We start from the raw sequence: 1,153,433 nt of genomic DNA, 5'->3' as shown, positions 1-1,153,433 counted from the left end.
TTTGGAATCAAGATAATGTTGGCCTCATAGAATGAGTTTAGAAGATTTCTGTCCATTTCTATCTTTTGGAACAGCCTCAAAAGAATAGGTGTTAAATCTTCTTTAAATGTTTGATCAAATTCCCCTGGAAAGCTATCCAGCACTGGACTCTTGTTTTTTGGAGATTTTTGATTACTAATTCAATTTCTTTACAGATTATGGGTCTGTTCAAATTTTCTATTTCTTCCTGTTTAAGTTTTGGTAGTTTATATGTTTCTATGGATTTGTGTATTTCCTCCAGATTGCTCAATTTATTGGCATATAATTTCTCATAATGTTCTCTTCTTATTATGACCCCAACTGTATTTCTGCAGCATTGATTGTGATGTCTTCTCTTTCATTCTTGATTTTATTTATTCAGTTCCTTTTTTATGTTAGTTCTTTCAAAGAACCAGCACCTGGTTTCATTGATCTGTTCTACTGTGGGGTTTTTTTTGTTTGTTTTTATTTTGTTTATTTGTTTGTGTGTCTTCAATAATATTGATTTATGCTCTAATCTTTATTATTTCCCCGGCTTCTGCTGGTTTGCAGTTTTATTTGCTGTTCTTTTTCCAGCTTTTTAAGGTGTAACATTAGATTGTGTATCTGAGACCTTTTCTTCCTTCTTTAGGAAGGCCTGGATTGCTATATACTTCCCACTTATGACTGCCTTTGCTGCATCCCAGAGGTTTTGGGCTGTGGTGTTATCATTTTCATTGGTTTCCACGTAATTTTTAATTCCTTCTTTAATTTCTTGGTTAACCCATTCATTCTTTAGTAGGATGTTCTTTAATCTCCAAGTATTCATTGTTTTTCCAAATTTTTTCTTGTGATTGATTTTGAGTTTCATACCATTGTGATCTGAAAATATGAATAGTATGATCAAGATCATTGTGTACTTGTTGAGGGATGACTTGTGTCCTAGTTTGTGATCTATTGTGGAGAATGTTCCACCTGCACTGGAGAAGGATGTGTGTTCCGTTTCTTTAGGATGAAATATTCTGAATGTATCTGTTAAGTCCATCTGGTCCAGTGTGTCATTCAAAGTCATTGTTTCCTTGTTAATTTTCTGTTTAGATGATCTGCCCATTCCTTTTTAGTGAGTCACTAAGTTCTTTAATTCTTATATCATGCTCTTTTGCCTTAGTTTCCCTCCTTTTCTTCTGCTTCATTATTCTCCATAATTTTGTCTTCTATATCACTGTTCACTGCTCTGCTTCATCCATACTTTCCACTGTGGCATCCCTTTCAGATCACATCTCAGTTATAATGTTTTTAATTTCATTCTGATTAAATTTTACTTCTTTTATCTCCGCAGACAGGGATTCTATGCTTTTTTTCAAACCCAGCTAGTATTCTTATTTTCATGATTCTAAATTCTAGTTCAAACATCTTGCTTATATATGTGTTGATTAAGTCTCTGACTGTCATTTCTTCCTGCTCTTTCTTTTGGGGGTGAATTTCTTCATTTTGTCATTTTGGAGGCAGAAAAAGAATAAAACAACTAAAAATTAAAAACAACACAAAAAAGTTGAATAAAGGAAGTTAGGTCCTAGGTATATTTTGGTGTGGTTGTTGGAAAAAGCTTGATAGAACAGAGAAAAAAGGGAAAGAAAATAAAAGAAAAAGGTAAGAAAATGTTTAAAAATTTTAAAAATGTATACAATAAAATAGAAAAAATGAAATGAAGCTAAAATAGAATAAAAATAAATTTACAATGAAATAAAAAATATAGTAAAAATTGTAAAACAATTTTATGTAATAACAGAAAATAAAAATATTTTCTTTCTGTACCTAAGAATAAGGAAAAGAAAAAGAAAAAGAAACAAATTGATGGACTACTGAACAGAATGAAAACTGAATGAGATTATATCCAGTTTCCCCTAGAAGTCAAATTATGAAGCACTTTATATCCCATACACTAAGAGGCAGACAGACTCCTGGTGTCGCCACTAAGTGGAGCTGTTTAGTTTACTCTGGTGTATTGGTGTGCCATGAGTGTGCGTGTATTCGCATGCACAGGAGAGGTGAAAATATTGTCACCCAACTTCCCTGTCTCTAGAACTCTACCCTCTTACCAGCCAGGAGTCAAGCATCCCTCCTTTGTCTCTGGCTTCCCACTCCCTGCTTCTACACTGTCTGCACACAAGCCATCAGCCTGTCAGATGGTGCTTCCCTCCCAAATTTTATCTCAGATGGGGCTGTGTTTCCAAACTCCTCACTTCTGAGAGCCCAGTGTCTTGGACCACTCCAACCCTCTGGAAGAGGGTCTTCCTGAACAATGGCTGTGTGCCAGCTTGCCTCTGATAATGTTTGTGAAAGTACACTGCCACAGAGGCTCAGAGATTGTAGCTGAGTGCTAGCTTGCCCCAAAATAAATTCATGCGATCAAGTAGTGGCAGTGGTTCAGGGATTATTGGTAAATCACAACACGCAACCTGCACCAGGTTTCTCCACACCTTGGCGTCTTTGTTCCAATGCCAGCAAATGTGACTATTCTCTAGAGTCTGCTAGGACCTTTGCCTGCAGAGAGGCCTCACAGCCTATATCAAATACCCTCCTAGCAGGGGAACCACTTCTCCCTCGTGTGTCCCCACAGACCCCTCGGACCCCCTGGACCCTTCAAATCCCTTGGAGGGATTCACACTTCCCACCAGAGCCCCACCAGGTATTGAGTTCTGAAATTTCTGACACTGCTCTCTCCTGTTTATAAAACTCTAATGGCAATGAAACTCTCTTCTTTCTCCTTTCTCCCTTTCGTGTTCCATCACTTGTGGGTGTTGCCACTCTCTTTCTTTTCAGCTACTTTTGGGGGGAGTATTTTTCCTGTACTCTCCCCCCTTTCTCTGTCCTCTCTCCACAAAAACAGTTCCTTACCCTCCGTGGCTTCTGTCTCCCCTAGTTCACCTCTCTGCACAGAATACCTGCTGAGTTCTGTGGCTCAAGTTATGCAAATTGTTGTGTTAATCTTCAGATCAATTTTCTAGGTGTGCAAAATGGTTTGGTTGCTGATCTAGCTGCATTTCAGGGACAAGAGAAGCAGAGAACTTTCGTGCTTCTCTGCCCACCATCTTGGCCCCTCACTCTTTAAATATTCTTTTGGTAATTTATTTCAGTAATTTATTTTTTATTTATTTAGTATTTATTTCAGTAATTTTCTTCTCATTTATCTTGGTTTGGGTTTAATTGAACTTCTTAGGTATGTGGGTTTATATTTTCTCATTAAATTTGTAAATCTTTTTTTTTAGTTTATTTTTTCTTCTTGTTTACCTCTGTCCCCCCGAGAAGACATTGATCATACCTAAACTAGACTCTTTGAACTTACCCCACTGTTGACTGATGCTTTATTCATTTTTATTTTAATTATTTTTTTTCTCTGTTTTACTTGTTATGTGTTGAAGTTCACTAAGCTTTCATCTGCTAACATCTAAACCTCTATCAAGAGCAGGTAGTTCATGCTTTGTCTCAAACCTTACAGATTTCTCTAATGAGTTTAATCTGTTTTATATCACTCTGACTCTATGTAAACATTTGAAAGTATGGAAAACACTTATAATAACATTTAACATCCTTGTCTGATAATTTTAACAGCTGTGTCAAGTGTGGGTCAGATTCCATTGATTAGTTTTCTCTACATTTCTCTGTAGTTTATATTTCATGTTTCTTTGAATGCCGGTAAATTTTGGAGGAATCTGACTATTTTTTTTTAATTTTGCCTTGTTAGGTGCTAGATGTTTTTGTGTCTCTATAAATATACGTCAGATATTTTTTTTTCCAAGTAGGTACTTAAGTTACTAGGAAACAGTTTGATCCTTTCATGCTTTGCTCTTAGGATTTATTAGATGTTTTAGATCCTTTTTTTAGTCACTATTGGAACTTTACTCAGTCTAGGGCTAATTATATCCATCCTTGAAGCAAGACCATTCTGTTTATTCTATACAGTGTCCTATAAATCATAGGGCATTCCTGGTAGAAACAGTAATTATTCCTGGCTTTGTGAGCTCTGTGCACCATTACTTCTAATTTTTTTTTTCTTTAGGTAGTTTCTTTTTCAAAGGCACATGCAGATCAGTTGTCTGCTGAATATTCAAGGAGGACTCTATACATCTCTCTAATTCCTCCATTGTGCAACTTGCTCTTGGTGGCCCTCCGTCTTGATAACTCTAGCTGCCATGGGTTCCCCAGGCTCTGAGCTCTCTAGCCAGTGAGTGTTCCCCCTGCAGTTGCCTGCAGACCTTCTTAAGGCAGCACTAAATTGGGTCAAACCAAGGAGTCACCTCCTGTATTTCCCATTTATCCAATACCACTGGCCTTTGTTGTCTATGTCCAGTGTTATTATATATACAGTTATAGTTATATAGTCAGACATTCCGTTTTTGGTTGTTTCATCGGGGAGTGTGGATCCAATATCTGTTGCTTTATCTTCACAAAAATTGACACTCAGTGAGCTTTTTTCCTATGTTTGGTCATCACAACATTCTTATTACATGAGATCATCACCTGCATTTTACAAATGAGGGAACCTAAAGAGCAGACAGAGCAAGGTATGTGTCAATAGTTGGAAAGTGCAAAAGTAAGAGAGCAGAGACTTAAAATTTTAAGTGCATATACTGTGAAATACTATGCTCTTTCTTTATGATATAAGAAGATTAAAAAGATTTTAATGGTTAAAACAAAACACATGGTATCTGTCTCCTTATGTAAACACTATTTTTCTTTACCTGGCACCCTTATTTTTTTGACTCAATTCGGATGTCATCACCCTTAACCAGACTAAAAGATTCTCTGTGTGATCATATAGTGCCCTGTTCTAACTCCTGTCACTTACAAAGGAAAAGTGCACTAAATTTTTTTATTCCTATGGCTCTTTTGCTTGTATGTGACAATTTGGATGGGTTTTGTGTATTTTATCTTTTGGTTCTTAGCATCTTCACAATGCCTGGCACATGCAGGCACGATCTATGTTTGTAGAATGGAACTGACTGCTTGAGGCTTTCTCAAAGCAAACTCATCTGAATAATGACCTACAGGATATACAGCAGAAGAACTTTACAAGTAAATTTGCAAATGTACTTCCAAAGCTAAAGAGAATTCTGTTTAATTATGTGGGTTTATCTTTCGGACTGTTCCATCAGTTGAAACAATTAAGTGGTGTGAATAATGCAAGTTAGGTTTTCAAAGTGAAAGGCTAAGCTTTCAGGGAGCCTATCTTTAAAGAGAGAGAAAACATGCTAAATGAACAGGACTTATCCAGATTTGTATTACTGCAAAAAAGACAATCACATGGAGAAACCCACGTCCATATCTTTCAAGAGGGTCAACAGTGATACACACTTTTGCAAGGTGGTGTCATACAGTAGAAACAACTCTGGTGTTTGAATTCATAAAGCCCCTGGTTTGACATTTTTCTCTATCCCACAGAGTGCCTCACCTTTGACAGGTGACCTAACCTCCAAACCTCGAAAGCCTAGATTTCTTCTTTTTTTTTTTTTTGATAAAAATAATTATGGAGTGAAAAGGCTAAATTGGAGTGTGGCAGAGAACAGACTAAAACAGATCCTTGCTCTCCTTCCTATGTAGATTTGTTGTCAGAAGCAGATGCCTTATCAAGGGCTGCATACAACCAGCCCCCATATATTCAGGTGGGTCTACACAACACGCTCTTACTAGTAGATTGCAGGTGGACATAATATAGAGGTGGAAATGCACATGCTTCAGGCTTGGGATTCTCTATATTCTTCTATTTCTCCTCTGCCATGTGAATGGTCATGGCAAGAGACGCCTGCGTTGGGAATGTTTGAGGGAGAAATAGCTTTGTTTTAAGTTATTGAAGTTAGATTAATCTCAGCTGTTACTCTTCCATGACTAGTTTAGAGAAAATACTCATAGAAAACGTAGTAAGGTAGCTCAATATATGCTACATGTTGGCACACAGGCACAATGATAATTCAGTTATATTTCCTGTGTCTGTAGAAAGCAGTGAGATTTAAGGTACACCGCTTTGCTGTTGTGGGCATTATTTCCATCATCCTTAAAATGTTGGATTGGATGATCTCTGTGGTCTCTCTCAGCTGCAACAGTATTTTTTTTCCTTAAAACTATTTGCTTATTACAACATATAAACTGCTCCAAACCAAACCCACAAACTATAAAAAGTGAAATCTCTGTCTGCTATAAGTACATGAAAAATAAGAATATAAGGGTATTATATCTGATCAAAGGTTTTCAATCTGCGGTCACTCACATTGGAAAGAGCTAAATTGGAACATGTAGACAGATGGCTGGGCCATGTTGGATGCCACTTATGTTGGTCATGAGGCACTTAATACTCAGGAGATTTTAATCAAAAATTTCCCTTGATCTAAAAGAGAACTAGAGATGTGAGATTTTTAGGAGTGACACAGGATTATATGTCATAGGCCAAATGGCAAAAGTCCAAATAACAAGAGTGTTAATAATTCTGGTAAGAGAGTCATTCCTGAATTGGATCAATCCTGAGGTTGAGGCTGGTTAGCAAAATAAATGAGTACAGAATAGCAATAAAAACCAGGCAATGATCAGTTTCTAGATATCAATGCTTTAATGAGAAATGAGTTGGTCATGAATGCCTGAGAGAGATGAATTAGTGTTTAAACTCCCAAGTTGTAGTAATTTTTGACAGTGGCTAGATCCACCATATGCTCTAAGGGTGAGTGGTTAAACTGGTGTAGAGGTGAAGGTTAGAAGGACACTGTGTTTGGGGTGCTTGGGTGGCTGAGTTGGTTGAGTGTCCGACTCTTGGCTTCTGCTCAGGTCATGATCTCACAGTTCTTGAGTTGGAGCCCTCCACTGGGCTCTGTGCTCACAGAGAAAGTCTACTCAGGATTCCTTCTCTCTCTCTTTCTAAATAAATAAACAAACAAATAATTTTTTAAAAAATGTACACTGTGTTAGAATGAGCTGACCACAGGATATATGGGCATTTCCAATGGCAGGTATTTCAGTGGAGAAGAAAACCATGGTCCTTTACTTCTCGTGTTAATAAAAGTGAAATAGTGAAGTGCAAGTCAGTGTATGGCAAGAGGAGGATTGGAGAGTGGCAATGCCTTATGGCTTACATTTCAAAAAAGTGAGAATCTTTGAAAGAGAAGAGAATAAGGGTTTTCAAATTGAAATGGGGGAGACTGTGGAGTTGGGCTCTAGCTCCCAGCTTTGTGGTATTTAAGTCTTAAGAAAATGAGCACTTACCACTGGAGTAGACTGCAGGGCAAGCTGTTCAGTATAGGCAAGAAGGGTGAAAAAGTATCTGCACAAAACTCTGACGCAGGCATATGTGTCTATAATGGGGCTCAACTTTGCTACATGAACTGGTTCTCTAGGTCTTGGTTTCCCCATTATTATGATAAAATGAGAAGTTGAGACTTGACCACAGTTTCTCCTAGTTCTAAACTTTTCGATTTTTTAATCTGTAAGGACGGACTTTATACCCCTATGTTTTCTGAGGTGACATAAGGCACAGACTGTCAAAGTAAAACTTGAACTCTCATGAACTTCAAATGCCCTCAGTGGTAGTTGAGTAGAAGAAAGGGCACTCATAATGTACTTATTAGATGTAAACACAGCAAAATAATGCAATCTGTTTTGTCAATAATCCACTGATAAGAACACACAATAGATTATGGACAAGGAAGTGAATTGTTTAGGTTAATTAAATGCAAAAAAAAATTCTACTCCCCTAAGAATACTTGCTCACCTAATCTGATCATCTTTTGATTTTCATTACTTGTGATGGTATCGCTCAATATATTTTCTTGTTGTAATGAATTCTTAGGAACATGAGCCCTCACTAAAGCCTTCTTATATTAAATCTTTGATGACAAGGAAAAAAGAGCTTTCAAAATTTCGGTATGTGGGTTCGAATTTGGGGTGCAAATCAAAGAGTAGCTTGTGAGATTGAAAGCTGCAAAGTAATTTAATGTCAAAACCATCCTTGGCTTCAAGTGCCAATCAAATCAATAAATATTTTTGAACATCAGCTCAAGGATTAGGACTTTGTTGTAAAACAATCTGTATGAATTAACCATGTGCCATTTATGCTATGGAATAAAATATTACAAATGGAAACAATGAAGCAGTTCTATAATTATGTAATTGTCAGCTTATAATGTTCTCCAAGACATATTTTTATTTGAAAATACTGAAAGTTTCTACTAATGAATGAAACATAACATTTTGGTAAAAACAAATGAAGTGAATCTATATTTGTCTTTACTAAAAGGATACACACCCAAACTAATACTGCTCCTCTAAGGACCAAAACAGGACTGTAAGCCGTCAACAGTGGCTTCACTTTTAATTCATCCTGTTTGAAACAGTTTTTACAATGGTTGTGAATTAATATTATTTGCTTTGTAATAATTATGCTAAAATTAAAAATGAAATAGACATAAATGTGCTAATATTTGGAAAGTAATAGTTACCACTTTGATTAATAAGATATATGTTTCACATATATATCAAAATAAATGTATTATTTTATTTATAAAAGCAGTGAGGAAACAGTCATTTACACACTCACACACAGGTGTACGTCCTGATACCTACGGTTCCAATTTTCTCACTTTGCCTTTCACAAGTTACCATGGAAAAGTAATATCTCACAATGTCCTCAGATAACGTTTCTTCAGGGTCCGCGACATTTTGTTTTTTCTCATTCTCAGGTAAACTGGAGTGCGATTCCAGCTTCTGCAGAGTCTAGGCTGCCCAGTGTACAACTCTAATAAGAACTTTGAGTTTGTAAGGGCACCTGGGTGGCTCAGTCGCTTAAACTTCAGCCCAGGTCATGATCTCATGTTTCATGAGTTTGAGCCCCATGTTGGGCTATGGACTGCCAGCGAAGAGCCCACTTCTGATCCTCTGTGCCCCGCCCCTCTGCCCCTCACCCAATTGCACTCTCTCTCTGACTCTCTCAAAAATAAATAAGCATTAAAAAAAAAAAAAAACAAGGCAAAAAAACTTTGCATTTGTAAATGTCAGCAAAACCCGACTACCACCATCACACAAGGTCTAGAGGCTGGCTGGCAGTTTTCTCCAGGTGGGCTGTGAGAAAGGAGGAAAATTGAAGTTCCTCCTTGAACTGGTAGCATAGTAACCCAGATTCATGCTCTTTGGACATGGGAAAAAAATGTAAGTGCTTTTCTATCAGTGGTTTCCATGAAAAGTTTCACAGCTGGGATTCTGTCCTGTGTGCTGGTGCACATATGTCTCTTGAAGGGGGTTGTATTTGCTTTCTGCCTCTGTTAACAACGTAGCTTTCAACTGTTGCTGTTCCTCTGCCTTTCTAAGTAGCCATATTTGTACATTCTCTGTTTCTGCTTTGGATCTGTTTCTCATGGCACACTCCTGGGTAACTGGAAAGACTCCTCTATCTTTAGCCCAAAAGAAATCCTTGGAATGCAACTGGATTCTAATTCTGAGGGTCTCTCCTGGATCCATCACTAATGCTGAGAGTACTCCATGGGCTTCTCATCTTCTATATTTCTCTAGAAAATAATGAGACCAAGGATACCATGTCACAAAACTGCACAGAAACACATAATAGGTTCTCCAAGGAGTCTTGTTGAAGTCCCAAGTCTCTGGGCCTAAAGTTAGAAGATATAATCAACCCCAGATGTTCTCTTCTTGGGAGATCAAGATTGCAGCTTTCCCCAAAGAAATCCTTCATTGGTCCTGTCCACACAGTAGGGTTCATAACCCTCATCTGGTTCAGGAGGCAAAAGTTGATGATCTGTTTCTAGGAGATATTTCTTTTGTAAATTCTGCTTTGGCTATGTGTATTTCACACATATTTTATCCTATTATTATTTTTTTTTTTTATCTTTCACCCCCCATTCTCCAAACAGAGAGACTGAAACAAGCTAAGGTGTAAGTATTAGATTGACAAGGGTCCCAGGGAGCTGGTTTGAGAAACAGGAGGAGAAACGGAAGAAAGAAGAATGAGCACAAGGAAGCACAATGGACCTTGCCACCACTACATGCTAATTGTTACTCTATCCCATGGCAACAGATGACAAATCATGTGATATGCTTTTCAGGACTTTTAGTGCCCAGCTGGTCAAAATTTTCAAAACTTTCAATTAACTCAAGTGTACCAATTAAAGTTCCCAAGCAATGTCCCCACCCCCCCAAACAAAAAAACAAAACAAAACAAAAAAACGTCAAAGGGCATGAAGCAAGAGAATGCAGTCATGGCCTAAGAAAGAAACTAAACGTCAGTTATGCCAACACTGAAATAGCTGAAAAAAGATAAATGAGATCAAAGGCAACTCAGGTTGAGCACCGAAGCTGCCCAATATGCTGGTCAAACTTCCATTCTGGTGTCTATTATATATATGTGTGTATATAGACATAGATTAGAAAGGATACCCAAGCAATTATTAAAATGATACCCAAGCAATTATTTAAATTATTAAAAGGATACCCAAGCAATTATTAAATGATTTGGGTTACGAGACTGGCTTCTAAGATGGGAAACAGATTTACTCTTTTTTTTCCTCTGTAAAATTTAAATCTGGTGTTAAAAAAAAAAACATAAAAAACAATCTAGAGTTGACTGACACCACGCAAATGCCTCCTGAAGGCCACTTATCTTTCAATGTCTTCAGAGAAACTATATACCAAATAGGTGACTATTATTCCTATGCACCACAAAAAATACTTTACTAAACTTCTATTTTCTAAACAATATACTGTTTTGAAGGTTTTATACTTCAGAATAAATTGGGGAACCTCTGAATTAGGAAAATCTATGTGATTTCTTTAAATATGAGGAATTATTATTGGTTGTCTTAATCATGATTCTGTAGCACAGCACGTCCCATGTCATTACTATCATTATGAATTCATAAAAAGCATTTCAAGGGAGAAAATCAAAATAAATCACATCATCTTCTATTAGCAATTAACTTGTTTTCATTTACTTGAAATTATATTTTGAAAGATTAGCCACGTTGAGGCACAATGCCCTATTTCATTCATCATAATTACCCTGCAGTAGCCCACATTTGGAAACATACCATACTGTATTTACTAAAAGTATTTACTATTATCTCTTACTGTTTTTATAAGCGCAGAAACTTTCTCAGCCTTTTTTGAGGATGCCTAAGTTGCTAGGAATAGTCTCTATATTTTTCTGGGCATGTACACAAGAAAGTCTCTATGGTTTATGGCTAAAGAAAAAACAATGTTGGTTCAAAGGGGATGTATTTATTTAATTTGACTTTATATTGACTGATTGCTCTACAAAGTGGTTGCATACATCTATATTCCCACAATTATACTTGCTACTCTATATTCTCATCGCTGGTGTCAGACTTCTTACACCTCACCAATATAATGGATATCGAATGTCATCTCATTATGGTTTTATTAGGTATCTATCTGATTACTACTGAGGTTAAGCGTCTTTTAAAATGCCTGTTGACTATTTTGGCTTCCTCCTTTCTGAACTGCATTGTCATTGTTTCTCTCTTACGTTGGTTGTGTCTCCTGATTTTTATGAGTTTTTTTTATGTATTTTGATTACTGAACTTTTAAGAATAATATGCATTGCAACTATCCTCTCTCAGGCTTTGGCTTGTCATTTAACTTTTCTTTTATCGTGACTTTTATTGATCCAAAGTTTTAAGTTTTTTTATTTTTATTTTTTTATTTTTTATAGATTTTTTTTTAATTTTTTTTTTAATGTTTACTTATTTTTGAGACAGAGAGAGACAGAGCATGAATGGGGGAGGGGCAGAGAGAGAGGGAGACACAGAATCGGAAGCAGGCTCCAGGCTCTGAGCCATCAGCCCAGAGCCTGACGCGGGGCTCGAACTCAGGAACCGCAAGATTGTGACCTGAGCCGAAGTCGGATGCTCAACCGACTGAGCCACCCAGGCGCCCCAAAGTTTTAAGTTTTAATGCAGTTACACATCAGGTTATTTGTGCTTTTTAAAGAAATATTCCCTATACCAGATCATAAAAATGTATTTTCATTAAATACAATTTTTTCTTTATTTAGCTGGAAATACAATTTTTTAAAAATTGTAAATTTAAATACAATTTTTTCTTTATTCAGCTGGAATTAGGGTGTGTGTGTGTGTGTGTGTGTGTGTGTATACACGCACAGGCTCGGATATGGAGTGGAAGGTGGATAGAATTACTTAAAAAATTTTTTTTAATCTTTGTGCATTGCCTCTTGTTTAACAATAATTTATTGAATTATGTTTGTCTTGATTACTTTTGCCACTTAATTCACATATAAGGATTCCATATAAAAGCACTTCTTCTATTTTTTCTATTTTACTGGATTATTCATCCATGTATATTACTCTGATATCATGCTGTTTTAATTTAGAGAAGTTTATACATTGTGAAGTCTGGAAAGGCATCCTTTAAGTTCTTTAAATTTTCTCTAGTTACTTACAGCTTCAGTTCTTTCACATAAATTTCAGGATCAACTTGCCAATTTCAAAACTAAAATACTCTCTTAGGTTCTCATTGGGAATTCTTTTCATTTATGTATTAATTTGGTTAGGATGGGTGTCTTTATGCTCTTGAGAAAAAGGCGCATTTCATTACATTTTCTTTTAAATGGTTTAACATTACACAGATCTTCCTCTGCTTACAGTGGGGTTACCTCCCCATAAAACTATCAAAAGTTGAAAATATCATAAGTCAAAAATACATTCAATACACATAACCTCCCAAACATCGTAGCACAGCCTAGCCCACTTTATAGGTTGTTAGAAGGTGGAGGAGAGACGGTCAAGTATCCTTCAAACTGCAAAAGCACTTTGAGACCAAAAAATGAAGCAAGACACTCCATGCCATCTACACAGTTTTATTCAAGATAAGTTACTGACAGGGGACATTGAGGTGGGTGGACTGAGGACCCAGACACTAATTAGCTATTCTCTGCTTCAGTCCGGATCTTAATCCACAGCTTTTATAGAGTGAGTGGCATTGTGATGAGGTCACAGGGTAGTTCTCTAAAACGGTGCATTCCGTGCTGTGTGTCAGGGGACTCTACTGCTTAAGAAAGATCCCACATGAGTCAGGACATCCATCAACCTCCAAGGGCCCCTGGAATATTAGCCCTGAGGAAAGTCACTGCCCAGGTGTGAACAAGGTGGAGGGCCAAAAGCGGAGTCAGTGTTTTTAGCACTCCTCCGTATGTGCTCACAACACTCACATTTGGGCAAAGTCATCTAACACGAGCTTATTTATTATAATGTGTTGAACGTCTCACGTCTGTTATTGACTATTTTACTGAATGTGAAAAACGGAATGGTTGTATGGGTACAGAATGGGTCTGACTGTTCTGTATGGGTACAGAACACGGTCTGTACCCATACAACACGGTCTGTACCCACACAACACGGTATGGGTTTTTGCAACACGGTAAAGCCAAAGAATTGTGAGTTGAAGTACCATCGTCGGCGATTATCTGTTCTATGTTATTCTGCCTGTATGTTCCTGCTGTAAGCCAACATCCAAGCAATATTTTAGGGAAAAGCATTGGCAATCTTGAGATTTCATCGTGTAAGGTGTCCTACCATTTTTGAAAGAAAACCTAAACAAGGAAGAAGACCACTTTCAGCTGAGAAACCAAGGAGCTTGGTGTTCCCTGGAACTGGGGGCATCCAAGCAATACTAGTCCGTGACAGGGACCTACACCTACGCAATTCTCAGCTTTTATATGTTCTAGTTTCAGGCTTTATGTTTTTTTTATTTCTAATTATTGGTGGGATGTAAGTGCTTTTAAATGATATCCAATTTACCCACTAGCCCAAAGAACTAATAGCTTCTCTGATTTCTGCAAAAAACAGATACGTCCTCATGACATGCTGTATTGAGTACTCTTCAGTTTAGGCTTTCAGTACTCACGTGTGTTTATCAAGAGTTGGTTTGGCTTGTTCCCAAAACATTCTAATTGTATATGTTAATTCCATAATACAATTTAATTATCCTGTAAACCAATTAACGTAAGTGTAAAAATGATATCTATTCCGTAATATATAAACAATATCTTTTAGAAAACAATTAGTAAAGATGAGTATACAAAACATAAGTCAATCACTTGAGGTACGGATGACATAAGATTAATAAGGAGAATTATTTTGGGGCCCCTTGGTGGCTCAGTCAGTTAAGCATCTGACTCTTGGTTTCGGCTCAGATCATGATCTCAGTTCCTGGGTTCGAGCCCCATGTCAGGCTTCACGCTAACAGTGCAGAGCCTGCTTGGGATGCTCTGTCTTTCCCTCTCTCTCTGCCCCTCCCCTGCTTATGGTCTCTCTCTTTCTCTTTCTCTCTCTCTCTCAAAATAAATAAATTTTTAAAAAAAAGGAACTATTTTGAAATAAGGGCAATTGTGTATCTTTTGCTTCTGGTTTATGCTTTTACTTTAATGACATAAAACTGGAAATAGCAAGGGGTGCCAGGGTGGCTCAGTTGGTTAAGTAGCAGAATCTTGACTTTGGGTCAGGTCAAGATCTCATGGTTCATGAGTTCAAGTCCGGCATCTGGCTCTTCACTGAAAGTGTGGAACCTGCTTAGGATTCTGTCTCCCTCTCTCTCTGCCCCTCCCCACCTGTGCTGCCTCTCTCTCTCTTTCTCTCTCTCTCTCAAAATGTAAACAACAAAGAGCAAAGTAACTGGAAATAGCAAAAGCCTCATCGTGGACTCCTTTTATGAAAAAAAGAAATTTGCAGCACCCATCAAGGACTTATATTAAAGAAAAAGGCTTGGCCTTATGATCCAGATTTAACACATTAATTATCCTTTACATGTTTTTGGTAAAATATTTAAAGCACATATAGTTTTTATATATGTGATTTTAACCACTGATCCCTCTTGTGTTCCACTAAATTTGTTTACTTACTCCCTGTACCAATGTGAAACCTAAAAGTATCAGCCGATTTCTACAAAGGCTAGCCTTCCCTTTGCCACTTTATCAAATGCTATCTGTGGCTCTAAGACTCTCTCCATCTAATGTGAAAACCTTATACCTCTCTTCTCCACAAGTCAGATTCTCCACCTGCTGCGGCAATCACGGGGATTTCTAAAGGAATGCTTTGAAAGGAAGAGTCTCTGCCTTCTTGCAGCTGAAATTGAAAATAACTTACCCATTGAGCAAAATACAGATAACCTGAAAGTTTCTGAGAAACTCCATCAAACGGCCCTCCTGAAGCAATGCCTCTAGGCAATACTGTTTTATTTCTTTAATTCCGACACAGGTAAGCTGCAAAAACACTTGGCATGTTATTGGTCATTGAAAGGACTATCCATTGATACCTTCCAAATTAAAAAAAAAAAGATATTTACTGTCTTAATGTACAGTTGCTACCTGTTTTTATTTCTTTTTAACTTTACAAAACTGGCCACTCTGAGAAGTTGGGCCTTCAATATTTCTAAAAGGGATACTAATAGTTTAAAGGTATATTTAGCTTTCTGGTTCCCGGATGAAGAAGCATCTATTTCACTTTAGAATATATAATTGCTATTATCATTATTAATTATTATTTGTTAGTGTTTGTGTGTTGCTTTGTTTGCTGAAATAGATTTCAGGTTTATAGATATTGAGCAAGAAATTCCCACCAATGTTCTGGGAGAAAAATTAAGACTCAGCCTAAATGTGGATATAAAAATGCAAACCAGGGGCGCCTGGGTGGCTCAGTCGGTTAAGCGTCCGACTTCGGCTCAGGTCATGATTTCACAGTCTGTGAGTTCGAGCCCCACATCGGCTCTGTGCTGATGGCCTGGAGCCTGCTTCCTATTCTGTGTCCCCCTCTCTCTCTGCCCCTTCCCTGCTCATGCTCTGTCTCTCTCTGTCTCAAAAATAAATAAAAACATTAAGAAAAAAAATTTTTAAATGCAAACCAATAGGCGCCTGGGGGGCGCAGTTTAGCATCCACCTTCAGCTCAGGTCATGATCTCACAGTCTGTGAGTTCGAGCCCCGCTTTGGGGTCTGTGCCGACAGCATGGAGCTTGGAGCCTGCTTCAGATTCTATGTCTCCTCTCTCTCTCTTTCTCTCTCTCTGCTCCTCTGCCTTTCAAGTTTTGTCTCTCTCTGTCTCTCAAAAATGAATAAACATTAAGGAAAAAAAGGAAACACGGCCCAAGATCCTGTATTTACAGATATGTACATATTTATTTAGATTTATAAATTTGTGTTATATATTTGTGTTCTGTTTATATTCTATTTATATGCTGATATCACATTTGTATTCATATTATATATATATACATTATATGTATAATTTATACATTTGTATATTATATTATAATTGTATTGTATTTTATATTTATAATATATATATTACATTTCTATTTATATGTAATAAAAATTCTGTGTCCTTAACTTTATCTTTAGTGTAAAGAATCAAGTGAGCAAAACCTAACAAAATATTTTATTTTATTTTTTTTTGTAATTTTTTTAATGTTTATTTTTGAGAGAGAGAAAGAGAGAGAGAGAGAATGCGAGCAGGGGAGGGGCAGAGAGAGAGGGAGACATAGAATCCAAAGCAGGCTCCAGGCTGAGCTGTCAGCACACAGCCTGATGCAGGGCTCGAACTCACAGGCCACAAGATCATGACCTGAACCGAAGTCAGCCGCTCAACCGACTGAGCCACCCAGGCACCCCATTTCTCCAATCATTCTTAGGATACGTATTCACTTACTCCTGTATTCTTCTCAGTATCTCTGACACAGTACAATTATTGCACTTTATAATAAAAATCAAATGAAATTAAAACAACCATCAAGTGAAAATTAAATAATAGTATTTAATATGCCTTCTTTATATTGTATATACTTTGTTAAGTATGGCTGGACAATGCGTAATATTTAAAGAAAGATCTATATCAAATGTTCAGTTTAAGATATCATAAAAACATATTTTTTAAAAGAAAAATTTAAATCAACTGTTGAAAGAGTTAAACTCAATTGTTCTTGAAATTTCACACATCACATATAAAAGAATTTAGTGAAGACATATTTTATATGAACACCAAAGACTTTCAGTTAATATTTGACAGATTCCAAAGTGGAAAGAAAGTAATAAGTTTTGTTTTTTTTTTTTTTTTGATTAAGGACTGGGTTTTAAGAATAAATACATTTTAGGCAGTAATTACTATTTTATCTCTTTATCATTATAAATTTAGTCATCACATTTCCAAAGTTTTCATTTGTGTCCAGGCACACTACTTCAACAACCCTGTGTAGCTTCTGCCGTCGATAACAACAAAGTTTCACTTGAGGTTCACAGAAAGACATTTTGTGGAAACTACATTAATTTCTATTATATTTTATTTCTTTCTGATTTGTGTATATATATATATATATGTGTATATATATATATATATATATATATATATATATTATTTAAGGTGTTTAATCATGGATATTGGTCTACCTAAATTTTTTATTCACATGAAATATTTAGATGCCTAAGTTGACAGATTTATTTTTCTTATATATAATATGTAGATAGCCATATATCTCTGTGATCTATGAGAAATTTTCATATGGAAATATTCACGTGAAAGATTCAGTGCCTGCACAGAGTTAAATCAGTACCAATTGAACATATTTTACCATTTTTTTCTTAATGTCATTCATATTAGGTGACACACAGTTCAATTCTACAAGAAATACAAGTGTACTGTAATCAAAATATTGATTTTTCTGCCTTGGATGTTATTTAAATTTTAAATATTTTTCTCAAATATCATATGATGTGTAGAGCAATGTCAATTAAATAATGCACACTGTTGTAATATTTAAATTAATTTACCTACACATGCACCTTTCCTAGTGTTCTTTACTTCATGTCATGTTAAGTTCTGTGCACTGTCCCTCACTTTTTCCTTGAAGGACTCCCTTTAGTATTCCCTGTAAGGAAGATTTTCTAGTAAGACATTTTCTTCCTCTCCTCTTCCCCCTCCCCTTCTTCTTCTCCCTCTCCTTCCTCCTACCCCTCCTCCATCTTTTTCTGGAACTGTTACATATGCTTACAGCTGGGTAAGCTGCCAGCTCCATTTCCTGCCTGCACAATATGGAGAATCTTTCATTATGTCTATTCATTGTCCCTATCAGTCCCAGCTGGCAGTGTTTTTGCTGATATTCTTGGAAATCTTGGGTCTTCTTATATGTCAAATGTTCTATGCCATTAGACAGCGGGTTCTCCACAGATTCTTCCTAGATAACCCTATCTCCGATCCTAGTTTCTGCTGAGATGGATTGATCATCACCTATCTAATTTTTGTGGCAAATTGTCATCCAGCCTCAACCTTGACCCTTTCTTTCTGGATAGGCTAAGAAATTTCCAAAAGATCAATGTCTGTTTTCTTTTTAGCTTAATAGCTTCTTCTTCAATTTATCTGTTTCTCCACATTTTACAATAAGCAACAAGAAACCAGACTGTTAATTCAACACATTTCTGAAAAATCTTTACAGCTAAATATTCAAGTTCATCACTGACCAGTTCTACTTTCCACACAAAAGTAGAAGACAAGTCAACTACACTTTCCAGTTTAGAACAAAGATCATTTTTCTTACAGTAATCAATAAACACGTTCCTTATTTCCTTCTGCCAACTCAACAGAAACACTTCTAATGTTCATGTTTCTTTTTTTTTTTATAATTTTTTTTTAAGTTTATTTATTTTTGAGACAGAGAGAGACAGAGCATGAACGGGAGAGGGTCAGAGAAAGAGGGAGACACAGAATCGGAAGCAGGCTCCAGGCTCTGAGCCATCTACCCAGATCCCGACGCGGGGCTCGAACTCACGGACTGCCAGATCGTGACCTGAGCTGAAGTCGGACGCTTAACCGACTGAGCCACCCAGGCGCTCCTAATGTTCATGTTTCAATCAATGTTCTGTTCATGATAATATATGTATTCTCTAAGATGATAGAAGTTCCCTCTATTATCATCTCCTCTTCTTTCTGAAATCTTTCCAGAACCACCTTTGACATCAAATTTTCTATAAACGGTTTCTTCAAGACAACCTCGGCTTTTTTTTATCATGCTCTCAAAATTCCTCCAGTCTCCCCCTACTACCTAATTCCAAAGCCCTGTCCTCATTTATAGGTGTTTATTAAAGTAACGCCCCACTTTCCAATACCAAACTCTGCATTTGTTAGGATTCTCTAGAGAAACTAAATGAACAGAACCAATAGGTTGCCACCTGTAACCTGGAGAACCAGGAAAGCTAGTGGTGCAGCTAAGTCTGTGTTTGAAGTTCTGGGAATCAGAGAGCATGGAGGTGGGAGCTAGGGCAATGTTAGAAATCCAGGTCTGAGTTTGAAATCCTGAGGACCAGAAGCACCAGTGTTTGGGAGGGAAGAGGGATGTCTCAGCTCAAGCAGAGAAAGTAAATCTCCCCTTATGCCTTTTTTTCTATTCAGTCCCTCAAAGGATTGGCTAACATCTACCCACATTGGTAAATAGATCCTACTCAGTTGACTGGTTCAAATGCTAATCTCTTCTAGAGACATCCTTACAGACACACCCAGCAGTAACATTTTTCCAGTTATCCAGGCATCATTTAGCCCAGTCAAGTTAATACATAAAATTAATCCACGCGATTGTCACAACAAATTATTACAAATTCAGTGGCTTAAAAAATTTGTTTCCTCACTCTTCTGGAGACCAGAGGTCCAAAACCAAGCACTGGCAGAGCTGACACTCTCTGGAGAGTCTAGAGGAGAAACTTCACACAGCCTCTCTCCTACTTTCTATTTGTTGTCAGCAATCCTTGCATTCCTGGCTGGCAGACACATCACTCCAATGCCTGCCTCTATGCTTACATCATTGTATTCTGTGTATTGCTGTTGTTTGTTTGTTTGTTGTTGTTGTTTATTTAATATGGACACTCACTGAATTTAAGACTGACTCTAACCTGGTATAATTTAATTTTATTTTCATCTTAGTTATACCTGCAAAAACCCACTTCCAAATAATGTCACATTTGGAAATTCTGGGTGAATGTGACTTCTGGTGGGTCACTGATTAACTTTCTACACAATATTAAGTGTGTTAATAACTTTCTGTGTGTGAAATTAGCAGCTTTCACAACAATAAATTATTACATTGGATTATACTCTCAAAATTATATGTACGTATAATTTTTTTCAAAATATTTTTTCAAAATGATATGTGATAGTTCAATGAATGATATAATGCCAATGGGTAAAAGAGAAATGGCAATTTTTATTTGAGTCCTGTTTAGAATGTTTCCCTGTATTTGGAGGTGAATATTTAGGTATTACAAATTGCATATAAATGACAAACCTTGAGGGTATTGCTGATAACACTGATTAAACATGTTGGCAACTTCCGTAATTGAAAAGACATCACCAGTGAGAGTTTGGCAATTGAGTTAGCCTTCCAAATGTGTGAAGTCAAAGGAAAAACCAAGTAGTAAATATTAGTCAATAAAACCTCAGAGTGCTGATACACATAGGGATTAGACATTCTCTAATTGCATTACAATTTCTGCATTTCACTTAATGGCAGGAAAACATATTCTTTTCTTTCTTTTTAACTCACTATTCAGACCCTCATTAAGGAGTTAAATTTTCCAAAAGTTTTATGAGTTCTCTATAAGGAGGCAAATACTTTCTTTTAGTTCTTTTTTTTTTCCTTTGATGAATCCTTCATTGAAAATGTATCAGCAATGAAACAGGACCACAGTTAGCACCTCAGATAAAGCCTCCAATTTGAGGGGCGCCTGGGTGGCTCAGTCGGTTAAGCGTCCCACTTCGGCTCAGGTCATGACCTCGTGGTTTGTGAGTTCGAGCCCCGCATCGGGCTCTGTGCTGACAGCTCAGAGCTTGGAGCCTGCTTCAGATTCCGTGTCTCCATTGTCTCTCTCTGCCCCTCTGCCACTTGTGTTCTGTCTATCAAAAGTAAATACAGTGTAAAAAAAAAATTAAAACAAAACAAGAAAAAAAACCCTCCAATTTGATATTATTCTCCCCAAACATAAGTGTATCCACTGGTAAAATATGCAATGTGAATTTTGGCTTTTGCCTTAAAACATCAATTATTTATAAGAATGTAAGGTACAAGATTACAAGATATTTATAAGAATATCAGAAGACATGTTCTTTCACAAAGACAGTTTAATTTGAGGTCAATTTGAATTAGTGATTTTTCTAGAAAGCACTGAACAATATGGTAGTCAATAGCCACATGTGGCTCTTTAAATTAAAATTAATTAAATTAGATGAACTTAAAACTGCAGTTTCTGGGGTGCCTGGGTGGCTCAGTTGCTTAAGTCTTCAACTTTGGCTCAGGTCATGGTCTTATGGGTTGTGAGTTCCAGGCCCTCACCAGGCTCTGTGCTGATAGCTCGGAGCCCGGAGCCTGCTTCAGATTCTGTGTCTCCCTCTCTCTCTCTCTCAAAAATAAATAAACATTTTTTTAAACTGCAGTTCCTTAGTTACATGGGCACATTTCAATGTTGTATAGTCACATATGGCTAGTAGCTACCATATTGAACAGTGCAGATATAGAACATTTCTATCACAGCAGAAAGTTCTATTGGAAAACACTGCACTGGAGTATCAAACATTAGATACTGTTTAAATATGCATATGTATGTTCATAGGTATGTATTCACATGCATTTATGCATCAACATAGTTTGTATGCTAATAAATAGTTGCTTGATTCTAACAATGAAATGTTTAAATATCTATTCCACTGTGGTGTTATGCTCAGTTACTTTTGGCTACGATAGAATTGTGTTACTGAATTGGAAACCTTACCTCTTCTAGAATACATGAATAACAATGCAGTTCCCCGAAACTTGATTACAAAAAAACAAGAACTTTACTTAGGTTGAAGCATTGGTTATAAGGCTGAGAAGAGAGAGAGACAGGCTACTCTATCACTGGAAATTTACACACAGATAAAGTGAAACAGCCATCAGAGTGATGAATGGGGTTTCTTGTTATCTTACTGTCTATATCATTTCCAACTCCGATCCCCAAACAACGCCCAGATGATATGGGGAAAGCAAAAGGAGAATTGCCCCACATATTTTATTTCCACTCCAGGAATCCAAGAAGATTTTCAGCTATATTTATAAATAGGATTGACCTCATTTTTCCTTCATTAATCTTAGAGTTTAATTTTTGCCACACATAATCCAAAACCTGTTTCTGTAGGTCAGGGCAGGATATCTTTTTACCCCACATTTATGTTTGCATTTTGTTTTTCAGATTAATGTGGTATCTTCTCTCTGTAAGACTGAAGAAAATTTATTTTGAAACGTCCATTTGGGTTTTAGAGCCAGGTGAAGTGAAACAAGAAGTCCCAAGATGTTTTGACACAGCAAAATAAGCAATACTGACCAATTGGTGGGTCCGCGGGATAAGTTGTGGCATTTATCATGAAAATGTGCATGTTCCTTCTAGTAGCACATTTGCTATATTAAGGAGGCATCCTACCGGAAGCAGGTGTTTCTGTCTCTCCCACTGCCTGGGTATAACAGGTACAGCCCTAGATGTAGAATCAAAACAATGGTTTCCGGTCTTAGCGCTGTCATACAATGTTGAATAAATGATTTGGCCTTTCTGCGTTTCAATTCACTCATCTCAAACATGTCTTAATAAAAAAACATGCTTGATATTTGATAATTCAAAAACATGAAACTAATGATGGTAGCAATGCCATCTATATTTATTGCTTACCATGTAGACCCTGAATCTTGGGTTATACATTGCAGGTAACTATCTAATTTGGTCCTCCCAAGTCTACAAGGGAAGAAGTTTCATTGTATTTATTGTGCAGGTGACACAACTGTTTCCTTGGGCTGAGAGGAGCAATCCGGTTCATTGAGGATCACGCACCATTTTAGTGGCCTCTAGGGAATGGTCAGGATATGGTGGAGGTTGTCTAATTTCGGAAACTGTCATGTCAATTAATCCATATACCTATGTAAAGATGCTTGAAAATGAGTGCAGATTGTTACTTTAGGATTAGAAATAGTGTACTTGAGAACTTGGACTTTCCTGTTCTTTTTTAGCTTTCTTGATCATTATGTACCAATACACTTCAAAGCACATATAAACACCTCGATATTTTGCTCCAAGAAGGCAACAGCAAAACTTTTAGGTGATTCATGTGTGTGTGTGTGTGTGTGCACGCGCACGCACAACAGTAATAACTCCTTGTATTTACTCACTGCCATTTGAAATGATTAGAATTCTTTTCATATCTTTTATCGCTTTTCCTCTTTTAGGTAAGGGTGGGGATTGGTGTTTTGTACAAGTAGGTGGAATATGATTATCATTCCTATTTGAATACAATAGTGACTTCCCCAAGTGTATTAGTAGGATATGAGACAAGATCACATATCTCCTAATTCTTATTTCCTGTCTCTTTCCATTACATGTAAATACTACATTATGGGACCTGGAGAAGGAAAAATGCTCCCATGGTCACAATAAGAAAAACATTTCATAAAATGACCCATTGTATGATTTTCAGAATTTGTTCTGTATTCTATACATTATGGTTCCCATTCTCCTCATTCTCTCCTGTCCCAAATGCTTTTCTAATCGTTAGTATAACTCCTCTGATGTTTTTTTCAAAATTAGCTAGGAGAGTCTTACTTGTTTGTTGTATACTGCAACTTTCCCCATATCTGCACACTGCTAATATTTTTCAGATTCTCTTTTTTGCCTTTATTATAAATGTAGAACTCCTTAATTTGGTATGAGAGGCTCTTGAGGACCTCACCCATTTACAATACGCCCCACCCAACACTAAGAGTCCACCATGAATCTAGGCAGCATAGGCTTTCAGCTCTCCTTGATTCCTCCCATAATGTTGTCTCCTCGTTTTTCTTCCTTGGGTATTCTTCTAGCTTAATTAAACTCATTAAATGATAAGTTAGCATTATTTCCTCTCACACGATCTTTCCAGTGTTCCCTTTGTTGGCAAAAAAAAAATCTTGCACTTGCTCTTGTTATTGCAATATTGTAGTATGTCGTTACCATTTTTGATGAGAGCTCAACATTTAAGGCAGGGTGCTGTCTTACTTGCCTTTGTTGTGGTCAAGGTGAACAGCAGGATATCTGATGCTTAGTGAATTTAATTGACCCATTTTATAACTCCTCCTTAAATAATGAGAGAAAGGTTAGATTTCTATGTGTAATACACACTAAATAGGTGTAGGTACCAAAGAATATCCTGAACCCATGGCTATTTTGATTAGTTACCTTCAGTTAAGTTACAAGTCATGTTCAACTTACAGACCTAAGGTTTTATGAGTGCAAGCCCTTTACAGAAACATCCGGGTCTTCACTGTGAAGAGCTGTCCATCTTTTCTTAGGTCATATGTCTCCTTGTAATCATGTTCGTTATTGTTCTGGCTTTACAAGATAACAAGCAGTCAGTTAACATGTGGAGCCCTTTGTTCCAAACACATGCTAAAAAATTACAAACTGTATGTCGTTGAAACCAGACAAGAAATTAGGATGCAGCTTTCTAATTTTTCTGTTTATAAATGAGGAAACAGAAGGTCAGGGAGGTTAAAAAACCTGTCCAAAATCATACAGTTAACAAATTCTAGATCTATAATTCAAATTAATGTCTAGTTGATCAGGGCAAATATGCTTAACCACTATGTGACTATGCTTTGTTATTAAAAGCATAGTCAAGGGGAGCCTGGGTGGCTCAGTCAGTTAAGTGTGCAACTTCAGCTCAGGTCATGATCTCGCAGTTCATGAGTTCAAGCCCCACGTCTGGCTTTGCACTGACAGCTCAGAACCTGGAATCTGCTTCGGATTCTGTCTCCCTCTGTCTCTGCCTCTTTTCCACTCACGCTCTCTCTGTCTGTCTCTCTCAAAAATAAAGAAGCATAAAAAAAAAAGTTTAAAGCATAGTCAAAGCATATCTATTTGTCAGCACTAAAGATGAAAATTCCAGGCTCAGAAAAATACCAAATTACTATGCATTGCAGATCATTGGGATAGACTGTATGTAATCAACACACTGCAGGAATTACCAGATGACCAATTATTTTTTGTATTCTAATTTTCCTGGCAAAACTAAAGGCATTAAAATGCCTTTAAAAACATGAGATATTTCAGTAAGAGTCTTTTTTAATTTTACTTTACCTAGCATCTTTACATTATTTCGTTTCCTAAGTAGTCTTTCAATAGAATAAAAATTTCTGGTAAACTTGACACAAGATTCTGGCTCTGTTTAGTTATGTTACTCAGAGTAAATGAGTTGACTGGCATGTACATTCATAGTTTATTCTCTTGTGAGTACTCTAAGTATGTTTTTATTTTTTTTGTAAGTAGAAGTTACTACCTAAACTTAAAGATAATTGATGATGACATCAATCATCATCATAAAATGTTAAGCTGATCTTGAAAGCCAGTTGACTAGATGTGGCCTTGTTTAAACTACATCACAGCGTGTGAGTCTTGGTGGCTAGGGTGGTCATGAGTACTACTTTTTATTTGAATTCATATTCCTATTAATTCTTAGGCTGCCATTAATGTTTGTTTATTGCATTTAACTACATTGAATTAAATTATGCTAAATTGAATGAATTGAATCGATCCATATAATAAATCTGTATTATGTTTATGTACTAATAACCTTTATTTTAGAAGTTTTGTTTCAGAAAAGTTCTAAATGAATTATGCTTGATTATAGAATCAGCAGTAGGAGACCCAGGTCTCTCAATTCGAAAATCACTGTTAAGTCCTCATTTACATGTTACTCAGTTCAGCAAGGCATCTAAAAAACATAGTTCACTTAAGAAGAGAAGGAATAGGGGCGCCTGGGTGGCGCAGTCGGTTAAGCGTCCGATTTCAGCCAGGTCACGATCTCGCGGTCCGTGAGTTCGAGCCCCGCGTCAGGCTCTGGGCTGATGGCTCGGAGCCTGGAGCCTGTTTCCGATTCTGTGTCTCCCTCTCTCTCTGCCCCTCCCCCATTCATGCTCTGTCTCTGTCTGTCCCAAAAATAAATAAAAAACATTAAAAAAAATTTAAAAAAAAAAAAAAAAAGAAGAGAAGGAATAAATACTTCGGAAAATAAAATTCAAATCGCTCAGAGTCTGTTTAGGGCTTGTAAAAATGAAAAAGAAAGTCTTAACTTAACCACGTTTCTTCCTTTATGTCAATGTGCTTTTCATCCCAGCGTGTGAGGTTGCAAAAATGCATAATAAATTAAGTGAATGTGTTTCTTTCAGTTACCATTTCCTAAATAATGTATTAGTCAAAAAGGAGTAAAATTCCATGTTTTCTTTGGCCTTTTTTTCCATAGAACACGGAACCTTCTTATTATGGGAATTCAGTGAATAAATAAGCAATGCAACGTGTGTTAAAATTAGGTTAGAATTTTACTGTTCCATGGGAACTTTTCTTTTTTTAATTTTTAGACGAAAATCCACAAAGCCGTGCTTTCATAATGACTTGATTCTTCAAAAATATTATTTCTCTCCATCTTTGCATCACTTGATCTTTTTTTATCTGCCTTTGTGCTTCTAGGTGTTTGCTCCTCCACACCACCACCAGATTGTTCTTCCTACATTTTCCCATGACCATGCTCCCTAATGAAAAAACACCCAATGCTTTCTAGGATCACTAGAAAAATCTAGAACATTTTGGTTCAGAATTCAAAGGTTTTTAGGTTTTTCTCCACCCCATGGATCACTCACCTTTTTTTGTAATGAGATATAATTGAAATATAGCACAATCTCAATTTCAGATATATAACATAATGATTCGACGTTTGTGTGTATTGTGGAATGATTACCACAATAGGCCTAGTTAACATTCATTACCGAACATAAAGGTTTTTTTCTCTTGATGAGAACTTTTAAGATCTACTCTCTTAGCAAGTTTCCAGCCTACAGTATTACAGTATACATGATAGCCATACTTACCATGCTACGTAGGACATCACTAGAACTTATAGATAACTAGAAGTTTGTACCGTTTGACTAACTTCACCCATTTTGCCCCAGCTCCCCTTCTGGAAACCACCAGTTTATTCTCCTTATCTATGAGTTCAGTGTCATTTTGTTTTATATATTCCACATATCAATGAAATTCCCTGGTATTTGTCTTTGTCTGGCTCATTTAGCATAATGCTTTCAAGGCCCATCCATATTGTCATAAATGGCAAATTTCCTTTTTTGTGGCTGAGTAACATATATAAAATAATCCTATATGAAAATATAATTATATATAATATGATATCTTGATGTTATATTATATATAAAAACATATATTGATATTATATTAGTATTATATATTATAAGTATGATACATATATATCATATTTCCTTTATTTTTTCAACCATTGATGGACACTTACTTTGTTTCCATATCTTGGTTATTGTACATAATGCTGCAATGAACATGAGGCTGTGTATATCTTTTTGTGATAAGGATTTTGTCTCCTTCAGATAAATTCCAAAAAGTGGAATTGTTGGATGCTATAGTTCTATTTTTAATCTTTTGGAAGAAACTCCATATCATTCTTCACTGTGGCTGCACCAATTTACATTCCCACCAATAGTTCACCAAAGTTCCCTTTCTTCATATCTTAGTCAATATTTATTATTTCTTATCTTGATAATAGTCATTCTAACAAGTGTGAAGTGAAATCTCATTGTGGTTCTGATTTACATTTGTCTAATGATTAGTGATATTGAGCACCTTTTCATGCACCTGTTGACCATTTGTATGGCTTCTTTGAAAAAAATGTCTATTCAGATCATCTGTGCTTTTTTAATTCCAATTGCTTTTTTTTTCTATTGTAACATATGAGTTCTTTGTATATTTTGGACATTAATATGCAAATATATGATTTGCAAATAATTTCTTCCATTCTGTAGATTGCCTTTCCATTTTTACTGATAGTTGGCTCTGCAGAAGGTTTTTTTTAGTTTGATGTCAACTCACTTGTGTATATTTGCTTTTGTTTCCTTTGACTTTTGGTGTCAAATCCAAAAAAAAAAAAGTCATTGTCAAGACTAGTATCAAGGAGCTTATCACTTATGTTTTCTTCTAGGAATTTTATATTTTCATAGCTTCAGTTCAAGTCTTCATCTATTTTGAATTAATTTTTGTGTATGGTATAAGATAGTGGTCCAGTTTCATTTTTTTCATTGGTTTTTCATTTTTTCCACCACCATTTATTGAGTAGACTGTACTTTATCCATTGTATATTCTTGGCTCCTGTGTTGTAAATTAATTTATATGTGCTTGTGCTTATTTCTGGGATCTTTATTGTTCCATTGATCTATATGTCTGTTTTCATGTCAATGTCATATTGTGTTTTTTTTAATTTTTTAATGTTTATTTATTTTTGACAGAGAGAGTGAGACAGAGCATGAACGGGGAGGGGCAGAAAGAGAGGGAGACACAGAATCCCAAGCAGGCTCCAGGCTCTGAGCTGTCAGCACAGAGACTGATGCGGGGCTCAAACTCACAGACTGTGGGAACATGACCTCAGCCGAAGTCAGACGTTCAACCGTCTGAGCCACCCAGAGGCCCCAATGTCATACTGTTTTGAATATTCCAGCTTTGAAATCAAAAACTGTCATGCCTCCTACTCTGTTTCTCTTTCTCAAGAGCACTTTGGCTACTTGGTATCTTTATGGCTCCATACAAAACTTAGGATTATTTATTTCTGTAAAAATTACCATGTGAATTTTAATTTGCAATGAATATGTAGATTGTTTTGGGGACTATGAACATTTTAACAATATTAATTCTTCCAATCCATGGACATAGAATATCTTTCCATTTATTTGTGTCTTCTTTTTTAAAAATCAATGTCTTATAGTTTTCAGTGTATAGGTCTTTCACTTTCCTGGTTAAGTTTATTTCTAGATATTTTATTCTTTTTGAAGCAGTGGTAAATGGTATTGTTTTCTTATTTTTTGATAGTTTTTATTAATATTTAGAAATGCAACAGATTTTTATATATTGATTTTGTATCCTGAAACTTTACTGAATTCATTTATTAGTTCTAACCAATTTGGGTGGAACCTGTAGGGTTTCTATATAATATCATGTTATCAGCAAATAGTGACATTTTACTGTTTCCTTTTTGATTTGAATATATTTTATTTCATTTTCTTGCCTCAATGCTTTTGCTACAAGTTGTAATACTATGTTGAATGGCAAGAGTGAGAATATTTGTCTTTTACGTACCTTAGAAGAAAAAGTTTCATCTTTTCACCATTGAATGTAATGTTAGCTATGGCCTTATATATGGTTTTTGTTATGTTGAGGTACATTCTATCTATATACAGTTTGTTGACAGTTTTTATCAAAATGCTGAGTTTTGTCAAATGGTTTTCCTACATTTATTAAGAAGATTATATGATTTCTATCCTTCATTTTGTTAATGCAATACATCACCTTTTTTTGACTTACAGATGTTGAACCATCCTTGCATCCCTAGAATAAGTTTAACTTGATCATGGAGTATGGTACTTTCAATGTGTTATTGAATTGGGTTTCCCAACACTTCATTGATATTTTTTCTATCTGTGTTCATCAGGGATATTGTCCTGTAGTTTCCTTTTCTTGTAGTGTCTTTGTCTGGTTTTAGTATCATAGTGATGATGACGGCCATATATATATATATATATATATATATATAGTTTACTTGTTTATTTTGAGAAAGGAAGAGCCAGCATGAGTGGGGGGCAGAGAAAGAGAGGGAGAGAGAGAATTCCAAGCAGGCTTCACACACTGTCAGCATGGAGTCCAATGTGGGGCTCGAACTCATGAAACCATGAGATCATGATCAGAGCCGAAATCAAGAATTGGACATTTAACTGACTGAGCCACCTAGGAGCCCGAGTTTGGAAATGTTCTAGCCTCTTCTATTTTTTTGTAAGAGTTTGGGAAGGAATTTGATATTAATTCTTCTTTGAATATCTGGAAGAATTCAACAATGAATCCATCTGGTCCTGGACTGGTTGTTGGAAGTTTTTTGAATGTTGATTAAATCTACTTACTAGTAATCATGTTCACATTTTCTGTTTCTTCATAATTCAGTCTTGGTTAACTGTATGTTTCTATGAATTTCTTCATCCTTTTAAATTGTGCAGGATGTTGACATGTAATTGTTCGTAGTATTCTCAGGATCCTTTGTGTTTCTGTGGTTGTTATATCTTCTTCTTCACTTCTAATTTTAGTTATTTGAGTACTCTCTTTTTGCTTAGCAATTCTAGCTAAGGGTTTTTCTATTTTATCTTTTAAAAAACTTTAACTTTTAGTTTTATTGGTATGTTCTGTTGTCTTTTTAGTGTCTATTTCATTCATTTCCATTCTGATCTCTGATATTTTCTTCCTTCTACTAATTTTGGACTTTGTTCTTCTTTTTCTAGTCTCTTGAAGTGTAAAGTTGGGTTGTGTATTTGAGATCTTTCTTTTTTTTAAGTAGGCATTTATCATTTATGAACTTCCCTCTTAGAACTGCTTTTGCCGCATTCCGTAAGTTTTGGTATTTTGTATTTCCATTTCATTTGCCTCAAGATATTTTTTATTTTTATTTTTTTCTTTGACTCATTGGTTGTCCACTAGCAAGTTTTTTAATCTCTACATACTTGTGAATTTTCCAATTTTCTTCTCGTGATTTATTTTTAGTTTTATACCATTGTGGTCAGAAAAGATCCTTGGTATATAATTTCCATCTTCTTAAATTTATTAAGACTTGTTCTGTGGCCTAACATATGACTTATCCTGAAGAATGTTCTATATGTACTTGAGAAGAATGTGGTAGAATCTGTTTATTACTTTTTCTTTCATAGCTTCCAATACACAAATTTTAACACTTATTTATTTTTTTTTCAACGTTTTTTATTTATTTTTGGGACAGAGAGAGACAGAGCATGAACGGGGGAGGGGCAGAGAGAGAGGGAGACACAGAATCGGAAACAGGCTCCAGGCTCCGAGCCATCAGCCCAGAGCCTGACGCGGGGCTCGAACTCACGGACCGCGAGATCGTGACCTGGCTGAAGTCGGACGCTTAACCGACTGCGCCACCCAGGCGCCCCAACACTTATTTATTTTTGAGACATAGAGAGACAGAGCATGAACGGGGAAGGGTCAGAGAGAGAGGGAGACACAGAATCTGAAACAGGCTCCAGGCTCTGAGCAGTCAGCACAGAGCCCGACACGGGACTCTAACTCACATACCGCGAGATCGTGACCTGAGCCGAAGTCGGACGCTTAACCGACTGAGCCACCCAGGCGCCCCCCAATACACAAATTTTAGTTCATTCAAGCTGTCCGTGTTTCAAGTCAATGATTTATATATTTATATTTTGAAATATAATCCCTAATTCAGTGTAAAGAATGGCTTAAATGGTGGCAATAAAGAAGGCAGGAAGATATATGTACAATCTTTAAATGAATAGCTCCAGAAGAAAAGATAATACAGATGCAAGAACAGATAGTCAAATATGTAATGAAAACACCTTATTTAAATAGATGAAAAATATACATCAAGAAGTAGAAAGGGAGTACAGGGTTATAGGAGGAAAATTGCTGAAGATCAACAGAAATTTAGGTATATTTTGATGATGTTGCCAGGATCCTTGAAGGAAAAATAATGAGAAAGCATATATTAGATAAATGCTAACAGAATGCAAGAGTGCAATAATTCGCAATGACCTTCAACTTGCATATTTAGGAAAAATTATATAAAAGAAAAAATGCCCTTATTAAAAAACAGTGAATATAATATAATAATATTCCAATAAATTAGAAGTCTATTAAATTACAGTGTTGATTGGATGATCAAAGGAAATCTATATTGTGTTGGAGTCTTTGCTAGCAATGATAATTAAAACACATAAACAGGGAAATGTTAATAAATTAGGACAGAGGGACACCTGGGTGGCTCAGTCTGTTAAAGTCTGATTCTTGATTTCAGCTCAGGTCATGATCTTAAGATTTGTGAGATCAGGCCCTGTGCATCAGGCTTTGCACTGGTGGCACGGATCCTGCTTGGGCTTCTCTATCTCCGTCACTGTCTCTAATCCTCTCTCTCTCAAAATAAATAAATAAACATTTAAAAATAAATTAAGAAAGAGTATACAGGATGAAAATACATCAAGATAGAATAATAGGGAATTGTACAATATTTATATTCTTTCACTTTCAGAAATGAGAGAGTCCATCTTAAAGAATTATCTTTAAAAATAAATTTTATATTTAAATTATGGCTAAATTGTGCAGGCTTTCCTCCCCATTGCAGGAGTAATAGGGCCCTCACCTTATGATAATCATTGTGTAATAAGAAAATAAACCTGAAAATTAACTACATATTGACTTGAAACACAGCAAGATGTGATCTAGCTAGTGCTGTATTGGAGGGAAGTTTGGGGAGGAGTTTGAGAAGGATTTGTAACAATTGCAAAGGATTAGATCATGAAGGGAAAAACTAGAATTATATAAAAAGATTGAGTGCATAGCAAGTACCACATGTAACGTGTTATTATCATGGATTTAGATGTGACAAATGGAAATAAATCTGTATCTGCAGATTCATATCACAATACTTGTCTTACCAATTTGTAGTGCTGCTTGAAAACAATTTGACTGAAAACAGTGACACTATCTCTTACATGTGTAGTAACTTTAGCTATGGTGAAAATCTGCTGGTTAGATTTATCCCTGCCCTTTACTGCAGGCTATTAAGATTGAGCTATAAGATAATTCACCATCCATCTACTTACAAAATCTATTCTGATAACATACTTAGATACAAATAAAAGCAACCATGAATTATAGTAAAAAGTTCCATTTCAAAACAATAATATATGAAAACTATTGAAAAGTTCAAATAAATCTTGACTATAAAAATGGTATACTGTCTTGGCTAGAGAGACTTAATCTTATAAAGATCACAATTGCTAAAAAATTATTTGGGGAATTCTGTGGGTTTTGAATAAACATCAGATTCATAGGAAAGGGGAGAGGAATATGGAAACACTCATTTAAAAGTCTGTATGAAAAATAAATGTGTGGTAATAGCCAGGGTATTTCTGAAAAAAAAAATTAAAGCACTCAACGTATCAGACAATATTGTAAAAAATGGGATTATATGCTCTCTTCTCACAATAAAATAAATTAGATGGATCAATGGTTTAAATTTTTTTTGTTGTTGTTTTAATTTTTTTTTCAACGTTTTTTATTTATTTTTGGGACAGAGAGAGACAGAGCATGAACGGGGGAGGGGCAGAGAGAGAGGGAGACACAGAATCGGAAACAGGCTCCAGGCTCCGAGCCATCAGCCCCGAGCCTGACGCGGGGCTCTAACTCACGGACCGCGAGATCGTGACCTGGCTGAAGTCGGACGCTTAACCGGCTGTGCCACCCAGGCGCCCCAATGGTTTAAATTTTGAAACAATTACTCTAAAACATTAATATAAAACAGACATTTTATATTAAAATTAATTTGAGTAGAGAAGGACTTTTTAACATGCAAAATATGGAGGCCAAAAGAAGGAAAGATAGATAAATATGACAACATAAAAATGTACAATTTCTACATAAAAAATTACCCTAAGCTGACAGACAACTTACAAACTAGTGGAAAATTGAAGTGCATGTGACCAAAAAAGTACAGATTCATTTAAGATACAAAAAAATTTGATTAATAAGAAATCAATAGCTCATGAAAAGTTCACAAATCTAGGACAGGATGCACAACCATAAGCATAATAAAAAATGCAAAATAATTTTTAAACATAAAAAATGTCATATTTCCTACCCTCTTGATTGGTGAAAATATTTTTAAATACCAAATTTGGACATGTTGGGAAAATAAACACTTCATGTACTGCAGTAAAATAAATTATTGCAATATATTTAGACAGTTTAGGAATGCTTACCAAAATTTTTACTGTATATACCCTTTGACACTAAAGTGCTATTTATAGAAAATTATAAGGATCCTTTCAGCCATGATAAATATTTTATGAAAGGATATTCAGTGACATATTCATTTACAAAAGCAAAAGAGTGAAACAATCTAATTGCCCACTGTAGAGATGGGCTAAGGAAATGTGCAATTCAATACAAGGATGTACTCCAGAGACGTAGGAAGAATGATGGACCCAGTACTTGTAAATGTACTTGTAGGAACAAAAGTCGTTATTATAACACAAATATGTCTTGCTTTGTGTAAAAACAAAAAAATGCTGATGGGTGTGTGTGTGTGTATGTGTGTGTGAGACAACCCATAAACAATATTCACAGAGTTGGTTGCGTGGGAATCTGGACAGTGGGACTGGAGATCTGGGATGGGAAACACATTTTTTCACTTTTGTATCAGATTTTTTTTAACACATGTGCATATTAAATTTTTAATTTAAAAAGATATTTAGAAACACATCTGCAATGTGACCCGAACTTAAGAGACAGGAGTCATGATGGAGACATTAAACATTTGAAAATATTGAGTAAGAATATTTATCAAGTACATTTGGCCCCGCTCTGTGGCTGGTAGCACAGAAGTGGGGTTCAGTGGGAATGAACGCTGATGATGAACTACAAATGCTCCAAGAAACCAAGAAGGTGGCAGATATCAACATCGGGCTAAGGGAACGCAGGAGAAAAAATTTGAGCATACATGGAATGAGTTCAACTCTGGATATCATAATAAAAGCTAAAATGTATTCACTCCTCAAAATGTGTCAGTCATGGGACATCTGGATGGCTCAGCTGATTAAGTGTCCAACTTTTGGTTTTTGGCTCAGGTCATGATCTCACTGCTTGTGAGTTCAAGCCTACATCGGGCCCTGTGCTGACAGCATGGAGCCTGCTTCGGATTATCTTTCTCTGCCTCTCTCTGCACCTCCCCTGCTCATTTGTCTGCTCTCTCTCTCTCAAAATAAATAAACAAACTTAAAAATATATGCATTACATGAATTAATTCTAATCCCCATAACAACCTAATAAAAAGCTATTAAGTTCACAATGCCTTTTCAAAATTCTTGTCGCAGTTGTTCATATGGCAAACCTGTCATTTATTACAGCACCCCCATCTGTGTCTGGGATGGCACCCCATTCACAGGAATATTAACATTTTTGTAGAAGCACATACGCATATTTACACTAAGTGTGGTAAAAAGACTCTTGGCCTCTAGATTATATTAATCTAAAAGGTTTAAAGTCCTTTGGGGTCATTCAAGGAAAGGCATCCAAAGAGAAATGAAATACACAGTAGTAACATTCAGAAACGAAAGTGAGCGCCGTGACCAGAAGGATGATCACTGTAGGCATGAGATGGACGAAATTATCCAAGGTCAGTGTGCATATTGAGAGATGTAAGGGACCTGTGGCATGAACATGAAGTGTGTCAGCGTTTAAAGGTCAGGTGTAAAAACTATACTCATAATAGTTAATATGTGTGGAGCATTCTTGGTGTCAGAAAACTTACATATATTATTCCATTTCATCTTTTCATTAACTCTATCTTACAGAGTTTATAATCTCCATTTGGCTGATTAGGAAAGACACTTTTAGTTACACAGTATAGTTAAAGTCACAGTGCTGGTGAATGCCAATGACTCTGTTGTTCTGAAGACACTACCGTTTCCACCACTCTAAACTAAACAAAACAAGAGACTTACCGTTATCCTCCGTTTTATTATCTTTGCCGTTAGTTACATAGCAGCAGGTAACCTAACTTTTATTTATTCCAAAAATCCTTTCTTAATGTTTATTTATTTATTTTGAGAAAGAGAGAGCACACGAGCAGGGAAGGAAGGGGCAGAGAGAGAGAGGGAGACAGAATCCCAAGTAGACTCTGCACTGTCAACACCGAAAAACACAGAGCTGAATCTCACTGACCCCGAGATCACGACCTGAGCCAAAATCAAGAGTCAGACACTTAACTCACTGAAGCCACCCAGGTGCCCCTTATTCCAAAACTTTTTGTTTCATATTCATAGGCACTAGAGAATCTACGAGATGCCTGGGATTAAACGAGAAAGCTTTTATTCATTTATTCACTCATGCATGTAACAGATGCTGTAGTAGAAGTGTATGTGAGAACATTGATAGGATGAAGAATATGCTACATCTGTTAGACATTTTTTTAGTTCTATTTAAGGGAAATAGTATTTTTGATTATGTGTTATAGCCACGGTGTGGATCCTGAGTAATGATTGAATGTGATGGCTGGGATTCCCACACTCAATTGTCATTAAGTAGCCCACACAGCAATGGTGTTTATTCAACTCTATCAAATAGGAGTGAGATACTGGAAGTGCCTGCTGGTCTCCAGGTCAAGAAGGTGTCAAGTTACATGTCAATTACATGTCCACAAAAACCCTGGTGGGTGGGTGGGTATAAAAGTCTTGGGTTTCAGTTTTACCCTTTCCACTTCCAACCTGTGTTACTTGGGGGACTTTTTTTCACTTCTTGAGCTTCGCTTCCATTGGCCAAGTTCTGTTCAGCAGGAGAAATGATGAAGTTGGGCTCTTGTTCCTTCTCTTATTGTTTTAAAAACTAAGATAAAAATTTTTCTTGTTTTCCCGCCGAAGCTTTTGTGTCCTTACCTCCCAGAGTGGGGTGGGGAGGGGGACGTTTGCTTATTCTATTGACATTTGAGTTTGCAAAGTAGAAAAGTGAGTGCAGCATACATCATGATTAATATTAATAATGAGAATGAAAGCTCCTACAAAGGTTTCCCACTAATCTTATATTATTCAGGCTCTGGTGCAAAATGAACATCCTGAATATTTAATAACCAAAGGAAAGAAAATCCAACTGAAAGAACATCTCAAGCTGTCATATATATGCATGAAAAAGCCCCTTATCCCATGACAAGAGAGAACAGACTGGATCTGTCAATGGTAAAATATGACATTTTTACACCTCTAGTCAAATGTCACTACAGATTGCAAGTGACATCTTATAACAAAGAACAACTTCCTATAGAATATGAAAAGTATAAATCCTTCTTTCCTGGCTAAAAATTCATGTTGAAAGGTCATTATGGTGCATATAAAATCCCACTGAAGCTGCTTAATGCACTTTCTAGTTTCACTCCCAATATCATCAGGTGTTGAGTGGGCCCCCATATAATTAAAAGCAGGTTGTAATTTGCATAGGCAGAGGCACAACAAAAGTAGATAAGTGAGAATTTGCTTAGGGAAAAATGCTTGATCAACCAAGAAATAATGGGGAAATGATGGAATTAAAATGTCTAGGCCTTTGCACTTTGTCGAAAAGCTGTTTTCTTTATTCTTTTTGTCCTTTCTCTCTCGATGCCTCGACAGCAAGACACAGGCATCTCCTTAGGGCAAGGCATGTTCCTCCAAAGCACATAAAGACTTTACGAGACACAAAGTTTTCTTAAGAAAATGAGATTTTTTCCAATTCAGTTCACCCTCCAAATGAAATTAGTTTGGTGTATTATGTGAATTGTGGCTTTTTTCTTCTTCTTTTTTTACATCCAGTGTTTTGAGTATAACAACAGAAACCAAGAGAATATTTGGGAGAAGGGAATAGAGCCCAGAGCAATTGATTTTTATTTGGAGAATGAAAAAAGTGCTAGCAAAAGAAAACCTTAGCCTGTCTTTTCGCAAGCAGCTGTTACACTGGATTTTTCCTCTTTGTTTATACAATGTCACATTTCAAATTAGGTCTCATTGTTATGGCCTCCACACTTCCAGTACACTCCTACTCCTGCCCCAGCAAACAGTACAATGGTGTTCGACATTTCCTCTCAGTTTTCGTCTTCATTAATGTTAATCCGTTCATATTAGGCATAATGCAGTGTTCAGTGGAAGGTTGCCAAGCCCTGAAACCCAAATTAGGAATCCTCTAAAAATTTGCCGCCAGCCCGAATTTCCCAAATGTGTCTAAGATCACGTTCCCATTGGGTGTTGAGGATTTCTATTTATCAATGTGTTGTGACCATGTCCAGCTGCCCTGGGCATTGTAAAATCTGCAGGCTGTTGAGACCTTATGAGTTAATCAGTCCATTCCCCTGATCCAAAAAAGGAATGAAACAAAGGCAGAGAAAATAGATGGGAATCCATTCTATTAGAAATGCTCAAAACTTATTAGGTGTATAAAAAGTGCACTATATCTCTCTATACCAAATTCTTTAAACCCAGGTACATTTTACTATGTCTGGAAGTACTCTCTTCATTTAACAGAAAATATGCTTTCTATGAAGGCATGGGCATATTGACACTAAAGAATAAAATAATGCTTATATATTATCTTGATAACTATGAGATCACAATATGCATGTAAGACAAGGAAAATACTTTCAACAGTAACAGAGATTGTTTCTAGGTATTGGAATGCTTTTTTTTTCCTGCTTTCAGTTTCAATTCATGTGCTGTATTTTAAATAACTAGAGTTTGCAAAATAGAAAAATTTACTGTAAAAGCTGTATACTGTAAAATATACTTTAGATTCTATTCTTTACCACTTTGTATTATACAATTTCTATATTCATATGTAAAATTAACGAAACATCCTCAGTTGAACTAAGCTAAGACATTTCAATGACAGATGTTGGCCGCTTGGTATATCAAAGGTCCGTTCACTCATTTAATTATTCAGTAAGATATCTGACTGCCTGCCAGGTGCCTGACATGTGGCCGGGAATACAGTAGGTACTTGACAGATGTGTATTACATAAAGAAAATAAAATAACAGGATGCCAGATGCTTTCCTAGGGAGTGAGATTATTGAGCTGACCAATTAGGTTCTGCCAGTTCAAGGGATTACAAAACCAGATATTATTAATTTTGGAAACAGCAAAACAACACATCTTTTGGGGCACTGGGTGGCTCAGTCGGTTGTCAGACTTCAGCTCAGGTCATGATCTCACTGTCTGTCCCTGAGTCTCGTTCTGTGCTTACAGCTCAAAGCCTGGAGCCTGCTTCAGATTCTGTGTCTCCCTTTCTCTCAGCCCCTCCCCTGGTTACGCTCGTCTCTCTCTCTCTGTCTCTCTCTCTGTCTCTCTCTCTCTCTCTCAAAAATAAATAAACATTAAAAAAACACATCTCTTAAAAAAAAAAAAAAAGGAGGGGCACCTGGCTGGCTCAGTTGATGGAGCCTGCAAATCTTGATCTCCAGGTTGTGAGTTCGAGCCCCATGTTGGGTGTAAAAAGTACACAAATAAACAAGTAAATCTTTAAAAAATAAATAAAAAGATTTGTAAAAGGAAGGAAACTCCACTTTTACTTTACTTTCTTTGCCATTTTTAGCTATCACTTCTAACCAACCCTTCATCATGTTGGCTGGTGGAATGACAGTACAAAGTAGCTGGTAACAGGACATTTTTAATGCAATAATGATTATCAACTTTTTCAGCGTATGTGCAAAGGCGTACACACATTTTGTCCTCCCAGTCAGTAGGGATCATTATCTTCATTTTACAATTAAAGAGGCTGTAGTAAAGAGAAATTATGTTCTGTCCCAGGTCACACTGCGTGCCACAAAAGGTGGGTACTACTGAATCTCGTTAAAATGGGTTGTAAATGTAGCTTATGTATAATATATGCTGAAGGATGTATGTAGTGCATATCTGAGATAAGAAGTATAAAGACAAAATAAACCCCTGAATCCACCACACATATTAAGATCTAGATAGAATAGCATCGAAAGTTTTAAAGTATGATTTACTTGTGTGCCATTTTTGCAGGAGAAAGTTAGTCTCCCTCCTCTTTTTTGAATGGATGGCAGCCTAAAGAACATACGGTTCAGTATTCTTCATTGCAATAGCGACTTATGCTTCCGAGAGTCAAATTACAATCTGTTGCTTGTACATTGTGCAGCCACACCCCACCAGACTCTAAACTGAAGGTGGGTGATAACACAGAGATACCAAAGAAATGACCTGGAAAGTGACTGAGACCCAGGGTTATTAGGGGAACCTAAGTACAGGGAGTCAAGGAGCAGCTGGTTACAAAGTATCTACTGCTGGAACTTGCCTTCAGGAAGCTTTTATAGAGTAACAACTAGCCTAGAAGCTATCTGAAACCTCTCCCACCTTGCACTGACCAGTGTTCCAAGATCAAAGCCAGCTGTTTGGACATTCTTCATTACAAAAGAGAGGGTGCAGGTAGGGAACCCCAGGAGCCTCTGACCTTGAATACTCTGCATGGTTTTTCTACATATCCTGCTTGATGGGCGTGTGGAGAGAGGACTGGATCTCTACATTCTCAAGGCAGTGATTAAGAGGGATATTCAGTGTGTGCTTGCTAAAGCAGTCTTCCAGCACATACCATGCATACCTGTAGTTTATTTTATTTCTATATAGTACTTCCTGAATGAATATACTATACTTCATCTATTCTTTTGGCAAGGATCATTTTCCATTTTTTTTGTTTGTTTTTAAACAAATAGCACATGTGCACACTCACGTTGAAAGTTGCTGTGGACCTTCTTGTTCCTGCATCCAGGCACACAAACACTCCAACAGATATAATTAGGAGTGAAAATGTTAAGACAACACATATGTGATTATGCAATGTTGCAAGAAAAGGCCAAACATTTTCCAAAATGGTTGTACCAACTCATGACTTCTAGCAGTTCATGTAAATTCATTTTGACAGCTATGCTTTTCAATACTTGGTGCTGCCAGACTTTATAATTGTTAGCAATCTGGTGGATATTAAATTATGTCTAATTATAATCTCAATTCCAGTTATCTGATTATTAATCAGGATAAACACATTTTCTTATGTCTATGAGCCTCTTCTTTGAAATACTTGCTTAAGCGTTGCTTATTTTTTAATTGGACAATTTGCATATTTTGTATTGAGCTATTCAAATGTCAGAGACAAAAACACATTATTGTACATGTCTTTTGCCAATTCAGTATTTGCATTTCAAATTCTGTTATGGTGATTTATCTAACTGATATCCTGAATCTCAATCTTTACATTTGTGCCCATAGTTTCTATATCTTGCATAAGATACATTACTCTGCAAAGATAGATATTTTTCTATATTGACTTTCAAAACGTCCCAGTTTGGCCTTTAAATTTTTTTAACATTTATTTTTGAGAGACAGAGACAGAGCATAAGCAGGGAGGAGCAGAGAGAGAAGGAGATACAGAATCTGAAGCAGGCTGCAGGCTCTGAGCTGTCAGCACAGAGCCCGACATCGGGCTCAAACCCACGAACTGTGAGATCACTGGGCCAAAGTCAAATGCTTGACCAACTGAGTCACCCAGCTGCTCCAAGTTTGGCCTTTAAAATTTAAGTTTTAACACACCAGAATTAATCTTACGTGTAGTATAAAATTTGATCCAATTCAGGGCGCCTGGGTGGCTCAGTCCGTTGGGCGTCCGCCTTCGGCTCAGGTCATGAGCTCACGGTCTGTGAGTTCGAGCCCCATATCAGGCTCTCTGCTGACAGCTCAAGAGCCTAGAGCTTGCTTCAGATTCTGTGTCTCCCTCTCTCTCTGCCCCTCCCCTGCTCATGCTCTGTCTCTCTCTGTCTCAAAAATAAATAAAAACATTAAATTTTTTTTTAAATTATGATCCAGTTAATGTTTTCATGTGAATAACTAGACCATTCTCCTTACTGATCTATACAGCCATGTCCATCATTTGATATTTTTGTATCATTTGTGAGTCTGAGTCTGATTTCTCTTTCTGTTCCTTTTATCAATCTCTGTGCCTGTATTAAGTATCTTAATTGTTACAACATTATATGTCTTAATGTATGGTAGGTGAGTTCAAATACCCTATTCTTGGACACAAATTGTAGAATCAGTCTGTCAATTCACTTGCAAAAATAATACTTGTGTTGATTATAATACAAAAAATTATGGGTAAATTTGAAGGGAATTAACATATTTATGGTATGGATTGTTTTATCTAAGAACCCAGTGTGCTTTCCCAGTTTTTTAGGGTTTCAGTATTAAAGAAATTGTTTGTTGTTCAATAAAGTAATATGTTTATCTGTTTCTGTGGCATACCTTTGTTGCTATTGTAAATAATATCTTACAAATCATCTTTCCCAAATCTTAACTGTTGGTAACGAGAAATATAGGTTATTACTATTATTTTTATATATAGTCACCTTTCTGGAGTTTGAATAATTTGTCAGTAAATTATTTCATCTTTTCCATGTTAACAAATTTATCAGCTACCAAAGATTAAAACCTTTAGGATTTTGCATGTTTCTTTTATTTTATTTTTTTTATTAAGCTGTGTCTAAGTTTCTATTTAGCCCATTTATTGTATTTGGGGCTGTATATTTTTTTTAATTTTTTTAATCTTCATTACTATTTGCAGCAGCCATTACTTACTACCATGTTAATTTTATAAACGTGTTTTAAAAATGTGCCTAAAAATCTTAATATCTGAAGACTTTTGGATTCTATGACACTGACTTTGGTTTTTACTGCTGACTCCTATTTATGGTGCTTTATTCCCTTTAGATCTGATTATTTCATTTTCCAGCTATATTTGCTTAATATTAATCTGCAGGAATCCTGGGTAGCTAAAATCGATGATGCTACACCCTCTCAGGCACTTGGAAATCAGTAAATGAAACTGACCTGAGGTCACTGTTGTCTCTTTCCTTGGGTCCCAGAGTTCCAGACTTAATCGCCTTATGTCTGGCCCAGTGCTTACTTACCAGCTCCTGGTGCTGAAGTAAACATTTTCTCTGCATCTTGCAGTTTGCATCAAGATACACTATTCCAATGTCATATTTTCATAATTTGTTCTAATCTGCTTGTTCTGAGGGTCTAGAGAGATTTCCCTCACCTCAATCCCTTTAAAAAATATCTGTGACATAGGACCTGGGATTTTTTATGTTTGCTTAATTTTTTTAATGTTTTTAGGTTGGGAATCCCACATTACTGTCAATGTGTCAGAAATGGAACTTAAAGATGAACTATTTTAACGTTGAGAATATACAATTTGCAGTATCAGCATTGAGGAAAATCAATAAAAACTGGGCCTATGATCACAACTGAGTTTGAAATTTTTTAATCGCAAAGCGAGCCATTGTTTTACAGGGGAAAAAAAAGCAAATGCCCACAAAATATGTCATACTTTATGAGAGAAATCCATAAAGACATGCATTGCTGTGGTTGTTTTCTCAGGTGCATTTCCCCCATCTATTCAAGATGTGAGGGATTCTCATAAATGTTGGACATCCTAAATGTCTGCCGTCTCAGGTTTTGGTGAATATTAGCTAGGTTATGGGTGAAGCTGTTGTGACTGAGACTCGAAGTAGAGATTTAAAGATTAGGCTGGCGTGCTGGCCCTGCCAGCTACAAGGTGTTGATGAGCCAGGCTCCTACTCTCACGTCTCTTCAGCATCCCTACAGCCATTCCATTACCTACATGATCAAGAACAAATCACCATTGCTTCCATATCCCTCTAGGAGAGAAAGGAAGAGGAAAAGGGAAGGCACAACTCTTTCCATTCAAGAAGACAAGAAGCTACATACCAATGGCCCACCTATCTCAGTAATCATATGACACATGTCACTGAGGTAAAGCTGGGAAATGTAGTACCTATATTCAGCAGCTATGTCTCCAGCAACATTTGGGGGATCTATTACCGTAGAAGAAGTAGGAATGGATATTTGAGGTGCATAGGATGCCTTCCTTTCTTGGTTTATTGCTAAATTCTCTGAGTTTCAGGACAATGTGGTGCTAAGAATGGTTATATAGCCTCTATGTTTAGCAAATAGAGCAGCATTTTATGTCCCACAGAAATTATATAATATTGAATTACAAAAAAAAAAAAATATATATATATATATATATATATATATATATAGTCTTAGTTTGAGTTACCCCCCAAAAAGTCTTTGTGTAAAGATATGGGTACAAACGCTTCATTTGACAAATGATCCCAGAATCCATTATGAGGATATGGGGAAATGAGACAGGGAGGAAATAAAAGCCAATAATTTGCCACTGTGGTCGATCTGGGCCGGATTCATGGGGAACCCTCTGAGAAACTGTGCCCTTTTCTTGCAATCTGTCCAGTAAAGAGCAAGGAAGGCCGTGTAATTATTCACCATGTTCACCACCTTGCCTCCCTTATTGGTAAGGTTTGCTCCTGGAGAATTAAGTCTTCTACACTACTGCCTTCCTGTGTACATGGGCCAAGCACACTCCCCAGGCCAAAGAATGCCACCCAAAGACACTGAGGACACCATGGACATGCACAGGAAATGCAAGCCATGTGAAGTAGACCAAGGGAATATGTGCAAGGCATTGCCAATGACTGCTATAATATGAGGTAATATTACCTCCATTTTCCAAATAAGGACATAGAAGCTCTTAGTAATTTTGAAACTTGCCTGGTAAGGGGGGCTGTAAGACTTCTAATCTTTTCCATATCCTACACTTTATTTCTCTGCACAAGAATTAAAAACAAAAAACAAAAAAAGTTTTAGAGTAAAAACTTTCCCATTTATCCAGAATTTTGATACTCCATGAAGGTTGTGAGGGATCTCTGCTTTAAACACTAAAAATAAATAAATAATAATAATAATAAATAAGTAGATAGATAAATAAAATAAAAATAAATGAACAATGGCTTAAGAAAGGTGTCTGTTTCTGTCTCTTCCCCTTCACATGCCTCCTCAGCTTTGTATTTAAATCTTCAGAATCGCCAAAGACCAAATTCCCCAAAATGTATAAAACAAGTAAAAATATTCATCAGTCATCTATTTACTAGGTACTTACTGTGCACGAAGATGTTAGAAACCAGAAATACAACAGTAAGTAGTCTATCTTGAGAGGGGCTTACAGACTAATGGGACCTCACAGTTAATTTAAGAGAGGGGTGCCTGGGTGGCTCAGTTGGTTGAGCATCTGACTTTGGCTCAGGTCGTGATCTCGCGGTCAGTGAGTTTGAGCCCCGCATCGGGTTCTGTGCTGACAGCTCAGACCCTGGACCCTGCTTCGGATTCTGTGTCTCTGTCTCTCTGCCCTTCTCCTACTCACTGTTCTCTCTGTCTCTCAAAAATTAATAAATGTTAAAATTTTTTTAAATAAATAAATAAAATAACAGCTAACTATTTTGTATTTCATAGTATGAATTCACCAAATTTATTCTTCTCTTAATAGGTATTCAAGGTTGTTTCCAAGGTGTTTGTTTTGTTGTTTTGTTTTGTTTTGTTTTGTCAACACAAAAAATGCTGTATTGTACATTTTTGTACATAAAACTACTTACCAATGCTTTCACTTCTAAACTCTCTAAAAAGAAATCCATGTGAGCAAGATTACTAGGTCAAAGTTTATGGGCACTTAAATTTTAATAGATTTTGACAGATTTCTTTCCAAAAAATACTATAGAAATCTACCATCCTGCTATATGCAATATGTATAAAAACAACCAACTCTCTGGCTCCTTGCCAGGGCGAATTGGGGGTTAGTTTTTGGATTTTCTCTTTTATGCAAAGCCTGCCCCCAAACTTTGCCAATTTTTCCATGTGTAATCTTTTTCTCATAATTTTTAGAAACTACTTTTGTAATGAATATATATATATATGTGTGTGTGTGTGTGTGTGTATCTATACCTTCACACGCACCTTTTTGTCTGTCATATAGATTGCAAATAATTAAATCCAATATGCTATATATACTTTTTTTCTTTTCTTTTTTTTAATTTTAAATTTTTTTAATGTTTATTTATTTTTTAGAGACAGAGCACAAGCGGCGGGGGGGGGGGGGGGGGAGGGGAGGGCAGAGAGAGAGGGAGACACAGAATCTGAAGCAGGCTCCAGGCTCTGAGCTGTCAGCACACAGCCTGACGCAGGGCTCAAACTCACAAACTGAGAGATCATGACCTGAGCTGAAGTGGATGCTTAACCGGCTAAGCCACACACAGGCGCCCCTCAACTTTGAATAACATATGTTCATAACCATATGGAAAACCAGTTTAAAATTTAGAAATTCTTCCCCTGGACATGGTGACACACAGATAACTGACCCGTGGACCACCACCGAGAAATGATAGTCATGTCTGTCTGCTGGACTCCTACCAGTAATCTTCTGCCTCTTTCATTATGTGTTCTTGATTTTTTTGTGTATGTGTGGACAATCATACTGTCTGCCAAGAATTGCCAACGGTCGATAAATTATTATAGTGTTTATAGCTTTGATTTTCTTTTTCCTCTCTTTCTCTGCCTCTTCCTCACTGTCTCTGACCGCTCTGTCCCTCTCTCTCTGTTTGTTCCTTTATTTTTATTTTTCCTTTACATTCCATTAGTCAGTTCCCTTTGAACAATGGTTAATAGAAGCCAAAATATTAGTGATTCTAGTCATTTTCCTTATTATATTAAATTCTCATTGCTAAGTATGATGGTTGTTATAAATTTCTGGGAGATATATATGATAAAGTTAAGAAGATAATATTTGTTCATTATCTGCTAAAAATTTCCATGTTGGATGATTGTTTATTTTATCAAAATACTTTTCCACACCCATTGAGATGATGGCAGTCTTGTCTTTTCAATCTGTTAATGTGGTGTATAACACTAGTTTCTGATTTTCTTCATTTCGTTCACTCTTTATTCCTAAAATAATCATCTCTTTATATTTATATACATGTTCATATTTTGATAAATTTCTATGAATACATTTTAACTCACTTTTGGTGTTACTTGACTAAATATTTCTTTTTTGAAAATTTTTTTACTTTTTATTTATTTTGAGAGAGAGGGAGAGACAGAGCAGGAGCAGGGGAAGGGCAGAGAGAGACAGACACAGAATCCAAAGCAGGCTCCAGGCTCTAAGCTGTCAGCACAGAGCCCAACGCCAGGCTTAAACTCACAGTGAGATCATGACCTGAGTCGAAGTCAGATGCTTAACCAACTGAGCCACCCAGGCGCCCCATACTTCACTAAATATTTCTAAACCTGGCACCTTTTGTGGTTTTTGATTCTGGTTTTTAAAATTTTTTTTTTATTGTCCCTTTCCTGGATTTGTAGGTCTGTCTTCAGTAGCCATTAACTCATTTCTTATGTTGCTTTCATTGTGTGCAATATCCCTGAATACAAGCAGGGGTCATTACCTTTTGGAGAGCACCAGGGAAATACTCTTAAGTATGTGTACATTCCATTTTATTTGCCATTTGGTCATTCTGGCTTACACAGGTAAGGTGTGAGTAATAACCTTATGCATTAAATTACCCCATGCTTTTCCTTGTTAACTTCAGGAGGGACTGTGACCCGGGATTGAAAGCAGAAAGTGGAGATTCATCTTAAATTTCCACTTAACCTTGGCCCATGTTTCTACATGCATACACCATCTGAACCTGCAGGGAGTTATTTATTTAGTTGACTCTTTCAGCTCTTGTTTTGTCAGTTTCTTTTTCAGTCTTTCCTACTTCATTCAAGATGAGTTTTGCTTTATAACTTGACATTGCTGCTCTGCCTTAATAGCCATCATTCTTCATAAATCTAATTTATTAATGCCATGAGGCAATAATAAATACTTCAGTTCTATGAAGCAGTTCAAGGATTTTCTTAGGAATCAAATACAGAAGGTTGGGAATCTGGGCTGTAAGAGACTTTTTCTGCATCTTCAGAAATTTTTCTTGCCTCCTTCTCTTTTCCAAATTTTGTTCTACAAGTTTACAGATAAAGGAATTGTTTCCTTGATGGATGCATCAATTATTTCCTGCCAAATAAATACTATCCCCAGACTTCAGAGTAATTATTTAAAAAAAATAAATGGAAAGAAATAGTCATGAAACATTCTCTTTGAAGTGGAAATTTCTTAGTATTTAATTATATACAATAATAGGAATGAAAAGTGAATATCTAGGAAAATACAGTGAACTGGGAGGTAGGAGATGTGGACTTCTTTTGCATCCAATTTGAATACACATTCGGCATAAGTTTGCAAATCCATTATTTTTTAATTATCTTTAAATAAAATAAATCAACCTTTTTATAGAAATTCCAAACACAGAGTCATATAAAAATTTTGAACAATCTTACTCTTCTTCAAACTAACAATGAACAATTTGGAGTATATCCACAGACATCTTCTCACCTCATGCAAACATATAAACACAAAAAAGGCTTTTGTTACTGTTTGTTTTTCTTTTCTTCTTTTTAATTTTTTTTAATGTTTATTTATTTTTGAGACAGAGAGAGACAGAGACAGAGTGTGAGTAGGGGAGGGGCAGAGAGAGAGAGGGAGACAGAATCCAAAGCAGGCTCCAGGCTCCCAGCTGTCAGCACAGAGCCCGATGAGGGACTTGAATTCACAAACTGTGAGATCATGACCTGAGCCGAAGTCGGATGCTTAACCAACTGAGCCACCCAGGCGCCCATGTTTTTATTTTCTAATACAGGGTTGTTACTAAATATTCGCACTGCCTAATTGTTTTATTTAATGATACACCAGGGAGAATTCTACAAGGTAATAGCCATAGATATATCTCAATTTCATTATGTAAAAGATATTAGATACTTGGATATTCAGAATTTTTTTACGTTTTTGTTGTTTGGTACTCAAGCAATTCTGCAATAAAAACTATACGTATATTCTTATGTTTCCCACATGGCCTTTATTTACCTAAACTTGATTTACACATTTAGGATTCTTAGATCAAAGCTTATTATTATTATTATTATTTTACTTCAGGTATTATGAAATAATCCCCAACACATTGTGGCAATTGTTATTTCCACATGTAATGGATGAGAACAACAATATTATCAACAGCCCCATAAACTTTCTAAACTTTCATCAATTTGATGGACTAAAAATGTTTAATTTTTATTAAAAAGTTTTATTAAAAAGTTTTAATTTTATTTTTAAAAATTTTTTAATGTTTATTATTTTTGAGAGAGAGAGAGAGAGCATGAGCAGGGGAGGGGTAGAGAGAGAAGAAAACAAAGAATTTGAAGCAGGCTCCAGGCTCTGAGCACAGAGCCCAACGCGGGGCTTGAACTCATGGACCGTGAGATCATGACCTGAGCTGAAGTTGGACACCTAACCAACTGAGCCACCCAGACACCCCAGTTTTAATTTGATTTCTAATGACTACTATTGAGATTCAGTATCTCTATTGGTCATTTTGATATCCTTTGTAATCTTACACTTGTTATATACTTGTGGACAAAACTGTGAGAGAAACATAATGGACTTGATCCTAAGGCAAGACAAACAGTGTGCTGTCATCTTTCACGCTTAAATGCAAACTGCTGTTGATACACTTCAAGGATACAGATTGGAAATAAAATACATTTACCATATCAATAGTTATATTCCAAAGGCCAGAGGATGTGCAGATATATTCCTGATAGAGACACATGTTATGCTACTGGTATTACAACTTGTAACTTACAAACCAGTTGGAGTTTCCCACGAATAGATTTTTGAAGGCAATAAAAGCAAATTGACTACAATTTTGATAGAGATCAGTACTCTTGTAATTTAAGTCACTGATGGTGGTGCTAATTTTTGAATTTCTCCTGGGATAAAACATTGCTTTTGATTTGTTATATGATCCTTTCTTGTATAATAACTCTTAAATTTTACAAATAATTACAAAATGAAATGATAAAGCCCAAAGTTTCTGCATTTCTTTGAAAGGCTTAGCAAAGTAGCAAACTTCTGACATAACTGTTAAAAAATAATAGAGTGAGAGACAAAGGAACAACGTACAAACACACACAAATAATCTTATGTATAAAAAGGAAACATATGTTTAACTTTGCTAAATATTAAAAATAATAATGAGACATGTCTAATCCCCAAAATAGAATGATACATTTGAAAACTCCAAAAAGGAACAATGTCCTAAAACCTTGTAGCCACTGAAATATGCTCAATAGGAAGTAAATAATACGAAAAGTCCTATAAATGTTAAAGATAATAGAATTCTCCCCCAATAGGTCCATAGCATTTTAAAGAGAGCTTCAAATATCAGGTAATGGCAATATTATTAGATCCTTAGTGCCATACAATAACTAAAAAAAGAAAGAATTCTCCCAAAATCTTCTGGAGTTACTGTAATCTTTACAACAAACCAACCAAGTACTATATTTGCATGCTATTTTCATTCATAAATATAAATGCAACAATTCTAAACTGTTCAGCAAACCAAATCCAGTAATGTATAAGACAATATCACATGACAAAGTCAAGTTTCTAGGAATGCAATAATTAGGTAGCATACAGTCTGTTGCTGTTCTTTACCACATAATTAATTAAACTGGGAAATTTAAGTGAATAGATGTAGAAATTGCTATATTGTCTAATTCAACTCACATTTGTTTTACAACCCTGAGGAAACTAGAAATAGTAAAAACGTATTTTGCACTATAAAGATTATCAGCATATCACACATCATGCCTAATGGTACAACATTAGAAGGTTTTTTTTATTATTTTATTTTATTTTTTGAAGTTTATTTATTATGAGAGACACAGAGAGAAAGAACACAATTTGGGGAGAATCTCAAACAGGCTCCGTGCTGTCAGAGCACAGCCCAATAGGAGACTCAATCCTACGAACTGTGAAATCATAAGCTGAGCCGAAATCAAGAGCCAGATGCTTAACTGACTGAGCCACCCAGGCACCCCTAGAAGTTGTTATTTAAAATTCAAATAAGAGGGGCACCTGGGTGGCTTGGTCGGTTAAGCGTCCGACTTCGGCTCAGGTCATGATCTCACGGTCCATGAGTTCGAGCCCCGCGTCGGGCTCTGTCCTGCCGGCTCAGAGCCTGGAGCCTGCTCCCGAATCTGTGTCTCCCTCTCTCTCTGACCCTCCCCCATTCATGCTCTGTCTCTCTCTGTCTCAAAAATAAATAAACGTTAAAAAAAATTAAAAAAAAATAAAAAAATAAAATTCAAATAAGAAATATAGGTTAGAAAAATACATTACTTCTTATATCTTCTATCAGTATATAAATGGAATCTCTGACCAGACCAGAGGACTAACAAATAAATGACAGGAAAAAATTTTCAAAAAAAGAAACAATTCTGTCATTAACTGAATGCAATATGATTCCCCATATGTAAACACAGGTGTTTTAAAGGCAGATATACAGGGGTGCCTGGGTGGCTCAGTGGGTTAAGCATCCGACTTCGGCTCAGGTCATGATTTCATGGTTTGTGCGTTTGAGACTGCATGGGGCTCTGTGCTGACACCTCTGTGCTGGAGCCTGCTTGGGATTCTGTGTCTCCCTCTCTCTGCCCCTCCCCTGCATCTGCTCTGTCTCCTCTCTCTCAAAAACAAATAAAAATTTTTAAAAAATTAAAAAAAAAATAAAGGCAGATATATAGTATAAAGTTCAGCAGGTCTAGATTATATGATCAATATATACATATTAATTATCATTTTATCAACTCATAGAACATATACCTTCATGTATAGTAACGTTAAAATAAAAGTTCCTAAGGATAAATCTAATAAGATCTGAACATGACCCTAATTAAAGAGGAAATTATAATGTGTACATATGTATTCTATATGTATTCTATATGTATATGTATTTATACTTATTTTAATAAAACATCCAACATTTTAGATATATTAATTATCCTCACATTAAAATTAGATTTAATTACAAAATACTAAATAGTATTTTATAGAATTTTACATATAATTTCAAAATTGTATGTAAAAAAAGGAAGGATCAAGATTAGCCACTTGGGTGGCTCAGTTGTTTCAGCATCTGACTCTGGATTTCGGCTCAGGTCGTGATCTCATGGTTCATGAATTCAAACCCCATGTCAATGATTCTCTCTCTCTCCTTCCTCTACCCCTCCCCTGCTTGCTCTCCCTCCCTCAAAATAAATAAATAAACTTAAAAAAAAAAGGTGAAAATAACTCACATGTCCATCGACCCATGAATAGCTAAACAATATGTAATACATCCATGTAATTGAAGATTATTTGTTAGTAAAAATCATGAAATATTAATATGTGTTACAACACGGATGAACCTTGAAATAACTATGTTAAGTAAAAGAAACCAGACACAAAAAAATACGTATTGTATGAGTTCACTGAAATTATCCATTACAGGAAAGTCTAGAGAGAAAGAAAGATCACTGTTTGCCTATGGCTTGGTGGGTGGCAGAGAATGGAACGTGACTGAGTACAGGGTTTCTTTATGGGATGACGAAAGTGTTCTAAACTTATATTACAGTGACGGTGGCACAACTCTGTTTATATACTAAAAATATCAAATTTACATTTTAAACGGGTGAATTTTATAGTAGGTAAATTTTATCTTATAAAGATGTGCCAAAAAATTAGCTACAACAATTTTGTGGAGAAACAAGTTAAAGTTATGATAATATGCCTTTGATACCAGGATTGACAAATTTCTGAATGAAAAACAATTGTTAGGCCAGAAAGGGACAGATGTATTCATGAAAATTTGTTAAATGATTTAAATGGCTTTGTAAACCAATGGGAAAAAAGGTGGAATGCTCAAGTTATTTTTTATAAAATAGAAATGAATCTTTCACGTAATGTAGAAAAATAAATTAAAGATTAACTAAAACTCAAAATGGGAAGTAAAACTTAAAATTTTTTGTAAGAAATATATAAAAATATGTCTATTATCTTACTGTAAACAAGGAATTATCAAATTAACCGAAAGCACTAACCATGGAAGAAACATTGTTAAAAGTACCTAATTAATATGTATAAATTTCTGTTCATCCCCAATACTAAAAGTGATATAAACCATAGACTGTAAGAAATCATTTGCAAGTGGGGCACCTGGGTGACTCAGTAAGTTCAACTTCCGACTTCAGCTCAGGTCATGATATCAAGGTCTGTGAGTTTGAGCCCCGCATCCAGCTCTGTGCTGACAGCTCAGAGCCTGGAGCCTGTTTCAGATTCTGTGTCTTCCTCTCTCTCTGCCCCTCCCTACTCACACTCTGTCTCTCTCTCTCTCAAAAACAAATAAATATTAAAAAAAAATCAAAGGGGTGCCTGGATGGCTCAGTTGGTTAAGCGTCCGACTTTGGTTCAGGTCATGATCTCATGGTTCTTGAGTTCCAGCCCCGAGTCAGGCTCTGTGCTGACAGCTCAGAGCCTGGAGCCTGCTTCGGATTCTGTGTCTCCCTCTCTCCCTGACCCTCCCCCGTTCATGCTCTGTCTCTCTCTGTCTCAAAAATAAATAAACATCAAAAAAAAAATTAAAAAAAGAAATCATTTGCAACAAATATATTACTTGAAGGATAAGTACCCAAAATTAATTAAAGAGCTTCAAATAAAGAGAAACAAACTGTCTAAAAGAGGAAGATTGTGAATAGATGATTAACAGAGATGAGATTCTCATGACAAATTTATGAAAATAGGAGAAGAGAGAAAACAAGTTAAAACTACAGTAAACCACCCTTTCAGATTCCTATTCTGTTTTTGAATGGGGGGTTGGAGAATAGTCACCAGGTCTAGATGAGGAATGTAGATTAATAGGACTCTTAGTATAATCCCCTTCTTAATGTGATTACAGATGTTAATGTGTTACAAGTACTTTGAATAGCAGTTTCATTTTTCATATTGAAGTTTGTAATGCACATATCCTGGTACCTAGCAATTTTACTCCTAAATATATACCATAGAGAATTTCTCACGTATTTACAAAGAGACACATTTCTTGATTTGTATAATTCCATAACAGTGCTTTGTCTGTGTGTGTATATACAGAAACATATGTATGTGTACATGTACACACATACATGCATACTAACACAACTGTATGCTCATCAGCAGAAGAATGGCTGTATTAATTGTGGTTTACGTGTACAATAGAACACTATGAATTAATGAAGCTAGAAACACTGGGGTAACAAATGTTATGATGGGGAATTTTACAAATCTATTGATTGTAAAAAACAAGAGGTAAAAATACATATAGTAATTAACCACTTAGATAAACATGCAAAACAAGTCATATAACACATAACTTCCACATATATATTATTATATGCATGCACATCTATACATATTTATGATAAAATACATATATACATATAGTTGAGAATAATAAAATCAAATTCAGGATCCATCGAAGAATGGAAAGGCAAAGTATGGAATAGGAGAAAATATTTGCAAGTCGTATACCTGATTAGAGTTAATATCTAAAATATATAAAGAACTCATATTCAATAACAAGAAATCTGAATAAAAATGAGCAGCGGGGTACCTGGGTGGCTCACTCGATTGAGTGTCAGACTTCAGCTCAGGTCATGATCTCATGGTTCGTGGGTTAGAGCCTAACGTTGGTCTCTGTGCTGACAGCTCGGAGCCCGGAGCCTGCTTCTGATTCTGTGTCTCCCTCTCTCTCTGCCTCTCCACCACTCATGCTCTGTCTTTCTCTCTCTCATAAATAAAACAAAAAAATTTTAAAAATGAGCATAATATCTGAATACACATTTTCCAAAGAAGACATACAAATGGCCAACAGACATACAAAAAGGTGTTCAACAACATCACTAATTACCAGGAAAATTAAAATCAAAACTACAAAGATATAATAAAACATCATCTCACACTTATTAGAATTACCAAAAAGATAAGAAATAATAGGGTTGGCAAGAATGTGAAGAAAAATGGTGGCTACCATGGAAAACAGTATGAATTTTCCTCAAAAAATTAAACCTACACCTATCATTTGATCCAGCAACCCCACTTCTGCGTATTGAAAGAAAATGAAAACAGGATATCAAAAGGATATCTGCACACCATGTTTAATGCAGTATTATTCACAATAGCCAAGATATGGAAACAACCTAAGTGTCCATCATCAGATGAATAGATAAAGAAATGTAACTTTTTGTTTGGTTTGGTTTGCTTTGTTTTTGTTGTTGTTTTTTAATCTGTGGGGAAAGGAACCAAGGTTGAGAGACACAGATGTGAGAGGGAAATTTTTTACTCAATAATACTCTTGTATAATTTTTTATTTTGAACCCCGTGAATGTATTGCCTATCCAAAAATTAAATTAAAGGATGTTAACACTGAGAAAAATATGAGAGGAAATCAAACCCCAGTTATTTATAAAATTTAAGTTCCCAAGCCCTAAAATACAGGGATCTTTAATTTCATACATAATTAAATAAAATACACTATGAGAAATAAAAACAAACAAAAAACTAAGTTCAAGATTAATGGTATTCCCTTAATCATTAAGTACTATTTTTTAATTTTATTCTTTCCTGTCATGATTATAAGAGTTATACATGAAGCAGTGAGTTTTGAGAAAATACTTAGGTATTTAAGACTGGAAGGTAATTCTGTAAGTTACAATGCATTTAGACATCTTATTTACTCATTCATTCGTGGTCACCTTTTATGGGTTAATGACAAAAACGATTAGTTGTTCTTTATGGGTCTCACAATCCAGCAGGGTATACAGACAAATGGTAACACACACACACACACACACACACACACACACACACACTGTGGGGTTCAAAATAAACAATATCTAGTCTAGGGATGTGTGCATATATGGCAATTAGTGGCTTCACAAAGTGATATTTGGAATACATAATTCCTGAAATAAAAAAAATACACTAGTAGTTTTCAAAGGTCTATAAAGAGATGAGTAATATTGTTTCTTATAATACTGGCAAGGATTTATTTGAAAAAGACTGTGGTCTCCATGGTCTACTTACCTTCATTCTATAAAGGTGAATAGAGATGGCATGGTGGTGGACGGTCCTTACAAAAAAAGGAAATGAACAAAAAGTGTCCTTTCCGTTGTGTTTTAGCCCAATTCTTCATCATTGTGCAGAAATTACTGTCACTGGAGTCTCTGAAGGAGCTCACCCACGGTGCTTGAGTTCAGAAGAAAGAAAACTTAAGAGTGCCTGAGGTAGACAAGAAAGACTTTGATGAAGATTTTGGAAATGGGCAGGAATTTTACAGGGCAATAGCATAGGAAGGATGACAGAAGGCATTTTTGTGATTAACAATATTTTTCCCTTTAGGTAGAAGCTGTTGATCTTAACCAACCTCAAGTAATTTAGCTATTTAATTTTCAAGAAGTCACGCTCTCCGTGCAGGTGCTAGAAGTCAAGCAAGCAAATACATTTAATATTCAGTAAGGAGGCTGTTTTGCCTTTCCTGCAGTGTTACATAATTAAGATAGGAGTTAAGATAAGAATAAAAGATAAGCAAACATATTGCTTTTGTTATTGTCCATTTAGCTGACAAACCGTTGTCTGAGCGAGTCTTCAAAATTAATCTGCATTGAGTTGCAATATTGTTTGAATAATAATGACTGGGTTTTATATAAAAAATCTCCAAAGAGCTAAAGGAGTTTTGTGAACATATCTAATTGGTCTTCATAACAGCTCTACGTAAAAGAAGGCTGCGGTCAGGACTCCATTATCACAAATGAGAGATGCAGATATGAAATTCTAAGTAGCATCACTTAGCAAAGCAGTAGTCATGGCTACATACTCTACCAAAGGGCCCCTCATCTCTACCAAAGGTCTTTCTTTCATGCCAGGTGTTATCACCTTGTTAGGTAACTGTATCAACACAAGCCTTGGAAAGAGAGACCTAGTTTGAAATCCCAGCTCTTCTAAATTGTGATCTTGGAAATGTCAGAACATCTACGTACAACCTGATTTCCTCACTTGTAAAATAAGAACATACAGCGTCATTGTGAAGATTTAAAAAAAAATAATGCACATTAAGCACCCAGCACGGCAGCTTAGAGAATTAACGAATGCTATCCCCCTAACTGCGTAGTATTAACCCTCAAAGACCACATCCAATACCAAGATCAGAACCAACTATTATGTAACATATTATGTTGATTTGAAGGTGCTATCCTGCGTCCTATTCCTTCAACAACACCTTGACTGACTCCTCACCCCTCCCCAGTCTCCAGCACACTGGGACCCTAAGGCTTCCAGCATCCCTCCATAGGTATACAACAGATTCCTACCCTTCCCCACTCCTAAGCCTGCACCTTTCTCGATTTTTTCTGCCGTGCCTACAACTCGTTCTTCATTCTGTACCCCGTTTCTACGACTGATCATTTTTTATGTTTAAATTCAAACTAGTCAACATATAGTGTAGTATCGGTTTCAGGAGTATGATTTAGTGATTCATCATTTACATGCAACACCCAGTTTTCATCACAACAAATGCCCTCCTTAATGCCCATCACCCATTTAGCCCATTCCCCCACCCAACACCCCACCAGCTACCCTCAGGTTGTTCTCTGTATTTAAGAGCCTCTTATAGTTTGCCTCCACTCTGTTTTTATCTTATTTTTCCTTCCCTGCCCTTGTGCATTCATAGTTAGTTATTATTGGTTTCCACAGACTTTGAAACTTTTTCCCAGTGTTTTTTGCATACCCAAGCAATTGCCCAAGAAATGAATCCTGTACTTTCCCCTCCTGCAAATATGTAAGGGAAGGACTATGCTTCACTGTCTGTGCTGTTTCCTGTCACATGAGTGGATGGAACAGGGGTTTGAATACTTGTTCAAGTGCCAGGCACTTTCAATCATCTTCTCTAATTAGGATCACTAATACTGCCAAGTATACCAGTGTGTTTTATAATGGTACTTGTTTTCATTCTCAAAAGTATGCAGTTTGAGTCAATTAATTATATGGTAAATTAATCTTTATGTGCATTTACACACGGGCACAACAAGCAAACAGATTTTTTAAATGACAAGAATTCCACGAAATTCAACAATTTTATCCTAACTCACACACATATTAAATGCTAAAGCCAGCACGCAAAATCTAAAGCACAGCACTTAGCATATGGCAAGTACTACAATTTGGATGCGTTTTTAAATAAATTCACTGACAAGATCTACAGTCCTTTCCCATACATAATGATACCACAGGGTATCAGCAGGACGGATCAAGTTTCCTGCAATAGCAAATAATATGTCTCATTTTTATATACTCTTACCATATAGATAAATCTCCTCTTGGTTCCTGATTTTCTGAGTAATTTTTAAGTCCTGAATAGGTGTTGAATTTTATCAAAAAGCTTTCTGCATCTATTCTAATGCTCATTAAAATATCTCCTTAATATATTCATACAGAAAAATCGATCAATTGTAGTTCAAACAATTTTTTAATTCCTAATATAAAATCAACTTGGTGAGGATATCTTTGATTAACTTTTATATATTAATGTATTTACTTGACTAATATCTTTTAAGAATTTTTAAATGTTTTCAAGAATGAGATTGACCTATAATTTTCTCTTTTTCATGCTGACTGTCATATTTGAGGATTATTAGTGTCATAAAATGATCTTGAAGGATGCTTTTCTTTTTCTTTTCTAGAAGAATTAATTTAAAATTAAGCTATCACTTTACAATTTGATAGTTTCACTAGTAAAGTCACCTAGTCTTGAAAAATCTTTATGGAAAGGTTTTCATGAATAAATCAATAACTTTAATCATTATATGACCATTCAGGATTCCTTTATCTTTTTGTATCAATTTCGATATGTGATATGATTCTAGCAATTTGTACCTTTCATAAGCATCTGTATAGTTTGTTATAGATTTGTTTATAATATCCTCCTATGATAATTTTAATAGTGCAGAAACTAGAGTGGTATTGCATTTTTAATTCTTGATGGTGATTAATTTACTTGTTTTTCTCTCTCTTTCCATCTCTCTCTCTCTATGTTTCTCTATCCCCATCCCTCCTTTCATTTTGGTCAATTAGGTTTTAGATCTATCAGTTGTGTTAAACTCTTAAAAAATTAACTTTCATATTTTTGGATTTCCTCTAAATATCATGTTTGATGTTACTTTCATAATATCTTCCTTTTTATGTCATTTTGGTTCATTTAGCTAATTTTTGTAATTTATTGAGATAAATATTTTTCTTATTACTATTTTCATTGTATTCTATGTTTTTAACATATGCCCTTAAGGGTATATATTTTCTTTTAAATATATCATTAGTTATACTCTTGATATGCAGTTTTTCAATATTAGTCATTCAGTTTATTAATCATTGAGTATTTTCCAATTTTCAATATAATTCTGTTTGGCACATGATTTATTTATAAGGTACACACACACACACACACACACACACATATATACTGATTTGTAAGGTATGTCTGAACATAACCTCGAGTTAATGCTTACACTTTTGCTATTGATTTACATTATTTATAGCATTATTGCATTACTGCCAGAAAAACTGAGGTAATTTTAATCCAATTTTTGAGTTATAAATTCCATATATTCATATTTTCTATTTGTGTCAATTCTCTACTTTTATTGTTTTCCTACTTTTATTGAGAGTATTCCCTGCTTGCCCTACTAATTACCTAGAGAGTTACTGTGAGTTAATGTAGACCTATTTATTTATCATTGTTTATCTGTGAGTTTTTGCTTTCTACTTCTGAAGCCATATAATTCGATCTACACTCATTTTAAATTATCAACCTGCTACCATTATAATCACCATTTGTATTATTGCTTTTTGAAAGGCTACTTCATCTGATATTAGTATAGGTATACTCTCATGCTTCTATTCAATATGTTTATAGTGTTACTTATCGCAATAGCCTATTGTATAGTCAAAGGTTATTATGGTTTGATTTTAACCTCATCTGCCAAGATTTACTTTATCACCAGCGAAGTTTCTCCATTTGTACTTTATTTAATTACTGATATGTTCGGAGTTTTCTTTGTCCTGCTTATTCTTTGGGCCTCTCTTACTTCTCTTTTGTCATTTTTGGACTTAACTTAATTATTTTGCACTTGTTTTGTTTTTGTCTCTCTCTTAACATGAATGTAACATACTCATTTTATAACATATTTACTTATATGTTTGAATGGATACCTTAGAAATCTAAAAATACAGAGTTGACTTAAGAAAGTTTGTTAACGGACATATCTACCTTTCTTACTGAAAATGCAGGACTGTAGAGTAATCTGAGTATTACTCCTTTAGGATGTACTGCCGTAGTGTAGCTGAATTCCATTTCAATGCTTTTTTAAGGCCAATACAAAGTTCATGTAAATATAAACACAAATTTTATTTTCATTCTCTCTTATAACTCTGACCTCCATTCTGGATTCATTATCTTTTTGCCTGTGTTGCTCTGCGGGCAGCAAACTATCTAAGTTTCAGTTGCTTGATAAAGTCTTTATTTTGTTTTCATTTTTGATTTTTTTCTTTCATTTATGATACAGTTCTAATTTTGGAATGTTTTACCTCTCCCATATTAGTGACATCATTTTACTGTCTTATGACTTCCATTACTGCTGTTGAGAAGTTAGTTTAAGTCTATATTCCCTTTGATTAATATCGTACATTTGTTACAGTTGAAAATGCTTTAGTTATTTTTCTGTGTCTGTAATATTTGGTTTTTTTTAATACTTTCACAATTACATGTTTAAACATGAATTTTAAAAAATATACCCTTCTCATTTTTCTGGCCTTCTTGAATCTGTAAATTAATGTCATTAATGTCTGTAATCAGTTCCTTACATTTCTCAGCTATTTTTTCTGAAAATGTTCCCTGTGCCCCTCTCTTCTCCTTTGTCTCCTCTGAAAATCCAATTAACTATTTGTTACACTCTATTTTCTACACTGCTTACATTTATTTCTACACTTTTCATCAATTTGTTTGTATGGTTCACTCCAAATAGCATCTCCTGACCTGTCTTCTGGTCCACAATAGTCTTCAGTTTGCCATTTCTGCTGTTATATAATATGAGATTAAAAACTTAAAAGATATGTTTATATGTTTTAAAAAATCAGTATCAAATTTGTATATTTTCTATTCCTTCCCCAAATTATCAAGTTTAACTTTATAATCACGAATCAAGTGTAAAAAACATAAACTGAGGCTTATTAAAAAATTTTAAGAGTTTATTTGAACAGAGATTGCAAATCGAGCAGCCTTCAATCTAGAAGTGGAAAAGGCTCCAAGGAGTTATACAAAATGAAAGACCCTTATAGGCAGAAAGAAGTGGCAACAAAATTTTACTAAATAAAAATCTGATTGATTACTGTAAGATCACATTCCTTTAGGGGGACATCATGGATCTATCAGACAGATTACAGACCTAATGCTGATGAGGTGATTTCTGATTGACTGGTTTAAGATTCTATTTCCGGGAGAGCCCAAACTGTAATTATGTTAGGTGTGTTATAGTTTTGTGACATAGAGCTTACCATAAATGACTCCATTTTGTGTTTGTTGTCTTGCTTTTTAATAGGAGTTAAGTGTGGTTTTATAGCATTAGTTCTAATAACTGGAGTTCCAGTGGATCTACTTCGGTTGTCCAGTATTCCTTCTGGCTTTTGCTCATAAAGTCCAAGACACTTATTGTATGTATGTAAGTGTGTGTGTGTGAGTGTGTGTATGTGTGTGTACACCTCTGTGTTGTGTGTGTGTGTGTGTGCATCTGTATATTGGACATTATATATGAAAAACCAAAGCCTCATGTCGAGGATCATCTTAAAACATGCCCCAGTCTTGAGATTCTCTGAACAAAACAGAAAAGACAAAGCTTAGCCAAGCTATAGTCTATAGGCGGATTTAATTCCAATGCACTTTTAGAGTCATAGCCCAAAACAAGTGATGGTTGTTGATTCGCTGTCTACTTTTGGTAGGCCCGAAATGACTTGTGGTCTGAATACCTATGAGCTGAATTGCATATTTAAACACCATTAATGGTTTTTATAGACAATTTTTGTAAAAATGGAGTGAAAAAATTACTTGTTGATGTATGTTTATAACATTTGACACCAGTTTATCGGTTCCGCATTGCTTTTCATAAAGTCCAAGATAAAGATTTATTTTAAAAATGCATATATATGTATATATACATACATATATGCACAGTAAAACCTTGGATTGTGACTAACTTGTTCTTCATGTGTTCTGCAAGATGAGCAAATATTTCTAATAAATTTCAACTTGATGTATGTGATGCTGAACATCACATGATCACAACGGAGCCAATGGTTCTTGAAATTTGCTTCGATATACAAGTATTTTGGATTACAAGTATGTTTCCAGAATGAATTATGCTCACAAACTAAGGTTCTACTGTATATATAATATATACATATATATTATATATACACACACAAATCTGTAAATTTACATGAAGATAAAGGTCTATTTATCAGTTATTTTACCACTATTCATTTTATGTTACTCTTGTCCCCAACCAGTATCTCTACTGGATGGGATTTTTTACCTAGTAAAAATCAAAGTTAAACAAACTTTCATTTATTAAATTTTATTTTATGTGTCCTTTATTTATTAAATTACTTTTCTCTGAGCTTTGCTTGCTATTTGACCTTCCTTTACTTGTAGCAGCAAACCACTTTTCAACTGATAATTGATATCATCTTCCATGCCATCAGGATAATCCTTTTGGTTCTATGTCATGAGAAGATCAAATCAAGAAGGAGTGCAGTTTTCCACAGAGAGTAGCTGGTCAGAACAGAAAGACAAGAACCAACTCCTCACCAGTTGGTCCCGGAATCATGTGTAACTTTTTTTTTTTTGAAATGAACATTCCTAGACTTTCTTTGGTTCTCTTTCTTTAGTATTTCTCAACCCAAGGGCCAGAAAACATTTGTAAAACAAGTATATAATTATAAAAACAGTTTTGAAGTACTAAAACAATTTAAAATCTGTGGCTATTTCTGCAACTTCATAAAAAAACCTTGAAAGTATGGTAAAAGTAATGAATACATAGATATGACTTACTATAGAAATGTATTCTGGAAATTCAATGATCTCATAATAGAAACAGTTACTTTTTGAGGGAGTATACCCATTGTCAAGTATTTTAACTTAGAATGGATGTCATCTTTTGACAGATATTGTGATGAGAATCCACCTCAGAGGGTGGATCGGAGTTTGTACATAATAGGTAATTTATTTCTTGCTTGTCAGATTATCTCATTTTACGCTTAAATACCTCAGATTAGTTCAAATCTAGACAGAAGAAGTACTTTTGTCAACAAATATCCTTTTATGTTCTTATGCTGATAGCATGAACTTTGATTACAACAAATCATGTTTCCTCTGATAGATTTTAAGCCCAGGAGGAATGTCTTTAATACCAGATGCTCCTGGCCCAGGGAATTTCCAATGAGTGAAAGTAGACATTTTTTTCCTTAAGACTTCTTCAAAATCAGGAACTCTCCAGGTATATTCTCCTTCGTACAGCCCATGGCTTCTTTGTTTGCATGATCATGTCTTTAAATTGCCTCTTTGATTAAGTGTCCTGCTTGCACTCTGTCTTCAACCATGACTTGCTTGTTTCTACTGGTCACCTGTCTTCTAACATCTATATTTGCAGTGTTACCAAGTCTAGATTTTGAACTAAAAATCATTGAAATCACCTAAAGTTGCTATCTATGTGTTTATAACATTAGGAGAATAGTTTCTACCTGGGTAGTGAGGCCACTGTCAACAGTAGCCTTGAGGTGAGACAAACCTGGATTTGTTCCCTCACTAGATCTCTATCTTCTCTTCAAGGAGATAATATTTTCTTCTCACCCAAGAGACAGTATGAGTGAATTAAATGGTACAACCTGTGTAAAATAACAAGCAAACATTAGGAACTCAATAAATTCTATATATTTTGTTTTGGTACTGCACCAGGCCAAGATACCAAATTTCCCAGAAAAGGCATCTGAATCCCAAACCTATTTTTCTCCAGAGTTTTAAAACAACTCAATTACTTTATTAGAAAAATAAGATCCAGGGTTGTTGTTATTGTTGTTGTTATTATTGTTGTTGTTATTACTGTTGTTGTTATTGTTATTATATTTTATACTCACTGGGCAAATGAGTGTAATGAACTTTATCTACAGCAACTGCAAACACGTTAGCGCCTCAGGGAAGTATGATATTTGAAGGTATTTTTTTTTATCAGTGAGAAGTCTCTTTTTTTCCTTATAGTTCCTGGGAAGAAGACATTTAAATGAGAGAAATGTTAAGCTAAGTAAATATAATTCAACAAATCTGCAAAAGGAAGGCAAATAAATAGCACCTGACTGTTTCGGCATCCTCCTGCCCCTCCTTTGGTGTTCTTATGTTACGGAACCTGGTCTGGATCACCCAGTGGAAGAACCAAGAGGCACTCAGAAATCTTGGAAGGCAGGAGGTTTATTTTACACCAATGGGCTCAGAAGAGATCACTCTCCAGAGGTCTGAGTTCCAAGCTTAAGAAGAGGGAAAATTTATAGTCTGTTACTTCCTTATTCCGCATTAGGAGTAATTTCCTGCGTGGGCAAGCTGGGTGGGAAGAAAAACCTGGAAGGGGAGTGTTCTGGCAGGGACTGGAATTCTCCTTTCAGTCCTGTTGGCCATCTTATCACAGATTTTTCCCTATCACTTAGACCTTTCTTTGCTGTTTTTCCTCTCTTCTCTTGGACCATGAACCTGCTTCTAACTGTCGTTATGAGGATCAGGCTGGGAGGCATTAAGATTCACTGAAAACAGGAATAAAATACATGAATAGGCCAGGAAGAGAGCAGAGCTGATCTCTCTGAAAATACATAGTTACTAGGTAAGCGAAGGCTTCAAATAGAAGGAAAAAAAATAGCTTAGACCCCAGGCTGGAAATGTTATCTTCTTTAAATCCAATTTATTATGTTTTGTGCCTAAGTGCTCTGGGAAAGAAAGGCAAAGAAAACTCATGAGTGTGCATTGTAGCAGAAAAGTGAAATATAGGAATTTTGTGCATGCTTAGTTTGAAACACCTGCAGTACACTGACATGGAAATGTCAAATTCAGAGCTGAGTTTACAGTTCTGGAACGTATACAGAGGCTCTGGAGTTATCGATTCTGTAGACACTAGTATATAGACGATGTCTAAGACTATTCCCTTAGGCTTACAATCAAACAATCCCATGTTCATTCTCCATAATAGTTTGCTGTATATGTGGTTTCAGAAGATTATAAAGTTCTTAACAAAACTTCTGAGGAACCCAGAGCACCAACACTACTTACTAACACTAAACTAAACATATAGCAATTATCCCTAAATATACATTAAGTTAATTTGCTTTAACACTTTTAAGTTGTGTGACCTTATCTCATTCAACTTCTATGGGCTTCAAGTTTTATTTTCTGTAAAATGGGGGACTGAACTAGACACTGTTTCCAGTTACTGTCAAGTCTAAAGCTCTGATTTTATGTATTGTTGAATTGTACTGTAGAATTCTTGTTGACTGTTTATTAAATGCTTGTAGATGGATCTTCAAAAGCCCATGATTAAGTGAGATATTCTAGTTGTCATTCTGGATGAGCCAAGAAAGGCTTGAATTATGCCCTAAAAATAATTCTATTGTCCAAAAGTCTGTGTGGTCAGGAAACATATTTGGTTCAAGTGGTTGGTTTTCTTATTGAAAAATAGCACTAAATGTTTCATCCTGTTTTATCTATATGACACAAATTCTTTGAGGCAACTTTTATGAATGTGTGACTTTTCACCTGTTATGTCTCACAGAATAGAATACAATTGAAAAATACTTCTTTTGGTAGCAAACATTTGAAAGGGTTGCACTCAAAGGGTTTTTTTGAGGGGGAAAAAAGGTGATTTTTCCAAATAGAAGGTAGTGATGAAGATTGGCATTTATTTTCCATTTTGTATTGCACAGATTTCAAAAGACCCTCTTTTTTCTTTCATTTCTTCCTCAAAGGGTATTTACTACCCGTGGGGTCTTACCAAGTAGCTTAGGTTTGATGAACCTCTGTTTTGTCATATCAAATACTGCCAAGAACTAATACAAAAGTACAAATTATACGGTATTACATGAAATTGAATATATATGTGTATGAATACGCTTATATTAGTCAATATAATTTTACCAAACACAGTGCAAGATTTTAGCAAGCCTTTAATATATATATATATATATATATATATATATATATATATAAATGCATAATTGGGGGAGGGGCAGAGAGAAGAACAGGCAGAAACGCAAGCAGGCTCTGCACCATCAACACAGAGCCCAATGCGGGGCTCGAACTCATGACCTGAGCTGAGATTAAGCTGAGATTGAGCGGAGCGCTTAACCAAGTGCTCTACCCAGGCTCCCCTGAATGAGACATTTTAAAGTTGAACTAACATTTCCCAAGAATCAAAGTTATGGCAGACATAAAGGTAAGAATTCCTCAAAGCAGTATCTCACGTTACTTTCTTAATTCTCCTATATGGTAAGTAATGTCCTCATATTAGATTATTGAGTTTTAGAGTCTTTCCAAAGTCTTACTGTGTTTTTTTTAATGTTTAGATTTGCTAGATAAAATGCAGGACATCCATTTAAATCTTTATCAGATAAACAACAATTTTTTTTTCTTTTATTGTAAGTAAGTGCCAAATGTTACATGGGACCTACTCCTATTGAAAAAATATACTTTTTGTTTATCTGAAAGTCAAATTTAATTGTACGCCTGTATTTGCATTTGCCAAGTCAGGCAATCCTATTTACAATTATACCCAGAACTTTTCACTAGAATTTCCCTGTATTTCGATTATTGGCTATATAATTGAGGAAAATAGAAATAGATATTTAGTATAGACATGGCAAAGGGTGGAGTGTGCACATAAATTAGAAACAGAAGGCGGAGCTATAAGCCTCTTTCGCTACTAGCTGGCTGGATAGCCTTAGGAAATAGCGAGGCACTTTAACACCTAATTTGTTTACTATACATGGGAATTGTCTGGGCAATCGACCAAAAACAAACTACCTAAAACTGAGTTACTTAAAAAATAATTTATTAGTATTTTTATATCTCATGATTCTACTGATATGAGTAGGGCTCAGGTGGGAGATTCTTCTACACATGGTACCAGCAGAACAAATTTAGTGGTTGTCAGCTGGCAGCTGGACCAGTCCAGAGCACGGAAAACAGCTTCTCTCTAGCACCTATTGTGTCGGCATTTATAGCTAGAAGGCTGGACTCCTCATCAATGTGGTATCTCCCCAGTGTTGCAATCAGCCTTCTCACTTGGTGCTTAGAACTCAGAGAGCAATGTAGAAGCAGTAGGTTTGTTATGACTAAGCCCAGAAATATCTGAGCATCACTTCTGCTGCACCCTATGATTCAAAATATTCCCGTGCTGGCCCAGAGTAAAGAGATGAAGAACTAGACAAGGTAAGTAAGTGATGAGGGAGCATAAGGCAGGCTGAGGGCAAAGTACAAGCTAGCACAGCCCCCCACCCCGGGTGGGAGATGTGTGATATTCCTCAGGCACTCCTGGCTGCCCCAGGACAAAGGAAAGGAAAGAAAACAAATAGTAACTGATAGAGGTCACCATCGTACAGGATGTGGGTCTCCTTCAGCTTGCAAATATCTTAGTAAATTACAAGGAAAAGACAATCTTATCAATAGCCTAATCCCTTTAACTTATGCAGTTTCCTAGAGCCCCAACATGACCCCTTCATCCCGATATGGGGAACAAAGGCAAGAAGGAAATAGCAGGTAAAATTAAATTTCCTTATAACCTGCAGCCCATTGGCAGATACTCGAGGCAGGTAGTGTAAAATTTTCTCCAGGAACTCCCTCCTGTCTTAATGTTAATACTTTGCCAGAGGGAAAAACAAGTTTAGCTTGACAATAGCAAGGCCTCAGGTATCTTAGGAGTCCTCTTTAGCACATCAAAGTCCCTCCAGAAGCCTCACTTTTGACTTACCTCTCCAACTCCTTAATATAAAACTAGCCTTTCTTCACAACCCCAGTGAAGCTCTTTCTGCCCACCAGTTCTGTCCCCATGCTTTAATAAAATCACTTTTTTGCACCAAAGACATCTTCAAAAATTCTTTCTTGACTATCAGCTCCAGACCACCCCAACATCACCCCATACCCTCATCATAAGGAAAGTGCAAAAATTCAAAGATTAAAGACTGGATGAGGAAAATATAATGATAATCTGTGAAACAGTACTTACAAATTATAAATAAAAGTTCATTTCAATTGTTCTTTTATATTTTTCATGTTCAACATGTGTATTTATCATCTTCCCTGTTTATATTTCAGTGACTGATACAGTGTGTGCTCAGTGATTTTATATGTATGTATATATTCTTTAAGTAACAAGAGGAAAACAAATTTAGAAATACTGTTACATGCTCAACATAACTTTAAATCTTCTAGAAGGGAATTCATAAGATAGGTAAGACTCCATGAAGAAAGCCGTACAAGGTATGTAAAATGCTCTGGGAGTTCACAAAAGGGAGTGGATATATCCATTGGCAGAGAATCAAGAATTCTTAGGGTGTCCTGGCTTTGGGGGTCTCTAAAGTGAGGGAACCTCCCTTATCTCTGTTTATTAAATGGGTTTCCTCTCATTTGTTGCAAGAAAATATTTAGTTTTCAAAAGAATACTTTCAATAGTTTTAAAAAAAACAAAACAATACAAAAAAAATGGAGGGAGTGGTTAAGTCTAAGTGAAAAATTAGGAAAAGTTCCTGAAAGCTTATTATGTTGGAACTGGGTCAGCCTCCACCAGAGGGAATGGTGTCACCAAACCAGAATGTGTAAAGGGACTGAGGAGTGACATCGGCAATGAGGGTTGTGTGCCATACACTGGGCACACTGTGTGCGGAAGCAGAGCAGGAAATTAACCAGAAATGAGGATGGGGAACTTAAGAATATGGCTTTACATGCCACAGAGGTGCTATGCTTGTGTTAGCCTAAAGAAGGTACAGGTTGCCTCTTTGATAAGAAAGAAAGAAAGAAAGAAAGAAAGAAAGAAAGAAAGAAAGAAAGAAAGAAAGACAACAACAAAAAAAAAAAACCACTGCAGGTACATAATTATTGGCGTGTTGTAGAAGAGATGCTGCTTATAGTGTGAGGGCTACAATGAAAAAAGTTCTCTTTCTCGCAGGCAATGCATTAAGAGGACTTAAACCCAAAAGAAAAAAATAATACATAAGGAAGCCAACATGGTATGGGCAAAAAAAGGATGGAGCAGGATGGTTAACATCCTGGCTTTTCTACAAATGCAAATAAATCACTAAGATCACTGATCAAATGTGAGGTGCCAGTGAGTCATGAGGTCAGGTTGCTGAGTACTACCTGCAAGAGAAGGATGGGATTTAGAGGGTGGGAAGTCCTCTGGGTAACACTGTGAAAAACTCATGGGGCACTAGGGTCGCTCAGTTGGTCCAACTCTTGATTTCAGCTCAGGTCATGATCTCACTTTGTGGGATCACGCCCTGTGTGGGGCTCTGTTCTAAGCAGCACAGATCCTGCTTGGGATTCTCACCCTCCCTCTCTCTCTCTCTCTCTGCCCCTCTCCAGCTTGTGCTTTCTCTCTCTCTCTCTCAAAATAAATAAACTTAAAAAAAAGACTGAAAACCCCAAGAAAGGGTAAAATGTTCAAGAGATATAGTTTCTTCGTCTATTAAAGAGAAAAAGAAATTGTTGTATTTAACCTAAAAGGTCTTCCCTCTATGACCAAATTGATTCAAATGCCAGGCACTGTTACAGGGAGGCATTGTCAAAGGCCTTGCCCTAATGGAACTCAAAGTCATGTGGGGAGAAATGAAAAGTTAGTAAGGACATAAATCGATGTATAGCCAAATAGGGTAATTTTACATATCAGTAATGGCTAAAATTAGAGGTGGTGATGGGCACCTGTGTAATTCAGTTGGTTGACGTCCAACTCTTGATTTCAGCTCAGGTCACGATCTCACAGTTCTTGAATTCAAGCCCCGTGTCGGGCTCTGCGCTGACAGTGCAGACCCTGCTTGGGATTCTCTCTCTCACTCTCTTTCTGTCCCTGTCTCTGTCTCTCTCCCTCAGAATAGATAAATAAACTTAAAAAAAAAAGTGGTGGGACAGGAAATGGTGGCTGTAGGCAGTGGTAAAGGCAGGTCACCCTGATAGAGATATTAGCATTCTCTCCCTGAAGAGGGAGCATTAGAACTGAGAGCTTAAATGATGAAATGGAATATGGAAGAAAACTTTCTGGCAAGGGCTGCCACATGCAGAGGAATCAGGAAGTGCAAAGATTCCAAGAGAGAGGAGCCTTGCATATTTCAGAAACAGAAAGAAAGTGTCTGGGACATGCAGGTAAGCCACAGAGTAGGGGGGGAAGTAACTTAGTGGTGAAGGCTGACAGGGCTGGAGGCAGGGATTTTCAACATTCCTCGTGGTCTGAAGAGGTGAATTCTGTATAAAAACCCATATCACCAGTTTGCTAGGGCATCAGGCTTTACAATATTCCCCAGAGCAAACAAATATAATGTCTACAGTTGGTAACTCAAAGGATATATCTCCCAGAACTCGAAATGGCTATCAATGGCTTTCTTGACTCTTGAGCTTTTTTTTTTAAATCTTCTCCACTTCCTGCTTACATTCATATGTGTACACAGGTGCAGAAGTTAAAGACAAAATTCATTTAGTCACTAAGATGCAAACCTCCCCACTGCTGACATTGGCTATCCTAGTTCTGCCATCCAACCCCTGACTGGATCTAGGTTAAGGTTAATAGAGCCACAGTGTGCTCAAAGAAAAAAAATACACTCCACTCATGCAGAGTCTGGAATGCAGAACACAACCATTCCCCTCAAAGCCTGGTTTGGAGTGCTTTCTGTCAGAGGTTTTATTTCTCTGGCTTACACCACAGGACAGATAATCATTTGATGATGCCAGCAGACCAGCAGAATCTTGTTGCAGCCTTGACATCAACACTGACCAATATCACCAACGTAGGACGAAGAGAAAAGATCAAAAACAGCCTTATCCAAATGCAAAGATCACTTGGGACTATGAACTGCTGGTTACCAGCAGGGAGGAAAGAGGATGATTGATATGGGTGACGGGGATTAAGGAGGACACTTTCGATAAGCAGTGGGGGGTAGGAAGTATTGAATCACCAAATCCTACACCTGAAACTAATATAATATGTATGTTAACTAACTGGAATTTAAATAAAATCTTATAACAATAATAAAAGAAAGTAAAAAAAAAAAGTCTTGAGTCAACACAGTGAACATTGACAATCACCAAAATTTCCTTCACTATAACTATTTCACCGTGTCTAGCCTTTCTTATCAGCCATGGCCACGGTGTATTAATTTCTGGATTCCCCTGCCCGTATCCTTCTGGGATCCCACCGTCTCTTCTAGTGACCGGCCCTGGGCAGACACTCAACAATTTTATGACTTTAAGGCACAGAGGGAGCACAATACACAGTAACAAAGAAAACACTGAAGTACCAAGTATAATTGCTTATATTAATAAAACCCTTGTTGGACCTAAATTTCCTTTTAACATTATACATCTGAAACATATAATTTGCCTAAGTAGCAGCTTTTCAGATATGTAATTTGTTCCCAGTTTTCCTTAATAAATACTGATTAAGGAAGGCACTTGTTGGGATGAGCACTGGGTGTTATGTGTAGGTGAGGAATCACTAAATTCACACCTGAAACCATTACTGCACTATTATTACACATTATTACATTATTAACTACTTGCATTTAAATAAAATTTTTTAAAAAGGGCATCTGTATCGCTGTAACACCATCCATCCATCCAAGTTTTGGTGTGAACAGAAAACTGTTCCAAATTAATTGTCTTAATTTTAAATGTAAACAATAAAAAAATAGGGTGCAAACCTTTTTGGTGAAGGGCCAGAGAGTAAATTTTTTAGGTTTTGTTGTCTATATTATCTCGGATCCAACAGTTCAATTCCGCCCTTGTACCACAAGAATTGCCACAGAAAACACCTGATTGATGGTGTGGCTGTCTTTCCATAAACATTTATTTGAAAATAAAAAGGCAGCGGATCAGAATTGGCTTGTAGGGGGCCAAACATAAGTTTCCTGACCCTTGGTTTAAAGCAATTACAAGTAGCCATATCTTGGATTATTGCTTAAGCATCTCAATGGTTTAATTAATGAAAGAAAGTAATATGTTTGAAACTCCTTGATATATATATATTGTCAAATTGCTTTCAAGATCTGTAATATTAAAAAAATCAATGTGTACATATGGCTCTCTTCTTACTTTCATTAGTACATCAGTATGTATATAAATATATACAGACATACACATATATAAGTATTCCTAAGTTGTTTAAAAAAAACTTTGTACAATTTCTCTCAGCTGTCACATTTTTTTCTAAAAATAATATCCCATTTTATAATGTTTATTACTATTATTGCTATTATTACTTTTTACAAATTTGCTATAAGATACTCTGGTTCATGTTATTGAATTAAAAAAAAAAATGTGGGCACCTAGTGGCTCAGTTGGTTGAGCATCCAACCGGCTAGGTTCACGATCTCATGGTTGGTGAGTTCAAGCCCCACATTGGTCTCTTGCTGTCAGTACAGAGCCCACTTGATCCTCTGTCCCCACACTCTCTGCCCCTCCCCTGCTTGCACTATCTCTTGCTCTCAAAAATAAATAAACATTTTAAAAATGCAAACTTCTATTTATTTTGTGTGGCCTATTGTTCTTGCTAGAACATTCAATGCTATTGAACAGAAATGACAAGTGGTCTTGTTTCTGATTTTAGGAAAAATATTTCATTCTCTCACCATTAAGTATGAAGTTAGCTCTGTGTGTGTGTGTGTGTGTGTGTGTGTGCTTGTGGGTGTGTTGTTTTGTTTGGTTGCTTTATCTATGACATTTATCAAATTGGGGATTTTTTTAATGCTTACTTCTTTTGGGGAGACAAGGAGAATGGGGAGGGGAGGGAGAGAGGGATATAGAGGATTCGAAGCTAGCTTTGCACTGACAGCATCCAGCTCAATGTGGGGCTGAAACTCAGGAACCCTGAGACAATGACCTGAGCAGAAGTTGGATGCTTAACCTGCTGAGCACCTACCCAGGTGCTCTGAGGACATTTTCTTTTATTCCTAGTTTATTGAGTGTTCTTTTTTATAAGTTTACTTATTTATTTTGAGAGACAGAAAGAGAGAGACAGAGAGAGCAGAGGAGAGGCAGAGAAAGAGGGAGAGCAAGAGAATCCCAAGCAGGCTGTGCACTGTTAGTGCACAGCCCGACTTGACTTGGGGCTTGAAGTCACTAACCATGACCTGAACCCAAATCAAGAATCAGACACTTAACCAATTAAGTCACCTAGGTACCTCTTGAGGTTTTTTGTTTTGTTTTGTTTTTGTTTTTGTTTTTTTTATCCAGGAATAAATAAATCCCAGTTGATTATGGTGTATAACCCTTCTAATATGCTGCTGCAATCGGTTTGCTAGCATTTTGTTGAGAATGTGGACTTCTATCTTCATATGGAGTATTGGTCTATAGTTTTCATTTCCTGTATTAAATCTTTATGTCTTTGGTTTGGTGTCAGGGTAATGCTGACCTTCTAGAATGAATTTGGAAGTGCTCCTTCCTCTTCAATATTTTGGGACAGTTTCAGAAGAAGTGGTGTTAATTCTTCTTTAAATGTTTGGTAGAATTCACCAGCAAAATCAAGTTCAGGTTCTGAACTTCTCTTTATTTACAGGTTTATGATTGTATATGGATTCCATGTTCTCACTAGTATAGGCTGATTTAGGCTTTCTATTTCTTCTTGAGTCAGTTTTGGTAGATGGTGTGTTTATAGGAATTTGCTCATTTTATCTAAGATATCCATTTTGCCAGCATACAGTTGTTTATGGTATTCTCTTATCTTTTTTATTTCTGTAAAATTTTAGTAATATACCTACTCTCTGGTTTTAGTAATTTGAGTCCACTTTCCTTCCCTTAACTTTGGAAGCCAGAGATTTGTCAATTTTGTCAATCCTCTGAGAAAAAAAAAACAATTTTGTGTTCTGTTGAAATTCCCTCTTATTTTATTATTCTCTATTTATTTGCTTTTAAATCTTTAGTATTCTCTCCTTTTTTGCTAGCTTTTGATTTTGTTTGCTCTTCTTCCTTTTGTTGCTTAAATTATAAAGTAGGTTACAGATTTCAGATATTTCTTTTTAAATGTATGCATTTACATCTCTTTCTTTGCACTACTTTGGCTATATCTCATAAGTTTTGGTATATTGTGTTTTCATCTTTCTTTCTGTCAAGGTATTCTCTAATTTCTCTTGTGATTTATTCTTTGACTCATTGATGTATGCTGTTTAATTTTCACATATTTGTGAATTTCCTAGTATTCCTATTATTGATTTCTAGTCTCATTCAATTGTGATAAGAAAGGAAAATATACAGAATTTCAATTTTTTATAGTAATACTCTTGTTGGAAGGACTTTTATATATATGTCTGGTAGATCCAGTTGGTCTATAATGTTGTTCAAGGGTTCTATTTTCTTACGGACCTGCTCTCCGATTATTCTTTCCAGTATTAAAAGTGGGATATTCAATCTTTCATCTATTATTGTAAAACTATCTATTCTGTCTTCAATTCTATCTGTTGCTTCATACATACATCATGTCTACTCTATTAAAGACTATTTTCATCTTTTTTTTAAAGAAATGTTTGAGAGGGAAGGAATTACTTCTATATTTTTTCTATTTGTTTTCTGTATGTCTTATAATGTTTTAATCCCTCATTTCATGTTGTTGTTTTTAAGATTTTACTTTTAAGTAATTTCTACACCCAACATGGGGCTCAAACTTACATCCCCAACGATCAAGAGTCACATACTCTGTTGACTGAGACTGAAAGGTGCCCCCCCTTGTCCCAAATTTCTTAATCAATGTTTTCTTTTGTGTTCAGTTGATTTTTCTAGTGGTACATTTTGATTCATTTCTCATTTCCTTTTCTGTATATTCCATTTAGTTTGTGTGTGTTTTGTGTGTGGGTGTGTGATTACCAGGAGGGTTACACATAACATCCTAAAGATACAGCAATCTAATATGAATTGATACAAAATTAGAATCAATCATACAAACATTTGACTCCTATATTGTTCCTTCCCCTTTATGTTAGTCACAACACAAATGACAACTTTAGGCATTGTGTGCCTAATAACATAAATTTATACTTATTTTTGAATTTGTCTTTTAAATTCCATAGAATATTTTTTAAAAGGGAGCTACAAAGTAAAATTACAAAAGTACTGGCTTTTTATTTGCTCATGTGTTTACTTTTATCAGAAATCTTTATAACTTCATATGGCTTCGAGTTATCAGCTAGTGCCCTTTTTCTTACCTGAAGGACTCTGATTTTCAGTGTTTCTTAAGCCAGGTGAGTGGTTATGGACTCTCTCAGATGTTGCTTATCTAGAAATGTCTTCATTTCTCCCTTATTTTATTTTATTTTATTTTATTTTGTTATTTTATTTTCTCCCTCATTTTTTAAAGGAGCATTTTGCTGGCTAAAATATTTTAAGTTGCCTTTCCTCTTCTTTCAACACTTTAAATATGTCATCCCACTGCCTTCTTGCAGCACCTGGGTAGCTCAGTTGGTTAAGCGTCAGACTTCAGCTCAGGTCATGATCTCACAGTTCCTGGACCCAAGCCCTGCATCAGGCTCTGTGCTGACAGCTTAGAACCTGAAGCCTGCTTTGGATTCTGTGTCTCCTTTTCTCTCGCTGCCCATCACCCACTCATGCTCTCTCTCTCTCTCTCTCTCTCTCTCTCTCCTCTCAAAAAATGAACAAACATTTAAAAAATTTAAATATGTCATCTCACTGCCTTCTGGACTCTAAGCTTTCTGATAAGAAATTAGCTGATAATCTCATTAAAAATCCCCTGTATGTGGTAAGTCACTTCTCTTTTATTGTTCTTAAGCTTTCCTCTCTCTCTTTGCCCTTAACATGGTTATACTGTGTTTCATTGTGAGTCTCTTTGGGTTTATCCTGATTATAATTCATTGAACTTCATCAAATTAGGGAGTTTCTGATCATAATTTCTTATAATAGTGTCTCTGTTTCATTTTCTCTCTCTTATCATTTGGGGAGCTCCATAATGTATATTCGTCTGCTTGACAATGTTTCATGGGTCCATCGTGCTGTACTCACTTTATTTCATTCTTTTTTCTTCTGGTCCTTAAACTCAATAATTTTAGTCGTCTTATCTTCAATTCATTCACTGCATCTTCCTTCTGCTTAAATCTGCTGTTTACCTGCTCTAGTAAATTTTTTTATTTAATTTCTTGGGCTTTTCAGCCCCAGAATGTTTAGTTTTTTATAAAGTCTATTTCTTTATTGACATATTTTTTTATTTCTATATTCTTTCCCCAATCCATTTAGTTTTTTGTCCATATTTTCCCTTACTCTTTCAGCATATTTAAAGCAGATGACTTAAAGTCAGATTAGGGGCACCTAGGTGGCTCAGTCAGTTAAGTTCCAACTTCAGCTCAGGTCATGATCTCATGGATTGTGGGTTCAAGCCCCATGTTGAGCTCTGTGCTGGCAGCTCAGAGTCTGGAGCCTGCTTCAGATTCTGGATTCCATGTCTTCCTTGCTCTATGCCCCTCCCCCACTCATGCTCTGTCTCTCTCTCTCTAAAAAATAAATGGATATTAAAAAAAAAAATTTAAGTCATATTAGATAATTTAGGATATCAACATAAAATTTCTCTACCTCGACTACCTACTATAGTTATTTAAGGAAGTGGTCTTGTTCTTAGAATATATGCAGTGAAATATTTAAGAATAAAAAAATGAAGGTACTAATTTTCACAAATTCAAAATTTATCAGTTTTCATTTATTAAAATGTATCTTTGGAATATTGACAAAGAGGAATATTTAGGTAGGGGAACAAAATCCACATGAATACAGGTTTTAGATTTAATTTTACTAAAGTTGGAGAAAGTGTGTGACTAATGATAGGACATATTTCAAGAACTGAATATGTAAGCATTCAGACTTTTACATATACACACACACACACACACACACACACACACATATTAGCCTGGGTAATTATCTGACAATAGCAGTATTAAAGTTAAGTACCTTATTCAGTAATCTGGATGGCTCAGTCATTTAAGCTGACTCTTGATTTCACCTCAGCTCATGATCTCATGGTTTGTGAGTTCCAGCCCCACATGTGGCTCTGCACTGACAGTGCTGAGTTGGCTTGGGATTCTCTCTCTCTGTCTCTCTGTCTCTGCCTTTTCTCCACTCATGTACACACTCTCTCTTAAAAATAAATAACATTTTAAAAAATCAATAAAGTTAAGTTACCAAATCAACATTCACACTCTCAGCACTTAGCAAAATATAGACAAATATTCTGGAAAATGGGTTTTAGAAACATCATCAATCTAGTTTACTTAAGGAAAAAATTCCAAATGATTGGCTATCACCAATGAAGTTAGTGAAAATGGATGGGAAAAAATGATGATATGATTCTAGGTATATATTTTATTTTTGTTTTTGTTTTTTATTTTAAAGAGAGAAGAGAGTACACACGAGCAGGGGGGAAAATGGTAGAGGGAGAGAGAGAGACAGAAAGAGAATCTTAGCCAGGCTCCAGGCTCAGCACAGAGCCAGAAGTGGGGCTCCATCTAACAACCCTGGGATCATGATGCAAGCTGAAATCAAGAGTTGGACACTCAATCGACTGAGCCATCAGGTGCCCCTATGGATGTATCTTCATGAAAAATATTTTCTTGACATAGTAAAACTTTCTTAATAATTAATTAAAATGGAACAACAGATGAATTTAATGATTCCCCACAAATTTTTTTTGAATTATTATCTGTTAGTGAGTGAAAGCATAGCATTATGGTTAGGAGCATTTGATTCTAACTCAACTCTTTACTACCTACATGAGCTTGGGCAAGGTGTTTTACTCTCAAGGCCACTGATTCCTGACGTATATAACAAAAATAATAAAGATACATCCTTCCTAGAGATGTTGTGTGAGCTGTGTGAGTTAATGCAGCCAAGGATTTCATTATACAGATGCACTAAGTTCTCACTAAATATAAAGCATTTCCTCACCAAATCCATGGACTAATTTGCACAGAGTTGAAATAAGTTTATTGATCATACATTGCTAGATCCACAGCTTTGTTAATTAAAAACTACCAAGTACTGGGGACCCTAGGTGGCCCAGTCAGTTAAGGATCTGACCTTGGCTCAGGTCATGATTTCACCGTTTGTGGGTTCCAGCCCCGCGTTGAGCCCTGTGCTGACAGCTCAGAGCCTTTGTCTCCCTCTCTCTCTCTGCCCTCTCCCACTTGTGCTCTGTCTCTCTTTCAAGAATAAATAAACATTAAAAAAATAAATTATATAAACTACCAAGTACATGATACACACGTCAAATACCAACACATACGTAACATTCCACAGTGAAAAGACAAACCAAAAAGAAAAAATACATATATTTATATGTGTGTGTATAAGTGTATGTATGCATTTCTATAAACATATGAAGATAAAATTCATTTCTGTGAGAAATCCACACAAACAGATAAAAAATGTCATCTCTATAAGGGAAATAATGGCAAGTTTAATTTTTTCTTTCTAATTTAATACATATATGTATTATGTATGATATGATTTGATATATATGCTTACACATGATAAGTATGAAAGTTGTGAGTCTTTTCTCATCAGAAAAAATAATAATAATAATGACCTAACATTAGTGAAAACTTATAAACAAACACGGAGATCAAACATCACCACCCAAACACCGCACCCGGAATGCTTGTCCTGGGAAGAGACAGCTGTGGAAGTGGAAAAGCTGCCAGACATTTTCCATATTTTTTTCCTCTTCTATTAGGTGAAAAAGAGTTGAAGGGATTTAGAAAGGTTAAAATGTCCTTGACCTTTGATTAGCTAGTGGACGCTCAGGGAACTCACTCTCACTGGAAAAGAATAAAGGTTAAGGGGAAGTTAATGCTGAAGGAAGTTATGTAACCCAGACCTAAGCACATTGCTCTGGTCAAGATTTGGGTATCCACTTTAAGACAAAGAGAAACACATGTTCTATTTCAATGACTAGTACATATCAGCATTATTTTGTATTAATCTGAACAGGAAGAAGACAGGAAACTCCTACTATCTCTACGTTAGAGATGAGGGAAGTCAGCGTCTAATTAACTTTCCCCAAAGTGCAAAGCTGGGAACAAACAAAATCAGAATTTATATGCAACTTTTTCATGTGCCAGAGTTTTTCCCTTTCTTCCTTTTTTCTTATATTTTTGGTTATTATAAAAGTTATCACTTAAAGTTTAGAATATTTCAAAAATACTTTAAAACCTATGAAGAAGAAAACTGAAATCACAAAAGTGTATTCAAATATACATGATAACATTTTATATTAACCAAATTAGAATGAAGTAATGTTATAAATGCATGTTTTTCTGTATTACTTCGATTGATATCATATTATATTATATTATATTATACTATATATTATATTGTTACATTGCATGTATGTGAATATTTTACCTTATTGTTATAAATAAAGGCTTCTTGATATTTTTTAAGTTTATTTATTTTGAGAGAGACAGAGAGAGAGAGAGAGAGACAGAGAGAGAGAATGAGTATGGCAGAGAGAAAGAATCCTAAGCAGTCTCTGCACAGTCAGCACAGAGCCTACACGGGGCTTGATCTCACAAACCTTGAGATCACGACTTCAACCAAAATGAAGGGTCACGAGTCTGATGTTTAACAGACTGAGCCACCCAGGCACCCTGCTTTCTTGGTATTTTTTCAATGGATTGTTTTTTTAAGAAACCTTCCATATATTCTGGATATTAATTCTTTGTCACTTATATGTGTTTGTAGTAAGTTTGCACAATCTATCTATTGTCTTTTTGAATACAATGTTTGAATTTTAATATGGTAATTTTAGCCAATTGTGGCTCTTCATTTTATGTTGTGTTAAAAATGTCATCTCATTCCCAAACTTACAAATATATTCTCCTAAAGTTTCTTTAAATATCTTTTTTTAGTTTGTTAGGGCTAGGGGTTGGGGTGGGTTTTTTGTTTTGTTTTGTTTTGTTTTTTGTACACTTAAATCTCACCATAACAACTTTCTTTTTATTAATAGAGTAATTGAATGTCTTATCAACTATATATAATCAATGATCCCAAATTTATTGAAAAGGACATATTGTCCCCAACATATTTGAGATGGTTTATTTATTATATCAATGTCAATTTATTGGCTATGCTAATGCCACATTGCTTTCGGTTGATTAACTTCTAATGTGCCTTCTTCTGGTCATGCAAATTCTATGACAAGCCATCTTCAAAATTGTCATAACTACACGTGCATGTTTTTCCCTTCTGTATGATATTTAGGATCAACTTTTAAAGTTGCATAGGGCACCTGGGTGGCTCAGTCAGTTGAGCGTCCGACTTCCACTTAGGTCGTGATCCCACAGCTTGCGGGTTTGAGCCCCACATCAGGCTCTGTGTTGACAGCTCAGAGTTTGGAGCCCACTTTGAATTCTGTGTCTACCTGTCTCTCTGCCTCTGTTCCGATCACACTCTGTCTCTCTCTCAAAACTAAATAAACATTAAAAAAATTAAAGTTGCATGAAAAACCATGTTCGGTTACTGATTGGGGTTATTAAATTTAGGAATTACAAATTTGTCATTATATAAAAGTTATAGATTAATTTGAAGGGGAATTGCTTATAAAATACAAAGGCTTTTTTTTTTAAATATACTACACAATTCTGTCAATAGTTAGGTTTCTAGAAAATATCGATAGCAGGAATGGCAAATACCAATACCTTCAATGAGAAGGGTATAATGTCAAACATTATACCAAACTCCTGACCAGGAGTAAAAGAATAGGAAGTGATAGATTGTAGGAATTGTAGTACATGTGCTATGTGTATTTGTATTAGTCGTATAATCTGTTGCTTTTTTTTTTTTAAAAACATTCTACTGTTCAAAAAACTTTTTTAACTGATGGGCCGGCAACTTTGTGATCCCTAATTGTTAGTATTTGTTTACATGTTTGTTTCCATTTCATGTAGATCTTTATTATTGCTGGTCACGAGTGGGTATTTTCTAGACTTTGATTTTGATTTAAAATAGATTTGCTTTCCACTTACATTTGCTACTGATTTTTTTTATTAAAATACAGGGAAAAAGTTATGTTTTCTATGATGACTGTTATCTATAGAAAAATATCTCATTATTGTATGTATGGTAAACTAATAAATTTTTTTGTAGTTTTATGATAATATACTGGGATGACAGTTTCACCTTCTTTCCTCATGTTTACACATCTGATTTTTAAATGTAATTACATTAGCATTTCCAATCCAATATTGATTGATAAGATTTAACAGGATTTAACAACATTTTGGAACTAATGTTTATAAGTGAGCTTCTTCTATGAGAGATGAGTAGATTGTGTGTGAATATGTATTATGTCTACATTCGTAGATACCTATGGTAGAGTTGTCTGATTTGGAAATAAGAATTAAAATGAGTGGGAAAGGTTCCATCTCACCTGGAAGAGTTTATATTATATGAAAATTATCTAGCAATAGAAATTTGATAGTCATCACTTGTAAAACCATCAAAAGTTGTCTCATTTATATGGATAGAGTGACAGCTTAGTATCTTTTATACTCATTGGAGTATACTCATTGCCATACCTGACCACCATTACTTACCCAAAGTAATAATGTCTTTTCTAAAATTACCTCTGTACTGTACAAATGTATTTATTCTTAGAAATCATCCATTTATGTAGATTTTCAAATTTTGCTAAGAAGCTGTAAGTAGTAGTTTAATACCCTACACATCTGTAGATGTTAAACTCTCTCATACTGATTTCATTAAATTGTGTCTCCTTTCTATTTATTCTTGGTCATACTTCTCAAAAGGTATGTTTATATTGGTATGTTTAAGGTCACATTTTTCGTGAGCTTTAAAAAACATCATTACTGGAGACTTTCGGTTTTAACCCTGCTCTGTAAAGAACATGGAAGGTCCGTCTCCGTCGTTACAACACAAATGTGGTGAAAAACTTAAAGCGAAGGAGTTTCTTTTGACTGATCAGAAAACTGTGGTCACAGGACAAACTGCCTTCCCGACCGTTGGAGACGAATGAACCCAGAGACTCACACATGAGGTCTATTTACCTGTAGCAGAAGTTGCTAGAGCTCTCAAGTAGTAGGAAGAGTGAAATAGTAATTTTGACGAATTGCTGGAGTTTCAGCGTGGACTCATTTGAAAATGAGAAACTCCTGGTGTGGCAGCCTTACAGACTTCTCTCACCTTCATGGGTTTTACCTCCATGAAACCTACCAGGTTCTCACAGTAAGGACCCTGGAAAGATTTCCTCATGTCTCAGGCTAAGGGAAGAAAGGAGTAACCATTTTGTAATATACCTAAAGTGTTTTCCATAGCAAATGCCTACTCTCCAGGAGAAAATACTGTACCAGAACCTTATCCCAGATGGAAGAAGGGCATGTATCCCACTGTAGCCCTATATCATTAGAGAAGTCTTTGTGAAGGCTATAGCCCAGAGACACAGGCCCAGTAAAAGACTGAGATTTAATCACAAGATCAAAGAAGATTTCCCCTTGCCATACCTGACCACCATTCCAACAGAGCTCCAATTAAGTAGGAGGGATTACACCTGAAATTGCTGTAAAGCACAGATGTTATTTAAGAAGTAGTTCTTAGGGGGTGCCTGGGTTTTCGGTCAGGTAAGCATCTGACTCTCGATTTTGGCTCAGGTCATAATCTCCAGGTATGTGAGTTCAAGCTCCACATCAGGCTCTATGCTGACAGTGTGGAGCCTGCTTGAAATTCTCTCTCTGCCCCTCTACTACTTGCATGCACTCTCTCTCCCTCTCTCAAAATAAATAAACATTAAAAAAAAAAAAGAAGTAGTCCTTAGGAAAATGCAAATCAGGATTTGGATCATGTCAATACAAGGACATGATAAATTTGAAGTCTTTGGAACCTAAAGAAAACATTAAATATGGCCCAATTCTTACCCAAATAACATAAGATCTAACACACTATTTACCTTTGATACTATCCTCATAAAAGATGGCCAATATTAAACAAACAAACATGTGGGGCATGCCAGATGGAGGAATATGGGATTGTGGAGAGAAAAAGCAAAGAGCAAAATAAGACTCAGATATGACACAGATGTGGGAATTATCAGGCAGGAACTATAAAATAACTATGATTAATACGTTAAGAGCTCTTATGAAGAAAGTAGACAACACACAACAGTGAATGAAAAATGTAATAAGATAGATGCAATTTACATCCAAGAAAGAATCCAAACCAAATTCTACAAATGAGAAACACTGTAACAGAAATGAAAAATGCATTCAAGAGTTTAACTAGAATGCACCCAGCCCAGAAAAGAAAATGTTAGAATATAGACCACTAGAAAATCCTCAAACCTAATAAGGCTGTAACAATTAAGACAGTGTGGTATTAACAAATGAAAAGACATATAGATGTCTTCCACTCAGTGGAACAGAGTGGAGAACCCAGGAATGGAAGCACACCAGTAGAGTCAACTGATCTTTCATGAAGAAACAAAGACAATTCAATGGAGAAAGGACAATCTCTTCAAAAAATGTAATATCTGGACATATGCAAAAAGAAAAAAAAAAGGTGAATCTAGCCACAAACCTTTCACAAAAAATTACCTAAAAATATGTCAGATCTCATTGTGAAGTGCAAAACTATGAAACTTATAAAAGGAAATGTAGGAGGAAATTCTTTTGACCTTAGAGTTGGTGGTAGCTTTTAGACACAACATCAAAACATGATTCGTGAAAGTAAAAATGGGGTTGGGCTTTATTAAAATTAAAACTGCTGCTGCTATATCAACAATAGCCAAATTATGGAAAGAGCCCAAATGTCCAGCAAGTGATGAATGGATAAAGAAGGTGCGGTATAGAGAGATAGTTGAACAGTACTCCACGATCAAAAAGAATGAACTCTAGGGGCGCCTTGGTGGCTCAGTTGGTTAAGCATCTGAATTCAGTTCAGGTCATGATCTCGTGGCTCATGGGTTTGAGCCCCGCATCAGGCTCTGTGCTGACAGCTCAGAACCTGGAGCCTGCTTCGGATTTTGTGTCCCCCTCTCTCTCTCTACTTCTCCCCCACTTGTACTCTGTCTCTCTATATATATCTCAAAGATAAATAAACATTAAAACATTTTTTTAAAGAAAAAATGAACTCTTGCCATTTGCAACAATGTGGATGGAACTAGAGGTTAGTATGCTAAGTGAATATGTCAGTCAGAGAAAGACAAGTATCATATGATTTCACGCATATGTGGAATTTAGGAAACCAAACAGATGAACATAGGGGGAGGGAAGGAAAAATAAGTTAAAAACAGGGTGTGGGGGAGCAAACCATAAAGGACTCTTAAATACAGAGAATAAACTGAGTGTTGCTGGAGGGGAGGTAGGTGGGGGATGGGCTAGATGGGTGATGGGCATTAAGAAGGTCACTTGTTGGGATGAGCACTGGGTGTTATAATAAGTGATGAATCACTGGGTTCTACTCCTGAAATAATACTACACTGTATGTTTACTAACTTGAATTTAAATAAATAAATTTAAAAAATAATAAAAATAAAATAAATAAAAACTGTTCTATGAAAGTCTTGGTTAAGAAAATCAAAAGACAAGCTACAGACTGGGAGAAAACATTTTCAAAACACATGACTGATGAAGAACTTCTACCCAAAATGCATTAAAAAATCACTTAGTATGAAACATGAGAAAAGAAACAGCACAATTTTAAAAGGAGCAAGTCAGGGGTGGCTCAGTTGGTTAAGCGTCTAACTTCAGCTCAGGTCATGATGTCACAGTTTGGAGGTTCAAACTCTGCATCAGGCTCTGTGTTGACAGCTCAGAGCCTGGAGCCTGCTTAGGATTCTGTGTCTCCCTCTTTCTTTGATGCTCCCACACTTGCACTCTGTCTCTGTCTCTCAAAAATGAATAAAATGTTTAAAAAAAAAAAGAGCAAATGATCCGAACAGACTTCATTAAAATATATATACAGATGCCAAATAAACATATGAAAAGAAGTTCAACATGATTTTTTTATTCAGGAAATGTATATTAGAACAACAATGATATGCTAACACACACCAGCGAGAAAGGCTACAATCCGAATCTGACATTCCAAATTGCTGATGAGAATGTGAAGGACCTCTCCTTCCTTATGAGAGGCTATTCAAAATGGTACAGCCACTTTGGAAGACAATTTGGCAATTAATCACAAAGCTAAACATTGTCTCACCATATCATGTGGCCATAGTGCTTGTCTGTATTTATCCAACTGGCTCGAAAAATTGTTTACGCGAAGAGCTGCATGGGAAGGTTTACGGCAGCTTTCTTCTTGATCACTCAATACCGGAAGCCACCACATAGGGGCGCCTGGGTGGCTCAGTCAGTTAAGCATCAGACTCTTGATTTCAGCTCAGGTCATGATCTTAAGATTGTGAGATGGAGCCTCCTGTCCGGCTCTGCCCTGACAGTGCAGAACCTGCCTGGGATTCTTTCTCTCTCTCTCTTTGCACACACTCCCCTGCCTCAAAATAAATAAATAAGCTTTTTAAAAAAGACAGGAAGCCACCAAAATGCCCTTACATTGGTGAATGAATAAATACAGTGCAGCATATCTACATCATAGAGTATTATTAAGCATAAAAAGAAGTAAACTATCAACTCATGAAAACAGGTGGATGAATTTTCAATGCACGTTGCTAAATGAAATAAGCTAGCCTGAAAATGCTACATACTACATGATTCCAATTATAGGACGTTCAGGAAAATCAAAGGTCAGCAGCTGTTAGTGGTTCAGTTGGAGGAAGGGAACTTTATAGCATAAAGTATGGACTTTAAAGTGAGCAAACTTCCAAAGACTCAGTTAAGGGGATTGGGAGATACCAGGAGAGGATGTAGACTATGACATGACAACCTAGCGGTCTTGCAAATGCATGCAGCCTGCTAACTGAAGGGAGTGGGGGGAAGGTGCTGACCTAAGTTTCCCTGGAAAGGAGCAGAGTCTATAGAACTAAAAGAAACAATGTGTAAGCACTATAATCTACCCAATACAGTTGTATCCCATGGGGTATAGTCTAACATTTCTGACACTTCTATACAATGTTGCTGCACTTGAGAGATTAGATGAATGGATGGCGGATAGTGCAAGACAGGCTTCTCCTCACAGGAGAGGAAAGTTGTAGAGAAGCAAGGCGGGAGGCTAGAATGATTCATGTGGTTATGAATTTGACTTGCATACATCACTACGAATGCATGGTTAGTGAATAAAGACATAGATGATTCGGCATAAAAGTATTGGTGGATGTGTTTATGGTTAGTGTACACAGGTGTATTTCCTTACTCTGTCAGGTGAGAAAGTCTAGAAGTGATGACATCCCAGCAGCACTGAACATACTCAATGCCCAGATCTTGGTTTGCATGGCCATTCTCCAATTAAAGGAAATAGACCTCTTTTCAGAAATTACTGATTTGGGGACTGAGGCGGGAAATACTCCAGAGGATCTTGGAAGATCATGTAATCCCAGAAAGCAGGCCGAAAGAAAGAAAGAAAGAAAGAAAGAAAGAAAGAAAGAAGAGATGGTGCTATGTCAAGGGAGCACAGGAACCAACCAAAACTACTCCAAAGGCAAAAGAATTAAATATGGCCCTTTGTAGCAACGTGGATGGAACTGGAGAGTGTGATGCTAAGTGAAATAAGCCATACAGAGAAAGACAGATACCATATGTTTTCACTCTTATGTGGATCCTGAGAAACTTAACAGAAACCCATGGGGGAGGGGAAGGAAAAAAAAGAGGTTAGAGTGGGAGAGAGCCAAAGCATAAGAGACTCTTAAAAAGTGAGAACAAACTGAGGGTTGATGGGGGGTGGGGAGGGAGGGGAGGGTGGGGGATGGGTATTGAGGAGGGCACCTTTGGGGATGAGCACTGGGTGTTGTATGGAAACCAATTTGACAATAAATTTCATATATTGAAAAAAAATTTAAAAAAATAAATTGGTTGCAAAAATTAAAAAATAACTACTCCAAAGGCCAAGCTAGAATACTTTGAGCCTCAAAATAAATAACATAGATTTGGATTGTAGTCTAAAGTATGTTTATCAAGTATATTATATATCTCTGCACTGATAATACTTTAAATAAACGAATGATGAAATACATAAATATTTAGGAAAACAAGCCTGTGCAGAAGAATTTCAAATAACTTTCTTAAAGATCCTGCCCTGAAAAAGATAGAGCATGCCTCCCCACACCATAAATGTCAGCAATGCACATTAGCTTCCTTTCAAAGGATACAGTACAGAAGGGGAGAAAAAGGGTAAGTGCATGTTGAAGAAATGTAACGAACAATGTCTCAGCATTGTGATCAAGACGAATGTGGTGATGTTAGATGCCTTTGATATGATATCATGAAAATGGCACCTTCCCTCTGTGGCCTTCCTCCCCAAAACCCATAACTCCAGTCTAAAGATGAGAAAAACATCAAACACCTCAAATCCCAATTGAAAAACATTCTACAAAATACTTAAGCTGAACCCCTCAAAATCCAGATCGACAAGGAAAAGTCCGAGAAAACAAGGAAAGTCTGAGAAACTTTCACAGACCACAGGTTCCTAAAGAAACTCAACTGCTATGTTTATCCTGGATGGGATCCTGGAATAGAAAAAAAGACATCATTACATAAAAACTGAGGATATTTGAGTAGAGTGTGGACTTTAGTTAATTATAGTGTACCATTTAGTTTATGAATTTTATCAAATGTATCATGTAAGATATCAGTGATATAGGCAACTGGGTGTGGGGTCTATGGAAGTCCTGTGGTGACCTCTTAGCAACTACTCTATAATCTAAACAGAAGCATCTAAGTGCCTCTGTTCCAGGAGGTAGGTCAAGTGATGAACAAAATAAATTAAATGCTTCCTTCATTAAACTCATATTCTAGGGGAAAGATAGGCAATAAGAAGGTAAAGTAATCAAAATGGTAAGTTTATATGACATGAAATGATAAGAAGGGAATGAGTCAGATGTTAAAATAGAGTGACTTTGTGAGGCACCATAGGTGATTCAGGAGGTAAGTATTAATCAGTTATCAGCCGTGCTAGTTTCAAACTAATTACCACAAATCCTCTGGACCATCCTCTGGACCATTCACTCATATATTATTCAAAATAAAATATTTCTAAAATATGTTTAAAAATCAGATTTTTTTTTCTTCTGGCAACAGTTAAATTATTTTTTTTTTAATGTTTATTTATTTTTGAGACAGAGAGAGACAGAGCATGAATGGGGGAGGGGCAGAGAGAGAGGGAGACACAGAATCGGAAGTAGGCTCCAGGCTCTGAGCCATCAGCCCAGGGCCAGACGCGGGGCTCAAACTCACGGACCGTGAGATCGTGACCTGAGCTGAAGTCGGACGCTCAACCGACTGAGCCACCCAGGCGCCCCAAGTTAAATTATTTTTTAACATTCACCCAAAACCCTGCTTGCCACAGCGTTAGCAATAATACATTTATTCTGAGCATCAGAAAACTACATCTGAGGTCAGATCTGGAAGGTAGGAAAGATCAGCTATTTAGAAAGCAAGAAAGAGCCGAAATAGCAAGCTATATTAATGCTAACACTATAAACTGAAATACACTGAATGCTTACTATAGTTTGTTGCATTATTCTTAATATTTTATATGCACCATCTGATTTGGTCCTACCAGCCCTACGTGGCAGGTACTGTTATGTGCCCTGATATTATAGGTAAGAAAATTGAGGTCCAGAGACATTGACTTACTTGCCACAAGGATAGCGTTAGAGCTCAGGCCATCTGGATCCAGAATCTGTACTCTTAACTGGGCTACCAAAGTGCTAGTACTGTCTTAGCTGATATTTGTTGAGTGTTCAAAGTACGCCAAGAAATACTGCAGATACTCACTCTGCATTAACTATTTTCATCCTCATTCTATTACAGAAGTTTTGTACTATAAATACCTCGATTTTAGAGATGAATAATTAAAACTCACTTTCCAGTCAAAGCAATTTGGCTCCAGGGTTCATGATCTTAGTCATATAGACACGGAGTCAGGGATGTGTTTGGAGAATTTTTAGAGAAGTGAGCCCAGGATAACTGACACCAGAGTGATATAGGGAATTTGACTGTTAGTGTTTTTCTTAATGTTCTCTTCTATTGCTTTCTTTGTCTGTATAATTATTTTTCCATCATATTTAAGTTGGGTTTCTGAGAGTGTTTTTTAATCTCTTGAATAGAAAGCTTATTTGAAATCCTTTATTTTCTACAATTAATAAATATCTTAAAACATTTACAACTGATTTTTCCCTTTGCTTTTGGACCATGAAGTGATCCAAGGATTTCAGAGAGCAATGAGGTTGAATGTCTGTACATCTCACGACCCAGCAATTCCACTCTTAGGTATATACCCTAGACTCAACCCTCTTGCTGTTGTAACAGGACGTTTCTTCCATTTCTCTAAAACATGTATCTGTTAATGTTTTTCTCCTTCTCAGTTTTATAACTTATTTAAAGAAGATACAAACTCTTATTTATTCATTATCTTCAGTGCCCAGAATAGTATTGGATATAATACATTTTGCAATGTATGCAAAAATTTTATTTATTTTTTAATATTTATTTTTGAGAGAGGCAGACAGAGTGTGAGTGGGGTAGGGGCAGAGTGAGAGAGAGGGGAACAGATAATCCAAAGTGGGCTCTGTGCTGACAGCAGAAAGCCCAACGCGGGGCTCGATCTCATGAACTGTGAGATCATGAGCTGAGCAGAAGTTGGACACTTCACTGACTGAACCACCCAGACACTCTATACTCAAAAAATTAAAAAACAGAAGTGATATGTGAAAGAGGAATATATATTCAGTGATATCTATTCCTTTAGGAAGTGTCCTATGATTTTTCAGATCATTTCCTTTCTAGGCAGTTTGTGAGAAGGAGTTGAATACTTGAAAAAAAAATCACAAGAAACAACTTTCTTATTGGCAACTAGCACATCAAGTATCCAGAAGTTTTACTTCCAGAAAGAACTAATGAAAGATAAAGAAAGTCTCAGGATTATAGCATCCAATAATCTCTTGTTGTGTTGTGTACTTTGGTGTATTTTTCAGAATCCCAAGAGATTAAGGGGTATGTTGGATTTACCATTACGTAAGCATCAAATCCCAGAAGATTTTAACAATTCTCCACCTCACATAACCCCAAGGGTACTTCAGTGCTTACATGACGACTATGGAATTCAAGTTTCCTGCTCTCAAAATTACTCAAACATTGAACAACATCATGGTATTAATAATATTCAAATTTTACATTCCATAGGAGAGTGGAGTTTGACTGTAATAAATTTATTGCCTAAAAAGACTATTTTTAGATGCTAACAAGAGGATCTGTATCGATGTCACATTTGAAAAGAGTTATCTGCAATTGCACAACATTTAAATTTTGAATCAAAATTCACCTGCCAACTCATGGATTTTTAAGAATTTCAGGATCAGCAAATATCTAAAAACTCACCCAGCACTCTAAAGTTTGATTAACTACTATTCTAAATTTACGTTGTGTGTTTAAGCAAGAACAGAAATAAAGGCATTCAAATTATAGGTAAGGAGATAATAATGAGACATTATCATGAGTACAGTGGATGTTGTGGTTAAGCCACATGAAATAGCAAGCAATGCCATTGGGGAAACTGCTCAGAAGGGAGCCTGATTAGTCTCACAATAATTTTATTAACAGCGAATAGTTCAGGGCTAAGCATGTAACTGCATGCTAGCAGATAACATACAAGGAAGGTTGCTGTAAGATAGGAGGAAATGTTTCTCTTACAGTAAAGAAAGATTAAGTGAACACAAGCTTTACTTCCATCAGGATATCAACAAAGTAATATACAACAACATGCTTAATGTAAGTTATGCACAAAGGAAAAACATACAGCCAATAATGCAGATTACAGAGCAGAGAGGACCAAAAACGTAGATTTTCAGTGAGTCTTAAAGCTATGTTACCTCTAGGCTTCCTATTACATACATTAATGAATTCATAATTGTCTAAAGCATTTTGGAACAAGTTATCTGACATTTAAAACTAAACATTTTCACCGTTAGGAAGAAGAGTTCTAGAAATAGACACGTTAAAGCTGCTTTCTGAGATCCAACCTGCAAGCCTTCTATCAGGAGCTCTGCTCACAGGGCAACCTTTCAAAAGGGCAAGTGATAAAAATCGACTTGCCATCTTCACGTGTGCTCTTGCCTTTCCCCCCACCAAACACCTAAATGCTCCTGTGTACTTTTATCACTTCCCAACAGTGAAAGGGTATAGGAATTAGAAGTCGGATCATATCTTTTTTTAATTACTTAGTGAAAAGAGATCATGAACAAGGGGGCAAGATGGAAAAGGGGAAAGGTAGGTGTTTAAAGAAGAACCTGTCAAGAAGCAGCGAGAAGCAGCTTTTCTCATCTGGTTCTGTCATCTCTGGAATGCTGGGAATTCAGCACATACAGCCTCTTTCTAGAACTCTTGCTTTCTACATAATGTACTTACTCAACTAGGCCTTTTTAAGGGTATGTCCTACATTGAGTGTTACAGAGCGGACAATGTAAGGCAGTGATGACTGCCTCCCAGAATTACAGACCGATCTGTAGTGGATTATGCATGTACGTATGCAAAACAGGGAGAAATCACAGTGGGAAACTGACATCTGTTGAGGGTTGAGATTAGGTCAGGTCACTAGGTATTTTCAGGGGTCATTCTTTTTTTTTTTTTTAATTTTTTTTCAACGTTTTTTTTTTTTTTTTTTTTTTTTTTTTATTTATTTTTGGGACAGAGAGAGACAGAGCATGAACGGGGAAGGGGCAGAGAGAGAGGGAGACACACAGAATTGGAAACAGGCTCCAGGCTCCGAGCCATCAGCCCAGAGCCTGACGCGGGGCTCGAACTCACAGACCGTGAGATCGTGACCTGGCTGAAGTCGGACGCTTAACCGACTGCGCCACCCAGGCGCCCCTCAGGGGTCATTCTTAACCTAAAATTCCTCCCAAGGCTCTAAAGTGTGGGGAATTATTCCCACTTTGCAAGTGTGGAAGTAAAAGCTTCAAAAGGTATGTGATTTGTGGAATTAACACAGATAGTAAAAGAGCCAATATTTGAAGCAATTGCTAGAAGAATAAATAGATGATACATAGATAGATAGATAGATAACAAAATGCCTTTAATAAGCACATAAAAGACTTAAGGAAACATTTACAATTGAACAAAGAATGTAAGTTGAATGCCTAAGTCTATAATTGTTTTTCTGTAAAAAAAAAATCCTTTCAACACGTGAAAACATGATACATAATATTCTGGAAGACGATGAAGGATGTTATTAGCAAACCAAAATGTTGAGGTATTTCTGAATGACAAAAGCCTTTGAAAGCGAAACAGAAAAATATGACTGTTAGAAGAGATGTTTTTCTTCTTGTGGAGGGCAAGATCACAGCCAGTGGATGTGAGAGGAGAAAAGACCCCAGGAGCAATAGTCAAAGTGGTGATGTGGGACACTTCGAGGGCGTACTTATTCTCCCCAGAGACATATCTCCTTGGAGACCATGACTCATGAGGGATGTAGTGATCATGCAATGAGCTGACGAGCCTCTAGCACTCCCCCAACTTTTAGTATAGCTCTTATTCCCTACTCCTAACCATCACTAGAGGCAGTCATGTATAATCAAAGCTTGTCCTTACAGTTGTGATTAAATAGGAATTCTAGGACACAAAAGACAGCAAATATAGCCCAAATGGCCAACATTTGAGGGAATTAGAACCAAGGCCAAAAGAAAATTAGTAAAGGGACTAGTAAGAAAATGAACCAGAAGTTCAAATAAGGAAATTTAAAAATAAGGATAATGCCTATCCTCAGAATTTAAATAGAATACTGTGTCATACAAGACAGCAATGCAAAAAGATCAGTGTGACACCTGAAACATAATCACATACACAAATATATGTGGGTGCACACATGCACACACACTCACAAAGCAGATGAATAAAAGGGAGTCGGACAGTGATTAATTTTAGATAGTCCTAAAACATGGCAGAAAAGGGAAAATGGTATCATCTGGGAAAGAAAAGTCAAAAGATAAGGATAGAATAAAAAATATTAACCTAAAAAATATTTTAATTGGAAAGTATACTTTCTTCACAGATTATCAAGTTATCACTTCATAGTACAAAACAGTGTTAATACAGTAAAGATCAATATCTAGATACACTGTGGTGAAATTCTGAAAAATTGAGGATAAAGAAAACAAACTTCTGAAATGATAAAAAGATCTGTTATCTATTGTAAAAATACAATTGAACAATACGTCAAAGTATATGTGGAACTTACTGTATGAATTAGAATCTCATACCCAGAAATACTAGCATTAAATTAAAAAATTATTTACACAAAAAAGTATGCATACAAGAAATCAGAAAACATCATGATTGCATTCTCTATAAAAAACTCAAAAGTTTAAGGCAGCAAAATAAAAAGTAGAAATGTAGGAAATATGAAATATCACTAAGAATAAAAACAAAAAATAGATGTACCAATATTAATATGACACAAAATGCAATTCAAGTTGAAGATATTAATAGGACCAGAGGGATTTCTTATTTATAAATTATTCAATTAACCATAAATACACAGCAGTCATGTTCATTTCTACATCTATATAAAAACATTTTCTCTACCCATCAAACTTAAAGTATAAGTTGATAAAAAATGAAAGTACATGTTTAAAACATCTATAATCATAATACTCTATATGGAAAACCCAAAAGATTCCACCAAAAAACTGCTAGAACTGATCCATGAATTCAGCAAAGTTGCAGGATATAAAATCAATGCACAGAAATCGGTTGCATTCCTATACACCAATAATGAAGCAACAGAAAGAGAAATCAAGGAATCAATCCCTTTTACAAGTGCAACAAAACCCATAAAATAGGAATAAATCTAACTAAAGAGGTGAAAAATCTATATACTGAAAACTATAGAAAGCTTATGAAAGAAATTGAAGAAGACACAGAAAAATGGAAAAATATTCCATGCTCCTGGATAGGGAGAACAAATATTGTTAAAATGTCAATAATACCCAAAGCAATCTACGGAGTCAATGCAACAATCCCTATCAAAATAACACCAGCATTCTTCACAGAGCTAGGACAAACAATCCTAAAATTTGTATGGAACCAGAAAAGACCCCTAATAGCCAAAGCAATATTGAAAAAGAAAACCAAAGCATGAGGCATCACAATCCCAGACATCAAGCTGTATTACAAAGCTGTAATCATCAAGACAGGATGGTACTGGCACAAAAACAGACACTCAGATCAATGGAAGAGAATAGAGAACCCAGAAATGGACCCACGAATGTAGGGAAAACTAATCTTTGACAAAGCGGGAAAGAATATCCAATGAAGACAGTCTCTTCAGCAAGTGGTGATGGGAAAACTGGACAGCAACATGCAGAAAAATGAACCTGGACCACTTGCTTACACCATACACAAAAATAAACTCAAAATCGATGAAAGACCTAAATGTAAGACGGGAAGCCATTAAAATCCTCGAGGAGAAAGCAGGCAAAAACCTCTTTGATCTTGGCTGCAGCAACTTCTTACTCAACACGTCTCCAGAGGCAAGGGAAACAAAAGCAAAAATGAACTATTGGGACCTCATGAAAATAAAAAGCTTCTGCACAGCGAAGGAAACAATCAGCAAAACTAAAAGGCAACAGACAGAATGGGAGAAAATATTTGCAGACAACATATCAGATAAAGGGGTAGTATCCAAAATCTATAAAGAACTTATCAAACTTCACACCCAAAAAACAAATAATCCAGTGAAGAAATGGGCAAAAGACACGGATAGACACTTCTCCAAAGAAGACATCTAGATGGCCAACCGACACATGAAAAAATGCTTGACATCACTCATCATCAGGGAAATACAAATCAAAATTGCAATGAGGAACCACCTCACACTTGTCAGTATGGCTAACATTAACAACTCAGGCAACAACAGATGTTGTCGAGGATGCAGAGAAAGAGGATCTCTTTTGTACTGCTGGTGGGAATGAAAACTGGTGCAGCCACTCTGGAAAACAGTATGGAGGTTCCTCAAAAAATTAAAAATAGAACTACCCCATGACCCAGCAATTGCACTACTAGGTATTTATCCAAGGGGTACAGGTGTGCTGTTTCAAAGAGGCACATGGGGGGCGCCTGGGGGGCGCAGTCGGTTAAGCGTCGGACTTCAGCCAGGTCACGATCTCGCGGTCCGTGAGTTCGAGCCCCGCGTCAGGCTCTGGGCTGATGGCTCGGAGCCTGGAGCCTGTTTCCGATTCTGTGTCTCCCTCTCTCTGCCCCTCCCCTGTTCATGCTCTGTCTCTCTCTGTCCCAAAAATAAATTTAAAAAGTTGAAAAAAAAAGATTTAAAAAAACAAAGAGGCACATGGACCCCAATGTTTATAGCAGCACTATCAACAATAGCCAAAGTATGGAAAGAGCCCAAATGTCCATCGATGGATGAATGGATAAAGAAGATGTGGTATATATATATACAATGGAGTATTTCTTGGCAATCAAAAAAGAATGAAGTCTTGCCATGTGGATGGAACTAAAGGGTATTATGCTAAGTGAAATTAGTCAGAGAAAGACAAATATCATATGACTTCACTCATATGAGGACTTTAAGAGACAAAACAGATGAACATAAGGCAAGGGAAGCAAAAATAATATAAAAACAGGGAGGGGGACAAAACATAAAAGAGTCTTAAATATGGAGAACAGAGGGTTACTGGAGGGGTTATGGGAAGGGGGATGAGCTAAATGGGTAAGGGGCATTAAGGAATCTACTCCTGAAATCATTGTTGCACTATATGCTAACTAACTTGGATGTAAATTAAAAAAATAAATTAAATTTAAAAAATTTTAAAGTAAAAAAAAAAACAAATACAAATTTAAAAACACTTAAAAAAACCTATAATCATTCTGTGACATTCAATCATGAACATTAAAACTACAATAAAATAAAAACAGGTGAAGTTTTTAATTATAATGAAAAACACAAATATCTAATTTTGTACCCAGCAAACAGAATGTTCACTTTTTCCAAACAAATTTAGACCAATTAAGCCATTAATTCATTTATTGGGGTGCCTAGATGGCTCAGTCAGTTAAGCATCAGACTCTTGGTTTCAGCTCAGGTCATGATTTCATGGTTTGTGAGTTCCAGCCCCACCTTGCACTCGGCGCTGACGGTGCAGAAACTGCTTGGGATTCTCTCTCTCTCTCTCTCTCTCTCTCTCTCTCTCTCTCTCTCTCTGTCTCTTTCTCTCTCTCTTGCTCTCTAACTGCCCCTCCCCTGCTCACATGCTCTGTCTCTGTTTCTCTCTCAAAATAAATAAATGAATTTAAAAAATAAAAAAAATAAAAAGTAAAAGCATACATGCATTTATTAAAAACAAACAGACTGATGGTGGTAACATCAATGAACAGGAACTGAAGATGGAGATTTCACAGAGGGGAGACTGAGTGGGCGGTGATCTGGAAAGTTTTAGCAGACATAATGGGCTGCCTGCTTCTATGGTCCCAAGCTTAGCAGGGTCAACCACGGTTCTATTTTCATGAACTGTCACACTGTTATTGAAGGACACAAGGACTTTTGATTCTACTGATGAAATTACAAAATGTGGTCTTCGGTCCAGCAAGTGAGACTGGGGGGGAGGATGGTTGGAGAAGCAGCCACCTTTGAGGGTCAGCGTGGGGTATATCAGTGCTTGACCAAATTTTTCACATCATGCCCTCTTTAGAAAGTAATACTTGCATGGTACACTGGTTTAGAAGAGAATGTGTCCCAGTTTCTCTCACCCTTTTCTGGGGAGCTTCCATGATGAGGTGAACAGCTTGGCATCTACAACAAATTCACAGAACACAGCTTGTCATCTCACATTGCTATAGGATTCAGGTTTGGACTATTCAGAAGAGAAGGGCTTAAGAACAGATTTCTAACTAAGAGAACTCAGGCGTACCAGAAAGAAAATAACATGCTAAATATGTAGATGTAGGGTATTTTAAAATTCTAGAATACTGTGTGTGTGTGTGTGTGTGTGTGTGTGTGTGAGTGAAAGAGAGAAAAAGAGATGTCTACCTAGTATATTTGCCCTTTTGGTGTCCATTTACAAAGCATGTATTAGCAAATTACTAATTCCCCTAAGGTAAGCTAAAAGCTCAAAGTGTTCTTACATTTTTATAGTAATGTGCTATGTTGAAAGCTTGTTAGAATTGCTCTGTTTGCTTAAATTATAGTAGAATGCTTGGAATATTAACACCGAAGCCCTTCAGATTTCCTTTTGCAGGAACACTATCCATAGTACTAAATAATTTTCTTCACTAGTTATTTATTTAAAATTTTGGGGTATATTACTTAGGCTTAATTGAATTTTGTTTTACAGGTATTTCCACTATCATTCTGTGAAGTCAATTCTGAACTGATGAATGCTTTTGCTCATTATAATTATAATATATGAACTGTTTGGCAGAAGTGTAGCAGGGCATGAAAATCATTCTTTGAATGTAGAACACTGGGTAGCAATTTTATAATGTTTATAGAGGCATATAGACTGTTTCTTACATGGTCGTGCGTGCGCGCGCGCACACACACACACACACACACACACCCCTTTAGCTTACCTTATCTACAAGCTTACCAGATTGCAGAAGCAATCTGGTACTAGAAGGTCATGGATTTAGAGTCAGCTCATCCTTCAGATTCTTTCCCCACATGATCTTAGCACTTGCTTTTTCTATTATGGAATATATTCATGGAATTTACCTTATAGGGGCATTGTGGGTGATATAACATGTGTATAAACATTTGTAGGACAAATTTTATACTTGATGCTCAAAATTAGATGCCTGACACCATGATATAATGTATATTCAATATTAACACATAATACGGACTCTTTCTTTACTATACTATAGGCATTATTAAGGTTTTAACCCATAACCTCTAGCAATTCTAGTTGGGGGTTATTAAAATTATTTCCATCTTATAGAAGAGATCACTGAGGCATAGAGGTTAAATGACTTGTTTAGAGTTATATGGTATGACAAAGAATGCTAGGTGATCACTAATAGTGTCCCAAGCATCCTTAAGTTGGTCTTAGTGTGATTGATGCTTCCCAATTTAGATGCCCCATACAGAATAACTAACCAAGTATGATGGCAAGAGCCTTTTCTACTATGCCTTCAAAACCAATTTGGTAAATAAACACCTCCTCCTTCTTTTTACAAACCACTCTGCAACTCTTGTTCTGTTTCCACTTCTAGGAAACCATATTAAAATGGTTACTTGTTGTTCTCCTTTGTCCCAGGGTCCTTGAAAAATATTGAATGTTTTTAATTCACTTCATTCTATGGGATATGGCCTGTCTTTCATGGACTATTTTGAAAAGTCACTCTCTGTTCATGAAAGCATTGTGTTCACCATTACATGCACCAATCTCTCATTTACGTAACTTTTCAATTTCAGTGACCTGAACTGCTCCACTAATTAAATATCAGATTCAAACATCCCACTTTCCCCTACTACCTCATATCATTCCAGGTACTTTATTCCATCACCTCCACTCTTTTCTAAGCCTCGTTAACATGTCAAATTTCATGAACTTTACATCACAATGATTCTCAATCCTGACACATATTACAGTTATCAGTAAAAATGTTCCCTTTTAATGCATTTGCCTCAGTCCAGTCTTCAGGGATTCTGATTCAGTTGATTTGGTAAGAGTTTTGAGTATCCACGTGTCGTAAAAATCTCCTCCTGTGTTTCTAATGTGCAGCCATTGTTATGCCCCACTGCTCCAACATTGTCTCAATTAATCTCTTTCTTAATTTATTGGAAGAATTCCATTCAGTATAGGTTCATCTCTTCACCATCTTTTGTCAATAGTCTTAACCTCCTGCCTTTTTCTTTTGACCATAAGATTATCCAACCATAATTAGGCCTTCGCTTCTGCATTTCATTTCTTCTATGTTACTGTCCCATTTCTGATTTCCCCAGGGGCTTCTCCATTCTCTCTTTTGTCTCCTGGTCTCTCCTTCTCAACACCAAAAAATTCCTCTTCCCTCTTGATGGGGCTACATCCTGTGAAGAGAAATTTTGATATGAATTCACTGCTATCTAGATATAGAAACCTTCAAATAGTTTAAGCTTTGTAGCATTTGCTTTTTAACCCAGGATATCACAAAGTCCATTACGCTCAAATGGGTTTTATGAATTATCAAATGTGAAATACACTATTTAGCATTTCTAAAACTGATTGGTCTGTGCAATTCTTTCGACCTATTTTTTTCCTTTGAGAATTAAAGAAGGAGGAAAAAGGAAGAAGGAAGAAGAAGAAGAAGAAGAAGAAAGAGAAGGAGGAGGAGGAGGTGGGGAAGGAGAAGGGGGAGGAAGAGTAACAGAGGGGGAGGAGGAGAGGGGAGCGTAGGGGAAGGGCGAGAGGGAGAAGGAGGGGATGGGGGAAGAGGAGAAAAAGAAAGAAAGAAAGAGAGCAATTGCTAGAACACTGAATAAAAGTATGATTATAAAATGCTCTCCCAATTCATTCAGGATCATGGTTGCTAGTCTTTAGGTCTGAGTGTTTCATCAGATGCCCTATCCTAATGTCTGGCATCCAAAATTCTAAACTGTAGACACCATAAATGTTAGGTGAGAACATTAAAAGTCTGTAAGTATCACATCAGAGTTGTAAAGTGAATGCCTCCAAGCAGGTATCTCTGTGGTAAAAGGGCATGGTAGCCTCCACCTTGAAGACCTTCATTAGAAAAACAAGGGAACTGAGAATGGGCCATTAGGCTTTATAGAGTGTACTTCAGAATTTAAAAGAAAGTTCGGGAAGACTTAAGATCACTTTCCCCACCCCCACCCCCACCCCCACCTAAGAATTCTGTATAGTCCACTCTGACTGTATCTGAACAGCTAGATAAATCTGCCTAGTATTTTAATGTGTCCAAGATGATTTCTGTGTAGATATGTAGGGTGCTTTGGGAGAGTATGACAGAGCTTTGAGACTGATGATTTGCTCCAGAGAATCAGATCCACCAGCAAGGGCTTATATTCCCCACAGCATAGGAAAATGTGGATCACTGTTTAACATGGTAGCTACATTAAAGTTTCATGAAGAAGAAGATTAAAAAGATTAAAAAAAATTTTTTTAACATTTATTTATTTTTGAGACAGAGAGAGACAGAGCATGAATGGGGGAGGGTCAGAGAGAGGGAGACACAGGATCCGAAACAGGCTCCAGGCTCCGAGCAGTCAGCACAGAGCCCGACGCGGGGCTCGAACTCACGGACCGCGAGATCCTGACCTGAGCTGAAGTCGGCCGCTTAACCGACTGACCCACCCAGGCACCCCTAAAAAGATTTTTTTAATGTCCAAAGGCAGAGAAAAGGAGGTGTCTGTCTAGCAGGAGACCAAAATATTTCAGGTGTGTTTCAAGGGTGATGGACAGATGGTGAGAGCGTAGGACTGGTATTAGGGAATAATGGATGATACAATTGCGAGGGTACCTTCAAACCAAATTCAGAGGGCATGTATATTAGATTAAAGGAAGGTTTCTCAACTTTGATAGTTGTGACATTTTGCATCAGATAATTATTTGTTTCGGGGTTGTCCTGTGCATTGTGGGATGGTTAGCAGCATCCTTGACTTCCACCCACTAGATGTCAGTAGCACCTCTGCCCTCAGCTGTAATAACTAAAAATGCTTCCAGACATTGTCAAAGGTCCCAGGGAGAGGGGTGAGGGGCCACATCTCCCTGGCTGAGAACCACTGGACTAAGGAAGGCTTTTGATTAAGGAAAATTGTGTTTTATGAGGGTTATTCTGGTGACATGCAAAATATATTGCAAACGAGAGAGACCAGTTTGGGTACTGAGCTGCAATAAAGCAGAGCACCAGAATGAGTGGTGGCAGTGGAAAAATCACAAAAAGATGTTAGTGAGAAGAAAGGAATTAAGTTAAGCCAGGGCCAACAGAATGATGACTGAGCTTGAGGAAAAGGAAGAAAAAAATGTCAATCGTTTCAATGACCTGAGTGGTAGAGTGAATACTATTTTATTCTCATTCCTTTCACTCTTGGAGCCAGAGTTTGTTGTCATCTCTTCCCCTCCATCTCCATGCAAAGACACATTGAATGTTTGTTCTTGATATGATGGAGAGAAGAAATTGGCAATAAGCTGACGGTGTTTTGGAAATCACCAAGCCATAGGTGAAAGACAGAAAACCACTTTGGTACAATTACATGTATAGAGCGCTTGATGAAATGATGTGATCTTCTGCAAAGAGAATGCAGGTGGAAAAATTAAGGAAGATTATAAAATGTCATAAGTAAAGCCTTCCATGTAGAGCAGAGGAAGAAGGCAAGGGGCAGTGGGAAGAAAATGTCAGGAGTATAAACAGATTCCAGGTCAAGGGCAAAAGAAAAAAAAAAAACTTTCAACAAGGGTTAAATCAACTCTAATGTTTTGACGAGTTAAAGATCAGATCTAGCAGGAGACCAACAGATTTGTGTGAATAAAATATATGGGTCATTCACGGCATGGTGGTTCAGGCAAGAATCAGGTGGGTGTGAGTGATGGAATGATGGGTGATTATAGAGAGCCAGGGAATGAGTACCACCAACATTTTGCTAGAATAAGAAAAATGAAGACAATGAATGCTATCCTGGGAAGACATGAAGATTTGTTGAACAAATCATGAAATTAAGAGATATCTATGTCCATAGGAGGATGAATAAAGGGAAGGAAAAAGAACAATTGAAAATTTAAAACATGAACTCTAAATATTTTAGATGTTGGTTGGAAAATTGACTGGTCTCTGTGTTTGTGTAGATATTCATAAATGAACTGCTTTCTACATGAGAGTCTTTGAGCTCTGCTCTGTTAAAATAATTAAACAAAAATTGACATAATTGGGTATTGCACCTGTTTATGCCAAAAAGAAAGCTAAAATCCTCTAAAGCCTGTCATTTTTCAGGAATTAAAAAATATATACTTACAAAAGGGAAAAGAAATAAACCATGTTCTCTAAATGTCAAAATCATGAACAGAAGCATATCCACAAGAATCAATAGCACTGTTGTATTTATAGCCTGTGCTCTCATATGAAGAAACAGGTGGCAGGTTTATAGTGAACTTCATGCTTAGGCCATTTGTTACTTATCAGACTTTTGCTGTATTTTTGCAAGAGGCCCCAAATTGTCTCAGCCAAGATTGTTAAACATAGAGGCTAAGACATTAAAGGTGTGTGGGCCGTGTCTTCAATTTGTTTCAGAAACGCAAAATAACAGGAATAACCTATTTACTGGCTTGAGAACAAAATGCTCTAGTCATTTCTACTTTATTTTTACTTTGGTTTAGACATCAAAATAAGAACTGACATTAGGAATGCAAAGCCTCAACCCTGCCTGTCTCTACGTTGCTGAATTGCATGCTGCCTGTCCCAAATTCCCAGTTTTGATTTAAGCTGGGGAAGGCATAATATTTAAATAAATACTGGGATTTGCTTTTGGGGTGAATTTCAGACACTATGCATACCATTCATTTAATGTCCTACTTCATGTCTAGGGTGCAAACCTAAAGCAGTTACCTGATAATGCGGAATAATACAGTGTTGTTTTTGCATGTAGGGTCACAATTCTTTCTATTATTATTTAAAGTTAAACTTGCATACTTGATTATTCAACAAGTGTACCATTGTCTTAAAAATGTTGTATGTCATCAACATTTCATACTATAGGTATTGATGAATTTCATCTCTGCCCCCACTTGATACAAGTTAAAAGCAGACCATGGACCCTGTTAACTAATTGCGAACTCACGTGCCATTCCTACCTGGTTGTCTTCACTATTGACATTGAAGAAAGTCTTTGGAATGCTGTCGCTGTGCAGGGCTTGTACTAGAGACTGGGGACAAACACAGGAATGAGAAATACTTCCTCCTCTCTATGGCTCACGACAGGGACAGTCACTGTAGAAGATGAAGTGGAGAGGAATGCAGAAAGCCTTCAAGAGGGAAGGAGAGCCATGAATGGTACTTTGAAATATGCTAGCTCGTCAGGCAGGTTAAGATGATTGCACATCCAGGAAGTTAAAACAGCATGCACGTAAGTCCAGACTCTGACAGTTCATGATGTGTCAAGGAGACTGAAAGCCTTCAGAATAGCCAAAGCTTAAAGAACACAGCTCCCTGATTAGGAGTAGCAATATGGGGAAGGTGTAATGAGAAGAATGTTTTGGAAATTGAATTTGCCCACAAATAGACTACTAATAATTCTTTCTTCTTTCTTTCTTTTCTTTCTTTCTTTCTTTCTTTCTTTCTTTCTTTCTTTCTTTCTTTCTTTCTTTCTTTCTTTCTTTCTTTCCTTTCATTTTTTTGCATACTTTAATCTCAGAAGAAAATAAATAACAACACCAAAAACAAACAGAAACCCCACAATACACATCCAAACCCAATGTCAAATGAGGGAAGGGATAGGGCTTGGAGCTCTTATATCCTGCCTTAGGCAGAAAGACAGGAGAAAAAAACAGCCACTAGACATCAGCAGAGGGAACCAGCTGGGCCAGAGCCACTCATGGCTGCTGGGAAAACCAAGGAAACACGAGGGCACCAGGTCTGCAGGTGTAACTCCTCATCGACTTCTTCCATATGAGAGGCGTCCTCCTCAGCCTCAGGGGACATCAGAGGAACCGGACACTGCGGGGTTCCCTCATCTTTATCGGTGCCCAAGCCTAGCAGAGTTGTGTGATAGATATGGTTGGAGGGAGTCTGGGGATCCTCAAGTGAGAAGCCAGAAGAGAGCAGTGCAGTTTCAAACAGCAGTACTTCCAGATCCCTCACAGTTCTGTCATCCTTGCCCACTTCTGCCTTCTGTCACGAGCCTCCATGATGGGGCCATCAGGGTGGATCTCCAGGTGCTTTGGGCCATCATGTAGCCCATTCCGCACTAGTAAAAATTACTGAGAATGGCACTGGTTCTGACAGACAATATGAGAGAGAGAACAAAGGTTCACAGGCCTCTCCAGAGTCAGCCCCTGTGGCCGCCCCTAAAAACAGAATTTTACAAAAAACAAAACAAACAAACGAACAAAACAACATGCAAGAACTGAACGAGCTAGATCCAAAAGATCCACGCACCTGCAATTGTTTCCTGAGGTGGTGGTAGTCAGGCAAGTGTGCTTAGCCAAGAAGAGACATTGGCTTTGCAATCCAGTAGGAGCCTCTGGGGACTCAGCCCAAGTCAAGCTTGGAGTGGTCCAGGGTTAGAGCAGGGACCCTTTGTTGAGTACTTTTTTTAGAATTGATGGATACAAAGATATTACTAAAATGAGGGCATGGAAGTCCTGGCTGTATAACAAGTTGGCATTTAATCTGTCTGCCATTGATCATGGTTTAATCATTTCTGTTTTCAGGCAGCATCTTGTAATGAAGTCAGACAGGTCAGATTCAGATTACACTGCAGCCCTGTCACCAGCCACTTGACATGGGGCAAATTCTAGGACCTGCTTCCCTCCCTTCCTCTTTCCCTCTCTTCCTTTCCCCCATATTGAAAATTCTATTTTTAGACATCTTTGATATCATTTGGTTTATTTTTCCAGCTATGCATGCAGATAGATTAAAGGGATCAATTCTATTAAAATTGCTATTAGAACCAAAAGACCCCCCCCCACTTTGCTCGTGCCAATTCCCATTTCTCCAAGCAAAAAAATTAACATTATTTTAGCTGACTCTTCTGGTTTTTATTTCTAAATACCTTGCTGAAATGTATCATTCTTAATTTTCATTTAAAATTGTTTTTTAGTGGCATCCCTCCATAAAACATGAGGATTTAGTCTTCTGCCACCTGGCGCTCTGCCTCTACGACATGCACACACACACACAAACACACACACCTACCCTTCTTCCACCTCCTCCATTTTGCCAAAACAGTTGGATCGTAATTAAATAAAAAAATCAGTATTTGAGCTTTTTGATACTGTGGCATATCTCAAAGCACATATTTGCACATGTTATGACATGTTTACTTGTCTTTTCCTGTATCGTTTCTCACTTTCCTGGATTTGAGGTTTGATTATTGTTGCTCTCTAGTTTCCATTTGCCTAGATTTTTGTAAACTTTATAGGCAGTTCAACCTTAAAACACCTCTCTTATGTAATTCTCCTGTCCATTTGTTTAATCATATTTGATGCTATGCTGCTTTTATCTTTTTGAATGAATGACTCCTGAGTCCTCCAGTAGACTTTGGTCTAGACTGGAAGCCTTAAGCATAACACAGAGCCATCCTCCTAGGCAGCACTGTCCAACTGAAATGGAATGCGAGCTACACACACAAGTTCAAAGTTCTAGTGGCCACATATATAAACGTAAAACAGGAAAATTTAATTTTCCTAATATATCCTACGTAACCTACAATATCCAAAATGAACACTTCAGTATATAATCAGTATAAAAATTTGAGACATGATATATTTCATTTAAATGTGTACTACATTTTGAAACCCATAGCATAGTTTATACTAAGAGGAGGGGTCAACACACCTGTTGGCCAAATTTTGTTTCTGCCTGAGTTTGTAAATAAAGTCTTATTGGAACAAGGTCTCCACCATTTGTTATTTACCATCAGTGGCTGTTTCTTATTACTATGGCAGAATTGCTTGGCCTGCAAAGCCTAAAATACTGACGATCTGACCTTTACAGAAAAAGTTTGCTAACCCCTGTCTTAGGGCACATCTCATTTTGGCCCAACCATATTTCAAGTGCTCAGTCCCCATATGTGGTATGTTAAAAATCCCTTCAACATAAAGGCGGTGATTTCACTTTTCTCTCTTGCCTTATAGTCCTCTGTTCTACTCTCTCCTTGCCTCAACCCACATTTTTCTCCCATATTTTGGCAAATAGAGAACATCTTCTGGTATATTTCTGAAAAAAGCTACATGGAAAGTGAACACTTACGGACTTTCACCTGCTTACTGTGCCTTCAAAATAAATTGGTACACTGGTTAGTTAACAATTCTAGGTTAATTCTCTTTTTCTCTCTCCCTTTTGTCTGCCCCTCCCCTGATCTCTCTCTCTCTCTCTCTCTCTCTCTCTCTCTCTCCCTCTCTCTTTCAAAATAAATAAATAAACTTTTTTTTTAAAAAGGAGGGAGGTGCTGGGTGGCTCAGCTGGTTAAGAGTCCAACTCTGGCTTTTGGCTCAGGTCATAATTTCACAGTGTGTGAGTCAAGCCTTGCGTCTGACAGTGCAGAGCCTACTTAGGATTCTCTCTCTCTCTCTCTCTCTGCCCCTCCCCTGCTTTCTCTCTCTCAAAATAAATGAGTTAAAAAAACTTAAAAAATAAAACAATAATAAAAAAGGAATTTTAAATTGGGCAGTATTTGTCCTAAGCTTCAAATGTAGCTTCTTCCTTTCTTTCTTTCTTTCTTTCTTTCTTTCTTTCTTTCTTTCTTTCTTTCTTCCTTTCTTTTTCTTTCTTTCTTTCTTTCTTTCTTTCTTTCTTTCTTTCTTTCTTTCTTCATTCATTCATTTATTAATTAATTAATTTATTTTAGAAACAGCAGTGAAAGAGAGTGGCAGAGGGAGAAGGAAAAAGATCTCAAGCAGACTCCACACTCAATCCAGAGCCCAACATAGGGCTAAATCCCACAACCCTGGGATCATGACTCAAGCCAAAATCAGGAGTCATATGCTCAACCAACTGAGCCACCCAGATGCTCCATAGTTTCTTGATTTTTTATCATTCAGAGCTGATGTTGAAAATCTGGCATCCCTTTTTATTTCCTGATTTTTTTATATGAAACTCTGTGTGTGCACGTGTGTGTATGTGTGTGTGTGTGTGTGTGTGTGTGTGTCTGTCTGTCTGTCTGTCTGGAAGCTTATATTGAGGGTTTTTATAATGTTTCATTTGATTTCCTATTTGCAAGTATCCATTTAAATTTCTCCCTTTAGCATCACTACCTTTACCTATGCCTGACGTCCTCAAGGCCAGAAACTCTCTCTTTTGTCTTCTCTAGAGGGTGAATATTTCCTCTTTCTCTTATGAAGCAATTGTCCAACTTGGAAGACTGAGAGAGATGGAATAATGCCTTCAGTTATAAGAAGTTATACTGTTCCTAGACCTGCCTTCATCCCTGTTATGAGTACCAGCTAGTACTAGATTATGGATATTTTGGATTTCATTACCTTCTTTCCTTCATTTCTTTCTTCCTTCTTTCCTCCCTCCCTCCCTTTTAATATAATTATCATGAGATTTGGGGATAGAATATGCTTAATCTACCTATTTTATTTTATTTTTTAATGTTTATTTATTTTTGAGAGAGAGAGAGAGAGAGAGCAGGGGAGGGGCAGAGAGAGAGAGGGAGACACAGAATCTGAAGCAGGCTCCTGGCTGTGAGCTGTCAGCACAGAGCCTGACTTGGGGCTTGAACCCATGAACTGTGCATTCATGACCTGAGCTGAAGTTGTACACTTAACCCACTGAGCCACCCAGGCTCCCCTAATTTACCAATTTAACTAAGAAATCTTCCAATTGTTTTTAAACCCTAATATTCTCATCTTTTAAGTAGAAATAATAGTATCTACCTTACACAGTTGTTATGAAGATTAGATATGGTATTTTCCTGGAACGATATCTGACATCTACAAACTACATAAAAAAAATCATAAAAATAAATTGAACAACTGTGTTGAACATCTTAAGGACAAGACACAGTAGAAACAGAACCAGATAATGTCAAACAGAAAGAAGTATTATAATTTTTGTTAACGTTTATTTATTTTTGAGACAGAGAGAGACAGAGCATGAACGGGGGAGGGTCAGAGAGAGAGAGAGACACAGAATCTGAAACAGTCTCCAGGCTCTGAGCTGTCAGCACAGAGCCTGATGCGGGGCTTGAACTCACGGACCATGAGATCATGACCTGAGCCGAAGTCGGACACTTAACCGACTGAGCCACCCAGCCGCCCCAGAAAGAAGTATTCTAGATTGTAATACTCAACTTTCTCTTTCACAACTGAACTACAGATTCAATTGTAATATGCTTGTACTTTCTAATCTCAGTACTTTATAAAACTGTTTGTTTTCTGCTATTAATAGTTTATACTATGATGTATCGACTGATAGAACTCAAGAAAGGAAAGCAAAAAGTTTCATGAAGCTAGGAAATTTTTAAATAACTCTTGATTCTTTCAATTAGCCTGTAATCTTATGTTCGCACAAAATTTCAATGTTGATTCCTTCTCAAGATGTTTAGTATCAAACATATTCACTCTTTTCCAGTTCTCTGTCTCAGGTGCCAGAATGGGGAAAGAGACTGAGCAGACATGCAAGGCTATGCCACTACAAGCAGGCCTGTTAAGGCCGTTCTGCAGTGAACAGTCCAAAACAAGTATGGATTAAAAAACCAGAACATGTGGTATGATTGAAAAATGCACTAGAAAGATGAAGAAACTGTTGATCCCTTGGAAAAGCCAACCAGCAGTGCTGAGCAGTCAAGTAGTCAAGGAGAAGTGGAGGTTCAAACAAAGATGGCAGAAACAGAATTGACATTGATAACTAGCAGCTAGATTCAAGACAAGTTCCACTCATCCTGCCGTGGACTGTCCTGCTTTACTGATACACAGCAGAACCATAATTTACCCTCACATTCCCCCACTGTCCACTGAACAAAATCTAAAAGATATTGCATTGATTCTTCTGTTCAAAGTCTTGTTGGGGCTCCTGGGTGGCTCAGTCAGTTAAATGTTCAACTCTTGATTTTGGCTCAGGTCATGATTTCCTAGTTCATGAGACTGGGCCCCACACTGGGCTCTGCACTGTCAGAGCCCTGCTTGGAACTCTCTCCTTCTCTCTCTGCCCCTCCCCTTCTCTCTCTCTCTCTCTTTCAAAATAAATAAATGAACAATTTTTAAAAATTTCGCTAAAAATTCTTAAAGTTTTATTCTCCGTTCTTTTACTTTAGACCAGCTCCATAAAAAAAAAAATTATAATGTTTATTTGTTTTTAAAAGACAGAGGGAGACAGAGCATGAATGGGGAAGGAACAGAGAGAGAGGGAGACACAGAATCCAAAGCAGGCTGCAGGCTCTGAGGTGTCAGCACAGAGCCCAACGTGGGGCTTGAACTCACAAACCAGGAGATCATGACCTGATCCGAAGTCAGCGCTTAACCAACTGAGCCCCCTGGGCACCCCAGACCAGCTCCATTTTAGGGGAGATGCTACTAAGTCTTTCTGACTGGCCTCTTTTCACTATAAACCATCAGGTTAATTTTGTAAACACTGCTTTACTATGACATATAGTAAATAAACTCCCAGGGATAACTTACTATCAGAAAAAGTTTAAACTCAATCTCACATAGAGTTTCTTGGTATTTTTAGGTAATCAAGAGCCTGTTTCAATATTTTAAACAAACAAGCAAAACTTCACAGATGTTAATAGATGATTTTTGGATTATACTGAAAGTCAGTTCAATTTAATAGTTAAGAATACGTTTCCAGAAATTGATGTCCTATATTTGGATCTCTTTCCACCATTCACTAGCTATATATCCATCGACCAGTCACTTAACTCTGTTATACTGTGATCTCTTAATCTCTAAAACAGAAATCTTAATCTCTAAAAGTTCTCAAAACAGAACTTACTTCGTAGGATCGTTTTAAGAATTTAAATGAAACATAAAAAAAAGACATCTAAATGCTGCTAACTCATTTCAAATGATCAACATATATTAACAATTACTATTAATTGAGAAAACATGCACTAACATGAAGACAGACTATACACTTGTATTTTATTTACCATAGATGTATCTGCATAAAATTAAAAGAAGGAAACAATAGTTAATGAGCATATGAGATATTTGAACAGCCTGCAAATCATGTTTGTTGCACATCTGGATGCGGAGATTGATTTCAATATTTTTTTGGTCCCTTGGGCTTTAGAACACACATATCTAGCATGATTATATTCACAAACTTTTAATTTGTTGATCAGATTACTTTTGGAATCACTATTTTAAAATCATTTAGGACTTATCATAAAAGCTTGTAGTGCTCTCTCACCATGAAAATGCAGAAACATGAAGATATACAAAATTAGGTGCTCTGGGACTTTCACTTAAATGAGTTAGTAGAGAGGTAGCATTTGAAGCAATGTCTGGAACACAGTAAAGGCATTAAATCTTACACATTAATTACCATTTCATGTTTAACAGACCATGTAAAGACATTTCTGCTACACCCTGCTCATTAAAAAAAAATTCCAAAACAGTTAGAAAAATAAAACAAAGGTTGAAACTTCGATGAAACTAGAAATTACACATAAAGTCTTGATAATTTTCCAGAAGGAGCTAGCTACCAAATGCACTGACAGTTACATAAAAGAGGGGAATGGGGTGGAGGGGACGGACAAAAAGGGGTGAAGAGGAGTGGACGGTACAGGACGGAATAAGTCATGGGGATGAAAGGCACAGCTTAGGGAGTATAGTCAATGGAATCGTGACGGCATTGCATGGGGACAGATGGCAGCGACACTTGTGGTGAGCACAGCATAATGCATAGAGTTGTTGGATCCCTATTTTGTACACTTGACACTAATGGAACATTGTGTGTGTGAATAAATAATTCCATCCTAAGCTAGAAAATATTTTGAACTCAATGGAAACTGAAATCGGACATCACAACGTTCATAGATTGCAGGCCAAGCGCTACTTAGAGGAACATTTATATTTCAAATGTTTATAGAGGAAAAAAGAAAGGATTTAAAACTAAGCTGTCACCAGAAGAAAGTAGAGAAACACGAGAATACTGAAATCAGAGCAAGCAAAAGAAAGAAAATAACAAAAATTAGAGCAGGAATAAATGGAAAAAAAAGTAGAGAAAGTCAACAAAACTGTAAATTGTGTTTTTGCAAATATCAACAGCGTTATAAACCTATAGCTAGTTGAGGGGTCAGCCAACTCTGGCCCATCTGGTTTATAGACTTTTTCTACACTAGTGTTTTATTGGAAACAGCAGTTCCTATTTATGTATCTATGGCTGCTTTCATTCTAAAATAACAAGGTTAACTGGTTGCAATTGAGACTATATGGTTGGTCTGTAAGTCCTAAAACATTTATTACCTATTTATTTACAGAAAGAGTATGCTAACTCCTGATTTGGACTGAACCAGAAAAAAAAAAAAGGCACAAGTTATAAAAATGAAGAATGAAAAAGTTAATGTAATTACCAGCAGTTCGGAATATGGAATACGGGGAAAATATGCCAACAAATCAGACAATTTAGATGAAGTGATAAGTCATAGGGAAAAAAATTGCCAAAACTGACTCAAGACTATAGGAAAAATAGAAAAACAAAACAAAACAAAACAACAACAAAAAAAAAACCAAGAAGAAAAACAAAGAAAACAAATTGAGTGAATGATTATATTAAAAACATTTCCCCAAAGAGAAAATCTAGACCCAGATTTCTTTAATGATAAATTCTGCCAGTTATTTAAAGAATAAATACCAGTCACTCTCATAAACATGTTCAATGAACTGAGAATGAGAGAACATTTCCCAACTTACTGGTGAGCCCAGTGTTACCCAGATATCAAAGCCAGACAAAGAGATCACAGCAAATGGACACTACAGACTAACATCCCTCATGAGCACATATATAACAATCCTTAACAGAACAGTAGAAAACTGAATATAGCAACACACACAAAAAAAGTTTACACCATGACCAAGAAAGTTTAAGATTTATCCGAGGAATGAGAAGTTAGCTTAACAATTGAAAATCAATTAATGTAATACATAAAGTTAATATAATGAAGGAAACACACACACACACACATACACACACATCAGTGTCTCAACTGATGCAGAAAAAAACTGACAGTAGTTCATACAAATTGATGATAAAAGTCTTAAACTAGGAATGTAAAGAAACTTCTACCTGCCAAAGTGTTATGTTATTATAACATCATATGTACTGATAAAAGACTGCTCTTATTACTTTTAATTAACACTGTACTGGAAGTTCTAGGCACCAAAATAACATATAAGGGAACAGAAGTGGAGTGGAGGGGAGGGGAAGGAAGGCAAGGGAAGGCAAGGGAAGGCAAGGGAAGACAAGGGAGGAGGAAAAAAGGAAATGTATCAATATGGGAAAAGAAAAAAGAATACTAAAAAATGCTACAAAAAATTTTTTAAAAAGTTTATTTAGTGGCAGGATATAGGATCAATATATAAAAAATAAAATAAACTGTATTTCTATACACTATCAATGAACAATCTAAAAATAAATTTAAGGGGCGCCTGGGTGGCGCAGTCGGTTAAGCGTCCGACTTCAGCCAGGTCACGATCTCACGGTCTGTGAGTTCGAGCCCCGCGTCAGGCTCTGGGCTGATGGCTCAGAGCCTGGAGCCTGCTTCCGATTCTGTGTCTCCCTCTCTCTCTGTCCCTCCCCCGTTCATGCTCTGTCTCTCTCTGTCCCAAAAATAAATAAACGTTGAAAAAAAAAATTTAAAAAAAAAAAAAAATAAAAATAAATTTAAGAAAACAATTACATTCACAATATACTCCAAGAAGAATAAAATTCTTGGGAATAAATTTAACAAAAGAAACGTTAAAATTTATAAATTGAAAACTACAAAACGTTGCTGAGAGAAATTTAAAATAATTTCTGAGCAAATGAAACATATTTCACATTCATAGGTCAGGAGGCTAAAAATTCCCAAATCAGCAATTCTGTGCAAAACGGTCTACAAATTCAATGCACTACACATCAAAATGATATTTTTTTGTAAAAATTGACAAAATGCTCCTAAAATACATGAAACAATAATGTCACTAAAAAGAGCTGAACAGTTTTGAAAAAGTAAAGCAAATTTGGAGTTACACTAAATTATTTTAAGTAATTAAAAACACATTGTATTCAGGACAATGTGATCTTGGTTAATAGGTTTAGACAGGTCAATGGGACAGAATTGAGACTCTGGAATTGAACTCTTATGTTTATCATTTAATTTTGGACACAGGTGCCAAGACAATTCAATAGGAAAAGAATAGTATACGTAGCAGATGGTGTTGGGATAATTACATACACATGTAAAAACATCCCCTTAGATTTTGATGCCACCAATTAACCCAACATGTAAAATAGGCCAACAAAAATATAAAATTTGTAGAGAGATAATGTTCTGACCTTGGGTTTGACAAAGATTTCATAGATAAAACACTAAGCGCATGATTTATAAATGGAAAAAAAATCAGTCGATTGGACTACATAATAATGAAAAAAAATATGTGATTCAAAAGACACCATGAAGAAAATGAAAAGACAAACCATGGTCTCCTAGGACTGGAGGAATAATTTTGTTTTCAAATTATATATTTGCCTTGTATCCAGAATATATAAAAACATACAATTCAATAATAATAAAATAGCCCAGTTAAAAAATGAACACAAATTTTGAATAGACATTTCACCAATGGAGATACATAGATACCCCATAAGCGCATAGAATTATGTCCCAAATCAATATTAATTAGAGAAGTGTTAATTAAAACCGCAATAAGTGACCACTGTATGTCAATGATAATGACTATAATCAGACAGATGGAAAGTACAAAGTGTTGATAAGAATGTGGGGAAATTGGGCCCCTCATTCATTGCTGGTAGGAATGTAAAATGGTATAGCCACACTGGAAAACATTTGATGAGTTTTAAAAAGCCCAAATATGAATTTTCCAAATGGCCCATCAGTTCTATTTTAGGAATTTATTCGAGGGGGAAAGGGAATATATATGTCCACACAAAGGCACATTGATGTATATCATAACAACATTATTTATAGTAATCAATAACTAGAAAACATTACAGCAGCTGTCAGAGCATAAACGGATAACTAAAATGTGTATTCATACAATGGAATATTATTCAGCAATAAAAATGAACCAAGTTCTTACATATGCCATACATAGATGCATTTCAAAAATATCATAAATGCAAAAATCTAGGCACAAAATAGGTGACAGGAAGCTTTAAGTGATATGGAATCATTACTTATATGCATCATGGGAGTTTATCATTGTCCAATGTATTTTTCAATACATTATTTTGTTTTTAAGTACTTTAAAACATTTTAAATAATACAAACAATTTTTAAATTTAGGAATAAATTTAATGAGAAATATATTAGAGTTATATGAATGAACCCTTAAAATTCTAATCTGAGGACCAAAAGAAAGAAAAAAAAAAAAAGGACAATAAAGCCATACTATTTCTTTACATAAGAAAATAATACCCTATTCTCCAATATTCCCTAAATTCATCCATAAATGTAATAAATTCCTAGTTAAATTTACAAGTGGAACTTGAAAGAACTAAACTATTCTTAATTAATACAAATTTTTAAAAAAAGCTCAGCACCTTAATAGCCATAAACATTCTGAATTAAAGAGTTGTGAGCAGAAATTAGCCGTAGCTAATACCAAAACCAATTACACAGCTACAACAATTAAAAGTAGGATGCTAATGTAGAAATAAATAAAACATCAGAGTAACAAAATGGAAAGTCCAGAAATATAACTTAATAAATATAGAAATTTAGTGTATGAAAAGGGTAATGAAATGTTAGTGACTTAAAAATGCTTTATTAAATAAACTATTTTGAAACACTGAGCAGACATCCAGAAAATAAACATATAGCAAAATTAATTCCAGATGGAACAAACATTTAAATGTGAAAAATAAAGTCATAAAATATTTTAGGTAAAAATATTTTTATGAGTTTGCATGAAGCCCTTTCAAACTATGACAGATTTACAAAATTAATGAAGTTTTATCAGTTCAAAACTTAAAAAGGATTCCACATATTTAAGAAACTCAGAGCCAAAAGACAAATTAAAAGTTGAAGAATACCTTTCCAATACATGTATAGACAGCAGATAACATTTTTATTTTTTTAATGTTGTTTTAAAGGTTATTTATTTATTTATTTATTTATTTTTGAGAGAGAGGACGTGTGAGGGGGGAAAGGGGCAGAAAGAGAACGAGAGAGAAAGAATCCCAAGCAGGCTCCGTGCTGTCAGCACAGAACCCAATGCCAGAATTGAACTCACAAATCATGAGATCCTGACCTAAGCCCAAATCAAGAGTCGGACTTTTAACCAACCGAGCCCCCGACACACCCCAGATAACATTTTTAATAAGTAAACAGCCCTAAGAGTTATTAGAGCAATTTAATGAATCCCCTCAGAAAATGGTAAAGGATGTGAACAAACAGCTCAGGGAATCAAACACAAACCGCTCTTGGTGGATGAAAAGATGTAGAACTTATCTCAAAATCAGAAATGTTCAAATTCAAATTGTAATGGGATTCAGGATCACTTAGAGTGGTGACTTTCAAACAAGTTCATGACACACTTCATGGTTTGATGAACAGAAATTCTCCTACTTTTCTGGGTGAAGTATAAAACAATAATTCTTGGGACAATTTAGCAACCTTTCTCAACCTTTAAAATGCACATCAGCTTTGGCATGCACTTCAATTTCTATGTATGGTTACTGCAAATACATGCAAATTGATGAAGGGACAGGTCGCATGTGGAGTCTGCGTGTACATTACCAAAAATGAAAACAGTCTAAATGTTCATCAGTAGAGTACTGGTTAAAGATGTTATGGTGAGGGACACCTGGGTGGCTCAGTAGGTTAAGTATCTGACTCTGGCTTTTGGCTCAGGTCACGATCTCATGGTTTGTGACTTCAAGCCCTGTATCAGACTCTACACCGACAGCATGGAGCCTGCCTGGGATTCTCTCTCCACTCTCTGCCCCTCTTCTGCTCTCTCTGTCTCTCAAAATACATAAACTTAAAAAATTTTTAAGGAAAAAAATGGTATGGTAAATGCATGTAACTAAAAGTCATGCTACTGTGGAAAGGAATGAGGTTCCTCTACTGATGTGGGAGAATTTCTAAGGTATACAATACAAACTAAAAATAAAACAAGGGATGGAATAATTTGTATAATATGTTGCATTGATTAAAAAACCACAAAAATAAATTTATATTCAATGCATAGAAATTCCTGCATGGATGCAAGAAACCAATAGGAAACATTATCTTGGTAGGAGGGAAGGTTGGGCTGGTGCAGGGAAGGATAACTTTCTACTATGTATCTTTTCGAATGTACCAATTTTATAATATGTTCATGTATGACTTAAGAAATAAACTTGGGGTGCCTGGGTGGCTCAGTCAGTCAAGTTTCTGACTCTTGATTTCAGCTCAGGTCATGATCTCAAGGTTATGAGATTGAGCCCCTCATCGGGCTCTGCAGTGAGTGTGGAGCCTGGTTGGGATTCTCTCTCTCTCCCTCTCCATCTCTCTCTCTCTGTCTTTCTCTCTCTCTCACCTGCTCTCAAAATAAATAAACTTAAATAAAATAAATTAACTTAAAAATATGAAGGATGGATAATAGAATAAGAGTCTTAGTCCCTTGTTTTAGATGATAACGAAAGGTCTAAGACCAAGAATTTCCAAATATGCCCACATGCCAAAGCAATGTGTTAGACCACTGATGAAGTGACATTAATTTATATGGCTGTTTGTTAAAGATGTTGCTACTTATCTCTACTTCATTCTGATGTTCTTCCCAATTTTTCAGTTGTCTTTGATTTTTTTTTTTCAGAAGACTGGCAGATAGGAGGTGTTAGCTTTGTTTCCATGTCCGTTTTTCCCAAGAATTGTTGGTATTTTGTAGTATTTTGTAACTTCTCACCCTGCACAACCCCTCCTGAGGAACAGGAGAGGTGGTTTCCCTTCACCTTAATGCACCTGTGGAGAGTTTCACAACAAACCTCACAAAGCTTCACCTTTGCCCCTTGAAATTTGGAGTGTGTAGTAATGCCACCTTGATCCCTGAAGACTTTTATTTTTGAGAGGATGGTACAAGAGTCTGAAGGGGACTGACAGGGAGCAAGCAGCTCTTGGAATTATTTTGGGCAAAGGTAAATGTTTGAAAGAGGGCTGGCTTTGGATTCCACAGATGGAAGCTTGACTGGGTCATTTTGAGGAAAACTTCCAATTTGAAAAGAGCGTTTGCTGACAGTTAACCTGAGCAGAAATTGTCAGTCTGAACAGGGTAGGCTTTCAGGTGTGGGAACTTAGGGGGTACGTTGGTAGCCATCAAAGAGGCAGCAAAGCTATATCCTTCATGGAGCTCCAGCAGCCACGAAGCAAAGCATCCTCACTCAGAATCCAGTCTGCACAGCAGATTATATCTGTCCTAAATGTGTTCCCAGGAGCCAACTGGGAAACAGAGACCAAGGGAGAATTAGAGATCTGAGAAGCTATGTGGGCCATCGTAATAACAATAACTGGAAGCCACTGACACTGCCAGGGGTAGTGGGAGGAGGTGGGGGCTTTGAGCCCAAGCTCCTGGATCACTAGGCAGACTCTGTAAGCTCAGTGGTCTTGTTGGAAGGAGATGGGACTACAGAAGCAATGTCACCTGAGCCATAAATAAGGGAAAGAAACACTATGGGTTTCCCCCATCTCTTGTCCTCAATATCATCTCAGTGCCTTCTGATGGTCAAGCCCCACCAGAAGTCAAACCCTCACTGGTTATACAGTCAACAGTCTCTAGTACCCTGAATTTCAGTGCACAGAAGGCTGAAGAATGTGACTGAGGCAAAGTGTCCAGAACAACCACAGCAGTAAGATGAAATCTGTGTTCGTATATCTTCCCTGTGGTACCCAATATGGAAGGGAGGAAGAAGAACCTCAGAGAGGGAACACAAGAAGCCAGCTATTCTCATCCTCTCCCCTCTCACCCCAACCCCTCTCCCCACACAAACATAAATACACAGAGCTCCCCCAACCTACATGGAGGGAGCCTTATCTGTGTAATATTAGGCAGACTGCTAAGAATCGTCCAAGTGCACCTGACCAAGGCAGTCAGACCAAGTGCAGATTCTACCACACAGGTTGGTTCTATCCACTAGACAGCTCATAGGTAATAATAGCATTTTTATTAATGAACAATGATAGAATTAGAAGTTGGGTGTATTCTAATGCAAATCTGGCTGTCTCTTCAATATTCACAATTTTTTCAAGTTATTTAACCTCTCAGAAATGAAATGACTTCTTTGTTAATTCAGGATAGCAATAACAGTCATTTAGGCTTTCACAAGGTTAATGCTCCCCCCTGGGACCAGGTAGATGCTTGATAGCTATTGTTTTCTTTCCATAATTAAATTTATTGGAATATTCTGAATCTCCCCTCCATCTAGGAGAAGCTCATCTGTTGGACAAAACCCACCTTAAATCTCTTTTTCAAGATTAAATCTGTGTCAAAGAGAATTTCTGTTTATCCATACATCTCTTTTTACCATGCTCATTCCTTAGCGGTCACATGATAGTTATTCAGAATATTAAACATGGAGGCTACGGAGGGTGAACAGTGGGGAGGAGGCATCATTTACATGATGGGCTCCAATTTTCTCTGCACCCTTCTGTATTATAATCACCATTCCTTGAGCATTCACTGTGCACATCCTTCCAGAGCTCAGGACCAGAGACTAAATTGCTTTGCTTCAAAGCCTGGCTCCACAGCTTGACAACCAAGGGGCTTTGGGAAGATCATTTAACCTCTTACATTCACAGTTGTGAGAAGTGAATTCACATAAGATGCTTGGAACCAAGTCTTGCATATGGCAAGCACTAGAGACTGAATTATTTTACCCTTCGGTTTCACAGAGAAACTTTTAGATTTCCCATCAAGTAAATTAATATTCATGCGGATCCCTTACTGGGATAATTTTCCGCCATTCATTCACTCATTCATTCATTGATTCTTTCACTCACTTTTAGAGATTATTTTGCATCACATTTATTGCCACGGAAGAATTCACATGCACGTACAGTTACCCAGATGCAGGCCACAAATAGTTCCAGTAGGTCTTATCTATTTTATAGATGGCTTTCCTACAATAAATGGTAGACACCTGTATAAAAATAAACCCAGACTTGATTGAATCCCACGGGAAAATAGAAATCTTATCTATCACTGTGTATCTTTATGTATTTTAAAATACATACACTATAGGGCGCCTGGGTGGCGCAGTCGGTTAAGCGTCCGACTTCAGCCAGGTCACGATCTCGCGGTCCGTGAGTTCGAGCCCCGCGTCAGGCTCTGGGCTGATGGCTCGGAGCCTGGAGCCTGTTTCCGATTCTGTGTCTCCCTCTCTCTCTGCCCCTCCCCCGTTCATGCTCTGTCTCTCTCTGTCCAAAAATAAATAAAAAACGTTGAAAAAAAAATTTTAAAAAATAAAAAAATAAAATACATACACTATCTTTGTGTGAATTCTTTCCTAATGTAATAAATGTTAGGAAATTTAAGTCTTTTTTAATTTAACATATGCCTTTTATTTTTTGCAGAAAATGGAAACTTAAATTTATATTTTAATATGTTTTTGATATGTTTTCTTTACTGTCTCTTCTTGTAAAGAACTTTGGTCCCTCACTGTTGCCTTGAGTAAAGTCTATGCAGTCCTGCCACTGTCATTCCATGCAATTGGTAGATTGCAAAGGAGAGAAATAAATTGTAAATGAGTCTACCCTGGGAGAGTCCCCCATCACAGTGAGCAATCAGTCCTGAGCTGATAGGTCCACAGCCTCACCTCCCTTAGATTTTGCTTCCTATTATTTCACCAATGGTATGTTTTTCAAACTAAACCTTTATACACTCACCTTACAATGAAGCTGTGAGTTTGATTGTCTTGGCCAGTGTCCCTCAGGTATTCTCATAAGCACCTGTCATTTTTAGACCAATATACTTTAAAGCCTTATTTGCTTATTTTCCTTCTCCTCTTCCCCTTTTTTTAATAAAAAGTGATATCACTACCTACTACCCAATACTCCCCCTCCCCATACACAAAGGCACCAACAAAGGCACATCCAGCCAGGCTGTTGTATGTCCAATTTGTTTATCATGATGAGAAATGTGGAAATCTTTGGCAGAGATCATTAATTTTATAGCTTGTGTTTCGAAAAGTAGTTCCTGGGCTATTTACATCTCTTCATATTAACACCTGAGAAAATGAGTGTGCTGAAGAAAGCACACTTGAACTTGAAAGCAAATTGTGTTTACCGTCTCCCTCTAAATATAATTTATGGCTCAGAACAGATCTTTATGACTCATGATCAAATATTTTCCTGGGGTGGCATTTGATGTTTGCTGCAGTGACACTGAATGTCTTTGGGTCTTTTGATTTCAAGACATTTAGCTTCCTGTTGGATTTTGATACTCAAGGTGAAATTATTACAATCCATCTTGGCAGGGACAATTACTCTCTGAATTAACAGATACAAGTATCATGAGTTGCAAAAGACTTCCAATTTAAGAAAACATTTTTTTTTATTTCCTTTGAAAGGAGGAGCTGAAAAGAATCCCAGAAATTATATATTGCCGTCTTATGTATCTTAACTTTTAAATATCAGCATTATTGAGGTATAATTGACATATAAAATAGCAAGAAATTTAAAGTGTAAATCATGGTGATTTTATATATGTGTGCATTGTGATAGGATTCCCCACATCTACTTAATTAATACATGCATCACCTCACATATTTATCTCTTGTATATATGTGAGAACATTTAAGTTCTACTCTCCTAGAAAACTTCAGTTATACAATACAGTGTTATCAACTCAAGTCACTACATTTTACATTGGGCCCCCAGGATATATTCATCTTATAGCTAAAAGTTTGCACCCCTTTACCAACCTCTCCTTATTTTCCCCGCCTCTCAGTCCTTGTCACTGTCTCATCTATTTTTCTACTTTGTTTCTATGAGTTTGACTTTTTTTTTTAAGATTTTTGCAAACAAATGAGCTCATACACTATTTGTCTTTCTCTGGCTCATTTCATTTAGTATAACAGCTCAAGTTCCAACTATGGTGTTGCAAAAGACAAGATTTCCTTTTTTCTCATGGTTGAATGATATTCCATTGTAAGTTTATGCCATATTTTCCCTATCCATTCAGCGGTTGATGGACAGTGAGGTAACCTGGGAGTGCAAATATCTTCTCAATATCCTGCTTTCATTTCCTTTGAATATACACCCAGAAGTGAGGTTACTGGATCATATGGCAGTTCCCTATTTAACTCCTTAAGGTATTTCATACTGTTTTCCATAGTGGCTGTACCATTTACATTCCCATCAAGAATATACAGGGTTCCATTTACTCCACATCCTAGCTGACATTTGCCATCTCTTATCTTTTTGATAGTATACATCCTAATAGGTGTGAAGTCATATTAATTTGCATTTCCCATATGATTAATGATGTGAGCACCTTTTCATGCATGAATCGGCTATTTCTAAATCTTCTTTGGAAAAATTATATTCAGTTCCTCTGCCCACTTATAGATTGTGTGGATTTTTCTGCCAATGAGCTATATGAGCTCATTATATACTTTGGGTTCTTAACCCCTTATCAGATATATGGTTTCTGAAAATTTTCTCCCATTCCATAGACTGCCTTTTTGCTTGCTGATGATTTTCCTTTGTTGTGTGAAAGATTTCTAGTTTAATGTAGTCCCACTTGTTTATTTTTACTTTTGTAGCATTTGCTTTTGCTGTCATATCCAAAAAATCATTGTCAAGACCAATATCAGGTAGTTGACCCCATGTGTTTTCTTCTAAGGATTTTGTAGTTTCAGGTCTCCCATTCAAGTCTTTGATCCATTTTGAATTTATTTTTGTGAATGGTATAAGAAAGGAGTCTAGTTTTATTACAATACATGTAAATATCCAGTTTTCCCAATAACCATTTGAGGGAAAGAATATCCTTCCCTTGTTGTATATTCTTGATTCCATTATAACGAATAAACTAAATATGTATGAATGGGTTTATTTTTGGGCTCTCTATTCTATCCCACTGATATATATGTCTGTATTTATGTGACCTTATTGTTTTCATTAAGGTAACTTTGTAATAAAGCTTGATATCAGGAAGCACGATGCCTCCAGCTAGCTTCTTCTCAAGAGCAGAGGAAGTTCATGGCATCTTCTGACCACTGAGCATTGCTTTTAATCCATAACTATGAATGAAATCCAGAGATTCCACACACACTTGAGAAAAACGAATGCAACAATAGCAACAAGTAAATGAAAAAATTAAAAAAAAATAAGATGTGTATACCCAAATTGGGGAGGGGAGGCAGATAAAAGATATTTGAAGGAAAAGGAGAACTATAAAAAAAACCTAGTAGAGAAAAAAAATACTATGTTTATTTATTAATTTATTACTAAATAATAAATGCTTCCCAGGCAGAAATATTTACCCTAGAAATGACTGCAGCTGTGGCTTTGGGACAGTCAGTGGAATTGCTCACTCCATCAAAGAAACTAGGGAGCCTTATTTTAATCCTATCACTAGTTTCCAACTTAAAGTCTAAGGTGGGTGCATCTGATCCTGGGCCCCTGACCTTCCTAGCATCCAGGAAGGCATTGAAAGTATGTGGAATTTTCAGTTCTGGAGTATGAGGCAAACTCCAAACTGACTTTTTTTTTTTTTTGAAGTTTATTTATTTATTTTGAGAGAGACAGAGAGAGCATGCGTGGGGGAGGGGCAGAGAGAGGGAGAGAGAGAATCCCAAGCAGGCTCCGCACCGTCTGCATAAGGCCCCATGCTGGGCTCGAACTCGTGAACTGTGAGATCACAACCTGAGCCGAAACCAAGAGTGGGATGCTCAACAGACTGAGCCACCCAGGTACCCCACACTCTGACTTTGAAAGGTGGGATTTCGGATACACAGACAAGCGTTTCACATGGTGGCCAGCAGAACAAACCATACACAGCCACTGTGGTGGGTCCAGCTGCAATTCTAGGGCATGTTTCCATCTTCTTCCGCCTTCAGTGTTTAACTTCCCTCATCTCAAAATGAAAGATTAGGACTCAATTATTGGTGATGTTACTTTTATCTTTTACATTTTGAGATTCACTGATTCAGAGAAATGACAAGATGAGAACAGTTCAGATATGATGTTCAGAAAGCAGACAGATGAAACAAAATGAGAAAAGAATTTTCTGAGTCAAACAAGAAATTCAGTGCCATCTTGTCATGGCAGAATGACAACAAGAAGGTAGATGAGAGAGAGAGAGTGGGGGTAGGAGAGGGAAGAGAGAGACAGAGAGATTGAGAAAAAATAGTATTCAGAGAAGCTGACTCATGCATTCATGAGGCAGGTGAACTCTGCTTGGAAACTTAATCAGCCAAACTGACGGATAAAAAGAAGGTAACTATAAACATCCCTTACCTTCACATTCAGAGTGGAATGCATCAGACAAAACTTAGATTGCTGAATGCTTTACCTGAGGGGAATAAAGTCTAAGAATGTAGGAAAGGAATTTCATTCATTCACCTACTCATTCAGCAAACACTTTGCCCCACCTTCTACAGTACTAAGAACGGAACACATGTTCCCAGCTGGCAAGGACTCCGTAGCCTAGAAATTAATGATCACAACAGTATGGCGAGTGTAAAAAAAATCAGTGACACATTAGGACATCAGAGAACAGAGGAAGTGTACATAACAGCCTGCAAGGCACAAAAAATGTTCTCAAGGGGCAATTAAGCTACATCTTGAAGGAAGACTAGAAACCACTGACAGGAGAATAAAGAGAGGATGGTTGTTTCAAAACCACAAACAACAACAAAGAACACATGATCTCAGGGAAAAAAACTTGAAAAATTGTTTGACTTAATTTGAGAACTCAAGGTTATTGCAGTTGAGATGGTGGCTATACACATAGAAAAGAAACAAGGCCTAGGACATGAACCACATCATACTGGGCTTCATGTTTCTTGTTAAGTAATTGGTGCTACATTCTGGAAATAATAAGTGACAACAAGATTTGGGGCCAGGATGTAACAAGGACAGGGTTGAGGAGGAGTTTAGAGGTTGGAAGAAACATGGAAAATTAGAAGTTGGTTTTAATAGTATAGGAAAGAGGCACTGATAGTTAGATCCAAGGCAAAGGGATCAAGAGGGAAAAAAAAAACCTGATGGATTTAAGAGAAAATACGGAAGATCAGTTAAGAGCATGCAGAGAAGTATAATCCTGACCATGGTTTCCTCAAATCCTAACCTCAAATGGCTTTCATTCTCAAAGCAGGAAAATAAAATATGTGTGTGTGTGTGTGTGTGTGTGTGTGTGTGTCCGTGAGCACATATACGTGACTACATATACAGTACATGTGCACAAAAGTATGGAAAAATCTAAGAGAGTATATTATTACATGAGAGTTGTTTTGCGATCAATACTCTGCCACATTTTATAAGTGTTACCATTTTTATAAGGCTAATATATTCAAGACACACTTGTTTTATGGAAAAGGTGGAATTTTTATTGCATCTTTAAGAACAAGTAATATTTAGCTTCCCAGAAAGGAGAAAGGTGGGCTTTCAGCTATGGGGAACAAATCGATCAGGATAATGGGGTTGGAATGAATCTGGTTTGGGCTCAGGATGTAGACAAGATGATACCCGCTAAATAAACAGAGCACATAAGCAGGAAACGGGTGTGGAATGCTAACACCCTCTTGAAGAATTTCTTGTTTGGGTATATGAGTGGTACTGTAGTAGAAGGCATTGAAAGAAGGTTGGTTGAAGAAATAATCTGAAGGCAGAATGGGGTTAAATGAGATAATTGGGCCAGCTGTGTCACAGAAGAAGTGGGCTGAGTGGCTGGGAGGAAATGGGAATCAGGACTTGGGAGGGTCGAAAGGGTTTGTAAGAGCAGGAGAGATATGTAAGAAAGATATGTATTTAGATAGTTGAGCTGAGGTCCAACAGAGAGACAAAAAGAAGACGTCATTTCAGACAGCAGGGTTATCTTGTGTGAAGATGAGCGGACACAAAATGGCACATCATATTCATGGCACTCTAAGTAATCAGGGCGGGTTGGAATGATGGGACAGGTGTGTGTGCAAGCACATGCACATGTCTATTTGGGCTGGACATGCTGGGAAGATGATACCACTCATGTGTTGGGGGAACTTAACAGGACACAAAGTTAGAGACAGGTAGGAGCCAAATCTTAGATGATCTTATACAGAATAAAACCACAGGGTCTAGGCTGTATCTAATAATTCCGTGTCGTTAGAAGATCTGTGATACAATTTGCAAGTTTGAAAGATCTCTCCCTACAGTGGCCAGGGTAGAAAGAGGAGAGAGAGACAGAACCAAGCCATTCTATTTATCCCAGTGGTTCTCACAATTTATTGTGTGTGTGAATCCCCTGAAGATCTTGTTAAGATTCTGATTCAATGGGTCCGAGTGGAGCCTGCATTTCTACATTCATAACATTTCTCACAGTCAGATAATACCAGCCTGCTGGCCCATGGGCAGCACTTTGAACAGAGATGGTGAACAGATCATTTCTCTGGCCCTGGTGACATGATGATGGCCTGACCTATATTCCGTAGCTGTTGCTATATGTCTATTGAGGGCTCCTTACTAGGTGATCTCCTGATCAGTTATATTCTTGAGATGCAGCACACATGAATTTCAGTTATTAACTGCTACAAACATCTAAGAATGTTCACACAGGCCAGTAGACCATATGTTTTCTCTTCTGTATGAATCAAGGATATGTTCTACTCAAAGCGTCTCTTCATATAAATACCTATTTCATGACATTGTGCCTCCAACTGTTTTTCTCTAATAGAAATGTGAAAACAGATAAAGGAGTAACAACACATTTTTTTTTCCCGGTACTCACAGAACTGTTTTTACTCCAACCTGAAAAGATTGTGCAAATTAAACGCGTCCCTTTCCAACCTGTTTAACTGTTGGAAACGGTTATGTTTAAACACGGATGTGAGGAGGCTTCTTTTTCCTCTCTTGTCAAGACATATCAGTAAGAGGGGTATTCTTACGTGCCCATCTTCTTCCGGTGACACGTGCATATTGTGGAATTCAGTCATTAGGTTTAGGTTACAGAGTTAGTGGATATTTATTTTCTAGAATGAATTCATTCTTGCAAGAACAAAAGGAAAATTGAAACCCTTGGAAATTTTATGTTTGTCAATTGGGTCAAGCTATTCCCTAAAGTCACTCTTTCCTTCATTATCTGACACAAAGTCTGTGTATTATTTGCAAGAATAGTGGATGTATAGAGATTTAATTTGGTTGTAAAATATGTTTTCATGGTCACTTGCGGCCTTTATTTTTTTCCTACCTCATGTTTATTCCTTTTTATCTTCCGGACCTATTTCTTGCCTTCCATGGAATCCGCTTACTCAAAATACCCTTCACATTTTTCTTAAAAACTTAGATGCCTATAAAAGAAAGAAAATTAGTGAAATATTCCTTTCCCAATGGAAAACATCCATTAGATCTGTTGTCAAAAACCTGTGAAGGGTCCATGATTTTGCTATACTTGGAAGCTAACAAACTTGCCTGCCATAGTCTCAGTGTCCTGAGAGAAGATACAAGATTCCTAGATCAGAAACAAAGCACATTTACTCCTGGCATAAGGAGACAGCATGAGCTTCCTATCCGTTTTGGTTTTCTGTGTTGCTCCCACCATAGATCCTCATCAAGAGATAGTCTATTTCCCTCCCTTTGGGCGGGCCTATGTCTACCCTGACCAACAAAAAATGACAAAACCATGCTATATGACCTCCAAAGCTAGAGCATAAAAGGAACATAGCTTTTCCTGGCTCTCTGTGTTGGCTGTTTTCCCTTTGAGCCCAGCCACCGTACTGTAAAGAAGACAGACCACAATTCAAGGCTGTGTATGGTGTTCCAGACTACAAGCCCAAGTAATGTCCCAGCTGACAGCCCCATTCCACTGCCAGATACAAGTAAATAGACTTCAGGTGATTCTAGCTTTTAGTTTCTAAGTTCCTCCAGGCTTTGCTTCTTCCCAGTGGAGGTTGCAAACATCATGGAGCAAAGAGGATCTAACCCCACTATGCCTTGTATTAATTTCTGACCCATGAATTCTATAAACTCAATCAATGCTTTACATGACTAACTTTTGAGGCGTTTATAACACAGACCTGGTAACAGGACCATACTCCTTACCAATCTTTGCTTCTGAAAATTGTCTCACTTTCACCCCTACGCCTTCTAGGGTTTCAATTCTCTTCTGCTCTGGCTCTTTCTCCACTCTGCATTGACCCCAAGATTTTCTCCCTAGATCTTTCCTCTCACCTGTACCCTGTTCATCTTGTAGAGTCTATGTCCATGCTAAATATCTTCAAGCCTTTGTCTCAGGACCACAATTCTTTGGGAGCAAGTCTCCTAAGGATTAAATTTTAAGGAGACTCTTTCTCTCAGGATCATGCACATGTCTCCATAAATTTGGACCATAGGAATCTCACTTGCCCTCAGCCCTGACTCTTAATCTGTCTCTGTTAGTTCCCCATTTAAATCCTAGCCTTGAAGTGCCTGGGTGGCTCAGTCAGCTAAGTGTGTGACTCTCTTGGTTTCAGCTCAGGTCATGATCTCATGGTTTCTTGAGTCCAAGTTTTGTGTTGAGCTCTGTGCTAATAACACAGAGTCTGCTTGGGATTCTCTGTCTCCCTCTCTCTCTGCCCCGCCCCCTTTCCATACTGTCTCTGTCTCTCTCAAAATAATAAAAAAAATGAATTAAAAAATAAATCCTAGCCTTGTATATGTAATTCAGGGATAAAAATGTGCAGGCTCACAAGTTTGACTATCTAGTTTGAATCTCAAGTTTGCCATTAACAGGCTGTGTCATAGAGATTATTTTAACTCTAAGTACTTTAGTTTTGTCATCTATTAATGGAGATAGTGGTATTATTTATTTCTTAGGACTAATGGAGAGATTAATGAATTAATGAAAACAAAGACATTACAACAGTATCTGTAATAGAAACAGTTAGTGTTGGTTATAATTGTCCTTTATTATAGTTGCTTTCATATCATATGTACCTCCTCATTATAATAATTTCCACAAATGTAAAATTGAACTTTTGGTCAAAACCTAAAAGTAACACTTCCTCTGAGTCTCTCTACTTGTCCTAACATTATTTAACTCATATAGGCCCAAATTTAAAATCATCTTTGAACTACAGTCTTCCTTCAACCAAACAAATGTGGTAATTTTTTGTGCTAAGATCACCTTACCCTTTTCTCTTTTTGTCTGGTGTTTTCGTCTTCATATATTTGATGAAGACTTGATTTAGTCTGGATGAAGTCTTGATGAAGTCTTGAAGATTTTGATCCCAAAGTCTCAGTGGGATCACCAACCCTACCCAAACAATTAAAATTTAAAAGATGTTACAAAAACATCTCCGTGACTACTGGTCACTCCCTCAGGCTGTCATACATCACTCTCCCAAGCTGATTTATTATTCTATACTCTTTTTTTTCTGGGTCTCTCATCAAAAATCATCCAGGTTTCCCTATTTCCTTCTATAACAATCTCTACATCTCAGCCTTCGTATCAATGTTATCTAGTAAGTAAACTTGATTAAGTTATCAGACCTCATTTTTCATTAACATATAAAATGCTTTCTCCAAGTAGATAGTCTTGAATGTGCCATAAGGTAAAATTTCTAATTTAAACATATGTCTTTGTATGTTGTGCTTTGTTGTAGCTTCTGATATACATAACTCCTTTTCATTTTTGACCTTTCAGATTTGCTATGTTTTGTACATAAGTATTATTATTATAGAGCACTTTTTAATATCACATAATATTTCAGAGAAATATAAGCATAGGGCTCTGCAGGAAACTAAAAGGATCATCATTATTTTTTTAAAGTTTTGTTTACATGGAAAACTTAGCTGACCAGAATTATTGCCTTTGCACTCCAGGATTCCAGATAGCATGGAAGTTATTGATAGTCTTAGATGGAATTGGACTATTTTCTTATTTCCCCGTGCAAAGTTACATATTTCTGATATTCTATGAGAGTAAGCAAATCAGACACAAATTGATATGACTAGACCACATAATCATAGAATCATTGAAAAATTCATAGATGTTATGATCTGATGTTCTGGACAGTTTTACATAAAATATAAAACATGTGATTTACAATTATCTTTTAACTGTCATGAAATTTATTCTGATATTTCATAAAATTCAAACAAGGTCCCCCTTTAACACCCAGTTGAGAGCTTAAGTTATGAACAAGTGATGTTGAATTTATTACTGTTTTATTTAGATGTTCTGGGCATCTCGAAGCTTTACAAAAGTCTGTATCATCAGCTATATAATATTGTGATTATAATTTTGGTATTATAATCAAAGGCAATAACCAAATAAGATCATCCCTCAAATCAATTACAATTTTGTCTGAGAACAGAGAAATACCAGCTGGAAAAATAGTTTGCTAAGCAAATTGGTGGATTGTTGGAAGTTTTTTAAAAGAGGTTGAAAAGAGAAAAATCGGTCATGGAAGCCTACCATTTTGATTTATCAAACTGAAGAGAAAATAAAGAACAATCTTGCAGGGAGATATCTCAATAAGACTATATTTTGCAAAAAACAAAAAACAAAAAACAAAAAAAAACCTTTCTCCCATAAGGCTTGGATAGTTTATAAATAATTAATATTCTTTGACCAAATACATTGATACATTACAGATGAAACTTCCCTAAGAGTTAGAGAAGGGACAAGAAACTAAGTGTCTTAAAAGGCTGTGACTGATGCATGTCGCAAGCCTCTGTTATTTGCATCAGGAATTTCTCTAATTCAAGAAGCAATTAAAAAACTTGCATGAGAAGCCTATTGGGACACCTGCTTTCAAATTGTAGAAATAATATCTGATCCTCACCCTCATCATCTGTAATATTTAATATCCACCATTGGACCTGTTAAGAGAAATGCATGAAATCAAATATGTTTGCTCCAAGGACATAATGCATTTGTGATGAAGAAAATGCAAATTGGTACAGAGCCAACTGCCTCATTCCTGATTTCTTATAATAATTAACATTAACAATGAACAAAAAAAGATCCAAAACGTCTGGGTTCTATTAGATAATTGGAAATCGTGAATTCAGTCTGGCTTATATTTGAAGCACTGTCTAATGGATTGAAGAATGCCAACAGTCTAGATCTAAAGTTATATGATAAATAGAAGCTTATTCAGCCAGGAGGCTTCCCTGCGTGGTGCCATGGGGATGAGAGTTGGTTGCATTTTATTTGTCATTATTATTAATGATGTGGAACAGAGGATAAGCAGCAGAAAAATTAAATAAGCAGGCAATAGAATATTGAAAATAGTTGCATGTCAGTGCAATACAATGATGGGGCCCAAAGCAAGTTGAAAATCTATAATGCACCCAAGAGATGACTAAACAATATTTAATCTAGAAAATAAGAAAATGCACATAAAAACAAACACTTAAATTCAGGAAACACAAAACTAAATCAATCTAAAAAGAATCCAGTTGAAATAATTAAAACTTGACGGGTGTAGAGTAAATCATATATGAGCTTTAATATTTTCAAGCATCAAGGGGTCTCTTAATACTATACGTACTTCCCCTTTGTTTTAATTAATCACAGGTGTAATGTCAGATTAATATATTAATATTTACTGTAGATGTGTACGTAACTGACAACATATGGGTTGTTATAGATTTTCCCGGAAATATGCTATGAACCAAAGTAAGAAGGACAGGGATTTAGAAAGAATTCAGCTTCTTTTCGGATGTTTTTTCAGGACTCTACCAGTGTGGAAAGTGTGGTAGTGTCATGCCTCTTTTGGACAGGAGAGGTGAGTAAAGTGCCTAGTGAATTATGCCGTCTGCTCTTGCTCTGTAGAGTCTCATTTAGTTATGTATTCTTGACTAAATAAATTAAGATTTATTGTAGGCATGTGTGGTCACTTCCCACAAACTCAGAACCTTTCAACACTAGAGGCCCATTTCAGAATTGCCTTCTATGTGATTCTAATTATCTTTCAGCTGTTCCGTCTATGCAACAATTTTTATGATTTAATACATTTTGAATGGCAAATGAGAAAATAAGGGGGAAAAGTCAGGACTGTGTGCAAGAAAATAAGACTCTTGAGGATAATGATTGGCCCTCACCTCGATACACATTATGGCTGATTGCTCTCTCTCTCTCTCTCGCTCTCTCTCTCTCTCTCGCTCTCTCTGTGGGAAGATGGAGCTAAGCCAGGACTAGAGCCACTGATCAACACGAGAGAGTCAATTTATTGACTCCAACTGTAATAAACTTCAAAAAGGTATATAACAAATAACAAAATACAAAAAAGAAAATCAAGATGCTGCTGAGTTGGTCATAGATCCACCAAATTGTATTGGCTCAGGCTATAGTAATCACATTAAAACATTCTTGGAACAGACACAGCCAAATATCGAATCATGGGCTCCCAGAATGGAAAATGAGATTAGGTCATCTGTATTAACCCTCTAACTAGATGCATAAATTCCAAATAAGTGGTCGTGTATCTTCTTATTGCACACTTCCAATACCGGAGAATTCACTGCCTCACTAGGCAGTTCATTCCATTCCAGGGCATCTTAAATTATTTGAAAGTCCTGTCTTCCATTAAGCCCAAATCTACCTCCTAATAATTTCCAATTGTAGGTCTTAGTTTTTCACTCGGTGGCTATGAAATAGAAAGGAGCCCAACAATTTCTCTTTCACCCAGGCCAGTAAATACTTGAAGACAGCAATCGTGTTGACCTAAGTCTTAGTCACAGGCTAAATACCATGTTTTTTTTCCTCAGCTCTTCTCTTGATATGTCCTCAGTTGCATACCCACCATTTTCTTGGCCTCCGTCTATCTCTTCATATCCAGTTTATCTTCGTCATTCCAAAAGGTATTTTCTAGGATTTAGTCTGCCACTACTCTAAACTGTCCCTCAATTCTCATGAAGCAGAGTGGTACCATTACCATCTGGTGCTGAACACTGAGTTTGTTCTACTGCCGAAAACAACAACAGCTCTTCTAGAACCTCTCTTGTCTCATGATAGTTACCTACGTAGGATAACATTTGGTCCCTTCTCCTCTCAAATCTCTTTTTTCTCATTGAGAGATCACTGGTGCCTCAATAATATTTAAGCAAAACCAAAAACATAAAACTTTATTGTTTTTTCATCTGACTAAAAATTGAAATTGTACTTCTTTATTGCATATATTGCAAAAATCAAAAACTTTATCATTCTTAGGAAAATACTTTTCAGGCTATAAATATGGCCTCCTGACCATCACTAGCCATGCTCTGAATCTATAACCAAACAAAAACCATACTTTGGAGGATTATTGACAGACCCATCTTCTTGTCACAGAAAATCAGACAGTTGATGGTTAATATGCACATTTTGATTCTTCAGGTGTATACAATTGCCCTACTGAATTTCTGATCACTCTAGAAATTGGTATTATTTTTTTAATATAATTTATTGTCAAATTGGCTAACATATAGGGTGGAAAGTGAGCTCTTTGTTTTGGGGTAGATTCCTGTGGTTCATCGCTTACATGCAAGACCCAGTGCTCATCCCAACAAGTGCCCTCCTCAATGCCCGTCACCCATTTTTCCCTCTCCCCCACTACCCGATTTACCCTCAGTTTGTTCTCTGTGTTTAAGAGTCTCTTATGGCTTACCTCCCTCCCCCTCTGTTTGTAACTATTTTTTTCCCCTTCCCTTCTCCTGTGGTCTTCTGTTAAGTTCCTGAAGATCCACATATGAGTGAAAACATATGATATCTGTACTTCTCTGACTGTCTTATTTCACTCAGCATAATACCTTCCAGATACATCCACGTTGCTGCAAATGGCATGATTTCATTCTTTCTCATTGTCAAGTAGTATTCCATTGTGTATATGAACCACATCTTCTTTATGCATTCATCAGTTGATGGACATTTAGGCTCTTTCCATAATTTGGCTATTGTTGAAAGCATTGCTATAAACATTGGGGTACACGTGCTTCTATTATTCAGTGTTCCTGTATCCCTTGGATAAATTCCTAGTAGTGCTATTGATGAGTCATAGGGTAGTTCTATTTTTGATTTTTTGAGGAACCTCCACACTGATTTCCAGAGCAGCTGCACCAGTTTGCATTCCCACCAACAGTGCAAGAGGGTTCCCGTTTCTCCACATTCTCACCGGCATCTGTAGTTTCATGATTTGTTCATTTTAGCCACTCTGACTGGTGGGAGGTGACATGTTAGTGTGGTTTTGATTTGTATTTCTCTGATAAAGAGTGACGTTGAGCATCTTTTCATGTGTCTGTTGGTGATCTGGGTGTCTTCTTTGGAAATATGTCTATTCATGTCTTCTGCCCATTTCTTCACTGGATTATTTGTTTTTCAAGTGTTGAGTTGGTAAATTCTTTATAGGTTTTGGATACTAACCCTTAATCTGATATGTCATTTGCAAAAATCTTTTCCCATTTAATTTCTTATCCCACAGTCTCTTAGTGGAGAGCATATGATGATTTAAAATCAATTGAAGATACAGATAGTTATTAGATTATTGATGGGTGAATGGGGAACCTAATAAATGGTAATTCTGTGTAAAAAAGGAAAGAGGGCTAGGAGAATATACATGTGTAACAAAAAACGCACTTTGTTAACTTACACACTTTCTCCTAAAATCGTTTTCCTGAGAAATGTGTGATGAGATAGGTGTGTCATCTTCGAAGACAAGTAAACCAGGCCATGAATCCTTGCTCACTCACCTACTTGTTATGTGAACTTAAAGCAATTACAATTTTTTTCCAATACTAATTCCCTTCTTTATAAAATAGAGATAATTCCAGCAATTACTTTCAAAGAATTAAAAAGATAATTAAATAAAATAATGTACTAAATTGATGAACACGATTTGTGGTATGGAGCTCTACATATAGGCACTGTAACTTCCTCTTCCTCCTAATACCTAAAATATGATTCATGAAAAATTTTAAGTTTACAGATAAATCTATAATAACTCTGATTACTTTTAATTCAGACCTTACCCTAGGACTAGATGAATGCCAATGAATTGTAATTTGAGGGGAAATGGAAGTGGTTTTGCCTGAAAGCATCTCTTCCACCTCACTGCCATTTTGTCATGTTCCCTTGTGAGTAATTTTTCAAATCTCTCTGTGAGAGCTGAATCACCAGGAAGTGTAGGGGAAAGTGTAAGAAGGTAGATAAGGCAGAGATGCAGGTATGAGTCACTGATCATCCAGAGAAGGTCAGCTCAGGAAAGATGCTTCTGCATGCCTGGTAAATGGGAAAGCTACAGAATGGGTGATAATGGGGAAAAGAGACTACTTGGTCCTCTTTGGAAAGTCCCCAGAAAAAAACCTGAAGTATTTATCTACTAGCATGGACCAGACCCATACCTAATTGGCATCAGATGGGCATTCCAAAGGTAACAGAAGAAAGGGGAAGAAAGACTCATGTTTGAGAAAGACTTCAAACTTAACCAGAAGAATAATACCAAGTGTCAGGGCACAAGACTCATGGCAAAGCATTGGCTAGAATAAGACAATCAGAAGAGAGTCATGGGGATTAAGAAATGTGCCGGGAAACAGGAGTTAATATGAAATGAAGGATTCAAAGCAGGGGTGCTAGACTTGCATTACTAATGGTCAGTGGTCTCTGGGTATGGGGAGTGGGATTCTACAAGGGTCCAGACAGAGAGAAAACAACAAAACAAATACTCTTTTAACCATACCCCATGTTGGCCATGACCAAAGCAACATGGTAGTTCAATTTCTTCTATCTTTTCATTAAGACACTCTTTTTTTTCATGACCTAGAAATACTAGGAATGTAATAATATGCATGGTTGGGCTAAATGCCTCCACTGTAATTATCCCAGGCATGTTAACCATAAATAATGAAGTTATTGGTTGGAGCTGAGTCCATAAAACAGAAGGGTAGTGATTAGTGCATCAGTGCCTGAAGCAGCCACAATTGTGTGTGGTCTTTTGTTCTGCTTTGTTTTATTTCTGACTATAGATAATGGTGGTCTCTGATTACTTTCCTTGCTTTAAATAAACTCAGTTCCACTTATTTGTTTCATTGTGGGATTTTTTTTAACCAAAAAATAGACTTGATTGCTATCTTTTTGGCTGCTGAATTCTGGTTCATATTTCCCATACATGAAATAGGTAAGAAAAACATACTTTCCTTGAATAAAAATTTTAAAAAATGTATTTGTAAGCACAAATCACATATATCACTTTAATCACGGTGTGACTAAATCAGATGTAGTTTTTAAGGATTCTTTTTGCTACAAATAATGTGTAATTTTAGTTCTTAAAAGGCTGTCTTAAAAAGGTCAGCTGTGAGTTGTGGGTCTTTTGTCAAGAGCCTTTATTTCAGATGTGTATGTTAGCATAAAATGTGTAACTTCGTTGTGCTAATAAGCACACATACATTGTGGCAGAGTAGGACAAGACCATGCTATAGGCTCAGACTAACCCTGATTCGGTTCAAAGCCCCTGAACTTACCAGCTGACCTTGGATAATGTATTTAATGTCGCTGAACCTCAGTCTCCTTACCTGTAAAACTTTACACACATAAAACTGGTGGCTTCTCTAGCAAACAGAAAGTGTTTATCATACAGTGGCCAATATTATTATCATCCATATGTATATATCATGTAGTGGTCAATATTATCATCATCAATATGCATAAACATTTAACATAATGCCTGTACATAGATACTATTTAACAAAGAGTGCAGAATATTTTTGTCTTTGTATATTTGGGGTAGACCATTAGATACAACACTATATATATATTTATATAGTGTCATATATATTCTATACGACAGGTACAGAATAAGTGATAGCATGCACAGCATGATATGAATAAACTAAAGACTATTCTTCCACAAGAAGAGGTGAGGGTCATCTAGGTTAGGAGCACATGCATAGGAGGCTCTTCATAACCACCCGATAACAGGGATGATTTAGAATCCATGTAAAGCTACTGGTACAAAGTTAAACTCACAATAGTGGCTTAATAAATGTTAGCTATTATTGTGTTCTCCATAAGCAGTATCAGACCTAATAACTTTATTCGTTGCTTCAATTGATCCCCATATCAATACTGAATATTTATGCTTCTTAAGTGGATTACCTTTACTTTAAGAGGCCAGCTTTCATTTTCAATAAACCCCCTGCTATTTTGTTTTGTTTTCCTTTTTTCAAAGTGTGTAGGCCCTTATTGATACAGGGCTTATCTAAAACAAACAACATGAGTCTGTACAAAGGAGAGAGTCAAGTGAAAGGAAAGAGATGTCTGTGTCAGAAGCACAGTAAATGCGGGCAGATTGGGTGTTTGCTGCAGATGCTACTTTGCTGACACAGGGAAGCACATACATCATTCTGTCAGTGCGTGGTGTTTCTGAGCTCGACAATCACCAGGCAAGCTCACGGTGAGGTACAAATGCCTGGAGATAAATATGAAGGGGATATTTCTGTTAAGGAATTTCCTCCACTGAGCACAATTCCAAGAATAAGGACCATAACGCCTTCAACCTAAGAATTCACCTTAGCCAGATTTCAATATCGTATTTTTCAGCAATAATAATAAAGAAGAAAACAAGTTATTTTAAAAGTATCTTGTTATTGTTTTACTTGTTTGGTTTTGTAATTGGCCAGTGTTCATGCCTGGGTAAAACTGGTATGAGATTTGGATTCTGAAACTAGAGCAGATTCACCCAAGACTCACTCCAAAAACATACATATACGCTCCAAACAGAAGAACAAATAGAAATTTTCAAGTACTATTTGACACAAGCTTAAGAATAAATCTATTCCATGTACCACAGATTTAAAGTCCTCAGGCATATGTGCCTACTGGAAATCAAGCATTATGTCTGAAATAAACCAAATCCTTCTACCTTTCTTTCCTGAATTCTTTTGTTGATTTAAGTTTGCCAGCTATATGCAGGAGAGCTCTATATTATGGTTGGCAATTGAACATATCCTTGTGAGATATTTTGTGACAAGGGTGTAGGCCACCATTATGATTAAGCAGAAAAATTATGGTCCTCTGTATGGACGTTCGGAGGCACTGGCCCTCTAACTTTCCCACCATTGTTTTGTTTTGTTGTGTTATGTTGTGTTTTTTAATTTTTTTAACGTTTATTTATTATTGAGAGACAGAGCATGAGCAGGGGAGGGGCAGAGAAAGGAGGAGGCACAGAATCTGAAGGAGGCTCCAGGCTCTGAGCTGTCAGCACAGAGCCCGAGGCGGGACTCAAACTCACAAACCACGAGATCATGACCTGAGCTGAAGTTGGACGCTTAACCGACTGAGCCACCCAGGTGTCCTTTCCCACCACTGTTTTGACAAAGTCTGAGACCCTACAACTACAAACTCCAGTCCCCTTGGAGAGTGAGCACAATGACTTAATCACTAGAAGTGACTCTTGACCAATTTTCCTGATAATGGATTTGAGCCCGAATAAAGAAGAGAGAACAAAATGATGGCAAATAAAGAAGGAAGGCCATTGAGAAAGTCAAAGTTATGAAAAGGATTAAAGGAAAACTTTGCTATTGTCTCACATAAAGAAATGGTCCGTAACTAGATATTAGGAGCCAATATATGTGTGCAGAAACACAAAGAAATGTAAGCATAGTTATTGTAAATTCATGGGTGAAGGTCTTTTTTCCAGTCTATTAGTAAAAAGGAAAAAAAAGGAATTTCCCAGGCTGATTAGACTTTATTAAAGGAATGATGACACTCCAAAAAAGCTCATATTTTGACCAGAAGTCCTTGAATTCTAAGAGACAAATCAGACTCAGTATGTGGAAAACAGGGTCACTTGAGGCATATTATTTTCCTTTAAAGTTTTCTGTTTGACTTTTACACTTGGTTGTCTCTGATGGTGCTGCTAGGCTTGAGAGTATGAAATGTATGGCTCTAGGGAAAAACCATGGTAGAAGAGAAGCTTAACAAAATAGCTAATTCAGGAATGATGTGTGGTACTAGAGACTCAACGGCCACCAAAGCGGCACTTGTTTCTGTCCTTATCCTGAAAAGCTACCTTGAAACACACTTTAGAATTTACTCTAGGTATCTATAAGGATCCTGAAATTGCCCAATGATATGGAGGAGCACAATGAGAAGTTTTTAAAGCTAAATGAAGTAGACTATTCCTAGACCTGCTCATAAGAAGAGCCTGAAGATCAAGTCTTTACCATAATTTTGTGTTTCGAATGAATTTGAAGCTCTTTGTATATGTCAGTGGTCATCAGCTATTCTTTGGTAGAACACACTCTTTGCTCCCGGAGTAAGACATTTTGTGGAGATATGAAAGAGTATTGATAATCAATATCCAGTAAGTCGCTGAGATTCAACCAAGCCTGAATATAGCTAAAAACCTCTTTGGCCCCTGCATCATAGGATCATGGTGACAAAGGGTGTTATCTTGCTCCTTCTGCTCAGATGCAGCTGACATTTGCAGTGGAAGAGTGACTGGCCAACAGCCTTGTAAAGCAGAAGCATAGCTGTTAAATTGTGATATTTGTGGCATCAGAGGTACCGTGGTCAGGCCTTGAGCACCATCCCCCTGGCAGCAGTGTACCCAAAGGAGAAGGAGAATTTCTCACCCCAATCCAGAGTCAAATCTCATTTTTGTGTCTATGAAGATAAGATAAGATAAGATAACATTTAGACTATATTACTCCTCTGCATGATCCTTCTATGATCTGCTAGAGCCATCACACCTCTTTACATTGCTTAGTGGTCATAAGCAGAGTTAGCCTGACTTTTGACTGACAATCCTTTCCTGGTGCATCATCTCATGAGTAACTTTGCTCAAAATGTCTTGGTGTTGAAAATATGATTTGCACTCCCCAACATCATCCTTTGAAGCATTCCTCCACTTGCTCTCTTCTTTTCTTGAATTTTTCTGGGGTACATGCCTAGAAATGGAATCATTAAGTCATATGGTAACTACGTTCCATAACCTTTCAAGGGGCAGCCAGACAGTTTCCCAAAGGACTGTAACATTTACATTCCCACAAGTAGTGAATAAGGGTCCCAGGTTCTCCACATGCTTTTCAATACCTGTTATTAGTTGTATTCTTGATTATAGGCACATTAATTGGATATAGAGTCGTATCTCAGTTATGACTTACATTTCCTTAATGGTTAATGATGTAGCATATATTTTCAGGTGCTTATTGACCATTTCTATATCTTCTTTGCAAAATATCTACTCAAATCCTTTGCACACTTTAATTGAGTTATGTATCTTTATTTTTGCATTAAATAATTATTTGTGTATCCTGGATACTTGTTTCTTGTCACATACATGAGTTTCAAATATTTTCTTCTATTCTGGTGGTTGTTGTTTCACTTTCTTGATGATAGCATTTGCAAAACAGAAATTTAATTTTGACTAAGTCCAAATTATCTATTTTTTCTACTTGTCGTTTGCATTTCTGAGGTCCTATCTAAGAAATTATTACCCAATCCAAGATCATGACTATTCATTCATATTGTCTCCTAAGAGTTGTATAATTTTAGCTGTTATATTTATGTCTATAATCCATTTTAATTAATTTCTGTGTAAGATATGATGTTGGGATCCAACTTCATTCTTTTCTTTGTGGCTATTCAGTTAACATCAGCATTATTTGTTGAAAAGACTATTCTTTCCCTATTTAACTGTCTTGGCACCTTTGTTGAAAATTGGTTGACTATATACGCCAGGATTTATTTCTGAACTTCAATTGTATTTCATTGAACTATATGTAGTTTCATTAACCTCGTAATACATTGCTTTGATTACTGCCACTGTATATGTTTTCAAGTCAAAAGAGTGAGGAGTGACTTTTAATAGATACAGGATTTCTTTTTAATAATTTTTTAATGTATTTATTTATTTTTGAGAGAAAGAGAGACAGCTCATGAGCAGGGGAGAGGCAGAGAGAAAGAGACACAAAATCTGAATCAGGTTCCAGGCTCTGAGCGTTCAGCACAGAGTTCAACACAGGGCTCTAACCCAGGAGCCATGAGATCATGACCTGAGCCGAAGTCAGTCGCTTAACTAATTTAGCCACCCAGGAGCCCCTGGGATTTCTTTTCAGAGTGATGAAAATGTTCTTGAATTATGTAGTAGTAATGAGGGTACAGCTCTGTAAATGTACTAAAACCATTGAATTCTACACTTTGTATGTGTAGATTTTATGGTATTTAAATTATATTTCAATAAAGATGTTTAAGAAGACAGGGAATACTTCACAGAGAAGCTGAGGTCTGATACAGTTCTGATATGAGAATTTGGCAGATGAGAAGAAAATGGGATTGCAGGAGAAGGATCTAAGGGCACAAATGCAGAGTGATACGAGGTCATACCAAGTGTTCCAGCAACCCCAAACAGTTTTGTACTAAGTGTAAAGTAGAATAAAATATGGGTGATGGCATTGAAGAAAGAATAAAGAGTCTGTTAGGAATCCCATTCTATTCAAATAAAAGGAGTTCAGATTTTAATTTGTTAACTGATATAAATATTTGACCACGTTCCATCTATATATGTACTTATATAGTTATTAATTATAAAATATAATATATATTGTTATTGGATTAATAGCACATTTATGCATTTTACAATATTCTATTTATTTTATTTTCTAATGTGCATTTATAAATTTATTTAATTTTGAGAGAATGGGAGTGTGAGCAGGATAGGAGCAGAGAGAGAGAGAAAGTCAGACAGAGGATCTGAAGTGGGATCCACACTCTCAGCACAGAGCCTGATGTGGAGCTCGATCTCATGAACTGTGAGACCATGATCCAAGTTGAAGTCAGACGCTTAACTGACTGAACTACCCAGGCACCCCATTTCACAATATTTTAAAATTATTTATAAACCATAAAATATAAGCAAGAAAAGGTAAAAATAAACACAATTTCTAATATTCATTTATCTCATTCCAAATAATAAAGGTTACTCCTGGGTTATTGGGTGTAGCCAAATAAATATGAAATACTTGGTTATAAGGCAGGGGAGAGTATATTTCAATTTAATTTGCAATATTAAACCCAGGAAACATATCAAACTCCAAAGCGGATCCATTTTTAATAATAGAGCTTAGTCAACCTGAGATGCTTTTTGAGAAATATTTGAGGGCTTGGAGACTTATCTGGCACACTTTCAATAAAAGTCACACATTTCTTAATCTGAATCCACATGCTTTAATCCTGCTATTTCTTTAGTTATCTTCTTCATTTTTAAGGGCCAACCAATGGAGAAACAGAACAGGATACACTCTGCCTACTTTTCTGGCTTCAGTAGAAAATGATTTGCATCATGATGCTACTTAAACTTTGCCCTTTACGATTACCTAGTTAAAAACAAACAAACAGCAAGGTAAATTCCTGTTTCTCCTTGATTATTGGAAGAAAGGACAGTTTGCTAAAAGACTGGAAGGAAATGGTCTCCAGTCTTCTTTTACCTTTCCTGTGTGTGTGTGTGTGTGTGTGTGTGTGTGTGCTGGAGGAAGGTCTCATATTTCATGAACCAGCATACAAAACTCTTATTATTTTATTTGGTCCTATTTTCAATTTGTATTACAGTAGAGGGAAAAAGAGTTTCCAACTTCCATGTTATAAATGAAGAGATTAAAGGTAAGAACTGGAGGCAGACAGTGTGCTTACAGACAGAATAAATGCTCCTCACCTTAGAAATCAATCAATCAAACTGGAGGCAGAAGCACACGGTGGCCTCTCAGCCCAAGCCTCGTCTGAGGTTTCCTGAGAGCCTTGTGGCTGGGCTGATGCTTGGTGTGCCTGCTCCCGAAGCCACTAGAGGCAGGGCACCCCAGGTGGAGGGGCCACCATCCTTAGTCACGACACACAACGGGACGCGGACCTCTGCCACTCCTGGCAGGGACCTCACCTGGTGCTTGAAGCCTGCTTTGGCAGAGAAAAAAATGGCAGCAAGTAGGTGGGCTGCTCTAGAGGACACCAGTGACCAGGTGGAGGCCTAGGTCACCAAACTGAACGTTATGAAAAACAAGACAGAAGAGGCTCTGCTAATTTTGCATGGTGTTCACCTTGCCTTTCGCAGCAATAACAAGAAGGCCATCACTTACACATAAATAAAGGTAAATAAAAACTAACATTTGTTAGTCATTCTGCACAATACGTACTTACTTAACATCAACAATCTGTTGTAATTCTTACCTAAACTTTGCCATTTAGGTTTTCTCTCCCCTTACCACGTGGGGAAACAAAGTTTAAAAGATCATAAAGTGGAAAGCAACTTGCCAAAATGTAGACCCAAGTTCTTTTTATACTAAAGAAGTATTTCTATATCTATTAAATAAGCACCTATTGAGCAAATATTAATTTAGAACAGACACTAATTTAGAAGTTATATACATGGGCATGTGGGGAAGCGACACCAGAAAAATGTCAGAAGAAGAGTTTCTGATGTCTTCCCCCAAATACCACCAACTTTGACAATAGCCCATTGATAAGAGTATCTTTGTGGAAGTCAGTGAGCCCACCATTTAAGTTCCAGAACCCCACTGTAGAGAAAGAATGCCAACTAGTATGTTTTCAAAACTGTAAGAACAGTTTCACTGCACCAGGGGCATCCCTCCTCTAAACCAGCTCAGCTCAGAGCAGAATCTTTCTCACTCTGTGACTGTACCACGGTGTGTGACATGAGCATGTGACTTCCCCAGCTGTGCTGCCACTTCATTCTTGTCCTGTTCATGATGCTGAGGTGTCTGTATGACTTGGGGAAGGGAGAGTGGGCAGTGTAGAAGTGCAGGAAGAACAACAGCCATGGTTCTCCAAGGGCATGAAAGGAATAGGAATCCCACTAACCACTATGCAGACTCCCTTGAAAAGCTCACCATGAGCTTCTTGGGATGCCTTGGCTTAAACTCCCTCCCGCTCAGTGGCCCATAGACACCCCATATGCTCCACATGCCTCATTCACACACACACCCACCCTGTGACTGACTCCATGTGCCGTGTCCCCAGGGGCATGACTGCAAACCTTTGCAGACCGCTAATGAGCACACACAGAAGGCTGGCTGCTGAGGGAGAAAGAACACAGACCTGAGAACTTAGTGCTGCTCTAGGGAAAGCATACAGAAGGCTGTCAGCACCCAGGCTGACTTTGCAGAACTGAGGGGAAGCATTCAATCTTAATATATTGTTTCCCTTATTAGGGAACATATGTGGAGTAGGCACACCATAGAAAAGGTTTTAGAAAACCTCAGATTTTCCAGTAAGGGTGACAGAGGTTATTTCTCTCCCGACACAGGCCCACAAAGATTAGAAGGGGTCACTACTTCCTTAAATGCAAAGAAAGCAAGGCAAGACTTCAGCAAACATGAAAAATTAAGTGAATATAACACCACCAGAGGAAAACAATAATTTTCTAGAGAACGAGAAAGGGATGGAAATCTGCAATTTGCCCCATCATAGTTGCCCAATTTGCCCAAAATAGTTATTTCAAGGAAGTTCAGTGAGGTACAAGAAAACACAGAAAAACAATTCAGTAAAATCAGGAAAACAACACATGAGCAAAACAAGAAATTTAACAAACAGATAGAAATCATAACAAAGATCCAACCAGAAATCCTGGAACCGAAGAATACAATTAATAAAATAAAAAGTACAATAGAGCATTGACATCACTCTTGATCAAACAGAAGAAAGAAACTGTGAAGTCAAAGATAGCTCATCCAAATAGAGGAGAACAAAGGGGAAAAAATAATGTCAAAGTGTGAAGAAAGCATGTGGATTACAAGATACCATATAAGAAAGCTACATATATAATGGAGTCCCAGAAGAAGAAGGGAGCAAGAAAGAACACATAAAACTCATTTAAAGATAATGCTTGGGGTGCCTGGGTGTCTTAGTTGGTTAAGTATCTGACTCTTGATTTCAGCTCAGGTCTTGATCTCATGGTTTATGAGATTGAGTCCCTACCCCACCCTCACGTAAGACTGTGTTGAGCCTACTTGGGATCCTCTCTCCCTCTCTCTGTCTCTCTCTCTGTCTCTCTCTCTCTCTCTTCCTCTCTCTCTGTCCCTTGACCACTCATGCGTGCTCTTTCTCCCTCTCAAAAAAAAATGGCTAAGGGGTGCCTGGCTGGCTCAGTCAGTAGAACATGTGATCCTTGATCTCAGGTTGTAAGTTCAAGCCCCATGTTGGGCATAGAGCTTACTTTAAATTAAAAATAATAAAATAATAAAATAAAATAAGTGGACAGGGATGTCTGGGAGGCTCAGGTGATTAAGCATCCGACTGTTGATTTCTGCTCAGGTCATGATCTCACAGTTTGTGGGACTGAGCTCTGTTTTGGGCTCCACGCTGACAGAGCACAGCCTGCCTGGGGTTCTCTCTTTCCCTCTCTCTCTGCCACTTTCCCACTTGCTTTCTCTCTCTCTCTGTCTCTTTCAAAACAAAAACATAAGTTAAAAACAATAAAATAAGTGAAAATAATGGCTACAACTCTCGAGTTCTGGGTAGAGTTTTGGAGATCCAAGCTCATGAAGCTTGTAATTCTCAAAAAAGATTCAACAAAAAGATAATCTCCCTCAAAACATAATAAAACTGTCAAAAAATATTAAAAGCAGGAAGATGAAAATAATTCCTCACACGTAGGGAATTTCCATAAGGCTGTCACTGGATTCCTCTGCAGAAACCTTATTAGCCAGCACAGAATGGGATAATATGTTCAGAGGAAAACAACCGGCAACCAAGAATACTTTACCTGGCATAGCTGTCTTTCAGAAACTGTGGAGAGATATAGAAATTTCACAGACAAATGGAAAAAGAAACTCCATCAGTTCTAGACCTGATTTATAGAAATACTAAAAGGAGTTCTTCATGCTGAAATGATAGGACACTAATCAGTAACATTAAACACTTGAAAATATAAATCACTATGGTAAAGGTAAGTATAGAATAAAATTAGATTATTTGATTCTAATTACTAATTAGATATACTGCTAAGAGAGAGGGAATCAAACCATGAGACTCTTAATGTTAGAGAAAAAACAGAGTTGATGGAAGGAGGTGGGGGGGTGAGCTAAATGGGTGATGGATATTAAGGAGGACAATTATTCAGAGGAGCACTGAGTGTTATACGTAAGTGACGAGTGACTAAATTCTACTACTGAAATCAATATTACTCTATATGTTAACTAACTATAATTTAAATTAAAAAATTGAAAAAGAAAAAAAATACTCTAATACTGAAATATGGTGGTGTGTTCATTATTAAACTGTGATATAAAGATTAAAGGACAAAAGCATTAAAAATAACTACAGCTACAAAATTTATTAATGGATACACAATATAAAATATGTAAATTGTGATATCAGAAACATAGAAGGTGGGGGATGTATAAGAGTGTAATTTTTCTATGTGATTAAAATTAAGTTGTTTTCAGCATAAAATAACTTTTACAACTATAAAATAATTTGTGTAAGCCTCATGGTAACCACAAATCAAAAACTTACAGTAGATACACAAAAGATAAAAGGAAGGGAATGAAACCATACCACTATGGAATGTCATCAATTCATAAGGAAGACATAAAGACAATTCATAAGGAAGACATAAGGAAGGAATTCATAAGAAAGGAATAAAAGGACCACAAAACAGCCAGAAAACAGTAAGTTGGCATCAGTAAGTCCAAAACTATCAATAATCACTTTAAAAGTAAATGGACAACGTTTTCCAATGTAAAGCAATAAAGTAGCTAAATTGTTAAAAAAAAAAAAAAAAGACCTAACTATATGCTGTCTGCAAGAAACACACTTGAAGTACACACATACAATGAAAGTGAAGGGATAGAAAAAGGTATTCCTTGTAAGTGGAAATCAAAGGAAGCAGTTATAGCTATATTTATAGCAGAGAAAATAGACTTTAAGCCAAAAATTGTAACAAGAGACAAAGAAGGTCATAACATGATGAAAAGGGAGTCAATTCGTCAACATGATGTAACAATTGTAAATGTGTGTGCTCCCAACACACACACCTAAATATATTAAGCAAATATTAACAGATATGAAGGAAGAAACAGACAACAATATACTAATGGCAGGGGATTTCAATACCCCCTTTCAATAATGGATAGATAATTCAGACAGAAAAGCAGTAAGAAAATAATAGATTTCAATGACATTTTAGTTCAAATGAACATACCAGACATATACAGAACATTCCATCCAACATCAAGATAATACACATTCTTCTCAAGCACACATGAGAACATTGTCTAGGATTTATCACATGTTAGATCACAAAACAAGTCTCAGCAAATTTAAGAAAATTGAAATTATACTAAATATCTTCTCCAACCACAATGGCATGAAACTACAAATAAATAACAAGGGGAAAACTGAAAAAAGAATTTTAATGGGGAAAATAAACAAGATACTACTAAACAACCAAAGTGCCAAATAATATATCAAAATAAAAATTGAAAAAAAAATCCCAAAACAAATGACTATGAAAACACAACATTCCAAAACTTATGGGATGTAACAGAAGCAGTCCTAAGAGGGAGTTTATAGAGATAAATGCTTACATTAATAAAAAAATAAAAACCTCAAATAAAAAACCTACTTTTACAACTTTACCTCAAACTCTATAGTTTCTCAAAGAACTATAAAAAGAACAAACTAATCCCAAAGTTATCAAAATGAAAGAAATAATAAAGATCAGAGCAGAAATAAATATAATAGAAATCAGCAAAACAATAGGAAAGGTCAACAAAACCAAGAACTAGCTTTATTAAAAGGTTAAAAAATTGACAAATTTTTAGCTAGACTAGCTAAAATATAGAAAGATTTAAATAAATAAAATAAGAAATGACAGAGGAATGTTACAACTGATACTCAGAAATGCAAAGAATCATGAGATTATTATGAACCGTTTTATGCCAACAAATTGGATAACCTAGAAGAAATAGATACAATCCTAGAAACTTAACAATCTTCCAAGACTGAATCAGTAATAAATTTAAAATCTAAACAAACTAATAATATGCAAGGAATTTGAATCAATAAACAAAAACCTCCTGACAAAATAGGAACTGATAGCTTTACTGGTGAATTGTATCAAATATTTAATGAAGAATTAATACCAATATTTCTCAAACTCTTCCAAAAAAATTTGAAAAAGAAAAACACTTCCTAACTCATTTTGGAAGATCAGCATTACCCTGAAATCTGAGTCAGGCAAGGAAGGCATAAGAAAAAAAATTACAGCCCAGTATCTCAGATACATATAGATGCAACAGTCATCAACAGAATACTAGGAAACCAGATTCAACATCATGTTAAAAGGATCATAACAGCATAACCAATTGGCTTTCTTTTTTCGCTTGGATGCAATGATGGTTCAACATCCACAAATCAATAGGTGTGATCACCACCAACAAAATGAAGGGAAAAAATCATCTGATGATATCAATACATTAAAAAAAAAGCATTCAGAAAAAAAAAGCATTTGACAAAATTAAACTTCATTTTATCATTAAAACTCTCAACAAATTAAGCATAGAAGGAATGTATTTTCACATAATAAAGGCAATATGCAACAAGCCCACAGTTAACTTCATACTCATTGTGAAGAGCTGAAAACTTGTCTTCTAAGATCATGAACAAGACAAGACAAATCTGTTCACTCCTACCACTCTATTTACATAGTACTGAAATTCCTAGCCAGAAACATTAAGGGGAAAAAATCCAAATCAGAAAAGAAGTTTTAAAATTGTTTCTGAAAATTATACATATCCTTAGAACTTATAAACAATTCTATAAAGTATACAAAACCAATATGCAAAAAAGACTTACACTGCTATACACCAGCAACAAATTATCAGAAGGAGAAATTGAGAAAACACTCCCATTGATAATAGTTTCAAAAACAATTAAATGCCTAAGAATGAGTCCAACCAATGGGATGAGGGGCCTGTACACTGTGAGTTGTAAGAATTTGATAAAATTTATTGAAGGAGACACAAATAAATGGAAAGATATCTCATATTCATGGACTGGAAGAATTAATATTGTTAAAATAGCCATACTACCCAAAACAATATATAGATTCAATGAAATCCCTATCAAGATTGCATTGACATTTTTCAAAGAAATAGAAAAATCTATCCTACAATTCATATGAAAGCACAAAAGACCCTACAAAGCAACCCTGAGGAAGCACAGCAAAGCTGGAAGGTATCACACTTCACACTATATTACAAAGCTATAGTAAACAACAAAATATGGTGCAGGCATAAAAACAGACACATAGATCAATGGAACAGAATAGTAAACCCAGATAGAAACCCATGTATGTAGAGTCAACTAATTTTTGACAAGGGTGTCAAGAACATGAAATAAGAACAGGATAGTCTCTCTAATAAGTATACGGGAAAACTGGATATACACAGGCAAAAGAATGAAATTGGGCTTTTACCTTTCACCACTCACATAAATTAATTTGAAATGGATTAAAAACTTAAAGAGAAGACTTGAAACCATAAAACTACTGGAAAAAAATATAAGCTTGACATTGTCTTGGAATACAGTTTTTAGATATGACACCAAAAGTACAAGCAACAAAAGCAAAAATCAAGTGGAATTATATCAAGCTAAAAAGATTATGCACAACAAGAAAACAATCAACAAGGTGATTGTTGTACCTCATGAGAGATTGCTATCAAAAATATAGAAGAAGCTCATGTAACTCAATAGCAAATATATATATATCTATATATATTAATAGAATTCTATATATTATAGAATTATTAATTATTATTAATATTATATATTATATATATTAATTGCATATATTAATTTAATGTGTATTAATAATGTGTGATTAATAATATATGTAATTATTATAATTATGTAATTAATTATATAATTAATTATACAATTTTATATAATTAATTATATAATTATTATAATTATATTATTATATTATTAATAATATATAATTAATATATTATATAATTAATATAGTATTAATATTAATATTATATTATAATATATTAATATAAACATTAATAAAATTAATTAATATTATTGGTATCTATTGTATTGTATTGTATTGTATTATATATATATTAATTGCATATATTAATATAATGTGTATTATGTAATGATATACATTATATAATCTATATTATATATTAATATATATATTGTATAATATATACTATACAATATGTATATTATTGGATATACATATACATATTATATTTATTATACACATATACATATTATATGTATATGTATAATTATATTATATTATAAATACATATAATATACTTATATAATATATATATTAATATATAGTATATACACATTATATTATATATTATATATTATATATTATATATTATTAATATATATTAATATGTAATACACATTATATTAATATATGTAATTAATATAATATATTATCCCATCTATAATATAATGTATATTAATATATAATTATATTATATATTGATATATAATACAAATATATATATAATTTAAAAACATGAACAGGACTTGAATAAGGATTTTCTCAAAGAATACATGTAAACAAGTACATGGAAAGTCGCTCAACATCACTAACCATCAGGAAATTTCATATCATCTCATGCCTGTTGGAATGGCTTTTATCAAGAAGAGGCAACAAACGTTGATGAAGATGTGAAGAAAATAGAACCCTTTCACTAGTGGTGGGAATGCAAATCGGTACAGTTGTTATGGAATACAGTAGAAAAAATAAAAATAGAATGACCATATGGTCCAGTAACCCCCCTTCTGGGTATACATCCCAATTAAGTGAAATCAGCATCTAGAAAAGATAGCTGTGCTTCCATTATCATTGCAGCATTATTCACAATAGCTAACACATGGAAACAACCTAAGTGTTTATGAATGGATGAATTGATACAGAAGATGTGGTATATATATTCAATAAACATTATTCAGCCATCAGAAAGAAAGAAATTCTGCCATTTGCAGCTATGAACCTAGATGCCATTATGCTAAGTGAAATTAGACAGTCACAAAAAGACAAATACTGAAATACTGTATTATCTTACTTATGTGTGAAATGTAAAAAAAAAAAAAAAGAAAGAAAGAAAGAAAAGGAAAGAAAAAGAAAAAGAAAAAGAAAAAGAAAAAGAAAAAGAAAAAGGAAAAGAAAAAGAAAAAGAAAAAAAGTTGACCTCATAGAAACAAAGTAGAATGGTATGTTAACCAAGGTTTGATGTATGGGGCGGGAGGGGGAAATGCTGGCAAAAGAAATGAGCCTTTGGGGACGCCTGGGTAGCTCAGTGGGTTAAACATCCGACTTGCAGTTGGTGAGTTCAAGCCCCATGTTCGGCTCTGTGCTGACAGCTCAGAGCCTGTAGCCTCTTCAGATTCTGTGTGTGTGTCTCTCTCTCCCCCTCTCTCTGTCTCTCTCTGTCCCTCCCCCACTTGCACTCTGTCTTTATCTCTCTCAAAAATAAATAAACATTTTAAAAAATTTAATTGTATGGAACCACTAAGGACCCCGAATAGCCAAAGTAATATTGAAGAAGACCAAAGTGGGAGGCATCACAAACCCAGACTTTAGCCTCTACTACAAAGCTGTAATCATAAAGACAGCATGGTATTGGCACAAAAACAGACACATAGACCAATGGAGTAGAATAGAAACCCCAGAACTAGACCCACAAACGTATGGCCAACTAATCTTTGACAAAGCAGGAAAGAATATCCAATGGAAAAAAGACAGTCTCTTTAACAAATGGTGCTGGGAGAACTGAACAGCAACATGCAGAAGAATGAAACTAGACTACTTTCTTACACTATTCACAAAAGTAAACTCAAAATGGATCAAGGACCTGAATGTGAGACAGGAAACCATCAAAGCCCTAGAGGAAAAAGCAAGAAAAAATTTCTCTGAGCTCAGCCGCAGCAATTTCTTACTTGACACATCTCCAAAGACAAGGGAATTAAAAGCAAAAATAAACTTTTGGGACCTCATGAAGATAAAAAACTTCTGCACTGCAAAGGAAACAATCAACAAAACTAAAAGGCAACTGACGGAATGGGAAAAGATATTTGCAAATGACCTATCAGGCAAAGGGTTAGTATCCAAAATCTATAAAGAATTCACCAAACTCCATACCTGAAAAACAAATAATCCAGTAAAGAAATAGGCAGAAGACACGAATAGACACTTTTCTAAAGAAGACATCCAAATGGTCAAGAGGCACATGAAAAGATGCTCAACCTCACTCCTCATCAGGGCAATACAAATCAAAACCACACTGAGATATCACCTCACCCAAGAGTGGCTAAAATGAACAAATCAGGAGACTATAGATGCTAGTGAGGATGTGGAGAAACGGGAACCCTCTTGCACTGTTGGTGGGAATGCAAACTGGTGCAGCCACTCTGGAAAACAGTGTGGAGTTTCCTCAAAAAATTAAATATAGATCTACCCTATGACCCAGCAAGAGCACTGCTAGGAATTTACCCAAGGGATACAGGAGTGTTGATGCATAGGGGTACTTGTACGCCAATGTTTATAGCAATGCTTTCAAGAATAGACTAATTATGGAAAGAGCCTAAATGTCCATCAACTGATGAATGGATAAAGAAATTGTGGTTTATATGCATAACGGAATACTATGTGGCAATGAGAAAGAATGAAATCTGGCCTTTTGTAGCAACGTGGATGGAACTGGAGAGTGTTATGCTAAGTGAAATCAGTCATACAGAGAAACACAGATACCATATATTTTCACTGTTATGTGGATCCTGAGAAAGTTAACAGAAGACCATGGGGAGGGGAAGGAAAAAAATAAAGTTACAGAGGGAGGGAGGCAAACCATAAGAGACTCTTAAATACTGAGAATAAACTGAGGGTTGATGGGGGGTGGGAGGGAGTGGAAAGTGGGTGATGGGCATTGAGGAGGGCACCAGTTGGGATGAGCACTGGGTGTTGTATGGAAACCAATTTGACAATGAATTTCATATTAAAAAAATTTAAATTAAAAAAAAAAAGAAATGAGCCTTTGGTTATAAGATGAATGAGCTCTGGAGATATAAGTTGCATCATGATGATTACAGTCAATAATACTATGTTGGGTACTTGACATTTGCTGAGCGAGTAGACCTTAAGTGCTCTTGTAACTAGGTGAGATGATGGATGTGTTAATTAACCTGATTGTGGTAATCATTTCACAGAATACATGTATGTCAAATCATCATGTTTTACATTTCATATATATATATATATATACATACATACACACACTAATTCAATATATTTATATTAATTCAATATATTAAGTTAATTAAAATTATTATTAATAAGTATCAAATAAATTAATTATTGAATCAATAAATAATTACATTTAATAATTAATCACTATGCATATAATATAATATATAATTTATTTAATATAATTTAAATATTAAAGTTATTGAATTAAATTAAATGTATTAAATACAATTTTGAAATATATAATGATACATATAATTTCTTATCAATTCTACTTCAATAAAGCTGATTTTTTAAAATTGATAAAACTAGACATATGGGTATGAACAAGACAGACTACATCCATCACTTGTGTAGCTTACATTCTTGGAGCATAATAAACAAATAAAAGCAGAAGTATGTAATAGAACTTCAAGTGAAAATAGCCATTATGCTGGAAAATAAAACATGGAAAGGAGTCAGAAACTGATTGAGTGATGAGGACACTATTTTATGTAATGGTGATGAGGTTTTATGGGGTGATTATGGGGTTCGTGGGGTCTGGAGCCAACAGCAAAGAATTATTGAAGACGTCTTTGGTGCAAAAAGGTGATTGCATTAAAGCACGGGGACAGGACCTGCAGGCGGGAAGAGCTGCCCTGGGACCATGAGGAGAGACTGGTTTTATACTTTGGGGTTGTGGGGAGGAAAGTCCAGGGGAAGTTTCCAGTGAGATTTTCATATGCTAAACACCCAGGATAGTGGAGGCCTGGCTAGTGTCAAACTAGGGTTGTTTACCCTCTAGCAGAGCGTTAGCATTAAGATATAGGGAGTTACTCTGCCTGCCTCAAGTATTTGTCAATGGGCTGCAGTTTATAAGGAAATTTAGTTCTATCTGCCATTTCCTTCTGCCTTTGTTTCCCACATCCCTATGGAGGGGTGATGGAGACTTAGGTCCTGCAGGATCATGATCTCTATTAGTTAACCATTTTTTCCTCCTTTTCCTTTGTTGTTCAGCAGCCAGGAGTGCCCTAGGAATATCCCACATATCCCACCTGGGAGTGGGGGGGGTGAGGGGGTGTTGGAGACCTGTCAGCTTGCCTTATGTTCCCTCATCAATATGATCAATAAAAAAAAATGTGACCAAGAAGGTATTTTTGCAAAAATTAGAATAAAACCAATAGAGACTTGCCTAAGGGGTGTTTTTGTAGAGGTAGCAGTAAGTGCAAAGACCCTAGACCCTGAAGAAGCAATTAGACCGTCACATTTGAGAAAGAGCAAGAAAGTTGGTTTAGCTGTGGTAGAACAAGAAGGGAGATGGGGAGATTGGCAGATCTAGACCACATAGGATTTGACAATCAAGGTAAGAACTCAAACTTTAATTTTAACTGTGGGGTAAACCAGTGGAGGGTTATGATCTCATTTGAAATTTAAAATTATCATTCAGAAGTAGAAACAGAGAGAACCATGGGGAGGGGCTCTCTAGATAAGAGATCATGCTGTCAAAAACAGGAAAGCAACGAAGGTAGTGGGAAGTAGCACATTCAGATACCTAGTAAAGGAAGAACTGACCACATCCATTGATTAGTTTAATTTGTGGTGAGGAAGACATGGGGGAACCAAGAATAGCTCGTTTCTACTTATTTTTTTTTGCTTGCCTGAGCAACTGGGTAAATGGATGTGATAAATGATCTGGAGAAAATGGGGGAAGGAGCAGATGTGTGGATTTGGTAGATTAAGAATTCTATTTTGGGGGCAGCCAGGTGGCTCAGTCAGTTGGCGCCCAACTCTTGATTTAGGCTCAGGTCATGACTTCTCAGTTCGGTTCCTGAATTCAAGCCCCGCATCCAGTTCTGTGCTGATAGTGCAGGGCCTGCTTGGAATTCTCTCTCTCCCTCTCTTTCTGTCCCTGCCCTCAAAATAAATAAATAAACAAAACAAAATAAAAAATGTATTTTATTTTGGGCATGCTAAATCTGAATTGTCTTTTAGCCATACAAGTAAGGATGTACAACAGGCAGAGGAATATGCCTTATTTCAACTGATCCCAGTGTTCATTGTTCTTTCATACTTTAACATCCTTGTAAAATAAAAATGTCTCACACAATTGATGTTCTTTTCAGTGACTGGAAGTCAGGTGGTGGTGGTGATGGCATTGACATTATCTGATCATGGACAAACTTACCTCCAGCTCTTCATATTGTCATGACTTCAATTAGATGCTTGCTGCGCAATGTTAGTCCTTTACTACAGAAATGCCTTTCTTATTGTTATCAGAAATAGCTGAGTCTCCTCTACATGTAAATAGCACATTCAGCCATAGTACTGGAAGTGATGCGCCAAGACATCAATATAGATAAGAAGACATTGCAATTAAAGCTTACCCCTGCGGCATGCCAACATTTAGGAGTCACAAAGACAAGGTGAGGTCAGCAAAGGAAACCAAGAGTCCTCAATGGAGTAGAATGGAAAATGGAAGAAAGAGGAATCAGAATAAGAGAAATGTGTTTATGGAAGGATGAAATAATCATCCAGGTTAAATGTTGCTGAAAGATCAAATAACATAAAAACTGAGGACTGACCACTGAACTTGGTAAACTGTGAGCCTTTAGTGATCCTGACAAAAGCAGAAACACTTTTTGGGAGAGGCAGAGACACAGTGTAATTGGAGTGACTTTAGAGAAGATAGGAGATGAGGAAGTAGAGGTTATCTTTTGTGACTTTGAGGAGTTTTACAAAATAAAGGATAATACACACACACACACACACACACACACACACACACACATTCACAAATAAGGGATGAGTTAAGGAAGAAATTTTGTTTTAAAGTGGAGGATCTGTTCAGAAGCTGATTATAATGTCCTAAAGAAAAGAGAAAACCATAATATTTAAAAGAAGGGAGTAATTGTGGGAACAAAATCATTAAGTAGACAAGGGGATGAGTTTCACCCTATAGGTTTGGCCTTGAAAAGAAACAGGAACAATGCTAGGTTTACATATCAAAGAACTTTCTTCACAATGTGTAGAAGGGAGATCATCTGCCTGTGCTAGGGGTAGGCAAACTAATATAAAGGACAATGGCATGGATTAAACACTACAGTGTTCCAGGCTTCCAACTCCCTCTTCTGTCAACTGCTTGCTACACTACGTGCCTTTATATAAGCTTGTGACACTACAGGGACCCAAGGAAAGTGTAGTTTGAACAGTTCAAAATTGTCTACCACATGCAAGATGCTATGATTGCTTTCCATCAGACTGCTGTCAGCAGGATTTTCTCATTCCTGTGCCAATGTATCTCTGTACACCACCCCCACCAGCACCCCAATTTATTTTACTGGCAACAGTAAAAAAGTCTTGCTGGAGGAGAAAACCATGTGCTTCACTTCACATGGCTTGCTACTTGCCAGTAGCTCATATATCAGGACAATTTGGAACACAGTTGGTGCCCTGGATTTCCTGGTGTGACTTTCTTCAGGGTGTGATGGCTGTCCCAGCACCACCTGGCACCCCTTGAAGCCACCAACTGTTGTGCTTAGTAGAAATCCATGAAGCCCTAGGACTCAGGAGGCGATGTCGATACCAAAAGTCTGCAGAAAATTAGAAAATGTAAAAATATTACTGGGAACAGATAAGTAAAGTATTTGAGATTTCATTCTTTAGTAACTTCGGCTTGTAGTTCGGTCAATTGCTATCCATTATGTCCAATAGATACCTGTGCAATACTTACATTTAAGGCACGACCTCAACCTTGTGTGTGTGGGGGGGCTTACAGGCAAGTGACAACATTGATAGACAAACAACTAAATGTCTCAGACAAGCCAAATTAAGAGGGAGCTGTTTCAGAGTTCCACAGTGGAAGGTATCAACCACCATCGCAACCTCAAACAGGTATCCTGGGAACCTCAATTCTCTACTGGTTTTTAAAGAGATGGTGAAGGTACATTTTAGAAATTCCAAAAAGATCGGTTGAGCATCCAACTCTTGATTTTGGCTCAGGTCATGATCTCACAGTTTCATCAATTTGAGCCCTGCATCAGGTTCTGTGCACTGACCTGCACAGAGCCTGCTTGGGATTCTCCCTCTCTCTCTACCTCTCTGTCCCTCCTCTGCTCATTCTCTTTCTGTCTCTCTCAAAATAAATAAATAAACTTTAAAAAAGAGAGAAGAAATTCCAGAATGAGAAAACAAGCATTCTAAACTCTCAGAGTTGTATAATGGCAACATTTGTGGAGATTTATAAATTTTTAAATTATTACTCTTCTGAAGATGGATTGGATCACAATGGACTAAATTTTCTGTCATCTTGGGGAAGGGTCAGAGAGAGAAAAAGAGAGGAGGATCTGAAGTGGGCTCTGTGCCGTTAGCACGGAGCCTTATGCAGGGCTTGAACTCACGAACCATGAGATCACAACCTGAGCCAAAATCTGATGCTTAACCAACTAAGCCACCCAGCGACCCTCATTTTTCTATCATCCAACCAAGGAAATTGTCAGTAAAAGATGTATATGAGGTGTGATCAACATGGGGATACATGGCCTGATTCCTGTTTAAGGACGGGCATCTGACCAGCTTCGCAGGTGCCATCAGGAGACAGCTGTCCACCGTTCTGGGTGTGCTTCAGCCACGGGAGTAGCCTCACCTGAGTACATGCTTTTCCTGGAGTGGCCCACACGTGTTGATTGAGCAAGTTAGGGATACCCAGGTCCTGCCCTTTTACCCAAAGTGAAAGATTCCATCAGCCAATATTCTCTCCAGTGCTTGCACCAGTTGGCTAGAACTTTGTGAGCCTGCATTACAATTTGATGTTTCCTTTCATAAGTATTGATCCCCATGAACACCTTACACTTCAAACTCTGTCAGTGGATGCCTCTGGAAAACCCAAACTATAGCAAGAAGGTGGGCATTTAGCTGCCTTTTGGCTATGTGATATCCTGTTGGAAAATATCTATTGTTTTATTACCTTATTTTTGTTTTTAGTTTTAGTCGATCTTACTTGGTGCATAAAAACTCCTCTTATAACAATTTAAACTGTCTTTTACAGCATTTTTTCCATTAGTATGTCAGGTAGGTTTTTTGGTTTTTTGTTTTTGTTTTTTAAGTGAAAGGCAGCTGAGATTAGGGCATAGAAGGACTGGGGCAAGGTGGGGAGGTTGTTTGAGGGACTCGAAAGCTATGAAGCAGGAAAGGCCTGAAATCAGTAGCAAGGGCAGGAATGTGGTCATTCCCTGAGTGGGGTGGGCTCAAGGGACTTAACTGGTAGAGATCAAGGTGGGGATAGAGTGTACTGCCTGGCAGGGTGAGAAAGATCCCCCCTCTCTCTCTTACTGCCATGGGACAGTGCCTTACACATAGTAAGAAATCAAAAACTGATGGCTATTGCTTTTTGTCGTTTTCATTAACATTGTTATCAGAAATAAAAGAATGAGTGGGAGAAGTGAAGATCAGCTTCATACACTCTATAACTCTGCCTAGGGCCAGTCTTCCTGCCTGAACAAACCATGAAGAAATTGCTTAGCATTAGTGGTTAAACAAAAATAAGGAATAAATGACCAAAATTTCTTCCACATCTTTACACCAGTGCAAACATGGGGACGTAAGAAAAAGAAATTAGGAATGATAATAAAAACTGAGATAATTAGCATTTGAGAATAAGTGATGATTTGTTGTTTTAATTGAAGCACAGATCAGAATTGATTCGGGCCATCTGCAGAGCGGGGAACACAAACACTAGAAGAGGGGTGTGAATACCAAAGTGCTTTCAAAGGCATCAAGATAAACAGATAAGAGGCTGGTGAAATATTGAACTTGAAATAAATATTCAAAGGATTAAAAGCCATGGCAGGGGGGACTCCTCCTGCCATATGGATAACTAGGTATGCTTAAAGAGAATATGCTTGTATCAATATAGGCCAATATCTGTTCTTTTGAGACATTAACCAGTCTTTTTTCTACTAAATAATTTTATATATGTTATCAAGCAAGGGGACTCCAGAATATATTTTTTTTCTAAGCCCAAAGTCATGATAAATAAAACTGGAAGCTTCTAGGACACCATTTAGTCCAATCAGGTAATTTTAAAACTGGCGGCTGGGTGGCTCAGTCGTTAAATGTCCAACTCTTGATTTAAGCTCAGGTCATGATCTCATGGTTTGTGAGCTCGAGCCCTGCTTTCTCTCTCTGCAGCCCCTCACCCCCTGCTCATGCTCACTCTCTCAAAATAAATAAACTTTAGAAAAAATAAATAAATAAAACTGATGATAGATAGTCCAAAGGAAATAAAATGGTTCATATTAGGTGACAGATACAGCAGAATCAGAATAAGAACTCAGGTCTGAAATCCTAGGCCAGCATACTTTGTAATATCCCAGGATACGATGTTTCATTTGATTGCAATTAAGAAGTACTTCCATTTATTTATCATAGATACCAAAATTCTCTTTGTACCATATAGTTGTATAAGAAACTAGGGGTGGGGGGCAGTGAAACAACAGATCTGTAGCTTTGTTGATTTCTGTGTTGTAACTATTCATAAATGTGTTCACCATGAACAATTTCAAGCTACCAAAATGATATCACTGGACACTAGAGAAGAGATGTGCATAAACAGCTGTAATGAAAATCATCCAGTGTTTAATTTAGTCTGTGACAATCATCTATAACCCCTCTTGCTTTCTCAGATTCCTTGTGTGCACAAAGAAAGCCTTCCTATAAGTCTACAAATAAAGTTGGCTGGAAAGACACAAAGGTTAGCTGCTGCAAAGAATCTGTAGAACTGATCCTGCAATTTTAATTACTTGCTTTTGAAGTCCTTAGTAGGGGCACCTGGGTGGCTCAGTCAGCTAAGCGTCCGACTTCAGCTCAGGTCACGATCTCGCAGTTCGTGGATTCAAGCCCCGTGTCAGGCTCTGTGCTGACAGCTCAGAGCCTGGAGTCTGTTTCAGATTCTGTGTCTCCCTCTCTCTCTGACCCACCCCGTTCATGCTGTATCTCTCTCTGTCTCAAAAATAAATAAACGTTAAAAAAAAAAAGTCCTTAGTAAATAGGTGGGAAGGACAAAATTGCCTCCCTAGCTTTAGGAATTAGGTTGGATACAAGGTAATATGCTAGCGAGTCATGTCTCAATGTATACTTTAGAGTATCAAATCTATAAAAGTTGTATAAGTGAATATTTTAAGCTAATCACAATGTTTATCACATAATATAGCCTTCTTATTCTTCCCCTCAATGGGTGAGAACCAGAAGTCTGTGTCTAAAGCATACTGGTCAGAAAAGAACTAGAATCTTGTCTCTTGACTTCCAAAAACATTCAAATCTACTCCTTGCTACTGACCTGAATAGATCTTTGTTACCAACCAAGAATAGCACTAAGTTTCTCTGGAACCATTTGTGCCAGAAATCAGGGGTTCTGCGATGTTTCTCACTATGGGAGAATCTTAATACCAACTGTGCTCTAGATCAGTAGCTCACACCTGTCTCCAACGTTTCCCTCTTGAAATCTATTCTGTCCATGTGTTATTCTTTCCTTCATGTCTTCACCCCTTGATTCACTCATAAAACATGTATTGCATACTAATAGAATCTCAAAACTAGCACTCACAGTGTCCATAACCCAAAATAGAAAGCAGACAAGTCAAAATAATGACAAAAATAATATCGAATAATACAAAAGAATAAATATAACAACGAATATAAACACACATGAGGGGACCTGAAAGAAATGATCTGATTTTCTGTGGCAGGCATTATGTTTTACGGGGTTTGGGATCCTATAGGGTGATTATAAGTTTGCCAATAGACTGGGAAATGCATTCCAGGAAGAAGAAATAAAAACATGTATGACTATCCAAATGTTTTTGTTTTTGTTTTTTTTAATCAATGGGCATATTCACTCCTGAAATATACACCCTTTTTATCTTTTCTTCTCACAGTCCAGGCTGCTAAAACCAAGTAGTATCATTACTAAGACATCAGGGAACAGAGACCTCAAACACTTAGCTTTTACATTATAAATAAATAAATAAATAAATAAATAAATAAATAAATAAATAAACAAACAAATGCCTAACACTTGAAAGATTCTGAAAACGAAAAACCTCCAGATGTAATGTTAACACCTCAGAAAGGATTTGAAATCACTGGGACAGGGGACCGAATAAGAGTTAAAAAGAAGGTGAAATAGAGCAATTGTTAGGATCTCCAACAGAATCATGTGCCTGTCCCCTCTTCTCCTTAGGGAGAACTCCAAGGAGGAAGTTTGGAGATATGAGAACAGTGGTCACTTCTACCTTGTTTTGGGATACAATCCTGAGATATATCAGCCTTTGGGAGGTTTCTCTCTCCATTGTGGTTTGGAAACAGAAAAAGCAAGATATCTGCTGGGGAAGAAAGGACCCAAAGTGGTAGCTCCGTGTCTCCTATTGTCCCAGAAAAGGATGAGGGAACGGATGTGTTTCCTAGTTTCTTAGTAGAATTCTCATTATTTATGAAGGAGAATGTTGAACACTCCTATGACACCATCAGGACATTGGGTTGCTGGAGGGATGAACAGAGTGGACAGAGTAGAATCAGAAGAAGTCAGGGTGGGGAGATGGGCTATAGATCAGACAAGACTTGTCGGAGAGCAGACAAAACTAAACACCTCAGAGAATGGGGTCTTTTAGTTAAAATAACTGAGAAGCTCTGAAGTAATTGAGTTTGCTAGAACTCACTAGAGTAGATTTTCTGCTTTCTAAAAGAATAAAAGATTCAGATGAAAATGTAGTTCAAATAGAGATCAACAGGTACTTTGAGTGATGTCTCTGTTTGCATGCGAAGAGGTTGAAGATAGGGATGGATCACACAAATATTAAAGGTGTTGAGATTCATCAGGAGATCAGCTTTAGGCATGAGAACATGGGGAACTCTGGTTACTCCAAGTAAACTTGGTTAAAATTACTTAAAAACAAAACAAAACAAAAACAAGGGTGCCTGGGTGGCTCAGTCAGTTAAACATCCAACTCTTGTTTTCAGCTCAGGTCGTGATCTCACAGTTTTGTGAGTTCAAGCCCTGCATCGGTCTCTGCATTGAGAGCATGAAGCCTGCTTGAGATTCTCTATCTCCCTCTCTCTCTATTCCTCTTCCATTCATACTGCCTCTGTCTCTCTCAAAATAAATAAAATAAACTTGAAAAATGTAAAACAAAAACAAAAATCAAACAAATAAAAAAATATTTAAAGACTCTAGAAATGGTCTTAAGGGCAACAGCAAATGGAGAAAGATATTTTCAAACAAGTATATGAAAGTTTGTTAAGAGAGGTAAGAGTATGTAGTATTTAAAGCAATACCGCTACATCCCTCCAGGCTCTTGGCTCAGAAAGAGGAGACTCCTCTCCAGGATACTGCAGCCAAGAACACATGGCTGCCTCCCGACTCAGGACCTGGCCACAGGGATTTCTTACTGGAAGAAACAAGACCTCAACATTTCTTATCCTACTGCCAGCTGACTGTTGCTGAGATTGTCTTGGGTGATGTTAGAAATGAGACCGCTGACCCAATCAAAGGAGGGACACGGAGACTCAGAGCACAGTGACGTGAAGCTTTAATCAACGTTCTTGCAAGAGCAGGTGTCTGATGCACAGGCAAACTCCAGGCAGTTACAGCAGGCAATTGACCTCCTAGTGTGAAGTCCCTCCCCTGAGACCTCTTTGGCTGACACTACAGAGGTTACCCAGAAGTCACCTATGCCCATGTAAGGCAAAAAGTAGTCTGATTGGAACAAAGGTACATTTCCTGAGGTGACACAGAGACTTCAGTTCTTTGGCGCATGCTCATTGCAAAACCTATGAAAAATAAGCCCGTGAAACGGACAGGGGAAGAACCAGCAAGTGAAGTGTCTACAGGTTTGGGACTCCATTGTCAGACGGAGACATTCGCACACATTCTCAATGGTTGTAAACCTATTGTTAACTAGACAGCACAGCTTGTATTTGGTATTTCTGAAAATGAATCATCTCACTTACTTCTCACAGATGAGTGCAACTGAGAAGTGTGGAGGTCCCTATTTTGCCCAGTCCACACTGCTGGAACAGTAGTTCTGCCTGAGGCATGATATGCTGAGGATACTGAGCCCATGAGAGCCCTTCCTCTAGCTTGTGGGACAGTACTTACAGGTCAGGAAAATGCAAGCCAGGAAGTTGACTTTTCCCCTCCCCCAGAGGACTCAGATCAGACAGTAGGGGTGTCACTCAGAGAAGATTTCCATTGTCCCTACCTCCAGCTCCAGAGCCTTTGGTCCCAGACTTTGCCTTGAGGTAAAAGAGAAGCATAAATCATATACCTCCTAATGTCCTCCTAAAGGAACTTACTTCATTCATAACACAGTGTGGAGAGTTTTAACCCAAGGGCATTCTCAAGAATGCAGAGCTTGTGGTGAGGGCATTTGGGAAGAGACCTATGGATCTAATGAGGATATGGCCTAGGTTGTAAGCCAGCTAGTTTGCAGGAAAGAACCAGAGAATAGGAGAGCTTGAAGCAGACAAAAAGCATGATGCAACTATATTGTGTTTATAGAAGACAGACTTGAACTCACAGACAAATAGGTTGAGAAGAAAAGGGTGGAAAAGCATACATCATGCAAGCAGCAACAACAGAAAATCTGCAGTGACTCCACTAATATGAAACACAATAGAGTTTAAAACTAAAAACAGAATTTAAAACAGAGTTTTAAAATATGTATTATAACATGAGACCGCTTGGGGCACCTAGGTGGCTCAGTCGATTAAGTGTCGAACTCTGGCTCAGGTCATGATCTTGCAGTTCATGAGTTCGAGCCCCACATTGAGTTCTGTGCTGACAGCTCAGAGCCTGGAGCCTAGTTCAAATTCTGTATGTGTGTCTCTCTCTCTCTGCCCCCCCCCCCTGCTCTCTCTCTCTCTCTTTCTCTCTCAAAAATAAACAAAAACATTAAAAAATAATTTTAAAAAGAGACCTCTTATAATGACAAAAAACTCCAAATACATTAGGAAGAAATACTAATTGTAAGCATATATACACCTAAAACAGAGCACCAAAGTACACATAGTAAACCTAACATAAATGAAGGCAGAAATAGACAATTCAACAATAATAATTGGAGCATTCGACATCCTACTTTTAAAAATGGCTAGAAAAACTAGAAATAAGATTAACAAGTAATAGAAAACTTGAATAAGACTATAAACCCCCTAGTCCTAACAGACATCTATAGAACATTCCATCCAAAACAACAGAAAATATATACTTCTCAATTGCACATGAAACATTTTCAAGAATAAGTCATGCCCTAGGTCATAAAACAAACCTCTATAAATTTAAAAGCATGGGAATAACACAAAGTATGCTCTCACACATGGAATGTAACTAGAAAATTCATTAGTTATTTACCCTGAAAGAAGATACAATCAGAAGAAATATTTTAAGCACTAATCAGTTTTTCCATAATTGGGAAGATAGATCAGAGTGGATTAGATAAGAAAAGGGAGATCACATAGATGACTTTGGCCAGTCTCTTTGACAAAGAAGTCTGAACCAAGGCAGTAGAGGTGGGAAATCAGAAGGAACTCACAGAACATAACTTTATCACACTGCCTCCCTCTGTATTTTGAACCATAGTTTTTCATCCAGTTTCATTTATTTTTTTAAGTTCATTTATTTTGAGGGTGGGGGGGGGGCAGTGAGAGAGAGGGAGAGAGAGAATCCCAAGCAGGCTCTGTGCTGTCAGGGCAGAACCTGTTGTGGGGCTCGATCCCATGAACCATGAGATCATGACCTGAACTGAAATCAAGAGTTGGACAGTTAACCAACTGAGCCACCCAGGCGCCCCTCAGCCAGTCCCATTTAAACTGTGATCTTCACAAATGGGATGTAATACTTGATAGTCAAGTGCTTTTTGAGAGAGGCAATACTATTAACAAGAATTTCAGCCTCCGTGAAGTGTGACCTGCCCAATTAGAAGAATACTGCTACGAACAACAAAAATGCACAATAACTTTGATTAGCAGTGATGGCAATAATGCCCATGGCAAGTACCATCAGCAAAAAAATAAGAGAGAGGAGAAAGCTTGTCATATCAACAATGCTGGGAAATATGCAGGCCTATTGGTTCTTCATTTAATAAAAGGTGAGGAAGTAAAGTGTACATTGGAATGAGACTTACTGGGGAAAAAAAACAGTATGTCTTTTGCAAGAGAATTTCTGTGCCTGACTTTGTTCCTGTAAATTGAGGAAAAAGACACAAATTGGGTAAAGTGCTTTTGACTATGCTTTTTTCTTGGTTTAGAGCAGTAGATTCTAACCCCTATGGAAACATGCATGGAGGTGAAAGACAAAATAGCACTGGATGAAAGGTGACACACACTCATAGCTGACCCTACCTGTGTGGGCAAAAGAACAGGAGAAGAAAATATGGGGCTGGGCAGGCATGACTCTGGAGCGATATTCAGGGTGCAGATCCAGAAAAAAATAAAGAGTCAAGGGTGAGTGGAAAATCATGACATAAAAGGATTATGTAAAGGGAAGGTCAAGCAAACTTGGCATTGAGTGGCAGATTGAGTGGCCCCATGAGTTATAGGGGGTCAACAACTGTCCTGAAACAACTGTCCTGCAACAACTGTCCTATTTCCTATTGGATGGATCAGAATCTCTGAGGAAGGACTGAATTAAATTATTGTGCCAGCCGCAGTCATCAAAGGGAAATAAGTTATATGAGCAGGCAATAGACTCTGTTCCATTGCATGTGATGAAGACTTATCTTAGGGGAAGTCTCCATTCATAGCAGAGCAAAGAGAATAAATATGAGACTAATTAAAGTTACATCTCCAGATGTGTGACAAAAACCCATATTGACTGAGAAATTGCTCAAAAGTGCATAAAGAGGTGATAATTGTGACATAGCTAAGGGAATTGGCTTTTAGCACCAAACGGTGGTGAAACCTAAATAGTATAAAATTTAAAAAGAAAAATCCGTAATGAGATCATGAACCCAAATGGACTATTTAAAATAGTCCTTAAACATTACCTCTTCGTTTCTCTGTTCTATACCTTGGCTCATACATCTACACGGTCAAGACACCACATAGGACCTTCACTTCTTGAGAAGTCTTCCAATGATTCCTATTTTCAAAACGTGCACATACCCACTTCTGAATTAAATGAGAAAAATTTTAAGCTCCTAAGAGCAGAGAGTCATCCTTAATAGGTGTTTTTTTTGTTGTTGTTGTTGTTTTTTGTTTTTTGTTTTTTACATAGAAATAGCCCCCTAGTCAGCCTGTCTCTTGGGAAGGTGTTAGACGTGTGGTTTCGACTACTAAAAACTGCTGGTTCCTTGCCATGCCTTAAAAGGTGAATGCACATAGGAAGGGTTTCATAAATCAACAGAACACAACTAAATCCAGTCTCCTAAATGCCTATTCCTCCAGCGTCTGCAGGATGTTGGTTATCAAGGATGTTGCAGAGGTGGGAGAGGAAGATAGAACTGAAGCCAATAAAAAGACACAAAGCTTTCTGGTTGTTTGTTTGTTTCTTTGTTTTTAGAGAGGTCAGGGGGCAGAGGGAAAGGGAGAGAGAGAATCTTAGGCAGAGTCCACGCTGAGGGCTTGATCTCATGAACTGTGACATCATGACCTGAGCCAAAATCAAGCATTGGATGCTTAACTGACTGAGCCACCCAGGTGTCCCAAAGCTTCTTTTTCTTACCAAGATTCAGTGATTTTTTTTGAAACAAATAGTCCTCATATTGTTGCAAGACTTTAATTAATTGATTAATATCCTCAATGACTTGATTTTGACTTTTTTTTTTGGCTAGGTTTTATCCCCCTCTGTGGAGGAGGTTCCTATTGCCTGTTATGGACTGAATAACTGTGTCCCCCAAAAAAGTGATATGCTGAATTCCTAATGTGATGGTATTTGGAGGTGGAGGCTTTGGGATGTGAGTAGGTCATGAAAGTGGAGCCCTCATGATGGAATTCTGATCCTTAGAAAAAGAGACACAAGACCTCCCTCTCTCTCTCTATCTCTCCCTCCCTCTCCCTCCCTCCCTCTCTCTCTCTTTCTGTGTGTGTGTGTGTGTGTGTGTGTGTGTGTGTGTGTCATGTGAAGACACAGTGAGAAGTTGACCATCTGCAAGCCAGAAAGTTAGTTCCCACCAGGAACCAAATCAGTCTTAGTCTTGGACTTCTCAGACTCCAGAGCTATGAGAAAGAAATTTCTGTTGTTTAAGTCGGCCAGTCTGTGGTATTTTGTCATCGTAGCCCAAACAGTCTGAGATAGTTCCCCATTCCAGATTTTATCTACAATATTTAGTCTGATCTTTATTTTCTAGTCAGATAAGACTGGTATAATGATCCTCACACTTGATTTTGGACACAGAAGTAAAGAGTAGACAAAGGAAAAGGTTGAAGAGGAGGAAGTGAAGGAGAAAAGGAGGTGAGGAGGGGTAGAAGAGAAGAGAAAGTGGGAGCAATCAACTGATACTGAAGTGTGTGGCTTGCCAAAAATCAGACACCTAGCAAGTGGGTAGTGCTCACATCTGGATTTGCATCTTTTAACTTACAGAACTCTTGCAGTGTATCCAAAGAGGAAAAAAATGCAAATTTTTTTTATTGAAAACTAAAACAGTTTAGTTGGAAAGATATATAGAATAGAAATAATTGCCAGTAGTTGGTGATGTTTAAGATGTGACTTAGCCCAGGGAGCCTGGGTGGCCCAGTCGGTTGAGCGTCTGACTTTGGCTCAGGTCAAGATCTCGCAGTCTGTGAGTTCGAGCCCTGCATTGGGCTCTGTGCTGACAGCTCAGAGCCTGAAGCTTGCTTCAGACTCTGTGTCTCCCTCTCTCTCTGCTTCTCGCCTCCTCACGATCTGTCTCTCTCTCAAAATAATAAACATTAAAATAAAAGATGTGACTTGGCCCAAAACATGGTGAATCTGATCAAAATGACGGAGACAATGAGCAGATTTAAGAATTACGAACATCTCTCTGGCTCTTCAATTGGGCTTGGGCCCCAAAGTCACACAACTTGCTTATGGCATCTGCCATAACACCATAAACACCTGGGTGTTAAGCTTTGCCTCTTCTTCGCCTGGATTGATATAGAATATGAGATCACTATGATAATGTTTTGTTTTTCCTTCCGGACACACTCCTGATTTTTGGAAAGACCTGACTTCATGCAGGAGAATCCCTTCCCCACAAACTCCTTCCTAACTTGTCCCAGAGAGAAACAGAGGATATTCTCTCAGTATTCATAAAGACTCAGGTCTCCTATTTCCAGGTCCAATACCGTACATATTATCCTATCCTCTTAAGTAACCCCTGTTGTTTTAGGCTATCATGGGTCCAGAGTTAAACACTAACATTTCTCTGGGTAAAGAGAGCTCTGATCCAAATTCCTAGTGATCTAGAAGGGCCAAAGTCTGTTCAATGAAGCAGTAATGAGATTGCCATTTTGGATTATTTTAGGTAATTATGGTATGGGACAACAAAGTTTTAGCTATCTTTGGCAGCTTCCAACCCTGAAATTGAAGGTGTCTTTAAAAGATAATGTCTCAAGAATTTAAACAGCATAAATTCAGAGATTTAAAATATCACTGAGAAAGTGCATTTTAAAGTCACACGTTTCTTATGAAATTTACTAGGCTTACCTTCCAGTATTCATTGTTATTAAGCTTCTCACTCAATCGGGTCACAATAAAGTCATAATTTAGTCAAACACGAATCGTTTTAGTCTATTCGGGTTTCCTGCTAGAAGGAAATTCAGTACTTATTAGTCCCAGGTGTTTAGTGTCTAACCCTAAAAACCACCATGAAGTGACAGCCCAGGTTCCCTGGAGACAAATATCCAGTGTACCTGAGACTCCACAATTGAAAGTCATTTGTCATCAGGAAAGAGGTTTTGAAACAAAACTGCAAATATTATTTCTTTATACAATCACGGCGCACATTAACCTGGAGTAGTGTGCATGGATGTGGTTATTCATTTTTTCCCCAGTTATTTACTTTGTCCCTTGACAAGGTGCTCTTCTAGAGTTGGGGACCCAGAATGGGTTATATACATTTCCTGTCCACTAAGAACATACAGATTCCTTTTCCTATGTTGCTGCCATGCTAAATAGGTACTAATTTTCACCACTGTGTACTCTGTGCAAATTCCTGAGTTTGGTCTGGAGGAAAATAGGGATAATGTTGGTTTAATGATCAGCATTTGTTTGGTTCCTGTTTTATGTCAGTCACTCAGCAAAGTTGATAGCTAGCAAAGTTGTGTTCATTTTTCTTTTTTCATGTGTTATATTTTGGAATCCCCAAAGCAAATTTCCAGTGACAAGCAGAGAGTGGTATAGAGGGAAAAGCATAAACTCGGAGGTTAGATGGTTGTGGGTTCAAATCTTACTCTACTGAATAATATTTCTGTGATCTGGGCAACTTGCTAAAATCTTTTGAGACTGTTTTCTTGATTGTAAGATAATTGAGAAGATTGTGTCAAATACTATATTTGAAGCCTTTAACAACATTCCCAGAATATAGAAAGTTTTTTTAAGAAGATTAGTTATTTCTCTTAGTTATTATGATATCCATTTATTTTTTATTTTTTTTTAGCGTTTATTTATTTTTGAGACAGAGAGAGACAGAGCATGAACGGGGGAGGGGCAGAGAGAGAGGGAGACACAGAACTGGAAGCAGGCTCCAGGCTCTGAGCCATCAGCCTAGAGCCTGACGCGGGGCTCGAACTCACGGTCCGTGAGATCATGACCTGAGCTGAAGTCAGACGCTCAACCGACTGAGCCACCCAGGCGCCCCTATGGTATCCATTTTATAGTTAGAAACATGAAGCTCAGAAAAATTCAACAATATGTCAATAGTGACATAACTAGTAAGTGAAGGGGAGGGTTAAAACCCACATGGTCCAGTTCCAAAGTCCTCCTCCAGTTTCCAAGATGCCATGTTTCTTCTGCACTTAGCTTCCAATTCCTTTCCCATTTTGTTTCTTCCACCATTCTGTTAAATCAACCTTCCCTAAACTCTTTGCATATCAGCATGACCCCTCAATATCTCTTGGTTTCTAAAGTATCTGATATTATAAACTTGTTCAAACTATAGTAATTACTGCTTTTATACCTGTCTGTCCAGGTATATGTTCAGATAGACTTATTTCCCAGAGGGAAAAGTACTCATGTCCCTATTTCCATGGCTAGCTAGAATTATTAGAAGTTGTTTATTGAATAAATTGTATTCACATTGTAAAAGAAAACTTAATTGAAAACATAATTGAAGAAATGATTAATAAATTCCATTATATACTTACACATCTTCCAGTTAATTTTTTTCTCTACAGATAAAGTATTGTGATTGAATTCACAGACTACCTTCATCTGAGTGTGCACCTTCAACAAGTTATTTAATCTCTATTTCACTCTTCCTTCTTCTTCTTTTTTCTTTTTAATTAGGAATAGTGATTTCCAATTCATAAGGTTGTTTGACTATTGACATATGACGGCATTTAGCGCAATGTCTTGTACAGATTTTCTAATAACATCCTCCTCATTATCTTTTCATCTAAAATTCCAACAGCATCTAATTACTAACCCAGAACTTGTGATTGATAGATAGGCTTTAAAACTTTATTTTCTTAAATCTCTTTTTACCTGATTTTTAATAGCATCTGTGAATTTAAAAACAAAAGTAAAAACAAAAAAAAACAGAGCTAGGCTAGGTATTGTATTTTTCTTGTAGGTGCTTCATTATAATACTGCCAGAGTATTTATTATATTCTTAATCACAATGCTGTGATGATTCTCCTAGATAAAAATCTTCCTTCATTTGCTGTGGCTGCCCAGATGATGGTGGGAAGAATGATCTGGAAGCCACATCTAAACACTTCAAAAGGGTGTCATGGCTGATTATTGAAGTCTACCTTGGAAGGAGAAAAAGAGAATAGCATCGTATATACTGAGAGCTGCTCATCCCTGAATATCATAACTCATCAGGAAGTCATGAAAATGGAGGTCTTGGTAGCTAAGGATGATGTTTGATTCTTTCAGACACTAACCCCTACATTTTTTCACTAGCAGAGCTCTGGCCTCTTGCCATTATTTTTAAGATGTTTATCTGTTTATTTTGAGAGAGAACGTGTGCACACATAAGTGAGGGAGGAGCAGAGAGAGAGAGAGAGAGAGGATCCCAAGATGGTTCCCCACTATCAGCACAGAGCTCAATGTGGGGCTTGATTCGAACTGTGGAATCATGACCTGAGCCAAAATCACGAGTCGGACACTTAACTGCCTGAGCCACCCAGGCACCCAGGTGTCTTCCCATGAAGGAGGCAAATGCTGATGGAGAGTTCAATAGGCTTCCAACCTGGGTTAGCCCAAAGTCTTAAGTACCCACTGTACCTACTCTTACTTCCTGCAACCTGCTTTATTGTCAGACAACACTGTTCTTCAAACCATTCCCTATACTACTCCACATGATAATTTGCTCTTGAATTCTTAAACTTGGTCTCAACCAAACCTGATTAAGGCTCTATCAGCAGTACAGCAAGGTATGTCTTCAGTTTATTCCTCAACACAAGTACATAAGCAGTCAGAATACTGCGACCACCACCACTACTATAATAAATGATAATGATGATAATAATAACAACAACAACAACAACAACAGTAATTGCTACCCTACTCATCAGATCATTTTCAACATTATATCATCAGCATATTGGATTAGCAAGATGTTCTAGAGATCATCAAAATGATCAAAATCCCTTAGGACTAGATTGTGAAAGAGTAGATTTAACCATGTCCAGGGAGAGTTAACATTGATGTCCTTCCCACATAAATTATAACTTCTTTTTGTCCTTTGTATTTACCTTTTTAAAGAACTAACTCTTCCTTTTTTTTCTTGTTTTCTTTGGTTTTTCCCTGTCTTTATTTAATTTATTAATTAATTTATTTCTGCTTTGATCTTTGATCTGTTATCTCCTTCCTTCTACTCACTTTGGACTTAATTTGTTCTTCTTTTTCTAGTTCCTCGAGGTACTAGAAACTCCTACTTCTAGTGTACTGTTAAGTTGTTTATTTGAGATCTTCTTTTTTTTCCAACGTAGGAATTTATCACTATAAAGTTTTCTCTTAGCATGGCTTATGCTGCATCCCATAAGTTTTAGAATCCTGTATTTCCATCTTTGTTTTGAGATTTTTTTATTACTCTTTTGATTTCATTTTTTACCCATTGTTTTTTCAGAAGTGTATTGTTTAATTTCCACATATTTTTCATTTTTCTCAGTTTTCCTCCTGTTTTTACTTTATAGATTCATACCATTGTGGTCAAAAAAGGTATTTTGTATTATTTCATTTTTTTTTTTTTTTAGTTTCCTAAGACTTTTTTTTGGTGATCTAACCTATGATCTCTCCTAGATAATGTTCCATAGGCAGGGTGAGAATGTTTTATTCAATTGCTGTTGGATTGAGTGTTCTGTATCTGTCTATTAGGTGCATTGGCTTAAAATATAATTCAAGTGAGACATTTCTTTATTGATTTTCTGTCTGGAGGATCTATTCAGTTTTGCAATTGGGGTATTGAAGTTTTCTACTATTATTGTATTATTGTCTATTACTTCCTCCAGTTCTGTTAGTATTTGCTTAATGCCCCTCCAAAGAGACTGAGACTCAAAATAGATAAAATTATAAAGAAAATGTATTACAACTGATACCACACAGAGGATCATAAGAGGCAGCTATGAACCACTATACACTAACACATTGAACAATCTATAAAACAAAATTGTTACATTCTTAGAAGTACAACCTACCAAGTGTGAATCACGATGACATTGGAATCCAAACAAACCGAAAACAGGTAAGATTGATTCAGTAATCAAAAAACTCCCAACAAAGAAAAGCCCAGGACCAGATGACTTCATGGGTGAATCCTACAAACATTTAAAGAATTAATGCCAATTCTTCTCAAACTCTTTCAAAAAGTTGAAGAGGAGGAGACACTTCTAAATCTACTTTATGATCAGCATTATCTTGATTCCAAAACCAGGTAAGGGTACAACAACAAAAAAAGAAAACTAAAATACAATATCCTCAATGAACATAGATGCGAAAATTCTCAAAATAAATGCTAGTAAAGAGAATTCAACAGCATTTTGAAAAGATCATACACCATGATCAAGTGGACTTTATCCTTGGCATTAAAGGATGCTTCAATATAAGTATATCAATAAATGTGATATGTCACATTAATAGAATGGCAGGAAAAATCAAGTGATCACCTCAATAGATGTAGAAATAGCATTTTACAAAATTCAGCATTCTCTCCTGATAATAACTCACAACAATAGAACATAGAAGGAATATACCTGAACATAAAAAAGTCATATACAACAAGCCTACAGTTAACATACTCAATAGTGAAAATTTTAAGGTTTTTCCCTCTAAGTTTGGAAACAAGACAAGGGCACTCAATTTCACCATTCCTTTTGAACACAATAATGGAATTCTTAGCCAGAGCAAGTAGGCATGATAAAGAAACAAAAGACATACAATTCTAGGAGGAAGTAGTTAAATTATCTTTTTTTGCTGATGGCATGATCTTGTATAGTAAAACTCTTACTAAAGACTCCCCCCAAAACAGAGCTATAAGCAAATTCCATAAAGTTGTTGGCTACAAAATTAACATTCTAAATTAACTGCATTTCTATATTATAGAAAAGAACTATCTGCAAAAGAAATAAAGAAAACAATCACCTTTACAATGGACATCAAAATCAATAAAATACCCAAGAATAAATTTAACCAAGGAAGTAAAAGATATGTATACTGAAAACCATAAGACACTGATGAAAGAAATTAATGAAGACAGAAGCAAACAAAAGATACTATGTTTTCATGAATTGGGACAGTTAATATTGTTAAAATGTCTTTACTATCCAAAATTATCTATATATAAATGCAATCTCTATCAAAATTCCAACAACATTTTTTATAGAAATAGGAAAAGCAATATGAAAATTTATAAGGAACTACAAAATACCCCAAGTATTTCCCATCTTACACAAGAATTAAATTGAAATGGATTAATGAATTAAACATAAGACATAAAATTATAAAAATCCTAGAAGAAAATATAGGTAAAATTCTTGGCATTTGTTTTGGTAATGACTCTTTTTGACCTAACACCAAAACACAAGCAATGAAAGCATAAGTAAAAATGTGGGACTAAATCAAACTAAAAAGCTTCTGTACCATAGAAGAAACAATCAACAAAATGAAAATTCAACCTACTGAATGGAGAAAATACTTGAACACCATATATCTGCTGCTGAGTTAATATCCAAAATATGTAAGGATTTTATGCAACTCAATAGCAAAAACCCATAATCTTATTTAAAAATGGACAGAGGAATTAAATAGACATTTTTTTTCACAGAAGACATACAAATGACAAACACATTTATTAAAGTGCTCAGTATCACTAGGTAAACACAAATCAGGGAAACACAAGTCAAAACTACAATAAAATATCACCTTACACTGTTAGAATGTATCATCAAAGAAAAGATAAAATGAATATTGGTGAAGATATGAAGAAAAGGAAAGCCTGGTACACTCGTTGAGGGAAAGTCAATTAGTATATCCACTATTGAAAATAGTATGTAGGTTCCTCAAAAATTAAATATAGATCTACCATACAATGTGGCAATTTACTTCCAGGTATACATCCAAAGAAAATGAAATCATAACCTCAAAGAGTTAACGGCATTCCCACGTTTGTGGTCTATTATTCACAATAACCCAGACATGGAAACTATTAAGTATCTATCAATGGATGAATGGGTAAAGAAAATGTGCTATATATACACAATAGAATATTATTCAGCCATAAAAAGGAAATCCTGCCATTTGTGACAAATGAATGGACCTTGAGGGCATTATATTAAATGAAATAAGTCACAGAGAAAGACAAATACTGCCCATTCTCACTTACATGTGGGATACAAAATCATTGAACTCATAGAGTGTAGAATGGAGGTTGCCAAAAGCTGAGGGGTGGGAAAATGGGGAGTTGTCAAAGGATACAAACTTTCAGCAACAAGATGAATTTAAATTCCGAGAATGTAAAGTATAGCATGGTCGCTATAGTTAACAATGCTGTACTTTATACTCAAAAATTGCTATGAGACTAGAGCCTTAATGTTCTCACTATAGCAACAACAAAGAGATGGTAACCATGTGAGGTGAAGTATGTGTTAATTAACTTTATTGTGGCAAACCTTTGGCAATATATACATGTATCAAATCATCGCATTGTACTTCTGAAACTCACACAGTGCTATACGTCAATTATCCTTCAATAAAGCTGACAGAAAAGCTTCTTCAGCTCCTCCTTACTAATGTGTTTTGAGGAGAGTCTGTTCACTAGATTAATAGCCACATACTATGTACCAGAGGCTGTGTTAATATGTCTGAGTAGAAATATCACATCATACATGCAGCTGAAATTGTGGCTATCATTTGGCTAAGTTTATGGTAGACCACTGTCATTTTCCAAGACTGATCTTTGTTTGCAGAAGCCATACAAACTAATTGAATGTGATTATAATGGACAGAACCACTGCAGCGTCCCTTAAAGCCTTAAATCTTTAATGGTGGCTTTAATCTCTGCAATTCCTATAGTATACATTATTACTTCTGATTTACCACCATTGTTGAGGGAGGAGGGTGTCACAAAGGACCATTTCAGGAACTTGACCCTTACTATCTTCATGGCTCTTATTCCATATTATCATGGAACCAAAATGAGGTTCTGCCAGCTACTAAATATATTTTCTCACTTATACACTTGGAGGGTAGGGAAACGATAGCAGGGAGGGTATGAAGAAACAATGAATCCATTGGGAGTTGACTTGGCCTAGAATACCATTTATCAGTGGCCTCAGTAGGGGTCTTACTAGTCGGAGCATTCTGATGGAATTTTGGTCCCCTGGTATCAATCATATATCAAAACCTACATCAAAATTCCAAAAAAGTCTTGACATTCTTTTTTCTCTGGTACAACTTAGCCAGATATATTACCACAGGTTTCTGTCAGAAGGAATTTGGGTAACATTTGGCATAAAGACTTGTGAGGGCATTGCAAAATCCTTCCAAAATTCTGGTCCCATTTCAATGGATGACTCCCAGGCCTGTCTTCCATTGAGGGCTATCACATGCCTTCTGGGAAGCAGCTTCCTCTCAAAGGGGTGTTGACCTGTTGTCTCATTGCCCACCAAAATCTATTAATCACCACGACAGATCCCAGGGGACAAGACATTCTCAGTGTCACTTTACCCTCTCCGTATATTTTGGTGATTCCATGTTGCTTTTGATGATTGAATGTCATTACCTTGCTCCTGCCGTTACAGAGTGCTCTCATTGGTACTATCTGCTTATCATCTGCATTGTTACTGGGGAGCCCAGTTCCGTGGTAACATCCCCTGCTGTCAGCTCCAGACTCCAGAGGAGAGCCAGCTCAGGTCTCCTCTCCAGTATATACTTCTCTTAGTTAAAGGTCTACTCTATTGGCCTATCTAGAAAACAGTCAAGTGATGGTTTCTCTAGTTTTGCCTAATAAACTTATTCCACATTCCCACTTCCTTAAGCCTTCTGGCCTTTACTTCAATACCCTGCTCCGCAGTCCTTCCATCTCTATGGCATTTAGCTGCTAACTATCATTATTATCAGGGGCGCCTGGGTGGCTCAGTCATTTAAGCATCCGACTTCAGCTCAGGTCATGATCTCATGGTCCATAGGTTTGAGCCCTGCATCAGGCTCCGTGCTGATAGCTTGGAGCCTGGAGCCTACTTGGATTCTATGTCTCCCTCTCTCTCTGCCCCTCCTCCACTCACCCTTTGTCTCTCTTTTTCTCTCCCTCTCTCTCTCTCTTAAAAATAAGTAAACATTAAAAAAAAATGTTTTTAAAGAACTTCAAGGAACCATTCCCATAGCACATTAGGTTACTTTTAGCTGACTTGCCAGGCTGCTAACCCACAGCAGAGGTCACTAATCTTATATCAATAAATTCTTGCCTATTCACACTTACGGTCCTGTTCTTCACTCTACCTCCTGCTCCAACCCCTTCGAACCCACTTCTACTCATCTTCCCAGATTCCTACTGGCATCTCATTATGTGGATCCTGATTTTTTTTTTCCTTTTAGAGTTATATCCTTCTGGATCTTGGACTATATGTCCTAATGTGCACTGTGCTGAGACCTGATGCTGCTAACCAGCCTGAAGACAATAAGGGATGGTAGAGGAGAACCTTCAGAAGGACAAGAATCATCTTGAAAGACACTAGCTTTGGGTGAGGTCCTTAAGGGCCTCAATGAAAAAGATGATCCTTGAATAAACACATGAAACAAGTTGGCTAAACATGCCATAATGAAATTTAGAGTAAGAGTGAAAGGTAGAGACTACCTGAAGGGCAAACCACCAGAACAGAGATGTAATGTAGCTGTTGGAATCAGATGGGCTTGAGGGACTGGGCAGCGTGCATGGAGACATTTGTGAGAAAGAGTGGCAGGGAGTGAGATCAGGGAATCACTAATCTTCACAAAAACCTTATGAGACATGGTCTACCATGTTTTTCAACTTACAACTTAAGGATACTTATAGCAAGTTTAAATAGCTTACTTAAGGGGAGTCCTCTAAAGATAGTATTCAAACCAAGGAAGGCTATTTCTAAAATGTGTTCACAACAACTATGTTGTAGTAATGAATAGTGAAAGCAATACAGCAGCCTGATTCCGCGTGAGCCCACAGAATGTCTGTGATGACATCATGCACCTCCTCTCCTGCTCTTGACCCCAGCTGCTCATTTTGGTGTCTGCTGTAGTGATGGGCATCAACTAGGTTTACATAAGTGCAACCTGACAGTGCTTCATCTAGGCATAAATGAATGAACTACCAAAATGAATGAGCATTCTACTCACTTTCTAGGGATCGCCTCCATCCATGTTTTTCTTATTTTTTACATTTTTTTTCATGTTTTGAGAGAGAGAGCAAATGGGGAAGGGGCAGAGAGAAAGGGAGATAGAAACCCAAGCAGGCCACAGCACAGAGCCCCATGTGGGGCTTAAACTCACAAACCGTGAGATCATGACCCGAGCTGAAGTCGAGAGTCGGAAGCTCAACCAACTGAGCCACCCAGGTGCCCCATCCTTCATCCTATTTTGATTCCCAACCCACCAGCCCTGGTTTCCACTCTCCTGAGGTACTACTCTCCATGTATTAATATATTATAATGTTATGTCATAAATGATAGTCATTTGTTTACCGTCTCCCCCACCACACATTAGAACATGAGCTCCAGGACGGCTTTATGTTTTGCACCCTGGTATATCCCTAGGGCTTAGAAAAGTTCCTGGTACATAGTAGGCATGCCATAAATATATATTTAACAACCTGATGATGAATAATACCTAAACCCCACTTTTCAAAAACATTTTAATGTTCATTTATTTTTGAGAGAGAGAGAGACAGGGGAGGGGCAGAGAGAGAGGGAGACACAGAATCCGAAGCAGGCTCCAGGCTCCGAGCTGTCAGCACACAGCCCGACGCAGGGTTCAAACTCGAACTGCAAGAGCATGACCTGAGCTGAACTTAGATGCTTTACTGAGCCACCCAGGGGCCCCAATACCTAAAACCCACTTAAAACAGAATCAGACATGCGCTTAATGCTCAAAAAAATGGTAGTCTTTGTTACCATTACTTGTTCTATGGCTTTGTTTAATTAGTGTAATTTTTTTTTTAATTTGACATCTGCAAAATGAATTATCTGTCCTATATGTTTGTTGTAGAGGACCTGTGAGATATTATGTAGGAGGTGATTAATGGTAGGACACCAGCACATGGTAGTTTCTACCTTTTTTATTATAACTTTGTCTATGTGATAAGTCTTAAATTTTGTATGATGAGTACACTTAAATACAGAGAGACTCGGCTGTACATATGAATTCACGGATTTTTTTTCCCTGTCAACTTTTCCCTCCAGGTTTATTATCCATTACTCACTAAATGCAACCATCATGGCTTAGCCTAGGGTCCTGTTTACAGATGACACCACATGAAAACCATGCACATTTCTCACACATACACACAAGCATTTTAGCACAAATAAAGATCATTTTTAAACATAGGAGGTGGATGGGATCTTTAAATAATGTGAATTATTCTAGGCAAATACTCAAGCCAACAATTCTCCTGACTAAGGAGTACTCCCCTTGGATATGGGGCACCAACTTGGTCTCTTTGTCAGTCTTAGGACCTGGTCAAAGTGCTGACTCATGTGAATATGGCTTCCTTCCATTGTCCATATCATGTTTAACCCATGTAAAGGAAGTTTTCCCAACAGCAGCTAACAGTTTTATTTACTTTTTATTACTGCAAGTGGAATTGTATGGAGCGATTCCAGTCAGGGTTCAAAATAGAACACAACCTCAGATGCCAATTCCAGGTAAATTCTGTCTCAGTCACTCACTGAGTGATACTGAGTAACTGGATTCCACTAAGCTTCAGCCTCAGTTTTGGCATCTATGAAATGAATGCTATTACTTCACAAGGCCATTGTGAAAATAAAATATTAATGGAAAATAACCAATGTAAAGTGTATGACCTATACTAGTAGGTCAAGAAATTTAGTAAGTGTACTAATACAACATTAAAAAAAATCCCACTTATTTAATGCATGTGATATACGTTAACACATCCAATTGCCACAATCCTTTGAAATAAGTACTATTACTATTTCATTTTACAGCTATTAGTCTAAATAGACAGCTGACAGAACTTGCTTCAAGGCCACAGCTCATTGCACCTTAGGCGGGAGATGAAGTATGGCTAACATCTCACCAAGGTGGTGATGACATTTCAGAGAAGCCAAGTGATATGGCCATGGCCCCTTTGTTCATGATACTGAAGCAATCTGAGATTGGGGACAGACAGCTGCCATTCCCCTGCCCTGTTTGATAGTCATCAAAGGAAGCAAAAGAAAATGGCTGATTCCTGGAAATCACTTTCTGATGAAACACCATTGTTTTTCAGCATAAAGCAGTTCCCTGACTCCTGGGAACACTGGCAACTCTGCTGGGGGCAGGAAGTGAAACATACTGCCCCTCCATACTGTGATGGGGGTAACCCCTCACACTATGTTTCTCAGCCTCATGCTGAGAAGTCTGTACTCAGGGGCTAAGCAGAAATAAATAGAGACTTAACTGGTTTTCTACATCTCAATTGAGATATTTATTCATGTGGAAAAAAGTCACTGAGGGGGGAAAAAAAAACCTCGCTGCATTTAAAAGTAATTTGATTTAGAAATATTTTTATTTGAAAGGGTTCTGAATAATGCCCCTATAGTCTGTGTAATGAAGGCAGAAGGGGAGATCTTTCCAATTAAACACTTGAAAACATCTTACTCATAAATTATTTTGCTGAATTTCCAGTAATAAATTCAATAGAAGTTAAATGTGTAGGTTGAGAACAAAGTGCTTGTTTCCAGCAAAAGAGGGACAAAGAAGCCAGATAAACATAATCTCCTTGTGAGATAATATCTGAGGACAGGTGGTCTTTACCAATACCTATTTGCTCAAGTAATTGTTCTACTGAATACTTGTCAAGGTATTTTATCAGCTTTTTATGTATCTGTTTAACTGAAGCCTGGGTTTTCTTATACCACCTCCCCCCTCCCCCTTCCCCCAACACCCTGTGATGAAGCCTGGCTACTTGGTTTCAACTGTCTGTATATTTAACTGTTTTCTTCACTAGAGTGTGAACATCCTGAGGCCAGAGGCTTTGCAGTAGCTACCGTTGTCCCATCTAGAGCCTGGGAAGGAAGCAATGCAGAGCCTACGTTTAATAAATCACAACTACAGAGGGTTTACTGTGCAGGGACCATGAAAGAAGAATGAAGAAAAGAGGTAAAAATGACTAGGAGACATGGTTTCAGCATGCAAGAAACCATCAGCCTATTTCAGTGCTTCTCCACCACACTTATCCCTTGTTTTGCCAATCAAGATTTTAAGGGACAGAATCTCTGCAGTTTGTATTATGAGACCACAAATATTGATTGTCTAAATACGAAATCATAGGACAATATTGACTATGTTATTTGACACCACCTGACATGTTGCCTCTGAAATGCTGATCTCCCTTGAGGAGGGGGGTTTCTTCTCCACTGGTCGAGAATAACTGGTATCAAGTGAGTCAAATCATACATCCTTATAAACATCTATGCCTAGGTGTATTAAGCCACCAGTAAGGAATGGATGTCTGATTCTGCATTGTTTAGTGTGTACTACATATGAGTATGCATGTTTTACAGATCCAATTGATAGTCATCTCTGAAGCAAACATCTTGTGTGTACTATTGTCACAGATTAAAATTAACATGTTTAGGGGCGCCTGGGTGGCGCAGTCGGTTAAGCGTCCGACTTCAGCCAGGTCACGATCTCGCGGTCCGTGAGTTCGAGCCCCGCGTCGGGCTCTGGGCTGATGGCTCGGAGCCTGGAGCCTGTTTCCGATTCTGTGTCTCCCTCTCTCTCTGCCCCTGCCCCGTTCATGCTTTGTCTCTCTCTGTCCCAAAAATAAATAAAAAACGTTGAAAAAAAAAAATTAAAATTAACATGTTTAATCAACAAAAACATACAAATTCACGATATTGCAGAAGCTGGGACGAAGCTGGCAAATCTCTCCTTCTTTTTGCTGCTCTGATTTTTGTCCCCATAAAGGAGTGGCTCCACTTGAAAACAAGGATGCTTCCATTGCAATCACTCTGCTTATCAAGTATCTGAAGCCAATGTCAATGCCTTTACCTTTATCCCAGTTTCATTTTGATTTTACGGAATAAGAAGTCAAACAGATCACTCTCCAGTTTCATGTCTCTTCCCCATTCTTCCTTGGATGTCTATTTTCCTACTCGTCTTTCAAAGACTTATTTCTTTATGGTATAGTTCTTGGCCATTAAAAAACAAAACAAAATAAAAACAAGGCGGAGTCTTTTCTAATATGGAGCTGTGTTATCTGTGCCTTTCCAGCTAGAAAAGCTCTCCATCTGTTAGTTGATTCATAGTAATAACAATTTTCACCAACGGGTTAGTTATATCAGGCCTGCATATATTTTAGTAGAAGTTGCGGAATTTGGAAATTACTCCTGAAATAGGTGGAAAACTAAATGAAATATCCTAGAACTGTAGTAGCTTCTGGCAAATGCTTTCATTCATGCTTCACTCATTTCCTGAGCACATGTGCCAGAAACTGAACTGGACTCCATGGGTGAGGAAATCAAGGCTAAGGTTGAGCTCTGCCTTCCAGAAGGTTACAGCCAATTGAAAGGAGACTTTTGCTCAGATTGCTGCATTTTGGCGTATGTTAAGTGACAGATTCAGAGTCCAGGCAATAAATACTGTACCAGTTTAAAAATGAGAAAGTGTAATAAACTGTTAATTGAAAAACAATGATATCACCTGCAGCCTCAGTGCCCAGAACTTAATGACTCTTTATGAATTGGGGACCAGTCAATTGGCTTTCAATGGTCTCCCTTTGTCCCCATAGAACATATTCCCACTTTGGTTGCTCACGGAATGGGAGCTCCCTTTATTCTCTTAGACTATATCTGGGCAACATCAATTTTAATGTTTATTTTGCCCTTGGAGCATATATTCACATGGAAAGAGAGTTTGTAGAGCACTAACAAAACCTAAAATAAATGAGAAGAAATTGGTATCTCTGCCATGAGGGCTGGGAACTGACCCATGATTGCCAGACGTGGACAGATTTCCAATTGGAGAAGTTTTCCAAGACTTCCCTCAACGGAGACAGGGTCTACATTTGACACTCAGAACACATCTGCTCATAGAAGCAATATATAAATCAGGGTTAGCTTTCAGAACTGGCTAACAAAACACAAACAGTAACTCATACGGTACCAAAAGCATAGTGTCACACTATTTTAAAATTTTTATTCAATGTTTATCTATTTTTGAGAAAGAGAGAGAGAGAGACAGAGTGTGTGGGGGGGGGGAGGGACAGAGAGAGAGAGAGAGAGAGAGAGAGAGAGAAAGAGACAGAGACACAGAATCTGAAATAGGCTCCAGGCTCTGAGCTGTCATCACACAGCCGGATGCGGGGCTTGAACTCACTCACAAACCATGAGATCATGACCTGAGCTGAAGTCAGAGGCTTAACTGACTGAGCCACCCATGTTCCCCAGGGTCACACTATTTTAAAAGCAAAGTTTATTATAAAACAATTCATCCAAAGAGAAATGCAGATGAAGCTCTAATTGGAAATACCAGAAAATGTGATATGGAATTCAGGGGAAAAGGTAAAATAAAGAACCAAGGATATTCATGACTAGCCAAGTATGTTCTCCTCCCCCTCATTTCCAGGGACCCTTTTTTGTTTTGGATATTCCTGGTCATCTATATATTTATTTCTCAAAGCACAGTAGATAGGTTTATCGCTTTATTTTTCCAAACTGTGCTGTCTTTCCTTAAACTCTAGACTCCTATTACCTCAAAATTTATCTCCTACCTTCCAGAAAGTAGTTTAACAAAAAAAAGAAGAAAGAAAGAAAGAAAGAAAGAAAGAAAGAAAGAAAGAAAGAAAGAAAGAAAGAAAGAAAGAAAGAAAGAAAATCAGGACCAGGGGTGCCTGGATGACTCAGTTGTTTAAGCCCCCAACTCTTGATTTCTGCTTGGGTCACGATCTCATAATTTGTGGGATCCAGCTCCACTGTCAGTGTAGAGCCTGCTTGGGATTCTCTCTCCCCCTCTATCTCTGCCCTTCCCCTGCTCACTCTCATTCTCTCTCTCAAAAATAAATAAACATTTATAAAATTTTTCAGGGCTAGAAAAAAAAGGGACATAAAAAAGGGTCATGAGAGCTATCCCTGGCATTCCACATTGCCCTCTCTTTATTCCTCACCTATAAACTTTTGGTGAGTGTTGGCTTTGGTTGATATTTGCATCACCATGGGTTCCCAAGGGTTTTAGCACACAGCCGATGCTGTAGGCAATTCCTACAACATCGTAGGTGTTACATAAATATTTCTCAAATGAATAATTTCCTGCGGTTAAAAAAATGTTAATGGTCTTTAGGAAATTGTAAGCATGCAATTTTATAATGCTAACTTAATTTCCTTCTAGCCCATCTTTTGGTTAGATAGATAGAGCACTAGGTCATCATGCTTGTTCAGTGTCCTCTTGCCCTTCTATCACAGCTGTTTTGACATTGGATCCACATTTGACTGGGGCTGGTTCAATCAAATGGCCAAAAGTCTTGGTCAGGAAACATTCATCCGTGCCTCTTGTCCACAAGAGAGGAATATGGTGACTTGTCAGCTCTCCTGGGAGAAGGGGCTAATCACTGCTATACTTAGAATCTCTTCAGAGTATTAATATAACATTTTAAATAGAACTGATTTTTTTTTGGGGGGGGCGACGCACTAGAGTTCTCCATCCTTTGCTTAGGAAGCTAGGTGAAATCTAATGATGTGAGTTCTGCCTAAGACCAAAGTCAAGGTAATAACTTTTGCCAAATGTAAGGAACTCAATATTTATCAGATAGGGTAAATTAAATTATCTTCTTTTTTTTTTATTTTATTTATTTTTAAGACAGAGAGAGACAGAGCATGAGTGCGGATGGGGCAGAGAGAGAGGGAAACACAGAATCTGAAGCAGGCTCCAGGCTCCGAGCTGTCAGCCCAGAGTCCGACACAGGGTCGAACTCACGAACTGTGAGATCATGACCTGAGCCGAAGTCGGACGCTTAACCAACTGAGCTACCCAGGCACCCCAAATGAAATTATCTTCTTAATGGAAGAGGGGCTCAAATTCAAGAGAGTCAATAGCTATAGGACCTCAAGTGTGAATAGGAAAAGAGGAATGAAACCATAATTTATAGCATCAAAGAGTGTTCTTGCTTCACAGATGTTCAGATGTTCTGACAGCTAGCTCTAGTCTTTTGCTACCTTTCATGGTTGGGCAGCTCAAGGTCAGGGTAGCAGAAAGGCATTGAATCTCTTAATTTATGCTGTTTTCAAGTGAAAACATATAACCTTCAGAACTTGCTGTTATACTTGGAAAAATGAAGATAATGATATTAGTCATTTATATCTCACTCATTGTGGTGGAACTAAATGAATGGTATATTGAAAATTATATTGTAAAGTGCACCACTGAAATATTAGTCACCATGATAACCATCAGTGGCCTCTTGATCCCACTTGCTATCTCACCTGCTACGTTTTTGCATAAGGAATGACTTCCAATTGCTACCTTCAGTTGAATTCCAGATCCAAATAAGACCATCTGTAGACCATTTTCACCGGTATGGCATACATAAGCTCTTTGAGTCAAGATGACCTCAAGAGAATTGCTTATTTTTTTCCCATAAAGTCTCACCTTCTTCCAGTGTTATGATCGACACTTCCAGTTGCTAAACCAGACAACAAGGGGTAACCTTTGTCAAAAATAATAATCCAATTGATCTTTCTTATAAGTTGTTACATCTGTACTCTTTTAAAAAAAATTTTTAACATTTATTCATTTTTGAGAGAGACAGAGTGTGAGTGGGAGAGGGGCAGAGAGAGAGGGAGACACAGAATCTGAAGCAGGCTCCAGGCTCTGAGCTGTCAGCACAAAGCCTATCGGGGGGCTTGAACTCACAAACTGTGTGATCATGACCTGAGCTGAAGTCAGATGCTTAACAGAATAAGTCACCCAGGCGACCCTACATCTATCTGTATTCTTGCTACTACCACTGTCATTAACTTATTTAGATCCCTAAATTGTTGCACTAACCTTTTAATTTGTCCCCTTTCTCTCTCTCTCTCTTTTTTTCTTTTTTTTCCTCTCTCTCTTTTTTTCCCCTGGTTTACAAATTCTCTGGCACCTCTGACAATGTGATTTTCTGTCATTAATGGAATTAAAATTTTATTTAACTCCCAGAGTCCTTCATAATCTAAGACTATATGATGTCTGCAGACTCATCTTCTCAACTGTTGCCTCCCTGCCACTGACATTTGTGCCCACCAGACCCTGAGTTTAGTCCTCAAACTCGATGTTACACAGCAAATGAGGGGTAGAGCGACGGCACTAACCCAGTTCTGATAACTTCAGAGCTCCTTATTGCTTCCCTTACCTGCTTGTGAATTCCTGGAAATTTTGTTCTTGCTGTTGTCTCCTTTCCTAGGAATTATATTCCAAGACCTTCTCTTTGCCTTTCTAACCTGTGTCCCAATCTCTTACTCACAGAAGTTTCCCGGGAGTGTCTTTTCTAAGTCACTCCCTCAAGGCCAGCCTATTTGATCTTGTTCACTGAAGTAGAAACTGCTACTCCCCACCATTCACCCCACGTCCTCTTCTAGTGAGAGCACTTGTCATTACAATCACCTTAATATCATTAAAAACCAGTCAGGCCATCACATTCTTTGAAGGAGTGAAATTTATGCTGTAGCTAAAATAAAAATTAACAAAGTCAATTATCTTAATGAGTGGCAGTAGGGGGGAAGAAAGGCATTTGAAAGGGCGCACCAAGATGCTGTGGATGATGGAAACCGGACAAGTACTGCTCAGCCAAGTTACCAGAGAGACCACTGTGTGTGACTATCTGGAGTGGAACAAACAGCGGCCCTACCAGCTACTGCCTGAATGAATTGTCAGTGAAAGGAGGATGGGGGAGTGTGGGGTGGCATATTGGGAAATGGAACATAGCGTTAAAAGCTGCATCCTCAGAGGAAGAAGAATTGTTTGAAGGAGAAAAAAGTAGTGGAGATAAAGATGTTGATATGAGGAAGAATGTCGTGGTGCATACATGGCTGGTGGTGTCAGTCAGCATTCAACAGCTAAGGGTGCATCCTCTACCCAAATCCAGGTTCAGAAGGAGACTCAGAAGTCGTCTTAGCCACACTCCATCCGGTACTGAGCGCCTCTCTCAGAGATGTAATCTACCTTCTGCTTAAACACCCGAGGCGCAGGAATTTATTCTTTTAATATATTTTTAATTATTTTTTTTATCTTTTTATATTATAGTTTTATATTCTTTATTTGTTTCAAGTTCTTTAATTTCTAAAGAGAACTTTTTTTGGTTATTTTATCTCCTTATCCTGACCTGAAATGTTCCTATGGTTCTTATAAACCAGCTGACAAGTTCTGTTCTCTAGTGTTAGGGAAAACTATGAAATGCCAGAAATTAAAATAAAAATATGTTCACTCTTCTATATGCCATCTTTCAAAACTGGACTCCAAAAGTGACTTGGTTCCTCAAAAAGGGGCATGTGTCCCTACACCAGGGCACATCCCAAGATGGCAAAGGGCACCCAAAGCCACAGGATTAACATGAGTAATCTTTGTAGATTAATACTTTTGTTTGAATAAAACATTGGGTGAAGACTTTTAACTTTTAATTTAAAAAGTTAATAGATGCTATTAGATCCAAAGCTAATGTTTTCTAAAGCATCTAAAGATGCTAAAGTTAATAGATGCTATTCATGCACCATCTAATTGGATACAAATTTCACATTGGCGAAACTCATGGATTTTGTGAAAGCTGGGAGAACAGAAAACTTGCGTGCGCAATAAATGGGAAATTTGGGTTGTGGTCTTTTCTGTTGTAATTATTTTCTTGATGGTAACTAATTTGATTTTTTAATTAAAAGCAGCATAAATATATTACTGAATAAGAGGAAATATTTTACACATATAAGAGAATAAAAAAATCTTAATATAGTGTTTCAAGTATTTCCAGAGACTCCTGGTGTTGTAATGCATAGAAAAGTTGGAGAGGCACAAAAATGATCCATCCCTGGTTCCCCAAGCTCACTATAACTCTACAATGTTAAATCTCTTACAATAATAAAGTTGACTTATTTTATTACAAAAATAGACATTCTAGTTACTTATCATTTAGAAAATGCATTGAAGTAAAACTCAGAGCCATATTGCTGATAAAATTTGGCACTCTACTTTTTCTACTTAATACTCTATCATGGGCATTTTCATATGTATCTAAAATTTTTCAATAAAGAGTATTAAAAATGACTATTATTCTGTTAGAAATTTATACCATAATATATTTTATAATCCCTTTGTTGTTGGGAATTTAAATTGTTTCAAGGTATTCTCTGTTATAAACAGTTTTATAACCATCTTTTAAACAAATATTTGTTATTTCATTTTACATGCTTATATATTATTACATGTTCAGGTATTACATGGTTAGATCCATGGAACAGGAAACAGAAACAGAAAGAAAATGCAAATGAACAAAATTCCTCTGAAAGGGTATATAAATCATTTCCATGGGTGTCTCTTTGATACAAATGGGCATTCATATGTAAAGACTCTTGGAGAGCAATGAGGTCAATTATTAGTTCCCTGTGGTGGGTAGTATTTAGACAATGGCTTAGCATCACGATTGCTTTGTCAGAAGTGACAGCAGTCTTCTGGGGCACTCTGTGCCCTCTAACCTTGGTAACTGGAAGCTCTGAAGACAAAAACAACCTTCATGTTTGATGATTGACTAAAAGAACCCATAGAACTTACTGAAAGCGATTACCCTCACAGTTACTATTTCGTACCATGAAAGGGTACAGATCAAAATTAGTCAAAGGAAGAGTCACGTGGGGCAGAGTCTAGGAGAAATGTGTGACTCTGACCAGTGGAAACAAGTCAGTGTTAATTCTGTTACCAGAAGAGTCACACATGCTGCTTTGCATATGTTCAAAATAATTAGAATATTCCCTCTTCAACCTCCAGGACCTCCTAGAAACAGAAAAAGTGTGAAGGAAAATATCTGAGGAAAAGGAGATAAATACAGCAAAAGGATTAGCACTAAAGGTGCTAATGGGAAGTGAGAGCCACGGATGAAGGCCAACTACCTAGTTAGCAGGTAAGGGGACTAGAAGGTTTTCAGTAGGAAGTGCACAGTCATAAAGAATTAGTCAGGATTAGATAGATAAAAGTTGAAACAAAAGATTCTGAAAAAGCGCATCTCATGCCTACACACACACACACACACACTCCATAAAGAAAATGATGTATGTTAAAAATAATCACAGATAATAGCTAACATTTACTGAACATACAGTTATGTGTCAGGTACCATCATAAGCTTATAGTCTTTTTTAGCTTAGTGCTTCTCAGACAATCTGTCACAAAGAACCATTTTTTATTGTCTAATTTTTAATCAACCCCAATTGGATAATCACCACACTGGGCAGGACTCATGCACAGTGCGTAACACATGCAACTCAGTACTTAAGTCGGACAATATCCAAACCAGTATCTGCCACAGTCGACAAGACATTCCCACCGATCACACTCTGAAGTGTGGTATCAAATTACTATAAAAATGTTTACATGCTTCCTTCTCATTTCTGCATCTTTTCTAGAGCAGTAACTTAACAATATTGCACAAAGCCCTTTCATGGACATGTGACTTGTGCTGTTGCATAGGACACGTGCTCCAGAGAGCCACAGGCTTGCAGTAATGCTCTGTTCTCACCATCTTGAAATTCTTAACAATTGGTGAACAAGGACCCCTCATTTTCATTTGCACTGAGCCCTGCAAACAGTGTAACTGGTCCTCTCCACGGACCATACTTTGAGTAGCCCTGTATTAACACATTGGATTCTTAGAAATACCTATGAGACAGTTACTATCATTACCTTCATTTTTAGGAGAAAAATGTGAAGCACAAACAAGATGGTTGAGGTGAATACAGCTGGTGAGTGAATAGATAGATCTGAAGCCAGGCAATCTGGCTTTAAAACCCAGATTCTTTTTTTTTTTTTTAAGTTTATTTACTTATTTTGAGAGAGAGAGAGAGAGCAAGCAGGGGAGGACTAAAGACAGAGAGAGAAGGAAAGAGATCCCAACCTGGCTCTGCACTGTCATCTTAGAGCCCATCGTGGGGCCTGAACTCACGAACCTCGAGATCATGACCTGAGCTGAAACCAAAAGTTGGACACAACCGACTGAGCCACCCAAGCAGCCCGTCAAGCCCAAATTCTTAACCACATACAGTGAAAGGGAAATTTTGGAAAATTGCTAAATACCCAGTGTTGCCCAAGTAGAGGAGGAAAAAGGGAAAAAATATCTTAACAAAGAAAAAGAGGGGCACCTGGGTGGCTCAGTCATTTATGCATCCAACTTCGACTCAGGTCATGATCTCAATGGCTCATGAGTTTGAGCCCCGTGTTGGGCTCTGTGCTGACAGCTCAGAGCAGGCAGCCCACTTCAGGTTTTCTGTCTTCCTCTCTCTTAGCTCCTCCCCTGTTCACCCTCTGTCTCTCTCTCCTTTATAATAAGTAAAGATTAAAGAAAATTTAAAAAAATTAAAAAAAAAAACAGAGAAAAAGAATTTTCCCTTTACAAGGAATCATGGGAGTAATTTTGAAAACATGCAGCGCCGGTAGTGGGGCTGCACTATTTCACCACTTGGTAAAGAAGACAAGGATGGAGCCTGCACTGAGCATATTTGTCTGATTTGGAGACCCCACAGAGGAAACTCCTGCCTATTTGGAGTGCAGTCATGCCAGAGATGTAAGTGCTCGCAAAGTTCTTCCAGCCTCTCTTGCATCAGAGCATGGACAGGTGACCAAGGTTCAGTAAGATAGATGCATGTGCCATTGTATCAGATTGGGAGTTTGTGACACAGAGGAGCAGCTACTGTAGAGGAGCCTCTCTGGTGACTGAGGATGGTGTCAAGGTCATCAGTGGGGTCTGGGCCCATGTCTAGTGCAGACGTCTTGGCGGTGCCTTTGGTGGTGGCCTGTATCCAGTGGATGAGGGCAGTGGTGTCCCTCACTCACACAGTGCTGGGATGGGGGTGGTGGTCTGACCTGTGACCTCACTTTGCTCTCGCCCATTTATGAGCCAGGTTTTCCACCTTCACTATTCTGACATCCATTCACCAATTTCCAGTTTTGCTCATACCAGTCCTAATGTGTGTCTTTGACTCGCTTTCTGGGAGCCCTCATGAAGATAAAACCTGAATGCAAAGAGGATAGAGATCTTGGCATTTCAAAGCCAATGACAGCCTCAGAATAGTGAGGACCTCTGGGTCGGACATGAAAGAAAGTAAGAGTTTCAGAAACGCCATAAAAAGGTGGAATTAGAATGAGGTTAATTATTCATTTTAAAATTAAATATTAATAATCAAGATTAATAACAATCTTACATTTATGGAATGCATTTCCCACTTGAAGAATCTCCAAGAGCCCATTTGAATTTATAAGCCAAGGTAATATATAGAACATAAAATCATTAATTAAAACATGAAATTCATGAAATATATACATCTTTAACTAGCAAGAAAAAAGATCATGGAAGCCTAATTAGCATCTAGCATTAACACAGCTTCAGGGAGGCACAGGTCACGGGGATGGTCAGTTCTCTCTACAGATGCCTTTGTGGTGTTCAATGCTTTGCCTTTTTGTCCTGGGTCCCCAGAAACCTCTGTCACATGGTTTTCTCTCTTCTGACATTTGTTCAAGACCCAGTGTGATCACTGCCAGCCACTGACTCAGTAACTGGGGCTTTGAGAGTACAGGGTTCAGGAAGGAAATATGTCTCTGGTTCTATAATGATGACCTATAAATCCTGAGGTGACAAAGTTTGAGTAAGGGAAAACATGGTGTCACACATGTGGTTTTCCTGTGCAGGTGTGGGCAGGGGTAGCTATCTGGGACGCTAAACCTCTGGAAGCAGTGTGGACATTCTAACACACATGACTTCTAGCACAGGGTCTCCTGGTAACCTTTCCATACCCAGAAGTAAATGAAGAGTAACATATTCGATGCTTGTTAAGTGCACACATGTGTGCTCATAGCCTCGGCCATCCACCCCTTTTAAGGATTGAAATTATATTAGTCATGGTGGGGCAGGAAAGTAATGGCTCTGGACCTGTGGAACTTACTAGAGCTTTACGAATGGCAATGTGCAGATGGTGAAGTTAAGGGAACCCCTGAGTGAGGGTGAAGGAAGCAGCCTCTGGGACTGGCTGCAGGGGAAGCCCTCATCCCCATCATCACGGGGCAAAGAGGAAACAGTGTTTCTGGACCCAGCCAGGGCTTATACCTCCAATGTCCCTCTTCTCCTTCTCTGAGCTGCTCTGTCATGGCCTTCCCAGCTTGCAGTCTATAGGGGCAGCCTTCCAGAACCCAGAGCAGGGCAGAGAAGCTATGACAAAGAAGGCAGACAGAGCAAACAGAACTGCCAGTACAATGGTCCTTTTCACATGTGGGAAGCTCAAGTCAAAGTGACTTCTGGAAATCATGTGGCTCTCTGGTCAAAGAACTGGAATTTGAACTAACATGACACATTATCTTTCTGTGCCCACCAGGCCTCCACCTCTATATACCTCTCCCAAAGCTTCTCATATTTTCCTACCTAAGCCCTCTTGAAGTCCAAAATGATTGAATATAAACTCAGGTTGAGCATGGCGTCCTAATCATAAATAACCCATTCCAAATGGCAAATATATTTGAAGTCTCATTTTATCTTAAATATTAATGAAATTCTGTGAGTGTATTTGTGCATATGTCTGTGGGGGGATATAGGTGTGTGAGTTTATTTTAAATAATAATAACACTATTAACTTCCCATTAAAATTTGAGTATATGAAGACAGGCCATGTTTGCCTTGTTGCCTTATACCTTTCAAGGCACAGGGACAGATAGATACCCCAGGGACAAGGTGTCCTCGATTTATGAAGCATGGTGGCCTCTTCCACCCTTCCACAGCATACAAGATTTTGAAGTATCAAAATGACAGTTACAGAGATTTTACATTGAAGCTCTGCTCTTGACCGTGGGTGTGAATCCCCAGAGTGTTCATTCAGGACAGATTATTCTTTAAAACCAATTCTTACAGACTTAATAACCCAGTTTTATGAACGAGGTAGGAAATGGTGAAGGTGGCCCAGGAGAAGGAAGCAGGAAGAAGCCAGGTCAGAGCAGCCACGGTGGTAAACGTGAGAAATGACATAGGGCTGGGCTGGCCTCACTGAGCGGAGCAAGTACTGTGGGGACTAGTCCCTTGTTTGGACAAGGACTAAGGTGTGTACATACTTCCGTTCTGTCCCCATGGAAGGCAATGTCCCAAAGCATCACAGAAGCAGATCAGAGAGTTCCGTGTCCGGAGGGTCTTGGGTGTATGGCATCTCAGAATTACAAACTATCCACTCCCTCATCCCCCACCTATTAGGAATATGTATTTTAATTTTGCATTTTAATAGTCATTTTATGTGTTTTCTCCTTTAGTCTTCATTATCAGCACTTTTCCTTAAAAAAAAAAAAAGATTCTCACTGCAGCGGCATCTGGGTGGCTCAGTTGGTTGAGTATCTGCCTCTTGATTTCAGCTTAGGTCATTATCTCACGGTTCATGAGTTCAAGCCCCGCATCGGGCTCTGTGTTGACAGCAAGGAGCCTGCTTGGGCTTCTTTCTCTCTCTCTCTCTCTCTCTCTCTCTCTCTCTCTCTGCTGCTGCTCCCCTGCTCATGCTCTCTCTCTCTCTCTTTCTCAAAATAAAATAATAAATAAAAATTAAAATCAATTCTCATTGTATAGATGAGCACTAACTCTCAAAGAGATAAAGAAGTAAGTCACAAGGTCACAAGTTTCAAATGGATGACTCTGAGTCCCAAGCCCACACTGCTTTATGCCAAAGGAAAATAATGAAGAGCGATGGCCAGTATCACACTCTATGACATTGCCATACAGCTGTGTCATCCTGTAGTAAGGTGATGGTCTTCAATCACACAGACCTGGGTTCATGCTCATGCTCAGTCTTTACCATAGACATGCCAAAGGATCTTTGCCAAGTTACTCAACTTTTTGAATCTTCTGTTTTCCCATCTGTAAGAAGGAACCAATGGTTTTCTTTTCTTTTCTTTTCTTTTTTTTTATGTGATGGTTGTGAGGAGTCAGCAAAGTCATGCACAGGAAGCATTTTTTTTTACAGCACCTGGAACTGGGTTCCCAGATCCTAAAGCCTGGTAGCATATGCACACTTGTTAATTTGCCATCAGGAATCACTGTTTGTCCTCTATGTGTGTACCATTAAGAAGAGTTGATGGGCTTGTATTTAGGAGAAGCAAAGAAGAATTCAGGTTTAGAAGAGATTAGGGATTCCCAAGTTAGAGTGGGCAGAAACACTTTCTGGAGGGGAGGAAATCTGGCCAGTTTCTCCGGACTGGGGGCTAGAACAGAAGAAAACAGGCTAACCTGATGCTGGACAGTATCCTGTGTGGGGTTGGTCCACCATTTCCAACCCTTTCCTTTGTAGGTTCTCAGCCCTGGCTGCTCCTTGTAATCAGTGGGAACGTTCAGCATGCTGGGGCCCCAGCCCAGAGGTTCTGGTTTAATTGCTCTTGGTGCAGCTCAAGTGTCAGGAGTTGTTGAAATTGCTAATGGTGATTCAGCTGTGCAGCAACATCTGCCTAGGTGTCACATGAGCATATCTGCCTCATCCCTCCCAGCCACTCCAGTGTCTGTTCTGAAATCACTGACTGAACGTGCCCCCTTTTCTTCCAGTGTTGCACTCCTACTCACATTTCCGGGTTCTCCACACTATCAGACCTTTTCGTTCACTTCCTTCTTACCATTGCTTTTTAGTTTGTAGCAGAACGTGACTGTCCCAGCTTAGGAACTCATGTGGGTCACATTCACTTTGACTCCTGGACTCTATATGCTCTGGGCAGCTAGGTAATCATCAAGCAGGAATAGACCACATGTTCTATATCCCATGCAGACGTGTTCTGTTCATTAGTGGATATGGTGAGTCCCTAAAGGCAGAAAGAGGGTCCTGGTTATTTTGCTGTCCAAACCCAGAACTAAGACAGTGGGAGAGGTCTGAAGACATATGGGGACAGAAGATGATTTAGAAAGTGAAACTGGAAAACACTTAATTGATCGTGAACACTCAAAATGCCAAAACCATGGAATTTTTCCCGGAAAAAAACAACAAAATAAAATGAGGGCCATGTGCATTGAACAATTATTTGTGATTCCCTCTTTTCCCCTTCACCACCTTGGCTGGATTTGACTTTGTCTTGGAGGAGATGTTCTTCAGCACAAATGAGTTGAGATAATACCTTCACTTTCTTGTATCTATATGTCACCCCCAACCTTAGCAATCCATAATATTAGGGTAAGAGTGAATGTTCCTTCAACAAGTACAGTGCTCTTGGGGCACCTGGGTGGCTCAGTCAGTTAAGCGTCCAACTTCAGCTCAGGTCATGATCTCACAGTTTGTGAGTTTGAGCCTGGCATCTGGCTCTGTGCTGACAGCTTGAAGCCTGGAGCCTGCTTCGGATTCTGTGTCTTCTTCTCTCTCTGCCCCTCCCCCACTCTCACTGTGAGTCTCTCTCTCTCAAAAATAAATAAATGTTAAAAACTTTAAAATAAATAAGTACAGTGCTTTTTTAAAAGTTAATTTATTTATTTTGAGGGACAGAGAGAAGGGTGTTGGGGGAAGGCAGAGAGAGAGAATTCCAAGCAGGCTCCGTGCTACCAGTGTAGAGACCAATGCAGGACTCAAACTCACAAACCATGAGATCATGAGCTGAACCGAAGCCAAGAGTCAGACCATTAACCCACTGAGTCACCCAGATGCCCCTAGAAGCACAGTGCCTTTTATGTACTGAGTACTCAGTAAATGTGTCACTGTTACTGGTTACTGAGTTACCCAGTCCTTTGGGTGGCTGGCGGGTGGGGAATTTCTAATATTGTTGTGTAAGTCATATATTGTGTGCATGACCTTCTGAACAGGGAAATTGTGTTGAAATAGAAATAAAAACAAAACACTACTGTCCAGTGCAACAACATAAACTCTCCCTCAGGACACCATCCACTTTTTTAGACCTGGAAAAATATGACTCCCCTGGGGGTAAATGTTACCTGAAATACTCTGGGTTCTGTTGCCCTAAACACCAGCACATATTTTTTAGCCATCACCCTCCTGCAAAGGCAGTGATAGTAGAGATTAGGGGAGGAGGAAGGAGCAGATCATTTCATCAAAATTAAATATATATCCTCTATGCTTTCTTTTTAATGTGATTTACCAATACCTATGCTTACCAGGGGAGCAAGGTCTCAGATGGTTTTGCATTTGTCTTCCTTCTTGTCATCAACTGCACAGACTCGACTGGAGGAGTAGCAGAAAAGGTGATGATTTTCCCATAATAAACCCTCAACCACTATAAGCCTTCCAAGTGCGCAGAGAGTTTTGAATGTGACCTTACGGGAAATGAAGAAAAGTCAGCTTAACGTCAACTGAAATGCCTTGTTCTTTTCCTCCAGCCCTTATGTTTATTTCTTTTCCCCTTTGGAACTTTCTGCAAGTCACTGTGGCAATTCCTTGTGTAGTTTCATGACTTTTGTTTAGAATCTATGCAATGAAAGGCCACTTCTGTAATTTAAAAACAAAACCAAATTGCTTTGTGGGTTACAGAGATCCCTCAGGGACAGAGGGCCTGAACTCATTTGGGCATGCAGGACTGACCTTTGCCCAGCAAAGAGAAGACAGCCCCCTTTCAGGGGTGATGAATGCCACTGTGACTCCCAGATGGGATTTCCACCCTTCTGCTGGTCCAAGGCACTGGCTTCCTTCTCGCCCAAGCCATAGCAGCTCTCATCAGTGACAAATGGACAAGAGAGGAAACTCGCCATGCTCTGGGAACTTGCCTTGACCGTGCCAGCTTCCTCCTGTGTCCCAGGGCCATTGTGCTGCTCTTCCTTTCCACAGAATTCTGTCCTCCAGGCTGTATTCTGTCTGTTGCTTTCTAGCATAAGGACCTCCTTTTAAATAGATTCTCTTCAAGATGCTCAATGTCACTCATCATCAGGGAAATACAAATCAAAGCCACACTGAGATACCACCTTATACTGGTCAGAGTGGCTAAAATGAACAACTCAGGAAAAAACAAATGTTGGCGAGGATGTGGAGAAACAGGAACCCTTTTGCACTATTGGTGGGAATGCAAACTGGTGCAGCCACTCTCGTAAACAGTGTGGAAGTTCCTCAAAAAATTAAAAATAGATCTACCCTATGACCCAGGAATAGTGCTTCTAGGAATTTACCCAAGGGATACAGGAGTGCTGATACATAGAGGCACATGTACCCCAATGTTTATAGCAGTGCTTTCAACAGTAGCCAAATTTTGGAAAGAGCCTAAATGTCCATCAACTGGTGAATGGATAAAGAAGATGTGGTTTGTATACACAATGAAATACTACTTGGCAATGGGAAAGAATGAAATCATGCCATTTGCTGCAATGTGGATGGAATTGGAAGGTATTATTCTGAGTGAAATAAGTCAGTCAGAGAAATGTGGATATCATGTTTTCACTCATATGTGGATCTTGAGAAACTTAACAGACAACCATGGGGGAAGGGAAGAGGGAAAAAAATAGTTACAAACAGAGATGGAGGGCAAGAGACTCTTAAATACAGAGAACAAACTGATGGGGGGTGGGGGGTGGGGAAAAGGAAAATGGGTGATTGGGCATTGAAGAGGGCACTTGATGGGATGAGTACTGGGTGTTGTATGTAAGCCAATTTGACAATAAATTGTATTCAAAAAAAAAAAATAAATACCTTTTCTTTAACCTAATCTAAATTGCTCACTCTAAGACCTGTTACTCTTTCACGCACAAATGTTACACAAAGTTGCCTTTCATTATATATTAGTTTCCTTGTTGATTGTCAATTACTTCCCACTCAAATATCAGATTACAGAGTAGAGACAGGTTTTTTCTCAGCTCTATTTCTAGCACCAAGGACAGGGCCTGACACAGAGTAAATACCTTCCAAGAGTGAACTAGACCAGGGGGTTGGGAAGAGTAGAGACAGTGTGGTTAGTTTGGGGCTGGAAAAAAACTCGGTTTGAATCCAGACTCACAGAATAGCTATTTGATCTTGAATAGAATGCTTAAATTCTCTGGACTTCAGTGCCCCATCTGGGAAAAGAGCACTTGTCCTGGGGGCTGGAGCTCCCTGTGGATGGGAACAGTCACCAAAACTATCTTTGCCACTTCCCTTCCCTTCTGGTTTCTGCTTAAGATTGTTGCTGCATTCAGAAGACGCATTATCACAAAGCCAGCTGGTGCCTTTGGTGTTGCAAATTAGGTGAGATTATATACAAAAGCATTCTGACAGAATACCTGATGAGTTGGCACTTAATGAGTATTATTTTCTTTACTTCTTAAGATGCTACATAAAATGTCATACTTCTCTGACTTGTTCTAGACAATACAGACACCCCACCAACAGCTAAGTGAGATCTTCTGTTTTTATACTCATGAGGTAAAGGGGAGAGGGAATTCATGTGAAAAAGGTAGAGAATAAACTTTAATGTAATAGACAGTGGCAGGAAGACAATGGACAAGGGAGAGAAGCTGGACATACTACATCCGTGAAGTCAAATTTCTTAAAGAAAACAGTGGTAATAAAAATAGATGGTTCCCATTGCAAACTGTTACCAAGCACGTGACAAAAATCAACCCTCTTTGCTGTACCAGCATCGCGCTGGAGGATTATAGATGCTATGACTAGAAAGAACTTCCTGAGATCATTTAGCACAAGCTCTATAAAGACAGCAGTGAATGCTAAAGAATACATTTTTGAATCCACAAACTACATCTGAATCCTTGATATGCTATTCACTGCCTTGTTCACTTTGGACAAGCTACTCAACTTATTTGAATCCCAGGTTTATCATCTTCAAATTTCTGATAATGGCACATAACCCAGGGATTAATGTCAAGATTAAATGAGATATTTTGGGTAAATTGAATAGCACAGGTCCTTCTATAGTAAACCTTGATATAGGTAGCTATAATGACTCTTTAATACATAAGTTACTATATTTTATCATGTTTCATTGTGGTCTTTCCTTAAAACTTACTTATTTAAATTCAAGTTAGTTAACATACAGTGTAGTATTGGTTTCAGTAGAACCCAGTGATTCATCGCTTACATATAACACCCAGTGCTCATCCCAACAAGTGACCTTCTTAATGTCCATCATCCACCTCCCCTCCAACAACCCTCAGTTTCGGTCTAAGAGTCTTTTATGGTTTGTTTCCCTCTCTGTTTTTATCTTATTTTTCCTACTCTTCCCTTATGTTTGTGTGTGTGGTGTTTCTTAAATTGTACAAGTGGCTGAAATCATATGATGTTTGCCTTTCTCTGTCTGACTTATTTTGCTTAGCATAATGCAGTCTAGTTCCAGCTATGTTGTTGCAAATGGCAAAATTTCATTCATTTTCATAGCTGAGTAATAATCCACTGTGTATATATACCACATCTTCTTTATCCATTCATCAATCAACGACATTTGAGCTCTTTCCATAATTTGGCTATTGTTATAGTGTTGTTATAAACATTGGGATGCATGTGTCCCTTTGAATCAGCATTTTAGTATCATTTGGATAAGTACCTAGTAGTGCAATTGCTGGGTCATAGGGCAGTACAATTTTTAGTTTTTTGAGGAACCTCCATACTGTTTTCCAGAGTAGATGCACCAGTTTGCATTCCCACCGGCAGTGCAAACGTGGTTCCCTTTCTCCACATTGTCGCCAACATCTGGTTTTTCCCGAAGTGTTAATTTTAACTATTCTGACAGGTGTGAGGTGGTGTTCTATTGTGGAATGTTTTTCAAAAAGAAGCTCAGGTCAAGTTGTTAATTGTTTTGCTCCAGGTCACATGGTCCAGTAGAAAAGGAACTGGAACTACTTCCTGTGTTGTTTCCATGTATTCAGTGTTGCCTTTGGCACTCCTCAGAGCAAGAATTTGGAGATATTCAATGCCTCGATCAAGTTCCTCATGTTTAATGACTTATAGGGCCTTCTATTCCTTGTATGTAAGTCAGAAAGTCAATGAAAGCTTACTAAGTTCTCAGGGTTGGACCAGATGCAGAAAGACACTGAGAAGACAAATAGTCTAGTTGGGGATTTATTTTTTAAAAAAGATCATTATTGCAAAAGAACAAAGCATCATCAAATTGTGCTGCAAATACCAATACAGATTAAGGATACAGGTATCAGACAGAGGAATGGGCCCCAGAAGCAAAGTTGGCTCTGCTGAGGTTTTCCTATAATTGTCTGTCTGATTTTTCAAATTTAGGTAGATGGAGAACTAGCCAGGGGATTCAAGCCAAAATGGCTGGGGACCACCTAGTATTAGATATGCCATCATGCTTGTGACCATAAGAATACTGTGTCTCACTATGGAGGGTAGATGTTTTTCCCCTGCTCTCTGTCATCAGGACAGTCTATGAACAGTGGCATATCCAAGTGGAGAATATTAAATACTGAAAGAAAAATCTGCGAGGTGGAGGGCATTTCTGCCCAGTACACCACCATCTGATTAAATTCTATTCTGTCAGAGAAAATTTATTGCAGCTTCTTAGATGCTTTTAGACTATAGATTCACCATTTCATAACCTCTGAGAAGATCCTCCCAAGCTTATCTTATTTTCGTGATCTTTAATATCCAGGATCTAGTAGTTCTACTTTATATTCTTGGCCTCAAGCAGAAACTAACCACGATTTTTTCATTATCCTCTAATGCCTTCCTCTCTATCTTAGTACAGTGATGTGAATGAACATGTCTGAGAGTCATTTACTTCTACAACATATGAGGAGCCTTGTGTGAGGCCCTTCAAAACAAAATGTCCAGATTCAAGGAAGAGAAATTTCATAAACTATATCATTAAACTGGACTGGATAATGTTCTCCCCAAAATCCACATCCACTGGGAACATCAGAATGTAACTTTATTTGGAGTCTTTGCAGATGTATTTAAGTTAAAATGAGGTCATAGTAGATTAGGGTTGGCTCTAATACAATGATTTAGATGAAGAAAAAGCAGACGCATACAAAAACTTAGAGGAGTACACTCTGTGAAGATGGAGACAGAGATTGGATTAATGTGTTTACAAGTTAAGTAAAGGCAAGGATTGCAGCAACCACCAGAGAAGCAAACAGAGGCAAGGAAGGATTCTTTCTGAGAGCCTACAGAGGGAGCACAGCTCCATCAACATTATGATTTTGGATTTTTAGGCTCCAGAATTGTGAAAGAACAAATTACTGTGCCGGTAAGCCACGATGTTTCTGGTACTTTGTTCGAGTAGCCACAGAAAACTAACACTCATCTGTAGGATGAGAGGGAGTAACATATAGACAATGAGGTATTGAGGGATAATGCTTTTATTAATATTTTTAATTACAGAGTGCCACTGAAACATAGAAGAAGATGACTGAAAAGTAACAGTACACAACCTTATGGATACCAATAAAATAAGTAAAATATCATATACAGTAAAACCTTGGTTTGCAAGCATAATTCATTCCAGAAACTTGAGTGTATTCCAAAGCACTTGTATATCAAAGCGAATTTCCCCATAAGAAATAATGGAAACTCAGATGATTTGTTACACGACCCAAAAATATTCATATAAAATGATTACAATACTGAAATATAATACAAAATAATGAAGAAAATACAAAATATATACAAAAATACACAAATTTACCTGCACTTGCCTTTGAAAACTTTCGTGGCTGGTATGAGGGAGACAAGAGAGAGGAGGGTGATTGGATGCCTGGGACCTAGCATCCAAGCAAAGGAGATGATCACCCACAATCCTGCAGCAAGAGAGAGAGAAGGGGGCGGAGGGGGAAGAACCATTGACTCAGTTGTGATCATGTGACATTCAGGGTCACATACTACTCCTATTGCAAGACATCGCTCGTTTTTCATGTTAAAAGGTATTACAAATGTTCTCTCATCTTGCGGAACACTCACAGAACACGTTACTCGCCATCCAAGGTTTTACTGTAACGAAAAGTCAGGGACCTACACCACCCTGCCCCCATCATTCATGGGAGTGCATTGCATTGTGTATCTGCTTCCCTCTGCACAGTGACTTTACTCCAGCACTCTTCTCTGTAGACCAGCTTTCTCTGCTTACATACTCTTGTAGTGACGTCAGTAGGGTCTGCCTCTTGCCTTCTAGGGCCACTGACTCTAGCAAAACATAAAAATAAAAACAAACACACACAAAATATCTGTTTGGTCATCAGCTGTCTTCTCAGTTATACTTAAGTCACCCTGTCAGTTCCAGATTCTTAAATTGTGGTCTGATTAGTTCTTCTCCAGTCAGCTGACCATCGAAGCCCACTATGCTATGCTGATGGTCCGTGAGCATGCCTTTAGGACGACTGTGAGAAAAAAAGAAGAAATAAAAAATAAAAAGGAAGGTTGTAGGGAAGAGTCCCTAAGAAGTCATGTGAACAAGTAGGTGATAATTGATATGTCTACCATAGTTAAAACTGACAATATTTATTCTGACAGCCCAAGAGCAAGAGATAAACCAGCTGTCATCAGCAATTTAGACCTGATAAAGGACTTTGTTGTAGCACTAGATTATTGAGGCCCACCTTCTCTTAGAAGAAAGTTCTTAGAAAACTATCTCCCCCTCTCTTGTATAATTTCACGTTCACCAATCCCTGCACAGGAGCCACATATATCCTCATCAATAAAAAGAGCCATTGACACACTGATGCTATATTGATAACTTGACATTTCTGTCCTGTTTTCTGTAGATACACAAGAAGCCCAGTTTCCAGTCAACAAGGACAAGAGCAAGATTCTAAATTGTAAAGAATTTAACAATGTGCTAGCTCCTGTCAAAGTGGGGATATTGGCTTTATTCTAAATGAAGTAAAAACTTGTTGAAATATTGAGTTCAACTCCTTCAGCAAATTTCTTATGTCCCTCACAATACATCCACATGTAACCACAAATGCCTGAAATTCCTCAACACAAAATGTCTCAAAATGCCTGCTGGATAGAATCACTTAGCTTTAAAAATATTTATGCCAAGATTTCATCCTTAGAGATTCTGATATAATTGCCAGGCACTGGGGTTTCTAAAAGTTTCAGTGTGTGTGTGTGGGGGGGGGGGGTGGCTGGCAGAGGAAAAGGAGAGCAGACAAATTGCTCTGACTATGGAACTTTTCCAGAAGTGAGCACTTCATCTGCCCAGGCAGAAATATACTTAAACTGAAATTTGGGTTCTTGCACCAATGAATCACTGAACAAGAGATGGCTCACTGTGCAGTCAAGTTTGTTGTTATCAGTGGAGACAGCCTGACCCAAAATCCAGTATGGAGTCCATTTATGATTCTAGAACTTTCTCCTTCCCATCCCATCCTAGGTCTTTCAGTCTCTGAAGACTCCTTGGATGTAGATAGAGTGGAGCTGAGAGAAAGAATCGGAAATGGTACAAGGAAATGCACGCACGGGATTCGTGTGAAAGGAGTTCCTGCAGGGACAGAAGAGAGCAGATAAGCACCTCATTTCACCCAAAAGCTGAGCAGCAGGCTTGGCTGGCAAGCTGAGAATAGACTGGCTTTATTCATGTCCAAACTCATTTAGTAGAGGCAGTCCCATACAGCTGGAATCAGAAGGTAATGGCAGCATTTGTAACCCCCGTCTCTGGAATTCTGCAGGCCATGTAAAGCTTGCCTTATGCAGTGCACAGAACGCAAGACTCATCCTGCTCCCCAGGACTACTTAAATGCTGCATTCATTGCCTGTGGATCGCCCCTTAAAACACTAAGATACAATTTGCCACAGACCAACCACTAAAAAGAAATGAAGCTTTTTATCTTCTGCCTACAGATGAGTGTGGATAGGAGGGCAGAGTGTTCTGTGGGGAAGCTAGGGTTGGGTAGTGATTTCCTGAAGCACATTATTTCAGATCTGTCTCCATAGAATGCCAGCTTTTTGGTAATTCAAGTCTAGGGAGAACTGACATTTCTAAAGCTTTCTGTAGAATACAATGAAGATTTCTTAAGATAAAAGACAGAAAAACAAAAGCACTGCAATTCCATTTTCCCTACAGGGTCTTAAATCTTTATACTCATTTGCTCTTACATGATCTAACTTTCCTTTCCACTGGGATCCCGAGAAAAGTAGCAGCCCTTTTCTCTCAGAAGGGTTAACAGCTACTACATTCTATAACAAGGAGAGGAAACAATGCTGGTGTCCTCCAATTAAAGACTCTGCTCCGTATCTTTGCATATACAAAGTGACTGTCTGAATAGTTTACTTCAGATGTTTGGAGGGGAGAAAGGGAGAGTCTGGGAATGGGTAGCAGGTCTCATTTGTTGTCCGTGTGTTATCTCCATGCATGTATTTCGGGAAGGAGGGGAGAAGAAAGGAAGTAGAGAAAGAAGGGGAAAAGGGAAGGAAAGTGAGGGGGAAAGAAAGCCAACAAGGAACTTGAGCAACCTGACATGATACAGGGAAAATCTGAGTTCAAACCCAGTCACAAGTTTAGTCCAGGGTTTGAGTAACTGAAGGACAGCACTCTGTCCTACCCCAGGGGCCCCCAGGTACTCCCTCTTCATGTAGACACTGATCTCAAGCATGACTTTTCTTGGAACAAGTTGCCAGAGGTAAGAAGTGAGGACCCCTGCTGAGTGCTGAGTCAGGAGGGAAGTTACTTCCTGTAGTCTCCAAACAGAAAGCCCAGAACCTCCGTATCTGATAAAATAAGAACATAAAATTCCCAAGGGGGGAAAAATTCAATGCACTGAGTTGACACATTCCACTTCCGCTTTCACTGCCATAACCAGTTCTGACTGGACTGATGACCAAATTTCTTCAAGTTCCTCAACATGAAAATCCAAGCCAAATTGGAATATCATATAAAATTTATATACTTACAACTCATCATGTCCTTGAGGAATTTAAAATTGCTTACATAGGTCCACATAAGATCCACATATTTGAAAATAAGACCACGGATGAAACATTGTCAGAAGAAAAGAAGACACTTCCATCTATTTTTATACATGCATACAGTTCATCATATTACACATGTATAAATGATTGCATGTATATGGCCTTAAAAATAGACTTAGAGTTTCGATCTTGAAATATGAGAGAACTGAAATTCTACTCCAAGACAGTGTTTGATCAGAGGATAAAAAGTTGAATCTTAAAACTTTGCTTTTTAGTAACACGAGACACTTAACAAGTTGGGAAGTTAAGTATTTTAACTGATTTAGGAACCTGTATCACTTTTGTTATAAAAACAAAGAAGAACTGTAAGCAGATAATTAACACCAAGGGGATTTGAGAGAAAAAAAAAGGAAATATTTTCAGCTCCCAAGAGAAACCATATATCTATAAATGGGTACATGAAAAATACATATTTTCCTCAAAACACATCTGTTTTATGCAAAGAAAATTGCCAGCACACTTATATTCCCATAAATAAAATGTAAACTGCAATATTTTACACTTAGGATGTATCTAAGAGCTATCTTAGATTACTCTATGGATGGGGGATAAATTGCTACTTTTTCAAGGCTTATCTCTTCCCAATTCCAGAGCAATTAGAAGTCTGATTCAGTGAACTTACAAGAGAGGCAGAGTTGAAATATAGTGATTTCAACACTACATTCTATAAAAATCTTAGCATCATGATGTAGCGTACGATTCTGCCACCCCAGGGTGGTGATCCCACCCCTGTGTGTATCAAGCAGAGACTATACCCTATGTCAGACCTGAGACTATTTCCTCTTTTGAGTTCAGAACTAAGAGTGAAACCTTTGAGCCCCACTTAATTATTTAATGTATTTGATTTCAAGCCATAACAAAATTTTGGTGACTGACGAGCTTTACTTGGAATTGTCATTTCACTGCAATGGATTCTGATTGAAGTGGGAATGTTGCTTACAGAGTTTCTGTCAAAAGTGTGAGGCTGCAGGGACGTGTGATGATAAGAATCTCTCTTGAGAGAGAGAGAGAGAGAGAGAGAGAGAGGCAAGGAGCGAGGAATTGCTGTGGTCTCCACGTGCCCTCCCATACCAGGGTTTGCTTCTAGAACTGACCTGAGTAGGAAGGGCTTGCACATGAAGAGTATAAAAATCCCTCCCACTTTTACTACAACCGGCCAGAAAAGCCATCATCACACAAAAGAGATGCTCACGTTGGGCTAAGTTACGCGTTCTGCCAGACTCTCATCGACAGAAACAAGTTTCTGTGGAAGTTACCACAAAACCCGAGAATGATCAGTCAAGTAATCATAATAAGAGGCTTAATACAAGAGTGAAGATTTATCGCCATCCATTCTGAGACCAAAGTGAAACCAAATAAATATACGACAAATTAGAAAAGAGGCTTTAAAAAGACTGTAACACAGAACACTTAAATGGGATTATTTGCTGCTGTTTCTTAAGGAGGAGGCACTAAAAGTTTGTGTCAGAACTATGTGCCTATCATTATTCATGTTTACTAATAAACTATATTTACTGATGTTCCTATGTTTATTGATGCCTAATAATAAACTAGGTTTATTGTTGACATCTGTGAATAATTTATTCTAAGATGTGAAGTCAGACACTCGCGTTAAAATCTACTGTCTTTTCAAGGTACTGAGTTTTCTAACATTGCTAGAGATTGGTGCTTGGACTTGGTAGGTCGCCTTTGGCTACCAGAGTAAATTTTCTGCTCCCCAGAGTGAATAGAACAAATAATCAGTCTCAATTACTGACTCCTGCTTTAGCAAGTTTTATTTCTTTTTTTTTTTTTTTTTTTTTTTTTACATTTATTTATTTTTGAGAGACAGAGTGAGACAAAGTGAGAGCTGGGGAGGGTCAGAGAGAGAGGGAGACACAGAATCTGAAGCAGGCTCCAGGCTCTGAGCCATCAGCACAGAGCCCGATGCGGGGCTTAAACTCACGGACCGCGAGATCATGACCTGAGCCAAAGTCGGCCGCTCAACGGACTGAGCCACCCAGGCGCCCCAGCAAGTTTTATTTCTATCATAGTATATGAAATATTTCCATGCTTCTCTGTATTGGATTTTCTAATTCCTGTGCTATCCCTACTTAAAAAATCAATCAATCAATCAATCAATCAAACTCCGACAAAAACATCTCCTACCTGGTTAGTGCCCTTAGACCAAGACAGATAATTGACCACAGTGTACTGGAAGTGTGGTGTAGATTTGCGTTCACGCTTCACTTTGGGATCCTGGGAAAGCTATTTAAACAGTAAGCCTCTGTTTCTCTGCCTAGAAAGAAGCACCGCTACCGACCTGGTGGAGTTGCTGGAAGGATTAAAGGATTAAAGGTACCATCTACCTCACTGTTAATTTTGTCTTGATACCATTCCCCAAGAGTCATGGTACCTCGGAAACGGAAAGGAAACTCAAATGTTGAAACACCAGTGCCTTGAGTTTGACGCTGTTTCTTCTATTTCTGATCTTGGAAGTCTTACCTATTAACTGGAAATCTGATTCATCACACAGAACTAGCTACCTGTTGGATGTTGGTTTTTCCTTTGATGACGCTATTGAACGTATAACACTTTCCTAGAGAGTCCTCCTGCAACACCTCCTGATGTGACTCCTCCATTCACCCCACCTTTTCTGCTGGTCAGCAGATTTGGGGGACCTCATGTCTTCTCTGGCTGCAGTCCCCTCACATGCCATACAAGGAGATTTTAGGGTCCATGTCTGTTTTGAAGAATTGAGGATAAAGCATTATACAATGACTCACAGGTTTAGAGGGAAATGTTCTACGCAGATTAATGTTATTCATCAAAACTATAATGTGGTCACTTTCTTTTTATCCAGTGAAATAAAAGAAAACATCCTCTTGTTCTAATGTCGGTAGAAAAAAATCTCTAATTTTTCACCCCGGCTATGATTATTGATGATTACCAGCTAATTATTGTATAGTAATTCTTTGCTGCAACATGTATTTATAATGTAAATTAGTATACTAAAAAGAGTTAATGCCTCATCTAATATAATCTGCACAGTATCTTGAGTATATGATTACCCGTTCCAGAATTGTTGAAATAAAGCTCAAAGATTTGATGTCATGACCTTGATATTAACATTACCCTATTTACCTTCAAGCTTTATGAACTGCTGGTAGGTTTTAAGAAAATTTTAAGGACCTGTATCACTTTGAAAACACGGGAAGAACAAGATCTCCAAATTGACTAGTTTTCTTTTACTTTTAAAAAATACACAACTGCCGGGGAGCCTGGGGGGCTCGGTCGGTTAAGCATCCAACTCTTGACTTGGGCTCAGGTCATGATCTCATGTTTGTGAGTTTGACACCTGCATCGGACTCTGTGCTGCTGGCGTGGAGCCTGCTTGGGATTCTGTCTCCCTCTTTGTCTACCTCTCCTCCACTTGCTCTCTATCTTTCTCTCAAAGTAAATAAAAATAAAGTTTAAAAAAATACAAAATACACAACTGCAAATGAGTCCTAATTGAGCTTTGGGTGAACATGCAAACAGAACAACAACAACAAATTGCAAGGGAATGAAAAAAAGTCTATTGTTGGAAATCTAGGTGCACATAGTTTTTTAAAAATGTCAAGCAGCAAATGTGAATTTCCTTTTTTTAAATATGAAATTTATTGTCAAATTGGTTTCCATACAACACCCAGTGCTCACCCCAAAAGGTGCTCTCCTCAATACCCATCATCCACACTCCCCTGTGAATTTCCAAGATAACTAGTCATAAAGCAGCGTCCATCAGCCAAAAATTGCCATTAAATATTTTGCAATGGCTATTCCCTGTTAACATTGTGTTAATGATGTGGCAAAAAGCTTTGCTGACAGGTGAGAACATACTATTCAGCAGTCTCTCGCATTTTGTTAATTAATATCCTTGGACGCAAGTCAAAGCTAACCAATCTTTTATTGTAGTCCTGATGTTGTTTTGAGGTGACTCCAGTTTCCAATGCACTATGCTGATGAGGCATGTGCTAGAGCCAGGCATGCTATTCAGTGAGGACGTGGGTTTTCATAATCAGGGGACAGGGATGTCGCATCATTTTGGGGCAAGACACACGGTCTATATGAAAAGAACTTTGGGACTAGGGACCCTAAACAAAAGAAACTTTGGAGTAACTGCCTTTTCCTGAGAGAGGAACCAAATCACATCATGTACGGGCTGGAGGAAATTGTCAAGTAAAAATTAATACCTCTTGTGAGATAGGAAGACACAAATCTATGCACCTGTGAATAGAGAAGCAGAATTTGCATGCCACACACGGAATGTATCTCCAAACTAGGAATTTAACACAAAAACTGATGTGTGAACACTGCCCCTAGCTCACTAAAGACACCTACATAAACCCAGGGTAAAGTAATATTTCAGAAAAAGTAATCCTCAGGTTTATTGGGCCAGTAAAGAAAGCCTGAAACCCACTTCCTTTTTTGTGTGTGAGGGAAAACCAAACAAAAGAGTCAGAAGGATTAACAGTCCCAAGAACCTAAGATAATAAGACAATTTGAAAGACAATATAAATATCTTTGAAATTATTAAGGGCTAAAAATAGGAATGCAAGTCAATAGCAAAATGAAAGAAAAAGAGACTATAAAAATAAAATAGAGCAACTTTTAACGTGCACCAACCGGGATTGCTAAGAAAGGAAAATGTAATCATTTCCATTAAAAACTTAATAGGTAAGTTTCAAGAGTAGACACAGCTGATCGATATGAGAAAACACTTTGAAATGGAGTGCTGAGGGATGGAGGTGATATAGTAATATATAAATGACCAGCAAGGATATAAGGATGATAAAATAAAATAATTCATCAAATGCCCACAAAGAGATAGAGAAGTGCCTTGAGAAAATGAAGAGAATACAGTATAAGAAATAATGGTTGAGAATTCTTGAGATTCCGTGAACGACTTGAAGCCTTGGATTGTACAAGCGTGCCAAGTACTGAGCAAGATAAATAAAATGAAATTCATACTCACAGATTCTTAGTGAAATAATACAATATTACATGTTGGGATAACAGTTAAAAAAACAACAGAAAAATGATAATGTTATTCTCACTGTACTGATGGAAAGTAACTGTCAATCTAGAATTCCCTGCACTGCAAAGTGTCATTCCAGAATGATGAATTCAAGCTATTTGCAGTCAAAGGGAGTTTACAGTTCACAGATCTTCATGGAAACAAGTTCAGCAGAAAAGGGATATTGGAACAAAGAGAAAGGACTACAAGATGTATTCATGAGCAAATAGATAAATAGACATAAGTGGAAAACTAATTAGGTCTCTACTGAAAAACAAAAATAATGACTAATTTTGGATTTTAAAGCAGGCAGAACTGAAGTTTGAGAACACAGTGTACAAATAAAACACTGTGTTTTCTCTGTTGTTGGTAAGGAGGGTGATACTAACTCTTAACTTTCTGTGATACATGTTATGTTGGAAGGAAAACCATAAAAATAAGGCAAATACCAGAAAGTCTTCCAAAACCAAGGGAAAAGAGACAGAACAAAGGAATAAAATAAATCTGATAAATTTAATGGACAGATTGAAAGAATAATGTTTACAATTTTAATTTTTGTTTAAAATTTAAACTTTTTAAATGTTTAAAATTCAAATTTTATTTTAAATGTTTAAAATAAAATAAAATTGAAAGAATAATGTTTCAAGTTCATAGTATAATAAAGAATTATATGAGGAACAAGTGTCATTTACCAATATTTACAAAAAATTACAAATAGCTTATACGTGCCTTTTCAGTGATAACAATCCACAATCTATGTAAAACATCCTATTTAATTTAGTTGTTCAGTTTTTTAGTTGCCTACCAAATAAACATCTGAAACATAATGACCCATAAAGTGAAGTGGAATTAATGCTCTCTATCACTCCATTTATTATAATTTCTATAGTTCTGAGGTCCTCATTTAAATACATTTTCTCTTTATGACCTGTGTTCTATTATGAAGTATTCATAGATTTGGTACTCTTTTCCTTTTGATTATATTTTTAAGGAAACTGCAGATCTACACACAGTTGTAAGATGTAATACAGTAAGATCCTCTACATCATTTACCAGTTTCACCATACAGTAACATCAAAACGATGGTATAATTTCATGCCCAGGACGTTGATATGGATACAGTTACCACACTGAACTGTTCGTCACCGTAAGGATACCTTATGCTGCCCTTTTAAATCTATGCTTGCTTCCTTCTCCCATCACCACTTACGTAACCCTTGACAACTGCTAACCTGTTGTCCAGATCTACAATTTTGATATTGAGAGAATGCTACATAGATGAACTCATATAACATGCGATCTTTTGGATTATTTTTTTCCCAATCAGCATAATTCTCTGAAAATCCACCTAAGTTGCTACTTAGGTCAATCATCCATTTCTTATTGCTGAGGAGTATTCCACGGTATGGAGGTACCACAATATGTTTCACTGTTCAATCATTGAAGGGCATCTGGATTTTTCCAGTGTTCGGACTTCACAAATAAAGCTGTTAGAACATTTGTGTACAGATTTTCATGTGACCATAAACCTATTTATCTGTGGTCAAAGCCCAGGTTGTTTTAGGGGGGTTGTTTTGGCTTGTTGTTAAGAGACTTCCTATGTGTTTTCCACAGAGCCTGCACCATTTCACATTTCCCCCACAGTGTGTAAGAGACCAGTGTCTCATCGCACAGTACTTTATTCTTCTCCCTACTTTTCACTTCCACCACTTTGAGAGGTGTGTAGTGAGAGCTCATCATGGTTGTAATTGGCAGTTCCCTAAAGACTAATGCCAAACATCTTATTTTGTGCTTATTTCGCCATTCTGAGTACATCTTGTATGGAGAAATGTCTATATAAGCCTGAGGTCCACTTTTAGTCAGGTTGCATGCATTATTGAGGAATTGTGGGAATTTCTTTCTATATTATGGGTATTAAGCCTTTAGGACATATATAATTTGCAAATATTTTCTCTCATTCTGTAGAGTCTTTTAACTTCTTTGATGTCTTTTGATGCACAAAAGATTTTAAATTGAATGAAGTCCAATTTATCTTTTTTTGTTATTGCTCATGTTTAGTGTCATATTTAAGAATCCATTACCAGCACCCAAATCGTAAGTATTTACCCTTATGTTTTCTTCTAGGAACTTTATGATTTTAGCTCTTATATTTAGATTGTTAATCTATTTTGAGATAATTTTTGTATATGGTGTGAGGTAGGGGTTAACTTCATTTCTTTCCATGTGGAAATCCAATTGTCCCAGGACCATTTATTGAAAAGACTTCTCTTTCCCCCATGGAATATATTTAGTGGCCTTGTCAAATATCATTTAGCTATAAACAAAACACAACAAAACAAAACAAAACAAAACAAACAAAACAAAACAAAAACATTGGTGAGGATGTAGAGAAATCGGCAAACTTGTGCACTGTTGTGGGAATATAAAATGGTGTAGCTACTATAGAAACAGTCTTGAGGGGCGCCTGGGTGGCTCAGTCGGTTAAACGTCCAACCTCGGCTCAGGTCATGATCTCACGTCCGTGAGTTCCAGCCCTGCATCGGGCTCTGTGCTGACCACTCAGAGCCTGGAGCCTGCTTCAGATTCTGTGTCTCCCTCTCTCTCCACCCCTCCCCTGTTCGTGCTCTGTCTCTCTCTGTCTCAACAATAAATAAACGATAAAAAAAAAAATTGAAAAAAAAAAGAAAACAGACTTGAGGTTATTCCAAGAAAAACTGAAAACAGAATTTCCATATAATCAAGAAATTCCACTTCTGGATATATTCCTCAAGAACTGAAAGCGGGCACCCAAACATTTATTTGCACATCCATGTTTATAACAGCATTATTGACAATAGTCAAAAGGTAGAGGATATTCAAGGGATGAATGAATAAACAAAACATGGCATATACACAAAATGGAAATTATTAAGCCTTATAAAGGAAAAATCATATATTTATTTTATTGAGGTATGATTGACATAATATTATATTAGTTTCAGGTGTACAACATAAAGATATTCATATATATTACAAAATGATCACCACAGTAAGTCTGGTTAAAATCCATCATCTTAAATAACTACAAATTTTGTTTCTCATGATGAGAGCTTTTAAGATCCACTCTCCCACTACACTCCAATATGCAAAACAGTATTATTAACTGCAGTCACTATGCTATACGTTACAGCCCCATGACTTATTTATTTTGTAACTGGGAATTTGTACCTTTTTACTCCTTTCATCCATTTTATTCACCCCCATCCTCTGCCTCGGGCAACCATCAGTCTGTTCTCTATACCCATGAGTTCAGTATTTATCACAGTGTTGGTTGTTGCTATTTTAGATTCCATATATAAGTGAGAACATATAGCATTTATCATTTGTTATCTGACTTATTTCACATAACATAATGCCTTCAAGTTTCATTTTTGTTGTCATAAATGCTAAGATTTAATTTCCTTTTGTGAGTGAGTAATCTTCCATTATATATATCTCACATTTTCATTATTTATTCATCTATGGGTGGGCATTAGGTTCTGTCCATATTTTGGCTGTCACAAATAATGCTGCAATAATCATGGGGGCACATGTACCTTTTCAAGTTGGTGTTTTCATTTTATTCAGATAAATCATCAGAAGTGGAATTGCTGGATGATATGGAAGTTCTTATTTTAATTTCTTGAGGTACCTCCACCCTGTTTTCCATAGTGGCTGCGTCAATTGACATTCTCACCACACGCACAAGGGTTCAAAAAAGAAGAAATCTGGCACACACTACAACATGGATGAACCTTGAAGACAGTATGTGAAGTGAAATAAACTAGGTAAAAAGGACAGATACGTTATGATTCTACTTGCTGTGGTAACTGGTGTGCTCACTGTGTGAATGTACCAGTTTATTTATCCATCACCTAGTGAAGTTCATCTTGGTTGCTTCTAAGTGCAGTTAGCCAGTTATGAATAAAGCTACTGTAAATATCCAGGTGCAAGTTTTTGTGGAGACATAAGTTTTCAGCTCATTTGGGTAAATATTAAGGAATGTGATTACTATATAATATGCTAAGAGTATGCTTAGTTTTGTAAGAAACTGTCAAAATGTCTTTCAGAATGGCTATACCATTTTGTATTTAATGAAAGTTTCCGTTTCTCCACATCCTCACCAGCATTAAGTATTATCAATGTTCGCAATTTTTGCCATTCTAGTAGGTATGTAGTGGTACATCTTAGTTACTTTATTTTTAAATCCCTTAGTAACATATGTTAAGCACCTTTCCATACTTTTATTTGCCATCTGTCTATCTTCTTTTGTGAGGTGTTTATTCAGATCTTTAACCTATTTTTAAAATCTGGTTGTTACTTTTTTTATTGTTGAGTTTTAAAATCTTTTGTATATTTTGGATCTAGGTTCTTTTTCAGGTATGTCTTTTGAAAACATTTTCTCCTAGTCTATGGAATTTTTTGTTTTTAATTCCCTTGAAAGTGCTTTTTGCAAGGCAGAAAGTTTTAATTTTAATGAGGTCCAAGTTACAAATACTTTTTTTTTTCCATAAAGCATGCCTTTGATGCTGCATCCCAAAAGTCATCATCAAACCAAGGGCCATCTAGATTTTCTGCAATTACCTGCTAGGAATTTTAAGCTTTGTGTTTTACATTTAGATCTATGACCCATTTTGATTTAATTTTTTAAATTTATTTTTATTTATTTCGAGAGAAAAGGAGCAGGAGAGAGAGAGAGGGAGACAGAATCCCAAGTAGTCTCTACCATGTCAACGCTGGACCCCAGGTGGGGCTCAAAGTCACAAACCTTGAGATCATGACCTGAGCCAAAATCAAGAGTCTGAAGCTCAGCTGATTGAGCCTCCCAGGCACCTCTTGATTTAGTTTTTGTTAAGGCGGTAAGGTATGTGTCTAAATCCCAGTTTTTGGCCTGTGAACACCCAGTTTTCCTAGCACCATTTGCTGAAAAGACTATCTTTTCTCCATTATATTGTCTTTGCTCTTTGTCTTGTGTAAGTGTATTTCTGAGCTTTCTATTTGGTGCCATTAATCTATTATTTTGTTGCTGTTTTTGCTCTTTCTCTAATACCACACTGTCTCAGTTACTGTAGCTTTACAGTAAGTCTTGAAATCAGGCGATGTCACTCCTCCAATCTTGTTCTTCTTCAATATCATGTTGGCCATTCTGTTTTTTTCCATCTCCATATAAATTTTAGAATCAGTTTGTCAATAGCCACAAAACAACTTGCTAGGATATTGACTGGGATTGCCTTGAATCCATACATCATTTTGGGAAGTATTGGTATTTCGACAATATTGAGACTTTCTATTCATTAATGTGGAATATCTATCCATTTATTTAATTTTCTTAAATTTATTTCATCAGAGGTTTGCAGTTTTCCTCATATAGATCTTTTACCCATTTTATTAGATGTAGGTATAAGTATTTAATTATGTGGAAACACTGATGTAAATTTTTAAACATTTAAAAAAATAATTAAAAATTTTTTTAAATTAATTCTAATTTTTCATTTTTTGCATGTAGAAAAGATTGACTTTTGTATATAAACCTGTTCTCTGCATCTTTGTTATAATCACTTACTAGTTTCAGGAGATTTTATTGCTGGTGCTGATTCTTTCTAATTTTCTACATAGACAATCATATCATCTCCATATATATACACTTTTGTTTTTTCTTTATAATCTGTATAACTATCATTTCTATTTTTTCTTCATCTTAGTTGCATTAGCTAGGACTTCCAATATAATGTTAAAAATGAATAGTGAGAAGGCATATCTTTGCTTTGTTCCTGAACATAGTGGGGAAGCTTCTAGTTTTCTCATTATTACTTGCATTATATGTAGGTGTTCTGTTGGTGATGTTAATCAAGTTGGAAAATGCCCCTTTTATTTCTAGTTTCCTCTGAGCTTTTATCATGAATAGGTGTTGAATTTTGTCAAATTATTTTTCCACATCTGTCGATGTGACCATGTGATGTTTCTTCTTTAGCTTGTTGATGTGATAGATTACAATGATTTTCAAATGTTGAATCAGCCCTGTATAAAATAAATCCCACTTCATTATAATACACAATTGTTTTCATGCATGACTGAATTTGATTTGCTAATATTTTGTCGAGGATTTTGGTATCTATGTTCATAAGAGTCATTGGTCTATAGTTTTCTTTTGTGTAATGTCTTTGTCTGGTTTTGGTATTAGGATACTGCTGGCCTCCCACAATAAATTAGAAATATTTCCTCTGCTTCTATCTTCTGAGATTGTAAAGAATAAGCACAATTTCAAGTGTTTAATAGAATTCACCAGTGAACCCATCTGGGCCTGGTGTTTTCTGTTTTGGAAGATTATTGATTATTGACTCAATTTCTTTAGTAGATATAGATCTATCCAGATCATTTATTTTTTCTTGTGTGAACTATGACAGATTGTACGTAATCCCTTTAATATGCTGTTGAATTTTCTTTGTTAGTATTGTGCTGAGAATTTTTATATCTATAGTCATAAGATATATTCCTTTGTAATTGTCTTATAATGTGTTTATCTGACTTTGGTAACAGGGTGATACTGGCCTCATAGAATGTACTATGAATTGTTTCTTCCTCTATTTTTTGGAAGACTTTAACAAAGATCAGCGTTAATTTTTTTTCTTTTTTATGTTCGATAGAATTCTACACTGAAGCCATCTGGTCCTGGGCTTTTCCTTGCTAAGGGAGTTTTAATTACTGATTCAATCTCTTTACTTATTATAGGTCTGTTGAGATTTTCAATTTCATTTTTAGTCTGTTTAGGCAATTTGCATTTTTCAAGGTTATGTAGGCTATCTAATTTGTTGGTGTACAATTGTTCACAGTATTCTTTCATAATCTTTTTATATTTTTCAACTGCCCTCACTTTTATTTACTATTTTAGTTATTGTCTTCTTTCTACTTTTATTTTTAAGTCTAACTAAAAGGAAATGAATTTTCTGATCTTTTTCAAAAATTAACTTTTGGTTTCATTGTTTCTATTGATTTTCTACTCTCTATTTTATCTCTGCTCTAATCTAATCTATTCTAATTTATTTATTTTCAGCTGCCTGAGGGCTTTGTTCTCTCATCTTTTTCCAGTTTTTCAATGTGCAATGTTAGGTTATTATTTTAGACTTCTCTTCTCTTCTTTCTTTTTCTTTCTTTCTTTCTTTCTTTCTTTCTTTCTTTCTCTCTTTCTTCCTTTCTTCCTTCTTTCTTTTTTTCTCTTTCTTTCTTTCCTTTATTTAAATTTTATTTAGTTATACAGTGCAATATTGATTTCAGGAGTGGAATTCAGTGATTCATCACTTACATACAACATCTGGTGTTCATCACAAGTGCCCTCCTCAATACCCATCATCCATCTGGCCCATCCCCCACCCACCTCCCTCCACCAACCTATAGTTTGTTCTCTATCATTAAGAGTCTCTTGGGGTTTGTTTCCCTCTTTTCTCTTCTCCCCCTTCCCAAGTGTTCATCAGTTTTGTTTCTTTTTTGGTTTGTTTGTTTGTTTATTTGTTTGTTTGTTTTGAGACAGAGACAGAGAGAGAGAGAGAGTGAGAGAGAGCAGGAGAGAGGTACAGAAAGAGGGAGAGAGAGAGAATCCCAAGCAGGTTCCAAGGAACCTGAAGTGGGCCTTGATCTCACAAATCATGGGATCATGACCTCAGATGAAATCAAGAGTCAGTTGCTTACTGACTAAGCCACCCAGATGCCCCTCATCTCTTTTGTTTCTTAAATTCCACATATTAGTGAAATCATGTGGTATTTCTCTTTCTCTGACTGACTTATTTCGCTTAGCACAATATGTTATATAGCTCCATCCTCATCATTGCAAATGGCAAGATTTCATCCTTTTTGATGGCTAAGAATATTCCAATATAGTGTGTGTGTGTGTAGATAGATAGATAGATAGATAGATAGATAGATATAGATATATATATAGCTATAGATAGATAGATAGATAGATATTTAAAATATATTTATATATATATGTACATATTGGCTATTGTTGATAATGCTCCTATAAACATTGGGGTGCATGTAATCTTCCAAATCTGTATTTTTGTATCCTTTGGGTAAATACCTAACAACGCCAGATCTTAGTGTAGTTCTATTTTCAGTTTTTTGAGGAACCTCCATACTGTTCTCCAGAGTGGCTGCACAAATTGTATTTCCACAAACAGTGCAAGACGGTTCTCCTTTCTCCACATCCTTGCCAACTTGTTTCTTGTGTTATTCATTTTAGCTAGCCTTTCTGACAGGTGTGAGATGATACCTCATTGTGGTCTTTCTTGATTTGTAGTTCTCTTCTTAATCTAGGCATTGCAGCTATAAATGTCACCTTGAGCCTACCTTAACTGTATCTCATAGTTTTATTTTCATTTATTTCTAAATATTTGCTATTTTCCTTGTGACTTTTCTTTGACCACTGGTTGTTTAAGAGCATTTATTTAATTTTACATATTTGTGAATTTTCCAGGTTTTCTTCTGTTTTTGGTTTCTAGACTTTATCTCATTGTGGTAAGAAAAGATACTCTAATTTCAATATTTTAAAAATTAATTGAGAATGGTTTTGTGGCCTAACATATGTTCTGGGAAATGTTTCATGTGCACTTAAGACAAATGTGCTTTCTCCTGTTATTGGGTAAACTGTTCTATGTACGTGTTAGATCTAGTTTTGTTTTGTTTATTTTTTCTATTATTTAAATTTTTTCTAGTGTTTATTTATTTTGAGAGAGAGAGACAGATTGTAAATGGGGGAGGGGTGGAGAGAGAGGGAGACACAAGATCTGATCAGGCTCCAGGCTCTGAGCTGTCAGCACAGAACCCAACACTGGGCTCAAATTCACAAACTGTGAGATCATGACCTGAGCCAAAGTTGGGTGCTTAAACGACTGAGCCATCCCAGTGCACCTTGTTTTGTTTCTTAATAGTGTTGTTGAAGTCCTCAACTTCTTTATTGATCTTCTAAGTGTTGTGAATGTAATAGTAATAAATTATTTGGGGTATGAAACACAAACAAATATCTTATTCTATCTCTTGGATTTTGTTTTTGTAATAATGGAGTCTTTTGGCTTTTGCATGCTATAATTTCCCTCTTTCTTTTTTTATTATAATGTCTTCTGCATTTGTCTATCCAACATGTGCTGTGATTCACTTCCTCTCTTCTTAGTCAAATTTACTATGAGAAACTTTGTTCTGACACTATTTACTTTGAGAGATTCTAGGCATTTTCTTCTAAATTCCTTTTTTATTTTTATTGCACGTGTCTGCATCCCCCTCTCAAAAATGGTTGAGGACACATTGTGTTTGATAAACTGTGCTGTAATGGAAGAAAGAGAAGTCAAAAATTCAGCTGTAGCTGTGTTTAGAACTTTGTGAAACAATCATACTCTGCCCTACATTTACTCTATTGGTAAGGAGGGTATTTATTTCCTTGGGAAGATACTCATGTAGTTTTCTTGTTCTCTGGTCCATTTGGAGTCAGTGCCCCTAAGTGAGAAAGTCATGTTCACTTCCTCCAGTGCTGCTTGCTAATCTAGCTTTTGTTTCTATTCTTTCTGCTGGTCTCATTCTCATTGCAGTCAAAAGAGGGAAGGTATCCCTTCGTTCACTTTTCTGCAAAATTAGGACTCTTCATTAGAATAACGGGGACTTTTGGAATCTCCAATATCTTTCCCCGGGGTTAGGAAGAAATCATTTTCTTCAGCCAGGTTCCTTCTTTGAAGTTATCTTGATTTTTGCCTTATTAGTATTTCAGGACACCAAAGGACCATGTGGCCTGAAAAGAAGAATGGGACAAATTAACCTGGGCATCTAATAAAAGCCATATCCCAGATCAGACATGTTTCCAAACCCCTAAACCCATGCTTTTGTCTCTTAATATATGTTTGCATTATAAAATGTAATTCCTGCCCATAATATTTCCTGTTTGGTGTGCATGAAAAAACACTTTGTTAACATTTGGCCATAGATACATTGGAATTCTGACAAGTATACTGTGTATACAATAACACAAAGGAATGAGAAACTCAGTAGGCCTGGATAATAATAGCAAGGGATTCAGTGTGGTTAGAGGAGAGAAAGTGTGGGAGGGGTAGAAGATGTGAGGCTGAGATATACAAATAAATCAGAAATCAGGATATACTTGTTAAAAGACGTTGGAGTTTGCTCTGAGTACAACGGGTAGACACTGAAGGAGGAATTTAAACACTAGGGAGGAACATCATCATATTAGGGTTTCAGAAGTCTTTCTGATGGCAATGTGGAAGCTGGATTTAACATTGGAAAAATTGGGGAACACAAGAAACTGTTTAGGAGATTATTACTGTGTTCTAATCAATATATGGATGCTGTTGTGCTTCCCTACAGGACCAGGAAAAGATACCAAATGTAACTGGAAGGTGAAAGAGGGCCTTCCAAAGAGGGTTATAATGCACCCCATTCTGGGAACAAGGTGTTGAGGTCAAATCTATCCTTCAGTACCTCAGGTGAGATCATTAAACGGTGCCCGAATGTTTTCAAATGGACTGAAGTAAAATGGGTGTTTCGCCAGGTTCTTGTATGGAATTTCTTGGAGGTTGATCATTTACATTTCTGCTCATGTCCAGCATTCAGTAGCAATCCCTGTCTTCTGAAGACCAGTCACAAAGGCTATAGCTGCCAAATGGGAAAAGGAATGGTAATGCCCATCTGTACAATAAGTGGTGTTTTTATGAGATCCCCCACGTAAAAAGGAAACAGATGGAGGGGAAAAAAGCAATTGCAGGAAGAAGTTCATATGTAAGGAAGATCAATAATAACCCAAGTGGCAGAGCCTGGTCGAATCAGTTGGAGGAACATGTGACTCTTGATCATGGGGTCGTGAGTTCAAGCCTCATGTTGACTGCAGAGATGACTACAAATATAGAAATCAGTAAACTTAGAAAAAAAAACAACCAAAGTGTTAAAATCCGAGTGTGCCTCTGGCAGATATATAATAAACAACTATCAGAAAACCTTGACGCTATAGCCACTGAACTCTTGAGACCATTTGTAGAATAAAGAGTTAAAAATTTTGAGAGATTGCTTGGGAAAGCAGATTGGCACCAGGTTCATTTTTGTTTATTTATTTTAAACGTTTACTTTACTCAATATTTTAATGCAGTAAAGACTCAAGGTGTTCTTTATAATTTGTTGCCAAAAAAATGGCATTATACTCTCCTTTTGTCTCCTCCTCCTGCCTATGCCAACTCACTCAACTTCTTTGTCAGACTCTTCTCCTATTTGCCTCAATATCTCCACACAACATGCTATTATTTTTACTTTAGGTTTTCACTTTTAAGTATTACCTATTGATTTTCCACAGCAATCTGTTGTTGACTCGCCTTCCTCTCCTCCATGCCACAACACCTCTTCCCTTCACATCTCTTCTTTCCTGTCACCTCGCCAACAAAACAGTATTGTAATTGGGGTCGATTGAGTACTCGGTATCTACATTGTTTTGTTTTTTTTTTAATGTTTATTTATTTTTGAGAGAGAAAAAGACAGAGCAAGAGCAGGGGCGAGGCAGAGAGAGTGAGGGAGACACAGAACCTGAAGCAGGCTCCAGGCTCTGAGCTGTCAGCACACAGCCCAACACGGGGCTCGAGCCCAGGAGCTGTGAGATCGTGACCTGAGCCGAAGTCAGTTGCTTAACCGACTGAGCCACCCAGGCACCCCTACATCGTTTTTACAATTCAAGTGCTATTCACAGCCACATAGTAAACTGATTTCTATTAGTTTCCACCACAACTTGTTTTGGAAGGAATAATTATTATGCTCTTGTGGAGATATTGTATCTTATTAATAAAAAGTATTATATGTTGTCATTTGGTTAGTAATTTAGCTTAGAAGAGAATTGTAAATCACAAATAATTGTTTTTCTTAAGAATGGAAAGTCTTGTTCCTTGTTTTTGGTGTAGGGAAGTCTCAAGCCGTTCTGACTCTTGATTTAAAAAAAAAAATGATCTCTGGGGATTTTTTTTCTCTTTGTTCTTTGTTCTCAACGCTCAGATGTTTTCTAATGATATACCTTGTCATGGATCTATTTTCATCTATTGAGCTAATAACACTCTTTATTGAGCTCTTTTATTCTGGACACTCGTGTCCTGCATATTCAAAGATTTCAATAATTTTGTTGATGATTCTTTTCTCAACTATTGTGAAATACATCTTAGGCACATATTATAACTCTTGGATGTTTTCTCTGTTATTTTTGGTCTTTATTTTCTGTAATGCGTTTCATTTTTATTCTGCCTTACCTTCGGAAAGATGTCTGTATCCACTAGGCATCCAATTATATGTTTCAAACTTGCATTGAGTTTTTTCATGAATAATTTCTAAGTGTTCTTTTGTCCCATGAATATTCCTTTTCCTCCTAATTTCCTTTTCTTGCTTCATAGTTGCAAAGACGTTTCTTATTTCTCTAAGGACATTTATTGATATTTATTTGAAGCCTTGCTCTTCTTGAAAAGGTTGTTCAAAATTTGCTTTTTTTGTATCTTATCTCTCTCTTTCATGCTGGAGGCTTTCTTCAGATGCCTAATGATCTCAGACTGCCTATTTATATGAAGTGCAGAGGAGTAAGACTTTTTTGTAAACACAGAGTATAGGTGCTATGGATTTCCCTGATGGGAGTCGGACTGATCCATTCAGTTGGGCCGCTCAGAGTCCTCAAGAAATCACTTGTATTCTCCAGTCAAGGGGATAAAGGCTTGTCTGCCAGCATTCTGGAAGCAGAGTGCACTTGAAATTCAGACTGTCTTCATACAATAGGTGTGCATTTCTTTAATGGCTGTGGTTCCAAAGTAGCGTCCCTGCCCTCAAATATCTTAGCTTCCTCTTGTGTAGAGATATTTTATTTTACCTTCCTCAGGGAAAAAGTTTGAATGTTCTCCTGCAATTGGGGTTGGGGGAGAAGAGGACACCAGTCCAGGGAAACAATGTCAGAGATCAGATCTGGGGATCTAACTAATTCCCAACTATTTCTGACCAGTCATCTTTCATTTTACTCACCCTCTCACCCGTTACCTCAATTTCAAGGGATACCAGCCTATTGGAGATACTGCCATATAAATCATACTGCTTTTCTGTCCACATTCCTCACATCCAGCCACAAACCCATCCACCCATGGAACTCACATCTCAGCTTTCTCAGGACTCAGTGAATAGCCCGTTGGGGCTAGCACTTTACAAGGCTTCAAAATACCTACCATCACTGCATTTATCTACCATTCTCACCCTCTTTGTAGGTTTATTAACATCAGCAACAAAAAGTCTTGTGTTACTGTTTAATGAGTTTTAGGGAGGGATGTGTTAGACGTGGTGTGGACAATCAGCTACATTTATCCAGAAACCACAGAATAGTTTTTGGTTGAGTGTTTATTTCAAATGCTGCTTAGTTTAAGTCATAGTCAATAACCTTGAGCAACAGGTCACTTAAGCAAATTCGATCTGTCCATTTTCAGACATGCACATGAATATGCCAATGATCGGGTTTTCTCATATACAGAGAGGGCTCTGCACACATAGACACGTACGTATACATATTGTGTTAATCATGGCTATTCAGAGTCCATATGTGTGTGTATGTCTTCATTTATATCTACGCGTGCATCTGTAGAGAGAGAGAAAAGGATTTATTTTACAGAATTGGTTCATGTAATTATGGAACATGGCAAGTCCAAAATCTGCAGGGTAGGCCTGCAGGCTAGAGACCCAAGGAAAAGCCAGTGTTACAATTCAAGTCCGAAGGCTGCCTGCTGGCAGAATTCTTTGTTGCTCAGGGAGGTCAGTTTTTGTTCTAGCAAAGCCTTCAAATAATTGGATCAGGCGTATCCACATTACGGAAGATAGTCTGCTTTACTCAAAGTCTATCAATTTTAAATGTTACTTTCATTTAAAAACCACCTTCACGGGGACATCCCCAGATACACAGAAAGAGAAAATTTGGTTCGACCACATAAATATTTGAGCATTGAGACCCAGCCAAACTGACCCATAAAATTAACCAGGACACACAGACGTAATATGTGCATGTATATAATATGTCGATGTATATATATGCATTTCTAATAATTTCTAATTATTAGAAGAAAGTAATTTCTAATTATATGTATATATATACATATATGTGTGTGTGTAGATTTGCATATATATATATATTGGTCCTTAGTCTCAGGTAGACCAAGATACAGTTGATTTAAACTTCATACTCACTTCCCCTCCTCCTCTTCCTCCTCCTCCTCCTTCTTCTACTTCTTCTTCTTCTTCTGTCTTCATTTTCTTTTAATAAAGAGGATAACAGCATTGCTCACTTCTAAGGATGGTGAGTTGATGAGTGTTTTGTAGAGTAGTGTAAAGAATGATACAGTAAAGCATGTGAAGCCAGACTGCCTGTCTGGCTCATAGAAAAGACACCACAATGTGCTCTAGCACTTTGGTTATTATGATAGTCTTTATTAATTCATCAGAGAAGTATTTCCTAACCATTTTATCTAAAATAGCCTCCCTCATCACTCACTAACTGCCTTCCTGTCTATACTTGCCTCATCCCAGTGCTTGATGAAGGCAGACATCTTGTTTTGTTTATCACTGTAATCCTGCAAAGTAACTGGTATCTGCATTTCACTTTTGAAAAAACAAAGTGAATAAGTGACTTATCGCTCTCATAGCAGATATCTACTTGCACCAGTTTATCTTACGTTTGACTGTGCTTCAAAGGGATTAAGGCAGTTTCAAAGCTAACCACAATGTAAGCAACTATTAATAAAAAAAAAAAGCAGAATCATGAACAAAGTTAGACTTTTGTCAAACTAGAGACTTTCACTAAGAAAATAAATGGATAAAACACAAACAGTGAAAATATGTATTTTTTAAAAGCCTGTATTACATTTCAATAATAAAAAGACAACCAATCCTATAAAAAATGAGCAAAACATTTTAACAGGCATCTCATAAAAAAGGTATAAAAAAGCCAATAAGCATGGGAAAACTGTTCACAATTATTATACCACAGATATAAAACTATGAAATTATGGCGAGATACAACTATCCGCCACTAGGACAGCAAAATTAATGATGAATAAAAACAAAGGTTAACAGGTATATGGAATAGTAATTCTATTACAGTGTTCGTATGAATAAAAAATGGCACTAACAATATACCTTCCAAGCAATTCTAACACCATGTATTTATCCAAGAGAAATGAAAATACATATGCACAAAAGTGCTTAAATAATACATTCATAAAACTGTATGGCTGAGGAGGCAAAATATGGAAATAGCCTGTGTCAGGAATAGATAAGTGGTGGTATATTTAGACAAAAAAAAAAAATATATATATATATACATACATATATAATGCGATAAAAAGAAAAGAACTCTGTACAACATGAATGAATCTCAAAAATATTTTGCCAAGTAAAAGAAACTTTACACGCAAGACGCCACACTGTAGGATTCCATTTATATGAATTCCTAAAATACACAAATCTATCTATGGTTAAAAAAAAAAAAGAAATCATGATTGTGATTGCCTGAAGTGATGGTGGTAACAAATGACTGGAAGGATCATGAGGGAATGTTCGGTGGTAAGTTTAGTGTATTGGTAGAGGTTTGATTACTCAAGTGTATGCATTTGCCAAACCCTAGAGAAATGAAATAAAATATCTGCAGTTGATCATTGTAACTGTTGCCTCCAAAGGGAGATCACCGTGAGCAAAACTGTCCTCTAACCGAGGATGTACATGGGTTGGGATTTGGCAGGCAAATTTATTTACTTTACTTTGAAACATATTGAAAAGGATGAATTAATAGATGGAGAAAGAGGTGGATAGAACAATGTGATAAAGTGAGCACAGTAAAATCAGAATGGCAGAATGTAGAAGGCGTTCACTGTTAAATTCCCTCCATTTTTCTGCATGTTTGGGACTTTTCATAACAACATGTTGTAACAAATAAAATGAGAATAAGAAAGAAATAAAAGATTCAAAGAGTGTACATCTTTAGGCACCCTTAAGGTGTGATTGTTGTTCTAGTTGAACTTCCAAACTTTGAGTCCTTAAGAAGCCAACACAAAAGGGCAGGTGTGGGGGGCTATAGAGTCCTCATTGCTTAGATTTAAATGGCTCCTGGTCATGCCACAGTCGAGTATGAATTTCCATAGACTGACCTTGCTTTGAAAATATCACTTCAACTCAGGGATAATCTCACCAAAAACAGGCACATTACTCTTTCCCTTGTCTTTGAGAGACACAAAGAAATACGTTTTCCAAGAAAATTCCATTTAAATGTCAATGATGTGAGCCTCTTTTGGAGACCGCAGAGCACCTGCTGGTGACCTCCAGTGAAGCTGGCCCAATTCTGGGCTTGTGAAATTGTTCAGCAACAATCACACTCCCTGTGGTTAAATCAATACCTTGAACTTGATACCTGGAGTTTTGGTGTTTTATTACTACCAAGGGTTTCCAAGCATGCTGTTTCACTGAAGTTTGTTCAAACACTATTGTTCTGAAGAGGGCTTGGGAAGAAAAATACAACTAAATGTGTCAAAAAGAAATTCTTCATGATGCAAATATTGCAGAGTAGGGAGTAAGGATTACATAATGGACAAGCATTTTAATCAACTTTTCCCATCGAAAGTTTTCCTTGTTTTGCAAATCAGATCGAGATGATACAAGTCTAAGTAACATTTGTCTTAACATTTTTGTTCATTATAACATTGATCACACTGTATTGTAACCATTTGCATAAAGAACTTCCTACTAGACTATGAATCCTTTGAGGCAAAACCGATAACATTTTAATCTCTATATTTCAGCTAGGGGCTACACAAAGACATTCAATAAATTTTGAGCTAATATCCCCAGTTGCTATCATTTGCTTTGGGAGATTTATGCAGTGGAAATTTTCAAGCATGTGATATTATATTCTGGTAGAGAAGTATCTTTTTAGTAAAATATTTGTCCCTTTTTTTCTGATAGATCTCATCTTTTCTGAAGTTGTTTTGTCCCCAATGTATTTTTCAAGGGCCCTTGTTCATAGAAGTCTATCCAGGCAGTCTGTAGCTTACTGGGCTATTTCTTTCCCTTTTTTATCCTGTTGAGATAAAACTCTGACAGTAAAATGATTCACCATATTGCTCTTCATAGTGATTATTTTAGGGTGGACACATTCTCTTTGCTAAGAACATTCTTAGAAACAGAATTCCAGCTAAATTATTTGCCTTCATTGTGCATGTAGTTGATAGTTCTAAACTTTTTTTTAAGGTATTTTGTAAAATGAGTAGCTTAAGTAAAAATATGTTTGTTTTGATAGGTGATCATGATTTTGTACTGCAATGGTTTAAAAAAATTGCAAATTATTTGATGATCTTGCTATCAACAGAGTCTACATTCTGTCTCCTTGAGCCTGAGTGGATCTGTGAGACTGTCTCAGTGAATAGCAAATGGCAAAAAAAAAAAAAAAATGGCATTGAGTGACTTCCATAGCTAGTTTAAAAAGGGATATACAGCTTATTCTAGTTTCTATTGGGACAGTCTCTTCAGAAGCCCTGAGCCAACATGTAAGATGTACTGCTACTTTAAGACAGACATCTGGAAAAACAAAGTGGAGAGCGCTCCTAGAAATGGAGAAGCCCAGGGAGCCCCAGCTGTTCCAACCTCCAGATGATTGAGTCTCCAGCCCGGGAGCCAGGCATGCAAGAGAAGGAGCCTCCAAGATGGCTCCAGCCTCGGCCACCATGTGACTGCAATGGAATGGGGAAACCTCAAGTCAGAGTTGCTTAGCTGAGTCCAGTCAGCTCCCAAATTAGTGAGCCAAAGAGATTGCTGCTAATGTTTAAGCTACTCTTTTGGAGTGGTTTGATACATAGCAATAGGTAGCTGGAACAATTGTGCATCCACAAATAAAAACAATGTTCTTCACAGGTAACCTAAGACTAGAATCCCAAAGTATCAAGACCAGCTGAAGTCATGAGACAATATTTTTCACATCTAAGTATGTGGTTTCATCTGGTGTGGAAGCAATTGACTAGGCAGAGAAACCTCTCTCAATCATTCCAGGTGGATGATAACAAGTGGTGTATCTGATTAAGTCTTTCTTTCCCTAAGTTTTGATTAGTATATTTCACGTTTTGTGACTGTAAAAGTGGCACAATGTACTTCTGAGGTCTTGTGTGCTTACTAATTTACTTATGTATTGTTGATATTGCTTATCTTTTGTCTCCCCTTCCCCCACCAGATATCAGCTTCACCGGGCAAGATCCTTCTTTAATTTGTTCACTGAGGCATCCCAGGAGGTAAGAACAGTGATAGACACGTAGCAGATGTTCAATGCAATAAATTAACTTTACCAGGAATTAGAGAGTCAAATCAAATTAAGATACCAAGATTTCATTTCACATTCATCAAGTCACAGGTGTTTACAAAAACACAGTTTCTTAAAGTTGGCACAAATGTAGAGAAGCAGGCACTCTCATGCTTTGAAGATGTGAGAAGAGATTGGTTTTAGATATTTCCATCACTACACAAATAGGTAAGTTGTGACATATATAACAGAATATTTTATACAACAGCTTTCAGTAATAAATCTGATCCAAATGGATAAAGCTTAAAGGCTTAATGGTGAGTGGAAATAAAGAAGTAGTAGAAAGATATGAGCACTATGATACCATTTATTTTAATTAAAAAATAAAAAATAAAAAAATTACCAATTTTTATAAATGTTATACATTTACCTAATATATATATATATATATATATATATATATATATATATACACACACATATATTAATATGGGCATATAAATAATGTATGTTATGGTCACACACATGTATAGCAAATGTATAGAAGATCATCCAGAAAAGTGTACATCAACTTTAGAATATTATTTACCTTAATTAATGAATAGATGGAAATGGGCATTAGAAGAAAAATGGCCTTCAATGATTTATATGTTATGTATTTAATAATATTACTATTATTAAATGATAATAACTAAAAGATCTAACCCGAATGACAAAGTGTTACCATTTATTAAATCTGGTTGGTTGGCACTTAAGAATTTGACACTTTTCTGTACTTCTATCTATATTGAAATATTTCACAAAAAGAATATCATAAATGTGATCTCAGGATATATTTGAAGTATTTCACCAAAAAATGTGCAAATTATATAGGAGTCAGTAGAGAATTATTTGTTATGCAGTGAGGCTCAGATAAGGGACTGAACAGTACTCTTAGAGTAATAACAAAAAATGATTTCATGAAGAAGATAGAACTACCTCTAATCTTTAATGCCTTGTAAAGATTCATGAGGGATGCACATTGGGAACAGAAACTCTAGTTAGAAGAAATTGCATGAGCAATGGTATGTCTGTGTAGATTCGCTGCTGTGGAAATGTCATGGCTAGAGGAGGGCAAGGCTGGTGCTTGAAGCAAACAGAGGACAGAATGCCTTCATGAGCTCCTCTGGCATAGACATCTCTGGGTCCCCTGCTAGGTCAGGGACAATTCTATATTTACCCCCAGTGGCATAACCAGCTTAGTTTATAACCATGACAAGTCCTTTTTTTTTTAATTAATCCCGTCCTTTATTAGACACAATTATTTTCAGTATTAATATTTCACTAAAGTTAATAATATCAAGACAAAATGGAAATATGGACAACAAAAATGTCTTTTCTTTTTTTTTTTTTTAATTTTTTTTTCAACGTTTTTTATTTATTTTTGGGACAGAGAGAGACAGAGCATGAACAGGGGAGGGGCAGAGAGAGAGGGAGACACAGAATCGGAAACAGGCTCCAGGCTCCGAGCCATCAGCCCAGAGCCTGACGCGGGGCTCGAACTCACAGACCGCGAGATCGTGACCTGGCTGAAGTCGGACGCTTAACCGACTGCGCCACCCAGGCGCCCCCAAAAATGTCTTTTCAATGAACTTTGTGTAATCATATCAATAAAAACCAAAAAAAAAAAAAAAAAAGAAGATAAAATAAAGTGAATATTGCAGTACCAAAAAAAAAAAAAAAAAAGGCAGATCAATTACAGGGATGAATTTCTATTTTAAAGCTAATGTTTGTATAGGTATAACATTTCATGGATGAATTAAATCATATTCTTAGGAAACACAGTTCCCACTTTTTGATGGATATGTTAATTAGTTTGATTGTGGTAATCATTTCATAATTTATGTATATTAAATTATCATGCTGTGCACCTTAAATATGTATACAAGTTTTATTTGTCGATTTTATCTCAATAAAGTTGAAGAAAAATTTAATCCAAAAAGGATTCCAGTTGGTCACATTGAAATAGCTGAAGTTCTATGTCTTCATGTTTTTATCACTATGTGATCATTGTTTATTTTCTATAGGAATCTGTGTGGTACCTCAAGCATTGGAGACACAACACCAGGAGAAAGCATGAACAATTTCAACCCATTCCAAACTTATTCTGTTCAAGTGAATGTGTGTAGTGAGTCCATTTAGGATTCATGTTGGCTGCTTACCTCTTCTGTCTTCCCCTAGTGGAGTGGGAAACTCCAGCTTGTGGATCTTTAAATGCTGGGATATTTGGAAACAAACAAACAAACAAGAAAATCACCATCATCCCCTCAAATTAAGCAGCTTGTAAAGGAGAGGAATTTTAAGGTAAATTTAGTAAAGTTTTGATTAATAACGGATTCTGAAAATTTTAAATTACTGAAATGAGACGATTTGGGATCTAAAGTAACTCTAGAATTTCAGTTAAGACCATGAGAAAGTCAGAGAGACAAGTTTTTGCACCAGGAATAGAGAATGGGTGTTCTCACTTTCGTTCCAAGCTGATAATTCCTAGAAATTAGTGGTTGGATTCACCCCCATTCCACAGACCCAGTATAGAACAGTCATAAAGTAGTTTGTGAAAGTTTGATTTGATTATCAAATGACTTTGTTAGTGTGTTAGGGTTGCTGAAAAAATACCACGGACTGGGTAGCTTAAATGACAGACATTTATTTTCTTATTGTTCTAGAGGCTAGAAATCCAAGATGGAGGTGAAGTCAGGGCTGGTGTCTGGTGAGTGCTCTCTTACTGGTTTGCAGATGGCAGGGGCACATCACCCCTCCTGAGTGCTCACAGGAAGAGTGAGAGAGCTCTCTGGTGTCTCTTCATTTGCTAATAAGGACCACAGTCCTATTGGATTAGGGACCTACCCTTATGACCTCATTTAAACCTTAATTATCTCTTTGAAGGTCCTAACTCCAGAAACAGTCACACTGAAGGATAGTGCTTTAACATATGAATTTGTGGAAGCGGTGACAAAATTCAGTCCAGAAAATAATTCTAGTAAAGACAACTGGTAAGTACTCTTGAGAACTGCATTTATTTCGAGAGTATGTGACAGCAACGTGTCAGCTAATGAGATCGGGTGAATTGTGGTTGGTTAACAGCTCTCGGGGAGGATAAGGCAGTGAGACAGGCCCAGGGACAGCAGGGTCTGGTTAGCCCACTCTCCCCACGGTCCTACCGTTTTCTCAGTAATACCTTTGGAGAAGAACATTTCCTCACACATACATGTTTCAGCAAATCTAGTGTAAACAGAGCAGTCTATCTGAAAGCAAGTTCCACTCATGAGTCTTTCTCAAAACGACATTACAACATCAAACTGAACAAAACTGTTGCATTCATTCAAACTTTCAATGTAGACTTACTCAAACCCATATTTGTAATGTAGTTGTTTTGATGAATGGAGGTAGAAAATGAAGAAATAAAGGAACAGGATGCTGTAATATTAGGAAACATTAAGATAATATAAGAGGACTCTTGGAAAGCAAAGTTATGATGGTAGAAATTCGAAGCTCAAAAAACAGGGCTGATAACTGAGGAAAATAACTCAGAAAGAAGAGTGAGATGATGGAAAAATTGAGAATCAGACCCAGATGTCCCAAATCATTTTGTTTCACAAAGAGAAGTCAGAAAGGAGGAATTTATCAAAGAATACTTGAGCTTTTCAAGCTTCAGCCTAGAAGGACTTGCTGTGGGCAAAGCACAATGAATGGAAAAGCACTCACACCCAGAAATATCATGGATGGATTTCAGAACAGCAACAAAGGGAAAATCTTGAAAGGTTTTAGAAAGTGTAAATAAGCAGTCATCCTATAATGAATGAGGAATTTATATGGTATAAGACTTGAGTCCCTACATCAAAGCTAAAATTGCCTTGGAGTAACATCTTCAAATTTTTCAGGGAAAATATTCTCAAGCTAAAAAACCTGTCCCTCACCTAGCTAGTTATCAAGCATGAAGTTAAGACTTTATATATAAGCAAGGAGTAATTTGTTTTCATCTTTGTCACATTTTTTTTTCTCAGTATCCACTTTTCCCAATTGAGAGAGAGAACCAAAAAAGCAGGGAGGTCATGGTATTCAGGCAAAGGGAATATAATGCAAAATAAAGTGCAGTACATTGTATTTCCTACATGAGGGTGAAGGGAAACCCCAGGAGAATAGCTCAGCAACAGGCCTGAGAGCAAAAGTCTTGACTAGAGCAGGCAGATCAAAGGCTTCAGAAGGGAAGGATGAAATGAAACTGCATACCTGATGGGCTTTAGCATATTGAAAGGAAATTCACTCTCCAGGCAGTTGAATGGTAAACTTTTGATAGGCATATAGCCAATCGAGCAAGTGAAAACATGAGGAAATAAAGATTTATAAGAGAATAAATGCAATTATTACACAGTAATTGCCTTAGGCTGGCTAATATTTATGTAGTCACAACTATACGAACACTGAATATTGATGTAACCAACAATTGTGCATTAATTTTTCTGGGTGGATGGTAGAGAGTGTATGAAGAAGAGCTAAATCCTTCTCTTCTGTAGCAGGGAAAGCACAGCGATATCTTAAACTAAAGAGTCAAAATTAGCAGCATAAGCATGTGGTTTAGAAAAATGGGGTGTGGTACCAGAAGAAATAACTGAAATAGATTCAAGTCTTCTCTTTGAGGGTATTAAAATCAGGTAAGGAGGTGGGTAGAGCAGAGAATGATTATTTTAATTATAAGACTTATCAAACAACTTTACTTCTAAAAATAGCTGTGGCTTTTAAATTGATTAGTTGATTTTAAAAGTTAATTATTCAGTTAAGAGTTAGCTGTGGGTATTTACTAGGACCTAAACATTGAAGTTGGCCCTGTGGGGACATGGGGGTTACTAGAGGCATTTCAGTACACATTCTTCAATGACTCGGGAATTAAGAGCCGAAGGCCCATATATAAATATACTACTTACTAACTTATAATTAAGTGGTAAGTTTTCTGGAGTGATATGTAGCTAGAGAAGGCAATCCCATATGGACTTTAGTCATGGATGCTTCACAAAGAGATGCCAACTTCAACAGACTTTGGAAGGAGATATTTGATGTGAACTGAAATTTACCAGCATTTACTGACCTCTGTCCCAGGTACTATCCTTGATGATATCTATTCGTTCATTCATTTTGTATTGTTTTTTTAACGTTTATTTATTATTGAGAGACAGAGAGACACAGAGCGTGAGCAGGGAAAGGGTAGAGAAGGGGGGAGACACAGAATCTGAAATAGGCTCCAGGCTCTGAGCTGTCAGCACAGAGCCCGATGTAGGGCTCGAACTGACGAACCACGAGATCATGACATGAGCTGAAGTCGGACGCTCAGCCGACTGAGCCACGCAGGTGCCCCTCGTTCATTTAATTCTTGACTCAACCCCATGCTGTAGGCTTGATTATTATTATCCCTCCGTTATAAATGAAATGCCTGAGCATCTAGACAAATTGAGTAGTCTTCCTCAAACCCACATAAATTGTAAATAACAATTTTGGGATGAATGAACAAGTTGCATGAGAGTTCTGTTTTTTCCTTTGAAAATACATATATTAGGTTATATGAACCCTAAGATTATTTGATCCTATGATACCTGAATTGTGACTTTATTTGGAGCTTGACTGGGGATGGGGTAGGCAGAGCAGCAAGCACCCAGCATAGTTATGTCTTGTTTTTACAACTTGGGTAATAGTAACCATTTTGCTCCATGTTTAAAAGAGGGGGCGGGCACCTGGGTGGCTCAGTCGGTTGAGTGCCTGACTTTGGCTCGGGTCACAATCTCACAGTTCTTGGGTTCAAGTCCTGCATCAGGCTCTCTGCTGTCAGCACTGGAGCCCACTTTGGATCCTCTGCCTGTCCCCCCCCCCCACTTTCCCACTTGCATTCTCTCTCTCAAAAATGAATAAATATTTTTTAAAAAGGAAGGAAGAAAAAGAAAAGTCGGTGGTGGTTAAGCCCCCAATGTTCAAAAATTCAATAATGCACCAGCTAGTTTGCTCTTGTGACTACAGGTCTTCTCCATCACTGTTGGAAGGTGGCTATTGCCTGGCTTCTAGGTCAGTGACTTCTGCATTTGGAAAACAGCCCAGTTTACAGGTCCAAGTGTTTTTAACCTGGATTCTGAGATGGGCATATTGTCTGGATGCTTGACCCAGAGCAAAGCGTTTACTCTCTTTATGAATTACCAGTCTCACATCTCATACACTGAGGGTATTTGAGTCTGCGTGTGCTTACTCAGTATTAAGAGCTAAACCTGATATTACCAGGCTCAGCTCAGGCTTTCTCCTTGCATATATTTTCATCCTGGTTGTTGAATGGAATAAAATGCAGTGGTTGAAATCATGGGATTTGGATTCAAGACCTGTCCTGGTGTCCTTGCTCTAAGACCTCAGTTCTTAAATTCTTTAAGACTCTCTTCCTTATCTACAAAATAGGAAAGAAAAAAATAATGCCTATTCTACAGAGCTGATGATCAAAGGGACAATAAACATAAAGGTTTTAGCACAATATTTGACATTTTAAGCCTTCAACAAATATCAAATATTGTTTTTGATTCAGTTTGATTTGAATTTATTTTAAACTTTGTTTCCATTCAAACCCCAGTTAACTCACTGGTTATGTTGGGATCACTCCTGAGTGTACTAACTTCAGAACTAACCATCAAGTTCATGTTAACCAGTCACTTTGTCCCATCCCTGGATTTTGTCTTTTTCTACTATTGGGACCCTCCTTTTAAGATGGGACCAAGAGGTGAATATAGTGGTGTTGATGACTCTGAAGAACATTTGGAATCAAATCACCTCATATTGGATTTCTTCCTCTTCCGACAATGGCTAGAAGAGCAGAAATTGGAGCGGTTATGTAATCTTTTTGAAGACTCGCTTTTCTCATCAGCAAACTGGGAATGGCAGGCCTTACCTTGCAGGGATGTCAAGTAATGTCAAGTAATCCCTGAGGATTAGTGATAATGCATGATATTCTGCGCTTAGAACCTTACGCTCCATAGATGTTGTCACTGTTATGGCTGCTAGCTAGAAGAAAATATTAACTGATCATTATTTTCACTTCAGAATTTGCTCACGAGAGGCACGAAATTTTATTTTAATGTGTTTGGGGTTTTTTTATTTTTTATTTTTCATGGGAGGTGATTCTATTTGCATCATGTGATTCTTCCCCAGCTATTCTGAAAATATTTCTCAAGTCTCAATGGAGTTCTGAGGACAGACTCATAAATTGCGGGGAGAGAACCCCAGAACACATCCTGTCTATTCCCTTCATTTCAAGGGGGAAGAAACTGAAGCCCAGAATGGTACAAGCCTGGCCGGGACCTGCACGGCTCCTGAGGAGAATTCTGCCCAGAGGGCTTCTTGCCTCAGGAGCAGTGTTCATTGTCTATTTTTTGTTTGTTTGTTTTGTTTTGTTGTTTTTTAATGCTTTTTTTTTTTTTTTAGAGAGAGAGCAAGTGCGAGTGGTGGGGAGGGGCAGAGGGAGAGAGGGAGAGAATTCCAAGCAGGCGCCATGTTTAGCACAGAGCCTAAAGCAGGGCTCAATCCCACAACCCTGGGATCATGACCTGAGCCGAAATCAAGAGTCAGAGGCTCAACTGACTGAGCCAACCAGGCGCTCCCATTATCTATTCTTTGATGAGGTTTAATACTATCTTCTGCTTCCTGACATCTCTTTAGCATTTGTGATCACTGAAATCTGTGAAGTAAACTCTAACAATTACGTCACAGCCCTGTCATCACTCCAGCCTCAAGAAATCATCTTCTCTGTGAAGAAACGCACCTTCATCTTCCCAGTTAATGTCTCTGATCTGTTTCAAACCAAGTTACAGGGACAGTGATCTTATCCAACAGCTCATTCCGGCTTTCACAGAGCTACTCATTCAGAAGAGTGTCCCTTAAAATGAAGTCTCATCAAGTTGACAAATTTCCGAGTATTCAGATTTTTGAAACTGGAAAACAGCACCACATTGACTAAGCCTTTCTCTATTTTCATCTGAATGCTGCTACCTCTCTTAATTCCTTCTTTTGGGTCCATTTCCCTGGTCCATTATCTCCTCAGTGTCCTGTCTTTTCCCCTGCCAGAGGGAGGTTCCCAGGGTGGAAAGGCATGTTATTCACTTGAATGGGCTCAGTGGGGAAGTTCTCTAGGACAAAAGGATGTGAAGATGGGCTGCAACATTTAAGACAATTACGTGTCTTGCATAATTAGATGTCTTGTGCTTCCATTTGTGAGGAATGAAAGAGACAAAGGAGTCATTCTGTGGTTCATACAGGTATTTTGTAACTAAGATCATTCCCTGCCTGGAGGTGTAACAAACAAGGAAGGCAGAGCTTGGGAAGGCTTGGTGATGCCAAGCCTCAACTTCTCCACACATTACCCTCTCTCAGATTTCTGTGCTCACCCCTGCAAGCTTAATAAAATTTTGGGGTGATGGTGGGGTTCATGGGGTGCGAAGCCAACGACCCAGAAAGAATTCTCGAACACATCTTTGGTGCAAAAAGGTGATTTTATTAAAGCATGGGGACAGGGCCACAGGGGACAGGGCCACAGGGGACATGGCCCATAAAGATGGGCACGGGGTGCAGGAGCACGTGGCTGTAGGGGTCCCAAACAGACCAGATTCAGCCACGCGGAGCTGACAAAATCCAAAGTCAGAGAAATGAGTGGTGGTGATAAAAGAAGGGGATTTATTTCAGAGAGGCCAACACTGGGAAGACAGCAGACTATAGTCTCTCAAAGACTATCTGCAAAGTGCCCCAAATACTTCCAGCTTTATATAAGTAAAATATCGGTGGGCACCTCCAGGTAAGCAGTGAAGGTTAAATTGATCACTGTCTTGGATCATGGGGCAGGGTCCTGGGGGCTCTGGGCTGTCGTTACTTCCCAGTTCTTAGGAGGGGATGCTGTGCCTACAGGGTCTTTGGCCTGAATTCAGAGATAACCTGGAAAGAAGAACTTAATATATTAGAAAGTTTGAGGTCACAATGGAGGTGGTTGAAGTCCTCTTTCAGATGTAATTGAAGAAGGGTTAACTAATCCACAGATAATAGATGGCGATTAGGAGATTACCAATAGTGGTACTGGTAGACTAGGACTGGAGGAGGTTATTTCCCCTTGTGGAGGACATCTTGTCTTGCACAAAGCATTTCTTGGTGTCTTCTGCCAAAACGTTACAATCCTGAGGCTTGCATTCTTATCCATATGCCTTTCTTGAGTTTCGCTGGTCATCCCTTCAGACTGAGCTGGGTTCAAATTCTTTATCACATTCAGGACACGAGTTTAAAACGCTTCAGATTTTTCATCTACGCTATTTTTTAAAATTTATTTTAAACAATTTTTTTAACATTTATTTGTTTTTGAGAGCCAGAGAGAGACAACATGAGCGGGGAAGACGCATAGAGAGGGAGACACAGAAACTGAAGCAGGTTCCAGGCTCTGAGAGACTTGAACTCACAGACCATAAGATCATGACCTGAGCCGAAGTCTGACACTTAACCAACTGAGCCACCCAGGTGCCCCTGTGCTATTTTTTTTAAGGTAACTAATTTTGTCAGTCCTTACTCTCATTTTCCATTAATATTATCCCTCTGTGTTCTTAGGGTTGACTTAGACTAATGGTGAGAAATCAATATGGAGGAAACAGTGTCCTCTATGTCAAGACCTTTGTTAGTATCATCAGGCTTGAGAGCTGCGAAGGCTCTGAGGTACATGTGGACCAGCTCTCTTACTTTACCTTGGACTGTGTCGCTGAGAGTACAAGTGTCGTGTTCAAGGCCAAATAATATGTCAGGAATAGATTTGACTGTAGGATCCAGCTGAGATTTTGGCTCCTGTGCCAGTGTACTGTCCACTTTCATAAATAAGAACTACTGAGGGAGTTTGAGAATAAAATATTCCATGCCCCAAAACATTGGTGTATATGGGGTAAACAAAGTTCATCGTATTTCTTCTCGGCAAAGATTCTACAGTCTGTGCATATGCACTGAAGTACCAGATTTGGAGAATATACTTTTCCCCTCAACTATTATTTACTCATGTAATTCTTTCAATTGTTTTTATAGTGTTTTAATCAGCTATAGAATATAATGTGCACAGCTATTGGAAGTCTTTTGAAAACTACAGTTCAGATGGTATTGCGTTAACTACCCATAACCATAAGTCAACCTCATTTTAATGCCCTCAGACCCAGGACCACCCTCAGTCATCCTGTATCCTCAAGACTATTGAAGACCTGGCAGGCATGGTTATTATGTGAGTTTTTAATATTAGTGCTTATTTTTACCATCAGCAAAAAAAAAAAAAAAAAATTATACCAATGAGCAGTTAGCCCAATAACTAATGTTTCTGTGACAGCCTGCCATGTTACTATTAGAATGTATTTAAAAAATTGGATGCGAGTCTTGTCTCTTCATCAATTATTAATAATCAACTGAAACTTTTTAAAATGCTTTCCTTACCATGAAGTCACATTTTTTTTAATGTTTATTTATTTACTTTGAGAGAGAGAGAGCGTGTGAGAAGGAGGGACAGAGAGAGAGGGAGAGAGATACTCCCAAGCAGCCTCTTCACTGTCAGTGCAGAGCCCAATGCGGGGCTTGATGTCACAAATTGTGAGATCATGACCTAAACTGAAATCAATAGCTGGACGTCTAACTGACTGAGCCACCCAGGTGCCCCTACCATGAGGTTACATTTAAAGTACATTTATGAAACTTAATGTAAGTGCTGGAAGCCCAGCTATCCAGCCAGCTTGATGACAGGGCCCTGGCGGTGGACAGATCGGGACTGCAGGGCGGCTCACCAACAGTGAAGCTCCTTGTACTCCTGCTTTTATGTAATTTGGCCTATAAAAGTACCTGGGGAATTGTCTGTTGGGGAATTGCCCTTGACAGGCCCCCTGGGAAAAGAACCATTGGGGAAAGAAAATAAGGTTCTGCAAAGAAATTGTGCGGCCCTACATTTAGCCCTTGCCACCCCCTATAAAGACTCCTCTACCGAAAGGAAGGATAGCCTCATATATTTCCCAGCCAAGGAGGGACAAATGGATTTGAAAGCCCCACTCCGGTAACAAAGGAGTGTATCTATGGGCGCACGTTACTCCAAACCCTAGGCCCACTTGGCCCCCAGGAAGCATTCCAGATGATGATTGAACCTAGTCGGTTAAAGTACAGAATGGTTCATTAGTTCCTAGGTGCCTTGTCTGTCTGAGAATGCATAAGGCATGGGTTCCTAAGGCCCTCTTGGCCCCTTCCTGGCACCTCGGACCAAGGTGAATACTTTTGTATTGAACCACGAATGGTTCAGGGAAACAACTAAGAGGTCATGTCCCTGTAACTGTTCCACTTGAGATGTTGAGAAATAGATGACCTTTCATGAAAGCAACAAAGCAAATGTTCTATAGATTATAGATAAACATAGAAACATAATGAAAATAATGTAAGAAATTAATCAATAAGCAAAAGGCAGGAGGGAACGTTATGAGAAAATAACCATGTTATTGCTTAAAGGGTGATTACACATAAGAACATTTTTAGAATTAGGTAATGCCAGAAAACATAGATGACGTGCGCTATAAAGAAATTGCTAATATATAAAGCCACGTTTGCCACAATAAAGCGGCCAGTCCAACACACTGCTGTTGTCTGTGTCCATTCTATTTTTGTTTTATTTTATTTTCACTTTTTCACTGACACCGTTCATCCTTTAGGAACCTCTGGACCTGCTGGAGCTGGACTCCGGAATGTAAGGAAACTCAATACATGTTTGATAACAAGAAAGTAGAGATGATAGCTAAGTTTTCTAGGATAAATTACTCTCTTTTCTTCAAGGTTTTTGGAGATTTATGCTCTACTGTATTTTTGTTTTCTTCAAACCCCAAATATTTTGTGGGATATATTTTTAAATACCTTCTATTATTTTCTGAGTACTCATCATAAACTTCTCTGTCCGACATTTCTCCATAAAGTTGTCATGGTATTTTAGTCTGACATTTAACCATCAATCCATTCAATAATATGAGTGGAGTGGCTCAAAACCTTTTGTGCTTTCTACACTTTCCCTCGTGTGTATAGGGGAGGGTAGTGGGGGTTGGTCACTGCCTTCAAAAGGCTCAGAAACTGACAGGTAAGGATGGAAACAGATCATCCGTAGGCAAAATCCTAATCAGAGAGGCATACCTATGTTACAATAGAAGAGCCGAGGGACCAACACTTATGTCATACACGAATAATACACAATGGAGAAAGAGTCCTTCGTTTTGATTTTTATTTACATTAAAAGTATGGTCTTCTTTGACCTCAGTTTATTTTCCCCCATACAAATCCTTCCCCTTTCTGGATATAAGTGTGTTGGCTGTATTCCCTCAGGTTCGTCAAATTGTGTCACCTTTTGTTTTTTTCAGCAGTAGACTTTGGCTAGTGTGTAATATCATCTTGAAATATATTTATTTGTTTTTTATTAATAATTCTGCTTAGAGAGATTTATCTATATATTTGGTAAGCTTCCTCTCAATTCTTGAAAGGAGTTATCTCAAGTTGTAAAATGCAACATATTCTAGGACTAATTATTGTGAAATAATATTTATGGCCCTGGTTGAAATTGAGTTATAAATAATTACTCTTAAAGTCAGTTATTTTTGTATCAAAATATTATAATCGGGTCTGCACTGTCATCACTTATTGGAAGAATGTCTTTTGAGATAGAATTGATCAAAGCCTTCTTGAAAAGAAGATAGCTGTATGTTATTGTTTCCATCTTATTCCCACATTCTTGTAACTTTTTTGCTGAAATAAATTAAATTCATCTAAAAAGATTTGTTTTTTTCCAGACTCTTGTTTTCTAATACCATAATATCTCAGATGGGTTATTTGATGGTTCGCTAGGATCTTCCTTTCTTTCTTTCTTTCTTTCTTTCTTTCTTTCTTTCTTTCTTTCTTTCTTCTTTCTTTCTTTCTCTTTCTTTTCTGAATGTTTCCTTCTTTAGAACAGGTAGTTAAGGTCAATGCCAGGGACCATGGCCAAGCCCATTGAAAGCCTGAAGGGCATGGCATTCAATTCTTCTGATTTAAATATGACAGTGTTCCTGGTTCTTCTTTATCTTTCAACACTTCGATTTGACCTTGCAACAGAACTGACAGTTATTCAACTCAAAAATTCACATCCAGTTTTGCTAAAAGTGAGAAGTGAAAAAGTCATAGAAACCCTCAAGATTTTTATGGCTTTCTGTTAAGAGCTCTTCTTTTCTAGAAGAACACAAAACTTTCTGAACAATTATGTAAATTTTCATCTTTTTTTTCCCCTTCCATTCCCTTTGCTTAGTATTGTCTTGCTAGCTATAGCCTTCCTAAATTTAATCTTTAAATAGCTTTTCTTTATGCTTTCTGCTTAGCTATTTAGTCTGTATTGTCTGTCCCAACACAAAAATGGAGATATGGGATTATAGAATTTGATCCACCATCTCTACAATGCCATCCTAAACAGGCCATCATTTTAGGAGTTTTGCATAAGGTCACCAGCTGGAGTGTCCAGCCACCCAAAGCCCTGCCATTCCTCACCAAGGGAGGCAGGAATTACCCACAAACAATACATAGGTTTGGAAGCTTAACATTGTCCTATTGATCTTATTATACTTTAACATCATCCATGCTGAGCAAACAAGACTCCCTTTCTCCACAATAATGTTTATTTCTCTTTAAAGTGGCTCGGCCTATTCAACTTGATCACAAGTAAAATGTGTAATTTGGTCATATCCTGTGACTTCTGCAAAAGTTGCTAACTTCCTTTGGGTCTCTCAAACTGAACAAACAAGATGACAACAAAGGAAAGACATCATCGTTATCATAACTGACATTTTTATTTGTTTTATAGATTATAGGTGTTTTCTTATTCATAGCTTCTTTTGTTTCTTGTTTCTATGTCAACTGGTAAGCAGGAAACTGAGGTCATCCAGTCCATTCCTGTCCAAGCTGTGGCCCAAGGAACCTCTGTTTTACAACCCTTTCCCATTCAACCAACTCAAGAGCAGTATTGATCCCTTAAATCCCACACCTGGAGTTGAATCTCTTGAATCTCTCTAAGCTCTCCACATCCTCAGCCTTATTTTCTAAAATGTGTGTACATTTTCATGATACTGGTCTCCAAAAGAAAATAAGCATATATTTTATATCTCCATTTTCCACACTAAGAGAGGAGAGACTTCAAATGCAGTGAATGTTTGTCTAATTAAGGGGTTTACAGGGTATGACCTCTGGGTCAAATCTGACCAACTGCCTGTTTCTGCGTAGATTGTGAGTTAAGCATGATTTCTTGTATTTATACATGGTTGAGTACAATAAAAAGAGAAATAACATTTCATGTTATGTGAAAGTTACATGAAACTTAAATTTAAACTAAAGTTATGAAGTTGCAGTTTCCATATATAAAGTCCTATGGAAACCCAGCCATACTACTCATTTACACAGTGTCCATGGCTGTTTTAGTACCAAACAGCCGAGCTGAGTGTTGACGGCAGACACTGGTCCTTAAAGCCTAAAATATTTCCTCCCTGGCCCTGCTGTAATTGATGGATATTTTCTCCCACTCTGGGTTTGGAGGTGCAATAATAATAACTAATATTTGTATTCTTTTGTAGTTTTAAAAGATACTTTCATAGTTCTTTTGTTAATTACTCATAACAACTCAAATGATAAGTTAGATGCCCAAGGCTCAAAATAGTGGTGTCCACAGTCAGAAAAGAGAGGGTTGGGACCCAATGGAAATCTTCTGGCATCAAATCCCATCTAATGCTTGCTTCAAACATGAGGTAACCAAAATATAATTCTATTTTACTTCTGCACATCCCCTATGTTTCATTTTTGCTTTGCTCATCCCAATGAGGAGACTTTGATCTAAAAGGCCATTCCACATATTTACTGAGTTTCCTGTCATTTCTGAATAAGAACTTTCTAGCCCTTGTTCTAAGCCATATTTAGCTATGTACGGTTTCCTGAATTGGCACACACATCTTGCCTCAATGCCTGTTTCCTTTCTCTTACTTGCCATTTTCAACTTAACTTGTGATCATCCTCTAAACCTTTGAGACACAACTGAAACAACACCTTCTTTAGTCAAATCCCTGCTCCCTGCTCATGTGTGTTAATTGGGGCCTGAGCCCTTCTCTGTGGCACCTGTTGTACAGGATTGTCATTTATGTACTAGCCTCCCTAAGTAAACCCTGTACAGCCCTTTGTGAGCAATTGTTATATCTTATTATGTGATTATTCCCAACATCTCAAAATCCACATCAAAATTGCTGATCAATATTTGTTGAATGAATGAATTAGGAAATTAATGGTTAGTCTCAGAATATACAACAGTTGATATTACACACTATAATATTAATACTATAAAGTTATCTTACAAAATGTAAAGGGTGATAAATTAAGATATCTTTTTGTATAAGATAAAATGCTAAAGAACCTATATACACGTCACATGACATTGATCCCCTTTTATTTGATTTCTGGCCGCTTGATATTGATGTTTTTTTCTGGCAGTTTGATTTTTAACTTTGCGTTTCCTTATAATTTCAATAACTACAGGCAAAAACAGGAAGGTCAGCATCTAGCACACTGCAGGCTCTCTATTAATGTCACATCATCAGGTTTCCTTAAGACACTCACCGGCTCCCTCAGAGACACCCAAAGGGAAGAGCCACAGGAATCGGAATATTTCACAACATGAATGTCCCACCAAAATTCCAAAGTGGTGTCATGGATGGTGGAAGATCTCTGCCTGTTTATTGGGAAGGGGCACTTGATTTTACTTGGTTGTAAGTTTATGTGCTGAAAAATGTTTTCTGTGGGCTCAGCTTTAAGTGAGCATTTGAATAATGTTATTCTCTTCTAGAAGAGGCTCTGCCTCGGGGCGCCTGGGTGGCTCAGTCGGTTGAGCGGCCGACTTCGGCTCAGGTCATGATCTCGAGGTCCGTGAGTTCGAGCCCCGCGTCGGGCTCTGTGCTGACAGCTCAGAGACTGGAGCCTGTTTCAGATTCTGTGTCTCCCTCTCTCTGACCCTCCCCCGTTTATGCTCTGTCTCTCTCTGTCTCAAAAATAAATAAACGTTAAAAAAAAATTAAAAAAAAAAAAAAAAAGAAGAGGCTCTGCCTCTTTAGACCTCTGGAGAGTAAAGATCAGCTACACTCCCTAAGCACAGGGGATTGGCCCTGAGACAGGTACATCACAGAGGTTTTTCTGCAGACACAAAATGATTCCTACATATTCTACTGGTAGCGCAGTTTTGGTGTTTTGAAGCGTAACCATGTATAGCCAGAGAACCCTTTGATTTTCTCTTTATGGCCTTTTGGTTTATCTTGTTTAGTTGGAGATTTTCCTCTAGTTTCATTGAGCCATAGAGGCCAGGGACAGAGTAGCTGTACAATGGCAAAATTAACATTATTTGAATTTGTTTTAGCTGTAGTTCGGTACAGCTAGATGTGGTTTAAGGCTGATATTGGTTAAATCTTCACTCTTCCACTAGCTATATTAATCTGGGAAACAGGTGTTACCATTCCTATTTTCCAGATGAGAAGCTGAGTCACAGGTAGGGTAAGACCATGGCCTGAAGCGACACAGATAACAGAGTGGGAACTGACTCCAAGCATCTGTGACCTCAAACACTGTGCAGTTCTTTTAGCAAATTAATTTACTCATGCTAGGTATAGTTTTCTGCAAAATGAGAAAGACAGTCCTCCTCTGATGGTTTCATTGGGACAAAAAGGGGTAGCACGTATAAGTACTTGATATACACCAGGTGTTCAACAATTGTTAACTATTTTATTATTACATTTCTATTTAGGAGAATATTTGACTCATACCATTTCTCTTCATAAAGCCAGTATCTTTTAAATGAGAGCTGTGCACACAACAAAGGGCCCTGTGAGACGTGGACAAGTTGTCACACTCTCCAAACCACAGTGTGTGTGTGTGTGGGGGGGGGTCGTGAGGACGACCACCTGCCCTTTTCAGGGAGCACCGTCCTGCGCTCTCCCTTGCTGGCATTTCTCCTCCGTTCGGTGAAAGTTATGCTGTAAGACAGCCTTTAATTCTCTAAGGCCTATTTGAACAGTTGGAGTGTCTCAGAGCGAGCGGCTAAAGTGGATTTGCTTTTCTTCCGCTGCTCAACACTGTCATCGGCTGGCGCTGGTGTCTCCTCCCCAAGGATGGATCCCACATTCCAGACGGGGCTTTCAGCAGCTGGCTCGCTGGTGTCAGATCCTGTTGGCCGGTCTCAGATGTGCAGACGCTGTGAGCTCATCGACCCCATCAAATGTAGGCCCACGGAAATTTGTTCATTTTGAACCGTCATGAACAATGAAATCAATTCACATACAGTTTAAAAATTGTATTAGGAAAAAAATACCATGAGGTTAGTCCTCCCCACAACACAGTATATGTCTGTTTGAACTCAAAGTCATTTGTTTTCTCTTTTCTTCCTTTCTTTCAATTTTATTTGCTTATTGTGAGAGAGAGAGGGGGAGAACGTACGAATAGGGGAGGGGCAGACAGAGAGGGAGAGAATCCCAAGCAGCCTCCTCACTGTCAATGCAGAGTGTGAAATGGGGCTCGAACCCATGAACTGTGAGATCATGAACCAAAATCCAGAGACTGACAACCGACTGAACCACCTAGGCACCCCTTCTCTTTTATTTTATAGGCTTAAACCAATACAAATATGGCAAAGTGGATAAGATTAACACAGTCCTTCATTAACTCTGAATGGTACTCTCTGGTATTATTATGTGACTAGAAAGCAGCTCAGGAAAAAGACGTAGGGAAACGAACATATTTTTAGTACATGAATATTGTTTTAAAATCCATTGAACCTCAGAGATGAGAAAGGATTTATGTATTTACTGTCCCTCAGCTACTAATTAGAAGAGTTGGGATTTGAAGCCATGAGTGTCTGGCCAAAAGCCCATAGGTCAATTTCTCTGCTATCCAGAATTATTGTAAATGTTTAAGATAGTGGATTTGTTTCATTATTTAGAATCAGTCCCCACTTTTGCAGGGACAGGGCATTTCAAAATCTCATTTATGGCAGAGCCACAGCTAGAACTCAAGACTTCTTCCTAGTCCAATCCGCTTACAAGCCATTACTGAGCCTCCTTGCAGAGCAAAGCATGACTAACTTTTCTATGGCTAGCTTTAGTAAATTATGTGTGATATGTGTCACTTGTTTTCAATACATTTGGAAAGGATAAAGAGATAAATAATGGCAGGAAGCATTTACGAAGGGCCCCACTGCTCATGTACTTGGCTAAGTGGTTTGCATGTATTATTTCATTTGATACTCAGGGTCTCTAAAGGTCTTTGTGTTTAATTTTCCAATTTATATCTTCAAAACCCAAGGATTATGGTGGTTAATCTATTTCAAGTCACAAAAGTAGAGAATGGGATTTTGTGGGATTTGAGCCCCAGTGGCTTGCCTGGCTCCAATGTCCATGTTTGTACCATAAAATTATTGCTCTGAGTCTTATCCCATGCTTCCCCCTAGCTTCTCCATCCCTTCAGCTGACTCGAAATCACATGGACTTGCCACTTCTTCATTAAGTGGTTCTAAGGGTCGTCAGGGCTTTGATCTTGCTAGAGTCCGTGATCATTATCTATTCTCATCTGACTTGGTTTCTCAGTAGCATTTAAGAGCTGTTCACTTCCTCTTCATTACACACTTTGTTTTCTGGGTTCCAACTTACTCACCCTGTCTTCCTCCTTCCTCGATGTCTGCCTCCTTCTCCTCTAACAGACCATCGTTCCAGGCTCTATTCCCTAGTTGCATTCATTGTCTGGATGATCTCAATCAGACGCTCACACACACATACACACAGATGTGTACATCTGTAAATGCATATACAGATTCAAATATCTCCCAAGTATCTCTCTAGAGCAGACCACACTCCTGAACTGCAGACGTATACCCAGATACCTGCTTGACACCTACACTTATTGCCCAATGGGAATCCTAAACTTAACAAAATCCCAAATTGAGCTCAGGATCCACTCTTCCTACTTCTCAGCCACCGTTCTCCAAGACAAAGCTATTTATTTTCTCCTGTCCATTCAGTGGCTTAAGCCCCAAGTTCTAATCTTTCTTGGTTCTTTGTTCTGCTCATAATCTCCTTCAAGTCCATAAGCAAACCCTCTTGGTTCTCTCTGGACCCAGCTCTACTATTATATTCTCTTCTATAACAGCTGTAGTCCAAACAACCTCCCTCTGGGCAATGGGTCCTAACTGTTCTCTCCCCCTCCCCTCTTGTTTCTCCATGGCCCATTCTTCATTGAGAAGTTAGATGAGATTTTTGTAAAAGGTAAATCTGATAGTGTCAGTCTCCTGTTTAAAACCTTTGCCAGTTTTTTGACTGTTTGTTGACTGACTACCCCATACATAGAAGTCTTAATCAGCATATGAAGTGATTTCTAATTCATCACTATGGATTGTTTAATATCCTAAACACATAAAAGTCCAGTTGGGGTTGGGGTTTTCTCTGGGAAGAAAGGGAAGGCAAGATAAGCAACATGGCTGCTGTTAAGCTGGCAGGGATGAAGGTTTAGGAGAGGCCTAGGGTTTCATACAGGTAGATGAAACCTGGATGATTCCAGAGCCCTGAACGTGCCTTTTGACCAAGTCACTGAGCTTGCTGTCATAGGCATTTGAGCCAGGCAAGCAGGCAAGTATAATTCAGCCTGGTGATGAAACAGCCCATGACAGCACTTTCAGGCCCGCTGAAATCAATAAACCCAGGGAGTGGGAGTTTCATGTTTCTCCAGCAACACCACAGGTCATGTTGTCTTGGAGTTAATGGTCTAAGGGATGAGAATGAGAGCTAAGGGATTAATTGTTAGACTCTTCATTAACCCAAGAAAACACAGCAAGACACATTTGGCTTCCACACAAAATCATACAAAATTCTCTCTTTATTAAATATACATTATTTACAGTTTAAGTCTTTCTTCTGTACAACAGTAACCATAGAAAACAAAGAAATCTAAGGCTAACGTTTTATTTTTCCCCATACAGTGTATTATTAAGACATGTTACGTGGTCTACAAAACTGACTTGGAACGAGGCAACATCACTTGAGATTCTGTTTTGGGAACAAAAATGAGAAGATCCAAAGGAAAAAGCAAGACTCTGGCAAATCTACAAAGAGAGGTGACCTGTTTTGTGCTTTTGCCATAATAGAAAGTCTACATATAGTTTTTTTGGGGGGGAAGTTATTTTGCATTTTATTATTTACTTGTTAAAAATAATCCCCCCACTCTTTCTCATTCTTCAAAAAGGAGGACCACTGCGTGCCAGAGAGAGATTTCCCATCTGAAATGGACATGGCAATGGGCTATCATAGAGATCAGCAAGCTGCAGTCCATGGGCCAAATCTGACATGTGGCCTGTTCTGTGAATAAAGTTTTATTGGAACACAGCCATGCCTCTTTGTCCGTGTATGGCCCACTTCCTGCCACAGCAGGAGAAGGGAGTATTTGCAACTTTCAGACTGTCTGGCTTGCAGAGCCTAAATTAAACCATCCAGCCCTTTACAGAAAAAGTTTGCTGACTCTTTCCCTATCAAATCCTGGAGGCAGACTCCTGGTTCCCCCTCAGCCTGTCCTTCTATTCCCAGTGACAACCCTGCACCCCTTTTGCCTCTTCCAGTTGACTGAAGGAAGGGACAGCTTAAGATAGCACATGGTATCAGGAGGCATGTTAACTACCAGCTTCAGAAGGAGAAAAGTCTTTGTGTTGGACCTCCCTAAATAAGACCCTCTCACACTATAACTATGCTGCTTTAAAGCAAGGTTTGGTATTTTTTGCATGAGTATTTAAGGCAGGGCAAGGTTACACAGGTTGACACTGCCATTCGGATAGAAGAGACTATGTTAATATTTCATGTAAAGCCTTGGGGATGGGGTTGACTATAATGGAAAAGTATGACTAGGCAGAAGCCTGTTAAGTATTATCCCTTAAAGTTGCACTGAAAGTTTCTACTTATGGGCCTTCCAAAGAATCTACAGGGTAATACAATGTTCCTCTTGAATGCCCAGCACCTTTTTCATGTCCTCTGAGGCTACCGCTGGCATCTGAGGCATGGAAGAACATGATGTGAATGAAAATAAGACCAACATTTAATTGTTAAAACAATTAGATTCACCTTTGGTCATGGCTTAGGACTGCTCTCCTAATTTTGTTCTGGTATTCTGCCTCAGTGGTCAGGATTGAGAAAACCAGTGTTCCTAAATAGTGTTAGATGGTGGGTCCCTGGCAGTATCTGTTGTTGGGGATGGACAGTATCACATCGTCTTATAATGTGGCATGCCACATGGATGGCAGGACCAATGAAGGGGAAAGAAGGACCACTAGACTGATTTCAGGACCTCAAGCATCCCACCCATGGGGCTTTTGATTTGGGATAGTGGATTCGAAGAGTTGTTTTGACACCTTCTTGCCCTTAAAATTGTATCTGGGTGTTCAACCTGGGCAGGTTGGGTCACTGTGGTGATAGCACACAATGAAAATCTTGTTGAAATAAAAATATTGGGGACAGGAGGGAGACGTGGTTGGAGTAGGGCTGAGAAGGGTAAAAAAATGTCATGCCAAGGTTGGTAAGGGCTTCGTCATGTGAAGCCCATGATATTGCCTCTTTCCCTAATGTGTAAGACAGTGATCCAAATGCACTGAAGGGACTCCTGATTTAGGAGCCAAGAAAGAGGGAAGAGTTGCTGCCCCTGCTCCATGGTGGGAGCAATGACCCTCCACACCTGAGATGGCCACCGACTGTTGCCGCAGATCCCCCCTTCCTCCTCAACGTGTTCTCAGCAGGTGTGGTGGAAACACCCACACCAAGCTTTGCCTTCATCCTTGCTCACGTCTACTCAGCCACTTTGTAGTCTATAAACATTACAAAAGACAGACAACTAGCTGACAAAGTACAATATTTCACTAAAAAAACTAAAATGTGCTTTTCTGTTCTTTCTCAGAGCTCTATAGTGCAAAATAAGAGAAAATCACTCAAAAATAGCAAGAGTTCAGTATCAAAACCTTATATGAAGGTTTCAAACAACCGTCAACTCAAGAGGAGATGTGTCTATCCCTACTGATGAGCCGTGTATGTAGGATGTCCTGGAGAAAGTCTGACTATCAGCCCTATTTACAAAATCTTTGTGTATGTGTCTGCTTACGCTGCTTTTTCCCCCTTTAAGAGGTTTAACTGTTTGGGATTTGTGGAAGCAACGATGCACACCAGGGACCCAAATCTGCAAACTGGATGGGCTCAACAACAGTGGGGGTGGGAGCATGGGAGGAAGGGCGGAGAAAAGAACCAAGAACAGTGTGTGGAAGTAATTCAATTACACTGTGTGTCTTTTAAAGAAAACATTTTCCAACTGCATGACAGACATGAAGTAGCACTCAGCTTCCATGTTTTCTGAAAGTGTGGGGTTTGCTTTTGCCTTTTCCCACGAACCATTTTTGCATCTGCGGGAACAAGGAAACCTCTTTATTCCTTTGGTCCGCTTGTGACCCGTAGGACAACAGGAGCCTAAGTATGCCAAAGCCTTTAGGCTAAGGAAAAATGAAGAGGAGAGCTACACACTGTCTCAAATTCCTCTTGGCAGGCCGGGGTTGCAATGTGGACTTGATGGATTGCAGCTGTGGGGGAATTCAAAGGAAGCCAGGGCAAGTTGGTGGACAAACTGTCAAGGCTTTTTGTAAGAAAGATTTCAACAGCCTGATTCCTATTTCCCTGAATATCTTGGAGGAGACACTGTTCGTAGCCTCCCGGTGCGGCTCCTCTAAGTGAATGAGCTTCCTGCAGAGAAGAGACAGGTGTGACTTTCAGGATTGGAAAAAAACTCACCCGGGGCACAGAAGTGAGACCTCACTTAGATGGACAACAATTTTTAGTCAGTTATTTACTCGAAGCTACTTCATCTCGTTCTCAGAGACGTTTCTAAGTAGAGTCAAATGGTTCGTGGGGACAAAGAAGGGTTTTAGGAGGGGCAAGAGGACAGCAGACACGTTAAGGGGCATTTGGAAGAGCAAATGGTTATAACCACATGACCTTGAAGGAATTGATACGAGAGGAGGAGGGGAGTGGAAGTGGAGGTTGCTGTCCCTCCCCCACAGAGGGCCCCCAAGCCATCGCTTAGGTCTGACTGATGAGAAGGGGCTTCAGAATCCCTCAACCAGAAAAGAAGCAAGAATGGAAAGAATCAGGCCTTCCCCAAAGTACTTTAGAGACAAGGACCATCTTTTCTTGCCGTTCCTAAAGAGTTAGTCCATTTCCCTCTACAGAAATATATCTGCATAGACAGATATTTGGTTCGAGGAAGAGAAAAACGACGGCATATTGAAAGTGGAATATACAAGAAAAATTATGAACATTTTCCAGAAAATTATCTGCTTCAGTCCCTAGCCAAGGCTTTGCAAAAATAATCATGCAGGACCTCTGCTCTGTATCCCATAACACTCTCTGCCTAGCCCTTTTACAACAATTATACCTTGTTCTTGCCCCGATAGACTTGGAGCTCCTCTAAGGGCAAGAACAAGGTATAATTTATATTTGTGCAGCCAATGTCTAGTTAAACCCTTGGGGTACTGGGCATTCAGTATGTACTTCATGATGAATAAGGAAAGGGAACAATCTATTTCTTTTGTTCTGATCCTGCTCCTGTTACCCTGCAATGGTCATGGAGCTAACAAAAGGTAGAAGTCAGGTTTAGTGCCATGTCTGTGATTACAAGAGGGAACAGAAACTGTTTGAAAAAATCAGTCCCGGATCCTTAAAATAAATCTCCCATATGCAGCTGAGACTGAACAGAAGAGGCTAAGTTATCCATAAACCCTTATCCAGAGAAGCGACAAATGTCTATTTCTCTAGGTGAATTCTCATAGAGACCATGGCAGTCTAACCTATACACCCAGTGAATGTTGCAGTGGCTGTGAAGTATTTTTTAGGGTAAGCATACATACTGTTGCTTATGTAAATAGGTTTGCTTGGTAGAAATTATATCAATTAAGTATCCCCCTTAGAATGTGAAATTGCACAGGTGCTTTCGGTTGTGCTATAAAGCGACCACATTCCATGAAATATTTTTGTAATCCACAGCTATCAAGGACCGAGGGTTACAGTGGGGGATTATGGTGGTCCAGCTCTCAGAGCATGCAGTCAGGAAACCTGACTACCGAAGCAGAAAACAGGGGTTAAGGAGGGGGCAGAGTGCTTTCAATGACGATTTGTTTTAGATTATAATCGCTCAAAGGTCAGAACACTCACGCGATTCAACAGTTGCACAAAACTACCTGGGTTTGGTACCACTGAGGAAAGACAGGCAGAGTTAGCACTTATTTCTAAGTGAAAATTGTGTTTTGCTTTGGAGGGAGCTGCTTGCTTGTTTCCATATACATCTAGTGAAAGTCAGTGTTCTCTGGGGTTACGAAACAATCCAACCCTGTAAAAATAATTCTGGTTTAGCCCTGAGACTTTACTTACAAGAGTGATGTGCTGATTGCACGGTCTTGGCATTGGTTTCTCGGCCTGTGATACGGAGCGCGTATGTATAGACAGTCTACGTGTGTGGGGAGGCATGCTGGTGGATTCTGCAGTGTGGGAGGGGCAAGAAGAGAGCTTCATGGAATCTTCACCCTATAGAACTACCTACAAGCATTTATAAGTGGATGAGGAAAGCAAATACTCGGAGTTGGCCTTTGCTAGTTCTCCGTTTCTTCTGTCAGCGCTATGCCAGCAAAATATAGTCCTTGCTTCTCAGAGACTTGAATAATGAGGGGTTCCAGTTTTATTCCTCACACCTTCCTTTGCCTTTCCATTTCATTATTGGAGATGCTTCAGGCTAAACCTACTGTGCTTCGTGGTGACTTTTATTTGAGGGGAGAAAGGACTATGTCCCCGTAGTCCAAATCAGCAAGAGGCTGATTTATACAGCCTTTTTTATGGAAATCAACAATTCAAAAGTGAACATTGGAAACAGGGGTGGAAGGGGCAGGAGAAAATAATATTTAATGATCTTTCCTCTTATTGATGATTCATTCATCTTATTAAAAATGCTAGAAGAAAAAAAAACAACAATAAAAAACAAACAAACAAAAAAAAAAACAAAGATGCCAGCATTGGAATCCTTTAAATACATTTACTAGCAAAATGATACCATGATGAAGTGATTAAGAATCTGCAGATAGTTTTAAGAAGAGAATGTATATTTAGAACAACATCTTCAAGTTGATAAATATGATTACAAGCTGATCCTTGCCCACGTGCTCAGACCCTGAAAGGAAAGCCTGAAACGGATTTGAGATGAGACGGAGCTAATGAGTTCTTCATCGTGAGCCTGGCCACGCCAGGGGAGATAGACACACTAAGAAGAAAATGGAATGTCTGCTCACTGTTGAGGCTGGCAAACTGCAACATGGTAATTGTTTCCCAAACCGAATCTGTCTCATAAAGAGAATCAGCAAGGACTTTCCACATTTGTGGATCATTATATTGGTATTTTCAGCATACCGGAGACTTTATATTGTTTTCCCCTTCTCTTTTTCTCCAAGATGGCCCAGAGGCAGAGTGAGACCCATCGCCACAGTAAAATCGTTAGGATTCTTACTACCACCTCGTGGATGAGCTAGGGATGCCTTCTTGAAGGAATAACTATGTTTCTTCGATGCTTTGTTTTCGGGAGGGACAGATACCCTGAAACTTCACATCACCTCATGTGAGAGTCTATGCCTGCAAAAAGATGTGTGTGGGGGCCTTTATATACATGGAATATAGATGACTTTAAAATGTGATTCACTGTAGAACCTAAAAGGGCCTCTCAAACTAAGCAGTGAGGGTTCAACAGGGAAACCATAATGCCCCAGTCAGCACGCCCTGAACCTCCCAGAGAATGTCTCTATGGACAGAGGTGGGTCATTGTGTCTGCTAGAAAACATGACACCTGCATTCATTCACTTTAGTCACTAGATCGTTGGTGAATAGATAGAAGGGAAGAATCCTGCTTGATATTTCTTTTCTTTCGTGCATTTTTGGTTTTTTTAAAATTTTTTGTTTTCATTTTTATTTTTAAAGCTCTTCATGGAACCAGGTACTATTTTAGACCTTTATTTGAATTTCTTTATGTTGCAGCAACTTATATATATATTTATATATATATATATATATATATATATATATATATATATATACCTTAGTATAATAATCCCAGGAATAACCTAGCTAACATTTCTTACAAAATTGGAAGAGGCATTTTTGAAGTTATAGAACATCTACTTCCTAGCAGCTTTCCTTTTTACCTCCTAGTTTCAAGATACTATTTTCCATGCTTCCCCTAGGTTTATGCTATTGTGTGCAGTTCTAAAGTGTCGGCCCCAGGAGAGAGTGGCATGAAAGGAGCAAAGGAATGGCTCACTACTATAAGGAATTTTATATTTGAAATACTCAGGGGAGAAGAGTCAAAGTGAAAAAGGGTGATGGGTTAGGGCAATGGGCGTCCTGTGGTAAGGAAAAGCAACACAAAACAAACCTCTCTTAATCCTTTGAAAGTGCCACTGAAGCAAACCAGGCTTTTAGCATCTTCTTTCTCTACCCTGAGTTCCTTGGTAGGAATGAACTTGAGATGGGGGAGGATGTCAAGGGTGACTGTCATATGCCTAAGTCACAGAGCTCAGGTTCAACATAAGCCTGAGGTTTAATGCAAGACTGGACGGCTGTGAAACTAAAGAGTGCATCTTACTTAGAAACTGGAAGTATAGAACTAAATATGCACATGTACACCCATGTGTCTCTTCTTTGTCTAGAGTAAAGTCAGTCTGTTGAGTGGTCACTATCATATCACCACCATAACTCTGTCGGAAAGGAAGGCAGTGGACATAGCTGCCTGGTCTTCTGGGCTGGGTCAAGAGGATAGATGCTGTGGTTGATACAGGGGTGTGCCAAACATAATTGGCAAACAAATGAGAAAAGGAGGATGACCAAAATGAAAAGATAGGAGAAAGGAGAAAAAATTTAACAACAACCCAAAGAATATTAGGTGACCCTGCAGTTTCTCAGATGAAATATTCCCGCTTACACTCGCTCACTGTGTTTTGCAAGTCAATGTCATTTCTAAAGGAGCTGTCCAAATTTTCTGGGTATTCCTTCTCCTTCATCTGGTTAGTGCGGTGTGACTGCTTATGCTGGTAAAGGAAGCGGGTCATGATGCCGATGATAGAGAAGATGATGAATATCACCACTGCTATCACTCCTGTTGAGAAAGAGGAAAGAAAGAGAGAAGGAAATCATCATGGACCATCTACTCGGAAGAGATGATTCAGTCGAGGCAGGCAAGGCACTCAGTAGAACTAAACAAAACTAACCCAACAAGGAACAACAGATTCTTGCCCAGAAATGAAGACCAGCTGAAATGCCTTCAGTCTTCAGTTTCTAAGAAGCCAGAAAGAAAGCCATTCTAAATCAGAGAATGCCATCATATAAATATGGACTCATCCTGGACAAGGATTTCTTAGTTATTTCTTCAAGACCTGATTTAGGCCTAAAGATGCAACAGAATCTTTTAATTAGCACATGTGCCATTTGTAATCGCTTGTAATTTCTTTGTCCCCTTGCAACGAAATATTTTAGAACTACTTCAGCACCCTAGAGAACCATCCCAAAGCATCACACACCTCAATACACCCTCTCCTGATGTAAATTCTTTTAGGGTGTATGTTTGCTTTGCTAAAAATGATTTGCTATGTAATGGGACGCTTCCCAAACATACAGGGCACTCCTCCACTGCTCCGTGCTCTGCTAGGCATGGGCCGGTGCAGAGATGGTATGTTCTGTTTTCCGGAGACGCCGAGTCAGCTGAAATGGCAGACCTCTTCCAGTTACGTCAGGTTCCCGCCTGCTCTCATTGCATGTGATTTTACTGCATCTACTCGGCAAGTTGCCCTCGCTGACTCGAAGGTCTCGTCCCTACCCTTTGCCAGGAAGCCTCTCGGGATGCAAAGAGCAAAGTCAGCAAAAAGAGGGTGAAAATGTAGAATCTGGTGACTTTTAAACGGGAGAATGCATCTATACATGAATGTAGGTTTTTCCAACATTCAAATATTTGAGAAGTATGTATGACATTCACATATAAGCTTATTCCCAAGAAAGTGTGTATTCTGCTGTTTTGTTTCTCTTTCTGAGTAGAATGGAGAGTGACAAAATGTGTTTATTTTAGAACATTAGTTTTGGACATCCTACGCCGTGATTTACATAAGCATGGATATTTGAGAGTTAAAAATATTGAGTGCACATCTTCTACCGATTTGTATCAGAGCTGGGGCCATCATTAAGATTGCTTACTTTAAAAAAAATATATTCCTAAACCCTTAAACAGCATTTTCCCTGACTATTTTAGAATCAGGCAGAGTAAAGCCACGCAAGTTAACAAACCTATGAATAAACTGGGTGGCAGTGAGGGACTCCCAAGAACGGGCTGCAGCTTTATGAGATGAAATACAGAACTAGTTTCTACTTCTTTTACACAGACTGTTAGAGGGATTTTCCCAAGGGGCTAGGATGCCTTTCCTGCTCTTAGAGACTCACGGAAGCATATAACTGGGTGGGAAATGTCAGCAGTCACAAAAGTCTCTTCTCCACATGTCAAATGAGAAATTGTTGGAAGAGAAACAGACAATACATTCTTCCTTGATGCCAAACAAAAATCAAACTGGACTCTCTTCCCTGAAGCAGAAACTCAGGTCAGACATTTTAAGAACTTCCTTAAAGAGGAAAGGTCACAGTGTCCGTTCCTCACAGTCATATTGTAATGGGGCACCTCTGTGCTTCCACAGCCATTTGTACATACTCCCTCAAAACACTACTCGCTAGTCCCTTGTTTTCTGCTTACCAGTCCCCTCCCGCACCAGGCTGTGAGTTCTTTGAGGGAAGCATCCACGTATCCCTATACTTAGCACAGGGCTTGACCCATAGCTGAGGCTCATTAAATAGAAGTTAAATGAATGGATAGTGCCGACTTTTAACAGAACTCCATCTGGTGTGGATCAGTTCATCTGGCTTGCCAGAAGGCAGCGATGGGGCACCGGCTAGGGCTATGGCTCCTGGATGACAAAGAATTTAGTCTCTCACAAGTGTCTAACATTAAACAAGGTTTGGGGATCATTCTGTGTTGCAAGGCCAAGGCGGAAAGAAACAAGCCACCGGAGGAAGCAGCCAGGCTGAGGCAGGATAAAAAGGGGTGAGACCAACAGGCAGGAAGAAAATGGAAAGGCTGGGGAGGGGGGAGGGAGAGGGACGCTCACAGCAGAGTAGACAAGATCTGTATCTGTAACCATATGTGCTGCTGGATTTGAAACTCCAGTCCTGTGGGCTTCACCCTGCTCATTAGATCCAACCCAAATCACTTGCTGGAGAAAGCTGACAGGTCTGGGGCTTTCACCCATCTGTCTGCCCCAACATGGCTTCTTCCCATATGTTTTATTGGTGTGCTGTGTTTGTGCTTTAGGAAAACTGACAACTGCATGAGATGAACAGGGTGCACACTGCCTGTCACTAAGTAAATGTCCCAGCTGTTGACTCAGTAGTCGGCTGCCTGATGGATCGGGAGCAGGATGCATCCATGGGACTGTAGATGCTGGGGGAAGAGGGAGCCTTTGATCAAACAGCACCCATGACTATTCTTGAAAAGGCTCCCTCCCAGTCTCACAGATCATGCGGGGCTCTGGATGCTAGATGGCCATAATTAAGGAAGGAATCAAATAAATCTCTCCCAAGCACAGAATCATTTATGTCCTCTCTGCTTTCAGCAACAAGGAATGATTTACCTCCAATGATGGCTGAGTCACTTCGAACTGCATTGGTGAGCGGTTCCCGCTCATCTGTCTTCCCAAAGGGATCTGCAAGGAGTAAAACACATGGCACTTCATTCCTCACTCAGAGTCCTGGAAGGCAGTCAACAATACGGACTTGAGAAGACACATCTGTGGGTTAGACCAAGTGCTCTCAAACAGTTGAGAGCTCCCAAAAGCTTGCAGTTTTTTGGGTTTTTTTTAGGAACCCAAACAAACATACATACAAAAAAGCATCCGAGGTACACAACTTCCACCCCATAGCTCCATGACTATTGGCTTTTATGTCAGCTGTAGGGGCTAAAACAGAAGATGGTGGAACCCACCCATATCTGCGTTTGCCTACAGTTTACCTCCCAGATTAACCTTGATGTCCCTCTCTGCTTTGCTGGACCATCGCTATTCATGACAATGGCCTCTTACTTCAAGCATGCATATTCTGTCTGCTTCAGAGATTTCTTTAGCTGCCTAAGGATTCTGGGCCCATTGACAGAAAAGACAAGGGTGCTGGAGGATTAACACCCCCATGGAACCCTCACTGTCGGGGAGGGGGACTTCACTATATGTATGTTTACATATATAGTAAAAGAAAAACGAACATCAATCAAGTTTGAAGGCACGTAGATCTGGGTTTGAATCTTACTCTGCCACTTGTTGGCCTGGTGACATTGAGCTGGAAAGCAAGCAATTTTTAAAAATGTTATGTATTTTGAGAGAGAGAATGAATGAGTGGGGGAGGGGCAGAGAGAGGGAGATAGAGAATCCCAATCAGGTTCCATGCTGTCGCACAGCCTGATGTGGGGTTCGATTTCACAAACTGTGAGGTCATGACCTGAGCTGAAAATAAGAGTTGGACATTCAACCGACTGAGCTACCCAGGCACCCCCAGAAAACATTTTTTAAATAACAAATCTGCAAATGTATTAAAAGGGGATAATGGTACCGATATGTATGCATATGGTGCATGTGACATTTTCAGACCTATAACAGCTGTCAACATTATCACTGCATCCTTAGGAAATACCTACAACATGAGTATTATTTTTCCCGTTTCACAGATAAGGAGATTAGATCATAGTCATTTAGTAACTTGTCTGGAGTTCTATAGTTCATCCATGGCAGACTCAGAATTCAAATCAAGGCTAGTCACCTATCACATTGTGCTTCTTTCCATTATGCCTCACTGCTGCCAGGAAGACACCAAGCTTGGTGACGAGTGGGCAACAGCAAAACTCAACCCGCTTTCTTTGTTCATAATTAATAACTAATTTGGCAACTGATTACCACACTTGATTAAATTAAAACAAATCCCAGGGATGCTTTAAGTTCCCCACGATGATGGTGACTAAGGAAAGACAAAAGAGGTGTTTTAGGGAGTGGTAAAGTGACAGAAGATATATGGGTGATACTGCTGTGGGACTTTCCTATTGTTAAGGAAGGCTGATTATATCACATGAATTATATTAGTTCAACAACAAATCTGCCTCTCTGACCCTAAACTCTTCAATCCTCAGAGTGGTAGGTGGTAGTCATTTAAACTGTAGTGTGTATATACACACACACACACACACACACACACACACACACACACATAGTGTGTATATATACATATGTGTATATATACATAGTGTGTGTGTGTGTGTGTATACACACGTATATGCACAAATATGCATGTAGTTCTAACTACTCATCATATTAAAAGTGGGATTATATTCAATATATATAAAGTTCAACCATGAGAAATCAGTCATAATTCTTAACTACCTGTGATCATATAAAATAAGGACTTGAGTAATACTACCCTTTAACCTAGAAAATTCTTGAAGATATCAAAAGTAGTACTATCAGGGGGCGCCTGGGTGGCTCAGTCTGTTGAGTGCCCGACTTTGGCTCAGGTCGTGATCTCACGGTCATGGGTTCAAGCCCCGCATTGGGCTCTGTGCTGACAGTTCGGAGTCTGGAGCCTGCTTCGTTTTCTGTCTCTCTGACCCTCCCCCACTTGTGCTCTGTCTCTCCGTTTCTCTCTCTCTCTCTCTCTATCTCTCTCTCTCTCTGTCAAAAATAAATAAATATTAAAAATATTTTTCATTCCTTTAAAAAAAAGTAGCACTATCAAAGGAGGGCAGTTGCACTGTACCTGATGAAGAGTCCACTGTGGTCACTGCATTCACATCCACATCCACCACAGAGCCACAGCTGGATTCTGTCAGGGTCCCTTGGACAGTCACAGGTGCGATAGTGGCATGACGCAGGGCTGCCTTCAGGGGTGCTACCTGGTTGTATTGGACTGAAGACAGGCATCCGACAAAACCCATGATGTTTGCTTTGGCGACTTCAGAATCCAATCCAAGATGCTCTGCAAGATGGGAAACAAGCTGGTGTGTGTGTGTGTGTGTGTGTGTGTGTGTGCGTGTGTTCTCTTTTTCAAACTATGCCTCATAACCTCTTTAAATAATGTCTAAAATTCCAGAAATTGCCTTGTAATTCTTTGTATTAAGGGAAACCATTCCAGGTCTTTCTTTGTCTCCTCTTCCCAAACCTTATCCCCATGATTATCATCGATATATCAACCACCTCTCATAGGAAACTGTTAGGGCTATCTTTGCTTTGAGATAACATTTCAAACTTCCAAAGTCTCATTCGTGTATTTTATGCACTGTGACAAAGACTTAATAAATCTGTTCTACACTCTAAATGTTTTATAAAATTTATTTCATTATCCCCATCACCATTAATCTATGGATGCCAGGGATTAGTTCAAGCACACTACAATGCTCATTACAACATCACACTCAAAAGTGTCACAAGGGAAAAAAAATGAAAAGAGGTAGAGGGAATAGAAGTCAAAGTGGCACTTCCAGAAGTTTCTCACGTTCAGTGTTTTAAGCAGTCTGTATAAACTGACCAGATTCGAGATTTTCACCTACTTAGTTCTGTTCATGGTACTGATTGGGGAGCACGGATTTTCTGACCGCAGTCTTCCAAAGTATCTTTGACTCTTTGTGAAAGGTGAAGAGGCAATCATTGATTCACAGCAAGATCAAATGCCTTATTCTCTTCAAGATTTGCAGTAAGATTACTCAGCCACTTTCTCTCTTCTAGCTAAGATCATTTAAACAAATTGCTATGATACAATTACATACAAATACAATACACATGAGCTGTTTCTTCTATTTAAGGTGCAATAGTTTAATCCTACCTAGATGATTCAAATCATTATTTTATTATGATACTCGGTTTATTTTCTGGAAGAGGGCAGGTGCTTCCCTCTCTACCCATTGGAGATTAAATTTATTTGAAATCCATGTATGGTCAAAGAGTGCCTCCATGTATCTCCAGGTGATAATTTTTTGGGCAGCATGCAGAAAGAGATGTGATGAGAATATGGAAGAAAAAGAGAAATTAATATCCCTTAACAATACTTTTTCCAGTATTGCCCTTATATTCTCCGCCTTTGACACCCATGTACACATCACCAGTCTATCGTCCCTCCCTTCTTACCAAAAAAAGGAAAGAAACCATGCATATTAATTTTATGTAGCCACTAAAACAAATTACCACAAACCTAGACAGTTGAAATTAAACAACCTAACATAACACCAATTTGTTGTCTTATAATTCTGTAAAAGTCTGACATGGATCTTGCCAGGCTAAAATCAAGGTGCCTGCAAGGCTGCAGTTCTTACAGAGGTCCTAGGGGGGTAATCTGTCATCTTTTCCTGTCCCCTCTGAGATACCCAGTCCTTAGATTATTGTCCTTCCCCCCATCTTCAAAGCCAGGTATGGTGCACGTCTTTCCTCCACAGCTACATCTGCTTCTAATTCGCTTCTGTTGCCTTCTTCTTTCACTTTAAGGACCCCTGTGATTGCAGTGGGCTCACCCAAATGCTCCAGAATAATCTCCCTGTTTTAAGCTAGGTGATTAGCAACATTAATTGCATTTGCAACCTTACTTCCTCTTTGCCACTTAACCTAACACATTCACAGGTTCTGAGGATTAGGGTTTGGATATCTCCGTGGGCCATTCTTCCTACCCCTGCATGTCGGAGATTTCATGAGAATTGTCCAGGCAATGATAATGAAAATTCAATAGCGATGTGAAGTGACACTTCTGTGAATGTAACAGAACATTGGGGCAGGGGAGGAAACTGCTGATTTCCAAAGATTCCAATAAATATCCTATAGATTCTAAAAAACATCCTATAGTAGCTGTATGTATTTGTTACTCATTAAAGGATCATACGTATGTTTATTTCTTAATAATACGGGCTTTAAAAGACTTTGTCTCAGAAGAGACTTTTTAAACATTGTTATTTACTAGTCTCCCAGGCCAAAAAGCTTTCTCTAATGAAGACCAGTTGCTCCTGCCCAAATGTCACTAGAATGCGATCTACGCAGCTATAATTCCAAATGCACATTCACTATTAAGTGGAAATTATCAAGGGGTTCAATTAGAGATCAGAACATTTAACAAAAGAGGCAGAAGACAAGAGCAGAAAAGCATAAACTGGCATGAAGTTTCTGCCTTGTAGGATTTCAAAGCAGCTGAAAGTGACATGTCAATGTCACTATGTCTTAAGGGTCTAAGTCAAAAGTGCCAGATCTCATTTCCAGAACTCAGTTAGAAAGAAGTTTATATCAGGCCCAAGGTCTTTAGAGGACATCACTATAGTGACTGCTAGGAATACATGCTCCAGGTACAAGAATCAGCACGTGGAGAGATTGGGGATAATGCCAGAAAATGACATTCTCTCCTTAGGAAGAGATGTTTTGGACAAAGTGTTATGTCGAGGAAAGTGCATTTATTCTAGATGGATAATAAAGATGGAAACCTGGGGATGCTTATGAAAATAAATGAAAGGGACAAGAATCCCTTATAGGAGAAAATACTCCCAGTGTGAGGCCTGATATAACGATTTCTCATATCTTTACATATATGGAGACAGAAAAAAAAAGTTAGGATTATTTTTCCTTCTTATAACCTTGTTAAGTAATATGCAGTAAGGAAAAATCATTTGCTAAAACAAACAAACAAACAACCCAAAGAAAAACAAAAACAAAAACAAAAAAAACCTCAAAAGCCACAAGGACTCGATATTCACCATGTATTAACTACCTATTAAGTAACTATGCAATAATTCTTTGTAAAGTATTATTTCTTTTCCCCTCAAAGTTTCTTCCAGATATTTGTTACTCTCTTCCAAAATTTACAGGTGAAGAAACTGACACACCGAAAAGTTAAAAGATATAAAAACGATTGTGTGGCAAAGTTGAGGCCCCACCAAAGTTGAGGTTATAACTTGAAATGCCAAACTATATATTTTTTTAACTCTTCCCATTCAGTTAACCTCCCCCTGCTGGTTTAAGTTCCATCCCCACCACTTTCTGCAGATCTTTGGGTAAATTAGCCTTTCTGAGATTTAGTTTCTCCAACCAGAAAATGGAGACAACAGTACGAACTTCCTGTGTTGTCATTTCCTTTTATTTGTAGCTGAAATTTAGTTGACGTACAATAGTATAATAATTTCAGGTATATGACATAGTGATGACAATTACACACATTACAAAATACTCACCATAAGTGTAGGAACCATCTGTCACCATATGCTATTTCCATATAATTGACTGCATTCCCTATGCTGTACTGTTATTCCCCATGACTATTTGACAAATGGGATTTTGTACCTCTTGATGCCCTTCACCTATTTCATCCATCCCCCCACCCCCTCCTCTCTGGCAACTACCAATTTGTTTTCTGTATTTATGAGTCTGATTTTTTTTTGTCTTTTCATTAGTTTTGTGTTTTTTAGATTCCATATGTAAGTAAAGTCACATGTTGTCTTTCTCTGACTTATTTTGCTTAGCAGAATACCCTCTAAGTCCATCCACCTTGTTGGAAACGGCAAGATCTCATTCTTTTTACGGTTGAGTAATATTCTATTGTATACACCACATCTTCTTTATCCATTCATCTGTCCATGGACATCTGGGTTGCTTCCATATCTTGGTTATTGTAAATAATGTTGCAATAAACACTGGGGTGCATATATCTTTTGAATTAGCATTTTTGTTTTCTTTGGGTAAATACTCAGCAGGGCAATTACTGGATCATACGGTAGTTTTATTTTTTTAATTTTTTGAGGAACCTCCTTAACTGTTTTCTACATTGGTTGCACCAAATTACATTCCCACCAACAGTTCATGAGGGTCCCCTTTCGCCAAATCTTCGCCAATTCTTGCTACTTGCTTTTTTTAATTTTTGACATTCTGAATGGTACGAGGTGTATTGTGCTTTGGATTTCCATTTGAAATGCCAAATTCTTTACCTAAGCTATGCTGCCTCTCCCAAAACTCCCCAAACATATCCTGGGTAGAAAAAGTATTTTTTTACATTATTAAGAAGAAATAAGTTGCAAAAACTAAGGAAAACGCAAGTCGTTTTGATTGAATTTGCTTGTTAGAATTTGCTGAACTCTGTGTTATATTAAATACATAATGCGTTTCATAATTCATTTTATTATTTTTAGGTTACAGTTGCATTAGAATCATAAGGAACTAGAGCATGTGTGGGCTACAGAATGAAAAACAGAAGACGAACTCAACCATGAATGTGGCTCCTCCGAAATGACAGAACAAGAATACAAAGGCCCCACCAGTGAAGAATGCTGCTGGTCTCTTTCTCACTCTTTTCACAATTTTCTGCTCCCACTTAAGAGTGCCATCCACTCAAGGAGAATGACATGGTGTCTCCTTATACTACATACCACCACCTGAAGGAACCGCAGGTATTTTACAAAGAAAAAAACCTACAGAACGTCTTGTTTGAAATTGACTTAGTTTCTCCCTCTCAGTACGCTTCGAACATCATTGAAATATGGTTTCTGATTCTCATTACAGTCTATCCCCACTGCCCTCAAATACTGAGGTAGAAGCAGCATGGTGTGTTGAAATAAAGCACAGGGGCGCCTGGGTGGCTCAGTCGGTTAAGCGTCCGACTTCGGCTCAGGTCATGATCTCACGGTCCGTGAGTTTGAGCCCTGCGTCGGGCTCTGTGCTGACAGCTCAGAGCCTGGAGCCTGTTTCAGATTCTGTGTCTCCCTCTCTCAGACCCTCCCCCGTTCATGCTCTGTCTCTTTCTGTCTCAAAAATAAATAAACGTTAAAAAAATTAAAAAAAAAAAAGAAATAAAGCACAGATTGGAAATGAGATGTGCCTGTTGGTGGATTGTGCACTTGCACATATGACTTGTGTTTCTTATCTCTGAGTTTTAATTCTGTCCACTGTAAAACAGTGACAAGGAGAACTCGGCACGTGGATTGTGCTGGAAATAAATATAAAAAGTCTGATTCTTAGTTCGGTGCCCTTAAATGCATTTATTGTTATTGTTATTAATGCTATTATTAATTATTATATTTATTCTTCCTACTACTCATCCATTCCAGACTCCTTTGCCTAGATTCAATGGCCCTCAGCATGCTCAAATAAACTGCATTTTTTATGAGAGAACGAAGATGTAAATGTTGATGTGTTTGCTGTAAAGTCTTTGCATTAAATTTCCACTTCACACAGACAAACTGAATGCATGTTGTACCAAAACTCTGAATGACTTGATTGGTTAAGTTATTATAGACTAACTTCTTCAAGCATTTTTAAACTGGACTTTCTACAGTAATTTAGAAACACTCATCTCTTCAAATCAAAGTTACGCCCCTCTATTAAAGCAAGTGGCTTCTTCTAGCCACAGAAAGCACAATACTTCACATGGTCAAAATTGTTTGACACTAAGATCATGGTTGAGCCAATCCAGGCTAATTTTATGTAGGAAGTTTATTCTGGATATTAAAAGAAGAAGGAGAAGAAGAAGAAGAAGAAGAAGAAGAAGAAGAAGAAGAAGAAGAAGGAGGAGGAAGAGGAGAAGAAAAGATTAGCCATTTGCTAAAAATAGACATGGCTCTAGGATGTAACATGACATTTGCTATATGTCAAAAGCCATTATGACTTTTGAATCCTAAAGTGTCAAAGTACAAGCCATGCAGACCCATCTAACCTGGGCTTAGAAGAGTAAAATGTTGTACCAATATAAAATATAAATAAAGGAAGCTGATGTTAATGGAAGTTATGAACAGTATACAAGTGAAAAGTTTTTGCCTCCAGAGTCCTTTGTGGCTTTCAGGCAAGAGAGAAGTAGCCTGAAAATTTAACTACCGTGACTATTCCAAGGCCGAGAACTGTATCCCTCAGATAAAGCTTTTAATCCTTAAAGTGGAATGTTAAACTGTATTTAAAAACAAAAAAAAAAAAAACAAAAACAAAAACAAAAAAACAACTTGACATTTACTTAATACTTTTATGTTTTCCATGGTATGTTCCTTTGTATATTCTGTGTAAATATTCATCCTTGTGAACTGAGAAAGGGGGAAATAGTTCTATTCAATTACCAGTTATGCAAACTAAGACATAAGATCAAGGACAAGTCCTAAGAAAATTAACCAGTCCATGGCCTCAGACCTAGGTCTCTTGGACCTTATCCTCCTGTTTTGCCCCCTACTTCATCATACATAACACCTGTAGGTATTGACTGTTGATAACATGAAGAGAAACCCCCCTCTGTAGCGTGCCTTACAGCCATTCATGAGCTAACTTACACCCACCCACCCAGCCCCATCTGTGCTGCACACAACCTGAACCGCTTTGTCTTGCTTGAACAGGCATACACTCTGCCTAGAAGGCCTTTCTGTCCCTTAACTACTGGGTAACATCTGCTTCATCACTGTAAAACATTCATCTATTTATGGGCCACCTCTGGCAACCATGCTCTGTGTGAGACCATGGATTTCACAACTGCTAGTAAGCAGACATTTCCTTATCTCTGAGTTTTCAGTCATTTTGGAGGATTAAGTTATCAGACAACCAATGGTTTCAGGCCATAAGACTTAATGGTAGGGGCAGATCATTGTGGCTATGGGGGCACAGAAAAATCCTGGACACAATCTAGGACAGTGGTGAGCAAACCGAAGGTGCAAAAGAATTTCCAGTGAAATGCACGAAAATGCCTTTTTTGTAGATCTCTAATCATTCCGTAGGTCGGTCTGGTGTGGAGGTACCCAAGAATTTTCATTTTTAAAGTACATTCTTAGACACTTGTGATAGGGAGGTGTGGAGGTACCCAAGAATTTTCATTTTTAAAGTACATTCTTAGACACTTGTACTACTCTTTGAGAAACACTGATTTAGGAAAGATAGCTTAGAATAAATGTATTTAAATCAAAGCTTAAGTGGTGAATAGACAATAACGACACATGAGTGGGTGGGCAGAGTGTTACAGACACAAAGCCTATATAAGGCCTACAATGAGAAAGTCCATGACATTTAAAACACAGAAAACTCAAGTCAACTCTGCCTTAAAATAAAGCAAAAGATAGTTAGAAAGATAGGGAGGAGCCAGGGACAGGTATTTTGCTTACCTTCTGTGACATTTATTTATTTCATGATCATGTTTATAAGTCTGTCCCCCAACAATATTGGAAGCTTCTTACTTTCAGGAGACCTGTCTTTTACAGATTTCCACCCTCATTAACCAGACCCAGACACTGTGCCCAACACATAGAGTGTGTGTTTAGTAAACACTAAAAGGCATTAATGAATGAAAAAAAAAAATGTATGTTTCCTACTATGAGCAGTAATGCAGCCTAATCATCGATATTTACATAAATTTCAAACTGCATCACTCTGGCCATTGATCAGCATATAGTTTCTTGCCTTTTACATTCACACTCAGGACACGTTATGTGGAACTCTCTTTGATGAGGCAGGCCAAGTTCATTTACATTCCGTACATCTCTGCCAGGAGTGCACATGGAATTGCCCCTATTATTTCAGCACATTGTTACCTGGAGCTTTATAAATGTACTACTATTTGTATGGAGTCAGAATGGCCATGTAAGATTGGCTGCTGTATGTCACAGGGTCTGTCCTGTTCATAATGACCCGCAGGCTTTAAGAGGCAGGGCCTGTGAATTTGCTTTTCACGTGGCCGAGGAAGCATGTCCCAAATATTGCATGACAGCCTCCTTTTCTTGTCTCAGCCGGAAAGTCCCTTCATCAGTGGACACTTCCTTAGACACCTTACCAAGGAACACATGCCCTCTTCTCCCTCTCTAATTCCCCAGCACTGAAACCAGATGATTTCCCTTGTAACTCATTTCTCAAACTTTGCAATTGTATGGGTGTGTTTATGCATGTGTGATTATTGGTTTACCTTTTATGCACCACTCCAGACCCAGTTTTATGAAGAAACAGTACTTACTTGCTTACTATTAACTACCTATTTTCTGATATAGTATTTGACATTGAAATCGTTAAATGAATATTTTGGGTGATTGAATGAGTCTGCATTGCAAAGGGTTTGTCCCATAAAATCTCCCATGACTCTTTAAATAAAAATACATACATACATAAAAACATATGCTAATGATACAAAAAGACTAAAATATAACAAGGCCAGTTCAATAAACAAAAGTTGTATCATTTAAAAAAATTGACATTTATTTATATTTGACAGAGACAGAGAATGAGCAGGGGAGGAACAGAGAGAGAGGAAGACACAGAATCTGAAGCAGGCTCCAGGCTGGAAGCTGTCAGCACAGAGCCCAACGCAGGGCTCGAACCCACGAACAGTCAGATCATGACCTGAGCCAAAGTCAGCCACCCAGGCACCCCCAAAGTTTTACCATTTAAAAATTTATTATTTGGGGTACCTGGGTGGTTCAGTAGTTGAGCATCTGACTTTGGCTCAGGTCATGATCTTGCGGTTTGTGAATTCAAGCCCCATGTCAGCCCATGTCAGCTCTGTGCAGACAGCTCAGAGCCCAGAGCCTGCTTCAGATTCTGTGTCTCCCTCTCTCTCTGCCCTCCCCTGCTCATGCTCTGTCTCTCTCTCAAAGTAAATCAACATTAAAAAAATAATAAAATAAAAATTTATTATTTGAACTGAATTAGTAGCTGAACTATATTCTTCATTTCTAAATTGATTTGTTTAGTTATGTGCATTATGCAAAGGCACCTCTATGGATATAGAAGGGTGACTTCCGTAAAACCTCAGCAACATAACCAAATTTAAAAATTCTAGACATCATACCCCCAATGCCAATTGTGCTGGTTTTTCTTAGAAAACTCACTTTTCTGACTTTAAGACTGGGATAAGCTGATGTATAAATCCATTCTTTGGGATTCAAAGAAACAAAAATAATTCCTCCTCGGGTACTGATTATTTGATGTGGGGTCAGAACCAAACTTATGTGTATTAATTTATATCTATATTGCTTATTCTGTTAAAGGAAATAAGCAAAACTGGGGTCCTGCCTGTCCTAACAGAAAGTCTTTTAACAGGGTCCCAAAATAACCTATAGAAATATATTCTACTCTGATATGGAAATGCTAATTGTGGAGTTACAAGCGTCCAGAAAAGTAAAAGCCATCCTGAGCAACTTCAGTGCTTTGATGGCTATTTCTTTTTTTGTTGTTTATAGATTTAAATGGTGCAGGGAGTAATTATGTCAAATAACAAGGTGTTTAGAGGCAAGGTAAGCCCCCCCCCCCCCATTGCTGTCTCAACTTCTAGCTGGAGCAAAGTGGCTGAGGTCCAAGGTCATCAGACATATCCAGATCCAACAACATCCAGAAGAGAGAAAGAAAGAAAGAAAGAAAGAAAGAAAGAAAGAAAGAAAGAAAGAAAGAAAGAAAGAAAGAAAGAAGAGAAAGAAAAAGAGAAAGGAAGAGGGAGGGAGGGAAGGAAGGAAGGGAGAAATGAAGGAAGAAAAGGCTGCCTCTTGCTGTTTTTCTTTTTAAGAATGAAGAATCCTTTCTCAGAAACACATCAGCTACTCAGCTACCCTGCAGAATTCCTCTAATTGGCCAGATTGTGTCATGTGTTTATGCCTACTCAAATTTCTGGCAATGAAAATGGACCATAGTCATTTGCTTGGACCATAAGTTCTTAAGACTTGTTTTTGGTCTCAAGACCCATTTCCACTCTTAAAAATTCTGAGGAGATTTTTGGATATCTCTATCCGTCTTATATCCATCCATATCCACTGTATTCAAAATGAAAGCTGAGGAAACTTTAAAACAAGAACTCACAGCACACATTCTCCTTGCTGTCTGAGTGGAGGTGTCATCACACATCTTGTAGCCCCTGAAAAACACCTTTCTACATGTGTAAAGGAATATAACAAAGACAGTAATATCTAGTACAAAAATGAGGATTGTTTCAATGTTGCGGATTCCCTGAAATGGTCCCAGGATCCCCCAAACCCCACTCCCAGTGACCCCTGTACCGAACTTTGAAAACCACTGCTTCAGATCAGTTAGGAGGCATCCTCTGGGGTTGCAAATGGAGGAAAACTTCCAGGAGCACGTGATGTCATGAGGGAACATGAAAGCTTGAATAAAACTGGAATTTTTTTTAGGAAGTGGGAAAGAAGTCAGAGTGAGTGGTGGGTAGGCAACCAATACTGTTAGTTGCATACATACAAACCAATCTCTGGAAGCCAAGTTGTATCTGTCTATATCTATACACACAACACACACACACACACACACACACACACACACTTATACGAAACCATAATGTATAATATAATACATATATATTTGCACATACACAAACATATATACATATACATATATTCATATGCAACCATTTATTAAGTAATCTCTATGCCCAAAGTGGGGCTTGAACTCACAACTCCAAGATCGAGAGTTGCATGCTCTATAGACTGAGCCAGCCAGGTGCCCCTATAAGAAGCCATTTAAGTAACATTAAAGAACAAAGTCATTTCAGTAAACAAAAGTTTTACCTTTTAAAAATCCTACCCCCTCCACACACACATTCAATTTAAAAGGCAGTTATTTTTGATGTGCTATATATTCACCTTTTATAAAGATATTGATGTCTAGGTTGAATGACCTAAATTTGGCTGCTCTAAATAAGGAAAAACAGAGCTATTCTTTAGGGATTGAATAGAGATCAGCCATAGGCAAAGTTGCCCCATTGGTGATGATGATATTTGTTGCTGCCTTTTTTCTTTCTTTCTTTCTTTCTTTCTTTCTTTCTTTCTTTCTTTCTTTCTTTCTTTCTTTCTTTCTTTCTTTCTTTCTCTTTTTTGTGCCAATTATCTTCTATTCTGGTGCTAACCTGTAACAGATACCTCATAACACTAGACGCTATTATATGTCACTCAGGACGACCTTTGAAATGCTGTCGCATAATAACAGTAGGGGATACTAATTATTGAGCATCTATCAGATTAAGTGGTAAAGCATCATATAGACAAATGGCACACATTAGCTTTAAGAGTTGGAAAAGACAGAGTAGTATGGAATTATAGTTTCTCTGCAATGAGGAAAATAAATTTATAGGGATTCAAAGTATCTGTAGCATGAATATCTAGCTCTTCAATTACATTTTTCCTCTCAGGCATCATACTAGTCTTTTGAACACACATACCAGAGCTTAAGAGCTAAGCCCTGCAGCATAGCTTGCTTAGTGTACTAAATGGTTTATTTTGTAATTTTAGACAGTTAGTAGACTATAGATACATTGAGGTATGGTGGGGCTACAGAAAACCTCCAGAAGGAGGGGACATTTTCAGGTCTACTAGGGCAAGGCCTGGGTTTGGGGTTGGGAAGAGAGCACCTTAGAGACAGGGTCCAGAACAGGCTTGAACTCTGTGTCCTGTGGCCGTGTGTCCATAGGAGTGACTGGATCAGCACAGCCCAAGGGCCTGGCACCTGAAATTTTTGGGAAACTAACAACACCATCTATGCTGCTCTCATGACCTGGGGGAGAGAGGGAGGACATATTCATCATTGTATCTCTAGATTATCCCCCGATATGTGATTGATGAATTTTATATTCAATAAATAGGATTCATTAAAACATATGTGACATGTTAACCATGAAGAACACACTCCGTTTCTTTAGGCCTCACTTTCCTGACAGGAAAAATTGAGCTGATCATGCTGTATGCTTTGAAGTTCACTTTTTGAGACAAATGGTGGTGCAGAAAATAATAGTCTCCCAAAGATATCCATCTTCTAATCTCTGGAACCATGAATAGGTCATTTTATGTGGAAAAAGGGCTTCCTGATATGGTTAAGATAAGGTCTTGAGATGCAAAGATTATCTTTGGTTATCCAGGTAAACCCAATGTAATCACAAAGGTCCATATAAGAGTGATACAAGAAGGTCAAGGGCAGCAGCAGGGGATGTGATAAGAGAAGCAGGAAGTTCCAACAATTTGAGGCAAGTGCTATAAGTCACAGAATGCCAGTGGCCACTAGAAGGAAAAGGAAAGGAAACAGATTCTCCCCTTCAGCCCCCAAGAGAAACACAGCTCTGCTCAATTTCAGCCTCATAAGGCTTATTTAACACTCTTAACCTTTCGAACTATATGACAAACTTACTTTGCTGTAAGCCACCAAGTTCGTGATAATTTCTTACAGCAGCGACAGGAAAGCAACACACATAGGAACATTTCTTTGTGAATGTTAAAGTGCTTCTATGTTTCTACTTTTAAAACAGGCCTACCTATTAATATTTTAGTGGCTATATAACAGTGGTAATTTTCTCATTTAAATATTTCTATTCAATAAAGCTGGTAATTGCAAAGTCTCCACTTTGTAAGGCTCCGATAGGCATGAATTTCAGTTACCACAATTTAAATAATACCAGTCCCCAAGCAACACGGTTCAAGTTTCAGTGGCCCCAGTGTATTAATTGGGAATAATTGCATAAAGTACAAACTCTCCTGCCAGCTCTTCAGTCCACAAACAGACATGTAACTAACAGAGCCTCATCATAATTCATGATCAGTCCCATCATTTCTTTCAAAGTCTACAGGTGATTTGTCATGGGGCCACCTACTACTCAGTCCCCACACAGACAGCAAAGCACAGGGCCATGTTGCTTCATCATCTCTCAATAAGCCCATGTATCATTTGACAAAAAAATAGATGACCAAAAGAGGGAACTGCTCAACAAAGATGAAAGTGCAGCAAAGACACAAGAAATCACACTAAAGTCAAGTTCAATGCAAATAGATTTATAAAAAAAGCCAGCTGACCACGGAAACGCGGACACACACTGTTTGACAGAGTCTAGGTACACAGCCACATGAGATTAGCGAAGGTGATATAAATCGATACAAATAAGGAAGTGGTTCACGGCAAAAAGAACGACAATGTCCCAGAGGCAGCGGGACCAGTGGAAACTTTCACATGAGAGGAACTCTCCAAGACATTTCATGACATTGAAAGCATAAAGGATGAAATGTTAGAAGCTGATCCAAACTTAGGGACAGGTCACCATGACATAGAAAAGATACTCCCTCCCTATTTTGCCGCACAAGAAGGCAAGCATGGTGAAAACAACTCCTGCTGTTTTTCATAAGCAAACACACTAATTCTCAATGCTTCTAATATTTTAAGTTACAGTATACTAAATAAATATTAGTTTTACTATTCTTTTTATTTCCCTATGAGCACTTTTAATGCTGTGAAAAAAAAATTAAAGTTTATAGGACTATCAAAAATTTTCTCAGGGAGCCTGGGTGGCTCAGTCGGTTAGGCGTCTGACTTGAACTCAGGTCATGATCTTGAGGCTTGTGTGTTCGAGCCCTGCGTCCGGCTCTGTGCTGACAGCTTAGGGCCTGGAGTCTGCTTTTTATTCTGTGTCTCCCTCTCCCCCAGCTCACACTCTGCCTGTCTGTCTATCTCTCTCAAAAATAGATGCACATTAAAAATTTTTTTTTTAATTTCTCATGAATCATTAAGAACTTTTGACCATGTGTGGTCACTTTTACTGTTCTGCTATATTGTGTGAAGTGAGGGCTGCCCATATCATATTCATCATGAAAAGATTACTTAATAAGTACCAAATGCTATTTTAAGTGCCTTATGACAACCATATATCATTTGTGTTATTACACCCATTTTAAAGCTTGGGAAACAGAGATTAAAAACTAGTTAAACAATATGCCCAAAGTGAACATGCCATGTGGCACATGATGTTGCCTTCCTCTTGTAATCGCTAACACTCCTAGGGCTTCAGGCATGTACCAGGCATTGTAGGGCTCCTTCCCATGAGCCATGAGATCATGACCTGAGCCCAAAGCAAGAGTCAACCTCTTAACCGACTGAGCCACCCAGGTGCCCCAAAAGCATATTTGTATCTTCTAATGAATCTTGTGGTGCCTGGGTGGCTCAGTCAGTAAGCGTCCAACTTCAGCTTAGGTCATGATCTTGCAGTTTGTGAGTTCGAGGCCCCCATCACGCTCTGTGCTGACAGCCCAGAGCCTGGAGCCTGCTTCGGATTCTGTGTCTCCCTCTCTCTTGGCCCCTCCCCTGCTCGTGCTCTGTCTCTCTCTCAAAAACAAATAAACATAAAAATAATAAATAAATAAATAAATAAATAAATAAATAAATAAATAAAATGAATCTTCATGAAAGACTTCATGAAAAGAAGAAGCATATTTCTGAGATTTCATTACATGAGGAATCCCAGAACTAGTGTGTTTTGTAGCATGCTACAAACCATACCACAAATTTAATTCAGTAAATACTAATTGTGGGCAAAGTGTATACAAAGTATGGGTTATAGGTTGAGTCTGCTTAACTCTTAGAGCAGTTAGACCACAATTACAGTGCAGCATCCACCAGTAGGGTAACGGCCCCAGTCCAGAAGCCTCATCCTACAGGCAGTCTCCTGTCCATGCCAGTTTACAGAATGTGTTTCCTACTCCACAACCTACAGAATTCACCATGCGGTGACCTCCAAAATAATGGAGATCAAACTGGTGTCATGACCCAGATGTGAACAAAGATTTCATCCACAGACTTCTCTGTAAGGCAAGGAACCCACTAAGGATCATCCCAGCCCTCAGTCATCAGTTCTTGGTAATTTATATCATTGTTCTTCTACCACAGCTTTTGGGTTTGGCTAAAATAGTGGCATTTCCTTTCCTCTTTCTCCTTCTGACTCACAGAATACAAATCACAAATTATCAGTGTCAGCTATTTGTATTTAACTGCATGTATCAGGAAAGAAAGAAAGAAAGAAAGAAAGAAAGAAAGAAAGAAAGAAAGAAAGAAAAGGAAAGAAGGAAAGAAGCAAGGAAGGAAGAAAGAAAAAGAAAAAGTAGCTCAAAAAATAGCTTATTTTATTCCCAGTTAGTAAGAAATCTGATGTCAACCAGTCCAGGGTTAGTATTTTGGCTCCAGATATTACCAGAATTTTAATTTTTTGTTTTTTTACACATTTGTACTTCCTGCTCCATAGATTAAAACCTTTGTCTTCTTCCTCATAACATAAGTAGAGGGTCTCCAGCTAACAGTCTCTTCCAGGCAGAACAAAGTAGGGAGACTGAAGGGCAAAAGTGTAAAAACTTGCTATGTTAGGCCTTTTGGAAAACTCAAGTAATGCCCATCATCTAGGATGATCTCCATGGACATTTTTAAAAAAATTTTTTTTTCAACGTTTTTTTAATTTATTTTTGGGACAGAGAGAGACAGAGCATGAATGGGGGAGGGGCAGAGAGACAGGGAGACACAGAATCGGAAACAGGCTCCAGGCTCCGAGCCATCAGCCCAGAGCCTGACGCGGGGCTCGAACTCACGGACCGCGAGATCATGACCTGGCTGAAGTCGGACGCTTAACCGACTGCGCCACCCAGGCGCCCCTTTTTTTTTTTTTTTTTTTTAATTTTTTTTTTTCAACGTTTTTTTATTTATTTTTCATGGACATTTTTAAGTCAAGAAGGCTGGGAACGTACTGAATAATTGGGAACACTGTTCCCTCAAACTAAAACAAAAACAGAAAACACTATTATTTTCTATTAAAAAGAGAAGAATAAATATTGAATATTATGAAGGCTTTTTACAGTCTCTGACTTGACTCCCTTCAGACGAACTTTCTTCTTTATACTTTCATCCAGTTAAACAGGTTTTCATAACTACCTGGGTTCAACATTCAACTGTCCCACTTATTAACATTGTGCCCTTAAGGATACTTACATGATATCTTTGGGGCTCTTTATTCATTTATAAAATAGGAATGAAGAGTAGAGTGTTTTCGCGTGATAGACTACAAGGGGCCACAATCGTTGACACTCTTTCACTGAGACATAGGCTCTCTCCCCTCCCTCTGAACATGAGTTGACCTGTGACTGCTTTGATCCATGGAACACATTGCAAATGACCCTCTTCCAGTCCCAGGACTAACCTTCAAGAGGACTGGCACCTTCTGCCTTGGGGGATTGGAGCCCCAATCTACCATATAAGAAGCCCTACTGCCCTGTTAGGGAGATCATGTGGACAGACCTTGAGACTAAGTGGAGGAAGAGAAGGGCTCGGTTGAGCTCAGTCTTCTAGATGTCCCTTACAAACTACCACACTTGGGAATAAATACATCTCAGATCCTGCAGACTGGCCCAGCTGTTAGCCAGATATCACCACAGACTCTAGTTAACTCTGTAAGAAGCTAAGAAATCCACCAGGCAAGCTCTGCCCAAACTCCTGACCCACAGAATCATGAGATATTTTAAAGTAGTTGTTGGATTGGGGTGCATGGGTGGTTCAGTCGGTTAAGCATCTGACTTTGACTCAGGTCATGATCTTGTGGTCTATGAGTTCAAGCCTTGCATCAGGCTCTGTGATGACAGCCCAGAGCCTGGAGCCTGGTTCAGATTCGGTCTGTCTGTCTGTCTCTCTCTCTCTCTCTCTGCCCCTCCCCTGCTCACGCTCTATCTTCCTATCTCAAAAATAAACATTATAAAATGTAAAAACATAAAATAGTTATTGGATTAAACTACTGAATTATGGGATAGTTTCATACCCAGAAATAGATGCTTAAGATTCTACCTCCTCCTTGGTATCAGAATTAAATATAATAATGAAGATAAAGCTCGTAGCTTATGGTCTGGCACACAGCAAATGCCCAACATGTTTACCTTCTATATTATCCTCTAAGATCCCATACACCTGTCTGCAGAAGGACATTCCCCATCCAATGCAGATCTCTATCATGTGCCCACCACCTCAGAACTAAGTTTTCTAATTAGCCTCTTTAAGCTGATATTTTACTTTGATTCCACTATTTCATTACTCCTTCACTCTTCATGTGCTAATTTTTTAAATAAGATCTCAAGCTCTGTAAAATGGGGTTTATATTTTATTTGCTGTGTGTTAAAAACTGTATGGCATCGTGGAATAAATATGATCCCTGGAGCCAGGCAAATCTGGCTTGCATAACACCTTAGCCAATTAATGAATGGGAGGTTGAGCTTTCTAGTTTGAATTTTCCCAAAAGGAGACTCCAAAGAAAGCATTGGAGTGTCAGTACTTTATTTGGGAAGTGAAGAAAAACAGTGGCAGGCTGGGGGAGAAGATAAAAGCAGGAAGGAAACTGGGAATGTGTGCATTATCATCCGGACCAGAGGCCAGCTAGAACTTGATCCTCCTGGGAAAACTCTAATAGAAAAAGGGGAACACACACCCTCACATCAGATTTATCCCAACTGGTGGCAAAGAGCTGGAATATTTATACACTAGCTCATGTTATCATTGACTGAGACTTTACCGCAGCAGGCATTAAACCCCCAGCCTGCCTGACCTGCTTAGTATAGGGGCAAAACATGAGTTAGTAGCCAGAGAAAATGCTCAGCAAAATGATTTCAGGTGATAGAAACTGTAAATGAGCTGGCATTAAAACGGACCAGGCAACTTACTGAACCTTAATTTCCCCATCTCTCAAATTAGGATAAAAATAACTCATCCGAAAAAGGATTATACTTGAGGAATATTATTCTTACACTCTGCGAGTATTAGGAGTAATGCTCCCAAAGTCCTGTCCTTGTGAAATTCACAGATACCACAAAATAAAGTTGGGTAAATAGCTAATATCAATAGATGATAGTTGCCTGGAACTCATTCAATTAAAAATAACAACACATAACTCTCTTTAAAGTAGTTACTCCAGTCATCCTGGAAACAGTGAAGATAACAGTGGAGATACTACTGTCTTAGTTTAAACCACTCAAATACTTTGATAAAAGCAAAACGCATATGCCTAGTCAATGGAAAAAACCTTGTGTGAAATAATGATAATAGAAAGCACCTGCTGCCATTTTTATCCCAGCAATTATTGGCATTAGCAGTAACAGATAAGAGTATTTGCATTTTAATTTGATCAATAAACACCAGCCATATCATACAAGGGGCACTTCAGTCTATGACTGCAAAAATACCTCACACTACGATAAATATAATACCATGGCTTAGAAAAGAGCTCTCTAGATAGAGAAGACAAAATGGTATATTTAAGAATTTCATCTCCTTCCTGATTAAAACCATCTCTGGCGTTGTATCACATTATAGAAAATCAAACAAACAAATAGTCCTGACTTTTCAGGATCTGGACCTGCCTACATCTCATCCCATTATCACCGACTTTGCTCGTGGTGTCGCAGAACTACATCTTTGCGAGGGGACACCTCCGCCAGAGAGTCAAGATATGTAAAAAAGAGAGCTACAAGGCATGGGGTTTCCCATCTGCAGAGTTTTCTTGTCAGCATGAATTTTACAGGACTTCTTCCTAGTGTTTCCATTTCAGATTCCCCTCCTGCAACGGTGCCTCCCTCTAGCATCGGAATATCAGCTAGTCACTGTGTGCTAAGCGCTGTGGATGCAGATACATTGTGCACACATACTCTCACGCATACAATTATTTTGTCATCAAAACAATTCTGATAGTAATGGTTATTCCTACTTTCCAGATAGGTAACCCGAGGTCTAGATAAAATAAGGAAATGGCGAGGGTCTCAAGCAACCAGTATTTGAGCCAAGCTGGAGCCAAGCTTCAGGCTCGGTCTGTCCGATGTCAGAATTCATGTTCTCGTGTTGGTACAATTTGTGCAAGCTTCACTGTACGCGGCTCCTCGGACAAGTCCCTGCCTGATGATTAATAAACAGCTCACTCCCGAATGAGAGGTACAGACCTAGAAATACTATCTGTCAGTGTCTGTGGAAGCCCTGAACAGAGTGCTCATGACCACTGAGCTGTCCAAGGACAAGAGGTGAAAATCTGAATTCAGTGCTTTTCAATGTTGCTGGCATGTTAAAATGCAAGCTGCAATTGCTAATCACCTAGATGTGACTCGTAGAATTCTAGAGGTTTCGGCGTCAGAGCCCAGGGAAAGACATATGCGCTTACTTTAATTATTTGATATTTGAGGCTTAGGAGGATAAGATATGGTACTATGTTTGCCTGCTCCAAAATACACACAGGTAGGGTCCTCAGAAAAGCAAACAGCAGTGATCTTTATTTTTTTTTAATTAAAAAAATACGTTTATTAGGTTAATCCTATGTCTAATACAGAATTTGGATATCAATTTCTCTTTTCAGGGTTATTTAAGGCTTTAAAATCAGAGGCAAATCTTTTTTTTTTTTTTAATCTTCCTTTGCCCCATATAAAAATTTTCACTTTTTCCTTTGTTGGTTTCTTTTTTTTTTTTAATATTTATTTATTTTTGACAGAGAGAGAGACAGAGCGTGAGCAGGGGAGGGGCAGAGAGGGAAGGAGACACAGAATCTGAAGCAGGTTCCAGGCTCTGAGCAAGCAGTCAGCACAGAGCCCAATGCAGGGCTCAAACCCACAAACTGTGAGATCATGACCTGAGCCGAAGTCGGACGCTCAACCGACTGGGCCACCCAGGCGCCCCTACTTTCATGGTTTCTATCTATGTTCACATTGCAGGAGTCCTCTTTAAAGGCCTGGTTACAATTCAGGATTGCCTCAATTTCCCTTGTTTGCCTAACCCTTGGGTATGATGGCTTTCCAAAGACAGCAATTCCACTCCTAAATATCTATCAAAGAAAACTGAAAACAGGTATTCCGTAGATACATGTACATGCATGTTCCCAGCAGCACTATTTGCAGCGGCCAAAATGTGAAAACGGCTGAATATCCATCAGCAGATAAAGAGACAAACAAAAGCAGTATATCCATACAATGGAATACTATTAAATCACGAAAAGGAATTCATATTATAATGTTGCTGAGCCTCAAAAGCTATGCTAGGTGAAAACAAGCAAAGCAAGAAAGACACCAAAGGTCGTAAATTGTATGATTCTACTGTGTGAAATATCCTGAATAGGTAAATCAATAGATACAGAAAGCAGATTAGGGCTTGCCTAGAGCAGGGGGGGAGGGGGCAATGAGGAGTGACTGCTAATTGGTTTAGGGTCCCCTTTATGTTGATTTTTGAGAACTGTATATCAGTAATGGTTGCACAACATTGTGAATATACTAAATATTACTGAATTGTACCCTTTAAAATGGCTAATTATATATTATAGAATTTTATTTATTTAAAAAAAATTAACGTTTATTCATTTTTGAGAGACAGACAATGCAAGCAGGGGAGGGGAAGACAGAGAGGGAGACACAGCATCCAAAGCAGGCTCCAGCCTCCGAGCTGTCAGCCCAGAGCCCAATGCAGAGCTCGAACTCGTGAACCTTGAGATCATGACCTGAGCCAAAGTTGGCCACTTAACCCACTGAGCCATCCAGGCCCCCAGGAAGAATTTTATTTTGGTTAAAAAATACAAATAAAGAGAGGGTGCTACCATGGTCTATTGATATGTTTACTTGGCCAGGCTACAATCTACTGTTTCAAACACTAATCCAGGTGTTACTGTGAAGGTATTTCTTAGCTGTGAATGAAATCCATAATCAGTTGACTGGTTACCTTAGATAATCTGCGTGGGTCTGATTCAATCAGCTGCAAGGATTTAAGAGCACAGTGGCAATTTAAGCTTTGCTGAAGAAGAAATTCCACTGTGCACAACCAATGCCTGAGCGTTTCAGCCTGCACCTCCCAGGGGCCCGCCCTGCAGACTTCCAAGCTCGTGCCCAGTGTCCATGCTCCTGTAAACCCACTCTATGCGAGAAGTCTCAATATAGTACCTCCTACAGTTAGGCTTACTGGCTGAACCCTGACTGATAGGAGTGGGTTCTAAATTTGGAATATTTGGTATCCAAAAGCCTTCTGTTCTCTCTCAGCCAACTCTGTGGCAATCCCCTCAGAAAGACAGAAATCCTAAAGAAAGAGAAAATAGCTCAAAACAGTGTACTTTAGAACTTTAACTGCCCATAGTTTTTGGAGAAAAGGAAGGGCTACAATCCCGTGGGATTATGACAGGTAGGTGAGGGCAATGCCCACAACTGAGGTCATGGGTGCTCAATAGAAAAATGAAGGAAATACGAGGATTTTCCCCAGAGATAATGAGCCCCACCAGCATTCTTTGCCATCATGACTTTCAGAACCTCCCTCCTTCCCAGCAGGAGACTGGAAAAGTCTTGCCTGGGAAATACAGCTATCCCAGGAAGAGTGACCAGAAGACACAGTTGAGTTTCTCTAATTAAAGGCCCGGCTATATCCTTCAGTGTGGTTCCCAATCAACACATGCTCACCATCCATTCTTAAATATGGGCAGAAAGGCCGGGATCATTAGAACTCTGAGGAAATCCTCTACTAGCAATGAAGGAGATCAAGTGACATAACAGAGAGAAAACAACTTGGGACAAAGTAACTATGCAGAGATAAGCACAACACAGGGACACACACATACACACATACACACACAGACTAATATACTCAGAGTAATAAGAAAAAACTCCATGTTGAAACCCCATATTAGTCTGCAAGAGCTAAGCTTCCCATGTATAAAAATTTCCATTCAGTGGCACGGGGGAGGCTCAGTTGATTGAGCCTCTGACTTCGGCTCAGGTCATGATCTCATGGTTCGTGGGTATGAGCCCCACATCAGGTTCTGTGCTGACAGCTCAGAGCCTGGAGCCTGCTTTGGATCCTGTGTCTCCCTCTCTCTCTCTGCAACTCCTCCGCCCATGCTATGTCTCTCTCTCAAAAAAATAAACAAGTATTAAAAAAAAAAAACATACCACTCAGACCTCAGGAGAACCGCTCTAGCAATAACCAAGGCCCCCACACCTTCTACTACATGGCAAAGTAACGTCCACAGGCCCCAAGATAAGGTGAGCCCCTATTGGAATGTCAGATGCACACAAGCTTTCCCATCCGGAGACTAAAAGCAGCTCATGCTATGTGCATTTGACACCGATGTGTTTGCAAGGTGCCTCTAATGGAAAGACCCCACTGCTCGGCATAGCTAGAAATGATATGCTCATAAACAAGGGCCTGACCCTCCACCCAGGACAGGAGGGGAACAGTATCCTGGCTACAGATGGTTTACTTTGGATTCCTCCTTTCTCTGGGCTCCTAATGCCCTTAGAGTCCAATTTCCATGAGTTAGAGATTAATCGTTGTGCAATTACTGCTTGTGTGCACTTTTACGTCCCCACTCAGGCCACTGGATTTTCAAGGGCAGAAGCGACCTCACACCTTCTCCAGGCCTCTCTGCACACAGAGCTGCCGTGATCAGCACCACAGCAGGGGCTGGTAAAGTGCTAGTCAGGAGGCTGATTGGTTCATTGTCACTTCTTCTCCAGCCTTACTTGGGTCAGCCTATAATACACCTGCTGGGATGGTGACCTTTGGGCTTGGCTGGGACTGCAAAAAACGGGAGACCTGATTGCTCATGTGGCATCCAAACCCTGGAATCTAGTTCCACCAAACTATTCAAAACCCCTCAACTAAGCATGGCTCAGAGTGACTGACTGTCCAGGGTTGTCCAGGATCGTTTCAGTTTTAGCACTGATAATCCCTCGTCCCTAGCAATCCCCCAGTCTCCCGCAGACGAGAGTGGTTGTTCACCCTAGCACAGATTATAAAATCAGGAAGACGAACACAGGCGTTTTCCTCCTGCATTGAAAGCAGGCACTCTATCTGCCATATACTGATCAAAAGAACTGTATTGTAAAGTACATATGGAGAGCCAACATGGCACAAAGACATGTGCTGTGACATGGGTGTGATAAGAATATGGATAGCAAAAGTCCCTGCTTTCAAAGACCACAGGCTTCCCCAGGGAAACTGTACATACACAGATAAGAAATACAAGCCTGTGAATGGCGAGCTAACTCAGGATGGGGAGAGATGTCTCGTGCAGAAGTGGACTGATGTGGATATCGCCACACTGAGAAGGGTCCAGGCTGGACTTTTCCACCATAATCCAGTCTGTGGCTCTTTGCCCTGTCCTTGAGGATCGGGATTTCACAAATGCAGAAGCAGCTGAGCAGGCCTGGAGTGCTGGCTTAAAAGGAGCATGTAATGTATCAGCTTTATAATCCATTGTGAGGGGTGCCTCAAGTTAGTAAGCCTGAGCTCAGGCCTCACCAGAATGGACTGATTTCCCTCTGCAATGACTGGCCAATGCCACAACTGTGCTCCCCCACCTCTCGTGCTCCTTTCCAGTCCACCTTATACTTCTACCCATCTACCCAGTGAATTACCCAAATGCCCCAATTCCTACTTCATGAAGGTCACCTGCGCCTGCTCCCCTGTCTTATTGCTGTCCCCTGGTCCAGACTCTTGTCCTTTCCTGCTTGGAGGGCGGACATCTACTTCCTGTTGCTACCACTCCATCTTTGCCTTCTTCCCGCTGCCTTATTTGGTTTTACACCGCACCGCTCCTTCCCAGAATGCATCCCATCTGTTGAGACCACCTCTGTGCTTCAAGGGTAGAGTCAGGGTGATGTCTTCCATGACACTGCTCTGAATCAGGCCAGCTGGAAATGGTCTCTCCCTGAAGAATCCTCGAGACACTTATCAAAATTACTCATATTGTAATCATTAAAAAAAAACAAAAACAAAAAACTATCTTACCTACATAGATTTGTGTTTGTAGGAGCAATTTTTAGGAGCATTTTAGGAGCAATGATCCCTAGGCTACCCCTCTTTAAAATATTCTTAGTTTCACTTAAAATCTTGCCTTGTACAGATTAAGTGCTCAAAAGCTGTGCATTGAATTAATTACCCGGGAATAATGCTAGGGAGTAATCTTTAGAATTCTAAACATTTATATAACATTAATATTTTAAGAGTAGAATGCCCTGTGCAAAGCTTATATTCTATAGAAGTATTTTGGAAAAGGCAAGGAAATAGATAGGAAAGCTAACGCATACATCCAAGTCTTGGGTAGATTCCAACGGGTAGTGATTCGTTTTAAGGGATCAACTTAAGACATTTTTTAGGTGGAAAATTGACTTATTTATCCTTCCCCCTGGGAAGCAGGCAATGTGACTCTTCCTCAAACCTAAGGTAGACAACACTGGCGTATTAGCTACGGGTGTCAAGTCCTGACACTGATCAGTTGGGAATAATCCCTGTGAAAGTGAAATGGAAAAAAATGCAGGGATTCAGAGCAAATCTCTCCTAGAGGTGGATAGCCCATAATCACTCCTAAGTGTAAATGAACTTCATGCTATTTTAACCTGTTTTAATACTCCATTTATTATCCTTAATGGCATCTTCCAAAAATAAAACCCATGGAGACTACATGAGTAACCAGGGCCACACGACCCTCCCTGTGGCCCGACTTTCTCTCCTCTCCATGAGGCAACATCTAGAATTCTAATGCATGTCTGTTGCCCTTTTCTCTTTCAGCTTCTAACCAGGTGCGTGCTTCTGTCCCCAGCAGCGTGGGAGAGGTAGCTGAGCGGCTGCTGCAGAGTTCATTACTCCATTACCCTGTCAACACTGACACTTATAACATTGTCCCAGATCCCCCAGGCCAAGGGTAAACAAGTCGATAGCAGTGCCATTGGCAAGGAAAAGTGATACCAGCTGAAGAAAATCAATAGGCAGGATGGTTGTATGATCTTATTAACAATAGCTGCTGTTTTCAAATACCACCATATGCCAGACCCTTTACACACATTCCCTCTTATCTTCATCACAAGTCAGTACAGCAAGCATTACTACTACTTTACAGATGAGGAAACCGGGCTCAGAGAGGTGCAGTTAGTAGCGACACAGCTAATAAGTGACTGTTACAGGACTTAAGCCCCATGCTGTCTGACTCCAAACCTATTAATTTTCCACCTCACGGCCAGGCACCACCCTAAGGAAGAAACGGAGTGTACAGGGAGGCTGGAGATCCCCCTCCAAGATCAAGCTACGACAAATTGAGCAGTAAGGCACTGAGCCCATACAACGCTAATACATACCATCCATTGTTTGTCCTTCAAGGAACTTAATATGTGCCTCCTGATAGAGTAGCAAGGAAGTAAAGCCATCAAGTCCCGTCTTGGGAACTTCATGAGTCCCCCCATACTGCGGATGGGAGAGGGATGGAGATGGCAACAACCTTTTGAACGATCAGACGGGATCCCAAACTTTTAAGCATAGTTGATCCACTAATTCAGCTCGACTGCTGAGAATGTAAATGTGAATACTATCCGGTAGGTTTGGCTGGGTTTAACTCTTAATTCTTTTAAGGTGAATTCATCAGAAACTAAGAACTGGCTATTTACCAAGCACCAACGAGAGTCAAGGTTATAGAATACCATATTCATTGATCCCCCCACCCCACCCCGCCCGCCGGCCGGAAGACTGAAATGCAAGCCTTGTTACACTTCCCTCTTCCCTGGAAGATCTCTTTTATGTCTCTGGATGACATTAGAGTCTGGAGCCATTTTTCAAGAGAAAAGGTGTCGGTTTGGATAACACGGCCTCTTATTATCATCATCGTCGTCATCATTACTATTATTGCAAACATTTATTGACCTTTTTTATGTCAGCATCACGCTAGTCACTTTATCTTCATTATAACCTAATCTTTCAAATAGGAACAGGCAGTATAATCATAATACATGCCTATCTCTAATTGAGAAAAGTAAAGCTGAGAAAGTTAAGTAATTTGCTCAGGTCAGTGAGTCAGCACTGAATCATGCCTGGAACCCAGGGCTGATCCCAAAGTCTGACTTATGATAAATATGCTACTCCGCCGCCATGATTAAAACCTGCCCCTACATTCTGCTTTTAAGCCCACAACACCTAAAGATGTGAGGCTTGAATTCAAGAGTCCTTAACAGAAAGAAAAAAAAAAAAAAAGAAGAAGAAGACATGTACACTGTCTGGAATATCTCATGTCATTCCTTAAAACCCAAAATATGGAAGGACCGATTGGGAGCGTGAAATCTGGACTCACAGGGTCTGACTTTAAATACCAGGTCTGCCACTTGTTAAGTTTGTGATATGGGGCAAGTCGCTTAACCTCTGTGACTTAGTCTCATCTGTAAAACAGCAAACTCAACCTTCTTGAGTTGCTGTGAGGAAAAAAAAATGAGTTAACATAAGAACTGAGATCGAGCACAGAGAAGTATATTATTAATGAGTGTATTATTAATTATAAAAATAATTATTAATTAGTATATTATTAATTAGTATATTATTGATTAGTGAGGAAAATGTAGTATTTACCATAGTCTAAAAGAGACACTCTGAACCCTTGAAAACTTTAATAAAACCAAAATCACTCTGAGGACTTTCCTTTGCAAGAGGAAGAATTTCTTTTAAGTTTTTTAATGTTTATTTATTTTTGAGAGAGAGACAGAGAGCAGGTAGGGGAGGAACACAGAGAGAGGGAGACACAGAATCTGAAGCAGGCTCCAGGCTCTAAGCTGTCAGCACAGAGCCTGATGCGGGACTCAAACCTATGAACCACGAGATCATGACCTAAGCCAAAGTCGGATGCTTAACCGACTGAACCACCCAGTCGCCCCGCAAGAGGAAGAGTTTTAAAGTAAGAGGGAACTTTATAACAGGGAGAGTCTGTTAATTTGATTGGGGTATCTATATGGCCTAGTAAACTGCATGGTCCATAACAACGCTCAGTTTTGTATGATAAAAATTGGTTGAACTTTTATCAATAACAGTCATGTCAGGAGGCTTCTGGTAGACTCCACGAAACATGCTTTGCTAACAAAGCTAGGCAAAGGTACTTCCTTGAAAGGGCCACCCCTCTTTCAAATAGATTAGAAACAGCTCCTTGGAGCTGAGGAAGGTCTACTTTTGGAAACAATGTGTCTTAAATACCTTCCTTTCATTCATTTATTACCTACTAGTTTAGACAGAGCAAGCGATCGCATTGAACGAGTAACAAAGGGGCATGTGGTTCAAAGTGAATTTTTGCTCTTACAAGAAAGACTTGACTTTTTGCAGAGCAGCACAGAGCACGGAGTATGTCTGGGTTCTTATCATGGATTCATTTCAAACACAAAAAAAATTGCATTTCAAATCAGAAGATAACACACATTCCTTTTGCATGAGGTAAAATGAAATCATCTGTGGAAATTCTCTATGGGGAATAAAGGCCATCCATTGTTTTTAAAAGAAACAGTAGCCAATTCTATATAGCCAAGTTGCAATTCAATATTGGCTATCTTGAAAATACAAAAGATACGGTGTGCATATTTAAGAAATTGGTATGATTACTGCCATCTGATGTTTCAGGATGCTTGAAAGCACATCAGTCACTTCGTGAAGAGATCAGATTAGTTAATGAATCTGAAATATCTTATGACTCAAAGAAACACTATCACTTAAAGAAATTTCTGGATGCAGTCTGAGACAATGACACACATTCTCAGAAGTCAGAAAAGGATTGTGGTTTGCAATCTTTCTATTCACTGAGGAACTAGGAATGGACAGACACTAAGTAAACATTTAAGAAACCTATGCTTTCAGAATGAATGAATGAATGAATGAATGAATGGAATGAATACTTTCTTCAAAGAGAATACTTCCTCAAAGGAGTCTCTTGGGAAGCTATAAACTTGTCCTAAGGAAGGTAACATGCATGCATTTCCTTTTTAAATGTTTTTATGTATGTATGCACGTATGTATGTATGTATGTATTTGAGAGAGGAGAGAGAACCAGTAGGGAGGCACAAAGAAAGATGGGGACAGAGGATTCAAAGCAGGCAGAGCTCAACACGGGGCTTGAAGTCACAAACCGCGAGATCATGACCTGCGCCTAAGTGGGACACAGAACCTACTGAGCCCCCCCCCACCTCCTGGTAACATGCATGTCTTAAAAGAGCATCTCTCTCAATTAATACCTTTTCTGTTGTGACGCATTAGGACTGTCAATGCCCACAAGCACCATACAGTTACCCAAATCGTGTGCAACTTCTAGCCTTTCCTGTGTAACTGAATCTCCTCTCTCCTGCTTCCACAAAGCAGAAAGCACCTATGAAAAAGGCAGGGGCATTATTCAATTATTGTTGATTTTTCCTCCTCACATTCCATCGCGTGTTCTGGGAAGAGTGCCTTGGCTTCCTTTTGAGAAGATACCATTTCCCTATTCTCAGCAAATGTGGTTAATACCGTGTTGACCCCTTCACCCCCTCTAGGGCCATAGCGGACTGCTTTGTATTCAGGAAGGGCCACTCGGTGTATTCTAGTGACTTGGACATTATAGTCATCTGGGATGGTCACCTGACACAAATTGATCCTTTGAGATTCAATCCAGGACTTTCTTTGGAAATTGTAGAAATCAAAGGCTTTCTTTCTACCAGAGGGGCTGAAATGGTAGTATTTGAGCCCAGGGTTGCTGAGTCTACCTTTGTTCCTCTTGAAATTATGCCTGAGAATGAAGCCCCGGAGAAATGTAACCAGAGTCAAAAGTGGAGCCAGAAACAGATAGACAAAGACTGAATCACGGTCACATCTGAGCTTCTGAATCCAGCTGTGCCTGAAGCAAAGCCTACACTCAGAACCCTCTATTTTTACCAACTATTATATTCTCCACTGTCACCGCCGCTTAGGCTGGTATGAACTCAACTTGCCCTTGAACGGCCCTAACCGATAGTGAGTGACACTCATATCTTCAGCCAACACCATGGTTTAGAACTGCTCACTCAGAACATGTCTGTGTGCCTTTTCGGAAGTTACCTTTATAGCTGCCTTTCCAGAGTCTTAAAACAGAACAAAACATCAGTTCTTAATGTTGCCACAATCTTAAACTGCTTAAACCAACATTTATTGAGTGTGTGCTAAATGCCAAATGCTTTGTATACAGGGTCTCGCATAATCCGTACACAGCTCTGTGAATTCAATGAATCAAGTATCATCAGCCTCATTTTACGGATGAGGCACAGGAGGCAGATTGGAAAACTCCCCCACGGTCACATGACAGCAATTGCAGGACCACACATGTCACTTTGTCCCTAAAAAGCTGAGCTTCTTACTTTGTTAATTTGGATTCTCACTTTAATATCAACTGTACCAGATGAGTCATAAGGAGCCCCAACTGTACGAAATCAAAACAAAATGAAGGTGTATGCAGTCTTCCAAAATGAGTTCTTTGAAGCACCCACCTTTCATTTATATGCATAAATTCTGCTTTGCTTTCTAAAAATGGTAGCCATAATGCACTTCCACAATATGCTTGAGAGAAATTTACTGTAACACCAAGCAGGGCATTCATTCAACAATGGTCTGATGTTGCAGAAGACACACAGTAGGCTTAAAGTTCAAAAGTGAGGGATTTGGATGACATCAAGAACCCTGCTCTATAGACACAATCAAAACCCACTTCTTTTTAATAGACTAAAAGCATCTGTAGGTGCTCACAGCTAACCCTGCAATTTCCAGATTAGCTCAGTTTTATGCAGATTAAGAAGGAATTCTTTCAATTTCTATATGGCTTCTTAGGACCCAGTGAACTTTGAAGCTAGGTGGGCAAACAGGCATTAGAGCACAAGAATAATGTCTCTGCCAGGTGTGAGCTTTGCGCTTCGAAATCCGCAAATAGGCAGGGTATTAGCAAACGCTGTCTGCATAAACAAACAATCCTATAAGCGTGCCCTGAGTGCAAGTCTGTTATTATCTATGCAGAATCTGGTGGCTACAGTTTAAAGGCAGTGCTTTGATTTCTTTCCACTTAAACTTTCACATTTTTCCATATCTTAAAAAGGAGCTACTTCCTAAATCTGGAGTACAGTGAAGAAGGCTCTTCTCAGGAGGCACCCGGGTGGTTCAGGCAGTTGAGCATCTCACTCTTGATTTCAGCTCAGGTCATTATCCCAGGGTTGTAGGATTGAGCCCTGTGCCAGGCTCTGCACTGAGCATAGAGCCTGCTTAGGATTCTTCCTCTCCCTCTTTCCCTAGTCCCTGCTCACTCTCTCTCTAAAATAAAATACAATAAGATGAGATAAAACAAAATAAAATAAAATAAAATAAAATAAAATAAAATAAAATAAAACAAAATAAAAAAGACTTTTTAAAAAGATAAATAATAATTACAGTTCCTTAATTATTACTTGTACCCAAAATAGTTTTTTTAAATGTTACGATCAAATTTAATGACATATCCTGGTACAGCAAATTTGGGGAAACCTGGACCAGAAAAAAAAAAATAATTAAAACAAAACCAAAACCAAAACAGACAGTTTCTCTTAGAAGTGTAAAGATATTTTTAAAAAAATAATGTTTCTTTATTTTTGAGAGACAGAGAGAGACAGAGCACAAGCAGGGGAGGGGCAGAGAGAGGGAGACAGAATCTGAAGCAGGGTCCAGGCTCCGAGCTGTCAGCACAGAGCCTGATGTGGGGCTTGAACCCAGGAACCACAAGATCATAAGCTGAGCTGAAGTTGGATGCTTAATCAAGTGAATCACCCAGATGCCCCGAGAAGTGTAAAGGTTTTTGAATTCCTAAATCTGTCTGAATGTCCACACTCTCATGCCCAGGCCAAGTTGGAGAGAGACTTAGAAGTACAGAGATAAGTCACACTATTTGAACCTCAAGAAAGCATTTCTATATTTTCTAAAGAATGAAGCTATTTTCCAGAATGAGATGATACTGTCCAAAAGGATGAGGTGTTTAAATACACACTTGTTTTTCCTTTTTTAATGTTAATTTCTCTTAAACCCATTGATGCAATAGTACCCAAGCTAAAAAAAGGTCTCCCTTAAAAGTCCAACGGTGTCAGTAAACGGAGGCATAAACCTAGTAACATTCCATGACTTCCCAGAGGTGAGCGCCTGCGATGCAGGTTTTAATGTCAACAATTATATCTGTTATTTTCATGGACTAGTTCTTGCATCACAGGAATTCTCAGGAAAGTGTTTTACTCATCATGGTATAAATATACCACATACCATGGAGCACCACGGTCAGTACAGATTATGTACTAAATCATTATCCTCTAAAATGGTCAATTGGTCCTTCCTCTTACAGAAAGAAAATGAAAACAACAACAACAATAACAACAACAACAAACAAACTTGTTCTTGTATCACAATGGAATGCTATTAGTGGCACTAAAGAAAACTGAGGCAATAGATTTATTACCTTGTTTGCTCTGGGTATCTACTCTGAAAAATGCTTGCATATCTTTGCTTTAGGGTTGAAAATGTCCAACAGAGTGCCAGGCTCTTCTAAAACTGTGGAGTAGGGTTTCATTTGTCATCAATGTCACTTACCCATTTCCACACCATCTCTACCCATACCCTCTATCCCTGCACCATGCTCTTTCTGATGCATTAGGCTTAATTCCAAAGAGTAGCCACAATTAGTGTCCTTAATGATGAAGCTTATGTTCACATCCTCTCCCTCACCACCAGCTAGAGACTTGTCATAGGCCAGAAGCATTGAGGTTAAATGGGAGTCCTGTCTGTCATAGCAATTTGGATGGGGAGAGAGACCAGAAGGCAGGAGTGTCCAACACTTAGCACAATGAAGAAACTTTACTGAGTATTATTTTTCAACCGTAACCAAGCTCTTTCCAATCTTTCCTCACAAAGTATCCAAAACAAAATGAGAAAGTATCCCTCAATGATTTAGTACCTTTATTTGAAGTTTCACCTTTTTAGTCTTATGTATTACAGATTTAATTCAAAAGACAGGAAGACCACAGGAACATCCTACATGGTGACAAGATTAATGAGGGGATGCTGTTTAAACACGTGGATGTTTCTAGAGTTTCCACTGCACAAATCAGGTGCTATGAAAAACAACTTGAGTTTTCTCATCATTCAGCTCTAATTCTCTTTCCTCCCAAGGTTCTTCTCATTTGTTTGCAGTGAGGATTATATGACTCTAGATACATTTATGGAGCATAGAACATGTAGCATACTAGATATTCTAAAAAGTAATTCTGCTTCATTAATACCAACAAACATACCTTTACTATGTCACTGAGCTTGGGGAACAAAGAAGAATCCTAAGTTTTGGGGGGATGGGAGGACACAACCAAGTTGGTGAGCTATAAACTAACACTTGGGTTGTATCATGGGAAAATACCTGCACCATCCTGGAGAAGAACAGAAATCTAAGCTTTGAGCCTTTGCCACGTGAAGACATTGAACCTGAGACTCTCACATGAAGCTTTAGTGACAAGTAGACTAGAAAAGAATATCACCTCACAGCAAAGGGAATACACATAAAACCTTCCCATTTCTACTGTGGCTCTCAGCTGAAAAATAAGCAACAAAATTAACAGTAGCATGACCTACTATGATATTAACAGGAACAGCATTTCTGCTGATACTTCAGTCATAGGCTTGCTCCCATTCAAGCCTGCAGCTCAAATTTATAGTCACTCTCTTTTTGGAAAAAAAAAAGTGAGAACTTGAAATAATCCTAAATTGGTAGCACCTTCTGGCACGTGGCAGAAGAAAATACAAATCTTGCCTGGACGAAAGCTTCCCAATTTTTGATCAAGGTTCCAGCACATTAATTTCAACAAAATATGCATGCATGTGCACACACACATGAGAGAATAAGAATCATATGAAAAATGAAAAGGGAAAACAATTACAGATTTAGACCCCTACATACTTCAGATATTGGGATTGCCAGAGGCAAAAAAAAAAATATATATATATGTATATATGTGTATATATATATATATATATATATATATATATATGTATATATGTTGGCTATTGAACAGAGCTATGTTCAATAGTTATTAACATAATAATTAAAGACATAAAAATATAGGAACAAAAAAAGAGTAAGAACAACAGACTAAATAAACAGATACGTTTGAAAAAGAACAAAACATTATTTTTTGAAATAAAGACATAATTTATGAAAAATATTTCATTGAATGGGTTTAATGAGATATTAGGGAGAGATGAAGAAAGAATTAGTGAATTTAAAGATAAAATTGAATACACTGCCCAGAATTCAAGATAGACAAAAAATAATACTTATTACAAAAGTATAGTAAGAACCATGAAGATAGAAAATCAAAGACTTATCTAGTGCAGGTCTAAAATAATTGAAGAGAGAGAATAAGAACGAAGCCCAATTTCACATGCTGAGAATTTTCGAGAACTAACCCATAGATATATGGGTAAATAGGACATATGAACCAGATACACAGATAACACGAGAACCTAATAGATACAAACAGGAAACAAACACATCGAATGAGATACTTAACAATAATAAATCTACACCCAGATGCAAGGTAATCAAACTACAAAACACCAAAATAAAAGAGATCACCTTAAAAGTAGCTTGTGGGTGTTGGGGTTCAGGGTGGTCAGAGCACTTTCAAAGGTGGGACAGACTGACAGCCACCTTTTCAACAGTAACAGTAAAAGACAGAAGACTACAGGGATGTGCTGGTAAGGGTTTAAAACTTGCTCCCCAGCAGCAGAGAAGCCCTGTAGCATTTCTGATTTCCATGAACAGTCTGAGTTTAGCCAATTTCAGCCTGAACTGTAACATCACTGAATGCAAAATTGGGCACAAGATGTATCTAACAGGCTCTTAGGAGCTTGTGTGAGCTGGCTCCATCACATACCTAAATAATTCTTTCAATAACAGAGGGGAAATGCCCTTCATTATTGACTTGTATGTCTAGCAAAATTATCTTCCCAGAAAAAAAGGTGAAATAAAGTCCTTTATCAGATGAGGGACACTTCTACAACGTAAATTCATAAGGATGTACTTCAGAAAGAAGGAAATCAAACCTGTTAATACGTAGAAAGTTGGAGGAGTGAAGAACAAGTCAAATAGTGACTGCGTCGGTAAATCAAAAAAGTATCTACATAAAATAATTATTATTACAGGAGGTAGGATGAAAATGAGAAAACAAACAACCAACAAAATTCAATCTAGAAGTCGGTCAGTGTTGACTGCCTCCTTTGACTGCCATTTTGCAGACTAAAATTGACATTTCTCAGACCCAACTGCATTTGGGTTTCTGGACACATATTATGCTCTGGAAATTAAATAAGTTTATGGATTTGGAAGGCTGCAGTGAGAAAGGCATCATTTTTATGCTTTTTCAGCTGTTTCTATTGGCAAGCAAACTCATGGTTACATGCTGTGTCTTCTGCCATCACTTTTCAGAGATCTTTTCCTGCCTTCTGGGGAGGACTACTCCAGGACTGGGGCCTCAGTGGCCTCTGGACTCTAGCATCTCATCAGTGATGGCATGTGATGAAGTTAGCAGCTTCCCATAAGTGGCATGTGATGGCAGTGATGAAGTTAGCAGCTTCCCATAAATCCACTTGGGATGGCTGATGAGACATTCCAAAAGACTGCAACAAGAATCTACCAACAATGGAAGGGGTCCCGCCATTATGCAAGCAACTCATTTCGGGCGTTAAATGCATTCCTGTTTGAAATGCCTTAAAAGTTGAATGAACAGAAAATAAGGAAGCAGAAACAAATCCAACCATACGAAAATGTAGAGAAGCTTACATTTGCCAATTTATAACACAAAGCTGGCCATATTGGATAAAGTACAAAATTCAGCCTTGTGTTCTGCACAAGATCATACAGAGGCTTAAAGTAAAAGGAAAATTAAGAGTATGCTTATCGTGATGAGCACGGAGAAAGGTACAGAATTGCTGAATGTACACCTGTAAAGGATATAATACTATATGTTCACCATACTTGAGTTTAATAAAAAAAGGAGAAAGGAAAAAAAAAGAAAGAAAAATTGAAAGGAAATACACGAGAAGGGACAGGCCATGCAAATACTAACTAAAGGAAAAGTGAATCAGGTATATTAATAATAGACAAAGTAGATTTAAGCACAGAGATACTTAATGTTAAAAAGACCACTTCAGTATGAAAAAAAATGTTCATCAAGTTATAAAAATTCCAATCTTACATGCACCTCATAAAGACACTCAAGGCATAGAAGATGAAATTTCACAGAATTTCTGGTAGAAAACAAAAGAAAATCCACCATTATGAGAGGAGATTTCAATCCTCTTTCAGTTGGTGGTAAATTAATAAAGGGACTGAGCATCTGAGCAATCCACTAATTGGGTAGGTCAAATCCTTAATTCTGGTAAGTAAACATTAAGAAAATATAAGTAAAAAACAAACATTGAGAATTAATTAATTAGAACATAAGTAAACATTATCTTATTTAATTTCTATGTTACTTTGCCTTACCCAGTATTCCATAAAATAGATATAAATGCCAGCTCCCAACCCTGCCACATATGCCTGAGCAACTCCCCTACCAGAAATCTCGGTTCTAGATCTTACCTATGGTGAGCCAGAGGCTCCAGATTTGAATCACTAACCTGCCTGATGGAAATTATTTGTTTCTTCATTTATTTCAACGAAGCCCACTGGAAAAGAAAGGATGAGAAAACAAACCTGTGACTTTGCCCAAGGTGAGTGACCGTATGGCCCTGAATTCAACTTCTGGGGAAAAGTTGTAACTGAGTCGCAGGTGCTGATCTACCTGCAGGAAAACAGAAGACAAACGTGCATCAGCAGAGGTCTGCACAGAAAGGGCAGAACACTTTCCCATCTGAAAAAGTTTGGAAACACACACTGAGCAGACCCCTCTTTGGGATTTTTGTCTCTGGAGAGATGAGAAACGTCTCGCTAATTCTCCCACAATGCACGTAAAATACCTTTTTCTTCCCTCTTGGTTAAATAAAGGCCTTCACACAAGTCTTCTCCCTGGGAAATTCTGTACAGCTTTTGACAGGTATTTATCTTCCCACTGAAATTTTCTCACCAAGTTCTTTGTTGCAAACAAGGAAACAAACGAAGCCTTCTTGGGAACGTGCTGTGCACGCCTGCCATTACACAGAAAGCCCACACTCATTCCCCGATTCCCCCTTTCTCCTTATTTGGTCTTTAGGGCCACCACTGCTCCCTTTGCTACAATAATTCTGACTTGGTCTCACTCAGGTGTGGACTGCAGGATTTTGCCCAGCAAATCTTTCAGGGTGACAGAAAGTTAGACCATGGGGAGGAGAGACTTACTGAATGGTCGCCACCAACAGGAAGACCTCATAACCCCGCTTCATAGGGGTGAACAAAAGCCACCACTGGGATTTCCAGGACTTTTTTTGCACCATAATCCTTTAGGGGACTCTGCTTTTCTAATCCAGTTCCATCTCCTTCCCTGCCCCTCATTCTGAGGCAGTGTTACCCATCCATTCTTACATTCTCAGCCTTTCTGGTCTAGTTTTCCCAGGATCTATGCTGCACATTCACATGATGCTGTGCCTACAAAGGATCCTCTTTATCTTACAGTTTCATGTGGAAGGAAAAGGAGACTAAGACCCCTTCAAGCTGTGTGCCCAGCCCCGCTCTTCCCTTGGGGAGCAGCTGACCCAGGGGTGGTACTCGATTCTCCCAGATTCCATGGCCACGACTGTCCCTCCGCAAATGAACCCTCCTCCAGGAACCTCTAGGTCCTGCGGTGGTTTCCACTGTGAGAGAAGTCACCGGCTGTGACTGTGGCTCATGGTTACATGCTTTATTACTAATTTCATTTGTGAAATTAGACTGGAATCATATTTGCTATTTATTGAACTCTTGGTATGTATGAGACATCATATTGAAGCAGCTTTCAAAATACATGCCTCCCTAGAATACCATGAGATAGGCATTATTACCCATGTTATACAGACTGAGGAGATGATGTCCTAGAGATCCATAACTTGGGCAGGGCCAGACAGTGTCACAAAGCAGTGTCCCACTGTCATGTGGCCCACCTGTCACTCTCTATGGGGTTTGCTTTCCTTGTCCATCCCTCTCTAGATAGGGATTGTAGACAATCACTGTTTGTTTAATTTCTGGCTTTCTACAAAACTCATTCAACAAATGTTTGAGTATCTACTATATGCCAAACACTGTTCTAAGTGCTCCCAGAGGCTACCTCCTCCAGGAAGGTTTCCTTGATGCCTTTGCTGGATCGGTTGACACTCTTTTCTGTCCTCATGGTATCTTTTTTTTTCTGCCTCTAACTTTGCATTTAAAGTGCTGCATTATATTGGGGCGCCTGGGTGGCTCAGTCGGTTAAGCATCCGACTTCGGCTCAGGTCATGATTTCACGGCTGGTGAGTTCGAGCCCCACAATGGGCTCTGAGCTGACAGCGCAGAGCCTGGAGCCTGCTTCAGATGCTGTGTCTCCCTGTCTCTCTGCCCGACCCCTGCTTGCACTCTGTCTATCTCTGTCTCTCAAAAATGAATAAACATTAAAAAAAAATAAGTGCTGCATTATAATGATCTGCTTCTCTCTCCCTCCCTGTCTCCCTAAACTGTTGCCTCTTTGAGAATTCATACATCTTACTGATATATGTTTTCTGTAGGACCTACTAGAGAAACTGGCAAAGTATCTCCTAACACAGGTTTGCTGAGTGAATGAATAAACATCCTGTATTGATCCCTTTTCTATCTTGAAGTAATGAGGACAGAGTCGGTCACAGCACCAGGATGTCTCTCACTGCCTGGCAGCTCCTTCACCTCTAGGTACGACATAGGGTTTTAGTCCCCACGGTCCCCATCCGTAGTCTGATTAATACCCATGGATTCAGATTCAGTCCTTGCCTCTAGGAATGTTTTCTTCCTGCCCCACTTCAGAGCTCTCCCCTGCCTCTTCCACTGGCTAAAACTGCCCCCTCCAGCAGGTGCAGGGGGCCTCCCCTCATGTGCTCTTGTCCTGGTTGGAGAGGAGGTTAAAGTGGGTGGAATTTCCAGCTGAGTGGAGAAGGGTGAAAAGATTCGTAGCACTGAAGGTGGAGCTGAGATTGCCCTTGCTTCTGCCCCTCACCTCCTCCCCGGGCTCCCCAGGGTCAGCTTCCCATGCAAGTTGTCCCTAAACCTTGACAGGCCCATGCCCAGATGTCACACATGGAAGAGCTCACTGGTCAAGTACGTGAGTCCTCCCTATCCTGCTGTTCTGTTTTGGGGAACTGACCTGGTGGTTAGCACTTAAACCAGATGACTAATGAAGGAGAGGCGGTGAATGACAATCAAAGGGGTTTTTCGGAAAAGATGAGTATTTGTAAAGGTTCAGAGAGGAAGGAAGATGGCTCACAGGATACCTGGGGCTCCTGGTGGACTATGGAGAGCTGGGGACGGGCTCCAGCCCTGACATGGGATGTGGGCACCTGAGCAGTAGTACTGGTTCAGCTGCTGGTTCACCAATTGGAAAAACAGCCAACTCACAGGACAGAAGCACATACGTAAAAAAGAGGGGTGCCCCACAGATACTTACTTTAGGGCTTCAGCAGTTATAACATGGGCTATTGCAATCATTGAGGGATTCAGTGGGAAATACATTATTTCATCAGGCTTCCTTTTGTGCATTTTACGGTTTAGCATTGTGTTTGTGTTTCATTATAATTGGTGAGGTCGTAAGGGGTGAAGCATTGTAGTCCTTTAAAACAGCGGGATGTCTAAAGTTTGTCATCTGGACTACAGAGCCTTGTTGATCTCAGAATTGAGGATAACCAGTGGTCTTGTCAAGTTTTAAGTGAGATGGAAAAAGATGAAAATGGAGCCAACCTTTTCTGAGTACGTCCTACATGCCAGGCTTCATGCTTGGTCATTCAGCTATGTTCTTTCATCTAATCTTTATGAAAACTGAGCTCGGTTGCATTTGAACCCCACCCCCGCCTGTTTTTATTTTTCTTTTTTAATACAGCAGTAGACTGAAGCTCAGAAAGGTGAGTTATAGTCTAAGATCACATAATGCACGTGGTGGAACAGGAATTCACACTCAAGTTTGTCTCCCTGTAGCGACACCTTGACCTTGAGATTTTCATCTCTCTGAGGAAGGAACTAACTACTGGGTTTCAAAAGCACCTGGCACCTCCTTCTTTACAGCTTGTTGAGCTGGCATTTTGGTAAGCTGCCTTAATCCGTTTAATGTCATGGATGCATTTTAAATAGGAACACTGAAGTTCACCTCCACTGCCAGGACGTGCTGGTGGGCACCTATACTTTAAAAAAACACTAGCCAAATTATAATTCTCAAATCATCACCAGGAGCACTTGCTCCTCATTTCAGGCCCAGCCCCCATGACCTCCTTCTTGGCATCACAAAGAAAGAGAAGAGGAGGAATAGCCACTCAGGGCCTGGAAGGGCATGGAAGAATCTGTTTTTAGGTACAGGATGCCTCTGCTTGGTGGAGTATGGTGATGTCCGCCTGCCCTCTCTCTCAAACAGGTTCTGAGTAAGGCCTACACCCTGCTCCACACAGCCTAAGGGCAGGACTGGTGATGAGTAGGAGCCTACCTTTTTCTGTTTTCACTGAAGAGTTCCACACAAGGAGGAAGAAGAGATCTAGATAGGGCAAGAGGGGTGGGGGTGACTGAGAGGCAGGTGTGTTGTGTTCCTGTGTCAAGCAACTGAGTCCAAGTTCAAAAAAAGTCTAGCTCTAGTTTTTTCTGCTTCCTCAGTGTCTTGGGAACCATATGTTATCAACCAATACATGCTTATTGTTGATTGTTAAACTGATTGGTAGAGATCCTCTTGATGGAGAAGAGAAGGAAATACCTTCTATTGTCCTCCCACTGACCTATCTGCATCTTTCATTTGTGGAAAGAAATACAGGAAATATAAAAAAGAAAGGAAAAAGGAATCATATATACACATGCCCACCAGAATGTGCCCGTATGTTCCATCAGGACCCCAGTCAAGATATTCACACAAGAAATCTTTATTCCCATCCATTTGATCCTCCAATCTTGCCCCAGCCTGAACTTTCTCCAAAGATGTGTCCCCCTATTTCAAGAATAAATTCTAAAGGTAAACTCATTAAATTATAATCACTCAAGGATTGTTTTCATACCATATATTTGACAATTATTCCTGAACTTCTACTCAATCAAGCAAACTAATAGTCAACCTTGACTTCTCCCATAGCCCACACCCAAAAGGGCACACAATGCTACTGATGTTATTTTTCACATCTTTATCTCTGTGGTTCTGCCCACTGCACTAATTGAGGCTCTCATAATCTCTTTCTGGCTGGTCTCTATCTCATAATCAAACGCATATTTCCATGCAGTGACCACAGTGAACCCCTGAAAATGAAAATCTAACCATGCTATATTCCATGACTAAAATCCTATGGGAAACCTTCTTCACAGGGTCAATTTGATCTCCCCCACATAGTACATTAAACCCTATGGAATTCATTCATTTCATTTATAAATATTTATTGAGCACCTGCTTGACAAAGTGGGAGTTCTATGGTAATGAAAACAGAGAAAAATCCCTGTCCTCTAGGGGAGAGAGAGAGGACAAAAAATTAGATAAATAAATTATACTGAATGTTAGATAGTGTTCAAGCACTGCAGGGTAGAAGTCAAGGGGCTAGGTTGTCCATATTAAATAAGGTGATCAAAAATGGCATCATTAAGAATAGCTTAAAAAATTTTTTTAATGTTTATTTATTTTTGACAGAGAGAGAGACAGAGCATGAGCAGGGGAGGGGCAGAGAGAGAGGGAGACACAGAATCCGAAGCAGGCTCCATCCAAGCTCTGAGCTGTCAGCACAGAGTCTGACGCGGGGCTTGAACTCACGTATTGCAAGATCATGACCTGAGCCGAAGTCAGGTGTTCAACTGACTGAGCCACCCAGGCGCCTAAGACTAAAGTTTTAATACAAACTCTCTGGCCGCTGTGTTGAGAAAAGCTTGCAGGGGAACAAAAAGTGAAGCAAGGGCCTATCTGTCAATTAAGATGCAACTGTAAACTCTAATAATCCAAGGAAGAGATGAGAGTGGCTGGGGCAGGGTAGAAGCTGTTGATCAACATGATGTTGCATGTGAGAGAAGAGATATCTGAGATGACACCATAATGTTTACACTGGGAAACTGCAAGCATGGAGCTACCACGGACTGAGATGTGGAAGATTATGGGGGTGGTGAGTGTTTGGGGTAAGATTCTCAGAAACTTAGTGTGAAATATGTAATGTTCAAGATGCACAATAGACACTCAAATAGATAGCCAAGCAGGCAGTGCTAGATCTGGAATTCAGGGAAAGGTTTAGAGCTAGATACACCTTTGGAATTAATTCATCAGCATCCCAGCACATTTGAAGTTGTCAGTCTGAATGAAATTAGACATGAAATGAGCGTAGACAGAAAAGGAGTATGAAAATGAGTCCTGTGATGTTCCAGTTTGAATGATGATGGGAGGGCAAACAAAGAGAAAAGAAGGAGCAACCAGCAGATGCAGTAGAAACAGCAGGTGAAAGCCGTGTCCTACAAGCCAAATAAGAATGCGTGTCAAGATCAGAGGCAACTGCCGTGTCAAATGCCAATGAGAAGCCAAGTCAGGAAAAGATCGCTGGATTCTGTACGCCCATTGGTGTCTTGAGAAGTATAATTTGACTCCAGCACAGGGAAAAATCCTTCTGTGATGTAGGTTTAAGAAAAAGGAAGGGAAACACAGAAGACCAAGGAGGTAGACATTTCCAAGGACATGGGCAATAGACTGAAAGAGGAAACGGAGCAGTATATGAAGTCAGAGAAGACAGAGAGGACAGAGGTCTCCCTCGACCTCAAGAGCGTTTTTTCTTATCATGTTGTATGCAAATTATTATTTTATTTATTATTGTAATTATGTTCTTAATGCAAGCAATCTTTGCATGTTTATGTTTTGGGGGGCCATCCAACAGAACAGGGAAATGTTGACAAGGGCGGGGAAGATACGAAGGCTGGAGTGATGTTCTTGAGTGGGGTCTGACACCTGGCCCACAGGTGGTGAGTCTGGCATGAGCTAGAATCACTGCTTGCTCATATTCACCCACATGAGGGAGATAGAGTGCCTGGACACCTATGCAGGAGGTGGGTAAATAGGGTGGAGAGAGTGTACGGGGGTATTCTCTTCTGGATGCTACATTTCTCACAAGAAAGAAGAAAAGAAAGTCACCTTGCACAAGGGAAGATGGGGTTGTAACTGTTGGGGTATAAGGAGAAAGAAGGAAGTTTTAAAATTGTCATCTAGGAGATCAAGAGAATGATGGACTAAAACAATAAAGGGGGATTGCTGGGCAGATGGAAAGGCTCACCTGAGGACACGATTCTGAACAGGATGACCTGGACTCTGCATCTTCTCTGTTGTGATGTGCCCTCCCCTTCCTGCTGCCCTTTATAATGAGACCCCAGGAATTCCAGAGTGCCTGCCACATGCTGTGCTCTTCTGGACGTCTCTGCCGATGCTCATGTGGACCCACCACCTGACCACCTCCTTCTCTCTTCTCCACTTAGCCAACTCCTCCTCGCCTTCTAAACTAACTAGAGTTAGGAGTAACTTTCTCTAAGAAACAGGTACTTATACCCAGAAGAGATCAGTGTTCTCTTCCATGCTCCCAAAGCACCTGTACACACTTCTATCCCAGCCCTTGTCAGTCTCTTGTGATTCCTCTTCAGCTGTGCATCTTCCTCTTATACTCAAGTTCAGGGTTATCAAACCTGATTAGGCTTCAGAATCACCTGCTACCTCCCTTGCAAAAACATTTCTGATTAAGTAGATCTGATGTAATGCCCAAGAATTTGCATTTGTAGCAAGAACTCAGGTGATGTGGATGCTGGTAGGAGGTGGGGAGCTCACCGTAGTTCACTTTTGTCTAGTTTGTCCAAGACTGAGCCAAGTGTGGTTGATATCTATCCCCAGGACTTGGCTTCACACTTAGCTCAGGGTAAAAGCACAGAATATTTTATTGAACAGCCAAAACATATTTGGCTGAATGAGAAGAGAAGTAAGGTACCTGAATGGCAAGCTCTCTTCCCTCCCGGTTAATCTTCAAGTGGTGCAACCTTCGGTTGGCAAAATTCTCTGCATCCATATTGAAAACATGGGTCTCTTCCTTGCTTAGCTGATAGCGAACCTGTAAGCTTCCTTGAAAAAAAATTAGAAATTATAATTAAAAATAGGACCCATAAAATGAAAAAGTATGATCAGATTATCTTTTAGTTGATCGTTACTGTTTTCTAGGGAGCTATGTCTCAATCTTTTCATTATTAAAATTTTTAAAAGGCATTACATATGCTATTACTATAACATCTGGGTCCACATGGAAAATCCAGAGTATAGGTGCAAAATTTGTGTGCATTCGTGTGTGTGTGTGCGTGTGTGTGTGTGTGTGTACAGAAACCACAATGCCAGGTTGGAAAATAAAACAGTCACAAGTCTATTCTGTAATTGGGCTGTGAAAACTTTAATAGCAGGGATTCCTTTTCTATTCTCTCTTCAGCTCCTACTACTTCCTATAATTCATTTTCTTCATAATTGCTTTCATGAAATTTCAGAATACATGATATGAAATCAGACGGTAAAATAATCTAAGCCAGAATAGAAGAAAAAGTTTGGCCTATGAAAGCATTACCCAACAGAGTCCACCAATATCACAAAGTGTACAAGCTAATGCTGGATTTCCTGGTTTGCTCTCTCCTTTTAGCTCTGACCATTGGATATTTCCAAATATTACTGCTCAACTATTACTGTTTACTTTTTTATCCCTTAAACATGAATAATAGCTCTCTAACAGTAGCATATTTGGTGCTGAGAGGAGTTGAGCAGGAGTAGTAGTGCAGTGTAGACACAGGGCCACAGCCAGGCTCTGGTAGGGAAGTGCCCACCTTGTGCACCTGCGGGCTGTTGGGTGGCATGTCTTTCCAGACTCCTGGTGTTTTCATCTTGAATTCAACCCCATAAACTAAATCAGCATGTGACAGATAATTCTGTGTCAGGTATGATGGGGAATACCACATTCCTTGAGGGCATTTGGACTCTTACCATCCCACTGTTTGGGTAATACATACGCAAGTACAGATTCTGCATACATATTCTGGATGCATTTGTCCATTTTAAACATAGCTTCTATTTTATACATCTTTTCCAACACCTGCCTTACAACCATCCACCTTAGATGTCAATAATCTCATAGTGACTCTGTCTATCAAAGTATTCTGAAGCTTCCCCAACATTCCAGTTTATATCTAAAATACCTCAACAAGTTCTTCCAGAGCCATGCAAATATTGATCTCATCCTCTTAGGAGTTTTGATGGAATCAATGCCTTCTTCTGCTCCTATAGGCCGTGTGTTCATCTCTATTCTAATAGGTACTGAGTTGTGTTATCTATCTCTCTTACAAATCTATAAACCCCTTGATGATCTGCACATATCTTACTTTCCCAGTGCCTGGCATATGGTAAATACTCAGTAAATTTTGAAAGAAGGAAAGAAGGAAGGAAGAAAGGAAGGAAGCAAGGAAGGAAGGAACGAACGAACGAATGAACAAACGAAGGAACGAAGGGAGGGAGGGAGGAAGGTCAAAAAATTCAGTGGGATCTTGAAACTTTTTACATCTAAAGGAATAACTTCCCTGAAATAGTACAAATTTAGGTTGTACTTATTCTCAGTAAGTCCAGAGACCAATGCATTTTTCTTAGAAATTGTTTTGCCCTGGTATTTCTTGACTTGGAGTTGGGAGAACATCTGGAGAATAGAAGAGTTGCATGCCTAAGGAATTAGATAATTCCTGAAGGCCTCCTCTAGAATGTAGTAATGTCTGCACTAGTTTATCCTTCTGCATCGGAGTCTCTGATGTTTTAGGGAATTCATTCAGGTTTGAATTCCCACCATCTGTCTTGAATCTTCTGTCTCTTGTTAGTATTTAGGGTTCTATTTCTTTCCCACTCATCTGGATTTGCTTTATATGCCTAGTCCAGTCGTTTTCAAATTGGTTTCAAATTAGAACACTGCATTCAAATGATAGTGAAGGCTATTATAGAAAACAAAAAAATACAGAGCTTCTTGAGCTGAAGTAGGAATGGGAAGCTGTCTCTAGGCTGCTGCTGCCACTGTCCTCTCCCACTCCACCCACCTTCAACCCACAACCTCATGTTGGTCAGCAGAACTCTTTGGTTTTCCAGGAGCGTAGTGGAAAACCTCTACAAAGTGACAACTTGGCGTACCAGGGTTTGGTCACATCTATTCTGGACAGCTTTGTATCAGTCCTCTGCATCCCATAGGACACAGCCCATAGAACACTCTTTCTCTGCAGTCCTGACCATTGGGATCCCACACTTCAAATACCCATAGACCCATAGGTTTGATAAGCTTACTGTTGGATTTGTATAGACATTAAGTTGACCAATGCCAGATGCTCTGGACATATCTATGTGGATGTAATTGGCTGAGGAGAGAGAAGCCATGTGCTCCTTGGGAGATGTTGGACCTATTTTCTTTCTTTTTTTCTTTCTTTCCTTTTTATTTTTTATTTGAGACAGAGAGAGAGAGAGAGAGAGAGAGAGAGAGAGAGGCAGAGGGTGAGAGAAAATCTTAAGCAGGCTCCATGCTCAGTGTGGAGTCCAATGCAGGCTTCAATGCCACCATCCTGGGACCACGACCTGGGCTGAAATCAAGAGTTGGATGCTCAAACAGCTGAGCTACCCAGGTGCCCCCTCTTTCTTTTTTATTGAGCGACATACATTTTATTCTCTCTCGACAATAGTTCTGGAGGCTAGAAGTTAAAAATATTTTTTCAAAGGCTCGAGGCTAGGATACTCCCATGCCTCTTCTTAGTTTCTGTGAATCCTGGCAATCCTTGGCCTGTAGATGCGTCACTCTGATGTCCTTTATCTTCACATGACCTTCTCCCTGTGTCTCTCTGTTGGGCCTATTTTCAAAGCTGCTCTAATACTCAACAAAAGATACCATATACCATTTAGCAAGACATTTTATTATTCATATCCTGCTTGACAATTTCCTTCTCATAAAAATAGAAAAAATATGAAGTAGAAACTCAAACCTGTAAAATCCAAAAAAAATTTCTAGTTGAATGCCTTGAGCCAAGCCTTTGGGTTATGATGCTTGCATCTCAGTTATTCAAAAACATCATTTCTTTTTCTTTTATTTTACTGGTTCCCACTTTCCCATTCTTCCTTCTCTGTCTTCCACACAGCCATGAGTGGAAATAGTACATATTTTGCTATGTGACTCTAGAACTCAAAAAAAAAAAAAAAAAAATCCAAGCGAAATAAACTAAGGGTTGTCAGAGGGAGGTGGGTGGGGGGTGGGCTAAATAGATGATGAGTATTAAGGAGGGCACTTGTTATGATGAGTACTGGGTGTTATATGGAAGTGATGAATAATTAAAAAAAATCCAAGCCTCCTTAATTGTATATGATGTATTTCAACTTCTTGGCCTGACATACAAAGCCTTTTATTTTTACCTTCCAACTTTATCACCTACATATTACCCATATCTGAATCATACCTGAACACTCAGCATCTCCCCAAATAATGCTCCTTCTTACCTTTGTGTGTTTTTCTTTTCCTGTAGTTGGAATCATACCCCTGACTCCTTATCTGCCTGGTAAGCTCCTCCTAATTCATCAAAACCCATCTCAGGTGACCCAGGTCTCTACTCACTCCTAAGACTGATAAAATATTTTACTATATTGCCACTGTGCTCACTTTTAATAAAACAAACAAACAAACTCAATCTATCATGATTATTTTGCCTTTCTCCTTGAATTTATTAAGGTCCTGTAGGAGAGATAGTTGCTTGTTCATCCCTGTGTCTACAAAGTATAAAGCAGGGTTTGCTGTCTTAAGTCTCCGGAAGGCATTTGTTGAACAAAGTATCCCCTCTGGAGAATTTTATTACCACTCCAACAAAATTATAAACTAATAATTTTTCAATGCCTACTGTGTGTCAGAATTTAAATAAACAACAGTTACAATGCTACAGTTCTATCATTAAGAAGGTTTTGATCCAGTTTAAAGCAAAAACAAGATCATGCTTGCTTGCTCTTAAGCACCTCTATGTTTTAGACATTTAATCCGGTAGTAACGATATTGATATTTTTAAATCAAATCCTCAGATTAGGAAATAGATTTTCAGGGAGGTAAACAGCTACATAGATTAATAATAATAATAATAAGGAGAAGGAGAAGGAGAAGAAGATTCAAATTCAGGAGTATAGAACTTTAAAGTGTATGTTCCTTCCACTATACCACCCTGACTCCTAAGGCATGTGATCAGGTAGATGGATGAGTGGATGGACAGAAAGTGGATGGTGGCACAAAGGGAAAAGTGAATGATATGGCAGACAATACAGAATGCATATTTTGTGAATTCAAAACGATGAACGGTTAAAAGAGTTGAGGTAATAAGAAAGCTTTTCAGAGAAAGAGGCTTGTTGATGGAACATGGAAATTAGCTAGGGAAAAAAAATAAGGTGATATGCTCAGGCAGTTGTAGAAATTAAGCAGAGCACTGTGGCTAAATTTTACCATGCTTGGAACAGTAAAGCTGTAGACCAGCATCGCTGATGAAAATCTTAGCAGATCTGCACCCAACCAAGCTTTCTCATTCTGAAAGATGGAAAAACTAATATCCTGTACCTTGAGTGGGAACTTGGAACAGAGCAGTAAAGAGACAGTCCAGGCAAAGAACCTGGACTTGTTCTTCTAAAAAGGGGTCCCATAAAGGGCTTTAGACACATATGTGACTGGGCTGATGTACAAAAAGTGGTATCTTCAACATCAAAAGAGAAACTCATGAAGGCACTGGACCCCTGCAGTGGAGTCCATTCTTATATTTCTGTCCACAGAGCATTGTTAGTTTCTTGCTTTATCATTTCACTTTGCAAGCAGGAGCTCTTTTACATGTTGAATCTTTTCCATTCCCTATCAATCCCGAATTATGTGGCTTCCTCTGCACCCTTTAGTCTCTACTAACCAGACCATTCTCACCAATTAGTTTCTCTTCCGTTTTCACTGCCCCACTCAGTGGCACCACCCACCCACTGGGGGCTCACTTCAAAGCTTTAGGAGTCATCTTTGTTTTGTTGGGTTACTTCACCAGCACCCCTGCGTACATGATGCACACCCTAGTTATCAGCAGCCATCAGGTCTCTACAAAGTAAACTGTGCATCTCCATACCTGTTTCCAGCTCAGCTAAAACACCCTCCTTCAATCCATCACCAACTGTCACCCACGCATCCTACTTTCTGAATACAACCTTCTCCCTTTCTGGCTCCCTTTTTCTAATGCCTGGATTCCCATAATCCCTAGAAAGACTAATTTCACCAACTACTTATTATTCCTCAACCTCTTCATGTCCTCTCTTCTCTCCTTACCCAGCTGAAACTACATGGCCCATCACTGTAAATCATCCTCTCCTATAGGGTCTTACTTACCTTGGTCACTCTTTACTGAATGGACATATTTGCTTGGCAGAACTTTAACTACTAAAATGCAACCGACTTTTTCTCTACTCCTGCCTGGTTTAGCTGGCAGAAGACAATACAAACAATGCAGACTGCTGGTAGGCCACTTCAGATTCAACCCCACCAACTTCAAGTGGGTCTTTCTTGTGTCCTCTCTGTCTTGGTGCATTTACTAAGTTGGTGCATCTGCAGCTCAGACAGCTCTTTAATGTCTTCTCTTCTGTCCTCTGGCCTCCACCTCTGCCTTCTTCCCTACTCTAAGGGGATATCCCTGCTCTGCCAAGAAAACCAAAGTAACCAGAAAACAAGTACCACAACCTCCTGCCATCATATACACTAACCCATCAATTTCTGAACCCATATGTTTTACCTTCTTCTCTTTAACTTAGACGAACTATCTATGATCTCACCTAGTATCATTTTATGCATTCCTTCTCATCCTTCTCATGTACTTGAACACATCACTCAGGCAACCCCTCCTTCCTTTACAGTTTTTCTCTAATTCTCTGTACTACTTCATTCGTATTAGAATTTTTCCTGAAAGAAAGAAAGAAAGAAAGAAAGAAAGAAAGAAAGAAAGAAGGAGGGAGGAAGGGAGGCTGAGGAAGGGAGGAAATGGAAGGAAGGAAGGAAGGAAGGAAGGAAGGAAGGAAGGAAGGGGGAGGGAGATAGGAAGGAAGGGAGGGAGAGAGGGAGGGAGGGAGGGAGGGAGGGAGGGAGGGAGGGAGGAAGGAAGGAAGGAAGGAAGGAAGGAAGGAAGGAAGGAAGGAAATAAAAGAAATATCTTCAACTTTCTTAATTTTAGCCATTGCCATATTTCTCTGTTCTCTTCTGGTCTACAAAAAATCTCCTGAGGCTTTATCTATATTTCCTATCTCCAGCTCCTCTCTCTCATTTACTCTTAAACTCCCTCTAGTCAGATTTCAACCCTGTATCTTCACCAAAGCTTCTATTTCTAAGGTCATCAATGATTTTCATGTTAAATCCAATTTTCCACTCAAAATCCCCATTTTAACTCCCATTAATATTGTCTACAGTCACTTTCTTCTCTGTAAAACTCTTAGATTCCAAAACATTCCCTATCCTAGTTTCCTTCCTTCTTTACTGGCCATCTTCCCTTTCGCTGATTCCTCTATTTCTCCTTGCCCTCTTAATGTTGAAGTCCCAGGACTCAGTCTATGAACTTTTCTCTACCAATGCTCACTGCTTTGACAATCTCATCCAGTGTTATGGTTCCAATATTATCTTTTTGGTTTCCTAGAATTGTTGTTACACATAGTTCTGGAGGCTAAAATTTAAAATCAAAGCATCAGCATTTCTGTATTTCCTCTAAAGGCTCTAAGGGTAAGTAACTCTTTGCTGTCTCTTCCTAGTTTCTGTTGGGGCCTAACAACTTTTGGCACCCCTTGGTTTGCAGCTGCATAATTTTAATCTCTGCCTCTACTGTCATGTCACATGTCCTTCTTTTCTCTATGTGTCATCATGCATCTCTGAGTATCCATATCCCTCCTTCTTATAAATACACTGGTCATTGGATATAGGATGCACTCTAACCCAGCAAGACTTGATCTTAACTAATTATATGTGCTACAACCCTAATTCTATATAAGATCATATTCTGGGGTGAATTTGGGGGACATTATGAGCCCAGTATACTGTCTAAATGTAGAACAATTCTAAATTTCTATCTCCAAATTGGTCTTCTACCCTTACCTGCAGTCTCCTCTCTACAATTGCCTTCTCAACATCTGTACTTGGATGCCTAATAACCTAAAACTTTAATATGCCCAAGCCTGAATTCATGATCCTCTTTACTAAATATGTTTCCACCTCAAGTATCGGCAAGCCTATACTCCTATGTGCTCGGCCAAAAAATCTGGGAACCACTCCTGATATCTCTCCTTGTCTCATTTCCAGTAGGGTGTGACATAGTTTTACACACCCCCTTCAAAATATATCCTGAATCAGTTTCTTTACTTGCCACCGATTCCATTATTACTACTCTCATCCAAACAGCCAACATTTCTCACCCAGATTGTTTCTTTTTTTGAAATATGAAATTTATTGTCAAATTGGTTTCCATACAACATCCAGTGCTCATCCCAACAGGTGCCTACCTCAATACCCATCACCCACCCTCCCCTCCCTCCCATCCCCCATCAACCCTCAGTTTATTCTCAGTTTTTAAGAGTCTATTATGGTTTGGCTCTCTCCGTTATCCATTTTATTTCAATAGAGTCATAACTACTCCTCTTCTAGCTTTCCCATATAGACTACTCTTACTAGAGTATTTAGAACAATCCTGTGATAAATAAAGCATATATCAGTGTAAATCAGATCAGTTGCTCTAAATCAGTATTAAAAAGAGCAATCACTCCCCTGCTCGAAGCCCTTAAATGCCCCCCCCCCATCTTACCCAGTGTAGAAGGCAATATCTTTGTTGTGGTTATAGGGTCCTAAGGCTTTCATTACCTCTCTTTCCTCATCACCTACTCCATTATCACTTCTCACTGGGGTCCAGTCACAATGCTTCCCTTCCAAGTTCTCAAGCAAGCATATGTCTGTCTTGGACTTCGCTTTCCTTATTCTCTCTGCGTGGAATGTTCTTCTCTGGATATACACATGGCTCCCCTGCCTCCTGCCCCCCCAAATCCTATAATTTTTTTGCTTAAATACCACCTGTTTAAAGAATTCTTCTCTGATTGCCATGTTAAAAAATGTGAGACCCTCACCTGACTTACACATATTCCTGACTTCCTGATATTAACCTGCTCTTCTCCACACAGAGCTTATTACCTTGCAGCATTTTGCTTATTGTTATATCTATTACTTATTGCCTATTTCCCTGCACTGGAATGCAAGTTCCATAAAGGCATAGATTTAATAAAATAGAAGGGTCTAGAACAGAAAATCTGAACATGATTCACTATACTAAGGAGACATATTGTTCCAGTCATACAAACCCATTCTGAGTCACTATGTAAAAATATCTCCTATATAGATTTTGGTCAGACATTGTGGAAAGGCCTGGTTTTCCACATAACTAAGTTTTCAGAGTACTTGTCACTATCCTGCTCATTTCTTAAGTCATGCGTTTTTTAATTTGCCTAGTGATTTTTCACTGTCTGTTTAATTATAAACTTCATGATAACAGAGTTTTACCTGTATCTTTTCCTGGGGTATTCCCAGGGCTGAGAAAAAAAAAATGTCTAGCATATAGTGGGGGCTCGATGAATATTTATTGAATTTTTTTTATAGACTGAATGAGTGAATGGTTTGGTGGTGAGTGAAAAATATTCCTTTTATCTCACCCATCTTACACACATAAAATGCAAACAATTATTTCAGAGTTTATCATGATTGTTTCAATAATTATCACCCTTATAGCTACAGATGTTAGTTATTGTTATAGGTATAATCAGTACTATTAAACTATCATCAGTTGCCTATTTTGCTCTAGGGTTGTCTAAACTGATTTTTCTCATATTTCATCTTTGTACCTCAAAAATTATGACATGTTCACTATTCGTCTATACAAATTTTACATATAAGGAAAGTGTAGCTTGTCTAATGCGGTTGGTACATTTAGATATTAGTCATTACACACAGATCTTCCCTCTGACCTGTGATCTGAATTTCTCCTCAAGGTACCAGCCATGCTTTGCACTTCTGCCTTGGAGCCCAGCATATAAAAATAATGACCTTGGGATGAAGGCCTATCTGTATGTTAATCCTACTTAGCCAGACTTCTTAGAGAAAACCTAAACACCAATCTGTGGCCAATCTGAAGCCAAACTCAGTTGTCCAGAGTTTGTCCTCAAATCACTGCATGCACAACCGAATGCTAAATTTAATGTCTTTAAATTAAAAAAAAAATCTTGTATTTTTAAGCTACTTGGAAAAAAGGAGACATTTATACTGAAAGAATTGCAAACCCCGTGAAAGATAAAGTGAATTTTCATGGCAAAGTTAAACCTTAAGGCTCTTCTTCCTAGTTCTATCTTGGGCAAGGTGAGGAGAGATTAGCACTGAAAAGAATCAGCTATTCTAAAAAATATATATATATATTCTCTGCTATTTGAGAATTTCTCATGAGTCAGTAACTGCAATGCTCTGAGCATTTCCAGATCCACTCAGCTATGATGGTTTTCTAGGGCTCAATTCATTTCTTATTCAAAAACAACCTTGAAAACCCTCAGAGGAAGTAATAAACAGGTACCAAATCCTCCAGCTTGTTCAGTGATGGGTTCTGGTTTACTTCATTCAGTCCTATTCTCAGCACCTTAAGAAGTAACAATTATCTTCTATTTCAGTGCTTCTGTTTACGTTTGCACAAAATATTCCACAACCTGTCTCACTTTTAACTCAAAAGTCATTTGCATGGCAACAGAGTCCCATTACTGGGAATCAATGCAGACCAGTTACCCCTCTTCCGTGGCACTCTGTCCAGACACTTTGTTTCCCTATGGCCTGCATCACAGGATGTCAGCCTTTTTTTGTTTTTGTTTTTGTTTTTTTTTTGACAAAAGAAAGACACACCGAATGATGAAATGAGGAATTTACTTACTTTTTTTTTATTTTTACTTTTCTATTTTTCAGTTGATACAGATGACTGGAACCAAACAGGTTCCTCTGGCTCAGGCTTGTTCTCCGAATTCACTCTACAGCATGTGTAAAAGGCACAGTCCACAAAACTCCATGGGAAACACTGGCTATGTTTTATGTGCTTAGAGATTTCATTGAGCTACTAAAGATCTATTTTCCTTGTGCTGAGACCCAATTAGAGTTCACTTACATTTAAAACTCTCTCCTCTTATTTGTATATGATTTATGGGGTTTGAAGGCAATAGTCATTAGAACTCAACATAGTAATTAGTCTTTAAAGAATTCAGGATGAGGCGGCTTTTGTAAATTTTATGTTCACTTTTTATGAGCCAATGCTTTTGGATATAGATGCTTTTGATCATGGCACTAAAAACTTTACAATATTTGGAACCGTTAGTTGTACATGTAGTTTTGAACATTTAAAAAAAATTGATGACAACAGGTAGTGACGATGCAGATTCACAGAAATATGAGGTCACGATTTGTGACTTATCTGGTTGGCTAAAATGCCACTGAGAGCCACTATTTGCCTCCAATGAGGAAGTTATGCTCCTGTGTTTGCATGTCCCACAGTGCCCAGGGCAGAGCTCTGTCAGAGCTGGCCCTCCATCAGCATACAGTGGACAGAACGGTCACACTGTGTTGTTCCAGGAACGGTGTTATGAACACTGGCTTAGACAAGAGACATACAGCCTTTCTCCCAAGACGTGCACAGCCTAGCGAGTGACGCAGGACCGTAGAAGATGAATATGAAAGAGGGAAGACAAATTCTGGAAATGCATACGTCCAGGTAAAAAACTGGAAAATCAGGGACGGCTTGTCAGTGGTGATAACACCTGAATTGGAATCATAAAGAACACGCAAACCTTGGGAAAAGAAAGAGAGGAAGATGCACATGTCTGTGATCGGATGGAAGGCAGGAATGCACATGGAAAATGAGCAGATTAAAAAAATTGGGGATGTGAACCCTGTGTGCCTACAGGAAACCATTCACTATTTCTTCAACTCATAATTCTGCTTTTTCTAAACGGTATTTATAAAGTCAAAAGCACTGCTCTGGATGACAGCTCTGATATATCTTCTAAGGATGTCAGTCCAGGGACTGGGGGGCCAGTGGTGATTTGACCCAGCAGCACAAATACATCCATATGACAAGGTGCTGAGCCAACCTGTTTTTAATAATCAGGTCAGAAAGTATCTTCACCATCTAATACTGTGTGCACCACTTAGAAAGGGTGAAGAGGGAACATTTAAAAAAGTGTTGAGCATAGAATGATGATTTTTTCCAAAGTTGAAATATGTGAAAGGTGTAGCATGGTCCACATGGCACCCGCATGCCTGGGCCTTTGTGTTTTCCTGATGCACCCACCAGCCCCATGCAGCCTGCCAAATGCAGAAACTGAAGCAGTCAGTGCTGGCTTCAGGCACTTCCATAAATGAAAATATAAATGATGGTCAATTAGAGATGATTTCCTAGACCATTTTCTAAAATCATTAACAAACAGCGTAACTAGCTCATGAATAACTTCAGGCACTTTTTACAATGCAAAGTCATCAAGACATAACCACAGGATCCTGTTTAATGGCGCAGATACACTCTGATGGCGGTCTTTCCTGACGGGGGGGGGGGGCGGCGGGGTGGTTTCCTCCAACGGGGGAGTCCCATCTGCTCAGAAGTGAGGGCCCTATCCAGGATGGGGTCCCTCCTGGATCCCGACTCTTTCTTATTCCAACATGGGCCTTAGCCGTGGTGACAGTGACCTGCATCCGAGGGATGTGCACAAAGAGGATAAAAGTGGAGTTTAAGGAGTGCCCATCCCGTGCCTCCCCTTGTGAAAGTTCTTGTTTATTTATGTGTGACGTTGCACTTGATGAGCGAACAGAGGAGCACTTGGGGATGTCCCAGGATGTGGGCTCAAAGAGACTCCTCTGGCTCCTTCCCAAGACCCGTTCCAAGATTCCTGTCCCACCCCTAAGAGGAACCAGCCACTCCCTTGGTTGTGATACGACAACAATTTTGAAGTTACCGTTTTTGTTACAAATGGGGAGTGAAGCTCAGGGAAGTTAAAAATGAAGTCTCAGTGGCAATATGGGGCTTTGAACCCAAGGCTTATACTATGCCCTTTGCACGCCGCCATGGATTTGAGGTAGATAAGAAGCTGGAGGAGGGTCTCCGCCTCCTGAGCTGAGACACAAAGAGAGAAGGAACTACAGTAGCAGCCCAGAATACTTTCTGCTTTTCTTCTCAACCCCTCCTTTCTGAAAATGAGGTCCAATAGAAATGAAATAATAATAAAGAACATAATTCCCCACACCCGCATACCCACAACATACTAACGCACTCAAACCCTCTCACTCATGCACTTGCATACATGCACGCTTACACATAACGTGTCTTTCCTATTTGCTTTAACCTCTCAAAAAAGATGTACGCGTTACATATGAACTGGGGAGAAAAGACAAGAGACTGCACTCTCCTGGGATGATAAACATTATGTAGTATACCTATGGGAGAAAAGAAAAAAAAAAAAAGAAGAGGAAACATTAATAATAGTCCTTTGAGGAAAAAAAAAAACAAACAATCAGAGGCCATGTACTTAATAGTGAATCCTCTACATTTCTGCCTAATCAATGTCTACTGTGTGCCTTTTTTAATTATTTATTTATTTATTTATTTTTTGCTGGGTACTGGGACTGCTCAGCCAAAGGATTCTGCTTTCATGGAGCTCACACCTCCTCGGGAGGATGGAAAGTAAACCTAAATTTATAAACAAAACAAATGTCATGACCTAGAGGAAATGTCCCAACTTCGACAGGAGCATATTAACAGGTAGAAAGGTGGCCACCTTATTCAAGGATATCCTCCCGACATTCTACAATGCCTGAGCCATGCATGGCCTTCCCACTGATTGCCTTTTCTCTAGTCCTTTCTCCTGTATCAACACCAAATTTACCTTCCTTCACCATGCCTGACAGTGTGACTTCACTGTGAAGAATACTCCCTACCTATCAACATAGTCAAGTCCAAAGACTTGTATTCTCTAACCTTATCTCAATCTGGTAGCCATGTCTACCCAACCCTTCCTGTAGTCCTATACTCTGGCCAAAAGAGGTTTACATCCTTGCAACCTTTCTTGTTTTTCCTCCACTGTTCTTACATATAGTAAGGGCTGCCTAGATACTTGCCAAGTGAAAGGATGAATATGTTTCAGAAGACCTATGCTTACAAAGAAGACTAATGTTACTTTTTTCACTACATCAAACATATTTGTTCACTTATGGAAATATTGAAAAAGAGACAAGTGTGCATTGCTTGGAGGAAAAATAAAGTAACTACATTTGTGTCTCCAAATATTTAGCAAAGATCTCTAGAGTTGCCCAAGCACTTCTTCATGGTTGACAATACATTCTAGTTCTGAGAAGGGAATGTTAAAGCAGGAAATTCAGTTCCCCATGTAAATCCAGGCTATGCCACATGCTAATAAGGGGCTGTGTACACTGCCTCATGAATCCGGGTTTACACTGCAGGGGGTTGGGGAGTCAGTGAAGTTTCTAACGGAAAGAATATGGTAGGATATACTTGAGAAGAATTCCAGAGAACTCCAGGCCTCAGTGACTTAGGGCAGTGAGGGATGGGAGCCCTGCAAACCATCTAAAGGCCTTTAGGTACCATCAAGGCAAGACTGAATAAGAGAAATGATAATTATGAGAGAGTAACACCAAGATCAGCAGGATTTGGTGAAAGGTTGGGTGTATTCAGGCAAAGAGAAGAGCCATGACTGTAGGGTTCCAGGTCTGGGGTGCTCTGTGCCAGCTGACCCCTCTCACATCACTCACCCCGTTCTCTGTGGCCAACTGGACGTCCACACACCGTCCTCCCTCCCAAGAATCTGTTGGAGCCATCTCTTCTACTGGAATCCACCCCACCCAACCAGCCGGCCCCACCCACCCTTGCTACTTGAGGAGAACCCTCTCTCCTTCAGGGAATCCCTCTTTGCAGCCCTCCCCCAGTTTTGGTAGGAGCTCTCATACTACCCTGTATTTTCTCACAGGAAACTTCATGGTTTGTAATTCTATTTCTCGCAGTGTATTCACATCTTCCAACAAAATGCAAGATCCAGGAGGACAGAGGTTCCTGTCTATCTCATTTACTTCTGTGTCTTCAGCATGTATCAAACGCATCTGGCATATGGTAGTTAACATGAATGCATGAAGGAAGGAATTAGTTAATAGCTTTAGATAATACAGGCAATATGGAAAGAAAAGAAAGACAAGTTTTAAAATGGAACAAAAGTAGGTTTAATACTATAATTTATGTGGGATATTAAGGTTATAATATAAAGTTAAAGATGGCAGGGGCTCCTGGGTGGCTCAGTCGGTTAAGCGTCCCACTTTGGCTCAGGTCTGACCTCACCGTTCATGGGTTCGAGCCCCATGTCAGGCTCTGTGCTGACAGCTCAGAGCCTGGAGCCCGCTTCAGATTCTGTGTCTCCCTCCCTTTCTGACCCTCCCCCATTCACATTCTGTGTGTGTGTGTCTCTCTCTCTCAAAAACAAATAAACGTTAAAAAAAATAAAGTTAAAGATGGCAAACAAACAGCAAGAGATGTGGGGACTGAATTTTGGAGAAAAGTGGTGGCTGGAAACAGCGATCTGAGAGCCACTGACGGGGGGTTGTGTTGGCTGCAACCCAATTACATTCACAGTCAACCATGTGTAATAAGATACTGCTTTATAGTAAGTTAGGGATATTGCTTCCCAGCTCAAAGACTTGTTAGAATCTGTGAGAATAAAAAACACTCTTTCAAAGAAGTTCCATACCCTTTCCAATGACAGAATCATTGTAGAATTCCATGCTGTGGGGGCTCAGTTCAAAGCTTCATCCTGTGTGCCTATTGACATGTCTTCTGAGAGGCAGGACAGAGTAATAGTCACAATTAGCCGGTGTTCCAGAGTTCAGACCCCAGTGCCTCTCTTCATATTACCAGTGAGGCCCCAGGTCAGTTAAATGGACTCCCAGTACCTCACTTCCTGTGTGTACAAACTGGGTATATTGATAGCATGTACTTCATGAAATTCTGGGAATTGAAGCCATATTAAGTACTTTTAGAGTATCTGCAGCATGCCGTTCATAAATGTTCGCTCGTGTCCTAATTATTATTTTGATTATTATGCAATCCCTGAAGCTATTTTGCAAGAATTCCATATGGGATCAAGATAAATAATGCCGCATCATTATCACCATCATCACCATCACCATCATCATCATCATCATCATCATCATCTTCTTAGTTGGCTTGGGCTTAATACTCCATCATTTTTGTGGTTGCAGAATGATTCTGCAAAAAGCTGATTTAATGCAGCACCATATTTAAGAGCTCCATTTACGCAATAGGGAATTGGAAAGAAGCAAGAATGGTGGCGAGCACTGAAACAAGCCACCTGGAGAGCTGGTCTCATTACCAATTGATATCGATTGGATGTGTACAATTTGCTGGGTAGGCAGCAGGCTTGAAGAATTCTGAAAGACCTGACCCTCATCTCAAGTTCAAATTTCTGCCAAGTGAATGGGAAATTTCAGAACAGATGATTTCCTAGGAGAAGCAGGTTTATATAGAAAGCAACCAGTGGTTCTCATTTATTTACTGTTTTGCAAACAAAACTGTGCCTAAAATATCACACTTGCTACATACTAATTCCACTGCAGTTGGATTCTGTGTTAAACCAAAACATGGCCCAAATAATTCTTCTGTTGTTTTCCCTGGGTGAGGGACTCAAAATAGAGCAAACTATGAAATAAATAGGTCCATCCTATGTGCACACATTTCATTTGGATAACTCCCTTCAGTAGGACAAGAAACGAGTTCTTTTAGCCAACAGTGAGATTTAGCCATTCAGGTGCTTCAGAGCCAATACTCAACATGGGATTGTCAAATTGTAGCCCATGCTTTGTCCACACCCCCTCTCCTTATGCTCACCGTTGATTAGCATATGGAATTCTTGCAAAATAGCTTCAGGGATTGCATAATAATCAAAATAATAATTAGGACACAAGCGAACATTTATGAACGGCATGCTGCAGATACTCTAAAAGTACTTAATATGGCTTCAATTCCCAGAATTTCATGAAGTACATGCTATCAATATACCCAGTTTGTACACACAGGAAGTGAGGTACTGGGAGTCCATTTAACTGACCTGGGGCCTCACTGATAATATGAAGAGAGGCACTGGGGTCTGAACTCTGGAACACCGGCTAATTGTGACTATTACTCTGTCCTGCCTCTCAGAAAACATGTCAACAGGTACACAGGATCAAGATTTGGTCTCATATTAGCATAAAGCCACATTGGCTTCCAAAAGCCGCTTAGTGTCCCCTATCTGTCTTGCAAAACATCATTGCAAAGTCATTCCCTCACATATCCTCGTGCCACTTTGGTAAAACTGGGTCTGTTCAGCCACCATTCTCTTACTGGAGAAGAGCGGAAGTGATCGTTCTTGCCCTAGGGAAGGGAGGGCTTCGCTCCTGTAAGAATGCTCAGGGAGGCATCAACTTAAGCCCTCAGAGACAGGTTTCTTAGAAGTCAAAGGCATTATTTATTGTTTGCAATTCATATTTGCAAAGTGCTTTGAGCTCCCTGGGGAAAGCTGGAATACAAACACTAGGTACGTGTATAATTAATAACTCTTCAGTAGGGATTATGGCCTCTTTGAGTAAGAGTGTATTTATACACTGACACTCATGGAAGAGAGTTAAACAATTTCAAAACAGCCCAAGGCATAGTCCCTCTGGATGCAGGGAGAATTCATCTGCACAGCACTCAAAAGTGTGGATAGAGGCTACCAAGGACACAGTGTATTTCAGTCAGCCCCTACCTCAGGAAGTTACAGCATACCCTCTCACAGGAAATGACCCCACTAGCCTGACTTGAGGACTGGAAGGCAGGAGCAGTGATTGTCATTATGACTAAATGTGCTAAGAATTCTCTCTGAAGAATCGTCCTTTGGAAACCGCTCTATTTTTTTTTTTCTGTTTCTTCATTCTCCTTTCTACCCTTTCTACCCTCCCTATCCTTAAATCTTTCTTGGGCTCACCAGAGAACAAAGTTGAAGGTTCCTACCATGGGCTACCCACCTGTGTTCCAACTCCCCTTCCTCTCTCTCATGCTGTCAGTTAGATCAGTGGAAGGAGGGAGGTGTCCCTCTTGTAACTGAGAGAGTGGAAGCATCAATGTGCCTGCCATGATGTTAGTGTCCTCCTTATCGATGCCGGCAGGTGTGATCTGGAAAGAGATGTAGCTCCCTGGTACATCTGCGCTAGGTCAGTCACACAGAAGGAATTAGGTAGCCATGCTTTACTGTGTGAGCTTTAACAAGTCACCTAACCTCTCTGTTCCCCAAAGCAAAATAAGAATAGTAACATCTATTTTGCAGATGTCATGTTAGATTTTGAAAACAAACAAACAAAAAAACAGAAACTAATGTAGGCTCTGGCTTTGCACCACGCATAACAGACTTTCAGCAAATACTAATTTTTCCAGAAGCCAGACCCCTGGCTCCATGCCCGGGGACAGAGGAGTGCTAAATGCCATACAGGGTAGAACTTAGACTCATTAGTTCTATGTGTGGAGCCGGATGTTGCCACCCTGGAGGACACTCGCTCCTAGGCAAGCCCCTCTGCATTCTGGGAGCTCAGTCAGAGTTGCTACGTGGGACCTTTACCAAGTTCTGCAGCACCCTTGACAATTTGGCCCTGTATGTCTAAGACCTTAAAATATATGCATACATATAGATTGAGCAATTTCACATGTAGGAATTACCCAGGGCAACAGGTGAGGCCCCAAGATTCAGTGGTAAGTAATTCATCCTAACATTGAAAAAACCAAAACAGTAAAGCATGAAAAATCAACCTAAATATTCAACCACAGGAAAAATGTGAACAAGTTATAATCTAACACAATTTATCTGCTAGTATATAACTGTATGGAAAGACCCTGCAACATAATATTAGAGGAGAATATTTCTAAAACCGTATGCCTCGTCTGGTTATATTTGTACTAAATAGGAATAGATAGATAAAAGTCACCTTCATTACGTTCTCTGTTGTGTGCACGTTACTTAATCCTCGCAATAACCCTTCGGAGGAGGTATTAATCGGAAGTCGTTTTAAAGATATCTTGAAAGCAAGTACAATAAAGGAAGGTATTGAGGAGATATCCAAGTGGCACCTTCAATGCCATAGTGCATGAGAATCCATGGTTATGGTTTCGCCCAGAGCTTCCTTGACGTGATTTAGGGGAGCCCGCTGTCCTGTTACTTACAGATTGCACCCTGTCAGTCCCTGCTTCCAGTGCCATTCAACAAGAAATATCTCTTGGCAGCTTGCAGAGGCCTTCTGCTGCCTCACCTCCCCTTTACAGCCTGGATATTTAAACATGAACTACCTCTCTCTGTGTGAAACAGCTGGCTAGGAAGCCTGTGCCTTAATTAGCCGTTTCTCCCTGGGGATTTGTGCTCAGTAAATTCACTCTTCAGAGAAAGTACAGCTGGCAAGATGAAACAACACAGTCAATTGTCTTAAAATTCGTTTTTAAGGGAAACATCGTTTGTGAATGTGGTGTGTGTGTGTGTGTGTGTGTGTGTGTGTGTGTGTGAGAGAGTGTGTGGGTGTGTGTGTGGAGAGGGCTTTGAATAAAAACACCAGACTTCAGGCTTTAGGTGGAGAGCCTCTCAAAGCTAAAGTCTGGGTCATCAATAGTCAATGAGAGATTTCAGGGGCCCCTGGGTGGCTCAGTCGGTTAAGTGTCCGACTTCAGCCCAGGTCATGATCCTGTGCTTCATGGGTTCAAGCCCCACATTGGGCTATGTGCTGATGGCTCACAGCCTGGAGCCCGCTTCGGATTCTGTGTCTTCCTCTCTCTCTGCCCATCCCCCATTCTATCTGTCTCCCCAAAATAAACATTAATTTTTTTTTAATGTTTACCTATTTTTGAGACAGAAAGAGACAGACTGTGAGCAAGGGAGGGGCAGAGAGAGAGGGAGACACAGAATCTGAAGCAGGCTCCAGGCTCTGAGCTGTCAGCACAGAGCCTGTTGCAGGGCTTGAACCCACAGACCATGAGATCATGACCTGAGCCAGAGTCAGATGCTCAACTGACTGCGCCACCCAGGCACCTCTCCAAAAAATTTTTTTAAATAAAAAAATAAACAAGAATAGAGATTTCAGAGCAGAGTATGTTATGTAAATCTTGGATCTTGCTTACTTTATAAGCAATTCATTTATACTGCTCTGTCCCAGCTCCATCATTTGGGATTTGGGATGACACTAAATACTATGTGCTACATAGGACTGCACTTGGTGCCACATCTGAAATGTAGTGCAAGGCACATAGTGGGTCCCTGGTAAACATCTGGTAAGCAAATACTTCTATTATACTTGTAGAGAAGCCATTTCTCAGGAAAATCAGCTATGCAAACAGCCGAGGAATAGCTAAGAGAAGAAGGGAGTCTGCATTTGTTGAAAATACGGCAGGTATGTTTTTAGGTGTTGTATAGATTCTTCCTTTTTCGCAACACAATATTAAAAGAAATTAAAAGGTCTCTGAGAAATGAAATAGTTCTCTTTTTTTTTAAAGTTTATTTATTTAGGGGCACCTGGGTGGCCCAGTCAGTTGAGAGTCCGACTTCAGCTCAGGTTACGATCTCATGGTTCCCGGGTTCGAGCCCTGCACTGGGGTCTGTGCTGATGGCTCAGAGCCTGGAGCCTGCTTCAGATTCTGTGTCTCCCTCTCTCTCTGCCTCTCCCCTGCTCATGCGCTGTCTGTCTCTGTCTCAAAAAAATAAACATTAACATTTTCTTTAAGTTTATTTATTTATTTCTGAGAGGGGGAGAGAGAGAATCCCAAGCAGGCTCTGCGTGTGCAGAGCTGGATGCAGGATTCGAACTCACAGACCGCGAGATCATGACCTGAGCCAAATTCAAGAGTCTGACACTTAACTGACTGAGTCACCCAAGTGCCCCTGAAATAGTTCTTCTACGGTCACTGCTATGTGGCATCAGGACTCCCGACATGATGTGTCGAGTACACCGTTCCTTGTTCCATCCAAGTTGGCGTGCCCAGCTGTGGCCCGCTGTGAGTGCACCTCAGAGGTAGGGCAATAGAAGGTGGAGCTGACTTGGAGACTGTCTTCCTTGGACTTCTCGTCCACCCCTGACATACAGTGTGCAGTTCACCAAGACCAGAACCAACCACAGACAGTAAGCTAAAGGGCTCCCCGGACACAGACAGCCTTGATCTGAGACAGCTCACAGCAAGGAGGACAGCTACAGACCCAGACAAGAGAATGCAGCAGCTGCCTTAGAACCCCTCTATTACAGCAGGCAGTGAGCATTAGTGTTTATTATCCTGACACGGAGCTCCTTACAAAGGGATGCATCACATTTAGCTATGAATTGCAATAAAGCAACAAAATGCATTACACAAAACAAACACTGAAAGCGTGATGTTTTATGTAAAAATCAAATAAGGATATAAGTGGGCTATGGTCTCCCTGACTTCCTCCCTTTGTCTTCAGATACTGCTTCATCCATGAGAAGCCCGGGGGCCGGGCTGAAGAGATGCTGTCTGGGTGGCTTGAGTCTCTCGCAGGTCCTCAGTGATGGGAGAAGAAGGGCTTGGTTACTGTGGGTTATTCCGGGGGCCTGGGGTGATGTCTGGAAGGTGTCACGACCTTCTCATAACATCCATAGACATGCCACAGCGTACGAACTTGGGTGTTCAGAGATGGCCGGTCCAAAGATGTCATCTGCCTCAGGCCTGCCTGGACACTGAGAGTTGAGGGGACAGGCTGCCGGAAATCTCCGTGGCCCATGGGCAGCAGGCAATGTGCCGTGGGATATGGGAAGGAAGCCAGCTGGGTGGAGCCAAAGCTTCCTAATGATGAGAATCCGTGTACATACTCATTAACAATCATTATTTCTGGGGCTTCATCACAGACCCACTGAATCAAATCTCCAAGAAAAGACCTGAGAAGGTGTATGTTGATCCACTGCCCAGGTGAGTCCTCTCACATGGAAGTTCTGGAGCTATTATCTGGTTAAGGTAATGTTTCTCAAATGAGAACCTACATGAGAATCACCTACCTTGTGTAAAGCACAAAGTATGGGCCCTACGGCCACATTTCCAATTCTGTAGGTCTGGGTGGGACATCAGAGTTCACATTTCCAGTCAATTCCCATGTGACGCTGATGCTGATGATCCAGAGACTCCACACTTTGAGATCCTCTGGGTTAAAATAACATCTCTGGTCCCGAGGATGGGGAGGAGAGGGAATTCTGGGTTGTGTTCCACAGTTAAAAAGCAGTCTGGGTCTGCGGAGGGGCTGGAAATTGGGCCCCGAAATTCTGCTCACCATCTCCCCTCCTTCTCTTTACTTCTCTCTGTACATATCTTTTTCTTTTTTGGGGGGGGGGGCGTGGGGGGGCATCCTGCTCCCAATTCTAAGTCACTCCATCAACAGATCTGAACATCAGTGGGGCATGAACGGATTCTGCAAAGCCATGCAACTAACTTAAAATATTTAACTTCACTAGTAACTCAGGGAATGAAATTAAACAAGATTAATTACCTTAAAAAGGTTTTAAACAGGGTGAGAATATGATCATAAAGTTTCTTAAACTAAGGTACCTCTTTCAGCTTTTAATATTTAGCACAGTCATAAATCTCTGGGTGTGGTCTCAAAATACAGATAATACAGATTTTTTAAAAATACCATTTGCAAATACTATGTTAACTAAATTAATATGCAAGTATTTTGGTGATATAAACACCAAAGTATATTAAAATACAAGAATAACCAGAAGAAAGATTTAAATCCCTAAATTCACTATTTTTTATTAAATAAGCCAATGTGATTTATAAGGACTCTTTCTTGTTTTTCTACAGTTAAAGACACATTTTTTTAAGTTTATTTATTTATTTTGAGAGGAGGCTGCAGAAAGAGAGGGAGAGAGAGAGAATCCCAAGCAGGATCCACGCTGTCAGTGCAAAGCCCAATATAGGACTCAAACTCACAAAATGTAAGATCATGACCTGAGCCAAAATCAAGAGTCGGACGCTTACTGACTGAGCTACCCAGGCTTCCCAAGATGCTTTTGAGGTTCTAATGAAAGCTATGCATCCTTTCCACAGAAGAATCTTGCACACAACACATAACATTTGATTCCAGATGTTCCTGGATGTGACATGTGCTGGAGAGGGTGGTCTGATGACCCCATTCCAAGAAGTGTAGATATGACAGCAAGTCTTCTGCAGAAAGCATATTGCCTTTCTTCTTCCCCAGATTCCAGAATAAAAGGAGACCTCTGATGGGTAGCAACCCTCAGGCCCTAACGTATAACCCTCCCCCCCAGGTATTTCCATCTCAAAAGCTGTTCTGGTTGGGAAGGGTTCATATTTGAAGAAGAAAGAAGCTTCCTGATGCATTCATTTCTCCCCCTGATGTTCTGCTCTGAGTCCTATAATCTCCTTATTCTGTGTGTTCTACACACATACCAGGAACTGTTCTATAGTCACTATCAAATTTCTGTAGTGGCTCCTCATAGCTTTGCTCTGTTACCTGTAAGAGCCCTTCTTGAGCGAGAGTTGGCTTAAGTGGGATTTTAGAGTGACAAAAAACTTGGAAACATTCCCAATGCTGACATACCCATCTCTGAATACCAACAGGTATCTGTTGGAGATGAACAAATATGGTAAATAACTCCTATCAAAGGCAAATGAATCACTATTTTCTAATTACTTTAAGAATATAAATTTGTTATCCCAACTGTGACACAGGAGAAGAGATGACATATACCCTGTGCTCTGTATGAGAAAAAATAGATGGTAGGTAGACCATAGCTGAAAACAGTATTTTTATCAAGAACTCTAAATATATTATACATGGTTTAAATAATTATTATCTTCATTTATCTAATAATTTCCAGCTTTTGTTATTATCTTCTTTATTGGCCATTCTCCCATTTTACAATGGTTATGAATATATAAGTAGCTGTAATATTTGCATGAATAGAAGTCTATTGTTTTCAAGGAAGGAAAAAACGGAGTGGGTAGGGAAGAACAACATGAATTAAACAAGTCTTTGTTTGATCACTGAGCTATTATAAAAACATGCTAAATCCGGGAATACAAAAGTTATTAAAGATGGAGAAATTAGCGACTGAAGTATGAGACTATTTGCTCACATGACAGTCCTGCAGACAAACAATTCAGGTACTAGGGCGGTGCAGCCACAAGAGAGCGCATGTGCTCTTTTACCTTCCATCCCAGGCAGACACCACTAATCATGCCCTCCTTCAAGCCAGGGCCAAGTAACTTCCCAATGGTTCCCAGGGCACCACTACTAATCAATGGGAGTTGCCATGAGAATCACCATCTCTGGACAAGATGATCTTTTAAATAATTGACACGACACAGGTTTTCTCATGCCAATGTTTACCAGATGCCAATACTGACTGATGCCTCTTCTGACTGTTCCGCCTTGGGCACCCTTCAGAGTGAGCTTCTCGCTAACGAACCCCCTTCCCCTGCACACAATGGAGAAAACATTCGAGCAAACTGTGTCATCACAGCTTTTTGTTTATTCCTTTCAGTCAAACAGCCAACACCTGCCAGCAAGCATGCTACTTCCTGCTTAGGAATGCAGCAGGGGAATGAGCAGCAAACTGTTTCTGGAATTTTAGCAAGTGAATTGAAAATATCAAACAAAGATGAAAAAAAAAAAAAAAAGAATGATGACTCCTCCCAGATGGTTCTGGGAAAGGGTATGGTCCCTTGTCTGAAAGAACATTAGAAGCTTCACTCTTTGCCACCCCCATGGTTCAGTCAACAACTACATCAGTAATAGTTGATGACAACTCATCATTGGTTAATGAATTCTTACTCTGCACTAGCCACTCTGTCTGGGACTTCACATACTGTACCCATCATTGCCATTGGCATATAGACTGCCTTCTAGGGTTGTGTTACTACAAATGGAGATGCTGTGATTCAGATGTGTTCAGAGACTTGTCCCAGGTCACCCAGCTAGGGAGTGTCAGTGCTGAGACTGATCCCTATGTCCACCTGTTTTGATATACTATACCACTTTTTAGTCTGATGGGGGCACCAAAGAACAATGTGAGCAGGAACTCTTGTTTTCCTTCTCTAGACTAGAGTTCACGGATTTGCAAAAAGTAGCACGGCTAGTTTGCTGTAAAGCCAGAGTTAAACCCAGATTCTTGGAAACCTTATTCTGCAACTCTTTCTGCATTTAATCTGAGGGCACAGGGTTAGGGTGGTGACGGTCTTTGCCAAGGTGGGATGTGCGAAGGTGGCAAGGACAATGATAGTGCTAGGGACTGCTGGTGAGTAGGGGGACACAAAGCATTTGATGCTGGTCAGTTTTAGAAGGTGACCCCCACACCAAACACAACAGCTCATCAATAGATGAGTGGTCTCTAAAGATCAATACGACAATGAAGCATACCAGTAGCTTTTAGCACTTGATCTGGTGTCTGGGTAACTCATCCAGAGTCATCCCCCAAGAAGAGGTTGGTTCCAAGCCTACACTAGACCTGTGCTTATCAATTGTAGATAGGGTGACCATATAACTGGTGTACCGGTGTACTGGGAACAACCCCAGACTACCCCAGTTATGAGGGTAAAATTATATAATTAACTCCCCGTTTTACTGTCCGAAGTTTCCTTACATTGGTGACAAATCATTGGTTGCACCAATTACAGGATTTATGATAAAATATTGCATTTTCTTTTTTGAGTTACTTTTATTCTGCAAGATCATAAGCCCCCTGAGGATAGAAAGAAGGTTTTATGCACCTCTCTGTCCCTACAGTTCAGTACAATGCTGGGCACACATAGGTGTAGTTGGGGCTGAGTTTATACTGACTTGTTATTTAACATCATCCTCCTTAAGTTTCTGCTTAAGATGCACCTACTACAATTTCTGCCAAAGATCTACTTGTTTTTTTTTTTCATTTTTGTTTTTGTTTTAATTTAAAATTTCTCTCAGCAGGCAAAATACGCACAGTTTAACAGAATATCTCAGGAAAGTTTCCCATATAAGCCAAGTCTTTTAGCAAATGCTCTAGAAGTAAGTGAACACAACATCTGCATTTGCTATATAAACACCACACATTCAAAGTGAAATGACTCAGAGTTTGCCTAGAAATCACTGGAGATGTTGATCTGTGTCTCTGATTTCATTGTCTTCAGCCTGTGACTTTTTCTTTGTTTGTTTGTTTGTTTGTTTTTTAACTTGAAGCAAAGACTAAATAACTTTTGGATACAGAAATGCTTTTCAAAAATGGCAATAATGCATCCAGTTCAAAGGAACTACTGATCATATAATGTTTCTCCGTGAACAAATCATGAGAAGGCCGCCACGTTGGTTCTTTAGATGATTTGTGTTCCATGAATACACAAGAGTATGGCTATAATTGTTTGTTTAATAGATTGGGTAAAATTGCTCATAATGCTAGTCTCAAAAGATGAAGAAAAGAGTTAAAGAGATAATGTTGTAATGAAGGGAGGTGAAGGATTTTAATGGAAAAATAGAAATCAGGAGGATCAGAGGCTCTCACTCCAAGATGGCTCTGCCTAAACTTCCCACACCAACCTGGCAGAGAAGAGGACTGGAGGCTGCAGGCAAATAAAGTTCTGAGAACCCATATTAGGAGGATGGGAGGCCTTATGAAATCCCAGTGCTACAGAGTATGAAACCAAGGACCATCCAGGAATAAAATCATAATCAAAAGTCAAGTAAATAATCACTTATAACAGATGAAATGGCTGGATGATAAAACAGAAGCCAGGTCCTCTGCAGGCAGAGGAAACCCCAGAACATGAAGAGAAATCAGTAGGTCTAGAATGGGGCCTGAAAGCCTGCATTTCTCTCACAAGGTTCCTGGTGATAAGGAGAATGCTGGTCTGTGATCCCTACTTTTTGTGGTTGTTGTTGTTTGTTTTTGAATGTTTATTTTTGAGAGACAGGGTGCAAGCAGGGGAGGGGCAGAGAGAGAGACACACACAGAATCTGAAGCAGGCTCCAGTCTCCGAGCTATCATCACAGAGCCCAACGGGGGGCTCGGACTGTGAACTGTGAGATCTTGACCTGAGTCAAAGTCAGACGCTTAACCACCCAGGCGCCCCATGTGATCCACACTTTGAAGAGCAGGAGCCGGAAGACCTTACTCAGGGTGCTACAGTGTAGCCCCAGAAGTAGGGCCAAACCATGGTTCTCAAAGGTGAGTGTATGTCAAAATCACCTGGATCACTTGTTGAAATGCAGGAGCCTCAGCCCTGTACTCAGAAGTTAGGAGTCACTACCTCTAAGGCAGAGCCAATAATCTGCCTTTTCTGTTTTTCTTTTTTTAATTTAATTTTTACTGTAATTGTTTTCATGTTTATTTATTTTTGAGAGAGAGTGTGTGTGAACAGGGGAGGGGCAGAGGGAGAGGAAGACACAGAATCAGAAGCAGGCTCTAGGCTCTGAGCTGTCAGCACAGAGCCCAATGTGAGGCTCGAACCCATGAGCCGCAATATCATGACCTGAGCTTAAGTTGGACGCTTAACCGACTGAGCCACCCAGGTGTCCCAATAAGCTGCATTTTCAAGAAGTTCCCAGGCAATGCTGGTGCTGCTGGGCCAGGGACCACACCTTGAGAAATACTACTATAAAGACCCTCAGACTCTCCTAAGTTTTAAGGAGGCACTGTTAAATATAAAACCAATCCATTTCTTACTTTTTGAAAATAAAGCACACACACACACACACACACACACACACACACACAAATCTAACGTGGGAGTTGTACATTGCACCATGTCCTGGAGATGGTACCTTAAGGCAGTGGTTTTCAAAGTGTGGTCCCTAGACCAATACCCTCATCATCACCTGGGAATCTGCTAAAAATAGAATTCTGTAGGCCCCATTGTAGACATAACAAACCAGAGATTCGCAGAATGGGGCCCATCAGTGCGTGCTTTAAGGAGGCCCACGGGTGGTTCTGATACCCACTGAAGTTGGACAGGCATTACCATAGGATGAAAGAAAATGCTGGTGGGAGAAAGAGATGTAGATAGGTGTCCAAATCACTGGGCTGGAGATCAGATAACCTGAGGTCTACACCAAGCTCTGTTGCTCAGTCTCATGCATCTACACATACCACTTCAGCTTTCTGTGCCTCTATTTGCTTACCTATAAATGGAGTGGACCCACAGCCTTTCTGACTTATTCAGGTATTAAGGTAGGTTGTATGAGTGTCCCCAAATACAGATTGTATTTCCTGTAAAGAACTTACACACCCTTGACTGTGGCCATGAGACTGGTGTTGCCCTGGTTCGTATTGGGCTCGACTATCTGACTTGCTTTGGCCAAAGTGCCTATGAGCAGAAGCTTTAGGAAGCAGTGCATGTTTCCACAAGGATGCTTGCTTTGCCCCTCTATATAGAAGAGAGAGTCCCAAATAGAACTATGGATTCAACCTGGGCCTCCCAATGAGATGGCACATGGAGGAAAATCACAGAAGCTGAGCCACAGCCAGAGAGAAATCATGTGGACATTTGTCCTTGTGAGTCACTAAGATTTGGGTTGTGTCCGTTGTGACAGTAAGATTAACGTGGGTATCGTGGACAGATGAGAAGACATAATGCACATAAAAACCTACTGAACAAATTTGAGGGGCCACCATATTTCTGGAGAGGATTTCAAAGACTGAAAACAAGAAGCCAGGCAATTTAGGGGCAGCCCTGATGGGATTTTCCTAACTGTGCCTCTTTAATGAGATTGCCTACCTTTGGTTTTCTCTCTCTCTCCTTTGTCTCTTGTTCACTCTCCCTCTTCCCCCTCCTATCTCTCCTACCTTCCCTGCATTTTCACTTTGGTTTTCTCCTTACTTCTCTAGCTGATGTGAAGAGTAGGGCTGGGGATGAAACAGAGAGAGAGGGCAGACATTCCCCTCCTGGTTCCTAATCAGGTCTTGATTTAGATATCATTCCAGAGAAGAAAATCATTATTCTCCCAAAGAATGATAAGATCAGCCCAAAGCACTGGAATATTGATTCTAAATGGATACAATTACCCAATTATTAGGACGGTGAGATCTCTAATTCTCAATTTTTAAAAATGCCTCAAACACTTGAAATCACGTTTACCTTCTGGGTAAGCAAACAAATGGACTAAGGTCTTAATAGAAGTTATAGTAGCAACAGCTTGACTCTAGGTGTGTAACAGGACAGAGGCATGTGAATGATGTGTGATGTGCACTAACGGAGGTTCTAGGACTTTGTCTAGACCCTGCCCATTTCTACACTGGGGAGAACCTTCTCCCTTCTGGGTAATTCTATCAGTTTACAAATCAACAGTCATGTTGTTCTAAGGCCCTAAGTTGATATGTGATTACACCTCCCAAGCTAACATCCCTACAGGAGAGGCCTAATAAATAAGATAGAGCCTATATAGGAAAAGCATGGGGACCAGGAAAAGAAACATCAAGAAAAGGACACTTGATAAGTATGCAGCTTTATGGGGGTGAATTAACACGGGTAGAAAAGCTTGTGGAACATGTAGACTGGTGGTGTGGATTTTTCCTTGCTATTCTTCTTTTGTCCATCATTCTGATTCTGAATTGTTTTTTTTTTTTACTTTCTCTTTTTAAAATTAATTTAATTTATTTTTTTATTTTATTATAATAATAATTATTATTAATTATTATTTACTCTTTTGCTCTTATGGCTTCCTGTGCTTGCTTCATTTCTGCTTTTATTTATTTCCTTTAATTCGGTAGTGTCTAGTCTGGTTTTTCAATTTAGCCTTGAAGCTGGAGGATTAAATCATTCATACAAACCTCGATTCATCAGATCGTACTGACGAACTATTACTTTAAAGTCAACTTTAACTGTATCCTTGGTCAAATGCCGATTTAAGTGAGTGTTCCATTAACAGCATCATCAACTGTGTACTGATTTTTTTTTAAAAAGACAAGTGTGATGAAACTCTGGTGACAGACGATTAAAATCTCCAACAAATCTCAGGTCACTGGGCTCTAACAGGCCCGTACTGCCATTTTATTAATTAGGAATTTTACCAATAGAAAACAGGAACCCCCAGTGGTGATGTTGGGGAGCTAATGTGGCTAATGTAAAAGCTTAACTAAGCTTTCAATCATTCAATCAACTAATAATTTAGTGACTGTGTACAACGGGCTGAGCTTCATTCTGGATGCCGGAGATAAAAAAGACAAACTTTGTGATCGCCAGAGCTTACGTTCTGGTTTTGATGACAGGCAACAAACAAATGTATAATATGTATAATAAGATGATGAAGGAATACTTAGCAGTGTAGAAGGCAGAGAGAGAGAAGTAGGGCCTGACTTGCAGACAGGGTGGGCCTTCTACTGCAGCCTGTCATCTAGGAAGGACTCTAAGGTCAGATGCCACTCACAGGGCCTAAATGAAACTGAGCCATTCATCAACAATGCCGTCAGTTCAGGAGACTGACTATTCCATCACTGCAGAGTGCCCTCAGTTCCCCTGATGATCACTATTCCCACCCCAAAGTTAACCATTATTATGATTTCTCCTAGCAGAGATTACTTCTTCATGTTTTTAAAATTCATAAACATTGAAATCATAGAGATACACTTTTTATATTTGGTTTCTTTCAAAACTAAATTTTTGAGATTCACCAGTTGTGTTTGATGCACATTTGTCATTCTTTCTTATTGCTTTGAGTGAATATATAAAAGTACCTAGTTTTTAATGCCCCCCCAAAAGACTAGAAATGTGGTAGGCAGACCCCAAGATGGGCCACATGTCCAACCCTTGAGTGTAGGTGAGGACCCGTGATTTGCTTTTAGCAAATAGCTGGCAAAGGTGATGAGATATCTTTTCTGGGATTCTATGTTGCGATACATCCATTTATGTAACTGCTGGTGTTCCCTTACTGGCTTGCAGAAGTAAGCTATGAAGGGCTATAGAGAGTTCCATGTGGCCAGGACCTGTCAGTGCCTTTAGGAGCTGAGAGCAAGGTGCGGTGAACAGCCAGCAAGAAACTGGGATCTTCATCCTAAAACCTCAAGGAACTGAGCCCTGCCAACAGCCTGAGGAAGCTTGAAGCAGTTCTTTCCCTGGTGGAGAACCTGGTAAGACCACAGCCCACCTACGAGACTCTGAGCAGAAGACCAGATACACTGTGCTGCACTCCTGGCCCAAGGAAATTGTGGGATAAGAAATGTGCGCTCTTCTGAGCCACTAACTTGGAAATAGAACTGAAAACTAATATAAGAACCCAGATCTCTGGCTTTCTCACACAGCGACTTTTATTCCTTTGTGTTGCTTCAGGTAAAAGAAAAATCCTATAAACAACTCAACATTCTTTCTCCGTAATCCATTTTCAACAATAACCAAATGTGGCAAATGCAAATCATGAAGCACATTAGTCGTGGTTCAATCATTTTCAATCTACAGTGGTCCGTCCCTTACCTTTAAAAAGCCATTTATTAATTGGTCAGACACAAATGAGAAAACGAGTGGAAGCAGCTAAGGTTGGCCATCTCGGGGCATTTCCTGGGAAGAATGATCTTAGAGGAGGAAAAGAAGAAAAGAAAACGGGGGTTGTATATTTTCAAGATGCTATTTTCAGCGTGTATTTCCCACAGATGCATCTTAAGTACTTTGGAGCAATGCCAACCAGGGTGCAATGCAGATATAAGTCAATATCATTACAACACAGGCACTTAACAGGAAGACATAACTGATGAAATTCACCTGCTCGCACGAGAAGAAAGCTCACCCGTTCTGGGGGAATAAGTTTCCGATACCCCGTTTCTATTTCTTCTCACTTTCGTCCTTGATTTATTGCCTTTGCCCAGCTTCAGCATGACAAAGGCTCCAGCTTTCAGCACAGAATGATATTCCAGACTCCACTAAATATATTTGTAAGACAAGGGCAGCCAACAAAATTAAACTGCCGGCACAAAGACTGGCTGTTATTTAAAGCTAGAGAGAGATTACGGGGGATTATTACTTTATCAAAAAATATTTCAGCTACGAACCCAGTGTTATTTCTCCAGTACTTTGGCTGTGTGCTAATTCATCTCCCACCTTGCACGGATTTAGTCTTTCATTGCCAATTTATTGGAAAGCTTGACAAATGTCGGTGGCCTATGGTACAGGACACCCAGGCTTACTTAGTTATTGCTACAGAGAGCTGGAAATCGGGACCTTCAAAGGGGATTTACGTGTGCTGTGTCTTTGATTTTTATTGTCTCGCTTTCATTTCTTTGAACCATCAGGCATTTCATCCTTAATCTCGTTTGTCTTTTAGGGGCCCCACCTAAGGATGGCGACACAAACAATCAAAATCCAGCAGCAGCAGTACCATTATGGAGCTGATGACTTGGTCCTGGTTTTTCATCTACGGTTTTTAAATGCAGTATTTTATCTGTTTCAAATTGTCTCTCTTTTACGATACCTTTCCTTGGCCCCTTCGTATACCTTGAGAAGAAAAATACGTATCAAAATTAGAGATAAGAGGCTAAGAGAAATCCATTTTTATTATCTGCTATTTCTTAAGGTTTTTCGCTCATTTTAGCTTCATGCTTTTAAGTAAAGTCGTTATCCAATTTAATTTATTCTCCTTGATCCTTAGCTGCACTTTAGTGCACCATAAAGATATGACAGTGAACTTTTTTGAAGATGAACCATTAGAATATGCCTCTAAAAAGGCTCTTTTGCTTGAAAAAAAATGTGCCCTGTTTTCATGAAAAGCTCTCAAGATTTCACACGGAAAATCTTATCTATAGCGGCAAAGTATGTAGCGGCCCCCGAATGGTGCTAGGCCTGTGCTGAGTCCTTGAATGACTGTGATAGCTGTGGATCCAACAAGTTAACAGAGACTGTGACAGTTTCTGTAACAGACTGCTGCAGAAACCCATTAGAAGGGCACTTAACATAGTCTTTGGGAGGTAACCAGAATGCTTCCCAGAAGTGACATTACACTTAGCCTCGAAGAAATGAGAATTTGCCAACAAAGAGGAGAAGATGGGGAAGGAAAGAATGATTCAAGTAAAGGTACAAGATGTATAAAGACCCAGAGGTGAAACAGCGTGATGCATTCAACCATGGGGACATAATTCAATATGGGGAAAGGGGACAGTGGGGTGTGAGAATAAGAATTAGACCTTCACAGGAAAGCAAGACCTAGGGTTGAACAGAGTTTGGAACTTAGCCCAAGGGTAGTCGGAGAGATCAGAAATGAGTGACATGAATATATTTGAATTTTAAAAAAGATCAGCCTGGTCAGAATAGAGAAGGAATTAAATGGACACAGGCCTGGAGGCTGGGAGAAGTATTTGGATACTGTTGCAGTAATTTGATTCTGAGATTAGGGTGGCCAGAGGTTAGATGACCATAGTGTGAGCGTACAAAGTTGACAGATATAAGAGACCAGGGAACTAAATACAATGTGGTACAAGAGGGTTGAGTAAAGCTTGGTGATTGATGCAGGGGGGTAAGCGGGGTAGGAAAGAGGAAGTCATGGGTGAAGCATGTCTCTGGTTGGGTGAATACAGAGCACTTCTTTGAGAAAGGGAAGACTCATGCAAGGGAAGATCTACCTGTGTGCATGTGTATGTACATGCAGGCATGTGCGTGTCTTTATGTGTGTGCGTGTGCGTATGTGTGTACACATGTCAGTGTGTGTGTGCATATGTGTCTATATGTGTGCGGTATGTGTCTGTGTGTATTGCATGTGTGTTGGGAGGTGGGGTTAATGTGGAGCTTCAGGTGTCTACGGGATAGCCAATTAAAGATGCCCCCCTCAAGCAGCTGGGACAATTTTTGTAAAGCCGCAAAGATCTACATAATCCCTAAAGTCATGAAAATGGATGACATCTCAGTGCAAGTGTATCCTTCATCCAAGAAAAAGCTGGAACTGCCACAGGAAAGCCAACGTGTAAAGGGCAGGTTGAGGATGAAGTATCCACACAGAAGGCTGAGAAGAGGTAGCCAACACCATAACATGTTGTAGCAAACCCTCAGAAGGTAAGGCCTGAAAGAGATCTGGCGATGAGGCCGCCTCTTAGTGGTCTTGGCATGGGCCATTTCTTTTTTTTTTTTTTTTTTTTTTTATTTTTTTTATTTTTTAACGTTTTTTATTTATTTTTGGGACAGAGAGAGACAGAGCATGAACGGGGGAGGGGCAGAGAGAGAGGGAGACACAGAATCGGAAACAGGCTCCAGGCTCCGAGCCATCAGCCCAGAGCCTGACGCGGGGCTCGAACTCACGGACCGCGAGATCGTGACCTGGCTGAAGTCGGACGCTTAACCGACTGCGCCACCCAGGCGCCCCGGCATGGGCCATTTCAATAAAGTGTGCTTAACTGTTAAGAAAAGTAAAACCATTTGTTATATGAATATTTCCAATTAAATTATGTCACTCATTTATTCTTCCATCCACTCATTATAGGACTTAATTCACTAATTGAAAACATGGGAATGGGGCATGGACTCAACTGTGTAGATAATCATCTAAGGAGCCTTCAACCAATATCCTTTACATATTTATATGTGCTTATATGTATTTACTAGAGGGGGGAGAACTAGTTTTCTATTAACAAAACATTCAAGCAATGGATTTATTCATGCATTTAATTACTGTTTATGAAAATAATACTTTTTAAAAGTCAAATAGTATAGAAAGACTTAACAAGAGACAGCAACTCCTGGCCCACACTTTCCTACTCTGGGCCCTCCTCCTCCTGTGTAGTGACTTTTAGTTCTATTGGTTTTCTTGTTATTTTATTTCAACTTTATTTTATTAAATATATTGCTATTTTTTTATTTATTAATTTAAATATTATATGTTGCCTTCCCACAATGACAGATGAGTAATTACCATATGGCTCCGATTTTGGATAATTTACAATTTTGCTTAGGTTGTTTTTCAAAGTCCACATCTTTGTGTCTGATGTCAGTATCACCCTTTGCTGGTATCTTTCACTTGCATATTTTCTCTAAGAGCCACTCTCCAAAAGCCCTCTGTCAGTATACCTTATTCAAGACCAGGTTTTCTCAACCTCAAAGGTATGGATATTCTGGTCCAGATAATTCTTTGTGTGCAGTGATGGGGGGGGGGGGCGACGGGGGGAAGGGAGGCTGTCCTCGGTCTTTAAAATATTTAGCAGCATCCTTCACTTCTATCCACTACATACCAGTAGCACTTCTCATCTTGACAACGAAGAATGTCTCCAGATATCACCAAATGTCCCCTGGGGGGATGCAAATATGCCCAGTTGAGAACCATGGGTCTAGACTGGCTGGTCACTAGGACTTCTGCATAGTTGTTATCCTGAAATTACCTTGCTTGTTCCGTGGTGGGTGATGTTTCCTGGAGCCCATACCATTCTTTTTTAAATATGTCTTTCTTTGGGTGAAGTACATTGTAGCAGGAAGCCTCTATCATGGTCCCATGGATTCCTGCCTCCTAGTCGTCACACCTTCATGTGACCTCCTCTCACATCATCAACAGGGGTCCCTGCTGAATTCAGGTTCTGAAAAGAGTCCATTCTCTGTCTTAGGTACTCTCTCTTTTATGTATTTCTCTCTCCCTTTCTCTCTGTCTTTATCTCTTTTTCTCAACTTCTTGTCATCCCTTATCACTTTCTCTTGACTGACATGCTGTCTGTGAAGCCTTATGGAAAAGTCAAGAACAAATAACTGAAAGCCCCTGTCAACAGTGACAAGACGGAGCTAGGAAGCAGATTATCCAGTCCCTTTGGACTACTGCAGGCCAAGGGGTGTGACCTCATGAGAGACCATGAGCCAGGAACATCCAACTAAGCCAATTCCAGATTCCTTGACCTCTCACAGAAGTGTATAAAGGGGTACATTTTTGCTGTTATAAGGTGTTAAATTTGGGGGTGTTTTATTTATACAGCATTAGATAACTAACACATGCATATCAAGTAGCATTTTTTAATGTATATTTATTTTTGAAGGAGAGAGAGACAGAGTGTGAGCAGGGGAGGGGCAGAGAGAGAGAGGATGACACAGAATCTGAAGCAGGCTCCAGGCTCTGAGCTGTCAGCACAGAGCCCGATGAGGGGCTCGAACTCACGGGCCATGAGATGATGGCCTGAGCCAAAGTCGGACACTTAACCGACTGAGCTACCCAGGTGCCCCGTATCTTAAGGTGTTTAGGGAGTCTTAAACAATGACTTGGAATACCTCTTCTCTTTTATGTATGAAATTGTTTGCATTGCTCCCTCACACATGACTAATAATTTGACTAAGTATAGCATTCCAGTTTGAACACCATTTTCCCTTAGGCTTGTGAAGATGCTTTTCCATCATCTTCAAACTTCCAGTGGTTTTGTTAAGAGATTCTTTGCTAGCTCGAGTCTGATCCTGTCTTTAGCAAAGTTAGGGTTGCCTTTGCTTTGGTGTGTGTCTTCTGGGCTGGAGAGGGAAGCAAACTTTTAAGCCAATTTCTTTCATTCTATAAAGTATTTTTCACTACATCTTTGCTAATGTTCTCTCCTCCTCTATTCTTCCTTTCTGTAACTCCTTTTACGTAGTGAACATTATGTTTTGCTCTCTAATTTCCTCTTTTGTCTTCATATTGTCCACATTTCTGTATTTTTGTCCAACTCTCTGGGAGATTTCCCAAATGTTATCTTCCAATTTCTAGAATGTTCACAATTTGCTACATTTCCGAGAGTTCTTTCTTATTGTTTTACAGTTTCATTTTAAGGCATCATGTTCTTGTTTCATGGATTTATATATTCTCCTATCTCTCTGAAATACTAGATTTTGAATGCTTCTTCCCCCTCTTGCATTATCCCTGTTTTCTCCACTTATCTGTGTTTATTTACCTGATCCTTCTCTTTCATCTTGGAGGTTTTATGGAAATGTCTGATGGTTGTGGTAAGTCATGGCCATCTGTTCACAATTGTGACTCAGAACTGCATACCGGATTGAAGATTCCATGTGCACGGGCTGAGTGTGTCAACAGGTGGGATTCTCTGATAAGTGACCATATCGGTAAATCATTCCTTTCAATGAGGACATCCCTAAAATTCTAGTTATCCACATATTTTTATTAGTTTTATTTATTTATTATGAGAGAGAGAGAGAGAGAGAGAGAGAGAGAGAGAGAGAGAGAGAACATGTGTGAGTAGGGAGAGGGACAGAGAGAGACAGAGAGAAAATCCCAAGCAAGCTCTGCATGCTGTCAGCACAAAGCCCGATGTGGGGTTCAAAGCCATGAATCATTATATCATGAACTGAGCCCAAATCAAGATTCAGATGTTTAATCAATGGAGCCACTCAGGTGCCCCATCACATATATTTTTCATGGGTCTGTTCAGTTCCTCGGTAGGGAAACCCTCTCATATCCTGCATGAAGAGAGAAAGGCTTCACTGTAAGAGCTCTTGGAAAAAGGGACAAATGAGGCCCCAAGTGTACAGAAGGCCATGTCATTTCTCTCTTTAACCCTGTCTCTTGATCTCACCCTCAGCTTTAGAAACTCTTGTTCAATTTCTATATGCTACCAAATGTCTGGTCTTCCCAAGGAACTTATCTTCCCAGATAAGGAAACTGGATTTAAGGTCAACAGTTCTCTGTAAAAACTTCTTGTTTTCTCCTGACTTCACGCCTCATGCCAGAATCCATGGTGTGCAGAACGGCCAGGCCTCAGCCTGTCCCATGACCCCTTCCCATTACCCATGCCTTCGTAGTGACCTGGACCAAGCCAGCTTTCCTCCTCCATTGCTGTTCAGCTTTTAAAAATGTATTCATATCTCTTACCCATCCTAAGCTCTATTCTGTTCTCTTTGTCTTTTTAAGTTCCTCTCTTTTTTTTTTAATTTTTAAATTTGCTTATGTAATTGTAGAGGAGTCTAAGAAGAGAACAACGATAAACTTGTGTATCTATCCTCATGTTTACATAAAAGCATGCATTTATTATACAGGATTTTCCTGAACCAGAAAAATTCTGTTGAGCCCTATTAATTACATTAAGATCACTTATTCCGAGAAACACACACTTACCCATGTGCTCTTTATATCACATGACTATGACTGCCAAATTTAGCTGGCTGGTCTTACTGCAGGAGCTCTAGCTGTACTGGGCAACTCACATCACAGAATTTGGCATCAATAAAGAATGTGGTTTGTTTGTTTGCTTGTTTGTTTGTTTCCACTGGAGAGTCCTGTGGAAGTCAGGTGCATCAAAGTACAATTTGCCAAACAGAAGGAGCTATCTGGCACCCCTTCCACCAGCAGTGTATTTCCAAATATCCCACGGGGCTGTCCTCCGTCTCTACTGTGCCATCCTTTCTGTCTGGCCCATCATTCAAACAGTTTTGGAAGCACCACAGGGAGTGAATATGGCATTCCTGACACAGCACGCTCCCTCCACGAAAGTGAAAGCAAACACCAGAGAGAAAACAGCAGGTTCCATTTTGAGTCGTGCCCAGAACAATGAGAGGTCACAGAACAGAGTGGAACAGTTCACAGGCTAAAAAGAGACCAGCGGGGTTTGATTTTCAGCCTCGCTGGTTCAATGCTGTGTCTTCTCGGACAAGTTACTTAATGTTTCCGTGCCTAAGTTTCTTCATCTGTAAAATGGGTAATGTTAGTACTAACTCCACAGCCGTCATGAAACGGATTAAACGAACTAATTGTAAGACTAAAATCACTAAAACTACATCTTCGCACACATGAAGCACTTGGCAAGATTTAGCTGCTATCAGTTGCTTTTGGGCCGGGAGATCATGGAAGGTCTCCAATGGGTGGTGTTAGAAATTGACTGGACTCCTCATAAGGCTGAAACCCTGCTCACCATGTCTCCAGTGCAGCTTTATAATAGGGGATTGGATTTTCAGGACCCTTATTTCTAAACTTTGAGAGGATAAGTTACTTATTAAAGTGGAAACACATCTCCAATAACTCTGAATGAAGAGAAATAATGATAATCCAAGGCCTACTTGCTTCACAAAAGGTAATTAACTGCACAGAGAACTGAATAAACCCAGAGCTTGGGCTTTCTGCTGACTGTTTCACATCTCAAGATGTAAGTATTTACAGATCAAGTGCTCTAAGAAGAATAAAAACATGTCTTTTCTCTGAGAAAAGCTTTCTTCACACAGACTTCAACTACTTTCTTAATCCTTAAGCCCCTAATTAGAGTTCTAGTCCAAAAGCTAACCATCCAGTTCCCCGGTCTCTCCAGCCCTGGCTTTAAAAAAATCAAGGTGGCTCAATCACCAGCCAGCGCTTTGCTCTGTTTTATAATAACCCTTCTTTGTATTTATCCCCAGACCTTTAATCTGAGTTCCTTCCAACCTTTTACTACAGGATTTTACTAATCCTCAACAACACTGCTGTGCAACCCTTGACCAATGCAATTATCCCAAATTTACAGATGAAGAAACTAAGGCACCAAGCGCACGCCTTTTCTCTTTTTACAAACAATGAAGCACAAGACCAGACAATAATTCTCTTGATTCTCACAGTACAGTCGTAAGCAACCAGCCTTGCTGGAAAAAAATAAAGTTGCTCAATTCTTGGGAAATTTCTAAAAAAGTTTTTAAACTGGGAAAGTACAGAGATCTCAAAGGGCCGCAGAAAATAAAATAAAAGAATGCCAGCTCCCCAGAACCCTACTGCCCAAACAACCCTGCCTCTCAAAAGTATGTCACAGGTGACAGAATGGAATCTCAGGAAGAACAGAATTAAGCATGCTAATAATTTATATTCATGCCCATATTTACTTGGATCATGATGGACTGAGAAGAAGTGTCCTCTGTCCCCCAATAGCCCCACTGTCATCTCATGGACTCTGGGGGACGTCCCCGACACTTGCAAGACGTAATTCAATCCAAGAATACCAAGGCCAACTCTTTGCTGAGTACTCTGTTGGATGCTGACCTTACAAAGATTAATTGTACCTGGAACCCAATGTCAAGAATCTCCCCAATTCAATGACACCATATTTGTTCTTCTATTATGAGCACCTTGGACAGCATCTAGCACATGGGAGCTGTTGTGAACTGAATGTATGTGTCCCCCTCAATTCCATAGTTGAAGTCCTAATCCCCAGTGGGACTGTATTTGGAAAGAGAGCCTGTAGGAATGTCATTGCAGTTAAATGAGCTTCTAACGGTGGGACTTTGATCCAATAGGATGAGTGTCCTTTTCAGAGCACACTCCCTTTCTCTCTCAGGCACATAATACTAAGGAAAGGCCATGTGAACTCACAGTAAGAAAGGAGCCACCTACAACTCAATGAGGCAGCTCTCGCCAGACACCAACCCGGCTGGTGCATTGATCTCAGACTTCCAGTCTTCAGAACAGTGAAAAAATAAATTTCTGTAGATTAAACCACGTAGTCTGTGGTATTTTGTTATGGCAGCCCTGGCAGATAAATGGAGGAGGTATTAAATAAATGTTTGCAGAGTTAATTGCATTTTGTATTTTTGGTTACCCTTAATTCCATACTAGTCTTTGATTATTGCTCTTCATGCAGGGGATTAGAGCATTGACTCAGTAGCTCTGTTCTTCTTGTTTTGGCTTCCTCGATGCTGGCACTTGCCGTCCAGCCAGCTCTACAGCCAAGGTGTGAGGTGGGCGTTTCCAAGAGTTTGACTATGTCCCTCAGTTGTATCTTGCTGGGCCTGGTCATACAGTGAGTCCTGTGAATATGTCCTGCTTTTCAGTTATTTTATGTCTGTCTGCCTGTCTGTTTATCTTTATTTCAGAAACATCAGACAAGTTCCCCAAAGATCTAGTTCAGAGGGTATCTGAGAAAGCCATTCTTAAAGTTTTCTTTTTCTTTTTTTTTTTTTTTTATTTTTGGTTTTCATACTTGTGTATATCAAAAGCAAATGCCTGTACCTAATGACAGCAGCTAAGGTGCAGGCTGGAGACCCTCTGCCTCATCTTTCTCCTTCCTCAGGGTAATGTCACCCTCCTCCACCATTAGACGCTCTGCCTCTAAGCAATGGGCGATTTTCATGTCCTTTTTGGATGAAATTTTAATCTGTTTATCCGAATCCCACCTTTAACATTCATGTTCTGCCCACCCAAGCACGCAGATAACTCATATTATGATTATCAATATGAAAATACAATGTGTTTTGTACTTTACAGTCTATGAAGCACATCTTCTTACATTTTCTCATTTGATCTTTTTCTTAGCCTGATCGAACTGCTATAACAAAATACTGTAGACCAGGTAGACCAACCAGCAGGAATGTATTTTCTCACAGTTCCGGATGGCAGCAAGATCAAGGTGACAGCCAGTTTAGTCGCTGGTGAAGACTTTCCTCCTGGTTCGCAGATGGCCACCTTCTCACTGTGTCCTCACATGGCAGAGAGAGACAGAGACAGACAGAAAACTCTGCTGCCTCGTCTTTTAAGGACACTAACCATAGCAGATTGGGGCTCTCCCCTTCTAACCTAAATTAACCTTAACTTCCTTCTCACTCAAAATACAAGGAATTGGGGCTTCAACATATGGATTTTAGAAGCACACAATGTGTTTTTTTCCTAATTTTTTTAATGTTTATTTTTGAAAGAGAGAGACAGAGCATGAGTGGGAGAGGGGCAGAGAGAGAGGGAGACACAGAATCCAAAGCAGGCTCCAGGCTCTGAGCTGTCAGCACAGAGCCCGATGTAGGGCTCAAACGCATGAGTCATGAGATCGTGACCTGAGCTGAAGTCAGACGCTTCACCCACCGAGCCACTCAGGCTCTCTGAAGGACACAATCTTCATGGACTTATGAGCATACCACAAAATAAGAAATCTACAACATTGGGCTGCCTGGGTGGCTCAGTCAGCTAAGCCCCTGACTCTTGATTTTGGTTCAGGTCATGGGATCAAGCCCTCATCGGGCTCCATGCTGAGCATAGAACCTGACTGAGATTCTTTCCCTGTCTGTCCGTCTCCCCTGCTTGCATACTATCTCACTCTCAAAATAATTAATAAACATTTAAAAAAGAGGGAGAGAGAGAAATCCACAACAAGAGAGAGAAGAAAAATAAGAAAGATGACCTAGATCCAGTTTTATTCATCATACCTCTATTTCTCCTCTCAGACCCACCCCTTGGTCAGTGGATTAACTGTCTGATACTAGAGATGCCATTTGTGCCTGCCCATATCTTTGACTTTCCTCTAAGAGGACACGAGGAGGAGGGATTCTTGACTGCCCTCTCAAGGTCATGGTGTGGCATAACCACATTAGTCTGAAATGGAGGAGAGCTGCCCAGCAGGACCCGGCTGGTATGTCCTCCCAGCAAGAGATTATTGGAAAGCCCAGAAATGATGGAAACGCACCAACCAAAACAGTCCTGCAGATATCAAAAGACTTTTGGGAATTTGAAGTTCAAAAGCAGCAAAGTGTTGCTTAACATAAGCCAGAGACTGAAGTGGTCACGGTTACGCTTTCGGAGGTATGCTTTTCTCAGGCTGTTTATTGGGGTTCCTGCTACTCTGAGGTACTCAGGTATATGCTGGTGTCACAAAGGGAGTGGTAGGAGGCAGAACTAAACTTTGAAAGTCTTCCACAAGAAAGCAGTGAGAAGCTGAGAGTAGTCTAGGGTCAAGCCAGCCCTGGCCAGCAGCTGTTGAAGTCTGTACTTTGAAGATGCTCCCTCTCTGGATTCCTCCTTATCCCTGTCTCTCTTGAGTCAGTCTGTTCAAAATGTAAAGTGTCCAGGTTCATCATTATTCCCTCCAAGGTGTGTGCAATCACAAATGCAGACAGTGAATCCTTATGAATGTATATGTTTAAAAAAAAAAAGTTGATAAAAAGGAAATGCTGAGGCAAAGTCAGACAAACCATTTGGTGCCGGAGGGCAGCAGAACAGCCACCAGGGGAAGGTGACCTGGGGCCCTGTTCGGATGTTGTACTCAAATGATTTCACCATAGATTGATGGCCTTAGACTTAGCACATATTCTCAATTTGATTTTTTTACTTTTACTATCAAGGGGCCAAGAAGGAAACACAATGAAAGAGTAGAAAGGGGAAATGATTGGGGGGAAAATATATATATATATATATATATATATATATATATATATATATATATGTTTCACATGCAATGGAAATAAAATGGAGACATTGAGAAACAGTCAAAGAAACCTCTCATTTTATTAAACAATGATCTAATGTCTGCCTAGAAAACACTTCTCTTTCATGGCCCAACTCAAGGCTCACTATCTCCAAGAAGCCTTTTGTTACCCTCCTTCCCTCATTCTATCTGGAACAGACTCTACCCCACATCTGTGGCACATTGTTTTCTTTGTTTGTTGTGCCTCTGTCCCCAGACTAGATCCTGAAAGGCAGAACAGGATCCTGTCTGAATCTGTCTCTCCTGTACATAAAATAGTGCCTGCTCCCTGATAGATGCTCTGTGAATATTTATCAAATGACAAGTTTGAAGAACTCCATAGAACTGTACAGGAGGTACAGCCATCCTTCAGTGAAATGCTGTGGAATTGAAATGTACACTCCCATTACCTTCTCTGGACCCTTTCCTCCTTCATCCGCTCCTTCTCTCCCAGCTGCCATTTCTCTGAGAAGTGGCCTTCCGCCCAAAGCTCCAGCCCATCAGACCACAAACACCCTCACTCTCCTAAGGTCTCCCTAAACCCAAATGCCTCCTTTTCTTTCTCTAATCTTCCATCCAAGAAATGAAAATTCTTTTCTTCCTTTAGGAAAAAGGACGTGTTTTCATTTGAAAAGACAGCAGCGGCTTAACCTGAATAAGTCTCTGGTTGGCGAAACTTCAAGAAAAATGATGAAGGGCATAGGAAGGATTCCAAAAGTGCCAACCAAACCCCCGCCAGGGGGAGACTCAGAAGCATGACTTGGGAGTCCCACTGCTCTTCTCTCCTCCGGCCCGAACACCCATATTAAATAGATTTGCAAGCCAAGGATTTTGTTCAGTATTTACACAGTTTATCCACCTGTCTCCACTCCCTGGCTTCCTAACTCACAGTACTGAAACGGGGGCCATTTTGTACGACACGGCCATGGGCATTTTCTTCCTCCTGGGAAGAACAAAAAGGACTCCTTTTAACAATGATCTTCTCATCATGATTTCCACCAGATTCCCAGAGGTGTCTTAAATCAAAGAAAGGTGAAGAAACCTGTACTAACAGAAAACGCTTAACTTCATCACAGAGAGGTGTGAGTCAGTCTTATAAAACCTTTCCACAGACAGACTTTCCCTAGTTAACCCTTTACTGTCTTTGTTCACTTAATTCTTTTTTTTTATAAGCTGTAGGTATTCTTACCATTAGTATTTTCAGAGGTTATATCTCTCACTGAAGTCTATCAAAGTCTTAGTATAAGTATGCCTAGCTCCTCACTAAGCAGGGTCCGCATTTGACTCCCTGAAAGTTAGGTCAGCGGCCTGATACCGTGAGCATACTGGGAACAAGTTGTACCAATACCAAGTTTTAATTCCTCATAGAAGTATTTCAAAGGCTGCAAACACGGCCCCAGGAGAAAGAAATATAAATGTAAGACTACACAGGAAGGGAACAGAGAACAACAAAATCTCAGACTTGGAAAGGAACTCAGAGGTTCTTTTTCTCCCTCATCCACTGCCAGAATTCTTCTTATGGTTTCTCCAACAAATTGCCATTTAATTACTGTCTGAAGACCTCTGATGGCAAGGGATTCACTCTTGCTCAAGGCATTTGCCCTATTATATAACCCCTGAATTCCTAGGAGATTCATCCTCAAAGTTAGACAATATCTAACTTGTAGTTAGGTTGCCTGAGAAATCTGGACAACTTCATTCCCTCATGTACCTGGACTGTCCATCAAAAACTGTAAGGCAGTTTCGAGTCTCTCTTTTTCCTTATGGTGTTTAGACAGCACTGCATCCTGTTTATTTTTCTTGCTCTCCACAGTTCCTGATACTGTGCAGTGGGGAATCGGTGGAAGAATTAATGAATGGGGACATATCTCAGCTGTGTCTCTGTAGGACAAGGAGATGGCAGGAAGTGCCCAGGGTCCTAAATCATGGACTGTGCAGTGTGACAAGAGTTCCTACAACAATGGGGGAGGTAGTTCTGAGGCAGTGAGGAGAGTGGGGGCATTCCATGACTAGTCCCTGCCTGGCCACTCATCTCTCTTGAAGCCTGAACTTTTAGTCTCTCCCTGAGACCTAAGCTTAAAACAAACAAACAAACAAACAAACAAACAAACAAGGCATAAGTATCTCCTTGCTTTCTGCACTTAGCCAGGGCTTAAAGAACATAAATGCCCATAAGGTCAAGTAGAGCTTTCACGGAAGTGAGGCTTTAGAGTTTAAGAAAATAAGTGATCAGACAGAATTCAAGCATGCCCGCCTAATGAAATAAATTCAATTTATTTAAAGCACATTGTTTCAAAAAATAAATTAACACTCTTCATTTAGAGCTTATGGTTAAGGACATAAAGTATGCTACCAGACTCCAGGAGGGAAGACTGAATTATAGCTCTTTTACTTACTTGCTGTGAGATTTTAAGCAAGTTATTTAAGCTCTGTATGCCTTAGTTTCTGGAATTATGAGATTAATACCGCCAATCATGTTGGATTATCGTAAGAATTAAGAGCTGTGTACATTAATTAGAATGGTGTCCAGAATGTGTGTGTGTGTGTGTGTGTGTGTGTGTGTGTGTGTGGAGAGAGAGAAGGAGAGTATGTGGGGTAGTATTTATGCAGTCAGATATACTTATTCCTGTTATGCACTGTCTATATCCACAGATACAACCTGGCAGGTACAAATGGGACATGGAACCACACATAAGAGATGCTTTGCAGAAAACTTGCATCTCACTGCTCTGTAACTTACTGTAGTCTAGCCACATCACAGCAGGATCGTCTAGCTTAGAGGAAAGATGGTGGGGCTGATTATCAGGAGATCTGGCCTCTGGTCTCAGCCGTGTCCTGAGTTATCTGCCTGGCCTAACTTAATCAGTTAATCTATGCCTCAGCATCCTCAGCCAGCCTTATTCACCTCACAGAGACATTATGGGGGCAAAGTTTAAGAACTGACATGTTAATATAATGGTTCTAATCATACAAAGGTCTGCTGACTAATAAGAGGTCTAATAACCCATAATGGTTCCTTTCTCTCTTATAGGCTCTTCAAGATCAGATAGTCTTGGAGTGGTCAGTCACCACCCAGGCTCTCTCTCTCTCTTTTTTTCTTCCCTTGCATTTGCTCTTAGAATAAAATTGTCAGTGGGACGCTGTCATTCTTAATGTACTTCAGGCCTGATTCAACTCGCTCGCCCACCAGGTTTGATCTTTGTGTGAGGCTCACACATCATTCTTTACTTTCAGTGTCATAAATCGACAGAAAGCAAGATGAAGCAAAGAAGAAGACCTCCTACCACTCCCCCACTTCCAAAAAAAAAAAAAAATAGAGCAAGAGAAATCGGTCTAAGGTCGAGAGAGGTCAGAGTATGGCTGCATATTCCAATGGCCTTCTATGGCCTCAGCACAGTCCATCCCAGGGATGGTTCTAAAGCCCAGCCTCCTCTCGTTACATTGGCAAATTACAAGAGGAGAAAGAACATTTTTTTAATCATGGGAATGTGTTCTTTGAGATCAGATGACTGGGATGGCCACATCTTTGCCCTCATGACCAGTTCTAATACTTGTTCCATCCCCTAGGATTCCGATCTCACATGCTCTTGACCAGGACCAAAAGTCCTGCTCATTGCTGGCTGGAATTACATAGTGAGAAAACCTGACTTCTCCTAAGCACTGTCAGACTTGGTGTCCTTCAACATCCCTTGCATCAAGTGAGTTCCAGCCCCTATACCCTTCTAACCTTTGCAGATTCCATTTTGTGTACATTCTCTTCAAAGTCTGATCCTCAGCACCAAGCCCCGTATTCCACAAGGTTTTGACTCACATCTACAACTTCTCTCCAAGACCTAGGCAATCGACTTCTAGGCATATGGCCTGCATTTACGCCAGTTGTTTTAACGGCCCCCAGTAAAGGAGACTGCAGCAAAGATGACACGATATATGTGATGAGTGTCCTTCCGAAATTCAGATATGCTTATGATCTTCTCCTTTGCACTTAATGGACTCCAGCACAGAATAAATAATAAAGAATTACTGTGACACAGTTGAGGCAAATTAAAGTCAACGCATTTGAGACTTCAGCAATGAATTGACACTGGCCCTGAATACCAATTGCAAGTCATAAAGGTAAAGTACAATCAAGGCTTTGGCTGGAGCTCTGGCATTAAGCTGCCCAGGTGGGACCAAATTTAAGTTGAAATTCTGCAGCGTTCTGGAGGGCATGCACTGTCCCTCAGCCCAACATGACACTTCGTCAGGCTTCATGCTGTCAGTACTCACCATTCCTGCAGAGCAGGACGGCCAGGGAATCCTGAGAAGATGAATTGATGTAGAGCAAGAGGCTGGGCGCCTGAGCTGTCACAAAGCTAAAGGCAATATTTTCCTTGGATGGAGCTGCATCTGTGTAAATCGCCGAGGATGAGAGGCTTATATTTTTGGTCACCGGGTAGGGTTCTTGAAACATATAAGTAACTGAAGCGCCAGCCTCAAAAACAGCAGAAACCTCTGAAACATAGAAGAGGGGAACGCACACATTGCCACATTTAGTCGATTATTCAGGCTAGCAATAACTGTTTATTGTTTGCTAAGCAACAAGCACTATGTGAGGGTTTTTTTTTTTTACCTGAATTATACAATACGCTTCCCACAATAAGTTCGAAGTGGCAGAAGTCATTACTCTTATTTACAAATGAGAAACACGAGGCTGCAGAGGTTAAGCACCTTGAACAAGGTTGCATAGCTTTAAAAAAGAGAGCTGAGATTTGCAACCTGGAGTTTAGTTCCAGCTTAACATACATTTGCGGTATAACTACCATGTGCCAGGCGGATTTCTCGAGAAGCAAAGATAAACCATCCTTGCCGCCAGCACCATAGTGATAAATTTCACTGCGACCTTCCTCGTTTCAAAACTGAGGTTCTAACTGTTCCAGCTAGTGCTTTTCTGGTGTGTTAGGAGGATTGTGAGTGGGTTCTAAGTTACTGAGAATAGGACACTGGAGGAGGCTCTGCAGTAACCCTCTACGGTTTTGGATAAAACGTGAGGATCCATGGAAACAGAAGAGAGAGAATCCATGGAACTAGTAGAAAAGGCATGGGTATTCAACCCCTGGACTCCATTTTTTGGGATGTCTAGGAATTGACATTCGAGTCCAAAAAGAGCCAAGACTTGAGCAAACAGGGCTTCCTATGGGAAACAATTCCTATAGCATCGCATGTTGGATGGAGTTCTGCCGCCACCATGGAGAAAGGCAGCATCTACAAATTTATGACATTCAATTAGCAGGAATGTGCAAATCACCCACATTCCCTCTATAATATGCTTACTCCAACTGTTATCACTTTAGTTTGGTGAAACTGGCACAGGATTTGGCTTCAGCCCTAGGTCTGGGCTGGATCAATTTCATACTAGCTGTGTGGTCCCAGGCAAGCTAGTGAATCCTGTGGAGACTGTTTTGGCATCTGGTGGATGGGAAGTGTAACACTTACGTCAACTATATTTCTCAGTGGATAAATGAGATACTGTGTGTAGAGCGCTTCTAACAGTTAGCCACTACAGTGTGAACTTCCAGACTTTCCATATTAGAAGAGACTTCAACCTGAACCCATCCCAATTTCCTTCACAAACTATCTGTTTATTGACTGCATACCCAACCCAATGCCGGAATATTTTCTTTCTTTTTTTAAATTTTCATGTGTATTTGTTTATTTTTGAGAGAGAGACAAAGCACAAGCAGGGGAAGGGCAGAGAGACAGGGAGAGAGAGAGAATCCCAAGCAGTCTCAGCCTTGTCAGCATAGAGCCCCATGCGGGGCTCAAACTCACTCAGATAATGACCTGAGCCAAAATCAAGGGTCAGATGCCACACTGACTGAGACACCCAGGTGCCCTGAGATATTCTTTTCTTTCAATCAAGGCTGCTCGTAAGTTCTCTTTCAATGTTACTGCTATAGAGTAATATGCTATCAGGGCACAGAGGAAAGGTTCCTTTTAGAACAACATAGCTCAGATCTTGCAGCAAACCTTTACCATAAAGATAGCACAATAAACATGAACCCATATTGGCGTGATTGGTTTCTTTTTTTCCTGAATGATATGTGGAATTCACCTAATTCTCCATGAAATTTCTTGATTGAGTTGGTGGCACCTAGAACATAATCAAACCTGGCTTTCCCTTCCTAATTTCATTGCAAATTTGTTCTACCTTTGTGAAAATTCTGTAACAGTCTGTAACAGTGCCAAAAAACTAAAGTTGCATATTTATGCATATTGGTGGCAGATTGGGAATACCAGTTCATTTTGACTAAAGGTTCGGAGAAAGTGTTCTGCATTTATCATTCAGGTTACAACATCCGTACTCCTGATTACAAAGATATGCAGCAGAGACTTGTGACAGGATTCCGGTTAATCATTAGCTTGATTCAAGCACTTTCCTTGAGTGAATTTCCTTGGGGACGCTTGGCCTGCATTTTGAGCTACTATCTCCTCGTTAACAGAATAATGGCTTTTATTTGATGTTGTGTGTGTGTTCAAATATAACTATAATTCAGAGCATTCTGTTATGAATAGCATATTAGATGTGGGCATATACAGATTTCATTTTTTTCCTTATACTTAGGACAGGAAATTACAATGTAAAGCATTTTTAAACTAGAAGTATCCTACCAAATTTCTGTCTTCCCTTCTCCCCTAACCCCAGATCTAATTATTCTTAATGTTTAATTATTTTAATGTTTAATATTTAGATACTGTCACTTTCAACATAAAACTTCCTTCAGCAAAACACTGGATTCTATTATTCTCTAAGTTTCTTGTATTTTATAGTCTAAGATTTTAAGCTCCCTGATCATATTTAAGCTCCCTGAGTGATTTATCTGAACACACAAAACCACTGGTCTAATTGGAAGAAACATTTTAACTAGATGTGATCATCTAAAACTACACTGATTACATTCTGAGAAGAAAGCTCATGCATCAAACAAAACAAAACAAACCACAATGAGAGGTAGCCTAGAGTCTGATGTGTGTGTGACAGAGATGGTGATTCCCAGAGCTGCATGTCTCTATGGTCACAGTAGCCTAATCAGACCAGAAAGAGGAGCTCCACACTGACCAGGAGTAAAGTGTTGAGTGAATTATAAGAAACAGCCGGGAAACAGGGTGGCACTGCAGAGAATGTATCTCTGAGCCAGCTGTGGAGTCTGATGGACTGGGAGCTTGGAACCTGGCTGTGCCCCTTCTCCAACAATCTCACGGGATTCCCCCTCAACCTCAGCTCAAAATGTCACCTACAAAGAGGGGTGGATTTAATCTTGTGGTGGGTAGAACAACTGAAAGACATTGTGTAAAAGCAGGACGCATGGTAGGAACTCAATGGACAATAGTTGGTCTCAATAATAGGGACACAACTTAGAATGAGTATAAAGGTAATGAGTAGGCCAGTGATTACCTAGAAATTAATCAAGCTGTCATTAATTTGGCAAAACATCCAACTAAAAATAAATGGTAAAATTGGCAATTTGAATGGTGAGTTTATGTTTCGTAATATTAGACATGTTTAATTTTTCTTATTGCAATGATCCTGTGGATCTGTGTTTTTAATAAGCTCTTATCTTTTAGCAATACATATTGTAATATTTATAGACAAAATGATGTGATATTTGAAGTTTGCTTTGAAATAATAAAGGAGGAGGAGGAGGAGAGGATGTGAGTGTATAGATGAAATAAAAATGGCCATGAGTTGGTCATTTTTGAAGCTAGATAATGGATGCATGAGGGTTCTGAAACTCTTCTCCCTATTATCATATAGAATTGGGTTTTTTTGTAACAAAAAGCAAAAAAAAGAAAGATATGTTGGCAGGAAGGTAAATAATAAATAATTTTTCAACAGGTTTTTGGCAATTGGTAAAGAGTACCTAAATATGCATACTATTTTTTCACTGAAATTCCATTACAGAGAAAAAATCAATACATGTGTTTATCACAGCATTATTTTTGTGCAAAAATTGGAGCAATCTAAAATTCCAAGACAATAATAAGAGCAAGCGCTCTGTAGGACTTTATTTGCCAGGCATTATCTCAAGTGCTTTGTGAAGTGCTCGTTAAAATGTTCACCACAGGCGCGCCTGGGTGGCTCAGTCAGTTGGGCATCCGACTTCAGCTCAGGTCATGATCTCGCGGTCTGTGAGTTCGAGCCCCGCGTCGGGCTCTGTGCTGACAGCTCAGAGCCTGGAGCCTGTTTCAGATTCTGTGTCTCCCTCTTTCTCTCTCGTCTCCCGCTCATGCTCTGTCTCTCTCTTCTCAAAAATAAATAAACGTTAAAAAAAAAAATGTTCACCACAATCCTTCGTAAAGGATTTTTGAATTTTCTAATTTTTTGGATGAGAAAACCAAGGAATCGGGAGGCGAGTTACACAACCAATGCCACACACTGTAGACTGTAGAGGAGCTAGAAGCTGAATTTAGGCAGATCAAGTGCCAGATTGCAGAATGGCACCACTGTTGCTAAGCTAAATTGCCTGGGGATAGAATGGGTGACAAGAGCAGAGGCAACCCCACCAAATGAAATATACTGCAGTCATTAAAACTGATTAATTATATAGAAATGTGTATAAAACGAAATAAAGAAAATTTAGGCATAAAATGTAGATATGAAATGCAGAATTACAGCAGCTAGGTTAAATGCAAAGAAAAGAGCTAGAAGAAAATCAGATTTTCTTTTTAATGCTTGTCTTTGAGGAATTAGATTTTTTTATTTTTCTAGATTTCCAAATATATTTCCAGGTAAATTTCCAAATATATTGTCTAACTTTTTAATTGGAAAAAAAAAATGACAACAGTATGACAGTTATACCTAGATTCTTCATACAATAGTGGGGGTTGAGGGGGGCTAAAGACAAGCACACATCAATAAATGGTGTTAGAATAGTTGGATATCCATGGGCAAAAGAATTAAATTGAACCCCTGCCTTACACTAGCTACAAAAATTAATTCAAACTGGATCAAGCTATAAAAACCCTTAGAGGAAACCATAGACATAAATCTTCATGAGATTCAGTTAGGCAATGATTTGTTAGACATAATACCAAACACAATCAACTAAAATAAAACAATAAGAAGAACTGGATGGTATGAAAATGAAAAACTTTTGTGTTTCACAAGGTATAATGGAGAAAATGAAAATGGGGGAAATATTTACAAAGCATATATCTAATGTGAGAATTATAATCAGAATATGCAAACAATTCCTGCAACTAAAAAAGAAAAGAAAAATAGCTCAATCAAAAAACAAGCAAAAATTTAAATTAATGTATCACCAAAAAAGGTATACAGTCAATAAGAACATGAAAGATGTCCAGTGTTATTTGTCATCAGTGAAATGAAAGTCAAAACCACAATGGGATACCATTTCACACATTCACAGTAACATGTCTGTTATTAAAAAGGCAGATAATAACAAGTGTTGGTGAGGATGTGGAGAGATTGGAATCCTTGTACTTTGCTGGTGAGAATGTAAAATGGAGCAGCCACTTTGAAAACAGTTTGCCAGTTTCCTCAAAAAATTAAACATACATTTACCGTATGACACAGTAATTCTACTTCTAGGTATATGCCCAAGAGAACAGAAAATATAAGTCCACACAAAAACATATATATGAATGTTAATAGCATTATTTATAATAACCAAATAAATGGAAACATCCCAATGGCCACCAAGTGATGAACAGATACATATGTGTGTGTGTGTGTGTGTGTGTGTGGGTGTGTGTGTGTTGGATCCATATAATGGAATAAAATACTCTTTGGAAACAAAAAAGGAACAAAGTACTAAAAAATGCTACAGCATGGATGAATCTTAGAAACATGCTAAGTGAAAGAATCTAGACACAAAAAGGCTAGTGGTTCCATTTATCTAAAATGTCCAGATAGATAAGTAAATCAGTTGTTTTTTAGGGACAGTGGGGAAAGGTGAATGAGAGGTAGCTACTAATGGATATAATATTTATTTTTAGGGTGATAAACATATTCTGAAATTAAATAATGGTGATGGCTATGCAACTTTGTGAATATGCTAAAAATCACTTCATTATACAATTTAAAACGGTGGACTTTAGGGTATAAAAATTACATCTCAATTAAAAAGAGAGAGAGGGGCGCCTGGGTGGCTCAGTTGGCTAAGTGTTGACTTCAGCTCAGGTCATGATCTTGCGGTTTGTGTGTTAGAGCCCCACATTGGGCTCTGTGCAGACAGCTCAGAGCCTGGAGCCTGCTTCAGATTCTATGTCTCCCTCTCTCTGCCCCTTCCCCAGCTCACACTCTGTCTCTCTGTCTCTGTCTCTGTCTCTCAAAAAATAAATAAACATTAAAAAAAAGACACACACACACAAAGCAGAAAATAATATTTGAATCCTAATACTATATTCCTATACAGAATGAAATTAGGGTTTTTAAAGAGAAAAAAGAAACCAAAAAGTGCTGGATGGATCTTCAGCTCTGACCTTTATTAGCAAGTCATTAAAACTCCATGAACTTCAATGTTCTCAATATGTTAAATGTGGATGTTAATATCCTCCCCACTAGGCTGGCCATAAGAAATGTATGTTGCAGTCAATAACTACTAACTAATCTCAAGATTATTGTTACTTTGTACTATCATAAGAAACAGGAAGTGGATCAATGGATTATGGTTCTGGCCCAGGCATTGGTAACTCCACCCCACATATTTCCAGTATCTGCACCCCCTAAGTTACACATGCCCTACTAGTTAATAACATAGAAAAGCACCCTTGTTCAGGACCATCACATAGCTAATGGCTCCCATGGTACACTTCCCTAGGCAATTGGTGTGGCTACAAGACTAGGTTAAAAGGTTTCTTCTACATACTATGCAGGTACTGAATATAAAGGGAATCATTTCCTTAGATTTATGAGAAAGGGGTGAAAGTCTGGGGCTGTGAAATATGAAGCAAGCTGAAAAGGCTAAGCACATATTTGTCTATTTTGCTTATAGATCAAAGTAAAAAATGGGGAGAGAACACAGGCTATTTCAATATATGCAGCAAAAAGATATGGGGGTAGGGACAGAAGATACTTAATCAGAGTTGTTTCAGGGGAAAGAAAAAGCCAACGAAAAATTAGGCTAAATTTAGAACAATATGATCTATGAGATGTCTGACCAATGTCTCTAGAGAAATATAGAACAACACTGTTCTTTTTTTTTTTTTTTCTTTCAAACATACAACTTGGATATAGATCCTGGAAAACAATGCCAGTATACCTTTGTAACTAGGGCTGGTGGTGTTTATTCTGTATTTGCTTCTTCTGGGACTAGACTAAGGGTGGCATTTAAGGTTTTTTTTTAGGGGAAGTTAATCAGAGACCTCACTCAGGGTGAAAATCCAGTGGTGTCTTTGTGTCTCTTAGCACATTTAATACCTACTGGGATGGGACCACTTTATGTTAAGCTGATGAAGGAAGGGCCCAACACACTGTTGGCCCTAAAGTTTGTACCATTATTTTTTACCCCAACAAATACAATGGTTCTCAACAATAATAAGCAAGTAATTCAATCTGACTGGGGAGAAGGCCAGCGTGAACGATGAAGAGCTTAAATTACAGAGTCCTTCAAAGAGAACACTGAGTGCTCCTCTCTTCTCCATTGTTTTTAAGTTCCAACAGGAAATTGGACTAAATAAAGCACTGTTTGGTAGAGGTGTATGAGAAATGTGTTTTAATGAATTGACAAGAATTGTGTATAATTGCCATCATTGTTTATATGTAAATGGTGTTTCAAAGTAATTGAAACATTTTAATAGCTTAAATGCTGCTCTTGAAATATTGTGTACATTATTTGTTCAACAAACTTTTTTCTTTCCATCAATAAAATAAACTTTACAATCTTGCGAAGATAGGAGACCTAATCTTTTGCCTTTGTGTTTGAAAAAATACTAAGTGTTTATACTGAATAATCCCATTTTATAGTTTGTAGAGTTATCTTGAATTTTTCTAGAGAATTTACACCATGATCATCACTCCTCGTTCAAGATATACATCCATCATGGTTAGTTTTGCCAATGCAATGAAATAATAAGATTAGGAGGGGATATAGAAAGACACCGGGGCAGGGATTTTGATCTCTGTGTTTCATTCCCAGACCCTTGATGAACTAAATGTGAGTTTCCAGGCAAGGCTTTTAAAGCTTCAGACCGTACTCACATCATCTGCAGAATAGGGAGATTTTACTAGATGTATGCTATTGATTTTACTAGATGTATGCTAGATGTCTACTCACTTACCTATAAGCTCTTTATTTGTAAAAAATGCTTTAAAATGACTTTAAGCCTCCTTGAGACGCTTCCAGGGGTAGATTCTATAATTCTGTGATTACACGTGTGGGCTAAGGAACTGGAACTGGGAGGATAGTGCACCCCTGGCAATCTGGCTGATACAACAGAAATGAGAGTCCACTTCTCCCAGGCCTCAGCTGGCCCCTGGGCCAAGGAGACATGGTACGCTGTTACTATCTATCCAGTTCAACTGTACTGCCAATGTCAACACACAGTGAGATGGGTATATGTAATTATGCTGAGGAGTTACACAGAGTCTTTAAACAGAGTGAAACTGAAGAAGATAAATGATCGCTTGGGAACTGACTGAGGGCATGAATTGACCGTGGCTTGGAGGCACTAGAATACAACACGGGAAAAACAGAGGTGCCTGTTGTACCTTTTTTGCAAAAGGGCCCTTCATATGGTGAGTTGGTGCAATCGCATGAGTACCCACTGTACTTCTCCACGCACTTGCCCCCGTTGTGGCAGATGCCACCATAAGTGCTACAATGGCCCGGGCATCCCGGCCGGACTCCAGACGTGACCTTGGCCCTCTCCTCCAGGTCCAACTTCTGCCCATTCAAGTGTAATGAGCGTATGCATCCTAGGAAGCCTTTCTGTCTTGATGATGTTCCCCCTAAGCAGTAAAAAATAAAAGAAAAAAAAAAGTAAGGTATCATACCATTCAATGTTTTAGGTTTAATAGCAAGATACTCATAACAGTTATGTGTCGTTCTGTGGTCCTGCTGTGTTGAACTTTTCAATTATAGCTTCAGGTGAGAATTAGGAATTCAAACAGCATGTGCAAAATGCATTGCATGTCTCTCCAGGCCGGGAAGAAGCTCACCCCAACTCAAAAAAAAAAAAAAAAAAAAAAAGAAAAGAAAAGAAAAGAAAGAAAGAAAGAGAAAAAATAATATGCTTCACATGGAATCCTGTACGTTACATATTTCAGACAGAAACTTTCAATCACCATGTTCCTTGCAAATGAAATAAAATGTGTTCTGATGTCGTCTCCAGCAGACTTTTGTCTGAAGTAGAATGCACAAGGGAGATTGTCCCTTGGGACAAAGTGAGAAGCAAGCTGTTAGGCACATGAAGTTAGAACATGGGAACAAGTCTTGCATGGCTCCTGTAGTGCGATGCGAGCCCTGGAAGGAGGGCTGGCTTTGGGACACAGACATGGAGTCATACTCCAGGTCACTAGCTGATTAGCCACACTGACCACTGGATGACCTCATCTTAGCTACTTGATCTGTAAAATAATAATAAGTCTGTTTAGTGTATTTTCATAAAGCTTAGTTAAGAGCATGGAATGCAGTATGTGCTCAATCATTACTCTTTTCTATGCCTTCTCCTGAGCCCTTACAATGACTGGAACCAGTAGGTCATTTATATGTATGTGTATATATAAAGAGAGACAGAGAGCACTATCTTAGCACTTACCTCCAAATTATTATTTGGAAGAGAAATTTCTCCTTCTGGAATACAGAACCGGATTATAACCCAACTTTTCTGCTGTGGGTACATCCTGAAGTTATCAGAGAGATTCACAATGCTCTTTGCAAATTATTTAAGAATGGAGTAGATTCCAAGTGACAGAGGATTTTGTTACCATTGGGAACCCAGGACTCTACTATCCCAAACCTCAGATATCAGAAAAATGTGAACAGAGAGACAATAAGCCAAGAAATTAAACTAAATCTCATCAGGAGATATTTATTTTTAATTTTTTAATGTTTATTTGTTTTTGAGAGAGAGAAAGACAGAGCATGAGCAGGGGGAGGCGGATGGGCAGAGACAGAGGCAGAGGGGGGTGGGAGACACAGAAACTGAAGCAGGCTCTGGGCTCTGAGTGGTCAGCACAGAGCCTGATGCAGGGCTTGAACTCATGAACTGCAAGATCATGACCTGAGTGGAAGTCAAACGCTCAACTGACTGAGCCACACAGGTACCCCCACACCCCAAATCAGGATATATTTATTTATTTGGTGCTTGGAATCATGGGAGATCCCGGAGAAGACACAGGCCCAGACTGCCTTTAAAAACAAAAGTTCTAGTCCAAATTCAACACTGTGGCCTCAAGTCCACACACATGAATAAAGGGAGGATACACTTAGGTCTTCAAGGTCTATAAAGTGTACTAACAGAGAGAAAAAAATAATAATAAGAGCAGGACCAACTTATCATTTATTTTCTGTATCCATCAACTCTCCTTTCTGAGCCCCATTCATTTCTAGTCCTACAATCCTATTAAATCTTGGTCTAGCAAATGCCCACATAAAAATATATTCCCACCAGGGTGGATACAGATGAGAATTCCAAATGTGTCATCTCAGAAGAGGAATATAGATGCTAAAGCAAGAAACAAAGCGGTAAGTTGAAGAAATAAGTCAGGTAACCTAAAATTTCCTGGCATCCGTCAGCCTGGCAGCCTGGACAAGGAAATAATTGGAAATGGGGATGATGGGAAGGTACCGTGGGGTTAAGGGGGTTTTGTGCCTTCCCTGAATCACACCAGGCCTACAGACACATCAATATGTGTACGGACTGGCTGCATCCACAGGCAGACATAACGTTGCTAAAGGATTAATCGAGTCTTTTATTCTGAAATAATGGTGAAACTCTACTGTATTTTCAGTTCTGATAAGCGATACCCAAAGAGGGCCAGGAGGTCAAACCCAAATTGCATTCTCCTGCCTGTCTCAATTTGAGGGAGTAAATCTCCTTTCAACCGCAAGATAAATCAATTATAAATACAAGCAGATCATAAAGGAAGGCTCATTATTTCTTTCCCAGAGATTGTACAGAATAAAGAGGGGAGGATTGATGTAGTCAACCACTTTGCCTCTCCCCTCCCACCCCTTATTTTGTAGTTACTCTTTGCAGTAGATTTGAATAACTCTTCATACATCTTGTTAGGGGCATTTTGCTTCTAGCAGAGGTGGAAATGCAAGACCTATTGCACATTTTCTCGTGTGTGACTTAGTCAACAAGTTTATAAATGGAGACAAGAGTGGCTGGGGTGGTTTCTCTGGCAGAAATGTGCTCCTTGAGGGTTGAGACATACGGAACATAGAGAGAATGACCTAAAACAAGAGGAGCATTTCATTCCCAGATGCTGACAAAACAAATGACACAATGAACTATGAACTAAGTTACACAACGAACTAACTTTCAGGGTTCACCTGACTGCTTTTCATTCTTTACGAACGGTAAAAAACCAGAGGTCGGGCTTCTCTTTTGTCTTCCTGGAGAGGTAATAGGTAGACTGAGAATAGAATAATTCCAGAAAGATGCCCCTCACCCACACACTCACACCCAGTCAGGTTGCTAGATCTCTCCATTTTCTTAAATTTTTTTTTTAACGTTTATTTATTTTTGAGACAGAGAGAGACAGAGCATGAATGGGGGAGGGTCAGAGAGAGAGGGAGACACAGAATCTGAAACGGGCTCCAGGCTCTGAGCTGTCAGCACAGAGACCGACGCGGGGCTCAAACTCACAGACCGTGAGATCATGACCTGAGCCGAAGTCGGCCGCTTAACCGACTGAGCCACCCAGGCGCCCCAATCTCTCCATTTTCTGTTGTTGCCTGCTACCTGTAGAGTATTGGTGTAGATGTTAACCTTCTGTGAAACTTGAATAGGATACAGAAATGTAGCCACAATCTTCCCACCCCCTCCTTCCACACAGTCCTCCCCCTGCCCCCTCCCAACCTAGCCCTGCGGATTTGCTCTCCCAGCTATCTCTGGCTCCATCTACTTTTTTTTTTTTTTTAATTTTAGTGTAGTTAACGTAAAGTGCCATCTGCTTCTTTATACACCTAGAGCCATAGTCCTAGTACAATGCTCTTCACTCCAACTTGACTCCCTTTGACAACCTTCCAACTGATCTTTGTACCCTCAGCCCCGATTCTTCCCATCCATTCATTACTTTGGACTCGGCTATTTCTATTTAATGCTCTTCAGAGACTACTGATTGTCCTCAGGATCAAGTTCAGATTCCTTAGCACAGATGGTACAGTATGAAAGATCTAGCCTTCATTTACCTCTCTAGCTCTCCCCCTCCCCCCGGCCCATATTCCCTTCTCTGACTTCAGTGCACCGGGCCTTCTGAACTACTAGAGGCTCCCCAATGCCCTATGGTCTTGACTTTGGATCTCTTCATGTACTTGCCATAATGTGGTATGTTATCATCTCCATGTATTCCACAATCCCATTACTCCACCCTTGTCTTTATACACACACACCTGCATTCATATACACACATCCCTTCCTCACATAGTTTCTGCAACCCAGTATTTAGTTATTTTATTTAGTTGTCCCTTTTTAAAAAAATGAGAAAAAATTTTTAAATTCAAATAAATCTTTGAAAAATCAGAAGAGATGTTAACAATGAACCTGCTTTCCTGCATGGCAAATGTCAGCTGTAGCCACGCTGTGGTCAGTTCCTTTAAGACAGGGACTCCCATCCCCACTTGGCCACATTCTTCTCCGGGACAACTTCACTCATTCATATGGCCTTCCCTGCCCTTGCAGATATTTGATTTTTAAGCTGCTGCTCTAAGCTCTAAGATAATTTTCTCTTTACTCACCTGAATCTTGTCTACAGTTCACTAAAAGGTTGGAACAACAAGAAAAAACAACAACAACAACAACAAAACTGTAGCGTCATACTTAAAGCAACTGAAAGTCATGATTTCGAGGTTTGTAGTTAATCTGCAAGCTGACCAAGAATCAGAACAATGCTTCTAATTTAAAATAAAAATTACATTTCAAACATACATGTCTGCTAGAAACTTTAAAAATAACTCATTGAGAGGTGCCTGGGTAGCTCAGTTGGTTAAGCATCCAACTTCAGCTCAGGTCATAATCTCGCAGTTCATGAGATGGAGCCCTGCGTTGGGCTCTGTGCTGACATCTCAGAGCCTGGAGCCTGCTTCACATTTTGTGTCTTCCTCTCTCTCTGCCCCTCCCCAACTCATGCTCTGTTTCTTCCTGTCTCAAAAATAAATAAACGTAAATTAAAAAAATTAAAACATTAAGATAAAATTAACTCATTGAATACCCCAAGGAAAAGAAGGCATTCTTCAAATTATTCACATTGTATAGCTGAGGAAACTTAGTGTCAGAGAGATTGTTTTGGCCAGAGTCAAGAATCAAACAGATTTTCTTTTTTTTTTATTAAAAAAATTTTTTTTAACATTCATTTATTTTGAGAGAGAGAGAGACAGAGCACAAGCACTGGAGGAGCAGAGAGAGAGAGAGGAAGACACAGAATCCAAAGCAGGCTCCAGGCTCTGAGCTGTCAGCACAGAGCCCAACCTGGGGCTTGAACTCATGAGCTGTGAGATCATGACCTGAGCTGAAGTTGGACACTCAACCGACTGAGCCACCCAGGTGCCCCTCAAACAGATTTTCTGTGGCAGAGCCAGGTGTCGGACTGGGGTCTCTTGACCTTCAAAGCCTGCATACCTTGAAAGCTCTAAAATCCTAAAATGAATGAAATGATTAGACAACTTGAGTCATTCCTATAACCAAGGGATCCTTCTACCTTCTTACCTTTATCTCTACCATGTCCCCCCCCCCCCCCCATTCAAGTAATATACACATAAGCATTTATTCTTTTGACCTCCACCTCACCCTTCTGGATAACTATCACTATTGGTTAGCTTGTTGGCCTAGCGAGAAGCAATTATGCCTGAGACTCTTCAGCTGGCCCTTGGTATCAAGCATGTTCATTGTGATGATATTTCCTTGAACTACATACAAAGGTCACTATCATCATTCTAAGCCTGTCTTAGAAAACCTCCATGTGTCAGCTCCATACATGCTCATCGCTTCCAGAGGAACATCTCAATTTTGTTCTGGTCTTTGGCACCAAGTTCAAAAGCCTCTGTTTCTCTCGTGGGTGCCTGTTCTCTTTCCTCCTCATGCTCAAGCAAAACTCCTTCGTTGAGGTCTCCTCTTCAGGTAAAACACTGAATGTGCCAGGTTGGGCTCTGGATTCACAAAGATAGTAACTCTTTCTGTTTTTCTACCTTTCCTCCTTTCTTTCTTACTTTTTTGACGTTGAACTTGGAGTAGCTTTTTTTTATATGAATCACAATAGCTAAATTAAGTACAGGTACATGTACCACCTAGATTCCAAATTCTAAAGTGACAGAGGATTTAGCATATACCTAATGGATAAAAGCAAATACACTAACCATCATTTGTCTTCTGCTTTTATCCTGCCCGTCCAACACTCAGTTTTGGTACCAGAAGGAAATCCTAGGAGAAACTTTCATTCCAAAATATGATTTTCTTAAAAACAAGGCATGTGTCTGGTTGAGTTTGGCCAGATATAGTGATTTCTTGCTCAAAAATCAATCAAGACACTTTATGTAACAATACAGGTGGCACTAACTCGATGTTTAAAAGGTCAAATAACGATGCAATAGTCAAGTTGAACTAAAAGCTTACTTCTTATACAGCACCTTCTATGCACTGTGCTTCACAGACATATTCTGATTTAATCCTCACTACAAACTGGGACCTCAAATAAAATACGGATCCTCCTCAAAAAATTGGGAAAGGGATTGTTAACTTAGAATCACATAACAACAGATTGAAAGTATTTCCTATTTGTTTGGTGGAAATGAATGTTGTGAAAAACTTACCAAGAATAATTCAGCAATGTGTATCAAGAGCCATGAAAACATTATTATCATTGGCCTTATTCTACCTTTTTAAACAAATATCCCAACATGGAGCTAGTGGTGATGATTACACCCCAAAATAATTAATTTAGCTTCATACATAGTCATTACAAATAGTGTATTATGTGCACAAATAGTATAATTATCTACCTAGAAAATCCCCTCGAAACAATAATGACAAATTATTACAATTAAAAATATAAGAATGTGGATGGATATAAACATCAACCTGCAAAATCAATCATGGTTCTATACAGCAATGATAACCAACTGGAAGACGGAATAGCTAGGGAAAAATCCTATTTAACAACAAAAGCAGCAAAGCACCTTGAAATTAACAAGACGTGTACATATAAAGGAAATGATACAATTTTACCTTCACTCCTAAGGATACCTGAAGAAACAAAACATGCTTCAGTATGAGTCAGTAATGCATAGCTAGTTTCTTTAACACAATACAATCTAATCAATAGCCCTCAAAATTATTTTCATAGAACATGAAAAGCGAAATCTAAAACCCCACAAGAAGAGATACAGGATTAAAAACAGGAGTGAAGTAGGTGTGTGTGTGTGTGTGTGTGTGTACGCACGCACGTGTAAGGGGAAACCTTTCCTATTCAGTATCAAAATATGCCCTGTAAGTGTGTGCCCTGTAAGTGGTGCAGTACTTAGGGGAAAAAATCTATGTAAATAAAACAGAAACCAGAAATTTCTGGATTTTGTTTTTGGTTTTGTTTTTGTGTTCGGTTTTAGTAAGCTCTAGAGCCAACGTGGGGCTGGAACTCTTGACCCTGAAATCAAGAGTTGAATGCTTTCATGACTGAACCAGCCAGGCACCCCAAGAAACTAGAAACTTCTAAGAATTCCAGAAACAGACTCTTTATATAGAAAGATGGCTTTTACATTATAACATACATTAGAGTTCTAAGTAACTAGGAAAAAGAGGAACCATGAAATAAATGGAGATGGGAAATTATTTTGGAAAATAAATAAAATTACAATCCTACCTCAAAACCTTAAACAAATTCCAGATGCATTAAGGATATAAAATAAACATGGCAACAAAACAAGCAAAAACTGAAAATATTAGGTAAAACACTAGACAGCAGTTTAATATGCTATTTATATTGACATGCTATGGTCTCCGAGGCATATTTGAAGCCAAAAAGCAAACGAAAACAAACAAACAAAAAACAGTGAGAAAGCTGTGGTATAATACCTACAAATATATCGTTTATGTAAATATAGCCACAAATAATAATATTGTACAGTGCTTCCTCAGGGTACTTAAATGTATGTAAGAACATTGAACACTGTCTAGAAAGTCTCATACTGGGCTAATATCGGTTGCCTCTAATAAGAGTATTTGGAGGTATTATTGACTAATTCTCAGTGAACATGTATTTGCATATTGATTGTACCCTTTAAAATAAATCTTTTCATTTATTATGTACATTATGTATAATGCTGTTGCTCTCCTTTTTCTAAAAGTCATTTTGGAAGTAATCTTCTATCAGTTTCAAATATAACTCCTTGCTACAGAATTGTGTATATCTCTGAAGCCATTTATTAATCCACGTGGTATTTGGGCATTAAGAAAAACCTGTCTCAGCATCAGCATGTTTTTGTCTGGAGTGTGGGTCAGGGTGTGTCAGAGGTATTTATCTTGCTACTTGGGTTTTCTGTAAAGTAAAGAGGCTTGCTTTTTTGTTGTTTTTTTCTTCAAGATTACCAGCTAAAAAACAAATATTTGCTTTCTTTTTAACAGAATGGTGGCAGGGCCCAACATTTTGCCCAGGCAGAGCGCTAAATATGCATTCTGTGGAAACACTCTTTTGGTTATTATTTACATCCAGGAGGAGGGGGAAAGACAAGCAAGCACTTGAATGGTGCTTCTGTTTCTGTTGCTAATGTAGAGCCATAGGGAACAAATCCCACTGCAGTTCAAGGTGGCTGATTAGGGTTTTGCATATCATCTGGAGGAACCCCTGAAGGAATATCAAGATGATGAGGCAGCAAAATTCCCATAATCCTAACGACGGGTCTAGAGTAGCCACGGGAGCCATTTTGACGAACAGGAACACGTCCCATCTTGCCAAGATGAGTGCCAAGCCATGCCTCACCGTACTCCCCTCTGCCAGTTTTTGAAGATGAAAAATCACTATCAAAAATAGCTTTAAAGAAAAGATACAAAGGTTCCTGTGAAAGAGGAGCCTTCCTGCAAGGGCAATGGAATGAAAAATACCGTATGAGCTTCCGGTCTTTTCTAGAATCAGCTGGAACATCTACATTCTTCCCAGCTGGCTGCCCGGCGACATCATTGTCCTATTAGCACCAATGTCTGGATTTTCTGTATGCTAGGGCCCCTGGCAGTCACTGGCTAGTTTTCTCCAGCATGGCCTTACTGAGAACAAATACGGTCCCAGGAGCTAAAGCACACACCCATTTAAAGAAATCAGCAGATAAAGAAAAAGCTCTATAATTATGAGCTTTCAGAATTTTCCCCAATCTTTCACCTGACCCAGAGCAATTTTATGAGTGACACCAGGAGATCCTAAAGTATTAAAAAAAAAAAAGCCTGAAATTCACTAAATAGGAGAGTAGCAATGGCAGGTCAGGGCCAAGCAGTTCTCAAGTCCAATCTATTAACGCTGTCATGACATTTTGATGCATTTGTGCAGTAATCACTCTGGGTCTTTTTCTTATCCCAAGCTTTCTTTGGGGAAGTGATGACTAGGGACGTACCATCAAACGTGTGTGTTCTTTTGCCAGAAAAAAAAATTAGCTGTAACTTGGAAATTAAGCAAAAAACATGGATGATGTTTATCTAGTAGAGATGCAAATAATTTCTTTCCAGTAGAACAGATAACTCCAAAGATGGCCTGATTTGAGCAACACTTGTATATTTAACACCAAAACCTTATCCTAACTTTTTTTGTTGTTGTTAAATTGCCTATACATATCCTAGATTTTCAGATGCTCTCTGAACCGGCCATCACATCTTACTGGCTTCCTTGCTAACGAATGAGTTAAATAAAGTCTCTGACACAAGTTTATTTTCTATTTGCCCATGACTCATGATTTTATATATTTGAAGACTATTTGTATATATTTAATGATTATTTATTTTGATACAGAGCAAGAGAAAGAGAGAGAGAGAACGTGAATGGAAGAGGGGCAGACAAAGAGAGAAACCCAAGGTTCCTGAGATCATGACCTGAGCTGAAATCAAATGTCAGATGCTTAACTGATGGGAGTCACTCTGGCGCCCCTTGAAGATTATATTTTAACACATATTACAAGCATCAGTTAAAATGTTGTTCTTATTATGAGAACTTAAAAACTGTGATGGACAAGTCTTCATCCCCAATGTATAGTAAGTAGAATAATAATAATAATAATAATAATAATAATAATAATAATAATAATATAAATATAGGGAGCTTTTAGTCTTTGTAAACATGAGGCAAGCTGAATGTATATCATCCACATTTCCCTCTTGGAATGCAGGTATCCAGAGAGGCTAAATGGCCTTCAGGAATAAAAGGAAGGAAACAAGGTAGCTTTGCTGAAAAGAAAGTAGCAAAGAAAAAGAGGGTGAATAGACCCAGAGGCAAAAAGTGATGGGACCAGACCAAAACCATTATGCAGCTTGCTCTGGAGGGAAGGAAAAGCTATGGATATCAGGGACCCCAGAATATTGGCGGTATTGTAAAAAGAAATGGAAACTCACATAAATATAATCCATCCATTGGCCTGCACTATAACTTCTAGAAAGGGGCTCCTCTAGGGCAAGAGCTTTTTCTTACTCAGGATTGTGTAGGTGAGCACCCAGTGAGTAGACAGCCAAATCTGGCCTTCAGGGCAACAACTTCACCCTACCAGTAGTGTCAACTCCCACCTGTTTGATAACTTAATTTCCCCAGGGAGGGATATGAAGATGAAAGGCAGGGAAGGGAGGGTCTCTGAGGACAAAGGTTTTGGGAGATGGCAAGTGGAATGGGAAGCAGAATGGCACTGGACCCCATTGCTTTAAGATACTTTAAGATGCTTCAGGGCTCAAAGTAGGGCTCTGGTGCATTGCAGATGGCAGCGGGGAATGTGCTGTCCTGAGGCTCCCCTAGGAAGAGGCCACTCACGGGTACCCAAATAAACAACAGGACAGGAAAGCACTGCCTGCTTTGAGGGTTTGGACATTTGGGCTCCAGTCGTACTCCTGGAAACCTGAATAAGCAAGTGACTGGCCAATCTGAGAGAGGTGTTCCCTGCACACCGAGTTGTGCACACGATTCCCAGGCTGCCTTCTAAGCACCGATTCCTTTAGAGACTGTACGAAGACTCCTACTAACCGCATTCCCCAGTGTAAGGAGGAGAGAGGCAGGGAGTCAGCACACACATGTATGAGAGATACAGTCTGGAAGCTGCCTCCAGATCAGACTTGAGAGCCACACCCCCTTAGCTCTGCTCACCAACCCCCCCTGCCCTCACCCTTGAATATCAACCCTATACTGCACCCTATGGGAACCTTAATGGTTCCCTAATGGGAACCTCTGCTCCCCATTCAAAGCCTGTACTTTTATTAAAAATTATATTTATTTATTTATTTATTTATATGCTTATTTATTCTTGAGAGAGAGAGAGGAGAGAGAGAGAGAGAGACAGAGTATGAGTGGGAGAGGGGCCAGAAAGAGAGAGAGGAGGGAATACACAGAATCTGAAGCAGGATCCAGGCTCTGAGCTGTCAGCGCACAGCCCAACATGGGGCTCAAACTCACGAATAGCAAGATCATGACCTAAGCCAAAGTCAGACGCCCATCCAACTGAGGGACCCAGGTGCCCCTAAAGCCCGTACTTCTTAAATAGCAAATGAATCTTATTTTCATGCTCCTGTTGTCCAGCCCAGGGCTGAGAGCAGAATGTACATTCAGAAAAAAAAAAAAATAATAAAAATAATAATAATGAATTGTGACCAAAAGAAAAAGAAATAGTGAGAGAAAAGAGTAAGGACACAGTGGCAGATGGAATGGGGCATCAGACATCTTGCAGTGAGCATTTTCTCCCCAAACCAGCAAAAATGGTGCATAACCTGCTATAAAGAATGTCTTGGTCCTCAGGCACCTGGGTGGCTCAGTTGGTTAAGTGTCCGACTTTGGCTCAGGTCATGATCTCATAGCTCATGGGTTCAAGCCCCGTGTAGGGCTCTGTGCTGACAGCTCAGAGCCTGCAGCCCGCTTTGGATACTGTATCTGCCTCTCACTCTACCTCTCCCCAGCTCATATTCTCTCTCTCTCTCTCTCTCTCTCTCTCTCTCTCTCTCTATCAAAAATAAATAAACATTAAAAAAAAAAGAAAAAGAAGAATGTATTAGTCCTTCAGGTGTTTTGGACAAGGAAGGAAGAGAGGATAAGGCTGATACATGACAGAACAAAAAATAAACTTGCCTTAAAATACTACTTCAATTAAAACAAAAACTGAAAATTACTTCGATTGAAAACAAAACAAAATAAAACAAAACTGGGTTGGCTTTTTGCTGCTGCCTCACTGGCAACAAGGGCTCAGAGAAGGACAGTCTCTGAAGGTCATGCCGGCTCAGATGTCTCCACAAATGGGTGTCGGATGTGGTCGGCTTTTAGTTTATTTCATGAAACTTATAGTATCATTGAATCACAAATGGAGGGACTTGTCTGGGCACATTCTCTGATCTGATAAATGAGCCCATCTTTGCCCACCAGAGCACAGGGAAAACAATAGCAACCGCCATGTGAATCCAGTGAAAACCCCTCAGAGCAAGCTTGTGGATACCATGTAACAATTTGAAAGCCGGGTTTTGAAAATTCCTTTACCTTTGAAAGCTGGTTGCTAAGACAACGGCAGTTGTAACTTTCCCTTTTACAAAGGCCCTACCCCAGCTTTTGGGGCATTCACATATCAGATACACTACCATGTGGGGACACTTTTGCTGATTTGCGCAAAGGAAGGATAAAACCCAGTGTGGGGCAAGATCCCTCCCCTGGGAGCTTTTACACTAATTGAATGTGTCCTTTAAATGTCAAACCTCATAAATTTCCAGGCCAAGCAGTGCCTCATTATCCCACTGGGGTGGGGCCACAAATAATTTCCCATTTAAAATGGTTTTTGCTTGCAACTCCCAATTAATAAACCTTGATAGAGAATTCCAAGTAGGAGAAAAATTTAATCTTTGCAATTGATTTGTGGAGTATTGATTATAAAGCCCGGTGGCAGATGGAATAACTGAGGCTCTGTAAAGGTAACTGACTTAAAATAAAGCTAGTAGCTGTGGTGTCTGGGTGGCTCAGTTGGTTAAGCATCTGACTTCGGCTCAGGTCATGATCTCACAGTTTGGGAGTTCAAGCCCCGTGTGGGGCTCTGTGCTGACAGCCTAGAGCCTGCTTTCAGTTCTGTGTCTCCTGCTCTCTCTGCCCCTCCCCTGCTTACACTTTGTCTCTGTCTTTCAGAAATAAACATTTAAAAAATTAAAAAAAAAGGTATGAATGAAAACAATGCAAACTTGACTCCAAGGATTCCATCAGCTTTAAAGAGTGTTTCAGAGAAGAAGGGGGAAGAAGGCATTATATTATGGTTAATTTTGGGGAGACATGAGGAATACATTTTGCTTAAGAAGATTACTATGATTAAAAAAAAGTGTGTGTGTGTGGTTGTGTGTGGTTGTGTGTCTTGTGCAAGAAATCTCTATGATTCTGGCTCAGGTTGGGCTTTCCAGCAAGCAGGCTACGGATGGATGTAAAGGGGAGAGTGGTATGTTAAAGATGCCCTTGGGAACCACACCTGTGGATGGGAGGGGAGGGAAGCAGAGGTGGGCAGAGAGGGCGAGAGTGGCAGTGCAGGCCTGACATTAGACTAGAGCAGCCCACAGAGAACACTAGAGCTAGAAAAGCCCATCAGAGATGTGCCCCCTTGGGTCAAAATGGCCAAACCTTTATACCCTGGACTCAGATGGTTGTTGCATGTGGGCTTCCTTGCAAGGATGTGGCTTTGCCCCGGTGTTTCTCTGCAACCGAGGCAGTGCCTGAAGGGGCAGACATGAGAAAAATGTGTGCCAACAGCATTCCTGTGACAGGCAACAAGTAATCCTTGAAAGGGGACTTTAGCAGCACATTCCTGGGTCTACCACGAGTTCCTAAGCCTCTCTCTGCACCATAAATAGGTCCTGAGATGACCCTCACCATGTAGCCTGACACATGGTTGATGGAGGAGAAAACTGAATCCAAATGTGGCCCTTCTCATCTCTTCTGCAAAACCACCTTCCTCTACACAAGTGGTTTTGAAGCCAAATCCCTTCCTCCCCGGATCAGAAGGAACTTGGTAACAACATGAGAACTGAGTGTAACACTTTGCTGAGGATTGTAGTTACATTTCTTCCCCTCTATCACTCTGTTCAGGGCTTCTCACCTCCTTCCTTGAATCCTCAGCTTTGTCACCAAAGCCTTGGAGAAACCAAAACAGGATCACTAGGTGGTAGGTGGGGTCCCAGTATCCACATGCCTTGTTGGGTCTGCTTTGTTCCAACCTGGACTTTCTCTGATTGCTAACTCAATGGCGTCTTGGCTTAGGGAAAGGTACAAACAACTTCTCACCTCCCTCTGTCCCTCAGACTGGGCCCTTGAATGTCTGGGAGTACTGACTTTATTTTCCAGAAAGATCTGGATTTACTTTCTTTTTATGATTATCACCCCAGCGCTACAGAAATGACACTGCCCCAATTTTTTTCTTTAGTCATAAACTTTGATGATGGCATTGCTAGAGGAATGCTTCTAGCATAGGGTTTTTGTGTAGTCTTAACCTCCAGGCTTCTCTCCCTGGGTTGCATGAGAAAATGATGCCGCTTGCCACACTGTACCCTCCTTTAAAAAAGACAATAAGACTTGTGATAACATTTTACCAAAGGCAATCAATCAATCAATCAATCAAACCAAATAAGAAAACACTTTACTGGCCATTGTCAACCCAATGGTCTGTACCAGCATATGATGAAAACAGTTTCAGTTAAAACAGAACAGGTTGTAGGTAAACATTTCAAGTAAGTGTCTGGACCCTTGAGGGGGTGGGTAAAAAACACTAAAATGGGCTATTGGTATAGGTTAAATGGATTCAACTGTGAATACCTTAAAGAAGAGACAAAATTCTGCAGAAGGGGTCATTTAACCATCCACTCCTCTGAATATAAAAACAGAGCCAATGTTCTTTCAAAACACTTTCAAGCTATAAGAGTGTGATTTTGTGGAGCAGGGGTATTGGAGAAGGAAAATGCATGAGGAGCCTGGTAGTTCATCACTGTTTTGTGCGTACTGGCTGTTCCTCTAGGTACTTCATATGTAGCAACGAAGCAAAGCAATGCTTGGACTCACCCTGCCAGCCTTCTGCGGTCTCTTACCCACGTCTTAAACTCACCAATAACCATTTGTGGTATTGCTTGTATTAATGGGGAATGTCAGAAATCACGTATTGTTTTCCTAAGAAAAACAATTTAGGTATACCTGATGGACTCCTTACCTTTGAAAAACTAAACTTGTTTGGTAAATGAGATGTTATAATCAGAAATGTATAGGACGTTGAGAAGACAATGATTTCTTTTAATGACAGACGTAATGGTAAGTGACATCCTCCAGGCACAGTGGCTTATATAATAAGTAGGCTAAAAAGTGATTTTTCAGTGACTTTTTAATGTGAAAGGGATATCTACCTCCTCCTGTGCTTTGCAACACATTATATCCTCTTAAATAGAAAACTCTACTGGCCTGCATCAGGAAAGCCATCCCCTTAAGGCACTCACGAGGATAAACGTAAGTGACTTCTCATATACTCTGGCAGCTCGTGTGTGTGTGTGTGTGTGTGTGTGTGTGTGTGCTTGCATTTTGCCACAGAGAACCCACTTACATGGTGCCAGAGCTGAGTGTTACTGTTCTCTTTCCTGACTGGCTTCACCACTGACCCCTCCAAGTCAGTCATGCTTCACCTGAAAATAGGATGAAACAGTTCTCCACCAGCATCGAGGTAGGAACAGAAGTTTTAGGGATCATTTTAGACTTTATGATGTATCAAGAATCATTTTGTTTTCTTTCACAGTCTAGTATTTTCCCCAAGGAGCTAGAAATTGGGAACTGCAGTTTCCTTTGACATACATACACAACTGAGCGCAAAACAACAACAACAACAACAACAAACAACTCCAAAACAAAAGTCCATGAAAGGGAGCAATCAACAAAAACTAAAAGGCAACCGACGGAATGGGGAAAGATATTTGCAAATGGCATATCAGACAAAGGGCTAGTATCCAAAATCTATAAAGAACTCACCAAACTCCACACCCAAAAACCAAATAATCCAGTGAAGAAATGGGCAGAAAACATGAATAGACAATTCTCTAAAGAAGACATCTGGATGGTCATCAGGCACATGAAACGATGCTCAATGTCGCTCCTCATCAGGGAAATACAAATCAAAACCACACTCAGATATCACCTCACACCAGTCAGAGTCGCCAAAATGAACAAATCAGGAGACTGTAGATGCTGGAGAGGATGTGGAGAAATGGGAACTCTCTTGCACTGTTGGTGGGAATGAAAACTGGTGCAGCTGCTCTGGAAAACACTGTGGAGGTTCCTCAAAACTTAAAAATAGATCTACCCTATGACCCAGCAATAGCACTACTAGGAATTTACCCAAGGGATACAGGAGTGCTGATGCATAGGGGAACTTATACCCCAATGTTTATAGCAGCACTTTGAACAATAGCCAAATTATGGAAAGAACCTAAATGTCCATCAATTGATGAATAGATAAAGAAATTGTGGTTTACATACACAATGGAATACTACCTGGTATTGAGAAAAAATGAAATATGGCGTTTTGTAGCAACGTGGATAGAATTGGAGACTGTTATGCTAAGTGAAATAAGTCATACAGAGAAAGACAGATACCATATATTTTCACTCTTATGTGGATCCTGAGAACATAACAGAAGACCTGGGGGAGGGGAAGGGAAAAAAGGTTAGAGAAGGAGGGAAGCAAACCATAAGAGACTCTTAAAAACTGAGAATAAACTGAGGGTTGATGGGGGGTGGGAGGGAGGGGAAAGTGGGTGATGGGCATTGAGGAGAGCACCAGTTGGGATGAGCACTGGGTGTTGTATGGAAACCAATTTGGCAATAAATTTCATATTAAAAACAACAACAACAACAAACAACTCCAAAACAAAAGTCCATGAAAGACAAAAAACAAAACAAAACAAAACAAAAAAAAAACCGGCAGTAAAATCACATGAAAATGAGCCTCACAGGCCCATATCTTTACAAAATGTCTATTCTATAATTGCAGCAAATTTGGAAAGACACAATATCTGATTTGGGGAGAATGAGGATAAGGATGATTACATTTTTAATATAAATAATGGAAATCACATATCCTCTCGAATCCTGAGGGATCAGTTACCAGATCCTTTGTTTCCATTCTGGAGATAAAGACAAACGGGCGTAACGAGGCTAGTGTTTTTCTACCCAGGCCCTGTGGCCTATTGGCAATTGACCTGGGGTACACACCCATATGTGTCCATTTGACTTTCCACAGCAGGTACTAGTTCTTGGAGTCCTCTTGTGTCATCTGCACACTGACTGGCACATTCGTAGAGAACAGCAAGCAGAGGGGTGAAACCTCCGGGAGTTTCCACAATGTGACAATGACATGCTCACAGCATACATTTCAGAATCCATGTGCTATGAAGTTTCTCCTGCTCTGTCACAAAAAATGTGACTGGTCGGATGACATGACTGCCAGTGTCCTTAACCATCATGGTGATTAAAGTCTGAAGATAAAATTACTGATTCCAGGAATTGAGCATGCATTGACTCATGTATGAGCACTTTAAGTTGTCCCATTCCAATGACAGGGGCAGTGCGAAGAGGTACATCCTATTCTATAAAATTCAAGCTGTTTCTGGTACTCAGTAAGCACTCGGGAGCACAGCTCAATACCAGGGATTACAATGCTGACTGATGCTCTGTTTTGATTGAAAGATCCTTTCATGGCCAAAGGTATGCAGACAGCCATGTCCAAATGAATACTTAAGTACGGCTACCTTCAATCTATCCCTATGAAGAAGTACCCACCAATGATGTCTTTTTTCTGCCTAGCAAATATAAATATCTGGTGTCTCTAGGTTTCTGAATGATAGGGAATGCAACTCTTCATTTTGATGGCTAGAGCTAAGCAGGGGGGGGTTGTTTTTGTTTTTGAACCACTGAATTACACAAAATAGAAACACTGGGACTTCAGCATTTTTGGCCATCGGACACATTTCTTTTTTAAAAATTTTTTTTTTCCAATGTTTTTTATTTATTTTTTGGGACAGAGAGAGACAGAGCATGAACGGGGGAGGGGCACAGAGAGAGAGGGAGACACAGAATCGGAAACAGGCTCCAGGCTCCGAGCCGTCAGCCCAGAGCCTGACGCGGGGCTCGAACTCACGGACCGCGAGATCGTGACCTGGCTGAAGTCGGACCCTTAACCGACTGCGCCACCCAGGCGCCCCTGGACACATTTCTAAATGGGCACACTGCTGTATACTAAACAACTGAATTCAAACCAACAGACTAAAGTGACCTCCAACAGTGTGCATTTTTTTTTTCTTCTTCAAGTACATTAAGACAAATTCAATAAAGCAGAGTAACATCTGAGATGGAACTTATTGAAGAGAAACATAACAGAAACAGGCGCTCTCACCACAGCTGACCTTGGCTTCAGCTGGAGCAAGGAATGTCCTCCAGAGCCATCGACATGCTCCTACAACTCCCTGCCCTTGTGATCAATTCAACTGAAACGTCTTGAGATAAACACCTGCCAGGAAACACAGCTGCGTCTTTTCCCTTTTTGACTTGCACAAAGTTTATCACATATGCAGGTCATATGATAATTTCATAATGACATGAAATTTGCATGAAAGGGTAAAAAATATTGTTCCATCTTTATATACACCTTTCCTCCAGAAAGATTCATAAATACTGCCTGAAGATAAATTAAACTTTGGCATGGAATATAATTTATGAAAATTACAAACTACTTGAATTGATTTCACCAAAAAAGACATTAAATCTTGATGACTAGCAAACTTCTTCAGAGAAATGAAATGTGATGTTTAAATAGAATTAAAGCAGCAATATAAATTTTCAAAAATATTTTAAGAGTAAAGCATATCACTCATGTAGGTTATTAATTACGTAAATGCCTTATAATCATAAAAATGCTTTTAATCACTTATATCATAGCTTCTGCTAGAGCAGTAAAACATGACAGATGAAGAAAGAAATATGATTTGTCTTGAGAAGAGAAAATATGACATATTTTGTTACTTTTTTTTCTTTTAGCTGGTGTGCTTTTAGTGACTGCTTTTGTCAGAGTGAAAAGTTGCAAAAACCCAATGTAAGGAAAGAGGTAAGAAATACCCATTGACTGCTGATGACATTTCATTACTAGTAGTAAAGCTATGTAGTGTGAGCGTTGGCTAAAAAATGAATAAGGAAAGAAAATTAAATCTGGGTTGACTAGCACATTTTGGGACTTATTTATATCAGTGTTCTAAGCATCTGAACTTCAAGTTTTATACAAGAGCGGCTTCTTAGCTTTGATAATATTACAATAACCCTAATATTTACAGCTACATTTTGTACTTTAAAGCTTTACAAGCCCTGTTCCACCTACTTTCAAAAAGTCATTTCTAAATTATAGCAAAGAGGCTGAAGTTTCCTACCTGGATTCATGTGGCTAAATTCTCTTCCTGTCTTTGTCTCTCGGTCTCTCTCTTTCTTACACATACACAGAGGCACACACACATAGCTCTTTGCAAAGTAATGTCATCCCACAATTTATTTTTCAATTCCCATCATCTAACAAGGTACCTGACCTGTTTTCAGTGCTCAGTGACTATTTATGGAATGAATGAAGGAATGAATGAATGAGTGGATTCAATAAGTGACATTTGAGGCTTTCCAGTCCTTGATGTCAGCAGTGGCGATCAGTTTGGATGAACAACCTGTCTAGAGGCTGATTGTGAGTCTCAGGAGGGACTGACCAGTGGTGAGATGTCAGCTAGGGAACCAGGCCTGCTTTCCTGTGCAAGTGTAAGGCAACCACCTTCATGATGTTGTTTCAGGGAGTATCAAAGAAGCCCGTGGTAAACCACAGTCCCTTCCCCCACCATAAGACTGATGACACACCCCTCTGAGATGCTGTAACATGTTTCACTGCATAGTTATCAACAGTAATCAGGAGTCACGTATCACTAGCAAGGGTGAAGGGTGGCTCACAGACATAGAGACATCTACTGAAGTGTAAATAGCTGATATATTATTTTCCTCTGAGTAGATTTTGACCATAAGAATTAAAAACAATAGGATTCCTCAGAAACCTGAAGATAACATGCACAAGGAAGAAAGATACAAAGAGTCTGAGACCACCTCAAAATTTGCTAAGGGGTGGCATAATCTCTTATTTCTGTGGCTCATGAAGCTAGAAAAGGAGGATTTATAAAATCACATTTACAATTACGAGTGCTTTAGGATATATTCTAATCATTCCTTAGGTCTGAAGTGAAATCGTAATTTTCCTGGGGCCTGGTCATGCAGAGATCTTGGAGGGTTTTAGCACAGAGGGGCCTCAAAATGTCTCTTACCTACAAAGAGCTGGCTGTTCAGCTGCAATCGGAAGTGGCCCTCCTCCGAAGTCTCCCTGGTCATCCTTGGGAGGCTGTCCACCTGGAGTGAAGTCTCCTTGAGGTTCCTTTCAGCCCGGACGTAATGCCATTGGTTGTCATTCAGAAGAGAAGGAGAGTGAACTATGAGCTCTACAGGGCCATTCCCAACGTCAATGGCAAAAGTGATCTCAGACGGAGCTGAAGCCAACAAGAGAAATAGGTAGAAAGTTGAGGGGAGTCGTCAGTGAATGGACGGCACACAAGCTGAATGAATGGTATAAATGACTATACGTCAGTATGAGGTGAAGAGGCCTCCAGCTGAAATCTCTACGACATCGAACTTAGTGTTAATAGTAAAAACTTCCAAATACTAAGTCCCAAGCTCTTTCTTTGGCCCAGTTGGTACTCACTGTGAGAATTCAGCCAATAGGATAGGGGCTAGGGACAGAAATGCCAATCTGATAAACATTCATTGGCACCAAGGCTTTGGGTTTTCTGGGTCTATTTTGGCTTCAACTATGCCCTTCATGGATATCTGTAAATACTGGATTCGTGAGCCAGCTACATTCCCGCTGGGAGAAGGTTGACACCCTTGGAGGTCTGGTATTCTCTATGTTATTTCATTCATACATGTGATTATAATCATTCAGGCTAATCTTATGACTTTTTTTTAAGGAGACTCAGAAAGTTTGAGTGCTTTTTTCAAGGACGTGTCACTGCAAGCAGTGGTGCCTGGGATCGAACACAGGCCCCCATCCACCTCCCATGACCCCTTCTGCCCTTTGATAAAGTTCTGCATCTCACACATGCCAGGGGTCAGTCAGTCAGGGGTAATAACACCTATGATAATGATGATGACGGTGGGGATGATGGTGGTGGTTTGGCCACATAGCCATTGAGCAAGAGAGAAAAAAAAGAGAAGTAGCAGGAGTACAACAGGTACAATGAACTCTGCTGAGTGCCATGCTAAGCACTACCCAAAGATTCTGTCATTTGAATCTTTCAAAGGAATCCCTGTGAGAAAGGCATCATTTTTATTCCCATTTTACAAATGAGAAAACTGAAGTTCAGAGAAGTACAACACAGTACAAAGAAGCTGACTCCAAAAGTAGAATTCTTCTCCATTTTTCTCTAGTGGGTAGGTCTTTTCATATTTTCCACTACTACATAGGAATTTTCTAAATTTGAAGGATGTGGAGAGGCAAATTATAAATTGATGTCAATAAGAAGACCGTCCCCTTTTTTTTTTTTTTTTTTTTTTTTTTTTTGAAGACCGTCCCCTTTAAGTCACTGAAGCCTTCCTAGGCAGGACCTTTCCTTCCTTCTCAGCACCTTGGTTGGCCTCTTCTACGTTACACTTAAAGCAGGACATGGGTATATATTTGACAAAGTCATCAACTTCCACATCTGAGTAATCAGGTAATCCCAAAGGTCCAATAACCATCCCAGACTACTTCCTCCTCAGCCTTTAAACCCAGAGAATGAGCCTCATTATAAGAAGCCCCCGGTAGGTAGAATTTGCAAGTAACCGAGGATTGAACTGTTTTGCATTCTGGTCAGTGTGGACCTTGACCTAAAGGGGAGGCAGTAAGGTAGAGGACTTAAAATGGGATTTGACAGCATGGACTCTGGAACCACCATGACTTAAGGCACGTTTTCGATCTTGTCACACCTCAATTTTCCCATTTGAAAAATGGGAATAAAAACAGTACCTCATTGTCAGGTTGTTTACGAATTAACCTTGACGAAGTTCATAGGACCTCGCAGGGCACACGAGACATACTCAAAGTGATAGCTATGGCTATTATAGCAGTGACGTGGCTCAACAACTCAGCTAAATGCCTCGGCTCATAAACCCATGCCTTAAAGTAGACAGAATTGAAGAGAACAAATTGGGTTCAGCAATTAAAAGATTAAGTAAGAGTCAAGTTGGCCTTTTGAGCCATTTCCTGTTTCTTATTCAGGCCGCAGATACTACCTCACAGCCCTGTATATCTTGAGATCAAATAAACACTAACTGAGAGATAACTGGGTCCTCAATTTATTTCTCTTTACAGAAAACAGGTAAAGATTGGTGAGAATTGGAGAGGAAAAATGTTAAAGATTTTTCTAAAAGCCTTCCTGCAAAGCTGGTCTTGTGGATATTAAGTTCTACGTGGACAGCACATCTTTGCAGAGCTCCTGTTCTACTGCTGTGTTTGCCGTCACCCCGTGACCCCCCCCCCTTCCTTGTTAGGCTTCCTGTCTGGGCTTATCCCTGCTCCAACATTTGTCCTTCTGTTGTATAATGATCTGTTTATGGTCTGTCTCCCCAATTAGTCCACAAACTGTAGATTAACACCTGGTTTATTGGACACCTACCACCAGGGGTTGTATATAGGGAGCTCTCATCCAACTAAAGGTTCATTCATTAAAATGTTACACCATATATATTCAATGCAGTTTTGTAAGTTTCTTTTTATCTTTTTTTTTTTTTTTTTTTTTTTGGTTTATACCCAGGTATTAACTTCCTTGGAATTTTTAAAAATTATTATTATTTAATTTTATTTAGGTCAGTATTTAGGACCTACTTGGTTCACCCATTCCCCCTAGAACTGGGGTCCGGGTGGGGGGGGAATCAGTAATGCGATAATCACAGCTAATTGTTTATTGAGTGCTTACCATGAGCCAGACACTCTGCTAAGCATTTTCCATGAATGAACTCCTTAATATTTTAAGCCTCACTCTAGTCTTATGAGACAGGTAACATATTACCCCTGAGGGAACTGAGCTGACAAGTTGTCCTAACCCAGATGGGGCAGAGTCAAGAATTAAATCCAGATGATATGTCCCTGGAGTTCATTTTTTAACCTACTCTTCCTATGGAAAAAAAAATTTATTTGTCTTCCAAACCTATTCAGTGGGGGGAGGAGGGGTCAAAACCTAGAATATATAACATAAGTGCCTGGATACATCTGAACAAGAATAATCTAAGTAAATGAGTGATACTTCCAACACTGACTAGTGACTCTGAGGAGGGCACCAGAAGCAAACGTAAGCCCGCTCTTATTTGCTCGAAGGATGGACGTCACCCGATGGTCCTAGACAGGAAAATCAGAAGCCCTGTGTCAGCCTTATCTCCCGCATGAATTTACCCCCTGGACTTCCCTTCTCTTTCCTGTCTCACCAATATCTTCCCTCATCATTTGCTCACCTTTTGGTTGAAGATAAAGCCAAAGTAGCACTCAGCATTCAATGAGTTTTTACCAAGTCAGGCCTTGTGCTAGGCCTTGAGAATGTACAGATGAATGAAATCCAATGAGCTCACAAAGTACTTTCTTTTTATTTTAATTTTTATTTATTTATTTTGAGAGAGAGAAAGAGTTCATGCATGAGTGGGGGAGGGGCAGAGAGAGACAGAGAGGAAGAGAGAGAGAATCAAAGAAGGGACATGTTAAGTGGAGGAAAGTGCATAAGTGCAAGAGAGTATCTACCTAGTATTTCTAGAAGATGAGAAGAAAACTTTTAAGGAGAGTCTCCTGTATAAAGTTCTTCCTTCCTTGAACCTCATGTTGGTGTACTCAGCTCCCACCCCATGTGGGGCATGAAAGAGATCCCAGGGACCATTTATGGACAAAGAAGAAGTCACCTCTCCAACCTTCCACGCATACATTGATAAAATGAAAAACATGAACTAGATGAAATATCATTAAACATTTTTGGAGACATGATCTGATGGAAACTGTAGGAAAACACCACATACCCTTTGCATAAAATTTCAAGGAATTCCTGAATGTCTTCTGTCTCAAATCACAAAGAAAATTCTATTTTCTCTGGAGTCTTAACATTCTTGGGCATTGAGGAAGTGTTGCAAAGCAGAATAAGGAACAGAGAGGTACATTGACTCTGGATTCTGACTCTTAGCAGCAGTGTGACTCGGGTTACTAACCAGGGTCACCTTCCTCATCTGCATATTGGAGTAAGAGTTGAACAATGAAAATCATAGCGCAGTATCTTGATCATCAACAGGAGCGTTTGAGAGCAAAATAAGTAATAAATGTGAAATTTTTAGTACAGTGTCTATTCAGAGAAGACACTCAATAATTTAGTCTGATTATATTATATTATATTATATTATATCATATAAATGTATAAATCTAATTACTATTAATATTAATTTTACCATTCTCTGAAGATCTGAGGATTCCATCTTCAAATTCTCATCCTATTTGGTAATCTCTTTGGTAATATTCTTGATATGATACAACTAAACATCACAACTTAAGTCTCTTTCTCTCTTCCCCCCGATATACATACATATAGATATATATCTATATATGCATATATATAGATATATATATACACATATATATATTACATATCTATATGGATGAATGTCATGTATACATATTTTATCCACATATATCACATATATATCTCCATATACACACACACACACACACACACACACACACACATATATATATATATATATATATATATATATATATTTCCATACAGATAACATATATGAAATATGTGTATCTCACTCACTTTTTCCATGGGCTTGAAGGCCAGCAGAATACGCCACCCCAAAATATGCTACTTTAAAATCAGGTTGATTTTTTTTTTTTTTTTTTTTTTTTTTTTTAAATCAGGTTGATTTTGAGTGAAGGCAACTGAGAAGAAGCAGAGACAAGGAAAAACTCCTTGCTCTCCTCCTGTGTACGTAAGGCAGGTCATAAATTGACAAAGATGTCCTTCCTTTCCTCTCTACCAGGACAAAAGTTAATTGCTTGGAGACAACTGTAGACTCTATCAGCCTACCAAACATCTCTGCATAACAAACTTTACTAACTAGTCTTAATCTCTGCTGTTCGAAACCTAAAACTGCCTTCTTTTGTCTGATTATCTCTCCATAAATTTATTATTCCCTGTTGAACATGCTATATAATAAGGTAGTTCTTTTTTTCTATAATTTTTTGATTTTATTTATTTATATGAGAGAGACAGAGACGGTGCAAGTGGGGGCAGGGACAGAGAGAGAGGGAGAGAGAATCCCAAGCAACTCTGCACTGCTAGTGTAGAGCCGAATGCAGGGCTTGAACTCATGAAACTGCAAGATCATGACTTGAACTGAAACCAAGAGTTGGAAGGTTAAATGACTGAGCCCCTCAGGCACCCCAGTAAGCTGCAGTTCTAAGCAACCGCTTTGATTTACTCATTTTTCTCTATACAACTCCCATGAACACACGATGTGCGCTTGTCAATAAACTTTCGTTTGTTTTCTCTTGTCACTCTTTTATTACAGGGGTCTCAACCAAGAACTGAAAAGTTAAGAAGGACATTATTTTTCCTCCTTTATAGTCTTTAGGGAAAGCTAGTCCCCCTTCCAGGTGTAAAGGTGGGCCCTAGAAAAACCACTCAGCAATCTTTACTTTCATGGCCAGAGGCATTGGTCATAGGGGGTCAAGTGAGTTGCCTATCAGCAGGATTGTGTGGATAGCTGGCAAAGAAGTGATTTCCCACCAGTTGAAATGTAGCCCTCCTGTGAGGGTGCAGTAGCTTTAGACTGAGGGAGATATTCACAAGTCAGTGCAAGAAGAGAAATAAATTAAACCGCAGATAGCATTATTAAACTGATGAATCCAACCAGAAATATAGTGCCCCACCAATTCTGGACTTAGTTGCATGTTTCAGTACCAGTGAATTCCCATCCTTGTATCTGCCAGTTCAGATCAAGTTTTCTTTTTTCTTTTTCTTTTTTTTTTTAAGTTTATTTATTTATTTTGAGAGAGAGAACATGAATGGGGGAGGTGCAGAGAGAGGGAGAAACAGAATCCCAAGCAGGCTCTGCACCTTCAACACAGAGCCTGGCATGGAACTTGAACTCACAAACCGTGAGATCATGACCCAAGCTGAGATCAAGAGTCTGATGCTTAACCAACTGAACCACCCAGGCGCCCCTGAGTTTTCTTTTAATAGCAGCCAAATATGTCTGATTCGCTTATGGGTGTCATAAACCCCATTTTGCACAAGTAACCCCTAAAGGGGTGACAGACATGCTCACAATTAAACGGAGTAATGGCAGTTTGAATCCACATGGGGTTCCAAGCAATATGGCCCCCTCGACTCTCAACAGCCATTTCTGCTCTTCCTCACCTACTCCAAAATATTGATTTCCACGGGCACAGCCATTGTGAGATAATGGCCAAAACAGCTGATTTTTTTTTTCTTAGTCTCATTTGAAATAGATGCACTAATAAGACTTGAGGACATTGTAAAATGTCTTGCTTCTTTTAGAATACGGACTAATGTCAACACTACAAAATTCACAGGTGTTAGCTGGAAGTGCCCCAGAAAGAAATGGATTGAAAATTTCACAGACATTTCTTGTTCCCTGTCGAACAACATGGATTTATCAACTTTGGAAGCTTCTGTTCAGATAGTTATAGAGGAACACTCCTTGGGGATGGAAGAGAAATCTATTCTGAGCCACTTCATGTGTTTAAAGACCATTTCCTTTATAAGTAGCTGATCTGTAGAAGTATCTTGTCATGAACCCCTTAGGGTGAACATTCTATTTGCAGAAAAGGTATAGGATGAGTGTAGCTATTAATAAGAAATGAAAGATTCCTTTCAATTTTTTTCATTTAAAATTTTTTTTTAACATTTATTCATTTTTAAGAGAGAGAGACAGAGCATGAACGGGGGAGGGACAGAGAGAGAGACACACACACAGAATCCAAAACAGGCTCCAGGCTCTGAGCTGTCAGCACAGAGCCCAACGCGGGGCTTGAACTCACGGACTGTGAAATCATGACCTGAGCTGAAGTTAGATGCTTAACCAACAGAGCCACCCAGGCGCCCCTAATTTTTTCCTTTTAAATAATAACAATAAAATAAAATGAAATATTCTGAAAATCATGAAGTCTTGTACTTTAAAATTTTTATAGAAAATCTTGTTTCCAAAACATATATGCTCTTCAACCTGGTGAAAAAGTGTACAGCAAACAATCATGTCAATAGATTTTAAAATTTTCACAAAATTTAATACCACCTGCATTTCAACATTTCTATACAACCAAAAGGACAAAATACAGTACCAGAAAGTACAAACAAATTGGACACTGAAATGTAATTAACACTAAATCATTGCTCATTACCTTGTGATAATATGCCATGACATTTGCTGCTGCTTTAATGAATCAAAAGGCCTCGGGGTCTGATTTTTATTAAATTTACATTGAGGTTATTATATCCATATTATGTAATGGTTGGCACTCAACTCCACATTTTCAGAGCCTGGCCAAGTTAGATATGAGAGATCTTCTTTCACATTAAAGCCACAAGAGCTTCCTCCCATTAATAGTCTAAATTGTTGGAGTAAAAGGAGGTTAAAACTACCAATTAAGAAGATCTCTTTTCTTGTATGTATTGTGCTCTAGCTGCAAAAGAAACACTTAGCTGCTTGGTGATTTGAAAGGACTGGTGCAAACACCTCAGTCATCTCCTCCAGCTAGCGTTTGTGCTCTTTTCCTAAAGCTCTCAAATTTCCAAGCTTCTGTTGCTAAGACATTACTTTCAAGGGTATTTCATGCAGTCAGATCATTATTCGAATATGGGTCAGTTGCCTTAATCAAATACAGAAAGCATCCATTTAGACACAGATAAATGAGGGGCGCCTGGGTAGCTCAGTCGGTTAAATGTCCAACTTCAGCTCAGGTTATGATCTTGCGGTTCGTGAGTTTGAGCCCCATGTGGGGCTTTGTGCTGCCAGCTCAGAGCCTGGAGTCTGCATCAGATTCTGTGTCTCCCTCTCTCTCTGCCCCTCCCCCGCTTGTGCTCTCTCTCCCTCTCTCTCTCAAAAATAAATAAACATTAAAATAAATTCAGACACAGAAAAATGAGACATCTAATGACAAGTGTAAGTTACAGTCATGGGCATAACAAGAGCAAGATGATGGGAACAGTCCATTCTTTTAGAAGAAGTAAGTTGGGGGGGCAGTCACTGAGTATAGAAAATTGGAAAACCAGTGAAAGCAAGCAAAAGCAGCAATTCTAAACAATCTCAGGCAAAAAAAAAAAAAAACAACATTCCTCCTCCAAAAAAAAAACCTTTTCTTGGTCTAAGTTCTAACAAATGCTGATGTTAGTATGAATTTTTAATAATGTATATGTAAGCTTCAAATAGCACATTTTATTACTTACCACTTAATAAATATTATATTCAAGAGGGAAGTTAATGCAGAGAACTCCAGATATACCTTTGGCTCCTGAACATGCAGACTTAAACACATGTGCTTAGTTTTAAAAGTAAGAATTCAGCTTCTCATTTCTCATTTTTATAATTATCGTGCTATCATTGTTTAACTCAAAACTACTGTTAGAAGACACAAATACACATTATCACAGGCCTTGTGGACACAAACTGCACCCAGGAGAGCTTGAGCAACAACAAACCTTTAGGAACTCTATGAGATTTTACCAAATAGAATAGTGATCTGTGATGGATTTTCCAGGCAAAATTTTTAGTGGATTTTTTTAATGATTGCAGAGATATCTAAAAGCTGTTAGAATTGATTCTGAAGAAAACACGTAGAAAGAATTGCAATTCCTGGAATTTATGGTAAATATAATATTTTTTTAATATCTACCAAACTTAATTTTTTTTAAGTTTATTTTCAGAGAGAGGGGGAGAGAGAGAGTGGGGGAAGGGCAGAGGGAGAGGGAGAGGGAGGGAGAGAGAGAGAGAGAGAGAGAGAGAGAGAGAGAGAGAGAATCCCAAGTAGGTTCCGCACCTACAGCGCTGAGCCCGACGCGGGGCTGGAAACCACGAACCATGAGATCATGACCTAAGCCGAAACCAAGAGTCAGACGCCCAGCCAACTAAGTGACAGAGGTGCCCCTCTATGAAGCTTATCTTTATGTTTAAAACCTTTCCTAAAATTTACATGTCTGTTGCTTGATGAGAAAAAAATTTTTTTTTCATTTAAAATTAGTAAAAGTATCCTTTGATCAGTATAAGAGAAGATAGATGGACAAATCTGATTATACTGTTTTGAACATGCACATGTGAAGATAACCAGTTTTGATGAAGTCATCCACAAATTTGCAGAAATAAAGTCAAATGAACAGACATTTGAATATGACTATTACCGGAACAAAGCAATACACAGGGATGTTTTCCCCCTTTTTACTTTAAAATTAGAAAATTTTCATGTACTACATTGTCTTTTCTTTTTGGTATTGGAAATTTTGATTGGCATGATAACATACAGGAGTTCAATATTAGCACATTTTGCCATTTGCATTTCTATTAGTTTTCATTTATCTTTATGATCATTAATGAATACAACTTGTATATAGGAGATGGGATGTTAGAAAATGAGCCACGTCCTGGGGTAAAATTTAGGAGGTACAAGTGGTAGAGAAACAATGGGGATTCTGATTGGATAGTCACACACTCCTAATGGTGGGAAATAAATCAGGAAATCACTTTCAGAGCAAAAGTACAGTAAAAAAAAAGTAGACCCCAAATGTGAATAGAATGCACAATAAGAACACATTCAGCTTCCCATGGAAATTGTATTGAAAAAGTTTTGGGGTGTGGAAGGTTAAAGTCAAAGGTAAGAAGTACCTCTGGACAGATAAAGGACACTGTAATAGGTACCTATGGAAATTTGAGGACGACCCTATTTTGAAAATTTTTTAATGTTTATTTATTTTTGAGAGAGAGAGAGAGAGAGAGAGAGGCAGAGTGTGAGTGGGCAAGGGGTAGAGAGAGAGGGAGACACAGAATCCAAAGCAGGCTCAAGACTCTGAGCTGTCAGCACAAAGCCAGGGGTGGGGCTTGAACTTGGTGAATCCCGAGACCATGACCTGAGTGGAAGTAGGACGCTTAACCGACTGAGCCACCCAGGCGCCCCAAAGAATGCCCTATTTTGAAGACAGAACAACTAAATACCGATAGGTAATAATGAAACAAAGAGCATTAGAAGGAACCAGAAATTATCATGGCTATTTTTACAAATGTCCAGAGTTATTAATCTGATAGTATCCACATATACCAGTTGTTAGTGGTGAAGATAACACACGAACTTCTGTTGGCATTACATTAAATTCATAAATGAGGGCACTTACAGCTTATTTCAAGTCGGATGAAGTCTTTAATGCCAAGGTTTTCTAGGAAAACTCCCGATAAAGCCGTGGTTTTGAAAAAGAAGGAAATATCAGCACTGAACTCCGCATGGAAGGTGGGAAAGTGGAGGTAAGAGGCTTCTGTGTAAAATGATACTGCATTCCAGAAGTGCCCTGCAAATGAAAAAAATCCTTAAGCGTGATTCATTGTTTTGGAATGGGATAGAGAAAAGCAATGGGCATGTGAATAATTTTCAAGACTGAGGGACACTGCAGGGAAAAGCGATAAGGGAATAAAAACATCTTGTGCTTATGTAATGAAGAGAGAAAGCTTCTTTCCATTTAGTACTCACGGTCACCATAGCAACGCAAGGGACCAATTCTCCAAGCAGCTTCTGAGTTTGATCTGTTGGTATCAGTGATAACTATCTGAGTGACAGGCAAGTGGTCTTTGAAGGAAAGAAAGCCAGTATCATTTGTCCTGCAAAACATAAATTTAAGAAAAAAAGAGGAGAAAATGTGGATTATGTAGGGACTCTTTTTCCAAGACTCTTCTTTTCAGAGGTGATTTGGGTAGTTGTAGCAGCAGGGTGGGGGCAGGGATGGGGGAGACAGAAGGCTCTTCATCTCATAAGCATATGCAAAAGACTGGAATGCTAATTACAAAATCCTTGGCCAGCTTCCAAAAACCAGTGGCATTTACATTTTCCCTAAGTCTTTCCAGAAACACAGGTAATTTACAGAGCTTGCTGTGGCTTGCTGTAGCTAACAGCACCCCACCTGCCCGATGCAGTGCTGATGTAACATCAAACATCAGCTCTCTTGCCACAAAGAGATTGGGTAGCTCAGTAACTGACTTGAAATAGGGGCCACAAATCCCACTTGAAATCACTCCAAGGACTTGTTTCAGCCTCCTGCCTCCAGATTCTGATCAGCTTGGGATGTTTCTTATCACCTTTTTAACTCTAGGTAAAAACAAGTCTCTAGAGTTACTGGTTTATTGCTTTTCATTGTGCTCTATGTTTTAAAGATGTTGGTAGTTAAGGGCTTGGGCTTTGTCTTTGTTAATTATGCAGCTGGAGAACTAACTAGTCACCCTGTGGCAAAAAAAAAGTTAAAAATAAATGGATGAAGCTATTGTTTTTCCCTTTTTTAAAGGTGTGTTTTTTGACTCATGGTAAGGACAAACCATTTAATAACAGAGAATAAAAGTGTAGGTAAGAAACTGGCATTGAATGAATATTTGGAGCCAGAAACATACCAGCGGATATTTTTTCCCAGACAGCACCCTTATGCAGTGGGTACCATTATTTTCCCTCACAGATGAGGAAACTGAGGCTCAGAGACATCAGATAACTTGCCTAAGTTCACAGGACACAAGGGGCAGAGGCTCAGTCACATGCTCGGTATCTACCCTGCATCTAAATTTAACAAGCATGCCATAAATAGCCTGGTGTAAATTTAACATATATGTATACACATATATTTTAAGACTTTGAAGATGCCTGTATATTGTGTATTTCATCCTGACATGATAATTTGAAACTCATGACTAACAAAAGACTGAAATTTCTGAAACACAGGGGGCAAAAAAAATACAAAATGTTTTATACCACAGCGAGTCTTGAGATAGTAACCAACATTCTTCAATAGCCTTTTTAAGCGTGCAAGGCAAACTCTGCGTTATGGTCTTGTTCCATTTTACTGATCTGAGCATCAGGTTCCCTGCTAGAAAAGATGATGGGGCATTTTTCATGTCCATGCTTCATCCATCAGGCATGCTACCAACTTTAAATGGCAAGCCAAACTCAATCCTATGGGGGCAGTCTGAGAACCCCACAGAGTGGGCTGGACTCTCCACCTATACAACCTCAGTTAAGCACTGGATGGATCATCTTGCCTGTGCCTGGGAATTGGGAGACCCAGCACCACGCACCAACATTCAAGGCAAAGTAACAACAACACAAAGAAGCAGATTCATACTGGTTGTCTCTCTGTAGTCACAAAGAAGTCAACAAAACACTCAAAACCAATGTTATATTTCATTAGCATTATATAGAATGTACATCTCTGAGTTTAGAGACCAAGAAAACAGTATCCCAAATTCTTAACTGGGAAGCCTGGCAGCAGTAATGTGATGTAATGCTTCAAGGACATAGTTTTAGAAGCACACAGATTGGTTCTGGAACCCCAAGTCCCCAGTTCCTAGCTGTTTTAACTTGGGCAAATCATTTTATTTCTGAGATTCCATGCAGTCCTCAATTTTAACATGGAGATAAAGTCTATACCACAGAGTTATTGAACAAATTAAATGAGATCATATAGTCACTTAGCATGGTGCCTGAGCTATGGTAACTGTTCAGAAATGGTGGTGGTAATACTCATTTTAGTTCTTATCTTTGTCCCTGAACCCTCTGCAGCCTCAGACAAGTCAATCCATTTTTTCACACCTCCAGCTATGATTCTGTATTGAATATCGCCTACTATACAAGACACTACAGAAAATTAAATGTTAAGTTTTGGCATCCAACTCATGAGATTTGGAGAAAAACCTACCAATCCATCTTGGTTATAAATAAATGAAATATTCACCTGCACACATACCCTTCAGGTCAAGTAGCCAAAAAGGTAAAGAAATGCACTAATCCATTTTCTACTATTTGAGTACCATATTTAGAGGCCATTCAAAGGGCCGGGCATAAGACTTTAGTTTATGTTTCAAAGGATTTCTATGAATGTTACAAAGACACAGAATAAAATTTTAGTCTTCATACTCCAATATCTTTTCAAGCAGAGAATTCAAAGCAAATTCCACATAGTCAAAGTAGAATACAGACAAACACATATGCAACCCTGAAGAAACCATTTTGCTTTAGGATTTTCTCTCCACTTTCATTTTCAGGGTGAAAATGTTTGATTCTGAAGCCTGTCCATCAATGCTAACTACTGCCTCCCTTACACACTTGACAATTTGTCTGCCTCAATTTGATGTCCTGGGTTAAAGTGCTGTAATATACAAAAAGCACTCTGAGGATAAAAATCTCTTCCAAATAACAGAGAAAAAAGTTTGATGATGCAAGACACAATACCAAAAATGGGTTTTTTTTTTAGATCTGACAACTAAAAAAAAAAAAAAAAAAAAAAAAGGAAGTTGCTTTCCAAAGTTGTTGAATTATGATAGACACAGGGGCCAAATGAGTAATTCCCTACAAGGGCCAAATAAGTAATAAAAATGAGTGAAGCCAGTTTTGTGTTAGATAATAAATGGAACCTGACACATACGTTCGAGAGAGAGAGAGGAAAACTGGTCAAAAACAGTTGTTCTGGCTAAAGGAGACAGTGGATCCATTAGTAACAAGTAATAATGATATTCATGAATGTAAAACAAGTGGGTCAGACTGGAATATTAATGCAAAACTTCTCAATTTTCAAACCTTGACAAAGGATTTAAAATTCTATAAGAAAGAGAAAGAAAGGAAAGAAAGAAAAAGAAAAAGAAAGAAAGAAAGAAAGAAAGAAAGAAAGAAAGAAAGAAAGAAAGAAAGTAAGTGATTGGGAGGGAGGAAGGAAGGAAGGATATGGTGGGAGCCAACATTGCACTGGCCAATAAAATGCAGGTGAGGGTTGTGTGCAGTCTATGAGCAATCTAGGTATCAACAATATTTTGCGTATTTATTCATGCTCTTAATGTCACAGGGAGAAGAAAAGTGGATTTAATTCAATTTGTGAGTGACAGTATGATTTCAAAGCATCAATGGGTAGGATACCTGGGGGCTTTGGTGGTGGATTTTAACCATACGATGATGCCCAGTGATACAAATTAGGGTGGTGCCTAGTGATAAGTAGGGAGTCTAGAGCTATACATTTCTTTCCACACATTGACTTGTTTTCCTTTCTCTTTTGTTTGAACTTACCTTCTTAAGGGCACACATTTTATAGACTTTGTCTTCCTTTGGAACAATATGCGAGCCTATTCCTAAGGGTACAGGGCACTTAAGTACTTTATAAGTGCAGAAGCCATTGTGTTGTAGTGGAAAAGAACTGCCATTTTGACCAGACAGTTATGGGTTGAATCCATGTGTCTCAAGACACTAGTTATAAAATGTCAGTGAGGTCACTCTGGGCCTCAGTTTCCTTACCTCTAAAATGGGGATAATAATATCAATTTTTTTTTTCAACGTTTTTTATTTATTTTTGGGACAGAGAGAGACAGAGCATGAACGGGGGAGGGGCAGAGAGAGAGGGAGACACAGAATCGGAAACAGGCTCCAGGCTCCGAGCCATCAGCCCAGAGCTGACGCGGGGCTCGAACTCACGGACCGCGAGATCGTGACCTGGCTGAAGTCGGACGCTTAACCGACTGCGCCACCCAGGCGCCCCTCAATTTGTTTTTTTTAATAATATCAATTTGATACTATATAAATGGAAGGAGATAACGTATATAAAACCACACACTAACACAAGGTGGGGATTCAATAATTATTAGAATTCCCTGTAAGCTTTGAAATTTTAAAAAAGTGAAATAAAAAGAATTTTTTAAAGAAAAATAACAAAGGGAGCTTCACGGTTGGCATGAATGAGCAGAAGGCAGTCAGTGACTCCAGCTTCTGGAGGCTGCAAGGGTACAAGGGACAGACATGTGGTCCTCAGGGAACACACAAGGGTCAATGAAAGGACATGTAAGAGGAAATGTGGTCTCCCCTTCCTTTTATTATCTGCATCTTGGGATTTTACCAAATTCAGAATTGCAGAGGCAAAAAGGGGCCACTGATTTCTTTAGTGAATCACGGGTAAAATATGGTGAAAAGTCACATGCTGTCATTTATTTTTTCATCAGCCAATTTTAGTTCACTTCTGCTCGGTAAGCTGCTTTTAGTAGAGTCATTTGGGTAACTCAACCTATCAAGAGAGATTTTTGTTTCCTTTTTACATTCTTATTGCTTTCAGTCACTCCAAAGTAAATAAATAAATAAATAAATAAATAAATAAATAAATAAATAAATATCATTATGCATAAGGTAGAGAAATCTAGAAAATTATGCAAAACCTTAAGGCCCCAGCTAACTTTGAAGCCCTTGTGCGTGAATCTGAGTGCATCAGTCTCAAGACCCTCAGCACACCCTTCCCTTGAGCTGGTGACATAATGCCCTTCACCTTCCATGGCTGGGTGGGAAGAATGGCCAACTAAATGCCCATGAGCAAGTTTGCAAGTCTGAAGAACTGTATTGATGCTTGCCAGTAATTCCATCCTAACTTTGGTTAAGGCAATTATCTCCCTTTGGTCTTCGTTCTTAAGACTTCCTAATAAAAATGACATAGGGGATTAGACTGAAGGTTGGCTCTCAGTTGGTTGTCAAAAAAGCGAATGCAAGCATCGACTGTGGCCACATAGGCAAGTCCACACCAGGAGGCCATATCTATTCCTCTGTTCCCTATACTGACCAGAACATGTCTGGAGGCTTGTTTTCTATTCCCAGCATAAGAAACATGAGGGGCAAAACAAGACAATTTTGCAAATATTTAAACATGTCAGAAACTATAGTTCTTCTAAAACATTCTAGAAACTTGAAACCAGAGTGCTCTTCTCAAATAGATGGGAGAAAACAAAACCAGGACTGGGTATTATGAATACAGCCAAAGTCCACCCAATATTACCTTATTATTAGGAAATTTTCATGACCCTCAAGATTTTATGAGTATAAAATTAATTAAGAAAACACTGCCACAGATGGAGATTTTTGGAGGCCTGGTTTGACTGATCTGCTCTGGATATGAACAGAAGTAGCATTCACTAGTGCCAGGAAAGTTCTTCACAGAACTGTCTGCATTCTCCCTCTTTATCTCATGGCCCTCTTCTCCCCCAACCAGCCTTCTCTCCTTTCATACCATGGCAGCCCCACTCACTGAATTGCTAACTTCCATGAATATGTCAGCCCCTAACTCATTCCACTCTGTGGCAGCATTTCACAGCGTTGCCTTCCTTCCCGTCACAGACACAATGAACACATAGTCTTTCAGCTGCCTACCGAACACCTTCCTTGGATGTCAACTGTCATCTCTAACGAATATGCCCCAGCCCCCTCCACTTGTCGCTGCTCCAGGGATCTGTTCCTCTACTTGTCTGTGTTACTCAGTCCTGTGAAGGACACGGCCCCATTCTCCCAGTGACTGAGGCCATACACACACAGGTCTTCTCTCTTTGTCTCACTCCTCCCTCATTCTTCATCAACCACTTCCACCAAGCTCACCTGCTTTATGTCTCTCCATCCAACTGCCTTATCCTCACCCTCCAGGCCTCAGTTTTATTTAGAGGGAGCTCATGGGTCTTCGCCCAGGCCTTGGTGATGGTTACCTACATTGGCTTTCTGGTGTCAAGCTCACTACTGTCTTCCTGCTCTCATTCTCCACCATAAGACTCCCAGAAACATACTCAGCAATGTGAACCATGATTCATACTCTTATTTAAAAGTTGGTTGGTTATGATAAGAGGTCTCTGTCTCTTAGAGGTATGGTCCAACTTCCAAAATATTTAACAGGGTTAAGTGTACAATAAAATTCTTATTAAAACCATAATTACCTTTTACAGAGTGTTATTTCTAAAAATTTTTTTAATGTTTATTTATGTTTGAGAGAGAGAGAGAGCGAGAGAGAGAGAGAGCATGAGCAGGGGAGGGGCAGAAAGAGAGGGAGTGAGAGAATCTCAAGCAGGCTCCATACTGCCAACACAGAGCCTGACATGAGGCTTGAACTCACAAGCCATCGGGATCATGACCTGAGCCAAAGTCGGACGCTTAACTGACTGAGCCACCCAGGCGTCCCCGTGGAGGGTGAGTTCTGAAGAAAATGACCCAGGGGTCAGAGGCATTACTCCAGTTTAGGGCTGCTATTCTTAGAACCTATTGCTGGCTCTGAGGCTCAGCTGAGTGCTTCCTATCACTGAATGTGAACGTGGGAGCTGCCTCTTGCCTTTCCCTGGCCATGTGAGCATAAAAGTAGATTTTCACACATGCTGTCATTTAGTCCACAGAACATCCTTATGACAATGCTGTAATCATCACCTGCCTTGTGCAGGAGAGGAAGTGGAGCTTCACAGAGGTGACTGAACTTCCTAGGGTGCATCATTTTCAAGTGGAGAGGCCAGGATTTGAACAGCACACCTTTGCTGTCATCACCTTGCTCCTCTGGTCTCCTTGTCTCCCTCCTTTGCATGGGGACACTGCTCCTTCCCACAGTTAGCCTACATCTTCTCTGAACCGTGCTGGAATAATAGCACTGACCCTGAGTCCTTGAGCTGTCCTCGTGGGTCTCTGGCTGACCATCCCCATTCGGTTCACACAGGCTTTCTCCACACCAGATACAATTCAATTGACTAGGTTTCAGTTTACTAATTTTCAATCATTTTCCAGCCCTGCATTCCCTGAGATTACACGGGGGTCACCTTGACAGGAGTTCTGGGAGCCCACAAACTCTTCGGTTACACATTTACAAGCAATCTCTTGGTTTATTTCTGTTGCGGGAAGACCCATCCATTACAGGATGATTTTAACTAGTGAACTTTCAGAGGGCAGCCCTGTCTTTGGGGAGAGGGGCCTTCATTGTTCTTTCCTCATTTCACCTATGAGTGTTCCAGTGTGCTACTTAATTCTATTTATTTTATGACATAGATGTAGGTATTTTTTTCTTAGAAATTAACTTCAATAAATCAATATTGCTTCCTCCCATTTATTTAAGACACTGAAAACTAGGGAAAATAATAAATATGATGACTAACAAATTTTTGAGAAATAAATACATGGCACATCAGCTAGATGCAGAAGTTACTGCTAACTCAGCCAGGACTCAACAGAGATACCAGAGATATGCTTCTTCTTTTTTCTCTTCTCTTCTCTCTCTTCTCTTCTCTTCTCTTCTCTTCTCTTCTCTTCTCTTCTCTTCTCTTCTCTTCTCTTCTCTTCTCTCTCTCTTCCCTTCCCTTCCCTTCGCTTCCCTTCCCTTCCTTTCCCTTCTCCCCTCCCCTCCCCTTTTCTTTCTTTCTTTCTTTCTTTCTTTCTTTCTTTCTTTCTTTCTTTCTTTCTTTCTTTCTTTCTTTCTTTCTTTCTCTTTCTTTCTTTCTTTCTTTCTTTCTTTCTTTCTTTCTTTTCTTTCTTTCTTTTTCTTTCTTTCTTTTTTTCTTTCTTTCTTTCTTTCTTTCTTTCTTTCTTTCTTTCTTTCTTTCTTTCTCTTTCTTTCTTTCTTTCTTTCTTTCTTTCTTTCTTTCTTTCTTTCTTTCTTTCTTTCTTTCTTTCTTTCTTTCTTTCCTTTAAATAAAATTGGAACCTGAAGCTCAGAGAGGCTAAATGATTTAGGCTGTATAGTTACTTAAATGACAAATCCAGGATTTGATCATCTCATTACATAATAAAATGATACTTAGAGATAAATTACATTTTATATCCAGAAAATGAGGGTGCTGCCAGCAAAGGTAGCTACAATTGTGTGTTCTTTTTTTTAAGGTATATTTATTTATTTTGAGACAGAGAGAGAGTGAGAGAGAGAGAGTGTGTGAAAAGGGTAGGGACAAAGAGAGAGGAAGACAGAGAACCCCAAAGCAGGCACCACATTGTCAGCACAGAGCTCGGTGTGGGGCTCAATCTTACGAATCACAAGATCACAACCTGAGCCAAAATCAATAGCCGGCTGCTTAACCAGCTGAACCACCCAGGCACCCCAGTTGTGTGCTCCAGGTGTATTATGGGTATTAGTTCATCCTATTTTTACTGCAAATCTATAAGGCAGATTTACAAAGGAGATAGAACTATTTTCTCTCTTCCTCCTTCCCTCTCCTACTGTTTTTCTCCTCCTCCTCCTGTTCTTAATGAAGAAGACTGTACAGTTTGAGAAAAATGCAGAAAACACTAGGATTTATCTGTAGTTAGCCTAGAGGGTCCCCATAGACCTCAGAAGCAATACCAGTCATGGCAGAAATGACCAAGGCAGAGAGAAGGAAGTGGAGAGGAACTCATTATCACCTGGGGCCCATCACAGCTGTCCACACTTGGCTAAGGTGTCCAGCAAGTTCTGAGCAAAAAGAAGTTGTATCTGATGTCTCTCTCTGTGGCCATGTTTGCCTCTACTGAGTTCTGCATATTTCTCCTCAGGTAGAGGAGCATGTCCCCCAGAGTCAGGGCGTCCAGATCTGAACTGATCCCCTTTGTGGTCTGGGTAACATCCTAAGTTCCTTTGGCAATTTGGCCACACCTACCAAAATAGAAAAGTGGATAATTTGACAATTTTAAGTTAAGGGTCTATGCAGTAGAAATAATAATTTTCAAAGAGTCTTGCAAATCAAGACTCAAAAATGTTCACTGCAGCGTTTTTCCCCCTAAGACTGAAAAGTCACTGACAAGGAAAAGGTTTATCATAAAGGAACGGTAAAATAACTTATGATACAGACATACTATGGATACTTTGCAGCTATTAAAATGGACAGGATATACTTGTTTTCATGCTTATTTAATGATGCCAAGTAAAAGCTCTCCAAGACATATTTTATGTGAGAAAAGTGAGCTGCAGAATAATATGTTTAATATGATCTCACATTTTTTTAATGTTTTATGTTGATTTATTTTTGAGTGGGGGGAGGGACAGAGAGAGAGGGAGACAGAATCTGACGCAGGCTCCAGGCTCTGCGTGGTCATCAGAGAGCCCCATGCAGGACTCGAACTCGTGAACTGCGAGATCATGACCTGAGCTGAAGTCAGACGCCTAACTGACTGAGCCACCCAAGCACCCCAATATGATCTCACATTTAGTGAATATGACATACACATAGGAAGATATTTATATGTAGAAGTACCTTATGTGCCCAACTATTATCTTTAGGTGTCAGATTATATATACAGAGCACAAGTATGGATTCCAAGTGGTGGTGAGGAAGGAGATTCTACTTTTTTGCTTAAATATTTCTGAAATATTTGAGCTTTTATAGTAAGTATATAATAGAATGGATTTATTTTATGAAAATGAGCTCCTAAAATTTAAAAAAAAATCAAGAGAAATATTGCCCTTATGCTTTGTTAAATATAGAAACCTAAATTGGGTGAGTCAGAACTGACAATTGTGAGCAAATTTGCAGAGCAGATAAAAGAGGTAAGCAGCTCATGTAATTTGGATCTGAGTAAGAGCTACTGTTAGGTGAGTAATGCTGTACACTTAGTGATAAGTATGCAAATGAAAATAGAAGCCAAAGTCCCACTGCATTTTTCAGTATAATTATAATATATTGTTATACAGTAACAATCCGAATCAAAATGTTATATAAAATATACTATATAAATGCAAACTCTTAACCTTCATATTGACTTCGAGTTCTATTTCTGATACTCACAATTTTGCAATTACCCAAGTAATGCGATTCCACAGACAATTTAGAGACTGTATTTGTACAGCCTGACAGAGAACTGATGTAATAAAAGTCTGAGTCTAAAACACTAACAAGTATTTTATAACTGAGCGTTGTTTTCTAGAAACAACAGGTCTTAAATTCCTTATATTGAATATTTTCCCAAGAAATGATAGATGGTGGCAGCACTAAACTAAAACAAACAAATAAACAAACAGAAAACAATCCCTAATGCTGTCTTTGGTAAGATATCAACTATTTCACTCCATTTAGAATTCTATAAAATAATGATGTGATATACTTTTGAATTATCACCCTCTGGATATAGGTTCTTTTCCCCCATTTTTGTGCTGTTCCTTCTTTTCTTGAGTATGTGATGCTTTTTCTATTGAGAGAATAGATGCACCACGACACATTCTGTCTAAAAACGATCTGAAATCTAGTCATGGGATAGTTTAAACAAGCCAAAGCAAGTTGCCCCAAGATATACATTTTAAGTGGAAATGTAATGAATTAAACAGCAGACAATAGCTAGTAAGTGCAGGGCATATTTGGCCAGGGAGAGAGGATGGGGAGAAAGGAAACCCCATGGATTCATTATTTCATTCCTTGTTTCAGCAGTCAATGCATGAAGGACCTACCATGTGCCATGCATACTTCTCTCTAACATGAGGTGCAGGCCCTGATTATAGTACTGATTACAGTACTAGATGCATGTGGGAATTCATAGAGTGCAAGTAAAAATACAGATAAAGCTTTCATAATTTCTGCCTGCTAGGAACAAACGCACTTTCAAAACTCAATAGGCAGTAGAACAGCTCATAAACAGTTTCATGAATAATAAAATTTAACCAGCAAAGAACATAGAATCTTAGTGTTTTCTGAGGTGATCCTTTCCTTTCTCTCAGGATTCAGGACTCCTGCGCCATCTTAGGACACTACCAAGAATGAGGCACCATTCCTGTCCCAAGTCTGGGAATCTCAGGGGTGGAAGGTTGAAGAAAGGAGGTCTGCGAGACCACAGAACAGCCTATGTGAGGGAACAGCAGAATCCTAAACCCCTTGGGTGTATCCAGCATCCTCCTCCTGAAGGCAACGGTCTCAGTAAATCTTGCGGGAAAAGCAGGAAGGGTCTTTGTGAAGGTCAAAGTCCTGGGACTGGATTAGATGTGAAGTTACCAAAGAGAAAAGTTGAAGGCAAATGTATAAAAAGATAACTTTTGGAGCACAGTGGCCACTTCCAACTACTCTTTGAGAGCCAGAAGGGAAATGAATGTGTGGCGGAAAGTTTAGGCTAAACTTTGGGTGAATGTTTCTTGTGAGGTTATAAAAGCTGGATAACAGCTAACAATGAAATAAAGATCAGTTAATCCTACAATGACCATGGCCTGACCTACGGAAAGTAAAAATATGCCCAACGGAACACATTCAATTGTTCATTCATGGATTTGACACCATTTATTAAATAATTTCTCTGTGGTAGAGAAGTGGAATCAATGGCAAAAGAATGGTTTGAAGCTTTAGGATTCCATATACTGAAAAAAAATCTAAAAATATCCTGTATATATATTTTTTTAAGAAACAGAATAATAGGTTCCCTTTTTTTGGATGACCAGATGACCAGAATTTAAACCTTATACCATTTTCTCTTCCTATCTTGTACCATATCGCTTTATGTAAGGGTACATCAAGGACAAAAGGCAAAGAACAGAGTTACTGAAAATCATATAAAAATGTCTATACTTTCTTATGAATAAATTTTTAAAAATGTTCTACTGTTAAGCAACAGAGCTTCATTTCAATTCCACCTGGTTGTTTGGTTGAACAAAGTCCTCATTAGGGCCATGGGCCCCCACCAACAGGGACCCTTAGGAGGCTCTCCCTGCCTCCTCCAATTGGATCCCTCCTCCCATTGGATCCCTCTACTTGGCTGACAGCTTCCCACCCACACAGCTCCACTGTCCCTGTGCTGTCTCCAGCCTGGAACTGCCCCCAGTGTCCTCCGTTATTCCCCACAGTCCATCAGTCTGAAGTAATGGGATCAGAAAACACCCGACTGGCAAGATTTCTATACGTCAAACCACTAAGTTGGAAACAAGTTCCTTTACAATCATTGACTATAAAACTGTTACTCATTTCTCTTCCTTTTTTTTTTCCTTCTGTTTAGTTCTCTGGCTGAGACAGAAACCCCTGGAGATAGAACACCTGACCGTGATGCCTACCTGACGCTTCCCTTTACTCTAAGAAAGAGTTGTGCTTTTGGTGTTTGTCAAGTTCTTCTTTCCCCTCCATCCACCTCCGTCTTCTGGGCTGACTCACCTCCCCTCCCACCCACCACATGCTCCTTTTCCCCCTTTACTTGGTCTGGCAGCAATGTATTCAGTTCCAGAGGTTGATTAAAACAGAATAAACTATTATCAACTACCAGAGGCCTGGAAGATGGCTGAGCCTCCCAGAGCAGCCTGTTTTAGCAAAAGGAAACCCACAGGCTGCCACGGTGTGATTGGAGAAGCCCTGGGAGAGGTCTCTGGCATCCCCACCTGCTGTCACAACTGAAAATCTCAAATTGGTGGCTCCTTTTATGTAGTCACCAAGAGTATCCTTGGATTCAGCAGGAATCCCACTCTGCCCCCTTAGGCACGTGATCTGAACTGAGGTTACCATCTCAGAGCCTCAGTTTCCTTTTCTGGGCAAAAAAGATGATAAAACCCACCTCAAGCGTTGTGGGGATGACGCTATGAAATAGAGCACATAAAATGCCAAGAACACTTCAGTGCATGATAGGTAACATTTTTAAGCGACAATATTACCCAGAAGTTGTAATACATCAAAATGCTATCAGCTAGATGTTCCACCAGCCCAAATCAGTTTTCTGACCAATTTTACCAAAAGCAGAAACTTGAGGGAACTGTACAAGATAAATATATTTGAGGTTTCTTAGGAGCATTTTGAAACACCAGTGATACTAATAGGGGCACTCTCTTCTGAAACAAAAATTTGAGATGTGTGGAAAGCCAGCTTGACCACATGGAAGCTAAGAATGTGGTTGGAAGAATGTTAAAAAAAAGAAAAACAAAAACATGACTATTTCACAATCCTGTGTGCTTTTATCCTTTTCTCTTCTGCATTAAATAATAGACTTGAATAGATAAGTGATGAATGCATTTCCACAAGGCTCTGGCAGGGTTCATATTGGAAAGGATATTCTGTGTCCACAATCTTGGTATAGACAAAGGGATCTCATTACTATTTCAAATACAAGAAGCTTCTTGATCTGGATTTAGTCTTCTTTCCTGTCTTCCTCTCTTATAAATCCCCCACATGAAAACGGGGCAACAAACACACCAAAATATTTGTGTGTAGGAGAAGTAGTGATTCTTATATTATTTCACATTTCCCTGTCTGAGCATATGAAGGTTCTACCTACCCATACTATACTAACTTTAGCTAACTTCTTTCGGTCCTTCAAAACCTAATTGCCACTTGTCTCAGCCCATATCCACCACAGGTCTGGGCACATCTATACTTATCTCTATTACCAAATTCATCACAAAGATCCATATATTGCTAACTAACTATTTTTCCCCCTCACTGTTCCGTGAGTTCCTCAAGGGCAGAGATTACAATGCCTTTGGCTTTCTCTGCAAAGCAGACTGCTTGACTGGCATAGACTAGGCACTCAATAAACAGGTGATATGTGAGTAAATGTCAAATGGAATAGTACATGCAGTTGCTTCTATAACAGGGTATTTTCCAGACTCAATATATTAGAGTGTGTGACTGTCCGAAGACAAAGGAATGAAATCCAGAAGAGTTAAATCAGAATCTCAGCCTCTGCTCCTTCATAAGAATGACAGAAGGAACTCCCTGATCTCACCTGGATTTTGCCCTGAGACACTCAATGTGTTATTCTAGTCTTGGTGAAGTAGGCATCTTTACAAAAGAAAGGTCTGGTCAGTTCTCTTGATCTTTGCTATGTGGGTTGTTGAACAAAATTTATATCTAAAATAAAACGCTGCTGCCTCTAATAAAGGTTGTTTGCCACAGAAAGTGGCAGGTAATGGCGGTTTTTCCCTGGCTTTAAAGGAACTGGAAAAGGATATGAAAAATGCAGTAACTTCTATGTTGATAGAGGTATGATGACACCAGAGTTGACAGAAAGGACATTTTGAAGTGTTCCTCTGGGTACAGCCTAGATGATGAAGTTGAGTCAACACTTTATAAAGGGCTCAAAGCTTAGTCAACTAGTGAGCAGGTCAAACAAGGAAGAGGGTGTAATCTGAGTAAAAGAGAGAGTCAGTGGAAAATCCTAGAGAAGAGAGTGTGGAAACATATCAACATGGTGGCCTATTTTTAAGTAATACGATGTCATTCTCTCCCACTGCCCCTCATTGCTTAATAAATTAAGCCCAGTCCTGGTCAGTTGTTCCCTAGGAAGGAAAGGCACTCAGGCAGTGTCCTGTATGCAAAGGGCCATACCACAGGAAATAAAACAGTGAGCAAAGATCAAAGAGTTCAGCCACTAGGGAGTGAATTGAAGGTAATTAGGAGAAACACTTCACCTTCTCTTTATATTCTACTGCCCCATATCAACTTCTCTGACTATACATAATGAAAGAAAGGTGTTTCCATTTAGGTGTATACATCTATAATTTCTGATGTCAAGCATAGAGAAGGGGAATTAATGAATCATGCAAAAGTGAGTGATTCTAAGCTGCTGATTGCAGATCATTTTGACTATGTTTTCCTGGCAACAAAACCATTTAACTTTTCCACAAAAATCTCTCAAGCTTTGGAGGAGCCATTTTGTGGTCATCCCTCATCCTCAGAGGTCTTCTAAATTCATTTATTCAGTTAACTACCACTGAGTTTCTACTGCACAAGGGATAGATCCTGAGGGATATAATATTAAAAGACATAGTCTCCATCCAAAATATGAGTTATAATTGATTGCAGGTCTTCATGACATTATGATAGAAGGCACCGTGGGGTAAAGTGGGGGCCCAAAGAATGGAGAAGTCCATCCTACCTCCAGTCAACTTTGTTTGATTTTACCCATGTGAAGATTTTGAGGTAACTTGCCTCAGGGCCCAGGCAGCCCTACAGCGTTCTGAAAGGGTGGCCCATCTAGAAGAACTTGGTGGAGGTGTTTGGTCCTTTCCTCATTGAATTTAAATTTTGACTCTACCTTAAGTTTTATTCAAAACAGTCTCTGCTGTTATCAATTTAAACACCAGAGAAAAAGTACTTAAAAATTTTTAAGTGGGTTAAAAGCAGTTGGACTTAGGAATTCTTAATTGAGCAGAATTTCATGAAGCAAGCAAAATTACAAAGCCAAAACTAAAGAATGCCTGAAATTCAGTGACAACAAAATGGTCTTGGAAATGTTCTGTATTTTCATAATACAGTGAAAAACAGGTAGTTCACTTGAAGGACAAAGGGCCTTAACCTTACAAAAGTAATAAGGTAGGGGAGAGGAAGAGAGACCCTGGCCCCAGCCATAACTGAGTTCAAATTCTGCATCCGTCACTTAATACATGTGGGTCAGTGACCTTACTCAACTTCTCTGTAAACCACATTCCTCAACCTCAAGATGCAAAAGTGAGACAATTATAAGGAATTAGTATGGGTTTTTTTTGTGTGAAGATTAAGTAGATGTTCAATAAATATAAATTTCCTTTGTTATCATTGTATTGGCCAGGAGAGGGTGGGCCGGTGACTGAAACATCAGTGGGAAAATGGGAGAATGAAGACACAGTTTGTATGATTACACATCTCTACCTCCCCCACTCTCTCCCAGAAGCTATATTCCACACATTATAGAAACACCAACTACATGGCAAAGCTTAATGTTACAGTTCATTCTGTTGTGAAAAAAACGAACGTTCAGAATAGAAGGTGGTGATGAGGTGACGTGTTTTATGTTACAAACCTCAGTGATAGCCCTAAAAGTACTAGAGCTGGCAATTTTCCAAGTTACAAACAATCACAATCATTAGGGGGACCTAGTTTATATTGAATTTCTCAACCATGTCTTTTTCTCTTGGGGGAAATTTTATGCATCAATTAATGTGTTTCCTCCACAACTGCAGAAAGATCATGATCCCCATTACCATTCATCCTTGTCAGCATCGCAATTGCAGAAGTGTCGAATGTCCAGGCAACTCTCATCCAGGCCACATTCACACTGCTGGACCCCGGGAGGGGCACCTCCCCAGTAAGGGTGCCTTTCATTAGACCGCCCAATCCACCAGGTAAATGGTGTTCCATCTGAAAGACAAGATAGTTTGCAGAGGGTGTCAGAAGCTGAGACGAAAGTGTCTTGAAGAATATACATATATATATATATATATATATATAGATATATATATAGATAGATATAGATATAGATATACATATATACTTATATATATGTAATATGTATCTATACATATATACATACACATACTATATATATTCTGTCTCTCACTTCCTCTCTTCTCTTCTTTCCTTTTCTCTCCCTTTGTTTCTTTTTTCTTTTTTCTTTTTCTTTTTTCCTTTCCTCTTTCTTTCTTTCTTTCTTTCTTTCTTTCTTTCTTTCTTTCTTTCTTTCTTTCTTTCTTTCCTTCCTTCTTTTCTTTCTTCTTTCTTTCTTTCTTTCTTTCTTTCTTTCTTTCTTTCTTTCTTTCTTTCTTTCTCTCCCTGTATATCTATCTATCTATCTATCTATCTATCTACATACATACAAATCTATGTATCCATATACACACATCTGTATCTATATATCTATATCCATACCCATATCTATATACATATAAAGATATAGATAAAAACAACACTGTCATGAAAAGTATTTATGTAGTGGGACACGAGTTAATCACAATGGTCAGAGACAGGGTCACAAACTCAAATCAGGCAGGTATCACAATTAATTAAATTGGGCTAGATTTCAGACCAAAATTTTTTAAGTTACAGATACAATAATTAATTTCCTTATAAAATTACCAAAGGTAAAATAACAGCATGAGGGCCAAGATTGGTCTCAGTTTCTCATAGACTCTGAGGGCAGGGGGACACTAAGGTGAAGAAAGAATGGTGGTACCCTGGATTACCATAGCTTCTAATTTGTTTAAACAGAGGTCATATATTCCAAGTTCAAAGACTAGAAGGAAAACAATAAAACCTTCTGAAGATCAATTGTGCGGGTGGGCCGAATAATTCCTTCTGAATGTCATATTTAACCTATACATCTGGTATATAAACTCTGATTTCAGGTTTATATAATAAACAGAAAACTATTTTGGAGTCTTGTTTTTGGCAATTTATTTTTTTTTAAGTTCAGTAAAATCTGTTGGAATTTTCCTTTATAACTGGGAATATGTCAGAAGATTAAAATTATTACTCAAAAAATGATAATTATCATAAGAATCCAAGTGATGGGTTGTAGGCAGACATGGATTATGCATTTTTGTCTTCATGGAGTTACATCCAGGTTCCTTTGGAAATTGCTGTTTTGTTTCTGTTTATCATACAACAAGCACTTAATATGTGATTATTTAAAAAATGAAAGAAATGCTTACGAGGGGCCATTTTTTAATGGCGTACCATTTTAAAGTAGAATAATACTTGTCTGATAATGTTACTAGGTGGGAATTTCGCCAAGTCAAGATTTAATTGCATATGCAACTTCTGATTTACAAACACATAATTTACACACCATTCGTGTATGCACAGATAGCAACAACTTTCCAAGAATTGCTCTCAGTGCTAATACCCTTATGAAAGTCACTGAGGCAAGCAGGGAGAGAAGTGACAATCTGGAACTTCCAAGAATCAGTAGGTCATTGGAAAGACATAAGGAAGATGCTGTGAAGAGCAGAAGAGTCTTAGCATTACCGAGTTAGAGGGAGGTCAGCCTGAAGGACCAAACTCATGCCAAAATACCACTCCTGACTCTGCCTATAATGTCCCAAGCCCCCTTATTATCTTTTAAGCTAGAATTCCAGTTAGAGATGTTTGTTAGCGAGTACCTTCTTTTTAAAGACTAATTCTCAATGGTATAAATCCATTTTCCCTACTTTCAAACAGCTGTAAATCATTAAACACTAATTCAAATGAATTGCTTTGCTTCTAAATCCTAGCTTAGATAAGCCACGTTCAAGTGGCCTAGAGAGATTTTTCCAGTGGGTGAGTTCCGGCAACACGAGGGTAAAATATTGTGTATGTGATATGTTTACCAATGGTGGCTTTGGGTCCAAGAAATGGGAAGAAATCTCTTCATCTCTAGCTCCTTCTGACACTGCTCAGTCCTCTCCTCCATAATCTAGAATCCAGACTAGAATCCAGATCCCATAGTAGTAACGTTCAATGTCATCATGGACCATTTTTGTTTGTGAGCTAAACAAAAGTTGTAATCATATATATATATATATATATATATATATATATATATATATTAATGTTTATTTTTGACAGAGAGCGAGAGAGAGCGAGAGAGAGTGAGAGAGAGCATGAACATGAGTGGGGGAGGGGCAGAGAGAGACGGAGACACAGAATCCGAAGCAGGCTCCAGGCTCTGAGCTGTCAGCACACAGCCCGACGCGGGTCTCAAACTCACAGACCGTGAGATCATGACCTGTGCCCACGTCGGACGCTCAACCGACTGAGCCACCCAGGCGCCCCAAGTTGTAATCATATTAATAGCATCATTACTAATGGTATGAGTTCTGGACAACCAATCTGTGCATAGCTTCTGGTGTCTATGTTGCTTCCTAGGAGTTTCACCAATGCTCACTTGTTATCTTAAGCCCCTGGAAGTTCCACAGCAGCTCAAGGCTTTGCTGTGTTGTAAATCCATCAGTGTCTTGTAGAACTGAGGCTTAGGGTCCCCTCTTCATGCCTGGAAATTAGTATTAAGGTTTTAAATTGTTTTAACTGAATGACTGTAAATGAGCAAGAAGAAAGGAAGCGACAGAGAGGAGAAACACACACACACTCACACACTCATACGCAGAAATCTGAAAGCAGAACCATCATTGCTCAGTTTTCCTCCTGGATATTCCACTTTTGTGTTTGTTTTCCTGAGGAGTACTAAATGGAGCATAAGCAACAAGGAAACAGGATCAAAAAGGTGGGATTGCCTTGATTCATGACACTAATGATGTGGTCAGGAAGGGTAGTCTACACCCTAGCTGCACATTTTGACCACTGGGGAAGTCCGATTTATTTTCACCTGCCCAGGTGTTTTAAAAAGTGAAAGAACAAAGCACAATTATAAATATGTAGATATATCTCAACATTCATCCAACAAATATTTACTGAAGATCTATAATATCCCAGGAACTATTCTAGGCACTTGGGATAAATCACTTCAAGAGGAACCAAACCGACCAACCAAAGAAAACAAGCCCCCCTCCCCCAATCTTACATTGTAATTACAGTAAACAAATAATAATAATAATAATAATAATAATACATTTCATATTTAGAAAGGAACAAGAGGTATGGAAACAATACAATAGGCTAGAAAAAGTGGGCTGCAAAAAAAGTGTGGGTTGAAGTTTGAGAGTGGTCAGGATAGAACTTGATAAAAAAAAATACTCTCTGAGCAAAACTTCAAGGAAGGAGCAAGTGACATGTGGTTGGTCATCTAGAGAAGAACCCAGCAAACAATGCAAACATTCAATGTAAAGGATCAGGGAGTGTGGGATCAATGTAAAATAAGGGGATTTCCTAAAATCTATCGCCAGGTTTTCAAACTACGATTTTCCAAATTTTGCGGAAACTCTAATTGGAACATTTAACAAGAAAAAAATATCAGGAAAGAGGCAAAATAGAACATTTATTAATCAGGTTCTTGCCTACAAACTAAGAATTCACTCTGATAGTTCCAAGTCCAATTTTTTTAAGTTTATTTATTTATCTTAGAGAGAGAGAGAGAGATTGAGAGAGAGAGAGAGAGAGAGAGAGAGAGAGAGAGATTGAGAGAGGGAGGGAGAGAGAGGATCCCAAGCAGGATGATCCCAAGCAGGCTCCACACCAGCTGCGTGGACCCAGATGCGGGGCTTGAACTCACGAACTCTGAGATCATGACCTGAGCCAAAACCAAGAGTCAGACGCTCCAGTGACAGAGCCACCCAGGCACCCCAACAAGGAGTATTTATTAAGAAGATACCAGACTGCCACAGAACCGTGACCAAGGAAGTAATGGGCTTTTGGCCAATGGGCTCACCACCTTGCACACTGGCCTGCTCAGGGAGCTCTGTCTGGCTCACTGTCCCCGAAAGTTAAAAGTTGGAGACCTATGCATCTGAATATGTTACACTGCCAGTGCCAGGACCACTCCTCCCTAAGCATCTCAGGTTAACAGGCCCCATCCCTCCAAAGAGAGATGTTTCTGTGGTCCTCAACCCCTACCAGCAGAACAGAAGCTCCATGTAGAGCCTGCTTCCCAGTCAGAGCTGCACACAGGGGCCTGATCTGGGAAGCACAAGGACACCCCTGCAACCCAGCTGGAAGGGAGACTGGGGATGCGAATTCTGACTCCTTACAGAGGCAGGACTCACGGTGTGAATTTTCCCTAACACAGAAATGTCACTCCAAAGATATTGGACAGGTATAAATAAGATAAATGGCTCCTCTGGAGCTAAGTACACACTTAGTATTACTTAATGGATCAGAACTCTAAACTGGGGGCACCTGGGTGGCTCAGTTGGTTAAGCATACAACTTCAGCTCAGGTCATGATCTCATAGTTCGTGAGTTCAAGCCTCACACTGGACTCTATGCTGACGTCTCAGAGCCTGGAACCTGCTTCAGATTCTGTGTCTCCCTCTCTTAGAAACTCAGCAGTAAGCACTGAGGCTGGGAGAGGTGGTGAGGTCCTCAGTGTGCAGCATACAGAACAAAAATCACTACAGAATTTAATTTATTTGCATTACTTCTGTGCATTTGGGATTATTATCGTTACGTAACCTCTTATTATTGTTATGTAACCTCGTGTATATAACAAGGTCTGGGAAAATTCATCTATATATATATATATATATATATATATATATATATGATCAAAAACCCTCCTGAGAAAGTTTATGGTATAGAGTGAATGACCTTAGTGTATGGCAGTAAGTGAACACAGAAGGTGATTCCTTGCCCTTTGTTAATATCAAGCAGACTATCACCAAACCCAAGATGAGTCATTTATCATGGGGCTTATAAAAATGACAATAAGAAACATTACTGAGCATATACTCGGTTACAGGCAGTTTTTTAACATGCTGTACATGTATTAACCCATTTAATCATGACTGTTATCCTAGGAGGTACATATTATCCTTCACTGTACAGGCAAAGGGACGGAGGCAAAGAAGGTTTGAATGACTGTCTTGAGGCCATACAACGAGGACTTGAACCCGAGCATTCTTGTCCAAGAGTCTACAAGTTATTATAATCCCTATGTTATGCCACTGTGCTCTGACATGTGGGGAAATAATGTATGGTTAAAAAACTTAGGACCTTAGGGGCGCCTGGGTGGCGCAGTCGGTTAAGCGTCCGACTTCAGCCAGGTCACGATCTCGCGGTCCGTGAGTTCGAGCCCCGCGTCAGGCTCTGGGCTGATGGCTCGGAGCCTGGAGCCTGTTTCCGATTCTGTGTCTCCCTCTCTCTCTGCCCCTCCCCTGTTCATGCTCTGTCTCTCTCTGTCCCAAAAATAAATAAAAAACATTGAAAAAAAAATTAAAAAAAAACAAAAAAAAAAACTTAGGACCTTACAGCAAAACCCATATGGGTGGATTTAAGTGAGAGATAACTAAGAAAATTACAGGTGATTGGATAATCTCTTACATAACCTAAAATAAAGACAACACAATACATAAATATATCTAACTATTACACATTTATACGCACTAATAATACCACAAGAATTTAATACTAGCATTGCTTGCTGGAGCCTTTTAAGGACTTCCCTGCCAGGAATTTCAAGAACATCATCACGAGTGCATTTGGTTTTGCTAGAGACGGCACACAAACTGAAAGCACAGTTTATGCCCTGAAGCTAGACTTCCTTTCATTTTTTTAAAAAATATAATTTATTGTCAAATTGGTTTCCATACAACACCCAGTGCTCATCCCAACAGGTGCCCTCCTCCCTGCCCATCAGCCACTCTCCCCTATCCCCCACCCCCCATCTACCCTTATTTTGTTATCAGTCCTTAAGAGTCTCTTATGGTTTGCCTCCCTCCCTCTCTGTAATTTTTCCCCCCTTTCCTTCCCTCATGGTCTTCTGTTAAGTTTCTCAAGATCCACATATGAGTGAAAACATATGGAATCTGTATTTTTCTGCCTGGTTTGTTTCACTTAGCATAATACCCTCCTTTCAAATGCTCTATATCTTTCTGGGTTTTTACTCATAGTTTGTTTGTTTTGTTTTGTTTTTATGTCCATTTCCTGGGAACTCAAATGTTCTCCGTTTCAATGTGGCTAGGGTATTTGACAAACAAGTTAAAATAGGTAATTGTATAAAACCACCATGTAACCCCATTGGCACAGCAGACCACTCGGGGTATGTAGTCTTAGGTTTGCCCATAATAACCCTTAACTGTCAAGCTCCCCTTCCGTTATTTCAGTAGAACAAGACTCTTTCTTAATCAGGCCAGGGGTGAAGTCCAAGACCTGGCAGCCTTTCTCCATCCTTGGGCTCATGTAGAAATTTCTAGGTGTATTCTGACTCGCATTTACATTGTAAAACACTAAGTTCTTATTATTCTAATTATCCTCAAGAAGACAATTCAAAATAAACTTGGAAAATACTTCTCACAATTGGGTCAAAGAAATATGGACACAAACCTTATATCGTAGAATATCTTATAACAAGAATTTGAGTTTAGGGAGGCAGTGAATGTGTGTGTGTGTGTGTGTGTGTGTGTGTGTGTGTGTGTGATAAAGACAGAGACAGAGAGCAAGTGAGAGACAGAGAGATATGAGGAGGTAGACAAGGAGCAATATTGTTATCCTCACTTTTAAACTCAGAAATTTGAGCCCGTATTACCTACTTTATGAACAGCATCAGAAAAGTATTAAGCTTTGCTAATAAGTGCATAAGCACATCATTCTGCTGCTAAGTTTTCTTCCAACGTGAACTTTATATGATATACACAGAGACAGAGTTCAAGGAGAAATAAAAATCAAAAGGAGTTTGATAGGATTCCTAAGCAGAAACCCAACCTGTACCTGCTTAGTTTAATTTATGATTTTCTTAATGTAGGAAATTTAAAAGAAATCATGATGCAGGTTCACTGCACACTTCTATGACTTAATCACTACGAGCTGCTGAACGGAATTTAAACTGGAGAGCCGTCTTTAAGCCTGCAATTGTTTAAAACCAAAGTCTTGACATCTGGGAAAATAATGAGCTTCTCAGTGGTAACTGGAGCTACAGCCAAGAGAATTTGGCTCTTCCCACTACTACGAACAGTCTAAACATAATGCCAAACTAACCAGAAAGGAGGTGGAAAGTTCTGTAAATATATACAGACAGTGATAACATTTTGAGCCATTGTCATTGTTTTTATTGTTTTTCTTTATTTTATTTCTCAGTTTACAGGTAGGATGCTCATGGCCTTAAATTCTGGTAACCTCACTGTGCCAACAGAAAGACTTAGCTGTCTCTTCTTTTACGGTTTCAACAATGTCCACACCGATCAGTACATATATGGTATAGTGGGTTCATGGGAGTTGTCAACATCCCTATCCAGGGATGATGTTAGACTTGGGTCTTTTTAGTCACTTTGGCCCACTGAATACGAACAGAAATGGCTGTGTGTCCATTCAGAGTCTAGACCTTAAAAGAGTCATGCAAATGTTTTCACTTTCCCCTGGGGATCTTCTCTGACAGGACCACGAGAACATGCTGCAGACTGCTACCACCTCTCCAGTGTGGGCCTCAGAATGTGGCACACGGAGTACATTTATCCCACCAGATGCACAGATGTGTGAGCTGAGAATAAGTACTGAATTCTGTACGCCACTGAGTTTTGGCAACTGGCTAGATAACACTATTGTGACAATAACTGATAATACTGATAATACAAATTAGATATCAACCATGTCAAAAAATTCTGTAGGGATCATAAGGAAGTAAATAGAATGATCGAAGGCTCTATTTTCAAAGGATTTGCAATTTGGTTGGAAACACATAAAGGGAAATATAGGTGGTTAAGGAAAATAAAGAGAAACATCAATTCTATTTTGGCCCAACTAATTATCTATCTTCTGGCCCATATATGTAAGTAGCTGTAGGAGGCACTTGAGCGGTTGCTCAGGAAGTCACTCTTCATCCCCTTCTGCAGTTGCCCTTCTTCCCCTCCCATATTCCTTACTCAAGACCAGTCTGTCCCAACTCAATGTCAATTATTGTCAATGGAACCCTGACTCTCATGCTTACTTTTGCCCTCTTCAAATATGGTGCTTGGGTCTTCCTACAATTTAGGTAAGTTTTCCCCAATGTGATAGTCCCAGTTCACCTCTTCTAGGTTCAATGTCTCTCACCCAGGCATCTGGTTAGAAATTGTGCAAAGACCTTTGGAGAATTTATTCCAATGTCCAGTCACTAGACTGTCATCTGTCCCAGCTTTCACTCATAGGGCAATACAAGATTTTAAACTTACACACACACACACACACGCACACACACACACACACACACACACACATATATGCACATATATAATTCCATTTAATTATTTCTTAATTCTATGCTGTACGAAGATTTGAAGGGCATGGTATGTATCCCAGTGATATAAATTTTAATAGATTGTCACTGCCTCAAAGGAGCTCATAACATTTAGGGGAAGAAGGACATGTACACAGCTGCGAGAAATGAAAGTTACAATGAGATTAGGACCAAAATAGGGCAGTTAATAAATTCCTAGGCAGGTCCAGAATAAGAAACTATAAACCTTGTCCAGGAGTCCTGAGAAAGGTTTCATGGAAATGGTTTCATTTCATGAAAATCGTGCCATTTGAGTAGAGGCTTGATGTTGAAAGGGGTGGTATCACTGGAGAAGAGTCTGTGTAGTTACGAGACACAAAGAAAAGGGGACTCAAAATTCACTACAGCATCCTTAGAAAGCAACGGTTTGAAATAAGAAGGTTTCTGCACATACCAAAGATATCTTATTTCATTGACTGTGGTTGAACATTGTGGGCTCAACAAATAAGAGAGGGAGAAAAGACATCACCTACCCTGAAAGGGCAAATAATTAATTACAAGTGATTGCATCAAAATGTTTCATTCTATGATAACAATACGAATCATCGAAACACCAACACCAATTTAGGAAAGATGATTCTGGCCACCAAGGAAAGCATTTTATGTGCTCTTTCTAAGTAAAATATCATTTCTGAGGAAACATTTAGTTAGAAAGAAAACAACCTCATCCATATCAGAAAATAATGGTAGACATTCATCAAAGTCAAACTTGGTCTTACTGCTTGCTGGTCAGGATCATTAAATCAGAACATATGTCTAATAGTGTGATTAAGAGCTACTCGGTGACATTAGGAATTAACATTTTTATAATGTTGCTCAATGCTCTCTTCTCCCTGCCTATTTAAATTGAAGTGAGCACAAAAGGCTGGGGGAGGGGGTGGGCAGGAAAGATTAATGATACAGTCCTCTCAAAACAAATGATAAAAGTCACTTTGATGGGGTTATTTAAAGCAGGACTAGACAAATCTCTCTATAATTGAGCACACGGATTCTTCCCGGTTTGGCAAACAGATAGACAAAATGATTAACTTAAGTTATATTTATATTGTTTAAGATTTGTGAAAGAATATAATAATACTTTGCAATAAGTAGTGTATTTTATCTTTAGGGCTACAATGAAGTGTCCTCACAAGGTTTAATGACTTGTTCCAAGTCATATGGTAACTGGGGGCAAAGCTGGGCTCACAGCTCTGGGTCCCTAAGGCCCACCATTCCATGGCTCAGGTTTTGAACATTCACCTTCACAAATAGTCATGGAACTTTATACTTTTCAATGTACAAAAAAACGTGTGGAGATATGCGCCTTGCAGGAGAAAATGACCAGTTAGGATACGTGTGTGGGAACCAATAAGAAAATAACCACTGTAGCACGAATATAAGATCTTTGGTTTAACACACAATTTCTCTGATAGGACAAAATTGAAAGTAGTAGTTTCCAGTAGTAGCTTCTGGGTGAGAAGGACGGAGGAGGATTTCCCTGCCCACATCAAACTGTAATGTGAGAAGAAACAAACCATCACTGTGTGAAGCCCCAGAGACTTAGGGTGTGGTATATTTATCACCATAGCATAGCTTAAGCGATACTGATGAATATGGTAAAAACATTAATGCAGGAGAAACAGAGTTAGAGAAGTAAATCACCTAATGTCCACAGACGGTCATAGAAAATAGAGAATTGCAAAAACCTGGGGACGAAAGCAAATGTACCTATTTAATACTAGTAATCCTAATTTCACTTACTTTTTATTTTTTAATGTTTATTGTTGATAGAGATACAGACAGAGCATGAGTCGGGGACGGGGAGAGAGAGACAGAGAGGGAGACACAGATTCTGAAGCAGGCTCCAGGCTCTGAGCTGTCAGCACAGAGCTCGACACAGGGCTTGAACCCACAAACTGTGAGATCATGACCTGAGACGAAGTTGGACGCTTAACCAACTGAGCCACCCAGGCGCTCCAAGTAATCTTAATTTAAAACATCCAGCATTTATTGAGCATTTAAAATATTTCAGGCAGTTTTACACACTTTTTATATCCTATCTTATTCAATCTCCACAATAACCCTATGAGGTAAATTCTTCTATCCCATTTTACAAATGAGGAAACAAAGGCTTTAGACCAAGGATAAATTACCTCCCCCAGGTCACTCAGTTAGCAAATGACAGCTTCTGGCCAAAGCCACAGAGAGCTCTTGTAGCTGATTGCAACAGACTCAAAAGTAAAATCCTTAACTCTGCTACTATTCTATCTCCTGAAAGTTATTCTTAACACAAAAAACAAGGGCTTTTAAAGTCCATATTAGATGACTTATCTGTCTGGTTAAAATCCTTCTGTATTACACTATTGTGAGAACAAAATCCGAACTCCTTACCATGGCCCCCAAGAGCACACACATCTGGTTCCCTCAGACTTCTCAGTCTCATTGTGTTAGACGCTCCAGCCCATTCCAACTTCACCGACCTTATCATGGGCCCTTACACATGCTGTCTTTGGTTTGCTCTCCCCTGCCCAGATCTGTCTTCTCATGGTTTCACAGTGGCTGTTTGTGTTGTATCACTAGATCCTGAAATGAAATCTCGCCTCTTCCCCACTGACACTAAAGTGCTCCAAAATCACTCCATTATTTTTTTAGAAGTACTTACCACTTCCTGAAACCATACTTCTGTTTTGTTTGTTTGTTTGTTTGTTTGTTTGTTTAACATGTTCTCCATATGTCAACCCTCATTTGAATTAAAGCAAGGGCTTTTCATTCTTGTTTATGACTGTATCCTCAGAATGTAGAATATGCCTGATTTGGGCCAAGAACCAAATGCGTATTTGCTGAATAAATAAATGAGTAAATGCCAAGAAAAAGAAACATTAGCACAGAAGGATTTCCCACAGATTCCATTAAAAATAGATTTTACAAAAATATATTGTTATAGAAATACATATGGTTGTGACGCCTTTAGTCTTTATATAGGTATATTCATCTTTGGCATTTTATGCCATCATTGAAGACATTAAGTATTTTTGTAATTTTAGCAATAGAGCCTATCAAGCCTTGAAGTAAGTGCTAACTATAAATGTGGCATAGAATGAAGTCACCATACACAAAGGTGTCAACACACCAGTTTATTTGTGCATTTCACAAAATGGCATAAAACACTTACGGTGGACAAGCCACTTGTCTGGTTGGAGCACAAAAACACAAAACAGGAGCCCTGCCAATAGGGACCTCACAGCATAGTAGATGGGCTGGGGGGGGGGGTGGGGAGTTGAAAATTATCTTTTTTTTTTAATGTTTACTTATTTTTGAGAGACACAGTGACAGAATGCAAGTGGGTTAGGGGCAGAGAGAGAGGAAGACAGAGAAGCAGAAGCAGGCTTCAGGCTCTGAGCTGTCAGCACAGAGCCCGACACGGGGCTGGAACTCACGAGCTGTGACATCATGACCTGAGCTGAAGTTGGACGCTCAACCGACTGAGCCACCCAGCCTCCCCAAAAATTATCTTTAATGCAACTCAGAATGAAATACATTTGAAGTAGAATTTTAAGTAACATGTGGAGAGTCAAGAGGAAAAAAAGCAGGGTAATGTTTAGTGGAAAGCACAGTTCTTGGGTAAAATTCTTAAGTCATTCTTCTTGTGAAGACATCTGCTATTTCTGTTTTCCAACTAGTGAAATAAAATTGGATTTCCATACCATTAGCCTTCCAAACAAGGTTCACATAATATGTCATTCAACGCCCACATCCCAACAACTCTGTGAAGATTTTTTATTCTCATTTCACAAATAAATTGAAGGTAATAAAAAATTAAGGTATTTCCCAAGATCGCAAGGTAAGGAAGACTTGAATTTAAGCCTTAAGGCTCCAAATTCTAATTCTACTTTTACTTTAATAAACAAAACCTAGTCCTATAATAGCTAGAAATGAAAAGGTATTATAGATCTTCATAGCAATTGGTCTTGAGTCAAAATTATAAGAGTACACATCAAGTAAGTATTTTACTGGTTAAACTGGAGGGCTTTATTGGGTTTGTATCCCCAACTCTCTTGGGGATATTCCAAACTGTATTGTCTTCCCAGCTATACTGGTATACCTTTGATTTATCTAACAATCAATCAAACAAACAATACCTGCAAAAATAAATGCTCTAATAATTACCATTGTTTCTGAGAAAGCCAATTTGCCTGAGTTTTTATAACTGCTCAACAGCCACCTAAGGAGTGACAGGGTAATAATGTAAATAGGCACTGACTAGAATTTCTAGAAATCTTTGATCGGTTGTTTCTCAAAGTGTAGTTTCTGTCTGACTTTAATCCGAATGAATGACTTGGTGTGCTCCTAAGAACCAGGCCTCATAGTCTTTTCCCAAACACTCTGAGAGCAGAGTCCAAGACTCTCCATTTCTATCACACTCACCAAGCGACAGCACTGAAATTTTACACACTAAAATTTTGGAATCACGGTCAGATGGGTTGAAACTCATTCGAAAAGGTTCAGATACCACCCTCCTGTTATTTGTCAGGAATTCTTGTTTGATGACACTGCAGACTGCTAGGTACTAATGAGTCACTTAGCTTTAGATTTAATTCCACATGCATTACGTTTTACAGTTCCATCTAAAGAGAGATATAATGATAGGAGGGGATGAATAAAATACCTATTAAGAATTACGTTTAACTTGCAACTGAGAATAAGGCCACTGAAATAAACATGAACTAATTTTTTTCTCTTTTGTTTTGGATTAATATAAATCCAGTTAGTATATATTTGCTCTGCTCATCTTTTCATGAATTCCTAGAAGGCTCACCAGAGAATTATGTCCCGTAGTGATCCAGCTTCCTCTAGCTCCCATGCCCATTCCACTTCAGTTCCTTTTCTTTATCAAACTCTGTTCCAAGCTTGGAAAGATTAGAAAGGACCAGTTCAAGTTCTCTTAATTTTTGGCTACTCTGGCTCAAAAAGCAAAACAAAACAAAACAAAGTTACTACCTTCCCGCTCCAGGTCAAATGACTCTCCCAGGCTCACTTTTCATTTGTTTTGATGGAAAATGATGAAGGTGTTCATCTATCCATTCTGTTACTCCATCTGTCTACTCATTAGCCCATCCATTCATCCATCCACTTAGCTGTTTTTACCCATAATTTTCTCACCCACAACCCTTCGATGGGCCTAGCTCTTGGAGATACAGAGTATTTTTCTTGTCCTTCTTCATAGATATTTCTTCTATTACTTACACACAACTATGTAAAAAGCCTAGATTCCCAACTGTGCATTCTTTCCTAAGTTGTTTGGTGGGCATGACTGTCCCATCAGTATTTTCCAATACTTCCTCACAAAGCCTGAAACACATTTATTACTCATGATCCTATAGGAATGTATATAAAATATACACACAGATATTCACACGTACGTATTCCCCAAATATCTACTAGTCTTTGACTAAATAAGGCATTCGATACATCAGGAATTGTGTGCTGATGTGGGAAAGGAGTAAATGTCACATTGTTAATCAAAATGTGGTTGTGACCATTCATGTTAATAGATGACCTCTAAGTGACTGTTACCATTTATCAAGACACTAACTAACCCACTGTTGTTTACAGCACGAGTTTTTCCAGCCATACTGTAAATTCCTTTTGCTGGTGGCATCTTTTGTGGGTTGTGTGTGTGTGTGTGTGTGTGTGTGTGTGTGTTGAAAACCTTGTAACAGAGGGTAAGGATGTTTATGTAAGGCACTCAGTATTTCCTGTCCCTTTGATCAACTACTACAGATTCAACTGTAAATTACAGACCTTTAGAAATAAACACCCATACACACACCCATGCCCTTTCTTGCCCAGGTGCTCTGTTTAATTTTTTCTTTCCTCCTGATTCTCCTTTTCTTTTTCATTCTCTTTCCCCTTCATTCTTTCCCTTTCACCCTCCATTTCTCCCCTTTACTTTCTCTCATTTCGTCTTCTCCCCTCCTTCTCGCCTCTCCATTATATACCTCCCTCCAGAATTGTTTTTCCTTCTTTAGTTCCTTCTCTCTTCCATCCCTTCTTTTTGACCAACTACCAACAATAATTTTCAATGTCTTCTATCTTAAATACATAAACACAATCTCAAATACAAGAAGAATTGATCACAAGTCTATTTGTAATATTCTGTCACTGATGTTTACGAGACATTACCTGATTATGGTAAAAAAAAAAAAAAAAAAAAGAGCTAGCTGGGACCCATTGTGTAAATACCTACATGAATCAAGTTTCTCTTCAAATTATAATAGGTGAGCAAATTCATGAAAGAGAGCATGAAGGAGACAAAGTGAGTTTGCTTTTTCATAGTGCTAATGAACAAACAAAAATCCCCTCTTCATTCATTTCTGTACTCGAAACATAACTGATGGCTGCAAGTCTCATATTCATTAGAGGCCCGAACAAGGCACAGGCAGAAAGTTGATGGAGCCCACAGATCACGCCCACCAGGCAAGTGCTGGAAACAGTGCAAGGCAGCAACGTAAGAAGAATGGACACAGAGCAGCTCTTCTAATGAATAAAATATGAAGAGCTCTGCAATTACGCAGACCAGAGAGAAGTGGCCAGAGGATCATCAGCATAATGATAGTAATAAAAATAGGATTTCATGCCTGTATCTCCTAGTTCACATCCCCAAATCTGAATAATATTTATTAACCACTCTCCTGTTTATGGTTATTTGCAGGGTATGTAACAAAAAATAAAACAAGGCTATGAGTTTCCTGCCTTCAAGGATTTTCTCTTCCATGATAGACCACAAAGGTCATTTAATTATTCTGAAAGATATTCTACAATCAGAAAATACATGAAAGTGGTAATTTTGGTTTCTGAGCAGGAATAGGTCATTGAAAAGAGAACTTTATCTTTGAAAAAATTAGATCAAATGACCAGTTGAACAAACTGATTAACTATATATGTTGATTCAAAGTAATTTCCTAAATAAGAAAGTGAGAACATTGGCAAGAGTTCACTCAGGAGTTACAATGTACTAGTTGCTATGTTTCTACATCACAAAAGGTACAGAGCAAGAGATGAGGCCACAGAGGTCTGCATTAATCTGCCTCAGGGCAAGGATGATTAGTCATTATCATATGCCCAGTATATATTACACACTCAATAGTTCTTTAAACGATTACAAACATACTTGTAGATATACATCTGTGTGCACACATACGCTGTCTAGTGCACCACACAAAACACTATCTTATTTGAAAGGTATAGTAGTATCAACAACATTAATGATAACTTCAATAAAATTTCCCCCAAAATGAATAGTTGATCTAAGATTTGAGGCCGGATCATTATCAAGAAATTTGTACCAACATTGCTCACAGGCAGCTATGAATTTTTTCATATCACATGATGCAGGGCTTCATTCTCCAAGAAGTCATTTTGTTGCTATCGTAAGGAAAAGCTAAGTGATGGGGATATAACATGATACACTATAGATCTAGCACTCAGCCCCAGTGCTGGCAAACCCAGTCCTTGTCTCCATCAGGATACACCATTAACAGAGACTGCCTTCTTGGGTCTCAGTCAATAGAAACAAGTCAATTAAGGGACCTTTCAGTTCAGAGAGACAGCTAATGCATTGTCGGCTGCTCTTAGAAGTCTAGAATCGAATTAGAAAAATGAGCACATTAATAAAGGGGAAAAATACCTCTGAGGGTTAACAGGTCTCTAGGACAGTACAATTCAAGCAAGATCTAAGGTCTAGGACTTGTTCTGGTTACATAAAAAACTATCCCCAAATGGAGGGTATTACTAGGAGCTAAACGTCTTTGGTCATTCTGGAATTGTGAATAACAGCTATCATATTTCATCAAATGTTAGTTGCCATAGATAGTAAGTTGTGGCATTATTTTATGCACTGCTAAGAAAGAAAAAATACTACCAGTTTAACTAAAATATGCCACTGATTGTAAGATTTATTTCAACTTGAGAGATACTAAAAATGTAAAAAGGAACTTGGTTTCTCCTACATTTATATACATAGTCAAACTTCTTGTGACTCATTCCATCTGCAATTAATGCTCTTTTTTTTTTTTTTTTACCTAATCAGGAAAGTTGCAGAGTATTTTTTGTTGAAGATATAACAAGGATAGAAACTAATGTCCACAACAGAAAACAATCACAGAACATCCAACAGGATTCAAATAGTTTTCTTATGAACAATAACCACTGTCTAGCTTAAATTAGATGTTCAATATAAGTATTTTATAAAAATATTTGAAGACAAGGGTTTTGAGATGCGAAATGGGTGTACATGTTTTATTAAAATAATTGAAGACAAGGGTTTTAAGATAAGAAATGGGTGTACATGTGGTGGTTTCCAAAGATGGTCTGAAAATTCTCTGACACTCCCCTGCCTTTAAATCCGAGTGGATTTGGGAGCTTCGACCAAGAAAGCAGGGGCAGAAGTGACACTAGGTGACTGGGCAGGTGATGTCCTCAGAGGCCACGTCTGGTAGTTTCTGGACTGTGATTTCATGAGAGCCTTGCTGACTATGTCCAGGAACCTGAAACATTCCCTCTTGTATACCAAAGAGGTGAGAAGTCCTATCTAGTGGTCTAAGAATGCCTTTCATTTGGAATTTGACAGAAGATAATAGAAAATAGCTTAGATTATGTTAGATTAAGTTAGATTATGAATTATCATCTAGTTTCATTTATATTATAAAAAACAGTCAAGTCTCTTTTTGTGGACTTAGCAGATTTCCAAAGAGATCATTCAGAAGATTCTAAACGGACTTAGAATCATCTTAAAGTTTTTAATACCCCATGCCTAATTTTGCTACAAACGTTACCTCTTCCATGAAGCTTTCTTTGATCAATTCCAGCTGTAGATGGCTACCACTCATTTAGAACTTTTATTTTTTAAACAGTGTGTATGTAAATTTCTTCTGTAGTCTAGGGATATTTTAAGTTCTTTGAGACAAAGAGCAATATTATCTGCCTCTATTCAATTCTTTGATTTCAGATGGCTTTCAAAAAGAATATGACCAATACATTCATGATGAAATATATATTAGGGTTGTCCTCATAAGAACAAATAGTGAAATTATAGAAATAAAGTATTTGGTAACATTCTATTTGTCAGTAAAAGAGACAAGAAACACACCATCAGTTACATATTTCTTACTCATAAAAAGAAAGGTTACCAATTCTCAATGGAGGTAAAGGATTTTTTTTTTTTTGGACATTGAAGTTAGAAAGTGAGTTTTCATGTAAGATCTTCTTAGGAGGACACAAAGAAATATACTGGAAAAAATGCCCTCAATAGCATGCCTACCACAAAGCGCATATATTGAATTTCACTTGGAGGAATTTTTTGGAGGTCATTTGGGAAAAGGGAAAAAACTAAGGGACTATTGTGGATAAGACAATGTACTATAGTTAAGAATTAACCTTCAAATTACTGGCTTCACCTAAAGAGTGAAATTAAGGAACAGATCGACTACATGGCCTTCCCATGACCCACTCCTCTCCCAGTACTACTTTTCTGAGCTGGGCTCTGGGTGAGTGTTTGATAGAAGACACTCTGAGAATAGAGTCTCTGACAAGAGTCTGTCATATGTGATGCTGCTTTGAATTAGGTCCAACAGCTTTAGAGAATAGAAGAGACAATGAAGCCATCATCCACCCTGTACAGTCAAGCTGGAAAAGGGAGGGGAGTGGGGAGTTGGACCCTTCACCTACATCCCATAGATTACCATCCGGTTGGTCTGAGGTGATTTTTGAGGCTCTCAGAAAAGCTTGGTAACTGATTGATGGCATCTGTAATTATTTTTAACTCTTTATACTTGGTATGGGCTGAATTGTCCCCCACCCATACACATACCTGTTCATACTTGAAGGGTCAACTCCAAGCACCTCAAGATTTTTAAGGATATGATTAAGTTAAAATGAAGTGTTAGTGTGAGACTCTAATCTAATATGACTGATGCCCTTATAAAGTCTCTTCTGAAAAGACATAAGTGGACGCATGTGCACAGTGGAAAGACCATGTGAGGACGCAGCAAGAAGGTGGCCATCTGCAGGCCAAAAAGGGAGGCCTCCAAATAAGAAGCCAACCCTGCCTATACTTTAATCTTGGGCTTTTAGTCTTAAGAACTATAAGAGAATATATTTCTGTTTTTAAACCACCCAAATTGTGGGATTTTGTCATAACAGCTCTAGCAAATGAAACCAGTACCATTTAGGATTCCTCTTGATTTTTGAGAGATTTGAATTCTAAAATCCCTGACACATGGACGGTAACTCAAATGGACCTTAAGTATTAAAGGAGGTGGTGGCATTCATGAAAGGGCAAGACAAATTTAGTTTGCCCATTTGATTTTATAAGCTACTAACTTTGAGGTCTTCTGTGATTTTTGCTTTTGCTTTTGTTTGGTTTGTCTGTTTTCAGCACGCTTCATTAGATTCTTACAGATAAATAAATTGGAGATCCGCCTGGCATTTCTGAGTACTGAGATCTGTCTACCACCCAGTGTGGAGAGGGAGCTGGGCAGAGGCAAAGGTGAGTATTGGAATATATTCTCCTCTTCTATGTGTTTAACAGGATTTGCTAGCTAAACTCCTCAGGAGGTATGTGAGTGTTACGAAAAGATGGAAATGATACAGACAAATGTTTCACAGTCTGTGAAACAGTATTATTTAGTTTGATAGGAAAGAAAACGTTATCTGTCACCTTAAAATCTATCAAAGAAGAAAAAAAAAAAAATAAGGGTCCAAAAATTGTATTCTCAATGTGATCTAGTAAACTAGTATCATTAGCCTTCAAAAAAATTAGCATTCTATTTTCATACCTAAAGGGGTAGAGACACAAAAATGATATATTTTGTCATTTGGGGTAAAAATGCAATGAATGTATTTTGCTATATGGCAAGGTGATCTAAAGTTGACATTGCAATTTTTGAATATAGTTGTGTTTTGTTCTTGCAAGTCTCCCAGCAAAGCTTGTTCAGGGACAATGACCCTCCTGGCTCTACATTTTCTCTGTTCATGTCCCGTGATCTGGTTTCTACTAAAACTAGTTCTAAAAGTAGTAGAGTGACCTGATAATTAAAAAATAAATAAATAAATAAATAAATAAATAAATAAATAAAAACTTTTCATTTTCTGAGTCCTTTAAAAAATTGGGATTGGGGAAAAAAATGTTTCCTGAAATACCATCAGCTGCTAAGTTATTTCTGGTTTCATCAGTTGTATACTCTAAACTCATCAGAGTGGAACAGGAATTGGGAGCAACAACCAGATGTGACTGAATTCAGCTTCAAGAGGGGAAATGGGAACACATGTTTTCAGAAAATATTCAAAGGAGGAAACCACTGGGTTTTTCAACAGCTTTGGTGACAATATTTAGCAGTTAAAATGCTTCAGATACAAACTCTGAAAACAACCAATAAATTAGTCAACATGAGACATCCAGGCAGCCAACACTCTCTTCTCAAAGATGAAGGAACGGAAGCCCAGCCTTGGAGACTAGTCTCCACATGTGGAGTCAACATGAGAACCCAGACACCTTGGGATCAGGGGACAGAGGCAACACTGGATTCACAAATAATCTAGAACTGTAGTTGAGCTAAGAGGCTCATTTTCATCTCATGCCCACTGGGTGGGCTACTCAAAATCCTGAATTCATCCCTGAGAGAATCTCGCCAACTTAACAATCCACCATTTTTTTCCTTCTCCATGACTCCTCAAATAAATCGTGTTTCAGGGAAAGAAATCTATAAACCGTCCTTCACCGAAATTCTGACCATCGAGACCTTGGGTTCCAAACACTAACCTTATTTTTTCACATGAAAATCTTAGCCATTCATTCTCCTAAATATTAGACAAACTTTCTAGAGGAACATTTTTTAAAGTTTACAATATTTTTTAATATTCTTAAAGTTTTACAAATCTACTTCTAAAGACCTTTAAAAAATTCTTAATAAGAATGTTCATCATGGTATTATTCAGAATAAAAAAAATTGGGATATAATCTAACTCCCTTCAATAGAGTAATGATTAAAGAAATTGCCACACAATCACATAAGGAACTATTATGCAGCCATTTAAAATCACTTTATGCAAGAAGTTTTCCAAACTTCGATTGTGCAACTGTGATTCAGAAAGGAAATTAAAATTAAATGTCATTTAAAAATCCCTTTTTAATAACCAGCTATCAGAACAAATGATATCCCCTCCATTTCCAATCCCATGATAAGCTTACTACTTGGTAAGGCCATTCTTTATGTCTGTCCCTCATATTTCCTTATAGATTGCACTCTCTCAAAGATGGGAACTTGGGTTTCATTCATTTGTAAAACATTTCTTTGTGTGAAGCACAGTATTAAAAATCTTTGTATCCCCCTAATTTGCACACACTTCACAGGAGACAGTGAGAAAATAAAGGTGTTATTTGCTAGTAACTGTAGATTTAGATATGCCATTCTATTTAATCCTTTTAATATCCTATAAAGGGAGTTATAGTAGGCCCATTTGATAGCTAGAGACACGAGACTCAGAGAGGTTAAACAATTTACCCAAAGTATAGGAGAAGAACTGGACCGTGTCAGGATCTACCCACTCTCTTATCCACAGCAGGACTCTATCTCTTCCCTGAGGGGCACTCGGTCACTTGGTTCAGTAAAGTCACTGGTTTGCTGTTTAATGAGTCCATGCCTTTTGCTAAAATCACTGACCTCATGTGACTGCTGTCACATATGCTGGGTGTAGCAAAATGTACATATTTGGTCCCAAAGGAAACAGAATATGAAAACCCATCACATCCAATGGGATGACCTTCAACACACATAATTACCAACACTGTCTGGGCAACAGCAGGAGTGACATTTATAAAGACAATAGTTGGGTTTTTGTTTGTTTGTTTTTCAATGAATGGACAGTTTGTGCTCTCTCCTTTTTTTTCTTTCCCCCACCATTTATATCCTGACACATTATGGAACAGTTGGAGAAAGCAAAAAAAAAAAAAAAAAAAAAAAAAAAAAGACAAACAGGAAAAACAAAGGTCACAGAAGTTCACTGATATTAGAGTCTACTAAAAAACAGAGTTTGTTGGGCTTATTTTTACACCTTTTTTCCTACATGGAAGGGTGCGCTTATAAAGTGAAACTAGAAAAAAATCATCTTCCCTTATTACCAAATCTGAAAAGGATAGTTTTCTTAGGCACAGAGGAGATGTTTACTAAATAATAATCATTTAGAACTACTCTGTCTTTTTATATTTTTTCTAATTTGAAGTGTTCATGTTCTGATCTCATTTAGTCATAAATGAGGCAGGAGTGGAAATGTGGGCATTTAGGTGAGATCAATCAAACTACTGCCTTCTTTGCATCTGTTCATCTTCTAATTTATTCGGTGCAGAGGTTTGAAACAACTTCCGTGGACAGACGACGATGTCACCACATTTTCAGGGCTGTCACATCTATGTGGATAAACCTATGTCCACTCTTCAAGACTGTCTTCCAGGAGCAGGCAAAGCAATTTGGAATTCTGAGTATCTACAGCCATAAAGAATGTCTAACGTTTACTGTGGAACAGTCCATCCTTATTTACTTTTGTAAAACCCTGTATGAACATATTTGCATTTGAATCCAGCAGTCTAACAAACATGAAGTTAAAGAGGAACTAGTCCAGTACCTCTTGAAAGCGAGCATGTCCTATGAAAACTCCACCCTCCTTTCCCTACATTTTACAGTTCACTGCAACCTGTGTGGCTTATATTATTGATGTCAGATTTCCCAATATTGTGTAAAAGTTGCAATCTATGTCTGAGCTGTAACTGAGTCATGCACAGTGTCTTTCAGTCATTTACATTGCAGATTCCAGAGCCTTATGTCGCATTGACTGATCAGAATTTCTGGAGAGCAGGCCTAAAAATTAACATTTAAAATTTTTTTAATGTTTATTTATTTTGAGACAGAGAGAGACAGAGCATGAGCAGGGGAGGGGCAAAGAGAGAGGGAGACACAGAATATGAAGCAGGCTCCAGGCTCTGAGCTGTCAGCACAGAGCCTGATGCAGGTCTCGAACTCATCAACTACAAGATCATGACCTGAGCTGAAGTCAGATCCTCAAGCTCAACCGTCTGAGCCACCCAGGTGCCCCTAAAATTTAGCATTTTAGCAGCCCCCCAGATGATCTTATGCACACTGGGCTTTGGGGGACACTGTGTAAAGTCAATGGCTTATTTTACAACTGTGTTGTCATCTATTTAAATTTTTTTAATATTTATTATTTTGAGAGAGAGACAGAGAGAGAGAGAGAGAGAGAGAGAGAGAGGCAGAGAGAGAGGTAGACACAGAATCTGAAGCAGGCTCCAGACTATGAGCTGTCAGCACAGAGCCCGACATGGGAGTCGAACTCACAGACAGTGAGATCACGACCTGAGAGAAAGTTGGATGCTCAACCGATTGGACCACCCAGGTGCCCCCTGTGTTATCATCTATTTAAACCAAATATTGAGTGTCTCTAGGCAGGAGCTATTATTCTACACACCAATGTACAATATTCAGCACTACTCAAGTACCCCTTACATGTTTCAATAACAGAAATTCCAGAATTCCATTCTGAAATTAAAAAAAAACCTTTCATAGGTAGAAATTATGCCAATCTGGCAGCATGCAGCGTCTGAACTTCATTGTGGCAAACACAGCATACACTCCTCTCCTCCACCCCCTCTGAATCACCATCACACAGCAAATCAAATTGGATTCTAACCATTTTAATTTCCACCGTGCTCTGGAAATGGCATCACTTGCTATCATGGTTAAAGGAGAGGTGCTCTTGATTAAAATAATTATATAGTGGGAGCTTGGCCAAATGAAAACAAAGTGTGGGGGATGATCATCTAGATATTTAGAATCATGCTGAGGGGATAAGTACCCAGGGTATTTAAGCAGGGCGTGATTATGAGGAACAGGAAGAAATTAGGCAAAGGAACACTTAAACTGAAACCACAGAAGTTTTGCCAGACCAGCCCTATTTTAGAGCAGAATGATTTCCCAAGAGATGAATATTTATCCACAGGTTGTTGGAAATTGCAAAGAGACCAACAGCCTAATTTTATTTCCTCTCATCCTAACCAGGTACTATGCCAGAAAAATCTATCAGCTAATCAATACCTATTTACTCTTCATCTAGTAGTTGCCTATTCTAAGTAATGTGTGTATGTTTGTATTTTCCATCCGCCGAGGCATCCCTGATATCTAGCACGGGTCTATCCACACAGCATGTGTTCGATCACTGTTTACATATGGACAGAATACAGACAAATAAAACATTTTTCATTTCTCTTAAGTTGTTTACAGTCTATGTAATTTAAAAAAAAATGTGCATTGGTAAGACAATGGCCTATTAAAGATGTTTAGAGTTTACAGGTAACGTGTGAGGGCTTTTGTTTCTACCAATACCATTACTGCTACACCTGATATGTCCAGCAGTTTCAGACAGCGAAGAAATTCCGTAAGTTATAGATGTAGATTTTTTTATCATGCAATTTTAAGACAAATAATTATAGTAATATTTTATATCAATGTTTCACCTGTCCAAGTTTTTTTAAGTAGAATATAGTTACAATCATTCAGCATCATTACCATGAGCAAGAACTATATATACCAGGGTTTTTTTATTATTGTAATTTAAAAAAAATAACGTTTATTTATTTTTGAGAGAGAGAGAGAGAGAGAGAGAGAGAGAGAGAGAGAGAGCAATTGGGGAGGGGCAGGGAGAGGGAGACACAGAATGCGAAGCAGGCTCCAGGCTCCGAGGCACCAGCACAGAGCCTGATGTGGGGCTTGAACTTACGAACTGCAAGATCATGACTGAGCCTAAGTCGGATGATTAACAAACTGAGCCACCCAGGTGCCCCTATTACTGTAATTTTTTTAATGTTTATTTATTTTTGAGAGAAAGAGAGAGCATGAATGAAGGAGGGGCAGAGACGGGGGGCGGGGCACAGAATCTGAAGCAGGCTCCAGGCTCTGAGCTGTCAGCACTGAGCCTGATGTGGGGCTGTAACTCAGGAGCCCATGAGATCATGACCTGAGCAGAAGTCGGATGCTTAACCAACTGAGCCACCCAACTGTTTTTAAATATTTAGAGCTATTTTAATTTTCTTCACCTTTTTTTTTTTTTTTAATCATTTCCCTTTTGCTGGTGGCTGTATACAGGGCTGGACAGGAATATGAGAAGAATTAAAAAAAATAAAGAAATGTCCATTGGCAAGAGAAAGACATAGAGAATAAATGGAAGACTACAGATGACTTTTCTTTTTCAATGCAACCATAAAGGTAAGAAACAAAAGAAGAGCTAAGTCAAAGTACAACTGAGTTTGAAAATGTAACTGCTCACAGGACTTATGTAAACATACATCTCAGAAGGACTGATTCTGGATGAGTCATAAACTTGTAGTTTTGATTGGTTCTGGTATATTACAACGGGAGGTCACGTTGAGTATAATTAAGCTTGTAAAATTTACACATTGAGAAGGGAACTTGGAAGTCATGATATATGTCTGTCTATTTATTCACATGCCCATCTTCCTCTATTAGACAAAGTAATGGAGATTGGTAGTTGTTCCCCCATATCCATTCTTCCTTTTCTTATAACAATGGCATTTTCAGGGAAGTATGTCACCCAGATAAAGGATGAATATACAGTGTTTCTTTGCAGTGAGGTAAAACCATGTGACTAAGCTCTGATTAGTGGTATATGAGTAGAAATGACTTATGTCCTTTCAAGAAAAGAACTATGCTCTTGCTTCTGTACTACAGCTTTCATGGGAGATGGTGGTGAGATACCCAAGATGATGCAGAGAAGTTCAGACTCTTGGGAATGGCCAAGCAATGAGAAAGAAGAAGCCTGAATATAACCAAGTATCATTATGTGAGAGACATAAATGTGTCTTGTGTTCAAGACGTTGCTATTTTGATTCTCTATTTCAACAGTCAAATGTGTTTTCTAAGTAACAGGTTCCAAATATCAGAAGAGCCATGTGGAACATCTTACTCATTTTTTTGGATCCTTCATGCTATCCCAATGCCTGACACACAGTAATTGCTTAAAAAGTTGAGGCAGAAGGCTTGGAACTCAGTTGGCATCCTGCTCAGTGAAATACCCACTAAGTTCAGCTGCCATGTGTATATGACCAAATATTGAACATAACTCTGAATTTCTGTGGCCAATAAAAAGAACATGTTTTGTCTCTTATTACAATTTTCTACTCTCTTGTCTTCTTGTTCTAATATTCCTGTCTTTCTACATCTCTTCTGTGAGCTTGTATTTTCTAATGTGTCTTAAGAGTTCCTAACAAAATGTGCTGGAGTTAAAACTGTCAGTGAGGTATTTTCTATAAGTCAAGAACATGCCTTTGCGAATCTTTACAGAGTGAAGTGTTTCCAGATTGTCTGTTTTTCAGATTGGATTCTTAGATGTGTTTTGAGAGTCAAAAATCTATGTATATGTGGTTCTAGTAAAATATAATTTTATATTTAATATATAAATGGCCCCATAGAGATATAACCATATACTTAAGCACATATCCTATAGTCTATAATATATTAGACATGTTATATATATAGTATATATAACACATATAATGTACATATCATACATGATAGTTACATCTATATATCTTAATATAGTATGCAGTATAATATACAGTATACTATATAATATACCTATTACACATTATGATATATCTATATCTATATAATTTAAATTCACAAGCAATATTGTGTCTATAATTACCTAAATGAATGACTACTTTGGACTTACTTCAAAGAAAAAAAATAATAGTAAATTTTAGATACCAACCTGAAGGTAGTATCTTTGTCTTTGAAATAACACATCTGAAACTTGATCTCACCTAAAACTTACAATCCTGAAAACTGAAGTTGTGGTTTTCACTATAGTCATCTGAGCTTCCTTTAAATTATATTTTCCCAGAAGATTTATTTTCTACTCAAAATCTAGTCAGTCCTCATATGTGGTCAGGTTGCTATGAAGTAAAGAAAAGAACCAGAGGTGATGTCCAAGCACAGAAAAAAAAAAATCCTTTTCCTTTGCGTTGCCCTTGAGGGCAGGAGGGGGGAGGGGGGCAGTCAATAAAATCGATCGCTTTATTTGTGACAACCATTCTTATTCCTTCCCAGTATTTGAGAACTGGGGGCCAGGCTGAGAAAAGGTGCCAATTAAGAATGGTTTCACATCAAAACTTGTATTGTTACCAGACTTCACTCTAGTTAACAAGGAAATTAGGTTGAATAGATTCATAATTGCATACTGAAACATTTCTAGGTGTTTAACAAGATTTGTAAATGGAACCAATTTTCATTCAAAGTTCTTTTAGGTATGATTGTTAAAATCTTTTAGGTTTACAAATGGAATAAGATTTTAATCTAAACTTAAAAGCATTAAAAATTGTTCTTAAAGTCTATTTAAACTGTAAGATACCAAATATCAATTGTTTAAACTAAAATAAATTTGAATAGTTGTTTTTAAGTATAAATACAATGTCCTAAAGTATCAAAAAAATGTCATGACATCGCCATCATTTTCATGCCAAAATTGCAGGTAATTTAGAGACCATGAAAAGTGTATGCCTGCCCTGCCCCTAATGGATAATAAATAATGCCATAAGCCCAGTGATGACTCAATCTCAGGTGCTAAAAAGAAATGGGTGAACTTCATCAACCTACTCATTGAGCCCTAGCATTTTCTTCCCAACGGTGCTCCCCCTAACCTCCACATAATTGGAGTAGCCAACTCTCGGCTTGGTGTAGTTCGTGAGTATAAATTCTATATTGTCAGTGATTAGCATGATCACTCCAGTATGTTTTGGACCTCCTGGAACTGGTCACTGCAGGTATCAAGGCTCAAGTATCTCACAACACTTTTTGAAATATCCTCAATGAAACATTAAGGGCTGCAATCAGAAAACCACTCAGTGTGAAATCTGTATGGGTTGTAAATTTAATGCAGCAGCTGCCAGTTGTCAAAGGGCACATGAACCTCTTGAGGTGACAGTAGTTAAAAACTAAGGCTGAGTTGTTTCTTAGCAGAGGGCTAAGGCCATCAATGGGGACACGGGAGACACAGATGGTGATGCACCGGGAGGCATGCTGATACACACGCTTCTCCTCCACCCAGAATGCCCTTCTTGACAGTTAACTCACAGACACATTTGATCATTGAGCTGGACTTCTCTGGTAAGTGTCACAGCCTTCCTTCATTCCCCAGGTGGTTAGAGACACTTCCTTGGGCCTCTCTACCACCCAAGGTTGATGTTATCGACAGAAGGGAACACACCCTACTTTTACTACTTATTTGCTTGTTTCGCTTTACCCCCAGTGAATTGCAAGAACAATCTCAATACTTATGATTTTGGTTTTGTTGTGTTTTCTTTCTTTTTGTTTCATTTTGGTTTACTTCTTTAATTTTCATATCTCAGGCACATAGCCCATGATCTGGAGTCAATTGAGGGTCACTGTGTAAAATAATAAACAAATCTCTCTTCTCCCATTCCATGGTGAACCCTTGCATTTTACCAAGGGTGTATAACAACTCATCAAGGAAATTAACATGTGTTATTAAAGATGAGTTACATTAAGTAACTGTACTCAGATGCTATGGGGTTCTGTTTTTAAGAAAATGGTCTATTGCAATATTTCTCTTACTGTATAAATGCCTAATTCAAATTTCTACCTTAACTCAAGACATTCTGAGCCCCTTCAGGGTAGCTCTGTGCACTTATTTAGTGGGATTTCTCTGTGCCTCCTAGATCTAGATATCTGTTTCCTTCCTCAAAGTTGAGAAATTTTCAGCTATTATTTCCTCAAACCAATTTTCTGCCCCCCCTTTTTCTCTCTCCTCCTCCTTCTTCTTCTTCTCAAAAAGTTAAAACTGAACTACCCTATGATCCACCAATTGCACTAATATTTATCCAAAAGATTAAAAAATATAGGTTTGAAGGGGTATGTGTACCCTGATGTTTATAGCAGCACTATCAATAATAACCAAATTATGGAAAGAGCCCAAATGTGCATTGACTGATGAATGGATAAAGATGTGGTGCGTGTGTGTGTGTGTGTGTGTGTGTGTGTGTGTTTGTGTGTGTGTGGCATATACATACATACGTACATACAATAGAATATTACTCAGTCATAAAAATGAATGAAATCTTGTCATTTGCAACAACATGGATGGGGCTAGAAAGTATTATGCTAAGTGAAATAAGTCAGTCAGAGAAAGATAATTAGATTCCACTCATATGTGGAATTTAAGAAACAAAACAAATGAACACAGGGGAAAAGAAGAGAGGAAAACCAAGAAACAGACTCTTAACTATAGAAAACAAACCAATGGTTACCAGAGGAGAAACTGGATAGGGGGATGGGTGAAACAGATAATGGGGATTAAGAAGGGCACTTGCTGTGATGAGCATTGAGCATTGTATGGAAGTGATGAATCACTAAATTCTGCACCTGAAACTAATATCACCATGCATGTTAACTAAATAGAATTTAAATAAAAACTTGGAAAAATAAAGAAAATATATTAAAAATATTTACTGTACACCAGGATGCACTGTGGATATAAAGATGTGTAAGGCATGGTAACTGCTCTCCAAGAACCTACCCTTCCCTGGAAGATACAAATGGGAGGACAAATAAAATATGTCATAATACATGGAGTGTTATGGGAACAAAAAATGAGGCTCATCAAACTGAGAATGGAAATGATATCAGGGGAAAAAAAGCCTAAGGAGGTGACATATTAATCTTGGAAAAGAGTCGCCCAAGGATATTCCCAGCAGGCAGGCAGTCAGGCAGGCAGGAAGGACGGAGGAGAGAGAGAATATGTGAAAAGTCAAGGGGATGTAATAGAACATGGTGTGAACATGGCATGAGCTGTAATTAGTAAACGTTAAAGCACAAATTTCAAGGAGAAAAGTTTTTTCAAAACTAAAAGGAAGAGATAGGGAGTCAGACAGCGGTGGGCCGTATGTACCCTCATTAAGAAGTTGGGATTCTCCTAAAGGCAATGGTGAGACACTGAGAAATTAGTACATCAGCAGAGCAACATGACCAAATCTGTGTTTCAGAAGACACGATGATAACAGGACAGAAGCTGGTTTGAGATGGAGTCAAGGAGGTAAATAATACTGGAAATAAGATACCTAACTAGCAGGTCACTGAGGCAGAAATACAGCAAATACTGTTGGCAGCCAATGCACCAACTTTTCCTCCTGTAGATCCTCTGCTCACTGCTGATAAAACCTATATTAGGTGGGATATATGGGGATACAGAGCAAAACTCTGGATCATTCAGCTTGGGTATAAATCCTGATAGCTATGCAAATGTGCTCCAACCCTTAAACTTTCTAAGATTTAGTTTTTGATTCTGAAAAATGGAGAAGATACTACCTACCAAATATGGTTGTGTGAGGACTGAATGAAGTAATGCAAGAAAACACTTAGAAGAACATCTGGCATGTTCAAGTTTAGCTATTGGTATTGTTCTTGCTGTTATTTGTATCCATCCTACACAAGCCTCCAAGAAGGTGGGTCCCAGATGAAAAGTAAACTGCAACTGGCTTAAACTGATCGATGCAATTCAATTTCTTTCCCGTAATTGTTTTAGACAGAGAAGTATTATACAATTCTGGCCAATAAAATGTAAAAGGATATCAGGCCAGGGGCTTAAAATGGGTCGCGAGGAGGGCCTTGTTCTGCTTAATGGATGCTATTCTTTCTGGTGAAAGGCTGGAACTTCTACATGCATCAGGGGATCACGAAGATGAGGCTGGAGGTAAACATTGAAAAATTATAAGAAACATGTCTGTGATGAGATGCTGGATCACACAATCCTGGAACTGTCAAAATATAAAATTTTCTTTGTAAATGAGTTAAGAAATCTTTTTGTGTAAACCATTTGACACTGTGTTTTCTGTTACTCGTGCCCACAGTCATCTTGAAGGTTATAATTAATACAAAATGAGACGAGCCTGAATGAAAGCAGATAGAGATGGGGGGAAGAAGGTGGTTTTGAGAATATTCAGGGTATGATTTATCAAAGAGCCAGTGATCATTTGGATGTTGAGGGCAAGGTGATAGGGAACAGTTCTGTTAGTGCCACTCAAATGAGTCTTATAGGAGAAAGGGGAATTGCAATATGAAGGGATGATAACTCAGAGGACTTGGGAAAGGAAGAAGGATTTATCCTCTAGGAGACCAATTGCAGTAGCATCAAGAAGAAAATCAGTATAGAACATTTTCCTGGATACCAAAAGGAAGATTTTCAAACAAATTAGAATAGGCTCAGATGCCACAGAAAACTCAGGTTAAATAGCGACTAAGAAATGTTTGCTCTCTTTAACAAGGGCCTGGTCCCAAATTTACCTGAAAAGCATAGTTCCAGAGAAGTGCGAAAAAGAGGAGGCCTTCTGAAATAGATGAAGGAGGCAGCTGAGGGTCAAAAGTGGACAAGTGGGAAATCTGGCTGCAAAGGTTCAAAGAGAAATGGAATAATATTCATCTTCATGTTTCAGCACAGCAATTGGCCTATCTATATATAGTAGATGTTTGATGGATGAATGGCTGGCTGGAAGGATGAATAGATGAATGGTGAGTGGATGGATGGATGGGATGGATGGATGAGTGGGTGGATGGATGGATGGATGGGTGGATGGATGGATGATATGATGGGATGGGATGGATAGATAGATGGATGGATGGGATAGGATGGGATGGGATGGGATGGGATGGATGGATGGATGGATGAATGGGATGGATGGATGGGTGGATGAACAGATAATGGATGTTAAGTCTTCTTGTTAAACTGAGAAGACTTAAGTATTCTAGGCTGAAAGATGTAAATTTAAATTGGTTAAACTCACTGGTTTTCTATCATATCTCATGTACGAAGGTATCAAATAAACTAAAATCTCCCTACCAAAGCTCTAACATGGAAGCTCCCTGAGCAGAGGTAGCCTGCAATTGTTGACCTCTGCCATGTTTTTAACTTTTCAAATTAATTTGCCAACACTTAAAAATTAAGAGATATAACCCAGAAAAGTTCAGATTTCTGGGCCCACTTGGAAAAATCAGAAGACCTGGCATCACTAGGCTCGCATTCCCACAAACCAGTTTCTCCATTAAGGATAGACTTGGACTTCTGATTCCTGTTCCCATCAGCTCCAACACATCACATCCTCTTCAGGAACTGAGGGAACCCTTCAGCAACCATCTATTCATTCACCATGGATGGTAAAACAGTGATAGCTGGACCTACTTTCTGTTACTTTTATAATTTTATAGAATAATTAAAAGGAAAGTAACTATTTCTTTTACATCTATCAAAATTGGGAAACCAAAGAATACCAGGGTGGTTTTGTGGTTTTAAGAAAAATAGAAGACAGCAAGCTCCTTTGTTAAGAAAAGTTATTTGAAACTTGGAAATAAGGCGGAAGGATGGCTAATACCCTTTCAAGGTCATGTTGAAGCATTGTTTAACAGGCCCATCCAATACTTAATTTAATTCTCTAAAAGATTATTTAATTATCTAGGGGATTAATTATTTCTTTAAGGGATTTATCTTTGTTTGACTTGTTCTTTACTATTGATTAAGACCACAATACATGTTAACTTGTGGATTTTTGTCCAGTAGAGATAAAAATGATTTCTACCTCCAAAATTTATAGTTTTGTTGACATATAAACTTTGACCACTTTTGTGTCTAACAAGCTAACTTGTTTTAGCATGTTTTCCTGACTAACTATGTAAATCTGTGTTCTCAAGTGATCTTTGACCTGACTTTACTACCCTGCCAATTTCCTTATTAATGATTTATAACAACCTTCCACATGCATTCACTCTATATTTTTATGCACGTCATGTTTTTAACTTGATGACAATTATAATTTCACATTTTTTAGAAAGAGACAGCTTTTCCTTAGTATTTTTGTTTATACAAAATGAGTCTTTGTAGAAGTAACGTTTTCATTTGTGTTAGCTGCTTGACCTCCACAGACACTTACATTGGTGATCTCTACTAAAATGAACACACACACACACACCCATGAAGCTGGTAATACTTCTTTAAGCTGTTAACTCTACTCAGATCTCAGTGTGAATCACTGCAATAGGACTTTTCCAAGGAAGCAGCACCTTTACAAAAGCCTGGGGGCAGAAGAGATATCAAATAAAAGTGGTACTAGAGATGCCCACTTCACAGTTCTGCCCAAGAGAAACTGTGCTGCACACTCCGTCAAACTGAACACAGTGCGTGGTGAGGAACTTATCATTACAATTTAATGTTCAGAGAAGGATGTCATAAGCTGGGCTCTCTGCCCAGGGTGCGGAACAGAAAGAACTCATTTCTGCAGCTTCTCTGCAGTCAGGTAAGACCACATTAAAGAGAAACTGTACATAAGTAATTGCTGATTCACCACAATTGTCAACTGCTGAGCAATTCTGGCCTGGAGAACACAGCAATTAACGCCAATTTTAACGATCACTGAGCGACGGTGTGGGAATCCGCTGCCGCCATAAACACAGAGCCACACTCATTCTTAGGAATCAGGTAGTCGCAAGAACACTTTGAAACATCCTTAGTCTATGGAATCCCAGAAAGCTACTTTCCAACTGCTGGTTCCAGGAAAGACACATACATGCCAGTGTCTGACATGACAATAAACTGCAATACGACTTACATCCTTCTCAGTCTAGTTATTCCCCATGGACCTCCAACACCCAGGGTACATTCTCTGTCTTTGTTTGTCCTTCTTTGTGGCCTTGGGAGCTGCTTCTTCAGACTGTGCTACCCAGGTGTCCATGGCTGCTGGCAGTGAAAGCAGCAGCAGGAAGTTGAGAGGAGAGGGAGGTCAGAGTATTTGTTTCTGGTTTCTTCTCTGTATTGTGAGAACTACCAGTGGTTGAGCTTCTTAACGGAATCCAGCCTTTATCTGGTAGCCCTCTTACACTACTCTGGCTCGATTTCCTTTTCAGCTCCAGGAGCAATGACGACTCCTGCTTTTGTTAGTGTCTAGGTAGTTTCACTTTGCAACTGTGTCCCCATTCCTGCTGTTGCCACAGTTACCAGTGCCATCATTAAAGTTGTTCATTTTGAATTAAAAATAGCACTACCATAGGATCTAGTAATTCCTACTACTGGGTATTTACCCAAAGTATACAAAAACACTAATTCAAAAAGATATATGCACCCCTATGTTTATTGCAGCATTATTTACAATACCTAAAATATGAAAGCAACCTAAGTGTCCACAAATAGATGAATGGATAAAGAAGATGTGGTATGGGGCGCCTGGGTGGCGCAGTCGGTTAAGCGGCCGACTTCAGCCAGGTCACGATCTCGCGGTCCGTGAGTTCGAGCCCCGCGTCAGGCTCTGTGCTGACAGCTCGGAGCCTGGAGCCTGTTTCGGATTCTGTGTCTCCCTCTCTCTCTGCCCCTCCCCCGTTCATGCTTTGTCTCTCTCTGTCCCAAAAATAAATAAAAAACGTTGAAAAAAAAATTAAAAAAAAAAAAAAGAAGATGTGGTATACACACACACACACACACACACACACACACACACACACTGGAATATTACTCAGCCATAAAAAAGATAAGGACTTTTGCAATTTGTAATAGCACTTTGGATCCAGAGGGTGTAATGCTAAGTGAAGTTAAGTCAGAGGAAGGCAAATATCATATGATTTCACTCATATGTGGAATTTAAGAAACAAAACAAATGAACAAGTTAAAGAAAGAGACAAACACAAGACCAGAATACAGAGAACTGACGGTTACCAGAGAGGAGGTGAATGGGGAGGTGGGTGAAATAGGCGATAGGGATTAAGAAGTGCACTTGTCATCATGAGCACTAAGAAATGTACAGAATGGCTGAATTATTATATTATACGCTTGAAACTAATATAACACTATATATTAAGTATACTGGGTTAAAAATAAAAGAAAGAAAAAGAAAATGCGACTTCTTCATTTTGACTGAGTTGATCACACATTAACAGATGTGAAGAAGAAAGTCCATTTGATTTTCAATTTATTAATTATAAACCCAAAGAACGTTATAAGCTCAACTGTAAATACCCAGATCATTTACCAAACAATAACAACCACTACCAAAATACCATATGGGTCCAACTAGTTCCTTAACATATGAATTTCCTTTACAAAAATGAGTAGTTTCTATTTACATCATTATGGATATAATTTTTATTTTGAATTTCATCCTACCAACATTGATTAGTAAATGAAAAGTCATTTACCCTCACTTATACTTTAAGATATCCAAATTGGGATAATAATCTTTGATCATCTTTCTTGCATGGAAAGGAAACATAGAATGCTTGAGGCTGATGAGAGAGATTTCTCTTTTACAATTAAATTGTTTTTAGGTCAATATTTTACCTAAATATATATCTTTTTGGAAATATAAAGGAAGAGATGCTCATTTTTATAAAACAGAAAATGAAATGTTAGGCATCTTTGATGTCACGGGCAGAGCCGCTGCAGAATAGAGGATAAAATCCACTGCTTCTATATCTACTCCCTTCTCCCATCCCTGAATGTGCTAGCAATTCCTGGCCATGATCTAAAAGTATTTTAGAGTTTTATTTTAGTATTTAGATAGTATTTTAGTATTTTATTTCATTTGGATTATCTGTATCCTACGTGGCTGAGAGATAGGAATGATGGGGTAGGTGATTTTCTTCTTCATACTTTATTTATATTTATTGCACCCTGAGTTTATTTAGATAATATGCAGTGTGCGGTGCAGCTCAATAACTGAGCAATTCTTTTTAAAAGTATGTTTATTCCCACTTATTTGAAAAAAAACGGACATTTGTCCATATCAAAAATGAAACTTTACTTCAGATTGTTTTAAAAAAAAAGTTTATTTATTTTGAGGGGGGGGGGGCTTGGTGCTATCAGCACAGAACAGTGAGATCATGGCCTGAGCTAAAATCAAGAGTTGGATGCTTCACTCACTGAGCCACCCAAGTGTCCCCAAATTTTTTTCATATTTTGATGGAGATTTTTGGAGGGATCAAATCCCCTTCCCTCACACCTCTGTACTCGTGTGCCCATCACCAGGTCACCTCTTGGGATCACCACTGGGTAGAGACTACCCACCTCTCTCCTCAGTGTAGCTAGATGGCTATAAGTTTCTTCTTCAACTCTAGGATACTTTAAAGGCCATAATAAGCATGACAGATGAGCAGTGGATAAATAATACTCTGGGAAGAAAGACACCTATTATCAGATTTTCACATAAATGTACATTCTCCCCAAATAAAATTATCAAGAAATTAGTAATTAGCATTGAGTTTCAGTTGTGGCTAAGAGGAGCAAAAGAGTTGAACCCACATGAAACTTTAATCTTTTCCTTTCTTTCTAAACTGATCGACATTGGCCCCAAGTCACCAAAAAACAATTACTTCTAACATCTGGAAAGGGAATACTTGATGTTTGTCAAGTCTGTTTATTACCAGTGATGAAATCTCATATGATGTAGAGAAGTAACCCAGCACTGGAACTACCATGTTTCACTATTCTCAACTTTCAAGGCCAAACCTACAAAGATCTGATTTTCAATTTATTAATTATAAACCCAAAGAACGTTATAAGCTCAACTGTAAATACTTATTGTCTTCTGGGCCCAGTACCTGTTATGCAGATGGGAGGGACAACATCTGGCCAGAATGACCTGTTAGGTTTTCCCTTCACCTGGGAAAGCCAGCCATCTGGAGAGGAAGAGCCAAAACTGAAAGTCCATTTCAAACTAAAGATGTTATGAAAGATGACAGGGCGGTAAGAGCATGTTTTGTTAATAGTTACTTTACTCATTACAAAGTCTGTCTGTTTCTAGGCTTTTGAACAGCTTGAAACTTAACTTAGCTTTTTATGCTATTCATTTTGTTATGCAGTACATCTTCATTTTTAAAGAATCATCATTTTATCAAATTATATTATTCTATTCTTATTACATTATATATAATGCCACCCCCCATTCATTTATTCTCTCAAATATTTAGAGAGTGCCTCCTATATGGCAGACACTGTCCTAACTACATGTGATATATCCCTAGATTTAAATAGAACAAACATAACCTTTTCTAATGAAATTTAGCTTCTGGAAAGGGGAGTTCCCCTCCCTCCCGACACATGTCATTCTATGATGTATATATATGTGTGCGTATGTATATGTATATATACATATATATATACACACATATATATATACGTGCATATATACATATACATACACACACGTGTGAGTAATGTATAAAATGTATAATCACATATTATATGATATAATTACATAGCATACAATTCAGTGGAAAGTACAAAAAAATCAAAAGTAGAAGACACGTAGGGGAGTTGGATATGGAGAGAAGCAGCAGAGGAAGTTCTAAATACAAGGGTATCCATTTTAGAAGAAAGTATGTTGATGTTCATGCTGCTATAACAAAAGTACTATGTAGTGGGTGGCTGAAACACACACACATTTCTCACCATCCTGAAGGCTGGAATCCAAGATCGGGAAGCCAGCAGACGGGTATGTAGCTGTGTCCTCACATGGCCAGGAGAGAGGTAGTCTGTCTCCTGTTTCTTCTTGTAAGGGCACTAATCTCTATCCATGAGAGCTGCTGCATCCTTATGACCTAATCACCTCCAGAAGGCCCCACCTCCAAATGCCATCACATCAGAGAGTTAGGGTTCAGTAAGAATTTTGGAGGCACATAAATATTCATTCCACAGCAAAAGCAGCATTTGATTCAACCTTGAAGGACGTGAATGAACCACTAAGCAGTTGCATGCAGGGAGGAGAAGGTTCTAGGCAGTGGGATCAACTGGCACAAAGATGTCAAGCCCAGAGAAGGTGGAATAACAAGCATGCTGGTTTAACTGGGGAGCAAGAGCAAGCAAGGAGGGGATAGTAGGTGTTGAGAGGGGGATGGGGAGGGAGACAGCTAGATTATGTAGGTATTTGTAGCCACTTCAGAAGACAACTGGAAACATTCTGGTATTTTTCCTCTGGTATTTTTGCTGTTTACACTCAGACAAACGTTTAAAATGTTTGAGGAAACATTAAACATATAAGAAGTACTCTGTGCTACCAATTAAGCACATACTTCCTGGTCACATAAAAAAACCAAAAACATTCTGTGTAAAAATATTTAAGGATTGTATAACATTCTATTTATCTTTCCAACGGACAGGCTTAAAACAGATACAGCCCCTGGCATACTCCTGGAATACTATAATGAGTTTCACACTTGATAACCCTAACATTCCCTTGTTAGGTTTTGTTTAATGCTTTGAGAAAATCAGGGGGAAAAAAACAACAAAAAACCAACCAATAAACAAAAAACCCGAAAACTTTCACTTGTAACCACTGAATTAGATTCAGGCCATCTCTTCTGTGTCTATGAATCATGTTATCTCCAGCGCATTTCTTAGAAAGCAAACTGAAATCTTTCATTTTATATAGAATACAGAACTACAACACAATGCAACAGGGATAATCCCTGTTCTTCTGGCTTGTGTATCACAAGCAGGGGGAAAAAAAAAAAAAAAAAAAAAGCAAACCTGATGGGCAAGACTGTTTATTTATTTATTTATTTATTTTTTCAATGTTTTTTTATTTATTTTTGGGACAGAGAGACACAGAGCATGAACGGGGGAGGGGCAGAGAGAGAGGGAGACACAGAATTGGAAACAGGCTCCAGGCTCCGAGCTGTCAGCACAGAGCCCGACGCGGGGCTCGAACTCACAGACGTGAGATCGTGACCTGGCTGAAGTCGGCCGCTTAACCGACTGCGCCACCCAGGCGCCCCAGCAAGACTGTTTAAATGGTGACAGCTATCAAAGTGCATGGACATTTGCCTACAGCGATGTAACCAGACTTTCACAGCTGTGGATGAAGCCTTAAAAACTCAAGCCTAAATATCTGGGACAATTTTTTTTAAACTTGGTTTTTACCCCGTGAATGTTGAAAGCATGGCATTGACCGGCTGATACCATCGGGCACGCATCTGTGATACCTCCAGAAATGGCACATGTTCCAAGAAACATTTTTTGTTGTTGTTGTTCAAAAGAGAAGCGAAACGAAGAAAAGAAGGAAAGTGTCACTTATTTCGATGTTTGAGAGGAAAGAGGTTTAGAAACTTTGTTTCACTTTTAAGTAAAATGCATAGATGCTTACTCTGACATAGAACAGCTGGCACATTTAACATTATAATGTAAACATCTGTTCATGTTCATATGTCGAAATAAGCACGTCAGATGGTAATGCTCAAAAACTCAGATGGGTTTCAAAATAGTGCTTTTTGATAGCCTCTGAAATAAATGGCAGGATCCGAAAGAGAGACTGGGGGAAGGGGCAAATCAATCTTTTAACCGTGCCCCCAACTCTCCTTAATGTTGCATCCCATTCCTTTGCCAATCATCTTAACTTTGCTTGCATCTTCTTAGTAGCTGATTTTACATAATGGGAAATTTCATCGCAGTTCTCTTTCCCTGGTGCAGTGCAAAATTGATATAGGACAGGCACTGCTTGACATGCAATTCTCCAGCCCCTTCTGAAATTCTGCTGAAGTTTCTCTTTAGAGCAAATAAAGCAGGTAAACTCAACAGCCATGGAATTGGCACTATTAAATTCGGGGACATAAAATAAGGCACTGGAGGAGATAGCTTCCCACTCACAAAGACTTAAAAAAAAAAAAACCCCACATCCCTAAGCGATCACCTTAGTGTTTAGAGTACACACAGAGTTGCGGGCGGCATTATCAGTCCTCTCTAGCTGGGAAGTCCTTCACTGGCAAAGGGGAAGGAAGGGCTAATAGGCTCTCATCGTTAGGTCTTATGATGCGGGAAGGAAATGATCTGAAGGATGGGAGTGCTCCTGCTAAATGGAATTCTTATGACAACTGACAGGATCTTTAAAGTAAATTCAGATTTTTAAAGTAAATGTCCTTATTTTGGAGCAGAACAATTAGATTTCATTGTTGATGTCATGGCTCTTTTGCCCCTGGTCTTGAATGGTCTAATGCCTGGGTAGATGTTGAAAAAAAGAAGTATTAAAGTTTACAAAGGAAGAGCAGGGTTGCACCAGGAATGTCCAGAGAGGCTGAAGGGAAATGAAGGTAACATCACTGACGTATGATTAAGCAAAAGGAGCAAATTATTAACTGTATTTCCCTGAGGAGGAGTGACACTGAGCAAATTTTCATGTGCCTGTTGGCCATCTGGATGTCTTCTTTAGAGAAGTGTCTATTCATGTTTTCTGCCCATTTCTTCCCTGGATTATTTGTTTTCTGGGTGTGGAGTTTGGTGAATTCTTTATAGATTTTGGATACTAGCCCTTTGTCTGATATGTCATTTGCAAATATCTTTTCCCATTCCGTTAGTTGCCTTTTAGTTTTGTTGACTGTGTCCTTTGCAGTGCAGAAGCTTTTTATCTTCATGAGGTCCCAATAGTTCATTTTTGCTTTTAATTCCCTTGCCTTGGAAGATGTGTCATGTAAGAAATCGCCATGGTTGAGGTCAGAGAGGTTTTCCCTGCTTTCTCCTCTAGGGTTTTGATGGCTTCCTGTCTCACATTCAGGTCCTTTATCCATTCATCAGGGAAATACAAATCAAATCAACACTGAGATACCACCTCATGCCAGTCAGAGTGGCTAAAATGAACAAATCAGGAGACTATAAATGCTGGAGAGGATGTGGAGAAACGGGAACCCTCTTGCACTGTTGGTGGGAATGCAAACTGGTGCAGTCGCTCTGGAAAACACTGTGGAGTTTCCTCAAAAAATTAAAAATGGATCTACCCTATGACCCAGCAAGAGCACTGCTAAGAATTTACCCAAGGGATACAGGACTGCTGATGCATAGGGGCACTTGTACCCCGATGTTTACAGCAGCACTTTCAATAATAGCCAAATTATGGAAAGAACTTAAATGCCCATCAACTGATGAATGGATAAAGAAATTGTGGTTTACAGGGGTGCCTGGTTGGCTCAGTCGGTTGAGCGGCCGACTTCAGCTCAGGTCACGATCTCATGGTCCGTGAGTTTGAGCCCTGCGTCAGGCTCTGTGCTGACAGCTCAGAGCCTGGAGCCTGTTTCAGATTCTGTGTCTCGCTCTCTCTGACCCTCCCCTGTTCATTCTCTCTGACCCTCCCCTGTTCATGCTCTGTCTCTCTCTGTCTCAAAAATAAATAAACGTTAAAAAAAATAAAAAAAAAAAAGAAATTGTGGTTTACATACACAATGGAATACTACTTGGCAATGAGAAAGAATGAAATATGGCGTTTTGTAGCAATGTGGATGGAACTGGAGAGTGTTATGCTAAGTGAAATAAGTCATACAGAGAAAGACAGAAACCATATATTTTTACTCTTATGTGGATCCTGAGAAACTTAACAGAAGACCTGGGGGAGGGGAAGGGAAAAAAGGTTAGAGAGGGAGGGAGGCAAACCATAAGAGACTCTTAAAGATTGAGAATAACCTGAGGGTTGATGGGGGGTGGGAGGGAGGGGAAAGTGGGTGATGGGCATTGAGGAGGGCACCTGTTAGGATGAGCACTGGGTGTTGTATGGAAACCAATTTGACAATAAATTTCATATTTAAAAAATGAGTAAGCACTAAAAATATTAATTGTAGAATCAAAGTAATACATATGAATGTGCCCTATACAATTTTTAAATTTTTATATGTATGTATATTTGCAAAGTTCACAATAAGATGTTGGAAAGGATAGGATAGAAACTCTTTTTGAATTAATCATACAAGAAAATGAAGACAACTCATAAAGCAGGAAGAAATACTTTCAGATCATATATCTGACAATGGTCTGTGAGCAGAATATAAAAAGAACTCTTATCACTAACTCAACAAAGAAAAATACAAAAAAAAATAACCCAATTAAACAAATGTATCACATGCTTTCCCATGAAAAGATGCTGAATATCACGGGTCATTAAGAAAATGCAAATCAAAACCACAATGAGATATCAGTTCACTGAGTGGGATGATATGATAAAATAAGATAAATACTACCAACTGTTGGCAGGAATGTGGAGAAATTGGATTCAAATCCAATTGAAATGTGGATTCAAACATTGCTGATTAAACATAAAATGGTGCAGCACCTATGGATAATAGTCTGGTAATTCCTTAAAAAGGATTACCGTATATCCAGCCATTTCACTTCTAGGTATACACCCAAGAGAAATGAAAACTTACATTCACATAAAATCTATTCATCGCAGCATTATTCGTAATAGTGCCAAAGTGGAAATAATCCAAATGCTCATTAACTGATGAATGGATACATGAATGTGGCATGTCCATACAGTAGAATATTATTTGGCAATAAACAGGAATGAAGTATCGATATATCTACAATGTGGATGAACCATGAAAACATTACAAAAAGTTAAAGAAGCCATAAACAAAAGGCAGTATATCCCACATTATTATTTATATGAAATATCCAGTAGGATGAATACATACAGATGGGGGATTAATGGTTGAGAGGGACTGGAAAGAAAGAGGAATGGAGAGAACCTAATGAGTAGGGGGTGTCATTATTAAGTTGCCCTGGTATTAAAGAATAGTGATAGGGGTGCCTAGGTGTCTCAGTCAGTTGAGTGTCCGACTTCAGCTCACGTCATGATCTCACGATCTGTGGGTTCAAGCCCCATGTCGGGCTCTGGGCTGACAGCTCAGAGACTGGAGCTGCTTGGATTCTGTGTCTCCCTGTCTCTCTGCCACTCCCCTGCTCACGCTCTGTCTCTCTCTCTTTCTCTCTCAAAAATAAACATTAAAAAATTTTTAAAAAGTGGTGGTGGTTATGCCACCTCTAGAAAATTCTAAGCTTGTACAATTTAAAATAGTGAGCTTGATGGTATGAAGCTATATCCCAATAATAAAAAGAAAGAAAAGGAGAATGAAAAATTAAACATAGGAATTGAGAAGGATGTCTAAAGAGCCTGGAAGTGACTTAAATGTTTATTTTTGAGAGAGAGACAGAGACAGAGCCTGAGTGGAGGAGGTGCAGAGAGAGAGGAAGACTCTGAGGCAGGCTCTAGGCTCTGTCTGAGTTGTCAGCCTAGAGCCCAACGCGAGCCTTGAACTCATGAACCACAGGATCATGACCTGAGCAAAAGTTGGACGCTTAACTGAATGAGCCAACCAGGCATCCTTGGAAATGACTTTATTGGCATGATCACAATGATGGCTACCCTACCTTGGCCATCTCAACCAGCTATTCTTATAGGCCTGAAAAGGATGGTGTCTGTGCTTTGTAAGCAAGTGTCTCGAGGCACAGAGAGAGATGCTACAGAGAGGGGTTGGTGTGTGAGCGAGGGAGGCTGGGAGGTGGGCACATCTGGCACAGGCCATGGGAATCTGAGAAATTTCATTTCATTGCACAATCTGCTCATTTGATTCTGTGGACTGAAGTGATGCTAAAGCTGACCCGGCCCACCTCCTTTGAATGTCCTTACGCTCTATGTCATTCCAGCAAGGCTTTCAGTGGGTGGGCTGAGGGTGCAGCACAGGGCCTGAAGAGAGTCTTCCAATGGTGTTTCAGTCATTAATCTGAACTCCCAACCTGTAGATAGGCACTGCAGCCAAACCACATGAGAATGGAAGAGATGCTTTATGGAGACAGCAAGCTGTGTATCTATCTTTCTCTGTTCAAAGAAGGTGACTATGCATCTGTGTTCTCTGTCTTGGGGGTGATTTGCATCTCAAGGCAGAAAGCACAAGCTCCTTAAAACAACTGCCATACTGCCTTTTCTCTTTCTTAAGTTGTCAATATTGTAGCTAACAGCCATGGGAGACTATTTAAACTTCAACTTAAATTAATTAAAATTAAATATTCAGTTCCTCATTGGCACTAGCCACATTTCAAGTGATCAATAGCCATATGCAGCCAGTGTTGGACAGTGCAGAGTGGAATAATTTCCACCATCACAGAGTGTTCCACAGGACACATGCTGTAGATACTTGGGAGGGACAGAGGCAGAAACAGTGAGAGAAAGAGAGATGTTTGTCCATGGGAAAAAGGCAGAGTGGGCCTCTCAGGCAAGCTAAATGATGGGCCAGGGCCAGGAAGTGCTCAGAGAGAAAGCACTTGGTTTTTCAAGGATGACTAGACTCTAGGCCTCAGCACTTCTAGCAAAGACAAAAATTTTGGCCCATATTGCCAAAGAGTTAGCAATGGAAACTCTCACCTGCACAATGGGAATATTAGCGTTGACCATGATAAATAGAAGTGTAGACATCCTTCCTCCATTATGGAATACTCTGTGAGCTTTCCTAGTCCCTTATGCCTAGGGAGGATTACCCCAAAATCATGAAGACTGCACTTCTTGTTACATCTGCTCAGATTCAGATTCACTTTGAAATGAAGAAAATACAAAAAGGTTCTATTTTTGTTTGGCAAAGTGTATGAAAAAAATATTAATATTTGCTATCGATCAAATACCCCTGTACATCAACCTATGTGCATCTACAACATTTTAAGGAATATTAAATCCATGAGTTTTCCAGTTGCAACTCCAAAGAGTATCTGCAAAACGAGGGTGAGTGAGGACTTCCTGAAGCAAAATTTCCAAGAACAGAAATCAGAAGAAGGGGTGGAGGATGGTAATGTCTGTATTTTGAGACTTTAATTTCTGTGTGAGACCAAAAGAAAAGAGATGTAGCTTGTTCAAAATTAAATTTTTCTGTGGCACACTATCTGATGTGACCTGTCTGGTCAGTTTGTCTGGACAACCCAACTCAGCTTTATTTGACGTGGAACCTAGCACAGAAATACGATCTTAGTATTCTGTACAACTTGATGTAATGCCCTGATGCATTTCAGGGGATTCTGGGCATAAAACGGAAGAGATATTTGCAAAGGCTCTTGAGGGGCTGGGGAAGAAAAGGAAGGCTGTCTACATTGGGCCCTAAACTGCACAGGGAATAAATATTTTTGAAGTTCATAAGTTGTCCTGCTACAAGTTCATTTGAGTAGCAGACCTGACAAGTATTTGAGGTCAAACCCTTACCATGTGTAATAAAAAGAAAAAAAAAAGACCTTATTAATAAAAGTATTCATTTCCTTGAAAAGAAAAAGAAAAAGGATCCCTGCCTTCATGCAGACCACCATCTCTCTCTCCTGTGTTACGTAACAGCCTCCCTACTCTAGTCTGGTCCATCTCAAACTCATTCCGCACACTGCAGGAAAAGACATTACCTGACAAAATAAACCTGAGCATGCCATGCTCCTTTTTAGAAACCTTTCATTATTACCTATTTCCTGGGGGAAATTCGACAGCCTTGGCATGTCCAGAAAGTGTCCTTAGTATGCAGTCCCTGCTTATACTGCTAGCCCCACTATTTACCACTCACTTCTCTCCAGGCTTCAAGCACACTGAAAGGCTGTCTTCTTTTCCAAGAGTCCACTCTCTGGCTCCCCTTGGGGGTCCCAGTGCATGCAGTATCTTTTGGTTTCCTTATACAGAAGGAGGATGTTAATTGGACCTTCTGCATTGGTGCTGCATTGGCTTGTTGTAATGATTAACACAAGTACATAGAACAGTATCAGGTATGTAGTAGGGAGAGCTAAAAAAACAACAAAGCAATCGTGCTAGTTTGTTAACAGATGACAGAGGGCTAATGTGCTACCTCAGCTTGGAAGGTTATGCATCCTCCAGACAACACTCCAGGTGAAGGAATCTCTGTTGGAGGAAGTGCACACCTCACACCCGGCTTCTGGAAGGAGATGACATTTTTTTCTTCCTCTCCTCCTCTTCCTTCTTCTTCTTCTCCTTACTTTCTTCCTCTTCTACTCCCTCTTCCTACTCTTCTTCTCCTCTTTCCTCTTCCCCTCAACCTCCTATTCTCCTTCTTCTTCTTCTCCTCCTTCTTCTTCTTTCCCTTCCCCTTCTCTTCTTCCTCTTCCTCCTCCTTCTCCTCTTTCTCCTCCTCCTTTTCCTTCTCCTCCTTCTTCTACATAAGGGAGGGCTGTTTCACCAAATCATTTAATAGCATTGTTCAGTTAAGGTAAGCCTTGATGTTGCCATTAAAAAAAAAAAAGTCAGTATGGAATAAATGGAGACCTAACATTGGTTTCAAAATCAGGGCATCATCCTACAAAATGCCTGACCAATACTCCTGAAAACTGTCAAGGTCATCAAATCTAAGGAAAGTTTGAGAAATTGTCACAGACAAGTGTTGTCTAAGGAGATATGACAAGTAAATGTAATATGGTATGCAGGATGGGATCCTGAAATAGAAAGACGTTAGGGAAAAACTAAGGGAATCTAAATAAACTATGGACTTATGTTAATACTAAAAATCAATATGGATTTATCAATTAAAACAAATTATCACACTAATGTTATATATTCATACATAGTAAAAATTAGGTACAGGGTATACGGAAGCTCTGTTTTACTCTTCTCAATTTGTCTAAGAATCTATAATGATTCTAAAAAGTAAGACTATTAAAAAATCAGGCATACATTGCCAAAACTTGGAAGCAATCAAGATGTCCTTCAATAGGTGAATGGACAAATAAGCGGTGTTGCATCCAGACAATGGAATATTATTCAGCATTAAAAAGAGATGTGCTATCAAGCTGTGAAAAGAAAAAAAAATGGAGGAACCTCAAATACATATCACTAAGTGAAAGAAGCCAATATGAAAAGACTACATACTATATGATTCCAATTATATAGCATTATGGAAAATACAAAACTACGGTGATCTTAAAAAGACCAGTGGTTGCCAGGGGTTAGGGGCTGGGGAGGGATGAATAGAGCAGTGGAAATATTCTGAATGACACTATAATGAACGATACATGTCATTTTTATACATTTGTCCAAATCCATAGAATTAACAACACCAAGAGTGAACCCTAATTTATAGTTTGGACTTTTAGTAATTATCATGCGTCAGTGTAGGCTCATCAATTTTAAAAAATGTTCCGCAGTGGTGGGGGATGTTCATAATAAGGGAGGCTATGCATGTGTCAAGGCAAGAGGTATATGGGAAATTTTTGTACCTTCTTCCCAATTTTCCTGTGAATCTAAAACTGTTCTAAAAAAATAGTCTTTAAAAAATGGGGTATCTGAGATGTATAAACAGACCCACCATTGAGTAGATGCAGAACTGTGGCTTAAATTCATTAGCCATTCTGAGATATTTCCTCATGATATGAGATGGTTAAAAGGAACAAAATTTATTTTTTCACAAAGTTCTAAAATGCCATGAATTTCCAATAGAAAAGACTCTGTTCATAAATGATGAACTAGCTGTATCAAGTAACATTTTGTTGAAGTAAATTGTAATATGGAAATTTAAAAAAATGCAATTGTAACTATGAGTGTGTGTGTGTGTGTGTGTGTGTGTGTGTGTGTGTGTGTTTAATGATGTGATGCTGTCAGAGAGAGGGGTAGGTTTAAGAACTGAAGAATGTTTATAACAGCATTATCAATAACAGCCAAGTTATGAAAACAGTCCCATGGGTCCATCAACTGATGAATGGATAAAGAAGATGTAGCATATATGCACAATGGAATATTACTCAACCATCAAAAAATAATGAAATCTGGCCATTTCCAACAATGTGGATGGTGTGCAAGAATCTTATGCTAAGCAAAATAAACCAGAGGAAAAAAAATACCATATAATTTCACTCATGTAGAATTTAAGAAACAAAACAAATGATCATAGGGGGAAAAAAGAGAGAGGAAAACCACGAAACAGACACTTGGCTATAGAGAGAACAAACTGATGGTGACCAGAGGGGAGGCGGGTAGGGGGGTGGATCAAATAGATTATGGGGATTAAGGAGTGCACTTGTTGTAATGAGAACCAGATGTTGCATGGAACTGTTGAATCACTATATTGTATACCTGAAACTAACATTACACTGTAGATTAACTAACTGGAACGTAAATAAAAACTGAAAAAAAAAAAGAATTGAAGAATGTCACTTATTCATTTAGGATACTTCAAAAGTCAGCAAGTTGGCCTGAGCTATGGTTGTCTTCATGAGTTCATTAATTTATGGATGAAGGAAATATTTTAGGAAATTTGTAAATGAACTCAACGTCCTTGCTCCCCTTCAGGAACATACAACTCAACAATTTAGACCAGGACAGAGTACCTCAAAAGCGGTTAGCAGGGATGCCTGCAAGAAAGGAATTAGCTTTTTGCTGGTCATTTAACAGATTTTTTTTTTAATTTTTTTTTTAATGTTTATTAATTTTGAGACAGAGAGAGACAGAGCATGAACAGGGGAGGGGCAGAGAGAGAGGGAGACACAGAATCAGAAGCAGGCTCCAGGCTCTGAGCTGTCAGCACAGAGCCCGATGCGGGGCTCGAACTCATGGACCGTGAGATCATGACCTGAGCCGAAGTCGGACGCTTAACCGACCAAGCCACCCAGGCGCCCCTTTGCTGGTCATTTAAAGACCACTTTTTACTGAGAGGCAGAAGGAAAAAGTAAAATAAGTGCACTTGAGGTGGGATGGGAAGTCAAAGGAGTTATTGCTCTAGGACAGAAAAGATTCCAAGCATTTTTAAATTTGAATTGCAACTCCAGTTGCAAGAAGAAGAGACAAGATCAGGGGCATTAAACCATAACAATTTCCTGCTTCTCTGATTTATTTTCAAAGGAACCACTGTTTTTAAACAAATGCACAAGAACGCTTTGAAAAGCTTTCTTCCTCAACCAGAACCTCAAAAGCAAATACTCCCACACACAACAAACTTTCTACTGGTAACATTTCCTCATTTTATTTGTTTGTTTGTTTATTTATTTATTTATTTATTTATTGAGAAAGAGGGAGAGAGAGAGAGAAAGCACGCACAAGCGGGGGAGGGGCAGAGAGAAGGAGAAACAGAATCCCAAGCAGGGTCCACATCATCAGCACAGAGACTCATGTGGGGCTTGAACTCAGGAACCGTGAGATCATGACCTGAGCTAAGCTCAAGAGTCACAAGCTTAACCGACTGTGCCACCCAGGTGCCCCTCCTCACTTTTAATAGGAATCATGCTGGTCATTTAAAGCCTACATTTTCGTGGGAGGCAGGCCCTGATGGTACCAAGAAATGCATTTACTACCAGAGGTAAATCACTTTTTTGTTGTTTTCCTCTAGCTGAATCTTCAGGATAAAAGAATGAAAGCTTTGGAGTCATTCTCCAGGTTCACATTCTGGCTCTACCTCTTAACAGATAAGTGATTTTGGACAAATTACTTTTCTTCAACCTCAGCTTCATTACATGAAGAATGGGAGCAATATTTTTACCTAGGAGATTTGTTTTAACAAAAGCAAAAGCACATACAAAGAACCTCCAAGAGTACAGAGCGTTCTCGACTCTCCTTCAGTGACATTCTTCACTTCCCAGAAAACAGTTGACAATGTGAGCTCCCATCCATCCTGTCTCTAAGGACAGTCCTCCGGTGGGGACTTCAGCATTAGCATTTTGAGCCAGGCTTACGCTGTCTGGACCAAATGTGAATTTCTGCTTCCTAGGCTACCAGCTCATGTTTGACGAACACATTCTTTCTTTAGATATTTTTATACCCTACTTGGCTTAGGAGGTATTTGGCCTCTTTTGGATAATTTGAAAATTCCTGATAGTTTAGGTGCATATGTTAAAGTCTAAGTCACAATCGAGATGGTATTTTTCCTGTATCCAAATCCTTCAGGTATACACAGAGGTGTTCTGCAGTCAGCCTACGCTGACTCAGTAGAGTGCACTGGCAAATATTCAGAAATTTTATGAGCTGCTTGGGAAACTTGCTCATGATTAGAAAATAAAGTATGTAACCTTATAATTAATGATTAAATTTAAAACAAAGGGAATAATCGAAGCTATTTATTTTTCAATTGTTAGGTTGCACTTTACAACTATCTATGTTCTTGGGGCTATTTTTGTCTACTGTGACTGAAACCTAGAATGATGCACTGCTGGGCATGTCTTCCCAGCTCCACTTCCGTTGACTCCATGTTGGTAGCATGAAATCAGCCATGGTGAGTGTTCACACCACAGAAACTGACAATCGCTATAAATCAGGGCTTGATTTATTGTTTAATTGATTGTTTAGACTGCAGAAAGTGTGGGAAAAGGCACAATAATACAGATTAAACTTAAAAGTGTGTTATCTTGCATCCATGACATTTAGACGACACAAAAATTTGAGGAAATATTCTCCTAGTATTTGGAAACTATTATCTTATTCACCAGAGTAGTTGCCTACATCATTAACAAGGGAAGTTTCAACATCTGCCTCCATTATTTCACTTTTGTCTTACTCATTAATACATATGAAAGTATTAACAATATTCATGTTGGAGCCTCACTCTTTTCATCAACTGTACCCATAGGGTGGCTATAAATACCAATATCTGTCAAAAATCGACATAGACATTCTGTGAGAATCAAATGTCTACATGGAATTTATAATTAGAGTAATACTTATTTTTATTATTTATAAATTTTACACTAGGCAGCCTTTACATAAGTAAATTTATGACAAAGTTATATATACATATATGTATAAATACATATGTATACATACATATACATATATATGTATATAGGCATATGTATATGTATATATGTATATATATGGGCACTGTTTTGGAGAGTTTGTTGTTAAATACTTACCATGGACACACACATACACAAAAATGTGCCTATGTGTTATTGTTCCATATGCATTATGGTGAATGAGTCATATCTTTTCATATATTAATGTCTTTACCAATGCTTCTGCCAAATCATATCATTAACAGATCATTACAAACCTGTGCTCAAGTGCTTGGCATTTTCCTATGAAAAAGAACTTGGTTTAATGTTTGACCACATGTAGACAACCATACTGAGGTACCAGGAATGTGCATTCAAGAGCCAGACTGCTTGGGTTCAAATCCCAGCCTGTACTAACAAGCTAATGAATGTCTACCCAAAAGTTACTTATTCATCTAAGGTCTCACCAAAGAATCAAACAAAAACTACCGGACTGTAAAAAGAAAACAAAAGTTTTTAAAAAATTACAGTGCTAACTCTATTTGTCAGGCCAAGGATTACTCTTTTGGAAACAAATTCACTGAGTAGTTCACTGAGGAGGGGAAAGTCAGGGTTTCTTGAAGGCTCAAAGGGGTAGGTTATAGAGTGTACCATTTCAGCAATGAAACCAGTGTTCAGACATAACAGAATGAGCAAATAAGTTTGTACACAGGTAATTATAAAAAATTCCGTTTGCTCCTGGGTCAGGCAAGTAACTTCAGCTAGATCCAGTAATGGTCAAAATTCACAGTCCTTTATCAGCCACAGCAGGTTAGAGACAGTTGAAATGAAATACAGTAGTTACATTTCTTGGCTTTGTTTTCTTGTGTTTGTTTTGTTTTGTTTGCCATCTAACATCATTTAAAATAGGTTGAACTCAAATCTTTAAAAATATCTAGAAGAAAAAAGTGGTTTCATTCTGTTGAAAACAGACTGCCCTAAGGCACTGATACGACAGTAGGGACATGATTCACAGAAGCAGAAGTATAGCCCACTGTGGCATACTTATGTCACAATCATGGACTCCATAGGAAACTCAGAAATAAACTAATGTATGTAAAGTGCTTAAAATTAGGCATTCAGTCAACACTTGATGGGTGTCAGTTGTTTACAGTCTTATTTCAGTAAATACTGAATAAAATGTAGTCTAACCATGTCTCCCAGGAGATGGGACAGTTTAATACCTCTGATTCCTTTGTATTAAAGAGGATTTTATCACTTATTCATCTTTGTAATTTCAGAACTTGGCACAATATTTTAGCATTATGTTCTCAACAAATGGTTATCACTGTTAAAGTGTTCTGGGGAAGCAGCAATATTCCTGGGATTTTTATTTTGAACACTGAATGAGATCATCTCTGAACAGAAAAAAATCATATGTTTCCACTATAAAAAGAAAAAAAAAATGCATGTATTCTGTGCCAACTGTGTTTCTGCTTTTTGTCCATGCTTTATAGAGAAGTCATGCCCAGAAAGGTTAAAATTTGCTGTCCAGGTACTCACAGAAAGTAATTGATGAAGCCAGGATTTGAACCTGGAACCACGAATGTCCAAAACTCAGGCTCTTGCCACTACAGCATACTGCCTTCTTTGCATACTCTAGATCTGTCTCTGAAGAATTTCAGAATTCACCAGAAAAGATTCATGTGTTATGGAAAAAAAAAAAAATCTCTATCTGACTTCAAAAGAACAGATGGATTACCCCACTGGGGAATCACAAGGGAAAGCTGAGAGCTGGTAAAAGAAGCTAAACCAAGAAAGGCCCTATTCATCAGCCAGAACATTCCCCAGAGACCATTACAGCTCCTGTGCTGGCTTCTCAACAGTTAATTCTTGGATTCCATTTGGTGATACCAGAAAACAATACTTTAAGCAACTTAAATCCCATCACTTTCACATAATTAGGGGATATATTTACTTAATTTCTCTTACTCTGTGTTAATATTTTCTTTTCCAGTGTTGCTAAGGAAGGGAAAAAGAAAAGAATCTGGAACAAAAAAGGTATTGATTTCTCTTTGTACCAAGTCTCATGTACTAGGCTCTCATCAATAATTACACATCACAGCCTTCCCTCTAACTTGTTATCACCTGTGACATGTTTTTACCCCTTCCCCCTCCAGAGATCAGTTGATATCTGACAGCACTCATTCTGGTGATCTGTTACTTCTTATAAACTATGCCAAATGGTTATCACTGTTAAACTGTGGAAGCAGGAAAATTCCTGGGATTTTTATTTGGAATACTAAATGAGATCATATCCAAACACAGTAAAAATGACATTTTTATTATAAGAAGAACAAAAATGCATTTATTATGTATATTTATTATTGATTATATTTCTGCTTTTAGTGTCTTAAAAGAGGGATCCCCTCTAGCTTCAGTTAAGCCTTCAGATGATGCCACCCTGGCTGATATTTGTTTGCAACCTCATGAGAAACCCTGAACTAGAATCAGCCAGCTGGGTCACTCTTGATTCATAACTCTCAGAAACTGAGAATCTGATAAATATTTGTTGTTTGTAGATACCAAAATTATATATATATATATATATATATATATATATATATATATATATACACACACACACACACATATATGAAGGATCCCCATATTTTCCTGTAAAGGGCCAGATAAAACATATTTTAAACTTTGAAAGGCATACTAAAATTATATACATATAAATATATATTAATTATATAAATATAATTATTATATATAATATATAAAATATAATGTATATTATATATAATAATATATATTATTAACATATATAAATATATATAAATAAATAAAAGATACTAAAATTATATATATATATGTGTGTGTACATACACACACACACACACACACACACACACACATATATATGAAGGATCCCCATATTTTCCTGTAAAAGGCCAGATAATACATATTTTAAACTTTGAAAAGCATAAGGTTGGTCTCTGTCACAACCTCTCAACTCTGTCCTGGTAGCAAAAGCAGCCAACAGTCAATATAGAAACCAATATGCATGTCTGTGCTCCAATAAATCTTTATCAGAAGAAAACAAGCAGTAGGCCAAATGGGCTACAGTTTGTTGACTCTTTGTGAAAAACAAAAATTTGTTATTTATCACAATTTTCTGGGCTGTTATTTTCTACATGTGACATTGGTTGTGGCCACATTAATTAGGGAGCTTAGCTTGGGCTGGAACATGCCAGAAAACTTCACTAACATGTCTGGCGCCTCAACTGGAGTGGTTGGAACAGCTGGGGACTTTCTGTCCCTTTCTTTTCTCATATCACCTCTTTCATTCAATACTCCAGCTCCAACCTCTATACATGGAAGTTAGACTGATTTCCAGAGGCACAAAAGTAAAAACTGTTAGGCCTCCTGATGCCTAGACAGGGAACTGGCACAGAACTAATCACATAGTCAAAGCAAGTCATAATGACGAGGCAGCCTAGACCCATGGGGAAGGGAAATAGATTCTGTCTCTTTGTGGGAAGAGCATGTACAGGAATGAAAGGGATTGTCAGAAGCCACCTTTACAAAAAACCTACCACAGGACTTAGCACACTTATCACATAATGTATCCTATGATAATGGTGTGCGCAGAGGTACAGGTCACAGAAGTTCACGGTGTACCTGAAGAAAGTAGGACCCCTGACTGTATGGAAAGAAATAATCCATCCCTCAAATACTGACTCAGTTTTCAGTAAGTGCCAGTCACTGTGCTAGAATTCTAGAGACACAAATATAGACAGACATATCTCCCTTTTCAAGTTCACATGATGTGAGAAAGATGGTGCCGAAAGAAAACAATTTCAGCAACAGACTACATCCTAGACTAGAAAAGTGAATGCTCAAAGAACCATGGGAGCACAGTGAGGGGGGGTTCTGCCTGGAGATGCTAAGGAAGGCTTTGAGGAAGAGATAATATTAGGACAAAATCTGAACGAATAAGGAGAAGTTGACACAATGGACCAGGTGTTGGGTGTCCTAGTAAGAAAGGACAGTGTGGAAATGGGAGGAGGCAGGAAGGGCATGGCTGCCCAGGGGGTCTGCTCACCAACAGGAGGGAAGAGGCTGGAGGGTCCAGCCTGGCACAGTTACAGAGGCCTTTGAGTGACACACAGAGACACCCCATGTTCACCCTGCAGGCAAAAGTGATCTGAGGCAAGATTTCAGGATGGTAAGAGTTTTAAGCAACAGTGTACAACAGAAATTGGTGAAACAAGAAACAAGACACAGATATCTGTTTGAAGGCAATTAAAGTACTGCAGGCAAGAACTGATGACCGCTCGGGAAAAAACCACATTTCAACACTTTTGTTTATTTATGCTGCTCAGTGAGGGGGAAATCTGCTTTGGGAGACTTCGGTGCAGAGGAAGACCACTGCGTGAATAAGAGTATGTGAAAAAATAACAAACACAAAGCATGTTGCCTTGTGGTAAGAGTGCTGGAATAAAGCCTCATTCTGAACAAACCCAAAGAATTAATTTGACCTTCAAGAATTAAAGCATTTTTAACTTCAATAAGGAACCCTGTATGGACACTTGATATATTCGAAGCAGGTAGTGTGTTTTTTTAAAACTCCAAGCAAGAATTCATATGAGTGCTGAAGGTAAGGTTTTTAAACATTTTTTTAAGAGTTTATTATTTTGAGAGTAAAAGAGAGAGAGAGAGAGAGAGAGAGAGAGAGAGAGAGAGAGAGAGCGCACACATGAGTGGGGAAGGGGCAGAGGGAAAGAAAGAGAATCCCAGGCAGGCTCTGTGCTGTCAGCACAGAGCACGGCATGGGGCTCAAACCCAAGAACCTTGGGATCATGACCTGAGCTGAATCAAGAGTTGGATGCTTAACCCACTGAGCCACACCCAGGCGCCCCAGGTTTTTAAACATGTTTTAAAAGCATGTTACTTCTTATCACACACGTTAATTTTTCTTATTATATAAGTAACGTGTATTCATTCATGTAGATAATTTTTCCAAAAGGGAAGACTAATAAAAGGGAGAGACAGGAGACATTCCCCTTCTAGCATGTTCTGCATGTGCATTCTTCACTCCCCACAGGTGTGAGGCACAAGCAGGCCCAATGGAAGAGAAAAGAAACAGCACTGTTAATTTTACTTCCTATAGGAACTTCTGGTCCTGCATTCAGAGCAAACCCAATTGAAATGAGAATAGAAACATCATGGAGATTAGACATCAAGACCGAAAACCTTTGGACCTATACAAACTCTAGAAAGAACGAGCTACCTCTGGTCCCACCATCCTCCCCCAGTCATACAAACACTACACACACACACAAGCACACGCACATGCCACACATAAACACACATGCATGTACACACCCACACATACACACACACATATGCATGCACACATGTCTGGGCACCATGCTGTTTCATCTTGCAGAGCTCATGCTGTTGACTCAGCCTCGCTCTCCAGCCACAGCATCCTCTGTGTTCACCTTAGCTTGGCTAATTCCCACTAGTCCTTCAAGACTTGCTTGGATCTAATCTCACTCAGGAATCTGTTTCCAGGACCAGGCCTCACTACCTCCATCTCAACAATGATTATTTTGTTTAAAATTCTTTGGTTACCAATGTATCTCCTCCATCAGACTGAACTCCCAAAGGAACACAGCTCTTATGTTACTTACCATTATATCCTTGGGAGTTCACATTAAGCCGGGCAAAGAGTAAATGCTTGATAAATGGTGACTGTGCTGGGTGTGGTAAAATGCAAAATGAAAACAGTGGTGGTACTAAGAGTAATAACATCACAATTCTCAGGAGCAGGATAGTGGCAAGGGTTGAATATCTTCATTCTAATGAATAATTCTTTATCCCCTAAGTATGAACATTACCTACGTATAATTATCTACCTGTTATTATCAGAATGCATTACCACTGATTCAATGTTTTCCCCACCTTTTATTTTTTAACATGTTTGACCGCCAACTTTTTTACCTGTAAATTATTCATAATACATTTTAGGTAGGTATAAGATAATTGACCTTGTCTGCATGAGGTGCCCATACACTCACCCTGTAATAATTAACTTTCAGATGTGGGCCATTATTGAAGTCTAATGACTTTTCATCAGTTTGGCAATACATTATTGCTTAGCATGTCCATCTGATGTTATATTTCACACCTTTGCTTTTTAATTCCTTCACACACCCCAAGACATAATGCTTGCTGGCTAACTCCGTGTCCCCAAATGATCTCAGAGTGTTTCCAGTTACCCCAGGGAGTCTCCCCCCTTCTCTGAATGAACTGTATTATCATTTACCTCTATCGTGAAGCCAAAATTCTACCAGTTATTCTCGAACCCCAGACCATTCTGTCTGCTTCACGTTCCTGCACTCTCCATTTTCTTACTTAGTCAACAAGGCTGACAGACCTTTCCTGAAATTTGCCGCATTCTCTATCCCAGCTACTGACAGTGCCCCGGGTTGGGTCTCAGTATCCCTAAGTCAGCAACACCAGGTTCCTAATCTGTTTTTCTCCTTGTCTCTCCCCTCACATCCACTCTGCTGAGAATTCCAAGCAAGGAACCACACCATGCCACATGACTGCTTAACCCGCTCCAGACTCCCCACCCCTCACCAAATATCTTCCACCAGTTCCAAAAATATCATCAAAGGCTTAATCTTGATTTCATTTCAACAAACAAAGGCCGATTTGAGGTTTTGTTGTTACAAACACTATAGAGATTATTGCTTATAGAACAGGATTTGGGGTAGAGAGTCATAGAACTCAGCAAGGAGTATCTTTTAGATAGCAATGTTTCCTCCAATATAAACAAGAAAAAAACTAAGGTCTGGAGGGCATGTGATACTGGAAACCTAGCACACTTTTCTTGAACATACAGTTTTATGTATTTGGGCACCAATAGCTCAGAATTAGTGCTAGTAAAATTTATGTGAACAAATGCCTCAATTTTTAAATAAATATTTTAATAAGTCAATGTCTAACTCAGTATAAACAAATAGGGCAAAATTGCCTTACTGAGGTGCCATAGTATTTCCTTTAATATTTCAATACTCTAATTATATGCACATGGTTACTAACAATTACAAATGTGTCTCTGTATTCACCAAAACCACGAGTACATTTACAGAAGAGAATACACGCTCTAAAGAAAAATAGCTATTTTTCATGACAGACGTTTTGTAATTCAGTCGGATCTTCCTGTCTGCCACTTACAGGTTTCTCTGTAGTTTCCATGCACAGGAAGTTCCATCCTTTCTGAATATAGAAATTGCTTCCTATGATTACCAACCACCCTTCACATCAATATTCTCTAAGCACTCAAGGGAGGAACTTAAGAAAAATGTAATTCTGGTTGAAAAGGAAAACCATGAACCTTGAAACTTCCAGAGCAAAGCATTTCAGACAAAAAAAAAAAAAAGAAAGAAAGAAAGAAAAAAACAAAAAATTAAAAGGTCTGAAGAGAGTTAAACATATCTAAGGAAATGCATAATAACTGTTTAAGGAGGCCCAACTGTTATACCACACACAGACATCTAGGTAAATTGATCATTAAAAGAAGAGCTGTGGTCAGGAACTGGACTTGTAGCTCTGTCGGCCAGGAGCCTTTTTATAATACAGTGCTCAAGACCTTCACACAGAACAGTTGGGGTGGACCATTGTTAATGAGCACCCCAATATTTTGTATCACAATTTGAGATATACTGGTGTCAATAACTATACCACTTCTTTCCCATATTGCCCTGGCCCTAGTCATCTAGCTGGTCAGATGCCAAACCTAGAAGGAGCACAGCCACCAAGTTAGCTAATTCCTCTCCCACCCACCCAACTACTGATGGCAGAAGCCAGCCGGGGATTAACATTATCTACCCATCGAATGTATCCACTTCCAAAGCTTTAGAGCTCTATTATCCAATATTGTAGCTGCATGTAGGTATTTAAATTTAAAGTGAAATCAATTAAAATTGAAATTCCAGTTCCTCATTCACAATCACTACGTTGCAAGTGCTCCATAGTCACATGTGGCAGTGGCGACCATATAAGAGAATGTAAGTAGAGAACATTTCCACCAGTGCAGTGAGTGCTATTGGACAGGGCTGAGTTAGAGAATTCATTTAGAATCTTAACTAATTCTATAAAGACATAGTAAGAAATCAATAAATACCAAACCATTTCTCATAACTTCTGCTGCTTGTAGTTCCCATCTATTTATTCAAGTTATCCAAGCTTCAAAGCTCCACTGTTTCACTTATCCATTGCTGCATCATCAGTCACCCTAACATTTTGTGGCTCTAAATAATTAGTTAATTATTTTTCACAATTCTGTGGGTTGACGAGGTTTCAGGTGGACAATTCTTTTTCCAGTCTCACATAGAGTTTCTCATATTTGTGATGAGATGTCACCTAAAGTTGGAGGGTCCGAGATGACTTCGTCTCCATGAGTACCATGTTGGAAGGGACTGTTGACTTTACTTCTATGACTGGCATATTAGCATGCTGGAAAGGCTGAGCTTGTCTGGAATACAAGTAAGCTGGGCCTCTCTCTCTCTCTCTCTCTCTCTCTCTCTCCTCTCATTCCCTCTACTGCCATGTTGTCCAAGTTTCTCACCCTCTGCTGATGAATCCTATCTGGAGAACTTTTAATACATCCATAAATCACAGTCTTCCATGAAGGATTCTACCACTTCAGTTCATAGTTCTATGAATTTGCACAGGACTATTTTGCTTGGAGGCTTCATATGAGTTCACATAAGTGTCACGCCACCCTTCAAATCTTTCTTGAGGTCATGCCTCCTTCTCTATCCCACTCTCCCAAAATATATGTTAAGTTTCTTAAAGGAATCGAGTCCTAAATGCCTACTATCTGTGTACCTCTCCCAGCCTTCCAGTACTTAGCTGAATGCTGTACACAAATTACCCATTTATAAAGAAAATATTGGATTGAATCTGCACCACCCCCCTAACCATCCCAGACACCACTGTCTCTGTTCCAAAGCAGGAAACTATCCACTGATGTCTTTTTAGGGTAGTATGACAATAAACTTTGGAATTAGATGGACTAAGGTCTAAATCTCAGATCAAATGCCCCACTATATCATGTTACTTTCAAAAACAATTGTAGGAGCTTCATGCTGTAATTGCAGAGATGACTTAAATCTAAGAAAAGTTAACTACAGAATAAGAAATAAAAAAATACAAGGAAACAATAGCAAAAATGGCAACTCTTAAAGAAATTACAACCTGAACCTTATATTGCTTATCATTTCAGGATTTTCACTTATGGCATTCCTTCCTTCTCACAGGAATAGCCAATGACACACACACACACACACACACACACACACACACACATTTTAGGTGTTGGGTGTCTCTCAACCCTTTAGAGGCATTAACCATATAGACAAACTTGCCAATGAACACTGCCTAGATAATAAATAGCACTCATTTTAAAAAACCTCTGTTGTAAGCAGTGCAATTTGCTCCACTGAAAATCCAGATTTTAGTGATTCAGGATTGAACACCATAAAACTGCTTTTGTTGGCAGTAAAAATATTTTCACTACCTCAAATCATCACAAACACCAAATGTAACTATTTTTCTTTCAATGCAGAGATGCTGGGATACTCAGACTCATAACCTACAAGCAAAAAATTTTATCAGCTGCCTTAGCCTTTGACACAAATATTTCTATAGGTGATTGAGATGATCTATGTGGGTACTAAGAAATAAAGTGTAAGCAGAAATGAGCCATTTTACGGTATTTATTCTGCACAGCCTCCAAAATAGTGAAGAAGACGAGATCTGAGACAGGAAAATGGAAATAATGTGTCTTCTTTAATTTCTATGAGAGGCAAAAAGGAAATGAACCCCCGGCACTTTGGCAGTTGGAATTAAAAGAAGAGTCCAGGGGGGATTTTCCTCCAGCTGCACCTAAGCACTCAAGTAATTTACATTTTGAAGATCAAGAGGCTTTATTAACCAATTTGAAGATCGTGTACCTCAGAGGTTAGCTAGAAAAGTACTCAAATAGAGTTTTAATCCCTATGGCAGATATGAGAGGTCGAAGTGGTAATAAGAGCAAAAGAAGGAACTTGGCATTGGTTGAGAGCTACTATTTACAAACACAATCATGTCTGATGATGAACAGTCAAGGCTGATCAAGGCCCTGGAGCCAGACATTGTACAGTTGAAATCTACCTCCATCACTCACTTGCTGAGTGAACTTGGCCAAGTCATTTGATGTCTCCAGTCTTAGTCTCTACAAATGTAAGATGTGCATATATTAGTTCCCACCTTATAAGTTTTGTTGTGAGACTTACATGATATAGTGCACGTAAAGTTCTTAACATACTATGTGGCACATGTTAAGGATTCAATAAGAGTTGCCTACGGTTATTATTGGCACAGACCTTTTTATTTAATTACTGCAATTAAAACCACCCCACAAAGTGATATTATCCTCACTTTACATGTAATGAAAGTAGGCCTCAAAAAGAGGCCAAAAAAATTACCAAAGTCACACAGCAGTCTATTTGATTGCAAAATTCATGATTTTAGCGGTATCATCTTTTAGTCTGGAGGGCGGTAGTTTCGAGTCTGCATAAGAGAGTAAGCTCTCCAAGTAGACAACAGTGGCCATATGTAAGCCCTGGTATATACTAAGGGCTATTAAAATTTCAATACTGCAAGTATTCAATAGATACTTTTTGAAAAAAAAAAGAAGAAATGGTTAGTAAAGTAGGCGCTGGCACTTTTATGGCAATATAATGCTTTCAACACACAATTTAAGATTGCTAGCTATGGTCTTAAAGCCCAACAGCTTGCCCCTGGTGCACGTGTAGTGAGGCCCTGAGGGGACCACATGTTAATAGCAGTTTGTGGGCTCCATTTGAGTGGCCACAACTCTCCGCACAGACAGACAGTTCCTGTCATTTCAGGGAACTTCTGTTTACACATTCAGCTTTTGCTTCCTTTCCCCAGCCCAGATTCTAAACTATGACAGTGGGTCTAATGGGCTGTTACACTTTGCTAATTTACCTATTAATTTTGCAAATGGTCTGTTTCACGGAAGATAAAGCTTATCCTTTGGAAACATGACGTTCTTCAGTACAATCTGGCTAGAAGAATCCCCAAGCCTTGTGCAGAGAAAGAAAATGAGTTGTCCAAGGTGGCATTTCACAATTTACTACCTCCCCAGTGGCACCATGTAGATAAAATGATTACTCACTGAATAAAGTAAGGTGATTAGTCACTAAATGTTAGTTGCCTAACATATTGGAGGATTGACTAGAGCACTATTTTCTCTTTGGTATCAGGAAAATGATAGAAAAACTAATGTAGTACATATATAAACTAGTATTACAGAACTTGAGCTCAGCAAAGCCACAAATATTCCCTTCTGGTGGTCAGTGGAACAACAAAAACAAAAAATCAGTGAAATTATTGGAAGATGCTTCATGGACTCCCCCGTTTGAAGAGCCCATAATGGATCAACCAAACAATCTACAGTGCTCAGCTACACAGTGTTTGGGAAAGAGTAAGGCACAAAAGCAGATATTCACATTCAGTCACACTGTGCTTACAGAGACTCCTGAATAATTTATATTAATTGGAGGAAACACCCAGATTATCGCCTTTCAGTTCTGAAAATGTTGATCTTACCCTCAATAAAGCATTCTCAAGTGAAAACGAACACCCCAAACATCCGCAATACATCCACACGCATGCCATCACTACCACTACCATCAAGTGCAACAACAAAAATCCATAAAATTATTTTAAATAGATGAAGAAGTTCATGCTTGCTATAGTTGTTTGCCTATAAGTTATTTATAGAATGATTGAAACAATTTGTTTCGTTAAGTATCTAAAGGACTTATCTCCTATTTTTGCATCACTAGTTAGCCAACATCCTTTTCTGTAGTTGGTAACAAGGTACAATCCATTCCAAACCCAGCCTATACTCTCTCGTAAGATCAAAATTATAAAATCATCATGTCTTCCAAAATGGCAGAGTGAGGACCTTGCTGAATTCACTCTCTCTCTAAAACAACAAAACTGCAGGCAGAACAACTAAAATCAACCATTTCAGAATTCTAGTAATTAACCTAAGTAACAGAACCAACTGAAAATTGCCTATCCAAGTGAAACTACTGAACGTCAGGAAGACATTGGGTATATATATGATGTTCCATTTTCTCTCCTGTCTCAGCTCGGGGCTTGGTAGCCAATAACTTGCAATCTTGCAGACAATGGAGAGATCTGCAGTTCCATTAAAAGCATCATCATCACCAGACCATGGTCAACATTTTGTCCAAAATGTTTTGTCTGAAATGCATTTCCCCTGGAAGTCTCTGTTTTCACACTGGGTTGACTATTGAACGGAGAGCTAGATGGCTGGGGAGAAGAAGGTCAATGTTAGTCATTTGGAAAATGCTTATGGCACCCTATCATGTGTCAGGCTTTGTGTTAGGCACAGGAATAAGGCTGGGAATAAGTCATTCTTAGCTTTTCTAGACATCCTACCCTTGCAGCGAACTCAGATCACTAAAGGGAAGCAGTCAATCCAATATTACAAGAAGTGACAGCAGAGAATAATATTATTAATGTTTCCCCAGAGAAAAGTATGGGATGCTGTGAAGGCTGAGGAAAGAAGAATCTATCCTAATCTGGGGAGTCCAAAACAAGTTTCTAGAGGATATGACATCTAAGCTGAATCTTGAAGGACAGAGTTGGCCCGACCCTCACCTAAATGAGAAATTTGACAAAGAAACTTGAGGGCACCTGGATAGAAATGAGATTTCTTTATCTAGATGCCCTTCTGAGGATCAGATATAACTTCCACTCCTTCAAAACTTCAAAGGTAAAGACTATGGCAACTAGTGTGTGCATTGACTAAAGACACGATGGAGAGAGGGAGAGCTATTTACAGAGTTGATGGTAATCACTTGAGAATGTGAATAGCCATGTGTCCAAAGGAATTAGCAAGGAAATACATTTTTCTTTGAGTTCAAAAGAAACAGTAAAAGAAATGGGACCACTGACCAGAAACCTATGTTCTAGGCTCAGCTCTTTCACTTACTTTGACTAATGATTTGGGGCAAGATCCTTAGTTTCAGTTTTCTTAGCTATAAATGGAGATTGACAAGTATCTGATCTCTGCCCCTCATAATGGCAATACCATAAGGATCACTGTAGGTGAGAGTTCTGTAAACCTTGAAGTGTCTTAGAATTAAAAGGGATGAGGCGATAACCGTGATAGGGATTGTTTTCATTAGCCACAGAAAACTGAGGCAGCATGGCAACCTTGTCCTATTAGGAAAGGATAAGACTCCTGGGTCTTTGACACTGCATTTCCCAGGTGTGCATCAGCAGGTAGGTCCAGTTGTTAGCTCAGCTCAGCTCCTTGAGGAGACCGGGTATTTAACAGGGTCTTTTGTCTTGCTTACCACAGAAATGCCCCTGAGACCAGAAAGAGGTGCATCCTGCTGTGACTTACCAATGCCTGCCTCTTTTTTGGTGGCTTTGCCTCAGGCCACTCATCCTTCTAATAAGGAGAATGGGGGAGGGGTTGGAGGCATATCTCCCTTCTTAGCTTTCCTGCTGGAAATGAGTTTGTAGCAGAGATTTCAAATGTTCCTTCATGACATATGTTTGGGATTCTGAAATTAAAGGTCTACGCAGCTCACTTTACTTCCTGAAAGTTTACTGAGCTCCTGTCATGTACCAAGCCTGATCTAAGCCATGGGGATGCAAAGTGACAATCACCAGACATTGTTCCTGTCCTTGAGGAAGCTCCTTTTCTGGCAAAGGGCTATGGAAGCAACGGGTAAGGAACTGAGTGGACAGAACTGGGGTAAAATAAGCATGAGCATCAAAGGCACCCAGAGAAGCCAAATATCAAGCAGAGAGCAATCAGAAGAGCAGATCATGACAAAATCAGATACATTCCCTTCCTAGTCTCTCCATTGTGTAGAAGAGGGTAAATTTTGTTATAATGTATACTTTTTTACCCTCATATTGGGGGTACTTGTTGAACCAGGAAGCTCCCATCATAGGAAATGCCTATATATTAAAAAGAAAAAAAGAGAAAAAGAAAGGAAGAAAGAAAAATTTCAAATGAACAAACTTACTTTTTACCTTAAGATACTAGAAAAAGAACTAAGCCAAAATCAAGTAGAAAGAAAGAAACATTAAATATTAGAGAATAAATAAGTGAAATAAACATTAGCAAAGTGATAGAGAAAAATCAAGGAAACCAATAGATTCATTAAAAAAGGTTAAGAGATTTGACAGTACTTTAGCTATACTGAGCACAAAAAAGACAGAAGACTATAATAACTACGATTGGGAATATAAGAAGATACATCATTACTGACTTTACAGTAATACATAGGACAATAATAGAATACTTTGAACAATTATGTAAAAACAGACTAGATAACCTAGATGAGATGGAAAACATCTTAGGAACAAAAAAGTTATTGAACCTGATTCATGAAGAAATATAAAATTTGAATACTTGTAATAAAGAGACTGAATTACTTAACAAAACAAAACAAAAAAAAAACACAATCCTTCCCTCCCTCCCCAACCACATACACACATAAGTCTAGGTCCTGATGACTTTATCCATGAGTTTTACCTGGATATGTTTAAAGAAAAATTAACTCCTTCCCTTCCCAAACTTCTCACAAAAATACAGAAAAGAGGACAATTCCCAATCCATTCTATGAGACCAGCATTACTCTGATATTGAAACCAAACAAGGACATCACAAGAAAAGATATGTATAGACCAATATCATTGATGAATACTGATGCAAAAATATCCAGCAAAATACAAGCAAAGCAAATTCAACAACATATAAAAAGATTATAAAACATGATAAGTTCATGAAAATTGATAGTATTACAGACAATAATAATAACATAAAAAAGAACTATATAGTCATCTCAGGAAACTCACACAAAGCATTTTGCAAAATTCAATGCTTTTACAATAATAATTTTAAAAAGATGAAAAAAAAGCCAGACACCAGGTTTAGAAGGAAACTTTCTGAACCTGATAAAGGGTACCTATGAAATACCTATAGCTACATTATACCTAATGGAAAAGATTGAATACTCTCCTTCTATGATCAGGAACAAGTCAAGGATGTCTTTCCACTTTGGCTACTTCTTGTCAATGTTGTACTGGAGGTTCCAGGTAGGGCAATTAGGCAAGGAGAAAAAGACAGTCAAGTAAATTAGAAAGAAAAAAAGTAACACTCTGTTTTCAGATGACACAATCTTATGTCTAGAAAATCCTAAGGAAGCCAATACAAAGTTATGCAATGAATAAATTAAGATTGTGGCAAGATACAAGATCAATATATGGAATCACAGGTAGTTTTATATACTGGCAATGAAGAATATAAAAATAAATTAAGGAAACACTATATAATAAAATAAATAGGTATATAAAAAGAAAAAGAAAATAAGAAAACTAGGATTAAATTAACAAAAGAATTGCACAATTTGTACATGAGAAAATACTGTTTAAGTAATTTAAAGAAAATCTAAATAAACAGAAAGACACTCCAAGTTTATGGATCCAAAGACATTTTTAAGGTAACAGTAATTCTCAAATTAATCAACAGATCAACATCATCCTTATCAAAATCATAGCTTTTTCATTGCAGAAACTGACACAACACATGAATTTGAAAATCCACTTAGAAATTCAGAGGACCTAAAATTGCCACACTGATTTTGAAAAGAATTCAGTAGGCTAAGAGGGCTAATATTTCTCAATTTTACCACCTAATACAGCACTATAGTAATTGAAACAGTGTAATACTAGAGTAAGGACAGAAAAATAGATCAATGGTATATAATTGAGAGTGCAGAGTTATACCTTCATATTTATGATCAAATAATTTTTGACAAGGACACAAAGACCATGCAATGGGAAATATTAATGGGAAAACCTGAAATGGCGCCAGTTCAATTGACATGGTACAAGTAGAACAATGAAGTCAACTCCCTACCTCACACCATAAACAAAAGTTAACTAAAAATGGGTCATATCTCTAAATTTAAAAACTGAAACCATAAAAATCCTAGAAGAAAACATAGAAATAAATCTTTGTGACCTTGGACTAAGTAATTGTTTCCTACACATGACATCAAAAACATGAGTGACAAAAGAAACATGTAGATAAACTGGACTTCATCAAAATGAGGAAAATAAATAAATAAACAAACATCAAAGGACACCTTCAAGAAGTAAAAAGGCATCCCACAGAGGGGAGAACTAGTTTCAAATCCTATTATCTCATAACAGACTATGATCCAGAATATGTGAATAACTCTTACAAGCCAACAATGAAAAGACAAATTATCCAATGTAAAGGTAGGTAAATAATTTAAATAGAAATTTCTCTAAAGAAGATCTAAAGGTTTCCACTAAGCATATGACAAGGTGGTCAACAACATTAGTTATTAGGAAACATGACAATCAAAGCTGCAATGACATATTACTTCACACCCACTCAAATAACTAAAATAAGCAAGACAGACTATAACAAATGTTGGCAAAGATGTGTTGAAATCAGAACTCCCCTACACAGCTGATGGATACATAAAATGGTTCAGTGGTTTGGAAAATGGTTGGGTGGTTCCTCAAGGGGCTAACCATACAATTTCTACATGACCCACTTGTTCTACTCCCATATGTATAATCCAAGAGGAAGGAAAACCTATTTTGGTCTTCACGTATATAATGGCATTATTCATAATAGCCCAAAATGTGGGAACAGGTTAAGATGCTCATAAACTGATGAATGAATAAATAAAATGCGTTATATCCATATATTAACAAAACATTAGTAACCAGCATATGGAATATTAATTGAAATAAAAAATAATTAAATACTGACACATTCTATAACATAGACTAATTTTAGAGACATTATGCTAAGTAAAATTATCCAGTTACAAAAAAGCCACATAGTGCATGATTACATTTACATGAAACATCTAGATGAGGTTGATACGTGAGTATAGAAAGTAGATTAGTATTTGCCTGGGGTTGGGGCATTGTGGGCAAAGAGGCATTGGGGAATGACCATAAATTTCCAGGGGGTGTTATTTTGGAGATGTTAAAATATGTTCTAAAGTTAGACTATGGTGATGTGTACAACTCTGTGAATATACTTAAACCACAAATTACAGACTTTAAATGAGCACATTTTATGACAGGTTAAATATATTTTAATAAAGCTGTAAAAAAATAGCACCTTATCACTGCGAAAATATTTTAGGGCTTTGAAGTCAGAAAAAAAATGAGTTGAAGTTTCCACTTTCCCTTTATAGTTGTATTGACTGCAGGAATTTCTCACTTTTTCTGTGCCCCAGATGCTTCTCTATAAAATCAGAAAAATAGTACATGTGATGATGAAGTTAGCCTGGATCTCTAGCACAGAGTAGGTATTCAACAAATGGATTCTGCTTTTATTACACTGGTAGATGTTTTATTTTGTACACAAGCGGGTCCCAACAAATAAAGCCTACTAGGAACATTGACATGTTGAGGCCTTCAAAAAAACTTAAGTTAGCTGAAATGTTTAGGAACTCAGGCAAAGAGGCAGGAAAAAAAAAAGCGTAACTCACAAATACCTTGACATTGTTTATGACACTGCATTTCTACTACCCTATCAGGAATTGTGAATTCTTAATTCACTATTTATCATTTTAATGAACATCATCAGTGCCATCACCACTACTGCAATCACTAACTAAAATTCATTACGAAAGCACATTCTGAGTGTAAGTTAATTTTTTAAGATAATGTAGTGCCTTGAGACTGAGTACTCCAATTCTTCAACTGAGTTATTATCACAGTTATTATTACTAATAAGCTTAATACTTCTTATAATGGCTACCATTTTAAGTATTCTATGCCCAGTTTCCCAGTGAATGAAATTGAGCACATGATTCCCACTGTGAGCAATGGTTTTCCTTATTCCTCACAATAGCCTCCTTTTACAGATGGGGAAACTGTGGCTCAGAAAAGCTGTGACATTGATGTAAGGTCATAAACTCAGCTCATCAGTGGTGGTGCAGAATTGCTGTTTCTTATGCCTGCTTTTTTTTTTGAGGGAAAACTGGGTTACATTGTCTAATAAACTTATTTTTATATCGAGATTGTCATGGAAAATCCCAGATGCATGCTTCCATAGCTATACTTAGTTTAGCACCATGAGGAGGTGGAACCCTTCTAAATATGGCTGGATAGTGATGATTATGCTGATAATTACATCAATGATGAAGTAACAGTTGAAGTCAAAGGTAGGTGAGTGAAGAGACATAAAATTGCTTACGCACAGGAAGAAGCAGCTCTCTGGTGACAGGCTGTACTCCCTCACCAGTCAGTATAGTGAGTCCCTCCTCTGTAGCGGACTCTGCTACAGGCGTGAGGGTTGTGGCACAACAGTATCAGCCACTAATCCCTGCCTTATCTAGCATAAGTCCAGAAGCATTCGTGCATAAATAAGTAAATCATATTGTGTGGAAATGGCTGATGAAGAAAAAAATAAAGCAGGAAAATGGGGTAGGCAGTGCTGGGGCCACAAAGGGTGACAATTTTAAATAGGGTCAATAGTTGAAGGTCCAGCTAAGAAGTTGTATTTATGCCAAGTTCTGAAAGAGGTAAAGTAGTAAGGCATGTAGTAAGTTAGAAAAGGACTTTGCAGGCAGAGGAACAAGTGACTGGACACCAAAAGTACAAATAATAAGAGAAAAAAGAACAGATAAATTGGATTTCATTAGAAACTTTACATTAAAGGACACTATGACGAAAATGGACTAGCAAATAGGAGAAAATATTTGCAATCATACCTCTCATAAGAGTTTAGTATCCAGAACATGTAAGTAACTCTTAATAACTCAACGCCAAAAAGACAAAACAAAAACAAAAACAAAATAAAACAAAAACATTAAAAAATGGACAAAGGGAGTTCCGGAAGATGGCGGCGTAGGAGGACGCTGGGCTCACCGCGCGTCCTGCTAAACACTTAGATTCCACCTACACCTGCCTAAAGAACCCAGAAAACCGCCAGAGGATTAGCAGAACGGAGTCTCCGGAGCCAAGCGCAGACGAGAGGCCCACGGAAGAGGGTAGGAAGGGCGGCGAGGCGGTGCGCGCTCCACGGACTGGCGGGAGGGAGCCGGGGCGGAGGGGCGGCTCGCCGGCCAAGCAGAGCCCCCGAGTCGGGCTGGCAAAAGCGGAGGGGCCGGACGGACTGTGTTCCGACAGCAAGCGCGACTTCGCGTCTGGGAGGTCAGAAGTTAACAGCTCTGCTCAGAAAGCGGGAAGGCTGGAGGACAAAGGGAGGGAGAGCTGCTGAGCCCCCGGACGGACGGCAGAGCTCAGCTTGGCGGGGAACAAAGGCGCTCGCCAGCTCCATCTCCCCCGCGCATCCCCAAGCCAAAATCCCAAAGGGAACCAGTTCCTGCCAGGGAACTTGCTCGCTCCGCGCAAACACCCAACTCTGTGCTTCTGTGGAGCCAAACCTCCGCAGTGGATCTGACTCCCTCCCGCTGCCACAGGGCCCCTCCTGAAGTGGATCACCTAAGGAGAAGCGAGCTAAGCCTGCCCCTCCCGCCCCCGTGCACCTTGCCTACCCACCCCAGCTAATACGCCAGCTCCCCAGCACCACAAGCCTGGCAGTGTGCAAGTAGCCCAGACGGGCCACACCAACCCACAGTGAATCCCGCCCCTAGGAGAGGGCAAGAGAAGGCACTCACCAGTCTGACTGTGGCCCCAGCGGTGGGCTGGGGGCAGACATCAGGTCGGACTGCGGCCCCGCCCACCAACTCCAGTTATACACCACAGCACGGGGGAAGTGCCCTGCAGGTCCTCACCGCTCCAGGGACTATCCAAAATGACCAAACGGAAGAATTCCCCTCAGAAGAATCTCCAGGAAATAACAACAGCTAATGAACTGATCAAAAAGGATTTAAATAATATAACAGAAAGTGAATTTAGAATAATAGTCATAAAATTAATCGCTGGGCTTGAAAACAGTATACAGGACAGCAGAGAATCTCTTGCTACAGAGATCAAGGGACTAAGGAACAGTCACGAGGAGCTGAAAAACGCTTTAAACGAAATGCAAAACAAAATGGAAACCACCACGGCTCGGATTGAAGAGGCAGAGGAGAGAATAGGTGAACTAGAAGATAAAGTTATGGAGAAAGAGGAAGCTGAAAGAAAGAGAGATAAAAAAATCCAGGAGTATGAGGGGAAAATTAGAGAACTAAGTGATACACTAAAAAGAAATAATATACGCATAATTGGTATCCCAGAGGAGGAAGAGAGAGGGAAAGGTGCTGAAGGGGTACTTGAAGAAATTATAGCTGAGAACTTCCCTGAACTGGGGAAGGAAAAAGGCATTGAAATCCAAGAGGCACAGAGAACTCCCTTCAGACGTAACTTGAATCGATCTTCTGCACGACATATCATAGTGAAACTGGCAAAATACAAGGATAAAGAGAAAATTCTGAAAGCAGCAAGGGATAAACGTGCCCTCACATATAAAGGGAGACCTATAAGACTCGTGACTGATCTCTCCTTTGAAACTTGGCAGGCCAGAAAGGCTTGGCACGATATCTTCAGTGTGCTAAACAGAAAAAATATGCAGCCGAGAATCCTTTATCCAGCAAGTCTGTCATTTAGAATAGAAGGAGAGATAAAGGTCTTCCCAAACAAACAAAAACTGAAGGAATTCGTCACCACGAAACCAGCCCTACAAGAGATCCTAAGGGGGATCCTGTGAGACAAAGTACCAGAGACATCACTACAAGCATAAAACATACAGACATCACAATGACTCTAAACCCGTATCTTTCTATAATAACACTGAATGTAAATGGATTAAATGCGCCAACCAAAAGACATAGGGTATCAGAATGGATAAAAAAACAAGACCCATCTATTTGCTGTCTACAAGAGACTCATTTGAGATCTGAGGACACCTTTAGATTGAGAGTGAGGGGATGGAGAACTATTTATCATGCTACTGGAAGCCAAAAGAAAGCTGGAGTAGCCATACTTATATCAGACAAACTAGACTTTAAATTAAAGGCTGTAACAAGAGATGAAGAAGGGCATTATATAATAATTACAGGGTCTATCCATCAGGAAGAGCTAACAATTATAAATGTCTATGCGCCAAATACCGGAGCCCCCAGATATATAAAACAGTTACTCATAAACATAAGCAACCTTATTGATAAGAATGTGGTCATTGCAGGGGACTTTAACACCCCACTTACAGAAATGGATAGATCATCTAGACACACAGTCAATAAAGAAACAAGGGCCCTGAATGATACATTGGATCAGATGGACTTGACAGATCTATTTAGAACTCTGCATCCCAAAGCAACAGAATATACTTTCTTCTCGAGTGCACATGGAACATTCTCCAAGATAGATCATATACTGGGTCACAAAACAGCCCTTCATAAGTTTACAAGAATTGAAATTATACCATGCATACTTTCAGACCACAATGCTATGAAGCTTGAAATCAACCACAGGAAAAAGTCTGGAAAACCTCCAAAAGCATGGAGGTTAAAGAACACCCTACTAACGAATGAGTGGGTCAACCAGGCAATTAGAGAAGAAATTAAAAAATATATGGAAACAAACGAAAATGAAAATACAACAATCCAAACTCTTTGGGACGCAGCGAAGGCAGTCCTGAGAGGAAAATACATTGCAATTCAGGCCTATCTCAAGAAACAAGAAAAATCCCAAATACAAAATCTAACAGCACACCTAAAGGAAATAGAAGCAGAACAGCAAAGGCAGCCTAAACCCAGCAGAAGAAGAGAAATCATAAAGATCAGAGCAGAAATAAACAATATAGAATCTAAAAAAACTGTAGAGCAGATCAACGAAACCAAGAGTTGGTTTTTTGAAAAAATAAACAAAATTGACAAACCTCTAGCCAGGCTTCTCAAAAAGAAAAGGGAGATGACCCAAATAGATAAAATCATGAATGAAAATGGAATTATTACAACCAATCCCTCAGAGATACAAACAATTATCAGGGAATACTATGAAAAATTATATGCCAACAAATTGGACAACCTGGAAGAAATGGACAAATTCCTAAACACCCACACTCTTCCAAAACTCAATCAGGAGGAAATAGAAAGCTTGAACAGACCCATAACCAGTGAAGAAATTGAATCGGTTATCAAAAATCTCCCAACAAATAAGAGTCCAGGACCAGATGGCTTCCCAGGGGAGTTCTACCAGACGTTTAAAGCAGAGATAATACCTATCCTTCTCAAGCTATTCCAAGAAATAGAAAGGGAAGGAAAACTTCCAGACTCATTCTATGAAGCCAGTATTACTTTGATTCCTAAACCAAACAGAGACCCAGTAAAAAAAGAGAACTACAGGCCAATATCCCTGATGAATATGGATGCAAAAATTCTCAATAAGATACTAGCAAATCGAATTCAACAGCATATAAAAAGAATTATTCACCATGATCAAGTGGGATTCATTCCTGGGATGCAGGGCTGGTTCAACATTCGCAAATCGATCAACGTGATACATCACATTAACAAAAAAAAAGAGAAGAACCATATGATCCTGTCAATCGATGCAGAAAAGGCCTTTGACAAAATCCAGCACCCTTTCTTAATAAAAACCCTTGAGAAAGTCGGGATAGAAGGAACATACTTAAAGATCATAAAAGCCATTTATGAAAAGCCCACAGCTAACAACATCCTCAATGGGGAAAAACTGAGAGCTTTTTCCCTGAGATCAGGAACACGACAGGGATGCCCACTCTCACCGCTGTTGTTTAATATAGTGCTGGAAGTTCTAGCATCAGCAATCAGACAACAAAAGGAAATCAAAGGCATCCAAATTGGCAAAGATGAAGTCAAGCTTTCGCTTTTTGCAGATGACATGATATTATACATGGAAAATCCGATAGACTCCACCAAAAGTCTGCTAGAACTGATACATGAATTCAGCAAAGTTGCAGGATACAAAATCAATGTACAGAAATCAGTTGCATTCTTATACACTAACAATGAAGCAACAGAAAGACAAATAAAGAAACTGATCCCATTCACAATTGCACGAAGAAGCATAAAATACCTAGGAATAAATCTAACCAAAGATGTAAAAGATCTGTATGCTGAAAACTATAGAAAGCTTATGCAGGTAATTGAAGAAGATATAAAGAAATGGAAAGACATTCCCTGCTCATGGATTGGAAGAATAAATATTGTCAAAATGTCAATACTACCCAAAGCTATCTACACATTCAATGCAATCCCAATCAAAATTGCACCAGCATTCTTCTTGAAACTAGAACAAGCAATCCTAAAATTCATATGGAACCACAAAAGGCCCCGAATAGCCAAAGTAATTTTGAAGAAGAAGACCAAAGCAGGAGGCATCACAATCCCAGACTTTAGCCTCTACTACAAAGCTGTCATCATCAAGACAGCATGGTATTGGCATAAAAACAGACACATAGACCAGTGGAATCGAATAGAAACCCCAGAACTAGACCCACAAACGTATGGCCAACTCATTTTTGACAAAGCAGGAAAGAACATCCAATGGAAAAAAGACAGTCTCTTTAACAAATGGTGCTGGGAGAACTGGACAGCAACATGCAGAAGGTTGAAACTAGACCACTTTCTCACACCATTCACAAAAATAAACTCAAAATGGATAAAGGACCTGAATGTGAGACAGGAAACCATCAAAACCTTAGAGGAGAAAGCAGGAAAAGACCTCTCTGACCTCAGCCGTAGCAATCTCTTACTCGGCACATCCCCAAAGGCAAGGGAATTAAAAGCAAAAGTGAATTACTGGGACCTTATGAAGATAAAAAGCTTCTGCACAGCAAAGGAAACAACCAACAAAACTAAAAGGCAACCAACGGAACGGGAAAAGATATTTGCAAATGACACATCGGACAAAGGGCTAGTATCCAAAATCTATAAAGAGCTCATCAAACTCCACACCCGAAAAACAAATAACCCAGTGAAGAAATGGGCAGAAAACATGAATAGACACTTCTCTAAAGAAGACATCCGGATGGCCAACAGGCACATGAAAAGATGTTCAACGTCACTCCTCATCAGGGAAATACAAATCAAAACCACACTCAGATACCACCTCACGCCAGTCAGAGTGGCCAAAATGAAGAAATCAGGAGACTATAGATGCTGGAGAGGATGTGGAGAGACGGGAACCCTCTTGCACTGTTGGTGGGAATGCAAATTGGTGCAGCCGCTCTGGAAAGCAGTGTGGAGGTTCCTCAGAAAATTAAAAATAGACCTACCCTATGACCCAGCAATAGCACTGCTAGGAATTTATCCAAGGGATACAGGAGTACTGATGCATAGGGGCACTTGTACCCCAATGTTTATAGCAGCACTCTCAACAATAGCCAAATTATGGAAAGAGCCTAAATGTCCATCAACTGATGAATGGATAAAGAAATTGTGGTTTATATACACAATGGAATACTACGTGGCAATGAGAAAAAATGAAATATGGCCTTTTGTAGCAACGTGGATGGAACTGGAGAGTGTGATGCTAAGTGAAATAAGCCATACAGAGAAAGACAGATACCATATGGTTTCACTCTTATGTGGATCCTGAGAAACGTAACAGAAACCCATGGGGGAGGGGAAGGGAAAAAAAAAAAAAAAGAGGTTAGAGTGGGAGAGAGCCAAAGCATAAGAGACTGTTAAAAACTGAGAACAAACTGAGGGTTGATGGGGGGTGGGAGGGAGGGCAGGGTGGGTGATGGGTATTGAGGAGGGCACCTTTTGGGATGAGCACTGGGTGTTGTATGGAAACCAATTTGACAGTAAATTTCATATATTAAAAAATAAATAAATAAATAAATAAATAAATAAATAAATAAATAAATAAAAATAAAAAAAAAATAAAAAATGGACAAAGGATTTGAGTGAGCATTTTTTCAAAGCAGATATACAGATGACTAATGGGTGTATGAAAAGATGATTGGCATTATTAATTATTAAGGAAATGCAAATCTAAAACCATAATGAGATATCACTATACCTCTGCTACGATGGCTACAATTGAAACGAGAAAGCAACAAGTTGCTTACAATGTAAAGGAATCAAGTAAGTCCAAAATATGGAAGACCTGAGCGGTCACTGGTCTTACTTGTAGTAAGACAGGAAGACACTGGTTGCTGTGTCAGGAAGAAATGCACACTGACTTCTATGTTGAGAACAAATTGAAGTGTGTGATAAGAAGAAGCAAGTAAATCCATTTAGGAAGCAATCATAAGAAAGCCAATGAGAGATGATGATGATGCATCTTGGACTGGAGAAGTGACCAGGGTGGTGGTGATAGTGGCTACATTCCCAGTACATTTTTTAAGCATATTTATTTTTTGAGAGAGACAGAGAAAGCGATCAGGGGAGGGGCAGAGAGAAAGAGGGAGAGAGAGAATCCCAAGCAGGCTCTGCACTGTCAGCATGGAGCCCAATGCCGGGCTAGAACTCACAAACCATGAGATCATGACCTGAGCAAAAACCAAGAGTCGGATTCTTAACAGACTGAGCCATCCAGGTACCCCACATTCCCAATACATTTAAATCATAATAGGCAGGATTGAGGTATGGGAAAAAGAGGAATCATGGTATAATTCCAGGATTTCTTGGTGGAGCACCTGACAGAGCTGGGCAAGAATGCTGGAGAGCAGATGTGGAGGAAGATCAGAAAATTATTTCTGGACACTGCATAACCATTCAGCATGTGGGTATGTGCACCATACATTCAGAAAAGGAATCTTGGTTGGAAATCTAAATTTGAGAGTCTCTATTGTGTGAATGGATTGTAACCCCAAAGGAGAATGAAGAAGAGAGCCAGGGACTGGGCCCAAGGATGACCCCTCATTTTAGAAAAAAAAAAAAAAAAAAAAAGGAGCAGCAAAGAATAGTGAAATCACAGGCAGGTAGGAACGTGTAAACACGGGGCTGTTGCATCTTCAAGGTCAATGAAGCATGTATTCCAAAGAAATGGAAGGTGCCAAATGCTGCCACATCAAGGGAAGAACTTCCAGGATCCCCATAGAATTGGGCAACTGTGAAGCTCATTGGTGACTTTCCTAAGAGAGGTTCTAGAGGAACCAATTGCGTCTTCAAAACAAATTATGCAGGATCTTCTAAATGCAGGTCTATGTACTGAGCATATAAAAGTGACTACCGTTTGTATACCAGCTGTAGGTATGCAACCCCTTACAACAAAAGTGGATACTTAATACAGTGACTAGATGAAACAGGTAAAAAGGTCAAGAATAGCAGATGCTAACTTGGCCCACATGACCGGAGTGGGCTTCACAGGGGAGCAGACGTGGGAAAGAAGAAATGTCACCAGCAGCACTGCATAGGGCAGGTGCATCTGGAAGTAAGACCAGGCATATGAGTAAGACAAGGTGATATAACAGAATCGAACTGTCTGGGGAAGGAAAGGCGTCCTAATACTTCCCACCTTCTGTCATAGCAGAATCAGCTTTGAGTTTGTTATCTGCACTATTATTTCATATCTTTTTTTTTAATGTTTATTTTTGAGAGAGAGAGAGAAAGAGGGGGGGCACAGAGAGAGGGGGACAGAGAATCTAAAGCAAGCTCCATGCTGTCAGTGCAAAGCTCTCCATGGGGCTCAAACTCATGAACTGTGAGATCATGACCTGAGCCAAAGTCAGACACTCAACCAACTGAGCCACCCAGACACCCCTTATTTCATATCTTTTCAAAAAATCTAATTGACCTTAAATTTACTAACTTCTTTTCAACTTATACTACTCTCCTTGAAATCATGTGGTTGGTATGTTAATTGCATATATTTTTTCTAGCACACATCAAATTAAAAATACAAATAATGCTTTTGAAAAGTGCACTCATATACCACACAAAACCTTCTTGTGTTTCATGTTCTGTGAATCCCTGAGCTCAAGCATTGAGCTTGAGTATCAGAAAGGACCCACGGAGGGAAATATTTAAATATTTAGAATATTTAGAATTCTATTTAGAAAGAATATTTAAATAATGATAGATTAGATAGATAGATAGATAGATAATACATGAGGAAATAAGGACAAGAAGGGACCTCTAGAGGGAAGATAAGCTACAGCCTGCCAAGTCTTGGTAAATAACATATTTTTGAAGGCTCACTCCACATCATCCAGTTTCCTGGGCAATTACTTTCCTTCTAGCGATGATTTAACATATGTTCAATTTGTTATCTTCCCCTCAAAACCTCTGGAACACACGCCATGCTAAAGAGTTGTTCCTGAACCTTTCAATTAGTGGCAAAAGATCTCAGACCCCAGCTCCTCCCTCAGGGGAGTCCTGAGGTAAGTCTTAAGGGAAACCCACAGCAGAGTGGGACTTCTACACTCACTCCCTGTGGAAGCTCCTGACACCAGAGGATTGTCTGGACAGACGTGTGACTGAAGCACACTCTCACTGTTGGCTCAGAGGCCCTAACGGTTGTGTATCCATTGAACCAGGGCAGGAGTGTCTGATGCAGGCAGTGTTACAAGGCCAGGGGGATTCCAGGATACATCACCATCCATCACTTACTTTTAACCTTTATAAAACTGACTCTCTATTATAATGACCTTTCACTTCCAGGATTCAAGAAAAGTTCACATTTTATCATTTGATGATTTCATTTGATGAACGAGTCCCATCATATTTGTCTGTGGTGGAGTTTTCTTGACAACCCCACATCCTTTGGGTTTCTTCTCCCATGGAGTGCCTTTGATTAGTAAAGTAAACCTGTCTCTAGGACACTGCCCTTAGCAGTGAGGGAATGAGAAAGAGACAGGCGGGAACAATTACCACCTTTTCTCTTTGGTCAAGGTAGGCACCATTGCCACCATTAGATTTTCATTAAGTGGAGCAGGAAGAAAAAACAGGAAAGAGCGAAGCGACATGGAAATGGTTACAGCTTAAAAAATGAAGCCATGGGGAGTGCTTTCCATGCACTATTCATGTTAATGTAGTGGAATTGGTCCAGCCTCTTAATTAGACTCATAATTCTTAACCTTTAGGTAAACTGTGTATTCAGGCACGATGGAGGATGAGAAATGAAATTACACTTGCCCTGAGGCAGGAAAGAACATATCTCCCAAAGACTCAAGGGCACTGGTGAGTAACTGGAGGGGGAGTTATACTTACTTTGACCAAAAAAGTACCAGATGGGATTGAACAGGCTTAGGTACAAAGACACCCTCATCGTGCAACTGCGAGAAGCTTGGTATCACTAAGAAGCCAAGGACTTAAGTTATCAAAAGCAGGACACATACTTCTGTGGCACCCAGAGCACCCTTGTGTAGTATAAAGAATACTCAGAGTAGGCACAGACACTTCATCCTTCAATCCTTCATGTAGCAGGGTGTAGAATTGCTTTTCTGGTACTAATCAATCAGCACTATAATGGTCTTGGTAGACCCTACAGAGACCCATTCAAATTGCAGCAGGAACCACCCCAGGACATCTTTTCTTCTAGCTCTCTTCATTCATTTATTGGCTAATCTTCTCCAGCTGCTACAAAGTCTAAAGTCCTTCATGGTATTAGAGGATTTCTACCAATCCCCAACTGCCTGGTCATTTTAGTGTTCCCCTCATCTTTTTCAGAAAGCACTTCTAGCTGTCACAAAATGTTGATCTTATAACATCCAGAGTAATAACCTCCCTTTGGTTCTTTGCTGCAGTCCATGCACCATCACCTGAACGCATTTGAAAGTGTTGAAATATCAAAACAACTCCCCCAAATATAAAATATGGAACAGCAGAAGCAGCCCTGCGGGAAAGTAACCCAAGCTACCGGGATGCACTCAGTGCAAGATGGCACAGCGGTGTGCTTGTCGCCTTGGGGCGTTTGCAGGATGGGGCACCAGCCCTGTTGGCCAAGAGCGTCCGGTACCATCTGCTTTGTCGGCTCTCCAGATGCCAGACTGAGTATGCTGGCATTCAGAGCATGAGGGAAAATATATCGACAGGACACGGTGATGTTCTGTTTTATACATTTGTGCAGATACATACACATAAGAATGTTATTTCAGGGGCAAATGGATTCATAGAAGTAACATTTTTGTGTGATGTTTTTGTGAGTCAAAACATTTGTGTGAGTCAAAAATATATAATGTTTTCATCTATACATCAACACATGCATATAGACACATTTTTATCCACACGTGTGTTAGGGCTTTGTGACTAATTACAGAATTGATTTTGAAAGTTTGCTTTGATTTTCAAAAAGAAAGGAATATAATAATACTTTCCAAATATTAGCCCTACAAGTTATGTTGACATTAGCATGAACTAACACTGAAATTGTAATATTAATTAAATAGTAAAGCTGATTTTGATATTAATCAAATACTCTATCTTAGCTAAAACTAAAATTCATGCTATATATATACGTAAGTGAGGGCCTAAAAATAGACTTGTTAAGTTTAAAAATAGCTTTTAGCATTTTAGAAATCTGATACACTTTTCTTTCTGGTATGTCCTACATTATAAAAAAAAAAATAATACATCTTGTAGTAGACGACAAGAAGAAAGCAATATTGCAAGCATGCCCTTTTATTTCAACTCTAATTAGGGTATGACTTTGTTTTCAGTTCTTTTCGTCCCTGTTCTTCCCTCCCCACCCCACCCCCACCCCCCCGAACTCTGTGATGGGCACTGAGGCTATGCACCAATTATTTCTGCTTCTTCATCTTGCAGGCATATGGTGGCATTATAGTTTCTGGTCCCCTTGGGGTTATAGGTATTTGAAGGCTAGCACAATGTGACACTTCAAAATATGCCACTTGCCCTAAGGATTATTTTGAGCTGAAGGTAACTGAGAAGTAGAGACAAACAAACCTCCTCGTCTTCCCTAAATTTGCCTGAAAGCAGGACACACATTTATGAAGTTATTCCTCCTCTCTCTGTTTAGGAGGACAAACGTTAACCAATTGCCAACAACTTTAGACCCTATCAGCCTAGAGATGGCACCAGAGGAATCTACATAACAATTTTACTCACTGGCCTTTACCTCTGCTCTTGGAAACCTAAAACTGTTTTCCTTTGTCTTATCATGTCTCCACAGATGTACTGTTCTTTGCTGCACTGTCATATAAGCTAGAGTTCTAAGCCACTTCTTTGAATTGTTCATTTCTCCCTGGGCATCTCTTGTGTATACATGAGATATACATGTTAATAAACTTCTGTTTGTTTTTCTCTTGTTCATCTGTCTTTTCTCACAGGGGTCTTAGCCAAGAAACTCAAAAGTTTTGAGGAAAAATTACTTTTCCTCCCCTATGTCTTTCATTTTGGGCAATGAATTGTAAGCTGAAGTGACATATGTCACTCCAGGCTAGAGCAGAGTTGAGGCGCTCCAGAGCCCTCTCTTCCTCTTCCAAGGTGACCAGCAACCCCCAAGGAGGAGCTACTCCATGACTCTGGGTCATGGAGTGAGAAGACTGAAGGCAGGGCCCCAAACCACTCCCTGATGAGTATCTGGTCTACATGACAAATGAAACCTTGTTATCTTAAGCCATAGAGAAATTCTGGTTTTTATTTTGTTATGACCACTGCAGCATAATTTAGCCAATCCTGTCTGATACAGGAATGCCATTATTGTTTTCCAAGTACTTTGTTAAAACCATATTCTCATATGATTTTCACATACAAGGAAGAATTTTGAGCACCTGCTTTGTGCCAGGTACAGGCAAGACTCTAGAAGAGGTGTTCAGAAATGAGTAAGACCAAGTAGTTATTCTTAAACACTCAGAGGTAGAAAAGTCTCACTTGGCAAATACTTTTTATTTCATTTCTGCTGCTGAGGAAATGTAGGTTTTCTGTGCCTCTCAGCTACCAACAGATTGTCATCCTAGGGTTCCTATTGCCACCATAACCATTTCTCCCTTTAAGAAGCTCATTGTAGGGGGACCTGGTTAGAAGAGTTGTCATGTCTATGTCTGTTGTCATGGACTCCTCTTTTCAACTTCATAACTTGAGGCCCTTGGGAAGATCACACAGGGCTATCTGCCCTAGGATCATATCTCCAAGTTGAGAATCTGTTCAACTTTATTCAAGATACACAGTAAACAGAACACAGGATTCTAATTCAGAGACAATTTCCTCAAAGGGGTTATTTTTCTTCTCCCTCCCTCCCTCCCTCTCTCTCTCCATGACACTCACCCCCACCCCCTGTCCCTCTATTTCTCTCCCCTCTCTCATTCCCTCTCTTCCTTCTTTCCTTTGTCTCTGTCTTAAACTTCCCAAGTGGGTTTCTGCAACCTACTCCAATATTGTGACGTCTTATCCTCTCTAAACTCAATCCAAAAACTCTGCTGAATATACAGATGGTCTGTTAGGGTGTCAGCAACTTCATTTCTGATTTTCTTCTTATCTGACTTCTTTTCCCTGTCAGCGATGTGTTCACAGAGAGAATTAGTTTTCTATTCTTGGGGACATCTTATGAAATGATTGCCCAGAGAGATTTTGTAGTGACTTGGCTGTATATATAATACTAGTTTACTGGGCAAAATCCAGCCTTGTCCTGATTCAGTTCAAGAGAATATTGTATAACTGGCTTCTGAGGAGCTGGTGACCTGGCAGACTAAAACAAGGATTGTTTTCATTTGTCCACCAAACTGAAGTTAATCACCACAGGTTTTATTAGAGTCACTTGTGTTTGTTCAGATATGGATAGGGTCATGTGGTTCTTCCTTCACTTAGCTTCATTGACCCTCAGTTTGTTTATCAGTAAAAACATGGCTCATGACATTATAAAGATTAAATGAGATGGGTGTACAATCCATCTATACTAGGAACTGAAAAATACATATTGAAAATCCTGGCACATTAAAGCTATTAGATTCGAAAGCTAGGCTTCATGCTAATATTGTTTCTTTTCTTTTTTTCTCTATTTTAAGTGTCCCCTACATGGGGATCATTAGGAGCCTGAAAAGAAAAACTGAATAAAATGCATATATACATATCATATACAGGTATTTGTGTATGTATACATATGTATACATGGATTTGTTTTATATATGTATATACACATGACATGTTATAATTAGCTACATGTACCCTATATTGATATGTTCTCTTCAGTAAACACATCTCTCTTCATTTGGCAGAATCAGCCCACAGAATAAGTTATCTGGACTCAGGATCTTGATTCTGCTTTTTCCTTCATCTTCTCTTGATATCTGTCTCTGACTTTTAGGAGTATGACCTTTGAAGTTAGAGCTACTTGAATTTGGATGGTCCATGTACGACCTACAGCAAGTTACTTTACTTTGAAGTCTCCATTTCCTCATTTATGTATCTGGAATAATAACACCTTATTAATTGGCGATGAAAAAATATAAAATAGCATGTGTGTTTAAATATGCATACACGCACACACAAATATGCATGCATGGACATATGTATCTGTATACACATGTATGCACACACCCACATGCTACACATCTGTCAGGTGCTGCCATCACTGCTGGGGGTGTTACTGTTATAATAATTAGTGATCCTGGTACTCCTTGATTCTCTTGTTGGCTGAACTTCCACAGCTGGATACAGGGACTCTAGACCCCCTCTTCGCCTTTATACCAACTTTTAAGAGTATGAGAGTCGATTATTCCTAACAGTAACCCATCTTTAGGGCTGCAGAGATCCCCTCTGCAATATTTCCATGACTGTTGCTTAGAACTTTTACGCTGTGCACTTATGGGATCTCCAGGGCTCGGGCACTGTTTGCTTCCCACACTGCTTCCTTTATCACATCACCCTAGGGCCCCATTCTCACTGCTTACAGCTTTCTTTTATCACCCCCACCCCACTTCCCCTTAGCACCCTTCCCCTAATGTGCTATTTAATGGACTTGATGTCTCCCACTCTGCTCACCTGTGACCCTGCCACTTCTGACCCCTGACCTCAGGCCTCAGCACAGCCCGCTAGCCTAACCGCCCATCCCATATCTCAAAATCAGCACACTGAGTACAAAATCTACTTTATTCCCTACTAGAATAAACACACTCTAGCCACTTAACTCCAATTTTTCTGTTAATTGGTTTTGCGCTGGAAGCCTTATCCCGAATGAAAACGTTTTTGACCTGCACTATCCAATATGGTAGCCACTAGCCACATGTAACGATTCAGCTCTTGAAATGTGTTGTAATGTGTTGTAAATGCAAAATACCCATCAGATTTTCAAGATTTGGGAAAAATAAAATAAATCGTAATAATTTTCTTCTGCTAATTAGACATTGAATAGATACTATTTTGGATATATCATCACAAATAAAGCATAGTATTAAAATTCATTTCGCCTAATTAGACATTGAATAGATACTATTTTGGATATATTGTCACAAATAAAACATAGTATTAAAATTCATCTTGCCTGTTTCTTTTTATGTTTATAATGCAGTTGTTAGAAAACTTTTTACATTCCCATTGAACAGCATTCCTTGAGTCTATTTTGTTCATCAAGAGCAATCTGATCGCTCTCTTGTTTCCTTTCCTATTTCTATGACCCCATGCTTCTTACCTCTTCCCTTGACTGCAGAGATGGACCTCACTAGTCTCCTTGTCTGTAGTGTCCTCCTGACCCAGTCAGCTGTTTCTACGGCTTCATGGCTAGTCTTCCGATTGTATCATTTTCCAGTCTTCACTCAGCAGAAGTAGTGAAGTTCATCTACAGAAGCATGTTGGAAGGTATCTGCAACATAGAAGGCCCTCCCTCCTTCCTACCCATCTTCCTTCCCATCCTTTCTGCCTCCTCACTGAAATAAATAGCAACACTATCAACTACTTCACTCCTAAATAGGATTCTCCTCCACTCCCTAAGAATGGTCTCGCTCTATGCCTCTCCCCCTCACAGTGACTCTTATCCATGCTGTGTCTCAAAAGTAAAGCCTTACCACAGAAGATCTCCAAGATTCACCTAAATGGAATTGATTGTTCATTTCTGGAGCACTTTACATCCTTCTAACTTCTAAATATTGTCTCTAATTCTATCGACAAGGGCACAGGCTCCTTAAATGGTAGCAGTCAGTGTGGTCAACCCCTTTGTGTATATGTTCGCAATCCCTGAAAAAGGCTGCAAATTGGGTTAATATGTTACCCATTGTGCAGATGGGACAATGTGACTCAGAAACTTTGGTTATATACCCTGACAATGGCCACTTGGCAAAGAAGTGGCAGAACAGGGGAGCTGAGTTATTTATTTTTATCTACCTACCTACCTACCTACCTACCTATTGCTTCAGAGCCTAAAACATGTCCACCATGAAATACTGAGATTATGGTTTGACATCTGCACAGCACCCAGCACATTGCTTGGTATTTCTCATCAGATCCTGCACGTGCACTTACGCACACACGTGCACACAGGCACACACAGGGGTGCAGGCGCACACGTGCATAGGAAAGCATGGAGGAATAAAACCACCATAATGCGCTCATTCTTGTCTCTCAGCAAAAGTGAGAGGGCGGGGGGAGTTAGGTAGAGAAAGACACCTGTGTCATTTCAAATGAACTTAGGTAAATTGAGGAACTTCAATTATAAAGTTTCCACCTATTTTTATCCTTAGAAATGATGTGAGTACAATTAGCGTTATTTATGTCATCTGCATTCTTTGAGATGGGGAACCTGAGGCTGACGGCTGTTGAGTACCTATTCTAAGGTCACATGACTGATATGCAGTAGCCCAAGACAAGTGATGCCTGCATTCTTCATGGGCACGCTGCTGCCTTCGCTCTGGCACCGTTGCAGTGAGGACCCAGGCGGGAGGAAAATGCCGGGTCAGCCATGACTCCCCATAACAAACTGAGCTGCCATTAGACACGAAGTGTGTGCAGACTGACGGGCCTCATCGGTGCAGTTGGTATCACTCCCTTTCCACACCACCTCCCAACCACTGCAGTAAATACTATATATTTACTATATATAAAGTAACTACTATAAGACATGCATACTTACTCTAAGGCTAGAAATTCTTAACCCTGCCACTCTTGTTAGGACCTTGGGGAAGTTTCGCACCTTCCCTGCACAATCGGTATCACCATATGTAAAAATGTTCTGAGGAGAAGATCAGGTGCATGAGGGTATGAAAAACGTCACCTACTATATAAATAAATTATCATATTTCATTGTCTTCAGAGTCTTAGGAAAATCCTCTTTTTTTTTGTTTTTGTTTTTGTTTTACTGACTCCTCCAGTTCCTTACAGTGACAAGAAAGTAATAAACCATCACATGCATTTTAACTCACTTTGTGTTGGTTAGTAGAGTCATGAAGTGTCACAGTGGGAAGGGCACTTAGGGAACATCAAATATAACCCACTAAGGTTAAAGAAGAGAAATTGAGGTCCATTAAAATGTGTAAGTAAGTTGTTCAAGGTCACAGAGAGTCTGTGTTGGAGCCAGAAGCAGAATGGTGGCTCCCACCTCCCAGTCTTGCCCTTCCCACTCACAAACTCCTCTCTGCTTACAAAGGTCTCTGCAGCAGGTTTAGCCAAATGTACTTCTTTTATCATGGGTCCTGACATAATATGGACACCAGTGATACTAACTATTCATTGAGGTGGAATATTCTATTCATTCAACAACTGCTCCCTCCATGTTTCCTGGGTGCCAGGTATTGTTCTAGGCACTTGGGGCATAAAGTGGTGAATTAAACAAAGAAGGATCCCTCCCTCATGGAGCTCACATTCTACTGACAGAGGCAGATAGTAAACAAACAAATAGGAAGAAAATATCAGGTAGTAATAACCTCTGTGCAGAATATTAAAATAGGATGAAGTGATAAAAAATGATAGAGTATATACTTTAGTTGTATGTAAAAATTTTTAAATGTTTTATTATTTTGAGAGAGAGAGTGAGCATGAGTGGGGGAGGGGAAGAAAGAGAGAAAGAGAGAGAGAGAGAGAGAGAGAGAGAGAGATTCCCAAGAAAGCTCTGTGCTGTTAACATAGAGTCCAACTCAGAGCTCGATCACGAACCATGAGCTCATGATGAGCCAAAATCAAGAGTCAGACACTTAACCGACTGAGCCACCCAGGCACCCCAGTTGTATGTAAAATTTAAGTTGACATCTAATCATGGGAAGAGGAAGAAAATTTTTGAGTAGAGAAAACAGAGAGTGCATCTCTTTAAGATGTAGAGGGCTAGTTTATCAAGGAATAGAATAAAAGGTTTAGGGAGGGCGTGGGGGAACATGAACTGGGGAGTGGGCTCAGCTTGCAGAGCTCTATAGGCCATGGTAAGGAGTCTGAGAAGGATTTAAAGGCAGTTTCATATAATCTCATTTTAGGAAGATCATCACATTGTCTGCTGTGTGAGATAGAAAATGTAGGGAGGTAGGGTAGGGGTGGGATAGGAGAGGAGAGGAGAAGGGATGTGATGCATTTGTCCAGTCTAGAGAGGGTGAAGTTTGAACGTAGGCGGTTAACAGTGGAAATGAAGGGAAAAGGCTGGGGTCAAAGTCAGCTGTGACTGATGAGTTTGAATATTTGCTGATGTATACTGGATGGGGAACAGAGACAGTACGGAGGGAATGAGTCCTAGGCTTTGGCCTTGAGAAACTGGATGGTGTCCTTCATTGAAATGAAAAAAAAATAAAATAAAAATAGATGAATGGATTTGAGTGGTCGGCAGTGGGAGTGGGGTGGGCATAGACTTAACTGTAACACTTTCAACAGTGCTATTAGGTAAGAAAATACCACATTTACAAATACCTAAACTTTAGTTTAGAAGTCAGTATGCCCATAATAAATCAACAAGAGACAGATCCCAAAATTCAACTTTTTCACCAGTCATAAAATAGGATTCTGAGACCCTCACCTGGTAGCCAGGAGAACTAATATTCCCCTTGCTCTTTGGAAAATGTGATAAAATACTAGCTAAAATAACAGTAGTATCTTGAATGTTTACTATATGCAAGACACAACATCTGTCTTATTACATTTACAGATAAAGAAACTGAGGCTCAGAGAGTCCATGTAATATGCTCACATGCTCAGAGCTAAGAAGTAGAAAAAGTAAAATTTAAAACCATTTTCTATGATTCCAAAATTCATGCTCTTTTCATGTTGTTGCCACTGTACTATATCTTTGTTTATATAAAATTTTTAATGTTTATTTATTTTTGAGAGACAGAGAGAGACAGAGTGCAAGTGGGGGAGAGAGAGAAAGAGAGAAAAAAACACAGTCTGAAGCAGGCTTCAGGCTCTGAGCTGTCAGCACAGAACCAGACACCGGGCTTGAACTCACGAACTGCCAGACCATGACCTGAACCGAAGTCGGGCACTTAACTGACTGAGCTACCCAGGCACCCCACCACTATACTACATCTTAAAATAAAAAAAAAATTAAAAAAAAATAAAAAAAAATAAAGAACCTGTTTCCTGTAAGTACTCAAGATAAATTAAGTGAACACAGCATTTCATAGAGTGGTGAGAAAAATAAAAACTTTATCTCATACAGGGTCTAAATGTTGATTATTGAGCAATCCACATTGACTACTGAAGGAATCAATGGTCTGGAAAGCAATTTATTTGCAACCAGACACATATCTTTTGAATTGATGTGGGGTATTTTTTATTTCCCTTAGATACACACCCACATCTCCAGCTCCTCTAAGGTGTAGGTCTTCTTTGTAAAATCCACCCACCTCTAATTTTGACTCTATGTCCCTAGCAAAACACCAAGAGTGAATTATTAGGACATTAGGAAAGGTGGCTTTCATGAACAGTAAAATGCATTGCCTTGATTCATGTGATAGTCTCTTTATATTTTTTAAAGACCTATGGCAAACTCTTATAAACACATTTTAGCCATGCTATTTTAAGGGTAACAAAAGTCCCTAAGAGGGAAAAATGGAGAGTCAGACACATTTCCTGTTTGAACTAGAACTGACTTATTGGCCAGCAGGACAGTAGAGTGCAAACATCTACACAGAGTTGTAGAGATATGAATTTGACTCCTGATTCTGCCTTCCATTTGCTCTGTTCCTTAGGCTGGTTGAGTATCTATACGAAATTTTAAAGAACATATGAGTGTCCATTCACTCACCCCATGAAAAGATGGAATGAAATTGACATCCCCTTGAATGTGGGCCAGTGTGAGTGACTATCTTATAATTAGAAAATGGCAGAAATAATAAGGCATGACTTTCAACACTAGGTAAGAAAATGCAATCTAGGTTCAGCCTTCCCTCTCCCTCTCTTGGGATATTTGCCCTGAGACCCCGTCCCTCTGTGAGACCTTTCTTCTTTTGCTGCATGTTAGTCTGGAATGTACATTGAGGTTAAAGTCAAAGACATTTATTTGGAACTGGTGTCCAGTATTTAGTATCTATAAGACCCTGGGCAGACCATCTAAGTTATTAGAGCCTCACTTCTGTGAAAAAATGAGAATGATAATACAGACTTCATAAGACCATTGAGAGGATTAAGTGAGATAATGCATTAGAAATGCCATCCAGAAAGAAGGCTCCCAGTAGCCAAGAACCAAAATCAACAGCAGCAGTGGTAATACCAAAGAGTATGCCTTACAGGAGTCATGATCTTGTTTACGATTCTTGCTGTACCTAAAGTAGAAATAATCTTTTGTTAAAGAGATTTCAAATACTGCCCTGGTATTTTTGTTTTTCAGGTGTCATGCCACAGTTTTGTGATCTTGATTATGCTGTTTCTGTGACAAAATTGTTTTAAGTAGAATGGTGACGACATGGCTTAACAAAAGGACTATGGATTTGGGGATCAATTATACATGTATGTGCACACATGTGTGTGTGTATGTTGGAGGGAGGGAAGGAAGGAAGGAAAGAAAGGAGGAAGAAAGGAAGGAAGGGATGAAGGGAGGGAGGAAGAAAAGGGAGGGAAGGGTGTGCTGCAAAGGACAAGGATCCCAGCTCCCATAGAGACCTCCTCTAGAATTTATGAATGTGGTGGGGGTAGGTGGGAAGTAGTAAAATAATGGGTGAAGGGGCCAATGCAATCTCAACTCAGTGTAATTGGGGGAACAAGGACAAAAGTACTGCCATGAATCAGAAGCAATCAGAGGTGGCCTCTAAGACTTTTGCTGACAGTGCTCAGCTAGACTGTGGGGATCGGGGCTATATAAGACAAGGCTTCTGTCCTCGGAGAGCTAGTAGCTATTTCTAGCTCATCAGGCATAAGGAGTGACCTAAACTGTCTATGGACCTAGCAAATTACAGATACCTGGTTTAGCCTGACTTAAATAAACTGACACTAGCCTTTGGATTTGAAATAGGAAGAGGAAGAGTGAGCAATCCTTTGCTTCAATGTTCTGGTGACTTCCCTGCACACTCAGGATAAAACCCGTAGCCCTAGACCTGTCATGATCTGGTTTCTGGATACCCCAGCCTCATTCTCCTATCACCCCATTCCTTCTTCTCTCTCCACTAGCCTCACTGGCCCTCTTGCTGTTCCTCTGCCTGGAATCTTCTGTCCCAGATAGCACATGGCCCACACCTTCTCTTTACCCAAGATTCTGATGGTTGCCCCTCCTAGTCCAAGATTCTGATGGTTGCCCCTCCTACCCTGTTATGAAACAGAACTCCCCAGGCCTGGTCACTCTCAGGATCCTTGTGCTTCTCAACTTTTCTCCTTCATGCTGTTCATGAACTGAGCATGTGTGGGGTGGGGGTGGGAGTGTTCGTGTGTGTTTGGTCTGTCTCTCTCGTAACTTGCTACAATCATGGGGGCAGGAACTCTGTTTTTTCAGTGTTTCATTCCCACCAGACAGAAAAGTATGTGATACCAAATGGAGAGAACCAATAAATGCTTATTGTTTGAAAGAAAATATAATCATCTGTTAATATTTGTACCATGTTTGGTACAAATACTGGGGACAAAGAGTTTTAGGTTTAGTTAACTCCAGAGTACCCTGAAAAGCTACCTGTTTCTATCCATGATTTGACTTTTCTCTATCACAATTCCTTAACTAGATTTATAAGTCTGATCATTTGTTTTGTACACATCTGAAACCAAATATTACAAATGCACAAGAGGGTTTGTACACACAAGTGCATTTGTAGATAATATTTGGACATACACAAAGTATGTAATATGTATGTATGCAATTACATAATATACATTATATAGCACATACGCTATAGTGTATGGTGTGTATATATGATATATTCATACATGCTACACTATATATTTATATATAATCTAAACTATATATCAACATTATATATATATATATACATATGCATATATATATATATATATATATACACTTGTATATATGTATACATATATATAGCCAGTTAGCTGCATACTCACTAAAATATCATTAATTAAGGGAAAAGAACAAAATTGAAAGTTTTGGAAGAGTTTAAAAGAAATAGGATTTAATCACTTTCAAATCCATTGGGACATAGCTGGGTAAAGCAACTGACCCCAAGTGGAAACCACTCATGTGCCTGCCTGAATGGATGGATGGATGGATGGATGGATGGATAGATGGATGGACAGGAATGATGTTAGCCCATTACAGGTAGGGAAATGGGGACTCTGAAGCACTCTAGGGGACTAAGTAACTAGTTCTACTGAGGAACTTAATCCTCATGGCAAACTTGTTTGCTTGGCTGATTTGCTTGGTAAATGCTTTCTTTCCAGAACCAAAGTAAACTCCAGCTCAATATATCCTATGGCTATTAATTTCAATGTAATGGAGTCTCAATTTTCCTATGTATTTTCAAGATATTTCAGTGTTCATATGTTTCAATTATGACTTTTTACCTCTGCCTTAGAGAGCTCACAGTTTTATTGGGGAGAATATTCCCAAATAGACTTTCACTCCACAGAGGGGTTAAGTATAAAAAGATGCAAACGCCAGATAAACTCCAATGAGAGAATCTAATGAGGAAAGTCGTGGTGCCATGGAGACTATGGAAGAGATTTTTGGGATAGACAGGGCTTTCGGTCCTCATCCCCACCAGCGACCTGGGCACTGGGTTCCCCCAGGTGATCACCTTCCTCTGCCCCTTTCAATCTGGTCTTCCTTATGGGTTATAGAGCTAACTGGCCAAGTATTAAAGCATCCTCCAGATCGTGGACTCAATATTTCTTTCTGTGTCTTCTGTGTGTTTCCTAAGCTGGGTTCTATTTTATTTCACATGTACATCACATGTTGCCCTCAGGACCCCAGCCTTGGGCAAAATTCCTAGGAAGATGCTGGCAGTGAGAAATGCCTGGGCTCAACCAGGGTAGCCCTTGTTCCTGGGGACAATGTTCCTGGCCACCTCCTATCCTGGTGACAAGGTGCCCTGAGTACTGTCAGGCTGCTGATTCCTGTCCTGGAAACTACTCTGTAGCACGGGACCACAGGCCCTGCATAAAGTCCAGGGTAGTAAGTAGAAGCCCAGGGAAAATGACTACAAAGATGCATGGGAATAGCAAAGACACCTTTCCCATGGACACCTGAGGCTTGGAATTCTGGCCCTTCAGAGAGTTTGTAGCATAAATCTTCAGTTAACGAGACAGATGACACATTCCATTGGCTGGCGCTTATCAGCAACCCTGGGGAAGGATATCAGAGGAAACTGCCAGAAAATGACAGTGTCATGGTTCAGTCACTGACTGAATGAAAAATACACAGAGGTGAACCAAGCCTGAACTTCTCCTGCCTGTCTTCCTTTTCCTTCTCCCCCTGCTGCTCCTAGACACCTGGAGCCAAATCCAGAGCTGAGAGCAGACAGAAAGAGGCTCTGGGAATGCCCTTGCGGGGGTCCTCGGGGCCACCCTGGGAAGGTATGCATGAGCCCTGGATGCAGCTGAACCTCAGGAAGAATGCTGCACCCCCTTTGAAGATACCCAGGGATTCGCCCTAATTCAAGCCACCCTGATGATCACAGGGCCTCAGACTACTTGACTTGCTTCTAACTTGACTTACTTCTAACTTAACTTACTAACTACTTGACTTACTTGACTTGCCCAGACTACTTGACTTGCTTCTAACTTGACTTACTTCTAACTTGACTTACTTCTAACTTGACTTACTTGACTTACCCAGACTACTTGACTTGCTTCTAACGTCTGGATCTGTGAGGTCTGCACAGTGTATCAGAAATGGCATCCCTGGTTTGACCACAGGTGAAGCCGGGTCCCAGAACCTGATCTCCCTCCCTCCCTCCCTCCCTCCCTCCCTCCCTCTCTCTCTCTCTCTCTCTCTCTCTTTTTTTTTCTTTTTTTTTTTTTTATAAGACAGCCAATCTGCGGCATTTTATTGTAACAGCCTGACAAAAGCAGTCCACTAGGCCCTGGCTGGGGATTCATTCATGTTCCCACAATGGTACATGGTTGTCTGCCCATTTCTGGGAGGTAAGCACCACTGAGTCAGGATCCATCCCTGCACTGAAGGCTGTGAAGTTGGGGCCACATCTCTAAGGGGCTCTCTGTCTGCAGTCCTACCCCACCCACAAGCAGTGCCTGGTTTATGCAAGCCAGCTCGCCAGAAAAAAAAGCAGACACTGGGTGCACATGTCCATTGAATTTGTTCACATACCTCATTTGATTCATAACCCATGGGGCAAAAGACGATTAATGAGCGTTCTCAACCCCAAGACACAGACAGTATCTTCTCACTGTGTTTCTGTGAACACACATGTGGGAAAATGTCCGGAAGAACGCATACCTAAGTGCAACATTGGTCTCTCTGGGTGGTGAGATTATCTGCATGCGTGAGTTATAATTATTATAATTCTTCAATTTATACCACTGAAGTAGAAATAAAATCATCCTTTGAACCTATTTCTCATGGCAGTGCAAATCTGGACCTTCTCCGCTGGGACTGAAGCTGTGAGCAAGGAAAGAAATACGACACCCGCATTTGTTGAACACCTAATAAGTACCAGGACAAAATCGCTCAGGTGCTGAAATTGCTAGTGGAAAGGTAGCAACGTGCACAAGTTTCTCGAAGTAGTAAGAGGCAGAGTCCCTCTCAATATGTGCCCCCAAATCCATGACCTTGCACTTGAATATACTCAGGGATCTGATGACAGTTGACTTAGGGGAAAAAAAAAAAAAGCACATACAAAGGCAATGGTGTCACCAAACTGATATCACACGATACATACACTAAAGGGAATCCATGGTCAGAATGAACATTACCCCATTTTTCTGAAAATTCCACCAAACACAATCCTCAGAAAACTAGAAACCACTCAAGGAAAAGAGGGTAGGTTGGTTCTCCAGACACAGGTACTCTGAATAGTGCCGAGAGTGACAGGTGCAGGCTTGATAGCCAGAATAGAGAGACATGGGAACACGTATCAACATGGAGCCTCTCAAGCAGCACATCTGAGGACACCAGGGAGGGCCAGCACCCGGTGCCTCAGATCCAATCGGCCCTGTGAGCATGGCTGAAGCCAAGGAGAGTACGGTAATTGATTTTCACAATGATGATCTCTAGTCATCAAGAAAAGGTTACATTTTATGTTCAGAACCCTCTGTTTAAGAAAGCGGGGAAGCATGTAATCCATTTGAGAAAGATTTTCATTTCAAATAGTTAAAAACTCTTTGAAAACATTTTTGTGCTTAAAGGGATAAGTGACACTTATCTGGAAAATTCACTTATGTGGAACAACGTCTTTCCTAAAGATTCTAGATCAGTGAGGCGGCATGTTATATTTAGTTAGGCTTCTATCACTTCTCCTTTGTTGACATTCCCACTGTCTAATCTTCTCCAGCCTTTCAAACTTCCTAACTTCTAAGCATAATGGGGTTGTAAGTTTCTTGAGGTGACAGATTGTGACACCCATTCTTGGATATTCTATGTCCCTGTGGTTCTTGGCTTTTTTCTTTTTCTTTTTCTTTTCTTTCTTTCTTTCTTTTTTTTTTTTTTAAAGACCATGGAACAGATGATAAACTGATAGTCACAGAAAATGATGGATTCCCAGAGTACCCATGAACTTTGACAAAGCCCTCCTGACATTTTGCAAAAAAAACCCTTTTGGGTTCTGGTAAGAGTCCTAGAAGTCTGTTTGCTTGTTGTTGTTGTTGTTGTTGTTTTTCTAACAGCAACCTTATTTTTAAAAAGAGTCATTTCCATGGAGGCCTGTACTTTCCAGGTAACACTAGAGCTGGGAACACACAGGATTGTCCCTGCCTGTCCTGCTGGCCTCCTTGCCCAACACCACGTCCCTCTGCATATCTTGCCCTGGAAAGAACTCATTGCTTTTTGGTGAATGTGCTGAGATCCTTCGTGCTTTCTCATATGCTATTCCCTTTCCCAGAGAAATCTCTTCCCAAGTCCACACCTTCTATGTCTAGTTTAAATGCTCTCTTTGAGTACTGCTGCTCTCAAGAACCTTCTCATTCTCTCAGCTGTTGGAGGGTGGGTGTGGTCTTCTTTGTCTTTTTGCACATCAGGATGGAACTGTGAGAGGCTGCAAAGCTCGCTCTCGGCCACACCTGGGAGTCAGAGACAGGATGAGAAATCCATCCCTGGTCCTCTCCCGACCTTGTTTCTTTCTGCGGCAGGGTGAACAACCATCACTGCAGCCCCCTCGTGGGCAGACACCCCTGTCCTCGACATTCTGTGTTTGGGAAGCCTATCTGTCGTCAGCCCTTGTGGCCCACGCAGAGGAGCAGGGACGAGCCTTACCTGGCGTGTTGAGCAGGCGGGACCTTCTGCAGTGGTAGGCTACCTCCTGCTCACAGTGCTCTGAGCTGTCAATCATGGCTTCCAGCTGTTCCATGCTGCCGCCATAATCCAAGGCCATGGTGTAGGGCTTCTCTGGGTCGGCGCCCCGCACCCGGGTCAGCTCTGTGTTGTTGTGCTGCACTGATGTCCAAATCTTGTCCTCTGTCCAGAAAACACAACCCAAGGAAGGAGACATCAGAAGGAAGGTCAAAAAGGGATCATGCTTATATACCTCAATAAAGCCAGAGGTGTGGGGAGGAGGTGGGGAAGAGATCACTCAAGCAATGTGATACTTGTCTCCACGTGGGGCAATCAATCACCACTACAGCGCTCTACTCGTGCAAAAAGCAAACAAAAAAATGACCAGAGGATTTCTGTTTCTCATAAAGCTCTGCCTTAATTTAATATGGGGGTTAATAGGGGTGCCAGAGTGGCTCAGTCAGTTAAGCATCTGACTTTGGCTCAGGTCATAATCTCGAGGTTTGTGAGTTCGAGCCCCACATCGGGCTCTGTGCTGACAGCTCAGAGCCTGGCACCTGCTTTGAATTCTGTGTCTCCCTCTCTCTCTGCCCCTCTCCTGCTTGCACTGTGTCTGTGTGTGTCTCTCTCTCTCAAAAATAAACATTTAAAAAATATGCGGGTTAATAATCACAGGAGCTAAACTTGTGGAACCCCTTATGCTAAGCACTTAATGCCCATTATCTCATTTTAAAGTGACATTACATAAATCAGAAGGAAGTTAGAAATGTCATGTTAGAAATGAAGGAAAAGTGAGAAGAATTGAACAGCTTACCCTCGAGCAAATGACCAAGCAAGAATAGGAATGTAGGGTGTCTGACCGCAAAAAAAAAAAAAAAAGCCCAGTAGCTTCCAGGTACTGACACACACTTCCCCACAAGACACACACTAGCATAGATAATTGTCTCACAGAAACACAAGTATCCCACTGAATGTTTGCTGCACATAGAAAGACCTACGTATAGAAGGTATCTGTAAAATACACCTGATTAACAAGGGTGAGATTATGTGATCCATGCTGTTCATACAAGGTACTTAGATGAAGTTCCTTTTTGCTTTAATTCTCTATGCTATCTCTAGTTACCAAAAAAATATTTTAAGAGGTTTGCATAAAAATTCACATGCAGAGATGAGGACCTTTACAGCAGGTTTGGAGAATGTGTGTTACCTCCTATAGGTAAGAATGGATGGTGATGAGAGAGCAGAGACATTTGAGTTTTAGAGCTTATGTATTTGAAACCTACCCCCACCAATGACAGGCTTGGACAAGTCACTTCACTTTTCTAGGGCTCAGTTTTATTATCAGTAGAAAAAAGAAAGAAGAAAGAAAGAAAGAAAGAAAGAAAGAAAGAAAGAAAGAAAGAAAGAAAGAAAGAAAGAAAGAAAGAAAGAAATACCAGCAGGAATTTAATACGGAATAGCAACCCAGCACATGAAGTCGCAAGGCATGGTCTGAGATCCATCAGACATTCTGTACTAATAACCTACACTAAAACGTTGACTGCAATGGGACATAGAATTTCATTCCGAACACGTTCACAAATAAAGCAAATGAGGAAATAGGAAGACTTAAAAAGCTTTTGTCATCCGAGAATCTTGCCCACATAATAACATCATTACTCTTCATAGATCCTCAGAGCTGAAAAAGAACTTACCATAGACATCATGTGGTTTCCTCCTACTTTGACCTCCTAGTTTTACAAAGGAGGAAATCAAGGTCTAGGAAGTAAAGAAATGACCCAGGGCATACCTATAGACAATAATGATAAGCGCTGATACTGAAAGTAACTATTATTTTTTTTTTTTTTAATTTTTTTTCAACGTTTTTTATTTATTTTTGGGACAGAGAGAGACATAGCATGAACGGGGGAGGGGCAGAGAGAGAGGGAGACACAGAATCGGAAACAGGCTCCAGGCTCTGAGCCATCAGCCCAGAGCCCGACGCGGGGCTTGAACTCACGGACCGCGAGATCGTGACCTGGCTGAAGTCGGACGCTTAACCGACTGCGCCACCCAGGCGCCCCTGAAAGTAACTATTATTAATTAGTACTACTAAGAAGCAGGATTGTGGCTGTTGGCATATTTAACTGGAAAGGAAAAACACAGGCCACCAAGACCCCCAATTTTAATACTTTTTCTACCATAATTCCGTGGGTGACTTGGGATAAGTAACTTTACTGCTCTGCTCTTCTGTTTCAGTATATTAGAAAGAGGGACAGAAAGAAATTTGGTTTCCATTGTCTCTAAAGTATTTTCCAACTTCAAAAAAGGAAATAGTGCTTGCAGCCAAAAAATTAAACTCTGTTCAAACGTTCTAAATCATCTTCAGACTATTCCCTAAAACCAGCCCACTGATAACCACATATCTCCAATGTTTCACACAGGCAGGATTATATGTTCTATAAATTCTCAAAAAACATACTAGAATGAAGGTTATTAGATTCTGACTGAAAGTAAAGATAGGATGTTGATTCTAATTTGTAAAAATAATGTTACACAAACAATTAACATGAAACTCAAAAAAATGTTCATGCCAATATAAACAAACACTGATAATTACCAGAGAAAAGTGATTGTTCATTAATACAATATCGTGGACAGAGAAATAAAGACTGAGAGTTTTTAAGTGTCCACGGTGCTCAGAAGAAGAAAAGAACCACCTGGTTTAATGTATAATAATAGATACTGTGTTACTTTTTCGTGTAAGGACATTTTACATACCTTATCCCTGGTACATATAACATTCCACCATGGTAAATACAGATAGATAGAGAGACAGAGAGACATAGACACAGGTACAGCTATAGATACAGACACAAACATACTCATAGAGATATAGATATATGAAGGCTTAGAGAGAGACAATAAACTTGTCCCCAGTCTCACTGTGTCATCTGATGCCAGAAGTGGTCCACACAGCATCATTAAATCATACGAATTTACATTTCCCTCCAAATACACACAGATTCTTATACCCACACATCCATTCATCTGATTATTCATGCATTCATTCATTGATTTGCTTATTCATTTACTCACTGACTCATTTTGCCAGAGTCACATTCTATCTTTAGCAAGATGGAAAAGGAAGATGTGTAAGAGAGACAACATTTCATCTTAAAGCCACTAATGTTGCCAACCCTGACTTCTGGAACCTGAGGGTGAATGGCAGTTCTAATAACTCAACTACTGGCACTTTTTGATATATGCAAATATACAGGAGATACAAAAGAACAATTAAGAGGTCCAAAGGGCCCCCTGTGATTTACTCAGACATCACAAGCCCTACAAATGCAGGATGAGTTATAAGAGGAGAGAGGATTATGTGAAACCCAGAGCTTCTTAGCTGGCTTTCCTTTCAAAGATGCCCTTTGTCCTCTGATTATTTGTTCCCCCTGGGAGTTAGAAGAAGAAAGATTGAAAAGAAGGAGGTAATTGGATACTATTTCTTCTTGCTTTCTGTTATTTTCCCCCCTCAGTTTCACTGGTAGCAGGTGTAGATTAAGTCCTGCACTTTGACAAAATATTAAAGGCGAGGGTCAATGCCACTCATGAAAGTTAGCTTTGGTGCCTGATGCCCCTGATGTCTGGTCTAGGATGGGGATAGGCAGTTTTAGCTAAGGGGTGTCGATGTGAACTGTAGCTCTAAAGATTTTCAAACAAGAAAGATTCATTTGGAACTGTCTTCTAGGTGGGCGGAGGTGGGAATCTACTCACAGACCCACAGGTGCTTTAACTGAAATTGAACCCATGAAGCTAAATGTTCAAGATGGTCAAATTGGTCACGGGCTGGTGGATATTAGTGGACACAGACTGGGCTCTGGAGTTAGAAGATCTGGATTTGTGTACCAGGTCGACACTTACTAGTTAGGCAGAATTGGTCAAATTATTACTTCTCTAGTAATAGAATACTAATACTTCTCTAGTCCAGTTTCCTCATCAGTAGCATCTGGAGAGCAGAAATGAACGCCAACTGTACAGTGTGGTTGTAAAGTGAGGGGATTTGTGTGAGAAGCTCCATTAGTGCCTGAATTATCAAGCATCCCACAGAAATCTGTACGTGCCTGTTATATAAAGGATATATCAGCTCTGTCCACAAGGATCCCACAGACAGCAGATGCTGCTATTATTAACAAATCAAGGAGGAGACGGCCTCTGGTGGCTGTCACAGTAGTTCTTACTGTGTTCTGTAATTCACCAGTAGTTCTGGGTTCTTTCCCAGAACATAAAGTAGGACACATGAGACACTGAAGGAGAGGGTAGGGGGCAAACTGAGACTAGCCCTCTCTTTGCAGATCCTTGGGGAAACCACGTCAGTTTCAAGAGACCTGGACTAGGAAATGCTCCTTTCTTGCAGTTCTGTGAACTTGAACTCCCACACAAGGAAACCAATGGAGGTTTCCCTACAATGCAAGAAGGACCAGTTACACTCAGGGACAGAGAAATATATACTCTAAATGCTGTGATTGGGAGAACATCATGAACGCCTCCAGGCTCCAGGCATCATCCTCCACTGGTCTGCCTCCAGACCAGACCCCATACCACAGGCCACGTATTCTTGTCTCTAGAGATGCATCTAGGGCTACAAGATAGCAGCCTGGCTTTCGACACCTGCCTGTCTGATTAGAAACTACATTCCGCTAAATGTCAGCACTGAGGCCTTGGGCAAGCTGTTAACCTCAGAAATGTCCACACTGGAAAAGGGGATACCAATATCAGTCATTTTATCCATGATCATATCCCAGTGATTTGGCATCACGTTTTACTTGAACACATGGCAGGCTGAATGGCATGCAGAAGAGTAAAGAACGTCTACATTAGAACTCTTCTGTAACATGAGGTCCAGTACCCAGACTTCATTCTTTAAAGAATTGAGGGTGGGAGCTCACCTGGAAAATAAGGTTAGCAGGTAGGATGGACTGCATTTTCTTGTCATATAGCTGCTGCTAATAACTTATTACCATCTTGTTCAATCATCTTTTTCCCTTTGGAATCGTCTCCTGTGTCTCTCTATTTATTTGGTGTCCCTTGCATTTCCTGGACTGTAGTCAATGGAATTTGTTGGTCCTGGAAAACACTGCCCTTGATACCACTTTCGGCTACCCAATCCAGTCTCTATTATTTCTTCCTGTTGACTACCATTCAGTCCCACGATAAGCAGCATAGCCCCATCTTTCTAACTTGCTCAAAGGAATACATGTATTAAGTTATCCAAGATAAATTCTCCGCTTCAGGGAAAACTGCATTTAGAGATTTTTGAGCTGGCAGGAATCTAGCCCATTCATTAAGGATCGTAACAGCAATTATATATTCGCTTTTTTTTATGTGATACTTAGTTTGCAAATATTTTCCCCCATTTCATAGATCCCCTTTTTATTTAGTTGCACACTTCCTTTGCTGTGCAGAAACTTTTTAGTTTGATGTAGTCCCACTTGTCGATTTTTGCTTTTCTTGTTTCTACTTTTGATGACATATCTGAAAAAACTGTTGACAAGACCAGTGTCAAGGAGCAACTTCCCTGTGTTTCTGGGATTTTTATGGTATCAAGTGTTATGTTTAAGTCGTTAATTTATTTCGAGTTAATTTTTATGAGTGGTATAAATACGGGCCCAAGTGTTTTTGTTTGTTTGTTTGTTTGCTTTTGCATGTGGTTGTCCAGTTTCCCCAGCACCATTGGTTGAAGAGACTATTCTTTCCCCTTTGAGTGTTCTTGGCTCCTTTGTCAAATATTAATTGAAAACATTTATGGGGGGGTGTAATTCTGGGCTCTCCATTCTGTTCTATTGGTCTATGTGTCTATTTTTATGGCTGCATCCTACTATTTTAATTACTAGAGCTTTGAGGAAATGGGGAGATGTTGTTTAAGGGTGTCCAATGTACTGGCGTGAGTGTGAATGATCTCATGAGCCAGACCCACACCAGCTATTATGCCTGCCTTTATTCCTAAAGGAGTTACAGGCCATGAGGTATCAAGAAAGCTTGTGGAATAAAATTCTATAGCATCATTTCACAGACATAACAGAGTATAGTGATTGAGGCTGGCAAAGCCATTTTTCAAACCGCACTGTGAATTTAGTTTTGAAGTCTGTCTTCCCATAAAGCTATGAGATCTCCCAAAATATGAAGTGTATCATTCATTCTTATTTTCAAATATGTGCCTAGGTAGTGCTGGGCCAGCCACAGGAGTACCTGCCCGGAAGGATAACTCTGCCTAACTCTTTAAAAGCTTACCATCGTTTAGGGGTGGGGGTGGGGGTTGTGCATAGAAGAAAGACAAATGTCTCAGGCTATGGTACTTACTCTTCAGATTATAAGTAAGTGGGATTACCCAGAGACCAGGCCGGGGGGGCAGGTTTGGGAGTGGCTGTTAGAGAAGCCTGCCAGCAGAGAATGCACTGTTTTCCTTGAGAATGGAGAGAGCAACAGAAGCCTTTCACTCTCAGACCTCCAGAACCTGGGCTGTCATGGGGCACTGCGCAGGATTTCAGGAAACTGTTGTCAAGGGACAAGATTAGTTAATCACCATTTGTTTTCTGCCAGGTTTTTTCCTCCAGCATTTCCAAAGCAGCTCTTCTATGCATGTGTAGTGGTCCAATGGTCCAAATGCAAAAGAAGTTTCAAGTTATGAGATCAACATACACAGACATTCAATATGACCACCAACATTATCGACAAGAGAAAAGAAAAAGAGGTTGCATAGTAGAAATGCTGTGATGTTCTGAAACATTGTGTATTATCATCTCTCTTGTGAAATCCTTCCCAGTCATCACCCCAGAAAGTCTTCTGTGAATGCACATCCTGGGTCTCTCCATGACCTCCTGGTTTCTCTTGCTCTATTTCAGAAGCTGTAAACTGTTTACCTACAAAGCCAGAATTTAATTTCTTTCATATCTTTTCTCTCATTTTATCTGATTGCTATTATTATTGTGATGATCATTATTATTATTAATAATAGCAGTAATTATAGATGATGTAAGCTGTTCTATCTGTTACCATGGAGATCGTCAGGGAGAAGAAAGAACAAACAAAAGGAAAGTAAAAAAGGAGAGAGAGAGAGAGACACGAAATAACTCTGATTAATGAGACCTCATTCTACACACATATCTGTCTCTTTGCAGGACCAAAAAAATGTGCAATTTTTCTATCACAACGTATGGGAGGAAGGGAAGTCTACAGATTGTCAATACCCAGCTTAATTGAACTTAAATCACTGTGGGGAGCTGTTTATAGTCCTTTGAAAAGTGTGCCAATTCACTTATGCTCCTATTGTAATAAAGCAAGTCTATATTAAGGTCCCTGGGGTCACTTCTGGTACAGTTATCTATGTTGACAAAGTGAATTTTCTATGCCAGGGGTAAAGGCAGTTCAAATAATCCTCAAGCCACTGACTGTACCACTCATTTGCCATCTATGCATGCACAGCCTACTGACATTTCTTGTCGTTCTGCATTGATAGTTATTTAATTTTTCATATGTTTGTACCTTATCTCTCCATTTAAAGCACGGGCAACGGCCGCTGAGTAAATGTCTGCTTGGTGGGGGCTTCTTCCCTGGTTAATGGAGGCAGATGTGGGGGAGAAAAGCGAGGGGTCTGGGATGGGTGGGCCTGGCCAGCTCTGCCATGGACTACATTCCTGAACACGGCAGAGACATTTAACCTCCCCAAGCCTCAGTCTTGTCCTCTGTAAACTGGCTATGACCCTCTGAGCGGTGGTGATGCGTGGATGGAACAAAACGTACAGGGCGGAGCTGGACACACAGCCTGGCCCTGGGTACCAGACGGTAAATCAAAGTCCACCTTCTGATGAAGCCATTCGGGGAGCATCAGAAAGGGTCATTTCAGCATCAGAGACAAGCATGGGAACCTGTGTTGAGGGGGTCAGCACCCTCCACCCCCAACCTGTAAAGGGAAGAGGGACACTTGGTGTAAAACAATGTCCAATTCCTTTAAACGGCCTCGGATTCCCACAGGAGCTGTCTTCCCTCTCAGGTGGATCAGCCAGCTGCCTGAGCGAGAATCCACCCGTGCGGCGCTAAAACCACTGCAGATGTGGCTGCTTTCAGCGTCTGGCCTTCTGCTGATGAGGGGAGCGCATTACCGGTTTACAGCCCCAGCTCTACCCACCACCCGCCCCTTGCTCCCCTGCATTAGCTGGAACACAGACACCAGGGCGCAGGGCGGGGGGTATGGGGGAGGGCGGGGGGTAGCGACGCCCTGCTCTGGCCATTACTGCGCTTCCACCTGCCTGCGCAGGCCCCGCTTTACGACTTCCAGACAACATACTTGACTGTGATTTATTCTCCTACTTCGCTGGAGCCTTTACTTTTTATGTACCTTTTTGGGGGGTTATTTTTCTCTTGTCTTGCTTTAAAATATGTGGTATGATCACAGAGACCTGGGTAATCTGTTTTACGGTCTTGGAGTGGGGGGGGGGAGTTGAAACAGATCACGCACACATCCTATCATGTTTTTTTGTTGCTCACGGGCTTCTTCAAGGAAAATGTAGTCAATGTCTGGAGTGTGGAGAGCATTATCTTAGGGACTGGGAAGGTAAGATGAGGGGCATGGGGGCTGAATGACACTCTGGACGCTTAAGCCCAAGGCATTCACAGCTGGTTCTAGGAGCAAAGGTCCCAAGGAAGCTGAAAGTCCAGCAGCGTGGAGCCAGAGGGGTGGGTGTGGACACACCCACTGCACCTGCCCTCTGGGCAGGGGACAGGAGAAAGGACCATCCACAGGGAAATCACCTGGTGGGGCTGGTGGGCCGCCTTTGGTTGCTGTTAGTATTACTTATGAAATCTCTAGGACTACGTCGGTAGCAGGTACTGTTTGGTGCATGCTGAGGAAAAACTGGCACTCACATAGATCTAAATCCAGTTCCTACATCTGTCACTTACTAGCTGAATGATGCTGGATGTTCTCTTCCACCGTTCTGGACCTCTGATTTCTCAAAACACAAGCAAGAAGTGATCTCTACCTCACACTTGATGTGGATTCAATGAGATAAACACAGAAAATACAGCCCAGTATCTGGGACACAAGTACACCATGAGTAGTAGTTTCCATCCCTTTTTAAAGAAGGGCTAATGTTGGGGTTTCTGGGTGGCTCAGTCTGTTGAGCCTCCCACTTTTGATTTCAGCTCCAGTCATGAACCCAGGGCCATGGGATCGGGCCTCATGTCGGGCTCCACTCTGAGCATGGAACCTGCTTAAGATTCTCTCTCTCCCTCTGCCCCTCTCCCCCATATGCACCCTCTCACAAACAAACAAACAAACAAACAAACAAACAAACAAACGATCAAATAAAAAAAATTGCCTCAGTAGCCAAGATTGAAGTTAGGAGCCCAAAAGGGAGACTATTGACTGCAAAGTCTTCCCCATGGTCCTAGTCCTGAGGAGGGATATCCAAGGGCAGCATTCACATCTCCTTTCACAAGGTCACAAAGGAAGACAAGGCTTTTGTAAATCTCAGACTGTCTACTTAACTCTGCTCTCACGGATTTTAGATTCTGGCTCTAGAGGTGATTGACAAAAAGTAACTCAAAGAGGCACATGGAATGATTTGTCTTTCTTTCAGCTGACATCTCTGCTCCAGAGCTCATCACAGTATAAATGATATTGCCAGAGTGCCAGTGTCTTCTCCAGGGGGAAGCCTGTTCTGACTCCACCAGCAACCTGCTCTCTTCTTACTCAGCAACCATTGTTAACGACCTGTTTACTCAACCTCCCCCCCCCCCACCCGCTACACGGTAAGTTTCACGAGGCAAAAAGACTGTCATGTAAGTCATTGTATGCCAAATACCTGACCCACAGTGGGCATTCACTTACCATGGAATGAAACATCCCACACAACCAGGGTTTTACTGACTTCAGTGACAGCTCTTGAAATTAGCAGGGAAGTGATACAGGATGTGAAAGTATGTTTAGACATATACTTGAAATTCTGCTCTGCAGCCCAGAGTATCTGTTGTGAGAGCAGCATATTGAAAAAAAACTCACATATCTATCACGAGGTGTCTGAATGAATAAAGCATAGTTAATTTGCACAGTGAAATACTATGCAGTTATAATAAATACCACACAACACCTTTCTAAACTGATTTATGATATGTCCCAGGAAGCACTGTAAAGTGACAAGATCAAGGCACCGAGGTGCAAAGACTATGCTACATTTTGTGCAAGAATAAAGAAGAAACAGAAATACACACAGGAAGGATAAACCAATATAAATGGTGACCTAGATAAGATGGGTAAGAAGAGGGTGAATACAATAGGAGAGAGAGTAAGACATCTTTGGTCAACCATCTTATATATAATATAAACATAAAAATATATTCTTATATTATGTAAATATATAAATACAAGTACATATAAATATGTATATTTAGCTTTGTAACATGCAAATATTTTGCATAATCAAAATATAGGATTAAATCAAAAGGATAAAAAGAGGGAAAACCTAAAATTGAACATTAAGCAGAAACAAAAAGCCTCCCTGTATATTAAACAGACAAAATAATCACAAATAAGGAAATATTAATTCAAGTAACTTTTCAATGAGGTATTCTGTCTAGCTATACCCCCTTGGTAAAATATATTTTGAGGAAAAAAATTAAAATTCAGGAAATCCTACACTTTATTTTGTTATTGGTAGTGAATGGCTGATGTGACTCTGAATCTATTTTGTGTATATTGTCAGGTAGAACAAATGAGTAAATATATTGGTATTGTTGAGACAGGTTCTCACTGTGAGAGAAGAGAGATCCATATAGAAGAGAGAACGATGAGGGAAAATCTAATGGTGCTGTATTTGCATTGGCTATAACCATAAGAAATCATAATTTAAACACAAGTGTGCACATGTGCACACACACACACACACACACACACACACACACCCCAACGCACATTTTCTAGTTTGGTCCACTGAAATAGACTAGAAGTAATAAGAAAACCTAACACCTATATCCTAATTTTTAAATACCATTTGCTACAAAAAAGGAGCAATGTTTTTTTTTTTGTTTGTTTTGTTTTGTTTTTTTTTTTTGTTGTTGTTGTTTTGTTTTTGAGAAAAAAGTGAGTCTGGGTCTAGGTAGGGTAAGTTCAAGGGAATATCTGGTGCTAGAAACAAGGAAGTACTCCAAGATTAATGGAGGCAGGTAACAAAGCCATAGGAGCAGAATTAGCCGGAGTATGACTAGCTACATTTGGGGAAATTGGAACACAAAGAACATCATGATAATGGTAACAACATTTTAAAATGAAATAATTTATGAGTCTAGATGAGTCTAGAGTGACATAAGAGAGGTGGAGGCAGGGCAAGGAATAAAAAGCTATTCTGAAAAAAAAAAAAAAAAAAAGCTCTTCTGTAGAGAAGAGTCCAAAATGACAGCTGAAAATGCAGAAGGAATTATAGGATTAGTAAAACAACATTTTACAAATTCCAGTGTGATAACATATGGGTCAGGGTCATTCCCGGATTGGGAGGATACGTTGAGGAAGGAGATATTCACACAGCGTCTGCATATAACCCCACAGACAACTCACTGAGTATAAATCACCTTCACAGTGCAGAGATCTGGCGGGAGTGTGTTAGCCAGTGTTGGGGCTGAATTGCCCCAATAACATCATGTACCTATTAATGAGATGCACTGAAGAGGACAGACATCACCCATGAGGTTTTCTTGCCAAAGCATTCCAACGATAAAGAAATTACCAGAAAAAAAATCTAAAAAAAATATGGAATATTTTTCTTAACAACTGGCTAGTACACTTCACAAAAAGTTAATGTAATGAAAGCCATACAGAAGAGATGGGTTGGGGGAAGGGAGTTTCTAGTTAAAATGGACTAAAAGGATATGACCATCAAATTTAAACATGTGGACACTGCTTGAATCCTGAAGAGAAATACAAAACCAGATAACACTGTACGGACAAGACTGACTCTACATTGAACAGTTTTGATTGGAGTAATGTTTATGTTCTTATGTACGATATTAATTAGTATTGAGGTTATGTAGGATAATACCTTTGTTCTTAAAGATATAAACTGAAGTCTTTAGGTTTCAAAGATCAGTATGTTGACAACTTACTTTCAAATAGTTCACAAAAAAAGAAGAAGCATTTTTTTAAGTTTATTTATTTTGAGAGAAAGAACACGAGCAGGGTAGGGAGAGAGAGAAATGGGGAGAAAGAATCCCAAGGAGGCTCCACATTGTCAGCACAGAGCCTGAAGTGGAGCGTGATCCCATGAACCTTGAGATCATTACCTGAGCTGAAATCAAGAGTCGGATGCTGAACCAACTGAGCCACCCAGGTGCCCCAAGAAGCATTTTATACCAGGGGGAAGGGATGTGGGGAAGGAAGGGAGAATGAGAGAGAGAGAGAGAGAGAGAGAGAGAGAGAGAGAGAGAAGTGAAGGTCACACAAATGAGCAAGTATGGCAGAATTTTAACACTTGGAAAAGTTGGGTGAAAGGCGTATGGGTGTTCATTTTAGTGTTCTTTCAACTTTTCTGTAAGTTTGAACATTTTACAATAAACACTTTGGGGAGGAAAAGATAATGCTTTGTGCAGCACTACCCCTGTAGTAAGTGTTCCAAGCTATTCCACTGTGCTCTGACAAATTCTTGTGCATGTGCCCTTATACCAACACACACATGGCTGAGGACTAATTATCCAAATAATTATCAAGTGGCAAAAATTAGTATCAGACTCAACCGTTCATACATGGTAGCGCATCCATTCTCAAGTGCATATTTATTAATAGTGTTGAATTAATTTTCATGAGTGCTTTCAGTATATCAGGTGTTGTGTGCTTGTAAAAGTAATTAGTTATTATTTTCATTACTGCATCCCCAGAAACCAGAGTCAAGGTTGCTGATGATAGAGTAGTAAAAATAAGTAACAATTATCATGTATTAGGTATATAATGCCAGGCACTTTTTTTTCTTCTTCTTTCTCTTCATGATCTCATATAAACTTCATAACCACCTTAAAAAATAGGTTCTATTATTCATTACAGAGAGGAAACTCAGGAACAGGGAAGCTGAGTAACTTAACAACATCACCTAAATCGACAAAACTAAGAAGTATCAGTGGTTGGATTCAAACCAAGCCCAAGCTCTTTACGACCACGCTAGATTTGGTGTATGTTAGTCTATTACATGCATTGAAGGTGGAGTCATGAGAATTGTTATAGGCCAAGAAGCTTCGTAAGAGAAAGAGAGGAGAGCCTGGTCTAAAGAAGGAGGTGAGGGAATGGTATTCCAGAAGAACAGAACCAGGTATAAGACCCAAGACCTGAGGTCTGGACAGAACATTCAGAGCTGGCACTGTTAAACCCATGTGGAAATGTCCCCCAGGCCACTAACCAGCCAACGTCTTTTGCCAGCTTCTTTCTGCAAATACATGTAACATATCCAAATGCTTGCCTACTGACAGCACAAGGCTGACTGGTGCTCCCGTGACTCAAGAAGGAGGAACAAGGCTCCCAGACAAATGGACCCTCTGCTTCCCCTACTTCACAGAGCGTAGAATCACAAGCTGCTAGCACATCCTGGCTGTTTTACAGTTTGGAATGTCTAGACTGACTTTGATTCATGATCTCTCCCTGGAATCCTGGGCTCAGAGCAAAAGTGAACAAAAGAAAGCAAGCGTTTGGGGAGGCACCTTTGACTGACACTTGTTATTTCACTCTTCCAGACAAGGAAAGTGTCCTGCCCAATGGTGGCACTGCATCAGCATTCACAGGTGAGCCAGGAGCCCTCAAAAAAGGCCAAGGGCTCTTGGGTACCTGCTCATTACATCCCCACATCCGGGACCCTGCTGCTCTCAACAGGATTGATTTTCCTCTTTTTGCCCTCTCTGTCCAGCCCAGGGACACCTATCTTTCAAGGTCAAACCCAAGCCCTACTTGTCCCGGGAAGCCTTTCTTGATTGTTCCTCTCTCTGAATTCCTTTGGCGTCTAGATCCTGCTATGATGGCAGTACTTGTTGATAATGACTTCTATTTTAGAAGCTCTTAGACACTGTCACAGATTGTACTGAGTTTATATGCACAATGCTCATTTACTTTTATGCAATGTACACATCAGCACACTGAGGTAAGGGTAACTGATCATCCCTATTATACAGATGAGGAAATTGAGTCTCACAGAAGTTAATGTGCCCGGAATACCATGGCTGTCAAGTACCTACAAGATAAGCACATGACTTAAATAGAATGGCCTAGATAAAAGTGCTTTAAGAGCTAGAAGTTAAATATGAGATCCTTGGACATTGAAGTTAGTGGTTCACAGTGGATTGTACAACACTAAGTACCAGGCAGCCTCAGTAAACATTGGTTGACCGGACTGTGCCCTGATCCTCACAGCACTAAAAGGAAAGAATCACCAGGTATCTGCAATAAAAATGTGTTGTGAAAGGTCCACCAGGAAGGTGTCAGGATAGGCTCTGTGTTCAGATCTTAAGAAGAACTACTCTTTTAGTCACTGACCAGGCCCCTCCTAGAAGTGGGGGATGAATACGGAAGGGGACATATTAAGAGTAAAGCACTATGCTAATCACCTTGTAAAGATATTTCCCAAAGTCTGATATCTTCAGGTATTTGTTAAAAATGCTATTTCCGGGGTGCCCAGATGACTCAGTTGACTGAACATCCAACTCTTGATTTCAGCTCATGTTGTGATCTCATGGGGTTTGTGAGATGGAGCCCTGCACTGACGGTGTAGAGCCTGCTTGGGATTTTCTCTCTCTCCTTCTGCCCCTCTCCCCTGCTTGTGCTCTCTTTCTCTCTGTCACTCTAAAAAATAAAATAAAATAAAATAAAATAAAATAAAATAAAATAAAATAAAATAAAATAAAGTAAAATAAAATAAAGCAGTGTGTGAGTTTGTAAGGGAGGGTGTGTGACTGAACGAATAAGCAAATTAATGAATGAAAGTCACATTGCAATCACCCTCCCCATCTTTTGTCCTGAGCCTTCTGTTCTCATCCACGTGGTCAGAGTCAACTGGCCATGCTAAATGGGTGTGTGAAAGGAATTTCTCTAAGTGCTTGTTAAAATTCTTGGCAATTCAAAGGTGACAATGCTTTAATTTCAGGGTAATGCTACAGCTTTATGACTTAGTAGTTTTATTTAATGGCCCAATTTAGCAGGAGATTATGCTGTCTGCCACTGGCCCAGAGAGACCACTTTAAAGCTCTCGCCTTGGACACAAGCAGATCTGCTCCCTGGCTTCGTCTAAGAGACCAGCCTTCTGGAAGCCCTAGGAGCCCTCTGAAGTCGCCACACCTTGGTGGACAGCATAAGATATCAAACAGGGACAGAGACACTTACAAAAAGTTTCCTTCCTCTAAGCCATGGAACTGCCATGTTTCATCAGCTGAAAACAGTCCTTCGGAAAACACTTAATTTATAAAAAGCAAACTGTCCCTCTGAAATATAAGCAACAATGCAACTATTATTCCAACTGATTAAACCGCTAGTGAGCCACGGCATATATGTCACTCATGAGTGAGCCTGAGTGGACACATTTCCAAGGAAAGGGGAAAGAAGAGGAGAAAGTCCTATGTTTCCTCCACCACCTGCTCGGTGTCAGTCACTCTCTGACATTCTCTAAATGTTAACTCATTTAACGGAGTACACACCAATCACAGAAAGCTATTATCATCACCCTTCATATACAGAGAGGGGAAGAGAGATACAAAGAATGAGGGCCTTGCGCATGGTCCCAAGACAATAAGTATAACAGATATTAATTATAATAATCTGAAGGATGTAAGAAGCACCAGGAATTGTTGTAAGACTTTCAATTAATGCATATGAATGCACATACCCTCATAGCCATGCCCTTCAAGATTGGCAGTCATGAATAAGGAGCTTGGGATTTGCACAGGTAGAAGGGGACAGGGATGGGAAGCGACGGTCAGACCTGTGCTTTCACAAGATCCCTCTAGCTGTTGTGTGAATTATGAATCAGACTGGGGAAGGCTGAGGACATGGGTGGTTTTATTTATTTATTTTGAGAGAGAGAGAGAGAAGCAAAGAGAAAGAGGGAGACAGAGAATCACAAGCAGGCTACGTAACATGATGAGCTGAGCCGAAAACAAGAGTCAGATAATTTACTGACTGAGCCACCCAGGCACCCGTGTGTGTGTGTGTGTGTGTGTGCATGTGTGCGTGTGTGCGTGTGTGTGTGTGTGTGTGTGTACAACAAGGACATGAGATTATAAACTTTGTGGACTTGAGAAACCATATCATTCTTCTTAAAAGCTTATTTATATATTTTGAGAGAGAGAGAGAGAGAGAGAGCGCAGACGAAGGGCAGAGAGAGGAGAGAGAGAATCCCAAGCAGGCTCCACTGTGTCAGAGCAGAGTCTGACACGGGGCTTGATTTCACAAACTGTGAGACCATGACCTGGGCTGAAATCAAGAGCTGGCCATTTAACCTACTGAGCCAGCCAGGCACCGCTGGGGGAACATATCTTAATCATTTCTATATCCTCAGTGCCTGGCCCAGAGCAGACAAGCAATGCGTAGTGATTCAAAGTCCTAGAGGAGAGTGTACGTCCCAGGCCTTGGGACCCTCTGGTAAGACACACAGCATACCTAGCAGGAACAGCTTTAAGTCTGCTGGCTATACTTGGCATCTTGTTTCTGTAACTTGCTAGCCTCATTAACGTATTTGCAAAGCAAAACCAATTCCAGTTACTTTCCAGTATTGCATCTGGAACTAGCCCAGTAGCCAGCAGATATTCAGCACAACTGTATGAAGTCTGTAATCGAATGACAATTTTTTTGGCAACTGTATTTCTGTAATGACGGCTATCTAACTTATGATGAGAGACAAGCTTGAGAACCTGAGCCTCAATTGTTCCTGTAGACGACTTTGGCAGGGAAGTTAATACTTCCTTTTTTTGTTGTGTGTGTGTGTGTGTGCCTGTGTGTGTATGTGTGTGTAAGAAGTGGAGTGTTTGGGGTAGAAGCCTGAAGGGGAATGCCAATAGGAGGCACGAGGACAGAACTTTATTATAGATGGGCAAGTCATCAACAACTAAATTTTACCTCTCTTTCATGTAAAATCCAGCTGCTGAAAATTACCAATGTACTAAGCAAATCAGGGAGAGATAAATGTGCCATAAGTTGGTTCTGTACAATGTCATAGGTAACTCTTATTTCCTAATTTCCTATATACTTACAGACCTTTGTACAGTCCATACACAAACCGTAAACTCGCTGGCATTGCTCTAACTTCAAAGCAAGGCCAAGAACTGTTAGACCTAACTGAATGGATGCATTTCTTTCTTTTTGTCAACAGTCTGGATGATAATCTATTACCTGCAATCACAGTGCACAATTATGTGCAGGAATATTAGAGAGACCTCAATTGCAGCTTTTCTACCTACTCCATTATGCATGCTTTGATGAGTTTTAATGAAAACAGATCCTGCTGCCAAAGAAGGGAGAAACAGAGCATCATAATAATGAGAGTGATAAGACATGGCGACTTGTAAGGTGGTTTGCAAATGGATTATGAGCTGTTTGAGAATGAAAAACAAGTTTTGCTTTAGAGATTTGACTAAACATTCCTTGTAAATTCCTTGCAATGGCTGATGATTGCCGTGCAGGTCTAGATACATGAAATTGGTATTGTATTCATCAAGAGAGAAAACCAATGCGTCTTTGTTACTGGTTTTAATTTTTTTTTTCAACGTTTTTTATTTTTTTTTTTTTATTTTTGGGACAGAGAGAGACAGAGCATGAACGGGGGAGGGGCAGAGAGAGAGGGAGACACAGAATCGGAAACAGGCTCCAGGCTCCGAGCCATCAGCCCAGAGCCTGACGCCGGGCTCGAACTCACAGACCGCGAGATCATGACCTGGCTGAAGTCGGACGCTTAACCGACTGCGCCACCCAGGCGCCCCAGTTACTTGTTTTAAACAAACAATTTTGCATATCCGTATACAATTGTACTGTACAAAGGAAAAACTGTGTGTGCCTGGGAATCATCTTTTAACATGTTGACAAGGTATCCTGTTAACATTAAACATGGCACAATGGAAGCTACATAGAATGAGTGTAAATGTCAAGTTCTAAAGAAAGTCTTGTTGGAATGCCTCACCTTTCTAGTTCTGCTTTATCAATACTAGAAGCTTCCCCTCAGAAATGCTATCTCCAGGTTTCTCAAGCCTCAGAAATCTCATGACTCCTGCAGAGAGCAGCACAGACTTTATTGCTGGCAAGGGTGCACACCTATCTTTTACAGCTAGTAGGAGTATACAGATACCATCTATAATAGGACAGCAGTGAGGAAGAATGAGGGCATGATTAATAATTACACCAGGGTATTTGGTTACCCTATTTCATGACCATCTACTTTTTGAAACTAGGAAGTTCTCATATATATTATAATCCTCAAATGAACCTTTGAAGGCAGCCATTTTTTATTATCTCCATTTTACTGATAAGGAAACCAAGGTCCAGAAATGCTAACTGACTTGTCCAAGGTCACACAGCTGGAATATGCTGGCACTAGAATTTAAATTCCAATGTGACTCCAACACATGTGCTACTCCCACTGGTCATTTCCGTATTTGAACATAAGGAGGGATTTGGGGAAGGCTATCAATGGGAGGTCTTGGAGGCAATGGGGAACAGTTGGGCACAGGTACTCTTGGATTTGTAGAAGATGTTCCACATGGTAGAAATGAGTCAAGCCCACTTAAATCAGACATTGAGTCAGTATCCACAGTTCCAGACTGCTATTGATTTAATAGGACAGGACCTTAATCTAAGATAAATTAGGGGAAGTGGGAAAGCAAAAAGAGAAAAGGTCGAAATTAATCTTTAATTTGGCTGTAATTTCTCAGAGTTCCATTTACAATGAGCTCATTGGAGCATGCACAAAGTAGAACCTGGATTCATCATACTCTGTCCCTCATTTTCCATTAAGGAGCTCACAGATCCATAGGAACACACAAGTAAACACTGGTGTTTATGATGCAGTATGGTTGGCATCAGGATGGAAATACAAAGAAATGAGAGGAGAGCACAGAGTGGGAGCACCCAAAATACAGGTACTTCAAGTCCAGTTGTCCAGAGAAACAGAGCCAATAGAATATGAGTATTAATATCTACTTATATCTATATCTAAGTCTATCATCTATCAACCAATTAATCAATTTTAAGGAATTGGCTCACAAGATCATGGAGGCTTTCTTTGTAAGTTCAATGTCTGCGGGGTAAACCAGAAGGTTGGAGACCCAGCAAAGAGTTGCAGTTGGAGTCTGATGGCCATCTGCTGGCACGGTTTCTTTTTGTTTGTTGGAAGTCAGTCTCTGTTCTACTTAGGCCTTGAACTCATCAGATGAGGTCCATCCACATTTTGGTGGGTAATCTGTCTTATTCACAGATCACTGATTAAAATCTTAAACTCACCTAAAAAAAACACTCTAACAGAAATGTTAATGATAATTACTGACCAAATATCTGGACACTACGATCTAACCAAGCTGAAACATAAAACTAACCATTGCACTGAGGGAAGAAGTAAACATCTGAGAAGCCTCCTTCTCCTATCTTCCAACCCCAAGTTCTTGCACAGATTCCTCAGATGTTCACTGATTTCAACTGCTTTCTGTGCCCTTCTCTTTCTCCATTCCTATCTTCTCCTTTGTACTGATCCCAGGGCCCAGAACTCTCTCACTTCCTGATGGCTTCTAACCCGCCCTGCAAGCCCACCTTACATGCATTTTCATCCAGTAAACTAGTTCTGAGTCTGCCTAGATTACTTGTTGTGTTAAATGCCCTCCTACATACTTGCCCAATTAGACTGAGACAGCCAAGCATGATCACAAACTTCACATCATTGGCTAAAATTACCCACATTCAGGCCAGGAAAAGTTTAACACCAGGTAGGTAGTGGCATGGGGCCCAGGTCTCCTTTTTAACCAAACATTACATTTTAGTATGCCATGGTTTCTCTTGGTGTTCTATGTGTCCTTCAGTAATTCACCAACTGAGTGACTTAGCAACTTTTAGTCGATTACTTCTCTCTGTCTCTTGTTCAGGGTGTGCTTCTTTCATTCATCTTAACCTCACTCCCATTCGGCCCACAAAGGGAGGTCCTATCTGCTTCAGGTTGGAATCTATTGAACAAATCCATGTTTCATATATTTGCATGCTTTGTGGGTTTCACTGACAGCCCTCTGCCTCACGGCCATCCTTGATCCTTGATGAATTCTAATCATTTGTTTCCCCAACCTTCTTTACACAGTTCCTTAAACAGGCTACCATGGGTATTTTCCATTTGCCCTGCCAATACACCCTCTCTCCTTCTGCTGCCTTCTCTGTGCCCAGGAAGGCTGCTGAAAAACATTACATCAGCAAGCGCTCTTGCCTTCTGAATTCTAGCTGGGTTGTCCGTGGAGACATGGGAAACAGACTGGTAGGACCAAGGGGAGATCGAGGTCATTCCCCAAGCTCTTTGCTGGCTATTCCCACACAAGAGGCCATAGTTCTTTCAACCTCTCCATATGCTGCTCTCCTTCCTACTCTGGCAACTCTCCCTCCCTTCACCTCCCTGGGCCTGAGGGTGGGAACAGCCCCTCTGCTACTAGCTCTGTTCTGTGGTCCCCTTCCCATAATTGCCTTTTGTAGGCTCACACCTTTGTAAACAGTCCCTAATCTGAGCAAGCCCTCTGAGAGATCCACTGTCCTCAATATAAAGGAACAGTGCTAACACCTACGAATGCTCTGAGGATGACATCCTGTGGCTGGTCTTCAGAAAGTAGTTCATCTTTCACTCAGAGACATTTAACTAGTCTGACATGCTCAGTAACTGTCTATAATAAAACATTCCTTCTTTTCCCCAGAATTGACGCAGTAGATTTCCTCGCTGGGAAACTTTTGCTCAGATTACGGACCTGCAACAGCCTTTGCTTATCCCTGCTCAAGTAAAACTGATCCTTTCCTATTCATGCAATTTGATTAGTTTTTCAGTGTTCTGAACTTGTGACTCATCTTGGTGAGTTTTGTGACCCCCACAAATATGCAGGCTCGAGACCCTTGAACTTTGTTCCTGACATTCATTTGCTCTTCCTGGAAATGCCCTCTTTCGTCTCTGCTTCCGGCCCGTTAGTGCTCCCCCTCCAGGTATCAGAAACATGCATTGCCTGCCTGCCCAAAAACCCTTCCACTCCACAAGAGGCTGGAAGAACACGATACACTTCCTGTCATTATCCTTATATTATAATTTCCACTGTGTCTGCTCCATGACTAACCTGTGAAGGAGACTGAAATGATACCATTAGAGGAATTCTGTCCTCCTGAAATTCTAACCCTCAGCACCTGCGAGCATGACCTCAGTTGGAAATAGGTTCTTTGCAAATGTAATCAACTTAAGATGAGGTCATACTCCATTAGGAGGGGTCCTAATCCAATATGACTGGTATCCTGTTTATAAGAGGATACATGAGAGGAGAAAGTTACCTGTGACTATGTCACACAGAAGCAGGGTGACAATCGCTGGGAGGCAGTCACTGAAGGCTGCTGCTACGGGCTAGCAATGCTCAAAGGTTGGGTGAGCCAGCAGAAGCCAGAAGAACCAAGGGAGGATTCTCCCCTACAGGTTTCAGAAGTAGTGTGGCCCTATGGCACCTTGATTTTGGACTTCTAGCCTCCAGAACTGTGACGCATACACTTCTTGGTATTTTTAAGCCACTCAATTTGTTATAGCAGCCAAGAGAAGCTGATGCAGACACTATTTTGTATCCTTGGCAATCTGCACAGTGCCTGAAATGTGCAAATGTACCCTAAGCTGAACTGAATGGTAAATCATATATAGAGATGTTAGAAGTAGCCCAAATGTGCATTCCTGCAGAAGCTTCCTCTTTATCTTCCTCATCCATGATTTCACTCAACACTCCATCCAAACAGTGGCCCTTCCTTCTCTCCTACCCACTAGCTCCGTGGTGAACTGGCTTGGAACATAGTATGAGGTACGGCAGGCACAGGATCAAAACGTGTAGAGGTTCAGATACAGTCCACTTTATACATAAATCTAATCGTCCCCTTAGGTTACTCCCATACATTGGGGTAGTGTCCCTGTGCAGAGATCATGCTGCCATCCAGTGAATGGGGCAGTTACTCTGTGAGCATCTGGGTGGTCATCTCCCCAAGATCACCCTGTCCTAGGTGAGATGCACAGATTTAATCTCCCGGGAGGGGTGAGGCACCACCTTGCCATTAGGAAAGGGAGCTCATGCCCTCCCCTGCCCAGGGTACACTGTAACGAGAGATGTATTTTGGATTCGAATTTCCTGTTTTCCAAGACTAAAATCTGTCCCTCTTCACTTTCATGACATCTGTTTGCAAGTATCCATAGACTTCTTAGGAGAAACGTCCCCTTTTCGGTTGAACCTCAAATGATCTCTCATGGAATTCTAAATGAGGAAGGCCTGTGAGACCACCTGGCCCCAGATCTTTATTTTAGGATGGCAGACCTTATTTATGGACAAGTAGGCCAGGGACACTCAGCTGACTAGCACAAGGTTCCCTGCCTTCCGGTGTCATTTACACTCTCTGGGTTACCCCAGTAATGCTGCTGAAAAGTGCAGAGAACAGCAACTTTTTGTTTTCAGAAACTGTATCCTAAGCAGAATGAGTCTCCCCTCCACCCTACCCCACCCCTGTTCAGTTCTCTTGGTTCTCGCTGTCCATTTCCTCTCTCCCTTCTCCTGGACCCTCCCTTCTCTGGACCCCTTTGTCACATTTTTACAGGTGTTACAAATCACTCATAGTTAAGAACATTTAACATGTATAAATAAATAAAAAATGTATGTGATCATTATATTTATGTTTTTAGAAATGTCAAATATGAGAATTACAGAATTCAGCTTGTGCCGAGGTTTGCTTTTATTTCTATAGTTCTTTTAGAAAACAAAAACAAAAACAAAAACATAACCTCTATGTTTTGCAACTGCACATAACCAAAAACCGTATGTACAAGAATTGCCTGATCAGGGATAATCAAGCCTATCCATTCCCGAACACAACTCTGAGGTCCTGATTCCTTCAGTATCACATCAGCAAAATAGCAACCTTTAAATACAAGTGAAAATTCATCTTTAGCCATTCTTGGACAAAACATCATACAGAAGCCCTGAGAGAAATGTTTCCAATGAGAGGCAGGGAGCTCCATGTAAATGAGACCTATGAATCAATGACACCCTTTGTATCCCTGAACTCACATTAGTTTGAAGAGTTTAAAAATTTAAAGCTACACTTAATGTATATATTTTATTTTCAAAATATTTTAATGGCATGGGGCGCCTGGGTGGCTCAGTCGGTTAAGCGTCTGACTTCGGCTCTGGTCATGCATGATCTCATGGTTTGTGGGTTCAAGCCCCGAGTCAGACTCTGGTGGCAGCTAAGAGCCTAGAGCCTGCATAGGAATCTTTGTCTCCCTTGCCCTCTGCGCCTCCCCCATTCATGCTCTGTCTCTCTCTCTCTCAAAAATAAATAAATGTAAAAAAAAAAAAATTTCAGGGGCACCTGGGTGGCTCAGTCAGTTAAGCGTCTGACTTCAGCTCAGGTCATGATCTCACACTTCATGGGTTCAAGCCCCTCATTGGGTCCTGTGCTGACAGCTCAGAGCCTGGAGCCTGCTTCGGATTCTGTGTCTCCCTCCCTCTGCCCCTCCCCTGATCATGCTCTGTCTCTCTCACTCTCAAAAATGAATAAATGTTAAAAAAAAAAAATTAAAAAATAAATTCAAAATATGTAATGACAAAAAGGAAAGTTGATGCTTGATTTTAAAATATATATTTAAAAAACAGATACATTCACAGAAGAAATACACATACACATTCACAGAAAAAAAAATCCCAAGGAAATCCTAACAATAGAGTACCAACAGCAGTCTCTGGGTTGTGGCTGAGGGGTCACTTCAACATTTTCTTGATACGTTGCTTTTCTCCTTAAATTTTCTATAATTAATATTGATTTACTTTATAACAAAAATCGCATCACTGTGTAAAGCAAAACATAAGCAATACAAGTATCCAATTAATGTTTTAGTGATATAAATTATTACTGCACCAGAAGGTTTTGTTTGCTTCCTGAGTCTTGACTATTAGCTCCAGTATTTATGACCTCGAGAAAGTCACGAAGTTCTCATCTTCTCTTTCCTTCTATGTAAGACAGAGATAAAAATATCTACCTCGGATTTTTATGGTGAGGAGGGAAAGAGATGGTATTGGTAAGCTCTCAGTTCAGCTCCCGAAGTTGGTCGGAGCTGAGTGACCACACCTGATCTCTCAGCAGCAGGAACCACTCTCCTCGTCCTCACTCTTCAGCTAAATCACTTCCTCCATTTTTTGGTAAAGTGTAGACCAGGGACAACTTGCATCGGAAGCACTTACGGAGCTCAGTAAAAGGGCGTTTACTAATTTCGAATGTCCTCAGCTAGAAAGTCTGTATTCTTAGCAGGAACTGCTGGAGATCCATTTGTTAATTACAATTGGAAAATAACCAAGATCCAGGGAGAAAACTAGCTCCAGGTTAGCACTATAGGTTACCATAACGATGAAAAGAAAACAGTCCCACAGTTTCTAATTATATTATGGGCTAGTTGGGAAGCAGTTAGCCTACGTGCAGGTTGGAGAGACGCACTAAGTGTTAAGGAAATGCAAGGAAATGCTTCTAAATCCGTGTAAATAGCATCTTCTGCAGAAAAACTTTGGTCGTTTGCATCCAGATGAACAAATTGCAAAGTGCCATAATCACCATTTTTGCAATGGTTTGCTTGCATTTCTACCTGTGATATGCCCGGCATTTCTCCTGATATTCCTGCCTCATAAATGAGAGTGGCTGTATCTAATTTCTCCGCATATCCTCCGTGCCAAGGCCAGTCTGTGGCTACAGAAGGAGCTCAGGGAATGTGCTTGCCTTGTTGCAGGGATGCCTGAGGCCTGACGACTCAATAAGCCTTAATAGCCCCTGCTTTTCTGCTTTATTACATGATTCTGTTGTCATTTCCAAAGGCCAGTGCTCGGAACAAACATGCACAACGCATATGCACCAATGAGTGACCCTCACGATGGTGAGGGTACTTGCACTGCTGAATTTTTAAGAAACTATTACATCAGGTTTGGGCTTTGTGGAATTATTTTGCAGAATAAGTTAGTGATCATAGATTGTTTCTAAATCTGTGCAATAATTGATTCTATGTGTTTCTGCACTTTAGGAAGGAGTGGCTGGGAAAATGCAAGTAATTCACTTTTCTTGTTGGGCACCTACTGGGTAACTAGCCTCGCTGATTCCTCCAATACTCATGATTGTGTCTAACCTTCAACTCTGGGAGGAAGGAACTACTTTGCCCATTTCACTGATGAACAACTGAGCCTCAGAGAGCACATGGGATTCACACCATCCCCGGGGCCAAACATGAATCACACTTCCCCACTTCCTGAGTCAGGGTTCTCTATTGATTTTCAGGTTTGCTTTTGGTTTGTTTAGTTGTTTTTTCCTTTTCTTTCTGCTTTTGAGTTTTAAAAGAGAAAATGTCCTTGGCAGGGTCTACAGAAAATGCTTCCTGGTTAATTCTAGGTTTGGCGGAATGTGATTAAGACCATTAAGTCTTCCTCTCCTATGAAAGATAATCCAGCTGCTAATTGCTATTATTTACTTAAACACCATGCCCCCCACACCTGAGGTTGGCTCTTTAAATTTTTATTTACACATGTCCCCTTCCAGTGGACTTCCCTGTGCTGTGTACCATCGGGTAGCTCGGTTAAGCCTGAGTGGGGATTCTGCCCCTTACCTGTGATGTTGCAGTACACTTGGAGGGGTCCCAGCGGCCCGCTGCCATCGGAATCGATGTAGAAGAAACCAGCCGTGTTCCCTTGGTGCCTGTATACCTCGCAGGATTGCTCGTAGAGGGCTGGAAAGACACAAAGACAGCAGAGATAAAGCTTTGCTTGGCTCTACACATCACTCTGGAGGGACTGGTACCTCCTACCTATATCTACTTTCAGTGTTGGTTCCTCCCGCTTCTATAGCCTCGATTTCCCCCTCCCATCAAGTCCTAACAAACCAGTGTCCCAATACTGATGGAGTTGAGCCTCCATTCACCCGAGCATTTATTCACTTATTCTTCCAAACGGCTCAGAGGTTACTTCCTCCAGAAAGTCTCCCCTTCACTCCTCTGTGGCCCTTTTCTCTGCTGATGTCTGTGCCCCTCCTCTGTGCCCACACAGTGGACTGAGCTAGGATCACCATACACTGTTCTGTCTTCCCCAGTGGTCACAGAAGCTGGAAGGGCAGTGCTGTCTCAGGCTGTGCTCTAGCACCTGGCACAAGGCCACATGCACAGCAGGACTTCAAAAATGTTTGATTAGTGGATGAAAAACTGAATGAATACATACAGTCATGTCTTTTTTTATTAACAAAATAACACTATCTTATTTCTACACAACGAGAGCTCGGCACAGTACCGAAAACACAGAGCAGGTGTCCAGTCAGGTTTAGTCCATTTTGACTTAACAAGCACTCACTAAGTTCCTAAGATGTGTCGACAGCACGGTTGCCATGTGACCACAGACCCTGAATGAGGCAATCAGTCTGTGCCATCAAAAGTGCACAGAGAGGGGCTGTGGCCGTAGCCACAAAGGTGTTTATGCACACAGAGGGAGGCAGGCACGGGGGCCTGGAGATGGGGTACTCGGACCAATATGCAGATAGGAGAAATTTATAAATCTCATCACATCAACATGAATGGACTCGGTGGTGTGTAAAGGAAGCATCTGCCGTCTCATGCATGAGAATGTGGAATGTCGTCTGATGTTTTAGACACGATGGCATAGCTCAGAGCAGCAGGTACATATCCAATTATGTCATCCTTCCACGCTTAACACACTTCAGTAGCTCTCAACAGCTTTAAAGATATAGCACCAACTCCTCACCTTAGCCAGCGTGCCCCTGTGACTAATGCCCCATCCCAGAAATACGAAGCTGCATTTTGTCATGATCAAGTGTGAGGGGGTTCTCAGGTAATTCATTACCAATAAAGTTCTAAAGCTTGAGTGACTTTTTATAAATTAGAGTGAATTCAAGGTTATCCTTGTACCCATATAATTCTCTCTTGCAGTCATGCACCCTTTCTGAAGCAGAGGTAAGTGGGGGAGTCTAGTTTGCATTGTACACACTGAGCGTAACGTACAGCTTATTCATGTTTGCCCCAACCTAACACACCGGAGTGTGCGACACACGTATGAAAGTCAGCTCTTACGTGAGTTATCCCTTCTGGCCACTCCCACACGTCCAAGATGGCAGTGGTGTCAAAGGAGGTACTGTTTTCCCGTTCAGGGTTAATGCCATGCAGGCAACATACAAAGGTTGCATAGCGGTTAAGAACAGGAGCCCTGGAATCGAATTGGGTGGTTTTGCATCACAGGGCTACCACTTAGACTTACATACTTACGCTTACCACTTACTGGGAGAAGCCACTTCTCCTGTGGTAGGCAACCTTGACGATAACTCATTTTATCCACACCCTTAGCTTTCATGTCTTGTTCCTGATTTCATGCCCTCCCCTTAAGTGTGGGCTGGACTTACAGATGTGCCTCTAACAGAATATGACAGAGGTAGCATCTGTCATTACCAAGACTAGACTTTAAAAAGGCAGTGGCCTCCATCTTGGGTGTTCTGGGATCGCTCGCTGTCAGGGAAGTCAACTGCTGTGTCCCGTGGCCACCCTGGAAAGAGGACCCCCGGAGTGAGCTTGGAGGCTTTGGGCATGCCGTGTGAGTAAGCCCTGAAACAGATCTCCACAAACACCAAGATGACTGCAGCACTGGCTGACATCTTAATTGCAGCCCTGTGAGAGACTGAGCGAGAACCACCCAGAGAAGCCCAAGGGCCCAGGGAAACTATGAGGTAATAATGTTTGCTGTTTCCAGATGCCAAATTTTGTTATAATTCATTACACAGCAGTAGATGGCTAAGAAACTCCCAAAGTATTAATTTTCTCATGGAGCTACAGGTATAAGAAAGAGCCTGCCTCATACAACTAGTAAGGATTCGAAGAGATACTCATAACATAACCACAAAGCTTGTTAGGCAAAACCAACATGTCTTGCCTCCCTTCTGAGCGGAGATGATGACTTTCTAAAAAACATTTTTTTACACGTTTATTTATTTTTGAGAGACAGAGAGAGACAGAGTGTGAGCAGGGGAGAGGCCGAGAGAGAGGGAGACAGAATCCCAAGCAGGCTCCAGGCTCTGAGCTGTCAGCATAGAGCCTGATGGGGGGATCAAACCCACAAACCGTGAGATCACGACCAGAGCCGAAGTCAGACACTTAACAGACTGAGCCACCCAGGTGCCACCAGAGATGATGATTTTTAATTCTTCGTCCATTATTTTGATATTGACTATTTTATCTCTGAATAGCACATTTAAATTGATGCTGCTTGATTTGTTTTTCATTTTTACAGTCTATTTATTCACTTACCAATATAAAAGATAAGAATTAGGCTTTTTCTTTTTTTTTAAGAATTAAAAAAAATTTTTTTTAATTTATTTTTGGAAGACAGAGAGAGACACAGAACAAGTCGGGGAGGGGCAGAGAGAGAGAGACACACATAGAATCCGAAGCAGGCTCCAGGCTCCGAGCTGTCAGCACAGAGCCGGACGCAGAGCTCGAACCCACAAACCATGAGATCGTGACCTAAGCTGAAGTCGGATGCTCAACCGATTGAGCCACCCAGGTGCCCCAGAATTAGCTTTTTCGTCACACCCATATTCAAACACCTTTCCATCCCCCAAATTTCCAATACAGTTGTATTGTAATTTTAGTTAGATCGATGGATACTGTTTGCAATGACATGACAACATACATCCATTCACATATAGCAAATCTTATAATGTGATTAATTCTCCTTTGCTGAAACAAATGTAACTTGTTGAGATTAATAATTGCCTTATTCTCTCATTTGCCTACTTGTCTATGTATCTGTCACCAATTTAACTCCTAATTCACTAACAAATCTCTAAAATGACTCCCAGTATAATCACGTAACAACAAATATAAATGGATATCTAAGGGGAGAGAGAGAAAGAATGGGGACAGAGCTGAAAGCTAGAACTTTCTGGACACTTACAGTTTTAATTTTGAAACAATACAAATATTTTAAATAATTTTTGAAAATTAAATATAAAAAAGGAAAAAGAGCAATTACTAAACATTTAAAGGAAATTTATTTTTTATATAATTTATTGTGACATTGGTTTCCATATAACACCCAGTGCTCATCCCAACAGATACCCTCCTCAATGCCCATCACCCACTTTCCCCTCTCTCCGACCCCCCATCAACCCTCAGTTTTTTCTCAGTATTTAAGAGTCTCTAATGGTTTGTCTACTTCCCTCTCTGTAACTTTTTTCCCCCTTCCACTCCCCCCTGGTCTTCCGTTAAGTTTCTCAGGATCCACATGAGTGAAAACATGTGGTATCTGTCTTTCTCTACCTGACTTATTTCACTTAGCATAACACTCTCCAGTTCCATCCACATTGCTACAAAAGGCATTTCATTCTTTCTCATTGCCACGTAGTATTCCACTGTGTATATAAACCACAATTTCTTTGTCCATTCACCAGGTGATGGACATTCAGGCTCTTTCCATAATTTGGCTAGTGTTGAAAGTGCTGCCATAAACATTGGAGTAAAAGTGCCCCTATGCATCACTACTCCTGTATCCCTTGGGTAAATTCCTAGCAGTGCTATTGCTGGGTCATAGGGTAGGTCTATTTTTAATTTTTTGAGGAACCTCCACACTGTTTTCCAGAGCAGCTGCACCAGTTGCATTCTGGTGCAGCTGCTCTGGAAAACAGTGTAAAGGAAATTTAAACAAATTCACTAAAAATTGTTTCAAGTAATACTGACATTAAGTAGTTTCTTTGTAACTTTTCGTTACAGAAAGTTTGAAATTAATGTAAAGAATACAGAGTAATTGGGGTGCCTGGGTGGCCCAGTTGGTTGGGCATCCAACTTTGGCTCAGGTCATGATCTCATAGCTGGTGGGTTCAAGCTCTGTGTCGGGCTCTGTGTTGACAGCTCAGAGCCTGGAACCTGTTTCAGATTCTGTGTCTGCCCCTCCCCTGCTTGTGTTCTGTCTCTCTCACTTTCAAAAATAAGTAAAACATTTTTAAAAAATTTAAAAAAAAATAGAATTGATGCTGGTTTAAGCAAGTATCCAGGTGCAAAAGAATGAAGTGGGACCCCACTTCATATCACATACAAAAATTAACTCAAAATGGATCAAGACCAAATTGTAAAAACTAAAACTATAAACTCTAAGAAGAAAACATAGGTGTACATCTCTATTACCTTGGATGTGGCAATGTATTCTTAGATAGGACATCGAAAGCACAGGCAACAAAAGAAAAAATAGATAAACTGAACATCAAAATGTAAAACTTTCATGCTTCAAAGGACATCAAGAAAGTGAAAAGATAACCCATAAAATGAGAGAAAATATTTGTAAATCATGTATCTAATAGGAGACATATTCAGAATACGTAAAACACTCTTAAAGTTCAACAATAAAAAGACAAATACCCCAATTTAAAAATAGACAAAAGAGGGACACCTGGGTGGCTCAGTTGGTTAAGAGGCCGACTTCAGCTCAAGTCATGATTTCACAGTCTGTGGGTTCCAGCCCCGCATCAGGCTCTGTGCTGGCAGCTCGGAGCTTGGAGCCTACTTCAGATTCTGTGCCTACCTCTCTCTCTCTTCCCCTTCCCCACTCACACTCTATCTCTCTATCTCTCAAAAATAAATAAATCTTAAAAAAATTTTTTTTAAGAATACAGAGTAATAAAATGAACCTGATATCACCCATTATTACATTTGGTTAATCTTGCTTCATCAATATTCTCAGTATATCAGTTATCCATTGCCACATTAAAAAAACACTCCAAAACTGACTTAAAATGATAATCATTCCATGATTCTACAGATCAGGGCTCATCTGGAAAAGTTCCTGGCCAGGCTCAGGATGTCTTGTGAGGGTTCTCCGGGCATCTGCACTTAGCTTCTGGGTCAGCAGGGCTTTCTGGGGGTGCTTTGATCTCTCATACTCTCACAGACAAATTCCCGTGGTAAAGGCTCCAAGATCAACAAGATGGCAAGCAACTGTCAGGCCTTTGACTGCATGTTTGCTGATGCAACTTTGACCAAAGCAGATCACTTAGTGAAACAAAATCCAAATAAAGCATCCCAAGGACCTAAAAGGAAAAGGAGCTATAGAAGTGGACGGTATCTATGTTTGACTTCCTGAAAAAGAATCACATGGATCTGTAATGGGAGTATTAAAAAGCCCTTTTATTTTACTAAGGCATTGTGATGTGGGGGCTATTTACCACTGTAGTTAGCCTACCATTCCTCATATACTTTCTCTGTAAACTTTGATTCAGTTACAGGGAGATACCTGAGGGCAAAGCCTGGAAACGAGCATCCCCACTTATAAATACTACAAATAACTCATAAAACACAAGGACTTTGCCCCAAAACACATCAATTGGTATGTTGCTGCTGATCTTACTTTACCATTCTTTCTTGATTTCTCAGTGGGAATACTTTATAAAAATGAAACATCCCTCATTAATTATTAGGTTTCCTTAACCAAAAAATAGACTGTAGGAAAAAAGCAAGAGTGATATTTCATGCTTCCTCTTTAATTCATCAGTATCAAAAGGCTGAATTTGTCCTCTAGTATCCTCCAAAAGTGACCAATAAAACTATTTTTAGCTTTATTATCAATTCACAAATTTAAGCATATTGAAAACGGTAATTTGATGAGTAGGAAACAGTAGGATATACCAATCAAAGGAAAATAACAAAAATCTTAAAATATATTAAAAAGCCTTCTTATTAAATAACATTGGTATTGATTTATTAAACTATTGTATCTGTCAAGAAAAGTTAATGGCACATTATGTTGTTAATTACATCAGAAACTAAAACTTTGCCATAAAAATTAAAAATATAAAATATAAAAAATATGTAATTCTGAATTCTGAATTTGAGTTGGTGGTATCAGTATAAACTCATTATTTAATTGTTTTGATTATGTATTTCCACATTTGGACCACTGAATACTTTCTTACTAAAAGGAAGAAGGGTTTTACTGAGTTTATGTTTGGAACAGGATGAGACTGGAATGCCTCCTTTACCTGAAAACATAAAAGCTAGCAAAAATTAAAATACGTCAAAAATGCCCCAAGACCCAATTTGATGGAAGCATGTGAGCATCAAAAAGACTCATAACTGAATTTATAGATTTAAATATATACAATCTACTAGTTTTTTAATCTATCTATCATCTATCTACCTACCTACCTACCTATCATTGATCTATCTATTTAAGTCCATTGGTCACCTCTCGAGGATGCTAGAGAATAAAGTCCTATTCTTTGGAAAGAGAAAAGATCATATCCTACCTTTCTTGCATATAATATATTTGATGGTAACTTAATATTCCACAAAAAATATAAGTTGATAGAGAACTTTTTAGTGGATAGATTAAATTAACAATACCCAAACCTGGATCAATCTCAACATCCCCAAAAGTGATTATCAAGGTGTCTCTAATGTGATTTAATATGAAATACACAGCACTAGATAAGACTTGCCAAAAATCCGAAGCTAATCTAATCAAGCCCTTAGATTTGAATGCTAATTTACAGAAAGAAGTAAAGAAACATTCTCACCCACACTCTAAGGATGTAATTAGATAAATCCAGAATGTGGGAACATATGATTCAGTTTCTTCAAAAAATAAATAGTGAAAAGGAGATATGATGCAGGAGACATACCAATCAAACACTGCATGGACTTAAGAAAAGGACAATCAGAAAAAGTAAAACCAAATTTGGCATCAGATGGTATGAAGAAAGTATTTTTAATTATGTTGGGTATGATAATGGTAGTATGGCTTTGTTTCAAAAGATTAAAAAAGATCTTCTTTGTTACTGATACATACTGGGGTGTTTGTAATGAAATCATCAGTACAAAATTTGTTTTTAAAATGTCCCATCATAAACAAGCTATGGGCACCTGGTTGGCTCAGTTAGTTAAGAGTGTGACTTCAGTTCAGGTCATGATCACATGGTTCGTGAGTTCAAGCCCCACATCAGACTCTGTGCTGACAGTTCCAAGCCCGGAGCCTGCTTTGGATTCTGTGTCTCCCTCTCTGCCCCTCTCTGGCTTGCACTCCCTCTCTCTATCTTTATCTCTCTCATTAAACATTAAAAAAATATGAAAAAGCTAGATGCTGCCTGTAAGAGACCTATTTCAGATCTAAAGACACATGCAAATTTGAAGTGAAGGGATGAAAAAGCATTTATCATCCAAATGAAAGTGAAAAGAAAGATGGTGTAGCAATACTTATATTGGACAAAATAGACTTTAAAACAAAGACTGTAACAAGAGACAAAGAAGGACACTATATAATCATAAAGGGAACAATCAAACAAGAAGATATAACAATTGTAAGTATTTATGCACCCAGCATGAAAGCATCCGAATACACAAAGAACTATTAAAGAAAGAAATAGATAGTAATACAAAAATAGTAGGGACTTTAACACCCCACTTATATCAATAGATAGATTATCCAAACAGAAAATCAACAAGGAAACACTGCTTTCAAGGACACATTGGACCAGATGGATCTAACAGATATATTCAGAACATCCCATTCTAAAACAGCAGAATACACACTCTTCTCAAGTATACATGGAACATTCTCCAGAACAGGTAACACATTAGGCCACAAAACAAGTTTCAACAAATTCAAAAATACTGAAGTCGTACCATGAATCTTTTCTATCCACAATGTTATGAAACTAGAAACTAAGCACAAGAAAAAAATCTGGAAAAAAACACAAATGCATGGAAGTTAAATAACATGTTATTAAAACTATGAATGGATCAACGAAATCAAAGAGGAAATACAAAAAATACATGGAGACTAATGAAAATGAAAACACAATGGTCCAAAATCTTCGGGATGCAGCAAAAGTGGTTCTAAGAGGGAAGTTTATAGCAATGCAGACCTACCTCAAGAAGCAAGAAGAATCTCAAATAAACAACCTAACCTTACACCTAAATGAGCCAAGGGGGAAAAAAAAAACCCAAACACATAGAAGGAAGGAAATAATAAAAACTAAAGGAGAAAGAAACAAAATAGAAAATAATTTAAAAAAAATAACAGATCAATGATACCAGGAGCTAGTTCTTTGAAAAGATCAACAAAATCAATAAGTCTTTAGATCTATAAAAAGAGAGATAAAGACAGAGACAGAGATAGAGGGAGGAATCAAATAAACAAAATCAGAAATGAAAGAGGAGAAATAATAACCAACAACACTGGAACATAAAGGATTATTAGATAATATGAAAAATTAGATGACAAAAAACTGAACAACCTAGTAGAAATGGATAAATTACTATAATATATAACTCCCCAAAACTGAATCCCATAGAAAATTTGAACAGACTGGTTACCAGAAATGAAACTGAATCAGTTATCAAAAAACTCCCAACAAAAGTCTAGGAACCGATGGTGGCTTCACAGGCAAATTCTACCTAACATTTAAAGAAGAGTTAATACCTATTCTTTTCAAACCATTCCAAAAATAGAAGAGGAAGAAAGGATTCAAAGTGCATTCTAGGAAGCCAGAATTACCCTGATACCAAAACAGTAAAGACACACACACACACACACACACCCCAAACAAACAAAAAAAACTACAGGCCATCAATGCAAAAATCCTCAGCAAAATATTAGCAAACTGAATCCAATAACACATTACAAAAGTCATTCACCATAATCAAGTGAGATTTATTCCTGGGATATAAGGGTGGTTCTATATTTGTAAATCAATCAACATGATAACATCATTTAGCAATAAGAGAAAAGATAAAAAAAAATACGACCATTTCAACAGATGTACAAAAAGCACTTGACAAAGTGTAATATCATTTACAATGAAAAAAAAGCCTGAAAAAAGTAGGGTTAGACATAAAGTACCTCAACATGCCAAAGACCATGTATGAAAACCGCACAGTTAACGTCATACTCCATGGGGAAAAACTGAGAACTTTTCTCTAAGATCAGGAAAAAGATAAAAATGTCCACGCTCACCACTTTATTCAACACAGCCACAGGAATCAGGCAAGAAAAATAAATAAAAGACATCTAACTTGGTAACGAAGAACTAAATCTTTCACTATTTGCAGATTATATGATACTACATATAGAAAACTGTAACGATTCTACCAAAAAACTACCAGAACTGATAAATGCATTTCGTAAGGTCACAGGATACAAAATCAATACACAGAAATCATGTTGTATTCCTATATACTAATAATGAAGCAGCAGAAAGAGAAATTAAGAAAGCAATCCCATTTACAATTGCACCAAAAATAATAAAACACCTAGGAATAAACTTAAAAGAAAATTTGAAAGACCTGCACTATGAAAACTATAAAACACTGATGAAAGAAACTGAAGATGACACAAACAAATGCAAAGATATTCCGTGCTCACAGTCTGGAAGAACAAATATTGTTAAAATATCCACACCACCCAAAGCAATCTACATATTGAATTCAATCCCTACAAAAACGCCAACAGCATTTTTCACAGAACTAGAACAAACAATCCTAAAATTTGTAGGAAACCATAAAGGACCCTGAAATAATCAAATCAATCCCGAAAAAGAAGAACAAAACAGGAGGTATCACAATCCCAGGTTTCAAGATATATTACAAAGGTGTAGCAATCAAAACAGTATGCAACTGTCAAAAAAATAGGCACATAGATCAATAGAACAGAGAGTGCAGAAATAGACCGTGATTATATGGTTAATTAATCTTTGACAAAGAAGACAGGAATACGCAATGGGAAAATTCTAAGAAATGGTGTTGGTAAAACTGGATAGCTACATGAAAAATAATGAAACTGGACCACTTTCTTACACCTTACACAAAAATGAACTCAAATTGAATTAAGGATCTAAACATGAGAATGAAACCATACAAATCCTAGAAGAGAGCACAGGCAGTAATTTCTCTGAGATGGACTGTAGCAACATTTTTCTGTGTGTTTCCTGAGGCAAAGGAAACAAAAGCAAAAAATAAACTAAAAGAACCGAATCAAAATAAAGAACCTCTACACAGCAAAGGAAATAATCAACAAAACTAAAAGCCAACCTACTGAATGGGAGAAGATATTTGTAAATGACATATCTGATTAAACTCAATAATCCAACTTAAAAAAAATGGGCAGAAGACATGAAGAGACATTTCTCGGAATAAAACATACAGATGGCCAACACACACATGAAAACATGATGAACATCATTCACATCAGGGAAATGCAAATCAGTACCACAATGAGCTACCACCTCAAACCTGTCAGAATGGCTAAAATCAAAAAGATACAAAATAACAAGTACTGGCGAGGATGCAGAGAAAAAAGGGACCATTGTGCACTGTTGGTGGGAATGCAAACTGATGCAGCCACTGTAGAAAACCATACAGAAGTTCCTCAAAAAATGAAAAACAGAACTACTATGTGACCTACTAATTCCACTACTGGGTATTTACCCAAAGAATATACAGACACTAATTTGAAAAGATACATGTACCCCTTTGTTTATTGCAGCATTATTCACAATATCCAAATTACAGAAGCAGCCCAAGTGTCCATCAATAGATGAATGGATAAAGAAGATGTGGTATATATACACAGTGCAATATTATTCAGCCATAAAAAAGAATGAAATTTTGCCACTTGTAACAACCTGGATGGAACTAGAGAATATAATGCTAAGTGAATTCAGTCGGAGAAAGACAAATATGATATGATTTCACTCATATGGAGTTTAAGAAACAAAACAAGCAAATAAAAAAAAAGACAACTCAACAAACAGACTCTTAATTACAGAGAACAAACTGGTGGTTATCATTGGGGAGGTGGGCGGAGGGATTGGTGAAATAGGGGAAGGGGATTAAGAGGATACTTATCATGATGAGCACTGAATAATGTATAGAATTGTTTCATCACTATATTATACACCTGAAACTAATGATTAATGTAAAACTGTATGCCTATTATAATGGAATTGAAATTCAAAAAGATAACAAATTTTCCACCCCCCCAAAAAAAAACCAAAGGGGAATAGTAGCAACAAAAATCACAGCATATTGATGAATGCTGAACCTGAGCAAAGGATACAGAGTTAACAACTGTACTATTCTATTTTTTGTGTACATTTGAAAATGTCTCTAAAAATTAATGTTTGCTTTTAATATTTAGGTATTTCAGGTATTTTTTGGATTTGAATTTGAAAAATTACCACGAGATCATGACCTGAGCCGAAGTCGGACGCTTAACTTACTGAGCCACCCAGGCACCCCTAAAATAAAAAATTTTAAAGAGCTCCCCTGGGGGGGGGGGAAACAGCAGGGTTATATAGTTTCTCAAGAGAATCTTAAGGAGTAGATAAACTTAACTCTACTTACATATCTTTAAAGCACAGAAAAAAAAAATCCCCAGACTTGTAATATAGTATAAAGGTGATCCCCCAAAATAATAGACATCACACCAAAAAAGAAACCTATAGAATCACTTATGAATATCAATAACAAAATTTTACAGAAATTATCAGCAATTAGAACCCAAAAGCATATTTTAAAACAAATAATAGCCAAATGGAGGCTTAATCCAATATCAGGGCCAAAGAGAAGTATTATGTGATCATCTCCACTCATTTACAAAGACTCAATGTGTCTTGTACAGGCTCTCAATCGCCATTTGAGGTCATCTATGTGAGAAGCGCCCCGTTTCCTGTCGGGACAAAGACAGGGCCATGAAGGGAAAACACAAGAAGCTTTATCAATGGGGAAAGATTTGTTTCCACTCAAAACAGCAACTACTAAATGTGCTACACTCGAAGGTCTAACGTTATGGGGATACACAAAGATAATGTGCTCCTCAATGAAAAGGACAAGAATGGACATGTTAAGATTGTTTAGAATAGATTTTTATATTAATATAAACAGATGTGTAATGTAGCTGGACAGGGCAGAGGGATGAGTATTTTCATAAGGAAAATAGTCTGAATCTGGTTCCGGCAGCTAATTTATGGCCTAAAGTACAATTTGAAATGTCCTTGTGATGCCCACTCTCATTAAAGATAATGATAGTATTCAGACAGCAAAATAGTTTTATTTAGATCCCACCTTTTCAAGTACCAAGGTCAAAGCTGTAGTTTTTCTGCCCCACCATTTATATTCCTATTGTAAAACTACAGAAATAGACAAGAAACTTGCTTACAAGACAAGTACATGTTTTTTGACGCCTTAAAAATGGTTCAGTCCTATTTCTTTCCTTTCTTTCTATGCCCCTGGCAATCTAACATTTACCACATGATTGAATATTTAGTTACAGATCTACACACGGCCTACAGACACAAAGAAGACCAAATTAACTCTAGTAATTAAGTAAATACTTAACAACCATTTATTTAGTTACATTTAGCAAACCCCTTGTGCAGTAGTTTTGTGGGAGTTGGCCTTGCCTGGTTACCATACAAGAAAAGAAAAAAAAAGTATGCAAAAGCCGGTTGGATTGCTGACATTAGCTCAAAAACATGTGTCAAGAAATTAAATTGGAAAATAGATCTTTTGATGTCACAGTCTGTACACACATGGTACAGGTTGAAAACAGGCATAGATTCTGTGGTATTTCACTGGAAAGGAGGCTAGTAGAGATGTAAATGCATTAGTGGTTGCTAACAGTTACAAATGGGGAGAATGAGAGAGGGGTATGGCTATAAAGGGACATCATGAAGGGTCTCTGTGATGAAAGTGTCCTCATCATAGTTATAGTGGTGATTACACAAATCCATACACATGACAGAGTTGCACAGAACTACACGCACGCACACACACACACACACACGGAAGTGTATGTCAAATGGAACAATCAATAAATTCGGTGTGCATTACGGATATTGTTTTCCTGATTTTGATATTGTTCTGCACTTATGCAAGACGCTGCCATTGGAAGAAACTGGGTAAGGGGCACACAGCACCACCTGATATGTATTTTTTTTCAATTTACTGTGAATTATTTCAAAATTAAAAACTTCCAAAAGGGAGATATGACCAAACAATTCTACTCCTAGGTATATACTTTACAGAAACAAAAACACACATCCACATAAAATCCTGTGCCTGAATGTTCATGGCAGCACGATTCATAATAGCCAAACAGCAGATACAATCGAGATGCCCATCAAGTCATGAATGGGTAAACAAATGAGGTATATCCATACAGTGGAATACTATCAGGCAATGGGAGAGAATTAAGCATTGACTCATACTACAACATGGATGAAATGTGAACCGTTAAACCTTCAAACCAATTTCACCAAAGTGAAATCTGCCAGTCACGAAAGATCGCACACTGCATGATTTCATAAATGTAAAGTGTCCATATAAGGCTATATATACAGTAAGTGTGTATACATACACACTTGCCAGCAGCAAGTGTGTATATACCTTGTATAGATACCAGTGTATATATACCTTGCCAGCAGCCAAGGGTAGGTGTTTGAGAGCGGGGAAATGGGAACTGACTGCTAACATGTATGGGGTTTCTTTGGGGGCGTTGAAATGTTCTATAATTAGGTAGTGATGATGGGTGTGCAACTGCGTGAATACACTAAAAACCACTGAACTGTACACTTCAGGTGAAATTTATGACACAAAAATATGCCTCGATAAACCTGAAAAAAAAGTCAAAGGCAGGGTGTTAGGTCACAGGGACAGGTCCCAGAAGATGTAGGTCCTTCCAGAACACACTGCATCAGAGCCCTGAAATCTATTACATTTGACCCACTGTGTCTAAATACAGAAGCACGCCCATCAGATGACCCCTGGTGAGCTCTGAAGGCAAAGGAGCACGTCTGAGCCCAGCTTTATTTCCACCGAACACTCCGCTGGCAACTCCATTGTCTCCTTAGAAGCCACAATCCATTTCATTAAAATAAAGATAAAATGAAGCAACGGCTGCTAAACAGAGAATCTTGTGTCTAATATGCCTGTTATGTTGTCATCCTGACCCTCTGTGATCCAGCAAATTAATCTACAAATCTTAGAGTAATTATCCTTAATAACGTGTTATATGTAAAGTATAAACATGTAAACACACTTCCTATAAGCCTTCCTAGCAGTCCACATCTGAATTAAGTCTAGCGAATCAGGGGCATGGAGGCAAAGCAGTGGGACTCTGGGGGCAGGTACCAGCAGGAACCGCAGGGGGCACGCAGTGGTTCTATGTGTGGTCCTTAAACCAGTTGCGAAAGGCATCACCCTGAGGTTACTAGCCATGCACATTCATGGACTCCATCCTGCATCAGAATATCTGAGCAGAGTGTTGTAGAAACAGGGACGCCTGGGTTGCTCAGTTGGTTGAGTGTCCGACTTCGGCTCAGGTCATGATCTCACAGCTCGAGAGTTCGAGCCCCGCGTTGGGCTCTGTGCTGACAGCTCGGAGCCTGGAGCCTTCTTCGGATTCTGTGTCTCCCTCTCTCTCTGCCCCAACCCACTCGCATTCTGTCTCTGTCTCTCTCAAAAATAAATAAACAATAAAGAAAAAATTAAAAAAAAAAACAGTATTTGAACAAGATCTCACCGTAATTCTTTTGCAAAGTTAAAAATTGGTAAGACTTGTTCTAAAAAAAACCCAAAAACAAAAAACACAACAAAAACAAAAACAAAACAAAAAACCAAAACTTTGAAAGACATACTTATAAAATAGTGGCAGAGAGCGTGAGAGCGTGACTTTTTTTACTTCTCTCGCCTTTTGTTTTCCTTCATGATATTGCACCTCTTTGGGGAGTAATGTTCATCGTGTATCTGTGTAAATCAAGACTGATTACCAGCTCACTCGATACATGACCCTATTCTTGGTTAATAATTTTTTCACTGTGTCATTTGATATCTTTCTAGAAAACCTTCGGGGGCCAATAGCTCTGGATTCAAACACCACTGAAAATTTAACAGACTTTGGCAAATTGCTTCATCTCTCAAGTCTTATTTTTCTTGCAAGACTTTTATGAGATTAGATAAACTAATACATGGAAATGGGCTGCCATGGTGCCCTGCCCACAGTAGGGATCCAGACAATGGGAGTTATCCAATTGTTATGATTTATAAATCTTCTAAAACAATTAAAGAAAGAAGGACTGAGTACGTGTACATAGTAAATTTAGGATATTTATCAGGAAATTTATCAAATATATATGGCACCCTAGCCCTATATTAGGTATAGAGTTAAGTTCTGGGGATACAAAAATGAATAAGATATTGCCACTGCTATCAGATTATAAGCCAGGTGAGAGAGTAGATTGAGTTCTACTCTCTATTTATATGATAAATTTTGAGGGAATTGGATCTTAAATGTCTCTGTATTTTCAGGGGCTAGCCCGGTTCCCAGTAGGTGTTCAACAAATGACTGTGAATTCAGAAACATATAGATGAAAAGGCAAGGCTATTCCCTGTGGGGGCTCATGAGGACCACACATGTTTTTGGCAGATATGCCCTTCTGAGAGACCTCTCTGGAAGCCGGAGCAAAATAAGTTAGACTGGGTGGGTGGGGGGCGAGGTGCGGGCACAGGTGAGAAGGCCACAGCAATAGTCCTCCTGAGTAAGAATGAAGGTCTAAGCAAGTAAAAGGCCATTGTAGGTCTTTGTAAAAAGAGGCCTAAGTATGTCACAGGGGCATTTTTATGCATGTTTGAATTCGAAAAGAACTACTCTACAGCTTATCTAGGACTCCACATATCTGGGCATTTCATTTGGAAAGAATTAATCAGCAATCAAAGAGAAATAGGAAGAAGTATTATTTTCTTCTGAAGAAAAAAAAAATAGCTTACAAGTTGATTTAATACAATGGTAAGATTTAAGCCTAAATGTATCTGTCACTGTAATCCAAAAATCCATTTTAAATTACACAAAGATTCAGTGTAAATCTAGGCTAGCACCTAATAGGAAAACATAAAATGTTAGGTACAAATGTATCCAGCACAGGGAAATGACAAAAGGACACACTACTGTGTGTCACATAATGCTAACAGTTACCATTTGATAATAAGAAATAGTTACTATTCGATACTATAGGATGCCCGGTGTGTGTCAGGCACAGCCGTAGACACACATTACATGCAGGATAGCTAACCTTATACAGTAATACTAAGCTTCAATTTTACACAGATGTAAACAAAGGCTCAAGATCACCCTGATTTTGTCTGAGCTCACCCACCCATCAGCCCAGCAGCTGACATCTACCTCCCAGGCATGGCTGTGCTCAACATATTCTCCCCTTCTTGCTTCTCACTCAGCTACACTTAACATGAAAAATCAAATGTGAGGTTCAGAGACTTATTTCAACTTCAGAGTCTCCAGCACACATTTACAAACTTTCTAGGAGCACTCAGAGTTAGCTTTGTAAACACAGCTGCCCTTCTAGCTCTGGGAGTTCCCCAAGGTCCCTGGAGGGACCTATCCACCTAATCGTGACTTACTAGCTTTACTCATAACAAAGAAAGCTTTTGTTGCAATGCTTAAATTTGGAAAAGCATCCATGGACTGTATTTGTCTTTGCATTTGCTTGGGGCTTCTAACCTGATCATATCACTTTACCTCTTTCTAAGCTAAAAAAGTAAAGAATGAAGCTCCTAAGATGTATTTAATATGAAGATGTGAGGATATTTTACTCTCCATTTATACAGAAAACACAATAAAACAAAAATTCAGTCCAAACAAAAACTCATAAGCCCTGCAGACAGACTAGTGTCAACTCTAGACTCGGCTCCACTGGCCTCTCCTTGGGCTCAGTGTTCAAGAACCCCTAATTCATGGCATCCCTATCATCTTGCACAGAACAAAACTTCACTAATGCAGCTGGCTGGGACGTTGTGGGCAGATTAGATAAGGAGTACAAATGGCTGGTTGATTCAGACAGCTGGAAAATCATCTAGAAAGATAAGATAGCATAACTTATTCAGTGCCCTTGGCTTTGGCGCTGAAATTGCCATCCAGTGAGCGGGGCCTCTCAGCGAGGCTCCCCAACCTGTTTAACCCAGTCAGGCATGAAAATGTGAAATCAGCCTGCCATATCCACCTCCCTGAGGCCTGATTGGAGGCACACATTCCCCTAATCTGCCTGCTCCTGGTTGGGGTGATGCTCTGGGAACTAGACTCCTATCATGCTTGGGGTGGTGCATGCTTACTCCAAGGGAGTAAGCCTTGACTTTACAACAAAATGGTAATTTCCTTGTGTGTAGAGATCAGGGGTACACTGAAAAAGAAAGACGGTTTTGTTGTGTTATTTTAGCCAAGGAGTTCTACATTAAAGCCCTAGCCATTCCACTTACGAGCCTTATAAACCTAGCCTCATTACCACACTAGGTTTCCATTATCTTAAATCTAAAAGCATGCTAATAAATCTACTTTGGAAGATTATAATACATTTCCAAGCAAACACATACTTGCTGTTTTAAAAGTCCATGGTAGGAGAGGCCCCAGGGCGGCGCAGTTGGTTAAGGATCAGACTTTGGCTCAGGTCATGATCTCATGGTTTGTGAGTTCGAGTCCCATGTCAGGCTCTGTGCTGACAGTGTGGAGCCTGCTTAGAATTCTCTCTCTCTCTGCCCCCCCCCCAATTATTCTCTCTCTCTCTCTCTCTCTGTCAAAATAATAAATTAATTAATTAAAAATAAAAGAAGTCAGAGGTAACACATCACAGCATATGCAGGCTATTGAGATTAGTTTACTGTCTCTCCAGCATAAATGGCATAGAGACATGTGCCCCACTTCCCTCAGAAAGTTCTTCCTTTCAGGTTCTTCCTCCTCCACCAGCTGAATGGAGGTTCCCAAGGACTTAGAAAGAAGTAGAACTGTAAGACAGAAGTGGACTGAGTCCCCACGTGGCTGAAGAGATCAGCCACACTACAGTGTGATGTGAGACAAAAATAAACTTGTATTTTGCTAAGCCACGGAGATCTGGGGATGGCTTACCACCTTGGTTATTAGCTTACCTTTACCTTGTTCCTTAAAACTTTAGCTCAGTGTCTGGGAGATTCCTGAATGCCAAGCTTGGTAAGGAGCATTCCTAATTCTGGATAATGCAAATGAGCTCAAAAAGTGTGACAGCTTTGCCCCAAGCCATCCCGATTGGTGAGGGACCGGTCAACCGACATGGGTTCCTTGATTCGAAACTCTTTGTTCTCTCCTCTACATGCTACAAACAAACAAAAACTCATGAGATAGTTATACTGCGGTTGTAAGTTTCCAAAACTGGCCTCAAATAGACAGAGTAATAAGGGCAATCCTAATAAAAGTTGCTTGAAGGCATCCTTGGAAATAATTACGCATATATGTATCTGTCTATATTTTACCATCATTGTTAACAAGTCCAGAATTCTCTGTGTAAAGGCCATGATGTAAAATAAATTAATGCTTTGCATTTGCACACCATAAAGAATATGCTTTCCTGTACAAATTGGCAGATGCCTATTTTTTGAAGCTGTGAGAAATGCCTGTCGTTTAGTATGTGCAGGCCGCATATTTGACGCAAAGACGTGAACAAAAATGCCCTGAGCTACCGTCACTACGGATGTTTAACTTTGTCACTCAGGGCATCTCAGTGAAAACCCGTTGTAATTCTCCCTACCAGATTATGCTTCCAAATCCTTCTCATCATCACAGTGTTCACGGAATACTAATCATCATGAAACAACAGCCTGACCACAAAAGAGGAAGCAGAGACAGAAACCTGGGTTACAGATTTTTATATTTTACTTATACTTTTATATATTTTACAAAGCTAAAAAAGTTGAAGCGGGGCACCTGGGTGTATCGGTCGGTTAAGCAACCAACTCTTGATTTCAGCTCAGGTCATGATCTCAGTTTCGTGAGTTCGAGCCCCCACATCAAGCTCTGCGCTGGCAGCCTTAACTGGTGTCCCAGCAACGTGTTGACATGCCTATTATTTTTGTAAACATTGTGTGTCAGTCAGGGTTAAATCAGAGAAGCAGACCATAGGGAAATTATATGGATCTACCAGGGGGCATCTGTTACGGGATTTGTGGGAGCTGGCAAAGAAGTCTCTGTGAGGTTGTGGTGTTTCTGTTGGATGTGGGAGCCTGAAGGCAGCATTGAGAAGGGAAGCGGGATGTGAAGTGGGGAAGCAAAGGCAAGCTGGACCCCCTGAGTGTGCACTGGAGGCCAGCATGGATGGAAACCCCACAAGTTTTCTGGTTGTCTCTCGCGATAGCCGTGTGAGTATCTTGCAAAACCTGGGGCTCCTTGTCACAGAGGTAAACTCACCCGCCTGGCCCAGGATTCAGAGAGGCTACCCTACCGCGGGATCCAGAGGAAGGTACAGCAAGAGCCGGTGCAGCCAATGCCCCAAACAAACATGGCGAGGCACCCTATCAGCAACAGACAGTGTGAACAACACAAAGTGGCTGTCTCCCTTCCACCATTCAAACCTGCTACAAGCACAGTAAAACCTTGGATGGTGAGTAACTTGTTCTGCAATGTTCTGCAAGAGGAGCAGATATTTTTAATACATTTTAACTTGGTAAACGAGGGATATCTTACAACAGGAATTGTGAGTGATGCCCAACATCACGTGATCACACCTGAGTGAATGGTATGGTTCTAGACGTTCACTTTGATATACGAGTGCTTTGGAATGGAAGCACATTTCCAGAATGAATTATGCTTGCAAACCAAGGTTTTACTGTATCTTTCATTTATTCTTTTCCTACACAGGAAATAGGGGTGCCTGGGTGGCTCAGTCGGTTGAGCGTCCAACTTCAGTCAGGTCAGGATCTCCCAGTTCATGAGTTCGAGCCCCACATCGGGCTTTGTGCTGATAGCTCAGAGCCTAGGGCCTGCTTTGGATTCTGCCTCTCCCTCTCTCTCCCTGCTCCTCCCTCACTTGTTCTCTCTCTCTCTCTCTCTCTCTCTCTCTCTCTCTCTCAAAAATAACACAGGAAAGAAAACTCTGGGGAATACAGTTCAAGTCAAACCAAGTTGACACCTACAAAGCTTCAAAACTTTGTAAAAGTGGGATATTTTGATCATCATCAGTTAAAGCAAAATATTTAACTGCAACCGGTTAATACCATTGCCTCTTCCCCTCGTCCTGTTTATTGTCACACGTCTCAGGCCAGGTGGCACTGGAGAAGCCACAGAACCTTTTCAGATGCAAAGTAAGGGAAGGGATGTGTGGATACACATCTGACTGCAGATTGATGGGTTATAACCACATGGTTTGCCGCCATCTACACGTATGGTCATTACTAGCTGCTGTGACCTGGGAGGAGCTTCTGTGAACACGTCTGTTGGCGCTTCTGCAGATTCCCACATCACACCCAACCCTGCGGGACCAGAGGCCATGTCTCCATAGAAATGTCCCCTGCAGCATTTAGCACCAGCAATGTCTGTGTCCTCATGGAGAAGCCGGGTTTGAAATGCACACTGCCAGAAGCCAGCGTGTAGGAAATCCTTCTAAATCTTGTATTGAATTTATGAAACTTGACAGGAATTCTCCCAACTTCAACCACGTTCATAAAAGTTTATGTGGCACAGGGGGCAGGAATGGGAGTTATTGTTTAATTTGTATAGTTTCACTCTTGCAAGATGGAAAGAGCTCTAGAGATGGACGGTGGGGTTAGTTACACAACATTCTGAATGTATTTAATTCCACTGAACATGACTAAGGTGGTACATTTTAAATTGTGTGTATTTTATCATAGCAAAAAAAAAAGTTGGAGGAAAAAAACAAAGTTTAAATGTTTGCCTATAAACTTCTGAAGATAGTCCTAAAAATAGATATATTCAGTAGTAGGCATGCGTAAAAAATAATAACATTCAGCATCCATTATGCTAAGTTTCATTTATCAGATAAACAGATAAGAAAATGGGATATTTGAAATTTCCCATTCTATTGCCATGCTGTTTTACTTTAAAGTAAGTAAGCAATGGGCATTTTGAAAGTGTATGTGGCATTACCAATAACAAAGCATAAAACTGAAAAGCTAATTTTCTAAATGATCGGCATAAGTTTTTAAAAATTATTTTGATCAACCATATTAGAGGAGAAACTGATTTGCCACTTTATTTTCTGTGAAAAAAATAAGTAAACAAAAGCATCCTGTAAACAGACAAAGGAAAAACAGCCCAAAGATGTATAAGTAAAGCAAAGGACTATAAAATCGTATTAGGAAATTAATAAAAATACTATTTTTTTAATTTGTAAGTGTTTCTGACAGTTGCCATTCTTTTATCTTTACCATTTGTAAATGATTTATTTTCTCATTCTAAAAGTAATACAGAAAATCGATTCTTTTAAAAATTTTTTTTTAAATGTTTATTTTTGAGAGACAGAGAGACAGAGTGTGAGCAGGGGTGGGGCAGAGATAGAGGGAGACACAGAATCCAAAGCAGGCTCCAGGATCCGAGCTGTCAGCACAGAGCCCGACATGGGGCTCGATCTCACGAACCATGAAATCATGACCTGAGCCAAAGTCGGACCCTCAACCAACTGAGCCACCCAGGTGACCCGAAAAACAATTCTTAAAGGGGATCTTCAGGGGTTCCTGGGTGGCTCAGTCGGTTGAGTGACTGACTGTTGGTTTCCTCTCAGGACATGATCTCTCAGTTCGTGAATGGAGCACCACACTGACAGTGTGGAGCCTGCTTGGGATTGTCTCTCTTTCTCTCTCTCTCTGCCCCTTTCCCCCCTCCCCTTCAAAAATAAATAAATAAATAAACTTAAAATAAATAAACAAATAAGCTCAAAAAAAATAAAAGTGATCTTCATAATTCTATAAGTTTGAGGGATTTTGAAGCTGATCTGCCCCAGTTCTGAGCACGGAGACTGAGAACAGCACCGGTAGTGGGTTATTTCCAAGGTCAGTAAGCAAAGCCGTCAGCCTGCCTCTCAAGGCAATGCGCCTGAGCTCTTCTCTCCAGTAAGCAGGAGCTGTGGACTCTTGACATAGGCTTCACTTGGTGTCCAAGGACCTTCACCCTGCCTTTGACTTCACTCTTCACTAGAGCAATGTGTGCAGCAGGGTCTTAGGAAATTGAAAACCATATAGATCACTAGAGCGAGGCAGAGAGAGCAAAGCTACCCAATTATCGCTGCACTGCAATTTCCTCTTCTGTAAAATATAATAATCCTGCTTACCCCACAGGCTTGTTTTGAAGAGTAAATGGGATCATGGGAACGTGCATTTAAACTGTCTGATGTGTTGTAGGTGCCTGGTAAATCGAGGAGGGGCAAAGTGAGAGGAAGAAAACAGAAATTAAAGTGGACAGAAACTATAAAGTAGAATATTGGAAATACTGTGGTAGAACTCTTCAGGTTTCCCAAAAATAGTCTGAGATGGTTTTAAGGAGGAGGCATGGATTTGCTTGGAGAGGAGAGAGAACAAAGGCGTTCAGAATGGTGAACACGCAGGGGTAGTAACCATGGACTCCCACCAAGGCAAGCAATACCGTCGTGCTGTAAAAGAATCCTTTTTGAGCACTTGCGTAGACCCAAGTGGGAACTCTGTGTGAAGGTTTCCAGGGAAAGAAGATGCCATCCCTGGTCAGACGGTGAGGAACAGAGGGAATACAGTACAATAGCCTTGGGGCCTAAGAGAGGAAGAGGCCAGCAGAAATAGTCACCTTGTTGGTTAGGTGGTGTATACAGCCTCCCAGCAAGGGGGTCCTGGAGCCTGATCTCATCATCCATTGAATCTACTTCCAGTTTTTATAAATATTCATATTAAACTGAATGTAATCCCCATTCTAGAATGGATTAAATCTTCAGTTATCCTTTTGTCCTTGTCAGACACCTTGAGAAGAAGCCCCCGATGGGACTTCACGGGGGAAACCTGCCTACCTCTTAGAGTCAGATACTGGTTCCCAGAATGGGCAAAGCCAGGGAAGCAGCCATGGCCCCCACTTCTGTGTTGTCCTAATGAGGCCGCTCACCACGCGCACGTGCTCTCTGCTCCCTCACCACATGCCCACCTAAGGACAGACAAGACATCTGCCCAGGACTTCTGACCCAAAGAAAACCAGCTCATTCGGGATGGCATGTCTTTCAGTTGGCACTGGAAAGTGCATGGGGTTGAAACCACAATCCAGTCTTTCCAGATCGCTTGTATGTCAATCTTTCAAGATGCATTTTAAGGCCGATTGAAGGTAGAGAGTTTTCACCATATGTTTTAATATGTAACTTACAGCCCTGCTTCCGGGTCTGTAAGAGAGCCCCAGCCTAAGAATGTGCCTCTTTCTTGAACTCTGGGATAGATTCCCTGCAGTACTATTTATACTGCAACATGACAGTCACTTTTGGGGAAGATGGCCTCTGCTACAACAGAGACAATCTTTGTCTTGCTTGGATAGCCATTATGAGCATATATTACAATCTGCCTTTTCCTTTTTTTTTTTTTTTTTTGCTAGTAAGCTTGCCTTCTGGGGCCTCTGTTTGTCTCCTGTGCCTGCCAAGTCTTCTGGTGTGAAGGAACATCTCTTGACAGATCATTGCCTGAGACCCTTCCCCTTCTGTGCAGTCCCACCTTCTGGAAAACTTAACTGAAGTTGCCCAGTCTTTGTACAAACTGTCAAACACTTTTTCTCAGTCACTGCTGCCTGAACTCTGTCTAACCTTTACCAATATTCCACAAAGTCCTTAATGAGATTGTTTTATGTTGTCACGCTAGAAAATTGGAGATGAAAGAGCTTTGATTTCTTGGAGGAATCACATAAGGGAGTCTGTGCACTCACTTTTATTCTTTATCTTCTAATTAGAAGATTGGAGGTTTTTTTTTTTTTTTTTTTTTTTTTTTTTTTTAAGTAGGAAGAATGAGGAAGCTAGGGGAAGCTTATCATGAAGACATTATTTCAACCTTCAATTTTGTTCCCTTTTTCACTTTTATTCTCACCTTAATATGATTTTAACTTACAATTATGAAACCTGAGATGATCTCTACTAATCGAGAAACAAAGAGATCCGTATTGTTCAGACAAGCATGTTGAAGAACTGGAAAGGGTAAAAGAGGGTATCCCCACCCCAGACTGCTGAAGACGCCCAGCCTGGATGCCCACTGCCTCCCTACACAGCCTGTCCAGTCAACCTATCTCCTTACTGGCTCCCAAGGCAGCTATCTGTGCCCGCCTTTATCATCTCCATCAACACGCCATGATCCTTTAGTGAGAGCCTATGAGAAACCAGAAATTCCTTCTTTTCTTAAGTTCTGCCCAGTTGTGCCAACATCTGCATCCTGTAAGGACTTACTCCTCCCCACTTCTCATATAAAGGTGACCCAACGTTAGGGGTCCCATACTGTTCCGATTTCTAGAATCTTTTCTATTCCACTTATTCAGCAAAGACTTTACCAAAGAGTTAACCTTCTTAATCACTCCATATGCACAGATTGTGTCCCCTAAACACTTCATAAAGGCAGAAACTAAATATCCATCTGTAACAAATATATGGTATGATATAGGTCACATATATGACATGATATGATATGTGTAAATACACACCCATTTACACACATCAATAGATACAGGTGCACAGGACCTCTGCGGTGGCTCAGCTGGTTAAGCGGCATCCAACTCTTGGTTTCGGCTTGGGTCATGATCTCGCAGTTTGTGAGATCCAGCGCTGCATCGGGGCAATGAGTAAGCATATTGAAGGCTCTGAGGAGGAGGAGGACCAAACATTCATAAGTCTCTCCTATCATTTGCTAAACACCACCAGGCCTTTAAAAATGTGATTTCCATTTTCCTAAGAAATAATTATCAGGCTGGCAAAAATCCAAACTTTTGGCAATGCTCTTTGTTAGCGAGTTCTGTTAGCGAGTTCTGCACACGCAGAAACTGGCACTGTCACGCGCTGCTCAATGCCTGAATGGCTCAGTGCCTGGGGCACTCAGTTTGGTGACATCCAGCAAAACCACACATATCCTTTGACCCTGCAATCTCTCTTTTGGGAATCTAACCTGCAGATAGACTTGCAAGTGTGTAAAATGGCAGACGTTCAAGTTTAGGCATTGTGCTTTTATTCGTGTAGGATTAGAAAAAGAAATCTAAAAAAGCCTATCAATCCAGGCTTTATGAAATGAATTATGGCACAGCTCTCTACAAGTGAATCCCAAACAACTGAAAAAAACAATGACAGAATTCTTTATGTGCTGATATGGAAAGATGAGCTCTAAGATCACTATTTGAAAACCAGAGTGTATAACGTGCATTTGTATTTGCTTGTATTTCTATAAAGAAAATCAAGGGTAGAAGACACAAGTTACCTATGATAGCCTCAGGGCAGGTCTGGGCAGACAGAAGATAAGCAGGAAAATCAGGGTTTCACTGAATATCTTTTTTATATGAATTGATCTGTATCCCTGAAAACATAGTACCTATTTGAAATTTATTTTTTTATTTTATTTTAATTTTTATTTTAAAAAAATGTTTTTAACGTTTATTTATTGTTGAGACAGGGAGAGACAGGGCATGAACAGGGGAGGGTCAGAGAGAGAGTGAGACACAGAATCTGAAACAGGCTCCAGGCTCTGAGCTGTCAGCACAGAGCCCGATGTGGGGCTCGAACTCACGGACCGTGAGATCATGACCTGAGCCGAAGTCGGACGCTTAACCGACCGAGCCACCCAGGCGCCCCCCTATTTGAAATTTAAATAAAAAATTCAAGCATCATTTTTATATATTTAAAATCACATTCTTAAAATCTATGGAGGGACTTCCAGTTCAGACAAGGTAACTTAGACTTGCCTCTCTCTGATCTTCCTTGCTAATTAGAACTACCATCCTGGGAGATAATGCAAGACGTAGCCAAGGAAGATGCTGAAATATGGAAAGAGGAGGGAGACATGCTTTGGGACTTCAAAACTGAAGAGATAACACAAGAGTGATTCTGTACCCTCCCTCTGGCCCAAGAAGGTGACCCACATCCAGCATTTTTTTTACCTTAATGTAGCACGGAAGCAGTGAGATAAGATCATCCTCCCCCAACTCCCAGCACACTGAATGGAAAGAGACTACCTCTAACAACAGCAGGTGAGGTTGGCACTACCTAGCAGAACCTGTAATTGGGATCCCACTACCAATAAATGGCCAAGAGAAGGGGTCTCCTTCATTGTTAGGGCTGACACTCGGTTTCCTTACCAAAAGCCACCAGGCAAGCCTGGAAACACTTACAGGACAGATCCTGCCGTGGAAGAGAGAAGCCTGATGGGAAGCAGAAAAATCAGCTGTTCTGCCCAAAAACACAAACTGTGGTCCTTCCATGGACTCCTACTGAGCAAAGAAAAAGGCAACACCTTAAATGAATCTTCAGGGAATTATACTGAAACAGTTAATTCTACCCACACATCCCTTCCCCTCTCACAGGTCCTTAACTGCTATAGGCTTTTTAAAATTCAATCTCTGGGGGCACATGGGTGGCTCAGTTATTTAAACATCTGACTCTTGATGTTGGCTCAGGTCATGATCTCGTGGTTCATGAGATCAAGCCCTGTGTCAGGCTTCATGCTGACAGTGCAAACCCTGCTTGGGATTGCCTCTCTCTCTCTCTCTCTCTCTCTCTCTCTCTCTCAAAATAAATAAAATAAAATTTGAAAAAAAAATCCTATCTCTGATAGAAGATGAGGTATTGATGCTTAGCATAAACTGGGCCTTTAAAAAAAATGTTTATTTATATTTATTTATTTATTTATTTACAGAGATTCCCAAGCAGACTCTGTGCTGTCCGTACAGAGCCCATCTTGTGGCTTGATCCCATGAACCATTAGATCTTGACCTGAGCCAAGATCAAGAGTTGGAGGTGCAAATGACTAAGCCACCCAAGTGCCCCTAAACTGGGACTTTTTAAATCTTGCATTGGGTTTATGCTTTGTGATATAAAGGCATTATAAGGATGTTTATCACCTGCAAGTGAGAAGAAAATCTAACTCTTGTCCAAGATTGTAACAAAAGGCAGAAAAAAATATCTTCATTAAATAAAATGTAAAGCAAGGGTAGGAAACAAATATGGGGTTGTGCTTTGGTTGCATAAAATGTAACATGGTCAGCATCTTAGACACACCAGGGCTGATGGGGATAACACTGTGGCCCGTGTTATCATTAAGGTGCTAAATAATTCTAAGGGTGCCTGGGTGGCTCAGTTGGTTAAGCATCTAACTCTTGATTTTGGTTCAGGTCATGATCTCATGATTTGTGGGATCAATCCCAGCATGAGGCTCTAGGCTGAAAGTGTGAAACATGCTTGGGATTCTCTCTGTCCCTCTCTGGCTTGTATGTGTGCTTTCTCTTCTCTCTCTCTCTCTCTCTCTCTCTCTCTCTCTCAGATTAAATAAATAAACTTGAAACAAAGACGCTAAACAATTCAATATGGCATCAGCTATAACAAGACAGTTGTACCATATCAGGCAGAAGCATGACATATTAAGTGGAAGTATAACCAAATATGGCAAGATGAATATCGGTACCACAGTGATGGTTTGACAGATAGCACTGGTCAGTTTTAGGTGTCAACTTGGCTGGAGTATAGTCCCCATTTATTCAATCAAACACTTATCTATATTTTGAAGATGTGATCAAAGTCCATAATCCATTGACTTTGACTAAGAAAGATCATCCTAACATATCTGGATGGACTCGCTTCAATCAGTTGAAAGGCCTGAGAGCAGAGCTGGGATTCCCTGAAGAAGAGGAAATCATCCCTGTGAATGGTACCTCCAGCTGCCACCCTGGGATTCCAGGGTTGCCTGGCCAGCTCCCACAACAGCACAGGCCATTTGGCAGGGGGCGGGGGGATGGGTGGATATATACCTTAATACATACTTCCTCCTGATTCTGTTTCTCTGCTGAAACCCTGCTGACTGATGACAATTTTGTTATCATCAATATTCTTCTCCATTAGTAAGGACCTCAATCTATACAAGTCAGTCTCCTTATTTACCCCAACTCAGCCAAGTTAATTCCACCCTGGATTCCTGACCCTGCCCCGCTTTCCCTGGCCTTGCAGATCACACTTACACACCAGGTATAGTTCAATTCTAGAATTACTGAACATTCCCCCCCCACACTTCATGTTTCATCTGGTCCCTCCTGCTCGGGTGTCTATACGTTTATCTTTACCCATATTCAATTCAATTTATTCCTTAACCATGTACGATCTTGAACTATTTTCTGAGTATATAATATAGGACCCCCACCATTCTTGCTAATTTCAAAGTCCTTGAGAAAAGACGTAAGATCTTTAATTACTCTGGTATCACCCACAATGATATTGTTGGACCTGGAATGAGCACTTACTTACACATGCCTGACAGAAGCCTATGCTGTGTGGAAGGGTGATCTGAAAGAAGAGATTTTCACAAATTGGGGCTAAATGAAAATAAACAACTTAATTAAATCCTAACATAACAGCAACCAATATAAACTGTGGAAATCATCTATGTTCACAGATTTGGGGATCAACTATGGTCATTATAATATGATGATAATAAGTAGACTATGCATTGCTTAATGTAGGCAAAAGCAATTTCCTTCCTTTGTTATTATTACCTAAGTACTTTCTGAATCCAGTGATTATAAGATCTATGGAGACCTCTGATATCATACTTAATTCAAGGCAACAGAGGTATGATAGAGGTGGAAGAAAATCATGTCAAGTCCTCCTCTTTGGGGGAACTTCTCAACACCAAGCAAGAAGAGAAAACGGCAGGTTGTCCATGGTAGGCTCATAGAAGGCATAAGAAAGACTAACCAGAGAAAGCTAAAAGAAGGTATTAGCTTCTAAGAGAAGCAGATCTTCTACCCACCAGAGAGGCACAATAATAGCAGGAGGTATTGATCACCCTGTTTCTACAGCATCACTTGAGGAAGGATGTAAATAACATATTTGTACTGAAAGGTCCTTTCCAAACATAGAAATCAGCATCTGTTACTAATCTAAAAGCTCTCTACTGAAGACCAGAAAAGGTAAAAGTGTGGAGGATTTATGAAGCAAAGTAAGTAAATCAAGAGAGCCTCCTACATAAGGCACCATACCTGACGCTCCAAAGTGATCCCTTGTTTATCATCCAAAAAAAAAAAAAAAATCCTAAGACACAGACATGATTACTCCTATATTTAGAGGTAAGAAAAGGAAGTTTCAGAGAATTTGAGTAATTTTTCCTAGGTTACCCAATTTTTAATTGCCAGAGCCTGTAAGTGAATGAATTTCTCTTCTCGTACTTTATCTCCATAAAACTAAAGTTCTCTTCTCATGCTTCATGTCCATAAAACAAAACACAATTTAATTTTTTGTCTACCTCTTTTGACAATCCCCTGCTAATGTCATCAGACTGAAGACTTCCCCTAGGTAGAATCAGTAGAGCATAGGTCCTTACACTGATGGCCTGTGAGCTCCAGGCAGACTGCTGATTATGTAACATTTATCCCACTGAAAGCCCATTTGGACAACACACGGCCATGAAATCAAATGTCAGCAGACGATTCACTTGGTTCCTCTTTCAGCCATCATGACAGTGGGATCAGGGAGACAGGAGCAAGGGGATGATTGCCAAGGTCTTCATCATCACATTAGCTGCCAGTGGGAAATCTGCACTGCCAAAACACGACTCTGACAACTCGTCCGTTGACAGACTAATAAACTCAGTTACACGTCCCGCTCTGACAATGGACAGCTTCATTTCCTTTTCATGTTTTCTACATATACTGACGCACCCAAAAATCCTCTTTGCGCTAATATATTCAAATGCAGACTACACCTATGCAGCCTGAAAGATGATTTACAAGCCAGTTTGGGAGCTAATGGGGGACTGGACTGTACGTGGGGGTCCGTAAGAAATGTGCTCCTAATTCAAAGAAAGAGCCTCAGGGCTCCACTCAAGTGAAAAACAGGAATTTTCTCTTCATGGTGACCAAAGAGAAAGCCGAACTGACCTTGTGGGGTATCATACATTGTGTTGTCTTTCTCCTCTCAGTGGAGAAGATATACAAACACACATGAAGGAAATGCCAACAAGCTGACAGTAAAAACTCCATTTTCTCAACATTTATTTTGCATACGCCATATTCCAGAGCCGATGCTAGGTATTGAGGGCACCGGCATGAAAAGCCCAAGTGCCTGTCCTCAAGGAGCTTAATAAGTTAATGCTAACGAAAGATCAAATAGGTGATCCTCAAGCAGAGCATCGAGGTAGAATAGAGAATTATCTGGAAGAAAAAGTCAGGAGAAACATTTATGATCAGGGGTACCTGGCTGGCTCAGTGGGTAGAGCGTCCAACTCTTGATCTCAGGGTTGTGGGTTCAAGCCCCATGTTGGCTGTAGAGATTACTTAAAAACAAACAAACAAACAAACAAACAAACAAACATCTAGGGTCAAAAGAATGCAGAAAAAAGAATTTGATGTGCTTAGCAGTGAAAGCGGATCAGACTTACTATAACATGGATACATATGGAATCATGACTGAAAAGTGTGATTTACAAGGACTCCAGGTGATGAAGAGCCATACTTACTCAAATGGGAAGTGGGGATTTAATCATTAAGACAATGGAGAGCCACTGAAGAATGTGAAGCAGAGAAGTGATATACTCAGAGTTCCTTTTACCATACAGGTAACACCAACTGAATTTTGAAATAACCCTAAAATTTCACCACTATCAACTTACCTTAGCTAGAACATGATACAGCCATGGAAAGTTCTGTGGGATACACACATGGATAAATTCAGAGACAACAAGAATATCCAGGTTTTAGTCCTGCTCCAGTCTTATAATGGAATGTCCTTGGGCTCTGCCTTCTAAACTTCTCTGAACATTGGGGTCCTTCCTCTAAATACTTGCCTTGTCCCTCACCAAGGTTGCCGTGGAAACAAATTGATGTAAATATATAAGAAGAAGGAACATATAAGGAAGGGCTAGAATCATACTTGCCAAAGGGATTTCATGCTCATTGATTCATGAATTTATCCTAGGAGCAATAAAAAACAGATTCTATTATTTTCCCTTGGGATATGGTGCAAGTGAGGCTCAAATTGGTGAAATAACTTGCCATTGGTCACAGTGTGATCGTGTTATGGAATTTTAATGGATAAAGAAATATTTTCTAAATTTTATCTCTAAATTACATAGTAAAAATATTTTGGCAAGTTTCAAGCTGAGCACACTAGAAATTCCTTTTTCATGACATGTTATATAGTACAATCTTACCCTATCACTTAAAGTAAAACTGATAACCTATAATGAATGATCATGCCATCTCTCTCATTCACTCATCACCTACTACGCTGATTACTCTTTGAGTTGATCCATTTCTAATGAAATTCACAGTAGTGCAACTCAACCAAATGCTTCAAGGGCAACATGTAAGAGCTTTAAGCATTTGTGACCCTTATACCCTCATATTTTAACTTGTTTTTATTTTGAAAGACTTTTTCTTCACTCTTTTTAAAGTTTATTTTTATTTCTTTTGAGAGAGAGAGAGAGAGAGAGAGAGAGAGAGAGAGCACACAGGGGATGGGCAGAGAGCCCTGTGCTGTCAGTGCAGAGCCCAAAGCAGGGCTCAAACTCACAAACCACGAGATCACAACCCGAGCCAAAGTCAGACACATAACCCACTGAGCCACCCAGGTGCCCCTAAAGGATTTTTTGAGGTAACAGTGTAAAAGAGCACTTTGTGCTTTATAAACCACAACAAGAGATAAGCTACGTGATCCATGCAAATAATATCCTGAGCTAGAACACTGGAAAATGGCTAAGATGAAAAACAGTAAGTGTACAGTATGATAACAACACACTACAGAAAGTCAGCACGTGCATCCTGAGTCCTGCTATCAGAGGAAATCAAAATAATCTTTCTTAGTGACCACGTTGAATCCGTATATAATCCACATTGTACCCCCGAGGAATATGGGTTATATGAGTATGTGACTTGCCTCAGGCCATCTGTGGCAGAGACAGCTCTAACTTCTGGCCCCTTGAGCCCCCACTTGGGCTTTTCTCAGTGACACTGTGCCTCTCAGTTCTGCTAATGGCAACACCTGCGCCAGAACCTAAACTTTGTTTTGCAATATACAACATGAGACGTGTTCTCCCAGCCAAACGACTTAGCACAGGCATATAAATTACTGAGTATTATAAATGATATGAAAAATACACCAAAATTTTCATAATCATAATTTTAAATATATAATATATACCATTTAACATGGAAGTGCCAAATCACAAATATTGAGCTAGATGTTTCTCGTTTCTTAGCTGTAGTGTATGCAATAGCTGTTTGAATGAGCTGTTATTATTTCAGAGATCAAGCAACCGAGTCTGCAAAAAGCTAAGTAATTTGCCCAAGACCAGGGAGTTGTAAATATAACCTAGATATGTCTGGATCCAAAGCTGAAGCACAGATGGAAAATGTGTCTTCATATATTGAGTTTAATATGTATGTATCCAGTCCAGATTACTTCCAGCTCATGGGACATACCAGAGCTTTATATTTCTATGGTGATTAGTCTTCTGTTGATTGAAATACATTAAAAATAAATGCTCATTGTTCCCACTCAGTGTTCAAAGTAAATACCAATGGTTCTCCAAAGGAAGGCAACATCAACAATTAAATTATCTCCAGTTAATTATATTCTTTCATATTCGGGGATCTTTTGCTGTTTCTAAGGATTTGGAATAAAGCCAAAACTGGTGATTACATTTCTTGCACATTTTCAATCCAACCTAAGTATTTGAAGTTGGCTTTACTTAGCCTCAATTAATGACGGGAAGGGGAGAAGAAGGGAGAGATGGGGAAAAGAGGAAGGAAAGAACAAACAGAACAAATTAACATGTAGGAAATGACTGTGGGAAAGTCTTAAATCGTTGAGATGTGTTCAAAAGGAAGAAAATTGATCCGAGGTGACTATGCAACCTTGATTCCTCCTCCTTTCTAATAAGAAGTCTTTGTATCAGTTTTGTTATTAAATCCTGCCATGTTCTATAAAATATTTAAGAGTGCTCTTTCTTCCACTTAGAGATGTTGTAATGTGAAGAGGAAGTGCTTTCAGCCATCTAGAACTGGGTTCAAATCCCACTTCCTCTAGCTCTGTGGCTTTAAGCATTTGGCCATAAAAGAGATGTTTATGTCCATTGATCCTCTGCTGTGCACCCATATGTGCCAGATGTGATACAAAGAGGGATGCACAGAATAGTAGCAGTGTGGAAAGGTAAATAAGAACCAAACTTTGCATGTTTGTATAGTGCAATAAATTCTACGTGAATGGGTACCAAAGGAGCAAAGTGGAACAACATCTAGGAAAGGTCCTGGTAGGCTTCTGGGAAGACTTGACATGGTTACTTGGGCAAAAAAAGTGTTAAGAAGACTTTCTGGTCAAGAAATATGCATATGTGAACACCCAGTGGTTTGAAGAATTGCCACCATCTAACAAGGTCAGAGCTAAGAACCAAAGGGGCCTCAGAGAGTGAGATGACATAGATTAGCCCCCCAATAAATCCAGGGCACTGAAAAGAAGCTGAAACCAAACAAATGTCCATTCCCTCACCCCTAGGCTAGTAACTTGGGAGAAACTCAAACATTCTTGGTGCTCCTCCTTATATAGAATCCTTCCTTTGGTTCTCACTTTGGAAAAACACTCTCTTAAGACTTCCCTGCCTATCCAAGTCTGGCCCTAGGGTACATTCCCCATCCATTCTTTGAGAACTTTCCCTCCAGCTCAACCTGCTTCAGTCTCTCTTTTCACAGAGACGCAATGCCCCTGCAGAAAGCGGTGCCTTTACTTCTTTACTGATGAATACAAAGATAATGGCCTTTGCTGCTGAAGGAGAGTCAAATCTTCTTAGTGGCAGGTAGCGGTTCTGAACCCTGGATCCTGACAACACCTGTGACAGTCATCAATTCACAAATGTTCTGGGAACAGCAAATTCCAATACTTTCCAATACTTCTATAGTCATAGATTCCCTATGGAAAAATGGTTTCTTTCCTTCCCTTATTGTACTTTTCTACAACTTTTTTATTGCATTTATTATTGTTATTATTTGGTTTTGTTTTGTTTTTAGAGCGATAGTATGAGCAGGGCAGGGGAAGAAAGAGAGAATCTCAAGCAGGCTCCATGCTCAGTGCAGAGCCCGACACAGGGCTTGATCCCACAACCGTGGGATCATGACCTGAAGCGAAATCAAGAGTCAGAAGCTCAACTGACTGAGCCACCCCAGGTGCCCCAACTGCAACTTCTTTTTTTAAACACTCATCCGGTCATTCAACTATCACCACACCCTATGATGGGGGATATCACTCAGACGTGTCCATTTATAATCAATTCTGTGTTTTAAGTTACCACTTCCTCTTAGTCTTCCTTCTTCTTTCCTCACCATTCCTTCACACTTGCGACTCACTGTAGCCCTTCTTGAGTCCTTTAAAATGATTTACTTTGTAGGTTTCATCCTTGGCCTACCACACCTGGGCAACTTCAGCTACTCAAAAGGCTTCAGCAACTAGACCCCTCATGATTCTGATTTTCCTCCCGGGCCTCACTCGGGGATTTCCAGCTACTTCAGCACGGTGAGCACCTCTCCAGACTGACACTGCTCCCCAAACTGAACTGATAACAGCATCCACTAAATCTCCTCTTCTACCTGTTGAAATAGCAACTAACATGAAACAGGCACTTTGCATTTGCCAGATGCCAGGTTAAATACTTTAGGGGGGATTATTTTACTTAAGCCTCATGATATTTCCATTAGGGGGGCACTATTATTAGTCCCATATCACCAATAAGGAAGTCAAAGCACACAGAGCTCATATAAATTGCCCTAGGTGATAGAGCTTGTAAGTTGTAGGGCCTGGATTTGACAGGAGGCTGTCAGGCCCAGACAGACCTGAGAACTTAGTCACTATATTCTTCATTCATGAAGTCTTCTAAGCTAAAAAGCTAACAGTCATCCTTCTCTCTGCTGTATTCGATTTGTCTTCAAGTCTGTTTGATCGAATTTTAGATATGCCTTTCAAGTCAGGTCCCTTCTTCCTAGCTCGCCACGACTCTCATTATTTGCTGTCCACACAATTGTAAAGAGCATCCAGTATCTCTTCCTTCTGCCCATATCTTCATCTTACAACTTCAGTGCATGCTCTACAAAACCATCAGAGTTATAATTCCCTTTAAAAAAAGAAACTCCGATAAGCAAAATACAAACAACAACAAAATAAATATTAGCAAGTCATTTCTGAGAACTAAAGCGAAACCAACAAACCATGGCTGGCTCCTCAATGCTCAACAGAGAAGCAAGCTCCTTCTGAAAGTAGCCCCCTTCCTTTACTCTGGCTGCATTGCCTTCCGATCCAACTTCCCCATTGCACTTCAGATTCTAGCCATGCTGGGCATCGGATAGACCTCTCTTTGCTGCGTGACCCTCATGTCTCTCTGCCTTTTTACATGTTGCTCATTGTTCCTTCCCCTTGCTCTTCTTCCTTCTCATCCTCTGAGCCCTAGTAAGGCTTCAGGGTTCAAAGGTCAATTACTGAGAAAACTTTCTCACCTCCGCACAGAAAGTGACCATGCCTGTGCCCCAGTAACTTACCACTACGTCGTGCTCGTACCTCATGTATTCGTGTACACAGCAAACAGCAGATTTCTACTGTGTGTCAGGTGGAAATCAGTGGCTGGAGACAGAAAAGACTCAGATACCACTCTGTCCTTATGGAGTCCCCATCTAATGGCACACTGAATGACCCATTCCCACTTAAGTTTCCGTCTCGCCAATTACACGGTGTGCCCTTTATGCCACCAGTTCCTTGGCTGTGTTTAGTACAAATACAAACAAGACGTGGTTCCTTCTCCAAAGGAGTTTTCAGTCTCACTAGGGGAGTTAACATAAATAAAAATAATGATGACACAAAAGACTGTGGTTAGTGTCATAAAATGAAGCAGGGCGTGGATTCCACAATTTATTACTATTATTCATTTATTTCTTCTTCTCCTTTAGGTGTCTGGTTGTAGCTGGGAACATCTGCAGAAGGCACTGGGGTTACGCATGAAGATGAATTTGCTTTAGATCTTGATAAGAAACCCACAGAATAATATTAGGATATGAGCTGCTCTGAGCTAAGAGCTATAAGCGATGCCTTTAAATAAGCCTCTTATTACCAGAATCCCCCACCCTCTCTAACCTGTCGCTCCAACCACGAAATGCCATGCGGTTACAGACCATTTACCTACTCTTAAAACAGCAGAAGCGTTATCCCTCTGTGATGACTAGTGTAGAGTCTGATAGCCAGACAACTTGACATGCTCCCAATCAATACCCGGCTATTGACTGCCCAATGGGAGAAGCACTATATCAGGCTTGGGAGAGGAATAAAGCTGACATCCTCTTGCCCAGCTGCAAAGTGAGCTAAAAGGCACTGTGAAGGTGTCAGGAAGGACTGCAAAAAGAGATTAGCCAAGGCTGGGAAATGGTAAAGAGACCCTGGAAAGGGACCATGTGAATGTCATCAGACATAGTGAGAAGATCAAGGACATTCCCACTCAATAGGAGACATAGAGAAGATGATAAGTAAGTCCTTGTGTCACTTATTGAGTTCACTCAATGTGAAAGGGATCACATGCATAGTTACTGACACCAGATGGGCTTTCAAAAGGTACTTGTTGCATGACAAAGTAGAATTCTACAGAGAGAGACAGTCTTATTCTTATGGTATAAGTCATCTAAAAAAATAAAAATAAATAAATACATCAACCGTTTTCTTTACCTGGAACTCACCATGAAGGTCAATAATAATTTCCATTTCAATATTCAAATGTTTTAGTAAAAATGCAAGTGGAAGAGGTTTTTTTTTTTTTAAGTTGCAGCAAACAATTCTGGCATAGAAGGCAAAACAAGGTGTCAGAAAATAATAATCAGAGTACAAACTGTAGCCAGACTTTAGGAAAACAAGCTGAAAATATGAATCAAGATCCTTGAGACTATTCATGGTCTTTGACTCAGTAATACCACTACTAAGACATCCTAAGGAAACAATAGACTATGAGGGATTTAAAAATTACTTAAGCACACAGATGCTCACAACAGTTGGTTATAATAATAAATATTTGGAAACAACACAGGTCCTCTCCACCCCCCCCCAAAAAAATAGATGACAATGTTTGAATAAAAGTCATTAAATGGACTATTTATTATGTAATCATTAAAGTGGTATTTATAGATATTGCAATAGCACATAAAAAGGTTTGGTTATAATGGGAATCAGCTCAGATTTCCCCTAGGGGAAACTGCTTTATAGGAATATCATTTGGGCTTTGGGAATGAATGGAGCTATTTATCTTTCCTTTCTGAAGCCAGGGAAATATATGCAGTGTTCCAAAGTATAGCATAGATATTCCTACCATCACGTCTTGGCTCTTGCCTGTTTCCATAAGCTTTCCTATTTCTTACATTCATTTTGATTTTTGCTATCTTTCAAGTGCTAATTCACCCTACTTTCTTCCATGATGACTGCACGATTATTCTAGAATGCAAAAACATCTTCATCTCGCAGTCTTCTACATTTTCAATCACGTATCACAATATCCCAGTGTGTCTCAAGCAATACGAAGGAAGTCATGAATGCCTCACCATTAAGTTCACATAGAGAGGTTTGCAAATGTCTTATGTGTTTAAGAAAGAAAATAAAACACAGAGCTTAAAATGTGTCTGGCATCTGAAGCCAGATTCCATTCATTCAAGATCCAGCTCCACTAGCTGTGTGATATTGAGGAAGGTACGTAACTTTTCTGGGTTGCCATGTGATGCTCTATAAAATGGAGATAGTAATACCATATGACTTTATCATTACATGGTAGACTAATTATGCATTAAACTCCCATCATCAAAACCTCTTCCTTTTAATATTAACTTGCACTCATAGGATAGCATGACCAAAATATACTGTACCTGTTTAGAAGTTTGGCTTTAACTACATAACCTTCTAAACCTGCACGTTGCATCAAACCAAGAACACGGGTGACTAACTCTGGTGGTCTGAAAGCTCTGCTCATTGGTCGGGTTGCCAGGGGTTGTGTGGATTGCAAACATTGGTATACCTTCAGTTATTCCTCTGGAGAACAGAATACAATGCAGAGAAGGCGGCTTCTAACCAAAACAACTTACAGACACGACACAACAGGGCTCAATGACAGCTCATGGGATAAGTGAGAGACTCACATATCTTCCCTATCTGGAGACAGGAATTCCCCACATGCTCACCACCTCCTTCTTCAACAGGTGGTTTTGAACAAAGTGCATTTGAAAAGAAATGTAACTTGTATGCCCAACGTCTTTATGTGTCATCAGGTAAGGTGGAAGGAAAATTGAAATGGAATGATGATAGATCTACTTTTACCAGCAACCCGCTCTGTCTAAACACGTTGGGTTCCCATTGTGCTATTTCTTAGAGTCCATCATACCCTCCCCTTTACCCAGACTCCTCTCTTATCCACAAAAGCTGGACAGAAAGAAGTTAATCCTACATGTCCTCAGCCCTGTTGCTTTACATTCACTAAGAAGCACCATAATGAAAACTTAAAACACCCTGAAGAGCTTGAAGAAACAAAGGATTAAGAATACTCGAGAAATTATCAGTTTTGAGTAATACGAGCTGTCTTGCAAATCTGAAGACTGTATATAATGTTGTGTGGATAACTGCTTCAAGAACACAGGCCCCAACACACCAAAGACATTGCCATTTCCACGGGAGTGGGGCTGTGAACTTGCTTGGGTTGTTTCAATCTGAGGGTGTCCTCAAATACCACCGAGCCTGCTACCTGTGAGCTTTGAGGGATCAGCTACCCCTCTGGTAGTTTTCTTACGTGGTGGAGGGCCAAGGGGCCTAGGGGCCTAGGGGCCTATGTATTGTCTTCTGCATTTTGGCAACTTTCATCTCTGATGCCCCATGTGGGGGGCAGCGCAGGGGGCTGGGAAGGACAGGCTTTTTGCAGGCAGGAAAGCATGCCTTGGTTCACTCAATTTACAAATCTGACTGAAAACAATGGTCCTCACCCAACTGGGGAAGGGGAAGAAATCAGTTAGAAGATGACAAATTCTTGAATTGCACAGGCATACCAGGTGTGTTTGCCAGCCCTCACAACCATCCAAGGACCTGATTTCTCCTGGCTGGGTGCCCAGAAGGGAAGAAAGAGCCTAACAGTGTGGCAACCTATCATAGAGCACTGAGCAATTTCACAGCAAGGAGAATAGAAGGTGTTATAAAAACAGAATGGTATTTTTAAGGCTTTGTGTGTTGAGTCTCCTGCTCATCAGCTGGGATAGCGTTCCATTAAAAATCAGCACCTCACCTCCATTGATTTTCAACTTCACACTTTTTTAAAAGCTGGAAATATTCTATTTTTAGCCTGATAGATGGAGAAAATTAAAGGAGAAGAGTATCCATAGAGATGAACTCCTCGACATAGTGTTAAATTAGGAGAAAGTGAATGGAATAAGCTATAAAAACTCATAGAAATGTTGTCATGTGATTTTGCCAAAATTTGGGCAGCTCTGACTTAAATTTTCTTCAAGGTTCTCACTATTACATTGATGGCTCTTCTGGTGGTCACTGAGCATCTCACAAGGGCACTGATGTGACAATCTAGAATCCAGACAGTACTATACATGTCTTGCAATGTGTCTATGCAAGTAAACATTGTTCTTGGCTACTTAGGGATGATATCTCTGGAATTAGGCTCAACACTTATAGGTTGGTATTTACTAGGAATCTTAAACAAAACATGTAATTTTAGCCTTAAAAGGGCCCACAAGATTTCATTAGTATAGAGTCTGTGAAGAAACAGCTTTGGAGTGACACAATGATATGCTTATTCAAGTACAAGAGCCAGGTAAAATCCAAATTTAATCTCTCTTAGTCCAGTGTTCCCTTCACTGTGTTCCAAATTTCTAAATAGAAAATTTTAAATAATATATTTCATTATATTGTTAAAATAAAAAAAATATTTTTTTAGTTCTATTTTAGAGAGGGAGCATGTGCACAAGCAGGGGAGAGAGACAGAGAAGGGGAGAGGGAGAGAGACAGAGACAGAGAGAGAGAGAGAATGCCAAGCACGTTCTACTCTCTTAACGTGGGGTTTGATCCCATGAACCTGGGATCATGACTTGAGTCAAAGTCGGACACTCAACCAACGGAGCTACCCAGGTCCCCCAATAATATACTTCATTATAAAGCCAGGCGGGGTTTTAGCCAGGTGGTATTTTTCATTTCCACAGGCATCCAAGAAATAGTAACATCATCTGTGATGACCTTTGGGCTGTGTCGTCTCTGATGTGACTAGACATCTCTGTGGGCATGACTAGTAAATGCTACCTTGCAAGGCACAGAAAGGCTGTCGAATGTCTGAGAGGTGTTCAGGGCTGACAGTGACGACAGTGCCCCCTGCATCAGAGTCTGATCTCAGCACTGCCAGCATCTCCCATTTGCTTTCTGAATCTCTAGGTGTCATCCTGGCAACAGCAGGAACTTAGGAAACCCTGGTGAGGTCCACCCCTGCTGGGCCTCACCGTAGTCCTCAGCAGCCCCCTGGCTCAGTTCTTACATTTTTCTAACAGTTCCACCTCCTACCTCTCTACCGTCGAAGTCAATTTCACAGCTCACATTTTCGATGAAATCTCCCACAACTATAGCCAGCACCTTCAGATTGTGTCTTTCTAAATTATCCTTACAGCTCACTTCACACAGTTTGACACACGATTCTGTAAACGGCAAACCTCTATTTTGTCGTGTGTTTTTGTTTGGTGACCCCAACGAGACTATAAAATTACAGTAATCAGGGCCCCGGCTAGTCATTTATTTTTTTACTCATCGCCCCTTATTCCTTGTGTGCTCCAGCCTCCCTCACTCACCCTGCTTTCTCTCTTACTTCTTACTATCAGCACTCTCCAGCCACGTCAAGCCACTCACACATTCAGTCTCCTTTTTCTTTTCTTTCTCTGCCACACTCCTACCAAAGATCAACTCAGGCCTTCTATTTGAAGCCTCCTTAACACTGACATGCCGTCATCGGAAGTTATCATCTAGATGCTGGTTCTCTCTGATCCCACAGCAAGACTGCAACTTTTGAATTGAGGTGTGCCCTTGTGACTTTCCTTAGCCAATAGAATGTGAGTGGACGTGATGTTTACCACTCCCAGGGGGAAACTTTCAATGGCCAGTGTATGCTTTCTCATTCTTCTCTCTGCCACAGCAACCTCCTGGGTGTCAGAGCACCACCAGTTATCACAGAATGAGGACAAAGTGGAAGAGGGGTTCCTGCCAATGTGACATAAGCATGTAACACAGGCATGACACAACCACTGGTTACTTAAGCCACTGACAGGTCTCACCGAGTAGCCTAACCGAGCCCATCCAGACAACACCCTTGACCTAATAGCTCCCCTTGGTGAGCCTAGGGCACATGGTCTCTCCTCTGCCTCCAACACTTATTCCATTTCCTATTTGTGTTCCTGACAGGCCACAAACTCTCTGAGGATATGGCTTATAGTCCTATATGTATCCCACATGGCCACCAAGAAACACGTGTTGAATGAATGAACCCAAAGAGCCTGCCCCACGTTGAGCGCATCCTGAAGTCAGCACTGGCACTCCTGGAGGTGTGCCCATTCTGTGGGTAAGTCAGAACCACTCACAGTTATGGCAGGTGGCGCCACTGTAACCTGTGTTACTGCAGTTACAGGAGAAGCTAGTCCAGGACTGGGAGCAGCCTCCTCCATGTTCACAGTAGTTTGGCAAACACCTAAGGAAACAAAGCAAAAGCAAACAAAATAAACCAACTCAGTTGACATGAAGGGAAAACACAAAAATGTCTGATACCCAACTACATGGACTGATAGAAGAATTTGATCTTCTGTATTTCTATACTAAGTCAGACTTGAGTAACAGCAAAACAAGTCTTTGGCTTAACTGCAAGACACAGGTCTGTCCAGCACTACTGTGAGATGAAATGCTCACAGCTGATTTAGGCAATTACATGAAGCATTTCAACATTGGGGCAAATTGCCATTGACTTAAAGTTAATTTGAAGTGGTCAGGATCTGTAAGATTTTTCATTTACCATTGAACAAAATGTACAAAGATTGCAATTTTGCATTTTGGAAAGGTTTTGCATTTTTAAAGGGAAGGGAAAAGGGGCAGATAATTGAGGTCACTGTCCTCATGATTCTCTTCTGGGTGATGGCCAGGAATCTATTTTAAACTACACATGAAATTTGAAAAGATGTTACCTGCTCATTTAACATGCAAGGAAGCTTTATCATTTCAAAAAATGCCAACCCACCCTTAAAATGAGGCCTTTACTACTTATGATGAAAACAGTACGACTATTCTGAAAAACATTTTCACCACACACATTAAAAATTCTCTGAAGCATTCATATAATTTGACCCAGTGATCATACTTAAATGGCTCTATCTTAAGAATATACTTCAAAATATAAAGATTATGCATGCTAATTAACATCATTCACAAGGCAGCCATGATGAATCAATGTAGATGTCCAACATTAGAAAACTTCTTAGGGAATTTTTAGTACATAAAATTAATGGGCTATCATAAAGCTACTGCAAATGCTTAGCAAAAAGGATTATAACAAACTGAGACTGGATTAAGTGAAAATTCAAGATATTAAGCATGGCCACAACAAAATAAAATGAACACATTATATCACAAAAATGATAGGAAGGACAGACTTCAAGCACCACTTGAATTAATGGGAGTGAAGGCAAAGGTTCATATCTTCTGGACAGAGATCATGGGCTTTAGGGTCACTTATATCTGAGTTCGAATCCCAGCTCAGGCATTTGCTGCATGATGTCTTGGGGCAATTAATTCTCTTCACTTCTTACACACGCAACTTAAAATCTCTACAGCACAGGAATGGTTGTGACAGAAATAACCTGGTGAATGCTCAATATTAATAATGAATATAATTAAGAGTAAAAGCAGTGATAAATATGGGAACTCTTGAAAATAATCTTGAAATATAAAAAATACCATGAATTTAAAGGGGGAGAGGGTATGAGTAAGGAAGTTACAGAAGTGGTCTAATACAATAAAAGGGTTCATTATGTAGCCTCTGAGAATGTGAGGCAAGCAAAAGTAAGATGATTTATCCTAAGTGTCCTATATAGGTAGAAAACCCTCCAGCAATGATTGTTTCAAAGCCCAGAAACTAATATTCCTGCATATGTTCAGACGTATTATTAGAAATTTTCCGCTCAGCACAGCAAACGTACAATTGTGCTGACAGGGCTTATGTCTGGGGAAAGCATATTGGTAACTCCATAGTATCTAACTGTGGCTTAAAGAACAGAAGGGGGGAGGGGAAAGAGGAACCAGTAATTTTTCTATGGAACGTGTTCACAGAAACCAAGCAATCAACACATAAGCAAAAACAAGTGGTCCCTTCCCTACTCCAGATTGCATCCTTCCTCTTGATTCCCATTCCCAGCTCTTAGTCTTGGTCGAAGGGAAAGAAACAGGCTTGTCACTGATATGGACCAAAGTCCCCACCCCCCACTAGCCTTGAGTTGTGGGGAGTTACAGAAACTTGAGGCATCAGTGTCCACATCCACATATTCCAAGCAAAGATGTCTGCCCCAGGGTGTACCCTGATGGAGAGTCTGTGGGGTTAGCCTGTGAAAGCCCACCTACCCTACCCCTGTCTTCTCTTACCTCCCAGCACCTCCCTGCTTCTGGATCACACTGCTCCTGCAGGGCATTTTCTCCATCATTTTCCCCACTGGAATTGTCAAGTTGTTACACAACCTCTCTTTACCCCTATCCAACTCCATTCCACTCCCCTTGTCCCAATGCCAAACACGCACACACATACACACACACGTGCTCCCCTTCTTCCCCCAGCATATAGTTAATTGCTTTAAAGATGGAAAGCAGAACAAAGCCAGGTGGTGAGGTACTTAATCCTATAGTTCTCTTGGTTTCAGTATCAAGAAGGTCCACATCAGCCTCTTTTAACGTCTGACACTATAGAATACTCAGAAGTTCTCAGGGGCCATGTTATCATCCACAGGAAGAAAGCTTGTGGGCAGTGAGAGAGAGAGACAGAGATAGAATACTGGGGTGCAGAATGCAGCAGAAAGACCGAGAGTTCTGACAGTACTTGTGTGGCTGGTTTTGGTTATTCCAAGATTTGGCTGCACCCCTGAACTTCTGAGGGCTGCCTGTTTTAATCTGTATCAGGTGCTGTGAGATAACCCAAGATCATTCTAGAAAAAGCCCTATTCCATTCAGGCTGGCTTGAGCTGGGATTCCAGGACTTTCAACTAACAGAATCTTAACCTTTTGTAAAACAGCACTCTATGAATACAAACACAAATGAAAACCCTTGTTTTCCCTCTATTCTATACGTTAAAATATTTTAAAACTCAAGATTGCCAAATTCAGTCTGGCATGTAGTAGGAGAGGCCTGAGGGAAAATGGTAAGAAATATGTGGGCACTTTGAACACATCTTTAATAAGCTTCACACAGACTTCATGTTGCAGTGTTAATAAACTCAATTTGCCAGTGAAAGGGTAGGATAGAAATTCATTGCTTATGGTCACTTTAAAAAATGATATATTTCTGAAAGGGAAAAGAGTACTTTGGTAAGAAAAAAAATCTAATATTCCTAGAATGAGAAAAAAAAATGAATGGATGTTTGTAGCTTGGTTCATTTTGGTTCAACGCATACTATGATTAGAAAAACTCATCTGTAAAGCTGACACTCAAAATAAAAGATGCATAACCCCAATTTGCTTATTTAACAAGGGCAGTTTTATGAGTATAATTTCCACATTCTTTAATCAGTTCATTTTAACTTGTGCTTTGTTTCTTTTTCTCCCTACTTGCCATAAACTGAGCACTGAAGGCATGACCCAGAAAGAGAACAATGAAGGTGTTACCAAAGTGAGAAGGGCCCACTAAGGGTGAGAGACCATCACTATCTTAGATGTAAAGCCCTCAATTCAAATTGTTAGGAGATAATCACTCTGAATTCCTATCTCCTCAAATTCTAATGATACTTCATAGGCAACTGGATTTGGATGGATGTGCTTTCTCTTGGTGCACACTGGTTTAACAAAGAAAGCCGTCAGCATGAGCGCGACACTTGCCTTTGTCCTGTCCAGGAGCCCAAACAAGCAAATGCAGGGATGTGTGTCAGCAAGGACTTAGAGAGTGGGAAAGACCCACTGGAAGCTATTTGCTTCTTTATCAAAACAGAGAATGCATGGGCTGAAGGGTGAGGACAGAAAGAGTTGAAGGAAAGGCAGATGAGAGTGAGAAATGGAAGGAGAGGGAAAAAATGGAATATGCACAAAAATTATAATGAGATTTAAGTGACAATTTGTAATTTTCCCCCAAATCAAAACTTGTTCTGAAAGAGAAAGATCATTGCTGGTTGGGGCTGTGGACAAGCGAGGGCAGAGGTGAAGTGGGAAGAAAAGTCCTCCAGACCGGTCCATGGACCTCTCCAGTGGCCACCACCCAGCCTGTGGGAGTGCATGGTTCTTGCTTCACTGCTGTTGTTTTCTGGTGTGGCAGGTTGTTTATAAGGATATACAAGAGAACAAAACATTTCTCTTTAAAGGCCCAAGAAGCTGCTTCGAAGAAGGGAAAGAATTTGTCAAGATGTTGGGAGATTGTGCCAGTCAGACGGCCAAAGATGGAAATTTCTGAGAACGTAAACCAGAGCCCAGCTTCAAACATCCTGGCCAGCACAGTTTCTGCTAACCACAAGTTCTCTCCATTGGCATTAGGAAGAACAAAAAGACTGCCTGGAGTTTTCCTCAAGAATGTTCGGAGTGGTTATTTCCCCAACTTAGCTTTCACTGAGACCATGTAAAAGTTTCCAGCTGGAGCAGATGAGGCTTGAGAAAAGCATTAGGGAACCAGTGGGGTTCAAGATAGTTCCGGAAAATGTAGTCTGTCCATTCATTTATAATTTAAAAAGTTTCGTATACTTAATACCCATTTTTGGCTTTTCGTACACAAAAACCAGATTACTGAGCAATAGACATTGCAAGTCTCATAAGTATATGCCAGTGACTTCTGAGTTTATACTCTGTGCTCATAAATGCAGCTGTCTGCTTCACAGCTCCACTTGGGTGTCTAACAGATGTGTCAAACTTTGCATGTCTAAATTTATGTCCTGCTTCTCCCCCAGCCCACCTTCCACCCATATCCTTCACCATCAGGTGACAGCAACCCCATACTTGACACTGACTGTCTTGAATCCCTTCCCTCAGCCCAGGTCCAAGGTAGGAGCAAGCCCTCTGGTTCTGCCTCCAGAATCTGTCCTGCATCTGACCACTTCCCATCACCTCTATTGCCACCACTGTGGTCTGGGCCACCAGCATTTCTCGCTTCAACAACTGTAGTCTTCAATGAACTGACCTCCCAGCTTCCACTTTTGTCAATTCCCAACACAAGTGCAAGTGAGATCTTCTTAACTCTTAAAGTAGGTCGTACTGAAACTCTCTAATGGCTTCCTGCTGTATTCAGGGTAAAAGAAACATCCTTCAAATGACCTACCAGTCCCTGCTGATCTGTACACCCATTAATTCTCTGAATTCACCCCTAATCTTCTCCCTTTTCTACATCTGACCAAGCCACAGAAGCCAGCTTTCCATCTTTCCAGTTGACCTCCTCATTGTCCCTAAAGCATACCAGGGATGCTCCTTTGTCAGGGTCTTTCACTGAGATTCCCTCTGTCTAGAATGTTCTTCCCTGGATGCCTACACAACCCACACCTCATTGTCTCCCTGTCTCTGCTCAAATGATACCTTATGGAAGAGGCCTCCCACATTTATACTATTTAAAATTGCAAACCCCCCTTCTGTCTACATACCCAATCCCTTCTCTCAACCCTACCTCTTTTGTCTATCATTTTACTGTATCTTCTAAACCATTGTATACTCTGCTTATGCGCTCAGTTTATGATTTGTTGCCTATCTCTCCACACAAGAAAGTAAGCTCCATAGAGTTGTTCTCTCTTGTTCACTGAGTATCAATGCAGTAAACAGTAGGTGCTCAACAAATGATTTTTGATTGACTGGATGAATGCATGTATGAATGAATGGATGAATGGATGGTCGGATGGATGGATGGACATTTCTGGAGTGCAACAGTCACCTGAAGCTGCCCGCTTTTAGCGAAGCCTCTTTAGTTAGCTGCAGTGTATCTGGCCTTCTTTTGTTTGTTATTACCTGCCTGACACTGAGAAGCACAATAAAAGGTGAGTGGGGATGAGGGGTGACACAAGAGCCTCACTTTTTTTTTAATGGTAAAAAATAGTGATACAAGTAAAGAGAGCTTTCTGCACAGTCATAGATGAAGGGCAATTTAAAGAAGGGAGAAAAACACAGCGAAGAGGTGGTGAAGTTGATGCACACCATGAATGGATCCTCTTTAGTGGTCTTTATGGATGCACAGAAATGATGTAATCCCTTCTGATTACTTGTGACTACTGGGCTGTATTGTTGGGTCGCAACAATTTTATCTCCCAGGTACTTACAGGGATAACCGGCTCCAAATTGATCTGAAGCAGAACACTTTTGAATGATGCCACTTAAGAGCTCCTGAGAGGAAACATCTAGCATTCCTGATAAGCTGTGTGCAATTTCTGATAGATATTAATGAGATAAAAAGGCTGTTTGGGAAATTCAATTTACCTATCTAGCTCACATTGATTACTGTCACCTTTAACCAGATATTCCAAAATGCAATGACCTTTAACCAGCTTTGTGACTACCCTAATGATGTTTAACCAAACATCGTTTTCATGGCTAATCTCCTACAAAATACGGCCACCAAGAGGCAATTTAGATTTGCTTTCTTGAAGGCTTTCCTCTTACCCCCTTCCTCTTACCAAGCTTAAAATGAAACTTGGAGATGTGCACACAGTCATATCTGAGATGTTGCTTTAATGGTGTCATTTTCCCCATTTTATAAATGAGGAAAGTAGGACAAGATGAGAGTAAATAACTTGTCTAACTATGAAGTGACAGAGCCAGAAACGTGAGCCACACTACCTGTCACTGAAGCCTGTATTCTCAAACACTGTGCACCTTCTCTCCAATGGAAGATGATCCAGCTCCTTACAAGCAAACTCTCAGCATGCATTAGGACATCACTTCTGCCCAAAGCGGGAGGGAGGGAGGCTTCATGTAGTTGCCCACTGATTCCAGAAACTCATTAGCAAACTTAGAGCTGCGAGGTTAGACTTTTTCAAGATATTTTCGGTAGCTAAAGAGGTCTTAATGACAGTGAAAACTGTGTTAAATGGGAAGAAATAAACCCGAGGTAGAGAATAAAGGACATATTATATAATTAGTACAATGCTATATAATTCATTCTTAAATTCTATAAATTCAGGGATAAAGCATGAGGAAAAGAGGTTTTGATCTTGTTTTCAATCTCTTTTCACTACCAAATTGTTGAATTCTTAAAATTATTAAGAAAAATAGAAAATATACTCAGGACTCAAAGTTGGTCTTTGAATTCAGGGCTATAGACTTCATGGCCAGTCCACCAGGATGTCATGGAGCCCTTGACTGAGAACCCACACATAACCAGTGTTCAAGGTGTTCCACTAATATCAACAAAGCTCATGTTTCTATCTGCGTCATTTAGCAGAGTCAGTGTCTTCTTTAGGCACACAAATTTTAATGCCAGAAATTTCTGAATTTAGTACCAAAAGTTTAAGATGAACAAAATCTTAGTATTAATATTTGAGGGTTAAGAAGGAATAAGGTACTGAAAGAGAAAAATGGTCCCAAAGCCGATCTCAGCCAGAAACTTTTGTATAATATAATCTACATCTTGCTGGGAAGAAATTAGTATAATTGACTTTGATAAATATGCTTAAGCATATTTATCATGGATTTTAATAGGATTAAGACCAATGTCAGTCGATGGTCAACCTTACAGGGAACCTGACTTAAACAGTCTTGCATCAAGTCCAGGAGTTTAATAATCATTATTATTTTTTTTAATTCAGTCTAACAAGGGACATATTTAAAAGGCCCCTAAATAAAGCCTCTGCCAAGAATGGATCTTTGAATTGGCCAGAGATGGGTCTTTTATCTTGTAGCAAGACTGAAATAAAACTTTGAATTTGCATTTGTAATTTTAAAGAAATTTGGCCTATGTGGCCTAATTTGGCCTTATAAACACCAATTTAAAAAGTGTAAGATGACCAACTTAGACCTTAAAAATCTTCCTTAGTAGAACATCTAAGATAAATAGAGTTCACCAAAGTTAAATGTTCGTTTTCTGGATGCTTAACTTGTAGAAATACTTGTGGCATTAATGCAGTAAACTGAACAACTTGGAAAGTAAATAAATCATATTATAAATGTAGTTTAATACATTTGAAGGTATTTAAGTCACTAAGTCCATAAATGGGCTTAAGCATTATTCAAAGGGCTTTAGACCTGAGTGCTAATACTTGCTAGACTTACAAGCAGAATACGGTTTTAGAAGCTGAATTTACAAAGTTGAAAAGAAAACCGTAAAAAAGCAAGATTTTGAATTCATAATTTTAAGAAATTTAGCATCACTCTTTGAAAGAAAAATGACCTTACAAACAGTCTAACTTGCATGAAAAAATCCTCCTTTGTGCATGCCCCACTTTCATCATACCTGTTGTTGGCTGATTAATCCAACAGGAGTTCAATTTTACCTTCCTAACCCACTTTATGGGGGACACTGTGCTCATCCACAGGCTCTACACGGTGGCCTTGATTCTCACCTTGAAAGCAACTTCCACTTGGACGCTAAATTCTATCTCTAGTTCCCCTGCTTCAGTGTGGCTCTGTCACTTTAGTGAGTACTTTTTGCTGAAAATAGTAGATTTCAGGCTCATTCTGTTAATCAAATTCTCCTCCCAAATGTTCTAAACTCCCTTAAATAGTATTTAGGTGAATGTATCTCTTGAAAACCAGCTAACCTTGGATTTTATGTTACTTTTCTTAATTTGTAAGTGTCAGGGAAAAACTGTTATACCCTTTTATTTTCATTATTTGTTTTTAATATTGGACAGTGGTTCTTTGTATTTTTTTTATGATTTCTGAGTATTTCTTCTTATTTTACACATTGTTCCTGTTTGGCCTTTGCCTGTTACACACTTTGGCGTTGATGCAACATGTGAAGGCTGTTGCCACTGACTGATGTGGTGGCATTTCCAAAATTTAAATTATGTATCTGCTTTGACTTAGCAATTCCATTTCTTGGAATAATGCCCTAGAAATCCTTTCTTAAATGCACAAGGATATACAAGATAATTATCATTATTTTTTTTTTATTTTTTAACATCTATTTATTTTTGAGACAGAATGTAAGTAGGGAAGGGGCAGAGAGAAGTGGGCTCCAGGCTCTGAGCTGTCAGCACAGAGCTTGATGTGGGGTTCAAACCCACAAACCATGAGATCATGACCTGAGCCAAAGTCAGACATTTAACTAAGCCACCCAGGTGCCCCAAAATTATAACCGTTATTAACAACTCAAAAAAAATGGAAACACAGTCCACCATTTTGGGAACAGTTAAAGAAATGGTGGTACATCCATAGTACAGAATGTTATGAGGCAATTAAAATGAATACATACATCTATATGTAAGGAGGCTGGAAAGTTCTACATGTGTAATATAATATTAAGTACAGAAACTGCACTGCAGAATAACATGTTTAGCTTCTGCTGTTATGGCCCTCATCATTATAAAGAGAAAATAAGGTCTAGAAGGAAATGGTCCAAAATGGTAATCTGCTAATAGTGGTTAAATGTGGGAATGAAAGTACCATCCCACTCTTTATTGATTTCCGGCTTGGTCATTGCTTTTACAACGAAACTGGAGAGAAATATATACACGAGCTTACATTCATATTTTATTTTGCTATTAGACAAGAGCAAAGAGAAACTTTTCATTTAAGAAATGGTCTGTAAGAAGAGTCAGGTTGTCCCAAGACACACTGTCAGCCCAGATAGGGGACCAGCTGGACAACAGAAGAGATTCAGATGAATGAGTCTTGTTTTCTGCTGAAAGCTACAGAGGCTCAGTGAGTCCCCCAGGTCCCTTACTAAAGCAGAGCAGACACTCAAACCCAGGTCCAACTGACCAACCTCCCCTTCCCTCATTAAACTCTGAAAATAAAATTCATTGGGTGAGGCCTCTGTTCCTCTGGAACAAAGCCCACCTGGTAATAGAGTCCTAATGATCACATTCATTATGGCCCTCTATTGATCCATGTAAACTTTAAAAGTCTCGTGTAAGAATTAAAAAAAGAGCATCTTTTGTCTGAGAAAATAAGCACGCAATGGTGTGTGTCCCTGAGTAGCTATCCTTCTATGACAGTTATTTATTTAAACACACGCACTGTTAGATACATGCACATCCCCCCAAAAAATCCCCAACCTGAACACAGCTAGAGGAACTCATCTGTTTAGATGAGCCTGAAAAAATACTCAGTGTATGTCTATAAACACCCACAGAAAAATTTTGTCCTCAGTATGAAATTTCCCCTTTCCGCATTCCCCATAACAGATTGAAATGAGTAGGACATCCATTGGCAGGCCTTTGAAATTCCCAAATGTTCAGATAAATGGTTACCTACAAATGAGTCTGAATGTATTTATGCTCCATTGAGTTACTTCCCTTTTTAAGAATTCTCATCCCTTCTTTATACAGCTGAAGGTCAGTTTCAATTTCTATATGCTTTCCTTGGAGACAAAAGAACAAAACATTTCAATAGTCCTCAAAATGCAAGCTGACTAATGCAAGCCTTTTAATGAAGCTCATACATTAAAAATCAGCTAGGTTGCGTTCCTTTGTCTGTTTGCTTTAATTAGCAGCCAACTGCATTGATCTTATTTTGGTCAGAAAGCTTCTCTGAAAGCTTTTGAAACCTATTTCTATGCCTCTCCATTCTAACAATTACCATAATCCCATTTTACCCCCACAGTTGGATCTTCATTATAATTGAAATTTGTTGTAATTACAGCAGATGCAGACATTAAGGAATTAAGTGAATAAAAAGAAAAGTGTCAGAAGTCAGCTTCCTAAATTTCCCAGGGTCTAGTTCACAGCAGGCAGCCAATTGTCAACTGTTGCTGAGAAGATCCCAGGATAATGGAGGAAGCAATGGTGGTGCACCTCCCGGGAGTACTGTCCACCTTTCACCCAGAGCCAGGCATCCACAGCAGCACAGCTCTTCCCTGCCCTGGCTTTTGATGGCCAAATGGGAAGGTCCTCTCTCCACTCTTCTGCAAACCTAAGGTTCATGACCAAGAGATGCTCAGTGCTCTGCAAAGGCCAGTTCTTTAAAGCAGAGGATGTTCCGATTCAAGAAGAATGTATCAGTGTTATCTATTCCAAAACTGCTAATATGAGGAGCAAGCTGAGGCCATGAAACTAATAGCAAGTCATTGCTACCTGGTCACTTTACAAACAAAGATACATACCCCTCCCACCCCCCCAACACACGCTTTCTCCATCTCCAACAACAAAATAATGTTGTTGTTGTTGTTGTTTAATCATAAGGGAAGAGAATTCCCTATCAGTCTGACATGGGTCATTCTGACTAAATAAGGCAGAATTGAATTTCTGTAATCAATCCATTTGTCTCCATGGCCTAGAAGTGATTTAACAGAATGGAAAAGCACCACACAATTTACAGACGGTCTCTGGACTTTACGGGAGAGAAATCTGGTCTGGGTTCATCTACTACATATCAGTTAGGTAAATGGTTCTGCGTGCCTTGCACTGGGATGCTTTTGTGTACCATCATATAGATGGTGTATCAATTGTTATGTTAAAGTGAGTCAGGAAATGCAAGCAAGAGGGTTTTGCAGATTATTACAGTGGTCTCATTCTTAAACATTAGAACATCATTCATATCCCACTATGAATGGGAACAATTCTGTTGTCTGGCTCAGTGCTTCTCAAATTTTGGTTGAAATGTGATACAGTAGGTCTGGGGTAGAGAGTGAGGTTCTATATTTATAATAAGCTCCCTAAAGATGCCAGAGAACTGCTAGTCCTCACCTTGAATACCAAGGATCGATTTCTAGCTCAAGGCTCGAGTTCTAGTCCATAACCATCCTGCAGAGATGGATCAGGGGATTGCAAAGTTGTGAGGATTATTTTTTCCCTTTTTTAGTTCTTGGGCTCTTTTTGCAATTATTTTGTTTTTTTAATTTTTTAATATTTATTTATTTTTGAGAGAGAGAGAGAGAGTGAGAAAGACAGAGCACGAGTAGGGGAGGGGCAGAGAAAGAGGGAGACATAGAATCTGAAGCAGGCTCCAGTCTCTGAGCTGTCTGCACAGAGGCGGACGCAGGGCTCGAACCCATGGACTATGAGATCATGACCTGAGCTGAAGTCAGACACTCAACCAACTGAGCCACCCAGGTGCCCCATAATTTTGTGTAATTTTAAACCAAAACATTATAGTTCTCTGGGGCACCTGGGTGACTCAGTCGGTTAAGCATCCTGCTCTTGGTTTTGGCTCAGGTCATGATCTCACGATTCTTGAGATCGAGCCCCATGTCGGGATCTGTGCTGACAGCGTGAAGCCTGCTTGGGATTCTCTTTCCCTCCCTCTCTCAGAATAAATAAATAAGCATTAAAAACACATTATAGTTTTCCAACATGTTATGTATCAGATTTTAATACACCACACTAGCTATATGCTAGTTTTGTGCCCTGGAGTAGCTCTGGAGAACTCGATGTCAATCTTCTGCCTTCTCTGCACTGTATTCGTGGGAATAAGGATGTACTAACATCATCGATGAGGAAGGATGCTGCAGTGCACCAGCTGGGTCCCGTTGGGTCTGCTCAGGTCCCAGAAGGTAGAGTGGGCATTGCTACACTTAAACCCACTTAAATCTATTTAAACCCAGCCATGCTCGGGAACATCTGCTAGCCACATGCTCTTTCCACTGCATAATAACAGAGCAAAAACAAGCGAATGGATGAACGTGACATCAGAATAATGTCATATTACAGACAGTAATAGCACTGACTACCCATTTATCTGGCTCTTGTATTTATAAGGAATGGACACAGTTCTCCAATTTGAAATTTAAAAAATATACCTACTTTTGAACACTTCTGGATAAATCTTATTGCAAAATATCAGCTATTTCAGGGAAAGGTATTCAAAACCTGTATCACTTGGCAGCTGCTTACGTATGTAAATCAGGGTTTTCTAAACTTTTAAAAGAGTCACATAAAATGAACACCAAGGCTCACACACGACTGCACATGCGAGTCCTCAAAGTGCTTCATTGGTTTCATAAACCAAGTTTAGAAATATTTAATTTGAGGGGCGCCTGGGTGGCTCAGTCGGTTATGCGTCCAACTTCGGCTCAGGTCATAATCTCACGGTTCGTGGGTCCGAGCCCTGTGTCAGGCTCTGTGCTGACAGCTCAGAGCCTAGAGCCTGCTTCAGATTCTGTGTCTGTCTCTCTCTGCCCCTCCCCCACTCACACTCTGTCTCTCTCTCTCAAAAATAAATACACATTAAAACGATTTTTTTAAAGAAATATTTAATTTGATCTTCAAATATTGCTTTTAATCTTTTATAGATAGCCCTACGGTTTTATTTGGCAAAATAAAAAATTTTCATTGCCAAAAACCAAAAAACAGAAAGAGAGAAAAACCTCTTATATACAGGACAAGAAGGACACAGGTCGTGATTGGGTTCATTGAATCTCCTTCCAAGGTTTTATTTTGCAGGCTGGCCTGGCTGCTGTGGTCACCACCACGGCCTCTGGAACCCACAAAGAGAGAGTGTGAACATCACGACACCAAGTATCCAGGTTGCTGATCCATTTGGGAATGTCTTCTGGGAAGGTTCTTTGATTTTCACTTTAAAGGTCATGCTATAAAATTAAACCTGAGCTGGGGAATGAGGAGGTCTACCAGAAGGTCTCATTTTTGAGCATGGAAACTCTGCTATGAGGAAGGGCTGGTCTGGGACTGTCCCCTTGTGTTCCAGCTGAGGAACAGTGTGGGCTCCTTCACAGACAGGGTGCATTTGGACAACCCGGACGTCACACTGGGGAGCTCCAAGTTCAAATCCTAGTCTGCCATTTTCTAGCGTGTGTGCCATTTGAAGTTTTGCAGGCTTTTCTCAGCTTTAATTTCCTCTTTAGTAAAATCGAGCTAAAAGTCATCTCCAAATCATTTTGAAAATCAAGCAAGGTCTGGCAGAACATGACTCCATGTAAATAAACCCATTATTCTTTTCACGTATACTTGCAGGTGGTTTGTGACCCAGGCCAAGACTGTGTGTTTTCTTTTCTTTCTTTCTGTAACAGATATGTATTTCCCGGCTCATGGAGAGGGAGATTTATTTGGTCTTCACATGGCTAAGCCCAGTTTGCTCACTGGGCTTGTTGATGCAGATCTGACATTTCTATTCTCTGTTGCTAACCTCAGGAGCTGCTAAGAAAGGTCACACTAAATCTTTGCTCATTTAACTTTTACCAGTGTCCTGTCCACTGCAGCAAACCTAGCCTCCTGGAGGGAACTGAGCAGTCACTGCTCTGGTTTAGTTAAGATCTGTGTCTGGGGCTTGAGGCCTGAACCCCGCAGGGGCAATGCCTGCCTTGTGGTAAACTGCTAGTGACCACAGGTGGTGGCTAGTCATTCCAACCACAGCCAGGGAAGAGTTTGGTTGGCCCCGGACTTTGTGTCTGTTCCAGGCACAGGCTCTGAATCCGATCTGACCTCAAATGCTATGACCCTTGCACGAGGAGATTATGGAGAACACAAGAAAGAAAGAAAATACCGAATCCTTCCTACGATAATTATACACACATTTTTCCCCCTTTCAACTTGTTTAGACTCTTCATTATCTAATTTACACGTGTGGAAAATGGGAGCTGAAAAGCCTTCCATTAAGGAGAAGCTTAGTTGAAAATATTCAAAATTTAAGCCATCTTAGGTCAAGAAGGAGACACAGGCCCACAGAGCACAGTTAAGAGCTGAACCCCAAGCCAGCCAGGGGGAGCCAGGATGCAGCTGGACCTCAGAGAAGCTGAGCCTGCACACCTGGATACAACTAGGGGGTTCATGGCACCCTGGCCTTGGCTGTGCTCTGTGGGTTGATTTCCCTCACTCTGCCTCTGTCCCATCTTCCTCCCTGTGACAGGGAGGATTGCTGGGAATCGCCAAGTTTTGCAACCCAAGGTGTCCCCTATGAGAAAAGAGCTTTCCTCTCTAATGTCAAGTTTGGGACCTCCCAGAGGGGGCCAATTTGGCCCAGCTTGATGGGTCAGTCCACTCTGGCCGAGGGCTAGAAGCTCGGAAGAATCCATTTCCCACAGAAATATGGGGTGTGAAGGGCAGGAGGAGGAGTGACCCCAGACAACAGCAGGACAAGAGGCCCCAGACACATAAAATTATAGGTGGCTTCTAAAGGACTGTCCACAGTCCCCATTTTAACACACTAACCTTCACACAGCCTGCATTCACTTTCACTTTTGTATGAGAATCCTGTCAGGGGTGCCTGGATGGCACCAATGTTAAGCGTCTGACTCTTGGTTTCAGCTCAGGTCATGGTCTCGCAGTTTCATGAGTTCAAGTTCCACATTGGGTTCTGTGCCGGTGGTGCAGAGTGTGCTTGGGATTCTCTCTCTCCCTCTCTCTCTCTGCCCCTCCCCTTTCATGCTGTCTCTGTCTCTCTCAAATCAATCAACTTTAAAAAAAATATTAAAAAGAAAGAATCCTCTCTGTCATTTGAGGCTCCACACATGACATCCCAAAACTGAACCCTCATTCCCAGACGACTCTGTCTCTTTTCAAAATTAATAATGCACACAGCAAAGTTCAGCCCGTCACTGTTCATCAACTGTATTTTTATTCCGTTGGAACTGAATGACATGCTGACAGATCTTAGATGACTGGGGCCACCTGGCATTTCTGTTTAATATTTCCCTGCATGGCTAAGAAAAAAGTTGCTTTCACTCCCTCCTACGTCTTTGGTAGGTACCACCACTCATCCACTGCAGTCTTTCACCTTTGAGTCTAAATTCTATCTTGGAATCCCTTGGATATCGTCCAAAGCCACCGTCACTGGCATCATGGTGGGTACAAACATTGCATCCGATTTGCCAGCTTTAGAGTTTCAGGCAATAAATCATACACTGTGCTCTTCCCTATGCTGTCTGAATTTTCCCAAAATATTTATAGACGTGAAAGAATGTTAACCTCCCTACCATTTCAATAAATGCTACACTTGGTGTGCTAGACTTCGTGCCATGCTATCACATCATTATTTCAGCTAATCAATAAAACACCCCTGTGAGACAGTTATCACTATCTCTAGGAAAGTGAGGATCACATATTAAGCAGCTTATTTAAAATTACAGAAGTGTAAAAGGCAGATGTAAATCTTGGTCTGTACAAATCAAAGGAAGAAGTTCTAGGCATCAGAATTAGAAGGAAAAAAGGGAGGGGCACATGGGTGGCTCAGTCGGTTAAGTGTCCGACTTCAGCTCAGGTCACGATCTCGCGGTCTGTGAGTTTGAGCCCTGCTTCGGGCTCTGGGCTGATGGCTCAGACCCTGGAGCCTGCTTCCGATTCTGTGTCTCCCTCTCTCTCTGCCCCTCCCCCATACATGCTCTGTCTCTCTCTGTCCCAAAAATAAATAAACGTTAAAAAACAAAAAATAAAAAAAAGAAGGAAAAAAGGGGGTAGAGGATTCACTTTAAAGGAAAAATGTATGTTTTATTGAGAAAAAGGAAAAAAAAAAGGAGGGCCAAGGTCTGCTTATGATCCTCTCATTCTCTTTAACACCAGCTTTTGAAGTCACTTTGTCTACACTACTGAACACCTCCTGGTGATTACTCTGACGTACTATATACTTCAGGGTAGCATTTCCAAAAGTTTCTTGTGTGGATGAGTAGTCTGTAAAGAAGGGTTTCAAGGTAAATATATTTGTGATGCTGTGAACTTCTTCTAACTAATTCCCCTCTTGCATAGCTTAGAAGTGTATGGTGCACACACACACACACACACACACACACACACACACACAAACTGCCACCACCACATGACACACTGGGAAATCCTGCAGTAAAGAAACCCATTTAATTTTACTTACTCCAGCATTTCTCAAACTTATTTGAACAAAGAAATCATTTTTCAAAGAATACCATTAACATCAGGCAGAACTAGAGTGTTGTTCCCCACTGTGTAGAGAAAATTTGGATGAAACTGTACTATGATGAGCTCAATAAGGAAATTTCATTGTTTAATCTGCTGACACAATATTTCTAAAAGAGTGATAAACAGACATCCTGGGGTGTCTGATAAAATGCATATTCCATGTCTCTAGCTCATTTGGACTTAATCAGAATGTCTGGGGTTATAGAGTCCAGAAATCTGCATTTTAAAAAAGCATCCTAAGTGATTTTTATGCATTCTAAAATTTGAAGCTATTCTCCAATAAGGTTGGGGTTAAATCTTAAGATTACCTTTAATCCATTGGTAGTATTGGAAATTGTGCTAGGTTAACATCTGCAGTCTGGTATGGATCTTTATTTGAGGTCATTTGTGTTAATTAATACAAAAACTCAGGTGAAGTCAACCATTTGCCTACAGAGACCCCCATTAGGTAGCCTTTACCTTGCAAAGCATTCCATCCAAAGGTAGGGCTCTCAGCCTCCAAGCACTGAAATCCAATTTTCACAGATGATCAGGACCACTAATCATCAATATTATGACTCATGCAAGCAAATCTAACAAGAGCCTGGTGCATACTAGAATTCCAGTTTAAGGATGTACACTGAGAAGTTGAATTTACAAAGGGCCTGGTATTCCCACCAGACTGACCAACACATCCTTTTCCTGTAGGTAAGCTCCATGGATCGATTACAAAATATCAAAAGGCCAGCCATTTAAACTTAAAATCGGAACAAGGATAGTTCAAGGATTTCTGGGTTTAATGCCAGTACTGTCTGACAGATTGAATGATCCAAATCCACATTAGTGAGTGAACCCACACAAGTTTTGCTGGCCCCCAGACTACTTCTTACTCCAAATTGCTTGGATTCAGGCAGGAAGGGTTTTTTTTTGTTTTTTTTTAATTTTAATGTTTATTTATTTTTTTTTTGAGAGAGACAGAGTGTGAGTGGGGGAAGGGCAGAGAGAACGGGAGACAGAATCTGAAGCAGGCTCCAGGCCCCAAGCTGTCAGCACAGAGCCTGACGCAGGGCTCGAACTCATGAACTTAGAGATCATGACCTGAGCCGACTGAGCCACCCAGGCGCCCCAGGAAGGAAGTTTTTAGAGAGCTACCAATAACTAATTCTAGCATGTTCTATGATACCTGAGATGAATAAAAAAAAGTGAAGATTCTCTTCTGTAAAAGATATTAGAAACTAAAGCCTTAGTGATGATATATAATTAGATGATAAGTATATATTTGCTCAAAATATGTCCTTATTTTGAAGGTAACTTTGAACTGGTCAACAGATACAGCAAAAGAATACTTGATATAGTAAAGTTATCTCTTAAGCAACACAAATTTTTTGACATTTTGAGCTAAAAATAGTTAAACCACTTGTCTGCCCAGGATCTTGGGAGAAATTAAGGCAAAGAGTGATAAGCTTTTGTCTTCTGATACAAATGCTCTGAGGAGAGGCATGGAAAGGTATAGACCATGGTCATACACAGCCTGGACTGCTAAGGCTGGCATTATATACACTCATCGGGTCTTGATTCTGAGACCCATACCTCATCTTTAGAGTCACCCTAGGTGCAGCTGCAGGTTGCTGAACTAGGAAAAAAATATACAGCTCCATGGGGACTGGCACAGAGAGTCTAGCCCTGCATTATCCAATATGGTGGACCCTACCCACACATGCTTATCTAAATCTAACTTTATTAAAATGAAATTGAATAAAAAATTCACTCCCTCAGTCATAACACCCACACTTCAACTGCACAAAAGTTGCTAGTGATTAGGTGTAGACAACATAAAAGAGATTGTTTCCATCACTGCACAGTGTTCTTCTAGTGGGCAGTAAAGGTCTAGCCCAATTAGTATTCAATTCACTCACTGACACAAACATTTCTATTACATCCCATAGGCTTCATCCATTCCTAGGGAGATATAGTCAGATCCATGATGCTCCTTCACTCTGACATCAGGAATACAAGAACTCAAGGGGTATATGTTTGATGCCATTAATTGAGGTATAATTCAGCTTGGCATAGATACTAAGTGTGTCTTCAAGACAATCCTATGAGATGTTTAGCTTAATTTTGTAAAGGCAACATTATTTCTGTTATTTCTAAGTTGCTTGGGAGCCCATTAACCTCTAATGAAAATACCTGCTAACTATGTAATCTTGGAAAAGTCACTGAACACCTATAAACCTTAGTTCTCTACTTCGTAAAATGAGAATAGTTTATTTTAAACATTTTAGTATAGGTCTCCATAGATATGAGTAAGATAATTAGTAGAGGATAAAACCTAGCATGGCACCTGGCCCATGGCTGAATTCTACTAAATTTAGATGACGCCTGTTATACTATAGAAACAAGGGGAAAATTTCATAGGAGAAGAAAAAAAATACAACTTCCATATACTTTTTTTTTTTTACAAAGAGGCTTTAGATGGCATTTGGAAAAAGTTAGAAGTGGCTCTTTCTGTTAGAAAGCACTAGAGAATTTGACACAGCCCAGTGAATAATAACAATGTTTTTTAAGTCTCTGCCAGGCATTTCCGAAAAAGAGAGAGAAAAATAAAGACGGTGACAGAGTATGGATTGTATATGATTCCGATGCTGCTCTCTGGGCTCACGGGAAACCTTTATCCTTCTTCAATGACTTCACTTTCAGATAAACAGCTGACATAGTTACAGACACGCTGGCACCCGTCAGTATCATTTTTTTTTTAATCCCATTCCTAACAGGTGAACCATGCCAATTTCACAAGCTTTCCCAACTGAGCCTCCAGGAGGCTGTTTAGAGCTCGCTGAATCCAGGGGGTGCACTCCCCAGATCCTATTACCAGGAGACTGGTGACATGCTTTGACAATCACCGCAGACATTCTGTATGTTTCTCTAGAGCTGGCTTCTCTTCAGACACACTTTTCTTTTTCAGAGCTAACCCCCTTATCTTCTAAAAGCATAAGATTGTAATAAGGATAATGCGCTCGCATGCTTCCTTCCACTGTAATATTTATAGGCTACGTTGCTCAAATACATTGCTATGGTTTGCTTGTCTAATTTTATGATGGCCTTGCTAAACAAAAATACTCTTGCTCGCTAGTGCTTACAGAAGGAGCACTTAACACCACGTGAACGATGACAGCTGGCACCAGCTGCTTTTATTAGGCACTTGAGCTATTCAAATAGAGTGCCACTTGGTGTGAACCACAGTGGGAAGTTTTCAATAGGAGAAAGAGGTGAAGGGTTTCAGTTCCCAAATCTTGGACAACGGTCTCCAGGGTGTGGGACAGGAAAAGATACTAAAGATGATGAAGTTCATTCCATCTCTTGAGGCGACACTACATCCGACTCCCAGAGGAGTGTTGAGTGTTGTCAGTTACACATGCATTTCATCCCGAGCCACCAACAGCAGATGCTGTTAAGGTTCAATTTATTCAACAAATGATGGCGAAGCATGCGCCCTCAACAGAAAGCATCAGTGGGCATATCAAGAACTTTCTCTGAGAGGGTGAAATACAGATCCAAAACAGGTGACAGTCATGATCGGGAGCTAAATGTAATAGAGAAAAGAAGTGCCAGGGACGGTCACGTAAGGTCTTGGTGAACATCAGGCATAGGAAGGGAAACTTGACAGGGTAGGTGGGATCTGAACTAGTCTGTGAGAGATGGGCAGAATTGGGGTAAAAGGAACGGTGGAAGGAAACTCCACACAAGTAAATAGCAGCAGGTGCCTGGGGGCTAGAATAAGACCGGCTGCTATGGGGCAGGGAGGGGGTTCACTTTGGAACTGAAATGCCCCTCGACTGCTATTTTCAACTCAGCTTGCTCTGCTTGCCTGTCACAATGCAGCTCAGATTAACTCCATGCCCCTCTGTGCCACAAGTTTCCCTATGTACCCTGTCTGCTTTTTGTCTGGCTTTCTTGCTCTTGAGCTTACCCGCAGGCAGAGATTATACATATTCGGGAACATAGCAGATGCTCAGTAAGTGCTTATAAAGAGAATGATGAATTAATAGAGGAGATAATGTTGAAGAGGAAGGAAATGGGAGAAGCGGTCAAGGGAGACCAAAGAGGCAAGCAGGGGGGTGGGGATCCTTGTCTTTAATGCCTCACTCCATCAACTGCAAGAGGGCAGGGGAAACACATGTGCAGAATCTGAATTTCACCACAGCTAGAGTTGTAATAAAATCTGTATTTCGGGAACTAAGAGAGAGGTAGGGGGCAAACTGCCACTAAGAGAACAGTTCTCCGCTATTTTATTTCCCTATCTAAAAAGTGGCTCTACATTTAGGATAATTCCATCAAGAAAAGTTGTGTTATGAATTCACTATGATGGGGAGAATGAAGTGGTCACAAATGGAAAATTTAATGCAGGCAGGAGCTCGTCCTCAGGCCTCTTTTCATGGGTCCCTGTACGACCATGTCAAATGCGGATCCCGAGAAAAGGCATCACAGCATCACAGCTTTCAGAACGGTGAGAATTCGCCCTGGTCTCCATCAATGCCCGCCCTCCCTCTTCTTCTCAGATGTCTCAGACGTTGAAGAATTATTTAATATCACTGGAAACAATAGTAATTTGTATTACCTTCCTTACTATTTGCTCAAGTCCCTGCCAACCACATGGTCTCAGTTCCCCCCAGCGTGTGGTTCTTCTCCAATAAACCCCAGAGTAGCAGCTTAGCATGAGTAAGCATGGTAATTAGAATGACCTTTAAAATGCATATGCCTCCTGTCACGTTCAGATTCTTGGGCTTTACCAAGCTGCCAGCTGAAATATCATTACCACCTTTACACTGGGGTTTATTTTGGATGGGAAGACATGGACCTGATTTTTGTTTTTGTTTTTCTATTTTGCTAAGTGTAAGTGCAGCTAATATGATATTAGGAATGAGCTAGTAGAAGGTTAAAGGTAAACCCCTTAGCCTTGCAGCCAGGACAGCATATTTTGGTGTCGGGGGAATTAAAGGTATGTTATTATTACTGGAAGACAGAAGGATTCCCAGCACATTCTTCTTGGGGGAAATTTTGAGAAATTTGTTTTCATCTAAAAACACAGAAACTTTCTTTCCACTAAAGAAAGCTGAGTTTCCCACCCCTATCCCCCTATCCCTCCCCCCAGCACACAGTGATTTCAGCAGAGGACATACAGGCAGGACACTGAGATCAGAATTGCCAGCCAGAGGTCTGTAGGAGGCATTGGAAACTACAAACCAGACTGGCAGTGAACAGTTGTGTTTGCAGAGTCTGAAGACAATGGCACCCACATGTCTCCTTTCTGACAACCACCCCCACCCCCTTAAAAGCCAGCTGCCTCTCAGTCTCTCCTAGCACTCTGTGGATCTGCTTCATGCTAATCACACCTTATTGAGGAGCATATGTGATCATTTCCATAATTATTGGGTTAAAATCTGTGTCTCTCCATGGAGCGTTCTGAAATCAGGGGCATGAAGACCTACTATGCTCAGCACATACATCCATCCTTAGCTCCTATCCAGGAGGTGACCCAGCAGAGATGTTCCAAATACAGGAGATGAGTGAATGAATAAGGAGTGCACGAACGACCCACAATAGTAACAAAGAGACTCCTAATCCAAGCATACCAGCAACAAGCAGGACAAGCAGCAACTCTCTGTCCTGTTCAGCCTTGGATCTCCAGGGCAAAACAACAACAACAAAAAAGAGCCTGGCACATAGTAGGCCCTCTGAAAATATTTGCTGAATGAATGTGTGGGTCACAGAGGAAGATTAGCAGAGTATGGGCGGTCTCTCAGCAAGCAGGACCAAGAAGTACATCAGGACTCACCAGATAGTGTCATATTTTTGTATCCTGTGTGTGTGAATATCTCCTGACATCTGTGCACACACAAATGTCCAGGCTGATGCATAGGATTCTCATTTCAGAGTGTGAGTCTGTAATTCTCAACAGAATTATCCGGTCAAACATATAAACCTTGAGTCGTTTACCACTGTCTGGGATTATTATTATTGTTATTTTAATGTTTATTTATCTTAGAGAAAGAGAGCACGCAAGTGGAGGAGGGACAGAGAGAGAGGGAGACAGAGGATCCCAAGCGGGCTCTGTGATGATAGCAGAGTCTGATGCAGGGCCTGAACTCACAAACCATGAGATCATGACCTGAGTCCAAGTCTGATGCTCAACCGACTGAGCCACCCAGGCGCCCCTGTCTGGGATTATTTTAAATTCTAAAGCAGGGATAGCCCCTTACCTAATTGTTACAGGGGGAAAAAATTTTTTTTTAGCATAGATAAAAGCAGGTCGCAAGCTGATGATGACATTTTTGTCGTAATAAAATTAATGGTGTCCTGGACACATGAGGTATCACATGACTCAAGACTATGGGGGCGCCTGGGTGGCTCAGTCGGTTGAGAGTCCGACTTCAGCTCAGGTCATGATCTCATGGTTTGTGAGTTCCAGCCCTGTGTCGGGCTCTGTACTGACATCTCAGAGCCTAGAGCCTGCTTCCAATTCTGTGTCTTCCTCTGTCTCTCTCTGTCCCTCTCCCCGTCATGCTCTGTCTCTTTCTCTCAAAAATAAATAAACATTAAATTTTTTTTAAATAAAAGAAAAAACTATGAAGTTTGATATGTTCGTATTCTTTTGCATAACTGTCAGTGTGAGGTTTGTAATGCTTCTTCCCTCTGTGTTTTCCAGGCATGGAGATGATCTCCCACTCCACCCACAGCATATCCCAATGTTAGGAGAGAAAGACCCTAGTAAATCACGTCGAAGCCATCTAGTCAAGATGAAGCTAAACCTGGAGGGAAGATTTCAAATCTGTAACTTGAACTGTGTGAAAACATTCATCACTTGTCCAAAAAATAAAATGGGTTATGTATGTAGGTAAATTATTCAGAAGGGTGTCATCTTTTTCTACCTGTGTATGGGTTTTCTAACACCGGGCCTGCTGAGATAACACACAGCCCCATCCATTTCTGTCTCTCTTGCTTTTCACTTTAAGAACTTTCATCATCTTGCCCTCAGTCAATCCTTGCCCTAAGTTCAAGAGGGAGGCCGTAATAATATCACGTTGTTCTCCTTTAGCCCCCTAGAGTGGTCAGATGCAGCCAGTGTCCCCATTTGACTATGGACAGAAGTGAGACATGAAGAGGTTAAGTGACTGGCTGTGTCCAAAGTCAGGCTAAAATGTAAACAGCAGGGGTTTCACCGCTGCCTGAAATCCCGAGTTTGATTCTGTTGTGACGTACATTTTTAAATTCATGTGAAAGTCGGTCTCCTCATCTGCTGAGCGGGGAAGCCAGTGTCCCCTTTGTGACGGTTACAGCAATGGTACGTGGTCATGCTAGCCGCGCATGTGAGATGGGCAGTGGGAAGGCCGAACCCTGCGCTCAGAAGTCCAGGCCGCAGCAAAACCCAAGAGGCCGAATCCAGTTTCGGGAGCTTCCTGTGAGATATCTTGGTGCAAGATAAAAATAGCACGGAACTGATTTTAAATTTAGGTTTCGCTGCAGAAACAGGTGAGGACATTTTGTCGCAAGTCAGACCTGTTTTTTCTCCAAGTGAAAACATAGTAAGGTTTTTGCTCTTTCCAATCGTGCCCAGAAACAGTGCTTACAAAGAGCCACCCGTGAATGCTTTTGGACTAGAGGAAAACAGCGCCCAAGGTGCCAGGGGCTTCGCCTTAGCAGCCCAATGAGTGGACATCAGTATAAGTGAGGGAAAAAGAAAACAAACGATTGGGACACTGGCCATGGAGAAAGGAGCACTGTTTGGAGAATGAGAAAAACAGACGGAAGGCCTTTATCAGGGTGCTGGGCGAGGCTTATTTACGTAATGCTTGTGTGAAGGGAGCAACAAAGAAAAGTCTCTTTCTTCTTATTAATTTATAAATGTTTTCCACACAGTTAAATATAAGCACTGGCTGCCAGAAGTGACTTGAGGATCTAAAATCGCCTTTTTCCCCCCTGTTTTTAATCCAGATCGAAAGTTTTTCTTGGTTTCTATGTCATCTAAAACATCTGAATTCCTTAGCCAGTATGTCTCAGGAGACAGGCTCCCAGCGCCTCCTGATTGGAAAAGACATTTTCTTACTGCGATCTAAAGCTGCACCCCTCGCCTCAACCTCATGACTATAGCTCTTGGAATGAATCCTTCAGCTTCCAGAAGCCCTGGTGATAATTCACCCAGCTCGTTGTTCTGGCTTGGTTTTCTGCAGCCGTATTTCAGATCACTGGTTGGTGAGGGAACAGTCTCACCACCTTCTGATGGGACAGAATCAAGAGCCACCTTTGGCTTCGTTGGCGCTCTGTGCCTTCTGTGAATCACTGGTGCCCCGATGCCCTTCCGCACGCACAGGTAGAGAAGGACCATTTCATCAAGATAATGATCCACTTTTCTTGTAAAAACAAGGAATAAGAGAGATGAGGTTGGGCACAGAACACAGATTCACTCGTTCAAGCTCACTTATTCAGGTCCAAGCCAGGTGGTGTATTCCCCCAATGCCCCTCTTCCCTCTGACTTTCAAAGAGGTATAAGCTCTGTGATGGGGAGTAACTCTCATTCAATTAGCAGATGAGTAAATCGCTCTTTTCTAGATAAAAGGCACTTAACAAACCCATTCAAAATCCGTCTCGTGAAGACAGCCAGCCATTTCAAGTCACTTGTGAGGCTTCTGTATTCCCTAACCAGCCTGAAGAAATAGAGGTGAAGACTTCAGCTCTCTCTGAACCTCAGTGTGCTTGTCACAAGGCTGTGACAATGAGCTGCAAGGATGACAGCCCCTCAGGCATCCTTGGTGGTCCATCACTGTGGCCCATATCCCTTTTCTGCCTGCATCGATACAACCCGCTTTAAGATCAGGACACAAGATGAAAACACATCATTTTCTTTTTTTTTCTTTTTTTTTTTTTTTTTCAACGGTTTTTATTTATTTTTGGGACAGAGAGAGACAGAGCATGAACGGGGAAGGGGCAGAGAGAGAGGGAGACACACAGAATTGGAAACAGGCTCCAGGCTCCGAGCCATCAGCCCAGAGCCTGACGCGGGGCTCGAACTCACAGACCGCGAGATCGTGACCTGGCTGAAGTCGGACGCTTAACCGACTGCGCCACCCAGGCGCCCCAAACACATCATTTTCTACTTTGCAATCCCGCTGAAGGATGTTGGATGCCTGCTAACTACAAAGTTGTAAGTAGTCAAGTGCAAGGCAAGGACAGGTCGAACCTCTTCAACCAGACCCCTTGGTCTGTAGCCAGGCTCTGTTACATAACTCGCCGTGTGACCCAGACAAGGTATTAGCGCCGCTGTGTCTCAATCCTGTTCTGTACCATGGAGTTAACAGTATTACCCACTTCATAGGGTTCACACACACACACACACACACACACACACACACATACACACAATGTTCTGGCACACAGTAACCATTTTTTAGGATTAGCTATTAATATGGCCTGTTATTCAGATTTTAAACTGTTTTGTTTGCTGCAAGTTCCCTATGGCTTTGACTTTAAGTTCTATTTTACCCACTGATGCCAATACAGCTTCTCCCATCCAGGGAGACAAATGCCCAGCACCTCACCTGTTCTGAGTCCCAGGCTTAATCCCTCCACCTCACCTGAAACAGCCCTGCCTGACCTCCCTAAACACAGCCCACACATCAAGTTCTCTACATCTTATTTCCTCAGTGACATTCCCCTGACTTGCTCTGCATACCTGAATGCATGTCTCCTTTTTCTCTCCTTTAGGCAATAGGCCCTCCATCTTTCTGTGGATCGAAAAGTCAGCAAAATCTGGATTTGAATCGCAGGTCCACCAAATACTAAGAATGCGACCTCTGGCAGCTTACTAAGCATGGGTGATTTTATCCCTAAGATAACAGTAAGAGAGCAACCCAACGGTTCGCAAAGCTGACTGTGCATCCGAATCACCCTGGTGGCAGGGGCTTTGTAAAACTCAGCTTGCTCCCCTTCCCCAGGTTTCTGATCCAAAAGGTACAGGGCCTGAGAATATGCATTTCTAACATGCCTCTAGGTGCTGGCGGTCTGGGAGCCACACTTTGAGAACCACTCTGGCTGGCAGAGCTGCGGAGAGGCTTAAATGAAATCGTATTTAGAGAATGTTTGCTCAGTAACTGTTACATAAACTCTAACCTTTTCTTTTCCTCCATAAAATAGACTAGCATGATAAATAAAAACAGCAGAAGTGCTCTTGTTTTGATGATGGCTCCATCCCATGAGTTAAAGGAGAACACCATATTGTAGCATTTCTCACTTGAGAGTTAGAAACTCAGATTGTGTGGGCATTGCCCTTGCAATGGCTTTTCTGGCACCCAATGGAAAGGCTTTCAATTTTAGAGAAGAACTAAAACATATGCATTACCATGCAATGTAAGCTTTTTATACAGCCTACTGTTTTTAACAGACTCCCACACACAGAGTGGGTTTTTAGCATAAGTCTGTTTATGGGAGGTCATCCAAAATAATGCTTCTCCACTCTCAGTGTTTACAACACTCCAAACTCTGAACCAAAAAGGTAAGAATCTTGACCACAGAGTTTAGCAGATGCTTTTCTTAAACGAATGTGTGTTGGGCGGGGGGGGGGGGGGGGCGGGGGGGGGGAAGGAAGTGGTTATGGAGTGAGAAGCTACATTTCATAACTTATTTGGCTGCAAGACATTTAAAGCAGCATTTCACATGTGACTCACTCATTGGAACAAGCCAATTGTTTCATTTTTAAAAGGGCTGAAGCAAAAAAGTCCCCATTGGAGGCAATAACAAAGACCCCACGGGAAGAGCCCTGCTTCCATACCTGGCTTTGCCATACTCCGCTAGACCTCTATCTTCTCCTATGCAAAACCAAAGGTGGATGATCTCCAAGGACCTTCCCCAGTGCCATCACTCTATGAGGAAGGGATGCGGGGCAAGGCGACACGTGACCACACAGACCCTTTGCCAGACCCCAGGAAACCGGATGAAATCAGTCTCTTTCCATCTGTAGAAAGCTTCGGTGTCATATTTTTTGGTGGGCAGGGTCACCATCATTCTAATGGCAGCACCACCACCCACAGGGTGTGAGGCTTATCTAGAATGAAAGACCAAGCTCTGATTTACAGCAGGGCCAGCAAGTCAACTGTCTCTCAAGTAACACAAAGACAAGTTATGTTTCATGGCAACTGCAGCTATTCTAAGACGCACACTCCCTCCACACCAAAATATCCCTTCGCGAAGGCACCCCTGAGGATCTGACTGGTTTCATTTGTATTCTCAAAAGCTTTGTTTGCAGTGGGAAGCAGGGCAGGAGCTCGGAGACAAAAACCAGGAAAGCTGGAGGGAGACGGGATTCATTTGTGCTCATACCCAAGGGCCTCCCATGGACTGATTTCAATACTTTGGAGCTGGACATTGAGATAGAGTTGCTGGAACTTTTCAGAGACCCTGTGAGATTCTGATCAGGAGGATAGCTGCTTGGGGGCACAGTTGGGGCAGAAGTCATCCCTCTTCCCCACACCTACACCACTTCTGTGCAGAATCTACAAAGTCCCATGACTTTCAGGATTGGAAGTTTTTAGGACAGTGATTCTCAAAGTCAGCTCCTAAGACCAGCCCAGCAGCACCCTGGAATTTGGTAGAAATGCACATTCCCTGGCCCACAACAATAACGTCTGAAACTCTAGGGGTGGGGCCCAGTGGTTTGGGTTTTAACAACCCCTCCTGGTGATTCTGATGTGATCCTGCTGAAATTCACCTGCACAAGATAACGAGGCGCTTGCTCCCAGGTTCATGTAAATTCAGGGTCTACAGTTGCATGAGGCAAGAAATAAGAACTGCCTTAAATTCTGTGCCCCAGGGCATACCAAATCACAAGCTTTCCTTACCCAACCAGGCCCTGAGAATCAAGTTTTGGTAGAATTGAAAGACTGCGGCCTTGGCACCCAAACTGATGGGCACTTTCCTAATGGGTGGTTGTTTGTGGCCCTCAGGGAGAGCTCCTCTGAACAACAACTCAATCCAAGTCATTAAGCAGAGGAACTTGAGGGCACATATGAGGTACATCTAAGGGGATCCACCCCACAAACTAATGGGAATCACTTGGCCACAGTGGGCTGGAATAACTTCGGAGGGAGACCAAAGCCTTCTCTCCCCATGGAATCTGGAGAGCTAGCAAACTTTGGCTATGGGAGTTAACATGGCGAACATTTACATACGATCTACTACTGTTTACTAGCCATGCAACTCAGCGCCTGGTTTCTCACACTGTCTCATTTAACTCTCATTGCAAAGGTAGATTTTACAACCTCGGTTTTGCAAAAGTGGAAACAGACACAATAAGGTTAAATGATATGTGTCGTATCTCAAGCTGACAAGTAGTGACTGAGAATTAAACACACTCTATCACCTCTTGAGGCTGCTGCCACCTGCACAGAGATTAATGAATTGCCCACCGTGTGACACCCACTCACCCCACCTCAGACGGTGTGTCCCTGTTTGCTCCTCTAAGTTTGGCTTCACACCTTGGATCCCGTCTCCTCTTCATATTCTAAGACAATATTTGGTGATGTGTTTCTTCTGCCCTGGACTTTGGACTCAGCAGGACTGGACACAGCTCCTCGAGTGGGCTTGGTAGGATCTTCCAACAAGTCCTGGGAAGAGGTACTTCTTGACCTGGATCACTGGGACTTACTTCACTCAGTCCCCCCAACCCCTGATGCTGCACACCACTTTGAATGCCCCCTTCTAAATGGCATCTCATTAGGCAACTAACGTTTACAAAGAATTTAATATGTTGAATATCCCCGAAAAACTTTTCTATGGTGGGGCAGAAGATAGGGCCACTTGTTTAGGAGCCACAGACACCCCACAACTGCCATTTCCAGGCTAGTGTCTGCTGGGTGCAAGTCAGGGAGAGAACACTGGCAGGGTTCAACTCTGACCCACAACTTCAATCCTGTAGTCATGGAAAAACTGACATATGTCTCTAGGTCTTAGTTGACTCTCTCTGAGAAATGGGAATATTGATGCCCTTGCACTGTCAGGCTTCCACAGTTCTTACCACATCTTTTGCCACCCAAGTATATACTTGGGTATATACCTCACCCATAGAATGCCTCACCCATTCACTCAATGCCTATCTAAGAGGTTGAGTACTGGAGGGTATGATAAAGTTGTTCATGGAGCAAAGCATTTATCGGGGGTGACTTTGCTTTGTGTGGTTTAAAATATCATGTTCTGCCTCCTTTAAGTCCAAGAAGACTGCAAGAGGTAAGTGTGGATCTCGAAGAACATTGGTCTGGGGTGCGGAAAACATGAGGTTGAAGATTCAGCCCGCAAAGTGAGGTATAGTGGATGCACATTCTAGTCTAGAGGTTTAGAAAGACTATGGAAAGTGCACGGGATTTGCTGGGAATGCTCCATTCTGGCCCCACATGTGGTTTCCACAAGGGTGCTCTACCTCCTTCTCCCAGTCCATCCCTGGACTGCCAGCCACTCGGCAATTTTACTGATGGCACCTCCTAAAGTCAGCAGTCTCTGCTGTCAGAACTGGGGGTCAGGCCAATCGCTCAGCCTCCTTCTTTCCAGAGAGGCCAGAAGACTTAGTAATTTGCCCATCATGGAGATGGCTGAAATGCAAACTGTTAGTTTAGGCTCCTTAATCCATGAGAATGGACCCTCCCACCTGTTACCTAAGGCATGGTCTCAGGAACATTTTGTGAATTTGCTCATGCTTCAGGGACCCTCACAGGAGGAAGCACTTCAAATCCTGGAATGTTTGTGAATGCCACCTTGGTTTTCCTAGAGTGACTAGCACTGAGAGCCTTATGGGTCACTGAGAGGGCTGGATTCTTCTGGGCAGCCAGGTCAGCTAGTTTTGAGGGAGAAGAGGGGGAACCGGGAGGGGTGGGGCAGACAACCACTGAAAGGCCAGGGGGAGGACTGGGTCTTTAAAGCCTACGAGGAAAGGGCAGAGAATTTGGCCAGGGAGAGAAGAGACTCTCAGGCCAAATCAAAGGCTGCCCTCCTTGGACTTTCCAGACAGGAGCATAGTTAAGAAAAAAACACAGCCAGGGGCGCCTGAATGGCTCAGTCTGTTAAGCATCGGACTTTTGATTTTAGCTCAGGTCATGATCTCACAGTTTGTGGGTTCGAACCCCACAGTGGGCTCTGTGCTGAGAGTGTGGAGCCTGCTTGGGATTCCCTCTCTCTCTCTTTCTATGCCCCTGCCACATCCTCTCTCTCAAAATAAACTTAAAAAAATAATAATAAAAAACACAGCCAAAAAAAAAAAAAACAAAAACAACAAAACAAAAACACAGCCAAACTTCTCCACCTTCACCTCTTCTAGCACACACCACCCCATCCCCAAATGGCAAGTTCTTTCTAGACAAAAACTTGGCACTTGCCCTTAAATCAAGTTTAGTTGATCAACATGTTAACAATGCAACACAAAACTCAGAACCACCTGCTTTTGAACCTCTGCCCCTCTCCAACAAATTTTAAATATAAGTTCAGGAAATAATTAATCAACCAAAGCCTTCTACCACAGTATCCCCTTCTGTTAGAGGCAATGTCTGGTAAATCAAGAAAAACGTGCCATTTACTCACTAAACTAAACACAATCCCTTATTATACAATTAACCAAAACACAATTGTATGTAATACAATTATACAGACTGCAATTACACAAAAGTAATGATGCAGTATAGATGGCAATGACTTTCATGTAATCGAAAATAATGAGAGCGTCCTTGATTAGAAATTAAGGTATCATAAGAGATCCCTATTGATGAATGTTCCCTCTGTTGAACTACACTTTGCAAAAGGCTGTGCTGGCTGATGAAGTCGGATGCTTCCCCCTCATCGTTAATAAAGACTATCGGGGTGGCAACCATTCCGTGTAGTACCCTTTATTCTGAGATCGCTAAACTAGCACATTCTAATGAAGCACACATTTTATTACCCACTTACCCAGCTGGTCAAATAGAAAAAAAAAAAAAATGAAGCAGAAGAGCCAGGAAGTCTGTGTGATTTGTTGAGGATCCCATGTGTAGTGGTATTAACAGAGAAACATGCACATAAAACTCCATCAAATTATATTGGTCATTCGGAGCATCCGAGGAGACTACAACCTACAGAGCTGATTGCTGTGCTGCTGAGGAGAAACACCTGTTACTTCTCATCAGTGCCCCATGGATGGGAGTGGTTCCCTTCCTAGCTCCAGGCTGGTTCTCCGTCCATCCATCCTTCTCCCTTTTTCCTGGGTACTCTTTCTAGTAAGCAAATCTGATACCTTCCTTCCTGATTGTCACTTAGCACACGGGGCCACGTTCCACGGGCACACAAATTTCTTCATAATTCCTAACGGCCCCAATCTCTAGCCGTGTGCACACCATGTACTCCATCACAGTGACCTTCCATATCCACTGAGCTATATTTTATTGACCCAAAGGCACTATTCATTGTTAACATATACCCTTAGTTTATATGCCGCTAAGAAAGACATGTTGCCAATTGAATGATGATGCGCCATGGATTATAAAATGCATCCCAATATTTAACAATGGAAAACAGGCGCTTGGAACTGTTGAAATGCTTGCAAGCCGTGATCTCTCCTATTTCTCTGCCACTCCCCATGCTACATCCAGAGGACCCATCGTACACCGGCACCCCTCATCACACCTCAGCCAAGTCTGCTCGTCCTTTAAAATTTAGCTCAGCACCAGGGCACGTGGGTGGCTCAGTCTGTTGAGTGTCAGACTTAGGCTCAGGTCATGATCTCATGGTTCGTGAGTTTGAGACTCACATCAGGCTTGCTGCTATCAGCGCAGAGCCTGATTCGGAGCCTCTGTCCGCCGCCCCCGCCTCCTCTGCCCCTCCCCTGCTGGTGCTCTTTCTCTTTTTTTTTTTTTTAACGTTTATTTATTTTTGAGACAGAGAGCGACAGAGCATGAACGGGGGAGGGGCAGAGAGAGAGGGAGACACAGAATCAGAAGCAGGCTCCAGGCTCTGAGCCATCAGCCCAGAGCCCGACGGGGGGCTCGAACTCACGGACCGCGAGATCCTGACCTGAGCTGAAGTCGGACGCTTAACCGACTAAGCCACCCAGGCGCCCCTGCTCTTTCTCTTAAAAATAAACATTAAAAAAAAAGACTTAGCTAAGCACCCCTTCCTGAAAACCTTCTTGACCTCATTCTCCCCACGGCCAGGCTGAGCTGCGGCTGCCAGACGTCCCACAAATAAGGGTGCACTACTTGGGCATTTATTGCATTTTATCATAATGGCTCATTTATTCCATGATGGGACGTGAGCAGAGACCCTATAACACCAACACATGGGCAAGCACTTCACACCTATTATTCACCCATTTGTTGAACGATATATCGACGAGGATGACTGTAACCACAAGAATGAAGGAGGTAAGTGCTAGAGATAAAACGTGGAGAGCACGCTAAGCCTGGCTGAAAACTCAGAACTGGTCCTCTAATTTTCCAAAGTGTGTCTTTGAAGCTAGAAATTTTAAATGTAAGAGGAGTTGGAGCCCGGAAGAAATAAAGAAAGAAACTGAACTTGTGCCGCATCTGTGGGTTGCACAGTATTAAATGCTGATTCTCTCCATGGGGGAACCTGCTCTTTTCTGTGCCAAAGAAGCCATGGTTTGGAGGTGACACCACAGGTCAGTGGCCCCAGGAGTCACCTCACCACTGGACCACACGAACCTCTGTTCTAGACCCTGAGGGCCTGATGTTCATCTGCCCCTGTTAGAAAGGATGCTCCCTGCTCTAAAGAATAAAATGGCTTAAGACCGAAGTAATCCCTCCCTCCTTTTTGCTTCACTCTTAACTTCAAAGTAATCAAATGTTGTTTATGCATACAATTTTAATCCTGTCACAAATTTGTATTTTGATTTAATTTGCATATCCCATTTACTGCAAGTCAACATGAAGAGAGACTCAACTAATTTAAACCATTTTTCTCTGGGCCTGAAATCCTTTCAGAAATATTTTCCATTAGGCAACTCAATTATGTCTAATGTGGCTAATGTCAGTGGATTAGAATTTTGCTTAAAGAAACTCATATTTAGAACAGTGAGAATGGGAAAGGGGTGGGAGAACAGAGGAGAAGAGACAATAATTACCTGTCTTTGATGCTACACAGATCAATGTGTAAATCACTAAAATTCCCCAGGGAACCTTGCTGAACTGAAATGAGGTCCTTGGACTGGTTATCAATAAAGATGAGCCTCATGCAGCCTTGGAAAGCCTTAATGGGATTTAAACATTGGGAATCGGTGAGATTGTCGGGGCACCCTGTGGGACAGAGAAAAAAAAATGAAGAAGAATACTGAAATGATCAGTCATTGCTTTGGCGACTTATTGATGGAGGACCTGGAGGTCTAATTGTTTTGGGGGCTTTTTCATTCACAGCAGTGCACACATGTTCGTTGGAAATCCTAGCATTCTCAAAGAAGGGACAGAATTGGTATAAAACGGGGCATACTCAATTGTTGTACGGAACAGAAAACAACATGCATTAAAGGGAACACCGATACTGTAACATTCACCTGGTCCCTCTTTCTTTTCGCCTGTCGGTAAATTATCCAACCATCCAGTCGCATGGTGTATTTCACTCATCCCAAGAGGCAACATATTATAACTACTTGGGAGTTTGGGTTCTGTCTCGAAACACGCTCTAAAGGCACAATTCAATTCTCAATTACACTTTCAAAGGAAATTATGGTTTGGGTAAGGATGGTGGCAGAGTAATCGTCTGGCTAATTGTTGGCATTAACAGGCTTAGTTCCTGAGAAAGGTACACACACAGGAACAGAACTGGAATTCTGAAGGGAGGCACAAAGCAAACGCAGATGCCAAAGGAACTACGAGCTTAAACGCACCTAGTTATAGGGCTGTAATAGCACACTGAAAGGTTAACACCGTACCTCTTTAAAGGGTGTTCCTTAAAAAAACACTGCATTACGCTGATTTAGCATAACTTGCGATCAGGGCACTTCTCATTAAGACAGGTACACGGCAATGTAGGTATATGAGCGCTTGTGCTCCATCCCGATGGGTTTTAATAGGTTCAGAGCATATGGGAATGCAAGCTTGAAAACATGGCAATAACCCATAAATAATTGGGAATTATTTCAGCCATTTCTAATAGACAGTCACTGCTGGGCTGATGCCCAGCAGCTGCTTAACAGCTCACAGGCACACCATAAAACGAAGAGAGATTCCTACAAGTTCTAATTGAAACTGTAGAGAGAATTTATGTAAGTTGACTATTATTGCTCAGGCTCATTTTTCACCTCCCTTAAGTTTACGGTCTACGTGTGGGGCGCTTGCTTAAATGCCGTTCAAATCGCAGATAAGTCTCGGCCTTGTAAACCCAGCACCCCCTTAACTGGGGGGAAGCCAGACATTTCGTCTTTGAGGCATTCTGCATGCCGTAATCATCGAACATCATTTTCCTCAGAAACAAATACAAGAATGCTTTTCTCTCTTTGTTGATGAGACACTGCATGTGATGCAAGAATTATGCAGTCTGTGAAATGTATCTTAGGGTCCCCAAGACCCTTCTTCTGCTGCCTTTATGCTACATTTGCTAGCATCCCTTTGCTGTCCCAACATAGCAGGTTGCGGAGAACACAGACCTGGGGGTGGGTCCTGATTCTAACGTTTACACAAGTTATTTCATTTCAGCAAACACCAGTCTTACTGTCTGTGAAATGGGGCTACAATCACCTACTTCACAAAGTTCCTGCACGAATTAAATGGCGTAAGACACATACGACATTTAGAGGCACTGGAAGAGCTCCTTTCTTGTTGGAATCTGTTGTCCTTGCAGACGTGGGGATTTAGAGTGAAGGACAGAGGGTTTTGGTGGGGTCTTAAAAAATCAAACCACAACAGTATTGCTCTATGCTGCTTCCCTTCCAGGATACCTTGTTATGTACAATGCACTTATGCAAAGCCCCTTCTGGATTTCAAAACTTAACCACGTGTCAGTGCCATGAGAGAAGTGATTTGCAAAGTCTATTTGAGAGACCGCACTTGTAATTTTACACAAACACTTCCCTTCAGTTTCCTAATGGACGAAGAATTAGCAACCGGAGAACAGGCCCAGCCCACACCCGTGTTTACAAAAGGTGCAGCCCGTGTGTCCATTTGCAAGCATGTAACCCTGACCCTGCTGAAGTTCTCCAGCAGTCTGGCTTTGTTTCTCCACGTCCTAGATAAGTAAGTTCAGGGACCATCAGGGTCTTCCTCAAGGTCAGACGGCTCTTTGACATTACTCTCTAGAGACTGTTTCTATAATACAAACACATGACTAAAAAAATAGATACTAAGATTTTTAATGAAAGAAATAACTTGGGGAAAAAAACTAAATAAAACTGCACATGCATCTATAAAAAGGCAGTGAATTCCTCATCATGTAGTTTTCATCCATTCCAGTATGCCCCGTGTCTTTGTCATTGGGAATGTTCCTAGGATTCACCTGGAAATGGGGACAGCTGGACCTGTATCGCCTGCTCCACTGGAGCTACAAGTTCACAGGACGTCTAGACCTTCCCCATTTTTAGAGCCCTACTCCACGGGCATGGCTTCCAGGGATGTCGGGAAGGAACGAACAGACGGGGGATTCAGACAGCAAAGTGGCAGAGTAGCCTATATGGCTGAGGATCCTGGCTGTGCCTTCCCTGCCTTCCCATCTGGATTTCTCCTTTCGCAGGTACTGCTGACTGTTGGTACACATCCTCCAAGTTTTCAGCTGACTTCCTCCTTCCCAACGTGATCACGGAGCTTGGCATGGCTACAAAAATCTCCTTTGGACATGTTACATAACACCAGCTCTTATAGCTAAAGTTTTTCTTTTTTTCTTTTTTCCCCTCTGCACTGACCTAGATAGTTTATATCTGCACAGCTGTCAGAAAGTTTGCTTCTCATTATTTTGTGCTTGGGATTGGGTACCTGTGTGTGTGTGTGTGTGTGTGTGTGTGTGTGCACGTGCGCGTGTATGTGTGAATGGTCTAATTGCCAAAAAAAAAAAAAAAAAAAAAAAAAAAAAGAATGATTAGAGCAAAATAATTGTCCATTGCATTCTCCCTCCATCCTTTATTTTTCAAAAGCTGGGGAACTTACCTCCAAAGTAGTAGCTATTTCCAGAATAAATCTGTACGCGAGTGGTGTCCTGGGCCGGGGATGCTGCATCATTATCCAGAGTAAGAGTGATGCGGTCCCTTCTGGCGGTGATGCTGACTGAATGCCACAAGCCATCATTCAAGCTGCTGCCTGCAAAAGAAACAGGGAAGGCAGTAGGGATGATTGACTGGGGAGATCTGGAGCCAGCGGGGCTCATCCTCCTCACCTGCTGAGCTCCGTGCTCCACACGTGCTCTCAGCAGCCTCCCCGTGTCTCCTTTTGCTTAAACCAAACCCCCAGCAGACCCATAAGCCTCACCTTCCCTCCTCTCTTTACCACTTCACTTCTCTTTTTGTTTTCAAAGTGGCTAAACAATGTCTGATACATTTGAGTTCAAAACAAAAGGGCAAAACACAAATTGGTCTGTATATTACAACTACAGGTGTTGCCAAATGAACTGACCTCTTGCTATAAATGCAAAGTAAAAGGTTGAAAGGAAAAAATTAAAAATGCCCATGCCTGGGTGGCTCAGTTGGTTCAGCATCTGACTCTTGATTTCCGCCCAGGTCGGGGTCTCAGGGTTTGTGAGTTCGAGCCCTGTGTCAGGATCTGTGCTGATAACACAGAGCCTGCTTGGGATCTTCTCTCTCCCTCTCTCTTTCTGCCCTTCCCCTGCTCATTCTCTCTCTGTCTCTCAAAATATATAAACTTACAAAAAAATGCCCATGGTGATTTTATCTCTGTGTGGTAGGATTATAGGTGATTTGTTTTTCTCACATTTTCCTGCAAATGCCTTATGTTTCTTTTTTAGTAAGGGGCATGTGGGTGGCACAGTAGGTTCAGTGTCTGACTTTTGGTTTCAGCTCAGGTCATGATATCAGCCCTGTGTTCGAGCCCTGTGTCGGGCTCTGTGCTGGCAGCACAGAGCCTGCTTGGAATCCTCTCTCTACCTCTCTGCCCCTCCTCTGCTTGCACACCCTCTCTCCCTCAAAATAAACAAATAAAGTTAAAAATTTTTAATTAAAAATAAACTATTTTTAAAGGGAAAAGTAGATGAGGAAAGCCAGATTCTAGTGATGTGCCAGGTGAAGGCCGTCTACCTTTGGAGACACATAATACACTAGCTCAATCTCAACATTTTTCCTTAACTAATTAGGTGACACTGGCTATTCCTACCTTCCCTGAAGTCTGGCTTTATTGTCTGCAAAGATCATAATTCCTACTCTGTGTCCTTGTTAAGAGGATCCATTGAGATCAGGCAGGAAATGTCCTAGGACAGTTGGAGGCATCCTGAGTGTTTATTAAAAGGTAATTCTCTCAAGGGTGCCTGGATCGCTCAGTAGGTTGAGGGTCCAGCTCTCAATTTCAGCTCAGTTCATGATTGCAGGGTCACGGGATCGAGCCCTGTGTTAGCCTCCCTGCTGAGTGTGGAGCCTGCTTAAGATTCTCTCTCTCTCTCTACCTCTGCCCCTCCCCCACTTGTGCCCTCATTTTCTCTCTCTCTCTCTCTCTCTAAATAATAATGATATTTTTTTTAAAAAGGTAATTCCTATCTTGTTCTTTTGCCTCAGATGTCTTTGGTGCATAACTACCCTGCCAGCCTACCTTACTAAGAAAATTGTACTGGGAATTAGTCATGAAGATGGGAAGAGTTTCTTTCTAAAAAAATCTATCAGCTATTAAGACTCTGTTGGTGCCCAGTACTTGCTCGAGGAAACACAGTCTTATTCATCAGTCTGGTCACAAAGATGTGTCTGTGACAAAAGCACACAGTCACACGTCTCCACTCAGTAGACATTTCTTGTGTCTTGCTATGTGCGGAGTTGTTTTCCTCCTCTTATTGCCTCAGTTTTCTCCCCTGCAACGTGGGGGAAATGACTTCTAGGCTGTTGTGATAATTATACAGTAGTCAATACGGTAGTGCATGTAGAACGGTCCATGTTGCGTGATAAGCAGACAATGATGTTAGCTAAAACAAATGGATAGAAGAGCAACTATAAAATGGTCCCTGGCTTGTGAAGTATGGAGAGTCCCATCACCATGTGATGGAGAGACATATCACATGGTGTCTATAGGCTACCGTTAAATGGAAGAGGCACGCAGTGAGGGTTACAATACTGTCCTCTGCGGGGCGCCTGGGTGGCTCAGTGGGTTAAGCGTCCAACTTGAGCTCAGGTGATGATCTCATGGTTTGTGAGTTCAAACCCCACATCAGGCTCTCTATGGTCAGTGAGGAGCCTGCTTCAGGTCTTCTGTCTCCCTCTCTCCTGCTCCTCCCCAGCTTGCCCACATTGTCTCTCTTTCTCAAAAATAAATAAATATTTAAAAAAAAAAAAAAAGAATCCTGTCCTTCGAGTTCAGGGTAGTGGGACAGACAAAAAAGGCAAGATAAGAACACTGCATGCAGTTTTGGGTGGAGTGGTACTATGGAAGCAGAGAAGAAAGAAAACCTAACTAATGGCATAGGAGGATCCCCGAAAGACTTCACAGCAGAGATGGTGACAGTTTAGGGAAGTTCTGAAAAGTGCAAAGAGTTCTCTACTCAGAGAGCAAGAGTCTAGGAGTCAAAGAGCCTGTACAAAAAAGCCAGCGTCTGCAATGAGAAGCGGGAGAGAACAAGAAGAAAGCCAGTGAGAAAGGATCCATTCACCCAGGGACCTGACATGGAAAACTAAGGAATGGGTTTCCACAATTTCCTTGGATAAATGATTGTGTAAAGTGCTTTATTCAAGCCAATTCCATCAAAACCTTTGGGGATAGGACCCGAGGCATCTGCATTTAAAAAAAAGAAATGTTTATTTATTTATTTTGAGACAAGGAGAGAGAGTGGGGGGAGGGGGCAGAGAGAGGAGACAGAGAGAGAGAGAGAGGGAGGGAGACAAAGAGTGAGAGAGAGAGAATCCCAAGCAGGCTCTGTGCTGTCAGCACAGAGGCCACCATGGGGCTTGATCTCATGAACCGTGAGATCATGATCGGAGCTGAAGTCAAGAGTTGGATGCTCAACAGACTGAGCCACCCAGGTGTCCTGCGTCTGCATTTTTTTAAAAGCTCCCTGGGTGATTCTAACATGCTGTCAGGAATGGAAACCACTGCTTTAGAACAATGGGAGGCCATGAAGGGTCTTCAGCATGGGAATGACCTAGCTGGAGGTCCACTGTGCAAAGACGGGGTGGCAGAGGACCGCTGGGAGTCAAAGCAGGGAGCACAATGGGTGGGGCCTACTGCTTGCACTAGCCCCAGAAGACCAGATGATAAGGGTCTCAGCCAAAGTAGCAGCAGTGACAATGGAGAGCAAGGGACAGAGTAAGCTGTTTCTGGAGGTAAAAGAAATCAGACTTGGTAGAGCCTACTAGAGCAGGTCCTAAGAAACCAGCTGGAAAGCAAGCACTGAAAATCACAGCAGAGGTCTGCAGGGCTTCTCAGAATAGCTGCTGAAGTGCGTGTGCCTCTGAGCCCTCATAGGGTTGGAGAAGGTGCCCAGGGAGCAGCACAGCACCAGGTTGGGAGCCCAGCTGCACTCCACCAGGCAGCTGGGTCCCATCTGCTCACAACAGGCCAGATGCAAGGGACCCCCCTGCATTTCCAGCCAGCTTCCTGGCAGCCTTGGCTGCGGCCCTGAACATCTGCTTGGGGTGAACCCGGGGGCTGCTCAACCTGGCGGCCGTACTTCCTCCCAAAAGCCAGAGTTTGGGTCCTAACCACAGGGACTCTGCTGAGGTAGAGGCTGTGTCACGCATTTCCTGGTGATGAACATTTGACTTCCGGCAGGGGCATTTGGGGGGCACGGCCAGCTGTGGGTCTTTACTTCTTTTTATTCTCATTTGCATACTGATTTAAATACATTTGCATAACACAGGAGACTGCATCTGCAGACAAACTATAGACTGTTTGAGCTGGAAGAGGCATCGGTAACTAACCCAACTTAGAGGATGTAAATAGCGCCCCCCCCCCCCCACCAGGGACTAGCGCCCTGCTCAGCATCAGGGCTCCAGTAAGAAGAGAACGGAGGCGTGCCGAGTGTCCTGCCTAATCAGAGATGCATCCTCTAGTCATTTCACAGATGACAATGGCCTGAGACAAGAGGTCTGACCCATGGGAATGGCAAGGCCAGAGCACTGGCCTTTGTGTTCTGCTGCCTGGTCCCCTCCCCTTCCCACATCACTATCCATATCGCTCTCTTCAACACTGTCACTTAATGAGGGTTTGCATGGTTGCTTGTCTTTTTTTTTTCCTTTCTTTCTTTCTTCTTCTTTTTTTTTTCCTCCCTTTTTGGTCTGCTTTTCCTTTTGATTTGATCTTTTTGATCTTTTCCTCCATGGTCCCGAGTCCCTGTGTGAAATCTTCACTCTTCAGAGGAAAATTATGAGGACAGTGGTTCCTGAGGCTGACCACACAAAAGGCAGCACCTAGGTCGCTTCTGAAAAGACAGGTCCCTGGGCTCCACACCGGGTTAATTAAGGCAGGCTTCAGGGTGGCCCCAGGCCTTGGAAGGTTGTGCAGCCTGGGTTAGGAAACTACACCATCTGAGGTTTCAGAAGAGGAAGATGAAAAGAAGCCTGGAAAAACAAGGCTGGTTTTAGAGAAGCTGAGTTGGGAACAGATTCCAAGGCAAACGAAGTGACATATTCCCTTCTAAAAATCTGCTTTCTGCTGGGCCCTCCTTCCCACTTCATTCTGTTAATGGCTATATATGTAATATATATTTTTATAACCAAATAACACCCCTAGAAGTTCTCCAAGGTTTCGTTTCTAAGAATTCTTTTTTTAAAGGTACAGGTTTAAGTGCTATTAATTGTTCACAAATTGGGTAAAACCGATGCTGTCAGAGTGCTTTCCTCCCAAAACCTCCCTGAAGTGAAAAGGTCTGAAAGAAGAAAAGTTTTCAAAGGGGAGAATGAGAAAGTACCACCTTTGAGGCCAGGAACACCTCGATGGGGAAATGCTCCTGGAGGTAGAACAGGGTAATTAAGGCCACTTTAGGGTGGCCCCCTAATGATTCATAGGATTTAGGAGCCCAGGCTTAAAATGCGGGATTTGGGTTCTGGAAAGATTGTTGGATGATGACAAACATAAATTTTCTGACCTTCAAAGTGATGTCAAATAATATTTGCCACCTCCCAGACAGGCAACGGATACAAAACCAATACACATAGTTAGTGTAGAAAGAGGGAAACAGGCAATTTCATGTTGCTGATGGCAACGTAAGTTTGTACCTTCTTTCTGGAAGGCAAAATACCAAAGGGCATCAAAAAAAAAAAAAGCCCTAAAAATATCATACCTCATTTCCCATATTTTTTTTCTGAAGAATTAATCCTGAAATAGTACAAGCATTACAGCCAAGATTTAAGGGGAGGAGAGTTTATGAGGCCATTATTTCTAAGAGCAAAAATTCACAACTACCAGTATTTCCAACAATAGCGGGTTAGTTAAATCAAATATGGCATATTTAGTAACACGGAATATAATGTAGTCATCAAAAATTATAATGTCCAAGAATGCAAGTGATATCCAGATAAGTGGAAAACTCAGGCTAAATAGCATATGTCGTTATGGTATGCATTTTGTCAAAAATTACCACAAAGAAATACTGGAATGACATGGAATGATTAGTGTGTTGTTGTTTTTTTTTCTTACAGAGAGTACCAGAATTTTCAAAGTATCTAAAAACAAAATGTCCAACTTTTATGATTATTTTTTAAGACTAACAAACTGTTTGAGTTGAGAATAAAAGGAAACATTTTCATCCTTTTCCACTTCTGGCCCTCCTTGTTAACAAAGCAACTGCTCCCAGGTCCCAGAATTCAGCTGAAGCCACTTGTCTAAAAGCTCCTTTACAATAAATAAAAAATAATAAATAAATAAATAAATAAATAAATAAATAAATAAATAAAAGAGCTCCTTTACAGAGAGGGTTGGATAGACTTCTCTGTGCTTGCTTAAGACTTAACAGTTTTTCTCCATGAAGGAAAAAAAAAGGCAGTTTCCATCATTGCTTGCAAATGAACTTTTGAAATACGGGCCAATTGTAAAAACAGCTAGTAACGCACATTAACAGTGCTGAATACCTGTGATGTGCCAGGCATTTTAAATGTGTAATTCCTAATTCTCACAATGGTCCAAGAGGCCCAGTTTCATGGTCCTCCTGCTAAAACGAAAAGCCAGAGAGGCTGTCCAGGGTCATGTGGCTACTAGAGGTGAGTCAGAATTGAAGGGAGGGGGGTGGGTTCAGGAGAACCAGGCTGAGCTCCTGCTCTCCCTCTCCACCCCTCCTAGGCCAACCCTGCTCCTGCTGCAGGAACTGATGGCCAATTACTTCTGCAAAGTTCTATCTTCTGCCATTGAATTCAACTTTGCTTTTCTTTATTCATATTTTTGGAACAGCTTGATTGAGATAAAATTCACATGCCATACAATTCATTTATTTAAAATGCACAATTCAAGAGGTGCCCAGGGGGCTCAGTCCAACGTCTGACTCCTGATTTCAGCTCAGGTCATGATGTCAGGGTTTGTGAGACTGAGCTCCGCATTCGGCTCTACGCTGACCAGTTAGGAGTCTGCTCGGGATTCCCTCTCTCCCTCTCTCTCTGCCCTCCAACCCCCCTGCCCTCTCAAAAATAAATAAACATTTAAAAAAATGAAAAAAATAAAATGCAGAAGTCATTTTTTTAGTATATTCAGTCAGGCAACCATCACAATTAATTTTAAAACACTTGTAACGCCCGACAGAAATGTTATAACATATAGGTACTTCCTCCCCTATCTCCTCACCCTCCTCACCTCCAGCCCTAGTCACCTACTACTCTGCTTCCTGTCTGAATGGATTTCCCCGTCCTTGGCATTTCCTATACATGAATTCGTGCATCGGGTTCCCTTTTATGACTGGCTTCTGTCATCTAACACATTTTCAAGGTTATCCTTTGTTGTAGCTTGTGTCAGGATATTTTTATATTGCTGAATTATATACTCTATGGTATGGCTATCTCACATTTTATTTTTCCATTCACTAGCTGATGGACATCTGGGTTGTTTTCATTTAGGGGTATTATAAATAAAGTTTCTGTGAACATGTGTGCCAATCTCTGTGTAGACCTAAGCTTTCAGTTCTTGCAGTGAGCACCTTGGAGTCTGACCACTGGGTCATATGTGACTCTATAGCCAGAGCATCTCCAAAGTGGCCGACCAGCTCATCTTCGCACAAGGAAACTTCCGTTTTGACAATACTGAGTTCAAACGTTGGTCCTGACTTTTGGTGGATCTTCTAGCTTCTAAGAATTAACATACACTTCAACTTCTGTTTCTTAGAACGTCTACTTAGATCGGACGTGGAATTCTAGCTAATCGCCATTACTTCGATGCTATTTTTCCAGATAAGTAATCTTACGGAGCATTTAATAAGCCATTTTGTATACTTTTTCTAATGAGAACTTCACAGCGACTGATAGTTCACATCTGATGGAAGTGAGACTCAGAGCAGTTAAGTAATATTCTAAAAGGCCTAAACTTTTTTTTTTTTTTTTTTTTTTTTTTAAGAAGAGTAAGGTTTTTCTAGAAGCAGAGTTCTTTAACACTGTCCCTGGATAATTTGGACTGGATAATTCTTTGTTGGGGGTAGGGCGTTCTGTAATAAGCCCCTTATGTAGGACGTTTAGCAGCACCCCTGACTCACCAAATGCCAGTAACAGCCCCCCTACTCCCAGCATCACAAATATCTCCAGATATAGGGGCGCCTGGGTGGCGCAGTCGGTTAAGCGTCCGACTTCAGCCAGGTCACGATCTCGCGCTCCGTGAGTTCGAGCCCCGCGTCAGGCTCTGGGCTGATGGCTCGGAGCCTGGAGCCTGTTTCTGATTCTGTGTCTCCCTCTCTCTCTGCCCCTCCCCCGTTCATGCTCTGTCTCTCTCTGTCCCAAAAATAAATAAAAAATGTTAAAAAAAAAAAAAAATATCTCCAGATATTGACAAAAGTCCCTTGGGTAGGTTTGGGGGAATGGGAGGCTGGGGTGGAAGGGTGGGGAATCTCCCTTGGTTGAGAATGACACATTAACTAATTTTTCAGCCTGCAGAGCCCTGCTGCTCTCTCTCACCCCCACCCTATCTTTCTGTATTTCTCTTGTCCTCAAATGCCTAATACATATTTGCATTTAGACTTCATCTTATTTCACTGTCTCTCCTGATGGTTTGAACACAGAACCTTTGGAACATCATGGCTGTCGCAGGACCTCTAAGCATCAGCTGATACAGCAACAGGCCAGCATGCAGAGATTCAGCCCAGGCCAGAGGCACATCCCTGATGACTCTATTTCCAACCCTGGAAATAACTTGTCACAGATTTCCTTGATGCCTCTATTCGCCCGTTACCCCTTGCTCAAAGCCATGCCACTTATAATTTCTAGGAATTTAGACAGATTTCTTCATCCCTTGACACCTGCTTCCTCATCTGTAAAATAGAGACAGAATTACCCAGCTTGACTTGGAAGTTTCTAGGCTTTATCTTCTCCAGAAAACCCAATTCAGCTGATTTTCCCACATCCTGTCATGTCCACTGTTAACTTAATAGTTCAAAGGTAGCTTCAATTTTTTGTGAGAACAAAGTAGGGAATACATAAATAATTGAATAAAGCAGTCTTAAAATGTAAATCACATCGTAAAAGACATATTACAATTATTAGTACCACTATGCTATGATTTAGATCCTGAGTTCTGTTTTCCTTGGATACATTTTATCCATCAATTATCAAATTTTATTAACCCTTCCTTATATGGTAGATTGAATTCATATTTTTCTTCCAATTCCTTCCTCAGCCATTATTCTATTATTTATCACCACAGCTGGGGAATTTTGTGACGACTTCCCTCTTTCCCCAGCCTCCGACTTCTTTCTGGTGCTGGACAGCCCGCTACATTGAACTGTCTAAGCAGTATCCCACAGCATGTCCTTCCAGTGGGTCATGGAGCTTGGAGAATGAATCTCAAACTGCTTAGCTTGACAATCGAATTTCCATCTATCGTCTCAATCCCATTTCCCAATACTCCTATGCAAACTCCCTACTGTAACTAAGCTAGTGCATTCATTATGTTCTAAGTGAATCCAATTACCTAATCGGTGCCTCCACTCCCAACTTTCAATAACCAAGCCCATTTCCCTACCTTCCAATCCCCAGTATCTGTCTTAGAGCTTCTTCTCCTCAACTGTAAGAACAAGGAAGCATCCTTCTTTTTTTTTTAACTTTCTATCATAAGCACCAAGCACAGTGCAGAGCACATAACAAGTGCCGAATGATTGAGTGAATAGGTTAATAAACCAAGAAATGAGCAAAGCAGGTTTACCTCGACTAGACCAACACAGTGATTTCTCCATCTCAATCCCTATAACATCTGCTATCTGATCTATGCAGTTAGTTCATATTATTTATTGTGTTGAACCATGCATTATGCTTAATGCATAGCTGTAAGTCTCATCTCCCACTGAGATGAGTTCCTGGGGGTCAGAGTCTGAGTCTTGTTTTGGTATCCCCCTCAGCATCAACAGGACAGCATTCTGCCCTCTCCAAATGCTCACTGATTGATTGAGCATCTCACCAGCTGAATCTCCACTGCCAAGTGTCAGTAGCAGGGCTTTCCCTGGTGCCTGGGCCATAAATCACAGGTCAAACCTTTCCTAGTTGTTAAAGCCCAGCTTATACATCAAGGTGAGCTGGATCCTGAAGACCCTCCTTGGTCAGGGTATGCAAGGAAAACATCCGGTTCTGCCATCCACTAGAGTCAGGCAGGAAATGTGACATACTTGTGGTTGATGGTAAAGCCTTTGTTTCTGTGATATTGACTTGAATGCTCAGCTCCAAAATCTACATGGTAAAAATCAAGCTCAACTCCAGAGACAGATAATTTCTCTATTGCCTTCACGATACAGCTCCAACTCCGATGTCTCTGTCAGAATGCTGCTTTCTCTTCTGTCTTTCCTCCTTTGTCCTCGGTGACCCAGTCATCCTGAGCCAGCCATGGAGTCTTAGCCTCCTAGATCTCCTACTTCTTTCCTTGGATTGGAACATCCTTTCCTTCCCTCTTCGTTTGGCCAAATTCTATCCATTCTTCAAAACAAGCTGTCCTTGCCCCTGCCCCTAGAAAACCTTTCCCTTCTCACTCATCTGGGTTCCTGTCCTCCATGATCCCCCACTATCCTGAGCATACATCCTCTTGCATCACAAATGCCCCAAGACCATCTCTTCCAACTGTACCCATGGGCTCCCAGTGGCCAATGCCCCAATCCTCAGGTCTGAGCATACATACAGTGCCAGCAGAGAGTAGAAACTTCAAAACCTTCCTGAATTAAATGGAGGCAATGCAAATTATATGAGGGAATTATCAAAGCAGAAACTAGGAAAGAGCAAAGGAAGTGAGATCAGGATTGACTATTAGAGTGTAATATCTGATGTAATAATAAAAACCTAGCTCCCTCAGTTACTCTTTTGAGCGAATGGTGAGGAAGGAAGAATCAGTTAAGAAATAAAATGATCCCACTGTCATTAATCAGACTGGAAAAAGCTGCAGACGTCCAAGAGATCACTGTTTTGGGAAACATTCCCAACCTTTGCAGGATATCTCGAAGCTCAGGCAATTGCATTTCTCAGTTTCCCATAACTTGGAACACCTCATGACTTTTCTGTCTTCGGAAACTTGAACTCTGTGCCCGGCAGACAGCTTGTTGTGACAGTCACAGCCCTGTGGCTATTTATGTCTTTGCCCTTGTTAATGGGATTCTCTCATCAACATTATCTTAGCTCAAATACAGAGGCATTAATGACAACTTAATTGAAGCAGAGGACAAAGTTCACAAAGTTATCATGTTTACTTGATGTGCAGATGGTGGCTAGATATAAACAGCTATATATGAAAAGGGGCGATATTTGGGGAGCAGCTCCGATAATTGCAGGGTCGTAGCCTAAAACCATCTGGCCACAAGTAGTAATCAGGGCGAGCACTTCTATCCTGCATGATGCAGCTCTCCCAGCCATCTCTCCACTTCTGGGAGCTCCACTGGCCTTTGTCTAATTAGCACTTCCCCTGAGGGTAGCTCATTCCCAGGTTTGACACAGTAGGCAGCTTATAACTGTGGTAACATGAACATTTGTTAAAAAAAAAAAAAAAAAGTACGATTACCTCTCCTTTCACTGTTAAAATGATATCCCTCTAAATTGTTTTGGAGGTCAACCTTACTGGTTTATTCATTTAGACAGTTGCTTATATACTGGGCAAATAGTTATTGAAAACCTGTGATAAGCAAGGTGCTATACTACGCCTTGGGCAAATAGTGATGGACATGGAAGTATTCTGGTTCCCATGGAGCTTTATGTTCTAGTGGACAGAGAAGCAACCAATAACCAATTAATAGACACACGATTGAGATACCTTGTTATGCACTGAATGGTGTTTTTCCCAAATTCACAGCCTGAGGTCCTTACTTCCAGTACCTGAGAATGTGTCTGTATTTGGAGATGAGAACCTTTAATGAGGTAACTGAGGAAAAATGAGGTTATATGCCAGGCCCATATCCAATATGATGGATGTCCTTACAAGAAAAAAGATATAAGGTCTTATGAACTGTGCAAAAATAAGTTCCTAAGTCACCTAGTCTATGGTGTTTTGTTATACTAGTCATAATGCACACACACACACACACACACACACACACACACACACACACACGGGTAAATACTACATCAGAGAGAGCTAGAAGACTATGTGATGGGGCATCTGGCCATCTTTGGCAAGGTTTCTTGAGAAACCTTTTGAAATGTATTCTAAAAGGTAAGTGGGGTGGTGTTGACCATAATTGTAGGACTTATTTAATTTAAACACAGTCGATGTTAAATAACGATCAAAGAAATGCCCATCTAGCTGTTGACCTCGGTTATGCCACTAGAATTTCACCTTATCTTCAGTCCCAAAAGTCTATTAAGTATGGAAAATAGATAGCTGATTAAAATGGATTGCTTAATTGGTATTTTTGGAATGCTCTTTCTAGAAATCTTCCTATTCAAAGCCATTATATGGAAATATGAAAGTTACAGAATGGTTGAAAACAATTGCTTTTACCTAGGGATTAAATGGGGTGAGGTGAGAGGGCCTCTTCAAAATATGCTCTTTGCCTCAACTGAAAAATTCCCCTTGATATCTGGTTGATTTGTGGATCTTTGCTAGTTGTATCTTCTCTTGTGCAAGAATTCTGTTCTGTGCCTGGGTACTGGTTTTTACTTTCCATCTTCCCAGGCTACAATCATTCCGTGATGCCCAGCTGTTAGGTTGAGGTCTGGAGACTTCCACTTCCATTTCCCAGGTTCCATTCAGTGTGGCCGAGACTCACTGTGTAATCCCAAAAACTCCACCGAAAGCTCAATACCTCTAGTGACACCAAGGAAAGCTCTGGATAGTTTATTCCTCTAATGGAAAAGCAAAAGTGCTCTTCACACAGTTTGGCCTTACTGGTCCCTGTTGTACTTTCTCAGTGACATAACCATAAAAACCCTCAACTATAGGGCACCTGGGTGGCTCAGGCAGTTAAGTGCACGACTCTTGATTTCGGCTCGGGTCATGACCTCACAGTTTGTGAGTTTGAGCCCCAAGTCAGGCTGCACATTGACAGTGCAGAGCCTACTTGGGATTCTTTCTTTCCTTCTCTCTCTGCTCCTCCTCAGAATAAATAAATACATTTTTAAAAATTCAACTATGAGAAAGCCTTATTCAGAGACCCTTGCCATGTCTCTGTCTTGTTTTCTCTCCACATGTGATAGCTTTAGAACCTACAAGTGTTCCTCTGTTAACACAGTTTGAAGAGCCTGTACATTCTTATTGCCCCCTAACCAACACACACACACACACACACACACACACACACACACACACATTATTATAGTCAGATTTAAGGTAGTTTCCAAAAAAAACAACTTCTCATATTGGGATCTTTGGCTCCTAACTCTATACACATCACTGAGGGTCACACGCATGAACTTTCTGGGAAACCCAAGCATCTAATTCACAAAAATCACTGTATGACAAAGGTCAAGTTCACCTTTCTTACCTCACAAAATGTATCACAATTTTGGGAATGGAGAATCATCACCTCTGACTGGGGACTTGGCCTTTCATATCCCTAATCAAGGCCATTTACCCTATTTTCAAAAGAAGACTCTTGGGTTGATGATTTCATAATAAGGAAAAGGGTTGACATCTGTTGTTCTTCAGAAATTCATATAAAAGATTAGAAAAGGCTTTACTAATTCTAGACCAAGCCTCTCCTTTAACAAAACAAAACAATGAGTTCTAACAGAATAAGAGTTACTCATATTCTGCATCACTGTAGAGCCCAGGTAAACTAAAGCCCTGAATTCTAAAGTCTGTGTTCAAGCTCTTTGCCCAGACTCACTTTTCAGAGAGCAGTTGACATTTTGAGAAGCACCACAGTGGAAAAAAAAACAGATTTCAAACTTTAATGACTAAAGCCCCCAGGCCTCTTTCTTCCTCTTCTCATTCCCCAACATTCTCCCATCCAAAAATTACAAATAAGATTGAAATTTCAGATCACATTAAAATAATTACAATGGTACCAGCTTTTTCTTTAGATTATTTAATGTTTCATGTGAAAATCAAAATCCTCCTCCCTAATTCTCCAAAGAAACAGACCAGGTGGCATTCTTTACCTTTATATAACTCCCTGTTTTCTTAGTAATTCAGATGAGTTTGGACAATACCAATCTCGATTCTTAGCATCTGTTTAAGAGTCTTTAAAACAGCATCTATTTCCTACATTAAAAAATAGAACATAGGGGCACGTAGGTGGCTCAGATGGTTAAGCAAACAACTCTTGATTTAGACTCAGGTCATGATCTCATGATTGTGAGATCAAGTCCTACACCAGGCTCCATGCTGAGCATGGAGCCTGCTTGTGATTCATTCTCTCTCTCTCTCTCTCTCTCTCTCTCTCTCTCTCTCTCTCTCCCCCCACCCCTTGTTCTCTCTCCTTCTTTTTCTCAAAGAAAAAAAAAAATAGAACATAGTATCTACTGCTCAATGAACAGGTGTGGACTTGAGAGATGGAGTGGTCACTGTGACACATGGTAAAGAACTGGGAGTTTGAAATGAACAAAGTAGAAAATCCAGGTGTCTGTTCATTTATTTAATATTTGCCTGTATATCTCTTGTGATTCCTGAAAGGAGAAATGGCAAGTCTCACTGTGCAGCAGGACCCCTTGAAGGTAGGGATCAATGCAGCCCCAAGACTTCCATGTGGGGTTTGGAGCACTGAGGTGACCAGAATGGGAAAAGCTATACAATAGAGGGTAAAGCCTTGGGGAGAAGACAGACTCTAATTAGTACCTCTTGCTGCTAACTACCCTTAGTCCTTAGATAATTTTACTAAGGAATCAGCACTAAGCATTTATGCCATGTATACATAATGAATACTGGGAAGTATGTGTATGTTGATATGTAGATGTGGATTATTTGTTTTACACTATTACAATATTATATAGGCAAACATAGCTAAAATACAGGTCTTCTTTTTTTAATGTTTATTTTTGAGAGAGAGAGAGAGAGAGAGAGAGAGAGAGACAGACATAGAATGCAAGTGGGGGAGGGCAGAGAGAGAGGGAGACACAGAATCCAAAGCAGGCTCCAGGCTCTGAGCTGCCAGCAGAGAGTCCAATGTGGGGCTTGAACCCATGAACTGTGAGATCATGACCTGAGCCGAAGTCACCTGCTTAACCAACTGAGCCACCCAGGTGCCCCATAAAACGTAAGAAGTCTTAAAGAGGATGGACTCATTATCTTGTGTCAATCTCATCTAAACCAGGAATCTGCCAATAATAGGGTGACCAAATAAAATGCTTAACTTTAAATACTAAATAGCTATTTACCATAACAGCCTATTGAACATTTGTCTATAGATCTTTCATCTGAAGTAGAGTTTTACATTTGAATTACTTAAACATTTGATAATATAAAATGAATATAGATGTTCCCGTAAAAAGACCATGAACTTGGGAATCCTAAGGAAAGACCTGATGTTAAACACCATCTTGGTCACTTGAACTAATTTTTTTGGTTCCCAGTTTCTTCCCACCCATGTTGGTAAAATAATAACCACTTTATAAGTTTTCAGGGGTGTGTTTTGCCCTGTGGCATATGACAAGGCCCAGGCACGACGCCTGACTTGTAAGGCATCTACAATGATTGTTGATTCTACAACCACATCACTCACAATGAAAGGATGTCCTCAACAAAAGGCCACACACATCCTGTAAGAAGCTCTGGAAACAGAAGTGAATGTTCCAGACATCTCTGCATGTCCGTTTCCACGGGGGTTACCTTCTCTTTTAGATGGTAGAAACGCCTGACCTAGTCTCAAATTAATTGTTAAGTATCTGGATTCCCTGTCCCACTAACCAAAAGTGGCTTTGCTTCTGTTTCCCAGGAGGTACCATGTGTCAAGGTGGCCCCAGAGAGCCTCCAACCTTACTGGGACAATGATCATCACTTTCTGATTTCTCATTTGGGGCTGTCATCCCTTGGAAAGCCACTATGATCTCAAGGACTTTGAAAATAAGTTTCCTGAGAAATGGAAGGAACAGGAAAACTAGCTTTGTTGGGCTTTTTGTTTGTTGGTTGTTTTTGTTTTGCCTGACGCCCCCGATGAGGTAGATAAAGTGCACCAGACACCAAGCCTAACTCCATTTCAAATTCAAAATGAAAGAAGTTCCAGTTTTCCAAAATTCAGAAACTCTTCGTGGGGAAAGAATAAAGCAAGAGTTTTCTGAGCCAGACTTCAGGAACCCAGTCAGCACATTTTTCAAACTTCCTTTTACTCGTTTCATTTTTTGAGAGACAGGTCTGAAATAACGGATGATTTTTCCCCCCTTTCTGCAGCTGGGTAACGTGACAACTTTCAGCAGCCTCTCTCGGTCATAAACGTGTTTTAATGGACTGACATGTGCTTAATAACACAGGCAGCACCTGGCTGCTGTAGAGCACAGTGCCGCCAGGGCCTAAACTATATTAAAACTGCGTTATTGGGGTGCCTGGGTGGCTCGGTCGGTTAGGCGTCCGACTTCGGCTCGGGTCATGATCTCGTGGTCCGTGAGTTCGAGCCCTGCGTCGGGCTCTGTGCTGACAGCTCAGGACCTGGAGCCTGTTTCGGATCCTGTGTCTCCCTCTCTCTCTGCTCCTCCCCTGTTCATGCTCTGTTTCTCTCTGTCTCAAAAATAAATAAACGTTAAAAAAAAATTTAAAACTGCGTTATTGACCTCAGGACTACAAGTCTCTGTACTCAAACATCTCACCGATTAGAGAGAGGAACAGCCTAGCACCAGCTCACATTTTTCTTCTTCAAATAAGGAGGGTTGCAGTTGAACTTCTGTAACTCTGAACATGAAAAATACTATGTTTCTAAGTGATTAACTCACCTCCATTACTGGAAATTTTATGAATTTTATAAAAGTATTTCCTGTGACTGCACAAATTGGCTCCGCTTTTACGAGTATGCGGTGAGGTCCCTTCTAGCGATAGGTCTTGAGTCAGTAGGGAAGGGAGAGAAATTTGCTAAAGAGCTTCTCAACACTGGGCTTAGGATTTCAGATGCATTATCTCTGTTAATCACCATCACAGCAGTCTCCTGACGTAAGAAATTTTTTTCTCCATCTCACGTAATACGCAAGCCCTGACATGGTCCCCAGTGATCCCCAACTCCTAATATCCACAGTTTTGTATAATGCCCTTGGCTCGGCCAAGGCCCAGACTTATTTACTTGTTTATGCTGAACAGAGCATGTAACAGTGAAGGAACACCACTCCCCGGGTTAGGTTATAAAAAGACAATAGCTTTTGTCTCGCAAGTTCTTTCTTTTTCTTGAATCACTCATTGTAGGATCAGAGTGTTATCATTTCATGAGGCAGCCTTCTGGAGAGTCCAGGGGATAAGCTTGGAAATGGATCTTCTGAGGCCTGCCAACAGCTGTATGCGTTAGCTTGGAAGCAGACTTACTCAGAGTTGAAGTTGAAGATGAAGGTAGCCCCTGCCAACAACTTGGTTGCAGCCAGAACTGTCCGGCCAAGGTGCCCCTGGATTCCCAACTCTTTTAAATTAGCACACAATTAACATTTTCAACCACTACCTTTGGGTCCAGTTTGTTACACAACCATAGATAACTAATACACTCTCACTGACAAGTGAGACAAAGCCAAGTGTATTCAGCGACATAGAACAGTAAGGAAAGGAAGTACCTTTTGAATCTAAGTTCCAGACCCAGGCTCTCCCATTGTTCCAGGGGTTCAATGGATTTTTTTGTTCACTTATTGGCATATGAGGTTCTCCCGCAGTCTGACCTGATCTTAGGTATTAAGGCATGTCCTTTACTATTTAAGTCAATTTTTTCTAATTTATTTGGATAACAAAACTCACAGTCCAGGGGGAAAAGAAAGACATTTAAAGAAAAATGCAATAGAGTGTAATCCAGGATGGATATTGGCTTAGAATGCACAGAAGAGGGGTGTTTGATGCAGACTGTAAAGCAGGGAGGCTTTTCAAATGATGTGTTGACCTAGGAACTGGCCTTGGCCCCTAATATAATGTGTGGCATGTGGTCTAACCGTAGTAAGCTATAAGTACTGCTTCTGGAAAGACAGGAGACAGTAAGATGACAAACAGAGAAACATGGAGAAAGTTCTACCATTCCACGTTGCAGAAACAGCAAATGAAAGAGTCACAGTTTGGAAAAACATGACTTATCCATAAATCTATTCCATACTGCTACATATTAGAATCTATATTGTATTACCAAATATGTACTTTCCAAACTTCAGCAATTCAAGGACCATTTAAAACAATATGGCCATGCCTATGGGGCTCCTGTGTGGCTCAGTCAGTTAAATGTCTGACTTCTGGTACTGGCTCAGGTCATGATCTTATAGTTCATGATCTTATGGTTCAAAAGATCAAGCCCCACATAGGGCTCTGCACTGACAGCATGGAGCCTGCTTGGAATTCTCTCTCTCTCTCTCTCTCTCTCTCTCTCTCTCTGCACCTCCCCCTAAATAAATAAATAAATAAAATAAACTTAATTTTTTTTTTTTGCTGTACCTAGATGATGTATGTATCAGTATTCACATAACATCTTAAAAATATTATGTTAAAAACTTTTTTCTTAAAAGTCGCTAATTTTTTACTTGAAATAAAATTTGGTGGCTGTAAAAGGTCCGTGGTCATGTGTGTGGTATACAATGAAACTGCAGCTGTCGAAGTCAGACAGATTCAGGATGAAATTGTAACCCCGTCACTTATTAACATGTGATTTTGAAAGTTCCCTTAGCTTCTGTGACTTTTCGTTTCCTCCTCTATAAAGTACCTATAAAATACCTTCCTTGAACAGGCATGATGAAGATTCTATATAATAGATGCCAGGTCTGTCCAGACCCAGCAAAGTGCTCTGTATATTATGTCATATTTAGATAGAAATTCTTATTCCCACAACTGGAACCAGTCTGACGAGGAACAAGGGAATTAAGAGACTTTTCAAAGGTTCAATAGATACATCTGAATTCAGTGGTCTTTTGTTTTGTTTTGTTTAGGAAAAAAAAAGTTAAAAATGTTGCCTCTTCAGGGCACCTGGGTGGCTCAGTCTGTTAAGCATCGAACTTCAGCTCAGGTCTTGATCTCACAGTTCATGAGTTTGAGCTTAGCATCAGACTCTGTGCTGACAGCTCGGAGCCTGGAGCCTGCTTCGGATCCTGTGACTCCCTCTCTCTCTGCCTTTGTCTGCCTCTCTGTCTCTCTGCCTCTCTCTCTCAAAAATAAATAAACCTTCAAAAACTTAAAAATATTTTTTAAAAATGTTGCCTCTTCATACTTAGAGTAAATCTGTGAATACTGGGTCATACCACATCCCCGAGCTGGATTCTATATGTTTTAGTCAGAATCTCAAACGTCTGTCAACTTGGCCGAACCAGAAACCGAGCTAGTGGCTGTCAGCACACCGTACCTGTGAGGATCTCAGCTGTGCGTTCTGTCATTTTCTGAATCACGAGTCTCACGGTTCCACCCTCCAGGCTCAGCAGCAGGGTTCCCGAGCCCTCAGACAGCTCTGTGGACAGAAGCAGACCATCCTTGTTCCATGTTCGAAACTGGAAACTCACTGAGAGCCCATCAATTTGGGGGGTGCCGGGCAGCAGCAAATAACTGCTGCTGGAGTTGACAAATGTGATGGGAACAATTTGTGGTTCGGAGCAGGAAAAAGTGACATTGCCCTGGAAAACAATAAAAATCAAACATATAAAAGCCATTTTTTATTCTGCAATCTGACAGCTGATATAAACAACCACCTGGTGCTGACCTTAATTTCAGGATCATTCCACATTCAGCTTCAAGATCTTTTTTTTTTTAAATTTTTTTTTTTTCAACATTTTTTATTTATTTTTGGGACAGAGAGAGACAGAGCATGAATGGGGGAGGGGCAGAGAGAGAGGGAGACACAGAATCGGAAACAGGCTCCAGGCTCCGAGCCATCAGCCCAGAGCCTGACGCGGGGCTCGAACTCACGGACCGCGAGATCGTGACCTGGCTGAAGTCGGACGCCTAACCGACTGCGCCACCCAGGCGCCCCATTCAGCTTCAAGATCTTAAAGGGAAAGAAATACGTCGGCTTTGTTCAGATGTACCTGCGAGACTATTCCCACTCCTGTTTTCTGGAGTGTTATCTTCAAGAAGGCCATCAAAGACCCCAGTTGGGGTGGGGGGTAAAGGGGTAAGCATCAACATTTTCTAAGGAATCAGACAGGAAAGCGATTACACTCATCCACTGAATAAATATGTACCACAAGTCAACCATAGGCCAAGCAGGGGACAAAGTTTAGAGAGATACACATGAAACAAGTTTGTTACAATGTGGATGTGCTAAAAGAAGGACACGAAAGGTCCCAGGGGGGGCCTGGTAGAAGAAATAACTATACAAGCAAAGGTTTCACAAGGGAGGTGATGCTTTCCTGGAAGGAAGTGGGGGAAGGAGAGAAGTGAGTGTGCCCCGCCAGACTTTTCAGCAAATAAATGGCACGTTGTGTGGGAAGGTTTGGATATAATAGCAAAATGGCATACCTGGGGATTACAGGGAACTTGTCATTTCTGAACATTATATGGGGCAGGGAGGGCCAGGGGCCATGGAAGAAGTCAGACCAGAAAGATAAACAGGTAGAGTTTATGTTTGCTAAGTTATCATTCAAGTTTAGAAAAAATAAAGTGACAGCCACCTGATTTCAAGCTATGAAGATTTTCAGCAGCATGGGTTGCAGGGCGGCGGGGGGCGGTGGGAAGACTAGAGGTGGGGAATATTAAGTGTGCATAGACTAGAACCAGGAAGACGCAGAAGATTATCCTTTGCCTAAGTGAGGGAAAACTGGTCCATGTTTATTGGAGGATGATTAGAGGATGCGTTTACATCAGGCAGTTACAGGAAAATAAAAAAAATGTTCCAGAATCACTTCTGCTAGGTCAATAAAGAGACAGCCTGGGATACCTTATAAATTGTGAATAGGTGTTATGTTATGAAAGCCATTTGGAATTTGTATTGCAAACCCAGCAGCCAACCACATCTTAGTTTCTATCCCTACCATTTGTCTCTTTTAAGCTCCAAACTAATCTCCACAACAAAGCAGCAGGCTTATTCAGGTAGCATAACACAATATTCTCATCTAAATAGTCATGGACACATCACGTTTCCTGCAAATCTTTCCTTTCAAGGCCGCGAATGGTCTGTCTTTGCATGATGCTAGGTTCAGCCTTCTAAAGACACTCTTACAGGCACTTACGCACAAAAAAAGACAGCGATTTCCAAAAGTGGGGGGAATGCCCTGCCTTAATTGGCCGCCTGAGTTCACCTTTCCACTAAGGTGGCCAGATACGGAGGTTAGATACCTGGGGCAGCCCCCAGTACCAGAGCAGGTGAATCATTCAACTCCCAAATCCCCATAGTCCAGGAAAACATCCCTAGATCCCAGCCAGGCCTGTTAATGATAGTCTTACATTTCTGAAGGCAAGCAGCAGTCTCCAAACACTGCTACCAATAGCACGTTTCTGAGGGTCCGCTCATCAACCATGCCGCTATGAGCATATTCTTGCACTAATCATTTGTTGTCGTTGTTTAGATGTTTCCTCCTCTTTGAGCTAGATCTCCAGAAGTTAGTTAATGGGTCAAAGGGTAAGGCCTTGATATCCATCAAGAAATTGCCTATGGCTCACACTGCCCACCACACCTGGCAATAGACTAAGCACTCAACCATGTTATCCATGTGTTCTGCACGGTAACACTGCCTCCATTTAAAGAATTCACAAACCGGGGCGCCTGTGTGACTCAGTCGGTTAAGCGGACGACTTCGGCTCAGGTCATGATCTCGCGGTCTGTGAGTTCGAGCCCCGTGTCGGGCTCTGTGCTGACAGCTCGGAGCCTGGAGCCTGTTTCAGATTCTGTGTCTCCCTCTCTCTCTGACCCTCCCCCGTTCATGCTCTGCCTCTCTCTGTCTCAAAAATAAATAAACGTTAAAAAAAAAAAAAAAAGAATTCACAAACCAGCTTCATGAAGGAAGGTAAGAAGTTTAACAAAAGCCACCTGCCTCCTTAGCAGGGACAACGGGACTCTGTTTGTCTGCTTGTCTGACATGGAAGGATCTCCTTTCAGCCACCATCTTTGATATGTTCTTTCTCTGTATCAGGTACAACCATTCTAAAACTTCTACCCATTTGCTCATGATATCCATTGTCTGAATTTGCACACTTTAAAAATTTCTCGTGGCCTTCTCTTCAAGAATGAAAACATCCCCACTGATGGCCGACTGACCGAGGCAAAGATGTCATTTTGGAAGGAGCAAAATCACAAACACTCCTCTAGCCAAGTTCAGAGACAGCAGTCCTTTTCCTCCTCTTTTTCTCTTCCTGAAGTCAGTATCCCTCCTCTGGTAACAAATTTGCCAGAGCAAGGCTGTACCCAAAGTTGGAGGCTATGCAGAAAGGGGAACAGTTGGGGGGCAGTGATGGGGTGGAAGGTAGAAGAGCAGGAGGTCATACCAATGTCCCTGTTCCTCCACCGGTTTACAATCCGATGTTGAGCTCAACCCAAGCCATCCTCTGAGTGTTCTATGGATCCACAGGCATGGGGATGGGAGCCTAAAGAAACTGTGATTCTCCTCTGATCTGATCAGTTCATTCATATCTGACGGGTCTGGGAACCCCCCTCCCTCAGACTCACTTCATCTACTCAGTGTCCAATGGACCTCAGCTCAGATGCTTCTGAAATAGGCAAGGGGACTCAGCAAGCCTTGAAGGACACTCAAGTGTCCCGGCTAGTCTCTGGTAGCAAGAAATTCAGATAAATGCCTCAGGGATTCTCCCCAGTTAAGGTAAGGCCATGTGCAGTGATCAACACTGTTGACATGCTCGGGGAGCGGGACAACGTTGAAATGCTTTGAGGTGTCCCTGGTTCACTACAGGTCACACTCCTCCACAATCCTTCACACTGTCCTCGGTTGCCCTTGCCCTGGGGCAGCTGCTTGAGGTGTCCAAAAGCTCTCTGCTCTTAGAGCACAGCCCTGCTCAGTTCTCTGACGGCAAGTCCAAAAACAAACAAGTAGGAAAGAGATGGGAGTAGAATGGAAATGCCTGCAAGTGCATGTTTCCAGCTCAGCTCCCCATGCCACAGCTGCCATGTGCCATTTCTGCGTATAATCCTGTCTCAGTCATGCTTGCTGTTGGCAGAAATGCCACAGTGTTGAGAAACATCTATAGCAAACCCCACCCCCATCTCCCCAGTAGGGAGAAAGAAGAAAAAATCAGCTAAATGCACAAGTGCTACTTTTGAAGTCAGCATGGATTATTTCATCTTTCTCAATAATGCCATTTGTGACTTTGGAATCCTTCTCAAGGCAGCATTTGAGGGAGTCCCCGCCATGATTTAGAAACAGCATGAAGGAAGGCAATTCACTTTAGAACAGTGTCAAAACAGAAAGTGGCTAAAAGTCTACAGATTGTATTCTACCCCTTCGATCTATCAATTCAACTTTCATTCCATCTCCCTCCCCACCACCCTGCCAAGAAAGAAACTCCATTTCTCAGACTCTCTACTCAACTGCACATTGAATTCTTTGGAGAATTCAAGAACCCTTCACGATTTCTCAAGCACTGTAAACCAATGTGCTTACACATAAGTTGTAAATGTGATCTTAATCCTCTGCATTAGTCCTTAAATGTACATTTTGACTGATAAGTACGGAGCATGCCATGACACAGGAGTGCACTGTGGCCAAATCTTCATGATAAATCGGCCAACCCTGGCTCTGTAGATGAGATTAAAAGGAAGTCAGTAACACTGCCACGGGTCCCTTTGCCCCCTCCCTAAGTTACAAGACCTGCAGTGTCCTTCATTGTTCAAAAAAGAAGTCACTCTATGTTGAAGAGGCTAAATCCTTGGTACCTGATGTATTTCTCCTGGCAACTCCACCATGTCCTGATTGGATGGTGACCCTCCAGAGGCTGCCAGTCAAGACTGTGGTAAGGCCTCCCCAAGGCAACAACTGCAACAGGGAGCTGGAGCCCCTGAGTGAGGACCTCACTTTGTCCCCAGGATGGCAGTTCTTAGTGCCCTGTGCTTTCACGTCCATATAAGCCCATCCTCCAAAAGGTGAGATACCCAAAAATGCTGGAACCAAAATAGAGCAGGTAGCTGTCCATTAGAGACCCCCCAACAATACCTATGTTTCTTCTCAAGGATCCACCACGGCCTTTTCTTTAAAACCCTTAAAACACAGATGTTCCCACCCCACCTTTCTCACACAAGAGTGATCTCTGCAGATGGAACACTGAACTTTGAAACCCTAAAGATCTCTTCATAGGCCATATTAGAGAGACTTCCCATATCTGTGTAAAAACAGTGTTTCGTACCATAAACAACAAGAGCTGGCACTGTCCCCTGTCATGAGCAGCTTTACAGCCTCCTACAGATGGTCATGACTTGAAACCCAAGAACCAAGTTTGTGTCGGTGAAGAAAGCAAACTCTTTTCATTGATTCAACCTCCCCAAGGAGGCCCTCCATCCAGAGGGCAGAGAAGAATCTCCACATCACTAATTGCTACAAAGAAGCAGTACATGATCTCACACAAAGGAAGCCCATCCTAATCTGGAAGGTTACGACAGGCTTCCTCAGGGAGGCGACATTGGAATTGAGATTTTACGGAAGCAGAGGAGAAGCAAAGTGGAGAGTAAGGAAAGTGTTGTTATCTGAGTACAGAGGGAAAGCATTTGCTAAGGCCGGAGGCAGGAAGGTGTGTGGCATAGTCAGGGACCTACAAGAAGGTCGGCTGACTGCAGTTCAACAGCCAGCATGTCAGCAGGCAAGATAAAGTGGAAAGGACACAAAGAGACACAATCGTGTAAGCCTTTAGACCATGTTGAGCTACTAGAACTTGATCCTATGGAAACAAGACAATGGGAAGGGGGTGAAGGGGAAATAGCTGTAGAGTCTAGGATAGATGCATAGTCATATTGTGCCTCAGATGCATCCCTCAGGGGGCTGTCCTTAGTGTGTGGAGTGTATTGTGTGCAAAGATGAGAAGTCAAGAGCCATATTTCAGGAAGCTCTCAATCACAGTTAGTAGACTACAGCAGTGAAGTGCTTGTGGAGAGCTCCATGGAGAATGGCAAAGGGGGAGAGGGAGAAAAGCAAACAGGTATTTTGTAGGTCAAATTGATAGGAGGTGCTGTGCCGGGTGAAGGGGCAGGGAGACCAAGCATAGCTCCTACTCTCCTCCGCTTGAACAACAGACTTCAAGTAAGTAAGAGCAGAGATGGCCCTTAACTGCTGACTGACTGCCACCTGCCATCCTGGCGTCCACCCCCAGTAGAGTGTGAAGACACACTGACAGCAAACAGAAGTCCTCAAGTTGACCCATCCAATCAATTTGTATAGTTACTATGGCAACTGCCCCCTAAACACATTCCATGCCTTTCTCCCTCCACCAGGAATGGCTTCCTCAGGCATCAGCACCCAACTTCCCACTCCCTCCTTCTTGGGCCACATATCTGAGCCCCTTCTAGATCCCTCCATCCACAAGGTGGCTGCCATCTCCACAAGCTTTCATTGGTCTGTGTACCATACCATTTATCTACATATTTACACGTGTGTTACCATACATCTGCTACATCTCTTACACTGCCTTGTTGTAATTAGCTACTCTTGAATACCTGGCTAGGCTTGACGCATTAATACATTTGTAATTGGGTACAGAACATCTTCCATTGAATTCTGAGAAGGAAGTAAAACTGTTCAATTTAGGGAGAAATGGCTTCTTGTCATAAGTATTTACTGGAAAAAATACATATTCTGTCTGATCCTTATTTTTGGCTACTGTACCAGGATAATAGTAGAGGGTTGACTTAAGATCAAATGAGGACATGAGCAAGGTGCCCAACATTGTTCCTAATGGTGCTTTTCTGCTTTCCCAGGTCTGTCACTTTCTTGAGTGATCTGAGGTAAGTCACTTATATAGTCTTAGTTTTCTGTTTTGTAACCTGAAGCCTTTGGCCTGGATGGTTCTAAGGTCCCCACTGCTTCCCATTCCTAGGGTCTCTAAGATGGAGTGCACCCACATCCTTATCATTTGTCCTCTTTAGAGGGGGGAACAGGAGTCATTGGGATGATTCCTATTGTTGGCATGAGAAGTGTAGCTAAGTGTTTACATTTTAAAATACCTTTCTTTAGAATGATTCAGGGCATAAGGAAGGACACCTCGTCCTTCTACTAATTCTTTCTAACTGCAGGGAAGAAAGCACAAGCCTCCAGAGAGTATGATGTATATTATAAAAATAGTAAACAGAAAATGATTGTGTTTCATATTTTTAAAAAGAGGCCCAATATTTTATTTTATTTATTTATGTTTTTAAAAATGAGGCCCAATTTTGGGGCATCAGGGTGGCTCAGTCAGTTAAGTGTCCAATTTTGGCTTACACCATGATCTCACAGTTCATGAGTTCACATCCTGTGTTAGGCTCTGTGCTGACAGCTCAGAGCCTGGAGCCTGCTTCAGGTTCTGTGTCTCCCTCTCTCTCTGCCTCTCCTCCACTTGTGTTCTGTCTCTCTCTCAGAAATAAACATTAAAATTTTTTTTAAAAAATTAAAGAAGAGGTCCAATTTTTAAAACCATACTTCACATGATATAACAACCAACTGACTGACTATTCCTCTCCTTAGTTCCCTCAACACAAAAAGCATCCATAAATACTTTACAAAGAAAATGCTGGGTTAACATTTCACTGCACCAGGATTTATGGTGTTTAAAAATTTCTTGCAGATAATAAAATAGGTGAAATTATATGTAACCTGCTTAGCTTGGTGCTGATCCAAGGGATATACAGTGAAAATCAGAAGAAAACAATGAGCGAGAACACAGGTGCTGAACAGCTACCCCCTTTCCAAACGAATCCCCATCATTCTGCCACGAGATCAGAAGTTAGTGAAAAGCTGACTGAATTCCAAATAAAACCCATCCAACTAAAACCCTTGTTCCCTGATGGAGGGGCCTGTCGAAAAGGAGATCTTACAGTAATCTCATAACTACTGTGGTCTCCTGATGACCTGTGAGTGAGGAATGTCTGTACATTTAAGTCTTTGTCATGTGACCACAGAATGAATCCGATGAACTGTCACACACAACACTTCTTGTCCATACAGAGGGACAAACTTCAGAAGATCCTGTTCTGTCATGGATACGGTGGAGGAAACACCATCAAGGTCTCAATGTGAGTGTGTAATAGATGGAACAGACTGAAACGCGCTGAATGGTGAGCTAATGGTCTCTGGTTTGCCAAACATTGCTTAACATACAGTCATCATCTTTTTCCCATTGGCCACTGGGTATTTTAGCCAGGACTCAGACAGCACGAGGGGAAAATGCCATGGTTCACCAAGGTAGAATAAGCAGCTAACAAAACTGAGAAGAAAGACATGAACAAATGACTTAATCTGTGCCTATTTCACAGCTGTATTATTGAACATAATCCTATGCTTATTTTAGATGAGGTCATGGACGTACATGACATGGTTCAGATCTTAGTAGCCCAAGCTAACTGTGCCCGAGTTTCTACCTAGGTGTTGCCTTTACCTTATCTCTCTGCTAAGGGATCCACTTTGTTTCAAGATAGTTCCTTACTTACTTGTGTTGGCTGCACAGACCACAGGTTATGGCTAAAGGGGCCACCAGTGATGGAGTGCACATAGGCATTTTTCAGTTGTGGGCATTTTCTTCCAGTCAAACTTTGGCCAGTGATGACTGGCACCATCGTTTTCTGTTGTCTTGATTTGGCAAGTGCCTTCTTTCCTGACACATTTCACTACCCAAAGACCTCTATTCCTGCCTGTGATAGTGATTCAAGCCATTTGGCTATTTTGTGGAAGGCACCAGAAAGTTATCTCCTGCTGCTTTAAATTACGGTCTCAAAGAAGTCATAGATACAAGGCATGAGAGGAGCCTGCAAGGCCAATGGCCTCTAACTCATTCCCAATCAGGTTGTTTGCCACTACTCCCTGAGTCTTTTCTAGGACTTCATTCCACCCACTAAATGCTGCTCACTACCTGACAATAAGGCCCTCACCTGGCCTGGAGTCAATGGGGGAGAGGAGGACAGAGGAAAGACACTTGCCAGGCCCTATTCTGGAATCTACTGGCCACCAGGATGTGCAATGGAACGGAGGCAGTTGGGATGCTGTGGTCTTGAACCTTGACAGATGATTGGAATGGTCCCCCATGGAGGTGGCAGGGAACTGCCCCAGGGCACATATAGTTCACTCACCCCCATAGGGGCAAGCACACACTTTCACCAAGCCTCTGAAGTGGGGGTGGGGTGGCGGTGGGGATTGACTTTAGCTGGAAGGGTGGTGCGAACCAGAAAACCATCTACCAGATATGGGACCCAAGGCTTCTGGCCCTGGGGACACATAGCTGTCACTCATTTGAGAATATCTCTGTCCACCCCTGTACACCCCTGCAGAAAAAGAGAGGGGAAAAGCAGAAAGCATTCAAAGAGTAGACCAGTCTTTATCTGTTGACAAGAAACCTGCAGTCATTGATGGAGGTAGGGTGGGAACAGAACTTGACCAAAGTTAGGATGAGTCTGCTTCTAGTCTGGGGAACAAAGCAGCAGTTAGATAAAGGGACTTTGTGAGTAACTAGGGGAGATGGAGATTGGTGACCTGTCTACTCCCACTGGGACTCTTCAAATGTCACAGCCAAGTCCTGGTATGTCCCTTCCTTTGGTCCTGAGTAGAGATGATATGTCAGGAATGGCTGTCTTGCTGTACCAGAAAACCAGTATTTTTAAAGTTTATTTATTTATTTTGAGAAAGAGAGAGAGAGAGAGAGACAAAGAGAGAGAGAGAGAGAGAATGAGGGGGGAGGGGTGCAGAGAGAGAGAGAGGGAGAGAGAGACTCCCAAGCAGGGTCCGTGCTATCAGCACAGAGTTCAATGTGGGACTTGAACCCACACACTGGGAGATCATGACCTGAGCCGAAATCAAGAGTCGCATGCTTCACCGACTGAGCCACCCAGGTGCCACCAGAAAACCCAAGTTCAGACCTCAAGGGAATAGAGCAAACCCATCCTGAGGTTCTGCTTACCTCAACTGGTTTTAGAGGATACTAAATGTGCACTTCTAAGGGTTATACTACTGTGCTGAGCTGTTATTTACAAAGCATTTTCATTGTGGGTGTTTGTTTTGTTTTTAATCATCATCCAGACATCACAACACCCTGGTGAGCAAAAAAATACAGCTAGCAGTGCAAGGCTGAGTTTCAATCACGAGGCATCAAACAAAGCCAATCAAGCATTTATAAGCTGGGGGAAAATGATCTTGATTCAATCTAATTTGTGGGGAAAGATTTCAAAGCCAGTTCTTGATTTTCCAAATGAGTACAACCATTTCTAATTTGATTTGTCTGAGAACTCCCAGGACTGACTGGTGTGCTATCAGCAAATGTAGAGGAAAGAATGTTCTGTTAGCTAAAGCTATCTTTCTGATTCACAAACTTAGGAGGAGCAAGAGGCCAAATTTAGGGTTGTTTGTTTGTTCGTTTATATTTAGACAAAGATAAGCTCTTTGTTTGTTTGTTTATTTATGAGAGATGTATTAAATCATTCGCATGGGCCACACTCAGTCTTAGTAGCAAGGACACAGCCCAGGAGACAGGCAGGCTCAGAACTTGCTCACCTGGAGCTCACACCGCACCGGGTGGGGCACACCGAACGTGTCATCGCAACTACGATTAGGTGCCAGGAGAGAGAAGTTGAGGTTGCTGGGACAGTATGTGAAATGGATTCACAAAGTACCCTTTGAGTTGGATGACAGGTGGGAAGAAGTGGGAGTGGGAATAGGATTGGTGTGAATGGTGAGAAAGAAGAGGAAGACAATCCTTGGGAAGAAAGTCATGATGCATTCTTGGAATTTAAGGGAGAGGAGATGCTTGGCATTAGGTTATGCAGGCAGCATTTTGTTTCTGCCAAAGAAGGTCTTCAAGGATGGAGATCATGTTCCTTGGGTTTCATCTGGGGGATACCCAGGGAGAAGCATCTTTACTATTGAAGGGAATGTCCCATTTGTGGGTGTGCTGGCAAGTGGTTCCCCACATGGCCCTCTTCTCTGGCTTTCCACGATCTGGCTACATGTCCATATCAGTGAACAGGGACCAAGTGAGAGCCACATGCTGCTTTTGGCCTCAGACATCCACTCTTGACTCTGCCTCTCTTTTGCTCCCCACCCCACCCCAAGACTACTCGCTCCCAATTTCAGCTCCTTGGCTGTGGAGTCAGTGTTAGTTTTCTGCCTGTGTGTGTCTCTGTTTCTGGCCCCATATTCCATGCTTCTTCTCTGTGTGTCAAAGGTGAATACCCCGACTTGAGTTTCAGTTTTTACAAATAGTGGTGCTTTTCCCCTAGAAACAAACCCTAGGAGAGGTCCTTGCGAACTGCGTAGTAGAAGGGAATGACAGACCCATGACTAAACTGATAACCTCTTACTTTTAAGGTAGAAGACAAAGCTGTAACTCTCCCTTGAACACACTTGAATTTCTATTTCCAAATATTGCACAAAGCTATTTGGAAATATAGATCAAGAAGCTTAAGAATATTAATAATCCTTTTTGACACTTCCACTTCTAGAAATCTATTTTCAGGAAACACTCTGAAATCAAACCAAGATTTACACACTACACAACCATTATTTATAATAATAAACCTGGCTCTAAAATTAAAAGAACAGTTACGTAAAGTATGGTATCTTCATATGACATATTATTTTGCCACCACTAATAACAATTTTTTATGGTAAGCACGACAATTGCTTTTACTACAACATCAAAAGAAATGAACAGGATACAAATTGCACGTATGAATCAGATAAAATATAGCTGGATAAAAACGTAGGTATAGAACGGAGGCCCCTTTGCTAAATAGTGACTCCAACTGGGTTGTGGAAGTGTGGTGATTTTTATTTACATAATTAATTTTTTCTCCATTTCAAATTTATTTGAAATGAAAAATTAATACTTTTTCTTTTTCTTAAAAATTTTTAATGTTTATTTTTGACAGAGAGAGAGAGAGAAAGAGAGAGAGAGAGAGAGAATGAGTGGAGGAGGGGCAGAGAGAGAGGGAGACACAGAATCTGAAGCAGGCTCCAGGCTCTGAGCTGTCGGCACAGAACCCAATGTGGGGCTCGAACCCACAAACCATGAGATCATGACCTGAGCCGAAGTCGGACACTCAACCGACTGAGCCACCCAGGTGCCCCAAAATTAATACTTTTCTAAAAGAAGTTTTAGTTAAATAGTTGTCCAAGTACTATTGGAAAGTTTTCACGACAATAATATTGTGGATTAGTAGCTGCTATCAAAGGCATCAGTGTGGATTATTGAAAGAATGGAATCTAAGCAGGAATAGAAGCAGCTGCTAAAACCCAATGACTACTATTTTTCAAATGATTCCCACACCTGAATAATTTCAGAATTGTTTGTCCCTTCTACTATAATCTTTAGGTTACATGTCTACTGAAGTAGGCACATGTAACAAGTCATTACAGCAGGACAGTCAAAAGAAGGCGTCGTGTGTATGTGTGTGTGTGTGTGTGTGTGTGTGCGCGCGTGTACATGTCATCACTTTTTCCTTTTGAGTGAACTTTCTTGTACAAACTTGGCCCACAACCAAAGCAACTTTCTAGTCCACATGCATGCACATGGTGCTTTTCTAGACTAAATTCACGGAGGTGAGAAACAAATGAAAACACAGTATGGGCTTCGGGCATCCTGGGTAGAGACTGAAAAGCAGCAAGGGCGTGCGAAAGGGAAGTGCCACTACCTGGCCTGGAAAATGAGGCAAATTCATACATCGATAATGAATACATCACAAAAACCAGCTGCTCGTTTTCCTCTATAAGGATTTAGAAATAAGAAGAAACGTATCTAATTCTGATTATCGCTGCTGTCTCTGAATAGACATTTTAAAAGTTTTCCAGAAAAGTAACTTTAAAAATTAGAAGCTGACACTAGATTACTCCTATTTGGGGTGGTGAATATCAGCACTAACAGAAATAGAATGCAAGCCACACACGTAGTTTAAAATTTTCTGCTACCTATATTAAAAAGAAAGAAGTAAAATGAAAGAGATTAACTTAATTTTTAATTTGCATATTAGGTTATTTAACTTAATACATTCATATTATTTAAACATGAAGTCAATATTAAAATTGAGATTATATATTTTTTAACCTTTCCAGCTCATCTCAATTTGCTCTAACCACATTTTGAATGCTCCACAGTCGCACATGGCTAGTGGCTACCATATTGGACAGCATAAATCTAGAGTGCTGTTATAATGGTGATGATAGACCTTGACGCCAAAGTAGATTCTGCACCACTTTTCATATGAGAACTCTCCTATACTGACTTTTATTGTTCAAAGAGATTTGGGCAGAGATCCCTAGTTCCCTACTCAAAATCCATTCTCCTTGCCTTTCCTGTAGTGGAACTCCAATGAACTTGAGGCAACAAGAGGCTCCAGTGGGTGGCTACATGTCCCCACTCCCTCTGCAAATCTGTGTGGCCAGGTGACTTAGTCTGCCTTTGAGGCATGACAGGGCAGAAGCATTAACTGGGACTTCCTGGTAGCCTCAAAAAGAGCTGACTCAGCCAGGAGGGATATTCCTTTGGCCTCTGCTTTTTCTCCTGTTTGGCAGCTTTGCACGTAGACACGATACTTCAAGTTCCAGGAGCTTACTGGGACCCTCAGGATAAAAGCCACAGAGCAAGTATGGCTTGCATGAAGGATGGAATGATCTGGGTCCCTAACTGCTTCCTGAGGCTTCTCATCCCACCGTTACTGTTTTGTGGAGAGGGCAGAAGAGCTTATAGATAACTGATACAAGCATTGCCAGGGGTCTTAGGATAATACCATTTGAAGCAATTGTAACGAGCTGAATTGTTCCTCCAGAATTCATATGTTGAGACTCTAATCCCCAGTATCTCAGAATGGGACTGTATTTGGAGATGAGACCTTTGAAGAGGTGATTAAGTTAAAATGAGGCAATTAGTGTGGGCCCTAAACCAATTTAACTGGTGTCTATAAAAGAAGAGGGAAATTGGACACACAGAAAAACCATTTGCATGGAGACACAGAGGAAAGGCCACGAGAGGACAAGGTGCCCATGTGCGAGCCAGGAAGAGAGGCCTCAGGAGAACCCGAACCCGCTGACACCTTGATCTCAGCCTTCTCCTCTCCAGAACCTTAAGACTATCAGTTTCTGTTAAGCCAAGCCAATCTGTGTGTTTTGTTATGGAAATCCTTGTAAACTCATACAGTGAGAGAGGGCTGGTAAATAACTCTCCTTAATGAAATCTTTGCCTTGAGAGGTATTTTAGAGATGATCTAAAGAATGTTTCTCAGTCACAGCACCAGAAAGAAGAAATCAACTGTAGAGTTTACCCAGCTACCTAGTAACCTGGTTGGATGGAGAAGCCTCATCTCCTGACTCATACAGTGAATCTAATTAGGTCATGCTGCTGCCGCTGCATTAGGGACAGAGATTATTACTGGAGGTAGACAGCCCGAAGATCATCCCTTTCTGAAAGAGAGAGAGAGAGAGAGAGAGCAAACAGAGAGAGAGAGAGGCGAGAGGAACAAGAGATCCGAAGCAGAAGCAGGCTCCGTGCTGATAACAGCAAGCCCGAGGCAGGATTCGAACCCACAGACTGCAAGATCATGACCTGAGCTGAAGTCAGACACTCAACCAACAGAGCCACCCCTGGAAGGTCATCTTCTAATTCTGTATCTCAGGTGGCTAAAAGGTAGGTGGTGCCAATGATATCTTACTTATATGTGAAGATCACTAGGTATACAGAGGAACAGCCTCCCCTCAGAAGGTGCTTCCACCCTCCAGTGTTAAATAAGGAGACATTCTCACTGCTAATCAGACCCTGAAGGTCTGGATTGGTATAATCATCCCAGCACAAATTTAAACAAATACTTATTAAACATGTACTACCTGTAGTATGCTAGCTTCCTCACTGGGAATTCAAATGAGTCCTTTCTCCTCTTACAAAAAAAAAAAAAAGTAATTCAGTTATTCAACTTCTGTTGATCACCATTTTCATGATGTGATGTTACTTTAGCTAAAATTTAGAAACCCAGTGATTAGAGCAGGGTAGAAAATGTACATAACACATATCACAGCAAATGGACATGGATTTGGCATCAGAAAAGCCAGGGAGAGAGACTTCCTAGCTATGTAACTTGAGAAGTGACTTTAAGATCATTAACACTCATGTTTCTCTCAAATAGTTGTCTACTTCATAGAGTGACTTCAAGGATTAAAATAGATAAGTGCGAAAAGCAGTTGACAGAGTATCTGGAACATACTAAATGTTCAGTAAGTTATTATTTTCATTACAGACTATGTTGATGACAAGAAAAACAAAAGAAGTTATATGAAAGAATATTCCTTTTTAAAAAAAGAAGACTGGAGGGCAGCCTGGGTGGCTCAGTCAATTAAGCGTCCAACTCTGGGTTTTGGCTCATGTCGTGATCTCACAGTTTCATGAGTTCCGGCCTCATGGTGGACTCCGTACTGTCAGTGCGGAGCCTGCCTGGGATTCTCTCTCTCTTCCTCTCTCTCTGCCCACCCCCCCTCATTTTGTCTCTGTCTCTCTCACAATAAATAAACAACAACCAAAAAAAAAAAAGACTGGAAAATCTACACTGGCATAGTATTTATGGTTGCCTTTGTTTGACGGGAATGCCGGTGATCTTTCTCTTTCTTTCTGCTTTTCTATATTTACAAATTTCCTGTAATCTTTAAACATGAATTTTCTTGTGCAGCCAAATGCTCTACCACTGGCCTATACCCCCAAATTCTCTTGTGAAAAATGAAAATGAAATATCATTGTTTAGGCGCGCCTGTGTGGCTCAGTCGGTTGAGTGCCCGACTCTTGATTTTGGCTCAGGTCATGATCTCACAGTTTGGGAGTTTGAGCCCCACACTGGGTTTTGTGTGGACAGCACAGACCCTGCTTGTTATTGTCTCTCTCTCCCTCTCTCTCTCTGTCCCTCTCCCATGCTTGCTCTCTCTTTCTCAAAATAAATAAATAAACTTTTAAAAAATGTCATTTTCTAAGATACTTATTTGTTCCTATGCTGGTCATTTGATTACATCGCTGGGAGGACTATGACTCTTGTGCTTTCCCAGGGCAGTATCAGCCCTAATTGCCCCACATTTTTATAAAACGTGGGCCCCACTGCATCCTGTAAGGAGTATAAGGTTGTAGGGTTATCTGGGTCATGAAGCACTAAAATTGGACCTCTGGGCTATAAATGGCCATACCCTGGTTATAAACACTTAATTTTATAAGTAAAAACATGGGAAAAAAAAGTCTGGATTGTCTTAACAGTTTTCCCCAGTCATCACACTGTTAAAAGTCTGGTAAAATTCACATGCTTTCTAGTTTCCTGGAAGAATATGAGATAGGTGCTTGCTACGGTTTCTGTGTGAAATGTTGTATTTGCCGGTGTATAACAGAATGACGAACATCCACCAGAGCCTCTAAAACTAAGAGCTTCTTCTGGGGCTGCCTGATCTTCCATTAACCTTGCGAAGCTAGCATTGAACACTGCATCTCAGCACTGTGTTCCTGCAGTGCTCCCCCAAATCATACTGTGCTTCTAAGTTTTCACCATGGGTCATCCATCACTGAGGTAAACAGTGGGTTTTAGGGCATTCCCTCAGCCCCAAATCTGGTCACACAAGACATTTCTATCAGACACACCAACTGTGGCTTGTGGAGGCTGAACGTGTCCATTTGGCCTTGTTCTTCATCTCCGGGCACCTTTCTTAAAGGCCTAGTCGATCTATTTTTCACTTTTAAATTATCCTTATTATTTTTAAAAGATAACATGTTATTTAGCTACTGGACTCTGTGGGTGCAATGAGGACAAATATGAATGTCCTTCAAAGGGCTGTTTCCTTGGCAGAAGCAAGGTACTCTGGGGACCTTATATCAGGGAGGAAACTGAAGTAATAATTGACCACCATGGGGGAGAATGGATAACCACTTGGGCTGATGTAGGAACAGAATGGGGAGCTGAACTAGGACATTAGAGAAAAATGTGGAAACAAATGGCAAAGAAATAAAACTGTTTCAAAGAGAGAGGGTGGTGAGTTGCATGAGAAAACCTTTCGGTGAAATGTGAGAAGTTTTGTGAGAATTGCAGCACGTCAAATCCTCACCAGAGGGGTAAATTGTTCAAGTGATTCACATTCTAGTCTACCCACAGCACGCCCCAAACCTTCTGAGTATGAGAAATTCCTTTCAATGTAACAGATTACATGGACCCATAAAAGAGAGTAAGAGTAGTTTCACTATTTTCTACTGAGGCAGCAAGCAATGACACAGTTAAATAAATTAACACGTCCCTACTCACACAAGCCTGCACGTGTATTTAAGAGTTTGCACTTAAACCCCTGTGAGACATGCTATGCTTGCCCAAGGTTATGCCCAGGCAACATGAAACCATGAATATACATACACATGCCTCTGGTTTTGTCTTCCCTACCCCCTCTTCAAGATGTCCAGAGATGTGCCTCTGGTTTTTAGCGTGCATTTTAAAAGAAATAAAAGAGACTAGAGAGAGTGCCAGTTACCCATTTCTGAGTTTCAGCTCCAAAGCCACCCTTCTTTGGCCTGCTTTTGACACTGGAATTGGACCCTGTAAACATTTCTCACCTGAACGTTAGGCTCTGTCAGTAGAGGGCACTAGAGGGCCACTGCAAGGAGATTGCATTTGGGAGACTTTTCTGGGTTCCTGTCTTCCATGACTGGAAAGTCACTGGAGAGCCCCATGATTTCTCACAGTTGAGTTCCAGCTGTGCCCTCAGCTCACACTTTCCCCGTAGGGGGCAGCTCCCACGGGCAACTTCGACCTGCGCTGTCTGGCAAGTTTCACTGTTATCCAAAGACTGCCTGGTCCCCTGGTAACCTCCCTTTCCAAGAGGTGTGAATCTCAGCCTGGGAGGCAGGCAGGGGGAGCTCTCCTAGTCCCTAGTTCCTTCACAGTCTATTCTCCCTAGGGCCAAGAGAAACTACCTGATCTTTTTCAACTTGCTCTTTCTGGATCCTTAAGTCCTCTTTTGCCCATTTTAGCAAGTTAACCACCTTCTACTAGCTAACATTTTTTTAAATAGTAATAATAGTAATAATGTACATATATACGTGTGTGTGTGTGTGTGTGTGTGTGTGTGTATCCTTTTCAAACAACCTAGATCTTGGCAGATAGAGATATCTTCTAAATCTTGTGACACGAAGCAAAGAGCTTCTCAGAAGCCATCTCAGCTGTCACACATGAAACAGATCCAGTGCCAGGTCCCTTCTTACCGAGGTCGTGGTGATTCAACGAGGAAAATTTACATAAGATTATTAGGAACTTACAAACACATGGAAAAGGTTTGATTTTATCTACCATTTTCCTAACCTAAAATACAATCTGGAGCTCCTAATTTATCGTCCATAGATAGACTTCAGGGGTATGTATGTGCTCCAGAAATGTTATGCAAAATAAAGTGTGCCCATAATTTTCATTATATTCTTCAAGGGGTACGTGTCTCCTAAAATGTTAGTAATCACTGACCTAAAATCTTTAGAGTTGTTCGTGTCGAAGGCCATTTACCAAACAGGACAGACATAGTCATAGGACTACAGTCTTCATGGGGAGCATACAATGAGAAATGATGAGCAAAGTGGAGCAATAAAAATAATTATAACACTATTATTAGCTATTAGTGATTCAATGCTTATAATATCCTAGAAGTCACCATGCATCTATGAAGTAGATGATGCCACTGAATCATGATTGAAGTAAAGTAACTTGGTCCAGATTCTGTAGTTATTATGTGATGATGCTGGGATTTAATCTCACTGCCTTCAAAGATTATACACTTCTTCAACACACAGTACCTTCCTTATATACATTTCAACACTATGAGTGACACAGAAAGGTATGTTTAGTTTGTGAAACTTACAACATACTTAAGGTCTTAAGTGAAAGGAGAAACTCTTGCAAAGAACTAGACTAGAATAAAACATTGTTTCCAAGAAATACTACATTCCACTGTGAGTTTCTGTGGCTCTGCCTTGAAATGCCTTCCTATCACCTCAGAATTATCTGAGATGTTTTTCCTCAAAACCTACCTCAAGTTCCTGTACGTTCCTGAAGTCTTTCCTAAACCCACTAGCCCTGTGACTTCTCCTTAACTCTTGTAAAGTATTTTTGAATCCTGCCAATAATTTTCAGTGGTTGGGGGGTATGACAGCCAGAAGCACACCTGGCCTTACAGGTGGGAAAGCAGAGCTGTAGTCAAAGCAAGAAAGCAAGAAGCTATGAAACCGAATGGATCATTGAGAAAACCACTGATAATCATTAGAGTATTCAAGGTGGCAAAAGAAACAAAAATATATGCCAAACCATTAAGGCAACTGAGAGGAGATGAGGAAGGGCGGCCATCAAAATGGTGGCCAGGAGAGCAGAAAGTATATACAAAGAGACAGGCAAAGTTGCATCGGCTTCTAATTCTGAGTTCTAAAACGGGACTCAATGACCAGTATGTGCATACTGGGGCAGAGAGAGGCTTAAAGTTTCCCACCGATTGAAGGCAAGTGTCATTTTCTATGAGCACAGTAGATACTCAATAAACTATATTTTGATAATGATGACTGATGATGATGAATCAAATGCTGACTTCTGTCATGCTGTATAAGTGTGAGGGTCGCAACAAAGAAAGCATAATGGAGCTGAGTGGTGAAAGGTACTCTGAGGAGAAGGTGGGATCTGGAGTGGCCGGATGAGGCCAGCAGTCACAGCGTATTCGTCAGTACACCTTTCCCAAACCCATGGTGGATTCTGCTTATGGATCATAGCAACTTCTTCTATACAGGCTGGACTTGAATCCATGATTCTCCCTAGCCCTATGGTCCAGGGAGCCACAGACAACCCACTGGGGTTGACGCAGGCAGGGCAGGAATGCAGTAAGTTCACACTGGTCTACCCTAATGGTGGTTCCATTTTTAAACTTCTGAAACTTCCTAATTATTTGCTATATGTCTACTGCCCTAAAGCTCCTAAGTGGCTCCCTGAAATCTACACTTGTCTGATTACCAGTTCTCTCTGGGCCTCCCCACAAGGCAGCAATTCAAGGGTCTGTGGTTGGCACAGCCTGGGGTCTCCAGTACTCTGTTCCATCTCTCAGAAGCAGCTGAATATTTTGAGGCTCATCCTGATTCAGAATGTCAACCCTACATGTGAGTTTGGAAAATGATGGCTGGTTTGGGGCTAGGTCAGGGAAGAGCTGAAAGTAAAAATGAGCTCAGCTGGTATGGGAGCAACATGGGATGAACAGGTTTAGAGCAGGGTATGTACATAGTGAATTCCAGAAACACTGAAGCATCTAGGCCTGGCTAGAAAAGAGCCAGCATTGAGGAGAAACTGGAGGAAATAAACTTCTATATATTGGAGCAGCTGATTATGAAAGATTCAAAATCCAGGCACATAAGCTTCCATCACGGAATACAAGAGCCACTGGTCACAGAGGGTTGAGGGAGGCAAAAAAAATCCCTGTGCAAGACTCATAGCCACCTCCTTAAATGCAGAAGGAAGAGCCTGGAAGCGGGACGCTGGCACTGGACACGCTGAGAGCCACGGAACCAGTGAGGAGCCCCTGCCAAGACCACAGCCATGTCGGTGTAAGGGAGTTAGGCTGTTCCCAGACATTGCTTCTGCGGCTCTTTCCTCCTCTGGCCAAAGGCAAGGGTTCTGCCTCAATGCCCATACATGGCAAGAGATACCCCAGAGAGATTTATTTGTCAATTAGCAAACCACACAGGGGCCATTTCTGAAACACCTCATTGGTCTTCAATTCCCAAGTAAGCGGTGGTGCTATTCACGAATCTGCCCAGCCTTGTATTTTTTTTTTTTTCACTTTGACGTGAAAGTCATTCAAGGCCCCAGGAAAAAATAGATGTATAATAAAAATGAATAAAAGCTGATGGTGTAGTGCTTTCCAGAAGAAGAGGAAGAAGACTGTGAATGACATAGCCATTGCCTATATATCATTGACTTTCCCTGGTCCTGGGCAAAAAGCATCTTTCAGTATAAACTGTGGATAACAATGTCTGTCCCTGTCTGTCTCTCACAGAGGTCCCAGGGACGAAGGAGTGAACACAACCACAGGTCCATATGTCACCCCCTTTCCTCTCCTCTGGCATTAGCATTGTGATTTGTGGCACCATGATTATCTATAAGACAGCTCTCTGAGACAATACGTCTTCAAGTGAAGGTACTAACATTGCTGGTGTTGTGGGAAAAAAAAAAAAGAGCATTAAAACACATGCTCAGCTCATTAGCTAGAAGTTTTGCATAGAAGAAAAGAGCCTGAGTTGATTTCAAGTTTCATTTAGACCCAACTTCTTTTTAATTTTATTTTTCTATTGAAGTATAACAGTGTTCCATTAGTTACTGGTGTAAGATATAATGATTCTATAATTCTATACATTTCTCAGTGCTCATCAATTTAGGTGTACTCTTAATCCCCTTAACCTATTTCATCCATCCTCCTACCCATCTTCCCTCTGGCAATCACCAGTTTGTTCTCTGTATTTAAGTTTGTTTTTGTTTGTTTGTTTGGTTGGTTGTTTTTCTCTTTTTCTCTTTGTTCCTTTTGTTTCTTGAATTCTACATATGAGTGAAATCATATAATTGTTTTTCTCTGACAGACTTATTTCACTTAGGATTACACCCTCTATGTCTATCCATGTTGTTGCAAATTAACCACAGTCTTTTAAATTCATTTGAATATTCAAATGAGGGGCACCTGGGTAGCTCAGTCCCTTGAGCATCCGACTTCAGCTCATGTCATGATCTCACAGTTCATGAGTTCGAGCCCCATGTCAGGCTCTGTGCTGACAGCTCAAGAGCCTGGAGCCTGCTTCAGATTCTGTGTCTCCCTCTCTCTGTCCCTTACCCGCTCATGCTCTGTTTCTCTCTGCCTCTCAAAAATGAATAAGCGTTAAAATACAAGTGAATATTCAAATGAATGGAAGGTATGAGGTGGAACCCACAAGGATAAAACGGGGGGGGGGGGCAGGTGGAGGCTAAACTGGAACAGACTTTAAACAATTGAGTCAAAAATCCATAATCGTTCACCCAATAATCTTCACTCCTGGTTATCTATTCTAAGTGTTCATGGGGTGCCTGGGTGGCTCAGTCCGTTGGGCGTCCGACTTCAGCTCAGGTCATGATCTCACGGTTTGTGGGTTTGAGCCCCGCATCTGGCTCAGTGCTGACAGCTCAGAGCCTGGAGCCTGCTTTGGATTCTGTGTTTCCCTCACTCTGTGCCCCTCCCCCACTCACACTCTGTCTCTCTCTCTGTCTCAAAAATAAAGATCAAAAAAAATTTTTTTTAATGTTCAGAAAATTATTTTTTCATTATGTTTGTTTTCTCCAAAGACACTCTGGTGAGTTAACGTTTAAATGATGCTTATACAGAGAAATTTTTAATAAAAATTTTAAAGATATAGAATATATTTTAAGAAAAACATTAACCATAAGAAGCAAGATATAAAATTGTCAATAAAATAACACCTATGCTTTATAAAATATACATTTAAAATACAAAAACAAAATACACATAGATGAGAATAGTGTTTTCCTCTCTGGCTTATTGTGTGTTTTATTCTGTATATTCCAAATATCCCTAAAAATATATAGAAATGTATATTTTTAACATTCTAAAGAAATTTTAATAACGTCACATAATGATTTTACCAGATGAGCTCATGAAAATCAGTCATCTTAGAAAAAAACAAGTCATAACATTGATTTAAGGTAGAACAATTTCAGGGAGAAAAACCATTCCACTGTTAGTTTCTTTTTCTTAACTTTTAAGTCATATTATTCCTCATATGACCTTGAAACTAATTTTAATGTGCCCATGAAAAGAGAGGAAGCAACTTCTCTGGAAGCTAATAATTTAGCAATATTTTTTCCAGGGTATGAGGTGCATACGACACAGAAGCAAGTAATGTGAATGTCAGACTGGTCAAATGACAGTGGAAGATAGCGGGAAAGTGCAGAGAGAAGACATGATATGTTAGTTGCTTTTTCAAGTGATTCCTTCCATCAAGGGAAAGTATCATTTATCACAGAGCATGCTCACAGAGATGAAACATGATCCCGGGGACAAACTGAAGAGATTATAGGCTTCACCAGACACTAGGGACTTTTCTCTGAGCAATTTTCATAAACTTCTGGGTCACAGGAAGGTAGGACAAAGGTTACTGTCAAGGTGCATGTATACGCCTGTGCGTGCATATACAGAGGTGAGTGCGTGTGTGTGATCTCATGTGCACACTTATACTTATCTCTGAGTGTATTTTCTTGGATTCAGAGCTGCAAGAAATAAACAACCATACTCCAGTGAGTTTCGTGGCAGAATATACAAACAGACGATAAATTTCATAAAAGCCTGCTATTATTATATATCCGTATGCCTGTTATACTCAAGTCCACGGGGTAACATCTTTTTTATATGCCTCATTTCAAGGAAGTCCATCACTTGATCAAATGTGGACTAGAGATGGCCATTCAATTTTCTCAAATGAATGACATGAATAAGATTGGAATATATTTACTCAAAACCCACTTCACGGTTCATACAGTTTGGAAATAAACTAAATGTCAGATTCAGGACATAGAACCTAAGCTGTCACCAATCTACTTTTGTTATTTGGTGGGATCACAGAATACAAAACTACGTGTTTAGGAATGTAACTAGTCTATCAACCATTATGTTACTGCAGGTGCTGGGTTCAGAAGACTGTGCGGCTTCCGTAGCAGATAGCTGAGTGGAAGATGTTTTGTGACTGTTCAGCAATTGCAGCCATGAGGTTGGGAGATCATTATATGTGCTCACTATTGCTATCATCCATTCAATTCCTTAATTTTAATTATTTGTAGACAAAGGCACAAAAGTGAATTGACATGGTCAATTAGCCCCAAAGTCAATTCTATGTCTATAGTCCTGCTACCAAAGACCAAGTAAATAATAAGACCATTTCTGCTATGCTCTTCCTTTAAATGAAAAAAAAAAAATCATTTTAAGACCTATAGTGAAGTGGGTTAGACCTCAGCCAACATCCCAACAATCACATTACTCTCCTTGCCTCTAGAAGAGGAGATTAACACTCAGAAAGCAGAGCTCAAAAAAAGCATCATTTCTTATGAAGTGGAGGGTATGAAATTAATCATTTTCAGGAAACTAGCAGGGCAATATATTTCTTATATTATGTATATAATCATCCACATTACAGGTACTGTACACACACTTCAATGGACCATTTACTTTCTGATTGTTTATTATATGGTGCTGTATTAGCATAGTATGAAAGATTTGAGGAAGAATAGTGAGGTATTTTTTATGTCTACTTTAAGCTGTTAGTTTTACTGCATTTCGGGATACGGAGAATCGTCTTGTAGTCAAATCGAGCCATAAAGACTAAATTGAATTATCCCCATGGAACAGCTGTTAAATCTCCAGGGAGTGGGCAGGTCCCACAGAAAGGAATGACAAATTGCAATGGTGATACTCACCGAATGCCACTTGCTAAAGAGGTCTGTGCTGCATGAGGCCAACACAGACGCTTCCTTGAGCCTTGAATCACATTTTATAATTTATGGGTAATATCATACCCTTGCTACCTAATGCGTTGATTCCATGACTCTCCTGCTAAACTCTGAACTTTCCAAGACTTACTAGCTGTGAGAGAGTCTGTGAACACTGGCAAAGGACAGAAGTGCCACCCCTTTCAACGTTTTTTATTTATTTTTGGGACAGAGAGAGACAGAGCATGAACGGGGGAGGGGCAGAGAGAGAGGGAGACACAGAATCGGAAACAGGCTCCAGGCTCCGAGCCATCAGCCCAGAGCCTGACGCAGGGCTCGAACTCACAGACCGCGAGATCGTGACCTGGCTGAAGTCGGACGCTTAACCGACTGCACCACCCAGGCGCCCCTAAGTGCCACCCCTTTCAAAAGCCCTTACTTAGCGCAGCAGTGACTTAGTAACCTGGAGCCAAGCTGATTCTGTAGCTGATACTGTGTCTTTGGGGGAAAACTTTAAGCATGAGTAGGGGAATAAAGGAGTTTGTGCTTGTGATTAACAGTGCAAACCATTCGTTCCCTCACAGCATTCCTAAAGGAAAAAAGACTAAGTATATAAAGGGGTGTGTGTGTGTGCGCGCACGCGTGCGCGTGTGTGTGTGTGTAGTGATATGAAGTGAATTCTCACTTAAACAAGGTGATGGAAGCAATTTTAGATAAAAAAAAACGTTTTATTTCCTCTTTAAATTTTGAAGGTTAAAACTAAAGGCTGCAAAGTAAAAATCTACCTGCAAAGTAAAACAGTTTTCTTGGGATTTTTTTTCCCCAACTACATTAGTGCTAAATGACTTCCTCGTGCTTTGTATTAACAATACCACCAATTAAACTCTCAGGAATGAAGGATGCTACCAAAGTTTCAGGCAACTTGGTAAGTGCTAAAGTAGTTTAAAATCAACACAACATTTATTAAGGTTTTTGGTAAATCATTCGCCCAGAAAAGGAGATGATGAAAGCTTCCAATATTCAGCAATTCATTTTTTACCTCTGTGTTATTTCTCCTTTTCTTGCTTTGTGTAACCAGTAAATTTTAAATATATATCATCATTAAAGATGTTTCCAACATGTAATATGTATGCATATTTCCTTTCTGGATACTGCCATAAGGATTTTAGTTATTTATATGTAAGTCTCAGGCTCGCATACTTTTTTTTTCCAATTTTTATTTCAATTCTAGTTAGTTAACATATAATGTAACACTGGTTTCAGGAATAGAATTTAGTGACTCATCACTAACCTATAACACCCAGTGTCACATACTTTTGAACCTGTTTATGAACAATGGGACTGAACATGCTATTATTATTTTTAAAATTTTTTTTTAACGTTTATTTATTTTTGAGACAGAGAGAGACAGAGCATGAACGGGGGAGGGTCAGAGAGAGGGAGACAAAGAATCTGAAACAGGCTCCAGGCTCTGAGCTGTCAGCACAGAGCCCGACGCGGGGCTCGAACTCACAGACTGTGAGATCATGACCTGAGCCGAAGTCGGACGCTTAACCGACCGAGCCACCCAGGCGCCCCTGAACATGCTATTATAAACACCTGTGTTTCACCATGATCTGCCAACTCTTAGAACAGCAGAAGGTAGTGTCCTGCCTTTTAGACGTGTTGACGTTGATGACATTACTCTAAACTAAATTTCCAGTAGCATGTGATCTTACTACCAATAGGCAGATTGAACTTAAAGGAAGTGGTATATTATGAAATACTTAATTAGTGGGGATGGGGTGGGCATGAATGTGTTCACATGGCTCAAGTCCTGAGCTAGACTCAAGAAAAATATCATCAGTGAAGTACATGTGGGTAGGATAATTGTCAAGATTCCTGAGCATGAGCCAAGGATGGATAGGCAATGTCAATGGATCTCTTAGAATGAGAGTAAAAGGATTAACCCCTTCTTAGCACCAGCCTTATTCTTCAAAACAACAGGAGTCCGAAATTTGGCCCAAGCCTTTTAAAATACTGGCAATCTTGGGGCACATAGGTTGCTCAGTCGGTTAAGCGTCCTACTTCGGCTCAGGTCATGATCTCATGGCTCATGGCTTCGAGCCCCACATCAGGCTCTGTGCTGACAGCTCAGAGCCCATTGCCTGCCTTGGATTCTGTGTCTCCCACTCTCCCTGCCCCTCCCCTGCTGGCACTCTGTCTGTCTCTCTCTCTCAAAAATAAGTAAACATTAAAAAATAATAAAATATTGGCGACATCTAACCCACTATGATTCCCTTCAAGCAAATCTATCTCATACCCTCAAATCCAATGGCCACTTTAGGAAATGTGTTACTGGGGCACCTGGGTGGCTCAGTAGGTTGAGCACCTGACTTTGGCTCAGGTCATGATCTCACAGTTTGTGAGTCTGAGCCCTGCATCAGGCTCACTGCTGTCAGTGCAGAGCCTGCTTCAGATCCCCTGTCCCCCTCTCAGCCCCACCCCCCACTCATGTTCTCTCAAAAATAAATAAAACAAAAAACAAACAAACAAAAAAATAAAATGTACTACCTGTACAAAATCCAAAAACCCAAATGAAATACAATATTCATTATAAGGTATACTTATCAAGGGGAAAATAAACATCAAGGTCATTTAAGACCTATGGGTTTTCCAGATACTCCACTAGCCAGATCACAAAGAGAATCAGGTTTGGCCTGTCTATGATACAGTGGCCTACTCTTGTCATGGGTTTTAGGAGTATGAGTTTAAAGGACTTCCACTTCTGGAAAATGGAGTAGTATAATTTTCTCTATTTCTCCTACTAAGTACAAATAAAAACTGCCAGACATTATGTATGAAACAAACCTAAGAAGACTCTGAAAGGTTGAGAGAAGAAAGTATGCATAAGGATCTTGAGACCCACAGAACAACAATGAAAGTTCCCCCAGATTGTTTTTTTTGCCTATTTACATCTAAGACTTGTTGCTGAAGCAGTCAGCAACCTGGAGAGACAAACTGGTGCAGATCAAAAGTGAATCCCAATTAGAAGTTTGCTCTCTATAATCAAAGAACCAGGAAAGGAACGGCATAGTAAGACAGAATGTCTTCAGACAATAACTGCTCTATGCCAGCCAAACACCACAGAAAAACTGTGGCCCTATTCCCATTCATTCATGCTGCAACAAGATGTCAAAATTCCTGGCCAAGGCTGTGTCAAAGAAGACTGATTAGCAAGCTGGGACTTTAAGCCTTGTCAGAGAGTAACAAGTCTCTACCCGTAGTATCAACTGAAACCACATGTGGGGTAGAACTTAGACTGTCTACCCCCACTCAGCAGTTAGAGGAACCATACCCATCCCCTGTAGGGATGGTGTAGAAGACGTCTTAGTGCAGAGTCATGACATTTATCACAGTCTAGTAATAAGAAGGGCGTGCACACACACACACACACACACACACATACACATTGTAATGTTAATGGATGTGCCATGAAGAATAGTAATGAGGCTTTCATACATACCCCAGCCAGGGAGAGCTATCACTTAAGTGTTAGTGGAGAGCTGGAACTTTCATCCCTCTCTACCTTACCCTTAAGAGTCAATGGGTGCTGAGCAGAAAATCTGGACTCTACCCTCCCCTAGCAGAGTGGAGGTAATATCTCCCTCTCTACTACTGCAATATTGTCAGAGGAAGACAGCTAATAGAGCAGGTTTAAATATAATTCATCATACTATAATCTCTAAAATGTCCAGGTTAAAATAAAAAAAAAAAAAAACTTGTCACACCAAGAAACAGGAAGACATCAAATTGAATGAAAAAGACAATCAACAGATGCCAGCACTGAGATGAGAAAAAATAATGTTAGAATTACATGACAGGTATTTTTAAGCAGACATTATAATAAAACTCCTCCAAGGAACAATTAGATATTTGAGACAAGTAATAAAATATAAATATCCAGTAAAACACAGAAAGTCTTAGCAAGGAAACAGAAAATAAAGACAAATGAAAAATTTAGAACTGAAAAATATAGTAACAGACATAAAAATAATTAACAAATATGTGCAGTAACAGAATGAAGGGAATGAGGAAAGAATTAGTGAACTTGAAGATATGACAATGGAAATTACCCAGTTTGAACACAAGACAAAAGAGCTAAGAAAAAAAAGAATATGAACAGAGGATTAGGGACCTGTGGAATTGTAGTAAAAGATCCAGCATTCATATTTGTGACATTCAGAAAGGAGAAGAGAAATAGAGGACTAGAAAATACTCAAATAAACGGCAGAACATTTCCCAAATTTAGTGAAAGACAAGAGCCCACCGATTCAGGAGACAGAATGAAATCCAAACAGGGTAAACCTAAGGAAATCACACAATACATAATGGTCAAACTCGCAAAAACTAAAGACAAAGGAAAGATCTTGAAAGCACTGAAAGAGAAATGACAGCTTATCCATGGGGCAAAATTTTTTAATAATGGTGGATTTTTCACCAGAAACCACTGAAGCCAGAAGGAAGTGGCTCCATTCTCAAGGCCTGAAAGAAAACAGCATTCAACCCAAAGTCTTATACACAAAGAACATATCTTTCAAGGATGGAATAGCTACCAACACATTATAGACTGAGGGAAAACTAAGAATTTGTCATGAGCATACACCTCGAAAAATGGCAAAAAATGATTTTTTAAATAGAAATGAGATGATAAAAGAAGAAATCTGGAAAATTCAGGAGGGAATAAAGAACAACACTAAGCAAACATAGTAAAACAGATTTTTCTTCTTCTTTTGAGATTTCTAAATTAGGTTTGGCAGTTGAAGCAAAATAACACTTATTATGATTCCAGTTATATAGACAGGAAATAATAATTAAGAGAATTATATAATAAACAGGAAAAGGTAAAAGAATATAAAGGTAGGTAAGATTTACAAACTCCACTTAAATTGGTGAAATACCAGTAAACTGTCATAAGATGCATATTTATAATACCTAAAGAAACTACCAGCAAAAAGTATACACAGAGATGCATTCAAACACTACATAAATCAAAACAAAATTCTAAAAGTCATTCAAGAAAAACACAGGAAGGTGGAGAGAAAAGAGAAATAAAAAATGGAGGTAACAAACAGAAAACAAAAAAGAAAACAGGCATTTGAGCACCAACACACCAATAATTACCATTACATGTAAATGGTTTAAATACACCGATTAAAAGAGATTGATGAAGTGGATTTAAAAATAACTGTACTATTTACTGTCTACAAGAAAATCACTTCAAATATGTGATATAGGCTGGTTAAATGTATGCAAATGAAAAAAATGACATTTCGTATAAATGTTAATCAAAAACACTGAAGAGCGTTTATATTAATATCAGATAAAGTAGACTTCAGAGCAAATAAAACAATCACAGACAGAGAAGAACATTATGTAATGACAAAATGGCCAATCCACCAGGGAGACATAGCAATCCTAACTGTGCATGTACTAAACAACAGGGATACAAAATATATGAAATAAAAACAGAGAGAAATAAACCAATCCACAAATATAGTTGTAAATATCAACATCATTATTGAGCACCTACTATATACAAGGCAGTCTGCTAGTATTGGGAATGCAGTGGTGAACAAGAAAGAGGTCTGACACAAAACTCGTAGTCTATTCGGGAAGATAAATATTAGTTAATTAATTAGAAAATTATATAACTTGCTAGCATGATAAATTCATCAGAGGAAATCTCAAAGACAAAGGTTTAAGCCCTCATTCAAAATTTTAATACAAATGATAAGTTGAGAAATACATAACTCTCAAGCTATAGAAGTTAACAGAATCTGTGGTTGTACTGTTGCATTTCACAGAGAAAATAAAGACATTTATGTTAACACAGAGGAAGCTGCAAACACTACCCCAGCTGGACAGGAAAACAGAATTCTTCAGGTGCCTCTCATGCTTTGTTACTCCTCATAACGTTATTCACACTGACTCGATTCCTGCATTTTCTGTTGCTCCCCAGTTTCACTTGGGAGGCTGATAGGACCTCAAAGTGTGTAATATAAACACATTATAAAGAGGTTCAGGATGGAAGAAAGACTTACTCCAACATGTTAGAAATCACCACACTGAGAAAGATGTTAACTTACCACCGTGTAGATCTGATGCTTTCGTCTTTTAGCCAGGTCAATTATGTTTACTCCATTGTAGTAAAGGTTTTCAATACATCCATGGAAGTTTTTCTTTAAAAAGGTTCCAGGTTTTCCTGGTACTGGAATTCCTCCAAAACTAAGCTTTATGAAGAGAGAGAGAGAAAAAAAATCAACTCTTAGTTATAAGCCCTGAAGGAGTAGGAAAGAAAAGAGAGTGAATTTTAGTAGTTTCAATTGTATGTGTGAGCCAAGTGGCTCAAATAATTATAGATGCCACTTGATTGCACATTTAAAAGGATACTGATTAGCCCACATAAAAATAACTATAATTGCTTGCTTTTTAAGGGCTTATTTTACAGAACTATTTCACTTCCTTTCTGAACCTTTTTAATACCAAATAAAACAATAATTTATAGAAGGTGAAAAAAATAAAAGAAAATCAACAACGTTATATTTATCTCTTGTCCAAACATCTGAGATAGTATGGCCAAATGAAAGCCAAGGGACAAACATAATATACCTCAATTCACCCGGAGGGAGACCTAGTTTAAAAGTCTGCATCGTAGCAAAAGAGCCTATGTACATGATTATATCCAAATTATTTTCTATAAAAATGAAAGATAGGAAATAATGTAAATATGCCATACAGTTTCTTTAAAGGAAATGATAAAGAATTAGTATGATAGAAGGTTACTTAGTTGTCAATATTGGTGTTTACTGAACACGTGATAAAATGGCAAATGAACATAATATTGATTGAAAAATGCAAGTTATAATTGGGTATAATGTATGATGTCAACAACAAAAATTGTTCTTACAGTATAAACTTGGAGGAAATGCACTGAACTGTTAATTATGGCCGTCTCTGGGAAGAACATGAGATATTAGTTTTTGCATTATTATTAGTTTTTACCACTTTCTTCCAGTAAAATACAAGTTGCTTTTTTTTAATACATTTTTAAATGTTTATTTATTTTTGAGAGAGGAAGAGACACAGCATGAGCGAGGGAGAGGCAGAGAGAGAGGGAGACACAGAATCCGAAGCGGGCTCCAGGCTCTGAGCTGTCAGCACAGAGCCCAACAAGGGGCTCAAACTCACAAACCATGAGATCATGACCTGAGCTGAGATCAATAGTTGGGAGCTGAACAGATTGAGCCAACCAGGTACCCCTCGAGCCAATTTTTATACATGTTTCTCTTGTTTCACTGTCTTTGTAAAAACTTCTTAAATTCATGATATAGAACTTTGCAAAAACAAAACAGTAATTTTTATGTATTTCCTGAGTATATACTATACTGATTCTGACAGCACATCATATTAAAGAGATATCTTTCTACTCCTATTTTACACATAAATCATCTATTAGCTCATTTGTTTATTCAAACTGAGAAATGAATGCTGTTTTATCCATTGGTTTTTAAGAAATCCCCATAAAATAAGAATACAGGGTATTATATTGAAACTTCTGATAGGTTCAATTATATTAATAGATCATAAATTAATAGGCTCTTTGATTGAACCACACATGTGCTTCATTTGCCCTGAAATACACGTGCTCATACTTTAAATAGTAAATCAGTTTGTGCTCTAATTTTCATCTTTTGTCAAGTATTTAGATCAAGCCTAGATTTGTCTCTGAGAAAAACTATGGGAATGTTATCTTTGACTCTATTTAAGAATGGCTCATAAATCTTGGGAAATACTGTGGAAAACTTAAAACACCAATGAAATTGTTCAGTTCACAAATATTTTGTGCAATTCTCTCTTTGATAACTTGTATAAAATCTTCCTTCTTGATTTGTTGCAGTATTCAAATATTTTCAATTTGACTCAGTTACATTAAAAAAGTTCCATTTCTGTTTTCTACATTGTTTCCATAAGTCAAATTTATAATGTAAGAACTAAGTGGAATATTTGTCATTTTTAATTATTTTTTTGTAAATACATTTTTTTGGGTGCTGAGCAGTTTAGGTCCACAATGGAACTGAGAGGAAGGTACAGAGGTTTCCATCTACCCTCTGTCCTCACCCATACATAGCCTCTTTCATTGTCAACATCCTTCACCAGAATGGTACATTTGTCTTAACTGGTGAACCTCACATTATGATCACTCAAGTTCACCCTTGGTGTTGTACATTCTTTGGGTTTGCACAAATGTATAATGCTATGTATCCACCATTACAGTATCATATAGAATAGTTACACTGCACTAAAAAAAAACCTCTGTCCTCTGCCAATTCATCCCTCTCCCGTGCCCCCCAACTACAACCCTTGGCAACCGTTGATCTTTTTACTGCCTCTGAAGTTTTTCCCTTCCCAGAATGGCATACTATTGGAATCATACAGTATGTAGCCTTCACAGATTGGGTTATTTCAATTCGTAATATGGATTTAAAGTTCTTCCATGCCTTTTCATGGCTTGATAGCTCATTTCTCTTTACTGCTGAATATATTCCATCTGGATCTACCATAGTTTATTTATCCATTCACCTACTAAAGGACATCTTGGTTGCTTCTAAGTTTTGGCAACTACGAATAAAGCTGCTATAAACATTCATGTGCAGGTTTTTGTGTGGACATAAGTTCTTATTCATTTTTATAATTTAAAACATATAATGATACTTTTTTAAATGTTGGCCACCTTCCTCAATTTGTAAAAATGTTTTTAACGCTCTACTTCACTCAGTTGTGATTTAGGAAAATAAGAATTACAGGAAATACTTGAAAAAGCGAGAAAGAGGAAAAAAACACTTTTTTAAATAGAAAAAAAATTAGTGTTTGAAAGATTTGGGGTAGAGAAGAAGTCAAGTAATATAGAGTGTACTATCTACTATAAAATTGTAATTTCCAATCACACTAAGGACAGCAAAAGCTGTTTATAGCCTGGGTGGGGGATTTTTGGAGAAATTTGGTAGGGACAAGAAACAAGAGTATAATTAGAAATCAGTGTAGGCCCTGTTCTTTGATTCTCTTCAAGACTGAAACCTGCTGAGGCCTGGGGGACAGTCATATTGATCACAAGATGGATTTTGGAAAGCACAGAGGTATCTCCCCCCCTCCCTCATTCCCAAAACAGTGATGGCTAAAGTCTATTAGAGATGCCTCTAGTTCAGCAGGGACCCAGAGCAAACTTTGCCAGAAGGGAGACAGACTATCAATGGCTGAGGGAAATAATACAGAAAGGCGTGAGGGTTCTTCACCACGACCTGGTTATTCTAGTATAGTGTGAGGTAGGCTGCTGAGGGTCTCACAGGCTGGGGGATATGGATGGACTGAGGATGGTGGTTAGACCTGGAGGTCTGGGAGAGGCCAAGTGACCAGACCTCAAAGCATGAGCCCATTGCCAGTACCATGGACAGCAACCGTAGAAACCAATCCTTTAGCCCATACTGCCTCTAATGCTGGAAATTACACAGCCCCCCTCCCCCACCCCGGCCAGTGATCTGCCCAGGGAAAAGGGAAGAAAAAGAGGAAATAGGAAACATCAATATAACCCAATATTTACACAGTGCACTAAGTCTTAAGCAGGCATTAACTAGTTATCATTTATCATCCGGGTTGGATTTTTCTGCCTGTCAAATTCAGTTGGGGAGAAGAAACAAAACGATGTTTCTGTACATTTGAGTGTCAGTGTACATTTTTTGACCTCTTATATTTTCAAATTTTTCAGGTAGCTGAAAATTTGGGATTATAATTATACTATTGAATTATTGTTTGTTGTAAGTTAGAATGGAAAAATTTGCTTCATATATTGATTCTTTCCTACACATATAGTATTGATTTTATATAAATACTTCATAAACCCTTGTAGGCTGTACTTGATATGTGTTTATTAATTCTGCATTAATAATTCTGTTCCTCAGATCATTTGCATTCATATTTTTATCTGGTTTACCAAAACTGTGAGAACAAAAATTAAAATATTATTCTGGACAATGTTTCTGTCCATCAAGCCATTCACACTAAGTTCACTCTCATGACCTGAGATGGCCAAATTATTTGACTATTATTTGCAAAAAAATGAATATTGATCATTCTGAAATTATTCTGCTTACTTCAGCTGGCATCTGATTGACTGTCACCCAAGTTCACAACACTGACTTTTCTCCTTTAATGCTGCCCATTAGTTCATTCATCTGGCAGCAGAACTGGAAAACTAATGATCACTTCCTTTAGTCTGGCTCCTGGGCATCTATCCTGGAACTGCCACACGGGCAGCTCATGTAAGGGTAGTGTTAACAAATATCTAAATAGTAGGAACAGATAGTTTTTTTTTTTTTTTAATTTTTGTATTTGGTATTTTACTTGATACATACATCTGCCTAGCATAAGTGGGTATTTTTTAATGTTTGCTTATTTATTTATTAGAGAGAGAGAGAGAGAGAGAGAGAGAGAGAGAGAGAATAAATGGGGGAAGGGTAGAGAGAGAGAAAGAGAATCCCAAACAGCCTTCACCCTGTCAGTGCAGAGCTTGACATGAGGTTTGAACCCACAAACCACAGGGTCATGACCTGAGATGAAATCAACACTTGGACACTCAACAGAATGAGCCACTCAGGCACCCCAGTCTAGGTGTTTTTAAATAAGGACCATAATGATTATTATTTTATGACAGCCTTTATCTTCTGATGTTAATTTTTACTTTCAGTGGTATTATTTTTTCCAACCCTGCTTTTTCTATAAATTTATGTGGTGTATCTTTGTCCCCGATTCCAAATTTTTATTAAAAAAAAAACACTTTTGTTTATTTCTACAATAAGTGTGTTTCTTGTAAACCACATATGTATGGTGTTTGTTTATTAAAGCAGTATGAGACTACTTACCCCCTGTGGAATTGTAGATCATTTTTAAATTTATTGCTGTAATTATAAATATTATCTACATTGCTTTATTCTATTTTGTTTCTTATTTTTTTTATTGTCTCTTACACCTTTTTGCTATATAGACTCTGCAGTGGTTACTGTTTTATGAAGCTGACTTGGAAGACAGTCACTAAGATCACCTAGCTTCTCAAACAATGGCTTTGAATCAGTTTCTTTTTATTAATTTTAACTTTTCTAAGTTTATTTGTTTCGAGAGAGACAGACAGTGCAAGTGGGGGAGGGACAGAGAGAAGGAGAGAGACAATCCCAAGCAAGCTCCACATCACCAGAGCAGAGCCCAATGGGGGGCTTGAACCCACAAAACCATTTTTTTTAAATGTGAAATTTATTGTTCAATTGGTTTCCATACAACACCCAGTCCTCATCCCAACAGGTGCCCTCCTCAATGTCCATCACCCACCCTCCCCGCCCTCCCACCCCCAATCAACCCTCGGTTTATTCTCAGTTTTTAAAAGTCTCTTATGGTTTGGCTCTCTCCCACTCTAACCTCTTTTTTTTCCCTTCCCCTCCCCCATGGGTTTCTGTTAAGTTTCTCAGAATCCACATAAGAGTGAAAACATATGGTATCTGTCTTTCTCTGTATGGCTTATTTCACTTGGCATAACATTCTCCAGTTCCATCCATGTTGCTACAAAGGGCCATATTTCATTCTTTCTCATTGCCAGGTAGTATTCCATTGTGTATATAAACCACAATTTCTTTATCCATTCATCAGTTGATGGAAGAACCCCCAAAACCTTGAGATCATGACTGGAGCTGCAACCAAGAATCGGAAACTTAGCCAACTGAGCAATGCAGGTGCCCCTGGATTACTTTCTATGAAGCACAGATTGTTTTGTTTTGTGTTTTTTCTTCAGCCCCAACTTGCTCTAATTTTGTTTACTTAAACTATAATAATGATTATTATTAATCAGTCTTCTTACTTTTTCCAGTTTGAAATTCCTTTTTAAGGTATTATGTTATGTAGCAATTTGTTAGGAAATTGCATAAATTTATAAATTATATCAGTGTTCATCTCCTTTTTCACAGCCAAGTGGTTAAAGGCACTGCTTCAGGAACTTCTCTGGCTGGAATCAAGCCCATATCTGTTTTGTACTTTCTGTGGGACCGTGGGAAAAAGACATAACTTCTATTTGATTCGTGATCCTCATATACAAAATGAGGGTAATGATGATACTTCTGTCACATAAACAACTTAGTGTGACTGGGTGTTGTGAGAATTAAAAGCTTTCCTATACCTGAAGGGTTAAGAACAGATCCTGGCATAAATGCTTACTGTTATCAGTGTCATTCATACTGAAGAAACTTCTCAGTTAAGAAGTTCTTCCAAACTGTCATTTTGTGGCATTAGATTCAACAATTTCTGAATGAAATCTATATGGACAGTAATTCCTTTAATATTTTTCAGTCTAAAGGTTGTGATAATCTATATTGATATTTTATTCAATAGCAATTCAAGAGAGTGACTTTTGTTTTGAATTAATAAACAGACTAACTTTCCCCCAACATCCTATAGATGCCTCCTTCTGGTTTTTAGATTTTCAGAACACTGGAATTAAATACATTTTGTTCTCCTTTAAAAAGGCTTATTGGTCAGTTCTAGTTTTCCATTTATATTGAGTGGAAAAAGAAAAAGAGAGATATGTCTTGCTAGAATTTTATGGTCACTGACTATTTTCATTTGTTTTCAAATTAGGAAGACTAGTAATTATATAGTATTATAAGAATAGTAATTAAAAATCTGTTATCACTTGTTCTACAGGTAGGGAGGATATCTTCTCAGGGTCATGTTCTACATTTTTAAATTCAGTCATCATTCTAAAAAGTATTGTTTTTGATTTATTTCTTTTTTTGATTTCCTGAATTTCTATTCTAATTTTTTTCAGTTCCTTAAATATATGTGTTGTACAAACTATTATTTTTATTGCCCCACATACCATTATTATGTTTACAATTGCCCATATATTTCCTTTAAACTTTAATGAGTCTCCTTAAATTAATCTTTGCTTTCAAGCCAAACCTTGCTGTACGCTATGAACCTCTTCATTCACTAATTTCATTGTGCAGGATTCTTATGATATGATCCTTCATGTCCATTCAGACTCTGGCATATTCCACCTTGGGGCAGATATTGATGATACTGAACAGAGATTATATTTCAGAGAGCATCATCTGTATGATGTTGCCCAAAGGTCTTCAGTATATGGATCGCAGAGCTGGAAACCAGCTTCTATTAGTTCATGGGCTCATAACGCTATATAATTGTTACAGTGTAAGGGGACCAGATACCCCGAACCAGTTCTTTCCAAATAGCCTTTGACAAAATCACATTTTTAAAAATATTTGTTCAATTAACACCATCTCAGTGATGCCCACCCTGAACAACATATTCAAAACTGTAACCTGTTTCTGTCTGTCTTTGAACTTCCAATCTATTACCTAGATATATTTTTGCATGTGCCATCTTACTCACTATGTAATTTACTTGTTATATTTACTGCTTATGGTTTGATTCTCCTGCTAAAATGCAAGCATTATAAGGGTAGTGTCTTTGTTTTTTCTCTGACATCCTCCAATATTCCAAGCACTTGAAATGATGCCTGATATATAATGGATGCTGAATAAATATTAGTTGAATGTTTTGGAATCATCTCTCTAAAAACATTTCTCAAGGACACAGACAATATCTCACTCATTTTTGAATATTTAATGCAAGAGGTAGGATTCAAACCTAACAAATCCAACAAATATTTGTTGAATTGCTTTTAAAAAAGAACACTAGCGATTTACTTTAAAAACTGATTTTGCCTTATGATTGTTCTTTTGCTTTGGTCAATCTAGCCCCTTTCTTTGCTTACTTTTCTTGTTCGTTTGTTCCTGCCAAATTGCATAGTGTGCCTTTCATTGATCTTATCGGGCAACAAAACCGGGGGTTCGATTGTAAAGTTCCACTCACAGTCTCAGTGTCTTGGGCAACATAGTCCATCTGGTAACCTGATGGGCTTGCTGGTGTCACAGGTGGGCTTCAACTGGATGAGTCCCAGAAGAAAACCTGCTTTGATGTTAAATGTATGAGGTCCAGAATCTGCCACTCTCTCTTCCTTTGATCTCAGTCCTCTTGTTTGTCTGGGGTTTGCTTCTCTTTTTAAATCTTTGATGTTACTTCTATGGCATTGAGTTAACTCCTCTTTATTGGCTTTTTCCCTGGCCCAGTTTAAATTTGAGAGTCTTCCTGCTTGGAAGATTCATTTTTCTGTCAGACTGAGATTTCTGGTACTTTTGAAGTTTCCAGTTTGTGAATGTTTGTCTCACTTTTGCTCTGATAGTCCACTTTTTAACAGAGAGTGGATGAAAATAGAGTCAAACAGCTGTCTTCTTTTTCAACCATTACAACTTGCACTGGTTTGGTGCTTGGTGAACCATGGGTCGAGTTGATGGCTACTGGCTTGGTGCTTGGTGAACCATGGGTAGACTCCGTGGCCCTTATGCAAGAAGAACCCATCACTGACTTTTGGAATGTTCTCAAAGGTTATGAGTTTCTGCCATTTGAAATGAGACCAGAAACCCCAATTTTCCCGTGAAATCTTTTGATTTTTAAACAGTAGCCTGAATTTAAATAGTTAAAAAAAGAAAAATACCAAACTGGCCACATGAGATAATAGCAGCCCAAAATCTTTCCCAAGGTCACCATCTTAGGGCTTTTTCTCTACTATTTGACTTGATTGATGACTCAGTTTGTAACTTTTCTGGAATGTTTGATGTCTTTAAAAGGCATACAGTATATATGATGTCTTATTTTTGTCACTACTTTAGGGTCACAAATTAGGGGATATAAAAGGTTACATGTTCATCAAGAATTACCTCTTCTTTATTGTTTCCATAATCTAGTCTTTTATAAATTCCCAGTGTCCCCTCATTTCTGCACAAGAAATGCCCTATGTCTGTGTTGCTGGGGGCAGAAAGCGAGTAATCTCTGACCCAGACACAGACTTGCATTGAGTACAAGGGAGCCTTGATTTCACCAGTCCCCCTCGTCATACAAAGTGCCTTGTTTGTGTCCGTGCCTCCTGCCTAACACTCCAGGTCCACATTTACCTTGCTCTGGCTTTGCCTTTGAACCTAAGCCCAACTTTGCTCTGTATGTGTCAGTTGGATTTGGCCTCAGAACTCTCTCTTGGATAAGTTTTTGTTCTAATAATACCAACAGTGGAATGCATTGATTCATTTTGCACATTGGGCACTAGGCTTAGAGTTTACTTACATTATTTTACTTCTGACTTTTGAGTTGGGTATTGTTCTCTGCTCCAGACTAATGATGAAGAAAACGATGGCACACAGAGCTTTAGCATCTTGACTGAGGCCTTACAGCCAAGAGGTGGAGTTGTTGGAATGCCAAGCGCTTTGATCCAGAACCCCATCTCTTATCCACTGCACACACTACCTCCCCTATCACTTTTGCTACTGCTGGCTCCATAGAGTGGCCCTCCTAGTAAATCAGGCCCCAGGTTCAGGTCAACATCTTGCCCTGGTTTTCCGGAAACTTTCCCATTTTTAAAACTGAAAGTCTCATACCCTCTGGACCTCCTTAATCCTGGGCAACTGTGTTATATACACTGTTGGTAGGATGTCTGCAGTCTCGCTGAGGGGGAGAAAAGAAGAGGTGATGTACAATTATTGCAGCAGAAACCATCAGTTTCCTCAACAGCATAAATCAGCTTTCCCTATTTCCTCTGCTGGAACAACCCTATATCTTCAATCTATAAGCATGTTTTGCACCGGCGGCTAGATTCCAGCCACCTTTATTTATTTTTTTTTTCCAGTAGTGTTGCTCTTGGCCCAACTTTTGTCAATTGCTAGCCTATGGTTCCTGTCTCTAAATAAGCATCTTTTTACAGACTCATAGACATCAGGTGCTGACACACAATCCTGCAAAATGTCCTTCAGAGGCCCCTTAGCCCCCATAGTTTAAGTTTGCTAACACAGGTCACATGGCTTATCATCATCTGCGTCTTCCCAAATTCTTAAGTTTGATCTCTAACATACCCTGCCTCACGTGGCATGTTCATAAAGGTTTAAAATCTGGCTGTTCAGGGTGTGGCTCACACATATGTATGTTATGTGTGTGTGTGTGTGTGTGTGTGTGTGTGTGCCTACACAATCTGGCAACATCTGCTGAAATTAAAATTAAAAATACATATACAGGGGGCCTGGGTGACTCAGTCGGTTAAGTGTCCAACTTCAGCTCAGGTCATGATCTCATGGTTCATGAGTTCAAGCCCCATGTAGGGCTCTGTGCTGATAGCTCAGAGCCTGGAACCTGCTTCCGATTCTGTGTCTCCCTCTCTCTCTGCCCCTCCCCCGTTCATGCTCTGTCTCTCTCTGTCTCAAAAATAAATAAGCATTAAAAAAATTTTAAATAAGCCTTTAAAATAAGTAAATTTAATAACATTCTGAAGTGGTAATTGCTTTAAAAAAACTATTAATAAACATAAATCAGAGGTTGTAAGTTTAGTAGCAAAAGAAACCTTTTGAGTCATATATTCTTTCTATCATCTCCACTTCTCCTTAAAATACTTCCACATGTAGTACAAAATTCAAAGCATTTTTTTAAAGTAGTCAGGGAAAAGTAAGGTTTCCATCTTCATTGACCCCATTCTCTTAATTTCCATCTTGTCCGCCTCCTTAGTCTCTCCCAGAGGTTTCTGTCTATATGAAGTCTGCTGTCAAGTCCATATTTTCTTTCTAATTTTAAACACAGATACTGTTTACACTGCAGTCCACAATGATTTTTCTCTTCTTTTAACAAATTATTTTGGGGCATCTGACTTCGGCTCAGGTCATGACTCATGACTCCTGAGTTCAAGCCCCACATCGGGCTCTATACTGACAGCTCAGAGCCTGTAGCCTGCTTCAGATTCTGTGTCTCCCTCTCCCTCTGCCCCTCCCATGCTCACACTCTCTCTCTCAAAAATAAATATTAAATAAATAAATAAAATTACATAAAAAAACTAATCATATTGTTGATGGTTCCCACCAGAATATATAGGGTTGCCTCATTCTTTTTAATGGCTGCATAATGCTTCTGTATGGCTTTGTCAAACACACACACACAAAACAAGGCAAGCCCAAGACCAAGACCTGACTGACCCACCTGTAAAGGCAAAGGAGCCACTTGTAGATTCAGACGGTTTGTAACTTACAGAGTCAACAAAGGCAAGAGTGTCCAAACATTGCTGTTCCCCATGGTCCCTGTCCCACACACCAAAAAAAGGTGATAAAAAAAGGGGTCAGATGACCACAGTATAAGCTACACGGTTCTCCATTGCTACAGATCTTATTCTAGACTTTAGCTCACCAATTCTAGATGATGCACCTCTATTCTGCGAGTGCATGGCAGAAAGCCTCATGCCTTATCAGAACCTAGGAGGCAACAAGAAACTGTCATGACAGCTTCCCACGGAGCAGGTGCAGTGAGTGGGAAATGGCCTTGAAGCTGCTAATTGCAGGCCTCCAACCTCTGGTGTTTCAGGAAGAGCATAAGGCATCCCGCCAAGCCTCAAATCAGCTGTTGTGCAAAGCTCTGGTTGTGTGGACCACGTAGATAGTGTGAGGTCACCAGGGCACCCTGGCAGAGATGTTTCCCTACAGGGCTTAGCATGATTCTTAATTAACCCTGTTTTGATGGACTTCTGGGGAATTTCCAATCTATAAAAACTCCTAACATATGTCCCATTGCACACATTTGCTTATGACTGTAGGATATATTGCTAGAAACAGAACTGTTGGGTTGAAGACCATAAAGTTCTAATTTTGAAGACATTGCTCTTTCTTTGATATAATATTAATTACCATCCCACTAACAATGTATGAAATAGCTCTGGTTACTCCACACCCATGCCAACATTATAAGGTTTTTGGTGTCTGCAGTATAAGTGAAAAATATCACTTGCAGCATGAATTTGCATTACTTTTTATTAATGGGTGTTGTTGAATATCCTTTCATATATTTGAGAGCAATTTTTTACATACTCATGTTCTTGATTTCTCTTTAAGTTATTTATTAAAAATCATTTGTGGGAGATTTTTACCCATTAATTAAATTTTGAACTACCTTTCTAAGTTATTGAGGGAGTGCTATCATTATATATGTATTTTTATGGAAGGTCACAGGGAAGTTTTTAAAACATTTATACGGACAACATTTTTAATATATTCTATTTCCAGGTGTCTGAAATTTATGTCAGACTTAAAAGAACCTCCCACAATTCTCGATTAAAAATGCTATCTCTTATTTTCTTTGAAACTTTGATAAAAATTACACTTGAAGATATATATATATATATATATATATATATATATACTGGCAGAGTATATATATATATATATATATATATATATACACACATACATATGTGCTTTTAACTGCTTAGAGGGTTTAGTTCAATCTAGTTTTTTAACTAAATATTCTTATTAAATGTATGTATTTTTTATTTTGTAAAATGCCTTTTTGGTATTTATACCATGATACAATGCAAATCATACATTCCAAACTATGTTTTTAATAGTTCTGGTGCTTGTAAAACAGCTATGTAAACAGGGTCACTGAGCACTTTTGATAGGAAAAGAATTATTGGATTATAAGAATCTCAGAGAAACGGGCCCTTACTAAGATCCTAAAAATATCTCTTTCCTAAAATTCTTCTGTTCCAGGCCAGAAGTGAAGTGAATGGTTAGAGTCTTTCTCACATGCATTTGGAGAAAATCATATAAGCTGAGTGATGTAAACTGGCATAAGTTTCCCAAAGTGAAACAAGAATCTATATACTTTCTGCTTCTCTCTCTCTCTCTCTCTCTCTCTCTTTTGACAGAAGATCTCAGCACTAGCCAGGAGCAGAAACAAACAACTTCATACATCTTAGTGAAACAAAAGTCTTCACGGGGCCGCATGGAAAGACATCATGTCATTAGTTGATATCCTCAAGGTAGTCTAAGGTGAAGGAAGGAAGGCCACCATAGTTAGCATATTGTCTCGTCAGTTATTAACTCTTAATGCTAAAATTTTAAGAAGAACATAGATTTTCATAATATACTCAACCTTGGTATAAAATCTGAATGGGGATAACTGTAGAGCAGCAGGATGTGCTCTGACAATGGGTCACTGGAGCCCAAGGAGCTGACTTTAGTTATCCTGCTGGCTGGTGGTATCCAGGGCTCATATGTGCACATAGGGTCCCATGGCAGAAATAATATCAATAGCCTAGATCCTAATTAATAGACAATACTGTTACAAAATAAACGTTAGACTTAGATATTTTATTTATCCCTTTGCCTGCCAATAAGGTGCTAATATTACTTCTGGGTAACTTAAGATTTTCTGGGTTTGCACAATTAGTGGCAAAGTGGTGACTGGAACACAAGGCTCCTGGGGAGTCTGGATGGCTCGGTCAGTTAAGTGTCCAACTTCAGCTCAGGTCATGATCACACAGTCTGTGAGTCTGAACCCCACATCAGTCTCTGTGCTGACAGCTCAGAGCCTGGAGTCTGCTTCAGATTCTATGTCTTCTCTGTCTCTGCACCTCCCCTGCTAATGCTGTGTATCTCTCTCTCTCTCTCTCACTCTCTCTCTCTCTCTCTCTCAAAAATAAACATTAAAAAATTAAAAAAAAAAAAACCACAAGACTCCTATTCTAGTGCTCTTTTTCTCCCTAATAGTCTTTAAGGTGAATCTGCAAAATCTGGAGAGCTCCAGTCATTCCAGAGACTTCTCCCAATACATAATTCCCGTGTTCTCATATAGCCAACGTCTAAGGTCGCCATTACAGTCGATCTGTTTTCCTATATGGTCACTGGAGCAAGCCAGCTGGGCACTCCAGCAGGGTCTCAATTCTCTGAAGCAGAGTTTACTTCAAAGGAACACTCCAAGATATTTCTTTCCTAGGAAATAGTTTTTATCAGGCAACATGGAATTTAGGTATTTCCTGAAGAAATCTGTTCCACTTCCATAAATTGAATGACATCACTGGATTCCATTTCCCTCAAATGCTGACATTCACTTTAATGCTACTCAGCTGTGATCCGATAAAGATTCTCTACACAGGAGAGACAGGTGGACATAGGCTTGAAAATAAATGTTAAATCAGGCAATTGGGGGAATTTTAGAACCATCTCCCAGGCCAGGAGAATTAAAGTATTTGGGGAAATGATAAGACATAGAGATGATTTTATGTTTTCTGTTGTCCTCAAGTTCATGAAAGATATCTCTTCCAATATTGTGTGTATTCTTTCTTCTTTTCTCTTTTTGCAACTACTTAAATTTGGCAAAGAAAGATAATTGATATTCATAGATTTCCAGTTATCAGCCACTCAAAAAAAAAAAAAAATCTGGTATCTTCCTGAGTCAAGAAGGGACAAATTCTCTTTTGAATTTAATGCATGGCATATCTCATCAACAGTATGCTAAGCTAAAGTTAGGATCAAAAGATGAAGTCCTTCTTACAGCTCATGATGGTGATTGAAAAAAAAATAAGTCAGTTCCTAATTTTTCAATTATTCATATCCACCTCTGCTGTTCTAGAATGTACCCCACTGGTGACAGAAATTGTCTCTTAACAGAGTATCCCCACCATCTGTCCAACAATCCCCTGCCTTCAAGTCTAAGCTAGAGTGTAACTGCTCTGAAACAGTGATTTTCTGGGGCACTTGGGTGGCTCAGTTGGTTAAGAGCCCAACTCTTGGTTTTAGCTCAGGTCACGCGCTCGCGGTTCACGTGATAGAGCCTCCTTGGGATTCTCTCCCCCAACCCCCCCACCCCCATTTCTCCCTCTCTCAGAATAAATAAATAAACTTTAAAAAAATTAAAACAGTGGTTTTCGAATGGTAGCGTACATCACAGTCACCTGGACAATTTCTAAAAACATATTTCTGAGCCCTTCCTCTGGAGTTTCTAATCAGCAGGTCTGGGTGAGACCTGAGTGATTTTATTTTTAAGAAATCCCCAAGGGATGTTAATTGGGCTGACTCCTGAAACAGATATTCAGAACTACTAGTCTAAAACATAAAACTAGCCACAATCCTGCAAAATGTCCTTCAGAGGCCCCTTAGCCCCCATAGTTTAAGTTTGCTAACACAGGTCACATGGCTTATCATCATCTGCGTCTTCCCAAATTCTTAAGTTTGATCTCTAACATACCCTGCCTCACGTGGCATGTTCATAAAGGTTTAAAATCTGGCTGTTCAGGGTGTGGCTCACACATATGTATGTTATGTGTGTGTGTGTGTGTGTGTGTGTGTGTGTGCCTACACAAGCATGAGATTATTTTACTGATAGAAACATGTAGACACAATTTGCAAATAACATACGATAACCTTTATTGTAAATGCCATGTAACCAATTCATTCTTATAGACTTCTTTTGTTGATTTTTCCCTGAATTCATTTATCCGTGATCACATGCAGTCTGTCACATATGCTTTTATTTAATTTTTAAAATAAATTTTAACAACCCTTTACAAATGTAAATTTTATTCTTAACTCACAGGCTCCAGGAAAACAGGCTTCAAGCCAGACTTGACCTACAGGCTGTAGTTCACAAATCCCTGGTCTGGACAATTTACATAACAATAAACCAAGCCCTAATTTATAGCATTTGCCCAAATCCCTGGCACAAATATACTCACCATGGTGGATTTCAAACTACCAAAGGGATGTCACTGAATATGAAATTGGGAAGAGATGTACTGTAGCAAACCCAATTTAAAATATTTTTACCGCACAAATACAACAGATATAAAAAACCTCAAGAGTACATATAGATAGATGCATAGGTAGGTAGGTAGATGGATAGATGGATAAATTGATATAACATAGTAAAATAATTAGGAATTAATGAATGCATTACTTTTAAAAATACTTCAGTGAATTATTAGTTTATTTAACTTAATTTTTAAAGTCCATGTTTGCCATCCAGTTCACAAAATTCCTGAAAAATCTACCAGTTGGCCCTCATGCGTCAATATCAGCTGGTCCAACATACCATTGCCTGTCTATTGTTTCAAACCCGATAAATACTGGACTGTGATATCTCATGCCTGGCCTGGCCTGCCTTTCTAACCTTCGTCATCAGGCTAGTGCTCTTCTTCTTTCAAGACTCAAAAGTGTCTCTTTCCAGATACCTTCCAGGTCTCCCTAGGTTGAGCCAAATACCCTCTTCCCAGTATCCCTGCAATGCCCCTCACTTTTCCCCCCGGTAGGTTTTACCCCTTATGCCACAGCAGCTCATCTCTGGGTCTGGGTCTGCTACTGGACTGTATGCTTCTCCAACTCAGGAACTCTGTCTCAGCCATCTCTGTACGTTGATGGCTTAAAACAAAGTCCAGTATACAGCTGGGGCACAATACTTGTTGAACTGAACTACTAGCCAAGATGGATAACTGTTGGCTGCCAGTTGCAGAATTGTGTGCAATCTTCTTTGTGTTGTAAGTCTGGTGCATTTCTTGGTGCCTCTTGTATAAGAAAACAAGAAAGAACCAACTGTCCACATGTATTGTCAAAAGTTTGCATAGGAATGAAGGTTAAAAACAAGTGCATATCATGTGGATTTCAGATTCCTTTGGATTTTGTTTATCTTTCTTTTTTTAAATCCAGGTATTACTGACAAATAATATTGTATTAGTATAATTTCTGTATCTCCCTAGCTATTCTCAAAATTGATTTTTGAAAACAGTGCAGCTGAGTGTAACTACAAGACTACACAGTGATCCAGGAAGGCTACAAGCAGAACACATCTATAAAAGTGAAGAAGGAGATTTCCTGATTTTAAAATGCACGCAATTTGCTAATGCCCCATTACTGCCAAGGCATGTACCCCACACTCATGGGTCAGATGCCTTCCTTGGACTCTTCCACTGAAGGCTGCCTGAGCAATTCTCTCCATTGCTCTTCTGTTGGCCAATTTTTACTGATATTGAGCAAGGGGCCTGGGGACCTGCGGGGAGAGTCAACTCACCTCATAGTCGATGTCTAGGGCATCAGCCTCACCCTTGGTGCGGAAATGCTGCGTGTGCTTGTCCACCGTGAAGTTCACCTGCTTGCCAACCCGCTCGATAAGGACCGAGTGCCAGTGCTGGTCATCCAGCAGACTGCCCAGGGTGGCTGAGGGTGGGCTGCTGCTGAGCCGAGGTTTGCTGTCATCTGTGAAAGAGAGAGGAAGACGGGATGGCATCTGTGCACAAGGGCAGTCTTGAGTACGGGAACATTCTGCAAGCAATGTCAGCTCTATATCCTAACGGTCAACCATGATTCTCCCTCTACAGGCCCAGGACCGTGCTGGGCTTGTAAGGGAATAACAAGGTTTGCCCACAGATTCAAAGAACAAAATCTAGGTCAGATGATAAACACATCCCCTTGTAGACATGAAAGGACACGTTTGCAGAATGTGAACAATTAAATAATAAAATAAACCATATCCTAATGGTCATCGATCATATCGAAAACAGAGGGTATCACATTTAGAGATAATACACATACGATGTGTTTGAACGACTCTTGAATGAAGAAAACGAATCTTGAGTTATGCCTTGGAGGAAAAGTGGGTTCTGGAGAAGTGAAGGGAAGGCAATGGGCACACTGAGTTAGGTTAAGTCTGCGGTCAAAGGCAACGATGAGGAAATCGTCACATCCGCTGCCATTTTCAAGTGCCTACTATATTATACGAACAGCACATAAGTAGGAAGCTTATACCCTTCATCTTTAATCCTCTTAGGGAAAATTATTACCTGAATTTCACAAATAAGAAACTTGAGGATCAGTGAGGTTAAGCACCCATGACCCAGAGATGTAGCCAGCGTTCAAATCCAGGTCCACTTGAGCCTTTTTACTCTGACAATAGTATGGGTCATAGGCATTGATTCAACCGAAATGGAGCTTGGAGGACAGCCCTCAGGAGAGAGGGACCATGAGAGATTCCGGTGAAGAAGTATATTTTTCCATCAAGTTGGGCTTGTTCGCCCCCCACCATGTCCCTCTTCCAATTTTTATGGAAGTTCCTGCCAGTACCTTTTGTCCAAAAGATTACAGCATTTTTCCTTAGAACAGCTCAGATTTAGCTAAATGAGCAGTTAAATGCAATTAATTATGACTTATATATAAACTTTCAAGTTTTTGAGTGTTTTATTATTCGGTCCCCTTAGAAACTGAAAGCTGAATGTCTTCCTCCTCTCTTCTAAGTCATGTTTTACCAGAGCGCTGTAACAGCATGCTCAACAGTGTGGCATTAAGGGGGCAGGAGCTGCCATTTCCCCCGTAGGCTGCTCACTCCCACCTTCATTATGGCCCCAAGGCACTGCTTCCTTCATAACACTTGGTTGCTTCATATGGGGGTGGTGGTGGGCATCAAACTTATTGTAATTGAAAAATGATAGGTGGTGCATTCATAGCTGACATTATTTCATTGATTTGTTCATTATCCCACATTGTTTGAGTTCTTGCCATTGGTGAAATTATGCTAACGATTAAAAGATATTTTTTTCTTTCTCCCTCCTCCCTTCACCTTCTCCATTCCTTCTTTTTTCTCTCCTTCCTTCCTTCTCCCCTTCCTTATTCCCTCCCTTTCTTCCTTTCCTTCCATAAAAAGGCACTGATACCAGGGTACTTGGGTGGCTCAGTGGATTAAGCATCTGACTCTTGATTTCGGCTCAGATCATAATCTCATGGTTCATGGGATCAAGTCCAGGATCGGGCTTTGTGCTAATGGCACAGAGCCTGCTTAGGATTCTCTTTCTCCCTCTCTCTCTCTCTGCCCTTCCCTTACATGCCATGTGCTCACTTTCTCTCTTTCTCAAAAATAAATATATAAATATTAAAAAGAAAAAAGGCACTGATATCTACCTGTGCTGGCTATAGTGATATATAGTGGCATGTGATATATAAAGGAGATAAAGGAGATACAGAGTTAAAAGGCTCATTTCCCTCCTTGGAAGTCTTAATGTGGAGTCTCTCAATAAGTAAATTGATAAAAAGTATGCTGCCGGTATATAGCATTTAGTGCCAGGAGCCAAGCAAATGCAGGCTAGGCAGCTGTGAAGCTCCAACGGAGCAGTGACAGGTTTAAGATTTGGCTGGAAGAAGGAACACCCCCACAGAGCCAGGAGAAGCACGTGCCAAGGCTAGGAGATAGAGGGGAATGTGATAGGGGAGTTCACGCAGCAGTGTGCCATGACCACACCAGCCTGGCTTATATCATCTGGGAATAGTGTGCTAGTGTGTGCGACATAACCATGCATTTCATTTACCTTTAAGAAATGGGCATGTGGTGAATTAGTAAATCAGAGATTACTAACTCAGATTAACATCTAAGAAAGCAATTTATTAATTTATTAGGAACTCAAATCACATTGAGGGTGAGAGAGGAGCGTCTTGGAATTTTTGTTGTTGTTGTTTGCTTACTCTTATATAAAAAAAGATTATTTTGGCAGCTGTATGAGAATTTGATCAGAAGGCAAGTAAGACTGGCAGTAATCAGATGGGGGACCCAGGGGCTTAGGAAACGAGAAGGCATAAAGGATGCATTTCCAAGTGTAATAAGGAGCTAACATGTGGCAACTTCACTTGGATATTTTCCCTTGGATATTGGAGGGGGAAGTAATAAAGGAAGAGTCCCCTAGGGATGACTTTTAGTTTAGTTTTTTTTTTTTTTTTCCTTGAGCAGATGCATGAAAAGTGGTACCAGTGATGAGATAAGAAAGAGAGAGAACATCTCCCTCTCTCTCTATCTTGCTCTTTTTCTCTCTCTCCCCATAACACACACACACACACACACACACACACACACACACCCTTTATTTTTAAAATAAAATTTTTCTAAAGGCTAATGAACTATTGAAGGAAACTTAGTGTGCCTTATAAACAGTTAGTTCCAGGTAATAAGCCACGTGAAATTAATAGTAGAGATTTCACTTTGGTATGGGCCTCAATTTTTTTCTTAAAAATTAAAAATGCATGATGTAACAATTATTTCTAAACAGTAAGTCACAAACATTAAACATTTGAAAATGTAATGCCACTGCAAGTCACAGAATGAAAAAAAAAAAAAAAGAAGGAAAAGGAACTTCCTTTCTTCCTACTTATTTATTCTATGTGCTGCTTTTGGTGGGTTTTGGAGATATACTGAGTTCTTTAATAAAGCCAAGGATAATGATTAAATCAAAGTATTTAAATATTTTTTTTCTGTACTATTATTCCAGCTTCAAAAGGTGAATTTAATTACAAATGGGTCAAAGTGACTATATATATATTTTAACTTTCTGGATTCAGTAATGAATCTTCCTCCATCCTTGCCTCCATATGCTAATCTTCCATATATGTCCTATAAGGAATTGCTGTTATTAATGTCTTCTTTCTCCTTCCAGGAAAAACCTGAGGCATATGCAAGCCAGTGTGTGTGTATACACACACACACAATTTATTTATATATACACATATATATACTTTATATATATGCACTCTGTATGTATATATAACTTATATGTACGTATATACTTTATATAAATGCAATACATACACACGTTAAATATATGCATATATAGCAATATATGCAAGACTATATACCCACATATGCACACATATATATATATGCAAAGATATTCTTTATTTCTCCTCATTAATGTTTTACCTTAATGATGAAATACAGTGCACGACTTTTGTGTACCTTTTCATTTTCTCTTAATTTATCCTTGGAGTTTTCTTACATCAGTATATAAAAAGCTGCCTCATTCTTTTTTGCAGCCGCATAGCATTCCATTGAATGATAAATGTGATATGCATTTTAACCAGTTTCCTATGAATAAATGTTGAAGCAGTCTCTCTATTATTGATACTTAAAACTTCTCAAATACCTTGTATGTAGACAGCACTTTGGATGTGTGTAGACAGCACTTTGGATTTCTGTAACATGCATTCTTAGGTAAGGATCTGGTGGTCAAAAGTTTTCACATATGCAATTTTGACAGGTACTGTCGAATTGTCCTCTAGGAAAGTTGTGACAATTCAAACTCCTACCAGCAAGTTATGAGAGTGATTCTTCTGCACAGGCTTGTCAAGAAAATATGTTCAAGCTTTTGGAATTCTGCCTAATAGATAAAAACAGTATATTTCTGAGCAATTTTAATATACATTTCCCTTAAAGTGAATGATTTTGAAAATATTTTCATTTTTAATTCCTTTTGATGAACTATTTCCTCACACTTCTTGCCTATTTCTTGTGTCAAATTCCTTATCAATTTGTATTTAGTCCATTGTCTGTAATGTGAATGGTGCCAATACCTTGTTGCTGCTCTTTGTTTTTTGCTTTCACTTTAAATTTTTTTTCTATTTTTAAATTTTTTTTGTCATTCAGACATTCTTGGTTGAAAAAGCCACCATTTTCTTTTTCATTTATGGCTTGTTTTATGTATTTTTGTTATACTTTAATGTCCTTCTATTTTGAGATCATTAAAGAATTCTCCCATTTTTTCCACTTCATTTCATTTGAATTTTATTCCGATGCATATGACATAAGGTAGAGTTCCTCCTTTATTTTATCTTTTTAAAGTGTATTTTAATTTATTTTAAGAGATAGACAGCAAGCAGGGGAAGGGCAGAGAGAGAGAGAGAGAGAGAACAAGAGAGCCAAGTAGGCTCCCCTGTGTCAGTGCAGAGCCAGATGCATGGCTCGAACTCACAAACATGAGATCATGACCTGAGCTGAAACCAAAAGTCAGAAGCTTAACTGACTGAGCCACCCAGCACCCCCCACTCCTATTTTGTCTTTTTAAATGGCTAACTATATGTCCCTGATCCGTTGTTTTAAAATCATTAGGTGATTTTTTTTTTTTTTAAGTAAACCAGGTGTACAACTTCCAAATGTAATACTAAATTGGATGAGTTTATATGTTACCCTGATTGGATCAAGGTTCTCTGGGCATGTATATTGGGATCTTTAAATTCTGAAACTTCAAGGAGTAAATTTCCAAGTTGGCTGCTACCACCATAGTCTACCTACTTCTATCCACTGGAACCACCATCACCACCACTGTCATGCCTCAGAACACCTGGGAAGAGGAAGTAGCTTCTGTAATCCCATCAGTACATACCCTCATCAACATTAAAGTCAGCCTTCCTCTCCCACACCCTAATCTTACTGCACCAAGTTTGCTATTTCAGCCAATAATCCTGCTCATAATTTTAAAACTTCAGAGGAACAACACTGTATATCTTCTTAAATAAAAGGCAGCTACTTCTGTCTTACTGCACCTAATGAAAACATGAACCTTAATTAACACACTTATCTTCTCATGCAATATAGGTTATGAAATTTTCATGAATATTTATAGCAATTTGTTGACCTGCCCTCAAAGGTGAATTAACATTGTTCCTTCTTTACATTGTTTACTTTCCTGGTCAAATTTATTTATTGCCCAAAAATAATGCAAAAGAAAATCCCACCAATTCTTTTGAAAAAAAAATCAATACATACTTAGGAACTAAAAAATGTTCATAACTTTTTACTTAGTAACCTACTTTCTGGAAGTCTCTTCTAAAAAAAAAAAACTAACTAAAATTAAAATATGAATGTTTTAAAAATATCTAATAATTTAAATATTAGAGATAATGTCCAATCGTTTGGAAAGAGACAAAAAAAAAAAACAACTTTGAGTAAACTTAGGCAGAATCACCAGATGGAATATTACATATGAATCTAAATAATACATACAAAGTATTTATATCATTTCAAAAGTATACTCAGTAGTAACTGCCATTTTTTGATAACATTAAAAAATAACATTTAATAAAAGGGGTATTAAATAGTGTGCACCTTCCTGATTTAAATTATAAAAAGGCAGGGGGGAAGCCTGGTGGCTGTTAGTTAAGCCGCTGACTCTTGATCTCAGCTCATGTCATGATTGCATGGTCATGAGATCAAGCCCCATGTTGGGCTCTGTGCTGACAGTGTAGAACCTGCTTGGGATTTTCTCTCTCTTTCAAAAAGAAATAAACATTAACAACAATTAATGTTTATTTCTTTTTGAGAGAAAGAGTGAGACAGAGTGTGAGTAGGGAAGGGCCAGAGAGAGGGAGACACAGAACAGGAAGCAGGCTCCAGGCTCTGAGCTGTCAGCATAGAGCCCCACGCGGGGCTCGAACTCACAGACCATGAGATCATGACCTGAGCTGAAGTCGGATGCCCAACCGACTGACCCACCCAGGTGCCCCAAAATAAATAAATATTTTAAAAAAACTTAAAATAAATTATAAAAAGGTAGGATAGAAAAGTATATATAAGGACTAAGTAACAAGTATGGAAAGGAAACAGATAAGCACTATGTGAAAATAAACAAAAAAATGCATTTACTAAAATATTAAGAGGCTTTGATTTCTTTTTTTTTTCCGCTGTTTTTAGAGTGGGCATAACTATCTTTGATAATGAGAAAAATAATAAAATTCATTACAAACAAATTCCTTATCATGCATTCCTGGTTCATTGAAAACTATATAGAAGTGATGTATAAATTACTGACTATTCCCTGCAGTACAAGTTACTTCTTTATTAACAAAAAAGTGGAGGATGTGAATGAATTTCACCCACACCTCCATCAATCATTCTACGCTAACATTCAGAAATCTTGTATTAAAACAAACTGAGTGAAAATTAGTTTGTTTAAACAATTGGGGAAACAGGGAATTTCTGAAATTCATCAAGAAGGACGTTTTGAATTGTACCTACACTAGATGTTACCATAAAGAAAGATGAATGTTAGTCTTAGGAAATGTTCTATCTTACCAAGACATGTCCATTATTAGAAATTAAGAAACACTTAATTCTCAAGAGATTATCAAACTCTTTATCCTGAAATACATATTTCAAGTTTTTCCTCAGTGGCAAGTGAGGTTCGACCACTAGCTTTCAGTAGTTTCTAATTTCTTAAGGCAAGATAAAAATGCCCATGGGCAACTGTGGAGGTCAAAGACAAAAATATGCAGAAGTTACCTTTTAGGCCAGGAACATGTTAGGGAATAAAACAACCTTTTACTCAAAAACAAAAAACCACTTGTTTTCATGTGGTTTGAGATACATTTAAAATGAAACAATGTAAATATTCTCAAGGCCCTAAAGCAAGTAGCAATTTTTACAGGAAGCTTGCAATGTTTCCAAAATATTTATGATTTAATTTCTCATCTTTGTCCCCTGCCAACATACTGTGGATATGCATGCCAATTTCTCCACCCTTAGACTTAACATTTTCTGTCTAAGGGCACACATTATCACTAGGTTTTCACCCAAAGTCGTCTTTGTTTGGATCTTCTTGCTTGGTCTTATGTTAGCAGTTCAAACATAGATGCCACATCACCTTTCACAATTGGCGAACTTCAGATCACCTGAGCAAAAGGGAAAGGGAACTCTTGTTTCGGATTGTATTTCTGCAAAAAGTCACTCGTGGAAAGGGCTTCATTTACTGTTCAGGAAATAGGTGGCCACTCGTATGGAAGTCTCTAATGCCTGCCTCCATCTGACCTTCAGAACTGACCTTTCCACCTTTAATTTTTCAGATTATCAACATCGGTATTCACTTATATTATAAACTTCTCACATAATGTGAGCACTTTATACATGTTGTTTCAATCGTTCCTGACCAAAACCCTGCAAAAAGCTCTGTCAAAGAAGACACGTGACTCACCCAAGAACACAGAGTTAGGGTTACAACCCAGCTCTATCTTATTCCAACACTAATATTCTCACTACTACCCTTATTGGAAAAAAAAAAAAAAGATACTCCCATTCACCCTCATTTCTTACCTTCTGCATCCCACCATACACATGTGTAAGTTATGCAGCTTAGCTTAGCAGGAAAGAGTCTGATGGATGGAAAGCAAAAAGTTGTGGAAAAGAAACATGGGGCAACACTAAGGGGGAAGACTAAGATTTAGAAGAAGGCAAATTTCAACTCCATAGGCTATCCAGTATTATAAAGACCCTTGTTTGGCAAGATGCAGGGCTAATGAATATTTTCCTAAGTGTTCAAGTGAGACTTTCTGGAAAAAAAGAAAAAAAAAATTTTTTAATTAAAAAAACAAAACAAAACAAACAAGAAGCTAACAGTAAGCCACATGATACCGGTGGATTTGACTCTCAAATCAGAGAAAATATTTATGTATCACTAAAGCAATGAAACATACTTCTTTAATCGTTAGGAAATTTCTAAAATTCATTCAATAAAACACTTGCCAGATTTAGAGATGGTTGTTCAAGTCCGACCCCTAATGTGTATCCATCTTCTGTGACTGCTGCTATGTTAAAAAACACTATCTTTTTTTAAAAAAAAATTTATTTAATTCATTTTTTAAATTGACATCTAAGTTAGTTAGCATGTGGTGCAACAATGATTTCAGGAGTAGATTCCTTAATGCCCCTTACCCATTTAGCCCATCCCCCCTCCCACAACCCCTCCAGTAACCCTCTGTTCTCCATGCTTAAGAGTCTCAGGTTTTTTGTCCCCTTCCTTGTTCTTATATTATTTTTGCTTCCCCTCCCTTATGTTCATCTGTTTTGTAACTTAAAATCCTCATAAAAACACTATCTTAATACAGTTATGGTATATGGTTTTGATAATACATAATTATATTTTTAAATTAATATTAAAAAGGTAGAATGTAAATAGAAATAATTAGTTTACCAGGTCAAGAACTCCCTGAATATAGGGACAGGTAAATAGAACTTTTAACCCCCAGTGGCTAGCTTAGAATCTGATTTAATATACTTGTTCAACAAATTGTTACTACATTAGTGACAAAATTTATGAAAAATGGATGCACCTTATCCCCATGATACTTTGAAACACCTGTCTTCCTCTATTTTTCATAATAAAATGCCCAGGTAAGTTGGGGTTCATCCATAATGCTTTTCTGGGCTCCTCTCTCCCACCCTGATCCTTCCATTGTCACAATTTAACATATGAACTTGGACTTCATGATATTTAATATATAATTATTTCATAAAGGTTTATAACATCTTAATTATTAATGTCAGGGCATTGGGGTAGGACTGGAGAGGGTTCTAATCCAAGGTCTAACATAATGCAACTGTGTGATCTTGGGCAACTGACTACATCACTGACCATCAGTTCCTTCATCTGGAAATGGGTTTGGATATTTTTTAGGACTATCATGTGATTTTAAATTAAATATGTATTTAATGTATCTGGTACATGGCATAAGTGCAGGCTCTCAAAAATGGCAACATTTAAAATATCTTCCATGGTATTCAGTACCAACTCAGAAACATGATAAACATTTTATAAATACATGTGGGTTGGCTTATTCAAATGTCTAGATTTCAAAAAAGTATAGTAAACATCCATTTTACTTTTTGGAGAATATGCAGATCTATCACCTACATCTCCAGATATGACAATAAATTGAATATTCAATCAAGTGCTCTGGCCTCTGAACCCTATGGTTGCTCCCCCAAGGACACTGCTTTACGTGTGTCTATGCTATTTCAGGATTCTCACTTTACTACTGCTGTATTTACTGCACATTGCACATTCTGCCTCAGTTCAAAGGCACTGAACTCTTGTAAGGATGAATGACCAACATGTACTATTGATGTCTTGCTTAGTTCTTACAACAGTTTCCCAGTCATGTAATATCTCAGCTCTTTGATTCTCCCACCTGTATGTGTGGGTTTGTGCCGATGGAATTCTGCAGAGGGCAGACTGCCACAGGTAGTGTGAATGAGATGTGTACAGAGTGAGAAAAGGAGTCTCTATAATCTCCTTACGAGAAGAAATCTCTTTCCCATTAATACTTTTAGGGAAAAAAAAATATTGCTTTACCCTAAGAAATTAATTAAATGGGTTGACCTAGGTCAATTTCACCATAGAACTGACCTGTCCAAGTCAGTCACAGTAGAGGTAACTAGGCAATGTGAATCAACCAGGAAAGAGCATCACCTGGAAAGAACCACAGCCCACAGGACTCCCAAGCAGGAGCTTTGGCAGCTGTCCATGGTGCTGAACCCCTCCACTCTTTTCCTGAATTGCTGACTTGTAAAGTCTCAGATTAGATAAGGACACACACTGGAGAACTGTCACTAAAGGAAAGGCTGCTGGAATGCCCATGAGAGCTGGGAAGGGAAAAAAAAAACAAAAAAACAAAAAAACAAAACAAGAAAAAGAACCAAAAAAAAAAAAAAAAAAAAACAACTACCTCTTTCATTGGCCTAGCACTATCCTTTAGCCCACTATCTTGGATTCTTGGATTCTTCCTCCCTTATTCCTTCTCTCACCCTCCTGCTTCCCCTCCCTCCCTCTCTGCCTATTTCTGTCTCTCTTTCTCTCTCTCCCTCTCTCTCTCCCTCTCCCTCCCTGTCTTCCTTCTCTCCTTTCCTCTCTGCCTCTTTCTCTTTCTCCCTCTCTCTCCCTCCTTCCTTCTCTCTCTGCCTCTCTCTTTCTCTCCCCCTCCTCCCTCCCCCCTCACATCCATCTCTTCCTTCTTTCTTTCTATTCTTGATTCATTTCTTTTACAAAATTTAAAATATTAAGAGGTACACATGATCATGCATAACATGAATTCTTTCTATTCTGGAGGCTGTGTGGCAACATAGAAAGAACATGAATTTTGTATAATATGTAAAATGTTTATATAAATATTTAAGAAAAAACATTTGAAAAATATACTAAAGCATTAATAGCAGAGATGACTGAATTATAGGATTTCAAGTGACTGTTTTTTCTTAAATATAATGATTTTTATTTTTTCTTCAGATTTTCTAAAACTGACATATATTTTATAATCTGAACATAACAGTGAAAAAAATGGATTGGATATAATACATTTTAACAGTGGCGATACCTTATAGCTAACTGTGTAAACTGAAGTGATTTATTCTTTTTGATCTTAATATTCCTTATGGGTAATTGGGCTAATTTGGTTTGTTCACCTAACAGGGCTGCTTTGAAGATTGGCTAGGATCCTAGCACATTGTGGGGATTTTATAAATAGCAGGGCGCCATCATAGGAGAGAGAGTGGCACATGAGGGAGCCAGGTGCACAGGCTTGGGGTGAGCAAGCCCAACGGTAACAACGTGCATTGTGCCAGCCCCTGCTATTTTAGATGGAACCCCCTTTTTCCAATGTATTCATTTTTAGGCAGGTGTTTTCCTATGTTCTGGAGCTATAGCAATGAACAAATGTTGTCCTGCCCTTTTGCAATCTACATGACAGATTGTCTGTTATGAGCAAATCAAGGCAGTTATCATCCCTTGTGCCCTTAACTTAGTGCTTCCAGAGATCTGCTGCCTATTTGTGAGGTAGGAAGGGCTAAGGAACTGATACGTGGCAGTGTCTCTCTAGAGAAGAAACATGCAAATTGGCACTGATTTATAAGAAAGTTAGATGGCTGCTTCAAACAGGGAAGTACAGGGAACATCAAATCCACAGCATTTCATTTTCTAAGATGAAGAAATTCTCAAACTATGCAGACTAGATGAAGAACATATTCTCACTACTGAATCATTCACTCAATGAGGTTTTACTTTGTCACCATCCTGATTAGAAAAACAGGGCACATGGAATCTGGGGAAAAGAGACTTGCCTTGTTTTTCATTGCAAGGAATAGGTCCTATTTATTTCATATACCATTTCTTTTCAGGAAGGTTGGCATGGAGAAGAGTACAGGGCATTTGGATATTGTTTGAAGAAGAAATGAGCAATATTAAGAGCTTATCTTTGAGATCCTTCATTAGGTTCACTTACTGACATGGAATATTAATTTATAATATTTTTGGTTTTCGTGTCCATGCTCTACAAGACAGTTATTCCTTAGCCCCGGATTCTACATAAGTAAACAGAGGCTTGTGGGTTATGTGACTTTCCCCATAACAAATAGCTGGCACGTGTCTGCAATGAAAACAGTTCTGTTGAGTGACCACACTACTCCTTTCCATCATCCAATACTGTGAGTGAAACTGGTTTGCAACACTGGATTATGTATGCTGGAGCAGAGCATTGGAGAGGGACAGCATACATAATTGGGAATGGCAGCAACTGGCAGACTGAGTGTCATCAGAAGGTGCCTGCTCTGGCGTTGACAAATAATTGTAACTTCACTCACGACGCACAGTGCTCTCTGAGGCATGGCCAGTTGAGGGGCTCCACTCCATTCATCCACAGTCCCTTCCTCAAAATCGAAGGCCAGTTAATAAACTGATACATCTTTTGCTGAATATGTGTATGTCCGCCCTTCAGATAATTCATTGTTGAGTTGCTTTTGCATGTATGTTAATACAATTAACCAGGTTACTAGCAAATCCTCTTACTGCGTTCTTCTGGGTAAAATTCTGCTTCTAAGGATGCTTTTGGTGGATATGTAATCTAATGCACTAGATGTCAATTTTATAAATTGAACTTGGGATTCCAGATGTTTTCCCTGTTACCCCTGCCAATATTCACCATGGTGGGTAAGAAGATACTCAGAAATGACTCAAAATAGAGGCTTACATAGTTTGGCTTTTGGGATGAGTCCACACTAATTTTTATTCTTATGTCTCTCCTCCTAATTGTGAAAGTATGCTTGAGATTTATTTCCAGCTTTCCATGCAACTTGAACTTACAAACTCAATTCTGCTATGACTGTTCTTCTTTACTCTGATAGCGAATACTTAGTGATAATTATCGTCCACAAGTACAATAACCACCCCTTTCCCAAATGCTAACAAATATGAATGAGAGGCAGGGAATCATTCTCATAAGGAATGGCACTTGCTGTTCCTTCAGCATGGGCTCGTGGTTTTTTTTGTTTGTTTGTTTTCTGTGTGTGTGTGTGTGTGTGTGTGTGTGTGTGTGTGTGTGTTTCTTTTGGTTTCTTTCTCTACAGAAGAGCTTTTAGGTTTGCTTTTGCACCTCTGGAAATTCTGCCCCCTTCCATCAGCACTTGTTTCACTCTTCCTTCAGAAGTACCTTTGAGCACACAAAGGAGGCTGTTCCCTTCTCTTTTGTTCCCTGGAATAGGAAGTTGATTACAATGATGGCCTGCCTGTGGTGAGGCCATGCTGGGTGCCAACCCACAGCAGGAGGCCAGTGTCCTCAATGCACAGAAGGCAGGAGGACATTCTGTACCAAATTAACTGGTATTTGGCAAGTTTAGGGCTCATCCTGGCACAACCAGGGCACTTGAAGGAAACTGTGTTTGCCTAGAAACTTAGACTTTCCCACTATACATATGACCCTCTATCTCCCTTCAACCAGAAAAAGGACAGAAAAACAGAAAGATAAAGAAAGAACAAATGAAAAAGAGAGAGAGAGAGAGAGAGAGAGAGAGAGAGAGAGAGAGAAAGAAAGAAAGAAAGAAAGAAAGAAAGAAAGAAAGAAAGAAGAAAGAAACCAAATAAATTAAAATGCGTCTTCTCTATTTTTCTCTTGGGATTCAACTTTCATAAATGTACCAATTTATGATTGGTCATAAATATACCAATCAGAATAGATTATGAGCAAGCTTCATTAAAATATATGTTCATGGGGGCGCCTGGGTGGCTCAGTCGGTTAAGCGTCTGACTTCAGCTCAGGTCACGATCTTGCAGTCCATGAGTTCAAGCCCTGCGTCGGGGTCTGGGCTGATGGCTCAGAGCCTGGAACCTGCTTCCGATTCTGTGTCTCCCTCTCTCTCTGCCCCTCCCCCATTCATGCTGTCTCTCTATGTCTCAAAAATAAATAAACTTTAAAAAAAAAAGCTGCTGAGGATTCAACTCAGTTTAAAAAAAATATACGTTCATGTGTGTTAAATATGCTCAAATTAAATTCTATTACTAAAAAAGATAGATCGATGATAGATAGATAGATACATAGATACATAGATACATGATAGCAATGAACTTGTAGAGCTCCCTACTTGCCAATACTATCTTGTTTCAAAGAATGCTATGTACAGCTTAACTATTTCACAAAATGGTAATTTTTTCTTCTCTGACATGTAAAAGGGGAAAACACCACTTACACTGAGCTCCAGCAATTTTCACCTGATACACCTGGGCAATAAGGAACTGTGACCCACTACGAAATGGAGTTCCTGCTATCTCTACATAGAAAGGAGCAAAGCCTGACCCTACCCAAGTTGAGGTGTAGGGCGAGCCTCCCCTTCTGGAGCTCCAGAGTGATGTGGTCTCCACGTTGACCTTCTCCATGGAACAGGACCCCATCTCCTTGCATGCTCTTGAATTTCAGAGAGATCACATCTTTGAGAGTGCTCATCAGCTTCTGATTGAACCTGTAGAGAAGGGAGCTTCGGCCATCAAAGTCAGCGACATCTGACTCTGGACAGAGAGAGAGAAAGAGAGAGAGAGAGATCAGTTAATATCCTCATAATTGCTCTTCCTGCTTCCCATCTTAGTTGTTGTCCAAGTTATAGGAATGTTCTTGACATTGGGAAGGTCCCATCTCAACAGGAAGCATATAGACTAGACTCAACTTAATTAGACTCAAGGGGGATTATTCATTTATAAGCAAGCATCACACACTGAATCAAAGTGAACTGATTAGTAGCCTGGAAGTAAAACCCCTCATTAGTGATATGTCATATTTTGCTTGAGGGGACAGGGTGAGAATACCATAAGTATCTACATCAGGCTCTACAGTGTCAGGTGCCTGGTAGTAATAATCCCTCATGATCGATCTTCATTATCAATTTGCTTCTGATATCTGGAGCCACTTGACCTCATCTCAGGTTCAAGGTTAGAGACAGAAAAATACAGTCTTTCATTCCACAATTAACTGAATAGTACTGTCTTCTTAGAACCTGTGTTGAAAAATATTGTGAGGTCTCCTCTGAGTTCAGTGGAAAAGAATATGAGGTAAAGGAAAACTTGCTGTTTGTATAGGGAAGGCAAATATATGGCACCCTTACCATCCCTGACTTATCCTGTGTCAGTGATAGCTCTCATTTTAGTTTTTATATATAAAAAGTGTTCAATTACTATTGTTAAAGCAAAGAAGAGAAAGTCAAGAGAAAGATTGTGATTTAAATCAACTCACTTTGTAGATATGTATAAACATATCTGAAAATTATATGTCAAAATGTTAATAGGGATTCTCACCTCCCCAAAGAAATTATAGAAATGACAAGTAAGTATATGAAAAGATGCTCCACATCATGTGTCATTAAGAAAAGGCAAATTAAAACAAGAATGAGATACTGAACACTGACAACAAGAAATGCTGGTGAGGATGTGAAGTGACAGGAACTCTCATTCATTTGTGGTAGGAATGCAAAATGGTACAGCTGCTTTGGAAGACAATTTGGTGGCTTCTTATAAAACTAAACATACTCTCATCACACTACCCAACAGCCTCACTGCTTGGTATTTACACAAAGGAGTTGAAAACTTATGTTCATGCAAAAATCTGCACATGGATGTTTATAGCAGCTTTATTCATAATTGCCAAATCTTGGAAGCCACCAAGATGTCCTTCAGTAGGTGGATGTATAAATAAACTGGTATATCGAGACAGTGGAATATTATTCAGCACTAAAAAGAAATGAGCTAGCAAGCCATGAAAAGACATGAAAGAAATTTAAATGTGTATTACCAAGTGAAATATGCCAATCTGAAAAGGCTACTGTATGATTCCAACAGTATGATGTTCTAGAAAAGGCAAAATTATGGGGACGGTAGGTTCACCAATTGTAGTAAATTTACCATTCTGGCAGGGAATGCTGACAACAGGGGAGGATCTGTATATGTGGAAGCAGGCAGTATGTGGGAAATCTGCATACCTAATTTTGCTGTGAATCTAAAACCACTCTTTAAAAAATAAGTCCTTAAAAATAAGTTAATAGAGACTCTACTTGGGAGGTGTTCTATGTTATTTTCACATTAGTTTTCCTATTTTTTTTTTTAATTACAAAAACTTTTACAATGAACACTTATTACTTTTACAATAGAAAAAATTCAAGACTATTTAATATAACTTGAAACAGATTCATTATTTACCATCTTATGTGGGTGGGACAGTGGTGAATGGTGTGTGGAAGGGGTGGGATTGGTCTTATTTCAAACCAAGCACTCATAAAAACTCAATTTTTCATTATTCATCAAGCAATTAAAATGCTCGGCTTGAGCATACACAATGATAAATTAAGTATATTATTTTGGCCAAGGATCTAGAAACATTCTTTGTAAAGCCAAAATTATGAAATGAAAGTAAAAGTGAAATCATACTTTTACTGTAATTAGTTTTAAGATGCAATTTAGCAATTTATTCCTAAGGAACAAAGTGATTAAACCAAAAGGTTGCTGAGGACTCCTTAGACCCTAGAAAGAAATACTCCAGCTACAGAGGTTTTCATCAATTCCCACCTCCCTTAGACCCTTCCCATACCACCCATCGCTACCCCTACACCTGTCCCCTGAACTGGACTCCTATCCAAAGCAAATGGAGGCCACAGACAACAATATGTCATCAGTTATGTTGTAATGAGTCCATGCGTAGATAAGGTCATGGATTTTAAACAATGATAGTCATAGCTTGTTAGCTGAGTCACCTTGGGCAACTCTATCTCTCTGAGACTTGATTTCCTCCTCTGTAAAATGGGGTACTTAACATCCTTCAGAGAAGACTGCAGTAAGAGTTAAATGTGCTAATAGATATAAAGTGACAATACGTACATAGTGATGCCATCATGTCTGACACATTGTGTTACATCAATGGTAGGTAGTAGGGGTATCAATAAGATTGGAATGACTGGAGGGACCTGAGTTCCTAACCAGTCCAATCTGGTGGGTCACACTCCACTTTCTCACCCAAAATGGTGCTATTCCATTTTTCCATTTTTTGAGTCAATGGATTACTGCCCAGGGGATGCCAAGTTTGCCCCAGCTTCTCACACTCTATTTGCAATTCTTCATGAGTGCTGGGTGCATACATTATGAATCCATATTCTCTTCTAATTGTCCCCCTCTGTCACTGCACCAGACTCTGGGTAAGAAACTGGGTCCTTAGGAGCCTGCTGTTGAGTGACACAACACATACTATTTATGGACAGCCACACTAGTATGGGTTATTACGAGCTCTAATAGAGAGTATACCCAGCGTTATGGGAACAGAAAGCTGAAACACTCTATTGTCTGGGGGTGTGGGACAAATGCTTTCATGAGTAAACATGGAGTGTGTTATTACTTCACAGACACACCTTGTGCCCTGTGTCTCAGCTTGAAGTACACAGGCACTCTCTCCACTCCACGGCCCTACTCCCCTCCCTCCTGATCCATCACAGCATTTATGACCTGCATTATGTTCCCTCTAATGTCTGGCTAATCTAGTAACTAATTTGGTGATATAAGTGTTGATGACCTAGGTTACCTCCAAGAAAACACATCTCCCTATTGCCACGAAACCTAAAGGAGACAGAGGCAATCGATAGAAACAAAAACAACAAATATTGTTGGAAGTCTAACAGTCCTGGGTTTCAATTATGGTCTTGCCATTTATAAGCTGGAAGACTTGAGGCAACTCAAGTGATGTCTTTGAGCTTCAGTCTTCTTATCTGTACAATAGGGCTAAGCAAAGCCTACCCTACAAAGTCGTCATGAGAATTCCATAAACCGTACCTGGAAATGAAGAGTCAGTATCTCACACCCCTCATCTCATCCATCATTAATCCAAAGGCATTACTTACAGTGCTAAAGGTTTGTGCATGGTATGAAGACAATCCAAAGAACACGGCTGATTCAGTATCTGTCATATCACACTGAGCAGGTATGCATTCAAGCCTACATCATCACCTTCATAGTCTTAAAATAGCCTTGTAACTGCTGTCCCTTATTGTACATTTGCTACTTCCCTCTGACCCATTCTCTCATCTTCATAAAACATAAGTAACATTACCCATCACCTTCACTGAAGCCCTTCAGTGAACTCTCTTTACACTGAGAATTAAATTCTGTCTCTGAGACTTCCTGTGATCTGGCCTTCCTGCTTTCCCACCTCATCTTTGACTTCCTTCCCCAACCCTGACTCCACTGTATGCACAATGTACTTTCAACGTACATGCATGTGCAATGTGGGGGGTAGTCTGGATATGTAGAGAGCACACGTCATGAGCCCTGTGATGTCATGTATATCTGTATCTGTATCTGTATCTATATCTGTTATCTATATCTATATCTATATCTATATCTATATCTGTATCTATATCTATATGTATACAGATACAGATATAGATTTATGTGAACTTGATTTCAATCAGCCTATGAGGAACCTACTATTTGGGTTCCAGTTTTACAAGTGAAGAAACTGTGGTTCAAAGAGGTGCAGAAGTATGAAGTTAGCAAGTGGCGGAGCCAGGATTCCAACCTGCTCCACCTGACTTTACCCACTCTGCATGTGCTGAGCACTTACACGAGGTCCACCCCTGTCTCACTGACGCTCTCATTTCCAGCTGTCAGGCAGGTGCTTGGCCATTCCATAAGGGGTTAGGGTTTAGCGAGTTTTCCCTAAATGCCCCGATACTTCCTTCACAATGCACCTCCCAAATGGTATTTGACACTTGGTTGTTTCCAGCATGGCAGAGCATCCCACGAGGGCAGGGGCCAGATGTGTATTAACCACCTCATTGACTCAGAGCCCAGCATTGGGCCCAGGACATTATGCTGTCCAGAAACACCTGTGAAATGACTTAGGGGCCCAGTAAGGAAACCATGCCCAAAGGTATTACTGCCGATTGTCCCTTGACTTCCTATCATGTTACCTGTCCCCACCCTTTAAGAGTCTGGCTACCCATTCACACTCAGAGGGTTAATTTCTCTGGAAGTACATGCTTAGCCACCTGGGATGTGACAAGCGCTTTCCCTGCAGACACATGCTCACCAGTGCAGAGGCGAAAGGCCCCCTCTAGAAAGACAGACTTGGCCTGGTGCAGAGTGGAGGCTTTCCACCCAAGGCCACCAATGACTAATGAGAAAGACACTTTGACAATCCAAGAGACTTCAGACAAACACACTGAACCTTTTGAAATATGGAGTCACACGTAAAATGTGTCAACCATTTCTCAGAAGAAGAAACAGGAAGTTAAAGAGAAAAAGAAAAGTTACAGAAAAATGAAAATATTTTTAAATTGTGGTGTGAAGAAAAACAATTCTGTAATACACTGCTTTTCTCTCTTTATTTATTATTGTAATCACTTTGTCCTGATTCTCTCATTCAGTACTTTCAGGATTTAATTTGTGGCATGGGGTCTGGTTACAGACATGAACACCTTCATTCATGTTTTACAAGCAACTGAAAGAAGAATCTTTTTAAAAATACCAAGAAAAAGAAAAAAAAAGGAAAGGAGGGGAGAGGAGAGGAGAGGAGAGGAGAGGGGAGAGGAGAAGAGAGGGGAGGGGAGGGGAGAGGAGAAGAGAGGGGAGGGGAGGGGAGGGGAGGAGGGGAGGGGAGGGGAGGGGAGGAGGGGAGGGGAGGGGAGGGGAGGGAAGGGAAGGGAAAGGAAGGGAAGGGAAAGGAGAAGAGAAGAGAAGAGAAGAGAAGAGAAGAGAAGAGAAGAGAAGAGAAGAGAAGGGAAGGGAAGGGAAGGGAAGGGAAGGGAAGGGAAGGGAAGGGAAGGAAAATGAAGTGTGTTGCAAGGTGCTTAATGGGTAGAGATAGGCCCCTACTGACAGGTGGAAAAGTATGTAATCACCTCAGAATATAGTTTTAAGAGCACCAAGAAAATAAGTGACAAAACTAAATATATCTTTTGTGTCCTTTATCACAGCCTCTCTAAGCCACCCATAGAAATTTCTTACTGTGGATGAAGTAATCCATTCTCTAGGGGAGAAAAAGGAGCAAATTAGGACATATTGCCTGATTTAACGTTCTTAACAGCGCTGCAATGTCCATATTTTTCCCTATGTGTAACATGGGGAAGCCAAAGCACAGAAAGATTATGTACCTTGCCCAAAGGCATACACATGGTAATAAGTTGTGTGACCCGGAAACCATCAATGTTTCCTCTGAAAAAATGGGTGGGTGTGAGGATACAACAAAACTTACATCTCATGTCCAAGGAGAATGTACATGACTTTGTACAAGGAGAATGAATCATGCTCTAGAGAGTATGTATGTGTGTGGGACTGTGAATACAAGAAAGGAGATGCCGATTTAAAAGGGAGATAAGGATGGGACTCCCGGCTGGCTCAGGGTGGGTAAGCGTCCAACTCTTGCTTTTGGCTCAGGTAATGATCTCATGGTGTGTGGGATCTAGCCCCACATTGGGATTGATCTCATGGTGTGTGGGATTCTCCCTCCCCTCTCTCTCTCCCTGCCCCTCCCCTGCTCTCTCTTTCTCTCTTTCTCAAAATAAATAAATAAACTTGAAAAGGAAGATAATGTTAAATAGGAAGTTTTCTTTTCCTTAAAAGTTGATATGAATTTCCCTGGTGTCCCCACTCTGTTGTACTTCTTTCGCTCAGAGCAGTGCTGTTCCTAAGAGGAGCAGGGAAACCACACAAACTTTTGAGAGGCTTTTTTTAGGGTAGACGTGGAATGCCTTCCCCACCCTCACTATCTCCACTAAGCTCAAACCCCCTTTCTTAGTATATTTCTGTGGTCTCACTTCAGTAAGACATTCTTATATTCAAAATTTGTTGACCTCCCTCAACACATGTGAGCACCCATGTTCAGCACAGGAAGATAGTGATAAACTCCACTGTATTGTTTGGTCAGCCCACATTTCAGTCCTGGCTACCCGTCCCGCCCCTCCCCAGGGGCGTTCCCCAATTTCTTCTTGCAGAGAAGACAGCTGTTAGATATTTAGTTCCCAGAGTGGACAATCTTCCTCTCTCTCAAAATCAATTTTTTGGATCTCGTTACTGTGAATTTAATTCCATTCAATTTGTGGCCCGTTAAGGTGGTTATACATTGGCAGATTTCTCCAGAATATGAAGGAGAGCCCATGTGGGGACCCAAAAAGGTGCAGGATATGGGCAGGTAGGTCCTACAGCCCACAAAGCTGTCCTTTTAGGTCAAGATAAAACCAGCACATACTCCCCTCCATCCCAGCGGTACTGAGAAATGCCAGCACTGGCCGATTTCCCACTGGGCCCATAATTGCTGACCCAGCTGTCAGAGCTTGTTTTCTGAGAAAGACAGAGTTCTGGAGGCATACTCTGGCATATTTGATGGATGTTGGTAGCTTGTCAACAAACCAGCTAAAAAAAGGGCTCCACTGAATTAAAGATTCCAAGCTCAAATCCCCAAGTGAGCTGAGAAGGATGCTGGTGTGGGCCCAGGACACAGAGTCTGTTTTCTCATAGACACAGAAGCCCAAGCTCAAAGCTGACAGGAGACACCATCGATTCACCCTGAGACAATTAGTCCCACTCAGACTCTTTGGCTGTTCACAGCAAACATGATTTTCAATACAATCACAGGTTGAAGCTTATCTTATGATACATTATATAAGAAAAATGATTATTATTCAGACCATATGCTTGCACCGAGGACTCGGGGGCTTTGGCTAGCAATCCACAAAGCACAAAGGTTTCCACAGTCGGCTCGCACTTACACAGATCCTCTACCAATCCCGACTTTTCCAGGCCTTATCAGAAGCTAATGATAACCTCAGATGAACTATGAAAGCAATGTCAGTTTCCAAAGTTAGCACTGACAATCCCTAAGAAGCGCTTTCCTCACGGAACTTCTGACATTTCTATGTACGATAGACAGCAGGGAAAGCACAGAATGGATCTCAAGAAGACAACATAAAAAACAGCCAGAGTACAAGAAAAACAAAAACAAACAAACAAAAAACTTTGAATTTCAGCCCTAACTTTAGCAGATAGAATTTTTAGCTCTGACAGTCAGACTTGCCTTCTTAAAACGCCCAGGGATTTTTGGATATCTTAGACATATAGACATCTCTGAACACACTTGAAGTTTGTAGCTCCACTGGACTGTTCACGAGCTATGAAGAATTATACCCAAATAATGTACTCACTTTAAGGAACTCTATAAACAGTAGAGATGCTTTGGCTGTTTATTCTTAAGTCCACTGGCAGATCTTGGGCCTATTTTGTACTCTTTCTGTTCACTATGCTGAGCTATGAGATGCAGATGATTGAGACATGGGTCGTTCCATCCGGGGACACAGACACAGTGACACGAACACCCAGCAAATGAATCACTCTGGTGGAGTAGGAGGTGATAAAGGGAAGCATAATTACAGTCTGTTTAACTTTCAGCCCAAGTAGACACATGTGGGATGGAAGGGGAGCGTTGGACAACTAAACTGTTGTCAGAACAGTATGGCCCAGGACTGGGTCACCCCAAGGAAAAAGGTACAGGACAGGCCACGGGAAGTGGCAGGCGTGACAGGTTAACAGAAGGTTTTGTTAAAGGGGTACTGTTTCACAAATCTTATTCACAAGTTCCCAGAAGGAGGCATCAAGGCAAAGCCCTGTCCTGAGCAGGCAGCCTTTGGTGTGCAAATAGCATAACACAGTTATGAACTGTCTGCTTGCCTTCCAGATCGCCAGTAACCTTCAGCCGCAACGCACAAATGTTCCCTGTGAAAGGGAGTTCGAACAATGAGCATCATTTACGTAGGAGGGTCAGCATTGGAGAAAACAGCTGTAATTTCCCACCATAAAACTAGTGGGTATTTTTTTTTCTTTTTCTTTTATTTCTTTTAGTTTATTTATTTTTGAGAGACAGGGACAGTGTGAGTGGGATAGGGGCAGAGAGAGAGAGAGAGAGAGAGCGAGAGAGAGAGAGAGAGGGAATCCCAAGCAGCCTCCACACCACCAGCACTGAGCCTGAGGCGGGGCTCACACTCATGAAACCGTGAGATCGTGGCCTGAGCCACAGCCAAGAGTCGGACGCCAAACTGACTGAGCCACCCAGGGGCTCCGGTATTTTTGTCTTAAAAAAGATTGACCATGGTTTCATTTGGGGGGAGAAACTGAATACCCCTTGTTAATGATTCTAGCTGAGTACCATCAGTGAAGAAGTCACTCCAGTGACCATTTCAACAGAGAGTAAATGTAACACAAACTATAGGGGGCAAGGCCTTGGCCTTTGTGAGGAAGCCCACGGCTGCGGAAAGTGGCTGATCTAACTATCAGTCCATTTTGCCTCCTAAGGCTCCTTTAAAATCATACCCATTAGCATAAGGGTCACAGGAATCAGAGCCATACAGTCAGTCAAAGCACAGAGCAGGCAGACAAACATCAATTCATCAGGAAAAATGGTTAGCTGTGGATTTCCCCTCCTTTTCTGGCCTTACAAAACACCTTAACCCCACGTTTATAAGAATCTGTCAGCCTTTTTTATTTATTTTGTTTTTTTAATATTAATGTTTTATTTTTGAGAGAGAGAGAGAGAGAGAGAGAGAGAGCGCGTGCGCATGAGCAGGAGAGGAGGAGAGAGAGAGAGAGAGAGAGAGAGAGAGAGAGAGAGAGAGAATCAGAAGCAGGCTCCAGGCTCTAAGCTGTCAGCACAGAGCCTGACGTGGGGCTCGAACGCCATGAACCAGAGATCACAACCTGTGCTGAAGTCAGATGCTTAACCGATTGAGCCACACAGGCGCTCTATGTCTGCTTTTTTTTTTTTTTTAAAGCTACTAAAACTCCTGAGTTCCTATTGTCCTATATATTTCTATATCTCCAAAGCCTAGCAGAGAGGGGACTAATGAGTAATGTGTGTTGCCTACTGAAGTAGCTTTAAGATCCTCAGTCAATAATAACTGTTATTTCAGATTCATCAGAAATGCTGACCTATGAGAGAATACCACAGTGTTTTTTAGTTAATATATTCTCACTGCACATGTACATGTATATTTGTCTCTTCATAGAAGAGTTTCTTTTTTTGTTATTCTTCTGTGAACTATGAGAAAAAAAGAGAAAAAAAGGGAAGGGAAGAAGTTGACTAACTCAATTTTAAGACCCTTCTGGGCCCTGATTTCCTCATCAATAGACTGAAGAAATTGCAATGAGTGATTGTGGAGGTATTTCTGGCTATAAAATTCTATCTATGATTTCCAAAGCAGGATTCAAAGCTCACACTGGGGTCTCCAAGCCCTGAGGCCTGACTGCTGTCATCATGTCCTCTGCTCCTCTAGGGTTTAAATAGCTATAAACCTAGCCTCTTAAAGTCCCCTGTGATATGGACCTTAACATGCCATAGATGAAATTTACAGTTTTGCAGCCTCTACCATGTATGACAAATGGCCCCAGATGATGGGAACAACAAAGAGGGCAGCTGAAGCTGGGATGACAAAGAGATTTATTTGGGGAAAGAGAATGTGACTTCAGCTCTGAGGCTGATGAATTTTAGACGACACCACTTGGCAATAATTAACCAAGTAGGGGCAAAGTCTTTTTCTGTGTGGAAAGGAGGCAACTTAAGGTATACTAACATGGTTGTAAGTTTTAACGAGATTGGGAAGTGTGGCAGATCATGATGCCTTATCTGAATTTATAATACTTTTTAAAATTAGCTTCCCATAGTGAAAGGAATTCAAATAGAAGCCCCCCGAACAGAAGTCCCCTTAACCTAAAGTCTCCAGATGGGCCTGATGAAGGTGTTGGAACCTTTCAGGAACTGGTATGTAAAAAAGTTCACACTCTTCCTTTGAGGTGCAGGTGGAATGTGGTCCTGAATAAGCTGGGAAAAGAAAAATGGGGAGAAGTGTGGTGACCAGCTTAAATAACAGCCGAAGACAATGATGATCAGAGCTAACCCTTTTTCAAGGCTTATCTTATGCCAAACGCTGTTTCAACCAATTTGCCTATGTGAAACAAGGACTATTATTACCTGTGTTTTCACTAAAAAGGAAGCTGCGTCCACAGAAGACCCGAGATTGTCCAAGATTATACAACCAGCAGGTGAGAAAGCTGGCTTTGCATCTCTGGTGGTGAGTATGCCCGTGTGTTAACGTGACTATATACGGCCTATAACAGTGTTTACATTTCATTTAAAATCCTTAAGATTTGCAATCACAGACATGAAAATGTAGACAGTGTAAACTAAGAATGAAATGACTCTCATAGCTAGGAGAGGAGCTTGAGAAAACGGTTTTAAACTCTGGCTCCATATGACCACCACCTAGGAACAGCAAAAAAAAAAAAAAAAAAAAAAAAAAAAAAATGCTTATGCTGGGCTCTCTACCCAGAGATTATGACTTAGTATTTAGAAACAGAATATCCCCCAGGTGATTTTTATGGAGAGTTAGGTTTGAGAATGCAGGTAAGGGACAAAGAGGTAAGGAGCTACTGGACGGGGCAGTAGCCACACTCTGTTCCCGGACACCTTCCTATGCTCAGGAACTGAAGGTTGCTCACATTGGGCTTTGGGAATAAACCAATAATATGGGTACCAGAAAGCTGAACAGAATGCTTTCCAGTAATATTTTCCCATGTCATACGACTAAATGCTTTCAGACACATAGTAAAAGCCCACGGATATAGGAACAGTACAGAACTGGGTTCAAAGCCTGTCTCAGAAGGCCACTGGCTGTGCCACTTTGAGGAAGTTGTTCATTCAACAAATTTAATAGCTATTAATTGAAATGAGCCTCTTTTTGTGCTATGAACTAGGTATGAAAGTAGATATGCTCCTTGATGTTATAGAGCCTGAAATAGTGAGATAGGTAGCTCACAATGAAATACACATTTCAATAGCTACTAGATATCTATATTGATCTATCTCTATTTCTCTCTTACTGTGTGTGTGTGTGTGTGTGTGTGTGTGTGTGTACGTGTATTCATTCTATATGCTGAATGTTGTATCTCCCAAAAATTCGTATGTTGAAACCTACTCCCCAGTGTAATGGTATTTGGAGGTGGGCTTTGGGAGAGGAGACAAGATCAATGGGATTAATGTTCCTATGAAAGAGACTCACCAAGTTCCCTTGTCCCTTCTGCCAGGTAAGAACACCATGAGAAGATGGAAATCTATGAAACAGGAAGTGAGCCCTCCCCAGACACCAAATTTGCTGTGCCTTGATCTTGGACTTTCCAACCTCCAAAACTGTGAGAAATAAATGTCTGCTGTTTATAAGCTACCCAGTCTATGGTTTTCTGTTATAACAACCCAAACAGACTGAGGCAGAGATCGATGCTTTGAAATAAAAGAATGGTATGTGTTAAGATAAAAAAAAAAAATGGAAGGGTAACTTTATTTGAATTGGGAATCAATTGGCACCTCTCTGAGAAAGTTATAATAAAGCTGAGATAATTGAAGAGTTGAGCTAAAGGGGCACTTGGGTGGCTCAGTCGGTTAAGCATCTGACTTGAGCTCAGATTATGATCTCATGGTTCGTGGGTTCAAGTCCTGTGTGGGGCTCTGTGCTGACAGCTCAGAGCCTGGAGCCTGCTTCAGATTCAGTATCTCCTCTCTCTGCCCCTCCCCCACTCGTGCTCTGTCTCTCTCTCTCTCTCTGTCTCAAAAAATAAATAAAAATTAAAAAAAAAAAGAGTTGAGCTAAAGAAGGCAGAGATGGTGGGGAGGAGGAGCCCTCCAGACAGAGTGATCAGCCCATTCAAGGGCCCTGAGATAGGAAGGAGGCAGCATGGCATGAGAGACCACAGAACAGAAGTCACTAGAGCTTGAGCCCAGGTAGGGAGGGACACCACAGAGCGGTGAAGCCAGTGAGGCAGGTGAAGGCCAGGTCCCCTGGTGCCTGTTCTTCATGCACAGGGTGCACAGGGCTTTGGTTGTGTTATGTGCAAGCAGAAGCCAGTGAAAAGTGTGCAGCAGGAAGGGGCTCAACTCTGTATTCTATGACAATCCTGCTGACTGTAGTGAAGATAATGGAAAAGAAGAAACAGACAAAAAGAAAAAGAGTGAAAGTGGGTTGCTGAATTAAAAATGCAGGTGACACAAGAAGTAACTGAATGAGGCTGGTGACTGTGAAGATGAAAAGAAATGGGCATATTGGGGATGGATTGGGAAGTCATACCGATAGAACTTGTTGATGGATTTGCTATGGGAAATAAGGGAGAGCGCAGATTGAAAGAATGTTTCCCACGGCTGATTTGGGCACCTGGTATTGTCTACTGAGATGAGGAGGTCCACAAGCAGAAGAAACTGAATGTGGTTGGAGGGTTGATTTTAAGAGTTCCCTTTGGGACATGTGAAATTTGAGCTATTTATGACATAATGAAATTGAGATATCAATCAGGCAAATGCATATGTAGTTTTAGAGCTCAGAAGAGATATTTGGCTCAGGATGAAAATCACTTAACTTATCTAAAAGACACTTCATCTTTATATATTTCAGTCGGTCGGAAGGGAACCTTGGGAGTCATGTGTCCCACTCTAGATTTTGGCTCAGGCTGTGATCTGACAGTCCTAGGATGGAGTCCCATGTTGGGTTCTACACTGACAGTGCAGAGCCTACTTGGGATTCTCTCTCTCTCTCCCTCTGTCTGTCCCTCCCTTGCTCATGCTCTCCCTCTCTCTCAAAATAAATAAATAAACATTAAAAAATAATAAATTTCAATCTGTCCTTGTACAGTACATAGGAGGAGTACTTCCTATTTGAAAGACATGGGGGAAGGGAAGGAACAAAATAGTTACAAACAGAGAGGGAGGCAAACCATAAGAGACTCTGAAGTACAGAGAACAAATTGAGGGTTGATGGGTCGGGGAGGTCAGAAGGTGAGGAAAATGGGTGATGGGCTTGAGGAGGGCATTTGTTGGGATGAGCACTGGGTGTTGTAGGTAAGCGATGAATCACGGGAACCTATTCCTGAAGCCAAGAGCACAGTGTATATACACTGTATGTGGCTTGTTTGACAATAAATTATATAGAAAGAAAGAAAGAAAGAAAGAAAGAAAGAAAGAAAGAAAGAAAGAAAGAAAGAAAGAAAGAAAGAAAGAAAGAAAGAAAGAAAGGCTGTCGAGGCTTGGAGCGTGTTGTACTGTAATGTGCATATTAAATGACAGTGGGGAAGGGGTATGTTGATGATGACAGTGGCTTTTTTAATGGAAATCATAACTGAAAGATGGAATGGTTGCCACCAATAGCAAAGATACTCGCTCCCTCTCCCAGAATGAGTCGCCATTAATCACAACGAAGAATGATGCTCCCCATTTCCCTATTTCTTCTTTTGTAGTCTCTACAGGAGATGAATTATTTTTCCCAATTCTATACTGACATCTTTATTTCAAGTGTGCATCTTTACGCTACCAACTCAGTGATGTAGGAGGACCCACATCCTTTATTTACTTGGGTCACCGCATGAACGTGTTTGGCCAAAAACTAATCAACCTGAACACTGGTCAGAGAGAGAAAACATCCCCACAAAACTTAAAAACCCAGGCACCCCCAGTTGACAACAGTGGTGACACAAGAGGAAACATGGTAATGGAGGAGGTATTCAAGAACTCTTATGAGAACATAATGAGAATCTAGCAAGTGTGGATGCATACATGGAAGATGTGTCATAGCCATCACAAACTCGACACACAGCAAGAAGTGGTTATAACTCGTTCAGATTAGCTGTCGGCACGGTAAAATTATCTTCTTGGTTCACCAGGGAATTATTCACTTCGTGAAATTATTCAGCAGAAGCAATCCGAAAAGAAGAACTTGGATTGTAGTCTTGGCAGAATGCCATGGAAGACCACATTGGATCCTACTCTTGGGCAGAGAGAGAGAGAGAGAACCGGAAGGAGGCAGAGAGCGGAGATCCCAGAGCCCATGACAGCAGCAGAAGCACCAGCAGAACGCATCTGAATCTGGGAGAGGCCCCTTCTCTGACAGAGGATGTGGTTGGTTAATGTTTCCCCAAAAAGCAACATGTCCTAGCAATACAGGGCGTTCCTCTATGGATACACACCTACTTTAGTACTAGCTGTCAGTTACTAAACACAAACTGTTTGCTACATACTCTGCTTTATGTTTATACACAGTAACTCAAAGGTGACACAGTAGTCTTTAAAGTAATTACCACTGTGATTTGAGGATGAGGAAACAAGAGACTCAAAGGCGTCAGCAGGGTTTGCTGGAAGGTTCACGTGTTTCATAACAGGCCATTTGTTCACCCGTTCCTATCTGAGCACACAAAGGGAATCTATTGCTCTGAACTTCATCATGACCATGGCAAAAAAGACAGCACTGGTAACACGAAAGCAGTGGGAACGTCTGTAAAATGAGATGGTCACTGGGGAATTAATAAAAGAGAATGAAGACGATCAAGAAGAAAAGATGTTAAAAACATAAATACTTAGGGAAAATGGAGATATGCTTTTACTTCTAGAGATTTTAAGACAGAATATACCAGAATAGCCTTAAGGAGGCTCCAAACACAAATCGATCTGGGAACTGCAACCACAGATAATCTCAATTATTCAACGAGAAAAAGTGTAAGGTATGAAAGACACCCATGTGGAAGGAAGATTCTCATAAGCTCATAATTTCATTACTTACAAAAGGCAAGAGAGGGACGCCTGTGTAGCTCAGTGGGTTAGGTGTCCGACTTCAGCTCAGGTCGTGATCTCACAGTCCGTGAGTTCAAGACCCGCGCCAGGTTCTCTGCTGACAGCTCTGAGTCTGGAGCCTGCTTTGGATTCTGTGTCTCCCTCTCTCTCTCTCTGCCCCTCCCTCACTCACGCTCTGTATCAAAAAATGAATAAACGTTAAAAAATAAAAATAAAAGGTAAGGGAAAGGCCTTCATTGGAAGGAGTACTGCAATTTTTAAAAATGTAATGAACACTTTCAAAAATGAACAACGATGGCTAGCATCTACATCTAAAAATTAATTGCACATTAAATATTCACAGAACACACAGCAGCTGTCAGACACCAATCTAGGTCCCAGGTAGCTGAGAGGTAGGACATGATTCCACCTTATAGAACAGATTGGTGACAGATTGGTGGGGAAGCCCCAGGTAACTTTAATTTAACAAGATGAAACCTAGAATTGAAACATAAAACCTAAAAGGAGGCCACATGGCAAGGTCTAGGAGGCAAAAAGATTTCAAAAGCAGGTGATATCTGATCTGGCTGGTGAAGGGCAATCAAGAGAGAAAACCTAATGAAGGAGAAAGAGGATTTTTCGGAAAAAGGCAGCTGCAAGAATGAAAACATGCAATCTGGAGAGAAGCCCAGGTCTGTGCCGGGAACTGTGCATGTACACACAGCGGAAGCTGAATATGGGGATATGGCAAATGAGAGGGGTGGAGAACTCTGAGCTCCGCCAAAGGCTGTGAGGAGCCCTTGAAGGGTGAGCCATTTCTCCTTTCCAGAAGGTCCTGGAAGCAGGGAGACGGCCACTACAGCTGCTGAAATGCTGGCTGAGATAAGAGGAGGGACAAATCAGAGGATCACGTGACTGGGGTCTGCAGAAGTGTACAGGGCACGAGATTTTCAAGCCGGGTTTGGAGAAAGAACAAAGAGGCTCAAAGAAATCAAAAGGGAACAAAACAAGAGCCTCCAGCTGGGGCGGACTCTGCCATGTTGAGGGATGACTGCAAGACACTGAAAGGCAGCCTGCTTTGACTCCTCCAACAAGGAGAGAGCTTTTCAAACTGGAAAGGCTAGACTTTATTAGGAAGGAAGTGAAGCCCAGGAGAGGTTAGAGAAGAACAAGGGCTATCTTTTACTATAAATATCTTTCCTCCTGCAGGCCAGATGAAGTTTTTTAAGTTACTGTAGGGAAATGCGGGAGCAGAGAGAGACAAGTGGCTCTGTTTCCTACCTTCCTGCCCTTGCCTCTTGTGCACTAAGCAGCAAAATCCCGCAGCTCTCCCCCAGTTTCCCCTCTGTGCTCACCCCTCCTGCTGCCTGGAGATCCCCTCTGCCGGGCAAGTCACTACTCAACTTCTGAGACCTAGCTCAGGCGGCTGGTATGTCTGCAATCTTTCTGATACCAACAGTAGCACTGGCTTACTTTGTCCTCTTCCCCTCCCCCCGGGTCCCCTTTGCGAATTCCTATGAGGCACACGCCGTATTTTGTGGCAGGTTTTTATTTACATGCTTGTTACACCCTCTCTGACTATCAGCAATGTCAATCATTTGACAAATACTGAAAGAATACCAAGAACCCAGCATTGTGATGGGCGTGGGGGTACCTGACAGGTGCAGTGACTGCCTTTTCAAAGCAGAGAGTCCAGTCGGGAGACATATGTCAAAGAAACAATTGAAGAATTAATTAATGAAATGCAATCATACAAAAGCGCTTCAAAGAAAAAAAAACTACAGGATTCATTAAAGTTCACAGAAAGGTCTTGTTTATTTCTTATATCCCTCAGGGCTTTGCATGATGCGTGGTGTATGTGATGTATCTTAATTGCTCAATAAAGTTGTCAACTGAAGGAATAAATGAGTGAATGAGTGAATGAATGAATGAATGAATATGCAGATATTTCCAAAATGGTTAAAACTTTAAGTCTTAAGAAATTATAGAACTGTAAGTTTTCCACCAATCTTTAGCAACATACTCAAATGGATTTTTGGACAAAAAGGTTTATGAGCCCATGGTGTGGGGAGAAAAACAGTTCCCTAGAAACTACAATGGGTGTTATTAACAGCAAGTAATTTCAGGTGAATTACATGGTTGCCCATGCTGAGACTGGACTGATATATGTATCCATTCATTCCTAAATACCTATTTCTGCCTATTAGGTCCTGAGACTTAATAGACAAGGTGCCTATTCTCATGGCACTTACATTCTGGTGCAGGGCTTTGGAGAGGCAAACAACAAACAAGTAAACCAAAACAAACAAAGAAGATTCTGTTTTGTGAGAGGAACCACGAAGAAAAAAAAGGCACAGCATATAGCCAGGGGATAACAGCTGATACACAGGAAGTAGGGCAGGAGACTTTAGAAGGGCAATTAAAGTGGACTTCTCTGGGGGCACTTGGGTGGCTCAGTCAGTTAAGCGTCTGACTCTTGATTTCTGCTCAGGCTATGATCTCATGGTTCCTGAGACTGAGCCCCACATAGGGCTTTATACTGACAGAGTGGAGCCTACTTTGGATTCTCTCTCTCTCCCTCTCTCTCTCTGCCCCTCCCCCACTCATGCACATGTGTTCTCTCCTTCTCTCTCTCTCAAAATAAATAAATAACATTTTAAGAAAAGTGGACTTCTCTGAAGAGGTGGCATCAGAATTGGAATTGCATTGGCTAAAGGAAGTAACTCTGTAAAATCTTGGAAAAGTTGTTCTATGCCTAGGGAACAGAAAGTGCAAAGGCCCTGTGGTAGAAAAAGCCTGGCATGTTCCAGGAATAGCAAGATGGCCTCTAAGGGCTGGAAGAACTAAAAGGAATTTGAAGAGGTTGGCAAGGAACCTCCAATAAGAAATTCTACTTGCTGGAAAGGAGTCTCAATTTTATTTTAAGTGAAGTACGCAGGGGAATGATGCAATTCTCTATAATATTTATAAGAATCACTTTGGCTACTGCCTCCCAAATAGGTTTGGGGAGACTGGGGCATAGAGCAGGAACTCCAGCTGGAAGGTGATTTAAATACACTGGGGGAGAAGAGACAGAGGCTGCAGCTCTGGAAGGCAGAAATATGTGGATTCAGGGCACATTTTGGAGGAGAGAGCTGATGCAGCTACTGTGAACTTAAATAAGTTGCACGGGAATGCCAGTTATGGGAAAGGAGGACTCAAGACTGCTTTCTGGGCTTTTGCTCTAGCAGGTGAACAAACAGTGGTGCCATTTACTGAGTTCAGGGATATGTGAACAGGTGTTTGAGGGAATGGTAATCAGGAGTTGTATTTCTGCTCTATTCAATTTAGACTTTCACGAGGACATACCTAGCATATTGCCTATATAATTCTAGAGGTCAGGCCAGGAGATACAGATGTGAAGACGATCAGCGTATCCACAGTGTTTAAATTCATGGGACTCTGTAAATTCAGATGGGCTTGGGGTGTAGATGCAAAGAAGTTCTGAGACAGAGCCCTGAGATTGAGCACAGGTAGCTGGTGAGCCAGAAGGGAAAACCAGGTTTTTAAAAGGTAGAAATAGGTAACTGAACCAAATACTACTGAGAGGTTGAGTGAGATGAGAAAAGGGAAGTGACCACTGGATTTGGTGATGTGGAGTTCTTCACTGGTGGTCTTTGCTGAAGTAGTTCTGTGGGGTGTTTTGCATTAGATGATAGAGAGATAGAGAGATAGATAGATAGATACAGATACAAATAGATACATATACAGATACAGATACAAACAGATACAGATACAGATACAGATACAGATACAGATACAGATACAGATACAAATAGACTACACAGAACTGCTTACATGAGTGTGGGGGCCCCAGGCAAGTCCGAAATTCATCTGCAGGGTGGGCTGTCAGGAAGGGGAGGACGAAACTCGGGCAGGACCTGAAGCTACACTGTACAGGTAGAATGTCTTCTTCCTCAGGGAAACCTCAGTTCTGATCTTAAAATCTTTCGACCGACTGAATCTGGCCCACCCAGACATCAAGAATACTCTCCTTTCCCCAAAGCCCAGTGACTGCAGATGGTCACCACCTCCCAGCGACTCCTAGGTTAGTGTTTGGTTGGATCCTGGGACCCTGGCTAGCCAAGCAGACACCTGGAACGGAACACCACATGTGTCCAGACCGCAGAGAATCAGATGCAGTGTGCTGGGGTGTGAGCAGGTGGAGGTGCTAACCACACACAGACCTTGGAGAGAAGCTGTTCTGTGAAAAGCAAGGGAGAGAAGGAGTAGCTGCTAAGTAGGGCTAGTCAGCTTTTGTTGTATTCCTTTTGATAGCTTATAGAGCAAAGTCTTCTATGTACAGGAATGACCCAGTCAAAGGGAGGATGAGATGGTATTGAAAGGGAGGACCATCCTCTGATCCAGAGGACACACAGAGACTTGTTTTTAGATAGAAATGAGAGATGAGGGATCGTCTGGGTGGGGCAGTCGTTAAGGAGGCGACTCCTGATTTCAGCACAGGCCACGACCTCGCTGTGTGTGAGATCGAGGCCCACTTCGGGCTCTGCACTGACAGAGCAGAGACTGCTGGGATTCTCTCCCCCACCCCCACATCTCTTTCTCTCCCTCAAAATAAATAAATGTTAAAAAAAAAAAAAAAAAGAAGTGAGAGGTGAATTCTTTTTTTTCCCCAAGGGAAAGCAAAAAAGCACCAGGACCAATGATTGGAAAGGACCGAGTGAAAGCAGCTCCCCAAGGTGGCTAACACCCCATCACTCACAATAGGTTCCCAAAGATAAGTTATCCCTTGAGGGAATGCACTCAGTGGACATGGAGCCTACCTGGAGGGCAGACCCCGTAGGACTGGCCTTCCTCCAAATCAGGGACTGTGAGCCTGGTCAAGAATTGGGCTTTAGCAGATCTGTGGGCCTCCTAATATTATAGAAAAATCTGCTTATGAAAAAATGTCACTGTGGGTGCTCTTCTTAAGGGGATGTCCCTTGCTGCCATCAGAGTCTCAAAGGGGTCTGGCACTGGAAAAAGATGAATGTGTCCCTCCAAGGTCTCTTTCAACCCTCCAGTCTGCTCTTCAACTTGATGCGAGGAGTCTTTCTGTGTATGCATGCAGAACGATGTACATGAACAGCAAAGGAAAGCTGACTGGCTGACAGAAAACAATGAGGACATGTTAAACAGTAATGGGATTGCTACCCCAAAATAAATGGCTGAAGTCATAACATAGGTAACCTCTTTACTTCAGCATGAAAGTGTCAACTTTTACTTAAAAATAAACCTCCGACTCTCTCTCTCTCTCTCTCTCAAAATATATAAATAAACTTAACAAAAAATTACTTTAAAAAAAAGTTTTCTTTAAAAAAAAAAGGGGGGCATCTGGGTGGCTCAGTTGGTTAAGCGTCCAACTCTTGGTTTCAGCTCGGGCCATGATCTCATGGTTAGTGAGTTCAAGCCCCGCATCAGGCTCTGCACTGATGGTACGGAGACTGGTTGGGATTCTCTCTCTCTTCCTCTGTCTCTGCCTTCACCCGTCATTCTCTCTCTCTCTCAATAAGTAAATAAATAAATAAATAAATAAATAAATAAATAAATGTAACAAAAAATTACTTAAAAAAAGTTTTAAAATTAAACCTCCAAAGTAGCAACACCTGTTATCAAGAGAAGAGGCATCAAGGGAATCCGGGCATGCCAGAGAACCTGGGATTGGAAGCATGTGCCCTCATGGACATTCTGTGCTGTGTTATGCAAGGGCTGAAGTGGAATGCAGTGTTTCCCTAGCCTAATGGTGTGCTGTTGATGTATCTGTTGTATAACATACTCTTTCTGGAAATGCTTGTTCAAGATAAAGACAGCCATTTCACAAGTAAATCCCCTCTGTGCAGAAATTTATTTTTACTAGATGCTCTTATGTCCATCGCTTCCCTAGGGAGCTTGTTAATACTTAGCTTTCTGGGTCCCTACGCCCAGAATCATAATCCAGTATGTACAGGACTTGGCTAGGCAAATGCATTTTTAAGGACCGCTCCAGATGATTCTGATACAGGCATTCAGTTGGCCATATTACAAAAAAACGGTACAAGCACATAACCCAATAGGCACTCTTATAACCAAAACCAAGATCTGTTGAACCATGTTAGTGCTAGCAATCACATGTGTTCATACATTAGGGATCACTGGGTTTTAGTATATAAGCAGGAGATGTCACTGCTAAGGTAGAAAACTAATTTATGATGGCCTACTTTTAGTTTTAAATATAAAACTTGCAGAGGAGAATTATAGGAATGATTACATTTCCTGCGTAATTCTGACTGTATTCCAGAGCGATTGCCAGTTCTACCCGTGGTTACCATATTCCTTATTTGCCAGCCACTTTTACGTTCAAGAACAACTCACAGATGAATAGTTGGCTAGCATAACTCCAGGCGAGAAGCATTCCCTGGGTTACATCAGGTTGGAATGCTCCTTTTCCTCCCCTTCTAGAACAAGTGAAGAGGGAGAAACTTTTCTCTTCACGGTGCTGAAGGAGGGGCGAATTTATCATACCTGTAATACCTCACTTCTGGGAAAGAATGGAGCCCAAATTCCTCTTCTACTTCAAGGACAAATGATGCTCACATTTCAAGAGCTCTTCACTTTGAACTCTGGGCTGTTGTTAAGCTCTTATCACGTTAGCACTACCAAGCTGCTTCATCCCTAGACAGAAGAAGACTTTTTCTAGCTCTGGGTTGAATTTTACATGTTCAAATGTGCAGAAGTTATTAAAGGCTTGAAAGAGTTTTGAAACAACCTGAGATTGCCATCACAATGTAGATAAGCTGGTAACCCTTGGGGGGGCGGCACTCACAACACATCAGCGTTGAGGGTACGTGTGTACACTTACTATAGGAGCATCCGTAGACCTCCACCCTCATGCCAATCTTTCCACTTGGATTCCATTCCAGGGGCACAAAGCGAATGAAGCGGGCTCTCACTGAGTGCAGTAACTTATGGTGCATCACGCTGTCAGCATTCATGTTTCCTGCAAAGGTCTGCGGAGAGAAAAGGAGGCCCCGTGAGATTTGTGACACCGTTGCATCTCCTTCCCATGCCGAGCTCAAAGCACCTCACTGCAAATCCACATATGTTACTCCACTGAGTCTTTCCAAGAAAATCCTCAGTTTCACAGATATGTCAAATAGAAACCGACTCCTGTGAAAATTCATTATGTGCCTTTTTTTTTCAGAAATGCTATCCATTATTCTTTCAGGAATTCTCTCCCCCAAGGTTAGACATGACACTTGAAAGCTTCACAAAGTAAATAATACCATGACGTTCCAATATTTCTAATACTCATAGTCCCTTCCTGTGGTAGAGGAGATAAGTGGCCATCTCCTCTTAGAAGGAAAAGGCTTTCATTGAAGTAACTGTTACCATCAGTTGAGGCCAGTCACTATGCTAAGCACTTTCTATTATGATTATTACCATTTCACAGATTAAAAAAAAAAAAATACCTGAAGCGTAAAGAGAAAAAGGGTGAAGAAAAAAGAAATCTTCACATCATCCAACTGGTTGGGAATTGGTCTGAGATTCAATTCCATGGTCGTCCTATTCCAAAGCTTGTGGTTTTTCTACAGCCCCACACTCTTCAGCTATCGCCATGTCAATCGTTACTGGAGGGAGAAGGGGGGTTCTGACTCTTATGACTCTTAGGTAACTCATTTTCTCAGGAAGTTGAAGCAAAGGAGCACATAGTTTGGGAACTATTGGGCGCACCAGAATTATGTCCTCTAGTCTTCATTTGGATGAGGGATTTCTGGAGTAAAACTTTTTCTGAAGATGGAATCCAAAGTCTCACACCCCATCTCTTTTCCCCATTGGGGTAGAATATACGTAACATAAACGTCCCACTGAAACCATTTTAAAGTGTATATTTTAGTGGCATTAAATACTTTCACACCATTGTGCAACCCTCACCACTAGCCATCCGGACAACTTTCTCATCACCCCAAGGTTCCCTAATCCTTAAGACAGTATGTCATCTAGCACATGGATTTGCTTGCTTCATTAAAAATCGTCATTTGCCTTCTTTTCTGATTCAAGTATTTGTAGATAAAGCATACTTGCTAATGTCCCATCAATGTCAATAAAAAGGAGATCCACTAGTTTGTCAAGTGGCCAAAATGAACACGAAGTAAAGTATCTTATGTAAACAATGGAATTGAATCCATTTTCAAAGATCCCATCTGAACTTTGTCTGTATCCTCACCACAGCTGTGAACACTCAGACATTCTGCAGCACACAATACACCCAGGGGCTACTAACTCTGACATGAAACAATTGATAGCGTCACTATTACGCAGCACAAAGTGGCTTACTGAAGAATGAATACATTCACTTCCTAATTTGCAGCTACACCTGCAACAAAATTCTCATGTAACGGAATGACTTAGTGGAGAGGAATTCCTCAAGATTCAAATCCAACATCCAGGCCACAGATTTAGGCAAGGCTGTACCATTTTTTCTTCATGCAAATAAGAATGACTCTACTTGGCAGGCTGGCTCTTCCATATGTCCTGCTCCCAACTTTACAACTGGTACAGGTATAAACCTTCTTCAGTCCCTTGTTCACTTAGAAAGGATCTTTCCCAGGGCACCCGGGTGGCTCAGTCAGTTAAGCATCCGACTTCGGCTCAGGTCATGATCTCACAGTTTTTGGGTTAGAGCCCCGTGTAGGGCTCTGTGCTGACAACTCAGAGCCTGGAGCCTGCTTCTCCCTAGAGAATCTGCCTAGAGATTCTGTGTCTCTCTCTCTCTGCCCCTCCCCCACTCACATTCTATCTCCCTCCGTCTCAAAAATAAATAAACATTTAAAAAAAGAAAGGAATTTTCCCTATAGAGTTTAGAGTTTTCGGTTTCCATTTTTAATGTTTTTGTCCACATTTCTTTGATATCTATGTTCATACATGTTGTATATCTTGGGGAGAGGTACTGGTGGTTTCTGATTGTCCTGGATAGAATGAAGGTATTTCATGGTTTTCTACAACCTAACTGGGGAGTTTCCATTCAGTAATCTGGACTCCCTCTTACTCATGGATGCTACAACCCACCTCCCAGCCACATAAAGGCCCTGGGTCTATAGTATCTCTATCTAACCTAAACTTTCAATAAAATCTTTCTTACACTGAGGACAATGGGGTGCCCCCTCCAGAGTTCTATGTAATATATAGACCAAATATATCTTAAGCTAACATTTAAATCCTGGTTGTATAATTCTAGATATAAGATTTATTTTGTGAACCTGGAATCCTTTATAGGATCCCTTAACTCATGTACTAAGTGCTCTGATGACGGAATCTTGGATTCTCATCAAAAAGGGCACATCTTGGAAAGATTGTGTAACATTAGGCAAGCGACTTAATCTTTCTGAGTCTCTCTGTCATGATCTGAACATCTCATGGTCCCAGAGCTATATAATTTGTAGTTTCATAGCCTCATAGGCTCATGCCAGAAGAGACCCAAGGTCTCAAAGTTTGAGATCTCAAAGTATGCAGTGCATGGTCCCAGGACCCTCTTGGTGCTAAGAGGCTAACATTAACTTGGGAATACTTAAAGCTGGAGTCTAAAGGAAGCTTCAGCCAAATTCTCACCAAGTTCACCAGTTCAACTTCTGACAAGATCAAAAGTAATCATCATATATCAATGCAGGAAGTTGCAGGCTAGAAAGAAAAGCAAACAAATGTCTCCTTCCTCTCCCAGTGCTTGAATTCCAAGGCCCTATTAGATTCATTAAAGCTATCACTCACCCCAAGTCAGCTCAACTGCTAAAGATACCTGGACAGCATTAAGGGTGACAGCTGACTTTTCATGAGAAATGTTAGAGACCAACTAATGCTGAAAGTAGGATACCATTAATCTAGCATTCTTTTGTTTTAAGTTTATTTATTTTGAGAGAGTAAAGAGAGCAGAGACAGAGGGAGAGAGAGAATCCAAAATAGGCTCCACACCGTTAGTGCAGAACCCAATGCCGGGCTCAAACTCACGAACTGTAAGACCAAGACCTGAGCCAAAATCAAAAGTTGAACACTTAAGCCACCCAAGTGCCCCTCAACTTAACATTCTATACCCAGCAAAAATAGCTTCCAGCTCTGAAGAAAAAATAAACATAGTTTCATTTAAACAAAACCTGAGATAATTTATTACCAATAGACCTCCACTGCTAAGAATTGCTACATAAGTAATTCTATCTAAAGAAATTGATACAAGATAGAATTTTCTATTTTTTAATTAATTTGTTTATTTTTGAGAGAAAGAGAGAGAACACGCACATGCAAGTGCATGAGTAGGGGAGAGGCAGAGAGAAGGAAAGAGAGAATCCCAAGCAGGCTCCATGCTGCACGGTCAGTGTGGAGCCCGATGCAGGGCTCAAAGTCATGAACTGTGATATCATGACCAGATGTGAAATCAAGAGTTAGACGCTTAACCAACTGAACCAACCAGGTGCCCCAAAGACAGAATTTTCAATGTGCAGGAAGGAATTAAGGATACTGAAAGGGTTAAAAGTGTGGGTAAGGATAAAAGACTAGATTTCTTTCTTTTCCTAAAAATTGTAAAGTCAATTCACACTTTAGAGGAAAACTAAAAACACATTGTGAGATTTATAACATATATAGAAGAAAACATATGTCAACAAAGCTGCATAGAACGGGATACAGGATAAATAGAATTACACTAGTGCAAGGCTGCACTTTGTATATAAAGTGATATATTAGCAATTTTATATAAATTATGTTAAAGATGCACAAAAATAAACCAAAAAGGTATAGCCGCAAAGCCAATAAAAGAGAAAGGATGGAATAACATAATAATAATAATAATAATAATAATAATATAAGAACAACAAACCTGATCCCAGTTTAACACAAAATAAGATAGGAAATGAGAAACAAAGGAATAAATCACAGGCAAGGAAAAAAAAAAAAAAAGGTAAACTTAAACTTTACCAAACTGGTGATTACATTAAAAGAAAAATGATTAAAACTCCAGTGAAAAGTTAGAAATTGTCGGGCTGATGGAATAAGTGTGTGTGAGGAAGAAGCCAGTAAGGATGTAGAATATTCAAACAGTGAAACTGGCCTAATTAATGTTCACAGAACATGGAACAATGACAGGTTAAATACATTGTTTTCAAGTGCACACATAGGACATTCACTAAGAGGGACCCTATCATATATGGTAAAAAAAAATCATATGGCTTGTTTTCTGACCACAATTAAGTTGTCATAATAATAACTTATTTAGGAAACCCTCAAATGTTTGGAAGTTATTCAACACACTTCTAAATGACTCATAGGTCAAAGAAGAAATCAAAATGGAATTTAGAAAATAGTTCTAATTGAATGATGATAAGAACACTGTATCAACATTTCTGGAACATAGCCAAAGCAGCCCTTAGAAGAAAATGGATGGTTACAAATGCCTTTTTTTTTTTTACATGAGAAGGAAGAAGTAAAGTTAAAAATCTATATTTCCATCCCAAGAAGATAAAAAACTAGTAAATCTGAACTCAGAATGTTATACTCAGCACTAAAAAATAACCAACAACACCTGCTCCAATACATGTGTTGGGCAAAAGTAGCTAGCCATCAGGAGTGCATACTACACGATTCTATGTATATGAAGTTCTAGAAGGCGCAGAACTACGCTCTGAGGATGGAAATCACATCAGCAATTTTCTCGATGATGGGAGACAGAAAATGACCACAAAGAATATCCATCAATTCATCTGAACATAACGTCCACACAAGGTAGAAAATCTGCATGATCTTCATTTTAAAGATGAGACAACTTGATTTTGGAGAGCCTAAATTGAATCATAAATTATAAATCAAGAAATTATCAAATTGAGACTGGATTATAGAGACTCTGATTAAAGTCCGGTGACCCTCTGATTGCATTCTCATTATTGCCCATATACATCGGGTTTCTGAAACCAAATCATGGCTGTGGGACAATAAGAGCTACCAGGTTTGAGGGTCTGCTCCATGCCAGGCACTTGCTAGGCCCTCCGTGTAATTTTAGTTCACTCTGTTTACCTCAAGAAGGTTTAGCCAGCTTCCTCACTAAAGGAGCCTCCCTCCGCTCCCCCGCACACGTACATTTCAACTTTCCGAAGTTGCGGCACATCTTACAATTGTGCTGCCAGTCGACAAGGGATTCCCCACCTCACTGGCAGACTTTGGGAATCAGGTCAATTTGGAGCAACGGTATCTATACTGTTTCTCACAAGTTTGTTTGGTTCTCACCCCACATCAACCAACAGTATACTGAATCTGGGCACAAACCTTTTACTATTGTCATGGGATAAGTGGCATTATTTTATTATAAAATATCATGCATATTGTTCTTTTCAAAAAATGTTTATTTATTTATTTTTAGAGAGAAAGAGAGAGGGGAGGAGGGACAGAGAAAGAGGGAGAGAGAATCTCAAACAGGTTTCACACTGTCAGCACAGACCCCACGGTCGGGCTCCATCTCATGAACCATGAGATCATGACCTGAGCCAAAATCAAGAGTCAGATGCTGAACCCACTGACTCAAGAGTCAGAGCCACCCAGGAACCCCTCATGCATATGGTTCTTGAGGCTGTTCATTGATTTGGTCCCTACATAAGAACATAGTGCATAAGCTCATCTTTCTTCTCCCATATCATCCCCCATAGTTCAAGAAGTGTAACGACCACAGAAGGTTGAGTTCATGTGCACTCATAAGAGAAAATAACTACCTAGAAGGGGGCTCACAGGAGGAGCATGTAGGAGAACACACAAGAAAACGAGAGTTTCAGAGTCAGCATTCAGCTCCTTCCCCTTACACATTCATTCCTTGTCACTACACAACGTTTTGGCTTATGAAAGGAAGACCCTTTGCTCAAGATGAAAGTGCTGATACTCTTTTTATTCTTTACTAGGCAGCTAATGGAGTAGGCACAAACTATGAGGCTAAGACGGGATGGTCAGTGGCACTTACCCATGGAGAGTGAACGGGTATGGGCTCGCTGCTACCCAAGCAACTCACTTGGCTGTAACAAATACATCACATTGTGCCAAACCCACTGATGGCTCGGACTGGCAGTGAGACTGCAAGCATCCAGGTGCCATGGGGAAGATGTCATTAATTTGCCTAACTGCAGCGTGGGCAATAAATAACAGGTGCAGCAACCAAATTCTGCCTCCGTAACCTTGACAGAGAATATCAGGAATTCTCAGAGAGACCTATTTCAAGTCTGGTGCTCTGCCAAACTCCATGCTGCCTAAGGGTCTGTTTTAAAAGAAGCAGTAGAGTGGGAGAGAAAGGATATGAGCTGTGAGTGCTAATCCTAACCACCTTGCTGATTCGCTCTGTCGTCCCTTGCAAAGCGCAAGGACTGTAGTTCCTTTGGGGATATGGGCTGTATCTTATTTTAAACCGGAATGTCTAGTGCACGGAACGTGGTATTTCTTCAAGGTATGTTGAAATGGCATTCGGCAACCCAAACCAAATCTGTGCACTGTAGTTATTTCAAAATCAGTGAATTTCAAACAGCATCTTAACTTCGCTCACACTGGTATTAGTAAGTTGCTGAATCACTGAGTGAATGAATAAGCAAAGGAACACAACTTTTCTGACTCTTGGTTTTCTCACCAGGAGAACCGTGCAAATAAAATCTCCAAGGCAGTGGCGAAACTTACATTAAATACTACATGCAAATGACATTGCACATAATAGATTCTCACAAACCACACAATACTCTCACAGAGAGACAGAGAGAAATTCCAATAGCTAGTTCCTGTGTAAAAATATCTTTGTGTGAGAGCATATTCTGAAGCAGTGACTTACTAATACCCTCAAGCCCCATGCAAGGCATTTGTCAATCATACTTACATTTTCTGAATGACATTCAAAGGGTTCTCCCAGAAAAAACAGTACAAACTAAAGCTAAGGAAGGACTAGCAACCCAGAGCTAATCAGAAATACATTTTTTTTCTTATTTAATAAGATACATTTAATAAGGCAGAGGGTAATTAACATGCAAACTGCGGAGTTAAAACTAAAATTGATACACCCATTCAGGCTTTGAAGTTCCAAACTGCTCTGTAGGTGTGCTGAGCACTTTGTGCTGAAATGGATTTCAGATAAGCACTTATACAAAAGAAACTGAGAGGTAAGTGTTAGGAACTAGACACTATTGGTGGGAGACAGGAATTCTGTTTCTTACCGTTTATTTGCTGTTTTTATATATTTTTTTATTTGAGTATAATTGATACCCAGCATCACATTAGTTTCAGGTGTATAACATAGTGATCTGACAAGTTCATAAGTTATGGCACGTTCACCCCAAGTGTAGCTACCACCTGTCACCATACCTCACTATTACAGTATCATTGACCATATTCCTTAAGTGACAAATTTTAGGGGTATAAAAGGGAGAATTAGACTACTGAATTCTTTTTTTATTCTACTCCTGTTTGTAGGAAAAGTGTCCATTACATCATTATATCCTTATAAGAGCAGATGTGGTATATCTACTTGCAATTTCATAACAGCAATTATTTAATTGGGCTAGAAAGCCACCCTGAATTTGATAACTGCGTAAGAACAACTCCACCTCTGTCGCTTGATCCTGATAGCTGGCAAAGAGGAAAACTAATCCATGGCACTGTCCTCCTTTGCCAGTACAGTCTCCAGAGTAGGAGAACAGTTCAAGGATTGAGGGCAATAGTAGAGAAAAACTGTCACTCCCACTTGACCTTGATCACAAGTAGAGTAGGGTTCTCAGGTCAAGCCCTGCTAGTAACCATCACACACTCATGTTCTGTTCCCTTCTCTTAGGAATGACATGTTCTTATTTTTTTCCAGTTCGTGACTGTATCACTGAAGAGATATTTGCTTCCTCCTCTGTTTCTGGAAGTAGAAGTGCCCTCCAGCTTGAGGTATGAGTGCTTCCTCATTCCCACCCCAGCCCTGACACAACCTTTGCCAGACATGTGCTCTCATGCAGTCAATGGCCAATTGTCATTTTGCTCCTAGACTCCCTGTCCTGACCTTAACTGTCAGTCATCTGCTTGAAAGGATGGTTACTGTGGTTATTGTGTGGCCAGTTGAGAAAATGGAATGTTATGTGAAGTCATAATACTGGCCACTTTATTATTTTTTTATTAATTTATTTATTTTTGAGAGAGACAGACAGACAGACAGTGCAAGCTGGGGAGGGGCAGAGAGAGAGGGAGGCACAGAATCTGAAGCAGGCTCCAGGCTCTGAGCTGTCGGCACAGAGCCTGATGCAGGGCTTGAACCTATGAACTGTGAGATCATGACCTGAGCTGAAGTCGGACGTTTAACTGACTGAGACACCCAGGCACTCTTTGATCACTTTAGCATTAAATTACCCATATTAGGGGCGCCTGGGTGGCGCAGTCGGTTAAGCGTCCGACTTCAGCCAGGTCACGATCTCGCGGTCTGTGAGTTCGAGCCCCGTGTCAGGCTCTGGGCTGATGGCTCGGAGCCTGGAGCCTGTTTCCGATTCTGTGTCTCCCTCTCTCTCTGCCCCTCCCCCGTTCATGCTCTGTCTCTCTCTGTCCCAAAAATAAAAAAAAAATAAAAAAAAAAAAATTACCCATATTAAAGTTATTTGCATGCAAATCTCATCAGGTATAAAGTCTCCAAACAAACTTAACCCATCACGTGCATTCTGGCTTATTCCAGAGTAAGCCAGAGATAGTGAGGGAAATAGTGAGACTTGCCAGCAGAAGTTAGTGAGTAACTTACAAAGATTCAAGGCCTTCAATTAAATGCCTCTCCCACTGGAGGCACCAGTGCCCTCAGAAACCAGTACCCATCCCTAGGCAGAAAAACTGGTTTCTCATAGATACCGCAGACCATGACCGTGGCATCTGGATATCTACCTCCACTTTCTCCTTCAAAAGTGATTAATTCTACATCCATTTCCTCATCTTCCCCCAGTCTGACGAACCAGTGTGTTCCTCTGTAAGCTACTTGAATTAAAACAATTCCATCAATATCTCAAGTGCAAAGAGAATTAATTCATTGAATGTCAACAGTTACAAGCGCTAGGAGAGGGCATTGCTAAAGTTATGTTAAAGTAGAAGTTGAAGGAAGGGCTCTCAAATTGCCACTGGCCTCTGCCCATTTACAGCTTTAACAAATCATCATTGATTTAAAGGAAGTTTCCAAGTTAAGTTGCTCAAAACTCTCCCTAGACCAATAGGAACCTTATGCATACAATTAGGCTATCAGCATCGTTGTGACAATTATTGATCTAGGTCACATTACTAGAAAATAAAGTAAGATCAACTAATAATGTGGAAATAAGATATATTAACCCACAGCTAAATAATAGAAATGTGGTATTTTGTCTACCAGAGTGGATGATCCAGAACCCTAATTATTCTTGAGGACACTATGCATGTACAGATAAATTATTTGTTTAAAAATATGTATTTATATGAGACACCAAATTCCTCCATTGTCATTGCTGTGTTTGTTCAGAGGTTCCAATTTTTGTGTGACTTCTGCTGCATTAAGTATAATGGGTAATAAAGTGATTGTTGACAACACTGTCATATATTTACATTTCCATCTCTTGTGCTAAGAGCTATAACACCATCATGTATGGCAGCTTGACCATATGGTGCACAACTGGAGAAGATTGAAACACCCACTTAGCAAAATCAGACTTTTCAGACTCCACTAAAGCAAAAAGAAACAATTCCTTTGCCCTCTTCTGATTTCTGGAAAAGAAAGACAAAGCTTTCTGAACTTCCTGGTTCATGAAATGGAGAACTGAGCATGGGGGTTGCCAGGAGGGCCTGGTCTTCTATTACAGGATCCAGACCGAAGAGACCCTACAGTAAGGACCTGGTCCAGAGCTAGAAAGAGACTACCTGATACATCCAGGGTAAAGTCATGGGGCAAAGGGAATAATGAATACCAAGATGGAAAGACTGTTGAGCTTTTCTGCCCGTTTATGTGCACTGCAGTCTTTTGTAGGGGCTCTTGCCAACTCCTTTTCCCTTCCCAGTAAAACCCACCCTCCTATCTTGCTTTATTTTCCTTCCTAAACTCATCTTGCTTTACTTCTTTGTCTCTCTCCTTGTACTGTGAACTCCAAGAGAGCAGGGACTTCTGGAATCACATGTGAGGCCCAGAAAGATTTGCTGAATAAAGGAACGATACACATTTTTTCCCCTAAATTGTTCCATTATAGAACCCTGCTCTTTTTTCCATGGAACATCTCAAAAGAATGTTGCACTATAGAAATATGCACAAAGCATCACCCTGAGAGAATTTCATGTTCATACCATTTGGTGGACAAACCAAAGATAGAAGTTTTAAGACATTTTCTCAAGGAAGGACAATTAGTTGAAGGGAGAATTGAAGCAATATTACGTATAGGAGTTCCTTCTACCATTACGGCTGACTTTCATGCTCTTAATTCCTTGACTAGAGCATTTCAGAGAAGCAAATAGAGAGGGAAGTTTCAATCTGTATAGTTAAGAAAGCCTAAGCTATCCAGCCTATCAAAAACTACCCGAGGGAGAAGTATCACAAGGAGAGAGTGGGCAGCATACATTGTCCACATTTCTTCCTTCATTCTATTCTGTGCCTGTGATGGTTCAATTGTTCGCCTCACAAACTATATGAAGACTGTGGATGTGGTTCCCACTGTCCTTTACATTTAACTGGCCAGAGAACAGGCTAGGTCCTACGAGGACCAAGTGAGGACTAAAGGGTTCTAGGATGTTCTTACCATTATTTCCTCCACAGTGCTTTACGGGCTCACTTCCAAATAGCAATGTCTATACCAGCTGATAAGCCCCAATTCACCTGTCATGTAGCTGATTTTCTCCTAAAGATAATTTAACCTTGCTGAATAGAAACCTTTGAGGAGACAGATTTCTCTGGAAATAGGAGCATGGAAGCAGTCAACACATGTCTTTTTTTTTTTTTTTTCCTTCATTCGTTTTCCTGAGATTTGGATCTCAAACCAGCACTCTGAAGAGAAGGTGTTAGCTCATTGTCAGCCTTTGGCAAAACCATATAATAGGCCAAGTTTATCATGATCTACTTCTCTTATCCTTTCCTCCTTTGTTCCATTTCTGCTCTTAGCTGACTTTTAGCTATTTTCTGTCAAATTTTTAGTAGCTCAAGCAATGACCCTAGGAAACATCAGAATTTCCTTTTTTTATTTCAGTTTTATTGGGAAATAATTGACATGCATCAATGTATAAGTTTAAGGTGTACAGAATGGTGTTTTGATTTACATAGATTGTGAAATGATTCCCACAATAGGTTTCGTTAATATTCATCATATTGCATATAAATGCAATAAAAAGAAAAGGAAATGAATTCTCCTTATGATGTAAACTCTTAGGGTTCAGTCTCAACAACGTTCCTATAACATCACGTAGCTATGTTAGCTACGGGCATCATTATGTTGTAGATGACATCCCTAGTAGTCATTTACCTGATAACTGGACATTTGTAGCTTCTGACCACTTTCCTTCAGTCCCCTTCCCCCACACCTTCTTTCTCCATTCATTTCCCAATGGACCCTCAGGTTGTTTCCATGTTTTGGCTAATTGTACATAATGCTGGGGGTTAGCTCATTGTCATGAGGGTGCAGATATCTTTGTTTATATCAGCGTTTTCATTTCCTCTGGATATATTTCAAGAGCAGGACTGATGGACCATATGATGATTCTATTTCTAATCATTTGATGATCCTCCATACTGTTTTCCATCATGGCTGCACCAATTTACAATCCCACCAACAGCGCACCAGGATTCCCTTTTCTCCCCACCCTCACCACCACTAGTTACCTCTTGTCCTTTCAATGATGGACATTCTAACAAGTGTGAGGTGACATCTCGCTGTGGTTGACAGTTTTAAAAGGGACGCTTGAAGTACAATGAAGGAGGAAGAAAGGAAGAAAAACTTGCATGCAAAAATATTTCATTTCTGCTGACAGTATGGCTGGTAACTTGAAATAAAATACCTGGATATTTGCTGCAACCTCTGAGGTGTGGCCGTGAGTAAAGGAGAACTCGGGAAACATCTGGCGAAGGTTCATTTCTTTCTTTCTCTGCACTACCTTCATCATCTCTTCCCTGGATGACTGTAACAGCCACCAGATAATCTTTCTCTCTCTGGTCTTACTCCATTTCATCAGTCTTACCAGAGGGTATATTAGCTTCAAAATCAAGGAGAAATTTCTAGTATGCCCTACAAAAGCCCTCTGTTTTCCAAACCATCTCCTGCTTCTTCTTTCCCTACAGGGCCCTTCTACCATATCGCACTGCTTGAGGTTCGCTCAAAAACACCTGCAAACTCCTTCTTTCAGGATCTTCTCTGTTGTGCTCTTCCCAAACTCTTTGTTTAAATTGGTGACACCCCCCCCCCCTTATTTATTCCTACAGTCTCCATCTTGGCCACACATCAGCAGCAGGGCTGGAACATGTGCATTAGAGTGGTCTCCTATAGACTGCAATCACCTTGAGGACCTACACCCTGATCATTTCGTGTCTCTAGCACCTGATACATGGTGGGGGAGGGGGGTAATACATGCCATTTTCATTCCACATTTCATGTATTATCCCTGAGCCCTCTGTAGGAAGAGTTATTGGTTCCTTGGCTGCATGACACAGTTTGAAGCTGCTGGACTTTGGGTGGAGGCACCCTCGAAAATCACTTCCTACCATTATTTCATATATAGCCAAAGGCCACTTATTCTGACTTTCAGAATCTTGGTATCTTTATCTATTAAATGGGAGTAATAAGACATACAGAAGGAATTATATATATATCAAAGTTTTCTTTTTCCAAAAAAAGATTCTCTAGAACTATAAATGGATGGTCCACTCTCCAATAATGTGCACCAGTGGCTTCTACTGCTAATATGAACCATCCTTCCAGCTGCTGCCATGTATAAATACCAGGGAAGTCTGCATACTCCAGATTGAATGCAGAGAATTAAACTTGGATAATGTCTTTGTACCTCGCTGTATCAAGCAACACTCAGGCGCTGTTCATACTCTGCTTCATCCTCAAATTTAAATAGCGATTTTCAGACTACCTAGCTTGACAATTCTACACTCGGTCTGATTTCATTGGTGATGGTGCCTGAACCAAGTCAAACAGGCGTTTTGAGTTCCTCTGCATGGTGAGCTGACCTTACTCTGTTTCCTGGTACTTCTATCTCACAATCCCTGCATGCTCTGTAAACTAGGCTATTCACTGTCACTGGCCACAGATATTACATGGAAGTTTGTTTTGGTACCTTTGTGCTATGCCTTTGCATAGCATTTCAGTGTAGAGTTAGGACGACAGACTCCGGATCATGTGCCTAAGTTTAAATCCTTACTGAGTTTGAGAACTTGGATGAGTACTCAACTTTTCTGTACTAATATTTGCCCAAGTTTAAAATGAGGATAAGAGAACATTCCCTTGGGATTGTTGGGTTGAGTGTGTGTGCGTGTGTGTCTGTGTGTGCGCGAACATGCAGGAACGTCTGTGTGTAAATTTGTTAACACGCACGCACCTGTCTCCTATTTCATGCCAGAATTATCATAAGTAAAATATACATTCATATATATGGCTTGGGTATTGCTTAGAATAGTTCTTGCGTGACATATGAAGTTCTGGCATAAAGTTCTACCTGTATAATTATTAACTCTTATTATTGTTAGTTCTACATGTTTAGTTAGATCATATTTACTGTTGAGCCCATGTCAAAAGTTAATTCCTTTACTAAACAAACCCTAACTCTCCATGCAAAAGGGGGAGGGGAGCTCACACTTATTGGATGTGGATTATGATCCAGGCACGCATTCTCGCATCAGGCCTTACCCCATCCCACGTTATTTCCAGGCATTTTGGAGACTGAGACTTAGAGGTCTGCGGAGTCCCAGATGGTGGAGCTGGGATGCGAGTGCTGGGTTGCCCATCAGTCCAAGCCTCCACTGTCCCCCACCCACACAGTCACTTTTCAGGAGCCACACAGTCTCCCTCTCCTGGGAACTATAATAGTATGCTATTACTAACTGTCAGGGCACTTAACACTTTCTATTTTGTATCATAGTGATGCGTGTGCATACCTGACTTTTACTATGAAAGAATGAACATTATTCAGTGCAGGATTTCAAATAGAATCCCCTCTGATAACCTCCACGCTTGCCAGGTATCGTGTGTATGTGCTTAAAGCTTGACTTTATGCAGCACACACCCAGCCCCTCCCTCTTTCCATCTTTGTTCAGCCCTTTGCTTTATCAACGGGCATGTTTGTTTCTTCTGTTAGAGTCTACATCCCTTGAGTGAACTTAATTTGGGGCCAACTCTTTCACTCTAGCATGTATGATGGGTAATGTCCAAAGTATTTTAATATTCACGTTAAAAAACTGTAAGTAAATAACCGCTATGACAAGGGGTGTTGACATTTTCATGGGATTTTAAGCCTAAATCTGAGTTTGACTACGTTCTCATGGAGTGCAGGCAGAATGCATGATTCTCGGGGGGCAGGGGTGCAGTCCAAAGGAAGGGGGACATTCAACCCAATGGAGTGCAGTCTTGTGTCCATCACAAGGGAGCCCCCATACATTAGTTACTTTACCTCTCTGTGCCTTTGCCTCCTCCCCTGTAAAATGGGGATGATGACAGTGTGTGCGTCACAGGGCTGTTGGAAGGATAAAAGGCAATGGTACATGTAAAATACACAGCAGGCCTGCATGCGACCAATGCTCATTACGTGTACGCTACCCGTATTCTCCTTCTCATCGGTAATATGTCATTTGTCAGGATAGGGTCAGGACGAGCTCAAAGTACCCCTGGGGTCCAAACCACGTTCTGCCAGGGACTGTGTTTCCGGTGCTGGTTCTGTGATATATCATTTCCGTCTCTCCTGTTTCCCTCCCTTTATCCTCCTTTATTCATGGCTAGAGAAAGCACACATGGTTGTAACAAGTAAGTACTAGAAATGTCTAAAATATGAGAGATATCTCCTACAGAGGGTTCTCTAATTTACTCTGAGCATTCTAAAATTTTGGTGCTGGAATCCACGATGGACTGCTAGTTTAAAGCAAACCCCATTTCTTCAGTCATGCATAGAAAGGGATTGCAAGATTGTGTTGTAGAAATCAAGCACAATACCTCAGTGGTCCCCTCGTTCTTGCCAAAGTAAAGCCACAAGCTGGTTTGGATGAAGTGAAACCTGGGACAAGGACATGTGTAGCTTTTATGCACACTGACCTTGCACTCAGAGCAGGAGAAACTGTGTCCTGCCCCTTAGAGTGAGCAGGCAGAGTGGTGCCCCTGGTTTTGGAGCACAGGTTAGTCTAGTCAAAGGCACCCTGGAGGGGCAGGGCAGCCACCTGAGTCCCTGCAACAGAAGGATACCCCAGGAGTGAAGGAGAGAGGTGCCCAGAAGGACAGTCTGCCAGGAAGTGCTGAGAAAGTTGGTCAAGGATCTTGAATAGGTGATCATCGGTTTGAAGTTCTACTGTGTTTTAGGTTTCTTTTACTTATCTCCAAGGCTTCTTTTTTTTATTAAAAAAAATTTTTTAAGGTTTATTTATTTTTGAGAGAGACAGAGACAGAATGAGAGTGGGTTAGGGGCAGAGAGAGAGGGAGACACAGAATCCGAAGTAGGCTTCAGGCTCTGAGCTGTCAGCACACAGCCCAACGCAGGACTCGAACTCACGGACCGTGAAATCGTGACCTGAGCCGAAGTAGGACACTCAACCGACTGAGCCACCCAGGCGCCCCTCCAAGCCTTCTTCTTACGTCCAAACCCTACAGCTGAGTTTTCCTGGCATTTAGAGAATTCTTAGGGCGAAATGTGTCTTCACTTGGGAGACCCGGGGAAGTAAATCCTGATACAGCAAAAAGGCCTTGAGTCCTGACTGAAATGAAGAGTAACAACTAGGATAGCTCTGAAGAACACGTAAGTATTTTCCAGCATCTCAGAAATATTTGGAGGTCAGAGCAATCATGAAAAATGGAGGTCTGGCTAATGCCACGTGGGGACTAAGCGGCAGGGTGTCCTCTGCAGACTGGGAGCTCGGACTGCCACACTACAACGTCTCCACACTTCACGATGTGCAACAGTAAACAGGCGTGGACTCAGATCTGACAAAAGAAAAAAAAAAAAAAAAAACCTCTTCCCACTAAACTACGTTCTCTCATTCCTGTGTTTAGACGAAATGATCAGGAGGAAAAAAGAGCAAAAAACAAAATAAGCTAGTATTTGGAAATCGGTTAGAGAGCTAACTAAAAAACCAAACCACTTTTAGGAGTGCCATGAGGTCAATGTAGATTAGTCTCAGTTGTCTGTGTGTCCCAGAATATATTTCAGGAAGAGTTCTGAAAAGTGCCTTTTTCATAATTTCTCAGTTAACCTGACACCCAAGTTGCCAAAACAAACTGACCAAAGCATCTTGGGTTTTTTTTTTTTTTCCTTTTTTTCTTTCCTTCCTTCCTTCCCTCCTTCCTTCCTTCTTCCCTTCCTCCCTCCCTTCCATATTTTCTTTTGGTAAGAAACAACAAAATATGAACCAAAAAGAGTTATTCAAATATTACACTTAGGAAACATCTGAGCAAATTATTCAGAGCAGGAAGTAGGGATTCTGAAAGAGACAGCAGGATCGAATGAATAAATTTCAGTATGGCTTTACTTTGTTAGATATAATCTCAGTCTTAATTTCCAATGTGGCTGTCAAAATGCATGAGAGCTCTGTCTCCATTAAAGAGATTTTGGTTTTGTGAACTGACTTACTGAGCTATTTAGAGATTTCATTTAACTAACCGGTTCCTAGAGACTTGTAAAGACAACTGGCTTAAAGGATTAGCATCCTTTTAACTGTTTTCCTTTTAAAGGCAATCAAAGCCATTTCTTTCCATCATCAGGGGTAATTGTTGAGTATATACCATTTTATCCTGTTTAGATTATTTGACCTTTTCCTTGTCAGCTTTTATAGTTCTTCGTTCCTGCTAACATTTCTTCACAGTAAGCAGTCTTGGTATATAGTAAATGCTAATTGGTCCTTTAAAAGGTTCCCATGATAAATATCTTTATGCGCCCATATCTTAAATGTGCCCATTTAAGTTTGCTGGGCACAAAGCAGACATGGGAGAAGTCACTTTGCTCTGTGCCTTCCATCCAGATTCATGTCCTCTGTCACCTTTCTCACTCTGAGCAACGTTTGATTACTTGCTCCTTGCCTTTTTCAGCTGTCATTCCTGATGCCTGGTCTCACCTTGCCTTTTTTTTTTTTTTTTTTTTTTTTTTTTGTGACAACAGCAAGTGCTCTGGATTAATGATACTGTCACTGGTCCTGTCTGGGATTGCTACACCAGAGCTAAAACAAAAGACTCGGAGATTACAAAGAAAAGCACTGAGGCAACCTGCCACAGAACCATTTGCCCAGTGCAAGTGGCAATTTCCCGAGGGCCATGAGTGAAGGGGGGCCCCTTTCTTTTTATTGTCTGAGTGACGGCAGATATGAAGTGATGTGAGCAGCTCAATAAGTTGAATTCAGCAAGATGACTTTATCAAATCCATCCATTTTTATGATCAAGTTGTGTCTACTTTCAGTTTGAAAGTTCTATTGTTTCTATTCTTGTTAGCATACCTAACCATGTTAATAGTTTAACATTTAAATCATCTTAAGTCTCCAAAACATCTCACTCCTCATACATTATTCTTAACAAATATTATGCATCTGTCATGTTAATGTTTTTTCCACACACACACTAGAAATCTGTTATTTTGGCTAATTCCCTAAAATGTCTCTGTGAGATAGATTTATTTCTACCCATCTCTTGAAGACTTGGACCCAGAGAATTCAAATAACTTCTCCAAGACATACCTCTGATAATTCATAGAATCAAGGTCTAAACCCATGCTGGTTTGGATTCAGAATTTAACATTTCCACCAGACAATGCAGGATAACACGTAAGCCCACAGCTCTCAGAACTTATGTCCAGCACAAATTCTCGTTATATCTTCCTTACAGAAATACCCTTACGACATGGTCTCAGTTCTAGTTCTCTGTCTTTATGGAGAGTGGCTATGCTTTTCTGATCTTGTGCAAAAATATTGCTGAACTGCATTTTTGTCACATCTTTTATGCGTGTTGTGTAACAGTACGATTTAATGCACTGCCCATGATGACATTTAATGGCTTTTTACACAGATGTGATTAAAAAATTCCTTCTTGAGTTAATCGCAGAAAAAAAATAACATACTGCACAGCTGAATGTGTATTTTCTATTAATATAGGTGAAAAGGATGCAGCCCAACACATTACCATTTTTTTAAGTTTATTTATTTATTTTGAGAGACAGAGACAGTGCAAGTGGGGGAGGGGCAGAGAGAGAGTGACACAGAGAATCCCAAGCAGGTTCCATGACATCAGCACAGAGCCCGATGGAGGGGTTCAAACTCATGAAACTGTGAGATCATGACGTGAGCCAAAACCAGGAGTCAGATGCTCAACCGACTGAGACATCCAGGCTTCCCAACATGTCATTATTTTTGCCTCAGCTGCTAGACAAAGAAGTTTTTCCCAGGTGTTACAGTTTACTCAGTTAGGTGCCTCCAACTATATTCTGCTATGTTTCCCTTCAGTATGATCACCTCTGGTGGTCTTTGTCCTCCATGGTCTTCTCTCTCCTAAACTGATGGGGATCAGTGAGGGCAACCAAGGAGGAAAGCAAGGACTGGTGGGCTTTTCAGGAGAGAATCTTCTGTTAGAAAGGAAACTTTCTTACATAGTGGGAACAGATGTGACAAAGCTGAGGAAGCCGGGGGTGCCCGTGTGGCTCAGTCACATCCGATTCTTGACATTGGCTCAGGTTGTAATCCTGCAGTCCTGAGATCAAGCCCCTCATCAGGCTCTGTGCTGACAGAACAGAGCCTACTTGGGATTCTCTCTCTCCCTCTCTCTCTGCTCTTCCCCTGCTCATGCACACGCTCTCTCAAAATAAATATATAAACTTAAAAAAAAAAGAAAATAAATTTAGGAAGTCAGAAGTCACTCACCGGGGCCAGCTGCCAAACTGTGAAAGTCAGACAGGTGAGAGGTGAACCAGAGGGTGCAGATAAGGAACTAAAATCACACATGTGAACACGCACACAATAAATAAGCAAAGCCATCTAGCAGTTGACTTGGTCAGCAGTAGGATTATCTGAAGCCAAGGACAGGAACTAACACATGGTTTGTCACCTGGGAGACCAAAACAAACTTACGTCCCTTTTGTTATGTTTAGTCATGTTTTAGGGGCACCTATACCTCAGATTCTTTAGCTGGATGAGACTTCAGGGCTCACATTCATAGCGGTGACCAACAGATGCTTTGTTGTCTTTACTGTTATTGTTTAGATTTTTAAAAATTTTTTTAATGTTTTATTTATTTTTAAGACAGAGAGAGAGAGACAGAGCATGAGTGGGGGTGGGGCAGAGAAAGAGGGAGACACAGAATCTGAAGCAGGCTCCAGGCTCTGAGCTGCGAGCACAGAGCCTGACATGGGGACTCAAACTCATGAACTGAGATCATGACCTGAGCCGAAGCTGAATGCTCAACCGACTGAGCCACCCAGGCGCCCCAGTTTAGATTTTTTTTTTTTAACAAGAAATAAGAGTCTGACAATTCTTTGCATCTGTATTCTCTGCAAAAGGCGGAAATGCCTTGGTTTTGGTTTTTGTGTTTTGTTTTGTTTTGTTTTTTTGGTCTCAAAGCAACTAACGCCATAATCCATATTATGTGAATAATTAATTCATTTGTTAAGTAGATGTGTGCCTTTTGTCTGTCAAAATCTAGTCCTGGTGTGAAAAACATAGAAGCAAAAACATATTTTAGAAGGCAAGAGACATAACCTATGGGGTAATTAACCATACCAGGGACTGTGAAAAGTGTCAAAAACTTCGTGTAAAAAAGACACTAAGTGTTATGTTCTTATTACTAGTAAAAAAATAGATCAACATTAAAAAAAGAAACTTGTAGAATTTTATTTTGAGTGGAATTGGGAAGGAGAACAGTGAAAGAATATTTCCAGCAGACCATCTTTTCTCCCAAATTGTAGGGACATATATATTTTTTAAGCCATGCATTTTATTAGATTTTCAAACTTTTCATTTGCACTTCCTTTCTGCACCCAAACATTACCCCCCAGAAACGATGTTTTGTCTGTTTGTCATGTTTTGTTTTCAGCTCTCTCTCCTTTAATTTGCCTACACTGAGTTTGGCTCTACTGAATCAAATTTCTGGAAAAAAAGACGTGTGTGGGGAAATGGGCTCCTTTCATCTCTCAGGTCTCATGGGCATAGTTCAGCCACTGGCTTGTGAATGAATGAACCCTGAGCCCTTCTGTGTGCCTGGCATTCGGTGAGGCTGTGGGGATAATGGTGAAAGCCAAATAATCCCCGTGCGAGGGTCTGAAATCAGGTCCAGGATACACACACTCTAGTACTCACACAAATGAATGTGTGATGATGAAGGGGATACACACACACACACACACACACACACACACACACACACCTTGAGAGCACATAATTCTGGTACCTAAACCTAGAATGAAGGTTCAAAAAAATGCCCTCCCCAGAAATGGGATGCTTGGGCTGAGTGAGGCCGGCTCCCTAAGCTTCTTAAAAGCCAAGGCTTGGGGGCACCTGGGTGGCTCAGGAGGTTAAGCAGTTGAGCGTCTGATGTGGGCTCAGGTCATGATCTCATGGTTCAGGAATTCGAGCCCCGCATCAGGCTTCAGATCCTCTGTCCCCCTCTTTCTCTGCCCCTCCCCCACTTATGTGTGTGCACGCAAGCTCTTTCTCTCAAAAAATAAATATTTATTTTAAAACAGCCAAGGCTTTTACTAAACATGGGAAGGGGGAAGGACAGAATCCCTGCGGCATGCTGAGTTGAATCACAGGTCCCTGTGGAGCCCCACACCTGCAGCGCGGAAGGTGCTCCCAGTGCTCTGCAAGGCCCCTGAGCTCCGGTGGCTGCAGTGGCTGCTGTAGGGCAGGATCACTTGGGCAACAGCTGCTCTCCCAGCCCCAGCCTGATGGCACCTTGGCTGGAGCCCAAGCCACACATCTCTGCACTCCGGCCCCAGAGGCCCAGTCTGTGTTCACACATGGTCAACTGAATGTGTGAGGAGTTAATGTGCAGAGAGGGAACTGGTCTATGACACCAAGCTGATGGATAAATTTCTCCCCTTCGTCCTCGGGCACGCTGCTAGGAGGCGCACTGGGTCCCTGGGCACGCGGTGAGGACATGCAATGGGTCCTCAGGCGCATGGCGACGATGTGCAGTGGCTCTGTGAGGCTACTAGGAAGCCTTGAGAGACGTGGCCAGCTTGTAGTGCCACTCCTTTATCACGATGTAATGGCATTCCCTCACCCCCTTCCCCTCACTCCGGCTTCCCAGGAATTGAATTTGTCAAAACAGCTTTAGCCTCAGGGTTGGTTTTCTCAGGAAACCTTGGCTAAGATCTGAGGGCTATGGACTGAACTCAAAATTAACCCCCGTTCTACTTGTTTTGATCTCAGAGTACAAACCCAGAGATGAAAACAAAACAAAACAGAATTCTTCCTTGAAAGTAATGGATTGTGAGAAAATGAGCAAGGGATCATAGTAGCCAAAGAGCTGGTGCCTGTCCCCAGTGGAGGGATGACGTTCCAGTTAGGCTCTACTTATGAGGCCAAACCTGAAGCATGCGTGTTTGGGGTGGGGGCTGCGGGCCCCAGGGCATGCATCCACCAAGCGTGACACAAGAGGTCGTTTGGAGGAGCGGGAGGATATTTGGGAATGAGTACAGGAGGAACTCGAAGCCACTGAGGTGAGATCTACTGAGATAAGCACACAGAGTGTGGTAAGGAAGATGGTAAAAAGGGGAAGGGACAGTTACCATCAGACTGTTATTGAAGAAAGATGCACCTTTTCATGTACGGGTTTCCATTAGAGATGTAGAACAAGTTGGAAGGAATTCTTGGGAGTTATGCTGTTCCAGAATGGGAGAGACTGCCTGAGGAGGCACCACCACCCCGCAGGCTGACAAGGCTCTCCAGGGGTGGCACAGGAGGGGGGACTCCTGCAGGGGGCCGACTGGGTTGGAGGACTGCCAAGGTCACCTACAATGTGAAGAGTCTAGGGCCCAAACTCACCTCAGGAAGTTCACTTATTCACTCACTCATTCATTCACTCGACACACACACATGCTGTCCACATCCTGGATGTTACAGAGATACAAGGTGAATGATGGGTTCTGTAGGAATCTGCAGCCAAAAGGAAGGGAGCAGGAAAAAAAAGAAGAAACACACCGTCACCCAGCCTGCTGAAGAAGGGCATGGAGACTTGGGAGGGTAATGCACTCCTATCCCGGGCTACAGGGCTCCGACAACTTTTCCCACTTCTCAGGGACATTTTACTTGTCTTGAAGGGATACATATGATCATTCTTGGTCAAGAAGGAAGCACAGATTTGTTTAATGTAGCACTTACGATGCTCAGGCGGGCCTGGAACCGGATCCTGATTCAGCCACTTACTTGCTACTTAAGCGTCTGTAAAAGCAGATTCATTTACCCCCAAAAAAAGATTATTTTTGAGTGCCTTATCATGTGGCCAGAATTGTACAGAGCATCGAAAATAGAGTTATCCAAAGACAGACGCAGACCCTGTCCCTGCAGAGGATATAGACTCATGGGGGAGGCAGTCATTAATTGCACATTAATTTACTTGAATACTTGTATAGCATAATTGTGATGAGAGGAACAGGGGCCTAGTTTGACCACAGGAGCCAGGGATAATAAACACACTTATCTCTCAGGATTGATACAGGGTAAAGTGAGACAAGGCATGCAAAGTGCTTAGCATGGTGGCTGGTACAACACATGATGGAAACATGTTCGCTATTTACATAGTGTCCATGACGACGTGTATCCCTCTCTCGTTAAAGCCTCTGTGAGGAGAACAAACATAAAAACCATCTTCACCTACCAACAGGCCTTTTTATGCTGATTTTTTCAAGCCGAACATCCCTGTGCATCTACAAAACTAATTTATATCTTCAATTTGTGTTCAGATAAAATGTCTTTTGTATCAAAAAAATGGGGTGTGGTGAGGAACGCTTGCTCCATGGTTGGTTACCTGCCATTTGCAAAGTGACTTCTAATCATTTGCTAAGTACCAGCTGCTTCTGTGGAAATAGTCAAGCCAGTGAGACACGCGTCCCATATTTGAGTCCATATGGTATCCCTGTCTTCTGCTATTTCTCCTGTCAGGGTTGCGGTCACGGAAGGGAAAGGCAGGCAACATCAAGTGGACAGGAAAGGATGGATGGAGGCACCTTTGGCCCTGAAAGTGTACCTGCTCTGTTCTCCTTGTAGGTTGTAAGACTGAGGAAATTAAATAGCAGAGGAAGAACAAAACAAACCCAAAGCTTATTGGATATGTCTGTTTCTTCTATTTAATAGAGGAACCATATAGGTTTTGGATTCAGAGGAACTCAGACTGAAATTTCCTACCTTTTCTAAGTGCTGGTTTCCTCCTCTTTAAAATGAAGATAATATCCCTTTATCCCAAAAGAGGATAAAGATACACCATCTATAAAGGACCTTATACATAATAGTTAATAAATATCTCCTCCCTTCTTTATTTCCCAGAGTTTACCCCCTTTCTCTATCCTCCATGTTCCATTAGACAATAAAACAATCCTCTCCAAGTCAACTCATGTAAACTTCCAAATTCTCCATTACAACAACACATACATATATATTTCCACAGGAGAAAAAGCAGTGACAGGAAGTGCTGAGTTTTATATGCCTATATGCTGGCAACATTGAATACAATGTGGCCATGTAAGGTCAGTATAGCAGAGAATATGCATTCTTCCTTGGCATACTTGGAATATTTATAAATATCTCCCATACAAAACAACAACAACAACAACAACAACAACAACAACAACAACAACAAAAAACTACCCTACATGATGTCACAAAAGAGATCTGAATAGATTCCAAAGAATTAAACACATATAGACCTATGTTCAAAGACCACAAAGAAATATAAAAAACACACAACCAAAGAAGAAATGTTAAAAATTACATATGTAGAAACTCAATAATCTATTGATAGTAAATGATGAATTAAAGGGGGAATAATAAAAGAAATTGTAATTTAAAGCTGAATGACAAGTAGTAGGACCCACATCCAAGTTAGGACATTATCTAGAGGGAAATGTGTAACTTGACTACACTGGTTAGAAAATATGGAAACATGAAGGCACGTGAGCAAAGTCAAACTGAAGAACTCGGTTCTTACGATGTGATCTCTGTCATATCCTGCAGGACCCTCTTATTATCAGGAAGATAAAAGCATATTTATGTGAAACAATTAGCAAATGATAAAATGTATGTTGATTATAACTCATGAGTTATAATTCATTGAGCCCAAATATGGTCACGAACATACTAGGGAAGCACTTTGCATAAATTAGTCTTGACCTTCATAATAGCCCTGCAATTTCCACAAATAAGGGAAAGGGAGGCTCTGAGATTTTATGTAACAGCTAGCAAAATATGGGGTTTGCTTAAAGCTCTGATTTGTGGGGTTTGTTTGTTTGTTTGTTTTCATTCTCCCAGACCACATTGCCTCCCACTGCAGCACCGTGCTTGGGGCTGTTATCGCAGTGATGGAATCAGTTCAGGAGCAAGGGCGATCATTGCTTCAGTGATTAGGGAAGGTTTCCTGGTGCAGAGAGACCTCCGAAGGCTGCTAGAAACTGGTGAGTTAGGAAGAAGGACATTACAAGCCAATGCTATCGCTACGCTTATAAACTTTCAAGACCTTCGTTTCTCTGTCTACACGTCTAAAACTAACACTGGCTTCAAGATGGTAATGGAAGAGTAAATCAGGTAATATGAATGCAGACAGTAGGCTCCGGGGAAGGCTGTGGGCTATGCAAACCTAAAGAATTGTTATCATTACTCCAGAGATAATGTTTGCCAAGTGCTTTAAACTCCTTGAAAGAAAGGTGACAGGGAAACACACAGGGCCACTGCGATCCCTGGCATAGGAATGTGAAACTGGGGCGGGAGGCCCAGAACCTAATGGAAGGTGTGTTTGCACAAGGTACTAAAACAAAGGGAGCTACTCTGCACCTGGGTTGAAGGAGGGTATTTGAAAACTCGGCATTTCCAAATACATATGTAACTTCATTTCAAGAAAATGCTAGAATTTGAGGAATGTTAAGGACACTTTAAAAGGGAAAGAAAAAAGTCTTTCCTGTGTTAATATCTTGTTTTGCTTTAAAAGAAACACAGGTTCAATTTTCACACTTCTGATATTGGAATTAACCAGAAAGAATCCTTAGAATCAATCAAGCACCAAATAGTTTGACCTAAGATTTGTGGGTAAGAACAATGGCAGCAAAGTATTTTAATCGTTACATGTTTTAATAGTTTATAATGCCATTGCAATATATATATATATATATATATATATATATATATATATATATGATCTCCTAGTAACTGTCATTTCTTCATTTTGCAGATTAAATCGAAGGGTGTATATGAAGATGTCTGGCATCCCAGAGCTTTTATGTAAAGATTCCCAAAGATTATTTTAATTGTACTGATGGAAGAGACTAGGTGAAAAGATTTAAGCAGGTTTTTCAAGATTGTGAAGCTGGGGAGGGGACTAAATTGAAACTCAAATATGTTGTTCAGAGTTTTAAAACCACTGCTAGGTAAACTCACTCTCCCACTCTCCAAAAAGATAATTTCATGCAATCTTCTCTCTTCTCAAACCTCCAATATTCCCTCCTCACTCCCACACTTGGCTGATGATTCCTTCATATTTTTAGAACACAACAGAAACAGACTAGAACTAGCTCATCTCCCTATCCCCAAAACCATACCCAGTCTGAATCTGCTCGCATAGTTATCTGCTGTCCAGACCAGACAGGTGAACCAAGTGTCCACCTGGGCACATGGGACCAGCTAACTACTCTTAACCCTCCTGCCCACTCTTTCTTTCTGAAGCTACTCCTTATCATCAGCTTTCTCTTTCTTCTTCTTTTTTTAATGTTTATTTATTTTGAGAGAGAGACAGAGCACAAGCAGGGGAGGGGAGAGAGAGAGAGAGAGAGAGGGACATAGAATCTGAAGCAGGTTCCAGATGTAGGGCTCAGACTCATGCACCATGAGATCACGACCTGAGTCGAAGTCGGATGCTTAACCAACTGAGCCACACAGGAGCCCTAGCTTTCTCTTCCTACTGCATCATGCATTTGTGCATGTAAATATGCCTCAATGACCCTCATCGTACAAAACAAGTACCAAAAATAAGGCAAACAAGAAAGCTGACCTAGATTCCACTTCCCCTTTTTACTTACCACCACCCTGCTTCTCTGCTTCCCTGCTTCCCTGCATTGCTTCCTCGACATCACCTCCTCCTTGCTTCCCTAAACTCTCCCTATCTCTCTGTTTCAGTTTGCTCCCTGTTCTTGCTATTCCTGCTTCCCACTGTGGGACACCTCAGGGCTCTGCTGTCCTGTGTCCTGTTCTCTTCATCACCAGAGGAAGGTCTTTTCCTAGATGATTTCATTCAAGCCCATAGCTGTGACTACCACTGATATGCTCAGTGACTCTATGTCTGTAGGTCTAATCCTCTAGCACAGCTCCTTGAAGGTCCTGCCCCACATCTCTCAGGCTGGCTAATAGACAACTCAAACCTTTCGAGCTGGAACAAAACCTTCCATCTTCTCTCCATCTGCCAAGAAATCATCTCCCACTGGATGCTTTCTCAGGTCGGTAATGACGCCACCATCAGAAGATGCCCTTAAGAGGCTCAGTCTTGGGGGTCACTCCTATTCCCATCCTTCCCTCACATATGCGAGATAATGCATCACCTTTTCCAATGACTCTAGCAAATATGATCACTTTTTCATTTCGTCACTGTTCCACTCTTGTCCAAGCCATAATCACAGCTTTCTTGAGCTGCTGCAATGACTTTCTAAGAAAGTGGTCTCACTTCTTCCACTCTTATTCTGTCTGCTGTCCATCTTCCCCAAGTTGGTGTAGTTGTTCTCACAGGTAAAACAAGTCACACTACACACCCATGTAGAATGTTGTGTTGGCAGCCTGATGGGAGTTTGAATGAAGTTCAAACTCCAGACATTTCACCAAGTTCTGTAAGACCCCTACATGTTTTTTGTCCACCTTGCTCTCCACCACTCTTGCCACCATATCTACTTGTTTCCAACCACCCAGCTACGTCAGACCTGTGTCCATCCCCAAACACACCCAGCTAGCTTCCACATCAGATTCTCTGCACTTCACGTTCCTTCTGGGTAGAACTCACTTCCCCTAGATCCACCCTTCTCCCCTGTGGCTGCCTGTTTTGAACAATTAAGTACCAGCTCAAATACTAGAGACTCCAACTCTCTCTTCCCCAGTGAAATACCCCTTTCTCCGGTTTCCAAATCATTCTCTTCCCGAGGATCAGTATTTTCCTTTTCTGTACAACACATACCATGATTTAAAATCACTTATTTATTTTTGGTATGTTTTCTTTCTTATTTCCAGAACAATATGAATTCTGTGAAGACACGGACTCTGTTTTGATTGTCGTTCTATCCCCGGAGTCTACAATAGTGCCTTGCATTTAAGAAGAGTCCCAAAGAATGTCTGTGTTATGACTGGCTGTTTGCTCAAAAACTGCTTCAAAGGGGAGACAAAAAAAAATTGGTAGTTTTTATTAGAAATTTGGAAGGAGTTGGTATAAACCAGTGAAAAGGGGAAGCGTGAGCAGCACAAAATATGTAACTAAGTGATAAAATACATGATGTGTATGGCAAGTCCTAGAAGGAATATGCTTATTTGATGAAGATGGAAATTAACTGACGTCTATGCTCCTATGATTTCAATTGCAGCATTTATCTGTCTTCCTCTCTATCACAGTATGGAGATATTGTACTCTCCAATCTCCCCAAGGGCAAATTCAATATAAATTAGTCAGTATAGTGAAAAAGTATGAGAGTTGCAAGAAGAAAAACCTGACTTTGAACCTTAAAGCTCAGCCATGTACCAGCTCTGACAATTTTCCTTATTTCTTAGATCATCAGTTTTATCTTTCAAGATGACTTTTAAGATTAAATGAGATGATGTTTATAATGCAGTTCTTGCCATATGCTTAGTCTTAACAAACTATAGCTATTAATATCTGGAAAAACATCTTCAAGTCTTTTTAAAATTTATATAAAATCTGCATTAACTCCAATAATAAATCAATATATAGGATAAGATTTTTGGATATACAAAACAAATGGACTGTATTCATTGATGTGGGAAGCAAAGGCAGAAGGAGAAAAATTAAATTTCCTTACAAATTACAGCCTATTGACAAGTCCTTGAAACAGTCAGAGTGACCTTCCTCTAGGAATTCAGCTATCTCCATGATGACACTTTGCTAAGGGCAATAGGCAATCTTAGCTTAACATTATCCTGACCTCCAGGATCCTGTAAGTCAACTTTAACATATAAAAATTCCTTTGGAAAGTTCCTTTACCTCTATCCCCCAAGATGTATGTTAGCAATCATACTCCAAGCTTTTGGCCCCCCTGATATACATGTGAAGGATCTCAGGACTGAATTTTTTTTTAATGTTTATTTATGTTTGAGAGAGAGAGAGAGAGAGAGGCAGAGAGAGAGGGAGACACAGAATGCGAAGCAGTCTCCAGGCTCTGAGCTGTCAGCACAGATCCCGATGCAGGGCTTGAATCCATGAACCTGGAGATCATGACCTGAGCCACAATCAGACGCTCAACTGACTGAGCCACCCAGGCGCCCCTCATGACTGAATTTTTATGAGACAGTAATAAATGACCTTTTCCTAACAATAGCTAGCCCCCTCAAGGTCCTGGGAACATTGCTTCCAAAATTCCTTAGAGACATAAGCTATCCATAACTCCCTCCCATCCTGAAGGTATCTAATCAGTCACCAGTCACAAGCCCAGTGCAGCTCTTTCTGCCCACAGGTCATGTCCTTGTGCTTTAATAACACCACCTTTTTGCACTAAAGAGTCTCAAGAATTCTTTCTTCGCTATTGGCTCCGAACCCCAACATGTCAAACCACATCATTCATAATGACAGAAAACCAGCTTAAGGAAAGAAAATAAAACAAACATAAGACAAATATGTTAATCCAGGTCCTAATTCCAATTCTGATTTACGTGTTAAGTGTTATGTTAAGCAGTTTCCACAACCAAAGTATGAGAAACAACGAGTTTAAATTTTAACCCCCTTGACCATCTGCTGTCCCTGAGTATCACTGTGCTATTCCATAGGATACATTATACCATCTACCTTTTGCCGAACCAGGGGTCCATATTCAGGATAGACTACACAGGAGGCTGTGTTTACCATCTACAGGAGCAGAATCTCAGGGATGGAGGAAGAACACTGTTTTGAGTGTAGAATTCTCAGGGAAGTCAGAACCAGCATGCAGACCTCATGAAAATAATAAAAAATTAACAGTAGTGATATTTTTTCATAGGGTTTTAGAGGAAGCAAGCCTCCAATGCAAGATAATCCATCTGCAAAGTGAGCTTGTCCTTAGACTTCTGAGATGGAACACTGTTTCTTTTTATCAAGATGTAAAATGAGAATGACAAGGGTTCACAAATGTCAATAGTAACTGAGGTCAACAATACTAATAATAATAGGTATATAAATGCTTATACCCTCTGCCTTAACAGTTCCACTCCCAGGAAATGACTTTCTAACTATTTCTCACCCAAGTATGCCAAAAAAATTTTACAAAGACTGTGTCTACACTATATTTGAAACATGAAAACCTAGTTGAAATCAAACTGATTGTCCAAAAATGAAGGAAACAGTGGTAAGACCATATAATGAAATGTTAAGCAGCTACTGAAAAACAAAATCAGGCAAATGTACACGTGATGACAGAAAAAAATTAAAAAATATGTATTCCTTGACATACATATGTATATGTTTAGGCTTGTATATTTAGAGAAATATCTGTAAAAACACATGCAAAGATACTAAGAATAGCCACCTCCTAAATGTATATATATATATATATATAATATATATATATATATATATATGTGTGTGTATATATATATATATACACACACACATATATATGTATATGTATATATACGTGTATGTGTGTGTGTGTGTGTGTGTGTATAATTGTTAAATTATATATGGTTTATTCCATAAAGTGAGTTCATTCTTTTTCAGTCTTTATGTTGTCTTCATGAAGTCCTAACTTAAAGGATTAGGTTTTTGATGTGTACATACCCATGTGTATATATAGACCAGTTCAGTCCTCTTAGACCATCTGATAAAGATTCTAAATAAGCATCAGTCCCCATTTACAAAATCTTGTGATCATATGGCATGTGATGGTGCTAAAAGTGATACAAAGAAGTAGAAACCCTGAAACAACATTACCAGGAATTAGCATTGGCTCCTAGAATCACCAGTGGCAAAGAGCGTGAATCAATCCAAAGGCTGGCTATCTCCTGGCTCAGCCAAGAGACCCACTTGAATTAAGACACCACTTAAGATGCACACATAAGGTACATAGGAAAGCTTTCCCTTCAACTGCATTGACACATTTAGCTCAGAAATTCCTATATTTCTTGGAACTAAAAAGAAAGTTTAATTTGTAGGTACTACATTCTTTTTAATGACAAAATTTTCCAAAATCAATTTCCTTTTTTTCCAGTGACTTGAATTATCATCCTTAGGATGCCTGACCCCTATTTTTGTTTCCAGAAATTATTGGTGGCCCCGACTATGATTTTTCTCCGTAATTCTTTCATTTCTACACCCACTACCTTCTTCACTTCTCTCTCTCAACCGAAAAGTGACCCATACGCTAACCTTTAAAAACATAAGAAGAGACCCTTTTTGAAGAATAAATCCTTCTACAAAATCAAATAATTATTCCTGAAATGGAAGAAAGTGTTCCTAATGTAACTAACCACCTCCACTTAGTTACCTGCTTGGTAAGCTTGAGTATTGCCTACCACATTATCACTGAAAGTACTGACTGCCTCTGGGACTGCTTTAAGGCTATTAGCAAAGATTTTTTCCAGCTTCTTTCTCCCCAGAAACTTTTATTTTAATCCCTCACATTTCTTACTTTAATGCTATAAAATCTAAATCTTACTTTGATTCAAATACAAAACACAGCCTCACATCCCCCAAAACCTCAGGAGAAACCTGTTTACAGGTATCAATATTTCCATTTAAATACAGGAAATGAGTTGAAGAAAATAAATCGATAGTGCCTTCCCTAGCACTCCTCTGGAGGCATGAAGCTTGACTCATCAAAGAACTCTAATTCATTTCTCATTACTTTCTTAAGCTTAAGAGGAAAAAAAGGTTGGGCCATCTGGACCCTTTGTAGAAGCTCACACCAAAGTAAATATCTTCTTTAAAAATAGAAGAAATTGGAGATTAACATGGAATGGCATGCTCACAAAAAGCCATTTATGCAACCACAAACTGCTACCCCCAAATGCCAAACTTTATAATAATATTGCTTGCGCATTCCACTTTGGATTACACATACATACACAAAGTACATACTCTAATGTCACAACATTTTAGTTTAGACACTCTTAGGAATCATGAAAAACTCATCCTAGCACAGAGAATCTTGGCCAATCAGCCCCAAAGTGACCTGGCATTAACCATGGATCTGCGACACTCCACCTAGTAAGTAACCACTGCTGGGTTTTCCTGGTTATGAGCCAACATGTACTTCCCACTAACTTTTATTGTTGTTCCTACTTCTGTCTTTGAGAATAATATGAAAAGGAAAACTATTTATTCTTCATTATGGATTTGCAATAAAGGGAACTCAATTTTGTTACACGAATAGCAGCTACGGCTCATCCTACTTCACCTGAACTCGTGACAATCAGCATCTTTCCACTTCCATTCCAGTTTGGATGATTATTTTGAAACAAAGGGCAGTATTTTCTCCTCCAGTTCACGAATTTGGGGACCCAAGTCCTTTTTTTTTTTAATGTTTATTTATTTTTGAGACAGAGAGAGACAGAGCATGAACGGGGGAGGGGCAGAGAGAGAGGGAGACACAGAATCAGAAGTAGGCTCCAGGCTCTGAGCCATCAGCCCAGAGCCCGACGCGGGGCTCGAACTCACGGACCACGAGATCGTGACCTGAGCTGAAGTCGGCCGCTTAACCGACTGAGCCACCCAGGCGCCCCTTGGGGACCCAAGTTCTATTATATTTTTCCTCCTTCCCAGTTTTGTATTATATGAAAAACTTGCAAGCTTGGTACCTGTTGCATCCTGATTACAATACAGAGCAGCAGGCTAAGGTCTTCAATGACCTTGTGATTCCTCATTGAGGCCACTCCTCGGGGCGACACTCTCCCAAAGCATTTTGCATATTATGTGGTCAACATCTCTGAATTCATCAGTGTTAACATTTAGTAGATTTTAAAATTTTATCTATATAAATATATGAGAACATGTGAAGCTGGATTGTTCTATTTTTTTCTAAACTTCTTATTTTGAAATAATTTTAGACTTAAAAGAAAATTGCAAAAATAATACAGAGTGTAGCTAAAAACTGCTCAGCCAGATCCCCCTGCTGTTAACAACTTGCATAACCACAGCACAACCATCAAAACCAGAAAAGTCTACTGGGTCATTCTATTACCTCTACTGTCGTCCTCCCTTGCATTTCACCAGGGTCTCCACTGCTGTCCCTTTTCTGTTCCAGAATCCAATCCAGGATCCCACATGCATTTCACTGCCATGTCCCCTTCGTCCCCTGCAATCTGTCAGTTTCATACTCTTCCCTCATTGTCCATGACCCTCAGACTTAAAGAATGCTTACCTGTCAGTTATCATGTAGAATGTCCTTCAATTTGGGGCTGATTTTTTTTTTTTTAATGATGATATTGAGGTTATGTATTTGGGGCAAGAACCCACAGAAGTGACACTGTGCCCTTGCCAGTACATCATACTGGGGGGATGATAATATTGCTATGCTGTATTATGGGTGATGCTAACCTTGATCACTCAGTTTAGGAGGAGTCTACAGGTGTCTTTATTATAAAGTTATAATTTTTCCCTTTGTAATTAATATTTTTAGAGAGATAGTTTGAGGCTTTGCAGATATCTTGTCTCTCTTCAAACTTACTCACTAACTTTAGCACCCATAGATGATTCTAGTCTGCTTATTACTGCGGTACTCTCACAGTGACTTTTTATTTTGCTCACTCAATCTACTTGGCCAGTTAGAATTCTTCTATAAGGAAAAGCAGTCCCTTCTCTCACGTTTTATTTATGTATTCAATGATTTACTTATATCAGGACAGACTCAGTTTAGTCTATGGGTTATAATCTAATATGATGATTTATCATGTTCTCAAATTGCTCCAGCTTCGGGAGCTCTTTTAGGTTGACCTGTGTGTCCCCATGACACAGTCCCACCTTTTCTTCAACACCCCCTTACTCTTTTTTGCATCACAAGATGCTCCAGGCTCACCCTGTATTCTCCCTGCCCCGGCTCTGGTATCAATCACTTCTGCAAGAATCCCTGGCTCTGATTATTGGAGAATGGTATTTAGAGACCAAGATCTTGCCACCAGGTGTGCTCATTCCTACTGGAGCAGGCCTTATTCCTGATAAACTCTTACCAGCTTGCAGTAATTACTATTTCATTTACCAGGCACTAACACATCACTTATTAACTAAGTCATTCTATGATTTTGCCGAAGATAAATATTTCATTCACTAGCATTTATTCATGGGCTTTCTTACTTTTATTTTACTTTCCTATACTACTGACCATGTTGGTTCATATCTTTTTAATCTGGAGAAAACTATATATGATAAAACATTACATAACTTTGAGTTTCCATTTGATTGTTATTAGAACATAATCCATATATATATATATGGGATATATATCCTTATATATATATATAAGCTTACATAAACTAATTTTCTGGATACAATTATTTCTTACTATATCTAATTTTAATCTCACTTTATATTTAAAGTTTAAGAATTTGTCTTTATTTAAAAATAATGCCAAGCTCCTGTAATACAAGGTCACCATAAAATAAAAAATTCCATAATGTCACCACCAGAGATACATATTTTACCTACTGTGTACATATACACACGTATATGCAAAATACATACAAGTGATTTTACACTGAATATAACTATATTCTGCTATTTTTTCATCTAACATGGTATCATGGGAGGAATTTCACATCTAAAATTATTCAAAATCAAAATTTTAGTAATACATAGTATATAATTTTACATATTCATTAGAATTAATTTAACCTACTCTCTATTATTAGATTGTCAGTTTTCTTTCAATACTGTACCGTAAATAACACTATGATAAACACCTTAGTACATAAATCTTTGTGCAATTTATAATTACCTATTTAAGAGATATCCTTAGAAATAAAATCACATAGCTCCTAATTTAACCAAATGTATTCAACATAAATGAAAATATTTGTTTTATTTTGTTTTTCTTTGCACTTTTTTGAAAGCCTCAATTATAATGGGCTTTAGGCTTCTAAGTAGTATTATTACAATCCTGTGCAAGGTTTGTGTATTTGTCCTTAATGACATGTCTTCCTTCACATGACTTATAGACACCTTGTTAAAAATCTCAGTTTAATAGTGAACTCCTTGCCACCACTTCAAATACTTTAGTTCTTCCTTGTCAATTCATTTGTCAAGGTCAATGCTGATTTTTTTAATGACAATTTCATGTCAGACTGTGTCCCACTTTTCTTAATATATTCCCTTTATAATTCTCCTTTCTGGAAATCATGATGGTGGCCACCATTAAATTAATGTGTTAGAATACTTCATATAGAGGAGATTCAATGCTTTCATGAGTTTTCCATTGTTTTAATTTATAAAGAAACATCCCTTTGTGGATAAGAAGTAATAGTTCTTTATCCTTTCTAATACATTCCAGGAGTTTAAGGTTGCTTATAAAGCAAATCAAAAATTTATCAAATGTTTCTCTCTATGCTGAGACTCCCAGCTAATATCAAGAACAATGATGTTACTCCAGCACAGTGGTACATTCCATACGTGACTATTCTGTTATCTATCTTTGGACTGTCATGTCTTTGTCTCAAGTTTGAATGACACCATCTCCCTTCAAGGATAAATTTTCTGCTGCCTTTGTTTTTTGCATCTCTGCAAAGTTCCTCAAACGTGCTCAAACCATCAGGTTTAAAGAATTCTAGACAGTAGCATATTCTTCTCACATGCATATTCGATTCTATCTTTTTTCAATAAATTCTAACTCTTTTGGACACAGTTGCTCTTCCATTCTGTGTTGATGAGTGCCATGTTATTAATTCTTTGGGGATGTTCCAGTTAACATAAATAGTCAAGCTGGTTTAAATAAAAAAGAATTTAATACATATCAGTGTGTTAGAATTAGTAAGTCCAGAAGCAGGAGAAGCTTAAGGGTTGACTGAGTAATACTGTGATATCTTCAGAAACTTAAGTTCTCTACAACTATCCTTGCTACTGTCCATAGATGCAACTTCATCCCAAGGTTGATTAAATTCATTGTCAGAAACTGGCTACTAACAGGCACCAGGCAACTTGTTTCCCAGGGATCTTTAAAATAAATACATACATACATACATACATACATACATACATACATACATAATGTTTATTTTTGAGAGGGAGAGAGAGCAAGGGAGGGGCAGAGAGAGGAATACATAGAATCCGAAGCAGGCTCCAGGTTCTGAGCTATCAGCACAGAGCCCGATGCGGGGCTCGAACACACGAGCAGTGAGATCATGACCTGAGCTAAAGTGGAACACTTAACTGACTGAACCACCATGTGCCCCTCCCAGGTCTCGTAACTAGGAAAAATCTATATCCCTTCAATAATAAAATATAAATCTTCCTTTGCAGTCTTATTTGAAAACGTAGGACATCATGGCCTTCCCTAACACCACAGAATCCTTGTGCTTAGATCCAGCCCTGAAACTGGGGATGGTGTAGACACGTCCCATGCATTTCTTCATTACCCATGGGTTAAGTATTTATATACAGGAAGTTAAGATGATATCTATGATTCCCTATATCCTTCCACATCTTCCCCCACATTTACTGCTACTTTAACTTTATTCTTACCAATGACTGCAATGTTTCTCAGAGTATTTCAGTCGTATGAGTTCTACAACTTTATGAAACCAATGTGCTGTATCTGTCAGAGGGGATTCCTAGTTCATATTAGCTTGCTGAAGTTCATAAGAAGCTCCATGATTAAAAGCAAAAGCCCCTTTGGCATATTTAACCCAAAATTTTCCAAACTAACTCTATCATGGAACTCTCAGGTTGCATATAGTTTCTTTGATCTTATGGTAATGTTCCCGAAAAGAACACTTTGAGAAAAACTTCTCTATTTTATACAAGTTATTTTAATTAGATATTTTATCCCTCATTCCATACATTGATAGACTAAGACATTTTTGATAAGATTTCAAATGTCAGAGCAAACACATTCTTCCTATACCCATGAGGTACGCTCAATCTCCAGCTGAGGGCATCTAAAGCACGATTCTAAAAAATCAAATTGTGATGTCAAATATCAAATCCATAACCAGCAGTTTGTACTTCATATCCAACTTTATTTCCCTAGTTCCCCGTCCCTTGATTTGGAGTGGGAAATAGGAAATTAAAATGACCCAAATATCCAAGAGTTCAGACTTCTCTCAAGGACTTCACCATCTCAAGATTTGCCCACTGAACAGAAATTACTCCAAAGAAAACATATCCAAGGCCAACAGGTATAAGAACAGATGCTCAAGGTCACTAATCCTTAGAGAAATGCAAATGAAAACCACAATGAGATATTATCTTACACCTGATAGAATGAAGATCAAAAAGACGAGAGATAATAAATGCTAGTGTGAATGTAGAGAAAAGGAAACTCTTGCACTGTTGGGACTGTAACTTGGTGCAGCCACTAGAAAAATTGTAGGGAGGATCCCCAAAAAATTAAACCGGAAGTACCATGTGATCCATCAATTCCACTTTGGGGATTATATCCAAAGGCAATGAAAACACTAACTCCAAAAGGTATCTGCACACCCATGTTCATAGCAACCTTATCTATAAGAGTCAAGACATGGAAACAACCTAGTGCCCATCAATAGGTGAATGGATAAAGAAGTTGTGGTATAGGGATGCCTGGGTGACTCAGTTGGTTATGTGCCCGACTCTTGATATTGGCTCCGGTCGTGATCTCGCCATTGTGAGATCAAGTTCTGTGATGGGCTCTGTGTCAAGTGTGGAGCCTGCTCAGGATTCTCTCTCTCCTTCTCTTTCTGCCCCTCCACTGCTCTCATTCTCTCGCTCTCTCTTTCTCTCCCTGAAAATAAATAAATAAATAAAACAAAAGGAGTTATATAAATACAGGGATAGAGATAGAGACAGAGATAGAGATAGAAATGATAGAGATAGAGATAGAGATAGAGATAGAGATAGAGATAGAGATACACACACACACACACACACACACACACACATACAAACAAGGATGGATCTTGAAAGCATTATGCTAAGTGAAATCTGTCAGACAGAGAAACACAAACACTGTATGGTCTCACTTATATGTAGAATCTAAGAAAACAGAAAGCAAAATACCAAATTCATAGACGAAAAAAACAGATTTGTGGTTACCTGAGAAGCAGGGCAGGGAGAGGGGAAATTGGAGGAAGGTGGTCAAAAGGTACAAATTTCCAGTTACAAGTAAATAAGTACTAGGGATGTGATGTACAACCTGATGACCGTGGTTAACACGCTGTATGATATATAAATAGAAAAGTTGTTAAAATCCTGAGTTTTCATCATAAGAACATTATTCTTTTTCTTTTCTTTTTGTTGTATCTATATGAGAAGATGGATGTTAACTGAACCTATTGTAGTAACCATTTCATAATATATGCAAATCAAACCATATTATACACCTTAAGCTATACAGGGATGTATGCCAATTATTTCTCAATAAAACTGGAAAAAATGAAAAAAGCAAAAACGAAAGAATTGCACATATGAGCCTGTAATTCCACTATTGTGGAATTTCTTTTACCCAAAGAAAAGGAAAACGCTATTTCAAAAAGATATGTTCACTGCTACTAGTTACAATTGCCAGGATATTGAAGTAAACCAAGTGCCCATCAATAGATGAATGAAGAAGATGGGGTCTATAGATGATGGAATATTACTCAGTCATAAAAAATAACGAGAATGAATAACGAGTGCAATTGAACCCTGATGGCTCTGACTTTAATTTTTTTTTTAATTTTTTTACACGTTTATTTATTTTGAGGGAGAGAGAGACAGAGTGCAAGCAGGGGAGGGGCAAAGAGAGAGGAAAACACAGAATCTGTAGCAGCTCCAGGCTCTGAGCTGTCAGCACAGAGCCCGATGCAAGGCTCGAACTCAAGAACTGAGAGATCATGACCTGAGCCAAAGTCAGACGTTTAACTAACCTAGCCACCCAGGAACCCCTCAGATGGCTCTGATTTTAATTTGGTGCTCTTCCTACTAAGCCCAAGGAAACTATCTTTACTGGTAATTGATATGCATATAGTATAATCGCTACAGGTGTAATCAGGACCTCCTTACATTTGTTCCACGGAGATTTTTAAAAAACGTATATGGAATATATGTATATAGACAACTTGCTGAACACTTTGTATGTGCTGAAAACTGCAGCAAGCTCTTTAAAAGCTTCACTTTCTTCTTAAAACACTTTATGCAGTACAAATGTGTAACTGCCCATTTATTATTTCATTTGATGCTTAGAAATAACACTTTGGCAAGTTATACAACTGAAGAAAAAAAATGGTTTTTAACCCTGGCTCCAATTTGAAATCACCTGGGACTCTTCTAAAAATATCAATTCCTATGTCCCTTTAGAGATTCTGTTTTAATTGGTTTGAAGTGAAGCCTCCAACATGGGTATATTTTTTAAAAGCTCTCCAGTTACATCTAATCTTAGAAAGAGTTAAGAATCATGAAATTAAATGACACAACTAAAACCATATAATTGACTGCTGATATTAGAAGGGGAATCTCTTGGTTTTGACTCAAGTTATCTTTCTTCTAGGCTCAGTAGTGTCCAAGATCTTTTTCTATGCAAACACATAAAATCATTTAAAGACACTGAGATTCTGAGTTGCAGACACTTCCCCAAGAATCACGCTCTCTCCTCACCCTCCTCAGGACTCTGGGAAAACCCTGAGACCCGATGGAACCACCCGGTCCACCCAGGCAGGGACCACCAAGTTTCCGTAACCCTTTTTCTTCTCCCTCTTTATACCTTTCTAATTAAATCAGCTTTTCTTCAAGCTACCAGCTTTCTTTCAGCTCATGGCTAACCTTTTTTTTTTTTTTTTTAATGTAGCTAAAAACTGAATGATAAAATTTTCGGTAAAGATTTCTCTCCCAACCCTGCGTGCACTGTTAGCCATTCAGTTTCTTTGCCCTGAAGTGACAATGTCTAATTTCTTCTGTATCTTTCCAGAGGTATCCGATGCCTATACCAAAAGGACATGTATTTTTTGCTCTTATTACACAGGTGGTATTATCCTATATAATGTTTTACATCATGCTTTTTCTTTTTTTTTTTTTTAATTTTTTTTAACATTTTATTTATTTTTGAGACAGGGAGAGACAGGGCATGAACAGGGGAGGGTCAGAGAGAGGGAGACACAGAATCCGAAACAGGCTCCAGGCTCTGAGTGGTCAGCACAGAGCCCGATGCGGGGCTCGAACTCACGGACAGCGAGATCATGACCTGAGCCGAAGTCAGCTGCTTAACCGACTGAGCCACCCAGGCGCCCCTACATCATGCTTTTTCAATGAATAATATATTTTGGATTTCCTTCCATATCAGTATATAAGGTACTTCTTTATTCTTTTTATGTCTTTGTGTACTCACTTATATCTCACTCTTCTACTGCTGATGGGCATTTGATTTGTTCCCAATTTTTTTGGTATTATAGGAAAAGATCTCAACTAATTTATTCCATTAGTTTGCCCGTGTCAAGTGCATTTCTAAGATAAATTTCTAGAAATGAAATTGCTGGGTCAGATTATGCACATTTGTAACTTTGATGGATATTGCCAAATTGATTTCTTTAGAGGCTGTACCGATTTTCACTCTGACCAGCATCTGTGAGAATGTGGCTTTCCTTACACCCCCACCAACACATTGTGTTATAAAGCATTTTGATCTTTTTGCCAACCAACAGGTGAAATGCTCTCCAGCATAGTTTTATTTTGCATATCTCAGTATGATCAGGTTTCAGAAGCCAAATTTTAAAGCTATATCTTTTTGTGTTTCTCTTATATTCATTCTCAGTGTTTCACCAATCAAACTTGGTATTTATTACTGCAACTATTTGTCTCAACATAAGCTTAGAAGGCTAATACATGGGCTAGACAGGGAATTTTGCCAGCATTTACAACAATATTTATATAAAAAATCCACTACTGTTCCATACAACTGAATTATAAGTACACATTTGAAAACCATGCACTGTAGAACATAGACAGTCCCCATTCTCCACACCAGTGCTCCACACCACGCATGTGCTACACGTTTGACGGGAACAAAATATCTGCTCAAGATTCACAGTGCTGAAAAGCAAGTGAATTTAGAAATTATCTGCTAGTCCCCTTCCAAGAATTGATTTCTTTCCCTAAGTAATTGCTCTTTGAATGAAGGTCATTAAATGGCCATAATAAGAGTTAGCATTTTAGAAGGTTTTGTGAATCTTATAATTTTCCATCACATCAGGGAGCCAAATCCTTTCTGTGGTTCAGATGGAGCATCGTTTAAAACCCAAGGGTCTCACAAATCAATTTATGCCAACACACAGCTTTCAGATGTGAAACGGAGGCCATGGGGCTGGTGGCGAGCCTGGGCTCAAGCTGCTGGTGGCTGGCGGGAATCAGAAACCAGGCCTCTGGCCCCTAGCACAAAGGTTTCTCTCTACCCTGTCTGCCTTCACCTCTCCGAAAGAACGTGCCTCTGTTCAGGAAGCAACAGTCCTCAACTGAAACTCATAACTATCCGAAAAGAGTCATTCTAACTACAGCTGACCACTGAACCACCCAAGTTTGGATTTCGTGGGTCTACTTAAGCATGGGCTATTTGCCTTTTTTGTTGTTGTTGTTCATTAGAGTTGACAGCAAAAGTCACAAAGCATGTATTTGCAACTGCCCACCCTGGTCTCCAAGGGATCCAATGGAGGCGACTGGTGCAGGGATGGCACCCTCTACCCACCCAGCGCGCGCGGGACTAGCTCCCCAGCCTTCAGCAGCCCCAGGCCCAGGCCCAGGCAGGCCCTCAGGTCGCTGGGAGTGCCACCGGGGTGGTCTGGTCTGGCAGCTGTGGCAGACGGGCAGGGGGCTGGGCTGACGCAGAAGAACATTCCCAAATGGCATGGATGGCGCAGTGCAGGGAGCCCTGGGCCCCAGCGCCCCTGCCCCCTCTCCGTCCTCTGCACGCCCGCTGCTGGGCTGCACTCGAGTGGCCTCAGGCCTCGGTTCCTCCCGGGCATGGCCCCCTCTCCCCAGCAGCGCTGCAACTGGACCCCCACAGACCCCGAAAGGCCGCAGCACTCACGTGTGGCCTCAGCTGCCAGGGGCCGGGGCTGATAGCGCAGCTCAAGACAGACGGGGCAGCCTTACCGCGCTCCAGAAGGCTGCTGCGGCCGCCGCCTGCAGGCCACGGGGGCTGGTGAGCGGAAGCGGCGGGGCTAAGGACCAGCGCCATCCAGCGGCCACGCCCCGCCTTGCAGCCCTACCTCTCCCCCACCCCTGGCCCCGCCCACCTGCACTTGAGTTCTTTTACAATAATACACCTACCATGTTCTAAGTGTATCCCCGCTTCTTTATGATTTTCTTAATAACATTTTCTTTTTTTCTAACTTCACTTACAGTGAGAATACAGAATAAGATACCTATAACATAAATTGATTTATGTTAATTATCTAGAGCTAATAGACTTTATGTTATCTGTAAACATCTAGTCAACAGTATGCTATTAGTAAAGCTTTGGGGAGTCATGAGTTAAAGGTGGATTTTTGACTGCCTGGGAGTCAGTGTCCCTAATCCTTGCCTTGCTCAGGGGTCAACTGTAGTTTCTATTTCTTCTGACTGGGCATTGAATGAGAGTACCTGAACTCATTCATGACGTTGACTTAGCTACCAGGTGTACCTGGGTTGGGTGCTGGGCCATGTGGGCCCAATCCCCAGTCAGGACTGAGGCTCTCATTCTCTTAGCTGATGGAAATGCTGCCACCAGACAGCCTTTGGCTGAGTCCATCCCTGGGAATTGTGCTGGTGGAATAGAACCTCCTTGTCCAAGTTCATGTATCCTCCCTAGGGCCTACAACCTAAAACTCGTCAGCATCTATGGGAGACTGGAATAAGGCTCAGCCCCCTTTTCTCGATTTGGAGAATGCCGACGGGCTCTCCCAGCTTTAGAGCTTCCATAAGATGGGTTAAATTTCTTACATCATATCCCAGCCTCTCTCTACCCAACCATGCTGCTTTTCCTTCCCTTCAACTGCTACTGACTTCCAATGCACCTTCCAATAATCTTCCTACACACCACTCTCTTCCAAAGTCCGTTTCCTGGGGAACATGACCAATGCCCATACACCTGTCTAATTTGGAGCCCTAATTCCTTGGTATGTGCACGCATATGCTGATTGTATTAATAGACCCATTCAGCATCACATATTTATTGAGAACCTATCATGTGCCACATACTGACTAGATGCTGAGAGTAAAAACATTAATAAAAGCCAAGTCACAAGGAAACACTCCTATGCCTCAATACTGGATATGTTTATCGGGTAAAGAGGAAATATAATGAGCACTTAGTCACAGCCTTTAAATAGGTCACTCTGCCTTGTTTTCTGTAATCCCAGACATTCTCTGTGATGGTTCTCTACCACGTACATGCACGAGGTATAACAATTATTATGCTGCATATGACATTGATCCCTCTGCCAGCATTTTGATAATTTCAGAATTAATTAAACTAACAGGGTGAGAATCAAACATGAGAGACATCCCATCCCCTTATTATTGCTACAGTGAAAGGAGATGTCTGCAGCCTTTTGGTGATGCAAGGCTACACTGTGCATATACAACGACTGACTTGTAGTCTAGTGATATCACCAAGGATATTCTGTTCTCTGCAGCCATAGAGATTTCAACATCATATTTTGTTTTCTTCTACCTGCTCCTCAGTTTACTCTGGGCTTCCTGTTGGCCATGGGGGGAAACTAACAAATTTTTTTTCAAGTTTCATATCAAGTTTGTCGTTGACTATAATTAAAAATCTAGAGACTATGAACTTTGGAGGCAGATTGATGAAGGATTGAATCCTGGCTCAGCCACTGATAACCCTGGGTGACCTGAGACTAATTCGTTCGTCCTCCTTAAGCCTCAATTTCTACATTTTGAAAATGGGGCAAGGTTATCTGCCTTAGAGAGCTTCCAAAGGCAGAGGATTGGAGAGTATCCCAGAGTGTCCGGAAATGAATAGCTTTAAGTCAATAATCCTGACTAAAATATTTTATTGGTGAGAATACATGCATTTCAACTAGACTTGTAATTGAAGTGTGTCCTTATTTTCTTGGGGGAAGAAATGGCTGGTGATTTATGCTGTTGTGACGTGTCTTTAAAATAACACTTTGAGGGGCACCTGGTGGCTCAGCCGGTTGAGTGACCACCTCTTGATTTCTGCTCTGGTTGTGATCTCACAGTTTGTGGGATCTAGCTTTGTTTCAGACTCTGCACTGACAAGGTGGAGCCTGCTTGTGATTCTCTCCCTCTCTCTCCCCCTCTCCTGTGCTCTCTCTCAAAACAAATGAACATTTTAAAATAAAAAAATAAAATAAAACAAAATAAAATAAAATAAAATAAACACCTTGAGAAGTAAGATTGTACAAAGCTCAGGCTGTTACTTGTCTTCAAAGAAAGTTCCTCTGTAACCAGGGCTTCAGCCCAGGGTTGGTTTCCTTCTTCTGAGGCTGCAGACATCGCGATACAAGATACTCACCAGCATTATTTTTCCTATGAATGCTGCCAGATGGCCACTACTGTCAGTCTTGCCCTAGCAATTTCAGTGTAGATTGGAATTGAATTAGATTGTGTTTGATTTAATTTTTTAATTCAATACATTTGGCTAAAGGAAATAACTGTTTAATGGAGAGGAGGAGGAAAGAAAGGAAGAGGAGAAGGAAGAAGAAGGCAAGGACTGTCAGTTGGTCCGTAAAATCCCCACAACCATTTGGTGAAGATGTCCTTTATCAACCTCATGTTTCAGATTGATAAAGTGAGCCTCACAAAGTAGAAGGATTTTCCCAGGAAAGCTTTTCTAAGAAGTAGTAAAACCGAAGCTTAAATTCAAAAGCCTGGCTTTTGTTCGACTTCCCTATAGAGTTACTATTGGAAGGGACCATTCGGGATCATCCTTTTCAATGTTTCCAACACCATGCCTTCTAAGGCACCAGTGTGGTGTCAGATATTTGGAAAGTAATCCGCTAAACTTCACTAAATTAGTTTCCTTATCGAAGCAAAGGAATGCGTCCTTAAAACCTAACCTATTGACGTGAACCACGCATTTCTGAGAAGTGCAAAGCATGTGAAGATTCCCCAGAATAGTTTCCCCACAGATTCCCCATTAACATTCTTCCTATTGTATGGAATATCTCTTAGGATTTCTGATATTTCTTGGTAAAATCCATTCAAGAACCATTAACTAGTGCTATATCAACTTTGTGGTCATTGTTCGTGGTTAATTGATATCTCTTCTAGAATTTCAGTTCAGTTCAGCAAACAATTATTGCATGTCTACCATGTGCCATGACCATGTGAGAGGAAAGGAGGGTGATGAGGGAGACCTTAAGAAGATAACTGCTGTGTCTCTCAACTCTTCGAACCGAAGTTCTACTGCATTATCTCTCATTAATTTCCTTTCTCTCCTCTTGTACTATTTATTTATTTATTTATTTGTTGCATTCTACCCATGCAGTCACTGTCTGAATTCAGAGTATTGTGAGGAAAATTAACCAGAATTATAGCACCAGTTTCCTCCTCTGTAAGAAAAAAATAAAAATCACTAAATGTATTGATTCTTTCGTCCATTTTATTGTTGTTGTTGTTCACTGAATGTTCTCAGTGCCAGATATTCTTCACCACACTTGGGGTATAGCAACATACAAATCAGAAAAAGATTTATGCCCTCGTGGAGCTTATGTCCTAGCAGAGGGGCAGACAGAAACATGAGCGTATGAAACAGTATGATAGAAAGGTACAGGTGCTAGGGACAAAAGAAAAAGATATGCAGAGTAAGGAAAGCTAGAGTGCACAGGTGAAGGAGGCACTCAGCAGCATAAAGGAGGTCCATCATGGAAGTATTTGTTGAAAGAGTGAGATCTGAGCAAAGATTTAAAGGAGTAGAGAGGGAGCCATATGTTATCAGAGATGTGATCCAGAAATAAGAAGCAGCCAGAGCAAAGGCCCTGGTGTGTTCCAGCAGGAGGAGGGCGGCTAGAGGAAAAGAACAAGATCAGAGGGGGCTCAAGAAGTTGTGTGTATTATGACATCCATCGTTATAGGCCAGTCCAAGGACTTTGTCTTTTACTATTCTGAGTTCAATCAGAAGCTGCTGCCTGAGATTGAGCAGAAGAGAGACATAATCCAACTCAAACTATAAAGGGGTGCCTCCGACCTTTGGGTGGAAAATAGACTGCAGGGAGATAAGGAGGGTGACAGAGGCTTGGAGCATGGGGTAGTGATGGGGAGGTGAAGGTTAGTGGGATGGTTTTGAAGGTAGACAAGATGGATTGCTATGATGTGTCTGTGAGAAAGAGAGAGAGGAGTTGTAGGGATGTGGCTAAGGTTTTGGGGGCTGTTGGAAGGATTGAGTTGCCATCTACTAAGATTTCGAAGACTGGGGATGGAACAAGTTTGGAGAGGAAGTCATTTTGTTTCAGGTGTGCTGAGTTCGTACAAGGGAGATATTGAGAAGGCAGGTGGATTTATGGGTCTAGAGGTCAGGGGAGGGAATCTGTTGGGAGCTACACATTTGAGAATATAAGAATAGTTGAGATCCAGTCAGAGAGCAAAGAAAAACTTTATAAGCAAATATGATAAGGATCTACTACTGATACAAGAGGAAAACCCAAAGGGGGAGGTGTCCAGGGAGCCAATAAAGAAAGAAGTGACAAAATATGATTTACAGTGGAATTACATCTGCACATGTCCTGATTGATAGCTAGCAACAGGGGAATCAATGTGAGACATTACAAACAATCATAATCCCTGCAGACAACTGAAATCAGCGAAACTTATTTGTGTATTATTTGTTTAGCATCTGTCTTTTTCACCCTACCATAAGCCACATTCTTGGATTGTTTTCTGCTCTATCTTGAACTCCAACAAAAAGCCTGATTGACACACAGTAGGTGTGGTCGTAAAAACTTATTGAACAGTGATTGGATATGTACAGGTAAATCAAATGTAGTCCATTACTTGTTGACAGGGCAGTGACTTGTCTGCCATAAAATCCATGGCTAAACGGTAAGGTGTAGTGTGCACTGAGGGAGCTGAACGGAGGAGATACACATGCACTTTTAATAAGGTCAAATCTAAGGCTGGGCCTGGAGGGCTGAAACAATGAAAACTGACAGCCAGGTGAAGGCAGAGGTATCAGGCCAGCATGCTATCATGTCTATTCCCTCACAGCCCGGTGGACAACAGCTTTCTTTTTGACTTTATGCGCTGCTATCATCCATGGTAGAGAAGCTCAAAGACTAACTGAGGTAAACAGTGGTTAAAGAAATCAGAACAGAAGTCTAGATTTTGGAAGAGTAGCAAGTGATATAAAAATACGCTGTAACTACTTGTTGAATTTATCATGAGATACTAAACAGAGATAAGATTCTGGAAACTAACAGTACTTAGTAGGCGTAGGGTACTGTTTAGTACTTAGCTGTTTCTTCTTCGTGAAATTTAAGGTGTTGGGTTTCTATGTACCAACATCTGTCTGCATATTTCTAAAGAGAAAGTGCTAAAATCATTGAGTGAGTACATATTTTAATGGAAACAAGATATTATCTTTCATTTTTACACCTTCAGAGAATTTGTTATGATTTTATCATATTTTATAATGGTTTTACTAAAGATAGTCTCCAGATCATGTGACAGAATCTCGATTCTGTCATTTGGTCATAATATATTTATCCATACTACCAAGGCTTAGAGAGAGGAAATTGTGTTTATGTTTCATCTATAAGCATTGTTTATCACCTACTCTTAACACCCACAGAATTAAATTAAATTAAATTAAATTAAATTAATTAAAATTCATGAGGGAAAGCTAAAGTTACTTCCAGTTCATTGGCAGATACGTTATCCTGGCAATACATCTGTCCTTGCTGACATTGGGTACATCAAATGCAAAATGAAGCTCACAGAGTGGGTCTTTCCAACCATGGAAATGCCCTCCTGCCTCTTTGATATCCATGCTTCTTTATCATATCTAGTAAATTCAAATTGGAAATATCTAAGTTTTGGTGTGCCTGGGTGGCTCAGTCAGTTGAGTGTCTGACTCTTGATTTTGGCTCAGGTTGTGATCCCAGAGTCGCGGAATTGAGCCCCATGTCAGACTCCACTCTGAGTGTGGAACTTGCTTGAGATTCTCTCTCTCCCTCTGCTCCTCTCGCCTGCTTGCACTTGCTCCCTCCCTCCCTCTCTCTCTTTCTCTATCTCTAGAATTAAAAAAAATGAAAAAACAGAAATATCCTAGCTTCACCTCTATGTTTAGCTCTCATAAGTTGGACAAATAGAAATGGACCCTGGCTGTAAAAGCCATAAATTTGTACAGACGTTATTCTGCTTGCTGTGACACTGAGCTCACTCCTGAAAGCGAAAGCCAGAACCTCACTTCCCAAGAGAGCAATGCAGATGGAACCTCTAGGTTCATGTGCATGGAAAGTCACTGAAATTTCATAGGTTTTCTTCCGAAGATGGCTCATGCTGCACAAAGAACCGCTGTGGAAAAGTTGGTTCAATGGGACGGAAATCGTGTTCCTGCTGTGGGGCTATCCGCTATCACACAGACCTGTTCCGCTCATTTCCACCAGCACATTCTCTCACACACTAATTGGACACTGGAAAAAGTTAAGAGGAGGCAAAGAGAGCTTGAAAGCTTGTGTATCTCTTTTATTATGCTTCTTTATAAAATTAAAATGAGGTTTCCACCTATGGCCAAAATTATACCTATTCCTTAAAGGGATGTGGAAAGTAAGAATAGTAGACTTTAAAAAAATTCACCTAGTTGGCCCATTTTCCAAAATAAAACAGACTTTGTAAAGATTTTAGAACATTTATCCTCTGATCCTTTTTTGTACACATATATTTAAATGTCTATTTTTAAGTTTTGAAATTATCACTCACTTCTTTTAGAAAACAAATTATACAGAAAAGAACAAAAAATGATGAGGAAAAAGATGATATATATGGAGTGTACAGAACATGGACCTGATTTAGGGAGAACTCTTCCTACAGAAGAAAGAACTCATGCATAGGACAAGAGCTATCTCAGACAAAATGGACATTTACCTTCCTAAATTGATGATCAATCCCATTGTAGTTACCTAAAGGCAGGACTACATTCACACAAAATTAATCACAAAAACTCCACATGTGGCAACATCTGGCCACTTTTTTCAAGATAGAAGAACAAAGGGGAAAAAATAGAAAGACAATCTAGATTACTCATTGAAGACTAAAACCAACTTAATTTTTTGCCCCTGTATTAAACAGGACAGAGACTAAGCCAAAGTGACTTACCATTTACCCTGGAAAACTCTTGTCTCCTGACATGAAACTGTCAACCAACTAAAATAGTTATCTCATCAAGACTAACAGTCCATTCATCAAGACTCATTTCAGAGTTCTTGGTTCTCTGTGTCCTTCAACCCAAATGGATTTGGTATAAACTGCCTGCTACCAATTTATGAGACCAGCCTTGAAGTAACTCAGCCCGGATTCTTGACCTCCAAAAATATCCCTCTGTGCCTTTCCTCTTCCAAGAACTACTGAGACTCCGACCAAGTGGGTTCTCCCTCGTTATGGTAGGTCTAATAGCTTTCCTCTTGCAATGTATTTTTATTGTTGTCTTTTGAGGAGTTGTCTGTCCTTATACACTACTAAAGAACCAAAAGCATTCTCTCATGCTCTGGACTAGTTTTTCAAGTTTCTTTTGTTTGTTTGTTTGTTTTTCTCTTCACCTATGTTTTAAATATCTGCAGAGTTATTTATGTTCTTTACCACTTCCAGGGAAGAAGACAATAAATCCTATGTGGCCATTTTTAATTTCCTTTCAATCCTTTCTTATTTGACACGTGTTTATTTCATCTCACCTTGATTCCTCTTATTCATACTTATGTCCTTGTTTCGTTGCAAACATGTCTTCTTGAATCCTGTTGAGTTTTTATGAAGTTTTATGAATCGTTCTTGTCCAAGTAATAAATTATTTCCATCTGCCTCATGGGTGTCATATGATCATTTGCATCTTTTAAACAAACTTGCAGTCTGCAATGGACTTTTATCAAATGCACCGCTTTTTAACTGAAATGTGATCCAACCTGTCCTCACTCTTTACATATGGCTCTCAGATGCATGGAGATAAAAAGAAGCATAAAGGAAATTGAAATCCCTTGTTCTGAGTATTCTTTTTTTTTATTTTTAATGTTTATTTATTTTTGAGAGAGAGTATGACTGGGGGAAGAGCAGTGGATGGGGTGGTGGTGGAAAGGGAGGTACAGAGGATCCAAAGCAGGCTCTGCAGCGACAGAGGATCTGAAAGGGCTTTGCACTGACAGCGGCAAGCCTGATGCGGCGCTCGAACTCCCGAATCATGAAATACTGACCTGAGCTGAAGTCTGATGCTCAACCAACTGGAGTCACCCAGGTTCCCCTCAAGTATTCTTGTCTCCAACCCTGTCAATACTTTTAAATTTCACAGACTACCACTCCCTGATAATCAGTGTCCACCTCTGGATTCTTTCTCTCCTTCTAAACTTGCACAGATATCACTACTTCTATTCTGGATTCTGTGGCAATGGGGAAATTCATATAGGAATCTGAGGGCAGTCTGCTATGGAGATGTAGTGGAAGAGAATGGCATATACTGCAATTGTCTCGAAGCAGGCCTGCAACAGAGCAGTTGCCTAGATTCCTGTTTGAAACGCCTTTCGCATTTCTGACCTGAGGACATGCCAGCAGGCTCCATGCTGTCAGTGCAGAACCTGACTTGGGGCTTATCTCATGAATCGTGAGACCACAACCTGAGCCAAAACCAAGAGTTGGACACTTAACCTACTGAGCCACCCAGGCGCCCATTTCTTGGTTTTTCTTTTTGTGCAAAGTTGGGACAGCATAAAAGACTGATCTTAAATTCATATCAATACCCTAATGTCCCAAGAAAGAGGCAGAGCACATCAAACCCATTGTATTTATCATAGTAGTGTCACCTTACATTGAAAATATGCCTGAGGCACCTGGGTGGCTCAGTCAGTTGAGGGTCCGACTTCAGCTCAGGTCATGATCTTACAGTCTTTGAGTTTGAGCCCCGCATGGGGCTCTGTGCTGACAGCTCAGAGCCTGGAGCCTGTTTCAGAATCTGTGTTTCCCTCTCTCTCTGCCCCTCCTCTGCTCATGCTCTGTCTCTCTCTGTCTCAAAAATAAATAAAAACATTAAGAAAAAAAATTTTTTTAAAGAAAATATGCTTTCTGTCACCTGTTGTGATTTTCACAGTATTTTGAAAGATGTCGGCTAAAGACCTAGCTCAATGTGGCCCAACCCCAGTTCTGTGGCCATCTAAGTTTCTGGTTCATTTCTTCCCCATACTTTTTCTCTTTGCCTATGTTCCACACCTGCATATCTTGCTTCAGTTCGTCCCCACCTTGATTTGGGCCTAAAACTTAACCACTTTATTGGTCTAACTTCCTATAAAAAAAAAAAAAAAAGAAGAAGAAGAAGAAGAAGAAGAAGAAGAAGAAGAAGAAAAAGAAAGAAAGAAAGAAAGAAAGAAAGAAAGAAAGAAAGAAAGAAAGAAAGAAAAGAAAAAACACCTTTACCTAAGTATTTTATGAGTTTAATAACTTCACCAAAGATTTGGGCTGTTTGAAGGACGGGTCAATTCATGTATTTCCAGCTCTCAATTATCCTGCTGGCTCTTCTTACACTTGGAAGCAACACCAAAAATTTTTCTCTTGTCTTATAAGCAGAGAAATGTAACCTATATTTAGGCCCTGGAGCCTAAATTTTTGTTCATAAGTGTGCTTATCAAATCATAGTTTTCACTAGAGATGCCAGAAAACTCCACAAAACTTTCACTATCCCTCTATACTTACTGCACCTTTGGGTTTATATCCGTGCCTTACAAAGCAGCTACAAAAGCTCAGAGAAACCAAGTGCCTTCCTTAGAATGTGCAACTGGTTAGTGGCAGATGTCCCAACCAGTGGCTCTCCCTCCAGACAAGGCATCTCTCTGTTTCCAAGGCACTGGAGTCACCAAGAGCTACAGCCCTCGCCTTCTATACGTACCATTGGTAAACTGTTTAACCTAAGAGAGGCTCACTTCATCATGTGTGGAAGGGTGTACTATTCATGTAGAGAGAATAGTCCTGTGATAAAGACTCTCTATGGGTAAGGCAGTGCTACACACATAATACCTGCTTAATATTAATATCCTTCTTTCTCCCTTGATAATTTTCTTCTCAGAGTAGTGACCATCAGAAAACATCATGTGTCAGAGGAAAATGGATCTTGATAGCAATATTTATTTCCGATGGATTGGGTGAAATGAGGAAAGGCCACCACAGCAGGTAATTGTTGTGCAACTTTCCTATTTGCACAACACAAGGCAAAAATACACTGGCACTGTCCAGAAATTTCCTCCAGAATTGCAGCTTCACCCTACTATTATGGGTCAGGATTACGTATTCTCGGAATGCTTCCCCTACTCCCAAGGTTATGCTCAGTATTCTTTCTCGGTGTTTCTACCCTAGCTCTACCTTTGTAGTTACCGTGTTAAATTGTTTACCTATTTACACCTCCATGTAAATATCAGCTTTTAGAGCTGCGTATTTATTGCTTTGCTTCTGTAATGGAGTTACCGAAATTAATTTTAAGTAATATAATAGACATTTGATGAATGCATGTCAATCTCTCTTAATTCCAAAGCAAAATACTTTTTGGGACTACCAATTGTTATACAATTTTCCCAGATCCCTTAACTACACCTGGCCAGATTATGCAACAGATGTGAGAAAACACGTCTCCAAGACAGCTCTTTTGTACCTCTTCGTATTCTTTCTGCTTCCTCAATCTTTTTTTTCCCCTATTATCTCCCTCCAACCCCCAACTTCATCATGCACTTTTTGCTTTGAAAACTCATTCAGATGAGACTTTCCAATATACTGATTTGAACCCACTCTTTGCACCTTCCATTGGTCTCCCTGCCCACAGCTGGGTTTAGAGATGAGATCATGATGCTTCTATCACACCAAGGAGAGTGCAACCAGAGTGACAGGCCTGCCGGTCACAGAAAGTGAATATGACTAATGGTGTGTCCACCATTAAAGTAAAGATAGAGTATATAGCCACAGAACAGAAAGAACTGGCCTAATACAACCTCTGTCTTAACTTTCCCCTTACACTGGGGTGAAAGAAAAAGGTTGCCTTGAAATGGATCATCTCTGAGACCAGGACACTCTCAAGGATCTGCAAAGTGTTAGGGAAACAATGTAAAGAATACCTTTGGTGTTAAGAAACATCTTTTCTATGACATTTCTGCAAACACGTCCCCCCACCCCCAAAAGGGATGAGTTCTTGGTTTGATGTTGAAAACTTGTTCTCTTCTCTAGAGAAATGTATCTATCAAAGGCATTATCTGTGATGTACAGATAAGGTGAAGTCTAGGGATGATACAGAGAAGTATAAGCCAGTGTAAGTTGAAGTCTTTGGAAAAATGGAAAGTTTAAAGGGAAACATTTCTAATGATGTTCATTCAGGGCAGTAGCCTCTTTGGGGAGACACAGAAAAACCTGGCTTGTCTGTATTTTTAAAATATCAGATAAAGCACTGAAAGAGAAGTCCTTGAAAGACAGGGCTACAAGGTAGCCTAGCTACTTTGTTAGAATGCACAAAGACTTCTTTATGTTTATTTTGGGGGCCGAGGAATGTTACAGGTGTATCTGGTAGGAATGTATAGAATCTTATATGTAATATATACTCAATGAATTTTCATTAATGGGATTCAGAAATTATAGATAAGGTAGCAAAAAGAATTTCACGCCTTCTTATTCTTTGTTAAAGTTACTAAAGTCATGTCTCCTCACAAACACTAGATATTGAAATTTATTTTTTAAGAGCTGTGAAAAAGGTTGATCGCTTTGTGTAAACGTGTTGAAGAAATGTAAAACAACAACAACAGAATTTTATGAGTGTAAAGGTGTAAAAACTGACAAGAAGAGATGAGGGATTAAAAGAGGAACAAACCATTTGTATTTCTATAAATTGCGTGTATTTACATAGGTATTTAAATGTATCAGAAAACATAACGAATATTTTAGCATTCCAAGTAGTCACAGTGGGTGGAGATTAAATTTTCCTGATACTGCTAGGCTTGCTTATGAGTTTATAACTCTTCTTCTTTCTAACCAGTTTATGTTAGAACTAAGAGCTCACTTTTGATGCTACCCATAGCAACAAAGATTTATCCTTTCAAGGTGGATGTTAGTTTAGAAAGAGCCAGAAGTCATTTCAAAATCAAGTCTGGGGAATACGTGAATGAGCAATTTGGCGACACTGAATTGAGCTCACAATAATAAAGAAGGCTGGGTTAATTCTGTGGTTTGCATTAGAGATCTTAAGGTCATTCCAGAATAAAAATATCTCATGGTGCTGTAATAAATGGAAACAACATTGAAATAAGTGTGATTTCCCATAGTGACTATTTTGAAGGAAATGCTACTTGGTTGGATATACTTCCAACCATTTTTTTAAGATTTTATTTTTAAGTCATCTCTACACCCAACGTGGGCTCAAACTTACAACCCCAAGATCACAAGTACCACACTCCACTGAGTGAGCCAGCCAGGAGCCCCTGAAAGTATAATTTCTAGTAACTCAAAAAGAGTCAGACTTCTTAATAGGTGTGATAGCCAAAGATTGGTGCTTTTACCATACACAAGGATCAAACAATTTAAGAGAAAGCATTAACAACCTAATAAATGTGTAAAGGTCATGAACAATTCACAAAGGAAGAAAACCAAATGGCTCACACATTTGAAATATATAATTCAAAGTAACATTTTAAACATGAGATGCCAGCTCAAAGCAACAATCCTATACAATCTCTATTTGTTAAATCAGCAAATGTTAAAAGAAAAAAGAAAAGACAGTGCCAAATGTTTACAGGTTACCAAAGAATGAAAACATGCACGTCTTAGAGGAGTATGGATTGAAACAAGAATTCCTGAAGAAAATTTTTAAATTTATATGTATTTACATACATAGATCTATAAAGAAAATTATATATGCAGATAGATACTTAATACATAGATGACAGATGGCAAGGTGGCTAGATGACAGGCAAATGATAGAAAATAGATAAGACAGATGAATAAGAGATTGAAGCACATGCAATACTTATGTCCTTTGATCTTAAAGCACAACTTCTAGAAATCTTTCAGAAAGTAATCCAGAATAATGGGAAAAAAGTAACTTACACAACTACATTCGTTATAACATTATCTACAAAAGTGGAGAATAGGGAACAAAAGCTTGAAGTCTAGTATTTTCCTCTTGGTTGTGTGCCAGAGTGAATGTTAGTGACAGTTTTGTTTAGGTGGTATGTTGATGACTGATTCAAAATACATGTTAGCATTTTCTAAAGTTAATATAATAACCATGGCTTTTTGATAACTAAAAAGGAAGATTTATTATGAGAAAGTCCCTTTACAAATTTCTCATATGTCCTCAAATTGAAAAAGAACATCTACTGAAAATATAACGAACATTATATCTAATAGTGATAGACTGAGAGCTTTTCTGCTATGTTTAGGAACAAAATAAAGATGTCGCTCTCCTTACTTCCTTACTCTGATTCAGTGTTTACTCTAGGTCCTAATTAGCGCAATTAGGTAAGAAAATGAAATCAAACGTTTCCAGGTTGGAGAGAACGAAGTAAAACCATCTCTATTTGCAGCTCACAAGAACGTATATGTAGAAAAGCCCTGAAGAACATGAGTTCAGCAAGCGTAGTATCCAAGATCGATATACAAAACTCCAATTTTATTTTCATACATTAGCAATGAAAAATCTGCAAGGGAAATTGAGAAAATGATTCACAATATAGTAAAACACTAAAAATAATTAGAAAAAAAATGCCAACAGAAGTATGAGATTTGATACGGAAAAGTACAAAGCATTGTTGAAAGCAAAAATCCACACAAGTGGGAAGAAATACTGTTTTCATGGATTGAAATAATTAATATTGTTAGGTTGTAATACTTCCTGAGTTGATCAACAGATACAATACAATTCCTATTGAAGTTTGAACTTCTTTTTTTGAAGAAGTAGGTAAGCTGATATTAAAATTCATATAAAATACAAGAGGCCCAGAACCCAGAATAGTCAAAACAATCATGAAAAAGGAAAACAAAATTGGAAAACTCATACTTCTCAGTTGCAAAATTACGACAAAGTTGTAGTTAACGTGATAGTTTACTGGTCCTGGAATACAGTTAGAAATACAGACTAATGGAATAGAATTAAGAGTCCTGTGATAGGAGTGCCTGGGTGGCCCAGTCAGTTAAGCGTCCAACTCTGGATTTCAGCTCAGATTATGATCTCACAGGTTTGTGAGATTGAGCCCCAAATAGGGCTTTCTGCTGACAGCCTGAAGGCTGCTTGGGATTCTCTCTCTCCTTCTCTCTGCTCCTCCCCCACTAACACACGTGCATTCTCTCTCTCTCTCTCTCTCTCTCTCTCTCAAAATAAGTAAATATACTTAAAAAAAAAAAACAGTTCTGTAATAAACCCTTCCACTAATTTTGACAAAGATGCCGAGACAATTCAAAGGAGAAAGAATAGTCATTGCACCAAAGGGCACTGGGATAGCTGGATTCCACATGCAGAAGAAAATATTGGGGTGCCTGGGTGGCTCAGTAGGTTAAGCATCCAACTTTGGCTCAGGTCATGATCTCATGGTTCTTGGGTTCAAGCCCCACATCAGGCTCTGTGCTGATCGCATGGAGCTTGCTTGGGAGTTTTGCGTCTCCCTCTCTCTCTGTCCCTCCCCTGCTTGTGCTCTGGCTTTCTCTGTCTCTCAAAAACAATAAATAAACATAAACATTTTTTAAAACGAGGAAAATATTTAGGTCCCTCCTTTATACCATCTATAAAAATGTATATCAAATGGATCTAAGGCCTAAATGCAGGAGCTGAAACTCTAAAACTCTCAGAAAAAGACATGGCATAAATCTTCATGACCATGGAGTAGACAATGATTTCTTGCCATGTCACCAAAAACAAAAGTGACAAAAAAAGGAAAAAAAAAAAGTAGAGAAATTAGACTTTAATGATTTTTTTTTTTAAGTGTGGGTTAAAAATCACCAATGAGAAAGTGAAAAGACAATCCATAGAATGGGAGAAAATACTTGCAATCATGCATCTAAAAGGAGTCCAGTACAAGAATTCATAACAAAATCTTAAAACTCAACAGTAAAAAGACAAAAGACTCAATTTAAAAACGCATAAAGAATTTGAATAGACTTTTCTCCAAAGGAGACATACAAATGGCTATTAAGCACATGAAAAGATGCTCAGCATAGTCATTAGAGAAATCCAAATCAAAACCACAATGATGTTCTACTTTATACCAGTGGGATGACTAAAATCTAAAACAAACAAACAAATAAACAAAAAACCTAAAAACAAAACAGGCGATAGCAAGTGTTTGCAAGGATGTAGGGAAATTACACTATTGGTGGGAATGCCAAGTGGTGAAGTCATTGGAGTAACAGTTTGGCAGCTCCTAAAAAATGAAATATGAGTTATATGAGAAAGGGAGGACAGAGAGTGACTGCAAATTGGAACGGGGTTGTGTTTTGCGTGATGAAAATTTCTGAAATTAGTGGTGATGGCTGTGAATAGGCTAAGATGTACTGAATAGTATGCTCTAAGGGGGCGAATTTTATTCTATGTGAGTAATATCTTAATAACAAATGTATTTCCCATTAAAAAATAAGTATCATGGGGGCGCCTGGGTGGCTCAGTCGGTTGAGCTTCTGACTTCAGCTCAGGTCATGATCTCACGGTTCGTGAGTTCGAGCCCTGTGTTGGGCTCTGTGCTGACAGCTCAGATCCTGGATCCTGCTTCGGATTCTGTGTTTCCCTCTCTGCTAGCCCTCCCCCATCCCCACCCCCAGCTTGTGCGCTCTCTCTCTCTCTCTCTCTCTCTCTCTCAGATATGAATAAACATTAAAAAAAACATTTTTTTAAAGCGTCATGTATTCACACACACACACACACACACACACACACATTTCTACTTAAATACAGTTTCAAATCCTTAAGGGTATAAAAATCAGAATCTGCTAGATGATGAACATATTTGGAAGATGAATAGGCCACGAATTCTGAAGCCACAGTTCAGCACTTCTTTTTTACTGGATTTTCCATCCTGTAAAGGGCTAAGGAGAAGTAGCATGTAAACTGTCATGGATAAAACTTTAAAGGTGGCGGAGGGCAAATTACACGTTATGTGAGTTGTTTGTGTCCGTTGGGGTGTAGATGTAAATGTACAGACACGCTCACATATTCGCCTTTGTACCGTATTCATCTTCGTACCGAAGATGGCAGCAAAGGGCATTATTTACAATGTTCATTTTAAACTGGCAGCTGATGAAGAACCCGGGTTAAGTGGCCTGTGACACAAGGGAAGTGTGAGAGAGGAGGGTAGCAGGCACCCCCACTGCGAAGTTATACAAATGGTAAGCCAGACTCTGGCCATCCCTGTTCACCTGCTCACCTCAAAACTGCACACATACTTAATTCAGGGAATAGAGATCAAAGGAATCAGCCCCTCTTTCACAGCTTTCTTCTGTGCAACTCCTTAAGCCTCCCCTGCCCTCCCTTCATTGGTCTGTTTTTCTAGAAGTGCTCTTGGACCTGACCTCCTGCTCTGGGAGGCTCTTGTGAGTCAGTGACCAGCCCTTAACCATCAGCCACCAAGAAGCTTCTCCTTACCTTCCTCCTTCACAAGAAAAGGAACATTTAAAGAAGCTGCACCTTATCCTCCACCAGCTGTCCCCCAAAAGAGCAAAAGGCTGTGCTGAGAAAAATTAAGAAAGCATTCAAGCTTTGACAACCATATTAGTTTCCTATTGCTGATGTAACAAAGTACCCCAAATTCAGTGGCTTAAAACAACACAGATTTATTATCTTATTGTACTGGATTTTAGTGATGCTACACTCAGTTATTTATGAGCATCTATGTACTGAAATCACTAAGAAAATATCTTCAAAATTTGTCATTTAATAAAAAAATATAAGTTCAGTTTCTTAAAAATAAGTCTTGATATTCTTCCCTAGCTTTCCACTTTATCTAATATTAATTAGGAGAGCAAGTCTTAAAGAGTAATTGTTTTTAGTTTATTTTTAAAATTCTAATTGGTAGAATTTATGCATTTTAAAATGTTATTAATTAGCACTTTTAAAATGTCCATCTATGTAACCCTTTGCATTTCCTGTAGAAGTCATAGGGGCTGTGTTGTTGCTAATTGATATGTTTGTAGTGTTTGTACTCATGTGTAATACTGACACATTATTTGACTCTCAGCCTCCAATTTACTTCCTTCCAGACTAAAAAAATGTATCTGTGTTTAAAAGGAAGAAGAAACCAAAGTAAACCATAATAATCACAGCTCACAATCTTGCTGATTTTTTTTTTTTTTGACAGAGATAGAAAGAGACTGAGAGCAGGGGAAGGGGGTAGGGGGAAGAGAGAACGAGAGAGCGAGTGAGAGAGAAAGAGAGAGGGAGAGAATCTTAGCCAGGTTCTTTATTCAGAGCAGAGCCCAACTCGGGAGCTCAATACCATGACTGTAAGATCAGACCTGAGCTGAAATCAAGAGTTGGATTTTCAATAGACTGAGCCACCCACGCACTCCCCTGCTGATGATTTTTGAACTTCAAGATTCATACTGTGGCATCAGTGACAGTTACTTCCCCAGTGTTGGAGTTTTAAGTATTTCTCTATTTTGTTCACTACAATGCCATGCTTTTTTTTTTTTCCCCACCGAAGAAAATACATTGGAATTCAAGTAAGCAAGTGAGTAATATTTATTCTAGAGATACTATTGAGATAACCTTGAATGCACCTTAGGTTTATTTTAAAAAGTAAATCATTCACAAACTTCAACACAGTATTATGATAGAAAAATATTTGCAGTACGATTTAGAATTGATCTCAACCCACTGGTGTGGCAAGGTGTTGATTTAAAACCAAGAGATTCATGTGTCTGGAGCGTGTGTTCTGTTCTGTAGTCTTCAGAGTATGGCAAGGTCAGGCCAGTTGGTATTTTCTTTATTGTTACTTCTCAATTTTAGTAACTACTTCGGGTTGATGGGAATTTTAGGTAAATGTATGTGGGTGGGAAGGGGAAAAGCTAGAACTGGAAGGGTAAAGGATCATTTCACTGAACTCAGTAAGGAAAGGAGGCCATAGTGAAGCAGGAAGAAAGTTTGCTGCCTCATGGCAAAGTCGTTCGATGTTTTGGTCCTCACTTTGTCCTCTGCTCTATTCCAATTACCGTGATGAGTAAATGGGACGGAGGCTATGAAAAGCACTTTGAAATATAATGGTTATCATGTCAATGTAAGGATGCATGGACAGAGTTAGATCCGTATTGTGAATACATTCACTACATTATTTTACTTACGAATGCTGACATTTTCATAAGCCCTTCTTTCCACTTCTGTTCAATTCTAAGCTGCTATTCAATTTGCTGTGTAATTCCTCTTTGGGGAAGTCAGATTTTAGCATCTGTCCTTCCCCATGCTAATGACAGCAGGTCTGCACCTCCACGCAACTGATAATGAGCTTGCTGCAATGTTGTCCCGGTTTCCACTGAGTTTTTATTTGGGTCACGGTAATAGAGCAAACTCAGAGAGGAAATGGTTTCCTAGAAGCCTGCCTGACGACCCCACAATGGAGGTGACTAAACTATATATTCTGACATAGTTAAAATATTATAGGAGATAAGTGCATTCAAACTCTACTAGATACAACAAAACCTTCAATGGCTTAAAGTCAAAGAACCACACTGCCTTAGATCCAAAGACCTTTGTAACTCTGCAGTGTTACACACAGTTACCCCCACTTTCCTTTCCCACAGGTATTCAGGTATTCAGGTATTTAGGTCCAAGTTGCCTTTTCCTTGTAAGCCTGCATTACTCTCCGCAACTGGCCTCCCGCCTCTTCTCTTTCTCTTCTCCAACCTGGTCAACAGACTGCTACAGGATTCATCTTCATTTACAGCTTCAATCACATCACAGTCCTGCTTATAAAATGTCAGAGACCTATTGTAACTTGTTATTGAAACATTTCTGGCCATTCAGCATAGGATGGAGGGAGCCAAAGAGGTCTACCATGTTCTCACTGAGCAATCTCTGGCATGATTTTCAAACTTCCAGCGATCCCCCTCGGATCACTGGAAGTGCACAGAGGTGCAATTTACCACTTAACACCGTGTCATGATCAGAGGGTACGGAATCCATGTAAAGCATCCAGCAAGTCGATCATGCTCTTCTCTGCAGCTTTTTCTGACTTTGATCCCCCACATGCATCACAAGTCTCAGACAGAAAGGATACTGGCTCTCCTGGCAACAGAACCTCTAGGGCCATCCACCCCTATTCTGGCTCATGATGTTCTACCCACTGGGAGGGTCTCCCCGCTACCACATCCATGAGACCAAGTCATGCCCATCCTCAGGGTTCAGTTTCAACAGCACTTTTTCCATGAAAGCTTTTCTTCTCACATTACCTAGATTAAAAATTTCTCCCTTTAAATCTCCCTAGCTTTCCTTTTATATTTCTGTTATAGAAATACTTGCCTCTGCCAGTCCTATTAGAACCTTTCAGCAAAAATCTTCTTGTCTGGTGATACTGCTGACTAGAGTCTTCTCTTCACCCTCTGCAGTGAGGAGAAGAGTTGCATCCATTTGCATTTCTTTGAGGTGAAATCTTGCAAGAGGACAATGCTTATATGCATTTAAAAGGAACAGTAAAAGGAAGGAAAGTCCTGGAGGGTGAGGAGGGAGAAGTCACTAATTTAAAGAACAAAGAGGAAGATTTGGGGGAGAGAGCTCTGGGGTAAGACCAAGATTTGAATGAGCTCCTAGAATTCAGAGAAAGAAGTAAGATATTATAAGCAGTACCCAAGATGAGCCAGTAGCTCACAGCCTCACTGGGGGAGGGGGAATGAGCACAAAACTACTGGTTTAAAAAAACAGAGAACAATACAAAACCTGCCATTTAGAAACTATAGGTTCTCGCATGGAATTTCCACTCCAAAAGGGAACAAATCCCAGAACTTCTTTGTCTCATACATGATATAAGAAAAATAAGAGCATTATTTGTCCTTCAAATATAACATACACATTGTAGCACCTGAAATTAAGCCAACTGAAAAAAAAAAAAAATCCCACCTTCTTTTCCCTGTAACTCTGCATCTTATATGTTTTGAAAACTTTCTTTCCATGAAAACTTTCAGCAGTTTTGAACACAAACAGGCCTTGCTCTAAGGTCGTGTTTTGTTTTGTTTTGTTTTAATATGGAATACTCACTTAATTCTCAGGACCATCTTGTGAGTGAAACATTTTTATAATAATCATGTTATGCATGAGGAAGGTGGAAGCAGAGAAAAGCTAAAGTACCTTGTGCTTAGGTCACAGCTCAGAGTAAATTCCAGAGCAGGGATTTTAACCAAGGAATCTGCTTCCAGAGCCTCTGTGTTTCATTGTTTTAATAAACTTCCTTTCTAACAGTATAATTCTGATCAGTTCACAGCCTCTTCTCTGTCAAGTAAATGCTTAGTACTCATAGCTCGGCCATGTATGGAAAAACTTGATGCTTTACTTTAGGGGTTTCTTCCCACAGCCATCATACGGACGCACACACGCTTGCAAAAACGCACCACTAGTTCTTGGCTGAAAAGCAAGTTCATTGCTCTAAAAATCATACTGAAAACTTCCTAATTATAGTACTGCTTCAAGAAGGAAGTGTATTTTGTGCAGGCCATGCACATAGCTTATCAGGAATTTTAAGCCCCATGCACACTCTCAGGAGGGATGAATTCTTCATGATGAGCCTTCTACAAAGAAACATCATTCCGCCTACCCGCCTACTTGCCTACCCTCTTGTGTCTAAACTTAATGTTCTCTTGGCTCTCTCCCATGACTGCACTCCACTCTGATACATTCTGCAAACATTTAATCCTATTTATTACTTGTTTGTTATCTGCATTTATCCTCCTTAAACTCCTTGCAGGTCTCATTGTTGGAGCCAGAGTGACTGTGCTTAAATCTTAAGCCTCTGGCTGGTGTGGCTCATGCTTATTCTCTCTGTATGAAGCCCTGAACCTGCCCCACCCACTTTAGAGAGACATGAGGGGGAAGGGGGCCCAGTCAGGGCAGCTCACTTTCCAGGGAAGATTTCCAGTTACAGTTTCTTCTAGTACTCTAAGTAAATTTGAGTTAAGGCAGTCAGATTCCTACTTAGGCATCTCCGTCCTTATTTGCAACACGTGAATAGTTAGAATATAAAATATGCAATTGGGAAGGAAGCTTGGAAATATTCTCATTTCCCTTTCTCATCTTACAGATGGAGAAATAGAAGCTCGACAGGAGAAGGGACTTGATCAATGTCTTCAATTATGTTAATGAGTGCCAGATTTGGAGGCAGCAAAAGCTTTTGACTCCAGGATTAATACTTTCCAATCAGGTGCACTACAGGTCAAAAGGAAAAAAATAATAATAATGCATGGAGACACCCTGTGTCGTAGACACATCGCTGATGAGATAAAGTTTTGCAGGGTTCCATCATGGGATAGCGAATTGCTTCTTTTCTTCCGTATCACTAGTCATCATACTGGTTCAATTTCTCATGACCCATTTCTGGAAACTCTGAAACTGAATGAATGGTTCTGTTTCTATTTCCATTCATGTTCAAACTATCCTGAGTAGAACTGTAATAAAACAGTATTTCTTGTACTGTGTGTTTATGTTATTCCCACTCAAAAGGATTTCTAGAAGATATAGGCAATTGCCTTTAAGGTCATAGAACCACAAAAACCTTGAAGCTGATGGGAACTTATTTTTTCAAATGGCCCCCTTTCCATTGTGAAGAACTAATTTCTCCTTTCTCCCCCTTGAGGTCTTCAGGAAGCCGCCTTTCCTGCCCCCTCTATCTGGTCAGCAATCATTCTTACAAGCTTTTGCTTCTGTTACACACAACATGTTGGTTTAAGGTTGTCAGTTGACAGGACTGCCTCACTCATTGGACTACACACCCCTTAGAGGAAGTAACTCATTCACTCTCAAACCCCCAGGGGTTAACACATTTTATATGTGTTATATACATTGACTTATAACTTTTGCCCCTACCCTCAAACTTTGGGGACCCAATGAACTATCTGGACACGAGCGCTTGAGGAATTCTCTCCGGGTCCTGCCTTCCATTTGCCACATATCTGCTCATTCTCTATTGTCATCTTCATTCCAGCCCAATTTTCTCTGACTTTATTTTGACTTTCCATAGACCCATTTGGACCCAACATACACACCTATGGACCTAGAAATTCAATTTCTAGACCTTCCATAACCATTGCCAATGCAGCTTACATACACTCTGGCTCTGGGAACTCCGGAATTGGACCATAGCTTGTTTTGTTCATCTTCTATGCTCACTGTCTGCCACAGTGCTTGACACATATTAGATGATCAATTAAAAAAAAATTAAAAGGCAACAGATTAATAAATGTCAATTAGCACATCCATTTCTGGCTCTTTTTTTTTTTTTTCCCTTGGTCCAGATTCTATCTAGTACTTTTCCGAAATTGGACCTCCAGATCCCAACACAAATACCTTCTCCTTCTCTTTCTACCCCTATAACTCACCTCAAAGCTCTCTGTTCTCCATCTCCCTCTTTCACATACACATAGACACACATACACAAATGCCATAATGTTTCCCCTTTATTTTGACTTTCAATTTGAGTAATTGAAGGAGTTATCGAAGATCTAATGAAGTAATGTAAGAATGACATAATGCCTCCCTACCTAAGCTATTACCACCATCTTGACAAGCACTGTTTAGTTAATTCTCAGAGCCCCCCCCCCCCCCGCCAGGAGACAGGGTTGACAGACCTGACTTAGCTTGCCTCTGCTTGTGATCTGAGGATTCTGCGGCAGCGCTGTTACATCTATACACACACGATGCCCCCATCTCTACCATGGTCTTGGTGCCCCCAGGGTCTGGGCCCATATGTGCCCATCTCCTCCTATAGATGGAATCCCTGTCCCTGGCTGCTTTGCTGTGCTTGATTCCCTTGGATAGTTTAGTTGATGCAAGAGATGTATTGTTTTTTTCTTATAATTTTTTAAATGTTTTTTTTAATTTATTTTGAGAGAGAGAGAGAGACAGAGACAGAATGTGAGTGGGAGAGGGGCAGAGAGAGAGGGAGACACAGGATCCAAAGCGGGGTCCAGGCTCTGAGCTGTCAGCACAGAGCCCGACACAGGGCTCGAACTCACATGCCGTGAGATCATGATCTGAGCCAAAGCTGGGAAGCTCAACCGACTGAGCCATCCAGACGCCCCAAGAGATGTATTATTGAATTTTATGACTCATAGGACTCTAAGACCTTATTCATATCTGCATATAAAATTAGGTATTGACTTGATTCTGTGAAGTTCTGTTTTAGGACTTCTTTATAGCCTTAAGATCAAGTCAGACAACTAGAGGTGCTAAGAATTAAGAGCCTAAGGTATCTGTTTTGTAAGTTCCTGACTTCCATGGGAACGTCAGTGCCCAGATCAAGTGCCTCCCATGAGAAGGTGTCTATGACCCATCTGGGCATATGTGGTAACTTTATGTATGGAAGAACTATCTAGTCCTGGCCACATGTCAGATGTTCAGTTAATGTTTATTGAAAGCATAATTTTGAGTGCCTGGAATTTTATTTATTTATTTATTTATTTATTTATTTATTTATTTATTTAATGTATGCACTTACTTTGAAAGAAAGAGAGGCAGAGAGAGAATCCCAAACAGGCTCGGTGCTGTAAGCACAGAGCCAGACGCGGGGCTCAAACTTGGGAACCCTGGGATCATGACCTGAGCTGAAATCAAGAGCCAGCTGCTTAACCTACTGGGCCACCCAGGCATCCCAAGTGCCTAAAATTTTAAAGAGGCAGCAAAAGGATGTAAGTGGACTGCGGTTCTACCAGCAAGGTTTTGTTATCCTGGAGGAAGTAATGCTTTTGTCATCTGAGCACCTACTTCACGAACATTTTTACACAGAAAGTTCCAACTGCACAAGGAGGTTATTATTGCAAAACAAAGCAGCTAATAAAATGCCTATCGGTCCATTTTTCAGCTGAGGGTCCCCAGACAAGGTCAAACCAGCTCTATTAAATAGCCATTTTGCACACATACTTATTGTCCTGATTTTCATGATTATTATTATTATTATTCACTTTGTCCTAATCTGGGTTGTCCAAATCATTTTATTACCCTTGTATTCCTTTGCTCTTTGCCTATTAACCCCTTTCTATCACCTTCCTGTCTTGGTCATTGGCTACAGTGATATTTCTCAGATTAACCTAACTAACTACAGATGGTAAGCTCTCAAGCTTATGACAGACTAATACTAGCTAGTGAAGGATGTGCCTAACTTCTGGCGGAGCTAGAAATAGTGGAAATCACTAGTATGTGTCATATGTCACTGGCCTTAGCACATTCTAGATGTATCATGTGTCAAATAAGAATAATTTGTTGTCTTTGGAGATTTGTTTTGAAAAATAAGTCAACAGGAAAATAGCTTATGAAAACAATATAAGAATTTTAGCTTTTAAATTTGAAGTGTCAAATTCAAGAGGCTCCAGTAGAATGTGCCCCAAGTTCCTATTTGTTTATATTCCGAAAGTCAAGAAGACATAAAAACTCATACTGGGTGGCACATGGATGGCTCAGTCAGTTGAGCATCTGACTCTTGATTTTGACCACGGTCATGTTCATGGGATCGAGCCCCACATCGGTGGTAGCACAGAGTCTGCTTGGGATTCTCTCCTATCTCTTTGCCCTCACCCCACTCTCTCTTTCTCTCTCCCTCTCTCTCAAATTAAAAAAACAAAAACAAAAAAACCCCCAAAAAACAAAAAACCTTAAATACGACAACAACAAACTCATACTGAACATCTGCGCTGAGAATCAACATAATACTGGGTCCGGGAGGCATTTCCCCTAACTTCCAAGCACACTCTAATTTGAAAAACACAGTGTCTATTAAAAATGATTTTTCAAATTTCCTCTAATGAGCACATGTTCTTTTATAATGGAAAATATTTTCAAAAAGTCAAAGAAAAATTAATATTTTTCCCTTGTGTTGGATGGTAAAAGTGAAAAACAAGTTCTAATTCTTTCTTTAATTTTTAGCCCCAACACAGAATTGCCCCTATATCCTTCTTGCTGCACTGCTTTTTCTCCAGTTCATCCTCTTTGGAACCGTATTATAGTAGGTGTTTTTAAAGACTCCACAGAGCACCAGAATGACTGCTCATCGGGTCCCAGAATATAGTGACTCCATTCTCCCCCACAGAGCATTCTGTTTTCCCCTAAACTAAAACCTGCGGTCACCCATTTCATATGTGATCTTGTGGCCCACTGTGGCACATTCCTAAAAACTGAGAGTACTTAACGCGACATTAGAAATGCATAGCCCACCAGTGAGCACATGTCCAGTTTTGTGTTTGGAGGGCACACACATACTCAACACACAAATGCCCACAAATATAAACTATGAGAAACACTCAAAAAAATTCAATTATGAATGAAGCTTTTTTTCTTCCTTAAATGGTGCTTAACAAAGTGTCCAAATCCTCCTGTATTTGATGATGAGGATGATGATGATTTGGGGTACAGGGAAACCTTATTTGATGAAAAGACTGAAGACTTATAACTGAGAACATTGTCTTCAAGCATGTGAGATGAGGTGAGTCGGTGTCTGCCCTGAAGTGTCCGAGGCAGCTGCTCTCGAAATTGGAGGTGGGCAGCGGAGTAGTGACGTGGGGCCCCGCAGGTGTCTGGTGTCATGCTACTCCAGTTAGATACTCAATTAAAGCGGCTCTTCAACATAGCAGCCAGTCAGGAAAATGCACATTATGGTGACAGTGGGACAGCTCTTTAGATCTATTAGAAAGGAAAAAAGTAGAGCCTTGACAGCTAGTGCTGATTGGTGGGCAGGCAGGAGGAAGGGTGGGTCCACTCAACACTGCTGGAGAGAATGCGTATTGTTTCAGCCTTGTAGGAAATCAATCTATCAACATCCATTTCCATTAAACATACACACACTTGATGGTGCAGAAAGCTCACTCCAGGGAAGGTAAGCCATAGAAATAGAAGCAGCAGCAGGTCTGGCTGTAAATGCAAAGGCGCTTATTGCAGTATTGTGTGTTTGCATCTAAATAGAAACCCAGGGGATGTTCACAGAGAGACGATGGCTAAAAAGATGGTAACGTATCCATACCATGGAAGGATTGTATGGACATTAAAAAAAGAACAGTTTGGTGCCTTACCTATGGGCTTAGAGGAAGCTGAGAAGGGGATATAATAGGATCTTGGTTTATAAAAGAAGGAATAACCAAAATTCCTATGCATGTCCTTTATTATATGGTCATAAGGTGATGCAATTAGTTATAAAAGGATGGATATCCATTGGACCCTCAGTATCGGCTATCAAGTTTCCACTTGAGGGCAAGCTCCCAGCACCCCAGGGACATTTGATAACATCTGAAGACAATTTTCGTGGACACAGATTGGAGGGGGAAATGTATAGGGGAGCATCTAGTGGTTAGAGGCCAGAGGGCCACTAAACATCCTATAATGCCCAGGGCAGCCCTCCCCACCAAGGAATGATGTGGCTGAAAAAGTCAGTAGTGTTGAGGCTGAGAAATGTTGATCTAGGGAATGGAAATGGAAGGAAAGCACGGGAGGGAGATGATAAAGTGAGAAAAGACAAATGACTATTTTTTTTTAAGTTTATTCATTTTTGAGAGAAGGAGGGAGGGATAGAGTGAGCAGGGGAGGGGCAGAGAGGGAGGGAGACACAGACTCTGAAGCAGGCTCCAGGCTCTGAGCTGTCAGCCCAGAGCTAGACACGGGACTTGAAGCCATGAACTGTGTGATCATGACCTGAGCTGAAGTCAGACGCTTAACCCACTGAGCCACCCAGGTGCCCTGGCTATGTTTTTGTTTTGTTGTTGTTGTTGTTGTTGTTGTTGTTGTTTCTTTTTAAGGAGTCTGTGCCAAAACATGCACGCACGTGCACACACACAGACACCCATACACACCAAACACAATATCACCAAAATAAAGACAAAAGACAAACATATGCAAGTCTAAATGGAAATATGAGATCATTCACTTATCTTGACCTGCCCAATTTAGATTCTACCTTTCCTTCATGTCACCAGGAGGCAGAGTCCCCACAGGAAAGAGTCTTTGATACATTTCTCAGGGAACCGATGAGACCTCTTCATTTTGTTGGTGTCATGTTGAAAATTAGTTGTTTGTACACATTTTTGCCATTTGCCACATCAACGTCCTAAAAATCCCAAGAGCAAAGCATTGCCATCTGCTTTGGTTGGCCTTATGTATTAATGAGCATGTTAATTAATGGGAAAAACCATTTACAGAAATTAAAGAATAAAACCACAAGTCGGGAAAACATTTATAGATGTTCTGTCACTCACTCAACAAGTGCTGGCTGATCATTTTCTGTGTCAGGAGTGTGACAAGAACCAAGTATAAGGATAAAAAAGTGAACAGCCATGCATCTTTGCTTTCCAAAGGCAGGTCATATCCAGTCCAGGAGGGAAGTCGGATATAGTGGAAAACAGCCCCAAAACTGTCATGGGAGTTTCAGATATGAGTGATCATTTCTGCTCAGGTAGAGGAGAAGCAGGAGAGCTTCATGGGGAGCTGAATCATGATGGACCATGACGGTAAGTGGATTCTGAAATTCTTGTAATGGCAACAGGTTTGAGAGAAAGAGAGGGTGACATACTTAAGATACAGAAATGACAATCCGGTTGGAAGTGAGGGTTGAGGGAAGAAGGTGAAGGAGAGATGCCTAGTTTTCTGCCTTAGGGAACAGAGTGGTTCTGTGGCCAGCTATTCACACTGGAATAAGCTGAAACACTACAAAAATAGCCTGTCCTGGGATTTTATAAAGATCCTTATTGTCAGACATGAGCCGAATCACTAAAGTAAAACTGTAAGTGCTGTTTTCCAAACTCTTCCCTTGGGTTATTAATAGTTGCAACAATTAAGCTTAATAGAATTTTAGACATCCTTTAAAAATGATAAAGGCTGACGGTGGAGCATAAAGTAATATAATTATCTCATTATTTCCCGATCGCAAGTCTATGCATTGTACCCGGAATGTAAGACAGATTCATCCACACTTTGAGGAATTGCTGATTATGTAAGTCAGACCTTTAGCTCAGGGCTTTACAAAAATGGGTGGTATGAATATATACGCTCTCTGAACGTAAGGCATATTTTAACAGTGATCTCTAGCTTAGCATTATTTAAGGTTGAGATGGTAACTTTGACAGAAAAATAGCGGCACTCCTTCAAAGCAAAAGAGGCCGTGGTGAGTTAGCCCTTGTCAACAGCCCACCCTCCACCCTGCAGCTCTGGGGTCCAGCAGTACTGAACATGGTACGCTTGCATCCACCGCGTTCACCGACTACAACCACTGTCCGCTGCTTAACTTTCTCCGGTGAAGTATCTGTTCTTTCCGCCTGTCTTGCTGCAGGGCTGTGTCTCCTGGGAAGCACTTGGTGGACAAGTTTTCATTGTCACGTCTCCTACGAAGACTTGCACACATTCCATTCTAGAATTTACCACACATATTGCAATTAAAAAAAAAAATCTGTTATCTGCTTCTCTGTCTCTACCATACTCCCAGTTTCACGTCCCTCACACAGATTCTGGTACATAGTAGGTAACACACACACAGGCATATAACACACACAGGCACACATGCATGTCCTCCAAATATAAAGATGTATATACAACATGTGTGTATGAATTTAAATATATACATGCATGTGTGTATTTTATTTTTCTAAATTTTTTAAATGGTTATTTGTTTTTGAGAGAGAGAGAAAGAGAGAGAGAGAGAACACGAACAGAGGAGGGGCAGAGAGAAGGAGACACAGAATCTGAAGCAGGCTCCAGGCTCCGAGCCGTCAGCACAGAGCCCGACGCGGGGCTCGAACTCACAGACCGTGAGATCATGACGTGAGCCAAAGTTGGATGCTCACCTGACTGAGCCACCCAGGTGCCCCACATGTGTGTATTTTAAATCAGTGACTTCAATGACCACTAAATTGGCACCTGTGCTTGTATCTGTGCTTGTTCTCTCTCACAATTCTATTTTTCTCTTAGATGTTAATAAGGGTCCAACTTCTCTTTAGATCAAGCAGAAAAAGGAGACAAACATATCTGTTTATTCTTCTGCTCTAAAGATTAATTGCTGAGATTTGTTTGACACAGTTCTGTGTTCTAAAAATCCTCTTAAAAAGGTAATGTAGATCACTCTATTAACTGTGAGGTTGGAGACACAGGAACCTATCCAGGCAGGCTTTGTTTTGTTTTTTATTTTATTATTTTTAATTTTAGTTAACACACAGGCCAATTTTGGCTTCAGGTTTAGAATTCAGTGGTTCATCACTCACAAACATGAACTGTTGAGACTTCATCAGGATAAAACGCTTCTTCTGGGGCACCTGGATGGCTCAGTTGGTTAAGCACCTGACTCTTGATTTTGGCTTGGGTCGTGATCTTACAGTTTCTGAGTTCTAGCCCCACATTGGTCTCTGCACTGACAGTGTGGAGCCTGCCTGGGATTCTCTCTCCCCCTCTCTCTGCCCCTCCCCTGTGGAATGGGAGAAGACATTCACAAATGATATATCTGATAAAGGGTTTGTATCCAAAATCTATAAAGAACTTATGAAACTCAACGTCCAAAAAACAAACAACCCAGTCCAGGCAGCCCTTATAAAAAATGATTTGTAGGGTGCAGCAGTCCAGTTACCACAGCCATGAGAATGCCACCTCACATTTTGCACAAGACTTTACAGACTTTAATGTGAGTCCTTTAGCAACCCTGTCACTTAGGTATTGTGTAGGTATTTACCATCAATTCTCTCATGGGATCATTGAGATATAGACTAGGCAATTCTCACGTGAAGAAAAGGTGATTCTGCCTGGAATCATATGCGAGTTCTCTGGATTCAGCCCTACTCTCTGGTGCAACACCCAGCAGGTTTCTAAGCTTGCCTGGGAACCTTTGGTCTACAGGCATAGTGAGGATCACATTGTATATCAGCAGATGTACACCCAACTCCCACTGGCCTGGTTCAATATGGCAACAAAACTTAACAGTTGGGCATTGAGGGTGGGGGAGGGAAGGTTGGGAGGCAGGGTGATTCAGCTGGGGAGGGGGGGGGGTCTGTCTCCACATCTCTGTGGTTTTCTGAGCTCTGCCTTCATCTGTATCTAACCCTTCCTTCCACAGGCTGTTTTCACAACAGTTGTTCCAGGCCTCACTTCAGCAAGGTAGGAAGAGGGCCCCCCCGCTTCTGTTTTATTTGTTTGTTTGGTCAAAGACAAGGAAACTTTTTTTCTCAAAAGCTCTTAGTAAAATTGTTCTCCTGTGGGTGGTTGTTTCCTACACTTGACCCCTGAGGAAACATGTACCTGGATTCCCAAACTACCAATCACTGGCAAGAGGTGTTGCATTGTTCTTAAAGCAATCACGCCCCTGCCTTCAGAAGAGAGCCTTTATATTTGTAAGCTTAGCTGAAGTCACTGAGGGAGGGGGATGAGATAGCATCTAAATGGGCAGCTGACAGGCCCTTCGCAGGAGAGATAACCCCCCCAGAGTAAGAAGTTAGGCCAAATCAACAGTTTTCAAAGATTTTTTTTAAGCAGTAGAAAGCTTTGCACACACACACACACACACACACACACAAAATATATTATTTTGTGGGGCGCCTGGGTGGCTTAATCGGTTAAGCGTCCCACTTCGGCTCAGGTCATGATCTCGCAGTCCAGGAGTTCGAGCCCCGCGTCAGACTCTATGCTGACCGCTCAGAGCCTAGAGCCTGTTTCAGATTCTGTGTCTCCCTCTCTCTCTGACCCTCCCCCGTTCATGTTCTGTCTCTCTCTGTCTCAAAAATAAATAAACGTTAAAAAAAATTAAAAATAAATAATGAAATACATTATTTTGTGAGATAGCACTATTTTTTAAAACAGAAGTGGAAACCCCTGTGCAATAGAGGTGAAGCCCTGTTGCCCAAGGTAAGCCCTAAGCACCTGCTTGGAATCCTTGAGATTTGAAAACCACAGGGCCAGGTGGTCTCTGAGCTCACTTTCCACCTTTAAAATTATATACTCTGCATAATCTAGTTTTCTTCTAATTGGAGGAAGAATAGCACAGGCAAAGCAGAGTTCAAAACCAACCAACCAAACAGAAATACTTAGTTGCCATTTGTATGCATTAGGCACATCACTGACACACATACACATATACCATATACACATTCAGATACATTTCCCTTTAACTTTTCCTACATATATTTTTTCTATATATTTTTAAAGTCAAAATTGTCACAGATATGAGACATTATTTTTGATGTACGTTTCAATACTCTGATGGGGACATATTCATAATATAAAGTAGGCTGTCTTAAATACATTCTTAAATGAAACTGGATATGAATGAATATACAGATGGATGGATAAATGGATGGATGGATAAATACATACATGGGTGGTCATTAAAACACCCAAATAACAGTGAGATTATGAGAGATTTTAATTTCTACTCTATATATTATATTTTAAAGATGAGTACATATTACTTTTATAAACGGAAAAACAAACCCACGGGTGTTGTTAATTTAAAATATGAAAGTGGGAATCCTGAGTTCAGTTTAGGAGAAGCTGGAGGCCCACAAGTACATTATCCACATGAAAATAATTCCATCAGTTGGTGCCTCAGTGTGGCTCCTCAGCTAAAATCACGAATCAACTCCGTGTTGTGCTTGCTCCCAAAGACAAAATATGGGTCTCTCAGGACCCACTACGGAGATTCAAACAAGTCACTGCAAATCATGGAGAAATGGCTGTTCTTATGGGCTTTGGCAAGACACTTTCTAATTTGAGCTATGCCTTCTTTACCCCTGAAGATTTGGAAACTGCAGGTTGTGAAACACAAAAATCAGTAAGAGAATGCAGACAGAAATTCCCCATTTAAATAATTCAGATGAAGTAGTCAGAGATTGCATGCTGCCAGCTCCAGGACTGCGCATCTGAAAGCTTGAGAAAACAAGGCATCATTATCACATTATTCTTTGTGAATCTGGTACTTGGAAAATATACAGCATCTTGGCTTTCCTGCAAATCACCCATCCACAGTATTTCTGAAAGGATCCATTGGGGTAACAAATCAAAGTCTACTTTGAAGGACAAGGAATATAATATAGTATGTTTTGGGTTATTAAGAAAAGCAATTGAAGTCTGTGATTTAGCTCCATCACCAAAGATGACAAAATGAAGGAAATACTAAGTTTATCTGGAAGTACAAATTTTGATGTCCCAGGCAACCCATTAGCAATTGAATGGAGAACAGAAATGATCTGGGAGAACAGAATTTCTGGTATCCCCTGCACCCTAAACCACCACCATCCCTCTCTCCCTGCCTGTCCCACAGCTTTGTTGGATTCCAAATTATTCTCTTGGGGCCAGCTCACCTGGGGTGTATTCAGTATCCCCAGTTAGTAGCATGGACATGAGTGCAATGATCCAGACAATACCATAAACTCAAATTCTTAACAAGTGTCAATGGTTGAAAGAGTGGGAGAAAGGAGCCAGAACTTATTTTGTACTTTCAAGTGAAGAGACAAAAATAAATATATCAAGATAGAGAAAGAAAGATATAAGGAGCAAAAGTCGAATTTTGAGTTTCTAGGCAATTCTGCAAACATAAATAGAGTCCTTAGAGCTTGATTAGGTCTGTTGGTTACTATTCATATCTTTCTTGGGTGGGCTTCTGGCCTCATGTACCAACCCAGCATCAGGGCTTGGGTTGACGATGTCTAATGAATTCCAATGGTATTAAACTCAGGGACTACATCTTGAATAAACTTTTACTGTGGTAAGGGAGAACCTAGAAATTTTACCTCTTCTCTTACAAATATATTTAATGATCTGATCCATACAACAACTTGAAAGTATTTCCCAGCCACCTGACTAGTGATTAATCATATAATAATTGAAGATAATTATCTCCTACTGGACTATTTTTGGTACGAACTGAATGCACAAACCCAAGTAACTCAGGTATCAATGATGGCACAAGGTTAATTGAGGAACAGTGACAAATGGCTTCTTGATGCAATGGTACAAACGGATTCACTGTCATTTCCAACCCAGGCTCATTCAATAGTCCCCTGATGAAAGGACTGATCACTAGCAATTGTAATGCTATATTCTTACTCAGTTGCAAAGCCCACTTTTGTCCCAATTCCACATATCTCCAACCCAATTCTTATTTTAAGCACCATAATTTATTGTTAAAATGTATTTAATGCCTTCAAGGGCAAAGGAGTTCTTCTTCAGCAAGACATACAAAGTTTTCTATAAACCGGTTCCTGTCTGAAATGGGGGTTTTATGGTTCACTGAGTCACCCACTGCCAATCCAACTACTAGACCCTCCAAATTGTCTGCAGATTGTTTATTGCCTTCCTCATACTAGGCTGTTTCTTGCCTTCAATTTTCTCTCCACATCCTTGTCTACTAATAATGCAAGACTCCATGGAATCTTCATTTTCAGCCATAAATGAGTTCCCTTCTTTGTACACCACATTACCATAAACCTATTTCTATGATCACATCAGTAATTTTCTGTTGTGTCTATTTTTTAGGCATCCCTTTTTCCTATTAGATTTCATAAGATGGAGAGCATGTCTTATTAATGAGGATAACCCAGATCCTAAGATAGAGCCCACCAGATAGTAGGTTCTTAACAAAGTTTTATTGAATACACATTATCATTGTGCGTTGAATACACATTACCATTTTATTGAGTACACATTACCATTAGGTGACTTGTGCAACTTCTTCTTTTGGGGACATTAGAAAATTGGAGAAGCTAAGGACTGCAGTTTGGGAGTTGGGTGGTGCTGTGGTTTATGAGTTGTGTTCCCCCCCAAATTCATATGTTGAAGCCTTAATCCCTTAAGTCCTATCAGGCTTTTAGGATGTAATTGAAATTGGGTGATGTCATAAGGATGGTATCTCAATCTGATAGGATTGATGGATGGCCTTATAAAAAGTGGAAGGAATAGAGATCTTACTCTGTCTTCAGCAACATGCCCCAAAGAAAGACCATGTGAGTATGCATCAAGAAGGCAGCTGTCTACAAGCCAGGAGGAGATTCCTCACCAAGAACTGAATCACAACTTGATCTTGGATTTCCAAGGCTCCAGGACAGTGAGAAATAAATTTAAATCATCCAGTCTAAGGTATTTTGTTATGGTGGCCTGAGCTGATTCCTACAGGTAGCAAAATAAAACAAAGCACGGTAGTTTATTAGATATAGTCTAAGAGGTAAAAAATAATAAAAGGTCATCTGAAGACATTTCGAGGAGAACTCAAATAAGACCTGAGTTTCTCAAACATCATCAGAGTGAAGGAGCTCAAAGGTTGTTGGATGTCTTTCTAACTACCAGGACGTGTACTGAGTTTTATCTACAAAAGGCGCCTCATTTTAATCCAAAAATTAAAAAAAAAAAAAAAACAGTGAAGGAACTTTCAAGATGACTTTGTCCTCAGAGTATTTAGGCACCTGCACAAGAGCCCCGGGGCCAGTAAGTACCAGGCTTCAAACCTAAGCCTGTCACAGTATAGAGTTCTATGGCCACCCTCAAGCTCCCACGGCAAATCCGGTTAACTACTTAATGAAACTTTGTCTACTTATCCATAACTTTAAAAATAGCTCTTTTTATGACATTTGACACTGTCCTTGAAATCATTGCCTATTTTTCTTAATGAAAGTTTCCATAAATCCCACAAGGCCTTTGACAACCCTCTAATATGAACATTGTTTGAAAAGATCTAAAAATAAAAAGTTTAACAAAAAGGCATTTTGAAAGGGTCATTAGGGAAATTGATGAGGCCTGTTTTCTTTTCTCACTCTCTCCAAGGGCTCATTAAGGGAGGGGTTGAGTACAGTAAAGGGGGCAGCGGAGGAAGAAAGGGAATTAAATTATAATGGTAAGTTATGATTCTAGCCAATCTTGACCTTTCCTTCTGAAGGGATGTAAAGATAAAGGTTATTATTAATAGAAGGGAAAGAGTTTATGAACCCTCTAAGTAGGAAGTGCCACACATTTGCATGTTTTCTTTATCACTTGGCAACTTCTTCCTCCGTCCTTCCCCACCCACCAAAACACACAGACACACAATCACAAATGCCCTTGTGTGAGCATGTGTGGGAGAGCACTCATGCTTGTGTGCATCCATGCACACATGCATACGCGCGCACACACACACACACACACAGGCTGACTCTGTAGGCTACCCACCTTTTAATATAAAAATACATGTTTAGTGATTATCCCTACAAATATTTCTGATGCCCACTATGTGGGAGACACTGTTGCACATACTTGGGATAAATCTGTTGAATAGAAAAGAACATCTGCTTATGGAACCAACACTCTGGATTCTATGTAGAGCTCCATTTCCATTCCATCTCTCAACTGTCTTAGTGTGAAACTCGGTTGGCAAGGAGCAGAGGCCAGGGGACAGAGCCCCAAAGGATGCCTGATGCAGAGCAGCTAAAGCCTGGGAAGCACCACTCTGGTTAAAAGCCCCGGATGTCATGCAGCCGTGACTCCCATACAAGGGCAGGGAGCCTTAAGGAGCTGTCTGATCTCATTGCTTCTTGTTTTCCATCTGCATCTATTAAGTTGGAAGAGTATCTATCTTCCCTACTCCAAAAGCCATCTGTAAGTCTCAAGTATGAAAATAGAGATGACCTTCTTTAAAAAAAAATTTAAGTTGACTGACAAATGTTCCCTAGCACCAACCAGTGACTTTCTCCTGCCATTACTTCTCTACCACTTTTTTCTCCTAATAGTCCCAACTCCCCTTTACTGAATATCTGTAGCTTATGGTGGGCTCTATGACCAAACAGTCTCATTTAATCTGTACAACAGCTCTTTATAGATTTATTATTATTCATTATTAATAATTTATTATTATTATTATTATAAAATAGATAATTTTGTAAATCAGGAGCCCAAGCCTGAGAACCGAAGTTACTTGCTGAGGCAGGCGTATGGCTCATGGGGACTGGAAGCCAACTCAGCCTCATTCACAGACATATGTTGTTGTTTTTTCCTACTTCACAGTCTCTGTTTTCAAATCCTGCAAATCTACAAAATGATTTTTTCAGTACAATATGTGGGATGTTTGCCAATTTGGTGCTTTTATATTTATATGTTAGGTCATCTTTAATTCCCCGAATAGTAAAATAGCTAATACTTCATTAAGGAGATAAATCTATAGATCAAGAGGCAGGTTTTCTCTCCCTGACTCAGCTTAAGTTCTTATTTTATCACTTAAACAAACTGATCCTGTTCTTTTCCTGCAGTAACCTTTTAAGCCTGTTTAAACAGTTTCTGGCTTAAGATTCCTATGCTTTAATTTTCCATGAATTTGGTTTGAGCCTTCTGGTAATTCAAGTAGTTACATAAAATAGTCAATGAGATTCTTAGCACATCTGTTTTGATTTTAGTTAGCAGCATTGGCATTGCCTACTTTTGCCAAAGAAAATGGAAAATGAGAAAGTCAGCCATTAGCTGAGCAGGTAATAAAGAATCACGTTAGAAAGCAGGGCAGAGCCTGCAGAAAGGGTTTGGAAGCAGAATCGGAACCAAGGGTAAAATCACCTGTAAGCCCTGTTCTATATTACAGATTCTGATTTGGTAGGCCTGAGTTGAGGTTTAAAACTCTGCATTTCTAACCAGCATCCAGAAAGGTTTTAGAGAAGACTCTGTGAAAGCTATAGAGGACCAATGGGTAAATAAAGCAATATGTATCAAGAAACCGTGAGATCTGGTTACTAAGGCATAATTTGCTTCCCCTACCAGTGTCTCCCCTTCCTCACTGGAGTCCTAGGAAATACGAGTGGAACATCCGCTGTTCTGTAGCAGACACCTAGCCATCGTCAACTTTTGCCATTTTGGCCCAAGACACAAGTTATGTGCCCTCCTACATTTCAACTACCTTTCAAGTCTCTGTTTCCTGGTATATAAAGTTATTCTTTCCAGAATGGTCCCAAAGGGCAATGATTGCTCTTTTCAGGGATGACTAGAGTATCCCATAGTATTATTCAGAATACAACCAAAAGAAAAATGTAGTAGCTGGGGTTGAAGACAAAAGCCCTTAATCCTACAGATTTCAGGTGAAAGATAAAAGACCAGGGCCAAAAATCAGAGTAGTAGACAATGCCCATCAAGAATTGTAGATGTTAACAAATGTGGGTGATCTCAATGAGGAAAGTTTCTTCATCCCTGCTTCCATTGGAGGAAAAGACTCTGATGAGAAACCAAGTTAGCAAAACTGGGACACCAGGGTAAGCAGATGTTTTCTGTGAGAAGTGTAGTGGATGCCATCCACATTTTCTCCCACTTTGATGTTGACACATCAGCACCCTCATGGAGAATCTGCACCACATCCACTGTTAACCCACTCAATCTGGGTGCAGCAAATGTCACTCCTCCTTTTTCAGGGACGCATGCATGCAGTATGGATGGCTGAGATCTGGCTGGCCAACATAGGTCGTACTCTTGGCTAGAGTCATTAATTCTCCAATTTCCATACGGGCTCACTTCTGGACTTTGGTAGAACCACTTGAAAAGAAAAGGTGACTCTCTCCCGTGTTGGACACATTGCTAGGCCGCCACCTTGGGAAAGAGCATGGCTAACTCGTTTCCTTGCGGAAATCTTTGCCCATGAGTGCAGCAGACACCGGAGCTAGAGAAAGTGGCCTTGAGTTAGAGAGTGGGAACAAATGAGAGCCCCTGGGGAGGAAGAGAGACCAAGTCTCCAGAGGACTATTTGATTTCTGGATCCAGGGTTGCCTGGAACTGGTCTTGTCTTCAATTATCATCTACATAAACCAGTCATGATCCTTCTCTTAGTCACCATTCCGGTTGAGGTTCTAGCAAATGCAATCTCCTGTTCTCTAATAAGAGGATTAAGGAGACAGAGCCAAATGTGAGAAAATTTGGCAGAGGTGAAAATGAGTGGAAAGTGTGTTTGGGCGGGGAAAAATGATGCCGGATTAAAACAAGATCCAGGAACCTCAGCAAAGGCATATATAGGTAATTACTAGGGTGAGCAATAAAGGATACAGACAAAAACATGATGTGCTTCTTTTCTTGAAGTCCCCAAAGATCATTGTTGTCTTCAACTCTTCAAAGTCCCAAACTCACAACTTACAGAAAACAGTCAATACCCACCAGACGTATCTAGCTAATTTTGATTCTTGCTTCAGTTCTCTGCGTCTACGACATATCCTCTCTGGATCAATAGCTGGTTAGGTGCCTTTTCCTATGTGACCCTTGTTTTCCTGCCTGCTCCTGTGATGGCACCTGGCGTACTGTCATTCACATGCCTGCCTCTCCCATGGTGCTCCTTGGTGGCCGGTGTTTTGCATTTCTTCCCTGAACCCAAGTGCCTCATACAGGGTCAATGCACAGTAAAGTAAGGTTGAATGAGTGGCTGAGTGACTGAAGTCATCTTCATGAAAACACCTAGGACTCATGAATATTTTTGGAAACTCAGAAAGCAAATTGAAAAGTCGCTAGACGTGATCAGAGTGCTACCAACACTTTTTGACTGATTAAAAAATGTCCCCCTTATTTGCTCATAACTGCTCTTCTGTCCTTCCACCTTACTCTCCACACTGCAGCCAGAATGCTATTTTTATTTTTTATTTTTATTTTTTAACATTTATTCATTTATGGAAGACGGAGAGAGACAGAGCTTGAGTGGGGGAAGGGCAGAGAGAGAGAGGAAGACACAGAATCCAAGACAGACTCTAGGCTCTGAACTGTCAGCACAGAGCCTGACCCAGGGCTCATCCCATGACCTATGAGATCATGACCTGAGCCAAAATCAGATGCTTAAGTGACTGAGCCACCCAGGTGCCCCCAGAATGTTATTTTTATTGATTTATTAATTTATTTTTTAATGTTTATTTATTTTTGGGAGAGACAGAGAGAGTGTGAATGGGAGAGGGGCAGAGAGAGAGAGAGAGAGGGAGACACAGAATCCAAAGCAGTCTCCAAGCTCTAAGCTGTCAGTACAGAGCCTGATGCGAGTCTTAAACCCATGAACCATGAGACCATGACAAGAGCCAAAGTCAGACGCTTAACTGACTGAGCCACCCAGGGGCCCCCAAAATGTTATTTATAAATGGGAAAGAGGTCTAGTAATAGCTGTCCAATTCTCTCAGAATTTCTCATTGCCATCAGAAACCTAAAGGATCTAGCCCCTTCCTCTCCAGCTCCTCTAACTTCTGTAATTTTATTTTTTAAGTTTATTTATGTTATTATTTATTTTGAGAGAGGGAGAGAGGAAGAGAGAGCAGGGGAGAGAGAGAGAGAGAGAGAGAGAGAGAGAGAGAGAGAGAGAGATTCCCAAGCACTGCTGGTACAGAGCCAGATGTGGGGCTCAAACTCACGAACCGTGAGTTCATGACCTGAGCCCAAACCAAGAGTCAGACGCTTAACTGACTGAACCATCCAAATGCCCCTAACTTCTGCAGTTTTAATGAGATCCTCTTGGTTCAAGGTTTTCACACAGACTGTTCCCTCTCTGGACCGACTATTCTGCTTTCCTCCCCAGCATTATTTCTTCTTATATGTTGGATCTTTGCTTAAATGGCACTGCTTCAGAGAAGCCTTTCTTGGTCCTTGAGCTGCAGTCAAGTAGTCAAGTTCTGAATTCTCTCTCCATGAAACACTTCTTCTTCTTAGCATAGCAATTAAAATTGTTCATGTTTCTAATTATTTGCTTTATTATTTCCTTAATTATCCCTGTTGCTGGAACATGTAATTTATAAAACTAGGCTTTCTGTCTGTCTTGTTCACCATTTATTCCCAGCCCGTTGCATAGTTCTCAGCACCAACAGAACTTATGAGGAAAATTAAGAGGAAGAGGACGATGATGATATGGTGATGATGATGGTCTGGCGGAGTGAGTTAGGTCACGCTTCATCCTATCAAGACGATTAAGCCGAAAGAGGATGGCCTTGAAATAGTTTTCCTTTCTTTCAGATAATTCATACAGTTAGTGCCATGACCAGCTGAAAGCTGTAATTCACTTTAAGGTGTCACTGTTTTATAGACATAGGCAGAGGTAGTATTTTTAGCAATCGTTTATTTGTAAGCTGAGCACCTGTCTTGATTGGTGTTAAAAGCAGCTACTTTTGGCATCACAGGAAGGGTCAGACACTTCTGTGACGGTGTCATGGGCGAGCAGCTCCTTCATCTGTCTGCTATAAACATGTGCACGAGAGTTTATAGGGTGGAGCCTTCTAGTTTTGAAAATCACCATTTAGAAAATCTGTGCCATGATCGAATACATACATTTACATGTATATCGTCCAGACCATCTGTGTGTCCAAACAGGCACTGCCCCGTTGGAGTCAATTCAGGGAAGTGATGTTGGGTTTCGCCTCCCTCTTCCCCACATGCAGGTAAATGATAAAGCAGGCCTTAAACCACGTGACAAAATAGACCGCCCAAATGTTCACGAGAGGGAGGGAGGGTGTTGCCACAATACTGGGAAAACTGGTGGAAAACATAATTCATGGTGAACTGCAGTCAAATATAAGAAGATAGATTTGCTGAGGAAGAAACAAGAAGTGCATTGATACCTGTACCTTTCTGTAGGCAAAGATCAAGTATACGTAGTGAGAATGCAGAAAATGAGCAACAAAGAATTCAATTCTTAGGCAAAAGCTCCAAGCACTGGAAGGCATGATCCTGGCCAGAGATCTGGAGACAAGGGATAGTACACGAAGGGGAAAAAAAAATTTGATATTGAGTTAATTGCCTCCTAAACTAAGTATTCCTTACACCATACTTAGCTTACTCAGGCCTAGAACTTCTTTGATGGAGGGAAGAGGCCAAATCCAAAGATGGAGAAATGGTCACACAAATGCCAAACAGAGCAAAGAGCTAGAGAAAGTATGTTTTTTGTCATCATAACCACCACCACCACCACCACCATCCTTAAGAGCAAATAGTCCTACTTCAGTAAGTTTTTGCCTTTCCAGAGGAGTCACCTCTGGTGGGTGTCTTCCCCCAAATAATCTGAAATGGTGTACTTAAGGTGGACACGCAGATTAGTCCCCGGAGAGATCAGAGACAACATAGCAAGACCAAAAATCAGGCTTATCACCGTCGGCCTTTTAACACACCAAGGGGAAGGACGGAATGGAAAATGATGTCTAAATAGAAGCTCTTGGGAACGGGACCTTTGAATACTCACAACGAGTGGGATACGAGGGAGTGTCATTCTTGTTTTCACTGAATAATGTGTGGGCGAGTGTCAGGTGGAACCCAAGATCGTAAGCCAAGCTGAGCACTATAGTCCAATAGGACAATACATGTAATAAATGAAAAAAATCATTTTTTCAAGAGAATATGAACAAAATTGAACTATAGTAGGAAAGCCAATAATGCCAAATTATGCTTAAATTCTTCATTAATGATTTCCCTTCATATATCGGGGGGTCGAAAGACAGAAGAGCCAAGAATTGGGTGTGATGAATATGAGCAAAATGAAGAGTGCAGTACGTGTTCACCAATTGCAAAAGGCATGAGAGTTTAAGAGAGTGATCGATACAATACTTTATTTAGCAAGTACAGCTGTCCAGTTTTGGGAGATTACACACTGCCTCTGCAAAGAAAATAAAGATTCAGAGACTATCAGTTGCCAGTGTTATATAGTCCATCATCAAAGCAAAAGCTTTAGTAGCAGCAATAACAGACTGATGCCCTTGTAAAACATGCAATACCTAATTACATAATTGCTAAATCACAAGTTGGAAAAGAAACCAATGTGCCCTTAGATCCTGCAGCTTCTTTGGAGGAGCACATTAAAAACAAAAGAAAAAGAAAAAGAAAAAAGAAAAGGAAGGGTTGGGGGGTGTCGCCTGGGTGGCTCAGTTTGTTAAATGTCTGGCTTCAGCTCATGTCAGGATCTCGTGGTTCTTTGAGTTTGAGCCCTGCATGGAGCTCTGTGCTGACAGTCAGGTACCTGCAGCCTGCTTCGGATTCTGTGTCTCCCTCTGTCTCTGTCCTTCCCCTGCTCTTGTTCTCTATCTCTCTCTCAAAAATAAATAAACATTAAAAGTTTTTTTAAAAATATGCATTTTTTTTTACTTTTTTACTTTTATACCCTGTAAAAGATATTTGAAGGTACATTTCTCTCCAAAGCAGAAACATGTTTTGAATAGACTGCCTGAGTTATATAGTTCCTGTAACTCAACCTGATGGATAAGTACATTTCTGCCCAGTTTTTCAAGGTTAAAACTGCAGGAGAGTCAAGTCCTTTGGCACTCAGATTACCTTTGTAGAACCAGCTGGAAAACCTGTGTCCCAAAAAGCTGCTGTCAGCCCTCAGGGCAAACATGCTTCTAAGTTAACACAGCCAGCAGTGCGATGGAGGAAGGCAGAGGGGGTGAATGGCTCCTGACAGTGGTTGGCTTAACCCTTCTGTCCTCGATAAACTCTCAAGTCCTTAACAGAGCCTACCAGACTTTCATTTGGGCTGTCTGCCCATTTTCCCTTCCTACCGCTGTCTCCTCTGCATTCAGCTTGCAGCCCTGCTGACCTTCTTTCATGACAGCAAAGATTCAAGCTCCTTCTTCCTCTTTGCTTGCTCTTTCTCTGGAGCACTCTCCATCTCCCCTACCCTCAGATGGTTCACTTACCCATCCCTAGTACATCCACTTAAATGCCTCTTGATCCAGGAGACCCTTCCTAGCCCCCACAGTAAGGCAAATCTGGTATGGGTTCCCCTACCACTCGCCATTGTTCATTGGAATGACTTACCTTTCTTGTGATTACATGCCTTCACAATTGTAGGCATGTTTGGGCCCAATATAGTCTTTGGAGGATTAGGAAAGCAGATTCCTGTGAGTGCTAAACCTAAGAGGACAAAGCTAATGCAAAGGCAGGTCTATAGCCACACAGTAGTTCTTATCCAGTAAGCTGGACTGAGTCATGACTTTCCCACCTCACTTCTAAGAGAGACCTGAAATTCATACTTAATCACGCATGAGAAAGCAATTTAAAAAGATAGACAGGTTCACAATAATGCAGTGGACACTTAACCAAATGTTACGTGCATTTCCCTAAATTCCCTAGCCACCCTCAAATTTATGTTGGGGCCGTCAAACTAGTTCGAGCAAACAGACACAAGCAAAAGCAGAGTGTAACATGTGGAGCGAGGGGTTGGCCATCATTACAGATGGCAAAGCTGTACGGTGAAGGAAGCCCGCTTCATTCACACCCAACTGAAGTGTGAGGAAAAGAGCACTGTATTTCACATGGAGATGTCTGAAGTTTGCCTTTTGTGAGGAGTGAGTATTAATCACTTAGTCTCATACAGAAATCAGTACCTTGAAGTGAAGAGTGTGCATAAGAAACAAATAGGGGGAAGAAAAAGAAAGAAGACTAAATAAATGATTATATGTTGGTGGCCAAGATTAGTGATTCTCTGATGGACAGTACAGAGTCTGATAGCGGAAGTGGGAACAGTGGAGATCTATGATCGGCAGTGGTGACACATCGGGTGAGATCATTGACTTGGAGGGCCAACCATACACAGTGGACTTATGGGTTAAGGGGAGAGCCTGGAGATGGGGATATAAGTGTGTATTGGCTGTGTTTGTTCAGGTTTAGAAGAAAGAGAAGGGCTCAGGAAAGAATCTGCTAGTTCACATGCAGAAACAAAAGGACTTGGGGAATTACAGAAATTTGAGGCCCTCCTGATTGGAAAAACAGGAGTGCTCCTAGTTACACAAAGAAAATAATGTTTCTTTTTTGTTTGTTTGTTTTTGTTTTTGTTTTTTTCCAAGGATTTTGAGCAACAAAGGCCCAGCAAAACCTCTTAGTTAGATAAAACAAATCAAGGCAAATGTCAGATTAAGGATATACCATTTCCCATGTATTTTTCCAGGTCGGTATTTGCCATTCAGTTGAGAGAGAAAGGCTTTGAATAGGGCTTCTGAGAGATTATATAAACTTCAGAAAGAACTTTAAGCATGATTATTAGCACACAGAACTAAGGGGAAGTAGATGGATCAAAAATTTTCTAGTATTTGAGGCAAATATAAATGTAAACATATAAATGTATCATGGATTTGGAGCAAAAAAGGGCTTTTAGTATTTGGCCCTTAAAATTTTCCTGGTGGCTTCAACTTTCTGAGAACAGGAAGTGAGATGAGAAAGCTTTATAGCCTCCAAAGTGGGCATATCCCTTGATGCTCATTTTTGCTGATGCCAGGGAAAGGAAGAACCTTCTAGAGAGGAGTTGAAGAGTCCAGAAGATGATCCATAAAGGAGCCATTTGAGAGAGCAACTCAAGCCTCTGTCTTCCAGGGTAGGAAGACTTTTTAGCATTTACTGAACAGGATTGTGCAGAAAGGTCATGAGGCAGTGTCCATCGTGTGTTCTGTGTCATTTCCCCCAGTTTTCTCCTCTCTGGGTGGCAGTGTCTATTGTGATTGTTTTGTTTCTGGTCCATCTTTGCACATTGCATGTACAGGTGTGTATAAACTATGAATGGTGTTGGTGATGGTAAAAAATGATATTCTTTTTTTCCTTCTTTCTTAAATCGAAGATCTTTGTACCAAGAGAAGCCACACACACACACACACACACACACACACACACACACACACAGACTTTATGGAGACACTACCAGACATCAGGACTTGGAAGTAGATGCTGTGAACGAATGAGACTATGAAATGTCTTCCTTCAGGAAGCGTATGAGAAGTCCAGTGTGTGGTGAGATACAAAGTCGGAATGTATGCGAATGAGAGGGGGGCAAATATTTAGTGTCTGAAAGGTAGGTGCTGACAGAGATAGTGCTCATCAAACACCACATGCCATCTATTGTACTTAGACATGAAACCACATCAGCTCAGTGGACTGTTAGAATTTGTTTTTTCATTTCTGGGCAATTAAGAACTACTGTGCATGCACCCTCTCATTTCCCCCCACCATGCAACTTTACAGGGTGTTTGTTTTAAATGGAATGGTACAAGATGGTGGATGGTCACCCAATCACTTGTGAGGTGACTTGAGAAGTAAGTCTTTGTAGCATTAAGCCACTGAGATTTCAAAAGTATTTTTCTGTTGTGGGAACCCAGCATTAATTATTTTGACAAACAGCATAAAAAGTGTGCACTGGCATTATACTCAAGTGAATAGCAGCCTATATGATATGAATAAAGTTATATAAAACATTCATAAAGAAAAGACAGGAAGCAAATAGACCAAAGCATTAATAGAAGAGAAGGTGTGATATAAGGTGTATAATTATTTTTTAAGACTTTCTTTTTCGAATATACAAACATAATACGCTACTTAGGAGAGGATTATCCACAAATTTTAGTTACTTTTCAATCGCCTACAGGATTCTTTTAATTGCTCATTTTGTGCAGATGATTACCTCCTTGAAAGAGGCTGAGGCAAAATCAATCAAAGTCAAAATGGTAGTAACCACTGGCATAAGGACAATCAGAGGGGAAATTAACTCATTTCTGAAGTAATAATATATTTAAAGAAAAACTGTCGGAAAGGCTCCCTTATACCTTCAAGTTTACAGACTGAAACCGAGGCCTCGCGTGGTAGGCCCATGTTCTCTACACCACACCACTAGTCCGTTTAGGTGATTCATCCCACCTCTGCCTAGGATGAGCTCAAGAGTTCAATACTTGAGAGAGAATAACATTTTTCTCAATTAAAAAAAAATCCAGAATGATCTTCATAGGTACTCAAAACAAAAATCGAGAACCATGTTGAAGCTCTACTCTAGTTTTATACAAAGCTACGTCTTCAAATATTAAACATAAACAAGAGATTCATTATTTTGAGACACATACATGTGGCATATATTCCCCTCTACATTAGAGTAATAACAGTATGAGTGAACTTTTATATTACAAGGAAATAAATAAGCTCTTATAATCACATTCTTTCACTCTAGAAAACTCCAGTAGCTGCCCATAACACTTAGCAAAACATTCAAACCCATCACCAAGATCTCCAAGTTCCAGAGTCATTCTATTCTTTATCTCTACATTCTCTTCTACCTCTCTCATTCTTATTTTGCTCCTGAACTTCAATCACTCACTTTCTCCCAGTTCTTCAAACATGCCGGGTCTGCCCTTGCCCCAGGACATTTGCACTTGTTATTTTGCTATTCCTACTGTCTGGACTAGTTTTCCTCCAGTACTACTAAAGAAGGCTAAACCCTTCATTAGCATTATGCTATAGTACACATATCATCTTTTCAGAGAGGCCTTCTGTGACCTCTTCATCCAGAATATTTCCACATCTAACTGCAGCCAAACATCTTTAAAACTCTACCTTTTTTGTTAACTTGTCATTATTTTAAATTATCATATTACTGTAGTCATTTATTGCCAATGTGCTTATCTGCTGTGCCCAGCACTGTTTCTTTTTTTTTAACTTTATTATTATTACTTTTTTTTTTAATTTTTATTTTGAGAGAGAGGGAGAGAGAGAGAGAGAGAGAGAGAGAGAGAGAGAAAGAGAGAGAGAGAATCCCAAGCAGGCTCCACACTGTCAGCATGGAGTCCAATGTGGGCCTCAAACACACAAACCGTGAGATCATGACTTGAGCTGAGTCCAGTCGGAAGCTTAACCAGCTGAGCCACCCAGGTGCCCCTCCCAGCACTGTTTCTGCGGATTAGAATCCTATCCAGCACACAGGAAATAAGGTATCAGTAAATAAACCTTGAATGAATATACTGTGTGAATAGTGGCACAAGTGGCAGCCTCAGCCACAAAGGTATGAGGTAACACAGTGGGAGCACCCATAGAAAGACAGGTAAGACTTAGCCCAGTTTTATCCAGGACACCCTTCCCGTGTTCCACTCCCCCTTCTCTTTCAGCTCCATGCATGCTAAAGATCAGTTTCTCAACCCCACTACGCTTTTCCTACTGGGAGGACTCTGTCCATATTGTTCTACACGTCTGCTGTCAAACTCTTCAGCCTTCCAGACTCAGCTCCTCTGTCATGTTGCTTGTGAACTCTGCCTAGTGTATGCTGTCTCTGTCGCCACCCCCACACTTCAGCAGAAGGGGCAGGCCACCCCCTGTGCTCACGGCGTTCAGGCGCTCTGTTACAGGAACAGTTATGGGAACAACTGCAAGGGTTCCAGGTAATTATATCCGTTGCTTGCACTTTGGCCACCATCAGAAGAATCCCTCAACGACAAAGTCTGTGTCTTATTTACCTGGGTATCTAGAGCATTATGCATAATGCCCGGGGCATGGTAAACGTCCAACACAGGAGTCCCTTGGATTTAAAAATATAATTCATTGAAAACAAATATAATTATTTTAAATAGTTTTCACAAGTACTGTTCACATTATTTGCTTGACATGATCTCTCTGCAAAGTGTTATTGATATTCTTGCAGTTATTTAAAGCCTATTTTAAATAATTTCTTTTTTTAAATTATGCATTGTGTTTTTACACTTATTTCTTAATAGTCGGGGAACATATTAAATCTTTCAAAAGACTTTAATGCAATTTAATTTTAAGATGTTAATATTATAAGATATAAAATGTTCATATTATCAGAAATTCCATTACGTGGAAACTATCCTAACAAAATGATCAGGATTGCAGATGGAGAGTTATCCGTTTAATATGTATAATAATCAGTACAATAGGAGGGATAGAAACACTTACGTGGTTTACAATGGGAAGGGTTAAAGACCTTATTACACATCAGAAGAGGGATTCATTTCTGGTGTAAGTAAAGAAGATTTTAAAATATTTGAAAATAGGGGCGCCTGGGTGGCGCAGTCGGTTAAGCGTCCGACTTCAGCCAGGTCACGATCTCGCGGTCCGTGAGTTCGAGCCCCGCGTCAGGCTCTGGGCTGATGGCTCGGAGCCTGGAGCCTGTTTCCGATTCTGTGTCTCCCTCTCTCTCTGCCCCTCCCCCGTTCATGCTCTGTCTCTCTCTGTCCCAAAAAAAAAAAAAAAAAAAAAAGATATTTGAAAATATTATCATTTAATATTTATTAAGTCTATTATTTAGTATATATTATTTATTTAAAATACATATATATATATATATTTTTATTTTAGAGCAAGCAGAAGAGTGTGAATGGGGTAGAGGGTCAGATGGAGAGACAGAGAGAGAGAGAGAGGGAATCATAAATGCTCAGTGCGGAGCTCAAGGCAGAGCTCAATCTCACGACTCTGAAATCATGACCTGAGCCGAAATCAAGAGTCGGATGCTCAACCTCCTGAACCACCCAGGCACCCCTAAAATAAATGATTAAATATTTCCTTACTAAATAATAAACCAGTGTAAAATAAAATTTAATATATAACATGGTATATAAAATATAATAGGTAAATGTAATCTATAATAACGGGTAATCTTTATAAAATTAAGAAAATAAATTGTTTTCCTAATTAAATTATTTCTAACAAATAAAAATAACAATTATCTAGTATATTTACATACACTTACATACATACATATATTACATGCATATACCACCTCATTATCATATTTTGGAAAAATTTACTTTTTTCAATATGGCCATATTATAACATTAAAAAAATTTAAAATTCCCTATAGTTCTCTTCATAACTATATTTTATGTATCATAAATGGTTGACATATTCAGAGCAAGCTTGCTAAATGGAGGATATTCTGAATCCCAATATTTCTTTGTATAAAAATGTTTATATATTTGCCCCCAAATAATTTACATATGTAATGTGTTTGCCTCCTTTCACTGTATCTTTCTTTGATAGATATTTTACACAACAAACCTTGTCAAATAAATTGCCACTATGATTCTCTTGAATGTTTCATAAGATTTAGATTTATGGGAAATCATAGGCTTTCTCAATTTCATTCCCTTCTGATACAGAATATGAATTTATCTAATTAAAAATAGGCGCTTCATCAAAATATTCTTCCCAGAAGTCAAGATATTCCAACGTGCAATTATAGAGATTTAAAATTAAATTTTGTACACATTTCAACGTTCATCATTTAATTTGTCCAATTCCTCCCTCGCTTTTGTAGAGAGAATTTTTAATATATTCCTGTTTGCTAGTTTTGTTTTCAATAGTGGTAATTTTCTAAAAGCCTCAAAAGCTAAGGTCCTTGGTTCTACATTTGTTGAATAATTTGAAAGAAATGATGGTCAAACGAGTTTTAAAGAAACTGGGAAATGTTCCCAATTTAATATTGAATGGAAATTAAAAAAAAAAGAAAAGAAGATAAAACTAAATAAAGAGCCGTAACAGAAATATTAGGTAAAATATCCCTAGTACTAAGGCAGATGTGCATTTTCACCTGCAGCCTGCCTGAAATTGGGGCTTGTCTCCCCATCAATGGCTCGTGGTTGGCCATCATGGAATTATGCTGGCCACATAACAATTGTGTAGATTTGAACAGAGCAGTGGCATAGTTAGTCACTACATGAGTTATGTGCATTGTTGGTACTAAAAATATTGGGTTTAATTGCTATTTAAAGTGGTGTTGAGAGCCTGCTGCTTTACAGGGAAGAACAAAATGCACAGAAGATGATGTTGTATTGGACACAGACATGGCTGTGTCAATAATGACCCAGACAGACAAACTCTGAATGTGCAGGAGTTTCATGACTGTCTTATCAATTGTATTTTGTATCTATTTTCTTTTTATTATTATTGTTATTTTTATTATTTTTTATTGTTTATTTACATCTGAGAGAAAGAGAGAGAATGTAAGGGGGGGAGGGACAGAGAGAGAGAGCAACACAGAATCTGAAGCAGGCTCCAGGCTCTGAGCTGTCAGCACAAAGCCCGACACGGGGCTCGAACTCATGGACCATGAGATCATGACCTGAGCCAAAGTTGGATGATTAACCAACTGAGCCACCCAGGTGTCCCTCTATTTTCTCTTTATTTATGTACAAGAACGATACCATGATAAAAACCTCCGCCTATATAATTTAAGAGGGCCATTTAAAGATATGCAAAATAAAACTTATAGTGATAAGAAAGCACTGTCAATGTTGATTTGGTAGCATTTTTTTTTCTTTCTTAAAAAGTAATGGAAGGCCTTCTAATTGCTGGCATTTTTTATTAACATAAATATATGCATATTTAAAAAGACCAAAAGAGAAGCTCTTGAAATGTTAGTAGTGGCTATTCCTAGCCTATGGAATTATAAATAATTATAATTTTCTAAATTTTCTATTTATGGCTTCTATATAAATAATATATATACATATATAATTACTTATATAATGCAAATAGATTAAAAATTGCCAGTATTTATTTTTTTTTAAATTTTTTAACGTTTATTTATTTTTGAGACAGAGAGAGACAGAGCATGAACGGGGGAGGGTCAGAGAGAGAGGGAGACACAGAATCTGAAACAGGCTCCAGGCTCTGAACAGTCAGCACAGGGCCCGACGCGGGGCTGGAACTCATGCACCGCGAGATCATAACCTGAGCCGAAGTTGGATGCTTAACTGACTGAGCCACCCAGGCGCCCCAAAAAATTGCCAGTATTTATAATAACAAGATTAAGATAAAACTTATATATTTTTATATGACTCTATCTATGAAAATACTTATAGAATTAATATAAATGAAACAAAGAACCACCAAAATGTTAATAGTAGTTTAAAATAACAGCTGGGAGCAGTGATAGGATTATGGATCCCAGCTTGATTTTCTCCTTGTAGATTTTCAATAAGAAATACATAATACACATAGAGGTAGGCATTTTTACCATATCAATCAACAAAAACAAACAATAGCAGAACTTAAACACAAGAACTTACATTAAAAATTATTTGCATGTATGTCTTTTTCAAAAAAAATTAATGTTTATTTATTTTTGAAAGAAACAGAGCATGAGAAGGGGAGGGGCAGAGAGAGAGGGAGACACAGAAGCTGAAGCAGGCTCCAGGCTCCACACTGTCAACACAGAGCCCAATGCGGGGCTTGAACCCACAAACTATGAGATCATGACCTTGGCTGAAGTCAGACACTTAACTAACTGACCCACCCAGGTGCCCTGCATGTATGTCTCTGGATAGTTGCATATGTCGTCCATGGAGAAATCATTCTGCGATCGTCATTGGGCCAAGTTCTTTACTCATAGTATTTCATTTGTTATTCACAATGACCCTGAGGCATGTGTATAATCATTCTCACTTTAAAAAAATATTTTTTAACATTAATTTATTATTGAGAGACAGAGAGAGACAGAGCATGAGCATGGGAGGGGCAGAGAGAGGAGGAGACACAGAATCTGAAGCAGGATCCAGGCTCTGAGCTGTCAGCACAGAGCCCGACACGGGGCTCGAACTCACAAACTGCGAGATCATGACCTGACCCGAAGTCGGACGCTCAACCGACTGAGCCACCCAGGCGCCCCATAATCATTCTCACTTTAAGGATAGGGAAACTGAGGGTTAGGGGGGTGCAGGGGCTTACCAATCCCTGAAGCAAGTAAGTTGTGGAGCCAGAAATTGGGGCCATCTGACTTAGATAACTGCTCTTCAGTACCTTGAGAAACCCACAGGTTATTCTAACACCACCATGGTGAGTGGCAATCCCAAAATGCAGATGTGATGAATGAACTGCAGGTGTAATAGTTCCCATTTTATCCAACTAGAAACTGGGATAGACATCAAGTGACCTACTGAACATGACAGAACTATTGAGTGAAAACATTAAGCCTAGAACCTGCCTCAGCAAAGGTGAAGACGTGTGAGTAATGGAAATTGAAATGCAAGTCCCCAAATCATGTTTCAAATAGTCCTGGGATCTGCCTGGCAGTTGAAGATCACTTTTCTGAAATTTATGGTGCATTGCTGGTTTCAATTTCAAAAATCCATGTATAGAATAGGTGCAGACAATGGATCTTTTATAACAGCCTTGCAGTCAAGATGTGGACTGAATTGATTTCTCTCTCTTTGGCAGATGAAGGTGGAAAATAATTGTAGTAATAACTTATATAGTGATTTCCAAACTCAACGCACTGGGAAAAACACATTAAACTGTGCAATGCTATTTGAATATAGCATGCTATTAGGCATTGAGTTGCAGGAAGTGCTAAAAAGTGGAAGTCACATTGGATTTAATTTGATGAGTAGTTTATCTTCAGATATGTGATGCTGAGGCTAACCAGTGGTCCGCTAGGCTAATACCCTGCTTCTTGCAGCAGCCCAAGACACAGTTGGGGTAAACATGGTTAGCCCCCTTTGAAATCAGTCTCCAAAGATCTATAGATGCCCTCCAAAAAGTCCAATGGATACTTTAAACACAAATTTAAAAACTAACTTATATTCTTTGTAGACATCTATAACAATAAATAGAAATTAGTAAACAATCACTCACAATCCTACCACCATAATATATATAATGCATAATCTTTTGTGTATAATAATCTTTACATATATGCGTGCTTGTTATAAATTAGTGTATGTAATTCCAGACTACACCAACAGGAGGCAGTGTTGCAGCATACAAAGACCATGGTACAGTGAGCATACCTTGTTCAAAATCTGGATTCAATTTCTCACAATTTATTTATTTTTTAAATCTCTCTGGTCCTCGGTTTCATCCGTGATATGGTAATGATATATCTACCTCTCAGAGCTATAGTTAATTTTAAAAGAAATAATAAATATATTTAGTCCCTGGCCCACTTGGTCCACTGTCTAGCTACATAGTAGGCATTCATAATGGTAATTGCTAAATAATGCAAGGGTGTTGTTTTCTTTTAGTTCTTCTAAAACCAAACCAATGTGCTTATGCTTCAAACATTATATATTGTTTTCATATTATGGGGACTAATGCCAAGTTTGTATACACAAACTCATACTTGCTCATACTCTTTCAACCTACTCCTTTAAGTGGCCATGCACTTAAAACGTGTGAAACCAATTTTATTCCTATTGTCACTTACTCTGAAGACAGCTGAAAACTTGTCATACATTCCTTTCTCTAGCTTGTTGTTAGCAATAGCCTAGTTGCCAACTTGATTGAAAACAATCTTTATTAAAGCAATCCAATGCATAATAATTTTGGGTCCCTGGCAAAAATGGAAGGTGTCTGTAATAAGTGAAATGGTCTTCAGTTGGTACAAAAGATGATAAAAATTGTTTTACACGGAAGTCTTCAAATACTGAAACAGCATAAAATTATAGACGAATGTCAATACTGAGTGCCATTTTGATATGACTGCAGTGTCCTTGGATTATTAACCACAAAGCCACCCCCATCGCATGCTACAGGATCAATAAGTGATTATTAATAATGGTAATTGGGAAGCTGAATTATAAAATCCTCAAATCTTATGGTTAGATGGAGAAGCCTAAAAAGCCATCTTTAGTAACCTCTCATTCAGTGTAGGAATTTCTTGAACTGAATCCATGCCCAATATTCATTCATTCATTTCATTCATCCACCCATCCTTCCAAGGAATATTTGTTGAGTGTCTCCTATTTTCTGAGTCCTGTTCCTGGTTATAATGACATACCACCAAACTATAGACAAAAACTTCTGTGGCCATAGGGCTTACATCCAGTGCAGAAAAGATAGGTAGGGTGTCTAAAGGCACTAATAAATAATCTCACAGAGTGATAAAATACCAATAAGGAAATAAAGCAGGTGGAGGGGTTGGAAAATCACCAAAGGGATTTCAGTTTGAGAGAGGGAGATATTTCAGTTAAAATAGTAGGGACCTATGAGTTTTATTTTTTATCATCACCTGAAACACCCTGAGGAATAGTAGCTCAACAGCAAAGTATTTATCAGAATTTATAAGTCTTCCATTAAAGCAAGATAAAAGACTCCCTAGGGATAGCAAACAAATCTTCAATAAAAAAAATAAAATTTTCGGGGCGCCTGGGTGGCTCAGTCATCTGAGCATACGACTTCGGCCAGGTCATGATCTCACTGTCAGTGAGTTCGAGCCCCATGTCGGGCTCTGTGCTAACAGCTCAGAGCCTGGAGCCTGTTTCAGATTCTTTGTCTCCTTCTCTCTCTGCCCCTCCCCCACTCATGCTCTGTCTCTCTCTCTCTCTCTCTCTCTCTCTCTCTGTCAAAAATAAATAAACATTAAAAAATTGAGAATAAAAAAATAAAATTTTTCATTGATCAGGAAGGACAAAATCTCTATGTGGGCAGGCCATAGGCCTGACTGCTTCAATTCCTCGGTCTTAAGACAGTTTCCACAGTTGTCAATAAAAATGTGTTGACTAATGGATTGGCTTCATTCAGAGTAACAGTATAACTGACACACTTCACAGGAAAAATGATTACAACCAAAAAGCTGTAGGATCAGCCGCTTTTAGCGATTTGGCTTTAGTGTTAAATCATACAGTCTTTAGACCTTGCTGGAATCATAATTCTTTTCCCACTTATTAGCATTCAATATTCACTATTAATTTCTAAGATGTATATTTCTGCACACTGAAGCAACACAGATACAGCTTCCTCTTGAATTTGATGCTTGAAAACAAAACACCCATGTCCACATTAGTGATTCTTTAACAGACAAAAATAAAGCAGACCCCACTCATCAGACACATAGGAATCCAACCTAAATTTGAATGGAGAAATTCCCAGGCTCCTGACTTAGATGTATTTCTTGTAAGTTTAGGACAAATCAAAAAGGCCTAAGACAGGTATATCGGAAAAACCAGGGCCTTTATTATGGTAGTTAAATCTGTGAATACTCTTGCTGTCCATCTTGAATGTAGGTAATATACTCCCAATATGACAGAGTTAATCGGTTTTTTTTTTTAAATAAAGGGAGAGTCTGATTCATACTTCTCTAAAAACAAAACAGTGAGGCAGTCGCTCATTATAAATTGAGGGGACAATATAAAGAATCAAGAATGAATTTTAAAGTTTCTAGCCTTAAAAGTTTAGAAATAATGTATTACCCTAATTTCTACTCTATGGCATGTAGCACACCAGCCTGAGCCCTTGCAGTTCCAGGTTGCTTACAGGTTGCTTTGTGTGTGTGTGTGTGTGTGTGTGTGTGTGTGTGTGTGTGTGTAATCAGAAGATTACAACCATGAGTCTAATCTCTTCATCTCTGAAGTAGGGATCAAGAGACTACATGCCTAGTAGATGTGAAGATTCTAAAGTGTCTAGCACAGTGTCTAGAATGTGTGAACACCCAGTTTCAGCTAATATTGTTGAATGCTTATTTCCAGATGATGCTGTTGACTTCCTTGTGAGGAGGACTCATACACTGGCTGCTTTTCCGGGGAGTGTTTTGTGCGTGGTGGATGAAGCATCTATCCCTCAGGGCCAATCACACACATGTGCGCGATCGCAGGCCTGGAGACTGTGGCTAGGAGTGGAGAAAAGCTAACTGATCCCTGTGGGCATTGAACTGGGGCACTGAACTTGTGACCCGGACTTCATTACTCACCACTCGCTATCCAATCGGCTAACAGGTTGTTTCAGTCAAAACCAGAGCTTTCACATAACTTACCAAGCCTGTGGAAAGACAGCGGCTCAGAACTCACTGCAAAGCCCTGGCAGGAGAATTTCTCCCAAGAGGAGAGAAAGCCAGAGAAGATGAGGCCTGCTGGACAGAGAAACCATGGAAATTCTGGGGCCTTGCTATCAACCTGCTGGGCCAGCAGCAGTAGTGTCACAGGGCATTCTGGAAATGTAGAAACTCAGGCTCAATGCCAGTTCTCCAGATTCATGGTCATCCTTAACAAATCTCCAGGGGTGCATATGCACACTAACCTTGGGGGGGCACTGCCCTAGAACAGTGGTTCAGACTCTGCCACACATTTTTGTTTGTTTGTTTGTTTACTCTTTTTTTCCTGTATTTTTTTTTATTTAAATTCAAGTTAGTCTTGGTTTCAGAGGTAGAGCCCAGTGATTCATCTCTTACGTATGACACCCAGTGCCCATCCCGAAGAGCGCCCTCCTTAATGCCCATCATTCATTTAGCCCGTCCCCTCACCCACCTCCAGTTGCCAGAAAACTTAAAAAGATCCAGATGCTCAGGCCCACTCCAGACCCCTCCGGACAGACTATCTGGAAGTGGCACCTGGGCATCTGATTTTTGCAGCTGCCTCTTTAATTCTAAGGTTCCCAGGATCTGATACTCGTTGTTCCAGATTGTGACTGTGAGGATGGCTCTGTGGAGTTTGAGTTGGTCCAGAGAGTCAGGCTGTCCTCGGGAAGGCACGACTCCGTGGGAAATGAAAGACACTCACTCCCAGGAGGAAAGGCCTTTGCAGGCTGGAGCCAGGCAGACTCGAGATGAATCCCAGAACCACCAATTAGTAACTGGAGGGCCGATGGGGAAGTTATTTAATCACTCTGTTTTTTTGTTTTCTCCTAGGTAAAACCAGGATAGGGATACCTAGTTTGGAGTATTATGATTAAAATAAAAGGTAATGTATTGGCCTGCTGAACGGTGGGAGACCCGTCAACAAAAGTATTCACTAAATTAAAAACATTATTTGTTCACTAAATAAAAATATTAACAACATATTTTATTATTCCAGATGAAAGGCATCCAAGTGACCAAACACACTGCAATTAATGCTGTGCTGGGAACTGGGAACGTTGGCCATGATTTTAACAAGCGTTACGTGCCTAGGATTCCATTGATGAGGACGAGAAAGAACAAAAGTCCAACGCTATGGATGAGATGAAAGTCACATAAAAGTCGGCCAGCAATTTTAAATGACTCTGTATAACCTCGTTTCCTACTGGGTAATGTATATATTACATAGTGTAGAGTTCCTTTCATTTAAGATAACTCTATGAAAAGAAAGCATATCCTCTGTCCCGGATATTCCCAGGAGTGCCAGGAGAGACAGAGAGATGCCAAAGTGGCCACGGTTCATAAAACTAGTTATCCGGGGAACTCTTCTTGTAGAACTACATGACTCCAGTATTACAGGAGCATTCAGAGAGTAGCGAGCAACAAAGAGAACACCACCTGTGATCTTACAGCCCGAAACTAGTCATGGTCCTGGAGGAAGAAAAAAACACAGCCGCACCATTGAGTATATATTCACACTTGAACCACTAGCCTGTTTTAAAATAGCAAACTGTACCAAAAGCTGCTCTGACAGTGTCTTCATTTTTTTTTTTTTTTTTGAAAATACGGGATGTTCCCAACTCCTGTGTGGGGTGTTAGGGCAAAACAAGGGAGCAAAGTACAATTCTTGCCCTCAAGAATGCAAGTCTAGCAGAGAGACTAGGTAAGTCACAGCCATTTCAAAGCACAGTAGTATTTAAAACATTTAGCAAACTGGTGCAGTCACTCTGGAAAATAGTGTGGAGGTTCCTCAAAAAATTAAAAATAGATCTACCCTATGGCCGAGCAAGAGCACTGCTAGGAATTTACCCAAGGGATACAGGAGTGTTGATGCATAGGGGCACTTGTACCCCAATGTTTATAGCAGCACTTTCAACAATAGCCAAATTATGGAAAGAGCCTAAATGTCCATCAACCGATGAATGGATAAAGAAATTGTGGTTTATATACACAATGGAATACTGTGTGGCAATGAGAAAGAATGAAATATGTCCTTTTGTAGCAACGTGGATGGAACTGGAGAGTGTTATGCTTAGTGAAAGAAGTCACACAGAGAAAGATAGATACCATATGTTTTCACTGTTATGTGGACCCTGAGAAACTTAACAGGAGACCATGAGGGAGGGGAAGGAGGGAAAAAAGTTAGAAAGGGAGGGAGGCAAACCATAAGAGACTCTTAAAAACAGAATAAATTGCGGGTTGGTGGGGGTGGGAGGGAGGAGAAAGTGGGTGATGGGCATTGAGGAGGGCACCTGTTGGGGCAAGCACTGGGTGTTGTATGGAAACCAATTTGACAATAAAGTTGGCAATATTAAAAAAACTTTTAATAAATCTTTGCCCACCAGGGCTCCAGTTATCACACTATAGGAACCAGTTTCTAGATGAGTCATGGCTGGATCAGGGAACACTTAGGGGTTCCTGCAGAGGGGACAGGGTAGAAACAAGGTTATGGGGACTTTTTGGATAGCTTTGGTATTTTGCTAACTGGAAAGGAAATATTTTGATAATTCTACCACTCCAGCAACACTGGTTCATCCTAGACTGGGAACAGAGGTTAAGTACAGGTACTGAGCTAGCCCACAGCAACTGCCCAGAGAACTTCTGGACTACCCAAAGGTTCATAGCAAAAATTAATATTGCCAGGACAGAGTAGGCTCCCTGTTGTTTCCTGAATTTATTTCACTTGGCAGGCTGAAAAAGTTGAGTTTGAAGTACTTGACTGAGCCCGCATCCCTGCCTGGCTTACAAGAGCTCAAGACACTCAGAGCCCACACTGGACTCCAAAGGCATACCTGTCGGGATCATTCTAGCTGTGACACTCACTTACGGGCCTCAGCAAATCCTGTGGGCAGAGGGCTCAACCACCTGCTCCTGAGTTGGTGAATTCTTGCAACCTCTCCTACTTAACTTCCTGACAGCATAACCCTCCCACACTCCACTGTGGTGGATTCCGAGGCTCACTTTCACCTAATAAAAAGATCTGGCTGCCTGTCAAAGATATTCAGAGAAAATGCCCTCCAGCAAAAACTAGAACAACCAAGCAGGAGGCAGCTGAAGCCTGCTTCCCCAACCATTGCCAATCCAAGACTCTGCAAGGACTGACTCCTCCAGGTCATTGGGAGTTAAAAAAAAAAAAAATCACTCCTGCCTGGACCAAGCAAATCCTGCACAGCGAGCAGAGAGGGCAGTTAAGGAAGGCTCTAGCAATATCTGAAGAATAGTTTTCATCATGAACAGGAAGCAGGTTACAGGGAAGGAACTGTAGGAATCTAATTGGCAGCCTGGGTTTGAGCCCCCAAATCTGTAGGCATCTGCCTGGGAAAATTATTTAACAACCTCTAAGGTTCTGTTTACTCATCTGTAAAAAAAAAAAAAAAAAAAAAAAAAAAAAAAAAAAAAAAAAAAAAGACCGTAATGCAATATTGTCTACCTTCCTAGAAAACATATGGATTCTTCAGAATCACTTTTAGGTCTGGATCACAGGCTCTCCATTTAAAACCTAAGTTACTTCAGGAAAATTATTCTTTTGGAGCCTTAGTCTGCTCACCTGTGAAATTGGAAGGCAAGGTTTTAAAATTTCATTTGATCGGGACATCTGGGTGGCTCAGTTGGTTAAGAGTCCGACTTCACCTCAGGTCATGATCTCATGGTTTGTGAGTTCAAGCCCCGCATCGGGCTCTGTGCTGACAGCTCGGAGCCTGAAGCCTGTTTCGGATTCTGTGTCTCCTTCTCTCACGGCCCCTCCCCCCACTTGTGCTCTGTCTCTCTCTATCAAAAACAAACAAATGTAAAAAAATAAAAAAAAATAAAAAATAAAATAAAATTTCATTTGATCAAAATCTGCACGTGCCAAACGTGAGCTAGGCATCTTGGTGTGCCCCAGGGATGCTCACGCCTTTGCAAAGTAATGAAACCATAATGGCACTTACCCTTTAAGGAGCTTACATACAATCTGGAAGGAGACACAATTTAACCATGTGCAGGAATAAATAGAAAACTCCAACTGGGAAACATCGAGGAGAGATGCTCGATGCCATGAATATATATGCTGGAGAGACGTGAACCAGTCAGAGACGGCCGGCTGCGAATGCTCTTTGGCATGCATGACATATACCAACCATCACAGACAATTCCAATGATGAATGAAGGGAGAATAACTCCTGGTTGCTATATCATTTTTATTTCAGCCACATGACCATAGCTTATTAAACACCTGGTTCTCTATACCCATCAATTGCAAACCTCAGAACCTACTATTATTTCCATTTTAGAAGTAAGTACACTGAGGGTTCTAGAAGCTAGACATTAGACCGAAATCACTCAGCCAGTTTACTGAAAAGCTGGCATCCACACACAAGTGTGCCTGATTCCAAAGCCCTCTGTTTTACCACCAATAATTTGTTTGGGCCTTACTGAGTGCCTATACTGAGGCCTCTACCTAGGATCTCTATATGATTTGCTTAACTTTTGAAACATCTCTGTCTTCAAAGCCTGGAAAGTACGCTGCTCTGAATCTTTGCATTTCAAACATGGTCAAGTAATGATTCAGCCTCAGTAAAGACGGGAAGGGTAACAGTATCATTTTTATGTGAGACTCAAGGTGTAACCTGCCTGCAGACAGATGCCATGGGGACACCTGGGAGGAATTACATGCCAGCATGAGGGAAGTGTCTGCGTTAGTTACTGAAGGTCCTAGGTCTTTGACCTGAGCCTGGGGAAGGAGAGGCTGTAAAAGACACTTTTTACTTTCTTGCTTAAACGGTCCCATCCGGCTTCCATACTTGGTCAGCAACAATCCTGCAACCAGTTTGCGAAAGAAAAAGCTCATTTCTCCTATTCTTATCTAATTGGTCCCAGGAGAATCTACATTTGCCAAGTTCTCTCAATTAGCTGGCTCTTCCTTGGGGCTGACCTACAGGATGGCACCAGCTTTATAGAGATGATAGTCTTTTAAATACTACCGTGTGCAATCAAAACAAAACGGTATCTCTTTTTGATAGTCACCTTACTCTTTCCATGCTAAATTATTTTTCACCAGTCTATCTTTTCTACTTTGTGCCCCATAACGTATTTCTCCAATTAGCAATTTAAAATACTTTTTGCACAATTTCTGGGTGTCAACACTTACTTGAGGGATGAGGGGGTGGGGCAATAAATAAACATTGAATTAGTTTCAATTAACTTACTTAAAGTTTAAAGGGCATATCTCCTCCCATAGATGCTTTCCTTTTAATCTTCAAGCCAGTTTTGCCTAACTAGGTAGGAGAAGGAAGTGTGGGAGAAACAGCTAGCCTCTTTCTCCTTTCTATCTATTCTTTGAGGATTTGTTCTCTTCAACGGACTTGAAAGCTCCTTGAAGATCCATATGTTATGCTGTTATGCCCGTAATCTTCCCCACATTGCTGGAGAATTGCAGGTGGTCAATAAACACATTTTTAGTGATTAATATATTTTATTTATATCATTAGAAGAAAATTGCTAATGTAAAAGCAGGTTTCAGCATTTCCTTGTTCTAGAGCAATAAAAAATGAAAACTTGTTTATCTGTTTAGGAAAATGGCTCAGTTATGAGAGGGTCTAGACAAAGGAAGTTAACCTTCAGGGTTCAATAACAGGAAAAGTCACCTTTCTTTTCTGGGGTGGGGAGTGAAGTGGTTATTCTGTTGTAGACAGATTTTAGTTTGTTTATTGTCTTTAGAACTGTTTAATAACTGCAGGTTAAAATCCAAATATGTGTTGTTGTTGTTGTTGTTGTTGTTGTTTTTCTAAGACCCAGGGCCATGTAAAAAAGATCAAATAACAGGAGGGGCTTGATTTGAAGATGTGACGTTTTCCAGGGACACTGGGGCTTCTGAAGGGAGAGGCCTATTAGAGACCCAAAGTGGGAGAGCAGCTGATGATTATGGGGGGAGTGACATCCAGGCCTCGATGTGTCATGTCTTTTTTATGCTTTCATCATCCTACATTGTGACCAAAGTGCAGTAAAAATCCGTGCTATGCAGGGGTGCTTGGGTGGCTCAGTTGGCTGGGTGTCCAACTTCAGCTCAGATCATGATCTCACTGCTCCTGAGTTTGAGCCCCACGTCGGGCTCGGTGCTGACAGCTCGGAGCCTAGAGCCTGTTTTGGATTCTGTGTTTCCCCCTCTCTCTGTTCCTCCCCTTCTCGTTCTCTCTCTCTCTCTCTCTCTCTCTCTCTCTCTCTCTCTCTCTCTCAAATATAAAATAAAAAACAAAAAACATTAAAAAAAATCCGTGCTATGCAATAAACAGTCTGGTTTATATGGTGTTGTGTCACACTCGAAGCAAGCAGTGATCACAGTGAAAGTGGCTGGGCCATTTAAAAAACTTGGAAGTTATTAAAAGAGTAGATCTTAAATGTTCTCACCCCCCACTCAAAAACAAATGGTAATTATGTGATATGATGGAGTCGGTAGCTAATGTTATGATGGTAATCATTTTGCAATATGTTAAGTGTATCAGGTCAACGATTTGTATACTTTAAACACACACACTGTTATATGTCAATTACATCTCAATGAAGCAGGGGGAAAAAAGAAATTTCTTCCTTAAAAAGAGAGTTGTAAGTTAAAGATAACAATCAGGTCTTGAAACCCACACAATAGGAGGTCTCTGATAAAGGTGAGGAATGTGACATTTTCTACAAGCAAATGCTAGATAGATGTTTAAACTATACATTTGGATATTGAGTGAAAGGTAATGTTAGAAGGCTGAAAGGCATGGGATAAAATTTAAATGCATATTCCTTTTTGGTGACAAATAAGTAATGTGCATATACAGGGGTTGGGGTGTGTAGAAGTGAGGAGGTTGGATTGCATGTAGTAAGAGTGAATGACAGGATGAGTCCTTGAATCCAACAGATGCCGCAGAGAGTGGAAAACCACACAGACTCATCAAATACAGTGGCTGTGACTCTATCCCTCTGTCCTAGCTCATTGTTCACATCACAGCCAAGTGGGAACAGGCTTTGTGTAATTTGTAAGCAGAACTGTTTAAATCTCCTAGTTCGGTTCCAGTGAGGTTATGATTGGCACCTGTCTTCACTGATCAGAACCTTAATGTCCTCACAAAGAAATTGGAAATAAACAATCCCACCCTGTAGGATTGTTCCTGAAGGTTAGACGGTGGTTGAGGGCCCTTAGCGCAGCCTGGTACATAATATATAGTCAATAAATGTTAGCTATTATTACTTCTCTTCTATAAGCTAACACTACGCAGAGCATTTTAGGTGGTTACTTTGTTTCCTAGTAGGTGTTGAAGCTTGATTTCATATGTGAACTATGGCACTAGCTTGTCAAATCATGACTTCCCAACTCCTACCTCCTACAACCACCAGTCTGTTTCATGTATCTATGAGCTTTTATTTTTTAGATTCCACAGATAAGAGGTCATATAGTATTTGCCTTTCTCTGACGTATTTCACTTAGCATAATGCCCTCAAATTCCATCCACGTTGTGGCAAATGGCCAAATTCCATTCTTTTTTTAATGGTTGATTGACATCCCATTGTGCATGCATGCCATATTTTCTTCTTTTTAAAAATGTTTTAACGTTTATTTATTATTGAGAGACAGAGACACAGCATGAGCATGGGAGGTGCAGAGAGAGGGGGGACACAGAATCCGAAGCAGGCTCCAGGCTCCGAGCTGTCAGCACAGAGCCCAACGCGGGGCTTGAACTCACAAACTGTGAGATCATGACCTGACCCAAAGTCAGTCGCTTAATCGACTGAGCCACCCAGGTGCCCCTTCCATATTTTCTTTATTCCTTCATTCATTAATGGATGCTTGGGCTTTTTCCATATCTTGACTATCGTAAACAATGGTGTAATGAACATGGAGGTGCATATACCTTTTTTGAATTGGTATTTTCATTTTCTTTGGATAAATACTGAAAGTGGATCCTATGACAGTTCTATTTTTAGTTTTGGAGGAACCTCTGTACTGTTTTCCACAGTGGCTGCACTAATTTACATTCTTACCAACAGTGCATGAGCGTTCTCTTTCTTCACATCCTCAACAACACTTGATGTTTCTTGTCTTTTTGCTACTAGCCATCCTGACATGTTTGAAGTGACATCTCATTGTCGTTATTGTTTTGCGTTTCCCTGATGACTAGTGATGTTGAATATCTTTTCACTTACTGCTGACCATCTGTATGTTTTCTTTGGAAAAATGTCTATTTGGATCCTTTGCCCATTTTTGAAATGGATTGTTTGGATTTTTGCTGTTGAGATGTGTGAGTTTTTTTAGATCCTTTGGATCTTATCCGGTATATCTCCCACTCAGTAGGTTGCTTTTTTTTATTATTTTGTTGATGGTTTCCTTTGCTGTCCTAGTTTAAAAGCTTTTTAATTTAATGCATTCCCACTTTTTTGCTTTTGGTGTCAGATTCATAAAGTCATCGCCAAGAACTATGTCAAGGAGGTTATCACCTATGCTTTTTTCTAGGAGTTTTATGGATTCAGGTCTTATGTTCTAGTTTTTAATCCATTTCAAGTTAATTTTTTTTAAGTTTATTTTGTTTATTTTGAGAGAGAGAGACAGAGAGAGGCAGGGAGGGGTAGGGAGAGAGGGATAGAGAAAGAGAATCCCAAGCAGGCTCAGCACTGGCAGCACAGATCCTGATGTGGGGCTAGAACTCACGAACCATGAAATCATGACCTGAGCCAAAACCAAGAGTCAGATGCTTAACCAACTGAGCCACCCAGGCACCTTGATTTTGAGTTAATTTTTGTGTATGGTATAAGATAGTGGTCCAGTTTCACTGTTTTACATGTGACTGTCCAGTTTCCCCAGAACCATTTACTGAAGACATTGTCCTATCCCTATTATATATTCTTGACTCCTTTGTCTTCCATTAATTGATCATATATTCACAGACTTATTTCTGGGTTTTCTATACTGTTATATTGATCTACGTGTCTGTTTTTATGCCAATACAAGACTATTCTGATTACTGTAGCTTTGTAAAAAAAAGTTTGAAATCAGAGCGTGTGATACTTCCAACTTTACTCTTTTTTTTTTCCATATGTGAACAGTGGCACTAGCGTGTCAAATCAGGCAATCTGAGGTTTCTTTACTTATACACACAGGAATACATGCTAATGTGGTTACCTATGTAACCACATTTCCTATGGTTTTACCCAGAATCAACATATAGTTTACCCTCCAAACTGAAACACTTGAAGATGAAAAAAAAGTCAACATACATAGTTAAGATCAGATAATAGGCATAAACTAGGGCAATTCCTGCAAACACTTGTATATGATCAACCAAGGATTAGTTCCATCTGGGCTTTAGGACAGCAAACAATGGCACTTCCAAAACCTATCTCTTTCATTCTCTAGGAAGAATGACGCCAAACTATTGACACCTAGCAATTGTTTAGTGAGTATTAAACATAAAACTGAAGAAAGGAATAGAAATAAACTTTTACATATGTCATAACCTGAGGCATAAATAAGACCCACAGTGAATTACAGTGGAAGCATTCTCTAAGGAGTTATCTACTTCCTCATAGCGGACGTGGAACATAATTAAAAGAGGAAGAGAATAAAATGACTGCATGAAGGAGAGAAGAAAGACTCACTCAAAACATCAGTAAAGTCAAGTGATACAAACCAACCGTAGTTCAATATGGGTACATATCTCTCTAATTTGAGCCGTTCATCAGAGGTCACTATTCTGCAATGAGAAGTCATAGCTTGGAATGACAGGATTCTAAATCATCTTAATTTCTAGGTTTCATCTCTCAGAAAAGATACTACATCAGCCACTTGAGGCCTATTTATTCAAAATTCTTTCTCATTTGTAGAAAATGTTGAAGTCATTGCTTATCTAGGGCTTTGTTTTGATTGTGGACGGGTAAACACATGATTGGCCATCTGGGGTGTTAAGATTTGGTCAATTTCATATAAAGTTTACTATAAAGAATAATTATGCAAAGGTAAATGTTTTTAAAAGTCTGTTTGGATCACTTCTCTGTGAAATAAATGCCTTACTTTTTTTGTTGAATTACATTTTTTCAGTATTTTTCTTTTTGAAATAATTTGCGATTCCTTTGGTGAGAATTAATTAAATGAGTAGAATCTGCTTATACCTTATTATAAACTTGTTATTTTCAATGCCGTTCGTTAAATATAGCGTTGGGTCTATTAAACTTGATGATCTTGGATATTTCGTACAAATCCAATGATCTTATTATCCCATCTAACTTAAGCGTTGCCTTCATCTGTATTTATGAAATATGCCATCTCAGCCCTAAAATTGCCTTCAGCTTTCTTAGCTTTAATCACATCTAGTGAAGATGCTGCAAATATTCACTAGAGGATGAATTAGCACTGCCAGCGTAACACAATGAGAACATTGCTGTTCCATCTGCTGGAAACATAGGGACACTTGGCAGGAGGGTAACAAAGTCAGGCATGGGATGATCCATGTCCCGAGGCTGACCTCTTCTGTATATCAACACAATGATGACTGCAAATGCACGGGCCCTGACCTGACATGAATCCAGATTCATGCACTTACTAGTACTTGGCATTTGCTCTACCAACCCTGATTTGCCTGCCATGGGATCTCTGATTGCAAAAACAAGCAAATACTGACACATACGTACACAGTCTTCCCCCATCCAATTAAAGCTATTCTTGCTAGCAGATAAACCTATTCCTAACTGATGTGCTAAGGTCATTATTGATGATGGTGATAATAATAGTAATAATGGATGATTGCCTTAATATTTACTTTAACACAGTGGTGTGTAGTAAAGCTTTTGCAGCTGAAAGTTAATAAAGACTGGTTGTACCCAATCACTTACAAAGGAAATAAATATTGGGGTTTCCTAGAGATAGAAATAGGGATATGGGCCATTTCGGTTTCTGCATAGCTCCTGTATATTGTGTCCATTTTGAATATACGGCCAAGGCAAGACCAGGAGTTAACAGTTTATAGGACGCCTCCAGTTTCTCTTCTTTGGCTGCAGATTCCTCGTGACAAGTGCAATCAATAAAAGCTTCTTTGCCCAAGGCCAGAGAGGGCCTGGTTTTCCACCTTTCATCTAATGAGATGAGGCCAGGAAAACATGCTGGGGCCAACCCCGCCTTGCATAGCCATGTTGCACTGCTGATTGTTTATAGAAAAACAAGCCCCAGGTCAAAGCACAAACTCCTCACTAGCAGGAATCCCCTTTACTGGCATGGTCAAAAGCAGTCTGCTCTTGGTTGTGTTTCATGAAACAACATTTATATCTCACATGTGGTTGTGGGAGAGGAATATTTGATGATAGAATCTCAAGGTGGGAGCTGCCCTTCAAAGTCATTAAAATGAACTCCCCCATCTTGTGCCTGTACCATCACCTGTAGGAGGTGGTCAGGCTGGCTGATGTATCCTAACCCTCCTTCATTTATGGTTTCTTGTGCTTGGGCACAAGCATCTGGGCTACATGCCATCTCCTCTCAATCCTGCCAAAACAGTAATCTTTAGACAGGACATCTGTAGCATTTTTCAAACTTTTCCATGTGACTTGGTTATAATGTGCTCACTGCCCTATTGTTTTTCCCCTGGGTGCATGTTCGCTCACCTGCATTGTTCTTTACACGTGTAGCACCCAACATAATTCCCCAATTAAGATTTTTCCTTACCAACCCAGAGAAGAATAGTATCGAAACCCTTCTCATGAGTGAATTTGGGGGAAAAGAGTGTGCCACATGTTTAACTATTCCCTACTACAGACTTTGTTAAAATTTCTAGATTCCCTCAATGGGAATGTAGTTTTCATCACAACTGAACTTGGAATATTGGAAGTTGGGCCCAACTGTCCTCTCCTTGGATTGGACGTGTTATCCAAACATGTACAAAGTTTGGTGGATCTGTATTTTGAAATTTACTAGATGCAGGTATAATTTGAATAAATTGAGGGGTATATTTTCATACATCACAACTAGGAGATAGGTTGATCCATTTTTTTTTTCTTGATTAAGTGTTTAATTGGATCGGTCAACAAACCTTTCTTTAAGTTAAAATAAAAAAAAAAAAAAAACTTGCCTGTTGAGGTCTTTCGTTTTAAATCCATTTCATATCAGAAGCACGTTTAAGCTGCCCTAAGGCATGTAATATTAGTTTTCCTTCCTTTTTCCTTCCTAGCTTCCTGTACTTCAGAACTGCATTCTATCACCCGCTAGATTCATTGGGAATCTCTTGCTTAAGAAGTTGTTCTCATATACGTTTGGCTTCTGTGGCTTTTAAAATATTTCCCAGGAGTACAGAATGTTTCAGTGTGAAGTCTGCTGAATAAGGATGCTAAGCTTATTTCTGAGAAAACTCATAGTGTTTGAAACGAAGAGGAAAGAAACAACAACCAAAAAAACCCATCCACTTGGCAGACGTTAGATAGATCCACTGGCAGCAAAGCTTGGCAAAGCAACTGAGAGTCACATGAGGATTCAAGTGAGGAGAAAGCCTGACAACCAGGTGCAAAGCAGGAGTCCCTGAAAGGCCACTGGGGAAGGCTTCAAATGACAGTTCATGCAGAGTGTGGAGGTATGAAGCCCAGTGAGCAAGCAACAATTGCCAAGAATACTACAGCTGATGGGCGAGACTAAAAATAGTCCCACGGGTCAAGAAAGTTGTCTGATGCCATGTTAGAGAAACCGTGGTGGAGAGGTGCTTGTCTCAGAAAATAAGGGAAGCAGTGGGTCAAGAATAAAGGCAGCCACAAAGTGACCAGGGGTTAAGATCAAACAATGGGTCAGAAATTCAAATAAACAAAAATATATCAATATGAGTCATCAACAGCCAGGAGATGGTGGAGCCACGAAGATAATGAGGTGGGATCTGGGCCCAGTTTGGTGATCCCTATGCACTTTATCTGAAAGTAGGAACTTAGGTCAAGGTGAGCATGCTGGGGTCTGTAGTTCATAACCAGGTATATCGTTTTGTCTGATAGGATGGAGCATGTAAGACAATGGTAGTTAAGATGCATATTCTGAAAATGATATTTAGAAACTCAATACCACAGGAAAATACAAGGAAGGAAGATTTTTCCTTTCACTTTTGGTTCCTTTAAAGCCTCCACAAGTATCAGAAAATTAAACTGTAATGTAGATGCTCTATGCAGAATGTGTCAAAAGAGGGAAGATTGATAGAGAGGTAGCACAAAATAGCGAAATTATCTACCTGGCCTTTTCATATGTGGCCACTGAACAATTGATATAATATTAGTTTAAATTAAAATGAACTCTTGGGCTATGGCATAAGAGTCCAATTTTATTCTTTTGCATGTAGACATTCAGTTTTCCCAACACCATCTATTGAAAAGACTATCATTTCCCCATTGTGTATTCTTGGCACTCTTGTTGAAAATCAGTTGGCTGTATATGCATGGGTTTATTTCTGGGCTCTCTATTCTGCTCCATTTGTTAATATGTCTGTTTTTATGCCGTTACCATACTGTTTTGATTGCTAAAGATTTGTAATATATTTTGAAATCAGGAAGTATGTTGCCTCTAGTTTTGTTCTTGTTCAGAATTGCTTCGGGTAATCAGGGTCTTTTATGGTTCCAATATGAATTTTAGAACTTTTTAGAAATTCTGTAAAAAATGACATTGAGGTTTTGATAGAGATTGTATTGAATCTGTCAATCACTTTGACTCAAAATAGATTAAAGATTTAAACATAAGATCTGAAGCCATAAAAATCCTAGAAGAATATGTAAGGGAAAAGCTTCTTGAAATTAGTCTTGGTGACGATTTCTTGGATAAGACACTAACAGCACAGGTAACAAAAGAAAAAAAAATGGACAAGTGTGACTACATCAAATTTAAAATTTCTAAACAGCAAAGGAAACAATCAACAAAACGAGAAGGCCACCTACAGAATGGGGATAATGTTTGCAAACCATATATCCAATAAAATATTAATATTCAAAATATATAGGGAACTTTCACAGCTCAATTGCAAAAAAACAAACTGATTAAAACGTGGTTAAATACACTGAATAGACATTTTTCTAGAGAAGACATAGAAATGGCCAGCAAGTATATGAAAAGATGTTCGACATTGTTAATCATAGCAGAAATACAAATGAAAACCACAATGAGCTATCACCTCATGCCAGTTAGGATATCTATTATCAAAAATACAAAATATGCATGATAAGCCCTTTGAATGGCCTCTTGTAAGCGTTCCTGTTTTTGTTGTTCACATCTTGCCTTTCCCAAGTTCAGATGCACAGATAGCCCAGAATAATTCATCAGCTTTAGTGGGAATCTGGATGATCCCCTGAGGGAGTACACAGGACAAGACCACATACTCATACCCTGTCCCCACACAGACTGTGGGTGTCTCAGTTGATGTAATAGGGAAAAATAAAATAATGCATAACCTTGTGTAAAGGAGTCTTCATTTTCAATCATCAGCATCTAATATAAAATAAGGGGAGGCAAAAGAAAAAGGACTCATTTTACCTTACTTATAAATATTGGCCCCTAAGCCAACCTGGAGTTGGAAAAGAGGGCACGGAGGCTTAGAAAAAAGGTGAAGAGTCCCAAAGGGCAGCCAGTGAGCATCTTCTATCCCTGAGATACTGTACTTTCTGTTCAGCCAATGAAAGACCAAACTTGTGGTGTTTGATTCTGTTCGATTCTGTGGTATTTGATCTGTTATTGGATTGGCCAATTAACCCATTCAGGCAAACAGTCTGGCTAATTTTGATTCACTGAATTGACTCAATGTTGCACCAAACTTGGATAAATCTGGTGTATATCTTGTGCCTTAAGGACAAACTTTGAAAAAAGGGGGAAGTTGTGTGATATAGAAAACATGAACACACAATATAGTAAGGGTTGGCAAAGATGTGGAGGAATCAGAACCTTTGTGCACTGTTGGTGGGAATATAAACTGGTGCAGCTACTGTGGAAAACAATAGTAGAGGTTAGTCAAACAATGAAAAATAGAACTACAGTGTGATCCAGCATTCCTATTTCTGGAAAGAGGAATTGAAATCAGGATCTCAAAGAGATACTTGTACTCTCATATTCATTTCAGCATTATTCACAAGACAAGGAAGCAACCTAAATGTCATTGACAGATGAACAGATAAAGGAAGTGTGACATACACATACAAGGCAATATTACTCAGCCTTAAAAAAGAAAGAAATCATGTTATTCGTGACAACATGGAGGAACCTGGAGGACATTATGCTGTGAAATCAGCCAGACACGGAATGACAAATACTATATGATACTACTTACATGAGGCATTTTAAATAGTCAAACTCATAGAAGCAGAGAGTAAAATGATGGTTGCCAGGGGCTGAGGACAGCCTTAGTCAAAGGTTCCAAATTTTCAGTTATGTAAGATAAACAACTCCTAGAGGTCTACTATACAGCAATGGAGCCTTACTTAATAATACCGTATTGGATACTCAAAATTTTTTGAGAGCAGATTTTATGTTGAGTGTTCTATCCCCACCCGAAAATAATAATAAATAGAGGGTGGGAAGAAACTTTTGAAGGTGATGGATATGCTATGGCATAGGTCATGGTGATAGTTTTATGAATGTATACTTATCTCCAAACTCATCAAGTTGTATAATTAAATATGTACGATTTTTTGTATGTCAGACATATCTGAAAAAAGAAGTTTAACAAAAATAAGATGTGCTCATGGTGGTGTAACAGACACAATGAGTTTTAAGGACTATTAAGTCGTTTTTTGCATTAGCATAAAAGTAAAAGATCTGATTAATAATTTTACATTATTATATATTGAAATAATATTTGGGGCATATTGGGTTGAGTAAAGTATATAATTAAAAATAACGTCAACTGCTTCATTTTGCTTTTTCAATGCAGCTACTAGAGAATTTAAAATTGCATAGGTAGCTTGTGTTCTTTATCTTTGGGGCAGCACAGGTCTATATACTCTGGAATCACACTGATCTGTTCACAGACACCATATCTTCTGCCACGTATACTTTAGTCAGGTTACTTACACTTTTGGGGCTTCTGTGTTAACATCCAAAATATTGGTATAAATAATGTCTGTTTCAGAGCTAATCTTCATAAGCAGTGAATTAGAAAGGGCCCACATTTAGATTATGAAGGAGACTTTATAAGTGGCACCCCCACTTGTCTCCCTCTCGGGTCTGTTGGTGAAATCACTGCATTGAACTCGGGTCAAAGGAAGGTGAACCAGGGTTCACAGCCTGGCAGGCAGGAGTCGGTAGTGGGGAGCATTTCATTTGGTCCTTTAGGGCTCATAGGCCAACATAGCATCCAACATGGAAGCACATTGTATACCTATTCTGTGTGTGGGAAGGACATACGGAATGTTCTGGGCAGCACTTTCAATGATTGGGCTAAGAAAAGTGTTTATATCTGAAGTCTAGACACTGATAGATTAAATGAGGAAGCAGAGTGTCTATTCAGTACAGGGAAATCTGGAAGTCTATCTTTCTCTTCTCAGGGCATCCATTGCCCATCCATTTTTCCATATCAGGACACGAATCTCTGATAATTGTTTTTAATTTTAAGTTCATGTGTATATTCTTACCCATAATATATTGCTAGATCTGAACACCAAATAACCCTGGAGAGTAGGAAAGTCTGGTAGCATTTTAACATTACAGGTGAGGTGCAAGGATACGGAACTAATGTTTACAGACTGCAATATGTGAGAGCCATTACACTGGGTATGTTGTACATTATTATATTTAATATTTACAGATCTCTTAGCTAGAAAAATCTTAAAGACTCTCTTAAGGACACACAACTAATAAGTATCGGAATCTAGACTATCACCACTCCTTGTATGTTTTAACATTTCCTTTGGAGAACAAGGTCAAGAGCTAAGGATCATGAGGATCATGACCTATAAGGTCATGCATTTGCTCATCCGAAGCTTAGAGATAGTCTTTCATGCTTTGGACAGACAGATTCATGTGTTGAATTCTCTACTTCGCAAATTAAATGTATGAATCTTTGCTGTCATATTTCAAATTTATTCTTACAAAAATAATAGCAATAAAATAATAGTGTATTGGTCATAATTATTGAACACCTACCTCAGAACTGATGTTTTACATATGCCATGCTATTTTAATCATTCCAACAGTCTTGTAAGGTAGATACCATTATCTAATTTCACAGATGAGATAGACTCAGAGAACTTAAGCCATTTGATTATCAACTTACAGATAATATATGGCAAGGAAGGTGTATTAAAATTTATTTTATTCACCCACCTCTTCTTCCCCTTCTGTGCAATGATAAAACTAGAAATACATTATTTTACCTTAAAATTTTATGATTTAACATGCTGTCTCTCTCTCTCTCTCTCTCTTTTTTTTTTCCCCTATCCTCCCCTGAAGTGGTGGGGGATAGAGCAGATGGTTTCTGGAAAGTTTTCAGGCTTCAGATTCCCTTTCCATAAGCACATTCTGTATAAAAATGTCTGGTGCATATATGCTACAGCTAGTTCCTATTAAAGTCCATTTCAATCCACTTTCATAACATTTAAAAGTAAAGTTTATTGCTAGAGAAAGTACTCACTTCATAAGCCAAAGCAATCCATCTTATCTGAACTAGAGAAAATCAACGAGAACCGGAAGTCCAGATCAGGGATTGGGAAAACTAAAAATATCTTAGAAATAAGCTCGATCTCTGTTAATTTTTGATGATAGCTATCTATAGCAAAGTCTCAAATGTGGAGGGACAAGACGAGTTAGTTTATGCCACAGGCACATGCAATTAAAACCTAAAAACAAAACGAAGATGAAATTCTCAAGCGGAAAACTATTTTTTTTTAAATACACAAAATCAATTCAATAGAAGATACAGCTTTAGTATCTTTGTGATGCCAAATTTTAGATGAAACCTGAAAAGGCATAGATTTAGGGCCCCCTTATCAGATTTCTCAGACTCCATTTCCTTCTCTTCCATCTTTCCTGTATGCCTACAGTTAAAGGGTGTATTTTCCTGAACCCCATTTTCATCACATCTTTGCCCTGAGACCTCCTCTCCCTCTAGCCATCTTGCCAGACCCCTCTTTCAGACCCTTTAAACCACAGGACTGGGTTCAGCTCTTCTGGTAGCCTGAGAGCACCCCTTCATAATGTCAGCCCCACTCATTCCTTCCCACTGTGTTCTTTTTTAATGCTTATTTATTTATTTTTGAGAGAGAGTGAGTGAGTGGGGAAGGGGCAGAGAGTGAGGAAGACAAAGAATCCCAAAGCAGGCTCCACGCTGTCAGCACAGAGCCCGATGTGGGGGTTCAAAGTTAGGAAACAGTGAGATCATGATGTGAGTGGAATCCAAGAGCGGGATGCTTAACTGATGGAGCCCCCCTGGCGCCCCCTTCCCACTTTCTAATTGCATCTTTCCAATTGTGTCTCCTATTATTCTTCTCTGGTGCAATCCATTCACCCCATTCCCTCTTTAATTTTAAATTCAGTGCCCTTCGCAAGTCTTACATATGTAAAATCTACCTCTTCTGTATATTTTCTCTAATTTATTCAACCCAACTTCACCTCTCCTTTTCCTAGAACTGTCTGTTCCTGTCTCCCAACCCTTCTCAGATCACAACACATAATGATTTTGTTTGTACCGTGTAGGATGAGGTTGCTTGCTCACTGGGACTGGACCTCTCCCCAGACCCTGTCCGCTAGCTCCAAGGGCTGAGAATCAGTGGCTGTATGTAAAAATAACCTCCTCTTTCCCATAATCCAGCAGTCAAGAAGCTCTGTTTTCTGGGATTGATGATCATAACTGGGGAACCAAAAACCAGGTATATAGTGTGGTAAGAATGCCTATTTGAACAGTGAAAGAAATGCTTAGAGGAAAAGGAGGTCTGACATTTTGATTCTGGTATTTTGATCTGGCCACTTCAATACTGTATGGAACAGGAGTATTTGACACAGTGCATTAATAGGTAATTCTGATGCGGTGACATTTTGCCTCAGTCTAAAAAGACACAAACTCATTTGATTTACAAACTTAAAAGTTGCCAAGCCATGCATGTTAACAGACATTCTCATTCCCCTCTTTCAAGACTCACAGAACTCAAATATTCTGCTTGCTGGACACATGTGACTCTGGCTGTCACTGAGTACATATGGGGTAAGACTGGGACGTCCCACACACCAGACCTGGCCAATCCCTGAACTAAAAGCACTAATTTTGTCCTTTCATGGAAACCACAGTCTTACAAAGTGGGGTGTTCCTGTGACCCAGCTTATGGTCGTTATGGGGTATCACCATCAGGCTCCCTCCTGCAGGATTCAACATCTCATTTTTACAAGTTATTCAGAGACATCTCACTCACATTCATATTCAATATTTAAAAAAATTTTAATGTAAGGACCATTGTACTTCCTGTAGTCCAGCACTGCCTTCTCCTCATTAATACCTATGGACATGGTTTGAGTAAGTAGGTTATCTATCTGACCAAACAATGCCTTCAATTTTCCAATGGACTTAGGCTTTTGCCTTATTTTCTTTAAATCTGATTGGATATTCTGACCTATTTTAATAGTGGAGACCTTGAGACTTTTTCTTATTATATATATATATATATATATATTTCCCCCCCCCCCCCCCAATGTATGCTGTAGGATATGGTTGTGACTTGAATGGATAGATATTCTACAGCCAGTTACCAATTGTGCAACTGTCTTATCTTCTTATATTCAGGGCTTCCTTTTGTTCGGCTTGCATTCACTTTTGGGGTCAGTCTGCAGAGGTCTTCCTCTCTTATCACTTTCTGTGTTCAGACTACAGGCGAGAAAAATCCCTCTCCCTGGTGCTTATCATGGCTTCTCTTTCCCAGTGATTGCAGACACAAAGGATCCCGATGCTCCTATCGCTCACTGGAAACACAGCTGGGAAATCTGCAGAGCCCTGAATATCTTATCTGAGGCACTACTAACAGATAAGTGGTCCTGAGGTGCACCTAAGGCCCAATTTGAGAAGACGCTAAAAAAAAAAAAAAAAAAAAAAAACCTAGCTGGGTTTAATGAAGGCCCTGATTTAGGGACCCTGGCCACTTCTCAAGGGCACACGGGGACATGAAGGCTTTGCACTGAGGCCTGACTCTTGAAATCTTTTTATTTTGTTCATGTGAAAAGGAGTCCTCAAATGGTCAGATAGCCAGATTCACATGTTTATCTTGTATTTTTTTCATTTAAAGCACTAGGAAGTCAGCAAGGTAGAATGGATAAGATACCAGCTTCCAAGTCACAAGATCCTACTTTGAATCAATTCATTTCAAGCCCTACTTCCAGGCTGTAAAATCTCCTTTAGACCAGGTAGGCAGGCCCCCTGTCCGGGGTCCTATGGTCTCTAGGGAACCTGCTGTGGTGTTCCTTTTCAGGGGTTCCTCCCTGAAGATGCAGACTCTGTGCAGGCAGTGAGCTCACTAGGAGCCTGGACTGCACCACCCCCCTCACCCCCACACTGCGTCCATCCTAGTCTAGACCATCGTTCTCTCAGGTAATGGGATTGGAGAATTCCCTGATCAAATGGTCCCCAACCCACTTCCTGGGTCTGTACAGGCCTCTCCCAGGCTCATCCTCCTCAAACAAGATGGGTCAGGCCACAAGACCAGTGTGGGTATGAGCAAGGGTCAGCTGAGCATTGGGGGAAGCACGATCAGACTCTGGAAATAGAAACTGTGCCCAGTCGGAAGGGAAGAGTGTGCCGTGTACCTTGTGTTCTGATTTGAACCTAGACTTCCATGTTGTTTTGAAAGTATGTTTGTTAACAGAGGAGGAGAGAGCACAAGTTAATTCACAGTTTGTTGATATGATTTATAGCCTTCATACATGTACACATATGGTACAGCATGATAGCATTTATAATTTTGCCCCAAGCCACATTATTGTCAGGGAAAATATTGCCTCACTGCAGGGCTTGAAGGCAATTGATTAATCGCTATGGACCACAATTCTTTCATCTATAAAATGGGACAATAATACCTACAATGTGCTTGAAGTTAGCTTTAAAGTACTTATAACAACACAGAACATGTATTAACTGATCAGTTAATAATATTTATTAATCTTCTATCCCAAACTAAAACTCAGTCTTGGAAGTAAAAACAAAACACAAAGCAAACAAATCAAAACAAAAAATACTTCAATACCTGGATTTTAATAAAATTCTATTATATCCGGGGCGCCTGTGTGGCTCAGTTGGTTAAGCATCCGACTTGAGCTCAGGTCATGATCTCCCAGTTCATGAATTTGAGCTCCACCTCGTCGGGCACTGTGCTGACAGCTCAGAGTCTGCAGCCTGCTTCAGATTCTGTCTCCCTCTCTCTCTGCTCCTCCCCTGCTCTCCCTCTCTCTCTCTCTCTCTCTCTCTCTCTCTCTCTCTCTCTCTCCCAAAAATAAATAAACCTTTAAAAAATTCAATTAGAGGCACCTAGGTGAATCAGTCAGTTAAATGTCTGACTTCAGCTCAGGTCGTGATCTCATGGCTTGTGAGTTTGAGCCCCGCACTGGGCTCTGTGCTGGAGCCTGCTTCAGATTCTGTCTCTGTCTCTGTCTCTGTCTCTCTCTCTATCCCTCCTCTGTTTGCACTCTCTCTCTCTCTTAAAAATTAATAAACATTAAAAAAATTTTAAAAACTCAATTATATCCACTTATACATGTCTTGTTATTCTTTTTAAAATGTTTTCTTCTTTCTTGACCGTTTCAAAGTAAAAACAGTATTGATAGCCACCAAATGCTGACTTACTTCTGTCTGTGCCCATATCTATCAATCAAAAGAAAGAGTAATTCAACTAGTGTGGGGCAGCACGTGGGGCCCCAAGTTCACCCAGTAAAAGACAAGCCAATCTCCTTTTAAATACAATTCATTTGCTTTGAAGAATTGGGCTCGATCTTGACATAAACAGAAGCTTTTCCCCTCCATCTAGACACCATCCTCCCCACTACTGCAGACCCAGAATCTTCCGGAGAAGCCTCCCTTGGATTGCCAGGCAGTATTAGAAGCTGCCTATTTTAAAGTGCCAGAAACTAAGTTGCATTACGTTTTCCCTCTGTTCCTGGGTATTCTACTTTTTCTTCTTAAACACAGTTTGCTTGCCAGGAGCATTTTCCCCCAATTCTCCCAAGCTGTGAACATAATCTCATATACAGAACATTTTATATTATCCAAAGCTGCGTGTTCGAAAAATATATATTTCTCCCCAGACACTAGGGTTGGAAAAACAATGCAAGCCATTCTCCAGGAAAACTACATAATTTTCATGTATTTTTTTGTTTCAAAATGCTCTCCCCTAATTTAATCAAAATTGATAAATGAGTACAGAAACAGGCGCTGAAGCCCTAAAGACTAATATATTTAGTCTTCCTGGACCCGCCATATGCATATTTATACTTCACAATTAAGTGACATACAGGGAGACGTGCAATATTCCAAAGAAATCCCGACAGCTTTATTAATTCTGCCACCAGCTCAGGGGGCTGATGGTCACAGGGGAATATTTACTGGATTTCTTGCCTATAAGAAGAGTTACATTTGGAATGGAAATTAATCACCATGACCCCAAAGGTGAGGATTTGAATTTTTACTTTCAGTGTTCACACTACATAAATTCAGCAGCCATTCCTTTGCGAACGTTCTTCTGAGCGGCATCCGCTTTGCTGAGGACCCAATTTTTGCATTCTGTTAGAAAACACGTTCTCAACTTTCCAAATATGCTTTTGTGAAAGCAATCGGACATCCGTCAGACGCCACACCTTCCAGCGCGGTGTGCACATATTCTGTGCAGGAACAGGTGATGCTTAAAAATTATGAATCTTAAAATAGAGTTTCACCATAAAAAGCTGGAGAGATAGATCAGATAACGCCTGCTTCCTAATGATAATGAGGACAGTAAATAATTTTAAAGCCTGCGCCGCACATTAAAAAAAAAAAAATCTCTCATCCATCTTCCCCATATAATAAATCCATATTATGCTTAAGCCAGCAAAAAGCATATGTAATTTCTATTCTGTGGGGTGTATCTTTGGAAACGCAAACAAGATGCTGTCTTTTCACCGTTGCTGGGTTAGCACACAAAAGACAAAGTGTCGCCTGTCAGATGAATCCTAATTGGCCGACGGGACCAAGTTTTATGGCTTGGGTTCATCTGCACATGAAGACCCGAGCATTAATATGTAGGGAAGTAAAACTTGTTATAAAGTTCATAGTGCAGGAGTTAAAGGAAGAACACCGACACATCAGTCAAGTATGATCATCCCAAGACCTGTCAAGAGAAAGTTTCAGTAAAAATACGCCTCCTGCATGGGCGGCTGAGGGGATTACAATAACCAAGTCCTACACAAGGCACACATCCGAAAACCTTTTGACAAATGCACTGAAGAAAATGAGATTTTATGCATCAGAGACCCATTCATAAATCATTCTTAGGGTTGCCCAACTTTTTTTTTTTTTTTTTGGTAAGGTGAAATTTAACTCTCTCCCAGAGCCAGTTGGAACAAAATCAGTTTCCAAAGTCTGCAAAGAAATTGATATTGTATCCTTAAATGCCAAGTGGTTGATTTCATCTAGATTAATAACAGGTCAATTCAGTTTTTTTGTTTGTTTGTTTGTTTGTTTGTTTTTATGTTTAAATGGTCATTTCTAGTCATGTAGACTAGGGAATTCTAACTGGTTAGCAGGCATGGTGATGCTGGGATATCATAGTTTAAAATGCTTCAAACTTCTCAAATGTCCATCCGATTCTGGAAATAAAAGTACTATCTGTAGCCATTGGTTGAGCAGATACCACATAGCAGGTTCATGAGATAAGACTTAATAATCGCATCAGTCTCATGAGGTCAGTTACTTTGTTTCTTTTTATGGATGAAGAAACGAAGGTTTGGAGAGATTAAGCACCAGTTCAAAGTCACATAGCTAATAAGGGTTGTCCCCTGACGGTGGGACTCCAGAGGTTGAACCCATCAGCACGGGCAGTGTAATGGGCACAGAAAGAAGGGTGTCAGCAAGGGCCACATTTGAGACTATGTGGTTTGTTTCTCTGTGGCTGTTGGGTCATCTGCTTGGTTGTTTGACTTTGCACTGACCCAAATCCTGACTGACGGAATCCGTTCTTTTTTTACCATTCTCATGCCGCAAATGGAAATGTGAAGGCCCATTAATTTCGTGTACCCCAGCCAGAGCTCCTGGAGCAGAAGACAGATCCCCGGCTCCCAAAGTGGCCCTCTGTCACCTAGATAAGCCAGACTGTACACAGGCACCCGCCAGCTCCAATTTCGTGTCAGGATCCTTTACTCATGAATTAGTTTCATTTGCTGCATCTCAAAACCTTGCCAGAGGGCCTCCTCTCTTCCCGAACTTGCTATCGTCTCTCTCAGGCATGTTGTCCTCAGTACCCTCTCTTTCATCTCTGAGTGCTTGTGGGAAGCATGGGCACGATGCCGTCTTTTTAGACAGAATTTCTTGGGTTCTAAGAGCAGCTGGTATGAAGGGTGGTGGTGGATTAGGACAGCAGCGACGGATGTTAAAGTGGCCATTTGCACCCCATGAACGTGAGGGGGGTAATGACCCCATTAGCGTAACCAGCGAACCATTATTAGCCAAACTGGAGTGTGGGGAGATAGCCAGCCATCCATTTGGACCTTATTGGATGCAGAAAGTGAAACTGACACTAAGAGATGAGGCAGACAGGCATTGATGGGCAGCACTGGAATGACACGGTTCTCACTTAAGGGACTCCAGATGGCAAAGTGTGCACAGTGGGAGCTTTCTTCACAGCCTTTTATGTGCCGAGGTGGGGGCAAGATGGCGATCACTCCACAAACTGAGAGAGGCTGGAAGCACTTATCATGGCCTCTGCCTGAAAACTTGCATTCACAATACAATGAATTTACATGTTCCCAGCACAAGCACCTTGAGCCAGAGGCCTCCTAGATCCTCTCGCGGCACCACTTGGGGTCGCAACTCTGACTCTGGGATCTCTCAAGGGTCGGTGTTACTGACACTCCACGTGGCTTTCACCACAGAGTAGTGTCTCTCATTGAAAGGAATTCTTGCATCCTCAAATACATAGACATGGGCTGAAACACATAGGCACACTTAGCTATGCACACACTCACACAACAGTACTGTAGAGAGATTCCTGTGCAGTGACGCCTGCAAATAAAATAACAGGAATGAGTCGGGCAGCCTTTGGTTTGGTAATTCTCTGATCTGCCTCTGGACGTCGAGTAAGTTCATAAAACCACCAGGGATAGTTGGAGGTGATCATCTAGGACCCTCCTACCTTGGACCAGATCTAGTTTCACTCCATTCTCCATGAACCTGAGATCTCCACTGGACAACTTAAATTCAGCCTTGGTTCTGGGCTTTAAGCCTTGGTGTTGGTCCTGTATCTCTCAGACATCTGATTCTAGAGTTTCCCCATGGAACCTTGTTGGGACTGATTCTCTGGCTGCTCACATTCATGTTGCCTCGGAAAGGATCAATATTTATAGTTCTGGTGTCTTGGAATCTAATTCAGATACTGATCACTGGGCCTGGTGATCAGGGTTTGTGTGTGTATGTGTGTGCAGAGTTGGGCATCACTTAGTTTACTCAAAGACTGTCAACCAGAGGATCATTTATGTATCATATTGTAGGAAGAATCCAAGTTAGGCAGTCATATACAAGAATAGATTCAAATATTTACATGATGTAAATGAACTTATTTTGTTAATCAACTCCGAAGTCTCTTACCAACACCCATAGTTTAGTTTGAGTATCCAGATAGTTCCCAAGGTCAGGCTGGTTTTCACTGCTCTGGCATCTAGAGATTGAAAAGATTCTCTTCCTGTATATGGCAAAATGGGTTAGCACAAAGCAAAAGTACCCAATAATATCAACCATCTGTTGACAGCCTGTTGTGCGAGAGATACCTCTTCTACATCACCTCTAATCCCCCAGTAATCTAACACTGTGATTTGCATTTCATAGAAGAGGTGGACACTGGGCAGGGTAGAAGTGTAGATAACTGGTCTAGGGGCACAGGACACTGGTGATGGAGGGGGGCTGAGATTCAAAGCGAAGGCTTTGTGGACATATACGCCATGCTCTTTCTGACGTCACCTTCAGGTCTCCTTCAGTAGGACTCTGGGAGCTCTTGTCATACCCAAAAGAGTGTCAGTGGAAAGCAAGCAGCCTCCAAATCATGTATGACCTTTGAAAAACTGGTCAGGATCGCTGAGACACATTGATCATGAAACCAATCACATTTTTGGCCGGGGGAAGAGATGGTCCTTGAATTTTGCCATAGGGACTGTGGAGCATGTATCCACTAGTGGTGGATGAGATAAATACATACGGTTCAGGTTCTGTATATTTTACGAACATGGGCATATATCCAGGTGGAATTTCTCAACGGAGGACATTATCTCACATGTCCTGTCACGGTCCACCTGGCACCTCCAGCTCTTGTTTGCTCCTGGCCCAGGCATTCTAGGCCACTCACTGACAGGTTATACGTTCCTACTTGCTGCTTTTTCCCAGAAGGTTTTTGGGTAAAACCCCATGCTGTGCTCTATAAACCGAAATGAAATAAAACAAACAACAATAACAACAACAAAATGCCTCTCTTTTCACTGGCCTGCATGGTATCTACCTGGTTGGACAGAAGTAAAAGGGGACCAGGGCACACATTGCTAACATTTCTATCCTAATTTCTTCAACTTGGAGAATGATGTTTGTATTTCATACGCAAAGGCAGTGTTAGCCAAGATGATATCCATCATAGGGAATCCTGCTACGTATTCACTCTAATTTGTTATATTAACCTTACGTCGGGTTTGTTTTGTTTTTTTCTGCCATTATCTCTTCTTCCCCACGATTCCCTCATTGCTTCGTCTAATTCTTTCCCATTATATACATTTTCACCTATCTTACTTCTGCTTAACATGGGTGGTTTGTAAAGAACTAGTAAACAGCCACAGCAATCACAATGAAACTGAGAGCTGTACTTATCCAATCTTCCCATACTTCCTTGACCCTTGCAGTTACGAAACCCTGCTTGGGTCCAACCTCCAACCCATACCCTTCCAACTACGTGTACAGCAATTTTTCTCTTATTCGAGAGTATGAGGATTGGTACCTGAACAGCCTCTGCTTTTGACAGCTACGAAAGAAGGAAATGTCACTGCAGAAATAGCATCCTGCCTGCAGCTCCCAAGTACAGAGTGGCCTGGTTACAAGGCAAACACTGCGGCAGGCAGTAGGCAGGTGGAGCGTGTCTTGGGAAGAAAGCCACATTGCCACAGATCTGACACTGCAAGCTCAGAAAGCAAAGGGCAGATGTGTGCCTGGGGCAAGACGGGCAGGGGAAGTGGGGAAATGAGGAACCTATGGCTGCTGCTGTTCTTACTTGCTACTATTATCATTGCCACCACCCTTTACTGCTATTCTTACCTATAGGTAAGGTATAGGTAAGAGGTCTCAGCCTCTCAAAGCTCACTCTCTTCTGGGGAGAGAGACAAACAAAACAGTTATTAGAATAGTGTGTGAGGGGCGCCTGGGTGGCTCAGTCGGTTGAGCCTCTGACTTCGGCTCAGGTCACGATCTCCCAGTTCCTGAGTTCGAGCCTCACGTCAGACTCTGTGCTGACAGCTCAGAGCCTGGAGCCTGCTTCGGATTCTGTGTCTCCCTCTCTCTTTGCCCCTTCCCCGCTCATGCTCTGTCTCTCAAAAATGAAAAAATGTTAAAAAAATTAAAAAAAAGAATGGTTTGTGATATGTCTGTCCTTGTTAAGAGGCAGTAGCAGGGAAATATGGATGTGATTGATTCTGCTGGGGGGATATCTGTATTTTGGAGATCTCTGTATTTAAATAAGCCCCAACACAGGAAGCTCACTACCTCTCCAGTTACTAGATTAACTGAATTATCTAATGAACATGGCCACTGTGAATCTTTGCATCAATGTGTATCATCATCAGAACGGCTATTTCTGGGTTTAAGTTGACCTAATGGGGGACACCTGAGCGGCTCAGTATGTTGCGTGTCTGACTTCAGCTCAGGTCATGATCTCTCAGTTCACGAGTTTGGGGCCCACGTCTGGCTCTGTGCTGACAGCTCAGAGCCCAGAGCCTGCTTCAGATTCTGTGTTTCTGTCTGTCTCTCTCTCTGCCCCTCCCCCACACATGCTCTGTCTCTCTCTGTCTCTCTCTGTCTCTCTCTCTCAAAAATAAATAAATAAATAAGCATTAAAAAAACTTAAGTTGCCATAATGGAATTTCTGATACATTGAGTCCCTTGACCATTCTAGTTTTATTTTAAAATATCTTTTTATATAAATTATACTAAACTAAATGATAAGTAAAATAAGGGATGCATTCCCACAGAAAATGTAAATAAAAAATAAGACTATGTCTCTTAAGCTATTGTAAAATGACAATGGAAGGGAATAATTCTTCAGTAAACCTTGTAACTGGTCAACATTATTTAAGATGTGAAAATTGTATTCATTTTTCTGTGTGTGGGTGTGTGTGTGTGTACAAGCATGTATGATATCTATTACATTTACCTGGAGTCAGATCTGCAGGCAAGAGATTCTGTTTTTCATTGCGTGGTGTTTTAATTTCAGCATGTAGCTCTTTCTCTATTCATGGATGAATGAACATTTCCTTTTAAACTCTTAAGAATCTACCTGTCTCATCCAACCTGTTTTGTATTATGGAGCATATGAAGCTACGCTTGTTGGAAGTATTACTGGCTATTGATATATGAATTTAAAATCACTTTACATGTAGCCACTCTGGAAAACAGTATGGGGGGTTTCCAAAAGGTTACAAATAGAACTACCCTATGATTTGGTGATTGCACTACTAGGTTTTTAGCCAAAGATACAAAAAATACTAGTCCACAAGGTTACAAGCATCCTGATGTTTATGGCAGCATTACCTACAATAGCCAAACTATGAAAACAGCCCAAGTATCTGTTGCCTGATGGATGGATAAAGAAGATGTGGTATATATACATATAATGGAATATTACTCAACAACAAACAAAGAATGGAATCTTGCCGTTTGCAATGACATGGATGGAGCTAGAGAGTATGAGGCTAAGCAAACTAAGTCCATCAGACAAATACCATATGATTTCACTCAGATGGAGAACTTAGGAAACAAAACAGATGAGAAAGGGAAAAAAAAAAGAAACAGAGAGAGACAGACCAAGAAATCGACTTTAACTATGGAGAAAAAACTGATGGTTACCAGAGGGGATGTGGGAGCGGGTATGGGTGAAACAGGTGATAGGGATGAAGGAGCGCACTTGTTGTGATGGGCACAAGTGATGTACGGAAGTGAGGAATCACTAAATTGTACATCTGAAACTGATATTGCCCTGTATGTTAACTAACTGGAATTTAAATAAAAACCGAAAAAAAACCTCACTTTACATTGTTTAATGTCAAATGGCCACTGATGAATAATTGCATTATTATAGGAAGATATGTGAGTCTCAGAAGGCAACCGCCATGAAATCCTCTTTGCCACATGTGACTTTTTATCTGGTGGAGTCCCTTTAAGTGTGATCACATATTCCTGGAATATTGTATATCCATCATAGGGCCAATTTCTTACGAACTCAGTTTGAACTCATACACTTAAATAGGCAATATCATTCTATATTCTTCAAATAAAAGTGTGCCCCTTTGGATGTATCTCTAAAACATCCAAAGGGGCACTATCATGTCATATCACATTTGTCCAGCCGATTTGCCCAAATGCCACATTGTAACTCATCTATGCAACATATTCGCAATCTCCCAAATTAGGTATAATGAGCCCTCGTTCTTCAGCAGTGTCATTAATCCAACGATTACTGTTTTTGAAATGCCTGTCATATCAGTTCTGTTCATTTACAAAGAGCATTTTTTAGGAGTATCACTATGTGGCTAATTCCTGAAAATTGTTTGCTGGGAACAAACTAATGAGGTGCTGTGCCTTCTTATTCCCCCTGACAAATTCTGGGTGCCTTTTCCAAGTTAACTCATCCATCGCCCACACCCCAGATCTGTAGCCACCACGCAGAGTCACTGCATGAGCAGTGATGTTGTGGGTATGTGTCCTTATGCCAGGCTATTTGCATGGGCCACTTTTTCACTTGGGGTCTTGAGGATGGCTGTTTCTCTGAGCGCAGGCTTAATGAGCTATGGGCAAAAGGTAATCCCTTGCAAATGCATCAATTGCATGGCTTTCAAGTCAAATTTATAGTGATGGAAAAGTAATTTTAGAGAACATCTCAGTTTTATCACTCTGGAATGAGGCAGCCAGGGCGAATAGTCAACATGTTGCTGTTGCACATTTACTTGTGCAAGGCAAAGTCCAGAGATGGAGATACAAATCAGACAGGACTCTGTCTTTCAAACTCACGCCGTTTCATTCCTTGGACAAGACTATCCCACATGAAGCCACACCAGAAGGGATTACAACACAATGTACAGAAGACTTGCTACACATCCTAAGACGTGGGCCAAGAAAGTGGGAAGGGAATGCAGATGTGTAAAGGGATCACTTCTCTTCGAAGTGACTGAATCAGGAGAAGTGTCATCATGGGTCTGAGATTATATTCGCACTGGATCTCAGAAGATGAGAGACAATTTCCAGAAGTGAAGGTGTATGTGTTGAAGGGACATGGGGAGGGGAGACTAAGGAAGAATTACAGCTGATGGTGCTCCTATGAGTAAATGCTTCAAGACAGAAAGGATTATAGAGCACAGCCAGTATGGCTGTTTGGGACCAGTGGCAGCATTGTGCAACAGCAAGGTGCTGTCGGTGAGTCAGGTGAGTCAGGGCTGCTCTGCATAGGGTCCATGCTCGGGCAGAGAAGGTCAGGGTTACATGTGTGGAGTCACAGCACATTTCACAATCTCATACATGAAGCGTAATAGTTTTCCAGGGCTGCCACACAAATTCCCGCAAACTGAGAGGCTTAAAACAAAATCAAATCACGATCTCATAGTTCTGGAAGCCAGAAGCCCCAAATCAAAGTGTTAGCATGGCTGGGCTCTCCCTGAAAGCTCTAGTGGAGATCTCTTTCTTGCCTCTTCCTTGTTACTGGGGAGGTCCTGCCAATCCTTGGTGTTCCATGGTTCGCAGCTGTAAGACTCCAGTCTCTACCCTCAACTTCATATGACCTTCCCTGTGTTTCTGGTGTCCTCTCTTCTTTTTATAAGGACAGCAGTCATTGGATTTACAGTTCTCTCTCGAATTCCAGGCTGATCTCACCTCAAGATCCATAAATACTTACATCCACAAAGACCTTATTTACAAAGAAGACTACATTCTGAGGTTCCAGGTGGATGCGGATTTGGGGTGGCGCCATTCAGCCCATTACCAGTCTGTGTGCAAGTTAAAAAGTGACCGCAAGAAGACAATTGAATCTCGTAGTCCCTACATACACTTTCACTGAATGGAAGAGTGACCTAATTCCTCTGAAACTTTATTTTATTACTAATTTTTTTCTACTTGTTTTAATGTTGATTGCATTTTATTATTTTTGAGAGAGCGGATGAGAGAGTGTGAGCAGGGAGGAGCAGAGAGAGAAGGAGACAGCGAATCCCAAGCAGACTCTATGCTGTCAGCACAAAGCCCAGTGCAGGGCTCGAACCCACAAACCGTGAGATCATGACCTGAGTCTGAAATCAAGAGCTGGACTCTTAACTGACTGAGCCACCCAGGCACTCCTTGATTCCTCTGAAGCTTTAAAATCAAATGTATCGGTCTCTTACAGGCTGATATGCATTCTGCTAGACATCTTTCTCCCAAATAAGCTGATTTTGTCCTTAGTAAAATTTAATTGAGTTAGGTAAGCCCCATCCTTGATTACCCTCACAGGCATCCTGCAGGAACCCCTTAGAAATTAGGGTTTCTAAACATCAAAATTGAGATAAAATAAAATAATGTTTTCTTGTTTCAAAAAAAAAAAAGAAATTAGGTTTCTAAATGTGCTGCATTATTGCTCACACTGATGTCATATAGATTCTTAAAGACCTTGAACTTTAAGACCACTGGAGGTTTACAACGAAAATGTTATCTACGGTATTTCTTTCATCAGGCTTTAACTTTAAACTCTTAAAGAAAATGTTGCTGGCCATCTCCTGAATTAACATGACGTAAGGATCATCCAACATCAGTTAATATCACTACCCATTCTCTGGTCACACCTGATCAAAAGATACCACATTCCATTAGTCTTCTTTTTTCTGTGTTAATTATAATTTTCTTGCACTGAATTAATGGGCCCTAGAAGCACATTGCCCATATAATTTAGCATCTAAACCAAAACAGTTTTGAGAGCGAAAGGTGACACAATTAAAACATGTGGGTGTGAGCAAGTGTAAACAAGAAATTTACCTGAACAAATCCAGGAGGTGTATCAATATACTGCCCGGGCTTTTCTCCTATGTGTCCAACTCAAGTCCTGCATTTCAGCCAAACAGATGGCATTTCTTTATTTTCTGGGCAGTTATTATATGTATTTTTTTCCCAAAATCCAGTCCTGTGACTCATCACAACACATACTCAGCTAATACTTGTTGAAAGTGACATAGTAATTACAGCCAGCATTTACTGAACACCTATTGAGTGCCCAGACAAGGTACATGCATTAGAATAAGATACACCCTTGGGGGACCAGAGAAGTTAAGTGACCCTGAAGATGCCTATGGCAATTAGGGACAGGGACAGCATGGAGGCATAGATTCCTTAATTCCAAACCCTGTGTTTGTTCTACTTGGTACCACTTTTGAAAGTTTCTTTAAGTCTCACCGGATAGAGATGGTTCTGAATTTGGTGCCTTCAACACCATCCAGATCTTTCTTGAGCCCCTATTCCTATACTCTGTCCAGAATCTGTTACTTCCCACAGTGTCTCCCTCCCTCCTTTCTTTAGATCTGATCTTTGTCTACATCTTTGTCCAGAACTTGCTGCTACTTGAGACTTTGGGTAACATGTTTGTTCACATGGAAATCTTTGTTAGACAATATTTTTTAAATTTTTTAAGTGTTTATTTACTTTTGAGAGAGAGAGAGAGAGAGAGGCGAGCAAGAGGAGGGGCAGAGAGATGGACGCACAGAATCCCAAGCAGGCTCCAGGCTCTGAGCTGTCAGCACAGAGCCAGACACAGGGCTTCAACTCACAGACCACGAGCTCATGACCTGAGCCGAAGTCAGCTGCTTAACCAACTGAGCCACCCACGTGCCCCATGTTAGACAATATTTTTATTTAGTGGGGGAAGGTTAAGGACTCTATGTCAGTAGTAGAACAAATTGCAAAGCAAGCTTGTGCTTCTGGAAGTCAAGCATTCTGACTGACTCGTTTTGACTGGCTAGCCAGCCCATTCTGAAATGAACAAACAATGCTCTGCTATTACGTAGCACTGCGGGACTGGATGTTGATGAATGGCTCTGGAGATTCTGGGCCTTCAGCAAGATGCCTATCATAAGACGCCATCCTCAGCCAAGGCCCCAGTTTTTAATTTGAAATGATGCCAAAATGGTTTTCCTGGGAACCAAATGAAAAAAATGTCAGTGACTAAAAATCTGCTCAGTGTTAAATCCCTGGCCCTCCAGGTGAGTTACCGTGTTTCTAGACCCACTTACACTTTCTGTCCTGACTTAGTAACCTGTGTCTGTGCACAAGAATGACAGATGCTTCATCCACCCTGGGACCAGGCTGAGAGGCACAGCCGCCAACAGGGGAAATGCTCAACTATTCAGAGCCTCCAAGGTGCCTCTCTTGGCCCCTAGCATGTTGTGGGTGGCCTTAGGGATTGGAAAATGCCAGTGGCCTAGAAAATATACTGGGAACACAAACAGGGCTATTTTGTCTGCATTTATCACCGTACATTTGAAGAAAAATACGTGCCTTTCGGAAGGCTGACACAGTCTTGGTAAACAACCAAAGTCGTTTCAAATAAGGACTCAAAGATGGCTAATTTGACTGCTTCTTAGATGTCAGAGACACTGGGGATCTGCACGGATTGATAACTCAATGAGTTCTTGCACCACTCAGAGGCAGGTTTTATAAACTTATAAAGATGTGAACTTTAAGGCTCAGAGACGTAAAATGCTGCCCAGGGTTGACAACGTTAGTAAGTAGCAGGCATTCCTACTCAGATTTGCCTAAATCCAAAGTTCATGTTCCAAATCTGTTCGTGGAAGAGAATTTTTTTAAGTACTCTCAAAAGAGACCCAAATGAAACAGTATAATCCAGATCCAATTTGAATCAAAAATCCACCTTCCCTGACAGATGGCGGCTACATGTGCGGTGAGCACAGCATAACATATAGAGATGTCAAATCGCTATGTCGTACACACGAGACTAATGTGACATTGGGTGTCAACTATACTACAACTTTAAAAATAAATAAAATAAAATAAAAATCCACCTGCTGGCTGCCATCACCATCTTAGCTGAATCCATGGAGTACGGTCTCCATTACTGACAGCATTGTAACTAGTGTTGGATAAGCAAATGTAGTTCCAAGTGGAAGACAATTAATTCAGAGTGCACTCTCTTTATTAATATCCAGTCTGTAGGAACTCTGATAAGTGGTGCCCAATTATTTGCAAAACACAGTAATTTATGTTTTTGGTTTCAGGTTTAAATAAAAAAAATCACATAAGTCATTGAACAATAGAGCAACACGTTCAACGGGGGGTCATTCCGAGTAGAGAAAACACAGAAATTATGATTATTTCAAAGAATTATTGGTGCTGGCTACTTTTCTAAATTAAGGCAGCTGGCATGTCTGTGTTACAAGCAGGTAGTACTTTTGTTGGTTATGAATGAGTCATGTGAAGGGAAGGACATGAGCCTTGAGCACAGATGCCCCTTTTTCAAGTCTCAGCTTTGCTACACACATTAGGCTGGGTTGATGATTAACTTCATGAGCCCTATGGTCTCATCTTTAAGTAGGGATAATCTTTCCTTTGCAGTGTTTATAAAAAGTTGTCAGCACGAGTGTGGCTCACAGTAAACACTCCGTATGTGTTGCTAGTGCCATTGTTTCTAATATGCTTAAAAGATGGTTTCAGGCCAAAAATATTGTATCATTATATCTGCATCTGTATCTGCAACCCCATCTAATAGTGCCTCTCATTTAATAGCAACTTCTATGACAAAATGTAGAGTCCAGCTTGGTCATCGTGTCACTAAAGTACTATGTCTCCATTTTTTTGCAGTTTAATAAGACTTGGGCAATTAGCAATGAAACTTTACAGTACCTTGGCATAATTTATACGTTGCTATTGTTGCGACATCTAATTCCAACATAAAGGTTTTGATACAAAGTAAATAAAGCAAAATCATCTAAATCTTCTAATAACTGGCATAAAGGTAAAAGATCTGGAAGAATCATAAAGTCTCCAGAATTTATAATTATGGAGAAATCAAGGTGATACATGCTAATATTTAAAGATATATATATATATATATATATTTATATATATAATATGTAACATACATATACAGATGTATATACAACACATATTTATCTAAGTTTATTTAAAGATAAATGTACACACACATATTTAATCTACAAATATATTCATATGATTTAAATCTACAAATATATATGTGCAATATATCTTTAAATATTAATATGTATGCATATAAACATACACATATATATCAATGCAATTTATCAACTCTAGCTAAAATAATAGCAACACACTCATAAAACAGCAGTTTCATTCATATCTCTACATGTAAATAACATCATCTGTAAGTTTTCAAGTTTCAGGGGGTGGGGGTGGGAAGTTTACAAAGCATTCTTACTGATTTTGCACACTTAAAGACCTGGAAAGTTTTTGTAACTGTGTAGCTATTTTCATTTTTTTAAATATTTTTTTAATGTTTATTTAATTTTGAGAGAGAGAGAGAGAGAGCCAGCAAGCAGGGGGAGGGGACAGAGAGAGGGAGACACAGAATCTGAAGCAGCCTCCAGGCTCTGAGCTCTCAGCACGTGGGGCCCAAACCCACAAACTGTGAGATCATGACCTGAGCAGAAGTCAGAGGCTCAACCGACTGAGCCACCCAGGCGCCCCTGTAGTTATTTCGGAAACGTGTTTACGACGTCATAAGAAGAAAGATTTTGCATTTTCTTACATGATGACTTAGTTTGCCCCTGCACAACACTCACAAGGCCATTTATCGAGGTGTCATTTGTTTCAGAAATTATTCACCGAGTGACAAATCCATGTCAAAAAGAGAAGTCCAGCACATAGCGTGGAATGAGGGAAGGGTGTGTGGAGGACCCAGTAGAACAGGTTCGAGGAAACAGAAACCGGGGCGTCCAGAGCAGCCTTCTCTCCCAGAGATGTCTCAGAGACAGGCCCTGGGCATCACCTGTGACCTCCTGCAGGGAGGTACACACACCACCTCCCCCAGCAATAGCAGCTATTCATTGGTGGACATGAGTGGTGGGGGGGGGAGGGGGGCAGCAGGATTCATGGGGTGGGGATGGAGGGAGGGGGTCCAAGCAGAGCGTGGCCAGCAAGCACAGGATCTTCCCTCAAATTACCTCTTTCTGCGGGTGACTCAGGACACCCCTCCCAAGCGATGGCTTGGCGCCGCCTCTGTGTGCGCACATACACTCCTAAATTGTCACATGCCTGTAACACACATGTAAACGCAGTGTCTGAAACACAGCATGACGCCTCACAGAAATTGGTGATGGGTGGGGAAAAGTGCGGGCACGGGGAGGGGGGGGGAGGGGGGCGGGGCGTGTGGACTAGAAACTTCAGAAAGGACCTGCCCCTCAGGGTAAATGCAGCAGGTATACCTGGGACCTCTCTGCCTACACAGCACTCCCCCTGTTCTCGCCTGGCTCAGACTCCTTCCCTTTCACAGAAGCTCCCACACCGGCAGCTGCCTTGTTTAGAACAGAGCACTGACCTGTTCTTGCCTATCTGCTCGGCCCTTATCGGTTGCTTCCACTTTGTTTCACAGTCCATTAGTGGGACTTGGGCTGTAGATAATTGCAGTGTGTCATAAACAGGGACAGATAGTTCACCACTGTGGAAGAGCCATTGCAAGATCAAAATTCACAGCACTTATCCTACTGACAAGTCAGAAACTTCATGCTCTCATGTCCATGCCAATCTGTGCACACCCTTCTATTGTGTACCTTTCTGTGCATTTATTTCACCTTTGATTAGGGATTTCTATCTCCTACTCTTTAAGTCCCCTTAATTTACTGCATGCAGAATGTGCCTAACAGATGCTTGATATCCTAAATTACAATCAGATAAGACAGGATGTTAGAGGCCCATGATTCTTTGGTACGGATTTTTTTTTCTTCCAAGTACATCTCCTTTCCCACACAACAGAGCACCTAGGATATTTGGGCCACAATAATTCAAGCCTGATTTTTATGGACACCCTCTCTGTACTTCTAATACTTAAAAACAAAACAAGACAAAAAAAAAGAAAGAAAAACATTGCTCTTTTTTTATACAGCTTGTGAATTAATTTCCAAATAATTCTTGAGCCCCTAAATTGGAGAATTACTTGTAAATCTAGAGTCTAGACAAATTTAGTGATACCATTCAGTTCCTTCTCTAATCCAGATGGCCACTACAGCCACAGCGATGCCTTTGGTGACCCAGCAGTGGGAAGGGGGGTCCCCCCCACCACGAACAGTTGCAATCGATCAGGGACTCGAAACACAAGTTTTACTCCCGCTCACACTCATATTTCACTTGTTTTCTCTCCTTTTTTCCTATTAAAGGAAGGCAAACTCAACCAGAAATTATACTTAACAGGAATTGAAACTTGTGCTGACTGTATTATGCTTTTTTTCTCTTTACTATCACCTGCTATCATTGTAATCATAAACTTAATGAAGCTTGCTTTCTTTTGGACTTTTTAAAGAACGCTTGAGAGTTTCTTAGCCTGCTGGAGGTCCCTGCCAGGCCTGGAATCCTTCCATCTGACTACAGCCAAGTAGGCACTCGGGGCTTCAGACTTTGGACCAGAGCCCTCTTCTTTAGGCGTCAGTAACTCCCCCAGGTTCCTCCTCTCCTCTTCTGTCTGCTACCAGGACTCTCAGCTAATTGTTTTTAATGAGCCTGGGTGGGTACCTATCTTTGCCTGCAACCACAAGGCGATCTTACCTTCTCCACCGAGTATTTAGTTTATTGGAAAAAAAAAAAGCTGACTTACTAAGATTGCTTCCCATTTGCGTACAAAGCTCAAAAGAATGAAAACTGAAAGCTAGTTTCCTCTGGGTATCTGCACCAGGTGCCCAGGTGCATCACACACACCTACCTTCAATAGTGATAGCAATTGTATCTATCCTTTATTTATTTCACACTGTGTAAAGTTTATACATATTAACCCATTGACAGTTTCTCAAAGCGAGTGTTTCTCAAAGCGAGGCCCCTACCCAACAGCACCTGCATTACTTGGGATTTTTGTTACAAATGCAATTCTCAGCTCCGTCCCAGATTTACTGAATTAGAAACTCTGCAGGTGGGGCCCAGCAATCTGTGTCATAAGCAATGTGGCACATTTTGAGGCACATTTTTTTTTTTTTTGGAGAATCTCTCCTTCACAGACCACATTAAGTAAGCACATTTATATACCCATTTTGCAGAGGAGGACACTGAGCCTCGTATGTACTAAAGCATTTATCAAAGTCATGGAATTTCTAGCTGTCAGACTTCAAAGATGGGTATAATCTAAGGGAAGGAAAGAAAAAAAATCATGATAGTTAAAGACTACATGGCCGGTGCTTGGGTGGCTCAGTTGGTTAAGCATCTGACTCCTGATTCCAGCTTAGGTCATGATCTCATGGTTTGTGAGATCAAATCCCTCATTGGGCTCTGCAAGGATAGCATGGAACCCTCTTGGGATTCTCATCTCTCTCTCTCTCTCTCTCTCTCTCTCTCTCTCTCTCTCTCTCCCCGTCTCTCAAAAAATATATAAATAAACATTTTTTAAAAAGGACTAAATAAACAAAAGGTACTTAATAGGATTTCTTCCTCTTGGTCATTATACTTCACTAAAATAATGAAATATGTTCACATAAAAAATCTAATGCTTTGCTATACGTTAAAGTTGGGATATTAACTCCAATTTCTCCAAATCTAAGGTGGATGTCTCCAAAACCTAACTGGTTTATATATATCAGAAATACAATTAAAGTCAAGCTTCCTGTGAACTGAGGACTTAAACAATAAGATTAATTTAAAAGCAGTGGATTTAGAAGAATTAATTTTAACCAGAGCCTCCTCCTTCCTTTGATTATCAGCTGCTGGATCCTATCCCACTACAAATGCAACCAGTTTGTAGGAGGTCGCAAACATCTGCTCTCCCCTAGCAAGTGTCCACATGAATATTAATCCTGAAGACTGTGTGTTGACTCCGTGTCCACGTGACGTGTTTAAATGCCACATGTGTAAATGTGTGAAAGTATTTACTCCTTAAAGAGGCTAGACCCATGTTGGGAAGTTCTCTGAAACATCTCAGCTAATCCTAACACTAAGAAGGGAAAACAGATGGGCATCAACGAGGAACTTCCAAGGGCTACATGTGGAGCCAGAGGGCTGGAGGGAAGCCTGCTGATTCTGAGGTAAAGCCCAGCTGTTGCTTTCACAATGCTGATTGGCCGCTTGTTTCTTCCCTTTTCTGCAGAGCCTCATCTAGTGATAAGAGAATCCAAGGTCAGTGGAAAGTGCTCAGGATAAAACCATGGGGATGATTCACAGGGAATATCAAGCTTTGAGGACCTTGTCAATTCTGAGCCGGATCCCTACTGAAACTCACACTTGATTGCCATGTCTTTCTCATTGCAACCCACAGGGAAGCCCATTAACACAAAGAGTCCAAGCAGGGAAGTGTAGAGGAATAGATGCAAAGGGCCTGGAAGTTTCTAGATATATGCCTGCCATGGATGGGGAGAATCACTACAAAAAGAAGAAGTGACATTTCCAAAGTCATACAAGCAAGCGATGGTGCAACTAGACTCTACTGTAATCAAAAGCCTCTGCATTTCCCTTCATTCTTTGCTTCTGTTGGCCTGCTATGTGGTGATATCTGGCTTTTGCACTGATGGTCTTTATTCAATCAGAGGCAGAATTCTAAACATGCTAACTTCTCAACTGAATTTTTAAAAATTTATTTATTTAAGTTCAAGTTAGTTAACATACAGTGTACTGTTGGTTCCTGGAGTAGAACCCAGTGATTCATCACTTACATAGAACAACCAGTGCTCATCCCAACAAGTGCCCTCCTTAGTGTTGTGTTTCTTAAATTCCACCTAGGAGTGAAATCCTACAGTATTTGTCTTTCTCTGCCTGACTTCCTTTGCTTAGCGTAATACTGAAGTTTTAGTAATGGCCAACTGTAAAATAAATACATTAAAAGCTTATATGTATATATGTATGAGAAAGAGCCAAGGAGAGAACTATTAACAAAACCTTAAAAATATATTTGATAGCATTTTATGATATGTGTTTATTATTTAACAACAACCAAAAAATCAAAACAAAGTTATAAACACATGATGACTTATGTTCTTGGTCTGTAGCTCAAGAAAGTATGTGTGTACTAGGAGCCCATAATATCGAGCTAGCTCTGCTTGCCAGGTTTATCTCGTAGAATTGACCAGAGAAATATTCTATCTAAATTGATTAATTCTGCGTACCTCAGATGCATCTTATACCACTTCTTTTAAGACTGTGCTTCTAGCACTTATCCCCCTGTGAGTGTTCCTCCCTTCATACAACTTTCTCTTCCTCCCTTCTTACAGTTGTTGACTTAGTATTAGGCACACAGCATTCTGTAGTTGCTGGGAAGCCAGAGTAACTTGAACACAGCCCCTGCCCTTTCGACTCAACTATGTCCCTTGCGCTCCCTACTGACCAGCACACCTTTTTGAAGTTCCTTGCTCCTGGATGGCCATCGGTGCCACTTAAACACACATGGCTCTGTTGCAGTGTCATTTACTTCCCCTTGATGGCTTTGCACATTCAGGGAAGGGATTAATCAGACCTGAACACCCCTTTTTATGCCCAACACCTAGCATACTGTCTGGTGTATAATGAGAATTTAAAAGATATATGTGGATGGTAATGAGATTCTCACAAATTGTTTTCTGAAATTGGTAGGCTTAAAATACTATATCAAACAGTTGATCAATACTCAAGATATTCTAGACCAAATTGGCAAAATAAATGTGCATGAATCATGAAGATCAGACAGCCATCTTCCAGAGAGTTTGGAAGTCACTCAAGGATGAAATCAGGGAACTGATGACCTAAATGTATAATCCATTGTTTCTATTGACCTCTGTGTGAGAAAAGTGTTGGCTAACATATGCAAGTGCTTTATATTAAGACAGACGCCATAAAGCTACAAGAAATCATAGACCACTTTATCATACAGGCCAAAGGATTCTTCAATATAGAACTAAATGCCTGACATATTGGGAAGAGGCAACATGATATTCAGAAAAGAAAACTGTAACCTGAATATCAATAATTTATAGTAGTTTCAGTGGGTAATGATGAGCTAATGAGGCAGCTGGAATCTGTCACGTGATTACTGGCCATCACTGAGCAGGCCTACTGGAATGAAAATTGCATCCATGACAGAAAGGAATCAAAGAGTCTAGTTGTCGTTAAAATATTTGAGGGGTGCCTGAGTGGTTCAGTCAATTAAGCGTCTGACTCTTGGGATTGGCTCAGGTTATGATCTCATGGTTTTATGAGTTCGAGCCCTATGTCGGGCTCTGCTCTGGCAGTGTGGAGCCTGCTTGAGATTCTCTCTCTCCCTCTCTCTTTCTGTCCCTCCCCCACTTATGCTGTCTCTGTCTTTCTCAGAATAAACTTAAAACATTTTTTAAAAATAAAAGATTTGAGAAACCATTCTGTAGAGGAGGAGGTAGACATTTTCATGCCCACATTGCATGAGCAAACAACTGAGGTTCAATGTGTAAACACTCGAGGGAGACAGATTTTGGCTTTGTATACATCAGTCTCTCCCAGCTCTTGTTCTGATGATCTGTTTTATAGAAACATCAACAGAAGGCTTAGGCCAGTGAGCTAGTTCTAACCTCTTTCTGAAACAATTATGAGCACACCACTGACTTCAGAGCCACCAGTAGGAAGAATCTGAAACTAGTTGACAAAGATGTAATGTGCTAGGGCTACATCCTGGACATCACCATACCCACCAAGTTTTCCCACAAGCCTCGCCATGCTGCTTTAGCCCAGATGGGACTTGAATTTTCCACTTTGGTTTAGCCTAGTGGGCTACTTCCCCATTGGACCAGAATGTGTCCTGATCCTAGCCCAGTTTACATCAGCCCTTTGTCTGAGAATACTGGCTCTTAATTCTTACGTCATCAACTACTGAGTAAGGTGTTATCCAGCGATTCAGGTGCTTAGGCTTTATGGACACATAGAATTGGGTTTGTATCTTGGTTCATCACTTTGTTACTTCTGTGATATGGACTAGGTTCCTTGGCCCTTCTAAACTTCATTTTTCCCCTGTAAAATAGAAATTCATTAACATTATTTAGAAGGTATTAGATAATATATTTGGTAATCTTAGCCGAGGGACTACTCATATTGAGTGCCAGATAGAATAGCTCCTTCATCAACCCAATTCACTACAACCCTTTGGATGTATTCTAACCTGTGATTATTTCATTTTTAGGTGCCAGCCCTGCAAAATTCCTTGCTTTAGTAATGACTTCAATTCTTTAAGCTTCTTGTCTTCCCCCAGTGGTCCATATCACTGTGGCCCTTACATCCCCCATGAGTAAACCTTCCTATGTTATGGCAAGAGGAATGATTAGAATGATACCATCTTAAAATGCATGATCTACATTAAGCAGAGACTGATTGTGAATGCCTAATTAAATGGAGATTAGAGACAAGTAAGAGAACATGTAGGTAAAACAGACCATTAATATCCTCGTGGTCAATGTTGACGAATCCAGCAATAACAGATACTTGTCTAAAACTAGTACCTGAGGGGGCCTCTTTAGATTATCTTTGCAAAAGACAAGTAGAATAACTTTACCTACAGAGATGAATATAGCTTTAACATTGATAATGGGAGGAGTAAAATTAGGGAAAAAATGGCAAATAATTAGAAGAAAGAGAAATTTGGAAATTCCAGGATTCTTATAGATTGCTTCTAGTTCTTACTTTCTGTCTTCTTCATAAATAAAGCACAGTAGGGTAAGTGAAAAACTTATTGAAGTTTTTAGGTGACATTAAAATCTCTAAGTAGGAGGGATTTAGAATTGAATTACAGAAAGAGTTTGTATGCACACTTTCATATATGTGTAAAAGTGGTCAGGAAAAGCAAATAATGTATTCAATATGTCTCAATAAAAGATACTTTATTTATAAACTAAACATGGTTCAGTGGGGGGCTTGCAGGTCAGGTGTAAGATAACTTTGGGGACTTCAGGTAGATTTTTCTTTGTCTTTTATAGACTGTGGGTTTATGGTACTGAAGTTCTTGGATATAAAAGGGTAACAGATTTGTGATATATATCATTTTTTACATGTGATAAAGGATGATGTGATAAAGGGTGATGGAATCTGGGGGCTATGACAATGGAAATTAACTTTGAGATGAGTGAAATGTCCTTTCAAGATGCACTGGCAGAGCCCAACTTAAAGTTGAAGATCTTAGCAGTCGCTTGTTGCTCTGTACTAATGTACTAATAATTATTAAATACTTGCGAGTCCATTGACTGGAACTGTTACCCCAATATGCTGCTGTAGCCAGAATGGGTATGACACTTGCCATTAGAAAGGAAATAAAACAGATCATACTTTGGAATCTTCCTATAAAGCTTTTGTGTCCATTCCTAATATACCTGACATTGCTGATCTACCCAGAAATGTGGGGGAGGGGATGGGCAAAGAAAGCTCAAGGACAAGATAAGTAAAATTTTGCCTGAAATTTTATAATACATTGAAAAACTGTCTTAGGTGAGAAGAGGAGACAATCCTAATTGACTTGTTCACAATCATGAGCCATGTGGATAGTGATTTAAAAAGAGGACACCATGTATTAAAACACAAGCACAGTAGCTGTCTTTGAAATTTCAGAGTGATAAACATCAGAAAATAAAGGAAAATGTCAATGCATGTAGAGGGGGGATGCATATTTAGAACACTTGCATGCTGTACATGGGAAACTCAGATAGATTTATTAAGGGTTTGAACACATACAAGAGGGACCCAGAGCTGAAGCAGCAATTTCTGCATCTATTTTAAAAAGTGAGTGTTTCTACAGACCTATCTTTCAAAATGACTGGTGGTAACAGGATTCTGGTCTGTGTGGATTTAATTAGAGGTCCCTTTGTTCCAAATATATTTATCCATTTTACCAATCTTAGGCTAATGTTGCTGCTCAGAGTTAGGAAACTTAATATTTACATTTCTTTGGCCTGTCTATGAGCCAACCAGGAAGAGATTTTAAATCTGCTAAGATTCTAAAATTGTTGCTATGTTTGTCCCTGAGACCTTCACACCTGATTATTTAATGTAGTGGGAAACTCTGGCTTGTTCATAAATCATGATTCATCTCTAAGCGGCTGCTTGGTGGCCTCATTCATGAACATTCCATTCAGTACCAGGTCAGAAAGTCTTCAAATTGAATTCTTAGGGCATGAATATTTGATAGTGTACATTGTGTAGACAGATAAATTTTCAGGCTCCCCATTCCGAAACGAACTTTGTAAAATAAAATAAGTCTCAAGTACTGGTAAATTGATATGCTATCCATGGCATGTACTAAGTTGCATTGTTGGCTAACTCAATTTTAAAAGCATTACAAACTCCATATCATCTGAAAATCGAAGATCTTCAAAAGACCATGTGAAAGTCTCCTTCAAGAGATTCTTTACTTCCATTATACACCATACTTAATTAATTCAGTACTTGATATTGATGTTTTTAGGTGTTGACTTTTTATGAAAAGTTGAATAAAACAATTTGGAGAGTTTTGTAAAAATCTCTTGTTTTCCCATTGCGCTCATCTTGTGTACCAGGCTTAATTTTGGTGGATCTATAATCTTACTTCTAAGTTTAAATTTAAAATAAAAAGTAAAATGAACAAATAAAAATCCTTAAAGTAATCTATTCATCCAGCAGCATAATTTGGTGGAAATACTAATGAATATTATCCACAAGTCAGATTTTGCCTATTTCTGTAAAGTATTTGGTAAAATACTGAGTCTCTGATGGACATTCTTGAAGGCCGATATAGTTTTGGAGAGTTTGAGCAACATCTCTACCCTATGCAAACACAGTTTGATATTATTGCTGCCTTCTTACCCATACTTGAGCAACATGTGAATTAAGCAATAGGACTTAATATTATTTGTACACAGTGGGTCCATTAAAACTCACATTGAAAGTGACAAGAGTAAATCAATTTTGTGAAGCTTAAAAAATAATCAAGTATAGTAAAGGAGAAATAGAAAGTACAGTTTTGCAATAACCTATATTTAGAAATAAATCTTAATATTTAATATTTCGGCACTGTCAGTACCTGATTATGTGAGCTTGGATTGGTCTCTGTGAGCCTCATGCCTCTATACACTGTCTATAAGAGACTTACTTCAGAGGCAAAGCAATACTGACCGAAAGTTAAGGGATGAAAAAAACCCAAAAAAACATTCCATGCAAGTGGAAAGCAAAAGAAAGCTGGTATAGCTACACTCAATCAGGCAAAACAGACTTTAAAACAAAGACTGTGATAAAAGAAATAAGAGGGGCAGTACATAAAAGGATCAAATGAAGAAATGTAATATAAATATCTATGCAGCATGCATAGGAGCACCAAAATATACAAAGCAAATATTAATAGGCTTAAAAAGGAGAAATTGACAACAGTACAATAACAGTAGGGGACTTTAACACTTCACTTAAATCAATGGATAGAGTATCCGGACAGAAAATCCATTAGGAAACATCAGCCTTAACTGGCACATTAAGCCAAATTAACTTAACAGGTAGAGATAGAACATTCCAGTCAAAACGCAGCAGGATACACATTCTTCTTAAATGCTCATGGAACACTCTGCAGGGTATGTCACATTTTAGGCCTCAAAACAAATCTCAGTAAATTCAATAAAAATGAAATCATATCAAACATGTTTTCTGACTACAAGGGTATGAAACTAAGAATCAATTATAAGAAAAAAAAAACTAGAAAAAACTATAAATACATGGAGGTTAAACAACATGCTAGTGAATGACTACTGGATCATAGAAGAAATCAAAAGAGAAATAAAAAAACTACTTGGAGGCAAATGAAAACAGGAATATGACATACCAAAATATATGGGATGAGGCAACAGCAATTCTAAGAGGGAAGTTCATAGCAAGACAGACCTACCTCAAGAAACAAAGAAATCTCAAATGAACTTTGTACCTAACTTTGTACCTAAAGGTATAAACTTTGTACCTAACTTTGTACCTAAAGGAAACTAGAAAAAAAGAAGAAACAAAGCCCAAAATTAGTAGAAAGAGGGACATAATAAAGATCAGAGTGGAAATAAGTGAAATAAAAATGAAAAACAAACAAACAAATAAACAAACATACCAATAGAAAAGATCAATGAAATTAAAAGATAACTGAAATTGACAAAACTTTAGCTACACTCAGCACCAAAAAGGGGGGAGGGGTCAAATAAAATCGGAAATGAAAAAGAAGTTACAACTCATGCCACAGAAATAAAAGGGATTGCAAAAGACTACTGTGAACAATTACATGCCAGCAAACTGGACAACCTAGTAGAAATGGATAAATTCCTAGAAACTTAGAATCTTCCAAGACTGAATTATGGAGAAATAGAAAATCTGAATAGACAATTACTATTATGGAGATTGAATCCATAATCAAAAATTTCCCAACAAACTAGATGGCTCCATTGGTTAATTGTACCAAACAAACATTCAAAGATTTAATACCTATTCTCAAATTTCCAAAAATATAAATAGGAAGGAATGCTTCTAAACTTATTTTAATAAACCAGCATTACTCTTATACCCAAACTGGACAAGGACAACACAAAAAAGAAAATTGTAGGCTGGGGCTCCTGGGTGGCTCAGTCAGTTGAATGCCCGACTTCGGCTCAGGTGACAATCTCACAGTTTGTGGGTTTGAGCCCTTCATTGGGCTCTGTGCTGACAGCTTGGAGCCTGGAGACTACTTTGGATCCTGTGTCTCCCTCTCTCTCTACCCCTTCCCTGCTCGTATTCTGTCTCTCTCTTCTCTCTCTCTCTCTCAAAAATATATAAACCTTAAAAAATTAAAAAAAAAAAGAAAATTATAGGCCAACATCCCCAATGAGCATAGATGTAAAAATCTTCAACAAAATGTTACTAAACCAAATTTAACAATACATTAAAAGGATCATACACCATTATCAAGCTGGATTTATTACAGGGATACAAGATTCAACAACTACAAGTCAATCAATATAATATACCACATTAACAAAAGTGAAAGATAGAAATCATATGATCATCTCAATAGATGTAGAAAATGCATTTGATAAAATTCAACATCAACTTATGATAAAAACTCTGAAAAAACTGGTATAGTGGGAATGTACCTGGACATAATGAAGGTCATATGTGACAAACCCACAGGTAATACCATGTTCAACAGTATAAAGCTGAAACCTTTTCCTCTAAGCTCAGGAATAAGACAAGGATGTCCACTCCCCCCACTTTTATTCAACATAGTATTGCAAATTGTAGCCACAGCAATTAAACAAGAAAAATAAATAAAAGGCGTAAGTTGGACAGGCGGAAGCAAAATGGTCACTATTTGCAAATGACCTGATACTATATATAAGAAACCCTAAAGACTCCACCAAAAAAAATACCTGTTAGAACTAAAAATGAATTCAGTAAAGTAACAGAATACAAAATCAATATGAAAAAATCTGTCATGTTTCTACACACTGTAAAAGTATCAGAAAGAGAAATAAAAAAAAAAACTCCAATTTACAATTGCATCCAAAATAATTAAATACCTAGTAAAAAATTTAACATAGGAGATTAAAGATTTGTACATTTAGAACTATAAGACCCCAGTGAAAGATTTTGAGGACAGAAGTAAATGGAAAGATACTTCATGCTATGGATTAGAAAAATAACTATTGTTAAAATGTCCATCCTTCCCAAAGCAATCTACAGATTCAACACCATCCCTATCAAAACTCCAATGACATTTTTCATATAAGTAGAATAAAGAATTCTAAAATTTATATGGAACCACAAAGGACTCCAAATAGCCAAAACAATCTTGACAAAGAAGACCAAAGCTGTAGGCATCATGTTTCCTGATTTCAAACCATAGCTACAAACTTATAGTAATCAAAATACAATATGGCATTGGCATAAAAACAGACACATAGATCATTGGAACAAAATAGAGAGTCTTAATTTATGACAAAGGAGCAAAAACATACAATGGAGAAATGATGATGTCTTCAATAAATGGTGCTGGGAAAACTGGACAGAGACAGGCAAAGGAAGGAAACTGGACCAGCATACACAAAAATTAACTCAAAATTGATTAAAGACTTGAATGCAATACCTGAATCCATAAAAATCCTGGAAGAAAATATAGAACGTAAGCTCTTTGAAATCAGTTGTGTGTATATTTTTTTGGATCTGACTCTAAGGCAAAGGCAACAAAACAAAAATAAATACATAGGACATTAAACTGAAAAGCTTCTGTATAGCAAAGAAAACAACAAAACCACGAGGCAACCTACCGAAAGGGAGAAGATATTTGGAGAAATCATTTTTCTTTTTTTTTTTTTTTTAATTTTTTTTTTCAACGTTTTTAATTTATTTTTGGGACAGAGAGAGACAGAGCATGAACGGGGGAGGGGCAGAGAGAGAGGGAGACATAGAATCGGAAACAGGCTCCAGGCTCCGAGCCATCAGCCCAGAGCCTGACGCGGGGCTCGAACTCACGGACCGCGAGATCGTGACCTGGCTGAAGTCGGACGCTTAACCGACTGCGCCACCCAGGCGCCTGGAAATCATTTTTCTGATAACAGGCTAATATTCAAAATATATAAATAACTCATACAACTCAACAACAGTGGCAGCAACAATAAAAATAATTTGATTGAAACATGGGCATAAAATCTGAATGGACATCTTTCCAAAGAAGACATACAGACGGCCAACAGGTGCATGAAAAGATGTTTAACATCACTAATCATCAAGGAAATGAAAATCAAAACCACAATAAGCTATCACTTTACACTTGTCAGAATGGTTATTGTCAAAATGACAAGAAATAACAAGTGTTGGCGAGGATGTGGAGAACAAGCAGTTCTCATGCACTGTTGTTGAGAATGCAAACTGATGCAGCCACTATAGTAAATAGCATGGAGGTTCCTCAAAAAATTTAAAAAAGGAAGGACCATATGATCCAGCAATTCCACAACTAGCTATTTATCTGAAAAAGATGAAATGCTAATTCAAAAAAGACACACACCCGTATGTTCACTGCAGCATTATTTACAATAGCCAACGTATGCTAACAACTTAAGTGTCCATCAGTGCATGAATGGATAAAGAAGATGTCACACACACACACACACACACACACACACACACACACAGAAGAATAATACTCAGCCATAAAAAAAGAAGAAAATCTTGCCATTTGCAACAACATGGACAGACCATGAGGGAGTTATGCTAAGTAGTATGAGTCAGTCATAGAAAGACAAATACCACATGATTTCACTTACATGTAGAATCTAAAACTCAAAGCAAACAAACAGAACAAATGAAACCTAGACTCAGAGGTACCAAGAAAAGATTGGTGTTGCCAAAAGGGAGGGGCTTGGGGTATGGACAAAATGGGTGAAGAAGATCAAGAAGTAAAATAATCTGGATATCAAATAAAGATGTCACGGGGATGTAATGTGCGGCTTGGAGAATATAGACTATAATATTATATGGACAATAATGCTGTATGGTGGCAGACAGTAACTAGACTTATTATGGTGACCATTTTGCAAGGTACACAAATGTTGAATTGTAGGTCGTATACCTGAAATGAATATAATATTGCATGTCGATTACACTTTAATAAAAAGATTTAGACAAAAATAACTCAAAACTCCAATTCATTCTGAGAAACGACCAGTTCTGATTGAACATGCCAAAGAAAATAAATAATCCCACATCTCTTAGTCCCTCATAAAACCTTAAAACTTCCTCAAAATGGAAGGTGTGATTATTTCTCCTTTCGAACTAAAAGCAAAACAAAAGGAAGCAAAAAAAAAAAAACCCTGTAAAATTGTATAGGGGCTTCAAAATTGAGTGAAAAAATAGAATAGTCCCCAAAAGCCTATTTTTAAAATGAAGAAAACACATGCTTTCTGAAAATAATTCAACCTAATATTATAGGCAACCCAGAATAAAGATGATAATAATACTATTCTCAAGATGCAATCTGTTCATGACTAATCTTAATCCTCAGTTTACTATTATTTTCAATTAGCAATATTGATTAGTAGGAGGTTAGCAAAAAGCAATAAACATAAAATAGGAAAATTTTTTTTTCCAACAAAGCAGGGCCAACACAGACAAATGTAGACCAATACAGTTTGAAAACAAACTTGGAATTAATTTCACAGGAAAAACATGTAGGGAGATTATAAGAAAGACAGATAATTCTATCAATTGTCAAATCTTCACATTTTATGCACATTGGGAGAAAAATAAATATTTGGAGATGTTTTCCCCTAAATTGTAAGCAATGCAAATGAATACATTTTTTTAATCCAGTGCACGAGTTTCTAAAGCTTCCTCCAGATACCTCTTGCTATGTGCTCTCCCTTTCTAACCTCAATCTGGGGACAGGCTTTCACTAACAGGAGAAGGTCAAGAGGTTGGGCCTTGCGGTAGGTAAGGAAAGTTCTTTTTCACAACTTGGAGAAAACTCTCTTTCGCTTCCTAGCTGCTGATTGTTTATAAAGACAGAATGAGTTTACAGTTTGTAGTTGCCTTGTATTTTTAAACATTTTCATTCCTTTTAAATCTTGATAGACGCTGTTGAGCACAGTGGTTTCAATGTCAGGCCTGATTACAGATTCTAATGCCAAGATTTACGAATTGTGCAATATCAGTCAAATTACATACCTGAGCTAGTTGGGGCACTACAAAGTGTGCAAAGGGCCTGGTACATAATAAACAAGTGAGTAAATACTACTCAATAAATCAATACATTGCCATTAACAATCAGACTCTTGTAGCATCATTCTGGTTTTATGGACGAAGGAACTGAGGCCTAGTCAGTGAATTACTCAAGTTACGAGAAGAGGAGGAAAACACTAAACTTTTGCAACAGACATCCTAATTTCCCTTCGAACAAGAGCCATGCTGGAGATAGGACCCATATACGGTCTAATTATTTCTGAATGGGTACTCAATAGTTGCTAAGCTACCAACAATCTGGGTATAGGAAAATGATAGAAATGCTCACTGGTTACCATTACCACATCTCAGTTTTATTCACCAGAAGAGAAAAGATGTCCTACCCAGATGCTGTCTTCTTGCTTGTACTGTTTCCAGTTGCGTCCTGTGTCACTGAACATCAGGCTGTAACTCGTCACCCAGTCAGAGCTTCCATATCTGCCCTGCGTGGCCACTGCTGTAATCTCCACTCTGTTTCCCAGGTCCATCTGGAGCCACTGTTGAGCATTGGAATCTGCTGGGGACCAACCACCAGTTCCTGGAAGAAGATCAGAGAGAGTGGGTTGTAGTAACATCTCACAGGGCCACACCTTACAGCTCTCAAAGAGAAATGAAATGGTGTTCCACTGACATGTCTTTACCCCCAAATGTGCCCTGCTCATCCTTACTGGGCTCAATTTCCATTCTCTTCCATTCTACTCCCTCTCATGCTTCCAGATTCATCTCAAATCCATGCTGTTCCTTCCATAAGTCTTCTGGTCTTTCCTCAGTCATTACACTTTCCATTTTCTGGATTCCTAGTAGAATTGGCTTTGTTTATTTATTTTTATTTGCTTATTGCCTTAACCTTGTAACATGTTTTCTATCCTCTGCCTGATTGTCATCTCCTTCCTTCTTTTCTTCATGCTTTCATCCCTGTGTTTTCTCTACACCTACCATGGGCCAGGCTCCTTTTTCTTTCTTTCTTTCTTTTGCTGTGGATACAAAGATGAAAGTTCATGGACTATGTCTTTGACTCCTGCCTCATCTGTTTGTCCGATGTTCACCAAGCACCTGAGGCGTTCTTGGTACCAAAGACACACAGACAAAAATATGCAATGTGATATGACGAGAAGCCTTATGAAAGGCAAACAGAAGGTACAACAGGAGCACAGAGGACACAACGCCTAGCTAGGTGATTGGAAAGGCCTATAGACAGGGATGGTGGAGCTTAAACCTGAAGCAAATATAACCGTTTTGCAGGCAAACAAGGTTAACTAGAGGAAACATTGGAGAGATTGGCCAGGCCAAGGGAACATCATATGCAAAATCTCAGAAGGACATCAGAGTGGGCTGTGTTACTGGATCTTCTTGGGACTCAGAGTACTTGACACACAGGAACATGCTTACATGTGACAAAAGACTTTGGGCCCAATATTTCATTATTTGACACCCTGGAACTCTGCAGAAGATCAATATTAGCTCTTGCTTAGTGGGAAGACCATGGCCTCAGTTTTCTATTTTCATTTCACATAGAAACAAAGAAGTTAATAATCATTTTCACTGACCCAAGAGTTCACAGACCTTCTGAATCCTGAGTGGAAACTATGGCAGAGTGCGTACGCCTTGGGTGGGGACAAGATGAAAACAACACCTCTATTAGGCACCTTGCTCAGGGCATCAAGTTGGGGAGTTAGTTAAAATTATAATTTAGAAGGTTTAATCAATAAATTCCTTTTTGAGCTCAGCCTGTGTCACTGAAAATCATTTTAGTAATGTCCCAGTCTACTTTCTCACTATCTCGGAAGGAGTCAATGGGATTTCTCCTTGGCAACCGAGAACTTTCCTGAGCCCTGGCTGCCCAGTGCAGACGGCCTCTCACCGATGGGCGCGGACATGCAGACATAGGAGATACACGACATGAGGTGGGCCCTACTTTGGTCACAGGCACATCCTACAGGTTGTGGGTTGACTTTCTCCTAACAAATAGCTACTGCTCATAAGCGTTGAAATGCAGAAGCAGGAAGAGAAGGAACATTCTCAGCATCTACTGTGGAATGTATTTTATTATATATTTTGCAAGACATGAATACAGTGGCAGATGTGGCTGACTTCCCTACTATCCATTATCTCTTCTTCTGTGGTGGTTGTGAGGCTCAATTTCATTTTTCAGCTCTCTACACTATTAGAGTTGTAGCCACATCCATGGCTATAGTTCTCTGCAATAAAAATGTGACTACGAAGATGTGCCCCTTGCAAGCCAACAAATCTCTTCCCCACTTGCTTTCCCTTTCTACTGACGGATCCAGTTGGCACCAAGGCCCTAGCTGATGGCAGAATGACAGCTTGGAAAGAGCCTGGATTCCTGTATCATCACATGGAGGAAAGTAGCTATCTACTTAAACGCCTGCCCTATATTATAATATGAACAAGAACGAAACGTCTATGCTGTTTGAGACATTGGTGGCACATTGGAATTTATTTGATATTGCAGTTCAGCCTACTTTAAATACATGCATAATACCCTGTGAGATAAAAAGCACAATTCTCATAATATAGTCAGGGAGACTGAGATCCAGCAAGTTTAGAACACCTGGCACTCAGAGTTTAATCATAGCTCTTTGAGGCTAATATGTAGCAGAAGAAAAAAAAAGTTTCTAAAAGCCCAGAAAATCAATAAATAAGCAGGAGGCATTTGAGCAGAGATTCTGAGATGCCAGACCCAGAGCTACATTTTTATCAACCAGCTCTGTCTTCACGAACACGTCCACAGTTCCCAGTACAGACCTTCTTTCAACTTCTCACAACTGACAGGGAGGCTTAAGATCTTTCACATTTCCAAAAGAAGTCTAAAGTGATTCTGAACCTGCTCGTTATTTCCATTCAATTTCTCCTCCTGTCCGTTTCATGATGCCTCTTTCTTCTTAAGTGAAAAAAGCAAAGCTGTATAAACTATATGATCTCAACAGTATTAAAACGTGATAGGAGAGGAATTTGTATGGTGATTTCTTCTGAGTGATGAAAATATGAGTGATTCCATCCTTTTATGCTTTTTGCCTGTAACATATTTTCTCTTATCAGCATATCTTTCTTACAGAAACTGAGACTCACATAATTCATATTTATGGGGTTTATTGCATAAAGAATATATGCAACAATTTGACAGCTGTTGGTATAATATGGAACTTGTGACTTGCTGGGTGACCATCACTATGTTTGAAAATCAAAATACTCAAACCTTAACTATTTTCTCTTTTATCCAGACTTCCTAGTCGTGCTTTAGGATTTTTTTCTTCATTTATTTTAATTATTATCACCATACTCATATATGATAAGACTGTATGTTAAGGACGGAAGAGAGAAGGGTGTCTGGGGAGTTCAGTCAGTTAAGCATCTGATTCTTGATTTCAGCTCAGGTCATGATCTCACAGTTCATGAGTTCAAGCCCCGCGTCGGACTCTGCTGATGGTGCAGAGCCTTAAATGACAAGGAATTCTCCTTGTCAACTTGCAGAGCATCCAATCACAGAAGACTGACCAAAACCCAAACCAAAACAAAAGAGGGACAGTTAACGCTAAAACATTTCTTCAACTTTGTCTGAGCCAAAGCCATTCTGAAATTAACCAAAAGGGAATTGTTGCTGTTCACCTTCATTAGCACAAACAGTTAAAAAATGTTCCAAACCCAGAAGCTTCAGCCGACCCTCTTAAAACAGAGGGACGCTATCTGGGTGATAATTGACAAGGACTCTTTTCCTGCTGCTGAAGATGTTTCCTGCATTACAGCTAATAGGCCAAGTACCCAGGGTTGCCATGGTTGCTATGACAAACATTTTGTTCCTTGCACCAAACAATAAATGTGTTTTCAAAATGATGAGAGAACCCTGAAGATACTATTTGCAGTTACTCTGAAGACACACCAGCCCACACTAGCTTTCTGTGTCTGAATTATTCTCTAAATTGGGGGTGTAACATACACACAGATACCTGTGTTTGGCAAGTCAAAGATGTTAACTAAAGCAGTGCTAGCTGTAATTGTGGCTAAGGTATTGATGATCATTAACCGCAATCCCCACAATCCTTGCAGTTGAAATTTAGGAGATTTTAATGCACATTTCAAGGAAGATTTTGATTTTAAAGGAAAAGTAACTTTACATTTTTATGTCACCTAGAATTTTCCAATCGTTTTCAAATACGAGATCCTGCATGATTTTGATGCTGTATCTTAATTTATTCCTAGCACAGCCCAAGCCCTCATACTCTACCTGTGCATTATGCGACTTTTGGGGACAGGATGGGAAAAGGAGGTTACGGACCAAAAGCCCGGAGACCTGGTTCAAGGCACAGTTCTGCTCCTGAGGTTAGACTGGATGAGAAATTCTCAGAGGTGTTCCATCATCAGAAACACCTTGAGGCCTTGTAAAGATGATGATATACATCCTTGGGCCTTCTCATTGATAATGTATTCAGACGCCTAACCTGAGAATCTGTTTTTGTTGTTGTTGTTTTGTTTTGTTTTTTAGAAAGGTGTTTCTGACATGCTGAGTGGTTTGTGAAAAACTCGATGAGACAGCTTCTACGGTTTCCATTCTAATATTTTACAGATGAGATTTGCTTTATTTATCTACTTAGTAGACCAACATAGCTTAAATCTAATATGCTATTTTGGATGATCAAAAATAACAACAACAAATAACCACATGAAATTGCCTCTGGATTTAAGATGGCACCCTTCTCTCATTCGGCCCCCAATTCCTCACACCAGACACAGGTGTAGTTAAATGGAGACTTAAAATTGCCAAGGAAATCTGAAACTTTGTGAATTGGGAAATATCCATCTCTGTTCTTGCATCAATAGTTATTATCACTCCCAGTTAAGCCTATTGTTCCTTCCCATCACCCCCATTATGCAAACCCTTGAAGTTTTCATTCATATCCACTATTAGATAACAGATGGTCCTTGCTCAGTGCTCAGCACCACCCTGTGCACTTGGCACACACGGACTCATTCATCCTCACAGTTATCTCTGCAACATAGATATTAATTATTATGATTGTGTCCATTTTACAGGTGGTGACACTGAGGCCAGAAAGGTTGGACAGCTTTTCCAAGATCACATGACTACACGACTAGTAAGTGGCAGAACAGGGGATTCCAACTCACAAAACCAGGACCCAGAGCCCAATCTCTTAACTATTCGGCAACACCGCCTCTCCACAGGATGGTCAGAGAACCCTCCTCCTGTTCCTTTTCCTTCTCCAAAACAGCAATTATCACTAGAAACATAATTCTTTGCACGTTTTCAACATCTCACCTGATTCTCATAGCGATCAGCAATATATTTTTAAATTTCCATTTATAAGAGAATAAAGCAGCCTCAAAGAGTCAACCAGCTTATCGTGGGGAGAGACCCAACGTTCTGATGTCTCACCAATGCCTCTTCTTCATGGAGAATTCTAAACAGGTTTAAAGTAAGACCAAAGAGGGGCGCCTGGGTGGCTCAGTTGGTTGAGCGGCCGACTTCGGCTCAGGTCATGATCTCTCGGTCCGTGGGTTCGAGCCCCGCGTCAGGCTCTGGGCTGACGGCTCGGAGCCTGGAGCCTGTTTCGGATTCTGTGTCTCCCTCTCTCTGACCCTCCCCTGTTCATGCTCTGTCTCTCTCTGTCTCAAAAATAAATAAACATTAAAAAAATTAAAAAAATAAATAAAGTAAGACCAAAGAGGCATGTCTTCTGACACCCAGCCAGCTCCCTTCCCAGCCCTTTACACCATGATACTTATTCCCCACTTTACACACTAGGAGAAGCTTGGAGCATGAGACAGAATAACTGGTAGAAGGCAGAAATTCCTCAGTTTCTACCCTTATTGCCACTTTTAACTCAGCAAAGGAAATGAGAGTTGATTGAGGTCACACACTAGAAATGGGCACAAAACGGATTATAAATGGGTCTCTGCTCAGCAAAAGTTTACAACTATCTTTCAAAAGGAGAGTGAGTCCCTTTAGTACAAGACCAACAAGAGGTAGAATAATCACATACACGGCATTTCACACCTAAACAATTTGAAGCACGTGGCCATTTAAAACAAAATCCCCAAAATAAACCCTAGAGGGAGTAGGTTTCTTATGCGGGTGCTTTCCTCCAGATTTACTCAAGGCCCTAAAAAACTACAAGCACATCATCACAAATGAGTAGGAAGCTAGCTTGAATTACTAGCTGCATCATTATTAAATATTTGGTGCCTGTGTAAGCAAAGGTTCAAGAGTTTTCAGGGACAAAACTGCCCAGTGATGGTAATGAATAAGGCAGAGGAGATGGTCCCATAAATATTTAACATTACTCAGTATGGGTAAGAGTGATGACAACATTGGCAAACTTCTCCACAGCCCTCAGGGGGGGCCTCCTGCATCTGCAAGCACAGCGTTGTTATCATTCGTTTGGAATGGGACCTGTGGCTAGGCAGGGACTTCTTCTTCTTCTTCTTGTTAATGTTTATTTATTTATTTTGAGAGATGGAGAGTGAGCCGGGAAGGGGCAGAGAGAGAAGGAGAGACAGAGATCAGACCATGGGATAGAATGTGGAGCTCAAGCCCATGAACGGTGAGATCATGACCTGAGCAGAAACCAAGAGTCGGTCACTTAACCGACTGAGTCACCCAGGCGTCCCTGGGAAGTAACTTCTGAGGCTTGGGGTCGGGGGGTGTTGGAGGGAAGACTGGGCATCATCCTTCTGCTACTGGGCACGTGGAGTAGGACCTGGGTGTCGCAGGTTGGTCCTCCTACACTTCTATTCAGGGACGTTTATTTAGGGACTAAGGAGCCTCTTGGGAAAAAGCAAGTGGGAACCTGACCAAATACCCTGTAGGTTTCAAAACAGATACACTTGTAGGAAAATGTGGAGTGGGCCTGTTGAGGCCAATTTGCAGAGAAGACCAAAAGTGATCATAAGACGACACTCATGAAAGGCAAGGGAGAGTCTGGGTTCCATTCGGACCCATTCATGATAGAGGCTGCCTCGAGAGTCATGCCGGGAGCGGTGACTCTGTGTGTGTGACTTGGTTTGGGTTTACCAGAAGTCAATTATGAAGAATGGATTTGAGTGTAAGTAGCTCATTTGGGAACTGACCCCAGGAAGTTGGGTGAGAGGGATGCAGATGAGACAGGGAAGGGAGGAGAGCTGACCCTGGCACATCTGCAAGCCAGCCATTCCTGTGGAGGAGCTTAATCTCACCAGTGCAGATCTATTGTCAGATCATTACCATATACAGGTTTTTTTATACACGAACTCAGTCAGGTGTTGATTGAAACTGCGGGTGGGCAGGGTGGTGTTTAAAGCACAGAGAGATAGCCCTTTGGGCAGAGTAGAGAATGTGTAGATGTTGGGGTTGGAAGTGGTGATGCTGGGGATGTCTTCAGGGTTCCTCTCTGGTCTTCCTTAGTAGATGGATTCATCGCCCAGCTATGGGTGCAGGCTGACAACTAGAACTGTCTGCCCCCTTCTCCAGAGATTTGCTCTTGTCCAAACAGAAGTGTTCTTGCCTGGGAAACTACCACTTCCTGGTTCTCATCTCAGCCAGTGATGGATGGATACAAAGTTCCAAAAGCCGATCCCATTGTCTCAAGACATGGCTGATATTTATGGTGGCCCAGAACTTCCTCTTGGCAATGGAAGGAAGCTAGACTTCAGTTGAGACCACATTTCCTACTAGCTTTCCCCTCTGTCTTCCCTCACAGCCTGTCTCCAGAAATCACTCCCCCAGAAATCATTTGAACAAGAAGTCCCATCTCATCTCATCTAAGATGTTGTCCTTGTTCTGAAAGCGGTAAAGTCCAGGAGATGTGGGTGTCAACAGCCTTTGCTACAGTGAGTGTGCTCGGTCACATACCTGTGTGCCTGTGTTTCTAGGAGAGAGCTGTATTATTACTCTGAAGGGTTCTAAAGCTCATTACTCCCACAGTTCAGCTGTGACGTCCTACAGTGAATACTTCCCTTGTGAGACAGTGGAGCCATTAAGGTCCTCATGGATCGGAAAGCATGAAGCTGCACGTTTCACAGCTCAGAAGTTACACAAGAAGTGAGGGAAAGCAGCAGGAAGGCATTTGGGGCTTGGAAAATTTGGAGTTCGGTCCCAAGGAGGATATCTCACATTGATGCCCCTTGCAGGCCAACAGTTGATTCATATACACATGAAAAACATCCACGTGAGAAGTTCTTGTATATAAAACTTGAAAAGACCCTAGAGTCATACAGTTCAATGTGATACCCAATAGCCAGATGTAGCTGTTTACATGTAAATTAGCTTATCTTAAATTAAAGTTTCAATTCTTAAATAGCCACATTTCAAAAGCTATGTGTGGCTAGGGGCTACCATGTTAGACGGCACAGCTAAGGGATAGTCCATCCTTGAAGAAATTTCTATTGGATAGCATTGTTCTAGAATTTCTCTTATAAAATGGTAGAGGCTGAGTTCTATTTAATTTGTCAAATCAATACAGTTTAACTCCACTCATCGGCTGCTCTGGCCTGGGGAGCTGTGAGTGGATTATTTATTCCTCATTTAATGGATATATAATTATTGAGTTCCATCCATGAGTAAAGCAGTATAAAAGATTGAGCAGCAAGATAAGACACGCTCCCTGTTTTTAGGCAGATAGAGAAAAAATGACTCTCCCAAGCGTTTTTAAGGGAAAATGGAGAAGAGGAATCAAAACTCATTTAAACCTGCAGATCTCATCTTGCTGGCATTGCCACTTAAAACTTTTCTCTCGTGAGCAGCATACTTTTTAGCACAGCTCACATTCTACATTTACTTTGGCTTCCTAGGACAGTTTTGTTTGAAAGACAGTGCCTAGTCTTGAAAGCCAGTGTTTGAGCTGAAAGCATCACTTTTGACTCCATGAATTTGGGCAAGTAATTTCTCTCCTCCTACAAAAATAATATAGTTAAGTGTCCACTTTACCAAGAATCAAGGATCAAGATAATATTTGTCTCTTCATAGGTTTAACCACTATGGCCACAAAATGGTTAAATACAAGTGTGTTTCATTGTTATTTCAAAAGCCTCATTTGGGGCTCAAAAAAATAACTCTGGCATCAGTTCCTCCCTTGATTAGGAAGTTACTCTTTTGACTGGAAGATGTGCAGTATAACCCACCAAAATGGTAGGAGATACAGCTTGAGAGAGAGAGAGAGAGAGAGAGAGAGAGACAGAGAAAGAGAGAGAGAGAGAGAGAGAGAGGGAGGAGAGGGAACAAATAGAGTCAATTATTCTCTTACTCTGGATCAGATTATTAGTCTAAAGCCAGTCAAGGTAATTCTACCACCTTTGACTGTGATTGGGTCCAGGAGTGGACACATGACCTCATTATGGCTAATTGGACAGAGAAAAACTGCTGGTGATGTGAAAGCAGAGTAGCTGGGCAGTCGTGGGGCCAGGAAGAGTCTCCTAGCTCTACGCCATTGTTCTCAAACTTCAGCACATCCATATCAATTGAGGAGCCTGGAAAAACAGGGGTTCTTAGGTCCCTCTGCCAGACTTTCTGGTCCAGAAGATCTAGGATTAGGATAAGTCTAGACAGGCTACATTTTTTTTTAAAACAAGTTCTGAGGTGACATTCATCCTGATGCTGTTCTGAGGAATCAAATTGGATGGCTTAAAAGCAAGCCATAGGTGCCCGTGATTTCTGTTTCTCAGAATGCTGTTAAGTCTGGCTGAGATGTGGGGCAGGCATATTAGCTGGAGAAGGATGTAGACGCCGAGGATGGCATTGATGAACTAATCCACTAGCTCTGAAGCCTGTCTTCACTGAGGGCTTCTTTGATGTAGGGTAATAAATTTTATTTCTATTCCTGGTGGGGTTTTTTTTGAAAAAATATAGAATAAAACACAGATACAGGAAAGCCTCACAAACCAAATATTTAGCTTAATGAACTATTACAGATTGAACACCCTTGTAACTATCATGCTGTTCAAGAAAAAGAAGTATGGGGGTGCCTGGGTGACTCAGTCAGCTAAGGGTCCAACTGTTGACTTCAGCTCAGGTCATGATCTCACAGGGATTGAGCCCTACCTCAGGCTCAGGGGGAAGTACAGAGCCCACTTAGGATTCTCTCTCTCTCCCTCTCTCTCTGCCCCTCTCCCACTTGTTCTCTCTCTCTCTCTCTCTCTCTCTCTCTCTCTCTCTCTCTCCCTCTCTCTCTCAAAATAAATAAATAACATTGAAAAAAAGAAGTAACAGTATGGACACCTCTCAATCTCCATGTGCCGAGTTTCCACCATTTAATAATTTTTCATGCTACTGAGTTTGTTTTTTTTGTTTTTTTTTTCAAACTAGTTAGTTTTCTGTTGTACTCACACACAAAATTACCCTAACAAAGATATCCCAGAGACAGTATCAATTGCTCTGGATATTTTTGTGGAAGGGATTAATGAGAAGCAAGTCCTTAGCAAAACAAATGACATGGATTCTCTTATAAAATCTGGGGTTTTAGCAAATGTGTACATTGATTTAAAAAATTAAGTCCGGGGGCGCCTAGGTGGCTCAGTTGGTTAAGCATCCGACTTCGCCTCAGATCTCAGGATCTCCTGATTTTTGAGTTCTAGCCCCGGGTCCGGCTCTGCGCTGACAGCTCAGAGCCTGGAACCTGCTTCAGATGATGTGTCTCCCCTTCTCTCTGCCCCTCCCATGCTCATGCTCTGTCTCTCTCTGTTTCTCAGTAATAAATAAACATTATTATTTTTTTTTTAATTTAGTCCAGACGCATGTACGTGATTGCATAGACAAGTCTGAGTAAGAGAAGGGTAGTGTGAGACATTCAAAAGGGGTCCCCAGGGGAGGGGCCACCACAGGATAAGAGGCACCCACTGGGAATCCTGGAGAAGGATGAACTACTTTTTTTATATTAACTCCTATTTTCTGGTTTCTTGGAGTTGGATATATGTTATCATTTTCACTCCATATGGTAGATTCAATAATCCTTGGCTCATTTTTTTAATGGCATTTCCACAATGTCTTAAGTGAAAGATTGCTAGATGGATTTTAAACAAACAAATTGAGTAGCTCCTACCCAACTACTCCAGGTTAGACAAAGCAAAAGTATCCAGCATACAATATGCTATTCAACTACATTATTTCCTCCTGGGTGTGACCTTCATTGCAAATGCAGTGGTAAACTGTCAACCACTAGACAAATATCTGTTATTAATTGCCATGCCTGTAACTGCATTACTGTATTTTTAAGTGAAAATGCTTCAAATTAAATGCAGCGAACTGACAAACTGATGATCTTATCTCTTTGTGAAGTATGAGTGGCATCAAATAAGTGATTACTTGAGCTAGCATTTTACAGAGTGCTGCTTAGAAATAATCTCAGCTTGGCATTTCAGAGGAAGTGACCAGCCATCAGAGGAAGGAGTAAAGTGTCAGTTGCATGGGTTTATCTATCACTTTTGTTGTGCCGAATGCTGATGTTTATAATCTCAGAAGTATTATATTACTGGTGAGAAAAAGTGTTCATATGATCCCCCCTTCCCCTCTTAACATCATTGTGTTTTTCAGTTACCCTGGCTGAATAAAGAGAGGGTCATCACATTGGATTTGTCTGCATTTGCGATAGGGTCCCAAGGCTCCTATTAAACAGAAGCAGATTTCTATTCTGTACCTCTCAATGATCTATTGTTATCCTAGTCAGAGAAGAGGCCTAGGGCATTGTTTAAATATGTAGGTCAAGGTTAATTTTGCCCACTGGCCTATTAGGCCACAGTATGATTTCAGGGGCATCGACAAGGCACAGGTGCCCATATCTCTCTTTCTCTCTTGACGCCTGAAAGTCCAGTTTTTGTGGTTAAAACACTGGCAACGCCACCTGAAACGCCAAAGTGACCTAAAGGGGTGACTATTACACCAGCACCACCTTTACTCAGATTAATATCTCAGATCAATATGAATAAAGATACTAGTTAACCTTGGGTAGACAGAATTAGATTCAAGTCCAGGTCCTACCAACAATTAGCTGTGTATCCTTAGGTCAGTGACTTGACCTCTCTGAGTCTACTTCCTCATCCTTAACAAATGTGAATGATACCAACTATCTTGGAATACTGATACAATGACAAAAAATAGAGGTTAAGTTTCTACTCCTTAGTTTTGAGCATGGTTTCATATTCATAAAAACTTAGATAACTTTGATTTATTTCCTCCCATCCCCTCTCCAGCCACCTCTGAGATGCTGAATTGAAAAAGGCACAGAGGTTAAGAATTGAAGGAGCAGAAGTCTAGGGATATTCTAGAATAGGGAATCCCCAACAATTGGACTGCCTGAATGCAACTGTTGCTAAAGCACAGGTTCTATTCAGAAGTTTTGGGGACAGAGACTGAGATCCTGCATTTCTAACAGGCTCCCAGGTGCTGCCCGCACTGTCACATAGAGCCCACACTTGGAGAAGTGAGGAGAGCATAAACTCACAAAGGAAACACAGGACTTGATGCTGGCCATGCTGGGGGCGGGGGGCAGGGAGGGGGGCAGCTAGGACAGGACATAAGAAAGGAAAAGTACTGAAAATAAGGAAAGGACCCTTCAAGTGGAGAGGAGGAAACACTGAGACTTCTGTACGTCCCATTGTCTTTTCAAACAGATGAGATGATACGCATATCATGTCTGGCTCCATCAATCCATATGGGAGACTGGTGCTGTCATTTGCAGGCAGGCACTGCAGTGCTGCCTGTGAAACGGGATCTTCAGATTGTCACCTAGCTATCTGGAACAAGTCCCCAGACAGCCAAGATGCTCATTGTGAGAACCCTGATTCCTGAATTGTCCCGAATCCACTTCTCTGCATGGAAGGACCAGTGAGAACAGATTGAAAACCAACTTACAGAGGCCTTTGTGGGTCCTCAGCTGTTTGCAACCAGTGTTGCCCAAGGGGAAAATAAAAAGTGTGCAAGGATTCTGGGCGAAATGGGGGCAAGGGTTGTGAGCCTCTTCATTGGTCCGTGAGCCCAGGAAGCTGGGAAAGGCCCTGACATTAAAAAAATCAGATTCTCCATGGCAACAAAATTGTCATGCTAGAAACACACAATCTCAACTTACACAGGCAAGCATCTCAAAAATATATCAAGTGAGGAAGAGAGATTAAAATTTCAAGGAACAAATGGCAAAGGTAATGGTTTGCAGAACTGCGGATGGGGAAAGGAATGGGACGGGGAAAGAAAAATACAAACCTTTCCTCTCCTGGGGGCAGAGATGTCTGTTGTTATTTGCCTTTTAATCATAGAAAGTAACTTAAAACCCTCCCCTCACTTTGGAGCACATCTAACCCACAGTTCAGCGGCTTCACACCGTGCCACCAGCTCTGGGCTTCCTGCTGACAGTTAGTGCTTCTCAAAGCCCAGCTGACTTTAAAGCCCAGATCAAAAGCTTTCTTGCCACAAAACAAATCCCATTTGACAAAGTCAGATCCCTCCTAAGCCACAATTATATAGATTGACTTGGTAACCTAAGTTAATGGTGATCTGACCCCCAGTTTGATGTATTTTGTCGTGTTTTTTAAAAGTAATTTGTTCTCTCTCTCTTCTTTTTTAATTTTTATTTCCTTATGGGTGGATGACAAAAGGGCTGAGGGATGTTGTGGAGGGAGAGAACACTAATTCGATTTGGCAAATCCCATCCCTAGATAAGATAACAATACGAATGCTGCTATGGTGGGCATTAGCCAACCAATCTCCCTGTTAGTTTTGCAGGTTGCCCAGAATGTGGCTCCCACAGCAGTACCTAAGGGCAAAGGCTGTTTCCAAGACTGTGTTTTGTTTTGTTTTTTTCTCAGAAATATTAGTTTGTCACTAGTCACTAGTCAGAACTCATGACACTTGCTTTACTTAGGGCGTGAGGACACTCATCGGCATGCCTTTTCTATAGTCTTCTTTTCAACTTTTGAGTTGATCCCTGCTTCCAACGTGACAAAGTTACCAGTGGGGCATCCTTTCTTCCTGCGTATAGGTCAGAAAACTGTGTGCGCTTGAGTTCTGAGCCCAGATGAGAGGTAAAGTGGTCCTTCATTACCTATGTTCAATGTACGCCAGAGGTGTGTGATCCCAGTGGAGGCAGCAGTTTTAAATTGTGCCCGGGACTTGCAGCCAAGTTCACCTCTGTGAAATAGCTCAAGAGTGAACAGCTACAAGAACATGGTTGAGAGCACTCAATACGAGGGAGACATAGTCTCATGGAGGTCAAGAATTTTACAGCTTGTATTTCATCTTGGATGACATGCCAGGATGTTTCCTGATAAATGGATAGAAGGCTGAATGCAGTAGAGTAGAAGGAATTCATGAAATACTGTGATAGGTGAATGAACGAATGAAGGCAGGAATGAAGAAATGGAGTATGTTAAGAAAAAACATCATCCAGAACTTGGAAATCAAAAAAGAGTATGCTATGTCTTTTCAATATCATCCTGGGCAGTTTTCAACAGGACCACTCAATGATTCTTTAATTCTCTAGAATATGCCTGTTATTTGGTTTTGTTATTCATTGATTGATTATTAGATCTTAGATACTGAGAAGTTATATGTTAACTTATAAGTATTTTTCCAGTAGAGAAGATACAACCCCCCAATTTTATTGTATTGTAAGATAGTAGCTAGTTTTGTATCTACCTAAACATATTTATTCTAATATTCTTTTTTTTCCCCACTGTGTGCCATGGCATTTTTTTAATCTATGAAACCAAGATAATAACACCTGTATAGAGGGTAGTAGCGATGCACCTTAAAGGCCTAGAAGAGTGATGGCTCTTGGTAAGTAGTAAGTATATTGCTGATATGAGATTTAGTTGTATGATGGTAGACACCCAACCCTACCACTTAGGGAGGAGCCAAACCTGATCATGACAGTGCTGAGTAGCAATGATTTCCATCTGCCAGGGAACTTGCTGTTTAAAACACTACATGGAGAATTCAAATGAAAACCAAGATGTTCTTTGAAATCTCCATGTATATCTGTATATCTGTATAACTGTTTCACACCGTGCATAAGAGTTTGCACTTTGGGGTATATTGAATATCTTCCCTCTTTTAAAATAAAAGGGAAGTTTTAAAGGAAGAAACATAGAAAGAGGTGTTCATTAGACAGAGATATATAATTATTTCTAGGCTGTTTCGGTGGACAAACAGCATATAAGTCTATTTGTAGCAGGTGAAAAATAAATCACTGCTTTATACTAATATTTCCAATCAAAATAAAAAATTACAGTTTTCTCAACTTTAAAAATTTTATATTTAGAAAACTCATATGAAAAAATCTGTGCTTAATATGAATATAATATGTTTTATTATAATATACACTATATTTATATATTCTGTATAAGTATTATGTATGTGTGCATATATATACTATGTACACATATACTATATATGTATATATACCCTAATATATGGATATATATATTTATATATATCCAACCCTGTATTTATCACCTTTTCTCTATATGTGACTTTGTGTATATATACATAACCATACGTATATATTTGACTTTCTACCTATCCAACTATATATATGTATATTTACACATACATATTATTTATATTACATATATAAAAGTAATAATATCAATATTATCACTAACAAATGTTAGCTATTAATGATATGCTAATTTAAATTAATCATGTAAACTCTTTATGAATAGGATTTGTGACTATTTTTACCAACTATGTGCCAGGGTTCTAACAGAGTGCCTAGCACATATTAAGTGCTCAATAAATATTAATAGAGTGATTTTTGATTTATGAATTCACTCAACCTAGTAGTTGCAAGTCTTGCATTTTAGAATCACCTGGAAAGCTTGTATTTACTTATTTTATCAATATCCACCCTTGGACTTGGGTGGATATCCACCCACTCCAGACAATTAATTCAGGGTATCTGGACTACGAGCTCATGCATTGCTACTTCTAAAGCTATCCAGGTGATTCAAATGCACAGCTCTTGGATGGGAACCAGTGATCCACTCTCTCCTTGAGGCTGTGTTGACTTCCCCCTGAGGGCAGTGGTTGGACCCAGTGAGTGAACCGGAGGCTGCCAGGCCTGGGAGTTTGTTGGAGGACAAGGCCAGTGCATTTCAACATTCTGAGACTGTCGCCCCTGCATGACCTTCCTGATTTAGACTCTAGCTGGAAGAAGAAAGAGAGGTCAATGTCCTCTCTGAACACGCCGGTGCTATCCTTGGACTCCGGCACCCAGATTTCCCGGTGAGCAGAATAATTACAATAAATCGGAGCAGAGACATCTGGTCTGTCAATATCGTCCACCAGGGGATGAGCTGGCCTGTGACCAGACTCACAGGTTCCCAGGAAACTGCAGAGGTGCTACTAGGCAGTAATGACTTTCTGCCACTTCACAGTTGGGTTAAACTGGGGAGAACTCTGGCTCCAGATGCCCTGTTGGTGTACAAATTAAAATCTTCCAACTCTGGCTTCTTCCTGAAATTACCAAGTGGACCTCCCTGCTCGGGTCAGACTCTCTACCCTGCATCGAGAAGGATCTTTTTAATATGCAAGGCTTGACGCAGTCTGAGCATCATGTGTCAAAGCAGGCATTACTGGTCCACTTTACAGATAAAGAACTGAAGTCAAGAGCAGATAGGCAATTTGCAGACACTCACAGGGCTTACAAGTAAATGCTGTGGGCAGCACTTGAACCCTGGCCAATTAGTTTCCAAGTTTCTTTCTAACATAGCCCTCTTTAACCTGTCTTAGTGAATCGGTTTGCTCACATGGTGGTGAGGAGCAAAACTTTGGGTTCAGATGTCTTAGATTTGATCAAAGCATTTCTCCTTCCAAATTTTGTGATTTTAAGCAAGTTATACAACTTTTCTGAAACCCAGGAACCCCATCTGAAGTTAAAATGTTAATAACACGCATCTTACGGTAGCTTTCCGAAGACGAAATTCCTTGATAGGTGAAATGCTTTACAAAATTCTTGGCACAGAGTGTTCAGCAAAAAGGCAGTGTTAATACACAATTATTAATATTTTCCTGCTGGATTTTTGATTGGTCATTCTATTTCTCTTTAGAATAGCATTCTTAAAATCTTTTCTTAACAAAGCCATAGAAATTGCTAACTTAAATTACAGATCCCATTATAACAGAATACTTGTGAAACGTAGTATGAAACAAACATCAAATACACAAACAAAAATTACACAGCACTCTCACCATTAATGAAGATTAAAAACTATAAATTAAAATGTCAACCAGTTAAATCATTCTCCACTTATAAAAATGATACCCTTGGGGCTCCTGGGTGGCTCAGTTGTTTAAGCACCTGACTATTGGTTTCGCCTCAGATCATGATCTCATGGTTTGTGAGTTCGAGCCCTATATCAGGCTCCGTGCTCACAGTGAGGAGCCTGCTTGGGATTCTTTCTCTCCCTCTCTCTCTGCCCCTCCCACACTCTCTCTCTCTGTCTCCCTCTCTCATATATAAATAAATACACCTAAAAATGATATTCATAACACAATGAGCAATTAAAATCTATTCCAGAATGTATAGATGGGCCAACACTGGAAAGCTTACTAATATGATGGGCCTCATATTATCGATGAGAAGATACAGTCAAGAATAATTAATATGAACTCTAACAGATCACTGTACCTCTTGAAGTTGCATATAAATTATTTTTCTCAACTTGAAGACGTTTATAATATTCACTAGATATATAAATATACAAAGATAACCAGATGTTAAATAATTTTTAAAAATTAACAAATTCAAATACACATCATAAAAGTCAGCATCCAACTCTGACTAAAAACAGATCTATCTAGATATCCAACATTATAATTTGTTAAAGACACGTCACATAAGAGATCAGTTAAGGGTGTCTGCTTGTACTTCCATCACACATTGTAAAGATACACACCCAACATTTAACCACAAGTATTAGTTGGTAGGTTTGCCTTGCATTTTCTTACTTACTTTATTACTTACTTACTTTTCTGTATTGTATTTTCTTACTTTTACTTCATAGTACTATATATTTTTAAAATTAGCATCATTTTTTTGTTGTTAAAATTTAAGTTCTTGAAGGAAAAATCTTAGTAGATTTCACACATTTATTATATACATGCCACAATAATAATGTATTTTGGTAGCTATTCATGTTAGAGACATGAAATATAAAAATAAAGTGTTTTTTTAAAAACTTATTTTTACAAAGGCCTCTCATGATAATCAGAGAAAAATAGTGTGAGTTGGGGAGGCAAGAACAAGCATACTTTGAATATCCATTATGCACTAGGAAACATGGCTTAATTCCATTGTAACCCCTTTTCCCTTTCTTCTTCTCAACACTGCTCTTGGACATGATCCCAGTGAATAGGAATGTCCTTTTATTCCATTTCCCCACAGCATGCTTATTTAGCATTTGCCTTTTGAGTTTTAGTCATCTTACTCACCAACTCTTCGGTTGAGTTGAGCTGGGCTGTGAGTACCAGCGAGGTCTGAAGAACTGGAAAAAGCCATTGGAGAGAGCAGGGATGCTAATGGGTCATCACAATTGTCTATAATGATAGGAAAGAAAGAAAGCAAATTGTATTAGCAAGAGAGAGCCCATAAAGGGAAGAATCATGGCATTAACCCCATTATTAATTAACCAATGCCCTGAACAAGGCCAGTACCAATTGTTTCCATGGGCTATTTCATTCATTCCTCACAATCCTGAAAGACTGGTATAAATTCCTTTACAGTTGGAGACACTGATATTCAGAGATGTTAAATAGTTTGTCCAAGGTCACAACACTAGAAACTGGTGTGGCCAGAAATCTCACTGATTTGTCTCACTCAGGAGTCTAACAATCAACCATTCCTTTAATCATTCACTTGAGAAAAGCCTTAAGTTATGGCTATTGAGCTTATTCTAGAAAGAGGAAGACTGTTGAAGGGGGGATACAATTGTTTACCTATTTTCCCATCTTCAATCCCTAAGGGATCCTGCCATAGTTGTATCTAGACAGAATGATTTAAAATGTCTCACTCCCAGTTGTGTGAAAATCTTTGGAAAATGAATGGCTAATTGTAATAATTCATTGCGTAAAGTAAGCGAGAATAGTCCCCAATCGTGTACAATCTTGAATCTGCTATTCACTTCAATAACAGCTTTTCCAGCCTTCCCAAATGTGACAGGTATGCTTGCTTTTTTTTCCTTTTTTTTTAAATTTTATTTTTCATTTTTAAAAATTTACATCCAAATTAGTTACCATATAAGTGCAACAATGATTTCAGGAGTAGATTCCTTAGTGCCCTTTCCCCATTTAGCCCATCCCTCTTCCCACAACCCCTCCAATAACCCTCAGTTTGTTCTCCGTATTTATGAGTTTGTCCCCCTCCCTGTTTTTATATTATTTTTGTTTCCCTTACCTTATGTTCATCTGTTTTGTCTCTTAAAGTCCTCATATGAATAAAGATATATGATATTTGTCTTTTTCTGACTAATTTCACTCAGCATAATACCCTCCAGTTCCATCCACGTAGTTGCAAATGGCAAGATTTCATTCTTTTTGATTGCTGAGTAATACTCCATCGTGTGTGTGTGTGTGTGTGTGTGTGTGTGTGTGTGTGTACCACATCTTCTTTATCCATTCATCCACCGAGGGACATTTGGCCTCTTTCCATACTTTGGCTATTGTTGATAGTGCTGCCATAAACATGAGGGTGCATGTGTCCCTTCGAAACAGCACAGACAGGTATGCCTTCTAAGGCTTCTTTGATGCTGTTCAAATGTAGAACAGGGTGGGGTCATGGGCAGAGATGTGGTCTTGACAACACAGACATGTTCCTCCAAATGAACCATGCGATCTCATGCAGACAATTCTGCTCTTCACATAGCAAACTGGTCATGTAAATGTTCTGTAATAATTCATTTATTTGTTTGCACCTTACACTAAATGGTACACTCTTTGTGGGACTTTGCAAATAACCTGATACATAATAGGCCTTCAGTAAAGGTTTGTTGAAAGAAATGGATGGTGAAGGAAGGGAGGGAGGGAAGTAGGGAGGGAGGAGAGAAGGAAGGAAGGAAAGAAGGAAGGAAGCAAGGGAGGAACTAGTTCACACAACAGGACCAAATGATTTTCCAATTTTTCACTTTGTGCACAGTTGATTTTGCAGGACATTGCAAAATGACATCATGAAATGTAGACATACCTCATTCAACCATGATTTCACGTCATTCAGATTAAAGGTAAACTTGATGTATTAAGGGCTTTCAAGAAAAGTTGGCCTGATTTTTTTTTTTAATTTTTAAATGTGCATTGGATATGGGGCTGCTTCTTTATCCAGAAAATTCATAGAGAGGACTATTTCATCTCACCACAGGAACATTAATGAGAAACATAAGGATTAAATTTTTGTTTGTTAAATGTGTTAAAAAATCCACTGGCTAAGAGTATTTTGAGGTTTTTTTTTTTACCCCAACACAAATGTTTGAAAAATATTTTGAGGTATTTGACAAACACAAAAGACAGCCAAATCCTCACTAAAGAGGAATGACATAAAAATCACAGCAAGGACACCTCTGCAGTTATGGTCATCCTGCTAATAGAAAGCAGAGCTCACAGCTACTTTATTCCAGGCATAAAATGCAGGTGAGGGGAGATGCATATACACTTCCAATACATTTGTATGGAAACGCAGATCGGTTACACTATTTATATAGTAGGAGACAATTTGAATATAATGCAAATCTCACATTTGCTTATGCCTATTTCATCATCAGGAAACACTAGGTGAATACAGAAAACTGGAACCAGTGGAACTGAACCCCACAGAAATACACCACGCCTGTACACACACCCACGTCAAAGACCATACAATATCGGACTTCACAGCTATGCTATGAGCCACACCTATCTGCATCTGTAGTTACGACCATCTTCCAATTTCAGATAACACTCCTCCCACTAATCTCTAATAGCTCACAACCCTTCTGACACCCACTTCCACAAGCAAATTGAAGATTTTCTAAAGATAAAGTACAATGTTTATTATAGCATTTACGTATTCTTTAAACATATAACATGTATGAAGTCGTGTTACCATTTTTATTAGGTTCTTAAGATTTAAAAAAAAATTTAATGTTTATTTATTTTTTGAGAGAGAAAGAGACAGACAGAATATGAGAGGGGGAGGAGCAGAGAGAGAGAGAGGGAGACACAGAATCTGAAGCAGGCTCTAGGCTCTCAGCTATCAGCACAGAGCCCAACACAGGGCCAAACTCACAAACCGTGAAATCTTGACCTGAGCTGAAGTCGGATGCTCAACCAACTAAGCCACCCAGGTGCCCTTCTTAGGATTTTTTTTTAATATATACCAATGACATGTTTGAGCTTTGTGCCCCTAACCCTATGTTTCCCCTAAGTAGAAACAGAAGTGACCTAATCATTGCAATTTAATTCAGTCCAATAAATATTTATAAAGATATACTTCATGTTTGACCTTGGATAGGCACTAGGGATTGAGTGCAGTAAAATTGAGTCTTAGACCTCAAGTGTCTCAGAGACTATTGAGCAATGAAGGAAAGAAAGAGAAAGAAGAATGAAAGAAAGAAAGAAAGAAAGAAAGAAAGAACGAAAGAAAGAAAGAAAGAAAAAATAAAACTTATGAGGAAGTTTAGGAGAATTTTACCCAAGGTTACACTCAACCCACTAAAATGGGGACCCGACTATACAAACACCCAGGTAAGTGATCTGCTGTGTCTCCCCCAGGCCTTTGCAGTCTCCCCTTTCACAAGGTGCTCGCCTCAGGGAGAGGTTTGCTTCCAAAGTTCACTGGCCTTGTGAAAACAGCTGCCATTTCCACCGGCCATTTCCTCTTCGGAACTGTACCTTCCTTGTATCTCACTGTGTGGGGTCAGTGTTTCCACTTTGGGAATTAGTAAACCCATCAAAAACAATCTTTGTCAAAGGATAGGTTCAGAGGAGAGCCTTCAGGAAACTTCTTGTCATGGATCCTGCTCATTGAAATAGTGGCCCTTATTTATTTATTTTTTAATTTTTTTAACGTTTATTTATTTTTGAGACAGAGAGAGACAGAGCATGAACGGGGGAGGGTCAGAGAAAAAGGGAGACACAGAATCCGAAACAGGCTCCAGGCTCTGAGATGTCAGCACAGAGCCTGACGCGGGGCTCAAACTCTCGGACCGCGAAATCATGATCTGAGCCGAAGTCGGCCGCTTAACCGACTGAGCCACCCAGGCGCCCCAATAGTGGCCTTTAAAGAACACGGCTGGGGGCGCCTGGGTGGCTCAGTCGGTTAAGCGTCCGACTTCAGCTCAGGTCACGATCTCGCGGTCTGCGAGTTCGAGCCCCGCGTCAGGCTCTGGGCTGATGGCTCAGAGCCTGGAGCCTGCTTCCGATTCTGTGTCTCCCTCTCTCTCTGCCCCTCCCCCGTTCATGCTGTGTCTCTCTCTGTCTCAAAAATAAATAAACGTTAAAAAAAATTTAAAAAAAAAAAAAAAAAAAAAAAAAAAATAAAGAACACGGCTGAACTTTTGTTCTACCCCTAATAGCGGTAATAATGGGAAATTTTCAGATCAGAAAGGAATAAAGACCTCTTTTCTCCAGCCAATACGTAGTCCCCTCTGTCTTCTCTATGTCACCTAAATTGAGAATAGACCAGGCCTCTAATCAAATTAACCCTGGTCATTGGGAATTAAGATTTGTCCACCTAACCATTCTAAGTCCAAAAGTGTGTATTATTTGTAGACATGAATCTTATTCTTAAAGCAGAAGAGAAGGATCTAGCATAAGTGAGAACAATTTATATATGTTTTAATTCATGATTTGGGACAGTCTGGGACAGTGGAAAGCATCAGAAAAGCTAGAGCTAGGAGCTCCTCACTCTACATTGGTTCCTTCTCTTGCCTTGGTGATTCCAAGTAATATATTCAAATGCAGTAAGCAGGGTCTCCGTTGTCTGCAAAATCAAGAGAGTCTTCTCTGACATTTCTAGCCACAGAGTCATTTTAAACAGAATGAGAAAAAATGGGGAAAAGTCACCTTTAAAGGAGAAAGCACAGAAGGAAAACAGGAAGCACTGTATGAATGGTTTGTAATATTTGCTATCATTGAGAACAACCATTTCAACAATTTTATTTCTGGGATCTTGTCTCTGTCACAATACCTGCTCAAGAATTGGTGTCACTGGTAGCTCTTTGGCCCTGGAGGTTTACGGAAGGCCAGATGAGAAGAAGAATATGAAATGGAGGGGAAGTGAAGGGGTGAGGAATCACGGGAGAGTGAGGACACATTGCATGGGGCACTCCGCCCCCTCTGTGGATTGCCAGCCTTGCAGAGACTGGGCCAACATCACACCACACACATGGCTGGGAAAGAAAGAAACAAAGCACCATTTGCTCCACCATTTCTGCAGGCTCTAAATAAGCAAACTCGTGTTGTCATTACATTTTAGACACCACTCGCATCCCAGCCTTCTGACAGTATGTCTCCACAATGCTAAATCGAGCAGTCGGTTCCTACAAAAGCGAGCTGGATGTTTGTCTGTATTTACATGAGGAAAGTGGAGATGGTGAAGAAACTCAGGTGGGGAGAGAGAGATTTGAAGTTTGGGGAAAACATACCGAGGAACCAAAGTCAGGCTTTCAAGGGGACACACAACCTGAGATGGACCATCATGATTTTACCAGAAAATCAGTTTCCACACTTTAGGGATGCATTGGCGTAGTAGGATATTTTCAAAATATACTCTTAAAAAGACTGTGGATAGGGCTTGTCTTTAAAAGATTTGGTGTGGAAAGGAGATGAAATTAAAAGGCTATTTAAAAATGCAAACCCATACTCTCCTGCGATTTATTAATTCTCCCTTTTTCCTCAAAAAATAACTTCATTGCCATCTTTAATATTTTCCTTTATAATAGAAATGCCACTTCTTACCCTACCCCATGCCCGGGCAGATAAAAATCCACTCCTATGGGTATGATGGAAAGCAACACAGCTCTTTGCATTGTGTAACTGTTGAACAACCTCATTCTTATTTGCAAATGACTTAGACATACATTCATGGACTAACTGGGTAGCAAAACCCAAAGACCGGTCTGAAGTTGTGAAATTCAAGCCCTTCACTTCAGCAATGAGAACCTCAGGTTTATAGTCTGCTCAGGATTATTCAGTTAATCGATGGACTGACTAGCCTGGACCAAAACTCAGGTTTCCTCACTCCCAGATGGCGACCACTAGGGCAGGGTTTCCTGCCACCTTTTCCTTAGCCTGATAACCATTAGTTATATTATTTTTCATAACGTTTTGTTTTAATGAATAACTTTCTTTGTGCAAAAGGAAAGGCATAGTTGCCACCTCCTAGATAACAGAAAAATAGTAAAGAATAGCCTGTAACTTTCAAAAGATTTTTAATTTCTTCCCCATTTTCCTTGCCTTCTTATTTCTTCCTTCAACATGAAAAAGTAAAGAAAACATGGAGCGCCTGGGTGGCTCAGTCAGTTAAGCATCGGACTCTTGATTTTGGCTCAGGTCATGATCTCAGGGTCATGAGATGGAGCCCCACATAGACCTCTGCGCTGAACATGGAGCCTGCTTAAGATTCTCTCTCCCTCAGGCACCTTTTGGGATGGGCACTGGGTGTTGTATGGAAACCAATTTGACAATAAACTTCATATATTGAAAAAAAAATTTCATAGAATATAAAGAATCAGGACAAAAAGAAAAAAAAAGTTTCTCTCTCCCTCTCTCTTTGCCCTTCCCTCACCTCCAATTCATTTCTCTCTCTCTTTTTCAAAAAAAAAAAGAAAAAAGAAAGAAAAGAAAAAGAAAAAAAAGATAAGAAAACATTAAAGGAAGGATTTAAAAAAAAAACAGAAGAAGAAGGGTGCCTGGGTGGCTCAGTCAGTTAAAGGTCTGACTCCTGACTTCGACTCAGGTCATGATCTCACAGTTCTTGAGTTCCAGCCCCACAATGGGCTCTGTGCTGACAGCATGGAGCCTGCTTAGGATTCACTCTCTCTCTCTGCCCCCCTCACTCTCTCTTAAATAAATAAATAAACTTAAAAATTTTTTAAAACATTAAAAAAAGTGTAAGAAGAGAAAAAGAAAAGTGACTTGTGTCCTTACGAATATTTGTGTGGATCCTCAAGTCAAGCAATTTAGTTGATACTGAAATGGGGGTAATTTGTTACTCAATATATATGTACAGTTATATACTAAAGGTCTTCTCTCACATTAATTAAAAGGTAAAGGCACAAAAGAGAATTCTGAGTAAATATGATATTTACACACCTTTTTAGAAATTATCATTGACTCTTTAAGACGATTCTACTTTAAGTAACACTTTTTGTTGTCAACGTATATTTTTATTCATTATTATTAAAATACCAATAGAGTAACAGATGGCCCGAAGTTAAATTGTGAGGATCGTCTTGATTACCACCATAAATTGTCTGTATGTGGGGATTTGGAGCTTAACAGATTCACTTGTATTTATAGGTGAGATAAAATTCCTCTTAGCATTGCACACTTAATGGCCTACTTTGTTTAAAAGACATAAAGCATGCATTTTGTATAGTGCCTACAACGGTGCTTAGAAGTGACAACTCACGCTTTTAACTTCATTTATTTTTCCCCTCGTTACCTATAATTTCACTTAGTAAACAACAAAAATAACTACTCTAATATTACTCTTGAATCTGACCCCATCTCCATTTTCCACCATGAAATCCTAGGAGATAAACGACTTCATAATGAGCAGACCAAAAAACATGGCTCTCTAGAATGGGTCATGAAAAGAAGGTTAAACCTTCTTCTAAACATCCATTTCCAACTTAATGCATGATCCGCCTTTTGATTACGTGCTGAACATGCATGGTTGTGCTCTTTGCTGTAGGAAGATAAAGATGAAAGTCAAAGACACAGAGCCTGAGCTGAGGAAACCAAGCATCTACTTTGGATTGAAAGACAATCCGTATGTTTTTTAAAGCAGCTCCTTATGTTTATGAACAATTCCAGGCAAAAGACCTTTGACTTCGGATCCAGGAATCCTAGACCCTCTTTTACCTTCACTGTGAGCATGCGCTCATTTTCCTTTTCTGTATTTCAGATTCCTCAATTGTAAATGGCGGGGGTTATCGTTCATTTGTCCACTTAACAAGCTTTCACTGCGCACATTCTAGACATCAGAGTGTCTGTCAGGCTTTGAAGATAGTTAAAGCAATTATAAAACACTCAAACACGGTGGACTTGGGCACATCGCTTGCTGCCCTACAGTAGTGATTGATGACGGATGGGGTGCAGCTGGCTAAGAGAAGCCAGTCCTGTCTACGAATTCACAAGAGGGTTCTGGGATATTTTCTCAGCTTTACAAACAATTCTACTTAAAATTTTAGGTAACATTTGACTTGGAGGTACTGTCCTTCACTTATAAGTGGCTTGCTAGGGCTCCACCATAATCAAACCCAGTATGTATAACAGCAGGGCAGCGGTGGCCACCATAATTCTCCCAGCACCTCTGGTGCAGCTGTCTGTCTGGGTTGTCAGCAGTCACTGCAGCCCAGCCAGAGGGAGACCATCATTTGTGGTGGATGGATGAGAAGGCTACACGGGTTTTAGTCCATTTCACACCCTGGTCAATGTCTATACTGGGCTTTGAACCAAGGTCAGCGTGACTCTTTGCATATTGTCAATCTGAAAATTGGCTTCCAGTCCCTAAAATGACAGCAGGAATTTCGTTCAGACTGGCAGTGGGGAGTCTTCCATTTGGCTGTCTTGTGTGAGGTTAGCCATTCTTGGATTTTCAAGAACATACCCATATGGATGTCCCATAATTAGCTCAAACTCAAAATATGCCGCAAATATGCTTTTTTAGGTTGCTTTCCTCTTATATTACTCCTTTCCCTCCCATACCGCCACTGATGGTTATTATTATTATTATTATTATTATTATTATTTTGATTCTCAGGTTAAGAATATTGAGTTCACAACTGGCTGTTTAATTTTTCTATTTTAACTTTAAATATAATTTATCAATGACTTAATGTAACTGAACAAGTGTTTCCTGAGTCCCTCATGTGTAAGGTCTATGATATAGGGCCAATGTAAGCCATAGGAAACATCTTGTTGACCGAGAATATTATTTTATTCTACCATTTAGTATCTGGGACTATGTCTATGTTCAATAATATTTGTTGATTAAACCAGTTGAAAGAAAGATTTCTCAGATTTACTCTCACTTTTATTTTTTTTATTTTTCTCTCGCTTGCCCTCTACTTGATCCTATTTCGGGTTTTACGAACACCGTGTTACAATTTTTGCAACCGTCTTCCCAGGTTCCTGCTCGTGTCCATGTATATCCAATCGCCATTTCTAAACCAATTTTCAACATGTTTTTCTCGCCAAGTCCTACTAGGTATGTCAGCCTTAAATTTGGCTTCCAGAGGTGGCAGAATGAAGATGAAAGAACAAAGAGAGATTTGTGAGCAAATAAGAGGCTCCAGCTGAATGTAAGGCCAGGGTACCACTGATGGGGTCGCGGGCTGGTCAAAAGAATCAGAAGCTGAGGTCCAACCAGCAGAGTCAGGAGTAAAGTGCCTGTTGCTGAGATCAGCTTCAGTCAGAGACTAAGAACCACGACCGCCAAAAGAATCAGTCTGGTGGTTGCTTAAACTCAAGTATGCTAAAGTTATTAAACCTATAGGATTATGAATGTTCTTCATAGAGGAGCTGGATTAGCTAGAAGGCATGAAATCTTTGGTGGGTAAAAAAGGTAGAAGGGATTGGAAATTTCTGTAATGTGAGAAGCTGAGTGGTGACTAGGATTTTGGAGGGATTTAGAAGAAATGATAAAGGAAAGTCAATCTTTGAAAAAAATAAAATTTTACCTATTTTTTAAAAAAATTTCTAAATCCATTCCATCGGTTGCCTTTTAGTTTTGTTGATTGTTTCCTTTGCAGTGCAGAAGTTTTTATCTTCATGAGGTCTCAATAGTTCATTTTTGCTTTTAATTCCCTTGCCTTTGGAGATGTGCCAAGGGATACAGGAGTGCTGATGCATAGGGGCACTTGTACCCCAATGTTTATAGCAGCACTTTCAACAATAGCCAAATTATGGAAAGAGCCTAAAGGTCCATCAACTGATAGATGGATAAAGGAATTGTGGTTTATATACACAATGGAATACTACGTGGCAATGAGAAAGAATGAAATATGGCCTTTTGTAGCAACGTGGATGGAACTGGAGAGTGTTATACTAAGTGAAATAAGTCATACAGAGAAAGACAGATACCATATGTTTTCACTCTTATGTGGATCCTGAGAAACTTAACAGAAGACAATGGGGGAGGGGAAGGAAAAAAAAGTTAGAGAGGGAGGGAGCCAAACCATAAGAGACTCTTAAAAACTGAGAATAAACTGAGGGTTGATGGGTGGGAGGGAGGAGAAAGTGGGTGATGGGCATTGAGGAGGGCACCTGTTGGGATGAGCACTGGGTGTTGTATGGAAACCAGTTTGACAATAAATTTCATATTTAAAAAAATTTCTAAATCCAACTTTGTTTCCATACACCCCTGTTCCCTTCTTCCCATCCCCACCTATCAACACTCTACACAGAACGCACTTATCAGCATTACTTACAACACACACAACACACACATGCACACATCATTGCAAAGTACAGTGTCAATCAAATTTGGAATTTATTAGGTTTTTAAATAAGGCTAAAAATGGAATGAATGGGATATATAGAATGAAGAAGATTGAGAACACGAGAAAAATAAGACCACAGGTTTAAAAAACTAAAAGTACAGATGATGTCTTTTTACTTTTAAAAGTGCATTGCTTAAATAATTATGGGTGGAATATTAAGATGAAGGAATGAAGACAACTGACGAATTATAAAGATAATGCTTCTGCCAACTCAGTATTCATCAGAGGTGAGAATGTCTTTTCTAGAGCTGTATCTTTTTCGGTAGATATCTATTCTTTCTTTGAATACAATGAAGCCAGACTTCCAATAGCTGCTCAGGATCCTGCATCAAGTAGTTCTAAATTACACTGGAAATTCTAGTTACTCCAGAAACCATGATTTTAAAGTGTAGATCAATCAATCCATAGACATTTGTAAAACCCTCTTCATCTTTAATGGATATAGGCACGGAGTTTCTAAAGGAAACACTAACATCTCTGTGTGTCATCAGTCTGCCCATTGGAATTGAGGAAAAATGCCTGATTAAAAAAGATAGGCTTGTGTTGGAAACTGGCCAGCTGGCTGACAGCAAAACCCAATGAGGTCAACGCCAACCATTTATGAGTGGATGGGATAAACATGTACTGATAATGTGAACAAATATTGATCTTTATTGATCTTTGTAGATGAGAAAATAATGACAGCACAGACACAGAGCAGTAGTCTTTCAAGATCATAATGTGGCTCTGTGTGTGTGTGTGTGTGTGTGTGTGTGTGTGTGTTCCTTCTGGACCAGTTGGAGACTAGTATATTTGGAAAGAGCCCAGACACTGGATTCCAGCCCAGTCTGAATTCAGATCTTGACTCTGCAGCTTACTAATTATATGTCCTTTGGGATGTTATTTAATCTCAGCTTTCTCTATATATAATGGGGATAATAAGTGTACATAGGCTTGTTATGAGAACAAAAAGAGACAATTCATGTAAAATATTTAACCCAGTGGTTGGCACATAACTGGATACACGTTAATTCCCTTCATTTGCTGCCATTCGTTCTTCCTTAGTTTCAAGTTCCTCATCTCCAGTTCCAGTCATTGCATTTGAAAAATGACATTTCTTGTACCCTTTATTATATATTTTAGACTTTTCCCATCCAGATGGTTTTAACACTGTTTCTTTATCAGCCTTTCAGGGCTCTTAGGATAATTCTGTACCAAGAGGTATTCTGTTTATGCATTACTTTTCCTCCAAGACCAAACACGGCACACTTTCTAAGTTTCACCGCTTTTTTTCTTATATTCAATAACATTTCTTAAGCACAAAGTGCCAGGCATCATGCTGTCTGTTCCATTATGCTGGGAATTCTTAAGAAGAACATAAAGTACTGCTCATATATGCATTACAAAGAATAAGGCTGTAGAAAATATTTGGATTTCTTGCTAGTCCTTATATTTGATTTATTAAAAAAAACACACATATTTAAAAAATAGGGACTGCCCTACTTGTGTTTTGAGATCGTAAGCTTGAAATGCCGAGGAACCGTGCTGTGCACGAGAGAGGCTCACCAATTTGTATTTTGGAAAGTGTATTCTAGTTGCAGCATAGAGAATGGGACAAATACGTGTGTGCATGCACAGAGTAAGGATAGGGGAAGCCAGTGAGTGTGAAAGACAGAACCAATCCAGGCCTATGGAAATAGTAAAGAAGAGATAATAAGAGCCTGAACTTAAATGATGGCAATTGCATTGGACACAAGGTAAGGGAATTGAGGTATATTATATAAAAATCATCATTGCTTGGTGAATTAAAAGGGAGGTAAGAATAAAGAATAATGTCAAGATTTTTGGCTATTTTGTTATTCTAGAGACGTAAGCTCACAAATCAGTTTCTAAAATTAACAAATTTAAATCAAGCAAAACAGAGACGAATGGCCATGTTAAAATGATTTCCAAAGGAGAGTTAACACTCCTCACCTTTCCTTTAGATAACTATAATAAATAGTGTCATATATATATGAACATATATTTCATATATACATGAATATATGTCTCACATGGAAAGTCATATAATGTTATCAAGTGATACATTCTTAATTGTCCACAGAGAGAAGTGAGTAGTGACTACTATATTCAATAAAAAAGCAACATCACGTTGACCTGAGGTAGATAGTTGTCCCGTGATTTCAGAATAAAATTCCAGCTCCTTGCCTCTCTATTTCCATTCATAATCAGATTGTTGGTTATTTTATCTTGTGGCACTCCTTATTTGTCAGTCTGTGCACAGAATTGCCAATTTCTTGACAGCTTTCTGGACATGCCGTGTCACACCTGTGTGCCCTTCCATATTTTAGTATGTCCTGTATGCCCTCCACATCACCTTCCTCTTCCCCACCCATCAAATCCTGTTCCCTGCACAGAATGCAAATGCTCCCAGAAGCATGCCTGGATCTCATCAGATAGAAATGCTTCTTCCTGTGAAGGTATTTTTTTTTTAACGTTTATTTATTTTTGAGACAGAGAGAGACAGAGCATGAATGGGGGAGGGTCAGAGAGAGGGAGACACAGAATCTGAAACAGCCTCCAGGCTCCGAGCTGTCAGCACAGAGCCCGACGCGGGGCTCGAACTCACAAACCGTGACATCATGACCTGAGCCGAAGTCAGGTACTTAACCGACCAAGCCACCCAGGCGCCCCGACGGTATTTTACCCTATATTCCACTTCAGTATGAGTACCTAGCCCACTGATGGGTTTTTGTTTTGATGATATTGTTGCATATGAGACATCAAGCTCTTTGGGAACTGAGACCATGTCTTACTTCCTATCTTCATTGCCTTTCACAGCGATGATCACACATTAGTTGCTCAATAATTATTTGTTAAGTAGAATTTTAGATACATGGAGGACGGTCTTAAATTCAGGTTAAAAATCTGAGTAGGAACTAGACAGCTTTCAAAAATGGGAAATGTCTGGGCAACAGTAAAGTCTTTACCCAAGTCACATAAAGGAGTGAAAGAAAAACTGAGTACTTGAAGAGAATTTTGATGAGATCATCATTACTATTTTTATATGTGTATGATTTCCAAATACCTTCTTTATTGGATATTTGGGAAGAACATGTCTCAGGCAAGTAGGACAGCCATAATGGTGGCCATCTAACAGGTGAGGGGCATAGTTATCAATGACACACAGGTATTAGCTATTCTCCCCAAAGTACTTATTCTAGCCTCAAGCATCTCCCCGACCCCAATTCTACTGGCAAAGAAAGCAAGTTTCAGAGAACAGGAAATACAGACAGAAGCCTAACTGTGTAAGTCCAATGAGTGTTCAAGTATCAAGTAGAGTGAAAACATTACCGCTGTGGGTTCCATCACCCTGCTCGTGTATTTGGTTGTTCTACTGACTTACTTGGTAAATTTAGGGAAATCCATTAACTTCTCTGGGCTGCAGTTTCCCTCCCTGGAAAATGCCAATGGTGATGCCTGTTTTCAACAGGGGGACTGTGACAAATTTAGGATGATTATGAACAGCCAACAGAGAAAATAATGTTTGGAACATAGAAAGTGCTCAATCAATGGTAACTATAACATTATAATTATCCAGTAAGTCCCGGTATAGATTTTTGAGTAAGGAACTAATGTTTAGAGAATGCACTAAACTTGAATCCTAACATTTTGAAGTGAAAAAATTTCCAGTTTCCAGTGATCATCCCCCTTAATTTATGACTAGGCCTCTCTTGGCATAGTTTTTAATATTTGAAGATGGGAATTAGGCAGGGATGGCCAATAAACTGGCATTGGTGGTCCCCAACTTACCAGCTGGTTCCCTTTAACTGATGATGGATGGCTCTACTTTATGTGTTTATTCTCTTCTAAAAAGAATTTTCTCGCTGGCAGAGAGGGAACCAGGCAGAGTTCAGAGCTAAGTATCAAATCTGACCCTTCCATCTTTGCCATCATTTTGTACGCCATTACTCATACAAAATATACCCAAGCTGCAGAAGTAGAGAGATCTTCATTTACTACATGCACACAGATATCAATTATTCTGAGCCCCTCAGATTACCAGATTCCAATTTTGGAAGTGCTATCTTTTATATAACTCAATAAAAATACTGGATATAATTTACTGAACCAAAGTATGGTGTGCTGTTTGTTAAACATTCTCTAGAGAATGTGTACTCATCAGAAGACAAAGGAAGGGGTAGATTCTAACAGACAATCCATTCTACCAATTGTTTTTCTGGTCCAGAGAGCTTACCCATTTGATACCAAATATCATCTGATCCTCAACTCTATGATATGACCTACCAGGCACTCAAATATAATGATTTTTTGAGACATTTCAGGCCTCTAGATAATGATTTTTTTGGGGACAGGCTAAAAATAAAAAGCTTGTTCCAGGCAAAATGCTTCAGCATGTTCTACTTTTCCTTGTAAAATGCTCTCCTTGCTCAATCCTGAATTACAATTGTGACTCTTAAGCAAATGTTGGCTGTAGCTATGAAGACATAAAATGCTGTAGATGTTCTATGGACATGTCCAGGTACTTGGTGCTGTAATTCAAAAGCATCAATAAAGTTTTGAGTTGTATTCAGAGTTTGCAAATCTGTCACGGTCAGATGAGTTCAATTTCCATTTTCCCCATACCCAACCCTTCAAATTATGCATGAACAGATTAAAAATAGCAGGAAAATGCATTGTATTGTGTTCACTAAATATCTCCCATTTTAGAGGAAATCTTTAGCAATCAAATAACATGAGAAAAGACACACTGGAAGGCAATTATAACCCTGGGAAAATTTCATTTCATTGCTCAAGACAGAAAGTGGTATATTTCAAAACTGTGAGCAAAGATTAATGGAGATGAAGGGAATGGTAAGGCCCATGAACCAAGACATTTAACTTTAATGTCATTGCAAAACATGAGAAGTCATCATTTCAAGACTCAATAACCTCAAACTGAAATGCATTCATTGCTATTTTTCCTTCCTTTCTCCCCCAACATTGTACTCGGCAAGTTGAATGGGTCTGACAAGGAGTTGGTTTGAAAGTGAAGGGTTATTTTCCTGAACAAGGTTAAGTTTAGCTTTGATGACAGCACAGCCTGGAAATCTCCTGCCAAGCATTTCCTGCGGGCAAGAAGGCAGAGGATTTTCACTTTCTCTGTCAGCTTTAGCTCTATCTCAAGTGGTTATAAGTCAAGCCTTGGAAGAGAAAAGGCAGAATGAAGAAAATAAAACCTTTACTGCATAGCATTGGTCTGAGAGCTCCAGACAGAATTTTTCAAGTGCATTTTGATGAAGTGGGTCACAGAGTCTAGTTCCTTGGAGTCAGTACAATGTGTTAGGAAGGCATTCTGGTTTGTTTAAATGGAATTTTAATTGGGGAGTAAATGTAGTGCACCAGGAAAATGTGAATGAATGCCATTTGATACTCAATACTAGATTTGCCAAACAGACTTGGACTGAATCTATATGAACACTGACAAGTTGAAAAAAATCTAGTCATTTGTTGATGTTTAATATGTACTGATGTGGCGACTGGATAGTATTTTGTTGTCATTGCTCCTGCTGTGACTTCAAAAGAGTTGGAGCCTGATTGGAATTCTACACCACCCCATTCCGGCATCCTCGTGGTTTCTGTGGCCTGTTATGGTCCAGGCGTTTGCTTTTGATCTCCTAGGGTACTCCCTGGAACAGATCCTGATTCAAGATCAAGGTCCCAGATCTCTAACACTACACTTGGGTCAGGAAAGCCCTGCGACACTGGTGGTCTCTGTCTTGCAGCTTTCTCTCACTTTGCTATTTCATGTAACCATCCCCACTGGCTGACTTGGGCCTCTGGGATCTATCTAACACACAGACAGAGCTTGGCAAAGCTGTCTAGCCCCATAGTGGAAGAGAAAAGAATGATAGAGAAGTATAAGGGAGGATTATCAGCATGGAAAAGTTATATAGACAGAGTTTCCCTTCCTATCACAACGTGTCTTGCAATGTAGGCCATCTGTGTACTGTTCCAGTTGCTATAACCGCTGGCAATACAAGAGAACACACCATGTACTGAATGCAGACGATGGTAAACCGTGATGGGATTTACATAAATTACCTCATTGCTTTCTCCTAATACTAATTATGAATGAGGCATTATTGTCTTGGTTTTATAAGGAAAACAATTTCAGAGTATTTAAGTTACTTGCCCAAGGTCACAAGGCTTGGCTTGGCCCTAGATCTGTCCAGTGCCTGTTAGGATTAACTATCTTATTACCATCCTGCAAAGTTGACCGAGGAATCTTCAGTCTATTCTGTTCAGTTTGTCTCAAACTCTTGACCAATCTCTCTCTCTTTTTTTAAATGTTTATTTATTTTTAAGGGAGAGAGCATGCGAGAGTACATTAGGGGCAGAGAAAGAGCGAAACAGAGGATCTGAAGGGGGCTCTACACTAACAGTAGAGAGCCCGATGTGGGGCTTGAACCTGCAGACCATGAGATCATGACCAGAGCTGAAAGTCGGACGCTTAACCAACTGAGCCACCCAGGCACCTCAGAAGAAAGGCTCAAACTCTTGACCAATCTTGCATCCTTGGAATGTTTAGAAAAAATACAAGTGTTCTTTATATACACTCTGCCAAGTGCTATTACAATATCTATAAGAGGATATCCAAACCAAACATTAACTAAATCACCAAGCGTAGGTAAAGGTCCATTACTGAAATGTTACCTGGCCTTTAGTGTTATCCTGAGCACACACATGACTATGTCTCCTGGGTCTACAGAGCCAACAGGGCACACAGAGGAGGTAAAATGAGTGATTTCTGACTTAGAGCAAAGGCCATTCTACTGCCTCTGCTCCTGGGCCAGCAGACAATCAGCTGTAATTTCTTGAAATTTAGAATTTTTGTCTTCTGTGACACCTCAGATGGAAGTACTCTTGCCGTCCTGAACTTTCTGACTTCCACAGGAGTTTACCCTGGATTTTGAGGCTCTTCCTAGACAGCTTGGCTTGTGGACTCTCAGACTATGTCTGTATTCTGGCCTGATCAGAAGGCTGGCATGCAAATTCTGCTTTTAAAGCTGGCTCTTTTCTTTCCTCTAAAGTCCAGCCCCACCTGACCAGCACTCACTCACAGACCTGCATGACAGTTTTTGTTCTTTAGCTTTACGCTACTGAAGAGATACTGACATGGAACTGGCAGGTAAAAATCATGGCCTTCCTCTGAATGCTCTCAGGACGGCCACTGAATCACTTCCGTGAGGCCTCGGTGACACTCCCACAATCCGGCATAGCCATAATAGCGATTTTGAGTGATCACTGTAACAGTCCTATTGAGAATAGGAAATTGGTAGAAGCCTCAGTCCAGAATCCTAGGGACATTAATGAAATGACAGAATGCATTCTGCTACCTTGGTTTTAGAAAGTTTTAAACGATTATATTAATAGTTTTCATATTAGCTATCTCTGGAAATTTAAGGTGCACACATAATTATACTAATATGTGAATTCAAATCAGACCCTTTTGTGTTAAAACATAGATCTTTAAAACCTAATTCAACAAGTTTCTTTTCATAATTATGGAAACACTGTTTTGGAGGCAAAGGAAAAGTAAAACAATATTCATGATGAGACTAATGGGCAGAGTCTACAGTTCTTTGCCAATTTTGATACCTAAGATGAAACGATATTATGGAGTATGGAATGTGTTCTGAAATACTGCTTCTGTAAGCCTATCTTGTAGACATTTGAGAACAGATTCAAGTATGTGAAATCCTAATCTCCTGGGTCAATTTCAAACACCATTCCTGAATACCCTGATTGAATTCTTGTTCCCTGTTTTGGAACCAGGCTATGGGTGGCTCCCGTCATTGCTACACATGATAGTTACTGTCTCTCCAATGAGATGCTGAGCCTCAAGAGGAAACCTACAAATTCTTCTGTACTCCAGCATTACACTGAGCCCCATGGGGAAGACTGTATCATGGAAAAGGAATAGGGTTTTAGATGCAGCCCTTGAATAATTTATTTAACCTTTCCAGCCTTTGTTTTCTTTGACATAAAATGAGATAATTAACCTTTTTTACTGTGATTGTTTTGAGGAAAATTAAATGTGGTAACATGTAATGGACTTCATTTATTCCAAGGATTTAGTAATTGTTCATTCTTGTTCTTTTTCAAAAGGCAATTATGGTCGAATATCTCCTGATTATTTGATTGATTAATATCATCTTTATAATTATAAATCAGCACACTTTAATCATGTTTGTATTTTTCTTGGCTACATTTATAAGTAGTTTACATACTTAAGAGAGGGCTTTGGAAGGTTCTCCCTGAAGATTTTGATTTGTCATCCCAATATAATTATCTTTAAAGACGACTAGACCAGTACCAGACACTGTTTTGCACTCTGATGTCATGTAGAAGGACGAGAAATGCATCACCCATTTCCAAAGGCTTCTGACCCTTTGAAAGCATATGCCTAGACTCTTTCTTCCATGACTAATGAAAAAGATCCAATCAGGCCCTCTCTGGAGGGAGAATGGGCTGAAAGATGTTTCAAGAAATATGTGGACCTATGTATTCATCGGAAGAGAGGGAAATTAAAAGATTGACCAAGATAAATTTCACATAGAATTGGGCAAGTATCTCTGAACTTTGGTCAAAAGTTATCAAAAATTTATCAAAATTTTATCTCCTCTTTTTCCTTCTTCAAGTCTCATAAACTTTAGATAAAGCTGTTTCTTGATTTCCTTAGCACTGCAAATAACATTGAACAATTTTATGCTTATATTCTGGCTTTTAAAAGAAGATAAAAAGTAGTAATACAAATGACTTTTTTTGATTCATTTTGAAATGATGGCTATGAGAAAGAGCCAAAGCATTCCAAAATGTAAATGAATATTTAACCCAAATCTCTGCTGATGATTTCCCTGCAGCAAATCACTCACCAGCCTCCAACTCTGTACCCAACCACAGCTCCCCCAACTAACAAATGAAAGAAGGAAAGAGAGAAAGAAAGAGAGGAAGGATAGAAGGAAGGAAGGAAGGAAGGAAGGAAGGAAGGAAGGAAGGAAGGAAGGAAAGGAAGGTAGATAAGGAAGGAAGGAAGGAAGGAAGGAAGGAAGGAAGGAAGGAAGAAGGAAGGAGAAAAAGAAAGAAAGAAAGAAAGAAAGAAAGAAAGAAAGAAAGAAAGAAAGAAAGAAAGAAAAAGGAAGGAAGGAAGGAAGGAAGGAAGGAAGGAAGGAAGGAAGGAAGGAAGGAAGGAATAAAAGAAATGTTAGTTTTCAAGACATAGTTTTCTTAGAAACTTCTAAATTCCAGGATCATTTGGAATTTTATAAAACAGAATGAAATGTAACTATATAAAACTGGAAGTCGGTGTTAAATCATTCTGCAACTTCTTTTTTTCCAGTAAAAATTGATTTTTAGTTCTCTCCCTACCCATACATTTAAATCTAACCCATTCTTTTAAAGCTTTGTTGTTGTTTTTGGTCATGTGAGTATTCTGTATTTTAGTTATTCACTTTCCTATTGAATTGAGGTTGTTTTTATTTTATTTTTATTTTTTTTTATTTTTGGATGATACAAATAACATTTCAATAAACATCCCTGTGTGCATGTGTGAATGTATCCAGAAGTCAAGTTTCTGGGCTATGATATACATGTATTTTCATTTTTAGAAAAAATTGTCGCATTCTTTTTCAAAGTGATTGTACCAATACACATCCACTCCCAGTAATATAAGAATATAAGATGGCTTTAATTTATTCCTTATACCTCTCAATATTTCATGTTGTAGATGTTTTGTTTTTGGTAATATAGCAGGTTAACAATATTTGCCAGATTATGGGGAGGCGTTGTCCTTTTTTTAACATATTTATTTATTTATTTTGAGAGGAGGTGGAGAGAGAGGGAGAGAGGGAGAGAGAGACCATAAGCAGGAGAGGAGCAGAGAGAGAGAGAGAGAGAGAGAGAGAGAGAGAATCCCAATCAGGTTCTGCACTGTCAGAGCAGAGCCCGACCTGGGACTTAAACTCACAAACCATGAGACTGTGACCTGAGCTGAAATAAAGAATCAGATACTTAACTGACTGAGCCATCCAGGCACCCCAGGGTTGTCACTTTAATATTCTATTAACCATTTAAATTTCCTCTTGAATGAACTGACTGCTTATACTCTTTGCTCAGGTTTTTGTTTTTTTTGTTTTGTTTTGTTTTGTTTTTGTTTTTGTTTTAATTATGCTGCTTGCTTTCTATCACATATTTAGGAGTCTATCACATATTGTGGATGCAAATTTGCACATTACATAGCTAAAGCATCTTTTCCCGGTCATTACTGAGTTTCTCACCATAAATATGACAGTAATGCTACCTGATTATCCTGCTGTCTACTGTCTTCTTCAGTTCAGCTCCTCTCACTTTCAGGTCTCACCCTGACCTCATTTGATGTAGAAATCCTTCCTGTGAATCCCCTTGTCCCTGCAAGGCTGCTCTTCTCCACTGTCCTCACCCACACTGCTACTCTCAGGATGAAAGGTGACTGTGCACTTGACTGTCCGCAAAGCCACATGCTTAATCCACACCAAAGACTTCAACTTTCTTTTTTATCCATGCATCTCTAGTGCTTAACACAAGTTTGGGCACACTGTAGGTGCTCAGTGTGTCCTGAGTAAGTATACACCTAAGCAATGGCGACATAAGTATGAGGGAAAGTAAAAAGTGAGTGGAGAGGGTTTATAGGAGCTTGGGACATCTGGCATGGCTGGAAGACAGGACTCTGATTGAGGACTCCAAGAGGACAGCATGGTGGGGATGGAAGGTCTAGATTGGACAGAGCCTTAGTCCATTTAGGTGGATCCTGGACACAGGAGGAGGGTGCCATTGGAAGTGCAGAATCCTAACAAGTCGAATGATTTCAGTCATTCAGTGAAAGATCATCCTGTGGGAAAATGGAAACATTAAAAAGAACAGGGAGAAAGATGCCCTTCAAGGAGAGCTTACTTCTGGGGCGCCTGGGTGGCTCAGTCGGTTAAGCGTCTGACTTCGGCTCAGGTCATGATCTCACTGTTCGTGGGTTTGAACCCCACGTTGGGCTCTCTGTTGTCAACACAGGGCCTGTTTCAGATCCTCTGCCCCCCACCTCGATGTCCCCCCCCCCCGCTCGCTCTTTCTCTCTCTCTCAAAAAATGAATAAACATTAAAAAAACAAGAGCTATTTCCCTGGTAAGTATGAGCAAGAGAGTGGAGCCGAACACAGAAGGGGTAAGACTGAAGCAGCTGCAGCCTTGGAACTTAATGCCTCTGCTCTGAAATCTGTGGGAGGAAACTCACGCCCTGGATTGAGGAAAGGAGCCACAAGGCATCCCCAGGTGTTGCCTGGGTAATCAAGACTCACGGGCCAGGATGGGCAGGGGAGGCTGGGCATTGGTCCACCGTTTCCAGGAAGATACCACCACCAGCGCTAGGAGAAATCAGAGTAGTGCAGGCTGCGGTGGGGAGCAGGGATGAGTGACCTATAGGGAGGTTACACTATAAGCCTCAGGGTTCCACACTATTGGAGTGAAACATGGAAAATGAATAGGAGCCTGGACTGAGTTTTCCTTCCAAGCCATGCCTGTCCACTCTCAGCACTCATGAAGGAGAAGTCCAAGAAAGTAAGAAAATGAAACACATCAGGTCACTCCCTACACCTGCTGATGAAATCTATTATTCTGAGAAAGGTGTTGATACTGCATATCGACTGGTTCCAGAGAGTTTGTGGGCCTCAGAGGAGACTCAGCCCGAAGAGGGCCCTGCTGGAGAGGATGGACAGAGGTACCTCCTTAAGAGAGGGTGGCCAAGCAGTGGGGACTCCAGGTTTCAGTCAGCAGTTAGGTGTTAGACAAGCAGACCGGGAGCAGCCAGAGTGTGAACAAGAGGACAGAGTCTGGATGGACAAGAGGTTCAGGACCCAGGTAGTAAGAAATTCAAGATCAGACAGAAGTGCCTGCAGCCCCTGAATGAAGCTAGGAGTTGAAAATAGGGTGTAATGAAGGCACAGAAGGGATTTTCCAGTTATTAAGAGGATAATCTGAACAACATTATGGCAGTAAATTTGAAAACCTAGTTAAAGGGAAATACCTTGGGAAAATGTTACACAATTAGTGGTCTCTCAAGAAGAAATGTGTGTGTGTGTGTGTGTGTGTGTGCACCAGGGAGTTTAATAGAAATTCTACCAAATTTTCACAGAAACAACCATGGCAGCCTTCCATAAATCAGTCCAGAGCATAAATGAGGAAGTAACCCTACAACGAATTCTCGGACACTAACAGAAGCTACTGAAACTCAACAAAGACAGTGAAAGAAAGTTTTAGGCAACTCTCATCACCACTGAGGCAAGAATCCTAAACAGATCCAGGAATGTGTTAAAGATCACCAGCATGGCCACGTCAAACAAATTCTAAGAAGAGCCCGGTACTTGATCGAATAGAACGAATCTTACAGAGGCCTTAGCAATAGTCAACAGGACAAGACTGTTCATGCTAGAAAATTGTTCAGTATGACTTCCCAAATTAAAGTATAAAAGGAGAGAAATAATATGATTAGTTCATAGATGGGAAATAACAAAATTCATATCCAATAAACATATCTCCACCTCTATTCTTGACAAAAACTTGTAACAAGTTAAAATAGAAGGGTATATATGCTGAACATAGAGCAAACATGATCCTTAGTGGCCGACTGCTGAAAGCATGTCTCCAGGGTCATAAAAAAGACTGATATGCCCATGATGAACAATTCTTACTTTACACAGAGCCTAGACAGCATAGCATGGTGAGAAAAAGATAAAGAATTCTTGATCATTAAGAAAGAGGGAGAGGGGCGCCTGGGTGGCGCAGTCGGTTAAGCGTCCGACTTCAGCCAGGTCACGATCTCGCGATCCGTGAGTTCGAGCCCCGCGTCAGGCTCTGGGCTGACGGCTCGGAGCCTGGAGCCTGTTTCCGATTCTGTGTCTCCCTCTCTCTCTCTGCCCCTCCCCCGTTCATGCTCTGTCTCTCTCTGTCCCAAAAATAAATAAAAAACGTTGAAAAAAAAATTAAAAAAAAAAAAAGAAAGAGGGAGAGTAGCCCTTATCATCTGCCAGTGATATGACTGTATTCTTAGAAAACCATAAACAGTCTATGCAGAAATTGTTAGAAGAAAACTGTCAACAATCTGCATAAAAATTATTAGAATTACTAAGAGTGTTCGAGTTGCTAGACATAAAATCAATGTACAAAAATCAATTGTGTTTATACACACCAGCTGCAAATAATTGAAAATATGATTTTGAAAACAAAGTTTATGATAGTCTCAAGCAGCTTGGAATAAATCTAACAGAACAGTGAGAAAATTATAAAACCCTTTTGAAAGACATTTTAAAAGACCCAGGTAAATAGAGAGAAATTAGTAAGACCTGGTATTGTAAAACTGGCAATTGTGCTATTCCCTAAAGAGATCTATAAAGCTAGTGAAACATCAATTCAAATGTCATATCTGAATTTCTTTCCCTCCTGTCTCTCTTGTCCTTCCTTTCTTCCTCTTGACTCTGACAAGCAGATACTAACATATATGTAGAAGAGCTAAAGACTTGAGATATTCCCAAATAAGAAAAATAAAATGAGTGAAAATGCTTTTGTATATATAAAGAATTATTTTAAAATGTGTAGTAATTACGGCAGGATGCGTATTGACATGAGATTGAATATTACCGATGGAAAAACAAACAAGTAAATCAAGAATCAATCAATCAATCAAGCTGACACAGCCCCTGAAATATATGGAGACTTGATTTATTACACAATTGGTTCTATGTGTCAGTAGGGAAGGAAGAGACTTTACAATTCATGGTCCTGGAAAACTATTCATGTGGAAATATATGAAATTGGACAAATGTCTTCTCACTCCACACATAAAAAATACGTTCTAGTCAGATTAAAGATTTAAATGTAAGAGACAAAACTAAAAAACCTATTTTAGAAAACTGTATACAAGAACGTTTTTATGACTTTGAGGTAGAAAACTTTTCTTTAAAAACAGAGAACATTCACATTATCAAGGAAATAAAGGATTAATTCCCCTATATAAAAATCAGTAACTTCTGTTCATTAAGAAAAATCCATAAAAACAGTAAAAATACAAGTCCCAGATTGGGAGGTAGTTTTGGCAGCCATCTAATTGACAAAATACTCGAATTCAGAATATGTAAATAATTCATACAAATAAATTTTAAAAAGGCATATGGTCCAATGAAATATATCTGAAAAGCATCTTTAAAAAACAAAAAGACTCAAACGGCTCATAGACTTAACAAAAGAATTCATTAATATTTATGGAAATGAAAATTAAAATGGAAATGAAATACTACTTCACACCCTCCATTTGAGACAAAAGAAAATTTTTGACAATGAGTTTTTTTTTTTTTAACGTTTTTTTATTTTTGAGACAGAGAGAGACAGAGCATGAACGGGGGAGGGGCAGAGAGAGAGGGAGACACAGAATCGGAAGCAGGCTCCAGGCTCTGAGCCATCAGCCCAGAGCCCGATGCGGGGCTCGAACCCACAGACCGTGAGATCGTGACCTGAGCCGAAGTCGGACGCTTAACCGACTGAGCCACCCAGGCGCCCCTGACAATGAGTTTTGATGAGGATAAATATCAATTAGAATGCCTACAAGTTGCTTGTGAATTGGTACAAACATTTTGGACAATGACTTGATATTATTAATCAAGTTAAAGATCTGCACAATTTATGAGGACAAAATCCCCTTGCTCGGTGCATACTCGAAACAAATGTTTTTCCAAGTGCATTAGGATATGTGCAAAAATATTTATCAGGGCACAGCAGAAGACTGAAATCCACACAAATATCAGCTAACAACAGAAGGGATAGATAGACTGTTGTGTATTGTCACAAAGGAAAATCATTCCACATGGAAAGTAAACTAAAGCTGCCCGTAAAAAACATCTATGAAACAAACAAACAAAAAAATGATATTAAGTGAAGAGTCAAGTCCTGGAAGAAGATGCAGTGATTTAATCTATTCATATGAAGTTTGAAATCACAAAAATTAAAAAATAGAACTATAGGTGGTAAAATCTTCCTACAGGAAGACAAGGGAACAATAAACACAGCCCTTCTCAGGATCTGGAATATTTGCAAAGGTGGAAGAAAAGAGAAAAAGACTGGAGAGGGGCCCACAGGCCGATGTCACACAATGACTATGTCATTTTCCCTGAATTGAGATGGTGAGCATGAAGAATATGTATTCACTGTTTATTATTCACACCTTGCACATAATCTCCAAGCTTGCTTTTAATAAACTCTCAATTTAATAAGAAAGAATTTTAGAGACGAAATGAATATTTCACGTGAGAACAAAAGTATATACATTATTTAGAACTGATTGGGAAGCATGAGACTTTGCATAAATCCTATTTATCCGAACCACCTATCATTTCACTGGAGGCTTGGTGGATGATGTGTGTCACTACCTGTCTCAGTGCCAAAAGACGCTGGCAATCGGCTGTGGCTGAATCTTTAAGAAAAGCAAACATTGTCTCCAAGTCTTGCAGTCTGGAAAGGACTAAAGCAGAGGACAGAGTCTGCATCTTGTTACATAATTTTTGAGTCAGAGGAGTCATGTATGACCCCGGGTGACCTTCCACCATCATGGTGTGCTTCTTTGCATTTTGCTAATTTTCTAATTAGTTAGCGAGTTCATTAGCATTGCCTTTTCTTTTAGTTAATCTCTTTTGCAAATGCCTTACGAGTATTTTACAGGAACTGGGATGCTTTCTATTTAGATGTTTTGGGGTTCAAGACAATACATTGGTAGTTCTTCCAGAAAATACCCTACACTTTTGTGGCAATGATCATCTCTCTGTTAATGAGCATATGATCTTTGCATGGAAACATGGAGAAAGAAATGAGGAGTTACTACTCATACAAACCATTAATATATCTTCCACGAGAAGAGGAATACCTGTGTGCTCATCCTATTTTTAAAAATGAGCTTCTCAGTCTCAAAACAATTCTTCAAGTTATCTTTATCTTAACATGGGGAAATAGAGACTGACAAAGGTTAAGTAATTCAGCTAGAATGTGGAAGATCCGGGATATGAATCACAAATTGACTCCCATCCCTTGCTTTCAACCATTGTTGCACGTTAATCCTTCATTCCATCTCCTGTATGGACAGGGTTTCCTTGTAAGACAGAGCCCCATTTCTTCTTTATCAGAGGTAGTATCTTGAACGATTTAAGCCATTGTACATGCAGCTTGACACTTTTCTTCTCCCCTTGGGCATTTTTCAAATCATTATTTCCTGATCAAGGGGGAAAAAAGCTGCTATTTTTATCTAGTGCCATTTATTTTTTAAAAAAATGGCACTAAAAATGACTTTGCACGAAGTGCCGTGATTCCCTGCCGCAGTTAGTACAACATCACACCAGCCCACATTTCATGTTAGCCCACCGTGGGCACTCAGCTGCACTTACGCAGTACCCCGGTTCTTGAAGTCGTGAGGAAATCAAAGTTCCTTGTTCAAAACTGTAGCTTGTTTTCCCTTGTTTAGAAAAACAGAAATTACACGTAAATACAAAATCTTGAGTTAATGATATTCCTTATTTCTATGTTAATTCTCATCACTCGTTCACCTCTTATTCTTTGTTGTTGTTGTTGCTATGAGTTATTTTCTTCTTCTTTTTAATATAATTTATTGTCAAATTGGTTTCCATAAAACACCCAGGGCTCATCCCAACAGGTGCCCTCCTCAATGCCCATCACCCACTTTCTCCTCCTTCCCACCCCCTCCATCAACCCTCAGTTTGTTCTCAGTATCCAAGAGTCTCTTATGGTTTGCCTCTTATTCTTTTTATTAAAATGATTATTTTATTTTGAGAGACAGTGTGTGTGTGTGTGCGCACGCAAATGGGGAAGAGACAGAGACCCTCAGGTAGGCTCTGTGCTTTTAGCCCAATGTGGGGCTCGATCTCACGAATAATGAGATCATGACCTGAGCCAAAATCAAGAGTCTGACACTTAACCAACTGAGCCACCCGTGCGCCTCTCTTATTCTTTTTTATATCATCCTTATCCCTTTCTCCATTCCCCACAAGGAGTCATTCATGTGATTGATGTGGATCTTTTATTATATTTACTTTTGCTATTTTTTTTTACCAACTGTACATATTTAAAACAAATTTTATAAACAGATTTAGTCAGATAGGAATGGACAAACTGTAGTCCAGGCTAAATCCAACCCATTGCCTATTTTTGTAAATGGCATTTCATTAGAGCACACCCATATCCATTCGTTTGGGTCATGTCTACAGGACTGTTTTCATGTTGCACTGTCAGTGTTGAGCAATGGCCAGAGAGACCCTCTGACTCCCAAAGCTGAAAATACAGTAAAACCTTGGATTGCAAGTAACTTGTTCTGCGAGTGTTCCGCAAGACAAGTAAACATTTCTGATAAATTTTAACTTGATAAACGAGTGATGTCTTGCAATATGAGTAGTATGTGATGCAAATTTGTCACATGATCACAGCTGAGCCAATGGTCTTGAAATTCGCTTTGATACACGAGTACTTTGGAATACAAGGATGTTTCTGGAACAAATTATGCTCGCCAACCAAGGTTTTACTGTATTTACCTCCAGGCCCTTTATAGAACAAGTTTTCTTACTTACCCCTGCTCTAGGGTGTTCACTGACCGCATTCTACCGACCCACTTTTGCAGCAAGGGTTGCAAGCCTCCCACATGTTCCCTAACATCCTAAAAAGCACTAAAACAAAGATTTTCATAAGTGTGCCTCCATGGACCTGAGTGAAACTTTCTCTGGGACACATGCCCAGGGCAGGAATGCAGGGTCATAGTAGGGTGGGCATCCACAGCAGCTGGCTCCCCAGCACGTTTGCAGCAGCCCACACTGCCATTGCCACCTTGTCCACTCCCACCCTTGACCTTGCTCCGCTGTCTGCTTCTTGCCAGGGCGATAGATGTTAGGTAATGCCTCGTTTGGGTTAAATTTACATTACTGAGTTTTTAAAAGATTGAGCTTTTCATCTGATTTTTTTAATGCTTTTTGAGTTATTTCTTCTAAAAGTGGCTATGATCTATATTTGGCCTATTTCTACTGGAGTGGTTGTCCTTTTAGGCATTATTTTTGGTGTGCAGGAACCCTTATGTATTTTGACAACAATCCCTTACTGAATTGGGACACTTCAAATAACTTCTATCACCTGGCATTCACCTGCTAATATTTTTGTGTGTGTCTAATGTTAAAAAGAAATCCTTTCTCGGAGGATTAATGATGAAATAATGGAGTTAGCATTATAATCCAATAATATTATATGTTATATAAAACCATATAGACTTGCATTATATATGTCATTATACTATGTATACTGTTATCTATAATGTTATATATGTGGCATATTACATATTATATATTATTATATAATTTTTATGAATGTATAATAATTATTCTAAGTGTTTTCATGGACATGTTTTTACTTTCAAATGATAGATTTTTTTCACTGGTTTAGTAACTGATGTGAGCTACTTCCAAATATTTGAAATTACTTGCCAGCCTCTAAAGGAAGTGTATGAAGGCCCAGTGGATGCATCTTGGTCAAATGACATGTTCAAGACTAGAGAATCCAGGGATGCCCGCATGGTTCAGTTGGTAAAGCATCCAAACTGATTCTGGCTCAGGTTGTGTTATCACGGTTTGTGGGATCGAGCCTCGTGTTGGGCTCTGTGCTAACAGCGGGGAGCCTGCTTCTTGGGATTCTTTTTCACCCTCCTTCTCTGCCTCTCCCCTGCTCTCTCTCTCAAATAATAATAATAATAATAATAATAATAATTTTTTAAAAAATAAATAAACAAATAATAAAAAAAGACTAGAGAATCCAGTCCCTACTGGAATATGGACAGACATGACATCCCCGTACATGAGGGACCTGGTTTATACCTGTACTATGTGCAATTTGGGATTCATTAACATATATGACAGCTGTTTGCTCCTGCTCCTGCTCCTCTGTAGCTGGCTGAATCATCCAGGGACAGTGTGAAGAGCAAGCTGATGTATTAAGTCCTGGAAAGCCTGAGTAGCCCAGAAGGGAAGAAAATGCAGGAGGGGTTGGGCATCAATTTGAAACGAAGAGACGTTCCAACAGCTGGCCCTGGAACCCACGAAGGGATCCGGATGCACCCGCAGTCCTGGGAGGGGTGATTTGGATCCACGTGCCGCAACAGGCACCGAGTTACGGGCAGAGGGGTGCCGGGCTAAGCTCCATTAGGCCACTTATGACCCGGAGTTGGAGGACAGCAGTGAGGCCAGCGCCACACAAGGTCCCGCTGCACCTCACGTCCCTTTATTGCCAAAGCCTGCTCTCAGAGAGGTTTGCACCTGCCCTCTCGTCTCCTCCATTCCCCAAGGTACACATCAACCCTTTGCGGTAGAGTCAAATTCCAGGTCTGATATTCAGAAGATGTAACAGGCATTGGCTTAAAAATAAATATTTCAAATCTCATGAACATGTTGTAAAATACAGAAAATAAATCATGAGAGTAAAATGTGGATCCCCACCTGTCCAGTGAGGTATTGCTTTCTCGGCAAAAGGGTCATGGTTTGGTGTCTTTTTAAATCTTAACAAAGTGTTTGCTGTTCAAAGCCTAAGGTTGCCAAACCAGAGCTTCAGAGATATTTCTTTTTCCATGCTGCATAAAATTCCATTCACATTTACCTGTAAAACAGCCTGTTATTCAGACTTTCCCTTCATTCAACACATATCTGTTGAGCGCCCCCTATGTGTCCACACAAGCTTAGATACTTGATCATCGAACTTGACACTCCGATTAGGAAACAAAAGAGGCCAAGATCCCTACTATAGAAAATACGAACTCTTGGCCTGTGAAGATAGACAATAAGCAATTCACATAATAAATAAGAAAAGCGTATGTTATAGGTTGAATTATGTCCCCCCCACACACGTACACACACACACACACACACACACACACACACACACACTATAAATATATATATTTATATATTTTATATATATATATATTTATATATATATATATAATACAGATATATGCATATACATAATATGTATATGTATACATATACATAATACATACATATATATAATCCTCAGTACCTGTGAATGCAACCTTATTCAGATCTGGATCTTTGCAAATTTAATTTAATCACATCAAGATGAGGTAATTAGGGAGGATCCAATATGACTGGTGTCTTTCTAAAAAAAGGGACATATAGATACTCAGACATAGGAAAAATGCACGTAATGACACAGAGACACAGAGCCATGTGAAGACAGAGGCAGAGATTGGAATTACATTTCCACAAACCAAGGAAGGCCCGAGGCTCCCAGAAACTAGCAGAGAGAAGGAAAGATCCTCTCTTAGAGCCTTCAGAGGAAGCAGGGCATTGCCAAAACCTGGATTTAGAACTCTTAGCCTCCAGAACTATGAGCCAATAAATTGCTGTTTTAGGCTGCCCATTTTTTGGTAATTTGTTATGGCAGCCCTAGGGAACTAATACAACATGAATGCTTAAAAACGATAAACATCACATAAGAAGGAAAAAGTAGAACAAGACTAGGAGGAGGAGAGGTGTTAGGGAAGAAAGAAATGAGGCACAGTATTAAATAGTGTGGTCAGGGTGGAGATTCTTGTGATCATACCATCTACCAAGAGTTGAGGGCACTAGCCCAGAGGATATCTAAGGGAAGGATAAGTGGATACAGAAATTGATGAACCAAAGTCCCGCAAATTGTAGGGGGTGGGGTTGACAGACAGTGGTAGAGAAGGGAATGAAACGGGGTCCATGCAGTCATGGGCCAGAGCAAGTGGGTCTTTTTGACCACTGTAGGTGCCTGGACATTTACTTTTAATGGGAGGGGAGCTAGTGGTTGGAGGTTTTATGGAGTGGCATGATCTATTCTATATTTTAACGCAGTTGTATAATTACTGTATTGGGCATAAGCTATCGGGGGGCCAGTGTAGCTGCAAGGGGACCATGAGAGGCACTGTGGTACTAATCTGGGCAAGACACCATGATGGTTTGAACCTGAGTGGCATCCAAAAGGCTGGTGAGAAGAGGCAAGCTTGCATTTTTAAGGTAGAGTCAATGCAATTTCCTGGTAATTATATGAGAAAGAGGGTAGTCGGGGTGGGGGGGGGCTATGAGATTTTCAGTTTGACAGCTGGTAGGATGGAGTTGCTACAACTGAGATGTTGTGGATGCTTACAAGTAGCATGTTGTGAAGCTCCATTTTGACATTTTAGACATCTGAAATGTTATTAGACGTCACTATGCAGTCTGGGTGTTGGCAGGAAGAAGATGGCACTTGGAAATGCATGGAAGAGAATATAACAAAGGGACTGTCCTTGCAAGTGTGGGAAGAGTGATGAGAAAGCCACCCACAAGGATGGAGCGCCATGGGTGGTCCACAGTGGCAGAGGTGAGCACAGTGTGGAAGGTGTACATGGAGAGGCCAGAAGCACATCTGCAAAGGGTAGCGGGAAGTGAAAACAGGAGGAAGGGGGATGGACTCCTCTAAGGACAGGTGGCCAGCATGGTAGAAGGGGGAAGGAATGGACTGTGGAGTAAACATTCTGATCTTGCTCTCCCCAGACTTGTGTCTCCTCCTCATGTCTCCTGGGGTAGAATCCAGCAGAAGTGAGAGGGAAAGAAGACCAACTGATGAGCTCAGTCCCTGGGGTCCAGAGCAGGGCAAGGGGGGAAAGTAGATATGCTGAGACAGTAGAAAGTATTCTACTCAATGCTTAAACTATTTTTTATAGCAGTGAAAGAACATCACAGATTCTCCATCACAGGTTATCAACCCAAGTCCAGAATGTCCAAAACCAAAGTGACCCAAAGATGACAGCCCATTAAAGCATCCCAAAGAAAGAGGTTTTGTAATCTCAATGTGTGAAAAATTGGCAGTTTATTCTTGGTGTCTTTTCATGTAACTCACATTAACATTCATCAATGGCTCCTCACAGCTAAAAAAAAAAAAAAAAAAAAAAAAAAGGTCAAATCCTTGGTGTATCAATTATGGCATCAACCATGGCCCTGCTCGAGCTCTTTGGCCTGATCTTTCCATTTTTACCCCGTGTTTTCCCAGTCATATCAAATAACTTTCAGTTATCTGAGTGGACCAGTTCTTTCCTGGCTCCCTGGCCTTGGAAAGTTGTTCTTCTTCCTGGAAATCCTAGCCACGCTCTCCACCTGAATATCTCCTCAATATCCCAAGTGGGCATTGCTTGCTCAGAGTCTTTCACTGCGACCACTTTCCCAGGAGAGAAGGTAGGAGCAGGGAGGGGGCAACATTGCAGGTTAACTGGAGACCAGGGGAGGGGGCAGAGCATGCCCAAACCACCCTCTGTGTGCTTGTTGAAGGGGGGCCTCCTTCCATCCACTGCCCCACCCAAAAGGGCTCAAACTCTCAGTGTCAGGCCAGTCTGTTTTAAAGGTTCTTCCTTATGATTGTCTGTGTCATCTAACCTATTACAACTGCCATGTTTGGAAATTTATGGGTCTATACCTTTCCTCTTCTTGATGAAATCCTTGAAAGTAGCATCTACATTTTCTTCGCCTTGTTCTCCAGTACAGACTTCATGTAGTGTGGACACTCAGTGCCTCTTTGTTGACTTAATGTATGAATGTTGAATCTGCATCCTTTTGCTCGGCCCCTAGTTCACCTTGTAGTTCTCTTCAAAGGGCATAAACCCAGTATCTTGTATGTTCTATCCTGTGGTGGACCCAAAGACAACCTAAACCTCTCCTCCAAGTAATATCATAACCTCATGTGGAGTAACTTCAGATAATATTTCCTTAAATATTAGGACAGCCAAGGAAACTGCAATGCTTACAAATGTTTTTTTTTTTTCCTTGTTTTCTTATTCCACATATACATATGAGGGGTTAACTCTAACTGGGAGATTTCACATCTCTTTCGCTTATTTAAAAATAATTTCAGGGGCGCCTGGGTGGCTTGGTCGGTTAAGCATCCGACTTCAGCTCAGGTCATGATCTCACCCCCGCGTCAGGCTCTGTGCTGACAGCTCAGAGCCTGGAGCCTGTTTCAGATTCTGTGTCTCCCTCTCTCTCTGCTCCTCCCCTGTTCATGCTCTGTCTCTCTCTGTCTCAAAAATAAACGTTAAAAAAATTAAAAAAAAAAATTCAGTTGTAAACAAGAGTCATTCCTGCTCCAATATAGCAAAGTAAGAGAGATACATACATTCATACCTAGAAATAAAGTCTCTTAAAGCTCAACAATGGTCCAAAAGTGGGATGTGACTTGGATAATTTTATTTATAGAGTTACAATTATTCTTCAGGACACTCCGGTATTAGAGTATTAAGAAATAGAACAAGTTCTGCGTTTGGTTTTGACTATAAAAATATACTGATTTAACAGTAAACATGACCTTACATTATACATCTGGATACATCAAAGTTTTTTATTCTGAATAAAAGATGTGAGCTAAAGCTATCAATTTGTAAATTAATAATTAATCTTTCTTCCTTGTTTATTTTGCTTCAGGAAAAAAGTCAGAGCTGTTAGTTATAGGATGAAGTAAAAGAAAAGAATAGGATTTTTTTTTTGCCTTTATGAATCTGGTTAGTGACCCTTTAAAGCAGCACATAATCTATGTTCATTACCACTTCTAACTTGAAAAAGCAACCTTGGCAAAAGAACCATTTTTCCGAGCTGTGGTTAATATGAAGAATACTGACTCGAATTATCCAGATTTTAATAAGACCAGAAACTCTAGTTTCTCAATAGTGACTAATCTCTAGATTCCCGTAACACCAAGCACTTCATAGCAAACAGAGAGTATCCGCTCTTCAGTCTGAATACAATTATCCTTCCTATTAATAAATACACTTACCCATTACTAACTTGTTAAGCCAGATTTCCCCTGAGACTTCTATTTCGGTCGCCATCAACATTTGCTAAAAAATATGGCTTTTATAAATAGTACACGGATACAACTTTCTTTTGGACGCTTATGCCACTTTTTAAGAAAGGAGGAATAAAGAACAAATTATTAGTAATGAAGTTCAAAAAAATTAACAAGAAAAAACTGTGTAAGTCTAGTAAAGCCTGAAAGTGGAAACCTGAATTTGCTTTCTTGCTTTGTCCTACACAAGCCACGTTGTGTGACATCAGCCACATTGCCCTCGTTTTTACTATTTTTCTCTTGGTAAAACAGAACATTTGGTCCATCAAGACTGGAAAGGCAACTAAACTTAAAGGTCAATTTAATGTGAGCTTAGTTATTCTAAATAGAAGACTAATCACAGAATAGTTGCATTTATTGACCTTCGTAAATCATGTGGAGTAGACTAAAGCTGAGACCATGCAGTGTCTGACTTGGGCTGGTATGATGTGGGTAAAAGTTGGTGATGTAAGGTAGAGAAGATTTGGAGATTGCTGACATAGGATACATACATTTTTTTAATGCTTACTTATTTTTTTTGAGGAAGAGAGAGAGAACGGGTGTGAGTGGAGAGGGGCAGAGAGTAGGAGAACGAATCCCAAGCAGGCTCCACGCTGTCAGCACAGAGCCCAGTATGGGGCTTGATCCCATGAACCATGAAATCATGACTTGAGCTGAAATCAAGAGTCAGACACTTAAAAAACAGAGCCACCCAGGTTCCCCTGGGATACAACTATTTTAATCATTTTTACTACACTGATTAATGCCAATGCCATGGATCTGAAATTGATCATGAACTAGAACACTTTCAAGAATTTCAAGAACTGGAAGCATTTTTATAAGTTTGTTTGAAGGACAAAAAAAATACAAGTAAAACTTGTTAAATGAAAGAAGCATATGTGGGAACATGGAGGTTCAAAAACCCAAAGGGTGAACACACTCTGAAATGCACAATAAAAGCAGTTCATAAAATCCTTATCCTTTGAAGTTTTCCCTACATTCCAGAAAAGCCACACGCGTGCACACACACACACACACACACACACACACATACACACAACTTGTGTCATGCATATTTGTTGGCCTAAGGAAATGGGTAGAATAAAGGAATCACTTCGAGTCATTTTCAAGCCTTTAGTCAGAAAATCCTGGGGCACCTGGGTGGCTCAGTCGGTTAAGCGTCCGACCTCAGCTCAGGTCACGATCTCATGGTCCGTGGGTTCGAGCCCCGCGTCGAGCTATGGGCTGATGGCTCAGAGCCTGGAGCCTGCTTCCGATTCTGTGTCTCTCTCTCTCTCTGCCCCTCCCCCGTTCATGCTCTGTCTCTCTCTGTCTCAAAAATAAATAAAACCTTAAAAAAAAAAGAAATTAAAAAAAAAAAAGAAAATCCAGTTATGTTTTGGTGCTTGTTATCAAAAGACATGGATATTTCTCCAAAGCCACCAATAAAAATAAAACATAATCTGCAAAAAGTACAAGTACCTATTCAGCTCTTTGAGTTCAAATAAGATATGTCACAAGAAGTCAAGCTTGTACCACTGTCATCCAATAGTTGAAGAGCCATCTACCTTTGCAGGAAAAAATAAATAAACACCTTGAGTGGTATCATCCCAGAGCAGGAGAAGGGTTAAAAAATTGATGCCATGGGAAATGACACATAGTCGATAGTTACTATAAATGAGGAAAGCTGGAGAATATACTTAGAACAAAGCACTCACAGCCATGTAATTTACATAAATAAATACACATATATATATAAACACACAGAGGCATGCAATATTTATATATAATGTTATTCACAATGATACTAATTGTTAGATATCATATGATCTTAGTAATGGGATGGGCATGTATCGTTACACCCTTATTTCTGTTTTAATGAAGAAGAGGCAGCTTCAAAAAGTGCATATTCAAAAAAAAAGAAGAAAACCAAAGTGTATATTGTGTGAGCACTTGCCATTGTCATGTCTCTGTTCTCGGTGTGCAAGTACCTTCATTGAGACATTTTTTTTTCTCCTGCTATACACATTTTGACTAACTTATATACTATGGAGTGATTATTTGCAAGAATGTTATATATCTGATTTAAGGTTGGGGTACTTGATCCCATAAGGGTCCCACTGGGCCAAATGTGGTGTCTGTCAATCGTGTGTTATTTGAAACTACACTCATCCTCTCCTCCTTCTTAATGGAGATTTCCTTGTTGGTTACTACCCACTGTTGTGTTTAACTCATAAAACAGGTACTGTTAGACTTCTTCTCCAATTACCCTTGAAGTTTGCTCATAAAGATCATTGCTACCAATTGTTAGTTTAATAGTGGCTCATATCATATCCCTGTGCAGATCACCAAAGCAATAAATTCTTTAAATAACACACACATTATGGAATAAAGAGAGAGAAAGCTCACCCTTAAGGGCACTTAAGAAAAGTGGTCTAGCAAAACACATGAAGGCTTAATTTTTAATTCAAGTATGAAGCCTTTGTATCTTTTTTTTTCTCTTTGGAGAGGCACGTTGAGTCTAAGTCCCACAGATAGGCAAGTTGGTATTTTTTTTTCTTTTTTTAAATTATTTATTTGTTTATTTTTATTTGAGAGAGAGAGAGACAGCGAAGAAGGGAGCAAGTGAGCCAGGGAGGGGCAGAGAGAGAGGGATTGAGAGAATCCCAAGCAGGTTCTGTACCATCAACAAGGAGCCCGATGCAGGGCTCAATCTCATGAACCTTGAGATCATGACCTGAGCTGAAATCAAGGGTCAGACGCTTAACTGACTGAGCCACCAGGTGTTCCATATTTTTTCTAAGAACCTTGAAGAGGTTAAAAGTCATGTTCAGGGGTGCCTGGTGGCTCAGTCGGTTAAGTGTCTGACTTTGGCTCAGGTCATGATCTCCAGGTTTATGAGTTTGAGCCCCGTGTCAGGCTCTGTGCTGACAGCTCGGAGCCTGGAGCCTGCTTCAAATTCTGTGTCTCCTTCTCTCTCTGCCCCCACCACCCCCTGCCCCAGTTGTGCACGTGCTCTCTCTCTCTCAAAAAGAAATAAATGTAAAAAACAAATTAAAGAAAAAAAGTCACATTCAAAGGGGGCACAAAAAGCAGATGGAAAGCCCAATATGGAGGTGGTGCCTGTTTTACTCTACAGCACTGACATTCATAGGTCATGTGCTGAGGACAGCTTCCTGTCCCTTCGCCCTCTATGTCCTTTAGATGAACTATCACTTATATATTTAGAATAGCACTCTTGTGACCCCACAAGGTGCTTTGGAATTTATTAGCAATCTAATGACAAGCGTCTTGCCAATTCTTAAGATATCAACCTCTGGCCAGTCCACTAAACACAAACAAAACAAGAGAGGACAAAACACACACGTGCACACACACACACACACACACACTCACACACACACACATACACCAGTCTCTCTAGATAAAAGGAAATTTTCTCCTTGGTTATTCTGAGTTAATTATGTGGATACAAGTGTGTTAATAAAGATCACCCAGGACTCTCCTCATCACCAGTTATATTCACATTCTTTCACATATATTTTCTCCTATAAAACTCACAGTAACTTCCAAGGTAAATATAAGAACCATGATACTGGAGCTGCAGTAATTGAGGCTCAGGTATATCAATGACCTGTTTAGGGTCCGGGGACTAGGCAATTGCAGAGCAATGCAATTGCAGATGTGTGAGGACCACTCCAGCTTGCATGGCCTCCACTCCTCACAAGGTTAACAATGGCTCCTGGAGAACAAGGCCCAAGAGAGGACTTTATAAAAGTTTTCAACAACATAAAGTGTTCAGAGTATTACATATTTTGCAGATTTATTTTGTTTATTTTCCTCCACTAGAGTGTAAGTTCCACAAAGTCAGAGATTTCTGCCTTGTTTACTGCTGTACCTCCAGCATCCAAAAGGGTACCCGACACAGGGGCTCAACAAATATTTTTTGTATGAATAACAGGAATTAAAATTAAAAATGGCAATTCCTAATCATGAAGAGGGTGTGCATGATTATAATGTGCATCTCCTAAATATTTGGTTCATTTCAGTTTGACTGCTTGATGGAAGAAAACATATGAAGAACTCGTGAAAGGCTTAATCTTCAAAATACTGAAATCTTATTATACATGGTCTTGAATTCAATCATCTAGACCAAACTTTAAGGCATCCAGATGTAAAATCCCTCAGGCCATGATTAATCTTTCTCTTCATGACAGCAGAAGGCAGAAAGCATGGCAGATGCCACTCTTTAATTCTGGCTGGTGTTGAAATAATCCTATGTCTGTCTCTTTCTTTTTTACTCTTCCTGTGTGTGGGGGGCAGGGCAGATCTTTCAAATAATTTATTTAATTTTGAGAATCCACTGTGGTTTTGTTAAGAGGGTTTTATTTCCAAACTTCCCGAGCCTCATTGGAAGCACTGCTTCAGCCGACTCATAAACCTCTTTACCAGTGTTTTCCCTCCTTCAGGATCTCTTGTTTCTACAGGGGCCAGTGATAGATACCCTTTTTTGCTCGAGTGAAGAGTCTGAGAGTAATGTCACTGGATAGACAGACTGCCAGGAAAGTTTCTGTGCATAGGGTCTCCCAGGTCCTAAAGTCACTCTTCACCTTTTCTTTGTTGAAAGTCACCCCAAAGGATCAGATCTCAAGAAACTAGTGAGATCAGGACATTTTACCCGATACCACTAGATTTGTCATTTCTGTTCCTCTTCTGACTCCCTTATGGGACATTCAGTGACCTTCTCCCCCTCTCTAATAAACCATAATCTCAGAAGATGATCCTCCATTGATTATTTATACTTTCAGGTGCTGAGTCAACGTTTTCTCCGTCTGCATTACTTACATTTATATTACCTCATTTCATGAAATAAAATCTTATCCCTTGTTAAAAGAATTTCAGGCATTAGAGAACAGGCCAGGAGAGACTACCTTTAAGCAAGGCCCACTCAAATTGGGCAATTAATTCAATGATTGTTCGTGGTGAATTTACCACAGGGCAAACACCCTGATAAAAGCTATGGCCATAAAAGCATGTGAACCTCAGACTTCACACCAGAGGAGATCCAGGTTGGCCAACTCACCACGCTGTATTTGATAAATGCTGTTGATGACAGCCCACAACATATCTCTGCCTGCCCATCCCTCGTATCCCAGATTTATTTTCCTATTTAAAAATGCACAATTTCACTAGGTCTCCTACGGCTCCTCTCATTCCCATCAGGACAAGTGTAGTTTGATAAATTTCCAGGAATGCTGAGTTATTTTCTGGGCCTCTCTTGCAGGTTGTTTTAGGAAAGCCCTCATCAAAATGCCTGCATCTATGCTTTGAAATCAGACAGATCTTCGTTCAAATTCTGGCTCTTCCGTTTCTAGTTGAGAGCCCTTGAGCATGCTACTTAAAGACTCTGAACCTCAGCTCACAGCGTTCTATATTAAGGACAATATTTATTTCAATATGGTGTCATTAGATATAAGCAGAGCATGATCACTTTCGTGAAGCACAGAGAAATCTCCTCCCTCTACATTTTCTTTTCTTGTTCCAGATCACCTGTTCCTCTCTTCCATAGTGCTGGAAGGACTTTAGAGCAGGGAGGGTAGTGGTAGAGGGGAGAGAAGCTACTATTATACTGAGGGTCCCATGAAATCCAGTAAACCTGGTGCTTCATTTCTTTCGCTTCTACCTCTGCCCTCCTAAGCATCAGTCCCCCCCACTCGTGGTTCTCACTGCCTCCTCCTCTAGAGACTATAGTTGCCTGTGACAAAACCAGACACCGTCAGCAGGAGGAGGAGACATGACCCAGGAGCACACAGCACATTGAGTTTGTACTTCTTTTTCATTAAGTTTGCCACTTAAATGCTGGAAAGATCGCACGATCTCTTGAGAGGAAGGCAAAAAAAAAAATAAATAAAATAAAAGTGAAATGATTTGACTTCACAGGGTGACCCCAGTGGTTCTGAAAGCACATGCGGCTGGTTTAATTTGCCACTTTCGTATGTGAAATATGGCAAATGTGCAAGAGACTCCAGAGACATTGAAAAGATCATCCCAGAAAGTTTAACATGAAGAGCATCAAGGTAGCTCAGCCTCAGGTTGGGACACTTAACCAGGGCTTCTCATGAATTGAACATAAATGCCAGGTTTTATGTTTGACTGACTAAGGGTTTTGTTGTAAAAGGGAAAGACACATTGATGACATACATATGCACATACACAGTGTAAACATCACCTACAAACGTACTTATAACCATATTTCTATATACAAATTTGTGTGTGTGCCCGTATACAAAGACGTAAAATTATATATTTGGGCTTATAAATTTGCATATGCACTTATATACATTTATATTCACATATAAACAACTTTATGAATATGCATATCATTTGTATATATTTATGTGTGTGTGTGAATTTAAATACATAGATAAGCATATGTCTACTCATTTCTCTCTAACCATAATACACAATTACAGAAGAGACACATTTATCTGTAAACCAACATGTATAAGACACATGCACAAAAAATGTAAGACTATATATTTTATACCCACGGATCTCAAAATGTGGTCCTGGATTAATATAATCACCATCACTTGGGAACTTGTTAAAACTGCAAATTCTCAGACCCCACCCGGACTATCTGAATCAGAAACCCTGCCAATCCAGAAAGTTTGTTTTAACAAGTCTTCGAGGGAATTCTGATTGACACTTTCAGATGAAAATGACTGTTTTTTAAAATATATAGTACATGTATTTTGTACATTTTTTACTTACAGGTGTACACACATATGCCCTTATGCCAACAAATAAAACGGATGCTTGAATATATTCATAGATGTAAAGTGACCGCCCTTTAGTTAGGGGTGAATCAACTAGTCAGTGGATGGACCCCTTTGGGGTGCCGAGGAGACCCTGCTCACACTCACTCTGTTTCTCAGCTCAGCACTTCTAGAACCTGAGCTTTGTCAGAGAAGGAATGAAGTCACACCTCTAGTGTGGGTGGAAAGGAGCCCAGAATTGGAGCAAGCCACCTTTGGAGGGTAGAGGAGGGCAGGTGTGTGCCAGGTAGACTTCTGTCACTCCATTGAACTGTACCCCCCGCCCCCGTGCAGTTTATAGACACTATTCCTTTAGTGCATTTCAGACCCAGTCCTGCATTAAGTCTATTGGATGAATAAAGTATCTTTTGTTTGTTTGTTTGTTTGTTTGTTTGTTTGTTTGTTTGTTTAGAGCACATGTGAGTGAGCAGGAGAAGGGCAAAGAAAGAGGGAGAGAGAGAATCCCAAGCAGGCTCCACACTGTGAGTGAAGAGCTCCATACGGGGCTCAATCTCTTGAACCGTGAGAGCATGTGACCTGAGTTGAAATCAAAAGTCAGATGCTTAACCGACTGAGCCACCCAGGTGACACCGAAGTGTCTTCTGAATAGCACTGTGACCCACAGTTTCTGTGTTTGCTCTGCTCACAAATGTAGCTCTGCCTGGTTCTACAAATGAGGGAACACAAAAGAGGTATGAGAATGAGCCAGAAAAGAAGCAGCCTGCAAATCCAGAAACTTTTATTTCTGGCTGTGCCAATGCTAGTCTGATAATGCAACATTTACTAAGAGTCTTTTAGATGCCCAAAGCTCACTGAGATATTACGGAAGTTTCCACATAAATGCAAGAATTTGCCTTTGCATTTTGGCAGCATGCAGTCTAGTGGCTGGCAATATGAATGCTTAAGATGATATCAAATTAATCTGATTAAGATCAAATCAAAAATAAGATCTCAGAGAACAGCCTTGTGGTGGACTTAATAATGTTGATGTTGGCAGCACCTTCCTGGCTTAGTCGATAGAGCATGTGACTCTTGATCTTGGAGTTGTAAGGTCGAGCCCTACATTGGGTATAGAGATTAATTTAAAAAATAAAATCTTGGGGTGCCTGGGTGGCTCATTTGGTTAAGCATCAAATTCTAGATTTTGGCTCAGGTCATAATCTCATGGTTCATGAGTCCGAGCCCCGCATCAGGCTCTGTGCTGAGCGTGTGGAGTCTGCTTTGGATTCCCTCCCTCTCTCTTTGCCCCTCCCCTGACCTCTCTCTCTCTCAAAATAAATAAACTCTAAAACAATAAAATTTTTAAAAAATAATGCTGGCATTGTATGTGGCAGGGAGAGTAAACTGAACCAAAAATTTTTGTGGGAAAGTGGCATTTCAACTGGAATTGGAACAACAAAGGGAGCTGAAATAGAGTCCTTCTACATGTGTGTATTTCCTTCATCTGTGGCTTTGGGTTAATAATAACTGACTCGGTCTGTGAGACCACGGGGTGTAGATGTGAGATACTGAGTATGATAAGAGATTGAAAAGTTCAAAGCATCATTCCAACACCAATATGGTGCATGTTTGAGAGTGTCTCCTGGAGACCAAGGTAAGGACAGAGGGTCTTTGTATCCCTGGGTTTAATTATCACAGTATCTATGCCACTTCTGTCTTCAGGGCAGACATGCATACATGCTGCCCTCTCCCCAGTTTATCATGTATGAACCCTGCCCAATAAAGTTATCTATTCCAAAAATCCACAGGCTTCTGAATCAAGTCTAAAGATATAAAGGCCACCTTCTCTTCAAACTGTTGCCTCTCTGAGCCTCAGAAACCCTCATAAGGTGGCTCATATTCTGAAATCTAGCACAATGCATTCCCACCGCCACTGTGGCTCAAAGGGTAAATTGCAATTTTGAATAACCTATCCTCCCAATTGTCCTTTTTGCCTTGTTTTTCTTCACTAATTCATTCTCCACGCTGCCACCAGAGTAAGGTTGTCAGATTGAACACATGAAAATACAGGGTACCCAGTTAAAGTTGAATTTCAGGGGTGCCTGGGTGGCTTTGTCAGTAAGCATCCGACTTCAGCTCAGGTTATGAACTCGATCTCGTTATTCGTGCGTTCAAGCCCTGCATCGGGCTCTCCACTGACAGAGCAGAGCCTGCTTCGGATCTTCTGTCTCCTCTCTCTCTGCCCCTCCCCAGCTTTCATGCTCTCTGTTTTTCAAAAATAAAAAAACACTAAAGTTGAATTTCAGATCAGCAATGAAGACCTTGTTAGTATACTCCCACACAATACTTAGAATATGCTTCTACTAAAGAATTATTCATTATTGGGAATTTAACCATATTTTATCTGATGACTCTCCACGAGAGTGCTGCTTCCCAGTGCTATTGTGATCACACTGCCCCCCTATTTCACTTAGCCTCCCCCCTTCTGCCACCAAAATGCTGGGGAGGGCATATGGCCTCTTTGAAGTAGTTGCTGCATGTATTTCCAGTCTCATTGTCTTCCCTTCTCTCAGATATGCAATTCCCATGTTCCTTTCATCCAGCCAATACATTTTCAGTCCCAAATACATCTCTGTCATTCTTGCCTATTTGTTTTTCATGGGCTGCTCTCTCTCCCTCAAATGCTTTCTGAACCTCCTCCTCCTCCATACCCTACTAACATCTTCTCACTGTTAGCAAATATGTAGTTTCCTCTGGAATGCTCCACATCGTTGTGATTATCCCCTTATCATCCACCTCCCCACATCGATGGCACACATCCGAGGGGGCATATGTTTTATCGTGCCCTTGAGAGGTTCCTTGTGCATTACACACACACACACACACACACGCACGCACGCGCGCATAAACTGGGTACTGAATGAATGCATGAATAAATTAAGTCAAACTCATTACAACCTTTCATAAAAACATTAGAAATAGACCATGTGGGGGTTGCAACGAAATACATTAACTGGGTTTTATACCTTTGCCAAGTGAGAAAGGATTGAGTGTGATTTACTATTTGATTAGATTGATTAATGCAATGGATGATGGTTTCTGAAAGGAAGCTATTCAACCCGGCAGAAGCACAGTGACATAAATTCAATATCAATTGATTCCACTGGATTACAACACATTGAATGTACATTTCATTTTCAACTTTTCATAAGACTTGAACATATTTCAAAGGAAAATAGACATTTTTACCATTTATTGAAAATAGTTAAGAAGGAAAATCTTTCAAGGGTTTCAAGGTTACCATAAAATAATTAGCAGACAATGTGTTTTTTAGGAGGTGACATTATAAATTGGATCGGAGAAATAGAGAATTTTAAAGCAACCTCTCATTTATAGACATATATCTCATTCATTCATTCAAATGTTCACTTATTCTTTCATTAATACATGTTTACAAAATGCCAATCACTATGTCCAGTGCTAGGAATACAGAAACTAAATGGCTGTAAAGAAGAAAAGTCTAAATCATACTGATGACATTGGTGAGGGATCAGGTAGAAGTGATGTCTAAGCCAAATATTGAAGGGCTAGTTCAAGTCACAGAAATGAATAAGCAAAATGTGGGATGTTTTCCATGCTGAGGGATTGATTGGATACTTCTTTGCTACTTAGGAGAATGAATAACAGAATTTCTACATCCAATATGCAGAGTTTTCATGATGGAAAAAAAGGCACAATTTAAAGATAGAAAATTTGGAAGTGCAAAGGTGACATAATTTTGCCGCTAGGGAATAAAATGGCGGAAAGCCTCTGACTGGAAGAGAGAAGACAGCACAGCCAAAGCTGTTTGTTGGTACTCAAGACACAAGCAGAAGATGAGGTCAGAGAAAAGGTAATACCCTAGAGAAAAAGAATGACTTAAAGGCAAGAATGCGGAGGCAATGGCAGATTCTTGGTAAGTGTAAACACATTAGAGAATTTTGGTAGACACACTTTTAAGTAACTGGCAAATACATAAGTAAAAACACATGGTTAAAGAACCAGAGGGATGAGACTAAAGGATTATTTCCTGGATTTGTCAGTGAGGAAGTAGTTTCCAGAACTTTGTTGTGTCAATGTCAACATGCTTGCTTTGACTGGTACAAGCTTTCAACTTCCAGAGAAAACAGAAGCAAAGATGTATGCGATCAGCAGTCAAAGAAACCTGGGGTCCAGTTTGAGGTTCCTGACAGTTGTGTGAGTTTCAGCAAGTTACTTTATCTTCTTGAGTCTCAGTTTCTTCATCTGTAAAATTGGGACAATTAATCTCCCTGTTAGAAATACTTTCAGAACAAAACAAGATACTGTCTATAATGTCACGAATCATTACATTTAACGAAGAATACATAACTGTGTTTGGGATGATTACCTCTCTGTATTTCCTTTGAGGAGAATATGAGAGTGATTTCCAGTGAGGATAAACAGTGCTCCTATAAATAAATACTGCGTTGGCAGATAAGGAGCAAACACGTACCTACTTTTTTATCACAATAGGAGAATGAGAGGAAATGTAATGACCAAAAGTGTGTTCCCAAACCTGATTCTTTTGGGAAGGAATCACACTTAGAAAGGTATAATCTTGAATCCACTTTCCCTAAATTATAGATCATTAAAGTCAAGTCAAAACTGTACTTAGCTCTTTGAATGACTTTCTTTTTAGAATCACGATGTGCCTGTCTATCTCATAGCCAACCTCGAATCTCAAAATATCTTAGAGCCAGAACAGCTACTGATGAGATCAAGATTGAAAGCGTGGAAGAGAAAATCCTAATCTGTTTGTTAATATAGGTCTACTACCCAATAATACTATTAACACCATTGTATAAATAATACCATCTTATAAATATATAGCGTTTTCTATATCTCAGAATGCATTGATAATCTTAGCTGCTTCTTACACAAACATGTGATGCAAGCGGGAGATATATGCCTTTCCTTACGCAAAAAAGGAATAGAACACATAAAATGAAATAACTTGCCCAAGTACATGTAGTTGCAAACACAGCCAGGGCCACAACCTGGCCTCATCTTGTTTCTTTCAGGATGATCTTCACATAATCCATCCAGCTCCTTTTCTCCACCTGATCTGTTTGCTAGATAAAAGAGTTCGTTTTTTTAAATATATTTTAAAAAGTTTGTTCTTGAGAGAGAGAGAGCACAAGCAGGGGAGGGGCAGAGAGAGAGGGAGACACAGAATCTGAAACAGGCTCCAGACTCTAAGCTGTCAGCACAGAGACCAATGCGGGGCTCGAACTCACGAACTGTGAGATCATGACCTGAGCCAAAATCTGACGCTTAACCAACTAGGCCACCCAGGCGCCTGAGATCAGAGGTCTAATGCTTATAGAATGAAAACGTATTAAGACATATAGATGGTAGCTGGCTCAAAACAAATGACTGAAGAATGAAGGAAAAGTAACAGGTGGATGTAGGTTTATTTGCCTGTAGGTAACATGTATTCCTAGAACATCTTCATCATGCTCAGCATGCTGAATTGTATCCTATATTGCCACAGCTTGATTCTGTACAAGGGAAGGAATTTTGACTCCAAAATATAATAAAATCACTCTCTGGATGACAGAAATTCTTATATACTTTACCTTTATTCATTCAATAATTTGTCACTGAGCTGCCAAAGCAAGCTATGGATATCCAAAGAAACATCAAGGGCTTTATAAAAAGATATAGAATTATACTTAAAATATAAATAAAAGAAATATAAAATTAATATTTCAATGACATCAAATGTAAAATTATATTGTGGTGACTGGGTGGCTCAGTCGGTAAAGCATCCGACTTCGGCTCAGGTCATGATCTCATGGTTCGTGAGTTCGAGCCCCGCGTCAGGCTCTGTGCTCACAGCTCAGAGCCTGGAGCCTGCTTCAGATTCTGTGTCTCCCTGTCTCACTGTCCCTCTCCCATTCACACACACTCTCTCTCTCTCAAAAATAAACATTAAAAAAATTAAAAAAAAATATATATATGTATATTTATATTGAAATGTTTTGAAAAGATGTGTTTTTGTTTTCCTTTAACATATCTGTCTAAATGACTAGACTTTGCTAGATGAAAATGTCTAGCTTCTCTATAACTGCCCTTCACGTTCTCTCTTACAGAAGGGGAGTTCATAGTCCTCTTGGGTGTCTCTGACCCAGCTCGTTTTCAGTGGAAGCTGCTGGCTTTTACCAGGCTCAATGCAAGTGAGGGGAGAGGGTGGCACAAAAATGTAGCTTAGGGGCCCATTGAAAATGAACAATAAGAGGAAATGAGCTGGCAGAGGAGGGCATTTCCTGTTACTTACACAGCAGCTCTTGAATTAACAGGGGGGCGATTTTCATTTCCTGAGATCCAGAGCCCAGAAAATGGAAACATTAACCAAGTATTAGTTTTCATGTAACATGTGACCAAACAGTATTGTAATTTCTTAAATGATTTCTATCAGTTGTTGGAATTGGTTACAATGAGTGCTAATAAAACTCATCTGGAATTTATAGGCAATTTTAACCTTATCTAAATATTTCCATTTTTTTTTTAACATTTATTTATTTTCAAGAGAGAGAGAGACAGAGTGCCAGTGGGGGAGGGGCAGAGAGAGAGGGAGACACAGAATCCGAAGCAGGCTACAGGCTCTGAGCTGTCAGCACAGAGCCCCACGCAGGGCTCGAACCCACCAACAGTGAGATCATGACCTAAGCTGAAGTCGGACGCCCAACCGACTGAGCCACCCAGGCACCCCTAACCTTATCTAAATATTTCTAAAGCTCCCATTTTATTTTCAATTTGTATAGATTTAGGCCCAGGGTTCCTGACAACCAGAGGATGGGGAGTGGGGGGAAGGTGGTATCAGGGACTTATTCCTGTACCATTATCTCTTCTCCATCTCTCACTGGCACATATGTTTAGATTGCAAACAGGGAACACCCAATATGTATGTAATTGTACTGCATTCTTTGTGGAAGAAAACTAGGCCTAAAAATATACCTAAAATATGAACTTTGGTATCATTGCATAGGATGTAAAGAAAAAAGAGAAAGTAAATGAAGGTACAATATATCTATTTCAAATTTCCATTGAGCGCTTCCAGAAAACAAGCAGAAAATAGACTCTCGAGAATCCTATCTGATGTTGGCCTAAAATCTTTGCTTCTTCACCATTTACAGGAAATTGATTTTCTGTGATGGAAATCATCTCAGCTCTGCAGGCTCTGTGAAGTCCTGTCAAAGACCATTGTGCATTTTCATGCATTGTTTGTAAACGATGAGAATACTCTTTCATGAAATTAATTGTTGGAAAAGACACCAGAAGCCAAACGTTTCCCCCCCTTATTTATAGTCTTAATGTTTCTGAAATCATGTCTTTTCATCTCTTTTATTTACTGTGGAATCATCCAAATCACATTGGTAGAACAAAAAAAAAAAAGCACCACAGGTTTATTTTTCAGAGACGCCCTCACTGGTTGTGATGGAAATATGAAATGTGTACTCTGAAATAGCCTGGTCCTAGGGGAGCAGAAATGAGCAGATGAACCGCGCCAAGCACAGGCATGGGGCCAACCGTTGAAATCTAAAAGTCAAACCTATCAGGAATGCATCGAAATCCTATTAATTCTGCTAGAGCCACAGGGTTTGGATTTTAATAGTTAGAAGTTGGAAGGACATCTGTCATTGAGTGAATTGAAATAAAACTCCCCCTTCACCTCCATGTGACTTGCAGACTGACATTTCATATAATTACAGGAAGTATCTTCGTCTGGGATGTTGATCACTCCTGGGTTTATAGAATGGAGTTTCTGACAGTAACGGAATCACTCTAAGAAAGATTTTAACATCTTTGTTTTGCGATCTTAAAAAAGGAAGAGAAATAAAAGAATGCGCACATTCCCTTAAGTAAAATTGATCTTGTGGTGTAGACCTTCCTAATATCTGACTGAAGTTTAGAGTGAGCCTGGCCAGAGGTGTGAGCAAGGGTAAGAGGGGGCTGGGATGGGTGAGGAACTAAATTTGACATAGTCTTTCTTGGAAGAGCCCTAAAATCTGAGCGCTTTTCTATATATACTTGTTTTTTTCTTATTCAAACTACCGCTTCTGAGATCTATTTCTAAATTATATCAATCCTATGATAATGAGCAAACTACCAAGCGTCTAAAAAAGTAAAATGTAGGTATCTTAAAAGTTTGCCTTAACGTCAGGGGTTAAGACAAACAAAAACAACTATCATCACCACCACAATCACAACAACAAAAGCATTCCAAATCTAAGGTGGAGAATAAATACTGCCTCTGAGGGACTGAGACCACAGTGGACTTGGTAGTCTTAGTGGAACACAAGCCACATGGTACTATTCAAGGAACACTAAAACTACAATAGTAAACAAGATGTCAAGAATAACTATAGGATATTTCAGTATGGGGGGAAACACCAGGTAAGCCCTACATTTTGTGGTAAGATTCTACTTAGACTGCTAGTCCAGATTCTAGTGTCAGCAACTGCATGATAATATCAAGAAGATGGGGCGCCTGGGGGATCAGTCAGTTGAGCGTCCGACGTCAGCTCAGGTCATGACCTCACGGTCTGTGAGTTCGAGCCCTGTGTTTGGCTCTGTGCTGACAGCGCGGAGCCTGGGACCCACTTCCTGAGTTGTGGCTCCCGCTCTCTCTCTGGCCCTGCCCCGCTCACACTCTGTCTCTCTCTCTCTCAAAAGTAAACAGAAAGAAAGAAAGAAAGAAAGAAAGAAAGAAAGAAAGAAAGAAAGAAAAAAGGAAAGAAAGAATCCGGGAAGATCCAGTGGAAAGCAGGAGTCATGTTTAAAAGAAAGAAATTAGACTCTAAACAATAATTTTAAAAAAATGATTTATAGCCTAACAAAGACTTGGGTTGGTTGAGGGTGTTAATTTCTGTACAGATAATGGATTCAATTGAAAGGGAAACAATATTTAAGGCAGTGATTCAGTTGTATGCAATAAGCCAGATGTGACAAGAATGGATGCTGAAGAATGGGAATAGTAAGGAAAAAGTAAGTAATTACAAAAAATTTGATGTAGAAAGTAGGAAGGATTTTTAATCCAACATTGCAGAGATGTTACAGTACTTACCCCAAACATCTCCTTGCTATGAGGTTCTAAGGGAAATGTGTTTGTGTGCGTGCACACAGAATGAACATTGATTACATCACGCCCACATGCCAGGCCCTATTTATATCCTTATGTATCTATTTCCCACAAGCACCAAAATGAATACTGGTCTTGTCACTTTTTTTTTTACATAAGGGGAAAATGACACATAAAAAGGATGAATTGACATGTATAGAGAGGCATGTTGCAAGTGTAAGAGGCAGGATGTGAATCCAGAACCACCTGACTTGAGAGCCTCTATTTTCTTATCACACTCTGATAGAGAACCCAGCAGCCTTCCTTGAAGAAATTAGACAGTCGTCTGTCTCCTAGAGAGGAGTGTTGCCCGGTTTTGAGGCCACAGAACCCCTGAGAGGAAGGCTTCTTCAGAGCTCTAAGATTTCTACTTTGAGTTATTTCACCATTAGGCTCAGAAAGTGGCATTTCCTGGGGCGCCTGGGTGGCTCAGTTGGTTAAGCGGCCGACTTCAGCTCAGGTCATGATCTCACGGTCTGTGAGTTTGAGCCCCACATCGGGCTCTGTGCTGACAGCTCAGAGCCCGGAGCCCATTTCAGATTCTGTGTCTCCCTCTCTCTCTGACCCTCCCCTGTTCATGCTCTGTCTCTCTCTGTCTCAAAAATAAATAAACGTTAAAAAAAATTAAAAAAAAAAAAAAAGAAAAAAGAAAGTGGCATTTCCTTCCCTTGATTCAGCCACACAAAGTAATTCATGTCTCCCAATAATGAGGTGTGAAGCCGGGGGTATTATCTCTCATTGAATGACTGTTGTGTTTTAGGGAGCTGAAGTCCAGCAGAGCACATGCTGGCAAATTCAGTCATTCTTTTAGACCAGGGATGGGGGGACCATTGAAGAGCCTAGATAAGAGAGGGATTCTGGGAACGGAATGGGAAGGACACAGCTAACTCTCCTATGGACACAGAATTTTCAGCCTCAAGGACTCAAGTGTGTGAGTTTTCAATTTTATGAGTTAAAAACTTCTTAAAAGCATAATTTGGAAGACGATTTAATGTCAGAGGAGGAGGTCATAATATAAGATAAAGTATAAAAAAATCAGTCTACTAAATTTTAAATATGTAGGCTTCTAATCAACACACATGTGTATGCACACATATATATATGTATGTAGTTCCCATTTGTGTGATACATATACAAGCGCATATTCTAAGGCTCAGAGAAAGAGAGAGAGAGAGAGAGAGAGAACTTTTAAAACGAGAAAATAAATGCCATGGAATCAAAATGTTAAGGCATTAGTGCTCAGCAGTTCAATTATAGGTGTTGTGTGTTTTCTATTTTTTTTGTAATTTATAAACTTTCTAAATTGAGCATATATTACTTTTATAATCTGAAAAATATAAAAACATTTTAGTAGCTATTTAACAATTTACTCCAAATTAATAACAAAAATAATAGCAATAATAATGTCCATCTCACTGTGTATATATTTCCCCTTACTCAAGAATTCCTACCATTTTCCCTGCTGTTTTGAGAGGGAAAGGCAGCCCTCTTCTAGATAATTCGTTTTTAATATAAGCACTTGGGATATAGAAACTTCAAGTGCTTAGAAGAAAAAAAGTGAACTATGTTTAATCAAATCCTAATAGTGAAACGTAAATACGATTGTTAATCATCAGTTACTCAGTTATTAAGCATTTTGCCATCAATGGTCAATGCTGTGGCCAGGCTCTGAGCACACAACAACAAATGAACTGATAAATTGGCCAACAGAGACTGTCTTGCACGCAGGTAGGTGAAGTCATTGTGCTGTTCTTTGCTGATAAAGAACATGAACCTCCACCAAGTCTGGCTGACAGAAAACCTTTCTGGACCTTTTCCTCAGAGAAGCCTGTTTCAGCATTTACCACATGTACAGGAATGGCTTGACCTTTACTCTCCTGAATGCCCACCACAGTGAGGACACCTCGTTCTTAGCTCTAGGAGACAGGCCTCGACTCCAGGGAAACAATAAATTCCAAAACCAGAAATAGGAGAAGGTCAAGAGTCTGAGATAAAACCAGAAACTGTATGTATCGCGTGGCCTCCAACGACAGCTCTAGCTAGCGCGATGATCCCAAGATTTCTGGTGGGGCCTATTTAAGGCCAGACAGCCTACACCGCCATTTCTCTGCCTTTCGGTGACTGTGGGTGCCCAGCCAAGTTGTCATAAGTCCTTCACCTTTTTCAGATCTAAAGGACAGCTCAAATTAGCTGCGTGCTGGGGGGGTGATGGAGATCTTGTATGGCAGCACCCATTGTGATCAAAACTATGCAAGGATATTTTGCACCTGGCAAATTGGAATGGCATAATTGGTATGTTCAATAAATAGCATGAATTAAATGCAATGCCTCTATCTAACCTTGCTCAAGGAGAAGAGGGAGCATTAGACCAGTGGGCAGGGAAAGAGAGCATTTGTGGAAGGCAGTGGAGCCAACACAACATCTGAAATTACTCGATGGAAGCCAACATTTTATATCCCTGCTGTAATTCCATCCTGTTTTGAAAAAGCAATAGCTTTCTTTCCATCAGAGTGACAGCCATATGGGGTTGACACTACAGTACTCAGCAGCTTAGAAATGGAAAAGTCCACCTAGATGGTGGGGTAAAGGAGGTAAAAAGTAAATAAGGGGCTCATCAAATGGCTAATGGGTCAGAACATGGCTAATGGGTCAGAATGGGCAGCACATGAGTCTGCCAAGTTTCCTATTTAAGAGTGAGGGACTAAAGTTCAGGGAGGTCAGGGTAACTGATTCAAGGTCACTCAGCTAGAAGGGGCAGCCGTGAGGTCTGTGAGCACTGCCTTTCCACTATGCCCGTCTGTACTCTCCTATCTCAGGGGGCACTTCCTCCCTTGTTCCCACTCCTGCAGTCTTCTTACCAACCCTTTGTCCACTTCAGCCCACAGGTATCCACATGCAGCGGGAGACACTGGCACAGCTTACAGTGGCCAGTGGGAGCCACCCGGACTGTGACCGTGCCCTGTGTCTGCTACGTGCTCGCCGCATGGCACCTCACCACTGTGCACCCCAAATGCTCTACAACAAGACCCCATAGTTTACCCAGAGGACAGCATCGGAAAGCCACTGCCCCACTGTCTGCCTTTCAGAGTGACAGAGGACACTGCTGTGTGATTTAATAGTCCCATCTCCACTGGTGTCCCAGGGCGCCACTCATTTGAGAAGCGTCTGCACACAATGCTAATATTGGCAAGATTTCTGAAAAGCTAACTCAGGTACTAAATCATGCCAAATGGACAAGTCAAACCCTTACTGGGCTTCTCCCAGGGTAATTCTCGGAGAGAAAAGTAAAGGTTAAGTCAGTGACTGAAACAGAAGTCGACCCATTCTGGAAAAAAAAAATGAAAAATTTAAGATATGTAAAGTCCTCAAGTAGATTTCTTCACAACTATCTCCATATGCCACCTACCTCTCTTTATTCTCTCTATTCTGTCCTCAGGCCTTGTGTCACTTGCAGTGTGCCTGTGCCTGCCCTGGTTTCCCACCCTGCCTCTTTTCCCTCCAAAATGTGAAGATATAATTGGGCTCCCTTAAATGTCCGGTTGTGCTATTTTGGCCTTGGCTATAGATAGATTCTTTCATTGGTGCCACTCCTGCCTGGGGTTTTACCTGCCATCTTTGCAATAAAGAAAAGAGCAAACCAGATCTATGTGATATGGCAAGCGTTGGACCTCAGCTCAAGTGGCCCTGACTCCTGGAACCAGGGGCTACAGCCTTCACCCAACTCCCTCCCCTTCACATCTGTTGCAGAATTATACTGAGCCTAAGTCTGAGTAAGGGCTCTAAATACACCATCATCTTGGTCTGCACTTTAAAAAAAAAAAGGAAATGGAAATATTTGGGCACCATATTTAAATTGTTGAGGCACTAATGGGCCGGGGTTCTTGGATCTTAGAAACAAAGTTTTCCAGTGAGTTTTGCTGGAAGTGCACCACGGCATTACTAGTTAATATTTATCTGAAAATTAATAACTATATTTTCCAGTGTTCTTTGAAAGTTCACAACAAATGTCAAGTCTCCACAGTTTCTGTTAATGACTCAAGGGTCTTTAGAGAAACTTCACCCTCAGTAAAGTTTTCTTTCAAAGAGAAGCTTTGTCTTGATTGCGCTTTTCCATCATCCTCACAATTAATTTTCCCTAATGGATGCATTGGACTCATCTTTTTGGTTACGTTCATGCGTCCTTTGTGTGAGTGGATGCTTGCTTCGCACTTGGCTGTGACCTGCATCTCTACCTTCCCTGTGCCAGTCCAAAGCTCAGCGCCATAGGACCCCCAACCACCAAAACCGATAACTGAAAGAAAAGAGGCCCTCATTCCTCCTCAGCATTGCACATGCTATCTTCCCATATCACACACGGAGTAAGGACTGTGAAGGGTGCAATCAATAACATCCAGCCTCTGCCCTCAAGAAGACACAAATGTAAATAAAACAGCAAAGAAAACCAAGAAGAAAAGAAGGAGGTAGTGCTGGGTATAGGAATAGCTGGCCTATTGATTCCAAAGTGGACATTTGGGGAAGACGAGGTTTCCTTGGACTCTGCTGAGGAGGGCAGCCATGTTACGTATGCTATTTGTGTGGTAGAGAAGGTCTAACGGACTGATCTTTTAAAGTTTGCCTCAACACCAAAGCACTGGGTTGTATCCCCAATTCACAGTCTTTCCTAATATACAAATGCTCAACTTGGTTTTGGGTGAGAAATACACATCACTAAATGGTAATGATAATAACAATTGCTATTTTTATTTATTTATACTCCATCTTTTTATATAGAGAACTTGACACAGCTGGTGATCCATGATAATGTTTCCACAATACAGGTGATACTAAACAACTCCAGTGGCTGCTTCTTTGCCTGCTCTTCTCTCTGTTCAGGTCAAGCCTAGTTCCACACAGGATATTCTTGCAGACATCTGAGAAAATCAAGACGTTTCCTAATTTATTCTTTGATTCTACTACATCCAGACAGATTTACTCCAACAGCTGTCTCGACCCTAACCTGAAAGTTTAGTAGGAAAAGGACTTTCTGTCCAAGAAACTGAGCTACGTTTGTTTATCACAGGCTTATGTTTGTCACGACCACTACCAAACAAACAGAGCCTATATTGAGAAAATCTTGAAAACTGAGAGCTACGTTTTAGCAGTCCTCGTGCTCTCCACGAGCCCAGGGACTGTGTACACTCTTTGCCTAGTTTCTGTATGAACTGTCAGGAAACGATTAGAGTCTCATGGATACTATCTTGTACACTGTAAACATGGAGCCCTGGTCAACAAAACAAACAAACAGAAACAGACTCATGAATACAGAGAACGACTTGATGGCTGCCAGAAGGAAGTAGGTAGGTGGGGGACGTCAGCAAAATGGGTGAAAGGGATTAAGAGGTACAAACCTCCAGGCATAAAATAAATAAGTCATGGGAATGAAAAGTACAGCATGAGGAATATAGTCAATAACAATTTAATAACCAAAAAAAAAAAAACCCAGTTTTCTGCTCCTTGATATGATTAATAATTTACAAAGAGAACACTTCTCAGGGGGAGATGAAGGAAACCAATGATCTTTTTATAAATTTAGGGCACCTCTTCCTCTTTTACATCAAGGAACTGCCTCGCCCCAGGTCACACAGCCAGAAAAGGCTGAGAATTAAAATATGCTTCTAATCTTCTCCTCACTGGTCCCCTTTCCTCTTTTCCTCCACACATATCCTCCCTCTTTCCTTGCTCCCTCCTTTCCTTCTTTTTGCCATAGCTGTGTCTTGACTGCCTGCTTTGGCCTTGCACCACTTGGGATTTTCCTTCTCTTCCTTCAACAAATCTCTGATGTCAGCAATCAGCACACAGAAGGGGCAAGGAGTCCTCTGTGTATATGACCTCCCTGGACTCTGGCAATCCTCCGGTGCTGGTCCTCCTGCACTGCAGAGTGGCTCTGACACTACGTGGTAGCATCTCAGCTGCCCTTGACAACTCCAGGCTAGACAGGCTCTCTGCAGCCAGCCTAAAAGAAGATTTAAAGACACAATCTGTTCTCCACCATTCTGTGATTGCTTTCAGAATCCTACTAAGACTGCCTGGTCATGAAGCCCGTTTCACCACATAAAACTTCCTACCTTGTGTTTACCCTGTTTAAAAAAAAAAAAACTGAGAAAAAAAATTTTTTCAGGAATTTTTATACAGCGTTGAGAAAAGTGAGAGCCTTTAAAATAACTGTTTTGTTTTTAACTTGACAACTCTAAGTGATAAGTAGAGTGAAACTTCCAAGTAAAAATGGACTCTGGAGTGGAAGAGAAACTTTTTCAATTTCCCTGATTGTGACTCCACAGTCACATATGGCAATATATTAAGGGGGAAGCACCTGTCAAACTATTTTTGAGGAGAAGCGGAATTTTCTAAATGGTGTATAGTTTTCATAAACTGTAGAATTGCACTTCAAATTAAATCTTTGGGGGGCGCCTGGGTGGCTCAGTTGGTTAAGCATCCGATTCTTGACTTCAGCTCAGGCCATGATCTCCCGTTTCCTGAGTTTGAGTCCCACATCATTGGGCTCTCCACTGACAGCTCAGAGCCTGCTTGGGATTCTCTCTGCTTCTCTCTCTCTGCACCCCCCCCCCTCCTGCTGGTTCTCTAAATAAATAAATAAACAAACAAACTTAAAAAAAGTAAATCTTTGGGTGGGAGGAGAAATTAAGAGGATGTTTCTGTGTATTAATTAGCAATCTTTTATTTTGAAAGAGAGACATGACACAATTTACAAAATAGAATGTATTAATTTGGAGAATTTAAGGGAGATCATGGGACAAAGAATGAGAAGAGTGAAGAGTTTTTATCTTCATAAATACAAGAGACAAGGTGAATAAAAAATGTCCACTGGAATTCTACCACGTGGAGCCAAAGGCTTAGAATTGAACTTCCCAGGGGCCATTGTCTTGCTTCCTTGGTTACAGACTGCTGCCGTATGCCAATAACACTGAAATGAGAAAAGCAAAGGAGCAGGATATAGGAACTGGGCAGTACTTGACCTGCCCACTCCACCTTGGGGGAAGGTTTGGAGAGGAAATTAAGAAAGTTTTGTCAAAGGACAAAGGGAGTGGGCTAGAACTCAAGCTTAGGAATTTCTTGGATTCTGCACACCCCCTCATTCCTCCCAATGGTGTAGTCTTTGTCGATGTAAATATTCTTCTTGCACATCCCAGTTGTCGCATGTATTCCTCCCGGTGGCAAACACTGACTGGCAAGAAACCCCAGGGGCTGGAAATGGTAGATTTCTTTCTTTTGCTGGCTTCTGTTAATTAGCTTGGGTTCTGGGCACAATAGTAAGAGCTACCACCACCATTTAAAATAAGTAAAAATGGAAGCCAATAAGAGAGCAAGGGAAAAGGGAAAACTGGCAATAACTAGGTAAATGATGGCTAATGAAGCCAGACAAGACTTCAATATCAACTGGTCTAAGCTGTCTGCCTGTCCAAGATGCGATCAAGTATGCAAGGCAACAGTGCCCATTTCTTCATCCTTGGGCTGCTTGTCCTTAAACCTCATGATAAGTCAGTGTAACTAGTTCCAAGCTTTAGATCATTAAATGTGATTTAGGTTCTTACTCGCTCTAATGAGAACCGCATATAATTATTTTTATAAAATCTCCCACATGATGCTTTAATCAGGATTATGGCACATCAGTTTTAAACAAAACAACAGTCTGTGTAATTCAATACCCGTCCTGTTTACAAACTCACAGATGTTAAGCCATAGGAGCGATAGATGATGAAGCAAAGCAGGCAAATCACAGCCCAAATAATTGGCTGTTTGGAGACTTTTGTTTGGATTGTTAACATTCATGTTTCAACCAGAAGAATGAATTCTATGACCTGGATATTTGGAGAGTCTCCATCTCTAGACCATATTCTTTCCTAGTCAACCAAGGTTTCACACTCACAATCTTGTACACCCATCAGGCAATATGGATGAGCGAGGCAGCTGCATATAAAAGTAACTGGGGGTTTTGGGGATTGTGTCTTAACGAAGGGCCCATGCCTCGTGCAAAGACCCAGCTACTATACTTCTGCATATAATTGTTGTAAAATATTTATATTTTTACAAGGAAAAGTCAATAGCCTGGGGCTTTAGACGTTGAAACATTCCTGACTTTAAATTATGGAAATGATAATAAAACATTTTTTATGCATGGACCATCCATGAGGCACCCATGGGTCAGTAGTTTTAGGACTTCTGCTCTGAACTGTGTGTATTTCCAGGATAGAGATCACATATTCTTGATTATTATTATTATTATTATTGGCATCTTTTTCATTGTCTAGTGCCCTGAAACGGAATGGACCCTTGCATGTGTGTTGAATAAATGAAGGAAAGACACCAATAGGTGTAATGGTACTAAGATGGAAAGGGGCTCTTCCATGGGCAGGTAGGTAGCGACAGGGACAGTTTCAGGTTCTGTCTAGTGTCCTTGAGCCTATGCTATGCCACTTCTCAGGTTTTAGTGATGCAGAGGCACAGAAAGAGGATTACAGACATACATTAGGCTGTGCCTCTAAAGCCATCCTTACACTAGATCTTTACCATGAAAATTTGTCTCATATACATGGGGCAGGGGTGGGGGGTGAGAGAAAGGTGCTGATGATAATTATTATATTACCTTGCATTTTTTCACATGAACTATATTCCAGACATTCTGGCAAACCCTGTAGATGTATTTTCTCATTTGATATTTGCAAACATTATCAGGCCTTTCCATTTAATAGAAGAAGAAACTGTAGGAAAGAGAAATTAAGGCAACCAGTCCCAAATCAGCCAGCTACTAAATTGAATCCACGCTGCCTTAGGTGCTTCCACACACGTGGCTTTAATTCGCAAAACAACTGTGTGAGATGGATATCATTTTACACATATTTCAGGGGAGGGGAAAGTCTTAGCTAATGCAAAAAAAAAACAACAGAAAACATCACGCACTGAGCAAATGCCTAAGTGACTAGTTAAACTGAGATTCAAATCCTGGTCCGTTGACTCAGAAGAACATGCCTTTTACATTAATAACGGCAACATGCCCTGTCTGTCTTCTATCATGATGGCTTATAATATCCTTGCAGAACAGGCCACAGTCCCTACCCTTCACAGCTGAGGGTAAGCTCTTGTCCAAGTGTGTGTAGATAGTTAAGTCCGCGTTGGCATGGATTGCAATCCCAGGGGCGAGCCCCATCTTGTCTGGCTCCACCACACCTCACACTATACAGTCCACCCTTACTCGTGCTCTCTCCTGCACAAGCTCACTAACCCCCCCCCACCACCACCGTCCATTCAGTCGCCAGCAACTCAGGACAAACCTTTGGCCCGGCATTCCCCCAGTAAGGTCTCCCTTCCACAGTGTTGCCTATGTGTGTTTGAGAACATCAGAACTGTGTCATTTAAAGCCCTGCTCTGATGCTGCCAAAAGCTGCTCTTCCCACTAAGAATAAAATCCAAATTCTTTCAGGGATGTATGTGGGCCTTTATCATCTGTCCCTGCCTAGCCCTCTTCTTCCTCTCCACCTGTCCTTTCTGCCTTTCTTATCACCTGGACATTCACCCAGTTCTTTCAATTAACCAAGGGTGTCTTAGATTCATGCCTCTTCCGGGAAGCATTTTCTTCTTCCAAACCTTGTTCCCCCACTTTAATTTTTTTTAATGTTTATTCATTTCTGAGGTGGTGGGGGGAGGTTCAGAGAGAGAGGGAGACACAGAATCCAAAGCAGGCTCCAGGCTCTGAGCTGTCAGCACATGGGGAGCCTGATGTGGGGCTTGAACTCATGGACTGAGAGATCATGACCTGAACCATCGTTCGATACTTAACTGACAGAGCCACCCAGGTGCCCCAATGTTCCCCAAATTTAGTTATCAAATATCACTTCCTCAAGGAGGCTGTATTAGAAATCAGTATCTAAAATAGCATCTGTGCACTAAGTTTGTCCTCTTTTTATCACACAGAGCTATCTGAAATTATACTATTATCTCTTTATTTGCTTATGCCTGTCTCCTGCACTGGAATGTAAGTTCCATGAGGGCAAAGTTATTGGCATGTTCACAGTTGTGTCTAAGCACTTAGAATGGTGTCTGAATAAGTATGAACTACATAAATCTTTTTATGAGTGGTTAAGTGACTTCAAGGACCCAAGTATATTCTCTAATAGCTGGCATGCATGTTGATGTTTTCAGAGCCCAAACACAAGGAACACAGTCATGGTTTGAAATCCACTGAAAAGAAATGCGATGGCCAAAGATGGATGTAAGAAAGAAATGCCTGGTGAATTCCAGCTAAGTCAGTAAAGAACCAAGTCGTAGACCTTAGATCAGAGAATAAAAATTATTAAGCTGGAAATGTTAGAGAGAATGTTTCAGACTCATGCAGAGAAAATAACTTGGAGTTAAAAAAAAGAGTTTTTTTTTTTAATGGAAGAAGAAGAATGTTCTTCTTTTCTTTCCTTAAGTTGGAAAATGAGATGAGAAACAAAGGCAAAAGAATGGGTAGAAGTGTATAATCTTGAAGGCTGTCATAGGAGATGGTGGCTTTTCTGTAGTGCAGATGTAAGAGAGGAAACCACATTGATTTCAAAATGGGAGCTTTAAGCAAAGCCAATGTTGATTTTATTGACCTTTAAGAAGGGAAGGTAAATAGAGTTTGCTTGTTTAAGTTCATGTAGAATGATGAGCCCTGACAGCCAGCATTTCTGTCCTGAGGTATCTTCATGCAAATAAGATGCAGACTCCCATGCCTGACTCCTCAAGGCACCGTGATCCCATCTTGACATTTGCTATAAACGAAAACTTTCTGTGGGTAAACAGCTAAGATAGTTTCCTTCTGACGTTTTCCTGTAATGATGGCTTGATATGAACAGAGTAACTACTTCCCTACCTATGCTTCCTGGGCCTGGAAACCACATGTCCCTGTCTTCCCTGAAGCCTGGGGTGGGGAATGGGCCTGGTGTGGTATGATTGAAATCAAACATGGCGGTCATGGTGTGTTCATTCTGATCTGCTTCTGCCGTTAGCTCCCCTCGCTCTCATTTCTATGCTTCTGTTTCCCCACTTTTAAAATAAAAGGATAGGAGGTATCAAATTAGTTCTGTGGTCCATTCCCAGATTTAAAATCCCATAATTATGAAAGTATAATGGTCACAGGAATAGTTCAAGAACCTGTCAGTTAAATAATGTTTTGAAGGGCCACTCTCACTAGCAACTTGAACTCTCCATTTTTTATCTTCTACTTTGAAAGCTAACATGTAATTTAGAGAGAATTTGGTTTCAAAGTGCCCTATCTTTGGAATTTCTCCCAGGTTGCTGATATTTAACAATGTGAGGAGATGTGCAGAGAAGCAGAAACTATGGCGACATGCATAGGAAGCATCTTTGAAATACACTCTGTGGCATATTGGTGATTATTATGATTATGATTATTATAGTTACTAATTCATATAGTCATATGGCAACCAAATAATTCCTAGCTTAGTTTTCAAAATATGATCAATTAGTATTTTTCTGTTTTTTAAATTTTAGATAAAATCTGGAGGGAGGGGGGATAATTATCTTACCTTCATTTTGATTTCTACTTCCCTCCTTTCATTTCAAACTATGGATGAGGGTAGAACAGTTTTGAATAAACACTGAGAGTCAAGTTTCTTCAATTTTAACACTAGCATCAACATTCTCAAGTCGGTGATGAGGGTTTCATCCACCTTATGGACAACTTGAGTAAAACTAATCAGCGGTCCACCTAGCTACGTTGGCCCATGTGAGCATACAGCCCAGACTTGCCACAGTTACCATCTGGTGAGTCACTTAGCCTGTCGGTGTCTTGATTTACTGTTTGTAAAATGCAAATTAAAAGAGGACTAACCTCAAAATTTCATTATAAATATTAAATTAAGGAATGCCAATGACGTACAAAATAAATATACATTGTGGACTAACTACTCTTAATGTGGGTTTAAGCATTTTTCTTGTCATTCAAAAATCATACTTTTATAAGAAGGGGGATCAAGAGCAACTAAAATTATATCTACAAAAATTTCTCTTTGTTTTTAGTGTTTTTTATTTGTTTTGAGAGAGAGAGAGAGAGCATGGGAAGTGGGGAGGGCAGAGAAAGAGGAAGAAAAAGAATCCCAAGCAGGTTCCGCGCTGTCAGCACAGAGCCCTATGCAGGGCTCGAACCCACAAACCATGAGATTATGACCTGAGCCGAAGTCAAGAGCTGAACACTTAAAGGACTGAGCCACCCAGGTGACCCTACAAGAAGTTATCTTTAATGATGTATATCCCAACTCCAGTGTCCTACTACCTACATAGACATATCCTTCCCTTCATTTGATATTTAGAATAAAAAGAGCTGACACTTATTGAGCAGTTATTATATGCCAGACTCAGTGCTGTGAACTTTAAGTGCACTATGTTATTTAAACGTTACTTGTAGGTATTTTTACAGAGTGCACTATGTGTACAGAGGAGTAAAAAAATCTGCCCAAGACTATTCAAGTCAATGGTACAGGATTTCACTGTGACTCCAGAGAGGAGTGCTATACCCTCACAGTGACTGCACATGATGTATGCACCTGCTACTTAAAAAATTATAATAATCATTTCCCTTTTTTTGCTTGTTTTCTTAACTCTTAAAACCTGAAGACATAAGTAAGGATGTGTTTCAAATGCAATCTCACCGTGAGACATTTTCCAATCACCCACAATCATATATTAAATCTATGGATTATTATTATTATTATTATTATTATTATTTTAATTTTAGAAAGAGAGAGAGAGAAAGAGAGAACATGAGTGGAGATAGGGAAGAGGGAGAGAGAAAAAAGAATCTTAAACAGACTCCAGGCTCACCTAAGCACAGAGCCTGACACAGGGCTTGATCTCATGACCACAAGATCATGATCTGAGCCGAACTCAAGAGTTGGACACTTAACCGACTGAGCCACCCAGATGCCTTGGATGACCTTTTATTTATTTTTTTAGGTTTATTTACTGACTGAAAGACAGACAGAGAGCCTGCACAAGCAGGGGAGGAGCAGAGAGAGAAGGAGAGAGAGAACCTAAAGGAAGTTCCACACTGCCAGCAAAGAGCCCCATTGAGGGACTTGATCTCACAAACTGTGAGGACATGACCTGAGCTGAAATCAAGAGTCAGAGGCTAAACCGACTGAGCCTCCCAGGTGCCCCAATTCTATGGATGAATTTTGAAAAGATTTCCAAAATGTAATTATCAAGATACGTTTAATGATTTTTGTATTTTAATTTGGAGGGGGTCATAGGCCATGGCACTATTAGCTCTTTTCAATGCAGGGCAGTTACCATTTGCTTTAGTTTTTGTTTTTCTATACATATGCAATAAGCACAGAAATCTCAATAATTTTTTTTTTTGAGGTATGGCTGTCTCTTTACTTATTTTTAAAGTTTTATTTATTTATCTTGAGAGAGAGAAAAAGAACATGAGCAGATGAGGGGCAGAGAGAGGGAGAGAGAGAGAATCCCAAGCAGGCTCTGCCCTGTCAGCACAGAGCTCAACGTGGGGCTTGTACTCAAAAACCATGACATCATGACATGAGCCAAAACCAAGAGCTGAACATTTAACCGACTGAGCTACCCAGGCGCCCTTGGAAGTCTCTTTAAAGTAAGGAAGGGGTCCAAACTAAAATGAGCATAAAATAATGCTATTGAATTGACACTCACACGCTTGATACTTTTTTGAAATTATTGACATCCACCCTGGTCAATGAATCACTGTATAAACAATGAGTACTTGCGAAGTCCTAGTGGTCTCCAAGCGGGCTCTTCCTGAGGGGTTCATTAGTGCGTGTGTGTACATTGACTTTGCAAGGCAGCTTATTCCTGGCCTCTCTGGCTCCCTCACTATTCTGGATGCAGTTTATTTCCTCTAAATCTCAGTCTCATCATCACCCGCATCATTGTCTCCCCCTGGGCAACTGGTCTCCAACCCAGCAGAGTGGACTATGAGTCTGAGTTCATGCCAACCGTGTTCTCAGCTCTATCAATTTACTAGCTGAATGAACTTAGTAAATATAGTTTTGTCTCTCTGACCTATATGCAAAACTGGAATTAGAATATCTGCTTCACAGTGTTGTTAAGATAATTAGAAATAAATTGATGCACTAGGCACTCAGTTCACAAAAGTTATTATCATCTCTCCATTGCCGGAAGAAACAAAGTCGACTTTTAGCCTCTTTTAAGGTGTAAACTTCCTTTTCTCACTGGTATTTCCTCTGATCCTGCTCTTTTTTTTTTTGTTGTTTATCATTGAATTTGTATATTTTCCTATTGCATTGTCTATGGCGATTGCAGATAATCCACAAAGCCTTTGTGAAATTGGCAGTGCATAATATAGACAAACAATATAAGCAAACACATAAAATAAAACAAATAAATATGGCCTTTTGGCCACAAATTCCCAAAGCCTCGCCTTCTCCAGTTTTAAACTCTGTCAACAATGATGATAATTTATAAATCTCAAAGAACCAACAAAGTGAGAAATACAAAATTGAACATGGGGCCTGCGTGTGCAGGAGCAATACTAATTACAGCCATTTATGTCAACAGCTCACTATTTATACCTAATTACCATGCCTCAAAATTGCATTATGTATATCATTAGGTGCGTGTCAGATTAACTCTGTTGCAAGTTGTATTTGATTATGCCACGATTCTCCTCACCTGCATGCCCAGTTTTTATAGTTTGTTGCTTATGCACCATGGTCCATTGCTCACAAGCTTAAGAAAAAAAAAAAGGAAAAAAAAAGAAAAATAAAAAAAAGAGAGCAACCAAAGAGAGAAGAGGACTAAAGCAGGTGACATCTACCACTGCAGAATGTATTGTTGCAGAAGAGAGGGACCCAGCCCATTAATTCAATGACCCTCAAGTTGGCCTTCCCTTGCTCACCCTAGCTTAGGGTTTTTCACTCCCTTGGCGGCAACATCTGCCTTTTCCTCCATTGCCTTAGTAAAGTCCGACACGGTAAAAACATGGGAATTAGCAGATGTGATTCAAAGCTCTGCCATTTACTTAGTGTAAATTTCCTGACTGTGCATAATCTCAGCTTCTTCAGACAGGAGAGTGATATCTGTGATATCTGCGTGATAGGCTATTTGTCAAGATAATCAGTATCTGTGAAGGACAAGAATATTGTTTAGTGTTTGGGAAGCTCTGGATAGGTGGTCGACTCTCCTTTCCTCTCCTATCCTCATTCTTCAAATGTATTTATCCCTCCAGATATCCCTTGTGCATTCCCTAGAATCCTTGATTCTTTCATATAGGCAGCTATGTTGTTTGCTGATATTTGACAATGAGCTCAGATGTGACAGCTGGCTTTCAAAAGACGACCATAACCTCTTTATCCTTGTCTGCTAGGTTTTCAGCTATGCCTTTGAAGTGTCACACTGGAATCACAGAACATCATCTATTAGGTGTAGAAAGAAATATACGGGTCCCCTTGTCCAGTGCCTTCATTTTCCAGATGAGGAAAACCGGGACCCAGAGAAGGTCAATGACTTCTCAATGGTCTCACAGTCGGTTAGTGACAAAACAGGGACAAAATGTTCACACTGACCATTTCGCTGACTAAGTATGGAGGTTGGCAAACTATGATCCACAGGCCAAATCTGGCCTGCCGCCTACTTTTGTAAATAGAATTTTATTGGAATACAGTGCATATTCATTCATTTACATATTGCCTATAGTCTTCCTGCTACAACAGCAGAGTGAATCGTTGTGACAGAAACCATATGGCCTGCAGTGCCTACAATATTTACCATTTGGCACTTCGGAAGAAGTTTGTGAACCTTTGGTCAAGAAGAATAGCTCCAATACTCCAACTAATGAAGTGAGTTATCACGCACATTTTTTTTTTATTTGAGTGGAAAAACCAACCAACCAACAATGTTCAACACTTTTTACCTTAAGTGAGTTTTATATCCCGAGAGACACGCAATGTTACAAATGCACTGTCAATGTTAAAGGCAGCTGTTCCTGTTAGGGGACAGGACTGTGGAGAGCAGGCAGTAAAACCCATAAACTATATGTGTCTCTGAGCCACATCACATAAACTTTCTCCTCAGGTCTACACTGACCACTAATAAGTTCTTACCTAAAGGAGACTTGTCAGGGAGGGTGAAATGAAAGATTCTGGGGGGGGGGGTCACTGAAGGCAGCTCGCTGCTTGAGTCATCAACATATGGTCTGCTGGCCATATGCAACACACCTCCAGAAACACACTTGCTCCCCACCTGCAAGGGGCTATTCAGATTCACTTTATCAATAGGAAGAACCACCAAATGTCTATCCTGTTGGAATTGAAAGTTAAGACCAAGATTCTGCTCTTAGGGAGAAGGCAGCCAGCCGTGAGGACTGACATGCACCTGTATTCCCAGTGCAACTTGCCAAGTCCTGCAATAAATAGAGAGTCACCAAAAATAAGAGCCAGGATCTTCAGTGACTCTAATGCCCCTTCTCTGTTTTACATGTGGAACAACTAAGCCTCAAAGATTTTTTAACTAATGGGAACAGTTGGGGACAGATCCTTAAATACTAGCTAAGTCTTTTGCATGCTTATTATGTACCAGGCTCTGCTCCATAAGCTTTGCATACATATTAGACCGTTCAGTCCTCACAATAACCCTGCAAGGTAGGTGTGCTATGATCTCATTTTCCAGAAGAGGGAGCTGAGGCACAGAGATGATAAAAGAGTTCCCTGGGTCACATTACTGGGTGCGTTTTGGGGCTAGGGTTTGCCCCAGCCAGGGCTTCTAGGTCTATGAACTCTTCAGAATTAGACAAAATGCTCACATTCACGGGGTCCTACCCTGGGCCTGACACAGACAGAAGATCCTACCATTCCTACAGTAATTGTTGGACCATGGTTGGGCATTCACTTAATGATAGTTATTTTCCTTCCTTTCACAGATGCATAAACTGCAGCTTGGAAAACAAAGATCTCTCTCAGAAGGTCATCCTGATGGTCTGTGGTAGATCCGGGGTCACAGTGCTGTCTCTCTGATTCAAGTCTCTCCTTTTGTCCTCATGTGATTTTACCATCCTCCTGCCATCTGTCCTCGGGCTTGCCAGTATACCAAACTACCTGTTGACACTTTTCAGTCTTGGCCATTTGAGTCTTCAAGTCTTAATCCTATTTACAGATCCAGACTGCTGATTGCAGCCATCTGTCAATTCTATTTGTCTGTGTTTTCTGAGGACATATTACATTAAGTGGCACAAATCTACCTTCTCCCCAAACTTTCTTTTAGAAGCACTTTTCAAAGCCCACTGGCATTGTATTGTGTGTCTTAGAGGGGGCGGCCAGGCATGCACACTGTCTCCAGAGCAGTGAAGTTTTTTTTTTTTTTTTTTTCCATTGCACCTGTCCAGAGGAGGCCCCACTACACTTGCTCCAAATCTGTAGCAGATACGGTCACTGAGCCAACAATTGTTTACCCTGGAGTACCACAGCCGTTTAATCTCTTTCTCACAGAGGTACATTTATTATTTTTATTTTATTTATTTATTTGTTTTTGAGGTCATGGATCCTGTGGCTCACTCAGTACTTGTGCGAAGGACTGATGACAAACCTCGCTGCAAACCCTTCCCCTCTCCCCCACCTTGTTATGTATGTTGGAAATCTATCTACATCATCCTGAAAAGCAATGTGAGGAATGAGGTGTTCAAACAAACTCACCAAGGGAGAAAAGTAATCCTGGTTAGAAAAGGAAAATTCTGGTAGATAGGAAAGTAGGAGTGAAAATCCTATTGTTTCCTAATAAGCCAATTAAAGTAGATATATTTTAAGTGGACCCATCACTGAGAACATTTTATACACACGTGCATGCACACACACACACACACACACACACGCGCACACACACACACTTCATTCAACACACTTCATTCTCTTTTTATGCTCGTGTGCTGACATAGACCATGGGTTCCTTTGAGAATCCCAAAGGATAAAAGTGCTACTTGGAGAACTCAAATATGATTAGAGGAGGTTGGATAGCAGTTGTTGAAGGAGCTAAGAGTGTTCAGAGTATAAAACGAAGGTCAATTTGGGGCATTATCACTGCCTTTGAATATCTAAAGGGCAGTCATGTAGAAAATGGAATAGACTTATTTTGCACTGTTCCAAAGTGGAGAGCTAGGATGACTGATGGAAGGTACAGAGGCCAGTTTGGGACAACATAAGTATAAAAAATAATGGAACAATTAGTTCTATCAAAAAAGGGAATGATTTGCTTCTGAGAGTAGCAAAGTTCCTCCTTATGAAGTATTTCACAAAGAGGCCTGTATGGGATACCTGCCAAGGGTTTTGCAGAAAGAATTCACACATTACTTGAACAACAGCAGTGGTTCTCAGTCCTGGCTATTAAATATTCCGATACTCGGGCCTCATCCCGGAGATTCTGTTTTAATGGGTCCACAGTGGAGCCTAGCCATTAGGATTATTTAAAAGCTCCCCATCTGATTCCATTGTGCAACCAAAGAATCACAAGGCTAGAGAAGACATTCATCTTACCCATCACTCTGTTGACAGATATTTAGGGAGAAAATCCTGGAGGGCTGATTGCTCTGACGTAGGGAGAGTAGCGAGTGTTAGAGGTGCCCACCCATACCCCTCACCTGTAACACTTCAACACACCAGACTTCTCACTGCAGCACCTGCTTTTCATCATCCAAAGACTTCCTCTTCCCATGGGAGGACTCTTTACCTTCTCTGTCATTCACATGGCAGGACAGAAGTGCCAGACCACCATTGCTCCTTGGAACTATTCCTCAACCCGGGACTGATGGGAACCCACTCATGTTGTAGAGGGACAAATTTAAGGTGTGCGTTCTTCACTGCCCCTCAGAGTGTCTCCAGTGGAGTTAAGTTCCGACCACCTCTCCCCACCTCCATTAGCTGACCACACTCATTTTGTGATACCCTGTTTCTCTTCTCTGTCTCCCTTCCAGGCCCCCTACAGCTGTTCCCTTTCTTTCCTAAACAAACTCCTTGTGGCTGAACACCTTTCTCAGGGGAATCCAAACTAGGCTCACTCGGGCTTGGGGGAGTCCACACCACAATGAGGAAAGCCAACAAGTGAGCAAAATTCCTACCTAAGGAGGCCCATATTGCAAATATTCAGATGAGATGGAAGGTTCTGGAATTTACCTAGCTGCTGCATTGCACTCAGTTCTCAAGCAGCCAAATCGGGATGAGTCCAGCATGGGTTGATGCCAGGGGTCACATTCTAAACCAGCATTCTGTGTCCTCTCTAAATGATAGAGACTATCATTTTAAATATTTATTAAGCAGCATTTATTGTACATGGCCTCCCCGCATTTTGTCTCTGTATTTCTTTCTAGTTTTCTATTTTCTTCTATTTTTTGATCAATGTCATTATCCTTTCTTCTTCAGAAAAATCAATGGATGGTATGAGTTATTTAAATCATGTCATTATGACAGGAAGGGTTAACTCTTTATAAATCTGTCAGTAATCCTGACCTCAACTTCCAGCCTCAGCCTAAGGGTGGTTTTAGGTTGGCTAATCACTCCTGGAATATTCTAAGAGGAATTAACCCCAGGGATGGTCTAGATGACCTTGATTGCAGGATTTTGTACAGAGCCTCACCAATAGTTTCCATAGCAACCAAAGTTGATAAATGAGGATGATTTTCATTTGCCTGTCTCTGAGTCCCAACTTTCTTTTAATAGGAAACTAGAGGAGAAATATGAAATATGATTACCAAGCAGAGGGGTATATGCTATTATAGGATAGGATTACCAGCTATTTTTTTCAAAACCGAAATTTAGATTCTGCCTGGTCTGTTCTCTTCAATGCCCCTCAAATCTGTCACGTTCCTCTCCAACGCCCTGAATGCCTTGTGATGTTGTCTTGCTTGGAATGCTCTCCGTTTTCCCCTCTGCCTTTCCGGATTCCCTCCAGCCACTAGTTCTGTGTCTGCTGCCCTCTCCTTCAACAAAATCTCATCTTATCCTCATTAACGGGTATCAACTCTGAGTGATATATCAATTTTAATCCCATACGATGTATATAATGACTATATTATCGTGCTTAAGTGGACTGGTTAAGAACAATGAAGTTGGCAAAAGGCAGGTCAATGATTCCAGCTCCTCCATTTAGCAACTCTTAGACCTTGGGCTATTGGTTTCACGTGGCAGGGTCTCAAGTTTTTTCATCCGCAGTATTTGGACAACAATAGAACTTACCACGTATGTGGTAAGGCAGTCACAGTGCCGAACATGTAGTATATATTCAGTAAACAATAGCCAAATCAGTATCCACTTTTTACTGTTGTGTCACTTCCCGGGAAACACATCAGGAGCATGGACCGGCAGACAGGCCCTGCTTCACAACTGCCCTATGTGTGCATTGGTTCGTATAAGCCAGAGCACAGTCAGCAAGTCGCTGTACCCCTCAGGTTCCATGTCTTCATCCAGAAAATGCATCGGCCGCCAATGCATGTTGGTCAAGTATAACTCAATGGATCACCACCCGGAAAGCACCTGCTATCGTGCTTTTAGCGGATGCCCTATGCCTTTATTTCCCCTGCCCCGCATATCTTCTCACCTACCCTTTACAAAGTTGTAATGTCCTTAATGACAGTAAGTATCTGATGTCCACCAGATAATTAATGCATCGTTCTATGATGGAGGGCACAGGTACCTTTGGTGCAAACACAAGCAATGCAGGTGCACACTAAAGTAACAGTAGCTGTTCTTGGTTCGTGGGTCTGCGAGCTTTGCCCACATAGGCAAAAGGATAGAGATTATGTAGGCTTCGGAGACAAGGGGACATCATCATCTACATGAGACAACTTCATAAAGTTAGGTCCCGTGTTATCTTTCAGGCACAGCAGTCTTGAAATGTAGATATACATAGTTTTAAATGAATTCATCTTGGCAATCCGCTTAAGGGCCTAAGGCCAGTGAGTTAAGACATTTAATTGAAATTCATACGACAACGACAACAGAGGAGAACATTTTTAAAGTGGTGAAACATAGACTTAATTAGTAGCCCATTAGGAGGTCCAATTAAGGAAGAACATCTTAGTAATGCAATGTCTGAAATCACGCAACCAGTAAGTGGCAGAACAGATTTTTTAAACCTGGTTCCTCATACTTCCAAGTCCTCCTGGCAAGGTTAGCAGCACTGAGCAAGTCTTAGGTGCTCGGCAAGGTGGTCAGAGAGGGACCGTGACCATGTGAGCAGGTAAAGCAAGATGTTCCTGGAGGACACAGGAGGGTGAATGTGTTTCTGTCACTTCTCTGTTTATTTTTTTATTTATTTATTTTTTTCAACATTTTTAAATTTATTTTTGGGACAGAGAGAGACAGAGCATGAACGGGGGAGGGGCAGAGAGAGAGGGAGACACAGAATCGGAAACAGGCTCCAGGCTCCGAGCCATCAGCCCAGAGCCTGACGCGGGGCTCGAACTCACGGACCGCGAGATCGTGACCTGGCTGAAGTCGGACGCTTAACCGACTGCGCCACCCAGGCGCCCCCCTTTTTTTTTTTTTTTCAACATTTTTTAATTTATTTTTGGGACAGAGAGAGACAGAGCATGAACGGGGGAGGGGCAGAGAGAGAGAGGGAGACACAGAATCGGAAACAGGTGTCACTTCTCTGTTTAGAAACCTTCCATGGCTTGGCACTGCTTGTATGATACAGCCTCAATCCCTGATATCAACCACAAGGCTTTCCATTGTGTGCTCCAGACCGACTCACCCTGGGTCATGGACTATTTAGCCCCCATGCTGCACCCAATGATCTATTTATCACCCTGAGTTCTTTCAATGGCAGGCTTTCTCTTCCATGGCTCTTGATACGTGCTCGTCCTCCTCTTGGAAACTTCCATTTTCTGCTCCACTCTGGGATCTTAACTAGGACTTCCCATCCCAGGTCAAGTCCTCTACTTGGAACTCCCCATGTGCTGCCTGAAGGACACTTCTCACATCCTGATTCTCTGTTACTCGCTTGTGTATCTCCAGCACAGAACTTAACAAGTGACCAAGCAGTAGGTGTTAAATAGGCATCAAAAAAAGGAACAGACTTGGATGTGTCAAAAGGACAGAGAGCTCTCCAGGAGGGAGGGGGAGGGTACTGAATAACAACTACCCAATATCCAGGATCTGATATCTAGAGTATTTGCTCTCATTATTCATATCTATAGCTAATTTATAAATTACCAGCAGAAACTCTGGCAGGTAACTAAAACCTCCACTGGTTAAGGCAGTAAATGAATGCATAAAATTAGTAAATTGAAGCTGAGATACTCACATATTGGGCACATTTAGAACCATGGGTCACCGTATTTCAAGTCTCAGTTATTCAACATAATGACAAATATTACAGATGCCAAAAACTTTGTGTTCTGATATAATAGCAAGCATATACTTTCTAGTTGTATTTTTTTATTTTTTTTATTTTTTTAAAAATTTTTTTTAACGTTTATTTATTTTTGAGACAGAGAGAGACAGAGCATGAACGGGGGAGGGTCAGAGAGAGAGGGAGACACAGAATCCGAAACAGGCTCCAGGCTCTGAGCAGTCAGCACAGAGCCCGACGCGGGGCTCGAACTCACGGACCGCGAGATCGTGACCTGAGCCGAAGTCGGATGCTCAACCGACTGAGCCACCCAGGTGCCCCTGTATTTTTTTTAACTGGAAATAAATTTCACAGTCCCTTGTAGAAAAAAAAATAGATATTTTGATTGGGTGCTGAGCCCTTTACTGTCCACAGTATTTTTTTAAGTAGTAAAGAGAATGAAGGACTTTCTTTCCCACTCCATCACTCCCAAGAGCTTTTGGAATAATGCAGAGGTAATCACAAGAGACAGAAGATCGGATTTTCAACTGCAAAGACAGAGGTTACTGAACAGCAGTAACACTTGCCCGAAAGTCAAAAGTTGGAACTCTCTCGTTGCCAGCAGGACTGGTCTGGGTGGGCCAACAGGCTGTCTCTGTGCTGCTCAAGGATGACAAGGGGATTGTTTTGGCAGCCACAAAAGATGCACAGGTGGCCTGGCCAGACGTAAGTTGTCCAGTGTTTGTTGATTCTGTTCAAGCTCTAGGATTTCATTTTGCAGTCAGGATCACAGGAGGGGAAGGAGTGTGGCAGGTTGGACGCCATGATTTCTCCCTTGGATTCTCACTACCCATCCCGTGCGGCTCTCAGAACTCACAAATGGACCTTAAAAAGCGTTTAGTATTTTTTGCTAGCTTATTTTTTTTCCTTCTATTTGGAGAAGGAATGGAGAAGGAATGCAGAAAATCACGCTGTTCTCCTTGGTGACACACCTTAATGAGAGCTCTATATCTGGATAATGCAACCATAAAACTGGCTCATTTGTGATATCAACCTCCATTTTCACTACCATTGGAATAAAGTCAATATTCTTCTGGGTTTGTTTCCTCTGTGACAGGCACTACCTTGGATCGCATGATAACAAACTCCTATTTCCTCTCCTTCCTGCGTTTAAGTCTTCTTTGTAATGACAAGCATCAAAATTTAATGTCTAAACAGCCACATTCTTTCCTTACTCATTTATCAAAATTAAATGTAATATAGAAGGACTCAAAATAATGTAATTACTGGAAGAATGGTGAAGTGGAGTAGGAGATATGAGCAGACAGACTGAAGGGGGTTGGATGATCCGGCTGGAAATAAAGAATTTAATGGAACACTTACAGCCTTAAAGGGTTCCAAGAAAACAATATATATGACTAACAAAAGTTAAAAATGGCATATTTGCCCACAATTTTATAAGAATTCAATGTGTTCAAGAAAAACTGTTGATAAGATTCATTTATTCTGTATATATATATATATGTGTGTGTGTGTGTGTGTGTGTGTGTGTGTGTGTGTGTGTATAATGCCTATTTTAGGAGCTGACAATATAACAGGGAACAAAAACAACACAAGTTCCTGCCTCATGGCATTTCCATGGTGAAATATTTTCTAAATTAGCTTTTGGGATATATAAACCAAAACTAAGTGAGGATATTTAAATCATGCGCCGTCCTGGAAATTTTGGAAAGCATGGAGTGATTTAGACAGCAAATGATGTAATAAAGTAGCTCATAACCCTTGAAGACATAAGGCAGTTAACCTGGGACACCCTGGGCCGGGGCAAGGCTTGAGCAGCATGGGCGGAATCCAGGCATCTTCAGTTACTCGAACATTCCTTCAACTCGTATTTACTGACTCTTTTACGTGTGCCAAGATCATGTTCATAAATGCAAATGGTGGGTTTGACCACACATCTTTCAGCATCTGTGTCAGTGTACTACCTTTGGACTGGTCACTGTAGAAGACAGGTGTCGAGAGATGATGCAATATATTTATGCCTTGATGGAGTGGGATCTTCTTAAAGCAGAGAAAGGTCAAGGGTGAGCTAGCCCAAGCCTCTTTGCCAAGCAGGAATTCTCTCTGGGACAAAGCCTGGCCCATTGGTGCTCTGGGGGCTAAGCGGCTCATCAGCACAGGCAGAGTAGCTCACTCCATCTACTAACATCTGAACTATTGGCAAGTCGACCCCTAAGGCTGCACTGTTGTCAGAAAGGCATCTGGAGCAAAATGGTACATTTTTATGGGAATAACTATGAAGGATGATTTCACACAATCTCTGTGTATTTTCATTTTACAACCCCTATCTGCATTTCTGGAATCCCAAACGATCTGAGATTAAACCACCTTTTTTCCCATAGCTCACCAGAGGAAGAAACCTAACCTGAACTAACGTGGGAGAACATACTTTTTATCGATTCCACCTTGTGTGAATATTCAGACGTTTTCCTGTAGAAATATTATCTGGTTCGATTAAGAGTACTGCCTTAGACCTCACTGGAATGCTAGCTAATATACAGTACATGCATTGAACTACTTCTCCACGTTTAAAAACATTCTGAAAACAAACCTGTTCCCAAAGCTTCAAATATAGGATTGTGCTTTGGCTGCAGGCTCTCATTTCTTTCATCGCTCTCTTGATGAGCCTGACTGATCACCACCTTTTTAAATTTCAACTTTCCCTTCCCTGGCAAACTCTGGATTTTTTCTCGTTTTCATATCACCTGATTATTCAGTACTAGTAGCACCTGGGACAGAGAGTACATTATTAAATATTTGTCAAATAAAGAAATGCCATGGCCTTTATTGGGTACGTTTATTGTCAGTTATCTGACTTGTGCACCGCCCACATCCCAATCACCAAATGTGAGTTCCACAAGGCAGGGATCAGTGTACCCCAGCCCTTTAGATGAGTGTCTGATCATATCATAAAAGGGGTTCCGTAAAACACATTGAATGAAAGCATACGTTGATTAGTTTATTGTTTGAACAACTAGAACTTAAAGTATTTGTTAAATTCTTATTACTCAAATAAGGTTTTTTTTTTTTTTTTTTTTTCAACGTTTTTTATTTATTTTTGGGACAGACAGAGACAGAGCATGAACGGGGGAGGGGCAGAGAGAGAGGGAGACACAGAATCGGAAACAGGCTCCAGGCTCTGAGCCATCAGCCCAGAGCCTGACGCGGGGCTCGAACTCACGGACCGCGAGATCGTGACCTGGCTGAAGTCGGACGCTTAACCGACTGCGCCACCCAGGCGCCCCTCAAATAAGGTTTTTAATGTTATAACTAAAACAAATAAGAAAATGAAAAATCATCCATAAGTTTATGATACAAGAGACTTTACTAGTGATGTATCATTTTATTTTTATTTATTCTTGATTTATTTAATGTTAAGTCACAAAGCATTCCCCATCTTTGTGAAATATTCTTGAGAAGTATGCATTTTAACAGCTTTATACAATTCTGGCATGTGGATACAATATAAATTATTTAAGTATTCTTCTAATGTTGGACTTCATTTTCAAATATTTGCTTTCATAATTCTGAGATGAACATCAAAATATGCTCACATGTCTCTACCTATTTAGAGCAGTTTTCTAGAAGAAGGACTCCTACCTGAAAGGGCTAGGGGGTTGAGCTCATTATATTTGAAAGGAATTGAATTTGACTTGAATAATTTCTAATGTTCCTGAGTCCTATCCCTCCTTCAGGAAACATCAGGAGAGGCGGGTTGTGTGTGTGTGTGTGTGTGTGTGTGTGTGCGCGCGCGCATGCGTGCGCATGCATTTTGGAACAAAATTTAGCAGTATGAGTGATTTTGGCACATTCAGGATTTGGACATTTAGCAACAAGGATCCAACCGATGTGGCAGCTGCCAGTGAAAAGTACACCTGCCCAGGTGTCAGGAGAGCTGGCACCAGCTTCCTGGCTTTGAAAACCGGTTTCTCTCTCCTCCTGGGTTTCCCCTTCTCTTTGTTAATGGGTAGGACAACCCCTGCCCTACTGCTCCAACTGGGTTATTCTGAAGATAAAACATTTCTCGTGAGGGGCCCTTTAAAGTAAAAATCGCTGCAGAACTGCAAGGTGTTATTTATTCAACACACCAGAAATGGAAATTTTAGTCAGCTGTGTACTATTTACAGTCACTATCAACATGTATCAAATTTCCATTCTTCCCATGACATCCAAAGCTCAAAATCCTATTAAATATACTTAAAACCATCAAATCCTCCCTATAATTAATAACAATGATTGGGCACAGAATTCTCAAAAACAGACTTATCTCTATTCAGCAACCACACGTACTAACGAGAAATTGAAGGAAGCAGATAGTTATAGACCAGAGTCTCCTTTGCCACTCTAAAGAGAACAGAGAACATGAGCAAATTGAAGCTTTCCTCATGTGACAAGGGCACTATCTCCGAGTGTTAACACGGGGACCTCATCTCTCTTCCTCTGAAGAGGTGAAGGGTAGTTGGGAAAAGGCTATGCCAAGAAAGGCAATATCACAGCGCAAACTACCCCACTGCTTTTTCAGAGGCTGGACCTACTTCGGGAGATCCTTTGAACTTCTCTTACCTTCAGTGTGTTTCAGTGGATAACAATTCCTTGTTCAATGGCATGAAGATGAACAGATGGCATTCGGTGGCGTTTTTCAGCCCTCTGGACTCAGTGCATGCATGTGTGCATGTGTGTAGGGGGGTACGCATGTGCGTTGTGGTGTGTAGAAATAGAAAATGTTGATGTTAAATTATTTGTTCTACACCATTTGGTGTGTTAGAAATATGCAAGGGTTTCTGGAGTAAAGATAAAAAGCATGGCCTTTACCTAGGCGTGGCTTACGGTCTTATAAGAAAAAAAAATAAGTAAATGAATAATTACCATAACAGATTTGTTTCCAGAAAGAAGGGGAGTCTGAAGAGCTATAGATGTGAAAAAGCAAGGAGCACATCTCGGCATATGGCACCTTAGGGCAGTCCCGAAGGGCTAGTTGGGGTTAGGCAAAAAGTGTTCTGGAGAGGAACCATTTGCTGTGCAAAGGCTGGTGGTGGTGGGCAGAGCATAGCTTCTTGTAGACTTACGAGTAAGTCTAGAGGGCTGACGCACAGATTGTTATGTATGTGAGAGAGGGAGGGACAGAGATTGAGAGAGAGAGAGGCTGTGGGGAAGGAAGCAGCTGGAGGGAATCAAATCATGTGGGTTCGAATATGCCCTATTAAGGAGGTTAGACTGAAGTAATAGCACCACTTACTCTTCTGTCAATAATCAAATTAAATAGGTTTTATTTCAACCTCAGGGACTAATTCTTCAATTTGGTTGTAAGAGTAGAACCCAGCTCCATCTACAGCCCCAGACACTCCAACAATGCCAGAATAGCCGAAGTTTCAATGGATGGCAGTTGAGGGATAACATGGCGAATCATGAAGAAACCCTTACGTGAAAAAAAGAAAGTTGACGGTCTTCATGAAATGGCATGCTTACTTATCTCTGAAAGCCATGTCAGTTAGGCTTTGGTATGAAATAGGTTTCAGGCCAAAAGTTCTTTCAATACTACCTCATTGAGAACTCAAGATCCTCTAGAGCAGTACTGGTGAGTGGTTTCAAGAACCCTGAATGAAAACAAAGCTTTGATAATCACTCCATATGGAATCATGACACGGATGTTTTTAAGAACCAGTAGACCTTGGCATATGCTCACCCCTGTGCTCTCATTTGCTTGATGTTATGTAGGAAAGGACACATGAAGATGTGACAGAAACGGGAACACAGAGACATTTGGTCTCTAGGCAGTGCCTAGGTTCTATCCAACACCGATCACAAGCTCCCATGAGATGCTGACATCGACAGGGGGGATGGGGCTTCTCGTCTTCACTCCTCCAGCTTTCGGCCCAAAGCTTCCTCAGCTGCAATGGATAATCTCTAACATTTCTCTTTGAGCTAACATTTTTTCAATTCTTTCTTTCTCATTGAGGAAATCTGTGCTCACTGCTGAAGTTTTCCACAAAATCCAGCAAAACGGAATTGTCTCCAAATACGGATCAAGTGGGACAGAGAAGGCCTTGGCGGGGCATTCCCTTGGCTTACTTTCTGGTTTATGGGCTCCAGGCTCAGAACCTTCTAATTAACAGGATCCTGTGATTTCCTTCAACCCAGAATGGTGACCAATTTCTCCTTGTTTTGCCATCTCTTCAATGGCAAGTTCAAATTAATCTTGATCTCTACAGCTTTCAACAATGTTTCTATACCTGGCAAAACACTGATATGCATACCAGTCAAATTTTCCTTACTAGAAGGTAAGCCTCTTAAAGTTAGAGTCTAGTTTTATTTTCATCTATTATTGTCTTGAAGCACCCAAAAGAGCAATATTTTGTGTGTGTGTTCAATGCGTGGGTGTTGAGGAAAAATTTCTCTAGAATTGGAGTTCACTCATGTAATTTGGTTCTAAGCTATTAAAGCTACTAATTAGTGAATGGGCTTAGAGTTTATGTTAGATTACCATTCATGGTCAATAGATTTCAGTGGGGTTTTCTCTATATCAATCCATGTGTGGGTCCAGCCAGAATTGAGCTTTTTCCTTCTTTCCTTTCTTTTTCATTTACATACAAATAAAATCTGCTTAAAATGAACACGAGGAGCAAATTTGAAAAAAAAAATAACAGAGGAAAACTAACATCATAAAAGTGTAATAGGTGGTTTTATTTATTCATGTATTTATTCATTCATTCACACACATTCATCCCTCATCCCATTCACTGATGGGATGTCAATGTTGAGGGGGAATCTGTTCTAAGCAGTGGAATGTGGCGATGAAAAGAGCCATCCAACCCTTGAGGGATTCATGGCCTGGTGAAGAAGACCAATGTGTACACAGAATACAATATGAGTCATGCTTATGACAAAAGTGACACAGGGTAACCTAGAGGAAGGACATCTTATCCAGCCTAGATTAGGAGTCACCCCCATATAGAATACTATGCCTAAGTCCCTAAAGGAGTTGGGATAGGAGATCCCCAAAGGACACACTATGGTATATACAATGTCAAAGAGCATAGAGCATGTTGGAAGAAAGGCATGTTGTTTGCGATGGCCAGAGCTTTCCTCATGAAGGGACATGTCCTAGAGGACTTGACAGTCAATCTAAGCGATATGTATAGAAGAGGTCCACTGCTCCCAGCCAGCCAGTTCCAGCATGAACCTGATTCTGTAGGTTTCTAGCACAAACATACACACATACCTGTGCAGGCACATGACTTTGCCCTGTGGTTAGCACATGGTGTTTCACTCCCCACCACCCCCACTATCAGTTCCTCTTCCCATTCCAGTCACCCTATGGCTGCAGCAGTGGGAAAGTTCAAAACATGAAGTCTTGGGTACATTTATAAGGCTTCTCTGATTCAGCTAGAGAGAGCTATGGAGCTATCCATGATGGAACAGCCATGGCCCCGTCCTTGAGAGTCTCAGATGCTTACATGATACGACTATACCCTTAAAAAATGGTGGACTATATTTAATTGAAAATGGGCTACCGAGTCTCCAAGTATGAAGGCCACATACCCTAGATTATCTGAATGCCACAATTTCAACGCTTCTCATCTAATGTGAGTCAGTTCTTAGAGATTTAGGGTTCATGGCTGCCATAATAATACATTATGCAGGAGTTCAGAGAATTGCACGATGAATAAAGATCAAGGCCATCAATACATCTTTATGAAAGAGGCTGTGCTTGTCCTAGCTTTCGAGAATGAAATAAGAATAAATGAAGTTTATAGGGCAAAAAGCAGCACGAATGAGAAGACACACAAGAATCACCATTTGCATAAACAATTTAGAAACAAAAGAAAACAACATGAACGAAGAAAACTTGGGTCTCCACACCCCATTTCTGGTAGTGAGAAAGATGGTAGCATGCATGTGGATGTGGGTAAAGATACAGATCTAGATGGCGGTGTACTGTAGGCGTCGAGAAAGGAACGGGAGTGGAAATAGGTAGATGGCGACACACACCCGAAGTCTCCAGAAGAGGGACTTGTATTGGCAGCTTCACAGGGAAACAGACATTGCTTTGACAGATATACAGGCACACCTCATTTTATTGTGCTGCACTTAACTGTGCTTCACAGGTGGCGTGGTTTCTGGTGGGGTTTTTTGGGGTTTTTTGTTTGTTTGTTTTACAAATGGAAGGATTGTGGCAATCTTTCACCAAACAAATCTAGGAGGGCCACTTCTCCAACAGTATTTGCTCACTTGGTGTCTCTATGTCACATTTTGGTAATTCTTGCAACATATCTAACTTTTTCATTATCATCATCCTTGTTATTGTGATCTGTGATCCATGATTACAACTCACCGAGAGCTCAGACGATGGTTAGCATTTTCAGCAAGAAAGCATTTCTTAATTAAGGTGTATACATTGTGTTTATATACATAATTAGTAAATGAATAAACTTATTAGACACTTAACAGACTATAGTATAAATAAAACTTTTGCACTGGGAAACCAAAAAGAAATTCCTCTGACTTGCTTGATTTCAATATTCACTTAATTTCGGTGCTCCAGAACGAAACCCATGATATCTGCAAGGTATGTGTTAAGTTTAGGACCCTTGGAGTTTCCATTTATTTTCTTCTTATCGCTCTTCAAGCCCCTCCTTACTGATCCAGTGTAGACATGTGTGATAGAAACCCAGAGGAAAGGAGAACATCAAGCATACGTGTCTTCACATAGGGAAAGGAGGCCTGGGGAGGTAGAAGACGGCCCAGGCATGTCCTCTTCCTTATGCCTGTGCTTTGATGGGAAGCTGAACCATCAGCCACCAGCACTCATCTCGTTTTCTGAATATGCACCTGACCCTCAACTAGCACTGGCTTGAGAAATGCCCTGCTCTCCCACAGCTAGAAATTCTGAGAAAATTGTAATTATAAGGCTTCAGAAGACGTTAAAATCCTGGCCACTCATTAGCTTCTGCATAGAACATCTATGCAGGTTGTGAATTTTTTAGGCTCTTACTTCTGGCCCCTCCTGCCTTTCTAGAAAGGACCTCTCTGCTTCAAAGGGGAAGCAATGGGAATGGAAATGGAGCTGAGCAAATCTGGCTGGTGTACCTGCCCCTTTCAATTTAATCCTTTCTCCTAATAATCTTATAGTACATATTTTTATACCAATTATACAAAGGAAGAAGGTGAGATGCTGGCATAAAATCCCAGCTCCCACACCGGGACGAGATGGAATCACAATGTGAAGCCTCATGTATCTGATCGTGAAGCTCAATGATCTCTCTGCTGTAGATGGAACACGTCTTCCACAAGGATGAAGTTTTGGGGTGGGATCAGGTCAGGGGGACTGTTGAGGAATTCTGGTTGCCAAGCTCTGAAAGACTGCTGAGAAAATAGAGTTATATCTAAAACACTAGGTGGGGCAGCTCATTAGAAATATTGGCCACAGCCAATTATCCGTATTTCTGTGTCTTTCGTTTAAATTATCCACATGATTTCCGGGCCCCAGGACCATGCACAATTGAGTTTTATTAGTTAGTGTGTTTCATTGACTAGAAGTAGACAATATGGATTTTACGAGATAGAAATAGCATTGTGCCAGACCCCTTGCTGGGGGTATTTTACTAACAGCAAGCTTTCTGAAGAAGAGACTGCCATATAAAAGAACCCACTGCAATGTTGTTTCCAAACTAATTTTTATTAATAGACCCCACAGTTACTGTCTGGAACCCCAGTTCATTAATATAAGTATCAAGGAAAACTTACCCATTTTTTTTCTATTGTGCTAATTAGTCTGGGGAGTGATTTTTAATTGCCTCACCTCTCTTTTCCTTTAATGGAGACAGTCCCATTGCCCTATTTTTTTTTTCCTTTTCACTATAGGAAGAGAATGAGGGGGAGGCTAGGGAACTCTTGGCCCCCCATGGAATGAACCCCAAAGAAATTAATCGATTCATGGAGGTGAAACTCTCACAACACCTCACCTTTGGTCTCTACAAATGAGTGAAATGAGAATTAGCCTCCACATACACTTAAAAATGTGTCCAGGCGACACATAGGAAGAATGAGCACATTATGCTGGTAATGCTGTGGGGAAGAATGGCAACTGGAGTCATGACAAAAGAGGGGGCTGTTTTGGGCACTTCAGGTTCCGGCAGAGCACAGAGGCTTGACCACAGCAACAGACACTTTGTCCTTTAGCAGAGGCAATGGGTTTTATGTATTGGCTTATTTTTCTAGCCATTCATTCACAACTCGATGGTGGGTTTGGCATCTCTCTTGTTATGGTATGGACACAGAGAGAGGCCCAAGGTGTGCTTCTGCCTCTCCAGGACCCCACCGTGTACCCAGTGGGACCGATTCGTGACTACATGGGGGAAGGAAGGCATTGCCCGGGCTTCACTGAAAGTCGGTGCTGTGTACCAAAGGGATGCCCAGAGAGCAGTGCTTAATGAGGGGTGATGGCAAAGGAGAGGACACACTTGAGTTGAATCTTCCATCAAGGAAGACAGTAAGAGCATTGCCTGTAGAGAGAGCAGCGTGACCTCTGGACCCCCCATCTGTGTGACCAGGTACTCCAGACAGAAATAACACAAGAAATGCTCATTGTAGGAGAGGCTCCTCCAGACGGTACGGGCGCTCACATCACCTGCGGCAGCGAGCAGCGTGGCAGTAGCTGTTCATGTAAGAAGGTCTGAAGAAGGCGGAGGGACTCTTCCAGAACTTTTGTTTCGGACAAAAAGGACTCAGAAGAGGAGCACTCACTTCAAGGAGAGGCAGCTGTGGAGCAAGGTGACAAAACTCCGGGTGTGAGTTCCCCCTTGCTACTGATGTGAATTAGAAAAGCCAGTCTTTCTCGCTCTCAGCTGCCTCTTCTGGAAAGTGCGACTGATGCTATCTGATCTGTCCTCTTCACACGGATGTTTCGTAGATCACATGTATAAGATGCTTTGTCAACCAGACAGGCTTCCACAATGGAAAGAAATGCACTATTATTATCTCTCTCATTATTATTGCCGTACTGGTATCATTATTAAGGCGTTAAAGAGAGAAATGTAAGAAGAGGTGCCTGAGAAAAGCATAGTTGACAGCAGTTCCAGATGAGGGTGATTCAATGAGCGACGAAGAGCCTGTTCGTACAGCTGACAGGCTGATAAACGGACACTTAATACTGAGCGGTATTTAACATGCCAATTCACTTGGTCGTGCATTACTGCTTCTAAATCTTCAACAACACTGTGAAATGGACGGGACCATAATTATATATCCAATTTACAGGTGAGAGATTGAGATGATTGTTCACCGAGTGCCTGACACATACTGAGTGCTCATTCCATATTAGTTAATGGTGTTATTTTAGCACTACCATTATTTTATCACAACGACTTGAGGTTCACATGGCTTGAATATTTGGGTATCAACAGGAGCAATCATAATTAACCAAGCCGCTGATCCATAAAACGGGGTCAATAAGGTTGATTGTATTTATCTCACAGAATTATCTGAATGGGAAAGTCACATGACCCATTTGCAACTATATTATGCAATGCAGCCAGATAATGCAGCTCACAGTGAGACCACATTCCATCGGGAATATTTACCTGTGCAAGAAAACCTGCAGTCTAATCGCGGGGCATGCTTCACTGTATTCAAATATCTAACTGTAATAACACGAACCATAAGCGCTGCACTTCCTGAAGCCCACAGAAGGATTTGTGGAGACTGAGCGAGCCCCTTCATTACAGTGAGCACTGCCTGAGAGGTCATGGGCTCTTACAGTCAGCCATCTGTAAGGAGAAGCAATAGCTTGTGCCCAAATACCCAGGCCCCTCCGCTCAGGAACAAGACAACTGTGATGCAGCCTAAACAAGGGCGCACTTGAGGTGCATGGTGTGGCCTCTTTACGGTTTGGATGCCTGCCTCTTTCTTCGGGTCCTGACTGTTGATCACAGATACTTTCCCAGTCCTTCTTGTCTGACTCCAGGCAGGGCAGCTGCTGTTCGGGGTCTTTCTCGCTTCGCCTCCCTGCTTTTGTGTTCCCTGAGACCCCAGCTGGTGGCAGAATCACCTCTGACTATAGCTGCGGGGGAGGTTTCAATGCCCTTCTGGTGCGTGGACGCATTTCCTGCTCAGGTATGCTCTGAGAATGGGCTCCTTTTTAACCTAATGGTGTAGCATGGATAGTACATTTAAATATGCTCCTTTATCCTGCCAAGGGAGGGTAGGATACCCCCACGGAATCCTTTTTTGTCCCCTGAAGAATGTGATCACATTCAATACACCACAGAGATACTTCTGCCCATGCATCTTTGACGTCTTACCTGGAGAGGACCGGGCCCTTGGTTTTCATCCATTCTTTCTGCAAAACCCTGACATGCTTATTCTTTTTTTTTTAAATTGTTTTATTTTTTTTTTATTTTTTAAAATGTACATCCAAATTAGTTAGCATATAGTGCAACAATGATTTCAGGAGTAGATTCCTTAGTGCCCCTTACCCATTTAGCCCATCCCCCCTCTCACACCCCCTCCAGTCACCCTCAGTTTGTTCTCCATATTTATGAATCTCTTCTGTTTTTCCCCCTCCCTGTTTTTATATTATTTTTGTTTCCCATCCCTTATGTTCATCTGTTTTGTCTCTTAAAGTCCTCATATGAGTGAAGTCATATGATTTTTGTCTTTCTCTAATTTTACTTCGCATGATACGCTCCAGTTCCATCCACGTAGTTGCAAATGGTAAGATTTCATTCTTTTTGACTGCCGAGTAATACTCCATTGTGTGTGTGTGTGTGTGTGTGTGTGTGTGTGTGTGTGTATGTATACCACATCTTCTTTATCCATTCATCAGTCGATGGATATTTGGGCTCTTTCCATACTTTGGCTACTATTGATAGTGCTGCTATAAACATGGGGGTGCATGTGTCCCTTCAAAACAGCATATCCGTATCCCTTGGATAAATGCCTAGTAATGCAATTGCTCGTTTTCAGGGTAGTTCTATTTTTAGTTTTTTGAGGAACCTCCATACTGTTTTCCAGAGTAGCCGTACCAGCTTGCATTCCCACTGACATGCTTATTCTTTTTTTTTTAAATGTTTTTATTTATTTTTGAGACAGAGAGAGACAGACCATGAGCAGGGGAGGGGCAGAGAGAGAGGGAGACACAGAATCCGAAGCAGGCTCCAGGCTCTGAGCTGTCAGCACAGAGCCCTACATGGAGCTCGAACTCACAGACTGAAATCATGACCTGAGCTGAAGTCGGATGCTTAACCGACCGAGCCACCCAGGCACCCTGCATGCTTATTCTCGAGGCGCAGTGTCAGAACAGAAAGCTAAATGAAAATACCCTTGCTCTTGCTTATCTAAAATGGGGGGTTCACAAGGAAGGAGTCTCCTTCTGAAACTTGTGTAGTGGAAAGGGAAAGTATGTAAGCAAAGGAGTGTTCATAACATAGCACTGGGGCTTTTGTTTCCCCTCTAAAAGTCTTTCATTTAGTTGCTGCATAGAAACCACCCACTCTCCTCAACAGAGAAATAAAAGCAATGTCTTCCAACTGCATCACCTACCAACACACATGTGGACTGAATCTGCATGGAGCCACTGCAGCTAAATGAATCCTGCGATCAATTCCCAATCTATTACCACCCAATCACTTACCCAACAGGAAATTGTTGGGTTTTCTGAGGCAATGACACAATTCAGTTCCCGATTACAGAGTCCGAGGAGCCTGAGACTGAAGGTACAGACCTCAGTACACACTGACTTACAGACTTGGCCAACTTATTTAACCCTTCGTCTCCATTTCTTCATCTGTCAGTGGAGTTAATAATACTTATGTCATAATATCGTGGAGGGGACTTAACGGTCCTGTATGGGAAATACTCTTTAACATTCCCATATAGGATGAACAATAAAGCACTTCCTATATAGGATGTGATCCTAATGGTCGTACTGTCAAATACATCATCAGAGCATGGCTGTGAATTGGAGGAAAGAAAAAAAAAAAAAGATCTGCCTAATAACCCAATAAAGAGATTAGAGAAGTGGGGCCTCACCAGCTGGAAATAACACATTTAAGGCCACACAGCTATTCCTTAGAGCCAGGACTATAACCCAAGTCAAGTAATGTCCTGAGGCTAGTGCTCCCTTTATGAAAACACAAGCACTCATATTAATGGAAAACAGGTCAACCAGTACCCTAGTTTTTAGATTTTTTCTAAAGACAGCAAACTTCAAAAGGAGCTGCTGCTACTGTTTATGGGAACATTATTTTTGGCATTTTTATACTTCTGGGAATTGGTACTATTACATCAGCATCACCTTTCTTCTTTCCCATTTACAAAAAAAAAAAAAAAAAAAGGAAACCATCCAAATAGTTTTAATTGATGTGTATTTATTCATTCAGTGTTTGAATGTCTACTCTGACCATCCCATAATACGTTATTAGGCACTAAAAGATCAGTGTCTCTATGCCAAAGTTAGAAACCTAGCTGGTGAGATAAAATATATAGTCAAAGTATTTTAAAAACAAAATCATACAAAAAATGAAAGGATTCAACATCAAGAAGAAATGAGGCTCACAATGCTGGAAGGGGTCAGAGAACACCGGAGGGGAGGTTAGCATAGGTGGGATGACCAGATGTCCTGGCTGGCCCACATGGATCTTGATTTATGCATCTTTTTCAGGCATAATGATTAAGTCAAAAGTATATTGTTCACACTCAAAAGTATATCGTTACCGCATAGATAGGCCAAAAGGCAACCATTTCACCTGAAACAATCAGCTTGGGTGAAAGGAGGGGACAGGTGGCTGAGTGGAAGTCTGAATAGCAATGCAGTAGATGTTGAGGTTGAGTCAGCTGGGGCCAAAGCTGGGGCCAAAGATGTGGCCTTGAGCATGGGAACAACCCTTGCTGCCCAAGGACAAAGGTCCGCCCTGCCTTCTTGTTCCCTCCCCTGTTCACTCATATCAGAATTAGCACTTCAAAGCCACCCAAATTCAACCCTGAAAACAAAAGCAATTTCTTGGAGCTTAGGGAGGAAATGAAAGATGATCAAATCCAGACCCTGGCAATAAATTTGCAATTTATAATTTTAAGTAGCAAATCCTTGTCACAGAAAAGGGAAAATCAGAAGAAGGTTTTCAAAGTCTAATTACAACAATAGCTTATAGCCTTGAATTTGGCAAGTTGACAATCCATATGGAATGACGATGAGGTCCCTCTCTTTACCTGGGTGCATGTAATTTACTGTGATTCTGCAGCACTGGGAATTAGGAACAGTATCTGTTTACTCATTTGCAACAGTGACTGAAAGCTTGTTACAGTGAATGCAAGGTAGGTCAGCTGGGGTCATCCTTCCCTCTCAGATCAGAAGGCAAAACAACAAACCAAGATAAAGAGATTTTAAAGCAATCATGCAGGAGCTTCAATTAAGGCTTCCTTATCCTATTTAACATGATTTTCAGGCCTTTCATCTTAAACCACAATTTTATTATGCTCAATCTAATACCTTGTGCTGAAGCAGGATGTGCTTATTATGTTTGCCAAAATCTGTACACTATGCAGTATCGAAGGCCATCTTTCAGTAGAGCATAAGCAAACATTCACCTGAATGCAATTTAGGAAATGTTGGGAAGTCCTGACCTTTCTCCATTTTCCCCTTCCCTTTCTCATTTTGTAGATCTCTTACAATTATCTCCATTCAATCTTTTTTAAAATTTTATTTATTCATTTATTTATTTTTGAGACAGAGAGAGAGAGAGAGAGAGAGAGAGAGAGAGAGAGAGAGAGAGAGAGAGAGAGAAGCAATCCCAAGCAGGGTCCATGCACCGTGTGAGGCTCGATCCCACAACCTTAAGATCATGACCTGAGCTGACATCAAGAGTCAGGCACTCAACTGACTGAGCCACCCAGGTGCCCCTCCATTCAATTTTCTTAAACACATTCAAAGTGGGTATCATTACTCCATTCTAGAGAAGGGGTGAGGACTCCTCGAGTTGAGGAGTAGTATGTTAGTGGTCACACCATCCTGTCTGACCTGCCAGGGGGACAAAAGATCTGCTTGACCCCAGAGCCCACCAAGTATTCTTAACTCCTCTCTAGCTTTAGAGATTTATCCCTTACAAGGATTTAATTTATAAATGCGACCACCTCTGAAGAAGAAATATACCTTCATCTACTCTTTAATGTGAGAGAATTTTTTCTTAGTCTTCAGGGTTTTATGTTAGCTTAAGGGTTTTACTAGATATAAAGGTAGTAAGCATGGAAGGAAGATCCCTCAGAGGAAATAGAATTCACCACGCAGAAGGAACTCCGACGTTGGCGTCAGAGAGCCCTGAGTTCAAGGAGTGATCTGCCCCTTCTTAGCTACACCATACAGGGAAAATTGTTTGCTTTTTCTTTCTTTTCATGTCTCTGTGTTTGGGTTTTCTCATCTGTGAAATGGGACTGGTAAAGTTAGTAATGTGTGGATGAACCTGGCAAAACATATGCATTAGGTAAATTGTAGCTTGGTTACTTGTATCTTTTCCTTCTACCTTACTTCACCCACACGCTTTGATTCTAGAAGTTGTAAAGTCTTAGATTTTTCTAATTCCAAAATTGAGTGTAGCTCTGATTCATAGAATCTGACCGATTGTCTGCATTGCTCTCTTGGACCCAGATTTATCTTGGATTGCATGTTATGCTTGCAGATACCATGGAAATGAGCACTTTATACTTGGCCTGATAAATAGAAACAATTTTACCAGAATCACTCAATATGCAAACACTTTAAAAATAAGCAAGAGCTGTTACAGCTTTAAATATATCTGTGCTTGACAGCCTCCCTAATGTTTCACGATTTAATTAGTAATATCATTTCCCTGGACTTAAGGTTATCAATCATGTTACCGTTATTTCATTTCTGGCGGTCTAAATATAGCTGGATAGAGTGCTGGCATTGTTCCTTTTGCAGGGATGGGTGAGGATTTTCAAGGAGAAAATGGCAGCAGGAAGAAATGACACTTCCTTCTATAAGCAGCCATGGATCAGACCCACCAAGAAATTCCATCTTTAATAAATCCACAGCTATTTATCTCTTTCCATCATGCATTAGCTGGCATAGAACCTCCGTAGAAAGCTGACAAAAGAGTGGAGGAGAAAAAAATGAACCTACAAAAGGCAATTAATCTAATTAATGGTGGTAATACGACCATGCATCTGTCTACTACAGTTCACAGCAGGCACTTCTACAGAAGTGATTTTATTTAACCTCATTTAATTAGCGCTAAGTGCTAAATTGTTTGGTACACACTATAAAACTCAGCTGATGTTCATATAAGGGAAAGATCAACACGTGGGTTGCAGTGGTTGGGAAAGCTTCAGGTCCTAATGTAGGTGCACTGGATCATTCAGGGCAGGTTGGGGGTGGGGACAATGAGTTCCTTAGCTCATTTCCAGTGGTACTTCTCATGACGCAAAATATGCCAGAATTTTACCAAGCCTAGACCCTTTCAAAGCCTAATTCAGCATTTGACCACAAAGGTACGTGCTTTGGGTTTTGCAACTCTCCTCAAAATGATAAAAGTCCTGGAAGCTAGACATAAGCAGCAATTGTGTTGACTGTGCAGACTTCAGTGAAACCAAAATACAGAGAAGGGAGAAAGCCTCTGAAATATTTCTGGGATGAAAATGAGTACAAGAACCAGGGAAGGAAAATGTAAAAACGTGCTAGAAAACCAGCTGGAGAGGAAGTGTTGCATTTTTTCATCAATGTCTTGCATTGATGAAATGTGCTTTATAATGGTCAGTCTGTGCCTAATACAGACTGAGTTAAGACACTCATAGGAGGCTTACGAAAACTCCTTTAATTCAAAACAAAGGCCATCGGTGTATGCACACGCCTGTGTGTGTGTGTGTGTGTGTGTGTGTGTGTGTGTGTGTGAACTGGGGGGACTGGGGGCTGGGGGCCTGGAGGGGACTGGGGGGCCCGGGGCAAGCACTAATATCAAAAACTTCCATTCCTTTCAAGGTGAAGAAACACTGACAGAAAGATCGAGGTAGCCGCGACTAGGAACACATAAAATGGCCAGAATAACCCAAGTCCACTATGGCACTATGATCAATTCACATCACTTTGCTACTCCAAAATCTACTCATTTATACCACACCAAACACACAGCGAGTAGATTGAACACATAGACCTTCCACATTCAACTATCTTAAAAAAAGAACATCTCTGGAAACAAGATGAGGGGATGGGCGAATGCATGCCCAGAGACTTTTCTGAGGTCACACAACACGATAAACGACATGTTTGTCTTTATTCAGCTGGTGGCTACTTTTCTCCCATGTTAAACCAGTATTCTGACTCTGACACACAAGGACCATTCTACTTTCTTCAATGTAACTTCTCCTGATGGCACTTCAGTGATTGAAACTTGCCTGGAAGTCTCCAGATCTGTATTGTGGTTCTGCTCCTGACACGATTTGGTTGTTGGTTTGGGACAGGTTGAGTAACCTTTCTGCACACCAGTTTCCTCACATGTAAAATGAGCTGATCAGATCAGACAGTCCTAAACTCTCTATAACTCTAGTTTTCTCAAAGTCGAACCTCATTTCCTCAAAGTCCCTTCATATTCTATCCATCTCTTAAGATACCACTTACGCCTCAAGTCCTTCAAAGGTACTTGCCCAGACCTGGCTTTTCCCCTTCCCCTCTCCTGTCACTTCCTCATGTTCCAGTTCTCTCTAGCTCACCCTCGTCCTTCTCCAGTTGATGTTAACTCTGTTTCATCAACTGTTAACTCTGTTTCAGCCTCAGATGTCCCTTCTCTTTCTTCGTCTCTCTGTGCTTTGTAAGTCTGCTTAGACTCTGGGCAGTGATGAGTGGCCTAATGGAGGAGCATCTATTCTGTGCTCTCAAGGCACCCTCAGACCACCATCATTATTACACGCCATTTGTAGCCCTGTATCATAACTGTCGTAGCTGTCACTTTTATCAGACTCTGACATCCACTAAAGCTGGTACTCTATCCGCGGAACAGAGGTTCTCAAACTGGCTGCTGTGTAGTCCAGTGATCTGGGAGCATTTCAATATCCCCATGCCCAGATTGGCCCACAGAACAATTAAATCAGGAACTTGGTGTGGACCCTAGCAATCAGTATTTTTTAAGCCCCTGACATGGTTCCAAGTTTGAGAATCACTGCCTTAGAGTGTCCAACAATAAGTGTATGGTAACTGTTAATGAATGACCCCATTTACTAGATCTATGATCCCTGGACAAATTATATGGCTTCTCTACATGTTGGTTTCTGTCTCTAAAATGGAGAAGCAGTTTTAGACAGTATGGCATTATGAAGATTAAGATGCACGTGTAATCAGTCGGTCCATAGTGGGCATTTAGCAGATGTCAATTCTCCTCACCTCACTTATCTCCCCAAAGTGTCAATACCAAGTTTCCACAAGCCATGCAATAGGCAGCTTGGATGAAGAAGTATGAGCTCTTTCACAGAGCCATTTTTTGTTGTCCTTCCACTACCCTTATCCCCCTCCGAAACACTCTTCCCGTGTTCTCTGGAAAGCAGGGAATTCCCCCAAGCAGACTGGGTCACCATGATTTAGGAAGCAAACTGGCTTACTGTCGTGTCACTTCCTTACTGGGAAATAAGCTTTATTATTTTTGCATCCTCTTTACTATCCCTTCAATCAGCCTAGTGACAGAGGTGTCCCCTAGAAGGAACAGGTCTGAGAATAACTCGTCAACTCTCCTAAGTGGAATGCCAAGACATGTAGCTTACACAAATGACAACCTGAGGCAGGTATTGTGGCGTGGAAGGCTCTTCAATTATCAAAACATCGGAGGATGTACATTTGGCTTTTACATGATTATGTGAGTGTGTGTGTACCTAATGCATGTACACAGATACATATTCATATGAATATGTTGCATTGTCAAGGTCTTCCTTTTTTAAATCTTCTCTCAGAACAGAAAAAGAATGATTTTAAGATAAAACAATGTGTTCTCTCTTTTAAGACATAGACCAATGGTTCTCAAACTTGAGCATTTTACAGAAGCCCTTGGAGACCCTAAAACCCCTGTTGCTCAGAATCCCAACCCCCAGTCTTTCTGATGTGGTCACCCTGGAGCAGGGCCTCAGAATCTGCATTTGAGCACTACTGATCTCAGTGATTTAGTTAGATTTGTGCTTGGATGCAGAACAGGAGAGTAGATCAGCAAGGGTTCCTGAAGGAATTGCTATTACAGAAGGAACTTCACTTCTCCAGAACAAGTCCTTCTTAGGATGAGAGTATCATTTGATTAGCAAATGCATGGTGTTGGGGTGCCTGCGTGGCCCAGTCAGTTAAGTGTTCGACTCTTGATGTTGGTTCAGGTCATGATCTCATAGTTTGTGAGTTTGAGCCCCATGTTGAGCCTGCTTGTATAATGGGGAAAAAAATAGGATAAAATAGGCAGAGAGGGAAAGGTTAGGACCTGAGGTCCCTGGGTGGGGAAAAACACATATTTTGGAACAATGCAGGGAACATCTGACCACAGCAAACCCCGTAGGCGTAAGGTTCCTCTTAAGAATGTAACAGACCCCACCTACTCCCCATCAGATTTCCCTCTGGAATTTGATGAAAGACCTAACTAAAAATAAGTAGTAGCCCATAAACCACATGACCCACAATGAATGATATGGCCAGAGACCACCCCTCATACAATGGAAACCAACCAATCAGGAATGGGCAACCAGCACCTAGAGCTATCAAGCCAAAAAGGGTAGAACCTGAGAAGGAACAAGGGGGAAGGGAGGGAGGGCTGACCAGAACCTTGTAAAATAAGGACCCCTGCCTCCTATCTTGGGCGTTCACTTTCGAATGTCTCCTGTCTGTAAAGAGAGCTGTCCTAGCATTCTTCCTTTCTGATCTTCTACTCTAATAAACTTTTGGTTACTGCTCATTCTGTGTCCACCTCTTCATTCTTCGAAGTGGTGAGACAAGGAACCCTGGGTTTTGAGGTAAGAAATCCTGCAACACTGCTCTCTCTCTCTCTCTCTCTCTCTCTCTCTTTCTCTTCCAAAATAAATAAAATAAACATTAAAAAAAAAAAGAAAATGTATTGTGTTAAGTACTCATTGAATTAGTACGCTTCATTACAGATGGTTTGAATTTTCCTTTCGCCCATCCTCCAACCTGACTCTTCACCACAAACTATCCTCGACAATTTAGACTTCAATGCATTTGTTATAAATTGGGATAATCATCTTGACCAAATTTTATTGAGTACATGCTATATATGCTGTGCACTATTCAAGGCTTTGGGGACACATAGAGTCAAATGTCTGCCTCTGTGGGGTTTATCTTCTGGTAAGGGAGACAAGAAGAGGCAAGTTCCATAAATAAAATATATAGTATGCTAACTAGTGATAAAAAAAAATATCAACTGGGCAAGCGGAATGAGGAAGTTTTGAGGGGAGGGGAAACTTTAAAGCGGCCAGAGAAGGTCTCAGAATTCTGGCCCAGGACAACTGAAATGGTTGACTTGGTTTGCATCCTCTGAAAGTCAAACCTGGAAATCAAAAGGGAGTAAGGAAAAGGTAAACTGAGGTAACACTTTGAGAATCATGTTGACACTATTGGTCTGTAGCTCTCTTTGGGGAAGCGGGAAGGGGAGAAAGTAATTCAAGAACTCCCTTGGAGTTTTAAGGGCAACAAAATGGAAACTCTGGCAAAACAGGCCAAAGACTTGTGTTTAAAATCGCAGCCATGTTTCATTTTCTTACACGTCCTGGCCTGCCTTTTTTCACCTGAGATTTCAGTTGAGTTGCAGTAAGCTGTCTTGAATGTGGAACCGAGTTCCACAGGGGACTAACTGTAGACAACCCTGAAGTGAACGACCGAGTAGGATGGTGTGGGAAGAGTAGCCATTCCTTAAGGCTGTGTTAACAGAAACTCAGATACTTAAAAGGTATGAATAGCAAGTGCAAAATTCGTAATAGAAACAGCCCCAAATATCTAGGAGTTCTGGGCTACACATTGAAATTAATGTGAGAAAGGAAGAGTTCATCTTCAAGAAGAGCACAACCATCTTGGGGGAACTCCAAGTATGTGGGGTGCTCCGTGCACAGCCAGGAAGCCTGTGTTAAGCCAGCAAAATGGAGAGAAACAGCAAGGCTCACCTCGGGGGACTGAGTGCCTGGATGCAGTTAACTAAACTGAGGACACCCAGGCCCTGCCACAGATCCTTCCCTTCTCTCAGATTCCTTTGTGCCAATACCCGGGCAGAAGAGAAGTCACCTCCTGTCCTCCTGCATACCCGGAGGACAGTCACAGCTCACGTGTTCATGCTGTGGGGACTTAGGTGGGAGGACTCACACCCTCCCAGGCAGTGCCTCCTGTTCACCATTTTCTAGTCTGAAGGCCTGCTGCCCACTTTATCACTGTTCTAAAAGCAGAGGGAGGAACCACAATCTGAGATACAGTCTGGTCTAAACCTTCCTTCAGGAAACAACTTCTCCCCCATTTTCGTTCTTGTCAGTTCTTTGTTTACACCTAAGGAAACCAGCCTTTAAATAATTTAACATTTGTCTTCATTGTTTTGGATTTGTGTTAACCGAAAGCAGATGCAGAGAGAGGGAAATCAAGTATTATCAAGCATCCACTGTGTGCTACACACTGTGCTTTACAAACTACAGCAGTTTAGTCCTTGAGACTCTCATAAAGAATGTCATCATTTCTTGGCTGTATCAGTGAGGGCTCTGAATTTTAGAGAAGGCAAATAAAATGTCCAAGGTGACACAGTTTGTAAATAATATCAGTGCGGTGTATGGGAAGCCCACGCCTGTCTGACTTCAGAGTCCTTGATCTTTCCTACCTTAAGGAGTCCCTGTGGTTCTGCCCCGATCTCACTCTGTTTTGTTTTCAAAATGTATCTCTCTTTTCACTTCCACCCAGAAGGTGAGAGCCTGGCTACTTCTTAGTTGAGGAGAGTGTCAGTGATATTTATGTCAAGATCTTTAACCCCAACCCTCTGGCTTTAAGTCTGAGATTCCCAAGTGAAGTGATTTTTGAAAATCATGTAACTCGTGTCCATGGTTTAAGAGCTTGCTACGTGTTCATGAACCTCATAAAATCCGAAACAAATTAGCAAACTTAATTACATGGCAGTGTTGATTCTGTGATCCATTCTGTGCTGATTCATTGCATTTTTGTATTTTTTGCGTATTTTTCATGCTTCAACAGAACATTAAGATATATTAAAAACTGAATTAGCAATGTCTAAAAAGGATATATAGAAATTTTGATTTTATATGTCATGACATGATAATACCATGATAATCATATACTATTATCATAATATCCTGCCATTACATTTTATATATATAAATGTATATATATAGATAGATAGATAGATAGATATTTCTCATCAGTTTGGATTTAGTTTAGAATGCAAGGTTGGTTTAACATTTGAAAATTAATCAGTGTATGCTAACTAATTTGGATGTAAATTTTAAAAAGATACAATTAAAAAAAAAGAAAAATCAGTATAGCTAATTATATTTTCAAACTGAAAATGATGCATAAAAAGCATTTGATAATTATATATGTTATATGTAGAGAGACAATATTGCATATATGAAAAGAAAATCTTTGATAAAAGGAATCTACAAACATATCTAAACAGCCATCATATTTACTGATGACATTTTGAAAGCTATTATTTGGAGATGAGGAATGAACAGATTATCTTTACTTCTTTACTTCTGCAGAACACTGTACTAAAGGACCTATCCTATGCAGGTAAGCAAAGGGACGATTTAAATATTAACATCCGAAAGGAAATTATATAGCCACCATTAACCATGTATGTTACAATTATATACATAGAAAATATGAAATAATCCGTAGATGAATGATTAGGATTGATGAAGTTAGCAAGGCTGGAAGATTCAAGGTCAACTTACTAAAAGAAATGTACATACATATACTGGCAACAAATAGGATATTATATTTGAAAATTAGATACAATTTATAGCAGCCTCAAAAATAGAAAATACCTAAGAATAAATCAATAGGAAGTACAGTCTTATATGTAGAACACTCTATTATTGGGAGATACAAACAATAAGACTCGAATGAAAGACAAACCAAATCCGTCAACTCATGACTTCATGTGAACACGTCAGTTACTCTCAAACTGGTCTATTGATTCAATGTAATCCTGACCAATATTCCAACTCCTTGTGTTTTGGAACTTGACAAGTTGATTCCGAAATTTATATGGAAATTTAAAACAAAAGACAAGAAGAGCTAATGATGCTCTTGAATAAGGAGGGAGTTCTCTCATCTGTCATGAATTATTACAACTACAGTAATTAGGACAATGTGATCTTGGCTCAAGCTTAGACAAACAGAATGGTGGAATAGACTCAGAAACCTGGAGATAGACCTGCACATGTAGATGCTTGATTTATTGCAAAGGTGACATGGTAGAGCCATGGAGACATCAAACGGTCTTCTCAACGGTGCTGAGACAACTGGCAAGAATAAAAGAAAATGTGACATCACAACATCCACAGAAATATAATCCAGCAGATGACAGATATAAATGTGAAAGGTAAAACATCAAAACTTGTAGATCATAGAATGTCTTAAAGATTTATTAAGATACAAGACACAATAAAGATAAACACTGCCAAACGAGATCATTAAAATTAAGAACTTCTGTTTGAACTTAATTAAAAGAGTGAACAAATAAACAATAGGATGGGAGGAGATGTTTGCAACACATGACAGACCAGGGGCTTCTATCTAGAATATAAATAGAATTCCCACTATATATATACATATATATATATAGTCCAACAGAAAAATGGGCAGAATATTTGAACAGACCTAATAGTTCATTTACCCAGCAAGGAGGTGTAGAGTGTTCCTTCTATTTAAATTTGTTAAATAAAGAAGTTTGTTTTTTTCCTGTGTGTGTGTGTGTGTTTAGCCTTTTTGCCTGTGTGAGAAATATAACATCTGTACAGAAAAGTACACGACAAAGCTTTAAAACTCAAAGATTTCTCACACATTATAATTCATTGTATGAATGAAATAATTTATCTTTTACTCTTGATTCATTTGGAGTGTTTCTAGTTTTTGATACAGTGAATAATGCCACTATGATCATTCTTGTGTATGTTTCCTGATATAAATTGTGCATGCCTTTCTGGGGGGATATATATCTAGGAGTAGAATTGCTAAGTCATGGGACATGGGTATACACCTCTCAAATTTTAGTACATAACAGCAAACTGGTTTCCAGAGTGTCTGTATGTATTTAAATTTGTATCAGCAACATAGCACCTGATATTATTGGGCTTTTTAAAACTTGTAGACATTCTGTCAGTTGTATATGGAATCTTGCTTAGTGTATCTTTCCCTAATTACTATTGGAAATTAATGAACTACAGTTACAAATAACAACTTGAAAGAATCTCAAAGGAAAATAATATTGAACAAAAGAAGTCGAACACTAAATGATTCTATTTATAGTGTTAAAAATGTTTGGTGTTTAGAGATGTCTTCTGAGGAGGTAAAACTATTTTAAAAAATTATGAAAATGGACACTACAACAGTATGGGCAGTGGTTGCCTTTTAGGGGGAGGGTAGAGGTGGTATGGGGAGTCCAGTTAAGGTCTTTTTGGGTGCTGGAGGTACTTCTTTTTTCCATTGATATGCTTGGTACCTACACAGGTAATCACTCTGTAACACGTAATTTTTTTTATTTTGTGAAGAAGGATGATATCTAATTGAATTGCCCTCTTTAAGAGGAGTAGGAGAAGCTGGCTCAGCTTACATGGGTCCTTCGTGCAAGGCAGGTGGTCAGAACACCTCGTAGATGGAACTTTATGGCTTCTAATCAGAGGAAGAACAATGTTTCATGTTTGAGACATAGCCCTGGATAGGAACTAAACATCATGTCGAGGTAGAGAGTCAACTCAAGGAAAATCTAAGGCAGTATTAGGAGCTAGAATGGGAAATCAATGACTTTGAGAACTAGAGGAAATAATATCAAAGAGTGACAAACCTAAGTGAGTGAACTGGAAGGCAATCCTTGGGAATATTAAAGAAGCCAGCCAGTGACAGGCATTGGTTCATTCTTTTAGCCTGACAACCAGGAAAGCCAGGTTTATGTACAAAAAAACTGAATGGAAAAGACATGTGCTCTGTTAGACCTCAAGAAGTTTAAGTTTCCCTGGGAAGATACATCAGATACTACTGTCATATTCATGGTGGCACAAGATTCCAGCAAACTCCTGTAGGTGGGACTCTGATGTTCAGTGAGGGATAAATCACTGCAGGTGTTGATGCCCACCAGGATGTCTCTGGGGATGGGATGAAGGTGGGAAGGGCCTGACCAGCACCTTAGCGGTGGGTGTGCTGAACCACATGGTGCTGAAAAAAATCCCTGGACAGACACAGGCTGGTGACACAGAGCTCTGGGTCTGGAGAAATTGTAAAGTCAGAAGTGAAAGCTGTTACTTGGAAGGGAGACCCACTCTATGATTAATGGGGACAAAGGCCAGAAAGAAGACAATGTGGTGTTACAGAAATTTTTATGACACCGCCAATGCATCATCTGTCCAGGGCTTCGGAGTTTTGAATGCTCAGTATTTCTGAGTTTTGTTTCAGGCATCTTGCAATCCCTTCATGAGGGCTGTTGCCAGTTATCCACATCACTCATGGAGCGTAAGGTGAGGGCACAATCATTTGAGGGTCTCGGAGAGATCAATAATTTTATGTCCCATGAATTGTCAAATATACACTGTAACAGTTTCCTATTTATCAGTGTACAGGTGCTATGGAGCCCATGGACAATGTCAGAGTCAGTCACCACAGGGCAGAAAATGGAGGAAACGCCCAACCCCCATATCATAGCCAGAAAGGAGCTTCTGGTTTCTCTGTAATCACCGTCACTACACATAATTTCACTCTAAGATATGCCGCTACGCTTTCGCCTGTTTTCATAAGGGGCTTCCAGCAGCCCCAGAAATCCACATTCACTTCCCCCTCTTTTTTTTCCCTGTTCTTCCTTTGCTCTCTGTGGCCTTTCCCAAGTGTGTATGGAATTTGCCCAAATTTCATTTCATTTTTTGATTGTCTGCCAGCCAGATAATAACAGGCATCTGATCAAGGGTTTAGTTAAGTGCTCTATCCAGCAGTATTTATGCTACATAAATTATTCATACAGTACCACCCTGGACAAATTGCACTTTGATTATACAGTCATTTTTCAGTCCATTCATTTACCAGACAAGTAGAGATCATGGGAGATCAGAGGAGCCACATGTGTGAATGGATAATGAACTTGGGTTCTTCACCCCCTCTCTGTCCTCGGCTCCCCTTTCTGGTGGTGAGCTCTCTATCAAGGGCTTTGTGAAGATCAAATGAGGTAATAGATGAAGAGTTCTTTGAATGGTAAATGTACCGAGTAAATAAAGCCAGTTGTCCGTGGGAAGGACGCCCTTTAAGTAGAGTGCTTTGAGGTCACCTAGATCTGCCTTCGAATGCCAACCACTTGCGTGACCCTGGGGAACAACCTAAGCTACGTGAGACTCAGTTGCATTGCCTGTGACATGAGAACACACGTAGCCGTCTCTCAGGAAGGGGAGAAGGAACAAGTGAAGTCACATATGTAAAATGCTAGCACCGTGCCATATCTATGTCAGGTATTCAACACAAAGTCTTCTGTTTCCCATCGCTCTTTGATGGCGTTGCTCATTTGGCAGCATCATGAATGTGTTATGTTTGTTTGTTTTTCACTAATGTGAATATGTGCTTGGCTACAGGTTCATTTCGAAGTTGCAAAGCACAACAAAGTTCTTTGCTGTCTGAACCTCCCTGCTCCCAGGGCCAAGCATCATGCCAGATACCTGCGTGTGGATTTATCAACGGTAAGAGTCCCCAGAGAGTTTGACAAGTGGAATCTCTATTCAGCACTGCTTATCCTTGACTATATGGTCCCACTCCTAACTAGGAAGCCACGTGCTTAGCTCCAAGGGGGAAATCCATGCATAGGTACAGGTATCTTAAAGGGAAGAGAACACTGATAGGAATCCAAGATGCTTCCACTGAGCTGACAGCAAATCAATCAAAGACTGGAGAGGTAGCCTGCAAATGACTGGGTTTACCAAAGCTAGCCAACAATAGGAAGCTGATTCCTACCTCTCCATAAGTATAACCTGCACTCGTAGTTTTGAGCACTTATTTTAAGTGCATGGAATTAAGCCCTAAAAGCTAGAACCATTAGTAAAGCTGTTTGTCTTGCACCTAAATTACTTGCAGGTTGACTAGATGCTTTGAGAAGCCTACTGCAAAATAAAACTCTGGGTCCTTTCTGAAAACAAAACAAACAAACAACAACAATAACAACAACACAGAAGAAAACGCAGACCAAAATATGCCATTAAAAGTGCTGAAATACAAACGCATATATTTTCTTTTCTTCTTAGTGTCTTTGATGTGTCATGATGTTTTTTATTTAATGTCACACTCTTCTGGGCAAAGGTATACTTGCTGAGTGAGTGCAGACTCTCACAGGTGCTGTGGGCTCACCGGCTGTCAGTTTACACCTCCTGCCAGCTGCCCAACAGATGGCCATGGCCCCGCCTCAGTGGGAAAGCCAGTGTCTCTTCCCAAGGGCCTACACGCCAATTTATGGGAGGTAGGCAACCCCTGTGGGATTACAACGTGGGCTCCAGGACATGGCTGGTATCTGCATTGGGAGTAAGAGGTTTGCCTCCACCAAGTCACCTGCCTAACATGCCCTCATGTTACCCACCTGGCACAGGGCCAGCTCTGTCATGTCCTGCCTCAAGACACCATGAAATGTGTGTTTATTCCTAACTCGCTCCATGTGTGTGCCAAGGTCCCTGCCATGAGAGGAGGGTGACAGCCATCCCTATGTGGGTGCCAGGAGGGGGAGCCTGGGACGTCAGCAGGTGGGGAAGTTGGCAGCTCAAAATCCATCTGTGAGCCAAGGTTTAAAGCGCCCTGCACGTGCTTCTTTTTCCCACTGGACATCCCTTACAAAGCACAAGTTCAAAGGTAAAAATTATTATTAATTTCAAGGGTGCCCAAGTAGAGAGTCTTGTGGGCACAGGGCTCTGTGTGAACACACTGGCATGTACTCATGAAGCTGGTCCTGATGGCCTTATATTGCTATGTTTCCTGCGATCTCCTTGCTGTCTGTCAGGATGCAACGTTTACTCAACACAGTTCTCGAAAATTCTGATTATGTGCTTTTAATGTGATGGGGGTTCAGTAATAACCTGGTTTGTTAGACTTCTGAGTGCATAAAGAGGACCACAGCTGCAGTGAGAGACGGAGGGAGTCTCTAAAGCACGTGCATGAGCTTTATGACCTCAACGTGGAAAACACATTTTCTGATTACTTTTTGGTTTCTCAAATGTATAAGGAAATTGCTATTATATCTGTGCTGAAAAGGCGGTTCACCACTGCGGGGTTTCCACAAACTTGTGTGTGACTAAAAGCAGCAGACTGTGTGGCAGATAGACTGTTTTCAATATCTAAAGGATCAAATTTGGGAAGCATTTATTTTGAACATATTAAAAATTGTCCACATGCTTCAAATGTGCATATGACAGAGTGACGCAGGCATTTCCCCTTGTTTTCTGAGATGTAACAACAAAGCTTGAGAAGCAATAGTATCAGAAATGCAAACTATGTTACAAACACCAACAGTACAGAGATGGTATAAAAGAGAAAGGTTAGGAGGTCAAGGTGTTAGAAGGCAACAGGAGGACTGTTGTTAAATACTAAAACTTCAAGTAATGGGGGGATAAGTATATTTAATGTTGTAAATATAAACACTGATAAAGAACACATAAAAAACTAAGATCAGGTAAGTGCAAGTTAGAGGAAAGATAAATTTAATCAGATCATAACCACAGGTCTTTCTTAATGAAGGAGACAATGAAGGATATAGGAAAATCATTCCTCTAATGTCAACCACTAGAGCAAAAACATTAGCCTTCAGAATTATTCAAAATAAACATCCCCTCTGCACACGTGTGAGCGTGCGTACGCACACACACACACACACAGTCACTAAAGCAAAGCCAAGAACATATAGACTACTTGCAGAAATCTTTTTATAAAGCCACAAGGAATAAAATTATACAAAAAATTTTTGATGAACTAACAAAAAAACATTTCTGCCATGCAACAAAATCTATATAGCTAAACTCACCTATAAAAGAAAAAAAAAACCTTCCAAGATTGGACAAAAGCAAACCCCAATTTTATACTGTATGAGAGACACACCTATAACAAATAACTCAGAGTTTAGAAATAAGATTTTGAGCAAAGTGAGCTGGATTGTACTGAGCCAACCTTGTTACGCTAAGAAATTATTTATCCAGATTTCCCTTTCCTAGATGGCTTTGAGTGTCACTTGATGTGGATCTGGGAGGTGGATTGGAAGGTGTCCTCTGAAGGTCTTCATGGTTAGATCTAAAGACAGACAGATGGTACAAGTTGTCTTCACTGTCCCCCACTCCAGGTCCAGCTCTTCCCCACTGCTACCCCTGTTGCCCACCAGTGGTCCCAAGTGTCCCCAGAGGCTAGCTATGGACACACAGAGGTGCTTACCACCTGAGGGTGCCCACTTCCGTTCTCCATGAGCTCCCATTTCAGTCCCACATTAGCGGCTGAATGTGATGATTGCTCAGAGGTGTCTGAACCTCCCCACTGTCCCCTGCACTGGTGTTTCAGGAGGACTGGTTTGTGGGGGCACCTTGTGACCCTTCTACTCACCTCCTGCCCTTTGCTTCCCCAGCCTCTCTCACATTTGTGTAAGCCTATTTCCTATAACAAGAAGATGGGTCAGAAAAAAAAATGGGGACATGTGGAAAAATACATAGAAACAAATTAAGAGTGGAATATGATGCCCCTCTTTCATTCCATGAAAGATCAAGTTGAAAAAAGAAGTGTCTAGATACCTTCAGTGATATAATTTCAAAAGCAGATATAGTAATCTATTTTAACCTCTGTAACCTGATAACTGTGAGTAAACATTTTTTTTCAGATGATCCATAGAACATTCTCAATAAATGACCCCTCAGAAACTCTCAATATGTTTTCAAACAGAAATAATTCAGACAATATTCTGTGATCACAGCAGGGCAAAACTAGAATCAATATAAAAGCTAGAAAATCAATTAACTCTACCACTGGGAAATTAGCAACAAAAACAACAGCAAGGCAATGATGATGTGCTAAAACAACTCCTGTGTTTAAGAGTGAATGATAAATACTAAAAAATGCTGAATATCCAGAAAATGACAATCATGAACAAAAGACATACTGAAATTTAAAGGATCCAGATAAGGCAAAGCTGGCAGAAGATGCCAATTAATTAGACCAAGATATCATTTTTCATTAATTAAACTTGAATACCTCAGAAAGATTAATAAAACTATTTTGATGAGAGTTTTTGGAAAAAGCCACTCTTTTAATTGCTGATGGGAGTGTATATATCAGTACACAGTCTCTAGAGGACAATTCAGCGCTATCTCTAAAAATAACAAGTGTTCATATGTTTTGACTCAACAGCCCCACTTCTAGAAATTTCTCATACATGTATTCAAACATTTGCAAACTCTGGAATGTGCAGAGTTATTTACTGCAACATTGTCTTTAATGGCAATGAGTAGCCGCAATCGAAATGGCTATTGGTGAAAGACAGGTTGGTTAAAGAAATGAGAATATACCTACACGAGGTAACACTTTGCATCTTAGAAAAGAATGAAGAAGTTCTATGTGTGCTGATCTGAAGGGATCACAGAGGTATGCTAAGTAATAAAAGGAAGATGCAAAACAATTCATCTTTATACCAACATGTGTGTGTTACAAAGGGAGGAAAGAGGCTCCTGGGTGGCTCAGTTGGTAAAACATCCTATTTGAGATCTCAGCTCAGGTCATGATCTCAGGGTGGTGAGTTCAAACCTCTCATTGGGCTCTGCACTGGGCGTGAAGCCTACTTAAAAATAAATAGATGGATGTAGATAGATGGATAGATAAATAAATAGATAGGTAGATAGATAGGGAGGAGACATCTATATATGTTTGCATACTTTTAAAATATCTCTGAACCATACACAAAAGACTGGAAATGGGTTGCTTTCAAAGAGGGGGCCTGGTTTTCGGGAGGATAGGTATGTCAGGAGACTTTCACCTGTCCATCTTTATATACATTTCTAAAAATGTACACTGTATTATTTTTTTCAAAAATAAATAAAAATAAGGACAATAGCATCCCTACTCCCAACAAAGTAAAGCCATCAGTATGATAAGCAACTTTTGTTTTTTTTTTTTGGTATGAGAAAATAATGGACTGGAATTTGTATCAGGCATGGGAAACTGAATATAACTCCTAAAATCTTTCTTATTTATACCAAGGATCAGACCATCCCACCCACCAACCCACACACAACGGGAGTGTACCCTGCCTGTATTGGGGGTGAGGTGGGGAACATTAAACGGATCTTAGATAACTGTTTACCATACAGTAGAGCATTTTGATACATACAGGTTCCTAAAGCTAAAACACCACCATTAATTTAACCATTTATACACATGCAAATACATATGCAATATTCTTATTCCACATCTATCACTCTTCTCCCCAAACATGATGTGTATATCCCATAGTCCTCCAAGTTTCACATCCCCCACGTGGTACTCAAAACCATCCACAGTCTGGGCAACCTCAGCATCTAGAGTCACCATCCACCTCACTCCACATGGATCCTCTACTTCAATGTTACCGAAATACCCACTTGTTGGCAAACACACATCGTGTCCTTGAATCCACTGCTTTCTCATTTTATTTGCTTGCACATGGAGTCTCACATTTACTCCCACCATGCCTATTTCTACACGTTGCTATCCCTGCTGATGCTGAAAGCCAGTTCACAGACACTCGCCCAGCCGCCCCTGATTTCTACATCCAATACTCTGCCCGCTCCCCGAAAATTCCTGCCACTCTTCGTGTTCCACGCAGGGTGCTATTCACATATAGTCATTTATATGCATATCTCATTTCTCCTTCGAGTTCATAAATCTCTTTGGGAGGAAGAGGAAATTTCGTGAACATTTGTCACTGCAGTTGATGAGTTTTCCTATATAAAGTGGAGTTTTTATCTCTCATTCTTTTGTTTATTTCTTAACAGCTTTATGGAGGTATAATGGATACATAAAAACCATATTTAATGTGTACTTTGATGAGTTTGAATCTATACAATTTAATAAATTTTATGAGAATCAAGGAGCAAATGAGTAGGCACATATAGTTCTTTTCTTTTTTCCTTCACTGAAGGTTGATGATGGTGATGGTAAACTTGTAGTTACTTCTTTAACCAAATGAAATACATCCAGAACTATCTCTTTTGACTTAAACCTCGAAAGTGCAATTAGTCCAGGCGTTCATGAGTGCTTTTTGTAGCTATAAAAGCAACAGATACAAGACTTCGCCATTGTCTCCTCACCTGGGGTCCCAACTTCAGACAATAATATAAAAAAAAAATAATCAAACATGTGCATTAATTTACAACTGTGTGCCAGGCACTGAGCTAGACACTGAGATTACAAAGACCAAGGACTTAGTCCCTGAGAAGGAGCTGTGGGTCTATGGGAGGAACCAAACCAATAGACTGTGACAATGGAGAATAAGCAGGGTTGGTGTGGTAGCGCAAAGGATTAAAAACAGTGTAGAAATACCTGAGCTCACGAGCACAGGATCATGAGCAAGAAAATCCAAGTACAGTAAGACTTGGATTGCAGCTAACTGGTTGTGCGAGTGTTCCACAAGATGAGAAAACATTTCTAGTACATTTTAACTTGATAAATGAACGGTGTCTTACAATACAAGTGGTACATAACACTGAATGCCACGTGATCACAACCGAGCCAATGGATCTTGAAATTCACTTTGGATTACAAGCATGTTTCTGGAATGAATTATGCTCGCAAACCAAGGTATTGCTATATGTTTTTCTCTTATCCCCATTCCCCAAGTGTAGCCAGCTGGCTCTTCTGCTAACAAAAAATAATGTTGCATGCATGTCTCGGTAATGTTACTACAGAGAGGATTCATAGAGAAATGTTTTGCGGTGAAAGGTGACAAGTTTTATTTGAAAATGTCTAGTTTGGGAGCTTGTGAGATTACTCATGTGGAAAAGTACCCACGGGCAGCAGATGAAGGGGAAGTAGGCCAAACAGGCCATATACTTGGACATGGGAACTAAAGCAATGACCATGAGCTTCATAGAACACCAGGAAATAAGGTCCAGGTTCAAATGCCAATACAACAACCTTGACAAACCTGTGGCTGTGAATGACTTGAAGTTATGATGGGTAGGAAGTAAACAAAGAGGGTGAGGGACCATGGAAGCAAATAGGCAATTAAATAGTATTGATAATGTTACACAACACATAAAACATAATAATGTATTAATAATCCTACTTCTCATACAGTTAGTACTTCTCATATAAGTACTTACTATATGCCATGAATTATGTTATATGATGTTTTATAATATAACTTTCCCCCATTTTAAAGATTTAAAAAGTAAATGTTAAGAAGGCCAGGTTAACTTATCTCAGATGCTAATATTAGTTTAGCTTTATCTCACCGTAAAATATCCAAGGGCCTCAGAAAATCAAGTACAGTTGGTACTGAAAAATTACCATCAGATTGGACAATGTGGAAGTCATAGCTACCTTGCTTAAAAACAAAAACAAAACTTTTAATAAAATGGGAGCAATTGAGACAGAATGGCTAAGTCACATGCCTGAGAAAGATGGTCAAGCAATATTCCCCAGAGAATTGAGAAAGGTCCACCAATCTGTTCATCACGTCTATGTCTGGAGTGGACAAAGGTACCCTTGTAGAGGAGTCAATGGAAACTCAAAAACTAAAATCAATAAGCCTCTCGAAGTCACCTACAGGCATTTGGGGACAGATTATATTACGTATGCCAGTAATTTGCTTCAAAATGATGTAGAAGACGGGCAATTGGTGAGGTAAATGAAACATGAGTGGATAATTGATAAAGATAAGGAAGAATTACATGGGGTTCATTATATTTTTATTTTTCTTTAAAAAAATAGACAAAAATTAGTGAAGATGGCCAATGCTGAGCCTCTGGTCAACAAGTTCAGCTATACCAGAAAGCTGAGAAATGAGGTCGCTAGAAGCTAGAGGAGGATAAGTGTCCAAAGAAGTGAAGATATATATACTTAATATTTATTATTATGATTCACTCAAGTTTTTCTTCAGTTTTATTGAGATGTAATTGATATATATCACTGTAAAACTTTGAGGTGTATAGCACAATGACTTGACGTCACACGTAAAATGATTACCACAACACGCTATGCGAAGTGAAGTAAGTTGGACAGAGAAAGACAAATACTGTATGATCTCACTTACATGTGAAATCTGGGAAAAAAACCTCATAGATTATACTTTAGTAATAATAATATATAATAGTTAAATTATATGTATATATATTATAGTATATTTATATTATATATGCATATTTAAGATGACAGACACCTGGAAATTTCTTATATGTAGAGAAATAAGCACCAGACATAACAAGAGCTAACATTTATCGTTAGCTTTGAACATGCCAGTCGCTGTTTCAAGTGCCTTACCTGATTTATCTCATTTATCATTACAACAGAGTTGTGAAGTAGGTAATATTTTAATTTTATTTTATTTTTTATTTGACTGGGGGTGGAGGGAGGCAGAGGGAGAGAGAGAGAATCTTAAGCAGGCTCCACAGATGCCAGGCTTAATCCCACGACCCTGGAATCATGATCTAAGCTGAAATCAAGAGTCGAACGCTCAACTGACTGAGCTACCCAGGTGCCCCTAAACCCAAATTCATAGATAGTCAGTCTGCATTTCAGAGAAGTTTAGTGAGTTTCCCAGGCTAGATTTCCCCCAAGGGAACGAGAGCCCGTTTCCAGAGCACCAATGGAGAGATCAACTCCCATCAGAAGGAGACACCATCTTGGCACCAAGGAGTTGGGAGGTCAAGGAGGAGTTCAAGGAGTTCCCTATTTGAATGAACACCATGAGAATAGAGAGGCAGAGACAGAACAGTTGCTTTCTCAGGCTTTCAGGTCCACTTCTGTGACTTCTGTTGGTGTTAGCCATTTCTGTGCAGCAGTAGAGTAACTGGACCCCAAAGTGTCCGAGTGGCTTGTCTGAGGTGCAACCCCGAAGCCAGTGAATGGACAGACTCAGGATGAAGACCCTGGTCACTTCGCTGATTGCCTTGTGCTCTTGTCACCTGCCAACTCAGCCAGAGTCCACGATATAATTATCCCCTGAGGATGATTAAAATCTCTCTATTTTATTCTTCAGTAATTTTTGCCAGGACTTTCTTCATTTGTTTCAGCCAGAGGTTTACTTACTTTTTATTTCATTGAAAAGTCGCCCAGCAGATTTGGATTTGTTTCTGTGCCTGTGGCATTGTTTTTAATATTTGCAAAAGTGAACTCAAAGATGACTTCTAAAAAGTACAGCGCACTTTGTTCCCTTGATATTTAATTCTGGCTTGGGTGGTGGTGGCAAAGATCTGTAAGCCTCAGTTTTTAGAAAGGGTTCAGTTTACATGGAGGTCATGGTTGGCTTTAACATGTGCTGTGGGTCCAAGAAGACACAAGTAAGTGCTTCTGGAGCTGGTGGTGGTCTGACAGGGATATGCTGCCAGGGACCCCATTAGCTCGTGAGAGAGAGAAGGCATAAGGGAGGTATGCTTGGTTTGAGACAGAACTACTGATCCATGCCAAAGCACATGTCTAATAAAATCAACCTAATTCTATTTGCTAAAAGGCCTCAAAGAAGTGATCAGCGTGAGGTGGTCATGTAAGTACTCCATGTTGATAATAACATTGACGTGCTACTTCTGTCTTGGTTCAAATATTAGGGGTGTATTGGCACAGTCCCACATTCCAGTCCATGGGTTTATAAGGACAGGGGTGAGTGAATTGATGAATTAAATAAGCTTTCAAATTAAACTTTGGCACCTGTTCTACAATCAGAGTAATGCCTTATCTGGATTTGTTCTGTAGCACCTACTCCCACCCAGGGTAAAGTGCATGTTAAAAGGAAGTTGCAATAGATGCTAGAAAGTCCCAGTGCAAATTGTTCCTAATCCACCTCAAATACATCCAGCTTTGTCTGGTTGTATCATCCTTTGTCTGCCCTTGTCTGGGATTCTGACATACCGTGGAGTCAGCAACTCCTTGGAGGTCAACCCTCATCACAGAGTGTAGGATTCCCATCATGAGTTTAAGATCTGAAGTCAGACAGTCTGAGTTTGGGAATCTGGTTCTTTCACTTCACATGCGTGAATTTCAGTAAATTACTTAATTTCCCTTGGTTTTCTCATTTAATAAATAAAGACAGTGCCTGCATTGTGAAAGAGAACTGCCATACATGTAAAGCATTTAAAACCATCAATGTCATAGTAAGTGATCAGAAATGCTAGCTGTGATTATTTTCATTTTCTTTTTTTTTTTTTTTTAACGTTTATTTATTCCTGAGACAGAGAGAGACAGAGCATGAACGGGGGAGGGGCAGAGAGAGAGGGAGACACAGAATCGGAAGCAGGCCCCAGGCTCTGAGCCATCAGCCCAGAGCCCGACGCGGGGCTCGAACTCACAGACCGCGAGATCGTGACCTGAGCTGAAGTTGGACGCTTAACCGACTGAGCCACCCAGGCGCCCCGATTATTTTCATTTTCATGAGGAACATCATTAATGTGACCCACCCCAGGGCTCTCTCACCTCCTTATGACTGTAATTTAGGCGTGGCCAAGTTCTATGGGCCCGCCCCCTTCTAGTTAAGCTGTGGGTGAGGACAAGGGAAGGCCCAAGGTATTTCCTTTCTAAAGCTGCCCTCTTATTCTGTGTGTCAGCTCCATTCACTGTCATGATTTTTGGTTCTTTTGCTCAGTTTCCCAAACTTCAACCGTCACCTCACTTGTGTGGAGACGGTCAGTGTGGTGCCGTATGCTGACCTGGGAACCAATGCCAGACTGAACAGCGCTATGCTTGGGTCCTTTCTGTGTCTCTCACTTCCTTATTGTATGCATTGCCTATTGGATGAAATTTTGAATACGTTACTGTATTTCTCTGAGCTTAAGTTTCTTCATGTGTAAAGTCAGCCTGGTAATGTCCAATTCATGAGGCCATGTTGTGATTAGAGCTAGATTCAAGATACCACACTAGGGTCTGCTACACAATTCCGTCCCTTTCTGTGACACGTTGCATGTGTTAGGTGCTGTGCTACATGCCAGGACACCAAAGTCAATATGGCAGATTTGCTCTCAAGGGCCTTGCTGCTTGGTTAATGACGGATAAAACAAACTGAGGAGGTCCTTAGAATAGGTAAAGATCCATACATATGTGAGGATTTGGTACTCTAGAGGCCAGAGGAAAGAAATCTCACCTTTAACTTACATGCCCAGAGGAGATATCCTGGAATGGATTACAGCTGAATTGAGGCTCAGTTGTTCAGGCACAGAGAGCATGAAGGTCTTTCCAGGCAAAAGAAGAGTATAAGTCATGCCCTCAAACTTTAGGGTACAGGGGAACCCTGTGTTTTTATTAGAGCTTACAGCATGAAGGTGGACAAGATGGGAGAGCTGTCTGAAAAAGTGGGCAGGCCTTGAGTTGTGAAGCTTCTTGAGGGCCTCACGAAGGCTCTGGGGCTTTATTCACAGATAGTAGGGAAACACTGAGAGTCATAGGAATTAGTCAATGAATGGTGGATGGTATTATTATTAGTGCTGCTAATGGGACAGTTGGCTCAGAATGTCCTCAGACCAATGTTGCTTACACAAGCTTGATTTCCCTGCACATGGGACTTTGCTGCCGACACTTTCTACCCCTCCCTGACTTTTCCCAAAGGAATAAAGTCCATTTGTCTAGGGCTCTACGCCATTCTCCAAGCTGACATCTTGCTTGTTTTTGTTGTTGTTGTTGCTGTTGTTTTTGTTTTGTTTTGTTTTGCTTTGCTTTATTTCCCCCAATTCTAGCCTATCTTAAACACAGAGTCATAGAGCCCAGACTATCGGGTAGAACAGTCTTGCTATGTATTCCAAGTCTCACACTAGCTTTGCCGCTGGACAATTTTTTTTTAATACTTGTGCTTTAGTTTCTTCATCTGGAAGATGGGGCACACATAGTACATCACCTCTTGGAGTTGCTGTGGGGGTTAAGTGACTCAATACACAGAATATCATTAGAACCATCTCTAGCATATGGTAAGTAGTCAGTAAATTCAACTTCTATTCAAGCCTTCAAGTGCAGATCCTCCCCCAGTTGCCACATTTGGAGATATGTTGTCTCCCCTCTAGGTAAAGCACAGAGAAAAGGGAGAGGAAGGACCAGATCGTCCCCTGCCAGGTGGTGTGTGTTAGATGCCACTCGCACAGTAAGACAAGACAGGCTCTGGTGTTGCCAGAATGTCTTAAAAGGGGGGCGTGATTAAAAGGTGAGAGAGAAAATAGGAGAGGAGGGGACTTGTTTTTAATGTGTGTTTGCAAAACACGCATGCTGTTTTACTTTGCTTCTTTGGTTGTTCATGCAATCACGATATTGGTGGACTGAAGACGACGCCTGTCTTAATCATCAAGGGGTGTGGAAGTCTAGAGGAGCAGATGGTTAGAGGCAAAGGTATCATGGTGCAGATGGGGCCAAGGTGAGGCAGCATGAAAGAATCATAAAAGGTGGACTTCAGAATCAGAATAAATGTGTCAGAAAGCCAACAAGAGCCTTCATTCGTTTGGCAATCCCTGGGCCAGTCACCTAGCTTCTACACGTCTCATCTGAAAAATAAAAAGGCTTAATCATATTTTTCTCAGAGGGATACTGTGAGAATTGCGTGAGATAACATAGATGAACATGCTTCATATGCTCTGGTTATTAGTAGTAATGGGTCATGTTTGGATAGCAGAGAAGTGTAATGACAGTCCAGCCAGAGAAACAATGTGGATAAATAAAAAGATCTGGCTTATTTGAGTTACAGAGAAGAAAACATTTCATGCAGACTAGTGAATACAGTTCACCAAACAGCATATTGGAATGAATAGTACATGCTTCCTATGGTTGAAAAGAATAGGCTAATCATGGAGACAGACAGGTGAGGGTCACGGAGGAATTTATGTTAGGGAGCATGAAAGAAATAGGCTTGGAAATGGTGTCTAGACCCCCAAAGGAATGGTTCCCAATTAACATGCAACAGAATTGACGAAATCAGTAAAAATAACCCAGTGGAAGTTTTTGCAGGAGAGTGATGAAATCAAACTCCGACTCTTGCCCAAAAGGAATTCTTTTTCATTCTTTTGTCAGGGTCCCCCATGGCCCACACAAATGTGTTTTGATGGGTCGATATGAAATGGGTCAAAATTAAGACCAACTAGGTAGGATACTCATCTCAACCCAAATGGTAACTAAACACAATTAGTGAAAGTCGAATGACTCACAGGATAGGGGGAATGTATGGGAGTGATATAATGGAATAGAAGAAAATGAGGTACAAATACTTCAATCACACGTAGGTTGATGTTAACAGGAAAATACCAGTGTAACTTTTGAGATCAGGGTGGGAAAATGCTCAGAGAAGCACTGTGAAGGATCCTAATGTGTAGGGTTTGAGAGCAGTTTGGGACGGGTGGATTCAGCTTTGAATCTCTGCCCATTGCACAACCTTGGGCAGTTACTATTTTCCTATTTAAGCCTCAATTTTTCCATCTGGAGAATGGGACTGGTGTGTTTAAGTTTGTTTCAAGGTTAAAAAAAAAAAGACTGAAAAATGTTTACCATAATGACTATCGTTCAGTGGGCATTCAGTAAATAAATGCTGAGAAAACTAAAAATAAAGAGGGAAAAACAGATGCACATGAAAGTGAAAACAAATGACAAGTTAAAAAAAAAAAAACCCAAAATATGATTTTCTCCTCGATGGAAGGCAGCAGAAGAGAGATTCATTCATGACTCATTCGGAAACAAGGAACCCTGTATCCAATATGTTCAGGCACTCTCCTGTGGAAACGGGGACACTGAGATCTGCCCTCATCCTTAAAAGCAGCTCACACATCAGGGAAAGACCAGACAGCTAATGTGGCAATTGCACTGATGCATTTTAACAATAGGATTGTGGAGGAGGAGGGTAGTATCTACCTGGCTAATTAGCCTTGTGGCCCTTGATGGGTTCATTTACCCCGTCAAATCCCATAGTTCCACGTGAATCCCTGGTGAGGCCACCATCTTATTGGTGGGCAATGTCAATCCTAAAGGGGTGCCCACTAGAGCTTGTGCCCACATTTCACTCCCAAACTGGCCCCTCACTGTGTACCTCCTTGTTCCTGGAACTAGGTCCTCTTTGGGGCTCCCATCATTTCCCTCCTACGGTGGGAAGAAAAAGAACAGCCCTTGTCAACATCCCATGCCTCCATTTATTTGGAATGCTTTATAATATATTGATTAAGAAAATAAAGCTTTGGATCCATCTGCAAGAACACTGCTGTAATAAAGGTACAGATCTATCCTGTAACCAATGTGGGGGATGCCCCCTCAGCTGAGGCACGTTGCACACTGTGAAACTGACACCATACCAACAGCCTTGGTAGATATCACTATTCCTATTTTCAGAGAGGAAAATAGGGTTTGTCTAGATGAATAGAATTGTCCCAAATCGTGTGAGTTTTTAAAATGACGGAGCAGACATTAAATTCACGTAGGCCTGACTCAAAGCCCCTGCTCCCTCCACTCTGTGAAATGCCGATTGCCCAAAGCAGCCTTCTGGGGACCACTTCTGCTATTCTCTGCAAAGGGTGAACACTTAAGAGTTTTCAGTTTAGACCATCCCCTCTAATAACTCACCAGCCTTCTCTGATTCATTGTATGGAAGCACTTCTAATTCATGAGGCATTCCCTCTCTTTAGTCTGTGTTTCAAAACTCATTATTCAACATTTATCTACACCAAACTGTATTTGCCATCCATTAGCTCTCTGCTAGCCTGAGGTGTTCAAATGAGCAAAATTCTCCTCCACCAGAATGCACTGCACCTCATTATTTGTTGTTCCCCATAATTTAGTGGCATCTGCAAATTTCCAAGCTTGGTTTTGAACGTTGGAGCTGTGATGTCAGTAATACAAATCATGTATGATAATGTTGAGCTGAAACAAACATCTTTATTTTCACCCCCATCGAGCTGGCATATAAATGTAATGCAATTATTATTGTGGTCCATGTCCCATGAGCTATTTCCTTATCTTATACCAGAGTACAAAGATTAGACAGTGTGAGAATGTGAAGCCCAAACTAGACATTTCGCAAGATGAAATACCAACAGTGGCTTTGTGGGGCTTTGACTTTTACAATGTCAAATGTTCTTTCATTTTTAACGTGACTATGGGTGTGCATTCCCCCTAGAAGGAAAAGATTCCTTCCTCTCCTCCACTAACCTGAACATCTACTGACTAATCATTCATATTCAGGCATTTACAGAGAATCATCAAGCATTCATCTGATACCAAATCAGTACTGAGCTGCAGACGCTTAAATAATCATCACTCCCTCAAAATGCAAGTCAGAATTCTACAGTGAGTAATCATAATAGGTACCATTTCTTGAACAGTGATCCCATGCTAGGCTTGACTATTTACTTTTCCTTACCACAAGCATTAGGGTAGCTATTCTTATTTCTCATGTCACAGATAAGGCCATAGAGGAGGAGAAAGGTCAAGGTACTTGCTGAAACCACATAGCAAGAATACACCAGAATCGGATTTCAACACAGGCTTGCCTAATTCCACAGGCCATGGTCCGCTCAATTAAAAAAAAAAAATCAGCCTCTTATGTGGTAATAATTATGAAATAAAAAACATGAGCAAAATGAAGAAGATCTTGTAAAATCCAGCCATTGACATAAGCTGGATTTTTGCTGTGCTGGAAGGCCTCCCTTCCCTAATCCTTTTCCCACTTGCTGACAAGGATTATGTTGGCAAGAGATGATGCCCTCCATTCTACGTGTGGAAATTAAGTTACACTGTGAATATCCCGGAATATCACAAAAGACTGTTGGAGGACCAGCTGTTTAATGGGAAAAGAGGGATACTGACTACCCCCAAAGAAGTGAGTGTATGTTGTGGACACGGTAAATTAAAGTCAAATCCCCATTACTCCCCTTCTTTAATAGGGGGGATAATTAAATGTTTGTACATGAAAATACTTCAATGAATAGTGCTCTCTACAATTATAAGCTGATCACTAGCTCCTATCTTGTTTGCCACTGTATTCCCAGACCCCTAAATGTGCTCACCAAATATGCACTGAAGGAGTGACTATCCCCTATTATCATTCCCAGCCTGTTTGCACGGTGTAACTTGAGGTGTAGCTCTTAGGGAAACTGCAAGACACCCAGATGTGGAAGGCAAATTAAGGACTATGGTTCCAAGAAGGAGCAGATGGGGTAAAGAAGTGCTTAGAAAATGAGAGCTCAGAGGACAGAGAGGCTCTGAAATGGTGAGTACCTTGGGTTAGGATGAGGGATTTTGCATGCACCTAGCTTGAGAAAGCAGAACAAAGAAAGGAATAAGCCAACGTCCCCTGAGGAGGAAGCAGGCCAGGGAAAGAGGAGGAGACTGTGTGTGTTCATGGAAAAGACTCAGAAGGAAGAGCTCAGATGCTTCCAGATGTGCATGTTGTCCTACCAACCTAAGACTGGCCTTCGTCTCATCAGACGGCAAGATGATGGACCGTCAACTGGACTAGGTGAAAACTTACATAAATGTTGTCTTGAAGCATTGAAAATCCTCAGCCACATTGGAAAGAGGTGGACATCAGGGCAGAGTGGACAAGAAATCCAGTAACATTATGTACCTACTATGTACGGAGCGTTTGGTAATTTGCATGAAATCTATGTGTGGCAGTGAAGCCTCTGCCATGTAAGAATTGCTTTGATGTGGAAGGCTTCGGTGGGGCCCAGATTGTATTATCCTTCTTCTTCCACTTTGGAGCTGGTCTTTCTGATGGGGTCTGGCTCCTAGAGTCTTCAGCCCACAAGGAGAGTGAGACAGGCTTAGGTCACACTGCCAACAGGGGTGGGAGGATGCTCTTGTGGCCACCACCTGCCCCACTTTCCTTCTCCTCATTATCTCAAACCTTAGAGCTACAGTGAGGCTAGAGGTCAGAGGGCAGGGAGGTCTATTCCCTGCAGCTGTCAGACCTAGAAGTTAGGTCTGACACTGATGTCTGGTAAGAGGTTAGAATTCAGGCTTCTTAAAATGCTAGTCAAAGTCTGAGAATCCCTACTCTCAAATCGTGGAGACAAAAGAAATGGGGTTCCCCAGATTCTGAGCAACCCCCCAGGTTCCTACAGTTCTATCCAGCTTAGTTGGGCAGCCTGGGTCACTCTGTCCCATAGTGTACTCTTCATGTGCAGCTCCTGGGGGAATTGCTTCTCAAATCTCAAAACTAGGAAAATGTGTGTTGCAACCAACAACTGATTCTTTTTAATCTTTTGGACACAGGCTTTTGTGACTAACATGAATCTCACTCTGCAATAAGTACTTAGCCGTTCAAGGCAAAATTTACAACCTACTGATAATCATTTTCTTGGCATTATTATTCCTTATTTTATTTTGTGCCTCGTGTGATTGCTTCAATTTTTTTTTAATTATTGTCGGTTATTTGTGCTTTTGTATACAACTTCAAATACTCTGTGGACTAAGGCAATGAATAATTATATACAGAAATGATTAATGAGGACAGGCACAGGAGGGGAGAAACAAGCCTGTTGTCCCAATCTCCAATGGCCCTTTAAGTGGCCCTACTTGGACTTTAAATAGGTAAGTAACTATTTCCACAACTGGCAAGTATCCAAGATACTGAACCATGGTAAGAAGGAAATATTGATGAGGAGACCTTGGGTCTAGCCCAGCTCTGTCAGTCTTTAGCCAGGTGACCCCTGGGCACCTCACTAAACCTGTGTGTTTCTTTGTCACCTCACCTATAAAATTAAATGTTTCAACTAGCTCAGAGTTGGCAAACTATAGCTTTGGGGCCAAATTTGGCTCATGCACTATTTGTACATCCTATAAGCTAGAATGATTTTTTAAGATTTCAAAGAATTCTTTTAATTTTTTTTAAGTTTTTAAAATAATTATTAAAGAAAAGGAAGGAGGGGCACCTGGGTGGCTCAGTCAGTTGGGCATCTAGCTCTTGATTTCGGCTCAGGTCATGATCTCATGGTTCATGGGTTCAAGCCCCATGTTGGGCTCTGTGCTGACAGTGCAGAACCTGCTTGGTAGTCTCTCTCTCTCCCTCTCTCTCTCTGCCCCTCTGCCTCCCCCACAAAAAAGAAAAGGAAGGAGAAGTTGGAGGAGAAAGGGGAGGAGAATGGGTAACAGTGAGGATACATAGCCCACGAAGCCTAGAGTATTTACTATCTGGCCCTTTATGGAATTTGCCAACCCCTGGGCTAGCTGATGCCTATAGTTTCTTCAAGTCCTCAGTTTCCTCCACAATTCTATAACCCAAATAAATCCCTTCACCTTGCTGTACCTTAGTTTATTCCCCTGTATAATATAGCCTAGCATTGCAATAGGATGATTATTAAAGCCCAGAGATTGTGGGGAAGAAAAACAAAACAAAAAAACAAAAAAAGGAGGAGGTGTTCAGAAAGCATAATATGATAAAAAATATAAGAGGGCAGCGTAAGCAATATAGAGACTATTATCCATTTAATTTCAAAAGGGCACCAGCCCAGCCCAGATTGATGCAGAAAAGGCACAGAAGCCATGGGCACGCCATATGCAAAACACAAGTCTCCACATTCCCCGGGGATTTGGGGTAGAATGTACTGGATCTACACTGGGTTTTCAGCAGAAGCCATGTGCAGTATCACAGGCACAGACAGCTCCATGCTGCTCTCACCTGAGAATCTTAGGGCACGGAGGCTGTCACCTGACTTCATGTGTAGGATCCCTGATCTACCTTAGGGTCCACATCAAGTGTCTCCCTCCACAAACACATGGTGGTTCCCTCCACAAACAAGTATCAGGGCTCCCAAGTCACACTCATCTTCTGCAAACTCTTCTGTGTTTCTTCTCCCTGTGAAAGGCAGGCCCTACCATCCATCCAAAGATATAAGCTTGCAGTTGTCGGGAGCCTGTTCTGGGCCAGGTGCTTTACATATTTTATTTCACTTAATTCTGGTAGGAACCTTGTGGAGTGGGTCTTATAGTCTCATTTTAATGATAAAGAACCCATAAAGAGGTTCTAATAATCTGGGGGTAATAACACCCCCAGATCACAAACTACTACGTGGTGACATCACAACAGGCTCCTTCCCTACCGCGTGCTTCGCCTGCTCTGACATCCAGGCAGGTGTGAGCTACACAAGTCATTTCGATCCTCCCCTCACATTCAGTCACTCACCCAGACCTGGGGGGCAACCCTTCTTGGCACCGATTCCTCCCTTCCCTCTGAATCCAGGCCTGGATCAACTGTCCCTGCCCCTAGTTGTTCATCCTCCCTGGGACTATGCCTTTTTTCTGATCCATTCTGCCCCAACTGCAAGGTTAGCCTCTGAAGGATACCATCATTACACTAGTCTGTTGATCAAAAGTCCCCGATGTCCTTCTAGTTCTCCCATCACGTCCAACTTGCAGACCTCTGTTCATCACCTGACTACCCCGGGGGAGGCCTCATTCACTTCCCATGCATTTCTGTCCAGGTCTGGTCTTCCCTGTTAGGAGGAACTCTTTGTGCCTCTGGCCAGCCCTCCATCTTGTCTTCTCTTCTCCATGCATTCAAACCCTACACACCTTAATGTCCACACTCCCTCCACACAGACTCCTTCTCTTCCCTATTCTGCTCATTCTTCTCCTCTTAATTTCTAAAACACGTATTATTCATTACACTCTCACTGGTTATTCAGCTCAATGGGCTTGATGTGTTCTGGAAAGAACACATTTTATTTCAAACCTCATTTGAATCCTACGTTTTCAGTTAATGTATAGCATTTCAGTTAATGTATTCAGCTTCCCAAAGTCTCTGATTTCTCATATGGATAAAAGGAGACTGATCATATCCATTCCAAAGGTTTTTTCTGAGGGTTAACATTTAAAGTGCCATGAATCATGGCTAATAGATACTAGGCAATTAAAGCATTCTTCCTTTTTAGGCTACCACTGTGTTTATATTACACACTCTACAAAACCCAGTGCTATTTCCAGTCTTGCCCCACCCCCTTCATTTTTTCATCAGTAGAAACTATGTATTTCAACTGCAACGTGAATACCATGGAAGAAAGGACCACATGTTACATTTCTTCTTTCATTACTCTAGCCTTTGGGATTTTGTTGAACATACAGGAACTAATAAATAAAATATTTGATATTGATTAAGTAGAATCTACTAGATAATGGGGGATATCAGTGGCTTTACCTTCAACCCAATGTAATCAATATAATCCTATGAGAAAATTTACCCTCAGGCAGTGCTTTGCAAGTTTTCTTATTCAAATTGTTATTGGAAGGAAACAAATATTCTCATCAAAAGTAACTTTTAGAGAAATATTAGATACCAATTAGAGCATGATGGGACTGATTATTTGTTTAATTTTATAATCATCTCCAGTTATTTTTTAGTGTAGGCAGGATATTTTTAACGACATAAAATAATCAAGAAATACTTTTTCACAAATACAAGATGATTGTTTGGGGTGATCATACCTTCTTTGCCTTATCCATACTTTCACTCAATATTGTGTCTTCAGGCCTAATGAACAGTATAGGTGCTAGGACTATAAAGATGAAACGTTTGGGTTTTCTCTCAACGACCCCACTCTTAGTGGGAAATAGAGTCACAGCAGTATGAGGCGACTGTCATAATGGTATGTGTGCAAACGTCACTCTCAGAATGGTTCATAGCCTAGAGGCTAAGATTGGAAGGATGACCATGAATGGACTCAAAGGCTGCAATAAGGCAGGGCCAGAACATTCCAGGAAGCCAATGCCTTTGTAAACACTCTATCATCTCCTTAGAGCTGAGCTCAACTAAGCTGTACTCAATTCAATAATTGAATTAATGGATTAATTCATTGTCTTTTTATTATAGCAGAAGGTGCACCCTGGAGCAAGGAGATCTAGATTATGAAACTTATATTTTGAACCTAAACATTTACCCCTTTGGGTAAATGAAATTACCTTTTGGGGTTTTTATTCTCAAATTATATCATTTTGATTAATAATTCCTCGTCTGCTGGGGTGCCTGGGTGGCTCAGTCAGTTAAGCCCGACTCTTGCTTTCTGCTCACGTCATGATCTCATAGTTCGTGGGTTCATGGGCTGACAGTGCAGAGCCTGCTTGGGATTCTCTCTCTCCCTCTCTCTCTTCCCTCCCCTGCTTGCACATTCTCTCTCTCTCTCTCTCAAAATAAATAAATGAACTTAAAAACATACTAGCTCCACAAATTTACAAAAAAAATAATAAAAAATTCCTCCTCTGACTTTACAAACTTATTATAACACTTGGGAACAATTTTTACTAAACTGCTTTACAAAGCTTTTGCTACTCTGAAGACATTAGAGCACTGAAGGAGGCCAGTGGAACCTGAGTTCTTAAGCTTTGTGGAACCTGAATACTTGGGGAACACGAAAAGTATAGGGGAAAGATGAAATGAGACGATGTCAAATACTTGGGGCATAGTATCCAACAAATTTCTGTTTTCTCCTTTTGTGCTTAACAAAGACTGAGGGTCTTCAGCTTCTAAGAAGATGGAGGAGACATACTTTTCCCTACTCCTCTCACTAAGTACAAGGGAAAATTCTGGACATTATAATTAAAACAATCCTACAAAGACTCAGAGTTGTAGAGGATAAAAAAAAAAAAAAAAAGACCAGCTCAAAACCTAAGACCAAAGGAAGGACACAGTGGTGAGTGCCCTGACATTTCTCTTTGTCTCACATATCTCAGACATGGAAGTGAAGAAGCTGGCCAGCTGGAAATGCCTATAGGGGTAGACAAAATAACGTCCCAACAGAAGTTGTTTCTCTTAGGCAAAGGACTAGGGAAAGAGCAACCCAGCAAGTCAGAAAACTTATAGACAATAACTGCTTTGCTCTGGCCAAACACCACAGGAAAAAACCATGGCCCCATTTCTCCCTATGCAAAGGCTAAATGAAAAAACTATACTTAAATCTTCTTCAGACTGTGATGAGGCACCGGGTGGTATCAAAGAAGACCAAGTAGGGAACTAAGACTTTTATCCCCATGGCAGGAAGCAGTTTTCCACCCACAGTTTCAGTGGAGACCACTCGGGGAGCCAGAATTCTGACTCCCACCTAGCAGTAAGGAGGGGCCCTCCAGTCTGCTGCCATTGGAAGTTGAGTAGGGAACCTTGGTTTCTCCATTCACATGAGATGGTGCTCCTCCCTTTGATTGATGAAACAGTGTCACAAAAAGTCACTTAAAATGGAAGATTTAAAAATGATCCAGAGTGATATAATATAATATAAAAACATCTAAGTTTAAATTGAAAATCACTCATTTTACCAAGAACTAAGAAGATCTTAAAATGAATTTTTAAAAAATAGATGCCACACCAAGATGTTATATATCAGAATTATCTGGCAAATATTTAAAAGCAGCCATGATGAAAATGCTTCAGTGATCAATAATGAACACATGTTAAACAAATGAAAACTTAGAAGGCTTCAGCAAAAAAAAAAAAAGTATCAACAAATAAATGGAAGAGAGAAAAATAACCAAATGAAAATATTAAATCTGAACAACTCAATACTGAAATAAAAAATTTCAGTGGATAGCCTCAACAGCAAAAGAAAAGAGACAGAGGAAAGAATTAGAAAATTGGAAGACAGAACAGTAAAATATACCCAATCAGACAAAAAAGAAAAAAAAAAAAGAGCTTCAGTGACCTAGAGTCTATAATAAACATTTAACACTTGTGTCATCACAGTATCAGAAGAAGAGAAGAAAGTAGGAGGGGCTGATAAAGAACTCAAAGAAATAATAGATGAAAAATTCCCAAATATGACAAAAGACATAAATCTACAGATTCAAAAAGCTGAGTAACCTTCAGATAGGATGGACTCAAAGAAATCCCTACTAAGACATATCATAATTAAACTTCCAAAAACCAAAGACAAAGACAAATTATTGAAAGAGCCAGAGAAGAATGACACCTTACCCATAAAGAAAAAACAATTTAGGTGACAGCATTTTATTCATCAGAAACCACAGAGGCCAGAAAATAAGTCGCCCAACATTTTTCACATGCTTAAGAAAAGAACTGCTAATCATAATCCTTAACCCAGCAAAAATATGCTTCAAGAAGGAGGAGGAAATAAAGAACCAAGAGTAAAGGAAAATGAAGATATTTTGTCACCAGTAGACCTACCCTAAAAGAATGGCTAGGCTATGATCTCTAAACAGAAAGAAAATAAGAGAAGAAACACTGGAACATTAGGGAGAAATAAAATAACACAGTAAGCAAAACTATGGATCAATTTAGTGGGTTCTCCTCCTCCTCAGTTACCTAAATTATTTATCTCTGTGGCAGGAAGCAGTTTTCCACCCACAGTTTCAGTGGAATCCACCTGGGGAGCCAGAGTTCTTATTCCTACCTAGCAGTAAAGAGGGGCCCTCCAGTCAGGTGTCAGTGGAAGTTGAGTAGGGAACCTTACTTTGAATTCTGACAGTTGAAGCAAAAATCATAAGACCATCTGATGTGGTTCTAAATGTGCAGGAAATATTTAAAATAATTATATTACCAATTGAGGAAACTAAAGGGACTTAAAAGGAAGTGAGATTTCTTACTTACTCTGGTAAAATAAAATGACAACACCAGTAGACTCTGATAAATTAGTTATGTATAATATAATATCCAGAGCAACCACTAATAAAGCTATATAAAGAAATATACTCAAATGCACTAAGATAAATCACAACTGAATTCTAAAAAAGTGTTCAAGTAATCCACAGGAAGACATGGAAAAGTAAACAGAGAAGAGAAAAACAGAGATAACACACAGAAAACAAAATATGAGAAGTTAATCCCTAATATATTAATATTAAAATAAAACATAAATGGTTTAAATGCACCAATTAAAAGACAGATTCTTAGGGTGGATTATAGACCATCATCAAACTATATTATAGCAAACATCAAACTGCTTACAAAACCTTACTACAACTATAGCAATATAGTCAGGTTGAAAATATAAATATACATACATTTTCTATATGTATATATATACACATATACATACATATATGTAAATATAAGATATTTTATAAAGAGAAATATAAAGATATATCATGAAAATATTAATCAGGAAAGGAAAACAGGAAGGCCTATATTAATATCAGATAAAGTACACTTTGGAGTAAAGAAAAGTGCTGCAACATGAGAAAGATATAAAATGATGATAAAATGGTCAATGCACCAAGAAAATATAGCATCATAAAAACGTATGTCACAAACAACAGAACTGAAAAATATGTGAAGCAAATACTATCAAAACTAAAGGAGATATAGACAAAACCACAGTCATAGTGGGTGATTTTAACACCATTGTCTAAATAACTCATGGAACAATGAGACAGAATATCAGCAAGGTTATAGAAGTCCACAACACCATCAATCAACAACAGCCAAATAAACATTCTTTTCAAGCCTCATCAAGATTGACTACATACTGCGTTATAAAGCAGACCTCAACAAATTTAAAAGAACTAAAATCAAATAGTGCTTGTTTTCTGACCACAATGGAATAGAACTAGTTGTCAATAACAGAAAGAAATATGAGAATCACCCAATACTTGGAAGCTATACAATATAGTCCTAAAGAATATTCCATAAGGTCAAAAAGGACGTTTTGAAGACAATCAAAAACATATTGAACTGAGTGAAAGTAAAAATACAACGTTTTGAAATTCATGGCATATGACTTAGAGGAAAATATAGAGGACTAACTACATGCTTCAGAAAAGAGTTCAAATCAATAATATAAGGTCCAAACTCAAGAACTTATAGAGTAAAGGAAGCACAAAAAGAAAGGGAAATAAATACTACCAACAACAGTAAAGAGCAGGAATCAAAGAAATTGAAAAAAAAATAGAGAAAAACAATGAAGCAAAGAGCTAAGTCTTTGAAAAGATCAATGAAGCTGAGAACACTCTAACAAAACTGACAAAAAGAGAGAAGAACCAGTATCAGGAACAAACCTGGGTATCCTTACCGGTATCAAAAAGATAAGGGAATACCTTCTTTAAATCGTCCATGACATAAATTTGAAATTTTATAGAATGGTCACTTCCTAAAAACGAACAAACTACCACAACTCTACAAAATGAGATAATTTATTTGGATAATCCTATACCTATTAAGAAATGTGAATTCATAATTTTTAAAAACTCTCCTGAAGAAGAAATCTTCAAACCTAGAGAGTTTCAATGAGAAGTTTTCAAGGGATTAAAAATGAATCAACCTCAATGTATACAATCTCTTTTGGAAAACATAGAAGAAAGGAACTCTTCACTATTCATTTTATATTAACTTTATATGGACATACATGAACATTTATATGAAGTCCCTACATAACAGTTGTTATATGTGTATTTAGATATATTTTCCTCATGATTACAAATCCAAAAACCTTTAGGAAAAAATTTGCAAGTAGGATTCAGTGATATATAAAAACAACTGTACTCTATTATTCATTGGGGTTTTTCTGTTTGACCCTCAGGGATGTGAGGCTGGTTACATATTTGAAAATCAAACAAGATAAACTAACATATTAATAGGCTAAAGAAGAAAAATCACATAATAATATCAATCAAAGAAGTAAAAGCATTTAATAAAATTTATCACTCATGATAAAAACTCTCAGAAAATAAAAATAGAGAAGGACCTTTCTCAGCTTTGTAAACAGCATCTACAAAAATCTACAGGTAACATACCTAATGGTGAAAAACTGAATAATTTCACCCTAAGATGGGAAACAAAGCAAAAATGTCTATTTTCACTAATTTTGGTCAACATAATGCTGGAAATCATAGCCAGTGCAAAAAGGTAAGAAGCTACAAAAAATACTCTTAGCATTAATAACTGATTTCAATGAGATTACAGAATAAACATAAAAATATCAGCTGTATTTCTATATACTAGCAATGAACACATTAATTTAAATGAAAATAAAAATACAATACCATTAACAACCACTCAAAAATTATAAGTTACATCTGAATCTACCAAAACATGGACAAGAGTTCTATGCTGACAACTACAAAACAACAATGAAAGAAAGAATCAAAGGTCTATATAGAATGGAGAGACAGATATACAGTGTTCATGGATTGAAAGACTCAACATAGCACAGATGTCAAATCTCCCCAAATTTATTTATTTATATGCCATATATGTATATATATATGTATATATATATATATACACACACACACACCCACACACATACATATCAAAATTTCTATTAAATTACTAGCAAGTTTTGGGGCGCCTGGGTGGCGCAGTCGGTTAAGCGTCCGACTTCAGCCAGGTCACGATCTCGCGGTCCGTGAGTTCGAGCCCCGCGTCAGGCTCTGGGCTGATGGCTCGGAGCCTGGAGCCTGTTTCCGATTCTGTGTCTCCCTCTCTCTCTGCCCCTCCCCCGTTCATGCTCTGTCTCTCTCTGTCCCAAAAATAAATAAAAAATGTTGAAAAAAAATTTTTTTTAAAAAAAATAAATTACTAGCAAGTTTTAAGGTTTTTTTTGGGGGGTGGAACATATGGACAAGATTATTCTAAAAGTTATATAGAACAGCAAAGAAATCAGAATACCCAAAACAATTTTGAACACACACACACACACACACACACACAAAGGAAAGAACAAAGTGGGAGGAATCAGTCTAGTCAATTTCAAGACTTGTTATAGCAATGAAAACTGTATGACATTAGGGAAGCATAAACCCATAGATCAATGGAATAAAAAAAAGAACTCAGAAATATACCCATACATATATGCCCAAATGAGTTTTGACAAAGGCTCAAAAGTAATTCAATGGAGAAAAGATTGTTTTTGAAACAAATAGTGCTAGAGAAATTGGACATAGAAAAAAAAAAAAACAAACGGTAACAAACTAAGCTTGATTAGATGCTCAGATGGTATATAAAAATTAACCCAAAGCAGATCATAAATAAATTCACTTTAATTATTTATAAATAAATTTAAATGTAAGCAGAAAACTATAAAACGTCTAGAAAAATGTGGAAAATCATCAAAATTTAAGACTAAGAGTTCTTGGACTTTACGTCAAAAGCATAATTCATAAAGATAAATTTGACTTCATCCAAATTTAAAACTTCTGCTCTACAAAAATGACCCATTTGTGGTTTTTAAGCAAATTACTGAATAAGAGAAAATATTTTCAAACCACATATCCAACAAAGGAATAGCATCTAGAACACACCACTAACTTTCAAAAGTCAACTGTGAGTAAACCAATTACAATTGAGCAAGACATAAAGAGAAATTTCACCAAACAAGACGTTCAAATAGCAAATAAGCACATGAAAGATGTTCAACATCATTAGGCAGTAGGGGAAGGTTGCTTAAAACCCCAATGAGATCTTTGGGGCGCCTGGGTGGCTCAGTCGGTTAGGCGTCCGACTTCGGCTCAGGTCACGATCTCACGGTCTGTGAGTTCGAGCCCCGCGTCGGGCTCTGGGCTGATGGCTCAGAGCCTGGAGCCTGCTTCCGATTCTGTGTCTCCCTCTCTCTCTGCCCCTCCCCCGTTCATGCTCTGTCTCTCTCTGTCTCAAAAATAAATAAACGTTAAAAAAAAATTAAAAAAAAAAAACCACAATGAGATCTCAGTATCGAACTATCAGAATGCCTAGAATAAAAAGTAGTGACAACCTCAAATGCTTTCAAGGATGTGGAAAAATTGGACCATTCATACGTTGCTGGTGGGAACATAAATGATAAAGACATCTGGAATAGAGTTTGGCAGTATTTTCGAAAAGCAAATATGTCACTATCATATGGCCCATCAACTGTACAGGATATTCATCTCAAATAAATTTTAAAAAATTATGTTCATACAAAAATGTACACATGACTTTTATATCATCTGTATTTGAAATAGCCCCAAACCAGAAATAACCTAATCCTCCTTTCACAGGTAAATAGTAAAAAAATAAATAAATAAACTATGGTGTGTCCATACCATGTAAAACTACCCAGCAATGAAAAAGGAAGAATTATTGATAAAAGCTAATCCCAACATGTGCATACTGTATGATTTCATTTACATGCCACGGTTGATATGACACAAATTACTGGAATGCAGGTTTTAGTGGTTGCCAGGAGGTAAGGAGAAATTCAAGTTGGGAGGAAATTTACTAGAACAGGGTGATATGAGTAATCCTTGTGGTGATAAAAATTTTCTATATTTTGATTGTATTAATGTCATTATCCTGATTGTGAGGTTGTATCATTTTGTAAGATGTTACCATTGTGATAAGCTGATAAAAGGTACATAGGATCTCTGTTTTATTTCTTACAACTGCATGTGAATCTATAGCCATCTCAGAATGTAAAAAAGTGAGTTAAAATGTTTGATGGGTGGGACATTTACCTTATGCGTGTCCTCCTTGGAAAGAAGTACATTTACTAATGCAATCCCCTATCAGAGAAGCACAAAGAGAAACTCACTGCAACTGTAAGAAATTCCACTGATTCCTTTACAGTTTGAGGAAGAGAGTCCCTCTGGTTTGCGGCACAGGAAAAGGAAGCTATAGTGGAATGCTTATATTTTCCGGAGACAAGTCATAAATTAACACCTTACAGAAGCTTCCACATTTTAAATGCTATTTTGACAAACCATAGAGCATCTAAAAAAGGTTGATAGAATGGAGAGCAGTCAGGAAATCATTTCATATGAGGAGTAGTTAAGTTATGGAAATTCAGCCTGGAGAGGAGAAATGTTAACAGGTACATGCATTTGAAGGGCTGTTCGGCAATAAAAATAAGAGCTTATTTCTTCTTACGTATAAAATGTGTTTCCCAAAGGGTGGTTCACACAGATTATTTGACCTAACATACTTCATGTTAATTATTATGCTCTCCTTTGTATATGTATCACAAAAACGAAAATAGCACATCTAGTAATACAAAGTTTCACTTATAATAGGATATATACATTCTCTATTAAAAACATGTCTAGTTTTAAGAGTACATTTTTTAAAAAAGAAAACTATAATTAAATAAGTGTACCGGTGACTGACAATTTTGAAGACTGTTTATGAAGGCTACTGTGGGTATTCACTAGAGACCAATGCCTATGTATCAGTTTAAGTCTTCAGTCAGATCTAACAAAATGCATTGAAGATGTTAGAAGAAGGGTTCTGGGGTGCTTGGGTGGCTCAGTCGGTTGAGTGTCTGACTTCGGCTCAGGTCATGATCTCACGTTTAATGGATTTGAGCCCCGCGTCGGGCTCTGTGCTGACAGCTCAGAGCCTGGAGCCTGTTTTGGATTCTGTGTCTCCCTCTCTCTCTGCCCCTCCCCGACTCGGGTTCTGTTTCCCTCTGTCTGAAAAATAAATAAACATAAAAAAAAGGAAGAAGAAGAAGGGTTCTTACCACAGTTGACAATCTGCAAAAAGTGATCCCTTAGAACCTTTCCTGACATTTCAGGATCTTAGGATCCATGATTTTCTGAGGATGGTTTTGGAGGACCCATGGAAATCAGCTTAATGCATAATCATGGCAGATGTAGTAAAAATAATTTTAATGACATTATTTCAACCTTAGAAAGAGCAATCAGCAAATTCATTTCTCAAAATTGCATATCTTTTGATCCAATGTTACTTTCTAGGAACAGTTTTTACACAACGGATTTGGGGACTCTCTCACAGTTTCCTACACAATTGGTCCAGTGCAATTGGGAAACTGCTTTTATTTTATTTATTTTAATTTATTTTAATTTATTATTTTGAGGGAGAGAGGGGGAGAGAGAGAGAGACAGAGAGAGAGAGAGAGCAGAAGAGGGGCAGAGAGAGAGAGGGGGAGACAGAGAATCCCAAGCAGGCTCTGAGCTATCAGCACAGAGCCTGACACGGAGCTTAATCTCACAAAGATCATGATCTGAGCTGAAATCAAGAGTCAGATGCTTAAATGACTGAGCCACCCAGGTGCCCTAGGAAATGACTTTAAGTAATCTCCCAGATGAATTCAATGTGCACTCTATTCAGGAATGATTACTCTAGATTACAAAAACAGAGCACATCCACACTCATTCAAGGTTACAGTTAGGAAGCCCAGGTTATAGTGTTCTTTCTGAGCTAGAAACTATAATTCTGTTTCAGTATGGCAATTTAAGAGTTATTTGTTTATACTGTAAGACTCTTTATGGCATAGGACATATTAGGCAGATTATTTATCCTCCAGGATACCAGAAAAATACATATATTTGAAAGGAGTTTAGCTTACTAATGTAAAATGTTTACAATAACTTTCTTAAGGTATCCATGGTTTAAATTAATAAACCCTGTGTATATAGAGCTATAACATTTGCCAGTGAGGAACAATGGAGAGAGAATACATTGAAAATTGCAGGAAATTTTTATTTTAATTCTATCTCAATAATATGTCTGTCCAAACACTTCAAAATATTGGTGATTTTCATTTCCCTTGTTCCATACTGAACAAAGATTGCACATATACTTTATGGATTGATTGAACATTTGCAATAATAACAACATTTACCTATTGGTCTTAATGTGCCAGACACTGTTCTCACTATTTTACATATAATAATCCATTTATTCTCCTCAACAGCCCTTAAGGTTGGTAATATTTACAAATAGGAAGTCTAAGACATGTCCAGCTAATGCGTAGTGATGCTGGGAATTGACTGCAGGCGTCTCAACATCATTGAGCATCTAAGTAATGACTTCCAAAGTTTCTTATCCAGGATAAGTTACAAGTTATATGAAATAAGTTCTCCATGGAAACCTAAAACACACACACACACACACACACACACACACACACACACACAATGGAAACACTTTTGAAGTGACAGAAGCCATGCAATATTTTTCTCATCTATTTCATTTTTAAAATTCTAGTCAAGGCCCATGAAACTAATTTCACAACTCATCAATATATTGCAATCCACTTCTTGAAATAAAATGCACAGTGCACTATCCTTGCTAAGTAGGAAATTAGGAGTTGCAAAAGAAAAAAAAAAGGATGAAGAGCCTATGTCCAAGTGCCGAAGTTATAGGAGACTGAGAGGGTGATGAATGGTGCACAGGGCAAGCCACTGCAGTACGCCCAAGTTGCTACTAAAGAGAGCAGAGTGTTTAGAGCTTCCATACAAACATAAAGTGCTTATCATTTATGGAAGCAATATGGTATGATGGGAAGAACATGTGTGTTGGATCCAAGAAAACTGAAGCCTGGATCTGCCAATTACTATCTAAGGGCTAGTAATCAGGCAAATAATCTCTCTGAGATCTTGGTGTTCTTCTGAAATAATGTAGCAGATGTTTTGCTGCTGGAAATCATATACCCTTATCCTACTTATCAACCACAACCACAGTGGACAGACTCATCTAAGCTGACTTACACTGAGGGAGTCTTATCTCCAAGCCCAGCCTTGTGTCTTTTCCAGAGGTTTTGGATCTCCTACATGTTAGGAGGAATTAATGCCCAAGGAGGCAATCTTCAACTAGTGTAATCCCTAACTTTATGTTTTCAGAACAGAAAAGTAGAAAACTATTCTCTACCCTTCCCAGAGATCCCACAGAATTGAGTCCCCACTGCCTACAGAAGCTACCAGGCCATTGCCCTTTATGGTGACTTCACCTTCTCTTCTGTATTACTCTCTCCACCTTTTTACTCATACTTCCTGGGATCATCTCCCAAATAAACTACCTGCACCCAAAGTCTTGTCTCAGTCTCTACCATCAGTGTAACATGAATTAAGAGGAACAAAACAGATTTAATAGTGGTTTTGAGGACTCCATAACAGAAGTATATTCTATCTCTAGTGGAGTACCAAGTACATATCAAATCATCGATCAAATATAAATTGTTCTTAGTTGAAGACTCTGTCACAGTATAGAAAGTAAAATCAATGTGTTTGAACCCAGAAGTAAGTTGAAACTAAGAACGAATGTCCTAATGCTAGTAAGTAAATTAAAATTTGAGTCCAGGCCACTCCATAACCCTCTGCATCTTAGAATAATATTATAGAATTTAATCCAGAATTTTTTTTTCCTCAGGAGTTTATCTGAAGGGTATAAGATGTATACAAATGAAACCATGTGGCTATATGCAATCAACTGTTAGGAACCCATAAAATATGAAGTATGTTTACAGATGTAGAAAGATGTCCATACCATATTGTTCAACAAAAATAACAGGCTAAAGTTTGATAAGGAGACCATGATCTTGTTTATAAACATAACATCTACAAGAGTAAATGTATATGTGATCATAAACAAAATAAAATTCGATAGCTATATATTATAATTTAAAAAGTAGTTACCCTTTCATGGGTAGAATCTAGGTTTGGCTTAGCATTTTTATTTTTTTCTCTATGTTTTCTAATATTTTATTTTTGGAGTCAACATATGTTACTTGAGCTAACTCGACAAATACTACAATTGACACCATTGTCATTGCTCCTTTAACCCTCCCCACCCCCACCACGCAATCTTACAATAGGCTTTGTAAGGAAATGGAGAACCATGTCCAAATACCTTCATTGTATTCTTGTGCTTACGGCAAAGTACCCTGAAGTTACAGCTCCAGTTTGAATCCTTTTAGAGTAGTACCAACCTCGCACTCTAAAAGGTTGATTCAAGCCAAGTTATAGTATAAGCCAGAGAGAATCTGGCTTGACTCTGCCTACTTTCTCTAAAGCTGATAGCAGAGCTTTAAAATCTCTTTTTATCCATATGTTTAATCAGAATGAGAAGGACCAGTCCAAACCCAAGGCAGGATGACATTTGGGAGAACACTAAACACAGATACAAAGCTGAAAGAATAAAGACAAAGCAAGGTTTTGGGTCTGACTCCGGGTGACGAAAGGTGGGGGTTCCTGCAGTGAGTATTTTTAGGGACCAGAACCTATGTCTACATACCCTTGCCTATGTGTGTTCATGAGACACTGTTATCAGGTTACAGGTACACAAGGCATTCTCAAGCAAGGTCTCCCACTAATTTATGACAACACAAATGTCAGGAAACTAGAGTTGGAGTGTAATTTTGGGAGATTATCTGTGGTTTGTCAAACAGTTTGGTTTCAGAGGACAACCTAATGCCAAGGACCTCCTTCCAAATAAAGTTTATAATTCTGATTAAAGTTCTCTGACTACACCTGTCAAACTGAAAGGGCTGTATTCAGACTCATTTGAAAGCATGCTACCCAGGATATACTTAATAAATTGGTCTATTAGCTGCAGCAATGTCTTACTTGACACATCTCCAAAGGCAAGGAGATTAAAAGCAAAAATGAAGTATTGGGACCTCATCAAGATAAAAAAGCATCTACACTGCAAAGGAAACAATCAACAAAACTAAAAGGCAACTGATGGAATGGGAAGATATTTGCAAATTACATATCAGATAAAGAGCTAGTATCTAAAATCTATAAAGAACACACCGAACTCCACACCCGAAAAACAAATAATCCAGTGAAGAAATGAGCAGAAGACATGAATAGACACTTTTCCAAAGAAGACATCCAGATGGCCAACAGACATATGAAACGATGCTCAACATCACTCCTCATCAGGGAAATACAAATCAAAACCACACTCAGATACCACTTCATGCCAGTCAGAGTGGCTAAAATGAATAAATCAGGAGACTATAAATGCTGTTGAGGATGTGGAGAAACGGGAAACCTCTTGAACTGTTGGGGGGAATGCAAACTGGTGCAGCCGCTCTGGAAAACAGTGTGGAGTTTCCTCAAAAAATTAAAAATAGATCTACCCTATGACCCAGCAAGAGCATTGCTAGGAATCTACCCAAGGGATACAAGAGTGCTGATGCATAGGGGAACTTGTACCCCAATGTTTATAGCAGCACTTTAAACAATAGCCCAGTTATGGAAAGAGCCTCAATGTCCATCAACTGACAAATGGATAAAGAAGTTGTGGTTTATATATACAATGGAATACTACTTGGCAATGAGAAAGAATAAAATCTGGCCATTTGCAGCAACGTGGATGGAACTGGAGGGTATTATGCTAAGTGAAATAAGCCAGGCAGAGAAAGATAGATACCATATGTTTTCACTCATATGTGGATCTTGAGAAACATAAGACCATGCGGGAGGGGAAGGGTAAAAAAAAAAAAAGTTACAGAGAGGGAAAGGGAGGGAGGCAAACCATAAGAGACTCTTAAGGACTGAGAACAAACTAAGGGTAGATGAGGTGTGGGGGAGAGGGGAAAGTGGGTTAGGGGCAGGGAGGAGGGCACTTGTTATGATGAGCACTGGGTGTTGTGTGGAAACCAATTTGACAATAAATTATATTTTAAAAAATAAAATATTTTAAAAGAAAAAAATTGGTCTATTATCTTGCTCACAAAAATGATTGGAGCACGGATATTGGGGGATATGACAAAAAATTTCTAAATGAATAAATGAATGAATGAAAAAACTGTGCATGATTTATACATGCCACTGTGGCCCAAACCTCCAAGTCTTCATAATAAGATTTGACTTTTGCTTGACCTTATATATGCCAGACACTTTACATAAACTGTCTTTTAATTTTCACTTACACTAATAATGAGTGTTTGAGCTTTTCTTTATTTTATAGAGCAAGTTCTGAAATGCTCAGCCTTTCCCTAAGCCACAGAGATGGGTAGATGAGGGAGCTGGCCTGTGCGTCTCAGACCTGGAGCTGTTTCTTCTATATCGTGTTAGTTCCAACTCCAGCATCACCACTTTGGAACAAGAAAAAAATCCCCTTTTTAAGCCCTCATCTCTTCAGTTTGTTATTCTTTCTGGAAAATGGTAATGTAAGTAGAGACAACAGCCAGCGGTCAAGTTGGCATCATGAAAAGAGTAGATGTCAGCTCTCTGAACAGAAGAGATGGCTTTATCTCCTGGTCTTTTCAGCAATTGTGTACCATTTTGGTTCCTTCCAGACCCAATCGCTCAGGCTTATTCCATCCCTTGTTTATAGAATGAGGGTTGGCACACTCTCCTGAAAATGGAAAAATGCAAAGGAACTACCCAGAAAGAAAAGAAGGTTGCATATATTTCTCTTCTGCTGGTGGGAATTAGTGAGGGGAAAACATCAAAGGCACCAGGAAGGTGTTTGTGGAAAAGAAACAAGGGCAAAAAGGGAGTTGATATTGGGTCCAGTACAGTTAACTGAAGGAGGAGGAAAAAAAGGACAAGCTTAAAGTTCTCAAACAAATGGACATAGTCAGGGGGTTGAGGACAAGAGGAACCACCAAATGTGGACACTGTCATATACACTCCATAGCTGCTCAGGACAATGGAGGAGCTGTAGGCTCTGATAGTCGCAGAAGGAAGGGTTCTTGCTAAACTAGAGCAGACACAGAATGAACTGTTGTCCCTAAAAAGTACAGATGACAAGATTAGCAATCAGAATTTATTTGATTATTGAGAGGGCTATGGATAGGGGACTCAGGCTGAAGCCCAAAAGTGGGAAGGTAAACTTGTGGAATGGAGTGAGGCTGCCTGGATTTTAACTCTGGCTTCACCACTTCATGCCTTGGATTTAATCTACTCTGGCTCAATTTCTTCTTTCATGCAATGGGTAAAATAATATCCCCCCTTCAGAGTAGAGGCAGTCCTTACTTTGCATGTTTCTGACCTGCACACATTTGACTTACCACCATTTGGGTCAACAACAAAGTCTTCCAACAATATGGTTCAGATTTCAGTTCCCATGGTATAGTATGTGTGCAGAAATACTATAGTATAGTATGTAATCGCAGAAAGTCAAAAGCTGAGTCCTAACATTAACGTGCGCAGAACAGATGGGCAGCAGGGTCAGTGGCCAATCGCATTGTGCCTCTCAAGTCACTGGGCATGTTATTTCGCTCACAGACAGCCAAGGGTATGATTGTGTTGCTTCCTTGTTCCCAGTGAAACAAGGAAAGAGGTATCTGACAAACGTGGATGGTTGAAAGAGGGAACTGGGCAACAAAAACGCAAGCACAGTAAAAAAATGAAAAGTTGTGGGGTGCCTGGGTGGCTCAGTTGGTTGAGCGCCCGACTTCGGCTCAGGTCATGATCTCCCCGGTTATTGAGTTCGAGCCCCGCGTAGGGCTCTGTGCTGACAGCTCGGAGCCTACTTCCGATTCTGTGTCTCCCTCTCTCTCTGCCCCTCCCCTGCTTGTGCTCCGTCTCTCAAAAATAAATAAAATAAATGTAAAAAAAAATTTAAAGAAATGAAAAGCTGTGACACTGGAAATGAAACGCAACTTGAATGTGAATGGAACCATAGAGCCAAGAGCTGACCTTGGGAAGGCTGACATTCCATCTTTCGAGAGACGGGATATGAAGCCAGAGGACTCTAGGGAAGGCACACTTACCAACATAAATGAGAAAAGTGGTTGCGATAAAGGAGATGAAGATGTTTCTTTTTTTTTTTTTTTAATTTTTTTTTCAACGTTTTTAATTTATTTTTGGGACAGAGAGAGACAGAGCATGAACGGGGGAGGGGCAGAGAGACAGGGAGACACAGAATCGGAAACAGGCTCCAGGCTCCGAGCCATCAGCCCAGAGCCTGACGCGGGGCTCGAACTCACAGACCGCGAGATCGTGACCTGGCTGAAGTCGGACGCTTAACCGAATGCGCCACCCAGGCGCCCCGAAGATGTTTCAGAAGAAGAGATGATGATGGAAAAAGCCACATTAAGGAGAACCTCAGCGGCTTATGCTAAGTGAAATAATAAGTCAGAGAAAATACCATAGGATTTCACGTATGTGTGGAATCTAAAAAGCAAACAAACAGGGGCGCCTGGGTGGCTCAGTCGGTTGAGCGTCCAACTTTGGCTCAGGTCATGATCTCACACTCCATGAGTTCAAGCCACGCATCGGGCTCTGTGCTGACAGCTCGGAGACTGGAGCCTGCTTCAGATTCTGTGTCTCCCCCTCTCTCTGCCCCTCCTCTGCTCATGCTCTCTCTCTGTGTCAAAAATAAATGAAAACATTAATTTTTTTTAAATAAAAAAAAAATAAAAAGCAAACAAACAAAAAGCAGAAACAGACCCATAAATACAGAGAACAAATTGATGGTTCCCAGAGGAGAGGGGGGCGGGGGATGAGAAAAATGGGTCAGGGGGAGCGGGAGGTACAGGCTTCCAGTTATGGCATGAGTAAGTCACAGGCACCAAAGGCACAGAGTAGGGGATACAATCAATGATATCCTAGTAGCTTTGAATGTTGACAGACGGTAGCTGCACTTGGGGAGAGCACAGAACAAGGCATAAACTTGTTGAATCACTCTATCCTACACCTGATGTAACATCCTGTACTGTACTTCCATAAATAAATAAGTGAATGAATGAATGAATGAATGAATGAATAAGATGCCCTCAGAGATATTTTGCAACATTGAAAGGACACACAATACAATGTTAAAAGCCCTGGTCTAAATTGAGACAATCCACCAAGGTGTACAAAGGATGCTTCTGTGCTGTGAGTTGTGCAGTAAGAAGGCGAGAACACCTGCAGCTGTTCTTGGTAAGTTGTTTTTGCTTTTTGTTTTTTGTTTGTTGTTGTTGTTGTTTTTTTTTTTGCAAAGAAATAAGAAACACACTGCTTCCCTATGGTTCTAATATTTCAAATTAAAGGGTACCAAGGAATTTAATAGTTTGACTATTTTTCTCATATCCCTATACATTTAAAGCCAACTATAAGAATGTTTCCAACGGTTTGAAAGTAATTTTTATTTTTTATGTATTTTTTTGGAGGTAATTTTTAAAAGCTACAGAACAACTGTACTTTCTCCCCCTTGGCCACTGAGTCTGCTTGGCACAGTTTCAACTTGCCAAGTTGCATTGCTGTGAAGAGTAAATGAGATAAACTATGTAACGTGGAAAGCAAACCATGTTTTGACCATAATGAATTACCATTTAGAATAATACTGACAATAACCAGCACGTAACAAATATTAAGGTTTTTTTTTTTTCTAAAAAAGCAAAGTCTATGATTAAAAGCTGTGGCCAAACATGTACTATTAGTGGTGAGCTAAAAATAAACAAACAAACAAAAAACCAAAACATCCTCCCCAGAAGAAAAAAAGATATCCATGCCCTAATTTCTGGAAACTGTAAATTTTCCTTGTACAGCCAAAAAAACAAGAGTCTTTGCAGATGTGATGAAGTAAACAGTATTGAGACGGAGACATTATCCTGGATTATCTGGATGGGACCTAATGCAACCATACTGATCCTTTTTAAATTTTTTTTTTACATTTTTTTTTTTTTATTTTCAAGAGACAGAGAGAGAGCACAAGCAGGGCAGGGGCAGAGAGAGAATGACACACAGAATCTGAAGCAGGCATCAGCACAGAGCCTGGCGTGGGGCTCGAACTCACAAACTGTGAGATCATGACCTGAGCCAAAGTCGGACACTCAACCGACTGAGCCACCCAGGCACCCTGCAACCATATTGATCCTTAATAAGAGGGAGGCAGAGGGACATTTTACACAAAGAAGAAGCAGAGACAGTGTGACTTCAGAGGCAGAGACTGGAGACGTGTAGCCACAGCCAAGGAAAGCTGGCAGTCTCCAGAAGCTTATGGAAAATGCAGGGAAAAAAAAAACAAACAAACAAATAACAAACAGATTCTCGCCTAGAGCCTCTGGGGGCAGCTTGCCCTGCTGACACCTCATTTTTAGCCAAGTGATACTAATTTCAGACGTCTGGATTGCAGAACTGGGACACAATAAATTTCTATTGCTTTAAGAAATCAAGTTCATTCTGGGGAGCCTGGGTGGCTCAGTAGTTTCAATACCAGACTCTTGGTTTCGGCTCAGGTCATGATCTCACCATTCGTGGGTTTCAGCCTGGCATTGGTCTCCTTGCACTGACAGTGCGGAGCCTGCTTGGAATTCTCTCTCCCTCTGCCCGCCCCCCCCCCCCATTCATGCTCTGCTCTAGCTCTTGCTCTCAAAATAAATAAATGGGCTTAAAAAAATCAAGTTCAAGCTTATTTGTTACAGCAGCCATAAGAATATAAATTGTTATCTTCCTGGATTTTGCGTACTATCCCAAGTACCTTTTTGTTTGTAGAGTTAATTCAAATACAAAAACATTTATCGAGTACCTACAAGTGCAAGGCATCCAGAATAAAAATTCGAATAAGAAAAGTCTCTTGTCTTATAGGTGTGCATAATCTACATGAACCAGTGACTAGAATGGTGACAACATAGTGTAATGGCTCAAATTCTGGAAGTTGGGTACAAATGGTAGCATATTTGCATAGTGGAATACTATTTGGCCATTTAAAATGAGACTGTAGGGGCGCCTGGGTGGCGCAGTCGGTTGAGCATCCAACTGTGGCTCAGTTCATGATCTCATGGTTTGTGAGTTCGAGCCCACATCTGGCTCTATGCTGACATTTCAGAGCCTGGAGCCTGCCTGAGATTCTGTGTCTCCCTCTCTGTCTGCCCCTCTCCCATTCACACTGTCTCTCCATCTCTCTCAAAAATAAATAAACACAGGGGCGCCTGGGTGGCGCAGTCGGTTAAGCGTCCGACTTCAGCCAGGTCACGATCTCGCGGTCCGTGAGTTCGAGCCCCGCGTCAGGCTCTGGGCTGATGGCTCGGAGCCTGGAGCCTATTTCCGATTCTGTGTCTCCCTCTCTCTCTGCCCCTCCCCCGTTCATGCTCTGTCTCTCTCTGTCCCAAAAATAAATAAAAAACGTTGAAAAAAAAAATTAAAAAAAAAAAATGAGACTGTAAGCAAATGTGTTGAACTAGAAATATGCTCACATATATGGGCATATTAAAAACCTTGGTCTGGGGTGTCTGAGTCTGTTGAGCATCTGACTCCTGATTTCGGCTCAGCTCATGATCCCTGGGTCATGGGATCGAGCCCCGTGTTGGTCTCTATGCAAAGTGCAGAGCCTGCTTGAGATTCTCTCTCTCCCTCTCACTCTGCTCTTCTCCCTTGCTCTCTTTCTTTCTCAAATTAGAAAAAAAGGTACCATTAAATAATTTTAACAGGGCATAAAAAATGTTCAGTAAGCATATGGTCCAAGGCATGAGCACAGTTTTCTCTGGGTGGTGGGATTCTGGTGTTTATTTTCTTCTGTGTTTGTGTTTGCCAATGTCCTGGGGTTTTTTAAGTTTATTTATTTATTTTGAGAGACAGCAAGCACAAGCAGGTGAAGAGCAGAGAGAAAGAGAGACCAAATCCCAAGCAGGCTCTATGCCATCAGTGTAGAGCCCGACGTAGGGCTCGAAATCATGAACCATGAGATCATGACCTGAGCTGAGATCAAAAGTCTGGCATTTAACCAAGCGAGCCACCCAGGCTCACTGTCCTGATTTTTTTTTTATTAATGAGAAAACAATAAAAGCATTTTTTTTAATTAAAAACTGGTTCAGTACCAGTTATAAGCCCTTTCAGGATGAAAAAGTAAGAGAGAGGTGGGATCTAGGGACACCGACCAGGTGACAAGCCTCCTCCTCCAAGGACCCAGAGCACAATGAAAGGACCTTATTTTCTCCTAATGACAGGGGTTTTGGCCACCCAGAAGAGTATATGCCAATTTCATTCAATGCTCAGATGCCATTGATTAAAGTGGACATCACTAATTTCATAAGTTTTCAAAGAGAAAAAAACTGACCACTAGACTAAAAACACATATCCTAATCTCAATGAAATACTGTGATGAAATATCACAGTAAAATCCTAATCTCAATGAAATACTGTGATGAAATATCACAGTAAAGGTCTACCTTAAATTTCAGAAAATGTCACAATTTTCCAAACGTCAACTGGGTTTATCTCCCTCTCAAAGCTGAAGTGAAACCATTGGGATTAAAAACAAGCATTGTTAGTGAGAGTGGCTATTGTCCATGACCTCCTTCAAGAAATAGGAAGAAAAGAAACACTGTCACTTGTGCTGCATCCACCCACCAGCGGGGTCCCCCACCCCCAGTCACAGATGCAGCCGCCACAGTTCCCATGGTAGCTGAGTGGAGGTTTTCCAAATGGAAACACTGAGGCAGCAAAAGGGAGACATTCCTCTGACTGTTGCAACGGCTACTTTGATATTCTACCTCGAGAGCATATCCACTGTTGAGAGCTCCAGAAAGTCTTTCTCAATTTGAAACTGAAATCAGACTGTGGACACATCGTCCTTTTTTAGTGTTATAAAGCAGATGGACTTTAAGCTGATAAACCTCCAGACGGAGACTAACATTAGCATCAACACTGTGAACTAAATTGGATTTTTTTTTTACCTTTGATTATGAGTCATCTAGTTTGTGGATTGTAGCTCAACCATGTTAAACTGAGAACACCAACCATGAGACAAAGCAGCTTTTTCTCAGCACTTGAATTCTTATTTCTGTTGGTTGCTATTGCCATTCTTCTAATGTTCTAAATTTGGATCCTTTGTGTTATTATAATGACAAGTTTCATTTTTCAGTGCATTATAGTTTCCGTTATGCATACAAAGTTGGCATTTGTACAACTACTTAAAGAATTAATTTTTTTTTCCACTTTCAAGATGTGGAAACAGACACTTAGGGGGATTTAGAAACTTGACTAAAGTAACGGAGCCTGAAATTAGTCAAGCTGGCTTCTGACCCCAGCTTTCTGTGACTCATTCATTTCCACATTGACACTCTGGGCTCACCTCTGACTGTGGGCAGATCTCCTGTCCTTAGTACCCACATAATTAGGTTGAATAATTACCTCTGCAGCACATAGGGATCAGGCTGGACAATTGGAGTGAAGCTGGCCAGGATTAATGGCATGATTCAGGGTAGGCGTCAGGGAACCCACTAGTGTGTCCTGTATTTTTTTTTTTTTTGAATGCTTGTCATTTGCTCAATTCTTAGGACAGAATATTGAGTAATCAGTTGTTCTTCTTTTGCCAAAACACACTTTTACTTGTCATCAGTGTCTGTGCCTGCCCTAACCTGACCGCCTTACTAAGGATTGTCTGCCTGAGTCACATGATTCACCTGATTCACATGATTCAATAAGGGTGGAGTACTCACTCTAGATGGGCACTAGGTATTACATGGGTGAACAAGACAGACTACAACCTGCAAGAATGAAGAGAAATAAAAACCAATTACACTAGAATGAGATAAAGTGGATACAGGATCACGAGAATGTCTAGCAGAAGGAAGCAGTCTAAACTAGGGTTAGATGAGAACTTTCACAAGATCTGATATTGTAGCCAAAGCCCAAAGAATGTTAGGAGTCAGACTGATGTGACATCATAGCATTCCTGACTTTTCCTGTGAAAATCATGTCTGAGGACGATTGGCATGTGAGGACACACATGCACTGGTAGGATTTCAAAGAGACTCAGAATGGCTGAAACCCAGATCTGGTTATAGAGACAGACTAATGATGAATAATTATGTGGGATGGGTAGACCTGATTATTGACATCTTCATGAGCTATTTTAAGGAGCTTTGACTTTATCAATGAGCAATAATGTACCACTCAAAATATTCTTTTTTTTTTCTTTTTTTTTTCTTTGAAAGAGAGAGAGAGGTAGGGGAGAGAATGAGCTGAGGAGGGACAGAGGGAAAGAGAGAGAGAATCCCAATGTGGGACTCAATCCCATGACTGGGAGATTGCACATTCAACCGGTTGAGCCACCCAAGTTCTCCTGAAAATGTTCTTTAAGCCAGGAAATGATAATACCAGAGTTTTATGATAGAGAATAAATCAGAGGAGTTACAAATGGATGCATGTAGGAGACCAGTAAGAATCCTGCAGCAAAGTAGTGATCCTGGTGTGAAAAGGACTGGGCTGACCTCCTGGGCAAAGTATGTAAGACATAAGAGGGTCATAAAATTGACAGGATTTGTGATTGAGTGGACATGTTGAATTAGGGAAAGGAATGCCTATGGATCCTTGACTGGATCCTTCCTACTATACCTAAAAAAATGAATTATATTAACCCTCCAACTATAGACCTTTATCAGATAGTGATCTTAATTCTTGGCCTTTATTACCAATTTAGGGCCCTTTCAAAGCATCAATCTTATTCTTTTTAAATAGTAAAAACCTCAATTCTGATGCACTTAATGCAAATGGATTTTATCTTAGATATCCAGAAATTCAAAGGGAGAACAATTAAGGTTAATGGATTTAACCTCTCCATTATATCATCAGATAGGTGGCATCTTTCCATACTTCCCTTCCTCTAGAAGCATAAACTTCAGGGGCGCCTGGGTGGCGCAGTCGGTTAAGCGTCCGACTTCAGCCAGGTCACGATCTCGCGGTCCGTGAGTTTGAGACCCGCGTCGGGCTCTGGGCTGATGGCCCAGAGCCTGGAGCCTGCTTCCGATTCTGTGTCTCCCTCTCTCTCTGCTCCTCCCCCGTTCATGCTCTGTCTCTCTCTCTCTGTCTCAAAAATAAATAAACGTTAAAAAAAAAAAAATTAAAAAAAATCTATTAAAAAAAAAAAATAGAAGCATAAACTTCATCCTAAGTCTGGTTTTGTAGGTGTTTATAAGATACTTTCCTGAAGCAGTGGGGTCAACAACATTGTCATTCCCACCAAGAGAAAGAGCCTAGGTTCTCTTTTCCAGAAAATACGGCAGATTGTGCTTTGCATCTCATAGGCCCAAATGAGCAATCCCACCCATCCGTGAACACAATCTCTAGCACTTGTATGGAAATGCTATGTTTGTCTTAAACTATTCACCCAGGGTGGAATGTCCTATGCCCAGAGGTATCTTACTACCTTGACAGCCATCACTCTCTCTTGAGATTTGAGGTCTATCAAGCTTGGAAGTGAAGGATTCCCCATACTTTCTTCTTCTCAACCTACATCTCTCTAGGTCCATTTATGTCTTACTCTTTCTTGGATAAAAATCTCAACTTGGTCTTATTCCCTATCCTCATGGCTTTCATATTAACAAAAGCTCTCATCTCTTGACCTAATGATTTTTATAGCTCCCTGACTGGTATACTATCCTCAGACTCACCCCTCTGCACATCTCCCACTTCTATCCCTATTATATTCAGTCAGTGAATGTTCCATAGCTGTCAGATTTTGTTTATTTTTTAAATTAAATTAATTTTTTTTAAATTTAAATCCAAGTTAGTTAACATATAGTGTAACGATAATTTCAGGAATAGAATTTAGTGATTCATCACTTCCATATAACACCCAGTGCTCATCCCAACAAGTGTCCTCCTTAATGCTCCTCACCCCTTTAGCCCTTTCTCCCACCCAACACCCTGCCAGGAACCCTCAGTTTGTTCTCTGTATTTAAGAGTCTTTGATGGTTTGTCTCCCTATTTTTATATTATTTTTGGTTCCCTTACCTTAGATTCATGTTTTGTATCTTAAATTCCACATATGAATGAAATCACATGATATTTGTCTTCCTCTGACTTATTTCACTTAGCATAACACAGTCTAGTTTGAGCCACATTGTTGAAAACGGCGAGACTCCATTCTTTTTGATTGCTGAGTAATATTACATTGTATATATTTCCCACATCTTCTTTATCCATTCATCAGTCGATAAGACATTTGAGCTCTTTCCCTACTTTGGCTATTGTTTATAGTGCTTCTACAAACATCAGAGTGCATGTGCCCCTTCACATCAGCACTCCTGTATCCTTTGGATAAACACTTAGCAGTGCAATTGCTGGGTCACAGGATTTTTTTTTTGAGAAATCTCAAAATTTGCAGAGGGGGACATCAAATTTTTTTGAGGAAACTCCATACTGTCTTCCAGAGTGGCTGCACCACTTTGCATTCTCACCAGCAGTGCAAAGGGTCCTCTTTCTCTGCATCCTCACCAACATCTGTTGTCATCTGAGTTAATTTTAGCCATTCTGACAGGTGTGAGGTAGCATCTCATTGTGGTTTTGATTTGTATTTCCCTGGTGATGAGTGAAGTTGAGCTTTTTTTCATGTCTGTGAGCCATCTAGATGTCTTCTTTGGAAAAGTGTCTGTTCATGTCTTCTGCCCATTTCTTCACTGGATTATTTGTTGTTTTGTGTGTTGAGTTTGAGAAGTTCTTTATACATTTTGGATGTTAATCCTTTATCTGATATGTCATTTGCAAATATCTTCTCCCATTCCATCGATCGACTTTTAGTTTTGCTGATTGTTTTCTTCACTGTGCAGAAGCTTTTCATTTTAATGAAGTCCAAATAGTTCATTTTTGCTTTTGTTTCCCTTGCCTCCGGAAACATGTCAAGTAAGAAGTTGCTGCGGCCAAGGTCAAAGAGTTTTGACCTTTGACCTTTGTTCTCTTCTCTAGGATTTTGATGGCTTCCTGTCTTACATTTAGGTCTTTCATCCATTTGGAGTTTATTTTTGTGTACGGTGTAAGTAAGTGGCCCAGGTTCATTCTTCTGCATGTCACTATCCAGTTTTCCCAACACTATTTGCTAAAAAGACTGTCTTTTTTCCATTGAACATTCTTTCCCGCTTTGTCAAAGATAAGTTGGCCATATGTTTATGGGTCCATTTCTGGGTTCTCTATTCTGTTCCATTGATCTATGTATCTGTTCTTGTGCCAGCACCATACTGTCTTGATGATTACAGCTTTGTGATACAGCTTGAAGTCCGGGATTGTGATGCCCCCTGCTTTGGTTTTCTTTTTCAGGATTGCTTTGGCTATTTGGGGCCTTTTATAGTTCCATACAAATTTCAGGATTGTTTGTTCTAGCTCTGTGAGGAATGCTGGTGTTATTTTGATAGGGATTGCAATGAACGTGTAGATTGCTTTGAGTAGTATAGACATTTTAACAATATTTGTTCTTCCAATCCAGGTGCATGAACTTTGCTGAATTCATGGATCAGTTTTTGTAGTTTTTGGTTGAGTATTTTGGATTTTCCATATAGAGTATCATGTCATCTGCAAAGAGTGAAAGTTTGACTTCCTCCTTGCCCATTTGGTGCCTTTTATTTCTTTGTATTGTCTGACTGCTGAGGCTAGGACTTCTAACACTATGTTGAATAATAGTGATGAGGGTGGACATTCCTGTCGTGTTCCTGACCTTAAGGGGGAAAGCCATCAGTTTTTCCCTATTGAGGATGATATTAGCAGTGGGTCTTTCCTACATGGCCTTTATGATCGTGAGATATGATCCTTCTATCCCTATGTTCTTGAGTGTTTTTATCAAGAAAGGATGCTGTATTTTGTCCAATGCTTTCTCTGCATCTACTGAGAGAATTATGCAGTTCTTATCCTTTCTTTTTATTAATGTGATATATCCACATTGATTGATTTGTGGATATTGAACCAGCCCTGCAGCCCAGGAATAAATCCCACTTGATCATGGTGAATAATTCTTTTAATGTATCTTGGACCTGGTTTGCCAGTATCTTGTTGAGAATTTTTGCATTCATGTTCATCGGGGAAATTTGTCTGTAGCTCTCCTTTTTGGTGGAGTCTTTGTCTGGTTTTGGAATCAAAGTAATGCTGGCCTCATAGGATGAGTTTGGATGTTTTCCTTCTATTTCTGTATTTTGGAACAGCTTCAAAATAATAGGTGTTAACTCTTCTTTAAATGTTTGGTAGAATTCCCCTGGAGAGCCAACTGACACTAGACTCTGTTGGGAGACTGCATAGCTGCCAGATGTTAATCACAGGACCCCCCAAACCAGGCTAAGACCATTTTGTATCAGTCATATATATAATTGAGCCACTAATCCTCTAATAGATTCCTATTAAGTTTCCTCTGGGCACATGGTTTATGCAACTAAAGTCTGTATTATAGCTGGAAGTGAGCATGAGACTAAGTTGAAGCCAATGGAAAACAAGCATTTTTTTTTCAATATTTAGTTCATTTTATTGAAAAGAAGCCATCACACCCTACAGGATACAATAGCAGCAACCTTGAAAGCCTACTCCTTTATAATCCTGTTATATCTTAAACTTATAATGAATGCTGTATTTTAAGTGGCTTATATTGAAATTAACAATTACTTGTATAACTTTGCATTACTATATTCTAGGCAAAGGCTTTGCCTTTTTTTCTTTGTATTCCAAGCACTTATTGTAGCACCTTGCATATAAAAAGGACTCAAAGAATATTTGCTGAATGTGAGAATTACATATTGAGTCCTATAAGTCACACTGAGTCTAAGTGCTTTCAACATTTTCATTTAATGTTTTTGCACTTTATACTTCTCTTTCCAGATGATAATTCAGTAAGAACAAGGACCAGAACTTCTTATTCTGTGGCTGGTTTTGCTAAGCATAAATGTTTCAGTAAATACCTCTGGAATCACTTAAATCAGAATTAGAGAATTTGGAATCAGAATACCAATGTAAGCAATCTTAGAAACATCTAAATCAATGTTCCCATTTAAGAAAGAGGAAAGTTATGCTTGGAGGTGCACACTAACTAGTCTAACATGACATAACTGGATGTGACAGATCTGGAAAATATAACTTGATCTTCTAGCTCCAAGTGCGGTGTTAAATGGCCCTTTATGAGGTGTGATTTCTACCGGTTCATAAATTAGTATTTCTGAGCTCATGATTTGGCTGTATCATTTTTCTAGGCTTTATGGGGAATTAAAAAAAAAGATATTACTGGCCCCAAGTTTCGCTTGATCTGTTTTCCAGAACAGAACCATAAAAGAAAATCAGTAGAACTGAGAAAAAGAAACAGAAGCTTAACAAAACAAACAAAACCCCCATAACAACTTGCATCTCTTATCACTAAGATTAGAGCACATTTTAGTCATTAATTAGATGAATTCACAAATGAGTAAATGTGATACATCCTCCCGGAGACCTTCCTGCCAATGTGGGGATATAAATATGAATGCTGGCTCCCCCATGGAAAAGTGCCAGAAGAATCTTCTGTATGTTTCTTAAAAACAAAAACAAAAACCTCCACAGAAGAAAGAGGCCTCTATTTTTTTTTTTTTTTTTTTTTTTTTTTTTTTTTTTTGCATTCCACTCCATTTAGTCCAGATTCAGCGTTAGGATTTCAAACACAGACAATGTAGAGCTTTCTGCATTTCTAGCTCTAAATCTGTGGCCACCACCCTGTCGTTTGAGCATTTGTTGAGCATCTACTAGGTACTAGAGACAGTAATAGGTACTCCAGTGAGAAAAAAAGTTGACTAAAATGGGGTCCCACCTATCAGTGAGGTGTGCTTGGATAGGGACTCACATAGAAGGCTGGTCATTCCCCTACACTGTATACACAGTTCTAGGAAACCATAGAGAAGTCACTGTAGTGGCAAATATACTCCTGGACGCTATAATAATTGCTTATACCAATAAATTTGCTATCTGATAAGATGGAAAAGCAGTAGGCATGGTAAACACTGAGAGTAGAATGGGCCAGGGATGTGAGAGGTCTGAAAATTGAATTTCATGGGGTATGGCTGGAGTAGCTGTGAGACTAGAGTGTCTGTGGGATTGTGGAGGAACTGTAGAGCTCTGGAGTAATTCTGGGGTGTGGGAGTAACTGTGGGATTCTTGGGTCACTGTGGGCTTTCAAACTGTAGGATAAAGGAATGAGCACCTTGGGAGGAACTCATTTGTTTTTCATGTGAAAAATATTTTTCAGACGAGGAAGGGTTTAAACTTAATTTCTATAATTGTTTTAGAAAGTCAAAACAAGGATTCATTGATCTGAGAGGAAAACTCTCATTCACTCTAAGGTAAAAGCCAGCATTCTCAATAGTGGTGTACTTTCTCAGGGAGGTACTGCTCTCAGCCACTAAGTGCTCAGGTGGTCAGTATGCCACCAATGGGTCACAGAGGGACCAATGCATTGATTCTCTCCATTCCTGAGCAGAAAGACAGGGCCTGGATGGACCAAGTCTCTGGCCGGTTGGTTATAACCAAGAGCAGTCTTTGATTTTACCTCAGGGTCCACGCTAACATGTTTATTTTCTGTGTTCTATGATGTGAAACACCGTGCAAAGCACTGCTGTAGAACGTATTGCTTGACATACGTTGATATAAACAATCTCCAAAATCTAGATTATTTTAAGACTCTATGTGAAGAGTGAAGGGAAAGAGGAAGCTCAGAACTCATTTATTGAGCTAATCTTTGTCTCATTTGTAGCCTCACTTATTCCTCACCACAGTTCCACAGTCACATTACTTCTCTCTAATCTATTTGGAGAGGTACAGCTGCTGCACACATAGCAACTGGGGAAGCAATCAGTTAAGAAAATGTGAAATGGCATGGGGCCGGTTAAGTGCAGGAGGAGAACAGAGAAGACAGCTGTGTTGGGTGCCCTGTGAGAAGGAGGCTTTCCCTTGGAAGTACTGAGCCTTCCAAGAACAGTTGCAGCTGAGTGGGGGTGATCTGGTGAGGCTGGGCCAGGGGTAGGGGAAGAAGGCCATTTTGGGAAAAGGAAAGACATGACAGACTTGAACTCTGGAGACATGAGAGCCAGCAGGAGGTGAAGCCACCAGAACGACTAGTAGAAAGTCTGGCAAACAAAGTTGGCTAGGGAGGAGAGATTCAGATCTAAAAGCTCTTGAGTTCCAAGAGGAACAATGTGGACCTTAAGCCCCTGGCATTGAGAAACATCAGTGATAATAATATCAGAGAAAGCCAGACTATGAAAGGAGTGGATAAACACCATCCATGGGATTTCAGATGAAAGTCTATTGCTGTAGTCTCTGAGGAATACTACACTCAGCTATGATTTTCATTTTCTGAAGTAAATAAAGGTCCTTGGATCTCCGCTGGAGTCTTCTATACAGATGTCTCACTTTGACCTAATTTGATAAATATTTATTGAGAATTGTATCAGGCTCGCTTCTAGACACTGGCACTACAAAGATGAAAAGGACGTTTTTCGTGTTTTTTGTGTTCTTGATGAACTCACAATCTGGAGGTATATAGGGTAGCATCTGACCTCCATACCAGCAAGACTTCCAGTGAGGCAAGATAAATCTCATTACCCCTTGGATAACAAGGTCTCTTTGGATTTGGGGGCCTTGACTCAGGTCGGCACCTAGAGAATCCTCTATGTTACTAATCTGCCCTTACTTCCCTTATCACCAGACTTTCCTTTCTCTGAGATCAAAGCTTTGAAGAGCCCACTGGATGTCCAGATGCCCATTTATAGAAACACAGTGTATGAGACATAGTAGGTGCCTCCAAAATGTTTATCTGAATTTAATGCCCATTATGTTATAATATGTTATCTCTCCCCTGAGGGGAGTGTTGCATGTTAACAAGGAACTTCTGTTTTAACCACAGGAACAAAATGACCATGGTGAAAATGTCTGCTACTCTGTGAGATTACAGGGGGAAATAATTTTGAAAAAAAGAAAACACCTTTAAATATTTATGAAATCGTATGACCGAATTACCTAGAAATAGGGGGGAATGGGGAGGGTGAGGACTTTGCTTTTTATCAACCACGTGGGCAAGAAGTTGATCACGCTTCATCCTTACAATAACTGTGAAGCATGGCTTATTGTTTCTATTATCCAGATGTGAAAACCACATTCGCGTAACTTGCAGAAGCTCCAATCGCCAGGAGGTGGCAAAGCCAGGATTCAAACTAAAATCTGCCCAATGCTGAAATCTGTGGTTTTCTCTCTTCCCCCTGAACACCCTCGGCCTGATGCAGCGCTCGAACTCACGAACCCTGAGATCATCATCTGAGCCGAGATCGAGAGTCGGGCACTTAACCGACTGAGCCACCCAGGCGCCCCCTGACAGGACTTTTTGGTAACCCTGCTTCTCAGATGTAAGAATAGGCTTGCCTGTGGATTACAGGAAGGGTTTCCCACGAGCAACTGAATAATTTCATAGGTCTCCCAATCTGTCTTCCCCTGGTAAGCTGCCACCTCCAGCTGCCTCCCAAATGCATGTGATCCAGGGAGGCCTTTACAGCAAAACAAACTCATGCGTGCTTTCCTTATTGAGAATTCCTGAGCCTGATTAATCATGACAGATGTCTTCATAGTGGAGGGATTTCTGGTACCAGCATCTCTCAGCCTGTAATTCTGCCCTGCGCTTAAGTTCAGGAAAGGTAAAGGGGCCACCCTACTCACAGTAAAACAAAGCTCTTCTTAAGCTACACATATGTGTTGAGGCTTTAGAGGTTATGGCCCTCAGTCAACTACGGAAAGAGTCTCTTACAAGTCACTTACTATTAGAATCAGAAAAGATCTGAAGCACCTTCATTTTTAACCTCATTATTTTAAGGAAACCATGTTTGTGAGAAGGAGGATTATTTTTCAAGCATAATGTTGCTTCCCTTATGTAATGCTATTCCTGCTTTTTTTGTTGTTTGCATTCATCGGATATTTTTATTACTGAGCACACCCTGTGTTGGCATTCACAGGCTCTTGTCCTTGACGAACTTTCATCTTGTCGAGAGACCAGAGTCACATGTAGATTGAATAATTTGACAATGACGTCAGACAGAAGATAATCAAGGCTGACAAAGAAATGCCAGAGACAGAGCATAGGGGCTTCTCAACTCCTTCTTAATGGATCTGTGTAAAACAAATCTACCTCCTACCATGATAGAAAACAGAAAAAGAAAGGAAATGGATTTATTGAGTGCCTGATATATGCCAGGTATCACAGTAAAGCAGTCCAGGTTATTTTTGCCTCTACCTACCACATTCTTACAAATTTCATATCAATATCTCCATGTTATAGAAGGAAAATCTGAATCTCGTGCTAATAGCTTACAGGACCAAGACCCCAACTTAGTCTAATTTGAAAGGCTCTGCTCATTTAAGTGCAGCACAGCTTCCCTTTGGGGAGAAAAATCAAAAGCATAATTTTCTGAGAACATCTATATGATTAGACGCTTTCCATTATTTTATTTATTGCTCACAGGAATGTGATGTATATACATCATTTTAATAAACAGTGAATTCATTTTATAGTTATGACTTTAAAACACAAACAAACCTAATGAGTCCATTAGTTTTTGAAAATGTTAATAACACCGCTAAGGGCAACTTTTATTGCTTAAGGTAAGAGTATAGAATAAATATAATAAATAAAAAATGCATTAGTACTATTGAAAATACATTTTATTTCCATGACTTATCACATAAACAACACATTAGTAACCAAAGTTTCAATAACACTGTTGGCAATAATATTGCTTGTTGATAATAATTTTACTTCTATAACTTAAAAACAAATGCCTGTGAAATAAGAAATAATTCCATCACCAGGTGGGACAATAAATTACTTTTCAGAATGCTAGGGGACTAGGCACAAGGCCAATTAAATATCCCTGGCAGATTGGATCAGCAGGAAGCAGCTTGCAAAAGCACTTGCTTAGAAGTAGCAGGACTGGACAGGAGGATGAAAACCTTCCACACAAGGTTACTACTTGAATTTCAGAATGTCATTGATAGACACGATTTAGCCCATAGGACTGCTGGAGACAGCCAGTAGACACAGTGATTTACAGAGACAGAATTTTCCAATTAGCAAATAATATTTTAGGACCTAATACAGGCCCTGGAGCTTTTTTAAGGGCTAGGAAGTTTCTGGCTGGTGAGAAAAACAGGCAAATAAGTAATTAATGACAGTGAGATATGTCCAAAAATATCCTTGACTTTGGGGTAGCACAAGAAGGAAAGGGATTGTGACCTAATGATGCCTTGGATTATGGGAGCATGGAAGATGGACCTCTACCTCGGATTGAATAGGTGGTGAGCAGAGAGTTTCTGGGAAGCCCTGCTAGGGTGGAGATGATTGATGTGAGCTCATCTTAGAAGGATGAACAAGTATGGAAGGTGAGCCTGGAGTGGCAGGACCGTGACCTCATGCAAAGTCAGAGTGGTATGGAGGATCAGACCGTGAGATGAACGTGCAAGTGATACGGCCAGGAGGTTGACAGTGAGGGTGGAGAGGTGGTCAGAAGCTAGATTATCCAAAGTCTTACATAACGTTCTGTGGAATTTGGCCTTTATTCTGGAGTTGTTCCCAATTTTTACTCTGCATCGATATCACCATAAATATCAGGAAATACTGATTCAGAGAGGCTGAGTTGAAGTCTAGAAATCAGCATTATAAACAATCTCTCCAGACTGTATTACTTCTGGTACGTCGAACATCACAATCCTCTGTGGAGCAGGAACTACTGAAAAATTTTTAATTGGGAGAACTGGCCATGTTTATCCACTTAAAGTTCCATTCTGGTAAAGTAAATTGCAGACTGGTTTGGACACTCAAAACACATGAGGCAAACAGGCGGCAGAGTGACGCCTTGGTAGGTTATTGCCTTAATCCAGGTGAGAAGTGCTGCATGCACTCGTTAATTTATGCAGGGGACAAGGAAAAGCAATGATTCAAGGATGACTCCTGAAAACTAGAGCTATTATGCAGTGATGGAAGATAGGACAGTGTGTGAGCTTGATTAGGGAAAGAGATGAGCTCAGAGTGGGTGTTCTTTGCCTGTGCTCCTTCCAGATTGTGATGTCAGTTTGTGTAACCGAGTTCAGGAGATCAGCATTGGACATGAGCATCTAGTAACTGTCATGCTGTTAGTGCTAGCTAAAGTGAGGGTCTGGATGAGTTAAGAACACAAAACAATCAAGGAAAACAAAGGTATCCACAGATTTTTGGAGAAGGTGGTGCTTGATAGAAGATAGAAAACTGGGGGAGTGGGGAGGGGGATATGGAAGGAATAACCAGAAAAAGAAAGGAAAATTAGGAAAGAAGTATCACTGAAGACAAAAGTAAAGTGCATTCCAAGAGACAGACTTTCTGTAGTGTGAAAATTCTCATGGGTTGTCAGATTCATAGAGACTCAAAGTGTCCAAGAGCCTTTATGTTCTACTTGATGATGTTATCATCTTTTTTCTCACCAAGACTACATAGCAGGAGGCTCACTTCAGTTTTATGGACGATGCTGAGCCACAAAAGAGACTTGATAAATTGCCCATGTTCGTATGGCCCGTGAGAGGAGGAGATTGACTTCAGCCTCAATCCCTGCTCTGTCTGGAAGCCTGCAGCCCATCCTTGATCACATGCTGCCTTCCTAGAAGCTTGAGTGAAAGAAATTTCAGAAAACTCATGCCCAGTAAGTGGAAGGGTGGATAACAGGGGATAGACAAGAGGCACTGCATGTCAGTGATTGTTTTTAAAACTTCATGTCTGAAAACAAAAGAAAAGTAACATGAGACGAAGGGATGTAAAATTGAGAAATAAAGAAAGAAAAAAAAGATGTTTCCATTCAGGAGGAAAGGAACCAGGAGAGAGGAAGGAGATGAAGTTGGAGGAGAGACACAGAAGTGTTTTATTTTTACAGTCACAGGGGAGTGGAATTCAGAGCCATGATTGTAACATTTGAGTGGTGAAAGAGAAGGAATCAAGGATACAAATACGTGTGTTGTTAGATGGGAAGGGGGGAAGAGTTCAAGAAGGTCTCCCCAGGGAGACACAAATTGTATTTCCACTTTCTCACTGACTTAGGAGACATTTGCTGAAAATAATGAGACCTGATGGTAAAAATAGGAGCTGGAATAAAATGAAATGAATATGCAAATAATCTTTTAGAGGACATAGAGTAGGGGGTTAGCAAGGACATGTAGAAACATGGCCAAGCAGTTTAAATGGTCCAGCTCAGAATGGGGTCAAAGAATCTGGAATGCTCTCACTTTCCATGGTCAGGTAACTCTCAGAAGCTTCTGGCAAAACCTGATGTCTACTTTAGACAACCTCTGTGTTCCACCAGGAGGATCACACACCACTGGTTAGGAAGAGCTGTATGAAGACACTCTAGGGAGGATTCACGAAAAGGCGAGGCCTGAGGTAAACTGTGAAAGTTGAACAGAATGTGGACTGGTGGAGGGGAGGGAGAAAAAAACAATACAAGAGGAAGGAGCGACTACAAAATGTGGAAAAGCATTATCTAAAGGCTATGAATTAACATGGAAGTGTTGAAGAAAATGAGGAGGAGGAGAGGGACACTGTTGGGGATGTTAAGAAAGAGTCAGATGATTCTTAGTTTCTGAAAAGATCTCCAGTCTAGCTAAAGATGCTGGACTTCATCCTTTGTCAAGTGTTTCCAAAGCAGAAGATCACCATTGGCTTCACTAAGTGTCCTGCTTTCGGCTTAAAGGTGTTCATATTCAGCTGTATCTCATGATGTCATGGAAAGGAGAAAAAAAATTGTCTGGCTCCTTGTCTGAGTTGGAAACAGACGTTACATACACTATATCCATTCTTCACATAGGTAGTGATTATGTCCATTTGGGCCAACATCACAAAGGTACAAAGGACAGCCTTCCAAGTCCATGCTCCCACCCAATATTTGGTTCCAGTCTATAAACTCTCTTAGGTACATAATCAGTGGGAAAGCATCAATCAATAGTCACTTCCTAATGAGAGCCCTTTTGCATACAAGAAGAACTACTCTTTGTCCTAATGGCAGAAATGATTTCTGAAAATAAAAAAAAAAATAAATAAGTTCTGGGACAGTTGCAGGGAGAAAAATAGAAACGTCAAGTGCTCCTTTCACCTAGATGAGGGAAAGCAACTTGATCAATGAACCAAAAGAAAGAAAGGGATTTGGTGAAGTATGTTATGTAGTCTCCATAGCCCTCAGAGCTATAAGGAATAGTCAGGGACCACCAAGATGCCTGAGCCTGGGATCTACTGCAGTAATTCTGGGATTCGAGCAGCAATGAAATTCCAAGGCATTTAACGTCGTTTTGTGCACCCTTCCCTCCTTGGGCTTTCTTTCTTCTTCTTTCTTCTTTCTTCTTTCTTCTCCTTCTTCTCCTTCTTCTCCTTCTTCCCCTTCTTCCCCTTCTCCCCCTTCTTCCCCTTCTCCCCCTTCTCCCCCTTCTCCCCCTTCTCCCCCTTCTCCCCCTTCTCCTTCTCCTTCTCCTCCTCCTCCTCCTCCTCCTCCTCCTCCTCCTCCTCCTCCTCCTCCTCCTCCTTCTCCTTCTTCTTCTTCTTCTTCTTCTTCTTTTATAATTTTAATTCCAGCATAGGTAACATGCAGTGTTATATTAGTTTCAGGTTTACAATACAGTGATTTGACAATTTCATACATTACTCAAGTGCTCATCACAAGTGTACTGCACCAATTTCACCCATCCCACTACCCACCTCCCCTCTGGAAACCACCACTTTGTTCTCTATACTTGAATCTTGTTTTTGTTTTGTCTCTTTTTGTCTTCCTTTGTTTTGTCTCTTAAATTCCACATATAAGTGAAATCATGTGGCATTTGTCTTTCTCTGACTTATTTAACTCAGCATTATACTCTCTAGATCCATCCATGCTGTTGCAGATGACAAGATCTCATTCTTTTTTTATGCCTGAGTAATATTCCATTATATATATATATATATATACACATATATATACACACACACACACACACACACACATATATACACATACATATAAATGTGTGTGTGTATATATATATATATATATATATATATATATATATACATACATACATATGTAGGAATGATACATACCACATCCCACATCTTCATATCCATTTACCTATGAATAGACATTTGGTTTGTTTCCATAATTTGGCTATTGTAAATACTGCTGAAGTAAACATTGGGGTGCATATATCCTTTTGAATTAACGTTTTTGTATTCTTTGCCCCTTCTTTTTTTAGGAGTCTTGCTTCCAGCATCTTCCAGCCAGGCTATTGGAGGTGGGATGGTGCCACTGCCAGCTGTTGTAACTGGAAAAGTCACTGTGACCCTTGTTCTGTTTGAAGCATGATCTAGTTTCCCTTGTCTTGGTGTCTGCAGAACAGGGTCTGAGGAGACCAAGGGCCCTACTGCATCAACTATAATGTTTCTACCACATCAACTATGATTTCTTTAATAGTTTTTAACCTTGCTTAATATTTCTACCCCATGGCATTACTGGAAAAACCAAAAGCCTTTCCCACTTTCCAAATGCCCATATCCCTTCTCCCCACCAGATAGTAGCTTAAGAAGAAAACTAACCCAAGCATCCAGACAAAAAGCCAGCAGCACGGTTTCATGGGAGATGGATGGCAAAGGGTACGTGTTTCTTTTTTATGTACAAATGGAGGAATTTTACTAGCCCTCTTGCCTCTTTAGTGGTCCTCTAAGCTAGGTGAAACATCTGTAGCTGTATTTGTACCTGCGACCCCTGTCTCATCGATACCACTCTCGGATGCCAAGATGAAGCCATTTTCTTCCCACAAGCCATTTGGCATCATTTCTTGCCTTCATCTCGTTTCATCCCTGTTCCTCAGCGTGAGTGCCACAGTTTGGAAAACCTCAGATTCTCCAACATCTTCATTAGGGAAAGGCTAGGAAATACTTCCTAAGATTAGATGTTTGTTATAATTTCTAGGGAAGGGTTTAAGAAGAATAAAGTCATGTTAGGATGGGCCTTCTAGAGTTTATTCCTCCTAAACTTGGTTCTGGGAATACATTAGACTGTAAGAAATTACATAGCACAGTAACATAAAGCAAGCTTTTAAACAGAATATAAATAAATCATTGCCTATAATCATAATGGCTACCACTTCTTATGCCTGATACTGTACCAGGTGTTTATGTAAATCATGCCACTTAACTCTCAAAATAATCCTATGACATAGGTTATTACTGTGGTTTTTCTGTTGAGGAAGTACAGATTCAGAAAGGCCAACAGTCTGCTGAGTTTGAAAGTAGCAAGGCCAAAATTCCAATCAAAACCGGGTGCTCTGCCCAGTATTCTAAACCAAGCCTAACATCTCTCATGCTCTTTGCTACTGCAAAGTGGAGACCTTTGTCCTGGTGGCTGATGGTGCTCAATTAATTGGACTTAAAAATGTAGTTATATCAAAGGGGAACCAGGGCAAAGAAATAGAAGGGCTGCATACAGAGATTGCCTTGATTATATATTTAACTGATGGATGAATCTGATGATCTTTGGTTCTGTTTTGCCTCAGCCAAATCTTTGCTATAAATTTTGGTTTTTGACTGATCAGTATGCAGGTCTATCATGACAGCTACCTCAGTTATGGTCACTTCTCAAACATTTATTGGGCATTTGTCGATGAATAAGAAATGAGGACAAACAGATGGTTGCAGAATAATGTGGTCGGTTCAGCGGTCAAGGTATGCAGAGAAAAGTGGGGACCCACAGAGCAGGGACATGTAGCTCAGAATGAGGGAAGGGCAGTCAAGGGAAGACATTCTGGAGGACATCCGAAGTTATTCTTAAAGGAGAACTAGAAGTCAGTCAGACAAGGAGGGGTCCATGCTAGGCTACAAGTGGAAAAAGCATGCACAAAAAGAAGGCACAAAGGAATGCAGGAGCGAGGTGGGGGCAGGGAACTGCCAAGAGTTCAGAACAATTAGAACACTGAATGCAAGGCTAGTGCAGAGCTAGGGAGGAAAGCTGAGTTCAGAGAGGGCAGCCAGGACCAGGCGTCTGGGTCTTGAAGCTGCAGGAAGGGGAGTGACATGAACCAACATGCATTCAGATCATTTGAATTCAAGTGGAAGAGGCAGTGAAAGAGGTAGGAGTTGGAAGCTCACACCACTGGCCTGGTGATCTCTACCCTCTCCAGAAAGCAAAGGGATTATTCATAATCACTGAATGGAAATTTTGGTTTCCACAGTGCAGAGTCTGACCTGGGGCTCGAACTCATGAACCGTGAGATCATGACCTGAGCTGAAACCAAGAGTCGGACACATAACTGACTGAGCCACCCAGGCACCCCTAATTCCTTCATTTCTTGTGCCTGGTGACTGCCCACTGAGTATTTCCCTCCTTCTGTCCTTGATATCTGTGTACGCATGGTTACTTCCTTGGGTCAAGTTTTTGTTTTGTTTTGTTTTTTATTACTTGCAAATGAAAATTGGTTTCTGCAGATATTGGCAGGACGTAAACGCTTCAAACAGAGTAACTCAGTGATTTCCACTTTTAATCACATTAAGGACAACACCTCTGTCTTGCAGTTTGTGCTACTCCAAGTGTGATCCATGGACCAACATGTAGACCACGGCAGGCCCGGGGACCCTCTGCCACCAGTGCAGGATGGGATTAGTGCAGAACTTCACCATGAGCATTTAGACACCTATTTAGCAAACTGGCTGCATAGTTTTATCCATGTGGAATCTAACTGTAAAACTTTGGCTTGTCTCTTTTATATATTTGGTATTTTCTTCATTCTACTTTTCTAGTAATCCATTTTGTTGTGTTTTTACAAAAGGATTCATCTGTGATGGATGGGGCCAGAGGGAGGGATGGAGAAGGAACTGGTCCTTCATCACAGATAGTCTAGGAAACCTTGTTCCACCTTCTGTTGCAAAATGAATGCCATAAGAAAATAAAATAAAGCAAAACTGTCCAAGAGTTTCTGAGTGACTACTATGTGTCAGGCAGGTAAATTGGATGTCTCACTTGACCTTTCCCAAAGCTCTGTGAGATGGACATTATTACATACATTTTGCAAAAGAAAAAAAAAACTGGAGCTGGCAGCATTTATGTAGATTATGTGGGCTGGAAATCAACCTCAAATCTATATGATCTCCCAATCAATACTTTTTAAATACCCCCCGCTTCCCTGTTTGAAAGCATATAATTTATTGATAAAATTAGGCTTAGCTTCTTTAAGAAACAGAAAGGTCATTAAGATCAGGACCCATACGACATGCCATGATATAGTGATTTATACAAAATATATATTTGGTCATTTAGATAAATTTGGTTTTTATCCATGGTCCTTGAAAACATTTCAGAGCCATGAAGGTGAAATGTATGCTTTATTAGTAGTGAAGGTGACTTCTGGACCCTACCCAGGGGCAGGGGCTGGTTGCCAGGAGGATCAACCGTGTGGTTAGAGCGATGGAATTTTTGGTCCTAATTCTCCAACCTCGAAGAAAGGGAGAGGGGCTGGAAGTTGAATCAGCCAATGGCCAGTGACACTCAATCATGACTCTACAAGGACACCTCCATAAAAACTCAGGAGGATTGGGCTTGGATAGCTTCCAGTTGGGTGAACACATGGATACTGTGGAGAGTAGTATGCCTGCACAAAGCATGGGAGCTCCACGCCCTTTCCCCATACCTCACCCCATGCATCTCTTCATGTGACTGTTGATTCAAATCTTTTAATAAACTGGTAAACCTAAGTATGTGTTTCCCTGAGTTCAGTGAGCCACTCTGATAAATTAATCAAACTTGAGGAGGAGGCCATTGGAACTGCCAATCTGTAGCTATCAGTCAGAAATACAGGTAACAGTCTGAAGCTTGCAACTGTCCTATGAGGGCCATGGAGGGCAGTCTTGTAGGACTGAACCCTTAAGCTGTGGGATCTGATGCTATCTCCAGGAGGAAGTGTCAGATCTGTGTTGAATTTTTGGATGCCCTGCTGGTGTCTCAGAATTGCTTGGTGTTATGTGTAGGGACCCTCACCCACCTGTTGGAATGGAGTCTAGGAACCCAAAAAGAATGTCCATGATCTGTATAGCACATCACTAGAGGCAACAAGATTTTCAATATATTCTGGATAACTGGTTATCACCCTAGAGTTGCCCTTGCTGTTAACATACTACTTTAGACATAAAAGAAATCCAGTATCAAGTACTCTGGAGGAATAAAGTGAAGGATCTCTCAGAAGAAGGCCAAAGCTTCTACTAGGGAGGGTGTTTGCATCCGATCTTTACCCAGTAACAATTAAACTTCCTACCACGTCTTTGGGTCTAATGGGATAATGGGACGTTTCGTTTTTATCTACAAGGACTGTGTTTGTGCACATGTTCGTTTTGAGAAGAGGGAAGATGGAAAGAAAACTAGGTTTTATAATTGTTAAGGCCTCGAACTCTTGGAGATGTACACATAGACTATAATGCCACCGGGAAACACTTTGTCACATGTCGTTGTATCAGTCCCTATCCCACCTCAGCGATCTGTAATGTTAGATTAACTGAACATTTGTGCACACTTCTCTTTCAGGCTTTGACCATGGACATTTAACATGCTGCATCCAGGAGAACTTCCCACATGCCTAAGATTAAGCACTGTTGATTTTCTCCTGGTGCCTATCTCATTCAGAAATAACACACTTTGAAGAGAGATTGTGTCTCTGAGCGGGTTCCTCCTATAAATTTTATTTCAGTACTTGCCAGGTCCCGAGAAGAGTGTGCCAAATGTAACCAAGGCTGCAGACACTTTGAGAGATTGATGTTTCAGAGAAATTGAAATTCATTCAAAAGTAGTCTTCATCAAAGTCCAGAGCTCTGCCTGAAAATCTGAGAGGAACCAGGGCCCCAGCCCCGAACTGCTCAACATTCTCACCCGTGTGTCAAAAGCCCCACATCAGAAGATAGACACACAAAGGCAGGGGCAGATAGAAGGAGGCCAAGTGCACTAGGGAGTTTGTCAGGACGGGCCCAGAAAACCCAGAAACAGGTTTATTACTGTGGCCTCCAACAAGCTTCCTTTCTATGATCATGCTAACAAAATCTAATGATGTGTTCTTAATAATCAGTCGTTTTTAATAATATCTAGCAAAGCAAGGTAGTGCAGCCTTGTGGTTAAGCCTGCAGACTTTAAGCCAAGAATATCTCTCACTAGGTGAGCACCTACTGAATGTTCAACACCCTACCTCAAGTATAACATAAAAGGGAGCCCTGTGAACTCGCTCCTTAATCAGAAAGGGTAGATATCATTACCACCTTGCAGAAGCAGCTCAGGGAGATCCCAGACTAGGGAATGTAACAGAGCCCACATTTAAACTCAGATTTGATGCACCCCTAAGCTGGTTATTTTTTTTTAATATTATTATGCTTTATCTAGCAGAAAAGACAGCAGACAATTTTATTCTGGTTTGAAACACACAGCTCTGTACATGGAAAGCTAAGTATTACACACCAAACTCTTGACTGTTCAGGTTGAGAATAAACACGAGCCATTCTTTGAACATTAGGTTTAAGATTTATACATGAACTAACACCACCTCTGCTTGTCTCATGAGATGCAAATAAAGCACCCTATCTTCTCGAACCTTTGGCTTTGTTTACTCCAAAGAGCAAGAAGAGGAGGGCTTCTTGGTGACAATAAATGTTCTACTATGTTCCTTCTATGTCACTGCAGGACATTCAAAGGAAATGATAAGACAAACCCAGAGGCTCATGGTGGTACCAGAGAAAGGCTTATTATCCGTGCCATTTTTGGGGGCATCTGGGTGGCTCAGTCTGTTAAGCATCCAACTTGGGCTCAGGTCATGATCCTCAGTACCCTTCTCTTTCTGCTTCTCTCTTGTTTGCTCTCTCTCTCTCTCTTTCAAAAATACTAAACATTAAAATCAAAAACCACAAATAAACCTTGCCATTTTTTAACTTGTCCCACTAGAAAGTGTGATGAATTCAAAAGTAGGTGCAAATAACTTTACAAATAATTTAAGGAAGCTTACGTTTACCCACCCACCCCAGATGTCCCAGGGACCCCTGTGCCCCGACCTAGCTAACAAACCTCTAAGTAGAGATTAGAAGCAAACAAGAGTATCATGACTTTAATTCTTGGTACCTTAGGAAGAACCAATAAAACTCTTTATTGAGTATAGTAGATACAGAGAAAAAGGAAAGAGTAATCACTAAATGACATATGAGCGTTGTATCCGGAAGGAACGTGCCCAATAAATATGAGGGGGATGGAGAGGAATTCTCATTTTATTGATAGGGAAAGGGTGGTTAACAGGGTCTTCCCAAGGTGACGTTCCAAGGTAGAGCTAGGATTTGACCCCAGTTTTGTCTGACTTTAAAGCAGGTCTTTACTTACCCAAGGTCCAAGTTCAATGGGAATAGATGATCACTACTACAAAGATGGGTAATCAGTGGCTCTAGCTTCTGGGATACGTATGCCAGGAAAACGAGTAACATAGACAGAAGAATGTATAAATGACTCAGAGAAACAAAGAGAAATGAAGGTTTCTGCACAGGCCTGGGGATGGCTGTGATCGAGATCCGTATAGACGTATGTGTGCATGTACTATAGGCAAGGCCAGGGAACAGTATGAACATAATGAGAGCACCAGAAACAGCTCCATGGGCCTCTCTGATCCCTACCTCCATGTGTTTAAGGGGAGCAGAATACACTACCCCCAAATATGTCTATTTGGCATATGGATGATCTTGAGCTGTGTCTTTAAGAAACAGCAGACACAGAGGAGAAACTCTGGAAACCCGGTAGAGGTCACCCTCTGGCAAGAGACAATTACATTTATAAGGAAAATCTCCACTTGTAAGGGTGTCTCCCTCTGTTTCAGGAAGAGGAGAAGGAATAAACCCCTAGACACTCTTCTCAATGAAGATGGCAAAGACTTAAATCCGCGCAGCCCTCTTACTCCTGTTTACTGTTCTTTTCCTGGCAATCCCCCCTAGTTGGCCTCTCCCATCCCCAATACTTTTCTTTTGTCTTTAGCTAAAGAAAGTATTTAAGGCAAAGGCTTGAGCCATTTCAGGGAGTTACTCAGTTCTCCCGGGTCTCTCCCATGTATACCTGAGGTACAGGTGATATTCAACTTCCAGGGTTTTTTTTTTTTTTTTTCTGAAGTTAATGTGTCTTTTATCAGGGGGTGGTGGGGGATTAGCCCCTCTACACCTAGACACGTAGAGGACATATGATCTTGTCTTCCTTACAGTGTCATGAGACCAGAGCAGGCTCTTTCCCACTACTACTCACTGAGTGCTCACAATAGGTGCTTGATAAATGCACCCCCGGTGCATGGCAAGATTGGCTGCAAAGGGAGAGCAGCCGGCTTGTGGAAGACTTCACAATTCTGCATAAGAGGCTTCTATCTTACACCTCATAGAGTGGAGGCATTGACTGCACTTGAATGTACACGGGACCCAGGGGTTCCAGAGTGATAGGCTTATACAGAGTCCAGCTGAGCTATAGACTTTCTATTTGACTGCATTCAGGTACCAGAGGTAGGGACCAACATGCCCCCTAGGGCCGAATTCCAATATAATGATATGCAAGAAGCAGTTTATATGAAGGAATGTTGCACCAGAAAAGGCACGTATAATCAAACAGACCTAGGTCAAAGCCAAACTCTGTGTGAACCAGTGATAAACCTTGGGCAAGCTTATTCACCTGACCTACCTTCATTTTCTCCTTCGTGAAATGAGGATCATAAAGCCCATCTCTGACGCAAAGATTTGGGGCCCTGGAGCCAGGCAGCCTGAGCTGACATTTCCGCTTCCCAGCTACGTGACCTCAGACAAGTGAGTTTACCTCTCTGTGCCTCTGTTTCCTTATCTATAAACTCGCATTCGACATACACTTGGCATGCAGTGTTATTACGTAGATGGTGTGCTAACAGATGTAAACGGCAGACAGTTTCTGGTCTCCAAGTGTCGCATAAAGGTTAGTCCTTCCTCGCCCTCTGTGTTCTTAATATTGCTGTCACATAATACCACTCAATTCTTAGGCCCTGGTAGATAACTGAGGAAGGATGATTTGAAGGAGCGGCCCTCCCACGCTTAGTCTTAGGGATTTTGGAGATTTCAGTATCAAAGAAATCTCTTATGTTGGAGATTTTAGAGGGCATTCCAGTATGAACCTAATAAAAATGTGTGCCCAAGGGCTACAGCCCAAACTCACTGTCATTTCCTGGCTTCTGAGGCTCAAGGCACAGATTACTTAGGGGATGTCAAGGCACTCCCTGGGAGCTTTCGCCTATTGTGAAATAACTCTCTTCATTTCTCTCCCTCCAGAAAGTTCCCTTAGCCTTAACAACCCAATTGTCTCCTTTTCTAATATGAAATGTACCTCACCCTGTAACTTGACCTGGTAGGAGTGTGATTAGTTAATTGCTGTGGGCACCTGACATTTGAAGGAAAAAATGGATACCTCAGCAATCTTTCCTCTGAAGCCATGGAAAATGATTAAGGTTCAGTGATTTCTCAGTGGGGGGTAGCTGTTTTCAGGGGGATATTCAGAGACTTGCAAATTCTAGACATTAAGCTATTCTTGTCTTTCTTTTTCTCTTTTGTGAAGGCATGGCAGGGGAGGGGTTGGAAAAGACAAAGGGACAGGCTCTGAATAAGTTTCTTAAATCTCCTTTCTTTGTAATAAAAAATGTTCATCTGTATAAATTCCCACTTGTTTGCCACGTGCATATTTGGCCACTGGCAAAACTGTGAAATCTCAGAGGTTCTCTTTCTTGTCTTTGTCTTTTAGATTTTATATGGCTGTCCTCATTGAGGGGCTCCTTCTCACACACGGGGTAGGTGGGGGGGCAAGGAGCTCACAACCACCCTGTCAAAAGCTGGGAAAGAATGCTTCACTCATGCACACATAGATAAAATTCACAATCCCTGGCATCTAGAGTAAGACCTTCCCCTCCTCCCCTCCCTGAGGACACGCAGGGTAATGAGGCTCTCAAAATCTTTCTCTCTTCGTCTTTTCTGGGTCATGGACATGTTTTGGAAATCAGGTGAAATATAAGCCCTTTATCCAAGAAGAATGCACAGATGCATACACAGACACAGCAGTCCATCCAGGATTTCAGGGGAGTCACGGGCACCTCTTCAATGCAAAATATAAATCCTGGAGAGTGCTAATGCACAGTCCCTGCTGGACTTTCTGTGAGAAGGTCAGGATGGGTGGGAAGCTGGGGCAAGATATGGGCTTTCTGTCATGTCCTTTCATTCCACTTTCTTCCCCTACACATAAAGCCAGTAGCGGAGGTATGTTTAAAAACTGGTGTTAGAATTTAAAAGGTGAGTGTTAATGTTATCATTAGCCACACAGTGTCCTTTGATCAGTGGGTGATGAGAAATGAGACACACACAACTATAACATCATTCTGTTGTAACACAATCTAGTAACTGCCTTAAAGGGGAAAAAAGATTTAGAGAAATAATTTTTTTTGATGTTGATTTATTTTTGAGAGAGAGGAGACAGTGAGCACAGGAGCAGGGGAGGGGCAGAGAGAGGGGAAGACAGAGGATCCTAAGCAGGCTCTGCACTGAGTGCCTATCCTGATGGGGGGCTTGAACCCATAAACCGTGAGCTCATGACCAGGGCCGAAGTTGGACACTTAACCGACTGAGCCACTCAGGTGCCCTGAGAAAGAAATTTTCAACTGGAGGACAAGCCGAAAGGCTAAATGTATGCCCACAGAAATGGACTCAGAAATTCTTTACCAAGTTTTTTCCTGAGGAGTCCATAAGTCAGAGAAGAGTGAGGCTTTAAACCATGACTGGATACACATTTTGAAGCCAGAGACATGTTTGAAATCTTAGGTTTCATTTGAAAATTCCGTGATATTTTATATCTTGCTCCAGAACATTTCTATTTTCTTAAATAACAAAATGACGTGCATTTCTTAACCTCTGAATGAAATTGGTTCTCCAGGAACCAATTAGTGTGTGTGTGTGTGTGTGTGTGTGTGTGTGTGTGTGTGCAGTGTGTGTCTTTCTTTCAACTGTGCTAAAGCTACAGTTGAAAAGCTTGGGTTCAGAGATGAGGTCACCCTGAATGATACGTGTCCCCAAACATGCTGTGATCATTTCACAGCATCCATCATCATGACAGTACAGGAGACAGGAACAACCATAGGGCTTTATGAAAAATTTAAGCAAGAGTAAAATCACAGAGTGGGGGGGCTCCTGAGTAGGGACCAATACAGGTATCTCCATAAAGATGGCTTTGGGAGGGTAGAACCCCAGGCTGGTGGGACTCTGTCTGCCACTATCAAAGTGACCATGGTTTATATTCAGAAGTTGAATGTGTGTCTACACCAAGAGCTAAAATCAGTTCCTAGTTTGGAACTGTACTCCAAAATTTGTTGGGAAACGAATGTGATTTCCTCCAGTCAACCGGAATTATATATTAAAAAGCTGTTACAATCTCAGCTCCTAGCAAGGGTCTAAAATTCTCTTCTTAGTAGAAAGAATATAGTGCTTGGTAAACATTAACCATATAGGGTTGTGGGGCCAATTAGTGGTGATGCATGTTAATGACAAGCCTGGTATACAGTAGGCAGTCAATAATGGTAGCTACTAATACTATAAACAGAGACTATGATTCCTTATGATAAATTGCAACCAGACATATTCTGGATGAAAAGAAACAAAACTGAGGCCAATAAAAGGCAGTATATAATTAAGAGCTTAAAGATGTTTTATATATATATATATATATATATATATATATATATATATATATACATATATATACACACAATATATACAATATTGTATATACAATATATACAATACATACAATATATACATATTGTGTGTATATATAGTGTATATATATATAGTATATACATACATATATATATGTATATATATACATATATACATACATATATACATATATATAGTGTATATATATATAGTATATACATACATATATATACACACAATATGTATATACTATATATATATATTGTGTGTATATATATAGTATATATATATACTATATATATTGTATATACAATATATACATATTGTGTGTATATGTATACACACACACACACACACACACACACATATATATATATATATATATATATATATATATATATATATATATATATATTGTACCAGCTTTAAGGGTTCAGAGGAAAGTAATAGTAATGAAGACTACAGAAGAGAGGCCCAAGACTGGATCTGGGAAATCTCTGAAGATAGAGGTAAGATGAAAATTTCTAGTTTACCTGGTTTAGGAGAAACCAACAAGAAAAACTTTTGCAAGATATCCTTGAACAGAGTGAAGAGAACCATTTATATCAACAGAGGGCTAATGAAGTTAATGCAGAAAAGACACCAATGGTCTTTACACGACACAGCTATATGGCGCTTTCTAGCTTGATTCATTTTCAACTTAAAGCTTTATGTTGTTGGAAAACCTTTCTGAAACTCCCCTGGAACCCAGGCTTTCCTTATGGTCACCACACTGTGGCTCCCACAGGTCAGTAAGACAAGTCTGGAGGAATGACTGTGTTCTATTCTGGACATTATATTTTATTTATTTTTTAATGTTTATTTATTTATTTTGAGAGAGTGAGCATGAGCAAGGGAGGGGCAGAGAGAGAAGGAGAGAGAGAATCCCAAGCAGCCTCTGCACTGTCAGCACAGAGCCTGATGTAGGGCTTGAACTCACAAACTGGGAGATCATGACCTGAGCTGAAATCAAGAGTCAACCACTTAACCGACTAAGCTGCCCCGGTGGCCTGTGGACACTATATTTTAAATACAGCGTTGACAAAGTAGAATGTGTACAAAATAGTGGAACGTGATGGCGGGAAGTGCAAGGAGGGGAACCATGTTGTAGGAAAAATAAAAGAAGACCAAGACAAATGGGGGTGCTACCCTGATGGACTCGCAGAAAAATCATGATGATGAGGGAGAACACATGGTGTGAGGTGCCCCGGTGAGCAGAGCTAAGGGCAGTTCTCTAGTGGTGCATGGGTGCAGGCTTGGGCACAAAGGGAGAAAGGAATGCCCTATGAACTTTATTTTTTGTGGAGGAAAGTGAGCTATCTTGTGAAGTCATAGTTCTATGCTTATAAGATGTAGGATGGGGACGCCCAGGGGGCATAGTCCATTGAGTGTCCAGCTCTTAATTTCAGCTCAGGTCACGATCTCATGGTTCATGGGATCCAGCCCTGCATCAGGCTCTGTGCTGACAGCACAGGGACTGCCTGGGATTCTCTCTCTCCGTCTGTCCCTCCCCCACTCATTATCTCTCGCTCTCTCAAAATAAATAAATAAAATTAAAAAAAAGTAGGATGGAGCTGCCAACTGTCTGGAATGCTTTTAGGGAATGTGGAGATCTACATGGGCTATACACGTTACGGCTTCATCACGGAACTTCAAAGGTCTCTGCCAATTCTGCACTTTCTGGCTTTTATAACCTGTCTTTTTCAAAAAGCAGAAATCCAGTAGAGGCCAAGGCCAATCATCCCATTTCCATTGAGAAGACAAATTAAACACTGTATTTCTGCTTTAACTGCTTTTAAAAATTGAAGATTGGCTTGGAGTAGATAAGCAATCAAAGCCAGGATCCTTATCTAACTAATCTATGAGTTGTTAGATGAGGTAGAAAAATGTCATCTGAATAGACTGGTTCTTGGCCTTTCCTGACTGTCAGGAAGCACCAGTCATAGAACACTTTGGCACATTTTCTTTCTTCCCAGAACTTCCCAAATATATACATATATGTAAACATATATGTGTACATATATATGTGGGCATATATATATATGTGTACATATATGTGTGTGTGTATGTGTGTGTGTGTGCATGGGGCTATAAAAAGAAGGAAAAAAAGATAAATAATTAGAAAATGCTTTGCTATGAAACAGATTTTCACTACTGCACGGGGGCACCATGGCACTCTGACTAGTGGCATGACCAGATGATGTTCAAGACTGAAAGTTGAACTACAAGGTAACTAGAAAAACTGAAAAATAGTGTGAAATTTACCTTGCAATTCCCAGTCCAGGATGTGTCGCCTTGGTCCCTCTTCACATTGTGCCTACATCGCCCTGCTATCCTTTGTTTGTCTAGTCTACCAGGACAGTATAGCCAGACCATTATTCCTCCAAAAAATAAAATATTTTTAATAAAAAATATTATATGCATATATATATATGTGTATATATATATATATATATATATATATATATATAATATCAGTATATCAAAAATATATGTGTGCAGCTTCTCCAAAGACACTCCCTCTCTCATTTGTTATTCACAATACCTGATAGGGCAGATAACATCAACCTTGCTTGGGAAAAACATGGAATGACGAGCACAGTCATACAGCCAGTAAGTGGAGAAATCAGGACCAGGATATTTCTTCTTCTATTCTAAGGATCTTGCGATAGGACTAGATGTTAGAAAAAGGTTTAGTGTGTGTGTGTGTGTGTGTGTGTGTGTGTGTGTTGTTGTTGTTGTTGTTTTTCAATTAACACACGATAGTCCATAAATAACTGACAGATCTCACTATAGTTTCTCAGCCTTTGGCTACTGTGATAATTTGGACTAGATACTTGTCTGATTCTCTGTTGGGGGGTGCATTTCTGTGCACGGCTGCATGCTTAGTTAACATCCCTGGCTCCTCTCTCCACAAGATACAGTAGCAAGCCTCCAGAGGTGACAACTGGAAATATCTCCAGACATTGACAAATGTTTCCTGAGGCAAAATCACTTCCAGTTGAGAACTCCTGATCTAGTACTATCAGGGTTTTTGTTTTGTTTTGTTTTGTTTTTTAAGAGAAGCACAAACTAAATTAATTGACACTGAGCACATATGTGTCTTGTACAGACATGTATGCATAAGCACATGTAAACAATGACAAAGAAACTTCCCAATGCCTTTGGCTTCTTCTAGGAATCAAGTCTTTCTAGCACAACAAAAGCAGAGGCGCCATCTTGGCTTTGGTTTCTAATCTAGAATGAGAATTGGAAGGTGTGTAAAATGGGAGTTTCATTGGACATCCAGTGAGGTGTTTTTATTTCCCCATATGCAGAATGACATCATTTTCCCATTGAAGCCACAAAACACTTAGCTATAGGAACCCAATAAGTCACATTGAATTATCCAATAAAATTGATATTTATACAGAAAACATAGAAATCTTTACCCCAAACAATGTATCAACAAGGGTGAGAACATCAATAGAGTTATACATTCTCCCCTTAAATTGATTTTGTTTCACATGCTCTGATGTTTTTTGGATTAACTTCACTAATGAATTTGCACAGTGGTCTATTCCCTTGACTACTAAGCTACAGTCTGTGTGCTTAATTATGATATTCTTTCCTAAGTCCAAATCTTTTATCAGGCCATTAACGGCTGGAGAAGATGTGCTGACATGACAGGTAAACTAATCCGTCTTGTTTATAAAGGAGAAAATCAGGAACATAATGTATGTGAATATTTGTACAGAGAAACATATGTACATGCCATGCCTATATGACAGCACACAGCACCTGCCACAATTACACTTTCATTTAAATGTCTTATCAGTTCTTTGTAACCCAGAAGATTACTCAATGTGTGTATGTGTGTGTGTGCGTATGGCTAAAACAGTGATGACAAGAACAGCAGGAAATATTTTTATTGCAGACTCACAATTTATTTATTTATTTGTTTGCTTGTTTATTTATTGGGGGGGCACAAGTGAGTGAGGGGCAAAGACAAGGGGCAGAGAAAGAGAGAGAGAATTCCACAAGGGGCAGAGACAGAGAGACAGGGAGAGAGACAGAGAGAAGCAGGGCTCACCGAAAGCAGGGCTTGTGCTCACCAAAAGTGGGGTTTGATCTCACCCGAGGCAGGGCTCAAACTCCCCAACTGTGAGATCATGACCTGAACCGAAGTCAGATGCTTAAGTGATTGAGCCACCCAGGCATCCCGCATACTCAAATTTTAGAGAGAATTTCAACCTGGTTTGATATATTAGAAGGTGCCAAACATGTGGTGCTAACTTTTGTTAATACGGAAGCAAGTACTTTACGTGCACAGGTGCATGCACACACACACACACACACATGCACACACAGGCTTACACAGACATACATATCACATCTCCAAAACACACGACATGCCATAGGGCATTTGAAGACAAAGACTCGATACCTTAAAACCAAAGGAGCCATTTTGCAATTTTATGTTTCTTCCTGTATTCTTAATTTAATTAGATCATTGTTGAAGGAGCTTTGAGTTTCTCAGGTAACAGCATCTTGGCCTACATAAATTCCAAGGCCAAGGTGCTCATTAATCCCATGTATACTTATCCATATGCTCACGTATCATTATCTCCCGATTATGTTACTGAAATGTCAAGCTGAATATATTTGAAGATCTGCATTCTGACTATTAGGTAAAAGAACCATGTGAAAGAACCATAAAAAAAAAATAAATAACCACATCAAATCAGAATGCAAAGGATGCTTACTGAATACCGCCCTGAACCAGAGCAGCCACAGTGGGAGGTGTCTGCACCCCTCTGCCCAGCATCTATCCACCTTTCTGGCAAAACATATTCGATTTCAGAAAATAAATAGATATTAATTTCCATCCAAATGCCCCTTTCAATTCATTATCTGCAGAGGTAAATATTCACAAAGGCGACACCCAAGTCAATATTGACCTTGGGGGATAATAAATTTTGACATTTTCCAGAATAATCAGTTGCATAGAGTGTATACACATGTAAAACTCTACCTGGTACATTAACCACAAAAGAAAATGAATAATAACTCAAATATATTATACATGTACATATATATATGGATGCATATATATTATCTTAAATTATTTATTATATTAACTTCTATTAAGGATGCAGAGCAAGAGCATTTGGAGTTTGCCAGGGGGTTTATTTTCCTAAGCAAGTACAGCATTAAGTCTAGAGTCAGTGTGATTTCCTAATCCACGGCACTATAAGCAAACACAAGCCTGTGGTTACAATTCACAGCCCGCCCAGTTATGGGTGAACTGACTGCCACATTCAGGGGTTCGCTTCTATACTGTCCCTCATCCAGGTGCTGTCTGCACTTGGGTTTCACGGAAGCTGTCTATGCTTTAATTCAATCTATCAAGTAGTTATTTTGCTGGTCACTGTACGCTAACGTGAAATCCCTGCTTTTGAGATGGTCCAAAGGGAACACCTGGGATGGAGGTAGATAATTCAAGGGCCTTTACAAGATAATATTTCTCTAAAATAAGAAGAAGTATGTTAACTAAGGAGATGGAAACAAAAGGACACATCCTGGATCAGCTACTATCTTTTACATTCTGTAAATGCCAATAAGCTTTTCTTGTCCTAAGACTTATATAAAATTGCATCAGGACAAAAATAGATTTTCAAAGAGTATCAACAATAGGCACCTGGGCAGAGATAACATTTAAAACAGTCAATAACCTTGGGGCGCCCGGGTGGCTCAGTCAGTCAAGCGGCCGACTTCGGCTCAGGTCACGATCTCAACGGCTCGTGGGTTCGAGCCCCGCGTCGGGCTCTGGGCTGACGGCTCGGAGCCTGGAGCCTGCTTCGGATTCTGTGTCTCCCTCTCTCTCTTCCCCACCTCTACTCTCAATTTGTCTCACTCTATCTCTCAAATATAAATACATGAAAAAAAAATTTTTTTAAATATTTAAGGTCTTATTCTTTGAAACACTGATTCTTTCTGAGAGCTAGAACACGGCGTCTATGTAAGCCTCAGTGTCCTTTCCTGAAGCAGTCACTGATAGAGGAGAAGAGGCAAGACCGTGAGAGTGCTGGCCATCAAATGAGTCACTTAGCCTCTCTAAACCCAAGCAAGAAGGTCCACTGAGACAAGAAAATAGCTGAAAAAGAGGACAAAGGAGACACACAAAGACAGACATCACAACAGAGCTAAGCAACAGCCCAGATGGAAGGGAGAAGCACCAGACAGCTGGAAAATAAAGCAGAAAATTGCCTGGCCTGGCTTTCCAGCAGGCTGTGATAAAAGGAGGTCCACACATGGACCTCGTCCATCAAGGAGACACTACAAGGACAACAGGGCAGGGGCTCATCACTGCACCCAGTCTGTGCGAAGAATGATGGTACTGGGTATGTACTTATTAAATGCAGCCTCCCAGCTACACCCACTGGATGAAAGGACCTTCTGGGCTGTGTGTGGGATGAACACTAGAGCCCAAAGAAGCAGAACAGATCTGAAGGCCATCCAATTTTTGCCTTATTTGAACCTGTGACTTGAGTATCACAAATACAGTTTTTCTTATTAGCACAAACTTAAACAACAGAAACAAACCAACAATAATAAAACCCCCAGAAAATCCATCTAACAAATCCCAGGAGCAGTGCAGTATGATGTAGATGAAAAAGAAATACTGCACTCACTGAGGAAGTTCTCAAAGGAGGCTGAAACTGAACAGACACTAACAGTGGGCACTGATCATGGAATCCATGGGGCTGGTAGTGACAGCACGGAACCTGGCCGTGGACAGTTGATGGCATAAGCTTTAATGAGTAACGCAATCAACTTTTACAAACGGTTAGAGGCACAGGAGGTGCTTGCCACGAGGACTTTTAGATGTAGGGAAGGGATTGCCTGTAAGGTTAGGAAAAGGTAAACCTGGACACTGGGAGGAGTCTGTAGGTCTAGACTGACAAGGGTTTTCTCACCCTGGGTCAGAGAGAAGGCTGGCTCTGCAAGGCTGAACATCAACTCGAGTTCAAGAACGGCTCAGCCTTGGCATTGGGTTCGAGAAAACAGCAAGTAGAGTGAAAACAAGTACAGACTTTGCAGTTGGGGAAATGTGCACTATAATCCCAGTGTGACCACCTCTTAGCTATTGGATCTTGGGTAAATAATCTGACCATCCGAGCCAGCACGTCCTCACCCTACGATGGAGCAGACAATGACTGTCCCATAGGACTGTGGGGAGAAACAGAAGGAGACCTCATCAGGTACCACCCCGAGCACTGGATGAGGTTTCCGAACACGTGTTCCGGAACATGTGACTTAACTTTATCTCTAATCTCCAGTGTTCCAACATTCCAATCTGCTGGTTTCATTTCTTTTGATTGTGTCAAAAGGTTCCTGATTGTTGTAGAATGAGAGGCATTAATCTCTCTTTTCATATCCTGGTGAGCTCAGCCTGTCTCCAATCAGAAAGAATCTGCCCTGCTGACCCCAATCCTGTAACCTGGCAGAGCTCATTCACTCAAGGGTAAAACCTCACGCATGTGCTTGCACATCTCCAGGTTACTGCAGCAGGGGTGCAGGGCGGACCTGGAAGAGACTCAACAGACTTCTTGCCCACAGCCCCTCCAAACAGCTCCATTTCCGTTCACTTAGCAGGCTTGTGGCTTTCTTTTCCTCCTGTGAATGGATAAGCCCTTCTCACCTCCCATTATTGATTAAGCATAATGTGTATTTCACAGACCAGTCGCAGTTGATGGCAAATGAAGTTGCTTTTGCTCCAAATGACAGGAGACAAGGAGAAGTTGTTCGTCACACAGGAGCTCTGGAAGGCACACGTAGGGAGAAAGAAAGAGCCAGAAAGCTCAGGCCTGTGCCTCTGGGCATATGTGGCCCTCTGCCATGGGTTAAGTGAATCAACTTTGCTCATCCATTTTTAATTGGCGATCTTGGGAAAATATTTTTTTCATCATAGTATAAACATGGCTATAATGCAGAACAGAATGCAAATGTCTGAGAGCTTAAGACAAAAATTCAAGAAATTACATGCTTCAGTGGCTACTTGGGGCAGAATCAAGGATCCCCTGGGTTTTCAGGCTCTTTCTTTCTTTCTTTCTTTCTTTCTTTCTTTCTTTCTTTCTTTCTTTCTTTCTTTCTTTCTCTCTCTCTCTCTCTCTCTCTCTCTCTCTCTCTCTCTCTCTCTCTCTTTCTTTCTTTTTTTTCCGGTGAGTGGCACTTCAGTGGAAAAGTTTGAAAAGTGTTAGCATTGGCCACAAAACACAATAACGAGCCATTTATTAAATGTTGATTGAGACAAGGCAGGATGAAAAAAGGTAGCAATAGAGATGGAGCAGAGAAAGGAAGAAGAGAAGAGTAGAAGAACGTAAGGAAGGGAGGGATGGGACAAGGGGAGACAAAAAGGAAGGAGCATTAAGAAGCAGGTGAATTGGGGCCAAGGGGAAGGAACACCGAAGACAAGAAAGCAGAGAGACACGATCTAGGAACAGGAAAGGCTGTTTAATAAACTGATCAAGAACAGAGTGGAGGCCAAGGTGCCACAGCCTTGTTTTGAAGAAACACTGTTATGTTTTGCTGTTATGTTTTGTTTTGTTGTTGTTTCTGGCACTACATGGACAGCAATCCTAACCCCCCATCCACAGACAGTCAGTGAACCAAAGGCTTTAGGAATGCACACAGAAATGAATGCACAGCAGATGTTTCATAAATATTTTTTGAATGAATGAATGAATGAATGAATGAGTGAATAATTCACTTGAAAATGGAAGAAGCATTTATGATTCACCAATCATTGTACCAGCACCTGACTTTATAACTTAATGTTAACAAGAGCATATCTGCTATTATCTACCCCATACAGGTTTCAGCAGCGCACGGGAGGAAGCTTCTCCTGACCTCCTGCCCGACCCTCCTATAAACAGAGGGCTTTGGACACTGGGGATACTTCACATGACTCCTGCCCAGGTTTACCAGTTTTTCTCAAGGTCTGATCAAGGTCACTTCCCCCCATAATGCTGATATTATCTGTAAAGTTCTGCTCACTTTTCTGGAAGGGATGTGCTCATTTTTTCTAGATGGATATCCCTGTTCCACTCTCCCATGAGGCTCTCTTTGTGAGCTTTTCAGCGAGCAGGTTCACTGGCCATGGCCCTGAAGCTGTGGTCATACCCTGAAGGAGCTCGGGAAACACGTGAGGAATCCCAACAGTCATGTTTCTGTCAGGTGGAGACAGATTCTCCCCACAGTCCCCTTGACATTGGAGTTAACATGAGAACAAGTTTTTATTTGCCTTACCAATCCCTCAGCTGTCTGCTCACCCTGATGAAGGGAGTGTGAGCCCTTCTGCCTTTGCCTGAGAATGGAAACATCTTCGCCCTGATTTGTATTATAACTGATCCTGAGAGAATCCATGTTGAGGTTCATTCGTAATTATAATAACAGGCTTAACTATCAATTCCCACATCATGTGCATTTTGTATAGAGTAATTCACGTTATCCTCGTACTAACTCTACAAGGTCCATGTTAGTATCCATAGGAAATGTTCGCTGAGTGAGAATTAAATCAACCCAGAACTCTATGACATACACCCCTCCCAATCTCCCTCACTGCTGCCCCATTGCCTACCTGCTTGGAATATCACAGGTCCTGGGCAAAACCAGGACGTTGGTAACACTTCTCTTAGACACCTTGAACATTCCCATACCTTGCCCCTCCCCCACTCAGAACATTCTCTTCTTCAGATATCCAGCACCATCTCTTCTATTAACTTTTCTTCAGGAAAAAGTCTGTTCTTCCCCATGAAGTATAGATCAGCATAGATATACATCCCTATATTTTCTCTCCAGCGGGGCTTTGTGTCTTAAGGATTATTTCCGTGCATTGAAAGGCTTTCTCCTGTATTTACAGATTCAGGGCACTGATGGAGTTGGCGGAAGAACTGTCTGGGGACAGATGGGTAGGGGGTGTTGGAATCAAGTGGGCTTTCCCAAATGCCCTGTGGGAGGCAGATCCCTGTCAGGCCTGACCTTAGAATAGGCCTTAATGGGAGGCTTCACATTTGGTGACTGTGCCCACGTAGTTTATAACAAGGAAATGCTAGAATATAACAGACTTTTTTTTCTCCCCCCCTTCTCACATCTTAACACAATCATGAGCTCAGGGAAGAGCCAATCGTAATATCAAAAATGCATGGCCACATGACAGAGAGGAGTGGGAAACAGAGGAAGGGAAAGTGAGAGGGAGGGAGAGAGGGAAGGGGCAAGGGGGTGGAGGGGGAGAGAAGTGAACATGTATATTCAGCAAACAGTGGCCTAGACAAACACCTACCAGCATCTGTCTGTTAGGCAAATTCCTTTAGACTGCTATTTGCCTTGGACCATCTTCAAAGGGATATTTCTGCTTCCAAAGGTGGATAGTTAAAAATAATATACATCATGAGTGTGTTTTGGCATTTCCCTTTAGTTTTTTTCCCTCTCTTCAACATTACTGTTGTCATCCTTTAAAACTCAATCAATTCAGCTGATCCAGTGAACAGATGGCATTAATCAACCCCCAAGAATATGCACAAAAGCAATTAGAAATGTAGAGACATGGAATTTATGCCAGCAAATCAATTACCAATGATAGCAAATCAAGGTGGTACACCCAAGTTCCCTTTGTTTCTCTTTCCAAAGAGCGGCCACTGATCATAGCCATGATCTCTGGTTTACCCCCTCCCCTACCAGAAGGGGATCAAGAACAGAAACACTGAGGTTTAATTACACATTCCTTAATGACTAGTTCTCACTCTGCTGGCAAAATCCAGCGTAATTTACAGACTACAAGATGCATCAGAATGATGGATACAGACAGCATGTGCTATAGAGTGTCATGCAAATATGAAATATACTGCTCTGAGAATATGGTCGTTTGGTATTCCCAGAGAAGAACTTCATTTCAGAGAACAGAGCACCTTTTCTAGCATCTATAGCTCTCATTTGTCAAAAACAATGGAAGCAGTTATAGAATACATTTTAACCACAAATCTGTGCCTTCTGCGAGTTTACTAGTTCATATATCCCTATGTTTTCAATGGGCTTGGCCATTGCTTGCTTTCTGGTTCTTTGTGACCTCTACAGATTCTGAAAATTCCTTCTTTGGGCTCATATTTATTATCACCTGAGTTACCGTGATCATCTCTTACCTAGTTTTCTTGCCGCTAGTATTGGCCCAGTCCAGTCTACGCTTCATACAGTGATTAAAAAAAAAAAAAATACCTGATTCTGTATTATCGAATTACATATATAAAATCCTTCAATGAAGCTTCACAGCTTCAATGGCAAAGATGAGCTCCCCTCCCTGCTTACCGATTTCTCAATTTTTCTGTCCATTTGCCTAGAGCCTGCTCCCACGATTAGTCACCAAAAATAAACCTTACTCTTAAGCCTTCATACAAACAGCTTGTGATAACCTCCCCAACCCCCCACCCCATTTCTCCAGTGAGTGAAATCTGACTCTGTTGAAGTCTTAACTTCTAAGTCTCTTTCCTCCAAGAGCCTGCCTTGATGCCCCAGTCAATTCGAGATGTGCATTTCGTCTCTCACATTACACGTTATGCTTATCTTTGCTCTAGCACTTATCACTTTGACGTGATTAAAGATTTATTTTTCTGGCTGCCCGTGTGCAAAGTTCCTTGAGATCATAGACTATATTTTCTTATTCATCTTACTTTCTCTGGTTTCTAGAAAAACCTGAGTTTAGGAAAGAGAGCCTTCAGTTGGAACACATTTCTTCAATAAGTTTTTCAAATGAGTGACCTATATGAACTATTAACACTTCAAGCTTCTTCCAAGCACAGCTTAGAGGGGTGACATTGGAGGCTCAGGACAATATTCTGGGGGTCATGTGGTCAGTATGCAATAAGATAAAATCCTTCCAGTAACTTACTACTAAAATCCTGTTATATAGCATTCAAACTTTTCCTTTTTATACTGAACCCTGGGCTATGAAGAAAGATTTTTATGGCTATATATTTGTATGTTTCCAGCTTATATAGGAAATGTTCATTAAAATTGCAAAAGCAAGTTAATAAAATTAGCTCAAACTCGGTACGGAGGTCAGGTCTTCTTACCATTTCCAAAATAATAATAAGTAATACTTGCCAGTTAAAAAAAAAAAAAACAAGCCAAATACATTTTAAAAGACTCTAGCAACAGGACCATAGAAGAATTTTTGTTCAAATTCTTAGTTGGAAACCATTCACTGATTCTCTCATCCATTCCTTCGGCCAATGTTTTAGGTACTGAATATAGACATTCAAATGAAATACGATAATTGGGGAACCGTGCACCTATGTGGAGAGACAAGGATTAACAGAAGTGTTGTGGAAATATGAGAAGTCATACACAGGGGCACTTGACCCAGTAGAGGGAAAGCGTGTGTGTGTGTGTGTGTGTGTGTGTGTGTGTATGTGTGTGTGTGCTTACAAGTCTTCATCAAGGCTATGCTGTTCCTCCATCCAGTTTTTTATTGAAACTTTAAAAGAAAACTAAAGCATCTGGTGCTCATCCAGCTATAAGACCTCTTATATTTGACCATTGTGATGTTTGGGATCTAGCATCAAATCTAGATTCCAATTTTCTTTCTTTCTTTCTTTTCTTTTTTTTGTAGTGTATAACTCAGGAGTTGGCTGTGGTGGAAACTGCTCCCTCCCTGCCCTTTACTATGGATAGAGCTATGGAGACTAACCTAACCACAGGGATCCCAAGGCAACTTGCCAACTCACATACAGCCCCCAACTGAATGCACGGGAATTAATTTCATAGCTTGCAGAGTCTGATCTTTGGAGATAGACACAGGTCCAAATTCTGATTTTTTTTTTCATTGCTTAGTTTTATGATCCTGGGAAAATTATTAACTTCTATTAACCTTAGATTCACTCATCTGTAAACTGGATTTAATAAAGTCTACCTAGCTGTGCTACCTTGCCAAATTATGTGGACACAGCATATGAAGTGAGAGATACGAAGTACACCGTAGTTAGTAGGAATTAAAACCTATTATGTTGTTATTCTAAATATAATTGCTTAACAATTTTCAGCATGGCCATCACAGAAGCATCCAAATGGAATGACCAGTAGGCAACATCAGGAGTTAAAGACAAAAATACATTAGGACTAGATAGGACCTTAATAATCATTCGATACAACTCCTTCAGTTAATACACCAAGATCATTAGGATAAGTCAATAACCTCTACAAGGACACCTGCCAGAAGGTGTCAGAGATCTGATGAATGAAGACAGCTTCCCTAATGTATTAAAAATGCTATTACTGGCTCAAAGTGAGTACACAGAATCTTCAGGACAAAGTCTCATTGAGTGAACGATGACTCTATTATGATCTTTGTGGTAACTGGACCCTCTCCCCATCTTCCTAACTGGCAGGGATAATTAGCATCCTATATTCTAGCCATATTTCAGCAGAGTTCTGGCAAAGAAGCTACAGGGCTTTGGATCACCAGTGAAAGCTTTTAGGAACATTTCAAACGATATCACATTGCTTTGTTTTGTAACAAAGGGGCACTGAAAAGTAAAATGATGTAGAAAAGGAAAACGGGGTCCTACTAAAGAAAGAAAAGGCAATTGGGAAGAGCTGGAAGGAAAAAGAAAGAAAACGTCAATTTAGAGGAGAGTTATTCATTTGAATGAGAATAGGGGCTGGGGTGAGGTTATTCGAATGGAAACCAATTTTCTCATAATACCCTGGTGTGAACATTGCTCTTCTAGTTTTTCAGGTATATTTTCCAATGGTGAAAATATGAATCTGGTTTGGAGATGGGGGCTCTAAGGGTTGAAGGGAAAGAGAGTTCACATGAATTGTCAAAGATCAGCCTAGCCTGTTCAACCTTGGGAAAATCTTTAGGACTCTTCCAAATCACCCTTGTAGTGCTTCCTTTACTTCTGCTGACTGCAAATGCCATAAAAGTACACCTCAAACACTCTCCTCCTGGAAAAAGTCAGCCTGATCTTTGTTTATTTATAATTTTACCTATCGACTGGGTTTGCGCAGAAGCTTCAGATCACTCAAAGTATATCACACCTCTTTACTTGAAGATGTTTATGAATAGGAGTGACGTCCTAGGATACTTTAGATGAAGTTCTGTCTGTGATGAATGGCATCATCAGAGAATAAAGAGTTGTTTATTTCTTTCTCAAGGCTGTTATCTCCTTGAACCTGGTATGTAGCACCAGCAGGTAAGATGCTTGAGGATCATTCAAAGTGACTTACTGGGTCAAAATTAAGGCTGTCATAATCACATAACATCTGACGATTGTTAAAAATAGAACAAAGAGTGACCCTGTGAGTATCCCATGCATTACTTTTATCTTCTGAGTGCAAGTTCTATTATAATAGTCTTTCAACATACCTAATATTTGAAGAATCTTCTCAGTAAAATATTGAGCTGCTGTTCTGTTTGGGAGAAGAAACGCATCTCAATAGCTGTTTTATACCCAAGCCTGAGTACAGGGAAAGTTGCATAACCGGACAGGCGTCTGACCTGTTAGCTGTGGCATAACCAGGGCTAGAACCCGTCAGCATTTCAAACTCCTACTTTCACTCGAACACCAGCAAGTCACATCGTTTCTTCTTGTGTCAAAGGAGTTGATATTATATGTAAAATGGTTTTTCATTTAACGCTGGTCTATCATAGCTACATTCGAAATTAACTAACTCCCTCAGGGTAAACCCAAAGGAGATGTTGTAGCTACTTAATATCCTGAAAATCTGGAATGGGGGAATTTCCAGAGTTTTTATTACTGGTTGGTAATTATGTTCTCCGCACAGATTCCTAATATCTATTCTGTAGCTGGCCTTCTAACCTGACTTTATTTTAATTTTGTGTAATTAGAAACTTATAAAATCTATAATTGGGTAAGCATTCATTTCTCTCTTACAGATGAACACCCAAGTTTTGGTCAGATTATGAGAAAATTAAACATGCACACACACACACACACAGACACACACACACTCATTCTACACACACTAGTAATATCAACACATTATTATTAGAATAATGTAAACAATTAAAAGTTGTTTTTATTTGAACAAAGTTCACAGGCATTCTTAGGTACCATTTAGCATCTTGGGTAAATACCCCATTTTGGGGGCTACTGTCATGAATGAGGGAAAATACTACTTCAAAATATAAAAAAATCTTGAAAAAAACTCTCCAAATAACCTATATACTTACACAAATTGACTATTAGGAGATTTATCTTCCTCAGTATATGCATATAATTCCTAATGGATTGTAGATAAATAGTAAATCAAAGCCCTGTATTTAATGGATAAAGTGTGTGCACAATTGAAGTCTGGGAGAATTGTGGAATGTTAATGTTTTTTTTCCTTAGAGGTTCTGCAACACAGGTTCTGAAGACCACCAAGATACACTGATTTGAGAGGCAATTTTCTGCTGCCATTCTATTGAATTAACGCATTTTGTTCGGCATGATAAAAAACATGTATCATTCTTTGAGAACACCGACCCCCAAATATTTAGCAAGCAGTGTGCCCTCAATTGAAATGTTGATTGGAAATAGGGAAATCAAACTGTCACCTGATGAAATACTAAAGCTCATTATCACAAAGTTCCATTTTCAATGTTAAGAATTAGCTTTATTGCTGCATCAGTAAGCACGAGCCTTAAATCCACGCCATGTAGATTTCATGAGCATTATTACAACATATTAACCATAATTCAATTAATTTACAGAAAATGGCATTCTGCAACTTATTTTTTTTTTTCCTTTGCTCTTAAGAAAAGGTGCTATATAAGGAAGCCCAAACCACATTCCTACAGAGTATGTTCTACCTCTTTCGCCCTTATTCCTCACCCCACCTTTGTGGATCTTCAAAATATTCACTATTTCCAGAGAAGTAAATGTGCTAAAGGAAAAAGAGCCATTTCACGGCTACACCTTTGCATCATTAGGACAATACTGACCTCTAGTGTTTTAGGAGGTAGACAGGCTAACTCAGCATCATGCCTAACTTCCTCTAACTAAACCACTTAGATGTTTTTCTAAAGCACCATGGGAACAATTTCACTTAAAAGAAGAAAAAGGAGAAGGAAGAGGAGGAAGAGGGGGAGGAGGGGGGGGGGGAAGAGGGAGGAGGGGGAAAAGAGAAACATCAGATTCTAACCATTTTCTTTCTATTCTCTGAAATGATTTCTAAACTAAGTCCCTCTGGCTCCTTCCTCCCTTTAGAGAGACTGACCTCTTTAGCCCTCCTTTAGAATACAAACTTTCATAAAGTCTTTATAAGGCATATACCTTATAACTATGGATTCTGAGTCTCCAAAACTTCCAATCACAGATAGAGACTCTGGCTCTGCTTTGGATCATTTCCAGTAAACAACATTTGTCTAAATGTCCTCCCTTGAGATGCAACACTGGGTTGAGTACCTCTTACCCAAGGTCCTCTTGGACCTAAGAGGGTGAGGAGTGATATAGGGGGATTGACAAGTACTAAGTAGTCTTCCCATCTTTCTCTAACAGCGATGTTATGTCCCAACGTGCTTAAGCAATTCTGAGGTTCCTGGCCGGGTTAGCAGAGAGGGGAGCAAGCACAGAAACTCAAGGAACCTTGATAAACCATCTTTGGAAACAACACAGATGGCTTAATTGCGTTCTTTCTCATTTAGGAGTTCCCAAGCTGGAAAAACTTCCCTCTCTCTGCCTAGAGAGGCAGCTGAGCAATTGAGCTTGAACCTCTGATGGCTCCAGCGATTTATTCAACTTTGACGAACTGGGTTCTTTAAATACACAGTGCAGGTGGCGGATCCCCAGGTGTCCAGCCTTCCTGCCTATTAAATTAAATGCCCTGCACTTGCTGAGGTTAGAGCTTGGACGACAGAGGGTACACTTAGTGCATACTCATTATGTGTTCTTTGGCACAAAGATTTTGGGGGTGGAGTGTGCATCAAAAGCTCTTCCTTCTGGAACAGGGGCAGCCATTGATCTTGTGGTTTGACTACACTGGGCCACGACTCTTAGGCCAAAACTCCCAATCCCAGTAAACCGGTGCCTCTCGGTTGCGAGATACCCCAGCTGAAGCTTTCTGCCTGGGGGAGAGCTGAAAGCCGCGTCTCGTGAGGCAGTGGGCACACTGCAAATCCCAGGCAGCCGCATTCGGAGACTGTCACCGCTATCACCCAGCGCGGTGGCCGGGAGCATCTGTATCTCGGGGAGCTCACAGCCCTCGGTGCCTACGATCTGAACCCGGGGCCCTTCTCAGGAAAAGCTCTGCTTAGACACCAGGCAGGCGTAGAACGCGGAGCTGGCTTGAGGCTAAAGGAAGGCGATCCCTCCCTTCTCCCCGGAACTTTGCGATTCGGGGAGAAGGGCAGGCAACCCGGCGGGGCCGGCTCATCGGAGCTAACTTTTGGGATGGTTTGAGGGATGGAACCACACCAATCAGCAACCCCCGCCCCACTTCCCCTCTGCTCGGGGCAGGCACAACTGAACACGCGTGGACACTTGAGTGTCTTTCTCCCACGCTCGCGTTCCCCACCTCACCTACCCGCTCCCAGCTCCTGGTACTCACAATTTGTCGCCGTGAATCCTACATGCCACAAGCCGGAGAGCAGCAAAGTGAGAACGCTGGTCAGCCGTGGTACAGAATCCATTTCCCCCGAGGAAGCGGTCCCTCCCAGTCGGATCCCAAATTCGCAGGCGCCGGCCGCGGCTGCCGCTGCGCCTTCTCTCTCTCTCTCTCTCTCTCTCTCTCTCTCTCTCTCTCTCTCTCTCTCTCTCTCTCTCTCTCACTCCTGTCGTCCTCTCTCCTGCGCGCCGCCTGGCCCCCTCCCGCCCCCCCAAGGAGAGCCACTCGCTGCTTCACTCCATCCCGTGTCCAGAAGCTCCACCGAAAGCACAGCGGGGTCTGCCTTGGAGCTGCGGCTGGAGCTGCGGGGCCCGCACCTGCCGCTCGCTGTGCGCGCCTGCCTCGCCCGCCTCGCCCGCCTCGCCCTCCGCTCCCCCTCCTTAAAGGCGCAAAGCCGAGCCCCGCTGCAACAGCAGGCGGCGAGCCGGGCGCACGGCCGCTGCACCTCGGCCGCCGGCGCTGGGATCCGCACCCGGGCCGGCCGCTCCTTATAGGCGAGCGGGGCGCGCGGCACCGCCCCCGGCCAGGCCCGCCCCGCGCCCTCCTATGAGAGCGGCCTGGGCGGGTCCTCCAGGCCCCGCGCGGAGGCCGTGCGCTCCGGCTGCCCCGGGGGCCGCGGGCCCCTCTCCCGAGAGCGCTCTTCGCGCTCGCCTCCCCTCCCTTCCCTTCCCCTCCCCTCCGCACCCTCCCGCCCCGCCCCCGCCCGGGAGGAGCAGAGGCGTTGACCTTTCCCCCAGGTTTTCCTAGAACGCCGCTGCCCTAGGGATTCTGCAGGGAGTTGCAAGACAGAACGCAGCGGCCAGAGCGAATTTCCCGTGGAAAGCTTGGCAAGGAGCTAATGACATGCCTTTTTTCTTTTTCTTTTTCCTTTTCCTTCTTTCTCTTTCTTTCTTTCTTTCTTTCTTTCTTTCTTTCTTTCTTTCTTTCTTTCTTTCTTTCTTTCTTTCTTTCTTTCTTTCTTTCTTTCTTTCTTTTCTTTCTTTATTTTCTTTCTTTCTTTTTCTATTTTAAGGGGAGAGGGAAGACTTGAATTTTTGAAGGATTTCCCCCGGGGTTGCTTCCTACTAAGGAAGGCCGACGGGTATGGGCGGTGTTGGGGTTTTTGATGTAGCGACTTAATGTCAGGTCCGCGCCCCCTGCTCTGCGACCCCCGCGCGGGATGCCACAGCTCGCACTTTCAGGGCGGCCACATACACACACACACACACACACACACACACACACACACACACACACACACCCTCCATGCTGTTGGCAGGGAGCTTGGGGCGACCACTGTAAGATGTTCCGGGCTTTAGGTCTCCGAGAGAGGGAGACACAAATTATGTGTGGTAATGGGGAGAGTCAGGGTGGGGGCCCCGGTTGACTCCGAAGATTGGAGATCTGAGCCTCCCACCCCGCCCCCTCACCCCACCCCACCCCACCCCACCCTGGCCCCGTCCCCCCACCCTATCCCCCCACCCCCGCTGAGGGATTTAAATTTCAGAGGAGGTAAAGAGTAGTTCTTTTTCTTCCTGGATGCTTATTAGAAACCCTGGTTCTGTCTTTGGCTTCTGGTTTGTATCTGGGGACTCTCCTGCTTTACCATAAATCAATTTATTTTGTTTTTATTGGAAGCTGTCAGAGAGCTGCCAAACCTTAACAAAATGAGGGACTATAACGATTTCTCCTATGTGAAGCTTACAATCAAGTTAGGGGTAGAGTCACTTCAGAGGAAGTTGATGTCTCCCCTACCCTCCCCATCCTCCCTCCTGCAGCAGCATCTAGGCTGCTTCTGCATGAATCCTAAGGTTAACTTTGTGGTTTTTGGTTAGAGCTCTGCTCACATCTTCGGAATACTAAAAGGGAGTTGAATAACAATTCGATTTGTGACACCATCATTTTCATAGAGAGGAGAGAATTCTGGGGGTCCTTTCACGTGTAACTTACAATGATGCTCTTGTCTCTGAGCTTCTAATTGAAAATAACTGTGCCAGCTACTAGATTCTTGGGCAACCGGAAGACTTCTCCGGCACAGGCTTTACCTGTGGAAGGACGGCCATTTCCAGGAGATGGTGAGTCACAACACATCAAAGCTGAGGTGATCCAAGAAGCTACCCTGGTGGGTAAGGAGTAAGGAGGGGGCTGGTGCCCAAAGTCAAGCTGATCGGTCTTGCCTCTCCTACTGAGTGTCCCAAGTGCTGCCACCCAATCTGTGGCCTTTGAGTATTTCAGGTTCTAAAACACCTATGTAGATAATTTAATCATACTGGAGAGTGTAGAAAATAATAGGCACCATTATCCAGCCTTGTATGTTCTTTAACAGATGGTTTTTAGAAGAAATAAAATAGTACAAATATAATTTAAGTTGCTTTTGCATTCTTGTCTAATCCCAGTTATCTCCTACCATATCTAAAGGTAAACACTTTTATTCTCATTCTCATACATTGTGTTTTTATACATTTACCACACATATTTACATCCCTAAACAATATATGGTATCACTTTGGTTGCCTTTAATCAATATATAAATGGTATCATACTGTTTCATTTTGCACCTTGCAATTTACTCGGCATTATATTTTTCCAATTTCTTTGCTTGGATATATGTAGTGCTAATTCTTTCATTTTAACTGCTGTATTATATTTCATTTTATAAATAAGCCACAACATAGTCGTTAATTGTTCTGCTTATGAACCTACAGACTATTTCCAGGTTTGCTTGTTTGTTTTTTCTCAATGTGAACTATGCACTCTTATACCCGTCTCTTACTTTTTCTCAAATATGTACTTAGGAGTAGAATTTCCATATCTTATGAAATGCTTATCTTCAGCTTTAGCAGGTATCTCTCATTGCTTTGTAAAATGATGTTAGCAATTCATATGTCTTCCCCCACTAGCAGTGGGTGAGATTTCCCCTTGCTCCATAAGACCTCTCTTTTTAAAAATGGGAATATGATACCCAGAGAGTACAGATTTTTATTCACAGAGTTTAACGCTCCCCGACATCATCCCATCTTCTACACCTCTCCAAAAAATATTTACATAAATAAATATTTTCTTTTAATTATGAAAGATGTGGGCTTCATTTCCTATTACAGTGACTTAAAACTGAATCTATCTGGGTCAATAAAATGTGCTTGAAATATATATTAAAAGGCAATTAGGGAAATTTGTTACGGGAAGCCCCCAAACTGTGAACAATCTTCTAGATATTAGTAAATATTGGAACTCTGCATTTAGATGTTCACATGCAATCCTAGCGTATAGTATATAAATTGCACCTAATTTAAAGTGCTATTTACAGTTGTAGCTTTCCTCTCTCTCTCTCAAATACACCTGTTCTCAGAGCAACTTTGAGCCTGAAACAGCAGACATTTGTCTAAGATTTGTTAACATTTCAGGGGTAAACAGCTGTTCCTCTTAGACAATAGTGTAAACAATACCATCTTCTGGGGGCATTTTGCCAACACGTTTTTATTAGCTGTAGAATATTAATCACTGTTAAAACCGTTCTCAGCCAGATTGATATTTACCTTTTGAAATTCTTTCGTCAACCTTTTAGTCTGACAAATCCACCTTTCAAATGCTGGAGTGGAAGCTGAATATCGTCCCTTAACCCCCATGTTGCTTGATATAGAACTCATACTTGCAGAACACCTTGCTTTGAAGAAGCTTAAAAATGATGCATAGATAGAACAGATTGATTGCTCCTAGGAAATGAGGAAAAATGGATCACTGAAACCCTCAGATGCCTGCATCTTCGAAGGATAAATCGGAACATCTTCTCAAGACAAACGCATATCTGAAATCTTAAAAAAGAAATGAAGTGGACAGGATTCGGTGTTCATGTCCCTTCGATTTTCCCTTGGACCCTCCCACTTCCTGCCTTTTAATAGAGTGGAAGGGAAAGAAGCATTCATCCCCTGGCATCTTAGCCTTGGAATATTCAACAGGTGGTTTGCCTCCTTGATTCTGTAATTCTGCTGTGAGGCATGTAGCAGCTATGTTTGACCATCTCCACGTTACAGATGATATCCTAAGAGGAGACAGATATTGACATCTGAAGGATCACACAGAATTAATGGCCCCAACTGACAGGACACCTTAAAATGAAAACCCATCCATCTTTTTTTCCTTTGTCTTTATAGAGCTAATAGGTAAAATTCACCGTGACATATGAGTACCTGGCGTGTACAAGAGAGGATTCTGCATTGGTCACCATAGTCTGTTGTGCGTCTCAGTACTTTTGGATTATTTCAGTTTCACATATTCATGGTTTGTTGTAAAGATGGCAGGATGATTTCTGCTGCCACTCATATCTTTAAAAATAGAGTTCTTAAAAATATTGATGTGGCAGAAAGTTAATTTAATATTCTTCTTTTCATCCTTCTTTTAAAAAATGTTTTAATTTTTTTTCTGTTTTTGTTTTTGTTTTTGATTTTTTTCTCCTTAGAGCATGTGGCCAGTAACATGCTACACCTGTAGGGTGTAGGAAATGGCAAGAAAAAAAAAAAGTTCCTGCTCTCGAGGAGCTAAAAATGACTTGGGAGAGTAAGATGTTTAAAAAGTTAAGATGACAATACAAATGAGCATATGTTTAAGTGCCAAATCGCCCAGATAATAAGTGCTATAGGTGTTTTTAAGTTGACAAAGATTGCTTCCTCTGGAAGGAAAACTTGCAATTGGCATAAGGAAGTGGTTGTCTCTTTAGGGGTAAATGGATTTGAGTCCCTCTTTGCCATGAGGCTTGTTATTGAATTCAGGTTAGGTCGGGTGCATTTGCCCTCGCAGGAAGCCACATGTTAGGGTAATGAAGGCAGAATTCTACTTTTACAGAAGAGCTGGCTTTTCCATTAAGGCAAATGGACCTCAGCCAAAGGTTGACAACAATTCACTTGAGCCTCTCCCCGCTACTTCTGTCTCCTTGTTCCATCTCAAACTCAATCTTGTAACCACCGTGTTCGTCCTTGACATCAAAACTAGCCATCTTCTTACACCGATCTCCTATGAATAGAAAAACCCTTTATATACCTTCACCTGAAACACATGTTTTTTTTCAGCCGGTATATGTCGTTCTGTTGATACCTACTACTGTTTCTTCCTTCTGTGGACTGCTTCTTCCCAATTGGCTACTTTTTGCTCACCATTGCACTCCAAATTCAGCTAACGCATCTCTCTCGAAGTCTTTTTCAATTCCTTTATATTGTTTCTCTTCATAGGGTTTCCTCACTCTGAGTAGTTTCTCAGAAGTAATTTATCAGTTAACATTCAACTTGGAGTCTTCAGCATACATGGAGGCTTTTGAAAAATATTTGAGGGGCGCCTGAGTGGGTCAGTTGGTTGAGCATCTGACTTGATTTTGACTCACTCAGGTCATGACCCCTAGGGCATGGGATTAAGCCCCACATCAGGCTCTGCACTGAGTGTGGAGCCTACTTGGGGTTCTCTCTCCCTCTGCCCCCTTCCCCATTCATGCTCTGCCTCTCTCTGTCAATAAAATGTAAAAAAAAAAATGATGAATGGATAATATGAGATATAAAAAAGCCTTGTCAACTTTTTAAAAGGTATACCCATCCCCTCCCCTCACCCCTCTTCATCCATTGCACCAGAATTCAGAGTCTCCTTTGAAGGCATTTATGCTTATTTACCTTGTAAATCAAGATATCAGTTATATGGAAAAATCAATAGGAATGCAGTTTAGGTTAGTATCTTTATAGTTAATTTTTCCTAGCCATATATTTCTCAAAAACTTGGATTTAGTTTTTGAGAGGAATTCAAAAGTATTTTCAATGTATTTATGTAAGTATATTTGTATAATTCCAGCCATGCCACATCCAGAACGTATGTCACAAAGAGGATGTCTCCTCTTTACTTATTTCTGGCTCTTTCTGAGGAAAGTGGTGCCAACAATCACTCAGAAGTCATTTGTGATATATATCATGTTTCAGGACAAACCTGTTTCGAGTTTAATGGAAAGTATTCTGAGCTTAGGATCAGAAACCCCAAGCATTAGCCTTGACTTTGCAGCTTACCAGATATGAGACCTTGAGTAAATACTCTTGAGATTCAGCTTCTACATCTGTAAATTGTGAAGTGTGATCATTTCTGGCTTTGGTATTGGGCATGGTGAATAGAAAGAATCATACATGTAAAAGTTTGTTGTTGTTGTTGTTGTTGTTGTTGTTGTTGTTATATAGGAAAGTTCTAAATATTATGCCCTAGTTCAAAGAAGACAATTTAGGGGTGCCTGGGTGAGTCAAGTGCTTAAATGTCAAACTTTGGCTCAGGTGATGATCTCGCAGTTTGTGGGTTTGAGCCCCACGTCAGGCTCTGTGCTGACAGTTCAGAGCCTGGAGCCTGTTTCAGATTCTGCGTCTCCCTCTCTCCCCATCCCTCCTCTGCTCATGCTCTGTCTCTCTCTGTCTGTCAAAAATGAATAAATGTATTTTTTTTAAGAAGACAATTTATTCAGCCCCTAACCACTGGATTTCTCATGCATTTTATTTGCCAGTTCATCCATAGAGTAAAAATACATGCAAATATCTGAAAAGACCATCCATTCTACGGGAAATATACATAATTCATTATTCAAAGGCAACACAATAATTCAGTCAACTGACATTAATTTATTGAGCAAGGATGATGTGCCGAGACATGTATCATTTCCTTTTGGTTAAATAGTTGCCGTAGAAAAGAGCTGATCTGGTCCTGTCTTCAAGGTTCTTACACCCCTCACAATTTCTAGATAGGGGAGGTAGTGTATGCAAATATAAGTTTCCAACTTCTGCCTTGATTGCAAAAGAAACAAAAAAAAACAAAAACAAAACAAAACAAAACAAAACAAAAAACAACAATCCAGTCTGGTGAAGGAATCATGACCTGAGAAAGCCTTTACAATTATATTTCCCATTGAGAGTGAGTATCTGGTTCTTGCCTTGTGGCCCTGTTCTGACCAATAAGACTCAGGGGGATGGAGAGATTGTCTTCTCGGAAAGGGAGAGGAGTGTTAATACAAATCCTGTTGTCCCTGCAGCTTTCCCCGCAGCATGGTCAGTATCTTATGAGGGCATGAGTTTTGTAACTCCAGTAGACATCTTCGGAATATGAGGGAATGGCCAGGACAATGACATGGCAAAAAGTAGAGACATGTCATGGGTATTAATTACAATATTGAGTTACTTCTACTGTGGAACAATAAACATCTGTATTATTTAAACCACTCCTAGTTAGGTTCTCTGGAGAAGTATAGAACATTTATTAAATATCACCCTGAGTAGGCATTGTGACTTTGTTTTCTCTTTTAGAATTCATGGCAAAATTCCGAGGGAAGTATCATTAGCTACATTTGGCAGATAAGGATACCAAGACTTGTGAAATTTGAGTAACATTGCCCAAAGCACAAAGCTATTAAGCAGAAACGCGGAGATTCCAATTCCAGAGTTTAGGTTTATCATGCCATTGCTAGTGCCACAAATGCTCGGCAATGAAATAAATCTACTGAATCCTGTGTGTGTATATGTGTGTATGTGTGTGTGCATGTGTGTGTGTACTTAACTTGCTCATTTGATCTCAGAGATGACTGGCAAATTGGTTTCTACTATTAAAAAAATTCTTTAGGGTTACTGCTGCCGTGTTTCTGTCTCTGAGGGAATAGCTGTCTCTAAAGCCAACTTGCTATTTCTAACTTGGTTGAAGAAAATTAATGAAGAGCAGCAATGATCTCTTCCGTTCCATGTGCACATCTGGTGCTTAAGTAAGTCAGGCTGACATCTGAACATAAGATCCGCGGTAACCACTATGGTGAAAGCTCCCCTACAACCTTTTACCATTTTCCAAAGGTGTATTTTTCAGAAAATAAATTATTTGGAAGGAGAAAGAGCTGATTTCAAAGGATTATTTCATTATGTAACCTAATACCTAGCAGTTCTGTCCTTTTGTCCCTTTTCCATTTGAATCAGCACTGAAAATACAGTGCAAGCATCTATAATTTGCTTTTTACTGGCATTTTTAATAAGGTGGAGTGAATGTTAGCCTAGAGCCAGCAGGGGGTGTGTTGACTAGTGGGAAGAAAAAATTCCCAAGCAGATTTGAAGCAGGAGTGTGGGGGACTTTGTAGGTTGCTGAATTATTGTTCATTTGGAGGAACCTGGAGAGAGGATGCCAGAGAGGGTAAAGGAACAAAACCAAATCTGTTGATGACTTACTTTAAGTTTTTCCTTACACCTCTGATATTATGTCTATTAAGAAATCATGCATGACCAAGAATAATAATAGAAGTTTATGATCAAACACATTGAATAAAATCCATGATCTTAATTATTTTTATTTTTATTAAAAATAAATATGCCTGGGGCGCCTGGGTGGCGCAGTCGGTTAAGCGTCCGACTTCAGCCAGGTCACGATCTCGCGGTCCGTGAGTTCGAGCCCCGAGTCGGGCTCTGGGCTGATGGCTCGGAGCCTGGAGCCTGTTTCAGATTCTGTGTCTCCCTCTCTCTCTGCCCCTCCCCCGTTCATGCTCTGTCTCTCTCTGTCCCAAAAATAAATTAAAAACGTTGAAAAAAAAAAATTTAAAAATAAATATGCCAGATCTCTTTTTCAATGAAAAACTTAGAGTTTTGTTATCACTTGAAGCTGTGCAATTTAGAAAAAAATATTTTCAGGGTTTCGTATATGTATAGTGATACAGACATTTTGACTGTGTTTTTTCTGTATTGCTCCATTTTAATCTTTATTTTCTTTATAAGTCACATCAGTCGCTATCTACTAAGTGTCTTCTCTAGTCTAGCCCTGTATGAGGAACTGCACATACTCAGTTAATTAGGGATAACTGTGATTTTGAGGAAATTATGGCACAGTTATGAAGATAAATGCCTTCAAATTTCAGGGAAACTTGCTATGTGTTAAATACAAATTTTCCTCTGTTTTATCATAAAAGAAACTATTTTAAAGGTTAAGTTAATATGTATGTATGACTTAAGACATTCTCCATTCAAAATTATTAATATACGGATGTTTGTAATAAGTTAGTTACATCAATTCATTTAAGTGGAATGTGTTTTGATTCAATGCACATAAGATCTCTATTTGGTATCCTATTTAAAAAAATCTCTACAATGTATAACTAGATAGTGCAGGTACAAAGATAGTACCTGCTCTGCTCTAAAGCTATATACAACTTAAGAAAGGATTGGCATACAAGCAAAAAAAGATATAGGCAAGTGTTTGGGAAACCTTAGCTCATAGGTCAAATCAGGTCTACTGTTTGTGTTTGAACAGTACACATACTATGATTTTTTTTTTTTTTTACATTTTTTAGTGGCTGCAAAGAAATGCAAATTCCAGTGTCTACAAAAAATTTTGGTCTATAAATAAATGTTAGGGTCTACAATTAATTCTTTCTTCTTTCCTCCCTGCTCCCTCTCTCCTTCCTTTCTCTTTCTCTTTTTCTTTCTTTCTTTCTTTCTTTCTTTCTTTCTTTCTTTCTTTCTTTCTTTCTTTCTTTCTTTCCTTTCTTTCTTTCTCTCTTTTAAAATACAGCCACAGTAATTTGTTTACATGTTATCTATGGCTGTCTTTGCATTACAATAGCAGAGTTGAGAAGTTTCCACAGAAATTATAAGATCTGCAAAGCCTAAGTTATTTACTAGATGACTCTTTACTGACCCCTGATATAGTCTATAAAGTGCAACACTAGAATAGAATTCAAGGTATAGATGCACTATACATTGGAGGACATGATATTGTTCATTCATCCATTCAGATTTTTTCTTTTTTATCAAGACCCTTTGATATATCAGATACCATGGGATAAGCTGACTAACAAAAGAATCCCTTGAGGGGTGGATATGTAGATTTATTGGTGCTAATTAGATTGAGTTAAACATATTTCTGTTAAATGAGTTGAGTTTGGATGTTCACAATGTTTCACTTCCCCTAAATAAAATAAAATATAATTGTATTTATTATATAAAATATAATAACATAAAATATCATTGGTTCCTATTCTTTTGATCTTTGGAGATTGTTGAGAAATTTTGATTTTCTTCCCATAAATTCCTGTTGCTTATTGACCGCATGTTTTTATGTATGCTTACATTTTGGTATTTATTGTGGCTTACTTATAACCTTGCATAATTGCAAAAAACTCCTATATACATTTTGCTTTTAGCATTTTTTTAACATTTTTCCCCATTTACTTAATAATTCATACTCTTTCTCTCTCTTCGCTTTCTTTCTGTGGCTGTCATCTTCTATAGTTCCTCTATTTCATTGACTCATCCAACACCTGGGTCAACACAAGGAAAGATCCAGAAAGTGTCAGGCAGAGAACAGCAGTGAAAGCTCGTGATACTCATGATTTCATATACAGACAGTTCCTGTCTTCAGATGGTTCTATTTACAATTTTCTTCGACTTTATTATGATCCCAAAGTGATACATATTCAGTAGAAATGGTATTTCACATTTTTATTTTGGAAATTTTCCCCAGGCGGATAAGGTGGTAACATCCTTTCTCATGATGTTGGGCAATGACAGTGAACCACAGCTCCTAGTCAGCCACAGATCATGAAGGTAAATAACCAATGCATTCTGTACCCACACCACCACCCCGCTTCCCACTTTACTACAGTATCCAATAAATTATATGAGATAGTCAACACTTTATTATAAAGCAGTCTCTGTGTTAGATGATTTGGCCCAACTGTAGGCTGATATATGTATTCTGAGCATGCGTAAGTTCAGCTGGGCTAAGCTATGATGTAGGTTAGATGTATTAAATGCATTTTTTACTTACGATATTTTCAACTTATCATCGGTTGGTTAGGACATACCCCCATAATAAATTGAGGAAGTTCTATATTTTGTCCCTGTCTGACAACTAACTACAATTGAATTACATGCCAAGGGAAACAAATCCAACACAGTGGAGACTCACACCTAGAAGAGGACTTGACCTCTTCCTGCGGCCCCGGAGTTTCCTAGAGAACTTAGCTTACGTGTTGAGCCAAGAGAGATGGGAGGAGAAGGGTGTGTTTGAGGAGCTTGAGTGAAGAACGCCCAGGGTGAAGACAACCAGAACTACGAGTGGTCTCCAAATAAACAAGTGATTTAGCTAAGGGTCAGACTATAGGAAAATGGTTGAGGGTTTGCTATCTGGTAAAGGAGATAGTAAAAGGTATTGGAGGGAATTTTAATTAATTTTTTGAAGGAAGTGACTCGTGGTTTCCTATTTTGTAGTTCTTTGGTTTCGAATGTCAGTCAAGCCACTTTTCATAGATGCATTTATACTTGCAAGGAGATACTGTGTACTCCTCCTTTGAACATTTGTTGTCACTTTAGATGTATCTACCACCTTATCAAAGAAATAGCAGTGTATGGGTTTGAGATTTCGTGTTCAGGATGTTGGACATATATTAAGATTTCATCTCATGTTAGGCATATGATAGAAAGGACAAATTATTTAAAATCTTTTTAACTGTAAAATGGGAGAATGTCAGGGTGCCTGGGTGGCTCAGTCAGTTAAGCAACTGACTTCAGCACAGGTCATGATCTCGCGATCTTGAGTTCGAGCCCCACATCTGCTATCACCGCAGAACCTGCTTTGGATCCTCTGTCTCCCTCTTTCTCTGTCCCTCCCCAGCTTGTGCGTGTGTGTGCACTCTCTCGCTTTCTCAAAAATAAACATTGAATTTTTTTTTTTAAAAACGGGATGGTGCCAAAGGACAAGGTGGTTGTGAAAATCCCAAATGAAATGCAATGCTTAGTACTTGAAGCGCTCATGAAATGGTTATTGTTATTCATAGTTTGGTGCCATTAAATATGACAATTTAACTTCCAGCAAGTCCTGTTTGGGACCACTCGGTTTCACTCACATAGCAAAGCTTCGTAGGGATATCAAGATCCTACTTATCAAAGACGATCATATTCCCCTGGGGGAAAAAGACCTTAGAATATGGCCAATGCAATCTTTCTGTGTTTGACATTTGTCTGACAATTTGTGTCTGGTGGACTCTGGCTTATGTTCCGAAGCATTAATAGGAAGTTTCAGAATATGAATGATGATACCTCACCCTCAAAAAGAATTTGTTTTCAATACAGCCAAAATGAGTTGGCATAATAAAGTCTGTCTTAAAAATTTATAATGGGAAAAAGACAGATGGAAAGCAATTTATTTAAAGACGATTTTAAAGTAAAAGCAGAAAGTTGTAGCTCAGTGATTTTGGTCTAAAATGATTAGAGATTGGGTAAGATTAGATTTATAGATGCTGAAGTTCAAAAGTTTGGTGCTAAATTTACTAGACAAATGCTTCTCAAGGATATTCCATTGCTCAGAATTTACTGACTCTGTACCTCCAGTTCCCAATACGAAACTATCTTTTCTTGCTATGATGTTATTTCCTGGTTTAGGAAAGAGTCATCCTGCCTTTACAACCCCAGAAAGCATTTAGTACATAGCGGCATTGAGAATGGAGAAACCTCAGTTGGTTTCTTAGGAAACCTTAGTTGGTTTCTTACTATATTCTTGGAATTCTATATAAAATGATATTTCCATCTTTTGTTTTGCTTCTTATTTGTCAAAAAACCTGATTAATGGGTTTCAAAATCCGCATCTCGGTTTCCTGGCAATTTTTCATTGGATTAAAATGAGAACTTGATGCAGCATGAGTCTATGAATTGCTGGTGTTCAACTTTAGGTTTATAAGATTGGATAAATTAAATTCGATTTGGGGGAAAAGGTATGTATGAATAAAGTATATATACAATTTAATCTTGATCAAGCTTTTCATATGGAGGGTTTTAATTACTTCAGCTCACCATCTTTGAACCATTTGCATATCTCCTTAATGACATTTTTTTTCTGCTATTAAACAGAAAATAAAGCCAGCCCCAACCAAATGTGTTAGAGGGAAACAGGGGAAGATGATAGCATCACTTAATAATGTGTTGTAACCAAGAAGGAAATTAAAGACTTTTCGTAACTTTGGTTTATTTCACAAAAGACCAAGTTTCCCCGCATGGATGGATTTAGGAAGACAGGCTGTTTGCTGTCTATTTTCAAGACTTTCAATCATGGCTTGCAATTATACCCATTTCTGCCTATGTGAGTTAATTCTGCACAGCACCAGACCATTGGAGACTGTGATAAAAACATGACACTGACACATATTTTCTTTTTGGGCAATTTCCATAGACATGTTTGATGTTCTTGATGTATCATTACAGCCCTGAGGATGTAGTTCTATAACTAATGTAGTTCTAAACTTTTGACTGTGAGGTTTGGTCTGTGGATAGGAGGAGTCAAACAATTTAGAGTTTATACATTCAACAAACATACTGATCACCTCCTGGGGGCTAGGTCAACACGAGAGCTGCACTAGCTATTAGATGAATACGCCATGTTCTAGGCCCTCAGAACACTCCCACGTGTGGACAGTAAGGCAGACATCACAACCACTAAATATATACTAAATGATGAATTTACCAGCGAAAGCCAGAACAGGAAGAAAGGGACTCTGCCTTCCTAAAACTCAGCAAGATAGATTTTTTTGAATCCAGAGGTGATGAGCAAAACTTCGTCTGTTGTGGGAGCAATGGAGGAATTTCAGGCAAAAGCAAAGCAAAAGCAGAATTTCAGGCAAAACCAAAGTAAGATCCAAAGTCATGAGCCTGTTTGCCATGTGCTGGAGAAAATTTGAAATAAATGTGATGTGCCTGGGATGAATACAGAAACAATGAGAGGAATAAATAGTATATGTAGAGTTAAATGTGTCAATGTTGTCTATATTTCAGATTACTCAGAAGGGAGATTTGAATGCAGAAGGCAAACTGGTAATCTGAAGTAGACCATTTTTACTTTTAGGCTTAGAAAAGACTATAGATATTTCTATTAGAATATAGGAATACATGACCTGATAATATTGTAAAATTTGTTAAATTTTATTCTATTTCATTGTGGTAAGAACACTCAAAATGAGATCTACCAACTTAATAAAATTTTAAGTGCACAAAACAGTGCTGTCAATCATAGACACAATGTTCTACAGAAGATCTCTAGAAGTTACTCATTTTGTGTAACTGAAACCTAATACACGTTGATTAGCAACTCCCTATTTTCCCCTCCTCCCAGGTCCTAATAAACACCTTTCTACTGTCTGATTCTGATTTGACCATTTAATTAATTAATTAATTAATTAATTTTAATGTTTATTTTTGAGGGAGATAGAGCACAAGAAGGGGAGGAGCAGAGAGAGAGGGAGACACAGAATCTGAAGCAGGTTCCAGGCTCTGAGCTGTCAGCACAGAGCCTGACACGGGGCTCAAACTCATGAACCGTGAGATCATGACCTAAGCCGAAGTTGGATGCTTAGCTGACTGAGCCACCCAGGCACTCCTGAGTTTGACCATTTTAGATGCCTCATGGAAGTGGAATCATGCAGTTGGTTCTTCTGTGGCTGGCTTATTTTATTTAGCATAATGTTCTCAAGGTTCATCCATATTGTTACATACTGTCAATTTTCTTTTCTGTTTAAATGCTAAACAATATTCTAGTGTGTGTGTGTGTGTGTGTGTGTGTGTGTGTGTGTATTTATCCATTCATCCGTCAATAGGCATTTGCTTATTGCCACATCTTGGCTATTGTGAATAGCACTTTAACATGAGTACTAATATTTCTTCAAGATCATAATTTCAGTTCTTCTGGACAAATACTCAGAAGTGGGACTGCTAAATCATATGATAGCTCCATTTTAAGTTTTTAAGGAATCTCCATACAATTTTACATGTAGGATATACCATTTTACAGTTTCATTAAAAGGGTACAAGAATTCCAATATCCTTTTATCGTCATCAAAATTATTGTCTTTGGAGGGATTTTGATAATAGCCATCTTAACAAGTGTGATATGATATCTCATTATGATTTTGATTTGAATTTGATTAATAGTGACAGAGAATCTTAGCATATATCAATTGGCTATTTGTATGTCTTTGGAGAAAGGTCTATTCATGTCTTTAACCCATTTTTTTGCTGTTGAGATGTAGGAATTTTTTTATAAATATTGGAAATTAACTCTTTATCAGATATACAGTTAAAAATCTTTTCTTCCATTCTACAGGAAGCCGTTTAACTCTGTTGAGTGTTTCCTTTGCTATGCAGAAGCTTTTGCTTGATTTAGTCCTACTTATCTATTTTTGATTTTGTTGGCTGTGATTTTGGTGTCCTATCCATGAAATTATTGTTAAGGATAATGTCATGAAGCTTTTCCGCTATGTTTTCTTATAAGAATTTTACAGTTTCTTCTGAGAGTCTAACATTTAGATCTTTATTTTGATTTGAATTTGTGTGTGGTGTGAAATAAGGATCTAATTTCTTTCTTTCTTTCTTTCTTTCTTTCTTTCTTTCTTTCTTTCTTTCTTTCTTTCTTTCTTTCTCTCCTTCTTTCTTTCTTTTCTTTCTTTCACTTGTGCATATCCAGTTTTCTTAGCATCATTTGTTGAAGAGACTTATCTTTTCCCCATTGTATAGTCTTGGCATCCTTGTCAAAAATCGGTTTACCATATATGTGTGGACTTACTTCTGGGTTCTTTATTCTGCTCTGTTGATCTATATGTCTGTCATTGTGCCAGTATCCTACTATATCATAATATTTTAATTACTTTAGTTTTGTAATGTATTGTGAAATCAGATATTGTGATGCCTTCAGTTTTGTTCTTTCTCAAGTTGATTTGGCTATTCAAGATCCTTTGGGTTCCCTGTGAATTTTAAAAGTGTAGAAGAAAGGAAGTTAAAAAAAATTCAGAGTAAAAATAGAGAGCAAAGGGAAGAAGTAGACAAAATAGAGAATAGAAAAATCAATAAAACTGAGCTGGTTTTTGGAAACGATAAACAAAATTAGTAAACCTTTAGCTAGACTGATAAAAATAAAAAAGAAAACTGAAATAATACAATCAGAAATGAAAGAGGAGACATTAAATTTGATGCCACATAAATAAAAAGGATCAGAAGAGACTAATATAACCACTAATATACCAATAAACTAGATCATTTAAAGTAAATAAATAAATTATTGGAACTTCAACCAGCAGATGGAATTCTGAAGCAATAGAAGGTTTAAACAGATTGTACTATAACTAGTAAGGAGATTAAATCAGTATTAAAAAAATTTACACAAAGAAAAGTCCAGGACTAGATAGCTTTACTGATAAATTCTATCAAACATTTAAATAGCATTAACAGCAATCTTTCTCAAATTCTTCCAGAAAACTGAAGAAGAAAAAATACTTTCAAACTTGTCTTATGATGCTAGTATTAACCTGACACCAAAGTCAAACAAAGACATCACAAGAAAAGAAAGCTACAGGCCAATATCTTAATAAATGTAGATGAAAAAGTCCTCAACAAATACTACGAAACTGAATTCAACAGCACAATAAAAAGATCACATAGCATGACCAAGTAGAATTTATCCCTGAGATGCAAAGAAAGATGTTTCAACATATAAAAACCAATTCACGCAATATACTGCATTGACAGAATAAAGGATAAAACTAGCATGATTATCCAAATAGATGCCAAAAAATTGATGAAATTCAACATTCTTCCATGTAAAACATCAAAAACTAAAATAAAAGAAAACTACTTCAACATAATAAAGACCATATTTGAAAGCCCACAGCTAACATCACACTCAGTAGTGAAAAAACTGAAAGTTTTTCTTCTAAGATCTGGAATCAGGTAAGGATGCATACTCTCATCACTTCTTTTTAGTGTAATACAGGGAGTCCTAGCCAGGGCAAGTAGGCAAGAAAAACAAATAAAAAGCGTTTAAGTCAGAACAAAAGAAATAACATTGTTCCTGTTTGCAGATAACATGGTCTAATATATCGAAACCCCTGAAAACTCCATAAAGAAATAAAATTTAAAACATGGTTAGAACTAATAAGTGAACTCAGTAGTGATGCAGGCTACAAACCAAAATACAAAAAAAAATCATTTTGCCTTTTTATACACTAACAATGGGTTTTTTGGAAAGAAAATTAGGAAAATAACCTCATTTATAATAACATCAAAAAGAATAAAATACTTAGAAATAAACCTAAGTAAGCAGGCAAAATACTAACATACTGAAATCGACAAAACATTGATAAAAATAAAGAAAACACAAACAAATGTATGATATCCTATTTTTATATATTGAAAGATTTAATGTTAAATTGTCCATACTACTGAAAGCAATATATGGAATCCATTCAATCCTTATCAAAATTCCAACAGCAGTTTCTAGAGAAATAGAAAAAAAAATTTTTTTGAATGTGTTAACTTTTTATTATCTGTAACCATATTTTTGGTTTCCTCCCTTTCAAATGTGCTTAAAGTAGTTTTACCCTGGAAGGGAGCAGGGTCACCAATGTTTGGCTAGTTCAGCAAGCTACTCAAAAAATAAAGTAATTCCAACTATGTTTTCCATAACTTCCTAAATTCCCAAGGCAACAGAACTAGAGACACTGACCAAATATGAAAATGATTTTGCAAAGAATCAAGTCACTTCTTTGAAGAAATTTTAAACTCCAAAGAACAACCTACCGATCTTTTCACTCTTTCTAACTACATAACACGTTTTAACCTCAAGTGAGTTATTTTACCAGCAAAACTTTCCTCCTGCTGGGAATGAAAGAGAATTGCAATTTGCAAAAAACAAGCCAAGGTAAAAACAGGCATGCCCAGCAGACACTGGAAGAAATGTTATTTTATGGAGAAAAAGGAGGAGGTTGGGAGGGGTTGTTTTGAATGAAACTTCACAGAGGAAAGCAAGAGTTAAGAGAGATGATGGTTTCTTACCAAGTGAATCAGTGGATTTCTCGTAGAAGATTCAATGTACATCTTATCCTGTTGGAGCAATTGATTGATTAGTCTTTCCTGTTGATGATTTTTCTGTTGGTATCTGTAAATGACAATCTTTTCATAATTGATATTGAGTGGCACTGCTATCTCTTCCAGCTTTCCCTTCTAGCTTCCTGAGTCCTTTTGAGTGAGATTTCCCTCATTAGTTTTCACAAAACATTCTTTTGACCTGAAATGACTTAGGACTCATCTTTTATCTAAGACTAATCAAACACTTATTGTCCCGAAACTCCATGATAATTAACATGTTACAGAATTCCAAATAGACTGGATATAAGAATGTTTAAACAAATATGTGAATGGAAACACAGCCACAGAAATCTCTTCTTCAAAACCCACTTAGGAAATAAAGGACTGTGTATATAGTTGTCACCAAATTGGCAAGATTTGGTGTTTACTCCAGGTTCTAGCATCTTCATGGAAAGAGGGTATATTGTTCCTTGAAGTCTTCACATACTTATCAGGCTTTCTCCAGTCTCATTGTGCTCAGAGTGTGAGAGGTTAGGAAAACATATAGTTTGAGATGGCTTTCTCTTATGAGTCACAATAGCCTGGGGGATCAGTCTAGTGAAAGTGGGGGAAGGAGACAACCAGGGACCTCTCGAAAGCTCTGACCTGACTTAAAGCTTCAGTCTAGGGGTGCCTGGGTGGCGCAGTCGGTTGGGCGTCCGACTTCAGCCAGGTCACGATCTCGCAGTCCGTGAGTTCGAGCCCCGCGTCAGGCTCTGGGCTGATGGCTCAGAGCCTGGAGCCTGTTTCCGATTCTGTGTCTCCCTCTCTCTCTGCCCCTCCCCCGTTCATGCTCTGTCTCTCTCTGTCCCAAAAATAAATAAATGTTGAAAAAAATTAAAAAAAAAAAAAAAAAAAGCTTCAGTCTAGTCTGATTCTTCCCCACTTTGCCATTTAGAACTGGAAAAGAGAGACCAAATATCAAGTCTTCCTGCCTTATTAAGAACTTGTTGAGGAGAGGAATCATCTGCTACAAGCCATACCCTAACACAGGGACTTGTGTTCCTCTAGTACATATCTCAGTAGGCTTTCCTTATTATGTTAGATAGCTGACAACTTTAAAACTCTACTATGGGGCACCTGGGTGGCTCCGTCAGTTAAGCATCCGACTTTGGCTCAGGTCATGCTCTCACAGTTTGTGAGTTCGAGCCCTGCATCAGGCTGTGTGCTGACAGCCCTGAGCCTGGAACCTGCTTCAAGTTCTGTGTCTCCCTTTCTCTGTGCCTCTTCCCCACCCCTGCTCACACTCTCTTTGTCTCTCTCACAAAAACAAGTAAAAATTAAAAAAAAATTAAATCTACTGTAAAATGGGTTAACCATGGTCTACAGCTTCAGAAAGCTTTATAAGAATCAGTAGAAATATTTTGATGAAATCTCAATAGTTTATTTATTTATTTTTGTTTTCTTTGCCTCAGGAGACATATCAAGAAAGAACTGTTCTCCTATGGGATTGTAAGTTTCCTGTCTCAGTTCTAGGCCTTAATCTATTTTGAATTTGTTTTTGTGTATGGTATAAGAAAGTGGTCAAGTTTCATTCTTTTGCATGTTGCTGTCCAGTTTTCCCAACACTGTTTGTTGAAGACATTACCTTTCTTCCATTGGATATTCTTTCCTCCTTTGTCAAGATTATTTGACCATACAGTTGTGGGTTCATTTCTGTCCATTGACTACACACACACACACACACACACACACACACACTCTAACACACTGGAATATTACTCAGCCATAAAAAATAATGCCATCTTACCATTTGCAATAATGTGGGTGTAGCTAGAGAGTATTATGCTAAGTGAAATAGAGAAACACAAATCCATATGATTTCACTCATATGAAAAAATTGACAAAACATATGAATATAGGGCATAAAAGACAGGAAAACCAAGAAGCAGACTCAACTATAGAGAACAAACTAGCGGTTACCAGAGGCATGGTGGGTGGGAAATGGTTGAAATAGGTGATGGAGATTAAGGAGTGCACCTGTTGCGATGAACACTGGGTGTTGTATGGGAGGGCTGAATCACTAAATTCTACACCTGAAACTAATATTACACTGTGTGTTAACTGACTGTAATTTAAATAAAATTTGTCAGAAAAAGTATCAATAGAAATAGCACTGTCCTCTGGGAAGGTAATTGTGATATACGCATCAAGAATTGCCAAATGTATACACTTTGTAGCCCTCTGAGGTCACTTTTTGGGAGTGATCTTAGGGAGATTCTTCTCAATATAGAATTAATATGAGGCAGTGTTCCTCAATTTAGAATCCTACAAACGCACAAGGATATTTATTACAGCTTTCTTTTTAAGAGTGAAAAAATATTATAAATACCCCCTATTCCATATGATGTATAGCAAACAAACTTTGTATATGCATACAATGAAATTTCACACAACCATTACAAACCATAATTATGGATAAAACATGGACCCCAAATTGCATGACATATGAAGAGAAATTCATACAACATAATTTCAAAATTTAATAAATATATGCATATTATGCATATGGACAAATAATACATAGAATAATCAAGCATTGAAACAGATGTGCTAAAATAAACATTGTGAGATTTTTCCTTTTAGAAAATTTTCTTTAGTGTTGTTATATCCATCAGTGGTCTAAAAAATAAGTTCAAAATGTAGCAATGGATATCATAGAGCAAAAGAAAACAACTGATGATGACTACATTAATTAAAATGTTAGCATTCTAATTATCACTGGCTAATGATATAAAATCAATCTGCAAATGAGGTAGCCTGCTGTGAAAAGTGAGAGGTAGAAGTGAGATTTCATTGCATATTTCTGATCTCAGAATAACAATGTGTGGCCAAAGAAGAAAGAATATGAGAGGGAAACTGAGAAAACCAGTAGGATTGTCTTTCTGCCAGGCGCTAGGGCACACACATGGATTTGTGCTATACTCCTTTCATGTACACAGTAGGTTTACTGACAGTGATGAACATGAACCAGTGTACTGGGTGATAATGAATCTGGCACATGTGTCTCCCTCAGTTTTCTCTTTCTGTAAATGGCCCAATAATTTAAAGAGTGATCTCAGCTCTTAGCAGCCTTTTATACCAATATGGCCCTAGACATAATCTAAAAGGATTTAGTGGGACCCATCATAATGGATGTGTTTGACAGAAAAAAAAATGGTAGCTAAATGGAAGCCGTGCACCTGTCCTCATGCTGTAGGAAAGTGTCACTCTGTCTGCATGAGTGCACAGAGGGACTCATTCAGACAAGGCCAGATGGGATAGAAAGAAAAGGACCAGCCTGCGGGTTGCAGAATGTGACCTAGACTCTCAGCTCCTCCATTGAGTGACCGTAGGCATTTTATTTGACTGTAATTGGCCTCAAATGCTCCACTTACACAAGAGTCTAATAATAGCTTATCCATCTTTTTTTTTGCAAGTCTTCCTGAATGAGATATTGTACGTGTAAGCATTTTAAAAATACCAGCACTTAACAAAGTGCTAAATACACCAGATATGCTCACTATAAACTAGTTATCAATGAAAGATTTTCTAATCAATCTGTTTGCTAGAGTGAAGTGACTAACAGTTTTTCACTGTTGAAACCCTAAAATTGTACAAATGTTTTGGAAAACACCCTCACAATGTGTACTCGGAGGCTTGAAAACATCAGTAAACTTTGACCCCGTAATCCCAATTTTGGGGACAAATTGTAAAGAAGTAACACTAGAAAGCTACCCATGGCAGAGTCGTTTTTATCCCACAAGAATATAAAGGACAGATAAATGCAGAACCATAGCAGATTGATTAAGTAAATTAATGCATGATGGATTAGAATATGATACTCATCAATGATACTTGTGAAGATCTTAGAAATGCCATTTTGTACTATTAAGAAGAAACTCAATATGCATCATATGTGCAGTTATATATAAACAGTACTATAAAATATATGAACATAAAAACTGGAAATGTTTTTCTTCAGGTGATGGGATTTTTCTGGTTTATTGAATATTCCATGTTTTCTATAAATTTATATTATTTTAATCCAGAACAAAACTTTTAAATCTGAAATGACCAGTTCTCGTAAGTTGCAAAACAAGGGCTGAATGGCTCAATGATGTGATCACTGAGAAAATCATGGCTCGTATTATTTGGTTTCATTTATAAACATCACATGTGTGTACTGTATTTCAGACACTGTGAGTGAGCCCAGATTGGTTGATTATTTTGTAATTTTTATTTGGGGCCAATCACTGAGAGATTAAAATTCAAAGGACAAGGTAGAGCACATTAAGATCTAAGACATATAATGGCAGTTTTAAGCAATGTTTTTCTGGAAGTGTGAAAGAACTGGAAAAGAGAGAGTGTGAATTGAGTGTTCCAAACAACAGCACTGCCTGTTAAAAAAAAAAAAAAAGTCTAAAAGTATCACAGTGTGAATTAAGAAATGAGAAAAAAAAGTAAGACAAAATTGCTACATTAAAAAAAATTAAAAAATAAACACCTATATGTGATTTCTACTAGTTCTTTAAATTAAGGCTTTTTTGATAATGTGGTCACCAGGTTGTAGTTTGAGGTGTGGTGTCCTTGGCAGTTTTTCACTTGGAAGAGGTTTCCCTCATTTCACCCACACTTATCCTTGCCAGATTTCTATTAAGGAGAAAGTGAAAAAAAAAAGCTAGCAAAAAAAAAAAAAAGCCTAAAATTTGACATTCTAAATATGTCTAGAAGATGTGTTAAATTGTAGTGATTTCTTAAGGACACCAAGGTGCCTGGGACTCAGACATTTTAATTCAGACAGACCTTATTTATAGTGTGTAAAATCTGAACCATTCACTGGACTCCAGCTGGCTTAATTGCTTGCAGTTTATGGATTGCACCTATCATTTTAACTCTTTCAGGGATAAGAGTGGGAGGGAATGAGATGAGATTTGGAATCCACACAATCCATAACCACAAGGCTAGGTCTGCCAGTTAATATTATCTAACATGGAAAAAGTTGCTTAACCTCTCTATGTCTGAAACACTTACAAGTTGGATGGGGTGATGATTTATCATATTGCTGCAAGGATTACATGAGACAACACATGAAACCATGTCTGGCACAGAATGTGTACCCCTTACATAAACACTCTTCTTGTTATATATGAAGATACTTAAAAAAATAAATGGGATCAGAGTTGTGGTTTCATGATCATAATCGGGTAGGAAAATGGAAGCTGCATCACAATAATAGAGATTAGTTGCCTGGAAAGAAGTCAAGAGGTATTTTTAATGATCCATATACGAGCTAATAAATATCAGAGGGGAACTAATGTTTACAGGGAGCATTTGGAAAGGTATTACAAGAAAAACATCATCTCAGGAGGAATGGTTCTGATGTCAAGCAGAAATAAAACAGAATAGAGTGATTCCAGAAATTCATACTTATAATATCGGAGGAGCAGATATCCTTGAGACCCTAAAGACTAAGAAATAAAATTGAGGAATCTTTGAAAGACATGGATTAATTTAAACTCAGCTTCTTGACAAATATCACATAGGTATGGCATTCACACCTGCTGATAAAACTTCCCAAATGAAAAAGATCGCACAGGGCAAAGATGAAGACATGCCCCATAGTAAAATCTTTCCTAAAAATGGAATTAACTGACAAATGCAAGGATTATTAAAGCAACACCTTTTAAAATAAACTATTTTAGTATTAAGAGATCCCCCCTCAAATGGAAAGGGGAGTGGGGGGTCATAAACAAATATAGACATTGACTTTAATCTATATTAAATACACAAGAAACATACTAATTTTTTTGAGAGAATTGTATTGCTAGGAAACTGGGAACTTGAGCTAAGTTTTAAAGTCTTTGAGACTCAGAGCAATTCTTAGATCTTTCAACTTTCTCCGAGAGCTGTATAACTCTCAAGAAAGACAAGAGATTTCTAAATACTGACTTCAGATGTGTCCAAGAATGAGAAGGGAAAAGCAAGAACACTCCAGAGTGTCAAACTCAGGGCTTTGAGTTTTTGGGCACAGAATCAGGTACAGCCAAAAAAATGTTCCCTGATCCAAAGCAGGAGACATTCACAATATTCATCCAATGAAAATTCAGGTTTCTTTAGATCTATGCCTGTCTCTCTTTCCTTCCCTTCCTGAAGGAGATAAAGGTGCTTATGGTGGTTACTTTGTCTCTGGTCCATAGTATAATTTAAGTATAGAGATTTAGATGATTTGTATTTTTGCTTTATAGGTCTCCAGTCTAAAACAAGTTATGAAACTATAGAACATCAAACTGAGATCCCAGACTTTGAGTTTAATGTCCTGGTTGGATGAGGCGTTGGGCTGTTTAATTTGGTAAGGAGTCAAGTGTGTTATATGTGTGGAAAAAGATATAAAGAAATGTTTAGTGACTAGAAGAGTGGGGGGATTGTGGCAAAGTTGGTGATGTTCACCCAAAATTCCAAGCCCCCTTCTAGTTAGGTAGGGCCAAGGGCCTTGTTCAAACCACTATAACTGTGGGAGGAAATAACAGGTTTCCAGGCTGGACTGACACACACAGAAAATGACATACACATTTTCAGCTTTCTGTCTCCTGCCCCATAGACTGGGAGGCTGTGCTTTCAGATGGTGTAGTGATAAGACAGTGGATCATTAGTTAGCTTGCGACTTCTTTCACCCTTACAGCCTGAAATAAACACGGAACAAAAGCAAGAAATAAACTATGGAGATAGTTGTTTTGGTAACATACCCTAGCCTATCCTGGCTCTGAGAGAGAATATGTAGTACAGGGATTACGAAATAGAGAGTGCTATTCTCAGAAACTCTTTCTCTTGTTTGCTGTTTTCCAAAAGAGAACACTCTAACTTTTCATTAAGTGAAACTACTGAGAATACATCTAGGTAGGGCACCAAAGTCAAACTCTGAGATCTCAGGGGGATACGCACCTGTCTCTACACTAGTTCTAGACACAGATTACTTCGTTTCAGAGACTAAGGAAGCAAACAGACAAGTCATATGCTCTACATATGTTCAAATTGCAACAGTGGAACTCGCAGTGGGAAGCCTGGAAGGAATGATAGAAAAACTTCCGCTAGGACTTTCGTGTATTTGTACATTCTCCTCTCCTGGTAAACTGAAGGATTTGACGGTATGTTTTTCCCCAACTTAAAACCAATACCTCCACTTCTCAGTTCATTTTGCTTTCTCAGGAATTCTGAGACATGGATCAATCTCTTTCTTTTCCCTTTATACTAGATATCTTCCTTCAGCCTTTCAAGGTACAACCTCATATAACATTACCGTGACCTCCATTCTCCATCAAACTTTCCCATTCTTTCTCCTCCCTTTCACCGAATAACATGATGAATTCTCCAGATTTACCATCTAGGTATCGTTACTTCCCAGTCACATGCCAACTATGTCAAGCCATCAGAATGGCTTGAGGTATGATCACCAATGCTCCCTGATGGTAGAACCATTGAACATTGCTACTCCCCAGCACACTTGACCTCTCACAAGCATTTCACACTCTACCATTCCCTTGTTGTGAGGTATTCTTTCCTCTTGACATCTACAGATTATTCAGTGTCTCCCGCTTTGCTCATAGCTCCTTTATAGTTTATTTTCTTCCCTTGAGTCTTTCAAGTTTGCAGTACCTCAAGGTTCAATTTTAGATTATTTCATTTTTTCACTGGATACAATTTCCCTAGGTGAATTCTTATACTCCCGTGGTTTCATTGCTGAAAATTATATCCAAAGTCAACACCACTCATCTGAACTCCAGATCCACATATTCAGCCATCTTCCTGACATCTCTACTGAGATATCCTTGAGACCCTCAAACTCAGCATGTCCCAATTATCTTACATCAGGGTTGCCTACACAAAAAAACAACTTTTCCTGAATTTTCCAGAATACCCTCCACATCTCCTTTCTCATACACATCTCATCAATTCTAATCCCTATACATGTCCAAAAAGTATTGACCTGCTTTCCTCTCCTCTTCTAGCCCTTCAGCGAGACCCACCATAATAGTTTACATGTCTACTTAAAGGAGCATCCTCAGTAGACTCACATCTATTTGTTCCCTAGTCAGACACCCCTATATTGCAGCCAGACTGATCTCTTAAAAACAATTCTGAACTTTTAATTACTCTCGTAAAAACTTTTCAGTGATTTTCCATCACTTTCATGAAATATTCAAATCTTTAACATAGTCTCCCAGGCTGCAAATGAGCTGGTTCTGCTTCTCTCTGTTTGCTCTGTCTTCCATTCCCTTCATGCACCACACTTTTGCTTGTTATGTTCTCCTTCACATGGCCTCCCTATATATTCTCTTCTGAATAGAATACCTTTTCTCTTTATTTCAACCTGTCAACTGAAACTTATCTCTCACATGTCCAATTTATATGTCCTTTTCCCAACTTCCTATTTTATTTATTTTTTTATTTTTTTAAATTTTTTTTTAATGTTTATTTATTTTTGAGACAGAGAGAGACAGAGCATGAACGGGGGAGGGTCAGAGAGAGGGAGACACAGAATCTGAAACAGGCTCCAGGCTCTGAGCTGTCAGCACAGAGCTCGACGCAGGGCTCGAACTCACGAACCGTGAGATCATGACCTGAGCTGAAGTCGGCCACTTAACCGACTGAGCCACCCAGGCACCTCCCCCAACTTCCTATTTTAGAGTACCTCTACTTTTTCCTCATGGCACTTATCATTTTTTGATTGTTTAATAATCGGGTTTTTTTTAAACATATATTGTTGGTCTCTTGACTATCAAGAATCCTATTTGTCCTTTTAATCAATAAATCTTTAGTCCCGGGATGGTACTTGTCACAAAGTTGGCCCTTACTATGTAGTTATTGACTTCTCAAGTGATACAAAGTTCACTCACATTAAAATCAATAGGAAATAGGGGTGCCTGGGTGACTTAGTTGGTTAAGGGTCTGACTCTTGGTATTGGCTTGGGTCATGATCCCAGGGTCGTGGGATCGAGCCCATCATTGGGACCCACACTGAGTGTGGAGCCTGCTTGGGATTCTCTCTCTCCATCACTCTCTACCCCTTTATTGCTCACTCTCTCTCTCTCTCTCTCTCTCTCTCTGTGTGTCTCAAAATAAGTAATTAAACATTAAAAAAATCAATGGGGGATAAGTTAAAATGGATACATGGAGAATGGAAGTCACAAATGTACCACCAATGAATATGTTGGACCATACTTTTCATTGGTGGAAGCTATAGGGGACAAGGAGACAGTTTTCTTGCTCTTCCACTGGGGCATCTCTTCTCACATTGCAGGACACTGGTGAGGGAAGATCAGGAAGGATCCTTCTAGCCTGGGTGGAGACTGGAGAAAGAATTCTAGAGCAGATCGCTCAGGACAAGATTCTGCCAAGTTTAAGTCATAAGGGTGAAAAGGATTCTTGAGACTTCCTTAATTTTTCAACATGTTTATAAGGACGTTGGTCATGATGGGGACCAAAGTGATAAACAGGAATTAAGAGCTTGGATTTGCAAAGATTGGCCCCAGTTAATAATCCCTCTGGGGAAAAAGCCTATTGGGTAATGATGATAACACTTGTCACTAACATTCCATGATAACTGAGTGCCGGAGCAGTATTCTAAGCTTGTTGTTTGCATGATTTCATTTATTCTCCACAGAAATCCTGCTGAGTAGGTAATATTTTAATGCTTTATAAATAAAGAAACTAAGGCAAGGGGAATGAATCTGCTTGCCTAGGGACTCAGAGCTTAAAGGTGGCAGGCCATCATTCCAGCAGGAAGTCTGTTTAGAACCTAGGCAACTGAACCATTGTCCATTTCTTCACAGAAACTAAAACACTTGTGCTTGGCCTTCCTGGTCAGGTTTGACGCGAACTTTGTAAGATGAATACTGGTGACAATATTTTCCTTTAAATTTTGTCTCTGCCAGTAATGTTATCTTCCAATTGTTTTCTATTCTGCACACAGGAAAATCCTCAGGCATTTGGTCTTGATGTTGCAAACATTGTTTAAAAAATCAGGAGTGTCCATTCAGCTTTATAGAAAAAAAAGTGCATCACATCATTTTCAAATGTGGCTACCTGTGGTTTTGATACTTACAATCATATTTCCTTTCTAAACATTTCAAAGATGCACATATTTCACAAGGTTCTAATTTATTCTTTAGATTTGCATTGAGGAAAAATCAGACTTCATTGTCATAAAAAGCTAAGGTGTAGGGATGCTTCTAATGGGGGGAAAAGAGTAGCCTGGTTGGTAATAGCAGAAAGGGCTAAATGGATTTTTGATTAAATTTTCAAAATTCCTTTTCATGTGGATGAGGCAGAGAGATGTTTAGCCTAGTAGCTAAATCTTCTATACACATCAAAGTATTAAAAAATAAAGCCCCATTAATGCACTTTCTTCCATGATGATATGATGTGATTTAGTGTGTCAGAAGCAACCCATTGGCCCCAAATATCTCTATGCTAGATTGTGCACGTTGCTCAAAATTCCAACAGAGAATAATTCTTTCAAGTTTAGGTGATATATCTAGTTAAAATGCAAATACTCTGCCTGAGGAAATACATTATGCCCAAACTAGTTATTAACACATAAATATTAATTGGTTCGCAGATACTGTCTGGTGAGACACAGCTGAGAATAGTTGTGTAGGAGACAGAAAAGGAGAGATGGCTGGGAGAACAGGGTGCTAGTCCCTGGAGCAGACACAATGGGTAGTCTACATAGAGCAGAAGCCACCTTTGAGCCAAATAACAGCAAGAGGGGAGAGCAACTGAGACAGAGTGGGGACATATAAAGGGCAGTTTGGGCAGGATATACAAATAAACTTGTTTGTCTTCTGATTTTTTATGGGGCTGATCATGCCCTGGGTACGCCTTCTGGCTGTTGTACTTTAACACCTTCAAAGGAACTTTGGAAAAAAACCCGAACCCTTGATTTTGTTTCTATCTATAACCCAAATCTAATGATACCTTAGAATCACAGTCAGATGTGGCCAAGGTATCAGAGATAGAGAAGACTGCAGGGCCCATTTGCCTAGAGTGTTCTGAACTCTTCTGGCCATTAGGTCACACCTTAGGTGACCTCTTCCTCTTTGAAGAATCAGATTTAGTTCATCGGATGTGGGTCCTGGAAATCTATTTTTGACAAGTACCTTATATAATCCTCATAATTAGGCAAGTTTGGAAAACCCCACTCATTTAATGAATCAGAAACTTGAACCCTAGAAAGGGAACGAACTTGCTCAAAATGCCTTGTGATGAGAGTCTCGCTGAGTGACATATCTAAAAATCTCCATTCAAAGTGCAGTGTTCACTACACTAAGTCCTCCCCAGCTGTCCTTTGATTTATCTAGTTATAAAACTAGCCTGATGCTTTTTCCCTTTTCCTTCTGTGTGATTTCTCATGTATGCTACAACCCCAGATAAATCAGATGAGAAGGGTGGGGAGTGAAGATTAGATTGCTCTGGCATTAACCTTTTAATTAAATCAATTGCTTGTGCTTCTAATAAAGAGAGTGTTTAAATGGAAAACAGAAGAGAATTAGGATGACATATTAAATGCCCTCATTTGCGAGGAATACAGAAGACAAGAAGGGCCAGGAAGCCAGAATCCTTCCATTGGAACAGAGGAGTGTCCAGAGGTTCCGACGCTGTAGGGTCCCGTTGTTGTTACACAGGATAGTTTAAGTCCATAGATACTTCGGCAGTGGCTCCACTCAGCCGGGGGAGGAGGGATGAGACCGTCCCCAGAGAGTACCTATTAGCAGGTTGAAGCAGGCCCAGGAATGCAGGCTGTCTTATTATTAATGGCAAATGAACTGTGGATGATGCTGTCGGATGACCTCTCTCCATCCGGCCCACGTTCTTCACTCCACATCATTCCCCTTATGGTCTTGTTTTTGGAATTATGCTCAGGCTGGGTCTGAAGTCTGCTTCCCTGGTTCTAGAAATGGCTGGGGGCCAAAGTGCTTTTGTATTGAGAACTAATTGGGGGTGAGGAGAGGTAATGTGGTCAGCTCCTGGAGCTAGAGCAAAGGAAAATGTCTAGAGAGCCTATTTTTAACTGCATTGGCGCCTAAATTGGCTGCTCAGGGGGAGCTGCGCAGAGCGGTCAATAAGTCTATCCCTAATGTAGCACTCCCGAAACAAAAGTGGTGCTCACTACTGTGCACCTTATTATAGCAAGGGCGTGTTTCTCGCCGCCTTTTAGTTCATTTTCTGTACCTACCCGCAACTTCCTGTCTATGGACGACTCTGGAGCAGTAGAAAAAATAAACAACCTGAGGGTGGGAAGGTCTTGGGTTTCAATACCAAATCCACCTCCTTCGGGTATAGGATGTATCCCTTAAACTCCCTGAGTCTTAGTGCTTTCCCCTAGCAAGTGGAGATAATACTTTTTCTTCTTTGCTTTTTAAAATAGGAATCTATGTAAATTAATATGGCATTGTCCAGCAGATACAATTTTAGCTTGTACATCCTTGATGACATATCCCTGTCCTCAAGGGTCTCCCTTATTCATTACTATAACCCTAGGACTCACTATGAGATTTGGTATAGAAAAGAAACTTAATATATGTGTTTGAGTGAATGGATAAATGAAGAATTAAAAAATGGAACTCGAAATGCCGTTTAAAGTTAAAATGGATGAATACAAATTCCTCACAAATCTTTAATAGCCAATCTATTCTCACCTCCTTAATATGACCTTTTTAACTTTATCCCACAGTGATTACCTTATCCTCGCAATTTTGTGCGCAGTTAACGTCTCTTACATTTATTCAACCTTGAGTTTATTTTTTCACTTGGATTTTTTTCTTCCATTTCTTGGGCACAACCTGTGTGCCAAATCTTGTGTGATTTTCCTAGGGAGACTTCAGGTGAATAAAACGTAACCACGCTCTCAAAAAGCAGGAGCCCATGCAGATTTACACTAAAATAAATGATAATTAAATATAATGTCTTGCTTTTGATAGAAAAAGGCAAGAATGCTAGGGAAGCACTAGAAAAGCACGTAAGCTCCTACAGGGGACTCGGGACAGTTTTCAGAGCTGAATCCAATATTGTCATAATATCCCACATGTAGGATTTTCAAATACTTTCTATTTGAATATGTGGGGGGGGATGGGTGTGCACGCGTGTGCATGTGAGTACGTGTCTTTATGTATTGGAATTTGGGGAATGAGTTTTTCTTGTACTTTTGTATCAACTCAGTATATTGGGGGAGAGACAGAGATGCAACTCCAGGTGATGATTTCCTCAGCTGTTTAATGTATTTATAAAATGTGTTAAACTTGTCAGAAGTTTGACTCAGAAGGGGCGCCTGGGTGGCTCAGTCGGTTAAGCGCCGACTTCAGCTCAGGTCATGATCTCACGGTCCATGAGTTCAAGCCCCACGTCGGGCTCTGTGCTGACAGCTCAGAGCCTGGAGCCTGTTTCAGATTCTGTGTCTCCCTCTCTCTGACCCTCCCCCATTCATGCTCTGTCTCTCTCTGTCTCAAAAATAAATAAACGTTAAAAAAATTATAAAAAAGAAGTTTGACTCAGAAGCTAGAAAGGTTTTTAGTAAATCCTAAAAAATGTATTTTTCTAATAGCAACAATAACCAAGACCCTATAGAAGTTAGGAAACGTGTTTTGCTAGTGGGCTATTGATTTAATAAACATAACTGGTGATGGAACGGAGTGTGTCCACATTACCACATGGCTCTCCTGGGAGGCTGATAATTGTGGTGGACAACCCCAAGTACACGAATACCCCAAAAGCGGATAAGTTGATGTTGTGCATGGAGTTGCCCTTTCAGCCGTGCTGGGGGAATGGGGCCAGCTTGGCGGACACATTGTCAGATTCAACTGCACCTGCATCATGCCTTCCTAACAACTGCACAGAGTGCAGGCCTAAAATAATTTTTGATTGACTTGTATTTGATTTTGAGGTGGAACAGGATATTATGAGCGCCGAGCTCAAGCTCAGGCCAAACCAAACTCCATCAGCAAATTTCTTAATAAAAAAAGCAGGGCCCTTGCAGGATCTCTATGCTTCAGCCTTACATCCGGCAGTTGTAATTCAACCTCGGGGACATTTTCTTCCTGCGCGTTGATGTCAGAGTTTCTTGGAATGTAGTCTACTTCTTTTGGACAGTAGATATATCCCTGTGCTGAGGCTGCACATACCGTTTAAGTGCATTCAGAACTTAAATCAGGTGAAATTGAAAGGGATTGTAGAAAAACAACTATTTTTAACTGTTAACTTTCCTCCCTGAAATGACAGAGATGGTGGGCAAAACAGCTCTAAGCCTCATACATAGAAGGCCCCCAATAAATGTGGAATATTCTGAACTTTCTGTGCATATAATTAGCCAGACATTTTAGTTGGCAAAGTGTGTGGGTTCCAAAATCCAATTAGCAAGGAAATGTTCCCCTTCTTTTCCACCTCAAAATGCAATGAACACCCCAACCTACATGCTTTCTCTAAAATCACCCACAATTGTGTGTTTATTGGAAAGCTTGGGAGTAATCTGCTCAACACATTTGATATAGGAATAGCATGTGGAAAGTTCGGGTGGTCAAATGCATGAAGAACACACAAGGAATGGATGTTAGCATCTATTGTTGGCAAGAAGTTGGAAAAAATATCAGATAGATTGCTGAGCACATCATGAACAGCCTTGAGCACAGGGCAGAGGGGATTTATACTGTACCATTTATTGAGTTTCTGCTGTGACTCCAACATCATGTAAGGCATGCATCATGTGTGTATCATAGTCCAAAGCAACCCTGCAAAGCACACAATGTGTCCCCCTTTTTTCCGTTATGAAAGATGAAGCTCAGAGAGTATGAATAACTTTCCCTCATTCAGAAACCTCAGAAATGGAAGAAATTGGATTTCAATTCGGATTTAATGGAATCCATGTCTGTATTTTAACAAAATAATCCATTTTAGGTCCCCGAGCAGGAGGAAGATATACTGATGAGCAAAGCTGTGATGTTATACTTGTTTCTATTATTTTGCTACTTTTGCTTTTTCATATTCTGTTCTCTGTATGGTCTTTTCGCATCCCTCCTCCCCATGTTGTTCTGCTCCCAAAGAACTTACCTCCAGCTGCCTGTCACTGTCAATAAGCACATTTAACAATAACTAATGTCTTGAAAAGCAGCCCCCCCTTTCCAAAGAGGTTGGAATTTCAATGGGATGTGGCACAAACACCTTCATGATATATTATATAAAGTCTCAAAAGTGTATTTTCAACAAACATGATAAGTAAAATAAAGTTTCAGATGGGGTTAAGGCAGCAGCATTTTCTCCCCATTGGCTTGAGTCCAAATCCCATCCTTTTGGACACTTTTTAGTAACTGTTACCTAACTGAGGCCTATTAAAGGGATTGATATCCATTCATTGAACAGTTACTAGCACACAGCTCTGTGCCCGGAGTGGCTATGGCACTGAGCATGCAGAGAAGGAGCAGTTAGTCTACACCTCAAGGAAAACACCACCACATGGGAAAAACTGCCAAGCCAACAGGCGATTAGAGCATAAAGCAATGAATCCACTGATAACATACTGCTATGAAAGATGTGTGGACACACTGAGGGTGCCCTCTCGACCAGACTGGGAGACCAGCGGCTGCTTTCTGCTTCCTCCAAAAAAAGCAAGATTCAAATCTTTTCCACTAAGTGGAAAAAGTCATGGAATTTGCTAGGTATAAAAGTAAGGGATTTACAGAGGAAGAAGATACTGTCTCAACTCTGGTCGGCCCTCTCCATTGACTGTGGTACCCAATAAATGCTTAAATTGAATAAGATCATTCTTTTGACACAGAAACCAATTTGACAAATTTCTATATGGCGACGCTATCATCTTTGTTTAAATGATGCCCATGTCAAGGTGAGTCTGTCCCAGATTATATAGAGCTGTTCTGTCTGATGTGGCCCCATGTGGCTATTGGGCATTTAAAAGGTGTCTGATGTGACTACGACAATACATTTTTAATTGTATTAAAGTGTTCTGTAAGCGTAAAACTGTACATTGGATTTTGAAAACTTCGTCTGAAGAAGCATGTGCAAAATAGCTCGTTAAGTTTTGCCTAGTGATTACATGTTGAAAGATATATTGGACTAAATAAGATGTGGCATTAAACCAAGCAGGGGAAAGGTCACCCATGAAGAGGAACTAGGACATGCAAAGGAAGAGAAGCATGGGAGAGTATGGCTCAATACAGAAACCGTCCTACTCGGCTGGGGCTGTATTTACACGATACTGTCCCTTGGTTTGGTTAAGGAACAGACATTTATTTCTCACATTTCTGAAGGCTGGGAAGTCCAAGATCAAGGTGCTGGCTGTTTTGGCTCCTGGTGTGTGCCCTCCTCCTGCTTTGCAGATGGACACATTGCTGTAGTCTCATGTGGCTGACAGCAGAGAGAAAGGAAGCAAACACTCTTGTTTGGTTATCTCTTCTTAGGAGGGCAATAATCCCCTCACGATTACTCTTGTTACCTAATTGCCTCCATAGTGATTAAATGGGAAAGACCCCATTTCCAAATACCATCACATGAGGGATTAAGTTTCGAGATACGAATTTTGGGGGGAATTACAAACATTCAGTCCGTAGTAGGCAATTACAAATTGTATACTCTAGCTATTGGAACCTATGGAGGATGCATGTAATGAAGTTTGAAAATAATGATGAAAAATGAGGATGGACACATAGAGGGGATCTAGGACAAGGGTGACAGGGCTAGTTTGTGCTTTTTAAGGAGATTGGTGTCTATATCTATCTATATCTATATCTATATCTATATCTATCTATATATCTATCTATATATCTATATCTATACCTATACCTATATCTATATCTATATCTATATCTATATCTATATCTATATCTATCTATATATCTGTATCTATATCTATATCTATATCTATATCTATATCTATATCTATCTATACTCTGAACACTCTGGTTCTACCGGAGGATATAAAATAATTTAAAAAAATCAATAGGTAACATTTAAAAAAATTTTTTTAATGTTTATTACCTTTGAGACAGAGAGAGACAGAGTGTGAGCAAGGGAGGGGTAGAGAGAGAGGGAGACACAGAATCCAAAGTGGGCTGCAGGCTCTGAGCTGTCAGCACAGAGCCCAACGCAGGGCTCGAACTCACAAACTGTGAGATTATAACCTGAGCCAAAGTCAGCCGCCTAACCAACTGAGTCTCCCAGGTGCCCCTCAATGGGTAAAATTTTTTTATTTAAAGTTACAAGAAATGCAGATTTCAGTGATAGTGATCCACTGGGTAGTATTTAGAGTCTCTTTGAGAACATCTAAGAAATTGCAACTGCCAGGCAACTAATTACTTACTGAATATAGATTTTTTTCTCCCAAAGTAAGGATAATCACATGTACTTATAACTGTCCTCCTATCAGTAGATCTCTACTCGCTGGCAGAAAACATAACCAAGGAGTTAAGGTTATTGATCAGAGATGCTTTTATTTTTTTTTCAACGTTTTTTATTTATTTTTGGGACAGAGAGAGACAGAGCATGAACGGGGGAGGGGCAGAGAGAGAGGGAGACACAGAATCGGAAACAGGCTCCAGGCTCCGAGCCATCAGCCCAGAGCCTGACGCGGGGCTCGAACTCACGGACCGCGAGATCGTGACCTGGCTGAAGTCGGACGCTTAACCGACTGCGCCACCCAGGCGCTCCTCAGAGATGCTTTTAAAAGCAAGGATTTGAAATTATTTTGCAGTGATAGCAAGTGTCCACCAGGTGGCAAACAGCAGCGAATCCCTGTCCAACTGGGCCCACTCCCAGTTCTTCCTACCACCTCGTCAGCACAAAAGGTCTAAGGAAGCATGATTTCATACCTGGGAGCGTATCATGTTGTCATTTGACATGTGACTCATTACTTCAGAAGAAGACACTTGAAGGGGAAGAAAATAGGAGACCTTTATTTTCGCAAGGGGAAAGGAGGCAGCTTTACTTGGAGCTGTTTTTGAATTGAAATTTGAAGAGAATGTTTGTCATATGGTAAAGGAGATTGGAAAAGAGAAATGTGAATTTGCCATGAGAACTCGGAACAGTGATTTCTACAAGGGGACATTAGGGATCCACAACCTACTAGTGTCAACCTCGGCTTGTCTCCTCAAAGTTTCCTAAAGGAAAAATAAGACAAATTACAAAAACCAGAAACAGTCAACTTTATGAGAAGCTTGCACTTGTCTTATGGGCTGTAAGACATATACCAGGAAATGGCTGTGTGCCTCGGGCAAGACATCTGCCTTCTCTGGGGGTCAGTTTTCTCATCTAGAAAGTGAGGGTGTTGGATAAGCATTAGTATTAATAATTCTCATTAATGACTACTAATTAAGGGTGTGCACTAAATGATCTGTGACAGTATCTTAATTATTTTTCATAACAGCCCTGTGGACTGACAAGAGTTTAATCCCTGTGTTGGTTATAAGGAAACAGGAAACCAAAATCAGGTAATATGTTCAAGTCACAGGGCTGGTACGTGTTGGGAGTCAGGATTTGAATCCAAGTTTGGTCAACTCCAAGTCTGAGTTTCTATCACCACGCAGAACACCTTTATGGATGATCTCAAAGTGTCTATTTTCTGCAAGAAAAATAACAGAGGATTTGAAAGAGTATTTGGAAAGTGGTAAAATATCAGTTGTATAAATTGAAATAAAATGAGAAATAACTTATTTTGCTTTAAATAAATATATGATTTCCCTATTGATGCTGCAACAAACCACCATGGACAGTGGCTAAACACAACTCAAATTTATTACTTTGTAGTACTGATGTTCAGAAGTCTGAAACGGGTCTCGCTGGGCTAAAATCAAGGAGTAAGTGGGCGGTGCTCCTTCTGGAGTCTCCAGGGGAAAATCCATTTCCTTGCTTTTTCCAGCTTCCAGGGGTCACCTCATTCATTCCTTTGTGCTTGCACTTTACTTCATATTGAAGACCATAGCATCTTCTGAACTCTCTGACTCGGGCCCTCAGACCTCCCTCTTTCATTTACGAGAAAGGACCCTTGCCCTTACACTGGGCCCACCCTGGCAATTCAGGATAATCTCAAGATCCTTACCCTAATCACATCTGCAGAGTCCCTTCTACCATGAAAAGTCGCATATCCTTGATTAACATTGGGCAATGCACATATTTGATAGGCATTATTCAGCTTACCATAATAGCCAACACATATTGACTTCTTACTGTTTCAGGCCCTGTTCTAACCATTTGATACAGATTTAATTTTCTCTTTCCTACAGCTCAGTGAAATAGTTACTACCATTAGCCCCATTTTTAAAATGAAGAAGCTAAGGCTCACGGATTTTATAGAATAGTTTGGGATCGGAAGCTAGTAAGCAGTGTATTCTGTTTTCTCCAGCGCCTCCATTCTTATTACTTTATACATAAATAAGGTCTCTGCAGTGAGAGTAATGGGTGCTTTCACAGGTGTATTCAGTGCACCGATATTTTGATGATTAACATTGTCATTTTCAATTTACTTTAGGCGTTTGGGTCGGCTTGTAATCAGTTAAAGCTGCATTATAGCACTGGAAGATCGCTCCTTTGGCCACTTCCAGTGGGGTGATGTCTGTATACTGTGCTCTATAGAGACTCAGAAGTCCATACAAAGTGATAGAGCTACCAGCTAAAAAATAAATTTGTCAGTGATGAATATATTTTTTGCCTTTTTGTCTACACTGGCTATGGTTCTTAACCTAACCTTTTTTGTTATAAATGTTTACATTTCTGTACAACAAAATTGATCATCTGTTTAGGCTCTATAATTCCAGTCACATCCCCCACCCCGCACCCCCTGCCCCAACTCCTCTTCCTGACTGGTGGATTATGGAGACATGTGTTGTTTTTCTTCCAAATATTTGGAGATTTTCCATTTCTCCTCCTGCTATTAGTTTCCAGCTTAATTTTATTATAATCAGGTGGTATACTTGAAGTACGACTTTGAGTCTTTTAAATGTACTAAAGATATTTTATAACCCAGGATATGGTTTATCTTTGTGAAGGTTCCACGTACACTTGATAATAATTTGTGTTTCGCTGTTATATGGAGTGTTCTATGAATGTCAGATTCCAAATGGTTAATGGTGTTCTCTGGTTCTTATGTATCTTTTCTAGTAGTTTATATATTTGTATCTATCTATGAACCTATTTATCTATCTATCTATCTATCTATCTATAATATATAAATATATACAGTTAATGAGAGATGAATATTGGTGTTTGCAACTATACTTGCACACCTGTCCACTTTCCCTTTTTAGTTTTACGGATTCTTTTTCATGTATTTTGAGGCTCTGTTATTCCGTATCTAGGCATTTCGGATCTTACTGAACAGGCACTTTGTCATTATGTAATATATGTCTCTTTATCCCGAATTTTTCTCGTTCTGAAGTATGCTTTGTTTCGTACTAATGTAGGCACTCCACATCAAGAGCTGTGAGAGTCTGAGACTTTATTTTACTTGCAAGTTAACAGCCTGTCGCAGTTCCATGACTGTTGATGGAGGACACGGTATTGAGTCAGAGCCTGAGGGCAATTTATGCCTCACAGAAATAGCAGGATCCAGAGGATTAGATTCAGGTTCCCAAGGCCCCATTCCCACAGGGAAATGTGAGGGGAACCAGGGGACTCATGCATAAGTAGCAGGTTGGGTAAAGGTGAGGAAGTCTGAGTGGAGACACTCTCATTTCAAAATTGGAAGACATTAAAAAAAAAAGTTGAAAAAAAACACAAAAGACAGGAGTTCACCTTGCTGCCTCAGTTTGTTAACCATTCTATTTTGGCTCGGGTCATGATCTTGTGGTTTGTGAGTTCAAGACCCAAACAGGGCTCTTTGCTGTCAGGGCAAAGTCTGCTTGGGATCCTCTGTCCCCTTTCTCTCTGCCCCTCTCTCCTCCTTACACACTCTCTCTCTCCCTCTCAAAAATAAATAAACAAATTTTTTTAAAAAGTTTAAAATTGGCTACAATAAACCTGCCTTTTGGTTCAGAGTAAGGTACGGTGCTTACTTCCAAGACCATTGACTATTGAAAAAATCCTGAAAAAAATAGTTTGTAACAAAGGTCAGTCAGTGCCTAGATTGCAAGACACCCAGGGAAATTATCTCCCATCATTTCTATTTCCTTTTTATTAGTGTTTACATTGTGTATCATTTTCTAGCCTTTTACTCTCACATTGGTAATGGATTTCTTGGAAACAGGGTATAATTTCCTCATTTTATTTATCCACTAGGACATATTATTTGGTGTTTAGACCATTTATATTTAACACAACATTTGACATATTTAGATTTAAGTGGATGCTGTCATTATTTGCTTTTTCTTTGTTTCCTCTGTCTGTTTTTCTGTGGTTTCCATTTACATCGTATTTTGTATCTTTTTAAGTTTGTTTATTTTGAGAGAGAGAGAGAGAGAGAGAGAGAGAGAGAGAGAGAGAGAGAATCTGAGTGGGGGCGAAGTAGAGGGGTGTGGATAAAGAGAGGGAGAGGATCCCAAGCAGGCTCCGTGCTATCAGCACAGAGCCCAACACAGAGCTCCATCCCATGAACCATGAGATCATGACCTGAGCTGGAATCAAGAGTTGGACGATTAACCAACGGAGCCACCCAGGTGCCCTAATTTTGTATGATTTTAATAGTATTTGCTATGTCTTCTTAACCTATTAGGTGTTTGGCTTTCTCTCTGCTTACTTTTTAGCAGTTGCTCTCAAGATTATAATACACACACTTCATGTTTCACAGTCTACTTTGAATTCATAGTTTATTCCTTCAAGTGACGGGTAGATGGAATGTTAAAACCTTACCAGCACAGAGGTTTTTGTGCCCTCCGCTTTGTGTGCTGTAGTTGCCTTTCCTATTATGTCTACATAGCCAACAATATTGTAATTTTTGCTTTCAAGTGCCATATAAATTTTACAGAACGTAAGAGGAGAACCCTAGTTCTTTGTGCATGCAACCAACCATTTACATGTCTGTAGGTCTTCCATCAGTCTGGAAGGTCTAAGCTTCCATCTAGTACAATTTCCCTTCTCTTGAGCAATTTCCTTTAGCATTTCTTATAAGGCTGATTGGCTGCTGACCAACGTTATCACCCTTCTTTTATTGGAGAATTTCTTCATTACCCCTTTATTCCTTAATGATATTTTTCTGAGAGATCTAGAATCTGGATTCACAGCTCTTTCCTTTCACTACTTTAAAAATGTTGTTTTACCAGGTGCCTGAGTGGCTCAGTCAGTTGAGCGTCCAACTTTGGCTCAGGTCACGATCTCGTGGTTTGTGAGTTTGAGCCCTGTGTCGGGCTCTGTACTGACAGATTGGAGCCTGGGACCTGCTTCGGATTCTGTGTCCCCCTCTCTCTCTGCCCCTCCCCCTCTCATGCTCTGTCTCTCTAAACGTAAATAAACATTAATAAAAGTTTTTTTAAATGCTTTTTTACTATTTTTAGACCTTATTCGCTTTTTTTTGAGATATCCACAACCATTTGAATTATTTTTCCCCATAACTAATGCTTTATTTTTCTTTAGCTTTTTAAATATTTTTAAATCTTTTTTAAAAAGTATTCAGCTGATGTATATTTTTGAATTTGTCCTGCTTGGGATTCACTGACATTTTTGCACCTTTTAATTTATATATACGGGGCACCTGGGTGGCTCAGTTGGTTAAGCATCGACTTTGGCTCAGGTCCTGATCTCAGAGTTTGTGAGTTTGAGCCCTGCATCAGGCTCTGTGCTGACAGCTCAGAGCCTGGAGCCTGCTTCAGATTCTGTGTCTCCCTCTCTCTCTGCTCCTCCCCTGCTCATGCTGTGTCTCTCTCTGTCTCAAAAATAAATAAAAAAACAGTAAACAAAATTAATTTATATATTTGTCATCTTGTTTCAGACATTATTGTTTTAATTTTTTTTCCACAAGCCTGCTTTCCTGCTTTTGTCCCCTGTTTCTGGGACTCTGATGGCATAAACCCTAGATCTTTGGTTTTATCTCACAGGTCCCTGAGGCTCTGTTAATTTTTTCATTCTCCTCCCCCCACCACTTTTATTAATATTTTTAAATTTCTGTTGATGTATCCTTAAATTAGTAAATTATTTCTTCTGGTATCTCCATCCGCTACTGAGTCTATCCAATACTTTTTTTAATTTTTGTGTTATTATGTTTTTTATTTGTAAATTTTCTATTTTATTTCTTTTTCTATTTTCTACCTTTTATTCTGAGATCCTAGATCTTTTCAGTTGTTTCAAAAGCACTCAACCTTACTTCTTAGATCATGTTAACAATGGCTGCTTCAAAGTCTTTTCCTGACAATTCCAACATCTATGTCACCTCAGAGTCAACATTAGTTATGTATTATTTTTTTTCCTTTTGCAAGAATCCAGATTTCCTGTACTGTCATATGTTGAGAAGTTAAGGATCACATCACATCTGTGTGTTTTGGATACTATGTTATGGGTCTCAGAGTCCTAACGATAATGTTGATCTTTATTTATTTTTTTTTTTTAAGTTTATCCATTTATTTTGAGAGAAAGAGAGATGGCGTGAGCAGGAGAGGGGCAGAAACAGGAGAGAGAGAGAGAGAGAGAGAGAGAGAGAGAGAGAGAGAGAGAGAATATCTCAAGCAGGCTCTGCACTGGCAGCACGGAGCCTCACAAGGGGCTCGAACTCATGAAACTGAGATCACGACCTGAGCCGAAACCATGAGTCAGACACTTAACTGACTGAGCCAACCAGGCACCCTGATCTTTATGCTTTAGTAGACAACTGACCACATTATGTTCAGCAGCTTACGTACCTGAGGACTCTATTGCCAATGTCAGGTCAGTTTTCAGAACCTGAAAATAAAAGTAATTTAAATAAAAGTAATTTTATTTAGGTCTTTTCCATATGACCGCTCGATGGCCAGTCCAGGACCTGAGTAATGGTCAGTGCTTTAGTTCAGTTTCCAAACTATTTGGTGTGTTGGATAGATTGAGGCATGCCCAGATTTAGGAGGAGTTCAGGACTTCATACACAACTATAAGGGGTCATCTTCTTGAGTTGTCTCTGATTTCCTTGAAACTTCCTTGCACCAGGGGATCTGTGTTCTGACCTTCTGAAAGCAAAACCTGGACATAATCTTCTTATTCTGTCATGAACTTTCTGTGGCTATGGCTGTCTCTAGACAGACCACCAATAACTTTTCTCTTGGAATTGTAGGTGTCTTTCTGGTTACTTCTGCTTGCGTGCCACTGTGCGATTGCCCAGGGACCAGCTCGGGAGAGAACAACAGTGAAAAGTTAGTGGGCTTTCTCTTATTTTATCTGCCCTATAAATGCTCCCTGTCCCACGTCTTGCACAGAGAGATTCTTCTGAGGTTCTTTCTGGCCACATACAGACTCTAAGTAGCATGTGGTCTTTGATTCCAGGCTAGGAAAAAGCTAAAGGAAATAAAAAGGGAAACTTAATATTAGTTCAATAATTGCTCAAAAAATCATTTTTCTTTTACCATAATCTTTCATCTATTATTTATTTATAAATAATAAGGAATAAACAATTCCTCAGATTGTTTCTTGATACGTTCAGTTCAGAATTTTGGTTGCATTTAGTGAGAGACACATTGACGTCTCACTCACTCAGCTTTACCAGAATTAGAATCTCTTAGTTTACTATTAACTATTTTTAAATTATAACTGATATGAGCTTCAGTATAGCTTAAAAATCCTGCACAGAAAAGAAGGGAATATCCATGGCATTATATGCATTCCTTTGTTGTTGTTGTTGTTGTTGTTTTCTGTTAGTTATGACATTTTAAATCACCAAAATCGGAAATCAAAATTTGGCTTGATAATTTGGGCAAGCCCTTTTTGTTGCTGCGGTCCAAAAATGAGGATCTAGAACATCAATATCCAACTAACTCAGAGTATTAAAACCAGCTCACAATAGTCAAATTCATGGAAGACTTAATTTTTCCATTAAGCCACAGGGGGCAGCAAGAAATAGCAAAAGACCACTGGCAGAAAAGAAGACACCAATTTGGTTACTTAATAAGCTGTAAAGCCTTGGGTAAGTTATTTAACCTATATTGGCCTTCATAACTGAATCTGTAAACCAGGCTATAAGAAAATTCTAGCTAGATTTGCACTTGATGCATGGAGAAAACACAAATGGAAAGTGCCCAGTAAAGGGAGGCACTCCAAAAAGCAAATTAATGACATAGGATACAAGATACCTAAAAAAAAAAAAAAAAAAAAAGAAACCTTATTAACCACAAAGACCACAAAATTAAATATGACATCAGAAAAAAGGCACATTATGTAAGTTTAGGGATAGTGATAGCTATCTTGAGAGGTTGTAAAAGGACTTAGAGATAATGTAGGTACATGCTCAGGAAGAATGATAACAGTGGCTCTTAATACATGTCTAACGCTTTCCATATTTCGAACACAGTTCTTGGCCCTTTACACATGTTATCTCATTTAATCAATTGCTTCTGAAATAGGTGCTATTATTCTCTGTATCCAACAGATGATAAAACTGAGGTAGAACAAGTTCATACAGCTAGAAAGTGAATGTTAAGAGTCTAACCAAGGAGCTCCCATTCTATTAACCACCGTACCATGCTACTGACTTCGATAATTATAACTCACATCCTCATTATTGTTATTACATGACTGTTATTCCTATCATTTCTGTTCTGTATTTCTGTATTCCTGTAATTTCTAACGTCTCCCTTTGGAATAATAGCATTCACTCTTCCATGTTTTGTTTTGTTTTTTTGTTTGTTCTGTTTTGTTTTTTGTTTTGTTTTAATTTAGAGCCATGCTTGAGTAACTAAATGACTCATTACAAGACTTATATGTGTCGAAACACTCTTTAGCTCTCAATTATCCTGAGGTAAGGACGGCATTCTGCCACCTTTTAGAGAATCTTTAAGAACAACAGAGTTGGCAGAAATCACATCTTTGAGAAGGACACAAATTTTGTTTTCATAAAATGTAGCTGATGCCAACTTTCCTAGGGAATCATGTGATAAAGCCAGATCATCAAATAATAATGTATTTGTGAAGCCATTGTGTAATGGGAAGGGAGATGAAGTTATAATTGATAATGTCACATAACTCTAGGTAAGGAATAAAATAGTTCCCCAACATATGCAAAAATATTTATAGCAACACTAACCATAGTAGCTGAGAGAGAGAGAGAGAGAGAGGGAGGGAGATCAGCTCAAATGTCTGTTAAAAGTAAACTGGATTAATACATTGTCTATGGAGCAAACTGTTACAGTGAAAGTAAATGAACTACAGTCACACTTTACAATATGCATGAATCTCAAGAAAGTAATTTTGAATAAAAGATATACCGTATGCTTTTATTTAAAATTTTTAAGTTCCAAAGCAGGCAAAATTGCCTGTTACTTTGGAGGGAAGATAGAAACCTGGGAGAGGCGGGCTGAGGGGACTTTTCAGGTACTGTTGATGTTCTCGATCTCAGTGCCGATTGGTTGAGTGTGAGCATGTTGTGTGATTGCCCAGCTGTACCTTATGATTTGTGTGTGTCATTGTGTGTATGTACTACTTCGTACAAGGTTGCATTTGTAAAAATGGAATGAAACGAGCATGAGGAATTCTGGGAAATTGGGTTCCCTCTCTGGGATCTCTTTTTTATATCTGCAGAATAAAGAAGCACAGACACACACGATCTCGATGTTCCGCTCCATTTGTGATATTCTATGATTTCTTTGTGTTCAATTTTAAACCTTGGGTTCTCAGTTAACAAAGGATCAAGACTTACATATGCCTCAGAAGAGCACAGGGAGTTTAGTCCTCGCTTCTCCTCTCTGCTGAGTCCACACCCCTCCTTTTCCTTCAACTCCACATTCAGTGCATCAGATATCCTGTTGATTCTGTCTTTACAGTAGATCCAGATGCCAGTCACTTTGTAGCATGCCCACACGTCTATGCCTCTTGTTCTGAGCCACAACCAGCACTATCACGAAAGCTTCTTGGTTGGAATCAGTTGCCCTTTAACATAGCAGTCAGAAGCTTTTATAGCAGAAGTTAGATAGGCTTCAAACTTTGTCGAGTAAGAAAATTCTCAATAATCTGAATGTTTTCAGAAATCTGTGTGTTTATAGTAAGTAAACAATGGCATTGTAACACACTCTTGCTAATCTGAGTGTCTACCATTAAAAGGGCTTTTTGTCTGTGGTATTATATTTCTTTTTAAGTTTATTTATTTTGAGACAGAGAAAGAAAGCACAGGTAGTGGAGGGGCAGAGAGAGAGAGAGAGAGGGAGAGAGACTCCCAAGCAGTCTCTGAACTGTCACTGCAGAGCCCACAAAGTTGGATGTGGGGCTCGAGCTCATGAGCTATGGGATCATGACCTGAGCTGAAGTCAAATGCTTAACTGACTGAGCCACCCAGGTGCTCCCATAGTATCTTTCTGCTCCTTCCTTCTTCCCTTCTTTCTTCCCTCCCTCCTTCCTACCTCCTTCCCTGTCCTCCTTTCCTCCCCCCTCCCTCCCTCCCTTCCTTCCTACCTCCCTCCCTCTCACTACCAAAATACAGAACTTGAAGCTCCATGGTACAACACTTATTTTCAGCAATGCAAACAGCCAACGATAAACTTTTGTCAAGGTGGTCACAAGGATGGAAGGTAGAGGGGAGTAGAAAAAAAGTTGAAGTGGATATATTTCCCAACGTCCTTTTTCCTCAAAAGAAAAAGAAAAAAAGAAAGATTTGCAAGCTGCTTTTCTTTCTCATTGTGTTTGACTCTGTGTTGGCAAGAAAACAACCCCTTGGGATGTCTGAAGGGCCTACTGGATACGGATCCTCTTGGGCTGGTGGATGTGACTAAGACGCATCTCTCTTTTCAAAGTGAGTGATTCGAGTGATACTTTTAAGGTTTTCATTTTTTTCTTTTAATTTATTTTTAGATCACCTGGAGACACAGTTGGTAAACAATGAATGCAGTTTGGGGCAGACACACTTAGGTTCAAAGTTTATGCCTCTCCTCCTCTAACCGTGCTGCCCTGTATGTGTGTTAGACTAAAAAATGGTTACCAATAATCAGCGTATTGACAGAGAATGCTTCAGCTGGCACTTGTATTCTTAGCAGGCTTTCATTGTTATGAGGATTTCCCATGAACATCAGAGTGTGAAAGACAGTGTGTCTCTTCTGAGCCCTGAACCTGATTTTGGTGGGCTACCGATCTCTGGTGTGGGCAGACAAGTAAGGCAAATCAACGGCAAAGTGCATAAAACCATCATTAATTTTAATTTACTTGTAACACAGAGGTCCTTATGGGTATCCTGGTACTTTGACATCTAAGTAGAATCAGACGGACCAATCCCAAGCCAGAAAAAGTCTAAATTCTCCGTAATTTCTTAGAAGTCCAGCTGGTATCATATCACAGACTCCTGGGCCTCAAATTCCCCCACTTCCTCCTAATGTAATCTCTTTATGTCTCGCTGTCTTGTACATGCTGCTTCTTCCTGCGCTGCCTCACTCCAGGCAGGTACTCCCCCTCTCCATATATTATAAAAGATAAAATGACAGGACATAAAAGACAAACGCAACAAAAATAAAGTGTGGCACCCGTGTGTGCTGTAGACTTTATTGGGCTCGAGGTGAGGCAGTGTGGAGGAGGGGACAGATATCTCCACAGCTGTGTAAAACTCTCCAAATTCAATGTCAAGCTGCCTCTGATTTAAAATGTCCTGTGGGGGGCCGCCTGGGTGGCTCAGGGGGTTAAGCGTCTGAGTCTTGAGTTTGGCTAAGGTCATGATCTTGCAGTCATGAGTTCAAGCCCCACCGGGGCTGTGCACTGACAGTGTGGAGCCTGCCTGGGATTCTCTCTCTCTCTCTCTCTCTCTCTCTCTCTCTCTCTCTCTCCCTCCCAAAATAAGTAAACATTAAAAAATATCTTTAAAAAGGTAAAAAAATAAAATCTCCTCTGGTCAACCTTCCACTTGCCTTTTCCTACTTGCTTCTTTCTGTAGGGAAGCTGGCTTCCAAATGCCTACTTTTCCTACCTTTGCACACAAGCTTCTCTCTCAGTGTCCCCCCAGCCTCTTTCCCTCACTCACTGAGCACCCAGTCTGCCAATGTGCTGAAGCAGAGCCCTTGAACTTTTCCCATGCTTACTTGCTTCCTGCCAACATTCACACCCTCCGGCTTCCCCTTTCCTCCCCAAAGCTTATCAAGGTATTTTCCCAAACAAAACCATTTCCTTTTCTAAGAAGTTATATTTCCTGCAGGCAAGAGGATGTTTCAAAATTTCCTCCACACATATTTATGCTCTGTTGTCTCTGGCAGAATCCACGGACTTAAAGAAAGAAAACAATAAAATAAAGAAGTTCCCCTCTTAACTCTAGAGAACAAACTCGTGGGTACCAGAGGGGAGGTGGGTGGGGGGTGGGGGAAATAGGCGACGGGGATTAAAGAGTAACTTATCGTGATGAAAAAAATAATAACAAGGGGCATCTGAGTGGTTCAGTCAGTCAAGCGCTTGACTTCGTTTCGTGGTTGGTGAGTTCAAGCCCCACATCGGGCTCTCTTCTGTCAGCACAGAGACCACTTGAGATCCTCTGTCCCTGTTTCTCTCTTCCCCTCCCCTGCTCACTATCTTTCTCAAAAAATAATAAATAAACATACAAATAATAATAAAATAAAATGTAAAAAATAAAAAGCGCTGTCTGATCTGTGGAATTAGGGGGCTAGCAGGGCTGCATGAGGGCTCTCCCTCCCAGTGAGATCCAGTGGTCATCTTAGAGAATCTCTGTTCTCTCCTAATCCAAGGGATGATATGAAATCCTCAGTGTAGGACCTGGCAAAGATGATGGTGGGCCATGTTGAGGGACTGGAACCTCACCATACCTTTAGTGGTCTATACCATCAACACCAGAGACTGCAGAACCTTGCCTCCTCTGTCTTTCTCTTCCCCAAACAGGATTATGGAGCTACCTTTGTCATGGACTTTGTCCCCAGATTCAAGGCTCCCAGCTGTCAAGTAACCATGAAGTACTGTTTCCACAGGTGAATTCATTGCCAAGACTTTCTGGGACTTGGGCTTCTAGTGTTCTGATCCACACCCCATCCTTCCTCTCCCAGCAAAGGCTCTGGAGGAGTTAAGTACATTGGAGCAGTGTGAGAGTCAGAGAGGTTTAAGTTCGGATTGGGGGAAAGAGAACCAGAATTCTGGTTTTCTGATGGTGTTGGGTTTTTACTGGAATTACTAACTGAGAGTTACTATTCATATTCCAGCTCGGCTAATGTGCCACCCTAGATAAGTCATTTAACTTCTTCATGCCTTCTGTTGTTGATAGTATTTGTCTCTAAAGGATCACGTAGCAAGTACTCAGGAAAGTATACTTCTTAATAATATTAGTTGGCAAATTCTCATACTCATTTGCAAGTATTTGTTACACGGTGGATACGGAGAAACACTACACCACATCTAGAAAGACAAAACAGACAAGTTTCCTATTTTCAAAGGGCTTTCGTTCTAGGGAGGAAAAGAGATATCACAATTATTATGTAATTACAATTCTTTTTTTTAAAGTTTATTTATTTATTTATTTTGAGGAAGACAGAGACAGCAAGAGTGGGGGAGGCACAGAGACAGAAGGAGATGGAGAATCCTAAGCAGGCTTCACACAGCCAGCACGGAGCCCAGTGCAGGGCTTGAACTCATAAAACCGTGAGATCATGACCTGAGCCAAAACCAAGGGTTGCTTGACTGACTGACACAGGTGCCCCAATTACAATTCTTATCAATTAATTTATGGAAGAGGAAAGCGAGAGAGAGAGAGAGAGAGAGAGAGAGAGTTCAGTGGAAACATATACTAGAAAGACTTACCTTACACTGGAAGGAGAGAGGTAGTCTCTCTCTAAGGAGAGGACATTGAATCTGAGACCTCAAAGATCAGGGAGATGCAGCCTGATGCAAAGATCAGGGAGAAGCCACGTGGTGATTAGGCAAATGGCAGAGTAGGGTGTGTTTTTAAGCAGAGAAAGGCACGGGGGCAAAGGTCCATGGCAGGGGAGGAGTTGGACTTGGACAGCCAAGGAAGAATGATGGCGATAGTCTGTGCTGTGACAGAGGAGAGTCTGAATCTAGAGGCAAGACTTATCATGGGGGAGGGGTTTTGGGGTCACCTTAGACCTTGTGAACATGGTTCTAGGAGCCACTGGGAAGTCACTGAAAAGTTCCCACTACTCCTTTTCTAAAAAAATAAATATTTTGGTACATTTATCTCCCTAAATCTGGTCACCAAGATGTTGAGAGAACCTGAAGTGTAGGGCACACTTAAAGACATTGGATTAGGGGCGCCTTGGGAGTTCAGGCAGTTAAGTGTCCAGCTTTGGCTCAAGTCACAGTCTCATGGTTCATGAGTTCAAGCCCCGCATCAGGCTCTGTGCTGACAGCTCGGAGCCTGGAGCCTGCTTCAGATTCTGTGTCTCCCTCTCTCTCTGCCCTTCCCATCCTTGTTCTCTCTCTCTCTCTCTCTCTCTCTCTCTCTCTCAATCTCTCAAAAATAAATGAATAATCATTAACAATTTTTTTTAATTAAGACATTGTGTTAGTTTAACCCTAAGGAGTGCTCAAAAGTACATGAAAGATTTGCATTCCTGCCATATGTAAGAAGGAGTTCGAACATGCTGGGAGGCCTATTGTGTCCCTCACTTCGCCCTGACCCATATCCATTCTCCTTCTTTCCAGAATGTACCCTGATTTTTGTTCAGGGAATTCACTCTTTCCTAATTAGCAACCACGTGATTTAGGTGGGATTCACTGGAGACAGTTCTAGGAGGAGAATGTATGAATCTCCAATAGTGTGCACATCCCACATTGCTCTGGTAGCATGGTTAGATTAAGGAAATGAAGCTAATTAAACCAATAAGAAATTGACTGGAGGTTTGAGGAATGGAAAATATTGCCTTTTCCGTGAGATTTAACAGCATTCACTTTCCTTTTTTAGACCTATTTAATTTGAGATTTCTTGCTTCCTTTTTTCCTTCCTCTCTCTCTCCCTCCCTCTGCCTTACCCCCCCTTCTCTTTCCTCCTCTCTTTTCTTCTCTTTCTCTCCCTCTGTTTCTCCTTCTCTCTTTTATTTTGGCCAATAGTGATGATAAAGTCCCTAATTGATATGGGTCCTCACAAGTAAAGCTAGGATCAGTGAGTGGAAGCTATAGAGAGACCAATATGGTCTATATCAGATGGAGAGAGAGAGAGAGAGAGAAATAGAGAGAGAGCTTTAAGTTCCTATACACCAAATTTGCTTGTAGCTTTGCAAGTACTGATTTAAATTTTCATATGTTTAATTATGCTGTTTGTTCTGCTCAGAACAGTCTTTTTTCCCCCAATCATATCTGATTGGTTCCTATTCTTTTCTTGAGACAGCTTCTGGAAGCCTTCCCCAAGCCCTCACATTTCTGAGCTGGGCTGAGAGCCCCTTCACACACAGATCGGACTTACTCACCTTTGTATCTCCTTCACCCAGCTGAATGCCTGACACACAGTCTTCACTCTGTCAAGGTGCAGAAATGCAATCTCCTTGTCTCAAGACAGAATGATCTTTGCAGTGATGCTGAAGGTGTTCAAACATACGTTACACGAGTGCTGTACTTTTTATTACAGCCCAAGATGAGATAAATAGAGAAAGAAAAAGTGTTTAGACATTTTACAGAAATTGAAATTAACAAGCTATCCAGGTTGTCTTATATTGTGCACAAGGGTCCATCTGCGAGGATTGAAATTTTTCTTAAACAGTGGGGGTTCTTCACCACATCTAGTTTGCTAGTTGGTTTGGGATGATGTGATTGAGTAATTTCAAACATCATTTGAGGAGTCCAATGACATGACTTGTTGAGTCTTGGTTTATTGTGAAAGGACAAAAGAAAAATAGAAAAGCTTATTGTTCACATTTAAAATGTTATGACATATACATGTTTTCCATCATGTCCTCACGCCTGTCCTTTCATTTGTCCCCTTCTTGCCAAATGGAATTCATGTTGCCTGAGTCTGCTGTCCCAGGGAGACCACCCATTGGGATTTAAGTAGCATACCATTGCAGGGTCGATGTCTACCCCAGGGGGTGGCTCTTTATACTTCAGTGATGGGGCAGTGGGAGATGTGTGGGTGAAGCTGGAGTCCCTGTCCTAGCTATCTCCCAAAGTGAATGCCTGTTCTGTCACTGTGGGGGCCAGGACCTAGAAGTAGCTCTTAGTTGAGAAGTATGGGCAAAGCAGAGGAGCTATTTCTAAATAGAAATATTTTCCTCCTGAAGTCTTGGCTTCTAGTCTACTTCTGCCTTATTCCCTTTAACAAATGTTGAATATTTGTCACATATTTTCCACTTGGCTCTTGAGCATTGGGAATAAACTATTTTATATCTTAGGGGCTGTGAAGTAGTTGTGAGTGTGTGCGTGCGTGTGTACTTAATCCAAGATTGGTGCAGTCCTAATGGAGAGAGGAAAAAAAATCCACCGTAGGTACTTATCCTGGTATTAAACTCACTGCATTAAGTACACCATGCACTTCTTCCTCTTTTTATTAAAACTCGCAGAGCCCTAATGAGCTACGGTCTCACCTCTGCGCAAGGATCAAGGTTCTAATGACAGCACTGAGTTTTATAAAAATGCTTTAAAACAGCAGTTGTGAAAACATCTTCAAAGCGAACTGCCTAACGGAGCCTGCATTCCCATTTCAAGGAAAAGTCAGTCACCCTCCCTGGCAGGCATGAGAAATTCTGGGTAAAAGGTGGAAACTCTTTCTTTGCTTCTCTGTGAAATGCTTCCGTGGAGAACTCCTGCAGATTCATGAATACATTGTTCATCCCCTGGAGAAGACCTAAACTTTTCATGTTTTTAATAGCGCTTGCACAGGCTTTCAATCTGGGCAAGCTAGTGTTGGAATTCTGTCTCCAACACTGAGTAGTTCTTGGATTTTTGTTAATTAATTTCACCTTCTTGAGCTAGTCTTTTCCAATCTGCAGGTCACAACCCATTAGTGTTTGTAAAAGTCATTCAATACTCGCAACATATGCAAATAGGAGAGAAACTATCAGCGTCAACCACATGCCTTAGGAATGAAACTTTTTATTTCTACACAATACGACATATTCCTTTGTGTCTCTGAGTTTCTGAAGTTATTTTTAAAACAATGCCCTGAGCCTCAGTGGTACTGTCTCCACCATTTTAACTGTTCAAGATCCATCGAAAATCAGAGTTGACTGTATCCCCTTCTTTCTGCTAAGGCAGGAGCTAAGTCCTTTCTTCAGTATTTGGTTCTTTGTTTAGGGAAATGCTCTAAGAGGCTGTGTAGTGACTGGAAGGTGAAAATTCATTAGCATAAGATCTGGTAGAGACACTGAAAGCGAGATGGGGCTCAGTGTTTCCACATCAGAGATGGATACAGGGCTTGGGAAGGGTCAGAGGTAGTGAAAGACTGGCAGCTGGATTGAGGAGAGACAGGGAGGAGGAGACCCTGATGAATAGCAGGGCTGTGCATACGGAAGCAACTAGGAAGGGATTCTGAAGGGAAAGAATGGCCAAAAGATTTTTCTAGAACACTGATGTCTAAGCTTTAGTTTTCTATATTGTTTATTTTATGAGCTGTGTACACAGTGCCAAAAAAAAAAAAAGAAAGAAAGAAAGAAAGAAACTAAATATAATCCAGTGACATTAAAACAAGATAGTTTTTGGATTGTGCCATAATGTAGTGACTCTTTATTTTCATCATGTTTTCTGTCCAAGTATAGAATACTTATACTATTCTGTACATGTCTTATGTAGCGATATGTTATGAGTCTTATGTAGTGATATGTTATGAACTGAACTGTGTCCCCTCTAAAATATATGTATTGAAGGCCTACCCCCCAGTGTGACTGCATTTGGAGATAGCACCTGTAAGTAGTAAGTGAGGTTGAATGAGGTCATTACAGTGGGGCCCTCATCAATGGGAGGGGTTTCCTTATGAGAAGAGGAAGAGATCTCAGCAATGTTCTTGCACAGAGAAAATGCCATATGAGGATACAATAACAAGACAGCTATCTGCAAGCAAGGGAAGGAGGGCTCAGGAGACACCAAACCTGACAAGGCCTTGATCTTAGACTTACAGGCTTCAGAACTATGAGAAAATAAATGCATTTTGTTTAAGTTGCCCAGTCTGTGGTATTTTGTTATGGTGGCCCAAGGAGGCTAATGCATGTTATTTGCAAGTGATTATACAAAAGGGTCAGTAACTATGTTTGCATTTAAAAGCATTATCATTAGGAAGTAAAACAAAAGAAAGATGAAAAAAATGTAAGATAGAGAATTAGAGCAAAAAGGTCCCTGGTGGATTGTAACTATTCACTCTTATCCCAAATCTCCAGAAATATTTGATGGTATGCTGAATTTTTGCTGGTATGTCTACAGTGGGACACTCCTTAAAACTGTTAAAAGACAGAATGGAAACTTGAAGCTACCAGGCAATTAATACCTGGTTTACATTCAGATAATATATAATGAGACTTATGTATAAATATATGTAAATGTAAATGACCAAGAAAAAAATGAGACTGACATTCTCATGTGAATGAAGATTAGACAAATGTATCGATTATTTTAATATCCTTGAATATCTGTAGACCAACTGTTGACAAAGTAATTTATAGTGCCCCTTAGTGGGATGTAGCTAAAAGGTCACAGACTAATTAGAATATCAGAGTTTGATGTCAGAGTAATTCCACTTCATACTGTAGAGACTTGACCTGTTACATGTCCAAATTTGTATTTAAAACAATAAAAAAAGGCATCCTGTGTTAGTAGTTTACCGCATAGTTTTCAAAGTAACTAGCACAAAATGATCCTCAATAAAGATCAAATTCTAAAAGAGAGAAAGAAAAGAAGGAGGAAAGAAAGGAATAAAAGAAAGAAAGAAAGAAAGAAAGAAAGAAAGAAAGAAAGAAAGAAAGGAAGAAAGATGGAAAGAAAGAAGAGAAAGAAAGAAAGAAAGAAAGATGGAAAGAAAGAAGAGAAAGAAAGAAAGAAAGAAAGAAAGAAAGAAAGAAAGAAAGAAAGAAAAAAAGAAAGAACCTACTGAAATTTTCAGTTTGCTTCTAGACATTGAGATAATATATACGCTGCTTTGCAATAGGTTTGTGTGTATACATACATGTGCACACAAGTATGCTTGTGTATGCATGTGTGTTTGATGCCTAGTTTTGGAGTCAGTAGGGTTCTTCACCAGTATTGTAGTTATTACCATGGTTCATTTGTATAATCCACTGCTCTGAAGTTGAGTATGCCATATGGCTTGATTTGGCCAATGAAATGTGAGGTGACGTGACATCCATCACTTCTGGGTGACATTAAAATATTTATCACACTTTCTTCTCATTTTCGTGGCTACCATTTCAAGATAGTGGAGGCCTTGAATGAGTCTGTTGTGGACCAGATATATTTTTATATGCCTTGAAACAATCCATTGACATTTGGAGATGAGCTGTTATTAAAGCGTAACTTAATCCATCCTGATTGACACAGATGGTGATATGGGTAAGAGGATACACTGTAATGTCTGACCACCTGAGTTATAATTCTGATTTGCCAGCAAGAACTATGTGATATTGGGCAAGTTATTTGACCTATATGTGCTAAGACCTTCTCAACTGAGAAATGAAGTTCATGTTATTATCTACCTCTTGGAGTTGTTGGGTTGTTGTGAAGACCACCTGTGTTAATATATGTGAAATACTTAAAGCAATGCCTAGTAACTAGGGTGCATCTAATATGTATTCAGATATTTTATAATAATAATTATCACCATGCCAAACGTAGATTTAAATGAAATCAATTTGCCTTCAAGGTAGAAAAACAATTTTTTTATTAAGGTTTTGCAAAACACTTTTTTTAATTTCCCCAAAGGAATTTACTTGGCACGTTAATATATTTTTAAATATGTACAGTACATAAGGTATGTTTATATGTTACATTTTATTTTTTGCAGCCATCTTTGGAGGATGATCATTGTGTTTTTATTTTGTTGGTTGACAAAAGTGATGTTCATTCAGCATGAAACACATAACCAGTTTTTTTTTTTTTAATATTTTTTTTAACGTTTATTTATTTTTGAGACAGAGAGAGACAGAGCATGAACGGGGGAGGGTCAGAGAGAGGGAGACACAGAATCTGAAACAGGCTCCAGGCTCTGAGCTGTCAGCACAGAGCCTGACGCAGGGCTCAAACTCACGGACCGTGAGATCGTGACCTGAGCCGAAGTCGGCCGCTTAACCGACTGAGCCACCCAGGCGCCCCCATAACCAGTTTTTTTTTGTGATACTACGGTCAATGCCATCCTTATCCCACCCCATGTCCAGATGAAATGCTACAGCTATGAGAGTAACATGATTTTTATGGTCATTCTGATAAGAATTGCATTTTAAACTAAGCTTATTACTTAATTCAAATGAATAGTGGTAAACAGAAAAGTATCCCTTGGTGGCAAAAAAACCTAAGCGTGAGAAGAATGGACATTAGTGGATATGATGGGGTCTCCCGCTCAGGAATCTTCCTTCCGTAGTTCTTGAATGTAATTTGGTATTCCAAGTTGGCTTTTTTTTCCAGAAGACAATAACCTACTAGTCAACATGTGGCCTTGTAGAAAATCCCATCACTGAGAACTGTTAATTAAATATCTCACTCGGACCAGTCTATCTCAAGGTTGAGTCTTTTTTTCAGGACCTGATTTTTTTTTCTCCCAGTGGACTTCTTTTCTTTACTCCATGTCTCTGGTCCTGGGGGACTCTCCAGCTCTTTTGAAAACTTTTCTAACTTTTCTTCATTGTCTTAATTTCAATTTTTTCATTGACTTAATTTAAACTTTTATTTTCTGCTATGAGTGGACCCCGTAACACAACAAAGGAAACATGTCATATCCTGTGACCAAGACCAGAAATGGTGGTTCACTGTTGGTAGTAATGCATTTTCCCTAGCATCTCAATGCTTAAGATATTTAGAGTCTGAATGAAAGTGGCAACTGTTTACATTATTCATTCATTAACAAGGGTTTGAGATGTTTGGGTGCATGTGTGAATACATTTTCCCCAGACTAAATCACTTTGGCTGCTGTGAGTCATACAGGAAGGTATGAAAAATCATCTGCCCTTGTGCCATGGTTATGTAGAATGAGTTTAATAGAATAAGCTAATTCCTGGAAGCCAAGAGGACTGGATTTTTGGCTATACTTTGTCACATCTGTATGTGATGTCATACTTGCTATGTGACAATGAGAATAAAACCACACATGTGTTTGGTCTTTGCTACTGTGACAATAACATGACGGCTTAACACATGCAAACTGTGAATTAGAGTTTTGAAAAAAATCTTGCAGCTTTAAAGAAAAAGTCCAAATTGTAAAAAGGCCTCATATGCAAAGGTACTCATCATGTTACTAATTATATAATACAAATGTCCTAGGAGGGGAGGAGGAGACAGCTGATGGATGAGACAGGGCATAATTCGTTAAATCAGGATAATAATTACTACTGTCATTTATTGGAAGAGTCCTATGAGTCAGCAATTTTACTATATCTTTGAAGTGTACTATTCCGTTTAAATACCCCATGAATCCTTAACTTGTAATCATATACTACCCACATTTTGATGTGAGAAGACTGGACTTCCAAGAGGTAAAAGCAATGAATCTTCATTCGTAGAAAGTTTCAGTACACTTACCACACAATCTAGCAATCACACTCCTTGGTGTTTACCTAATGGAGTTGAAAACTTATGTCTGCACAAAAACCTACAAATGGGTGTTTATAGCAACCTTATTAATAATTGCCCAAACTCGGAAGCAACCAAGCTATCCTTTCATAGATAAGTAAACTGTAGTTCACTCAAACAATGCAATATCATTCAGCCCTAAGAAGAAAAGAGCTATCAAGCCATGCAAAGACATGGAGAAACATTAAATGCATACTTAAAGTGAAAGAAGCTAATATGAGAAGGCCACATACTGTATGGTTCCAACTGTATGATATTCTGTAAAATATAAAAAAGTACAGAAACAAAGGACCAGTGTCTGCCAGGGGTTGGGACCACACAGGAGAATGAATATATAGAGCATAGAGGATATCTAGACCAGTTCAAATACTTTACATGACACCATAATGATGGATGTATAACATTATACATTTGTCCAAACCCATACAATATACGACACCAAAAGTGAACCCTCAAGTAAACTATGGAGCTTGGAGCTTATAATGTCTCAAGGTAGGTTCAGCAGTTGTAACAAATGTGCTACTCCGGTAAGTGATGTTGATAACAGGGGAGGCGTTTGTGGGGGCAAAGCGTATATGGGAAATCCCTGTACCTTCCTCTCAATTCTGTTCTAAAGCTACAAGTTCTCTAAAACCGTTAAGTCTTAAATTTAAAAAAAGAGCAAAATGAAACTATAACACACACACACACACACACACACACACACAGGCTGAAAAAAGTTATATGCCAAAGTGTTAGCAGTTACATTCTTCAAATTGTGGGACTCTAGAATTTTATCTATATATTTTCTCTGCACTTGTGTGTTTTTTGAGCAATTTGCTTCATGTGAAATGATTATGTCTCATAATCAAAATTATTATTTTTGAAACCAAAATAAGGGTGATCAGGCAAAAGGCTCACTCATGCCTTCAGCTCTCACAGCCTGTATTAGTCATGTCATGTTATGTACTCCATTGACTACCCTTTTTGACATTGTCCAAGGAATGATAGTAAACACAGCTGACATTTCATGAATGCTTTGCATGTGCCAGGGATTGTGCTAAATGCTTTATATTTGTTCTCTGTTTAATTCATAGGATCACTTTCTACTAAGGGTTCTGTTCTTCCTTTCATCTTACACATGAAGTTCCTGAGACCCAGAAAAGGAAGATAACTTCTCAAGTTCATTCAGCTAGTAAATAGTGGATCCAGGACTCCACTCAAAATGTGTCTAATTCTGGAGTAGGCACTGCTAACCATTTACATAGCTTACCTGTCCAGCCACAGAGTCATAAAACCTGGCAGGTCACAGCTAACACGAGGTAATTTCAATCGCCCTTCTTATATGAGCTGAGAAAATGGACTGTGAACTTTTGGATTCATAGTCACAAGGAACATTAGGAATTTTAGAGTTGACTTTTAATGGATTACTTTATCAATTTCTCATTTATACTAATTTATTTGGTGGAGAAAAAGCAACCCCTGTCCCAGTTTACCCCCCAAGCTATTTCCTTTGTTTGGAAGCATTTGAGACAAAACATACACCCTTTAATTATAAAAGCAATTTTGGTAAAAAAAAATGTCAGCATTTTTATTCATTGATGGATTGATTTTTAGAATGCCCATAGCTAGGCAATCTAAGACTCTGAGATAGGAAAAGAAATTAACATTCAGAAATAACACAAAGTAAAATGTCTCGTGTATGGATCCCTGCAGTCGCAGGTAACTGTAATGTTTCAGAAAAAAGTAAACACAACCAAAGTTTAGCCCGGGAATTGTTTTGTAATTATATCCAGGCATACCACAGTCAGGTTTACTTATTCATGTAATGATGCAGCTGGGATGTGACCTGTGAGCATCTTGTCAACACTTACTCACTTGCCCCCAAACACCTGACCTACTCTTCTTTCCAAGCCTTTGATAATATGTCAGCTCTGCTCATCATACATGCATCCAAAGGCTGCCATGAGCCAGTAATTCTCCTGAGGACTGAAGAGGTAATCATTAAGACAAAGTCCCCATCCTTCGGGCCCACTGGCTCCCGCTCATAGACTGCTTTGATTAAATCATCTCTGAGTACATTTTATGCACTGGTTAGGTTTCCAGAATGGAGCCACTGCCCAAATATTATGAAATTGCAGGAAAATTTAAGCCCGAAGCAAAGCAGTTGATGTCTTATAAGTCAGAGTTAATGGAAATGTCCAGCGGAGTGGAGACACAAATAGGGAAGAGAAGCAGAGTGGACATTTTTGTTTATCTAACTCCCAGGGGGAAGTAAGACTCAACGCACAAGACCTCACAAATACTTCAGTCTATTAAAACTTGACAGGGAGGTAACCACAGAGATAGGAGTGGTGGTTTTCTGAATAGAAGGAAAGGATGAGGGACAGCAGCCAGCCTGCCCTCTGGCAGTTTGTAGTACCTTCTGGTCAGGCTTCTGCAAAGAGCTCCTGGTCAGGCGGGCCTCTGAAGGCCACATCAATAGACCATGGGACCCTCATTTCACACAATACAAGCCAGTGAGCCCATGCAATCAACAGGGTCAAGTGTGGCAGGTTAAAAAGGTAGGTTCTTCAATCTCCAACCTCTACCCTTACTTATCAATCATCAAGATCAAATACCCTTACGTGGATCCAAATGACACCTCCTAGGCACCCTCAACACGTCCCCCTTTTGAGTCTTCTGAACTGCAAAGGTCATCTGAATTCCAAAGCTCCAACTAACCACATAAGCTAACCAAATGTGCAATGGTGTAAGGTAACTGTGTTTGCTTAGGCCTCTGCTCAATTCCCATCACAGCTAATATTTTAAGCACTTTACCAAGATGTGATCCACATGCCATACATTGCATCCATGTAAAGTGTACAAATCAATGATTTTAGTATATCCACAGAGATGTTCAACTGTCACCACGGTCAAATTTCAGAACATTTGCAACACCTCAAAAGAAACCCCGTGCACTTTAGCTATTATTTCCTCATCTCACGCCCTTGTAGTCCCACAAACCACTCACGTGCTTTCTTTATCTACAGACTTCATATTTCATATGAATTTCATGCAACTGGAATCATACAGTATGTGGTCTTTTGTGGCTTGCTTCTTTCATTTAGCATAGTGTTTTGAGGCTCATGTATCAGTATTTCATTCTTTTTATAATTTTTTTAACGTTTTTTATTTATCTTTGATAGAGACAGGGGAGGGGGTACAGAGAGAGAGGGAGACACAGAATCCTAAGCAGGCTCCAGGCTCTGAGCTGTAGCACAGAGCCCAATGTGGGGCTCGAACCCACGAACTGTGAGATCATGACCCGAGACAAAGTTCAATGCTTAACCAACTGAGCCACCCACGTGCCCCAGTACTTCATTCTTTTCCTGACCAATAATAGTCCTTCATGTGGACAGGCTACATTTCTTAAATCCATTCATTCGTCAGCAGACATTTGAATTGTTTCCAACTTTTGGATATTATTCATTATGCTGCTGTATAATCTTTCATGTAAAAGGTTTTGTGTAGACATATGACCCTCCATTTGGTGTAGAGTTCTCCAGGAGTGAACATGCTGGGTCACATGGTAACTGCATTTAGTTGTTTGAAGAACTGCCAACTACTTGCAAAAGTTGCTGCAACATTTTGTGTTTCCACAGCAGTGAATGGGGGTTTTTATTTCCCCACATCCTTGCCAATACTTGTCATCGCGTCACTGTTTGATCCTGGTAGGTGTGAAGTTGTATCTTACTACTTGTGACAAATAAAGCCAAGCTTTCCGTGTACTTCCTAACCATTTGTGTAATTTCAGAGGAATACTTATTTAGATCTGCATATTTTGTGTGTTTGGGTTGAAATATTTATTAATTTTTTAATGTTTATTTGATTATAGTGGAGACACAATGTTACATTAGTTCAGGTGTATAATATAGTGTTTCAACAACTATATATATATTATGTTGTGCTCATCACACGTGTACTATCATCCGACAATACACACACACACACACACACACACACACACACACACGGCTATTGCGATACCATTAACTATATTCTTTATGCTGTACTTCTTTATTTATACTGACTTGTTTATTCCATAACTAGAAACTGGTATCCTTGTCCTGCAACCTTATGGAACTCACCTATTAATTCTAATAATGTCTTAGTGGATGCTTTTGGATTTTCTTCACACAAGATTCTGTCATCTGCAAATAGAGATAGTTTTACTTCTTTTTCAATCTACATGCCTCTCAAGTACTTTTTATTGCCTAATTTGTTTGTCTAAAACCTACAGTGGTTGTGTTGAATAGAAATGATAAGTGCAGACATCCTTGTCTTATTTCTAAACTTATTCGGAAAAGCCAGTCTTTCACCATTAAGTATGATTTTTGCTGTGTTTTTTTTTTTTTTTTTTCTACACACCCTTAACCAGGTTAGGGATGTTTTCTTCTTCTAGGATTTTGAGAGTTTTAATCATAAAAAGATACTGGATTTTGTTGAATGGTTTTTCTAAACCTATTGAAATGATCACGTGTCTTTGTTTTGTATTCTATTGATATGGTATATTATATTAATAGACTTTTTAGACATTAAGTCAATATTTCATTCCTACTTAGTCATGATTTATAATTCTTTTTTATAAGCTACTAACTTCGGTTTGCTGATATCTTGTGGAGAACTTTGATAAAATCAATGTCTTTTTTCAAACACTGCAGACTCTTGATTCTTTATAATTACTAGGTATAAAGATTAAAACTGGAGAGAGAGAACTCTTTTGAGATTTTGATGAGGTAGTTGCCACCATGGGGCTGGCTGTGCAAAGCAGATGAAGCTGGGCTTATTTAAATTTAAGACCTGGAGCTGGAGCTGTACTGAAACTCAGATATCCAAGAATGGGGTTGGCTGGGGTCGGTGTCTCTGAAGGTTCCCTTGGGGATGAGACTTCTGAGGAGGGCATCTAAGGGGACACCGTGACACTAGTCTTGCAAATGCTGGAAATACTAAAAAGTGAATTAAGTGAGTCTTCCTAGTGTAAACCACAGCCACCAAAGTGAAGAAGCAAGGCTGGTATGATCCTCAAAGGAACAGGAAGTGGAGAGGTGGGGCAAGGCCCTCCTCCTGCTCTACCTTGCCGGGTCCTCTGCACTCCCCACGGGCAGAGCCACACGGAAAGCACCCAGCAAAGTGGCAATGTGCTTTTGAGTCTCAGCCCCAGCATCACACGGCAGAGTATAAACTGCAGGTTTGAAGCTGCGAGACAAAACCTGTAGAACTGGCACGCTTTTCATGGAGCGGATTCTAGGGTCAGCTCGGAGGGAGGTGCCCAGGAGAAGACAAGGACCCACTTCAAGGAAGGCACGATCTTTGCACAAGGGCTGCGGGAAGGGGAAACACATATTCCAAAGCCATAATCACGACAAAATGAAACTAAAACTCACACGGCATGAGAAGTAAGCACTGGAAAGTGAGGTGGGTCTGCCAGGGGAAGACAGGTTCTTGGCAGAGGGGTTGATCGCAAAACTGCAAACACTCGAAACATGGTCCAGCTATAAAATCAGATAGTGCAAATGTGGGCTCTCAGGAGTCCATAGCAGGAGGGAGTGTGCAACTTGTGGCTGTTTCCTTTTTTCTTTTTTCATAGTTGATGAGAATTATATGAGAATACCATACGATTTATAAGCAATCATAAGTGAGAGGTAATAATTGTCATTCCACGTTTGTACTTAAACAGAATTATGTGATGTCTACCACTGTTTTTATTTATTTTTAATTATTTTAAATTATTTTAACGTTTCCTTATTATTTTGAGACAAAGAGAAATTGAAAGTGAGCAGAGGAGGAGTAGAGAGGGAGGGAGAGAGAGAGAATCCCAAGCAGGCTCTGCCCTTGCCTATGCAGAGTCCAATGCAGGGCTCCAACTGCACGAACCCTGAGATGGTGACCTGAGCAGAAATCAAGAGTCAGAGGCTTAACGAACTGAGCCACCCAGGTGCCCGGCAACTGTTTTTAATTTAAAGTACGAGAAAATAGTGCCAGCGTTACCAGGTTATGGTCCCTGCAATCATAATGTCAACGGGTGATATGCAGTGCAGCTAGGAAGCATCGTTGTGGGTATGCTTCTTGTCCTGGATGTACTTTTGTAGCACCACAGAGAGCGTGGCTGAAGACGATGAGAAAGCAGGGAGCAATCTTCACACAGTGCAGTAAGGATATATGATTTCAGCAACATTATTATTATTTTGGTCACTGTGAGTATAAGCACGATCTCCTTTTTACACTGAACTTTGTGCCTTTTAAAGCAATTCCACTTCCATTGCTTCCTTTACTCTTTGACTTAACCATATCAGTGGGGTACAGGGAGACCGTGTATCCGTTTACAAAATGTTTTTCGACACTTTCTTTGCCCCAAGGCCAAGGAGGTAGATTTCAATTATATAATGCCCGTCCTTGTCTTTTACGCCACGTTAGGAAGACCCGAGTTCCTGTCGTGAGAGAGATTTCTGAATAGTGACATCCAGGGAGTTACATCCTAGCATTTTAGGATGGATATGGAAATATCTTTGAAAATATATTTGGAACATTACAGAAAGGAAGATACAGATGAGTGGTGTAGAAAAAATTAGCACTACTGTGTGTTTCAAAACACACCAAACAATACTGTAGTGATTGTGAAAACTTGTATGTGGAGTAAAATCATTAAACATATAGAGACATGGTAACACCAGCTCCAGAAACCTGCTATTCCTGGAGAGGATGGGCAGATGTCAATTGCAAGAATTAGAGGCTTTCAACTGCTGTTTCTTTAAAAGAAGAATGGGAAGCATGATTAATAAAAGCAAACACGCGTCACATCAGCCTGGTATGCACCTGTTGTATTATTTCCTGTAACTGCATGTTTGAAACAATTTGCCAATTCCTCTTTTTTTTACTTTTTTTTCTATATCAGGGAGGGAGTGTGTAACTTGAATTGGGTTAAGGGGCCAGGACAGTGAAATTTAAACACGGGAAACAAGTAGGAGGAGATGATAGGGGTTAATGATTTTTGACAGAAGAAAAAAATGAAGATACAGTATCTTCACTCTCTGACTCACAGTTACTGTTAATGAATCCCCCCCCCCCAGCTGCTGCCGCTGCCCCAGTTACTGTTGCAACAACTCCTGCTTTCTGAATTCTAGTCTGTTCCTCCAGTACTGATGGACTCAATCCTGGACAGTCTCAGTATTTAAAAAAAAATTTTATTTATTTTTTTGAGAGAGAGAGAAGGGGAGGGCCAGAGAGAGGGAGAAACAAATCCCAAGCAGTCTCCATGCTGTCAGTGCAGAGCCCAACATGGAACCTGAACTCATGAACCATGAGATCATGACGTGAGCCGGATGAACCCAAGAGTCGGATGCTTAACCATTTGAGCCACCCAGGCGCTCCTTGGACTGTCACAATTTCTAAACAAATGACAGTCTCCCCTTCCCACTCTCATTTCATGTTCTTCTCAGAACAACCCATGTCTGGTCCAGCTTCAGAGCACAGGAAGCGATTATTAATAATACGGCAACATCGTGGCAAAAATAATACCGATATTTTCTCATCCTGTTGCAAGCAATCCTTGCAACGATGGCAATTTTGATTGCTAAGGAAAAAGCAAGAATCATCTGCTTGACTAGTTGTCTGCCTCAGGAGATTTCTAAATGAGATTGTGAGCTTGATTTCTTAAATGTATATTAAAGAGACTGGTTACCTCAGTCCAATCAAAGAATCCTGCTACTCTGCTTTCAGTGCTGGAATAGCAAAGAGAGCAACCATAGCTCTCGGCAAGCAAGTCAACACATCTCCTAGTTGAAGAATGTTATAGGGATGATGTATGATGTGCCCCATGGTTATGGAGGAATGGAGATGGGAGCCCATTGTGCAAGATGTAGTGTGCTGTTCAAATGTTACGTGTCTGTGTATCCCTCCAGGGTATGTGGTTTCATGGTGTAGTGCCACCAGGGTGCCTGTCCCTTCTTCTACTTGTTCCTCGTAGGACTTCTGTGAATATTGACAACTCACCTCTGGAAAAATTAACTTGAACAAACTTTTAATTTAATTTTTAATGTTTATTTATTTTTGAGAGAGAGAGAGAGAGAGACAGACAGAGAAGGAGCAGGGAAGGGGCAGAGAGAGAGAGAGAGAGACACAGAAACTGAAGCGGGCTCCAGGCTCCGAGCTGTCAGACCAGAGCATGACGTGGGGCTCCAACTCACAAACTGTGAGATCATGACCTGAGCCAAAGTCGGGAGCTCAACAGACTGAGCCACCAGGTGCCCCACAAACCTTTAATTAATAAAAAAAATAGCATCTAATAACTGTCAAGGCACTTATGCCACATGGAACCAAAATTGTTTGAGGCTGACAACTGTCCTGAGTTCAAAGCCAGCATAAAACACTGACTAAAGAAGGAAGGCTTTGGATGTGGGTACAATCATTGATCACTTTGGAAAACACTATCATAGGATAGTCTATGGCAGAAAGTCCATGTGTCCCACCTGCAATCTCTTTTGGACCCACCTACTTCTAGACAAGACTTAATGTGACTCACAAACTCCTCCCAGGTATAAATTTTCTTATATAAAGCAGAGATTTACTCTTTCATTCAAAATATAAATAGAACCTATCACCCTATCAATCAATCATTTTATCTATCTATCATCCATCCATATATCTATCATTTCTTTATTATTTATCTCTCTATCTATTGAATGACTTCCAAACACATGCTATTCTGAGTATTGGTGATACGATATAGCATAAACATGCTCACTGTATCTGTTCTCTCAGGATGCTTCATTCAAACCAGGCTCTGACTGGAGAGGATTTATCGTGGAATCACATGCTTCCAGGGATATTCATTCCAGCCAGGAAGTAGGACACTCTAGGAATCATGTCAAGGCCAAGAGAACAGTGGGCCTCAGGTGTTCAGAGCCTCTAAGAGCATCACACAGTTCCATTCGCAGCCAACTTTTTTAAATTAATTTTTTTATGTTTATTTTTTTTTTATTTTTGAGAGTGAGAGAGAGAGAGAAAGAGCATGAGTTTGGGGGGGTGGTGGGGAACAGAGAGAGAGGGAGACAGAGAATCCGAAGCAGGCTTCAGGCTCTGAGCTGTCAGCACAGAGCCCGATGCGGGGCTCGAACCCACGGACCATGAGATCATGACCTGAGCCGAAGTCGGATGCTTAAATGACTGAGCCAGCCAGGTGCCCCATCACAGTCAACTTCAATGGGAAACTTACAGCATTCCATTGCCTAGATGCGTTCAAACAAGATAGGGATGAAGGGGTGACCCCTGGAGAACTGAGGGTGGGAACATCTTCCATGTGAAGAGAATATTACAGCTCCTGAATTAGTGACTAGTCAGGATCCTGCAGGAAAACAGAACCAATAGAAGATGTGTGTGTGTGTGTGTGTGTGTGTGTGTGTGTGTGTGTCTAAGAAGATTTAGCATAAGGAATTGATTCACAATTGTGGAGGCTGGGGAGTCCTAGTATCTGCAGGGTGGATAGGAAAGCTAGGGGCCCAGGAAATCTGATGGTGCAGTTCTGGTCTGAAGGCACCTGGTCCAGACCCAGAAAGAGTCCATGTTTCAGTTTGCGTCCAAAGGCAAAAACAAACAAAACAAAACAAACAAAACAAAACAAAACTGGAGATATACCAGTTTGATGTCAAGCAGGCAGGAAGAATTCATTCTTACTTGGGAGAGGATCAGATATATATTTTTTTAATTCGGGCCTTCAACTGCTTGGGTGAGGACCACCCACATTAGGGCAATCTGATTTATTCAGTCTACTAAGTTAAACGTTAATCTCCTCTAAAAACACCTTCACAAATATCTAAGAGCAATAACATCTAGAACAACATACGGCCAAATATCTGGGCATGCTACAGCCCACTCCAGTTGACACATCAAATTAACCATCACAGCTACTTAGATCTTACTCATCTCTGTAACTTTTTTTTTTTTTTTTTTTACTAATTTTAAATGTTTATTTTTGAGGGGAGGTGGTGGAGAGAATGAGTGAGGGAGGGGCAGAGAGTGGGAGACAGAAAATCCAAAGCAGGCTCCAGGCTACCTGCTGTGAACACAAAGCCCAACCCAGGGCTTGAACCCACAAGCCACGAGATCATGACCTGACCCGAGGTCAAATGCTCAACTAACTGCCTGAGCCACCCAGGTGCCCCACTCATCTCTATATCTTAAAAAGCAAGAATATCACCTGGCATAATAGGTATGTTTTAGATACCTATTAAAGGCTCAACCAAATGGAATAAATTAATTATAGCCTGTTGCTACCTTGCGATGCCTGTAACTTCAATGTAACTGTAATGCTCTGGGCTCCAGTTATTTTCTGAATACAATGAGACATAATAGTGATTCACATTATTAAAAAAATACTATTTATTTTGAGATAATTATAAATTTACATGTAGTCATAAGAAGTAATACAAGAAATAATTCATAAACATACATGTATCCTTTACCCAGTGTTATAGGATTGGTTGTGTCACTCAGAATGCAAATGTCGCAGCCCTAACCCTCAGTATCTCAAAAATGTGTCTGTTTTGGAGATAGCATTGTTAAATAGGTAACGAAGGTAAAATGAGATCACTAGGGTGGGCCGGAATCCTATCTGACCAGTGTCCTCATAAGAAGAGGACATTAGGGCAAAGACATAGAGGAAAGATCATGTGAACCAACGGGCAGAAGGTGGCGATCTGCAAGCCAAGGAGCAAGAAGGTTCCTCGGTGAAACCACACCTAATGACATCTTAATCTCAGACTTTTAGCCTCCAGTACTGAAAGGAAATAAATTTCTATTGTTTATTTAAGTCATCAAGTCTGTGGTATTTTGTTACAGCAGCCCTAGAAAACTAACACACCAAGTTTCCTCTCATGGTACCATGGTGCAACACTGTAGCAAAATATCACAACTGGAATATTGACATTGATGGAGTCAAGATAGAGAACAAATCCATTGCTATGAGGATTTTTCCCGTCCTCATTTTTAGCATTGTATCCGTCTTCTTCCCACCTCTGTTTTCTGGTCCCTGAACCCTAGCAGCTACTAATTTTTAATTTCAAGAATGTTCTGTAAATGAATCATATAATACATAACCTTTTGGGATTGGCTTTTTTCCCCTACACAGAAAGTTACCTAGAGATTTATCCAAGTAGATGTGTGCATCAAAAGTTTGTTACTGAGTAGTACTCCCTGATGTGGTCGAGCCCCAAGGATAGTTCACCAATCACCCATTAAATAATGTCTGTATCATCCTCTGTTCTGGACAATTGTGAGTGGATCTGCTTTGAATAATTGTGGACAGGCTTTTAGGTGAACCTAAGTTTTCATTTCTTGGGGATAAAGGCCCAACTATGCAATTGGGTCCTATGGTGGTTGCATAATCAGTTTTATAAGACACTAACAAACTGGTTTTCAGAATCACTGTACCAGTGTATAATCCCACCAATAATGTATGAACGATCCAGTTTTCCTGTATCTTCTTGGCATTGAATGATTTTTAATTTCAGCCTTTGTGAAAAATGTGTAGTGAAAATTTATTGTGATGTTCATTTACATTTCCACGATTGATGATGTTGAATATTTTTCATGTGCTTATTTTATATTTATATATATTCTTTGGTGAAATACCTATTCATATCTTTTGCCCATTTTCTAATTGGATTGTTTCTATACTGTTCAGTATTGAAAATTCTTTACATGTTAGACAAAAGCCCTTTGTCAGATACGTGATTTGCAAATAGTTTAGCCCATTCTGTAGCTTCCCTTTCTTCCCCCCCTGTTAATGGGATCTTTTATAGAACAAATATATTTAAGTTTGATGAGTTACAGTTGCTCAATTCTTACTTTTATGGGTCAAGTTTCTGGTGTCAAGTCTAAGAAGTCTTTGCCAAAATGTTGGATCCTAAGTATTTGTCCAGTTCTTTTTTTTTTTTTCCTAAGAGTTTTATGGTTTTCTATTTTACATTTAAATTTAGGATACATTTTGAGTTAATTATTTGCACAATGTGAAGTTTCATTTGAGGTTCTTTTTAAAAATTTTGCTTATGGATGCCCAACTGCTCCAATACCATTTGCCAATAAGGTTCTCCTCCATTGAATTGTGTTTTGTTAGTTTTGTTTTTGTTCTCGTTTCTGTTTTGTTGTTTCATTTTGACAACAAATCATCTCGGCCTTTTTGTGTGGGTCTGCTTTTGGGTTATCTTGTTTTGGTTCATTGATCTATGTGTTTTCCATTCTTCCACCAACCCTCTGACTTGATATATATCTGTACTTATATATCAGGCCTTATATTAATACAGTGATTCTTACCACTATATTTTTCTTTAAGTCTGTTTGAGCTATTTTAGGATGTACGCCTTTCCATGTAAATTTTATTGTGAGTTTATCTTTGCAAAATGCTTGCTGGGGTTTTGATAAGAATTCCATTAAATGTAATGATCAGTTTGGAAAGAATTGAATCTTGGTCACATTTATTTAGATGTACTTTTTTTTTCCCCATCAGCACTTTCTGATTTTTAGCATACATATTCTATACATATTTTATTAAGTTTATGACTATATATTTAATTTGCTACGCAGCAATTACAAATGGTATTGTGTGATTAATTTTTGCTTTCATGTTCATTGTTAGTATATAGAAATGTGACTACTTTCTGTGTGTTGGTCATGTATCCTATGGCCTTGCTGAATGACTCCTTACTTCCAGGGTTTTTGTTGTGGTGGTTAGTTTCCTTTGGATTTTTAAATTTCTTTTCATGATTATTAATTTTTGAAAAAGAGACAGAGCACGAGCAGGAGAGGGACAGAGAGAGAGGGAGACACAGAAGCTGAGCAGGCTCCAGGCTCTGAGCTGTTAGCACAGACCCTGACATGGGGCTCGAACTCACCAGTCACGAGATCATGATCTGAGCTGAAGTCAGACGTTTAAGTGACTGAGCCACCCAGGTGCCCCTCCTTTGGATTTTTAATAGACAATTGTACCGTCTGCAGATAGGGGCAGTTTTATGTACTTATTTCTAGTCTGTATATTTTTTTCCCTTTCTTTCTTATCTCATTGCAGGAGCTAGAACTTCCAGACTTTGTTGAGTAAGAATGGGGAGAGTGGATCTTTGCCATGTTGCCAAATTTAGAGGGAAACTACTCAGTCTTCCATTATTAAGTACAATGTGGGTTATAAAGGGTTTTGTAGATGCTATTTATTAAGCTGAAGAAGCTCCCATCTATGTCCATCTTGGTAAAAGTTTTCACATGAAAAGGTTTTGGATTTTGTAAAATACTACTTCTATATCAATTAATATCAACATATGATTTCTCTAGTCTGTTCATATATATGGTAGATTATGGAGATTGGTATTTGAATGTTAAATCACTTTAGCATAACTGTTCATAACTGAATAAATTGTGCTTGGAAATGTTATATAATTTTATGTGGACATGGCTGGATTGGATTTGGTATATTTTATTGAAAACTTCTGCATCTAGGTTCCTGAGAGATATTATCTTAGGCTTTTTTTTTTTCTTTTCGTTTTGTCTCAGTCTGGTTTTGGTATGAAAATAATATTAGCCTCATAAAAATAACTTGGGACATGTTTTCTCCTCTTCTGTTTTCTAGAAGTAATTGTATAAATATTAATTTCTCTTTAAACGTTTGGTAAAATTCTCCAGGGAAACAATCTGGGCCTGCAGATTTCTTTTTTCAGGAACTTTAAATTAAATGGAGGTCATCTGAGAAACACCCTGCCTGCTTGGGAGGATGGGAGAAGGGGGAGGAGAGCAGAGGTGAGGTGGAAGAAAAACCATCAGCTTCTTGCTAGGTCCCAATGAATTCACAGTGGGGAGGGAGGGCAGCATCCTAGTTTTTCTGCCGGTATTTAGCTGGAGTAGAAAGTATATTACCAGAAAACATCTCCTAATGCTGGGCTGTCCTGTTTTGGCCATTTGGGAGAGAGCAGGCTATCGTGGAGCTTTTTGGTTTGTACTTGGTGGTGGGTCAGGATTGCATGCCGCTGCGGGGCAGAAGAAACTCAGAGAGCCCCCTGCCATGCTGTCCCTCGAGTCCTCTGGTCTCAAAGCCACATGCTTTCTTCTTCTTACCTTTCAGACACTTCCCATGCTTGTTTGTTGCTTTATGTGCAGAGCTTTTTCGTCGTACAGGGCAAGACCAGTGAGGATTGGGACTACTCCACCTTGCCAGATCTGGAAACCCATTCGTTTCACCCTATTTTTCTGAGAATAAATTGAGATAATGTTTGTGAGGATGAAATGATATGTTTACCTCAATTCCTGAAGTATTATAAGCATATAAGGTGAGCTATTAGGGGTCTTCTAAAGCTTTTGGGGAGAAACAGGTTCAGAAACAAGAGGGTGGGGAAGAAATGAGGAGAATGGAAAGCAGGGAAGGCCAAGGTATGCAGGGTAGGTAAAAGCTGCGAGGGAATGAGGTGACAGAGGCCTCCCCATCATGTTACCAGATAGATACTCCACCTGGTGACCTCAAAGGGCTGGGCAGGACTGGGCAACACTCCCTCCTATCTTTCAGGGTCAGTCCACTTCCCTGACATCAAACATTTCTCGGTGGAAGAGGAATCTTGGGATAGCTAATGGGGAGAAAGTGATAGTTCGCTTTTATTTTCATCTGAGGGTAGATAGAAATGAACTATTTTAATCATCTGCACTTTTTTTCTTGGCTTTAATACGAACTCACATTCAGGAAATCAATGATAATCTAGCAGTGAAAAATTCAAATTTAAAGTGATGTCAACAATAGTGCAATAATTCATAGAGTTAGGCAACAAAACTGAGGCTGGAAAATAAAATATTAATGTTTGGTGATTTAGAAACACTACTAATGAGTAAAATGAAGCAAAGTCAGGAAATGTAAATATAATCTCCGTATCTATATTTATTCATGATATTTTATCAATCCATAATTCTTTTCATTTCTTTTGAATTTTGATTGAAGTTCACTTGAATCACAAAATTATCATCCATCTTTTATAAACTTCACTAATGTAAACAATTCAAATATTGATAGTAAAATTAACTTTTTTTTTTAACATTTTTTATTTAGTTTTGAGAGATTGAGAGAGACAGAGTATGAATGCAGGGGAGGGGGAGAGAGAGTGGGAGACACAGAATCCAAAGCAGGCTGCTTAGAGTCTTCTAAGCTGTCAGCACAGAGCCTGACCCTGGGCTCGAACCAACAAACTGTTGAGATCGTGACTTGAGCCCAAATCGGATGCTTAAGCAACTGAGCCACCCAGATGCCCCAATAGTAAAATTAACTTTATAAGTCCATCAGATAAATGTCATTTAAAAAAATTTTTCTTTCCTGTTTTTTTACTCCTGTTGAGATTGTTTATTTATTTATTAATTTTTGTTTATTTTTCAACTTACATCCAAGTTAGTTAGTTAGCATATAGTGCAATAATGATTACAAGAGTAGATTCCAGTGATTCATCCCCTATGTATAACACCCAGTGCTCATCCCAACAAGTGTCTTCCTTAATGCCCCTTACCCACTTAGCCCATCCCCCCAATTACAACCCCTCCAGCAACACTGTTTGTTCTCCATATTTATGAGTCTCTTATGTTTTGTCCCCCTCCTTTTTAAAATATTATTTTTGTTTCTCTTCCCTTATGTTCATCTATTTTGTATCTTAAATTCCTCATATGAATGAAGTCATGTGATATTTGTCTTTCTCTGACTGACTGATTTTGCTTAGTATAATACCCTCTAGTTCCATCCACATAGTTGCAAATGGCAAGATTTCATTCTTTTTGATTGCCAAGTAACACTGCATCATATATGCATACCACATCTTCTTTATTCATTCATCCGCCGATGTATTTGGGCGATAGCACTGCTCTAAACATTGGGGTGCATGTGCCCCTTTGAAACAGCGCATCTGTATCCCTTGGATAAATACCTAGTAGTGCAATTCCTGGGTTGTAGGGAAGTTCTATTTTTAACTTTTTGAGGAACCTCAATAGTGTTTTCCAGAGTGGCTGCACCAGTTTGCATTCCCACCAGAAGTGCAGAAGAGATCCTCTCTCTCTGCATCCTCACCAACATCTGTTGTTGCCTGAGTTGTTCATTTTAGCCATTCTGATTGGGGCAAGGTGGTATCTCATTGTGGTTTTGATTTGTATTTCCCTGATGATGAGTGATGTTAAGCATTTTTTCATGTGTCTGTTTGCCATTTGGATGTCTTCTTTGGAGAAGTGTCTATTCATGTCTTTTGCCCATTTCTTCACTGGATTGTTTTTTGGGTGTTGAGTTTGATAAGTTCTTTATAGATTTTGGATACTAACCCTTTATCTGATATGTCATTTGCAAATATCTTCTCCCATTCTGTCAGTTGCCTTTCAGCTTCGCTAATTGTTTCCTTTGCTGTGCAGAAGATTTTTATCTTGATGAGGTCCCAATAGTTCATTTTTGCTTTTGTTTCCCTTGCCTCTGGAGACATGTTGAGTAAGAAGCTGTGGCCAAGATCAAAGAGGTTTTTGCCTGGTTTCTCCTCTTGAATTTTGAAGGCTTCCTGTCTTACATTTAGGTCTTCCATCCATTTTGAGTTTATTTTTGTGTATGGTGTAAGAAAGTGGTCCAGGTTAATTTTTCTGCATGTCGCTGTCGAGTTTTCCTAGCACCATTTGGTGAAGAGACTGTCTTTATTCCATTGGATAGTCTTTCCTGCTCTGTCAAAGATTAGTTGGCCCTATGTTTGTGGATCCATTTCTGGGTTCTCTATTCTGTCCATGGATCTGAGTGTCTGCTTTTGTGCCAATACTACACTGTCTTGATGATTACAGCTTTGTAATACATCTTGAAGTCCAGGAATGTGTTGCTTCCAGGTTCGGTTTTCGTTTTCAAGATTGCTTTGGCTATTCGGAGTCTTTTGTGTTTTTTCATACACATTTTAGGATTATTTTTTTCTGGCTCTTTTAGGAAGAAATGTTCAGAATATATCTGTTAAGTCCATCCAGTTCAGTGTGTCATTCAAAGCCATCGTTTATTCATCGATTTTCTGTTTAGATGATCTGTCCATTGTTGTAACTGGGGTGTTGAAGTCCCCTACTATTATGGTATTATTAATCAATGAGTTTCTGTATGTTTGTGATGAATTGATTTATATATTTGGTTACTTTCATGTTTGGAGTATAAATGTTTACAATTGTTAGATATTCTTGGTGGATAGACTGCTTAATTATGATACAATGCCCTTCTTCATCTCTTGTTACAATCTTTATTTTAAAATCTTGATTGTCTGATAAAAGTATGGCTACTCTAGCTTTCCTTTGGTAACCATTAGCATGATACATGGTTCTCCATCCCATTATTTTCAATCTGAAGATGTCTTTAAGTCTAAAATGGGTCTTTTGTAAACAGCATATAGATGGATCTTGTTTTCTTATCCATTCTGTTATGCCATGTCTTTTTATTGGAGTGTTTAGGCCATTGACATTTAGAATGAGTACTGAAAGATATGAATTTATTGCCATTATGTTGCCTGTAGAGTTGGAGTTTCTGGTGGTGTTTTCTGGTTCTTTCTAGTCTTTGTCGCTTTTGGTCTCTCTCTCTCTCTCTCTCTCTCTCTCTCTCTCTCTTTTTCTTTTCTTTAGCCTTTTCTCCCCTCAGGGAGTCCCCCTTAAAATTTCTTGCAGGGATGGTTTAGTGATCACAAGCTCTTTTAGTTTTTGCTTGGGAAAATTTTTAATCTCTCCTATTTTGAATGACAGCCTTATACTCTGCTTTCTCTTCAGATCACATAAATCTTTCGCCTTTTTTTGAATGGCAGTCTTGCTGGATAAAGAATTCTTGGCTGCATATTTTTCTTATTCAGCACATTGAATATACCCTCCCACTCCTTTCTGGCCTGCCAAGTTTCTTTGGATAGGTCTGCTGTGAACGTGATCTGTCTTTCCTTAGAGGTTAAGGACTTTTTCCTCCCTTGCTGCTTTCATGATTCTTTCCTTGCCTAAGTATTTCGTGAATTTGACTATGATGTGCCTTGTTGATGGTCGGTTTTTGTTGAATCTAATGGGAGTTCTCTGTATTTCCTGGATTTTGATGACTGTATTCTTCTCCAGGTTAGGAAAGTTTTCCAATATGATTTGCTCACAAAAACCTACGCTTTTCTCTCTCTTCAAATTCTGGGATTCCTATGATTTGGATGTTATTCCTTTTTAATGAATCACTGAGTTCTCTAATTCTTATATCGTCCTCTTTTGCCTTAGTTTCCCTCTTTTTTTCTGCTTCATTATTCTCCATAAGTTTGTCTTCTATATTGCTGATTCTCTGCTCTGCCTCATCCATCCTTGCCACCATAGCATCTATTCAAGATTGCAGTTCAGTTATAGGATTTTTTTTTTCATCCTGACTAGATTTTACTTCTTTTATCTCTGCAGGAAGGGATTCTATGTTTTTTTCAACCCCAGATAGTATTCTTATTATCGTGGTTCTAAATTCTGGTTCAGACATCTTGCTTATATCGATGTTGATTAAGTCCTGGCTGTCATTTCTTCCTGTTCTTTCTTTTGGGGTGAATCCCTTCATTTCATCATTTTGAAGGAAGAAAAATAATTTAAGAAATTTAAAAAATAAATAGAAATTAAAAAATTAAAAACAACACACAAAGATCAAATAAAGAATGCTAGATCCTGGGTGTGTTTTGGTCTGGTTGTTGAAAGAAGCTTGATAGAATAGAGGAAAAAAGGAAAGAAAAGAAAAAAAAAAAAAGGAAAAAATTTGACCATTTAAAAAATTGAGTACAGTAAAATAGAATAAAACCAAATGATGAAAGTAAAATAGAATTTTAAAAATTTACAAAAAAGTAAGAAATATAGTAGAAAAATGAAGAAAAATCATTTTTATAAAAACGGAAATTAAAAAAAAATTTTCTTTCTGTATTCAAGAATAAGAAAAGAAAAGAAAAGAAAAGGAAAGAAAAGAAAAACAAAAACAAATTTAATAGATGGACCAGTAAACAGAATGAAATACAATTGAAATTGCATCCAGTGTCCCCTGGAAGTCAAACCATGAAGCACTCTATAGTCCATAATCTAAGCTGATTTGTGGTGGTCCTCTCGAGGGCAGTTGGCCTTATTGGGCCAGGGTTGTTGTATCGGCTTCATTCTCCACTAGATGATACTGCTTAGTTTACTGGGGTGGATCATTGTGGTGCATGTAGGCATGTACGCCCATGCGTGGGAAGGGTGAAAATGGCATCACCCAGCTACGCTGTCTCTAGTATCAGAACTCTCTGCTCTCGCCCACTGGCAATCAAGCACCCCTCCTTTGTCTCTGGCTTCAGTCCACCACCTGCTTCTACAGTGTGACCAAGCCATCTGCCTGCCAGGAGACACCTCCCTGTAGAGTTTTTTTCTCAGAAGGAGCTATGTTTCCAAACCCCTCACTTCTGAGGGCCCTGAGACTTTGACCCACTCAGACCCTCTGGGGAAGGGTCTCACCAAGCAATAGCTGGGTGCTGGCCCACCCCCAGGAATATTTGTTGCAGATGCCCAGAGACTGAGGCTGTGTGCCAGCCCACCCCGGAATAAGTTTTCAGGATCTTATAGCAGCAGCATTTAAGGGATTATGGTAAATCACAACACACATATGGCACCAGGCTTCACCCTTAATGTCCTTGTTCCAACACCAGTGAATGTGGCTGCTCTCCAGGGTCCTCTGGGACCTTTGCCTGTGTGGAGGCCACACAGCCTCTACCTCATGTCCTCCTAGAAGGGGAACTACCTCTCCCCATGTGGCCCGAGGATCCCTCAGACCTTGCTGTCTACTTCTGAGGATTCACCCTTCCCACTGGAGCACTGTGAGGTATCAAGCTGTGGAGTTTCAGACTCTGCGCTCCCCTGTTTTTTAGAGTCTTGATCGTGTTGAAACCCTCTCCTTTCTCCTTCCTCCTTTCTCCTTTCTCCCTTTCTTGTTCAGTCTTTTATGGGTATTTCCACTCTTTCTCTTTCTTTCCAGCTGCTTTCAGGGGGAGTGCTTTTTCTGTACTCTCCTCTCTGTCTCTATCCTCTCTCCTCAGGCAAAAACAGGTCCCTCCCCTCCATGGCTTCTCTCTCCTCCAGTTCACCCCTCCGCACACATACCTGCTGAGTTCTATGGTTCAAGTTGTGCAGATTGTTGTGTTAATCCTCAAATCACTTTTCTAAGTGTGCAAGATGGCTTGGTGTTGATCCAGCTACATTTCAGGGATGAGAGAGGCAAAAAAAAACCTTCGAAACTGCTCCACCATCTTGGCCCCTCCCCAATGTCATTTTTCTTCTTCTTCTTCTTTTTTTTTTAATGTTTTTATTTATTTTCGAGACACAGAGAGACAGAACATGAGCAGGGGAGGGGCAGAGAGAGAGGGAGACACAGAATCTGAACCAAGCTCCAGGCTCTGAGCTGTCAGCACAGAGCCCAACATGGGGCTCGAACTCACGGACTGTGAGATCAGGACCTGAGCTGAAGTGAGACACTTAACTGACTGAGCCACGCAGGCGCCTCCGCCTGTCATTTTTTTTCTAACAACATAGTGGACATTTTTTTTTTCAATAGCTAATCTGACATGTTATAAGTTCCCTGTTAATAGCAGGCCAAGAAAGCTTCCAACAACCTCAAAGAATCATTGAATTCAACATCTCTTCTTTTCGGAAGGGGCCATTATCTGTATGCTGCTATATAAATTATGTGTTCCTTTTTATGTTTCCCTTTTTCTCCCACTTTTTTTTTACAATATGGTAAACATTTTTATTTTGAAATAAATCTAAACTTATATAAAAATATCAAGAAAAAACCCAACAATTTCTTTATGCCCTTCACCCAGATTCAGCAACTGCTGACATTTTGTCCCATTCGATTTTATTATTCTCTCTTCCTGAACCATTAGAGAGCAATCATTGGACCCCTTTCCTACTAAGTACTTCAGTGCAACTCCCCACATCACCACAAAAACTGGAAATTTAATATTGATGAAATTGGGTAATGTGCCGATTTCAAGCTTGGTCCATTGTCTCAATGTCTGCAGTTTATATTCCTGCTCCATGGTCCGATCAGGAATCTCATACTTCACATTTAGATTTGGCATCTTTTTTATTGATATATAATCCACATTTAATGGCAGTCACTCTCTTAAAATGTATGACTCTTGCACTTTTTAAGTTTCTAGTATATTCACCAGTATTTAATGCTGAGAATGTTTTTATTTTTCCAAAAGAGGAGCCCCATAGCCGCTAGCAGTTACTCCTCATTCTCTCCTCCCCCAGACCTGGTGGCCACTAGTCTGATTGTGGTCTCTTAGATCCGCCTATTCTAGACAATTCATTTATATGAAATTATATATGTGGCTTTTGTGTCTGGCTTCTTTCACTAGAATAATGTATAAGTTTGGGGTGTCTCAGTCAGTGAAGCATCTGACTTTGGCTCAGGTCATGATCTCACGGTTCATGAGTTCAAGCCCTGGTTTGGTCTCTGTGCTGACAGTTCAGAGCCTGGAGCCTGCTTCGGGTTCTGTGTCTCCCTCTCTCTCTGCCCCTCCCCCACTCATTCTCCCTCCCTCCCTCTCTGTCTCTCAAAATAAATAAACTTAAAAAAATTCTCTCTTTCTCTCTCTTCCTCTCTCTCAAAATAAACTTAAAAAAATTAATCCACATTGTAGCATATATGAATATTTTCTTTCTTTTAATGGTTGGGCAGTGTTCCATTGTATGAATATACCACAATTTGTGTATCCATTTCTTAGTTGATGAACATTTGTGTTGTTTCCAGTTGGGGCTGTTGCGAATGATGTTGCTATGAACACTCATATACAAGTTTTCTGTGTGTGAACATACGTTTTTAATTCTCTTGGATATATACTTAGTAGTGGAATTGGTGAGTATATTTCACTCTATATTTGACTTTTTTGGGGAACTGGCAAATTGCTTCACAAAGGAGCTTCACCAGGGCACCTGGGTGGCTCAGTCGGTTAAGCGTCCATCTTCAGTTCAGGTCATGGTCTCATGGTTTGTGAGTTCAAGCTCCACATCAGGATCTCTGCTGACAACTCAGACTCTGGAGTCTGCTTCAGACTCTGTGTCTCTCTCTGCCTCTCCTTTGTTCATGCTTTCTCTCTCTCTCTCAAAGAATAAACATTAAAAAATAAAAATTTAAAATAAAAATAAAGAGCTTCACCATTTTATGTTTCAACAAGGAATAGTTAAGAGTTCCAATTTCTCTACATACACATCGAGAGACAGTGTGAGTAGGGAGGGGCAGAGAGAGAGAGAGGGAATCCTACGCAGGCCCACAATGTCAGTGCAGAGCTCAGAAATCTTGAGATCATGACCTTAGCTGAAATCAAGAGTTGGATGCTTAACCTACTGAACAATCCAGCCACCCCTATTTTTTTGTAATTTCATTTCCAGATTGTTCATTGCTAGTATATAAAATTACAACTAATTTTTGTGTATTGGTATAGCTTGAACCTAGCTGCACTTATTAGATTGAAATTTCCTTATATATTTTTATATGTTTCTAAGAATTTTCTATACACAAGATCACGTGATATGAAAATAGATAAAGTTTTATTTCTTCATTCCAATCTCAATGTCCTCCCCCCCACCTTTTCTTGCATAATTGTCTTGGCTACAATCTTTAGTAAAATATTAAGTAGAATGAGAGTGGCTATCCTTGTATTGTTTTTGAATTTAGGAGGAAAACTTTTAGTCTTTTGCCATTAAGTTTGATGTTAGCTATGGGTTTAATCAAGTTGTTTATCACTATGTATAGATATAATTACATTTTCTCCTCTAATCTATTAATAATATGTATTACATAAATATATTACCCTTTCTTAAAATACATCATACACTTGGGATAAAGCATTTTTGGTCATAGAATATTTTTCTTAATATACTGTTGTGTTTGATTCAGCATATTTTATTTAATATGGAGGTGAGATATAATGGAATAAATAAGAATACAGATATATTTTCTAGACTACCTGGTTTTATCAAAAGTAGTTGGGACCATGAACAAAAGTAGTTAATCTCCTTATCACTCAGGTCTCTCCTTTATAAAATGTAAAATAGTAGCATTTAACGCATAGTGTATTTTTAAGGATTAAATAAACTAATATAGATGAAATATTATATGTTTTATATTTTTATAATTAGTTATTATTAATGCATTTTTAAGGAAAAGAGTTGGTTTAACATTTATATTTTTTATCTTTTGTTATTCTGTTTGGTTTTAATCTTATTCTATCTTTATAAAATTTCTTAGCTGTTTCTCTTTATTTATTAAACAAATATTCATGTGTGTTTCTCTGAAAAAAAATGTACAATGTAGAAATTGTTACTCCCTTGATGGTTTCCTAACACTTGCTTGTTAGTTCAAAACATTTTTGAACTAATAAATAATATTTTGTGGTAACTTTTATGTGCTGACGTAATTTCTCTTACAGTTTTGACAATGTTTAGGTTTTATATTTTGGGGATACTTAATTTATGATCTTATATATTGATAGAAACTGTCATTTTTACCTGTTTTCTTATGTATTCATTTGAAGTTGTTCATAATTTTCTTTTGATTTTTAACTCTCAATTATATATCTATAATTATTGTCAATTTTTCAAACCCAATATTATTTGGGAGTTTCTTTATTCTTTGCCTTTAACCAGTTCTGACAGTGTTTTGCCTGTGTCCGGGCCTTCAGTCTTCAAGGTCTCATACTTCTGTGTACAAATGAGTTATAGTTGTATTCTTTACCTTTAAATTGAACTCACACATGTGTGAGTGTATAACTTCTATGGAGTCCAACAGAAGGTGTGCTTCTTATTAACTCTAAATCCATAGTCTCTAGTTAAATGACAAAGTATTTTTAAAATATGCACAGCGGGACATCATTTTTATAACATCTATGCTTATATGATTATAAAATGCACTATATGCATGGAATGAATCTAAATTTAAGTGCACCAAGGCATTAGCACTCATTACCTCACTGTAGTTGAATTGGAGATGATTTTATTTACCTGATCTGCCATTTAGCATTTCTCAGTAGCAACCATTACTAATTTTCTTTTTAAGTGGAAAACAATTCTTTTGTATTGTACTGGTATTTTCCAAAATGATTCCTTTTAATTATATCAATCATTTTCTCCAAATGCCTCAATGATTTGTTGCTGCCTAGAGGGGAGAGTTTAAATTCTTTATTCTCGTATTCAAAGTCCTCTGTCAGCTGGCAGCAAGCTGCATTTCCACACTTATCCTCATTCTCACACTCAATACAATGGCTCCAACCAAATGCTGTTACCAGCTGTTCCCACAAATTTCCCTCTCCTATCTTTGCAGTTTTTGTTCATTCTGTTCCATGCCCCCAACTGAAAATATCTCTATGGCTTTTTCTACGAGTGCAAATACCTAGCTTTCAAAATGCAATTACTCTTTTTCATCTTTCATAATGTCTTCCTGGGAAAAAAAAAAGTCCAAAGGGAGTTTTTCTGCTTGGAATATCTTAAGGCTAATATCGCTCTACTAATTTTCTAATTAATATTTTACTACTCTGGCATTCATTCCAGTGGCACCAACTCAGGATCGCACACACTCCCCTGTGTTTTGGGACCTGTCCAAAGCTGTCCAACCAGCGGGGTGAGTGGGGAAAGGTATCTGACACATTCTGGCTACTCAAGCTGTGTGCCTTGGTATAAAGCTGCGTCTGCTCAGAGGAAGGAAGGATTATTTTAAAAAGTTTCCATCCATAGGGGAGGTCGCGTTGCCATTATAGTCTGTCCAGAGACTGCATCCTTGTATACGGTACACGGTGTTCTGGTAAAAAAATAATTTCATAGCTCCTCATAATTGATATTTTAAAGGAATTCTATCAGTTCCATCAAATTAGGATATGGAGTAGGTTCTGTAATTTTTTGGTATATATTTGATCAGCTAGCACAATGCCGCATGAATTGTTTATGAAGAGATATGCACAATTCTGATATATCTTACAAGGAAGTGAAATCTCAAGGGCGTCCCTCAGACAGATTCCTACATTTCAAGCAAATTGTAGCTGCAGAGACTTTGCCGTCTACTTTTGCAGACACCACTGAGCAGAGTAGAAGAGCTTGGAAGGTAGTAATCACATAACCTCTACTCTTTTGCAGACCTAATATCTCCGTTATTCCTTATGTTTTTTTTAATTTTTTTTCAACGTTTTTTATTTATTTTTGGGACAGAGAGAGACAGAGCATGAACGGGGGAGGGGCAGAGAGAGAGGGAGACACAGAATCGGAAACAGGCTCCAGACTCCGAGCCATCAGCCCAGAGCCTGATGCGGGGCTCGAACTCACGGACCGCGAGATCGTGACCCGGCTGAAGTCGGACGCTTAACCGACTGCGCCACCCAGGCGCCCCCTTATGTTTTAATTAAAACATAAGCATTGTCTATGAGCAATCACAACAATACATAGGATTTAAAGACTCTTACAGGTTTCACATCCATCATCATTAGCCAATAACCACGTCCTTTCTATTTCTTCTTTGATGCCCAGGCTGGTGCCTGGAATAGTAGCCATCTGGCAAGTATTTCTTAAAAGAATGAAACAAATTCATGGGGCTCCTGAGTAGCTCAGTCGGTTGAGCGGCCGACTTTGGCTCAGGTCATGACCTCGCGGTTTGTGAGTTCAAGCTCCTTGTTGGGCTCTGTGCTGACAGCTCAGAGCCTGGAGCCTGCTTCGGAACCTGTGCCTCCCTCTCTGTGCCCCTCCCCTGCTCATACTCTGTCCCTCTCCCCTTCAAAAATAAATAAACATTTAAAATTTTTAAAGAATAAAACAAACTCAGTATTAATTATCACTCCATTTATAAGTCAGCCACCATTGACTTTCTAATACAGATGAGCATCCTCAGTTGGGAGTGTGAAGGGTCAGTCACATGGCCAGCAACTAGAAAGTTCTCCGCACGTCCGCTTCCCTACTAGAACAGGGAGGAAAGCATGTTTCCTACCAAGCATAGGTAATAAAGAGTATGCTAAGCTATATAAGTCACTTAAACATTCTCTTAAGTGTACACAATGGTGTTTAAAATCAAATCGTTTACCTCCAAACAGAAGCTTTTGCTGATAGAGGCCATGCTGTCTGTGGTTATTTGCGCCACAAACACAAATTAATATGCGTGTAGTGAAGAGGCTTCAGCCAGTGACCCTGAAAAATTATAATGACCAAAGATAGAGCCGACTTTTGTGATCAATGTTCTTAGAAATAGCCATTTTGAAAGTTGTGTCTGGTGTATTAATGGCGGAGATGTCATCACATCCGGCACGCGTCTTTATGATGGTTGTTAAAGAACACAGGTGGAAAGGCAGTCCACCATGATGCAGGATCAAGCTCCGCTTTCCAGCTGTTGCCAGAACAACGTGTGCATTCCCTTGCAGAGAGACTACGCTAGGTTTATTCCACACACTGTCACTAAAAATGCCTTCCCACTTCTAAACACCAGGAAGTCGTGCTCTTTGACAACATGACACTTGTGACCTCTCATCTTTTGTGGGGCATTAGCTTCTAGGGAATTCTGAACTAAGCTTTAATTGTGCAAGTCCTTGCTGCATGCACGGGCTTCTCCGTGCTCATTTTCACTCGGGACTCAATCCTTCCTTTTGATTTTTCTTTGATTTTAAAACCAGATTTTATCTTAATTATTCACGTTTTTGGTAGGCTGCCTAAAAGTCTTTGGAAAGAACTGGGGTAGACTTGCAGAGAAGGGGTTCTGTAGTACAAGCTATCAAGTTAAACATAGAAACAGAAAGATAGGTGAGCCCATTTTACAGATAAGGAGCCTGAGGCACCAAGCTGTAAAGTGACCTGTCCAAAGACAAACACAGTATTCTAAACTTGTAGCTGCCTGAGTTTTCTCATTCCCATCCATTTGCCTCTTCTCACAGGGACAGGGGGCTAGTGAGCACAAACATGCAGTTTCCCCTTCACTGCTCTCCACTCTTCCCGCACCCCCCCCCCCCCACTGGCGTTCTCTCTGCCTCATTTGCAACAGAGGCTAAAAAGATAAAGAGGGAGACTATTGACTTAGCTGAGACTGTGACCTTAAACACCGAGTGGGTTTCCAGGTAGAAAACAGGGTGATGCAAGGTTCTTAAAAATTTTTGTTTTATTTTATTTATTTTGAGAGAGAGAGAGAAAGTACGAGCAGGGGAGGGGCAAAGAGAGGGAGAGAGAGAGAATCCCATGCAGAGCCTGACTTAGGGGTCCCTCTCGCAAACCATGAGATCAGAACCTGAGCAGAAATCAAGAGTTGGATGCTAAACTGACTGAGCCACTCACATGCTCCCCCCCACCCCCACCCAGGCTGACTTATTTTAAGCTTCACTTTTCCTTTGTAAAATTTCCACTAGGAATCTTAAAACAATTCTACATCTTAAACCTTTAATTTGGAATCTTTTCTGAAGATTTCTCATTGATAAATAATGTTTGGGACAGGGTTTACTCGGTGGAAAATACTGTACTGTTATACCCAAAGCCTGCAAATTAAAGTTCCTCAGTGTGACCAATACTGAAAAGGAAACACAAAATTACATCTACATCAGGACTCTGTCAGAAACTGTGCTGAGGAAGGTCTGAAGTGGATGAAGATATTACCAGGTGCCACAAAGCTAATTAGTGTGTCAAATCTTCCCATAGAAGGAAATTTGCTGGCCTCACCCTCGGGTCCTAATTTGAGAATGACCTCAAGCCACACTCCCCAAGGTACTTTTAAAGAAATACCGTATCAGGGGCTCTTGATAGATACACAAAGGAAATCTATGTTCTCTCCATACATAAATAAATTTGTTTCTTTAACTATTAAGGCCAAATGGCTTATTTTTATTAGAAGTTTCTTTATTACAGAGAGCCTTAATATGTTAATAAACACTGTCCATCTCCAAGAAAGAAATGCTGTGATCAGTCTTCAGTCTGTCTCTAGTTTCTCTGGCCAAGGGTGAAAAATTCCTGGAAAAAGTGTCCCACGGGTCCCAGTTTGTGAAATATTAAGACACATAAGAGGAGATGTATCACTTCACTTATGCATATTCTAAACAATAAAAATGCAGGTATGTCAATAGTCTTAAGTGCATATTTGGTTTTCAGGGTGTGGAGTCCTGCTGTGTGGGTTTGTAACCTGGATCCACCACCTGCCAGTTGTGTGAACTGGGACAAATAATTCGGCTTTCTGTTCTTGGGTTTACTCATAGGCAAAATAAGGATGATGACAGAAACCATACCGTGGGTATGTTATAAAGTCAAATTGCAATGATAAATGTATTTAGAGGCTGTCGCTGCACAGTTTTCACCATCCGATTCATTTTTCCTCTCTCTTGCTCGAGCATATGTGTAGTGTGCGTGAACTTGGCACAGCCTTCTTCCCCTCTTCACTGCCTTCCACTGCCTCTCCAAGTGTGCCCTCCTCCCTTTTTGTTAGGCAGAACTGGTTTGGGTTTTTTTTTTAATGTTTATTTCTTTTTTTTTTTTTTTTTTGAGAAAAAGAGGGAGAGTACGAGCAGAGAGAGGGAGACACAGAATCTGAAGCAGGCACAAGGCTCCGAGTTATCAGCACAGAGCCTGACATGGGGCTCGAACCCACGAACCGTGAGATCATGACCTGAGCCGAAGTCAGATGTTTAACCGACTGAGCCACCCAGGAGCCCCAGAATTGGGTTGCTTTAATGATTCCTATTTATAGAAAAGTCTGGAGAAAAGAAACTCAGTGAATATTAGCTAATGTATACATGATTTCTTTTTCTTATATATATTATTACATATAAAATATATACCATATGTATAAGAAATATATACTTTTGCATGTTATTATACTTATATATGACCTATATGATTTATATATTTATGTTTATTCATAGGTTAGCTTGTTATAATTTTTATTTTATAACACATATTTTAATATTTATATATTATGATAGTTATATAGAGTATAAATACTTGTCCAGTCATGAATAAAATATTTTTAAATGATATTTAAAATCATCTCCAAGTTGATAGTTTATATTTTCACTGTTGTAATAAAATATACATTCAGTCTCACGCATCTTCAGTCCTGTAAAGTCTCTCTAGCGTGCCTCCGAGACTCAGAGGTCCTTCAAGAGTTGGAGAAGTCTTGCAGCCAGAATCTTTGCATATTTAGCCTCTAGGTGCTGTTCTGAGACTATGTCCAAACATATGCCTCCTTACAAAGCATTTAGCCCAGCATCGACTACCATCAGCCGAGTCCCTGTTGGGTGCAGGATCCTTGACACCTGCTGTTTCTAATCCTCATATTAGTCCTATACAGTCAATAAGTTCCAAGTTCAAAACCCAAGTTCTGCATTAGTAGTAACATATGGAAGTGGGGTTATAAACCAGGACTTACTGGTGTTAAAGCTCACATCTTGGAGCTCCATCCCACAGCTCTATGAACTCTGAAACCACATCTAGCCACCACCTCTCACACGCAAAGGCTAGGCGGCGAGGCCACTGAGGCAGAGCCCATCGAATTAACAGCAGCAAAATCCAGAGGCAGGAATTATCCCAACGAATCAGAATACTTCATGCTGTCCTGTGGGTTTAATGTAAAATGTGGGAAAAATGACTAAAGATCATTTTCCTGATTTTTTACTTTTCTATTCATTACAGTTTTGAAAAGTCTGTTTAAATTCTCATAAATAAATTGTATGACTTGGCTTGACTGTGAGGCTTGCTTACTTGGTTACATTACTTGGTTTTTTGTTTGCTTGTTTATTTTTTTTTTAAGTTTAGTTTTGAGAGAAAAGACAGGGTACAAGTGAGGGAGGGGCAGAGAGAGAGGGAGACATAGAAGCCAAAGCAGGTTCCAGGCTCTGAGCTGTCAGCACAGGGCCTGATACAGGGCTGGAACCCACAAACCGTGAGATCATCACCTGAACCGAACTTGGATGCTTAACTGACTGAGCCTCCCAAACATTCCATAAATGAGCTAAATTTCTAAAAGGACTAGGCTGTTCCTGGGATTCTAGAGGCCCATGGATACCCTATCACTGGTCCAGTGCTAGAAAGGGCAATCAGAAAAGAGTATGGAAGAAAAATCCCAAATTCAAATCAAACTAAATGACCCCCTGAGACCTGGCATGAGGAATGAGAGTTCCCAGATACCTTGATCACTGAGTGAATCTACAAGAATCAGCACTTTTGTTTTTCCCATGGGCCTTTCACCATGGGCAGCAGTACAGAAAAGACTCAGGAGTAAGCAGTAAAGGGGGTAGACATTCTCCCCAAACATACACAAGACCATTGCCTGTATTCCTGCTAAGCGGCAGCCTAATGAAGGGTCTTAAAATAACAATGATAAATACATACCAAAGCCAGGTGGAAAAGGAAAGTGATCTATGGGATCAGCTGAGGAATTTCAGCAACGTGAAGCAAACTACAAACAGGAAGTCATGGAAATTTTAGGATTGAAAAAATACATTAGAAATGAATAGTCATTTGATAGACATGACAGTAGAGCGGACACCACAAAGAAAACTGACATGCAGAGACCAAAATAGATTTTAGAAAACTGAGCAGACCATCCGAGACTTGTGGGAGAATATTAAATGGTCTCATACACATGTAATTGAATCCTAGAAGGCGATGTGAGAGGGGTTAAGATATAATTTTTTTTAGCAATGAAAGAAACAAACCCACAGAATCAAGAACAGCAGTAAACTTCAAACAAGATAAATACAATCCTAGCCACACTTAGGCACATCAGAGATGAACTTCTAGAAATCTAAGAGAAAACGAAAATCTAAGAATCATCCAAGGAGTCGGACATATGACATCCAGGAGAGCAAAAATAAAGATGTCTGACTTCTACTCAGAAATAGTAGAAGCCAAAAGACAATGGTGTGGAATTTTGACCCAAGACAAGAAACATTCGATGTATAGCCAGTGAACATGTCTTTCAAAAAGTAAGATAATATAAAATTATACTACAGACATAAGCCAATATAGTAATTGTCGCACTAAAGAAGAGTAATCATGTGAGCATACGAATTAATGTGGAATTTTTTTTACAAGATTCAAAACCTATTTATAAACAACAACTCTCCACCAACTAGGAATGGAGAGAATTTACCTCCATTTTCTGAAGAGTCCCCACAAGAATCCTAAAGATAGCATCCTACTTAATGCCAAGAGATTGAATGCTTTCTCTCTAAGATTGGGAACATGGGAAGGATGCTTGCTGCCATCATTCTCATTCAACACAGTACTGATATTTCTAGCCAGTGCATTCAGAGAACGAAAAATAAAAGCATACAGATTAGGAAGGAAGAGATAAAAAAAGAAACTACTTCTATTTATAGATGAATTGAATGTCTGTGTGAAAAATCCAGAAGAATCTGTAAAAAAACACATCCTAGAATGAATACATGAGGTTGGCTAGGTCGCAGGATCCAAGACCAGTACACGAAAATCAGACACATCCCTATATACTAAAAATCAACATGTGGAAATAAGAATTAAAAAACAAAATACCATTTGCAGTCATTATAAGAAAGTGGAACAGCCCGGTATACCCTTAACAAATCATGTATAAGATACGTATGCTGGAAAATATGAAATGCTGATAAAAGAAATAAAAGACATAAATACATGGAGAGACATCATGTTCATAGGTTAAGAGACTCCACATAGTAAAGATTCCAATTCTCCCCCACATTATCTATAACTTTAAGACAATTCCCACTAAAATCCCAGTAAGATGTTTTTCTTTTGCAGACAAAACCAAATTTTTTATTGTGTTCCTATGTAAAGGCTTTAGAATTTATATGAAATCTATATGAAAAGGCACCAGGTTAACTAAACAGAAAATCTCGTAAAGGGAGGGTAAAACGAGAAATAACTCTACCCTTATATAAGAGTTAATATTTACCTACACTAATTAAGATAGCATAGCATTGGTAGAATGAGAGGCATCTAGGTCAGCGAGAGCAAACAGGGAACCCAGAAATAGACCCACCTAAATGTGCTCAGCTGATTTTTGACAAAGATACAAGGCAATTCAGTGCAGGAGAGATATCCTTTTCTGGAAGTGGTGCTGGAGCAAGCAAAGGTCCACAGGAAAGGAAGTGACAGAGAGAAGTGGCTTCTATGGAGAGGTTGGGGGCAAAAACCCAATTGCAGTAGACGCAAGAGACAACAGCAGAAAGACATTTGAAAACCACACATACAAAATATTGTTTGGAACGTATTTGTTACCAGGACCAGAAAGAATTGTGAGAGGGCCGCCTGGTGGCTCAGTAGGTTAAGCGTCTGACTCTTGATTTTGACTTAAGGCCTGAGCCAGTCATGATCTCATGGTTCATCAAATCAAGCCCCCCCCCTCCCCCCCCCCCCCGTGACAGCTCAGAGCCTGCTTGGATTCTCTCCCTCTCTCTCTGTCCCTTTTCCCCACTTGTTCTCCCTCTCTCTCTTTCTCTCAAAATAAATAAATACACTTAAAAAGTTGTGAAAGTGTCAGGAAAAGCACGTGGGATCAAGAAAGTAACACTGACACAACCTCTGTTCTCATTTAGAAAAGGGACTATAGATACCGGGCTACGGTATTCATTAAAAGTAATGTTTACAATCCATTTAATTAATGTAAGCTATTTGCCCCTACAAATTTCTGTTATTGCACATCGTCATTATAGTTGGATTTTTACACTTTTGGCTGATTGTCTCCTCTGATATACTAAAATATTATTTAACAGCCTTTACTGTGGTTTTCTTCCTCATGGTCCCAGTGTCTAGTAACCGCCAAGCTTGTAACTGGAATTTGAGAGATATTCATTAAATGTAATTAAACTAAATGAAGCCAAGTTACTAACTGGCTTGATTTCAGTTTCAAAGCTATTGCTCTTATGCCCTTTACCCCTGAAAACTTTGCTTAAGCGATTTCCCCCACGACTCTCTCCAGGGGAATCGAAGTTTAGCCACAGGTCTTATTCTTTCTTTGCTATCTGAAGAGAAACTCAGCTTAATTCTTTCAAATGCATCTCTTGCAATTACTAACAAGGTTCACTGCATTGTTTTCTCTGAAATCTAGTACTTATCTTTCCAACTGATATTAACAGCAACTGATGTAACAACTCTGCCCTAGAGTCGGCATAGCCCTTACATTGTGCTTGCCGATTATATCTTTCCTCTCAGAGAGGGAACATGAATCTTCTGTTTCCTTTGTTCCTTTTTGTTCACCCTAACTTCTAGTATTCATCAAATATGAAATCAATGCTGTGGTTATTCCATGCACATATTAGACCACATTTGACTCTATGGTGGAATGTTTTGGAATACAGCATTCCAAGCTATGAGTCTAATGAAATAGATTCCTTTCTTGGATATTTTATCTTAACAATAATCTTTCTATTCTAAATGTCTGTAGCTTATCTTCACTAGATCACCCAATATTTACATGAAATTTCTAATAGTTAATTATAATCTCGTTAAGATAAGTAGCTCTAACAGGTTTTTGTTTTTTTTTTTTTTTTTTTCCTTTTTCTTGTCACTAGCTACATGTCTCTTGATTGAGTAGAAATAGCTATGGGCTGTTTAAGCCCATGGCTCAACAATGGCATGGATTTCTTTCTAGGGACAGCAGATCTCAATGGATGTGTAGATTGTTTAGAGATCAACTGTTTTTTTTTTTTTTTTATTGTTGATACACAGGGGAAGTACAAGAAGAACTAATTAGGTCTGCATAGTAACCAAGAGGTGTTTATGAGCTATGTGTTTGTAGTTTGAGATGGTCGATGAGAATCTAAACAGTGAATGTAGAGAGTACTTCAGGGACAGCAAGATCCATACAAGGAAAAAGTGATAAATTAGATCTCAAAAAAAATTAAAAATTCTTGCTCTGTGAATGATCTCATTAAATGAACAAAGGCAAGATTAAAGAGTAGGAAAAAAATATTTACAAACTACATACCCAAGAAAAAAAGAACTAGTATAAAGAACTCCCAAAAGTCAACAGTATGAAAAAATAAAGGAAATTTAAAAAAATCCACAAATAATCCAATTAGGAAATTACACACACACACACACACACACACAAACACACACAGACATTTCATTGAAGAAGATATAGAGCTGGTGAATAAACACTTGAAAAGATGTTCAACGCTGTTGGTCATTAGGAAAATGCAAATTGAAACTACAATGAGATATCACTACACACCTATAAAAATGGCTTTTTAGGGGCCCCTGGGTGTGTCAGTCGGTTAAGCGTACAACTTCAACTCAGGTCATGATCTCATGGTTTGTGAGTTTGAGCCCCACTTCGGGCTCTGTGCTGACAGCTTGGAGCCTGGAGCCTGCTAGGGATTCTGTGTCTCTTTCTCTCTCTGTCCACCCCCCCAACTCATGTTCTGTCTCTCAAAAATAAATAAATGTAAAAAAAAATTGAAAAAATGGCTTTTTCAAAATAGCCACCAAAATGGCAACCAAATGTTGCCAAGGAAGGGGAAGATCTGAATCACTCCTGCATTGTTTGATGCACCAAAATAAATTCTTAGTGGATCAAAGATTTGCATAAAAATAATATATGTTGTATAAGGTTTTTAGAAAAAAAAACATTCTAATTATTTTGTTCCCTTGGTATCAGGAAACAAGAGAAGGAACCAAAGATTTATAAAGCACAAACTATCAGATTATCTTATATTAAAATAAGATGTGAGACAAAGAGATCATCTTATCAGTCTACAAAAGACCCCCTAAAATTGTGAATAGCCAAGAGAAGTGACTCATACACACGTTGTGTCAACAAGAAAATAGCCAATCAATATATGAAAATGTGGCTTCATAGAAGTACTAGAGATAAAATGATTAGACATCAATGTTTGCTCTTTAGCTATTTTGTTTTCTATCCTGCAAATTCTGATTTTGTCACATAGAAAGCCTACAAGCCATCCATTCAGCTTCTTGGTATATGAGAAAAAAATGGATATGTGAGGAAGTTGGTACTCAAGTGGACACTTGAACATAGGCAATAGGAACTGGTAAATAAATAACCCTCTTTTCTGTTAACCGGTAGACAATTCTTGGCTGCATTCTCTACAGGTTCCTTGGCAGAATCTAGCCATAGCTACTTATGGTGGCCATCAAGTAGGTAACATATCTTTGGGTAAACCTCCCACATGTAAGGCTTTTCTCAGTCTTTGCTTTTTTCACAGAACTTAAATTAACTTCTGTCTTTACTACATAGCAATATACATTAATTTTATAACTATAAAGTCATTTAATCATCTATAAAACTATCTGTATACTTTACTCACCATGAAAGACTTCTTGAATGCCTGTAAGTCCAGAATTACATGAGGCATGGATCTAACAGTGAGTAAAACTAAAAAATTTAAAAAAAAATAACAGGGAAACTTTGTTCTCAAAGAGTTTATAGTCTAGTGGAGAAAGTGCACATTTAACCAAGAATCACACAAAATAAAATTAATAAATGTGAAAAGCAAGCATAAGGGACAATCAACTGATAAAATAAGGATAGCAGATCTAGTTGGGGAGACTGGGGAAGGTTTATCTGAAGAAGTGGTGATTGGACAGAAACCAGAAGAGTAGAGGTTATCGAGGCAATGAGTATAGGGTTAGGGGAAGAAAGAATATTCCAGAAAGAATGGCAGGTGCAAAGACCTGGAAGCTGAAGGATTCATGATACATATATCGTGAATGTACAGAACGTGAAAAAATCAAAAGCATTTGGGGCAAGATATCAAGAAAAAGCTTTGTGCAGCCTAAGACAAGGGAGATAAATAGGTCCAATGCCAGGCGATCCTGTGGGCCATGCTAATAACTTTTATTTTCTTACCCTTAAGAGCCATGAAATTGATTGAAGCATATTTTTTAGTAAAGACTTGTCATTATTGATTTGTTTTCAAAAGACCATTCTATTATGGCTAATATTCATTGAGAGCTTACCCTGTGCCAGACACTGTTCTGAGCACTACCCACCTGTTACCCATTGGATGCACATGACTTCCCTACAGGATTTGTATTGCCATCCCCACTGTAAGAGTGAGGAGACTGGGGGCGCCTGGGTGGCGCAGTCGGTTAAGCGTCCGACTTCAGCCAGGTCACGATCTCGCGGTCCGTGAGTTCGAGCCCCGCGTCGGGCTCTGGGCCGATGGCTCGGAGCCTGGAGCCTGCTTCCGATTCTGTGTCTCCCTCTCTCTCTGCCCCTCCCCCGTTCATGCTCTGTCTCTCTCTGTCCCAAAAATAAATAAAAAACGTTGAAAAAAAAAATTTAAAAAAAAAGAGTGAGGAGACTGAGGAAAGGAGCAATTATCTGTTCCACGTTCACCCAGTGAATATGTGGCAGAGTAGACCCCAGCTGTCAGACTTCAGCACTCACACTGTGAATTCCCAAATGAAACTGCTCCTACAGTGGAAGAAGAGGAGGAGAGGAAAAGAGTAGATGTGGGTGCTTGGTTAGAAGGCTATTTCTGCCCTCCAGAGCGAGGGAAATACAAGCTTGGTCTATGTGATTCAAGTGAGATGGACAGAGAGGGATGGATAGATTATGATTCTCAAAGGGGAGCTATTTGCTCTATACTCCCAACACAGGACATTTGGCAACATCTGGAGTAATTTTGATTGTCAGAACTTGAGAGGGTCATATAACTAGTATCAAGTGATAGAGGTCAGGGATAATACCAAGCCTCCTACAATGCATAGGATAGTACCCCATAGTGTAGAATTAGCCAGCCCAAAGGATCAATGGTATTAAGGTTGAAAACTCTGCTATAAAAATATTTTAGGAGGAAAGTTAACAAAGCTTGATGGTGGACAAGGTATGTGGGATAAGAGAGTAAGAGGTATCAAGGATATCGTGCAACAGAAAGACTGTAACAACACTATAGAAAACACAGGAAACATACTGGGGTTTGAAGGATACAATGCCAGATTAGTCAATCAAAGAGAGGCGTCATGTACTCACTAGGTTTTAGTTAGTTCTAGAGCACAAAAGAGAATTATGCATTAAAGGCATATGTTGTAAGTCATCTGGGTACAGACGATATTTGAAATCATGAGCAAAAATGTCTCCTAGGGTTAGAACACAAGGTAAAAGGAAATAATGCCTTAGGACTGAGCCTTACAGAGGTCCATTGTTTAATGGCCTTTTACTGAAGGAAAAAGGAAAAGCAAGAAAGAGAGAGCAAAAAGAGAGAGAGATATCAGAGAAATAACAATAAAAACAAAATAATCTGGTATTCAAGAAACCAAAGGAGAATAATTTTTTTAAATAATAGTACTGAGAAGTTAAATAAGGAAAATGGAAGAAAAAAGTCTGTTTCAGGGACATGGAGGTCATTGGGCTTCTATCAAGAGCTAATTTGGAATAAGAGCTTTTTTTTAAAATGTTTTAATTATATATACATACACACACATATATAGTATATATTATATTATATATATTATAATATATTATAATTATATACATATATATTATAATTATATATTATATTCTAATATATATGTATATATAATAATACATATTATATTATAATTATAATATATATAAGTATATATAATATATGTAATGTATATAATATATACATATATGTATATACATAATATAATATATATATGTATATATATTATTGTCAAGTTAGATACTATACAGTGTGTACAGTGTGTTCTCAGTTTTGGGGGTAGATTCCTGTGATTCATTGCTTCCATACAACACCCAGTGCTCATCCCAACAAGTGCCCTCCTCAACGCCCATCACCCATTTTCCCCTCTCCCCCACCCCCCATCAACCCTCAGTTTGTTTTCTGTATTTAAGAGTCTCTTATGGTTTGCCTCCCTCCGTCTCTGTAACTTTTTTCCCCCTTCCCCTCCCCCATGGTCTTCTGTTAAGTTTCTCAGGATCCACATAGGAGTGAAAACATATGATATCTGTCTTTCTCTGACTGACTAATTTCACTTAGCATAATGCCCTCCAGTTCCACCCATGTTGCTGCAAATGGCAGGATTTCATTCTTTCTCATTGCCAAGTATTTTCCATGGTGTATATAAACCACATCTTCTTTACCCATTCATCAGTTGATGGACATTTAGGCTCTTTCCATAATTTGGCTATTGTTGAAAGTGCTGCTGTAAACATTGGGATACATGTGCCCCTATGCATCAGCACTCCTGTATCCCTTGGGTAAATTCCTAGCAGTGCTATTGCTAGATTGTAGGGTAGTTCTATTGGAATGGAGTTAGTCATATGCATAACACACGCACAGACACCCCCCCACACACACACAGAAATCATTGCCAAAAGAAATCTAAATACCTTATTGAATAGTATGTAGGTTACCATGTTTGAGATCCTATACATGCAAAATAATAAATGTTCAGCCAAATAGCATATGAGATGTGTTGGTATCCTCATGTCACAGAGATAAAACGAAGGCTCAGTGATGTGAGGTGATTTGCCAGAGGCTACATTAAAGGAATAATCTGGTCCCTAATCCAAGACATACAGTCTCCAATCCCCACCTTCTTTCCCTTAAACAACACATTAAGGAAAAGTTCTAAACTCAGTGGCATCTGCATCCGTTGACTGTAATCTTATTTGCAAAATTTGGATTCATCTCACTCAGATACGAAATTGTTTTCACATGTTTTCTCCGTTTTTGTAAGCAAGGTGGACCAGGGAGCT

The 1,153,433-nt window shown here is 39.7% G+C and overlaps 1 protein-coding gene and 4 long non-coding RNA genes across 7 annotated transcripts; 4 read left to right on the top strand and 1 right to left on the bottom strand.

The window, feature by feature from the left end:
- Positions 1-243,089: 243,089 nt before the first annotated feature.
- On the top strand, positions 243,090-247,946 carry LOC131503859 (uncharacterized). The gene is made up of 2 exons (XR_009257657.1): positions 243,090-243,344; positions 247,544-247,946. It is a non-coding gene; the product is annotated as an uncharacterized LOC131503859 (long non-coding RNA).
- Positions 247,411-1,058,246, bottom strand: CNTNAP5 (contactin associated protein family member 5). 3 transcript variants are annotated; one of them, XM_058715580.1, is made up of 25 exons: positions 1,058,028-1,058,246; positions 873,417-873,521; positions 855,334-855,527; positions 706,098-706,245; positions 683,929-684,132; positions 669,798-669,982; positions 652,907-653,050; positions 622,542-622,806; positions 603,521-603,670; positions 600,514-600,685; positions 566,847-566,953; positions 524,810-524,929; positions 498,927-499,127; positions 403,964-404,120; positions 387,823-387,950; positions 387,473-387,643; positions 377,330-377,548; positions 357,324-357,563; positions 348,881-349,105; positions 302,360-302,490; positions 294,990-295,077; positions 259,503-259,721; positions 257,342-257,413; positions 254,599-254,772; positions 247,411-250,328 (listed from the first exon to the last, which is right to left on the bottom strand). In XM_058715580.1, coding segments are annotated over exons 1-25 (3,903 nt in total). In that variant the 5' UTR covers positions 1,058,110-1,058,246; the 3' UTR covers positions 247,411-250,326. The 3 variants fall into 3 exon arrangements, with proteins under 3 accessions (XP_058571563.1, XP_058571562.1, XP_058571564.1); XM_058715579.1 differs by having other exon boundaries at positions 247,411-254,772; XM_058715581.1 differs by lacking the exon at positions 254,599-254,772.
- Positions 329,474-334,288, top strand: LOC131503860 (uncharacterized). The gene is made up of 2 exons (XR_009257658.1): positions 329,474-329,743; positions 333,823-334,288. It is a non-coding gene; the product is annotated as an uncharacterized LOC131503860 (long non-coding RNA).
- LOC131503858 (uncharacterized) lies at positions 694,177-695,858 on the top strand. The gene is made up of 3 exons (XR_009257656.1): positions 694,177-694,399; positions 694,629-694,709; positions 695,722-695,858. It is a non-coding gene; the product is annotated as an uncharacterized LOC131503858 (long non-coding RNA).
- Positions 1,058,247-1,059,569: 1,323 nt separating the features above from the next.
- LOC131493107 (uncharacterized) lies at positions 1,059,570-1,100,388 on the top strand. Its single transcript, XR_009252466.1, has 3 exons — positions 1,059,570-1,060,138; positions 1,094,379-1,094,442; positions 1,100,178-1,100,388. It is a non-coding gene; the product is annotated as an uncharacterized LOC131493107 (long non-coding RNA).
- Positions 1,100,389-1,153,433: the final 53,045 nt, after the last annotated feature.

Source organism: Neofelis nebulosa, chromosome 2, assembly GCF_028018385.1.
Source record: "Neofelis nebulosa isolate mNeoNeb1 chromosome 2, mNeoNeb1.pri, whole genome shotgun sequence".
NCBI lineage: Eukaryota > Metazoa > Chordata > Mammalia > Carnivora > Felidae > Neofelis > Neofelis nebulosa.
The sequence above is the reverse complement of the archived record's forward strand: the minus strand, read 5'-3'. Positions and strand labels throughout refer to the sequence as shown.

Coding starts and splice junctions, on each gene's coding strand:
- CNTNAP5 (XM_058715579.1), bottom strand. CDS start 1,058,109: ATGGATTCTGTACCACGGCTGACCAGCGTTCTCACTTTGCTGCTCTCC. Junction 669,983..683,928: donor CGCCCTACACCTCAACTTGG/GTAGGGTCAGGC, acceptor TCTCTTTCACAG/ATGACAGCAAACCTCGGCTC. Junction 600,686..603,520: donor AAATAGCTACTACTTTGGAG/GTAAGTTCCCCA, acceptor TCTGTCCCACAG/GGTGCCCCGACAATCTCACC.